The 1,136,865-nt window shown below is 40.5% G+C and overlaps 7 protein-coding genes, 1 long non-coding RNA gene and 1 pseudogene across 18 annotated transcripts; 2 read left to right on the top strand and 7 right to left on the bottom strand.

Annotated features, from left to right (window-relative positions):
- Positions 1-90,034: 90,034 nt before the first annotated feature.
- PTN (pleiotrophin) lies at positions 90,035-177,490 on the bottom strand. 3 transcript variants are annotated; one of them, XM_084896795.1, is made up of 5 exons: positions 177,290-177,490; positions 110,230-110,345; positions 109,171-109,344; positions 107,920-108,081; positions 90,035-90,798 (listed from the first exon to the last, which is right to left on the bottom strand). In XM_084896795.1, exons 2-5 carry the CDS (start codon positions 110,342-110,344, stop codon positions 90,743-90,745), a joined length of 507 nt encoding a protein of 168 aa, XP_084752921.1. In that variant the 5' UTR covers position 110,345; positions 177,290-177,490; the 3' UTR covers positions 90,035-90,742. The 3 variants fall into 3 exon arrangements, with proteins under 3 accessions (XP_084752921.1, XP_084752919.1, XP_084752920.1); XM_084896793.1 differs by lacking the exon at positions 177,290-177,490 and adding an exon at positions 110,479-110,590 and having other exon boundaries at positions 90,128-90,798; XM_084896794.1 differs by lacking the exon at positions 177,290-177,490 and adding an exon at positions 110,479-110,590 and having other exon boundaries at positions 90,128-90,795.
- Positions 177,491-204,031: 26,541 nt separating this feature from the next.
- DGKI (diacylglycerol kinase iota) lies at positions 204,032-586,094 on the bottom strand (the record flags this gene model as incomplete). Of its 5 annotated transcripts, none has more annotated exons than XM_084896735.1 (35): positions 204,032-208,360; positions 210,990-211,089; positions 212,763-212,799; positions 218,597-218,717; positions 222,372-222,409; positions 244,749-244,774; positions 263,009-263,131; positions 266,745-266,872; positions 267,732-267,772; positions 270,059-270,128; positions 281,339-281,383; positions 283,598-283,677; positions 310,547-310,647; positions 328,567-328,629; positions 334,561-334,760; positions 348,197-348,308; positions 349,832-349,905; positions 352,673-352,735; positions 353,626-353,681; positions 363,163-363,241; positions 366,385-366,522; positions 367,971-368,084; positions 376,832-376,892; positions 378,666-378,748; positions 388,015-388,113; positions 388,642-388,716; positions 388,985-389,107; positions 397,136-397,252; positions 401,922-401,993; positions 413,711-413,776; positions 421,024-421,080; positions 422,378-422,452; positions 439,565-439,660; positions 452,382-452,490; positions 585,706-586,094. In XM_084896735.1, 35 exons carry the CDS (start codon positions 586,092-586,094, stop codon positions 208,244-208,246), a joined length of 3,348 nt encoding a protein of 1,115 aa, XP_084752861.1. In that variant the 3' UTR covers positions 204,032-208,243. The 5 variants fall into 5 exon arrangements, with proteins under 5 accessions (XP_084752861.1, XP_084752863.1, XP_084752862.1 ...); XM_084896737.1 differs by having other exon boundaries at positions 366,394-366,522; positions 585,706-585,964; XM_084896736.1 differs by lacking the exon at positions 388,985-389,107.
- Positions 586,095-606,299: 20,205 nt separating this feature from the next.
- Positions 606,300-717,875, bottom strand: CREB3L2 (cAMP responsive element binding protein 3 like 2). Its single transcript, XM_084896997.1, has 12 exons — positions 717,714-717,875; positions 653,738-653,954; positions 637,130-637,305; positions 635,367-635,454; positions 631,044-631,228; positions 628,322-628,468; positions 627,361-627,419; positions 625,498-625,566; positions 614,563-614,662; positions 614,206-614,332; positions 613,650-613,866; positions 606,300-611,932 (listed from the first exon to the last, which is right to left on the bottom strand). The coding sequence occupies exons 1-12, from the start codon at positions 717,813-717,815 to the stop codon at positions 611,857-611,859; spliced, it is 1,563 nt and encodes a 520-aa protein (XP_084753123.1). The 5' UTR covers positions 717,816-717,875; the 3' UTR covers positions 606,300-611,856.
- A 16,173-nt stretch (positions 717,876-734,048) lies between these two features.
- On the top strand, positions 734,049-810,076 carry AKR1D1 (aldo-keto reductase family 1 member D1). 2 transcript variants are annotated; one of them, XM_084896788.1, is made up of 9 exons: positions 734,049-734,208; positions 745,743-745,910; positions 748,969-749,085; positions 753,483-753,560; positions 757,779-757,901; positions 760,025-760,134; positions 761,302-761,467; positions 764,125-764,207; positions 766,459-766,761. In XM_084896788.1, the coding sequence occupies exons 1-9, from the start codon at positions 734,116-734,118 to the stop codon at positions 766,499-766,501; spliced, it is 981 nt and encodes a 326-aa protein (XP_084752914.1). In that variant the 5' UTR covers positions 734,049-734,115; the 3' UTR covers positions 766,502-766,761. The 2 variants fall into 2 exon arrangements, with proteins under 2 accessions (XP_084752914.1, XP_084752915.1); XM_084896789.1 differs by lacking the exon at positions 766,459-766,761 and adding an exon at positions 809,804-810,076 and having other exon boundaries at positions 734,058-734,208.
- Positions 810,077-904,150: 94,074 nt separating this feature from the next.
- Positions 904,151-904,391, bottom strand: LOC311629365 (dolichyl-diphosphooligosaccharide--protein glycosyltransferase subunit TMEM258-like; annotated as a pseudogene). Its single transcript has one exon. The product of its transcript is annotated as a dolichyl-diphosphooligosaccharide--protein glycosyltransferase subunit TMEM258-like (transcript).
- Positions 904,392-985,860: 81,469 nt separating this feature from the next.
- Positions 985,861-986,130, bottom strand: LOC311629612 (large ribosomal subunit protein eL39-like). Its single transcript, XM_084897887.1, has one exon. The coding sequence runs from the start codon at positions 986,094-986,096 to the stop codon at positions 985,941-985,943; it is 156 nt and encodes a 51-aa protein (XP_084754013.1). The 5' UTR covers positions 986,097-986,130; the 3' UTR covers positions 985,861-985,940.
- A 4,588-nt stretch (positions 986,131-990,718) lies between these two features.
- Positions 990,719-1,083,037, top strand: TRIM24 (tripartite motif containing 24). 3 transcript variants are annotated; one of them, XM_084896741.1, is made up of 19 exons: positions 990,719-991,317; positions 1,026,618-1,026,736; positions 1,033,489-1,033,636; positions 1,035,715-1,035,847; positions 1,037,109-1,037,225; positions 1,040,204-1,040,318; positions 1,045,967-1,046,113; positions 1,053,279-1,053,396; positions 1,059,010-1,059,278; positions 1,064,846-1,065,022; positions 1,068,861-1,069,034; positions 1,071,916-1,072,051; positions 1,072,375-1,072,447; positions 1,073,500-1,073,653; positions 1,075,384-1,075,703; positions 1,077,481-1,077,613; positions 1,079,060-1,079,134; positions 1,080,827-1,080,976; positions 1,081,973-1,083,037. In XM_084896741.1, exons 1-19 carry the CDS (start codon positions 990,945-990,947, stop codon positions 1,082,180-1,082,182), a joined length of 3,141 nt encoding a protein of 1,046 aa, XP_084752867.1. In that variant the 5' UTR covers positions 990,719-990,944; the 3' UTR covers positions 1,082,183-1,083,037. The 3 variants fall into 3 exon arrangements, with proteins under 3 accessions (XP_084752867.1, XP_084752868.1, XP_084752866.1); XM_084896742.1 differs by having other exon boundaries at positions 990,720-991,317; positions 1,059,010-1,059,176; positions 1,073,485-1,073,653; XM_084896740.1 differs by having other exon boundaries at positions 990,720-991,317; positions 1,073,485-1,073,653.
- On the bottom strand, positions 1,082,895-1,092,348 carry LOC311629036. The gene is made up of 2 exons (XR_014796126.1): positions 1,089,865-1,092,348; positions 1,082,895-1,089,620 (listed from the first exon to the last, which is right to left on the bottom strand). It is a non-coding gene; the product is annotated as an uncharacterized lncRNA (long non-coding RNA).
- Positions 1,092,349-1,096,761: 4,413 nt separating this feature from the next.
- SVOPL (SVOP like) lies at positions 1,096,762-1,135,103 on the bottom strand. Its single transcript, XM_084896801.1, has 11 exons — positions 1,134,616-1,135,103; positions 1,130,623-1,130,747; positions 1,126,434-1,126,497; positions 1,123,916-1,124,041; positions 1,122,593-1,122,721; positions 1,120,696-1,120,769; positions 1,117,562-1,117,767; positions 1,116,370-1,116,481; positions 1,115,611-1,115,692; positions 1,112,878-1,112,967; positions 1,096,762-1,097,354 (listed from the first exon to the last, which is right to left on the bottom strand). Exons 1-11 carry the CDS (start codon positions 1,134,685-1,134,687, stop codon positions 1,097,220-1,097,222), a joined length of 1,215 nt encoding a protein of 404 aa, XP_084752927.1. The 5' UTR covers positions 1,134,688-1,135,103; the 3' UTR covers positions 1,096,762-1,097,219.
- Between the last annotated feature and the right edge of the window lie 1,762 nt (positions 1,135,104-1,136,865).

Here is a 1,136,865-nt window from a genome sequence, read left to right as displayed (position 1 = left end):
ATCACTCAATATAATACATCATATTAACAAGCTGAAGAAGTAGAAAAATTACATGACTATGTGATGCAGGGGAAAAAAGCATTTGATAAAATTTAACACCGTATAACTTGAGGTCTGGATATTTTTAGTCTCTGAGGATTCACCTAGGCTTCTGTGTGCTCAAATCATTCATTCATTTATTGCTGAGTAATATCCCATAATATGCATATACTACAGTTTAACCATTCACCTCTTAAAGAACATCTGGGTGTTTCCATCATGTAGTACAGGGTTTTGTGTGAACTTAAGTCTTTATTTTTTCTGGGGATAAATGCTCAGGAATACATTTGCTGGGTTGAATGGTAAATAAATGTTTGTGGTTTTGTTGTTGTTGTTTTATTTCCAATCATTTTTCTAGCATGGCTGTATCATTTTTCTATTTCCATCAGTAATGAATAATCCAATTTTTTCCACCTCCTGACCAGCATTTAATGTTTTCAACATATTTATTTTTCCTGTGATTTAGTTTCCCTCTAAATTATTAACTATAGGAACTAATTCACAGACATGACAACTTAGTATTTAAGTTCTGAATCAAGGTGTAATAGATAGTTAGATAGGCATGAGCTGAGTAGGAATGATGGGCTCGGTACAGAGAATCATCAGGGCAGATAGCCTTGGGTGTGTAGCAACATGTAAAGCTACAAGCCCTTGCAGGACCATTCTCTTAAGCATTAATCCCTAGAGGTGACATCTAGGCCTCAGCTAAGTTTTACCTCTAGACCCAGAGAAGCAGTAAAATCAATAGGCCAATGCCATGGCAGATATAAGTACCAGCTGCATTGAAGAATGATCCCCTGCCCTAGCACCTAGCAATCAGTGTAGACCACAACCTCAGATGGCACACCTGCAAAGTTGATGAACAATCTATTGAGACCCTCCTCTGAGACCCCCAAACAAAAACCTTTAAGACAAGGATCTCAAGAACCCCACATGTCCTCTCCCTCTCTCTTATTTCTGGAGCATACCTGTGCCTTTTCTCCCTCTTTCATTTCTCAGGGCTTCTCTCTCTCTCTCTCTCTCTCTCTCTCTCTCTCTCTCTCTCTCTCTCTCTCTCTCTCTCCTCTCTCTCTCTCTCCCCCCCCCAACCCCTAAGTTCCAAGGGCCCTATTTTCCTATTTTTCCTTCTATAACTTGTTTTCTTTTTTGAGCCCATTTCTTCCACAGCTCATCTCTTCTACCTCTGTGACTTTCTAAATAAACTTTCTCTTACAGTTTGAGTCTTGCCTCTGAATTCTTTCTTAGCCAGAATTCAAATACCCAGGTTGCTGAACTGAGATGCCATTTCACAGCTAACAAAAGGACTTTACCTACTTGCTTTCTTGGAGTTCTGTCTTTTCTTGCTAAAACTGAGGGTGGTCAAGTGTACCAGACCAAGGACATTTATGAGACACCATCTGCATATGATGGCCCACTGACCATAGCAACTCAACTGCATTTTCAGATGTTATCATGTATTTCACTGCTTCATGACAAAGTTTTGTTTCATGAGTTAATTTTATTACTTCTGCTAATCAGTTAGTTAGTTCACCATTTTTCAGTCATGTTGCAGAATTTGGGACACCATTCATGTCAGAATATTCTCTACAAGTTTTGTAAGGAATCCTATCTAATAAAAGAGTAATATGCAAGTTGACCATCACTCCAACACACAAGATGGCTGCCCCATGTGCTCAAAGATGGTAGCCCCCATGTGGTCACAAGATGGCTGCCACAAGATGGCCTGCAGAAGAGGGAAATTGGGAGGGACTAGGCCTGCAAGGGAGGGCAGTTGGGGGCGATCAGGCCTGAAGAGGAGGACAGTTGGGGGGGTGCCAGGCCTGGAGGGGAGGGCAGTTGGGGGAACCAGATCTGCAGGGGAGGACAGTTGCGGGGCACCAGGCTGGCAAGAGAGGGCAGTTAGGGGTGATCGGGCCAGCAGGGGAGGGTAGTTGGGAGAGACAAGGTCTACAGGGGAAGGAAGTTAGTGGCAACCAGGCTGGCAAGGGAAGGCATTAGGGGTGACCAGTCTGGCAGGCAAAAGTTGTTAGGGGCGTTCAGGCAGGCAGGCAGGAGAGCAGTTGGGAGCCAGCAATCCTAGATTGTGAGAGGGATGTCTGACTGCCTGTTTAGGCCCACTGGAATTGGGCCTAACGGGCCGACGGACAGCCCTCAAGGGGTCCCAGATTGGAGAGGGTGCATGATGGGCTGAGGACCACCCCTCCCCCCTCCTGCAGCACCACCTCCCCCCCATGCACCAGGCCTCTAGTATGGCATAGAATTTCATGCAAAAAACCTCAAACAACCAGTCTTCGCCAATAGTTCAGAAGCATAATCCCCTAGGAAAAAAATTATATAATTAAACATAAAAAATAAGTTTGGATTTAATGACAAACAAACTTCAACATCTTTTTGAGTAGATTTGTTTTTCAAAGGCACTACAATGTCAACCTGAGAAAATCTACTTCAAACAGAAAAATAGCAGATATTGTTTAATGCCTCTCTCAAAATTTTCCTGTAAATATGGAAATAAGAAATATCTACTTCCCCTTTTCCTCCACACTCTAAAAATGGATCTGAGTCTGTAAAATCCTTTTCCTACAAATCTGTGTTCTGTGGAGGAGAAATCTGCTCAGGTTCTTCAAATAAACACCATCAGCTATAATGGGATAGCCTTTCATTTTAAGCATTTTATTTAGTCTGATAGTAAACTCTTTAGCTATAATTAAAAATGAATTATAAACAGCTGTACAGTTTAAGGAACAAAACCAGAGCAATGATACTGTAATTTAAAATTATGTAAATGCCTGGTTTCCTTTACTCTCCATCAAAGGCCAAAGACATTATTCCTCATCTTTAAATTCTAAAACAAAACAAAACAAAACAAAAACAAAAACAAAAACAAAAAACCACAACAAAAAAACAAAACAAAATGGTAATCTTTTATAGTGCAGGGTATTTCATATTTTATTTCTGGACATACATGTAAAAAATTAATTTCAACCCAGATGAAAGATAATTTTTAAATTAAATTTCATAGTAGTAATAATAATAGCAATAGGCAAATCACAACAGACCAGAATATATTATTAGACTCATAATATAAAATGTAAATAGTTTATTTATTAAATTTCCAGTAAAATAATTTTAATGCTTTTTATCATTCACAGGATTGGAGCAATTCCTTGGAAGGGTTGTTTGGAGATACTACTGCAGGAAAAAAAAAAAAAAGAAAAAAAAAATATATATATTGTATATATATATATATATATATATATATATATATGGGAAATATAATTACCCATAGGGGAGATGAGACAAAAAAAAACCACACACATAAAAAAAATAATTAGCTAAGACAGGAAACCCAAACACCAGAGACCTGGGTCTGCCTTCAAATGTGTCAACCCAGCATTCTCAAATATTCAATCTGTTCTTGAAAGAACTTCCAAACCAATGGAAAAGTTTATTTGAGCCAAAATTTTGAGGACATGCCCAAAAGCAAGATCTCAATGATTGAGAAAAGGCTGCAGAGAATGGCAATTTTGTCATTTCTTTAATGCATTGTGTCATATAGACACAGACAACAATGTGGTAATAGCCAGAGGGACAGAGGGGTGGGAAAGTAGGTGGAAGTGGACAATGGTGGGGAAAATGGGGATGAAAAGAGACTTTGCTTGGGTTGATGGCTAGCTATACCACACAGTGTGCAGATGATGTTTTATTAAGTTATACACTTGAAACCTCTATAGTTTTATAAATTCATGTCATCCCAATAAATTCAATAAAAGAAACCGAAAGATTGGCCTTTGCTAAGGAAACCAGAGGCCTGGGATGTGACTACCAGCCATAACCTGCTCAGTCAGGAATTTGTGACAAGACCACCCTGTGTGGCTACTTTGGGTCCCTGTCATGTGGTCCCCCTGACCTTGTCAGGTTTATTGCATAGCCCCCTGTTTTGTTCACAGGTCTCTTCACATTTACTCAGCATCTTGAAATATTAATATATAGGGCACTGTGACATGCACTTGGATAGAAGGATAAATATAGCATACTCCAGGCTCTCACAAAGCTTTCATTCATCTGGTAGAAGCTCCATAAAAAATTGATGAAAGCAAGTTATCCACGAAGGAATGAATGAATTAATAAATGAGTAAATTAATCAACATTCTATAAAAAATCCTTTATACAAAAAAAGATCATGGAAACAGTCATCCTACTGTTATTGGTGGAAGTGAGGTGTCCTCTTCCCCACTGGGTGTTGGGGGGGTGGGTCCTTATGATATCTAGAGAAAGATAATTTTATGAGACTCACACTGGAGGATAAGTGATTTCATTTGCATAGAATTACACCCCTAGGTTTCCAAAATCCCATTTCCCGTCATCCAGTCCTGGAAGAAGTGCTGTTGAGGATTCATTAGTTAGAAGCAAAGCCAGAGTCCAGAGTTTCTGTTCCCCGTTGTAACTGGATCTGGTGCAGCATCAGGCCAGTTGCAGTCCATTGTGTGGGGTCCACATGATGGTGAACCATGTGGATGAATGCAGGAACGTGAGAGCATGCCCCCTACAATAAGAGTCCTAAGAGCCAGGAATCGAGAGTGAGCTTCTTTGTTTAGGGGATTAAATATTCCAAAGTGTCCCATGCTTGCAGTGGCCCTGCCTATTCTGGCCAATGCCTGTTCTGAGGTATGACTGTCAGGTAAGTACCTTCCCTATTTCTCCCAGACTTTACTGGGCATGCGCCTATCCTGCCCCTGCTCAGCTCTTCCCTCAACACCCTGAGGGGGATAGACTGGTGGCTTCCTGGGGAGTGTTAAACTGCAGCTCCCTGGCAAAGCTGCATTAATGACCTGCCTATTATATTTGGCCTCTCTTTTGCTCCTTTCCTGTTACTAACAACTAGGTTAATTATAATGGTATCATTATAGCAAAAACTTTCGGCAGTATATCTGAACTTATTGATAATCATTTTGTGAATTGAATATTCTCATTTTATTGTATTTGGTTTACAAATGTAAATAACTACTGTTTACCAGAACCCATGATAGCAAACTATTTGTCTATTTGGTGAACTCCATTGCTGAACCCCACAAACTTAGAGGCCTAGCACAGAGCAAGTGCTCAAAAAATATTGGGAAGCTATCAAATGTATGCTGTACAGTAAATCAAAATACATTTTTTTAAAAAAATACTCTTATCAAAAAGCTCGAAGATCAAGTCATCAACTCAGTGGTAGAAATCAAAGTCCTTTATGAGCTGGATGGATTTCCAGTCCCTATTAATCAGTGAATAAATTCTGAATCGTAAAATGCAGGGAAAACAAAGTTGTCTTTCCCGTCTTTTGTATTCAGGATTGCCCTAATGTCAGCTGGAAATAGCAGGAACTCAAGTGCAAATTCTTTTTGACATTACTACTTTTCCATCACACTGAATTAGTATGCGTAGCAGCTAATATGCTATGAAAGTCACTTACCAATAACAATGCAATCTTTGAATACTAATTGAAAGGACACAAGCCATAAGGAAAGACTGCTGCTTTGATTGGATGAGGTTAATGAGGGAGCCTTAGGCAAAGTAAATGACAGATTCTTGTTTTCCTGTATCTCCTCCACTTTGACGCACCTCTCCTGCTTTCTTTATAGTCAAATTAGAACATAGAACATCCATTTATGAAGACAATTGTATATTCAATACTGATATTCCTGTTACTTCCCATACCTATCCTGCAATTGTGATATGTGAATAATGAGTCTATTAGTAGGACAATCATATGGGCTTTTCCTTTTTTCCTCCTGGAAATTAACCAATGGCTTTTTAGGGAATAAGGTATCATTTATCCTTCTTATTTATTCACTAGAGGTCCAATGCATGAAAATTAATGCACTGGAGAGAGGGGTCCCTCAGCCTGGCCTGCCCCCTTTCACAGTCTGGGAGCCCTCAGGGGCAGGAAGCAACCCGGTGATCAACCTCTGCTGCTGCCACTGCCTGCAGCACAAGCCTCAGCCACCCTGGTACCTGAGCCTTGGGCAGCCTTGGGTGGCTGGGAATTTGAAATCCAAGGCTTGCCTGCACCTTAGGCCAGCCCTGGGCAGCAGGGGGGCTGAGGGAACTGGGAGACTCTGGAGGCAGAAGCGTGGAGCAGTTGGTCCCACCTAGGGGCAGGCCCAGTCATGCCACATACCTGCTGCCCCAGTGGGCATGAGAGGACTGGGCACCACAATCTTGGGCTGTGGGTGCTGCCATCTTTGAGAGCATGGCAGTTAATTAGCATATTCCCACCTTATTGGCTGTGGCTGCCACCATCTTTGTGAGGGCATGATAGTCAATTAGCATATTCCCTCTTTAATAGATAGGATCTTTTAGAGAACCCAGTTCCTACATACCTCAATAAATTAGATACATTGGGTCTCAAGTTTGACTACATAATAAAGTCTCCTATGAAGATCTTAAAATAATATTTATGATTTGATTTCACCTCAGAACAATGGAATCTGAACCTATAGATGTGGCCCCAGTCTTTGTATATTTTTAATCATCCTGAATGCTTCATGAACAGCAAAAACTGAGAAGCATTGGCTGTGGTTATTGGTTCATTTAGCCCTTGTAAACCTGATTATATTTGTGAACTTTTTAAGACCATAAACATCAGTCTTGTCCTTGAAATACATGCCTTTCAGCACATGGGGAAAATAGGAATAAAAATAACAGTATGGAGCAAATACTTTCCTATTTAACAGGAAAAGCATTAAATAAAAGGCTAATGTAAAAATTGTCCCCTCAATCAGGAGTTTGACCAGGGAGCAGGGCCAGCCAGCCAACCCCCCACAGCTCCTCCTCTTAGATGGCCAGGCCCAATAGGCCCTGATTGGGGCGGGCTGGCTGGACCCCACCCGTACACAAATTCATGCACCTGGCCTCTAATTCCAATATAAAAAAAATATAGCCAGTATAATAATACTATCTTAAACTTTTTTGGAATAATATTAGACTAACAAAGTTACAAAGATAATGCAAAGAATTCTGGTATAGCTTTCACCCAGCTTATCTTATTGTTAACATCTGTCTAAACCAAAATCTTAACGTTTTTCTAATACTATTAAACCACATGATTAATTGGGGTTTCTCTAACTTTTCCACTAGTGTCCTCTTAATATTCCAGTTTGGAATCTGGAAAACCAACATGTCTCTTCAGTCTCTGTGCAAATTTATCTTCTCTTATTTTATATAACTATGATACTTTTGAAGAGTTCTCATAGCATTTGGTAGAATATTCTCAATTTTTACTTGCTTCATGCACTCTCATAAGTAGAGTAGGGTGATAGATTTGAAGGAAGAAAACTACAAGTTTTCCTCTTACTGCCTAAAATCAGAGGGTGTGAGATATCAACATGATTAATCACTGGTTCTTTTAACTTGATTGCTTGGTGAAGGTGGTATCTGCCAGGTTTCTCTACTATATTATAAAATTACCATTTTATTTCCTTTCATACTCTATTCTTTGTGAGTCACTAAGTCCAATCTATACTCAAGAGAAGATAAATAAACTATTATTTAGAATTCTTCTGTAAGGATAATTGGCTCTTTCTTCACTATTTATTTAGTTATTCAACTGTCTATTTGTATCAGAATAGACCCGTGAATATTTATTTTATTCTTTGAGACAAAATACAGTGCTCATTAATTATTTTATTACATTGTTTTAGCAGGGGCCATTGGAAATACTTTGAAGCTAGCACTTGTGCCAATTTGAGATGCCCCATTCCTGTTTGTTCATTTTGTTCAAAAATTTTCATACTTTCTGGTGTTATAAGAAGTTCATCTTCTATTTTCCATGCCCCACTCCTAGAATCATCCACTTCTCTAAGGAACTCTGGTATCTTTTATTGGAATATGTTCTTTAGAAGCCAAAATCTGAGCACAAGGGGTGTTCATAATTACTGGAGTGTCAACATGGTGAGTGTTTCTTTTTTGAATTGTTTTCTTTTTTATTCAGCATTCTTATCTAATTCCTGCCTTTTGAGGGACTCTGAAAATCCTCAGGCTCTACATATTAAGGTAAAAATAAGATCCACTGTAATTGTGAGACATAAATTCTGTTTCTTAAACTGATGCTAGGTGCCTGGACATTTTTATAATCTTGGCTTTCTTTTCCTAGATATTTTCATTATTGGTTTACTAAAGATATTATGACCTCTGTGGGTTTTGCCAAACACATAATGATTGCTGCCTAATATCTTTGCTTGAAAGTGACACTCAATCATATAGCCCAAGAAAAGTATTGTATATGTGAATAATCTTCTTTGGCTCTTTTAATGGTTCTCAAAATTGAGCAACATCAAATTTCTGAAGCACCAACAGCTGACAGCTGAGTTACCCCTCTTGCATCAACTCTTAAGAGCACCACATTTTAGAGATTAGGTTTTGTTTTGTTTTTTAAATCATTTATTCCTTTTTTGTTTGTTTCCAAAGTCTGAAGTGTTCAGCAAACAGCAGCTGTTTCTAGAAAAGACTTTCATAGGCGAATTGGCAGGTTTGGATATGGATTACTTTTAGTCACAGCTTAGACTCCAACAGTGAGTAGGACTCAATAGCAGAAATTGGTATTAAATCCTGATCATGAAATCCCACCACAGTAATAATAATAGAAGTACTTCAGAGAAAAAGGAAAGAAAATAAGGGAGAAGCATTCAGGTCCAATGCAACTGTGCTGTCAGGGAAGCTCATGAAGTTGTCATAGCAACACAAAGGTAAAAATTACACAAACAAGGAGTGATTACAATAGATCTTGCTCTGGAGCCACCTTGCCCACTTCCCATCTTCCAATGACACCATGTGGAAAATTGATTGGGTAGGAATATGATGCACAGACTTCTAGGAAGACAAGATGTCTAAAGATAAATGCCCCTTTTCTTGGTGTGTGACATGTAGCAACTGTGATGAACAGCTTAGGAGTTATTCAGTGATCTTAGTTTTAACTGTTCGGAGAACGCCCGATCACTACAATATGATGTGAAACGCTCCATTGAGAGCATTTATAGATCTGTGTACCTGGGAGATGGAGGTGCAGATGTCTGCCTAGAAGATTCAAACAAGACAGCAAGTAACACAACTGAGTCTTCAAGAGTGAATAGACTTGTAGGAAGGATAAAGGAGGGGAATGGAATAGAACTTCAATGTTCAATCATTTCCAAAAGGAGGAGAACTTCGATCTTGGGAATCTAAAACTCTGAAAACAAGGAATAATTTTTTTTAATGTCAGATTTTTTTAAAATTTAAGTTTATTGGAGTAACATTGGTTAGTAATATAAGCTTTAGATTTTTAGTTCCATTTGATCTACAGTCTCTAGGTGCTCTGGAAATACTTGTTCCTTAAAGGGCAAACTGGGCCACTTTCTAATTATTTACTGGAATTGCTTTCAGGACTTTATTTTTTTGTTTTAAAGTCTCTACTGTGGATTGACATCAGGAATAATCTATTCACACTCACACACACACACACACACACACACACACATATACACTTATAAAAGTAATTCATCTTCTCATGCTGAGAAGACAATTAGTGTCATGAATAATCTTTTAGTCCAGAATCAAACTGCCCTCATTTAAAACAAAACAAGAAAATCACTAATCTCATTACGCTATTACCAGAAAGAACAATACATTTCTAGTCCTTGTGTTTTCCTTCCTGTTGCTGTGAAAAGATGGGTTTTGCTTTAACAAACTCCTAAGAAACAAAAAGACAAAAAAATAAAACAGAAGGGCTTAGCTACTTTTCACAAGGGTTTTCTACTGAGTTGAATTCCTTAGTGCTCTTAGGATAGAATTTGATGTTAATTGACAGGAACTTTTTCAGGAACATTCCATTTAAAAACTATTTCCTTGGCCCGGCCAGCATGACTCACTGATTGAACATGTACCGATGAATCAAGAGGTCAAGGTTCAATTTCTGGTCAGGGCACATGCCAGTGGTTGCAGACTTCATCCTCAGTAGGAGGGTATGCAGGAGGCAGACAGTCAATGATTCTTTCTCATCATTGATGTTTCTAACCTTCCCTTTCCTCTATGAAATCAATAAAAACATTTTTTAAAAACCAATTTCCTTGGATCTTAAACCTTCCCAGTCCTGTGGTTCCCACTATGTGATCTCCTTTCTTAGAATGATACTGGGTTCATTGCAATGTGAGGTCAGTTAATCAGTATGGCTATTTTTTTTTTTTTTTTTGGTTGTTTGTTTTTTGTTTTTTCAATCTGTGCTCTGAAAGACATAAAAGAAACAGAAAATCTGTTTCCATATTCAAGAATGCCCCAGATCTAATAATAATATCAAGCACTTGAGATCTAATAGCCTGAAAAAAATGGAGCTCATAAGTTAAAAAAGGACAAAACACAAAATGAGGAGTGACTGAACTTTGCTCTGGCAGACAAACTAGCAAAAGATGTTTTGCAAGTGAGATTAGAATCCAGTAATCCTCAGCCTAGGTATTTATTACCTTATTTTTTCTCTCAGTGAATCACAGGAGTAAGTCATAATGATGTCATAAAGGCACAGAGCAACCCACCTTGGAAATCTAGAAATCTGTTATTTACAAGTATGCCTCCCACTGTTAGGAGAACGGCAGGGGAACACACAACTATACACGTCAGGAGAAGCACTAAAGACAAATTGTATTATTTAAGAAGGTGGGTTTCCAAATACTGGAGATGTTTGAATCAAAGGGAACTTCTGAAATGTAAGTTACAATAATACCATCGGTGTTTTCCTTCAGACTTCTAAAGCCATTTCCCAAGGGTTATAGAATCCTACATTTTTAATAATTTTCTCTGTTGAATCACTACCTAGGAGAAGCTGGAGCTGCTAGGGGCCATGGGAGCCTGGAGGGTACTTGACTCCAACTAGTCTAGCTCAACTCTGGTCAGTTTTAAGTATTAGAATACTGGGCAATATTTCTCTGAAAATAATAGTGTTGTTGCTTAAAAATAAGTGCAGATATGAATGGACATTTTGATGTTAATTTCAATTCCAACACTAAAGACTATCTTCTTATATTCACACTAGAATTGCCAGGATCTACACAAGCAAGAATTTTTTCCAACTGTCCTGTTTGATGCCCCATATCTCACTAGAGCACTTAGCAGGTGTTTTTTTTTTTTTTTAATTCAGAAATGTTCTTCTTGTTGTTGTTGATATTTCTTCCATTGAGTTTTAGAGAGAGTAGGGAGGGAGGGTAGGAGTGAGAAAGAGAAACATTGATGTGAGAGAGACACATCACTTGGTTGCCTCCCAGATGTGCCCTACTGGGGCCAGAATTGAGCCTACAACCCAGGTACATGCTCTTGACTGGGAATGGAATCCTTGACCCTTCAGTGCAGACTGTCCCTGCCAGGGCTATCCAGACACATTTTAGTGAAAGATGTCTATGGTTCACAAAGTGGAAAAGTTTTTGACAGTTATTTGACAGTGAAATGTTTATCTCCTAAATAAATTGCTTATGTATTTTGGCAAGTAATTGTTTTCTTTTGAGAACTTTCAAATATTACTTAGCTACTACACAGTTTTTTGAATGATGAGAGTAAGGGCCTGAGTCACTAAGGGTCTGAGTACTAAAAGTTTTGGCTCAAGGCTTTGATCATCTTTCTCAGAGAATTTGACTAGAACAGCATACATTTTGAACATTTCTTCTTGGGGAAAAAAAGTGCTAAAATTAATAACTGTTCTCTCTTTTACAGTTACATAGATTTCTAGGATAGAGTATGAATTTAGATCTGTTTTTCCTAAAATATGTTCTATTTAATATTAGGGTCTTAAAATATTTTCATGGGTTTTAATGTGAAATGATGATAAGGCAAACTATTTGGGAAAGAGTTTAAAAGTGAGGCAATTCTGTTTACTGACAACTTCTTGGAGTGTGTTGGTATGCACTGTGAGTCTCCAGTAAATTGCTTAAGAAACTCTTTCTTTCAAGGATTATCTCTTAGGATTACTATTCTGCAAAATACTTTTAGAGAATTACTTACCTAGATATTTCCTCCATTTAAAAAAATTTAACTGTATTAAACACATATATATTGCAGAAAGTGTTGATGGGATAAAGACAGATAAATTCATTGGCTGGAAAATTAATTTCTTTTTCAAAATTGATAAATTACCAATTGGTTAACTACCTGATAGTTGGCAACTTAAAAATAACTTATTTTGCAGGAAAAAACAAACATCCATTTCCACTAAAACTCAAATATCTTTCAAAAGAGAACAAATGTTTATCTTCTTAAAATGATGTAAGTATGGCATGGTGTGGCTCAGTGGTTGTTCGTCGACCTATGAACCAGGAGGTCATGGTTTATTCCTGGTCAGGGTACATGCCCAGGTTGAGGAATCAATCCTATGGATTGTGCAGGGGGCAGCCAATCAATGATTCTCTCTCATCATTGATGTTTCTATTTCTATCTCTATCTCCCTTCCTCTCTGAAATCAATATATATATTGAAATTAATATATATATTGAAATCAATATATATTGAAATCAATATATATTGAAATCAATATATATATATTTTTAATGGTAAAAGTATGAATCTACTGGTAAGTTAGAGGGTAAAAAACATTAATTCTGATAATCCATTCTAGTTTTGAGAGTCCCTGATCTTTAACACTTCCATTCATCTGTTATCGGAGAGTCTAGCAAAAAGAATTTCCAGCTCTGCTAATCATTTAACTGTTGCATGACTGTCTTAGTCCAGACAGGCAACTATAACAAAAGACCACAGAAGCTTGCCTTATAAACAACAGAAATCATTTCTTGCAGTTCTGGAGGCTGAAATTACAAGATCAGGATGCAGCCTGGACCTGTTCTGGTGAAGGCCTTTTTCTGGGTTGCAGACGGCAGACTTTCCACTGTGCCCACATGACAGAAGAGGCAAGGGAACTTCCTGGGACCTCTTCTATTAATCTCACTTATGAGGGCTATGTCCTCATGATGTAATCACCACTCAGAGGCTCCATTTTCTAACACCATCACACTGGGCATTAGGATTCCAATATATGAATTTTGAGGGCTCACAGACATTCAGACCACAGCACTGAATATTATCATCATGAGTCTGAAGTGCAGAAAGACTTATGGACTTCTGCACCAATGAATGCAGATTGGAGGATGGGGTGGAGTGCAAAGAGCAGTATCTCTGTTGGGAAGCCCATAGTCAGTGTTGCATTGCCTCATACTTGAACATGATTGGATGAACAAGAAATGTGAAATGTTGTACTAAAGCCAGTAACATGGAATAAAAAGACTAAGCTAACAAACAAGAAAACTAAATATCTGAAGGAATCAGAAATAATTTAGGGAACAAAGAGAACAAAAAAAACACACACACATATTTAATTACTTTCTTCCAAGTAATTCAAGCAGATATTACTTACCTTAGCTCTGAGGAATGTTGTGCTTCCAAATTTGATGTACAGCTCACAAATCTTTATTTCTTTGCATGCCTAGCAATTTTTGGTTGAAAGTGTGTTGATGTATATAATGCATTGCATTGACTTCTAAGTACTGTTTTGTTTTTCTGGGAGTTATTTTTTTTTGTCATTGTGATAACAGGCCATTAACTTGACTTAATTCAATCTGTGAAATTTATCTCATGTGCAACTATTTATAGCTTGTTTTTCCCTCTCTAGAAGCCTGAAGCTATTTACAGAACCTATCTCTGTTGCCTGAATAAGGAATAGGTTCAAATACATAGAAAGTTTGTAAGATTTATTAGATTTTCAGGGATTTGGGGAGCTTTATGAGATTTCCTACATAAGTATATAATTTATAAGCTAGCCAGAAATGTGGCATACACTTATGTGTTATCTCAGCTTCCAAAATCTACCTACCCCCTTACATTAGCAGCTCCACTGCCACGTGTCATCATAAACTGAGTCTGCCACCCCCAGCTCCAGCTGCGAGTGAAGAGAACACCCCAAGGCAAGGGGATCACAAATTACATTTTACCTAATACACAGTATTTTAAGAAAAATTTTTAAATATATTCTTATTGATTTCAGAGAGGAAGGAGAGATAGAAACATAAATGATAAGAAAGAATTATTGATTGGCTACAGCTACTTGGGTGTGTGCCTTGACCTGAATCCAACCCGGAACCCTTCAGTCTGCAGTCCGATGCTCTATCCACTGAGCAAAACCATCTAAGGCTAGTTTTCTAATTTTTAAAATGAGTGAATACTTTTCATACTGTTGCCAATCTTGAACCAGTTTCCAGTGTTCTTCAATGGTTGTTTTAAATAATCGTTTTTGGGTGTTTGCTTTTTCTCCGCACAATTTTATCAAACTGCTAGAAGTAAGGTCACCTATATTTTAATTTTCCTGACTAATATAGATTTAAATGTCTCTTTTTATATTGACCTTGTATCTGGTGACCTTTCTAAATACTAGTACATTTGTCCTTAACTGGTTTGGCTCAGTGGATAGACTGTTGGCCTGTGGGTTGAAGGGGCATGTACCTTGGTTGTGGGCACATCCCCAGTGGAGGGTGTACAGAAGGCAGCTGATCAATGTTTCTCTCTTATTGATGTTTCTAACTATCCCTCTTCTTCCTCTCTGTAAAAAAAAAAAAATCAATAAAATAGATATAAAAAATACATTTGAGGTTTTTTAAATAGGCAAATCTAACAAATAGTCAAGTGGCAGAAATAAATAAAAATGTAATTAGATTAATATTATGAATAATATTAAATGTGAAAGACCTGAAGGTTCTAATAAAAAAAAAAAAAAAAAAAAAAAGCAAGAACCTTGCCCGGCTGGCATGGCTCAATGTTTGAGCTTTGACCCAGGAACCAAGAGATCGCTGATTTGATTCTTGGTCAGGGCACATGCCCAGGTTGCAGGTTCTATCCCAAGTAGAGGGTATGCAGGAGGCAGCTGGTTGATGATGTTTCTCTATCATTGATGTTTCTATCTCTCCCTCTCCCTTCCTCCCTCTCTCTAAAAATCAATAAAAAAAAACATTTCTTAAAAGCAAGAACCAACTATAAGACAATATAGGTTGAAAGCACAAGAACGAAAAAAAAAAATACTTTGAGAATAAGCCATTGAAATAACTCATCTGGAAACTTAATTGGGTTGAAGTCTCAAGGCTCTGCCTGGAGTACTTCTTCAATAGGTTCAGCTTGTTGCCTATATCCTACTCCAAACTGAAGAGAGATTAAATAGAAATATCACTCTCTAAGATCTGAGTTATTCAGAAAGCTATGATAAGGAAAAAAATCCCAGTTCAATAGCAATTGTTCCAGATTATTTGCATTAAGGAAAAAGATGCTTGCTTGCTTTCTTCTGAGATTATATATGAGGATTTACATGGAAAGTAGAAATAGTAACTAGGACTCTGGACTGGATCAGAAAATCACTTTTATCAGCAAATCAGTTCTAGGTCTATGTTCAGAGCAGGAATCTAAGAGAGGGTAACAAATGGATAGAGTGGATTTAAATTTTCAAGACTTGCAGAGTCTGAGAAAATATTAGTATGGATTGGGAACTACAATAAGATAATGGCAACTAAAAGATTAGCAATCTTCTTTGGGGCAAGGAGCAGGCAGGAGCTTGCTAAGATGCTTCAGCAAGAAACTCAAGGCATCCATAGGAAAAATGGAAATCAATGTTAAGTTGAACAGTCTATGAGTCAGTTTTCCTTCCTCATTCAAGGTCAGATTTCCTGAAAGTAGAGATTCAGAGGTACATTTGACCTTAAGCTTGAAGGGCAATGGGGTTATGAGCAAGGTAGTTCTTGTCACAGGTCTATATAATCGATGTTCCCAGCAACATCACATTTCAATTTTCTGGCACCCTTTCCTCTTGGAAACTTGCATTTCACCAAGTGTCATATCATTATCAGATTCTGATGTAGATTTTAAATGATGAAATATAGTAGCCAGTTCTTGAAACTGCTTGTCCTGGCTGCCTGTCTGTATTTGAGAGAGAGGGCACATAAACATGACTTTCACAGCTCTCTGGGACTGGCCTCTTGTTGTCAAATGGTCAGAGAGCAGAACTGGGTGTCATTGAGCCCTCTGACAGCTTTTAAATAAAAGTATTATGATCTCCTGCCTCCTTCCAAGTGTGTTGCTGAATTTGTTATGGATGGAGATATATTCAAAATCAGACTTTTCTATGCCTGATGGACTTGAACTGACATTGCTCTCATCTCATCTACTACCTGGCAGTGATAGCTAGGAAGCTCTCCTTTGCATAAGACAAAAAGCTCATGGCCCAGGAACGAACAGACAGCACTTTGCTTTCCTGGAGAGACTAGACCTTTGAAATATTGTCAGAATTCTTTCTCAGGATGAAGTGATGGAGGTTCTCTACTGCAGTCATAGCATGTATCCCCTAGCAAGGAAGGACTGGATAGTAAAGTTTCCCCTTTAAAGTCATATATTTTATTACATGCCATCAAGTCATATCCCCTCTGCTCTTTTTGATTGACCGCTTTGTCCATAGATCCTATAGTTTATTGTTAAATAAACTTGTAGGTACTTCGTAATTTTTTTTTTTTTTTACTATTATAAATCGTTTCATGTTTTGTCTTGATACCGTACCTTGGATCTAGATTTATGAGAAAAACAAGGGTTTAGCTTGGGAAAAGCTAATACCATTGTAATAACCTGGTTATTAATTAATAGGAAAGGAGCAAAAGAAAGGCCAAATGATATGGGCATGCTATTGGCCAGAAAGCTTTAGTTTAACACTCTCCATGTCTGCTCCCTGCAGATCCTGGAGGAAGGGACTGGACAAAGAAAGAATAGTCACCTACCCAGTAAGGTCTGAATGATGTAGGAAAGGTGATTATCTGTCAATCACACGTAGGAGCAAGCAGGTCATTGGCCAGAATAGGCTTGACCCCTGTAAGGGTGCAAAACTGAGGTACATAAGCTCTTGAATAGAAGACCCTTCTCCCTTCTCTCTTGCTGCTCAAGTCTGACTCCTGGCTTGTGGTGCTCTCATGTCCTGAATTCCATCTGATGCTATGCCAAACTCAACTCCACCATGGAACAGAAACTTTGGACACTGGCTTTGCTTAACGTCCTTCTGAAACCCCAGCTGTACCCTTTCCAGAACTACATATAACTCCACCCAAATAAAGCTTTCTACCACATCTCATCATCCTGTTGGGGTCTTCAGAAATCATCATTCCAGGAGTGCCCCGAGTATCCCACTTCCTCTAGCAATGGAGAAATTCTACCCAAGCAATTTTCCAGTAACAAAGCTACAAACAGCTCTGCTGGATGGGTACTCCCTGAGTAAATTAGCATTAAATTCTCACTGCCCAAACCAGAAGGCACATCTGTTCTAGACTGCTATTGAGATCCCAAATGGCTCAGTACCAGGGTGCTTCTGCAGGGGTACACAGGCAAAGAGGATTTAGTAGCCTGATTGGGATCCTGTCAAGCACTTCATGATTGGCTTAAAGCTTGAACCACAAACGCAGCAGCTGAGATCAGATTATTTCCCCATTAAAGGAGAATTAAAGGATGTCCTGGTCTTCTCTACCATATACCTTCACTGAGCATAGCTTGGAAAATCATAGCTCTATTAATCCACATTCTCTATTTTGATAATCTTCTATGCAACTTCGTTGATTTCAGAAAGGAAGCTAGAGATAGAAACATTAATGATGAGAGAGAAATATTGATAGGCTGTCTTCTGCATGCACCCTACTGGGGATGGAGCCTGAAACCTGGGCATATGCCCTTAACCAGAATTGAACCCAGAACCCTTCAGTTCACAGGCCAAACCAGCTAGGGCTTCTATGCAACTCTTTAAAACAAAATGACATCGCTATGTCTTAAAGAAATGACTACTTTGGGGAGTGTGCAAAATCCTCTTAAAATTTGTTCTTTAATATTTATTAAAACAATTAAAATTAATATAATTTAGTTTAAAATATCTAGAGAAAGCTCTTAAGTAACAATTTCTCACTAATTTCAAATTGTAAAAGCTCCTGGTTTGGTTTGTTTTTTTTTCTTTAAAAGTTTCAGAAAAGGAAAGACTTCGTTTATTTTCTTACCTTTTTACTTAAATTGGGAGATTAAAAAACTTTGAACTTTAGCTATCACAATTGATCTCTCTGCAATCAAATATTTTTGTGACTAATGCCCACAAATGAATATCAGGTTTCTGAAGTCCTGCGTGGGGTCCATTTCAAAGAGCCTTTCTGTACACAAGCTCTGGGCTTCACTGGCGCAAGCTTCTGTGTCAGAACTTTCACATTGCATAAGGGATACATGGTCCTGGCAGGAGGTCTCTCTGGGCATGATTTCCTAACTGTAATCTCTTTCCCAGTCTTTTGTATGAAATTGATTTATTTAAGCCTCCTATTTGTACCTGGGTCAATGTTGCTAAGTGATCATTTCCTAGGAGAGTATTTTCTTTAGATTTTTCTTATGTGTTGTAGTAGAGGTGCATATTATATTATTATTGAAGGCCTGGTGCACAGATTCATGCACCAATGGTATCCTTTGGCATGGCCTGTGTGGATCAGCCAAGACCAGCAGTCCAACATCCCCTGAGAAATGCAGTAGTGCACGAATCGGCAGGCAGCTGGGGAGGAGCCCGAGCCCAAGACAGATGCTACACTGCTCCCACTCATCCTGGCCCCGCTGTGCCAGTAGCTACTGCTGCTCAGTAGGCTCACTGCCATTCCACTGGGGGTGGAGGAGGACAGCCACAGCTGCCCTTGCCAGTCATGAGCCCAGCATCTGGCACCTGTTGGTCAGCTGAGCAACACTCCCACTGTGGGAGCGTACTGACCACCAGGGAGCAGCTCCTGCATTGAGCGTCTGCCCCCTAGTGGTCAATGAGCATCATAGTGACAGGTCAATCTGTCAACTGGCCAAACAGTTGACCTGAAGCTTAAGCTTTTATATATATAGGTGTACAACCAAACCAACATTTTCCTTTGAAGTGTGGCTGTCTTCTTTCTTATTCCTAATATTTTTGTGTCTTCTCTCTTTATTGTTCAACAAAGGCTACACAGAGAAGGACTCTCTCACCAGAGGAGCAATATCAGAGAGCTCTGAGTCGAGATCAGACCTTTCCTCCAGAGCACAAGGTGGCAGAGGAAAATGAGCTGGAGTCTGCAGACTTGTCAGGGTGAACAAGAATACCCTACACTGCCAGGTTGTTATTCATATGGCACAGCCCAGCAAATGTTCACACATATCCCTACCTCCCATATTGCTGTTTGTGGAAAATGTGGCCGTGAGAAGGAGAGATGCAACCTATCAAATATTGAATGAAAATAAATAATAATGGAATGAGGAATTTGCTGTTGGGTATTACTATTCAAACATATAAACGTATAATTGAATCTTAACTTTTTAAAAAGTATATTTTATTGATTTTAGACAGGAAGGGAGAGGGAGAGATAGAAACATCAATGATGAGAGAGAATCATTGATTGGCTTCTTCCTACAACACTCCCTACTGGGAATTGAGCCTGCAACCTGGGCATGTGCCCTGACCGGGAACTGATCCATGACCTCCTGGTTCATAGGTCGATGCTCAACCACTGAGCCAAACCAGCCAGGTGAATTTTAACATTTATTATTAAATAAATACTTTATGCTCATATATAGTCTTTAAAGTTAAGTGACGTAAAATCAATATGAATAATGTTGGGCTAGACAGATGAAATATGTTTGTAATTTTGAGCATGTGCCGTTAGTGTAAAATGATATGCTCAACCACACACAGTCCTAGATGTTTCTGAACTTAAAAGCTAGGGGAAGGAACAATTAATCTCTAGCCTCCTTTGAACTCAGACAGGTTTCTTTCTAAATCACTATCACTATCCAGATCCAGAATATCTTAAGTAAGGAGGAGAGAGAAGGAGAAGAAGAGGGAGAAAGAGAGGGAAAAGAGCAAGAAAGAGATAGACAACAAAAATATTAAAGATTTAATATGAGAATGGAGACCTACATGAAATACAGAAGAAATAAAAAATTATTTTAAAAAAATATATATTTTATTGATTTTTTTACAGAGAGGAAGGGAGAGATATAGAGAGCTAGAAACGTCGATGAGAGAGAAACATCGACCAGCTGCCTCCTGCACACCCCCTACTGGGGATGTGCTGGCAACCCAGGTACATTCCCCTGACCAGAATCGAACCCGGGACCCTTCAGTCTGCAGACCGATGCTCTACCACTGAGCCAAACCGGTTTCGGCTAAAGAACTATTAAAACAAAACAAAACAAAACAAAACAAAACAAAACAAAACAAAAAAACATGGTGTACAACTTGTTGGAACACCAATAGTATTCTCTGAAATAGAAAATTTTAGCACAAAAATAGTTTTTGCCTGGATTCTCTGGATACAGCAAAGGAGACTGAAGGGACTAGAGCCGCCCCATATTTACCAAGAAGCATGAGATATATCCTGTAAATGGCTTAACTTAGTCATTCTTAGATTTCCTCACAACAAGTATGATGTTGAGAGTGCAAATAAGAATACTTATATATTCCTGTGACCTACTGAAAACTATAGAATCCGAATCATTGTAAATTTATATTTCTTTAAGAAATATAATGAGCAATTGCTTTTAGGAGCAAATTGATTTAAAACAGAGAACCAGGCAGATTTGGTTAATTTTTATTTTCCTGTTTCTGTATACCTGGGATTAATGAGAATTAACAGATGATGATTAAAGATATGTACCTTACAACTCTTAGAGAAACTCCCATGCTTAAGGGAGACACAACCTAAACATACACACACACACACACACACACACACACACACACACACACACACACACACACAATGACCTCTATTGCTTCAATCAACTTCCTTCATTCTACATATGGACTATAGGCAAGAAGCAAAGGAGAGAGCCTGAGTTCATGGTCCTCATGCACATTTTATAATTAGGGATGACTATTGCTACCAGGTCTGAATAAGAAACCAGTTCCAGATTCCCCAGTTACACAGAATTATTTGGAACACACAAAGATGATTCAAAATAAGGTTTCTATAAGCTTGGATACTTTATCTGTAGCTCAAAATTAAGCATTTTGGGGGGTAGGTTTACAAACATTGCTGAGAAATCTTATTAGATTTAGGATGCAATCTTTTCATGGGGATTTGGTAAAAAGAAACATACAGAACTAAAATGGGCTAAAACACATTTATATGGAAAGGTCTAGATGTTTTAGAGAGTTTTTGCAGTTCTAATTCTCACAAAAGCAAATAATGTTGATGAAGCTATTAAAAAGCAATGCAGTCTTAGGCCAAGTGAATAGAAATATTGTGTAACATAATCACAGGATTTTGTGGTCCCACTGATGCTGAATAGACCCATCCACACTGGAAAATTATATTTTATGGAAAATATGCACAGGTTGGTTCTCTTCAGAGTGGAGGAGCCAGACTGATGAAAGTTCTGGAAACCATAGCACATGTGGAACATGAGGAAAGACTCATGGGTTTATCCTAGGATCACAGTAGCACAGTTGTTAAAGCTCTTTCATTTATTGGAAGGATTGTCATATAACAGAAAGGATATGCCCGTCTTTTGATGCTACAGAAAGCAAAAACATGTGGAAGTAAAGGAATAAAAACTTTTATACATGTCAAAAAGAGGTTGTTGATGATAGTGTCAGACAGAACAAGCCTCTATTTGCAAGGAGGTGGGGTTTTCCAGCAAAGACTCAATGGCCACATGTGTCAGCGGCTGTGGCTCAGTGGTTGAGTGTTGACCCAGGAACCACAAGGTCACAGTTTGATTCCAGGTCAGAGCACATGCCTGGGTTTCAGGCTTTATCCCCAGTAGGTTTGTGCAGGAAGCAGACAGAAGCCAATCGACAAAGTTCCTCTCTCATGGATGTTTCTATCTCTCTACCTCTCTCCCTGCCCCTCTCTCTAAAAATCAATAAAAAAAAAACATATTTTTAAAAATAAAAGAAATTATAGTTGATCAAAAGGAAAGAAAAAGAGATACAGCCTTGGGACTTTGTGGGGGTGCAAAAAAATAATTTCCCCTCCCACCTTTGAGTGCTTCTGACTAGGTTAAATAATTACATTAGCATCGTAAAGATTAATAGAAGAAAATGTTCAGAATTTATTGCACATGTATTTTCAGGAATCCCATAAAAGTGAGGCCTGTAGAGGTATAGGGCCATCTGGAACTAAGGAGAAAGGGGGGTTATGATTTGGGACTTCAAAGAACAGGAAGGCAATTCAGATGGAGATGGAAAAGCAAATGTTTGAGAAATGTTTGCTGGGCCAACTTCAACTAGGGGACACAGAGGACTTCCAACAAATGGGCCTATGTGTCTCCTAGTTGCTAGATTTCTGTGGGTCTGTCCCACAACAGTTTGCATTAACTATCTGTGATGGTATCTCCCTTCCTAGAGTAGGTCCTCTAGTCTATACAGACTCCTCTGAGTCACTTATGGGGAAGGTCAAAGGCTTTTCCTTAGTCTTCTGTTCCTTAATAACCAGCTTAGAAACGGCATCCCAAAATATTTTGAAACTGCAAACTCTGCTTCTCTTTGATTCTCCGCATCAGGTGTGATGGTCCAGTAAATAATGCCCAGGTATCCTTCCAACTCTAAACTCTATGCCTCTAATTGGGTCATAAACTCGTGGACTCCATCTTTCTCTTTCAGTGATATGAAAATAAGCCTTTATGAAAAAAGCTGAAACCGATTTGGCTCAGTGGATAGAGCATCAGCCTGCGGACTGAAAGGTCCCAGGTTTGATTCCAGTCAAGGGCATGTACATTTGTTGCAGGCACATCCCCAGTAGACAGCTGATCAATGATTCTCTCTCATCGATGTTTCTAACTCTCTATCCCTCTCTTCCTCTCTGTAAAAAAATCAATAAAATATATTTTTAAAAAACTTTATAAAACAAAAGAAATATATTTTTTCCAAAGTTAAAACAAAAAGTGAAAATAGAATAGAGTGATTATAATGACATCTTTCACTTGGTGGTCTGGGCTCTTCTAGATTTTTCTCCTTCTTTCCCATACTTCCCTCCCTCCCTCCCTCCCTCCCTCCCTCCCTCCCTCCCTTCCTCCCTTCCTCCCTTCCTTCCTTCCTTTCTTCCTTTCTTCCATCCTTCCTTCCTTCTTTCCTTCCTTCCTTCTTCCCTTCTTTTCTTCCTTTCTTATGAAAGAGGAGAAAATTGATCATGAAATTTTCAGGCTTCTGTAATAAATCACATTTTTAGTGCACTGCAACATCGTGTCATTATTTCTCTTTGTATATTTAAAATATTTGGAGCAGAATTAGTTCAATAGAATGCTCTGACTTTTTAATGATTTTATATTTTCTTGTACTTAGATGAATCTGCCTCTAACGACAGGTCTAGACTCCATTCCCAAGCCTGGAATCTAGGATTCCTCTGTGCAACAAGTTTGATGGGATACGTTTCAGATCAGCTTTATTGATGCATGTTTTCTCTATTTAGTATGTAAAAGTTTACAGATGCCTCAAAACATTTCATTCATGTCTAAATTGGCAGGAATTTTTCTCCTTCCTTTTGGCAAATATCCTTCTCATTGGGTTTTGTGCAGAACGAATGCCAAACTTATTCAGTGTGGTTAGCTTGTGTTTGTGCAACAAGCTTATCATCTGCAATGAACACATGGCCTTTTAGATGCAGGAATTAATCAGCGCTGGAGAGACATGCTCCTGGCATAGATTGTGAGCTGCCTGCTTGCATAAGCCCACATTTGGTATCTATTACACAAAGCAGGATCCAGGGCTGCAGACTGTTCCCAAACTTTGCAGAAAATGTCTGTTTGGGGGTGCAATATGGATGGATAGTTATAATTGGGTTACTAAAATGCCTATTTTGCAGGGCTGATGTGAGAATCAAATAGAATATTATATGCAAAAACACTTTAATAATGTATGCCCTGCCATTTCAAAATAGGATGCAAAGTAGTTTATAGTGCCACCTAAAATATGGCCAGATAACATAAATATGAAAAAAAAAGATGAGAAAGAAAAAAGCACAGAGAAACATAAGGTAGCTGAGAATGAGGCCAATATAAGCCCTACGTCCTTGCTACTGGTTTTCAACAACATCCAATTTAATAAGTTTGTCAGTTAGCATATCTGATCAGTGCCATAGCACACAAAGACCATATGATTAAACTGCTCAAGAGAAGCACAGTCATTCCCTTGGTTATGGTAGTAAGAAGTCTCTTCTGTGCATTTTCCAAAATAGATCACCCTTGGTTATATCAATCAGCATACCTTCCTCAACATTTTCATAGCATGACTGTGCCACACGGCGCTTCATCCAAAGCAGTGTTGGCCGGGCCAATGACACATACCAGGCCTGCAGGTCTCTGTGGGTTTGTCCCCATAAAGACTAGAAATGCCAGGAGAAAATGAGCTGCATGCTGCGAGAACACTTTGTAAAATTACAAACTGATATTTAAATGTAAGGTATAGAGACTCTCATGATCATTCTGGCTTTGAATCTTAGGTGGTGAACTTGAGACTTAATGCAGTGAGAAATAGGAAATTGAAAATCCTTACAACAAAGAAAGCCATAGGAAATCTTATTTTCCTTTTGTTTGACCTGGAAACAATTTTCCTCCCAAATAAGTATAACCCTTTTACAGTCATCTGAACTGGGAGAGCAATCACTGCTTTACAAACAACCTTGAAGGTAATGACTCGGAACTTCTGGACTGTCGCTTATGATGGACAGGCGGATTCTCAGCAAAAGCACAAATTCAAAATCTAAAATACTGAACACATCATGATGCTAGTTGTACATTTGAATGTGGGTATGCATGATATTTTAGAAATCAAGCCAAATACAGATATCACCCTTTAACAACCTAAAAACTGACCTCTGCCACCAGGGATCCTTATAAATTTTTATGATAATGGCCTGTATTGCAATTACATAAATGCAGGTACATCTATTTCATTGAGTGTCTTCTCTCCGTAAAGATATTACCCATTTTACTCGCATGGGTACTAGGGTCAGAGGAAAGGGTGTTTGTTTTTCTGTCATTAGTTTCCTTTTTGTAATTTAAAATTATTTTTCTCTTGGTTAATGAACAGGAGGATAAAAAAAGAAAGCCTTCTTATTCATCTACTACATTTTTTTTCTGGCCTTTACTTAACTAGGCCCTAAATATAAAACACAATTTTCTGTCATCATGGAAAATAATGATGATAACAATAAAAATAATAAAAATGTTTTAGAACTATTTGTTCAGCCAAACACTGAACCAAGTTTTTTTTTTTTTTCTTCTTTTCTTTTTTTTTTTAAATATTTTATTGATTTTTTACAGAGAGGAAGGGAGAGAGATAGAGAGCTAGAAATGTCGATGAGAGAGAAACATCGACCAGCTGCCTCCTGTACACCCCCTACGGGGGATGTGCCTGCAACCAAGGTACATGCCCTTGACCAGAATCGAACCCGGGACCTTTCAGTCTGCAGACCGATGCTCTACCATTGAGCCAAACCGGTTTCAGCTGAACCAAGTTTTTTATATGCATTGTTCCTGGACAGGGACTGGCCCGGAAGGGATCTGCCTCAGGCCGGCCTGCAATGTGTGGGTCCTTGACTTCCTGGAGGAAAGATTTCACAATGGAAGTCCAGATGGGTTTGAGAGTGTGTTTACTAAAGCTGGGGCCAGTGAAACAAAGGGGGAATTAGGGTAGAAGAAGCACAGGGGAGATCCAGCCAAAGTGAGGCTCTGTTTTAGCTCTTCAGAAATGTTATAGGGAAGAAGGGAGCAAGGCAGGACTGCTTTAGCTCCCTGGGAAGTGAGAGAAAAAAGGGCATTTGGGGACAGAATCAAGGGGTGAGCCCTGGTCAAGCTGCTGCTGCCCACTGCTCCACTGGTTGCAAGTCTAGTGGGGTCCTCTGGGGTTTAGGATGAAGTAAACAGTGCATACCAGGGAAGAGTCATAGGCAAGCTCTCATGAGGGAGCTGCTTTGAGTCAGCCTTGTATCCTTTTATTTATTTATTTATTTATTTTCCTGCAGGCCAGAACCTTAGGGGGAGGGTTTCAGTTATTCATCAGCTCCCAGGTGCGTTTTTAATATGCGGATGCATTAAAATGAGTGTATAGGGGAGTTTGGGATTATTCTTTGTTTCCTTTCACTGTTTTATTTGATCTTAGGTCTGTCTGGCTTTAATAGGGTTTTTTGAACAGCTTCATCTGTTCTTGAGTCTAACTGGCCCAAATGGCATTAATTGGGTCTTTGTCCTCTATCTGCCCGACCGGGGGGATTTAAGCTATGTGTTCTCTGGTTAGGAAGGAGAGATATAAACCATTTGCTCTCAAGTGTCCTTGGTTAGAAAAGGGAAGGTCTTGCAATTCACAAGCTGCTGCAAGCTGCCCAAACTGCTTAAGTGTGTTCATTTTCCTGCCTCACTTTCCCCATTCCTCTTGCCCAAGGATTTTCCTAGCTTCTTGCTATCCCACCACAGCACTGCCTCATTTTACCATCATGGTAGGCTTGTGAAACAGCCACCATAATAATTTCCGTTTAACAGATGAAAACTTAATGCACAGAGAAGTTAACTGACTTTTCCAAAGTCTCAGAGCTTGATATTTGCAAAGATGACAACCATGCAGGAATATTTTGACCCTGGAGTCCGGGCTTTTACCTGTAACAATACAATGACATAGCTTCCTGTAGAAGCACAGAAATAAACAGAGCTACAGTTCATCGAGTGGTTAAAAAGAAACTTGGGCGCCATGGCCTTGTGAAGGAGGACAATTGGAGAATCACGAAAAGACTCTGGGGGGGAGGTTTAAAAGGAGTCCAAAGAACAAGCAAGGAAGTCTGGTAGAGGAGCATTGCGGGGGGAGGATAGGGCATTCCAGGTAGAGAAAACGGCATCATATCTCTGCCATGTCTGCGATCTAGATCTGCATTCAGTTCACAAGACACAGTGGAGAACATGGTGATGCAAATAAGGAATAAGCTAAACAATTCACTCCCTGTAATGAAAAGTAATGTATTGTCAACACAGTCATTGAAAACAAAACAGAATTCCATTAGTGAGAAAAACAAGATGACATTTGATTATATTGAGATCTGGGGATATATATTTAATTACTCCCTTCTAGATGTATATTATACATTTCTTTATTCTGCATGGAGCTTAAAGTGCCTTCAAGGACTTTCTCACCTCCAACAGCTTATCCTTCAGCTTTATTTAGTAGTCTTATCCACTGACACTTGAAATATTGTTCTAATTAAAGAGTTGGCACTTAGTGGTGCTGTGAAATTTCTCCTAGAAAAGTGCCCTCTTGTCTTTCTTATCATGAAACCAGGGGAAAATATTAGGGCCTCGTCAAATTTCAAATCTTTTAAAAGCCTCTAGCAATTCGCACCGTAATCTTTGCCATGAATGATTGTCAGATCTGGGGTTAGAAATCGCCGTGTTCGACCTAAAGGTCAGCTTTCTCAGCATTTGTATGCTTTTCAAAATTTCCATAAGAAAATGAATGCTGAGGGATCAGTAAGCTCAACAGCTTGGACACCCACTGCTGCCACACAGGCGTGTGAAATGGCTGCATGTGACTCAGAATCAGAGATGTAAAATTGTCATCTAGCTCAGGATTCGCGCTTGCCATTCAAAGTATTTATAATGTGTGTTCGCAGAAACTGTGGGCTTGGAAAATCATTGCTCAAAAACTGGAAATCTTAAAAGAAATTCCAACGAGCTAAAAGGGTTCAGGGCAAAACATGTAAATATGGGAGAAACAGTTCATCTGCTGGATATCTTCAAATGATCTATGTACAGCAATAGCTAGTTTAGTCAAGTAAATCAGGCCCTGTGTCTTTATTTACAGAGGGAAATAGTCCTATCATTTATCTCTTCTTTTTTAATATATATTGTATTGATTTTTTTACAGAGAGGAATGGAGAGAGATAGAAAGTTAGAAACATCGGTGAGAGAGAAACATTGATCAGCTGCCTCCTGCACACCCCCTACTGGGGATGTGCCCTCAGCCAAGGTACATGCCCTTGACTGGAATTGAACCTGGGACCTTTCAGGCCTCAGGCCCACGCTCTGTCCACTGAGCCAAACTGGTTAGGGCATCTCTTCCTTTTTCACACTGTTGAAAATACAACCTTCCTTCCCCTCTAATCAGTTGTCTAGCCTGTACATTGATGCATACGACAAATCCATTTATTCATTTAAGAAACACATGCCTATTTATGAAAATTGAGGAAACCGTTTTAAAAACAAATGCTGCAAGCAAACTGAATGCACTATGCAGGCCCTAAAGTGGGGCAGATCTTGGTATATTCAAGAACACGAAAGGAGTCCTAGACTGTTGCTGTTTAATGAAGATGGTAAAGATTGTCACTAAAGCCTGGACCGTGTGGCTAAGTGGTTGAATGTCAACCTATGAATTCAATATTTGAAAAATGATATATTGTGGTTAATTTATTTTTCTCTTTTGCCAGTTGAGTTGTTTTTATTGGACCAAACCACATAATCTCAAATAAAACAACTAACTACTAAATTTGTCACTTCATAAAACGAAAATTTTACCAAAAACATTTGGAAAGATATTATTTTAAAATCTTTACATTGGATAAATTTAATTTGTTGTCAAATTAATTAAATGTCCTCATATGTCTCATTTCCCTTCAAACTCAGATATACTTCCTATTGATCAAGAAGCCTGGATTTATTAGTCATCAACACAAAAGGCATTCCATAAGAATTCAGATGAAGAACTTGAGGTTTATATTCTAAATTCTGCCATAGAACTCACAATATGAAGAGTTCACATAAAATTCTAGTAATGAGTCAAGGGGTCCGTTTCTGAAGATTTATTATCGCATTCTCTGAGAATTGGGAGACTGAAGGTTGGTGATGGAAATCCAAATAGCCTTCAGGAAGAGACAAATTGGGGAATCAACCTGAAAAATACCACCTACCGTGAATATACTGCAAGGACACCAGAATAAAATACACGGAGTTCAGCAGGTGCCAGGAATCCCAGACATGCTGAGGCTATTAGAGAGCAGTTGGTTCATAAGAATACAACACTAAAATCAAAAGCAAGGGCTGATCAGAGAGGGTCCTAATTGGCTCACACAGGGACCCTGCATAGCTCTCAGCTGGAGACTGTCCATGTTTTCCCTCTTTCAGTGGCTTACTTAATATTATGTCCCTGGAACCACTCCTATTGTGACTCTGACATTTAAACTGGTTTGTTATCATGGTGTCTGTCTTCTGAAGGGGAATTCCGCTGACAGTGACATACCTGCCGACCTAAGTGAGAAACTGGCAAACGGTGTGACTGGCTTTGCATGAGGTTAGATTAATTGGGAATATATTTGTTGTGTTACTATGCTTTTAGTTTCAGATTTCTTATTCTCAAAGTGCCCCCTCTCTGCAGAGGAATTCAGGGTTTGACCATCAGTGCAGTCAATGCCTCCTCCTTGTCTGTCCATCGAAGGATTTCCTCCTCCAGTTTCCTCTGTTCTATCAGAATCCAATTGTTTGGATATCTTAGTTTGATCCTATAAGTATCTTTTTTTTTCTATCCCATTTTCTTCTCTCTGTCCTATTGTTCCCTACTATTGGAACAGTATTTATAGATATTTATAAATATTCTATTGAATTATAAAAACCTGTCATAGTAGTTTTATTTTTCTAAAGTTTTTAAAAATTAAATTCTTAAATTTTTTTACAACATTGTGTTCTATTTCATGGATCCAATGTCTGTCTGAATGTATGTATGTATGTTTCTATCTTTCTGAGTGTCTGTGGTGGCTTCCTATTGGCAGTTAATCTAAGTTGAAACTGTTTCCCAGAATTCCCTTTCCTCTGTTGTCCCAGCTTAGAACTGATCAGTGAAGAGCCCTAGTGCAGCTCACAGTATTGTCACTGATATACTAGCTACTTTTGGTAGCTAGGCAGAACTTCTAGTTTCTGCCAGACCCTTTTATTAAACTAAGTCCTGGGCCAGTGACAACTTCGTTGCATGGCAAAAAGTCCCAGCTTTTCTGCGGAGGGTGGATCACTGAGGCCGGAGGTACTTAGAGTCAAGGTTAAACATCTTGCTCATGGATTCTAATTTGTCCTTGCTGCCTTCTGCTTCTCACTCAGCTTTTCTTCCCGTCTGCAGCTCTGTGACCTACAGCAGTACAGCACTTCCATCAGATGCGGAGGCAGCAGCCTTCCACAGACCCCTCCCCAGTGCCTGTAACCGTTTCAGACACACCTCCACCTCCATAATAAAGGCCCAGTGCCTGTCACTGGTGTGACTCTGCTGCCTTCCATAAACTCCGTGTCCTTTGGGAAGGTAAAAATTAATATTAAAAAAAAAGAAAAAAATCTAAGACTGGCAACTGACATAGTTGACCAGAGAAAGCTGAAAGCTATGTAACATTCAAATATAAAGAGCAGCCGAAACCGGTTTGGCTCAGTGGTAGAGCGTCGGTCTGAGGACTAAAAAGTCCTGGGTTCGATTCTGGTCAAGGGCATGTACATTGGTTGCAGGCACATCCCCAGTGGGGGGTGTGCAAGAGGCAGCTGGTCGATGTTTCTCTCTCATCGACGTTTCTAGCTCTCTATATCTCTCCCTTCCTCTCTGTAAAAAATCAATAAAATATATATATTTTTAAAAATTATATATATAATTTATATATATAATTTATATATATAATTTATATATATAATTTATATATATAATTTGGTTGAGTCAATATAGTAAATATTGACTCAACCAAATGGTCTGTTAAGTGTATTCTGAAGACAGGAAGCAGGAGTTTAAATTCTTATTTTTTCTTCTTTTTTTTAATATGTTTTATTGATTTTGTACAGAGAGGAAGGGAGAGAGACAGAGAGTTAGAAACATCGATGAGAGAGAGTCATCGATCAGCTGCCTCTTGCACACCCCCTACTGGGGATATGCCCGCAACCAAAGTACATGCCCTTGACCGGAATCGAACCTGGGACCTTTCAGTCCCCAAGCCGACACTCTATTCATTGAGCCAAACCAGTTTCAGCTAAATTCTTATTTTTTCATATGAAGATATTAAGGGATAAAGTTAAACATGAAAAATAGGAAATTTTAGGTTCAGTGTTGGACAATTAAATGGTAAATTGATAAAATTGGCCATAAAACAAATGAGGAGGGAAAGAGTTGTACACACAAACACACAAGAAGCAACAAATATATGTATATAAGGTCATTTAAAACCAACTGGTGTCTATAGGACATCACCAATGATACACAATTGGTTCCTTGAATAGCTTGGATTATAGAAGCATATTTTGGCTGTGCAGCCTTGGAAGAAAGACAACACAAAACAAAACAAAAATCCCAATGAAATAATAATACAAGAAAGGGCATTAAGAGCCTAATCTAGTCATGAAAGTGAACAAGATCATGAGACCATTCAGATCGTAGTGAAATTAAAGAGGAATAGATGCAAGAAGAGAAAGGAATAAAGGGAAGCTTTTGTTATTGCTGCTGTTGCTGATAATAAAGATGAGGCTAAGTGTAGAAATTTTATTATTTCTACCATGCTCCAGTCTACTGCTTCTCTTGCTCTGTTCCTTCGGTGTTTAAATAAATGAGTATAGGCCTATTCTGTTACTTTGCCTCTTCTATTTTTTTAAAAAAAATATTTTTTTATTGATTTCAGAGAGGAAGGGAAAGGGAAAGAGAGAGAGAAGATCAATGATGAGAGAGAATCATTGATTGGCTGCCTCCTGCCCACCCCCTACTGGGGATCCAGCCCACAACCCCAGGCATATGCCATTGACTGGAATCAAACCTGGGACCCTTCAGTTCTCAGGCCAATGCTCTATCCACTAAGCCAAACCAGTTAGGGCATCTCTTCTAGTTCTTTACCAGCTAATATCCATGTAGAAACTCGTCCTTTAATTATGAGTTATTGAAGTCCACTCCCTTGGCCAGGGATGGCAGGGTTCTAGTGACTGTAGGGGTCCTAACTGACTGCTTTTCATGGTCCCTAAGAGCACAAATTAGCCTGAGATCATCCAGTGCAGGGAATGTGTCTACAGATACCACAAGGAACAACTAACAGACTTGAAAGTAGATGCCTATGGAGAATAGGGGTTGGGTGGGTAGAGGATGAATAGAGTAGGGAAATACACTTTTTGTTATGAGACTTATTAAATTATATATTTTAAGTTATTATGCACAGATAGTGCTTTGGTAAAAATAAAAATGGAATAAGAAACAAAAATAAACATGCCAATTGACTATACTTGACAACAAATGTTAGGCCCATTTTTAAAATAGTTTTAAAACAACTTTCAATCTAGATTCCTATACCTAATCAAACTATTAATCAAGTGTAAGGATAAAATAAAGATATTTTTAAGTATTTAGTGATTCATAAAACTATCTTCCCATAAATCTTTCATAGAAGACACTGGAGGGTGCATGTACAAAACCAGAAGAGGCAGAAAAAAATGGATGCAGAAAAGAATAAATCCAATTGAAGAGGGTGGTGGAGAGATGACTGAAGATGTCAGCTATATGACAAGCCTAGAGAAAAGCCAGTCTCCATCGGACTTGGAAGATAGAGGAAAATAATTGTGACTATTGACAAAATGCAGACTGTAGATGTTCTAAATGAAACACTAGAGAAGCCTTTCCATAAATTTCCAGCCACAATACACATGGCATATTAAAAGCCAGACATACCCTGGAGAAGTTGGCACCATTAAAAAGCATATACATTATTGATCAGCCTCAGAAATCTTGTCTGGAGAGTAGAATAAATTTATCTGGCTCACTGCCCAGGCTGCATCTATACCATGGAGAACTATGTGGCCATTTTTTTAAAATGAGGTATATTTATATTTATTGATAAGAAATAATAACCTTGATAAACTAGGAATAATAGCAGCAATAATAAGCAGACGTGGGAAAACATATTTTGGATGTAACTTCATTAGTTATTGGCTTGCAGCCAGCCCAAATGTGGGTGGACCAGAGTCCTTATATTAGGAAGATTTGAGAAGAGAGTGTAGGCACAGAAGTGGCAGGCAATTCCAATTTGGGAAGCTGAGGGTCAGTACCTACGGCTCTTAGGTTTGCTTGGCCAAACCCCTCTGGACCAGTTTGACCAAGTAAGAGACAAATAGATTACTGAAATCTGTGCCATTTTACTGAATAATTTAACCAGCAGCAGGGGCAAGAATTTTCCCTTAGAGATTTAAGTAGAAACAGAACTACCAGCAGAGCAGGGGCAAAACTTAACTGAGATAAGGAAAGATGAGGTCCTTGTTTCCTGAAGGCTAATCTGTATAATCTCACCCCAGTCATTTTGTCTGATTGAATTTTGCTATCTCCTCATTATGCTACAATGAGGGCTTACACATTTTTTAATGAAAAATGCAAGATACCAAATATTACATATAGTATGCAATAATGTGTTTTATAAAGAGGACTATTTGTATTCATACACACAGTCCTGGTACATGTTCCCAGCTTATTTGGGGGAAGATAGTTAGAAACTATTAACAGCAGATAGAACTGAAGACAAGGCGGGAAGGACTTGCATTTGTTGCGCACATTTTAGTCTTGTTTGAATTTTAATTGTTTATGAATTATCCATAACACTTATTAAATATAATGTTCCTTTAACAAGAAAAGGAAAAAACAAAAGAATAGGTCATGATTATACATCTTTTTCTTTTTTAATCCTCACCCGATGATATTTTTCCACTGATTTTTGGAGAGAGTGGAAGAGAGAGAGAAAGACAGAGAGAAATATTCATGGAAGAGAAACACCGGTCTGTTGCCTCCTGCATAAGCCCAGACCAAGAGCCAGGGCCAGAGAGGAGCCTGCAACCTAGGTACGTGCCCTTGACCGGAATCAAACCCAGGACCCTTTGGTCCACAGTCTGGAGCTCTCTCCACTGCGTAGGGCTACAGCATCTATTTAAAAGACTCAATATGGAGGATAATGGGGAAGGTTGATTCGGAACCACCACAGATTGCTCCAAAGAAGTTTACAGTAAAAGGGGAGGAAGCAAAGAGGAAGTTCCCACCACAGTAATGAAAGCGTTGTGAATACTAAAAGCAGAAATGAACCTACCTGGAAATAATACAGATTTCACAGTAAAATTAAAGATACTTTTTTTTTAACCTGGATTAAAAAATACTGCTCTTTATTTGTAAATGTTCTCCAATCCTACTTCTAATCCTATTTCTGTAGTGAGCTTGTTTTTTAACTTTGCAAGATTATTTTATGCCTTCCTTTTTGAACTTTTCATTTTGTTGAAGTGTTACACTTAAGTAGAGCCTTAGAAAAGAAATGAAAGATAATCTTTAGAATGAACAACAACAACAAATGGGCTTTCTTCAGCTAGAGGTATTCAAACAATAGAATCATTCCAAATTAAGGTCCCTTCAGGCATTTTAATAAGGCTACATGAAGGAGAAACTGGAAATTGATGTAATTGAAAATTAGTCAATCAAGTCGAAAAATTGGGGCTTTTAATAGGCATATAAATAAACTTTAACAGCTTTATTAAGTAATAATTGACTTCTAATAAACTGCACATATTTAAAGCTTGCAATTAATGTTTTGAAATATATACCCATGAAAGCGTCACCACAATCAAGACAGTGAATATATTCACTATGCCTCAAAGTTTCCTTTATACCACTTTTAAATATATATATATATATATATATATATATATATATATATATATATATATTTTTTTTTTTTTTTTTTTTTTTACAGAGAGGAAGAGAGAGGGATAGAGAGCTAGAAACATCAATGAGAGAGAAACATCTATCAGCTGCCTTCTGCACAACCCCTACTGGGGATGTGCCAACAGCCAAGGTACATCTCTTGACCAGAATCAAACCTGGGACCCTTCAGTGCGCAGGCCGACGCTCTATCCACTGAGCCAAACTGGTTAGGGCCTTTATATCACTTTTTAAAAACTTATTTTTAAAGCTTTACTCGGGTTGGAGTAAAGGGGCTATTTATCCATAGGTGCACTCCCACTACTAATCAGCAGGGAAGTTTAGACCTCAGTGTATTGAATTGCTTTTTCACCTGGTGAAATGAGAACAGCCCAGTCAGTGTGGCTCAGTGGTGGTGCATCAACCTTCTGGTTCCTGGATTGATGCTCAACCAACACTGGCTGTGCTGTTCTCGTTTTCTAACCATCCCCAGATATTCTGGTACTTTAACTGGGGAGGCAGTTCTTTTTTATTTTTTTTAAAATATATTTTATTCATTTTTATTTTATTTTTTTTACAGAGAGGAAGGGAGATGGATAGAAATTTAGAAACATCGATGAGAGAGAAACATCAATCAGCTGCCTCCTGCACACCTCACACTGGGGATGTGCCCGCAACCGAGGAACATGCCCTTGACCAGAATCGAACCTGAGACCCTTCAGTGCACAGGCCGACGATCTATCCACTAAGCCAAATCGGTTTTGACTGGGTAGGCAGTTCTTGAAGCTGGCCAGTTTTCTTTGTCTGACACCTGGTGCTGCTGTTGAGCATAGCTCATGCTTTATTGGCCAGTTGCTCTGCAAGTTTCTAGAATTTGTGTTGTAAGACAATGAGCTCACCGAGCAGACCCTTTCTATAATTTTGTCACTTTCAGACCCATGATCTGTTTGCTTTAAATGCCATTTTATCAGGTGGCGGGGGGGGGGGGGGGATAAATTCTGCAATAAGCTGAGGCTTTCAACAATCTTGGCAAGGTCGAGTGCCAACTTTTCAAGGTCCTCTGATTTAGGAAGGGCTTCCTGATTTTCTCTAAATCGATATACTCATCCATCTCCCACACGTCAAGCACAATCCAACTTTAGTCACTAAGGCCAGGTATCATATATTTCCACCGATCAAGTTTTTGGACTCTCAGCTATTTTAAGTCTTGCAGCAGATCTTTCTGGCCCCAAAATTCTTGTGGGGCTGGAAGCTATACTCAATGTCGGTGGAAGAAGGTTAGCTGCAGGGAAGATCTGCTGAAGAACTACCTTTTCCTGGGATCTGAGAAGCAGTATAATACAACAATGTGAATGATATAAAGACTTCGTGAAGCCAGATGCGGTTTTTGCAGTGGTCATTTCCTTTTACACCAGAGCTTTGTTTCACGAAGGACTGGCAGATCTCAGAGGCCATGGCAGGCTAGGGTCGTCGCCACATCCCTCCCGCGAGGAGGTCTCACAGGTGTGGAGACAGCCAGCTGGGAGCCCAGGTGTCAGCCCGACTCGCCCCCATTCCAGCAACGACCCAAGAAGTGGCCCTTGGCAACCAGGATGCAGAGCAGCAGCCAAGGCCCTCCCAGGGGACTCCGGCAGGAACAGCCACCAGCACGCACACTCGGGAAACAGCCTCCTCCTCCTCCCCAGGCAGGGAGCACCAACATTCTGCGGATCACGCCCACCCGGGGCCTCTCCTCTGGCCACTTTTTAATCCTTCCTCCCACACCTTCCCATCCTCCACGCCAGGCAGCCATTGGTCTGTTTTCTGTCATTGTAGAGTAAGTCGTATTTTCTAGATTTCATAGAAATGGAAACTGTAGGGTATCTATTTCTTTCAAGCTTTTATAACTCCATAAAATTGTCTTAACACTCGTCGGTGTTGTAGAGTATATCAACAGCTTTTTTTTTTTTTTACTGTTGACAGTACTACAGATGTCTCCCATTTTCTTCCTTTGTGCCCCCTCCATCCAATCCCTGTCCTACCCCATATAGGTCTATGGGGTTTGCATATTGCTCAGTGTATTCCACTGTGTGGACATAATGCCATTTGTTCAGACTCTCATGTGTTGAGAAACACTTGTAATGTTTTCATTATTAGCTTCTGCAAATAAAGCTGCTTGGGATATTTGTATTCAAACCTTTGAAAGCATATGTGTTGTTTTTATCTTATTTGTCTAAAGTGTGCCATTTCATATTCCCATAGGCAGTGTGTGACCCAGACTCCCAGGTTCTCAACATTTGGTATGGTCAGTTTTTCATTTTAGACGTTTTTATGTGTATAAAATCTCCACTTAGTTTTCCTTTATAGCTTGCATTTTGTTGCTGAGACTTCCTTTTTAAACATTTGCTTCAAACATGTTTATAATGGCTTGTTGAAACATTTTTTTATGATGGCTGCTATAAAACCCTTATTGTAAATCTTAACATCTGCGTCATCTCAGTGTTTTGTTTTTTTTTTCCACATTCAGTTTGAGATGGTCCTGGTTCTTGGTGTAGCAAATGATTTTCCATTGATGCCCGGATATGTGGGATTCCATGTTATAAGACTCTGGATTGCACTGAAATCTTCTGTGTTCGGCATGCTCCCTCTAACAGTGCTCCTGTGGTGGAGGGAGGCACACCTCATGGCTGCTGGTGAGGATGGAAACTTGGTCCCCCCACTCCTGCAGCCTTTATTGGCACCTGAGGTAGAGGGTCTTCCTTGTTATTTCTGGGAGGGGGTAAAAGTTTAGACTCCACCCTAGTTTCCATGGATATCAAGCTGCCTAGGAGGGGATGCCTCATTCTCTTCTCCACCTGACCTCGGCTAACACCATGGGGGTGGCCTTGTTACTGCAGAGCAATGACGGAAGTCCTTACACTCCTCTCAGTCTCATTGGATACCCCTCCTGGAGAGGAGGACACCGCATTACCAGGGATGGAATGAAAGTACAGTCTCTCCACGTGGTCTCTGCTGACACTTCCTAGGGGATGTGACCTTGTTACCTCTGAACAGATGTACTTACCCTCTGCTAGGTGTCGGACACCACACTGTCAAGGAAAGGGAGGAGGTGCCTTGTTATGACATGGTAAGTGAAACTCCCACCATAGTCTCCACTGACAGTGGGGTGGCAGCCTCTCAATTACATTCACTTTTCATTATCAATATAGTGGTTTTGTGTCTTCTGTCACACAAAAAAACAGTGGTTTAGAATGCTTTGACCCTGATCACTCTCTGCTAATATTATGTGTATTCTTGTGTGTTATTGTTTAACACTTCAGGTTAGTAATTATTATTTTTATATGTTGGTATACCTCCAACTTAAGGTACTCTCTCCCAAATGTTCCAGTTTTCACTGTATAGTCTGCTATCAATAATTAAAAAAAAAAAAAGTTGAAGAATATCTTCTCAGCCTATTCATCTTTTTTTTACAATAAGGCCCTAAGTTTTATAGTCACTAGTTTTTTAAGATTTTTAACCCCAATCATTTACCAATGCATGATTACAAATACTGTGCTTGCATGGATTGTAAAGTTAAGTAAATAATTACAAACCAGACAACATGTGCTGTACCTCCTAAGGTTTTAACACTTGGATCCTATGGATAATAATACTGAATTTGCAGGAAATTGATAGGCACACTTTTTGATAGTTAGTAGTTGCTCAACAAGTATTAATTCACTTTCCTTCATTTCTAAATTGTATAGATTTTACATTTTTCAAGATAAGAGAGAAGGCTGAAAATTCATGTTTGATTTGGAAATACCAGTATATACAATAAATTGGTGATTTAAAGCCTATGTTCAGTTAACAGGCTCTTTTTATCTTCTCAATTATTCTGCTGAGGGAGCTCTTAATAAGCATGCTTGTGATATCACAAAAGTAAAACTGATGAAGGCAATATGCCCTCAATCCAATGCAATTCAACAAACATGCATTGAGTGCCCATTAAGTCGAAGGCACTCTTCTGAACTAAGTTCTGACCCTTTTGAATAAGACCAGCCTCTGCCCTCGAACAGCGAGAATGGAAAAGAAGTCTATTGCAGAGTTGTTGCAAAGCACAGTGCTCTCACACGAGAGCACTAAAGGGATGTAGAGATGGAGCAGCATCCTAGGTTTCCATGGAAACAGTGAGACTTGCATGCATGGGTGCACATGGCAGTCTCACCAGGTGCCTGTTATTGGTTTGGAAGAGGGAAAAATTACATTTTCACGACAGTTACAGATTAGCTGAGCAAGTAGCTTTTCAAAGTGATGTAGTTGCAAGAAACAGATAAACGCTGTCCAGAGTGAAAATGTTTGTATTCTTCAGTGCCAGCTGGGTAATTAGATCTCCCCTTAGAAAGGACCAGATTGCAGTTTGTACTTTCTGACCATTTTACCCAAAATAGCAAGATCATCTACACAGAAGCAATTTTCTCTGGGAAAAAAATTCTCATAATATGTAGGTAGACAGTAGGAAAGAAAATTGAAAATTGGAGAAAAATTGCCCCAAAGAGAACCATGTAGACATTTTGGAGGTTACTAAAATAAGACAAGGAGTAGGTGTATGTGTACACTGAGGAAGTTATGAAATATTTATAATGGCATGAAGATATTGAGGTATTTGGTGGTGCAGTGAAACAATACTTTCTGTTTTGAACTGGGATTTAAGAAAGCAACAAGCAACCATCCATCACAGATCAAGTGGTAACAAAGAGAAGCAAGAAAATTAGACAATGTGGCAAGAAGGAATCACACTATCTGGGTATAGTCTGAGTTTAACAAAACATACAGTTTAATTTTAGACATTTCAGGGAAACAAAATACAAAATGTTCTACTTAATCTTCCAAACAAGGTAGATAGATTAGGTAAACTGACAGATACATAGATAGATGATAGATAGATACATAGATAGATACATAGATAGATACATAGATAGATACCTAGATACCTAGATACATAGATAGATGCTATATCTCAATAATGACTTAATTGCCTATTGAATTCTAACACAATAGATAATAGAGACAGAAGTCAATTGAACTTTCACAGAAATATAAAACATTGATATCGGTAGGCAAATGCCTGTCAGAAAGTTACCACATAAATTAAGAATTATTTCTTAAATCCTAAGTATTCAGAAGGGAGGTTAGTTGAAACTATTTTTTGGAAGGGGTGAGTTTGGAGTCAGATTTAAAGATATAGTTGACAGTGGAGTGATCCTGTGAAGACAAGTCAGCACAGGAAGCCCTTGGTACTGGATTGTCCCCATTCTCAGACACATTGTGACCGCTAAGCTACCTTTAAGTGGTGTTACTTCTCCTGGCTGGTATTGGTAGCAAATTCTCCTGGCTTGGGTTTTCCAACTCAAACTTCTATTATAGAACAGAGAAGTGTAGGTCCTGGAATAGATACATGAAGAATGATGCTGAGATCAATGTTCCAGTCCTCAACCTTATGTTGCGGTGAAAACAAATTATAGAAGTAATGTAGCAATATTGTTCTAAGGGTAATAAATATAAATATAAAAACATATAAAATAACATATGAATCAGCATCCTTGTATAGTTACTTTTTTTGTATATTCTCCTTTCCTTTCTGATATTTCTTAAGATACTCAACAGTTTATTTTATTGAATAGTTGTGTAGAAAAAAAAAATAAGAGTGTGTTTCTTTAAGGCATATGCAAGAAAATTAGATGTAGATGCTTAATGTTAAGATTCAGAAGGCCAAGAAGATAGCAATTAACTAAAATTAGGCTCTCTGCAACCATACAGATATAGAACTGACTACTGCTCTTATGATTGCTAAGGGAACTTGGCCAAACTATTTAATACTGATGAGCCACAATTTCCTTAAGTATAAATTGAGAATAATGGTACCAAATCCAAAATGTTATTATGAGGACAAAATAAACATAGACAAGTCATTCAGCTCAGTATCTGATGAATATTAAACAATCAAAAATTGTTAGTTATTATTTTTTAAAGTAGGTCTATAGTTACAAGTTATTTGTGATAGCCAGATAGAAAGTGCTGAATATTTTCTGCCTTAATAGTATTACACTTCAACTAGAGGCTGGTGCACAAAATTTATGCACAAGGGTGGGTGTCCCTTAGCCCAGTCTTCACCCTCTCACAAACCAGCACCCCTTGGGGGATGGGCCTAAACCGGCAGTTGGACAGCCCTCTCACAATCCAGGACCATTTGCCTAATCCTAAGCATTTGCCTGCCTGATTGCCTGCTTGCCTGATCGCCCTAACCACTTGCCTGCCTTCCTGATCACCCCTAACTGCCTCTGCCTCAGCCCCTGCCAGTGCAGCTTCATTAGGAAGGATGTCTGGAATTACATTTGGAAGGTTGTTTGGCTGTCCTGTCTAATTAGCATATTGCACTTTTATTATTATTGATTATTTTAAAATCAAATGTACTGAGGTTCCAAAACATCTTGCTCTCTGTCCTCAACAACAGCCCAAGAAAACCACTAACCAGTTTCCTACCAATGTAAATAAGTTTTGTCTTTTCAATTATCTCATATAAATGGGAACAATTTGAACTTTTTGTGTCTACCTTCTTCAATTGATTATAATGTTTGAGACTCACCCAAATAATTTGTGTACTGATAAATTGTTATGCTTTTTGTTTCAATATTATCCATGAATGAATAATATTAGATTATATGGATGCGCTAACGTTTATTTATTGTTTACCTGTTCACAGAATGTAGGTTTGCTTTTAGTGTGGGTTGATTCACATTTAAGGTGCTATGAATATCTGTGTACAAGTCTTTGTTTGGTTATATGCTTTTATTTCAGTTGGACAAATATCTAGACGTATGATTCCTGGATTGTATGGCAAGTCTACGCTTTACTTTATGAGAAACTGTCAAACTGCTTTCTATTGAGTGTGTAATCATATTTTGTTTTGGTTGTAATTTATATTTATCTCATTTTAAAGGTCTTAAGTATATTTTGTGAGTTAGCTATTTATATCTTCTTTATTAAAGCATTTGAGAAAATCTTTGTCCAGATTTTTGTCATTGTGGTTAACTGAATTCTCATTATTGAATTGTAAAAGTTCTTTACATATTCTGGATACAAGTCAGATATAACTATTATGAATATTTTCTCACAGTCTGTTAAATTTAATTTCTTAACAATTATTTTAAAAATTTAGGGCTTTTAATTTTGTTGAAGTCAAACTTTTAATGATTTCTGCTTTTGGATTCAAGATAGCAAAGATTGCCTATGTTTACTTCTAGAAATGTGACAGTTTTAGATTTTACATTTACGTTCATGATCTGTTTGAGTACCTGTTCTATAAGCTGTATATCTACATATATGTAAAAGCCTAAGTGACCAAACGACCAGTCAACCAGTCAACCAATCACTATGATGCACACTGACCACCAGGGGTCAGTCGCTCATCACAGGAGCTGCTCCCTGGTGATCAGTTTGCTCCCGCAGAAGGAGTGCCACTCAGCTGATAGACCTGTCTCAGTGGCCCACCAGCCTGGTGGCAGCAACTCACTCCCTCAGTAGTCCTGCAGGTCCAATCTCCAGAGAACAGGCCAGGCACCCATGGACTGGTGCCACCAGCATGATCCTGACAGCGCCGCTGGCCTCCTGGAAGTCATCCTACACACCAACACCACTTCCCCTTCCTAGACACTCCTCAAGGAAGAAAAAATATAAAAGGAGCTGCCAGGTGGCTCCCAACAACCAGTGTGCACATCAGCAGGAGGACCGGATCCTAGGCCAGCAAGGGCATCTCACCACCCACCCAGAGGGACAATCATGTCCTGCGCCCTGATCCCCCTCAGGATGGGTGTCAGAAGCAGGGATCATGCCAGATGCAGGGCTCATGGCTAGCAAGCACTACTGCAGCAGCACAAGCCTCTCTCAATCAGGAATGACTGGGTGTGAGCCCATAGAAAGCACAACGGGCCGGGATGAGCGGGAGTGGCAGGCAGGAGTGGCAGGCGAAGTTGGACTGCCTGTTTCAGCTGGATCCCCACAGGTCACACTGAGGGATCCTACCTGTGCATGAATTCATGCACTGGGCCACTAATTTTATATAATGTTCTTATTACATTTTTTCTTTATGGGCATCCAGTTGAAAAGGCCATTTTTCCCCATTGCAAACTTTGTGCAAAATCAACTGAAAATATATGAGAGAATTTACTCTTTAGATAGCAATTCTATTTTGTTAATGTGTATGCCTGTGTGTGTGTGTGTCGTGTGTGTGTGTGTGTGTGTGTGTGTATTGAATACTCTAATTTTATTGTAAATCTTGTATAAATTCTCCAACTTTGTCCTTTTTAAGAATTATATTTTTTTATCCTTTGAATTTACACAAAAATATTGGAAAAATCATGTTGTTTCCTTAAAAAAAATTTCTATTGGGTTTTTATTTTTTTTAAATAAATCTTTATTGTTCATATTAGATTGTGTTAATTTATGGTGCATTTCCACATTTTCTCAGTCCGTGAAATTCCTGGGGGGAAAAATGGCAATAGATGCAGAGGTTTTCTCATTCTCATATTCAATCTCTTTGGTAAGATTTGCATTGCATGCTTTTGGGTTTTTGTTTTTGTTTTTCGTTAGGAAACACATAATGTCTAATTATTCTGTTTTTATGATATTAGCAACTATTGAGTTTCAATGAATTTCAATAATTCATTGAAGTTGTAAAATAATGACACTATAATTTAAGAATTGATTTTATTTACTAATTGAAATACTTTTATAAAAAGATATTTGCCCAAGTCTACTATTTGATTGCAAAATGAAGCAGTAATACAGAGAAAGCAAGAAAATTATTATTTTTGCTTCATCTATAGTTTTTAAGATAATTAATTGGTTCCCTAGTATCTTCCAAATGTAATCAATTATATTTTTAAGAACTGTGTTATTAATTCAGGTATTTGAATATACTTTATGGGTTTTAATAAATCAATTTTTAAAATCCTTTTTGAAAAGTTAATTTACTTGGGTAATAGAAACTTCTCCAAAGGAAAGTCATTTGGTATAATATAATTTGTCTTTCACAATATAAATAGTTAAAGTGAACTTCCCTGAAACACATAGTGAAATCATCAGAGATGTCTGGTTATAGATTCACTAGTTTAAAATGTGATACATGGGGTAGGAGTTAGTGAACCAAACGCCATAAATTAAATTTCTGTCAATGATGATGTTTTTCTAAATAAGAAACAAACTAAAGTCCTCCTATTTACAACAGTTTCTGTTGGCTAAGAGCAGATTTTAAAAATTATATGAGTATTTACCTAGCCGCCTAATATTCTTGGCTCTCTTAAATGCCAATAACACCTAAATATTGTGACAACCAAAATAACTCCCACAACCAAAATATCCTCTAGACATTGACATTTTCCCCACCAAACCTGATATTTTATCCAAAGTGCACATATTAGTTTAATTTAAACAACTTCTAACTACGGTTATAAAATTGTTCTTGGTGAGAAGGTGTTATGACTCATAACATGGTGCAAGGTTCATCTCTGTTTCTCTGTCTCTTCCTAAAAGTATTTCAGAAAGAGAGTGGTCTAGAGGGCACCGATACTTTCTGAAAATTCTAATGCTGAATGAAGATGTCACATATTGAAGTCAATTTTTCCTCAAATATTATGAATGAATAGACAAAGAAATACTTGTTACTGTGGAACTATGGGACAGTACTGTGGACATAAGACTTACTCATTAGCGTGTATGTGTTTGTGAGCCAAATCATGCATGCTGGGAAAAATACCCAGATTTCAAATAATTACAGATATTTTCTCTCAAGAGAGCATAAGAAGAGAGGAACAATATGCTGACACAAGTCAGTGAATATTCACTGTAAGTAGCAACAATGAAACATGCTCTCTGGAGATTTCTGATTATTTCTACTTCAGATGAACCTCTGATACTGAAAATTCACACTTCAGTTTTTCTAAGTTGTACACTGTTAAGCTAATTCTTTTGAAGAAAATCCCAGTGCTGGGAAACACTATTCTGATATCAAATGTCATCCTCAAAGTGATGATTGTTATTTCACAACTACCCAGGTTGAGGGCAAGATGGGGGTGAGGGATAGAGAAGAGTCACACATTTTTACAAGCTGCACAGAAGTAGAGAAAATGCAACACATTAATATCTAGAGATGATGATTATTTTGTACACAGAACTCTTCTAATTTCTTATGTTAATATCCTATCTAATAAAAGAGTAATATGCAAATTGACCATCACTCCAAGATACAAAATGGCCACCATATTAGAAACCCAAGACTGAAATAAGATAAGTAAAAATAAATAAACGGTTAAAGATTAGAAAAGAAGAAATATAAATGTTATCATTCCATATACTACTGTCTGCATAGGAAATGCAAAGGTACCTAAAGATAATCAATATAATTAAATCAAGATTGCTAAAAGTGAAATAAACACACAAACATTCAACTCATATCTAGTCACCAGCCACAAGCAATAATAAAGCATAACTTAAATAAAAAATATGCCATAATTTATAATAGCAATAAAATGTTTAAATTATCTAGGAATAAATCCAACAAATGGTATTTAGAATGTGCATATTAAAATTTCAAAACTTTACTGAAGAGTATTAAAAATACTTGGATATTAGGAGAGACAGCATATATTAATGCCTAAGAAAATTTGGTATTGTAATGATGGTAATTCCTCCTAAATCTATAAAAGAGCAGAAATTACCTTCTTTACAAAAATAGATAGGTAGATAGAGACAAATATAGTTATACTTATGGAGAATATAGCAACAAGTGTATGCTCTAGGGTTAACATGCATGTGAGAAGGGATAAAATGTTTATGTATGAAACTATCTGGAGATAGAGAGTCAGAGTCAGGATAAGCTTTTATTTAAAAGCTTTTGTTTCATCCTCATCCATGAAGTGAGCACATACGTACATGACAGAACGACTGGTTCTCAGGGAAATCATCAATACCACCATGTGCTGTATTAAATACAACTCCAATTAAAATCTTAAGACGTTCCTCATTGGTTATTAAATATTTAGGGGTGCACAAAGGACTTCCAACAGCCAAAAGAGTAAAGAGAGAATTACATATGATGTAATAACACAATAGGAAGGAAAAGATTGTGAAATGGATAGGAAAATTGACTTATGTAAGAGTAAATGCAATTTTCATCTAATTAGTTTCCTCCAAATTAACATGTGACTTTAAAGAACTGTAAAATGTCTGCTGCTAATGAATGGTAAATCAAACACAGGCAGATGTCTCTAGAGCCAGTGCATTCTTAGGCAGGTCTATTAGCAATAAAGGTCATGCTGTCATCCTTTTGCCTTCTTTCTGTTTAGGAAAAGCTTTCTTAATCTTCCCTTGTGTTAAAAAATAATCTCCAAATAGTATTTATTTTACATAAATAGTATTAGATTATGAATCTGTGAATTCATTTATCTTAGTCTTTCAACACTATCTCTTTTTGCATTAGAGACTTTGTTGTTTTTCATTAAAGCATTGCATTTCATTGCATGCTTTCACAAGGTGCAGAGCTATAGTCAGGGGACAGTGAAGAGTTTGTTATACGTGGAGCATAAGGTCAAGGGAGATGAGTCTAGAAGATAAGGCTCTAATGTAAACTAAGAACAATTTATGACAGTCAAATATTTTATAAAATGGCTCTTCGTTGTTATATGACAATGATGTCATACTAAGTTACCATCCGTAGAAATCCATCTATTTACTCATTGATTATTCCAATCGCCAAATATTTATAAAGGAAGATATATGAAAAAAATACACAATGTAATGGGTGTGAGACAAAAACGTGTCATGTCAGGAGATAGATTTTATTTTCCATCCATCAGAATGAAAACCATTGCAAAGGTGATTCATTCCTCAGATATATACGTTCTTCAACTCGTTACCCATAAATGCCCCTTCTCATCCTGAGGAGCTACTACAGATGCTGCAATCTTGGAAAAGATCACTCTGATTATCCCAAGTAGAGTTAGTCATACAATTACAGTCCTTGGTAGATACTTCTGTTATTGTACTATTGGATTATCAGAGTGTGTTGTTATTATTTTGCCTTATTTATCTCCCCATTAAATTTTGTCTTGCACCCACTATACTGACTTTTTTGTGGTAGACACATTGCCCTTTATAAATGTTGGGTGAAATGAAAAGTCAATGACTAAATGAATGAATTTTTTAGGACAGTAACTAGCCTAACAACAATTACAAAAATCATTATAATTTTTGTATACAAATTGCAGGGAATCCTAAAAGCTAATCTGAAGGAAATATTTAATTGATATGAAGGTATTCATTGTAATGTTATGTGTAACAGTAAAAATTTGTAAAAACAAGCCAATAACAAATATTGGAATATTTCTATGAATATAATGTATATCAACCAGTTGACACTATTCATTAAAAAGTACATTGCAATGACTTATAACAGTATATAATAGTATGGGGAATATTTAAAATGTAACCATAAATGTTAAAAGCCTAAAATGTTTATATTCTCAAGAATTTTAATTACATAAAGATGTACTAATGGGGTTCACAATAATCAGATCAGGTGCTGAAAGATCAAAGATATTTAATTTTGTTTTTCCCTTTATATTATACTATAAATACATGTTTAAGGATTTAACCAAATAACCCACAAGTACCTGAGGAATAGAATATGCTAAAGGAAATTTTAAAGGGCAAATTATTGGAAATACATTATGTTTTCACTGGATATTTAAGTACAAGTGATTGTTTTTACAAACATTGGAGTTGGACATACTATTTTTTCCTATCATTTTTGATCCAGGATCTTTGAAGATGAGTCATTAACAAATGTTAATGATTGAAGAATGAGAATGATTCATTTGGACTCTCGGAAATGCAGCAGGAGCTGATTGCTACAGTCTCAGGGCTTTCTGAGGATCTGGAGAACTCTCCCATTTGGCTCCCCTTCATTAGATTTACGCAGACTCAAGACTAAAGCACAAAGAGAAGAAAGTCTATCACACTCTTTACACAGGCTCATGTGAGGTTCAGCTCCAATTCTTCTGCCTTTTCAACAACTCATTATGTTGTTATTTTAAGACCTTTTACAGTGTTTTAAATCTGTTTGCATCAAAGGTAACATAATAACCCATTTCTAGACATAATCCAAACATTTACTTCCTAACTACTTTATTTTTTTCACTCAATAAATAAATGCCTCAGTTACTTTAACTGCTTTCTTCCTCAAGCTTCCTATACACTTTATTTACACTGTTCCAACCAATTGATTAGCAAGAATGTCTTATCACTATGACAGGAGAGTGTCCCCAGGCAGAAGCTGACATCTTGCTGGCACTACAACTGTCAGAAGCTATTGATATTTTTATCCAGTCGCAGGTGAGACAACAGAGAGATGTCAACATACAACACTAACAGAAGGACCAGCTGGACTTGTTCATGCAACACAAATGGAAAGAGTCAGGAGTGTAGTCACAGGGTACAAAAACAAAACAAAAATAAAACAAGAAAACTAGAGCAAGAGGCATGAAAGCCAGGGAGAGAACTAATCTGACAACAGAGGAATGCAGGTAAAACCAAACTATCAATAAGAATCAGAGAGCAGTGTCTACAAAAGTAGAGGAATTTGGGACTAAGAAATCAATGAATCATTGTAATCTTCCAAATCCTAAAAACATGGAAAGGTTGTATTCATGGGGATTGAACTTGAGAAAGTAGGCCTGCATAGAGATGTTATTTGCAGCTACTGTAATTCCAATGTTCTGTGTACCATCACTGGCTCTTGGCTCTTACCGAATGTTCCTCCAATATGCTTGAACTCACTTGGGTCCTGCTGACCCAGGAAGCCTTTGGACCAGAAAGCAGGAGACAGGTTTATGGAATGAGAGATGGAGAGCCAGGAAGAATAGTGTAATTTAAATAATCCTTCCAACTGAATTCTCAGGCCACCCCTGTCCAGAACCAGCCATCTCTCTTACTTTCACATTTTGAGTCTATTTTATGTTGTTATTTTTCTTACCCACTTGATGTGTTCCTGGTACCATGTTGCAAAGCCCTGCTATTGGTTCTCACCTGCTCATCCCTGACTTGCTTCCATGGAGGACAGACCGAAATCACAGCTCACTTAAGGAAGAGACTAGACTTTTGCATATCTTTGGCTTCTTATTCAGCCCAGTCCCATCCTTCCAGTGGTAGCGGACATCACTTATTGGCAAGATGTATTGTTTGGGAGCCCTTTCTAAGAACTAGAGAAAGTTCTTGGTTAAAGGTATGTCCTAGTTGTTCATATTATTATAAAGACAGGAACATAGTTCTAATAGTGTTCCAAGATCCACATGAACACATTCCAGGAACAGGGCAAAGAGCCCTTGTTGAACTGGGCTTAGAAGGCCAGAGCTAAAATTATAACTCTAATTGTGGTTGCCCCTTATTTAACTTGAGTAAGTGGAAACCCTGAGTAAAAAAAAGAAAAATATGAATTAGGGTAGGAAGTGAAACTCTGATTTAAGTTCAATAGAGTTTAGAAAAGCTGAGAAAACCCAGGGAATCTGAGTTCCTTCTTTCCCCACTCCATGATGAACATCAAAATTTACCTTAAAATGCCATTGCTCTTATCTATATTAGGGGCCCAATGCACAAATTCATGCACCTTGAAAGGAACGGTGGGCCGCAAAGCTGTGGTAGGTACAGGATTGGGTCTAGGCCCATCCTCCATTGCCCCTATCTGGCCCCTCCTACTGTGGGCCTTCCTCTCCCCCACCGCTACCCCCTCCATTTGTTGGTAGTCCTGCTCCCACCTCTGCCACTGCCACTGCCACTCCCATGCGCTCACAGCACTGGCCCCAATTGCACCCACTGATGGTATACAACGATTGGGGCCAGTGCCAGTAGCAGGTGCAAGCTGGGCCAGCACCATCAGTAGGTGCAAGCAGCAACTGCTGCCCTGATGTCCCTCAGGAGCATGGGAGGTAGAGGAGCCCTCAGGGGCAATTGGGGCCGGCAGTTACAGCTCGCACTTGCTGATGGCATGGAGCAACTGGGACCAATTCTGGGCACTGGCAGTGGGTGCGAGAAGCAGCTATAGCACTGGCAGTGGGTGCAAGTGCCCTGCAGTACCATGGCATGTGGAAGCAAAGAATTTTCTGTACCCACCAGAGGCTTGCCCAATGATAGTGACTGGTGCTCTGCCTTGGACTGACTCCCCCACTCACCTGCTCCAACAGCAGCCAAAGACCACCATGCTCCATACTCTGCTGCCTACTACTGATGCCCGCCATGTTCTGTGCGTGCCCCCTGGTGGTCAGTGCATATCATAGCAACTGGTTGTTCAGTTATTCCACCATTTGGTCTATTTGCTTATTAGGGTTTTATAGAGAGAGATTTTTACTATTTTGCCAGTTTTATGAGTTCTGTTCACACTTAATGCTATTACAGAATCCATTGGCTATTAGGTTGTAATTTAGAGGGATATTTCCTTGCAGGTATGCTCTCAGTTGAGGTCACTGTCAGCCTCTAGCTGAACTTCAGCAGACTGACCAATAGGTAACACTCTATTGCTCCTTGCACAGGAATGTGCTCATTAGCTATTATAGTTTGTGGAATTGTAGATCACCCACAGATTGCGGCTGCTGTGTCTAAGGAGTATGCTATCTCATTCAATAAAAGATATTATTTCTTGGTCTCCCCAACATCCAAAACATACTCAATTTTCATAATGATTCCTTAAGACAATGTTTGGATAATACAGAAGGCATGAATGTTGCACAATACTGCAGCCATAATGAATATACCAAGTGATTCATGGTGTGTTAGTCACAAGAGGCTCTGCGCCCTCTCTCTAAAAGATTTTTTTTTATATAGTTTTACTATAAAAATGAAAAATATATGCAGTGGAATAGTGAACTGGAAATTGTATTTAAAGGAATAACTTGTTTTCTATCATGGATCCAAGAAAGCCCAGAGGCTGCAATATCGTTCCAGCCTCTTAATTCCAAAATGAAATGAGACCATCAGAATATAAGTCTATTCTATAATAAATCTATTTTAAAGTGATTCTTCTAAATGAGAAGGCAGGAGAGAACCATAGACAGGAATGTTTTAACCTCATGAGAGCAAAAGAAAACACTTGCAGCATTCTAATAGTTATTCTTTATATGTCTTTAAAAAAAAATAATAAAGCATTGCTGGGCAGTTTCACCGAGCATGCTCTGTTATGGAGCCGAGGTTCCTGCTGTAGGCCCAGATGCTGCTGTCTCCCTTCCTGATCCCATTTCTGGAGGTTGTGTGGTTGTGATGCCACAATGCTCACGGATGCTACTAGAGAGTACGGTGGGAGTTATTTGAGGATCAGTCCTGCCTCACATACCCCTGAGAATAATGACAGAATAAAGGGCATGCGTAGAGGGTGGAAATCCATGACCAGGAGTCCTGCTTATGTTGTTAAGTAGGACCACTCTCTACATAAACAAGATGTGCAGAGGAGCCCTTTATGAATGTGACAAAGCAATCTTTTTTTAAATATCTGCAATTTACACGCATCAGTTCCCAGCCATCCCCAGAAATGGCCAGTAACAGTAAAATCGATGTGTTTGGAACACACGACCAGATTTTCCTCATTTCCCGTCCTCTGTGCAGCACGTGCTGACATAAGTGATGGAGGGATAATGTCATAGTAGTACTATTAATTCATACATGTGTAGAGTGCTTCACAGCTTGCAAAACACATCCACACACATTCCCTCATTCATCTTCACAACCGTACAAGACAGATGATTAATGGTATTGCCATTTTTACACATAAGAGAGATGAGGTCTAGCACACGCACAAGTAACTGGCCAGGATCCCACGCTGTTCGATAGTGGAGCAGGAGCTGCAGTGTGTGTTTTTGTGGCACGTTCAGGGGACTTTCTGTACCACACTACGAAAGGACCAGCTAGCTGCAAAGCTGGAAAACGCCCCTTCTATAATTAGGCACAGTCCCCTCTGAACGTGTCCCGTTATCTCTACTGACACCAGACGTCTGTTTCAGGCATGGGAGCGGAGGGCATGGGGGCACACCACGTCTCTCCCATGCTGCTGCTGGCCTGCTGTTTGTAACCAGTCAGCAGTGTGACAGGGACCAAAACCGAGATGAAGCATTCGGAAAATGTCATGGCAACTTGACAGTATTGTTATGTCTGTTGAATAAGGAAAAATGGAGACTTCTGTCCTGGACGGCCTTTTAAAAAAAATTTATTTTTCTACTCATTTATGTTTATCGTGTTTTGCAAAAGGACCGGGCCACTATGGATGGGGGGAAAGGCGGGCCCTCTGCAAATGGTGCAGGAGAAGCACTGCTTAGGCAGCGCGCCCTTGGCCCTGCCAGACAGCAGGTCTGTGTTCAAGTTCACTCAGCTGGCTCTGCTCCACCCTCTAAGTTGACCTACCGTGGGTGCTTTCAAAGGGCCCCATTTTCATTGTTTTCTGAAGAACTGTGTTTCTGTAAGCATGTCCTTCAGGGTCTGGAATGCCCACTTTTGAAGATAAGTTGTCGTTTTCTGCTGCTGAGTAACCAATCACCAAGAACGTGGTGGCTCCAAACAACACCCACTCATTGGGCCGGGAGGCTGAGTGTGGCATGGAGGTTCTCTGCCCAGGGTCTCAGGAGGCTGGTGAAGGTGTTGGCGGGAAGGCTGGAGTGAGTGGGAGGGGCTCTGCGGAACTCACTCAGCTTGTTGGCAGATCCGTTTCCTGGCAGGTTTAACCACGGGGACCTCCTCCACAGGCCATTCACAATGTCTGCTTGCTTTCTTCCAAAGCAGAAGTACAAGGGTTCCAGCCTTCTTTTAAAGAGGTCACCTGATCCCTCCAAGACAATCTCCCTTTGGATTAATTCAGAGTCACCTATTAATGACCTGACCACTGGATTGATATCCAGTCATGGTTACTGATACCAACCGCATTAAAGAGGAGGGAGCTATGCAGCGCATGTACACTAGGGGGTGAGAATTGGGGATGGGGAGTGGGGGTGGTCTTAGAATTCTAACAATCACAATGGTGAACGTGTGATAAATATGACACTAGCAACATGCACTGTTATGTGTCTTATTCCTCTTGTTAAATAATTTGCCTGAAAAGTCCATGGATCAGCATGGCATAAGGCCCCATTTATGTAGAGTTGCACAGATTCCATGCCTGCCTGAGCCCTCAGCTTTACAGCAGGAGGACTCGTCTGTCCTAAGAGATAGTCTGATCTTCAAACACCACCGTACAGAGGTCTATGATGCCTTCATGCAGCAAATCCAGACTCCTCAAGATCTCTTAGTGCGGCTTCGCCAGATGCTGGAATTATACTCATTACAGCCAGTAGTTAGGAGACTTTGGGACTGAGGATGCAACAGAGCACTCATCTTAGGATGGGGTCAAGAGAAGTCAGGCTGTGAAATTAATGAAATCAACACAAAACCACCATGCATGACAGCATCTGTCTGTAACTCAGCCCAGACAGGTTTGGGGGAGAGTTGACTTCTGAAGCAAAGGCACTGAAAACCTACAAAAAAAAATTTTAAAAAAAATGAACATAACATAAAATAAGCTGCAATCATGGACTTCGGGGTAGTTCTGCCATGAGGTGATGTTATGATGATGGACAGTGTGGACACTGGTGAGAAATTCCGAAGAAGTGATCGAGAATGGGATGTTTTATTCTGCCTGCAGTACTGCCTAAAGCTGATGAAGCTCTAAATCATTGCCTTAAGAAAGTCTATACCTTTGGTGGCTGTATCCACAATTTAAGGGAGTATCAGTTTTATTCATTAACAGTAAACACTCACATTGATATGGTACTTTTAAAAAGAGTCTTTCATTATTTCATAGAAATACTTTTTATTTATTCTACCCTTGAAGTCTTGAGTAATCTTCTCACTATAGTTTGTTTTGCCAAGTGGATTATCCTCACTGGAAAGAAAAAAAAAAGATACTCTGCACTAGATCTCTGGTGTAAAGGAGAAAAATTATTACGAAAATAAGCAAAAAAAGGGCGGGGCATTTTTAAATTTATTTTTAAAATATATTTTTATTGATTTCAGAGAGGAAGAAAGAGAGAGAGAGAGAGAGAGAGAGAGAGAGAGAGAGAGAGAGAGAGAGAGAGAAAGAGAGAGAGAGAGAGAAAGAGAAAGAGAGAGAGAGAGAGAAACATCAATGAGAATCATTGATCAGCTGCCTCCTGCACACCCCACACTGGGGATAGAGCCTACAACCCAGGCATTTGCCCTGACCAGGGGATTGAACCATGACCTCCTGGATCATAGGTCGACCCTCAACCACTGAGCCACACTGGCTAGGCTGGGCTTGTGGGGTCGGAGGGTGGGTGATGAAAGGGGAGGGCATTTTTTAAAAAGTGATACACAAAAGTAAACTCAAAATTTATACAGGACTTAAACATAAGATGGGAAACCATAAAAATACTAGAAGCATCCACAGGCAGCAAAATCTCAGACATATGCCAAAAGAACTTCTTTACTGATACTGCCCCTAGGGCAATGGAAGCTAAAGAGAAAATAAACAAATGGAACTACATCAAAATAAAAAGCTTTTTTATAGCAAAAGAAACCATCAACAAAACAACAAGAAAGCCCACTGTATGGGAGAACATATTTGCAAATGTTATCACTGACAGAGGTTTAATCTCCAACATCTATAGACAGCTTATACAACTAAATAAAAGAAAAATGAATGATCCAATTAAAAAATGGGCAATGGACCTAAATAGAATATTTTCAAAAGAAGACAGAGGAAGGCCAAGAGGCACATGAAAACATGCTCAAAGTCACTAATTATCCGAGAGATGCAAATCAAAACAACAATGCGGTACCATCTCACACCTGTCAGAATAGCCAACATCAACAAATCAACAAATGACAAGTGTTGGTGAGGTTGCGGAGAAAAGGAACCCTCGTGCACTGCTGGTGGGAATGCAGACTGGTGCAACCACTGTGGAGAACAATATGGAGTTTCCTCAAAAGACTGAAAATGGAATTCCCATTTGACCCAGTAATCCCAGTCCTAGGAATATATCCCAAGAAACTAGAAACCAATCAGAAAGGATATATGCACCCCTATGTTCATAGCCGCACAATCTACAATAGCTAGAATCTGGAAACAGCCTAGGTGCCCGTCAGTAGATGATTGGATCAAAAAACTATGGTACATCTACACAGTGGAATATTATGCTGCCATAAAAAAGAAGGAATTCTCATCATTTGCAGCAACCTGGATAGAAATGGAGAACATCATGCTGAGTGAAATAAGACAGTCAATGAAAGAGAAATACCACATAACCTCACTCATTTATGGATAATAAAGAACATTATAAACTGATGGACCAAAAGATAGATATAGAGACAGTAAAGCAACAAGCAGACTGTCAAATTACAGCGGGGAGGGGAGGGAGATATTGGGGAGATAAGAGATCAACTGAAGGACTTGTATACATGCATATAAGTACAACCAATGGACACAAAACTCTGGGGAGGGAGGGTATGTATGGGGGGAGCAATGTTAAAATATGTACACAGATAATAATATAATAAAAAGAAAGAAAAAAAGTGATACAAACATGGCTCTTATATAGATGCAGAATAAACACATAAAGATTTTATTTAGCTCACGAATTAACGAAGGTAACAGTAAATATTATGACTTCTCCAAAAAAGAGCTCAAGATACCAAACATTTATAGTCATATATCAAATGCAGACACAAATTTACAAACATTTGCACTTACTCTTAGGTAAACTGCAAATCTAATTTTTGAGCTGAGCAACAAAACCTAGACCTCTTTGTCCTCTACCAAAGAATACCAACTTGTGAGACTCATAGAAGAAGAAGGTGAATTATTTAAGAGTAAAATGAATGGGGACCAAATCAGTGGTGGCAATGGGCTAGAAGTGAGGAGGGAATTTCAAATCGAAACTGTCTCTATCAGTCTAGTTTTGCCGGTTCAGTGATCTCATATAGATCAAGGCTTGGATTTATCTGCTTATTATTTGGTATGAAAACTAGACATAAATTAAAAAAATTTTTTTTTTCTTACTTCATCCTAATGTAGATCAAACCACTGTATCTTTTTACTCCACCTGGCCCTCCCTGAGGACAACCTTCCTGTTCCAGATTTGCTGGCAGAAGGGGACACTGTGGGAACATCTTGATAATTGAGACATCGTTAATCTAATTACTTACATCACACCCTGCTTCGCCTTCGCCCCCCCTCCCACCCCTTTTCTTGGAGAAGCATCTGCTAAATGTCAGGAGTTAAGATGTGTCAGACAGAATCCAGAGCTGCATAGCTTAGTTCCTTGGGAGGCAGCCAGAGAGGAGAAGAGGAAGAAAAATATTTTTTTCCAATTCTCTTTTCAGTTGACATCCTGATTATTTTATGAAGAGAGAGAAGAGTCCAACAAAAATCTAAAGAGAGGATATGTGTGTGCCTGTGTACTGCATGTGCACACATTGTGTGTGTGTGTATGTGTGTGTGGGTCTGTGTGTGTGTGTGTGTGTGTGTGTGTGTGTGTGAGAGAGAGAGAGAGAGAGAGAGAGAGAGAGAGAGAGAGAGAGAGAGAGAGATTGCCAGTCAGCCCAGGGTAAGGGCATACACATATGCGGGAAAAAGCATGACATCATTGACATGAATTATATGCCCCTTAATGAGTTAATGATTTAATGGCTCTTTAAATAGGGCAGAGAGTGAAACATAAAACTCGGCATACCACTGATGCCCGGATGGGTCAGATGTTAACATTTAGCTACTGAAGTAGATGCCAGTCATACATTCTGTAGGTCTGACAATTTGAGTAAGATGAGTGATTATCAAAATTATGTGTGCTATCTATTAAATGCAAAGGTGAGAGAAATGTAAAAGCAACAGCTTCTCTCATCCCCAACAAGCGTTTCACCCAGGCTATTTATTTGTAGGATAGGACTGCTACCAACAGTAAATTCCAATAAACAGGAATTCTTTCCTTAGCCCCTCATGCAAATGGCTACATCACTGAAGCCATCAGTGTCTGCAGAGGTTGAAATAATTTGAGGAAGAACAAACTGTTTGTTCAAATATCAGAACTTTATTTTTTACATAATGATGCCATCTACAGTTGCTAATACTAGTATGCATGTTCAGTCCCACAGAATTAGTGGTTCTCAAGTTGGGGTGCCCCTAGAACCACAAAATTCCATTTCAGACCTATTATGTCACTTTCCAGAGGAGTCAGAGCACATAGCACTCTATAATTTTAACAAAAAGTCACTCGACTTTACTTGTTGCTATATCTTCTTCGTTTAAAACTATCTCAAGAATAGAATAGGCACTTAAATATTGGTTAGCTGAAAGAATTGTGTTCCCAGAGTCAGAAATCATTTGGGGATGTAACTGCTCTGACATAGACGCAACACTATCATTTTTATGTCTTGGGGATTTTATATAAAACTTCATTATTCTAACAAATGATTACAACACAAGTACCTTTCAAGTCTCACCTGTGGCCAGGGCCATATATGAGCTAGTCCATAAGGCCCATTCCTCTGCTTCTCAAGTTCAACTGAGGTTCTCTGCTCCAAGATCTAAATTGTGTTTTCAGATGCCAATAACACAAAGGAAAAAAAAAAATTAAACTACAATTCTTTTTTTTAAATTGATTTTTTTTTTTTTTACGTAGAGGAAGGGAGAGGGATAGAGAGTCAGAAACATCGATGAGAGAGAAACATCGACCAGCTGCCTCATGCACACTCCCCACTAGGGATGTGCTCGCAACCAAGGTACATGCCCTTAGACCAGAATCGAACCCGGGACCCTTCAGTCCGCAGGCCGACGCTCTATCCACTGAGCCAAATCGGTTTGGCTAAACTACAATTCTTAAATGCTAATTCTTCCTACTACCCTCCTTCAGGCATACATCTTTAAAATAATTTTCCTTTTAGAAAGAGGTTGCTTTTGGCCAGGAATTCACCCTCCCTTCATCCACACTGTAGCAGACATTAACAAAAGCAGAGCCTTTTGCTTGCTTCTCTGGTTTCCATAATTTACCATTTGGCTCAGGCCTTTGGTTGAAACGGCTCTGAATTATTAAAGGGAACAATGTGTTTTCATTTTTTGGACACATTACAACATTTAATAAAACAAACTGACTCATTCATTTAAAGATATTTATTGGACACCTGCTAGGCTCCAAGGGCTGGGGATATAACTTGAATAAAACACAGATAATCTCGGCAAGCTTCCTAGAGGAAAAGACAGAGAAGGGACTCAATGGTCACCCTGGGAAAACTACCCTGGGGGGAATACTTCTTTAGAAGGGGGGCCTCAAAAAGCAGCCAGATGCTAAAGAAAGACCATGTAGTGGAAGCAACACTTGAAGGTTTGAAGACATAAAAAGCTACAAGATAAGTACGTGTGTGTTGGAGGGAAGTAAGATGCTCTTAAGGCAAATGGAATGACAGTGTTCAGTATGAAAGTGTGAAACACAGGGAGACTTATTTGGGAAACTGGCATGTGGTAGAGCTAGAAAGTACATGAAGGTGTGAAGGGAGATGGGATGGACGGGAGCAGTTGAGTGAGATAGAGAATGTATGGCAGGTAAACAGAAATATACTGATTAGTGAACACAATAAACTGACTGACTCAATAGATCCAGAGGCAGGGATGCAAGGAACAAATGGACAGGTCTCAGAGGAGATGGCGGGGTGGGTGGGGGGGATGGGAAGGGATTCACCAAAGAACTTATTTGCATATATGCATAGCCCATGGGCACAGACAATAAATAGTGTGGTGAAGGCCCCGGGTGGGACTGTGTCTAGGTGTGTGTGTGGGGGGGGGGGGGGGGAGGAAGAGATGGGGGACATCTATAATACTGTCAACAATAAAAAATAAATAAAATGAAAGGAAAATGAATCCCATAGGCTCCAGGTCAGGTTACCTGGATTCAAATCTTCACTTTCCCATGTGCTAGCTATGTAATTTTAGACATGTTTCAGAGAGTGTTTTCTCATCTGTAAAGTAGTCACATCAATAGCATCTATTTCATGGGGTTATTATGACATCTAAATGGAACACTGTATATATAAAAGACCAGGCATAGACCGTGGCCAATAGTAAGTGACCAATAAAGGTTCATCATTATTATCATTAAGAAATAAATAAATGAATAAATTCACTGATTAGCAGAGTATCCAAAAGTAGGCTTAAATGTAATTTAATATATGACAAAAGTGTTATTTCAAATATTTAAAAAGTGCTTAATTATTTCATAGAAGCTTGGGCAATTATTCATTAGGGTCAGAAAAATAAAACAAAACAAAACGCTAGCTCTATCTCCTTTCTAATATCACATTAAATTCTAGGTGACTCAAAATGCAAAAGTTAAACCATGAAGACTTAGGTAATGATTTTCTTATCAGAGATTGAGAATAATCCTTTCTAGGACATGACATCAAAGTAAGAAAATGGTTAACATTCTGCTGACTTTTAAAAGAGTTAGAAATTCTGCATGTCATAAAAACAGTTTAAGAAGTTTTTTTAAGATCCAACTGATAAAATGGAAATATTTATCTGCAAAATATTTTAATAGTCATAATATTGGTAAGCTACTATGACTTATTAATTGCCAAGTGATCTTTTAGCGTTTATATGTGCCATTTAAGCTTATCTTCCCAACTACTCTGTGCGCCTACTTTTCAAAAAAGGCACCATAAAGCTCAATGATATTGCTCCAAGTCCCAGAGCTAGTAATTCTAGGAGCTGGAGTTGGCACTAAGCTTGGATTAATTTAAGTTTTTATGCTTAGCAATTATAATACTGGCTCATAAAAGAATCTCTATTTATGCAAGAAACCATACAATGAGAACAGGAAAAAAAAGGATACACCCCCAAAATGTGTGAATATAAGAACATATGATAACTTCTCTCTGCCTCTCTTCCCCCACCACCTGTATCACTCATGTGTTGCTGTATACATACAAATGGGCACTAAATAGTAAAAAAATAAAAATAAAATATTCACTAGTAACATAAAAGCCAAGTTTTTAAAAATTGAAAAATAAGATATTTCTTTTTAACTGTTTTTTAAATTTTTTATTGAATTTATTGGGGCCACATTTATTAATACAGTGGTCAGCAAACCTCAGCTCGCGAGCCACATGCCTCAATCAGATTAAGGACATTTTTAGCAAAGGACAGCTTAGGAGTACCCTAATTAAGTTAATAACAATGAACCTAGCTATATAGTTTAAGTTTAAAACATTTGGCTCTCAAAAGAAATTTCAATCGTTGTACTGTTGATATTTGGCTCTGTTGACTAATGAGTTTGCCGACCACTGGGTTAATAAGATAATATAGGTTTCAGATGAATCACAATTCTATATATATCAACTGTAAATTGTATTTTGTGTTCACCACCCCATGTCAAGTCTACATCCACATTATTTATACCCCTTTATCCTCTTCTTTTTCCCACTACCTCCTTTCCTTCTGGTAATTATCATATTGTTGACTGTGTCTGAGGTTGTTGGTTTTTTTTCCTTTGCTTAGTTCATTCACCTCATCTTTTGCACCCAGCCCTCCAACCCCTTTCCCCTCTGACAGCTGTCAGCCTGTTCTCTGTATCTATGGATCTGTTTCTACTTTGCTTGTTAGTTTATTTTGTTCATTAGATTCCACATATAAGTGAAATCATATGGTACTTGTCTTCCTCTGACTGGCTTATTTCACTTAACGTACTAATCTCTAGTTCCATCCAGAGATGGTACAAAAGGTAGGATGTCCTTCTATTTTACTGCAAGTACTATTCCATTGTGTAAATGTATCACAGCTTTTTTACCCACTCATCTACTGATGGGCAATTGGGTTGCTTCCATAGCTTGTTAATAACGCTGCAGTTAACAAAGGGGGGGTTCATGTATTCTTTCAAATTCTTGTTTTGGGTTTCTTCAGATGTATTCCTAGATGTGAAACTGCTGGTCATAAAGCAGTTTTGTTTTTCATTTTCTGAAGTTGCTCCATACTGTTTTCCACAGTGGCTGCACCAAAATGCATTCCCACCAGCAGTGCAAGAGGGTTCTCTTTTCTCCACATCCTCACCAGCACTAGTTGTTACTTGATTCATTAATGGTTGCCTCTCTGACAGTTATGAGGTGATATCATTGTAGTTTTAATTTGCATATCTTTGATGATTAGTGATGCTGAGCATTTTTTTCATACATATACTAGCCATTTGTATGTCCTCTTTTGGATAAGTGTCTATTCAGGTCCTTTGCCCATTTTTAAAATAGGATTGTTTGTGTTTTTTTTAGAATTGAGTTTTATATATTCTTCATAAATTTTGGATATTAACCCCTTATCAGATGTATAATTGGTGAATTGTTCTTCCATTCGGTGGGTTGTCTTTTCATCTGAAAAGCTTTTCAAATTAAAACTGTTTTAATTTGATGTAGTCCTATTATTTTTTTAAGATACTCCTTTTACCCATCAGACTAAGATTAAAGAAGACTCTATAATATGTGTTTGAAGACAATGTAAAGGAAACATGCTTGCTGTCTTTTTAGTGGGAGTATAAATATGTGTAAGCTTTTTGCATAGTATCTTGGAGAGATTTATTAAAATTTTAGTTGTGCATTGCCAGTCACATTCAGGAACATTTCCTAAATTGATCAGATAAGCACCCAAATATCCAAGGTAAAATACAGATAATGCACCAGTGTTAATTACTAAATTACAAAGATTGGAAACAATTGAACATCTACTAATGGGAGTGGTTCAATGTAGTGCAACCATAGACTCCAGTTTCCCAGACAGTTCTAGTTCATGGCCATTGTCCTGTCAAGAAGAGAAATAGTGCCCTCTTCCATCCTCACATTGTCTCATTCTGTAAGTTCAATTATGAGGTCAATCTAGTTAAGTACTTTTTTAACTAATACATTTCTCTATAGTCATTGAAAATTATATTAATTTATATCATCAGATATTAAGTGTTTGTAATAGAATATCAGATTTTAAAAAGACAGTGCATAAAATAGGTTATGAGCCCTGGCCGGGTGGCTCAATTGATTGAAGCGTCATCCTGTATACCAAAAAGGTTGCAGGATTGATTCCTGGTCAGGGCACATACCTAGGTTGGGGTTTGAGTCCTAGTCAGGGTGCTTGTAGGAAGTAACCAATTAATGTTTCTATCTCACATTGATGTTTCGCTCTTTCTCTCCCCCACCCCTAAAAATCAATTAAAAAAAACCCACAAAACAATATCCTTGGGTGAGGATTAAAAAAAAAATAGGTTATGAAATTTAAATACTATGATTATTTAATTCTAGATATTTAAAAGCTCACTCATCTGTCTATACCTCTGTATATATTTACTAATGCAATAAATTAAATCTGTTGACTTTAGGCATATTTTATCTTATCATTTATATTTCTATAGTTTAAACTTTTACAACAACATGCATTCTAATTTAATAAATGAAGCAATTTTCTTTTGGGAAGTAAAACAGGTCATAAACATATAGATAACTGGTAAATAATGCAATATAGAAGGATATAACAAGTTAAACAAGTTGCTTTGTGCCCATTAGGAATCAAAATGAGCTCTGCAAGTTAAAATATACTTAGTATTAATCTCAAAGTTCTATATCCTGTGAAACAATACAAAGACTTATGAACTCAATCAATGCTAGTCTTATTACTAGTAAAGATATAGATAATAGATAAATGACAGAAAGATAATAGATTAGATAGATAGATAGATAGATAGATAGATAGATAGATAGATAGATAGATAGAAGATAAAATGGTTCAGGAACTAAAGTTACCAAGAATTTCATCAAGGAACAATTTGTCATTTTCTTGGGACCTTTATCTTTGACATTTCATTGGCTAGTCTTAGGCCAATTACTAAGTACCAACTGCTGCTATATCAACTAACGCTGCTTTAGACTGTCTGTCCTGTGGCTCAGTTGGCAGATATCATCCCACACACGGAAAGGTTGCCTGTTGATTCCTGGTCAGGGCACATGCCTGGGTTGCAGGTTCAATCCCCAGTAGGGAGCATACCAGAGGCAGCAGTAGATGTTTCTCTCTCTCTCCCTTCCTCCTTCACTAAAAATCAATTTTAAAAATTCTTCAAACTGTCACCGGATTCTGCCAGTTAGCTACAAACAGCTGAGAATGGCAGGATCCTTAGTGAAAAGCCATAGTGGAGTAGGAATTGCAGGTCTGTCTGAACTGCCATATCCCTTTTTCCTGCACCTACCCTTGATGCTTTGAAAATGGTAACAAGAAGCAAACTTTTAATGGATCAAAAGAAAGATGAGGCTGAATTTTCTTTTATTGTGTGGTGCTTAATTTGCTACTTTTCCTCTATTACATATATATTTTTTTCATTTATTTTATGGAAAATAGATGAAAACAAGTATAAATATGGAATTATATGCAGAAACAAAAAACAAAATCAGGGCTCTGACTTTGCCTGCCTTTTAATACTATTGTTTTTATTTTAATCTGTTTGCCTGCCACGTTTTCCTTGGAAAAGTCATCATTTCTCAAGATTGGCTGTGAAAGTCACCAGTTCTGTGGAATCAGAAACATTTTGGTGTTCTGTAAAACAATTGCCTTTAGTTGATAAGATTCAGTTTAAAATTTGATACTCAATTATATTAGTTATAATTAAAAGCAACAGCATCCTTAGGTACTTTGATGGCAAAAAGAATGTACTATTTCTGTAAGGTCTGTATTTATTTTTAAAGTTTATCTATCTATCTATCTATCTATCTATCTATCTATCTACTTACCTATCCATCAATGTATCTATCTATAAAAGGAGAAAAACAAATTAAAATTTAATAACATATAGACCTCCTGTATACATGGGAAAGACCGTGGAGCACTGAATAATTCCTATTTTAAAATTTAAATCAAGAAATTTTATAGTTTGAAATAATCTAAAATTCTCACATTCATTCATAAGTATATATCAAAATTACTCTCAAAATTAAATGTAAACAATAAAATTGAAATATTCATTTTATAGTAAGAAATGTATATTTAGATTATTTGATATATTTCTAACAGCATAGTCATCCTGAAGGGTATTTTGCAATCTATTTCCCCTTTCAATGCCAGTATTTAATATTCTGGTCTTTCTTTTATACTGAAATAAGAAACTTCAGTGAGACAGTTGTATACCACCTTTTATAGTCAGCCGAGCTCTAAAATTTGATGATTCTGTGGTTCCACTGCAAAATGGTTCTATTGGTGCATATGGAACTTAGCTCAGTACAAAGGGGAAGAAAGCTTGCACTGTGATTTCCATCCTCTGAGTGCCTGACTGGCACACGGGATACATGCAAATGCTTGCCTACGATGTTTCCAGTTGCAAGATAAATGAGCAGCTGTCATGGGTGTTGCACGACTTAGCCAGAAACATCAAAAACTGACGAGTAGAAGGCTGACATCAGCTTCCACAATGAAAAAGCGTAATCATTTAATCAATATTTGTCAGCTTTTTAATATATTGCAGTCTCCTTCCCTGTCCTAAAAAATAGTTGTTTTTCTGCCTAATTGCTAGTTGTCTTTATTTGGGCTATTACAGTAAAGATACCATACCCTGGGTGGCTGAAGCAACATTTATTTCTCTATTTTGGAGGTGAGAAGCCCAAGATCAAGGCACCAGCAGCCTCTGTGTTTGGTAAGGGCCTATGTGCTCATGTGGTGGAACGCACAAGAGTACCTGGGGTCTCTGTTGTAAGGCCAAGAGTCCTATTCATGAGGGTTCCACCCTCCTGACCTAATTTCTTCCCCAAACCCCACCTCCAAACACTATCACTCTGGGAGTTAGGATAGCAACATGTGAACCTCAGGGAACACAAACATTCACTCCATAACTGTATCCATAACTTACTAGTTGTATTAAAAAAGAGACCTGGCTGGTTTGGCTCAGTGGATGGAGTGTTGGACCTCAGACTGAAGGGTCCAGCTTCAGTTCCAATCAAGGCATATACTTTGGTTGCAGGCTCCATCCCTACAGGGCCTGTGTGGGAGGCAACCCAATATCTCTTTTTCACATTGATGTTTTTCTTTCTGTGTCTCCCCCTCTCCTTTCCATTCTCTTAAAAAATAATAATAAAAAGAATGGAAAAAAATATTCTCAGGTTCTCAGGTAAGGATTAACAAGAAAGAAAGAAAGAAAAAGAGAGAGAGAGAGAGAGAGAGAGAGAGAGAGAGAGAGAGAGGAGGGAGGGAGGGGGGAGGGAGGAGGGAGGGAGGGAGGGAGGGAGGGAGGGAGGGAGGGAGGGAGGGAGGGAGGGAGGGAGAAACACAATTATCTTTAAGAATGCAAAAATTCTAGGCACCATCAAACCTGGTGCCTTCCCTGTGAGCAGTGATCACCTTCATTTCTATTAATATGTTTGAGATCACAAGACACAGTATACAAGTTTACAGGGCAGTAAAACTGAAATCACAAATTACCCCACTATTCTGGTAGTTAATGAAAAATACAATTTGTGACAAACCACCACTAAACTGTTACAAAGAATATAAGACTTACTGACCAAACATGGCCACCTTACTTATCTCCAGAAAGTTAATAAGAACTTTTTATTATGTGAAGGCTTGGTTTCTATGCTATCAGAATTCTGTCCCCCACCTTATCCCACCAAGATCAGATAGGGGGGCACACTTTCTAGGAGACAGTTAAGCAGGAGAAGGTGGAAGATGTATTTTGGGAGACCAGCAGGAGGGTCAGGATCAGCCTTGGCACCGGAATGCTCCAGATATAATGCACTTTGTACTTAGTCGGTTTAGAACATGGAATCTAAACCCAGAGGGTCCAGAAATCCACTGTATACAAGACGGAATGACATTGCACACACATTGTTGGCTACATAGTAATAAGTGTTATTGGTTTTTTTCCTCGTTGAAATGACCCAACTCCAAAAAGTTTATCAACTTCTGATGTGGTGAGAAAACCACCAAGAGAGAGTGAGGCAATAGTGTAGCTCAGGTCGGAATAGGAAGTTGTCTAAGCTCACACGCTGAGCTAGGGTCCTTGCTCTCCCACTTACCAACTGAGTGATCTCAGAAAGTTACTTACCCTCCTGTCCCTCACTTTTCTCATCTGTAAAGTAGGATTACCAATGGAATCTACCTGAGTAGGCTTTGGGGAGCAGCTAGTGATTTACATCACTAGCTTTTGGAACAGCACCTGGTATATGGTAAATGCTAAGTACATGTTAGTTGTTATTATCATGATAAAATTTTGTATGGCACTTGGAACAGAGTTTAACATTTCTTGTTCCCAACTATAAGCAGAAATAATGATTTGACCTTTGGAGGTAAGGTAGAAATGAGGCATTTTGCTCCTGAAAAAAAAATTTTTTTGTCTGGAAAATAATTCATTATTCGATAAGAAGTTGGAAAAATTAAAAAAAAAAAACCCTCACATATAGATTCTATAAAGATACAAAGGTTAAAAATAGAGATAAATTTAACTTAAAGAAATTTATTAAAAGACTATCCTCTAAAAAATATATGTATGGACAAAAAAAAGTTATAAAATATTTTTCAATTCTCTGAAATATAAAATATTTCTAAGAAAAAAAAAACAGAAAAAGAGCATAGGCTATTTAAAGACAAAATAAGGTAGAATGTGTTAGAGCTCAGTAGGATAAGAAATAATTTCATGGAAACAAAAACAGCTAAAAAGAATATTAATCTTCTTTGGCAACAGTAAGAAGTTGAATTGGCATTGCAGAAAATTGAATCAATGACATATCAGACAAACTTGAGAACTTTCCCATGAGGCATGAGGCAGAAGGAAACAAAAAGATAAGAAAACAAGGGGATGCAATAGGTAATGAGAAGGAATAATGCAGGTGTGAACTACAAATAACATTGCTCCTGACTGAGCATCAAAATAATTGGACTCAAAATGGATAGTAATAAAGGACTTACTTAACATTTCCTTAGCTAAAAATCAGACAAACGATTAGAAAAACATGAGCATGAGGATAGAATCGGATGGTCATATACAAAAGAATTCAGTGAAAATAAATCCACACAATCTATTTTGTTGTCATTACAAGAGCAAAAAAGAAATTTCTGAAGGTACTGTAAATTTTAAAATGTTAAAAATAGAAAAGCCGGTTATGTCCAAAAAAATAAAACCTGCCTGTACTTAGACTACCTTCTGCAATAGAACAACAAAGTAAATTCATTAGCTATTTGAAGATGGTAAAATGGCATATCTAGAAAACCCAGGTGAATTAAAAGAAATTTTATGAGAAAAACATTCAGGAAATAACAGGGCTATAACAAAGCCATGTCAGGTTTATGCGGGGGTTTTTAAAATAATGGTTTGTCTGTATATTGGTTAATGTGCCCACAGAATCATTGAACATGATGAGAGAGTATCATTGATTGGCTGCTTCCTGCACACCCCACACTGGGGATTGAGCCCACAACTGGGACATATGCCCTGACCAGGAATCGAACTGTGACCTCCTGGTTCCTAGGTCAATGCTCAAACACTGAGCCACCCAGCCAGGTTGTAGTTCTTGTTTTAGCCATGATTTGGAATTATCCAATATGCCTCTCAACACCCAAACCTGTTAGTCATATTATATACTGACAATCAAAGTACACCCTCACTTAAGAGTTGTTGGTATGTTGGCAAAACTGATTATACACTTTTCTTTTAATTTTTTTTCTCAATAAATTTCAAAATTAGAACTTATCATATCTTAAGTTTTGATAACTAGGTGATAAAATAAGAAGTCAAACCAAGATTTGAACAAAAATAACAAAAGCATCTAGAAATTAAATTGCTCCTAAGTAAATCCTGCAAATATTCCAAGAATTCAAATGTAAACTAAGGGGGTGGTCTAGAGAGAAAAATATCCCAAAGTGTTTCGATATCTCTCTGATCAGCCAATTATAGCCTTATTATAGCCTCACTCCTCCGGATCAGACGACTCTGGCGGGGGTACCTTTCCTCTCTTTCTGCCAGGGTACTGATTGATTATATGTTTCACACCTAATCAGTTTGTGCACTGAATGTGGAATGGATTCAGCAGCAGAAAAACAAGGCTGTAATTATTTGCAATGGGAGACGACTTAGGCAAAAGCTCTGTTTTAACAGCATCATTCTAAATCCATCACCATCCTGTTGGGCTCTCCAAAGAGATTTGGTGTATAGGTGAGAGCACTGAATCTGAACCACTAGACCCTTGGTGAGACACACTACAAAGCACCATTAAAAGAGACAAAAACAACAACAACAACAACAAAAACAACCATTGCCCTAGCTGGTTTGGCTCAGAGGATAGAGCATTGACCTGCAGACTGAAGGTTTCAGGTTTGATTTTGGTCGAGGGCATATGTATGGGTTACTGGCTCAATCCCCAGTACGAGGTGTGTGGGAGGCAGCTGATCAATGATTCTCTCTCATCATTGATGTTTCTATCTCTCCCTCTCTCTCCCTTCCTCTCTGAAATTACTAAAAATATATATTTTTAAAAAACCAACAACAATGAAATGAAAAGATATTTTGTACTTATAGATTGGAAGAATAAATATAGTTACAGTGTCTAGATTACCCAAAGCTATATACATGTTTAATTTAATCCTCATCAAAATTCTAATGACATTTTTTAAAGAAATAGAACAAAAAATTCATCAGATTTGTATGAAATCGCAAAAGACCCCAAATATCCAAAGCAATCCTGAGAAAAAAGAATGAAGCTGGAGGTACTACTGTAACTGACTTCAAATTATACTACAAATCATTGATAACCTAAACAGCATGTGATTGGCACAAAACAAAAAAAAAAAAAAAACCCAAAAAACAGACACACAGACCAATGAGACATAATTGAGAGTCCAGAAATAAAACCACATGCACATGGGCAAATAATTTTTGACAAAGAAGCAAAAAACATACCATGGAGAAAAGAAAGCCTCTTCAATAAATGGTGCTGGGAAAATTGGAAAGGACATGCAAAAAAATAAAACCACACTACTGATTGTCCCCATGTAATTAACTAATTAATTCAAAATAGATAAGAGACCTAAATATAAGATCTGAAACAATAAATTACATAGAAGGAAACAAACATAGATACTAAATTTATGGACCTTAGTCTTAAATGAAATTTTATAAATCTGACCCCAAAGGCAAGGGAAGTAAAGGAAAAATAAGTAAATGAATGGGAACATATCAAATAAAAACCTTCTGCACAGCAAAAAAACAAACAAACAAAAAAAAAAACTGTCAATGGAACAAAATGGCAACCAACTGAATGGGAGAAGATATTTGCAAACAACTGATTTGACAAGTGGTTAATATCCAAAATATACAACTCAACACCAAATAATTAAATTTAAAAAGTGGGCAGAGCCTACACCGGTTTGGCTCAGTGGTAGAGCGTCAGTCTGCGGAGTGAAAGGTCCCAGGTTCGATTCCGGTCAAGGGCATGTACATTGGTTGCGGGGCACATCCCCGGTAGGGGGTGTGCAAGAGGCAGCTGGTCGATGTTTCTCTCTCATCGACATTTCTAGCTCTCTCTCTCTCTCCCTTCCTCTCTGTAAAATATCAATAAAATGTATTAAAAAAAAAAAAAAGTGGGCAGAGAGTCTGAATAGATATTTCTCCCAAGAAGACAAAAGAATGGGCAATAGATATATGAAAAGATGCTCAATTTCACTGCTCATTAGGGAAGTGCAAATCAAAATCACATTCAAATGCCACTTCACACGTGTCAGAATGGCTATTATCAGCAAGACAAGTAATAAGAAGTGTTGGAGAGGTTGAGGAAAAAAAGGAGCCTTCATTCACTGCTGGTAGGAATGTAAACTGGTGCAGCCACAATGGAAAAGAGTATGGTGGTTCCTCAAAAAATTAAGAATAAGTTTCCATATGAGCCAGCAATCCATCTTCTGAGTAACTACCCCAAAACTTGGAAAATGTTTGTTCGAAAAGATATATGGCCCTCTATGTTCAGTGTAGCATTATTTATCTTGGCCAAGACATAGAAACAACTGAAGTGTCCTTCAATAAATGATTGGACAAAAAAATCTGTGGTACATATATACAATGGGCTATTACTCAGCCATAGGAAAGGAAGAAATACTGCCATTGGCGACAACATGGATGGACCTTGAAAATATTATGTTAAGAGAAATAAGTCAGTCATAAAAAGCTAAGAACCATATGGTTTTCATTCATATGTGGGATATGAAACTGAAACTAATAAACACAGACAACAGAAGGGTGGTTACCAGAGGGAAGGGGGGCCAAATATATGGTGACAGAAGAAGATTTGACTTTGGGTAGTGTGCACACAGTGCAATATGCAGATCATGAATCACAGAACTGTACTATGTAATCCTATTAACAATGTCATCCCAATATATTTCCCTTAAAAGAAAATATATTTGGTGCAAAATGCTCAAACCCTAGAAACATTCTTTGCAGAGAGAATTCGGGAGCCACATCAACCCCTCTTTTCAGATATCCCCAAATAAACCAAATAAAAATGGTTTCACTCACAAGAACAGATATGTTCCTTCTATCCCCATCAAATGGGGAGAGTTTGTGCTGACCACATTACTAAAAGCCAAAGTAGGCAGCCGTCTGAGAGAAAGAATGTGGCTGTATGTCCACACAGCTGGTGGGGGAGAGGGGGGCGGTATTAGAGAGAATTATGTTTGTGTTTTTCCGAAGAACCAAAGCAACTGTAGAACACCAGTTCTTTCAAACCAGAAGCTCAGCCCTCTGCCCTGGAATGGAGGTCGTTTGAATAATTGGAAGAGATGGGTGTCAACAGGCAGAACCTGGGGCCTCAGTCATAGGTCCATAATGACTACTCCTCACTCCTCAGCAAGCAATGAGGCTTGGTCTATGAAAAATAACAATAAATACCCTGAAAGGAGGAAACACAGGAAGCTTTTCCATGTCCTTAGAAAGATGAGATGAGCGAGCTTAAGGAAGTGTCCAGGAAGGATTTGGGGGAAAAGGACATATACAGAAAGCTGGAACTGGATTTTGGAGCAGAGAATTTATCGAAAACCAATAAAAATATAAATTATTATAGTGTCTTAATTTTAAAGCTTCAAAAAAGAACAAAGATGAGCAATACAGCTAAAAAAAAATCTTACTATACAGGTGAATGAACTGAGGGGCTATCTTAGGCCCCTTCCTATGTTATATGGTGATGCTCCATGCTTGTTCCTTGAGCCATTGGGCTATTCCTTGAGCCACTGAGCTATTTCCATTAGACTCAGAGACTTAGAGGTAGGCCGCCTGCCTGGTAATAATCACTACTTGTTTGAAGAATAAATAACATGGTTGTATAGATGAGAACCAGTGATCATACATGTAGTCCAACTTCAACTGAGAGCAGGCTTTCTTGAGAGCTGGTAATTCATACTGCCTTGAATAGGTCATTACTTATCAAGGCAATTGGGGTAATTTCTATTATTTGGGGAATTTAATTGGCTCATTTATTATTTAAGTTGTCATTGGGTAATTTTGATTGTTAAATTAAAAGTCCTTTCTTCTATGGATTTTTTACCTAAAGGAAATACGTTGACTTCTCTGAATTCCTTCCTTAAAAATCTAACTTTTACCAGCATCTGTCTTTGTCATTATTTTCATAAGCAATTTGCAGATGCAGAAACTGAGGCTCAAATAAACAAACTAACTTGCCCAAAGTCAGAATGCCAAAGTTATTGGCTGTTCTGAGACTTGGAGTTCTTTCTGATTCCATGATATACGAGTTTACCCACACTATTGTCCTGAAAATAACTGTAATTTCTTAAAATGGATCTTTTTAAAATGGCTTACTATCTCAAGATCCTGTCTTCATATACCCTTTGTCAGAATCTCTCTCAAAATACAACAGAAAAATAAACACAACGTCTGGGGTGTTGTCTGGCTAGCACGAAATGCAGTGGGACTAATACCAAATTTGATTTGGACCCAGCAGTTCCATTTCAGTAAAATAAATTGTGTAGGAGTTACAAAACTTGTATTTATTCTGTGGTAAAGAAAAATTCAAAATTATTTTTACATAAGTTCTTGCAAAGAAAGGCCTTCCCAATTTATTTCTAAATTTTACTATTTTAACCAAAACACAAGCTCATTTATCTTTGTTACCCATTATCATTTTGGAATAGGCCTGTCACAGTCATTTTAAAACTTGATTCTGACATCTATCCTATTAGTTAGCCTCCAAACTCTGTCATCTCCACATCTTGTCTAAGAGCCATATTTTCTAAGCATTCAGTCATGTCATTGCTAAAATATTTTTTAAAAGATAATATAAAACACAGAGTTTTAGCAATATTCTATTAGAAATCTCCCTGAAAATATTGTAGAAAGAACTAAACATTCCTGGAGAAATTGTTCAATAGTTGGTTGGACAATAACCAGACCGTATTTCACCACATTATCAACCAGGTGGTAAGAGTAACTTTTGTTTCAATGCTGTGTAGAAAACATTATGCCTTACATGTCATTCCTATCAGAACAGACTCATTTATTCTGACATATTGGCTCCTGGTAGTCACATAGTATTTCCTACAGGCCCAGAAAGCATATGGTTAATAATATGTCCTGGAATTTTCCAAGGAGCAAATATCTGTGAGCATGAGGGCCTTTCTTTCTTTCTCTCACTTTTTAAATAATGCATGAAAATTTGTTTGATAAAAATTTAATAACATGAAACAAACTACCTGAGTTTTTATTTTTAAACGTATGCTTGTTTAAAAATATCTGAGAAGGTACATGCTAATGGGTTGGCAGTATGACTCTGAAGAATGGAAGGATGGTTGACTTTTATTCTCTTCTTCTTGTTTATATCATCTAACTTTCTTTTTTATTAGGATCTTATGTCTGGAAAAGGAAAACATGGATCTTTTTAATGGATGATATGGTGCAACACACTATGATATTTGCAGTGTTTTGGGATATTACATGATTTTTCACCTCGTTTTTCCAACTCGCACACATCCTGATCCTTTTGTTAACGTCACAATGACATGAGTTCACATTTTGTGTGTTGGGATATTTTGAGACTCCCCCCACATCATACACAACATTACAGATTTTTCAAACAGGAAGATGAAATATGTTTAAAATTTTCTTACTGTTAGGCTAAGTTCCTTAAAATTCCCAACGATTTGACATTTGGAAGACACCTTGTCATTTCAGATCTCCCTGACGGATGACATATATACTGTCTTGAATATTCTTCTAAATTAATAACTCATCACCCCATTGCAATTTATTAAAAACCTCTATCTCCTTTGACAATGAAGATTTCCTAAAAGCTCCCTGTAGAGAAGCGTGAATCTTAACGATATTATACTTTTAGCTTTCCCAGCTGAACCATGGTTTCGGCTCTTAGACATTTTTTTGTCTAAGGCCCCAGATAACATTTTATGATTTCATTGATTTTGATCACATATTATCTCGTCATTTCAGTCTTTCATTCCTTTCTTTTGAAATAGTAATTGGTCTTCTCTGGGCCTTCTCTGGATCTTCCCCGATTTAGTTCACAGTGCAGGCAGCATCCCCCACGTTTTCTTCCAGGAGACCCTCTGGTAACTTGGGCCTTGGAGTCTCTGCCCACCAATGGGAAGGTGAATCTTACTGCAGTACCGTCAGCTTCCACATGATGGCGGTCTTGTCTCCACAAACCGGACTTCAGGCCCCTCTCAGTCCTCGAAGTGTATTGGCTTTGCTTTCCAGCTACTGTGATAAAGCAGCTAACAAGTTGCCCGGGTTGTCAAATAGCTGAGGTTGTGGGCTTGATCTACACAATCTGGGGCTGAGACACAGGGACTACGGTGAGCGGTGGGAGCACCAAATAGTTTCAAATGCTTCTCTCATTTGCACAACCGTATTCGGGCTTTGATTTTGATTTTCCTGTTAAACATTTCCCCAGCATATTTCCCATTTTGAAGATGGAAGAGGAAGATGCATAATGAAAGCTTAAATCACGCTACAGTTTGAATTGAGGTTTTCAGTAAGTGTAAAGCACACACAATATTTCAAAGTCTTAATATAAAGAAACAAAACAAAATGGTCATATAAAATTGTTTCTTTAGCATGAAAGTGATCATAATTTGGAATTAGATTAAATTAATTTTACTTACTTAATACTTTTTAAAATATTGCTGCTTAAACACAATAAGAAAAAGCTAATGGTAATAACTAGACTAATATAATTTTGAGCATCTGCTAGATGCCAGGAATAGTGCTACTTTTCATATATTATTTCACAACTCTTTGAAAGAGATAATATCTCTATTGTCACTATTTTGCTTATAGGGAAATCAAGGTTCCTTGAGTTTAAGTCCAAAGTCACAAAAGAACTGAAGAAGCTGGCATATTCATCTTAGCTGTCTAGTGGCACTATTCCCAAACCATTGAAGAGAGTACAAAGAACATACTTGAACTTTTTACAAAAAAGAGGGATGTCTTAATTATCTATGATGAAGCCTCTCACCAAAGCTCAGAACAAATGCTTTATTCATTACCTTGTGAAATAATTGAATTGGCTTCACACAAAAATGAAAACCAGAGTTCATTGTTTGCATATATTTTAGTTTGAACATTTTTTCAGAAACAAGTTTCTTCCAAATTATATGAGTCATGGGAGCAAAAACATCTTCACAACAAATAGGTATTCCACAACTTCAATCTAAAGATGAAGGTGCTGCTGAAACCGGTTTGGCTCAGTGGATAGAGGCCTGCGGACTGGGGGGAGGGGGGAGGGGTGTCCCAGGTTCGATTCCGGTCAGGGGCATGTAACTTGGTTGCAGGCACATCCCCAGTAGGGGATGTGCAGGAGGCAGCTGATCAATGTTTCTCTCTCATCGATATTTCTAATTCTCTCTCTCTTTCCCTTCTCTCTGTAAAAAATCAATTTTAAAAATATGTTAAAAAATTTTATAAGTTCAGGGAACCACTAGTTCTCCTTAGGAACTGCCTCCAATTCTTCTCATTGTTTCTAGTCCTGTAAACAGACTCAAGCATTAGCAGTTCTCAGAGTGTAAAGTACAAAGTATAACAATTGGAGAAGTATAACACACACAAAAATAACTGCAAAAACCTGCCAATTTATATCAACAGAAAGCTTGGAAAGTTATTTTGTGGATTCTAATGAGTTTGATAAGGGAAGAAGGGATATACACTTGGATTGGATTTATCATATTGCTCTTGGTGAATTAAGACACAATTCTGCACTCAAAGCAGTGGCATAGGAAGCTGAAATATGCCCTAATAGTTTGCTTGATTGATTAAAAGCCTAGACTTGAAAGTGATCTACACTGAATGAAGATAAAATGCTTGCTAGACCTTCCTTTTTATGCTGTAAAGAAAAGGTCTCCAAAAGTTTAGACAGATTGAAATGCAAGAGGAGAGTTAAGACTTGCTCGTCCACTCCCTAAATATAATACGACCCCCAGACGGTCCAGAGGACACTCCCTTCGCTAGGGGTGTGCCAAGTACATCAGAGAGAGGAGCCCTGGCATCGTATGGTGGCTTCCCTAGGCCCGGTTGCTTGGTGAGAATTATTGCTATCACACTGGCCTGCCTGATTTTAATGATGAGAAGGGGATTCCTAGGTGTCATGGGCCACGTGGTGGCACTTAAATCACCAGAGACAAAATAAATAAATAAATAAATAAATAAATAAATAAATAAATAAATAAATAAATAAATAAAAATGTATGACTACTAGAATGAGAAGCTGGGCCAAAATCAGTAATAGACACCGTCTCACTGCAGAAATCTTTGCTATTAGCTAAATGGATCCTGGTATTTCTAGAATGGATATAAATGGACAACCTACTAAAGTTTTACATAATTTGTGTAAATATAAAGCTCTGAGTTTGGTAACAGAAGGCTAACTGAATTCACTACCATTACCAAATGAAAAAGAGAGTTTAATTGAACCTGGGCCATGTAGGCAACATTCCCAGCTACCGTAGGCTAGGGAGTATCTCTCAGAGAAATGGTTTCCATGGAGTTCAAAACAACCTGTAATTGAAATTAACAAGCAATTGCAGAAGAGAGATATTAATGATATAGCAGAACCCCACCCTGGCGGAAAAGATGCGTAACTAATGAATAAATCATGTTTCAATGTTATAATTTGAGGTTGCAAATATTACCTGTCACGTTGAGCCTGTGAACTCAGGAATTTATTGGGTACTGCAGACCTGCTGATGTGAGGTGGTCAACATAAAGAGAATACTGAGCAAACTGGAAGAAATTAGGATACGTAGACAGAGTAAGCCTGACTTCATGGTCATTGTGGAGCACTGAGGTTCCATGACCTGTTGCTTTTCCGGTTTTCAAAACTGCCAATAATTGAATATTTTTTAATTCTGATCTTGGTGAGTTCCAACTCTACTGAGGTTTCCCTCTAACCTGATAAATCTTTTTGTGTTTTTTATGTCTAATAAAAGCTGTCACTAGAATAATTCCAAACTCCTATATTTATTTTTAAATAACTCAATGACCATTGATTTAAAAATTCATCAGAGAGGTTGTTAGGACTTTTCTCAGTACTGGGTATGTATAAGGATTGGATTTCTGTTCAGCACTGCCATGTGATGCTTTAAGGTGATATAAAAGGTTTCAAATATGTACTTATCCTTAGGCAGGAATGCATCTATAGCAGGTGTTATAGATGGTATGTACCAAATACCACAAATGAACATATTTTTAAACCCTTAACCCCAATGGAATGGTAATAGGAAGTAGGACATTTGGCAGGTAATCTTGTTCAGATGAAGTCATGAGGGTGGAGCATCCATGATGAGATTAGTGTCCTCTTGAGAAGAGAAAGAGACTAGAGTCTGAACTCTCTGCCTTCCTCCTTCCTTTTCTCTCTCTTTCCCTCCCTCCGTCTCTGGTACTTGAGGATATAGCAAGAAAATGGCTCTCTGCAAACCAGAAAGAGTGCCCTCACCAGACACCACATTCACAGTCACCTTGATCTTCCTAGCTTCCAGAACTATAAGCAATAAATGCATGATGTCCAAGCCACTTAGTTTATCAAATATGTCCAAGTTGACAATTACAAAAGCATAGGTCATACTTTGCTCTTGGGGGGCATGCGTACACTTACACTCCTTTGACAACATGTTGCAACATTTATTTAAATAAATAAGTTTAGGATAGCACTGTTAAATTTAAAATTCCTAGATTAAAAAAATATATGTGAGACATTTTTCTGGAAAACACAAAAAGGCAAATTTACTTTGTTATATATTCTATTTAATTAATCAAAATGTTACTAGAAAGACTACTATACCTTTTCTATATTTTTCACATGGCTGAGATACTTTATTTCTTAATAGTACTTAGTGTGCTTAGTATATGTTGAAGTATCACTAAAAATGAGCCCATAATACAACAGGATGAGAGAAAGAAATTTCCCTTTCTACATACTGCCCATCTCTCCCCTATGAAATTTTCCTCTTTGAATTGACCTTTTAGGTAGTCAGGACATGGTCAGACACTCTGATCATGACATAATCTATACACACATTTTAATGAGCCTTAGTGCAGCTCATATAAATACTACGAATGTCACTGCAGTCTTTAAGATTTTTCTTGATACATAAGAATTCTGCGCCGAGACCGGTTTGGCTCAGTGGATAGAGCGTCGACCTGCGGACTGAGGGGTCCCAGGTTCGATTCCGGTCAAGGGCATGTGCCTTGGTTGCAGGCACATCCCCAGTGGGGGTGATGCAAGAGGCAGCTGATCGATGATTCTCTCTCATCGATGTTTCTAACTCTCTATCCCTCTCTCTTCCTCTCTGTAAAAAATCAATAAAATATATTTTTTTAAATTAAAAAAAAAAAAGAATTCTGCTCTCCCTACTTGTTATCTTGACATCTCTCTTTTCTCTACTCCCATAAAATATGAGAAGAGGCTTTTTTCAGAAGGTTATTAAAGTGTGTTTTTCAGTCCACTGATTAAGAATGAGATTTCCTGGTCATTTAAGTTTAATGTGTTTCCTAATGGTTTTAATTCTATCCATCCCAATAGATATCTGAGTAAAGAAGTACATGTCAATGTGACTATATACAGTATGACTCTGAAGTTGATATTTTAGATAATTTAATACAGAGCACTTTCTATCCTGGTAGTTTTAATGACCCATGACAACCATAGAAATTCCAACAACAGTTACATGAGACAGAATTATCACTTGGAAAGGGGAGCTGCACACTGGACATTATCCCGTGGGACAGCATTACATTGACTAGTATTTCATGGTTCAAGGGCTGACCCTGACTGACTCGAAGATCGAATCATCTAATATTAGACACATTCCTGATCTCCATGTATTAATTTATAGTGATGAAAATGACTATATTTCAGGCTACACTACTCACTTTGACATGGCATTGATTTGCTTTCTATCTGTAGGCCTAAGTGGGGTACAGTGAGAACAGTACTATCAAATCAGTAGGTGTGGATGTGGTAGGGTTTTTGCTTAAGTTTCTCCCTCCCCTGAGACGTCCGTAATGGCACTGCAATATGGGTTACTGCAGCTCCCCTTCTCTATGCCAACCACCCCTTACCACCTCCAACGCCTCCTGTCTCCTTACTCAGATCCACACACCTGTGTTTGATAATTCTGTCTGAGACATTAATCTTACACCACTCAATTCCTGGCTCTAATAGGCATTCTTTTAGATTGCCTTTGCATGTGAACTGTTAAATGTTGATTTCTTATTTCACTTTCAGATGGTAATTCATTTCTTTTTTTTATACTTACCCAAGGATATATTTTATTGATTTTAGAGAGAAGGAGAAAGAGAGAGAGAGAGAGAGAGAGAGAGAGAGAGAGAGAGAGAGAGAGAGAAAGAGAGAGAAGAGAGATAGATTGGAGATGGTTCAGTTTCCTGTGCCCTGGCTGGTAATTAAACTGGAACTTTTCTGTGTGTGGGAGATGCTTCAATCAACTGAGCTACCTAGCATCTCAGGCCAGGGTAGTAATTAATTTCTTTTTAAAATATATTTTTAAATTGTGAGAGTCTGACTCTTTGTAGACTGAAAAGAGATAAAAATATTTCACATAATTGATTAAAAATTAAAATGTGGTAACAAGTCTAAAAATGGAAGCATAATTAGAAATTATGAAGCAAAATTCATGACATATAGTCATTAAAGAAGGCAAGTTCAAGATAGATGCCAGAAAAAAGACGAAAACATTTTAATGACCATTAGTAGATGAGTATTACACAATGGAATATTATGCAGATGTAAAAACTAAGCAAAATAAGCCAGTCAGAAAAAGACAATATCACATTATATGTTGAATCTAGTGAACAAAATAAACTGATGAACAAAATAGGTCCAGAAACATGGGAGCATAGAATAGATAGAACTTGGAGGGGGCGGGGAATGAGGAAGCAGGAAGAGATTAACCAAACATCTTATATACATAGCCCAGGACACAGACAATAGTGTGGTGAAGGCCTGGGGTGGGTGGAGCTGTGTTGAGGGGGGCAAATGAGCAGTATCTGCAATATTCTCAACAGTGAAAAAAATACAACAACAACAACAACAACAACAACAAAAACATCTTTATGGTTTGGGGGAACAATGTGATTCCTTTTGAGCACCACACATTCATTATCAACACTAAACACATTATATTATAAGAAGTGAAAACCCATATTATAACCATTTTCCAATGGTATTAATTTATAATAAGAATAATAATGACATCTTAGGCAGGAGTAATCATGTGTTGAGAGTTCTGTGTGGTAGTTGCAAGGTGTGAAATGTATTGACTCTATAACCAGAAGCCCACCGGGCCCTGTGCTTCCTTGTGTGCAGATGTAAGCTGTAGCCATTTGTCTTTTCCTTTCGAGTGGCAGAAGTCCTGGAAATGTAGATGTCCCCTTGCCATTGGACCCCAAAAACTCACTGATGTGTCAGCCCCTGAATTTTCACAGGGCTTGCCTTCCACTCTCTGTAGCCTAAGAGTCTTACCAAGGTCTTCCACATGTGGCTCATCTTTTGTTCATCCTCTCTAATTTTCATGACATTATGGACGTAATGGATTTGTCTGCTGTTCTGTAGGATGTCCAGGTGGCTCAGATCTCTTCAGATTAGATGATGACAGAGAATGGAAGCATTAATACAGACCCAAGGCAAAACAATAATGTATAGTCTATTCCACAGCATGAAACTGTGTCTGGAACTTTTTTCTCATTGGAGTCAAAACAAACACATTTGCCATATCAATGGCTGCCTATAGTGTACCTGAAGCATCATCCAGCAACGATACCAGGTCTGGCACAGCAGCTTCTACTTGGTTAGCTTACAGTGAGTAGTTTACAGTAGTTCTTGTTAAATTTAAGAGAGATAGGTTCAGGAGCTATAAACCTTGTATCCTTCAGGTTTATAATAGTGGCACTAATGTCTACTATCCACCCGAGAATGTGTTACTGTTATTGGATATCTATATTGGCTGCAGTAGGAGGGATGTTTCAGAGGTTTTCTACGATATTATTACTTGAAGCCAAGGATCCAATGTGAGGGATATTCTTGATAGTGTATTGCTAAGATATAATGTATTGATAATGATCTATTCTGGGACTGGAAAAATTACCCCAGGTGAGTCTTTCGATGGAGCAGCCCCACTATGCACCATTTTGAATTATTTCCTTAAGCCCCCACTTGAGCCAATGGTGCGGAATGGGGAATAATGATGATCCACATCAAGTTACTAGCAGACACTTTGTCAATGTTTCTTGGGTTATGTAGGTATCCCCTTTTCTCCAGTGTAGTCACCCTTTTAAGTGTCTCTATGTTCATTTGGGGAAGGACCAAAGGAATCATATTATCTTCTTGCTACAGTATTGCAGTCTTCCCTTCTTGAGACCTGAACATCCTTTCAGTCATTGGGAAAATTGGCTCAGATTTAGTAACTTAACAAGGAATCATAACTACTCTGGGGGCAAACACCCTCAGCCTCCAGCTCTTTGTTCATACCTTTCCCTGGTTGTAGATGCCCATCACCACCCCTGTGGACTGCCTTGCCTTACCATTTAGTCTCTAGAAACACGGGACTCCATTCATCATCTCCCAAACCCCTTGAAGGTAAAGTCAAATTGGCTTAACCACAGGCCTGGCTGGTTATTAAGATAATTACAGCCTCCTGGCCACTGGCCTTGATGCACTCACGGGGTGGTTATACAAATGCAAAGAGACTAGCACTCCAAACAAAAGAAAGAGCAGAAGCAAGGGCCCTGGGAGAAAAAGAAAGCCTGTGTTTGCAGCTTGGAGTCCACTAAGGAGTGCGACTGACATAGATCTGTCACAACCTTCTAGTCTTGCCTATGATTGTAACTGCCATGGGCTTAGGGTTCTTAGCTAATGAGTAAGTAAAGTGAATTTGGGGGTCCATGATTTAAGTAGGCAAAAAAAAAAAAGTTTGTTTTCACTCATCTCTAACTGCACCAAAATGTTTTTCCATTGCAAATATGGGCAACAAACCACAACAGTATTAGCAGTATTTGTGGCTTGATCATGAAATGAAATCACAGAGAGTCTTATCCTATGACAGTTGTTGCCAATATGTACAAGTATCATTTATATGTAACACTACTTACACTAGTTATTAAACTTCACTCCAGATCATGTTTTTTAATGTATAAATAGAAAAGCAAAATATTTCCATATCAAACATTTGTTTTCTTAGTATGACAATTATATTTCAATGCAATTGGGATAATTTATAATTCAATACAATTTATTTTAAGCATTTAAAAATAATATTTTGGATCCATAGACCTCTCTGGACTACCAAAGGAATTTTTGGAACAAACAATCTTAAGAACCCCTACATTTTGAATTCACACTTGGTTTTAGCTTTCCTCACTCTTTTCTCTATCAGATTAGTTCTTCAATAGTCTCCAGCTCCATCTATTAACTCTCTGTAGGGTTTTTTACATAATGGGAACTAGGACAGTTCCTATCCTCCTTTGGAGGATAAGCTGAAGAATTTTCACATCCCCTTTCCTTATTGTTTTCTTTACTCTCCCTTTCCCTCCATTTCCATTACATTTCAATGAACTCAGCACAAACCTGGATATAAAGGGGATAACTTCAAGCAGGTAGGAAGGTTCAGAAGGGCTTAAATCTGGAAGCAATAATCTCCACACATGGAGGGGAATTGCCGAAAGCAAGGAAAGGAAAGGGAGGTAATGGGAAAGAGACAAAATTGCAGGGGGTAGGAGGAAAGGCCAATCCATCAGACAGAATCCTGTGCTCAACATCTAGAAGATGTAGGCTATCGATGCTCCAGAGCCTAGTATTAAGGAAGTTCAGATAAAGGTGAAAATATTTGCTGAAATATAGCCCTGGAAACATGGCAGCAAGTAATCTAAGAGGAGGCAAAATACGGATATACACTCTGAGCTGGAGATTTGATTTACATCAGGCAGTTCTATTCTGATGTGGTAAGAGTTTCAGAGCACAACTACACCTGAATGGTGATGGTGTGATAGAAGAGTAATTGAAAAAGAATAACAGAGCCCAGTCTTATGAGGGCTAGAATACTGGGATAACTACAGGAAGTTAATTAAAAACAGGGTCCAAAAGGGTAGTAAGTTGGAGGCTTTATCTCAGGTGTAAGGAATAACCCTTACTCTTACTCTTACACATTGGGACACAATGTGAGCCTGAGAGAAGATTGGCGTAATGCCAAATTTCTTATTATTGAATCAGATGATCTTAAATAATTAGGAGAGGATGGTTTACAAAGCTAATGGTCAGAGTGACCTTATTTATGCTAATGACAATGGAGGGCTATGTGGGTGGAGAACCAGAAAGTTTCTGACAAATGGTCATCTCCAGATCTGCTTCACCCTTTGAGCAACACCTACTCTATATGACATTAGGCTCCCAGAGAGTGAAGCAAAATGTGTCATTAAGTCAGCTCTCCTGGGATCACAAAAAAAATAATAAGGCAACCGTGATAGAAGAGTAAGAAAAATAATCAAGAGAGAAAATGACTGAGTGGCCAGAGGCAAAAATGTATGACAGATTCAAATGGCCTTCATTATTTCTCAGTTGGAAAATTCTAGTTAACTTCCTAAATTGTCTCCCCATCTTAATTGCTTCATTATTTGAATATATTTTATAAACCACTTCCAAGTGACAGATTAGTGTTCTTCAAGTGTATACACTGTTACATCAGTCTTCTATTAAATAATACCAACAACTCTTTGTTGCCTAACAAGTGATTGCCCTTTCTTTGCATTCAGATTTTTATATGATATGGTCCCAACCCATGTCAATGCTTATTCCCTAGTGTTCCTTATTTATGATAGCTTAATATTAAAGGAATAACCCTTAAGTAATTAAAATAATTACTTCAAATATTTATTGCTCTATTACTTCATTTTTCATATTTCCTTTGTATTTCTGACAAGTATGTTCTTCCTTGATGACCTGAGCTACTTCATTTATGCGCCATTCTGGTCGGCTGCCAATTTGAAACCATGGACTCTTTACAATAGGAATGCCAGGTGGCCCAAGTTAGGCTAATTGGAGTCCCTTTCCTGTAAAGATGTCCCAGGAATGCAAGACCACAGAGAGACCAAATGTGATCAGAACTGAGTCAAGTGAAGGAACTCTTGCAATGCTCAACATTCAGAGTTTTGGTCTGATATCTTTCTTTTTAAAAAAATATATGTTTTTATTGTTCAGAAAGGAAGAGAGAGAGAGAGAGAGAGAGAGAGAGAGAGAGAGAGAGAGATCGATGAGGAGAGATTCATGATTCATTGATTGGCTGCTTCCTGCATGCTCCCTACTGGGAATTGAGCCAGCAACCCTGGACATGTGCCCTGACCAGGAATCAAACCATGACCTACTGGTACATAGGTTGATGGTCAACAGCTGGGCCTGATAACTTTCATGTTCCTCTGAGCCTCTATCCTTCCCTAGGCTCTTCTACTCAATTATTTGAACTATTGATTATCTTTTCAAGACATTATTTTGCACATGGCCAATTGCAGTTCGATTTAAGAATATACTTTTTATTGCTTGCAACCAAAGAACACTAAGTGGTGCAGAAGGGAGGGCTGTTGGAGGAGAGTAGGCCATAGATCCCCAAAGTTTATAAAGTAAATGGATTATATAGCTAAAATGGCATAATAATCAATGAGACTGGCATAAATATTTAAGATAGAAAATTAAACATTTAGGATATACAGTGGAGAGTTGGTAAAAAGATCATTGACTGGGGTCCCTGGGACACCGAGGGTGAAACTTTTAGAAATGGATGGTTTGGCAATTGACTTGGCTAAATTAATCTGAGGTTGTTATGAGGTCAGATTTTTAAATTTTCATTTTGAGGCATGGACTAAATTCCAGAGTCTTCTTGTCACCATGCCCCAAACATCTCTTTTTACTAGTTGTCATAGTAAAGGACCAAGAGTGGTCAAATTCAAGGATAGATAATTCAGGTTGTTGAATTAAATCAGGTCCATTGAGAACTTTGCCACATGTATTACATAAAACTCAGAGAGAGAGAGAGAGAGAGAGAGAGAGAGAGAGAGAGAGAGAGAGAGAGAGAACCTGAAGGAATGTGAAATCACCAAAACTCTTGCCAACTTTTCTACTTTGCCTCTCTTGATGAAGGAAGCAGTGTCTCACAGAAGAAATAAAATGATTCTTCCAGCACCCAAACTTCAATGGTGCTGACCTCATTTCCCATTACTCTGATGATCTTTATTCCTTTTCCCTTTGATTACTTCATCCCTAGGCTCCCTACTATTCTTGGAATTTTCTAGAAACCCCCATCTCAGAGTTTTCGCACTCACTGCCCTTACTGCTCTCTCTGCCTGTAATAATCTCTACCTAATAACTTATGACTTGCTCCCTCAGCTTCAGGCTTTTGCTAACTTTATGTCAACTACACCAGGCGGCCTTTCCAGGCATTATATTTAAAATGGCAACATTTGCCCAACATTATTCCTTGCCCTTCACTGCTTTATTTTTCTCTATTGCACTTACCACCATCTAATATATATTTTACTTTTTTTGTGTACTTTGTCCCTAAATATGGCCCCCAATGAACTGTACCTCCTAAGATTTACTCCCTACTATAGTGCCCTCCTCTGGAATCTGGGCAGGGCCCATGACTAATTTTAACCCCTAGGATGTGGCAGAAAACATGCTGGACCAGTTCCTGCCCTAAGCTTTCAGAAGGCTTGGCAGCTTCCAGCTTTGTACTTTGGAGAGTTCTGTGTTGCCCTATGAAAGGTGGGTTACTTTGTTGGGATATACTTGTGGAGAGAGACAGTGCCACATAGAAAGAGTGAGGCCTTGAGATTACATGAAGAAATTGAGTCCAGTTTTTCAGATATCCACTACAAAGTCAGACATGTGAGTGAGCCGTGTTGGACATCTTAGACCACATGTGTCAAACACAAGGCCCGCGGGCCAAATCCGGCCGGCCAGGCCTTGCAATGTGGCCCGCACCGCGCTGTCATCACTGCACTCCGCTGTCAGTTTATGACATTGTCAGTTTATGACTGTTCAGTAAACCATTCGGCCCGCGATTTAGGCTGGATTTTAGATTTTGGCCCCTTCTCTGATTGAGTTCGACACCCCTATCTTAGACCATCAAGCTAACACCACATGGAGCAAAAGAACCACCCAGATGAGTCCAGTCAACCCACCATGGGAGTCATGAAATAACAAAAAACAAAAAAAAATTGTTTTAGGTCAGTAGGTGGTTTGTTATGCAGCGATATTTAGTCAAAACATCATCCATTGTGTTCATTATCTGTGTCCCCAGGAGGTGTTAAAATTCCATGAAAACTGGGTTGTTCTATGTGTTTGTTTTTGTCCATTTTGTTCTTTGCTGCATCCCTAGCACCCAACTGTTTTGAGCACTTGATAAACATGTTGAATGAAGTGCATAAATCAGTTAATGAATTTAAACTAGTCATGGCCTCTGGGGCGAAATGTATAATCAGGATTTGGAACAGGAAATATGCCCAAAGGGATTTTCAGGAATTAATTAATCTACATAATTAACACAGAATCATATTTGTTCAAACAGATTTTAGACTTCCTGGGAGAATGGAATCTTACTTAGATATAGTTAGATTTCTTGATAAGTATGCATTCACCTGAAAGTCAGAATTCAATTTTCCAGCACAAGTTAAGTTTCCTAGTTTAATTAATATAAACCTAACCCAAATGCTGCCCAAAGAAAATTACCTTAGATGGCCATATATATTTTAGCTTTATATAGAGGAAAGGAATTAGGAGATTTCAAAAATGCTTAATTAGAGCAATTATCCACATCCTGCTTACTATTCTCCTCAACAGATCCCAGAATAGATCTCTGATATCTCTCCTTTTATCCTGACTACAAGACAGTGGATTGGTGAATCTCTAAATAAAGTAGTAAGGATTTAAATTATTAATTACAACTACCTTAAAAGCATACAACTATTGGACTTCTCTTTGAGACCTGAGATATTAATGCACTTCTCTAAGAAACTCATCAAGAATGATACTTGAAGACTTGTTTTGTCCCGTGTTTGATGAATCTGATCGTCAAAGATGGAGGGGGGAAAATCACCCTCTGATTACTTTATTTCATGTAACATTTGTATCTCTACTAAGAACAAGTTGAGTATATGGATACAATCACTCTATCTGTGTAGTCTAGAAGGCATGCCTCCCTTGCCAGAGTTTATGTATATGATGTCAGGATTTTCCATGCTTTCATTCTTGAATGTAGAGTCTGTGGCTTCCATGCACAGAAGAAAATATGTGGCAATAATCTAGATATATAACCTCCTTAGCTAAACCCCAGGAGCAACTTAATATAGTCACTGTAATGTATATTTACATAAGAAATACATCAAACGATGTTCTGCCTATTAAGACTTTGTCCTTTTTTTAAAACAAAAACACCACTTTACAAAAATTAGATATTGAGAGCTAATTGTTCTTTATTTTTCTTTTAAAATTACACACACACACACAAACACCTGTAAGTCTGCATTCCTTGGTGTTGAGAAACTTTTGAATATTATTTTACATAAGACACAAACAGGATTGAGCATTTTTCTCTACTTTTAGTGCCTTGCTTGAAAAAGTGAGATTGGGAAAAACAGAAAAAGCAGAGGAAGGGCAAATTTCTAAGACTGATATGATTTTCTCTGATTAAAATGGTCCACATCATTTACTTCTAGGAAATTAGAGTCCACCTAGGTTTGAGGTAGGCAGTACTTGCAGGATGCCCAGCATAACAGTATGCCCTTTTCTCCATATGTTTTAAGACTCTGCATCTTTGAAAAGTAGATTGAAAATGAATTTATTGGACAGAGTGGGAGCAGTTACTGTCTGCTGCTAAGGTTTCCAGATGCAAGAATAAAGTGTCCCCTCACTTTCTGATTGTGGCAAATGGGAGAATGGGAGAACTTGGGAGAAAAACATGGCAATACAGGGAAAGCTGGGAAGAGAATTTTTGCAACTTAGAAATAACCTTGTAGACAGTGAAGAGTCTGTTTTACCCAAAAAGAAGAATCTAAAATTCAAGTTTATATGAGAAGGTTGGAAAATTATTTCCCTACACCCTTGCCTTCTGCTTGACTCTACTGTTGAAAGCTTAAGGATTAAAACTAATGAAATTAAAAGCAAGCCCGGAAAGATGAAAGGAGATTGAACCTTTGATATCCCACTTCCAAGGATGTCTACCTTATTATTTTGGGAGAAGATTAATGAGAAGAAAGACCTTTGCTTAACTCCATTAGGAAATCCCATAACTAAAGGCTGATAAAGTTCTGATTTTAATGTTCAGGAAGTACTTCAAAATAATACAATTTGTGAAAGTGGTATTTTATACTGCTTCAATCAATCCCTTTTAAAGCATATTTACCTCTGTTTTTCATTTAAACAAGTTTTAAAACAAAGACTTTCAGAATTATGAAACCAAGAGTTACATATTATGGGGAGAAATGTGAATATCTTACTCCTAAATAAATGATCTATCTTTTCAATGGGAAAAGAACTGTAGCCTTTCTTTCCTTAAATAAGACTCCTTATGGTCAAGAACAAACAACTAAAATTATTTAATTTCTTAATTTAATTAAATTCTCACCCTTACAATTTATAATAATAGATATTCAGAGTACTAAGTTCTGTTTAGAGTTCCTCTCTCACAGAGTTATAAGATGTCAACCAGGAATATCTGAAGTCCAAAATGTCCTTCCCCCTAGATCCTCCTCTTGATAACATCTGTATATAATGAGTGTGGCAGCATCCACGTACTCAGGCTAACTCAGAAAGTCTCCCCAGAGTACAATAGCTCTCAGACACTGAGCTAAACAAGAGCACCTTCTGGTCACTGAAGGGTTGTTTTGCTAGGGTTTGGCCAGGCTGCTTTATGCCCTCCTAATTATTGGAAGGAAAGCTGCTCTCACTTTAAGGCCTTTGAAGAAAACAAGCTATTTTACATTTCCCTTTTCTTCCTCCAGGCTTAATGAACTTTAAGGTAAAGTTCATAAAACTCAGAACGTTTGGAGAGAGAGTGTTTGCTGGGGAACACTAGGAAGTGCTCCAATAATGGTCTTTTCTTTTCCCATTGTGGGAATCAATGATTTTTGAAGCCTGTCCCTTTGAATTTGTGTTTCAATACATTTGGGTGATTTAGCAAGAAGTTTAAAGCTGGAGTAGAATAATTCTCCAGACTTAGAGGAAGTCTAATTTCATTCCCTCTGTGTTGGAGATTAGCACTCCAACCCTCCCTTTAATAGAGAATGATTTGTTAGGATTCATGGTCGACACAGCAAAGAACCCCTGGCTTCCCGCCATGCCCCCTGAATGAGGAGGGACGCCTGGATTATTTATAGGACTGTGTTTCCTTTGGGAGGTTTTGTTCCAGTTCACCTTAGCTCATTCCTGATTCATGGGCTGCTATTTTAGCTAAATGCTGATGGAGAAGCAGCATTAGGTGAGAGGCTAAGGAAATTTGCTGCAGACTCTTCCATCATCCCTATCCTGTGGGACAGAGCTGTCAAAAATGCCACTGCAGACAATGCCTTTCTTTCACCTCCTCCATCCATCCTCCTGAGTGCTTTTATCCTATTAAAAGTCTGCTTGTGAAAGGACTGCATTCACTATTCATGCTGCCATTTGCACTTTACAAGGCACTCTGCTTTTATTAAGCACCAGTCCATAAAGTGGCCAGTGTATGTAGCTGGAAGCCCACCCCATTTTCCACTCATGACAGCTGGCTTGGACTTAGTTGGGTGACATGGACCTCCTCAATATTCTTCCTCAAGTGGAGTCTTTGACTAGATGGCAAAAATAATTTAGATATGAAAACACCTTGGCTGCGTCCTCAGACCCATTTGTAATTATTTCATGGCTAGCCCAAGGAGAGTTGAAACCATTAAGTTTGAAATGGACTTAGTTATCTGAGTAGATAGGTGTTGTTTGTTTAGTACATCTTGTCACTTTAGAATTAGAGGTGGTTCTTTCAGGAAAAATGCTTTGAGGCTAATCCTAGCTGATTTCTGAGACTATTTCTCTGAATAATAGACTTGTTTACTTAAAGATTGGTGCCTAAAGCCTGGCTGGAGTGGCTCAATTGGTTGGGCATCATCCTATGCACCAAAAGTTGCCGATCTGATTTCCAGTCAGGGTATATGCCTGGGTTGTGGGTTCGGTCCCAGTTGGGGTGCATTCAAAAGGCAACTGATTGGTATTTCCTCTCCCTTTCTCTCTCTAAGCATGTCCTCCCATAAAAATAACAAACAAACCTGTTGCTTAGAGCCCAACAGATAAGGCAAGTCATGTAGAGAATGTTTGACGCTTATATGGTAGATACTACAGTAGGAATTCTGCATTTCTAGAAAGCAAGTTCGAAGTACCATTTTGCATTGTGTTACTCCGATCCTGATTTGGACTGTGCAAGCCCAGATTTGTTCAATAGAAGAAGCATTTTTCTAACTAATGAACTACTAGACTACTTTGGGACTTTTGAACCACCAATCTAACCCACTAAATACTGATAGAAAGTAAAAATATAGACATGTAGACATATATGTATGCCTACCCACTATAACATTTGTATCCAAGAGTGATTTAATTAGTTTGTATGATAAACTCTCACCACTAACAGGTTGACTGGGGGAGTGTAGATGACAAATGTAGGAGGGTTACAATATCAAATTATTGCACACAAAAGCACCCTTTTTTTTTTTAAGCATCACCTTGATTTATTTTCCTAGTCTTTTATTTTCCTCAGATGGAAAAATAGTTTCATCAAGAAAACAAACGCTTCCGCCCAAGAGAAAGAATTTCATGTTTTAATGCTTTTCTTAAAAAAAACTTCAACATTGAACTAGTGCATGCTCTGACCCCTAACCCTAGTTTACTGACTAAAATTTTTTTTAAATCACTTCGCAGAAAACAAGGTCTTTTCTTCAAATAGAATGATTGTATTTTATTGCTGCCTTGTTTAGTATATATTTTTCTCATTTGGGAAAAAAAAGCCTAGGTGAAAAAATTACCTAACAAGAGAAGTAGTTTACATGGTGATAACACTTAAATTGCTGCCAAAAGGGAAAAAAAAAGTAAAAAATAAACAAATGAAAATTTAAATGGAAAATATCACATAACTTCAAAAAAAAACTTACCTCAATTTTCTATCATTTACCATGTACTATAAGTAAACTTTCTAAATAGGATTACAGTCCTTTATTATAAGCCCCTAGTGGTACTATGGTATACATTTTAAAAAATGCTACTACAAAAATGTTTGTTTCTTTTTGTTTCTGCCTATTGTGTACTTAAGCTATAGATAATTTTTGAATAAAAAGCCTACGGTAGGTATAAAGGCAATAGTTAACTGATTCTGTTTGCTGATGTCCTGTTCATGTTCCAGCAAGGTGGCCTCTCTTAGTCCAGCATCTTCTCCTGTTTCTTGCCTTCCTTTTTCTTCTTCTTAGATTCTGCTGCAATTAAAAGAGAAAGAGGTATCACATTAATAAGCTAGGGGGAAAGGCCACTTTTCTGATAACTGGCAAAGAATGAAATGATTAAATGGATAGACAAGGCATAAGTGTGTGTGTTTGTATGTGCATTTGCCAGAAGATTGTCTCCGAGAATAGGCAGGAGTAATACAGTCCAGTTCCATGTGAACACCTATAAATGCCTAAGATCTTATTGGTTGCCTCCGTTTAATATACATAATACTGTCTGGGGTCCTAATTAAAAAAATAGAAACACATTAGTCATCTCTGAAAGGAGCCCGGTGCTCAGGGGAGCACTATCAAGAGCTTTGCTTAGCCCCCCACTTCCACATTCCCTTCCCATGAGACTGCTGATGAGCACATTTTCTGATGAGCAATTTGAAAGTTCTGATTTGCCCTCTGCTTATATATTTAGCCAGTTATTCATATACAAAGGACAAGCTTTGAACCACACGGAGTTTTGACCCTGTAAGGACTCCTACTCTTGAGTGAAGCAAATGGAATGTTCCAACCTGAGCCAAACCAGGTAAATAAAATTATGAGGATTTAAATCAAAAGACTCTATTCCTTTTCATTCATTCATCCGGTCATCTCCTTTTTCATAAGCATAGGAGACTGCAATACAGAAGAGGACATGTCAACTTTGGCTCCAAAGATGAGAATGGTCAGAATCACTGGGCTGGCCAGTGAAAAGACATTAGTAAGTGCCTCTAAGGGCCTTCCCCGATTTGGTCCACAGTAGTGGCAGAAACATATGGGTTAGGTACAGGCTCTGGAGCCTGATGGCTGGAATTTAAATCCTGGCCCATCCCTAAGTTATAAGACCCTGGGAAATGAACTCAAGTATTTGTGTCTCAGATTCCTCACTTGTGAATTGGCATATGTACAGTACCACTTCATAGGGTTAATACCCAAATGAAATGAGTTGTATAAAATCCATTGAAAACAAAACATAGCACAATAGCATGTACTCAGTAAAGGGTAGCAGTTTACCATTAATGTAATAATAGACTGAGAATAAGAGGTCATTTCTCTGTATAATTAATATTCTTTATCATCACCAGGATATATTGGCAGAGCAGGTCATTGAAGGTGCTAAGCCACAAAGGAACACTGGGACAAAGGCAATGGCCAGCAGGGATCAGGGCACTGTTCATTGGATTAGAGGGCCTATATCCAGGAGGGCCCTAAGGCTTTTGATGACAGGGGACATGATGCCAATCACAGATATACAAATCCCAGTTTATACTTAAACAGAGCTGAAACCTTTTTCACTCATTCATACCCTCACCACCTCTTTAGATTAGTTCTAAATTAATCATAAACTAGGCTAAGTAGTGTTTCTGCACAAAGTACTGTCCTAAGATTCCTTCCCTCGAGTTTTAGGGGGCACCATATACAATTAAGTCAAGGGTTGCACAAATCCTGCTAAATTGCTGCTCATGAGTATTCATTTTGTTCATGCCTATCCTCAGCTTTCCCCTTTCTATGCCCCAGAGACTTATTTTTCACTCAGTCATTGTTTGTCATTTTAATATCTCTTGATCCATGAAAGGTGAGAGGATGAGAACTTCCTAGTTCAAAGATACCAGAAGGTCAAAGGTTTTCTGTTTAATGTCTGCACAATTAATAATTCCCAGTCTCCGAATAATCTTTTAAGCAAGAGTTTGCAATGGAATCCTCAGGAAAGAATCTAGAATGCTCACCAGGGTATAACTCTGGTTTCCCTGGTCTCAATTTCTCCAGATTCCTCCCTGGGCAAGAGTGAATGTTTGTAGCAATGGTTTGCATATTTGGTTAGCATATCCCTATTTCATACACAAATTTGAATAAATGCCATGCTGATGAGATTTTGAATACATTCATTTAATAAGATTTGAAATTACTCTGAATATGGACACTATTGTTTTGTTTTGTTAATCCTCACCTAAGGATATTTTTCCATTGATTTTTAGGAGGAGTAGAAGGGAGGGAGAGGGAGAGAGAAAGAAACATTGATATTAGAGAGACACATCAATCTGTTGCCTCCCACCATTGACTGGGAATTGAATCAGAGACCCTTCAGTATGTGGGCTGACACTCCACCACGGAGCCACACAGGCCAAGGCTGGACACTATTTGATAGCTAATGTAGGTTGTTCATTTCAGGGAACACTTTGGGAATGGGACTCTTTCCCCAGTTCTCCTTGGTAAAGGCAAGGGCAATTAGATAAGTGTCTTGACTGGAAATCAAACCTGCAACCTTTTGGTGTATGGGATGATGCTCAAACTAACTGAGCCACCCAGCCAGGGCTAGAAACAGGTTGTTTTAAGATATGTTTAAAAGTGTTCAGAAAGTCCTAAGACTTTTCTAAAAAGAAACTTCTAGAATGGATTCTTGCTTCTTGTATTGCTATAAATCCTAGTGTCCTTGGAATGCCATCCTTATCATATCCTGTGTTGAAAACTCAAAATTTAGCCCAGACAATTATCTCAATACATAGTAACGATAGTAAAGAAAAGAGGTAGTGAGAAGAAGGCACAGGGCCCATGCTACAGAAATTATTTTTGCTCTGAATACAAAATAAAATCCTGACGGACACTGAAGCAGCATGTGGCTCCATGGCCCTTTGTTCAGTTAGGCAATGAGGAAACAATTCCATTAGGATCGTACTGAGAGCCAAACCTTCACCTGGGGAATTGCTTTTAATCGATGTCTGCCATTTACCAGCTCTGGGATGTTGGCAGGTCAATTATTCTGCATCTGTTTCTGAAAACCTGGGATAATAAAACCTAGTATGGCATCCTCAGAGGGCCATCAGGAGCATCATGTGAGATTATGACCTATAAGATCCAAGCTTACTACTGCTAGGAAACCATTGATTTAGCAAACACACACTTTAAATCCACTATCTATCCTGTGCTACACTAGATGCTGGGATATAATGGCAAACAAGGCTAAATTCTGCTCATTCAGAGCTTTCATGACAAGTAATGTTTTCGGGATTGCTCTGTGTGAACGTCTTTTAACACTGTAAAGTGCTCTCTGAGTACATAGTTATATTAAAGATCACAGGTATGTGGCAGCTATTTGAATGGCTACAATCTTCTGCTAGTTTACTCTGAACTAAAAATACAGGTGATGTAAAGGAATAACCACAGGTAGCATGAATTACTATAGAGAAAAACTATGTCTATAATAGAATTAGCCTGAAAGAAAGAGTTATATAGGACATATTACCAATTTTCCAGTTTTAAAAGTACTATAGACTTGTTTAGAAAAACTTAAAAACATACATGTCCACAAATTACTGAGTTTCATAACATAGAGAATAACAGCAGGTTCTATTTATTTTTTTTCTACTTTAACTAGGAACAGAGTGACAGATTGATAAAGAATATTATACCTAAAATTCTATCATATTATTTTCCACACCATTATATATAGTTTGAAACATGACAGAGAAGTATTTCTTTATGATATTCCAGTCTATAGCTTTTATAATCTTTCTCGTTTTGTTGGACACTTGGCACGTTCTCACTTTCTGTTATTATGACTAATGTTGAGTGTTTTTGCAGACAATCTTTGCATGTTTCAGTTTTGCCTTAGTATATTATTAGAAGAGGATCTCCTCGATCAAAGATCAGGATATTTTTAAAGCTTTTGAAATGTATTAGCAAATTTCTTTCTGGAAAGGAAGTATTGATTTAAATTTTTTATCAAAAACTTATATAAGAGCTGATCACAGTACACTTGTTCTCAAAGGACAGATAAATAATCAAACCGTGTGCACCATTTCTTTTTCCATGGATTTACAGGCCTTTTTAAGGAATGCCTTGTAGTTGGTACAAGGAAACCCCAAATCCTATTTTCAATACAGTATCAGGGAAATCTAGGAGAAACAGGGTTGTGAGTAAATGTTGAAAGAAAGATGGCAATTTAAAGGATTTTCAAAGATCTTGAGGGGGAATATTTTTCGAAGAAGTAGAAGATTTGAGAATATTGGAATAAGATGATCTCATTTCCTTTTTCAGATGGCCTGCTCTGTATATGGAAAACTTTTTTTTTTAATTAATAGATTAAGTGATTGAGAGAAACATCGATATGAGAGATTAATATCGATCAGTTGCCTACCATACATGCCTGATTTACATAAAGTGGCTTTGGGCTATTAAACCAATGGGGATAATAATTCACAAGAATAGGAAGGCAAGATGTGCACCTTCTAAGAGGTAAAACTCATATGTGAGGAAGCTATGAACACTCAAAAATGGATACTGCAATTCAGAGGTCAAGAGTGTGAGCAAAGGGAAAGCTAGAGGAGTGCCACAGAGACCACCAAAGCTTACCTGTGGGGACTCATTTAATAAATCCTGAGAATTGTGTAAGGCAGGGGATCATGTCACTGTCAAACAATACTATCACCATGTAAACATGCCCCAAACCCTAGGTATCATCAAGATCCCTTTAAAGCTTCATGAATTTATTTAAAAGTACTTGTCTGGGCTTACGAACATTCTGCCCAGTCACCTAATCCCTTGCACCAGAACCGCTGAGCCTCAAAACTGATAACAAAGCTTTTGAACTGTGAATGGACAACTCAGAGATCCACCTCGAATTCAGGCTAGCTTCCTGACATGGCACCATCATTACATTCCCCAGTCTTTCCATTTCAATTGGTAGTATATATTAAATGCCACAATCCAGAAGGAAATTTTTATTTAAAAGTTAAAATGATAATCTTTGAAAAGTTTTCTTAATATAGCATTCTCAGATGTGTTTCTGTCTAATGTCTCTGTTGCTGCTATTTTGTTGTTTCTTCTTTGATTTCTTATTTTGTAATACTGCTACCTCATTTCTTGTTCTATGGATTCAGTGCATTTACCTCTAGACTTATGTATGGAGCATGTACATACATTTGATTAGAATTATGAATACATACATACATACATACATACATACATACATATGACTGCTCCTCAGCACTGCCCACAAGCGGATGCCTGTTTTTTATTTTACTGCCCACCTTTCCTTTTGCTCATCAACACTCTATTTCATAAAAATACCTACCACTCCCTCTCAACTACCTGCCTTTCTACATGTTTGCTTTCTGATATCAAGTAGATGTGAATAAAATATATTATGCATCTGCGTCTAGACACAAACTGAACATGTCCAGACTCTTTAAGGAACTGCTGTTTTGCCCCCATTGCCTTTTGAGGTGACTCAGCACCTACTGCAACTCCTCCAAAGAGAAATTTCAGCTAAGAAAGCACAGGTGAGTACTGAAGGTTTAGTGAAAGAGAGGAGGAAATTATTTCATCAACTGCATAAAACAAGCTTAGTAAAAGTCCTTAACCATGTCTGCTACTTTCCAAAGCAACTCACCAGTCTCAGTAGACTAAGCCCTTCTCTCTTCACCCAAAGATGCCTCTCCACAGCTTTTGAGCCTCTTTTCCCTCCTGCCCCTCCATTTCCCTGTCTTTAGGGGAAGCAAGTCAGATATCTATTCTATTCGCTTCTCCAGCCCCAGAAAGGGACCATCTTTAGGATGCACTTCTTTGTACAGTAGAGTCAGGAACTTGTTGGAGTCACTCCCAGATCTGACCTATATGCATGTGTGTACCAGGTAAAAATCACCAAGCTTAACCCCTATTTTTAGCTCAACGCATCCACATCACCATTATGCATTAGCTAAACCTAGTCATTCATTTGGGAATGTCCAAACATTAAGCATAAAAGAAAAAGCTGAAAGTTTTGGTGGATTTTTCCTTTAAGAGTCAGAGAGAAGAGCAGTGAATATGAGAATCAGGGGTGCTTCATCTGTAAGTCTTTCAATCCAAGGCTCTCTCACTTGTATGTAGTTACAGAAGAAAGACCAAAGCTTGTGTGTGTGTGTGTGTGTGTGTGTGTGTGTGCGTGTGTGTGTGTATTTTCAATATTCAGCAGCTACATTTTGTCTTTTCCACTTTTGGCAAAAAAATAAATAAATAAAAATGTTTTTAAGTACTAAATGAAATAGAAGAGAAGCAAAGATAGTTAAAACAAGGGAAATTCTGCAAAGAATGTATACATTTATATAGGTAGCTTTGAGAATGTGAGGATAATTATGCCTGTGAATGTACAGGTGCAGTAGCATGCATTTCTGATTGCTGCATTAGACATTCAGAATGCATGTGTGTGGTGTTTTTATGTGCATGGGGTTGGTTTCACAGTTGCTATATGCTGTCACACCTGTTAGTACTGGTGGCCCTACATTCCCATGTCTTCCAAAGTTAATTTTAAGAACTCTATGGACTTAGGTAGAAGAGAGAAAGAGAGAGAGAGACTAATGTTTGGGTTTTCTCTGTTCAGCAGAAGTGCCTGCCACTCCCTCAATGTGTAGACCACTCTCAAGACCTTACATTCTCGACAGGGTGAACCTCCCTGCACACAAATTCATGACTTCTTCCACCCCAAAACAGGAAGGAAGCACATTTACTTCTGATATGAGATTCAATGTTTAGAAACTTTGTTTCTGCAATAATGACACAGAAATCTTACAGAATTTCATAAATTATTTTGGTAGCCTAAGTCAGAAGTGGGAATGCATTATTATACATAATAACTAGCTCCCACCTGGCACGTCATTATTTTCTATTAACATCTGATATTTAATTGTACACACTGGTGCTACTGGCAAATTAAATGATTATTTATGAAAAAGGGGGAAAATGTGAACACAGACACCTACAGAGGGAAGATGAAGTGAAAACGCATGGAGAAGGCTGACAGACATCTATGAACCAAGGAAAGAGGCCTGGGACAGATCCTTCCCTCAGGGACTTCAGAAGGAATCAGCCCTGCAGATATCTTGATCTCAGCCTTCTAGCTGCCAGAAATGTGAGAAAATAAGTGTTTTTAACTATATTCTCAAAAAATTTAAATATGCATCGTTTAAATACATGACTTTGGCACTACAGAACATGGCATTTGAGCTCTCCTTAAAGGTCTCACAAATGCTCAGGGCACTAATCCTTTCACTCATCTCCACACTTGTCCTCCATATTTCAAGCAGGTGAGCTATGCTCCCCTCCCCCACACACGTGATTCCTCGGACCCCCAGCCACCCAATGTGCTATCTATAGCAGCTGCAAAGGTGAGAACCAAAGAAACTCCCCTGATTCTCTGCATTTTTTAGATAGCAGCCTTCCTAGCAGCTGAAGTGATTAGTCTTGTGCACTCAAGTGAAGAGCTGAAAGATCATGCTTTCCTATTTTCTGTAGAATAAAAGTGATTTCTGTAAGCCTTGCCAGAGCGAGTGCTGTTAATGTGTGAATCTCTGGCAAGCAGCGCTGGGCCTTGCCCGCTGTGTGGAGGAGGACACCAGGCACATCGGTCACCTGCCTCCAGCTCTTTGGATTTCTAATGAGCTCTTCTAAAAATAGCATACACTTCTCAAGAAAGACTCTTCAGTTTTTTCCTTGTCCCTGCCTCTGTGTGCTGAGCACGAGCCAGCTTGCTCTGATTTCCCTGCAGGTTCCCAGAGCTTTTGCATCAGTGCAGTGCTGGCTGGAGTCACTGCGAGTGTCAAGTGTTCCCATTGGCAGTGCTTGTTACCAGGACAGCGGTGCCTGGGACCCTGAGAAGCACCAGAGCGGCTCTGAGTCTTACAGTGGAGTGGAGGCAGGCCTGGATCCAGCCCAGGGGCTTGCCTGGGGGGCTGCTGGGTATAACAGGTGCAATGCATTGCTTTGTCTTCCTCTCAAGAAATGTAGCTCCTTTAAAGGACCCCAGCTTGCAACACATAGCACCAACAGTTATTATTTGTTTCAATGCAAATACTACACAAAGACAAGCTTGATTCAGAGTTATCTGACATGACTTCATTACAAATGACCTCATGTGTGCTCATCCCAATGTTTCAGGATTATCAGTGTGCTCATCCTAATGTTTCAGGAAAACCAAAATTATTATTTTTTTTTAGAATACCCAAAGAGTAGGAAGCACTCAGTTTGGGAAGCACTGGTATGATAGACAAGAACTCTGGACGTAGACTTTCCTGACTTCAAGTTCAAGTCTGATTCCTCACTGGCTGGCTGATCTTCTGCAAATTGCCACTTTAGAGTCCTCATTTGTAAAATGTGAGCAAAACTCCTTGAGGCTGCTTTGGGGATTAAGCAAGACCATGCATCCTAAGAGTTTAGGATAATGCCTGTCACATCATAAATAATAAATGGGGACGATTTTCACTGTGCTCAAGAAATGCTAATAACAATAGCTACCACTTACAACATGGAACAAAAATTCTCAATCTGGTAGAAGTTTGAGGAAGATACACAAAATCTTCAGAGGTCAAAAAACAAAAAAGGTCCCTCAATCCAGTAACTAATTAGTGTGAACATTGTTCTATTATGCAGCCTTCCTCAATACTAATTATTATTTAGCTGGTTTGTGTGTGCTCAGCTAATGAGCCTCTGAGCATGGAATTTACCAAGGGACATGAAAGCAGACCCCAGTGTGAAGTAAACCCTACAAATGTTTACAGTTCCTAGTCCTCACACCTGTCCTGGCAATTAGAACGAAAGGTTCTTTAATAAGGATGGAGTAAAACACCCAGGTGAGCCTTCTTCCAGGTGAGGTGAGCGTGTTCTGCTTTAACATTGATTTCTCTGTACATTTGTGCAGCCAATGAATGAATGATGTGCCTAGTGAGCCAGCCCAGGACAATTTAGTTGGAAACATCGTTCATCTATTCAAATAAATACTATTCACTGAGTTCCTCTCATGGACCAGAAACCATGACATGTAGTAGCTTTCAAAGGGGAGTGAGATGTGGCTCCTGCCCTCAAGATGAGCATTGGTGTGAAAGGCAAATCCACAGAAGGCTACAGAGGAGTAAATGAATGTCTTATCAGAGGAGTGATTCCCCACAGCAACTTAATGCCTGGGAAGGGAAGTCTGGTAAATCTGAACACTGTCTCTTTCCTAGTCTTTGAACAAAACAAGCTCGTTGTAGCCTCCGGGACTTTGAACTTCTTGTTTCACTTAGAATGCCTGCATGGCTAGCTCCTCCTCCAAATCCAAAAGTTAACTCTCATAGAAGCTTTCCCTGGTTACTCTAACTTGGCTCCCTCCCCCACTCCAGTTACTCTAGCACTTGACTCTTCAGTGTCCAAGACCATTTACTCCAGTATTGCAGTTGTCATTTTAATTGTTAATTCACATTTGTCATTATTTTCTATGCATCTCCATCACTAAAACGAGAGCAGTGAGAGCAAAGGAATATCACTAGCTCCTAGTGTAATCCCTGCTCCATCCAAGGTTCTTAACAGATTTTATAAATAAATGAATACATTGGAAGCAATGCCAAAGGACTTCCATAGCATTTGTCCTTCTGTGCAGGACTTCAGGATTTGTCCTGCTGCTCACCCTACTCCACTACAGGTCCAGATGGGGCATTAATTTGTCCATGGTGCTAACTCTAGCAGATAGTACTCTTCAATAAATATTTATGAGGGTAGGTTTTACATAATGAAATATATTAACTATGGAAGAACAGGGTCTAGGTCACTAGAAGCACTGGTATAGAGAAATAGATGTATAAGAAATCATGGCTCATTCAGCCATCCCCAGGAGTTCAGTGTGGCTTGGGCACAGCACGTGGGCATAGCACTGGAGCAAGGATCAGACATGAGCCAAATTGGAGGATGTCTGAGCAGCATGTCCAGCTGAGGAGCCAGAGTCGAATTCTGGGAAATCATGATCAAAGAGGGAGTTCAGGAAAGAAGTGGGTCTGACATTCATTACTCTTCTTAGGTTAGAAACTGAGATCACTGTGTTGAATAGATTCAGGGGAAGGGGCCGTGCATAAAGCCAGAGATCTAGAATCAGGCAGCTTGTAATTCAGTCCTGGCCCCTCTGCTTAGTAGCTGTATAACAGTGTGCTCAGCATCTACTTTCCTTAATCCTCATTTTCCTCATGCAAAATTGGGAGTCATAATAATAACTATTTTACGGAGCTTTGTGCATTTTCAATGACACAATGTATGAGTAATGTTCTAAGCAATAATCAAAACATATTATGCGTTCAATAAATATTAACTGTATTTGCTATTATCGTAAATACTACAAACTTTTGGCCTGAAAAGGTGCTGAGGAAACACCCACGTCAAGAGGATCATTCGGAAGGAAGGAAAAAGTCTTAAAAGCACTGCACATTTATCAAGCATTTTTACATATATGACTTCATTTCATCTTTAAAACAGTGCCAGGAGGTATTCATTGTAGATTTTAGTTTACAGAAGACAAAACAGATATAATTCTAATAAGAAAAGAGCATAATTATTATACCTACTCACTTGACATACAGTAGCATGGATAGGAAATAAAATACAGATGTTCAGACAGAGCAAGGAAACAGAACAGAGACTAGACATAAACCCACACTTATATGATCAATGAATCTATGACAAAGAAGGCAAGAATACACAATGGAGTAAAGAGAGTCTCTTCAATAAATGGTGTTGGCAAACTGTGGAAAATAATGAAACTGGATCATGTCCTTACACCATATACAAGAATTAACTCCACATGGATTAAGTACTTAAAATAAAATGCAGATGTTCAAAGATTTTCACAAAGCGGAATAAAAAAAGAAATCAAAACCCTGAGACCAAACTAAGTAAGAGTGTTTTCCTCTAATCAAGAACAAAATTCCCACACGGCACGCCAGGCTGACTCTTTCTGCTCAAATGCAAGGGCAGCAGCCATCCAAACCCCCTTACTTCCTGTTTCAGGGTGCCTGGGTGGCGAGGGGGAGCCCAGCCCAGGCTGGCCTGTGCTGGGATTCTGCCCCTTCACCTCTCCCAGCACAGAAGTCACCAGCCTAGCAGAGCTCACCCACGGGGTGTTGCCATGCTCATTCCTACGGGGTGTCAGAGCCCAGAAAATAGAACAAAAATGTTGGGGAAGTTCTTTTATCTTTAAAAGAATGAACAAAAGAATCTTTTTAGAGGGTTGAGAATTGAGAATGCTGGGAATATCACTTCCCTGACCCTTTTTCCATTTAATAATCAGCTGCCAAGCTCTGTGCCTCGCACGCAGCTGAGCCTTGCACTCAAACAGTTGCTGTTCTTTGATCTTCAAAGTTGAATTGTCAAACCCAAGAGAGGGCTAGGCAACTGTCCAAAAAAAGAGCAGCAAGATGGCAATGCTTTTAGAAAGGGCTGGGAAGACATAAAAGGAATTGGGGTGACCGTGAGCAGGGGGAATGACCAAGTGTCCGGTAACAGTGGAGCGTGATTTGGTGGACAGGTCAGCAGGAGGGACTGACACCTGTAACACAGACATCCATCCACCTGCTCCTCTTCTGACTGTACCGGGAACATCTGAAATTACCCTTCCTCCAGACAAACTTGGAGGCTGACATTATCCCACGCGGCCCTGTTGGCATCACAAGGAGCTTCACCATACCCCTTGTTGATGTATCTCATTTAAGCCGGTGAGAGAAAGACAGATGTCACATGACTTTACTTATATGTGGAATCTAATAATCACAACAAACTGATGGATAAAATAGAATCAGAGTCATGGAAACATGGAACAAACTGACAAATCTCAGAGGGGAGTAAATGGGGGCGGGGGAGGGGGAGAGATTAACCAAAGAACTTGTATGCATATATGCTTTGTCCATGAACACAAATAATAGGATGCTGAAGGCCTGGGCAGAGCAGAAATAGGGAGTGGGGGAGGGGGGGCGCGAAGGGGAGAAAGAAGGAACATCTGTAATACTCTCAACAATAAAGATTTTAAAAATAAAAATAACTAATAATTTCCATGTCAACAATAACTCCAGATTCTAGAATGTTCCAAGATGATCATCAGTCCAAGTCACCTATGGCACCTGGGAAAATCTCAGTTCATCTGGGAGCCTTCCGCACCAGCCCTGACTCAGCTTGTGCACTCCAGTAGGATCAGCCAGAAGCCTGATCCACTGGTCAGCTCTGCTCCCACAGACAGGGCTGCCTAGGCGAGGACCATGGATCCCCACCCTGGCAACCCCGCCTGGCTTGGCCAAATTCTAATTCCTCAGTGAGCTCGTCCTCCAGGCAGACCGCTGAGAAACATCTGTGGCTTGAAGAGTTATTTGCCTTCCGAAGGGTTCTCTGCTCTGACATTCTATACAGACTGACTCACGTTTCCAGCTTCTCTACTTGATATACTTGATGCCCAAGTATCTGAAACTGGAACAGAACATTACCGATGGCTCCAAAGAGGAGAGACTTAACTCTCCTCTCCACAGTAGAGTGCTCAACTGTCCCCAATATAAGATGACGCTCAGTAACTCTTCATCTGTAATGGCATCAATGCCCATCTATCCCAATAGGAGAGAGGGTGAGGTCTAATACTATACTCAGCACAAGCCAACATCCCTACATAGGCCCTGGCAGACTGCTCACTAAATACCAGCTCAAGACCTTTTCAGCTTCTCCTCTCATATGTACAGGTAGAGTTCAGAAGCTGAAGACACATTTCCCTGACCCCCTTGAAGTAGCATTTTATATGTGATCAGGTTTCCATCAATCAGGCACACTTAGTGAGTATTATTGGTAGAAAAAAGGGCCAAACATGGCCTGGCTGGAGTAACTCAGTTGGCTGAATCTTGTCCCATGCACTGAAAGGTTGCTGGTTCAATTCCTGGTCAGGACACATACCTGGATTACAGGTTTGATTCCCAACTAGGGATCTCTCTCTCTCTCCCTCTACCCCCACCCCCAACCCCACCCCTTTCCTCTCTCTAAGCAAGGATTGTTTTTTAAAGAGCCGAATTTGGAGAAATTGGAAATTACTGCAAGAAAGGTGATAGTAATATCTGGTTTTACGGGTGATGACAGCGTTGAAGTTTCCAGCGTGTGATTCTTAGCGTTATGTGTGCAGAGCAGTGGGTGATTCTATTACATCAGCCATGTGTTCTGTGATTAGACATTTCTCTTTGACCTGCTGCCTTTTGCTGCATTACTCCTGGAAATGCAGTATTTGAGGAGATCCTCTGGACCATTTGGAGGTTCTGTGAGCTATGTAACACTTTTGAATAAACCTTTCTACTTAAACTAGCTGGAGTAGATCTTTTGAAAGAAAGAAAAAGAAAAAAACATCCTGGTTTTCTCAATTAACAATCTTAATACTCTCAATCTCATTTCTTAAGAAATGAAGATCTCAAGTGTCCAACACAATCAATCATTTCACTAATGTATCCTGGTTAGATCTTGGCAGTGATTAATCAAGCTCTGGTTATAACCTTTAAGTCAATCCATGACCTTCCCCAGAGTAATCCTGTCCTGTTGCCAGGAAAGCTGTATTCCAATTCTGCATCTCTGAGTTCTCTTGTCTACATAAGAATATCAAGACTCTCTTCTGAATATAGAATGCAAATGTGGAGGACTGAAAGCTTCTTCAAATTAAGTGATTCCAACACAGGGGGATCTTTAGTAAGGGTTTCCAACTTGATATCTAGCAACACTGAAATTGTGGACTAAAGCTAGAGTTAGTGTTTGTACAATATTATCAGCAACAGGAAAGGACAATTCTATTCCTCAAGAGGCAATGCTGTTAGACAGGGTGTGATGAAATTTAAGGCAATTTTTAATCAAGGCACGTGGGATATGTAGTAATGTCTCAGTTCAGATGACCATTAAGCACCTCTCTCCCCAAGCACATCTTTTAATCTTTTAATCAAATCACAATGGAATTATTATTAGCAATCAAATCACAACAGTCTTCCCTCAATTTAATGCTGGATAGTTACAGCCTTACTAATGTCTGTATAATCCATTCTAAAAATTTAAAGCATATGTTTTCACACTGAGAATCGTGTAGTTTGCATATTAATCCACTACCATTTCCCCAAACAATAGAGGCCAACCAAAAACTTCTCTCAAACAAACAACAACAATAACAAAACCCAGGCAAATTAAACAGAACCTGATCATGTGTTTATCAAAGTGTTTAACAATGAGACGGATAATGATGGGGGGAAAAGATAATTTCCTGTTACAAGCTGAGTGATATGAAATCATTACTTACCAATGTCCTGAGTTTCTGCAAGCATATACCCTATGCTGTTTATTTTGGAAAATCTGACACCTAGGAAAGGTCCCTTTCCTATGATTTCCAGGTTTGAAAAAGGCAGAGGATGATATCAAAGGAGAATAAAAACCTGAACTGATTCTGCTGCTAACCTAGAGGATACACCTGGATGAATCACTGATTTTCTCTGTCTCCATCTGTTATATGAAAGTAACATCAGATGATAGGCAAGGTCCCCAGATGCTCTGCTATTTAATGATTCTAGACATAGAAAATTAACTAATACGGGCACAGTTCCGTGATTTATATTACTCAGAGAGACAGCACATTGATTTAAGAAGAAAAAAAAAAGGGGGGGGGGTGAGCAACAGGTCTTTGATGTCAGTCTGACTTTGATTTTGAATCCTGGTTCCACCACTTACAAGCTGTGGCACCTCAGGGAAGTTGCCCGTGCTTTTCTCGTACATACAATAGGATGAACAAAACATATGGCAAAGAGTTGCTTCAAAGCTCAAATGAAATGATGAGGCGTGCCTATCATAGTGCCCCATTCAAAATTAGTGGGGTCCCTACATCCCTCTATTCTTTCTGGGTACTGAGTTAAAATAGAAAAGAGCATTGGTGACATTCTTTTCTGAATAAAGGAAGAAATAATTATAACTGTATAACTTTGAGAAAAGTTTAGTTACATGAACTCTTCTATCAGTATGCTGGATTTATTGTGTGAAACTTTTTGCCCTTTAGCATTTATTTATTTTACAAATACTAGAGGCCTACACTGGTTGGGTCCAGCTGGCCCACCTAGTGGAGACCATCGGGAAAGGGCCAGCTAGGTAGAGGGGCCAGGGATGGTGTGCAGGCCAGCCCCGCCCCGATTGGGGTGGGGTGCCCGCTTGGGGGTGGGGCTGGCTGGGGCGAGGGGCCACAGGCATTCTGGTCATTCTGCCACTTGGTCGATTTGAATAGTACCCTTTTATTATATAGGATTATTATATAGGATTTATTCAGCCCTATGTGGTACTCCTTGTTCTAGTCAAAAAGGGATACAGTAAAAAGCAAAATAGAGCAGGTCTTCCTGAGAGATTTATTCTGAGGAATGTCTTCCAGAAATAATGTTGTAGAAAATGTCACCTTCGCCAAGACCGGTTTGGCTCAATGGATAGAGCGTCGGCTTGGGGACTGAAGGGTCCCGGGTTCGATTCCGGTTAAGGGCATGTACCTTGGTTGCAGGCATATCCCCAGTAGGGGGTGTGCAAGAGGCAGCTGATCGATGACTCTCTCTCATCGATGTTTCTAACTCTCTATCTCTCTCCCTTCCTCTCTGTACAAAATCAATAAAAAAAAATATTTAAAAAAAAGAAAAAAAAGAAAATGTCACCTTCTGTTTGGGAGGTCATATCATTTATCAGGATTAAGTGTTACAAAGCTTACCTTCTCCTTTTTCAAAAGAAAATGAACCCCCTGGAAGTTAGCTTACACCCATACCTGATTTAAGGAAGAAATCAGCAGCAAATAAAATGAGTTTAGATTCAGCCAAATCTTGGCTCTGTCATTTACTAAGGATCTATCCCTGGGCAAACAAATTAACCAGTGTGCCTCATTTTCCTTCAAAAGTACATCTACTTGCAGAGAAATGTATGAGATTTTAAGAAACAACATATGTCAAACACACAGGTCAAGACATGCCAGTGGAACAAAACAATACAAATGATAATGTCGATGTCATTTTGTTATTATTTGATTTTCCATTGATAGGAAAAAATGAGCTATCTTAAGGTTAGAGACTCACAAAGAGAAAGCTGTAATATCCATTCATAGTTATTTCAGAAAAATGGTACAGAAATATACACAGCCCACACATATCTCTAATTCCATTTTACTTAAACTAGGGAACATATGTCATAGAAAGTGGGTATGAGTCTCTCTCGTTAAGAAAATCTATCTGACACATCTCTTTAGCTCAGCTCCTATAAGATTTTTCTTTGTGCATATTGCCTGGTGCCAAAACAACATTCACAAAACCCTCCGAGTTGAGAAAGGACTAATTGGTTTTAACAAAGATATGTTATGCACAAAGTGAAGGCTGCATTTTAATGACCAACAAAATGCATAACTGGCTGTGAAATTTATAATTCACTCAGGATAATACCTTGACCTTGATTTTTGATATATGAAAAATTACAGCATGTCTACCCACTTGAAATATTTTACCACCATTTTTCAGGCTGAGAGCCTGAACCAAATGGTTAACCTTCATTGCATGTGGGAGAATGTAAAAAAGTGAATTATCCACTAGTACAATTAAGAGAGGAAAGGAGGAGAGAGAGAAAAACATCCATTGGCTCCACATCCCCCATGGGGATGGAACCTACAACCCAGGCTTGTGACCTGACTAGGAATTGAACCAGTAACTGTAAGGTGCACCTGACAATGCCCAGCCAACAGCGCTACACCTGCCAGGGTCTGAGGGCTTTTCTTAATCATATGCCAGTTTGATATTTACTGTATCCAGAGTGAAAGCAGGGTCTGACTTTCTGGGAATGAATAGGAAGATAGCTCTAAATGATTTAAAAATTCCATGATAAAAGTAGTGAGCTAATCAAACCAAAAAAGAAAATAAAGGCTCTGCAGAAGTGTAAGAAATACAGAACTTATCAAAGTACTCGGTGAAAAAGGAAAATATAAAATAATTTAGCTAACGACAACTGTGTATGTTACATAATCTAGGAAAGACTTGATTTTAAATATTCTGCCTCAGGACCTTTATGAGCTTGTTCCTACTTGTCAGAATGCAGTCCCAATTTAGGGTTTGGATTATACAGTCACCATACAGCAACTGTCTTAATTGGCCCGTTTTGTCAGACTATTTATTTCTGCTAGGAGGCTATTCCAATTCCCTCATCTGTTCAGAGGATCTCAATTGCCTGCTGATAAGTACTTGTATGAAACTTAATACACGGGGCTTGGTCAATTCCTTTAAGATAGTTCACCTGAAGATCCTGCCTGAGTCCATGGATCCATTCGCATTAAAACTGTGGTCCAAGAGAAGGGCCTACCTTGAGGCTTGGGCTTAGTGAGTTTGCCACAGGGCTTGGAGATGGTGACTGTCTTCTGGCAGTCAGCATTGTGGAGGGCTCGCTTCAGGCTTCCAGTTCTGGTCTTCAAGGCGGTATTCAGATCACATTCTCCCCAGGCCTGGAATTGGTATTTGCACTCCGCTAAAGGTAAGGTGGGACAGAGCAGAAACCTTTGAAAGATCCTATTATAGTGCCATGAAAATAAACACACTTTTTTTTTTTTAACTCTTTGTAGCAAGGTAATTATAATTGTAAAAAATAAGAGAGAACCCATATACCCTCAATTGTAATGTCTTCTATAGCTATAGTCCAATGGCACAACCAGGAAACTGATACATTCCACAGAACTTACTCAGCTTTTGCCAGTTTGACATGCATTCATTTGGGTACCAGTGTGGGGGATGGAGATTTAGTTCTGTGCAACTCTATCCATGCATAGATACAAGTGATCACCACCGACACTTATACACAGAACAGTTCCAAGGCCAGGATCCCTTGGGCTGTCCTTCTATAGTCAGAGGCCACCCAACTTCTTCCCCTCCCATCTCTCTAGTCTCTGGTTAAATGTGTTGAAAGATTCCTTCTCAAATAGGTAGTTAAGGCCAGTTAGACTGGCAACAGTCAGTGGGGAAAAAATCCATGAGTAATGGCTAAAATCAGCCCTGCTGGATTCTGTAAGTCTATGAACCAGTGTGGAGCGTGGGGAAAGATCAAAAGAGAGAGAGGGCCTGAAAGTAACAGAAAGAGATCAGGAGGAAGAAGAGAATAAATAAGAAAAGAGGAAATAAAGACACAAGGAACTTAAAAAAAGAACAGAAAGGAAAGAGAAGAAGATCAACAAACACTATTAGGAGGAATCAAGAGTATATTTTTGTCCCTATGGGTAAGGCAGCAGTACTTAATAAGGACTATTTAACACTAGGCAATACCTGGAGATATTTCAGTTGTCATAGTTTGTGGAGGTGGGCAGTGCAACAGAAACTAGTGGGTAGAAGCCAAAGATGGTGCTAAATATCTTACAATGTACAGAACAGACCCCCACAACAAAAACTATCTTGTCCAAAATGCTAGTTCATAGTGCTGAGGTTGAGAAACTCCAGGGTTAGGCAAAATGTCTTGTTATTTTGTATCTGATAAAATAAATTCATTTAAAATAAATTTGGTGGAAGAATGCAAGAATTATGTCAGACTGAAAGATACAACCAGTAGGACCACAGGGATGGGACTCACCTCCAAACTGCTTCTTCCAGTTGCAGGGGATCTTACATCTCTGGGTCTTCATGGTTTGTTTGCACTCAGCTCCACTCCGGGTGCCCTCCCGGGTGCCCAGCCCACAATCTCCGCTGGTGGGCACACACACACTCCACTGCCACTCTCCACAGTCAGACTTCTTCACTTTCTTTTCTGGAAGAAAGGAGACATGATCAACACCAGAAGGCTCTTTAACTCCTATGTAAAACTAAGTTCATTCCTGAGCGCCTTAATTACAGGGTCTGTGCTTTTTACCTCTATCTTTAGTGTCCAATAAATAGTGGGAACCTGATAGGGGTTAGCGGAATGAATGACCAAGACCAGGGAGAAAGGAAACTGAGGAAGGAGCTAGAGCTAATATTAATGTAACTCTTACTATATGCCAGGAGCTGTGCTAAGTGATTTCCTGACGCCTCTTAGAAGCAGACATTTCTATGAAAGAGAAGATGGTCAAAAACAGTTAATCCTAAAAGGTGAGAAAGCATTCTATTAGAAACAACAGTTGTCAGATTAGCTTTTTCAATGCAAGTCTTTGTTCATTTCTCTGTTTTATAGACGGAATAGCATAATGTAAATGTGGTGGAAACTGACTCCCCAGCTCCACAGACTACTCATTGAGAGTGATATGGAAAGGGTGTGTCAACTTCTCTGAGCCTCAGTTTCCTTCTTTAGACATAAAACAAAAATTCCTTGAAGGACTCTTTTTGAAGAAAGAGGCAACATAAGTAAAACACCCGATTCCTGGTCAATGGTCTGTACCATAATAGCTGCTAATATGATAATTATGGTAATGATCATCATCTATATTTCAGGACTTTACAGTAGTGGGGGGATTTGAAGGGATGTCGCTTAGGTTCCTAGAAATATTAGGGAGGAAAGAAGGGAAAAGGAGGAAGTAGGAAGGAAGAAAGGAAGGAAAGGAAGCATGAGAGGAGAGATGCGGGAGTGAGGAAGGAAGAGAAAGGACAAAATTCAGGTAGTGGGATTAGAAGGACATTAATCAGTGAAGAGCCTTGCCTTCATAACCCTACTGCTTACCTGGTTTCTCTTTCTTTCCTGCTTCAGCAGTGTCCACAGCTGCCAAAATGAAAATGAATGCCAAGAAGGCAGCTGCAAATTTTCGACGCTGCTGCAGGTACTGTTGGGACTGCATTCTGGGAATAAACAGAGAAACAGAAGAAGGTGGTATCAGCCAAAGTTAGAGAGGAAGGCTCCTGGAACTCCTTGATAGAAGTCTCACTTTCCATTTCTGGAATATTCAGTTTTAGAAAGATCTGTATCAATTACCTTATGTACATTCTGTCTTGTTTCTCCACTGAAATAAGTTCTCTTTTGCAATCAGTCATGACAAAATCCAACAGTTTGTGTAAGACTTCACCCACACCCATTTGCTATGTATGACTCAAGAAAGACAGAGCAAAGGAATTTGATGGCATGTGTCTGAGCAGACTCCTACAGTAAGTTTTGCTGACAGTGAGTGATGCTTGGTAATGTCAATAGCTATAACTCTTGAGAATTCTTAGGAACTACCGTGATGTTGAACTCCCCATGGATAATTTGAATGGACACAATGAGTGGATTATCTGTGCAAAATTATGTTTGCTAGTATCCTCTATCAGTATTGACTAGTATCACTGAGGTTTTTACCATGTTCCATGATTATGATTACCTTATTATCATCACTGTTCCATTATTCACTGAACTACCAAAAATGGAAACACAAAACAGAAGTAGGGATAGCACACCTTTATATATATCTAGCAAACACACAAAACACACGTGCTAAAATAACTCTAAACTATAGGATAATGAAGAGTTCACACTCACTCAATTTGAAATTCTCTACATTTGATATGAATAAAAAATCCCAGAATAACATTAGAAAATGTCCTTAAAATTTGAAGTCACTTGTGACAGCTGAGTGTCAAAGTGTCATTATGGTCACCTGGCCAAAACAAACTTGAGAAATCTCTGTCCAAGCCCCAGGACAACCCACTTCCCAGTGGCTACACTGAGGCATCGATTGCAGCAACTCACCTATTTCTAGTTTTACATTGCTAAACTTCTATTTTATAATTACTTTCAAAAAGCTTTCTTGTAGTAAGTTCAATTCACTTAATTTCTGGGAGAAAAATCCCACGTGAAATTATGCTTGAGTAACAGAATGGTCGATTAAAAAGTTATAACTGTAGCGTGAGGAAGGAGGAGAGATACACATTGGGATGAGGGTTGGAGAGTTAGTAGAAGGGAAATGCACTCTACCTGGTTTTGATACTAATTTATAACAATCCAGAGATTAAGGAGTGGGTAAATGGTGCATTTCAGCTTGAGAAGTTCTAAGGAGAAATACACACAAGTCTATGTGTACAGGAAGTCACCTATGTAAATATGTGATCAGAAACAGGTTTGAGTTGGAGAATATCTTTCTTCTTCTCAACCTCTTCTCCCTTCCTTATGTTTTGTCAACATTTGGCTTAAGACTATATTTTGAGAGCTTAGATTTTTCTGGGTAGATAAAATGAATAAATATTATTTGAAAGAAGAAAGTAAGAGGGTTTAGAAAAGAGATGATTAAAATTATCCAAAAAATCCCAGTATGCCCAAACAATACCCAATTAACATGCTGCTACCTTGCTGTTGTAGTAAATTCTTGAGTAATTAGTACATGTGTGGATAATGGGTCTCCTCTTGTAGGTGATATTTGCATAGTTGATTATTTGTCCTTAGCATCAAGTAAAGGTGAAATCTCTCCCTGCTTATAGCCTCTATATACCTAATTTTATATTTGTAACCCTGCTTGCTCTCCAATAGAGAAGAGACAAGAGACATGATGTTAAGAAAGTGGTCAGGATCATGACTTACTTTTCAAACTGAGAGGCATAAAACAGTAGAAGAGGCATGCTTGCTAAGTGGGCTCAGTCCTTTTGAATAATTTACTTATTTTTCACCTTCTCCTACTGCCAGCTTCGTTGAATTTACCTGGCAGATTTATGTCATAGGGTTTAATGGTTAAGTAGAAGATTATCAATGATGGGAGCTAGTGTTTGGAAATTATTATTAAGAAATCTCTGTCACTAATAAGTCTGAAGCTCAACAATGAAAGGAACATAAAGAAAGTGCTAGTTTATTGTCTCTTCTCTGGAAAAATTAGCCGATTAGAAAGAAAAGAGAGCTCCCCTTTTCTTTAACATGTTAATAGGATCTGGGAGTTTTAAAGATGACTAACATCTGGTGTAAACAGAAGACAAAGAGGCTAGAATCTGTCCCATCCTGATCTCTGTGGAAAGACTAACGTGGGATTTGGAAGCAGAAGCTTTGGCTCAAATTTTAGCTCCCCCATCTAATTTTTAGAATGTCCATGGGCAAATCACCACCACTGTTTTGACTTCTGCAAAGTGGGAGTGATCATAGCAACTACTTGACAAGCCTGTCATGTAAAAGCAAGATATGGACATAGAGCTAACCAGAAACTAAGAAATATAGCACTACTTGATGAATAGAGTTAATTTATCCTCACTCTTATTACTTACTATAATGAAGTGCTTTTAAAGTAAAAAATAACAAGCATTATCCTTTGAGCTTCCTAATATAATCAATCTAAAAGCAAAAGACAAAAATACCTTAAGATAATTAGAAGATAATAGCAAGCAATATTTAACTTTAATATTTAATCTTGTGTTCCTTCAAACTAGAAGGAACTAAATCTTCATTTATAAAATATTTTTCTTTCTATTTATAATTGTCACATGAGTTCTGTCACCTCATTCCTGCACTTTTCTAATTATGATTCACGAGGCTCTTTTACATCTTGTATCATGTCTTTGTTTTCTAAATAATTTGAAGTAGTATATTACAGGCTTTTGTTTTTGTTTCTTTCACTGCTTTTATGTTTATTATTTTATTTTTTATTTTTCCTTTTAAATACTTTACAAGATATTTGACCTCAATACATTTCTCTATATCATATTTACAGCTGTTCCAGCTTCACAAAATTCCTTTTCCTGTTCTTTCCATATCATGGTAAAATGGGACACTATGTTTCTGAGATTCCCTGGTTTTATTTTCCTGTCCCTACTTTAGCTGGACCTTCTCTCTCTTTTGTTTCTATTGTTGTTCTCCTAATCAATTTTGATTTTATTACTAGCCATTTATCCTCACTATGGGTTCCTGTTCTGAATGAGTCATGATGGAGTCAGCTTCTATTCTCAGGTTGCCTCACCATGATTTACAGTGACGTGTATGGGCTGTTTCAGGGTTTCCCACTGTCGGACCGGTCAGATGCTCTGCTGCTTCCCTCTGCCTTCTTTTGTTCAGACACTAATAGCACCATAGCACCGGGGTCTGGTTGTGGTGGTTTGCTCCCACTCTCTTTTATTCTGAGGTTTGTAGGAAAGAATCTGTCTTGAGTTTTGCTTTTAAACCTGTCCTTCGGTTTTAGTTTTGCTATCTTTTGGTAGCTGCCCCATCTGTTTCTGTTTGTTTTTTGTTTGTTTTTTTGTTAATGATTAACCATCTTTTAAAATTTTTTCAACTAGAGTTTACATTCAATATTATTTTGGATTAGTTTCAGGTGGATAGCATAGTGGTTAGACAATCATGTACTTTACAAACAAAGGAAACAGAAACAAACTCACAGATACAGAGAACAGACTGAAGGTTGCCGGAGGGTAGGGAGCTGGGCTGGGTGATAAAGGTGAAGAGACTGAGAAGTGCGGATGGGTAGTTACCACACAGCCATGGGAATGTAAAGTACAGCACAGGGAATACAGTTCATAATGTTGTGGTGGTGGTTGTGTGTGGTGCCAGGTGGGTACAAAAAATATCAGGGGAAACACTTTGTAAAGTATATGATTGTCTAATCCACCTGTTTCTATGTGAGGAAGATTCCAAAGGTATCCTGACACTTTCTTCCTCCCCAAATTGCATTAAACATTTTGGAAGCACCTACCTCATGCCAGCCATCGAGCTGTATTCTCAGGATACAACAGTTACAAGTGCTAAGGCAGACGTTTTTGCTTCTCATGAAGCTTGCACTTCAATAAAGTTGGCACTGACACATAAATAGCCAATCACAATTCACCACGCTCTCATACAAACTATAGATTGTCATGAAGTATAAAGAATGGGCAACTATTTTGCATTTCCCTTTAACTGTAAACTAACTGAAGACAGGGATTAAACGAAGGCCAAAGATTCAATTTCCCTGAAGTTCTCTATGAAGCGAACAAAACCACTATTGCTAGAAATTCTGTTACAGAGCATTTACTATGAATGTTGTTCCTATCATTTTGGTCATAGAATGAAATGTCTATTTTCTCTTACTATCATAAATTATTTTAATTTAGTTTAAGGAAAGGTTTCAGCTTTTATCAGTCTGGAAGGTATTAATTTAGTTAACTATACTTATAGTATTTACTTAAAATGGGTCTTTACCTATAGCACTTCATAAATATTGGTTTATATTAATGTTAATTGATACTTGAATTATTACACATAATGTATCCATTTACTCAATTATTCACAAACAATGTAGTATGTGTAAGAGTGGTATCCTTTTAGCAAAAATTGTTCTAGGCAGTGGAGACAAGGAGCTGAACAAGGTGGACAGCATTACTGACTCCACAATGCTTACATTTAATTAGAAAATTACATGTGAACAGATGAACAAGTAAATATATGCATAAATAATTTCTGACTTTGGTTTATCTTGTGAAAGAAATAAAAAAGATAATGTCATGAAGAATAACTAGGAGAGAAACCCTGGCCGGGTAGCTCAGTTAGTTGGCGCATCCTCCCATACTCCAAAAGGTTGCCGGTTCGATTCCCAGCCAGGCCACATACTTAAGTTGCGAGTTTGATCCCTGATTAGGGTGCTGATCAACCTTTCTCACATCAGTGTTTCTATCTATCTCCCCTTTTCTACTTCTAAAACAGAAAGTAAATTAACAAAATATATATCCTTGGGTGAGGATTTTTTTTTTATAAGAGTGACTAGAAGTGGACTATTATTTGGGTAGCATGGTTATGGATGGCTTCTTCCATATGACTGAGAGCTAGTGAAGTATGATATCTCTTACATCAGAGGCCCCCAATTATCACTTGCCATTCCTCATCATTCTCTTCTGAGCTGAGATGGTCTTCCTTGTGCCTCTGAGCTTTTACAATTTGTTAGGAATTCAATAAGTAGCCACCACCTTCTCCTGATGGACCCGTTCTCTTCTGGATCCACCAAGCTTTGATTAAAAATCAGCAACCAACAAGTTCTCACTCCTATTGGTTAACTGATAAACAGCCCACTCAAACCTGAAACCTTACCAGCTTAACCATCTGTGTTAGTATATAAGGTCATATTAAAAAAATAAACAACCAAATTATCATTTTAAGAAATGTTCACCTTTACCAAGAATAATATTAATAATCATTTATTTCACTTAAACACAAATATCCCAGAGTGCTCTTCTATTCATGTTTTCTGACTTGGTAATATATTAGAAAATCCTTTTTGACTAAAAGCATTTTAGCCTTTCCCCCTATGCCTCCTTTTAATATTTACAAGGTTGTGTAGGTTGCTTGAAAATTGGTTTCTACTTCAAATTCAACTCCAAATACACAAAGGCATTCAGGAATGAGAAATGAAAAAATAAATCAACTGAAACAAGTATTCAATGGAAATGTATTTGATTTTCCTTTATAACATGACTGTGATGTGAAGGTCTGTTTATTCAATTATTTTTTGGAGCCAAACGAGTTCAAAGGGACTTGAGTTGGTTGTATTATTTCTTTACTGCTTTCATTAGTTATAATCGAAAGTAACTGGAGAAGAACTTTAAGAATTTTCTAGTTTCCTTTAACCCTTTTTACACCTATCTGTTGCAACTTGATATAGAGAGGAACAAGCAAATGTTTTAGAATAAATCAGAACAAAGAGAGAATCCCATCTCTGGCAAATAATGAAGCAATACCTTTCATGTCTCTGGAACTTCCTTTCCTTGGCTGTAGACATAAATATTAAGTTTGTCCCACAAAGGTTTGAGATTAGAGATTGTAAAAAGTGAGCTTCATATATATATATATATATATATATATATATATATATATATATATATATATATATAATATGCAGTGTCCCCTTGGAAGTTCAACCAGGAGAATGGGAGTTTAACCGCTTGCTATGAAGTGTGCTGATCACCAGGGGGTGGCACAGAACATGGTGAGCAACCAGCAGCAATGGCAGGGTGCAGAGGGGCAAGGGAAGGAGGAGGCAGGGAGGTGGGGAACCTGATCGGCCCTGATCCCTGGCCAGGCCTAGGGACCCTACGCATCCATGAATTTCGTGCACAGGGCCTCTAGTTTTCCTATAATAAAATAAAAAATACTGAATTTTCACTGAGCAAAACCAGCAATCTAGTTCCCCCTTTTACAGATGCTAGTGCTGTCTCTAATTCAGCTTCCCACTGTCTTGTTTCCTTCTTTCTGTTCTCTGAAGCTACGGTGTCTATAATATCTCAAAGTTTCTTTCCTCCCAGAAATCCATTCCATTTTCTCTCTCTCAGTGCTTATAATGTGCTAAACCCAAGCACATGGTTTCAATCAATTAATCCCATGTGATGGAAAGTCCTTTCCCAAACCCCTCTACCTGGCAAACCCTCATCACCTTCCAAGGTCTAGTGTAAGGATTTCACCTTCAATAACGCCTTTGCAGATGCAATACTGTCTGTCCTCTTTATCTTGGGATCTCACTGTACCATGCCCATTCCACATCCCCTGAATGTACAAGAGGCACATTATTAACGCATGCACCATAGCATATACAACTGGAAAAAATAGCCAAAACCGGTTTGGCTCAGTGGATAGAGCGTCCGTCTGCGGACTGAAAGGTCCCAGGTTCGATTCCAGTCAAAGGCATGTACATTGGTTGTGGGCACATCCCCAGTAGGGGGTGTGCAAGAGGCAACTGGTTGATGTTTCTCTCTCACTGATGTTTCTATTTCTTTATTCCTCTCTCTTCCTCTGTAAAAAAAATCAATAAAATATATATTTTTTTAAACTGGAAAAAATAACATGAGCCTTCTAGAACATTATATGTATTAGCCAAACCTTTTCAAGGCTCCTTCACTTTCTTGTCTTCCATTACCACTCCTAGCAGTTACTTTAACAGAGTTAGACAGTGTTGTGATGGCCAGAGGGAAGGGGGTGGGAGCCAGGTGTACATGGGCAAAGGGGGCAACATAGGGACATCTGTAATAGTGTCAACAATGAAAATAAAATAAAATAAAAACATACACTGTCAGACACAAAGCAAGCAAAGACTAACAACGCTGTCCTGCAAGGCAGACACTGAAAAATCAAGGAAGGTTCTTAAGATTCCTCACAGCTATTCGACTGGTTCCCATACACCAGCCATAAGGAAAATTCTCCTCTAAGGAAGAACTATGAGCAATACAAGCCATGCACCTTTGGGTATCCTTTTAGAAAGGCAGACATTTAGGACATTCTCTAGTGCTGCAGTTCTATCCAAAGTTTCTGAAATAATAGTATAATTTTCAGTATGCGCATGTGTGATTGTGTATGTGTGAATATAATAGTGCATATAACACTTCTATGCTTCTTCCTTCAGTAATAAGTCCTTTAAGGGAAAGAAGACTATCTTTTTGTTGTTTTGTTCACCTAAAAGATTTAAAACAGTGTTTGACACATAGATATCAATATATATTTGTTTTAAAAAATGAATAAAATAGCACAATAATAAATAGCCTCGTATCCAATATAAAGGACCACAATGTCTAAAATAGCACCAACTTCACACATCTTTGTGGCCCTACTTGGCTTTAATTTTTTCCTTAGCACAAATTAATGCTGGATGAATTATATCTTTATCTTTATGTCCTATCTTCTCTTCGAAAAGGCAGGACTCTGAAGAACAGTAGCAAGTTCTGGTTATAGAAATCATACTGCAGACCGAGGGTGGGAAAGCACGCAGAAAATATAAAAAGTCATCCCAGGGGATGTACTGAGCACTGGGCATTCTCGGGGAGAGTAACTAAAATACATTTTATTTATTTTTTGAACAGCTAAAGAGCCTTGGTTTGGAGGTAGTTTTTTTTTTTTAATTTTTATTTTTAACTTGAGTCAATCTTCTCCATAAAGAGGCTGGCACAACAACCTATTGTGGTGGTTTGAATTTTGATGACTAAATTTGGAATGGAAAGCATTTCTAATGCAAGAAGTTGAATACGCCAAACTTTTAGGTGAGGAATCATGAAACCAATTTGCAGTAAACAGTTCTATGTTTTCTCTTTTTCTTTTAGTAAAAGAAGAAAATGTGGTATAAACTGACACCATCGCAGGCAAGCCTTTGAAATCATAATTATTATCAGTGAATATTTAGTGACCACCTACTATATGCAACATAACAGGATAGTCATAAGGAAGATACAGGTGTGAATTATATCCTCCTGAAGGAGAACAAGACAATGAGAGCATAAGCCATATTTTTTGTGTAACCAAAAGCAACACTTTCTATAATAAAAGAGGAGTGTCTGATATTCTTGCCAAAATATCTTCTGCAAAATTAAGGGGACACGTCTCAATTTTTTAGCAGTAAAAGTCAAAAGAAAGGCACCTGCATTGGCAAATTAAATTAATTTCTCAAAGCAAGAGTCAATAGTACTAATAAGTTAGGGATAAATGCTCCATGTTGACTGAAAACACAAATCCATACTCATTCACCCTAGCTCAGTGAGAAACCACATTAAAAAATATGCAGCTCTCACCTTCCAATAAAGGTACTTCTGTCAAGATTGCTAACACATTTTCCTACTCTTCTAAACACCTCAGGATGGCTTTGTTCACTACTGAGTTCAAACAGCAGCTTTGATAACTGATGGCTATATTTGTGCAGATACAGTGACTCAATTAAAAACATAATTAACAAAGCAGCATGCATGCATATTTTCATGCTCACTCCTGTACAGCTAAGCAATGAGCATTGTCCCACATTAACCTGTATTTGGGGGGAGGCAGAGAGAGAATAAGTGTCAGATGGCGTTGTAAGGCAGAGGCTTGAGGCAGCACCAAACAGCCACGGGGAGCAGCTCTTCTACCTTTGCCACCAGGTCCAGCCCCCGGGAAGTGAGAATTGTGAAGTGGACCTAAGTCTCTGTATTGGTCTACTGCAGACTTTTACATTTGGACTTGAGAAGGAACTGGTTATTACTTTCTATGAAGCAAGACGTAATAAAGAGGAACTGCAGTCAATAGAAATACATTCCAAGATGGCATAAAGGCTGGAATTAGCTGACAAGAGCATGACGGATTTGACACATATTATCAACAATCCCTAAGAGAAAATGGAAGCACCACGATAATAAATGGGGAATCACAGCAGAAAATTAGAAATTGTAAAAAGGTTCAAATAGACATTCTAGAACTGAAAAATACATACGAAATGTTTGCTGGGTGGATTAACAACAAATTAAATGCAGCAGAAGAGTCCCTGAATTTCAAAAGAAATCAAAATAAATTATCTAAGCTTTAAAATGGAGCAATAAATTATTATTTTTTTTAATGAATAGTGCCTAAGTGTCCCGTGGGATAGTGTTAAAGAATTTCTCATACTCCAGTGAAAGAATTCCAGAAGTAGAGAGGGGAGGGATGTAGCACCAGAGTATCTAAAGCAACAGTCACTGAAAACTTCTAAAACTGTATGAAAACTCCACCCACAGAATCAGGAAGCTCAACAACCCCCAAGCACGACAAATATGAAGAGAGCCTCTCACAGGTACTCACATCCAAACTGCTGAGCACCGAACATAAAGAAACAAACAAAACCGAAAATCCTAAAAAAGCAACTGGGAGAGAAGCACATCACATAGAGTGGAACCACAATAAAAATGACACATTATTTCCAAACATCAATGGAACAACATTTGCTAGCAGAAAAACATCACAAACCATACTCATATATCTCAAAACTGAGAGCAAGTAAATACAGTATCAGGGGGAAAGGCTGAAAAGATTTGATGCCAGCATATTTTCTCTGCAATAAATTCTAAAGACAGTTGTAAGACTAAAGGGAAATATTATAAGGCTGTAATATACTGAACATTTCTTTATCTATACTAATAAAATGCTAATATGCTAATTAGGTCGGATAGACCGGACGCCTTCCGGACAAAGCCCCAGCTGCCAGGGCCGAGGCAAGCCGCCGAGGCAAGCCACCGTGGCTGGGAAGGCCCATCGCAGAGCCGGCCAGGTGGGCAGGGCCTCCCTCTGCACAGCATTGATCACAAGGCCCTGGCACGGTGGGCAGGGCCTCCCTGTGGGTGGCGATCAATGGCTGAGCCCAGGCTGGGTGGGAGGAGCCTCCCTCTGCTCTGTGATTGACCCCAGAGCCCCAGCCCTGAGGGCGGGAATGAATGGCAGAGTCCAGGTCGGGTGGGCAGGGCCGCCCTCTACACAGCATGGATCACAGAGCCTGGGCAGGGTGAGGATTAGCCTCCCTCTGTGCTGACTGCCATCAGTCACAGAGCCCCAGCTTGGTGGGCAGAGCTTCCCTCTGTGGGGCATCGATCTGGGGGCTCCCAGGCTGCCAGCGGGCACAGGCCAGGCTGAGGGACTCCCCTGAGTGCACAAGTTTCGTGCACCAGGCCTCTAGCATATTATAAATGTTAAAATATATATAATTAAATATATCTCTATATATTTTATACAGGTATGTAAATCTGTATACATAATTCAGAACTATAAGATGGATTGAAAGGCCTGTATATGTATAATTATAAAAAGCTAGCTTTTGCTGACACAAGTTTGGTTCAGTGGATAGAGCATCGGCCTGAGAGCTGAAAGATCCCAGGTTCGAGTCCTGTCAAGGGCATGTGCTTTGGTTGCGGGCACATCCCCAGTAGGGGGTGTGCAAGAGGCAGCTGATTGATGATGTTTCTAACTCTCTATCCCTCTCCCTTCCTCTCTGTAAAAAAATCAATAAAATATATTTTTTAAAAAGCTAGCTTTTTGTTATTTTTTAAATCGATAACTTATTTAAAGTAAAAGTAATAAATTGTTATGGGGTTTACAGCATATGTAGAAGTAAATTATATGACAACAATGAAATGAAAATGGAGGGAAGCGGAATTCTATTGTTTTGTGGAAATTTTTGGCATTTTACATAATGTAGTATAATGTTCATTTGAAATAGAAACTTATGTGTCAAGAATACATAGGGCAAATCCTAGAGAAACTTCTAAAAGAACTAATTCAAAGAGTTATAGTTAAAAAGAATGTAAAAATTAAAGTTGAAAACTTAAAATAAGGTTTGATTAGCCCAAAATAATCAGGAAAGGAGGAACAAAGGAATAAAGCACAGATGGGATAAAAAGAAAGTATATAGAGCCATAACCGGTTTGGCTCAGTGGATAGAGTGTTGGCCTGCAGACTGAAAGGTCCCCGGTTCAATTCTGGTCAAGAGCATGTACCTTGGTTGCAGGCACATCCCCAGTAGGGGGTGTGCAGGAGGCAGCTGATCAATGTTTCTCTCTCATCGATGTTTCTAACTCTCTATCCCTCTCTCTTCCTCTCTGCAAAAAATCAATAAAATATATTTTAAAAAAAGAAAGTATATTGAAACCTAAACAGATGAATAATTGCATTTTATGCAAATAGACTAAACACAATAATTAAAAAAACACAGGCTGTCAAGCAAGCAATATGGAACCATTGCTTGGGACCCATTTTAAATATGTATTGATTATTATTTATTTATTTATTTCCATGCACAATGCCTTTATTTAACATTATGGACAATCACATTAATAAAATGGTTACAAAAATAAATAATATGAGTAAAATAAAGGAAGGAAGGAAATTATTTTTAAAGGATGAAAGTGAAAGAATGGGAAAAGTTATTCCACAAAATCAGTAAACTATGTATACATCAAGACAGGGAGTTTTAACAAAATAAAGAGTGATGTTTCGTCATTGGAAAAGCATCTATTAATCTATGGGACAGTAATACCAAATTGGTTTGTCCATGAAATTTCAAAAGACATGAATTAACCTCTGATACAACCAAAGAAATAATAAGTTCCAGAATCATAACCCGGGGTTTTAAAAAGCTCTCCAATAAATTGATATCAATAGGGAGGGAAATCAGTATGAATGAACTTGACGATACCAAAGCCTTATAAGAGCATTTCAAGAAAGTAGAAATTAAAGCAGTCAGCAGATGCTCTCTCAATAAGTAGGAAGACTTAGGATTGCCCAGGACATAGAGTAAAAAAAAAAAAAGAGATAGCAAGAGGTGAGGATATTAGTTCTTACATGAATATATTATGGGTACTAGCAGAATTAAGAAGAAAGCAAATATTTGAACCATGGAAACCAAACAACCAATAAGTAAAAATTGATGAACAAGGTCAAATTCTAGATAGGTGCCCACAGGAATTAGCAAAAAGAAGTTAACAGTAACCTTAAGGAGGTTCACTTTAGCAAAGTTGTAAAATTTGAAAAGCAAATAGCTATTTCCGAAGCAATCATGCTAAGATAACAGAAGTAGAGACTGTTTCTTGGCCAGTGACTACCCTGTGTGCCTCGGCCAAGTTATTATGTTAGAAGCGCCTAATAAATATGCAATGTGAGCTGATGAAAGGCTTTGGGAACTGATAGTGTTCTAACAAAAACTCTGTGCAAGAGTCTAGGGACCAAATGTCTGCTGAGGGAGCTGGTCTGACTCAGAGTTCAACAACCAGGATTCTCTTCAGAAACAGACTCCCCCGGGATGCTTTCAGCTAATTGCTGTTAGAGAGAGGAAACTTTTACTCATAAAAGGATAAGAGAAATTAGAGGCCATCTCATTGCTCTTGGCTGTAGTACAAAGAGTTCAAGGCACTGGATTGTTTGTGTTTTTATAAAGCTCTAGAGATGGCATCCACGTCTCTTTCGAATCCCTTGCTACACTAAGTGTTACTGTAAGGACCAGTCACATCAGCACCAACTGGGAGTTTGTTAGAAATACAGATTCTGAAGCCTTCACCCCAGACCTTCTGAACCGGAATTTACACTAGGACAAGGGTGAGATGCCCCCAGGTGAACATCTATGCACAAGAAAGCTTAAAAAAACCCTTCTTCTAAACCACATTGTTAAGAAATTAAAAAAATTAAATGTATGTTAATTCTTTGATTACTTACTTAATTTCTTTATAGTCCAACTTCTTCCCATTGGTTAAAGGTAGCTTTTGCAAGTATATACATTCTAGATATATAAACAGTATATCCAAAGAATTTTGAATATTGTAGAAAAATCTTGAATAAATTTTAAATGGATGAGTGATCATTTGTTATCTAACTGGGCAGGTGGGTGAGGAGAAGCTCAAGTGGTAGGATAGAAATAATCCCTCTCGGTCATGGCCATTTTACCCAACGACCACTGGATTCAGAGTGTCTAACATGATAGGCTTTAGGAAGCCTTCAGACATATTTGACATGTGAAAAAAAAGATGTCTCTAAACTAAGAAAATAGAAAAAAATTAAAATTAAAATTAACATTTAATAATGATTACAAAACAAAGTATCATTTCAACTTCATAAAGTACATTATTTAGAAATTCAAACATTACATTTGAAAACCATCTTTAGATTAGATTTTCTCATATTGCAGGAACTCTTATTCATTTATTTTTTATTTAAAATTTTTAATTGAATTTTTTGGGGTGACATTGGTTAATAAATTAAATAGGTTTCAGGTATACAATTCTATAATACATCATCTGTATTGTGTATTCACCACCACAAGTCAAGTCTCCTTATGTCACTATTTATCTCCCCTTTACTATCTTCTACCTCCCCCATCCCCTTTTCCCACTAATAATCACCACACTGTTATCTGTATTTATGAGTTTGTTTTTTCTTTGCTTAATCCCTCACCTTTTTCGCCAACTAGCCCTCCAAAGCCCTCCCCTCTGACAGCTGTCAGTCTGTTCTCTGTACGGTATCTATGAGTCTGTTTCTACTTTCTTCAGTAGATTCCACATATAACTGAAATCATAGGGTACTCATATTTCTCTTACTGGCTTATTTCACTTAGCATAATGCTCTCCAGATCCATCCATGCTGTGGCAAAAGATAAAATTTCCTTCTTCTTCTTCTTTCTTCTCTTTCTTCTTCTCCTTCTCCTTCTCCTTCTCCTTCTCCTTCTCCTTCTCCTTCTCCTTCTCCTTCTTCTTCTTCTTCATTTAATTTAATTTAATTTTATTTTATTTAATTTTATTTTATTTTTTACCTCAGAGTAATATTCCATTGTGTAAACATAACAGTGCTTTTACATCCACTCATCTACTTTTTTAAATTTTTTATCTTTAATATAATAGAATCAGGGGCATAGAACCTTTGTTCTGTACTGGGTTAGGGTGGAACAGGAAATATCACAGAGCCTGAAGGCTGCCGCCTCCTCTAACCACCCGCATCCCACCAGTGATGTAAGATCCCTTCCTACCCAGTTCCCACACTCCTGGGAAGTGACCAAATGGGTACTAAGCCACCGCAAGGTAAAGATGAAGTGTGTATTTTCTTGGTTTAGCTTGCAAAGGCTGGGTTATTAATGCCTGGTTCTATACCAAGAACAAAACCCTAGAACAATCGCACAATTGCCCAGGAAGCCATTTGGATTGAAGTGAGTCTCTCCTTCAAGAACGGAAGAGCTGAAACTTGCCAGCTTTGATTTGCACGCCTTTCAGCAACGATTTCCAGCCAGTTCAGTTCATACAACTCCAGCTTTCATTTAGGGCTGAGCTCATTGACAAAAAAAAAAAGAAGAAGAAGAAGAACGGGGGGAGGGTGAAGACAAGAAAAGAAATCAAGGAAAGGCTTAGTTGGTTATGCAGAGTGTTGCTTTGGGAAAGAGGAAAATCTTGTTAGAAGCTTGGCAAACCCACTTCATTAGGGACCTAGTGACATCTAAAATCAGAACATTCCATCAGGTTTGCTTAAAACATCAAGGGGCCTTCTAGTTTGGTAGGGACACCCCATTCCTATCCATTCTGTCTACCTCATTCTTGGCATTCCTTATCATACTTTTAGCAATGGTGAAAAGTTTGCTAGTAAAAAAATATTCTGAAAGAAATGACTTTTTGGAAATTAGCAACATTAAAACCAGGGATTGTAATTCTGCTCACTCACCTTGTCCTCTAAAAGCTCACTTACTTTCTTTTTCTGCTTGCATGGTTATTTTTACCCCATTTCCTCCATCCTCCTCTCTCATACTCATGGTTCTATTCATTCTCCTTTCACAGGACTCATTGTCCACAATCTTGGTAAGTGAATGTAGACGTGAGTGTCAGGTCTCATAATGGAGCATGAGAAATAATTGCTTCTTGTTCCTTCCAAGATCCTCTGACGTTCTCCTGCGTGGTTTCCATGTCAGAGAATGAGGTTGCATAATTTCTTTTCTTTCTTTCTTTGAGAACATCAAATGGCCCACTCACTGAACTACCTCCTTTCTAAAATCATTAGCCTAAGGACTAAACCAAATACTGAAATTTATAAAAGTAACTAAGAAATCAAAATGGTTCAGTCATGCCAAGTAAGTCTTATTGAGTCGTGTAAGAAAGTGGCTAATGACCGTGATTTTATGGCCACAGAGTATCTTGGTTTCAAGACATTCTTACACCTTCTAAAACATACCTCTGATACGATAGTAAAGTTCAAGTTAGACGACAACATTATAAGGTGGATATACTGTGAGTTAATTACCAATCGGAGAGGTCAACTAGAAATATGCTTAGGAGAAATTCACAGAAGGTTCTCTTTAACTCTGTTCAGTAAAAGATTATATTAATACTTAATATAATAAATAATATAATAAATAAAAGCATCAAAAGGATTCCATTTAAATGTGCAGGTTACTTAAAATTAGGCAACTATAAAACTATGTTGATGATAAAATCAGGATTAATTATATTCTCAGTGGTACAATATTGACTTGAAATAAATTAATTTAAATGTAATAATATCTGCAAAATCCTGCATTTGAATATATTTAAATCAATAGCTTAAGAAATAAAAGATAATTTGCTTCACAATAATTCACAGGATACAGTGAAGGTTTTACTGGACCATAGTATGTATATGTATATATATATATATATACATATATATATATATGTATATATAAAATGGTAAAAATGGGTGAAGAAACAAAGCAAATAAGAAAGTCAGTACATTCTATTTCCAAGAAGCTCAAATTGTTAGAAAAGTCTTCCTTAAGCTAGGATCTACTCACTATAAATTTCATTTAATGTTTCTCAGAGAGGAATGAAGTTAAATTCCTGGCAACCTGTACAGAGATAATAGGATGCAAAATTAACTTTGATTATAATATAGCTAATGTGACTCTGACAGCTGGAAACAATACTCAAATAGATGAGAGATGATTGCCTTGCAGTTACAAATTTTAACAGATTTAAAGTAGTTGCCCATCTTGATCATGTTATTTCTTCAAACTATACAATAACACCTTGTTTTACTGGCATATAAATCCAGCAACTTTATATAATTCCCCAAATTGTGAGATCTTTCTACCTCCATGCTTAGCAGAGTATCTAGGCACTTGGACAATGCTTACTAGATGAATGAATGAAATTCAGAAGAATGACGAGCCAACACCAATGAAACAATACCATGTGGTAGATACCCTTAGGATATTAATATTTATCATTTGATTTTTACATATAATTCTACAGGTTTGGCTATTTGGTTTTCAGGTATATAGTAAATTAAAAGGAAGAACAATAAATGCTACTGCCAAATATATAGGTACCAGCATTAAAATGAAGGAAAATATGGGGAAATTATTTTTAAAAACACAAATTCACACATAAATTATTTAGGGTAGAGTCAAATAACTCCTAATAACTCCTAATAACTCAAATAACTGAGTTTTCCCTGATTAGAACACTCCTCGAGCTCACAGTATTGATATCTTTAAGATAGCTAAAATAAGTGTACACTATTATTGATAAGGCATTGTGCAATCAGCAATATAGGAAAAGTGTGCATAATAGCTTCATAAGGCTACACCTACAATGTTAATTAGTTGAAACACTTAGTATGTAAAAACATACATCCTCAGCTCTCTAAAAGCCTCCAACTCCAAACTGCACTATTCATGGTGGCTTTCTCTGGGATCTTGAAAAACTCAATTCCATCACACTTCTAGAAAATCTCCATAAAAATTCATGTTGCTAGCCCTGGCCAGTGTTTTCTGGTCCATGCACCAAATGGTTGAGGGTTCAATTCCCGCTCAAAGGCATGTACCTAGATTGCAGGTTTGCTCCCAACCCCAATTGGAGAGAGTTTGGGAAGCAGCCAGTTGAAGTGTCTCACATCGATATTTCTCTCTTTGTCCATCACTCCCTTCCTCCACATCTTCCACTCTCTCTGAAAAAACAATGAAAAAAATATCCTCAGGTGAGGATTAACAAAACAGAAAAAAAAATTCATGTTGCTAGCTTCTAGCAATTCTTTTCATCTCAATTATGATAACACCTCTGAGAGGCAGTTTATGAATATGTAAACCAAATGAACACAAAAGAAAGTAAATCAGAACATGAGGCTAGTCTACTCCTCAAAGGTAAAAATTTTGTTTTTCACTTAACCATTAATTTGGACTGCATCAATTTTGATGTGGCTTTGTGCCAAAAAACAGGCATCAAGCTGGGTGATGCAAGCTACTTTTTTAAGAAAACATACACATAAACAATTGTTTGGAGGAACAGTTTTAGAATGAGTTAAAAAATAAGCTCTGTCTGGTATGCTTACAACGCATAATAATCTGGCCACTCAGTATATATATATATATATATATATATATATATATATATATATATATATATATATATTAGAGGTCTGGTGCATGAATTCATGCATGGGTGAGGTCTAGCCAGCCTGGCCCGGGGGAAGGAACATGGGGGATTGGCCTGCCTGCCTGCCAGCCGAACTCCTGGTTGAAGGGACAATTTGCATATTAGTCTTTTATTATATAGGATATATACTGAGTGGCCAGATAATTATGCGTTCAGAGATCATAATAATCTGGCCATTCAGTGTATGATACTGATTTTTTTTTTTCTTTAAAGCACTTTTCATTTTAAAGCACCAATTAGACAAAATAACTATTAGCTACTTTTCAACCCCAAAATGGTATGATTCTATCTTGTTCAATTACACAAAATCACTGTGAGATAAACAATAGCAGGCATTGTTCATCTGCAGTTAATAGGCTATGAAATTGAAGACCTAATAGATTGTATCATGTGCCCCCAAAAAACGCATCTAGTTAATTGTGAAGCAGATAGAAGTTAACTTGATTTGAATCCTAATCAATTGTTCTAGTAAATATTACACACACACACACACACACACACACACACACACATAGTTTTATAATAGGAAGTGACCACCTGTCCCATTTCATAGATTGAAATCTCATTCAGGTGCTATGTTTACAAAATAGCAGATTGAATAAATGAGGCTTGTTCCCCAAATGGTGTAATCTTTGCTATTTTGCTAATAAAGTTTTTCTGTCCCCTCTCTTAACATTCCACTCGCACAATTTGTGAACGAATTCACTGTTAGCCTCTACATATAGTGCTTCTTTTTTTTTTTTAATCACTGCTGTTTCCAGAAGACTTATAAAAAGTAATTTATGAGTTACCAAATCTTGTTACTCTGTATATTTAAGGCTTGTCAGCTATTTGGAGGATGACGTAGAGCTCCTTTATGCTTAGGGTCATTTTGAGATGTGATCTAAGTATAAACAAAGTGTACATTTTCCAGAGAATTTTAGAAAGGGAACCTTAAACTGATCCTTCACCTCCTAATCCATCAACAAGAATTTATTGAGTGCTGTTGTGTACAAAACTCTGTGGATACCAGAAATGAATACAATATGTGACCCTTATCCATAAAGAACCTAAACTAAAACTTAAAGGTTTCCAAGAAAATGGAAATGTAGCTTCTTTGCTCAATATGACAAATGTCCCATAGAATTAAACGCCTTGTGTTGCAATGCACTTCTCAGAAGCCAGAGAGAACTATTAGATGCCTTCTTTACTTTAATAATGCTTTCCCCCCCCCCCCCCCCCAGATCATAAAAGGTTATATGGTAATATCAACTGTTGACTCCCCTACAGAAGGCCAACCAGAAAAATGTATTGACTAACCAAAGCCAGTTTACTAAACTTATTCTAGTCAGGAAGAATAGAAAAAACACTCTATCTTATGATCTCAGAAGGAGCAGGTCCAGGGGGATATTTGTAAGGCTTTGAGGTTTGATCTTAGTGGCTGAAAGTAAGTCTTTCAAGACGGGGACTTGACTAAGATTGAGTAAAATTCTCAATTTAACAGTGGAGTGAGATAAAAGTCTTAGGTGAGTGACCTACTGTTTTATAACCAAACTGTTTACCCAATCAATTGTTCTGAGAGGAGCTAAATTTGCTCTGATGAGTAAACTATGTGTTTGGATACACTGGCTTTCAGGAATTTATGAAGTAAAGGAGTCATGAATTGGTTTTACAGCCCAATCTTCCTGGCCAAATATTTCCTAGAATAATGGGAGTAACTCAGGCACCCTGCCTGGCTGCCTTCTATTTGGTTCTTCACTTTCTAGTTCATTTATATGTTAAATATGATTGTGGTCATTATTTATACTTTAAAAGATATTTGACCACATTCTAGAGGCCTCCAATGAAAATAGCATGCACATTTATTATCAAATATATTTGTTTAATGTTATTGAAAGCAAATGTATTTTTCAGTATTTTTATATATATATATATATATATATATATATATATATATATATATATATTTCAAATTGTGACCCAGAAATTGAGAATATGTATTTGCACATAGAGATGAAACCATTTATTTGGGGAAACAACATTTTCATTTACAGTTTGGAAAGGTTAGAGCTATCATTCCTCAATAAAATAAAATAAATATATAATATATTCATTAATGATGATATTAGTATGAGATATAACTTTCCGTTGTAAAAGCATTAAAAATGCAGAATTAGCTCTTCACTGGTTGTGGATTTAATTTTTAAAAAGTTCAAGAGTCATGGCCAGTTTGGCTCAGTGGATAGAGCATCAGCTTGCGGACCAAAGGGTCCTGAGTTCAATTCTGGTCAAGGCTACGTACCTTAGTTGCTGGCTCCTCTTTGGTCTGGGCCCTGGCAATGCCTTGTGCAGGAGGCAACCAATCAATGTGCTTTTGTCATGTCAATGTTTCTCTGTCTTTCCCTCTCTCTCCGACTCTCCCTAAAAATCAATGGAAAAATATCCTCAGGTGAGGATTAACAACAACAACAACAACAAAAAGAGAGGAAGAAAATACAAAGTCCAAGAGAAGAAAAATAATATAAATCTGCATTTTCTTTTTCTCCTCCACTGAAATAACATTAAAATTACTATTTATTTTAACTTCAGTGAAAGAGCTGTACCAAAGCGTTGTACACACACATTTGTACTCAATAGGCACAATGTCCTTACAAAACAGGTCACCTTATTACCATTTTACAGGTAGAAAAACAGAAACAGTTGAAGCATGTTGCCCAATTCATTTAGGTTTTGGTAGAAACAAGATTTGAACTTTGTATATCTCATTTCTAAGTCTGCTCTCTTTGGACTAGTAAAAGTATAACCAGCATGACTGTTACAGTGAAATCAGAACCTTAGTAATGAAATGTGATCACCTATCTCACTAGAATGCAAACCTACTAATGACTTCTGTACTGGAAGGTGCCAATGAACGTTCTGGACAGAATCCTAGACCTGGCCAGATACACTGAACAAACAAGCTGGGGAACTCTTGTGTCCCCTGACTCCATTTCTCCAACACTCCAAGTGAAGTAAATTGAAAGGAATGTTCTTCCTTCATTTTCTCCTTCATAGGCTATGAAAATGGCAAATTCTTTTAAAATTGAGTTTCCAATCAGAGTTGCTGAAACCTATACATTTCTAGCCAAAGGCAGTAAAATAAAAATGACTGAGAGTTCTTTAAAAATACTTCAAAAGTAGACGAAGCCCAACTGGTATGGCTCAGTGGTTGAGCATTGACCCATGAAACAAGAGGTCACCTGTTTGATTCCTCCTCAAGGCACATGCCCTGTTTGCTGGATCCTCAGTAAGGAGTGTGCAGGAGGAGGCAGTGAACAATGTTTCACTCTCATCAAAGTTTCTATCTCTCTCTCCTCCCCCCCCCCTTTCTAAAATCAATAAAAAGATAATTTTTTAAAATAAGTGAAAGTTGCTGAAACAAGTTTGGCTCAATGGATAGAGCGTACGCCTGTGGACTGAAGGGTCCCAGGTTCGATTCCTGTCAAGGGCATGTACCTTGGTTGTGGGCACATCCTCAGAGAGGGTGTGCAGGAGCCAGCTGGTCGATGTTTCCCTCTCATCGATGTTTCTAGCTCTCTATCCCTCTCCCTTCTTCTCTGTGAAAAATCAATAAAACATTTTTGTTTTTTAAATGGAAGTTGGCCAGGGCCATGGTCTCAATCACCTACTTTTATTGAGAGTTTGTCTTTGACGTTCTTCTTTAATAACCTCATGTCATTCACTCCCGGTGTTCCTTTGTTTCTGAGGAATAAAACTAGGATTCTAACAAACACGAGGACCCTTGGGGGTTTGGCCAGCTCCGAGAAAATGCACATGAAGTGAGTAGGTGCATGTTCACTGCCACCACTGAAAAAAAATTCCATTTAGGGTTAAGTCAGTGAGTTCTGGGGCTTTGGCGAGGTCATCTTAGAAAAGGAAAAAAGAAGTAATCAAACTGTGGACTAAAACAATATTTTTTAAATGTGTAAAAGAAAAAAAAAATCCTAAGTCCTAACCCCTAGCCAAATTATTTTAATTTTTAATTACCTTCAATACTTTCCCAACTTTTATGCTTACCATCTTGTAATGCTTACAATTTTGGTTGTTTTTCTCAGAATTGAACAAGCCATAAGATTTTTTAATGCTTCTTTGTTATGTCTTCCCTTCTATTTTTTAAAATCTTTATTGTGGAAAGTTTTACATATGTCCCCTTTTTTTCTCCCATTGACTCCTTATAGCCCACTCCTCACCCCAGGCCTCCACCACCCTATTGTCTGTGTCCATGGGTTATGCATATATGCATACAAGTTCTGACTTCTATTTTTAATGGTGGTATAATTACTACCACGTAGATGTACTGCTGTTTGTTATGTCGATTGTTTTTTCCCTTTTCATGAATTTTAACAAGGAAGATTCTTGCCTACACATTAGGCAAAGACATGCAGGTAGCTTAGCCATGTCATTGCAGCCCGCTTGCTTCAAACTACCTCTTCCACAGGTCACCCCATGGCTGCTTTCCTATCCTCAAGCTATTCCTGGTTCTATAAACGGGTTAACATAAACTGGGTCCTTTGAGTTGTGTAGGCCTAAACCACTTGACCGCAAAGCCAAAAGATAAGAGAGAAAAAGAAGGATCCATAAATAGATGGCATAGAACCAGCCCCTACTTTCTGACTCATGTAACTACAAATAAGGCATTGAAACTGGTTTGTGCTGATATGGGGCAGACATTCTTCCACCTCCCAAGAGGGAGCAGTTCAGCTATTTACTGGGGAAAAAGCAGAACCTAACCACCTCTAAATACCTTCACAAACCATTTGTCACACAATTGGTAAAGTTCCTAAGCTAGCATACTTTGAAATGCTAGAAATTAAGGATCATCTAGTTGTGCAGGGTGCCGAAGGCTGATAAAAATAGTTTATCTAGAGAAGTGAAGCTTTCGATGATTCTGCCCTGCACAGCATCCTGAAGATGACTGTCTGGTGTCCTGACTTTATTTTTTATTTTTAATATATTTTATTGATTTTTTTACACAGCGGCCTGACTTTACTTTTTAAACTGAACAATTTATGAGGGAAATAATGATGCTGTTAAGAAAGGAAAGAACAATGAAACTTCTTTAAATTTTTGTTTCTTTTCAATTACAGTTTAATTTCACTATTCTCTTATATTAGTTTCAGGTGTATAGCATAGTGGTTAGATAAGCGTTTACTTTATGGAAATCCCTCCGATATTTCCAGTACCTATCTGACACCATGCACAGTTATTACAATATTATTGACTATATTTCCTATGCTGTACTTTACATCCCCATGACTGTTTTATAACTACCAATCTGTGCTTCTTAATCCCCTTCACCTTTTCACCCAGTCCACCAACCTCCCTTCCATCTGGCAACTATCAGTCTGTTCTGTATATCTTGAATCTAAAACAATGAATCACAGTTTTTATTTTTATTAGGTATGATAATAATATTATAGTTATCTTGGCATTTTCAGCTGAAATAATCGAATGTCTATTTGCTTCAAAATACTTAAGGAAAAGAAATTTTGGGATACCACACACACAAAAAAAATGTTGACAAAACATTCTATCTTGAGTCTGTTCTTTATATATGTACTTACAGCGTTCCTTTTTGTTTCCTTTTATTTTATTTCCTGAAAAGAAACCATTCCCAGTCACATATAGACCAATTTCAGGTATATATGGGCTTCCATATCTTAGGCTTTGGCTACAAACTTATTTTCTATTGGTATTTTTTTACAGCTTAGCGGGAGTTCTTCCTTTTAACCGTAGCTTGAGTGTTGAACACGGCTGTTCAGATTCCAAAGTGGGTTGCCTATGGCCCATAACATATCCTTGTACAAGGTTTAACCATGTTCTTCTTCCAGGTGGACGCAAGCCCCAGCAGGGTCCACAGGGAGTGCATTTTACTACCCCCTTTCCCCTGAGTGGGGCGCCCTTGTGCAGGGAACAGTTTTACATCACTTTGCAAGATGTGCAACAGTCTTAGTTCTGAACACTGACGTCCCATTTTACTTTTATTTAGTGTCTGGCTGCTTTGCTTGGCAGTCAAACGTCTACTCAGATGCCAAATTAGGATCACTTGCTCCCCACCGGGAATCTCATGCCCCACCAAGAAGAGTTTGGCCTGTGAGCAAGTTTCTCTGCCATGCACCCAGCCACGGGCGAACAGGCCAAGCTGCAGTTACTGAAAAGCCCGTTATCTATTGTCTTCAATGTCCGCTCTCAGTGCTTCTAGTTAAGTGCCCTTCTATCTCACATTTGTCCATTTGGGGCAAGGTGAGGAGGCAAATAAAGATGTATGCCACGTCCATTAGCTAAACGATTTAGATTGATAGGGGTTGCTTCAGCCACTTAAGTGTGGGATTAGGTGTGGATGTCAGATGTATCCTGCTATCTGGTTCCTCTTTTATGAGGTGACTCAGAATTTTACATTGGAACTCATCTTCCAGAGAGATGGCAAACAAACAAAACAAAAAAGAAATGCTATAACTGGCCCTTGGTCATACAACTGGTGATTTATGCTGGTGATAGAGCAAACTTATATCCAATCTATATCTATCCTGTCTAATACTCTAGCCACTGGCCACATGTGGCTGTTGAGCACATGATATGAGGGTAGTCTGAACAGGGATGTGCTGTAAATGTGAAATGCACACCAGATTTTAAAGACTTAGTCTGAACAAAAAAAGTTGTAAAAATAGATCAAATATATTAATAGTTACCTCATCCATTCAATCAACCATTCATTCACTTATTCAAGAGTTAGGTACTGTGCTAATTAAAAATAGAGCAAAGAATAAGGCATGCTCAGTTCTGGCCCTCATGGAGCTAGAAGTAGGTGCATGTTAAACATTTTCTTCTCTTATTGGTTGGTCTTTCAAAGGAATACTCTGACTATACTTGTGATATTCTCAAAGCAGACACTACTCTAGCCCTGGTGCCATGTCAAGTACAGGGATGTGCATTAAGAGTACATTATCAACTGCCACCTGGCCAAAGTACCACTTCCTACTGTCCATTGAAACAGCTACTCGACCCAGATGAACACTTGAAATGTGATGAGTATGAATCACAACATGCCGTAAATGTAAAATACACACTGCATTTCAAAGACAGTACGAAAAATGAATATACGTATCTCATTTATGTGTCATATTGATTACATGGTGAAGTAATATTTGTATATATTGGATTAAATGAAATGTATTACTAAAATGAGTTTTACCTGTTTCTTTTACTTTTTAAAATGTGAACACAAGAAAAATTAAGTTTACATATGTGGCCCACATATTTGCATTGGCCAGCACGTCTCCATGGTGACTTTTTCCACTCTGCCAGTGCAAATAATCACACCAGATGGAGCGAGGCCCTCCAGGAAGCCATGCAACACTGATGGGGAGCTTGAACATCATGGGGAACTATAAGCTGCTTCAGTTTCTCCCTCTTCTGCTGGTGGATCACTTGCACCTTGAGTGACGAGTGAGCATGATTCAAAAGTCTAGGAAGCATGATGCAATGGAGAGGCAGAAAGCTATTAATCAGAAACCCTTGGTTCCTTTGATCTCAGAGTTCTCACTGACCAGTGATGAGCATGTCTAGAATCTCCCTCACTGTAGGTATAAACATGAAAATAATTCATTCTTTCCATTTCAGATAGAATTGTGAGTGAGATAAGCATATGTGAAACCATCTGATAAACTATAAACTATATTGCCTTCATCATTTATAATAATAATCATAACAAATACTTCTATAAGCCATCGGGAAAACTTCTGGGATGTAAAAGATGGAAACATCTTAATTCATGGGAAATTCCACAAATAACAAACATTTAAGTAGAAATGTTAAAACACTAATCTTTAATAGTAAAGCTGACAAAGAAAGAGATGAAAGAGAGGACGGGGGACTTAGAATGAAAGCATGTAACAGAGTAGGGACCACTTGGCTTTGGAACTCATATCTATATCAATTGATGCCAAGAAATCACTTTGATATTCCTTGCCTTTCCAATGAATATTATCTTATATGTGCTACTAATATTTTTTAAATAATAAAAAAAAATATCACCCTACCTATACTGTGGTCAATTGTTTGAGTATTTCTGCTTAGCAAAAGGTGGGTGGCAGGCCTCTGATTTCACACGCCTAAGATGAAACTTGTTGAAACAGAGAACACTTTGTACAATTTTTGGCTTAGCAACGCTAGGCAACACTTAGCCCATTAATTGCACATTAGTGAAACACAGAGATGTAGTTATTTTTCTGGGTATCTGAGCAGGTCCCCACATTCCTGGTCTCCATCAAACCCTGAAAATCAAGGCCAATTCGATGACCAGAGAAGTCCTAATTTGGCTATGATTGTTAGTCTGAGAAGCTTGCTGTACTGTGGAAAATCGAGTCATTTTTTTGTTTTTTTGTTTTTTTGTTTACTTAACTACACAAAAGATTTTAAAAAGTGTCCCCAACCAGAGCTAATTTAAATCAGCAAAGACATTTTCTAGGGTGTGTGACAAAGAGGTTGACATCATGGGACAATGTATAGACTTGAAATTGACTTTGCCCAAAGAAGATTCCCTATGATGCAAACAGATAAATAATATTGAATAGTATGTTTTTATATAAAGCATGTTATCAAATAGCACATGGTTCTTTTTACCAAAGAATCTTGCCATGACTTTCCTCTGGAATGGCCTGCCAAGAGGGCATAATGAAATGTGGTGTAAGTGTGTCTTTTGGTGTGAGAGGGAGTGGGACATACATGTGTGGAGGTAGAAAAGCCACAGAGGATACTTCAGACACCGTGAGGAAACCCGTGATGGAATGGTTACTCACGGTGTCCGGTAGCAACATAGAGAGGGGAGTCTTAGCAAGAAGCAGGTGGCATATTCCAGTGGATTCACTGAAAAGAGTTAATGAATGCATTATTTAAAATGAGGTGAGAAGAGTTAACCAAAACCAAGGGAAGCCGAGACCGGTTTGGCTCAATGGATAGAACGTTGGCCTGCGGACTGAAAGGTCCCAGGTTCGATTCCGGTCAAGGGCATGTACCTTGGTTGCGGGCACGTCCCCAGTGGGGGGTGTGCAGGAGGCAGCTGGTTGATGTTTCTCTCTCATCAACGTTTCTAACTCTCTATCCCTCTCAATTCCTCTCTGTAAAATCAATAAAATATATTTAAAAAAAAAAAACCAAGGGGAGATTTTGGAACACACCACACCGAGGTGAGCAACCACAAGAAGGTTTTAGCACTTTCAGGTGTGAAGTGGAAAGTGGAGAGATAATCTTGAGGATCTGCAGAGCTAGGACTGGAGGACAGACAGCCTGGAGACCACCAGCCTCTGGTAAGTGATGACAGCAGGGAGCGGCGGAGAGAAATAAAGAGCCTGGGCTGATTGTTTTCCCATTCTTCGATCTCTTGGCAGTGCCTCCAGTGGCCAAAGCCAACCAAGCTAGATGGCAAAGGAATCTATTGGTGTTTTCCATAAAGGCCAGCCTCCTGGTACTCAGAGTGGAATAGAGAAGATTGGGAAAGGGAGTTGGTGGGGGCAAATAAAACATATCCCAAAGAGCCAAAACCGGTTTGGCCTGAAAGGTCCCGGGTTCGATTCCCGTCAAGGGCATGTACCTTGGTTGCGGGCACATCCCCGGTGGGGGGTGTGCAGGAGGCAGCTGGTCGATGTTTCTCTCTCATCGACGTTTCTAGCTCTCTATCTCTCTCCCTTCCTCTCTGTAAAAATCAATAAAATATATATTGAAAAAAAAAAAACATATCCCAAAGAGCTGGTAAGTTGGGTAAAAAGGGTACCATTGGCTAAAGCTGTCCTTCAGTAGATAGAGATGGGTAATGTTTGTTTCCTGTCTATGTTCACTTATCGTGACACAAGCTTGCTCGGAACCAATTTTCTGTTATATGATAGAGGCAGCTCATGCTACAGGCAGCAAAGAACTGTAACAAGCAGCTATTCTATAGACTTTCAACATTAAACACAAATGGATTAAGGAGCAAGAATAAACAAGAGGTAGGTCCACGTACAACTTTAAGCCTACAATAGGAATGCTTAGATACAAAAACATTATTGTTTTTAATCTTTAGCTTCGCACAATCCTGAGATTTGTGCTAATCCAAATTTTGGTTACACTAATCTCAAACTCTATATTCATTAGCTGAGTAAACATGCTTTAGATTTTCTTTTTTCCTGACTTAGCCAGATATTGATCTGAACTGTCGAAAAGCTTACTGAGTCTCTGAGTAGACATTAAACAGAAAAAAAAAAATTTTTCCAATCATTTAATACAGTAGGATTCCTTATTATGAATTTCTTTTCAAATTTTCTGATCCTTACATAGGTTTTAACATAAAAATGTTAGTAATTAAAGAGTTATAAACCTCTTATTATAATTCATGTTAACAAATACATGGCCTCTGGGTGGCTGGCCACTGGGGCACAGTGAGACCCAGTCAAAATCCTATGCACACTCTGGGTGGCTCAGCACACTGTATTGGGAACAGATTGTTTTCATAGAAGCTCTGCTTTATTCCTGGCCCTGTTGCCCATAATTATTGCAGAGCAGGACTATTTCCTGCCTTCCTGCCCCAAATAGCAGGAAGCAGCCAACTCTTTCAACCTGCTTTGCTCATGGCACCACCTCTCTGCAGGGGTGAGGGTTCACTGCCAGGAATTTCAAAAAAAAAAAAAAAAAAAAAGCGAACTCTGGGTTTCTTATCCAGAACTTGAGCTTGTGAACAAAGAATTGAAGCCAGGTCTGTAATCTATCCAGGAAATTGAGAAATGAGATGGCTTCAGGCCTGATTAATAGCAGCCAGCCAGGGGCAAGACCACAGCCCTTGCTCTTTCCCAGGTCCATCTTGGAAATCAGTTCCAGGTGAGACTTGGGGAGCCTCTGAGTCATCAGAAACAACTGGGGACATCCAGAGAATGTCTGCAGCGCTAAGAGAAAAGAGAATGTTCATTGCCCCTTGCGATGCATGTACACTGGCACTTCCTACATGCTGCCTCTGTGGGCCCATGCTACTTACCAGTGGGCTTTCCCAGCCAGAATACCATTGGTCAGCCTTCCATCCAGCCTTCGGCAGCCCCTGAGGGCACATTACTCAGGTATCCTAGTGCCCAACATAGATTACTTCTAATTATAACTGTTAACATGAATTCTTATTCATCGCTAGTGTTGCTGATGTTTTTCTTTTTGTTTCTCAGCACAATACCAAATGTTTTATATGTTCTTATCCCATTTACTCCTTACCCTCACCCCACTGGTTATCACCGTTAACCCCATTTTATAAATGGGAAAGCTGAGTTTTAAAAAGATCAAGTCATTTAGCAAGGTTCCCCAGGAACAGAGCTAGGGCCCAAACTAGCCAGTACTGTGCCATCCAGTGCAAAGCACACCATGGCACACACCTAGGAGAAGCCTCCGCGGGACTCATAACAGCACCATGCAAGACAAAAAAGAATCATTCTGGATGAGACCACCAAATGTGGTGGGCAGTTTTCCCAAAGAGGAAGCAGAAATTGTTAATATTACTGGAAATCCCACTCTGGTACGAAAAACACAGTCATCAAATGTATATAATCTTCACCTTAGACAGTGAATCTGCCCTGGCTTCTCATCCCTCTTCTACCTTGGGAAAAGGACAAATGAGGAGAAACGGTACCCTCCGATATTTAACTCCTCTGCCTGAGAATCAGCCCTGAAGAGCGAATTTGCTCATTCTTTGGCCAGAAACTCTGTCCTGGCCCTGGAATCACAATGGCAAAGTCCCAGTCATTGAATGCAGTAGGATTCCTTCTTAGGAGCTGAATCCTCTGAGTCCCCTTCACCGGACCTAAGCTTAAAATCTTTTTATGGAAAGCCCATGCCCCTCCACCCTAAGTCTTACTGTCTAGGCAGCCTGCAACCAAAGGCCTCAAGTGAAGTGACTGCACCCCCCTACCCCCAAAGTTGGCAATCTTACTTATCCTGTCTTTAAAAATTTGAATCCGATTTCTAGACGGATGGGTGGAAGGTGAGTGGGCAGAAAGACAGAAAGGCAGATAAAATAAACATTGGTATTGCATTAAAATTCATTATTTAAACACTTTCCTAACTTTTATCCCATTTGACTCAGAATTTTGTGATCATCAGAGTGGCGTTTGGGCTTAAATCGCAGGTGATTGAGAAGCAAAAAGGATGCATCAGCTACTTCAAAGGAACCAACCATTTTCCCCTTATTTCTTCATGCATCCATTCTCATCAATATACATCAAGGCAAAGAATGGTGCCCGAACTGTATCATGCTATTTAAGTACTAGCATAAGGAATAACGTGGTTGCCTTTAAAATGAAAATAACCGGTTCTATCAATAAAGTGAAATCCAGTAAAATAAAGTGCAGAAGCATACACTTGATAAAGCAAAGAAGAATAGAAATAAAAAAATAGATGCAAAAGAGCTGAATTTACTACCAACCAATGCCAACTATCATGAGGAGTTTTACTGGACCATCAGCACCCTCTCCCTTAAATCACTCTGGTGTGTCCCCTCAAATTAACACTTTTAATAAGGAATTTCAAGAGGTGCCCAATATTGTTGTTGCTTTTAGTGAATTGAAATGAAATTTTGTTAAGAAGAATGTAATAGTGGACTCTAGCTTGCACTTATTTGGTACTTTTTATAATCTTAAGGCATTTCCATTTGAATTATATCATTTTATTGTCTTGAAAGGCAATTGGACTACACAGCAAATGCCATTTAATGGTGGGAAAGTGTTGCATAAATATCTCAAATACTACAAAAAAATTATCAGTTGAGCTCTGCTCTTTCTACTCCCGATGTAAACTATGCAATTTAGTCTCTTCATGAAACAATAGCTCTTACTTATAGGACCTCAGAGCGAAAGCACTGGATGTCCATGTTTATTCATTGTATGGCATTTATTGTAATCATATCAATAAGACACTGTTTCTATGGGCCAGCTGCATGCGACATGGAAATAGCTTTGTTTTAGAACACTCTCTTTGTATTTTCTGTTTTAATAGAATTTTGTCACATATGGCTGTGGATTCTACTAAGCGTATCAGCCTTGGAGAGTTTATTTACAAGACGTATTCCCTTTGCTTGCCCTGTGCTATGGCTTACTGAACAAGTTGAACATCAGGCTCCCTAGTTAGTGGAGTCCAGGGAGGAGAATTTTTAACTTTCCCAAGTGAAACTGGTGATTTGCCAGATTTAGAAATAACTGTCATATGGAGCATCCTTTTTAAATTTCATTCTAGATATAGACTGAATCATATTCTCAGGATTCCCTCTGACTATTATTACATTATTATAATATAATCTTTTCTCAAGACAAAAACTAAACTTTAATCTCATAAAAACTTCTCTTAGTATATGACTCTCTATTTGTATTATGATCATTTGATAGAGACCAAGTAATATCCTAGCATATAAAAAGTGCCAAAGATGTCTGAAAAATTCTTAAATCCCTTTTGTGTATCTTTCATTCTTTCCACACACAATTATTGAACACAGCCGAGGTTTGTGTTATGAGTATAAAGAGAATAGAGACCTAGCCCTTAAAAATCCAGTGGGAAAATTAATTTGATTTTTATGTTAATCCGTTCCTTGTCAAAATTATATTTGAAGTATTAAATCAGCACATATAAGTGAAAAACCAAGCATATCTCATTCACTGCACTACTATAGAATTCCTGGCAGTTTAATCATGAGAAAATTACTAAGACACTAAAACAGATCAACATAAGTGCATAAATAATGCTCAATGGGATACAAATAGCCTCTTCACTGCTAGTCTTGCAAAGTCCCCAAGAAGAAACGGTAAATTAACATGTAGCATAACTCTCCCCAACCCCAAAAATCTTTGATTTTATACAATGATTTGCCACTGCTTCAAAATCGTCTATAATGTTGGAAGGCTGTACTCTTCTCCATATAGACTGCATAATATACTCCAACCCATGAGAAGAAATGCAGAGTGGTACAAAGCGTAATGATGTGCATCTGGAGTCAACAAAACACTATCCTAAAAACACTGCGAATAATGTGAACTGACCCCAGGGTTTGCATCCCTCCCTTTCTCTGTGATCTTTCTCTCTTTTTGTGCCCCCTCCCTCCCTTTGCTTTGAGCCTCCTGACAGCAAGTACTTGCACAGTTACTTTGAGTTACAATATGTTATCCCCAGTGGAAATCAGAAGCTTTCATTCCAAAGGTGGCCACTCTTGACCTCTGACCCTGGCGCCTCCCACCCTGCTGCTCCACTCCATTTTCTGTCTCCATGGAACTGAATAGCCAAGTGGAAAAATGGGAACAGGCAGAGTCTATAGCTATTCACAGACCATCCTGCTGCCCCCTTCCTCTCCCATCCCCCCCCCCCCAAAAAAAAAGAGAGAGGGAAAGATGAATGAAACTCATTCATCAATAAGCAGGAGATGAAAAAGAAAGCACTACTGGCTGAAAAGTAAGCTAAGAAACAAAGAGGGGAAAAGAGGGAGAGTGCCAGAAAAGAAACCGAGAGGAGTAAGGGAACATGTGTGGATGCAAATGGTGAGTTCTCAAACAAAACAACAAAACAAACAAACAGAAGATGAAAAGCAGTGTTGAACACATACCCAAACTGAGTTACCTATAAGGGGTCAACTGTTTCTAAATGAATGCCTGCTGCCTCAGACACCGTCTTAAAACAGAAGAGTGCACCCATAGGGGAGTCAGCCAAGAGGTCCCAGAGCCTCTGGGATCTGAGATTGTCCCTTTTTTTTTTTTTTTTAAGCATCCTGGCAGCACTGTTTTTGGAGCTGGGAGGAATGAAAATAGGACCCCTGCTCAGAGAGCTGGGTACTGGGCACTTCCAGAAGGTCCCACACTCATCCAGAGGAAAAGTTTTAACATATCAAAAAGCACGTCATAGCACATACACTACACCTAGAGTCAATCTGTATCTCCACAATCATGGCTCAACAACTTGATGTGTCCAAGTCGAACTGAAATATAAGATAATGACTCAAATCAGACTGGCCAACAGCCTTACAGCTGACTGATGTGGTCACAGCACAGAGGCCGGCAAACAAAGAATAGTTCCTCTCAATCTAAGTGAAAAAAAATCGGCATTTAACTCAGATCAGTCTCAAAACCTGCAAGATTTCAATGTTTCTGTATTTTCTTCTTCCCCCACAAGATGCACTAGTGGACATTTCCTAAGTCATTAATCATTTATCTGAAAACCTGTGTTGTGTTTTTCCTCAGATGAGTGCTCCAATATTGAAGTTTTCATTTTATGTGAATCAAAGTAAGAGCCTCATGCATTCAAAGAAAAATGCTTGGGCAAGAAGATGTTTCTATCACCTTCTAGCCCATTCCTCTTCCACCAACAGGACATCCCCGGCACCAGCAGAGCTCCATGGGAGCTGTGTTTGCAGGAAACCATCTCCCTTCTCCCTCCCTGACATCTTCTAGCCACTTCCAAATAGAATTCTAAAACCACTGTGCCAGCAAATTTGGCATTAGTCCTGCCTACTTGCACTTTTCCTTTTATGTTTCTTCACCTCTAATGACACTTTGCCAACTATGTTCTCTTGACTGTGAGATCTTAAGCATAAGCATTCACACAAAGGAGGTGATGTGATTGGAGAGACAAATAAGGATGATGCTGATAGTAAGACTGGCAAATTCTCATGGGCGTGAATCACTGAATGGAAACCTCATGGACTTCAAGTACACCTACTTATCATTGCTTGAGGGTCACCAAAAGTCACAAATGGGAGGTAGAGATGAGCATGGAAGAATTTCTCTTCAAAGAAACAATCGGAAGTTCTAGCTATTGTCACTACTAAGGATAGAGATTAACCTGTAGCCAATACTCCTGTAATTACTCCCTCCCTACACGTTCCCTTACCTCCTCCCCTTACAATTCTACAAATTCTCATGAAAAGCACTGAAGTAGGGACTAGAATGCAGAAGCAGGGTGGATTCAATTCCGTTTGGGCCTCTGCCAGATTCTCATTAGGTCCTGCACATGTGAGCCAACGCTGATTGCCATGGCTGATCTCCCCGAAATCTGCCCTTCCTGAAACACTAGCCTCTGTTCTTCTGGTCGCCGCCTTTAAATGGGGATTTGGGTGAGAGCAATACCAAAGGGACCGTCATTATACACCCATTATTATGAAACTGATGGGCTCTAAGTCTTTCTGGCTAAAAGCTCTGACAGGGTGAGATCACACTGGATTGCAGAATCATTGCTTTCCCGGTAAGTCAGGTTACAAAGGAGAACTAGAATTGGGAGGGAGGGTAAGGAGGAGGATAAAGGAAGAGTGTTTTTCCTCAAATTCACTTTACTTCATGCTGGAGTGAGAGGCCTGCCATACTCACGAAAGGCTAATTATATAAATCAGATGCCCTGGCTGAGTTTCCAACCCCCTGGGAGCAGGGAGAGCTAGGAATAAATGAGGTCTTCTGCAAAATGAAAGAAGCCCTTTGAAAAAATGCCAAAACCAATGGTTGTACAGCTTAACTCGCCATTTATTTTATAGAAACAGAAAAATCTGGACCAAGGATAACAAAAATAGCCGAGTTTTCGTCTTCCAGCGGATTTGGAAATGTGTTCTGAATTTAGTTGCCTCCTTGATAGTATCTACTTGTCTTTACTTTGCATCATCAAATATGACAGCTCCTGAGATGTTCAGATATCTGAATTCCTCCTCAGAATGAAATCTGACTAGTGTTTTAGGAAGATAGTATTTGTGTTAGGACCTCGTGGGAATAGCCATTGCTCTGGTTGCCAGGGCTAAATATGGCAGGAAAAATAACAGCAATAAGGAACAAGGTTAGTTACAGACCTTTAGTTCTGGCTAGCACTCATGAGCATGTAATTTTGAGCAGTCACTTCACTTTCCAAGACCTCAGTTCCTCATATGAAAATAATGGGTTTGTTGGACACTAGCAACTAGGGATCTGTGATACTAATCCCCCATCCACGCCACAAGTAGTCAGTCTCAGGTAAACAACTGCAGTCCCAACCAGATATCAATGGTGTACATGACAGTTACTTTGATTATTTGATTATCAGATTTAAAGTTTGGACTTTGTGGATGTTGACACCTTCTTTTCCCTATGGGTCATCTCAGCCTCCATGAAAGTTCATCCTTATTCCTGTCCCAACTCATTGATACTGCCTCCTGCTGGATCTGCTGAGATATAGCACCTGAGAGCTATTTAATTTCTGACAATATTCATTCCTTTTTTTAGAGCAAGACATGAAAGATGCCTGGATTCCCAAACTGGGTACTTGGCATCATTCAACACACGTTTGCTAGAATAAATCATTAAATAAATTTTCAAATGAAAAGGCCATTTATTTATTAAGAATGCCTTCAACTAGATGGAGGGCTGATTTATTCATCCTGATTTTTCTTTCCGACAATCCATTTTTATTTGTATTTCTGATCAGACCAACTAATTAAAATTTATTTTCGCCTGATTAAGAACTCAGACTGAACATATAGGCATAAATCAAAATCATAGCGATATAGAAGAGATGAAACATGAAACAGATGACTAAGACCATCTGGTCTAGTCCATTTTTCAGAGGTAAGAGGCTCAGAGAGATGAGATGTCTTGCTCAAAATCATAAACTCATGCATATGGCTTGTGGTGGGATGAAATCAAAAGCCATATTTCAGTATATCCAAGCCAATGGTCTTTTTATCATTCCACATTCTGATTCTGTTAAAAGTTTTTACTTAAATATATATATATGTTTATTTGGGTCATCCGATTTGGTGTTTTGTATGCATAATATGGCTAATAATTCTGAGATGAGAGTTCACAGTGAGCTTTAACCTACACCATCCCATCTGATAACACCAATAACACTGCCTAGTAGAAAAGGATGCTGGGTAATTTTCCCAGTCATTGAAGAGCTCCCCATAACACCCCTGCATAGTCACATCTATCCCTGCCCTTGTTCATGCAAAGTGCCAGGGGCTAGAATGAAAGTACATTCCAAGCTTGGCTGTGTTATTTGGAAGCAAGAAACTGCTTCATCTATTCATGGAATCTCAAAACCATCTAGGATTATATTTCCTGTCCTCTTTCTCTCAGGGGAGCAGTTACAAGATTCCTACTGAGGGACACACCTATGTCTTAGCAGTCCTGCTCCCTTTGGCTTGCTTTTCTTCCAGCCTCTAAAACCTCTGTCTAGTCCAGGGAGAGAAATAGCTATCTCTTATAGAATCAATTCCCTGTTTATTGTTATAACATTTTTATTGAATTTTTTGAGATGGAATTAGTTAATAAAACCATATAGGTTTCAAGTGTACAATTATATAACATGTCAATTGCATACTGCATTGTGCGCTCAGCACTAAAGTCACATCTCTTTGTGCCACCATTTATACCCCCTTTGCCCTCTTCTACTTTCCCCCAGTCCCCTTTCCCTCTGGCAATCACCATACTGTTTGTCCGTGACTGTTGATTTTGTTGTTGTTTGTTTGCTTGCTTGTTGTTTAATCCCTTCACCTTTTATATCCAACCCCTTATTGTTATAACTTTTGCAGGTTGTTGTTATTTTTTTTTCCCCAAAGGAACAGGCATTGAATCTGTCATCTCTATTACAAACCCCTGCTTTATTGTTATAGCTTTTATTCCCAGAGTCCCCATGGCTTTGGAAACTCCAAATTTGACTGCTACTCAAAAGTCACAAATTTTTCTTTCTTTTCCTTTGATCTGCTATAACTACGTTCTCATTAGGATTGCACTATGGATCCATTGTCTATCTGTTCCAAAGAAGAAGAAATGCATACATACTATGTACATTGCTACATCCTACCAATGGTGATTAGATTCCCAAATCAGCTGACCCAAACCTATTGGAACCACTAGGGAGATAAGACAGCAGCCTTATTTCCTTCTCATTGTAGGTTATATCAAGTTGCTGGTGATTTCTGGGGTTCAGAGTGTGGGAAGGCAAATTTTTGTTAATATCACAATAGGGGCTCCATTAGGGTGATCTGGCCATAATCAGTCTATTTATATCCTAAGAAAGGTGAAGATTAAAATCTCTGCAGTGAGCAGAATGACCAAGGATAAGATGCTCCTGACTCCATCTTTCCATCTCTCTCCAACACATTGGCTTTGAGGAAATTCCTGGAATTTAGACACTGTTCTAGAGATTATAAAGATTAGGAAAGAGTAAGAAGGTCTGAATAATCCCTACATTTATTGGATTACCCTGATATTTTGACACTTAAAAGGCTCAAATGCAAATTAAGTTACCTCCAGACCTGAGAGGCTGACTTAGTCTATCAATTCAAATGACCATAGGAAGCAGAGACAAAAAGAGGAAGTATCCAAAACAGACACTGAGATAGATCCTCAAGCAGAGTAAAGAGTGAGAGTTGGAGATGATTTCTCTGTGAACTGGTTGGTTGGAATGACCGAGGAAATTGGTTTCTATTGTCAAATGACCTCATTATACAAAGGTAGAGGGCCTGGTGTTAAGACACAGGTGGCAATTTTGAAGCTCTAACAAAACCCATAAAACCTACCAGGCATCATCAACATGGGAGAAGTGCCAAAACCAGTTTAGCTCAGTGGATAGAGCGTCGGCCTGCGGACTGAATGGTCCCAGGTTCGATTCCGGTCAGAGGCATGTACATTGGTTGCGGGCACATCCCCTGTGGGTGGTGTGCAAGAGGCAGCTGGACCATGTTTCTCTCTCATTGATGTTTCTAACTCTGTATCCCTCTCCCTTCCTCTCTGTAAAAAATCAATAAAATAGCCGAAAACGGTTTGGCTCAATGGATAGAGTGTTGGCTTGGGAACTGAAAGGTCCTGGGTTCGATTCCGGTCAAGGGCATGTACCTTGTTTGCGGGCATATCCCCAATAGGGGGTGTGCAAGAGGCAGCTGATCGATGACTCTCTCTCATCGATGTTTCTAACGCTCTATCTCTCTCCCTTCCTCTCTGTACAAAATCAATAAAATATATTTTAAAAAATCAATAAAAAAAAATATATATATATATATATTTAAAAAAAAAAACATGGAAGAAGTGTTCAGATTGGAATGATAGCATATTATTGTCTCTTTTGGGGCTGATCACTTTCAAAGCTGATTTTTAAATGATTATAGTTGTAATCATTCTTCAGTGGAAATGAATATAAACTAGGGTATGCAATGAGGCAGCCAAATGAACCCATCCATTTCTCTTTGGGGAGTCTCTGCAGCGTACATTTCTCTGCAGTGGGCAGTTTTATTGGAAGGTACTTTACTTGCTGAGCTTCTATGTCAGAGATCAGGGTCAATGAAGTGGGAGCCACCTACAGTGAGAAATGGAAGATAAAACTTTGCCTGGGTTGACATTTTTCGGGTGGTTTGTTCTGTCCATTTGCTTCCTTGACCTGCTGGTTAGCTGCAGTCGCCAGTTTCTGAGCTATATTCTTTCTCAGCTTTCAATTCAGTTTAGACAACTACCTTTTGGAAAGTTGCTGCTATTTAATTTGTTTTTTTAACTACTCCCCACCTCTCCCCTCTATTTAATGAAAAATAGAACTTATTAACACTGAAGAGATTTTTTAACATCTGGTCTAAGGGAAGAAAAAAAGTAAAGTGAAGCAAAGGTCCAGAAAATTCTATATATTTTAATAAAAATTTCAAAGTATTGAAATAAAGTCGTACTCTAACTTAATTTGTCACGAAGCCAATGTATAAAACAGATAAATTTTGGAGTGAAGAAATTGGTTGATATTAACACAAATTCAACTATTCTTTACTGACTCCACAAGATTGTAACAAGAGATCGAACATAAAAACTATAAAATAATTTTATACTGTGATATATTATTTGTACTATGATATTATTACAAAACTCTTCTAGGTGATTGAATTTTAGTAAATGTCTCTTTTTCTCCCCTTTGGTTTCCCATTCCTCACCCATCTTGCTGAAGCTCAGAGCCCCCCTGCCTGACCTCACTCCCTACTTATGTCTCCAAAGGAACACTTCTTTGAGAATCTTCTGACTTCTCTGTTTCCAAATCTATATCATGGACTGGCTCACTCAACACCCACTCCAGCCCTCTTCCAGGAAGTAGGAAATGAAAAGCAAAGCATAGAAAGAGTAACAAAACAAATCAAATTTAAAAACAAAAATAATCCCACCAAAACTATATTTCCCAGCCTATCTTAGCACTGTTTTGCAAGTAATGTAAGGAATTTTCCCTCATAAGAAACCTTGGGAAATAATTCTCCAGGAGATAAAGATAAGGTGTGTGGGTGAGGAGGGTGGCAGGAGGGCTTGGTTCTGGAGGGAGCAGCTCTGTTAGCTGCCTTGTGAGTCAGCCAGGGATCCCGGTTCCCTTCCTTCCTGTTAAAGACAGAAATGGTGTCACAGCTGTTTTCTGATTGTGGCGAAGGCAGCACCTCCCACAGTGACCCAGCTCTACAGTGTGTTTTTAAGAGTAGATCCCAGCCGAAACCGGTTTGGCTCAGTGGTAGAGTGTCGGTCTGCGGACTGAAAGGTCCCAGGTTCGATTCCGGTCAAGGGCATGTACATTGGTTGCAGGCATATCCCTGGTAGGGGGTGTGCAAGAGGCAGCTGGTCGATGTTTCTCTCTCATCAACATTTCTAGCTCTCTATCTCTCTCCCTTCTTCCTCTCTGTAAAATATCAATAATATATATATATTTTTAAAAAAGAGTCGATCCCAGAAGCTCAACCAAGAATCCATTTCTTTAGCTCTTCCAATAATTGTGGGAGCCATCTCTGTCCCTGGATCAATGTTTCACTGCTTAAACTAAGCAGGGGGATTTTGTTGTATGAAACTATAAGAAAAACACAAAACAACAGCAACAAAACAGAAAGACCGAAACTAACTCTTTCCCAACCAATGCTTCCATAACTGTCAAAGGGTGAAATAAATTCTCACTATGAGTTTCATTTCACACATGAGTAAGTTCTGAAAATTTATGAGGCAAGTTCCTCTCTATTTCTCATAAAGTTTAAAATCTAGTACAGTACGTATATCCTACCTGTGGATTAAAAAGCTCCTATTCATCTACTTAGGAACCCACCAAGCCATTCAGAACATAACCTCTTCTCAGCATTGAATGTTCACCATATACAATCTCACAGGACTGGGGCTAGTCATAGATTTATTATCCAGCCTCTTGATCAGCTGGGAAATCACATTAGGCAAAAAGAAGAAGGTATCTATTTTGGAGTCATTGAAAGGTAGCTTTAAGCTATGCAAGACAGCCAACATTTTCAAAAGGTTGTATATTACCCCAAAATTTAGAATCTTAAGACAGGCTCTTTAGAAGAGGGTCTTTATTGAGTACCCTATGGACAAAAACAGATTCAATGATATCAGGACTCATTATTATTTTTTCTGTTTATTGGCCTACTTTGTTCCAACCAGCAAGGCATATGGCAGAGATAAGACTCACCAGTGAAGCAGCCACTGTTAACAGAAGACAGGTATGTATAAGACACTTAGAGCACAATGCAAGGTTGGCATTATTGAAGTGAGTGAAAAGTGATGTAAGAATGCAGAGTCTGTCTCAGGAGATTAGATAGGCTTCCAAATCAAGGGAAAATATATATATACAAGTGTACAGAATACATTATGCCTATGTTAAGTTCTTTGGGGTCCAAACCCATCCTTCTATATGCTAGTTTATAATGCGCCATGATTTGTTAGTATTTTATTTTCACTTACCTAGTTCACAACTTTATACATAGTTAACTAGTATTAATATTCATTCACTCGGTGAAAATAATTGGTGTGGTTTATCTCTTGGCTGGTCCTGATTGATACAGAAAATGACCGCAGACGTGAGATCAGGAATCAGACCCTCACAGAATGGCATTTAGGGATGGGTTTTGTTGTGTCCTTGAGTCTGAACCCAGCAATGGGCTCCATGCCAATGGAAAAGAGGATGCTAATAATTATGCCATGCAATGGCATCACAGTTCATCAAATGAACACCCGTGATTGATTGTGATTGATTGTGAAGAGAGGGCCTTGAGAGCCTAGATGGTTGCTGTCCTTGACCATTACGACATTGATGACGGCTATAAGGACTGTGGAGTGAGCTGGATTCTTCCGAATACTCCACTGTGATTATAGAAATAAGTGAAAATTTCAGGTCCAATTTCTTATCACAACTCACAGAGGAGAAGTAGTGTGGCAGCCTAAAAGAATTGCATCTCTCATAACCTCTGGACTGAAGTCTCTGAAAATCAAGCATGGTGTTTAATTGTGCATGATCCAGAATTACGAATGATGTTGAAGTCACCAATTCACCAGCTCTCTCATGAGTAAGTGAGGCCAATGTTTGGAAAGTGGAGTTCTAGACATTTGAAAAAGAGAAAACTGGTTGGACTCACACAAGACCCAGGCTCTAACATCTCTGAGTTAATCTGAGTTTTCCTCTAGTAACTACTATGGACAGCCTAACCTGGAGCTAACTGGAGAAACGGAACTGTGGTCTGCAGTGTTCCAGGCCCAGCATCACAGGGTAGACTGTATAGGGAGGGTTGGAGCTGAAAGACAAGAGCACGGCACCTGTGTGCAGCTAATTGTAGAGTGTGAGAGGTCACGCTAAGTACCTAGTTATGCAGATCCATGATCTGAGGTATCTGCCTCTGTTTCTACATTTGTATATTGAAAAGAAGATACTGGACTAGATTGGCAGTTTCACTTTTAAGTAGCAAAACCTCATCAAATTAAACCGTGTATAAAACTCCAGGATATAAAACAGATTAAAAAAATAATTTGTTCTGATTATATCTTGAACCGAAATGGGGGACCCCCACTTGCTACATCTACCCGCAGGCACCTCTTTAGAGTTGAATGGCTCTGCTGAATATAGTCGGTAAACTTTTCAATAGAATAATCTCTTACAATCCTTCTTAACTCAAAAAGATTCTGAGTACCGGTTCTTAAAGTGTGGTACTCAGACCAGAGGTCAGAAAAGAACATTCTCCAGGCTGTGAACTCAGTCTAGCTCAGCTCAACTCTACCTCCTCCCTCACCTGGAACAAGGTGCTTACCCTCTGCTCTCATTTCTACCCCTGGAATTTCCATCTTGAGGGCCCCCCTCCACAGTAAGGGAACACAAATCACACAGGAAAATCCCCTGGGAGGACAAGCAAGCAGTGTTCCTGAGAAATTCAGAGTGAGGCATTTTCCAGGACTTCATATAACCGAGTCATGCAATGGAAAAGATCTTTATAAAGAGAGGTCAAGGTCACCTCACATTAAAAGGGTGTGTAGGGGTGGGGGGTGCTCATATCTTTTAAACAAGATGGGGGCTGGTTTCAAAAATGACCAATGGTAGGTACCAAAAGGGCCCCAAGGAGGGTGGAAAGCATTTTCTTTGCTCCAGAAACCGGCCAGCAATTCAGCAAGAACAATCAGCGGGGGCACTAAAGCCCTCCTGGGGAGCATTGGGTTACAGAGTGGGTTCCCAAAGCATCACCTTTCCTACAAATTAGCCAGCTGCCAGACTCGGTAAACATCATAAATCTCCAAGAACAGGGCTGCACTCAGGAGGTGACCCAGGTGTTTGACCACGGAGCATGTTGAAATATGCAAGGCCAGCACTGCCTGTGCCAAATGGGTCACAGCCACCCCTCTGTGCTCCAGTTTCCCAGGCCCCTGGGTGGAACTGCTCACAATTAACAGTTTTGTCTGTCACCAGGCCTGCCTCGCTGTCAGACACGGGGTTCCTCTCGGGTTGGTGGTCTCTCTCTCTCTCTCCCCTTCTCCCTCTTTCTTATTTCTACACATGCATAGCAACCTCAATCAGAAATCACATCAGCCACCTAGAGCTTTTTTGAGATTGCTAGCGAATCCATCATTTAGGATGCCGGGCTTGATGAAGAGAGAGAGCTGGGAAGTGATTCAGGCTCCAGTCCTCTCCTTGCCCTGGACTCTGCATGTGAAGTGCTTTTGTCATTCTGTCCTCTGGTGTCCTGAGGAGCAGGAGCAGAATGTGATTTTTAAGTTTCTTCCTACATGGTCAATGCGAATTAAATTTGAATATCAAGAATTTCATAAATGTCCAAGCACATGAATTTTTCCTTATGCTTTCTAACAGAGCAGTGGGTGTGAGAATATGGATAAAGAGGATGAGAAGAATCCAGAGGCCCTCGGTGTGTCAATCTGTACACCCCGGCACTCCTGACCGGGTTCACGGAAGTCCCAGCTTTGGGGAATCTTACTGGCTTTGGAACTTTACTGACTTCCTTTTCCTCTAGCCCAGCAACTTCAGAATATTCCAGTCCCATGTCATCACATGCAGTGATGGGTAACCATGAGATTCTTCTCTGCTTACCTCTGTATTTTATAGGACCTTCTTAAATTAATGCCTTAATTAAATACAGGGAAATAATTATATGTAGGGCAGTCAATATGTAAATAGTGCTGCCTTGCAGGGTATTGCTATATTTTATTTTTAAATATTTTTATTGGTTTTTAGAGAGAGGAGGGAGAGGAAGAGAAAAAGACACTTCGATGAGAGAGAAACATCAATTGGCTGACTCCTGCACACCCCCTCTAGGGGACCAAGCCCACAACCCATGTGCCCTGACCAGGAATTGAACCAGCAAACTTTTGGTGCAAGGGATGATGCCCAACCGAGTCAGACTGGCCAGGGCTTTTGTGATTTTATATATATATTTAGAGAGAGAGAGAGAGAGAGAGAGAGAGAGAGAGAGAGAGAGAGAGACATAGTTCCTTCCTGAAATAGTTTACAGTCTTTGTAGGAAGAAGACACATCAGTGAGAGGCTGAGTGACTCGGGACATGTGAGTATGTACCCTGGGAGCTCAAGGAGTGCATGGTCAGGTCCCAGATAAGATGGACTTGAACCTTTCTTCACAAGAAGCAATCTAATGGCAGAGAGCCCACTGGAGATAGAGCAAAATGGATGAAGAATTTCAGTACCTTGTCACTCCCATGCTGGCCCAGGGAAGAATTCCAGCAATTCCAGAGATTTCAAAGACTAGGAAAGGCAGGTAGAATTCCACAGATGCCTTTATGTAGCATTTTATCATATGTGGCTCCTCATGGAATACTTGTATATCCTTCAGCTCATTATGTAGGATTTAAAAAAACACATGGCAGACTCTAAGTTTAATTGTGTCCCCAGCTTTCTCAAAGACCTGACACATATGAATGAACAAATGGCCACGGGCTTTTTCTGAATCGTGTGCTACCCCTCCTCCATCATTCAGAGTGTTTGCTGTCATTCACCGTGAGGTCACCGTGAGGTTATAGACCGTGTAGAGTTCGGAGTCAAACAAAGGAGTTCATATCTAGCTTTTGCTAGTTACTATTTGATGACTCGTGAAATCTATGTAACCTTTCTGAGACCTGTCTCCTTAGTTTTGAAAAGGAACAATAATATTTCACATGAAATAAGATATACGAAAGCAATAAGCATAGAACTTAGCACAGAATTAACTTCTTTCCCACCAGCACCAAAGCTTCCTTGTTTGTTCTGTTTTTGTCTTAATTTTTATAACCAGTGTCATTTGTCTCTCCCTTTTTACATTCCTAAAGGGAGAATCTTTCTGATCCAGCCCCCTACCTATCTACAGATGTCCCCAAAACGTGTACACACTTTATCAGCTGATAGCTTAATTGATGTTTCTTTCTTTTCAGACAGACTAAACTTTGAACAAAGGAAGGTCATCCTAAAATGCTACTGGAAGTTTGAAAACACAGTTGAAATACAAACACAGCCTTTATAATTATTCAAAGTGTGTAAACCTTTGAAAAACACCCTATATTTTCATCAGTCTACCCCACTAATACCCATGCAATGTATGCCTACTGATTTGCATAACAGCTCATGACTTGACTTCTCTAGTGTTACACACACTTGCCTTCAAGTCTCACCTACTAACCCAAAGACTTGTGCAGTTTGTTTAACAATTCTTAACCTCTGATTTTTCATCGGTAAAATGGAATTAATTAGCTTCCATGCCTTGTAGAATTGTTGTGAGGATTAACTAAAGTCATATACACAAAGAATTTACCAGAGTTTCTGGCTGGAAAATAAAAACACTAGAAGTTACAAACCTTGTTCCTCTCCCGCTTCAGTCTCCAGGGAGGCCATACTTTAATAACTCTAACCTGAGGGGGTTTTTTCTGAGTATTCCCTTAAAATTTTGAATCAGGACACTGCAAGGGGCTGAGAGCAAACATCCCCCACGTTTCAGTGAGACAGCAGTGTTCCTCCCACAGCTCGGGGTTCTTTTTTTGGCTGCTCAACTTCCTCTGTAGTCATTGAAATGGAAACTCAGAATCTCTCCCCTGGAGGGTTTTGTTTTCCATTTCATCAGAATCTGACTGAGATCTCAGCCTGTCTCTGGGTATCCACAAAGGGTATTCAAACCTGCACAGATGAGGACAAACTGCCAAGACTTCAGGCCCTGTCCCCGTCCACCCCCTCCGTTCCCCCCCCCTCCCCCGTCCCCCCAGGCTGGGCAGTCAGTCAGCCTGCCCCACTTCACCACCCGCCCCCAGCCTCTCACAGCTTTGCTAAAGAATCCATTGACATTACATTTTTCTACATTTAAGCTAGTTCAAAGAGTCAAAGGAAAAGGTGAGACAGCCTAGGTCATTTTTTCAGCCCACGCTCAATACCACTGCCCTCCATGATATGTCCTCTGCATACATATTTATGAATCCACATGTCTATGTTCCCAGGACATTGTAAAAGGTGGAAAACAAATCCCTCCCTCTTCCTAGCTCTGAAATCTCCTTGCACTCTGCATGTGTGCTCAGTATATGCTTGTTGGCTTAGGATACAAATATATGCATTTATATTTAAATGACATCCATTGAGCATTCTCCATTTTTATACTATTGTTATTACTGTTATTGTAATTACTGTTATTATTTCAAGCCATGGGGGAATAAAATAGTCTACTTTTTTTCTTTTCCTACTCATCTGTCAATTCACATACATACTCTCAAATGAACCCTTTTCCAAGCTCACACTCACTCCTCACTTCACCTGATAAAAAGAGTAAGAGCCACACGTGGCATATAAAATCTTCCTTTAAAGCAGAACATTTTAGTGTTGAACTTAAAATGCAGACTATATATTCTAACTAGCCTATTCATGGTATTTAATTATAAATGGATCATTTCACACTTCTGGGAAATTTGGCAGTGCTGTTTTTCTGTTAGACTTCACTACCCACCTGTCCTCATATTCATAAATATTATTTATGATCAAGATTAGAACATGTCTGCTCTATCTAAAATGTGAAGCTATCATTGGGAGAAATAAAGAAAATATATCTGGAAGATAGGATTTAAAAAGCTAACATGCTAATGTGAGGAATATTATAGAAAAAATATAAGCTGGGCACTGAATAGAGAAAAATAAGTAAATTTTTATGACATTGTGGGGATTTTTTCAAGTTGGCATTGCTTTCTCTTGATTTTCTGACATTAGCTTGCCAATTGGATTTCCTTCCTAATAGCAGTAGCTTTCCACAGACCAGCACTCTGGCCTCTCTGGTCCTGAAGTTCCTTGTCAACCTGCCCACAGGAGACCACTTACTCCTCCTCTTCAGGTATCTTGCAGCTTACTCGTCTTGCAGAGCAAGCTGGGGCCCTCTGTGTTATAACTCCTGGCTTTCCTTTTCCCAGACTCAAAGTGAGTTCTGAGGTGAGCTGTTGTGGCTTGATAATGAGTATTCATCGATGCACTTTGTGTCCACAAGTGTCCCATTCAGAGCATCCAAGCTAATGTAAGCTAAGGAAATAACCAGACAGCTGGTAAACCTCCTTTGCTCTGGCCAATCTTGTTCTGATGCTCCAGGTGGTGTAAATTATATAACCCATGCACAGCTAAACAAGCAAAGCTCCAAGTTCTTCACTCTCTCCTCCAAACTCTGAGATTAATACCACTTATCAAACTGGCGGCAAGGCAGACTTTCTACTGGCTCAGGGTTTGGCTAAGAACAAAGAGATGTTTGTTTTGTGAGAAGACAATCCTTTATACCAAATATGGCTTGGATTTCTGTTTGGCTTTAAAATAGTTTTTAACCAAATACTTTTATACAGACTTTTCTCTCTCTCTCTCTCCATATACAATTGATTTTAATACCTATAACCTGAGAGAGATATTATATATATAAATATATGTGTGTGTGTGTGATCTATATCTTTATATGTAGAAAAATACCTTATATACAAGAAATATATTTATATAGCATATCACTTCCTTTCCATATTTTTACATTTCATATTTCACTATCTTTGTTCATGCCCACATGCTAACTATAAAATTTACATGGCTATAGTGGCAATATTTATCTTGTTATTACGGTAGTAGTGTTCAATATTTATGTCAAGTTCTTAGATGATAGGTAATAAAAGATATTTTATATGTGGATTTTTAATTTATCTATAAGTATTATTTTTGCTAGATATTAACTAAAGCTTGTGGATCTTTTCAAGGTTTCCTCTTCTTGTCCAAACACAGTTTAATATTCATTTCTCAGTGGCCCTATGACAATAACAGGCTTTGGAATTCAAACATATGAGCCCAGTTAAATATATGTAATCAGTAGAAATAAATATTGTTTAATGCTTAAGTTATTGAAAAAGAGTTATTATAGTCTTGAGTTCTGATTCTATTTATAAATGTATTAAATTTTTTATTTGTTTTATTTAAAATAGGCCATTTTTTAACTAGGGTAAGTAAAATGCTATGGTTAATGTTAATAACTTTAATTGTCATAAGTATATTACGCTACACAATAAGGAGATTAAATTTAACTATTGAAATTCTTTAATCCCTTTCAGGGGCCAGAACCTGTTCGGCAGGAGCTCCATAGGCCTTTCCTAGCGTCCTCCTTCCTGAGCCATCTCTCCTTCCCTGGCACATTCTCCATCTAATAGTCCTGCTTTAGATCCTTATAACTCTTGTTTTTTCACTTACAGAGAATGAAAACTCAATAAAAGTAAGTGCCTTTTATGCATCCACCCCTGTGATGTGGGGCTTAGCAGAATAGTATGTGGGCATGCTATAAATATTTGATGAGTGAGAAAATGGATGGTGACCCACCTATTAGAATGCCCCAAATCCAGAAAAGTGACACCACGAAATGCTGACAAGGATGTGGAGCAATAGGAACTCTCACTGATTATAGTCAAGGCCTATGTAGGGGAATATAGGACATCTCTTAGTTTTGCTATGAACCTAAAACTGTTCTTTAAAAAAATAGAAAAAAAAAGACTTTTAAATTCATCATCTGATTTTAGTACCAGTGAGGAAAAAGTACATTGAGTGGAACTATTTTATCATAGGAATTAAAACTTGCTTATTTTCAGTATTGTTCATGTGCTGGAAAAATAAAAATAAAACAGACGTACACACACACACACGAAAAGGAGTTCTCAAACATTATTGCATATAAAAACAGGCCTGTTTTAAAATGAACATCCCTAAACCCTCACCTAAAGGCTCTGATTTCATAGGTGGACCGGGAACTTTAACAGCCCCATGAGATTCAAACACAGGTGGACTGTTCTTGAAGAATCAGTACTCAAGAACTGAACAAGCCAAAGTTTGAAGCCACAGAATCCATACATAGGAAGACATAATACCAACTTTTCTTTGATTTTTTTAAATGAAATTCTTCCACAGACTATGAAAATCCCCAGAAATATGCTATGAGGTAGATAAGGCAATCATCATTCTTTCTTCTTGGAATGAAATCTCCATTCTCAGAGTCTTCTTATTCACATATGTATAAAGGTCAATAATATTCAACAGAGCTCATACAATTGTTCTGAGAATAAACTAAGACATTCTAAAGCAATGTGTAAATAAAATTAATACATGGTTGTTCGCTGTTAGTTTAGTATAGAAAAACCTAAACAGAGTATGATTTTTTTTTTTTCATATCAACTAGATCACCTGTAGATAAAGAGTCTTACTTATATTATCACAAGCTTATCTTAGTAGAAGCTTACTCATTGGTCAAAAGAACAAAAATCAGCAAACCCTCCATAAATCATAAAATTTCACCCTCCGGGCCACAAATTCCCTGTACCAGAACTTGTAGACTGAACTGTAATCTGGAACAAGATTAAATACAATATATTTTGGGCTTAAAAGGCTTTCTTAGAAATCCTCTTGTCCCCAGGACTTATCTGATTCATGATTGAATTGGAGATTGGAAACTAAATAATTTTGACTTCCTGAGCTTTCTTTTCTCTTAGCAAAGCTGCAAAAACAATTTTTACAGAAGGAAAATAAAAATGAGCCCTTTACCTCTGCCAAAAGGGAAAAAAGAGTTTCTGTGTCCCATCAAGGCATGAGAAGGAGGTGCCTACTGGGGACAACATAGAAGGAAGCCAACCACCTAATAAAATACCCTCCCAGGACCAGAACCCTTTCAGCAAAAGAAACACACTCCCCAGCACCTGATTTTTTTCTCCACATATTTTAATCCATATTTGGTGAGTCCTCGCAATCACTCTAGTACTGAGTTTCATGAGGAGCTACTTTTTCCACTGGCTGCAGAAGGAAGGACTCTCATTGGAGCAAAGAAAACTGAGCTGTTTCGAGGAAAGAGCGGGCATCTCAGTGTGGGACATCAATGTTCATCCAAAACGCAGCTACTCAAGTTACAGAAGGTTCTCAAAGGCCCACTGAACTCTTTTGGAAAATGTGGCTTCAGCCATTCCATTCGCATGTGCAATGCCAGGACCTGAAGCCTCCAAGGAATTATTAAAGTAAGAAGCAGAGTAATAAAAATTATTCCCAGAAAATAAATCTGTTAACAGCTTCTTACCTCATTCTAGCCAAAGTATGTTGCAAGAGCTCCTGGGGAGGAAAGTATAGTAATGAGCAGGGAATTTGAGTTTTCAAGGAAGCCTGGTCACCCCTGACCAAATGCTGCATGTCTGAGGCTCCTTCTTATCAAAGGGCGCCCCAGACATTGAGCTTGCCCACAAAGTCAGAGATACCTGAGAAGCCTGGGTCCAGCCAAGGCTCAGTTCTGAAGATAATCCTCTCTCTCCACAATTCTTTAGGCTCAGAACACTCACCTCTTCCCCAATCAGCTTTCTCTAAGCTTCTTCTATCAGTGGCACTAGTATGCCTCCAAACTCCGCTTCAACCTCTCATTTTTCACTCACTCTTCATGGACCCAGCTTCCACTCTAATGTACAGACTTCAGATAGCTTTAATTTTCCTTGACAGCATTTCCAGAAAGAATTCCTTCTAAGTATCTACTTTTACTGAGGCATTTGAATTTTTTCTTTCTTCCTTCCCTTCCTCTTTCCTCCTTCCTTCCTTTCTTTCTTTCTTTCTTTCTTTCTTTCTTTCTTTCTTTCTTTCTTTCTTTCTTTCTTTCTTTCTTTCTTTCTTTCTCTCTTTCTCTTTCTTTCTCTCTCTCTCTCTCTCTCTCTCTCTCCCTCTCTCTCTCTCTCTCTCTCTCTCTCCCTCCCTCCCTCCCTCCCTCCCTCCCTCCCTCCCTCTCTCTCTCTCTCTCTCTCTCTCTCTCTCTCTCTCTCTCTCTCTCTCTTCACTAAAGCATTTGAAATTTATGCCCTTCCTTTCTTCCTTCCTTCCTTCCTTCCTTCCTTCCTTCCTTCCTTCCTTCCTTCCTTCCTTCCTTCCTCCTTTGTTCTTATACAAAATATTAGGTTAAGAACTCCATAGTTAAGTAGGGAAGATAAAGTCATTTAAAAAAACCATTTTATGACAAGAATAAAATCAGGATTCACAGCATTGACTCTACACAGAATTCCTCCCTTCTCCCCTATATTCTTCAATCTTTAAACACAAGTCAGGAGACATTTCCTCCTGGAAGTCTTCCCTGAATCCACCCCCAGCTGAATTGGGTGTCTCCCCGAGGGGCTTTCAAAACTACAAATCTAGATTATTGCCTGGACACTGTACTGATTCGCTTTGTATGTGCCTTTTCCCCAACTAGACTGTAAGAGTTGTAGACAATGTCTTCATTTCTATATCCCTAATACTTAACATAGAGCCCAGCATATTGTGTTCATTGTATATTTTGAATGAATAAAAAATTTATCAAAGAAAAAATCATAGAGAGCTGTGGAACAGAAAAAGGAATGAGTACTCAATTTAACTACGAGAATAAAGACAATTTTTATGGAGGATTTTGTATTTAAGCAAAGCACTGAAGCAGGAATAGGAATTCTAGAATTTGAAAAGATCAAGGGCTTGGGAAAGAGGGGTGGTACTCAGAGAGCTTACCTAACTGATTCTCCCCCATCCTGTTACTTTTCTAAAAATAGTCTTTCTCATAATCTACCAAGTTTTTCCTTTCCTTCCTTGCTTCTGGAGAACCTTCAATGACTTAAAATGATGCAATTCAAGCAGAGTAGTTTACACTTCAAAGGACTGTATTATTTCCCAACACTTTTTCTAGTCCTTACTTTTTTTCTAATGATAACTTTCATTCTCTGACTACCCACGCTCTGCACAAATCTGGCCCATCTGCTCTCTGACAGGCACCCCACACCCCATATCTTGATTTTTATCATCTCCTTGGGGTTCTCCTCTCTCCATCCCTCCCCTGGGGTGCTTTCCCTGCCTTCCTGCCATGTATAAAACAACTCTGTCTTTGAAAATCCTACCCCTCAATAGAGTGTCCCTTTTCACTCAGACCAGAATGCCTTCTTCTCTAGAACTTGATGGGACCATTCATTTACCAATTAATCATATGCTATGTTGTATGGTTTTCCAACTACAAGTCCACTTTGTCCCTCTAGTGAGGATCCACATCAGGTACCCATTGGCTAAGACAATGGTGGGGTCTTTTGTCTCAGACAAGTATTCTAGAGAATAAGAACTCTCAATAAATGAAGCATTCCTCTGAGGATGTCTGAGGTGTCTAGATATCTGAGGTGTCCTGCCTACACTCCCCCAGCTCCCTTTTCAGACATTTTATTATTCAGCTACCAGTTGATGAATATTCACAATAGATAGAAGATTTCATTTAATAATAAAAAACAAAATTCTATTATCAGTTTGTCTGTTAGAAATCACTAACTTTGCCTATGTTATAAAAAATTCCAACTTCCATATTTTTCATAATTGATAGAATTATTGTCATAGTTATTTTTACTTCTTCCATGCAGACGAAGTAATGATGTTTATTCATTGTGTGACTAGCCTTTTAAGATGCATCCCTTTCATTGTGTTTACCCTAGATCTTATAATCACCGTGCTCCTTCATGCTTTCCAGCCTCCCAGTCTTTGCCCCTTATCAAACCACATCAATATCAGTCCTAAGCCTTAATTATAAAAGACATCTAGAGGAATGGAAGTTCAACACTTCAGAAAAGGAGTGAAGTCGTCATGCACAACAGGTTGTGGATATGAAGAATCCATTACCTACTCTTCCCCAGCCTCTTCCATCCGTGCCCCACGACTGGATGTCCAACCTTGGCAGTGAATGCTTTCCAATGGGAAACTGTAGCAAGATTTCCCCCCCATTCTTTTGTCCTTAGTGTGTGTTCAGTTGCACTGGAGCTCGTTGCTAATCAAAGCCAGAGACTCTCATACACAAACAAACAGGGTTTGCATTGCAGCCTTCCCAGAGTTAGAGCACAGCAGCCCAACAAAAAATTTAGTCAGGTGATAGCAGGCTGGACAAACAGACAGGACATCTCCAAGACACTCTCCTGCCTATACCCCCCCAGCTCCCTTTTAAGCACAGGCTGATTGAAGGACCAGGCCAGGCAAACCAATATTTGAGATAACAATGGAGAATGAAACAACATACAATAGTATGCAATCAAAGAGTCTAACAATAGGATTCTGTGTGCAAGAGAGGGTATACTGCTGGGCAGTGGCTAGGAAGAAGAAGAGAACACTGAACCAAAATATCTTCAAATTCTCATGGGGCCCTTCTCTTGGAATAAGGGGGTGGAGGCAGAAGAGCATCATGCCTAAGAGATTGGTGGTTAGAAATATTAAGACTACAATACCTGTTCTCTCTCACACCAGTCTGTGATTCTGGACAAGTTACTTAACCACTCAGAGACCAAATTTCCTCATTTTTAAACTAAGAATAAAAATTATCTTTACCCTATGGGGTTGTTGGGGAGCATTAATAAATATTAGGTATTATTATTAAAGTTCATGAATGACGCTCATAAAAGAAAAAAGAGGAAATAATTAAAAAAAAAAAAAAGAAAGCAAAGTCCTCAGCTTCTAGAAGTAGCAATGTAGAGAGCTGGAGGCTCCTCCCTGATCCTAAGAACTTCATCAGAGATGCTGGCAGGTTCTGAGCTCTGACTTATCACCATGTGTCCCAGGGCACATCAAGGGAAGCTAGGAATGCCAATGTCCAACATGAAGCATGTCTACATACAATAAATAGCAGAAGGCAGGACTCTGGGTGTCTGAACATTGATAACAGAAATATCTCTGAGTATAAAGGAGAAAGCAGAAAAGCCGAAGATGCAAAAACAAACAAACAAACACACAAATACACACCAAAAACTTGTTCATGTCACAACATTTGGCTTGGGCAGCCAGTTAATATTAAATCTTTCCAGGAATGGCGGCAAGGAGGCTGGGTAGATGAGGGAAAGAGTAGAAACTAGGTAAAAGTTATCCTAATTCTATGCAACAACAAACATGAATTGAGCACCTCCTGTGTGCCAGGTACTATTTGGGTAGTGGTAAAGTGAAAGAACTGGAAACAATTAACTAGCAGCAGAGTAGAGACAATGAGGTCTGTAGCAAGATACATGCTAGTGAAACTCAGAATTACAATAGCGACTCCCTTTATGTAGAAAGGACCCATGATCCAAGATGATTTAGCAATTGAGTTATCTTCATTTGGAGACCTCCAAATGGAAATTATATCTGTCAGATGCTATCTGGAGGAATTTATTATAATATCTGCAAATTTGCTTCAGAAAACACCAGTCAATATTTCCATACTTTATCCTTTTTTTAAATATATTTTACTGATTTTTTACAGAGAGGAAGGGAGAGAGAGTTAGAAACATCGATGAGAAACATCAATCAGCTGCCTCCTGCACACCCCCTACTGGGGATCTGCCCACAACCAAAGTACATGCCCTTGACCAAAATCGAACCTTGAGTCTGGAGGCAGACGCTCTATCCCCTGAGCCAAACTGGTTAGGGCCATACTTTTTAGATGTACCATAATGTCCCTCAGTTGCACATGGTGCTCCACACTGGGTATTTCCTCATCCTCATTTTAGTAAAAGTCAAATTTATCTGTTGGGCCACTGTCCCATAGTTTCTCTATTTCCATCCTCTAGGAGAATTTTGTTACTTGCTCCTCAAAACCTTACTAAATAGTCTACACTCCATTGCCACATTTCTCACCCTCTCAGTTCAGATGTCCTTTCTGAAGGTCTAAAGGACATTCAGTCTCATTATAACATTGTAAGTCATAATAAGTAGAAATATATGCACATTCTCCAGCAACAAAGTGTGATTTTGCCTAAATTTCACCAAGAACAGAGACAAGATAATCCCATGTCATGTCAGATGAGACTGAAATCCATTCCCTTTGGAGGAAAATAATCTCTGACACGTAGGCTACTCTTCCTCACCAAAGAAACATTAAATCGCCTTATGAAGAGTAGTGACAACACCATGCCCTGTTCTGTTCCTATTGATGGATTTGGACTTCAGACAAGGAAAAGGTCAATTTGAGATAGGAGGAAGACAGAGGATAATATTAGTTCTTCAAAATAAAGTAGAACTTGTTATTAGAAATGTCCAAACCTAACGTTTTTCTGATTTAAACAAGATACTTGATGTGATACTTGGCAGCTTGTAAATGGATGTCACGGTAGAAAACTAACCCAGGAAGCTCACTGGCATTTCATGCATCAAAACCTTAAACCCAGAGAGATGCTGTTGTGCTCCAGCTCTTGAAAAGGAACTTCTCAGTCTCCTTGATCCCATTTGCTCACCTTCTTCCCCTGTCAAGAGTGGGGAAGACATGGATGGAAACAATGAGTTACAGGGAGTTCCTATTCTGTCCAGGAACTTTTCCCTGGACAACTGATACTGTTTTGTCTTCAAAGGCTTCCCCTGAGAAGGACAAGAAGGAGCCAGGGTTGCTTCACACAGCTGACTGACCTCATGTCATTATTATTCCAAGAGGCCTCTAGAGCCCAGGAGATCTGGAAAGCAAACAAGACAAATCCACCCCAGAGAAATCTCCTAACAAACCCCATCAGAGCCATCTGGGCCCAAAGGACTCAAAGTTCATTCACAGTGAAGGAAACTGCCATGCTACCTAAGACAATTTACTGTGAGGTCCGAGTTCCTCTCCTTAAGCATAGGGGTTCTTTCTAGCAGATTGTTGGATGTTTTCCCTAAGGTTCAAGTGTTCTACTCTTCCTTTTGTCTTCTTGGTTCTGCTGCCTTTGAAGCTGACCACCCTCATTGGAACTTCTTGCAAGAGAAGACCATCGCTGGATGAGACGTTTGAAACCAACAGTTAGCTTGCTTTGAGAAAATGTGGATCTCGTTAGAGAGAAATTGGTAGAAATTCACCTCTCTCTACCCACGTATTGCTGCTGGACTTTTGATCTATTTCTCCAAACCACAGTTCTTTATGACAGCCTTGAAGCACAGTTCAAATCCCCATATATCACACAGCAGAGGGCAAGCTCTGTGACCCCTAACCACCAGACTGAATCAACTATTTAAAAAGGCTCAAAACCAGTTAGGCTCATGTTAGTGGGAATCCCAATACTGGCCTAGATGATAACAGCATTTAACTTGCTTCATGCCTCCTCTACGAATAGGAATGCAGTTGTCAGACCCAGATTTGATCTCACTTTAAACTAGAGCCAATTTGTACACTAGTCATTCCAGATAAAAACAGAGCAAATAAATAACTCCCCAAAGGGTTCCAAGCCCTGGAGGGACATGAATCAAAGGGGTCTGCTGCTCCCATAGTTTGCCCACCTGTAGTGTATTGGGGCCAGTCTTCTTAGCTCAGAGCAGCTCAGAGGGTCCCCCGGCTCCTGGGACCTGCTAATGGGGTTAGCTTGGGCCCGGGTGGGTTCTGACAGCTGGGGCTTCCCTGGGGAGACTTTTACCCCCTGATATGCATCTGGAAGGGTCCTCAAGGCTAGGATGGAGGATGTTTACTCAGCTTGATTTTCAGTTGGCATAAGCAAAGTTCCCCAGGATTATCTGTTCCCATCTAAACACCACAGCCTTTGCTGGGACAAAGATCTTTTTTGTTTGCTTCATGGGATTATGTTTGCTTTCACTTTTCTCTTTCCAACTTTTTTATGAATCCACAATATTAATTTGCTAAACTTTTATTTCAATGATTTAAATGTACCCCTGTCAAGCAAAATAAATGGACTTCCCTTCTTTAGTGGCCACTTTAATAGAAAAAAAAAATGGCATACTTTAACATGTGTACAGCTATAAAAATATAGCATGCATCAATTATCATGTTGACTTGAAAAGTATTCAAACAACTAATTTTTAAAGTTACATCAGAAGAACTGTATATCAGAATGTGAATAGTGGTGCCTATTTTGAGAAGGATTATAAGTGAGTTTTTCCTACTTCATAATTTTTTAAATATACGAATATCTTGTGCCATGAACACACATTTTTTTTAGAATGAGATAAAATAATGTTTATATTTGTGTTTTCTAATAACAAACATAATCATGAGGAAAGCCTTTTCATTATTATTTACATGACTAAAATTATCTTTCACAAGTCTGACAGGTAATGATCTATTATAGAAGATTTCTGCATATTGCCAGAGACACTGAATTTAATAGTTAAATGTATATCATAACCAAGGACAGAAGATGGGCGGAGGCATCATTTTATTGTTTCAAAATTTAAATACCTACATCTGTTAGAATAATTTAATAAACTAACTGCTTTCTTTCCTATAGCAGCTTCAAGCTTCCTCATCTGAACCAGTGGGGCTATATCGAAAAAATATGGTTCACACAGAAGCAACATTTTTTGTGGAAAATATCTTTTAGAGAACTAAATGGATTCTGGCATGAGTCTCCAAGGCTGCAGTGCGTTTTTTAATTTTAATTTAAGATTCAACTTCTAGTTTACCAGGGTCACCCCATCTGGCCAGCTGGCACATGCCCAGTGGAACCTCTTTCATACTCTGCTCAGAAATGAAGACCAGAGTATGTTAAAGACAGACTCTGCATGTTAAAACCTCAAAGATAATTCTCCGCATTAGGAGCAATAGTCCCATAGCTAGGTTTAGAAAAGGCCCTATTTGGAAGGCCATTATGAAAATAGGGTTTTAAAGTTTTGTATGGTCTCCAGTTATTTAGCTTGAGTCAAGATTTTCCATTACCTAAGTTGGCTACTAAGATAAGCTCTTACTGATTAAATATGAACTCTGAGACAAAAAGCTCTGGCTCCTTTTCTGCTGCCCATGTCCCCCAGGAAGTCACATAGAAAGATGACAGCTGCTCCACTTCCATTAGAGTTTGAAGAGGACAAACAAAGGGAGTAAGATGTTTATACCCTAAATAAGAGGACACTCTAGCACAGAAAAAAACATTGCATTACATCTATTTAATATTATGAAGGAAATTTCCTAAACACTTCTCACTTTGTTTTAAGGCAAATTAAGAAGGCAGCATTTAGATCACTTGCACACTCTCCAGCAAAAGGCTCTAGCGGAAGCACTGATAAAGAACCTGTGTCCGCACCTTGCAAGGGGCTAATTAGAGGACATATGGTTCTGTCCAAAACATCCATGGAGACATCTGGCCCACGCCAACAGGTCCTCGGCATTTGGTCCTTGACCTGTGCCATTGCCATAGACTACCAAGGCAAAAAGGATTGTTACTGGCAATACACCCGCTACACAAGTTTTTATTGGACCACTAAAACATGATAGTATTTATTAAGTATTAATCCTGTAAACCAAAAGTATCGGTAAATATTATGAGCTATTTAAGCTGAGGGGTGTTTTCTAAGAGTGTACATTCTGGACAAGACCAAATATCAAGAAGCATTTGGAGTGGACCAAAGTCCTACAAGGAAGGCGACGCTTACTCTTAAGGCACTTCAGTTGAGTCAACAACAATTCAGATGGTGACTGCAAATTTATTTTACAAAATAATCAAACGTTGTAAATATTGTCAGACATGAAGATATAGGTGTGAGAATCTTTTGCATATAACAAGACGTGTCACTGTCCATAACCCTCGTTGTTTTTATTAAGCTATTGGATTTTGTGATTGGAGAGTTCTGATCTCTCTTTCATTCTCTCAAGTTTGTTGGACCAAATACCAGTAGCTGGTTACTCAAAGTTAGGTCCCCAGGCCAGCAGCATTGTCATCAGGAACTTGTTAGAAATTCAGACTCTTGCCCTGGCCAGTGTGGCTCAATTGGCTGGGCATCATCTTGTGCACTAAATGGTTGCTGGTTCCATTCCTGGTCAGGGCACATGCCCAAGTTTCAGGCTCAATCCCCAGTAGGGGGCAGTGCAGGAGGCAGCTAATCGATGTTTCACTCTCACATCAATGTTTTTCTCTCTCCCCCTTTCCCTTCCTCTTTCTTTTCAATTATTTGTAATTAATTAATTAATTTATTGATTGATTAAGGCATTACATGTGTCCTTATTCCCACATTACCCCCTTATCCCCCCCGCCCCAATCATGCCCTCATCCCCCCTGTTGTCTGTGTCCATTGTTTAGGCTTATATGCATGCATACAAGTCCCTTGGTTGATCTAAAAATCAATTAAATGTTTTTTAAAGAAAAGAAATTCAGACTCTTAAAAGTCTACAGGAGACATAATGAATCAGAAACTGCATGTTAGCAAGATCTCCAGGTGACTGATAGGCACATCAAGGTGTGAGAATCACAAATATAGTATAAACAAGGTGCTGCTAAATCCCCCGTAAAGACCTAAATTTAGTGAAAACACCAACTGAAAATACCAACTCTCAGGAAGAACTATAATATATTATTTTGTGAAAGGTCCTTTTTAGGATTGTGGAGTTACTTCTTTTTTCATTATGATTCAGATTTCCTTTTCTTCACACCTGTCACACATCTTTCCTCCTACTCAAACTTACCTTCCAGCACCTCAGGCAATCTCTGGTGTCCTGAGAAAATGACAATGACAAGCAGCAGAATTGGGGAAAGAAAAAGATATAACTGGCCCCACTGACTTTATTAACAATAACCACATTTACTATAACAGGTTATGGTTTACAATCACAGCGTTGTCACCGTTTACCTTTAACATCAACCTGTGAGGTAGGCAACGCAGGTGATATCATCAGCATCATCGCCATCTTACAGCTGACAATCCTGAGGTTCTAGAAGATTCAGTGACATACTCTGCATCCCACACCAAACAACAGGAATAAATGCTTGTTCCTGCATCCAAACTTGACCCTTAGTTACTTAGAGAACCAGCTGGGCACAAGAAACAAAAGGCAGTGAAGGAGGGAGAGTGAGGTGGACTGTCATCAGGTGCTTTGTCACCATAATCATCCTCAACAAACACTCTTTAGCAATCAGACTCTGGGATCACTATTTCACATTCATTTCTAAATTAATCTTCAGATCAATCCCGGAAGGATAGTACCAATGACCTCATTTGAGAGTTAAGAAACTTAAAGAAGCCTACACTATTTGCTGATGGTCACACAGCTAGTAAGAAGTGCAGCTGTAGCTTATACCTTGATTTCTTTGACCTGGAAATTCAAATATTTGCTTGTTAGGGCTAAAGTTTCAAATGCATCACCTGTGTCCTGATGTCGCATGTCCCGATTCTTGATTCCACCTCTCAACTCAGAACCTCTGGGGATGGGCCCTAGGCATCTGGATGCTAAGACATGATGCTGGTTATTCTGATCAACACTGAAGATAGGAAGCACTAGGTTATTTGGGCTCTTACTTTACAAACATAAGAATTTAGTTTTGATGTGAGAGGCAACTGGAACATAAAATTAATTAGCCAAAGAAAGAGATGGCAGTATATCATAGAGGAGAAGAAAATACCCAATCTAATAATTTTAAGACCTTCGTTTTAATGGCATTTAATGGGCTCATCTTAACCTTTTTAAGGTTATGTGTCCTTATCGATTTTTTAAAAATCTTGCTCAGCCTACCTAAGTAGATTGTTGCAAAAATATGAGAAAATAAATGTGAAACGTACTGAAAAGCAAATGTGTCTTTTTAAAATATGTTTTTATTGATTTCAGGGAGAGGAGGGGAGGAGAGAAAAACATCAATGATTAGAGAGAATCATTAATTGACTGCTTCTTGCATTCCCCTTAATGGGGATTGAGCCCTGACTGAGTGTCTAACCATGATCTCCTGGTTCATGGATCGATGCTCAACCACTGCACAACACCAGTCAGGCTAAAAAGCAAATGTTTTATAGTCATATGGGAGCTATGATGAAAATGCACCAGGTGATCAGTCTAGCAAGCTTTGAATTATATGGTTTGCTAAAGAGGTAGATTTCTCTTTCCAAACTGGAGATAGCATGAGTCAGAGACCACACAAGGTTTGGAGCCTTTAAGGTAAAGGAGATGGAGTATGATTAGGAAGACACTCCAGAGAACCGGCAGGTATGTACTCGTATGGTCTTTGGAATGAAGGAGACAAAGAAAAGAGAGCTGGACAGGTTTCTTCTAGATGTGTGAGACTGCAAATGGGGGTGCTCGTGTTCAAACAGGAAATTGGCACCAGGTGATATTTAGGAAGATTAGGTATGAAGACAGAGAGTCAAAGGGGGCAAAAAAAAGTCAGGGGAAGAGGGGCAAAAACACAATGGTCTTCAGAGTCATTTATTTATTTTTTCACTCAAATGTCAGGCATTTGGGGGGTATTTCAAGGGTCCTTTTCTAGATATTCTAGGGTTCTTGAGATGAACCTGCCTTCAAGAGGTGCATAGTGTGGGTGGGGCAGAGCCAGTGGTAAGGGTGAGTAAAAGGTGTGTTGTTCCAATGTCAACATGCTGGGAAAGCAGGAGCTGAAGTTACTGGAAGGGGTGAGTAGAAGCTGGTAACAGAAGGGGAGAATTAGAGCGCCACCTAGAGGGAGAATTTGTTGGGAAAACCTTCCCTGGGAGTCTTCCACCTCCAGCTCCTTTATAGTTTCATCCAAATCCCACAGCTCAAGCTGGAGGACTTGTGTTCTTTTCCTCTGTGTCTATATTTTCACTGAAGAACAGTCATCTCATGTCGGGTACAATTTTCCTGAAAAGGATATCTAAGAGCCAAGTGTCATGCCTTTAAAATTATGTTTATTCTAAATAACTCAGACTGAATTCTTAAGATGTCACTTTCAATCATTTATTTTTCTGTTCTCTTATGCGGCAACTGTGAAATGAAAACATGAAGGAATGAAGAATTCAACTGCTCACCCAGAATAAATCACATGAAAGCAGCAAAAAGACAGTGATGCTTTTGGAAATAGATATTATCACCATTTCCATTTAGCCATGTGAGAGTTACTTCCCCTTTTCTCATAAAAATGTTTCTTTGTAATCTTTTTGTCACTAGAACTGCTTAGGATAAAAATCTTGTGGGCACATACTTTGCCATAGCTTTTCTTCATTTGTGTTTTAATTTTATTATTCACATGTATACTAAGAGACAGCCAAGTTGCTTAAAGGCATATTGATTTATCTTCCTATACCCTGCCACACAACCTGACATATAATCGGGCAGTCAATACCTGTAGGTGTTGTTAGGGATAAGAATAAAATAACAAGAGATCTTTTATTGCAATCTCCTTCCCCAAATAGGCCATTGCTCAAAGCATTGCCTTCAGTATTTATTTAAAAAATAATGAAAAATGTGAGACCCAAAACAAATAGAGAATGGCAAGATCTGGAAAGTCAAAGAGAGTCCTGATCAACAATGAAGCATGGGGGTAGGGGGTGGACAGGGGAGGAGGAAGTGAAGGGAGGGGAGAGGAAGGGGTAGAGAGAGGGAGAAAACAAAAATATTTGGAAATAAATGTCCATATTTGGAAGTTGAAGTGGTGGGAAAGGAAAAAATAAAGATGAGAGGAATGGCCAATGGAGTTGGAAAGAAAAATAAGATAAAAATAATATGCCAAGGAGGTTAAGAAGGCACGTGAGCAGCCAATAGGCTATATGACAAGGGAAAGAAAGAAATGCAAAAAGCCATTGGTTTGATAAAATGTATGTAACTTTTAAAGTGCTTCTTTCAGAGATGGATTTTCTTTGTTTGAGATATTTTTTAAATAAATTTCCAATAAAGGATTTCACAAGTTAGCACCATTTACCAAACACCAAGTGTTTAGAATTGTAAAACTGTGAGCCTTAGGGAAAAGAAACTGGGACTTACTGGTAAGTATTTCCTAAATATACCACATGCCCAGCACAATATAAGACATCCTGCACCTACATAATAAATATTGTTTATTATTAAACTGACCTGCCATTGTAGCAAGAAACATTGTGTGGTTGAGGTGGGGCCTGGGGGAATGTGATGGGGGTGAGCAATTCTGGTTCCACCCCTTCGCTGCCGTTGAGAAGCAGAGAAGAGAATACAGTCAATATTTATTATAGTGTTGAAAGTATAAGCTGATCTTAGCCAGGGTCTGCGTCAATACGGACAAAAATCTATGGAGTCAAGATTCAACCTTGATGTCAATCTAGCGAGCAAATTTCAACCTTCCATGCATTCTAAGATATGGGCAACCACCCCTGATATGTGTGTACATAAATGGAGAGATGCCATCATGGGAAAGGAATTAGGCAAATCATTGTGGGGCTTGTTGGATGGGAAAATAATGGCAACTGGCTCAGAAAAAGGAGAAATGAGGGAGGGGCGGTAACAGGTAAGCATAAGAGTTGGAAGAAGTGGGAACATGTTGAGATACACACAGCATGCTATTTATGTTTTAAAATGATGTTTTGGGTTTCACTAAGTGCAAGTCTGAGAATTAAGAGCTCAAGTGTCAGTTGCTATGGCTCACTTCTTAAAGACCAAAATACAGGGGGGGGATTTTTTTTACTAAGTATAAAATTTAAGAATCTAAGGATTCTGCTTTTAATAAACTCATTATGATGATCTTTTTCTATGTGAAATGTTACTAAACCTACTGTGAAGAAATGGCTCCAAAACAAAGCCCAGTAGAATAAATTAAGTAAGTCCTTACAATTCAAGCAAATCCTTGCCTACCCTTAAGAATTAGGGATTTGTGATGGATGGGATCTCCATAATAAGTCCATAATATTCTCACAATTACGGTGTCCTCTGATAATGTTACAGTATAGCTGCCCTTTGAAACCACAGAAACGTTAACTTCTCATTTGCCAAATACTAAAATAGGGAGGGACAAAAGGCTTGTTATATTTGACAATTCAGAAAGATTGTATGACACCTGGAAAACTATGCCACGTACAAGCCTAGCATGAAATGTGTGGAAAAACGACCTCATGGATGGAAACTAGCATTGGCCAGAGACATCAAAAATGGAGAACATGGCCCAAATTCTACTGCAGCCAGTCGACTCTGGATGGAAAAAATGTAGGCCCAGCTCAGATAGAGAGGCTTCATAGCTGAATATTACGTTCCCCCAAGGCAATGGCAATGGCCTTGTGCCAAGAGCGGGCAGAATTCTTCTGACTGTTCATTAGAACAGCAGCCAAGGGAGACTCTGCATCCCAGCAATGAAGTGCAGGCGCTCAGAGAGCCCTGACTTGGCTGATGCTCCAGAGAGGACGGAGGTGCACGCAGGTGTTGAACCATGTTTGTTCACTGGGTGGTCTCAGTTTGGACAGTACCTTCAGGAGAGAATCAAGAACAACTCTCTTCATCATGATGTTATATAAAAAAGCTTAAGTGTTGGGAGAACTGGAATTTATATTCTGAATTCTGAATTCTGACTTCTGACCCTCAAGCTACAGTTGCCTTACTACAGACACCATTTTGAATAAGCCAAGGAAATTCAGTCTCCAGAAACAATTTTGAAGAGTAGCAAAATACCACATGGCTAATAGGACTATGTTCTGAATGCATATGAGAGTCATTTAAATGAGAAAGCAAGATTGAGTTAAATGAGATTCCTTCAAAGAGAAAAAAAAACACACATTGAAAATATTTAATTTCTAAAATTGATTTTATTAATAAGAGCAATTGAACTATTTGGGGACCTTATTTCTCTCCGGTTATTGCCAACAATCAGGTTTTGTGAAGATGCAAACCAGGCCATTGACTTTACTAGAGTTTTTTTGTTTTTGTGTGGTTTTTTAAGATCCATTATGCTAAGCAAAATAAGCCAGTCAGAGAAAAACAAGTATCACATGATCTCCCTCATATGTGGAATCTAATGAACAAAATAAACTGATGAACAAAATACATCCAGAGACATAGATGTATGGAACAGACTGTTGAATCTCAGGGGGTAGAGATCAACCAAAGAACTTGTACGCATATGTGCATAACCCATGGATACAGACAATAGGTGGGTGATGGCCTGAGATGATAGGGAGACTAGAAGAGGTCAATGGGGGAAGATGAGGGTCATATGTAATACCTTTAACAAAAAAAGATTTTTTTTAAAGCCCATTACATAAAAATGTGAAGATGGCAACATAGTACTCTTTATAAAGACCAAATAAGGTACATGGAAAATTTCAATAAATGAGTAAATGTATGACTCCAAATAGCATGGAAAGAAGTCTGGGAAATTATAGAGTTATGCATTATTATATTATACATGTTATACTATATATACTATGAAATACGTGTTATTTTTATTCTGTATAATACCTCATTTAAAAGGTAGGTAATAAAAAGTTACATATTAACAGCAGTTTCATTTCTCTCACAGCTGTAGCTTTGAAAATATAATGTGTCTGTGTCCACAAGTGAACGGCTGGAGTACAACACCTAGTGAGATGTACATGACTTCCGGTTGGCGGTCCTACGGAGGAGTCGCACTAAGTGAGGAGAAAAATGTTCTAAAGGGGAACTGGAAACAGCCGGCGAGCAAAGATCACTTTCTAAAGTTTTAAAATACAATTAGAGAACTCAAAGCACCCGCTTTCTTAAAGCATGGGATAAAGACATTTATTTATTTTTAAATAAAACAATTTTAAAAATCTCATCCCCTACTTTAAATGAAAAAGGACAAATATCACCACTCTGAAATGACTCATTTCCAAAAAAGGGGGAAAGAGAGAACATCCACTCTACTTCTCTTTGAATGTAACTGGATTAAAAAAGTTTTTTTTTTTCTTAAATGACTTGGTCTTTAAAATGCATAATTTACTGAAACAGAAGCATAATGGAGAAGGAAAGTGCAAGCTTGATTTATTTTCTGTGCTGGGAGACACTCCCATTACCTTGTGTATTTCCACACATCAATTCCCCCCAGATGGTCAAGGAGCTCAAAGGGGCTCCACTCTTCCTCAATCCCACCTTTGCCTGGGGTCATGGAGTTGCTTCAGGATGTTACTAGTTCAAAAGCTCTTCTTGGTAGTCCCTGAATCTCCTCCCAGGCCCTTCCCTCCAACACACACACACACAGAAGTTAAGAGGCCCATTAGCAGCCAATGGGCTATTTCTGTGCACACACAACGGTGCACACAAAATGCCTACTAAGATAAAAGATTCTCAAAGACCAGGACTTGGCTGTCCCTCACATTAGTCATTCTCCCCTCTCACCATCATTCCTCACCTCACAGGCCACTCCTTTTTACCCTAAAAATATTCCCAAATTTGCAAAGCTGTGTTAACAGAGATGTGTGTAAGTTAACAACAGAGTGTAGATAAACTCAGTGTGTGTTCTTGAGTTTATATGTCTGTGTGTGTTAAGGACAAAGGGGTGTGTGTGTATGAAGTGTTTTGTTTGGGGTGTGTGTGTGTGTGTGTGTGTGTGTGTGTGGAGTGTTTTGTTTGGGGTGTGTGTGTGTGTGTGTGTGTGAAGTGTTTTGTTTGGTGTGTGTGTGTGTGTGTGTGTGTGTTTTGTTTGGTGTGTGTGTGTGTGTGTGTGTGTGTGTGTGGAGTGTTTTGTTTGGGGGTGTGTGTGTGGAGTGTTTTGTTTGGGGTGTGTGTGTGTGTGTGTGTGAAGTGTTTTGTTTGGTGTGTGTGTGTGTGTGTGTGTGTGTGTGGAGTGTTTTGTTTGGGGTGTGTGTGTGTGTGTGTGTGTGTGTGTGGAGTGTTTTGTTTGGGGTGTGTGTGTGTGTGTGTGTGTGAAGTGTTTTGTTTGGTGTGTGTGTGTGTGTGTGTGTGTGTGTGTGGAGTGTTTTGTTTGGGGGTGTGTGTGTGGAGTGTTTTGTTTGGTGTGTGTGTGTGTGTGTGTGTGTGTGTGTGGAGTGTTTTGTTTGGGGGTGTGTGTGTGGAGTGTTTTGTTTGGGGTGTGTGTGTGTGTGTGTGTGTGAAGTGTTTTGTTTGGTGTGTGTGTGTGTGTGTGTGTGTGTGTGTATGTGAAGTGTTTTGTTTGGTGTGTGAAGTAGGGAAGGAGATACATTCGTCCATCGCTTTAAATTACTTTGTTAACTTATTAGAGACATCAACTCTGAAACTGAGAATCTGACAAATGGGTAATAAATAAATCCTAGCATTCCAATGAGAAATGGGGTGGAAGGTGTGTCTTTTAAACTTTGCCCTCAGCCTTTTCGAGGACCATGCCCTGCGTGGCGGGCAGGAGGGGGGTGCTGGATGCCGTGAGAGATGCTGGGTGCAGCGGGCACGAGGGACCTGGCACTGCGGGCCGAGAGTCCTCAGCAGCGGGCGATCGGGGACCAGCAGGACCGGCAGGAGGCCTGCGCCCCAGGTGCCTCGCGCTCTCAGCCTCTGCAGCCACAGACACACCTCCCGGGCAGGTTCACAAAGAGCAGAGCCCAGCGCTGTCCTCCCTCTGGGGGCAGGCGCGGTCCAGAGGCAGCGTGACATCACGGAGCCGCTCGCCCTCTGCTCATCTCGGGGGGGACCCCCTGACTCTTCTGACCCGACGCCCCCCCCCCAAAAAAAACACCCCTCAATCTGCCTCCGGAGCAAATCAATTTCAAAGCGCCCCCTGCCCTCCCCCGAAAGCCACTGAGGCAGCCTCTCTCCCCGTCTCCCCTCCATCCGCTGCGGGCGCCCCGGAAAGTGGCCGAAGGCGCAGGAGCCCCATCGGAGACCCCCAGGGGCATGGCGCGCCCTCTCCCACTTACTTTGAGTTGCAAACGTGCCGCCTGCGCGCGGGCTGCTTTGTTGCCAGGGGCGAGGTCCGGGCTCGAGATGCAGGTGCCGGCGGCTGCGGCGCGGGCTGCTCCCTCCAGGCTCTTCCTCCGCTGCTGCGCTCGGGCTGCCTCTGCTCCGCGCTGCCTTGGCGGGATTTTCGGACTGGAAGGCGGGGAACCTGATCCTGCTTTGGACTGGATTCCGCCCCGACAGGGAGGGAACGGAAGGGGGGCGGAGAGTGGGGGAGCGGCGCGGGCGGGGAGGGCGCCGGCCAGCTCCTCCCCCGGCGAGCTGATGGGGAAGCTTGTGAAGAGCGGGATTCTCCGGGGGCAGGCCCTCCCCGCGGGAGCACGCACCCCGGTTTGAACCCAGAGGCCAGAGGTGGAACCTGGCTTTGTGTGAACAGAGAGAGGCCCACACAGCATTTCTTTTCCCCAACTTTACCCACGACCTATTCGATCCTCAAGTAGGACATCTCAAATGCAGCACGGATGGCAATTTAGGTTCCAGTTTTGGTCCCAGTTTTGTTTTGTTTTTTGTTTTTGTTTTGTTTTGTTTTGTTTTTTAGAAAGAAAAAGCACAGTCTTCAAAATCAATCTCTTCATCCATTCCCTTCCCCCTCCCTCCTTTCCCCCCAGGCGCTGCCTACACACAGCGCTGGTTAACTTCACTGTCAGTCATGCCACCTGTGCTTCTTCAAATGTGCGAGTGCTTTTTTGCGCTTGTCACCAGGAGTGACAGATGTCTGAGAGTCCCCAATTAAATGCCATTTTTCCTTTAGGGGCTCTTTCCTTTTGGGGGGCTTCCTTGGCGCCTTCAGTGACCTGTTCAGCGACATGTCTTTGATACCCAGGAATTTAGGGGATGAATCCGTGTAGGTAAAACTCAGAGGCCGGGCTTCATGGCTTCCTGGGATTTCCATTGTGTTCAAATGAAAGAAGCTAAGGTAACAGCTGTAAGACTGTTTGAATAACATGACTATTGATGCTTTAGATGAGACCAAAGTGTTGTGTGAAACGGTCAAATATAAAAACAAGTTTACCCCCAGATATTCTAAAAAACTAATGTTGAGTTGCTCCTCCGCTTATCAGCTCTTGTTCATGGTCTTGCTCCATTTACTCCCTTTCAGCTGATCACTGGATGGTGTCCACCCCAAAGTGACTGAGGAATACACTTTCCAGCTCCCAAAGATCTGAGGTTACATCCTCCATGCAACTTGAAAAATATCTATTGTATTAAGTGGCTTCTATGATTCTTAAAATTTACAGAAACACAGATTTTAGTTAGGAGGCTGCAATAATCCACTGTACTTAGAACTATACTATACCTAAATCCAAAAAAAATAGAAATTGATTTGTAGCAAGTACTTGGTAGGGACTCTGGATTCTTATATTGACTGCAGTGGTAGACAAATGGCTCTGAGGAGGTGCCAGGTGCGGACAAAGACCTGTCTCTACAAGTAGGGCTTTAAGTCAATCAATCCTTTTTGTTTTGTTTTACATTTCAAAGAAATTTACTTACACATCTCCAGTCTACCCCATAACTACACTCTCCATACTCATGCCGCATACCACCCTCCAATGAAATAAATGAATAAAAAACTACTACCCTCCAATGAAATAAATGAATAAGGAACTCAGCTCTACAATTAGACTTCAGGCTGCCTGTTTCTCTTTTGTAGTTTTATTTATTCAATGAAGCAAAGTAATGTGTGTTTTCATCTAATCGTATTTGTATAAATTGTGGAGGAATGCACATTATCATTTTTTAAAATTATTTTTCCCAGGCCCTTTAACTGAGACTTCCCAATATTCACCATCAGTCCATAGAGATAAAGGTTAAAGGACATTAAACAGGTTAGTTATCCATTCTCTATTTCTTCCTAAACTTAAAATGTCTACAAATGTGACATGTTGCTACTAGTTATTATAGTGTGTATCTATCAGGGTGATAAAGTAAGCATGAGATGCCCATGATTTCCACTCCATTGCATGTGCTATCAAAAATAGGATCTTGCCCAGCTGGGCTCAGCGATTGAACATCGACCCAGGAACCAAGAGGTTACAAGTTCCATCCTCCATCAGGGTATATGCCCTGGTTGCAGACTCTGTCCCCAGACTCTGTCCCCAGTGGGGGGGAGGGGGAGGGTTTGCTGGAAACAGCTAATCAATGATTCTCTCCTCTCTCTCCCTCTCCCCCTACTGGTATCTAGTGGAGAGAGGCCAGGGATGCCACTAAACATCCTAAATGTAAAGGACAGGTCCTCTCCCCCAACAGCAACAAATAAAACACACAAATAATTATTTGGCCTGAAATGTTAATAGAGTTGAGATTTGTAAAGCCCTGACTAGCATTATTAACCACTGCATTTAAAAATATATATAAAGGAAGGTTAAAGAGAGATTTGTTTGTTTTTAAAGAAATCAAAATCTATGACATTGAAATTAGTCATAATGTAACTCAACCCAGCATGTACACCAAAGTTTAAGTAGAAGATGTTTTTTAACGCACTCATAATAAAAGTTCAACTTCAAATCCAAACTTCATCCTAAAGCATAGTCATGGGTCTGGTGCTTTAGGATTCCAAGTAATTTCATTCATTCAGCCAACATTTGCTAAGCACTTTACGTTTTTGAGTGACTAGATTTAGATGAGATAAAAGCTTATGTAGCCAGATCCTGCAGGAAGGAATTCCACTTTTATTCTGAGGTGGGAAGCCATTGAGAGTGTCAGAGCCTGACTCAACAGGATCGGTCTGCTGTGTTGACTAAAACACAGGTGGACAAAAGTAGAAACAGAGATTTTAATTAGGAGGCTGCAATAATCCACTGTCCAAACTTCTTCCCCTTGTCCCTGTTTCTTACGAAGAGTAATTAATCCCCAACTTCCCTTTCTCACTTGCTCTGCCCCCAAAAGCTCTTCTCTGTGGTTTCTTGGCTGAGGCTCAGCTCGCCTTCTCTGCCAGTTCCCGGCTTCTCCAAGTGTAATTAATAAGCCCCCTGAATGGGTGCCACCAGGCTGAAATATATCTAATGTTAGATAATTTGATATCGTCGAAATTATAGCATGTCCTGAAGGTGTTTTGGAAATGAAGTCGCTGATTTTTGCAGTGACAAATATAAGGAGACATGTGATCAGCATGAAATTTTAAAATGTGATGGAAAATATGTCTGCATGTCTCTTGGATTGTCTGTCCACTTGGCAGGATGTTTAGATTCTTGAGGATCATTTTGACTTCCTCACTACCCCTGGGATACAAAAGGACAATTTATCCAGCTCGCACAGTTGGATGGAAGTCCCATGAATACATTTCTCTTAAATAGTTCAAAGGTAATTTTTTTTAAATCATATATAAGTCTTTATTCCAATACAGCAGGCAGTATGGGAGAGCAGCAGGTCATCCACAAAAATCTGCTCTGCAGTTCCCCTTAAGCCTGCTGCTTATATAGGGCGGGACAAGGACTACATGGGAAGTGGGGATCACAGGCACAGGGAAGTGGCTCTGCAGGCTGAGGTGGGACTCCACTGTTTGGGCAACAAGGTTGTTAATCTTTCCCTGATAATAGGCAGGTCTTGAAAGAGAAAAACTTCATTGTTTTGATATCTGTAACTAGATTACAGAATTCAAGTCTATCTTTGTAATACTTTGTAATGATTATGCTATTTTTTAATTTAAAAAAAAAAAACAGAAAGTGCAACTAAGAACAGCTTAAATAATTAAGGAATTATCTCCCAAGCAACACAGGTTGGTAAAGTGTTTCCGAGAATTGGAGAACTTAGGACTTTCCGTCTTTTGACTCTGCTTCTTCAGTTTGTGAATCAAGGCTCTTCAATATGGTTTCAAGGAGCTTCTGCCATATTTGGCTTGGAGAAGACAGGCCCAATGCCAGTGGAGAGCAGATGAGCTCCCCATGTCACAAAGCCACACCATCTATGAGAGCAGAGGAAAGAGGTGGAAAGATTTGGGAAGCAATCAATAATGCCTGCTACAATTTCTCCCTGCATTTCATAAATTTGCACTTTATCAGTCACCCTCACGAATTGCAATAGCTTGACTTCAGGCCCTCAACCTTGTCTTTCTTGTCCAGAACTGCTAAAATTGAGGTTCTAAACTGGCAAAGCTGAGGAGCAGGCCTTACACAATGGCTTCATCCAGACTCATAAGGAAATCAGGCATAACATGCCCAAAGGAGTGTGATCACACATTATAAGAAAATAAAATCTACAAATGCAATATCCCTTGTGAACATGAATGCAGAAGACCTTAACAAATGTTATAAAATCAATGCCAGCAATATATAAAAAATATGATACTGTAGAGCATTTGGTTGTTTATTCATGGAACACAAGTTTGGCTTTGCATGTAAAAATGAAACTATAATTCACCATATTAAGAGATTAAGTAGAAGAACAAAAAGAATACATTAAGTATATAGAAAAAGCATTTGAAAAGATTCAACACCCATTTAGCATAATTTTTAAGCAATTTAAGAATATAAATGAATATCCTTGTTCTGATAAGACATATCTGCAGAAAGCTCCAGCTAAAGTGATACTTAATAGTAAAGTGAATGCTTTCCATCTAAAATTAGAAACAGGGCAAAAATGACACTCTTACTGCTTTTATTCAATATTGTACTGGTGATGTCAGCCAGTAAAAATAAGGTCAGAAAAAGAAATGAAGATAATAGAAAAAAAGATGTACAATTGTCTTTATTCTCATATGAATTAGTAAGTACATAGAAAAATTGGCAGGAATGCACAGAAGCTTCTAGATCACAAAGAAGTGTCTTCAGCTGGATACAATCTCAAATGATAAAAAACAATTTATGTTTATTTCTACAATAAACAAATGGAAATAAATTATTTAAAATGTATATAATGCATTAATTACGTGTGAGATAAATTTAACAAAATACACAGAAAATAGCAGACATTTCTGATTGAAATTATAGAATACTGAAAGAAATGGGAGAGATTCATTGTATTCATCAATTGGAAAATTAAAAATTGTTAAGATATAAATTCTGCTCATATTTATAGATTCAATGCAATTCAAACCAAATACCAATAGGTTTTTTTATTATAGAAATTAAAAAGCTGATACAAAAATTTCTATGACACTGCTTAGTTTTTCAAATTGGAAAACAGTTTTGAAACAAAGAACACTATTTGCTTGTATTAGGTCCACTGAAAAAGCAATATTGGCATAAAGATAAACTTATGGGTCAATGGAAAACAAACTATTAATTCACCAATAGACTCAAAGATATTTCAGTTGGAAAAATATAGTCTTTCCAACAAATGGTCCTGATCGAACTAAATGGTGACACAGTAGAAAAAAATTAATTCAAAATGAATCATATACCCAAAGATAAAAAGCAAATGCTATAAAACTTCTAGATAAAAGTAGGACAAAATCTTTGTTACCATGGAGTAGGCAAAGATTTTTTAAATAGAACATAAAGGGCACCAACTTATTGAAATATTGATAAATTGGACATCATTGAAATGAAAATGTTTGCTCTTTGAAAACCATCAATAAAAATAATAAGAAGACAATCCTGAGAATGCAAATAAATATTCTCAAAATATACTTCTGACAAAAATTGTGATCCAAGATATTAAAGATTCCATAATAACCAGAAGTCAACCAACCAAATAAATAATTGCTGAAGGATCTCAACAGTCACTTCACAAAAGAAAATACGTAAATAGCAAGAAACATATGAAAAGTGCTTAACATTATTTTTCCGTCAAGGAAATGCCAACTGACACCCCTAATGAGATACCACTACATACCTACTCAAAGAGCTAAAATTACAAAGACTGACAATCCCAGATGCTGGTAGAAATATAAAATGGTACAACCATTTTGGAAAACAGTTTGGCAGCTACTCATGAATTAAACATCACCTACCACATGATCTTGACTTTTCATTCTTAGGTACTACCTCAAGTTAAATAAAAATAAGTATCCCATACAGAAGTTTGTACATAAATGACTATGACATCTTTATTCATAATAGCCCTAAATTGGAAATCCATTATTTGATGAATGTGTTGATAAAATTTAGTAGATCTATTCAATGAGAAACTATTCAGCAATAAAAGAATAAACTATTGATACATACAATCTCATGGATTAAATTCAAAAACACTATGTGGAGCAAAACAAGCCAGACACCATGTGCACATACTGTGAGATTCCACTAGATAAAATTCTAGAAAAAGCAAACTTGATCTACATTGACAAAAAACAGATCAGTGGTTATCTATAACTGCAAGTTGATTTGGGGAGAAGTAGATAGAACCACTAAATATTCAATTGATGTGACTGTTCCATGGAAGTAGACATTTGTCAAAAATTTTCTGAACTGTACACTTAAAATGGGTGCATTTTATTATATAGAACCAAAATTCTTAGATGAACCTAAATAAAAGTCTATTTACAAAATAAAGAGATAGCATGGTGTAGTGGGTAATATAGCATTGACTCTACTCAAACTGCCTGGTTTCAAAGCCCAAGCCTTTCACTTACTGACTGTGTGACCTTTGGTAAATTACTTAATCCCTCTGTGCCTTGGTTTGCCATTTGAAAAGTAAGGATAATAACAGTGCTTGTCTCACAGAACACTGTTTAGAACAACTGCTTGGTAATTAATAAACATTATATTATCTTAAATAATAAAGAGGTAATATGCAAATCAACCCTCTCCACTTCACAAGATGACTGCCTACAATCAGGCCGGCAGGGGGGTTAGTGAGGGACAACCAAACAACTGAACAACCAGGCTGCATGGGGTGACCAGGCCTGCAGGGGGGGACAGATGGGGGCAATTAGGCCAGTAGGAGGGGGGCAGTTAGGCTGGCAGGCAGTTGAGCAATTAGGAGCCAGCAGTCCAGGTCTGTGAGAGGGATGTCTGAGTGCCCATTTAGGCCCGATACCCGACCTAAACCAGCAGTTGGACATCCCCCAAAGGGTCCCGGATTGGAGAGGGTGCAGACTAGGCTGAGGGGAACCCCCCTCGTGCACGAATTTTGTGCACTGGGCCTCTAGTCTATATATATAAAAGCCTAAGTGACTGTTACCACTGACTGATGGAAACAACCTGGACAACCAACCAGTCGCTATGATGCATACTGACCACCAGGGGGCAGATGCTCAACACAGGAGCTGGTGGTCAGTGTGCTCCCACAGCCAGACAACTGCCCATGGTCCCTCCCCACCTGGCTGATCAACCTCCCTTGGTTCCTATCCTCTTCCCTTCCTCCTTCCCCGCTGGTAGGCTCTGATTGGCCCCAACCCCATTCATCTGGCCCTGATCAACCTAGCCCTAATGGGCCCTGATCGCTGGCCAGGCCTAGGAATCCCACCCATGCACTAATTTGTGCACTGGGCCTCTAGTCATTCAATAAATTGACAAAGTGCCTTTAAAATAACTATATTAAATTCTGAGCCAGATTCTACCATCAATTGGGTCTAGGCCCATGTGAAAAGGGATGTTGTGAAGTAACCCATTTTTACACATGGACATTTCCTTAAAGCAAAATTGTATCCTAAGGCTTTTTCAAAAGTAAACTCTTTTTTTAAAAAAATATATTTTATTGATTTTTACAGAGAGGAAAGGAGAGAGATAGAGAGCTAGAAACGTCACGTCAATGAGAGAGAAACATCGACCAGCTGCCTCTTGCACACCCCCTATCGGGGATGTGCCCACAACCAACGTATATGCCCCTGACCAGAATCGAACCCGGGACCTTTCAGTCTGCAGACCGACGCTCTACCACTGAGCCAAATCGGTTTTGGCTCAAAAGTAAACTCTTATAAGAAACTGATTTTTCTTTTCTCATTTACTAAAAATAAATTTCTATGATTAACAGATATTCTGTTGATAGTCAACCAAGAAGACTGTCTGCAGAGTGTAGGTATCTGACTAGTCAACCTTCAGATTCTGCTTCAGGACCATCTCATGTAGGGCAGCACTGATGGCTGGGAATACACCAAGTCAAAGTGACATATAAAGACATGTGCACTATCCTCAATAGATTGTCCACATGGTATTACCCTACTCACATATGCATATTCATTTATAACAAAGGGTTATTTCCTCAGTTCAGAGGAAAAAAGTACCCACATCAAAGGTTAGGAAAAATTAAAAACGCAATCCTACTTAATAAAGAGGTAATATGCAATGGTCATTACGCCTTGACGTGTAACCACTGATCACCAGGAGGGTGGGACAGTGAGGCCAGCTGAGGCAAGTGGCAGTGAACTACTAGCTCACGGATTCATGTGCAGATCCACTAGTGTTTTTAATAAGAAAAAAAATGGAAGGTCTTAGACTGGATTTTGAAGAATGGATTTTTTAAAATGTGGTGAGTGGAGTCAGACATGGCAACTTTCCCAACCAAGGAAGCTCAGAGTCCAGAAGGAATTCTGGATTTGGTTCAAAGACAATTTGGCTAAAGCAGAGGGGCCAGATCTGGGTACAAACCTGAGTTGGTGTAAGGTTCATATGGTGGCAGATCTTGAATTTGCTTTTATTGTGGACACCTCAGAGGAAAGGGGGCTTCAGAAAGAGACTGAGACTGTGCAAGTAGTGTTTAGGAAGATGAATTTGGCAGGTGTATAAAGCATGGAGACAACCTAAAGAAAAAAATGTTAAGAACTGCCACCTCATCAGTCTTTCATGCAAGAATCTCAACTTTTTAAAAAAATATATTTTATTGATTTTTTTACAGAGAGGAAGAGAGAGGGATAGAGAGTTAGAAAGATCGATGAGAGAGAAACATCGATCAGCTGCCTCCTGCACACCCCCTACTGGGAATGTGCCCACAAACAAGGTACATGCCCTTGACCAGAATCGAACCTGGGACCTTTCAGTCTGCAGACTGACGCTCTATCCACTGAGCCAAACCAGTTTTGGCGAGAAGAATCTCAACTTTTATAGCATCAGGTAAAATTTATTTGAAAGGCATCAGCTAAAATTTGACTTTTCATAATTCTTAATTTCTTACAGTCTCTAAGGAATTATTTCTGTGGTATCCAGGTAGCTGTCCTCAATGACCTTTACACTTCTTTATGCCTCATAGATTCCTGATATTTTCTGTACCGATGAGGGCTCTGCTGCTTTACTGCTCTACCTGAACCCTATCCTTCCTTAAAGTTCCTCCTGTTCCCTGATGCCTTTCCAAGAGTACACAGCCATGCTGGGCTGCAAGTCACCACCACCACTTCCCTGAGCTCATCATTTGTTCATGAAAAACCCCAGCAAGCTGTCATTTAGAAAGGACACAGATACAAGGAAAAGAGAGTAAAATGAGCAGAGTTGATTCCTCCAATCTGCTGCTGGCTGGATTTCTGATTTTGGGTAATTCATTGATGGCTCTTGACCCTGATCCTCAATCTCTAAAATCTAGCACTACTAACAATCTTTAAGAATCCTGCTATTGTGAGTATGGGGATATAATATAATATATAAAAATGCTGAAATTATAATAAAATAGTAATACTTTATTACAATAAGTGTTATTGTTATTTTAGCAAGTTAGAAGTGCTTAACTAACATATATTCTCAAGAACAAAAATCCATCTTCCCTTTATATATTATCTTCAAGCGCTTATAGGTGCACTACTTCCTTTGAATAATGTAAGTTTTATAAAGTCTTTCACATATACTTTCTCATTTGATACATATCAGGAACCCTATAATATTAGATATTGTTATTAGCTGAGGAAGCAGAAGTTTAAATTGCTAGTGAGGAGGGTGATATGTTTTCACAGAGGCACTTATGGGTTACCAAAGAATTTCTCTCTCTCTCTCTCTCTCTCTCTCTCTCTCTCTCTCTCTCTCTCTCTCTCTCTCTCTCTCTCTCCTCTCTCTCTCCCACATAGCTAGTCCAGAAAATTTACATATTTTATACCTGAGACTCACTAACTTCTCACTAATGCCAATTCTATAATAAAATGAAAAGAAACTATGTGATGAATATGTAATCAATTTTGCCTTCCTTAAGACTTCTTATTTTCTTTCTTCTATCAGATAATTTTTTAGGGGAATTAGGCAAAGAGATGTGAGCCTGAGGACTGAGTCATTTTGTTATAACATGTTGAGGCTCTGTGGTTTATTTTAAGATCAGTTGCTATTTAGTAATTCATAGTCCTGGTTTTATTTTGGAAACGACTTTCAGTTTCCACTGGGCATGAATATTTAAGACAAGATTATCATTATTTGAGACCAAAATTTATCCTATGGAACTCAGCAGAACATTTTCTAAGACTCGAGTAGAATATGGCTATAGGACATGTTATTACTGAGGGATTCTGCAAAGTATACACCACAAACCTGCACACAGATACACAATTATGCACATACATGCAAAATAAGGAGTCAAAGGAAATCTGTCAACAAAATGATATATCACAAACTACCTTTTGACAAAGAGCACACATGAGCATGCACATCTAGAAATTGAAGGAAATGTGTCCACAAATTTTTGTTTACCAAAATTGCTCCTTGAAATGAAATTTCAGGTTAGCATTTATCTCATTAGAGAGAGAGAGAGAGAGAGAGAGAGAGAGAGAGAGAGAGAGAGAGAGAGGGAGAGAGAGAGAAGGGAGAAGGGGAAAGCAGAAGAAGCCTTAAGACACTGAACACCTTGTTTGTTCAAGGTTAACTTTAGTATCTTACTATATCTATAAAGCATTTTCCTTTCAGGGACATACCAGACTACCCATTTCCTGTTCAATATGCATAACCACACAGATACAGACGTTGGATAACTGAGTTGTAAATGGAAATTTTCTTCTTCCTCTTGTGGTCCAAAAGCTCAGAGGTTGTAGTAATTACTGCTGCTTCTTCGCGCCCCCCCGCCCCCCCCCCCCCCCCCCCGGGCTTCTATCCCCCACCTTCTACACGGGTTTGGGTTGTGCATGAAAAGAGAGATTCTGTGACTAATATCAATGAGACAAAGAAATAAAAGCTCTCTAATCCTTGGGCCAGGCGCCAGCCATCCCACTGTACGGGGCCATGGGCCAGAAATCCCACTGTATGCCGGGCCCAGCGCCAGCCAGGACTGGATACAAAGAGTTTCACAGCCACCTTTTCAGAGCTGGCAGCAAATGTTGGGGCACCAACAGCCTTTGATAGAAGCTTCAACTTTCCCTCTAACATTTCTACCCAATAACGATAAAGCTTTTTAAAATTTATAACGCAGTACTATCTTGAAGAATGCTTAGTGCTTTTATTTTATTAATTTTTATTGCATGTATTGGGGTACCATTAGTTAATAAAATTATATAGGTTTCAAGATACAATTCTATAATAAATCATCTATATATTGTATTGTATTCACCCCCTCAAGTCAAGTCTCCTTCCAACACCATTTATCCTCCCCTCTTCTACCTCCCCCAGCCCCTTTTCTCATAGACAGTGGTATGGTGATTACCAGTATGGTGTTTAGTGCTTTAAAGACATAAACTCATTCATCTCAACGTTTATAGTGAAAAGGGGTGGGGCTGATGGCCAAAAAAACGGGAAATCAATATTATTTTCCTGTTGAGAAAGAGAAAGAGCGAGCAGATTACTTTATGCAACAGTTCGTTCCATTATTGAAATTTCTAGACAAGTCTATAGGAATATCCTTCCTTAAATTAAATGTGTTTGTCAGGAGCTAACTAAACCTTGCTGTGTGATTCCTAATGAGTTGTTAACTTAGAATGTCTTCTCTTAAGACCAAAGTCCTTTGAAAGGCCAAACACATCCACAAACCAGTTAATACTGGCACCCCTCAACTGAAGTTTCTGGCTGTCTCAGATTTAAATATTGATTTTTCTTTTTTTTCTCTCACTCTCCCTTGTCTCTTCACAATGGCAGCAGCTGTCAGGAAGTTGGAAACTTCATGCCAAGAAAAGCACCCAAGAGAATATGAATGCCATTAAAATATATTTTACCTTTTACTTCATTATTGTTCTTTAAAACTCTTGAGTAGCTGGCTGAATATTGGGTAACCCAGAAGAGCTGCCCCTCCACTGGGGAACACTGGATCTGATTTCCATTAGAGATTCTGAATTATTTAGTGGAATGAGTGCCCCAATCAGCTTACTTTCTGAGTGGTTGCCTCTGGGCGTCCATTCACATTCAGGGTGTACTAAAGCCTCATTCTCTTGAAACCAGAGCATTCGCAATTTGCAACTCATTCATTTTCATTTGGAACGGTTTGGGAAAAGAAAACTTAGTTTCCAAGAATTTGGCTGAATATAATATATATCTAGTATGCAAAGTGAAGCCTAGTATATTGAAAACCAAAGGAAATGTGAATGCCTTATTTAATCACAACCTGTTCTCATTTCCAAATTTTGTCATAATATATTCCAGCATATAATTTTCAGGTTTTGCATCCTTTCAAAGTTTAAATGAATAGTAATTGCTGAAAGAAATTAAATTCTTAGTATTCTTGTTGCCTTGCTGACTAATGGGTTTATATTTAATGGAGTGACAAGATAGGATTCACACTTGCAGAGATTCCAGTGGTAATCTAGACACGTGGTCGGCAAACTGCGGCTCTCGAGCCACATGCGGTTCTTTGGCCCTTTGAGTGTGGCTCTTCCACAAAATACCATGGCCTGGCAGAGTCTATTTTGAAGAAGTTTAAGTTTAAAAATTTTGGCTCTCAAAAGAAACTTCAATTGTTGTACTGTTGATATTTGGCTCTGTTGACACATGAGTTTGCCGACCATTGATCTAGACCACATGTGTCAAACACAAGGCCCGCGGGCCAAATCCAGCCGGCCAGGCCTTGCAATGTGGCCCGCACCGCGCTGTCATCACTGCACTCCGCTGTCAGTTTATGACATTGTCAGTTTATGACTGTTCAGTAAACCATTCGGCCCGTGATTTAGGCTGGATTTTAGATTTTGGCCCCTTCTCTAATTGAGTTCGACACCCCTAATCTAGACAATAAAATCAAAAGGTTAAGTTAAAGAAAAAAGCCAATATATAGATACATGAGATATATTCCTTTCTATCTCTGTATATGTGTGAAAGAGTAACCAAAACCAAAACAATACAACTGACCACTTATTATCCATTTGCATTTTTCCATGACATAGGATATTTAGAAAGAGATTGAAGGGGATGAATCAGGAGAGATGAACATTGGTGAGATCTATGCATCTCTTGGAATATTCTTAAGGAAGTTACATTTTACTTTATTGCTATCGGTATTCCTGGATATGTTTTTAAAAAATATATATTTTATTGATTTTTTTACAGAGAGGAAGGAAGAGGGATAGAGAGTTAGAAACATCAATGAGAGAGAGACATCAATCAGCTGCCTCTTGCACACCCCCTACTGGGGATGTGCCCGCAACCAAGGTACATACCCTTGACCGGAATCGAACCTGGGACCTTTCAGTCCACAGGCTGACGCTCTATCCACTGAGCCACACTGGTCTTGGCTATTCTTGGGTATGTTTTAAGCCATAGAATCCAGAAGAGTTAAGCTAGAGCAGCGTTTTTCAACCGCTGTTCCGCGGCACACTAGTGTGCCGCGAGATGTTGCCTGGTGTGCCGTAGATGCAGACAAGACAAGAATTTTATAATTTTTCACTATTTTGTTTACTTAATATTTCATAATAAAGTAATTATAAAATACTTTCTTTGTGTTTATTTGATTCCTATTCAAGAGAATTACTTTATATATAGTCAATATAGGCACAGAGTTAAATTTTTTAACATTTTCTAATGGTGGTGTGCCTCGTGATTTTTTTCATGAAACAAGTGTGCCTTTGTCCAAAAAAGGTTGAAAAACACTGAGCTAGAGTATCAGATTTCCATTTTAAAGGTCTCACTCTGGCTGCATTGAGAAGGTAGAGTAGAAAGAGTGAATGTGAAATGGAATACTAGTTGAGATAATCCAGGTGGAAAACATGGTGCTTGAATAAGTAAACAAGGGCAATGGAAGGACCAATGAGAGAGGAGAATTGAAAAGAAGCAATGATGATGGGTATGACTGGTGAGAGATGGTCAGAAAGAACCCTTAAAGGAAAAGGAGACATATGTAATACTTTCAATAAAAAATTTAAATAAAAATAATAGTAATAACTCCTAGAATTCTAGCTTTGTGGATGATGGTGCCAACCTGTGAGACCAGGAAAAGAATTGAACAACTAGAAATTAGTCCACATTTGGAAATGTTGAGTGTGGATGTTTATGTGCAATTCAAGTGGAGAACAAATTATTTAGAAGAAATCATGGCACAAATTGACAATTTTAAATTCACCTTTTATGTATTTTCACTTGCTTTAATTAGTCCATGTATAATGCTTCCCTGAATCAATTTGTACAAGATGCTCTCAACCCTATAAAAAATCTTTCCAAACGAGAGATTGCCCTTTTAAAGGGAGTGTTTAATTTATCTTTTTGATGTTCCTATGTCTAAAGAGAAAAGGAGAAATTTTGCTAATGACTAGTCCTTTCATTTGTCTTCCACTTGGAGGTAAATATATTTTGGTGGTTCCTCATATCAAAGGCACTGGAAAAAATAGAAGTCATGTCTTTGTTTAAATAAAAATCTGGTTGTTACTTAAATGACAAAGTTGGTAGCTTAACTAAGCCTTTTTCCCAACCTAACCTCTCACCCCTCTCCTCCAGGCCAGTGGCTTTCTCTTGCTCACTTAGACAATTATTCTTTATTTCCTTTTTATTGAATTTATTGGGATGACACTAGTTAACAAAAATTATACAGTTGTCAGGTGCACAATTCTGCCATACATCACCTGTATAATTATTCTAATAAATATTTAGTAAACTAAACTAGAAAGCAGATTTCCATTGTTGTTCAAAGCCTGCAATTTGAGGGTCTTAAATTCCTCTAGCTTTTTGTTTTTTATTATGTATATGTTTGTGAGACTTCTTTCTTGTTTTGTTATCTTTTCGTGTGTTAGTTTTGGTTCTCTATATATATTTGCTACCTTAGCTTCTGCTCTATCCCTCATCTTATTTACATGATTGAGGATGAGTTTGGTTAAAAGAAAGCAGTAATTGGTTTGTACAGAATATCTGAAGGATTGGAATAACTACTGAGAGAAAAGTTTGCCACCAATAGAAATTTGGTAAAAAAAAAAAAAAAAAAAAAAAAAAAAGAAAGAAAAGAAAAGAAGTATATTTTAGCAGTAAATTCAGAATAAAGGTTTCCCGAAAAACTGGAAAAGTGACTATTATGAAGATGACTATAAAAGTGGATATTTATTTTGCAAATGAATTAAGGAGTATAATTCAGACTGCAATTATCTTCATCTTGCAGGCACTGGGGTAAGCAATTTACAAATATCACATGTAATTCTCACAACCCTATAAGGTTATGCCACATTATCCTAGTTTTCTGATGAGATCACGAGCTAAAGGTGGTCAAATTGTGGTTTGAGCCCAGCCTGACCCAGACAGAATTAGTCTGGTCTTTTTCAGTCATCATCTGCCCCAATTTTTTATTTTGACAAAATATTGCATTTTGACCTATTGGAAATGAATCATTATGACTGCTTACCTTTTGAAACTGTAAATTGTTACAGAAAAATCATAATGGAATTCAGACAAGGGCGTAGATTTCTATCCTAGTATGGCCTCCATTTTTAAGAGCAGTTAGAAATGCTTTCGGCTTCAAAGAACGTAACAGAAAGCCAGATTATCAATGTCTCATATACCAAGGCCCTGGAAATAAGTGGTTGCTGATATTGATTGCGTCTCAGAATTTCCAGCCTTTTTCACATCTCTGCCCTCCTGAAGTCCCGTAGCGTATGTCTATATGATGGCTAATGTCTCAGGGGATGGTGCTGAGCAGAGGGTTTCTCCATGAGCATATCTGTCTCCCAGAGAGAGAATAAATCTTTTCAAAGGCTATCAGAAGACACCACACCACACCCCTTATATGTTATTAGCCATGACAGGGTCACATCTGACCTTATCTGGAATAACAGGTGAATACATTGAAAATAGGATTTTTTGAACCTTCATAATGGGAGGCAGACAAAGGAGATGGAGGTTGCAGAAAGTTATGGGTAATTAACAAACACATCTGCTACAACCATTACATGGCACAGGCAGATGGATTTCCCTTCAGTATCAGGAACAACTTGTAAAGATCTCTTCCCAAAACATCAAACTTAGTTACTTGCATCTCCCTGTCTTTCTGTTGTTGCTTTCCTAATGCTGACTTTCAGGTCCTGAATTTTAGCAACATTTTAAATTTCCTATTTTAACTACCATAGACTTAATAAAAAGCTCTTTCAACGAAAAAGTTATTTTATCTTCATTTTCATCAGATCATCTACTTCTGCACATGTCAATAGTTTTTAAGTCTTCCCCACCCATTATACCTATCATTTTCTATTTTTTTTAGAGTTTTTGAGTGATCTCACCTTATAAACTCTATAGATTACTGATTTGTGTACACTGCAGATGACTATATATTTTAGATATTAACATGATTGTTTCTCTGGCTCAAGAAGAAGGTAAATTTAGCAGCACTTTTTTTCTATTGTAATGTTTAGAAAACAGGGGTCTGCTCCCATGACTGTGCTGGAGACCACTGGAGTCAGATAGCACAAGGATGATCAGATTTGAATCTAGTCCTAGCTTAACTCTTTTGGATTCCAAGTTTATTTCAAAATGGAGAGTTTAAAAATACAAATCAATGCTTTCTGAGGACTCTCCAACTTTATAATTCCATGTCTCTCTAGTGTACTCCAGGTCACTTCAATATTACAGATTTAATTATTGATTGGGCGGAAAAAGAGTTATCTAGCATTTCCTCCTCCTGCTCCCAATAACAGAATGGAATGGGTCACAAGAGGCCAAGCCCATTAGCCTGTATTTTTTCCCAAATACTGAAATGCTAATTCACTGCTATGCTGCGAATACTCAGCACCTAGTGGTGCTGACTGCTCCTAATTCTATGGCTTGGTTAGGGCTTGTAAAGCATGTTCTACCCTGCCTCATCCTGTGACTAGAACTGCCAAGGTGTCCTTCAGATGGCTGCCTCAGCCGAGGTGGCTGAAACAGTTGGGGGCTGGCTAGTCATCTGTCTTAAGTGCCTCTCCATGTGGACTAACTTTTGACTTGTCATATGATGCTGGGTTTCAGGAAGAAGCCTACCGAAGGGACAAGCCCCAATGTGCAAGGGTCTATTAAACCACCACTTGGTTCACACTAGCTAATGTCCTGTTAGCAAAAGAACAGACCCCAAAGTCATGGAGGAGGGGACTCTGTGTAGGACATTAAGGTCAGAAAGTGGGGGTTCATTGGGCCAAAAATAACAGTCAACCAGACACACCACTATGGGATTTCTGGTTGAATAAATGTATACCAGTGAGTATACTGGCACTGCTTCTGCAAGGTTCTTATGGTTGATGTTTTGTTCTTTGAAAATAAAATTACAACAGAACTAATAAATCTCTGGAGTATTCATTTTTCTTCAATAGACCTATTAAATTAAACATCTAGCTTGTTATTCTACTATAAACCACATGCATGATATTTAGTATCTGTTGCTCCTCCAACCTTTACTCCCTACTTCTTTTTCAGACAAGATAAATGGAATGGAAAATATGACCTGGATTTGGGTTAGAGCTAGAAAATTCCATTCCCTCAGCAGCATCATCCTCTTGACAACCTAAAAGGCCTTTTCGAATTTGGTGAATAAGTATGTACTTTTCACCAGAGGTTATGCTAACAGAGTTGAGAATCCTGCTCCTGATTGCCCCTGTCAGAGGAAGGAGTGTCGTTGCAAGACAGAGCAGCTGTAACCTCTTCCTGAAAAGCTCACTGAGCCAGCACAAGCTGCCACCATTGATTTTTCTACACAGATAATTGAAAACAGCTCATATGCAATATTTCATACCCATCACCAGTGACAGTGAAAAGGCCTTAATTCATGTGAGTATATTATGGTCCCCGGTGCAAACCTTAAGTTTGGGCTGAAGAAGCATTTTCCTTTCTGTGGAAGTATATATACTAAATTCAGAGGAATCAGGCCAAACAATTTCAGAGCTGAGATGAAAAGTTATGAGTAGAAAACTTATGGGATTTAAAGAGAGACTTCAAGCAATGGCACTAGCCATTGAAATGGACTCTTATGGGATATCAGAGTACTATGGAATATCACTAAAACTTACATATTGTCAGAGGTGTTAATGCTATGAATCTTCAAAAGCTTGGTTCTATGCCATCTAAGTTGGGAAATGTGGTGATTCCCAGAAGAATGAAATAGTTTTAAAGCAGGCACGTTTAGAATGAGAAAACTATCCAAAGACTATTTTTTTATATTTATATTTTATTTTTTTCATCACCTTTTATCCCCTCTATGCCCTCTTCCCTCTCCTCCAATCCCCCTCTACCCCCACAATCAACACACATGCCCATTGTTCTCTCTCTTTCTTTTCATTTTTTGCTCTACACCTCTCCCCCGCACCCCTCCCAAGTTGTCTGTCTGCTTTCTATAGAGTATGAGTCTGCCTGGTATTTTGCTTGGTAGTCCAGTTTGTTCATTAAATTCCACATGTGAGTGAAATCATGTGGTACTTATCTTTTTCTGACTGGCTTATTTTATTTCGCATAATATTCTCCAGGTTCATCCATGCCGTCCCAAAGGGTAAAATTTTTTTTTTTTTTACAGCACAGTAGTACTCTCTTAAAGGCACAGTTTGCATGTCTCCAAAAAAAAATTGTTTGACATGATTTCTAGAGTCTTTTTTTGCTACCATAACATTTGACTCTGTGATTTTAATCTATCTGTGAATGGACTTCTAATTTTCACAAAACACCCCAGCCTTGTTTTTTCCACATTATGATTCTCCGGAATTCTAATGAAAAATAATGTTGGGACCAGAATTTCATAGACAGACAAACTCTAAATAAAGGATAAAATAGACATTTTCAGACATGCAAGAACTCAGAATTTTTTTTTCCAAGTGCTGAGTTTTAATCAGCAATTTGTGACTATCCTCCAGCAAATCAAGAAACTAAGAAATGTGTGAGTCAAGAAGTGATAAGACAAATGCAGAAGTCCAAAAAAGAAGTAGAAAAATAAAATAAACAGATGTACATAATTAAAGAATTTATCTAAAATGAAAAAATAAAAATAAAGAAATCCAAAGAAGAAAGTCATGATAACTGTATCGCATGCCTAGGGAACAATTCATCAGAATTAGAACCAGAAGCCAGTGGACACTAAGAAAAATCCTTTGGGGAGAAAGACTAGAATGGATTACAAAACTGATGAGGGAGCTAAATGATGCTAGTAACATATTGAAAAAATCATATCAGTATGTTTTATCTTTCAACAAGAACAAAGAAAAATAACCAACACCAAGAGAAAGAAATTCATAAAAACTATCAGAGTCAATCATGAAGCAGAGAAATGCAAAAAAAAAAAAAGATAATAATAAAAGGGAAATTATTTTATTCAGATGACAGCAATACTGTTTCATTGGCATTGGGGCCATGGACGATGAAAAAATGCAATTGTCACACACTGTTTGTGTCTGTGTACATATTAACGTGCCATGCCAATGAAACTCCATGTTCTTGACTTTCAACCATTAGAATAAAAAACTTGGCAACACAAAGAGCTTGGTACAAGATAAAATGTGAAGATTTGCAGCGGTGACAGGGAATATAGTTAACAGAAGTTGAGAAGTGGAACAAAGGAACAAAGGTGGGGATGTGCCGAGGTTCACAGCAAAACCATCACAGGGATTAGCTCTGTGGCCGGAGATGGGGAGGAAATGGGGCTGGAGGGACAACAGGGATTGTCATGCCTTATTAATAAATCTAAGCTGTGGGTAGAGTCAAAGGTGAAGGTGCAGTGTGGCTAGTGGCAACAGGCATTATTCCCAGGCTTCTGTGAGCTGCTCATGGTTCCTTCCAAGTATTTTGCATGGTACTTTCTCCAGACTCCGAGTAGTGTCCTCACATTGGTATTTTACTTAATACTTAAGGGGGTCTGTGCAGATCTGTAGGGTTATTTCTCTGTGCAATCCTCTCTGACACTCTTCTCTATGGCCTCTAGCTGCCTTGGTCTCCCTAACTCTCAGTTCTATCTCCCCACCTCAGGAAATCTGCCAGACTCTGCTGCACTTCCCCTCCACCCATCCACCGGACTCCCGTGCCACCACCTGGAAACTCTGAGGTCTGTAAAATGGAGTGCTCACAGAGCTTATCTTATTTGATTTTTTTTTTGTCTTTTGTTTTTATTATCTGAGGTCTTAACAATTATTTTATTACATGTAAATGTTTTTGTTTAGATGGGAGGTTAAATCTAGACTCTGTTAGTCCATCTTGACAGGAGAAGTGTTTTTTAAAAAATTCTGAGGAGCCCAAACCAGTTTGGCTCAATGGATAGAGCGTCAGCCTGCAGAATGAAAGGTCTCGGGTTCGATTCTGGTCAAGGGCATGTACCTTGGTTGTGGGCACATTCCCAGTAGGGAGTGTGCATGAGGCAGCTGATCGGTGTTTCTCTCTCATCGATATTTCTGACTATCTCTCTCCCTTCCTTTCTATAAAGAAATCAATAAAATATATATTTAAAAATTCTGAGGATCAGTGGGGGGAAAGGGGCAACATCTATACTTTCAACAATAAAGTTTAAAGTAAAAAATCTGCTTTGTCAGTGATCCCTTTTCGTTTCAGACTTCCCTAACTGCCAATTCTTTGCTTACCTTACCTCCTGGTTTTAAAAAAATCTAATTTAACCACCATTAGGCATGGTATTCACACCAACAATATCTAGCAGCCAGTAAACAGAGGAATATAAACTAATTATATTTCTTAATTTTTATTCTGTACATGTCCACACAATTCACAATACAGAAAAAGTATTCAAAAAAGTAGCTAGTCAAAGTCTTTTTTCAGAGATTAGTGCAGTCTCTCAAATTAATTCCATTGAAAATCTCTGTAGAGCAACACAGTGATCAAGATACTTTATATAAATAGGAAATGCAAGAAAATTAGGGAAAAATACTTTATGACTTTGTTACAAAAAAATCTCCATTCTCCCCTTCCCCACCCCACCCTTCCCACCCACCCTCTCTCAGTTTCATATTTTCTGGATCTCACTTTATCTGGAAATAAAACTTCATCCTATTGCCACAGCTACTACATTTTTTTTGGATTACACCTGCCAGCTGGCAGCTTTGCAAAATCATGGCTCCAGGATGTGAAAGGGCAGAATCAGAAACTATGAAAGAGCCCTTTATATCGTGTCTGAAACTCTTTGTACAGATGTTGCCTTTGAAAATGGACTACCCACCTCCATAGGAACTCTGGATGGCTGGACCCTTTTCCCAGTCAGAAATCAAAATGAAATACAGTCATTCTTATAGAACTGAGGTTGTCCTTTTTATGCCTTAATGACTGACAGGCATGGATTTCCTCACTTTCAATCAGCAATGGTCCATATAATATCCAAATGCATGGTTTCCCAGTTAACCTTTCATAATTTAAATAGAAAACAGCCTTGCTACCTTTATGAAGACTAATTCAGAGCCTAGCTTTTCAAAGATGTGTTTTTGCAAGATTCTAATATTACTAGGTTATTTTATCTATTAAAGTTTCAATTCTTATTTCCCCAGGTGGCAAGAACCCCACACTTCCCAGCCCACAATCAGGATGTAAATAAGCTTCCATTTAGGTTCTAGTTACATTGGAAATTGCTCATGTGATCAGAGCATCAGTCCAACAAATTGGGGAGGGAATAAATATTTTTATTGTTAATAAAACCCAAAAATTCAGGAACCATTTGCATTCATCATACAAGGTAGAGTAAATACCAAAGCTAGAAGATATCTTAAAAGTGATAAATCTCACCAGCATTTTTGAAAGGATTACCCATACATTTAAAACAAAAAAAAATAAGATAAACAATTTTAGGGCTATCATCTGTTCATTTTTCTAAGTAAAGACAATTTTTAAACATTTCCTCTCTTTCTAATTTTAAAGAAGAAATGTTATATGTAAACCCCCCAAATAAGAAAGCCATACGTAGTCTTTGAAATTGTTAGGGTTGAACATATTTAGATTTGTGAAGAACTCATTAAACTGTCTATATGTATATATATATATATATATATATATATATATATATATATATATATATATATTTTTTTTTTAAATTTAAATACTAGTCTGTGGACAGGTATAACTTTTTATGAGGACTTGGAAAAACTTCTTCAAAAAAGAAAGAACAACAACTCAGTACTTTAGAAATTTCTATTAGAAAGTTCTTCAATTAACGGAGCCCTATTTTCCCCTAAATTCCATACATAATCTAATTCTTCTAAGGTGCATATTTGAAAAATTCATAATTATACCCCTTGAAGCCACTCTGAACAAGTTCAGTCTTTTCTTAGTATCTTCTGGATTTGCTTTTCATGAGGATCAAAGTTGGCTGAGAGCATATATTATTTATTTATGGGTTGCCATGGCAATTTGTGTTAAGACTAGAGCCTTATTCTTGTACTGCTCTTGAGAATCTTTTTTTCATTTCCCCATCACTCTGCTCTTCCTTTATCTTCCCAAGCCAGGGGCAAGGAATGGGGTGAGGGAGCAGGGCTGGAAGCAACTCCCTGAGCTAGACTCTAGGGATAAGCCCACTTCTTCAGACTGCCTCAAGAGTGACTCCCTCTCCCATTTAGCCAACTTGAAATGCAAGACTCAGGCCCAATCATTGTGGAAGGAAAGACGGGCAATTAACACTGTAACCTAGCTTGGCTGTCGTGGCTCAGTGGTTGAGCATCAACTGATGAGCCAGGAGGTCACAGTTTGATTCTGATCAGAGCATGTGTCTGGGTTGCGGGCTCAGTTCCCAGTGTGGGGTGTGCAAGAGGCAGCTGATCAATGATTCTCTCTCATCATTGATGTTTCTGTCTCTCTGTCTCTCCCTTTTTTTCTGAAATCAATAAGTCTATATTAAAAAAAAAAACCCAAAAACAATTATAGCCCAATTTAACAAAAACACTTTCATTGCCATCTAGATGGCAGGAAACTAGGGGAGGGGTGTGGGTGAGAGAGGAAGGGGAGGAGGTACTAATTGAGTTGTGTCCCAGTCTAAAGTCATAGAAATCTAAATCTGGAAAATATCACAGAAGTCTTTTAGTCCAAGCTACCTTCTAATTAAGAAACTTCTTTTACACAATCCCTGATTCAGCTGTTCAATTTTCACTTAAATACTAGAAGAAATACTAGCTGCTATAAGCCCCCTTTATTTTTTAGAAAGCCCACTCCATTTTTCCTGGGTGTATTATTTAGGAAAAAAATAAATCTTTCTGTAAGTGTTAAAGCTACCTCTTTTCATCCTGTGCCTGGTCTTTCTGTCCTTGTTTTAGTCTGCAAATCAGCTGCCATACTGAACTTGAATCTTACAAGTTCTACTTGTCTCCTCCGAACATTTCTATTCTAATCTAACAGTAGCTTCTTTCCAGATCAAACATCACTCCCTTACATGTTCACCTCTCTGCCCAGAGACATGCCTGGTAGAGTGTGAGATTCAAAATGGAAGAATATCTCAGGCCTGTTTGTTTTTTCCACTTCAGGTACAACACAACTCCACCAGGCATATTAGGCCTCCTTGTATGTGACTGTGGACAACACACTTAGGTTTGCAAACCCAGTCAGACTTAGAGCTACAGAGCTTTGAGTGAAAAGACCATTTCAAGGCTCTTTGGTGCACCATTATGAAATAGCATCATTCCAATAGTGACTGCCAGGGAGAGAAAACAATGCAGTAAGTCCTCACTTAACATCAATGATAGGTTCAACGACTTTACGTGAAACCATGTATAATGAAACCAATTTTACCACAGACTATGGCATCTCATCAATGTTATAACAAAACAACATTGAAATAAACATTATTCAAGGACCTGCAGTACTAACTTTTTTAAATGCTGAGATTCACAGATGTAGAAAGGCCAGTAAGTAATTTTCAATGTTAATTTCTTCTTGTGAAATCCACCCTGGTACCAAAACATTTAACCTTTTTTGACCTTGAATATATCCAAGACGATAAGTCTCTGATAGCAAACATCTGAGTTTGTAACTTCACATTCCCTTTCAGTTTAAACCAACTCTTACTGTAGAGTCATAGGTAAATATTCTTCTAATTTATGGAAATCAGAATGATTGATATAATACAATATAGAAGGCAATGGTGATAAATTATTTACTTAAAAAACACCTATTGCATGCATGTGAGTCTGTAGTTTCTAATGATCATAGTTCGGGCTGCAATTCTACCAATTATGATACAAAGCTGTGAATCCACTGTTCTGATGTTCCATTTATTCATCCAAAATGTATTATCAGTATCATCCACCTTATGGGTTGGCAATGAAGCCCAAAAGTATCAACAAACAAACATCAAAATGCTAAAGGGTAAACATTTTAAAAATACTAAAATTGTTATAATAAACAGTATAGATTTAAGCTACTTTATATTGAAAATTACATGTGTTTTACTTAAAGATTGGAAGTGAGTTGTTCCCACCGCCAAAAGCTCCAATTTCAGATGCGATTTGGCTCAAAACATTGAGACTTTGGAAACTGGGGAATACCTAGAATCATCACTTTTTTATTTCTATGGCTAAGCTACCCCTCTTGATTAGCACGACAGTAATAGGAGCCAAGGCATTTTCCATGATTGCTTTTCAAGTACACAGAGTTGGCTTCCAAATATCTTTTGGGCATAGTTTTCTTCTGTGGTTCTATTAAGTTACATTTAATTCTAAGAATATCAAATCACAGCACTTATCTTTTTATTAGATGGACAGACAGTGAAATAGATTTCTGATAGGACTTAAAGATGCCTAGGAATACTCATCAAAGTCCACAAAACTCCACCGTACTTTGGAGTAAGTTTTCTTTTCAATAGCTCACATAGTTATGCTTAGTTGGTTTAAACATGTTTTAAATTATAACTAAAGGTCATTCTCCCCCAAACTTTAAATCTTCTCACAAAGTGATGTTCCAAAGATTAGAAGTCAAGATGTTCATAAATTTTTCAAATGAAATCCTGCCGTTTTACAAAGTCCTTTTGAAAGAAAAACTTAAAAACTCACAGAATTTAATTCCAGCTTTCTCAGATCACAGGTCCCTAGTCCCAACATCCCTCAAGGTGATCATATGTCCAGTTTAAATATCCCCACTGGCCGCAAATCTATAACTCTGTAACGAAGCCCACTCTACCATTTGACAGTATTTATACTTCATCTTCTTTATATTTAATCCAAACCTACTGCAAATTTTGCCTATTGTTTCTAATGATGTTCTTGCTATATAAGATAAATGAGTTTTAGCTCTCATTTTAGTAGTGTTTCTAAGTTTCATTCTAAAGTCTTGGTTTCAAATACAATTTTAAGAACAGTACCAAGACTCCAAGGGAAAAAATGCAAAATATAATCCTCTTGCATATTATTATTCTCATTTTCTATTTCATAGGAGTAAAAATTGCTGGCTAAAGAGTGACCAGCACAATAAAGCCTTGATTCAGTCCCCAGAGCATGCTCCCCAAGGACCCTGGGGTTTTCTGCCAGTGGAATTCGTCTCTCAAATTCATTCTTAGATCCATAGTATGGAGTTTTGTCTCTCGTATTCATTCTTAGGTCCTTAGTATGGTGCCTGCATCAGAGTATGTGATAAATACATATTTAAAATGAATGATTAAATGCACAAAGGTACGATTGGTTCACAAACATGATTAAACTAGCAAAAGAGAGACAGACTCATAGACAGAGAGCAGGTGGACAGCCCTGGTGGGGGGAAGTCAGTGAAGGGATTGACAAAAAAGAAAAGAGAAAGAACTCATGGATACGAGCAACAGTGTGATATTTGCAGGAAGAGTTGGAGGTGGAAGATGGGGTGGGGATAACTAGTGCTGGGGGGAAAAGAGGAAAAATAAGTAATGCTTCAACAGCCTTAAATTCTTTTTTTCTGCTTCTTTTTGGGACCAATTCAGTGACTCCTAGTCTCTTTGGAGAGCAGGTGGTCCTAGGGTACAACTCCTTGCTTAGAATCCTATTTTCAGGATTTTCATTCCACTATGGGGAGATAGCCTAGAATCCACAGATGGTCACAGGGGCATAACCCATGTGTAATACAGTTATTCAGGTGACCTCAAAGGAGCACATTATTTACATCATTCTATGTGGAAGAAGTTGCCATAATTGTGGACTCCCCTGGTGTAACTAAAACTAAAATTTGCTAATCCTCTCTGGCAGATTACTTCTCAGAATAAGGCTGGCTGGAATTCTGTAAGATCACTAGGTCAGTGGATATTTATTTGTCCTTCAGGCAAAATGGATATTTGTCCCAGAGCATGATTTCATTTTGATCCACTTTAAGCATAATAGCTGAGGAGGATTTGGGTATGTACATGGAAAAAATCATTGAAGGTAGAGGCAGAAAGTCTGGGAGCATGGTCAGACAATTGGAAGGACTAGCGATGAGTGATGACTAGGACCCAGAAAAGGGATGATGGCGTCAAAGCTAATAAGAGGATTGGCAGAGAAAGAAACTCTAGGACTTCCAGTCAGCTGAATATGGAATTCAGAGAATGAGAAAGCTGATTCAGAGATGGTCCTATAAAACATGTGCAGAAACTATTTTAGAGCAAATAAATGTTTAAGCTCAGTTAGAAAACTCTCTAGTTTAATGGATGTCCTACTTATTTTTTTCCCCCCAAAATGAAAATAATCCATTTAAGGAGAGCAATTGGTAGTTTTACTTGATGGTTATGATGAGTCATTTTCACAATGATCAATTTTACCTTGAAATAGTGCAATTACATAAAATATCATGCTATTTCAGTAATTTCATTAGCTATGACCACTGAAAGGAAGCCAAGCTACTCCAGCCCACATCCAAGTTACTACACCTTCCTGGCAATAGCCTGTCCTAATCAGTGTCAGTAGGCAACCTACTATCAGTCCTGAAACTCAGCTTGGAAAGTGTGCAGGCATCACCTCGAAAGAAACTCTCCACTCGAGCCCCACAATAGCCTGGACAAGTTTCTGAGCTCGGGTAGGTTTCATGCTTCATGGAAGGCAGCATAAATAATGACAAGACCTCTTGGTCATGGGCTTTATGGCACAGGCACCAGCAAATACCATGTGCAACTGAAGTTCCATACAGTAATAAAACTAAGCTTAGTCACAGTAGAAACAAGGAGTACATGGAAGTTCCCTGGTACCTTATCTCTGTCTGTTGGTGATAACTATACATATACAGATGATTAGGATGCTTCTAAATGTTTCCCCTTTTTTAAACCTATGCAATATGTGTGTATAGTATGCATACTACACATATGTGTACAAATATATTTCTATGTGTTTGGGGTGGGCTAGCTTATGCACAAGGTAGTACTGATATGACATAGAAGTGGCAATGCCTATATGTTTATCAGGTAAATACTAATGATCTCAAGAAAGTGGGGCAGAAGTCACTATACCCGTGGCTCTGCCTGTAATACTCATCCATGGTCTTCGAACCTTTTATAAAAAGCAGGTTCTACTTTCACAACTTAAAAAATATATATTTTAAATAAAGTTGGCATGTGAAAAAATAAAATTGCTGCCCCACATTTTCCATGACCTGGATATTTTGAGAATCTAGCAAATAAATTCAGAAATCCTTTAAGCAAAGAAACTGTCACTTGGTCCAAATGAAAATTAACTACCTGTTGAGTATCTTTCAAGGCAAACAGATCTGCCTAAGCACCCAAGCCAGCGATTATGAAAAGACGGGGAGCTGTGGGGGTCCTGAGGATTCCCATCAGTCATCACTCATTTCACGACTGTGCTTGCCAGCTCCATTCGGTTTCGGGAATTGCATGGGGTTTAGGGTGTGACCTCTGTAGAGGTAACTGGAGCGCTCACAGAGAAATCCCCAGCCATGGTGCTTATTTCCTTCTTGGCTTCTGTGCTTTATCACGCCCTTGACTGGGACAAAGCAATGCTTAACTGGGTTCCATTTTATTGTGTAAAACTGGAACATAAGGCTGCAGAAATGATTATCATGTTGCCTTTTAATAATGCTCCATTTTTCATCCCTCTATCAGGTAATCTAAACATGGAATCCAAAGGCAGGCAGGGCCCAACTCATGTCAACTCAATGTTGGCTGTTCTTAGCAGTAGTCTCAGTAGGTTTTGCAGAAAATGATATTTCTACAAGCATATAGTTTTATGTCTTGTAAATGTGGCTTTTCAGACCAGGGCCAGCCTCTTTGCCTCTATTCTTCCTGAGGGCCATTAAAAGGGGGACACCATATACCTAAGTTGAGTTGAAAATTCCTGGAGCATGGGCCCTCCACTCTTTTTAAGCCCAGGACTGTGCCATGCAATGCTCAATTAAAAAATAAAATGCTACAGGAAGCAGATGCAATATTGAAGCCATTAAATATGTAACTGTTTTGCTCATTTTTAATGTTTCTTTTTTAAGTCCAAGTCCTAGAGGTGTTTGCTTTTCTTAAAGAGATATTTGCCTTGGTCATATTTCATTCTCCACCAATAATGTAGGACTCTAAGACTTTTTTTTAATTTTGAACAATTTCCAAATGTTCCAAGACTCCTACAGCAGTCAGTACATCATCAATTTTCATTCCAGGGGTTGACTTGTTACTTCAGTTGGAGCTATTTGAATTGGCCCCTAGCCACCTGTACCCTAAATTTTCTCTGGGCTGCTTTGAAGCATTACAGAGAAATATGAGATGGTAGTTGGTGGAAATAGTCCTTCATCCCAGCAATGGCAGCTGGGTAACTGACTGCGCGGCCAAGTGTTTGGCCCAGTCTAAGGAATGGAAGGCACCATCCAAAGCCAGATTTCAGTCTGTCTGAAGGATTATATTTCTGTCATCACAACATCTCCTTGACAGTCCCACCAATTGAAAAACTCCTAGCAGAAGCCCAGTGATTAAATTCTCCCTGAGCATAATTTTTTCCAGCTTCTGGAAACAATCTACTGCAGTGCCTCCTCCCCTCACCATAAAACCCAAAATATATTTCCATTTCTAAGACTGATCTATGGGAATAGATTGCTCGCAACCAACCCTTCCTCCCACAGCTGAAAATAATGCCAGCCGTTTGGTTTCAAAACGACGAAGGAGAGATGTAAGCCCCATCCACTGAGAGGTTATTCCTACTTAATAGTATATCATCTTTGTACTTTCAAAATGATAGGCGACCAAGATGCGATTCAGATCAGCAGCACGTCGCTGCTGGACCTTTAAATTAAGCACAGAGAAACGATCATGAGTGCTCACATGCAGAAATAGTAAGAAAGCATGATGCTTATGTATAAGAGTGAAGCGAAACCCTGATCACCCACTGCCATTTCTGACTTACACCCACGCCATGTAGACATTTTCCCCAGAAGCTAGAAGGCTTCGTCTCCTACTATTGTAATTGGCACAATGTCCCTGATAGAAGTACCTGTAAGTTTCAACCGATCTGTGGCAGGATGAGAAGCTACAATCCCACTGCCAGAGAAACATTCCTGGCTGCCCTCCCACAGAGGTTTGTACTAAGAACTTTCTGGTAGAAGAAGTCAGAGAAAGCAATAGATTACCCCGTACACGTAAAATGGGGCTACAGTGCTACCAGGTATGATCTTGGGAGCTGACCAGGAGGAGGTGGAGGCATCCATCAGAAAGGCCACGCATCCTGGAAGTCTGGCAGGGGAACTCACACTGCAAGGCTTTGTCCTTGGCGTAGGGCGAACTTGGGGTAATGAAAACCAGAAACTTAGAAGGAAAACCTAAACGGGCCCCTCTCGCCACTGTACCCAAGCGTCTGTACTCATTAGCCTCTGTGCAAAGTTCCAGCGACTGTTTTCTTACTTAAGTGAGTTATTTTGACATGTGTTGCTACTTTCGCTTCTGCTGTTTTATTTCAAGTCCATTAGCCTGCTTTCCATTATCACTCACAAAAGCCTAGAAGTGAACGCTGGCACCGAGCTCCATTTCCTGTAGCCACAGTTCCCACACGCGGTTTTCTGCTCAGCAGTTGAAACAGCACTTAAAGTTAAGTGCTTCTGCAGACTAGCTACGGGGCCGTGGCTCAGTCCATGGCTCACCTCTATTGCAGCAAAAGGCAAAGATGGCTACCCCTGGGCAGTACGGAGCTGAGCAAACAGCCCAAGCTGAACCTGACCTTTGAGGCCATCAGTAACAGGCCCGCAAATGGGGCCAACCCTGGGTTATGTCTCTGAGATCCCCCCGAGAACAGGAGACTCCCATGCCACCACACCATACCTCAGAGATACAATGCACACGTTGACATTATCCATGTGGCAACTCCCAGCTCCCAGATGATGAAAAAGGAATGGGCAGGGAGGGGTGACATGCAAAAAACTAAGTCATCCTGGTCTATTTAGTCTTGGAAATGGAAGCAGTTTTACAGTTACACTTCTGCAGGACAACCAGAGGGTTTCAAAGACCTTCAGACAGTCTTGTGGTCTTCAAAGACTGAATGTAGAGAGAACAGATTGTAACCAATTTTTTTTCTGGGTAGTTACAGGCAAAGTGGTGCGGTACAGGGGAAGGTGAATGCAGAGGGGAGAAGGGAGCAGTGCCATTTATAGGAACATCCTTTGAATCTTTAAAATAAATGATACAGGTGAACACAGAAGTTCATGCTACTGGCTGGAAGCAATAAAGATCAAATTTTGTGGAACTCATTTTCCACCCATCTCCAGGTATCCTGCCTCGTCCTCTGTGGGCTATTCCATTCTGTTGTACATCTCGGTAGCCCTTAAAAACCGGTGGCATGGCCTCAGATGCTTGCAGGAGAGAGACAGATTTATGGATTCCATCAGCTTCTTCCAGGGGAGCTGCCCGATCGCCGCGAGGGCCCAGGTGGTATGCTCGTTCAGGTTCTCTTTGCCCGTCTACCAGGGTCAAACAGTGGTTTCCAGGTCCTCATGGCCAATGACCTTATAGTTCTGACGGCTTTCTAGGTAAGCAGCCAAATCAGGGTCCCCCGCCTGCTGAGCTCTGTCTTGAGGTGTCTTACCCTGCAGGTAAAAAGGAAAGAAACACACACACCTGGGGTGAGATTTTTTTAAAGATCCACAGAAACAGAGACACTCAAAGATTACTCACTTGTAAGGCTCTTTTTTTAGAGTTCACAAGACACTTTTCAATCTATTACCCGATGGAAGCGAGATACATAAGCTCAAGAGAAAGAGTCCAACACTGTGGACACGTGGGGTTTCCCTCTAAGAAAGCAGAGGACCAGAGTCTAACTGTGCAGCGGGAAACGGCAGCACAGTGAGTTCTGGAGCCCGGCTCCTTTCTGGAAGCCGGTGTACAGAAAGTACTAACTAGACAAACAGGGAAGCAGGCATTTGACTTCTAGTTTAGGACTCTCTCTGTTATACTAACTCTGGGGAGCAACCAGTGGAATCTGAGCGGAAGGGACGGTCAGAACAATCTAAAAAGGTTTCTTTGCTGCTTTTAAAGATTCTCTCCCCTATTAGGATGTTCTCACTCTCCAAAGAGTGAGTTAATTTCTGACTATAAAATTAATGGGTGTTGATTAAAGAAATCTTTGAAAAGTAGAAAAGCATAAAAAAGAAATAAAAATATATTCCAGAACACTAACATATCCATTGTTAACCTTCTGTGGAATAACTATTTTTCTTTTTCTATAGCTCTATACATAATTATTTTTTATCAAAATTAAACCATACTTATTTATGTACTGTGATTTAACATGCTTTTCACTTAATAATATATCGAACATTTTTATGTAATTCTTCTGCATCATGTTGAATGATTATATAATGTCTTGCAGCCTATTTTAATGCTATATGCTTATTTGTAAGTACACACATACACATGATATTTTTGAATGAGGTCAATGAATGGAAATCAGTAGTACATAGAGGGGAGGTCTCATTCTTTTGAATACTTCTGGATATTACTTGAAACTTCTAATTTTTGTTTAATAATATAGTCTTATCTATTTAAATAAGTGATATTAAGTTCTAAGGAAAAGGTAGAGGCATGATCATTGTACTAAGGAAATAGCTCTATGCACACATGCACACAAGTATAACAAAAATTATCAAAAACTTCAGCCCCCAGATCAGTTAACACGATGGATAGTGTCAACCTCCATTAAGTCTGTTCCTAGCAGCTTCTAGGGGTATGCAGGGCAGAGGATAAAAAGGAAATAACTGGCTCTGGGCTCTTTCTAAAATTTTACTTTTTTTGGGATTTAATATTTATCCACTAGCTTAACATTACTATCATAATTTCATCCCACTTGTTTATGATATTAATAGACTATCTTATCCTTACTTTAATGTTAATGAGGTTTAAATTTCTATAGCTTCTAAATATTCAGGGAGATGGACAAGGGTGGGCCTTTGATATTTTTTTAAAGGAATTGTTCTCTATTAAAAGATATTGCTTCTCTCCAAAAAATCCCAGTAGATTCAGTCATGATGATTATATGTGATTCTCTTACCTAGCATCAAGTTACAAAAATGTAAAAACAGAGGATCCCTGAAAGGGATGAAGCATAGGGATAGTGCTTTGTATGGTAAGATCTCTAGAACATAATGTTGGGTGAAAACTTAAGTCATACACTAGCATGTACAGTCTGACTTTAACAACTTAAAATAATGAGAAAGAAAAATAGACTTATTTACATGTGAAGTGAGATCATTAAAAATTTAATAACATATTGGTCGAGAGTGTAGAATTTTCTAGCTATTTCTACTTTCCTGTATTGTTTGCAAGGCTCAAGTTTTCTATGTGAGAATAAATTCTATTTATAATCATAAAAATAACACAGCTGTTTGTGATTTGGAAAAATGCACACACATACATGGAAACTTAGAAAGAAGACACAGAGCAATCTGCTCAGGGGCCAGGTCTCCAGCCATCTTTTGTTTGTCCTCATCTACATATATTCAAATTCTTCTCTGCCACCCTCTGTGTTAAGTGGCTTGTCTTTCCTTGGAGTCTCCCCAGGCTACTTGAAAATTCTCAGAGCTGATCAGTCTCCTCTAGGGGGTTGATTGGTATTAACTCTGCTCTCTCTCACGGGCTACTTTCTCTCAAGGTCAGTGCTACTCAGCTATCCCTCCTCCTTAATGCCAGCTCCCAGCTCTTTCCTTGGCTGCTCTCTGTAAACTGAAATAACTCCTGGTGCAGCCTGACCTCCCATCTTGGAAGTGATTGGAAATCACTTTGGCACCCCAAAATGGTGCCACATAAACCACAGATGTAAAGCTACCCTGGGCTAAGCAGATGAAGGAGAAATCCCACAGGGTCTTCTCAAAGGCCAGGTCAAAGTCTGTGAACATGAGCCTGACCCCTCTCCCAGGGCTTCGGATCTCCCCTCCCTGCAGCAAAGCTGCTGGTTTTCGGCAGGAGAACCCCAAGTCCCAAGGCCAGCGCGTCCTTCAGAGGTTTCTAAAGCCCCATAGGCGAGCACACACCCTCCCTTTGTGCTTATACATTTAAACTGCAGTTTCTCTAAATGAAGCACTTTATTTTTTCCTCCTTTTTCCAAAGCCCCCCGCACTTCCATAGGCACAGAAAGGACGCCTCTGCCGTGGGCACAAGGGAAGGCAAAGCGCCTGCGATTCTGCCCAGTGGGTGGATGTTTGCACTCACTCATCACGTTACCTTGGAGTCCGTCTTTCTCAGAGATGCTCCAGCGTCCACCAGAAGCTGGCACACGGCCCGGTTCCGCTGGCAGGCAGCCTTGTGCAGGGCAGTCTCACCCCTAAATCAAAGATGAAATGGAAACCACCCATAAAGGGGCTGGGGGCCGGGGTAGGGGTGGAGGCTGCTGGGAGGGGGTGGTTTCCTCCTGCTGCTGATGCCTGGTGCTCCAAGGACTCTTTTCTCTGCCTGTGGCTGAGACCTGGCTGCAGGCAGGGCCCTTTGGGGGAGGTAGGGGAGGGGAGCCTAAAGTGCCTTAAGTCAGTCATCAGGTAACCCTGATGAAAAAACCCTGATGAAACCCTTATATTATGTGTGAAGGCTGACTCCAGCCTTTCTTTGTAAAAAATGTTGCTTAATTCGGCTGGACGATTTTGTTGTCACCTACTAATGTTTGATCTAGGCAGGACTCCATGGCACTATTAAACTGTGTGTGTGGATGTATCTAAACATTGGGAACAGCACTCTGTATGATACACTGAGTGTGAGGGATGCTAGATGAAGCTCAGAGGGAACAGCGATGGGGAACCAGGGCCCCTCAGACCCATCCCAGGAATAACTCCTGGGAACTCAACTGCAAGGAACCAGGGTAACACTCACTCTGACCTACCTACTGGCTTCAACCCCAGGGGCAGGTGGAAGGAGAGGGGCAGCCACAGGGGGTCTGGGAGGCACAGAGAGCCTTGGGGAAAGAGCTCAGAACTAGAGCCATCCCCAGTGGGCAGCAGGCCCGAGACCAGGCAGTCATGTGAGAAGTGGGCATGAGAAAGTGGTTATTTCTGCTCCTTTAATAGGCAGAAAGGAGGAGGATTTTCCCAAGACTGAAAAGATACTTACTGCTAAAGTGTTTCATGGAAAATCAAATGCAGATCTTAGAGCAGGCAACTGGGGTCAGTGGCAGCCTGTCCTATGGGATGTCCTATGTGGACAAGCTCCGCATAGCAATGGGCAGTTTCTGTGGTGGCTGGTAACTAGCCCATGGTTACTCCCCTCCATCCCTGTCCTTCATTCTATTTATGTCTGCTTTTCCTCCACCACCCCCACTTTCACTCCCTTCCCCATCCCACTCTAGCCCTGCCCATTCTTATCTCTTTTTTAATTTCTTTGGAGTTCTCTAGTGGTTCTATATGGCTTTCAGGGTTAGATGGTTAGTCTTTCTTTGTTCCTGTTCGGAGAACAGTAGCTATTTTGCTACCCCAGGGATGGGGGAAGCTGAAAAAAACACACACATCAGTTTGGGGATCATCGCAGATCCTCAGCTGAACTTCAGATCATGAAAATGATTGGAGTTATCATATTCTCAGTTCTCCAGTGGCTGTATTATAGGCACTGTTCCATTCTGGACTTGGCAAAGAAGTTTCATTACATGCAAGAGAGCATTAGGCCTTAATTTTCTCACAAACCCCAGTTAATAAAAAGTCTAAAAAAAAGGTAAATGTGGTTTTTTTTAGACTTCTCAGCCTTCTCAGTGTAGAAGTATATTGCTTGTAGAAACCTCTAAATGATGAATATCAATGACAGTAGGTGCAACCATTATGATACTTGCCATCAACTTTTATTGTGACTTTTATTTTTGATTTAGAAGATCAGCCCCACACAGTTATAAATGCAATAGAAAGAGGATGTTTTATCACTGTCATGAAAATTATCTACTGTATGTCCTAGACATGGCATTTTTCTCCTAGCTACGTCCTGAAGTATAATCTGGACTATGTAATAAAAAGCAACACTCACGTTTCGCTGTCTGCCATATCCAATAACTCAGAAGGTCCTAAACAAGAGGAAAGCAAGATATGCCCATCAAAAATAAGTTTAGAAAAACTATTAATAAAAAAAAAACACCTAGAGTTACAATTAAAATGCCTTGGAAAGCTGCATAAGAAAGAGCACTTGTGAGAGGGATAATGGGACTGCCTCCTCCCCACCAATCTCCCAATCACCACCAGCTGAGATGTGCAGAAAGGGAGCTACAAAAGAGTGGCATGGTCTCCGCCTTCCTTCCAGAAGCTTTCAAGTAAGTCGAAGAAATAAAATCAACTGGAATAGACTAAGTGAGAAATAATTAAGTGGCTCCCTTGGGAGGAAGGGGACAATTGGCTGAGCTGCACCAGAAACAACTCTTCACCCTACTAAAGGGATATGGGTACAAATTTCTCCATGAAGTTTTCAGAGCCAGGCAATCACTGTCCTTCCACAGCCCTGCACCAGTTGTCACTGGAACCCTGAATAGGACACTCATGTCAAACAATTCGGCATTGTGGTTGTCCATGTTTCACTGCAGAGACCACATCTTATATTATGTGTGAGTCTTGACAACTAACCAAATTTCACTATGCTTCAGTTTTTACAACCTGTCAAATAGAGATAAGAGAGCTAACTGTGTAGGGCTATTGTAAGAAGAATGCAATGTGTTCATACATATAAAACATCCTATATAATAAAAGCCTAATATGCAAATCAACCAAACAGCAGAACGATTGGTTGGCGGAGGGAGGGGGGGGTGAGGCTGGTGAGTGGGCAGTGACATGCCAGCCAAGGCGGGTGCCAGTGGGCAGATGGAAGAGATGGTTATATGTGTGTGGGGGTGAGGGGTGTCAGGCTGAGGGAACCTCTGAGTGCACGAATTTTCATGCACTGGGCCTCTAGTTTAGAATAACAAAGATTAACAGTGTTTGTTATTATAGTATTTTTTCCTCAAGAGTGGGGGGGGAGTAAATTAATTTTTCATGCGAATGAGTGGATAAATGATATTTTAAAATTAATGTGGATCCCAACCAAATTCCTATTTCTTCCCAGAGAAAGATCCGTAAATGGAACATGGATTCAAGAGACTGTGCTTTATGGGAAATGGTCTGAAAAATAAGAGAGAGAAAAATATGGGCGTAGCCATGTCAGTGTTTTTGGGAGTAGGAAAGGAAGTAAAACTTGCAGATCTCCCAACACAAGACTGTAAACTGCAGGGTGAGTAGCCAAGCCTTCCAAAATGCAGGCCTGCTGCCCAGTGTCCACTCCATAGGCTCTTCCATTGCATACCCTGGTTCTTAAAGATGCAACTTTATCCACATTGCACTTTATTATATACGATGTGTCTTTCGTCACGTGCATCTTTTAATTTGCTTCCCACACCAAGGCATCCAAATCCCTTTTGCTATTCCTTCCACCTCCCCACGGCCTCTCTCTTTTCGGACCTCATTTCCCATTAGTCTCCCTGACGCTGCCAGCAGACCATTCCAAATCCTCCAGCGGCCCAGGACAAAGGCTGTGCAGATTTGGGGAGAGCTGGCACTGGGAACTCTAACAGCACCGTCATCCTGTCCCAGCGGGATGGTGGTCGTTTCTCTTGGGGAACCAGAGGCAGAAAAAGGGGGGTAAAGAAGGAAAAGAAAGACTGAAGGCAGAAACAGGGAAGACAAAATAAGCCATTGAAATAAAAAAAGAAATGCATGAGTGAGATTTCTATCAGGAAACACGGTAGGGGGCAACAGGGTGGGAGTGGGGAGAGAAAAAAAACAACAAAAGAGCAAACATGTGCAGGGTGGTAAAAGACAAACCACACAAAAGTCCTTTCCAGGGTAAAACCAGGGAGGAGGGGGTGGGTTAAAAAGATGGTTGAAAGGAGCTGAAAAGCAGGAACCGCTGGGGGAATCTCAGCTGGATTCCCTCTGCATCCTCCTCTCCCCACCCTGTCCCTACGGAATTGTTAGCTCTCTTCCTCCTCCTCATCTTTTCAAGGCTCCAAATGCCCACATTGCAGTTTTTCATAAAGGAAAGCAGCATGTTGTGAATGTGAGACAAGAAGTCCCAAAGAAGGATGCAGGAGGAAAAAATTCAAGCCTCCTGTGGCTTTTCAGAACACAGCATACATCACATGCCCCCTGGCCTTAGCCCCTTTTAAAGAGTCCTTAGAAGAGGAATACATTGCTGAATGTGGTGGCTGGGAGCATAATCTCCCAGGATTCCTATTCAGGGGGTGTCTTCCTGATGGGGGACCCCACGGCTCACCATAAATATCCATTGAAGAAGACACAGCAGAGGGGAGAGAAAGGACAAGTAAGCAAACAGGCCACATACAATTTCTATCATGTGCCTTGACAAGCAAGGGTCGCGCTGATTTCTCAGAAGCCTTTTCATTCGAGGCATCTTTATGGTCAGTTGTTTAACAGTTTTTAAAATTTAAAACTCATATGAAGCCATGGGAAAGACTTGACCCAAATTAAAAGCAAAAAACCTAAAACTTTAAGAGATTCAGGCTTCAAGGCTAGGAGTGTTTCTCTTGATCTTTAGATTTTTCTTTGCTTTTAAAAGAAGTTTATGTGAATCCAAACTGCTCAGACCTATCTATAGAGCACACAAAGGGCCAGGCTTCCCATGTACTTATCTCTGACTTCAAGAGCAGAGATAATTTAAAGGGGTTTCTATCATTTATCATGGATGAGTCATTCTGCGAAGATGATTTCCCCCATATACAGGTTAATATAGATTGCATCAGTAACTAAAAATATTAAAGCCAACAACAATAAAAATAGATGAGCTAAAGTGCATAGCTATTAAGGAGCCCGGTAAATTAGACTGATTATGTCCAAAGATTTTTATATCTGGATTCCGAAATAAACAGATTGAAGTTAAGCACGAAGTTGGCAATGCCTAAATCAATTCCAATACAGTTTCCACTATTTGACTATAGTGCTAAAAGTTGAAAAATTGCCATTCATCAAAAAGGCAGTGGTTCCTGGACTATAAAGCATAATAACGTTTTATTTTCAAACAGAAGGAATGGATTTGCTTCACTATCTCCACTGTCTTCCTCTCAGGTCAATCAGAGATCATGGTGAAGCAGGGAGAGTATAAGTTGCCTACTATGACCATGGGAACTATTTGCCCGTGAGTGAACTTGGGGTGATTACAGGATTCTGAAGTTTTTTCTCATGAGCATAACTATTCAAACAACTTGTTTACAAGATCTAACCAAGAGAACTGGAAAAATAAGCACTCTCCCTGAAGGAATTAACAAATTCCTTGGTGTCCTTCAGTTTTGATAGAGAACTGTATCCTGTGATACAATCTTTGCAGCAGATACCGGAGGTGGAAGAGAAACTCACTTATTATCTAATGTCAGGTTTTGGTCAAAGCACTGAGACTGACATGCTAGCTGGATTTCATGCCAGGCAAAGCATGTGTGTACCCATTTCTCATTGGGCTCAGGAACTCCACCCCTATGAGTGTGGGCAACAGTGGGGAAAGTATTAGAGAAATACCATCTCAAGCCTCATCACTCATGCCCCTGGGAAGACTCAACTGAGGAGAGGGTTTTCCTTTGTTTTTAGTATATGTATCAAATATTGCATGGGACATACTTATACTAAAAAGGGGAGAAATTTGTTTAAGAACTTGCGATGTTAAAGAACTATCATTGCTAAGCAACCTTAGGACCCAGAACCAAGGGAGATATAAAAGCTGAACTCCAGGGGATTCAGGTAGATCAGTAAGTAGTTCAGGACATAGAGAAGGCAGGGTCATCATTTACAGGTGAAGAAGATGGAGAGTAGGGGAGGGTGGTAGACACAATTGATTTGTAACCCCCCTCCCTTCAGTCGGGACAGCTCTGTGACTTGTTTTGACGAACAGAATGCTGTGGAGAGGATACAGAACTTTCCAGTCCAGCCTCAGGGTGTCCGGAAGTTTTCATTCACCCCTCCTGAAACCCTAGCACCGTCATGCTGTGAAGAAGCCTGAGATGAAAAACCAGGTACAGAGAAAGACTCAAGTGTCCTGGCCACCCCAGCCACCCCAACTGAGAGCACCAAATATGTGACAGGGCATCTCTCTTCTATACAGATTCAGTCAAAATGGTAGCTGGCTACAGCCTCCTGAGTGAGACCCAGGGAGACGCCCACAGGTTTAACAGATATGGAGAAAAACCTGGAAGTAGGGGAAGTGCTGGTACCTAGTTCTTCAGGAAACACAGCAACCAGAGAGAGGGAGAGAAGGTTCCGAACCTGTGTTATCACTCAGCTAGGTATCAGTGGCTCACCTAACTCCAAGAGGGCACGTGGGTATTAAATTGCCTAAGGATGCAAACAAGCACTCAATCTCATTGGGCAAAGGGCAAACTAGGAAGAAAAGATTGAGAATGATGAAAAAGACAACAACTAGAGTCAAGCCTGCATGGGTCAGTGGTTGAGTGGATCTATGAACCAGGAGGTCACAGTTTGATTCCTGGTCTGGCCCTGGTGGTCTATTGATGATTTTCTCTCATCAAAGATGTTTCTATCTCTGTCTCCTCCCTTTCTGTCTGAAATTTATATATATGAAAGAAAATGAAAAAACAAACAAAAAAAACAACAACAACAAGATGGCAACCTTACAATCCCTTTGTAAAGATTCGGTGATATATTTCGTATAAGCATTTGGCATAGAAGTGTGCTTGCTAATGGTAACTGTGTTTTCTGTTTGTAGCTTTGCAATATGACTTAAACATCCATGCAACTGTTTTAAATGTAATTATGCCTACGATGATATTTTTTTTCTTTAGCCTGCAATTGCTTGAAAACAGTGACTGTATTTTATTTGTATGTGTGTACTGGCCTACAACATGTAGTTATTATTAGGCACTCCACAAATATTTGTTGAATGATTGAATGAATGAAATAAGATGTTTGCTAAATTGAATTAAAAGAAGAGCGGGAACGCGTCTGAATGTCTACTATGCTTTCTATTTACAGCCCGAATTTGGATGCAAAGTGGGCTGGCCACAGGCTCACTGCTAGGGCTCACAGCAAAGCTTCCAGGATCTCTCAGAGCTAGAGACTATTCCACTCTCTCCTATGAAACAGCCAAGCCAGGCAGACCCCTCCACCCCACCCCTGGATTCCTGTTCTTTGTCCTAGAAACACTATAAAGAAGGAAAGCTGTTACGAATGGTCAAGACGTGGTATTCAACACGTGTTTATGCCTCTGAAGGGCTTTTAGAGGAAGATGCTAAAAACTGCAAGCTGCTTCCAGCAAATAATATAACATCAAATTAGAGATGCAGTAAGCTGCCTGGGAGGTGAGCGTGTCCTGCCGCAGAGGACGTGAGGCTACCAGACGTTTCCGAGAGAATCAAGTGTGACTTGAGTTGAAAAGATGAATGAGACTTAGAGAAAAAATAAATAAAAGACTTAAAAGGCAGGATAAGTACTCTCATTAAGCCTCAGAAAGAATAGCTACAAATACTAGTATAGATTAGCTACTTGCCCCAACCAGTTAACTTCTCAAAACATAAAAGATCTTCCCCAAACAATAAAGCATATTATCCAGTTGCATTGTTGTTGTTTTTTTACATTATTTTTTAATTAATACACCCCCCAAATACCCTGTAATGATCTTGATATGAAAATTATTTCTATTCATTTCTGGTTAAGGGTACCCCATGGGTGAATGGCCTACTACAATCCCGCTGTCTCCAGTAATCAGAGAGAGTCAGCTAGAAGTTGGAGAGCATTTCCACCATTCTGAAGACGGCCTGGGTGAAAGGCAACTTCCTAATTCAATCTGTTCCATGGGTAAATGATCTTGCGCCTACTCACCATGATCAAGGATATATTTCACAATCTCCCCGTTGCCGGTTTTAGCTGCGTGGTGAAGGAGTGAACAGTGGTCTGGTCCCTGAATTAGCAGACTGCCTCCATTTTTATAGCTTTCTATTAGCTGAAAAAGAGACAGATAAAAAAAGAAGCTCAAACCGAGGCCGGAACAAGGAAAACAGCTCACTGGTGATAAAATAAGAACAATGCCGCAAACCACAAATGTGTCTAGCCTCAGAGGACACAGAAATGGCAGAGAGATGAAGTAAGCTTCCTCCATTGTGTGATAACTCAAATAGATGGCCAGTGTCTCACTGACTCCCAAGAGGGCATACGAGTGTTGAACATCTTAAGAAAATGGAAATATACTGAATCACTTATTTATTTTTCTGTGTTTCTTTTTCTTTTTCTTGTCTGGGCAGTGGTCCCTGTTCCAAGGGAGTGGAGAGGGGAGGAGAGAATAAGTTTTCCTACTTTGGCTCAGCTTTTCCTTGAGTGAAAGAATAATTAAATCTATAGGTAGGATTAGTGTGGTGTCTGGTAGGAAACTCCTTTCCTGTTCCTTAGTTTTTCTTTAATCTCTAATGAACCTAGCTCCATAGAAGCTCCTTCCCATTTCTCTGTGTGAGATCACTGCACGCAAGCACACAGCATACACACACACACACACACACACACACGCACGCGCGTGTGCACACACACAAGTATGGCTCCTTTCTTCATCCAGGTCTGCAGCGCAGCCTGCATGCATTCTGTTAATCACCCAACACCTACTTGACAAGGCTAGAGGTGATTTGCAGGATGAGAAACAGATTCAGAGAACATAGCAGTAGAAACTCAACAGATTTTGCAGCCTTAGAATAAGTTAGCCAATGAGGACACAGTCTATGTTCATGAAATATTAAACATTATAGAAAGTGTAAATGAGTTCCTATTCTCTAAACTATGATATATCAGGATAAGAAGAGCCTTTTGGAGCTTCTAAAGTGTAGTTTTAGGATAAATGCCAATCACGTAGCCCAGCTGGCAATAAGCAAAAGGAACGTGTCTACCACTAAGAAGTTAGAGGTACATTATAAAAAAAATCAACATCTCCTAAGGTTCAAAGTTCAAGCTTCTACTCAAATCAGCCATAGCACTGCCATGTGTCAGATGCCAGGGAAGCAGATAAAGACAACACAGCCACTGGCCTCAAAGACCTCACAGTCCATGGGAGAGACAGATACGGAAAGAATTATACCCGGATGGGGAGGACCATGATGGGCTACCATGGGGCACCAGGGAAGCATGATGTGGGGGATGGAAGACTTCCTAGGAAATAGATTCAAAAAAGAGTGGTTGAATGGAAATCAGGCACTTTCACCCTACACGGGGGCAGTAGGAAGAAGTAGCTAGTAGTTTTCCTGTTAAGAGAAAACTAAGAGAATCCTATTCTGTTTCACTGCATTGTCTCACAGTGACAGTCCTTTCCCTGGAACAGGTCCACAAGAAATTCAGCTCAAGGGAGTAGCACAGACCCAATCCGTCAGCTGCCTTGATTCTGCCTTTCTGTGGCATTTTAGACACTGAGCATTCAGTCAGGCTGTAGCATCTCATCAGCCCAGCTGCTCAAGACAGCTTTCCCACTGGGATGGCTCCTGGGGTCTTTTGTTTTCTGCTGATTTGTGCATGCTCCCTCTCTCATACACACACACACACACACACACACACACACACACACACAGCTGGTTTAATATTTAATACTGAATTTGCTTTCTACATGGAATAGAAAAATGAAAGAATATGGAGAAGAAGAAAAAAGGAGAAGAAAAATATTTAAAAAAAAATAAGAAAAAGAGTTAAAAAAAACAAACCACCAAACTTAACTCCCCTGTATTTCATCTCTCAGTAAATAAGGTATTCTTGCATTCTTTCTTAGCCATTTTGGAAATAATTGCAATAGAGAATGTAAAAGACAACTGACTGAATATAGTTATTTCCTATATCTCAAACAATTATCCATTAACTACAAAATATTGTGGTGATATACCCACAGACCTGGAAAATTCATTACCTAGACTAAAATCATGTACAAAATAAAGTGAAAAAGGCTTCAAAAGCACAGTTTGCAGAATGTTCTGGCTTAGAAGCTCTGCAAGAGCAGAGATCAAATTGTACTCATGTCTTTATCTCCCAGAATCTAACAGAAGGCTATGCACAGAGGATAGGATGGCATTGGTTTAATCTCTTGCTGGGAAATGGCACTGAACTCACAGGGGCAGTGCTTAGAGAGCATCTTTCTCTTGTGGATAACAATTCCTAGTAACACTATAATCCAGTGCACTGAACAGGCACCATTTCCAGGATTATATGTTGAAAGACGACCATTTATCCAGATGCTCACAACTGTCTCACCAATTGTTTTCTGCTAGTGACCTGTTAAAAATGGACCAGGGGGCCTGGCTGATATAGCTCAGTGGTTGAAGTATCGCCCTATGAACCAGGAGGTCAAGGCTTGATTTCCCATCAGGACACATGCTCAGGGTGCAGGCTTGATCCCCAGTAGGGGGCACACAGGAGGCAGCCGATGGATCTTTCTCATTGATATTTCTATGTACTTCTCGATCCTTCTCCCTTCCTTTCTCTCTAAAATCAATAAAAACATATTTTTAAAAATAAATGGAGCACAGAGTGTCTCAGTTTAGTCGACAGTTGTGCCTCAGAAGAAACTATATTCAAGGACAGTGCTTCTCAGCTTTCATTTAAGGGTTTTGGTTTCTGGATCTACAATAGCACCATCCCCCACAGGCTGGTGAGGAAGGCACACCCTGGGCCCTAGGGAGCTGCCCATATTACAGAGCTGATCAATGCCAGTGTGAGCTTTATGTCTGAAAAGGATATGGGACCAACTATAGCTTTTAGAATTTTTATAAACTGTATTATACTTTATAACAAATATTTGCATTTCCACTGTGTCTAGCTCTTAAAAATACACAGACGAAGACTATGCTAATAACATAGCCAACATTTTAGAGTCCCTTCCATGTAATAGGAATAGTCAAGAGCTTTGCTTGTTTTATTACATTTGATCCTCACAAAGTGAAAAGAGAGGTAATACTATTATTCTATTTCATAGATGAAGAAGTGGAGGCACAAAGATAAATAGTTGCTCAAAGCCATGCATATAGGGAATGGCAGGGCCGAGATCTGAATTCTGGCAATCTAACTTCAGAATTGGCATTCATTCCAATTCCCTCTGAACTAAAATCCACCAGAAAACATAAGAACAAATTAAACTGTTTTGGTTTACCATGATTCCCAAAATACAAAACTGTAATAATGTTGGAAGACACAGGCTCTGGCCTGAAGAATGTATTTCTGGATGTTGACCAGGTAATTTTTACACATGCATTTATTTCAAGACATGTCTAAAAAGAAATCTAAACTTCCAGTATCAGCTTTCATAGAACAGGAATTCTGGGCTGAGCACTGTATCCTGCGGACATGCAGTGATTTTTACTAGTGAAGGCAAATTGCATGGTTATCTTACAGAAACCTTTTGCTGTTAGGAAGCATGGAGATGCAGGAAGGACTCCCCTAATCCTCTCTGTTCAATTCTAAAAAAAAAAAAAAAAAAAAAAAAAAAAAAAAAAAAAAAGCATCCTTCCTCTTCCTACTTAGCCAGCACAGGCAGGGGGTCTGATAAATGACATATGGGCTCATGAAAGTTTGGTGTGAAATGATGTTGGCTTAAAGTTCTTAAAAAATCAGCAAAAAACTTGGTAGGAAGATGTCTTACCTTCATAAGATCACCAGCTATTACTGCCTGCAAAATTGCTGTGAAAGACAAAAGAGAGATGGCTCATTAATAGAAGACCTTCTCCTTAAAATACTAAAAAGGGCTGGATCCATATTTTGCATAAAGAGTATACATTTGAGGCAGGGACCAGGGAAGGAGAAGCATGCCAAAGATTGAATCTTGGAAAAGACTAAGATCTTTTTTGTAGCCCTTCCCTACCTGGGCCCCACCCCTGGTATAATTCTAGAGCCTACCAGAGTCCCCTCTGACCCTGGTACAACAAAGAGAGCAGGAAATTTGGTCACACAGATTGGGCTCAGATCTTAACTCTGACACAAGCTGTGGAACACTGAGTGAACCATTTAACCCATCTGAACCTCAGTTGTGAAACAGCAAGTCTAAATCTTTTAGGACTCTTGAAAGGATCAATTAAATCATATAAACATTTCTAACTCAGCCACTGATGCAGAGCAGGTGCCTAATCATCACTGGTTTTTGTTCCCCTCTTTCATTTCCTTCCTTTCTGTCCTCTTGGGGTTCAAAAATTCAGCAGTAATTTTATTGGTGTGTTTTGTAATGATAAATAAAATATCTACTGCTATGGAAATAAAGGGGACTAGAAAGACTGAAGAGGAATCACGTATATTTTAATTATGTTTTGAAGAAAATAATCATGTGTTAAGCATCTAATTCAATGATGACTCTTACAGAAAGGATTCTAAAAGTCTTGGTTGACCTAAACTAATTGTCATTGGGCAGGGGTGGGTGGGGGAGGGAATAGAAATGCATGTGCATGCCATGTGGGGTATAGAAGAGGAAAGAGAAAATACGACTGATAAAAGAGGACAAAATATACCTGTGTCTAATGGCAATTATGGTTTCTAAAGGAATTATATGCAATAGATTGGAAATGGTGGCTTTTGAAAAATAAATACCTAAAACTACACCAAAGATAGATTATTCCAGGCTTTAATGTCACAAAAATTTAGAAGAAAATAATGTATTTTTTCCAAGTGTCAACTTACTGTTCTTATTTGAGTAGTCTCTCATATATCGTTAGCCAAAATTCAGTATCATGCATCAAAGTATATGGAGCCTTTGACAGTCCTCGAGCAAAGCCCTCCAAACTTTCATATGGAGCATTTACAAGCCCAGAGGGACCAGAGGCAAAGGACCAGAGGCATGTTAAATTCATTCACTGGCCCAAGACCCTTTGCCTCCCCTCTGATCAAAGCAGAAGCCTGGAAAACCAATGGAAATGATGAGGGCTGCTTGAACACCGAGGCAGAACAAAGAAGGAAGAATAGAGGAAAAGATGGAACAGGAAAGAGGGAAGAATGTTTCCTAAACAAGCTGTAACCGACATACTCTTTCCATCTCCCTAAGGCTGTGTACATCTCAATGCACAACAGCTAGTTGTTGGACAGGCTGAAAAGATCGCAAAGAGGAAGGAGAAAAGGAGACAGATAAAAATAAGACAAAGGGAGTTAATAAAATATATCAAAAGAACCTAAGATAATGGGTTTCATTTTTGATATTATGGATGGGACACTGGAGTTCAGAGTAAAGTGACTCTCTTGGGGCACAGAGCTAGTGGTGGTCCAGTCATCACCATCATGCAGATCCTGTGTCCAGTCCAGGTCTCTATCTAGTGCCCTCTGTGAGCTCACAATGCAGAGGTCTATAGAGGCATATAGAAAATGAAAGAAAATAGTCTTTATAAGTTATAAAGTTTATAGAGTTGTGGAAAAGGCACTAGATTGGAGTCTTAATTCTAATCTCTGTAATTTACTCGATAAGATTAATAGCTGTCCTACTCATCTCTCTGTAGTAAGGATAAAACAAACAAAAAAGCTTTATAAATTGATATGTAATATTAACAGAGGGGTAGCTTTCAGGACTTTTGAGATTATACCTGACAATGGCAGGCATGCAGACATTTTAGAAGGAGCCTAGCAACAGGGTAAAATTGATGTGTGGAGTCAAGCAGACATAGCTCTGTTAATACAGTGCCCATCAGGTGGAGGCACAGCTGTAGGAGCTAAAGAGACGCTGTGTAACTCCAAGAGGTAAAGCCTACCTCAGAGGCAGGGAAGGAGAGGCCGAAGAAAATATCAGTGATTCCAAGTATGAGAAAACAAATCAGCTTGGACTTTTATGCTATAGGATGTTCTCTTCACTGAAGTAGAATACCCATATCAGGAAAGAATTAAGGTAAGGGAAATTGCCGGAGGGGGCAATTAATGCAGAGCTGAAAGTCACACAACTTTTTCAAAATAGCATACAGCCTATGATTTTCAAGATCATATTAAAACCTTTTCCAGAAATTAAAAGAAAAAAAAAGAGAGAGAAATAGAGAAAAAAGGAATAAAGGAGAGAGAAAAGAAAAATGGATTCATTAACTTAAAGCACCTGTGTAATACAATTTGGTGTAAATAATAAATCAAAACAATGAAGGAATTCCCCAGGACCAAGTTTATTCAAGTAGCACTAAAGTGAATGGAAGGAAGGAAGAAAGGATGGAAAGGAGGGAGGGGAAAAAAAGGAGAGAAAGGGAAGAAGGCAGGAAGGAAGGAAGGAAGGAAAGAAGGAAGGAAGGAAGGAAGGAAGGAAGGAAGGAAGGAAGGAAGGAAGGAAGGAAAGAAAGAAAAAAGGAAGGGAGGGAGGGAGGGAGGGAGAGAGGGAGAAAAGGGAAGCCAGAGGGGGGGGGGGCGGGGAGCAGGGGGGAATGGGGGGAAGAAGAGGGAGGAGGGATTTATTTGCTAAGTTTGGAGTTCAAAAAGAGTTTCTTAGATGAAATACAGCTTAAGCCAACTCTTCCCTGGTAAGTAGAAGTAATTAGCAAAGGAGGTTTGGAAAATCCTTGCAAGATAAAGGTAGAATATGAACAAAGACCTGGAAGTTAGAAGTCGTGGTGTCTGAGCGAACCTGCAAAGAGCTTCGTGTGAGCACATCTAAGGTGGAGAGTGGTCTCGGCCACAGGGCCCACTCAGGTGAGCACCGTTTATGTCAGGAGAAGGCACTTGGACTTATCCTGCAGGGGATCAGACGCTATCGAAGAGTTAAAAGTATGTGAATGTTCTTAAGCATGCCAGTATGGCTCTGCTCCTTCCCTCCTAGAAACAGCGAGGACCTGCTCCCAGCTCATGTTCTCCAGATTGCCCACATGACAGCCCCTAGATTCTGACCCCAGACTCATTCACAAGCATTGTGATTTATGTCTATTCATTTCCAATGACCTCCCAGCTTAAAGTCCACATGAGCAGGTAGAAGATCATATAACAGAATCATAACCACGAATAATTTCCAATTGCACTGGAGACTGAAAGCATGAATATTTATTTTAAATCAAGCAATACACCCAAGGGTAGCTATTATGCAAACATTTTTAAGCACAAGGTCCACTTCTGTCTCCTGATTAATGTCCTTCCTCGTGAACACTGTTGTTTAAAATTCCCTCTGCCTAAAGAAAGCTTGTATCCATTAGTCTCAATTCCAGATGATAACCTTGTGAAACATCGAGCTCAAAAACAAATAATTGAGTTGTTCTGATTATAGTATTATCCTTTATTATTTCTTGAGCTCTGAGCTTGCCTTCTTGCCTTTTTCAAAACTCCTTTACACTGAAGAAACAATGCCTCAAATGCAAAGAAACAAAAAAAGTTAAAATGTTAACAGAACAAAAGTTTGATAAATCAACGAATAAGTTCCTGGACAATTACATCACATAAACTTATGTAGTTAGACAGAAATGTAAGGGGGTAGAAACCTGAGAACTGTGTCATTTTTAGAGGTTAGACGTTAAATCACTAGTTCACATGAAATGATTTCTTTTTCCTTCAGTGCTATGCCTTCCAATAAGTTGCTATCCAGTAAACATCCCACGGCAGAATACTGGAACAGAGAAGTCAAGATGGCCAGGAAGGAATCACTGTCTTTCTTCTCAGTCTCTGTTCCTGAGACCTGGGTTCCCTAGAGTCAAGACATCCTCAGACATCCATGCATGGAAGAAAAAAATGGCCTCTCCCCTGGGATTAGTGTAGAGACAAACCAGTCCACGGGCCCACTGACTGGCTTGCCTGCTCTGGGCATGCCAAACCCTGTCAAGGTTGTGGAAATATAACTACAAAATAAATGCCATCCTCTCAGGGAACTGGCATTTTGGCAAGAAGTCCAATTAGGAAGGGACATATTGTAATTGAATCTAGACTTAGACGGGCTGAGTTTAAGCCATTAACTAGACATAACCTTGGGTTAGTTACCAAGCTCCAATTCTCTCTTTTTAAAAAAAATATATTTTATTGATTTTTCACAGAGAGGAAGAGAGAGGGATAGAGAGTTAGAAACATCAACGAGAGAGAATCATCAATCAGCTGCCTCCTGCACACCCCCCACTGGAGATGTGCCCACAACCAAGGTACATGCCCTTAACCAGAATCGAACCTGGGACCTTTCAGTCCGCAAGTCGACACTATCTGCTGAGCCAAACTGGTTTCGACTGCAGTTCTCTTATTAGGAAAATGAAGATCAAGTGGGTTCTTTGGAGCCTCTGCCTTGCAAATAAGCTCAAGGAACAGAGAATCTGACCATTACAGTCCTCTGTGGAGAACACCATGGAATGCTGATTTTTTAACCCATCACACTGAGAAATCACCCTTTTGCATCTGTGAGATGAGGTTAGACGAAGGCCAATTACAACTCTAAAATTTGGCATATGACTACTTCCAGAGGGATAGCTTACAGCTGTGATTCTTGCTTTGCAGATGAAAATATTTAAGAACAAAACATACACACAACTTGGCAAAGCCGAATATATGTTTGTAATTCTCAATAAATCATCAGAAATAGCTACATTATTACATATCAAATAGAGTTTCAATAAAATAGTTTATTGAAAATTTTTAATCTTTCAGGTTCAGTTACTTTCAAATTTTTAAATAATTTTATTGCCAAATTGTGTTCTCCTAATGACAGAAATCACCTAAATCTTCTATTTTTTCTTTTTTCTTTTTTAATTCTGGAAAAAAGTTAAAAGTACAAACAAAAACCATTGAACAAAGAGAGGCTTGTGGAGAGTCAGGGGGCAAAATCAGTTGACTCACTGGGAATCATAAATATCGTATATATCTAACTTTTCCAAGTTCTGCATACCTTTTACTCCTAAATATTTTATCTGCAAAGCAAGAATGACAGTCTAAAACGACCCTTTCAGAAGTCATCATATTCCACATTCTGGAGCTGTATTTAGCCTTAGTCTAACCCTCTCCATTCATAAATGAAGAAACTGGGCCTTGAGAAATAACTTGACCTTTCCAGGGTCACACAGTTAGAATCCAGCTGAGGAAAGAGGGATTTGGGTTGTTTTATTTGTTTGTTTGTTTGTTTCTATTATATTTTCTTGTCCTTTATTGTTTCTAATCTTTGGCTCATAGCTCTTTCCATCATGCAATTTCTCCTTGATTTAACTTGGAGCAGGATGGACAAAAGGGAAAATAAATGGTCCTCAAAAAAAGTTTCATGAATTCGTCACATACAAAATGAAGTCAATTTGTGGCTTTAAGTGGCAATTCTATTATGCCAAAGGAGACACTGAAGAGAGAGCACACCAGGGCAAATGTTATGTTTACATTTCCCTCGAGCTCAACCTCACTGGAGTCTTCATACTTTTCCTTTATTTAGAGTTACTTACTGCTTAGCCACCAGAAACCTGGCACTGTCAGCTGCCCAAGCACCCACTTCTGTGACACACATATTCTGCATAGATTTTCCATAGCAGATTTATTTTTCTACTTTATGAGCAGCCGACACCCACAGTACATGAGCAACAAACTGTGAAGGCTTAGCTCCCCAAAATGAAATTTAAGATAATCATCAAACACGGCAAAGGTAATCTAACACACATTCTGTGATTATGCTAATTAGGCATAAATGAGAAACAGTTTGTGAAAATGACTGTAATTAATATTATTTTACATAGTCATATCAAACAAGTCTAAGAGGAGGTGAGAGAAAGGAGGATTTAATATTTCTAAAGACCTCTGAATTTTAATCGAGGCCTAGGGGAGGTTTTGAAAGTTGATAATAAGATATATGTCAAGTTATTTGTTAATAATAATAGGTTAAAATTCTGAGAGGTTTTTAGAATATAGAAAAGTTCCAAGATTATTCTTATAATAACAGACATATTTGTATCAGTTCTCATTAGCAAACCATCCCAAAACATAGAGGTTTAAAACAACAATAATTTATTTTAATAAAAAAATCTGCAATCTGGGTTGGATTCAGCAGAAACATTTTGTCTCTGTTCCACCTGGGGCAACTCCACTGAAAGCTGAGAGATCCACTTTCAAAATGGTAGCTTAGTGCTGGCTTCCGCTGGGAGCTTTGGTTCCTCTTGCATGGGTTTCCTCGGGTTGATTGGGCTTCCTCCTGAAATGGTGGCTGCGTTTCAAAAGCAGCCTTTATAAAGGAGAGCCTAAGGAAGTCATATTGCCTTGGAAACCGCATGGTATCACTTCTGCTGTCATCTCAACTTTGCCCACATTCAGGACCCCCTAATGTGGAAAGAGTGCCAAAGTCATATTGAAGAAGACTGTGGAATGGCTGATAAGGCCATGGCTGTTTGTGGAAAATACAATCTGTCTCATCACACCTGTGCATTGTGTGATGTCCGAGTCCGAGGATTTGCTGACTTCCAGTGAGCGTTGGGAAAAGGCACGAACAGGAACAGGCCTTTGGTACCTGTGCCACTATTGGAGTATATTTTATGTCCTGAGTATCTCAGCAGAAAAATACAAGAGGCTGAGAACTGCTCATCAAAAGGACCAGCTTTTTACAGCAGGAAGAAGAAAAGTAAGGAAAAGACCAGGCAGATGGACAATTGTTTGTAGAACTGAATTAGGGATTCTATCTAAGGGAACTCAATCCAGGATCTCCATTTAATAATCAGATGTGAGAGAAGAGACTGCTTGGCTGGAGGAGAAAGGAGAGGAGGGAAGAATCACTCACTGAACTCTAGTCCTTTATCCATTACACTCTGCCTACTAGCTTCATCTTCATCGCTGAAATATGGAGGATACAGATCACACAACTGACATATCTTCTTATCATCATTGAGATTAATCTATCAGTGGCATCTAAAGGCCATTCAATGCTGCATGGTCAAACACCACCTGTGCCAAATCTCTCTTAAAACATAACCATAGATGGGAGACAAGACATAACTAGGTTCTGCTTCTCTCTAATGACAGAGTTAATCCTCCAATTCAATTAGTCCCTGCTAAGTGAATGCCTGAATGTAGTCTATGGGTCTTCCCATCTGCCACAGCAATCCTTTTGAAGCTACTATTGGCATGGAAGAGGTTTCCTGTTCGGAGGAAAAACAAACAGCTGCCATCCAGTGTTCCCTCCTGGCAGGAAAACTCCACCTTGCTGCCAGAGGCCTAGGACAGTTCCCTTCCGAAACAGTCCGTCCCACTTCCCTTATTCACCCCTGGAATTGGCTGGAAACAGTGCAGGGACCAGATGTCTCTCCCAAACTCCCATTTGTTTATGTGTTGTTGTGAAATTATTCTTTAGTTGTTTCACATACCCAAGTCCCATCACTGCAAATAAGCCACAAGCACGAGAACCAGAATTTGATTTGATTTTTTCCCTCTTTGTTTTATCCAGACTTCACCCTTCACTGAAAACGTCTTAGTACAGGAAGTATGTGAAGTGCTTAATACGTAAATACTTGGTGAATAGTGATGGCCTGGTGTTTCAACTGGCTGTCATTTCAATGTTCTCTGAACCCTGGATCAAGGAAGATGTCTCAGGAGGTGAAACAGATCCACTTGACAGGCCTCCTGCTGAACCTAGTCATCAATTTGGGGGTTGGAAATGTTTTAAAATCTTTTTGGTATCTAATGGTGCTTATTAGATGCACTGAAATACAAATATCTCAACAGACCAGAACTTCTTATATTATGCATCAAACCAGAGTCCTATACTAAGCAATAATGTGTCACTTCCTAGAACATCAGTAGCAAGCTCAGATCAGTGTTGCAACAAATTTTATGGGTTAATTAATTTTTTTGAGCATTAGGTGAGTGAAGACAGGCTACAGGTTAAGGGGCCAATTGGATTCACACTCTTCCACTGTCAGTCACAGTATGTCACTTGCATCCAGTTGTGTAAAATTGGTGCCAACAGTCAGAAGGGGGACCAGAAAGGTTGGGAAATATATCTTCTTAAGAATCTATACAACTGCCCTGGCCAGGGTAGCTCAGTTGGTTAGAGCATCATCTTGATACACCCCAGTTTCGAGTTCGATCCCCAGGCAGGCACATAAAAGAATCAACCAATTCTCTTTGTCCTTCTTAACCTTTGAATCAAGGAATACCTATTAAAATGCTTAGTACATTGCAAACTACTTCAGCAATGAAAGAGATTTAAAAACAAAATTCAAGAATTCTCTCAAGGTTCTTTGTCTCCAGATTGTTGAGAAAATGTCCTTGAGATCAACCGACTTTGTTTATTTCTGTCTTCCCGGCCTTTGGGTGACAAAGCTCTAATCCTGAGAGGGTCAGAGGAGTAGAAGAACCAATAAATAAAATGAGCGGAAGGTACCAAAGTCAGGGCCTTAGCACTCATGGCTTTCCCGGTGGATCTTAGAGATAGCATCTGGGCATCTGGCTGCATCCCTTCCCTCAAGGTCAGGCCGCATCCCTCCTGTGAAAGGTCCCTTGCCCTCATTTGATGTATTTAGCAGTGTCCTTCAGGACCTCTAAAAGGAACTTGGGCTGAAAAATTGTGCTCATGCGTTCCTCAGTGATAGCTGTGCACAGAACTGATATGGACTGAAAGCGATGGATGGTGATTGGTTTTAACCAAACATCAAGACTGCATGGGAAATGGTGTTTAAGGTGGGGATTCAAGTACAAGTAAATGTGTTCTGGAGCTTACGAGGTGATGGCTGTATGGGTCATCCTGTCTTCAGGGTGCACACGAAGCACCTTATCATCACCCAGCAGCACCCTGACCACTCAGTAACCTGAATAACCTGAAGGCCTTTTTCACTGAGAGAGCAGATTTAGCCAAACACTACATTGGGACAAAAGTAAAGCAAAGGACGAGTTAATAGAGCAAAGGTCACTTTCAGAGACATACACCAGCAAAGTGCACATGTAGGAAAAGTATACAATTTAAAATAAAGATAAAACTGTAGAGCCTGCTCTCATAAGTGTAAATATAGATGGGATATTTTGTATTTGCAATTTAGTTATAATAAAACACTAACTTTGAATCTTCCCTATAATATCAGCATATGACAGATATTAATTAAAATGTAGAAAAAGTAAGCATTTTATTTCAGTGACTTGAAAAGTCTTTCACTTCAATGCTATGCTAAAGTGACTAAGCAATAACACCTTAGAAGCAAGAATCATGAAGTAAATGGTTAGTTAAGAAGCTTGCTCAAAAGATCCAAAATAGAATAGGCTCCAGTATATGAATAAAACCTTAATGATATTTATTACAGAGCAGATTTTACTGTCAGGTTGCTGTGAAGAGAAATAAAATGAAGATAAAAATCTTCATTCTCTGTAGTAATGCACATACTATTTTTATTGATTGACTTTAGAGAAAGAGGGAGAGAGGCATTGATTTGCTGTTCCACTTACTTATGCATTCATTGGTTGATTCTTTTATGTGGATCAAACGCACATCTTTAGCGTATCAGGGGATCAAACGCACATCTTTAGCGTATCAGGATGATACCAACTGAGCTACCCGGCCAGGGGGTGATGCATATACTCTTACGCAAGAAAAGTAGGTGTCTCTATAAAGTCAGACATGTGTATTTACACATCCAAATGTAGCCCCTGATTGCCTAAGAAATAGGGAAATGTATTGAGAGATTCCCTAGGAAAGTTGCAAGGTATTTTTTCATAAGGGGAAGGTGAGCAACAGAAAAGATGGGACCAGCCAGTGGAGAGGCCTGGAGAAAGAAGTGATGGGCAGTTTCACTTGATATGGAGGGATGTCTGAAATGGGGTAAGATAAATGAGTCAGAAAATAGGGGGTGCTGGTAGACCACCTTCCAAGACTCAAGAGAGAGATGTGAAGCCAAATACACTTTTTGTTTTTTATCCTCATCCAAGGATATGTTTATTAATTTTAGAGAGAGGAAGGGAGAGGGAGAAAGAAACATTGATTTGAGAGAGAAATAGTGATCAGTTACCTCCAGTACCGCCCTGACTGGGGGTGCGGGGGTCAAACCCACAACCTACATATGTTCCTTGACTGGGAATCAAACCAGCAACCTTTTGGTGTATAGGATGACGCATCAATTAACTGAGCCACCCATCCAGGGCGACTTTCTCTTTTTAATGTCAGTGAAAATCTCACTCAGCTGCCAGCAACTCCATTTTCAGAATATTACCTCAGCCAAGACTATCACCTTCTTCTTCAAAGATAAAAGGAGCTTAAAGAGAAGAAAGATCCCTGGGAAATCAGATGCTCAGAGATGAATGACTTTTGTGGGGGAGGGGGGAGCACACATTCTGAGAATGGGAAGAAGCCCATAGGGTTCATCAGGGTAGATCTGAGGAGCAGACAGGGGCATGGTCAGAGAAACAGCTGCTGAAACAGTGTAGCTCCCATGACCTTTTGGCTTGCTTGTACACCACCACTCCAAGTTGTTTTTGCAGTGGCTGAAATAATTGCTTTCACTTACTAGGGTGAAAGGGAGTATGGACATGTCACCAGACTAAGCAAAATTGATTGGATTCTGGCTGATTACAAATCCCTTTTTCAAGAAGCCACGGGGCTTTGCTTTGTCAGGAGAAAAGGTGGACGCTGCATAATGAAACAGTTCCGTGCTTGTCGCTTGCTAAAGAAATCCCCGGTGTGACAGTGGCCTGCAGCATCTATGCACCTGCCAAGCTGATCTCCTTTCTTTTCGGAGAGTGGGCCCGCGGTGAGGTGTGGACCAGCAGAAAAACACACGGACACTCGTCTGCAGGAACCCATGCACTAGCCCTAGGCAGAGCATGGCGTAATTGCCTCCAAAATACCTCTCCAAAACTGAAGATGGCCTTTTTGGGTTCTAGCATGTGTCATTGCCCCGTCTTCTTTCCTGACTCAGAGGCCTTAGAAGGCAGCCAGCCCAGCCTGCAAGAAGTGGCCTGCCCAGATGACCCAGCCTGCGAAGGATGGAACTGGGCCAGCGACTGGTTCATCTCATGCCAAGACCAAGGCTCTCATCTCTGCCTGACCCCACCATCCAGGCTCAGGCAACCATTTGCCCAGAATGACACAAGTCACTCCCGGCCCATTTGGGTTGTAACCTGAAGGGATTATTTCATTCCAGAAAATAACAGATTTGAATAGTTTCCTAAATTAGGATACATTAGGTCGATTTATAGAAAACTACATCCCCGTTTTGGGTATTTGGCATTGAGGGATTTTCTTGCGCTCTCTTGCACTTTCACTGTTCTGCTCTGACCCTTCCTTTTGTTCATATTTGCAAGCAAAGGAAGTGCCAGCATAGTTTTTTTCTGTGTGATCTAATTTAATCCTCATAGGAAATCTACTAGATATGTACTGTTATTGGCATCATCCCCATTTTAAGGATGGAAAAACTGAGGCCCAGTTGAGGTTAAGTCATTTCCTCAAGGCCACATAGCCAGCCCAGGTCAGCCCAGAAGGAGGCCGTTCTATGGTTCTCTCCATGCTCCATCCTCTTCTGGCCCTGAGGAGGGGAGGCGCAGTCCACCAAGGTGCAGTCTGGGGAAGAGAAGTGCTGGAGTAGTAACTGCTTCCAAGGGTTATGTGGGGTCATGTTGATGGGAGAACAAATGTCTGAAGCTAAGTAAGTCACATCCTAAAGTTCTGCACAAGCAAAATGGACCCAGAAAATGAGGACTGACATAGAAGGCTGGCAAAAAAAGGGAAGCATTTGTTTGACTTGCAAATTCGGCAAGAGCTGGCCCGCTGAATATTTTCACAGCTCCATCCAGGACAGCACAGGCTTCGGGAGACATGGCACCCAGCCTGGGCAAATGGGAACACACCGAAACACGCTTCCAGGAGACTAATACAGGTTGAAGTGGCATGTCCAGGACTAACCTTCCAGGAACTAACTGAACAAGTAACAACACAGTTTCATATTCTGCAACTATTATAGATAATCACGATAAGAGATGCTTAGGCTCCTATCATGATTCAGGGCAGCCAGTCATCAGTGTTACCCAGTTCTTACCTTAAAATAAGCCTTTCCTGGGAGTGGAGCACAGCAGGGAAATGTTTTCATTGGATATTAGGGGTTCAAGTTCAATAGAAAATAGACAAATGGAGCCCTGGCCCGTGTGGCTCAGTTGCATGGAGCTTTGTCCCATGTACTGAAGGTCAAGGGTTCGATCCCTGGAGGCAATCAATCAATGTTTCACTCTCACATTGATGTTTCTCACTTTCTCTCTCTCTTCCTCACCTTCTCTCTCTCTCTCTCTCTCTCTCTCTCTCTCTCTCTCTCTCTCTCTCTCTCTCTCATCAATTTAAAAATAAATAAAATTACATGAAAACAAAATAGACAAATGGAGTTACAATTATCCTCACATAAGACTTCTATGGCAATAACTTCAGGGTACCTGCCTAGTGCTTTGATTACACAGGCACTAATGTAACATGTATAGTATCCTTTCATGTAGTAACAATCTTAAATGAACACAAGTAAATTTTAAAAAAGCAAGCACAATGGGATTCTTCACTTTTGCTATCAGAGATGACTACTTAGGGACCAAGTCAGGCCTTTTCCATTCCCTTCTCAACACTTACATATAGCATAAGTGGCTTATCTGTGGGAATGAAATCTGCAATAAACAGCCCCCCTGACAGAGGCTCCATGACTTCCGCTCTTAATCGATGACCCTTTCTTTCTACCCATCCACATAAAAGCAAACCAGGAGGTCAGCCTTCCTCCTCCTTCCCTCACTCTTTTCTGTTGCCTTCTTATTTTGCAATGTTTTAAACACTTTTACTTAACCATTCTCTGAGGCCAAAAGGCAATCAAAAGCAAAATTGTAAGTAAATCTTAGTAAATAGCACCCCCTCCACACACACACACACACACACATACACCTATAATAAGGCTTCAAAAGATAATGAGATAATTATCACCAACAAAGCTTTCCCCAGCAGCCAAACGGATCAAAGGATTATATAGTTACAATCCACGGTGAGAGTTAATAAAGGGGATGAGAGAGAGTGGTAGGGTCAGGACTCCAGAAAGAAATATAAGCTGATGTTGGAGAGCTTAGGGACTTTTGTTTTGTTTGCTTGGCTTGTTCTGTTTTCTTTTGTTTTTCTAATCAGCAGTGATGGTCTGTTTTCCTAGGATTTGTGAAAGAAGGCCAGCCAAGAAAAAGAATGCTGTCATTGATTCCTTTCCTCTCACAGAATCCTTGGGGGCACCCCGGGAGACCACCATAAAAGGCCAGCTCTTCAGCACATGAGTGCCTGGATTTCCCTGGAAAGGGACCAGGACTAACCTATCTTCGAGAACAGGGGACAATATCAATGCATTGAACGTTTCTGTTTGCCAACCACATACCGTAGCAAATGTGACAGTGAGACTTGCGCACAGGGAATCGATTCGGTGCCAGGGCCCAGCATAGAGTGGGGCAACATCTCTATTCATGGGGTTTATAGTTAAATAAGAGTGGCAACACCACCCAAGGGGGTGGGGGAGAGTTTGGATTACACCCAAGAAACTGGTAAGTGAATAGGGAAGGAGAAATCATGGGCATTTGAGTTGTCAGGAAAATTCATCACTGTGTGTCCTTAAGGTATCTATGGAGGTGGTTCCAAGACACGGGAATTAATGAGCACCGGGGAAGGGCTTGAGTGAACGACAATGAAGGTGGGCTGCCAGAGAGATGGTAGGAGTTGATATGAACCATATGGCCCAGTGAATGCAAGGGAGATGGGATTTGGAGAGAAGCCCACGAGCAGGGAGTAGAAATAATTCACTGACGCAACATGAGCTAAACCAGGGCAAGGAGAGCCTCAAAAATGAGCACTAAATGTTTGATCCAAATTAAAAAGCCATTGTGGGATTTCCTACTCAGAAACTGAATATGGGCAGAAAAGAACACTAGCAACTTCGCATTCGCCAGCCCAAAGTCAGGCAAAGTGGCATACCGAGATGGCCAATATGAAAAGCAGTTCCTAGCAAGGCCCAAGATCTGCTGATGTTTTCAACTGTATCACCAGCCAAGTTTATTCATCACATTTTACTAATTAATATCTTATAGAAAATAAAAAAAATATTTAATTTTCCTAATCAACTCTATTATTCTGATCGTAATTGTTTTTCTACTGTGATTTTTTTCTTAAGGAACTAGCTAAACTTCAAGAATTGTACCTTTTTAAAAATAAATGCTGTTGAAAAGACACTAGGTCCCTGTTTTATAGAATAATAAAGTATGGGGTAAGAGAAGTGGATCAAAAATATACCTTTGAATCTTCTGTGTGAAGGGTACTGATCACTGATATGGAAAAATAAAACCCAAACCACCTTATAATTCCCACCCAATAATTATGAAGTCTCCATTTAACAAAAATAATTTCCTATTACATGAGCCCAAATCTCAGCAATGCTATTGAGAGACAGTACAGAGGAGTGGCAAAGAATAGAAACTGGGTCCAGGATTATCTGAGTCCTTACTAGCTATTCATGTGACCTTGGACTTGTTATATAATAGGTCCATGCCTTAGTGTCCCCATCTGCAAAATCACAGGAGATACCATTTGACGCTCTAACTAGTTTGGCTAATATCAAGTGCTGTCTAGGATGTGGATTAATGGGAATTCTTATTGTCTGCAGTTGGGAGTGTAAATTAGGATGGGAATAAGAGGTCATTATGTGATCAGTGAAATGTGTATAAAACTGCCCGGCTGGTGTGGATCAGTAGTTGAACATGGACCCATGAACCCAGAGGTCACCAGTTCAATTTCCCATCATGGCACATGCCCAGGTTGTGGTCTTGATCCTCACTAGGGGAGCAAGAGGCAGCCTAAAGATGTTCCTTTCCCATTGAGGTTTCTATCTCTCTGTCCTTCTCCCTTTTTCTCTCTCTAAAATCAATAAAAAGATATTTTAAATTAAATAAATAAATAAAGTGTGCAAAATCTACCACCCAACTATGCCATCCCAGGTTTAAACCCTAGAGAAATTCTTGTAAATGGACACTAGGAAGAGTTACAAAAGCCAAAACCTGGAATCTCCATAAATATTCACCAGCAGAATTTGAATATATAAATTTTAACATATTTGTACAATAACATACTACTATAGAACATGAAAAATTTAATATAATATATGTGGTATTTATCAAGTAGGTTGAATAACAAAACATGAACAAAAGAAGAAAATCAGAAGATTTACAATAGAATTCAATTTATAAAAGTTCAAAATAAGCAAAACTATAAACACACATGTGAAATATGTATACATATGTATACATATGCATTCATGCCTGGAATATGCATATTTGTAGGAAGGCTATAAACATAAAAGCACAGTAGTAGTTATCTCTGAAGGGGAAGGAAGAGAACGTAGTGAGAAAGGCAGACGTGAAGGGTCCAGGTTACTACAAATGCTTCAGTTCTTGGTCTGTGTACATAGTGGTTCCTTTGGGTTATTTAAACCGAGTCGATACATTTTTACACATCTTTATGAATATTTTCTCTTATAATAAAGTTATATATTACATATATTTATATTGAAGGGGAAAATGAATCTACGGTGTTTGAGCCACGGGGCAGCTACTGATGCTTTAAAGAGCTTTGGGCCTCACCATAATGAGTTTCCTTGCATGACCTACTTCCAAGGAAAACTGGCTCAGCCCGGCCGTGGACTCATCCTTGGGCACCTACACTAATGACTGTGGTTGTTACAATTTTATTTCCATTCATCCCTTATTCCCATCCTCATCCACGGTGCTACCACAGCAATAAAAAAGCTGCCATATCATGTGAGGGCCATTACGCCATCAGGGCTAGGAGATAATTCTGGAGAGGGAAGCCTGAATTGAAGACAGTCATTCCAGAAGGAATCAGATTATTGGCACCTCCTTTCAAGAGAGTTGCCAATGCCTTGGATTTTGTGAGTGAACAGTCACGAATGAGGATGACCCTCTGTTAGCGCAGGGCACAGGTAGAAGCAGCCCAGGGGCATTCTGGGAGGCCCCTAGAATAAGCAGGCTCTGAGGACGGAACAGGACCTGGGAGCTGGGGAGCAGCCTGGGCACAGGAGGTGGCTCCAGGAGCAATTTAAACAATGCTGAGGTGGGCACAAAATGCAGAGGAACCTCATAGGACAGGACGATCGATCACTGCCAAGTGTACCTTCTGACAAGGAGGGGGACTCCAGCTTCCAGATGTAACATTAAAATGTAATGTGGCCCCTGGGACTGAGCATGGCAGGCTTCCCTGAAGCTTCAGTTTCACTCAGTTAACTAATTAGGAGAGAATGTGACACTGGTGTTTATTATTTCTACCGGGACAAATCCTTCCCAGCAGGAGGGAAGGGTTGTTGTGTTTGTTCTGTTTTGTTTTCTCATTAAAAAAGAAATGACTGACACTGTAGTAAATAAACTCTTGTTAGAGAGAAGATTTTTTTCCCCTCTCTATAAAATCCTCTCAGCTCACTTTCCTGTTGATCATCATTTCTTGTTTTCTGAGGATATGGTGGATAAATGAGGCGGTGTTAGACTGGGTTTGAAAATTAATTCTACCACCGACTAGCTGTGTGATCCTCAGCAAGTTTTTTGAGGACTCTGAGCTTGCTTCCCCAACTGGAGAACTGGGGATAGAACCTGCTCTTGAGTGCTATTTGAGGAAGATGAAATGACAAATAACATAGTGGAAACACTTCAGCACAGTGTCTGCACATAATAAGTACTCGATAAAATTTAGCCTTTACTTTTAATGACTATGATACTCTAGTATATGAATAGAAACATTTTACATTTCATTTATGCTTGTGTCATCAACTCCACATGACAAGTCATCTAATCATAAAAGGAACCTTTATTCTAGTTTATTTAATTAATTAATTTATTTTTATTTATTTTTTTCAACTTAAATGTTTTTATTGAATTCAGAGGAAGGGAGAGGGAGAAACATCCATGATGAGAGAGAATCCCTGATGGGCTGCCCCCTGCACGCCCCCCACTGGGGCTCGAGCCTGAAACCCCAGGCCTGTGCCCTGACTGGGAATCAAACCCTGACCTTCCGGTTCATTGGTCAGTGCTCAACCCCTGAGCACACAAGCTGGGCAGTTTTCAACTTTTTATTTTTATTTATTTATTTTTATTTATTTATTTATTTATTTATTTATTTAATAAATTTTTATTGTTCATATTATTAAAATGTTCCTTTCCCCACCACCACCTCCCCATTGCTCTCCTCCACCAAGTTCCCACCCCACCCTCTGCCCTTTCCCCACCCCCCATTGTCCTCATCCATAGGTGCACAGTTTATGTTCAGTCTCTTCCCACATCCCCCTCTCTCCTTTTCCCCAAGAATCGTCAGTTCACTCCCCTTCCATACCTCTGATTCTATTATATTCAACAGTTAATATTGTTCATCAGATTTTTTTAAAAATTTCCTTGGTTTTTAGATTCACTTGTTGATAGTTACGTATTTGTTGTTCATAATTTTTATCTTTATTTTCTTTTTCAAAAAAACCCCCTTCAGCAATTCATATAATTCTGGTTTGGTGGTGATGAACTCCTTTAGCTTTTTTTATTAGTGAATCTCTTTATCTGGCCTTCGATTCTGAGTGATAGCTTTGCCGAGTAGATTATCTTTGGCTGTAAGTGCTTACTATTCATCACCTTGAATATTTCTTGCCATTCCCGTCTGGCCTGCATGGTTTCTGTTGAGAAATCAGCTGACAATCGTATAGGTGCTCCTTTATAGGTAACTACCTGCTTTGCTCTTGCTGCTTTTAATATTCTCTCTTTGTCTTTTGCTCTTGGAATTTTAATTATGATTTGTCTTGGTGTGATCCTCTTTGTATTCCTTTTGTTTGGAGTTCTGTATGCTTCCTGGACTTGTAAGTCTAATTCTTTCACCAGGTGGGGGAAGTTTTCTGTCACTATTTCTTTCAGTATGTTTTCGATATCTTGCTCTCTCTCGTCTTCTGGGACCCCCATAATTCTGATGTTGGCTCGCTTGAAGTTGTCCCAGAGATTTCTTACATTATCTTCAATTTTCTGGATTCTCTTGCCTTCTTGCTTCTGCAGAGTGTCTTCTGGCTCTTTATGTTCCAAATCTTTGACTTGATTCTTGCGATCTTCCATTCTGTTTTTAGGACTCTGTATAATATTTTTTATTTCAGACAATGTATTCTTTATTTCTTGTTGATCCCTTATCATTTCTTGTTGATTCCTTATTAATTCTAGTTGATCCCTTTTCATATCCTCATAGGTCTTATCGACCTTTTCTAGAAAATTCTTGAAAAGCCTTATAAGCGTAGATTTGAACTCTATATCCAGTCACTTTTTGTCCTCCATTTCTTTCGTTTGTGATCTATTTCATTGTCTCGGCATTTTCGCAGCTTCCCTGATGGGGCGGAGTTTCAGGGTGGAGCCTATAGCCTTGACTTCCGTCAGCCCCGCCCTATGCAGTTCCTGAGTCTCAGTAATCCCCAGGGTCCTTCAGTGCTCATTGCAAGCACCTCTGAGAGCAAGGTGCCCTCGATTTTCGCCTGCTACCAAACAGTCTAGGCTCTCCCCCAATGAGCCCAGCACTGGGGTTCAGTTCAGTTGGAAATGGAGTTGGAGGTGGTGTTCAGAGCAATCCGGAGCTTTTGTCTTCTTCCCGCCAGGGCAATCCTGCGGCACAGCCAACCGTCCCTTCTCTGCAGCAATGTGTGTGCCTTGGGGACCTCCTTTCATTGCTCCCCCGGGGTTCCGCCTTACAGCCCAGCTCCCTATGGATGAGCCTGGGTCCCCGGGGTCTGGCCTAGAACTGGGGATCAGAGCAGTCAGAACTGGGGCCCAGCACGGTCGGAGCTTTTATCTCCTTCCCGCTAGGGAACGCCAGCCAGGCACTCAGCCGCCCCCTCTCTGGCTCTGTCCTCTTTGCACGCCGTGTGTCTCCATACCTTAGGCTTTTCCAGCTCCTCCGTGCTTCCTTCTGGTTTTCTCCTTGCTTCTCATTGTAGAATTTCCAGTCAGTCGACTTTCCTGTAGTTCTGGGTAATGTTCATTTTATATTTTAGTTGTATTTTATTGAAATTGTTGTGTGTGGCTGCGGCTAGGTGTTTACCTGTGCAGCCATCTTGGATTCTCCACCCTTTATTCTAGTTTATGCAAGCTCCATTAACCATGCTACTCCTCCTCACCCAGATGTAAAAAGTCTTCCTATGAAAATTTAATATTTAATAATAATGTCAAGGGAAACAGTTTTTCTCCACTTCCACCCCTCCCCCTCCCCAACCAGCATATCTTTTAAGTTTTCCTAGGCAGTGCCAGTGCCAAGCAAACATTGCTAGTAAACACACTTCCTTGTGCACTGCTGGGCCAGCAGTAGCATTATGTCTGAGGTGCTTTTTAGCAAATTGGAAAGTGATTTCACAGGTGATTTCCCATTTGAACTCACAGCAATACCATGATGTGGGCAGGGTAGATGCGAATAGCCCTGTTTTTCAAACAAGGAAGTAAACTCAGAGGATAAATGCCAAAGCCACAATATTCAATTTCCTATGAAAAGGTAATATGTGTGAGTTCAGATGTCAGGATTTTTGAACTTTAGAAAATTATATTTTCTCAGAAATGAAGCCTGTTTTGAAGATAGCTGAAGTGACCAGTGCTTAGAGAGAGAATTGTGATCATTGGTGAAAAGCAAATAAAATAGTCAAGAAGTATATAAGACTTTATCTTCTAATTTCATAATCATTTGCCCAGTGTCCCCCAATTTTTCCACCCATAAGTTTGAAAAGCAAAAGTACCATTTCTTATGTCTCTCTCCTGCATTATTCTGGGAAAATATAAACTTGGTGAAATGGTATTTTATGCTAATCACAGAATATATAAACATAAAAATAAATGAAAAGAAGACAACACATCTTAAGTGCTAATAAAGAATCTTGGTGACAAAGAAAGAAATAAGAATATTTTCTAAGAATACATGGGCTAAAGATGATGAAAATTAAATAAAAGTAGATACACCAGCATTATAATTTTGCATTACATATTTGAGTGATTTTGGAAAGTTGCAAAATCAAACTAAGAGACATGAACATGTAATAACATTTTTAAAGCCAGGAAAATATAAATGTCCTCTAATTTGGATAATGTTTCTTTAACTCATCATCTATACCAGTTCTTAAAATAATCAATTCTGAAGTAGTGCTATTAGTACTGGACTTCCAAGGACACCAACATATGCTCACTGACAGCTCATAACCTTAACAATCCCTAGCAGACTATAGAATTGTAATTCAGAAGCCCCTCCACCCCCTTTCTCTGGAATGGGGGATAAGTTCTTATTGATTGGAAGACAAAAGCAAATAAAGGTCAATAGGTGAAATCTTAATTGAAAATACAAACCAAACACAAACTTCTAGTTTATCATTTGAACCTGAAGTTCAAGGATCTCTAACTTTGCTATAAAAAATCTATTCACGCCAACATCAATAAGCAAAATAGCAGACAATAAGAGGTCATCAGTAAGTGGTCGACCACCTGGTTCTGGCTTAATGGGCCTAAATGTAATTTGCCCCCTGATTCTTCATAGGATATGAAAGGACTCCATTACAATATTGGGAGAGATTTTATATGAGAACAGAAGAGGACTCATTCTTCCTCGTTCTCTTCCTAACACATTCATTTAATAAACAAGTTTTTAATGTTTTCTACATATTGGGGTTGATATCAATCTCACAGGGGAGATAGGCAAATCAAGGATCACATTTATGTGTTAAATTCTAGACTGAAGGAAAATATTTGATGCAATGAGAAGTGGGTCAGGAAGCTTTCAGAGAAGAGATGTTCTAACAAAGTCTCAAATGGTAAGTGTACTGTGTATGTGGAAAAAGGAGAAGCAGTTTCCTGTCAGAAAGAGCAACGTGGGTAAAAGCAGGGAGACTCCAAAAACCAGACGTGGTTCTGCATGGACAGAAGGGGAAAGACGCCAATAGAAGCAATAAGCAGTAGAGGAAGACAAAGGTTCCATCGTTTAGAACTTCCTAGTCTGTGTTAAAATGCAACATTGGAAATCTGAATACAATTATTGGTCTACTGAAAATATTTCATCCTACAGGGAATGGGAATTGATTTTTACTATAGAACACCCCGTTTGATGCTATCTAAACATGCAGTAAACTAGAAGTAGAAATTTGGAGGTAGAAAGACCAGGTAAGAAATCCAAGTAAGACATGGAGAGGCTCTAAACTAAAGCAATGAGGATGGAAAAGAGAATAGAGAAAAGAGAAATACAAAAAGCAAGAGTGACCAGGTGGAAACAGGGGAAGAGGGAAGCTGAGAGCAGCTCCCGTGGCATTTACTTGGCTGGCTCAATGGAGAATGGTGCCTTAGCAGGGATTGCATGAGGAGAAAGCCAATAGTATTTCTAGAGTCATGTCTACCCCTCTTGTATAAGATTAATCACATTTCACTTTGTAATGCAGTAGCTAAGTGTCATTCCACTACCCTCTTTCTCACTAGACCCATAAAGTTCCTTAGAGGAAAAGTTCTGTGCCACACACCACAATAGCATATTTGTATAACTTGATTATTTGGCATAGCTGACTCACTGTAGACACTTAATATTTTTGAATGTTTGAATGAAAAAGTGAACAACTTCAAAAGTTAGATATGACAAAACCATACGTTTTATTCTTTCGATTACATAGACTTTCCTAAAATGCCAATAACTCACCTCAGCTGGATAACAACTCATACCACTTACAAATTAGGTTCATTTCAGACTTATAATACCCTATGCAAACCCCAATGTCTGAACTGGAAGAGACTTTTAGGAATATCTACTACTAACTCCCATTTTTAAAACATTTGTAATTCAAAGAGGTTACATGGCTAGGCCAAAGTCACAAAAGGTTTCTGGCAATGGGACAGAAACCAGGCAGAATACATCAAGCTTTAATATTTGTCAACCAAAATGGTTGTGATATATTCAAAGATATTAAATTTGGCTAGGATGAATTAAGTTTTTAAAAGTATCTGACATTTCACAATTAAAAAAAATACAAGGTAAACATCTTAGAGACATTTTTCTTAAATAATTCTTCCCTCTTACAATGAAATGTAAGGAGCAGAGCTCAACTTTTAAACCTGAATTAGTACAAGTAAGACAGATGCTTACCGTGATCTTCTGAAGAGACTGGTGACCTAAAATGAGATAATAAGCATGATAAATCTTTTGTAAATGATACTGATAATATAAGTACAACAATGATCAAGAAATTTTAGAAATTATACCCTCAAAATTCATTTAAATAGAAATTCAATAGAGTAGATGGTATAATTAATGTGTTGGTTGTATAGTGTATATATATATTCATTCCAATCAATACCTTCCATTAAATTACTCCAACCAATACAATAACTCCCAAAGATTACCTGGATTGGTGGAGGGGTAGTGGTACTAGAATGACTACTGTATAGTGTCACAGGACTGTACATATTTAGTTAAGTCTGGATTTATCATACACACAAAAGGAGCTCATATAAAATGTGATAATAGATGAAATCCTGTGATGGCTAAACACCCAAGCCCAAGCCTCCAGAAAAAATGCCAGAGATGTAAATACGCCCTAGGTTGAGTATCTTGTGGACAAAAATTAATCTCTTTGGACAGCAAAGATAACAGGAATAAAAGAAATGGCAAATATACTTATTATTGGATTTTGTTTCCACTCTTTGTGGAATTTAATGTTTGAATGAGAATTACATCGACCTTCTATTTCTGGCTGTATGTCTCTAAACCTGTGAGAATCAGGATGAGGAAAGAAGGCAACCTTTGGAGTCCCACAAAACTTTTATTAATTGAAGACTTTGCATGTTATTTGGGTTCAGTTCTAATCATAACTAATACCAATGAAGCATTATATCAACCTCTTTCACAGTAAACTCCTTTTTCCTTCCACAGCTGATTACTAATTGAATTACTTTGAGCAATACAGACACAACCTTGTATATGAACTCCTCTCAACCTTGAAAAGTACAATCTTAATGACTAACTCATTCTTTTCTGGGGAGAAAGAGAAACACATAATACAGAATTCAGGGATGTTTGAATTGTGAAGGGAAAAACTAGAAATTAGTTGGGAGAAGTCTTCTCCTTTAAACAATTAACATTGTAGAGCCCATAGCAGGAAGATGACCAAAGGCCAATGCAAGAGTTTGGTAATAAAGCTAACTATTAATATAACTAATAATGAGAGGTGATCACAAGGTTGGGAAAAGAATGATTTAGTGGATGCATACTGGTTGAAGGAAAATTTTAGCTACTTTGGGATGCTTGATACTGCTTTATCTACAGAGCAGTATTATTTTTGTCCATTTTGTGAGTGAACTGTATGGTATAAAGACACATTTTCCACTGATGACACTAATGTGTCATCAGTGGAAAAGTGTGTAATCATTTTGACCTACGGGTCTCTTCAAGTAAACTTTTCCATGTGAAAACAACAGAAGGTCCCAAGATTTTGTAGGGAGAAAAATCAGTATCTATTGTAGAACAAGAGGGAACCTACTGTCAACCTAAGCCATCACTGCCTCTCTCACCCTCCTCTTTCTCCCCCCACGAACCCTGCCAGAGATGTAAATACGCCCTAGGTTGAGTATCTTGTGGACAAAAATTAATCTCTTTGGACAGCAAAGATAACAGGAATAAAAGAAATGGCAAATATACTTATTATTGGATTAGAGCTATTCTCTCCTTGGAAAGCTCCCCTGTTTGTTACTGTCCACATACTGGTCTTCCCCACAAGGTTGTGAGCTCCTTAAAAACTAGAACCATATCTTATTTTAAAGATTAAAATCTGTTGAATTAATTTTAGCAACACTACACTGGTGCTCAGACTCAGACACACTCTGGGGCTCCACAAAAAGTCATCATGTCACCTTCAAATGCCCTTCAAGACAAGTTTGTCAGCTCCTATATCAGCTGTGAGGGAAGAGCCTGGGGAATGAGCCTGAAGCTCCAGACTGGAGACAATGTGGTCACCCTCAAAGCCCAATGCCACCCAATGCACCTGGCAATGGAGATGCCCACAGTCTGCTTAAGGATTAGGAAAAAGCAAAGACAGAAAGCATGCTGAATCAAGGAGAAATTGGACTGGAAGGTGAGTCTAAAAGAAACAAAACATATATTGAAATAAGATGAGCTAATTTCTTAACATGTGCAGGACATAAAAAAGAGTCAGCCACAAGGAAACCTTTTCACTCCTGGTGTTTTCTCTTGGGAATTAAGCAAAAATGTACCTCTGGTTGTTTGAAATTCATTTCCAGAGAACTATAGGGACGAAGAAAAACTCACGAAAATGAACGACGCCATGTCTCAGATGGAGGAGTTGGGCAGCAGGTTTTTGCTGCCTTTCTGCCAAAGCAAAGACCTAATATTAAACCTGAAAAATTCCAGATGGCTGCTGAAGTCCCATGGGGATACGCTCTGCAGTCCGTCCAGGCAGCAGGGAAGAGCTATCGATTTCAGTGTTTTCTAAGGATTAGTCATGTTGAGTTTCTATGCTCAATGTCTCCCACATGCCTGGATTTGTGGAATTTCAAGACATATGGAGTATTTCAATCCTCACTCAATATTTCACCTTGCACTGTAACAAGTCACTAAGTTATACATCTGAGACATATACATCATACATTATGCCTGGAAATGGGCATACAGTGTTTTACAGAATTTAGCTCAGGAGAAGAGAAATATTGTGAAATCAGCAATATAAATAGTTATTTTGTTTTAAACACAGGGTTGAATCTCAGGAATAGATAATCTTCCTCCACCTGACAACTAAGGAATGCATAAAAGCTCACGACTTCTTCTTCCCACGGAACCTGGAAGATTTGTGGTTTTGTCCCAGGCTTTTGATTTCTCCTCCATATTCACTTTATCTTGGAGATAGCATCAGCTAAACTATGATGAGCATTCAAATAACTCCAGAATTTAAAGTTCTCTTCCCCACACCTTTCTTGATCATCAGTCTTTTATTACAGTCTATGGAATATTTATATTTTATTTTGCATTTTTTGGTATGCCTTACACTTTTATTTACATTTTATATAAATTCAGCAAAGCAACACCACAAAAACAAAAACTCAAGCCCTGCATTTAAAATTGTTTCTTCTATTTTATTAAACCTGAATAATTACTATTCAGGTTTAAATATTTCAATTTGTGTTGATTTAAACCTGAATAATAATTATTACTTGAGACCATACTAAGTTCCAGGCCCTGTGTCAAGTGATGGAGATATAAAAGGGAACAAGATATCAATTTTATGGAACTGATAATCTAGTGAAAAAGAAAAAAAATATGTGAACAAATGATTACAATTAAGTGAAGAAATATAATGATCAAGACACAAATATATAAAGAGGTTTTATAGAGGAGTGGTAGATCAATTTTGTCTCTAAAGAGGGAAAGGGGGCTTCAGAAAGCAAGAACCATCTGTGCTGGGCTTTGCAAGGTAAGAGGAAGCTTAGCAGGTAAGTAAGAAAGGAGAAGAATGCCAGGTAGAAGCAACAGACATCTGAAAAGGAGTGCAGATGTGAAATTTCATAATATGGTATCAGATATACAAGTAATCCGGTGTTGCTAGAATGGAAAGAAGTAATTAAAGACAGGACCAGAGACATGAGAGTCAGGGCCATGCCATTCCAAACTAGTGGTTCCAAGCATGCAAATATGAATAATACACAAAAAGTAACCAGCATTTCTACACGAAAAAAGCAAGACAGGGATGAGCCAACAAACATAGGCTGTGCACATAGGAAAGAGATGTGGAATCAGCAGGTAAGAACCATTAACAGATTTCCATGAAACTTAGAACTGGAGAAAGAGAAAGAAGGGAGGGAGGAAGATATTAATGGAGGAAGGAATAAAGGGTGGAAATGGATCTTTTCAGGAACAGAAACCTAAAGAAATTACATAAGAGGGAATGAACTAAGATGCATCCAGAGTCTTTTTAGTAATTTATAGAGAAAGCTTGAGGGCTTTTTCCTCTGTGTTACCACTGCACTGGGAAAAGGTGACGAGGAGATGAATGATAATTAAAAATACATTAAGAAATGATCCATTCATCCATTCCAGCTCTATAAAAATGTTTTTGCTTTTGTTCACTTTACTTTTCTATTACATTTTCACTTGAAGATTTGCTGGTAAAAGTCGGCTTTGGAATGTAGTCCTGCTTGCTAGATCATTCATGCTTTTCTCTCCTTTTAAGTGAAAGCAACACTTTTCAAACTAGGGTCCGTGTGGGAACTTGAGAAGCTCCAGGAAGGCGACACTATTTTTGGATGGTGAATTATATAATTTAGCTGGTAAAATTATAGTATTATTTTTATATTGAAACTGGCACAGCCATGCTATGGATTCAAAAGCAAAAGTCATTTGAATTCTTAAAATAAAGCAATAAACTTCAAAAATATCTGTGTTTAAAGTAGACAGCTTCAGGCAATGTCTCCATGGTCCCAGGGGGGTGTTTGTTCTCTTCTGGAATAGGGATGTTTCCAAGGAAGTCTGAAAACATGAAAGGATCCACCTAAATATATTAATAACATGTTGGAATGAATCATGTTTTGGGCTTAATGTATGCAGATATCAAGAAATTGAAGGAATGAGACATAAAGCATACATTGGCTAGTGGCCACTCTATTGGACAGAACTTGTTATCACTTAAGACACAAGGAATCTCTAAGAAACTCAAAGGTAGGTATTTATATTGCCTTCCATCAGCACGTTTCCCTTCAAACCTTCCAATCTGCCTAGTAGATCAATTACAAGGCTTAAGGACATTGACAAATGTGCCCAGTTTTTACCAGCAATGTAGTAATACAGAAGAGCAAAAGAGTATGATATTTATGAAGGCAAAAGAGTCTTTAAGAAGTATTGCACTTCTTGTAATGTTTTATTGTTTTTAATCAACAAGCCTGGAACTGAGATGATGGCCTTTGTGACTATTTCAGCCTTTACGACGGGCTATAATGCTTTGCAATACGTTGCAGGTGCATGCATTTATTGGCAAGCTGAATGGAATTCTCTAAACCTGCAAGCTCATTCTAACACAATAGCCTAACACAATGTGTCTACTTCATATATATATATATATATATATATATATATATATATATATATATATATATATATGTGTGTGTGTGTGTGTGTGTGTGTGTGTGTGTGTGTGTGTGTGTGTGTATTATTATTGATTTTTTACAGAGAGGAAGGGAGAGGGATAGAGAGTCAAAAACATCGACCAGCTGCCTCTTGCACACCCCCTATTGGGGATGTACCCGCAACCAATGTACATGCCCTTGATTGGAATCAAACCTGGGACCCTTCAGTCCGCAGACCAACGCTCTATCCACTGAGCCAAACTGTGTGACTACTTCTTTTCTTTTTGCCTCTATAGTTTCTTCTGTTTTTATCTCTTATCTTCAATAGCATCCATGTCTTTTTTACTTGGCCCTCCTTGGAATGTCTATATCATTTCTTTCTTTGGGGAGAGATAGAAAGTCAATAGACCATCTATTTTAGATAACCTTTCCTAAAGACAAGGGATAAATTAGATGACTATTGGGGACCCATCTACATGGGTCTATTACTTTCTGGAAAGAACCACTCCACAAGTGAATGTCTACCTTCATCCCCAGTGTCCCCAACACACATACTGACTTAGCATTTATAAACCATCACCTGGTGGGGAGTTGGCCAGGGGATGGAGTCACATGGAAGTGAGCTGAGAACAAGCGCAAAAGACAGGTTACGCTCTGAGTCTGAATTGGCACGAGAACAGAGACCCATAGTCTGGAAAATATTCAGCGATGGAATACTTCCCTGAGACTGGACGGGAAGGGGAGCTCTGATATATATTCATACCAACTCGCAGGCCTGGCTGGAGGAGCCAGGGCCCCTTCATTTCCTGGTTCCCAACATGGGATGATAGAGAAAACAAAGGAGGCAAGTGAGGGTGAGCTAGCAGCTGTGCTCTCTGTCCACTCGCTTGGCCCACCACAAATACATTGTTCCTTGGCTGTGAGGTCCTCCCTGGGGAACAAAGAAGCACGCACACTGAGAGCAACTGTTTCTCTTACGGATTTTCCTTCTCACGCCCGTCTTTCCTCTTTGTCCTCCACCTCTTTGTCACCTTGGGGTGAGGACTACAGCAAAAAAAAACACTGTTTCCTCCAAGCACGGTGATTATGACCTCAGCCCTGAGAGTCCCCGAGGCTTATCTCATCCACCTTTCCCACACTTCGGTGGGATCCAATCTCTGTAACACAGCCTTTCGCCAGGAGCATTCAGGCCTGGGCAGAATCACATCAGTAGGATTCTGTTCTCTGCGTGAACCATTCTAGCTGGTTGTCTGGTAACAAACTCCCGAGAAATGGCCCAAATGGAAACAGATTGCCCAGCTGAGCACCCCTTCCAGGCACATTTCAAGAGCTCCCACCACTGCTGTGGAATCACCTTCCCTACTGTTGTTCTGTTTCACCTGGAAGTGATGCTAAGCACACATTCAATTTATTCCCTGTTGATGGACAAAGAATGTCCATGGAAATCCAGTGAGCTCAAGACTTAATGTGGCTTGAAAGCCTGGCTGAAGGCTACCATCTTTGGGGAACAGCTTTTCTCCCAGAGTAACTCTCAAGGATGTGCACTGCCCCGAGGACTTCTCTGTCTGGCCGATGACGTCACTTCCAGGGTCTGAGTGAGAAATAGTGAGATCACAGATCCAAGTGGCATCTTTACTACCATCATTCCGGCACCAAAGCATCTCTAACTAGGGAAAAGAGAACCCCAAATCCCTTAGCAGTGAGCATCCCTATCAATGATACAATCCTCTCTTTCTTTGCTTCTCCTCCCTCTAATGATGAGTATTGGTGTTAAGACAATGCACAAAGCACATACAGTGAGAGAGGGCAAGGCGAGAATGAGAGCAAGAGAGATGAAAGTGACAGAAGCCACACAGAGTGGCATAGAAATGAGAGAAAGACAAACACATTCTCTATTCAAGTGATCACAAACCCATTCAGGGGGTGCCAAACAGCCTCAAAGGTAACATTCACCACCACGAGGGGAGGTGCAAAAAGAGCAAAATCCGAGGAAGGAGAGAGAGAGAGAGAGAGAGAGAGAGAGAGAGAGAGAGAGAGAGAGAGACCAGCATTTGTGTGGAGGTAGAAGTATAAGTCCCAGAACTCAAATAATAAGGTTTGGCTGTGAGTCCTTCATTTGATATAAATACTACTAATTCCCTTCTTTCTCACAATTTCCTGTTCTTTAAGACTCTCCCTCCCAAACATATACTCTGATAATCACCACATGAGCTATACTTGAAATATACTTATGTGTTTTTTTAAATAAGCCTCTGTGTTATGTTATATTTGGCATTTTGAAAATACCTCGGTTTTAGCCCTATTTTGTACAATTCAAGTTTTCCAACGCAAGCTCCTTAATCAGTTTGCTGAGAAAGCCCCGAAATGCCCTTTGAGCTTGAAATTTTACTGCCACCTGCAGTTCATTCCTGAGAACTGCAACAAAATGAAGGGAAAATGGTTTCTTTGAATTCTGTGGATAAAGAGTGAGCAGAATTGGGCAAAAGTGGGCTGTGGACATTGGGGGGAAAAAAAGATAAAAGAAAGAGATGGGTTTGAAGAAACAAGTTCATTCAACATGAAAACTTGACCATCACACTCTTTGTTACCTAAAATATGAACACTGCTGGAATACATTTTAACATGTTGAAAGAAAACATGAAAACAATTGCATGCTAAACGCAGTGCCATCATGCAGATACAAAGGATGTGATCCTGCCTGCCTAATTTCTAAAGTGGGAGGGAAGGAATGGAAAAGGCATGCTATTCTAACGTCCGCTGAGCCAGCAGGGAGCACCCTGGGAGCTCTGGCCCACAGCCCCTGTTGGGAACAATCCCGCTGCAGTTTTGTGACTGTGGACTTTTTTTTTTTCTCCCTTAAATTATAGATTGAAACACTAAGCTCTGAACTGGAAAGGCAAATCATGTGAATGCCATGTTTAGGGTTAACACAAGGAATGTTTACAAAAGGCCATCTCACAGAATAAATACAGGATATGCGATATCTACCCTGAGAGGCCACGATAACTGAACAAGGACTTACCCACAGCTCATTACTTTTAGGAAATCAAGCCAGGGCTCCCGAATCCAGCTTCAGAATATGGAAGGAAAACAAATGGCTGGAGTAACCTCATGAAGATAACTGCAATATATTCCAGAAGTTTTCCTATCAACGTCTCCCACCTCACCTATTGTACTTCTTGGAAGAGGGGATTTATGGGCAAGACACTGGCGTGGGAAACAGAAGATAAAATGCCTGTCTCCTCCTGATTCAGCATCTAAAGGCTGGACAGCTTCTGAGTCCTATATGGTAAACAATCAAAAACAGCAAAGGAGTACATCGAAAAACAATAAGCCTCATCATATTATTAAAAATGCTAAATTAACACACACAGATCACAGTCATATTGAGAACAAGAAGTGACCGTGAGCTCCACAGACTCTATCTTGGAGAATAATGCAATTAATTCAATGCTTAAAGGTTAAGCACTGAATTGTCCCAGCGGTTGTGAGAGATCCTGCGTTTATACCGTTTCATCCCACATTCAAGGAGAACCTAGGGGGGCTGTGGAGTGAGACCTAGGGGGGCTGTGGAGCATCGCACAGAGCGTGGGAGGAAACGGGGAAGCAGTGCTGGAGGTGGCGGTTGCTCCTAAGCTTGGGAATGAGCGCATGAGCCAGAAAAGTTAGGGAAAGAGACAATGTGGTTCTGTCTTTCCGGATTCCAAATAAGCAGTCTCTTCATTTCACATCCCAATCTCTCTCCTCAGGGCTCCCCAGAGGTTCCTGAGAGAAGTTCCACAGGCTATACACCCCTGCCCCATTTCTAATGGCGCCAAAAGCATCTCCTTCACTCCCGACCCCCTGCCTGAGCACAGCCAGGAATCACTGGGCCCTCCAACCTGAGATCACTGACACATATTTTGGGAAGGATTTTTAAATTATCATTCCTACTTTCAATCCATGTAATCAAATTACTCATCTAAGGCAGGTCCCCTGGAAAAACACAGGTTCTGTTGGGAGTTTAGGAAAGAAGCAGCAGGGCCGACAGGTAACTCTGGAGACGAGTGGTCAGACCTTTGCACATGGGAAGCACTGGGCTCTGAAGAAGGAGGGGCACAGAGGTCCGCTATGACCGCCTTGCTCCGCCCAGCACTTCCTCAGCCGTATTCCCTGGCGCCTCTGCCCCTCTCTGTGGAGGTGGGGCGGGGGGGGGGGGGGGGGGGAGGGGGAAGAGGGGAGGCGTAGGGAGCTGATTCCTCAGAAACCCTAGGAGGAATGTGCAGGGCTGAGGGTGACCTCAGAAAGGGGAGTCCCAGCATCAGTTGTCAGGAGAGAGGACTTACTGCAGAAATACTTCATGGCACCGGGAGATGTACCAAAGGCATATTCAGCACAAACTATACCGCTTCTGCCTTCTCTGACTGATAACATTAAAAACAAGCATTTAGCGCAGATCCTGAGAGGCAGCCTTACTTATAGACACAATGTGCGGGAAGACGCTGCCTCCCGTTTCCTTCCCGTTGCTGACCCTGCTACGGAAGTCCTGGGGCGTGTCCAGCGCCTGAGTCCCAAGTGACGTGGCCTCCACTGGGTGGGATCCTCTCAGAGGGACCCAGCAGTGGACTCAGCTTGGAATATGGGTCCTCTTTCAGAAAGGAAGCAAAATTGGTCGAGTCTTGGGACACTGTGTCCCTTTCCTGGTATCCTGGGCATTTTCCCAGCAGGCCTTGGGAAATGATTCTTACCATTCTCAACTTAATTTAACCCTGATACTTAGAAACACTGGGCCCTCAAGGAAAGACATGCCATCATTTTGTAGGGCTAACATCTACATCAACACCAACTGCTTTCCCTTGGATTCCATCCAACGTACCGAACTAGATCCCTACTCCAATTACCAAACTAATGAGGTTTTACTATTTAGCTGTCACCACTAGGCCCTTGAGGAAGATCCAGTGATTGTTTAGGGACTAGAGGACCCACTGCACAAAAATGAATGCAGAGTGATCCCGCCCCTAGGGCAGCTCCCATGAGACATGAGACAGGCCAAGCATGCAGGTCCCCTCCTCTAGCACAGCCACAGACCAGAGAAATCCCATTCCTTTGTGCCTTAACACACCCTCCCTAAGTTCTGATCACACAGGCAGACGAAGTCCTCATGTTCCCACGTTTAAATGGTTTTTGCTTGATGCTCTAAGCAAAGGATGTTGTTGGAAGGAACGAGATACCACCTCTGATTTTTGTGTGTGTGTGTGTGTGTTTTTAAATATGTAGTTCACTGAATAGCCACTATGTACACCCAACAAAAGAGGGGCCTTGTGCATTAGGATTTGGCTAGTAGCATTAGCCAGCAGCAAATCTATATTTTTAAATTAGACTCCAACGAGTCCTGGAGAGGTCTTTTTTTTTTTTTTTTTTTTAAATACATTTTATTGATTTTCCACAGAGAGGAAGGGAGAGGGATAGAGAGCTAGAAATGTCAATGAGAGAGAAACATCAACCAGCTGCCTCCTGCACACCCCCTACAGAGGATGTGCCTGCAACCAAGGTACATGCCCTTGACCGGAATAAAACCTGAGACCTTTCAGTCCGCAGACCGAAGCTCTATCCACTGAGCCAAACCGGTTTTGGCAAGAGAGGCCCTTTTTAAGGCCCCTGCCTGGCAGGTGACTCGGGAAAATCGCTTTTCTGACATATGGTCCCCATGCTTCCTAATGCGCTGGCTTTGCCTTTTCCCCTTTGATTGGGAATCCCTAGGAAGGCCCAGGGTTCTAGTCCATCTACAACATTTTGACAGTTTATGGCCCCCACATGCCAAGGGTCTTCTCCTCCATCCAGAGAACCTTTAAAACCTCTGCAAAGACTAAACGTCTCTGACATAAAGAATAACCCAGAGCCGTGACATGGGAGATACACAGAGGCACGTAGACACCTTCCTCCCCCTCCGTCTGCCCCACCATCAACAGTGCCCACTGCTTCCTAGACCCACCAGGCAGCTCTGTCATCCTCATACAACAGACATCTCTGAATCAGGGATCTGGTGCATCTTCATGTTTTTAATATGCAAATTCCTGGATCAAATAGACCCTTATCATGATTTGAAATATGTAAATGGATTCCACAGCCTAACAAAAATGTGCAGCCCTTTGTGTATCTTTTTGTGACAACTGCTGAGGGGTTAGCACTGGGTTTACTAAAAGCACCACAAATAAACATTCCATTTTGGTTTTATGAAGCCCCTTTTCTCTAACATCCAATATTCACCTGTTCACCCACACCTGCCCTGGTGAATGCCTGCACACAGGGTGTGGTGTAAAAGTGCTGTGGGTGCAGAAGGAGCAGTCCACAGTTTGTGCACCCAAGGAACTCACACGCGTTAAAGGATCCAGCCAGCTTCCCTCACGCTCACACTATTCCTCAAGTGTGCATAGGTAAGACCGCCTGGTTTTACAAATGAGAAGAGAGACACTTAAGGGCAATCATATTTCCTCACGTCGTAATCATTGGCAAAACGTGGAACTCATAGAAATGGAAAGGCAGAATTCCTTGATGTCATTTTAAATGCAATTAATGTTTACTGTTAGAGTCTACCTTATTATTAGTCTACCTTAACAAGTTTCTTTTTCCCCTAATGTGGGTTAATATAAGAGCTGGTGCATAGAGAATTCTTTCCTGGCTCTGCCACTAACTTACCTTGAAATGCAAAGGGAACTCCATATTAAAAAAAAAAAAAAAAAAAAAAAAAAGGTTTAGATCCCCAATATCCATAACTGTTTGAGGAGCAATTTTAAAAAGAACAGAAAAAAACACCTATTAAATATTTTGCACATATAAAGGGACAGAGCATTATTAAGTGCTTGGCTAAATGGAAAGGATAACACCTTGAGGAAAGGCAGGGAGAAAAAGAAGGAGAAAGAAAGATACACATCAGCTAAAATGTGACTTTCTCGGCCTGAGCGATTAGCCAGGGAGGGCAGGATTTATAGCAGTCAAAGGAAGGAGAGATGAGACCCAACTATCTTAGTGAAACAGATGCAAGGGTCCGTCTCTATCCTGACAGCACTGATTTCATCTCCTAGACACAGCCCAGCAAAACCTGCACCCCACTAAGAAGATTAATTTCCTCCCGCTTATCTGATTGTGATGTTTGGAGGGTATTTCCACAACCCAAATCAGTGCTGGATGGTCTGTCTTCCTGTTGAGACCCTGGAGCTCTGACAATATGAGCATTTATCTTTTTGCATTACAGTCAGGCCACCACCTACTGTCCCAGGAAGAAACTGGGGAAAGGAAATAGCAGAAGACAGGAGGGGAAGGAAGCTATTGCTCTTATACTCAGGCCAGAACTTCCGGGGTTTGGAAGGGGAGAGATTTCACAACCATCTTCTTGATAGAGTGGTTCAGAATTGTAGACTACTCTAAAAAGGATAACTTTTCAGTTGAAAGCATTATGAGGTGTTTTGGATGTCTCTATATGTGTTGTATATTCTTCATTGGAATTGCAGTCTCTCTTCAAGGATATATGTATAAGTGGTCTCTCTCTATTATAGAGACATAGATGCTTTTTTCTAAAACATGATGTTTCTATAGGAAATCATAATACATATGCAACCAGTCCCAATAATAGTCGAGATCTAATTCATTCAGTTTGTTCTGTTTTATTATCCCTGAAGCAGAAGGAAAGTTGATGAACCTAAAAAACTAGAGTTTAAAACTACGAGAAAACCCCAAGGGGGAGGGTTCATTTGAGTTTGGAGGGGAAAAGGTTTCCCCACGCAGATGCAGACTGGCTGCCATGGAAGAAGAATGGAATCGGGAAAGCACGGCCATTACAATTCTTTCTGATTCCCATAGTTTATTTTTCTAATGAGTTTTCCCATAATGTTGTCTCTCTTATTTATCTTTTTAATGAATCGTTTTTAAAATTTTATTCTTGATTAATCCCTGTTTTGTTTGTTTTATTCTCCTTGTCACTGGTTTCTGTCTTTATTTTTACTATTTTTCTCTTGTTTCTTTGTTCTCTACTCTGGGATTCCTTTTCTTGGTTAATCTAATTGAATGCTTTCTTTGTATGCAATCATTTTTCTCTTGATAAATTAATTTAGAGCCACAAATCATTCTGTGACTTCCACCTTAGTGGTTTCCTGCTAATTCTGATAAATAGTATTTTTGGTTCCAAGAATTAAAAATTTCCCTTCTGATTTGTTTATACAGGGCATTATTTAACATTGTGAGTAGGATGTTAAAATTCAGCTTTTCTTATCTCCATATTATCTGGGGCTCTAAGGCTGAAAGCTACAGATGCCTGCTGAACCTAGAATATTGTACTGATTCTTCCAGCCCTTTTCACATATCGATTCTTAAATATTCCAAATCTTACATTAGGAATATTTAATAATTACATCTTGTAAAATACAAATTTTACAAGATCGAGTAAAATTGAAATTTCACATATACCTTGCAACACAAAAGGATGCAAGTAGCAGGGTGTTTACTGCATTACTTAAACACAAAGTTATTAGAAATCAATATCAAAATGGAGAAAAAAACTATGGCATATTTATAATAAAATATTCTATACCAAATAAATGGATCTAAAATTTACATATCAATATGAATATATTTAAAAAAATATGATGCCAGATGAAAAGGCAACTTCCAAAAGTGTATGCATTGTATGATACAGGTGATGGAAACAGATAAAACAATGCAAAACCTCAAAAAACCATAAAACAATATACATTTTTATGCCACCCTATGTTGTTTATGAATTGAAAGAAGACCTCATGTAAGTAACATCAAACAATAACACAATAATCAGGATGGCTGGCACATGAAGACCTTGCATATAATTTTTGTATTTATTTAGGTTGAAGGATAATTAATATATATTTAATAATCTACACTAATAAAAGAGAAAGATGCAAATTGACCATATCTTCATGATGCCCACCAGCCAATCAGGAGTGAGTATGCAAATTAACCCAACAAAGATGATAGATTAATTTGCATACACAGGCACCAGTGCTGAGCAGCAGGACGCTTGTGTCATCATCAAGGTGACAACACAGGTGTTCCTGGCCTCTGGGCAGCGTGGGAAGGCAGAAAGGCAGCTCCAGGCAGGAGTGAAGGCCAAAAGGCAGCTTCAGGCCAGAGCAAAGGCTGTGCCAGCAGTCAGGGGAATAAGACCCATTCTTGCATGAATTCTCACGCATCGGGCATCTAGTCTTTAAATAAAAGTGTATCGTTCGTTTTGCTTCAATCTCTTTTTAAAGCAAAACAAATATTTATTTTTTACTTTTGGTTTAATCTGTAGTCATCCTAATATATAAAAAGCCAGGGGCTGTCACGACTAAAATAACTGGATGGATGACTGAACTGGATGAATGGCTGCATGGGGCTACCAGGCCAGCAGGGGGATTAGTGAGGGACAACCAAACGACTGAACAGCAGGCTGCATGGGACGACCAAGCCAGCAGGTGGGCAGTAAGGGGCAACCAGGCCAGCAAGGGGGCAGTTAGGGGTGACCAGACTGGTAGAGGGGGGTAGTTGAGGGTAACCAGGCCAGAAGGGAACTAAGTTGGGGCAGACCAGGCCAGTAGGCAGGTGATCAGTTAGGAGCCAGCGGTCAGATTGTGATTGTGAGAGGATCCCAGGGATCGGGCCTAAACTGGCAGTCATACATCCCCCGGAGGGTTCCAGATTGGAGAGGGTGCAGGCTGAGGGGATTATCCCATGCACGAATTTCATTCACCAGGCCTCTAGTATATAGATATTGCACTTATGTAGTTTCCCTATATTATAAAAATTTTCACTTTGCAAATGCTAAAAAAAGAAAAGAAAAGAAAAGAAAAGAAAAGAAAAGAAAAGAAAAGAAAAAAAACCAAAGTAGGTCTTTCTTGGGCCATGGGGCTCTGGGCATTGAGTCTTTGGGAAGACAGCATAGTGCAGTGGAAAAAGCATGGAATTAGAAGTCAAGCTGACCTCATTCAAGCCACAGTTCTCACACCTGTTATCTTGGGTGACCAAAGATCAATATTTTAATCATGTGAGCCTCATGATTAAAGTTTATTCAGCTGCTAAGCAATAGCAAAATATAAAACCTTTGAAAGAATCAAAGAATATTTAATTATGTACAAAGCAAGTATCAATACTCATTATTGACATTATATATTATATATTTATATGTAATTGCATTATTCCATAACTGCAATTACACTTATTTATCTCAGAAATGATCTCTAATGGAAATAAAGAGATGTTCTTCCTAAGAAATTATTGAATGAAATAAATGCTTTTAAAGAAAAATTAATAAAACAAATCAGGGTAAGGTATATATAGTATTTATTTATTTTTAAAGTGATTTTAAAGTCCCATTTTATCATGCTCACATATTCTATGAGTCAGAGAATCACACAGACTGGTGGGGATCACTTGTCTCTGTTCCACAATGCCTGAAGTTTCAGCTGGACAGACTCAAAGGCTATGGGTGAAGGTTTAAAAGTTACTTTTTTTCCAAGTGATTTGACAGAAAATGTCTTTAAACAGAGTCAGCTGCTCTAGTGTATTTAAGAGGTCAGGTAGTATAAATAGCTAGGAAAACTGATAGCTGCCTATTAAGAGAAATCCCTGAAAAAATAATATAACCCAAATTAAAAAATGAGTTGATTTTGATATAGAGTTTTAAGAACTTGGATGTTATATAAAGTGGTACATTTATTTGTGATTCATGGGAATAATATGAGTTATCTTAGAAACAACCACTTCACATAGCATGATATATACATTAATATATTACATTCAGAAAAAATAGGGTATAGGAAATACTTAGGATATATTCCTAGAAATGGAATCACTGGATCAAATGGCAGTTCCATGTTTAATTTTTTATCCCCAAGGTACCCATGGAGTTTCACTTTTTATTCCTCTTGTTTATGAGTCACACTGAGACTTTCATGTGGATCTATAAATATTTTCAACCCCAACAGAGATCATATTTAACTTCTTTTGAAATAGCCTGTGTGTAAGAACAACTAAAATGCTCATCTGGTATGTCTATACTTAATTTCTACTTCTGCAGCTAACTAAAACTCTAATTTCCAAACAAATCTGCTCACAGCTAGATGACCACTATGTTAAACCATCAATAAATGGCGAATCATCCAGGTTCATAAGCCTCAATTCTGTATAAAAAATAAATGGAAAAATACCTTGAATTGTAAGCAATCAATATGCCATCAGAAACCAACAATGTGCTTTAATTAAAAAGGAAAATCCATAGTAATTCACTTTTTTCCTTTCCACTTTCCACACAACAAAACAAGAAACAGTATAGAAAAGCAACTAAAATAAAGTTACCTTTTGCCCTTACTGTGTCTAAGTACAGCCTTTACCAATGGAATAATTAGCTTCAGATTTCTCATTTTCCTTCCCTTTGTCATACAGAAATTATTTCCTCTCTTCCTATGGAAATAATGCCTTGAATTGCCTCTTCAGTTAACCCTAGGTTTCTAAGGATCTCAGTAATCTTGTTATTTCATGAAAATAGTAAGACTGCATGGTTACAGGGCCATTGTCCCTACTGGATTAGGACCTTGGGTTGGTCTAGAAAACAGCCTAATTTCATTAATTGCAGTGAACTTGCATAACCTCTAAAACTGAAGTCAAACACTGGGTGTAACTGAGTGTATCATGACCGCATACTGTACCCAGCACCTGCTCTTGCAAGAAGGAATAACAGGAGGAAGGATTCACTGGACACGAATGTACCAATACCATTGCAAACTCCAACATTCACGCTACTTCTGACCATGATCAGACTTCAAAAGAAAGCACACCCACTACTTTGATCTATGAACCAATGCTGAAGCTACAACACGAGCAGTACTCCACTTTGGCCAACAAAAATCCTATGGTGGCATTACTCAAAGTGCACACACAGGCTCAGGACTGAACATAAATGAAACAGAGTAACAACACATCAAAATGTTCAGACAAAGGAAAACTACATGTCCCTTCCAAACATGTGTTCATGATGTGGCCAACACAGAAAGGTCTAGGCAAACACTGTTGGGGTTGAAAATATTTATAGATCCACATGAAAGTCTCAGTGTGGCTCATAAGCAAGAGGAATGAAAAATGAAGCTTCATGGGTAGCTTGGGGATAAAAAATTAAACATGGAACTGCCATTTGACCCAGTGATTCCACTTCTAGGAATACATCCTAGGAAGCCTGAAACACCAATCAGAAAGGAAATATGCACCCTTATGTTCATAGCAGTGTGGTTTACAATAGCTAAGATATGGAAACAGCCCAAGTACTCATCAGTAGATGAGTGGATAAAAAAGCTATGGGACATTTACACCATGGAATACAATGCAGCTATAAAAAAGAAGGATCTCTTACCCTTTGGGATAACATGGAGGGATCTGGAGAGTATTATGATAAGTGAAATAAGCCAGTCAGAGAAAGACAAATATCACATGATCTCATTTACATGTGGAATCTAATGAACAAAATAAACTGATGAACAAAACAGATCCAGAGACATGGAAACATGAAATAGATCGAAGGTTCTTGAAAGAGTGGGGGGCTTGGTGGAACAGGAAGACATTAATCAAAGAACTTACATGCATATATGCATAACCCATGGACACAGACAATAGTTTGGTAAAGGCCCGGGAGGGGGTGGGAGTGGGGAAGAGAGGTCCAATGTGGGGAAAAGAGGACATCTGCAATACTTTCAATAATATAGATAAACTAATAAATAATCTCCTCTGGCATTAGGAGCTAGAAGCTAGACAAGCTCTCAACGTACAAAACTGAATGCAGGATCCCAGATAAAGGGCAGTCAGATTTGTTGCATATCTACCATGTTTTAGGCACAATGTTGTTGTTGTTGTTGTTGTTATTAGTGAATAAAATGCCAAATCACAGGGTGACAAGTTGTGAGACAGCATGAATACCATTGACAAGAGAAGATTTGCCATTGGTGAAGATCCCACCCAATCCTCTGCCAGGAACCACAGTGGCACACTAGTAAAGAACAGAATCACTACGAGGAAGTCTCCCTGTGGGGAGGGCTCCAAGACCTGGTATCACTTTCAGATGAGGATCCACAAGCAGCTCATCGACTTGCACAACCCTTCGGAGATTGTCAAGCAGATCACTTCCATCAGCATTGAGCCGGGAGTGGAGGTTGAAGTCACCATTGCAGATGCTTAAATCAGGCTTTTTTAATAAATTGGCTATCTGTTGTTAAAAAAAAAAAAAAAGAACAGGGAGAGAACTCTTACTGTAGTGCATGGGAGTGGCTGAGATCTTTCATATCGGAGTCCTCGAAACGTGGAGTTATCATTCCCAAACCACTGTCACTCAGCATGCGTCTCCGTAGTGAAGGATTCCACCAGTCTGACATCCTGGGAGGGAGAAGGGCACCATACAGGTAAGCAAAGTCAGCCACAGGACTTACCTACACCTTCTCAAGATGATTCTTGTCTCTAAATGTGAAAAGGGGAATCGACCTGTATTGGGCATTTACTAATCACTTCATGTCTACTGTTTCATTTAATTTTCTCAACCATTTGTATGATTCTGACCTCCTTATAGATGAGAAAACTGAATCTCAAGGTAAGTCATTTAAAATCCTACCTAATAAAAGATAATATGCAAATTAACCATCACTCTGTCACACCCACCAGCCAATTAGAGCAAGTATGCAAATAAACCCAACCAAGATGGCTATGGCCACAGAGAGCAGGAGGGAGGCTTGGATTTCCCAGGCAACAGAAGAAGCCAAGCTTTCCACCTGCCCTAGCCAGCCTAAGCCTCCACTCAAGGCTACAAAGTTATAGAAGGTAAACAAATCCAAATAGAAATGGCGTCAGCCAGGAAGCGAGCAGGAGGCTTGGCTCTGCTCCAGGCTATAAAGTTTCAATTGTAGAGGGTAAATAAATTCCAGATACCAGAGCCTCTGCTTGGGTCACCAGGGGGCATGGCTGGCTTGCAAACCACCACAGGCCTCTCGCTCAGGCCACCCCACGCTCCAAGGGAACCCTCACCCTGATTCGGGACACCCTTCAGGGCAAACCAGCTGGCCCCCACCCATGCACCAGGCCTCTATCCTATCTAATAAAAGAGTAATATGCAGATTGGCCATCATTCCAACACATAATAGCTGCCCCCATGTGGTCAAAGATCCTGCCCCCATGTGGACACAAGATGGCCAACAAAGGATGGCCAGCAGGGGAGGGCAGTTGGGAGGCACCAGGACTGCAAGGAAGGGCAGTTGGAGGTGATCAACCTTGCAGGGGAGGGCAGTTAGGGGTGACCAGGCCAGCAGAGGATGGAAGTTGGGGGCAAACAGGCTGGCAGAAAGTAGTTAGACATCAATCAGGCTGGCATGGGAGTGGTTAGGGGGTGATCAGGCTGGCAGGCAGAAGCAGTTAGGGGCAATCAGGAAGGCAGGCAGGCGAGCAGTTGGGAGCCAGGAGTCCTGGGTTATGAGAGGGATGTCTGACTGCCGGTTTAAGCCCAATCCCACTAAACAGGCAGTCGGACATCCCTCAAGGGGTCCCAGATTGGATAGGGTGCAGGCTGGGCTGAGGGACCCCTCCCCTCCCCGCGCATGAATTTCGTGCACCGGGCCTCTAGTATAACATAAAAGAAGAAGCCTGATACTGAAATACAGTTAAGAAAATAAAGCCCATCCTCTTCCCCTGCTCCACTGTTCCTGGTTTATGTCCAGTGGGAGCCCCTGATGAGAAAAATAAGGGGACTGATTCAAGTATTTGTGGATGTTCAGGCTGTGTTATTCACGGAGCTAGAGTTAATAGAATTCTAAAGAAGACAAGCCATTTCTTTTGGCCGTGATTTGACATGGAGAGAATGACCAACAGGTCACAGACTAGATTGAGCTTGGCAGAATGGTTTACTCTTATGAGATCAAGGATAGATTAGATCAAAGGGATGTGAGTCATCTGTAACACCAGTTCAGGTAGGGTGGGAGGACAGCTAGATTCTAGAACCTACTGCATCTGGGGTAGGACTCACCATTCACTTGTTTTCTCCATAACTAACAGGCTTGATTTATAGTCCCACAAAGAGGGCCCTCTCCATCACCCTGTGGAACTCCCAGGGTTACCATCATTGTGCCTATCAGCTTTACCTTCACACCAGGATAGCTTTGGTATCACTAACTCTGGCTTCCTAGGCACAGCTATATATCTGTTCCATCCTACAACGTCTGTCTTCTCTTGATGCTCAGAGACTCAGTCCACATCACAGACATGAGCTGGCCCTGGCAGAGTTAGAGATATTTAGAAATAGCAGCAAGTGAAGAAGGGTAAGCAGGCATAAGAGTAACTCAAACGAGTATCTCTGTTTGTACTATATAGGTATGTGTGTATACTTTGTTATCTGAGTGCATGTGTGTGTGTGTGTGTGTGTGTGTGTGTGTGTATGTCTGCGCACATGCACGCTTTCCAAGGAAATCCTTATTTTAACCAGTAAACCACTTAAGTTCACTAGACTTCACAAAGGGCAAAGATTTTTGTCTGTTTAAATTTTGGCATCCTTGTTCCTAAGTGCTTACACTAGTATATGGCACATAAAATAGCTCTAAATAAATATTTTCGAATTGTTGAAATAATAATTCAGTATATATCAGTATATATCAGTATCATTTTGGTGGTTCAATGTCGTGGTTAAATTTATGGGTTCTGACATCAGAAAACCTGTGACTACTTCTCAATTTTTCCACTTATTTTCTGTGCAATACTTGGAAAGTTTCAAAACCCTCTAGGCATCAATTTTCTTACTATGGACTTAGGACAATAATAGTAGCAAATTACAGGGTCATTGTGAAATGATGATAATGATTTGAATAAAATAATGTTGATTAAGTATCTATCAAGTGCAGGAACTATTGTAAATGTTTCACATGTATCAATTACTTTAATCTTCAAACAATTCTATGAGTAGGTGTTATTATTTTCATTTTACAGATGAGGAAACAAGTACAGATGACTTAGGATAATTAAGTCACTATGAAGTAGTGACAGGAATATGAGAAACACATTTAGCACAGTACGTGGCTCATAATAAGTGCTTGGCAAGTGGCAGTTATTGTTATACAATCTCAATGCCTCAGGATGCTTGGATATAGCAAAGAAGAGGGAGAATGTGAAAGAGGAGAAAAATAATTGTCAAATCACCTGTTTCAATTTTTATTTGGCTAATACAGGCCTTATAGATATAGATGCATAAATGCAAATGCTAGTTTGGTAGGAAGTGTGGATGTGGTGTGTAAAGAAGGCTCAGAAAAACCTGGGTGGGAGAGTGTCCTTCTACACAACCATTCATAAGTCACACTTATAGTGAATCCAGCTATACAACACTCAGATGAAATATAACAAGAAAACTGGTAGAGGAGCCCCAACTTATCTGTGGTCTCACTTTCTGTGGTTTTAGTTACCAGAGATAAATAATTCTTAGGTTTTAAATGTCATGCCATTCTGAGTAGTCTGATGAAATCTCATGCCATCCCACTCTGTCCCACCTGGGATGGAAACCACCCCTCTGTCCAGGATCTCCACACTGCACACTACCTGCCCATTAGTCACTTAGTGGCTGTCCATCTAAGTTATAAGATCGTGGGGGAAGGGGATGGAAGGAGGAGGGAGGAATTGGAGACTATTCATATAACGTTTATCATAGTATATTATTATAATTGTTCTATTTTATTACTAGGCATTATTGCTAATCTCTTATTGTGCCTAATTTATAAATCAAACTTTATCATAGGTATGTATAGAAAAAATCTAGCATATAGGGTTTGATACTACCCACAGTTTCAGGCACCCATTGGAGGAGTGAGATTCTTGAATCATATTCCCATGGATAAGAAGGGAATTATTGTATTTTAAAATAGTTTGACATCATTAGAAATGTCAATTCCAAAGCCAAACAAGACACCATTGGCACCCTGTGGCCAGTCTCGCCATCACAATGTCAACGGAGCCGCCTACTCACCCTGAAGCTTGCTCCACCACCAGGTCAGGCATTCCTGGCGGTGTCCCTGCCTGCTGTGACAATGCCATGTCTGGGTCCAGAATAAAAACCTCATCTTGAGAAATCTCCATCACAAAGTGCAAATGTTCCTAAGGAAGAAAAAGAAGTCTGTCAGCTGACTAACAGGATGCTTGAATCCATCATCTGAAGGGTAACCAAAAGAAAGCTTCTTGGACTTGAGGAATAATGAAGTTCTGTGACTAATCAAATGACCACAGTCAATGTTCAGAGGCCTGACCCATGGACATCCCTCCCTAAAGCAACATCCTAACAAGAGGCTGGGGAGGGAGAGAGGTGAATCCCTCTTGGTTTGGGTTCCTAGTTGACCAGGATCTTGTTAGGTATAACCAGAGATGCCCAAATACTACCAAAGAAGTGAAGCCTATGTTGAACTTGGTCCAGCAGGAGTGGATTTCCTCCCTCCAGGATCTGGTCAAGGCTAAATGGCATTGCTGACTAGTTGCTATCACAGGATTCCACATGGTCCTTTCTTTTTGCAGGAGAATTTGGACAGTGGGAACATGGCATCATTAGGCATAAACATTTTATTTTCTTATTATGGAACTCTGAGAGGTGTGGGGTTGAAACTAAGTAGCCTAGATATATACGTGAGGTCTTAAATTTGAGGTCTCAAATTTTCAAAGGCATCTATTTTGACTAGGAAGCAGTATTCATAAGAAGCAATATAAGTAATGACCTGAAGAAGTGCAGGCTGGGGATGATACTTACAAGTCTAGCTATTTTCTGTACTCATTTAAAAGGTCAAGCCATATCATCTTCAGTCCACAGATCACAAAACGCAAGACAAATAAGCAGCTTAGGTGAAGAGTGTAATTCCAAAATGTGTGTTTCCGTGTTTTTGTTAGAGGAATTTATCAGATTGGATACCAATAAAGCATATTTACTAGGGACTTTTTCACTTTCACAAGCAGGCTCAAGAAAACGTACCTGAGATCTGTCTATTCGATAAAAGCGATCAGCAGAAGTTGCTAGAAAAAAAAAGAAAAGAAAAGAAAAAAGGATATGGCATTCTGAGTGTCCTGTGATCTGGCACTAGATTTCTAACCTTCTGTTCTACCACATCAATCAGAAACATTCCAGTTTAGGGACTACTGACTGGTCCCTAAGGATATTAAAAAAAAACGCAGGACTTCCTCGCCTCTGCTGTTAGAAGGCCCTGCCTTCCCCATTACACCTGCCTGTCTAAATCTTATTGCCTTTTAAGGAGCAAGTGAGATGGTGCCTCTTTTGTGAGCCCTTCCTCAGTCCCCTTGTCCCTACCACAGACAGAATTCATTGCTTCCACTTCTATGCACACTAACATTTGTTTACACTTTTTATAGGAACTACCTTCAGATAATGATGAGACTAAGCGTATCTGCCTCTTTAAAGGTCTGTGTTTCATTTATTTATTTTATGTCTCTAGATGTTAGGGCCTGAAACAGAGCTGGGACTCCATGTGTGTTTATTAAGTAAATAAAGCTAGAAAAAACACAAACAAACAAACAAAAAAAAAAACTGGGTAGCCAGACCTCCCAAGAAAGTGGTTCTCATTCTGAAAAAGATCTTGAAGAAGCAGAGCCAGAGACCACATCTAGTATTAAAGGTATCATTTCACCTTAAAACTGAGTCCCTAAGCTATGTCTGAAGAAAGTCAAAACAGCAATAACAATAATACTAATATTAATACTAATACATATATATATATATAAATTATTGCATACATAAATTAAATTATAGATATAATTTAAGCATTTCTAAAAGGGACTGGCTTCAGCTGTGGCTTGAGGAAAAAAGTATTACAAACTTGGGTTTTCAGAAATTATTCTGATTATTCTGTTTTTTGTTTGTTGGTTTGTTTGTTTTTTCCACATTTGTTTTATTTTTTTAATCTCTTTATTGATTAAGGTGTTACATATGTGTCCTTATCCCTCCATTATTCTTAACCTTTAAGAATTATGTTTCTCCTTCCTTAAATCTATCAGAGTCCAAATATTAAGATTTTCTCCATATAGTACTAGAGGGGAAAACTCAAAATGCAAACAATCATTTAAAAACCATAAATATTTAAGGAGAAGCTTTCCTCCAAAGGAAGTGATCTAAGAAACAAAACTGCCCCTGCCCCTGCCCTCTAAAAGCAACAGGAGAGGAGAATCCGCTGAGAAGGACTTATTCTACTCTGTTCTGTTTAACCAATTGTGGATAATGCTCTTAATCCCCATATTAGTTTCACTCTATAAATAGTTTTATTAGAAACAATGTTATTTAAATATTGATTGTAATTTAAAGACTACATATAGAACAGACTATATGTAGAAAAATTCACATACATTTCCATAATTTTATCAAATATAAGCCGTTTTTCAGGGGAAAAATGATTTCTTCTCATCACCAGGAATAAAGAGCTGGATGAAGAGCAGCGTGATTTACCTTCAGAGACAGTTGACAAGCCATCAATGGGAAGCTATGTCATGATTTATGTGGCTTAGGTTTCAGATAGACACAAGTGCTTGTCTTCATGATACTGATCAGACATCACACATCCTGTCATACTCTTATCCACAGTTATATCCTCTCGGATGCATTCACAGATAAACAAAGAGGGATCTTCGATGTAAACTAGAGAGACACTGGGTGGTAGATACACTGGGAAGCATATAAGCAGGAATGGACTTCAATATAGGTAATTGAATAGGAAAATAGAATTCAGAAGCATCGAGGGATCGAGAGATGCTTGCAATGGAAAATGGACTCATTGACCAATCAGAAATAACTGACCTATTATGCATTCAATGTCATGCTCAGCAGGGCAGATATGAACACAACTGAAATTTTTTATGCTTTGATAAAATCTTATGCATCACACTGAAGTGATGACTTAGTGAAAATGATATGAAAGCTGCAAAATAGGCAAGACACATACATGCTGGCACCTATCCCATGGTTGTTACTGAACCTATCTACTGGCCTCAATGTAAGAGAGGCATTCAACACTTTTCAGGAAGCAGGGGTGAGGTAGGGGAGGGGTGAGAGGAATGAAGGAAAATGCTAGCTTGAGCAATCTGACACTGTGAAGTTCAGCCAGAGTTAATCAACTTGCTTTGAGGAAAATGACTTCAGAAAGGTGTTATGACATCAGTAAGTCCACATCCTTGAGGAACCACATGAAGGGTTTCTGAGTAATCTTTTGGAAAACTGGAGTCCAATTGATCAATGGATGCCTTGCCCTGCAGCTTCCCAGACCCCACCCCTCCGTGAAAGACAGGAACACTCACCATCTAGAAAGCACCACCGTGGGGAGAGTCTCTGAGCTGAGAGTGCCCTGGGGAAGGAGGTTTCTTGGTCCTGGAAAGAGACACACACATCCTATGGCTCCATTTGAACGACCTGAGGGCTTCCCTCACTCTGTAACCTGCCACATCACCTTTGTCTAAGAGCAGAGCGAGCATCCTTTCCTACACAAAGTGCTACTGTGAGACCAAATCATTCATATAGATAGATTTAGATAGATATAGATAGATAGATATAGATATAGATATATGAACATATATATATATTAGAAACAAGAGCTCTGCTTTGAAATAAATCATTTTACATAGAACTTTTAAAAAAAATTCCCACATAAAATTTCTAAGAGGTTTTCAATTATTCCATTCAGCATTCACAAATGATAGAACGTGGGGCATTTACTTCCTTTAAGGAATTTCTTTCCTTCTGTGATGCTGAGAAACTGGCTGTCATTTATATCTGTGTTCTCTACATAGGTATAAAATTTCCCCTACAAAGAAAATCTCTGGAGGTAGAACTCATCATTCGGTCTTTTACAAGGTGAGTCTGTATGCTAAAGGCGTAGAACAAGGCGTAAATTACCAGAACAAAAGGGATACATTTTATTATTAAAAAGCTGGAGTTATTAATATGAATGGATTCTGTAAATTGAATAATTGACAGAAGAAATTTGGTCTCACTGAGGACTGGAACCAAAATTTATATGTATATGAGTAGAATTGATATGGCTGTGGATACAGAATTACATACATATTCTTCTTTTTTGGACTGGCTTTGTCACCTTGCTGATTAAGCTAAATAAAATCTTGACATGTGCTCAATAACTGCTTATATGAGAATTATGCTCACTATTTTGAGAATTATATTTTGACAAATATAAAATATAAGCTATTTTCTTTTTCAGAAATATTAAGGTTCCCAATGTTACCAACATGTCTCTGTTTGGTGAGAAATATAATCATAAATCAAGAAATTTGTAAGGTATTTGAAATATATAGAGGAAACTAAGAAAGTGAATAAATAAACATCTTAAACAAATATGGCTATCTTCTATAGGAATAAAATAACTTGAACACCAAGGGTAATGTCTGAATTTTAATGTGGAATGTGCTACAAAGACTACTATGAAAAAAGTATCCTAACCCCTGAGGTTAAAATCCACTCTAAAAGAATACATAAATACTTGACTTATCATTTTAAAAACCTAAAGATTAATAATGGTACTGCTAGAATATTCAAATTAGAAAAAGTTGGATATTATTTAGTCTAATGTAATAAAATGGAGATCAATATATTGCCTCAGCCACATAACTTGCTTCCCCACAGGTGGATAAAGTAATACTGATATCATTATATACCTCTTTAGGTGAGAGCATCCGTGTCTGGAGAATTTCTTTGTTTATTTTGCTTATTTTCTGGTCATTTAGTCTGACCTTAATTCATGAAGCCTTTGAAATCAGTCAACTTCCTTAAAGGAATTTGGTTTAAAGAGAATTTCATACATTTGCTCTATGAAAACACACTGGTTGCCACAGAGCTCTTCAAATAGGTTCCAATAGACCCTTAAATAGGTCCAACAATCCTTGAACTCCCTCATTTTTAGGGTAGAATTCATTTTTATGCTAAATTTGGGGTGTCTACATCAAGTATATGCATTTTCCTGAATAGAGGAACCACTGTTTTCTACAGATTACCAAACCCTCCAAAGGTTAAAAAGCTATTAATTTAAATGATTAAATATTTAGGTCAGAGACAATTTGATAAAATAAGAAGATTTTAATCAGTAAAAAGCCTTAATATCCAGACACACAAGAATAGGAATTATTACAAAGTTACTGGTGATTATAGCATCAAATAATGGAGGTCCTCTGAGCTTTGCAGCTATTCTCTTGGAAGTGTGTTAAGTTCAGTCTAATTCATAAACAGAAGAGTGCAATGAACTTATCGCTTATTCCTATCCATGGTCCTTCCCAAGCATTTTTCAGCCCTTCAAGTAAGGCACTGTAAGTTCTTCTGATGTTTATTTTTTTAAAGAAAATAGACAAGAGGAAGACCTTTTTACATGGAAATTGGATTACCTTAATAATTGAAGTTAAAAAATACTTCACTAATTTAAGGCACAGGAATTTCATGGAAAAAAGTATTGAAAAATATTGGACACTTTCCCCATCACCTGAAGATTAAATTGCAATCTTAGAAAATGGCTACAGAAGCACAAGTACAGCCTTAACTTATCTGGAACGAATTCCCTAAACTAGGTTTGCATCCTCTCCTGCCTTTTTCAACCTTGTTAAAAACAAACAAAAAACTCTTAATGGGATAATGAGATCCTATGTTGAAAGTCATTTGAATTCCAAAGGAAAAATGTATTATCCACCCAAAATAGGGATTATTCATAATGCAGTGCAATCAAATTAGTTATTTTAAAAACTTAAGTGTTATAAAAAGATACGGAAATACAGTGAAACTTCAACAAAATTTTCTTTTTTTTCCCTCAACAAAAACTTCCATTAGAACTAGTGTAGCCACACAAATATATGCAGATGGAAGGATCTCACCTGCATTAGAACCCTAAAGTTGAAGAATTTCCTGAAATTGGTGTTAAAATGATGTTTTGATGTAGCAGGTTGACAAAATAGAAAACATACTCACTCAAGATACCAACACACTCTAAGACACAAAAAAAGTCTGGCTACTGAGCACACCCAGATGCTCTTTGTCTAAGATATCTGAGGGAGAAGAGAAGGAAAATCTGATGGGTTCTGAGATTGTATTTCATCTGAATTGAAAAACTGAGTAAAAAGTTACTTTTAGTAAGAAAATTCTACTTTGGGAAACTTAAAATTTTGTAGGATGAAATCAGAAGACTAAGAATTGAAATGACAAAAATGTTCTTGTTTTTGAAGTAGTATTTAAGTATCTTAGGAAAGACGGATGGATAAGTGGGAAGAAAAAACAAACAAACATGTAACAAACTGTAGATGATCTAACCTCAGTTAAGTAGCAAACCCAGAGGCATGAAACTCTGATGGTCAAGAGCACTAACTGTGAGCATATGGCATACCTGGCTCTATCACCTACTAACTAAGATTTTAGGCAAGTTTCTTTCCTATTCTGTGCCTTGGATGCTTCATTTGTGAAATGGCTACCATAGTATCTACTGTAAAGAGTTCTTTTGAGGCGTATATGAAATGGCATGCGAAATGCTTAACTCATTACCTGGAGACTATTATGCTAAGTGAATAAGCCAGTCAAAGAAGGACAAACACCATATAATTTTACTTATATGTGGAATCTAATAAACAAAATAACAAACAAAATAGAAACAGACTCATAGATACAAAGAATAGACTGGCAGCTGTCAGAGGGGAGGGAAGCTGTGTGAAATAAGTAAAGCAACTAAGCAAAGAAGAAAAAAAATCATAGACACAACAGTATGGTGATCACCAGATAGAAAGGGAGTGGGAGGAGGTAGAGGATGGTAAAAGGGGGAATAAATGGTAATGGAAAGGGACTTGACCTGGGATGGTGAACACACAATGCCATATACAGATGATGTATTGTAGAATTGAACACCTGAAACCTATATCATTTTATTAACCAATACCACCCCAATAAATTCAATTAAAAATAAATTCTTAAATACCACCCCAATAAATTCAATTAAAAAATAAATGTCAACATGCAGATACTGGGGCAGCTGGGATGACATTATTTTACCTAAAACAATATTGACCTTTAAACACAAGAGGAGTTCATCAGTCACATTTCAGACCAGATCTTTCAGATGGTGCTATATCAACACTACACTACTTTATCCATAAATGCATTTGTTATCAGTTTTTGGTTTCAAAGAAAAGAAACAGGACAGATTCATGTAAATGGGCACAGAAAAGAGTGACATCAAATAAAGGCTGAAATCATGCCACTATTGATTTGGTGTTTGTAGGAATTGTCTTAATCGGAAATTCAATGCCTCTTTTCACAGTATTAACAACCACACAATTGTCTTAAATACAGGGTATTGTCTTCAAGGTTGAATATCTTGCATCACCAGCAGCAATAATTTTCAGAACAGTTTATTTTACTGGCCTTGTCTCATTCAATAGTATTCCCCATTTTTCATTTGCTGATTTGGGTTGTCAGTTGTCACACAACTATCCATTATTTTACTCCTATGACATGACTATGACCAATCTCTTCAATGTGTAGTTATTAAAGCTAATATAGTGCAAGGCACATGATTCGTAAGGTCATAAAGAAGAACAAAGCATTGGCCAACTCTTCAGAGGGTGTCCAATGCACTGTGGGCCACCTGGGTCCTCCCAAGTTCGTTTCTTGCTCCAATTTTTGGAGTTGCTGTATGTCTAATTTATCAGATTGCAACTTCTTTTCCAAAGGGATGGCCATTGTGATTTTAATTTATTTCCTAAACTATTGTCAGAAGTCACCGATTTTGAGGAAAGGGTTTTTGAGTCAGCTGCCCAAAGAACTGGAGTCTGGCAATGGAAATAGCAGAAGACTTCATTGGGAAGCTCATGGAAGGCTCAACTCACATTTAAGAAAATCCATTCCTTTCAAGTCTGAAGTTTGGGGCTCACAACCTATGGTAGGGATAGAATTTTCCAAATAGCCCTCACACTGATGTATAGCTAAGATGTGCCCAGTGGTACAATCCTAAATCATGCACTCCACTTATACAGAAGCCAGCTGTACACTCCACTCATACAGAGGCCAGCAGTCATGATGTCAAGTAGAGCAGAAGTCTGCTGATTCTTGCTTTTCCTTTATTGCTCCTTCTACTTTAAGACCTCCATCTACAGCTTTTGCCCTGACTCATTCTCATTGTCTGGCATTAAAAGATAATTTCAACAAGCTGTCAATTACTCAGTGAATAACATTTTAGGGACTGGTACTCATTCTTTCCTCCCCCCCCCCCCAAATCTGCAGTATACTGACAGTATACTCCTTTTTTTTATTCAGAGAATTTTTCCATAAACATTTTTCTCTGTATTCCTTGATGGTTGTATATTAAATAAAAGTTAGACTTACCAGTCCTTTTCTGTTATTTGATCTACTGAATACTCTCATATTTGGGGAATGTCCCCCAGCAGAATATGTATAAGAAAAATTACTAGAATTACAAAATCATCTCACTTGGTTGTAGGGTTAGTTGGCCAATGCTAGAGTTAATTTAGAAATATTAGGCTACAGACTAATTTAGTGAGTTGATTTTAATTCATATTCTTATGCTTATTCTAACTAAACAGTGGTATAATGTGTACAGCTAGTGCACAAACAATATAAGTACATTTTTATTTTGAAAAAAATAAAAAAACATCACATATGTCTATGTGTGTAGCTTTGCATACATATGGAAAAAGATACAGAAGGATGCATAGCAGAAATGTATACTTTAGGTGGGGAGTTGAAAATCAAGCAGAAATATAGAATTGTATACAATCAGAAAACTAAGATAATCCAAGATTATAAAGCCTGGAAAATTTCATGACATAAGTAGTTAATGAAAGTCAAGAAAAATGCCTTAAGGATCTTCATATTAAAGACAAATGCATATTTGAATGGATTAAAATGGAGCAGTAATTAAGAGAAGCTGATTGTCAAAAGAAATCACATTCCCTAGCTGGTGTGGCTCGGTGAATAGAGCATCAGACTGTGGACTGAAGGGTCCCAGGTTCGATTTCAGTCAAGGGCACATGCCTGGGTTGTGGGCTTGATCCCCAGTTGGGGAGGTGCAGGAGGCAGCCGATCAATGATTCTCTCTCATCATTAATATTTCTATCTCTCTTCCTCTCCCTTCCTTTCTGAAATCAAGGAATCACAGTAACTTAAAGGCAGTCCATGAACTTCTTTCTGATGTTCTTCGTTAATGATGGCCATACAGGTTCTTATAGACTCAGGATTCACATGATTCCTACATCTTATCTATCTACACACCTTCTTTTCTCAAAAAGGAGAATCAGAACACAGGTGAGTGGGCGATGGTAGAAAAGAGGTAATCCTGAATTTGCAACAACTTTGTTTTAAATAACTCTAATTGCTAACACATTGTGGGTGATACACCTCCATCACTGTGTCCTCACAGAGGGCCACACAGTCATAGAATGTGTGGCCCTTGTAATATTATGTCCTGATTCACAGGGGCCATAGAAGAGTAGCCAGCAGTGTAGTAGGAACCACGAATCAGCCTTGAACAGGAAAGGGGAGTGGTGAGAAGAAACAAAACAGCCCCTTACAAGAGGTCAAATTTTGTTCCCAGGGCACACCTTGGCTTCATTGACCAGCTTGAGTGAACATGGCAAAGGCTATGTCACTAAACAAGAATGGTTGGAAGTATGTTTGCTTTGTGAATATACAGACTTAATTTCTGATAGAACCATAAAAAATAAGCAAGCTTAAAAGTATGCACCTGTCTGCAGACACTTAGGAAGTGTGATTGTGTATTTACATCATTACCTGGGCTGTGCTCCTATCACCTCAATAGCTTCTGGTGCTAATTTAGGGCTTCCAGCTACTTCAGTCCTCTCACACTGCATAATCAAATCAATGATTCATCAAAGAGATGAAGTACTTGACTTGCTCATTTTTTGGGTTGTTATTTTTTTTCACATAAATGGTGTGATTTAGATGGATGTAACTGCCATTGCCTTATAATATAGGTAGAATGAGGTAACCTTGGACATAGCATGCTACTTTCTACTTTAAATGTATTAATCCTCTAAAACTTCATGCTCTATAGACAAATAATATTAAGAAATTCTGCCGATTTCAAAAATCCTGATAGGTGAAGTTTTCTCTTTTGAAAATGCTAATAGAGCTGAAACCGGTTTGGCTCAGTGGTAGAGCGTTGGTCTGGGGATTGAAAGGTCCTGGGTTCGATTCTGGTCAAGGGCATGTACCTTGGTTGCGGGCACATCCCCGGTAGGGGGTGTGCAAGAAGCACCTAGTTGATGTTTCTCTCTCATCGACATTTCTAGCTCTCTATCTCTCTCCTTTCCTCTCTGTAAAATATCAATAAAATATATTTAAAAAATTATTTAAAAAAAAAGAAACTGCTAATAGGAAATACATTTCCCATGTTAAAAATAGAGTCATATGCACAAAGCAAACCTATTTCTTTCACATATATATTTAACTCAACTGGCATGAATTATATGTAATTGGTAAGGAAATTATCTAAACCACTATTTGGCATGCATATGTCAAACTTGCCCTTAATTTAGATTTAATTACTCATAGCTGATGCACATATAATTTAATGAAGGCACATCAGTCCCATTACATGCTCTAGTAGATTATCCAATTAAGCAATATTCACCCAGCATTTAACTATACCTTCACTATGAATGAAATTCATTTTCTTTCATAAAATGCAGGGAAGACATAAGCAGAAGCAAATCAGCAGTCCCTTTGCACTGGGAATTTCTGTTTCATTTAATAATGTCCAGTTAATAATTACTTTACTTCCAAATTTCTTTCCTGTTTGCCTATCCAAATTTTCCTTCTGCCTGCCTTGACATCTCCTCTGCTCAAAACATCTAGTTAGTTATTGTCCCTTCTAGTTTCATCACCAAGTTATATAGCAATGTCTCCTTATCCTTGGTGAATGGATCCATCAGGAATGGTTAAAAATACGTGTTTATGTAATTGAAATGAATATTAATATAGTTAAAATTATTATGGTCTTTCAAAACTCTTTACCACCCACAACTCTTACAGCAGAATACGGGATGCCCATTTCCAAAACCAGTGTTGAAAGAGGAATAAATAATTATGGAGATGGGAATGAGAGCTATTCTAACATTTTCAAGAGCCCATTTTGTGAGAAAGTCCCCCATTAACAACTGTGTGTGTGTATGTGTGTGTGTGTGTGTGTGTGTGTGTGTGTGTGTTAGTAGCAGCATTGCCTTCACTTGTACCAGCAAAAGCAAACAGAACTGGCCTCAGGCAAGTCTTATTTTAATTCCTTCTAAAATCCATTTCTGATAGCTTTGATCTAGCCCAAAGGAACATCCTACAAAATCCCTACCTCCTGTCCTTCTTTAAGATAAACTAATTCCCAGAATGACTCCCTTAAACTTGTTTCAACCTATCCATTGAAAGACTCTTCTAAAATCCAGAAAACAAATTAAAGAGCTAGAGATTTCAAAGAACAAAAAGAGATGAATAAGGACAAGATAAACAAATGAAATATTTGTGGCCAATACTGTTTGCCTAGGACTAGACAGAGTTCTGCTGAAATACAACACAAATCTATCCCATAGACGAGGATCAGGTAGGTGTGCAAGAAAAAATAAAGAGGAGGCAAGTGGATGTGAACACAGATCTGACCAACTGACCAAGAGTTTTTCCTTATGGAAATAAAAGGCACCTCCAAAGGATACAAATTCTTTTCAAAATGTTATATCTACTTCTAAATATTCCAACCATTCTAGTGTTAATTGTAAGTAAATTCATTCTTAAAGAAAAAACAAACAAACAACTAGATAGATCCCTTTTTGAAACTAGTACAAAATCCTATTATATTCATTAAAATATCAAATTATTAGCTCATAACATTCTGGAAAGCACACTTGTGTGTGCCAACTACATAAGTATTTCATGAGTCTTCTCCTGGGGAAATGGAGAAACTAAGTGTCTACAAAAACCCAAATTGTGGCTGGTTCCATGGCTCCTGGTTCTCTGCTTATTCTGCCTTCCCATATCCAGATGCCTCTATTTCCTTCATTATTTTCTCTTCCTGCTCCTCTTTCTCTTTCCCTGCCTTTCCTCAACTAGGACCTACATCTGCCTGTGGAACCTAGTCATGTCCTGAGGCTCATCAGAATGACTCCAGATTTTTTATGTTCCTCACTATTGACATTTAGGGCTGGATACTTCTTTTTGTAGGGCACTGTCCCATGCATTGTAAGGTGTTGAGCAGCACCTCTGGCCTCTACTCAACAGAATTCAGCAGCACCTCCTCCCCTAACAGTGACACACAAAAATGTGAAAATTGCCAAATTTCCTGTCTGAGGGGAAAAAAATCTCCCCTAGCTGAGAATCACTGCAACGGTTGAATTTGCTTCACTTCTTAACCCTTAGGACTTAGGGTTAACAAGGGATAGAATGAAGACCAAGAGGGAGCAGAAAAAAATAAGCTCAAAAAGCATCTAATATCAAACAGGGAGGCAGAGTCCAATTTCTCTATGAATTCTAGATGATCTGCCAAGCTCAGGAACATCTGTGAACACAATGCATTGTGCTTGTCTAAGTTATCGCTTAACAGGTTACATGAGATGCCATTCGGATGGAGGGGCCTTTGTGTTTTGACCTGAGCGACGGTGTCAGCTGGAATTTTGAGCAGGCTATAAATATCCAACACACTCTTGTATAACCCATTACGCTTCGTCAGGTGAATACAAGGTGTCACTTCTGAGCCGTGGTGCTTTGTTGGCAATTCACTATGAACTTGGGAAAGGAAGAAACCACGATGCTCAAATGACTAGAAACAGCCACTAACAAGGTGCCGTGGGCGCTTGTATTACTTTCTGAATGCTGGTTCTTTCTAGAGTTCTCTCTAGCCTTAGAAAATAGCCAGCTAAAATCCCACCTGCAAATTAGTGAGCTGAGAGGAGTTTCTCAAGACGTAGACTTGCTGGCATTTACTCGTTCTATCACAGTGAGTTAGTTCTCCAAGCACATTTAGTACCACCTCATACAAGAAATTTGTTAAAAAGCACGTAAGGCTTTCTGTGGTTCATGTTTCCTATAGGTTTCTCCTACATCACCCTCTGGACAGAGATTTTATTACGATGGGCTTCTGCATTAGGAAAGAAAAGATTTAGTATTACATTGCCTGCCAGTGGGTTTTGCCACTTTCTACATAAAACTAACAGCATCTCTTTTGCATGTATTGTCTGTGCATCCTCAGAAAAATAGACAAACCAGTTTGCATCTTTCAGCTTCTCCACAGCATTTGACATATTTCATTACTTCCTTCTTCTTTGAAATACATTTCACTCTTTCCTATCACAATTCCACCTTCTTCTTAATTCCAGCTTTCCTGCTGCTCATCAGTTTCCGTGACTCTTCTTTTTTAACTGTCTTTTGAATGTATTTATCTTTATCATGGAAAGTACTACATATCTCTCCCTTTCCCTTCATTGACCCTTTCTAGCCTGTGCCCCACCCCCCAGGCCTTCACCACACTACTGTCTGTGTCAGCCAGCCTCTGGGTTAATCAGGCTGCCTTGCTGAGGGCTCAGAGTGTCCAAGGAAAGAAAGCTTCCTAGAGGCTACAGGTATAGAGTTGTAGAAAATGTTGCTTTTATTGTTTATGCAAAAGGATGCTAAACTGAAAGTTTTAAGTATAGCAAAATACTTAAATCCTACAGGGAGGCGCTACTCCCAGATTTACAAGTTTAGACATATTTAAACCCCTCCTCCACGTGGATGTAGAAGAGCCTAGGAGAGGAGTTATCTAGAGGGAGGCACTGGCATGCTGACTCCCACACCCGCTTCCCAGCACCAAGTTCATGGGCCCTCGCAGTTCAGGGGGACACTGAACACTGAGATCTGAGTCCTGCCTGAGAAATCTAATGGGAAGAGGGTGTAGCACAGGAGAGATGGGAAGGGGCTGGAGAAACTGAGCACACAGAGACTGTTTAGGCAAAGAAATCTGGACACAGGTCATTAGAAAGAAGCTGGGTTTGCTGGATCCTGTTTGAGAGGCCAGAATGGGCTGATCAGATTGCATTTTAGAACGTTTGCGTGATGGTTGTGGGAGGCAGAGAATTCACTTGCCTGGGGGGAAAGGAGAATATTACAGCCCTGGCTTGTAACGCCTGTTATCTGGGACCAGGGAAACATCTAGTCCAGAGCTGAAGTCGACAGAAAAGAACAGAGGCAAAAAGACCAGCAGAAAAAGGACACAACCAGCATGGCCAAAAGGCATGTGAAATCCAACCTTGAACTGAACTCTTTGCTGATGCGAATCAATAGACGCTTGCCCTGCCAAGTTAGAGTTCAGTTTTCTAGCATTCGGCACCGAGAAATCGCTTCATTATGTAGTCTTTTCTAAATGACCTGGGAGGAAAACCACAGCCCAAATTTGAGCTAGACTAAGAATGTCCAAAACCAAAAAATTGCAAACGAATCACAATGCTATAACTTCACTAGGTTCTCAGCTTAAACCCTCTCTCTGGGGAAGATGTGGACTCTAATCCAAATGAGACGTTCAACTTGGAGAGTCAAGTATGTGTTACCTGGTAATGAACTCTGTGGGAGCCAGAAGAAACTGATTGCAGGTCCTGGTGAGAAAATGGAAAAAATATATATATTCAGGCCTTAAGATTAGTTTGAACAAGCTGCTGCCACAACTCTATCCCCTGAACTCCCAATTTAATATTATTAAAGTCATCTGGAAAGTATCTAGCTCGCCCAAACTCCTCAAGGTTAAACAAAGAAGACAATGCCAACAATAATAAAAGCACACCAAGTTGGACTGAGAGAAGAAAGGCCGTTCAGCTATAGAAACTTGTAAATTTTAAATAGTGTTTACAGGTGACTGATAGATTACAATTCCAAGGAGAAAAGAAGGCCAAAAGTAAAAGACAGCAACTTTGTTCTAATAAATGGGGGTCATGTTTCATTTGCACCTGATCTTTTGGCGTGGGAAGAAAGCTTCTAAAAGTCTCCCTTGAAGCACTCAGAAAGAATGTATTTATCTTAGACCAAATACATACTGTCCCAGTAATTGTGTTTATACTGATCAGTTGCTTGGCAAACACGGGTTTTCACGGAACCCAAAGAGAAAATCACTGGGCTCCTCCACATTATCGTGGAGAGCAAATCAACAGGTTTGAATGAACGAGGTTTTCCTGGCAGATTCAGAGAGCCTGGCTCCCTTGATAAAGTTTTATAACTAAGTGGTCGCCATGGTCAAGTCCCACAGGCTTCTTTGTTAATGCGTGTATTGCTTCTATTCGCAGTCAGCAATCCTGGGTAACTTTGTTCTCATACCTGCTTCCCACTAGGATCCATCAACTTTCTCTCTGTGCCCAAGTTAGTTTTAAAATGTTGCCTCTATGTGTTCACTCGTTCCCCGTGTCTCCCCTTCTCCCCCTTTTTTGAACCCCACTTCTTGTGGAATATTGGTGTGATGTGCATGGCAAGAAGTTGATTTTCAACAGTTACGTATTTTAGCTACTGTGAAATCTTGTTCCTGTTCCTTGAGCATTAAAGGGAGTGGGGGGGAAACATTTGGTAACCATTATGATTAGCTTTCGATTGCAGATTTATTGGGTATGGTTCAATAAAATACAAGCACGATTTTGAAAACTGAGATACTGTGTCCCTGAAATATTGATTTGGACCTGAGTCACATGCTAAAAAGGTCACAAATTTTAACATGTTAGAATTATCCTTGGTGAAAAATAACCAAGGAAGGCACACAGTATAAGATTTGTTGACTATTCTTCTCTCACCGGTATCAGTATTCAAAATTTAGCATTTAATCCAAAATGTTTTTGCATTCACAATTTCTCTAACAATGCTGAAGAGAAAAATTAGTAATTTTTCACATTACTTTATGCCTCCTACCTGAATTTATTTCAAGAGAAATAAAATCTAATGTTTAAAGCTAAGTGGCTACAACTTGATAGGATTTTAAACCCTATATAACTTCTTTATTTGTGCCATTTATGGATGCATAGTTTGTTGTCTGAAAGAGAGCTGCTAATTTGGGAATACCCATTATCATCACCCAATAGCTTTAAAAATACACATGTCTAGGCCGCATCCAAAACAAGTGATTCTAATGTGCATCTTTAATAAAGAAACAATGCTAAATAGTGGCTATTTATGCTCTTTGCCATTTGCAAAATAAAGGAAGTGACTACCTCCCCTCAGAGTTTTATACAAGTAACCACTGACCACTGCAGGGAGGGGGCTGGGTCTCCTGGCTTTGCTGGTGCAGTTTAAGTTCTTGGGAAGGTCGTATATGAGATCTCTTCTTCTCTCTTTCTCTATGGTAAGTTCAGATTGAGAGGAAAAAAAATAGACTATTTCTTTGTGTTCTGACACAAATGTCTATGAAATATGGAAAGTTTTCATTTCCTGTTTAATTTACCTTTTTTTTTTTTTTTTAATCTAGCTGTCTTGGACAAAAGACTGTGCTAGATACAAAATTTTAAATAAATAAGCCCAAACCTCTGTTTCCTTTCATCATTTATTAGTGCCCTTTGACATTCTGTAGACCTCAAATTACAGGGATGTAGTCTGGCTACAGTTCCAAGCTGCGGTATGGATCACAGGAGAACAACCCCACACTATAGTTAACCCAATTGATCCTTTCCCATTTTACCACCTGAGCAGGAAAATGTATGGTGTGTGATTAAAAGACAAGGCCACCACATTTCCATTTCCTCCCCAAATGCATCATTTCGGAAACAAATAAAGATGGCTGGGAATTGTTTTAAAAGATGGAAAACTGAGCAAATGTATACGTGGCTCTAGAAACTCACCTCCTGTAGGCGATCTATGTACATACGGCAAGTCTCCAAGTCACAGTCTCCATGCACAACTAGAATACCCAGAGGAATAGCTAAGGGGGAAGAAAAGAGAAAAGTCTAGAATAAAATATTTGATTTTTCTAGATGGGCATACATGTGTTTCTGAGGGTTTTAAAAAAAATCTCTGAAATATAATTTTTCTTTTGGATAGTTCAATGCAAACTTCTCCCTATATCTCCTTTCTGATCTCAATCTCTCCATTTCTCCATAAGAAAATCTCAAAGTCTTGAATTAACCACATTAATCTCATCACACTCTTTTCTTGAATACCATGTTGTCCCCTGGCCAGCCTTCATTTCACTTCTTCTCATTGGTTCTGATATGAAGTGCAATGTCATAGAAATGGTGGATTGGCAGCATGGCCAGCTGATAACATATGCCTCCATTTACAATAGTCAAAGTATCAGAGAGAAATTAAAAAAAAAAATCATTATCCTGGACACTTACTTCTTTGTGTCTAGTATGGGGTTTAATATTTCTGTCTGTTTGTAATAGTTCCCAGTCTGAGAGACTCACCTACTCAAGGCGCCATTACTAACTGCTGGCCAAAAGCAGAACTAAATAGGCATAATGTTAAAGAAAAAAAGAAAAAGCTTCCAGAAGGTTAACAGCTTAAAAATCCAACTGATCTTGCCCTGGCCAATGGTGTCCAGGGGTTAGAGTGTCAGCATGCACACCAGAGGTTCTCAGGTTTGATTCTGATCAAGGGCACATATCTGGGTTGCAGGTTCAATCCCCACCCCTAGGCAGTGTATGTGTAGGAGGCAATAATCAATGTGTTTCTCTCACATCTCTCTCTCTCTCTCTCTCTCTCTCTCTCTCTCTCTCTCTCTCTCTCTCTCTCCCCCTCCCTCCCTCCCTCCCTCCAACTTTCCCTCCCTCCCTCTCTCTCTTTCACTCTCTCTAAAAATCAATAGAAAAATATCCTCACGCCGAAACCGGTTTGGCTCAGTGGTAGACTGTCGGTCTGCGGACTGAAAGGTCCCAGGTTCGATTCCAGTCAAGGGCATGTACATTGGTTGCGGGCACATCCCCGGTGGGGGGTGTGCAGGAGGCAACTGGTCGATGTTTCTCTCTCATCGACGTTTCTAGCTCTCTATCTCTCTCCCTTCCTCTCTGTAAAAAATCAATAAAATATATTTTAAAAAAACAATATCCTCACTCCTCAGGTGCGGGTTACAAAAAATCCAACTGATCTTAAAGATGGTCAGTGTAAATGTGGTAGCGGCAAGTCTGCAGAAACAATAAGTGAAGCTACTAAGTGCCTTAAACACCCTATTTAGGTTGAGACAAATGTCATACCATGGCTCTATTGGACAGAACGTCCTACTTCAGAAATAACCATAAGACTCCTGAAATACTGAAAAAATTATCTCCTTCCCAAAACTTCAAAAAATGCATGTGCTTATTTCTGCAAAATCTTGAATTAACCAGCTAAAAACCAGCAAGCAGATGATATGACAGTAGTACTCACTAAAGGTTTTTTAAAACCTTTTACTCATTGAATTTATTTTTAAAGCCTAATCATCAATAAATGGATTTGAAAATGCTTCACAATTTAAAAATACAGATAATAAAATTCATTTAAAGTGCATGGAAAAATCTTGAACCCACAGAGTAGTAGAGAAGACATACATATAAATAAAAAAATAACATTAATCTAACATAAGCTAAAGTAAATATGTGAGCTTAGTCTTTTGAAAACTGTAGGAGAGAGGGACTAATTCTTGCCTAAAACTCAGATTTTAGGCTTTCTGAAGATATGAAGCCACATTAGATCTTTCAGTTAGAGAAGCAAGGGTGATCGAGGGAAAAAGAAAAGAGTTTATTTCTCAATATCACCTCCCAGATTGGTTTCCTCTAGAGAGATCCATACCTCTACCCCAATCCTGTAGCTTCCCAAAGTCTTGCACACATACAGCTTGGAAGCAGCCATCATCTTTACAACGATGGGTAAGCCTGTGAGTGAGTATGGGCTCTCCCATCAGATATAAGACTTGTTTACCTTTACCGCTCCAATGTCTGGTAGAGAAACGGTAGATGTTCAATAAAAGCTTGTAAAATGTGGGAGGAAGACAGGCTTAGGACCTGTTCAAGTGTGAAAGGGAAGTGTATCTTTAAGGGCTGAGAAAACGTTCCAGGGTAGGCAAAGAAGCAAGGGTTTGGAGCAAGAGGAGAGAGCATGCATTGGGTTGGAGCTTGCCTTTGTCCATTCTTCTCAATACTAAGCAGGAGAGGCAGTAAGCAGAGGGAGAAACCCTGCAACTGTCCCATGTTTCCTTCTTTTTAAATATAAACAGAAACATTGAAAAAGTCTTCAGCCGGATAATCATGCATCTTCGACAGAAATGGAAGGGAATCCATAAGGAGATACTTGAAGGAATTGATTAAAGTATGCATCTTCAGCTAGACTACTAAATAGATCCAAATAAGGCGATCCACTAAGGTAAGAGGAGAATAAGAATTTATAATAACTATTACATAAGGAATGATGAGGAAAGCTATAATTTTGGCCTAAAATATAAGTCAAAGTTTGTGGCAGCAGAACATAGTAAAAATTAACATGAGAGCCTATGTTAAAATCTTGCTTAAGGATATCTTCTTTTAATTTCAAATGCATAAATGTAAAGGAATAAAATTTAATCAATATTTAACTATTTGCTTAAATTAGGAGACATTCTATAGGAACACCGGAATCCTGTCAACACCCCTGATTTTCATCTATTATCAACCCTTGGGTTCGTCTGCTCATCCATTCAATGTACTTGGTAGCAGATATTTAAACTGAAATTAAACAATGGATATTTCAGATGTGGAATCAACAAGGAATAGCCAGGGGAAGTTTTCAAAGATGTGTCATTCACTTCTACTATGAGTTTAAAATCAGCAGCTTTGCCTGTCCTCAAGAAGCTTATTAAGAGAAGCCATGCTTTTTATTATTAGCTATTTATTGGCATTTTTTTAAAAAGAGAAAGGCCTCCTCTACCACAAGGTCATTGCATGATTACTGACAATTGTTCAATTTATCCAGGGTGTGGTAGAAAGGATTTACAGCCATTCTTTCTGGGGTTCACTCCCAGCCCTGATTTGGTTTTATGAATTACCACTAAAGCTATTTGGTCATGCAAGTTACTCAATTCCTCTGATTCTCGGATTGAAGTCTATAGTCAGTAGGTATCTCCTAGGACTTTGTGACTGGTAAATGGAGCACTATATCTAACGATGGATAACCAAAACTTGGATTACTTCTCCTTCACTACCTTGACTCTCTTTCAAGCATCTTTAGCTAGAAAGTGGATTCATCCAATTATCTATCTTTTCATTTGTCATAATACTATAAAGATTAGCTGGTAATAGTTCTATAAGTTATATTCCTATTTACTTAAAACTAACTTCTACTTTTCTGCAATGGGAAAAATATTGTAATGTGAAGATACTATAATCTGACATTTCCATTGGGGGCTTACATGGTTAAGAGAAAACTAAAGTTGTAGGAAATAACCAACTTTCTTTTCTCTTTGTCCCTACCTAGTTGAATCAAATCTGTTTCTTAATTTCTAGTAACTGTATTCTTTGGCTGGTTGAGGACAAATTTCTTTCCTTTACTCTATCCTACCTTTCTTATCCTCACTTTCTTATTCACTTCTCTGTCCCTCCTATCAAGACATGCTCTCTGATGATTCTTAATTCTTTAGTATATAAATGACTAATAATTGATTAAAGTGTTAATCCTCTAAGGAGCACTTGAGTTTTAGCATGCCTGACATTTGGGTTAACATAAATTGTCATAGGCGGAATTTTGTGTGCCCCCAAAATTGATATGTTGAAGCCTTAAAACTCAAAGTGATGGCATTTGCAGATGCAGCCTTAGGGAGATAATTGGGTTTAGAGGAAGTCATGAGGGATGGAACTTACTGATAAGGTTAGTAGTCTGATCAGAAGAGATATCATAGAGTTTTCGCTTGTGGGCACTCTCTCTTTCTCTCTCCTCCCTCTATCTGAGGACACAGCATGAAGGTTGCCATTTATAGCCAGGGAGAGAGCAATCACCAGAAACTAAGTCAGCCAGCATCTTGTCATGGACAGTCCAGCCTCCAGGACTGTGAGAAAATAAATGGTTTAAACCATGCAGGGTATGATATTTTGTTATGGTAGTAACCCTAGCCAACTAAGACAATAATAAAACTTTGATAAATTTACACAGAAATATGAAAGACATTGTGGAATTAACTGGCAATCATCAGCACTAAGAAAATTATCCTACCAATTACATCTTCCCAGCCAAAACATGAGCCTTGATCTAGCTCCCCCCTCAGGCTTGATCTGACCTCAATTAACCCCCTTTCCCTATTTCAGTTTATATAAATGCTGCATAATTTAGACTATGATTAGGTTAATTGGCTAAAAAATCCATTATATATTTTATATGTGGATGCTCTGGGTTTTATGTGTGAAATAAAATGCCAACAAGTCATACAAATTAATTTTGCCTTTTATACTTGAAGTTAGGACTACTTGGATTCATTATGCAAATTTATGCCAAACAGTGCTTAAATTAAGATCATTCATCTTCAACAAATCCAAAATCTTCTAGCAACCACTCCACAAGTATACTCTTTTATCTGTAAAAAACTTCCAAAGTAGATGCACTGAAATAAAGTATGGTCTCTAAACTATAGATTTCTTCACAAATGATAAGCAGAGTCAGAGAAGAGACCAAGCTCAAGTACTCTATGAATGGGTTTGAATTGCCCAAAATTTTAAAAACCAAAGTTTTAAAAATCTATTAAATTGAAATTTCTTAGAGTTTTTTTTTTAAACATGATTTTATTCATTTTTAGAGAGAGAGGAAATGAGAGGGATAGAAACATCGATGAGAATCATCAATGGGCTGTCTTCTGCATGCCCCCTACTGAGGATCGAACCTGCAACCAAGGCATGTGCCCCGACTAGGAATCCAACCAGCTACCTCTTTGTCCATGGGTCAACAATCAACCACTGAGCCACACGGATCAGGCTAGAGTTTTTTAAGAAAACCTGAACAATGTTTTACAAAGAGTTGGCGGTATGATGCAAAAGACAATCAAACAATTTCCTCAAGTAAATTAGTTATTTGACTGAGGGAAAACAAAAGACCCTCATGGACCAACTAAGAGATGAAAGCCCTTCCCAGAGATCTCTGGAGAAGATTCTACTCTGGGACAACCATAAGGAGGTGCCTGAATTACGTTGAGGCCAATGAGTTCACAATATAAGGGACTCTGAAGTAACTAAAAACACAATTTTGTGACTCCCTAGGTGCAGAACTATTTCCCGTGGCCTGAGCAAGGAGCTGGCCTCGGCACAGGGGCTCTGAGGCCAAGCCTGCTGACTCAAATTGGCAGTGAGAGAAGAACAGGGCGTGGCCTTCTACTAGTGAAGAGCCCTGCCCCTCTAGGAAAACCAGCGATGGCAGAACAGACCTTTACTGCACATCCACTTAGGGGCTGTGATCTAATCCATTTTACAGTGAAAGATACACAAACTTCAGTCTTGTAACAAGGGTTATACTGTATACACATGAAGCAATATGATACATTTAGGCCTGGGTGCAATAAATCTGGTTGAACAGGAAAATGATAATAATAATTATCTAATCTAAAGAAGGAAAAAAAGAAAAAGGAAGAGGAAAAACAAGAAGATGAGGGGAATGAAGGGAAAAGGAGGAGGGAGAGACCAAGGAAGAGAGGAAAGAGGAGGAAAAAAGTAACTTATATAATGATGTAAACAGCTCATCATTTTATTGCACCTTTGTCCCAATCCTAAGAGGTGAACATCAATACTCCAATTTTTAAAACGAGGAAACTGAGTCTCAGAAAGATTAGGTAACATGCTCTGAATGTAATCATCTACAACTACTAAATGGAGCAAAGATTTCATCCCAAATTCCTTTCACTCAAGAGCCCGTATTCTAAACCATTCCTACTTCCCATCAAACATGGGCCACGTAAAGAATGGAGTCTCTCTGAGCCTTCAACCCCGAGCTCAGGGAAGTGAAACCAGAAACCCGTGACATGCTGACCAAGGAGTGAGGATGCATTTAAAGTTATACAAGAACTGGGGGGGAAATGTGATCAGCAGGCCGCAGAAGATACGGTGAACAATTCCAGGCAAAGAAGCAAAACCGTGGGATTCAGACACTATGAGTAAAGTCAAATATATTTTCATGACCACACTTGGCAGTAGCGGAGACACATTTAAAGACTTTGCACTTCTCTCCCTTTCCAACAGGCAACTGCAGGGGTCTGATAGTCTGTGAATCAAGGTCATCAAAACTATTGATAGGCTTGAGATAACCTTGTACTTAATTTAGGGGTCATAGAATTAAGCTGACTGTTGCTTAGTTTATAAAGAAATGCAACTATAAAACTGTGAGCAGGATGTTAATCATTATGAGGACAGCAGAGATAACACGAGTACATCAGACTTTAATCAGAATTGTTTTTGGAAAATCTCATAACTTGTTTTGTTATTAAAATCTCTGCATTAGAATTTCCAGTATTGAACTGGAGAGCTGATTGACTATTAACATAAACCAAACATAAGACTCGGGTTCTCATATCAGGTGGGAAAAGTTCATTCCTACAGATGTACAAGCTATTCAAAAGTGTTTCCCATGGATTTTTTGATAGAGTGTTTACTTCACATTAATTCCAAATATGGTTAACATTTGACTTTATTAACTGAGTAGTTTTTGCTATAATAGGTATTCTCATTGCATTCATTTTAATGTTTAATTATCCTTGGTAAACATCTACATTAAGGAAAATTATAATTACAGACACTTTTGATTATTCAATTAGATTACCTTGCTCTTGATTCTTATGTGAAGACTATATAAAGTAAATAATCATAGTACTAGTAAAAAAAAAAAAAAAAAAAAGGAGGGGGAAGGGACAATAGGCCCAAAATGGAGTCACTTGTGGTAGGCCCCATGTCAACAACCACGACATAATACCTAAGCTCATTTCAGTTTTAACCTCTCCCAGAAATGTGACCTTTAACCCATCAATCAGAAATTATCAGATCAACAATAGTGAGATAATCTTTGGGAGAGATCCCTGCTTTTCCCTAAAAGAAGGTGACCTTGCCTGAAACAATGTGCAGAACTTTCTTTCTGATTATAAAAGCCTTCCATTCTGTTTGCTATATAGGATGCAGTTTAATTCATAAATTTTTAAATTAAGCCATTTAGATCTTCAAATTTATCAAATGAATTTTGTTTAACAGTATCTACCTGTCTGGGTTATAGTAAAGATTAAGTCAGTGCCAGTAGAGCACGTAATATCAGAAAATCCATCCTAAATTCACCCCCTCTAAGCCTTATTAAATTAATCACTTCCCTAATTCTATTATCAGCATGTACTGGTCATTCATAAAGCCTCAAAGCAATTTCAGCAGACCAAATGTGGAGACTGGAACTAAACCGCAGCATGTAAATAAAAGAACAAAACCTACAAGGAGATGAGAGGAATCACAGGTGGGTGCTTTATGACACAAGCAAAGACTCAGAACCAAAGCAAGAGAAAGCCACCTTTGCCACCAAATCCACATGAAACTCTCAATAGGATTTTTTAAAAGGGAGAAAATGCAGAGCAGCTAATTCATTCCCTGCAAGATACCGTGATGTGTTCCGCAAGGTGTTGCTATGAAAAGAAAGGGCTGAAAGCTCAGCATTTAAAAATAAAAAGAAAGGATTTAATTTTGTGACACATGAGCAATTACACTGCAATTCCTGTTAAAACAGAATTGCAGCTAAATGGGGCTATTTACCTGTTCAAATTACAAACAAAACTGTCTTCAGTGGGATCATTAAAAGATGGTACAAGACCTTCTTTTTTAGAAAAAGCGTCTCAGGCCTGCAGGTGTTTGCAAAGATTGGGTTTTAAGCTCTAGTGTATATGTAAACACATTACAATTGCAGAGGCTAAATAAAAAAGCTGTCACTTTCTGAAAAGAACAATAAATAAATCACAGAGATAAAACAGGAAAGTATTTGGAACAGTATGGCAAACCATCAAAAATATAGATCGTTTTAGAATGATGTATTTTATGTTAATATTCAGAGATATATTTTTTAAAACGACTTTTCCTTAGGCATCAATTTTAAGATTTATTGACATAATCAATTCAGTTTATGTCAAGTTCTCATTTTCTTTCCATCAATCTATATGCAGACTTAGGAAACTAAGTCTGAAAAAGAAACTGTTGTCTAGAAAATATCATAAGAGAAAAGCTAGGTAAGCTTTGTTTTAATGATGACATTTTAGATACAACACCGAAAGCAAGATTCATGAAAGAAAAAAAAACACTGAGAGGTTAGAGTGCATTAAATGAAAACTTCTGCTCTGTGAAAGACACTGCTAAGAAAATGAAAAAAACAAGGCAGACTGGGGAAAAAACATCTTGTAAAACACATATGTGACAAAAGACTGGTATTCAAAATACACAAAGAACTCTTAAAACTCACAAATAAGAGAGTCAATTAAAAAGTGGGCAAAAGATCTGGACATTGCCTCAAAGATGTATAGATGGCAGAAAACCATATGAAAAAGCTGCTCAACATGGTATGCCATTAGGGAATTGCAAATTAAAACAACATACCTATGAGAGCAGCTAAAATTGAAAAAACTGACAACATCAACCGCTGGTGAGAATGTGGAGCAGCAGGAACAGTCACTCATTGCTGGTGGAAATGCAAAAGGGTACCGCCACTTTGGAAAATAGCTTGTCAGTTTCTTTCCACCAAAGTAAAAGACCTCAAAAAATCTCTTACCACAACATTCAGCAATTGCACTCCTTGGTTTCTACCCAAATTAGTTGAAACCTATGTGCCCACCAAAATTTGAACATGAATGTTTATAGCATAATTGCCAAAACTTAAAAGCAATCAAGATGTCCTTCAGCACTAGCTTATTGGAGCATCGGCTCACAGACTGAAGGGTCCCAGGTTCAATTCTGATAAAGGGCGGGTACTTCCATTGCAGGCTCCATCCCCAGGCCCCCAGTTAGGGCACATGCAGGAGGCAACCAATGGATATGACTCTTTCACATTGATATTTATCTCTGTCTCTTTCCCTCCCTTCCACTCTCTCTAAAATATCAATGGAAAAAAAAATATCCTCAGGTGAGAAGAGAGAGAGAGAGAGAGAGAGAGAGAGAGAGAGAGAGAGAGAGAGAAAGAGAGAGAGAGATTAAGAGAGAGAGCCTTCAATAAGTGTGTGGATGAATAAACCAGCAGTCAGCATACACTGAAATATTAGTCAGCAACAAAGAGAGATGAGTTCTCAAGCCATGAAAGACAATGGAGGAACCTTAAGTGCTTATTGCTAAGTGAAAGGAGCTAGTCTGATGTGGCCGCATACTGCTTGATTCCAACTACATGGCATTCTGGAAAAGGCAAAATTATGGAGAAGATGGTTGCCAGAGGTTACAAAAGAGGAATGAGTGAATAGGTGGAGCCCAAGGGGTATTTAAGGCAGTAAAACTATTCTATACTAAAGGCCCAGTGCATGAAATTTGTGCAGGGGGTGGAGAGGAGGACCTTCAGCCAGACCTGCACCCTCTCCAATCTGGGACCGCTCAGGGGATGCCCGACTGCCAGTGTAGGCCCAATTCCCCAGTCGGACATCGGTCTTGCAATCCAAGACTGCTGGCTCCTAACTGCTCGTATGCCTGCCTGCCTGATTGCCCCTAACCCCTCTGCCTGCCTGCCTGATTACCCCTAACTGCCTCTGCTTGCTGGCCTGATTGCCTCCTAACTGTTCCCCTGCTGCCTGATCACCCCTAACTGCTCCACTGCTTATCTGATGGCCCCTAACCACCTCTGCCTCAGTCTCTGCCACCAAAGCTTTGTCTGGAAGGACATCTGGAATGATGTCCAGAAGGTCGTTTGGCTGTCTAGTCTAATTAGCATATTATGCTTTTATTAGTATAGATGACACTATCATAGTGGATACATATCACATATATGTGAAAACCCCTAACGTTGTAGAATACAACTGTAAACCCAAATGTAAACTATGGCTTTAGTAAATAATGTATTATATTGGCTCATTGATTGTAACAAATGTACAACACTAATACAAAATGTTAGTAAAAAGGGAAATGTGTGCTCAAGGTGTTGGGGTGATTTGACTATATCAAACTCTGTACTTTCCATTTCATTTTTCTGTATACCTCACACTGCTCCAAAAATAAAGTTTACTGATTAAAAAATAAAAAAGCAAGAGAAAGTAAATTGTTCTGAATTTCCTAAAGACAGATGCTTTGCTGATATCAGCGAACACTGACATACAGAAAAACAAATGTTATCAACTTTCTTACCCATAGTGTTAACACCCTTCAGGAAGTCAACAGGCTAATGGGAATAGAGACTAGATGTTAAGCCAAGAAGAGAAAGAAGGAAGGAAGACCCTAAAGGAAAATGGTAAGGGACAAGTGGAATTTTTTCATTTTATCTCATTAGTTCCAGTATGTCAAGGTCTCAAGGAACTAAAATCCCAACTTGATAGTTGAAAACAATTAAACAGAATGAGGAGACAATATTTCAATCCAATGCTTTCCCCCCGGTGTGCTACAGTCCATTTTATAGCAACCTGTCATCATTAACTCACTTTCCCCCACCTGGAGCCAACAGGGGAAAGTGACAGGCATACTGGCATTCAAGAAAAAACACAACACCTGGGAACTGTATACCTCACCATGCCATGTCTAGGTCTGCCATGGGCTTTATTTTATTTTATTTTATTTTTAAAAATTTTTTTTGCCATGGGCTTTAAAACCCCTTGTTCTTGTCATTAAAAATTATCCTACAGTTTTAATTCCAGAGCTTGAACTAAACAGAATCCTTTCCAAAGTTAATTCAAAATGTCACCCATCAGATAAAAGTACCTGTGTAGTGCTCATTGCATTGTATGTGAAGATAATACTTTGAAGATAGCTCTTCAAAAACTAGTAGGTTCTTTACAAATCTGGGTTTCAGACCCCACATGAAATTCTTCTTTTTATCCTGATAACATACTTCCTGAGATGGCGACTCAAGGGACATGCAACTCACTTTTTAAAAAAAATCCTCTTAAGTGTTTTGGCACTTACAGTCTTAAATAATAACCCCTGTGTTCATTTTCACATAATTTTGCAAATCTGTATCATATAAAGAAAGAATTGTGCCAAAATGTTTTCCAGGTCTACAAGTCACTCAATCATTCAGCACAAAGTTTAGAGGATTTTCTTGTCAGGAACAATTATCATGCTAGGAGTTTGGCATACGACACTGTACTTGCCTTCAAAGTGTCTCAGACTTGGAAGAGGGAAGAGACATAAAATCATCCTACTAATTATGTACCTTGTGATTGGGAATTCTGACAGATAAGAACCAGTATGTCCAGAACCCAGAGGACTGTACACTTCCCAAGACAGGACATACTTCCACAAGGAGTTATTTCCCAGCTGAAGAAAATAAGGTCGTTCGACAAGAGTTTTTCAGACAAAGGGAGTTGTCTAAGTCGTAGACCATCCTTAGATGCTAAGATATCGAGGCATAAAAAGAAGCAAAGATTGAAGACTTAGGAAGATTGGTAGTGGCAGAGTAAAGGGGGATGACCCAAAGCCAGAGGCTTGGTTTTTTAATCTAAGTAGCTGAGATGTGCCCTGGCAGCCCTGACTAGGAGGCAACCAATTGATGTGTCTCTCTCACATAGATGGTTCTCTCTTCCTCGTTTCCACTCTCTCTAAAAACAAATGGGGAAAATACCCACAAGTGAGGATTAACAAAAACAAACAAACAACAAACAACAAACAGGAAGCGGAGATGCTAAAGGGTTCTCAACAGAAGATTTACATTTCAGATTTACATTGACTCAGGAGACCTTAAAGTCTTAGCTTCACTAAACTTTAGATTTCTTTTCCCCCTTGACTATAGGCCCCTTCTTTACAAAGATGACTTTCAATTGCAATTTTTTTCTCTGTCCCTTGGAGATGAAAATCTTCTCTTGCCAGTTTTACCACCCTGGAAAAGCTTTCTCAAATACCTGGGACTGGGAGCCATCCCTTTGAAATGTAATCATTCTAGGAAGATAGTACCTCTATATTATAGTCTGAATGGATGGATAGGAACCTAATTGTTGCTGATAGGTGACAATTAGCAAACACAGATAGCTTAATTGCATTGACTAACCTCCCCCACTAAAGTCCTGTACTACTTTTCTACTAGTTCATCCCAGTGCTTATAGAATCTCCCACCTGTTTTATAGCAGAGTTGAGTCCACTCTCCTTCCTATTCATATGTCTTGAAAATATCTAGTGCAATTTTTCTATGACAACATTTTAGGCAAACTATTGGCAGAGGTATGAATGACAAAGTAATGGAAGACAAAGTGGTAAGAAGATTAGTAAATGACATAAGTAATGGTGAAGTCTAGAATAAAGAAGTGGCAGTAAAGATAAGAAAGGAGAGGTATATCACAGAGATATGAAGTCAAAGAATCAGCTCTTTAAAATGTGAGAAGGAAAAGGAACAAGGGTGACTCAAAGTTGTTTAGAGTGAATGTGGCAGTTACAATTTTTTTCTAACTTACTTAAACTGAGCCAGAGAGAGTACAGAAAAACAAACAAGGGGGAGCAAGTAGGGAGGGGGAGATGAATTGTAAAAATAATATAAATGTGGCTCTTGTAATGATGGAAGGCAAAGACCACTTATAAATGCTTCATGCACAGTTGATAACACCTAAAAATCTAAGAAGGGTTTCTGCATTAGAATCTATACTAATAAAAGAGAAACATGCAAATTGGCCATACCTCCACGACACTCACCAGCCAATCAGGAGTGGATATGCAAATCAACCCAACAAATATGGAGGATTAATTTGCATACACAGGCATGGAGAGAAGACTGAAGGCTCTGTCCAAGTAAAGACTGAAGACTGAAGACTCTGCTGCAGCTGGAGCCAAGCCTGAAGGCTGAAGGGTTGGCTCCACTGAAGGGGGAAGGCTGAAGGCTTGGCTTTACTGCAGCCAGAGCCCAGACTAAAGGCTAAAGGCTTGACTTGGCTGCAGGCTTGGCTCTATTGTGGCCAGAGTCAAGCCTGAAGGCTGAAGGCTTGACTTCGCTGGAGACTGAAGGCTTGGCTCCACTGAGGTCAGAGTCAAGCCTGAAGGCTGAAGGCTTGGCTCCGCTGCAGCCCAAGTTCTGAGTGCCAGAGGAAAACCAGTTCCGGGGGGAAGGAAGCCTATTGCACAAATCTTCGTGCAACGGGCCTCTAGTGTTAGAATAATGATACAGGCAGAATTAGGAAAGACTATATTCAAGTCTGGAGAACAGAGAGAGGAAGGAGGAGGAGAGCGAATGCCCAGAGACATCCACCAAAGCTTAGACTATAACACCACAGGAACTAAGAATCAGTTATAGATCCTTTTCTTTTCCGTTTTCCACTCATCGGCATAAAGAACATGATAAATAGAAAAGCAGAGGTGAGAAGAAAAAATAAAAATAAAAAAAGATGTTAAAGCAGTCTTCTGAACAAAGATAAAAGGAGTCAGATGGAGAATGCCACCCAATCATGGTTAACATCTTTAAAACTGCCTTTGTTCCTACTTCTAATGAATTCATGTATTACCAGTGACAAATCAGGGGAAAGTATGGGCAAAGGCCCAATACTCTTTTCTAATAAATAATAGAAACCAAAGGTCCAGATCAAATAGTTCTATGAAATGTCAACATCTTCCAACTTAATGTGAAAGTTTACTGACGATGATGCAAATTTCTATTTTCGATGGGCAGTTTCCATTTCAATGCAGATTCCTCATGTCACAAGCAATGAAATTCTAAGCACAACTAAATGACTTGGAAAATTCCTTGGAGTTCATTGCCAGTGTTAAATGTGACAGAAGCTTTTTACTGTGAGGTTCTAGAATGTACTTGATGACAGGCATTGGAAAACACTATAAATTTTCCAGGTACATTTATCAGAAATGTGGTATTTGCAAAATCCTAGATCCAGGGCAGAGCCACCACTGATAATATCTTGCAATTGCTCTGGTATTGGGAGATAATAAATTTCTATGACATTGGAATCTTGACTATGCGGCCTGGCCAGCCAAATAAATGTGAAAGGCAAATGAAACATTATGTGTCCAAAAGTGAAGATTTGTAACTGTCCCCAAAGCTTAGGTAATGCTCAGAAGGATGGTTAGAGGCACTGGTTCAAATCTCTCAAACAATTTCAAAACCGTACTGTCCATTACACTGTGTTATGACAGGCAAGGTCACCAACAGCGAGATGCTGGGGATGCATTAGTCACACAGCTCCGAATTTCTGAGTTGATTGGATACATGTTGAACATTAATGACAGAAATATTTCCTAAAATCTGCTGAAGGAGCCTAAGTCTCTTTCTGGAAGCAAGAAAGATAAACAAATTATGCTCTGACAGCTGCAATATAGAGATGTGAAATCAGGCAGTTTTAAGTAAGCACATCCCTAGCATCTGACAACCTAGGGAACGCTCTGATTCTGCTTATCAGTGACTCCAGGAGCGTGGTAGTGCATCGGTGACTCAGGAAATGCACTAAGTATTAAGATAGAGAGCTTTCCACCATCTGAACGACGGAAGGCCTGTAGCTTTTACCCATGTAACTAGCAAATAAAATTGTGCTTCTGAGTCAATCTGCAAAGAAGTTATTTTTGGACCAGCCCATATTTTTGTCCTTGGGACTATTCAGATAATCTTTACCAATAGATTGAAAGAATGTGTAGAGATGCCCATCTTATTGAAGATCTGGAGTTATTTTTGACTATAGCGTTAAATTAGAAATATCCTGAAATTTAGAGCTTTGCATTTATTTATTTATTTGATTTGAGAAAGAGGGGAGAGATGAGGAAAGGAAGTAGAAAGAGAGAGGAAAAAAACATTGATGTGTTGTTTCACTACTTATTTATGCATTCATTGGTTGATTCTTGTATGTGCCCTGCCTGGGGATCGAACCCACAACCTTGGCATCTCAGGATGATGCTCTAACCAACTGAGCTACCCTGCCAGACCTAGATTGCCTTGCATTTTGGTTTCTAATTTGAGTTACTTAAATTTCAAATGGAGAATATTTGGCTTGACAATAGTCCCCGCCAAAAAGAACTTTTAAGAAATGGTCAGTGTTCTCATGCCCTAGCCCGTTTGGCTCAGTGGATAGATAAAGCATTGGCCTGCGGACTAAAGGGTCCTAGATTTGATTCTGACCAAGGGCACATGCCTGGGTTGTGGACTCAATCTGCCTCAGTAGGGGGTCAGAAGGCAGCTAATTAATAATTCTCATCATTGATGTTTCTCTCTATCCCTCTCCCCTCCTCTCTGAAATCAATAAAAATATATTTTAAAAAAAGAAAAGGTCAGTGTTCGCATTTTAGGTTTACCTTTCTTAGCTAATTCTGACACATCTAAAAAAAACAATTAACCTATATTCAAACTTTCTGAATTTGGAATAGTAGGGAGATCAGGTCAAAAGATACAGAGAAGAACTTGGAGACCAGTGATCACTGGAGTCTAATCCCCAGCACTTAAAACAGTGCTGGGTACATAGTGGGTCCTTAATAAATAGTTAGTGAAGAAGTGGATGGATGGTCTCAAGGATTGTGGTGTGAGGGTGGTTCCTTCCTGGCCTTAGTTAAAATATCCATAAACAAGATGGTGCTTTTGAAACTGAAGTGCCCCACCCACATCCACGATGGCACTGAGACACCCATCCCTTCAGCTGCTGGCAGTGCTGGCTCTGTCGATAGCTCACGGCTCTCCTCTCCAGAAACAAGGCTTCCTCACTCAAGGTATGCTCCCTCCCAGGGACAACCTGGCCTGCATCTGATACTCCTTGACTCAACTGAGACAACTCTAAATGGCCATCCCAGACCCAAAGGTCCCTATAGGAGTCCTCTATTGCAACCACATCACAGCTCAGCTTCTTCCTCTACCCAGTCCTACTTTCCTCCTCTTCATGGCTGCTGTCTCCCCTTGGAGATTCTCCAATAAATCTGCTACATGTAATACTCAAAAGTGTCTGAGGAAACCCAACCAATAATAAGAACTATAATCCCAAATTCTTTTTTTTTTAATTAGTGGATGATTTTTTTTATTTTTTAAAATATATTTTTATTGATTTTTTTATAGAGAGGAAGGAAGAGAGATAGACAGCTAGAAACATCGATGTGAGAGGAACATCAATCAGCCTGCATACCCCCTACCAGGGATGTGCCAGGAACCATGCCCTTGACTGGAATCAAACCTGGGACCTTTCAGTCTGCAGGCCGACGCTCTATCCACTGAGCCAAACTGGTTTTGGCCCAAATTCTTTTTAAGAACAAATTTTCATAAATGCAGAGCTATGTCTTTATAAGAACAAGGGGGAGTGCTAAAAAGCATATGGATGAGGAGAAAATGTAAATTGTTATTAACATCCCATCATAGCTGTATGACCCCATGTGAGGACATCTAAGCATGGATAGTGTACATGAAAGTCTTCTGTGAACCCTGAAGCATAATGCAAATGCCAGGTGTTATTATTTATTAACTATGAAGCCATGACTGCAGTGGCTGACCTCACTCACTCATTAACACAATGCATAAAAATGTAGCACTTTTATATAAGACTCTCAGAACAAAGACTTTAAAGAGAACGCTGGCTACTATTTGAGTGGACATCCCCAAGCTGTCCACCTTGGAAGGTAACAAGATGGAATAGGTTGGTTATATCATCAGGGAGAATTGGTCATCACTGTGTATGTGTGTGCGCATGGAATAAACCAATGAAAAACAATCCTTCAGGAAGAGACTTAAGAATATACCTATAGCTGAAACTGGTTTGGCTCAGTGGTAGAGCGTCGATCTGCGGACTGAAAGGTCCCGGGTTCGATTCTGGTCAAGGGCATGTACATTGGTTGCGGGCACATCCCCGGTGGGGGTGTGCAAGAGGCGGCCGGTCGATGTTTCTCTCTCATCGACGTTTCTAGCTCTCTATCTCTCTCCCTTCCTCTCTGTAAAAAATCAATAAAATATATATTTTTTTAAAAAAAGAATATACCTATAATTGATTGTTCTCATTACCAAGGACTAACTTTGAACAATAAAATGATTGAACATCATTATCCACACTTTAAGTTCATTTCCTTGTCTGAGACCTGACATCAGCATCTCACACAGCACAGTGCTGAAAGTACTTCTTATCTTCTTATAAACGAAGCATGACTTTGGATCATAAACAGAATTAGACAACAAAGAAATTTATATTAAAAACAAGATCATCTTTCAGCCTACTATTCCCCCTGGCATCTGAATCTTTGAAGTTAGAACACAGAGAGTGCACTCATTTATAAGTCAAGACCCCCCAAAGACCTGAGGCGTCGGTCTATGTGCTGATGAAAGCTAATGAATTCGGTGATTCATATCTAAAGTGCTGCTCAGCAATTCTTTAGATATGGCCACTCATTGTCTTGCTCTTTAAATTGACTTTCAAACTTTCTGCCTCTTTCTGAACTCAGATACGCGCCCCCTTCCTACTGTTAGCTAGTAGGCTTCCTTCTTATTTCACTGAGTGAAGTAATCAGAATAGAACTTCTGCTTCTCCCTAATCCCATCTATTGCCTCTGTGCCCGTCCTCTGCCTTCCTTCCCTGTACTCTGGAAACCACTGTGCACAACCCCATCTCACGTTCTCAGGGGCAATGTTCCTGCAGTTGGCCCTCCGTCTTTTGAATCATCAGCCCTCCCAGTGGATTGGTCCCATCAGCATACATAGCTACATCTTACCAATTAGAAACAAACTCCTCCCTCAATTGCACATCCCTTTCCAGGCACCAGCCCACTCCTTTCTCCCCCTTTACAGATGAAACCTTAAAGCAGCAAGCAGCCATCGGAGACGCCTGAGGGGAGGGATTTCTTCCTCTGCTTCCATCTGCATATGAACCCATTCTATTCACTTGCACCTTTTTCACAGTACAACCTTTTGTGAGATTACGGATAACCATTCTCTAGCCAAATCCAAGGATGCATTTTTACCATTACCACACCTCTCTGGAGCATCTGACATTTGTCACCCCTTTTGTAAAACATTTTTATTCTCTTGGCTTTCAACCAAGCTCTCCTGTGGGTTTTTTTTTTTTTTTCTTATCTCACTGTATGGAGGGTCTTCCATATCTCCCTTACCTCTGTTTACCATGTTTTTGAGGCCAAAACCTCAGAGGGAGGCATCCTCGGATCACCTTTTCTCACACAGAGTACAGCTAATCCACCATCTCATCCTACCGGCATTATCTCCAAAACAGATCCAGAATCCATCTGCCAACTCCTTCAACTTCTTTCCCTTAGAATGTCATATTAGCCTTGTATCTGGTTCCAGAACTATGGCCAGTGGTCAGTGAATATCAGTTGAATTTATGAATTTATTATTTATTTCGGGGTACAGAGAGAGATCCAAAACCAGAAACCTGTTCAACAAACCAGAGTAAATTAAGACAAAGTCAGTTTAAATACAAAAAGGCATTTTAAATGAGATTGTGAAAGATTTAAAACCAAAATTGCTATTAAAGGTATTTCATTAAAAAAAAAAAAAAAAAAAAAGAACTACTGCCCCGAGAAAATAGAAAACATAGTGATTAAATAAATGTTCAGAATGCCAGGCCCTTGGCAGGTTTCTTTAAGTTTTCTGTGCCTTAGTTGCTCAATATGTAAAGTAATACCTAGAGAGGTTTGGAGAATTAAATTACATGACATGTGTAGAAAAGTTAAGAATTTCCTAGGTCACAGTGATAGTACAATAGGTGTTAACTATTATTATTATTATATTTTTAATAAAAATAAATGTAAGAGAAGAACAGTAAAAGAAACTAATCATAAAACTCTGGGTAAATGTTGTCTCTTGAACATAGGAATAAACATAAACACACCAGCAAAAGGATGGACAGTGCCTTCTGAGGACAGATTGATATCTCTTAACTCAGATTTCAAAATAGAACACTGACCTCTACCAAACAGAGGCCTAATCTCTCCTGCACAGCATGGTTGTCAACTTGTTAAATGAGGGGGAAAGATTCAACTGCAGATGAAGCCATTGATAGAAAGAAAAAAAAAATCAATGTTTCTAGCAAAATCAGTGTGCTACAAATACTTCCACTCATCATAATGAGTGATGCTCGAGTTTTAAAAACTTTCCTAAGGAAACATGTCAGGAACAAAGTTTTAAATCCGATGTAATTCCTATAGGCCTAAGGATTTATTATAATGTAGTGTGTCCTCAGGAAAGACCTAACTTAACCACTGCATTAAGCAGATAAGGCAACTGAAGGCTGAAGAGGATAAATGCATTACCAAGGCTATATAATTAATGAGAGGTTAGATTAGCTCTTCTCATTCTTGCATATATATTCCATCCCTTCCTCTAGCTATTTAAATGATACAATATATATGCTAGGAAAGCAGGTACTAAGGGTTTCTATAGCTCTATTATAATCCATGTCACATGATACAAATGCTCTCGCAAATCAGGTACTATTTCTGTTTGGGGGTTTTTGGTTTTTGTTCACCACTGTTTGCTCAAAGTACTCAATAAATATGTATTGATTAAATAATATCTATGTCATCATTCCATGCCTAGCATCTGGTGTGGTACCTAGCATAGAACTGATGTAAATACATAGTCTTCGAAAGCATGGATGCATCCACGAGTGGATGACTCCACCATTTTGGTATATTTATGGAATTCAATTGAGTTCAAATATGGAAACTGAAAACAATGGAAAATCCAGTGATCCACCTCCCCCAGTGTGAAGACGGGTTTGACTTAGTGACTCACTCACAAAGAATAGCATAGGGAAAAGGAAAAATTGTACTGATATAGTGGAGAAACTTAGCAAATACAACCATAACCAAGTGATCTGGCTGTCATCACCAGGGATGTCATGTGAATATCAGGTAACCCCTGATAAGATGGGACAAGAAGGGAACTTCACCTCTGCAGTATCTTAGCAGGAACCCTTAGCTCCAGTCTAATGAAGAGTAAAACAACAGAGAAAGCCAGATTAGGGGGTATTCTACAGGATACCTAGCCAGTATCCCTCAAGACCATCAAGGACATGAGAAAGAAAAAAGAAAAAGAAAAAACTGAACAAGTGTCCCAGACCAGAGAACACTAGGAAACATGCCAGCCCAATGAAGTGTGATGTCCTGGACTGGGTCCTGGAATACCATGGCCAGAGTTTAGTTAATTGGAATAAAGAAACATCACTTTCATTGGCAAAGGTACCTTTGTAATATAAAATGCTGAACAATGGGGAAACTGGGTGAGGAATATAGGATAATCCCAGTAGTACCTTCGCAACTCTTTTGTAAAGCTGTAAAAATTCAAAACAAAAAGGTTTTATTTTATAAAATTGGATGATGCATACCAGATAATGCAATTATAAGACTGTATTAAAACTTAAGAAAAGGAATTTGCAGATATCTGGCCAAATCACCAGATATGAGCTTTATGTGTTTATATGTTTCGTAGGTTTAAACATGTTGCCATCATGGCAGCCTTTTGTACTAGTCAACACAGTAAAAGAGAGGGTTGGACCTGCATTACCACCATTTGTCCACCATCCAGGACTGAAACATCATTGCTGACATGTACACATAAGGAACTGTTTGACATTGAAATTGGGTCTCAAAAGAACTGTTGGCCCAGAAAGAAGCTCACTACAAACTGATTCATATGCCTTTCAGCATAATGATTATTGCTTGTCTCATTTTTGATTCTTATAAGTATATTTCCAGTAGGACATGATCTCACTCATCTAGGGGAAATGGTGAACAACATAGACTGATGAACAAGAACAGACCCAGAGATAAGGAGCCATGGGTCAGACTGTTGGTCCTCAAAGGGAGGGTGGGGATAAAAAGGAGAGATCAACCAAAGGACTTATGTGCACATATATGAGCCTAACCAGTGGTCAAGGACAATAGGTGGTGGGGGCATCAGTGGAGTGGGGGTGGGGGATTGGAATGGGGGGCTGAGGACAAGTATGTGATACCTGAATCAATAAAGAAATTTTAAAAAAGTAAATTGAATGATTAATTGTGTTTTGCTCCCACAATCTTTCTGTGATATTTTTCAGAGTTTTACATTCTATTTTGGAATGTGAGAAAGTGACTCAGTGGGTGGTGATGGGTGCCCTTTGAGGTGTAGAAGAGGTCCGCTGCTCTAAGCCTGGGTTTTTGGACCTGAGATTAAGGAACAGTGTGACAGTAGCAACAGCAGCCACAACAGTCCTAGCACCAATTTTGGAGAGCATGCCAACGTGCCAGATGTTGCACCAGGGGTTTCATATACAAGATTGCATTTAACTTTCAGCACTCTATGAGGTTGCAATTTTATTCTCATTTTAGAGATGAGATATTTGGTGATCAGAGAAATTACTTGGTCAAGGTCATAAGATTCAAACACACATTTCTGGCTCTTTTGCTAAATCAGTAAACAAAAGACAAGAAAACTTCATTACCATATCATTAGCCTTTACCACAGAATCATATACTAAGATTATATATTATCTATTATACATTATATATTACCTATAATAATAAAAGTGTAATATGCTAATTAGACCAGACAGCTGAACGACCTTCCAGATGTCCTTCCAGGTGTCCTTCCGGAAGACCTTCCAGACAAAACTGTGGAAGCAAGCAGCCATAGCTGTGAGGGCTGAGTCCCTTGCACAAATTTTGTGCATCAGGCCTCTAGTACATTATAAATATCCAGATAATATCCAATATACTGAGATATGTATATAAAAGGGTTGTTGCATGTAATATCTGCTATAAAACAAATGTTAGTCCCCTCCTGCTTTTATAGTCTACATCTGCTTTCAATTAGTTCTAAACTGGTTTTTGCTTTTGTGTTTTAAGCCCTAGATTTGTATGAATTATCATAGCAGCTCAAAAGTGCAGAGTAAGCTAATGTCAGGAGTAGTTTAGTTTATGTGGAATAGAGTTAAATCTTGGCCAGTATCAAGTTTTTCGAGACATAAAAAATAGATCATATATCAATGAAACTCTTTTCAAGTTAGAAATATAACAAATTTCCTTTAATTTTTTAAAAAAATAAAATGTATTGGGGTGACATTAATAGGCTTCAAATGTACACTTCTATGATACATAATCTATATATAATTATTACATCCCACCCAAAGTCAAAAGATGTTGGGAGTTGTAAAGAATAAAGGGGGCCAAATAGATGATGATGGAAGATAACAGATTTTCAAAACTGATTATTCTTTGTCTAGACTACGTTGGGGAAAGGAAAGAATCTCAATACACCCCCTAAACTTTTTAACTTCTTACAACTAGTCTAATAATAAAATAATAAAATCGACACAGAGCTAAATTAACAGGACAAAAACAATTTAATATGTATGCATGAGCAGTTATAAAAAATGATTTTTCTGGTCATAAAATGAAGCTCAAAGAAATCATTGACTCAGAAGCCTTTTAATGATTTTTAGATAAACAATACATTTGTGAAGAATTGACAGGACAAAAAAGTTAGTATCTGTCAGAAAGTTATCTAAGCAAGGTTTGGGTATCGATTAGTGAGGAACCTAAACACTTTGGGCTTGGGTAGTAAATTAACAAAGAAGAAACCAGGTTTGTTTATACAGACTCTTTGGCGCTGGGTTCTTTAAATTTAGTGACAAGAGAAATCTCTGCCTCCAGGTCCAAAGAGAGGGCCTTTAACACTGGAGATTTATGTCCTACTTTTAGGGGCACAGAGAGGTCAGTGTTTTTCTTACACTGGCTGTTTCTTAAGTAACATTAATTCAAAGTAATCAATATGCTATTGTGGGATATTTTAAGGCCTGCTTGCACTCCAACAATTACATAATGATGTGCTTTATATGCACTTCTTTATATACTTTATTTGTATTATAAGAGTGAGTCTCTGCTGTCATTATATTATAAATTTACTTTATGAATTTTTTTTAATATGGCCACTTTCTCTTTATGTTCTAACTTTTAAGTTGAATAAAATTTGCCAACCTTGGACAGTCTAACCATTATCTCAGGGTTAATAATTCATAAACCCTGTGAATAAGGCTCAAATTGCTTTACATAAGTCTAAAATTTACCAGCAAGAGCTGAGAAAGGGGCTAACCTTTCCGTGCTATTCTATTAGGGTGAATGCCCCCAGGTAAGTTGGAGCCAAAGGAAAAGAGAATGAAATGTATCTGAAATAGCTCAGTCATCTTTTTATATGCTGAAACAAGCCAGGCATTTAAAAGGGCTGCCATCCTGTAAATCACCAAGGAGTCCCGCCTTACAGAGGAAAGCAGGGCTTTGTTAGACAACAAACATTCGATTTGTAATGTAATATAAATAATGATGCAGGCACATGAGCAAGATTCTATTAAACGGTGATGGCAAACAGCCTGTGATGCCTGGATCAATGGCTTGCTGTATCATCAAGAAAGGGAACTACTTTTTAAGCCACCTAATGCAGGACTGCTCTAGTTTAGACTGTGAATGTGGACAATAAATAAATGACCTAAGAGGATTCATTCTCTTTTATCTTCTGGGATGCAGATCAGTGGATTCCTAGACTCCTTTTATCTATGTGTGTTCTACAAATTTCATTTAACTAATGCTTGTAAAATAAGATATCTATTTTGGCATGCATGTCACCCATGGACTTGAACTGGTGTTTTCCTTTATACTCAACTTGACCTCTGCCAGCCTTCCCATGAACCTGTGGTTAGTTTCAAGTTGAAGCCAAGCAAAGCAGGGTTAGAAACAAGTAAAAACCCCCAAGGACAAAGCTTCCTGTACAACCACAGGTTAGAAGCGCCATCACCATATATTAAAAGCAGGATGCCTGAGTTGGCCATCTTTACTTCTAATTAATATATTATAATCTTTAAACACAAATTTTTAAAATGAGATAAATCCTGGATTCCCTGTTTGAGTGTTTCTTTGTTCTTTGGGTCTCAAAGACACTGCTGAATTTGTTGGATGTATATGTGTACCAAGTCACCTCCTACAATTTGATATAGAAAGTTTCCTCACACAGAGATTTTATCACATTAAGATGTGATGAGTAAAGCACCTGCCAAGAAGTATCATCTTCCTGTGAAACTCAGATCACAACTATCTTTGGCCATGATGGACAGATAATGGATAGAATAGATGGAACAGGTTATTGAAATGCACAGAGAAGCCAAAAGTCCCAAATGCCTCCCCACTCCCAACAGACTTGCTTCAGAGTTGATGGTAAGCTGCAAAATAGTACAAAGTTGAGATCCCTTCTCTATTTTTATTTTTCAAAAAATTGTAATTTATTTGTTTGACTTAAGAATAAAATCACTATTCTTTATAGTTAGTGTTCTCTGAAAGTCAGTTTCATTTACATTGTAACTAAATCTTACATTTCGAATATATATATATATGATGGGTTAAATTAGATTTTGTACTAATCTGTCACTTATAATCTCATTTACATTAGAAAGTGTAATCTATGCTGTTAGAAAGGAGTAATTTGGGGAATTACCCCTCCTCCACTTCCAACTTTCTTACCAAAGGAAATTAGGGTAAATGACAGAGTGGGAGAGACTAGCTGGTATTGACATAGAAAAGAGCTGAGAGGACTGAGGAAACTGAAGCAGCAGAGAGAACTGAGAAGGCAGTAATTTCACACAGAATTCCCTAGTAGGTGACTGGAGTGCCATGGAAATGGGTCCTTACTCATCGCCACCTCCAGATGCAAAATTCCCTGCATGCACTCTTGAGAGGGTCCCTGAATTCCAGAATTCCCATCCACCAATCCCACTCCAATTCACGGTGCAGGAACAAGCACTTGGAAGGAATTCTCTCAGGATGCATCCCTACGCCACCCCTGCCAATTTTAACTAGTTGCGTCTTCTACAATCTCAGGCAGGTTCACGCTAGGAGCCAGTTTGGAGTTTTAATTCATAAACCTTTGGTTTTGTACAAAAAGCCTTTTCCTCTATTAGCATCCCTGCTGTATCCTTGGACATTGGACCTGATCTTCTCTGACTTTAATTGCAAGTGACTGCTGACCCCCATAATTATGGGGGGCCCTGGGCCCCCATATCTAACACAGCTGTGATCTTATCTTTGAAATTTTACCCAATTTTCTCATATATCATGCCACAGAGAATTCAAATAGTGACTAGAATGTAAAAAGAAAGGGTGCCCAATAACTACTGAAGGACAGATGTAGTGAATAAAAATTAGGTCTCTATTTAAAGAAATATTTAGAAAATGTGAACATAGAGAAATAATTCATATATTGACTTAATTTAAGATTTTGGAAACAGTGACACGTCCTCAAGGAATCACTTTATCATGACATTGAATGTGACTTGGGCCATTTTTGGACATCATATAATTACATAACAGCTAGAAGCATCCTCACTGGTAACTGTCATGAAGAATGAAGACAGTCCTTCCAGCTTCCAGGAAGACACCTATTCTACATGCTACTCTACCATGTGGTGTCACCACCTTTCTGCTTCTCATCCTACCTAATAAAAGAGTAATATGCAAATTAATCATCACTCTGCTCTAGCCACGCTCACCAGCCATATCCACCAGCCAATCAGAGCAAGTATGCAAATAAACCCAACCAAGATAGCTATGGCCACAGAGAACAAAAAGAAGATTTGGGTTTCTCTAGCAACGGAAGAAGCCAAGTTTTCCGCCTGCCCTTGCTGGCCTAAGCCTCCACTCAAGGCTACAAAGTTTCAATTATAGAAGATAAACAAATCCAAACAGAAATGGCAGCAGCCATGAAGGGAGCAGGAGACTTGGCTCCGCTCCAGGCTACAAAGTTTCAATTGTAGAAGGTAAATAAATTTCAGATACTAGGGCCTCCACTTGGGTCGCCAGAGGTCATGGCTGGCCTGCAAACCACCACAGGCCCTTGGACCAGGCTACCCCATGCCTCAAGGGAACCCCTATCCTGATCCTGGACACTCTTCAGAGCAAACCAGCCGGCCCCTACCCATGCACCAGGCCTCTATCCTATCTAATAAAAGAGTAATATGCAGATTGACCATCATTCCAACACATAATAGCTGCCCCCATGTGGTCAAAGATCCTGCCCCCATGTGGACACAAGATGGCCACCACAGGATGGCCTGCAAAGGAGAGCAGTTGAGAGGGACCAGGCCTGCAAGAAAGGGCAGTTGGAGGCTATCAACCATGCAGGGGAGGACAGTTGGGGTGACCAGGCCAGCAAAGGAGAGAAGTTGGGGGCAAACAGGCTGGCAGGGGAGCAGTTAGAATCAATCAGGCTGGCATGGGAGTGGTTAGGAGGTGCTCAGGCTGGCAGGCAGAAGTGGTTAGGGGCAATCAGGAAGGCAGGCAGGCGAGCAATTGAGAGCCAGCAGTCCCAGATTGTGAGAGGGATGTCCGACTGCCTGTTTAGGCCCGATGCTGGTAGGATCGGGCCTAAACGGACAGTTGGACATTCCTCAAGGGGTCCCAGATTGGAGAGGGTACAGGCTAAGCTGAGGGACACCCCCACTACCCACCACCCTGCAGTGCACAAATTTTATGCACCAGGTCTCTAGTTTTAGATAAAACCAAGACCAAAGTGGTTAATAAACCAAGTGGTCCTAACTTGGCATCTTGAGCAGGATAATTTTATTCCATTTCCCAATTCCATTTTCCAGCCCACTTATCATCATTTGGAGTTCCTGTGTTACTTCCTTTCCCTTCATTTCTCTAACCATGGTTTTCAAAAAAGAGGTGAATCTATCCAGCAAACCAAGGAAGATCAAGAAGATGAAGATAGGCAGGCCATAGGAAATCAACAAGGAACTTCCAACTTACAAGCTTCTCGGAGCTTCTCTTTGTCATAGTGGAACCCTTCATAGTCTTGCAAACTGACTTTGTTCACGCGGATCCTCAGGCGGTCTGGGATAGACTGGGGACTGCAAAACAAGAACCGTATAGTCAGACTAAAATGAGAGAGTGGAACTGGGAGGCGTATGCACCCAGGGGGCCTAAGTGCCATATCCTGTCCTCGTGCTTAGAAAAGAAAGTTCACAGTCAAACAGAACAGTGGGTTCTTTACAGACTATAGCAATGACCTGGAGAACTCTTCCCCAGAACCTCAAGTTTCTAAAATTTGGGTTAAAAACATAGAAATAAGCCGGAAAAGCTTCTGGAGACCACTCATATCATATTTGCTATTAACTTGGTAGAAGTTCTAAGATCATGTATTTAGTTTCACAATAAATTACATGCAGTGAATCTGAAACAGTGAACAGTGGATAGAGTGATAAAGAAATGTTCTAGGCAAATATGCCGTAACAGCCAAATGTGCAGCTTGACCCTCATGAGAGACAGGAAAACTATAAAAAGCAAACTAATGACCCCAAAAGCACAGAAGTGAGATTGAAATAGCGCTAGACACCTCAATAGTCTCTGAGAGCAACTCTTGGTCAAAACATATCACAGTGAACACTGTCTGTGAGGGAGACTCTGAGCACCACAAAATAAAGCCCAGAATTAAAAATGTGCACCATGTACCTTCCTTAGGAAGGGAATGAAGTATGTATTTTGTTTTAAAAGAATGCAGTCCATTCTAGTTCAGAATATTAAACAATAAAGGGGGTAGTGACGAACTTTCCGAAGCAGCCTGTTCATCTTCACAGACTTTACCTGGATTTCTTGAATGCTCTTAAGTAATATTTTCAAACGAGTTTAATTATGGTATCAGTTGAGTGAATCAATTTAATTTTCATCATCACCATTATGAATCGATATATTTATTTAATATATCAATGCAACACAATCCCCACTTGTCCCTAGATATTATATTTAAATTTCATTGGTTCAGAAAATTTCTCAAATAAAGGATTACTTCTTTTATCTTATATGATGGGATAAAAGTCACCATTTACTAAAGTAAAAAGAATAGTGTTACTTCATTTATTTCGACAAAGGAAGTAAGGGAGGGAGGGAGGGAAGAAAAGGGAAGGGAGAGAAAGGGAAGGGAAGGGAAGGGAAGGGAAAGGAGGGGAGGGGAGGGGAGGTAGGAGAGGAGAGGAAAGAAAGAAAAAAGGAAAGGATGGATGGAAGGAAGAAATGACACTTAAAATATTGTCAGAATACTGCTACTCCCATCTCAAACACACACACACACACACATTTAATTTCATTACAACTCTGTTAGGGGTAGAGAAAACAATTTGTTCTAATTCTCTTGTCTAAAACCACATTTTAGAGCAAAGTATAGTTAACTCCCTCCATACAGACTCCGACTCTACTCATCTCCAAAGTAAAACACATACTCCCATGCATAGATATATGTGTATATCCATACATAGTTCTCTCCCCCCAAACACCACACACACACACACACACACACACACACACACACAACACACACACATGCACGTGTGTATAGATATATGTGTACATCCATACATAATTCTCTCCACACACACACACACATTTAGATATAAGTGTATGAATTCTAAAGAGAGATGGTGGACAGATAAAAATGTCTATAATTTAATGAATTAAAAATTAAGCCTATACTAAACCATGAGATGGATGTTTCTAAGGAGAAGTTGAGAAGCCAGATTTAACAGTTGCATTGGTCATTCAGCCAAAGCATGTTTGCTGGGTTTTTACTTCGTATTAGATGTTGTGCTGGACATTACAGACAATGGACATAAATACGTAAGTATTTAAGGAGGTATGGTTTGACAGCAGCTTTACAAATTAGTGGAATATACTTCAAACATCATGCATACCCACTCCATCATTTACAGATAGGAAAACTGAGGTTCAGAAAGATAAAAGTGAATTCATGGTCACATAGCTACTAAGTGGCAGAGCTGGGAGCATAGCCTTGGACTTTTCACTCAATGGTTTCATGTTCCTTATACTACATGATGCTGAGAATCATATAATTTGACAGCAAAGCCTAGAGCCTGGATTCACAGAATCAGATGAGCTCAGTGTTGTGCTCAGAGTTTTTTATCAACCAACTATCAGTGGGGGTGGTTTAGTAAACTGGTACATTCAAACAAGAGAATGCTGGGCAAATATTACATTACTGTGTAGATCTTAGGGAAATGTCTGACAACAGCATGCTGGTAAGTAAAAAAAAAGTCATGGGAAGTTATACATAGTGGAATCTCCTTCATATACACTGTGGAGCCTTAGAGTGTGTATATGTAGAGAAATGTCTGGAGAAAATGTTCAATGAGCTGGTCCCAAGTGGTCATCTCCACGTGATGGGATTTGGCAATTATTTTACATTAAGTGTCATCATTTTTAGAAAAATAATATAATTATTTTTCAAGTATGTCAATATATAAATGAATGATGATAACTCAGGACAAGAGTAAAAATAGGAATTACAGCAGAGTGCTAGGCATTAGATGGGAGTAGATAGGAAAGATTTTCAGAGATTAACAGAATGACCACACAATGTTCATACAAAATGCTTATCCCGAAATAAACAGGAGTCTAATCCTCTTATTTCCAAGTTCACCCCAGTGACCTTCATGGACTGTAATTAGTATATATTTTCCTGTAAGCGTGGCAGATAAGAGGGAAGCTGGACCCATAGAATGTGGTGGCCCATCATACTCTGTAATGGAGATAGGAGAGGATAGAGGTAGAAAGATCTCTCCCTATACAATATTTGAGATAATAGCAGATCACAGACAGTGACCTCTCATCTTCTCCTGTGGGTTGGAGCTTCCAAGACTAAGACCTGGCTACAGCAGTAGCAACAGAGTGGGAAACAGGATCCAGGGAATGGATCCAGTCACTATACCCCTCCTCCAGGGCGCTCCCCAGGGTTAACAAGTGCGTGTCACCTTCATCAAATTCCCTGTCAGTCCTGTCCCTCTACCTCCCAGTCTGTCATCTATGCCCACAACCACACACAGTTGCCACAACTATGCCCACCAACCACAGCATTCAGTCCTGTCCCTCTACCTCCCAGTCTGTCATCTATGCCCACAACCACACACAGTTGCCACAACTATGCCCACCAACCACAGCATCCCACCAATCTTCCTGACTTAAGTGTGGACACACTGTGGATGAACAAGAGAAACTTTCATTTGAACAGAGCTTTCATATCCCACAAGAATTCACCTATTATCTCATTTCATCTCTGGAATGGTCAGCTAAGCAAGAGGGAAGGAAACAGAGACTCTCTCTAACCACTTATCCTGCTTCTTTATCCACCTTCCTACACAGTCACTGTCTTGTTCTCAGCTCCCGTCTTCTGCCAACAACACATCCCCTTTTCCTGGCAGCAGCAGGTTACTTAAACCCAGTTTTCCGGTCAGGGTACCCTGTGTTTGGCCAGCCATCAAATGTTGCCACTGATGAGGCCCATCAGCAAATTTCAGAGCACTCAGTTATAGAGACCACGGTGGAAAACCTCTTTGGATTATTCTGTGCCTCCTTGTAAACGGTAGCTAAGGAAAACAGCTCAACAAAGTGGCAGCTTAGATTCCAAGTCAGATTGCCTGGATTTGAAGGAAAGGTCTTCCAATTATTTGGTTAATCAGGAAACCCCGTGTTTCAGTTTCCTCGTGGGTGAAGAGATGATAATGGTATTAACCTCACAGGGATATTATAAGAATTGAATGAGTCAATGCAGAGGATGTGCTTAGAAAACTGGCTGGCACTTTGTAAGTGCTCAATAGATGTTAGCTATTATCAAGATAATTATTATTCTGAAGATTCTGCTCTTAGATAAGGTTCTGCCTACTAAGCCACAGCATCTGCTAATACCAGGTATTGGAAAATGTTTAAGGCATATACAAGAACCTCCTAGACTCTTGTGACAAGCTGTTGGGCTTCCTCTGGGTGAATACTGTCTAGTCTGGCTGGTGTCATTGTTCTTCTGGGTTTCCTCCTACCTAGTATTTTACAAGGAAACTGATAACATGAAAACAGACTAGAAAATGGGGGAGAAAAAGCACACAGAGACTAAATGAGAGCCAAGTAATTCAGTCCTGTCCCTTTATGTCAAAATAGATTAGTGTCCCATTCCCATTAGTGGCGACTGGAGTGGAAGACGACAAAGGTGTTCCTTGGAGTCTGGGGAATAGCACTGCCATTAGCTTCCTAAATTTAAATTTGCCAAGAAAGTTATAGAGCTTAGAAGAGACTAATAACCTGGTTAAAAATACACTGGCCTCCCTGTCAACACCTACCCAAGCTACTCCTATCCTGACTTAAGTAAGCTCTACATTAGGGGTTCCAATGGAACCTCTCAAGAGTCTCAAAGGGACTCAGCAATCTGTGAACTACCTTTAAAATTGGGCAGTGACCTTAACCTGTCACCATCTCACTCATTTTCTCTGAAGCATCGAGTTTGAACTTGGGCAGAGTGCTAGTTCATGGCACTGAACTTAACTCCCAGCAGTCCCCCAGAGGACTTTCTCAAGAACCATAAGAATACCTCTCATTAAAGTCACACATATCTCCAGGCCATAACCTCCCTATCCACACTATGAGCATCTCTTCCCCTGAGATGTTGGGGGCAGAGGAGTGGAGTGCCATCAAGACAATCACCTGAACACTCACTGCTAATCAACTTACACCTAGCTCTCATCATGCTCTCCTCCTTTGTAGGTCTTGTCAATAGCTTTTTTTTTTTCAATTGGCTCTTTATCGACTTTCAATCCATTAAAGTCAATTCTTCCCTCTGCCTTTAAATTTCTTCATTCTTTCAATTTTCTTTACTGCACACTTTTTCTCTCAGACTGATAACAGACACCTTCATTCCCATCTCTTCCACACGGATACCCTCAATGGATGAAGGGGTGAGCTGGCCATGCTTTTGTTTCCCAGAGTCACTTCTAGACTACTGGTGAACTCTATTCTTTCCCTCTTCTCACTGGAAACAAAATCAACTTGGAGTAATACCTCTAGTGCTAAGACGGTACTACAGGACATAAAGCAGGATGTCGAATCAGAAAAAACTTAGTTCCAATTTGAACTCTGACAACGCTTAACATTATGAATGCTGGTGTTACCTTCCCTAAACCATTTTCTGATCTAAAAATTAAATTAATAATAATGTAGTGATAGTTCTATTTTTAAAATTTTTAAGAAATACAAATTGCCAGTCATAAAAGCAAGCATGGGGATGTAAAGTTCAACATAGGAAATACAGCCAATAATATTGTAATAACTAAACATAGTGTCAGGTAGGTACTGGAAATAACAGGTTGATCACTTCACTAATATAATATTGAATCTCAATGGTAAAATTTAAAAAAGAATTTTTAAAGCACTTAGAGTTGCAAAGAAGGTGGAAAAAAATAATGCATTGATCACTTAATGAGCAGATACATGTAAGCAGTGAACCCATTCCTGGTGAGTAGCAAGTGCTCAAAAGTTATATATATATATATATATATATATATACACACACAAACATATATATACACACACACACACATATATCTATATATTTACTTTTTATTGAATTTATTGGAGAGACATTAGTTAATAAAATTATGTAGGTTTCAGGTGTACACATCACCTGTATATTGTATTGTGTGTTCACCACCCAAGTCAAGTCTCCTTCCATCACCATTTATTCCTCCATACCTAAAAAAATGTATTATTGTTGTGTTAACTATTATTAGCCTTGTACTACTAAGGCTTTTTCAATTTTCACAAACTCCACTTTTTTTGATTGAGTTGTGGAAAATCACATCATAGCAGAAATAGAGTCTCCCCTCTAAACAGTAGTTAGATCTCAAAACTTAGAAGGAGAGCATGTTGACCTGGTTGTGGAGACGAGATTCAAAGCTATGAGGCATCTATGGTCTGTTAGATAAGAATGGAAATGGGAACTGTGAATGTTAGTAAGATATTCTACTGAAAGATATTAAGAATATAAATCCTAATTCATGGTACAGAAGAGACCGTTAAAGTCACATAATTACTCTACATTTGTATCTTGTAAATATCCTATTTTTATTAACATTTCTTTTTTAAATATAATTTTATTGATTTTGGAGAGAAAGGAAGAGGGAGAGAATCATCAATGACAGGAGAGAATCACTGATGGGCTGCCTCCTGCACACCCTACACTGGGGATGGAGCCTGCAACCTTGGCATGTGCCCTGACCAGGAATTGAACCATGACCTCCTGATTCATAGGTCTATGCTCACTCACTGAGCCACCTACTCTGGGCTTCATTAATATTTCTTAAATGATACAGACCTGCCACTTAAAATACTCACTGTGTAGACTCATTGATTTTTATGATGAGCTATAATTTAGCCAGGCATTTGTTACTCATATACAAAGGATTTTCCTTTGCAAGGCAGGAAAGCAGCACAACTCTGTCCGCCTTTCTCCCTTGAGGCCTGGTTTAATAATAATATAGTAAGTTGCTTTTCAGCAATATAAATGTGTGATCCTACCTGATCATCACCTAGAAAAAATAAAGTATGTTTCTACAAATGTTTAACAGAATTCATTTAAACAGACTCTTGTTTTATCAATGGATTTTGATTAAAATATTAATTGCTAGTGTGAATTCATGGCAGGAAAGACCTAAAATAGAAGCTGTGATGTTCTGTTCACAACAACCTCTTTGCAAAAGTTAAATGAATGGAACGCAAGAGTCATGGCCTGAAGGCTTTAGCACAGTTTGCCTTCCAAGTGTCCCTTTCCTGCTCTCGAGAGGCTTTCTCTTCCTGAGCCCCTGGAAAGCCCTGCTTTGCCTGCTCATTTCTCTCCTTTGCCCACTGAGATCCAAAGGTATACCCATGTTGGATTGTTGTCTCTCATCCCTTTGCATCTTATCTAGTGGGATCTACGCAAATAAAAAGAAAGAGAAAGAACATCCAAAGAGCAGATGTACCTTCCAGAATGATATGCAAACCTTTCTTCATCAAATAACAATGAAGCAGAAACATCTACCAAGGCATCCTTTCATCAGCTATCAAGCTGGGCCTTATTTAGAAATAATTATAACCAACTTTAGCAACTTCCCAGAAATTGCTACCATCTACCCTGGAATGTTTTCAAACTGCTACTGAGAATACATATCCAAAATACACCCTCAAGTGAGCCTCTTTACATTGAACAATAAAACCAAATTAGATAGAAACTTCTGAACAGAGATTTAAAATGGATTTTAGATATCTGCTGAGATCAGATAAAACTAATAATTCCATTGCTTTCTGCCTGGAGTAGAGAATCATATCTCAGGAATATGAAATAGGTTGTAAGATTTCTTGAATTTGGAACCAATGATAGAAACCACATGAGGAATGGTCAGTCATGAGTTCCCATTGCACATGTTATTCTAGAGAAAGTACCTTTAAAGGTTAATTCATTTTTGATAGAAGTTGAATCAGTTCTCAGCCTCTTCAGAATCCATTTATGAGATAGCTGATATGCCATAGCTTACAAATTATCTGAGACAGCTATCCCTTCCAGATCTCCATGATAATGGAGTTAAAGCATTTAGAGGATTGGGAGAGATTTTAAATGTTATTTACTTCAATGTTTGCCATTCCATCTGATTCTATATTCCCATATGATTGCATCTTCCAACAGCTGTTCAGTCTCTGCTTAATCCTCATCTGGGATTGAGGTACAGGATGGAAGTACCCTATACTTTGTTTAACTTGCTCCAAGCTTTTTCGAATTCTTCCTAAAGAATTTCAGAACCTCTCTCTCTCTCTCTCTCTCTCTCTCTCTCTCTCTCTCTCTCTCTCTCTCTCTCCATAGCTTCTGTTTATTTGTCTTTCTTCTATTATTTGGGACAAAATTGGGTTTAAATAATCGAGACAATCATCCACAGGCACTAATGGCAGAAGAATGTAAACTTTAAGCACCAGAACTATCTCTGGTCAAAGAAATGTTTGCAGACTTAATGGCTAATAGGTTTAAAATAGGTAATAAGTACCAAATAGCAAAAAACGTGTATATCATTGGTAGAAACAAAACATAATTGTAAAATTTTTGAAGAATTTCAAATACACATGGAAATGTACACTTTCATGCTTCCATCAAAATCTGTAATAAATATTTATTCTTCTGAAATTGAAATAAGTGAAATGTAGTAGAGTGAAAGTAGTATGTGGCTGTTAGACACTATCTCTTATGCTGGATATCATGGTCCCAGCATTTAAAGAAGCAGCAAAGTTGAAGAACCAGTAGTGAGTTCACTTAGAAACATTGCAAAGCAACTAAACAGGCAGAGTAGTTTCAGGACAATAGCCTTTATCAAGATTTCAAATTTTCTTTTAATTTTTAAAAAATATATTTTTATTGACTTCAGAGAGGAAGGGAGAGGGAGACAGAAACATCAATTATGAGAGAGACTCATTGATTGGCTGCCTTCTGCACTCCCCACACTGGGGATCGAGCCTGCAACCTGGGCATATGCCCTGACTGGGAATTGAACTGTGACTTCCTGGTTCTTAGGTTGACGCTCAACCACTGAGCCATGCTGGCCGAGCAATATTTCAAATTCTCTTGATCATCCCTTTTGGGAGGCAATGACTTTCAAAGCACTAATTGATGCCATCATCCAATTCTGAGATTTTTTTTAATATAGAATCACCCCACATATACTTAATGTTAGAAGTTCTGAATACCAGAATCTCAGATTTGTTTTTGTTAAGCCACTCTTGGACTTCCAAAGTGTCCTCTTCATAAGACCATGCAGTATATTCACTTTGTCCTTTCCTTTTGTTTGTGCATATTAAATCTGCTTCTCAGTTCTCCTCTCATTCCTCCTTCACAGCAGCATTGTGGGTAACTCCCTGCTTCTGGAAACCCTTTTTTCCTGGACTTCAGTTCAAAACACTCTCCTGGTTTCTCAACTAAATTTCCCTCTGCTTCATCTTTTTCTCCCCTGCAGTTCATCCTCCTCTAAGGATGAACATCTTTTAACAGAAAAAGTCTATTAGGATAGGAGCTTTGGACTTTAAGTTCCCACTTAACTCTTTCTTTATGCTCTTTTATACTTAAAAAGTATTAAAATTGGGCAAATATGATGAAAGGCAAAGAAAGTAAATACCCACAGGAAATAAAGAAGGATGGAAATGAGAGGCAGAGGGAATATGCATTTTTGCAGAATTCTGCAAATTCAAAATGCTGAGATGAAAAGCAGTTAGTAACAGTTGGAATGGGGACAAACAGAGTTCAAGCCCTGTCTCTCATCACACCAGGCCCAAATCATTGAACTGAGGCCATGTAATGGAGGGCTCCTGATTATTAAAAATGACTAAAGATGCCATCAGAGAACACTAACATGAGCTACTTTTAGTACCATACGCTGCAAAGGCATGGAGAGTTCTTTTGCTGTTGATTGTGGAGGGGACCATTAGTCACTACCTCCAATGCGTAGGAACCACTGGGCTTGAACCAATGAGACACAATAGAATAATGTCACTCCCAATCCATATGAATGGCTTCAGATTTTACGTGCTCACAAAGAATGACTTTCTTTTCATTTCAGGTTTCAATTTCCATGTATCAAAGAGAAAACCTTCCATCTATTTGCTATTTACAATGCTAAAAGTCTTCACTAGGGTTTGCAATCAAAAGCTATTGTCGTTGTCTGTTCTTGTTTGCAACTGATAAGGAAATATGTGTTGGGGTGCGCACAGTGTAAAAAGTGTCGTTTCACAGAAGGAAAAACTGTGTGGCCATTCACATATATCAATAAAGATACTAAAATTAGGCTAAAACCTACTGGTATATTTGTTCATATAGTAACTCCAAACACTTTGATGAATCAAATGTAATTTTAAAATATTTAAAATATTTCACCAATAAACCTTCAGAAAAATCAGGAATTTAGAATTTTTATAAGTAAAAACAAACAAAGCAGTAGCCCACATGCATGAAGTAATAATGGAGTGAAAATAAATATGGCCATCTCTTAAGTTTGAGAAATGTTATAACTCCAGTTAGTGTGAGAAAGGATTGATGTGTAAATAGCAAGATGTGTTTCTATTGAAAAGCTACAGTGAGAATTGTATGAAAGTAGCTATGAATTTCTAGGAAATAGGCTCAGTAAGGAGATAATTCCAGCGTTTTGTCTTTGCCTAGAAAATACAAAGTAAGGATTGGCCTGGCAATAAATGGCATTATATAAGAAACATTTCCTCAAGTGGCTTTAGCTTTCTATACAAAACATCTTGTAAAAGGACACTATACTTCCCTAAAATCTTGGTATTAGAGAAATCATACTTGCAAAGTCATTTCTTCTTAGCAGGTAATGAGCATTTTACCATTATGTTTTAGTGCATATTTTCCCATCCAGGTGGACAATGGCTTGCCAAGGTCTGGAATAGTCAGTGGTGTTACATTTGGCTCTGGAGAGAGACATGGCATCACACCTCCCCTACAACTCTGTTAGTCCTCAGCCTACAGCTGGTGGGAAGCCAAGTCCCTCACTTGTAGCACAGATGTGCTCCCAATAACCCGTTTCCTTGTCCGCAATCCAAAGAATGAATCAGAAAGTCCTCTAAACCCAATTCTTCTAAACCTAAATTCCAAGTCAGCAATTTAGCCGGTTAGGTGGAAACTTTTCATCACCTTTCTCTGATTCCTGACCCAATGGCAAAAGGATTTTTTATGAAGCATTCTTCTAGTTGATGTAAGAACAGACAATAAAGACACATTGCTAGAACAGAACTTGTAAAAATCGTATGACAATTCTACCACTATACCAATTACTAACCAACAAAAATAATCTTGTAAAATTTGATAGTAAACTTAAGGAATATGTTCCTTAAGATATGCTGTTAGTGTTAGACTAATAAATTATTCAGATGATTAAGAATAAACAAACATGACATAATAAACAAAAATATCAAATAAAAGTAAAACAATGAAAGAGATAAAAAATGGTTTGTGTTGAGAATGTCATAAAAGAATGTGAAATTTGGGGTACTTTTGCTTTTCGCATTTCTTCCTCTCATTTCACTCACCATGTTAAAGTAGCTCACGTCTCTATCAAAGGCAATATCCTAATATATTCATAAGCCAAAGACCTATCTTCAAGGAAAAATGCAATTATTTTACTTTGCCTAGGCAATAAAAAATCATCAGAGCAAAAAAGTTATGTCTCAATTAAAGGACAAAAATAACTTCTCTTGAGAGCAGCAGAGTCTAAATGATTAAGAAAAGAAAATAGTTATCCATAATATAGAGGTAAAAAGCTTTGGCATCTTTGTTACATTTGTAATTCTTCCAATTCCACTTTTATTTTAATCAAATATTTTAGCTACAACTTTGGAACTTGCTGAATTCATTTTTAGTATTTCATTTTTTGACACAAAATGTGACAATTAGTTCTGGGGATAAATTAACTCCAGCATCAACAAGTTGTTTTTTTCATGCCTTTAAAAATGTACCCACTTTTCATTTCATAAAAGTGTTTCAGGGTACTATGAAAGACCAAGAAAACTAAACTGTATTGCTATGATTAAATTGAAGTTCTCCTACAAATGAAATGCACACTGCAATTTATGACCATGCCAGCAAAGCAATCCAAATTAAACACCCTCTTGGAACACTGGAAACAAATGTCTAGATTTGTTTGTTATTGATATATTTTTAAAATATTTGAAAAACTGCCAAACCGGTTTGGCTCAGTGGATAGAGCGTCAGCCTGCGGACTGAAAGGTCCCGGGTTTGATTCCGGTCAAGGGCATGTACCTTGGTTGCGGGCACATCCCCAGTAGGGGGTGTGCGAGAGGCAGCTGATCGATGATTCTCTCTCATCAATGTTTCTAACTCTCTGTCCCTCTCTCTTCCTTTCTGTAAAAATTCAATAAAATATATATTTTTAAAAATATCTGAAAAACTGAAATGCAAAAAGGTTAATACATGATCAATATTCCACAGACAAACACATGGCTCCCCCTAGATACACAAAACTAAGGATGTGACCACAGAGATTGGGAGTGGGACTACGGAATAAGGAGGAAGACACTCCAGTCAGAGACTTGGTCCACTCCTGCTTCGTCTTTTGTCATAAGACAGACCCCTGTGGTGAGCTGAGTGGAGCACAGGCAGAGTAAGAAAGCTCTTGGGGAAACTCCCAGAGCCCATGGAGGAAAACAACCACTGTCCATGTTGCAGCCTGGGCTCAAATTTGGAAAATGGTACGAGATAAAGCCCAAGTAGCTCCTACTTCCTTTTCTTTGGAATTTTCAATTTGGTTTATCTGATTTATGGAACTAGCAAAGAGAAGTTGGCATGAAGAGAAAGGAAAGCATGACATTTTGGCCCAATTAAAGGTCAATTGAAATCACTAGAAGATAACCCAGGAAAGGTGACAGTGGGAGGAGAGAGAAAGAGAAGGTAGGTGAAGCTTAGCACTTATCTCTGCTCAGAGGCTCAGAGAGCAAATAGCTCAGTTTTTCAGAAATCCTGAAGCTAACTCTAAGCTTCATAATCTGACTCTGAGATTGAACAAGTAACTTTTTCCGCCCCCAGTTTCCTGAATTTAGCAACTCTCTCCTGTTCTTTTAAAAGTATCAAATTCACTATCTGCTTTCTTTCTCTTTATAGAAATAATGCATGTTCATTGAAAGCTATCAGAAAATATAGAAAGCCAATTAGAAATTATCTACAATCCTACCACTCAGAGATAACACCGAGGGATATAGTAAGAATAACAAAAGCATTAGCCACAAATATACTCTCAACTTTTGAATGCTTAGGCCCTGTTGGTACCCTCACAACTGATCTTTAGGTCCAGAAGCCATGACCCAAAACTTATAATCAATGAATCAGAATTTGGACAGATTTCTGCCCCAGATAACAAGCTCTTCTTGAAGCTCAGCTGGCCCAGAAGGGCTCTTCATTCTGAGGTTCTTGTGAAGGCTGGTGTGTTAGCCACCAACAGCTTAATTCATTCTGAGGCAAATTATGTCTCATGGATCCTCTTGGCTACTTTAGAGGTCAACGTCATAGTTTACAAAGGCCTACGTGTAAATTTCCGCTTTGGCAATGTGGTGGCTACTCCCTGAGAGAGTGCAGGGTGCGGAAGAGTTTCCTGGGGCTCCCTTTTCTGGTCTGTAAGCCAGAAAACTAAGGATTTAGTTACCTCACTCTGCTGCATACTTCCTGCAACTTGTTCATGCCAGGACCAGGCAGTACAGAGAGAAAGAAGCGGTGTTGGTTTATCCCTCTCTCTTAGGGTCACAGCTGCTCTTATTTAGAAGAAAGTCTTTCTTCACTTACAATTTTAGACGCCTCAAGCTTTTGTCATTGCTGCTACCAGTATAGGTCAATAGGATAGAATAGAGTCCCCAGAGTAACATCTATTTAAATATATTCATATTCATATATATATATACACAGTGGTGCCTCACACAACGAACTTAATTCGTTCCAGGAGCAAGTTTGTTATGCGAAAAGTTCGTTATGTGAAACGCGTTTTCCCATAACAATACATGTTAAAAAAAAATAATTCGTTCTGTAGCATACAATATGCTAAGATGACTTTTTAAACCTCAATCTATTAAGTCCTGCTTTTTTTAGAAGCCATGATATAAAAAAAATATTGAGTTTAACTTAAAAGGACGACTGCCGTGATACGTGCATGATTTAATTCGTAATGAAGAACGATTGCCGTGATACGTGCTTAAGTTAAGTGCAGTGACTAACGACTGCCTGCAGTGCCTGCGCGGAAGGATGCAATACATCGGCAGCGATCGTGGAAGCTCGGGCGAAGCAGTCGTGGAAGCTCGGGCAAAGCGGTCCTGGAAGCTCGGGCGACTTCGTTGTGTGAAACGAAGTTCGTTGTATGAATCATGAGATGAAGTTCGTTGTGTGCAGCGTTCGCTGTGCGAGGCGTTCTTTATGCGAGGCACCACTGTATGTGTATGTATATATATATATATATATATATATATATATATATATATATATATATATATATATTACCAATTACATTTTGATAAAAATGTAAAGGCAACCTAATAGAAAAAGTTGGACTTTTCAACAAATGGTACTGGAACCACTAAACAAATTTAAATGCAAAAATAATAATAACAAAAACCCCACAAGTAACCTAAAACTCATATTTGATTTATTTATTTTTAAATATATTTTTATTGGTTACAGAGGGAGAGGAAGAGATAGATAGATAGATAGATAGATAGATAGATAGATAGATAGATGATAGATAGATAGATAGATACATCAATGACAGAAAATAATTGATAGGTAGCCTCCTGCATACCCCCTACTGGGGATAGAACCTGCAACCTGGGCATGTGCCTTGATTGGGAATCAAACCCGGACCTCTTGGTTAATAGGTCAACACTCAACTACTGAGTGGACCTCTGGGTTCACAGGTCAACACTCAACTACTGAGCGATGCTGGCTGGGCTAAACCTCACATTTTATACAAAAATTAACTCAAAACAAGTCATAAACTTAAATGTAAAATGTAAAACCTTCGTTTCCAGAAGAAAACAAAGGAGGAAATATTCATGACCTGGGATTAAACAAAGAGTTCTTGAATGTAACACCAAACATTCCAGTGTGGCAAAATTGCCTGAGTGCTGGGGTATAAGAAAATGGTGGAGGGGGGCAATTTAAAAAAGGGAGAAGAATTTCCTGAATTTCTCTGAGCATTCAGAGTCCCTCTCCTTTCCTTAAGTAGGAGCCCAAGGGCTCTCCTAGGGCCTCCGCTGCCTGCACGGAGCCCACACCAGGGTTTTTGGAGGAGAAACAAGAGCAAAGCTCACCTCCAGTTTGATGGTATTTTAAATTCTTCTGTCCAATCTGCTGCTATCACTTACTTTTCAGAGTTCTCAAATAGCTACTTTACGAGTTCTCTACAGGTGATTCTTCTCATTCAACAGATGTTTATTGATTGGCTACTATGTGTCAAGCACTCATGGAATACAAAAACATACCCCCTTAAAGAAAAAATTAATAATTTTAACTTTGTCAAAAGTTCAAAGTTCTGCTCTATGTAAGATATTGTTAAGAGAATGAAAAGACAGCAGATATGCTGCAATAAAGATATTCATGTTCACAAAGCAGATACTTAACAAATGACTCCAGAATACAGGGTGGGCCAAAAGTAGTTGTACAGTATGGTAAATAATAATACAAAAAAAAACCCCTGTATTTTGTGTACTCACAACTGTATACCTACTTTTGCCCACCTTTGTATATGATAAATTTTTAAAATTCAACAGGAGGAAAAATAAACAGCTCCCCAATTGGTGAGATTTGAACAGATACTTCATCAAAGAGTACAAAATAGAACACAAATAATCATATGTAAAGTCACTCATTTTAGAATGATCAAATGATAAAACATTTTCAAATGCTGTTATCAGGGATGTGGAAAAACTGGAATTTGCATACATTTGTTGGTGGAAATGCAGAAATTGGACAATCACTCTGGAAAATAGTTGGTTTCTTATGAAGTTAAGCACACACTTACCATATGATCCAGGAATCCCATTTCTAGGTGTTTAACCTAGGAAAATGAAAACTAATGTTTACACAAAACCCTTTCATCAATGTTTATGGAATGTCTATCATAATTTCCCAGCACAGGAAATAACCCAGATCGAGATGTCCTTTAATGAGTAAATGGGTAAATAAATGGAAACATTCATACAATGAAATGCTACTTGGCACCAAGTGGGGGGAAAATGATTGATGTATGCAATAATTTTGATAAGTACCAAATATGCTGTGGTCAGTTAAAGAAGCCAGTTGTAAAGGGTTATGTATTAGACACATACTGGAGTCCTGACTTCCATGAGGACCAAAGAACATTAATGTGGATTGCTAAACGTAGCTGAAAACAGCAAATAGCAGGGTGAAAGTGGGTCAAAGCTAAGTTACTATTGCTGTAATATATAAAGACAGTACTCACTATGTTCCTCATTCTATTTAATAGTGTTTTGCTATCTAATTTTAAAAGTTATACTCAAATTTAATAAAATTTTATTATATTAATATTTCATCAGTTACATATAATATGTACTATTTAATATATCCTATATAAATATAAAACATTTTGGATTTAAAGTGGCCATACCTTGGTGTCTTGCCTGTTATACCCTTTCAGAACAAACAAATTTACCTCACTATAGCATACATACCTGAAATAAGAAAAAAAAAAGTGCCTCATTTAATTTACATGCTACTAAGACTTAAACACAATACAAACTTAAAGAGTGATAGAAATATGGCACATATCACATGCACTCCGGTTGTTGATACTCTCAGTACTCTGAACTCCATAAGTAGTGCCACTGAAAGTAATGATCCCTGGGAGCCATTGCTTGAATTCAAGTTTTCTGAAGAGGCCTTCTATAGTACAGAGAATATATCCCAGCAATAACCTGCATTAAGCTGGAAATTAAATGTTACTTCCTCATTGATTCTTTGATTACTCAATTTTAATGTCCATAAAGGTAGTGCTTTATTGTGCTGATGCAGAGAAAGTACAAAATAAATATTTTGGGAAAAAATATTTAATAAGTAAGTGGATATCTATAGGATTAGGGTTGAAAATGAGATTATATCAATTTGGCATATACCTAGCTGTCAGACATTGAACAGGTCAATTTAGAGCTGTATTCTTTTATTCATTTATTCTACTAACCAAACATTATGTTTGGTTTCAGAATACTTCGCGCTGAGATCTGTGATCAGAGCAGGGAACACAAAGATTCATAAGAATATATGGTCAATGATCTCAAAGTCTAGTGTGGAATACAAATGATATAGAGCTTGTGTAATTGATACCAATTTACTAAACCTTTGAGAACTATGAAAACATCAATAGTGAACTCCTGTGAGGATGTAGCTAACTCTGACAGTAAGAATCAAGGGCCAATTTTTTGAGAAGGCAATCATTCCACAGGCCCTGAGGAATAGAAAGGATCATGATGGATGAAAGGCGGCAAATTATAAATTGTTGAGTATGAACTCTGAAGTAAGATGGCCTGAGTTTGCATCCCAGTCTGCCATTCATTAGCTGTGTGACCCTAGGCAAGTTACTTAAGCTCCCTATGCACCAGGCTTCTCATGTATCACATAAATATAATAATACCACATAGGATACATGGTTGTTGGGGGAGTACATTAGCATAATGTATGTAAAGCACCTGTACCAGGACCCGAAACATAACAAAAGCTAGCTTAGTATATGGGAGATGGAGGCAAGAGAGAAGAGCAAGAGAGAGGCAACAACATAAAGTCCCGAAGTGGAGTGCTAAAAAAAACAAACATATTTTCTTCTTGTCTGTTTTTACCAGGAAAAAAAAATGAAAGCATTAAGTATGTTAAGTTCAAATTATTGTGTATAAACTGGGTTTTGCTAACTCAATGAAAGTTTTAGGGCATTGCTCCTTTATTACAACCAGGGATCCTTATCCCAGAAAAATGCACAGATGCAGATGACCATCCCCAGAACCTCATACATAATTTTAGGGGTCTGTCCACAAATCAAGGTCAGCAGGCACTTCTTCAACATCCTCCCTGAGCCTTAGATAATTAGATCAGAGTGATGGTCTAATGGTATGACCAGCTTTCCATAAAAAAACCAATGCTTAGTATGGAATTATATATAGCCCTATGCAATGAGGGGCCCTAAAGTATCTAATAAAAAATTAAACTGTGAACTTATAGAGGAATGAGACGAGTAGAACACAACGAACTTCGCAGCTCCATCTCAAAGCAGAGAGGGGTAAAGAAGGCAATTGTGGTTAGGCGTTTCTTTGTCTGAGAAGCAGACCTGTGAAGGAAGAGGGTGCAGGTCATCTAACCCTGAAGAGGAGAAGAGGGTGAGAGACAAAATGTAAAAACTGACTGGCTTTGTACTCACATGGTGAAGGAGCCAGGGGGGGCAGACACTCTCCGCAGGTCCGCAGCTTGCACCTGATGGAGACTAGAGGCAGCAGGGAATGAGCAGCGAGGACAGTCAGCACAACAGCGTGGACAGACAGGGAACAAGCCAAGAGAGAGAAAGAGAGACACACAAAATTTAAACAGAAATTAAACAAGCGCGTCACCAAACAGTGAATGCAAAGGAAAAGTCAAGCCAGCCACGGAAATAATCCAAAAAGCCGGTGACAGCAACGAAGCCAACAGGACACATGGCAGAGGCTGCACTAGGCAAACCACAGACTGGAGCGCAGGGCAGAGTGCAGGGCAGATGTGGAGAGAGCACTGACATTGGGCAGAGATGCGGGGCAGGAGGGATTATCATGTTCCTCTCTTTCTCTAGGTCATTCAAGACATCCAAGGAGAGGAAGCAACACACACACACACACACACACACACACACACACACACACACACACGGGCAGGCTGGCATCGTCAGCTTATCTCTGAGGAGAGTGAAGGTATATTTCACCCCTTAGCACAGTCCTTACAATTCCAGTTTCCAGGGCTTTGTAGGAATATTCATTGTCAAAAGACCACCATGTTGAAAAGACTGACTCAGCTTTAACTTGTTTCACTTAAACACCAAAGGCTTTTTAAGAACTCCATAAGTGATACCCAAAAAGCCTAAATTTACCACAGCAAAGCTGTAATTCCACTCATATTCTTGGTAGAAGATTGAAACCATAGACAACATTTCTTTTGTCCCTTCTTAGATTAAGGAGAGGGCCTTGAGTGGTTATTAGGAAAGACAAATGTAGAATAAAAAAAAAACAACTAAACCCCAAATTACCTGTCACTTTAACCTACTTACACTCTCAGTCGATTTAAATAGTTTCACTATAGTTGCAATTAGACATAGCTTCCCAGATCCATCTTTTCTGCTGGGTATGTAAAGTCTTGTGTAAACTCACCCATGAAGTAACTCCCTGTTCTTCCCTAGGGACTATCAGTTATAACCAATAATATTTCTCAGCAGAAGGCTGATGAATTCTAGTTGCCCAGTTCAAAACTGCCAACTAGAAATTGTGTCCTTAGACAATGCAATCACCCTTAACAATGTATTTTTAATAAATACCGAACTCCTGGTAATAGCTAGCTTAAGACCTCCCTAAACACTGAGCAATGTTAAATTTCTGATCTTTTTCTTTAAAAAAAGTTTTTCTTGACTTTCTTTCTTAGAGAGAGAGGAAGGGAGAGGAGAGAGAAACATGGATGTGAGAGCAAAACATTGATCTGCTGCCTCCTATATGTGCCCTGACCAGGAATCGAACCAGCAACCTTTCAGCATGGGACAATGGCCAAGCAACAGAGCTATACCAGCCTGAGCAAGTTTCTGATCTTTTTCTAAAATGCTTTTCAAGCAGGGAACATAATGTGGCTACTGCATTACTAGTACATGAATATGAACCTACATAAATCTCCTCTATTACTTTTTTGTGGGAAGCTATTCACTAGAGTTCATATTTCGAATAGATTCATAGCCACAATAAAATAAGATATATTCCTGTACCAATGGAGGGAGGATTATTGAACACAAATGGGGACTAGCCTTTTAGTTTGTGTATAGTAATAACAAATATGAATTATAAGCCAAGACATTTCTAAAAATTATTTTTCCCGTTTTGCATATGTGAAGCTATAGTGGCATTATGAAGGACTACTATTTAACTGTTTCTCATGGGACTTCCTCCAGCTATGCATGTGAATCAGATCTAAAAATTCTTCCAGTTATTATCATAAAATTTGATCAAGACATTTTCTATATGATTTTTATATTCATGAGATCTTAGATTTGTTATTTTAGAAATAATTTTGAAGAAACATATCAGACCTGAACCATGTGTGAGCCACTTATTCACCATGTAACCACGAGTCTCGGGCACACTGACAGGTATCAGTGACCCAAAGGGGAAAACCCCAGCATTTCCCCACAGAACAGGGAAGAAAGACAAGTAAACCAATGGTTACACTATTTTTCATAAATGGTACAAGCAAGAGCACTATAGGAGCACTGAGTGGTATATTTAATGTCTAGAAGTAGATAGAAAAGAGTTCTTAGGGAAAGTGATATTATCAATGCAGTCTTGAACTTGAGTGAGAGTCAGCAGATGAAAGGAAGTGAGGACAACAGAAGTGCAAAAGTTAGGATGATTCACAAGATAGGTTGCTGCTCTAGGATCAGCAATTATCTCTGAAGCATAGGACTATGGTGATGAAGAAGGCAATGATCATAAAGACTGTAAAACAACGCATATGGGATTTACATTTTTAGAAAGTTCATTCTAAGTAGTCTCTTGGAAAAGGCATTATGGGAAGGGCAGCCACACTGGAAATAAGGAGATGAATTATGAAGCATGTTTTAGGAGTGCCACTGAGAGGTAACTAGCAGAGAAGATGGATAGATGGTGTGAGAGTTAAAGATGTGGGAATTAGATAGAAGGTAGATTTCGAAGAAGGCACTGGGCATGTAAAAGTGGATGGGACTGAGAGGACTCTAGGGTCCAGGGTCGTGGTGAATAAGTGGACATGTGAATGAAAAAGGCTCACTGGGTGATGAGGAGAACAGACTTAATGAACCTATTAATAGTAGTCCATGTATGAGATATCCAAGTAAAAATGTCAACTAAAACATTTAGTGATGAGCCTTCAGTTTTTAGAAGAAACCCTGTTAAAGATGCAGACCTGAGACTCACTAGCTCATCAGTCACAGATGAAACGTGGGGTGTGGTGGGCTCTCCCAGAGAAAGGCCAAATCCCTGTGGAGCAACAGCATTCAAGCCAAAGAGGGAGCCAGTTGTTTAGGGGAACCACAACACTTAAAACTCAGATACTCACAGTTCGTATGCTATGTGAATGAAGGATACTTTCTTAAGATAAAGAATACCCTCTTCTGGCTGAGAACTCCCATCTCCGCAACACACAGAGGTTTTTCTAACTAAAATCCCTAAGGCAGTTTAAACCAGTTTTCTTTCATCCAAAGAAGACAGGCAAATGAAACAGAAGAAACATAGTTTTAGGGGTTTTCCCTAAAGAAAGAAAGAAAGAAAAGGAGAAGGACAGAAAGAAAGAAACTAAAAAAAATGAAGGAATGAAATAAAGATATATCTTTCCATGATCTCTCTCTGACTTGGCTGCAATAGTAAGCTTTATACAACCATGGCTGAAAGAGAGGAAACATTTCAAAAGTCTTAACAGTCAGGCTGCCCTTAAACTGAAAACTCCTCTTACAAATCCAGTAGAAGAAGTTAGATTTCAAAACAACGATTTCTAAAGAAATAGAAAAAAAGCAATCTAATCTCAGAGGGTGAATAAGACCAGTGGGTAAGAGAAATTGAGGTCTAGTGAAAAGGTATTATATGGTAACTGAGTGGTTTGTTTTCCTTTGAAACATGCTGCCTATATTGATTTTCTAAAAATATAGTGTTGAATGATTTTCATCATAAGTAGTAATAAAGAGCTTTCTTATTTTTGAACTAGAGGTCCAGTGCACTAATTCTTGCACGGGTGGGATCCCCAGGGGGTGGGGAAGGCTGGGATGTGACTGGCCTTACGGTAGGGATGCCCTTGCCAGCCTGGGATCTGGATTCATCCTACTGACATTCACTCCAGTTGTCAAGAGCCACCTGGCGGCTGCTCTTATATCCTTTCTTCCTTGCAGAGGTTCTAGGGAGGGGAAGTGGTCGCAGTGCCCAAGGCTGACTTCCAGAAGGCCAGTGGTGCTGTTGGGATTGTGCCAGCAGCACTGGTTCATCAGTGCCTGGCCCTTTCTCTGGAGATAGGACCTGCAGAACTACTGAGGGAGGGATTGACTGCCACCCAAGCTGGTGGGTCACTGGGAAGAGTAGGTCAACTGAGCGGCACTCCCACTGTGGGAGCGCACTGACCATCAGGGGCAGCTCCTGTGTTGAGCATCTGCCCCCTGGTGGTCAGTGCATGTCATAGCGATCGGAAGGTCCAGTCATTCTGGTTATTCTGGTGATTCTCGTCATTTGGTTGTAATCGTCGCTTAGGCTTTTATTTATATAGATATTTATTTGTGTTCTCTTCAAAAATCAAAAGCATACTATTCTTGCCATTTTGCATGGGTCTTTCATATGACCCAAGGCTGCCTTAATGGAGCCACCACTGCCCCCTGGTGGAAAGTAACTATTTTTGAGTTGAGATGGCTTATTGAACACATACCTACTTGTGCAGCTAAATCTATGAAGTCACAGAATCTGTCATGTGTCATGAGTAAAAAAAAACACACCCCCAAAAAACTATTTATATTTGTTTTTATATGTGAAGAAAGCCTAAGTGGATTCTTAACAATACAATTACTAAATAAATACAAATTCTTTCTCAAAGGCAAGAGGTGTTTAAAACTAAATACCTGAAAACAATTTATGTCTGATAAGATTATTAAATAGAAAAGACCCAGACATGAGAATTGGAGTTCCTTGCCCAATACTGAGAACATTTAGCTTTTTTATGGGTTCTTCACAAGCTATTTACAAGTGACCCCAAAAAGCCTGAGCTACTCACCGAGATAGCTTTTTATTACCAGTTCAGAGAACTCAACCAAACCAGTGGTTCTCTAAGGTTTCTAGAGAGAATGTGGCCAGCCATATATTGTTGCTGAGATCTTACTTTTTAATATATAAACTCAGCAATTGTATAGCCAACCTACTAGAAGGTAAAGATATCAGGAATAAGCTAGGAGCTTCACTGGTTACAAAATGTAAATGAAACAAGATATATGGCTAACTGAGCACCCTAGATAATGATCTAAGAAAAGTTCTGAGGAATTCCAGAGTGATTTGGGGAAGGAGGAAGCAGAGCAGAGAGAGGCTATCTCACCCCAAGTTCAGACTTCGAAGCAGACACCCAAAAAGAAAACACTTAAAGAGCCCTGCCTAATGCTGCTCCTCAATATACACTGTCCCAGAGAGGTGGTCAAGTTTCAGCAGTGATCTACGGCACCCATGTCACTGGCTTATTTTAGGCACTTCTGCAGATTGTCATATGGACTCAATAAATACATGGCAAAGCATGTGCTTGCTTCACAGGCACTGGAGGCAGCCAGCCATTCAGTACAAATAGTTAACCATGCATCACAGGCCACAAATAGGAAGAGCACCTTGGAGGGTCCCTCACTGTGACAGAAGAATGATCCAGAAGTGAGCCCTGAAATGGCCTTACCTTGAGTCAGATTGGTCATAATATATAGAAGATACTCAAAATATGCTTCAAATCCCCATCTTTTTCTATCTCCTTCACCAATCCCAGATACACATTTCAATAAAAATTAGATTAAGGGATGCTAAAAAAAAAAAAATGAATATCTAGTCATTATCACCTTATCTAAAATCAGTTTATCCAAACACCAAGGAAAGGATCAAGGACAGGATACACTTTTGTTTAAGCAATGCATCCTGGGTTAAATCTATACAATAGGATGCCACCCAGAATGGCAAACCGAGCTGAAGCAACAGAGTACACAGGACCCCAAAAAGGCAGGAGACAGGTGAGCCAAAATCCAGCTCTGCCACCCTCCTGTTGTTGGCAAAACCAACACTTTCCAAGTGACCTGGGTAAAGAGGAGGCAGACAGCCTGACTTCCTAAAATGAAATACAAAAGAACGCATTTATTTGGATGCATTTTATGGCCCCTGATTCTTAATGAGTTTCTGATGGTCCCAGGAAATGTGTACTCAGGCGGTCAGTGAAGAAGCATCGTCAATCTAGCATGTAATACTGTAATGAATTCTAAAAGAAGAAAGTGGTCGCAGTGTAATAAACCCGAAGGAAAAATGTGAGAGAGACTAAGGAACTGCTGAGTTTCCTGGACTTTTGCTCCTTTCTCAACACAGTGAGGCCCCAACCATGCACATGCTCTGCATCCTCCTCTCCACGCTCTGTGTTCACGAAGGTAGGCAAGGGGCGGACTCACTCATTGAGCAAAGGCATGGACGTTCTCCTCTTGCTCTTCTGCACCATGTTGGCCTGATTCCTCAAGGAGATCCGGATCATCGCGGGGGCCAGCCTGCAGGGCTCCCCATCCACTTGCATGGGGATGGATTTGTAAGTCAGCAGCATGACCTCCCGGCACTGGTGCAGCCTTTCCCCGTGGCCCCCGACTTGCAGGGCAGCCTGTAAAAACAAGAGTCAAAAGGAAGCTAGGAGTTCGTTCTTAAAGTTACTCAGCAAAGCTAGGAACCCCACGTCCACTAAACAGAAGCAAAAGACCTTTGATAAGCATATGGAAAGTTTTAGCCAGCAGTAAAACAGGAAGCCCTGGATAAATCATCAATACAAGTAAACTAAAATTTCTAAACTTTTAATGAGCTTCACCATAAATTCTCATGAATAGCCACTTTTCACTTTTATGTATTTTTCAGCCTTAATGTAATCATGATAGTTTAATACAAAAGTTGGCCTTTTCATTATCTATGTGTATTAAGTAAGCAATGTAAGTAGAACAGAAAGAACATAAAAGAGATTTAAGCAGATAATTTAAGAGAGCTTCTAATCTACAGTTGACCCTTGAGCAGAATGGATTTGAACTGTGTGAGTCCACTTAGATGCACATTTTAAAATAAATATATTGAAATTATGCCAGGCTACCATAAAACAATGAAATTGCTGTTTTTCTTTGTTATCAATGCATGAATCATTATACGAATTTATTTTTTCAATTATCTTTCCATTTCTGATGCCTAGTGTTAGTAATGCATATAACATTCACAGTGTTTTGTATCATATCAGACAATATTGATGTAGGTAATGACAGATGAGTCATCTTGTAAACAGAAGATGTACACTTAAGAGTATTGATAAATAATACAGTACTGTAAATGTACTTTCTCTCCCTTATGATTTTAATAACATTTTCTTTTCTAGAGCTTACTTTAAGAATACATTATATAACACATATAAAATACAAAATACATGTGCTAATTGACTGTTAATGTTATCAGTAAGGCTTCCAGTCAACAATAGGCAATTAATAATTAAGTTTTGGGGGAGCCAAAAGCTCTACATGGATATTTGACCACGTGGGGATTAACACCCTTAACCCTTGTGTTCTTAAAAAGTCCAAGTGTATATTTAAATGTAAATATATATTATAGTAAATATGTACTATAGATTAAATATACTCATATTTAAATAGACCATTCTTGGTTAATTTTCTTCTTTTTTAGAAAAAGTATATTTTTATTTATTTCACAGAGAAAGGAATATATAAAAACATCACTGATGAGAGAGAATCATTGATCAGCTGCCTCTTACACACCCCCTACTGTAGATCGAGCTTGCAACCCATACATGTGTCCTTGACCGGAATCAAATCTAGGACACTTCAGTCCGCAGGCTGATGCTCTATACACTGAGCCAAACCAGCTAGGGCCTTTGGTTAATTTTCAAACTTAGGCATGCTTTTCCTTTTTATCTAAAACTGCCTCACAAGCTTTTAATCTGTGTCTAATATGAAATGCAAAATAATATTAATTCAAAAACATCCTGAAAATAAAGCAGTTTTGAAGATCAAAATCAGACACAGTAAGAGCTCAGTTCACAATGGTGGCAAAAGAATGGAAAACTAATCCATATTAAAAGTCTATTGTTAAGAGCAATAAATTAACATAACTACCTTGTCTCAGTAAATTATATATATACAGGTGCCGCCCCAAACGTAAACATACTTTGAATAATTATTCATTCCAATGGGTCAAATGTGAAAAAAATGAGAAACATCAATTGAGCTATTAGCTGTTTAGTGGGTATACATTTTGGGGGGGCTCCTTGAATGTATAGAGCACCATTTACCTTTTACAGATAAATAAAACTCATGCAATGTACATTTGGTTTTAACTGATATCAAGTACCCAAATAATATTATACAGCTTGATGAATATGTTTTTATACATATGGGGATCTCCATCCAGATCAAGCTGTGGACAATTCACAGCAACTAAGAGGTTTTTATGTGCCCCTTTCAATCTACTTACACTCCTCTCACCAACCAGTCGGTAACCACTATTCTGACTTCTATCACCATAGATTCAATTTACTTGAATTTGAACTTCATATAAAATAAATCATACAATATATACTCTTATGGCATCATTTGCTCATCATTATTTTTTTTAATAATTTTTGAATAATATATGGATTTATCTCATCTGCTGGTAAACATCTGTTTACTGATTTAAACTTGATGGTATGTATCTCTTGGTGGACACATATTCTTTTGAGTACATACAATGAGTAGACCTGCTATGCCATGAGTTTAGATATACACTTGACTTTAGTAGATACTGCTAAATAGTTTTCCAATAAGGTTATATTACAATGCATTTCGAGTATCAATTTACAATTAAGAAAACTTTTATTTATTTTTTATTTTTAAAAATATATTTTATTGATTTTTTTACAGAGAGGAAGAGAGAGGGATAGTTAGAAACATCAATGAGAGAGAATCATTGATCAGCTGCCTCTTGCACACCCCCTACTGGGGATGTGCCAGCAACCAAGGTACATGCCCTTGACTAGAATAGAAGAATCTGGGACCTTTCAGTCCGCAGGCCAACACTATCCACTGAGCCAAACCGGTTTCGGCAAGAAAACTTTTAAAAGGAGTCAGATACTAACTCTAACCCCAAATCTAAAAGATTTACTTAAAAACAAAAAATAAAAACATACATACTGTCCCTTGTTTCCATATGTCTCATCTCTATGAATGGGGAAGAAATCTTGTTAATTGATTTGTGAAGTCAACTTCCACTTGCTTGCCAGATATTTGTATTTATCTGATATTTTGAATTATTTTTGCACTTGCATTAATTTTAACAGTAGAAGCCTGCTTATCTATTAATACAAAGAGAAATGGAACACAAGGGAACAAATGGGGGAAAGAAAATAGAATAATAATGGAAAAGTAAAGAACTAACTGAACACTTTTGATGTTAAAGCACTCAATTGTGTCCTTTACATACAATTTTATTCAATTAGTGAGAGAATGAGAAGGGAGAGGAGAATACAGTGAGAATTTAGGCACTAAAATTCCTTTTGGCCTATTTCCAGACCCTCTGTTATTCAGCTGAAAGTCCTTTCTGGCTGTACTTAAACGACCCATTTAAGTTAATCTGTGAATCTGAGCCACTATCTCATCTCCAGAACTTTTCCAATGTATTTCCCTTGCCTTCTATATTTCAGCCCAATATTTATCTGACAAAATGTATATTTTTATCCACTAAAGAAAATCCTATTTACTTCTCCCCTCCTCCCCCGCCCCCCAACCCTTAATCTTGACTAGGCCTGATGACAAATAAAAAGGCAGAGCCTACTAGGTAAGAACTTACTCCTCTGAGTTTAACAGGGCTGAAAATTGCTCAACTCATTTCCAATCTCTTTTTAAATATATATATATATATATATATATATATATATATATATATAAAATTTATTTTTATAGAGAAGAAGGGAGATGTATAGAGAAATAGAAACATTAATGAGAGAGAAACATGGGCAGTTTCCAACCTCTTGGTATCAGTAGGTATACACAGTACTGCAGAGCATGTTGAAGCCATATTCTCAGCCTCACAACAGAACAACAGCAAACATCACAAACAACAGAGGTAAATAGCTGTCAAGGGCAGTCCCACTGGCATTTCAGAATCAACCCCAGATCACTGTACAGGCGCAAAAGGAATGACCAGAATTAGCTTTTTAGCATAGACAGGTCTATTACCAAGTGTACTGGTTAATAATGCGGATTTTGTAATCAAAGAAAACAAAGATAATTCCAAGAGAAACATCAAAAGTGTTTTATTCAAAGTACTGTCCATCACTAGCTACACATTTCCCCCATCTTTCAGGTAATTTGTGGATACCGTCCCAATAGAACTTTTCTTGTTTTGATGCAAACCATTCAGAGACCCAATTTTCCACTTCTTCGTATGTTTTGAAATGCTGCTCAGAAAGTGTGCGTGCCATTGATCGGAACAAGTGGTAATCTGAAGGAGCAAGGTCTGGTGAATACAGCGGGTGGGTTAATACTTCCCAGGCAAGATCTTTTAACGCGTCTTTAACTGGTTTTGAAGTCTGTGATGGTGCGTTATCATGAAATAAAATTACTTTACCATGTCTTCAGGCCCATTCCAGTCATTTTACGATCAAAGCGTGGTTCAAATTGATTATTTGTTATTGGTAGCAATCAACATTAATGGTTTCACCTGGTTTTAGAAGCTCATAATACACCACACCTTGCTGATTCTACCAAACACAGAGCATTGTCTTCTTTTCAAAGCAATTTGGCCTTGCAGTCAATGTTGATGGATGACCTGGATCAACCCATGATTTTGTGCATTTGGGAATTCTCAAAACAAATCCCCTTTTCATCGCCAGTCATAATTCGATGCACAGAAGACTTTCTTTCATGCCACTGAAGCAACATTTTACTGATGAATTTTCAGTTTTCCATTTGTCTTTCGTTCAGTTGATGTGGCACCCATTCTCCTCCCTTTAAAAACGTTCCCATTGCTTGTAAACAATAGAAAATTGTTTGCTAAGCAACATTTAATCTTTCTGCAAGTTGTTTTGAGTTTGACATGCATCTTCATCCAATAATGCTTATAATTGTTGGTCTTCAAACTTTTTCGGTTGACCTGGACGTTCTTTGTCTTCCGGAAATCATCACCTTTAAAGCATTTAAACCAGCGTTCACAAGTATCTTGAGATGGAGCATGTTCACCATAAGCCTCCTAGAGTATATGATAACTTTCAACAGCACTTTTCTTCAAAATAATGAATTAAAACTTCCCGCAAATGCTTTTTTGGCACAAAATTCGCCATTTTTAAGCATTAAAATATCTATGATGTTAACACCTTCAGAAAATTTGACATATGAAGTTTTGAAGCTTGCTGTCAATACAACAAAATAGCATACATATCAAATTGCATATAGATCAACATATGAGTAACTATCTATTGAAAAAAAATCTGCATTATTAGCTGGTATACCTGGTATTGTTAGAACAGCCACATTAAATTACTTCTGGAACAAGTTAAAGGTAAATTTTTAAATACTTGTAAGAAATAGTTTTCATCACTCAGATTTGTCTAGGCTTAACATCCTTTTAAGGCATAGGCCCTAACAGCCAGAAACATTCCCATGATTTGCTAAATGAATCATTTACTGATAATAGTACATTGGTTTATAAATGACAGACACTTGATTATCTGTTCAACTGCAGGTGTTCCTCTGGTGAAACCTTCCAATACTGCCTTTCTGGTAGCATATGACTAAAGAGGAAAACAAAGACAGCCCCTGAGCTCACTGCATCCTATTGGTGTCAGATAAAGAATGGCTTGGGATTTCCTATCTTTCCGCATTATATATACATCCCCCTGGCATGCCTTTCTCCATCTCCCTTCAAGCTGTGTCCTCCTTCCTACTCAAGTCCTCATTCTACTTGCTGTCAGATAAAAAGGATGGACAGTCCTGGTTTGTGGAAGACAAGAAGCAGGGGCAAGTCCTCTCCTTCCTTTCTCACCACTGCTGCCAGCCCTGCCTCCCAGCCTCATTCCTATAACAAAATGCCCAAGACAAAAATTAGTGGCCCTGGGAATGAGCAATGGAGATAGTCAACAATACTATAATCTTGGTTGGTTTTGTTTTTTTATGTCTAACACGGTAGTCTTATAAGACTAAGCAACCAAAATTAGAAAACAAAACCATTTTTTATTTAAAGATAAAATTAAAAAGAGGATAGCTAAAGATATAATAAAGTTTAGCAGGGCTGAAAATAAGTCATTGTGATTTCACCACATTGTGGCTTAAATAGAAAAACCATATTATGATCTCAAAATATGCAGAATAAATAATACTTTAGTGCCTTTCAGCATAGAAAGTTGTTAAAAAACTAGAAATACAAAGTGACTTTTTAAAATGATAAACACAATGTTGGTACAAACACACAGAAAAATATTATTTAAAGAAAATTTAGAAATATTCCTTTCAAGGGACAATGTTATTCACTAGTAACAGAAGTTTTCAACATAATATTGGAGGTCTTGAACAACATAAGAAGTAAAGGAAATATAATCATAGTATGAGTTTTACTTAAAATAGTTTCCTGTATGTTTAAAAAACATATAAATTTATCAATTGTAAGGAAACACATCAAAAGCTTAATAGTTATAAATCATGTGATTATGACTATATTTTTACTTTTAGTTCTTCTACATCTGTTTATATTATCAAACTAAGCAAACATTTAACTTTTTTTTTCTTCTTAAAAAAACACATCAAAAGATTGTATTATCTGGCATGTGTACAACTTCAACCCTGGAAGTTCTCCATGCAATTTTTCTTCCTGAATAATAGCCTTTTGCTTTTTTAATTCATAAATATAAAAGAACCAACATATTTTAATTTCAATTAACCAAAAGAAAGCTGTCTATGCTTTCTTCAAAGTTTAGAAGACAGAAATCTTTGGATTTCAACCACATAGTAAATTAGGCTCTCCCAATTTCCCAATCTGATTAAGGCTTTGAACTGTCTTGCAAAGTTTTAAATTAGTTTGAAACAGACTCAACATGAAAGGACCTACATAACTATAATGGCAGAAAATTGTGGCAGAAAAAAATAAAAATTACAATGTCTGATTGTGGTCTGTGTCAAATCTTAAAAGGTAATCACATTATCAAGCAGCCAATGAAGAATCATCTTAATTAGTAAGAATGCATATCAACCAGTAAAATGAACTGAAGACTTGTGCTTTGAATTTTGCAATTACAAGATAAAGAGTCTAAAAGAAATATTTTTTTGCCATTCCAGTAATTCTATTTCAAGTCTTTCTTAAAGTACCACTCTGAATATTTTGAATACACAAAAATACACACGTATGCCCAAATAAGTACATTTTTCTGTTTATATAACCATCTTACACAGATGTATGAGTTTTCAAATGATTTACTTTCTCAGAAACATAATTAATATAATGGTTTCATGAAATTGAAAGACTAAAAACAAAATTATTTCATCTTGCATAAAACAAGTATAGTGTATTACAGTAGGAGTCATAAGGTAACACTTGTATAAAAACATGAAAATATATGCCAATATTATTTAAAGAGCATAGGATCTTCAAATTGTACCATATAAACCATGTTTAACTCAGTTTTTCCTAGGGAAAAAAATGTAACTTGATAGCAACCTATAGTCACTAGAATCTAAGATTCAATCACACATACTAGCTAGTATATGTAATATATATATATATATATTAGTAAATCATAAAGAAAAAAATAACTAACATAATTTTAAGATTCTGTTTTCTCTTCCCCAACTCCCATATACTATTATTTTTTCCCCTTGCTTACTAAGAATAGGATGGGATAGAGGGATTTTGATAAATCCCCTAAAAACAGTGGCCCCCAACCAGGAAGGATCTCCTGAGCTCCACACACATATTTCAAATTGTCCCTTTTTCTAACTCCTTAGATGTCTCACAGGGCTTTAAGTTTAACTTACATAAAACAGAGTTCATCTTTTGACAATAATATTTTTCATATTTTCTACCTATTTAATATATTCACCCTTTACCTAATGGCTTATGCTAGGCATCCAGATTTATTTATATCCCATTTTCATGCTTCACAATAAGTCATTATAAATAACTATTGAATGTATCAATACCTTCCATCTGCATGACTAGCTTTTTACTTCAAGCTTTTCCCTCTCCTCCTTTCTTTACCTGGACTTTGGTGCCAATGTTCTGATTTATCTACCTATCTCCTGCTGTAGAAATCCTGGTCACATTTCACACTGACCTTCTAGACCACAAGCCTGATCCTATCTTATACCATCTCCCTCAGCCTACCCATTAACAGTTTTGTTTTGTTTTTAAATGGGCAGAAGACCTGAACAGATACCCCTCTCAAGAAGACATACAAATGATCAACAAACATATGGAAAGACGCTCAACTTCCCTAGCTATTAGAGAAATGCAAATCAAAATTACAATGAAATGCCATGTCACACCTGTCAGAATGGCAATTATCAAGACAAGTAATAAGTGTTGGAGAGGTTGTGGAGAAAAAGGATCCCTCATTCACTGCTGGTGGGAAGGTAAACTGGTACAGCCACTATGGGAAATAGTATGGAGGTTCCTCAAAAAATTAAGAATGGAGTTTACATATGACCCAGCAACCCCTTTTCTGGGCATCCCCCCCCTCCCCCCAAATTGAAAACATTTGTTGACAAAGACATATGCACCTCTATGTTCATTGCAGTATTATTCAAGGTGGCCAAGACATGGAAACAACAAAAGTGTCTTTCAATAGATAACAGGATAAAGAAGACACAATGGAATACTACTCAGCCATAAGAAAAGAAAATATACTGTTATTTGTGACAACATGATGGATCTTGAAAATATCATGCTAAGATTGAAAAAGTCAAGAACCATATGATTTCACTCACTTGTGGGATATAAAACTGAAAGCAACAAATGAACAAACAAACAAAAACTCATAGACACACACAGCAGTATGGTGGTCACCAGACACAAAGTGGGTAGCTGTACTGAAGGGTAGAGGGGGTCAAGTGTATAGTGATGGAAGAAGGCTTAAGTTTGGGTGGTGAGCACACACAATTCCAAGTATGGATGATGTATCATATAAAATTTTATTAACCACTGTCACCCCAATAAATTTAATTAAAAACTACTATTTCTACCTTGTCTCTATATCTATATCTTAATTCATCATGTATACTGTCACGCTGGACACCATTAGCAGTTCTAGCACACATATATCCCAGGCTAGCCCCTCCACGAAATGGCCATTGGACTCTCACTCAGAGACAGCTGCCTCCTCTGGAAAATCTTTGCTGACGTCCCATTTTATAAACACTGTTCTGCTCTCAGTCCTTCTTTCCCTCCTCACTCATGCCTTTCTCCTAGAATTTATCAAATCAGACTGTGGTTGCTTGTTTACTCCTTCACCCACCCCCACAGCACAGAACTGTAGGCACCCTGAGTACTGTGGGCATTTTGTTTTGGTTCATTTCAAAACAGTTTTACCTAGAAGAGTGTCATTTATGGATTCAATAAAATATTTGTGGATTCAACAAATTTTCAATAAACATCCATGACTGATATTAAATGAATGAAGCAGTAAGACATTTTAAGTAACAATTACCCTGAATTTCTAAAGTTCCTATTAATTAGAGACCATTAATATTGCCCATATTTTACATACGCTGCATTAATTTTTAATGATCCAGCCTCAAAAATTATACACAAGCACTTTCACTGTATCCAATTTTTCAAGTATTCACAAGTCCACCCAGATTCAAGAGGAGGGTACAGAGACCCAGACTCTTAATAGAAGAAGTGCCCAAAATCTGAGGTCATTCTATAACCACAGTTACTATCAGAGGATGCTAGTGATCTAACTTACTATTTTAAAATGCACAAATAAAGAAAAAGATCACTTAGTCTGCTTTTCTATCATAAACTATATATAGAAGTAACAAAATGGTAGGTGAAGAGAAATTTCCCTTTATAAAAATACTAGAAGCCCAGTGCATGAATTCGAGCACCAGTAGGGTCCCTCAGCCAGGCCAGTGATCAGGGCTGATTGGGGCCATCTCACCCAGTCCTGATTGGGGCCCATTGGAGCTGGTCAGGGGGAGGGACTTTGGGAGATTGGCTGGTCACAGTAGGTTGGCTGGGGGAGTGCACTGACCACCCTGAGGGCAGCTCCTGTGTTAAGTGTCTTCCCCCTGCTGGTCAGTGCACATCATAGCAACCCGTTGACCAGTGCACATCATAGCAACCCGTTGATTGTTACCAGTTGATCGGTGATAACAGTCGCTTAGGCTTTTATATATGTAGATTCCAACCAATAAATAAGGAAGAATAAAATTAGAATATTAACTTTTTAACTCCCAGTGAAATGTGGATCCAGACATTGATCATCAAAGACTATTTTAAAAAGAGAATAACCAGACATTACCAATGCTATTTTGGAAAAAGAAAATACCACCTACAAAATAGATTTATGGGGGGCTGAGGAGGATGTCTGCTTTATCTAGATCCAACTATCAACATAGAGGAAACAAGGACGAAAGAACATGTTAATTGATACCTCATGGTTATCAGCACAATTCTGACTCCAGGAAACTTTACAGGATAGTGTGGTTTCTTCAATAAGTCAATGGGGGGAAGAAGAGATGGGTAGGGACTTACAGAGAATTAAGAGTCATATCAACCAATCACAATGAATGAATTTTATCTGGATTCTGATTCAAACAAATAGAGTATAAGAAAACCAAAAGCAAATGTGAGACAACTGAAAATTTGAGCAGTGAGTAGCTATTTAGTGATAGATGCTGCTATTTTAATGTCTTTTAGAGAAGATTATGTGATTGCATTCATAAAGGAAAGTCTTATGTTTTTAAAACACATTAAAAAAACACACACCAAAGTGTCCTTCAATAGATAACAGGATAAAATTACATAATTCCTGAGATTTTCTTCAAAATAATATAAGGAAGGAGGTCATGGTGGGGACAGGAATAAGACTGTCCATGAATTGATAATAATAGAAGCTAAGTGATGGTACCTGAGGGTTCAACATATTATTTTATCTTTGTTTATTTTGAACTTTCCCCCACAACAAATATTTTTAAAGCACACTTAATAATTCTCCCACGCACCTTGAAATAAAGTCAAAACTCCTACATAAACTCTACAATGCACCTTGAAATAAAGTCAAAACTCTTACATAAACTCTACAATGCACTCCATGATCTGGCCGGGCCTGCTTCTTCAGCATCATCTATCACTCTCACTTTTCACCTACATTTACACTATATGAAGCTAATTATCATTCCCACAGAGGACCATGATATCTCATATTTCCAAATGTATATAAATTTCCCTTTCTTCCAGAATGTCAAGTTCCATGCTGCTTCTCCTGGCAAAATTCATTCATTCTGTCACATTTACTCATTGTCAACTATGGGTAGCAGGCTCTCTGCTGTGTGTCAGGGAAGGATACACTGGAGTGATGGATAGATAGCATTTGCCACTCCCAGCTGGCACTCTACCCTTCTCGGCCCTCTTTTGGCCCTGTGAGATTAACCCATTTATATTGTTATCAGTGGTTCCTCTGTCCTCTAGCTTCTGATTAAACTTCCCCATGGGGAAGCACCAGCAGGAGGCCCGGAGGATAAGAAGAGTGAGATCACTGTATTTTCTCTCCCAGCTCCCTCCCTGCCACGTTGGCACAGGCTGGTTGCTTCCACTTAGCAAATATGACTCTCAGGTGATGCTTGCCAAACAGCTCTCTTTCTGGTACAGGAGAGTGTTTATTTGCTTTTGCACCTTTAGCTCAGGGATACAGCGCCATCCACTGTTGCTTCTCATAAACCTAGTGCACAATGTGTAGTCCTTCCATTACACTCTCCTCTAATTACCCAATTTTAGTCTGACTTTTCTTCCCTGTTCATATGCTAATTAAACAACTAAAAGCAAAAACAACCCAAACCCCAAAAGACTAGTTAAAAAACAGACACAGATATGGACTGAAAAGTTATAGAAGATGACGAGTGAGGAATGTTTCAGAGAGTGATAGCATGTACAATGGCCTCGTGGTGCAAAAGCAGCAAGGAAGGTCCAAAGCTACAGAGGCTACTTAGGAAGAAAACAAAGAGGGCAGTGGGGAAGGCAGGGGAATCAAAGAAGCACAATCTTGCAGGACCAAGTCAAGATTTAGATTTTGATCCTGAGAGCAATGGTGACATGTCTAATATTCTCCCTGCCCTCCCAAGCCTCCGTAAGCAATCACCTTCTCTTAGATAATTATTCCCTGACAGCTTTCCACCACACAGTTGGGACTAGAAAGCTCGGGCACATGGCACACATTCAATAAATGTTCACTAAACCAGTGAATAAATGAATGAGTAAAACACACACGGCCAGGTTTGGGGCATTTTTGGTCAACTCCAAGAATCTGTTCTTGCACACGTCCATCTTGAACTTTATTCCTATTTGCTCCTGGTTGACTGAGCCTTTTCCTATAATTAACATAAAAATCCTTTGAGAGAAAGAGCTGTGCATGAGCTGCAGTCCTGAACATTAGACCAATCCCAGACCAATCCTTTAACAACTATCTCACTCTAAATGTGGCAGATTGAACCAGCAAAATCACTATCTCAGGTAATGGGTATTGTTGCCAAAGTCACAATAAGTTATTCTGTTAAGTCTCAGTATTTTGAAGTGATTGAAGTCCATGAGATGAGTAAAAAAGAGGGCTATTCTAGTTTGTTTAGGACAGGAAATACAAGCTGTTTGCTTTCAAGCATAAGGTATGGCACAAACCAAGTACTAACCAAGGGTTGCAAGTAGAAGCTTTGTTTTAATTTGTTTTGTAAACTAACGGTGTGGTCTGATTTACACCAGATATAATGATAAGAATAATTTTAATTGATTTCCTCATCATTAAATAAGTTGAATACATGCTAAAATCTGCTTGAAATTACACTTACTTGATATAAACATATTTTTTACTCAAGCAAACAAAATGAAAATACAAGGTGATCTCAATACTGTGGAAATTGAATATTAATTAATGTTACAAAAGTGATGCCATTCTATATTCAAGAATTTTGTGATAAAGGAGATACCCATCTTATACTTAAAAAGTTGAAAATATATGCAAATGATGTCAAAACCTGTTTGGCTCAGTGGATAGAGCGTCAGCCTGCAGACTAAAAGGTCCCAGGTTTGATTCTGATCAAGGGCATGTACCTTGATTGTGGGCACATCCACAGTAGGGGGTGTGTAGGAGGCAGCTGGTTAATGTTTCTCTTTCATTGATGTTTCTAGCTCTCTATCCTTCTCCCTTCCTCTCTGTAAAAAATCAATATATATATATATATATATATATATATATATATATATGCAAATGATCACTTTCCTTTACACCTAAAAATATCAAATAGCACTGTTTCTGTATCATGCTGAGATATGTCTGTGGCAAAATGCTTTTTAATTAACATGAACACTTTGCATTCCTTTCTGGTAGAATTAATTAGGAAAATTAACAAATAATATTTATTTTTGAAGCTCAAACAAATGTGCATCAATTTTCTTAGTGACATAAAGAATTAATTTTTGTTCTGGTTTTCTGCAAGCAACTTGATGTTGCATAAAGTTTATAAATTGATAAAGAAAAAATTATACCAAAATTCCATGAAATGGAAAAACTCTAACTGTAGCTAAAATATATTGTATTTATTTAATTTATTTTATTTTATTTCCCTGCCTTTGCCCACCTCTACCCAGTCCGGCCCCCCTTCCCTCTGGCCCTCACCACACTGTTCTCTGTCTATAGGTTATGCCTATATGTCATTTGGCTAATCCCTTCACCTTCTTTCATCCAGTCCTCTCTACCAACAGCTGTCAGTCTGTTCTATGTATCCATGCCTTTGTTTCTATTTTGTTCATCGGATTCCACATATAAGTGAAATCATATGGTATTTATCTTTCTCTAATGGTTGTATTGCTCACCAAAGAGGCCATGGTGAATCCAATCACTTCAATGTAGCCATCATCATGACGCTGAGGTTCAAAATCATGGTGATCCCCTGGGTTCCCCCAGGGCATTGTGCCAGCACAATATCTGAAAAGGTAAGATTAAGAGCAGAATTAAATTTATTCCATTCCTCTCATGACCATCATTAGGGATGCACTTATAGTTAGATCCAATGTTTATTTCATGTAAGAACACTTTTCTGTTCTTGGTGCACACCTTCCAAAGGAAAACAAAATGGACTCAACCATTATCTTTAAAATACCAGTCTGAAAATGAGCATGATCTTACAACAAAAGCATTTCACGATGCCCAATGTTCTCCTAATTCATTATTTATCAATACTATCACTCTATGATACATATATGTCTGCATTTTATGATATGCCATGAATTATCAATGGTTGGTTTCAGAATTTGGTCTTGGAGGAAGACAGATGCATGCCAGCCAGTAGAAAAAGATAAGGGAACTGAAGTGAGTAAGCAATCAATATTATATGCATAACTAAGAGAATAGGTGCCTACAGAGCAATATTGTATACATAATGAAGAGAATAAGCACTCACAACACAAGGGAAAGGTCATCTAAGAAGAAAGAAAGGGTGAAGAAGGGATGAAAAATATATTAGAAAGGGAAAGGGAAATAAAAATGAAAAAGGAGAGGACTAGGAATCCAGAAGAGAGAAGGAAGAGAAGCAAAATGAAAGAGAGAATGTACAAAAAACAGAAAGAAAAAGAAAGAAAGCTAATGTTTCCTGAGATTCTAGGTCTTCTGTTTAAACAACTAAGATGAAAATACTTCTGGAATAGAATTGTAAGTAACTCTACCAAGCACTGCCAAAACAATCAAGGGACTATAATATCGTTTTCTAACCACAGATTTATATACAATTCTTGGTTTAATTAAATCCAGTCAAAACAGCATTTATTTGCAGAGATTCTGTCTGAGTTGTCTGGATGCAAATAACAAAGGGTCACAGATCCATCCCTTCCAACATCTTGGCTTGGGAGCCCAGAATCTAATGTTATGCCACTGAGCTATGTGCTTATTTTGAGAGTAGTTAATTTCAAATATCCCTTTCTCCTGAGGTATATAATAACACCAAAGTAAGTTGACATCCTGGCTAGAAAATCCTACTCCAATTGATCCTATTTTTTTCAAAACAATCATCTGGCAATGATTTTGAATGAATTCCATCCTGAAATCAGGCTGGATGGTACCTAACAGCTTTCAGAAAACTGAGGACAGGAATGTATTCAAGTCTATCATTCCTGGGGGGTGAGGGATCAGTAAATTGACAATTAAATTAAATTGAAAGTTCCAATCCAGAGGGATGTCTGGGGTTCTCAAGAATGGATAAGTATAGACCACAAATGCCATATCATGCACAAAAAAAATTTTTTTCCCCCTGAAGAAACAAAAAACACTTACCACAGAGAATACTAAACAAACCAAGTAGGAGAACAGAATAATCAGACCTAGAAAATTTTAGTAAGCCACTGAGAAAACTGATTTTCATTGTTTGTACCTGGAAATATTCTATAATGAAAACAGATAACCTCAAGTCAAATAGAGTTCACATCAAACCAAGGAAACGTATGAACAGAGCTTACCTGGGTATATTTAAAAATACTATACACTGGAACTTCAGTTCCTGAATCTTTGGGGTGAGATCTGTTCCATCACACTGAAACAATCAAAGCAGAAAAAGCAAGGGTTTTGAAATAGTCATAAGTCTAAAAAAAATGACCAGAGATACTGTGTTGACAACAGTACGTATCATGATCTTCCCATTGACCAATCTCTGCTTAAGTCAATGCCCATTACTTATGACTGAAAATATATTCTGCTCATAGCTTTACTAGATACAGGAACTACCATCATTCTTAACCTTAGATTATTATTAGATATTCAGTCTTATAGTATTAGCATTAAAAGATCTAGAAATGTTTAAAAGACTAAAGAAAAAGATGCTCAAGTTGAGGCAGTAGGAACCTTCCCCACAGTCTTCCGACTCAAACACTAGTCATGAATGGGATTTCTTTGGATTGGTTTTTGTGATTAAATTTTATTTTGAAAATGTTAAACACAATACTTTGAAAACTGTTTGGAAGACAAGCTTTTCACAATGTATCTATTATAAATTAGCATTATCTCCACTCATGATTAGCTCTTATAAAATTAATCTCTTATGGCTTTGTTCTTCTGAGATCACCTGCTTTACTGGAGTTTGGACTTGACTCTGGGTCTCAAGGGCCTCAGGCCGGCATGACCTCAAACCTTTTGGTGTGGCTTCCCTCATCTTTAGGGCCTTCCTCAAGAGTATCCTCTGACTTTCAAAGAAAAAGCTTTATTCCCTTTTCTCATTTACCCCGGTGACAAAAGTCAAAAGAGGAAAACTAGTCACGGCTATAGACTTCCCAATGTCAAAGGTATGAAGCCTGCTTTTATATTAGTTCTCTTTACACCCTCATCACAAAATTCCCCCAACATCTTTTCCAGAGGAAAGCAGTAAAACATGACAAGCTGTGGGCAAACTTTTAAAGATTTCTTAAGGAGGAGTTGCTAGCGGTCAAGGGGGTGTCTCTCTCTTTCCCAACTGATCTTAATATAGCTTAATTTTCCTGAGCATTCACAAAAGTTGTTTCCAGCAAATCTCACAGTCCTAAATAAAGTATTTAAAATGCTATTTAGATAGGAATCATATTCTAGACATTGATTGAAGGTGTTTTTGCAATATTCTCAGATACGAAACAAACACGAAGTCTCCCAATTTATTTAAGGGTTTGAAATGAGTTGATAGATGACTACACTGATGAAAAAAAAATGTAGGCATCTTAAACTATCAACATTGAGTTTTGTAAGCAGCTAAAATTAAAAAAATAGAATGTGATACATTAATAGCATGCAAAGTAGTATTGTTGCATTCAGAAAAAAACACTAATACTTACTGCTATTATTTTTTAAAGAAATATTTTTTCATTTTCAACTTATTTTTCTTCTGGGAAGCATGTCACTGATTCTGGGCAATCATCAAATTATATGACGATTGGGCATCTTATGATGTATCATGCTTTACACAGCTTCCTTACATTTTATTGCATTTAAATTTATGACTCCTTAGAATAGCAGTTTTCAACTTTTTCCTTACTTCATATACAAAGGAAAATATCTACCTGTAAAATATGTCCTGTGGACAAGCTGACATATTGATGTCAACACAATAAGAAGAAAACAGAAGTAGGGCCTTATGCAGGTTTGTGTTACTGTCCTCTGTTTTTCTGGTATAGTATTTATATACACATTTTACATTTATGTAAGAGATCATTATCTACTGCCTCAGAAACATTGACTTTACCCTTGGCATAGACAAGATGTTCTGTTGTGATATGTACATCTAATTGTGCTAGCTAACTTTCCATCCTTCCTATCTCACACTCAAGAGAGCATACAGTGACCTCATTGGAGAAATACCCTCTGCGTCACAGCACAGTGATCAATAATTGTCACTTTAAAGACATGTGTTGCTATGCCTGTTTTAAATGAAGAAAGTAAACTCTTCTGGAAGGTTCGATGATTCCCCCACAGTCATATACCTCACACAAAGAGAGACCTAAGATTGAATCCCAAATGTCCAGACTTGGTTTCAGTATTTTTCTCCTCATAACAAAGGATATGATCACCCTGGCAGGTATGCAAGGGGTTAGAGCGTTGGCCCATGCACCAAAGGGTTGCAAGTTTGATTCCCCTTCATGGGCATGTACTTGGGTTGCGGGTTCACTCCTCTCTCTGGGTCGGGGAGCATGCAGGAGGCAACCAATCAATTTGTCTCTCTTAGATGTTTCTCTCTCTGTGTGTCTCTCCCCTTCCCAGCCTTCCATACTCCCTGTAAAACAAGCATGTAAAACTTTATCAAAACAATAAAACCATGTGACGATTTAAAAAAAAAAAAAAAAAAAAGAGAGAACGGGTTAGAGAGAGAGCAAAGCACTTTTCTAAATGCTAAAATGCAAACTTCTCGGGCAATCCTGGAATAAAGATGTTTGTTTGTTGGGCATCCCTTACTACCTCGAGACCCAGATCAGCATCATTTCTTTATTGAAGATTTCTCTTGACCCCACCATGGTTAGCCTTCATGTCTCCCTGTGGGCCACCACCCCATCACATACACGGTTGAATGACAACACTTATTATATTGTTCTCCATGACTGAACTGTGTGTTTATTTAGGAGTGAAACCAGTCATCTTACTTATTTTCATCCCCAGCAATAAAGACAGTGCCTGGCACATAGTTAAATGCTCATAAACACTGGCTGAATGAATGACACTAAATGATCTCTGTGGTTCTGTGCAGAGCCTTGATTAAGCTAAGTATAAGCTGGTGTTTGGGCTTCATTTTTTGTGGCATCCATATTCATATTCAAATGAGACGAGTCAACACATTCAGTACTTACAACAACTTTAACGTGTTTGGATAGATCTCTAGAGCTTCTCTGTAGGAAATCAGAAAACGCTGCCTATACCACAAGGAAATAAAGAAGAAGAAAAAACTTAATTACACTATTATGCCAAATCCCTGCTTCTGTATTATATAGTTTCTAATGATGCTAAATAAGCAAAAAATATAATTTGCTGAATCCAAAATACAGCAGTGTAGTGGCTGTCAAGTTGAAATTTTTTTGTTTTCAAATGTTAACCTATAAGAAAATGTAATATCACAGTAGGAGAGTAAAAAATTAGATAATTCTGAGAGTCAGTTTAAAAACCTATTTTGAACCCGGACTGACTTCTCCATTGACATCCTGAGAATGTCTTGCTTCCTCACGCTGATATTTCCATTCCCTCTACCCAGTGGTATAAATTTAAACCACACTTATTTTTAATATCAATATTTTGGAGGTATTTTTTTTTCTTTCCAGCCATTTACCTCAAGGGATGTCCTTCAGCAGGATGAGAAAGAAAAAGATGCTGCCCCTTTAATCTATGCTTCCATAAAATACTTCCGTGCTCTGCCAATTTCTCATCCAGACACTGATGCACACAGACTCCTGTGAAAACTGCATTCTTACCCAAGACTCCCCATACACTTTTCCCATTCTCTAGGTTGCCTCTGAGGTTTGTTTTTCACATTATTCATTAGATATCATCCCCTCAGGACAACATGGAGTCTCAGAGCTCTTCAGTTCAAAGATGATGGCACCAGCTCTCTTTTTGCCAACTAACTTAAGACAGACATCCTCACTTTTCTTCTTAAACCAACATATTAAACATGAACCATACATAGACCTACATGAAAACATCTGAAAGGTATTTGCCATTAGTTTTAGTACAGTTGGCATCTACATGACCAACACTGAATTAGCATTAAATAATATGTAATAATTTATAAAATAAAATATATACTTACCCCTGCATAGAACATTTTATTTCGAAAACGACTGTTGAATTTCTCTGGATTTGCTTCTGTGAAAGGAAAGGGGTGGTTTTGTTCTGGAGACCTTACTGAAGGTAGTGACTTAGACTAGCATCCATACTTCCTCCCCTCACAGATCCAATAGACCCACCGGCTTCAGTATCATCTTCCCCTTAGTTACAGACAGAGGTCATTGTTGTCCAGTGCTACAAAATGTAACCACTAACTGGCAGCATCAGCATCAATTGGGAGATTGTTTAAAATGCAAATTATTAGATATCTACCCCATATCTTCGGAATTAGAATGTCTGGGGTGTGCGGTTTAGGACTCTGGTTCAGCAAGCTCTCCAGGTGATTCCCATGCACAGTAAAGGCTGAAACACTCTGGGCTCTATTCAGGATAGAGCATTGGCAGGGATACAGGGCAGGGGTGTTAGGGGGAGAGAGCAGGAGAGGGAGGGAGGATTATTTGCTTTTACCTCCATAGGTCATGGCTTCCATAAACTATGTATTCTGCTTCCAAATGTAATTAAATATGGGGAATTCAGATAAAAATTAATGGAAGAATTTGCTTTCAGATTTTGCAAAAACTCCTAACTACCATCTGCATTCTTATTTGTGACAGGCCTTGAAAAATAACTTGATTTAGTGAAAAGAAAAAAAAGAAAAAAAAATATATACACACACACACACACACACACACACACACACATACATACAGATCACTGACTAAATGGACACAGACCATATTTCAGCATAGGATTTGGCTGAAAAAATTTGTTTAATTTTGAGTGCTGCTATATGTTATATATGTTGAGGGGAGAAAAAAAGATTAAATAAGAACCTGTGTCAGAAGATTTTTATTATATGAATTCAAGGAATTTATAAAATATCTAAATGGAGTATTATTTTCTTACATTCCTCACTGCCGATTTTTTGCCGTCTGTTATTTTATTCAGCATGCTCATTAATTCCTTCTCAGAGTTAAGTCTCCTCCAAGTCATTTCTCATTAGACTGGCTGACTAGCTGAAACTCCAAGTCCTAACCCTATTTTTGAATGGCAAATCCCAAAAGATGTTGTCTAGATGAAGAAAAGTAGCAGAGTTCACTCACTAAGACTGGGTTGAATAAAAGATACAAAATCCCAGGAAATAATCCCGGACAATTAATTGTTAGATTATTTTCATGATTGTGACAAATATTAAATAAGACATAGAAACTGGGTTGAGGTTTGCAAACATCAAAAAATGTGGTATTTTTATAGATTGTTTTTTGATAGTTATATTCATCTATTTACAGTTCCTGTATTTAAACCTCTCCTTAACCATTCACTCTCTTCTACCAAATTAAGTACTATAACCCTAGAAACAAAACAATACAAAAGGTAAAAGGTTAACTTATAGGATACAGTAAACAAAACGAGGTAAACATGATGCTAAGTGCTCTACCTCCTTGATCCCCATTGCTGGCCCCAGAGTTGACCCTTTCTATGGTCTGGACCTTCTTCAGGATAAATCTGGCTGCTGAATTGCATGTTGTTTTTAACCTTCATGATCCAGATTTGGCTGGGTAGCATTTTCAACTGCATTAACTCAGAGGCAAAATGAGAATTTTCATTGCCATGCAATTTATTGTAGGTACATAGGCCCTCATTTTAAACAAAATGAGATCCAGCTATTGAGCAAGTTATAATGAGAAATGGAAAATGACACCCAAAGTCCTGCCAATGAAGTTTTTAGGGAACCTGTGTCCAAAGCTATTAAATGAATCATATACCAACTATTAACCTTTACTTTTTTAATAATGTATGGTTTGGAAAATACCCACATCTTCATGAGGTTTTCCTGAGTCTTGAAGAACTGAAAATGCTGCTCTTTCCTTTAAAAAAAAGTGTGTTTTTTCTCTCAAGAGATTAAAAATGTTCTATAACAGCAGTCGCCAACCTTTCAGACCTCATGGACCACCAGTTGGCGACCGCTGTTCTATAAGATGCAAAAAGACTAGAATTAAGAAGTAAACCAGGTTTTTGGTGATTTTACTCACACAGTTGATTAAAACAGTCACCTCAGATCTAATTTAACTTAATAAAAGTTTATTTTTTTATATATAAGTAATTCTAGAAACTAGATAACTATCAAGACACAGCATTTAGAGAGGTGTCAGCATGACACATAAAAGGACACATACAGAATGATTCCATTGATATGAAATGTCCAGAAGAGGCAAATTTATAGCCACAAAATGCAGATTAATGATTGCCAGCAGGTAGAGAAAGGGAGAAATGGAGAGGTACTGCTCAGTGGAGACAGGGTTTCTTTTGGGGGTGAGGAAAATATTCTGGAATTATATAATAGTGATGGTTGCACAATACTGTGACTATACTAAAAGCCCTGAATTACTAGTATATACTATAAATTGGTTATCATGGTGGATTTTATGTTCTGTGAATGTTTACCTCAATAAAAACTATTAATCTGAATAAAAGAAATAAAGATATAAAATAAAGAGGTAGGGGAGTTGGCCTTGGGGGAAGGAAAGGTGTGAGGTATATTCTATTATTCTCTCTGCTCCATCCCATACATTATATTGACTCCCAAACTGAGCCTGCCTGGACAATTGGACTCTCTTCCATTTTTACATCTACCCTATTCCAAGCACAAGTCATACTGAAAAGCAAGGTTGGCTGCAGCTCAGGGAAATGTTTGCTAGTGTAAGAGCTGTGCCGCTCCCTACAGAAGCCAGGCCAGACAAGAGCCTGCAAACAACAGTCCCCCACCATTCTGGCTATTAAAGGGAAGGGGTGGAGGGGCTGAACATGTCTCTGTGTACATATAAGAACTGATATGACTTTGAAGAGGACCAAGAATGTGGACTCCACTATAGCAAGGAAAGGAGGCATTCAGAATTGGCAAAGAGCCACCAAGAAAGCTTAAGATCTCTTGCTCCTTAAGGAAGTTGTGTCTGTGAATTGGCATGAAGTCAACCATGAACGGCCACTCTCAAGAAAGGCAATGATCCTCCAACTACCCGAAGACCCCAATAGTGGAAGAACCCATGTTTTATGGCTGCAGTTCTTAGATTCCGTCCTCCTCTTCCACAAGAGGGTGTGAGATAGGGGGTTCCAAGCACACTGTGTTTTTCTATGCCATTGACCTATTCGATTGGATACCAATATTAATTGTATTCATTTTCTGCACATTTGATAGCTTAAAATGTTCATTGATTTTCTTATAACTCTCTAGGTTCTCTCCTGAGTCCTCTGCTTAGGCTCTTACCAAGCCAAAATCAAGGTGTCAGCCTACAAAATCAAGGTGAGCGGCTCTGGGAAGGATTCACTTCCAAGCTCATTCAGGTTATGGACACCATATATTTCCTTGCAGCTGCAGTAACAAAATTCTTTTTCCTTACTGGCTGTTGGCTAGGGTGTATCCTCAACCTCCAGAGGCCTCTTGCATTCCTCGGCTTGTGATAACCCTTGCATTGTCAAAGCCAGTAAGGACACATCAAGTCCCCTTCACACTTTGAATCTATCTGACTTCTCCTTTTGCCACATCACTCTGACTTCCCATTCCACCTTCCACCTTTGCATTTAAAGGCTCATGCTATTGCATTGGTCCCACTAAAATAATCCAGAACTATCTTTCTATCTTAAGATTGGCTGATTATTAATCTTCATCACATCTACAAAGTCTTTTAGTCAAATAAAATAAAACCACCAACAAGCAGGACCCAAATGACAAAAGTCATGGGGGTCAAAATACTTATCATCATGCACCCTATGGCTCCCTTGATCCACTCCTTCATGTATAAAAATTACATTCACTCCCTTCAAGGTCTCCAAAGGTTTCGTTCCATTATATTATCAACTCAAAATCCAAAAATCTCATTTAAGTCTCATTAGCTCCAACTTCACAAATTCCATCATCTAAATCATCAAGATGATTTGGCTCTGGATGTAATTCATTTATAATGATGATGAGGCTCTGGGTACACTCCATTCCATTGATTTAACACATTAATTTCATCCTTATGCACAACACAATTAAATGTGTGCCATCAGAATGGGATCCTAAACTTTATTTTGCCTGTAATTGGTCCTGCATATTAGGGAAATTTTCATAAACATAATTTCAACACTATATTTATGAAAATCAATAAGCATTTTGAACCCTATATAACTCACACATATTTTATATTCTCTTCATCGAATACTTATCCAATCTTAAGACTTTAGCTAGAGATACATAAATGACTCCAAAATTTATGCCTACAATTACATTGGCATCTTCAATTTAAATTGTGTATTTTTAAAAAAATCTTTTGCTTTTTTTCAGCACTATTTCCCATTCAGGGCATATATTTTCTTAACAACATTATCTTCATTTTCTAACACCATCACAAAAATCTTTCATTATGTAATAACTGGCCATCTAACCCCTCTGTACTTTTTCTTTCCTGTCTGAAATGCCCTCACCTATTTATTTCTTGTCAAAATTACACTCCTCCTTTCTCTTCCTTTATCTGGAAATTTTCCTCAGGCACCTTTCCCCTGACAACAATCCCACTGAACTCCGATGTTATTTACTGCCCGTACAACTAAACTGTGCCCTTACTACACTATTATATGTCTTTCCGATGTTACCTTTTGTATGCGGACCTCTCTCTCCAATTAAAATTCCATTCCTGTAGCAAACACTTATTGAGACAGTCACTGCACTAGGCACTGGGACCACTATGCTATACACCTGAAACTAATAAAAAATACTATTGAGTGTAAACTGTAATTGAAAAAAGAGAAGAAAATGGGTTAAATTATTTTGCTAGAATATGTAATACTGATTTATTTGTTATAGGGACTACATGCATACATGTAATCAATTCATAACTATGTGTTCTGATGGAAACATACTGTAATTCAAATAAATTAAGCAAAAGATGATTTAAGAGTTTATTATATTTAAAAGTAAACTATAATCTTTCATAAAGGAAGGAAGGAAGGAAGGAAGGAAGGAAGGAAGGAAGGAAGGAAGGAAGGAAGGAAGGAAGGAGGGAAGGAGGGAGGGAGGGAGGGAGGGAGGGAGGGAGGGAGGGAGGGAGGGAGGGAGGGAGGGGACATTGTCTTATGCCCTCGTGGAGTTTGGAGTGGAGGAGACCCTGAAAATGAAAACTAAAATGTCACTTTGTATATGCTATAAAAATATGTCTGTATGAGATGAAGTGGTGGTTACACATAAAGGAAATGATCAGACATTGTTCCAGAAGCAGGTAAATTTGAATCTTGAATGATGAGTAGGTATCACGCAGAGATTCAGGATGGAAAAGAAGGTTGAGTACAGAGAATCTCGCACAATGAGAGTTCCTCAAGGGCAAACTATACTTGAGCCTTCAAGTCTAGACAAAAGCCAGAAAGTGAGTCCTTTGCAGTGATGGTAACAATGAAATTTAGCAAGCCATTGCAAACAAGACATTTTAAAAAGAAATCTGTCAATTTTCTCCATGAATCATGAAACATTCAAAATCCTTTGAAATATGCAGATCTGCATGTCTCTATATATTCAGTGGAAATAGTAACTCTTAAATTAAATTTAAATACTGCCTGTTCTAGAGTCATAATTGTATGTCCTTGACCTTGTAGCATAAGGCTTGACTCCTCTGAATAATAATTTCAATGAAGCAGAAAAATTTAAGCATCCAATCTCAGACTGAAAGTTTGATGTGTTTAATATCTTTCACATCCAAAGCAAATGACAATCTAGCTCATACAGCTGGCAGGGTGAGACCTGACTTTGCCACCTGATACCCATAATCATTGTTAACATCACTATACATTATATATCAAAATATTTCAAAGTATGTCCTCAAGCACTGTCATAATGCAATAATCATAGAAGTACTGAATAAGACTCCCACTGAAAATTTAATGACCAATTCTACTATATCTCCAAATTCTGTTCAAATGAATAAACTTTCTGATACCCAAGCAGCAATAATTCAACCATGAACAGTGGTTGAGAAGAATAAGAAAGCATCTGTTTTCTAATCAAATGAAGCATACCATCTTCCTGATCAAATATTATATATAACCCCAAATTACTCAAATGTTCCACTCTTTCTGTAAAGTAAATCAAAGTGTTAAAACTATATTAATTCCTTGTTTGATTTTCTACTGATAATTCTAAATGCATTTATTTCTACAATAATTCCACTAATAAACTTTCTCAAATGTCACTTTATTTATCCCTTCTAAAACAAATATAATATGGGTAGCAATGCTATAATCTGCATTTGTCCCATATTGATTTGAAGGACTATTTAACAACTATTCCACAAAATTGTCTGTCTTTACATTTTTTTAAACTTTTACCTTAGTGAGATTTGTATCTATTTCCTATTTCATGTAGGCTGGTTGGCATGACTCCCAACTTAAAGTACTATATTATTTTTTACTGATACCTAATAGGTAATTCTATCCAAGCTCGTTTTTACAATGGTTCTCATGAGGTTTTCAGTCACATTCCAAGTATTTTATACAAACAACTTTTATCATGAAGTCTCAAACTATGAGTGGTTGTGTTTGAGAACAGTTTGAAGTCTTAACTAGGAGGGGGGTTTTTTGGCTTGAGAAAAGCCACTCATTACCAAGAAAAATAAGTGAATTCACCCTTACTGAAAATGTGGCCTCAAAATCCTTTTCCTGGCAGCCAAGTTTGAGATGTCTGAACTATCCCGGAAATTACATGGGAAAATCCATACCAACAAAAAACAGTTTCAAAAGGAGAATATGAATGTGACCAATTATACTGTTTATAGTAAATGATTTCATTTAATGCAAAAAAAAAATGAATAGATTAACAGATACTAAGAAGCTCACATCCCTGGTCTGAGCATATCAACCAAATTTGGTTGCAATATTTTGTAGACATTTAATTTGTACCAGTTGTGTATCATCTTCATAAATATTGTTGCTATTACTCTTAGGTGACATTAATTCTCCCTTATCAGCTTGCAGAGGCTGGTTTTCCTCCAGGGCTCTGGCTTACCTGCAGGGCAAATGTTTCATATCGCATGAAAGCACTTAAACTAAGCCTTAGAAATAAACTACTCAAAAATTTATGCTTGATATCTTTTAACCAATACTCACATTTAAAACTATGTATCTGTATATATACACCACCATTTGCATATTCTTCTCTAAAATGAAATAGTCCCATAGCTCAAAATAAAATTAAAAGTCATGCTGAAACCGGTTTGGCTCAATGGATAGAGCATTGGCTTGGGGACTGAAAGGTCCTGGGGTTCGATTCGGGTCAAGGGCATGTACCTTGGTTGCGGGCATAACCCGAGTAGGGGGTGTGCAAGAGGCAGCTGATCTATGACTCTCATCGATGTTTCTAACTCTCTATCTCTCTCCCTTCCTCTCTGTATAAAATCAATAAAATATATTTAAAAAAATAAAAATTAAAAAAAAATAATAAAAAAATAAAATTAAAAGTCACTTTCCTGCAAGAATTCTCTTCTGCCGAAACCGGTTTGGCTCAATGGATAGAGTGTAGGCTTGGGGACTGAAGGGACCTGGGTTCGATTCCGGTCAAGGGCATGTACCTTGGTTGCGGGCATATCCCCAGTGGGGGGTGTGCAAGAGGCAGCTGATCGATGACTCTCTCTCATCGATGTTTCTAGCTCTCTATCTCTCTCCCTTCCTCTCTGTACAAAAACAATAAAATATATTGAAAAAAAAAAAAAGAACTCTCTTCTAAGCTTGGTCCTTCTACCTTGATGCCTCCTCTCACTCTGAAGCCCAGAAGTATCATCAAGAGAACTTCCAGATTAATTAGACCAAATACTAGGTTCCCTTGAATGAGCTCATTGTCGGGCACTTACTCACTTAGGCCTTGTTTCATTCCAGAATGTCTATTTTGGAAGATTCATGCAATAATGAATTGTATTACTTTATAAGTATTGCTAAGAAATTAAGAATTTTATTAGAAAGCCCAGATTCAGGGTCTCCTAAAGAATATGAGGAGGAAAATATGGGGTAAGAAATGATTAAAAGGGATCTCCCTTTAGTTCCCCAAATTAACTCTCCTCAAATTTAGAAAGGGCAACCAGTTATAAATGTTGGCCCCAATGTAGGACCCTCTCACTATCTCATGTCTAAGAACTGTCTATTGTAAGGAGATGGGATGGTTGTGATGTTTCTGATTTGGGTATTTGCTATCTGTGGTTCTGTCATCAACCAACCTTTCTAGCTGTGATTTTCTGGCTAATCAGAGAGAATGACCAAATTACTGCCCCTCTTTAATCAGTATTGCTTTTATTTGGCAAAGCATTTGATCCCTGAAGTCTCATGAATCCAGGAAGAAAAAGTTTACCATAGTCGCTGAATTCATGAAGAAAATTAGATTTTCTAACAGCCTTCATCCTATTGTGCACTATTGACCTTTTGTGCATAAGATTGTGATCAGAAATTTCCCTACATTATTACTGGAACAGGAACATTTAAATTCTAGCTTTTGGTTCCCTGTTTTTCAAATTCTGTGAGTTAAAACCCATGTATGCTCTTGCAGAATCTGGATGGAGGAAAAAAGGTAAAAAATAATCCCTTATTTGTGACTTTTATCTTACATACTACTTATTACCTTACAGCTTAGCAGTATTCTGGTTATATATTAACATATTGGCAATGGACTAGATAAAGTTATAGTTATGGACACAGGCATAGACAGAGATGGGTACTATAGTTATGTTAATAAGAAGAGAGCTTAATAGAAAGTGAGAGAGAGATTAAAGCTTCAAAGCATAAGCAAAACTCCTCCACTTTCTCAGTTCTGAAGACATAAGGAAGTTATGATGAAATGTTTAACCACATCATTATTTCATCTTATTTCTCTTTCAAAAATTATTTTTCTCCCCCAACCCTTGACTCTATCTCTACTCAGATGACCGCTCTGCCTTATTCACTCCTCTCCCTCATCCAGTGAGGACTTGTAGCACCTTCTAAACCCAATCCAATCATCATCATACCCACATCCTTTCCTTTCAACCCAAACCATCTATAGGCCCCATTGTCCTAAGACACCTGATGTGTCCTTTGCACCCATAGGCAGGACTTCTTTGTTTTGCTACCAGGTTTCAAAGGCTCTGGGTTATTAAATGTTGCACTATAACAACTGGTGGCTTGAGAAGCTGTGAATATCCCAATGACTTTAGTGAAAGAAACTGTATTATTTCTCAGTAGTTCACTAACATCAACGTTTCTAGTCAAATTTAGAGTGGCAGTCCCAAGCATACCTCTGGTCTCATCTCTGACCATCTTTGAAACACCAACCAACATGTCTCCGGGTCCTACTTGTATTAAGTTCCTATCTTGTCTAGCTCCCAGATTCATCAGGGAGGTCACAATAACAACAAAAAGAAAAAACATGGAAGCACACTGTCAACACATATGTGATATGCAAACAAAAGGGAACATGCAAAACACCTGCTAGAAACTTCCTCCCAGGGAGATGGAAATGGAATGCTGTCCTCACCTCGGGATTCATGGAACTCCAATGTGACGTGGGCATCAAATCCAAGGCTGAAGTAATTATTGAAAACATTCAGAGGAAGCTGCAATGATGAACAAGGTAGAGGTGAAGTCGTGTGCAATCAAGCAGAAAGAAAAATAAAGTTCAAGCTGGACACCAGTCTCTGGGGCTATCTCTGGACTAGAGATCAGTCACAACTCCAGGTCGATGTGTTTACATGGAAAGAACGGGGATGTTTAAATTAATTCATTAGTCAAAGCTCAAGTCAGATAATACTCACAATTACTTTAAATAGTATAGGAAACAAGGGATACAAATACAAATTAATAAATGAGAACCATTCCTGGGGATGTTGTAATAAGAGACTCTTATCATGTGGAAGGGTGCATATTTGTAATAGTTATGAACAATGATTCACTGTTCAAACTTAGAAAGTAAATTGTAAAGATCATGTCTAAACCTACTTAACCTGTGGCTACACCTTTTTCAAGAATTATGTTCAGTATGTTAATATTGCATCTTAAAATGAATAATGTTTAATTTGTTTGCCTTTCGCCTATTTAAAAAAATATATTTTTGACAAGAGTCCTATAAGCAGTAAAGCAATTGGAGACATTCTTCTATTCTCAATCTAGAGGGGGGAAAAGAAAAACAGATATGTACATATACATTATTGATCAGTATTCTTCAGAATCCTAGTTAGTCTACCAAATCTTGTATGTTTTATATTAAATATATTGGGATAACATTGGTTAATAACATTAGGTAAATTTCAGATTACACTCGATTGTATGCTCATCACCCAAAGTCCAGTCTTTTTCCATCAACATATATTTGACCCCTTGCCCGTCTTCAAACATTGTATCTTTAATAGGACAGTGAAATATGTGAGCAAAGACATATAGATGCACACCCAACCTTAGCTTTCCTTCCCAGAATCCTCTGGGTCACTGGCTGTTACTGCTGCAAGCTGAGTAAAACCCGGAACACACAAACTAAAATCATGAATTAAATCTGCAAAATTTATGTGGTTTTTAGGCTGCAGTTAATATTATAACAATTAGGAAAACATTGGAAAACGTTAGAAAGGAAATAGTGGTTCTTTCACTTTACCTTCTATAGCTCAGAGTGGAAGATAAACATTAAAGTAAAGAGATAGGTAATTTTACCTCAGTTTAGATAATGTTTCCAGATAATAATCAGGTTTATCCTCCAGAGAGAAATGCACTAGAAATACATGATTAACCCTCAAAATTCCAAAAGTAAGTTTATTACAGTGTTTCATATGCCCCTTGATTTTTCTATTTGATGAGAGTGAGAACTTTGTCCCAATAAGAGAAAAATGAAATGAACTTCGTGCCAAGAATAGAAAATGAAATGAGAACAAGAGTGATATATTACTACAGAGAGAAAGAAAATGGGTTGCCTGGGTCTCTAATGTAAATAAAAAATGAACCCCTCATAGAAGACCCTGAGCCAGTCTTTATAATGATTCAGAGATCAAGTCAACCCTTAGAAATGGTTATAACTAACTGGAGAACAGGGAGAGAAACTAAACACACAGAGCAATGCCAAAATCATGTCTCATTTTCCTGGCTTCATATTTGAGAATGTCCAGTTCCTGTACTTAAACAAAATACCATCCTTATAATGACAGCAAGGGTTGGTGATCCTGCCAAGAACACAGATATGTTCGTCTCTACCATTTATGTTTTCTTGGCTACAAGTCTAACCCATGTCTTAACATTCACTGATAACTCAGGGGAACATCTGGCCACCATCCGATAAATAATATCCCAATTTAGTCTGTTATTAAATTCTTATTCGTATTTTCCAGGAAAAAATTACCCCAATTTCCTACATGTCTTTTCAAAAATCAATTTTCATAGGCTTTTAATTATCTGGATTAATGTTTTCTGGCTGCACCAAGAAGTCTTTCCATTACTTGAGCTGTAGGGAAGAGATTTAAATACAGACTTCTATTGAGGGCCTAACCATTCCAATTTTAGTGGGGAGAGGACCTTAACATTTCCATATGGTACATTTCCATATGGTACATTTCTTTTACTTTGGCTCTTTTCTACCCAATTTCTGTATTCTAATACTATAGAAAGACATATCATATTCCAAGACAATAAATGCTATTTAAAGAACATTGTGACATGATGAACTCAATATCAACTGAGCAATAGTAATATCTACCAAAAACCTTATGATTTTTAAATCATGGTTTAGGTGAATGGAAAAAAAAAAATGAAGACCAAGGCAAAACATGTATCAATGAATAAGTGGATGTTGGTTTGGTCTAAAATGCTATCTGGTTCAACCTATTTTTAGGCTGAAACTTCCATGAAATCTTGGTCTCAATCAATGGCATAATCCAATATAGCAGTAATGCTGGTTAAAGTACAGATATCTTGGCCTTAACCCTGCATTTAGATAATGAAATTCTCTGGGATTGGACTATCCTGGAAAGTGTATCTGTATTTTAATCTGTATTTCTAACAAGCACACCTGGAGAATCTATGCATATAAAAGTTTGAAAACACTATCATAAAAAAGAAGTAGGAGTAATAAGGAGAAAGGGGCTACTTGGCGACCTACCAAATTTATCTGAAATTGAGGCCAGAATTTAGAACCAAATCTTCTACTGAAGCTCCACACTAGGGTATTTACAACTGTGCCCCTTGGTTTGTCTTGGAGTGAAATAAAAAGCTCAATCACTGGAGGAAAAGCACTAAATCAAAACATTTGTATAGGCATCTTCAATCTTAAGTAGTGAAATTGGCTTAGTTAATACTTCCTAAACATTAGGAACGTTTGATATCAAGCCAGAAATCTCAGAAGACTACCTTTGTTTTGAAAGATCATATTCCTAATGCTTCAGAACATATATTTCATCTTCTCTTAGGTTAAGAGTTTGCAATGAACTTGAGAGATTAGAACATGGATACATGTCTTCCTGGTGTGGAAGACGAGGACAGAGAACAGCTCCCTGAACCCTGAGAGCGGGTAGAAACCTAGGTCTTTAGAATCCCATGGGGTAGAATCACTGGGTGATGTTGGATGCACAGCCCTGTAGCCATAAACTCTTAACACTATCCTTTTATCTCATAGGAAGAAATCAGCACATGAATCTCCAGCCACAAATGTATTTCCCATGACAGATGCTCAGGGCTTCTTTCTGCTGAAGCTAAAAAACAAACAAACACAAAACTCTCTAACCTTACACACGCCATCTTCAAGCTCTTCTGGAGGCAAGTCTGGGTTTCTTTCCACATGGAGGTTCCAGCGATCTAGCTGTACAATTGTCCCATCTTCTACTTGACAGAGGATTTTGGAAACAGGTTCATCAGTGTAGCCCTGAGGAACCAACGAACATATCCATTGGAGTAATGAACGGTATAGCCAAAGGTATTTTATGCATGAAAGAGCCCTCTGCTACAGTGCTCTGTTTGTTTTGCAATTAGCAAGGCTGGGAGAGTAAACTCTTTTTTCCAGGTACTTAGAACTTAATACAATAGTCACAGGTAAAGTGCACAGAAATGGTAATTCTAGCTGGTTTGAGCTAAGGAATAATTTTTGCTTACACTGAGAACCAATAGTCGCTGGTAGGGGGCTCTGCTGGATGGCTGCTTTCATCAGAGTAAAGTAGGAACCCCTCCACCCCCGCCCCCAGCCAAGGCCTCGTACTAAAGGGATTTGTGAAATGCACAGAAGAGTGTGTTTGGGGGTGGGCGGAGAGGGGAAAAAAAACAAAGCAGCCTCTGATAGACAATTTCTTCTATTAACATCCCATTTTACTCACCTCTCCCTAACCCTGTAGGAGGACACCATCCCTCCCATGACCTCAGGCAAGTCTGACAGAGGAATAGCCCTGTTTGGGAACTCTCCCTCCTCGAGCATACATTACTGACAGGATGATCGTTAAGGACTGCCAAGTCACTGATTGGATGAGAGGAGTTAACATTGATAATATACTAGTTGCTTCATGTAAATACAGGGCAGGGCAAAAGTAGGTTTACGGTTACTCATATAACAAAGAATAATATAAGAATAAACTCTGTTTTGAGTACTTGTAACTATAATCTTATTTTTGCCCTTTCCTGTAGGGAATAAAAAAAAGACCTATGGGACGTTAATTCATTCACCCAAAGTCAAATTAGTATCTGAAGGTAATTATCTCCTACATGAGGTTAATTCACCCAAAAGCCAGATCCTTATCTTCTAGTATCTGAAGATGATTTTCATGGAACCCAGCCTGGCAACAGTCTCTATGAGCAGATAAAAAGCTGGTAGGCTGCATATGTTAGCATATTGTGCCTTCTTACTTAGTACTATGTAAAAAACAACAACACAGTAATGAAATGGCTGGTTGGTGACCGGGAAACTGCCCCCACTGAGCTTGTCTGAAATTGGTTCCAAGGGGCAAAAGACAGTCTGTTACCTGTAGAGCCAAACCCATGATGACACTGACCAGAGAAAACAAATGTTAAAAAAAAAAAAAAAAGCCGTAACTTTCCCAAAGTAAGTATTATAAATTTGAGTCAGAGCTGTTATCCTGGCCAAGGCTGAGGGTCAGGATCAATTCAAGTCTGTGGTTGTTTTACATGAAAACTTGAGGATAACCCACCCACTGTCTTAATCCTAAATGTTCCCTTCTTCTCTAGCTGCTTATACATGACTGGATAAAATCATGGCTCATGGGCGCTTTGGTTCTCAACCCTAACTTATTCCCCTTCCATTAGAACACCTGTGGGTTGGGAAAGCCTGTGCTGGATGCCATGGGCAGCCCCTGAGAGAGTTCTTACCCCTCCCCAGTTGAGAGTCCGAGCCAGGTCGTTCCCAGTCCCCAGAGGAAGGACTCCAACCGGAGGCTGAGGGCTCAGCTGCAGTTCATCCAGAATAGAAAGGATCCAGCCCACCTACAGACACATTGGGGGCCAGAAGAGGGATAAGAAAGACAGGTAAGTTACAAGGAAGACCACCTGAGGGGAGGCAGCTTTAAAGAGCAAAATCAAATGGTTTTATTTTTCTTTAAAACATATTTTTGTGTGTGTTTTTTTAAAATATATTTTTTGTTGATTTCAGAGAGGAAGGGAGAGGGAGAAAGATGGAAACATCAACCATGAGAGAGAATCATTGATTGGCTGCCTCCTGCACGCCCTCTACTGGGGATGGAGCCTGAAACCCAGCATTTGCCCTTGCTGCAATCAAACCTGGGTCCCTTCAGTTCTCAGGCCGATGCTCTAGTCACTGAGCCAAACCAGCTAGGGCTAAAACATATGTTTTAATCCAGCAGCCAGGGAACAGAAAGACCACTTTTATCTCAGGCAGATTCAAAGTGGCAAGTATCTTATAAAGAAAAGGACCATTTTGTACATGCTCTGTCATAGAAGCAAAACTACACCCATTTGTCTGTATGTTTAACTAGAGGTCTACTTTAAAATTTAGAAGAGTTTAAAATTTAGGGAGGTATATAGCACATGCCACTGGAGGGAATACAGGACTTAGAGCCAGATTGAATTTCAATTCTGGCTCATATCCGCCCTGTCATCTTTATTAAATTATCTGACATCACTGAGACACATTTACCAGATTTTCAAGATGGAGTTAATAATACCTACTTCACAAGATTGTTTACAAAGAGAAATATATATAAAGCCCTTAACATGGTGCAGGGCCCATGTAAGCACCAATTAAATGGTTAATCTCCATAGTACCATCTTAGAAATTATTGTTTTTCTAAATATCCTTGTATGCCCCTAAATGAAACACTATGGAAACATAATTAGGGCTGGACCTAGTATTTATTATAAGTTTAGGCAGAAAATAGATACTTATGTACAAGAATTATATTCCTGTTTAATCTTTTTCTCAGATTTAGTCTTATTATAACTATTTAGGAAAATTACCCTAAACTTGAAAAGAGCAAAAGCAAAATTGAATGTCCTCAAATGTCATACTACAGTAGTATTTAACAGGCCTGTCTAAGAACTATGTAAGTACAGGTTAACTTGAAGATTTCTGTCCTACAGAGATACAAATGTTGAAAAGATTTCATAAATCAACTTTGACTCAAATTTAGAAAATTATTTTGGTATAAGCCACATAATTCGTTTCTTCTGTTTCTCAAAAACAAAAAACAAAACAGCTTTATCATTTTGTTGGTGCCATCGCCATCGTTAAAGCACTAAATACCTTCTTAAGTTAAATTTATTTGGGTGTCCTACAAAATATGTAGGTTTCAAGTGAACAATTCTATAATACATAATCTGTCTATTGCATTATAAATACATTTTTGACATGTGTTCATTCTATATTTGTATGGGTCATGTTTTTTTAATATTTTTTGAAAATTGTACTTTAACAGTACATTTGTTGCACACTGCTACAGATAAAATGCAGAACTAAGCAACTGAAATGAAAAGATAAATGAGCTGGGCTAAGATAGATTAGGTAGCAGGCCTGCTCTCAAAGAGCTCATGATGAACAAAAACAGTGAGCTTTCCAGGAGCCAGTCCCTGAGCAAAGTTTTCCAATGACCTGTCTCATTAAACTACCAAAGGAGTCTATGAAATAGATGTCATTTTCATCTCCACTTTGTAGATAAGGAAACTGAGACTTGGAAAGTCCAAGTCCTTCTTCATACCACATCATTTACGTGGTAGCTGGCATCCAAACTTAGGCCTGCCAAATGCCAAAGACCAACCGCTTAGCCCTTCTGGTTCAGGGAATCTTGAAATAAAGAACTAAACCTGGTTCTGGATATGGCCTGACTGTCCTGTAGAAACTCAGAAGTTGCTTATTCAAATTCAGTTAATTTGCAGATTTATTAAGGTGCCGAAAGGTCATATAATTGGCTTGAGAGTAAATAATGAGAAGTGGCAGTTGGAGTCATATCAGGTCTCCTGACTTCCATCAAAACCCCTTCTCCTCTGCAATTATTACTTCCCAGGATGTAAAACATGCCTGTCCATCAGAAAGTCTAAAGTTGTGTTAACCTTTCAGAAAGGCATACCCAGTTTGGGGAACTAGAAATTCAGATCCACACAAGTGTACAAAGTCCCTCCATTCCCTTAAGAGAGGCAATTTGCTCCTAGACAACTCCTTAGATCCTCACCCAGCCTTCTATATTCCACAGGCAATACAGACAAAGCTTGCTATTTAATATTGAAGTAAAAGGGGAGGAAAATGCCAGGTGCTAAAATATGACTGGTGACTGCTACATATTGTTCCTGTGCAGCTAAAAGCACAAACAAAACCCAGTAAAAGGAGGAATCTTCAATTAACTACAGCAAGGGGGTTTAAAGGGCATTTAAAGGGATGTGAAACTCAGAAATCCCAATAATCAGGGATCACTGTGAATGCAGACCCAACAGTCCTAGGTAGAACCAGACTTTCAGAAGAAATACAAGGGAATTTAGTGGGAATCTAATCCAGCATCCCTTTCAGAGAAGGGGGGAAAACTTGAAACTTCTCTGAGAGGTGATCACTTGATCCCCACCCCTGTCTATGCTTTATACTCACAAGTTAGTCAGTGTCTTTGGGGTAGATTTAAATTAAAACTTTTTTCTTACATTTAGTTGAAATCTGTCTCTCCTTTCTCAGTCAAGAGCATGCTATGACTTCACACTTTCAATATCCCATTTCACTCTAGACACTACAATGAAAAAACAAAACAAACAAACAAACAAAAAACTCTTCCTAGTCCAGAAACAAAGAAAATGCAAAGGTGCAAGCAGAGGAAGCCAGGAGTTTGGCTTCTGTCTGTCGATGAGGAATAGAGGTGCGCCCCCTGCTGGCGGAGCCCGTGTAGAAACCAGGCTCCCTCTTGGAAATAAGACATTGAGATAAGAATGTGAAGAACCAAGACCTGAGGTCATTGCCCATAGAAAGCTGGGGCTGGAGGGATAAAGTCTCTGTGTAATAGTGAGCCCAACTTCCCACCAGCTCACTGACACCCAAAACACCCTGACATGTCCTCAGGATGGGAGCCTTGGGCACCTACAGAAAAGTAGTCCCAGAGTCCTGACACCATTCACACTCCTAGGTAGAGATAGGAAGTGATGCAGAGAACGGGAAGAATCTGCAAATGAGCCTGCAAAGAAAAATCCCAAATGACGGGAAGAATACTAATACTTCGATGAGAAAATTAGGGGATGCATTCACAGGGCATTAAATACAAATAATTTTCAAATGACTTTGGAATATGTGTCCAGTAACTTCCATGCAACAGAAAGGTGCTAAGAGATCTCAGGGCTCAGAGATGTCTATTGGAGGCTCTCCCCAGTAACCAGAAACCTGCTCACGAGAGGTCCAGACCGAAGGTTTGTGGGCAGGGGCTGTGTTTGCTGGGCCTTCATATGTCCCCAAGTCATCTCCACCAGCGTTTCTAGCACCCCTTCAATTCAACAATTTAGTTCATTGCAATACAAAGCACTTGGCATGTTTTCCACCACAACTGATGGAAGTTATCCAGACTGAGTGAAATCATGTTCCAGTTTGCAGAGTTTTTTCCTTCCTTTGTGTCAGAAAAAGTGAGACTGAAGGATCTAGAATAGCAGCTACGCCTAAGGGCTTTGTCCCTGAGCAGCCCCAAGGGCCACCGCAGCAGCAGCTGGCCTGTGCTGCCACCTGCTGCCCATGCTCAGAGTTAGCTGTCACTGGATGCTCCCCAACTGCACTTGGAGCAGTTTTCATTCTGCAACATGCTGGCACCAGAAGTGGCTCAAGGGTGGAGAGGACAGTGAATTAAAGTCTTTGCATGTGACACACAGCGCATTTTCTTATATCACAGGCAGGCCAAAAAATCAACATTTCTCAATGCATACTGAGAAATCAGAGAAGACAGCCAACATTTCCGAACTCTGAAAGATCATCGAAACAGTATTTAACAACTGGATGTCCCTTACTAAGGTGTACACTATGATTCTTCCCTTTGATGTATAAATTTATATTTGCACTGAAGGGTTTAAAAAGTCACTATGTGTTAAAGGAAATGGTTAAAATCAGCCCTGAAGAAATCAAGATCAGGGTTGAGGTATGAGCTCTTTGAAACAGAAAACTCACTTGTTTACAATGACTACTACTGAGGTTACCATGTGCTTCCTCTTGAGAGAGGATGGTAATACATGTAATACATCCATTACATATGCATGAGGCTGAGGCTAGGGGAGCAGAGGGGCTTGGCATGATCTGCTAGCCTCTGTCCATTAAAGGAAAATGCTATACTTTCTTCCCTGCTGGGGATGTAAGTCGGGGCATGGGGATGCCTGCTGTTTACGATGTATCCTTATATTTAGAGAAACCAACTGAACAAGAAATTAGCATGAAATGGGTGGCTAAAGTCAATTTAATTCCAGGCTTTGGAAAGACAGGAACATAGCTACAGATGGACCTGCTGACCCGGCTCAGCTCACCAAGGTCAGAGCCAGGACCATGTCTCACTAAGGAGCCAGCAGAAGAGGGTGCATGCGCCTCAGCGTCTAGGTTCAATATTTAAGCCGGTGACAGCCAAGGAGAGCTGGATGGGTGGCAATGGCCCACGAGGGGAGAGAACACAAATTTACCACATGGCCACAGAAATAATACTATTTCTAGTTTATAAACATGAAGGCTGGAGGTCATTCTTAAGTTAGCTGAGTTTTTGCTCAGTTTAGAGATAGAAGATGGGACCAGCGCTCTTGCTAATCTCAGCTATATGACAACGTCAGGTACAAAGAGGCAAAACAGCAGCCTCTAATTGAGCTCTAGAATGCAGCTAATCCAAACTGGAGGCATTGTAATTACAAAATACATGCCAGATTCCAAAGACAGTGCAAACTGAACATAAAGGAGCTCATCAATGACTTTCATATTGATTACGTTCTGAGATGATAATATGTTGGATATGTTAGGTTAAACAAACTGTATTATAAAGTTAATTTCACCTGCTTCTTGTTTACCCTTTTTTAAGTGCTTTCTAGAAAACTTAATATTTAAAATGTGGCTTACATTATAGTTCTCTTAATCAGCAACGATCCCTGCTATTATAATGCTATGGCTGTAAAGAACCTTGGAGATCCAAATGTATCCTTTTGGAGATTTAGAATATCTCAAAAGAAGTCAGGAAACCTGCTCAAGGTCACAGAAATAGTCGCAGAACCTCCTCTTCCACCTCCAAGTGCAACAATGTGAGACACGTCACTCCCGCCTCCTTGCATTTGTTAATAACATTAAACTAAATTAACATTGGAGCTTAAGAACTTTTTTCCAAATTCATGCAAGATGTCTAATGTTAAGTAATACTTTTTACACTTAAACTAATATGGTTAGTGGTTAATATACCTCATTCTAATCAGTCAAAAATATTCCATTTCTGACCCCTCCTTGAACTTTGTCACTATACTAACAGAATTCTGACAGCCTCGGTAATGATAGGTATGTTAACTCAAGGTTAAATACCTCATGGCAAATATAAAAACGATGCTTTCAAGAATTATACTTCACTTGTCTAAAGCCAAGAATTATTTTTTTCACACACCAACCAGTTTTTTATATAAACTCTGCCCCCAGTAAAAATTTTAAGTTTCATGTTCTAAACTGATAAAAATTAAAAATACCAATCACATACACTGATAAATATTTCATGAACCCATACCTCATTCAGCAAAAACCTTACTTTAACAAGGTAAAATAAAAGGAATCCTACCAGTTTTTATATGTTACCCAAAAAAGCAAAATTTTGATTTCGAGACTGGACTACATGGGTCATTATTGACAAAAATACTGAGTTCAAAAGTATGCATCAATTCTAGAGTAGATATACTATTTTTATTTCAGGAATGCCTGTTGCAAGGGACCCAAGTGTAAACGTCCAATGCATTTGTGAGTTACGTGGAAGGATGTGAACCCTGAAGTTAGGGACATAAATAAGGTCCCTAACATAAAAGAAAAGTTATATTTAAGCCTTGCGAAATACATGTTAATTATGGTACATGTATTAATTAAAGAAGAAATGCTAAAAAGGTAAGATAAGAAAAGTAGGAGAACGAACAGTCTACAAGTCAAGAAAGATATTAATGACACCATAGTGAATTCATAGACATTCAATCCTGTAATTGGATCTGGTTGCTAGGATTCATTACTAATATTCCAAGTCCTACTTATTCACCATTCTGGGTTTTGTCCCAGACACTCTATTGAAACTCTTTTCTTGAAAACCACCAAATTATTTCCTAGTCTCTAAATTCAATTATCATTCTCTGGTCTCTCCTTAAAGATATAGCCATGCTCTCTTTCTTGAAACTCTTGTTTTGGCTTGTTTTCTTGACAGAAAAGACTACCTTCTACTTCTATCTTCTCATTTTCCTTTCAAATTTTGGCTGTGACTCCATAATTATAGGTATTTCACAAGTGTCTGAACTTGGCTGTCTTCTCTCTTTGTCCTTTATACTTTAAAATACTTATCTAATTACAGAGAATACCTCAATATCATATAACCTAGGGCACTGCCTCCTATGTATGCCTGCTGAGTAGAGGAAAGGAAGAGGAAAGTAGCATGGGGTGGCGGAAGGGGAGTCAGGTGGTAAGAGCTTTAGGAGGTGATGGAAAAGTTTAAGAAGTGGAGAATCCAGTCAATGAGGAAGCCCAAATATGAAGATGGAATAGGTAGCTGAAATGGACTTGAGGTCAGGGCCATTTAAGAAAGAGGAAGAACTATAAATTCCGAACACCAGGCATATCCTCAGCTTGTACACACACTGCTGTCACTGAGATTCAGAGGAGAAAAGATGTGAGGGGGTGCTTCATATAGGAAGGCAAGTAGGTGCTAAAATAAGGAAGAAAAGGTTCACACCTGAGTTTATTCTTAAGACTAGAGGCCCAGTGCATGAAATTCGTGCGGGGTGGGGGTGAATGGGGTGGCGATCCTCAGCCTGGCCTGCACCCTCTCACAATCTGGGACCACTCAGGGGATGTCTGACTGCCTGTTTAGACCAGGATGGGGTCGGGCCTAAACCAACAGTTGGACATCCATCTTACAAACTGGGACCTCTGGCTCCTAACCACTCACCTGCCTGCCTGCCTCATTGACCCTAAACACTTGCCTGCCTTTCTAATCACCCCTAACTACTCTGCCTGCCTGCTTGATTGCCCCTAACCACTCTGCCTGCCTGATGCCCCCAACTGCTCACCTGCCTGGCTGATCACCCCTAGCCACTTTGCTTACCTTCCTGATTGCCCCTAACCACTTACCTGCCAGCCTGATCGCCCCTAATCACCTCTGCCTCAGCCCCCACTGCCTTGCCTTCATCTGGAAGGTCGCTCAGCTGTTCAGTCTAATTAGCATATTATGCTTTTATTATTATAGATAACTAAATGGGAAATAGTTGTGCTAGAAGACTCTATGTGTATTAATTAAATTAATATATAACTTATTTATTATATATTAATTTAATTAATAATACCTTTTTCTCCACAGATTTGTTTGGATAAAATTCTTACTAAAGATAGTTGGAAAAATTCCACACTATCATATTTCTAAATATATCTCCCTAAAACACTACAATTGACTGAAATTTAATTGGTATTGTGGGAGAAAAAAATTCTATGGTCAAATAATTTTGGAAAACACTGGGTTAAACAAAGTGAAATAGGTTTGAAATTTTTTGCTGTAAGACTTAATCAAAAATTTTGTAAGCTAACAATATGTATTTCAAATCTTCAAAAATTGTAAGCACTATTTTCACATCACACACACACACACACACACACACACACACACACACACATTTTCCTCTCACAAAGTATCTTAAGGGACCAGTGGAAACACTTATTTTCCCCCCAATTTCATTTATTAGTATTTAATGCAAATGCAATGTTGCATTAAGTGCTCATGTGCTGTGAGAGATAAAATTAGAAGATTTCATCACTACTTTTGGAATAAAATAAAATATTGTAATTAGAGAAATTAGAGAATAGCCATACATAGTGCATTATAAAATCCTGGGTTCTATGAGAACAGACCCCAAATAAAAAGAAAAGACACTGGGCAGCAGAACCTACATGTCATGACTCTCCATTTCTAGCTTTTGCTAAATATGTCAGCAGAAGTAGAGGGCAAATGGAGAAATAGATGAGACACAAAAACAAAGGGCAATATAACCACCACATTAAACTTCAGCCCAATTCCACATTTCCTTTAAAAATGACTACGAATGAAACAAACAGATAATCTTTAGGACAAACCAATGTTAGTCAATATTCTAAGTTTCATTTCCACTGGGGGAAAAAAATCACAATAATTCAATCGTGTACACCTCGTTCTCCTCAACCATTGTGACCAAATATTAAGAACAGATTGAAATAGATCAGTTTGTATTTTTAAAAGAATTTCATCATCTATACTCTTCATTCTGATGATCTGACCACCTCCTTACCTTGTCGAACAGGGAAGGATATAGTAGAGTTGAGGAAGTGAAACAATAAGAAAGATCCCGTTTGAATCCATGAGGATAATAACAGAGTCCCTTCTAACCTCGAGGGGCCACGATTCACAAGAGGGAGACACATGTTTCAGGGGGTTGGGAAGACTGTGAGGTGGGAATGAATTAAGAGAGCTGTCATAAAGAAAACAAAAGAAAGATGAAAGCAATAAGGGCGAGAACTGGATTCTATTTCAAGGACCTACCGTTCCATCCCCACCACAGGCCAGAATTCGCAGATTTGGTACTTTTCTATACAACTCAAGCCTGTGGAGGAAATAGAAGGAAAAGTTAACAGCAGAGCACATCACTTGCCATAGCAGAGAGAAAACACATGGCAAAAATGAGGGTATACCTTGTAGAAAATGCATTATCATGAAGATAAAAAGATCATCAAAACTCATTACCAGGTAATCACAAGAGGACTGACTCTCAACAATTGGATCAGATGTTGGCAGCAGACATCGTTTTTAAATAGCCAGCACTGGAAGGGGATTTTAGGATGTCCTAGAGTTTTATATCCCATAATTCCTATTACTGTCAGCTCTTTATTTTCCTCAGTGGTTTGACTTCCTTTCTGTTTATTCTTTTCCCATCATTCTCCCCTCTCCTTTCTCAAAGAAAGCCATCATTAATTGAGAATCAAAAGGCCTTATATATATCCTACTTATATTTTATTAGCTTTTCGTGGATCTATTTATTTTTCAAACCTAACCTTCCCATTCTTATTCCTAGGAAAACTTCTTCAGAGAGGCAGGGGGAAGGTACTCCACCAGCATTGCTATTGCACCCACAGTTCCATCTACCTCTCACCTCACTCACAGTCAGATCCCATTTATACATCTCAGTCTAAAGAGGGGAGATTTACTGATTTTTCTTTATTTTAAATTGGCCTGCTTAAAATTAGATCATTTTGTTTTTCATGTTGGCTCTTAAGAAAATGCAGTGTTACTACCTTGCCTGCTAAAATGTTTGCCTAAGTGAAACTGTTAATGGCTCTGTTCCAGAAAGTATCAGCTATTTAAATCAAATACTATTTGTTCCTGAAACTATTTCCTGTCTTTCCACATTCTTTGAGTTTATCTATGAAGTGTCTACCTAAAGTCTAAAGTGATAAAATCTTAAGTAAGCATCTAAAAGGGCAAAAGCCAGGGTACCAGATTTGCACATCCAAATACAAAAAAACATAGAGAAGTCTCATAGCACCCTCTAGTGGCAAAAATGTTCATAGATTAAGAGAGTGTAAGCAGAAATTTTCATATTTAACATTCTTCTGCATGCTTAAATATATATAATTTACCCATTTCCTATAGAAATATTATTTCTCTAGAAATTGTCAGATGAAACCCATTCTATCTTAATAGATGGATTTAAAAAGAGAATCAGGAAGCAGCACAATGTCTCCACTCTTGCCCTCCTCCAACGGGAAGAAATAAGATATACTTCACCTACATCTAGACTTGATTTTCAACACTTCTAATAAAAATAGTGCATAAAATTTGAGAAGCTCATAGAAGGAATTGAGAAGAAATTAAAACGTCTCCCCCACTCTGGTGTAGAATCCACAGATATAATCAATTAATCAATCTCTCCAAGATGGGCATACACAACATTTAACTCAAATATATATATAAGTATATTCATAAACAAATATGGCCCCTGCCCACAAAGACACACTTACATTCCCATTAATGTACACATCCAAAGTTGTTCATGCATAAATAGAAAAGTGATGGATCCTCTCCATTCCCAGACTTGCTCATAATCTACAGTTGCACATACACACGCAGCAACCACATAAAAAAATACTCACTGAGATGACTGTGAAATGTGCTTTGAAGGGAATTAACCCAATGAAGAGTGCCAGGGGAAACATGAGATATAGTTTTGAAGGGAGGACAGTACAGACAAGAAAGTAGATGAGAGACAGTTAGAAAATGTTTCACAAGGCAACCGAATAGTGAAGCTTGATGCCAAAGCAGGAAGTCCTTCTCACTTGCCTAAAATAGTATGGACCATGGAGGGTATTTCCAGACTTACGCATCTTTCGGCCCTTCCTGAGAAAGATCAAAGACTTGCCGTGGATTCAGGTACCACATGAACATCTGCAGGACTTTGGTTCCCTATAAGGAAAAAAAAAATGGCTATAATGGGAAGAAATTTCCAAATATTAGCTGCTTATTTAAAAATAAAACCCATTATTTAAAATAATACCTAATTATATACAAATCATGGTCTTTGGCCAATGCCCAGATTAGACATCAGCCTACCCGATGTAACTCGGCAAGTTTCTACATTTCATTAAGCTCAGCTCCCTCCTCTTTAATGTGGAGACAAGCATGCCTAGTTCACAGACTTGTTTCAGGGATTAAATGCAATACTGTTTGAGGAGCACATTAGAGTGCTCCTCATGCAATAAGTGCTCCATAAATATTATCTATTAGTTTTAGCATCATTACTAAATGTATAAAAATCCACGCAGGGAAGTTATTAGTCAGCTATGTAATTTAACATTAACTTTTACCTTAACGCACAGATTGCTATTGTCTTTGCATAATACGAAATATGGGCAGTATAAGCTAAGTATGACTTTATTGAAAAAAAAATTTAACTGAAGCAAAATTATCACAGGCTTCCCATTACTTATACTACGCATATATACTTTCTCCAGCTAGTGGTATCAAATCTCACTTTGACAATTTTTTATTTCCATGTCGCTAACTCTTTGTTCAAACCAAACATTTCTGTCACACATGAACATTCTGGGAAAGTTTGAAGTGTAAATGTGACATTTATAGAAATGATCATCATGAACAATACAAATTTCCAAAGATAATTTCTTGAAGTAAATTGAGCAAAGAATTGAGGAAGAAGCTTTTTAAGCAGCATCCAAAGAGCTTGCAAATGGGTAAGGTGCCTTACTTAGAACATTATCAACCACAGCAAATAATATTAGATCAGTAGGCAGAACTTGTTGCTTATAATTATAGTCCCTTTATTAAATTCTAAAGGCCCATTACACAAAATTTGTGCCCGGGGGGCGGGGGTCCCTCAGCCCAACCTGCACCCTCTCCAATCTGGACCTCTTGGGGGATGTCCGACTGCCAGCAGTCAAACATCCCTCTCACAGTCTGGGACTGCTGGCTCCCAACTGCTCGCCTGCCTGATTACCCCTACCTGCTTCTGCCTGTCAGCCTGATCATCCCCTAAACAGTCCCCTGCCAGCCTGATCGACGCCTAACTGCTACTCTGATGACCAGATTGCCCCCAACTGCCCTCCCCTGCTGGCCTGGTCACCCCTAATTGCCCTCCCCTACCGCTATCTTGTGACCACATGTGGGCGGCCATCTTGTGCAAGGGTGTGATGGTCAATTTGCAAATCACCTCTTTATTATATAGGATCATGATTGCTCTTTCTCAAAATAACCCAAAGTTTTATACCTACTATGCAGTATTTGAGAGTTATCCTTGTATGGTATAAATAGCACAACATTTAGTTAAAAATAACTTGGTATTCCAAGTGGGCGAGCATGAGCCTTTATAACCCTATAGAAATTCAGCATATAAAGTAGAAGAACAACGTGTACTTTTTAGGGTGATTATGAGAATTACATGAATCAGTAATGGTTATGTAACTTGCACAGTAGGTGGCACAAAATAGGCCTGTTGTAAATGTTAGTCCCTTTCTTTTTTGCTCCCTGTTAACCTATTCATTAAAATACACTTGAGGGTATGAGGGCTAAAGTGTAGTTGATAATTATCACATTGTTACACCAGTTGTTACAGAGGCCAACGCAGGTTTTTTGTCCCAATTCCATCCAAACCTATAATTTAAAAGTTCTGCTTCATCATGTGGTTGCTATAAATTTAGTAATACTGTAACATTTCCTCCTTGATTATTACAACTAACCCTGCAGTTTCACCAAAGGACATAGTTTGCTTCGTATAAAATTCAGACATAGTTTTAGATACAAAATGCCAACTAAATACTGGAGCATTTTCTTTCTTCCCACAACGGGCCTTGGTATTAAGTCCATTGAGGATTATCCCAAGTAATATTTTATGTTTAAGAGTCATTTTAGTGACAAACCAATTCACAAACAATTTCCCAATGACTTGCTAGAAAATTAATTTTTCAGCTTTAGATTCCTAGAGCAATATGAGTTATAGATGTTAATTACTCTTTTCCACCTTTGGCTATGGTCGAGAGCATGTCTCAATTTCAGCTTCTTCTGCTATGCATACCACACTAGGTAATTAATATCTTCCAAGAAATAAAATTAGAAAGCAGTTAGAGGTTATTTTCTTCATCTAAAATTTCTCTAGAAAGTTTGAGTGACACCATTTCGCTTTTGCTCACTTTCAATTTGTGTTAGTTGGAACACCTAAGAGTCTCTATTTATCCTTTTGAGGAAGGGATATTAAGGCTGACAAATTTTGCACTGCACACTTCTAGGAGGCGCCATTGACATCAGAGCCTATTAGAATAATGCAGTTGTGCAGGGATAACTCGCATAGCCTTCTTACATCACGTTCAGTCATTATGTAATTTCTTCTTTCAAAAAGCAATCTTTCTACAATATAATCAGCAAAAAAAAAAAAAAAATGATGTGTCTGAATGAAAGCATTGCACTGTTTTAAATCAGTCCTGGTGGGTGTAGTAAAAAGGTCTAACAGACATTAAGTCAGTTCTATTATCTCTGCTGTTTAACTCTAGGATAACCTACTAGTACTTTAGGGCTTTAATAGAGGCAATTTATTCAGTAGAACAGACTGGTTTGACAAATACTAATTCACCGGGAAAAGATCAATTTCTTTCTTTCTCACTGGCAGTATTAAATATACTAAGTTATTCACACAACTGCCATTCACTAACAAGTCTCAATGTGCCAAATGCAAAACATGTGCAACTTTTGTGAGAGTCTGGTTTTCTCTAAAATGAAAAAATCGCTTACAAGTTTATTCCAGTACACTCTGGAGAGAGTCCTCATACACACGGTTGTAGATGTAACACCTCATTGACCATAGAACTTTTTTAAGATATTGTGATTTTGGGTATTTCCCTGGAGTGATAAAAAAAAAATGTCCTTCCCAGAGCCTGGTGTCGGGGAACAGGGTGGGAGAAGAGAAAACGACTTTCCAGAATATAGGTAGATTGTTTCTTGAGGGAAATGAACAGGCTTCAGCCATTCACCCACTATGTGCGGGGCTCAGTTTTACGTGAGGAAACAGAAAGCTGGACTAGACAAACAAGATCTTTCCCTCAAGAGGAAGTGTTACACATTATTCATAAATTAAAATACAATGACTTGGGAGTATGGAGAAGCGTCGTACTCCCAAGTCATTAAGGATGGATCAGCTCAAACAGCATGTCAATCTTCATCAAAACACTGTAATTCTCATGCACGCTGAAACATTGGATATGTTACTCAGGGAGCCTTGTCACGGAGCTATTATCACAGGTGTAATTTAGAGTTATTATCATGATCGAGGAAAACACTGTTCCCATAATAAGAAAGGCCCAAGGAAAACAAAAGGGAGTGGGAGAAAAATATTTATTTGAAACTGGCTTCTAACCACCCCAAAGAAATACCTATTTACTTCATAAACATATATTTGGCTCTTGCTCTGTGCCCACGTGGACACCCAAGATCTCAGGAGGAGATCAATACAGTATACTAGTTCATTAAAGATGGTAAATGTATCTGGCCAGTGTAGCTCATCGGTTGAGTATTGACCCAGGGACCAAGAGGTCATGGTTCGATAGCTTAATCCCTTGTGGGGAGCATGCAAAAGGCAACTAATGGATACTATTTCTCTCCTCTCTCTAAAAATTAATAAAAACATATATTTTTTAAAATATGGTCAATGTGATGGTAGAGGTACCTATTCAGAGGTCAGAGATACTCTAAGCCTCAATTCTGGGATTAGACGAAGGCTATATACATATGATACTCAGGCTTTGTCTGAAACATTAGTAGAGAAAGAAGTTTTAGGATAAAGACACACCATAGAAAAACCATTGTTCCATTCAGTAACTGAGTCATGAGGCAGGGGTCTCGGGAAACAAACAGCCTGAGTTGTACACTAGGTCATGTATGCTGAGGAGCTTGGGCTTTTTTTAAATTTATTTATTTTATTTTTTTTACAAAAGATAAGAGTCGCTGAAATGTTTTAATTAGGGGGGCTGGACTTACATTTTGATACATTTGTCTGGCTACAGACTAAGGAGGCAGACATCCAGGCTCTAGATCTATCAAAGGGGCTAGATGACTTGGTTTGAGTCTTCTTAGCCACTGCTATGGACTAAGGCGTTCCTCCTCAATCTGATGTATGAGGAGGAGTGGCCTTTGGGAGGTGCTTTTAGGTCACTTTAAGGGTTTAGTGTCCTTATAGGAGAGACCCCAGAGAGCTTCTTCCTCCCAAATGCCACAGGAGGACACAGTAGGAAGACGATGTCTGTGAACCAAGAAGTGAGTTCTCACCAGACACCAAACTGGCTGATGCTTTTGATCTTGGCCTTCCCAGCCTCCAAAACTGAGAAATAAATGTCTGTTGTTTATCAGCCACCCAGTCTGTGGTCTTCTGCTTGAGCAGCCTGAACAGACTAAGACAGCTGCCCTCACATTCCCACCAGTACTGTGACTTGGAAAAAGGAGCTTTCCACAGATTCATTGTTTGGTTGTTAAAATTCCATCTGTTTAGCTGGCTTGACAAGAATATCCGAGACTGAATTCTGACGTGTGCCATCATGGACTAATTGCCCTTCTGCCCTCTTCCCAGCCTATTCTAAGCTTTAGGAGACTCTAATTCTATCTAAGCATAATGATTCTTGATTTATCCCCAGCTTGAGCATTGCAGAATGCAACATTTTCATTGAGGTTGTGTGAGCATTTAAAAACAGTTTGGGCTCCAATATTTGAAGTCATTGATATTTTTTGTCTCCTCATTCTCCCCACACTGGTTGACTTAGAAGGGGCAGCCCTGGTCTGGGGGTGGCTTGGTCTCCACAGTTGGTGGTGAGAACTTGTTCAGGAATAGCCTGTCCTCAGAATGAACACTCCTTCCTCCTGTCACTTAGCTCCCTGGGGAACTCCAATCCAGAGGGCCAACTCATGCCACACCCCAACCCAGGGATTTCACATGGAACCGTTTGGAAACCAGAGTCTGGACCCCTTACCTCTCAGAACTGACTAGCTATAATCACTCTACTGGTCAGAGCACCTGCTTAACCCTGAACTTACCACCTGCATCACTGGAAGATGAGAGTGTGAGGGAGAGATGGTGCAAAAGCAGGAAACATAGGAGGTATCAGAAGGGTCCATACAACCCAGGTAGAAAGATGTTAATGACTCAGAGACACCCAAAAAAAGAATCTGTTTTGAAGTTAGAGCAGAGATGAGTGTAAGAGAGAGTGTTCATTTCTGGAGCCTTTGGGTTTCCATGGAGGGGGGACTGTGCGGGAGTAAACTTTATCTTCCCTCTGCCACTTCTTCTGCACAGGACATGCTCAGGGTGGATCCTGTGGCCCTGATTCCACTGCCTGTCCCCTCCGATAATGCAGATCCCAACAGTGACTACAGTGCTGACAACCTCTAAATCTTTGCAGAAATGCAGCATTTTCTCCACCTTAAGTGTTAGAAACACAGATAAAATTAGGGAGCATTTTCTCAGTCTGTAAGGATTTTGTGTCTTGGCAATTATCATCAGTTTGGCTCAAATAAATTCACAAATATTTTCTTTAAAAAAAGAAAAGAAAGCTGAAACCGGTTTAGCTCAGTGGATAGAGCCGACCAGCCTGCGGACTGAAGGGTCCCGGGTTCGATTCCGGTCAGGAGCCTGTACCTTGGTTGCGGGCACATCCCCGGTAGGGGGTGTGCAAGAGGCAGCTGGTCAATGTTTCTCTCTTATCGACGTTTCTAGCTCTCTATCCCTCTTCCTTCCTCTCTGTAAAAAATCAATAAAATATATCAAAAAAAGAAAAGAAAAAGAAAAACTGACAATTATTGTGAAGCATCTGTTTAAAAGACGGGATTGTTTAAAAGAAGTAGAAGTGCTTAATCCCTATATGTGTCATCTAACTATGTTCCATCAAAGTGTTAGAAATTTTCTGTCCACACAATTTACTACAGGAAAAAAAGAAAGCTGTAGGTATTTTACTTGCCAGAAGATGGCGATATAGTCTAGTAATATAAAGAACAGAACCCTAAGCAAGTTTTTGGTTTGTCTTCGTAAATTCGAAGCCTAATCCTCAAGAACAGAAGAGCAAGAGGGGGGAGTGCTTTATACACGAGGCAGATGAGTAGAGTAAGTCATGGCTAAAAGGCAGGAGTCAGGATTTAACAACAGCAACCAAGTATTTCTGCATTGACTGCGGTGAGCCCTCGCTGGTCAGTGTGATCTCAGCAGCAGCAGCAGCAGCACCTGGGAGCTGGTTTGAAAAGCATAATTTCAGGGCCACCGGCTGACTCGGAGTCAGAATCTGCATTTTAACCTGATCCCCAAGCGATTCGTAGGTACATCAAGCTTGAGAAGAGGGTCCGTGGCTCTCAACTTGGTTCCACAAGAAAATACACAGGAGAGCTTATCCCAGTCAAGGAGGCCTACTCTCACAGCTTATTTATTTTTTTAAATATATTTTTTATTGATTTTTTACAGAGAGGAAGGGAGAGAGATAGAGAGTTAGAAACATCGATGAGAGAGTCATCGATCAGCTGCCTCTTGCACACCCCCTACTGGGGATATGCCCTCAACCAAGGTACATGCCCTTGACCGGAATCGAACCCGGGACCCTTCAGTCCCCAAGCCGACACTCTATCCATTGAGCCAAACCGGTCTTGACTCTCACAGCTTCTAATCTAATTAGTATGGGGTAGGTAAGACATCACTAGTTGTTTTTAAAGCTACGTAGGGTATGGTGTAGGGTGGAACACCTAACCCTCTGATTCCCAGTTTATGGCTGAATCTACCCTCCTCAGCAAAGTGAAGGGTGTGTTACAGCCACAGCTCAGGGAAAGACTAGCCCCAACAGAGGAGTTAGTTCATCTCCAGCCAGGACTCCTACCCACTCACTGCAGCCAGGGGATCAGGCTGCGGCTTCCTCACTGGAGATGAACTCACAGATATGTTGTGCTGGAGGTCAGTGTGAAGGATTCCAACTGTACATAAGTGAGTGGATTTCTTCCTAGTTTTATCAACACATTTCACATTGTGCTTAGAAACAAGGTTCTTTGTATTTTTTAGGCTTAATAAAGAATTCTATTAAAGAGGAAGAATATAGATATTTAGATTTATGTAATATTCACTTTTACTTGGTTAGCCATACTTCTGAGAATCCCAGCCATTCTAGAAGTAACATCCTTAGGAGCATACATTTACAAGCCAAAATGTGTTAGATGACGTCAAAGTTATTAAGTCTTTTGTCTCAATAGCTGGGTACTTTAAAAAAAAATTTTTTTTAACATCTCCCTGTGACCTCAAGTTCCTCAAACACATCTCTACCTCTTTCCCAATAATTCTTTCTTTTCCTGAATACTCATCAATAACAAAGCCACTGTTAGATAATCTGCTGTACAATCTCTATGCTTTACTTCCCTTTATGTATTCCATTCATTCATCTGTCCTTCCACATGTCATCCACTAGTCCATCCGTCCACCCAGCCACTCACCAACCAGCCATGGATATCCACTAACCATCCATCCACCCATCCACTCACCAATCCATCTTTCCAGGTTATGCTTACATTTATGTGACTAGCTTCCTGACTTACACATATTCTCAATGTGTCAAATTAATCTTCCTTAAAGATGCTTTAATCATATTATTCTTTTGTTCAAATTTTTAAAATATTTTTAAATAAAATAAAAAAAATCTTTAAGCAGTAAAAAACTATTCCCTGGTACACATCCAAAATCCTCAGCCAAGTTTTAAGACACTGGTCTCGACTCATTCTAATCTCTAACACATTTCTAATAATATGCATGCTCCACTCACTATTCTGTCTTCAAAACAAATTATTTTACCATGAGATTCACTAGAGGCCCGGTGCATGAAAATTCATGCACTGTAGTGGGGGTCCCCAGCCCAGCCTTCGCCCTCTCATAGTCTGGGAGCCCTCAGGGGTGGGAGGCAACCTGGTGATCAGGGATAGGTGACGCCCCATCACACTTCTGCTGCTGCCACTACCAGCAGCACAAGCATCAGCTGGCCCTGGTTACCTGAGCCTCAGGTGGCCCTGGGGGGTTGGGCAGCCAACATCCAAGACTTTCCTGTGCCTTGGGCCAGCCCTGGGTGGATGGGGAGCAGAGGAGACTGGGGGACTCCAGAGCCAGGTACGTGGAGCTGCTGCCACCCTGGTGTGGCTGAGGAGTCTGGGTACCACCATCTTTGAGGGTGGGACAGTCAATTAGCATATTCCCTCTTTATGGCTATGGGTGCCGCCATCTTTGTGATGGCACAAGGGTCAGTTAGCATATCCCCTCTTTGTTAGATAGGATTATTGTTCACTAGTATATGCCATATACTAGAAATCATAGATTTAAAGGTACAGCCCTGGTATTTATTATTAAGCCTGTAGTTTTGAAGCATAGACCTACAGAGAGCACTTGCGTTGCAATTCACAGAGTGCCCAAGGCTACAGGGGCATAATGCACAGCACAGTCAAGTCTGAGGGATGGATCAGAAAGGTGCTCTTGAGCCTTAGAGGACAAACAGGGATTGACCACAGTAAAGAGAAGGAGCAGGGCATTGTTCCAGCTCTATCCCCTCTGCCTAAGAATGTCCATTTTCTATTTCAGCTACTTCCATGACACCATTTCCTTATCACTCCCAAGTCACCGCTTGCCTCTAAAGTCCATAGCACTTGTAGTCTGATCCACTCAATTTAGAACTCACATGTAATTAATGTTGTCGGAATTATTCTTCCCACTGCCCCTTTTATGTCATTAACAGACAAGATGTCCTTAGGAAATTCACTTAAGCTTTCCTTGAGCTCTTTTGTAATTAGCGAAATAGGAAGCAACATTAGATCATCTCTGTAGTCCCTGCCATTAATTATTTATACAGAGCAGGCTCCATCTTTACTGGAATCAAAGGCAGGCATCACCTGTGAGCGTCCGCACACCCTAGAAGAAAAGCTGATCATGATTTCATGAGTGTATTTTACACAACGACTGCCATCATGAAGTACAGTGGGCATGTGGCGCTCCGGTGGCCACAATCATGGAGTCAATGACATTAGCTTTGTTTTGTGCCCCAACCTTGTCCCTGAGAAAGTGGTTGTCTTCTAATGTTTGGGGCCTTACGTGGTGCTCTTTTAACTGGTGTTGGGAATTGTGTTTTCAAGAAAGCATTGCAGCTTCCAAGTAAAACTCATCAAGAATGACTCACCTGGTTGCCTCCACTCTTGGGGTTCACAAACACGAGCAATGGTTTCATGAGAGGAGAAGAGATAGGTTTTATCACAAAAGGACGACCTTTGTTTTCCTGCTGAAGGAAGAAAGCAGCACAGCTAAGGTGTATATCCATGACTTGACAGGCAGCCCCAAAGGACTTGCAGTGAGAAACCACCAGCACTACCCAAGCCTTGCAAAACACACACACACACACACACACACACACACACACAAGGTACAACTTGTTTTATAGGGTTTACTTAATAGGGCACTCTGTGTAAAACTTTCTTGAAGCATCATATTTCTTAGAAGAAAACATCTCAAGCTATAATTGCTGAGAATTGAGCCATGCTTTTGGTTTTATTCTGTATACCCTAAGCATTCTAGAAGTGCTCTCCCTTGTCTTCATCTTTATCATCTTTGGGTTAATACTTGCATGGACAAGGGCAGACGCTCTGTGAAGTGGCAGACGCTATATATTTTTTTAAAATACTAGGAATGCCAGCATGGTTAGAGTCCAGTGAAGGAGAAAAGAGTGGTGGGAGATATGACAAAACAACAAGCGTGGGCAGGCTATGGAAAGGAGGATGTATTTCACCGGACCATGTCCTGAAACACTTACTTCAGTCCCTCTTTTACTGGCTTTTCTTTTAAAGCTTGTTCTCTTCTTCTTACGATTGGAAGCCTTCAGCGAGTTCTGTGAGGAGAGAAGGGAAGACCTGAGCCTGGGGCAGACAGGCCCTGAGCTTTCCCATGCAGAACCATGTAGGAGGTGACGGCAGCACATGCTGTTGGATTGCATGCTTCTCATGCTTTGACACTTCCAAGCCACTGTGCATGGGTAAGCCACAGACAGAAATCAGTTGAGTGCTTCAGAGTGAGCAACTGACTCCCCACCACATGGAGAGGCAGGGAGTTAGAACCCTGGAGGCTCTCATGGACTCACATAACAACACATGTTATACCTGCCAACCCTCCCAGTAAAAATGGAAGAATCCCAATTTCTCTGAGGGGCTCCAGTCTCCCGCCCAACCAGGTCCGTCTCCCGCCCAACCAAGTTCAAGTTCAACTCCTGGTATGGAGAACACCTATGTGGAAATGTAAAAAAGGAGGCCATTTTTCATATTTTTCTTTTTTCTTTTTCTTTTTCCTCTGTTTACTTTTTTTTCTGGACAATGACTATTTTAAGTAGTAGTCATAACTTACTCATCTGTAATGGAACTATGATCCAACTATCCCATGAGCATTGATGGCTGGGTTTTAAAATGCAGAGATAAGACTCACCCTTAAGTTAGTTATAATAGTAGCATAGCAGTCATTATTCTTTCTTCCTTCCTTTCTTTCTTTCTTTCTTTCTTTCTTTCTTTCTTTCTTTCTTTCTTTCTTTCTTTCAAAACCCATTAGTTTAAAAAGTATTCCCTCTCCTGGTAGCCTTGATTTTTTTTTTTCTCACAAAAGTGCCTCCAACTTGTGAAATACAGTGACCCCAAATTCACTTTCCCTGTCTTTCCCATTCTAGGGGTTTTACGGACCACAACTTTATATTACTTTATGATTACTCTTAATATTTGACACATATGCTCTGAAAAGGACTTCTCTTTGGAGACCAGTCACAGTTCATTGGTTGAAGACGAGCAAAACGAGATTTAATTAGTGGAGTCAATTAATTAGACTGCCATCTTCACAAGGCAGGCATTACTATCACACTGCAGATGTTTAACAGAATGCTGAAAGCCTGAAATACAGAATTCTTAACTTAAAATTTTCTATAGTATAGACACATGCACTGCTTGAACAATTAAAAGTTTTCAAAGAGCTTGAAGAAACTTAGATATCTATTCTATCATTTAGGGTATTTTTTTCCTTAAACATTCAAAATAAAATTCGTCTAGAGAACATATATTAACACATCCAAGTCAGCAAAATTGAAACTATTTAGGTTTTATTTTTCTTTCACTTGGACCTCAGGAAAAATAAGTTGATTAATGGCCTTTCTCAGCAAGGGTGAAGGAAGCTTTCTTAAAGCACCATTGTCTCAAAGTTTGTTCCCCCATCAGAAGAAGAGTTTTCAGGTTCTCTGGTTCTCAGCAGAAAAAGAGAAATCCAGAGCCCAGGTTACTTCTCATCACTCACTCTAGATTAGCTACCCCCGCAAAGAGATCTCCAAGTTTCTGAATTCCTCTTTCAATGGGTCTATTACCATGTGACTCTTTGGGGGTCTTATTAAAATATTTGCTACATTTTTTACTACTTTCAGTTCAATTAAAATGAAAGAAAAATAACTTGCAGCCTTTAAACATTTAGTCAATCAAATGACCCACGATAGATGGTGGAAACTATAGGTCTGGCCATGTCTGTGTCTATTTGATGTCAATTAGTGATGCTGAGTGGTTCTCCACCATCACTGCACAATGGCCTCAGCAAGAGAGCTTTTACCAAATGGCCCCATCAAATATTCTCATTTAATTTATTTGGGGTGAATCTCGGGTAAAGGTACTTTCTAAAAGCTCTCCAGGCAATTCTAACAGGTAGCCAGATTTGAAGTAGAAAGAGCAGAAGATCTGTGGGATAAGGACCGACCGTGAGCTGTGCAATCTGAGACTGTGTGTTAATTCTAGATGTCATGAGATCAGTGCTACTAGATCTGAGACTTTGGCCAAGTCGTTCAAAGTTTCAAAGTAACAGTTTCTTAATTTCAAAATGAAGGTGATAATACCTACCTCAAGCAGAGTTGTGAAGTTTAAATCAGAAAAAGTATGTGAAGCAGTAAGCCTGGTATCCATCTCATGATAAGGCCTTCCAAAAATGTTAGTTGCCTCGTTCACAGCTGAATATCCCAGCACCTAGCACAAACGCTTGGCACATAGTTCGCACTCAAATAATTGTTGAAAGAATGAGTCAGTATTATTCAAATCCACAACACTTGCTGAGTCTTTCCTGATTTTAGAAAGGATCCTTAGGAAGTGAATGCCTGTCTACTAACTTCTTTGTTGTTTTATTTCCTTTATTGCCAAGAGCAATGTAGGACTCACACCAAGTGCTTAGAGGAACACACTATGGGTTCTTGGTTCTTAACAGGATTCAATAATTAAACTCTGAGAGAAAGGTCTAATGGATCAGGCTAAAGTTGTTTCCTAAACTTGCCTGATCATAGAAATCAGAGCTCTTCAGGTGATTCTGACAATCAAACACGTTTGGGAAACAGAGTTAGAAAAACACATCAAAATAAGGCTTGATGTCTGAAAACAGAGCAGGCAAGGAACTCCATTCTAACAGGGAACACACACACAAAACAGCCTTTTTTAGCACACGTGGCAAATACAAGTGCTTCTGAGCCTCACCGAGCCAAATGCACCTTCGTCTCACAGAACAAAGGGCAAAGGCCAAGCAGTGGTTGACTTACAGTAGCGGGACGCCTCTATGAGAGCTCTGTGTAAGCTTACAGCCCTACGGATAGTCAAATAGCAAAAGATAAGCAGTATGGAATTTCACAGCACACCTCAAGATTCCCCGGCTTCCTTTGGCGCCTGTGTAAATATGTGCCTCTGTCTCAAGGTAGGACTTCTTTTAGAAGGCAGCGTAAAGGGAACTGATGGATATGAAGACAGATTTGGGTTGTGGGTTGGCCATGACAAATCATCTAATCTGGCTAATCCATAACATCACTTATCCTGCTGGGTCAGCATCGTTCTGAGAGTTAAGTAAGAATGTTTTTGAAGAATGTAAAAGTTATACCAAAAAGTTATTGGGTAGAATTGTTCGTGATATATCCAAGAAACCTTTAAATATGTGTCCTGTGTTTTAAAACAAAGCACCCCTGTCACTGAAGGCAGCTAACTCTGTGATACAAAGATGAACTTGGCAAGTTCAATGCTATCAAAACAAAGAAACGTTGTGCTCTCACTTGGACATTTGCATTCTCCTGATTCCAACATATCCATCCCACTACATTCGGTGCCCACTCTTTTGTTAAAGTCCTACTAAAAGATAAAGGCTTTTTGTTTTTATACCAGGTTTTAGGAAGTCTTACCTTGCTGCAGTAATAATCGTATCAACAAAATCTTTATCGTAGTATGACTCCTTCCTGGACTGTTAAGAAATGCCTGTGGGTAAATCACTCAACTGTGAATGAAACTTGACTACCTTTTGCTATCCTTCAGGGGTTTGTCCAGGTTATGGGATCTTAAAGAATCAATTATAATAACAATCTAAAGAGAAGATATCCCACTTCTTCATCCCAAATAAAGTCTTTCCCCATGACATACTAGACAAAACTCTGATGGATAATTGGAGGGGGAGTCATGGACTTGGTCTCTTAAAGAGCGTTCTCACTCTGCCCTGCTCTTGCTATACCCCTGAGACAGAAGCAGAAGGACAGGCTGGCAGAAGAACAAAGAAAACACATTCCAAAGTTAAGGATAGTGTCTCAGCAGCTTCTCAGGTGTGTATTTGACTAAATCACAGCAAGTATTACCTAACCTTTAGAATTGACCCAAGGAAATGGCTTGAGAAATTTTGATGGATATGGTTGATCATTGCTATCACATGTGGTGAGTCTACAGCATTTTACGGTTACCCAATTATATGGAATAAGAAAGGATTCACATGAAGAAGGCCCATAGTAGGATAGAAAAGAAGTTGATTGTGGTATTTTTATAAGTAGACCATTGGAAACAATATAAATATTGATCAGTAGGGAGCTGGCTAAGTAAACTAATATATCAAATATGCATTAAATCTATATATACTAACATGGGCTTTTCCCAAAAATTTGGTTGTGTTTTTTTGTTTTCCCCATTGGGAAGGGCAAGTTTTAAAGCATTATGTGTAAAATGGTGTCATTTATTAAAAGCACACACCTCTGGTCTTCCACAAAAAATTCATTTAACACAGGTCTTTCCTTCAGCTCCAAGCACTTTTACTAGGATTTGAACACCTTTAACTTGTTTATCCAGTCAAAATATTATCCTCTACCATTTTTAGTACAGAGAAGAAACACCGACATTAAATATAACTTTGACTGTAAATACACCAACAGATTCAAGCTTGATTCTCAAAATCTGATTTTCTTTTAATTCCTTAGAGTCATCTACCTCCTATCATATTTTAACTCCTAGGTCTCTCCAAATAATTTATAATGAAACTCAGCACATCATCCAGGCAGCACTCATTCCCCTTACCATCAAGGTTCCACACAACTCCCAACCACACAGCTGGTTGTGGAATAACTATCCACTTGGAGCCAGGGATCTCTCAACAGAGAAGGATACAGAGTCCATGGTTTAATCCCACCTCTTTACAACCTACTTTCCCTGACCAGTATACACTTAAGTAGATTTTCTTGACTCCTCCTCTCTGGAGTTACTTGTTTAGATACAATTGTCACAAATAAAACTAACTTTATATGATGATCCATCTTACTGCTGTGTATCAATATATTCTATCAACTTGAATATATTCAATAGCATACCCTGCATCCCAATAACATACCCTGCATCCTTCCCAATAACATACCCTGCATCCTTCAAGACCAAGCACAATGACTTTTTTATTTGTTATGTAACCTACGCTGATCTCCACAACTGGAATTTCTTAACCCTGCTTCATGTTTCCACTTTGATTCTACATCTTCAGAAGCAATTAGCATTCTCTGCCTTAGATGTACAGGCCTCTCACTGCCAGGCTACCGATTTAGACAACCTGTCTGGTCCCTTCCTCTACCATCTTATGAGTGTCTCTCGTAAAAGATGCACACTGATCAAGAAGGCAAACATTCACAGATATCAGAAGGCCACATTTTTATTTAAAATTTACATGTGGCAAAACTCCTCTTCCAAAACCTACATTCTGCCCAACGATTTAGATTTTCAGATTAATATCTGATTCATCTTTGGACCTATATTCATTATTGAATGTGGTTAATGAAGTAAATGTTTCTTTAACCCAATTAAGACTATCTTCTCCTTTATCATATTTTTAAGCAGTATCATAGAATGTAGACATATATAGATGTATACAATACATAAATATTAAAAAAAACAAAAACAAGTTGCTGTCAGAGGGGAGGGGAAAAAGGGGGGGACTGGATTAAAGAAGGTGAAGGGATTAACCAAAAACATAAAGGCATAACCCATGAACAAAGACAGCAGTGTGGTGATGGCCAGAGGGAAGAGAGAGACAAGGACTGGGTGGAGGAGGACAAAAGCAGGGTGGGAGGGTTGGAGGGGAGGGGAGGTAGACATCTGAAATAGTGTCAACAACAAAATAAAGTTAAAAAATAAATTCTGAAAATTGGAAAAAATATTTGATCTATTGTTCCCCATCTACCTTCCAAATTCTCTCCCATCATTTCCAATATCTCCAATAAATGTTCTAATCTTACTATTTCCATACCATTGTTAACAGGTTGCAACCAATGCCCCACACTCTACAATCTATGGTTTTGATGGCATCCATGATCTGGTCCCAAACACAAGGACTTTTCTCAGTCCTTATTATTGTTGTTTTTTAACATCAGTGACTACTCTGTATTTCTTCCCATTTCAAATAATGAAATTCTATGATATCATAGTTCTCTCCTTATTTTGTAGGACTTTCTGTCTCCTTCCACTATCTATTTTTTTTTTTTTTAGATACATTTTATTGATTTTGTACAGAGAGGAAGTGAGAGAGATAGAGAGTTAGAAACATCGATGAGAGAGTCATCGATCAGCTGCCTCTTGCACACCCCCTACTGGGGATATGCCCGCAACCAAGGTACATGCCCTTGACCGGAATGGAACCTGGGACCCTTCAGTCCCCAAGCCGACGCTCTATCCATTGAGCCAAACCGGTTTCGGCTCCTTCCACTATCTAGATATAGTTGCTCACTCAGTCTTCCTGGGTCCTTGTATTCAGTAAGTGACTAGAACTTGATTGTCTCCCCTGGGGCAGGCATCGTGCTAATGAACATGCAATCCCACTGCAGTGGGAAATACACCAGCTTCAATAGAAGTTTAATGTGCACTTGGGAGCACAGTAGACTGCAGACTGTGGCGCCTGTTCTGTCTCTTTCTGCCCTCTCCATTAGATATCTCATGTTCTTTCCATCCCCTTTCATTGCAATACATGGCTCAGGGGTCAATAACTTCTGTTCTGATCCCTGTGTGACTGTCCAAAGTTTTCATCTGTTGATGCACAGCTTTGCTGTACTCCTACAACTCAACAAGAAGGAAAACAATAGCTAACATTTATTATTGAGTAGTTACAATGAACTAGGTTCTATTCTATGCACTTTATCTTTGTTTGTTTGTTTGTTTGTTTGTTTTTGGCTCATTAGTCCTCCTGAAAACCCTATGCATTAGGTATTAGTATTAGTAACATTTTGCAGATGAGAAGTTTACACAGAAGGGTTTAAATTGTCTGTGATTACACAGGTTATTAGGTGGCAGGGCAAAGTTATGAATCTAGGCAATCTGATTCATATACTAGGTTATCATTACTGCCCAAGCTCATCATCCATTAGCTTTTACATAGAACTTAGTTAATTGGTTAAAGTACTAAACTTAATCAATTAACTGAAGAGGAGGAACTACCCTATCCTACATACACCCTGCATAAATTTTCCACTGAAGTCAAGCTAGTCTTATAATCCCATGAATATAATTTTGGGCCCAATACCCTTGCTCATGCCTATCTCCTGCCTGTTATGTCCTCTCTGTTTCACTGACCTAGACTCCACCTATCTTTAAAAGGCAGAATAAAAGCCGCCTCCTCTATGAAGTTCTCCGTGATCTTTTCTTAAAATAACTACATGGGTTATTCAGAGCAAAGATCATGTATTGCATCACCATGCCCAGTGGCCTTCCTGATACCAATGAGGTTTTTGATGTTGATTTAACTGAATATTTAATATAAAGCTCTTGGAGAAATTTATTAACTATTAGGGGAAAAAACAAAAGTAAAAATATTAAAGAGATCTTAAAATAACACTAAGTTAGAAATCAGTACACTTGAATTTCAGACAGTACAAAGTTGTATATATCACCTTGGGCAACTCATTTAATGTCTCTTGGCCTTTGTATCTAAAATGTAAAATGAAAGGACTAGAGGCCCCATATTTCAATGTGTAGATACCCTACTTGCCCCTGGAAAAGATTTCCCAAGGGCTTCCATCATGGATTATGACTTGAAAAAGATTATTCCCAAATGTCACTCATCAGCAGAGACTAAACTTCATGTAAAACACACAAAGCAAAACAGTGTCCCTGATCCAATAGATTTTAAATTTAAAAAAAAATTGAGCCAATGAGAATAAATTACATGCTAAGTTTGGAGCCCACACGAAAAGGGATTGCCACATCATTTAAAGATATTATATTCAGCAAGACTTCCTAAGGTTCCTGCACCCTAGGGAGGTATAACCTTCTCCCTGTAGCATTGAAAGTCACCCCAGAACTTGGAGCTACTATCTAAGATGTAGAGTACAAAGGTACAAAATTTTCTATCAAAGGTTATGATCTTAGGAAAACCACCAACGTTTCTCAGAATTGAAGCAGAGACCCTCTTGGGACACAGTACAATGAGGACTGAATGCAATGTGAGATTATGTGTTAAGAGGCTAGGTTCTACTTTGCCTTAAGAGAGGGGTGCTGCTCTCTAAGCAGACCCTGTGCATTTAGGAAGGTCATGCCCCACCGTCTGCTGTTCAGGTGGGAAGTGGTGATCTCAATCAAACAAGGAGGCCTGCACAGTTTGCCCTCCCATTCACTCCCCAGGGGTGCCCAGGCTGGGAGAGAAGAGAGGTGCACAAGATTCAGCTCTATCCACCACTAGTCCTTAAGCAACTCAGGAGCGCGCCCAAAGAGAATATCATCTCATGGTATTACACGGACAGGAAGGAAACACTCCTGCAGGGGAGTCTGATTTCTTTAGAAGAGGAGGCTGGATCCATGAGAGAGCCCAACGCAGTAAGGGGATGGGCTAATGAGATGAACTGGGGAAGCTGAGCATGGGACCAAGGGGATGAATGAGCAGAGATCGTAGAAATCCAAAGACTGGTCAGAGGGAGAAAAGCAAGAAGCAGCGGTTACTGTTTCTCTGCGCTGGCCCAGCAGCACCAGGGTCCCTGCAGTTACCTGCGGTTTCTTCACCTTAATGATCCAGGTGGGCGGGACAATAACGGCAGCATGAGCCCCCAGGGAGCAGGGTTCCTCAATCTGATGCAGCATAAAGCAGGTCACCTTATTGTGAAACTGAAGAGAAAACAGGCCGATAAATAATTCTGTGCAAGAGGCAAGGCTGCAATGAGAAGAAGTAAGTACATGTATATATACTCATGCATGCACATGCAAACACACACTTAGACACACACACACACACACACACACACACACATTACATGCTTCTCATCAACCAGCCCCAGGCACTCAGAGACCATATTTAGAATTCATTTCCTTTTATAAAATCCATCTTATAGGGCAGGTCAGCTAAAACTTCATAACCTTGTTTTAGTTTTTTAGTACCTCGCTTTTATTTTATTTTCTAAATTTTTATTGAATTCATTGGAGTGACACTGATTAGCAAAATAATGTAAGTTTCAGGTGCACAATACTGTAATATATCCTCTGTATACTGTATAATGTGTTCACCACCCAAAGTCAAGTCTCCTCCCATCACCATTTATCTCCCCTTGTCCTCTCTTACCTCCTCCACTCCCCTTTCCTCTGGTCATCACCATACTATTGTCTATGTCTATGAGTTTTGTTTAATAGGATATTTACCTAAAGATGTTAGTCTTGGAGGTGTGGATGAAAAAATGGCCACATACCAAACCTGAAAAGCTCAGGGGAAGCCCTCTCTACAGAATCAGAGACTGAAGGTAACCACACAGAAAGGTCTGAACATAAAAATTCCTAACTAAAAGCAAGTCATGGTGAGTAGTCACGTCCTAGGCCTCAGCTTCCTCAACAAAGGTCGGTTTTTACTTAACTGAGCCTGTCCATTGTCCTTTCACATCTAAGATAGCATACCTTTGAAATGTCAGAGTAATCTCTTTTCCAGATCCCTCAGGGCACACCCACCACAACAGAGGCCACAGAAACCCTCACTGTATCTTGTTTCCCACATACCATCTCTATGTGCAATAAATGTTCATTATTAACTGTCCTGTACCCACCAATATAAAAGAGGTGTGTGTTTCTCTACTTTGCGTTTTTATACAATCTCAGAGATTTCTCAGCTTTGCTTTCCCCTGCCCCCTTAATCCTACCACCCATTTCATATACCCCTCCTGTCTCCTCCTTTGATTCTAATGTATAAAATAAGCTGTAAAACTGCTATTCTCTGGAGAATTTTCTCTGTTGAGATTTTCTCAGCAACTGTCATCAGTTTGTCTCAAAGAAAACTCATATAAAAGTTCTCTAAAGGTTCGAATGTTTCTTATATCGACAGAGGGTTCTATTAATCCTAAATTGGCTGTAACTTTGTTTCATTGGACTTGGGTGGTCAGAACCTTGAATTTGGAATAAAGCTGAAAAGGAAATGAAGACGAGCAGAAAGGCAGCGCCTAACATGTCTCTCTTCTCTATACCAGAGGGTGTAAATCCTTCTCAGGTGGTCTTCCACTATAAGGGAAGGCCAGGAAAGAAGCAAGATGTCTGTCTCTTCTAGAGAGCTGTTAGCCCAAGAGGCAACAACGAAAAAAGAGATTTCTTCTGCTGGGTTTGTGAGGGCTGCTAAAAAACATAATGGTCCCATTACACTTGGCAAGTCTAGAGTGCTTTTTGTTTCTGAAAGGAAAGAAATAAATGTAGACTAATGATCATAGCAATGCTTTAGAGGCTTGAATCTATCCCCAAATAGATTGAGTGACCTTGGGCCAATTACATTTTCAATCATCTTTTGTGTGGCTGTAAAGGGATAATGATGTGTGGTGACATCTGGTTTCTAATAAACATAAATCACATTATAAGCCTTAAAGTTTTAATCATAGTGATTTTAAAAAAAATTGACATGCTTTCTACTTGGATTCTATTTAATGTGACCACATAATTTATCATCTTCGCTGGAACAATTTTAAGAGTGAAAGGGAGTACTGTTGATAATTACATTGGAACAAAAGATGTACATTAGGACTGTCTCAAGAAAGTGGAAAACATGGCCAACCCCAATTATACCTCATCAGGCAGGTTTTGTCCTCATTTCTTCGTATCTTCACGATCTGACGTGATCCAAAGACTAACTACTAAATCAGTTAATTAAGTATGGAATACAGCTTCATAATTCCCCAACCACCAGTTATTTGTGATCCACAAACAATTTGATATGCCAGAGAAATATTATCTGAATATCTTTTTAAAAAGGAGATTTTTCTCATCGGAGGTTGACAGTGGGGAATGTGTGACAGTGTCAGGAGAGGAAATGTATGGAAAAATCTCCCTACTTTCACCTCAGTTTTGCTGTGAACCTAAAACCATTCTGAATAATAAAGTTTATTTGTTTAGAAAAAATTTTTTTTAGATACTTAAATAATTTTGTTAAAAGGTTTACTAGTGAATGCTAAAATCGGTAGGCAAAAGTTTGAGGAGAAAAATGTCAGCATAATCTCAAAATATCTCCCCCAAATATTTATCAATCGGACAGGGATATAGCAAATGCCACCTTAATCAAGTGATCAAGGTTAATATCATCGGTAACAAAGCATTGACATTATGCCCTCTGTATAAGAAGCAGTGAGAACATCACATCCCTTCTCTCGTATCTTGCCTAAAATGAATAATTTCAATCTAATCATGCGAAAACATAAGGCAAACTCAGTTTGGGAGACAGTCTACATAATGACCAGTCAGTGCTCATTAAATGTGCCAAAGTCATTAAAGACAGAAAGAATGAGGAAATATCAAGAATCCCACAGCTAAATGAACTGTGGGATCCTTAATTAGATCCTGGGACATTAAGAAAACAACGGGTGAACGTTTTAAAAATTTGTAGCTTAGTTATTAGTAATGTATCAATATTAATTTCCTGATTTTATTCATTAAACTATGTTTATGTAAGTTGTCAAAATTAGAGGGAGTTAGAGGAACTGGGTGAAAGTGTATATATTCATGTTATGTACTATTTTTGCAACTTTTTTATAAATTTAAAATTCTCTCAAATTAAGAAAAAAATTTAAGTGATTCTCTTTTAGAAATTCAAATAAACCCCCAAATGAATGGCCACTGCATTTCTAAAATAGAAGGGATCTCAGAACCTGCCTATTTCAACTCTCTGACTCTACACCTGAGTAACTGCCAATCTAGAGAGAATAAGAAGAGTCCAAAAGTGGTAATGTGAGGACCTGAATCCAGGAAATCCAGCTTCCAAGGCCAGTTTTGTTTTGTTTTTCCCCCTCTGATGTAGTAAGTGCCCATAGAGGACACTTACTTGTTTGACATCAGATATTCTAGAAGGGATTACCTATAGTACTAAAATATATCCCCACCAATTGGTCTTAAAAATGCGTTGTATTTTTAAACATTGCAGAATCACCCTGGGAAACTCAAAAGTATGTGGAATTGAGCACAGCTCTGTCAAAGAGTCAAATGAAAGTCATCTTTGTAATGATTCAGTTGGACTATAGATCAATGAAGAGAGAGCACATGTGTCCACTAGAAAGTGGGACCAAGATCCCAATTCATTGAATGTGTACAGAACATCTAACCATAGCCTGAGACCTCTGGGGGCAAGAACAGATACTGCCTATCTGAGCCTGTCCCACAATGGGGTCTTGCCAGATCAGGGAAACCAGCAACACAAGTATTTTTGGGACACCTGGGCCCTGAATCTGCTTCTTCCACTCCAGATGCAGATATTGGCTTGATGGAACAGGTTCAATCAAGAACTAGGATGGCCTTGTATTTGTAAATGTGTTCTTGACTAGAAGCACGAGGACTATTTCTGTGACAATTAACTGGAAGGAGATGGAAACGCCAAGCACTGAGCTGTTCAGACCAATGCATCTCTACGTAACAGCAGTAGGCTCTCCTGACAAGTGGGGGCCTAGGGAAATGCAATATATAGAGATGAATGAGCATGGCTGTGTCTCAATCAAACTTATTTACAAAAGCAGGCAGCAGGCAGAGTTGACCTATGGGCCATAGATTGCCAACCCATGAATTAGAGTGTATATACATTGTCCGCTTAAAGAAAGAACAGGTACACAGGCAAACAAAAAAAAAATGAACCATCTGGTTGAGATAGAGGGGTTTAAAAAAAAAGGATAGATTAAAAAAGAAGAAAAGTAAATAAAAATTTACTATTGGATTCCAATGAATATATATGTTCAAGTGTAAAGAAGAGTTACATTTCAATGAACTTACAGACAACTGTAACATTAAAATTTAAAGGATACAAAACCACTCTTATTCTAACATAGCACCTCTTGCTCCCCACAGAAAGGTGCCTACATTAAAAAAAAAAACAAACAAACAAAACACACAGAAGAACCAAAATGCTGGGGACTGCCATGTTAGAAGGATTACCTAATGTTACAAGTTGCTTTCTTCCTAATGTAGCAACTTCCTACATAGGAAGAGTTGTCAATAACCTAGTGTAATTGAAATATATATATATATATATGGTCTAGAAGGGAGAAGTCCTTGATTCTAGACCTAGCGTTAGAACCAGGGAAGAATTCTCCAGTCTCTGATCCCAGAATTCAATGTGTATAAATGAAGAGTTAATTCATCTCCAGTTTCTTCCAGCTCATATGTGCTATAATTCTATAGTTTTAAATGTTTTTCTTCCTCCAACAACTCTATGTAAAGAAAACAATACATACATTGGGTTACCTTCCACTTACAGACAGGAATTCAAGCAATGACCTAAGTCTATTTTTACAGAACATGAGCCCACTTTGTTTTATTCCATCTCCCAACTTACCGCCTGCTTGCACCAGGAACAGCTGATAGCCACAATCTCTTTACTGTGGAAGGAGAATTTCTGCTGAAAGCCCTGGGGTGTTAGGACAAGAGATAGAAAATTTAAAACCACTTCAATCACAGTATGCATCTGCCCTCCTGAAGTCCAAGGACATGAATAGAGACAGAACTGACCTCACCACTCAAGGTAACTGGGCCACGTTCAGCACTTACATTCTCCACCTCTGCCATGCAAAAGTTTCCTATTCCCAAGTCATCTGACTGTTACAAAGGAGGTACCAGTATCTGCTGTACCACTAAGTACTCAAAATTATCAAAGTCTCTCCCTCTCTCTCTCTCTCTCTCTCTCTCTCTCTCTCTCTCTCTCTCTCTCTCTCTCTCTCTCTCTCTCTCTCTCTCTTACACACACACACACACACACACACACACACACAGAGAGAGAGAGAGAGAGAGAGAGAGAGAGAGAGAGAGAGAGAGAGACAGAAAATTGCATTTTTCCCCAAATAGAATGTGGTTCTGACATGTTTTTACTAAAAACAAAAGTCACAATTGGTTCCCATGGTTCTCTATAACAACAGTCATCCATCTAAGAAGTTCGAACAAAGGTAACATCTGAGAACCCACATGGAGAGAAATAAAGAATCAGAGAGTGAGTGCCCGGAAGTGAGGATGTGGAAGAAGTCCCAGGGTGCAGAAAGAAACTCAAAGACTTTCATCATCCCTTTGGGAGGCTGGGACTCAAAACAAGCAGCTTTCGATGTTATTCTTCGCCAGCAATCAGCAATGAGATTAATGGAATGGCAAACTCAGTCCCCTTAAATGAACCAACGGAAGAACAGAAGAGGTGCTTTTGGCAGCTCTCCCTACATAATGACTAGAGAGAAGCATGCAGTAATGATCATAGGGTGATTTTAGCCTTCCCCAGGCTCATCTACTCCGTCCGCCTGTGAAATCTAAAACACACCCCCCCAAAAAAAATGAATTCAGAGCAACAACAAAACATTTTTCAAAGAGAGCTTTTGTCAAGTGATCAAAAGAAAATATGACAGGCAGGAAAGCTACCAAAGCACTGGCTGAAGAAGTCTTGCTCAATGTCTACAGATAATTTTAACTTAAAGAATTAATTCACATTAAAGAACTCCCATTCTAAACCACAGGCCTAACCACTTGTACCTACCCATGGTATTTGTGAATGGTTCCTTAAGTTGTTATTTTATGTGCACATGTGTTATCTGTCCAGTGGAATTACTGCTTTTTTCAGAGAAGCCCCTGTAATGGTTCTTAAACAGGTCTCCACAACTTAGCTTAACTCTGTGAATGTCATACACATGGTATGCATGTCTTCAGATGAACAAAGTCATTGCTAGCACACCGTGATGCAATTACCAACTTCATGCTCTCTAGACCTTAAACACCTAACCCAAACTGCATAGAAATATTTAAAGCATATTTCTATGCGGTTTGTGTTAGATGTTTAAGGTCTAGAGAGCATCACTCTCCTCCAACCCCTAAGACAATGCAAATATGGTAGCGTTTTAATTTCATTCAGTCTGCAATACAGACATGTCACGTGGTTGGAAATCAATAGGTTGGACTGTTGGCACGATAGCAGCCGAAGCCACAACTAGAGGTCTATTGAATGTAGCTGTATAAAATGTATTGTTAAGCAACATCTCAAATGCTATTACCCAGCCACCACTTCATCAATTCATACATCAGATGATTGTACATCAAATTGATGCTGATAGAGAGATGGCACTGGATCTTGTTATTGACTGAGGGAATCTTAAACCTTCTAATTTTTCCCTTCACCTGAAAATAGTAATTATACTACAAATCTCTCCCATACCACTAAGTAGTTATGAGATTATTCAAATGGGGTAATGTACTTGCAAAGTTCTTTATAATGCAGTATATAAATGAAGGAGTCCTTTGATTGCTAAGACCAATCAACAGGAATGTTTTCCACCACCTGGCTGACAAAGTCCTCCAGGGTCTCATATGTGACTAGCCATGCTCTATTTGACAGTACAGAGGGAGAGTATTAGCCTACTCTTCTACTGGCCTCTGGTTTCAGGGAGACACAGATACAGTCCTGACAGCCAGGCGGCTACCAGAAACAAACAAGGCCAGCCAGAGCTGGGGCGAGGGACTCTGTTGCAGAATTGTGGTGGGTCCCTTGCAGACGAACATGGTGGTAATCAGCTCTGTGCTTTGTTTTGGATTCTAATCTGGCTGAGTCACAGAGGCCCTAGCTTCAGGATTATTGTCCAACATGGAGACATAAATAGAACCCTATTGGGGCCTTCATGGACCAAGTTCCCACAGGCCATCTGCAATGCAGAGATTTTGGCAAGGATTTCAATACAGCAAAAAGAGCAGATTCCTAATTACCCATATTTAAAAGCTGGCCCACACTTGATATTATGGTACTGACAGATGCCCTAATCAAATTCCAACTAACTAATTTTTAAGGGCTATTTTGTTCATCACTATCAGAGAAGAAAATAGGGACGCGAAGTCCGATCTAACTGACTTTAGAATTATAAATACTAAGAACCTAGAGAGATATTGGGGGGGGGGGGGGAGGTGTGAGTTTTTTTAGTCCAAAAGAGCTCTGAAATGAAGTTTAAACAACATTTATTCTTAGCAGCTAAAGCTTTGTTGCCTCTTTTCCTTCTGTAATCTAGGACATGTACCAAATGACACTCAGTTTACAGCCTTGGCTGGAACTAGGGGAAAAAGGGCTTCATTTAAAATAAACCAAAATTATTTTACTGCCCATGGATGGAACTGAGGTTTGGGCAAGGGTATCTCTTGATGATAGCCTGACTCCCTGTTTGATTTAATGTTGTTTAAAACAAGAGTTGATGATGCTCTTGACTCCAAAACTTTAAACAACACATAATTAAACCTCTCCATTTTTATTCACATGTTCAAAGAGTTACATTTGAACTCTTGAATGTAATTGCTACTAACTACTCATTCTGTAATAGTAGCTCAAAAAGTATTGCAAAGAAAAACCCAAGGGTATCAACATTTATCTTAAAACAGAGAACGTCAGACATTTTTGCTCAAATATTCTATAATTTTCAATATAAATATATATATTTACTTTCACACGCTTTATATTTTAATATCTAATTTATTCATCATAAGTTTAAATTAGATGCTAAGTTCATTATGTCTGGCAAAATAAAATTGAAGTTTAAAATAAAACTGTTACACCTCTCTCTCTTTCTCTCTCTCTCTCTCTCTACATATATATATATTTTTTTTCTTTTTTAATATATATATTTTATTGATTTTTTTTTTTACAGAGAGGAAGAGAGATGTATAGAGTTAGAAACATCGATGAGAGAGAAACATCAATAAGCTGCCTCTTGCACACTCCCTATTGGGGATGTGCCCCCAACCAAGGTACATGCCCTTGACCAGAATCGAACCTGGGACCCTTTAGTCCACACGCCGACACTCTATCCTCTCAGCCAAACCACTGTTACACCATTCTTGTAAACTTATCCAATGGGATATAACATGATAGCAACTGGATACTCACTGAAGTAAAAGGAAATTTTTCTGTTCAGATGAAACCTTTGCTAGAAGAGCTCAAACCGTTCGAACTATTTCAGTGAATGGGCTCTAACCAACCGAAGCTGACAAACCATGACGTTTGAGCATCCCACAGCTGAAGCACAGATTCATACCAACCCAAATGAAAACTTTTCCTGACTAATCAAAAATGGCACCCATTTTACCAACTACCTACAGGCTTATGGACTCATCCTGACCTATCCAGAATTAGTTAAGGGTTCAAACTTCAGTCTCTAGTGAGCAAGTCACCATGAACCAATATCTTTCCCAGTCCAGACAAATGATTGACTTTTTTCACTTGACAGACTCCTCAGTCCAGTTTCGCACTGACAGGTGTGCTCTTACATGGAATTGTGAATCTCTGTATATTAGGCTAGTTTGACAATATGTCTAGTCCTTGGTTTTATTGCAGTGTCAAATTGGTAGCATTAATATTTTAATTTATACAAGATTAGGGTTTATTTACATTCATAAAAATCTAATTTACCTGTTATTTCTAAGTTTCCTATACAGAGTTTACTGGTCTTAAGCTAAAACTTTCCTAAACATTCAATATTTTCAAACTGTAAATATGTGTGGCCATCTAAATTGAATTATAATAAAGAATGTATTCATGAATGAAATCTATTTAATTTTTAGAATATATTTATTTTTTATTTTTATTGATATCAGAGAGAGAAAGGGAGGGAAGAGAGAAATATCAGTGATGAGAGAGAATCATTGATCCACTGTTTCCTGCACACTCTTTACTGGGGATTGAACCTGCAACCTTGGCATGTGCCCCTGACCAGAATCGGACCCAGGACCCTTCAGTCCATAGGCTGACACCTTATCCATTGAGCCAAAATGGCTAGGGTCATGAATGAAATTAAATAAGCAATGTCTTTGTAACTTATGACAAATCCACAGATGCAACAATCAAAATTATGTGATTCTACAGTTACGTTATGAGAATTGTCTTTGAAAAATCTAAATTATCTATTGGGTTTAATTGTAATATATTTTATAGTATTAATTAAAGGCTCTGAAAATTTATCAATGCCCTTCTTGTTCTTAATATTCTCTCACTCCAGGGTAATCACTGACATTTATTATTCTTCATTACAGCATTCTGTGTTCTTCCATTCTAATATTGTTGGTAATTACAATACACTCTTTAGAGCCAGACAGTCTTACTAGCCTCTGATAGTTTCAGCTTTTTTCATTAATTTATCTGAAGACCCCTGTTATAAGTAGAGTCTCCAGGGAGAAGGCGCAAGCTTCTCCGTGTAAATTCACACCGTTACACAAACTTGTCAGGCTGTATGAAGAGCCTCAGATGTGATTTCCAGTCCTTTGTTCGTTTTGAGGCAGATGACTTCAAGAAAGTACTTAGCTTAACCCAGGGTCTTGGAATTAAGGTATAATTGAAACGAAGCTTATAAACAATGGCTTCAAATTTACATTTTGTTTTACATATTCACCATTTGTAACTGTGATGCTTATATTTCTTATTTTTATGACTGTCATGATTCTAGGGCAAAAATACTTTATATGAATATTTAGTGTCATATTTAACATGGCCAGAAATGCATATAAAACTTTAACTGTTGGGTTTTTATCTTTGTCCTAAAATACCATTCATGGCACAATGGGCTTGTAAGTGTAGTAGCCATGATAGCAGTGACGACGAATGCTATGTTTGGGTCCAAAAGCATGGGCTACTGCTCACCAAAACTGAGTAGCCACTACCACTGCTGACTGTCTAACCTTGCAGCAAAAGACACCGAAGCTGAGCGCCCAACATGGCAACATCCCTCAAATACACCATCAGCTACTTGATGGCAAACTGGTTACATTGACCCCCTGTACTATGGAAGGGGCAACAACTCATCCTGACTGGAATCCACACATATTCCCTTTTGCAGGGTCTCGGTCAGCACTGCTATTCAAGGGTTTATAGGTGTTTGAACCACCAACACAGGATCCTGCACAACACTGTGTCAGACCAAAGAAACCATTTTACAACCATGGAGGTGCGGGGGGTGAGCACATGGCCACGCGATGCACTGGTCCCATCACAGCCCACACCATCCAAAAGCTGCAGGATGACAGATGGGACAGTCTTTTGAAGATGTAACAGAGGTTGCAGCTTTTAGAGGAAACCCTATGATCACCGTCCTCCGTGACCACAGTAAAATCCACAGATGGAACAACCAAAGAGTGGGAATAGGAGTGGCCTTGTCTACTATCACCTCCATTGGCCCATGTGGAGAGAATTTGTGCTTCCTGTCCTTACAACTCTGGGCTCCAAGGATCTGAATCCCAGATAGGGAACACCTCCACCATGGGACATAACGAAAGGCCCTTAAAACTTGAACTACCGCTCCACTCAGTTACTTTGGGGTCTTTGTGTCAAGAGATTAGCAAACACAGTAAAGAGTCACCACGTGGCAAGTCACCATCTTAGTCCCAATCATTAAGTGGAGGTAAAGTTGTTATTTGAGAGTGGAGGCAGGAAGAATATATCTGGCACCAATTATCAAATGAGGCTCCTTTCTAATTCTCTGAAAAATGGACAATTGCAGCAGCCAAAATCTGAAGATCAGACTGCTCAAAGGTAAGGGTCTTTGTCACCCCACTAGGTAGGTCACTGCTTGAGACTGAATTTTTGTGTCCCTTTATCATTCATTTGTTGAAACCTAATCCCCAATTTGGAAGGTTATAAGGTCATTAGGGTGGAGCCCTCATGAATGGGATTAGTGCCCTTATACTAGTAAAGGATATTCGGAACTCCTTCCCCTTCCTCCAGGTGAGGACACAGAGAGAAGATCACTGTGAGAAGCAAGTTGTGCAGGCATCTTGATTTGGATTTCCAGCCTCCAGACTGTGAGGAATAAATTTCTGTGTGTGTGTGTGTGTGTGTGTGTGTGTGTGTGTTTTCCCAGCTACCCTGTCTATGGAATTCTGTAATAGTAGCCCAAACAGATTAAGACAGTCACCTAGACCAGAAGTGTTAGTTGAGATGAATACAGAATGGGTGAATGAGCAAGAAAATGATAATTAGTTGCAGATTTAAGACCAGCTGCCAGAGAGAGAGAGCTGTAGTTTATTCCACTAACCTTCCTCTTATATGTTTCTCTAGGAAATAAGACGAACCAGAATTCTGAAGGAGCTCTACTAAAAATGTATTGTGTGAAAAAAGGAGTGGAGCTGAGAATCACCACGTGACAGGAATGAACTGTATTGGATGCTGTGGTGTTCCACCCAGGTGACCCTGCTTCATGCCCGAGGCATTCATCCCATCCCCCAGTTAAAGGAGATAGCCTTCCACCTTTAGGACTTGCCCTAAGTCTAAAAGAGTCACCTCAGCCAAGACATTCCACATTTAGTGATTGGTCAAGGCCAAGCAACTATGAGTTCAACTCCTCCCTCTGTGCCATCCCAGAGCCTTGGCACTTCCAAAGAAAGAGCAAAGGGGACCAAAGTGACCAAAGTATCACAGTATCACATTACTGCCCCTACTGGGGCTCTGGCCAGGCCCAAGGTCAGGGGAGCAGGGGCAGTAGTAAAACTACTCTAAAGGTGAGTGCTGAGTGATTTAACCACACGGGGTCTGTAGCTAGGAGCACTGGTTCTGAGCCCCAGCCCCTTGTTCCCTTTTTAAATGTTTATTTAATTAAGGTTATTGGGATAGCACTGGTTAATAACATTGTATGTTTCAGGTGTACAATTCTATAATACAATGCCAGTATTATAGAATATCTGCTCACCATGCAGCATCTAGTCTCTTTCCATTACCCTCTTCATCCTCCCCCATCCCCTTTTCCCTCCAATAACCATTATACTGCATAATTGACATGCAAAAGGCTGTAAATGTTTAATATGTACAACTGGATGAGTTTGAAGATAAGTATATACCTGTGAAACCATCAGCACAATCTTATCATCTTCCACTTTCTTTTTTGTGATAAGAACACAACATACTATCTACCCTCTTTGCAAAATATTAGATATACAATATAGTATCGTTAACTATAGGCACTATGTTGTACAGTACATCTCTGGGATTCATTCATCTCACATTGCTGAAACCTCACACCCTTTGACTGACATCACTCCATTTCCCTCCTCGGATGTATCTGAAGGACCTTATGCTAAGGGAAATAAACCAGGCACAGAAGGGCCAATATTACATGATGCCACCCATATGAGGAACCTAAAATAGTCAAACTCATAGAAGCAGAGAGTAGAATGGCAGTTGCCCTTGTCCCCTGTCTTGATACTCAGCCGAGGCCAGGAAAGAAAGCCAGGCTTCCAGCAGCTGTGTTGGGAGGGACTCCATGGGAATGCTTAATTTCCTTGTCCTTGTTATATTCCCTCTCCACACCTCCCGGGCCCTCCTGGGGCTAATGGCAAAAGGTTCCACTGTTTTATATGGACAAACACTCAGAGGCAAACAACCAAACCTGCCTGTCCAGTGCTTAGATCCTCACCCCCAAACTTCCCTTCCTTGTCCCTAACAGTGCAGGGTCTCCTCAAAGTTCATCTTTGGATGCACACATTTTCAGATCAGTAGATCTTTAAATGGATAACAAAGCCCCAGGTCAGTATTCTTCATCATTTTTAGATTCTGTAATCCCTTTCACTGTTTGTATCCTAACTGCACCCCCATGGAGTGTTTTTAATCTATTTTGTCATCTTTGCATTACAAAAATGCTATTAAGTATACCTCTTTGAGATAGTGCATATTTTGAATACTGCTCTATAAGTTCATTTTAATTAATTTTCAACAATATTCATTACAAGAAAGAGTGGTTTTGACATTTTCCCATTTAATTAATGCTACCTGCTGTTTAATTTATTTAATTACATCTGAAAGTACGTATGATTTATGGACAAGTAATTTATAATGATGCCACATGTCTGGTTTCCTAACAAGGTAAGGAGGGCATCAAACATGTAGACCAAAGTTTAATTTTCATGTTGTTGCATTAAAAAACGCTTTCAAGATCTACTGTTGCACTTTCAAAAAGTTAGTGCATTTATTGGTGTGACTTTTATATATGTTTCCAAATAAAAGATAAGGCTTCAGATAATAGCTTACAAGCATATTGCTACAGTTACCATGGTGCTGGGTTTAGATCCTTGGTTCCTTCAAAGATAAAAAGGCAAATTAGCCCTAATCACGACAGCATTTTTTCCTTTGCCTATTGATTTGTAAATGACTAAGAACAACTCAGTGTAGGGGAGGGGAAATGGGATTGGATAAATGTAAGATCTGGGGAAGATTCCTAGAGATACATTTACAGAATAAGCAAGCAGCCTGCCTCTCCCCATTCACTGAGTGCAGCTTGGCATTAAGCAAGACCTGCTAGATCAGTCCACTGGCCCTCCGGATCCACTTCCCATCTTTCTCCACCCCGTGTCCTATCGTAAAAGTGACTGTTATGGGTTGCCTCGACAGTGTTCCTTGTGATCTTGTTTCTACTGGGTTTGGCCACTAGAGAGTGGAGGTAACTGAAGCTGGAATGTTTATTCCCCAGCTGGTGGGTCACCTCGCTGGTTAAGTTACCCTGGTGAATGATTTCCTCTGTCTCCTGGCTTCAGATTATACATGCCCATAACCCCCTGCTGTTACTAGCCTCAGAGCTCTTTGCTATGCCTGGGGGTGTCTCTACACTCTGCTCACACATTTTAAATGTTCTCTTTATTAAACACACATCTAACTACACAATTGAGTGTAACTATGCCTCCTCTTTTCTGCCTGAACCCTGTCTCTTACATAATGTAGGGCTATACATGAAAATAATGTAATACTACAGAATGGTCATAAACATGGCAGCCTGTGATATTCAGCAAATATTAAAGCAACTGAGCAATGGGATCACGAGCTCTCTCATTGGATATCCACTAAATGCCACCCACAGGCAGCCAAACACATATTCAGGGCTCAAGAGAAAATCAGTCCAAATATTTACTGATGATTTTAAAAGTAAGACATTGAAACCCCAGATATTCTTTAACCATAAACACTCCCAAGTTTTGCTAAGTAAAATGATTATTTTTCACCCCATCCCAATGGGTAAATTATAGGACAATATGTATAGTTATGTGTATTGTGTGTATGGGAAATTGTTTAAAAATCTCTGGCTATGTAAGAAGGTACAACTCTACCAATGAAAATTATGCATGGCACGAAAGTTTGAAATGAATTTTCAATCACTCCATCTGCAAAGGGAAGTAGTTACTAACTCTCCTCTAATCCAGGGTTCAAGCTGGGATCCAGAGAAGGTGTTATCCACCAAGGAGATACAGACAAGCCCATGCCACAATTGCTTAAGTCTCTGGGAACTCAAGAGCAGCTGGGTCATACACATAGGAGGTGAATAGCACAGTGCTAAGTTAGGGGAACACACTGAGGAGCTGGGGTGGCTGACTTCCCCAGAGAGCTGGGAGCGCTCAGGTGGTAGCCTGAGAACACGGGGCAGCAATTCAGAGCTCAGGGAGCCCAGCTCCTCCCGCCCAGTGGACCATGCCAGCGGAAAACGAAGCCAGAGAAGGGTGTAACATGACACCAGAGAATACTCACCACAAAATATATAACGTTCATTGATTTTCTTTTGATAAAACCCCTACACCTCTATTACAGTTTATCATTTGTTGAGGTGGAGGCAGTCACTAGGCTGTCAAGAGAAGTTATTTTTCCAAAGTTAAGGACCTGTCCATCCAGATCCTTCCTACTCTTCGCATCTCCCATCTCAAAAGTGGCTGTGTACCTGTTTCTTCTCTCTTTCATACACCACATCCCCCTGTCTCACACACACACACACACACACACACACTCACACACTTTTGTGGAGAAGTTGTAGAAAGTCTGCAATGCCCTAAGTAAGAGTGAACCTTCAAGCCCAATGCCACACCAGAAAAGAAAGGGGTAGGTGGACCCAAGGACGGAAGGTCACAGAAGAGCGGAGGGCTGAGCAACTTGTCTACTGCCATGTAAATGGCCGGTAAGACTCAGTCCACTCCCCCTTCCTCCTCATCTTCTGTTCACCTGCTCCACCTTTCAATCTATTTCATCTCTCCTCCTTACAGGCTAGAAAGGAAGCAACTGAGAATCACTGGGTTAAACTGGAGAAGATAATACTAGTTAGAATGGAGGGCCATAGCCTTGAGGGTAAGGTGTGTAGCCTTCTTCCAAAGCACAAGGGGGTAACCAATGGCAACAAAATAATGTTTTCTTCCAAGCACTGTACAAACAGCAAAAGCAATAAAACCTTTTCCAAGTCTCATTCACTCTCAAATCCCCTACCTCAGGCAGCCAGTAGTTCCTTGCATCCCTCTATTGTCAAAATGCCATACTGGTCAGCTCACCACAGAGCCTGACCCGAAGGTGTCACGTGGATAAATAAACAAACTGGGGATCGTTAATTGATGAGGAGTATGTTCTCCCAAATCATATTGCACTTTACCAAATCAAAACATCCCTTTACTGAGTCCAGTTTACCACTGATGTAAGCTGGGCCCACTAAAAATAAAATAATCTTTGTAGCATGATTCACCACAAGTGTAACCTTCCCAGACAGGCCTTTCATTCCTAAAATGAATCTTTGTACCTTGCAAAAAAAAAAAAAAAAATTCCATAACCCAAATCTGTTGCATTCAATAACAGGTAGAATTCATGGAGTTTCATAGCATGACAGTCATACTAAGTAAGAGAGACAGTAGACATAAATAATACATATGAGAAGGGCATCCAGTAACTGGATAATATCCTAAGGTAGCAACACATTTCTTGCTTTGTGCTTTGTTTCTGCTCAGCTGCAGTACTATATCAACAAAAGTAGTGTTATTTAACACACCATTCACTTCCTGTTGCTGATCAAAGAAGTGTGGTAGGTCAGAGGTCTTCAGAAGGGGATTTTTAACAAAATAAGAAGTGTTTTTGAAACTATTAACAAAGAAATTCACCACAAAAGTATATCCATCTCTCTTAAAATTTGCTAATTCCTTGTGTTAAGACCTCTGACGCTTGCAGTGAGTTCTAGAACCACTAAGATACCTCTTTAAGGAAAGGGGACTTGGAGAAATACGGCCTTGTGGAAGGAGGTGGCAAACTGAGCACTGGATTCGGGTGAGGGGACTCATCTACCTCGGGTGCTTGCAAAGTCCTAGGGAGCCTCCTGCTCCGGCCATGGGTGCCCGGCCCCTTACCTTACCGCACTGCTTACACTTTCCCTCCTGCCGACGCCTGTGCACCCAGTGATGACGCACAAAATTCTGTGGAAAAAACAAATAAAATGAGTCAATTTAAATCTGCAAAACCAATATTAGGGTTTTTGTTGTAAGGATATAGATTTCTGTAAACCATGATCTCAGGCCACATTAACACAAAAACAAGTAGTAGGTGTATGTGTGATTTGTGTAACAATAATTACGAATCCATTCAGAAAATTAAGCAAACTCCCTCCCCAGCCATGCATCCTGCCCCTCCTCCACATCATGCTAGTGACAAAAGGCCACACCAGGCAGCTATTACTCTCCTCTCCTCCTAGTAGAACCCTGTGCAGTCACAAGCAAGCCACACAGGGACCCTGGGCTAGGGAGTAACAGGCAGGTCGAAGAAATACCCTGTGAGAAGCGGTAACAACGATGTCCAATATTTTTTAACAAATGTGTATTTAATGCTTCTATAGATGCCAAACAGACACCATACTACACATTTGAGCCAGAAAGCACTTCAGAAAATTAAGTTCCCAGACAGAAATAGGTCTCTTGACTCAGGACACAAACGGTGGGAGTCTGTTACTAGTGAAAGTGAAGGAAGAGAAAAACTGAAGGACAAGAGACAGTTGTGAGTTTCTGCAATGACCTCGAGTTTAAACTGTCCTTGGAAACTCTGAACTAATCAGCTTTCAAGCTCTATTCTTGTCTTGGAAAGTCCCTTCCCTCCCAAACAGATAAGTGCTCATGGGGCACGGGGTCAAGGAGGGCCATCAGCACTGCTCTTAGGAAACATCGTAACAAAGTTGTCTTCAGGTCTAATCCATGGTGCAGGTGAACCCTAAAAACTTATATAATTGACTCTCCTTGGGCCATTACACCTAATATGCTTGCGAATGTCTTTTCTCCTGCCTTTTTCTGAAAAAAAAAAATGTACTCTCTCTGAGATGAACATGTCTGTTGATTATCACCAGAGTCCATGCTTTTCCTTTAAAAGGCCTTTTACTATAGACTCAGTCATTCAGCAAACACTAAGTACCTGCTGTCTGCCAAGCACAGTTCTAAGTACAGAGGAACACAGAAAATAGGTCAGTGTTGAGGAAAAACGAGTTGTATTAAGGCACAAAATCCAGAGTGACAAAAATTCCCTTAAAGAACATTGACATTATCAATTCCAAAATGCCACTTCTATTTCGCTGTATAATGCCAAATCAATTTAAATTAAAACTCAACAAAGATCCTGGGGGAGTAATGGTCTTTTAACTATAATAAGAAACAATGAAACATAATGGTCCCACTAATTAGTCTAATTTTGTCTTGCTTTCCCCACAGCAGCAGTTTAATAAAACACAAACATAATTCATATATATATATATATATATATATATATATATATACTCAGAAAGAAGCTAATAATAATAGCTAACATTTGTTGAGAACTGTGTGCCAAGTACTTTTTAACATATTTCACATGTGATCATTCTTTTCCTTTCCATGAAGACAGCAGAGGTGTTGCTGAGTGGGTATGTGCCAGTAAAATCCTATGAGCTGTTGAAATACTGAAATATGTCTGTGTTGGTGGGTAGGCTGTAACCTAGTGCCCCTCGAGTCCCCCAGCACCTCCTCGGCTGCCATAGCACCCCACCACCCCATCCTCTCAACTGTGCAGGCCACTTCTACTTCCTCCCTATGAAGCAACTAAAATGTCAATATTTTGCGCAGCAGGTCTCCAGGATGCAATCCCAATGGGCTCTCTTTCAAAAACAAATCATGTTGCCTAGGCCATGCCCTCCGATTCCCCCAGGAAACTAAGAAGTCTGGGCTGCGCCCAATGTGGCTGTCTGTGCAGGCTTAAAAATCAATACAGGCAATTCTGGGTCCCATGGCCTTCAGGACAATGGCAGCAAGCCCAGGAACCTGTCCACTTATCAGTGTCCACAGCATAAGTTCCGTGCAAACACTACCAGGGACAAAAGTACTGAACTCGCCACCTCTGCGCCCCAGGTAAGGCAGACCTCCCTCAGCCTTCCACCTGCTTAAGGGAGAAGAACGTTAGCCTGCTGCCTGTGGAGGGTAAAGGCCTGGGGAGACAAGGGCCAGCTGCCAATGGTGCTACATCCTTGTTCACATTATTGCAGGGCACATTATCAGAGGGTTTCACCTGAATTATCATTATGATCCTCCCCTGCCAGGTAAGGAAACGAGAGCACAGAGTGGTTACTCAAGATGTAAGGGCCAGAGCAAGGATGCAATCCCAGGTAGGCTGGCCCAGAGTCTCTGCTCAGAAACATACTGTCAGGGTGCCTCTCCTATGCTCTAGAAGATCAGGTTCAAGCTCCAGAAAATGACGTCAGTGATATTTGGAAATACTGGAAATACTGAATATGTTAAACAGTGGAAATACTGAATATATTAAAATGTCAGACAGAATTATAAGAGATATAGAAATTTATTATAACTGCTGTTAGTTTAGCTGTTAGTTTAGTTCATTCATAGGGAGAATGAACAATATCATTGATGGTAAGAGAAATTCTCTACTTGTTAAGATTATAAATCACCTACTGACTATCCATTGAAGAGGAAAACGCTGGAAGAATCTGACAATTACCCATGTGAAATCATGGCTAACTCTTGGGGATATTTAGCTGCTGGCAGCTCTAATCAAAAGATTAAACCAGCAATTTCCACAAATCAATAACTATTTGCAAATTATATGACTGATTTATCTGTGTGACAATGTATATTGTTTGGTAAGCAGATATAAATAAAATATCATGTAGTTTAGTATATTTAGGGAATAAATGAGGACATTTTAAAATCATTTAAATATTAACATATATAACTGCATGTTGTTAAATATTTTTAATATCATCCTTCCTAAGAAATAGGTAGACAACTAAAAATAAAGACATAGTAAAAAAAAAAAAAAGTAATTTAAGCAAAAGCACTAAAGAGGATAATACCAGTTATTATACTAAATATGTAATATAACATACTATGTATACTAAGAAGAAACTGAGTAACTTCCCCCTATCTCGAGATGTCAACATCCTTCTATTCAAAGGTCTCCTTGGGCCTAATATAAATTTCTTCTACCACCAATTAAACATAGTTTGAACAAAGTAAACATCCAATAAATATGTTTTGATTTGAATAAAATTCTCAACCTCATTTCTTTGGCAATTCAATTACGTAATTACCATTTTGAAGAATCACCAATCGCCTTTATCAATTAGAAAAAGAATTCTACAGAATCACTGCTGTTTTCTAATACTTATTTTCCAAAAACTTTAATTTTTGACACTACTCCCTTTTGATAGCTATATCTCCTAAATTAATAAACTGAAATTAGACTCAGGATCCTTCCACTGCAAATATGAGTATTGATACACTTTTCTGAAGATAGCAAAAAAAAAGGCTTCTGATACCATAACCTCTTTTTATAGTTCATCAATAAACTCTGAATTATTCATGTACTGTCTTTAAATACTGGGTAAAGAAAGGGCTATTACTTATGGGTGTTAAAATCTCAGTGACACAATATTTCAGGATTTATATTAAGTATTGTAAGCAGAAATGCTTAACACAACTGCTCAGTTATTTTCACACAGCCAGTTCCATTCATAATATTATTCATAGAGCACTTTGAAGGATCTTAAAATTATAAGCCAATACATATAGCTTATGACTAAGAAAACTGAGGTCCACAAAAATTAAACTTAGAGCTGTCCAACCAAAAATCATGAAAAAAAACTTCCATGTCACATACTCTGCAAGCAAAGGGCACAGTGACTATCAATCCCTGCCCTGGATCCCTGCTCTGGAGACACCACAGAGTACAAAAGAGGCAGAGGTGTCATTCAAATTCTAAAGTGACTGTTCTTTTATTTACATTAAGTAAACTACCTAATGTCTCTTAATTAAGAATCTCAAATGGGCCATAGTCCCTCATAAGTTTCATCTTCACATTGTCCTCTTAGACCAAGAGTTGGTGAACATTTTTTTTGAGAAATGGTCACCTTTATGAAAGCATTCCATCAACAGATATTGGTTGATCACATCCTCCATGTCCTGGCATGATGAGTTTGGGACACAGTCCATGAGCAACCTTCCAAAGCTTATACAACAGAAAGACGACAGCAGACAAGCAAATGAGTAATACATATAAGTATTTGTGACACATAAAGTGCTCTGAATGGGACAGAACAAGGTGCTCTGATAAAGAACAGAGTGGGACCTGTGCTGAGGTGGTCATTAAGGAAGACTTTGAGATGATATTTGAGCTGAGGCCTAACTATAAGAAACAGCTGGCCATGCAAAGAGATTTCCAGTACAGCAATGACATGTACACACATCTGAAGATGGAGACTGGCTGGATGTGCACCTCAAGAACTGAAAGAAAGTCCTTGTGGGAGATGGGTGGGTGCCAGAAACCAATGGAGAATTTTAGGCTGGAAAATGACATAATCCAATTTTCATTTTAAATAATCACTCTCTTAAATCAGATTGAAGAAGAAAATGAAAGAATTATGGAGAAACAACTGCAGGGGTAAAAAGTGATATCTCATGGTGATATCTCATGGCAACAGAAATGGTGGTAAAGAGATGGTTTGTAATATATTTTATAAATAAAATTGATAGAGCCGGCAAGTGAAATAGATGTGGTGAGTCCATAAGAGAAGAAATCAATATGACCAGTCTTCTCGATTGAACAGCGAGATCAATAGCCATCTCATTTTCTGAGGCATAAAAGAATGTTTTTAATCATTTTTTAAGATAATGGAAATAAGCTTAGTTTTTCATGCATTATATCAGATATGATTGTGATGAATTCAATGGGCATGCCAAATGGAACATGTAGTGTAGAGTAGACATGCAAAGCCAGGAATTGTCAGCCCAGACGTGATATTTAAAGCCATGAGATTGGATGAGCTCTTCCAACAAGAGTGGGCAGAGAGAAAACATGGCCACGTACCAGCCCTGGAGGAAAAGGCAGACATCAGGGGGAATGAGCAGCAAAAGGGAATGGGAAGGACAACCCAGTGAACTAGAGGACAGTTAGGAAAGATGTCAACACAGGAGAGCATTTCAAAACTAATGGAACATTGAACATTCTGAATACATTCGAAAGATTGAATAACAAAAGAACAGAAAGATATCTAATTGGTTTGGCATCTGTGAGATGTTGGCAACATTCAAAGAGCAATTTCTGCGAATGCATAGAGTGAAAACCAAATCAGAAGAGGTTAAAACGAGTAGGAGGGGACATAGTGTTTATATATAACACACTTTCTGGAAGTTATCCGTGAACACAAAACTGAGAATCAAAGTCATGGATACAATTGGTGGATATTTTCTTTGGTTTTAATGAAATGAAACCAAAGAAAATATTTAAAGAGCATGTTTATGCTGATAAAAATAATCTAGAAGAAGGGGTGGAAATGTAGGAAAGGAATAAACATCAAGTCCTTGCTAAGAAGATGAGAGAAGGTTTCCAAAACACTCATGGACGTAATTATCAACAAGTGAATCTAAAAACCAAGGAAATTAAAAAAATCTGATGAACAATATTAACTGTTGAATATAATAGAATCAGAGGTATGGAAGGGGAGTGAACTGACGATTCTTGGGGAAAAGGGGAGAGGGGGATGTGGGAAGAGACTGAACATAAACTGTGCACCTATGGATGAGGACAGTGGGGGGTGGGCAGGGGGCAGGTGGTGGGGTGGGAACCTGGTGGAGGAGAGCAATGGTGGGGGGGGGGAAAAAGGAACATTTATAATAATATGAACAATAAAAACTTATTTAAAAAAATAATTACAAAACAAACAAACAAACAAAAAACACTCATGGAGATCTGACTTCACAGAAGAGAAGTGACACAGTTAGTGAAAACTAAAAACAAACAAACAAAAAATACTTGCATTAGAAAACTGCATCTATAATAATAATTATCTATACAGGAAAAAAAAAAGAGAGAGATTAAAGAACAGAGAGCTAAATCCCTGGTTTTTAAGGTAGAGTTTATGGATTCTGGACATAAAGACAGAATAAACCAGTTAATTCATAAACTCTACCTTAAAAACACACAACTATGCCTTCTACTATCCTTTCATTCTAAGAAATTTCTCCTTCATTTGAGCTATCATCAAGTTACCTCCTGGCCAATGCTACAGTGCATGTGGGTGGCACAATCCATCATTTTCCTTAGGCTTTCCTCACCCTATGTATGACCCGGAGCCTGGAGCTACACTATCCCGGATAACACTGGAAGGCTGACTGCCTCCTCCAATATTTTTGTCTTCTCTAACTACATACACTGCTCCATCGCCTCTAAATAAAAGCAGAACAAATACATCTGAGTGCAGCTCTCATCCTGTTCTCACTTCTGCTTACTGCTAACACACAGTACTGTTTGTCTCTACAATTTCCTATTCACCTGTTTGCTTCCACTACCAGACGGAAAGGTCAGGGATTGAGATGCAGTCCCTTCCTCCCTCCTTCCCTCCCTCCCTTCTTCTTTCTTCCCTTCCTATCTATCTATCTATCTATCTATCTATCTATCTATCTATCTATCTATCTCTGTATCTTCCTATTTATCTACTCACTTAACAGAAGAAAACATTGAGATTTTGAAAGATTAAATGAGACATCCAAATCACACAGCATCAAGGCTGATTCTGAATCTAAACAGTCTGATTCCATTGTTTATAGGAATTATCAGTAACTATACTTCCCCCAAGGAGCTTCTACCCATTCAAAATTGAAAAATCAAATTAAAATGGACCTAAAGGCAATAAAATGCCTTGCTTTCTTACCTTTTCAATCCTATCACTGTGCCCTCCCCTACTCTCAGGTGCATTCAGTAAGACTTTAGATCTCTGCACATTCTGTGAGACAAAACCTGGGGATTTTTATTCACTGTATTTGTTGATGTATCAATAAAAAGCTGATATAAAATGAAGGGAGATACAATTTTTATTTTATTTCTTTTAAGTTTTTTTTATTGATTTTTAGAGAGAGAAGAAGGGAGAGGGAAAAAGAAATAGAAATATTGATAAAAGAGAAACATCATTGATCAACTGCCTCCTGCATGACCCTTACTAGGGATCGATCCCACAATCTTGGCATGTACCCTGACAGAATCAAACCATGATCTCTTGGTCCCTGTGTCAAGCCCAACCACTGAACAACACCAGCCTGGCAATACACTTTATTTTTTAATCCCTGGTGAATATCTATAAATCCAGTTAATCAATGGGGAATTAAAGCTGGTATTTGAAATCGAGCTCTGAAATACTCACTTCTCTTGGTGATCTGGAGCCCCCTTCTCGAAATGTTGGTTTACATCTGAAATTAATCTGTCATGTAAGAAAGAGAAGTGTATTATATTAGGGATAGGCATCATATTGGAATGAATTACCTCAATAAACCAGCATGTGACAGATACTGAGACTACAAAACAAGGCCCCCAAAGAATGAAGAACAAAGTTTAACACTATTCTTAGTCTTTTGAGATAATCACCTTAAATAATCTACAGAAACCCCAAGTGATTCTATACCTCCAATCCATGCCTCTTCATTCTCACTGATGAAATCAACATATCTTTAAACAATAAAGATAATAAAGAAACTGAGATAATATAGACTCAGGAGGAAAATATAAGGCAGCTGAAATCATCCATCTGCGTTTCAGATTTTAAAAGTAGAAAAATATAAACTTGGTAAATTTTTAATACGATAATGATGATTCACACAAACCCAAAAAAATAGTATTTATTAAAGTATTCAGTATTAGATGGGGAGGTCTCCTGGTCATTTACACCTTCTTTAGCTATAAGGTAAGGTGAAAGCATAGAAATGAAAGAGGAGAAGAGCTGGGACATGAGATAAGATATTTAGTAGTCATTCCCACAAAATATCAGTTGGCAACAATTGGCAATGTATCTTTAAAGCTCAATGAATGTTACAGCAGACTAAAATAATTCAACACATTTACCCATGGCAGCTCAAGAACATAGATAATGCAGAGACTCATACGCGGAAATGGAGAAGGAGGGACGAGAGGGGAGAGGACAGCAGACAGCTCCCTATTGGAGCCTCTCCTTTCCCTCAGATGACAGATAAATGGACTACGCAGATCCCAGTGACTCAGGATGCCACATCCAGCCCTACCCACATATGAACCTGTGAGCAGGAACACCGCTCACTTGAAGCAAGGAACTCAGAATTGCCTTCTGACTTGGCATTTTTTAGGAAGACATAAACTCACAGAGGTCAGACATATCTAAACCACATTGTTAAAGAGCTTATGGAATTTTTTTTTTCTTTACGAGAAGATATCTTGTGGGAAATTTTATCGGTAAATAACAATGCTTGATGTTGTAGAGAAAATCAGTGCCTACCAAGCTTTTCTCTCACCTATCATTTCTTCTCCCAAGAGTCAACACAAAATGATGTCAAATTAGCACTTATAATACAACAGAGAGAAAGAACCTTAAGCACTATCTTTCCATTTTTAATCTAGTAAAAATGTTGGACTTCCAGTTTCCTAAAAGGGCGTTGTTTTCAAGAAGCTGGAAAAAGAAATGGACACCTGGTCTCCAAGTCCCAACACTTGCAAGATATCAGAATTTGCAGCAGGTGGCGCTGTCTCACCTTTTCTAGCTGTTCAATGCAGGCGGTGTGGACCACGATTTTACAGACTGCACACTTCCTCCTGAGGGCAGATTTCTACAACATTCAATTCAAAATACAAAAAGAAATGTTAGCATTCTGTTCTAAAGAAATTATATGCAAATAAAGAAAACACTGCAATTGTTTATATTACTAAGCAATATAAAGTGAAATTTAAATTTTCACCTTAACCATTCAATAATATGGCAAATTTTATCAACAATGCTTTGACCCACCAAGTAGCTCCATATCCCCATGACTTAAGGTGGCCTAGATTTTCCCTTCAAAACATATTATACTAGCTACTAGATTGAGTATATAATATGAACCAAGCTCTTTATTCTAAATTCCATAACCTCAAAATGCAGATATTATCATCTTTCTTTTATTTCCTTATGTTTTTACTCCAGTATGTAAGGGGTAAGGCCAACCAACATTTAAAGTTAGGTGTAATTTCAAGCCAAGCATTCTTTCCCTGCTGCTAAAGAGTCTGCATTTCAAGAGGTCAATCAATTTAGGCTTCTATCCCAGGAACAAATTTATACTAAGCTACTTGGGTCTCTGCCCAAATCTTCAGGAAAGCAAGGAGATAAGTCTAACTTTTACACCCAGTAATAATATCAATAATAGTTATAATAACAGCACCAACAGCTTACATGGATTTAATACTTACTATCTGCCATGGGCTCTCATAAGCACTTCACAAATAGTAACTCATTTAATCCTCACAAGCCTAAGGAATAGGTACTGTTCTTGCTCCCATTTTACAGATGAGAAAACTAAGGCACCATAAGTGATACGCCCAGGGTCGCATAGTGAGGGTCCACAGAGCCAGTTAGTCTGACTCCAGAGCTCCTGCTTAGAAGCATTACACAATTTGACCTGGCAGTCAATACCAGTTTAAATTCACAATAAAAATACTTGCTGAGGTGTAACTTTTCTCAACAATAATATTTTTTTAAAAAATCAGCAGCAGAGAGAGAGAAATGGGTGGAATCTGGATTCACACCTGCAGTGCCATGTAAAGTCTAAGCTAGGAATACTCAGGCCTCTTTGCAGAGCACAGGTGAGAAGGCAGCTCTGCATAAATGATTCTAGGGTTTGGGGACCGAGAGGAACTTATTATTACAAAGCCCGTCTGTGGAATAGTCTATCAGTGCTTCCTGGGGAGAAAGGCCCTGATCCCCAACCTTAAGGACGGTGCCAGTATAGGTTGCCACCACCTCCCCACTTCTGATGCGTGGCTTCCCTGGTTGAGGTATTGTTTTGGCGCCACCTATGATGGCAGGACGAGAGAAGGAACTAAGAGAGATATTCAATAGTTCCGGCAGAGGAGAGGACGAAACAACCACCTTGGAAGGGGCAGTCTCCGAAAAGAAACTGTAGCCTCCTGCCTCCCTGGTGGCACTACTCCTCATCAAACACAGGCTATGCACAGTGTCACCAGCCACCAGCCAAGGACACGGAGCAGCCACACTGCAGCAAGGAAACTCCCAGGCTCCAGTCCACACCCCCGCTGACCGAGGTTTGGTTTAGTTAACCTGCTTGTGGCGCTGTAGTGTCTCCTGGCCTTCTTCTCCCCGAGAAAAGAAGGTAGGTAGTCTTCAATGTTTGACCATCAATTGATTTTGCAAAAAAACAGAAGACAAGAAACACTCAAGCATCTAGCTACACTACAGAAAGGTGTCTCGGCTCTACTACTAAAAAGAAAGGGGGGTGGGGGGAAGAAGAACAAGAATAAGTAGCAGTAATAGTAATAGTAGCAGTAATAGCAGTAGTAGTAGTAGTAGTAGTAGTAGTAGTAGCAATAGTAGTAGTACTAGAAGCAACAGCAGTTGTAACAGCAGTAGCAGCAGCATTCGTGGCAACAATAATAAAATTCTAGCGTGCTAATTTTCATGAGTGGAGTGCCCAGAAGGAAATGATTGCTGTTCTCCTGTTTCCTCTGGCTGTCCTGGTGCGGACTGCTGCCGCAGCAGCACCACCAGCAGCAAATGCATGGGTTACTGGAGTCACGTTGCTAATCAGAGTGGCAGTGATGCTAAGCAAACTAGAATTGCCTCCATTAGCCACAAAGCCCCTGGTAGATTGCACTGCAGACAGCACAGTAGGCCACCACTGATGGGCTGTGATTGGAGGAGGCCTGAGAAGCCTCCTTCCTTACCAATCACTCCTGCCCTGCCTGACATAGTGCCTGGCATTACGTTCTCTGGAGCTCCAGGGACCTGGTGAGGCCTCTACGAAGTCACTGAGGTCAGTAGGAAGGGCACTGGGCAGGCTCAGGGACCCACCGACACACAAACATCTCCTCCTTGCCTGGGTAATATCGGGCTTCCGAGTCAGGAATTTGAATAAGGGACCTGGGCTGGAAGAGTTTGAAAAGGGCTGTGTTAACTATTATCTCTCCACTTATTAGTGTACTAGAGGGGTCCCACGGCCTGGCCTGCAGGGATCAGTGGACCTCCCCACTGCTGCAGCCCGGCCTTACCCACCAGCTCATCGGGCTCCAGCCCGCTGCCTGCTTTGATCCTGCGCAGCATGAACTAGTGTGCAAGCGGCAGGAGGCTGGGGAGGAGCCCGAGCCCGAGCCAGGCTTGGCCCTGCACCTCCAGGCACTTAGGGGGAGTATCTGGGGGAGAGGCTTGCCCAGTTGCACCTGCACTTGCCAGCTGTCAGCCCAGTGTCTGGCACCTGTCTGGCAGCTGAGCGGCCCTCCCACTGTGGTAGCACACTGACCACCAGGGGGCAGCTCCTGTGTTGAGCATCAGCCCCCTGGTGGTCAGTGCAATCATAGCTAACAGCCGGTCATCTGGTCACTTAGGCTTTTATGTATATAGATTAGTAAATACACCAATATCATTCATATGGAATAACTCAAGTGCAATGTTCTGCAGATGACAATATACGAAGTAAAGTGCCTTAAGTTGTAAAATTAATTTTATTTAAATAATATTTTTTTAAAAAAACCTCACAAAATTTATTATGTACTTCTCTGACCTTTAAGGCAGAATAAATAGTCCATCATCTGAATTTTTCTCCATAAACACTAATACAGCATGCATTTTACCTCAACAGTCATTTTTCTCTTTCCTGTCCTTCTATCAGACTAGATATTCTTTTAACGCTGCTGTGACTGCCTTTGGCTGCCCTCACATTACTAAATGGCACTTTGTAAACAGTTTATAACCTGAGAAACAGATAATTAAGGTTGATAATCATATGTAAAATCAAGTAAATACATTCTGAGTTAAGATATTAGGTTTTTCTCCCACTTAGTAAAATGCATGCATTTTAGTGCCTCAATTAGTAAATTTAATTTCTCTGGTGAATCAGAAGTCTTAACTGTTGACTTACTGGATTATGACTGTATTTCAGCTGATCAAAGTCATTCAAAATCGCTATATAATAAGCTTCTAGGCAGAAATTGTTCAAAATATAGAATTTTTGTGCTTAGTTATGTTATAATTTTTAGTTGCAAGATTAAAAGTAAATAAAAAGATAAAATGCAGGAATCAAGACATTCTAAATACTACAAGCACTCACTTTTTCTTAGAAATCTCTCATTTAAGCCAACCCTACCTTCACTATGAAAAGAGATATATCAAGAAAGTCTTTAAAATTAATTCAGCAGGTTGGTTGTTATCCTTCATATCAGGGCCTAGTTGTTATACAACCTAGCACAAAAACATAATTTAAACAAAAAATATGGCCTGGGACCCCAAAATGCTTAAAAATTAAAATTATAAAAATTTAATAATTCACTCTCGCCGATGAATTTAAAGGCCAATTAGGCTTAGTGTTTTAAATATCAAGTAAAGTAACCTGAGTGCCCTTACTAATGGTTTCCTGATTTTGTCAAAGGAAATCCATTAGTTTGAAATCATGGGGAAGGGCACTTCTGTGACAACTACCAATATAGGATGTAATATAGATCATATCCCATCACATTATGACCAATCCTTACCTAAATAATAATAATGGAGTGATATGCCATGCTTTAGGATGGTGGGCAAACTAACTAGTAGGCCTTACAGTGATTGTAAGAGAGAACATTCGAGTTCTGATTTGGCCCTACTCGTTACCCATGCTGTGGTCATCGCTGGTTTCAAAGCAGTGACAGCTCCTCGCCAACCTTCAGCTCATTTCTAGCACATGAGTAGGACTGTCACAGCCTTAACTGGCTGGGGCTGGGGCTGAGGCCAAAAGGATCAGAGGCAAGCAGGAGTAGAAAGTAGGTAACTGTCCCTAATAGAGTTTACTGTCTAATCCTGTCTCACCCACCCACTTCCTCTGGTCACAAGTCACTGATCCATATGTATCACCAAAAACGCTGTATTTTCTTTGTATGAACAAGAGATGTGATTTTTGCTAAACAGTAATGAGTATCTGATGGCAGCCAATGTGGTTTGTTAAAGAGAAAGAGAAAGAGAAAGAGAAAGAGAAAGAGAAAGAGAAAGAGAAAGAGAAAGAGAAAGAGAAAGAGAAAGAGAAAGAGAAAGAGAAAGAGAAAGAGAAAGAGAAAGAGAAAGAGAAAGAGAAAGAGAAAGGAGGGAGAAGAGGAGAGGAAGGGAAGTCTAGATTCATAAATTTATGATTTGTGAAAGTATTTGGGCCTAAGGTAACTGATGTTGATTGTCATCCCTAATAGTCTGAAGTTTGACCCCAAAAAGCATGTACAGGGCAGGCACACCTCCACACCTCCACACCTCCACGGAGTTCATTGCCAGAGATCAAAAGTGGAGAAATAGGAGGAAATACTTAGCTCCCTGAGCCAGCATGGCAACCCTTTCTTAGTTTGCCAGTCTCAGGAGAGCTCAGAAGCCAGAGCTTGCTGCTGGCAGAGGCAAGTTTGGGGCTTGCAGCATCTCACTCCAGACAGAATTTCCAAACTTTGATCTCCTAGAACTAACGCAAGGAGTGACTCTTCCATTAGTCCCACCCATATAATGAGACCACAGTGATGGAAAATGCATGACCAGAGGCTTCAGGCAGAAACTCAACCAAACTGGAATTGAGGAAGGATGTGGAGAAGGCACTCTGGGGAAAGGATCAGAAGGACTATTGGGTGGTGAAAGCAGGGGAACAGAAAGGTGGATGCGGCTGGTGGAATAGATTTACTAACTCAAGCTTCTACCAAGCTGTCTGCTCTTGAGTGATTTCTCGGCCCCTAACCTTTCCCAGATCAGAAGATTCCATATTCAGGAATAAAATATGAAGGGAGGGTTGGAGATCAGGCAAAAGGGAAATAGAAAGTGAGGTGACAAGAATGTTATTCTCTCTCCTTACTCCCTTAGGGACACAAAGCTCAGTCTGCAGGGCCACTTTGGTGGGAGGAGTAAAGATGATGAACAGCAGGGCACAGACAAAGGTACCTTTTTCCCCTCCAAGGGTGCAGCAAATGAAATGCTCAGGACAGTAGAAGACAGGAAGCTTCCTGAGCCTTCAGAGCAGGGTGAGGAATGTCTAGCCCGGTGCCAGGGAAGAGCTAATTAAATGTCTGACCAAATATAGAGGGCTAATTTTTAAGTTAGGTTAAAAATTAGAGGCTCCCCACTCCGGCTTTATAGTGTCAGAAATTCATTGCCCTTTCAATGGAATTGCCTCTATGAGCAACATGAACCAGAATGTTGCTGCTGTATAATCCAAGGTAAATGAAAACAAGAGTCCTCTGATTAATTTAAACACCCAATTAGGAGAAATGACAAGCATACTTGGCAAGTTCTGCTTCTCTGGGGAGCCTGGGATACAATCTGTAAATCGGTATTCGGAAAAATAAAGAATGACATTATCTGGAAGTCCAATTAATGCGATTTCAGGGCTGGAGAATAGTCTCCATTCTCCCTCATGCTGCCTCTTCTTTTCCCCAAGCGGAATACAGGACATTTCGGACAAACTAGGAGGGTGGCTAGTTGAAGTTCCAGCACACCCCTATTATACCTCCTCTTTACATCAGTAAGTCTCTCTGTGACAAGGGGATTTCATGATCCCAGACAAGGAGCAGAAGTACCTTATGTCTAGGAGTCTGTGGTCATAGGTACTGTCAGAGATCTTTGCAGAGGGTATACCACAGGGAGACCTTGCTCTGTGTTACCATAAAAGGGCCCAACCCTCAGCCTGACTACTGATGGCCCATGGAGAATAGTTCTTCCTTTGTCAAGGTGCCATGTGTCCTCTGGACAGACAAGAGCTGGGTGAGGGTTGAAACCCTTTGACATGGCCCCTCACCATTGGCACAACACATACTAAATGATGCCCAAAGAACCTCAGAATATTTGAAAGAACAAGGAGCAGGAACAAAAGAAGGCTGGGCTCTGGCTGATTTGGCTCAGTGGACAGAGAATGGACTAAAGGGTCCCAGGTTCAATTCCAGTCAAGAGCACATGCCCAGGTTGCAGGCTTGATCCCCAGTGGGGAGCATGCAGGAGGCAGCAGATCAATATTCTCTCTCATCGTTGATGTTTCCCTCTCTCTCTCTCTCTCTCTCTCTCTCTCTCTCTCTCTCTCTCTCTCTCTCTCTCTCTCCCCTGTCCTCTCTGAAATTAATAAAAATATATGTTAGAAAAAGAAGAAGGCTGGAAGGGGGACTCATGTAAACTGGTGAATGAAAACACTCATGCAATAGTACAATATGCCTCAGTCTTCATGTGCCATAACCCGGAAAGATGATCATCTGAGGTCTCCTAATCAAGGGACTTTTTCATGTTGCTGCAACAGCTTGTTAACCACTGACCTTTCCAAAGCATTTTCTGAATATTTATTCAATAAATAATGTTAAACATTGCTACGTGTATAAAGCAATGCTAAGTGCTGTACAGGAAATAAGAAAGAAGATGCTTCTGTCCGTTCTAGTAAGCCACGTGAGAAGACAAGAAGAACTCGAAAAATGTCATTAACAGAAGAGGGCCACACATGGCTACATGCTAAATGAACAGCTCAGAGAGCAGGTGCTATAATTTAGAGGGTAAAACCTCAGAGGCTGAATCAGTAAAAGTACCCAGCACAGAAAGCAAATTTTTGAATTGGACCTTAAGCTTTATATACATTTGAAAATTTGAGGATCCCTCCAGCAGGAAGATGATCCAAAGCCTCATTACATAGTAGGCAGTGATGTTTCCTAATAGGCACTGAGACTTGGTTGGCGTGTCCAACGGGATACAGTCACCAGACTCATAGATGTCCATTCGCATGAGTTGCTGGGCACCAGGTGTGATGGATGAGTGTGGAAGCTTCTATGTGTGTGTCGGTTGGGGGATCAGGTAGAGTAGGGTGTCCACAGGGGTGAAGAGTGGGAACACTGGCTTTAAGAAGCTAGAGGAGCTGTGTCATAAATGTCTGTAAGAGAAATAGCACAACAGACTCTACCTGGGAGACTCTCAGTAGACTTCTAAGAAAATGGAGATTCCCCTGCATGTTTCCATATGGCTATAATCCAACACCAAGGACATGCTTGACCATTACAGAAGCTCAACAGATGTTGTGGAAGGGAGGAGGATCAAGATAATGGAGAAGGGGCACCGAGTCCAGGAGAGCCTGGCAGCTGGGCTAGTTGTTACACTCCCATGAGATCCAGCCCCTCTTCTGTCCAGTGAAGAGAGGTGATGATTAAGGGCCTCCAAAGTTAATAGTCTGGCATTGCCTTTTGGGTTTCAGTTTCTGACAATCCATTAGGACCCCTTTCACTGAAGGAAGAAATGACTACAGTTAATTACTTTTTGTTGAGAGTCTGTGACTTGCCACACTGTTCATTGCTACATATGCATTATCTCATCCAAGTTTCACAACATCCATAAGAAGCAGGTATTACCCACATTTTATAGACGTGAAACTGAGGCTGAAAGAGGTTTAAACTGTGTATAGTCAACTAGTAAAATCTCAGAACCTAGATTCAAAGCCAGGTCATTTGATTCCAAAGCCCACACACCTGCTGTAATGAAGACATCAAAGCAGGCTTCTCCATTTCCTTCTATCTGCCTGGTACATGAGGTAGGCAACAATAAAAAGCTCCTAAAAACAGTGTCAACTTGGAGGCCAGTGGGGGTTCTGGGAAACAGCTAACGCAAATAATGCTTCAGCCAAAACTGGAGCCTTTGAGCAGCAAGAAAATGGGTTTGACTCTGTGGCTCTGAGTCCCTGTCGCTGAGGGGGAACTGAGCACTAGAAGGGAAAGCGTTTCTGCACACCTGGGCACCGCCTAGGTGATATGCAAACTCTACACTGAATCAGGTGCAAATGATTTTTATTAAATAACAGGATTGTTCCGCACAAACATAGACCCAACCCATGTACAAACAATAAGCACAACCTCGATGTAAAATTCTTCTCTAAGAATAAAGTATCTCTCTCTCTCTCTCTCTCTCTCTCTCTCTCTCTCTCTCTCTCTCTCTCTCTCTCTCTCTCTAATGAAAGTGTAGAATAAAGGCAAAATAATTGCACAAAGACACAGAAAAACTAGCATCTCTGACTTTTCATTCCTTTACCGTTAAGAAAATAGCCTCCAGTGACCACCTAAAGGGTTGTTGTTGGTTAACATGGGAAAGTCTTGGGGGAACTGCACTGCATGAGCATTTCAGTTTTCCACTGAATACTGACATCCCACAAGATGCTGACAGACATTCTGAGGGGAAAATAATGGATTCAGTGATCCTTATCTCCCCCCAGAAAAAAAGCAGGAAATCCTGCATACCTTACACCCGTGGTCGGCAAACTGCGGCTCGCGAGCCACATGTGGCTCTTTGGCCCCTTGAGTGTGACTTCCACAAAATAACACGGCCTGGGTGAGTCTATTTTGAAGAAGTGGCATTAGAAGACATTTAAATTTTAAAAATTTGGCTCTCAAAAGAAATTTCAATCGTTGTACTGTTGATATTTGGCTCTGTTGACTAATGAGTTTGCCAACCACTGCCTTTCACCCTTCAAAGAGCTTCATCATAATGCATATTTGCTTATTAAAGGTGTTCAGTGTTTTCCAAACTTATTTGATCCCAAGCCCCTTTTAGTGAACAATATCCCATATTGTTTTTATGTGACTTTAATGCTCTCCATAACATGATTGCTTTTTTAAAAAGTGGTCTGTGCAAACAGACAATGGTGCCATTGATCCAATGGCATCTCTAGAAAGGAGTGACAAAACCCTAAAACTCTCTACACTCCATGTCCCATCACTATCTCTATTGCATAAAGCAGATACAACTGGCATATTCTCCTCAAATCCATGGCCAGCATGCTATGCCCAGTAATTAGAGTTATGACAATGACAATAGTTGTAACAGTGCCTAGCACTTACCGAGGACCTGCCACATGAGAGTCGCAGTTCTAAGTGTGCACTTGAATGACTGCATGCAAATGCTGACCACCTGGCCACACCCACCCACAGGAACACCCCACTCCCTCCACTCACATCCCATGACTAGAGGTCAGGAGCAGAATCTGGCTGTGTAAATGCATTTTCAAAACCATGTTGATGGTTGTGCTCTTGCTGAGTCATCTTAGCTCATCAGCTCCTCTCTATCCTCGTGGTGGGCGAGGCCTCTGGCAGAGCTCCGCCTTGGCAGCTCCTGGAGATGGCATCTTCAAGGCTGGCACCCAAACAACTCAGAAAGCTGGCTAAGCTGCCTGGCTTTACTGCCACACTCATGATTCCCTCTGGTTACCTGCATCCAACCCAGCCACGCCACCATCCGGGCTTGCAGAATCTTCAATCTGCTGGGCTGAGCAACAGAGGGGCAGCCAGTGGTCCCAGTGCATTCTGAAGTGAGAGCCAGTGTCATGCTCTGCGGTGTACACCTGTCAGCCCCAAAGCTGAAGCAGTGTGTGCTGGGCACTGGTCCTGCCACCTGTGTGCCCTCAGCACACAGATGCCCACCAGACAGCATGAGCACAGGATACTGTCTGGTGTGCCCATCTTCCAGAGGTGAAATAGAGTGTGACCAGGTTCAGGATTTTGGTTTTTTAAAACAAGGGAAAGCTTCAGTTACAGCAGGGACCTAGTGCCTTTGTACGTTTTCTTTTTTCTCTTTTGATTGATTGATTTTAGAGAGAGAGAGTGGGGCTGAGGGGATCAATTTGTTGTTCCACTTACTTGTTTTCATTGGTTGATTCTTGTATGTGCTCTGACCAGAGATTGAACCTGCAGGCTTGGTGTGTCAGGACAATGCTTTAACCAAGCTGCCCAACCAGGGTTGCCCTGTACTCTTCTTACAAGATCATTCCAAGGACCCAGGGACATGGCCAGCATCCTGTGAGCAGATGCTGTGATGCCAATTACCATGATAAGGCTTCTGATCCACCAGTAAGTAGTCAAGGCCAGTGAGCTCCTTTCTAGAATGGGTCACTTATATTTGTCACATTCATCTGGTCCCACCCATGACCTAGTGAGACTACAGATATTACACTCAGCAGCAAAATGATAGGTGAATCTCTACGAGTCTCAGCTTTGGGATTAGGACAATCCCAAGCAAAAGGCATTGTTAAAAGAAAGTCCAACCAAACCACTAATAAGCTCATTCAACTTAATGCATTGAAAGAAGGAGGACATTAACATTTGTGAACTAGATTAATTCTTATAGCAATTCTGAGAAGCATATATAATCTTCATCATTTTATAGAAGAACTTGAGCTTCAGAGAAGCAGGGCAGAGCTAGGGTTTTATCCAGATCAATTTGTCTCCAGATTTGCATGGTTCCTCACTCTCCACTCCTCCTCACACCTGTGACATGGTCTCCCTAATGCCATTCATTCATTTATGCAACAAAACTAGAGTTGTTACATTGAAAGCAATATTCCTTATAATTAAGGTCAGGCAGTACAGGTGAGGTTGGCCATTTTTGCCAAACATTACCCACACCAGGAAAAGAGGAAAGCAAAACACAAGAACAAAACAATAAGGAAATAAAAGCAACCCTGGCCAGTGTGACTCAGTTGATGGAGCATCTACCCATGCAGCGAGAGATCGCTGGATTGATTCCTGGTCAGGGCACATGCCCAGGTTGTGGGCTCAATCCCCCATGAGGGGCTTGCAGGAGGCAGTCAATCAATGTTTCTCTCTCTCATCGATACTTCTTTCTCTCTCCCTTCTTCTCTTTCTAAAATCAATAAAAACATATTAAAAAGAAAAAAAAGAAAAGCAGTACCCATTAGCCCACCCACACACACAAAAAGGTGGCATAAGCACATTTAAAAATAGAGATTTCTGGTAAGAGCATTCTGGAATCTGACAGTTCCCTTTGTCTCTTACCCAACCTATGTACTCTCACTCACCTGTCTACCCACTCTCTTCCCCGCAGCTCTCAGCTCCTGGCACCTTCCTGCCTGTCTGCTCCCTTATCCAGAAAGCCACATACCTCTCAGCCAAAATCCTCAGTCAAGCCAATTGAAACGTACCCCTGTGCATGCATCTGTGAGCCTTGTGTAGGTATCTGTTCAGCCAGGCAAGGTAACTCACCCCCTTATAGAAGGTGCTTCCGAATCTGCCCTCACAAAGTACCACATACTAGGTGGCTTAAAATAGCAGAAATGTAACCTCTCACAGTCTGGAAGCTCAGTCTGAAATCAAAGAGTCAACAGGGTTGGCCCTCTTCTGAGGGCTCTGAGGGCATCTGCCCGGGCCTCCCTCCTGGCCTCTGATAAGGGCCTGCAATCCTTGGGGTGCCCTGGCTGCCAGCGGCATCACTCCAATCTCTGCCCGTCCTCACATGGCCCTCCTCCCTGCATGTGTATCTGCATGTCCTCTCCTCTCCTTATAAGGACACCTGTCATTCTGGATCAAGGGCCCACCCTATGCCAGTATGACCTCATCTTAACTAACTATATTTGCAGCAACCCTTTCTCTAAATGGGGTCACATTCTGAGGTACCCAGGTTTAGTACTGCAGCATGTCTTGAGGTTATACAAGGCAACCTATAACAGTTACTATATGGCAGGTGCGAGGACCAGGCCATCCTCTTTGGTCCTGACAATCTCTTTATGAAGGCCAGGGGCTCTCCACCCACCTGTGTGAAAGCACACAGAATCATCTGTACAGTTTGTTTCTTTCAACACACTCATGCCCAGTGCCACTCACTGGACAGTCTGATGTGGTAGCTCTAGGCTGGGAACCAACTATTTAAAAAATCAAGTTTCTCAAGTGACTGCAATGCTCATCCAGAAATTAGAACCACCGAGGTTGACCTTAAACAATACTTTAAATTAGGAAAGGAGGCAAAAGAGGTGAAACAATGTGTCCCAAGTTCGCTCAGTATAGAGCTGGAACAGCAGGATTCAAACCCAGGTCAGTCCCACACGAAGTCCACTTTCTTGCTACTACAGGTTGCCTGTCTGTGTCTACATGCATTTAGGCAGGTCTGACTAAGGTAGTGTATATCCTCATATGGTGTAAGCAACTATCTTAAGTGTGAAAACAGGTATGTGCTCTGGGTATTATTCGTAGAGGCGTGAGTTTCTTTGGGAATATGGGATGAACATCTTTGTATATCTTGTCAACAAACATGAGAATGATTTCTACCCACGAAACTGTGAGGATGTCACTTAAATTCACTGTCACACTCAACACTGAAGTTTCTGATAATGGGCACTCAGCCTATACCACTTCAATAGAACAAATGAATGAGCAAATGCCCATCCAATGAGCAAAAATCACCAAACAGGAGTTGCCCCGGTTGGAATTTTATTTAAATTTCCCTCCATAGTCATGTTGGGAAACAGCAATCCTTCTGCTCCAATTTCATTATTTTTGCATCCCTTTCTCCTTTTTAGACCAGAAAAAATAAACAGTTACTAATTTGGGTACTGTCACTGATCTGAAAATAACTTTAATCCCATTAAATAACTGCTCACTGACATTCTACCGGATTGAATCGTATTGAAGGTTGCCTCTAGAGTAGGGGTGTCGAACTCAATCAGAGAAGGGGCCAAAATCTAAAATCCAGCCTAAATCGCGGGCCGAATGGTTTACTGAACAGTCATAAACTGACAATGTCATAAACTGACAGCGGAGTGCAGTGATGACAGCGCGGTGCGGGCCACATTGCAAGGCCTGGCGGGCTGGATTTGGCCCGCGGGCCTTGTGTTTGACACATGTGCTCTAGAGAAACACAAAAGAGGAAGGATGTTAAAGGTCATCCGGGTCAGCCCCGAGGCTTTGGGGCAAACTCTGCTTCAACCGTCTTCCTGAGCCTGTCATGTCGCTGCTTTGCCTTCAAGGCCTTCCACTCTCAGCCCCCAAATATCAACCAGGCAGCAGGAGGTCATGGATTTGCAGGACAGCTTTGGTTTGAAATAGACTATGGCAATGTCCTCATAAGTTAGGGTGACAGTGTCCCCAATGCAGGTCACCCCTGATGTTACAGCAGCAGTAACTTTCACCTGCAAGTAGTCTTGATTTAGACAATATAATATAGGCCATGCTTCGTAAGCACAGGCATTTATAACATGCACTCCAAGTTATGGTTCTGAAAACCAAACACACACACACACACACACACACACACACAGATCCTCTTACCTAACACACGCCCTGTGGGTGCTCATGCATGTCTCATGGTGGTCTCCTACCTCTGAGCTCTCTCATGTTCCTCTCCCTGATTGAAATGTTCTCCCTCCTCAACTCCACTTATGTAAATCTTGTCCATTTTTCAAAACTGTATTCAATCCCTATTTCCAAGAAGCCGCCTCTGTCTACTCAACCCACACTGACTCCTCCCTCCTCTGAACTTCTGCTGTGACATTTGCTTTGCTAAAATAGGGAAAGGAGAGGGAGCACTCTTCAGTGGTGGATTCATTCCACCTCTGAGCACTCTGCCTGCTCTTCGCTCAGAAGATTGCAGGTAGCATTTGGTTATGGTCATTTGGTCCCTATCTCACAGGTCAGCTTTCTTCAAAGGTGGCTCGTTAAAAGAAATGAGAATATAATACTCTCATTTTTCTTACAAAAAAAATGTTGTTCAAGACTAAGAAAATTGCAAATAAAACACTCAAACTGGAGGCTCTCTTTGAGATCTTCTTGTCTAACCTCTTACCCAAAGCAGATGTGTAACCCCACCACCACATACACACACACACACACACACACATACACACACACGGTATCAAGATGCCCCTCCACCCACTTTGAGCCCATCTCTTCAGGCACCTTGTTCCCTTACTGGGCAGCTCTCATTGAAGTTCTTATAATACACTATTTTTCAAAGTTAACTCTGTGGACCATCTGCTCTGTAATTAATTGAGGTGTGTGCTGAAATCACAGATTTTCAAGTTCGGCTCCAGGCCTAGTGAATCAGCATTTGGAGCAGAGAGAGAAATAATAACCTGCACTGCTAACAGGTTTCCCAGATGACGTTTATTTTACCAGAGTGTGAGGTCCACTGTTAGAGTCAGTACGACCTTTCTGACAACAAAGAGCAAGACACCCACTTCTCTTTTCTTCCTGGCAGTTCTTCAAACACCAGAAAAGGTCCAGGCTCTCTTCCTTCCCTCTTTAATACTCTTCTTCAATCCAGATTATTTAACTCTTCCTTCTACAAAGCTCCCTACTGCAAACCCACGTAAGCACACTCCTCTGCGTCTTCTCATGCTTGTCAATGTCCCTCTAAAAATGTGATGCCACAAATGGGCTGAGAGCTAGATTTTCAATGCTTTGCCATACTTCCATACTGGGAAGTATATCAGTTCATGCCCCTGCCAGCTAACAATGAGAGTACCCATTTGGGCCTTAAACTAACCAGCAGTATGTATTATTATTTCGCAAATCCTTACTAATTTAAGGCACATGATGTTGACTCTTCATAGTTGTTGTTGTTGTTTTTTTAATTTGGGTGCCTTTGTTTATATTTTCATATATATATTCTTTTGTGGATTGTCTGCTTCTGTCCTTTTTTCCCCTTGTAATTCATTATGTCAGTCACTATGGCAAAGAAGTGCTTTTAATGCATTATGTCAACTAATTCTCCAAACAACATTTTCCTCACTTTATAGATGAAGAAACTGAGCCTTTTGAAACTTCTAGTGAGGAAACACAGTTAGGTCTTCAGCTTCTTCACTGATTTATGCCTTCATTTTACCAACATTTTTTAGACAAGAGCTCTTCATTGTCAAGACACTTTGTAAAGTGAGTTAATAGAGGCAATATTTGGGGAAAAAATTGAGATTCAATAGAACATTAGGAATTTTCACAATTCTATCAACTCCTTACCTCTACCTAAAATTTCCCTTATTTTTCTTGTTGTTTTCCCTGGTCTAGAGGGAACAGTGATCAAGTTTTAATCAGTAGATAGCAATGCCAGCTACCGATACAAGATTTACCAAGAGAGGTAAATATGTGGCTGACCCTAAAAGAGCACAAGAAAGAATTAAAGGCAGTAATTTGAAAATCAGACAGAACTCCATAACAGTCTAACAGTTGGCAGCAATAGCAGTAGATAATATTTTAGAAGTATATAAACAAGTAAGATTAGCTTTCATTTTTTCCATTTGATATTATCAAGACCAGTATTTATGCAATTATCTAAGATAATTATGTTAATTCATTATTTATAGGATTTGAGCTTCTCTTGGTTTTGGTTAATTTAATCAAACTCCATGTAATTATACTTTCATTAAAAATACATATGCACCCTAACCAGCTTGGCTCAGTGGATAGACTCAAGGGTCCCAGGTTCGATTCCGGTCAAGGGCATGTACCTTGGTTGTGGGCACATCCCCAGTGGAGGGTGTGCAGGAGGCAGCTGATTGATGTTTCTCTCTCATTGATGTTTCTAATTCTCTCTCCCTCTCCCTTCCTCTTTGTAAAAAATCAATAAAATATATATATTTTAAAAATACATATGCGTAAAGTTGAAATGATATTTAAATGTACAATCAGATTAAAAGAAATATAAACAATTAAGTTTATATATGAACTGGAAGCAAAATTAAAAATAACTTAATCTTACTCCATTTTTCTACTGAGAAGGTACAGAATGCCTAAAGATATAAAGTTTTCAATGTCACACAATGAATGGTTAACATTGAGATCCAAACCCATATTTCCTGATTTTAAATTGAGAGGCTGTACTGCTGAGCCTTCTTAGACATTTAACTATTCCCAACTTCACTCAACAAACCTTGGCCCTCCAAAACTTGCATGAAGTTTTCCTAGGAAAACCTATAAACTAGGAATTGAAACAGTTAATGCGAATTTAAAGGTCTTGGTCCCCAGCTTTGTGATCCCAGGCAGCCTGATAGAAGTCCTTGGGGGCTATGGTTTTCTATAAGCTCTATAAGCTCTGACAGAAACTCAGCTCCTTCCTCATTAGTTATTAACAGAAACGCTCACTTGTAATTCCAAGGTCCACTTTGCCCCAAATCTTTCTTTCACATGATAAACATAACGAGAGAAAAAATATTATTTCAATTACAATGTCCATTTCCCAAGATGGAACATTTCTTTCTTCTTTACTGTTCCAATTTCTGGAGACTCTGTTTTCAGACTCACAATTCTAAGCTACACAAAAATGTTAAGTTTACTCTCTCAAACACTAGAATTTTAGTCCTCACAATTTACTGCCTGGCAACCATGTTCTCTTCACAGAGCATAAAAAGAATTTAACATTTAAACAGATTGTTCTAAACAAGGACACAAAGTAAATTTTAAAAAGCAAAGGATATGCCAATGTAGTTGACTGTTGATCCTTTATATGGTTTCTAGAATTTTACCCTCCAGAAGTTATTTGCTAATCTATACCTACACCAGACAGTTGTTTCTGCCCATCCCCACTTCCACCCACCAGTCATGCCCACTGGCAAACACACTCCCCTGCAAAAGAGTGAGTCACCCCTCCCACAGAGACCCCTCCTCCACACATACACCTGTCACCCACACAGACACCTACCTAAGCACACAATCCCTCATGCACATTCTCCCTCCTTCTCACCCAACACACAAACCAAAACCAACCCTGGGTGTCACCAAAGGTTCCACATTAAAAACAAGGTGTGGCATGCAGGGTCAAGCCCTAGCACCATTCAAGCTGACTCTTTGGAAGCCCATTTAACTTGATACACTCTCTCTGTCAACATGGGACAAGCTCTTTCAAACTTCTTGGAAATTCAAGCACCGGGACCCCACTGTCTTCAGACTCCATTCGGCAGCCGCCCCCCAGCGAGGGCAGAGCCCGGAGGCCTGAGGAGCACACTCACTGCAAATCGGACTTGGCAGTTCTCCTCGCCCAGGTAGCACAGGTCTCCCGAGACATTGGTCTCCAGCCACAGGTGCTCTCCGTTCACAGCATTCTCCTGGAAGGAAGGGACCCACAGCATTTCAGTTTTCTTTCAGACTTAAAGGGGAAGCTCTCAAATTTTGATTTTGGATGCAAGAAAATTGGTGAACCCAAGGAGTTTAAACACTTTTCATTTTCCCCTGAAAATACTGCAAGTATAAATCTTAAAAATAAATAAATAAATAAATAAAAATAAAAATAAAAAATCTGGAAATGGAAAAAGGAGTTTGGGGAAAGTTTGAGCCAGTAACTAAAGCAGACATTAGGTTTATAGAAACTTTACACATGGATGTGGTAATCTTTGAAATATATATTGAATAAATGAGGAAAAACCCTCAAATTGTTCAATGTAAGACCCAGCACTGCACAAATTCCATGACAATTAAATAAAATAAATTCTATTCAAAATTGCCTTTGCTGAGCAAATTAGCTACGAAGGAGGATAGCAGTAGTAAAGCACTTTAAGTTAAGACTATTTGAAAATACATCTATGCCAGTAATGGGTAAACTCTATTTCTAAGCCAGATTTTCCGAAACTCAGTTTGAAGTTGAAAGTCACTGTGTACTCAAATGCCTAATAAATTTCTACTAATTCAAACATTGTGCCAGTTCAGTAGTGTCAGCACCCAATTAATTCTAAATTTTTCAAATTAAACGGTTTCTCTGCTTCTGAAACTTCTCAAATACTTCCAGTGGCAAACAGAAAACAGCAATAGGTTTGGACTCTAAAAGTTTTCACATAGTGGTGGATGGGAAGAATATTTGTAAAAATAAGCAAATAAATAAAAAGGCATTTCTTTGCTAGCTTTCCTAAAGAAACAGATCTCCACAAGCTAAAATATTCTAACCAATGGGAATTTATTATCCAGCTTGAAAGACTAACCATTTTTAGAATAAAATCCATTTTTCATCCTTTGATTCTTTACTCAGTCAATAAACTTTTATTCCACATCACTGGTGCCAGGCACTGCGTTAGTGGACTAATCAACAGAGTAAACTACCAGAGAACGTAGGGGGAAAAACCACATAATTATAGCAGCAAATACTAGGGAATCCTTAACACAGCAAAAATCCTGCCAACTCTTTTTAAAAAAAGGAAATACAAATCACAGTGGGGAAATGGTGAAAAAAACCACTGGAAGTACCAACCCAGGTGCACTGCATCCCATCCTGCTGATAAGCCTGACCAGATTCAGACACTGCAGGACTGCTTAGCTGACCTCATTCTTGGGGCGGTGGGGGAGTCTCATTAGAAATATCAATCTTTGCCGAAACTGGTTTGGCTCAATTGATAGAGTGTTGGCCTGCAGACTGAAAGGTCCCGGGTTCAATTCCAGTCAAGGGCATGTGCCTTGGTTGCGGGCACATCCCCAATGGGGGGTGTGCGGGAGGCAGCTGATCGATGATTCTCTCTCATCAATGTTTCTAACTCTCTATCCCTCTCTCTTCCTCTCTATAAAAAAATCAATAAAATATGTTAAATGAAAGAAAGAAAGAAAGAAAGAAAGAAAGAAAGAAAGAAAGAAAGAAAGAAAGAAAGAAAGAAAGGAAGGAAGGAAGAAAGAAAGGAAGAAAGAAAGAAATACTAATCTTTGAAAGGGAAAATGGAAAGAAAAAGATGGAGGCTTCCTGCCACAGTGGTTCTAACGCACTGGTCCTCAAATGTGACTGCTCGTTAAATGACCTGGGGAGTTTTTAAGAATACCCAGGCACCGTTCCCAAAGAGTTTATTTTTAACTGCTCTGAGGTGAAACCTGGGCACCAGAAGTTTTCAAAGTTCTGGAGGTGACTCTGTACAGTAGAGTCTGAAATCCAATAATCCAGTAAACCCTACCCCACCTCTTCAAGCCTGAGACAACAGATTGTAGAACATGTTTATGACTGATCTATTAGACTTGGTACTTCTCTTCCCTTGCACAGTCACCAGAGAAGAAGGTGAGAGAGGAGGAGAGATGTGCCAAGGTAGCCACATCTAAGGAGAGAAAGAGGGATTATAAGGAAAGAGACATGAAAACACAGATACGCAGTATTAAGCTCAAAGTTAACAAGGTAGATCCTGGGTACAGGGAAAAGGAAACAACCACACACAGGCATTTAAAGAAGCAACATAATAAATTAAGACGTTCACAAATGTACCTAGTAATCTCACTTTTGTAAATGTACCCTATGAAAATAATCCTAATGGACGGAAAATCTATATACATTTAGAAGTTTAGCTTCTCCTAGGTCTTTATAGCCGAGACTGCTAACCATTCACCAAAGTGTTTAAAACAATCATTTATTTTTTCTTTCCTTTTCTTCCTGAACACACAAGTAGACCTTATTACCCAATGTCTTTGCAATGTGACCAAGTTCTAATGAATGGAACATGAGCAGGAGTGGTGAGGACTGTTTTCAGAGTTGGTCCATTAAAACCTCCCACATGCTCTTCTTTCAAACTGGATACCTGCAAAGTCAACTCTGGGGTGACTTTAGAAGCCTTCTGAGGAAGATGTCAGAGCAACAGTCTGTCTGGGTCATTGAATAACTATGGAACAGAGCCAACCCCCTGCCCAACCTACCCAGCATAGTGCAGTCTGCTACCCTTCTGTATTTACCCATTACATGTGAGTATTTCATTTATTCCACTCAGTCTACCCAACTACTACAGCCCTCTTCTCTTTGCTCATATTTTGATCTGTATTTCCTTTTATTATCTACATCTACCCCTAAGTTATTTACCATTCACCAAGCAGTACCATCCTCTGAGTCCTAATTCCTTCTGCTCTGAACTCTAATTCTGACATTCCCTCTGATATTTTCCACTGCTGTAGAATTAATCCCCTTGAAAACATAGCTCAGAATGCTTAAATGATTTCCTATTATTTACAAGACGAACCCTAAATTTAAGTGCACATACTAGACCTTCCATTAATGGCATTGATCTGTCTATCCTTAACCTTCTTTATTCACCTTTATACATTTAACACTCTTGTTGCCCTTGTCTAAATAGAGCCATTCTTGCCCTTTTGCGTACCATGTTTTTGCGCATTCAGTTCTCCCTAACCAGGAACCCCTTTTTCTCTTCTCTACACATTCATCCAATATACAATCTTAAATAGTGTAAAACTCAGAATACCCATCTGTGGCAGACAAAAAATATAGCTCACCCATTTCTAGATGAAGATAACATTCTGTATTTGTGAGTGCTGAGACAGCTGTCTATAGATGTACCTAGGAATATCTCTCTTATTTTTAGTCTATTCCTCAAAGTCCAAAAACTTATCTCCTGCTCTGATTTACTCAAATGATTTACTCTGATTTACTGTATCCTTTGCCTCATACAATCTATCCAAGAATAGAGATCCACCTATATATCCGGATAGATAGATAGATAGATAGATAGATAGATAGATAGATAGTTAAGCAGACAGACAGACAGACATAGAGATATGATTGTTTGCCTTCAAGTTCTACTGAAGTCTTAGTAACAGTTAACATAAAGAAGAGAAATAGAAAAGTTGGGAGTGGGGGAGAGTTATAGGCTGAATAAGACAGAGAGAGTGCACTGACACCAGCAGCCAATAATGTACAAAAAATGAAGATATTTACTCGTAAATAGTGTTTAAAATAATGAGAAGATTATAAATAAAAAACCTATGTAAATGTCCTTACAGGTTCAGAAAGGAAAGAAATCTTCACAATAACAATAGATGAAACCTGTCTCGGATGGTTTGGATGCATACTGCCCAGTAAGCAGATGGCTGTAGTGCACTGGAAATGTGGTCAGCACTGACTGAGATGCGCTGTCTGTGTAAAATTCACAGCAAATTCTGAAGACTTTGTGTGAACAAGGAATGTGAACTGTCTCACTGATCATTTTTATATTGATTGCATGCTGAATTTGTAATATTATTGACATATTTGGTAAAACAAAACATGGTGCCAAAATTCACTTTAGCAATTTATTTTCACTTTTTTCAATGTGGCTACTAGAAAATTTAGAATTACTCTACACCTGATATATATGTTTACTGGACAGTGTCAGGTTAGCTAATAACTTGTCAAAGATCAGGCCTGGATACTCTTAGTGACCTATGAAGTTGTAGGATTCTATGATTTCCCCCAACAACCAGTGTAAGTTAGCTTATAATTTTCACAATTTGGGTTAAGAAAAAGACTGGTGAGAGTGCATGAAAGCACTCTTTTCCCACTATTAACAGGGCTGGCCAGGTCCAGAACCTTCTGAAGTGTATATCTAATTCATTCCCCACACTCTCAGCAATCTGATCTCTTGATTAACCTGAGATTTTTTGAAATGGGAATGTGAGTGGGGAAAACCACTGAGTGGGAGTCACTATTGGGAATGACACCCAAACCCGGAAGAGGTAAAGATGCTGAGACTTGAAGCTTGTAAAGAAGGTGCAGGTCTGCTAGGACTTGTCATTTGAAACAAGACAAAAATGAGAACGCACGTACATGCACAGGAGCACACACACCTGCCTCCCCTGGCCTTTCATTCAAAGTTTCTAAAGATAAGATGACCTAGTTTCATAACCCAGTTTATAGCAATCCCACGTGAAGATTCTGTTTCCCTAATCTTGTCTCTGAACCAAAGAGTGAGGCAGTGCCCTGACGATATTACGTTTCTACTTCCTGGGAGAAAGCACGTCATTTCTTAGCATCATCAACTACATGAAAGGAAAAGTGGTCTGGATTTAGAGTCTGGCTTTGTTTGTGCGGAGGCTCTGTTTTCCTTAGCCCTCAGGAGTGGAGGGAATTTTCCAGTGAGGGAAGAATAAAATGAATTGAGATCAAGGATGCTAGGTTTACAACTAACGTGTCCTTTAAGAAAGATCTTGGTGGCTTTTCCACCATTGTTTTGAGAGTTGTTTTAGGCTGCATAATGAGCAAGAACAAATTATGAGACATTGGAGACTGTACAGGGGTCTTCAAACTTTTTAAAGTGGGGGCCAGATCACGGTCCCTCAGAGAGCTGGAGGGCCGGACTATATGAACTACTAATTCCTACTGTAACACCTCGGCTGCGCTCACTGCCCAAAAAACCTGGCGGGCCGGATCAGACTCCTCTGCGGGCCGCATGTGGCCCGCGGGCCGTAGTTTGAAGACCCCTGGATAAGACCTACTTCCCATGCTCTCTGCTATAATATTCAAAACAGGGAAGAAATCTCTATGTCTAGATGAAGTCTCCATCACCAGAGAGGCATGTGACATTTCAGAGAAGCCATTCATTATCTATGCATTAAACACACTTTTAAATAGGCTAAGTCTCTCTAAAGAGGAAGCTTGGATTCCGGCCCAGGAGATGAGGATATTTCTTTTTCCTTTTGAGCATTACTCCCTTTCCAGCAATTTAGCTTGTTTCCCCCCAAACTGGCTTGGCTTGGCACGGTGTCAGTGGGAGCAGAGCCTGTAGGTTGCCACCGTGAAGGTGAAGAAGGGATGCCATTGGAAGAAATAAAAAAGATCAAACAACTCTGTGTGTTTTAAGACTTAACACGATGCATTATGTTAGAAAGATAAGTTAAAAATAGTTACTTGGAATTAAAATAGAGTAAATCCATTTATTTTTTAAATCAGGCTTTGGACTCATGTCTACCATACTTTTCAGGAACTGTAGATTTACCACACACCCATGGACCCCCAGTGAAATGTCCCCTTCTCACTGATTGAAATGTCCTCTTCTATTGAGAAGCTGTAATCACTCAGTCCCCTGACATCAGTAACCAGACAGCAAGGCCCATGGTGCTGTGCTTTTCACCATGAAGAAGAAAGAACAAGCAGAAACCACTATCCCTCTCTTCAAGAAGCCTGAAATCTGACTAAGGACCCGAAAATCAATTCAACAACACTAATTTGGTTCTAAGATTTGTAAGACAATGCATGACGGTGAGAGCAATTGTGAGGGATCAAAGCAAAAAGTGAATATAATAAAGAGAACTGGTTCAATTGAAAAGCTGAACATGCCCTGGCAGAGAGCAAACGAGGGCATTTCTTGAAGAAATAATTTCCACAGTGGGCGGGGCTGACTGTCTGTTGTTGTCAATGGCAGATTCAGGCACCAGCCTGAAGACCCATCTGGCTACTTTCCACATGTTGACACAAAGGGTTCTAACCCTGACATGCATGAACGGAAAGGCCTGTGCATAGGCAGTGAGAGTGAATGCTGGCAAAGAGTCATTGAGCAAATGCAACTATGTCTTTCCTGCCACCATGATAACTCCACAGGCCAACATGACAGGGTGCCCACAATAAACCACAGGAGCAAATCAGAGCAGGACAGAAGCTTTGGGCTTTGAGGAACAAACTAAAAATAAGATAGAGTATAGATCATCAAGTAGGAAAAAGAAAAATGGAGTACTTGAAGAAAACTATTATGTTCATGTACTCAAAGCATAAAACTAACTCCTCTCCAAAACACACAGGTGCCTAACCGTCTGGGCTCCCTGAATCAGGGCACCTCTGTGTCTCAGGCACCTCACCAGCAGGCTACTCCTCAAAGCCCTATGCAAAAGGATATTTAGGAAATAATTGTGCCCCACCTGAAGACTTTAGCACATGTCCTGGAGTCTGAACATGACCCTTTTAGGATTCTATTGTACAATAAGTAGAAACTTGCACATAAGATCCTAAATCCAGGTTCACCCTGATTTGTCTTGCAACTTCTGGGGCCCCATGAACAGCTTTTCAGTTTTCTCGCTGGTGAAATGGGGAGAGGAGAGGTGACATAATACTATAGGCCTTTGAGGTGACTCAGAACCCAAACCAAATGGTATTTTGCAAAGAATTTCAACCTGAGAGTCAAAGGAGGTGGGTGGGGAACAAGAGGACTCTTGCCAGCCCTGATCCACCCCTGTTCTGCCAAAAGCATAACTTAGCACTATCCAGGACCTTCATCTTCACCAATAGCAAAAAATTGGAGATCCTCTTTATTTTATTTTTTATTTTACTTTTTAAACTCTTGCCATCTTCCTCTGCATTTTTGAGACTCTTCAGGCACTCCAATTCAAATTAATGTTAAATAAACAGCAGTGGTAAGTAAAGCTTGATCACTTGAACACATTTAGTCCAGAAAGTTGCCTGAAAGAGGGAGATAAATAGGAGAGTAGACAAGTGGCTAGGATAGGTCACACAGAGGACTAGTCTTACACTTTACATAGAACGAAGAAAATCCTGGTTTAGCTCTTTGAATAGACATGTAAACTAAAATGACATAATGAAATGGGTGAAAAGCACACTCACTAGGAAAAGCCAAAACTTCTTAAGTGAGGGCAAGTGCTAGGTAAAGTCTTAGCAAAAGAATAGACAATGGGGTAAAGAAGGTCTCTTCAATAAATGGTGCTGGGAAAACTGGTCAGAGATATGCGAGAAAGTGAAACTGGACCACTCTCTTATCATATACAAAAATAAACTCTAACTGAACTAAAGATTTAAATGTCAGACGTTGAAATATGGTAGCAATCATACTTGGGTAAAAACTACTGTTTGAATTGTAACCCTACTATTCTGACTTCGACCTTCACTTACTTGCTTTGTTCATCGAGCAATAGGCTTAGGGAGGATGAGTTCAAGTTCTGGGCAAGGTTACAGGCAGGACTTTCTTTTTCATTAAAGAGCCAGCCCTATGTACACTTAGTGGTTATCTCGATTCTGGCCTCGAAAACAATGCTGTTCTATCCAATTAAAAAAAAATGCACCTGGCATGGTATTGAGACTGTGGGTATATCTGGTCTCTGGCCTGCAAGATCAGACAGCTAAGTTTATCTTCATCATTCTTCAAATGGGCTAAAGCAAACTAGAAAGCAACATTTTATCTAGGAAGAACAGCAGAAAATTCCAAACAACAGTTTGTTGCAGAATGGGGGTTTTCCTTCTAAATAAACCACCAGCTGAAGTGTCTTGAAACAAGGCTTTTCGATTACCCTCAGAACCTTTAAAAATAACTACCTGCCCCTAAAGTGGCACAGTTGTTTGGAGTCCGCCTGCGTGTGGTACTCTTGCGGCTGCCCTGGCCAGTTCAATAAATTCTTGTTTGCTTTTTTAATAAATTAACAGCCTCCAGTGGTCTTATTTTGAACCCAGGGTTCGACCCCACAACAACCTGAAACCATAAAACTAGAAGAAAACATAGGCACTACACTCTTTGACACTGTTCTTTGTAATATATTTTTGGCTATGCCTTCCTGGGCAAGGGCAACAAAAGCAAAGATAAACAAATGGGATTACATCAAATTAGAAAGCTTTTGCACAGTGAAGGAAACCACCAACAAGGTGAAATACAGCCTACTGAATTGGAGAAGACATTTACCAATGATATATCCAATAACCAAAACATATAAGAAACTCAAGCAACTCAACATCAGAAAGTCACTAAAATGTTTTCAACAATCTGTTTCTTCCTCTCCTCTGAGAAAAATATTTCACATGATTGTAGTAAGAAATGATAGGGTTGGTCACTGCTTGGCTTCTGTTTGCTAACAGCAATATTAGTCCACAATTATGTGTTTTTCAGAGTCACATCTTAAAACTCCTTACACAGCATCTCTCTAAATAAACCTCCAGCTGAAGTGTCTTGAAACAAGGCTTTTCGATTACCCTCAGTTCTTAAAATTCCCAAAGTGTTTCCTACCAACACGATAACACCACAGGCCACCACGACAGGGTGCCTACAAAGGAGAGCGGGAATAAAGAATCAACACACATGAACCCAGCCTTCGTTCCTATTAGTGCTTCTCCTATGGTGTACTGCAGTGTTTCCCAACCTTCTCTCATGATGAGAATCACCTGGTGGAGTTGTTAAACCACAGATTCCTGAATCCTACCTAAGAAGTGCTAAACTAGAATTTTGGGGAACTTATAGATAAAATTGTCTTAGAGCACTAGTTAAGTATACAGTTTTACCTGTATGTTCCCAAAAATTCTAGTTTAGCACTTCTTAGTTGGGATTCAGGAATCTGTGGTTTAACAACTCCACCAGGTGATTCTCATCATGAGAGAAGGTTGGGAAACACTGGTGTACTGTACCTTTCACCACCAGCCTAAAATACCATTCCAATGAAATATTAGGAATCAGAAATCTTTATGTACAAATCAAGCTTTACCTCAAGTAGGATACTTCTTTTTTAATTCTGTGTGTGTTTGTGTAATTAAAGCACTTTAATAAGGTTACTCCCTCAGTAGAGTGAGCTTCTCAAATACCCATTTCTTTTTCTTTTCTTTAAAATGTATCCTTGTTGTTGAAAGTATTACAGGTACTTTCATTTGACCCCCTCCACCACCCTGCCCTGTGGCTCATTGCTGTATTGTCTATGTTCATGGGTTATGCATATATGCACATAAGTTATTTGGTTAATCTCTTTCCATCCCCCCCCTCCCCTCTTCCCTCTGATATTCATCAGCCTGTTCCATGCTTCCATGTCTCTGGATTTCTTTTGAATCGGTTTATTTTGCTCATTATATCCTACATATAAGTGAGATCATGTGATACATACCTTTCAAAAGCATTTCTAATAACTATTTCCAACATCAAACAGGAATGAAGTGTCCTCCCTCACACTCCAGTGATGATCTCTGTACTCTTCTATTCTAGGTGTCACCACTGATATTTTACCTGTTGATTTCTTCTCTCCACTCTGCATTTTAAGCTTCTTAGAGAAAAAACATATTCCTCACCTCAGAATTCCAAGGAACTAACACAGTTCCAGGACAAAACAAGTACTCAAATGTGAGATGAATTAATAAATTCATCAATTACTTTATTTCTGAATAAATAATTCTGCAGGCTATAGAGTTTATGACAAATTTTCACATTTACTGCCACATTTGATCCTAACAACATCCATGAAGTTCCCCTTAGGAGGGGCCAAAATTGTCCCCATCTACAGATAAGAACACTGAGGCTAAAAGAGTTCAAGTGTCTTGACTAATGTCCCATAAGGAGCAGAAAAAAGATTTCATGAAGGTTTCTATCTAAATGATTTAAACTCTCTCATTAGAGTCTTGCCTCTCAAATAGAGGATTGTTTGGGACATCATGAATATTAAACTACTTTTTTGGGGTCCCTGATTTATAACACATGCTCACTCTAATCATGGGTCCATGCATGCCATTTTTGGATTTTATTTATCTGTTTGTTTATACATTTAAATCTTTTTAATTATGTAATCACTGGTGTATTTATACCCTAATCTCTACTATGATTTAACAGTTTATTACATGACTGTCCTGGAATAAAGGGAAACTCCAGGAGAGAAACATTCCTCCTGAGCACTGCAACATACTTGGATAGTATCAAACTCTCAGCACTGATGTAAAACAATAAGGTTGGTGTGTGCTTGAGCAAGAGAAATATTGTACTATCAATATTGTACTATCAAAAGACATTAAATCATGGCATCCTGTATAATATAAGCCTAATATGCTAAGTATCCGGTTATCCGGTCAGCCATTCAACCAATCAAAGCGTAATATGCTAATGATATATTAAGGCCGTTCAATCGCTCACTATGATGTGCACTGACCACCAGGGGGCAGACAGTTGACGGGTTGATCAGTCGCTATGATGTGCAATGACCACCAGGGGGCAGACACTCCAACTACCCTGTTTCCCCAAAAATAAGACAGTGTCTTATATTAATTTTTTCTCCCAAAGTTGCACTAGGTCTTATTTTCAGGGGATGTCTTATCTTCCCATGCGCTAGGTCTTATTTTCGGAGGATGTCTTATTTTCGGGGAAACACGGGTAGTAGGTTAGCTTGCTGCTGGAATCCAGCCGATCAGGATTGCGTGAGACGAGCTGGACACACCCTGGGGCCCTCCCATAATCCCTCCCTGGCTGGCCAACCTCCGAAGTCCCTCCCCAGCCTTGATCGTGCACCAGTGGAGTCCCTCAGCCTGGTCTGCACCCTCTCACAATCTGGGACACTTCAGGGGATGTCAGAGAGCTGGTTTTGGCCCAAAGATGGAATGACTGGTTGCTCTGACATGCATTGACCACCAGGGGGCAGATGCTCGACATAGGAGCTGCCCCCTGATGGTCAGTGTGTTCCCACAGGGGGAGCACTGCTCAGCCAGAAGCTGGGCTCATGGCTGGCGAGTACAGTGGCAGTGGCAGGAGCCTCTCCCACCTCCATGGTAGCACTAAGGACGTCTTAGGCCCACTACCCCTAAGCCATCAGTTGGACATCTCCCAAGGGCCCCCACACTGCAAGAGGGTGCAGGCCGGGCTGAAGGACCCCTGAGTGTACTAATTCCATGCACCAGGCCTTTATTATGTACTAAAAAAATAATTTATTTTAATTTTTAAACTCCTCTCTTTTCTCCTACCCTGCCATGTTTTTCTTATGAGAAGAAAACACATGAATTTCCCCTCTGTCAACTCAACTACAAATTCTACACAAGATTTACCATCAAGACCAAAAAGGCAGAATTTCAGAGCAGCCCTCCTCTCCTTCCATGTCATCCCTCACAGGAAGGAAAAAAGCCTTTCAATCCAGTTAGAGATGTCTTCCACCAAGAACTTGACTCACTGATGACTCTCAATAAATGTTCTATTTGACTTAAGAATTTCAGGCTGCAATCTTCAACTCCAGTTAACAGTTTTTTATGGAGGTATTTTGGTTAAAATGTTAACATCAGTAAATATTCCCACTCCCACTAATACAAAATCTATCCATCTTTGGGTTAGGGGAGGAAGTATAACAGACTGGAGACATGAAGTGTCTAGAATTTAAAGTGAGGTCATCCACCTTAAAAAATAAATAAATTTTTAAAAAGGGGGGGAAAAAGTACCAAAAAGACAAAGCTTGAGTCGAGGAAATCAAACTTAGATTCCATGATGTTGCTAAAAGTTTAATTCCTCATTAGCTTAGAGGAGCCAATGAAGCATGTGCACAGAGGTACTTTTTATCTCACAGCTGCACACCCAGGCAATAGTGCTTCAAATGATTCATAAGGATTTTATTTTAGTCTTCAACACATCTAACTTCATATAAAGAAGCTATGTTCCTAGGATTCTGAAAATGGCTTAGATATGTGAAGATTGGTCGGTGAGCCACATTCAAAATTATTAAGACCTTACAACCAAAATTACCCTACCCAGCAAGGCTATCATTTAAAAATTTAAGGAGAAATAAAGAGCTCCTCAGACAAGAAAAAGCTAAAGGAGTTCACCACCACCAAACCATATTACAAGAAATGTTAAAAGGTTTTCTTTAAGAAGAAGAAAGAAAAGATTAAAAACAAGAACAATAAAAAGGCAATAAGTACATGTCTATCAACAACTGAGTCTAAATAACAAAATAAATGAACAAGTAGAAAAACAAAAACAAAAACAAAAAACAGACACATAGATACAAAGAACATTTTGCCAGATGGGAGGTGGTGGTAGGGTAGATTAAAAAGGTGAATAAATTAAGAAGTATAAATTGGTTGTTACAAAATAGTCTTGGGGATGTAAAGTATATCGTAAGGAATTAGTTACTAATGTTCTAATAACTATGTATGGTGTCAGATGGGTATGATATTTATGAAGATGATCACTTAGCAAGTTATATAATGTCTACACTGAGTTTTATACCTGAAACTAATATAATATTGTATGTCAACTGTAATTGAAAAATAAGAATTAATATAAAAAAAGAAAATTATTAAGTCTTGCTTGTAGTTGTAGGAATCCTGAGAAAGAGACAGACACACACACAATCAAATTATGTTTAAGTAAAAAAGCCAACACCTACACTCCAGTCCAGAGTTGCTCTGGGCTCCTTCGCTGGACCATTTGCCACAGGAAGACCGAGGGGATGAGCAGGAGTCAGGTGCTGCAGGCCTGTCCGAGAGATTGCTTTCCTGCAGCAAGGAAGACAAACACACAAAGAAAAAGCACATCAGAAGGTAATACGGAGCAAAAATTTCCCATGGGGTAGAAATGATGCATGGGCTAGTCTTCTACATGTGCAAACTGTATTGGAATATATCTCTTTAAAGTTCATGGTGAAGGCAGAAGGTTAGCAGGTCTCGAAGACAGAAAGGTTGAGTGGGAACACTTTGGGACAATATTACTTCCGGACCACACATTAAAATGTAAGTCCCAGTTAAAAGTCAAGGGTAGGATGGGCTAGGGTGGACACAATACTTGGACAAGTTTAAAACTGCCAGACAGTAAAAGTGCAAGAAAAGCAGGCTCATGAGGTCTTATACTGAAATCCTTCCACTTTCCAGACAAAGTGCTCCTCAAGCTGGCCACATCACCAAGTCTACTCTGACTCCTCTTAGGAACACACACACACACACACACACACACACACACACACACACACACACTTTTCTCTTGAAGAAGATTTGTACCAGGAGCTCGAGGTTCTAAGTGGGAGAAGCTGAGTTGTATATCTGCCAAGAAATCTCAAACACAGAAAGACCAATATCTTACCAAGGTCCCTGCAAGAAAAATCTAGGACATGTTGTTTGGACTCTAGGTTTGTTGAGTGGAACATAACAGGATTCAGGTGAGAAAGGTGGGAAAAGTTAAGAAAGTTAGCCCTGACCTTGGTCTGCAAAGATAAGAAATAAGAGGAGCCCCTTTAGCAAGCAAATGTGATTATTGCTGAGAAAAGGAAAGGGAGGCAAGATAACAAAGTGGGGAGAATGAGAACAGCAAGACAGGAGGAGAAAGCAGGGTTCACTCAGGGAGATCCTGTGATATCATCTTGAATAACAGGAATCAGTTTCTGGAGCTTAAATATGAGTGCCCACGTGTGAATTAACTACTAGCAAGAGGCTCCTAGAAGGGCCAGGAGCTTTCCCCCTGCAGAAGTGCCCAGATGTGCTCTGAGAAGTAAGTACCTGAGCTAGAATCGGGTGGGTCTTGTGATGCTGCAGCTTTGAGTTCTAGATTAGTCTGAGGGCGAGGCCCGGGAATTTGCATTTACACATGAAGATTCCTTCTACAAGCTAATCTTTACAACATCTCTATGGGAGTCTGAAAAGACTTTAATCTAAAATGGAACTGGAGAACATGAAATGGAGAATCTCAAACGTGAGCCCTCAGGAAAAATGAAGCTTAAGAATTGAGAGACTGATTTCCCATAAATGCCTGATGTATAGGAGTCCGAAACTTACCCCTGGGCTAATGAACATCTGCCAAGAATCTCTCCTCACCCTCCAGCCAATGAACTTGCTTTTTGGACTCTGGCTAGACTCCCGTTTCCTTGCACGATTAACCCATAAAAACAGCTCACCCCAAACCATTAACAGACTCACCAGGAGCTTGCTACAAGTCTGTGTGTCCTGAATTGCAATTCTCCGGCTATTCCCAAATAATCTCAATTTCTGATAATTTGATCTTGGGTTAGTTTACCTCTTAATTTAGGTTGATAGGGCAGGAGGAAGAGCACTAGTTTACCCAGGCCCATCGAGGGGAGCCCTGAAGGAAACTGTCAGCAAGTTCATTGTGCACTTCACCCCGATTAGCTCTCTGCAGCCTGTTTCATAGGATATGAAATCTGCCATCTATCTGTTCCTGGGTCCACAGCACACCAGGTCCCCTGAGAGGCCCAGACCCTCAGACTCCTTCACCCATCTCACTCCACAGAATCGAGGTTCCAGACAGTGAGATGGGGGAAAGACAGGCAGTGAGGCCCAGACCCTCAGACTCCTTCACCCATCTCACTCCACAGAATCGAGGTTCCAGACAGTGAGATGGGGGAAAGACAGGCAGTGAGATGGGGGAAAGATATGTGGTGAACCCCTCAGCTGAGCCACTGAAGGAAAAGGAACTTGCTGGGGTAAAGGGAAGAAGTGAGAGCAGAATCTAAAGGCTTCCTTGGGCCCTAGAAGAGAGATGATCTCCCTGCACTGGTCACAGAGCCCTGCAGACCCCACCCAGAAGTAGAATTTATAAAGTTGAGGAAAGCTGGGTAAGAATCCAGAAGTGAACCCAGGACTGTGCAACCACTAGTCAATGACCCACACATTGCCCTGAGCAAGCGTCCAGTCCTTAATATACGCTGATATTCCTGCACAGGAAGTCCCAGAAATAGCGTCTGGGTCTTCGGTAGTCAGAAGTGATCACATCAAGCTTGCCCGTAGCTGACTTCCGGAAGCTCCCACCAGGCAGCAGGCAATGTGCTTGCTTTATATAAGCCCCTGAAGAGCCATTACAAGTATGTGGGCCTTTAATGAAGACGGTCTGAGGCCATGATATTCTCTCTCCTAGCTTTCACCAAAGCAAATAATTAACAATATCAATTTAGCCCCTCACCCCAAGAATATATTTTTTTTTATTGAGCAATAAGAAAAGAATGCTGGCCTCCACAATAAAGATAATTTTTTAAGTCAGAAAGCAAAACAAAACAAAAGAATACTGGAGGATTCTTAGATGGTGATCCTTTATCTCCCAAGTGTTTTTCCTACACCTGAGTTCCAGGAGCTTCTTTGGCATTTTTCATGAGGACTTTTCATGAGGGCTTTGAAGGACTTCGTATAGTGATTCTGTGTCACAGTTTTCATCACAGAAAAGTCAGATCTCTGTAGAGTCAGAAACTACAGGTTTCACCACAACCTACTGCCACAGTAAAAAAAAAAAAAAAAAAACAGGACAAATGAGTTTAACTCATAAGACATCATAGACTCCAATCACCAAAACCTGACTACTCTTCCTAATTAGGACCGTCGGGAGGGGCATATTGTTCAAATAATCAAGTTAGGATGCAAGGAATGTATGAGTCCATAGAAGAGCAATGGGGCTGTACAAAGAGAGACAGACAGATAGACATTCAACCATGGCTAAGCCCTGCAATGAAAGTGCAGTCAAATCCTTCCAAGCCTGTGAATAGAAAGGATTAAGTAGTGGATTATTTATTCCTCATGGTGGAAGCAAATTTAAGGGTGGTTTTTTGCGACATTAATAGAAGAAAACTGTGTTATCTACTACACATATAAACAGCAATTAGGGGGAATATAAGTAAGAAACATCAAAGTGGCTGCCAGTTGGTGACTGTAAATGGGCCTCACAAAGGATCATTACATAAGAAAGCAAAGAAGAGAAATATATATATATATATATATATATATATATATATATATATGATATAACTTCTGATTATAGCTTTCCATTCTTCTAAATCAGCATGGGAAAAAATGTTTTTCCAATAGTTCACATATGTATACACATTTTCTTTCAAAATAAGAAAGCAACTTCATCATTTCTCAGACCTTAAATAAAATTAATGTAAGTTGTTTTTCTATTTGGATTCATCTCGTTTGACAAGATGACATTTTAGAGTCTGGCAGAATTTGGTGTGTTTTTGGGTTGGTGTATGTATGTGGGGGTTGGGGGGAGATGGTGGGGAGAGATAGGGATTTTATGTTTCAATTTGCTCCAATACAAAAATCCATAGAGTTTCAATTTCTCATTCTTTTTCTCCTGCTCAGAATCCACTCAAAACCACAGTCAGTAAAACCGTGAAATACCAATGACTCTATTATATTAATTTTACAACACTTTGTTGGGGATGACTAAAATGGCCAAAAAATATCTTTGAAATGGAGAAAGTGCCAGGAAAGAACTTTAACATATTTCAAGTGTAAAGCCATCATACATTTTAAATAGCATTCTATTATTTCCTTCACTTCATTCAGTAAGACTATAAACTCCTAAAGGACAGGGCTCAATTCATCTACTAATCTTATTACATTCTAGCCCAGGGGTAGACACAGCATAAATTCAGTAAATGCTTTCCGAGTTCATAAATGAACTCGACCAAGAAGCTAAGCAAAACAGCTAGCTTGATTAGATCAGTGGTTGAAAAATCTGATTAGGATGATCTGAATTATATTCTAGGCTTTGCATTTCAATGATATTCTTTCTTGAGAGAGCCAGAAATCCATCAATGCAGCTTTTTAAAGATAAAGACAAATAGGGATAGAATTTAGTGTTTAGAGGCCTAAGACATCAAAATGGCTTGGTAGTCAACATTAAAATGGAATCCTACTGCTACAACATTAGTACAGGGCATGTGACAGTGTTAATACCTTTATAATGTCTTGAATGAAAGAAATATGTAGCACAGACTCTTCATAAGAGAAATACTTAAAATTGTTTGGGAAAGCATGTAAATAAGTGATTATTTCACAAAGATCCCCTCTAATTATCCATTTTGGTTCTTCTTGTCTTCTAGGTTTATATGGCTCCCACATTCAATCCATCCCCATCTTGCCAACTCTGCTGCCCTGTAACCACCTGTAGCAGAGAATGAGGAGCTCACGTGCTAAGAGGAGAAGCACCAGAGAATCAGGAGGTCCCTTAGCCAGGAAGTTTCCTAAGACAAGCGACTGACACATTAGAGATGGCAAACTCATCTTCTAGTCCTAGAGAAGGAACGACCAGCCGAAAAGTTGCTCTGTGTCTTGGTTTAATTTCCCAAGTGTCTCAATGGAGATATTAATCACTGTGTGTGTGGGTGTGTTCAACACCCCACCCCTCCCATCCAATATTGGCCTTAACTTTGCTTATATTCAAAGCCATCTGCAAGGTTAAGGACAGTTTCCACAATAAAAAAAAAATTTAAAAAAACAAAAAACAAAGCAAACAACAACAAAAAACACAAATTCCAAATACCCCACCAGTGATTCATGTGGGATCAAAACAAATGCAATTATCTGAAACCAAATCCTAACCCATATCCTATATGAATTCAAAACATTTATTGGTGAAAAGATTTTAAATCATTCAGAAGATAGCTTTTGCTATTGAATCTTCGACACAATCAATATGCCTGTATGATTCTACTCTTAATCAGGAGGTCCTCTTAGCCGGGAAATTTCCTAAGACAAGCGACTGGCACATTAGAGATGGGCAAACTCAGAGGCTACTTTCACACGACTCTCCAGCAGTGGTGCGCATCCTCTGTCTGTGGCGGGGATTGAGAGCCAGTCTATTTAAAGCATTCCAGTCTCTCCCTCCAGGGAGCAAGCTCTAGCCTGGCCTTTCCCTTCCCCCTCCCCAAACCCGCCCCCCCCCCCCACACACACACACTCTACTCCTACTCCCACCCCTGTCCCTGGCACTCTGGCACCTTACCATTAGCTTCCCCACTCCCAAGTTCCAAGGGCCCTTCCCTTACCTTCATATTGTAACTTGTTTCCCAAGATCATTTCTTCTAAGAATTACTTCTCCTACTTCTTTGATTTACCCAATAAATATTCTCAAATAAGTAAATAAGTAAATAAATAAATAAATAAATAAATAAATAAAGCAAGCCTTCTAGATATTTCTAATGTGTATCCTGGGATGAGAACCCTGTTGAGCCTTCTTCATATACACTGCTAATGTAACTAAATCCTGGCACTTACAAATTAAAATATATTCATTCATTGAACAATGTATTTACTGCATGTCTCTTTTATTCCAAGCACTGTCCTAGACATGTAAGATACACGCATGAATAAAACAAACATAAATCACTGTTTCTGTGAAGCTAACATTCCAGCGAAAAATACCTTCTGCCAGTGTTGAATCATTTTACATAACTTATATACTGTATTCTTTACAACAATGAGATTGGTATTTTTATTATCCCTTATTTTATATTTTTTTAAATGGCAGCAAAGCGTGGTTAAGCTACATGTCCAAGATCACATGGCTAGGAAGCGATCCAAGTGAGATTTGAATCCAAGCTTCTAACTTCTACATACTTAACCATTACACAAATGAAATGCTATCTGCACACACATACATAGCAAAAGAGACACACAATGCAATCAGCCTCTTACTGTACTAATTTTCTAATTACCCCAATGATAAATGTCCTGTATCTACAACAAGAATATAAGTTTCACCTAGAGAGAGAGAGGACAGTGTTAAGGTAACCCATCACCTTATCTTAACAACCAATCACCATCTATGTAGTCAAGGTGTTTAATCTCTCTTAGCCTCAGTTTCCTTCTTTATAAAATAAGAACACTATTATCCGATTCAGAGAGTAGCTGAGATCATTGTTGTTTAATGTGTGCAGGGTGCTTGACATGGTAAGCCCTGTGAATAGCCACTGCTATCATTATTCTCTTTCCCAAACTGGCAGCCCCCAGAGCACTGAGGCAAAGCTGGGTGTAAGGTAGATATCTGAAAAATTTGTGCTTGTGTGATTGCTCTCAAATAGTCCAAGTTCTGGACACTTCTTCTCCCTCAAACATTTCACAAGCTCCCGTAACGTGTCAGGCAGTTCAGAGGGGTTATTCAAACAGAAGATTCTTCTCCAGCCATGGTAAATAATTCCAGGGTTGCCAAAGGAGTCGTTCTTTTCCCCTGGCTTGCCTGCCTGCCTAATGCAAAATTAAAAAGCACCACATTCTCCCCTCAGACAAACTTACCAACATATTTTAAAAATGCAATCCATTGCAAATGGAATTATTATTTGATTATATACATGTAAATAAATGCAACACCAAAAAAAGCATTTTGGTGTTTGTTGGTTTAATCTGTAAAGCAGACTGGCTGGTAAATGCCCCTGAGGACTCGTAACCTCATCTATTAGACAGGATTTACTTCCCAAACCTAATCCTTCATAACCACATTATTAAAGCGTGGCTCAGTGCCCAGCAGGTGTGGCTCAGTGGCTGAGTGCTGACCTATGAACCAGAGGTCACAGTTCGATTCGCCTTCAGGGCACATACCCAGTAGTGAGCTTGATCCCCAGTAGAGAGCATGCAGGAAGCAGCTGATCAATGATTCCGATCATTGATGTTTCTATCTCTCCCTCTCCCTTCCTCTCTGAAATTATATATATTTTAATATAAGACAAAATATATTTTTAAAAAACTCAGTGTGAGATTTCTTCATTGGGATTCTCTCAGAAGCTAATAGTATTCTCCTCCTTAAAATATCCATTGATATCCTGGGGAGTGAAGAACAAATAATACTGTTATGGGGTGAATTGTGTGCCCCAACACCACCACCAAAATTCATATGTAAAAGCCTAAAACCCACATGGGGTCTTTACAGAGAAAGTCAAGTTAAAATGAGGTCATTAGGGTGAGGCTCCTAATCCCATATGACCGATGTCCTTATAAAAAGGGGAGATTTGAACACACACACACACACACACACACACATACAGAACATGGTATGAACATGGAGGCGGAGATGCAGTGATGCACCTACAAGCCAAGGAACAGCGGAGACGGCCCCAGAACCACCAGCAGCTCAGCTAGGGGAGAAGCACGGAGCAGGTTCTCCCTCACAGCCCTAGGAAGAAACCCATCTGCAAGCACCTGCTCTCCACTCCCAGGCTCCAGAACGGTGAGACAACACATTTCTGTTGTGTGAGCCACCCAGTGCGTGGCACTTGGTAACAGAAGCTCTAGGAAATGCACACACTTCAACAGTAGACCCAAACTCTGGGTCCAGTGTAATAGGGTTTGGCTAACTTCAAAATGCTGACTTCTCTTTCCCAGGTGTTCCAGTGAACTTTGGGTACCTTACAATCATATTGCCCCCCTCCAGAAACTAATAATACTAAGACAGAAACATATTCCTATGGGAATCCACTGTTTAAAAACAACATTCTCATACAAACAGATAATAAGCACCTGACAAGGTTTTATTTCACTCATTAATGAGGTAACTGGCATAGAAGTCGAATACAAAATCAAAATGTGTGTAAGACATTAAGAGTTAGCCTGGCCAGTGTGGCTCTGTGGTTGAGTGTCGAACTATGAACCTGATCAGGTCACATGCCCAGGTAGTGGGCTCAATCCCCAGCAGGGGACTTGCAGGAGGCAGCCGATCAATGATTCTCTCATCACTGATGTTCCTATCTCCTTCTCCTTCTCCCTTCCTCTCTGAAATCAATAAAAATACATTTAAAAAATAGAAAGAAATTGATATTTAAAATAGCCAGTCAGGAAAGAAATGCCCCAAAGCCTGCTAAATAAGATGTAAGACCTTAATCTGGCACGGGCTGTTCTTTTTGCCCACAAAATCATAACACATTAGCTTTTCACCGGTTAGCCTCTACCCTGATGGGACATAAACTGTCAGCACCTCTATCAGTGTTGGGTTATTAACCAAATATACAGAGACAACTAAATTACAGTGCTCATGAGCATCAGGTAAAATCCATTACTAGATAGCAAGATTCTCTTTCCATTGGAGCAGGCTCATTAGAACATGCTCTAATAAAATACTTTTTTAAAAAGAAAAATCAAACAACAACCAATTTTCTATTGTCAAAATTTGAGATAATTTTATTCTCAATATTCGTAGTTCCAAATTAAGACTCCTTGTGTAGTTTTATATATGTCTGAAATATTCTGGAAAAATACCATAAAATTCTCTCAGTTACTCTCTAAACAATAATGATTTCCTGGGCATCTAGCATGCCCTGAATAGTCTTTTAGCCATTTTCTTTTTGGAAACAAGCTCAGAGAAAGAAATGTTCATGTTTACTAGAGAGTCTGTAGGGAGTGAGGGGAGCAGGGTTGGCAAAGCCAGGCGCTGAACCGTGAAGCAGTTGCAACAGAAGCCTCAGTTGGTCTCACATGAAGCTCTGGAATGGGAATGTCCCATGAGACTTGTCCCATTTTCAAGCAGAGACGAGATCTTGAATCTCCACATCAACCAGTCTTTGGATATGGGCAGCCCCATGGCAGAATATAACCCCAGACAAGAGATTCTCCTGTGTTAGGGATTGGGCTCAGCTGCAGACCGTGAGCAGATAACACTCTTGGAAGCTGGAAAGATGAGCAGCATGGTCCTGAGAAGGCCACAAATGCCAGCATCTAGACCGCTACACAGGACACACTTGCGAAATGGATCATTTTATTATTACCATTTTACTTATAGAACAACTGACATTGGAAAGTTTAAAGAAGATGGGAGCCTAAATCTCTGGCTCCAAATGCTCCATCACTTTATATTCCCGAGGGGTGGGGAGGAAGGAAGAGAAAGAGAGGAGGGCAGGGAGAGAGGGAGAGAGAAGATGGGAGGGAAGAGGAAATGAGAGGGAAAAGAGAGGAGAGGAGGCAAGACATAGAAGGGAGGGGGGTAGAAGGATGCAAAGATGACACACGGTGTGGGCAAGCAATGCTCAGAAGTGGCATGAACCGTCCCGGTGAAGGGGTGGCTGAGGACATTGTAAGAAAAGTCTAACACTCCACTGGCAGTTGGATACTGCTGCTAAGGAAATGCCTCCTCTGTCTCCTCCTCAGCATTTGCCCCCTGCACTTAAATCTGCAGGGAAGCCTAGTCCTTGCCTTAAAGGCAGGGGGTTTATGAACGTGGAAATTGAAAAAGGGGCTAAATTTTACAATTAGGTCAATGAACAAAGAATAGACTTTGCCTACTGGGATAGAGAGATAATCCGAAATTGAACAAATTTAGAAAAAGCATGAGCCAGGGAACAGAAATAACCTTAAGAACATAAGCCCTCTGGAAATTCACAGAACTTTTAGGGGAAGGGATTTAGATTTCCATATGGGTTTTCCCAGTAAAATTATGAACAACAAGAGTTAATCTTTCCATGCTAAAACATTATTCCTAATCCCCTTTAAATTTTCCATCACCCTGGAACCCATGCTGTCTCAACTACAATCCTGCTCAACTAATGGTGTCGCTAAACAGATAACCTGACACAAGTTTGTCCACTCAAAACAATGTATGATATGACCCTCATATGAGTATTTTCAAAAGATACTCAAAATGCAAAAACATTTATGACCCAAAGGAATGGAGTCAAACTACTATATTCATAGTAGTTAAAATAATTTTCCTACATTAAAACCCAGAGTATTGTAAATATAGATGGGTGTTGGGAGGTTGGGGTCAGAGCCAGAGGCCTACCTACTTGGAGGTCAGCCCTAGACATAGTGACCCAAGAACATGCCTATATGGTGAGAAGACACTGCCAACATGTATTAATGAGGGAACGGTCCCGGCAAAAAATGAAATAAATAAAAGAATTCACCCCCAAAAAGTTCAGATGAGGAGACTTTAGTAAAGGAACTATTTAGAAGTGGGGTTAAGGAACAAAGCACTCTTCATGCTCAAGACTTGGAATAAAGCTAAGGAAACCAAGAGCATGTGGTGTTGAAGAAATGAGATATCCAGGTTTTCAGCTGGATCTCTTGAGTGCTAAGTAGAAAGCAAAGCATCTTATTTAAGTGGCTAGTTGGTGGCAGAGCCAGGATTGGAAATCAGGTCTCTTCCCTCAGCCCAGTCTGTCTACATTACCACTGTCTGGCCTTTGTCCATCCCATGTGGTTTGGCCTGTACATATGCATGTTCTTTTTATACTCCTTGCCTCCCTAGCAACTAATTCATCACTATATACATCCTCACACTTCATGTGTGTCCTGCAGGACTACTTGCAAAAACAGAAACAATGATAAAACTTTCAGTAAGCCAAGAAGAGAAAAAACATGCTCCATCTGATAAGGGGTATGTATGAAAAGTCTACAAGTAACATCATAAATGATGGCGAAAGACTGAACACCTTCTCCCTATGACTGAAACAAAGTTAAGTGTCTGCTCTCACCACTTCTATTCGACATTGTTCTGGAAGTCCTAACCTGTGAGTATGAGGTGAGTGGGGGGAAGCAAAGCAAAGGAAAAGGCATACAGATTAGAAAGGAAAAAGTAAAAGTTTTTATTTGAAGATGGCATGATTGTGTAAAATGCCAAGTAATCCTGCAAAAAAATCCATCAGAATTGACATATGAGTTGCAGTCATAGTGAACAGAGCCATATATAAAAGTCAGCTGTATTTCTATATGTAAACAACTGCAAAATGAAAAATAAAAATTAAATACTAACACCGGCATTCAAAACATAAACTATTAAATGATAAATCTACTAAAATATTAATAAGGCCTTACCCTAAAATGTACAAAACATCACTGAAATTAAAGAGTTTGTAAATAAATCAAGATATCATATTTGTGTACTGAAAGACAAAATACTGTTAAGATGTCAAATCTTCCCAACATAATACATAGATTCAACACAATTCCTATCAAAACCCACTTGATTTTAAAGTGTATATAGAAAAAAAGACATAAAATAGTCAAGTAATCTTAATAGATTTGTAGAACTTTCACTACCCAATTTCAAGACTTACTAAAAAGATAAATAAATCAAGAGATTGTAGTACCAAAGAACTGATAATTAGACCAATGAAAAAGAATAGAGTCCAGAAATAAACCAACACATGTATGGCTTCAAAATAGGCATGCAAACAAATAGATAGAGAAAAGAATATTCTTTTAATAAATGATGCTAGAAAAACTGATTGACCCATATCACACACTGTATATAAGTAACTAGAGGCCCGATGCACGAAATTCATGCAAGAGTAGGTCTTCCTTCCCCCTGCTGCCAGCACTGGCTTCCCTCTGGCACCCAGGAACCAGACTTCCCTCATAGCCCCTGCTTTGTCCAGAAGGTCGTTCAGAAGGACATCTGGTCTAATTAACATATTATGCTTTTATTATTATAGATGCTTCAAGAGGAATCACAGATAAAAAGCTAAAACTATAAAACTTCTAGAACATTAAAAAAAACCTTCATGCCCAGCCAGCATGGCTCAGGAGTTGAGTGTCAACCTATGAACTGGAAGATCATGGTTCAATTCCTGATCAGAGCACATGCCCGGAATGTGGGTTCCATCCCCAGTGTGGAGCCTGCAGTAGGCAGCCAGTCAATGATTCCCTCTCATCATTGCTGTTTTTATCTCTCTCTCTCTCTCCCTCTCCCTTCCTCTCTGAAATCAACAAAAATATGTTTTTAAAAAGAATTGGCATTAGAAATAAATAAATAAATATAAATAAATAAATAAATACATACATACATACATACATACATACATACATAAGTAAATAAATAAATAAATAAATACCTTCATGACCTTAGAGCAGGCAATGATTTTTTTCCCTCAGATAAAATTCAGGAGCTTCTAACCATAAAATAAAAAATTAAGAAACTTGACTTCATCAAAATAAAAACTTCTTTGTATCAAAATAAATATCAAAACACTTCTACTCACTCTGCCATTTCCATTACTATTGCCAGCATTGGAAACAGCAGAGTCAGAACCTCTAAAAGGCTGCTTCTTCATAAAAGCAATGAGAATTCTGGCAAAAAAAATAATCAAAGTCATATATTTCAGAACTCTGGAAATTACCAATTGATTGGATGAGGTTGGCAGCAGCTCTGGCCTTGGCTAGTCACAGGGCAGGCTGAGCTCATTGTCTTGGAATGGTGGTAGCTTTGACACACTCCACTGACCGGGAGCCTATCCCACAAAGCTCCCTCAGCATTGGCTGAGCAGACCAAGACTTTGTCTTATCTTCCTGTTGGTAACAGATGGGAGTAGCGTCATGCTGCAGTGTTCTACACAGAGTATATTTTAAGGATTTTATTTATTTGCCTCACTCAAATGGTGATGATACTAACAAGACTGGACTTCTCCCACCAAAACCATAAAAACAAAATAAAAATTCAACTATCTGGGCCTGTGAGCCTGGCTGGGATCAATCTTCTAAAATTTTAGGGAACCAAGAACTTGAGGGAACCCCAACTTCTGCCGCTTTTCTGCCTGGCAGTCCCCCACCAACACATCTAGTCACAATTCTGTTTCTTCTACTGGATGGCCAGGTGGCCAAGCCCACTAGCTAAGCATGTGCTCTGCTGGGGGGTTGATATGTCTAATGCCTTCTTGCAGACAACCATAACTTGTGTGACTGTTTTCTTTCAGCCCTCTTGCTTTACTGCTAGTGGCAGCTACAGAGAGAGGGAGGCAACTAGACTTCCTTTACCAACATCCTAGTCCACATAGAGCATCATCTTCTCTTCCATCCTCTCTTACATCGATTTACAAGAGAGAAGGTAAAGGCTTTGGTGAAATAATTGTCTGGGCTCAGCCCTCCCATTTGGGTGCCTGGCCTTCATCACTGGCAGCTCTCTACACTTAGAATACTTAAGTGTGTGTATGGTCTTCAGCTTTGGGCTTGGCTATGATTCCAAGATAACAGGAACTTTGTTCATTAATGGTTTTTAAGAAATAAGCCAGTCAAAGAAAGACAAGTACCATATGATTTCACTTATGTGTGGAATCTAATAAAGGAAACAAATGAACAAAAAGGAAACAGACTCACAGATACAGAGAACAGACTGACAGCTGTCACAAGGGAAGGGGCTGGGGGCTGGGTGAGAAGGTGAAAGGATTAAGGCAAAGAAAAAAAGGAAAGACTCAAGGACATAGACAAGAGTATGGTGACTGCCAGAGGGAAGGGGGGATGGAGAAGATAGAAGAAGGCAGTGATGGACCAAGGCTTGACTTGAAGTGGTAAACACACAATACAATATACAGATGATGTATTGTAGAATTTATACCTGTATAATTGTATTAATCAATGTCACCCCAATAAATTCAATTAAAAAGGAAGAAAGGAGGCAGAATAATATATTTAGCAAAAATAAAATGAGTTTCAGATTCAGACTATTAGACATTCAATATCTTTATGTGGTGCCAGCTATGTACCACATAGAAGTAGCAGGAATTGCTTGGTGTACAGAGTAAACAGAACACTCATGGCCCCTATTCTTGTTGAGTTTATGATGCTAGTAAAGAAAGAAAGACAGAAATACATGAATATTGATAAATGGGTGTAACTGCTATGAAGGAAACAACAGGAAAAAGTGGTATAGGATGTGAGTTAACAATTATTAGGGAAGGCTACTATAAGGAGATGACAAAAATCAAATTTAAAGTAACCTGGACTAGAAGCCTAACTCTCTCACTTGGTAAGTATATGATCTACCTATTACTTAATGTCTCTAGGATTTATCTCTTCATCTGTTAACAAGAAGAAAAATGTATGCCACATGGGGTTGTTATAAAGATTCAATTAGGCAAGAATAATAAAGGTGCCTGCTTCCTATTGCTTTCCTAGAACACAATAAAGGTTTTTTAAAGGGCATTATTATCATTAAGGAGAAGATTGGCATTGTAAAGTGGAAAGTGAACAGGATAATAAAAATAAACAGATTCAATACTTAATATCTTTATAACTCTGGGCAAGGAACATAACCACTCTCAGTTCTCTCTCCCTCAGCTATAAAAGAGAGAAGACATTATCTTACAGAAAATGAGACTATAAACTACCTTACAAACTATTAAAGTATTTATTTATAAAGGTCTAATGTACTTGATGTGGTAAAATAATGAAACATAAACTGGTCCTGACTTTTATGGGCCACTGTGAGTACTGGAAGTCACTGGATTTGCATAATAGAGGGGAAGAGAGGATGCGAGTGTTTATGTAAACATTTCAGACTTATTGTCTAAGGAGATCTCAGAAAAACATGGGGTTCCAAGTCTTAAAAACTCCATCATGGGTCTATAAGAAAAATGTCGGTCTTGAATATTGACAAGTGATAGAAGGGAAAAAAAGCTTCCCTGGACATTTGACTACAGATGGCTTTCAAATGGGTGCGTTCCCTGAATTCTCCTAAAGATGCCCATCCAAATGTTTAACATAAAGTCGTTATGGGTTAATAAATTTCTTTGAGTATCTTAAAAGCCAATACAGATTCGTCCTAGAAAAACCAATTTTCAAACCAGGTCTCAAAGAATGCTTTTTGAAAAAAAGTACCATGACACATGAAATCTCTATCAGAAAAATCACAAACACAGGAAAATAAAAGGGATTCAATGATTATAAATCAACAAAAAACAACAGACTCTTGAATACTCAAATTATGTTTAAAAAATATAAAATAATTGTGTGTAGTGTTATTAAAGAAATAAAAGATGGGGTTAGGTTATATTAAAAAACAAGAGACTAAATAAATAACTATAGTTTTAAAAGAATAAAAATAACTTCTGAATAAGAAAAACTAGAATTAAAAGTAAATAATATACGTGTACATAGTAAATAAAAGCAACAGAAAATATATCATTAAAGTACAATGCATATCTAAAGAAATTATACAGAATGCAAAAAAGAGAGAGAAATATGAAAGGAAATGAAAGTTTAAGAATCACAAGAGCAGTAAGAAAGTAAGTTGAACATGTGTCTGTTAGAGTCTCGAAAGAGAATCGGGAAGAGACAATATTTGAAGGCATATTAGAAAACTACTAAAATCACCCAAATAAAAGGAAACTTGTGTCTGTGTGATGGAAAATTCAATATTTTAAAGATGTCAGTTCTACCTGAATGATCTATGGATTTATAAAATTCCAATCAAAATTCCTGTTGGCTTTTAAGTGAACCTGCTGGGCTAATTCTGAAATGTGTGTAGAAAAGCAAAGAACAAGAGTAACCAGGACTCCCTGAAGATAACAAGTTGGAAGCAGGGCGAGCATGAACAGATATCACGACTTGTTATAAAGCACTAGCAACGAGACAGGAGCAGGCACATTTACTAATGAAACAAACAGAAAAAGAGCCTCATAACAGACCAAAAAACATGAAAACATCATTGATCACAGAACTGGCATTGTAGAATAGTGAGGAATGACACACATTTTTTCATTAAACAGACCCAGAAAAATAGATTATCCTTACAGAAAAAAAGTGACATTGAATATTATCTCAAAAAATACTTAAATATTGATCCTGGCTAAATTAAAGATGGAAATGTGAAATACAAAAGTATTTAACATTTAAAAGACATATAGAAAAAAAAATTTTTATAAAGTTTTAATAAACACTAAAAAAATGCAAATATCCTAATAGAATTTATGAAGTCAATTAAATTAAGTAATTCTGTTTATCAGAAATACTGTGAAAAGGTAAGCTAAAAAATAAAAAATATTTTCCTCAAATATTAATATAATATAATTAATATATATAACTAGTAGAAATCAATAACAAAAGGAAAAACAATACCGTTCAAAAAAACAAAAAAATGAACAAAAATTTGAACATGTACTTTACAGAAGGGAAAACCTAAATAGAAAACAGGGGGGGGGGGAGGAATGAAAAGATCAAATTCAATGTAATCAGATTGGCAAAAAAAAAAAAAAAAAAAAAAAAGAATTTTAATTTTTAATATTAATCCTTAAAAACACAAACCCTTGGAAAGATGTAGAACTTATATACTATTAGAAGGCATTATTACTGGGGAAACTGGTATTATACAGGAATGGTGGGCATAGCACAAGAATTATCAATTGCACTACAAAATATAGACCCTAGATGATCTCTCTGTATTGCCTTTTATTTCAGTTTACCCTGTCATTTAAATACGAAAGAATCCAAGATTGGAAAGAATATATTTTAAAATAATCTACTTTCTTTGAAAAAGGATTGTTTCCACATTTAATACATTATGTCACAGATAGTGAGAAATCTTACAAATTTGATCACAGGACCATGGACCAATAATATCCGAGAAATAATGAAAACGGTAGTGTTCCTGGTAAAGGGAAAACATTCCCATTGTCTAAAATTGGACAGGTGAATGTATAGGTAGTAAGTTTAATGGTAACCTCAACAAAATTCTCCTGAGTCCTTAGACAGATGTTTTATGTAGACTTAGAAAGAGAAGTTACAATGAGCTAGCATGAGCTTCCTAAAAGAAATGTATTGCAGCCAGCCAGTGTGGCTAAGCAGTTGAGCGTCAACCTGTAAACCAGGAGGTCACGGTCCTATTCCTGATCAGGGCACATGCCTGTCAAATGTTATGTCCCCCATCAAATTCATATGTTGTAGTTCTAATTCCCCAGGTGATAGTATTTGAAACTGAGACTTGAGAGAAATCAGATTTAGATGAGGTCATGAGGGTGGGCTCCCAGGATGGTATTACAAAAAGTGCCCTTACAAAAAGAGGAGACAAGAACTGCATTGCTCCCCTCTCCCTCTTCCTCCCTGCTCCATGTGAGGGCTCAATGACATGGTGAGAAGGCCATCTGCAAGCGAAGAAGAGAACCAAATCAATGAGCACCTTGATCTTAGATTTCTCAACCTCCAGAACTATGAGAAATACATTCCTGTTGTTTAACATCCAACCTATGTTACCTTATTTTCAATGCAATGCTAGCTAATACACACCCTAACCAAAGCAATAAAACACTTTTTTAAAATTAAATGCTATCTATTAAGTGACTCCCCTGCTTAGAAACAAAGTAACCCCTTATTCTTTCCAACCAAGACTTGTCACACCCACCCCATCCCTGCATCCATTCGCGCAAGGATCTATCTATTTCATTAATCCACATATGCAGTCTTCCTATCAGCTTAAGTAAAATGCTCATTTCTCTGCCTTCCCAAATACGAATTCTTCCACCTGGCAGAATTACCTTCTAGCTATTCCTATTGTTAACCTCCATTTCTCCTTCTTTATCAGAAAGCAAAAATTAAAATAACCACCACAAAAACTACTACACATGAACCTTCTCTGCAATATCCCATCCTAGAGTCACCCCTCTCCACGTACTGCTCTGCTCCCCTCCATGTCTTGTTTATTGGTTAGAAAGCAGGAAGAGGAAAGCTTAGGTCAGTGGTTTGATTTTTAAAAATTCTGAGCTAAATCGTGTGGGCAGGACTCAGGCCTTGATATTTGGAAAACCTCCTTGGGGAAATGAGATGTGCAGCCAGAGATGGAACCCACTGTGAGTTCAATGCCTCTCCGTCCAGCTGCGCACAGTCATGGGCTGAGCTTGGATACATTCTCTTAATGAGGACTCATCCACACGCCAGCCAAATCAGAAGCTCTGAGACTGAGGCATCAAACAGTTCCCCACGATCTTAGATGGAGAAACTCAGGACAAAAAAAAATGGCTGAGAAGGGATAAGATTATGGGGCCCACGACCCTCTTCCTCTCCCATTTTGCAAGTTCCTTAAAGTCCAGGAGCACCAACCCTTTCAACATCATCTAAAACAACATTTGCATATTCGATGGGGTCATTATTAAAGCCCCAGTCAGACGCACTGAGGGTGTTACTGTGCTGTGTGTTATATGCCCAACAGAATAAGCAAGGGTGGGCATTTGCAACAGTCTTGTGCAAAAGAACAAGAGTATGCAAAGCAATAAGAGAAAACGTGTTACTCAGCAATGTTTTGTGCTCCCTGAAGATTAAAGTTACCCAGAATTAGGTGTTATAATTAAACACTTATAAACAAAGTAATTCCTTGTTCTTTCCAACACTAAATCTATATTCTCAACCTAGACTTGAAGTTGCCACACCCTCCACCTCCCTGCATTAATGCAAGAGCCTGTCTACCTCATCAATCCACATATGCAGTTTTTCTGTCTGGCAAAGTAAACTGCTCATTTCCGTGCCTCCACAAATACTAACTCTTCCATCTGACATGGCCTTGCCCTTACCTTCAAGTTCATACTGTTTTCCTCTATCCCGCCTTCCTTATCAGAAACAAAATTAAAATAACCATCATAAAAATGGCTTAGCATAAGCTATGATAAAACCCCCAATGGCTAGTCTCCAGGAGCACAGAAAATGGAGTGATTTCTGCCCATAAGAGAGGAGTAGGGAAGGCTTCACCAAGGAGGTGGCATTTGAGCTCAGTCTAAGAGAAAATTCACCAAATAATGAATTTGATTCAAAGCTTGCTAGAAGAGGGGGAATGGTAGCTGAGGCCCTGAGCTGACTGTGAATGCCTTGTCCTGGTACGAAGTCACCACGATGGCTCACCTGTGGGGAGTATGAAGGCAACAGCGTGAAGCTGGGTACCTGAGGGCAGGAGGATGAAGCTTTGAACGGTCTGCTGAGAGGATTGTGGACAAGAGGAATTACCAGAACTTTTATGTAAGCGAGCCCATTACCGCCTTGGCTGTGCCAAAGCTCACTTACTCACCACATTCATAGAACCACAATAGGACAATGTTCCACTTTTCTGGGAAATCATGATACATCCTTAAAACTGTCTTATAATTCTGTAGCACCGTCAGACAATCTGAACATCCATGAAAAGATTCATTGTCAGAATAAAAGCTGTGAGCAAGGCCTTTAATTGACTGCAAAATTTCCTAAAGAAAAGTGTGCAGACTACTCAAGCTCATGATCAATCCCCACAGGTATCCCCAGCTGCTATCACATGCAGTTGCTATAACAACCCGCCACTCACGTCTACTTTACACCAGGCACCCAAAGACAGACGGATCCAGAATAGGTTAACTCAAAACACAAAGCCAAAGATGCCGGTGGAGGGAAACTCAGCAGGCGGGTAATTAAAAACGGAACCGCTATTCCCTTAATGATCTTTAAAAGTAAATGATAATGTGGACTCCTGAACACATGCATGTCAACTGGAAGGCTGAAGCTACACGAGGAGTGAACATTTTACCAGTGACCCAGGACGGTGCTCTCCTCCAGTCCCCAACACCATCTCCGCCTCTTGCATCTCTGCGAAGGCTCTCTGTGCAAATTCACCCTCTAGCCTTTCTCTCGTCGATTTTAAATATTTCTCAGCAGCGTGACTATTTCTTTGCCTCCCCTTCTGGGGATAGAAACAATAAAAGAAAGCTCTATCTCCTGGCTTAGGCAAATTTTCCACCAGTGTTGATGTCAGTCCACTTCTGCCTGTCTCTGGCAGAATGCTATATGAAAACATCCTCTGGCTCACACCGCTCACTTCACTCTCTCCTTCCAGACTAGACCGGCTCTTACTGTCTTTTCTAATGGAACTTGTATTATACTACCCAGTCAGATCACCTTCCTGGTCCTTCTTATTCGATCACAGACTCATTAGGACAGGGACGGTGTCCTATTGGGGGCCATAAAGTGACCGGCAAATAGTAGGTGGCCGATATTTGTTCCGGTGATTGGAACCAGATGAAGTAATTCTCTGCCCTGCACACAGAAAAAGTCTGAAAGTGTTGCTTTCCTCAATTTGGTGGCTGAGAGCCTGTGGGATGTGGGAGGCCCTATTACCTAATCGTGGGCAGAGATGGCTAGGATGTATTTTTCTTGGCTCTTAAGAAGGTAAAGGAAAAGAAAAAGACTTTTTTTTTTCTTTTCCTTCTGATTTAGAAGAAGCCAGAACTCTATTTAAAATGAGTCGCTGGCATTTGGCTGCGGGGAACAGTTCTGGGGAAATGAAAAAATGAAATAAGATCAAAGAGTGGAAAAGCACATTTTAGGTGACATCAGCACTTTATAAGATGCGAGGGAAACTCTGCAAGGCTTGAAGATATGTCTTTTTGTTCATTTACTCTCGAGTGTGGCTATCACTCAGTAACAGCTTCACTTTGTGTGTGTGTGTGTGTGTGTGTGTGTGTGTGTGTGTGAGAGAGAGAGAGAGAGAGAGAGAGAGAGAGAGAGAGAGAGAGAGAGAGAGAGGGTGCGCGCGCATGCACTCATAAAATATTTTTACTATGTTATAGAGCTATTTGGATGTGTTAAGTTAAATTCCCATGAAAATTAATGAGAAGAGGAATATCATGTGGGGTGGAAATGAGGCGTGAAGAAGGAAAAGATGGACTTCTAACAAGAGAATATGATGAACAAGGGCTTCATCCTTCACCTTCTCATGCAGACTGCTCACAGACGGTGCTGCCCCGTGGCTGCTCCTGGCTGAAACATCTCAGCACAAGGACTATCACACTGTCTCCATACACACACCCCTGATCGCTTTAAACTCCCCTTAGCATCCTTGTGGCAAAGTGTACAGTCTGGCAGGTGGAAGGAGAAAGCGTAGGCCCCGTCCCTTCCATCAGAGAGCGCTCCCCAGAGGAGGCTGCCTTCTCCCAATGTGCTCGGAGCACAGACCCGCTGGGAATGAGGAGCCGTGACTCAGCCAAATGGTCCTGCCCACTCACAGCATCTCCAGGGAATTAACACAGAGCCAGCGGGCCAGCTGGGTGGCTGCTGGTCTGGGAGGATAACGGCGGTGAGCAACTGAACATTTACTTTCTGTCCAACAACATGTGAGTTGTTGCTTTTTTAAAGCAGACATTTGATTGATGTTCCTCTCTCTCATCAATGTGTTTCTCTCCCTTCTCCTCTCTCTAAAATCAATAACGAAGTATTTTTTAAATAAATTTTAAAAATATTTTAGCCCTGACCAGTGTTACTCAGTGGTTCGAGTGTCGGTCCAAGCACCGTAGGGTCTCAGGTTTGATTCCTGGTCAAGGGCACATACCTCGGCTGCAGGTTGGATCCCTGGCCCAGTGGGGACAAGTGGGGAGGTAACCAGTCAATATTTCTCTCTCATGTCATTTTTTTTCTCTCTTCCCGCTCTCTCTTCATCCTTCTTTCCCACCTCCTCTCCCACTCTCTCTCTAAAAATCAATGGAAACAATATCCATAGGTGAGAATTAACTAAAAATAAATAAAGCCAACACCAAGCAATATTATTAAAAGTCTCCTCAGATGAGGATTAACAACAAAAATGCAAACACCAAGCCATTATTATTATTAGAGAAGCTTTACGGATGAGTGTGATGAGGCCCAGGGAGGTTATGTAATTTGCCCAAAATCACAAGTTAATAAAGAATGAAGATGAGATTTGAACCAAAGCGTGACCCCTGGGGGAAGAGATGCCGGCCCCGCCAGGAGGCTCTAGGCGTGCATTGGCAGGCGAGGCTGAGGAAGGAGCCGCGGTCAGCCACAGAGAGGAGGTATAGCTAACAACGGAAGGTTCTCCCTCACTCAGGACCAGAACCCGGGACTCAGGAGCTCTCTGTGTGAGACAGGCCAGGCCCCCAGTTCAGTCACAGTGTCTGAGGGCGGCAGCTGCCTGGCAGAAGTGGAGGGGGTGCCCACTGAAAACCCAGAAGTGCAGGGAAGACTGTGGCAACCTGGGGAAAACCACAGTTCTGGGAGGACAAGGGCTCTTAGAACCCAATGACAGTCCTCCAGGCCCTGAGCAATGCAGAAGAGAATCACCTACAAGGGCATAAGCAAAGAGGAGCACGGATCTGCCTATGTGGTGCCGTCTGACAATAGCACCAATCTTCCCCTCGGAGGGGCTTGTGGCAAACTGATCACAATGAAAACGGAACGGATTTTTCAGTGGGATGGGTTTCTGTATAAAGCACACACTCTCAGTATTTCGGGCAGCGGAAGCTTCCTGGTCGTGCGTGGCTTGGACACCTAGATTTTATAGATGTCACTGAAATTTAAACAGTGCATAAAACCCGAATCCACGCGAAATGTGTCCTGAAAGGTACCTAACTGTTGTCTGCAGCCCACGTAGGATTCTCGACAGTCAAACCTGGAAAGGTGTAGTCAGGGATCCCTGACCGACCCACAGCCGCTCTGGGCGACCTGGGGACCAGGATCCTCCCATCAGGAACCTTCTCTACAGCAGCCTCCCTGGCCCAGAATTAGCAACACCTGTCTCAACTTTTTCAGAAATATCTCTTAAGAGCAGATGATTTTCTTGGTGAGCCCTGCTGCCTTTGATCAACAGATCACAGTTTAAGAGTAAGAGGTCGTCATTTTTGGCGTGAACACGAAGCTATCACTTTCTAAGCCAAATTCAACACGGTTTTCCAGGGGAGCACACTCACCCTGAGGCCCCAAGAGGAACGAGTCTGTGGAGAGGGGGCGGATATGAGACACTGGACTGGACTCGTTTGAGTCTGGTTGGGAAGGCTTACCCCTCAGCACCAAGGCCCCCAGTCATCTGACAGTGCAATATACTTATCTTTATTTCATCCTTATAGATGTATTATACTTTTGATTGTTTGAGTTACTGGTTTCCTACAGGTAGGAAAAAAAATGAAGAGAAAGTGTCCTCTCACTGGAATTTGCCCTTAATTTGAATTTACTCAAGACTTATTCTTAAGGTTGCCTGACATCCATAGCATGCCGATAGGGAATTTTATTATTGCAGCCATACAAGCTGTCAAGGTCAAGCTCACCTAGAACCCAGGCAAGTTCTGAAAAACAGCCACCGCCTGGTCCTGAAGGGCACACGGCAGTGAGAGATGCTGAGGCCCGCCCCTCCTCCACAGACCGTGATCACCTGCAGAATAAGAATACAGTACCAAGCACTCCGGAATGGCTAAGGTGGTCTTCTATTCTGGTCCTGACTCACCTTACTCCTTATTCTTCTAGCTTAGACTGTGCATTTTGCAGAAGGTTCTCACCTGCCCGGGGAACAGAGCAAACCCTCAGAGCTGCACCGGCTGCTGCAACAGCCCTTGAGGACACTGAGCTCTCCTGCTTTTAAGGAACTAATATTATCTTAGAGCTGAAAGAGCAATCTAAAATCCATCCATCTTGAGGCTTTTCTCACGGAAAAGAACCTCGAGTCCTCAGAATAATTTGCAAAGTGAAATTTTTTTTATAAAACTGTTAGATATTTAATGTTTATGTGATAGTATTTCTAAATCCAGATCTTTTCTATGTACTCCTCTATGTATACATTAATCTTTAAGGTGACTTAATTACACTCGCATGTTATTACCAGCTTTTATATGTAAATTTTCTATACCTGCCTCCTCCTCACCCCCCAAATCACCACGTCCTCTTGATTCTACCTCAAATCTATACTACCTCTCTGTCACCGCCACCATCCCCCTATACCAGGTCACTGTGGACTCATGCAAGGCCTTCGTGACTGGCCTCCCTGCTTTCCACCTGCCTGACTTCCAGCCCATCCTCTACGGGGCTACCAAAGGGACCACTGAAAAAGCAACCCTGTGCACCTAACATTCCTGCCTAAAAGCACTTAATGTTTCCCATTGGCTAAAGGAAGGCCAAACTCATTAGCACAGCCTAGCAGGCCTCCACAGTCTGGCCCTTGCTTAATGCCTCTGCCATTGAATAGCTGTATATCCTGAGATAAATTTATCTGCTTTTCCACACCTTCTTTTCCCCATCTGTAAAACGGGACGGATGATACTAGTTGTGAGGAATAAATCCGTTAGTCCACATAAGGCACTAAGTCCAGTGGTTGACTGGCAATATGTTCAGTACTTGTTAGATATGTGCTCCTCCTTAAAGAGGTCTTCATGGATACCGTAGTTATGGTTAGGCCCCTTTGCCAGTGTCACGCTGCCATAATGAACGGGTCTAAAAAGCAAGTTACTAACGTGATTGCATCTATTCATTCACTTACTTGCCACATATATTTATGTGGGAAAGCTTTGCTCCAGGCACCACGCTAGACACCTGTGAGCAGACTCACTGCCTTTCCCAGAGCTGCCAAAATAAAGAGTCACACGAATCAAAAATCGATCTCCCTGGTTATTGATTTTGCTCTTCAGTTGGCTAATATTTATGGAGCTAATAGTTATGCCTCATGGTCAGGCAGTCTTCTGGGTGCAAAAAAGAAACAGAAAAGCCCAACCAAGCTGCTGGCTGAGAGGCAGAGAGTCAGACAGCAAGCACACTTGTAATGCAGAGTTAAACCACGATGGCAGCGGTGGCTAGGGGAGCGGCATAAGGGATGAGCTTCTGGATGAGGTATCAGCAAAGTCCTCTCAGAGGAAGACGTTTGAACAGATCCTTAAAGCAGCGTTTTTCAACCGCTGTTCCGCGGCACACTAGTGTGCCGCGAGATGTTGCCTGGTGTGCCGTAGGTGCAGACAAGACAAGAATTTGATAATTTTTCACTATTTTGTTTACTTAATATTTCATAATAAAGTAATTATAAAATACTTTCTTTGTGTTTATTTGATTCCTATTCAAGAGAATTACTTTATATATAGTCAATATAGGCACAGAGTTAAATTTTTTAACATTTTCTAATGGTGTTGTGCCTCGTGATTTTTTTTCATGAAACAAGTGTGCCTTTGCCCAAAAAAGGTTGAAAAACACTGCCTTAAAGGAAGTAAGAAAGAACCAACCGAAACCCGAAACCGGTTTGGTTCAGTGGGTGGAGTGTCGGCTTGTAGACTGAAGGGTCCCAGGTTCGATTCCAGTCAAGGGCATGTACGTTGGTTGTGGGCACATCCCCAGTGGGGGGGGGGGGGGGGGTGCAGGAGGCAGCCGATTGATGTTTCTCTCTCACTGATGTTTCTGACTCTCTGTCCCTCTCTCTTTCACTCTGTAAAAAATCAATAAAATATATTTTTTTTTAAAGAAAGAAAGAAAGAACCAAGTTCTGTTTGGTGGAAGAGAGTACCAAACTGAGGTAACTCCAAGTGCAAAGCCTGTCAAAGTTTTGTCTTATTGGGGAAGAGCAGGGAAGTGTGTGAGGCTGGACCTCAGGGAGTAAGGAGTAAGACTGGACTGGCGTCGGGGGCCGTAACATGCAGGGCTTTCTAAGCCATCATGAGCACTTGGATTTTCTAGAGGTTTCTGAGCCAGGAAGCAATAGGAAGAGAATTGTTTTCACAGCTCTCAGAAGATGTTATGTGGAAAGTAGATCTGAATGTCTGTGGAAGGGGACAGGTGCAACCAGAGAAACCATTTAGGAGGCAACTGCAACAATCCAGAAAATGGTGGCTTGGATTAGAATGGTAGCAGTGCTGGTGGTAAAAAGTGGTGAGACTCCAGTCATTACATCTTGAAAAGAGATCTGTCTGTTAATGGACAGAAGGTGAGCTATGAGTCAAAAAGGGAAGCCAAGGATGACTCAAGATTTCAGCACAAAGAGAGGTACCGTTACTGAAAGGAGGACACTGAGGGAGGACCAAATGTTGGAGATGTGGAAATCAAGCTTTTGTTTTTGGACAAATTAAGTCTGAGACGCCCAGAAGACATTTAAACAAAGGTGCCAACTAGGTTGTGTGGAATTCAGGAGAGAGGTAAGGACTAGAGATAGACATTTGGGAGTCTCAAGTCCCTTCAACTTGAAAAAGAGAATCTAACCAATATATCTCTATTTCAAATAACTTAAAAACTGTCATATCATTTTTAAAAAAATGTTGTGCCATCTTTCTCATTATAAAAGATGAGTAGATTTAATTAACCCTAGAAAACTAAAATTAGTGATAACTAATTTATTTTCTCTTCCTATGCTTTTGTTTCCTGACTTCTGATAACAGCCTCCGTTTCCCTTTCAAGTATAAATTTCCATGTAAATCAAACCAAAAGATAACAAAGTGGAAAGATTTAAATTTCTCTTTGAGCCTAATTCTCTTATTCTCTTTAATTCTACTGACAGATTTCTATTGGACCTGATATCTTTCCTGTATTTGGAGGGTATATTGAGTATATCATCTCTTATTTTTATAGCTGTCATACTGTACCTAAAATTAGTTATGAAACAGGACACTCAAATCCTCACCAATATCAGCTATTTTAACATGCCATATCTGTGGTCCAAAGGGATTCTTTCAAGTCCCAATTCATATTTCTCACAGCCGGCTTTATATTTCACCCCTCACATCTCTCATGCCCCAAGCTGAACTTTTGGTCTTTCCCCATCTTGGTTAATGGTTCTTTCACCCCCTCCTTGAAGATTCCATCACCTTCAATCTTCAAAATGAATTATCACTAAATCTAGTCAATTCCACCTCTACAAAATGTCTTGATCTTGAAGCTCTTCATTCACTGCATCTTCTCTCCCCCCACACCTCTCCAAGCCACCCTCACCTAGACTACTGCCAAAGCCTTCTAATTGCTCTCTCCTCTTCTGCACTTGCTCTCCCAATCCAAGTCCAGTCTCAAAACATTTGTCTCATAGACCCCATTCTGAGAAAATGACCCCCTGATTACAACAACATAAACCATTCTATCAAATGAAATTATGAATCAAAACATAATGATATTGAATTATGGTGTTAGTTGCTAAAAATATCTCAGAGTTCCAAACATCCAAGAAAAAAGTGGATTCTAATTTTAAAATTTCACTTAGAAAGTCATGAACTTTCTCTTTCTATGAATTCTTCCAGGGAGCATTCACATATGAGGCAAAATCATCAACAACCCATACTTCATGAAGTTAGCTAAGAACCAGGTAAGGATTTCCAAAACTTTGTCTCTTTAGAAAATACCTCTTAGGGGTCAAGAATTCTTGCTATATTACTATTGATCTCTGCTACTGACCATAAACATTTATGAACAATATTGATGGTATATCACTGCCTCTCTTTTGATTTCTTCAAGAAACAAAACAAAACAAAACAAAAAGTCTTAGCTTGCATACACTGGTAAAGCTTTTATGGCTTCCCCTGGTGATCTAGTCCTCATTTCTAAATGACCTTGCTACTTCGTTATTACACATCTGAAATAAACTCTGATGAAATCGTTTTTTATATATTGCCACTTTATCCTAGCATCTATTTATGCATGTTGTTAGTTAAGAATGCTGTTGTTTTCAAGATGTGCAAAGGAAAACAAAATGTTTTCTGGTGAAGAACTGTTTAGTTCCCACAGCTACTTCCTAATGCCATTTCCATGGAAACAAGACCCTTTCTCCTTAACTGAGATGGCATTAATAATCAGGTCTCTAAAGCAATACAAAAGGAGGGGAAAAAGACAAAAAAATACCAGCCAGTCTTTCTTATGTCAATAGTGAACATGAGGATCGTATTTAAGAGTGGTGTTCAACAAGTTAATATGTCATCTTATTTTCATTTCTGAAAACATCATATGACAAAAATGTTGTCATCAAAAAGAAAAGATTTTGAGCCAAGTCACTCATACAACAAATAGGGCTCAGCTTAATCCTACTGTCCATACCCATCCTGCACCACCCAAAGGCAAGCCCAGAGGCAAGCCCAGAGGGCATTCAGATCAAATGCAGAAGAAAGGAATATTTGGGCAAAGAAGCACCTCTCTCTCCCCTCCAAATGGCTCTATGTACATATGACAAAGGAGCAGATAAAGGAATTAGGAAAAGAGCTCAAAGGACTGAATAGAATGTTTACAAATTTGTGAATTTTGCAAACTGCACATCAAACATTCAAATAACAAAATTTTTTTTAAATTATTTTTTTCTCCAGATGCTCACTGATATGTCAACAGCCTTGAGCCTGAGAAGTGAAATAACTTGCAAACCATGAGGAAAACTACATATACTTTTTCATAGCAAAAGCTTAAACCAGAACATTGTGGTCAGAAATGGAAGATCTAAGAAACAATCTTACTATGATTAAACCCTTCTCTGCCCATCTCTTTTAAGATCTGCTAGACAAATAATCCATCCTAGCAGAAACCAGGACAAAACAAAGGAACTGGCTTGAAGTCTATCATTACAAAACAATCCAAGTCATGTAAATAAAATTATGTGAATGAAAAATTTATAATAGTTTGGAGCTACTCCCTATAAGAAACGAAGGGAAAAACTGTCAAACTTACTGAACATTGCCTGATGAAAAATGGCAAATGTTATTCTTTAACACAATTTTCTACAAAATGACTGTATATAAATTCTTATTGGATTAAGATCTATGATAGCTACTTCCTTTTTCTTGACATTTTCTCCCCCTCCCTTTCCTCCTCCCCCCCCCCCCCCCCCCCCCGCAACTCCCTTGGCTTCTAAGACCACTCCTTCATCTCCTTAATGATTTCAAGTTTACTGCTTAAATCAGGAAGGAAAAAAAAAAAAAAAAAAAAAAGAATCCATCTTTCATAGTGACACTGATCAAAGAAAGGCACTGGGTTCTAGGAACTTTGCTAAGCAATTTTTAAAGGAGAGAGTGTTATAGTCAATGAACAGTGGTTACCATGAATATGAACGGAGATACAGAGCAGAATGCATGTGAAATATTTTTAAATCTCATTTTAAGTATCATTATCCTCCAGAGTTTTACCCTCCACTCCCTTCTCATGTCTGGATTATGTCTTTTGAGCCTCTGGCTTCCACATCCTCTCACACACCAACTCTCATGTCTCTACTTCAAACCAAAACCCTCCCTGCTACTCTACCTGTGGCCTGGATGTCCCAGAGGCGCCCCAACCTCAGCATGTTGACAACAGCCATCATCCTTCTCCAGAACCAGCTGCTCCAGAATTTTTCACTCAGAGGCACCACAGTTCACCTCTGACCAAACCCCCTGATTGGCAGTCATTCCAGAATCCTTTCTCTTACCCCTCATTCAAATTAGCCTCTAGGTCCTGTCGGTTTTACCCTCGAACTCCTCTCCGCCTTCCACCCTACAACACCTTAGTTCATCCAATTCCTTACCAGCATTGTCCTGGATTTTATGCTGACTCCCTTTTTTAAATATATTTTTTATTTATTTCAGATAGGAAGGGAGAGAGAGAGAAACATTAGTGATGAGACAGAATCATTGATCGGCTCCCTCCTGCATACCTCCTTCTGGGGTTGGAGCCCACAATCCAGGCATGTGCCATTGACTGGAATCAAACCAGGGACTCTTCAGTCCACAGGCCAACATTCTATCAACTGAGTGAAACCAACAAGAGCTGTGCTGGCTCTTTAACTGGTCTCCTACCCATCCCTCCCAAAATATAAATGCCACTTTCTTGCTTTCAAATCCTTCAAGGCCCCCCACATTTTTGTAACAAGTCTCTTTACAACTTTACTGAGGTATAAATGGGCACCCAAGAAACTGCACATATTGAAAGTGCACAATTGGGTGAGTTTTAATATATGTATACATGCGTGACACCATCACCACAATTAAGAGAATGCACACATTCATCACTCCCCCCACCCAAACTTCTTTTTGCCTCTGTAATCCCTAAGCAATCTGTGTGTGCTTTAAAGTCAGACTGCCTGGGTTCAAATCCTCATTCTCAAACTTCCAAGGTTATTTTTGGGCAAATCACTTTGCACTCTTTCTGTTTCTGCTTCTTCATTAAAGTAAAAGGGCAGTGAACATTTCCTGTCTCATACAAGTGCGGTGAGGATACTACAGCTAAAGTTTCAGAATGCTTAGAGCAGCCTCCATTGGCTTTCCACTTCACCTGATTAAAAGAAAACCCTTACAATGGCCACAGCAAGGCTCTGCACGATCTAGCCTGTTCCTTGTATTGACAAGCCATTTCTTGTGGAGATACCACAGCCTTCATGCCCACTCTCCACTCTGTTCAAAGCATTTGTCCCAAACATGCCAGCTTGTTCCCATGCTGATACGGTAGCTCTGCTCAACCTGTCAGGCCTCTCCTGACCATCCAACATGTAATTGTTACCCCTTTCCCAGCTCTGGTCAGTTCACTCTGCTTCTTCCATTTTCCAAAGTTCTTACCACCCTCCAACTGCCTATGTAGTTGCCTATGTGTTTATTATTTCTCCACGTAAGCATAAACTTCAGGGCTTTGACTATTTTGTTTACCTTTTCTCTAGCATTTGGCACATAAGGGGAACTAAAAATATTTGTTGAATTAACAGTTCCTGGCACATAGTACAGACCCAATAAATGGTAGCTATTATCAGCAGTGTGACTGTCATCTTTGTCATTGTCATATCTGCCCCAGCACCACCGTACCCAGTAAACATTCAGCTCTAAAACAAACGGAAGACTGAGCTCTTTCCTCCACAAATCAGGCCAAGGTCTGCATTCCGATGGCAATGTCATTTTCTCAAGTCCTTGACCCTGTTTAACCTTGATGTCTCGAATTATTTGCTCTCCTTGATGATTATTTTCTTGGCTTCCTAAATCTGGCCTCACCACTGAATAACCCACAGACACTCTGTTTGGAGGTTGGCCCATACGACCCTCAAGCATCGGCTGAAGTTTACCCAGATTGCTGGTCCCAAAATAAAAACTCACACCAGCCGAAACCGGCTTGGCTCATGGATAGAGCGTCGGTCTGCAGACTGAAAGGTCCCAAGTTTGATTCCGGTCAAGGGCATGTACATTGGTTGCGGACACATCCGTGGTGTGGGGTGTGCAGGAGGCAGCTGGTCGATGACTCTCTCTCATTGATGTTTCTAGCTCTCTAGCTCTCTCCTCTCCCTTCATCTCTGTAAAAAATCAATAAAATATATTAAATAAAAAAATTTAAAAAAAACTCACACCATATCTCTGTGTTAAAATCTGCCTGATTAGGTCTTCCACAATTCACTGTTCATGCTCTAGTTGGACCATGCAACTTTAAAGGAATCACATGTGTTTGTGAATCAATCTTTAATTCATATAAATACCATTGTGTCTCAGTAAAAGTCTCTATCTTCCAGCACTACTCTAAAACTCATTCACAGTTCTTGAGAGCACCTGCAATTCTGTCATTTGTAATGTGAATTTATTTGCCTACGTGGCAATTGCTATGCTAATCCGAGTTATGCAAATCCACAAAGTGATCTAGTCTCACAATAGTATATGTATAATCACTTCTCAACAGATATCTGTGAATAACCATTTGCATGCCTTTCATACCCTCCATAGGTATTCAGTGAAGGTGCATTCAGTTGCTCATGTTGCAGATTCTGTGTGACGAAGCTCTAATCCTTAATCCTGGGTTGTTTTAAATATTGCTTGATTTGCAATGCCTCAGTGCTTTGCATACAGCATATTTGTTGTAGGCAAATAGTGTAATTCGCAGGCTCTCACAAATATGATATGCTAAAAGAACGTTCAACAGGTCACTTCCTTCTATCAATGCCTTTTACCATAACTGCCCCAGAACCTGTGCTCGTAAGTGCCCTAAACCATGAACCTCTTCCCACAGTACAGCAGAGCTTAGTCTCAGAAGCATGTCCTGAGATTGGAGAGGCACCAGAACTATCTGAAGCCACTATGATATTTGTCCCAAACCTCCCCATGTAACACATATTCCGCCATTTGGAAAGTTTCAGACATTGTTCCTACGTAAGGGTGGACATGATGGGTTGCTTCCTCTTTCCTTCCTCACTTCCCCCAACACACCTTTTGTATTATTGTTCATTTATCATTAAATAGTTACATCTCCAAATAGCCTCCCTACCTCTTCATTGATCCCTCCATCTCTCTCTCTCTTTCTCACACACACGTGTTCTCTTGCGCTCTCTCTCGCTCTCTCTCTCTCTCTCTCTCTCTCTCTCTCTCTCTCTCTCTCTCCTTACCTCCCTCCTCCTCCCTGCCTGAAAACATTCTCAAATCTCATTTTTCCATCATTAAAGAAGGTTCATGTAACCTGCATCCCCCAGCTTCTTAATCATCGCTCAGCCCACAACAATCTAGCCTCCACTCCCCGCCTCCCAGTGAACCTGCTCTCACCGAGTTCACCCATGTTCTGTGTGTTGAAGGAACATGACAAAAGCCCAAGTCTTGGTCCTGCAAATTTAAAGTTAAGGAGCCAATTGGAACAGACCAAGTGGGCCCTTCCATGGTCCAAGCCCAGCAGCAGGGAAGGACAACACTTGCTGAGCAGTGACTGAGAGGGGGAGTTGAGGCCGGTGGCCCACAGTGAACACCCGTGCCAGCGGCAGTACACCCTGCCGGTAGCATGCAGTATGTTCCCTGACCCTGACGCCCTGGCCACGGAACAACTGAACATGGGAGCATGACAGGGCCGTTCAACACATGGCTCCACACAACTCACCCAACCCTGATGAGCACGGTGTTTCTTTTTCCCACACAGCTCTCTTCTCTCCTCAGCTCATTTTAACTTCTCCCAAGATAAACCAAAGGAATATTCAAAAAAGAATGATAATCTGGCCTCATTCTCTTAAATAAATGTCAAAACAGATTTTGCATCCCGACCAATGTGAATGCTGGGAACATCAGTAAATCATTTCCAACATTGAAAGAGGATATACTTAGCATGCAATCTCTATCAAGCTTGGTTTCTGAAAGAGACAGACCACCTTGAGGCTTAGGGCAAGGAAGATTCTGGAGAAAAACAAACCTGAATGTCAGGCCATAGCTGTGTAACAGTGGGAACCTCATTTTGTTCCTCTGCAGCTTATGTTTGAAAAAACACAACGGATGAATAGCAGTCCTTCCCTCATCAGGGTGCCGTGAAGAATAAATGAGAGAATGAATGTGGTAAAATGCTTAGCAATCAATAAATCTAAGTTTTAAAATGGTCAGCTGAAGGAGAAGACACTTGAGACCTTGTTATCAGTGAAGGTCAAACAACAAACCTACAAATAGCATCCTGTTTGTCCTCAGCAAAACCCACATCCAGGAAAAACACTGGAAGCAAAAGGAACATGAGATTGACCATATGGGATCTTCTGCATGTTATAAAAATAGATTAATTTAATCAGAAGCTCTTCGCTTCCAAGAGGCCTGAATGAATATGAGGAGGAAACAGATTTTGTCCATCAAGATCTTGTCAGGCCCTCAACATTAGATACAGAACTACGATTAAATTAATCAGAGGACATGAACTCAAGAAGAGATAAGCACCCCACCCACTTTTCCCCCCTAGTATCTGCCCTCAGAGCAGGAACAAAAATGGCTTTCAACGATGATCTTTGATTGTTATCTCTTATAAATCAGGGTGAATCAGAAGTTTGAGCAATCTGTGAACCAACTCCTAAAAATTATAGCGAATCAATTTTTAAAAGTTGGACTGAAAACTACTGAGCTAAACACGACGAGATGGCTGAAAACATGATGGTGTTTTTAAAAATAGGCCCCCAAGTACTCAGCTTCCTACATGGGGCCTGTGTGTACTCACCAAATGGTGCTAGCTTTCCTTGAAAATATTTAGATGTGCCTTATTTAAAACAATGCATGCAAATTTTCAAAGCAGAGATGCGGGAAGACAACTATTTGCATTCGAAAAGATTCTTGATTTACAGGAAATATCCACCAAAGGGTTCCTGTGAACAGCAAGGTTCCTTGGAATATAAAGAAACCGTCTGCAGACGAAGCTGCATTCTATTATCTAAAGTTCTAACTGCATCCGTGCATTTAAGGAATGAACAAAAACAACTAAGATCTTCGTATAGGAAAATAGGAAAGCTTGAGAAGAGATTAAAGGTCACAGAGGCTAATCAGTACACTTTATAAAAAGAGGCCAGTTTAAGCCAGTGAAGTGACATCTCACTTCTCATCATCTTGGGACTGGGACCCAGAACCCGTGACTTGGTCCTGCAGACACTTCTCATCTCCTGTTTCTCTATGTATAGATTTTGATACAATAGCTTGAAATGCCTCTAAACCTTAGCTGCCGGTTTTTAAGCTAAGAACGGGACCTCAAGCCTCTTATGGATGACTGGCTCTATGGAGGGGCAGATCCATCTGGAGTTAAACGAAGTGTGGCGATAGATACGCCACACAAAGACAAGGCCCCGCCTCGTGGGAGCTAATTTCACACCTAAGGTCTTTGGCAATCTACGGCTTCACTGCACTGGTGCTATGAAGAAATGGGGCCGTTAATTTATTCAATCAATATTGGTTGTTTTTTATGTGCCCACGATCTGGGAATAACACATGAAATCAGACAACGTAAGTAGTCCCTCAGAGTCCATCAACGGTAGCAGCCAATGCTTTTCTAGATTTACCATGTTCTGGGCACAATACTAAGAAATCACATGGATTGATCATTTAATACACCCAATATACAGCCCTAGGAGATCTGTCCTATGGAGATTTTCATTTTATAGAAGCAGAACGAAGCACAGAGAGATTAAGTAACTTCACAGGTGTCACCCAGCTACTGACAAAAATATCTGAGGCCAACCTCAAGGCCTCCCCCCTTAGCCAGTGTGCTATATTATCTCCACATGAGAGGGAGAAATACACAGTAAACACAAACCTACAAATAATCATTTACGTGATCACTGTGAATTGTACAAAGGAGAGCTTTAAGCTACTCTGAAATTATTTGCAAAAAAGATCTCATCGCTGTTAACACTGGGCTATTTTCACCACCAAAGAATTAGTCATGATTTGTCAATGTTATGGCAACATTTACCTTCCAATATGAAATGCCATATAAACCAAGTGCACTCGCAGCAACGTGGGGAGTGAGGTGTTTATAAGCTTTCAGCAGTAACCAGTGACACCAACCTGACTTTGTACACTCAAGTTCTGGCCCCAGGTGAAGGCCCTCTTGGAAAATGGCTCTTCAAACTAGCAGCCCTTGCATAAACACTTTAAAAAAAAAAAAAAAAAAAAAAAAAAAAAAAAAAAAAAACACTCAGAGCAGGTGGGGTTTTCTCCCTTTCCTTTTCACATCCAATTCACTAGATGCTCATTGTGAAGTTTGCCAGACTTCCATTAAGTCCCTTTCCTTGGTCACAATTGTGAAATCCCCATCATCAGTCACACCAGCACGTGCAGGTCTGGTTTCATCTTAATTATTCATGCCCTTAACTACAAAAACAAAAAGACAGATCCACCTCTTATCCCCCAGGTTTGATTGATGTATGCCAGATATAGGCAATTAGCAGCCATATGGACACCCTCACCTACCTGATGGAGATACTCCCTCACTGGGTAATGTTTCCCACCCCCAATCTGTATTAAGTGAACTGGAGAGCCACGCAGAGACCCTTTGAATAGAGCGAGGTTAGTGCACTTCAAATCGGGGACCAGAGCTGACATCCACCGAGCTCAGCTCGGTAAGCCACATGCTGGCCTGGCTCCGTGTCCACCTGAAAGGAGGCATCTTCTCTTTTGCACAAAACCACCTCAGCCTGCCGAGTCATGTGCCCAGAGGGCTGGACTATCCCATGGTGCATTTTCCTAAATCCCCACCAGATACCTTTGTGAATGTCACATCTTCTCTCTGGTTCTTGTTTTCCTCTAAAATGAAGGGGGAAAAAAAATGGACAAAATACATTCTAAGCCTCCTCCCAGGTTTAAAACTCTAAATGAGGAAAGCTTAGGCTTGATGCTGCAAGCCTGTAAACATAACTCTCTCCCCACCTTACAAGCGCACTTGATTTATATGACATTTTATATTGGAAAGTAAATGTCAGTGTAACATCGACACGTCGTGACTAATTCTTTAGATTTTTCGGAGATGCCGTGTGATCTGCCTCAGAGGAAGAAACGGCTGGAAATAGACATGGTACAGGCTTCCCTCCCGTGGGACCTCGGGCAGGGTTTCTCTGTGGACGCCAGTTCTGGTTCTCCTGCTCATCCCCCGGGGGCTGCCTCAGACACCTCACCGCTCTCTCCACCGGGAAGGACAGAACCATTGGCCTAACAACCTAGCATGGCCAATGGCCAATGAGAGGGCCTCTAGGAAAAGGTTTGGCTCCACAAATGTGTCTGCTACATCCTCCCAGAGGCTTTTATCCTCCAGACCAGCGGCGGTCTCCAACTGGTGGTCCACAGACCACTGGTGGTTCGTGAGGTCCAAAAGGTTGGCGACCGCTGCTGCAGACCGTCCCAAGGAAGTTCTTTTTGATCATGTCCCTCCCGATTTCTTTCTTCCCCATTTTTCCTATTTGTCAATCGAGCACATGAGAGTGAGCATCTGATTTCCAGTCTATTTTTGTCACTTGCAGAATGGATCTGCTGTCCAGAGAAGGCTGGCACTGAGGTCTTAATGATTCCTCCTGGTGCTGCCCAGTGAATCTGCTCCAGCATGACGTTCAATATTGGAGAAGTAAAGAAGCATTTCATTGAAACAGAGAACATCAACCAATCAGTTGCCTGGGAATACAATGAAAGAGTAAGCCCTCCACAGCATGACACAGCAACTTACACCTGAGCGTCGCCTCTACTTGAAGTCCTACAACAGGAATGGAAAGCAGGAAGGGACTCAAAGAAAATGAAGCCCAGATTCTGCTTATGCAGCCGGAGAGACACGCTGCAGAAATCAGCATTCTAAAATAAATGCAAAATCTCTTGGTTCATTAATCCTGGAGGGGACACGGGTTTCCTCTAGCTCCGTCTTCAGATTGGATTCACACCATTCCGGAGGAAAGTGAGGCTGAATCAGTCCTGGCTGGCATGAATGCTGGCCGTGTGATGTGCGGAGTTCCCACAGGGAGGATGCTGAGGGGGGGCTGCATAGGAAATTCCCCTGGGGCATCAGCCCGGCTGCCCTGTCTCCACTCCAGCCCCCACCAAGCATGTCAGCGGTAGCAGGTGGACTGGAAACCTCCATCAAGCTGCCTCCAGGGATTCACTACCGTCAGTCCTCCAGTCTCAGAACCGGAAAATCAGAGAATGTCTTCCTAAGAAATGGAAACTAGAAATCACCCAGACAGCCAGATCCTTTTCTCCCTCCACAACCACCAGCCCCAGGCTTGGCTGCTTGCTGTGTTCCGAAGCAAACATTCAACCGAGGAAACATCTCTGGAAAGCTTTATGACTTGCTAGTGCCGGAATGCCCAGCCTATGACTGTCATGTTAAATATCCATCACCAAAACCCCAATCCACCTGGAGTGTGGCTGCGTCAGCCAGGAGCTGGCTGTCCTCTACGGCCACGCCCTGTGTGCCAGGCAGCTGTAACACAGGAAGTGGAGTGAGCTTTGGAGATGACCCTGGGTCCAAATTCCAATCTGTCACATGCTGACTAGTTGGGCAAATTATTTAACCTCTCTGAGCCTCAATTTCCTCAGCTTTAAAAAGAGCTAATAGATCTCCACTTGAAGGATTATTTTAAATATATATTTTATTGATTTTTTACAGAGAGGAGAGAGGGACAGAGAGTTAGAAACATAGATGAGAGAGAATCATCGATCAACTGCCTCTTGCACACCCTCTACTGGGGATGTGCCCACAACCAAGGCACATGCCCTTGACCAGAATCGAACCTGGGACCTTTCAGTCCGCAGGCTGATGCTCTATCCACTGAGCCAAACCAGTTTCTGCTGAAGGATTATTTTGTGAACTAGAAAACTATATTTAAAAGGGCCAATTAAATACCTGCCCCAGAGTGGTTGGACATCAGCATTTTAGCCCTCGCAAGTCATTCTGTGTTCCTTTCTTGCCTCCCACCCGATCGGCAACACCAGAAAGGAGAAAACTAACCCAGCAGGTGCTGTACCAGGGAAGGTCTCACTATGCAACCTCCTTCATTCTGACTAGTAACAGTCAGTGTGCAAAGTCAGCCTGCCACAGGCACAGCCTGGAGGTATTACTCATCCCATTGCAACTTGCAGATGCCTCTTCACCCGAACCTGACCTCCGCAACACTTAGTGAACACGCAGGTGGACAGTGAGAGGAGGAGGTTTGAGAAGAGGGTATGGCAAAACCAGGGCCCAACTTAAAGAGTTAATCCCACCAGGTTCCTCCTGGCTTATCCCAGCTGCTGATTCTAAATATGGCAGGCCCCCCTGTCCATGGACTCCTTGTTAGGATCCCAGAGAGGTCGTGGGTGACACGGAGAGATTTCCGGAAAGCACGGGGCTCCGAGAGGCCTCTGTGCCTGAGTGACAGACTAAGCCAAGCCAGGTGCCAGGTGCGCATGGAAGCCGCTGGCCATCAGGACCACCTGTGCCCAAATACCTACCTGAGTCACTGAGAGTGACAGTCCGCCGGGGTTGACTGAAGCTGGAGTGATCGCTACCGTGACAAATTTGGATGCTCGCTCCTATTTTATGAATTTGCATCGTTGGGTGACTTTAAAAAGTGCATCAATACTTAAAACTAAAACCTCTTCGTTCTCGTCATGCTGAAAACGAAAGGGGCTGCTATCTAATCACAAAGCTCTATGTTAGTGCTTCTACATCCACAAATACCACGCAGAAGCACAATTTTGATCCTTAAAAAAAGTTCTTGTCAGGAATTTACATTGGCCTTATGGTTATGGGTAGCTGGAGAAAAGTTACCAGAAGCGTCCAACAAGTTCTAGTGACCAAACTCCCAATCTCTGCATGCCCGTACTAATTGAAAAATCAGATATCTGTTTTTAATAATGATCTCCCATAAATAGTTCCTGGCTTGAGTCAGATTTACATGTGCCTTCTCCCAAGGGGGGAGAAGAGGCAAAAAAACTCTCTCACATTGTTTTCAAATGCCAAAGGCAGTTCTTTGGCTCAGAGACTGTTCCCAAATTGATGACTGCCATTCCTCTTGCCACCTCCACCCCCCTCGCCCACCTGCTGCCATCCAATGCTGTCAGCTCAGGCAGCAGGGGGGTGAGCTTTAATCCTCCAAAAACGGAGAGAAAAAGGAAGAAATAGAAGTTTAAGATCCTTCCTAGTCAGGGTCCCCTCCCTAGAGGAGGAGCCGTAGAGAACCTGGGGTTGTTCTGGGCAGAAACACGGCTTCCACTGAGGAAGTGCCCAAGAGCCAGCCGAGGGCCCTCCCACTGCCAAGAGCTCTGCGTCAGCTCTCCCCGCCCCAGACTCACAGGACCTGAACACGCAGGCCCCTGCGCACGCAGGAGTTATTTCCGAGGCACAAACAGGCTCAGACCCACATGTGGAGATCCATACGCAAACCACAGAGGAAATGCTCGCAGAATGAAAGCCACGCTGTATAAATAGCCTCTGTTTCATTCAATGTTACTGCAAGCAAGAGAATAAATTATCGAGAGAAAAACTGACGTTGGGAAGGAAAAATTAAGGGTCTGAGTCAGGAAAAAGGGCTTGACCCCAGAAGTAACCCGGGCAGAACTAAAATGTTGTATAAAATGGAGTTTGTTGTGTGAAGGGATGCAAAGCAAGCTAAAGAATGGAAATGTGAGGCTGTTTCATTATAGTCCTAATACTGAACGGAAGCAGGCTCCAGTGGGAACCAGACTGGAATTGTTGTGAATCTGTGAAAACATCCTTTTAGAAAGTGGAGGCTCTGTGCTTTTCCATCCGGGCAGCTTTAGTCTCTGTCCTGGGGAGGATTGCTTTAGCGGGCCTTTGACTCGTGCGGACAGAGGACAAGTTCCTTCTGATTCTTTTGGGAAAGCCTGAATCCCCAAAAGAAAAGCAGTGTAAAAACTTCAGGCTTGACATGTTGAGTGTCTCTTTAACAGTGGAAATTGGCTGCATGAACAGAACTATCTGTGCAGAGGTAAAACTGTGGCTTTGTTTTGCTTTCTTCTCCCCACACTGATCAGTCTTTGAGATTCTGGTTTGTTCTTGAGACATCGCACTTGCATTGCCCAGACTTCTGCTCTCAGGAGACAGAAGCTGGACTATTAGGAGGGCAGGAAGTCCTATTCACACACACCCCCCTCTGCCCTCTGCCCTTCTTTCCCCTCATGTCCCTGGCCCTCCACTCCCCCCCACCAACCCCCACCAACCCCCACCTCCCCCCTCCCCCCCAACTGTCGGACCCCACAGAGGCCTGACTTGAGCCTGAAGAATCCAGATTTGGAGCAACGCACTATCAGTTACTGTATTATATTGCCAGGGACACGGTGGAGAAGCACATTGTGAAATCTCCGTAGGAGGAAAATGGATTCTCAAGGCTGTCATCCTGGGAGAAGTAATCCAGGGGCTTTTAAAAATGCCTTGCCATCGGGCGGGGAACTTGGGTCTGGACTCTCAAGCATGGAGAAGCTTGAGGCAGTCCCTACGGTGAGGGCGAGCTAGAGGTGAGTCCAAAATCAGCAGAAGAGACTCCGAAGCCCGGTTTAGGATTGAGGCTCCATGAGACCATCCACGTCTGGCAACAGCTATAAGCTATTGTCTGGGGGTTGTTTATCCTCAGGGCTTCAGCATGTCCCTCTGAACGGAGCCTTGTGGTGGCTGTCCTAAAAGGAGCGAGGGAGACACAGGATGAGGACAGAGTGGTGGCCACCCACCGAGGACGGGGCAGGCACGGCGGTGCAAGTCCTCTCCATGGGGCCAGAGTTTGCAAAGGGACAGGATGAGGGCACCAGAAAGAGAAAACTAAGAGTCCTCTTGGAGAATACCCAGAAGGCAGGACCCTGCAAGTTCCTCAGAATCAATGAAATGTGTTTGGAAGGGGAATTCTTTCTAGCAATTTGCCTACTGAGGTTCCTTGCCATAAAAATTTAAGATGAAAAAAGAAAATGTAATCTAATTTTTTTTATCATAGGCTGGTGGAGGTTTGGATTATTCCAACATAATGCTCACAGAATGAAAGCCCCGGGACTTAAATAGCCTATTTATTGGAGTTAGTAGTACTTGACTCTTGTAAAAACCACTAGTTCTCAGCACTCCTGGCCCTCCTTTCCTTTTAGGGATCCAAACACTTTACTTCCAGCCCCGTACGTGAGTGCCCATGAGCAGAAGTGATACCTGAGGTGCCATTTTTTATGTCTAACAGTTAAGGGCTGGGTGCCATCACCAGCTTTCTTCTCCTTTGCTGCTGAAGATCACACCTTGAGATGAAATGGCAGAATCAAAAGAAGAAGGCGACCCGGGTCCTGAGTCAACAGAGAGAGGAGAGCATTCCACACGCCCTCACCCCCACTCACCCATCCAGACTTTAGTCAGACTTTGTGTGAGCAAAAAACATTCTTTTGTTGTATTAAACCAATTAGATTCCAGGGTCTGTTATGGCAACATGCTCTGGCTAGCCTATCCTCACAAATGCCGACCCATTTTACAGATGGAGAAGTAATGTTTATAAAGTAAGGTTAGAAAGTGTAAGATACTTGTCCAAAGTCACATAATCTATAACTATGGGAGAGAAAAGATTCAAAGTCAGGCTTTCTAACTTCAGAATCTGAGCATCTGAGGTCTTTTTTTTTTTTTTTTTAATCCTCACCAGATGATGGATGGATTTTTTTTTTTAAAACTTTTTTTAGAGAAAGAAGAAGGAAGAGAGAGAAACATCAATGTGAAATGGAAACATTGATTGATTGCCTCCTGTACACACCCCAATCAGTGATGGAAACGACAACCTTTTGGTGTGCAGGACAATGTTCCAAACATCTGAGCCAGGGCCAGAATCTGAGCTCTTAATTTTGTCTATTACTATCATCATCATCATCATCATCATCATCATCATCACAGTCATCATCTATCATCACCAAACACTGACTATCTGCACGTAAATGCTGATTCTACAAACACAGTTCTGGAAATTATGGACTAAGGCACACACAAAAAAAAGGATGAACTCTAAATTTCTTAATCACTAAGAGTTGAAATATAAACAAAATATTCTTAAATATATAATGCTATTTTCATATTATATTTTTTTCCTGGTCCTCTAAGAACTTCCGAGTATAATCTATAGTTGGAATGGACAAGTTAGGCATGAAATTGAAACATAGAATATGATTCAAAGATGTAAATGTAATCATTAATATGTAATCTTTTTACATATGTATGTAGAAAAAAAAAAGATTTGAAAGAAATACATAAAATAGTAATTTATTCATCCTACAAATACTGAGTTTGTGCCAAGTACTTTGTGGTGCAGAAACAGAGCCTACAACAGACAGACAATATCTCTGCCTCTTGACAGCTTACTTCCTAGTATTATTTCTTGCGGGGGAGAAGGGGGAAGGAAGCCATGGGGAATGGCTTTATTTTTTCTCCATATTTTCCAATTTTTCAATTTTTAAAGACCTTACTTCCATGTCTGTAAATGGGTTTGCATTTATTAGAATACACTAGCTAGAGTATGTTGTTGCAACAAATAAACCCTGGAATCTAACTAGTTTAGCAATATGAAAGAGCATTTTTGCTCACTTGAAGTCTCATAGTATACTGTTTATACACCATCAGAAATTTGTTTTACTCTACCATTCCCAACTGAATCCCGCCATATAAACATGATCCAGTTCTTTCAAAATCTTTAGAAGAATATTAGTAAGAATTGAGAGAGTGCCTCTTAAACACACCTAGTAAGGGGGCGGGGGGGGTTATGACTGGAATTATTACATTTTATAATTTTTAAGTAACTGGTTTCTTCCAAGAAAATTGGCAAAGAGATGACAACAAAAATTGAGTTGAATGACAACGTAATTTAATATCATGCCTCACAGAGAGTAACAGCAACCAGTAATTATATTTTCTGAACCAAAATATGAACGTGTAAGTTATGACTGTAGGATTATCTATGGAGACAACAGAACCTAGCATTTGAAATTGAAATGTATGGCTGCCATATCCAAATGATCATCGAATATTTATGAATCCAGCTCTAGCCATTCTGTTATCAATAAACTAATAAAACAAGATTCTTAGCTTCACTTAAGATAAACAGCCCCTCTTTCTCTTCTTGCCGTGTGCAAGTCACAACATAGCAGCTGTTGGAGTTTCCTCAATTTGCAAACGCAAGAGCAGACACTAAGACTAGGTGAGAACTATGGAGCTCTCTGCCTGCCTCCCCTCTCTCCTAGCTGTTATATGCTCTATCATTTCTACAGACACGTAATTTTCCCCAACAAAGTCTCCCCTCAAACCACAGGCATCAAAGGCTGTCACTTCTCACTTCAGTACCTAACTGACCCATCTTATCCAAGATCTAAAGAATTCTTCTTGTTTTTTCACTTTTTTTTTGGGGGGGGGGGAAGAAGGATAGGAGGGGGTTGTGTAAAAATTCCTCGTTATTTTTATAACTTTAGCTGAATACTAATCAATCAGTTGCAGGCAGAAGAAGTGAAGGTGCGAGGGGGGGGAGGGAGAGAGGGAGGGAAGATAGGAAATTTTATAGGCTGGATGTTTGAACTAAAAGGGAATTATCGATTCCAAAGTCATCATTTTACACAAGAGAAGCCAGGGTCCCTGAAGTTATCCAAAATCCAGCCCTGATTCATCATCAGCAAGTGACCGAGCTATGAGAATAGAGACTTTATCTTCTGTACCAGGTGTGCCTGCCTGGAACACCGGGAAGGGAGTGGGTTGGTGTGCTGTGAGTAAATGCCATCCCAGAAGGGGAAACGATGTGTGATGTGCCAAAGGTTCTGACTGCGGGCACAGGCTGGGGGGAGCTGATCCCTGCAGGGAGTGGGCCTTCCGTGGGACCCAGGATCCGGAGGGTGACATACATACTCAGTGGGGTTGAGCCGGAGCTGGGAAACAGGAGCAGAGCTGGCTCCTGGGAAGATGCAGACAGAGCAGAGGACAGTGTCATGAGAGACAGTGGCCAGCCTAAGGACACACCACTGGCGTCAGGGTGTCCTTCCCAGAGGCAACAGGACAGGACACTTAACAGAAAGACCTCAGGTCAAGCAGAATCGGGAGAATCGGGAAAGAAGGCACACCTCAGTCAGGGCAAGGGAGGAGGCCACCGTCCCAGAGAAACCAGGGTGGAAGCATTAACAAGACATAGTAGGTGCTCAATAAATAACTGTCTCATGCATGAATAAATGACTACCAATTGACAGTTAAATGGAAGTTCAAGGTTCCCCTCATTACCTGTGGGCCATTTTCCCACCTACCCATCCCTACCACCCCCAAATAAAGCCCTATAGCAGCAGTCAAAATCAGGGACTCTCTAGCAGAGCAGCGTAGCCCACCCAGCCTGAGAAGGTCCAGCCCCATAAGCAGTCCCACAGGGCAGCTGGGAGAAGAGAGAGTCCTAGGTGCTTTGTCAATCCCCTTTTCCCCATTTGCAACACGTGGGCTCCTGGAGGACCAGAGAAAGGACCGGCGTGCTAAGAAACACCTTTAGGGCCATGAAACACTCTATGCTGATAACACTGAGTTGTTCTGCACACCACAGCGACTCTGTCTTAGAAACCGAAGTTGGGGGGAGGGATGAGGGAGGAGGGAAGAGAGACAGACTGTAGTAAAATTTAAAGACAGGGCAGACAGAAGTCCCAAGTTCCCGAGACAATTTTATACAGCTAACTGGATCTCCTGGCCCCAGTTTCTTCAGCTGTAAAATGAGCAAGATAATAGTAGAAGAACCCTAATCTACTTTGGTTATAATCATATTTTTGTTCCTATCTAAGGCCCAAAATGAGGCATCTCTGAGTCTGTAATAACTGAATCTCATGCCAAATAACTGGCTAATGTTCCTCCTACTCTTTCTTTGGAAAAATAACCCTCCTCTACACAGAAGCCAAAGTCTACTTCTGTGAAAGCTGGGAGCTACATAGACAAAAGATGTTCTTTACTGTTACAGGAAGCAATCATTCCCTATCCACTACCCGTTCCTTCATTTCCAGCCCGAAGTCTCCAGCTACAACCCTGGGCGACAGAGTCGTTTTATGTCCTTGAGTGTCAGAACAATGACATTTTCTGCAGACACGATGAGAGCCTGTCAGACATCCTGGTTTTTGCAGCGGATTTCTCCTACCGGAAGGTTAACTCTCTCAGAACAGGACCCGGTCCATTCACTGGAGCACCTCTCAGAGCACCTGGCAGGCTACCTTGCCCTCGGTGGGGCATGCAAACATGTGTTGGGTATTTTTTCATACATTTTTATCACATGTATTCCTACACATGGTTCAGTGTCTCTTGCTTTAATAATTGGCTTTGATAATGACTCATTCTTCCATTAAAGACCCCCTTACATGCACCCAATCATTATAAAGTTGTATGTCAATTATATTTCAATAAAAAAGACCCTCTAGCTATTTTGTATCACTGTGCACTTTTTGAAAGTACATACAGGAAAAGGGTAAGTAAAGACAGAATGTAGCAACTTGTGCCTATTTAAGGTAAAAATACTAAATATTTTAGGCTTTGTGGGCCATGGAGTCTCTGTTGCAACTACTTAACTCTGCAGTGTACTCGTGTTTCAATAAAACTTTATTTACAAAAACAGCCAGTGGCCATATTGACCTATGGATTGTAGTTTTCCAATCCCTGAATTAAATCGCAGAACATAAAAAAAAAAAAATTTTTCCAGTCTCAATGAGAAACATTTGATTCTATACAGACTCTAAAGGAACAAATTAAGAAAACAGACAATAATAACATGATAATAACAATTAAAAAAAAACTAAAGCAATAACTCCACTTATTGATTGTGTCTAGACACTAGCCAATCATTTAACTATATTAAATACTATATACATTTGACTGACTATGGATTTAAATACATAACCACAAACAATCTATCAATATGTTTCAAAACCATAAATCCTGTCGCAATAACATTCAGACTGTAACTCTGGCTATTTCTGAAACCTATCCCTAGAACAAACCTCCCCTCGCCTGTTCCAGAAAGGTTTCTCCCTGGGCAATAAACTCTGGGTAAAAACCATGGGAAGAAGTGGACAAATAATTATGAAAAATTGTGGGTGGTGACCGCCCCTCCCTCCCATAACACAGTCAGTACAGAAATAAGAGAGAAATCAGTTTTCACGTTCTCCACAAAGGCATAGAGAGGGGTCTTGGTTCGCACACCTTGCTCCATGAAGAGGGGGTATAAAAAGGCCTAATACTTATCAACTACCTTTTTTGTCTATCACTGAGAACAAAGAGTCGGAAATTCCTCTTCACTCACCAGCCATCCGGGGACTCTGACGCTGGCACTGGGCACCTGTCCTGGTTCCTGCAGCCTCGGCAAAAGAGATCCCGCCAGCCCAGACTCATCCCTCCGGGACAGCTGGTGCCTCTCGGCTCCTGTGCACACACACCCGACACAAACTACACGGCCTCCGCCTGGAAGCTGGGTGCTGTGCTCAGCGTAACCGCCGCATCCCCTCCCCAGGAGGTCCCTAAATAATAAACCAGGTTACACGCGAGTGGTCTGACTCCCGAGAAAAAGAGAGAGAAAGAGATAGGGAGCCTCTGCCAACACATAACAAAGGCTGCAAGCTGATCCCCAGGAACTTGGAGTCAGTTTAAATGGCACCAGGATACTCACAGATCCAGACACACTCTGGCGCTAGACACTGGCCCGGAAAGTGGATTAGCTGGGCAGATGGCATTAGACTTGGAGCCGGGATCCCTGGGAGAGTCTGCCAGCTACTGTCGGAGGGCCCACCGCATGTATTTAAGAGCCGTGCAGAGACCCCATGGCCTCTCAGGCCCCAGCTGCCCTGCCCCCAAGGAGTTCATGGGGGAGGACACCCCTCTCACCCCCACCGCCTCAGACACACACATCAAGGGGGTGGTTGAGTCCCTCACTGGCAAAAGAAAGAGGGGAAGTGGGAGGAGGGGAGTCAAGAAAACCTAGAGAGAAACAGGGTGTAAGGTCTGAGCCAGTGTATACCCCAAGGCAAGGCTGAGAGAGTGTTTCCCAGATTCCCTTTCCATCCTCTTCAACTAGAATGTGGTCTTTCCCTCTTTCAGGTTCACGGTCCTCGGTGAACAGAGGACCTGGGCTGGCAGGGTGAGACTAAGAGGCCACAGATAAGGCAGAGGTCGCTGTCCCACCACCTTCACGAGCAACTCAACTCCTGAGCGGAAGCAATGACCTCAGCATCGTACAACAGCAGCTCAGGTAGCAAACCCCACCAGCTCTACAGAGCAGCCCCAAAAGAACGGCAGATAAATGAGAAAAGGACATCCGGGCAGCCAGTCCCACTGAAATGGGGCAATCAGTGATTCTGTTACAATATTTTTTAAAAGAAAAGGAAAAGAAGATGTTTCCAAAAAGGAAATCTAAATTGTAAATTGTCAGTGAGAAGCAACAAAACAACAGCAGCAAAACAACAACAAAGCCTCGTCCAGAATCCAAGAAGACAAGAAGATAGAGTATGTGAGGGAGGTGGGGAGACACCGTTGGCCAGGGACGGAGAGAGCAGGGGCCACCTCAGGGCACTCCTGGGTCTGTCCTCCCGCCAGAAACACTCCCACCAGGTGAGGATGCGGGTCCAGCCCCTACCCCCTCTGCTCCCCCAGGAGTTCCCTGGGCAGGCCCGTACCTCCCCACTCTCTCCTATGACTTGAGAATATAACCAAAAGGACCCCAATCTCTGGGTCCTGCACTGTGTCTTTTCAAACATAAGCAGACACAGGTAAGAAGGGCAGAGTCAGAGTCTGCTGGGCAACCAGCCCGGGATTTCCCCCCCTGAGCTGCCTGGACTCATTCAGTGGACGAAAGGCAGCACAGAATACCTGCTTTACCCTTTTCATCCGGACCTGTCCCCATGTGACCTCCACCCCCCCGCCCCCCTCACCTCAGGGCACCTGCCTCAAACAACGTCCCTAGTGTTGTCATTCACCTCATGGATAATTGATAGCATGTCAAGCTGATGCTAAGAAAAGAACAAGGTGGTGAGGTGTGTGCCTGCTATAAATAGACCCACGACATGACCAGCATTTGCCAACTTTCAAGCGGAGAAAGGCAGAGGCAGACACAGCCGCTTCCCCCTGGGTTCTGGGGGAGCTGGCTGTACCCCACCCCGGCAGCCAGGGCCTGTGGAGGGGCTGCGATCGCCAGCAGAGGGCTGGGGAGGTCAGGCTGCTCCCCGCTGCAGCCAAACGAAACCCATCGCAGGTGCAGGAACTCCAGGCTTCTCTGACAGAGGCAGCAGAGAATCTCAGCAACACATGCTTTGAAACATGTGCCTCCTTCCTCCCCTGTTGTCTTTCTCTTTTTTTAAACGTTAGGCAATTCATTTCTGTAGTTTGCTCTTGTGGGCAGTTCTGGTTCCGAGCTTGTGTTTACATGCACTCACCCTGGTAAACAAATACGCAGTAGGCACCTAGGCTGATTTGTAAATGAGGCGCATGTTAGATGCTGCAGATACAAAGAGGAAGAATTTTGAAAGGGGGGGCCTCTAGCCTCATGAGGCATTAATCAAAAAGCCTTTAGCTACAAGTAGCAAAAACCAAAATAGAAAGAAACGTAAATGGAAAAATTACTCGGATGCGAGGCCTTTCTCAAACCTGCCACCACACAAGGGAGCCGGCCCGGGGCAGAGATTCGACTCAGGCTGCTGCCTTCCCGCCCAGATGGCTTCAAGATGGTCGCCTTTAATGTGAGTGGGGAGAGAGGGTCAGAGAACAGAGGCAAGTGAGCAGGACTTTTCAGGCTTAAAATTACTTCTGTGTCTAAATTGAGATCGTTGGCTCGGTTGCTCACAGATGGAACAAACTGGAAACAAATTAAAATGAACGCTCTTAATTCTCTGAGGGTATTGAATGGCCAGATAAATAAGTCCAGTCTAGAAGCTGCGGTCATTGCCCCTTCCCCAAAGGAACCTGCTTGGCCGACCCTCCACCAGCAAGGAGGCTGTGACAGCTGGGCAGGCCTTGGGAAGGTCACCCTCACTTGCGCCCACAGCAGATGTGACCCAGAGAACAGCTGGAAAGGAGAGAGGGGAACAGAAGCTGCAGGTGAACAGGGCCCACTGCTATCTTTGTAAGGGGTCATCACATTTCAGGGTCACAGAAATGGACTGTAGACACTCTACACATTGGTGTCTACAAGCAAAGCAGCCAACTAGAAAACACTGGGAATGTGAAGGAAGAAGTTTGGGTCTGTGGTCCAGTTCTTAAAAGGGTGACTGAGAAAGCCCCTCAACCTTGCAAAAGGAGGTCAATCATGGGAGGTCCTTAGGACAGATGTATTTGGAGCCAGACATTCGCCAAGCACATCAGTTAAACCAGTGGTCGGCAAACCCATTAGTCAACAGAGCCAAATATCAACAGCACAACAATTGAAATTTCTTTTGAGAGCCAAATTTTTTAAAGTTAACTTCTTCTAATGCCGCTTCTTGAAAATAGACTCGCCCAGGGCCGTGGCATTTTGTGGAAGAGCCACACTCAATGGGACAAAGAGCCACATGTGGCTCGTGAGCCACAGTTTGCGGACCATGGAGTTAAACGAATTAAGTTCTTCTTCAACAATAACAGACCGAAGAATCGGAGCTTTGAATGCAATAGATCCACCGGGAAACACGCATCACCCACACACCTGTTTCCTGCAGACGCCTTACTGACCAAGCAGAGAGGAGAGCTCTCCCCTGCTCCCAAGCAGAGCATCTAATCAATAATCCAGACAGGAGATAATATGCCAGGACCCGCTGAGCCCTCCCGGCCAAGCATGACCTCAAGGGTGCCTGGCTATCAGGCTCTAAGTCCACGCCTAGGAAATGAGGGAAATAGACCCTCGGCCGCAGAGTCCTTTGCTAATTCATTTGTAATCTACACTAATAATCCCATGATGCAAACACGGGGGGGGGGGGGGGGGGGGGGGGGGGGGGGGACACGGGACATTCAGGAACCACCAGAAAGGTTCTCTCTGAAAGACATAAGGGAATGATTATAATGATTTATTAAAATCTCACAATGTGAGAAAGTAAGATTGGCAAACAAAATCCAATTAAGGAATTCACCAAATAAAAAGGCATCGCACTCCTTCAGCCTGAGGTTGACAAAGAAGCCATTCAGTAAAGAGCTTTATATGCTAAACGGGACCGTGTGAACCTAGTGATTTTCCATGCAGTGCTGTTCTTAAAAGAGCTATTTAGCTTCAATCATCTCTGAAATCTAAGAGACTGAGTATTTACACTTGTGCAGTTTTTTTTTTTTATTTAAATTCCTATTTTAAAATGAACTTGAATGGCTTTAAAAGTTGCTTTAATATACTGTTTGTTCATAGGGCTCTCTCCTCGACATCTTTTCCTTCCCTTCTCTTAATTTCTCCTCCCCTCTGCCCACCTCCTCTTATCCCCCTTTATTGTCCCCTTCCTCACACCTAACCCCCTTAAGTTTCTCCCCCTCTCATCCAGTTATATCTACCTACCTTCTTTGTCTCTCAGCCATATGGGCTCCATATATTTTGGATGCATAACCTGTTCGTTTATTTGTTCTTTAAATATTTCCCTTTTATTTTTGGTTCTTCTCTGGAGTTTATCAATAAACATTCTCCAAGATCTCAAAAACAAAGAAAGGAAAGTTGTTCTCTGACTCTTCACACCTCTTTCCCGGGTGCCCACGCTCCCCTGCGCTCTACTGAACGGTGCCTTCACTTCACACGCCATCCTCAGTTCCCCCTCCCTTTCCAGGGGAAACTCTCACCAAGCCCACCAGTTCTGACCCCAGGCCAAGGTTCTAGTGACATTCCCCAGTCCCTTCCACAGCTACCTAGGCTGGTCGCCATGTCCTCTCCATTGCCACAATGTCTTCCTTTGGTTGCCTGAGTTACTCCTTCCTGGTTTTTCTGTCCCTCTTCCTCTCAGACCCCCCTTTTTCCTTCAGTAACTGCTGGTGTCCCATCTTCTCCACTTGATTTCCCCAGAAGTCACCCAGTTTCACGCTCTCTCTACTTCCCATTGAGGAGGAGGCCCAACATTTCATCTCTGCCTGAGACCTCTCTCTCTCCTGATGAGCCAGAAGTGAACAGCTCACGTTCAAAATGTCCAAAGCTGTACCCATGCCCCTCCACACCCTTCCCCCAACCTGTACTTCCTACAAGAACAGAACATTCAAGTCAGGCCCTGGAAATCAGCTTAATACACGACTCCTCATTCCTCTCACAGCCAGTCACTACAGCCACCTGTCCTTCCCCATCCTCCACTGCTACCAGGCCAGTTCAGGACCTGGATCTTCCTGCTTCCAGTGAGGTGAGACAGTTGCTACCACCTTACCATGTATTCATGGTTCCATGTCAACGACAAAGTAAATCTAAGCCCTTGGATATGTGCCTATCCCACATTTCCCTTCTACCTTCTAGCTATCCCAAACTATTTGTAGTCTTCCAAATGCATAAAGCCATTCCAAACCTTCCTGTCTATTCTCTTTTGTAGGGGTGTGTGTGTGTAGGGGGGTGTGCATACTGTCTTGACTGGGTAACTCTTAAAGATATATTTCACTTGCCATCTGTTCCATGAAGCCTTTGTTATGAACTGAATGTTTGTGCCCCCCTCAAAATTCCTAGGTTGAAGCCCTAGCCCCCAGTGTGACTGTATTTGGAGAAAGGACCCTTAAGGAAGTAATTAAGATTAAATGAGGTCATAAGGATGGGGCCTTGATCCCATAGGATTAGTGTCCTTATAAGAAGAGATTCTCTCTCTCTCTCTCTCTCTCTCTCTCTCTCTCTCTCTCTCTCTCTCTCTCTCTCTCTCCCCTCTCCTCTCCTCTCCTCTCCTCTCCTCTCCTCTTCTCTCCTTCCATCCCTTTCTCTTTCTCTGACCCTCCTTCTCTTCTTCCCTCCCTCCTACATGCATGCATATACTGGGAAAAGGCCATGTGAGGACATAGCAGAAAGGTGACAGTCTGCAAGGCAGTCAGAAATCAAAACCTACCGAAACTTTCTTCTTAGATGTTCAACCTGTATAACTGTGAGCAAATAAATATCTGTTGTTTAAGCCACCCAGCCTGTGGTATTTAGTTATGGCTGCCCTAGAAGACTCAGGTACCTTCCTTAATTTCTCTCCTCTCACCCTAGAGTAGGGGTGTTGAACTCAATCAGAGAAGGGGCCAAAATCTAAAATCCAGCCTAAATCGCAGGCCGAACGGTTTACTGAACAGTCATAAACTGACAATGTCATAAACTGACAGCGGAGTGCAGTGATGACAGCGCGGTGCGGGCCACATTGCAAGGCCTGGCGGGCTGGATTTGGCCCGCGGGCCTTGTGTTTGACACATGTGGCCTAGAGAGACCCGGTCATTCTTTCCTATAGCTTGTACAACCAACCATTCATTACAGCATCCACCATCCTGTAATACTTCATGTTTTCATGTCTTTCTCACCTTCAAACTCTAAACTCCTAAAAGAAACAGGTCTTCCCATTTTTTGTGCTCTTTTCCTTGGTTTAGCACAGTATCCACCCAGAATAAGTGTGCAATAAATCCTTGTGATGTAAATTAATAAACTAGTAAATGAAATGAGTGGAACTGAACTCCTTGTTTCATCTGAGTTTACACGTGATTGTTCAGGGTAAAGGTGTGTTGGGGAGGGGATTATCAGTGCATGTATGTCTATACAATGGCATAGTTTATTTGCAAGGGGTGATAGTGTGCAAGTACATCAATGTGTTCACACACTGTTGTAGAACCATTTCTCCACTCTCTCCCCAAACCCTTCTGCATCTCCTAATGCAGCTCTCATACAAAAGGGGATCACCTTATGCTATTTTATACCCATGTTTCATCTTCCTTTGTTTTCCCTCCACTTGAGGCAGTTAGCCAGTCACCTCCCACAGCACACCGTTCTATTTCCCTTGGCTGGAACTGACAGCATGAAGCCAGACTGAAGTCACTGGCTCAGGACATCTCACTAAACCAATGAAATCTCAATGTAGAGCCTGTTCCCCAGGCGCCAGGAATTCTCTTCAACACTGCGGGACGGATCTCTGTGTTTATGAACTATCACATAGCTGAGAAGAACAAGATGACTACATCCACCTGGCAGAAGTTTTGGTGGTGTTGTTTTGTTTTGTTTTTTTAAATTTAAAAAAGGAGTTTTAAGCTTATAGTGAACTGGAAAATCATGCTTACTTTTTCCAGCTTGGAAACAGATCTTCCCTGCACCCTGGGGAAATCAGTCCTCTGTATGCTTTCTCTTTTTTCCCGGCGATTTATGACAGCTTGGAACAAAGGGCTCTAGTCCTGTAAGTTTTGTTTTAACTTTCCTTTGTGCAAATGAACCTTCATTTTCCAACAGCTTAGGTCTTACATGCTAATTTGGAGGGAAAGAGATGTGGAAATGGATGTGAATCCACTTCACCATCTCCTCACCAATCAAACCTGCAAAAAATCTCAGAAATGACACCCGTGCCCCTTACACTTATAGTGCCAACATAGTGCTAAGAGCCCGTGGGAGAGCACGGGGCTCAGATCTCCCTGCGGTTCACTGCACCTCAGGCTGTGGCTCAAGTAAATGTGGCTCCAAGATGTATTTCTGCAGGGAGAAGCTTGAAGAGGACAGTCTGGTTAGAAAACGAGAAGAGAGTGGGCTCTCAAAGCCATGTTCGCAAAGCACCTGATATTAGACTGAGAGAAAGTCTTCTATTTCCCTCCCCAACAGTGCTGCCGACACCATTGTGGGTGAGATCACACGGAGAGTGATGAGAAGATACTTAAGGCAAAAGCATCGTTTGTTTGTAATCATGGCAATTTCTTACACTTCCCATTCAGGTGTTTTGAGTTTACTCAGCAAGGAACAACTAAATTCACATATTTTTTTTATAGTATCTACATTCTCAATTGATAGTGATTCTCAAGCAGCTATAGAAGTGGTTCACAATATAATATAGCCAGGGCAAAAGACTTCCAAGAAATGCTTAATCACAGGCCTGAGGTGGGTGAAGAGGCTGCAGGCCGCATGCGCGCGCGCACACAACACACACACACACACACACACACACACACACACACACACTGAGCATCTTCAGAAAATTGTTTTGACAGGCTCATGTCTCATTGTTCAGATGTAAAAATGTGATACCTTGAAGAACAAAAAGCCAAGGCAGTTGTGCTGTCTTTGCTACCCCAGTGGAAGTCAGAAAAACTGAGCAGAACATGTGAGCCTGGTCCCGGCCAGGTGGCTCAGTTGCTGGAGCATGATCCCTTACACCAAAAGGTTGTGGGTTCAGTCCCCAGTTGGGGCTCATATAAGAGGCAACCAATCAAAGTTTCTCTCATCTCTCTCTCATCTCTCTCTCATATATCTCTCTCCCTTCCTCCCTCTCTCCCTCCCTCCCTCCCTCCCTCTCTCCCTCCCCGATCTACACCTCTCTTTCCCTGAAAATCAATTAAAACATCATCTCGGGTGAGGATCCTAAAAAGAAGAGCCTGTGTGCCTGGAAAACACAGGGGTAGACTGACTCCCCACTCCTCTTCTCTGCCTCCCATCAGGAACCTGCTCAGTCCTCAGGGGTTACTCCCTTTCTTTGAATCAGCTGGACCCACTGCACCTGCTCTCCCTGTGGCCTCTTTTCCTTCTGGTCCCTGTAGGTGACTATGGTGATTTCTAAACAGCCTAGAGCTCCGAGGGAAGAAGTGGCATTTTTCAAAACTCTGGGCTTACACCCAGCCAACTCCTTCCACCTCCCTCCTCCCCAAATCCTGAGTGCCTCTGCCAGTAGCCCGTCGTTGTCATGGTTACTCTAATCTTTATCTGCTCGGCTTGTTAAACAAGCTGACTTCTTCCAACCTACCTCCCGGTTGCCCCCACCTCCATGTCCTTCATTGCCTCCCCTCCCCATCCTCATGCCTGTCCTTTCCTGGTGATGAACGGACTGCAGTATCACTTCCCAAGCCACCTTCCAGTCTAGCAGATCCTCTCCGGAGGATTTTCTTTTATGGTCCTCAATGGAAAAGTACCACTCATGACAGAAACAACCAGTGGTTAGGAATGAAGCTTCTACACAAGAAGAGGGGGAAAAGAGGCAGTAGGGGTAAGTGCCATGAGAACTGTTTCTGGCAAAAAGAAACCAATGTCCAGAAAAGTTATGGGACAGGCCTACTGAGGTCGGCTAATGCCACTCCACCCAGTGAGCTACTCTCAGAATAAGACCTTGTGTCCTAGCTATCGCGACCAGCCCTTTTCTCCTGTTAACATGCTCACACTACAGTCCTTATTCCTCGAGGTTAGAAGGTGACATTCTCTCCTCTGGTCCTGGCAATGCCCTTCAGGCTGCTTTGTATTCTATAACCTCTGCCTCATTAGGGATCTTTTATACAGCTTTATTGAGGTATAATTGACAAACAAGAACTGCATATATTTAAAGTACAACTCAATGTATTGATATACAAATACACTGAGTGGCCAGATTACTATGATCTCTGAATGCATAATAATCTCGCCACTCGTGTGTGTGTGTGTGTGTGTGTGTGTGTGTGTGTGTGTGTGTATTAGAGGCCCGGTGCATGAATTTGTGCATGGGTGGTGTCCGGCCAAACCTGGCCAGAGGGAAGGGATATGGACAGTTGAATGGGCTGCCTGCTGGTCGAACTCCTGGTCGAGGGGACAATTTGCATATTAGCCTTTTCTTATATAGGATATACACTGAGTGGTGAGATTATTATGCATTCAGAGATCATAATGATCTGGCCACTCAGTGTATATTGTGAAATAATCACCAAATTAGGCTAATTAACATACCCATATGCTCAAATAGTTACTGTTTGTTTTTTTCCTTCCTCCCTCCCTTCCTTACTTTTTTGTAGTAAGAACACTAATTCAATCAAAATTCCCTCAGTCTCCTGAATCATAAACCAATTTCTTTCTGCTTACTCTTTCCCATCAAGCATGTAAATGCAATTTCCCATCTTAAAACAAGATCCACTTTTAACCCCACATTATCCTCTAAGTTCTGGGTGTCGAACTCAATCAGAGAAGGGGCCAAAATCTAAAATCCAGCCTAAATCGCAGGCCGAATGGTTTACTGAACAGTCATAAACTGACAATGTCATAAACTGACAGCGGAGTGCAGTGATGACAGCGCAGTTGGGCCACATTGCAAGGCCTGGCGGGCTGGATTTGGCCCGCGGGCCTTGTGTTTGACACATGTGCTAATGCCCACTCATCTTCCTCTTTGGGAAGTCACCTCTCCCCCTTATGGCTATTACCTGGTTGCATTCAATCTTCAGCTGTAGATGCCCTCCACTACCAGGTTACTCATAACCTCCCTATTATTCAATTCTGTGCACATCTTTTTCCCTTTTAGCTATCGTACTCCCTAACAATTGGTGATTAACAGACAGGAATCTGATATTCTTTCACTTATGCTCAATTCTTGGCCCTGACATTTAACAGCTGAGGGATTTTGGCCATGTTATTAAAGCTCTCTATTGCCTCAGGTTCCTCCTGTTTCATCGAGGTCATAATAGTACCTACCTCATCGGGTTATTGTGGTGGTTAAATGAGGCAACACGTGTAAAACAACCAGAGCAGTGCCTCCTCATCGGAAGTCACATAAAAATCACTAGTGACATTCTATCATCCAGCACCAGGGAACAGACAAGAGAGCAAGGCATGTAACATTTCTGCTCCATTTCCCAGGCATTGATGGCCCTTGTAAACTGGCTTGTCTCACAAGTCATCGCTGCTCCTGCTCACGAGACCATTATAAATAGTGCTCCCTGTATGTGAAATACCCTCACCCCAACATTGATCACATAGACAATTCCTCCTCACTCTTCAAAACTATTCAAATATCACCTTCTCCAGGAGGTCTTGCTTGGCTCATTGGTTGCCCCCAAACCCTACCCAGTCCAAACCTTCATGAGGTCATTTTCTCTGTGCTCCTCCAGGGTCCTGGGCTCACCTCCATCAGAGCACTGCTACAGAATACCATCTGCTCCCTATTTCCCTCCTATAGCTTGTGCACTTCCTAATCCTAGTACCTAGTCCAGTTCCTGGCAACCAGAGAACTTCCCATTATTGGGTGAGTAACCAAGAACGTTCTCAGTAGGATTTAGCCCCATTGTCCCAACCATCCAGAGCTGTTTGAAACATCCTCTCATCCAAAGGAGTCATCACCTAACTTCAGATCCCCTAACAGTTTTGGTTTCCATGTTCTGTTTATCCTCATCTAAGTTATGATAAGTCATAACTAGGGGGCCAATGACAGAGTCCACATGAGAAATCTGTAGCACACCTGTGAAATACTAACTGTAAGGACCCTGGAGAAGTCATCCAAATGGGGATGATGCTATCTGACTGTTCTTTTGTTCATATTTATCAATCTTGTCCAGGAAGCTTAGGATATGAAGTATGATCTGACACAGATACTGTCAAATGTCTTCCTAAAACCCAGATATACCATGTCTGCTGTATTTACTCTCCTTGGGCTTTGCAACTTTCAATTTTCTGAAAACAATGCATGCTACTTGGACAAGGCATTCTCAGTGAGCAGAGTTTGCATTTAGGGGTCACCTCTTTCCTATCCAAGTACTTACAAATTGATTGTTTCATGCATGACCCGCTCAAGAACAGTTTGTGGAAATGATGTCAAACTCTCTCATCTATAGTCCTCTTATTTTTAAAAAATATTTTAAATAGAAAGTTGGCCTATCTCAGTTTTCCAGTTTCTGTCCCATTTATTATCCATGAGTCTCCAAAGATTCCAAATAGTAATTCAATAGCTTCTCTCTGTTACCCAGAATGTAATTCATCCAGGACAAAAGGCTTGAATCATGTAGCTCAAGCTGGTGTTTGCTTACATCTCTCTCATCAGGAGAGAATCTAAGAAAAAGGACTAGGATTAGTTTTTTTCTATGGTTATTGGAAGTTGGGATATAAAGTTTTCTTTAAAGACATAGGTTAATCAATTATCCATTGATATTTTTTTTCCAAGCAGAGTGGTATTGTATATCCATGTGTGAGTACTATGCACAGGCACCCACGCATAAACACACACACACACACACACACACACACACACACACTCAGAAAGACCAAGCTTCCTCACACGAGTGGTGTCTCACCCTTAGGCAAGACTATTACCCTCTCTAGGCCTCAATTTCTTCATTTTCAAAGTAAGGAGAACAGGAATGCTATCCTTCAGGAAAGATTTAAGACGAGTTCATACAAAGGCACCTAACAATGGTGCCTGCTACTGCCGCTATCACTAGGCTTTCTGTCAAGGCATATGAATATTATTTAGCATGTCATTCCTGATAAGAAATGCTCCAGAATAATGTCAGGGGTCAAATGGCAGAAAGAATGAAACCAATCAAGCACCACAATGCAGAACTTCCCCACAAGAACTGCTGGAAACTACTGATCCACAGATCTTCCTGTCTTTACACATTTGAAGTGAGCTTCGGCTGGATGACTGAAAGAGCAAAGAAAGCCCCCGAGGACAGCAATGATGTTCTATAGAAAACGAAGCAAAGAGAGACCAACAAGACAACCTAGAAGAGACTTCAACATTGGCAGTAGACCTGCTAGAATCAGACATTGCTAAGAACCCTCAGATACAGCCTAGAAGCCAGGAGTTTAGAGGGCAGTGAACTGAGCACAGGGCCCAGGTGAGCAGGTGAATCCTGCTGCACTCTGGTCTTATTTCATCACCTACCATCACCTCCACTCTGCACTCCCCAAAACACTGTCCACCCATACCTGAAGACATTCTAAGCAACATCACATTCTATGGAATATCTATGAGGGAAATGCTCAAACCTTCCTTCGCTTTCAATCCCTTTTATGAGTTTTACTTCCGGTTTCAGTTTTCAGAGGCTGAAATGTAGATGAGCTCTCATTCAGATGCCCAGGGCTTCTATGACCCCAGTTCTTCAGGAGCCAGAGTCAGGCTGGGTCAGTTAAATAGGAAGGGAATCAGCCCTCACAGGAGCCAACTTGTCAGCCAGTAAGTACCCGGATGACCCTTGGTTCTTAAGTCTTTCTACATGTCTGTGGCTGTGGAGGCACATTCAGGCTCCAACAAAATGCCACTTTCTCTCGGCCTTCTAAAAATAGAAGCTATATTATGATTAGCCTGGGGATTTTGATTTGCCTTTCGTGGAGAATTGGTTTTTCTTCTGCAAATTTAACCTTTTCCTCTGATTTCCTTTCACACTCCTTTCTTAACATAAAACCTTCTGTCTGAAAAACTAGAAAGTATAGGTTCTTAGGTCCAGTGTCTCCCATTCTCGTAGTGCTGCCTCTTCTTTCCTCAGAGGAGTCACTTCCACACAATGAAAAGCAAGAGAGGACCACTGAGGATCTCCTTACTGTGAGTCCTGGATGTGGGAAAGCCCACCTCCACGGTCTGGTTCCTGAGTGCAGCAGTGACTTCAGGGGCACTAGGAAAGCAGCTGGAAGGGAGAGAAGTGGTCCTCATGGGCCTGCTTGGATGTTTACTTTCCTCTCAGGCCAAAACAAGGTGCCTACCCATCAAAGAGGGACTGCTCTTCCAATTGTGAACTGCTAGCACAACAGGCCACGCCTGTCTGCTCCCAGTCCCCCAAAAGGCCTCCCACCATCCTGGAGTAATTTTAGGTCTCTTGTAGTGATGATAAAAGCATGCTGCAACATCTCTCGGGAGAGTAGTCTGGGCCTGAGAACCTGAGCTCTAAGTAAGTGACAGGCTGTCTGACTGCTTTGGCATTTGGTGTTTGCAAATCATCGTAACCTTTATTTTAAGCCTCTAAAGGTGCCAGGCAATGGCTCCTGGGTTGACTTTGATAAGATCTTATCACTGATTCGGCAAATATTTAATGAAAGTAGTGTTTTGCTGCTCATCCCACACGGGCATGGGGTCCCTCTAGAACAGATCATGCTTCTAACATGCCCCTCCCCTACTCTGACTCCGTAAGTGCAGAGCGGCACCCTGGGTGTCCGTGTTTTTAAGACGCTCCCCTGAAGCACATGGAGTTATTATCCAGGTGAACAGGCTCAGACACTTTAACTTCACCTCATCATCCAGAAGGAACATTCTGCCCTCTTTTTGCTAGATATACACACCGGAAAGAATCTGGGGAGGCTTTCTGCTTAACTGGTTTCATGTCCCTCAACAGACATCACCTGTAGCATTGATTAATAATGATCTTAAAGTCCATCTATATCATTTCCACCCAAAACAGAAATGCACTCCCTGATAGATATTCATCTGAGCGCTGCTTACATCCCTCCCAAGGCAGGTCGTGTACCACCCAGGGGGCAGTTTCCTCCACCAGTCCTGCCCACTGCCAGGATGGTCTGCCTTTCATCCTGGTCTGCCTAGGGTGCCCGCAACAGTCCCTTTTCACGCCTGTTGTCCTGGTGTATTTAATGAGCCTCCCCTTCACTCTGATATCCTGGTTTGGAAGATGACAGACAGGGTCACCATATAATTTCTCTCCAGCACGGGATAAACTTTAAGTTCCTGTCTTGTGATGAAGCGATGCTCACACTCTCATCCCCACCCCCCACCTCTCCAGTCTCAGCATCCAGTGCTTCCTACCAGGGACCCCCTATTCCCACCCCCACAGGACCCTCTCCCTGCCCCATCTCACACATGTGGCAACTGAGGCACAGATAGGAACTTGCCTGGAGCTTTGCTGCTACTAAGCAGTAAACAGTTTTCCACTGAAATGCACCCTGTTCCAGTAATGGTTTCTCCTGAGATGCTGCTTCCAGACCCTCGGGCTCTTTACTAACAGCTTTTCGCTGGCAAACTCTTATTTGTTCTATCGAAGGAAAGGTACACCAGCAAGCACAGGCTCTAGGTGTGTCTGACCACGGAGGAGGTGCAACTTCCTGGGATCAATACATTACAGTTCCATTAAAGCAGTTTTTGTTGTCTCATCAGGTTTAGCAGCTTATATTGAGCTTTTAGTCAAATGAAACCTAAATGTCTTTTCTCTACCAGATCTACTGACAGTAGATTTTTTTCTCCCATCATCACCATTGATTTTTTTTTTTAACTCCCAAATCAGATTTTACATTTATCTCTTTGAAATGTCACCTTGTTATTTTTAACCCAGCCTTCCAGCACACCGCCATCATTTTGAGACATATTTTTTCATCGATTAGATTGGCCATTCTTTCCAGCCTTGTGTCCGTTACAAATTTGATGAGCACACCTCTTGTGTCTTCTTCCAACCTGCTGGCAAAGCCACTGCCCAGGGCAAGTCCAGCATGGAGGGACCTGGAGAGTATTAGGCTAAGCGAAATAAGCCAGTCAGAGAAAGACAAATATCACATGACCTCACTTGTATGTGGACTATAATGAATAAAGTAGATCCAGAGACATAGAAGCATGCAACAGGGAAGGCCTGGGGAGGGGACAGGAGCAGGGGGGATCAAGGGGAGGTGGGGAATAGAAGGGGACATCTGTAATACTTCCAACAATAAAGATAAATTTTTTAAAAACTCAAACCAATTTCACTGGTGACATTCCTCGTCTCACCTGTCCATCATTGTCTTCCAATGAGCATTCCTACAGGAAGCACTCCGGGTCAGAGTTCAGAGCCACCCCATGTCCACCCTCCCCAGTGAGATGCCAACACAGGAATCTTCCTAGAAATAATGAAGCAGATCACACCACTGACTAAACAATCGAGCCAAGTGGCCCTCAGGCCTGGTCTGCCTGAGAGGACAGGCAGAGCGGGATACTGAGGTTTCTAGGAAGGCCCTGAGGCCCCAAAGCAGCCCAGGCTTCCTCTGGCTAAGGAGAGAGGATTCACTGCTGAAGTTTCACCCCCAAAGCCTTACCCGTGTTCCCAGGAGACGTTCCACTTACACCTCAAGCTGATATCAGACCATGGTGCCTGAGTGAGATCCAGAAGGGTTTTCAGAGAACACTGCTGAAAGGAAAAGGCCAATAGGAGCCTGGATAAAAGATCTTCCTGAAGGTCAGATCTAGTTTCTGAAACCTGAATCTGTTTCTTTCATTTCGAGATGAAGGGGGGAAGAGGAAAGAGCTAAGAGATCATTCAAGACTGAGACTCCCAAGAGAATAGGAAGAAAGGTATATCTCAGAAATGCTCAAGGAAGAAGAAAAGCAAACCAGCCTGTTGTTCTGAATCAATTCCTGTGGGTTTCTCCAGCCTAATGGGAAAAAGGAGCAAATGCCAGGAAACGAACTTTTCTAACAGTGATGTAATCAGGCTTCCATTAAATATGGCATATCCTTCCTACACTGCAGTGTAAGGAGAGTGGTTAGATTTAAAAAGTAAAATTTCACAAGGACAGAGTGAAAAGGAGAGGTGAGGATGGTAAGAAAGAAACGTCAACAGTCTTCTAGAAGATGGGGATTTTGTTGAAGATGCAAGTCATTACTGACCTATTAGAACAAAGGAAACAAAAACCCTCAAATAACAAAGCCAAGAAAAGGCAAGCCGTAGTGTAGGCCCTTGTACTACAGGCCCTTCTACTGTAAGCCTTTGTACTGTTGTCTCTTGTACTGTAGGCCCTTGTACGGTAGGCCCTTCGAAAGGCCAGCATTGCAAGCAGTGGCATGGACTTCCTACAAGGCAAAGTCCTCCTGATCCCATTCCTCTCTCCTCTTTGCATGTAGCCATGCTTCCCCCATCAGGGCAGGAGAGGAGAGATTTTTATTTCTAAAGAAATTGAAAAAGAGGTTTTCAGGAACTAAGGATATAGTGGGGAGGACATGCATGGTGGTACAATGGTGAATGTGAGCCTGAAAAGGGAGAACTGAGTGCAAGTCCACACCAGTATGAGATCTGTCTGTCCCCTGCCTCAAACATGGCTCTCACAATACCTGCAGAAGCACACATTCCCAGGAATGAATCTGGAAGGTTCTGTTCTAGATCATCTGACCTACCCAGCGGAAAAGCTTCCAAATGATGACAAGCAGGGAGCCCCCAGCTGAACAGATTGCACATGTTAACTCACTGGGCAGTGCGGCCCCTAACTGACCAGCCTGGCCACCTGCAGTCTGCGCCCATCAGCAATTCAGAGCCTCACTCGTACTTGTGAACTGACAGCCACAGATTCCCTGACAGTGGAAGAAAGCCACTGATGTGGAAGACACCAAAGTACACAATCAGGAAGGAGGAACTGAAACATAAACAAAAGAACATGCCTAAAATAAGACATAGCTCTTGAGATTTAAAAATGTCACAGAATAAAAAATCAACCTGGGTTCAATCCTTGGTTGGGGTGCATACAAAAGGCAACCAATCAATGTTTCTCTCTTTCTCTGTCTTCCTCTCCCTCTCCCTCTCTCCTCCCTCCATTCATCCTTCCCTCAGTTCCTCTCTTTCTAAAAAGTTTAGGCCATCTCCCAGAATGTAGGCCAAAAGAGAGCAAAGATATATAGGTAAGAAAGTCAGGGCATCAATTCAGGACATAGCAACTTTCAGCTAATAGAAATCCCAAAAGATAATAATAATAATAATAATAATAATAATAATAATAAATATATATATATATAATAGCAAGAAAAATGAAATAATAGTAAATAAAAGAAAAAAGAAGCAGTAATAGTATATATGTGGCTCCTCTATGAAGAATATTTACAAAATCATAGTACAAGGGCCTACAGTACAAGGGCCTACACTACGGCTTGCCTTTTACTTAAATAGTGGAATAGTGAAAAGTAGACTCTGGAGCCAGATTTACTTTGATTTGAAGTCTGGCTCCACCAATGACTATCTAGATGACTTCATGAAAGTTATTTAATCTTTGTCTCAATGTCCCCATCTGCAAAATGGAAAAAAGAATCATACCTACTTGATAAGGTTGTCATGAAGATACGTTAATACCTGTCTAACGCTCTTAAACAGTGTCTTGCACCTAAAAAGTACCCACGAAATGTTAGCTGTGCTTTAAAATGTTACATATTACGGTCCAAATAGTACAATCACTAATTTAACCCAAAACTTTGATGTAAGTATATGAGGAAGAAAAAAGTACGTAAAGATGGGGCACACTGTTGTTAGTCTAAAACCTTATCATTCATGGAAAGCAGACAGTACATAATGCCCACAACTGGCAAATCCAGTAACAGTAGCAAATGCTGTCATTTAGGCATGTAGAGGTCATTAAACGCCAGAAGGAACAGCTAGGAGAATTGAGCATTGCTTCCAGGGGCAGTGGACTCACCAGTAGGAGGGTTGAGGCACATTCACGTGAGCGGTTTATTTTCATAGCCATTTAAAAACACACACACACATTTAAGTAACCTTATCACACTGAGCTGAAACCCAGAGGGATGACAACAGCTGGCTCTCACGAAGCATCCTCTTCAAAAGCTAAGACTGACTCAGAGCAAAATCTATCCTTCCCAGCTGCTTCTAACAAAAAGTAAGCAAAGGGCACGTTTCCAGGGGAAGGGAGGGGGCCAGCCTTGGCGCACAGGCCCCAGGCAGGAGTGCAGTGTCTAACTGCAGCGAGGTGCCCTGGATTCTCCCCTCCCTCCTCCCTCCTCCTTCCTCCCTTCTGCCTCCTCCCTCCTCCCTCCCCCCTCCTCCCACCTCCAGAGGACCCTCCCCACCATGCCCTGTGTTCTTGCCTGCACCTCCCAAGCCAGGCCTTCTCACTACAGGACAAAATAAAGTGCTGCAGCTTGATTGAAGGGCTGGTAAATTGTGCTCCCAAGTCTTTTGAGTTTTCTATTAAATGGTCCATGGGTGGTTTCACCAGAGAAACTGACTCTTGCAGAAAAAAAAAAATAAATTTCTTTCCTAAGGTGAAACGTGGGCATTCTGTATTCTGAAAGGCACGATGCAATCATAGTTAGAGGTGTCGGCAGATGAAAATACCAGTTAATATAAGAGATTTCTGAAAAAGTCAGGAGGGAAAGAAATATAACGTTGTCGTTTTCTCCACAAAATGGAAAATGGATCAGGAAGTTCCGAGGACAGACAGCATGTATCAGAGGGGCTGGTCATTGTGATTACGGAACGCTGCTACAGGGGAATCCAGAGTAATCATCGCCCTTTCTGCTTTTCCCACTTTCAAGGGAGACAGGAAGAGCAAATATGTCAGAACGCATTAAACACAGCAGATAGACTCTGGCTGAGGTAGAGTCCAGTTCTGACCTTTGTGAGAAAATTCTGTGAAAAGATTTTGATCCCAAATGTGCCCAAAATTTTGGAACTAAAGTGGAAGTTATCTCAACCAAAGAAATGGGTTTAAAGTGTGCTGTTAAGAATTGTTCTCATCTGTCTGGGAAGATAAGGTTCATACCATTTCCTGGTTGGTAACAAGTAAATATTAGTTGTAAAATGCAATGAATTATGTTCAGGTGTGTTTTAACAAAGTATTTTAGGAGTTTTTAAAGTGTTTACTTAAAAATTTAACATCGTCACATAGTCTAGGACTGAACTGATGATAAACTATTTCACTAATGAGGTTAAGGCAGTCCTTCTACGAGATAAGTAAATGTTTCATCTATACCAGTGTTTTTCAACCTTTTTTGGGCAAAGGCACACTTGTTTCATGAAAAAAATCACGAGGCACAACACCATTAGAAAATGTTAAAAAATTTAACTCTGTGCCTATATTGACTATATATAAAGTAATTCTCTTGAATAGGAATCAAATAAACACAAAGAAAGTATTTTATAATTACTTTATTATGAAATATTAAGTAAACAAAATAGTGAAAAATTATAAAATTCTTGTCTTGTCTGCACCTACGGCACACCAGGCAACATCAACTAGTGTGCCGCGGAACAGCGGTTGAAAAACGCTGATCTATACCACTGTCAACTTTCAATTTAGTATAATTCTGCTTTTGGTTCTCAATCTGACTTTCTCTTTTATGTCTGAAATCACATTCATTCATTTTTACACACAGCAAACACTTTCTTAAACGCTAACAAAGCATTTACCTACTAGTGAGTGGAAACAAGATTCACATCGCTTCATACATACATAGGTCCAGTATGTGGCAACCACTCAAAACCGTAAAATTAAATAAGTCAAAAAGCATTTTTTTTTACAAATTCAAGCAAATTTTCTCTTGACTAAGACAGAGGAATAGATACTACAAAAAATAAATATTCATTTCCATGATATTTTAATGGCATAGGTCAGTGGTCGGCAAACTGCGGCTCGCAAGCCACATGCAGCTCTTTGGCCCCTTGAGTGTGGCTCTTCCACAAAATACCACGGCCTAGGCAAGTCTATTTTGAAGAAGTGGTGTTAGAAGAAGTTTAAGTTTAAAAATGTGGCTCTCAAAAGAAATTTCAATCGTTGTACTGTTGATATTTGGCTCTGTTGACTAATGAGTTTGCCGACCACTGGCATAGGTCAATGCTATTTTAAAAGTCCAGTGACCTGATACACTCAGGATATGCAGTGATGCTGCTTTCCTCTCTGAGGAAAGAGCCTCATTCACTGCTGACCACTCTGACGGACTTACCCAAATATGTGAACACACTCTGGGCGAGTCTGGAAGCTTTCTTAGTAAAACTCAGATCCAACGCCTAAGACAGATGCTCGGCTTGTCTCCAACTCAAGCTGGGGAACACCTTCAATAATAAGATGCATTGTTCTTGGGTGCTCCAGAGTCACCAAAAGGCAGTGGAGACCTCTGGGTGTGGACACAGGAATTAGTAGCTGTGGGTTTCAGGGAAGAAAGAATGACCTGGCACTTACACTGCCTTATTCTGATGTGTGATTCTGGACTGGGCTGCACTGTTGTGCCCTCATGCCCAGGGAGAAAGCAGCAAAATAAAACCTGTACCTGGTTTTATGCCTCTTGCTTTGCAGTCTACCGCCTCATTCCAGAACCTCCTGTTAGCCCTGGGGTAACCTCTGTGTCCCCACCTGTTGCTGATGGAAGTGGAGCTCTTAGGATGCCACGGGAATAAGAATTTCCTGAGGCCCCCATGGGAGGAGGCAGTATTGTGGAACTCTTTGTTGATGAAGTAACAGTAATGGAGTTCCCTCACAAGGTCCTATCTCCCCTCGTCCCGCCATGGAGAAAGCCTGGTTTTGTCTTTAGCAGAGCTAAGCTCAAAGCCACTGCCCAGTTTTCCCTCCACATTCAAGTCCATTCCAGTCCAGCATTTGGCTAGCTTAGCTTGTGCTCCTAGATGCAGACCATTGTGTGCAGGGTCTGCATGGCCGTGAGTCATGTGACAGCTTCAGATCCTCATGGCAGGCTAGTGTGGGTCACGGAACAAGCGAGTGCAAAGCAGCAGGAGCCAAACCAGAGGAACAAGAGAGTGAGAATTGGTTTGTCTGGGGATTGTGTATTCCCAAATGTTCACAGGCTTGCTTTGGGGTCCGCCCTCCTAGCCAATGATCTTTGTTCCCGGGTTAGCCTGATGGCAAGCACCTTCCCTGGGTCATCCCAACGTCACTGCCCATGGACCCACCTCCCCTTTGCATGACCCCTTTCCTTAGAGATCTGCAGGGACGGACCCGTGGTTCCCAGGAGAGTGTAGAGTTGCAGCTTCCTAGTAAAGTTGCCCAGATGACCATGCTTACAATGCCTGGCCTCCCCTTTGCTTTCTTCCTATTAATAATATTGATAGTCAAAACCGGTTTGGCTCAATGGACAGAGCGTCAGCCTGCAGACTGAAAGGTCCCAGGTTGGATTCGGGTCAAGGGCATGCACCGTGGTTGCGGGCACATCCCCAGTAAGGGGTGTGCAGGAGGCAGCTGATCAATGTTTCTAACTCTGTATCCCTCTCCCTTCCTCTCTGTAAAAAATCAATAAAATATATTTTTAAAAATATTGATAACTAGCTAATTATAGCTGTAATACTTCCACATTGAGGAAATTAAGATAAAATATCATCTATTCTTTTTCTATTAAAACCAAAATTGTGGTCATTAGAGTGCTGTTGAGATACACCCATCATAAAGATAGATATTTAAACTAAAAGAGAAATAAAACATCTAAGGAGGAAGGTAATGCCATGACTACCTCTCTCTAAACGAGCACCATATTATTTAAATATGCCTTTGGTCTGTTCTGTCCCTCCAAGTAGACTGGAAACTCACAAGCAAGAGCGATTCTTTATTCATCCTTGAGCTCAGATGAGCAACACAATGTCTGGCACAAAATAGACTGTACTCAAACTGACCTGCATCTACCTAAGAGAGGTATCCCCCAAAAAATCCAAGGAATACATATTATACATCAGATAAAAATTAAAAAAAGAAAGCATGCAGAATACTTTATAATGCCCAAGTCCCTACACCTGCTCCTGGTCTTATTTCCCAGAGGCAACCACTCTTGACCATGAGAATTTGTGTTTAAGGTCTCACCTTGTTTATTGCTAACGCAGAAACAGAAGAGGAAAAAAGGGATGCCAGGTTTGAATTATTCATGTCTCCTTACAGCGGTGTGGTGGTTGCCAGAGAGAAGGGGGTGAGGAGTGAAGAGGGTCCTAATATATGACGGGATACTTGACTTTGGGTGGTGGGTATACTGTGCAATATACAGATCTTGCAACATGGAAACCCACACCTGAAACCTGTCTAATCATATTAACCAATGTCACCCAATAAATTTAATTATTTAAAAAAAATAGGCCCCAAATATTTGGGAACACTGCCACCAGTTATTCCAAGTTGGGTGTTTTTTTTTTTTGTGTTTTTTTTTTTTTTTCAAAGAGTCAACAAACATATATTGTTTGCAATGAAGTGGTGGCATTCTGTGTTTATACTTTTATTAGTCAAGACCAGTTTTCTCCCTCCCCCTTACAATGAAGAAGGCACAAGTCAGTGCAACCCTAGAATCAGTGGGGACAGAGTATATCAAAATGAGACACAGGGGTGGAGAGAAGAAGGCTGAGTCAGTGTCACGATGGGATAAAGTGCTCTGAGTTAGTGTTGCAGGAGGGGGGGCGGGGAGCCACCAGATGCAGAGTCCCCTCCCCTTTCTGCTTTCTCCCAGCAGGTGCCATTCTGCACAAGATGGGGCCAGAAGGGCAGTCGCTTCATACCGCACTTCACATCTATAAACTGTTCACCCCGGCAGCTCCGAGTTCCAGAGACCAGCCCTCTGATTTTGAACCAGTAACAATCTGCAGAATCCCTAGGAGTTATTTATAATGGGATTTCTTTTGTATTAGCAAAAGCCAGTAGAAGCACAAAATGATGATGCACTTATAGAACATAATGGCAGGAATAACTCGGCAAAGACATGACAATTTGGGGAAATCCTCACCACGGTCAGAAAGAATAAATATGATTAACTTGCAGAGAAGACGTTATCAGGCTCTTTGCCAGAGAAACAGATTACTGCCTTAAAGTCATCCTGGAAAGGTGTCCTGACCCCCAGGAAATAATGGAAGCCTGAGATGGTGACCCCGAAGGACACCCCTGTGAGTCCAACGGAGCTGGGCTGAATGGGCAGCTGTTAGTTAAGAGAAGACAAGAAACTGACCATTTCAGAAAAATCCTGTTGGCCGAGTCCAATACTTAGGGAATGCAAAAGGATCACTTTCTACTTAAATGAAGAACCCCATGGCTCAGAACGAAAAACAAGCAAACAATGGCAATGAAAGAACAAAGAAAATGGAGAAACTAATGTTTTCCAAATGCTTAATCTGAGTTTACAAAGGTAATCTGAGTTCACGGTCACTACACTAACCTACAGGCATCACTTTCATTTGATAGATGGAGAGACTGGGCCTTACGGAGGCTGTGTGACCTGTGAAGGCCACAGCAGAAACTCAAGTCCAAGACTGGCTCAAAAGCAATGTTCTTTCTATCACGACAAGGTAGATATTTGGAAGGCGAGAAAAACAAAATAAGTTATCTAAATACATGGACATTATATATGGTAATAACACCTCTGAGGTTTATAGATAAGCAGGTAAGTCTGCTTCCATGATACTCCACCAAACTTTTCTTGGTCACTTAAAGTTACTTTCTTAACTGGGTCCCATATACTATTTCCTTGGGTGTCTAATTTAGGCCAATGTTTTCAAATACTGGTAGGTTCTCCTTAGAGCAGTGTTTCCCAACCTTCTCTCATGATGAGAATCACCTGGTGGAGTTGTTAAAACACAGATTCCTGAATCCCAACTAAGAAGTGCTAAACTAGAATTTTGGGGAACATATAGGTAAAATTGTATACTTAACTAGTGCTCTAAGACAGATTTTATATACAGAGCACTAAGTTAGGTATGCAATTTTACCTATATGTTCTCAAAAATTCTAGTTTAGCACTTCTTAGTTGGGATTCAGGAATCTGTGTTTTAACAACTCCACCAGGTGATTCTCATCATGAGAGAAGGTTGGGAAACACTGCCTTAGAGGATGCTTGATATTCACCTACAGTTTTAGTTCTAAAAAATGAATCCCACCCTGCAGTGAGAGTCAGTAATAAGACTGTGTGAGAAAGCTGCCTGATGGGTCCGTGCCCTGGACTGGTGTCCCCAGCTGCCATTAATCAGGGTCGTCATAACACAAGCTCACCTAGTCCTTCGGGACACGCTGAAGAGCAGGGACACAGAGCCTGACAGCACCCTGAGCAGATGCATTTCCCAACATCCAAGGGAAAAGAAATCACTATTTTAAAAAAGAGCAATCACCCGTTTTTACAAAAACAAAACAGCATTTGATAGAAACCTATACATAGGCTGTCTTTAAACTCTTCAACAGATTCAATATTAAGCCAAAAAGAAATTACAGTCATGATTTGAGCAACATGGAAAGCACTTTAAAAACATTGTCACTGTTTAAAAAGAGGGAATTAATCTGGGCTCCAATTTTTAAGAAATTGGAGCTTTAAAAAACTGACTTTTTTGCAATCTTTAATGCTCTGAAAAAAATTGGTCAGTTAAATGGAGATTTTTTTTTTTCCCTCGGAAAGTTACATGTTTGTGAAAACAGAATGAAAGTGGAAGCTTCAGGCAGTTTCCACTACAGCAAATCACCTCTGGAGGGTTCCCCCACCGCCCACCACTGTAAATAAAATGAAAATGTCCACCTTTATGTGCATGTATTGTACATAATAAAATGCAGCCCTATTCTTCTGTGTTTGTATATCTGCAGGCACACAAGTTTACCACTGCACTCCCCCCTCACCCATGTACAATCAGAGTCCAGAGTGCTAACCATTACACCATGGAACCCCCTCACCCATGTACAATCAAAAAACAAAGTGGAACTCAACCTTCCCCCTGTCCAGCGGTGTTTTTGTTTCCAGCGGTCCCACATGTCTGAGTTGCTGGTAGTAGCCGAGGTCTCACAGGCCACCGTTCCCAAATGGCATCTCCTCCAGAAAGGCCACCTGATGGGGGAGGGCCTGCCAGGCAGACCCGCAGCTCCACCTGGCCCTGCTCCCTCCTCTTCTCTAACTAACCTCCTTTGCGAAGGCCCTGTGTGAAGGGGAGGTGGGATGGGCTAAGGCATGAGAAGGCCAAGCAAGAGTCAACATTTCTGTGATGTGAGAGGAGCGTTATTCATGGCTACTAGCCGTTTCTAAGAAAAAGAAAAGAAAATTCTTCATCTGCCATCAGGTCTACAGGCTATTATCAAGTCTTTCCATTCAGCAGTTTTTCCAGGCAGGTCTCCACACACCGCTTCTTTTTAAACACTAAGCTGACTCAGTCGCATAGGCAGAAGTTCTCTGACTCACTTCTCTCCTCCTTCCTTTTTTTTTTTTTTTTTTTTAACTCCTTGACTCCTGAAAATGTGTGCTCCACTGAGGATCAGCTCTTCTCACATTAGGAAGGAAACCAGTGCCAAGCATCCTTGAGAGGACACTGAGGAAACAGCAACAATGATGCTAAAGAAATTTTCTCCGAATTTGACTGACAGACTCTCAGTTACAGGCATGTAAATACTGACACGTCTCTAGACCTGTAGTCTTTTCTCCTCTCTCTCACATTCCACCTAAGTACTTCTGCTTTTGCTCTTTCTTGCCTTCCTACCTGTGTCTTTGACTTGGGAGTCTGTGGATGCATAAGTGCCCGTGTATATACAAACAAGTAAATATATACACACATAATGAATTGAATGTGTGTGGGATATACTATATACAAGGTTGATATGCAGATTTTATACACTGGCAGAGCCACATCAAATATTAACCAATTTAAAGTCTTTGTATCAGTTGGAATTACTGAATCTACAAATCACTCAATGTCACCGTGGCCACAGGGGCAGACGACTGGGCCAGAGAGCGAGAGAGCACACAGACACCCACGCCCAGCCGTGGTGCAGCTGCCCGCAGTGTTCCCTGTCATTGCTGGCCATGGACATTTAAGCTTCACAAGCTGCTTACGTTTTGAAATCATAGCCAGCCTTTCCCTTTGTGTCCATAAAGTTGTAAATCACATCCCAAAAGTTTAAATATTTGTATCATTGACTATTTTATTTCTCCACGGCTTTCTATCCATAGTTATCTTTTGTCCTCTCTAAAGGATTTTTTAAGATCCTGACTTAGTGCATTTTCTGAGGCTCCTGGAAGGCTTTCCTCTGGATAACTGAGGAATTTCTGTAGCTCCAACTTTATTTATTTATTTTTATTTATATTGGTATTTACAAATCTAGTGTCATAAGCAAGAGAACTGAGAGGAAATATTTTAGGATGGTCAGATACCCACAATTTACAAAACAACCACAAATTCACTATAAATTCTACCCATCCTCCTTTTTACCTTAGACAGGAATACTAGGTGGTAGGCATTCAAAGGTAAGAAAGATATATATTCTACTCTCAAGGGGCCTATATCCCATTCATGCATGAAAATTAATTCAAGATAGATTATAGATCTAACTGTGAAAGCTAAGATTAAAAAACTGTCAGAAGAAAATAGAGGAAAATATCTTCATGACCTGGGAATTGATAAACACTTATCAGATAGGTTATAGAAAGTGATGCAATAAAAATACTTTTTTAATTTCTGCTAGTTAAAAATAACATGAGAAAAATTAAAAGGTATGTATCAGATTAGGAGAGAATATCCACCAAGTATATATCTGATAGATTTCTATCCAGAATTGTTTTATATGCTATAATTCACTACTAAACAGATTTAAAAACAGTTATACATAGTTCTAACAATAGGTCCATTAGCTCCACTCTCAGGGCTCCCAAATTGTTCATCTAAGATTTATGCTTTTCAATGTTTATCAACTTAAAAAACACACCTATGAAATCATCATCATTATCTAGGGAGTGGAACGTGAGTTGAGGTATTATGTTGTCAAAACTAAGTAATGACAGTTCATTTTACTATTTTTTTTTTTTTTTACTTTTCAGTATAATTTTTTATTTACCAATAGTAATTCAACTGAGAGATGACTAAGGACTGAACTTTAAAAACAACAGTGAATTTAGACAAGATGAAATGAGTCTGACTACTGTGCAGGAGGTGACTGGTGACTGATACTGAACCAATGTGAGAGATGAGAGAGAAAAGAGACAACTCAGACTCCAAACTGTCCAAACAGAGCTCTAGTTCCACACTGTTGGTTTCCATAATAATTTTCTATACCTAAAATACTGTTTTGGAAGGTATCATTGAGATCCCGAGCTTGCTAAAGGGACACATAAGACCTTAAGAATCCATAGGTGTGATTCCCAGATTTCTGAGTGGAGGTAAATTTTTCTAAGCACCATTTATTAAAATTAAAGAGAAATTACATGCAGGTGAAGTTCAGAGTAAAGATGTGAGTTAAATTTGTAAGCTACATGTGGATCTGCATCTCAGAAAGAGATCTGGGCTACAAAGACAGCTCCGGGAGTCATTAGCATAGAGGAGGTCAAGCATTGCAAACTGAGTTCCTGTTAGATGTGCACAGCTTCTCATCCCTGGCTGCTCTGTCCACATCCCCACAAAAAATGCCTGCTTCTACCCTGTCATCCACTAAATCCACCCTGAAAATACCCAACCTTGCCTCCGTGTAACACAATTCCTTCCCCAATGAGATGGGAAAGTTTAAAAGAAATTAATGGCGATAAATTATACACTTGTAACAAGATATTTCAATAAGTATTATCCCTAAAGCATTATAAATGAAACATTTTGAAAGAAGAGTTAGACCACTTGCAAAATTTACCAAAGAAGGTGGCTTTAAACCTGAACCACATCAAGGGTATAAAAGGATCAAGTATTGGACATTTGGGAGGGATTTTTCAGGGGGGGAGGGGGGTTGATGTGTTGAGTTTATATCCCTACAATTAAGAAGTGCTTGGTTATAGGTTCTTGCCCCTTCACCTCAAGTCAAGAGGGAGGGCTTTAAAAGGTAGACAGAGGGTTTAACATCTGTCCTCAACAGTTCATGCAGTTTGGGAGATGAGTAGATTTCTGTCTAATTCACACCTGAAATGTGGATATAGAGATGTGATTGCTGACTTTGATGATGGATCCATGAGAGGTGGCTACACGCCCAGAGTTTGCAGAAGCAAAGGATGCTGCTGAGTGTCCCCCATGGAACAAGGTGTGAGCTACATGCTAGAGAAACCAATCTGAGGATTAGCTTAGATACTCTCTCCGAAAGACCGCAGTAGAGGTTGGCTGGAGGTGTTACCAGGAGGCTCAGGTTGAGAAAACTATAGCCAGGACAGCAACACACCACCCTCGTCTTAGAAACTGCAAACATGAGATCCTCAGCAATGAGGGAGGGGACTCTGCAAAGAATCAACAAAGAAGCCCCAAAGAGACATCAACTTAGACACTGGCTAAATTTAGAAAGCACACAAACCCTAGGCAAACAATTCATTGCCACTCAAGTAAGAGTTCAGCTGTTTCCTGTCTCCTGCTCTCTCCCAGTCCAACTTCAACTTTAGAGGGGTCTGCAACAGAGCCCAAAGGTGAAAGAGCACCACAGAGAGAGAGAAGATGAGCAATCTCCTCTTCCCTGACTGCAGGCCAGGGGCAGGCCCAAGTCCAGAACGGAGGAACCCTCAATTTTAGATCAAGTCTTGAGTTGTTATCATTACCTAGCTTTGGAAGTGTTAGTTACTGAATCAGCATGGTGTTTTGAAATTAAAGTTCTTGTACTACCTACGAGTGACCAGCAGAGCCCGGGCAGGACATGGCCCACCATGCAGGTTTGAAGAATGAATGGAGAGAGAAGGCAAGGCTGTTTTATAACATCCCCCCCATGAGTGGAGGTTAGTAATCCCAAGTGTTACATTTTAATCATACCAATGGATCTTGAATCTATGTCATGACTCTAGTTTGTTTGATCACATCAGTACTTCCAAATCTATTTTTTTAAACTATTAATATTTTACTAAAAGTGAGACATCAAGCTAGGCATTGTGGGGATGCGATGGGGAGCAGCTCCTCTTCTGGCTGCCTCCCTGCCCATAAGCCAGCTGTGATGATGCTCAGAGCCCTGGCTCCCTCCACCTTTCCATATGCCTACTAGACAGTCCAACTTGGTGGGGCTTACCTCAAACTATGAACCTTGTCATCGTTACAAATCCCCATGTCCTTTCCAATCCAACTGGCTCCTTTCCTTTCAGTATCTACCACCCCACCACAGCCAACAGAATGATCTTTCGAAACCAGGCCACTTGAGTCGCTCTCCTGCCTAAACTTTTCAATGGCTCCAAAATCCATTATATGAATTTCAACCACCCAAACTTAACTTCTTTTGATCTGGCCTGCTCCAGCACCACTCATCCACATGACTTTAAGATCTCCTGAGCAATGTAAAGGGCTCCCTCACCACCATACCTTATGCTTGCTGGTCCAGAGTTGCTTGTCCAGATCTACCCCCACCCCCACCCCACCCCCCATTCCCTAACTGAAAAATGCCGACTTGTCTTCAAATCAGCACAAATATCTCCCCTACAAAATCTTTCCTGTGTTTTCTAGACTGAAGAGTTAAGTGGGTTACATGCCTCTGTGTTACCATTTATCAAGTTTTAATCATCTCTCTGCCTAACTACATGCCCTCCCCTGTGCCACCCAACAAACCATGTTCTTTGGCAAAGGCCCTTTGTTTTGCTGTATTCCAGCATAATGCATTCATAGTCTAGGACAAGTACTCATAAATGTTGATTTAACTGAGTTAAGTGTAGAGAACTAACGACTTCAAGGAATTTGTAGTTTAAAAGAAGAAATGAGAAGTAGGATTTTATCTTATCCATCTCTAAGCCTCAATGTACAATAAGTTTGGTGAATAAATGAATACAGACATGAATAAAAGATCAGAGAGAAAACAGGGTATCTCTGCCAATGGAGCAGATAAAGACCACAGAAATTTAATGGACAGAGAAACAGAGCACCTTTTTTTTTTTTCCTTTTCATTTCTCATTCCAGCACCCTACGCTGTGAAACTTAAAATAAATGAATGCAAAGGGGTTGGAAGTGGGCGAGGTTCTCTTTAAGAAAATAAAGTTAAAATAAAAAGTCTACCGCCCACTAACCCTGCTACCCTCCCACCAGAATGACTATAGTTTCTGCAGCCCAAATAAGATTGTTGCAGTTTTGAGAATGTTGCCATAGTAACCAACTCCAGCCCTTCCCCTCCTATAAGATAAAATTTAGCAAAAGACATAAATAACAGCCTCCCATAGAAACATTATCAGATCTTCCCATATAAATAACCTGGTAATGAAATGTTTCAAAACAGAATATTTAGAGAGTCATATTTAAAAAAAAAAAAAAAAAAAAGATTCTACAAAGTTTATTTTTAAATGATGGAAAAAATTATCACAAAACATCAGCTGGAATACTTGGCTGCCTGCATGGTGCAAGGAGTCACAGTTTCCAAACCGCCTGGACGGGAACCGCAGCCAGAAGAGAGGGGCACGGATGCGTATTCCGATGCTCCAGCAACATTCCTCCCAAGAACTCTCCGTCTCCAATCTGAAGAGTTCTTTCAACATAGTGCCCAGAGAGAATCCTTTTTTGGATTCCCCCAAACACAACGAGGAACACTTGAAAAATATTCTCTCTAACAGACCCTCACAGTGCTATTGCCTAGCCTGCTGCATCCAAGCTCCCTGTCCCTTCAAGAATTCTCCAGGTGGTTGAAGCATCGTTGGTTGAAGCATCGTCCAGGTACGCCAAGGTCACGTGATCAATCTCCAATCAGAGTCAATCAATGAATGCATAAACAGATGGAACAACAAATCAATCTCCCTTTCTCTTCCTCTCTCTAAAATCAATAAATAAAAGTTATTTAAAAAAAAAAAAAAAGAATTCTCTAGGTGGCTTGTTCATCCATAGTAGGGGCCACACATTTGTTTTGTAAAGGGCCAGTAATAAGTATTTTTTCATCTATATATTTTATTGATTTTTTACAGAGAGGAAGGGAGAGGGATAGAATTAGAAACATCGATGAAAGAGAAACATCGACCAGCTGCCTTCTGCACGCCCCCCACCAGGGATGTGCCAGCAACCAAGATGCATGCCCTTGACCGGAATCGAACCTGGGACCCTTCAGCCCACAGGCTGACACTCTATCCACTGAGCCAAACCGGTTTCGGCAATAAGTACTTTTTGTCTTTGCAGGTCACACAGTCTGTCGCAACTTCTAGACTGATACTGAAGTACAAAAGCGGCCTCAGACAATACATAAATGAATGAGCACGGCTGTGTTCCAATGAAACTTTATTTACAAAAACACCCTGCCAGATCTGACGCACAGGCCGTGGTTTGCTGGCTCCTTATTCATTAGTGCTTCTTGTACACTCAGATTGTGGGTTTCACCGGCAACACTGCATCACCATCTTTAGCCCAGCAGAAAAGCTAGGCCCGCAACACCATACAGAACTCCAAAGGGGAGGAAAGGGATAACGGTATTGATGATCTTAAGATTGTCTACGGGGACGACTGCAAGGAGCTTCTCTGAGAAACTGTGAACTTTTCTCCTGTAAGAATTTCAAACGCCAAATAGAAAACCATCTGTGAGAGAAGGGTAGGTACAATGCTCCCTGCAACCTACTGAATCCTGCTCTACTTTAAATGGATAAAAAGCCCGGCTGGCTGGCATGGGGCCCAGTGACGCATCTCTATTCAATAAAGCAAATTATTATCGGCCTGAAGCCTGGAGCAATTTCAACCAATTTGCAAAGTTGGAAGATTTTCTTCAGTTCATTTAAGTTCTAGAAAAAGACTTGGATGCAGCTGGTGAAACAGAAAGAGCAGGACTCAGGATTGCTGGTGCATGAATCTCAGCTTCGCCACGGACAGGTTGTGTTACCTGGCGAATCACTCTATGGCTATCTTATCATCTGTTAACAGTCATACCAGTGCCTGTTGCTGGATTTGTTGAGGATTAAATCCGATAACCTCTGGAGAACACGCACTACCGAATACAAATTTAATTAATGTCAGTTGCGTTCCCTTCTTGGAGGCAGGCAAACCTCCAGCTCTGGACTGAATTTCAACTGTTGTCTCAGGGAGATAGCGCTTGGGTCAGTGTTGCTCCAGTCCAAGGAATGATTTTATTCTCCTGGCAAACCAGTGCCGAAGGAGCTATGAGCAATGCTTAAACAACTCATTAGCACAGAAACGGTCTAAGAGAGCAACGGCATGAGACAAGCACCTCACCTCAGTAAGTCGTCTCAGAACTCACAATCCTCCTCCTCTCTCTCTGATTCCATGTGCGCCTGGCCACCTCTGAGTGCCTGTTTTTCTCTCCTTCTTTCCTAACCCATTCTATTTTGATCCCCTATGTCTCCTCCCTCATCTTCTTCTTCAAGTGGCCATGACATGAGCCAGAAATATATTTTATTTCCTGGTTTCGCATTCCCTCTCAAATGACCTAAATTAGGTTGCTCTTTCTTAATTGTACCTGATTAATCCTTTTGATGAATCACTGGCCCTGATATCAAAAGGTTACCCACCTCATTCAAAAAATCTCTTCCCCAAAAAACTCTCATTATTATTATTATTAAGCACTAAATAAAGAAAAGGCTTGTTTAATGGCAAAGATTAACCAACTGCAATTAGAAGGACCCAAAGACATCAGAAGAGCTGGACTTCAGGTTTCTACAGACGTTTCCAAGTGAAACAGTCCCTGAAAAGTTATAAGACGCTACAAAATTCCTTACGTGTGCAAATTAGCTGCCACCCTATGCGCAAACCTGTCTTTTCTATCACAAGATGCCCTGGTGAAGAATGTAAAGAACCCAAAGTTTCTTGGAAAGAGATGCTAGATAACTCTCTATTTTACTAGTAATTCCACTCTGCAACCTGCTGTCACATAGTGACAGGGGTGGGGAATGTTTCTGACTTTTGCTCAGGAGAATGTTTCGTTTTAGTGGTGGGTGAAGAACTATAAGTGAAACATGAACCACTCAATCCCTTTCCCCTTGCTTCATTTATTCTGACAAATATCCGTGAGACTTCTAGAGATGACACTCATGCACAAGAATGCAGTTGCATATATTTCAACCACACAAAATAAAGAAGTTTAGCCACCATCAAGAAGTTTAAAATGGTTGTACCAAACATTTTAGGGACCATTCAGAGGATGGACAGGGGAAAGAGGGATTTTAATGCTTTGAGGTGTGAGCCATATGTTTAGACACATTCATTTACCAGTTGTTATAAATATTTACTGAGCATCTGCTGTATAAAACACAGACAAGAAGACCTGGCTTCCAGAAATCATGAGTACACAGAGAGCTAGGAATCCATTGGATGGAGGTCAAAGAGGGAGCGAAAGAGAGATAAAGTTGATTTGGAGAGTAGAAAATGAAAGATAACCACGTTCCCTCAATCTTCCATCAGGGCAATATATTTATAAAGAAATCAACAGTGGGGGTGAGGGGGCTCATTTGGGGAAAAAGGAGACATATGTAAAACTTTAGACAATACATTTTTTTTAAAAGTAGTAAACAATAAAATTCAATTCTATTTAGAATCTATTCATGCAGAGCCTAGATTGAGAGATATTTTACTTCTCACTCATCCTTTCATTAAACATTTTTAAGCATCTATTATAAATCGGCACTGAGTTGGGTACTGATTTTGAGAAGCAGAAGTGCTACTTCACAGCATCAGGAGGTCCTTCCTTCCAGGAAACAATAGCTAATAGCTGACATTTATTAAGTGCTTACCATGTACCAGGAATTTATCTACGCAACTTGTAAGAATTAGCTAATTTTGCTCCTCACCATTGCTTTATGAGAATGGCAGAAAAATAGCAATTACTACCAGGTATTATATCAAACTAGTGACCTGTTGCAGGAATATTCCTGCAAGATTTCTGGCGAGCTTCCTTCCAGCCAACACCACCTCTCCCGCCCCCCCCCCCCAACCTCTCCCACTGCGGTGGGCAGGACGGATGGGGCACGCTGCTGCTGCTGCTGCTGCTGCTGCTGCCACCGCCACCACCACTGCATGCCTCGCCCCGCATGCCCAACCCGCCCCGCCTGCCGTCCCTGCTGCCTCCCGCAGCCTCCAGGGTCACAAGCTACCACTATGCACCTTGCCCCGCCTCATTACCCCTCCCCACCACACACACATACACATGCGCTGCCAGTACTTTCCCTCCAGCAGCCACAGCCACCTTGCTTTCCACCTTTCCTCCCTCTTCCTCCTATGCTGTCTTCAGTCTTCACTCCTCCCTCCCTCTATGTATGCAAATTAACTGCCATCTTTGTTGGGTTAATTTGTATACTCGCTCTGATTGGCTAGTGGGCATGGCTGTGGGTATAGGGGAGTGATGGTTAATTTGCATATCACTCTATTATTAGGTAGGATGGTTTCTCCTTTCTTCTTTACTTTAATTCTCTGTTTTGTCATTACCTTGGTCTATGACCATCTGCCTTCATCCCTAAATTATGAAAACTACCCTCTAGTTGGACTACCTGACTCCATTCTCTTCTCCAATCCACCCACCCAGCATTATGCTGCACTTAGTCACTTTCAAATACCATTTTTCCACATGTCAGTCCCCTGTTTAAGATGCCACAACACAATAAATAATTTGAAAAGTACTACAGCTATCATTTTTCTCTCCAACTGTCTCCATAAAGTGTGAGTCCTACAATACATTTTCACTCAAACATCTGCACATCTGGAAGAGCCAAGAAGATTTTGGAGAGCTTTATTTTCTGGAGTTTGAACATGGTTACTTAATTTGTTAAGCATTTTTCTAATAACACCCCAAGTAAGCCTCCTCCCTTCCCCTAATGCCTTATTGATGGTTATGCAACACATTTAAATAAAACTCTTAGCAAGTATATAAGGTCTCCATCATCTAAACATATCCTAAGGAATCTACATCAATTCCCGTAATTATTATCTAAACCATCACCTCCAGTTAAACTAATCTTCCCTCTTTTCAGTTTGCAAATAATTTATAGAGCATCTACTCTATGCCAGTCACTAAGAAAAAAAAAAAGAAAGAAAGAAAGAAAAAAATATATATATGACATAATCTATGCCCTCCAAAATTTTCAGTTTGAAGATCTAGCACATATGATAAATAACCCCACCTCTGTAGGTTGACCCATATTCTTTCAATTTACCTGATATGCACTCACCTCTCCTCCACTTTTCTCAAAATAATGCCTTTTGGGGCCACTCCAGCTCACCCAAACATTCTCTCCCTCTTTGATGTTCTTTATCTCTTTATCTCTTTATCTCTTTAGCTCTTTAGCTCTTTAACTCTTTATCTTCACTATAAAGAACTACATAATACGGTAGTAGTTCAACCTAATATATTGTAGATGAGATGAGCCTATCTCAGAAATCTTCCCAGGACAACCACACAAACATGTAAATATACTATAGGCATGTACTTCTCAAACTTCCATGTATGCATACATCACTGTGTTAAAATGCAGATTCTGACTCAGTAGGTCTGGAGTGGGGTCTGAGAGTCTACATTTCTAACAAGCTCTCAGGCGCTGAGGCAGAGGTTCCTGAGCCACACTTCAAGTAGTAACTCCACAGCAAACATATCTCAAGAGTCCCCAGGCAACAGCTCACTACCTACCAATCCATCCCAAAGCCCCACTGCCACAGTTCTCTTCTGCTGCCCTTACCAGGGTTCTACACTGAGACTTCCACCCAGACGTTATCAGCAGCAACAAATGCACCTCCTCCTCCTTCATGATCTCCAGGCTTAAGGAAAATATCTCATGTTGGCTCTTGTGCATAAAAATATGAGGTTCAACATTTTCCTGCTGACATAAAAATCAATATCCCCAGAGTGGAAACAAGCGCCAGACTTAATCACCCAGCTGAATCCTTTTAGCACACCCATTTCCATTTTTTCTGATTCTGTACTCACCAACAGCTTTTTGGTCTGAAATGTGTGTCTCAAAAGCAGTCCTGCTATTAAAATCATCCAGGAAGAAGAAACACTTCCAGAATAGTACTCCATGAAAGCAATAAGAGCTATGACAAAATAAAAAAAGAAGAGAAGGAAGAGGAGGAAGAGGAGAAGGAGGAGGACGAGGAGGAGGAGGAGGAAAGAGAGTAGGAGACAACCAACATTTCCAGAACTCTGAAAGCTAACCAGAGTTGCAAAAAAAAAATTGCTTATTTTCTAGAAGAACAGTGAGCTTTGTGGCATTTAAACTTGACTTATTTCCATCTCCCTTTCCCTACCTTTTGCAGTCTCTGTGAAAACCAGCATCTGTGAAAACCAGTGCCCACTAGCTAACAGAGAGAGCAGTATGGGCCTGGAGCTCCCCACAAAGCCCCCTCTTCACAGAATTGTCACTTTTGTCTGGGAGCTCCATGGGAAAGTCCCATTTATAGGACTAATCTTTATTTGACCTATTTCTCTACTCAGATATTAAGTGGAGAAATCCCTTATCCCCAGGTTTTCCCAAAAGAAACAGAAATTATGTAGCATCACAACCTCTGGGGATTGTGATGCCAATTGGGACAAATAAAAAAAAAAAAATGACCCGGGGGCGGGGGGGGGAGGACTTCTAATAAAAATCTGGGTAATAATGGGTCCGTAGTGGGGTTTGAAAAGCTGTGACATATTCCTGGGGATTCAGAAAGCCATGCATATGTGCAGGGCTATGCATATTCTCAGAAAAGACATAAGAAGGCCCTATTCTCTCACCTATGTTTCTCCAACAGGGGGTGAAGGCTGAGGCAGAGTTGTAAACTGCTAGAGCATTGAAGGCATACCCCAATTCATGCATATATACCTGCAGCTAAAGGGCAGGAGACTTATTGGTTAAAGAAATTTAAGGAAATAGCTGTCCAATCATTAGCTGACTACTAAGTTAAACAAGCAGAGACTTCAGTACTGCATACAATAGACAATATAGACATTACAAAATTAATAAAGTCATTAAACCAACACCATTGATGACAATAATTACTATGACAAGTAGTTACGTGCAAATTGGGGTGGGACAGATAAGATTTCCAGAGATGCCACTTTATATATTATTTTTAAAGTTCCACCAATGATACATCTGATAAGGGGTTAATATACAAAATTTATAATGAACTTAGAAAACTCAACACCCAAAGGTCAGCACAGTCTAATTAAAAAGTCGACAGCAGACATAAATACACACCACTCCAAAGAGAACATGCAGATGGCCAATAGACGTACAAAAGGATGCTCTTCTTCACTAATCATTAGAGAAATGCAAATTTAAATACAAGTGCTGATGAGAATGTGAGAAAAGGGAATCCTCATGCACTGTTGGTGGGAATGCAGACTGGTGCAGCCACTGTGGAGAACAGTAAGGAGTTGCCTCAAAAATTAAAAATTGAACAGCCTAGTGATTCCTCCCCCTGAGAATATATTTGAAGAAATCCAAAACACTTATCAGAAAGAATAATTGTTATTAACCTAAAATGGTACACTAATAAATATTCACAGCAGCATTACTTACAATAGCCAAGATTTGGAAGCAGCTCAAGTGCTCTTCAGTAGATGAGTAGATTAAAAAGCTACGGTGTATATACATACACACTGGGATACTATTAGACTGTAAAAGAAAAGGAAATCTTACCTTTTGTGGTAGAATGGATGGACCTGGAGAGCATTATGCTAAGTAAAATAAGCTATTCTGATTAAAACTAATACTATATGATTTTTCTTATATGTGGAATCTATAAAATAAACGAACAAACAATATAGAGAAAGATTCATAGAGAAGAGAATGACAGCTATTAGTGGGGAGGGGCATAGGGGAGCTGGGTGAAAGAGGTGAAAGGATTAGACAAAAAGAAAAAACATCATAGATCCAAACAACAGTATGATGATTACTAGAGGGGAAAGGTAGTGGGTGGTAGTAGAAGAGGGTAAAGGGAAATAAATGGTTATTGAAAGAGACAGTAGTGAAGGAATAGAGAAACAAACAAAATATATATAAAGATTTCAAATCAACCTATTCTCCTCCCACCTTAAGAAACTAGAGAAGAAGAATAAAAGCTTAAAACAAACAGAAGGAAGGAAATAATAAAGCTTAGAGCAGAAATTAATGAAATAGAGACTAGCCAAACAATAAAAACCTGCAAAATCAAAAGTTAGTTCTTTTAAAGATTAATAAAATTGAAAATCCTTCTGCTAAGTTGACAAAGAAAAAAAGAAATTGCTAAAAGCAGGAATAAAAGCAAGACACTGCTACTAACATTACAGAAATATAAGGACTACTATAAACTTTATACCAACTAATTAGGTAACCTAGATAAATTTTTAAAAATTCCTAGAAACAAAACCCCAAACTATTGAAACTGACTCAAGAAAAATAGAAAATCTAAATAGACCTATAGTAAGACAAGAAATTAAATGAGTAATTTTAAACTTCTCACAAAGAAAACCTCAGGCCCAAGAGCCTTCATTGGTGAAATCTACCAAACATTTAAAGAAGAATTAATACCAATCTTTCAAAATGTTTTGCAAAAAAGTTGGAAAAAGGAGAGGGTGAGGGAAGGAAAGCAGTTGTGAAGGAAGAAAGAGTTGTAAAGGAATTTGACCGCTCATTCATTGGTTGTGGGATTATAAAATGGTGCTACACTAGAAAATAGTTCAGCAGTTCTTCAAAATGTTAAACAGAGATACAGCTATGTCACTCTTAAGTTTAAACTCAAGAGAAATGAAAACATATGTCCACACAAACACTTTTATACAAATGTTCACAGCAGCATTTTTCATTATAGCCAAACAAAATGTTATATATCCATTCAGTGGGATATTATCTGACAATTAAAAGGATAATCAATAGGAGATAGATGCAAATAGGAAGGTCTGAATCATGCTACAGCACAGAATAGTACGTGGTAAGAGGAAGGAAGGAAGGAAGGAAGGAAGGAAGGAAGGAAGGAAGGAAGGAAGGAAGGAACCACAAAAGATCACATATTGTATGAATCCATTTATTTGAAATTTCCAGAATAGGCAAACACATAGACAGAAACAGATTAATGGTAACCAAGGGCTGTGGGGAACAGGAAAATAGACAGTCACTACTCATAAGTACATGGTTTCTTTGGAGGAGGATTAAAACATTCTAAAAATAGTATGGATGATTGCCCAACTCTGTGAATATACTAAAATCTAATGGCATGTAGACTTTAAAAGGGTGACTTTTATGGTATGTAAATTATATTTCAATAAAGCTGGGTTTGTGGGGTTTTTTTAAAGATAGTCCAACTCCTCATTAAGAACATATTGAGTTCAGTCATTCTGTCTAAAACGTATTCCTTTAAAAGTAATCAATTTGACATTATGATTCATCAGTTTTTGGCTAGACTGGTTAAGAAGGCAATTGCTTTCTTCCTTAAAGAAAAACTGTTTTAAAAAATATATATTTCTGAACCTCTAAGAATTAAAACCAGAGCATACAAAAGCCTAACCTGAAATAGTAAGGCAATCAGCCTCATTCACTTCAATCAATGAAATCCTATATAATAAAACCCTAACATGCAAATCGACTGAATGGCTGAACAACCAGCAGAACAACCGGTCGATATGACGTGCATTGACCACCAGCGGGCAGACACTGAAAACAGGAGCTGTCCCCTGGTGGTCAGTGCGCTTCCACAGGGAGAGCACTGCTCAGCCAGAATCTGGGCTCATGGCTGGTGAGCACAGGGGTGGTGGCGGGAGCCTCTCCCACCTCCACTACAGGCGGATGGTAAAGAACAAGGGGTCCCGGACTGCAAGAGCCCTGGACTGCAAGAGTGATGTCTGACTGCCAGGGGGATCAGGCCTAAGCCGGCAGGTGAACATCACCTGAGGGATCCCGGACTGTGAGAGAGCACACACCGGGCTGAGGGACTCCCTCCACCCCTAGTGCACGAATTTTGTACATCAGGCCTCTAGTCCCAAAATAAAAGAATGACTAAAGGAGATTAATTACAATACCTCTCAACAACACAGGTATTAACTGCTATTCCACCAGATGAATCCATTTTGAATCTTCAACCAACTTTTAAACTCACTATGATTGTGAACTAGGTATTTTCATTTTTTTGAAATTTCCCTCTGTAATGGTAATTCTTACTCATTTTAAGTATTCAACAACATATGAAATCCCTTGGGTAAATTTTCAGTATGCTTATCTCTGGGTGATTATTAGAAATAAAGCAGGAAGGAAATACCAGAGATAGCAGGGATACAGAACATGGTTGTTTTGGGTAAATAGTTTCAGGGTCTTTATAGGGATGATCAGAAATCTAGGTACCCAAGAGATTTGAGGATCCCAGTTTCTCCATTGAAGAATGATGTTGCGAGTGACTTTACTGCTCAACAGAACCAACAAATATCTACTACCTGCTAACAAGTTGGAGTGAGACATTGTCCATGCAGCTCCTCACTGGTTCCAGGAAAGGAGTAAAACAGTGTGATGTTCATTTTTAACAAGTATAAAACTAGGCTCGGGCAAGACTGGCAGAGCAGAGATGCAGCTCAGGCACTCTGGCTTCAAAGCTTATTGATATTCAAGTCTTATTTCTGGATTGTACACTCGTTGAAACATCTCCTATTATTTATGAAATGTCTTCCCCCATATTGTGCTCATGATGACTAATCAAGTACCTGCTCGTTGATCCTCCATAGCTGTTTTCTCAGTGAATTTGGTAGTTAACCACTCTATGAGACTCTAAAGCAAGACTTTTGTATAACCTGGAGCAAAGAATTACTACCTCACCTTAGACAATCAAGGGTTTCATCCTAAAACGCGTGCTGTTCAGCAGCCAGCTAGGTGTCCATACCCTCTCTGTGGTACAAGTGCTGGCACTCTGCAATTTCTCACTTCGTGGAGTGTTTCATTCTACACTGTCTAATAAAACCGTGAACTTCTCCTACCACTTTTATCCACTGGTTTGACTTTTTCGATTCAGGGGCCTGGGAACCTTTTGACGAGGCATGACTCATAGATCAGGATGAGAAGTACTTGCTGGTAGGTCAAATGTCCCCCTAACTTCTGAGTCATCATCCAACTTCCTTCTCTGTACACTCACACATTTATACTCTCCCACTCACATGGAGATGTCTTTGAATTTCCTTAATCTTCAAAGGCATTCTTGAAGATGTTTTAAACATACAAAAAAGAAGGCAAAATAAATGGAGGGGAGGAGAGAGAAAGGGAGGGGAGGGAAGGGAAAGGAAGGGGAGGGGAGAGGAGGGGAGGGGAGGAGATAAAATGAAAGATGGTAGATGGATGGGTGAAATAACAAGAAAATGAAGGAAACCCCCACCTCTCCCCAAGCCCACCTGAACTTGCCTATGTTCCTGCTCACTGGAACTGGAAATGAATCAGCTTTTCTGAATCTCATGAACTGTTAGAGAAAAATAAAAACCAAGACTGGAAGAAGTGAGGGGGAATGAACACAGAAAAGCAAATAGCACTATCTGTACATCACTGCAGCTATCAGTATACAGCAAAAATAAATAGCAAAAGCATTATTCCATTAGATCAGAAAGCGTGGGTCCCTCCAGTTCCCAATCATCTGATTTTGAAAGTCACCCTAAAGGCTTCAGCTCTCAGCTTCACCGACCACAAAATGGATAACAACTCTGAGCAGCACCATCAACCTCTCTGCCACCAATTGCATGCTGGGATTTGGGTCCTCATAGTCTCCTCTGAATCAGGACAGAGACAGTTCTCTCTGATGATCTATCTTATTCCCACACCTGAAAGGGAAAGAAAGGAGTGTGTTTACATGTTCAGGCATGCATGCCTGTGGAGAGGGCAGGAGGAAGAGGACTAGCGAATGTCCGAGAAGAAATATATACAGGTGTGTGGCTGGAAAAATGCTAGCCGGAGGAACTGAAGCTTAGGTCTCTCTCCATGGGATGAGCATTAAAATTAGGAAGTGCTCCTGTCACTTCATGGGAAACTTTATGCATGGAAAGAACTCTGTTCCAGCTCTAAATTTACTGTCTCTACAATTGTTTGCTGACTTGAATTCTTTGTTCCACTTGCTTTCACACCTAAAATCATAATAATCCTCTATCTGTGATATTGTATTGTTGCTAAGTAACCACATGTGCTGTCATAAATAAGGTTATGGATTTTGGGGGAGGGGGTGAGATTTGCCTATTGGTTTCTATGAGTTCCTACCTGATGAGGAGATATTCTCTCTCATGAGAAGGGTGAAGGAGGCCTGTGGAGACATGTCAGTTTCCAGAGTAAATTTCATGTCAGTGACAAATTACAGAGGCGCTTTCCTCTCCCACCTGCCTCTCCCTCCCCTCCTTCCCTTGGGAGCAGTTTATCCACGAGTCAGAGAACGTCCAATGCCTGGCTGTTCTGACTGCACTTTCTATTCTGGCGTTTGATTAATGTCACTTAACAAATACCTGATGACATTCATTAAGATAATGAGTGGAGCCCTGTGCCAAACGTTACAAAGACTAAAAAGATGAGAAAAGCCCTCAAGAAACGTATAGGTTAGGAGGCAAAACAAGACAAGTATTAAAAGTAGGAAGAACAGTGCCAAACAAAACTAAAGATCACTGGTAAAAATCAACACTAGGAACAGAAGTCAAAAGGAAAGTGCGGTCAGGTCACGTGCGGTAAGGAAAGATTAGCCAAGACATCCTGAAGATGTTCATGGACACTGAAAACATTTCCACATTTGGAGAGAAAGCATGAAGGGGTGCTCATAGAGAGAGGATCACAGGTGAGACAAAACGAAATTCAGGACATAGTGAGGAGCCCAGATTTTGTGAGAGAGAGCCAAGAAGATTTCACACAAAGAAGGAACAAGAACAGAGCTCTATTGTATGGCTGTGGCATCAGCGCGAGTATCACACAGATCCTCAGAGGAATCTGCCTCACTTGAGTTTGATGTTTGTTTTTTTCAAGAGTTACGTATCCTATTTTTGGTCAACAGAAGTTTATTTTTACAGTATTTTACTTCTTTTTATTTTCTCTATGTGGTCTACCAACTAAGCCAACCCACTTGTCACATTTATGAGTCTACACCTAATAGATTTAACATTAGGGAGTGCGGCTTTAAAGACTGGAAATCTTTTTCTGAGCAAATTTATTTCCTCTATTTACCGATGAGTTCCATCGCAAATGCAGTTTCACCTGCAGGGTCTTCTGTTAAAATACAAATACTTTTGCAGATGTAACCTCTGAAGTCCATTATCAAATGTCTTGGAGAACTTAATAAGCATTAAATCTGTGTTGAACAGAGCAAGGGTTTAGGACTAGACATACCTGGGTCCAGGTCCCAGTCCTAACCCTCCCTCCCTGTATGACCTTAGCTGTGGGAGGAAAACAGTCTGAGCATGTGCTTTTCATTATTTGAAAAATAAGGCAATAAGCATGTCCACTCTGATTGATTCTCTACCCCAAGGCTCAAATGGGATAGCTCCTTGGTGAAATGCCTGACAAGCAGTGAGCATTCAATAAATTCTGGGAAGCACTCAACAGAAAGCACTTGGTTCCTTTTCTCTTCACTTCTCCAGTTCCCAGCAAAATGTCTGGCATATAGTAGGTGCTCAGGGCCTGATGATGCTATTGTTGTCAAAAAAGGAAGCAGTTAGACACCGACTTTGAATTTCCTCCTCTACCCCCCTCCCTATTGGATATGTGAGCTTGAGTGGTGACTTAGCCTCTCTGAGCAGCAGGAAAATGAAGAAAATTACCACTTCATGGTTATTATAAAGAGAAACAAGAAATGTATCTGGAATGTGGTAGGCATATAAATAAAGGCCAGTTTTCTCTGCTTTACCAGCATGAAATCACTGGCTCTCTAGCCTGTTTCCTCCCTGGACGGGAGGGCCTTCACTCACTCTGTCCTTTTAACAAATCTATCTGGCCCCCTGTACACCCAGGTGACAAAAATAAACCCTATCTGCTATTATAAATTATTCATAAAAACAAAGACTGCAGTTTTGAATAAAAAAATTAAAAGACTTAAACATTTTGGTGTTTGTGTACAGGCCCTTGAACATGGACCCTGGCTGGGAGAGACCAGGGAGGAACTCGTCCTGGGCTAAAAGCTTAGATGGACACGGAAGAAGAAGAAATGGGATATATTTTTCTTTTTGTAAAGAAGCCTGCATAAAAAAAATTAAAAAAAATTATTCGCAGCAGTGCTTCGCCTATCCACCAGATGAAATGGAAAATGATGTTTATCCTTGAGAGGAGAGTAAAATTTCCGATTGGTTTAATCTTACTTTGTCAGCTTATGGGACTGAATGGGTATTCTTCCCAAACCCGCACCCATGTCTCCTTCTCTATGTCCAATTTCAATTACTTGTTCTGTAAGTCTGTGTTTTCAGCTGTGTTTCCACCAACTCCTTCTCAAAGAGAATAAGTGAAGAAAAAACCTCAGAGCAGCTGGGCTGTGTATCACCTGCTTGTTTATCCATCGCTGTCATTGAAAACTACAGGTTGACACACACGGATGACTGTACTATTGTACCAAGTGCGTATTGAGTGCTATTTTGCCAGGATGCTTTAAAAAGATAATTTCACTCTGTATGCCTTTTCCCTCATTTTATTTATGTTTTTAACATAATAGGTTCTGGTCTGTGTACATCTCCGGCAAATCCGTCTCTTTGTTTTCCAGCTGTGCTTGGGGGAAGCTAACGCTGACTCACGTAGGGTCTGACACCTCCATTGAGCCTGACAGCATTCTCCTTACCTGCCTGACAATCGTCAGTGCGGCTGCTGGTGGGGGAGTGAGGACAGAGAAAACACTGGGTGGGGAGAGCAGGTTCCTGGCCAGCGAGGAGCCACCTGGAGTCGGGAATTGTTGAGGCAACCTGCCGGCTTGCCAGCTTCCTGGACAAGGATCCAAAGAGAAACAGCCGTGACACCATGATTTGTAGCAATCCGGTACTGTCCCCATTAGAAACAATGGGGAAAATGCCACATCCTTCAAGGCCAAACAAGGGCAGCCCATTAGCACGCGGCCAGGCAGATGAATAGGAAAACCTGCTGTCAGCTTTTCTGTGAGCAAAAACCGAGATGACTCACAGTCCCACTTGCTGTCAGGTGGGCACAATCTCTAGAATGTGATAACTGAAAATACCTCCAAGGTGCTCGTTTTCAAGGTGAGAAAACTGAGACTAAGACAGGTGAAGGAACTCTCTTCAGTTCACACAGGTCAGCCAAGGCTGAGCCAACGTCAGGACTTAGTCCCAAGTTGGAGTGAGCTGGACAGAGCATGAGAGGACCGTTTCTGCGATGCTCAGTGATCACACAGGCGGGACCTGAGTCACAGTGAGGGGACAGGGCGTTTCATTCCTCTTCTCGACTTCACCTGGGATGGGTCACAGTGAGCAAGCACTGTGCAGCCTCCCTCTCCTACCTACACCTACCATCCTTCCTTTGCTTTCTGACTTACCAGGTGAAGGTCCCCACCTGAAGGACAGGTGAAGGGCTGCCTAGAGGAGACTGGGGAATGAAAACAATGGGAGAGCACCTGGGAAAGCGCCCTGGCCAGGTGGCTTGGCTGGTTGGAGCATCGTCCCAGACACCAAAAGGTTGCGGGTTCAGTTTCTAGTCAGGGCACATACCTAGGTTCTGGGTTCAATTCCCAGTAGGGGCACATATAGGAGACATCCAGTTGGTATTTCTCGCTCACATTGATGTTTCTCTCTCTCTCTCTCTCTCTCTCTCTCTCTCTCTCTCTCTCTCTCTCTCTCACACACACACACACACACACACACACACACACACACACTTCCCCTCTCTCTATAAAAGCATATTCATGAGTAAGGATTAAAAAAAAAAACATGGAAGGAGCAGTACTAGGGGCGCTCACTGATTGTGAGCACATGCCAAATGACTTACAACTTGCATTTCGTTCTCACAAGAGCTCTCTGAGCCAAGTATTGTTTTCCATCATTTTGCAAATGAAGAAATTGAGTGCAGCCCAAAGTGACGGTGTCAGGATTTGAATCAGGCATAGCTGATTCCAAAGTCAGTAACACATGAGACTGGGAAGAACCAGGCACTGCGCCTTTGCACCTGTGCTCAGGATGGAGTTTAGGACAGACGCTCTCCCAACATAGGAGGTGGTTATGGCCAGATAAACCACTGCAAGTTGAAAATATTTTTATTGATTTCCTAGAGGAAGGAGAAGGAGAGATAGAAACATCCACGATGAGAGAGAATCATGGACTGGCTGCCTCCTGCACGCCCCACACTGGGGATGGAGCCCACAATCCGGGCATGTGCCCTGACCAGGAATCGAACCCTGACCTCCTGGCTCATAGGCTGATGCTCAACCACTGAGCCACACCAGCCAGGCCTCATGCAATTTATTGACTACTGTACTGGAAGTGAGAAACAGAATGGTTATATGGGTACTCACTAACACACAACCAGCACACTGTCATTTTGTGGGCAGGGTGGGATACAAAACACAATATCCAAAAATTGCTGGCAACACAGGACACTGGAGAATACAAGCTGTGTTTCCTTGTGATTGCATCCCTGCCATTGCTCAACATCACGACTGGGTATTGTACTGCATATCACTAGCTCAGGTAAAAGATCAAAATTCAAAATTCAAAGCACAATTTCTTCTGAAAATGTATTGCTTTCATACCATCGTAAAGTCAAATAATCATAAATCAAACCATCATGATTTGAAGACCATCTGAAATAGGTTTGCCCTTCTCCTCACCAAGCATGACACTGTCCAAGCCAGTTGCCCAGCTGGGGCCAAGAAGTGGGCTAAAAACTGTATTAAATCCCAAAGAGTTCTCTTTCCACCACACTCACCCACCGTCACCAGCAGCCTATTTGGCAGAAGGCACAGGAGCAGGAGGCACCTGCTTCTCTACCCTGAGCCCCAGGAAGAAGCAGCGTATCCAGGATGAGCAAAAATGCAGGAACTATGCCAACTCCATCCGAGGTCACTGGAACAGCCTGCTGGGCGCTAGGGATTTGTTCTGTTTCATGAAGAGATGCCTTTTGCTTCTGAGTCCTAGGTCTCTCTGTACGGACCTGAACCACTGTGTATCGTGCAGGACTGAAAGAAAGCATATTGGTTTCCAACTACTGGTTTTCAAATGCTAGGAAGTCTTTTTAATAGAAAATGTTTCAAAAACCTTCACCCAAGAACTGCTTTCTTGTAGGTTTGGATGCCTGGAAAAAAAATACATAATCAAGAGCTACTAGGAATCAGAAACCTCCAAATGAATTATGTGTTTTGTCATAATAGTAGCATCGAGGTTCATGTGGAACAAAGAAATATTACACGTATGCATGAGCTACATAACTTAAGCAGTTTTCAGAATACACTGGAAGTACAGATGGGTGTATGGGCCCCTGGAATGAGCCAGCAGCTCACAGGACAGCTGCCCTCCAGGAGCTGCCCCTGGGCTTCAGTCCCTCAGCATCCTCTAGGCCAGCACTTCTCCAGCTTTCCTGTGCTCATCCATCATCTGAGGACTCTTAAAATGCAGATCCTAACTAAGTAGGCTGAGGCCAGACCTAAGCGTCTGCATTCCTTGCAGGCTCCTGCTGGGTTGGACACACTATGAATGGCACAGCCCTGGCACTCATACTAGCCCACCTCAGCCCGGACTCTCACCCACTTACCTGTCAACTCATCTGCTCTTCTCCCACGCATTACGTCATACAACCTCTTGCAACCATGTTTCCTGAGGAGTGCATATGGGTAAGTGTGTGTGAATGTAAAGATAAATCTTGTCTCTTGGTCTCACTGGGTCTGCTTTTGCTCCCACTGCACTTACAGCCAAGAATGTGTTCTACAGCCGGTTAAGCTCTCTGCCTGTGGTGGCTTTAGTGCTGTTTTACACACATTTACGTTCATATTGTTGGTTGGTCATAATCTCCTTGAAAGTAAGAATGATATAGTGCATATTCTCCACAGCAACTAGTATTTGTTCAATAGATACTTACTGGTTGATAAATTATACATCCTGACATGGATATTTATGTGTAAGCCATTCAGCATTTCATTAAGAAAAGCATATATAATGATTCATTGCTAAATATTTAGTTCAGAAAAATGGCAGGTGTCATTCAGTGAGCACTTGTTAAGAGTCAGGCACTGGGCTAAGTGCTCTGTACATTATCTCATTTAATAGTCACAGAGGCCCTTAGGAGGGAGAGTTCCAAAGCCCATCCTTCACAGACTGCTGCCTCTCATTATGGGCTGTGTACCAAAACTCAGTTAAAATCTGGTAGAAGATCATAGAACTTTCCAGGCAGTGCAAGCACAAATGATGAGGCTGAACCACAAGTTCAACAATGAAGGTCAATGCAAAGTGCTGTGGGAGGAGAGAGACAATGACCTGGGAATGTTGAGAAAAGCCTAAAAACTGATATTTTGTTTAAAAGACCCAAGCAGAGAAAGAGAGAAGGGTGTAGAAGGGCACTAGAATGCATGTGCAAAGCACAGGAGTGTGAAAGAGCCTGGTAATTCTGAGGAGCCCCAGAAGCTTGGCGTAGATGGAACTCACATTGCACATGGCACGTTGCGGGAGAGCAGAGCATGGGGCGGTGGTTCTCTCAGGGGAGGGCAGGTGGCTAGATAAGAAAGAAGTGCACCCCTATGATCACTGCAGCATTATTCACGGTGGGCAGGTCATGGAAACAACCTAAGTGTCCTTCGATGGATGATTGGATAAAGATGTAGTGCATGTATACAATAGACTACTACTCAGCCATGAGGAAAGATGAAATGCTGCCATTTGTGACAACACGATGCAGCTTGAGAATATCACGCTAAGTGAAATAAGGCAGAGAGAAAAAGTCAAGAGCCATATGATTTCACTCATACATAGAATATAAAACTGAAAGCAAGAAATGAACAAACAAGAAAAACAAACAAAAACTCATAGACACAGACAATAGTATGTTGATTAGCAGAGGGAAAGGGGTGTGGGGGTGGTAAAAGGTAAAGGAAGCTCAATATAAGGTGATGGGAGAAATCTGACTTTGGGGAGTGGGGACCCAATGCAAGCTATACCATAGATGATGTACCATAGAATTGTACACTTGAAACTTATATCGTTTTATTAGCCAATATCTCCCCAATCAATTTAATTTTAAAAAGAAGTGGTCCCAGAACACCCAGGGAGCTTTCTCAAACTGCACATCCCCATTCCAAGAATGTGTTATGTGTCCCTTCCCCATCACCACAAGCTTATCAGAATCTCTCCACTTGCCGGGGAGTGGAGAGTGTGAGGAGCTCCCTTGGTGATTCCGAGAGGACTCAGTGGGTAAGACCCGCTGCTGAAGAGGTCAATGAGCTCAGGATCTGGGGCTTCTCCCCTAGGCAGCGGAGGCAAGAAAACCTTAAAACCAGACAGAATGGGATCTATTTTTAAAAGATATACATTGAAGAGAAGAAAATATGGAGACAAGGAGAACATAAGCCTGCCAAAATAGCAGTAATGGAGATAATAATAGCTTGTGCTTATCGATGTCCCAGGCACTGTTCTAATTTAATAGTGTAACCGACAGATGTGAAAGCTCGATTTGGAGTAATGTCAGGAGGAACAGAGAGAAGGAATGGCTTTAAGGGAAATCTCTAATTGGGTAGGATGTGTGCTCAGTGTTATACAGACTGATATTTTATCCCCAGGTATCAGACTCGGGCTGCCGTAACCCCTGCCCCATCCCTCTCAGCACTTAATAATGATAGGATAGACTCTAAGGTGTATCCTGATGGGAAGAAGTTGGGAGATTGGGAAGTGTCCAGGGTCAGGGAAGTTTTGGTTTACTTGAAACCATGTCGTAAGTTTAAAAATAAAAAAGAGGAAAATGTTTCCAGAGCCAGCAGCTGTGTGGATACTAAAGTCATGGCCAAAAATGAAGCAAGGGGTTCTCTTGCTTTCATGAGCAAGAGTCCCAGACATTTCCCAGGTTTGTTGAGTTCAGTAGATAGAGACCGGGGTCGGGGGAGGGAAGAATTGGAGGGAGAAGGCGGGGTTGTTGCTCCGAGGCTGCTGTAGCTTCTGAAAAGCCAGACCAGCGACTGTCCCTCATCAGGGCAGCCCTGACAATGGTATAGTATGACTTAGAGTTGAATTAATAAAAGAATAATTGACAACAGTAAGTTCAGAGAGAGTCAAAATACTTCCATGATGCGAATGGCAAGTTCTCTTCAAACGGATGGACTGATGTACCAATGCATTCATCCCTCATTCATTGAGTGGATGCTATGTGCCAGACAAAACAGTAAGGGCTGAGGCAAGGAGATACAGGAAACACTTTTTTAAAGGGAAAAAAATTAGACTTTAAATCTACCAAGCAAGTTTGCCCCTGAGACATTTATTATTAAGGTCTTACATTTTCTCAGACAGCTAGGCAGACTTCCTGGGAAAGGCAAAGCAGAAAACAAGTGCCCTCAAGGTTACCTCTTGACCTCTCATTGAGTGCGAGCCCCAGACTACGGATCACTGCTTTAGTACGCATGGAGCGAATATACTGCAGGCACTTAAGAAATGTCTCATTTGTTGAAAAATAACAGTTTCTCTCCCCCATGCTGCCAGTCTGGGGTTTGGCTGGGACTCTCTGGGACCCAGGCTGGCAATGGAGAATGTGGTAGAAAGAAAAAAAAGATCCCCAAAAGGGTTTGCTTTGGCAAATAAGCATTCTCGTCCAGAAGCAGCATATATCACTTCCAATCACAACATATTGTCCAGAACTAATGAGTGGCCCCACCCAGACATAAGGAAGCCAGGAAAAACAACCACCACACTCCCAGGATGTAGAGAGCCAGATTATCTGGTTAACAGCACCGATGACTACTGCAGACACATGGCAGAGTTGGCCCTGTTTTAATTGACCATAATCCTGAAGATTGAGCTCATGAATCAGCCTTCATCAGACAATCTAACCTGCTTATTGTCAATACATAGACTGAAATTGTTGCTGAATTGTGCTCCTGAAGCAATGGTGTGCTATCCAAAGATGAAGTGATAAAGCAGGGGGATGGATCTAATAACACATGAAATTGAGCTTAAAGGGATTAAACAGTAACACCCCTGAGCTACTCCTTACTTACTGCTGTCTGGAGGCCCTTTAATGGGATTACATGGAAGAGTTATAGGGTTTCACAAATAGTGAGATCCATTCTGAGCCCCATCATGACCAAGAATTGACAAAAGGGGTTGAATACACCACCCCTATCCCTCCCACCCAAACACACAGCCTGCAAAAGCCAGCTTCTCCCCAAAATAATTTCCTGACCAACCTCAGAAGAACATGAACACAAAATACTCTAACAAAGAGCAAGAAAAATCAAAGAACATTGGGCAGGTTTTTTAGTGCTGAAGATGGACACATGAGAAGGAAAATGGTATAAGATTTGGTTAAAGGTAGCCAGTGCATGATAAATATTTTATATTAATAAATATTTCCTCCTAACATCTTATCTCAATTTAAGTTAAAAGCACCCAACATTGAACATCTAATGAATGTCAGGCTGTTTCTTTATATAAATTGCACTTGTATCTCCTGAATTCAATGTACAAAACTGAAAAATATTTAGGTTGGGTAAGATTTTCCATCTCTGTTTCCATGTTAAAAAAAAAAAAAAAAAAAGAAAGTAGTATGCATCCCACAATACCCTTTTATTCTTGTAACCCTTTCTTATTTGTGACATAACTGACTTAGCTCAAGTTCATTGGGTCATTCTTTAACAAATTATTGTTCATGTGATTTATAGCACATTGTGCATTCCTATAACTTCTTTTGACCACACACATATTTGTGCCACACACATATTTGTAAGATTTTATGCTGTAATGGCAAAATTTGTTTTAGTGATAGCATTATTAAAGGAAAGAAATGGTTGGAAACTTGAAAAAGAGAAACTAAGAAGGGCAATGAAAAAGAGAGACTAAGAATTTCGCAAAGAGAGACTAAGAATTTTGCAAAGCCTGTCAGGGGGAACTGAAGTCTGTCATATGAATCCCTTTGACATTGAGAAAGATGGAGACTGCGTCTAAGGACTGTGACTCACCTTCCAGATCCATACGACTGTGCAGGACCAGAGCAGCACATACAGGAGTTGGGACCAAGTCACCCTGATGATTGAGCTCGGGTTCCATAGAGAAGAGAACTGCAGACTGATCTCAGAATGAACTGTCCCTCCTTCACCATCTGGGTTAAAGATCTCTATAAAATAATTCATAATTTCTGACGAGACTGGTTTGGCTCAATGGATAGAGCGTCGGCTTGGGGACTGAAGGGTCCCGGGTTCGATTCCGGTCAAGGGCATGTACCTTGGTTGCGGGCATATCCCCAGTAGGGGGTGTGCAAGAGGCAGCTGATCGATGACTCTCTCTCATCGATGTTTCTAACTCTATCTCTCTCCCTTCCTCTCTGTACAAAATCAATAAAATATATTTTAAAAAAATAATAATAATTCATAATTTCTGGATGCCCTGGCAAAGCCAGGTAGGGAACAATCCTTGAAGTACCTGTTTGTTCTTGCTTTATTATAGATTTTGATTTGTTCTGTACCTCCCACAATAGTAACAGTGTATAGATGAAAATTCTGAATATTAGGGCTGAATTCAAGATCCCACATCTCATGAGGGGTGAATCCCAGGAAGACCCCCTCACTTCCCATGCCCTTAGGTCTCCACAAGGAGAACCAGTCTATTGCGTAAAAGAGGCAATCCTCTCTAATAAAGAGGGAATATGCTAATTGACCCTCAAGCTGTCGCAAAGATGGTGGTGCCCACAGCCAATAAGAAGGGGATATACTAATTGATTGCTCCGCCCTCAAAGATGGTGGTGCCCACACCCACAAGATGATAGTGCCCAGTCCCATCAGCCCTGCTGGGGCAGCAGACACACAGCAAGGCTGGGCCCGCCCCCAGGGGGGCACAGCTGCTCCACACGCCTGCCTCTGAGGTCCCCCAGTTCCCTCAGCTCCCCAACCACCCAGGACTGGCCCAATGTGCAGGCAAGCCTCAGATGGTGGCTGTCCAGCCACTGAGAGCTGGTCCAAGGTGCAAGCAAGCCTCGGATGGCAGTTGCCCAGCCACCCAGGGCTGCCCAAGATTCAGATAACCAGGCTTGGGTTGGCCAAGGCTTGGATTGCCTACAGTGGCAGCAGCAGAGGTGTGATGAGAGAGTCGCCTTCCCCTGATCACCAGGTCGCCTCTTGCCCCTGAGGGCTCCTGGACTGTGAGAGGGGGCAGGCTGGGCTAATTCCTGCACTGGGCCCCTAGTTCATAATAATGGTTAATAGTGTAAGCTGTAGGCAGGTAGACCTGGATATAAACCCAGTTCCAAGTTTTGAGTTGCAATTTGAGTTACAGCTTCAACCTACTATAAAATGGAGATAACTCTCCTATCAGATAGTTTTTATGAAGAATAAATAAGATGATAATGTTTAGGACAGACCTGGTATATCATAAGCATTCAATTAATGTTGGCTATCTTCATCATCATCTTGGTTCTATATCCCATGAAGGTGAGCAGTATTCAACTATAATAAAGGTTATACACAACCTCTTAAGCAGTTTCACATATATTTCTCTGGAGTCTTACTGGATAGTAAAGTACAAAGGCAAAATGACCTTTGAAGAAGTCCTGCTCTTTCAATTTTGAGGTGAAGATACTGAGCCTATAGCATAATCACTGTAAAATCTGATACCTTAATACATGAAAGACACCTATAAAGCCCTTTTCATGTGTTAATTCATTTAATCCTCACTCACAATAACCCTATGCGGCAGATGTTATTACAATAGTATCTCTATTTTACAAATAAGGACATAGAGTCCAAGAGAGCTTAAATAACTTGCTGAAGTCCATACACCTAGGAAGTGGTAGAGTCAAGATTTAAATACAGGAAATCACCAAAACCGGTTTGGCTTAGTGGTAGAGCATCGGTCTGCAGACTGAAAGGTCCCGGGTTCGATTCTGGTCAAGGGCATGTGCGTTGGTTGCGGGCACATCCCCGGTGGGGGGTGTGCAGGAGGCACCTGCTTGATGTTTCTCACTCATTGACGTTTCTGGCTCTTTATATATCCCTTCCTCTCTGTAAAAAAATCAATAAAATATATTTTTGCAAAAAAATATCTAACTTTAAAGTCTGTGCTGTGCCCATTAAGCTACACTGCCTTTGTGCAGTATTAATTAGGTGTACAGTTATATTTTTTGAAATAACAACGTTGGATTTCACACCTACATACCATGAAAGACTGCTGGCTCACAAGTCATTAATACAGGATGAATGGAAGCATGGTAAGTATAAGTTGTGAGAATAGTCAAGAATGTGAGGTGTGAAAAATGGTCAAGAATTCAACATAGCAGCCATACCCGGTTTGGGTTAGTGAATAGAGCGTCAGCCTGTGGACTGAAGGTTCCCAGGTTTGATTCTGGTCAAGGGCACATGCCCAAGTTGCGAGCTCAATCCCCGGTGGCGGGTATGCAGGAAGCAGCTGATCAATGATTGTCTCTCATCATTAATGTTTCTATCTCTTCCTCTCTCTCCCTTACTCTCTGAAATTAATTAATTAACTAATTAAAGTTTTAAAAATTCAACGTAACAGAGGCTCAAATAATGACACTGTGAAAGAAGCCAGGGACACAATTTGACAGGCAACCAGAAGGAAAGGAGCGACTCCTTTGAAGCAAAGTAAATAGACGAATAATGAAACTAATAGGCTGAGCCCACCCACATAAAAATAGACTTAGGCCCAGCTGGCATGGCTCAGTGGTTGATCACCAACCTATGAACTAAGAGGTCACGGCTTGATTCCCAGGCGGGGCACATGCCGGGTTGCAGGCTGGATTCCCAGTGTGGGGTGTGCAGGGGGCGGCCAAACAATGATTCTCTCTCATCATTGATGTTTGTCTCTCTCCCTCTCTCTCTCCCTATCTCTCTTCCACTCCTTCTCCCTCACCCTCTCCCTCTCCCTTCCTCTCTGAAATCAATAAAAATATATTGGGGGAGGGGGGGAAAAACAGGCTTAAGGGGAACCAGCTACAGTGCTCATGAGTGACTCTGCTGGTGGACAGGTCTCATCAGCATTCTCTTTCAAGATCACCTGGAACAATAAAGGACAATTGTGTATGGGCCCACATAAGTGAAGAGGCTGAAAGCCAATGCCTGACTTGGCCTTTGTTCATTACTTGTCTTTGACAAACTTGGTCTTCTTTGTATGTGTTGCAGTGGATCAGTAAGGATGAACACAATGCCCATATTCCCAGGGCAGATTCAGGTCAAGAGGAAAGGATAAGAAATGACCTTTGTCATGCCTTTGGGTCATGGCAGGTTGGAATTTGCAGGGCTATGGATGAGAACACTTTGGAACTACCTCCTTGGGTGTTGAGTGTGCTGGTGCTGACTTTGTAGTATTAGACATGAAGGATGTTTACCATTCAAGGAACCAAAACAGAAAGAAACTGATCTCACTCAAGTTTAAACTCCACAGCCAGGACTGCTTCCAAGAGCCCACAACCTCTATCACACGCTCCAGCCCACTTTGCAAAGATGGTGGAAAGTCCTTAGCTATAAATTCCAAATCCAAAAACAGCTCTTACCATGAAACAGATGGAAAAATGCATTTTTTGGCAAGATTCTAACCCACTCAAATGTAATGCTCTCTCTCCAAATATTAGAATTTCGAGCTGTGCATTTAATGCTGAAAATTATGCAACTTCCTGATTCAAGATATTTAATAACTCTAATGGTTACTGAGTGGCATAGGGGCGAATGAGACTAATATCTGAATAAAAATTCCCCTGAAATAATCTTGGAAGTGAAAACCCAAGGGATGACACATTTATAATGAGGCAAAATGGATTTTTGCTGAACATAAAAATAGTGCAGGGCGCATTATTAAACCCCAAAGAACAGCCACACTGCCTCTACCGATCAGTGATTTGTCCTTTCAATTCTACTTTTTCAACAGGTCTTCGAAGTGGGATGAAGAGGTGCATGTGGATGGAGGGGAGGAATGAGTTGAAGTCACCAGTGGAGCATGGAACCCCCACTCACAAAAGCCTTCATGAGGCCCATTCTAATAGCAGGCTCTTAGATCTAGAGCTGAAAAAAAAAATTCTCATTGCTGCAATGGAACATTGTCAAGTGTTCATACAAAGTGGTAAAATGCCAAAAGGGGTTCAAATTCCATCATCAACTTCATCCCTCTTAGAAGGGGTGAGTCTCTTGCACTCTAGAGCATTTGACAGCTTGTAGCTTCTCTGACCACATGCATTTGAGCTGCTCTAAGCAACCTGGCACACAAATTGAGGCTTGAAATCAGATAAGAAATGCCTCAGACTCTCTAAGTATTATTAAATCGCATAAACCTCCCTAGAGAACAAGTGCAGAGAAGAAGCCAAGCCTGCAAACATTCCAGAAGCAAAACGAACTACATGGGCGTATCATTTATATTTAAAATCAAATGGCACACTGGTTTGGGGTCAAATAAGTATATAAACTAAAAGAAAATACACTCCATGAGTGGCAATTTCTTATCCCTGATTACTCAAGACATCTCCAAGTTTGGAAAACAGATTAAGCTTCTCCTTAGCTATCTTGAATCCTACTTTAAACATGGAAATATCAATATGCTCTCTTTTTTGCCTCCCAGCAAAAATAGTACTAAATAACCTTGGCTTTCAGTTCATGAAAGTGGAATTATTTGTTTTATTATTAATTTTCTTAGGTATTTATAGAGTCTGCATGTCTTCTGCTGGGTCTTTCAAGAAGTCACCTCCCTCCTCCTTCCTAGAGCAGCACAGAAAAGAACACACTGTGTGTGCACCTGAGAGCAAGGAGAATGCAAGAGCCTTTCTCCCCGTTTGTGAAGCCAGTACATCTGGTCCCTTGTAAGAAATCATATTATTTGAGATACTGGTCCAGCTTCTGCAGGTGGGTAGGGGACTGCTCTAACTGTTCCCTTTTCAGACATTAGCTAACTGGTTTGTTTAAGAAGTTTGGAGGTGTGAGTAGCGGGGGGGGGGAGGGGGGGGAACTAATTAGTCTACAGATTTCTTCTTCCTCTGAGGTGGTTCAAAACAAATTCTCTAATGAAATGGTACATTTATCCTTTATGTATTTATTTACTTGTAAACACCTTCTAATTCAGGTATTCCACATCAACTATTTATTGAAATCCTACATGTCAGCCGCTGAAGTTCATACCAGAGACATGGATATGAGAAAAAGATGAGGATCTAGGTCTAAAGAAGCTTATAGGCTTGCATGCTATTAGTAACACTAGCTATTGTCTAATGCCTCTATAATGTCACTTACGATATTGAAAATAAAAAATACTGTGGTAGAAGAGAGCGAGAAAGAATGAATGCTACAAGAGAGAGGAGAAACTTCGAACAGAAGCTTGACTCACACAGACCTCGAAATGGGACTCTACTGCTCTTCCTGTTTCTTTTGTGAGTTCCTTATGGGCCCACATATGCTAATATGATTTCCCAGTGTCCCCTAAATCCTCTTTTCTTCTCACCCTACAGACTACCCCTAGGTAATCAAACTCACTCTCATGATTTCAGTTCCCATTGCAAAAACTACACATCCATAGTAGACCATTGTCTTGAACATCAGATTTCTTTCGCATTGGCCTTTTCATGCTGCTAGCTCACAGGTAGGTTGGGGTGCAATCTGACTGACATTTAGCTCATTATTTCCTCCATTCAGTGTAGCTCCTCATCCTCAAACTCCTTATCTGAGGTGACAGCTCCACTAGTCAACCTAATTTGAAACACAGAAGACAACCTTGATTCTTCCTTTTCTCCCAATAAACCACATCCATATCATCAGTAAGTTCTTTTAGTTTTAAATTCTAAAGATTTCCTCCATCCCTTGCATCTCTTAGCTCTGCCATCGACCATTTTTTTTCACCTACACTGGCACAAGAGTCTAAATACCCATCCTCTGTGCAGTAATTTGAATAATCTAATTGAAAGACAAATATGAAAAATTCACTTCCTTATCTAAAACCTTTCAGTGCCTACCCATAAAATGGCAATAAGTCCTCCATTTTCAATACTAGCTCATAGTATTAGCTACCTTGAATCCTACTGCTAACATGGCAATATCAATAATTACTGAAAAAATTTGCTCTCATATTGCATACCAATAAAAAATGTACTAAATAATATTTACTTTCAGTTCATAAGAGTAAAATTATTTGTTTTATTATTACTTTTCCTGGATATATATAGAATCTGCATTTCTTCCCCTGAATCTTTCAAAAAGTCATCCCCCTCTTTCTTAGATTCAGCCTTCAGGTTCCAGTGCTTCCTCATGAAGGTCCCTCTCTTATTGCATAATTTTCTCAAAGGAAGTTTCCAAGATTTACCTCCCAATTCTAGTCTTCCAACCTATCTATTGGACTCAAGTCCTTGCTTCCACACTTAGCTGCATCTGTAACTCACACTCCAAGTCTCCCTTGCTGTATCCTCCACTGCTAGACAGTTCCAAACAATCGATGGCAGCTCCAGCTCTGGAAACCCAACTTAGATAGACAAGATATACAGAGAAAAACATCAAGACCTTCTCTTCCTGGGTCAGGCCTAACAACAATAGCCCTGCTATCACCTATATCTACATCTACATCTACATCTACATCTACATCTACATCTACATCTACATCTACCTGTTGTCCCAGTTGGCTGTAGAGAAGACTGAAACTTTCAATAACAGGCCCCGAAGCTCTCTATATTCCAATTCCACAAGACCCTAAAATGGAGCAATCTCCCTCTCTACACAACTACTCATAACTTAAGAGTCCCGTCCCAGTGTCAGGCAATTTAACTGCTCCTGAAGACGTTATAAATTCTGAATCCATAAGCTCTGCCCATTTAACTCTAATGGCCCTTTCCAAAAGGGGTGAAGTGTACTAAGACCCAGGCATCCTCCCCAATTTTTCCATAAGGTGTGTTTATATCAGAATTCACTGAGCTCCAACCTGTGATTCCACCATTGGAAAAAGGAAGAGAGGGAGAGACGGAAACACAACAGTCACCTTCCTTCTCGGGCTCCAGGTAGTTGACAGCAGAAACCACCTCGGCCAGCAATGTCATCTGTGAAAGTCAGATCCACGGCCTCCCACAAAGCTTAGTTGAGCTGGTTAGACAGGAAGTAGATGAAGTGGCCCAGCTGTGTAGTCTTAGGACAGGAGCCTGGAAGGAGTTAGTGGTGAGGAGTCCTACAGTAATAAGAAGGAATTCGGCCACCCATGCACAGAGCCTCTGCCCAGAGGTTGCCTCTGAGCCAACATGTCATCCTCATTATATCTGTGGCTCACTTCTGACATTGAAAATGGCCTGCAGAAACATCTGATGGGACTATGTCAGAAATATTGACCAGCATTATGCCACCACTCAAGACACAATTTCCCAAGCCCAGGTCTGACATGGAGGCCAGGGTTTCTGTGTCTCCCTTCCTAACTGAAGTACTCCCTTAAACGAAAGCACCCTGCTCATCAGCTTTGACCTCTCTGGGCCATTAGACACCCTTACTAGGGGAGCATACTCCATGTCCTGCAATGCACCAATCTTCATTATTCAACCCTTTAGATCTGCCAACTACCCTCTCCATGATTTCTGTCTAACCTGGCATTTCCATCTTAGGACACATTTTTAAAAACTCTTCAAATCCAACTCATGAGTCTCCTATCCACCCCTTACAATTAACTCAGACTAATCTCCATAAAGAGCATGTGTGAATACACATGGATCACCTGAGGTCTTATACCTCCCTAGCACTGCTGCTTGCTAGATGTATAATCTTGGAAAAATACCTAATCTCTCTTTCTCAGTTTCTTTGTATGGGAATAATCATAATGTGTAGCCCCTGGTGTTGTTTTCGAGATTAAATGAGTTATTACATGTAAAATGCTTAGAACTAAGCCTAGTATATACATAATAAAGATAAATGTTAACTACTATTATTCTTTCAGCACCACAAAATCTGTGTCCAATTTGCTGTGTTTCTCCTCCCTGAACACCCAGATATCAGGTTTTTCCATCCATTTGCTAATGTCCCCCACACTATCCTAAATTTTTGAGATATAGCAGCAAACAAACCAAAGACCTCACAATGGTCATATTTTGAGGGAAACAGACATATAATGAAAATAAATACATAATATAATAGCATGCAGTATCAAAAGACACAAAGAAAATAAATAGGGTTACATAATAGAGAATGATGGAGATGATGATGCAGATTCTTTTGACACATGAGCTGGGCAAGACAGCCACTGAGAAAGTGACTTTTGAGCTAAGACTTGAATATTAAAAGCAAGACATGATAAAAAAGAGTGAAAACAAGGTTTCTCAACCTTGGTACTGCTGACATTTTGGACCAGGTAATTCTTTGTTGGGAGGAGCTGTCCTATACACACTAAAATATTATCAGTGACCCTGACCTCTATCCTCCAGATGTCATTATCATCCCCGAAATTGTGACAAACTCACCCTCACTGAATAATACTGAAAAGACAACTTTGTTAGCATTATAGTATCATTTGTTGGCCCAACCTATCACTGATATTCCTTATCACTCACTTTCAATTTTCTATACAATCAAGTCATTTCCTACAGCTATCTCTTTGCTTATGTTGACATCTTGACATTAGTGGAAAACCTTTCCCATCCTCTTCAAATGAATAAAATCCCTCCTCATTCTTTAACACTCAAATCAAAGTATCTCATTTCCTAATTTCATGTGCATATCTCTATCATTATACTAATGTACTATATATTATCTATATACTATATATAATACATGTATTTTAATTAAATGTCTAGTTTTCTATCTGTCTGCCCCTACTAATCTCTGAGATTCTTGTGGTCAGGAAATGGATTTTATTTGTTTCTTTTTAGTGCCTAAAATACACATTGGGTGCTTGATACCAAGTGTTAATAAATATATTTTAAATAAATTAACTGCTGTGCCTTGAAGAATATTACAATCACTTACAGGTTAATCAGATATATACAGACATAACTCTCAAATAATATTAAAAATGTAATGTGACATAAGAGAAATAATAGTGTGATTAGAGTTCAGACTCAAGAAAAATTACTTTCCACTGAGTACTTTACTCATTGTCATAGAACCAAGTCAATACTCTATATTGTTAAATTGTGACTCCTCCACCCCAATACAGTTCCATAGTCACAGACCATGGTCACAATTTCACTAGTGATCAACCAATAAGGGCCTCAAAAACCAGATGTGAGCAAGTCTGTGATTCATAGGGACCATCCCTCCTATAGGAAAACCAAACTGCAGATATCAAGCAAGCTGTGTGTCTGAGTGAGGCGGTGCTCAAAGGTACCTTCTGGCCAAGCCAGTATTCCTCAGTGGTTGAGCGTTGAACTGTGAACCAGGAGATCCTGGTTCAATTCCCAGTCAGGGCACACACCCAGTTGCAGGCTTGATCCCCAATGTGGATGTGCAGGAGGTAGCCGATCAATGGATTCTCTCTCATCAGTGATGTGATATGTTTCTCTCTCTATCTCTCCCTCTCCTTTCCTCTCTGAAATAAATAAAAATGTATATATATATTTTTAAAAGTACCTTCTGATGCCTTCCATGCCCAGTCTCTAAGATATCACAGCTACTAAGCTCTATTCTTGTATGTGTGTATACCCAGCCTCTCTCACCACAGCAGGGCCGCTATCAGAGAGTGTACACAGCACTGAAGTTATTAGTGATCCACAACCAGTGTCCACACCACACCTTAGCAGCTGGTCCATATTTCAACTATTTTTCTTGGCTTCACCCATAGTTGCCTGTCAGATCATCAGTGACATTGTCTCAAAGCATGAGTACCAAACCACAGATAAATCATTTATCCCTTTGGTTACAAAAATGAGCTAACTGGAGAGTATTCTGAGAAGATGGGCAGTGAGGTAAAGATTCTCAAGACAAACGTTTAAAAAAAATACACTCAAATCAAAAGCAAACAAGGCAACCTGAACATTGGGAACTGCTCTGGAGTAGGGCCATTGTACTCAACATGTGGTTCTAGAAAAATACTAATCCCCAGAGGGGTTAAAGTTCAACAAGCATAAACTAACACTTAAGAGTCCAGGAATGTGTCATCAGCCACATAAGAGCATTCCTAAAACAACCCAGCTGGAACTTGCAGCTCAAGTGTTATGGGCCTAAATTTGTGTGTTCACTAAATTAGTTCTTGCAACACTGTTTTTGTACATATTCCCATCTCCCTATGTCTACTCCCATAAGATTCCTATTCCAAATAGGAATCAAAACTCAGGAAAAACTCAGCACAAAATTCATACACAGATAACTTTGATTTCCATGTCTGTCGATAGCTAATAATACAATCAGAAGTAACTTTGTTCTCCTCAAATGTTTCAAACCATAGCAAAATCATTATCAAATAAAATTTCTCAAAAAAGTAAAATGAAATAAAACACCACCTTGCAACTGCAGAGAAGTGACATTTTCCACGTGACCGGTGGCAGTCCTGAAGCACAGACAGGTCAATTGCTTTAAGCCAGGATCAGCATCGTGATCAAAGACTGAAACTAGACTTGGATATTTAAACTCCAGCTTAACTTAGAACCCGGTGCCCCACGCCCTGCTTGATGTTACTTCTTAATATAGCTACCGAGTCCAGCCCACATTAAACACCTACTCACAGACGTTATACCAGATAGCACTCCTCAACGAAGCTGTGTTCCCGACCCACATCTTCGTACCCACACAGAGAATTCAAAAAGTTCAGACTCCAAGGGATCTTAAAGGTCATCGAGCCCAGCCTCCTCGTTTAGCAAAGCATCATAATTCTCTATGATGGATTTGTAGAAAATTCATCTATAAATGAATTTTTTTAATAAAAATTCCCATCACCAAGGGTGAAGTCCAACTCATTGTTTGGAAAAATGCACCCTCCATCCTCTATTTTTAGACCCACAGCCTCTCAAGTCCACTTTAAACCTGCACCCTAGGCTTTAACAAATAACTTTCTTATCTATAATACACCAAGCTTCTTCAAACCTCCATGACTCTGCCGTGACCTCTCTAAGGCACACTTCCATCCTTGAACAATGACTTGTTTGAAAGTCATCACCACGCAGTAAGGCATCCTTTGAGCCTTTCAGAGAGCAAGACTGCCCCTTCCTCCATCATCCCATGACATTTTTTACATGCCTCTGGCATAATGCATTTCTCATCACATGTGAATCTATGTTGTTTGTATGTTTGCCTCCTTCCATTGGAAGACGTGTTTCATGAAGAGGGACTAAATTTCATTCCTTTCTGTCATCTAGCTGGCACCCAGTGAGTTCTTTATAAAGTCAGAGGAAATGAGACAAAGAAATAGAAGAAGCCGGGACCGGTTTGGCTCAATGGATAGAGGGTCGGCTTGGGGACTGAAGGGTCCCGGGTTCGATTCCGGTCAAGGGCATGTACCTTGGTTGCGGGCATATCCCCAGTAGGGGGTGTGCAAGAGGCAGCTGATCGATGACTCTCTCTCATCGATGTTTCTAACTCTCTATCTCTCTCTCTTCCTCTCTGTATAAAAATCAATAAAATATATATATTTTTTAAAAAAATAGAAGAAAATGTGGAGAGTGATCAAGTCAGAGCATAGGAGATTTGCTCAAGGTCACCCCAATAGACACACAGATTACACCCCAGAGGCCCAATGTGCATTCTGTCATACAGACCAGTTGATATAAACTCACTTCACTACCTATACAACATCCCACATCCACTGACATCCCTCCATTTTCTCTCCAGAGTCTCTGATTCTAAAAGCAGTCCCCCACCCACAGCTCTGCCACAGCTCTGAAGGGGACACTTGCAAGTGAAGATGGCTGAGAGAAGGTTGAACGTTCCAGGAACACAGAAGTGAGCTGATGAGGGCACTGGGGTGAACAGTTTAGTGAATGAGGGTCTTCCATGCAAGACTGGTGAGCAAGTACTCAGGAGAAATGTGTTCCCTTCTCCCAGCAGTTGTTCTGGAACTACTATTCCACCAGCAAAACCCCAACTGCTTAACCTTCTAGCACTCCAACCCCAAAAACAGTGTTCTTGGGGGTCGTGGGTCTTCCTGGCTATCTCCTCCAATGTTTGGGAAAGCCCCATGACTGAGCTCAGCCTCTCCTACTTACAGGGAAAGCCAGCCAGGAAAACTAGCCAAGAGATTAGCCAGCTGGCAGCAGGTCTAGGGATCAGGCTGCAAGAGCCCAGACAGACCTCCAGGCACTGTGCAAGGGCCGCCCCTGGCCTGGAATCAGGCTTCCCAGCCCACAGCCAGCCTCCTGTGAAAGTGTCATAGCAATTCACCCTCCCCTGGGGCCCAGCCCAGAGAGAGCAGCCCCTCCCCAGCTGTGCTTATTTGCACCTCATTAGCAACAGCCTCCCCCCAGTGACAGTCCCTCAGAAATCCCAGGTTGAGCACCTCATTGGTGCTAAATGAACTCTGGGTGTTTGGGGATGCTGGCATCTGAGCTGCTAGGAGAATGACAAGTCTCCGGGCTTCCAGAAAACCTGAAGAGCACAGGCTACGGACAGAAGACAGAGAAGAAGAACATTGTGTCTGGCAGAAACCGGTGGTTCAACATTAGGAGGTGCTGAAAAATCAAAGGGAGAGTTTGAAACTTTAGCCAATGGCCGCAAGGCAAATGGTGAGCCGAATGAAGGCAACTGGATTGTAGCAGAATACCAGGGGAAGTCACAACAGGTATCTCCTCTACTTGGATGCTTGGAAAACTACCCATCCAGTCCCTTGTCACAGAGAAAGAGTTGGGACAGAGGAAATGTACCTGAAACTCTTAAAAGTCCTTTGAGAAGGTAAGATGAATGAAAAACATGAATGTCTGTTCAAAAATTCTAAAGAAATACTCTGATTGTCAAATGTCCTATTGTTCGTACCAAGGAAGAACAGAGTAAGCAACTTCTATTCACTACAGTTGAATTGGACACATGCCTTTATCCCAACTCCCTCCAGAAACTCCCACTAAAGTGAAAGAAAAGGAAATAAAAGAGATCATTTCACAAGAACAAAAAGGAACAGGTGAGATGACAGCAAAGGGAATGACATGACTTTTAGAGGCTGGAGAGTGAATTGAATAGAGTTAAGTGAACGTAGGCAGGGCAGAGGAAGCTGGAAATTAAGTGTATTTGGAAAGGGGAAAGTAATCACCATAGAACTCCAGAAAAGCTTGAGAGTTGAAGGCACCAGGAAACATTGAAGGTGAGGGTGGGAGAAGGGGCGGAAAAGAGTTGAAGGGGCCTTTACAGAGACTATTTGGATCTCCATCTTGAGGAGCCTGATGGTTACTCTCGACACACTGGAAATTTAGTTTCTAAAGATGCTAAACCAGAGAGGAACCAGAAAACACCAACCACAAATGGGCTTGAGTGTGAGATCTTCTACTGAAAGCAGAGATCTACTGAAAATCTATACACTGAGTAATAAAAAAATCCAGCCCCAGAGAAATAAGTTAGGTGTAAACCTCTTCAGAGGAAAGCAAAGCATTCTCCTCGGAGAACTGAAAAGAAAGCATTAACATTTAGGGGTTTCCCCATAAATATTGTGAAGCTTAATGTTCTAACAAATCATAAACATGTACACATAAGGAGCTTCCATTCAGCCTCTCTCTTTTTTAAAAAAAATATATTTTATTGATTTTTTCACAGAGAGGAAGAGAGAGGGACAGAGAGCCAGAAACACCGATGAGAGAGAATCATCGATCAGCTGCCTCTTGCACACCCCCCACTGGGGACATGCCCGCAACCAAAGTACATGCCCTTGCCCAGAATCGAACCCAGGACCTTTCAGTCCGCAGGCCGATGCTCTATCCACTGAGCCAAACGGGTCCCAGCAGACTCTCTCTTAAATATGACTAGATCACCAGAGTTTCCAACATGAAGAGAAGATACTAACTACAGAGGGAAAAATATTTTGAAGAGAGTTAATATAGGGTGAATAAAATGTTCAAACATTATCATTAATATCCTCAGAGAAATAAAAGATATTAAAGCTATGAAACAAGAGTTGAGCGCTATAAAAATGAGCACTAGAAAATAAGAAAGAGCTCTTAGATATTAAGTCAGATTATAGAAGTTCCAATAAAAGGATGAAAAATAAATTAGGAAATTCTCCCCCACAGGAAAAAGATAAAAGGAAAGTATTGATAGAAAATATAATTAGAGAAATTCTTCAGTCAATTCAATAGCTACACAATATTAAAAATGTTTTAAAGCAACAGGTAAAATGGATGGGAAGAAGGTATTCTTCCCTTATCCCCAAATTATAATATCAGAAAGTTCCTTAGAACTAAACATTTTCAGATTGAAGATATCTAAAAAGTTTCCAACACCATGAATATATATACCATACTAAGGCACATCCATTTTGAAATTTCTAAACAGTACATATATAGAGAAAAAAATTTTAAACCAGAAAGAAAGAAAAAAGCATAAAGTTATTAAGAATCAGAATGGAGTTGGTCTTGTCAACTACAACTTTGGAAGCAGAGAAGCAACAGGGAAATTTATTCACCATTCTGAGACAAAATCATTTCCAATCTACTAGTAGAACTCCATACCCTGAAAAACTCTCAATGTGAAAATAGATAAAAAGATATTCTCAGACATGAAAAGACTCAAAATATCTACCTCTTATGCACCTTTTCTGAGAAAGCTATTGCAGGATGTATCCCACATCCTAGAAAACTTTTTCAACTCAATCATCTAAAAATATGATGAAAGTTCCTGAGGGGGGGGGGGGGGGAATTCAAGAATATGGTATTGTTAGTATTGAAATGATTGTGTATTCCACAAAACTATACATAAACCAAAAAAGCATAGGAAATCTAAAAGATAGGAGATTCAACTGTGGGAAATAGCAACGAGAAATTTAAAAAATCGGGAGAAATGAGAGCTGTGCTACAAACCAGTCCAGAAGAGGCAAGGTGATGGAGGGATAAATGGTGATAGAAAGAGAGTGACTTGGGCTGGTGAACATACAACACAATATACAGCTGATGTATTATAGAATTGTACACCTGAAACCTATAGTTGTATTAACCAATGTCACTCCAATAAATTCAATTAAAAAAAAAAAGAAGGGACAAGATGATTGAGGGAACCAAAAGGACTGTCCACACAAAAAAAACAACAAAACTGACACATTGTTTGATATGTTTAATGTACTAGAAGATTTATGGTTCTGTTAAGAAGTTTGTGGAAGAGTTAGAAATAAACATATAGCCGAAACCGGTTTGGCTCAGTGGTAGAGTGTTGGTCTGCGGATTGAAGGGTCCCAGGTTTGATTCCGGTCAAGAGCATGTACATTTGTTGCGGGCACATCCCCAGTGGGGGGTGTGCAAGAGGCAGCTGGTCGATGTTTCTCTCTCATCAACATTTCTAGCTGTCTATCTCTCTCCCTTCCTCTCTGTAAAAAATCAATAAAATATATTTTTTTTAAAAAGAAATAAACATATAAAAATAACTTTTTTAATGATACCAATATTTATGAAATATTGGAGGGATCACTTTGTAAAGTATATGATTGTTGAATTACTATGCTGTACACCTGAAAGTGATATAAAATAATATTGAATGTAAACTATAATTGAAAATTAAAATTTTTTAAATTATAATTTAAAAAATGAGATCAAGAATACAAAAAAAAGGAAATGTATCCAATGGTGCACTGGGTGGCTCAGCTATACATAATATCTAAAACTTTAACACTGTAAACATTTATGAATGATTTAAATAAAATTATGAAATAAATGTACTGGAAAGATGAAAAAAGGGACACGTGCAGGTAGGATAAAAGAGAACTAAACCATCTTCTTCTCATAGAAAACAGTTGAAAAAAATTGTAAAGCAGAACATAGTGCCATATTATCTATAGATACAAATATGGAATCCTGAGTAAGAACTAACATATCACAGTAGCTTTGGGGGAAAAGGACTATGGGAGAGAAATAGAGAAGGGAACTTCGGGGTTTTTTATAAGTCTGTGGTTCTATTATAGTTAACAATGAACTATGCATTAAGCTACACTTATATTACTTTGATTAAACAAGCATTGTATTTAAAAACAAAAACAAAAAAATGGTTAATTCTCACATACCTGCATTTGCACATCTCCAAAATGATGCTGATCATTAGCAAACATACGCTTCAGAGATTCTATGAAGAAATGTAATTACTCTGAAAAGTTCACAAGGTCTTCACATTATTCCATGGCAGGCAGCATCCATATGATCCAGCATGGTGGTGGTGTTAGCAATATTTTGCCGTTATATATGGCTTCGCAATTTACAAAGTGCATGCCTCATTCCATTCAACTCAACAACCATGTGTGCAGTAGGTATCAGCAACCTCATTTTTCAGGAGAGAACATGGAGATCAGAGAGAATGAGACCTATCTAAGGGTTAGCAGGTGACACACGAATGAGCGAACTCCACTCACACACACACACACACACACACACACACACACACCTCCCACTCTGGAGTAGGCAATACTATTTCTAGCATGGATGGACAGTGACTCATTAATAGACCTGCTTTCTGATTTTATTTATGCCCTTGTCAATCTAAGGCAGTTAGGAGTAAACATTTTTTTAAATACATTTTATTGACTTTTTACAGAGAGGAAGGGAGAAGGAGAGTTAGAAACATCGATGAGAGAGAAACATTGATCACCTGCCTCCTGCACCATCACACCCCCCCACCCCCCCCACTGAGGATGTGCCCGCAACCAAGGTACATGCCCTTGACCAGAATCGAACCCAGGACCTTTCATTCTGCAGACTGACGTTCTATCCACTGAGCCAAACCAGTTTTGGCAGGAATAAACATTTTTGAATGAAGGCTATTAGGGAAAAAATTGCATGTTTTGAAAACTGGCTTCATTGAGTGACATGGAAAGAAATATGACGTTTTTTTATTTCTTTATTGATTAAGGTATCACATATTTGTCCTCAACCCCCCATTCAATCCCCCACCCCTACCCACTCATGTTCTCACCCCCTTATTGTCCTTGACCACTGGTTAGGCTCATATGTATGCACATAAGTCCTTTGGTTTGCATATTAGAGTTTAGTATATGGAATAGAGTTATGAACTTGCTCAGTAGTTTCTACATTTGAATAACTGGATTTGGTTAAAAAGGGGATAAAGATTCGTTTGCCGGCTGTGTCCCCACATCAGATGGGGCCTGTGGGTGGCCTTGAACCAAGATCCTCTTCCTGCATGTATGTTAATTCTTCTTTGATCTCAATGTTGCTCTCTCTATTGTACCCTATTTTTCTCTATTTTCCATTTATATGAGAAAAATGATGATGAGCCAGCTCTCAGGCACTGCAATGCAATGGGCATAATGCAGGAAGTAAGCTAGACATCATCCTAATTCTTCAGGAACCAGCTTGAACACCAGGAGACAGAACCGGTCATACTGACTTTCCAACACAATGCTGCACTCCATTTACTGAAGATTAGGTCTGAAAAGAGTATGCCGTTTTCAGCTGAAAGCAAACCTTTCCTAACTGCAAAATTATCTGTATTTCTATTAACCGGCCCAGCCACTGTCTGTTCTTGTAATTGTGTCAGACGGTAACAAGGCCTCTGACAGGGAACAACATCTAAGCCACTCAACTACCATTTTCTAACACATTCAGAGCACATATTTCTTTCATTAATTTGTTCAGTGATTTCTAGGTATTGGAATCTGGGGGGGGAGGGGGACACTTTCCACTTCATTAAAAACATTCCAATGGTGTGATATGTTGGGAGTTTCTCCAAACAGATTAGAGAGAGAAAGCCTCCAGCTCAGAGGCAAGCCATGTTCCCAAATTTCCTATAGAGTTGCCTGCTTAGAACTTCAGACAATGTTGTTTGGCTCAAGTATTCACTAATGACATCAGATTTAACCACTCATTTCATGCCTTTATGTAAAAATAAGTTGCAGATTCAGACTCTGAAGCTATCTCACATTCTCCTTACTCCATCTCTCCCAAACCCTCAGGAATTTGTCCTGGAGGCCTGAGAGGAGCGAGGCTGTAGGCCACCAGGGCCACATTACGCCCCAGGCAGGAGGAGAGTGCTTGTCCCCACTGGATGGTGTAGTGGCAGGGCAGAGGGGAGGTGTCACTTCTGCTGTAATAACAGAGGCTCTGGAAGGGGAAGTGACTATGGATGCGGAGGGAACAAGGTCTCCCTGACACTGGATACAGAGCATCGCCTCTCTGCCCCCAAACCTCCAATGGCTCTCTGCTAACTACAAAACCCAAATTCTGATAGCATTCAAAGCCGTCGGTAATGAGTACTTAACCTTCCCTGGCCTGATCTTCCACGGTGTTTCTCGGGGATCAAAGCAAAATTATTCCACAATTCGCATGCTGCCTTAACACGCCACACAGTCCGCCCACCGTGCCCCCTACTGCCTACATGGTGCTCCATCCTCGCTCTCCCTATGCCCCCATCACCTCCTGTAGAAATCCTACCAGTCCTTCAAAATCCAAGGAAACTTCTCCCAAAAAAGAACTAACCTCTCTGCCCTTCGTTTGTATTGAAACAGCCCAGATATGATCATGTGCATCGCTCTGTGCCTGCTGTTTACTTTTGTTAAAGCCTCTGATGTCTTTCAAGTACAGAGTAGACGGGACTCCTAGGAAAGGTCCTTTATGCGTGGCTTTCTAGGGAGTAGACCCCATTTAAAGCCCTCCACTCCCTCAAAATATTCAAATGATGGATTTCGGGGCTGTCCAAAAGAGATTGGAAATGAATACACTGTATGCGGAAATTCTGTTTCTGGTTTGCCACTTAAAACTTGGGGCACGTTTTCTTCAGTGAATCAATGACATGAGCTAATCCACCTATCTGCCTCTATCTACCTACCTCCCCTTCCTCCTTCCAGGCACATTCAACCATCGCCTGCTCCCAAAGATCGTCCACTCTTTGGTCTGTCGTGGGAGCCCTTCTTCTGGGCTGCCCAGCCTGCAGCCGGAACATCCCTCTGTCTTTGCATTTATCCCTCTGATTGTTACAGGTCGATTCTCTGCCTCTCTCCCTCACTAGATCATAAATCCTTGATAACAGGTATTCTTCTCTTTTATCTCTAGCACTTAGCATGGCATTGGCAGGTAGTAGGCACTCAATATGTTTTCTTATTCATTTCCTCAATAAGTTATAAGCAATGGAAGCAATTTTAAGGTAGAAATCATCCATTATGCAACTTTGGATTCCTCACCAAGGGCTTGCAAGAATGCTTTGCACGTATAACTAGTGCCCCATAACCGTTCTTACAGAATAGGGAAGTTTTTATCCAGGGGACTGCTCATGCTATAAAACACAGGTGGGGGGGGGAGGGGAACAATGGTTCTCCCAGCAATGCTTTTTTTTCCCAAGTACTTTTTCCAATTTTCAATATCAAGACTTCAAAGAGAGCACTCAGTGCATGGGAGAGCCTCAGAGACCATCGAGATTCATGTATTTCATTTCACATCTTCTAAAGCTTCTCTGTTCTTCTATATCTCATCTCCTCACAAATTATCTCACTCCCTTCAGCGGAGGATGCACATTACTTGGGTTATTTTTAGAACACCCTTGTGTGCAATATTGGCAATTCAAAGCACCAGAGAGAAGCCACACAAACATACAAGGAGTCTCCTGAGGCCGTGGCTTTGTCCTTCAAGTTTTTTGTGTTTGTTTGTTTTTTTCCTAACTTCCTATGGTCTTTCCTTTAGGAACCAGGTGAGCCACATTAAAGGTTACAGTCCAAGCATTTCCTTCCGCGCCTCCTCGGTGAACCTACAATAAGCATTTATTGAACATGATGGGAATTCCTGTTGAGAATAAAACAGGGAGTATAAAAAGCAATTTCTGTTACACAGACACAACCCGAAGCTACACATCCCTACCCCACGTTTATACCCTGAATCTTGCACCATGCCACTAACCACATTTCTGCTGGAGAAGCAGTCATGTTCTTTCCCCACCCTTCACTCTATCCCAAAAGGCAACTATTACCATGTGAGCTTAGATGGTAAAATACCCAGTCTACCAAAAGCTTAGAACATGTTCCCTCCTGCACAGAGCTCTGTGCATTCGGCCGTGTAGGGGGAAATGTACTTTACAAAAAGGAAGGACAGACTCCTGTCCTTGTCCTTATGGAAACCAGTCTCCACTGTAGTGAGGAGGGGAGGAACCCATGGTAAGCAGGATGACAGAGAACACCAAGAGTGACTCTGCCCTTTTCCCATCTACAATGCTTCCTCATTCCTAGTTGTACCTTTAAAGTATAACTTCTTTTTTAAAATGTTTTTAAATTGATTTTCAGACAGAGAGGAAGGGAGAAGAGTAGAGAGATAGAAACATCAATGAGAGAGAAGCATCATTCACTAGTTGCCTTCTGCATTGCCCCCTACTGGGGATGGAACCCACAAGCAGAGCATGTGCCCTGAAGAGGAATGGAATCAGTGTTTTCTTGAGTGGTTGATGCTCAACCACTGAGCCACACCAGCAGGGTTAAAGTAACTTATTAATTATGGAAGCAGATTCAAGAACTGCATCATCCAAGGTTGTCATTTTAGGATGAAAAGCTAGAAGTTTCTATGGGTTTGATAAATTAGTATTATGACATTAACCTTTCAAAGCAAACTTTTTCAATAATAGGACTTTCTGCAGTAATGAAAATGTTCTATATCTGTGTTGTCCAATATGATGGCTACTAACCACATATAGTGTTAACTACTTATTGTGTAGCTAGTGGATCTGAGGAAATGGATTTCAAATTTATTTCATTAGCTTTGATAGGCACATATGGCTGGGACCTACTGTACTGGAAAGCACAGACCTACTACCTGAAACAGTAAAATGCTGTTCTCTGGACAAAATAAGTAATCTTCTTGGCCACCAAATATAGGTTTAGCAAAAGTACAGATGCATTTCTTTACCAGCTCTGTGTCAACTCGTTAAAGAAAGGTCACCTCTCAGACAAATAGGTTCAGCTAGTTTTAAAGAGCTGCCCACAGGCATTTCTCAACCAGCAGTAGGGTCAAGGGGAGGGTGTTATAAGCATAAGTCTGAAAAATAGAGGTAATAATAAACTACAATTTAGAGAGAGTGTGCCTTTTCTTATTTAGGAAAATAGAGAGAAAAGGAGGGAGGAAGGGTTAAAGGAAAAGAAGGAGGAAGGGAGGGGGAAGAAATCTTGAACATTCTAGAAAGTTTGGTATCTAAAATAAATATAAAACATGCCAAATAAACATTTCGCCAACCTAAACTGACAAATCTTGAGTGAAATGGCTACAACCTAAGCAAAAATTTTAGAAATGTCATCAGTGATTTGTTGAATTGATAGTCTGGAAATTTGGCTTTGGGAAGAGTTTTACAGCAATTGGCCTGCACCCATGCTAGTCCATATACTCATAACAACCAGTGGCCTCAGCAAGGGAACTAAGTCCCACAGAGCCATACCTACACATGTGCCCTGCACCAGAGCACCCAGAAGAGGGGCAGGCAGATTGAACTCCGGCCAATGTGCCTTCCACCATATGATAGATTCTGGCTCTGGAACTGACAGAACTCAGAGGAAAGGGGGGAATTTTGTTAATTTGTCCACCCAGACTTAGGACTGGTTTCTAATATGTGCTAATAGTTAGAAAACATTTTTAGTTTAATGCTCAATTTTTGTGAAGAAGGCCATGGGTAAACCAGTATGCTGTCAAATTAGGGACAATCAGAAAGATGAAGGTGACTAAATGTCACCTTCAGATAAGGGTTACTAAGTGAAAAATGAAAAAAGAGAGAGTTTGGTCTAAATACCTAACTTCAAAAATCTGAAAACCTATCATATAGAAAAAGGAGGGTTATCTTGAATATTACTCAGAAGTAAAAAGGTAATACCAGTAAGTAAAAATAAATAAATAAATAAATAAATAAATAAATAAATAAATAAATAAAGGAGTCAGTTCTGGATTGAACATTAGGCAGCATGGTATAATGAGGGAGGTGGGGGAGAGATAGATATGCAGACTTTTGGTTACTTGAGACTACACCTGAACCCTGACTCCATCAATTAATAGCTCTCTGACTTGAAGCAAATTATAACACCTCTGTGAGATTCAGTTCCCTCACCTGTAACAGGTGAGGGAACTGAATAACGAACTCAGAGAGCTGTGATAAGTAAATAAGAGAACAACAAACAAGAAGGCACAAAGTACCTAATTGATGCCAAATATTAAGTACCACTTTCATCTTCCTATAACAATTGGACCCGACCGATCAGGCCTCTTCCCCTAAGATAACCAAGAGCTCCTGGCATTGAAGACATTCACCAATAGAGGCTGGTGGACCATTGGCCAAATAAAGGTGAACCACCTTTATTTTATCAATTAAATCTTATTGTTGTTGTTCCAAGCAAGAGAAACCAACCCTGGTTAACTTAAACAAAAAGGAAATTTATTGGTAAGATATTGGATGGCTAGTGACCCAGGCTTGGCAAAGACAGGAACCAGGACAGCAGGAACGGTCCTACCAGGGCACTGCCAATGAGTATGAACAAGCTGGCACTCCCTTTGACAGTCCTTTAAGAGGCCAAGTCCAAAAGAGTCTGGGTGTCCAAGCTCAGGCCACACGCTCCTCTGTAGTTTCATGCCAGGCCAGGAAGCCAGTGTTTTCAGTCCTCCCCTTCTCAGCCCTCTTGACTTGATTTCCTCATGTAGATAATGGGTTCCTAGAACACCAGGACTCCTTCGCCAGGACCATTTTGAGTAACTGTAAAACGTGCACAGTGAAATCTGTGAGAAGCACTAATTGCTGGAGAGATGCTAAAAACAACTATACTAATGAGCCCAACTCCACAGTAGGAAAACCGTGCACCATTTGTGGATTCATCCATGTATTACTTCTTCCCAACATTACTGTTAGTTCCTGGAAGAGGTACTTTGCCATCAATGGGAGGGCAATTTACTGGAAGTTAAAGACCGGCTTCCAAGCTTCCCATCTGCTCCCAAAAAGAAGTACTTTCTCTCAAATGGCTGGGGGAGGAGGACTTGGGGAGATGGGTTGCACAATGCGCTCTTCGAAAACAACGGAGTGGGCTCCCTTAACAACTCAACACCCCTGCAGCAGTGCTCTGAAGCAGAGATGTTTGTGTAGGTGCACTGAGCTTTGCAGCAGCTGGTGGAAGCTGGGGCAGAGATGGCAGAAACGCCTGGAAACACAGGGCCACGGGCTGCCCCACACAGATCATGCAGCCTTCAAAGTTAATGACAGTGCAGTCAGAAAGACAGATCTCCTGACAGCTTCGTAACTCAACAGCTCTCCTTCAAAACCCATACTTACAGGGACATCGCATATGTCTTCCTTCCTCTACCTCATACCTATTTTCATGATAAAACTGAACTCCATGACTTACTCTAGCCTTGTACAATGTTTTCTTTTATCTTCTTTGTTTTTTCCAAAGCTTACCCGAGGACATGCTTATAGAGAAAGAAAGAAAGAAAGAAACATCAAAGTGAGAGAGAAATAGCAATCGGTTGCCTCCCATACGTGGCCTGACCGAGGATCGAACCCGAAACCCAGGTTAAAGTGCCCTGAATGAGAATCGAACCGGCAAACTTTCCGTATACGGGATGATGCTCAACCAACTGAGCCACATCAGCCAGGATATCTTCATTTTCAAGACCCTTTTGTCACCAGCAAAATCTCCATGCAATGAAATCTTGGCCACGATCCAAGTCCTTGGCTGCAAGCAGATTTTGCTCTATAACCACATTACTTCAAACCCTTGGGATTCTAAATTACCCAGGGTATTCCACTGAGACATTATCAGTGCATGTCAAATATGGCCTCAAAAACATACCTATTCATATTTTCTGAAGATATTCCCAAGTGCTTAAAACAGAGTGGCCTGGCCTTGCTGCTCACACTTAGTTGCCGAACGTGAGAGCTGGTTATGAGGTGATCAGTTATATTGAAATCTCTCCATATAGTCAACCAATGTGCTGAGGCGCTGACTTCTTCCCCTAGAATCACTGAGCCATGTTAGCATATGCTGCACGGAGACGGGAAATGCAGTTGCTGTAAAAATGAAACGCTCTTCTTGGAATACCTATGTCATTATTTGAACTGCATCTTCTTTACAATGAAATGGTTGCTGCTTAGCAACTAATGCAAAATAAGAGCCTGCATATCGCTCTCTTCCTTTTTTCCTCGCCTCGTAGAAGGAGCCTTCAACACGCACCAGCACACTGGTGGCTTCGCGTTTTCACCTGGAGGTGGGAAGGGTAACAAAGGTGGCCACACGGGCATCCTCCTTGCCAATGCAACATGGGTTCGGTAGGCCGGCCAGTGACTGAGTCCAACTGAGATAAATGTAAGTAAATAAAACTAAAGAAAAGCAAATGTTGCTAATTGTCTTTCCGCAGAGCCGAATGTGGAAGCGGTGTCACAGAGTAAGAAGAACAGGGCACGTGGCTTCGGGAAGTCACTTGGTGGTCACCCCCATTCCCAGAAGCCTACAATGACTAGGAGAACAGCACCTGCTCTACCTGATGCCTAAGATTGTTCTGACGGTAAAAGTAGAGCAATTATGTAAAGCAGTTTATAAATGGTAAAGTCCTAAAAGCACCACACACATTTTTATTACAAGTGTCTAAATTTAGTCAGTAATAACAGTTGAAAAAAATCTCCATAAATTTGTCCTTTAAAAAAAAAAATCACTTCGATTTTGTTATAATTTCACACTGGCTCATGGAAAGAGTCTGTTTTCATCTTTAAATAGCTTCCACATTTATTTTTGAACTAGGAATGTATTTTGCTACAAAAATTCTGAAGGATTTCTTCAAATGTGAGAGTGGCTCGGGTTTTTTAAACATGATCCTTGGAACTTTCTAGGTGTCTATAGCGGCAGACAGGAGTATTATGAATTCTGAAGGATGTTCTTATGGAAACGATTCTATTGCAAGTACCTGCAGCCTGAACAAGCCCTCCAGTTGAAGGTGAATGGCTCAATTCTTCTAAAAAAAAAAAAAAAACAATTTTTTAAGCAAGTGGTATTTATTTTGCCTTTTCAACCACACAGAGTACGCATGAATTGGTCCTAACTTCTTCACTGGACCCAAATCATTGTACCAAAACCCGCCTCTCTTCAGGTTCCACTCTGATTATAACAAATCTTGTACTGGAGGTAGGATTTGAAGGGGGCAGCACCAGGCCAGAATCCCTGAAAACCATGCCCTGGCCCCAGGAACCTGGGTTTATCCCACCACCTCATGCAACAGAAAATCCACTCCATTTCACCAAGGAAAGCTCCCATCTTGGCCTCCCTCCCATCACAGGTAACCCCTGCCATTCGCAGAACTAAGTCTGTACGTGGACAGGAAAAGGATTCTTGTTCTCTAAGCCACTAAACCTTTGTGAAGCCTTTCTCTAAGTCCTGTGTGAGGAATGGCTGAGCCCACCAAGATGAAAAACAAGGGTGTCTCTAAAGGGATTTTGGTTTCAAAACCACTAGATGGTGAAATTATCGCCATGAAATTCGGGAAAATCGAAAGCTGCATTAGGAACGCAATGGGTAACCATGGACACAGATCTTAACTCGGACATTTAATAATTCTACGGCCTCAGGCAAACCATTGAATAAGAGTCTCTTCTTAACAGAGGGGTAGGTTAGCAGCTTTGGGCACAGAGTACATATTTAATAAAACCGTTACCTTATCATGACTATATTAACAAGTAGGTAGTTAACACATGCAGGCTGAATTTGAACCCAGTTAAAGTTTGTTCCTTCTCTTAGCTACACTTTATAAAAACTTTGAAAGGACACAGGTCCCCTTTGCTGCCTCGGGAAATGGTTTATCAGAGGCCACTGAGAAGGAGGACAGTGACACCTGTCCCTTCTTGGGGAGAAGGTGAGGCGGGGCCGGAAGGTAGGGAAGATCATATTCTGCAGCTTCTGGGGTTCAATGACTTTCTACTTCCTGTCTCAGTTTGGATGCTGAGGACAGGGCTTCCAATGGGGAGCAACAAAACGATGCTACGGTTTAGCCTTTGCCCTTTGAGGGGGGCAATTTAAAAGGAAGAGGCTTTTTAAGTCAGGCTCCTTTCTCCAAAACCTCTACAGGGAACGCTCCCTGAGTGAGCGAGGGTGCCTCAACCCCTGTCACATACACCAGGACCACAATGAGAACACAGTCCTTTCAGTTTGAAGAATGCTGGTCTCAAAGAAGTTGGTCTCAAAGCGATACACCAAACCCTTTCCAACTGTTTCCACATAAGCTTATGTAAAGCTTTCTTTTTTTCATCTTTAAACAAACCGCTTTCAAGTTATTTTGAACAAAATTTTACTTTTCCATAGAATTTTGTCATCTTTCTCATAGACAAAGTAATGACAGATTTTAAAAGTGTACTTTCTGGACCTTTCAAAGGAGACTATTTTCTGGTTGCGTCCTAAAAATCTACATGACACATGAAAGCAACCAACCTGATTTTTCTTTGCCTTTTGAAGAAGAAAAACAGACTTTCTTCCTCAATACTTCATAGCCCTGAACCAGTTTTATTTGCTCAACAAATATTTAATAATCACCTAAAATCTAAAAAAATAAAAATAAAAATCTGTTGTTTGGCCTCGTTGAGGTAACTGATGGAACACCCAGAAGGTTGAGCCTTCTATTTCTGAAATGAGCCAGGGCAGGTAGCATCTGGGAAGCGTGTTCCTGATTGCCAGGACACAGTGGCCAGCCACTGTCTGCTTGTACAAAGCAAACAGCAGCAGCCAGGCCAGAAGAGAAATAACCTCTGTCCTGCAGTCCCCGGTGACAACTCTATTTCTAGGGCCTCTGTCTTTATTTATCCACTCCTGACACTGTGAAGCCCTGAGACCCCTTAACACTAACCCTCCAAGTCTGACTCCCTGCTCCCAGACGACCAGCTGGGGGGAGGGGTGTCCCTGATTCCCCCCATACTGACCAGGCCTGTCTCCTGTCTTCACCAACCTTGCCCTTCTGCCTGCTCCAATTTCCAGAGCACTCAAAGCATCTTTCTCCTCTTCACCTCTTCACATCCTCTAGTAATAGAGTGACTATTTTTTAATTAGTTGTGAAAAGAAAGGTACACATTCTGTACCTAAATGAATGCCAAAACCTACAAACTAAATTTCCTAAGGGTATATCTTATTTTTATACTATCTGAATAATTATATTACTAGCTATTGACATTTGACCAGTGCTCAGTATGTTGAAGAATAAACAAATCTACTCCTTAATTGGACCTAATTGTAGATGACATCACTCTAACAAACAGACTCATGGCCCTAACCGGTTTGGCTCAGTGGATAGAGCGTCGGCCTGTGGACTGAAGGGTCCCGGATTCAATTCCGGTCAAGGGCATGTACCTTGGCTGTGGGCACATCTCCAATGGGAGGTGTGCAGGAGGCAGCTGATCGATGTTTCTGACTCTCTATCCCTCTCCTTTCCTCCATGTAAAATATCAATAAAGTATATTTTTTAAAAACACACACTCATGGCACTTACTTTGTGACAGGGAGCATAAAAAGTATCAGCCTTCGAACAATTCTATAAGATAAGTAGTAGTACCATTACCATTTTATAGATGGGGAAATTAAGGCACAGAGAGGTTAAGTAGCTCGCCCAAGGTCACACAACAGACAGAAGTGGTAAATTAAACCCAGGCAGGTGGATTCCAGAGTCATGGCTCTTAACCACTCTGTCTCTCATGTGACTGAAAAGTAGTAAGAATATTTTATTGCAATTGAATTATCACTATTTTAAGTTTTGAATGTTTGCCTTCTCTTCCAACAAAAGCCAGACCATTCATAATATAGTTTAACTCAAAGTGGGTTAGTTATCATAGCATTATTTATGAATCTGAAAATCTTCAGGTAATTCCACTTAAGCAAAATACATGAAAGTTAGGCAAAGGAACTATTGATAGGTAAATCCATGACAAAGAACTATTGCCTTCAAAAAAACAGTATCTGCTCCATTTCAAAGGCTCACAGAACCTGAGGGCTGGAAGGAAAGAACATTAAAATCACCCGCAAAGCCCTTCTTCCCACCTCTATCCAACCACAGCCCTTCCTTCAGCCAATACACATACCCCTAATGGTTTCACTTCCTCTCAAGTCACCAAGCAGCACCCATGCCCCCTCTCTTTGAACACTGTGTATGTCAGGAACTCATCAGCCACTTGTTTTCTTTTAACATATTTTTATTGATTTCAGAGAGGCAGGTAAAGGGAGAAAGAGATAGAAACATCAATGATGAGAGAGAATCATTGATTGGCTGCCTCCTGCATGCCCAACACAGGGGATAGAGCCCGCAATCACAGCATGTGCCCCCACCAGGAATCGAACCGTGACCTCCTGGTTCATAGGTAGACACTCAACCACTGAGCCACACCGACCGGGCTCATTAGCCATTCTTCAAGTGCTTTATAAGTTAGGTGAATAAAAAGTAGCTGGCACTTTTTCCAAGACTTCCTTATTAAGTTAAAAACAAAACAAAGGCTTAGCATCACGCAGTCAACCAAGGAATTCTTCCTAAAGTAACTTTTCCACAGCAGTCAATCAGGTGAGTTGGAAGGAGTATGAGTAAAGTAACACAGAACAGAGGCTGCTGGAGTCACCCCAAGCCGGCTGGACAACGGTCAGGCCAGACTCCAGGAATGCAGGGCAGCCATCTTTCTGCATCTCTTAAGTTCTACCACATGTGTCAAACACAAGGACCGCGGGCCAAATCCAGCCCGCCAGGCCTTGCAATGTGGCCCGCACCGCGCTGTCATCACTGCACTCCACTGTCAGTTTATGACATTGTCAGTTTATGACTGTTCAGTAAACCATTCGGCCCGCGATTTAGGCTGGATTTTAGATTTTGGCCCCTTCTCTGATTGAGTTCGACACCCCTATAAGTCAACAGAAAATTCCCTGAGGAGAAAATCAATGATGCCCCTTGGAAAGGGATGAGACAGACAGAAAGAGAGCCAGAGAGCTAATTAGTGCTACTCAGAAGGCAAATTAAGGCCTTTTCTTTGACAAGCTGGAAATAGCTGGGTAAGGAAGAGCTTCTGCCACCCCTCTCTGGCCTCCAACAGATGGCCAGCGGGCTGGTGCAGGTACTCACACAGGAATCTGTAGTCAGACACACACAGTCCTGGGCTGTTGGACAAAGTGTAAATGACAAAGAGGCAGAAAAAGGGAAAATCACAATGGAGATGGACAAGAAATGGATCACCGTAGTAGTTTATTTAAAGGAAGCAATTAAACTCGTTCATTCCATAAATATTTATCCAGCACCTGCTGAGCAATAAGAACCGGATTCAGTGATTCAAAGATAAGGTACAATTTCTGTCTTCAAAGGAGCTACCAAATGAGCAGGGAATAATGATACTTACAAAAGTTCACGCTACACAAGGCACTGCACCGAGTCCTTCGCTTGGTGTAACTCATTCAATTCTCCTAACAAACCTCTCTGAGGGAAGTATGACCATTCCCCCACTTTAGAGATGAATATGCTGAGCTCCAAAGGTTTACACAGCATGCCCAAGATCAACTACAGGATGCCAGGTTGAAGCTCTACCTTAATTCCCAGATCAGGAAATCCCAGGTCAGTCTTAACAGTGCTGTTGAAAGCACCATCTGAGGTCAGGGTAGGATCGACCACCTGTCACAGAAAGTGGACACTTCTGAGCTCAGTCCTAAAGAGGAGCTTGCCTGGAGAACAAGCCAGAGATGAATTATGAGCGTACTATGTGCAAACATAATCCGGTGTTTTTATTTCTTTAATCTTTTTCATTGCATTGGTTTGCTATGCCTTGTGAGAGGCATAACATTCCAAGCAGTTCAAACAATGCCAAGAGTTCAAACAGCTCCAATCCGTCCAAGCAATTTGAAATCAGTCCATTATTGCAGTTACTTCAAGCAAATTAAATTTCAAAGAGGGAAAAAAAAGAAAGCCTAGTAGCTTAGATTCTGTTTTCCTCCTTACCTTCCTTTTCCAGTTATCCACTGTAAGGAAAGCCCAAACACTGTCTTTGAATTGTGGTTAACTGTTATCGTGAAACTGCAATTACTGGATCACAGAAAAAAAAAAAATAATTAGGATCAGTATTACCAATACAAACCCACATAGGAAAGCAAATGTCATAGCCAGCATGTAGGCAATGGTCCTTCCAGATGCTCCTTGTCTCACAGAGAGTGACTGAGCCCACTCCAAGGATACTTTGGGGCTGAACAGGGAATGTGTATCCAGATGCCAGCCCAGAAGGCCATGGATGTGTCACCGGCCTGGGCCCTCACTGGGAGTCCCCATTTTCTCAGATTAGAAAGGGAAGTGATCCAAAAAGCCAGCTCTAGTCTGAATTACTTTGGCCCGATGTTATGTGGCCACAGAAAAAAACCTGAACACCAGCAAAGCTCCCTTCAACTTCTCCATCCCCTAATTCCACGGGACCCAAGGCTGCCAAGCTTCCATACAAAAACCAAGCCTCTAAAAGATCAATTAGAGCAGATTAAGTACTCTGGACGGTGGTTCGAGTGCAATTGTGCCTGGTGTGTATCCTGATTAAGGAAGTCTATGCTTAGCCAAGCCCTAAGTGATTATGGAGGATGGAAACATTAAGTTAGAACCACGGTTTTCCTCTGACCCTAACGTCTAAATGTCAGAGGAAAACATAAAATAAATAACATGGGTTTACATAGAAGGAGGATGCATACTCATATTCCGAAGAAAATTTCCCCTATGCATTAGCGATTTCCATGCAAGGAAAAACAATATCTGTGATAGCCTACTTGGCTCCCCCCATCCCAACTGTCTTTCTGATGATCGGTAAACTTGCTTTGAAGAACAAAATGCCAAAAAGGAAACACTAGGTTCTCATCATGACCCTATAAAAAAAAATAGATCTTTTTTATACCTAGCTGACAAACCTAAGAAGTCAAAACTCTCCTTAAAGGGGGTGTCTAGTCTCACCGCCCCTGGTTTCTAAGTAGAGACAGTGACACCCAGGCATCTACATCTCATAAGTCATGGTGACTGCCTGAGCCTCCTTCAAACAAGATCCCGCTTTCTCATTTCTTCTGTGCTGCTCCAGGAGCCCACAGGCCAGCTCTTCCCTGGATCTGGGTTCACCTACACCACACCTGTGTAATTTTTATTAAAAGGCGTATAAAACTCCAAGATTGGCATCTTCACAGAGATGGCAGGTGTCATGTAGGTGGTTTTGTTCTCAGAAGCAAAACCAACCTATTTTTGACGATCATGAATGTATAATCATTTTTATTTCTGAAATAGCAGAGGAGTTCCTTCATATTATATAGCCAAAGCAGCACAGACGAAAGAATAAAGTATACAAAATAGCATATATAATGATCCATGGTATATTACAGAAGAGCATGTAGATTATAACGCATGCGCACGCAAACGCACACATGGAGAGAGTTCAAACCAGAAATGAATGTTGAGGGAAGCATGATGTGGTTTTAAAACAAAGTCATTTAGCATTAAATCTGGGTTTGAACTCTTCCTCCTACCCAGGCTCTAAGCCCCAGGCTCATTTTTTATAAAATAGAAACAACCATAAGCATAGCATAGGACTGTCATAAAGAGTAAATAAGATAGAATATACAATAACACTGAACACAGTGCCTGGTACACAGAGGATGATAAGCATCAGTTACCTCTCCTTCCTCTCCCCTGTGTGCCTCTAAAAGATTTTTAAAATATATTTTTATTGATTTCAGAGAAGAAGGAAGAAGGAGAGAGAGAGAGAAAAGCATCAATGATGAGAGAGAATCGTAGATTGGCTGCCTCCTGCATACCCCCTCCTGAGGATCAAGCCCACAACGCCCAGCATGTGCCCTGACCAGGAATCCATCCATGACCTCCTGGTTCATAGGTCGACACTCAACCACTGAGCCACACTGGCTAAGGCTAAAAGATTATTTTTAATATTACTGACAGAAAATGGGAATGCTTAGAGTGGTTTTTTAAAAAATCCTACACATATGTATCTGTTGCAGCACCATAATTTGCAAAGAAAAAAGAAGTAGTAATTTAAGAAGAAAAAAAGCACAAGCTCACTTGCACTGCCTTCTAAACCTTCAGCTTTACAGTCTACAGAGACTATTTGCTCCAGGGGAGCAGAATCTGAAATAAAGGAAAAATTCTCATGGGAAAAATGGTTCCTAAAAAAGAAAAAAGCCAAGAAAGAAAAGATAATGAGGGAAAATCGAGGGGTGTGTGTAAAGGGGTTTATTTTACTTAACAAAGTAAAAGTCAAGCAAAATGAATAATCTGCCTCCAGAAACGTTTATTTAAAGGCTCTTTGTAAAGGGCTCCGGTTCCTAAAAAGACAGGAGTCACTGCATATGCCCACCCACTCCTCATTTATTTTTAAACCCCAGATTATATGTTTCTTAGCAACAGAAGGAGCAGACGAGACCCCCCCTACCCACATGCACATGCACACCCTCTCCCAAAGCCCCCTTCTTTCCTGTCAGTGCCATTCCACAAACACCCATGTTCTCCAGAAAATAGGTTTGAGCTACCTGCACGGCTCCTCTTCCCCACCTTAAATGATCCCCCTTATACAAGCAGCCATACTTCGCACTCTCACTGAACCCTTTGGCTCCAACTCCCTTCTGTGAGGCCCTGCTAACCCCCTCCATTCTCTCCCACCAGGCGCTGTCCTCAGGTGCCCCAGAAGAGAGGTGGCAGTCCTCCCTGAGGAGCCAAAGCCCAACTCCAGCCGGAGCTGTTCTTCCCTTACAGACCAGTCACTAACCAACGGCGAAACAGTCCCCACGGCCACCTCTGACGCCTGCACAGTGGCTGCCGTGGTAAGTGGGCAGGCCACGGACTCTGACTCTAAAAATAGTAACAATCATGGAAATGGGACATGTTCCAGGTTACAAGCATGTGCCAGATGAAATCACCTACCTTTTCTGCAGTCTTTCCCCTGACTCGGGGACTGCCTGGCCTTGTCTGACTGGGCACGGTTTGTGAGTTCAAAGATCAATTGCTTAGCCTCTTTTTTATTTTTATTTTATTTTTATTTTTTTTTTTTTGGGGGGGGGGGGGATTAGGGCAGCAATACTCAGATATTAGTGTGCTGACACATTGCCAGAGGAGCTGGGTAAAAATTCCCACCCATCGCTCCAAAACCCACGGAGAGGTGGGATTTGGAAGCCTTGGGTGGTGGGGATTGTTCACCAGCCACCCGAGGTGACACCGCTGCCAGGGGGAGTGCTGAATAGGAAACCTGACAGCCCTGTTGAAAAGGAAATTGTGCTCACAAAGTAGGACCCGTTTTCTATAGAGGATTCAAGCCCTCCGCAAGAGTAAGCCGCGTCTGGGGTTCCACGACCGTGTCTGTGTGCGCGCCCACTCACACATGCACCTGTGACCATGTGACCCAGCAAGGGGTGGCCCTGCACAGTACCGGTTCCCAGGAGAGAATGACCCCTGCCAAGAGGCAAGCCGAAATGATTTCCCTTGCAAACTCTGGCTTGGTAGCCCTACCCAGTGAGGAGTCCGATGGAAGCCAATATCCCAGGAGCCGGAGCCCAGACCCAGGATGTGCTTCCCGTCACCGCCCACCACACAATCCCGATTCCTAAATAGGCTGAATGTGGCCCCTGCTCCCCTCAGGGCCAGTCAGGCCACCAGAACCAGGAAGGAGAACTGCCTGTGCCCCAGCACATCTCCAGAGAGCTACTCCACTCTCCACAAGCCCCTCTAAATTTAGAAAGAGAACGATCATTGGGTCCCGATCTATGTGAGTAACTAAGAGAGCAAGTCAGGTGGGAACCACCTCAACGCACAGCGGACGGGATGCACCCAAGGGACATGGGAGCAGCCACCTCCCCGGGAAGATGGTCTCAGGGTCGTCAGAAGCCACCGCTTGGACACAGAGCACATGCCCCGGTGACCGGGGCCTCCAGCCCAGGCCCTGCCAGCGGGGATCCCGGTGATTCACACCCGTAGCCCGTCCATACCACACACACCCGCACAAACCCACGCCCTCCATCCTCTGCTTCTGCTTACATAACAGCACGTGGTGTGCCGGGCTGAACACTTTCTACGGGCTTCTGGAAAGGGACTGCTGCCTCCGAAGGAGTAAGGTCCGGAGAATGCTTTTCCTGGCTCCTTTTCAAGACAGCCCCTGAGCCCTAGCAAGTACCCATCTGTGAAATCCCGTGCTTATCATCTTGACTTTGAAAAAGGAATAAGCAGTAAGCGCGGCCTCTGACACCCTCCAAACCTCTCACATCTTTATTCCTGCCTGGTGCCCAGGGGCTGGAGGAGGTGAGGGGGAGCAGAGAACCTACTGAATCCTCCTGCTCATTTCTGGATCCGACACAATGTGGGGCACTCCTTTATCCTAACGTGGTGGCCACGTATCCCACAATGTCCTTGTCTCACAAGCACATCCCATCCTCCGGGCTCCCCTACGGAGCTGGCAAGCACTGTCCCATTTTCCGCCTCCCCCCTCGCTTGCCCACAGGCTCCCCAAGTCGTCCTTCCGGGCACACCTAGTCGAGAGGGAGAGAGAGCACGTGTGCGTGTAACCCCGTAACCAGGTGCGTGTCTGCAGACACAGTTCCCCATGGACTCCCTTCCTTCCTTCCCGGGCATGTCCCTGCAGGTCCGACCTCCTCCGTGCAGACACGGGCCCCTCCGGGCCCCGCCGGCGGGCTCCCCTACGGAGCTGGTGCCCAGGGCTCCCCGGGCGAACTGCGGGAGGCAGGGGGAGTGGCTGCAGAGGACGCCGCCGGTTTAGGGACAACTTTGAGGGTTTCTCCCAAGAAAACCAGGCGGCTCTGGGCGTGCACAACCTCCGCTCCCCTCCCGCACACGCGCGCGCCGTTTTGTTGTTGTGCTGACCTCGGGGACCCCGCCTTCCCTCCTGTCCTCCCGGCACAGGGGAACGGGCAGCAGCTTCTCTCCAGCCCCAAAGGATGGGGTGACAGGAGAACACACCTCCAGGGGGAAGGGGGTACGGGGAGCGCACAGGTGACCCACTCGGCGGCGGCGCCCCTCGGAGGGGAGGAGCGGGTGGCGCCCGCGCGGCTCCGGTCCCCGCGCCCCGGCCCCCGCCGCCTACCTGTAAGAGACCTGCTTCCGGAAAGTTAAGTTCCGCAGCTTCTCCTCCAGCGCCTCGTCCTTGTCCCTCGCGCCGGCGGCCGCGGGCTCCTCCGGGGCAGCGGCCCCCGCCGCGCCCGCCGCCGCGCCCCGCGGGTCCGCGCCGCCCTCGGCGCCCAGGCAGCCGCTCCCGGCGCCGCTTCCGCCGCCGCCCGGCGCCCCCTGCTCCTCGCCCGCCGCGGGGCTGGGGTTCATGGCGCCGCTCCGGCCGCCGCCGCGCAGGGAGGCAGGCGAGGCGGCCCCGCTGCCGCGGAGGCCGGGCCGGCGGGCGGCGCTGGCTGCGAGGGAGCGGGCAGGTCCGCGCGCCGCTGGCAGGGGCGGCAAATGGCAGCCCCTTCCCGCAGCATCCATCCGCCGCGGCCCCGCACCGGGGCATTGTGGGAAACTCCGTGCCTCCACTCCCCCGGCCTGGCCAATCAGAGGGCGCCTCCCTCCGCCGCCCTCCACCGCCCCGCGCCCTCCCGGGTGCGCCCGAGCCCGCCAGCCCCCCCCCCCGGACCTTCCCGAAACCGGGAGCGCCCGCGGGAGATGCACTTGAATTCCGCCCTGAGGCTGCAGGAGAGGGGATGGGGGGAGGGGGAGGAGGGGCTGCGGGGCGTTGGGCGCGAACACGCGCGGCGGAGCGGGGAGCGCCGGAGGGAAACTCCTCGGACCGCGTGCCGCGCCCCGGTGCCTGCGCCCGGGGGCTGGGACCGGACCGGAGCGCTGCCCGCCCAGCTCTCCTCCCGGCCGGTGACCCCTGGCCCAGGCCCCGGGCAGCATTCTCTCCGCCACCGTTCTCCGGGGCCCGCAGAGGCTACCGTAGGCGGGACAGGGACACCCTTGGGGCTCAGAGAAAGCGCGGCCGGTGGGAACCTGGGAGGAAATTCGTGCGCCCTGTAAAGTAAGAAGTGCGGGGAGGTCAAGTTCATGATCCTGGCGCCTCTCTCAGGGTGAGGGCTGGGACCCTGTATGCCTGAACTCTCCAGCCCAGGGTCTTCCTTACACAGAGCCCGCTCTCCCTCAACAGAGGTTAATTTGATGGAGTGGGAGCACAGGTCCCTCTGTGAAGTAGAAGGAGAATCCGGGGGGCAGAAGCGAGGGAGGGCGCCGGCGCCGGGTGCTGGTGCCTCGGGAGGGGCTCCCCCAAGGAGGGGCTTCCAACCACTTGGGACCCCTCTTCGGAAACATCCCAAACTTTGCAGGATCTGCCCATTTCACGGCTCACCTCACCATGACCCTTTGTTTCTGACACGTTGGAAAACTCCATGGGGTTTGAATATGTGCTCCAAAGTGTGTGAGACAGAGACTTTTCCACATTAGAAGTTTCCACCCAAGAAATCTCAGCTGTCAACAAACACAAGAAAGTTCCATACTGAAGGCTGAGTGGAGTAACCAAAAGATATAGGTACATGGAGGCGTGGTAAGAGGACCAGGCCAGTGAAGAATCTCAGATCAGCGTTGTACAACCCCAGACAAGTTGCTGGATTTTTTTTCCCCTTTGTTTTCTTACGTCTAGAATTAGGGGATTGAACAAAATACCTCAAAACCCTCCCAATTCCCCACATTCTGTAATTATCCTCCGTATGGACATGATAAGCCAGAGGTGCCCTGGGCTACATCTTCAGAGGGGACTGGGAGTACCAGGTGCTTCAGCAGTGATGTTAACTAAGACCCACACATATCCTGTGTTTCCCTGAGACCACAGAAACCTCATCTTACGGGGATTACCTGACAGCTTCCCCGCTGCTCTCCATGCATTCTGTAGTCTGTTCTCTAGCACAACCCCCAAGATACTGCTGATGCCTTATCCTCTTCCAATGACGAGCTATTGTCGCTAGAACAAAGTTCAAACAACTCCTTAACTGATCTCCGAGGTCACAGGAATAGACGATGTGCCAGCCCCCTGTCCACGTCCCCCCTTCCTACAGTCTTGATGGTGCCACTCTGGACTGGACTCCTTACAAGCTTCAGAGAGTCCCTGCTCTCTCTGCTCTCATCTCTCATGCCTAGGTCTGCTGTGTCCTCTTCCACCCTCCTCTCACTCCTGATATCACCTCGCTAACTAGTGCACCTCCATCAGATCAGATGTTAGTGTACATGTTTCCCCACCCCCATTAGAAACCTCCATTGATCTCCTTCGGGTCAGTGATGGGTGAGCTGAGAACAGGCCGCCCTTGCACTATGACACTAAACTTTAGCCACTGCAACTGCGGGTCACTGGTCTGTCTCTCCCTCATGTGCATGGAGGCTACGTGTTGTTTATCACAATGTCCCCCGGGAATTAGCATCATAATTGTGCACATTATAGGCCATTATAAAGGGTTTATTGACTTAGGAAAGAAATATAAATGGCTTTGAGTATATAAACATATACACTCAAATTCACTTATTTCAAAAGAAATTTAATTTTAAACTAGAATAAGATGTCATTTTTAAAAAAATAAGTTTGATAATAGATGCTCACGGTGATGGGGTAGGAAAACCAACAGGGGCTCAAATGGTTGCCATTGTTTGGCACAGTCTCTCTGCTGTGAAGTTTGGCGATATATATCAATATTTGAAATTTGCAACCGAATGAACCTAGCCATTCTGCTTCCAGGAATTTGTCCTCTGATATCCTTGTAGATGTACACAAAATACTGAAGACTGAAAACAACCTAAATGTTTGTCCGTATAGAATCAATTAGCTAAATTATTATTAGTCCAAACAAAGGAATTCTCTGCAGCCTTTAAGAGAATAAGGTAGATTGATACGTGTTAATATAAAACAATTTCAGAAATGTTAACTGGAAGAGAAAAACTGGATTCAGCATATTTAGTATGCTACCATTTATAGAAAAAAAGGAGGGTGGCTGTAAATATAGTATTTCAAAAAAAAAAAATACTTAAGAAAACAGTGATTCTCGGACAGAGTTAAGTGGCCAGAACTAGAATCTTGAGTTTTTGCCTGATTAAATCAATACATACCAACAGGAGACAGAATGTCTCGCAGCCTCATAGGAAAGCCAGTTGGACCAATCAGGTGTGTGTTTGCATATTTAGAGTGCACCAACAAAAAAAATCAACTAAACAAAAGAAAACTGGGTAAAAAAGAAATGACCATTTTGAAGATACACCTGAATTTAAAACAGATAGGAGACCCTACAACTGAGAATCACAATTCCAGCCTTAGTCAAATAAACTTTTGCATTGAGTGGCCTTCTGAAAAGTTACTTAAAATATCATTTGTCCTTTTAGACATTTTTTTGTTTTTGTTTTTCAATGGTCACTAAGCAACCTTGTAATTATTTATTCAACTTCTTAGTTACCTTGACTCTAAAAAGTGGACTCCTTTTTAAATGGGTCAGAAGAAGCATTCCAATTATAGGAAAAGAAATTGACAGTCAGGTTTAAAATGCAACTCAGCCCTAGCCGGTTTGGCTCAGTGGATAGAGCGTGGTCCTGCAGACTGGAAGGTCCTGGGTTTGATTCAGTTCCAGGGCACGTACCTTGGTTGCAGGCTCAGTCCCCCATAGGGGCCGTGCAGGAAGCAGCAGATTGATGATGCTCCTCTCTCATGGATGCTTCTATTTCTCTATCCCTCTCCCTTCCTTTCTCTCTAAAAATCAATAAAAACATAATATTTTTTTTAAATGTATCTCAAATGATTTTCAGTAACCTAAACAAGGAAATGAGCTTCCCTGGGTATCTTGAAACATCCCACCTCTAATCCCAGACCTCACCTTCATCACTGGACCCAAAGGCATGCCCAATTAGTTGGGCTTCTTATCTCATCTTTCTATTATCAATTACTGTTCATTCTAAAATAGGTATTATCCCAGTCTTAAACACCAAATGTGAGTGTCCTAAATTCTAAGTCTAATCAAAAAATATTTCAAGCATGAAATTTTAAAGAAATCAGACATTTTTTAGATTTAGATAAGACTGCAAAATCATTAATAAAGAGAACATTGTGTCTAACATTTTTTTAAATGTACATAGCTATCAGGAATTTTTAGGGAATAACACAGAATCATGTTTTTGTTATTTTAAAACAAATAACATAAACCAAACACACACTTTTAAGGTGTCAGCTATTTATAGACCAACTTAAGGGTAATAGAGCTTATGGAAATATTGTCACTGAAGGAAAATTTTCAGATTGAGCTTAATCCTGCCTCCCAACCTTTCTACTTGCTACTTTTGCCACCTGGAACACTCTACCTCAGAGGTTCCCAAATTTTTTCACTTCATAGAACCCTTAGTAATTATTTTTCCTGTAACCTGTAGGCCAAAAGAAGAACCTAATATTTATGTTTACTAGGTAGTTCAGTGCTAACAGTTTAATAACTATTTATGTTTCAACAACTTTAGTATCTGTTCTAAAAATCATAAAATACATAAATTGACAGAAAAAAAACAATGTTTGTATTTCATTCTTAAATAGCCACAATTTCTTAATAACAAGATAGCAATGGGCATGGCATAACTTCTCCAACCTTGGGATCGTGTTAGACCCTGCCACCCTCTTTTCCTGTTCCACACTGAATTTCACATGGTATGGCTTTTTATAAGAGCAACCACTGAAAACCCAGCTTTGCCAAAGTGATGATGTCACGAAAGAATGTGGAGTGATCCAATGTTGGAACTGTCAACATTCAACTAATAGTTTGCATGGTGTTTAACAGATGTGGCATGTCCCTGCATTTCCCTCAAATTTTTCAAATATCCTGCAGTGCCCCTTGAATTCATTGCAGAGACGGAACACCCCCCCACACACACACAGTTCAGGAACAGTGATTCAAACCCCCAAAACATTTAATGGTGTTTGTTTTTGCGTGATTCCTTAGAAAACAGATCCTGAGGCACAGTTTATAAGCCAAGACTTCACGGGAAATTGAAATCCCCGAACTTTTTAAAGGGAAAAGAGAAGACCAAAAAAAAGGAAAAATAAGTTCAAGGTTGTGAGTTATGAGATGGCTGCACCCCAACAAATAAACATACCTGGTGGCTTGGGCACCAGAACTTCCTCCAAACAGAACTGACATCATCATCTCCTCTATGGTGTCCCATTTCATCTACGATGCATTCTGTGTGCAAGAGAAAGAGGAATTTCTCTGCCACTTTCTTCCTGTGTCTGTCTCTCACTGGTTGAAGTTTGTCCCTTAAGGAATTAACTCACCCTGACTTCTAGGTTGTATTACCGGCTTTGAGGCAGCCTCTGGGGAACCCAGATCTCTGCCCCACCGCAGGCCTCCTTGTCCCTTTCTAGAAGTGATGGGAGGAACCTCTAAAGATGGATGCTGCTTGGACCTGCTCACTAAGGCTCCTGACAATGAAGTCTCCTTGAAGGCTGTGCAGGAGGAGTCCAGCCCTCCTTTTCAGAGGCTGAGAGAACTGTCTAAACTGTGCTACTTACTTTGTCTTTCCTCTCTTGTTAGGATAGGAGGTCTATATTAGCTGTGTTCAACAAAACTGTAGTAGGCACACAACACATGTTTACTGAGAGAATGAACGCCTGTTATCCAACACTCATTTGCCTATGAGGAGCATCAGTGGGCCAATAGGAAAGGTGCTGGGATTGTAAGTTTGCCAGTTAATAAGGGAAGAAGGGATCCCCTTGAGGAATGCGTGATGAGCCTGAGACCCTCAGGCTTGCGTCACTGCCATTACAAAATATGAAGCTACATTGAGAGCCTGAAATTAAAATGAAGAAAAATATTTTAGGTTCTACTGATAGAGATTGATAGGAATTCTTTAGCATAGGCAGTTCCCATGAAAGAGTTAAGGAAAAATTGATCTATTCTAGCTCCAGGATGGAAGGGGTCTGTAGATCATCCAACCCAATCTTCCATCCATGTACAGTGCTCCCATAACCTCACTCCTAGTGGTCCCTTTTAGCCTGGAAACACTGAAGTTACAGGGAGTCACTACTTTTTGAGATAATCCAGTCATTTTCAACAGGCTCTCTTATAAACTCTTCCCATTTTTCATTACTATTCCTTATTCTAACTGTTGGTGTGCCAAAGAAAGTAATGTGGTTTGCAATGTTCCTACACTTGAGCAGCTGGTGTATGGACCAAAATGAGGGAGTTAACATTTATTTAAGTTCTTTCTGTGTGCTGCCCATCGAAGTCTTTGACCCACCCAGAGTCTTTGAGAGCTGAAGTTTGTCATTCATTGCATTCACATTCCCTTTTGGTTCCTTATCAATGCAGATCTGATCTGCAATGTACTCAGCAAGTCACCAATAAATTTCCTGAAAAGGATAAGGTCAGGATAAGAATGTATAGCATGCCCCATAAACCTCAATCCAAGCTGGCAATCATTTGTTTTACAGGCAGTTACCAAATGTCTATATGGAATATGCACTGTTCTATATATCAATATTAGAGATTCATCAGGGGACAATCAACGACCCTGCTTACTTGGTGGTAAATATTCTAGTGCTCCATTTTAGTTGGCGTAAGTAAATTCAGAAAATATTTAATATATTGGTGGAAATAGTCATAATGACCTAAGTCAAATCGGTATTCAGGCTATATCCCTCCAAATTATAATTTTGTAAAGAATTCCCAACGTTAACTATGAATTAACGATATTACTCTTTAACCAAATCCTCCCACTTCTGAAAATGTATCTTAAGGAAAAATTGCAAGAAAGAGTATTCTAAGTATAGAAAAACATTTGCCATAGAATTGTTTATAATGGTGAGGTTGTGAGCTAACACAACAAAAATAGGAAAATAAATAAATTTTTCAAAGTCCATTGAAGGAATATTATGCAGATGCCCAAAATAATAGTTATGGATCCATGTAAATTTGTTACACAAATTGCCAATGATATGCCAAATGGAAACAATAGGATATGAAGTTGAGTGACATCATCATTGCAACTATATAACATATGGGTATATAAGACAGAGAAGGGAGCACAGTCAACCTTCTCCTCACTGACACCTCCTCAGTTCAATTTCTTTAGAAGCCAAGCATTCCATCTCTATCACTTAACTTATACCAAAAACAAAAAATTAATTCAACAGGGATCAAAGATCAAAATGTAAGAAGGGGGGACAACTCATGACATTGGATTTGGCAAGTATTTTCTAGATATATACAGGCAACAACAGTAAAAATAGATAAATTGGACTACATTAAAATGTAAAACTTTTGTGTATCAAAGGACATAATCAACACAGTGAAAAGGCAGCCTACAGAATAAGAAAAAATACTTGCAAGTCATATCTGATAAGGAGCTAATATATAGAATATATAAAGAACCTCTACAACCCAACAACAAACCCACAAATAACTTCATTAAAAATGGGCAAAGGACCTAAACAGGCATTTCTCCTAAGATGACATACATATAGCCAACAAGCATATAAAATGATGCTCAGCTTCAGTAATCATTAGGGAAATGCAAATCAAAACCACAATGATATCATCTCACACCCATTAGAATGGCTGCTATAAAAAAAAAATAGAAAATAAAAGAAACTGGAAATAACAAGTGTTAGTGGGAATGTAGAGAAATTGGACCTTGTTCACTGTTGGTGGGGAAGTGAAATGGTGTAGCCACTCTGGAAAATAGTGTGGCAATCCCTCAAAAAATAAAATTACTATATGATCCAGCAATTCCATTCTTTCATACAAAAGAATTAAAAGCAGGCTCTCGAAGAGATACTCCCACACTCATATTCACAGCAGCATTATTTACAAGAGCCAAGAAGTGAAACCAACCCAAGTGTCCATCAATGTCTGAATGGATACACAAAATATTATATGCTTATTTTATATGCTTATTGGCTATATGTATATCATCTTTGGAGAAATGCCCATTGGATTATTATTCAGCCTTAAAAAGAGAGGAAGTTCTGACTTATTACACACATTACAACATGGAAAATACTTAACAACATTATGCTAAGTGAAATAAGCCAGTCTCAAAAAAACAAATACCATCTGACTCTACTTGCATGAGGTATTTAGAGCAGTCAACTTCATAGGAAAAGAAAATAGAATGGTGGTTGCAAGGGGATGGGAGAGGAGAAATGAAGAGTTGTATAATTTTTAGTTTTGCAAGATGTGAAAACCTTCTGGAGATTGCTTGCACAACAATGTGAATATACTTAACATTATTGAATAGGATAGTTAGAAATGGTGAAGATGGTAAATTTTTTTTTAATATATTTTATTGATTTTGTACAGAGAGGAAGGGAGAGAGATAGAGAGCCAGAAACATCGATGAGAGAGAATCATCGATCAGCCGCCTCTTGCACACCCCCCACCGGGGATATGCCCGCAACCAAGGTACATGCCCTTGACCGGAATCAAACCCAGGACCCTTCAGTCCCCAAGCTGACGCTCTATCCATTGAGCCAAACCGGTCTCGGCTGAAGATGGTAAATTTTGTTGTGCCTTTTTTACCACAATAAATTGAAAAATAAACTACTTGTGGAACAAGAGGTAAACTCTGAGGAAAACATGGAAGTGAATTTGTGCTGAGACCACCAATTATTGACTGTGTCTCTGACTTTGTCTCAGACCATGAGCAAGGAAAATAAGTTCTCCAAAGAAGATGAGTCCAAATGAATAGAAGCCACATAGGGGCAATTGCAAGGCAAGGGAAGAAATAATTTCTTGATGGAGCCATCAACGCTAAGTTGCCAATCCCTGCACCAGATTTCAGGACGTTGGAGCTTTCTCTTTCCTCTTCATTAATCAAAGATAATGCAGAATTACAGGGTGAAATGACTTGCCAAAGAGTTTTCCATTTTCTGCCTCTCTGAAATGATGCTGATTGGAGTGAGAAAAGCTCCCTGAGGACAAATGCTCATATGCTCAGGACCAGAGTTTGCCTGCAGCAAAAACAGAGTGCCCAGAGGTCTACTTTGTTGTTCCTGTTGACAGTCCCTGCGGTGAGCCCAGTGCCATCAGCAGCACTCATTCAGGCCAACCCGCCATTAGGAGCTGCCCTGGAGAACTTCAGCATTTCCCTGTTTTTCTCAAGTGCGTCTGGTCTTTAATTGGATTGCTGTAATTTAACCTTCCTAGGCCAACATTGCTTTGCTCTCCACAGGCTTAAAAGCCGCTCCTTTTACATTTACTCGCACTTCAGTTGATAGTTGATACTATTGTCTCTCAGTCTTCACTGATATATTGAACTCTCTTAAAGGAAGAAAAAAAAGGACTCTTACAAGCTCCCATAGGTTCATTTAAATTCTTTCACTTGTAATTTTCATTATTTCACAAAACAAGGCATAACGTTGTTACACTTGCCACATGATAATAAACCCAAATAATTTTCAAATACTATAGAAAAAGTACACAAGAAAAATATTCAAAATCATAATAGGAATGTGTGATGGATGACATTTTTCTCAAATTGAATCGCCTTCAGCATGAATGTGGTGCTGTTTGCTCCAGATTGGGTTCTTTTGAGATGAGGGTTTTGATAATACTCAGCTGTCTGGTCATATTTCTCTACGCCAGCGTTTTTCAACCGCTGTTCCGCGGCACACTAGTGTGCCGCGAGATGTTGCCTGGTGTGCCCTAGGTGCAGACAAGACAAGAATTTTATAATTTTTCACTATTTTGTTTACTTAATATTTCATAATAAAGTAATTATAAAATACTTTCTTTGTGTTTATTTGATTCCTATTCAAGAGAATTACTTTATATATAGTCAATATAGGCACAGAGTTAAATTTTTTAACATTTTCTAATGGTGGTGTGCCTCGTGATTTTTTTCATGAAACAAGTGTGCCTTTGCCCAAAAAAAGGTTGAAAAACACTGCTCTACGCAATTACTGGGAAGACTTTGCTCACACAGGCCATCCTGATGCCACCTGGACTTACTTAACACAAAGGTGTCATATACATAATAATTCCATTTTTAGTCTCTACTCATTAGCCCAGTCACCTCACCAAGGAGTGCTACTTGGTGTTCAGTATAATGGAGCCCCAGAATTCACAGGTCATTAGCATTGAGAGGATAATCTGAGTTAAGTAGAATTGACAAGTACTCATTTTTGTTTTTTTAGACTACCATAAAAACAAACATTTGTAACTTTGAAGAAAAATAACAGAGGTTATTGGGATGACCTTCTCTACAACATATTTGCCTTCTCTACCATTCTACAATTATCCATTAGCTTCGATTCTTGGAATGACCTTTAATCTAGGTTCTCGGGATGGCCTTCTCTTCAACATATCTTCTTTGGTGTCCAATCAATCAATCATTTGCTTGATTCAGAGGTTCTGAAGTGATTAAGATTTCCTGAGTGATTACTGCTTTGAAGTCTGCACCAATAAATTTATTTCTTCCAGTTATAATTGAGACATAATATTGCAAAAGTTTAAGGTTTACCACATGTATCAATTTATTGAATTAAAGAAGACATAATTGGGTTCAGTAAGTGGGTACAGTCCTTGTAAGACATGAGTTCTGTCGGCTCCTCATCACAGTGGTGTTCCCTTACCACCTGCATTCAAACCATAACTCCTGAGCACTCACACTCCTGACTTTCATTCAACTGGAACCCTGAGCTTGGAAATAGGAACTGGATTTTTAAAGAGCAAATATGGAAAATCCTAACCAAAGCTTTCACAGTCAAAGCCCAGTCTCAGAAGGACTCTGTAGTGAAAAGGATGTTGGAGAAGAAACTAGATCCATGTTTGCCGTCTTTATCACCAAGCAGTTGTGTGGCTTCAGGCAAGTGACTTAACTTCACTAATATGTAGTTATCTTATTTATAATATGACAGAGTGGAAATAGAGATTCTTTCCCACTCCAGAATCTAACAAACATAAATAAGGTGGAAACAGAGTTGAGGTAGACAACTACCTTCTCATAGATATTGTTGTCCTAAAGCAGCCTGAATGATGTCCTCACTGCTCAATTGTTTCATTTTTCTCTTCTCTCTCTCTCTCTCTCTCTCTCTCTCTCTCTCTCTCTCTCTCTCTCTCTTTTTTTTCTTTCTACTTCTCAATCCTTCCTCCCCACACTCCCCCAACCCTACCCCCTGCTTCAGATGGTGCTCATCATCAGGGAAGAAAGGAATGGCATCAAAAACTCTTTCAAAGGGTGTGACTACAGAACTTCTTAAAGATATCGACATGTTCCCTTTCTCTTGGGAATAAATATGAATCCTTTTGATGTTTTTCTGTCTCAGAAAGTAATTCCATAAACACGTTTGCCACTCTGAACATTGAACTATTTCCAAAAGATCACTTCATCAAAGCTAATGGATAATTGTAGTCTGGTAGACAAGAGTTCATAGAAGTGTTTCCTGCTCCATTACTCAATAAACATTAAATAACAATAACAGAAAGGATACTATTAAACCACTCTGGATGAATTCTTTGAAATGGAAGGAAGTAGGAAGGAACAAGAGAGAACATATTATACAGAAAGATGTAATCCATATAAAAAGAGATGTGTTTGTTCCCCATGTGTTTAAAATTTGTTCTTTAAGCAAATATCCTTATGAGTTCTTGTTACATTTTTATTGACATTATCTTCAGTTCTTTCACAGAAAGCATCCAATCTGATTATTCACCCTGAACTCCCCTTTCAAACATCTCTGTCTCCTTAAATGATGAGGATGGTTTTTTGTCTCCTGGTGCCAGCCAGCCTGTGGTGTTCCTCAAAAGTATGAGCAGGCTATTGGGCCTCTCAGATAGAAGTGGATAGTCAATAAGTGAAAGGTAAGGGGGTGGGGGAGTATCATTTATCCATCCAGAGGCCTGCAGCAAAAAGGCTGGTGGTCAAGAGGGAGAACTCTAAGTGCCATTTAGATGCTGAAAGTTCTTGCCAGAATAAGGAGGAACAGGCAACTGCCCTCCCAGGCAGCAAATTTCTTCAGCCTCTGCTCCAAAAAGGTCCATTAGCTTAGTCCATTGGTTGCCCAAGTCATTTGAGCAGATGGCGGCCTCCTTTGCAGCTCTCTGGTTTGGGGATCATCCTATCTGGTATAGTTATCTGGGTTGTCCATCAGATTCCTGATTTGGGGGATTGTCCTATATGAACTGTCCACCAAGTTCCAATATTTGGCCATAGGTACTTTAATTATTGAGTAATTGGGGGGGTGGAAGGAACAAAAATAGGGAGTCAGAAATCTACACTCAACTCATCATATCCCCCAAATCTCCCAGGGAATTAAGTTAACCTAAGGCTTGAGAAAATGCTGGGAATATGTTATATTGGTTTTGATGAACTCTTAGAAAGTCTAATCAATTTACCATTCCCTCTAATTCTCTTTTCCACACAGTTTCACACACCTATTTTCATTTCCTGATGCTTGTCTTGTGCCACTTACCTACCTATTCAAGTAATCATTTTTTCCTTGCCAAAAAAAAAAAAAAAAAATTATTTCCCCCTCTCTACCTGTCCATTATTTTGCAAATTTGCAGTCATTAAGCTGGACAAGAATGTTTACATGTATCAAAATGTGAGTCAGTGGAAGTGCATAATAACTGATGGCTGAACTTTACCCTAAACCAAATTATTGGAAAGGAGCCCAGGCATTTTGAGAAAAACTTCCCAGGTAATTCTAATGTTTAACCATCAGTTTTGAGAACCACTGATCTGGATGCTTGTTGGCTTCTCCTGGGCACTTGCCAGCGAATGTTGGTCCCTGATAAAGTACAAGGCCCCCTAAAGCCTCTGAAGCATAAACAATGGATGTAATAGTTTTCAGAAGGGTGAGTGGGATCATTAAGGAAAGTGGCACCAATGGGAATTCATAGGAAGTTTTAAATTACAGGTATTGTTTCCTTCTACTCTGTGATAAATCTCTAGGTGAAATAAAAGCAGATTTTCTTTGAAGAAAGACAATTTAAATTTAGGCCTCGAAGAATTTCTGCAGATAAAGTTTCAATGAAGATAAATTCAAATATCACAAAACCCATAAAGAAGCAAAGCTCTATGAGAAAGAATCCACACAAAAAGCTAATGGCAGAATCATCTTGCAAAAAAAATAAATAAATCAGATCTGAGAAATATGAATATGGAATATAAAATAATTATGTTTAATATATTTAAAAATAAAAATATTGAAAGTTTTATATAAGAGCAAGTAATGATCCAAGCAAGTAGACATTTTGCAAACAAACAAATAAATAGACAAATGCAATGATAATAATTATTATAAAAAGTAATAATAAAATTAGTCATGCAATGGACAGATGAAGTCACATGTGGTTAGACTCAAAGATGTGCCTTCAAGATTCCCCTCAAGGAAGGACTTTTCCAACTGCAAACAGTGTGGTCTTCAGACAGCCTCCAGCAGTCAGCTCCTCAGATCCCAAAAGCTGCCTCTCTGAAGGCCACTGTATCCAATGATGGAGCAATGAGGGGATATAAAGACCCTGTTTCATCCGGATGCTAACCACTCTGAAGCAACATTTCACTGCAGAGCTCTCTACTGGATTAGCCATCATTTTGTTAGGCTAGTTGCGGTTCGCCTCTGTCCAGCCCTGCTTATTTCTCTTTCTTTTCATAGGTGTTTGAGCCCTAATAAATAGTATGTGTCCCAAATTCAATTCCAGCATTTGCTTCCAGAGAAGCAGATGACAGAGCACATTGTAAGGAGACCTATGAACTTGGAAAATAGACCCGAAGGGTTAGCCCACAGAGAGGCAAATATGAGAGTTAAGAAATGTTGCAGATAGAATAAGGTCTGAAATAAGTGTAGTCAGAGTGCCATAAGGAATTAATAGGAAAGGAGAAGAGACAATATTGGAAAAGATAATGTCATAGAATTTTCAAAATTAACAAAATACTCCAGTCCTCAGATTAAGAAAATAACAAATCTTAAATATTAATGCATCATTGAGTTAATTAGTACACAAAGAAAAGATCATGAATTAGCCAGAAAAAAATGGCAGATTACCTTTAGATAACCAAGAACTAGAAAAACAGATTTTCTTAACAGTAAAATTAGAACCCTAAAAATAGTACAATAAAAAAATGGATCAAAAATAATTGTCAATCTAAAATTGTCCAAAAAAGAATGGCAATTATGTGAGTTGACAAAGGTATTAGCTAATATGGTTATCATATTGCAATATATAAATTTATCAAATCAACATTTGTACACCTGAAACTTATAGGGTTATATGTCAATTATACCTCAGAAAAAAATAAAATAAAATGGCATGCCCAGCAAAACTATCTTTTAAGAATTAGGAAGAACAAGAGAACTATAGACAAATTAAAGCTTAGAACAAGACTAAGACTCTCACATAACCCTTTTCCTATATAACACTTAGTAGGTATTTTAAAAATTCTTCTGTGGCCTCCTGATCTGCAATACCCGCCTCCCTTGAGGATTTAATATTTTTCTGATCTTGAATGAGGTGACCACAAATTTTTTTGGTTTTCAGCTTTATAACAATGCTGCCCACAATGCTTTTTTTTTTTTCTTTTTTAAATCTATCCTCACCTCATGAGTCCAGAAATTTAACTGCTTTTCCATCTTTTCCATACTTTCATCACACATTATACATGTTATTTTATCACGTTCCAGAATAGCCTGACATGCAGATTGGGGTTTCCTTTCCTTTTTTCTGGGATGTATTACACTGTTGATTTATTAGCATTGAATTTATGACCAACAGCACTATAACTCATGCCTGAATGAAACTTATCTAACACATATTTTCTCCAAATGGCACATCACAGCTTTTCACACTTAGAAACACTAGACAGAACTTCAGCACTATGTTTGGGGGCCATTTTATTTTATTTTATTTTTATTTATTTATTTTTAAATATATTTTATTGATTTTTTTTTTTTTTTACAGAGAGGAAGAGATAAGGATAGAGGGTTAGAAACATCGATCAGCTGCCTCCTGCACATTCCCCACTGGGGATGTGCCCGCAACCAAGGTACATGCCCTTGACTGGAATCGAACCTGGGACCTTTCAGTCCTTAGGCCGACGCTCTATCCACTGAGCCAAACCAGTTTCGGCTGTATGGGGGCCATTTTAAATAGAAGATCACCAACAAAAGGCACAAAAATGGAGAAAGCATAGCACTAAGTACATTAGTTGTTTGCAGTAGAAGAACTGAAACAAAAAGATGATGTCCCTTTGTTCAATCTTAGCTAGAAACATACTCATCAGGCAACTTGTTTTTGCTGGTCTGCAAGTCCATGAATTATCATGAGAGTGCTGTGAGTTTGATTTTGAGGTTACAAATAAATTTTAATAGGTAGGAAAATTCACATATAAAAATTCACATATTCTCCCCCTTTTAACCCAAGACATGTTCAGCTTTTACTATATATATCTTATTGTTATCTGCAAAGAGCAAGGATTGACTGTACAACTACAATATTGTATAATATTGTACAGATATTGCATGAAAAACAAGAGCTGTTTAGAATTTAGGCATTCTAATGTCCTTAAGTTATTCAGAAAGAGAGTAAATATACTGACTAAATTCAAATGTTTGTCAAATATGCATGAAAAGAACAAAAATAACGTTTCCAATAAATAAAAATAATATGTTTACCTCAAACAATAACAATCCCAAGATGTCATTTTTATACCCATCAGGCTGGCAAAAAATTAAACTCAGATAACATCAAGCATAGATCTGAGTACTGGGAAACAGGAACACACATATTTTTAGTAGAGGTGTAAATTGATACCACCATTTTAAAAAATTTTTTTTTACTGATTTTAGAGAAAGGAAGGGAGAGGGAGAGAGAAACATCAATGAGAGAGATGCATCAATTGGCTGCCTCCTGCACGCCCTCTCCTGGGGATCAAACCTGGAACCCGGGCATATGACTTGACCTGGAATTGAACCAGCCACCTCTTGGTGCATGGGATAACACTCAACCCACTGAGCCACACTGGCCAGGGCCAAACCACATTTTGATAAAGGTTTGCCAATCCCTAAGGAGGTTTATAATAATATGTATTTGAATCTGCACCCAGAGCTGAAGGGAGTAATTCATATGTGAAGCAGTTAACTCCGAGGAGAATGCACTCTTGCTTTCTGTGACTTCAGGCAGGTCTGACTTGGCAGTCACTCCACAACCATCACATCACAGTGTGTCAACGGAAACCTGTAGACTTATCTGCCAAACCACAGCTTCCTCCATCTATTATTGGAAAGGTAAGGTTTTGGACCTTCTGTTTGCATAGCTGCCACAATCAGGTGGTATCCAGGGAAGGCAGAGGGAGTGAGGCTGCAATGGACAGGTCACGTGCCATGCAGTTCTGACAGGAGATCACCTCTTTGCCACATGACCTTCTCCCCATTTTAACCCAGGACATGTTCTGCTTCTAATATATGTTTAATCCCAACTTGAAAATTGGTTTTAAATTTAGGTCCAAAGTTCCAGCTCTTACTTATTAATAACGTCTCCTCTTCTAGATACGCAGAACTAACTATACTTCTGTTTGTGTAAAACCTCGGCCACCTCCAGAGCAGTGAAAACAGCATCAGAGGTCACTGCAGGCTGAGCAAAGGCAAGGGTGGTGAAGTTTGGGCAGGGAGAGAGATTCACCCACTGCTAGCCCCAGGTCCACAGTGAGGTGAGAAGTGCTGAATCGTCTAGGGAATTCTCAGAGGTTCTCGGATTGAGATAATATGAATAGCACACAGCTAAGCCACCAGAGAAGGAAGAAAGCAGAGGTGTGGCAGGGGGTGGGTACTGGAAGGTTAAGTAAACTACACACTGGGTGACTAGACTCTCCCTGGCGCCCATCCCTACCCTGATTCCCAAACACCTGCCCACATTGACATTCCCCCTTCGGGACACTGAAATATCCTCCTCACGAGACACAGAATGGTCCAGACACTCATATATTACCCTTTGGGAGCCCTAACACAATCCCTAATCTGTCATTCTATCTAACCCTAGGCAGAGAGCTATCCCTCTAGCATCCCTCCTAGTTCAACTCATATCCCCTGCCAAGTACTAGCCCTGGGGGGAGGATTGCATAGAATGATGTGTGTAGTATTGCAAATAGTACTTCAACTGTATTTTCTTTCCTGCATTCATTTACCTCAAACCATGATAATGAACTGAAAGCACTGAAATGATAACTAAGCCAAGAAAGAAAACATGTGGGGATTGAGGGCACCCTTTCCGTCTGGTGGTGTCTACATATGTAGATGGTTTTATGTTTACATTTTTTCTATTGGGGGATATTTTTCTTTGAACCAGCCCAGGCACATGGACCCTGTCAGGCACCCATCAGCAGGCTGAGCTGGCCATCTGTTTTGCGGTAACACTAGGGAGGACATTAGTGATGAGCACCCTGGCAGCCCCGACTCCCAAATACCCTTCCTTTAAGAAACATTACACATTTGGAAACAGACTTCCTGGAGCACAGCACAGCAGCCTCTCTGGCAGCTTCTGCGGTATTCCTCAATGGTTATTTTTGCTCCTCCGTCTAAAAACAGCAGCAGAGAGGGAAGAAGAGACACATGGGCTCCTCCTGGGGCCAGAACTCGTCTTTGAAATTGCCAAAAGATCTAGCAACAGCTGTGCCCATTGGAAGTCAATATCGACCTGTGCAACCTGCCCCGGCTCATCACATCATAAGGGATCGAGTGTAATTAGCCTCTTGGGTGGCGCCTTGGGTTATTTTTCAGGAAATGATGGAGATGAGCCATCCTCCTCCTTTTTCCCCTCTCGGAATAGAGAGGAGCCTTTCGGAGTGTCCCAAATTCTGGGTAAAACTCAAGCCCGATCATCCGAGGAGGAGGAGGATGGCAGTGGCATCTTGCAAAGCAATCCCATTGGAGGGACCATGGCTGTCACCTACCCAGATGAGGCACAGCTCATGGCAACGGTACTAGGAAGGAAATCCGGTCAGCTGGTTCGCGTTTCTACTCTGCACTCACTCACCGTGTAACTAGTGTGGAGCTGCTCAAGCCTCTACTGCCCCCGTTTCCTCAGCAGGGCAACAGGGACAGTAACGGTTGCCACACCTTCCTCATGAATAATCAACAAGTATGTTATGTGTTATGTGAAAGAACTTTATGTAAAGTACAAGGTCTTATACAAATGGGATCATTAAGAAGATTTTTAAACATAATTTTTGAGATTACTGAAGGTTTATCTCTGGAACTAAGAACAGAACCGAGATTGCAGTGTGTGTGTGTGTGTGTGTGTGTGTGTGTGTGTGTGTGTTGCAAAGAAGGGCATGTGCAGACTCTTCCACTGATCACAGCCCAGACCTCCCTACTCAGGCCTCTCATTTCTTGTCCTGGGGGTGAGGGGGAGACTAACCACCCTCCCCACGTCCTAGTCCCATAACTAATACACTTATTCCATTTCTTGTGAATCTCAGAAAGTCAGCCACCATCTAACCTAGAAGCCATCAATTCATTCAACAGAAGGACCAGGTAAGTGACATAAATGGGAATATATGGCCACCCAAAGATGACCTACACCATCTAAGGGGCTACCATTACTCAGCTCCTGAACTTGCTGGGTCTTCCAGTGTCTCAAGAGGAGATGGAAAGCTGGAGTTTTCTGAGAAATCTTTGAAATGTTGGAAGGTTATCCAATTATTTTTAACTGTTTGAGATGCCTTGGGACCAAATCAGAAACCTTGTGCCTGAGCTCAGGGTTTGGAAACTGATCTGGACTAACCCTGTATTTTTACAAATAAAGATGCTCACTCCGTAAAAAACAGCATAGTGTACATAGACCTAGAGTGAGGTCCAGGGTCCAACTCTCTCATCTGTAATTTGCTGTGTGTGTGTGTGTGACCATAGTAAGTTTCTTGCTCTGTCTGAACTCCAGTTTCCTCAACTGTGAAAGGGGTAATTATATACTCTCCATAAAGATCATGGAGGAAATAAACAAGATCATACGTAGAGATCACATGTTATGTAATAGGCAATAAGTGTCTCCTTTCCCTGAAAGCTAGCAAGTTCATGGTATAACTCAAGAACCCATAACCCTGACTCTGGCTGGGTTCTCGTCCTCACTGTATCCCAGTGTTTCCTTGCTATCGCTCTTATTTTCAGAGGCACAAGGTCTGATTTACCCTGGAACCTGAGCACAGGACAAGGACCTTAGAAACCTCCCTTGAGATTTACCTTTTTCCCCATGAACAAGCCCCCTCACCCTCTATAGTTCTCAGTTTCTTCTCCGAAACAAAAGTGGCAGCCAGTGTGTTCCCCTAAATCCTAGTGGGCCCATCCACGAAACCCCAAATACCCAGGAGTCTGGGATCAGCCTCTGATTTGGCATTCAATGCCTAAGGAATGTGTTCTAAAACATATGTTTTATTATTATTCAGATATGGTGAGGCCAACAAAACAGTGTGTTCCTCATAGTTTGTAAGAGGAAGGAGCAGGCTACACCACATAGGGCCACCCAGGAAAGCACCAGAATCTGTCAGGAAGCAGAGCAAGGGGAGGAAAAAGTAGGCAAGAGTCTTTATTGTGGTTTCCAGAGGTATTATAGCAACGAGAGGTGAGGTAAGCAGGTTTAGGATTGGCCGCTTGGGATAACTGCAGTGGGTTCTGGTTGTTGGTATCTGACCCTGGTGATTAGGACAGAGTGGTCGTGGCCCTTGTAAGAGCTTAGAGGAGAGGGCTGGAGAGGGGCCCTGGACTGGTTGGTTTGCAGATGAAAGGTGTGCTTCTAGGCAAGTCCTTTGCTCTTTCTAGGAGCTGGCTAGAGGGACAGTCCTTCCTGGATCATCAAGGCCCCAGATGCCAAAGCAGCAGAAATACAGGAAATAGAAAGGCATGACTCATACAGAGTGAGTATTTGGCAGTATTTGCCCCCTCCACACATCACTGGATAGATATCAGTGCGGCAGGGGGGAGACTTCCATAATGGGCTCCCTGGAAGGGGCCCCTGAGTAGGAACAGAAGAAGAGAAGTCAAGGTGCTCAGAGGGGAAAGGCTGCGGGGAAACCAATGCACCGGGAGCCCAGAGCAGGGTGAGGCATGCTGCTCAGAAACAAAAACATGTTGTTGGTTTTCCCATTGTTTCCAGGTAAACACGGTTTACGGCTTTGGTCTCTGACATCCTGGGTACTCTTCCTGAGGCTCGCGGAAGCCCCACTGCCTCTGAGTGGAGAAGATTAAACCCACTAGTGAACGCACAGACTGCAGGGGGATAAGATGATTTTGCTTGAGTACTCTGACCGTTACCCACCATTTCATCGGAATTTCTGGAGCATGAATCTGTGGCAGGCATCCTCTTCAAGTTCGAATGACGAAGTTGCCATTCTCTTCGGCTCAAGCCCACGCCCCTGTTCTCAAAACCGGGAAAGCATATTCCGACGCACAGACTTCTGAAACCTGGTTCGGGAATAGCTAAGAGGAGACAATGGAAATAGCACTCAGGCTAGACATCTCTAGAGAATCCTGTTTTCCTTCCTGGGACTGGCTGAGAAAACAATTGCGTTTCTCCATATGCCTCCAACCGAGCCAGCCTTGGATTCAGCGCTAGACCCCATTCAGAACGCTGTTCGAGGCTTCTTTCGGCTCAGCTAGAACAGGGTAGAAGAATGGGTAAGACACATACATGCAAATCCACGCTCACCCAAACAACTGCTCTTAAAACCAGATCACCAGGGTTTTAGACTGGACAACAATTTACTACGTAAGAAAAAAAATATTTTTATTTGCAAGAAATGGAAATACAAAAAGCATAACAATTCCAATTCGTTTTTGTTTTTTTTTGTCCCCCCAAACTAAGTACAAGTTACAAAGCATTTATATTTTTGGTATTGACTTAGCTATGATAAAGAATACAAAGTCATTGAAAAGAACAGCACGATACAACCGACGACAGACTTGCAGTGTCTTTCGACTTAAACACCGCTGGTCTACATAACCTGTTACAAACGAGAGGCAAGCCCAGCTGTCAGCACAGACGTTAAAGCTGTACCGTTCAGGGTCACTCACAACGTGTCAGAGGGCTGGTGTTTTCCACAGACTCACAAAGCGTTTTATCCGAAAGGGGTATTTTCTAAGCAGTGTTAGGCTGAAGGTCCACGATGCCCCAAGTTCATGTTCTCGCCCCGCTGGTGAACAAAGGACAGGAGCGGAGAACCCCCTGTCTCATTTGCGTTTAGGATGCCGAGCTTGTGCACCAGAACTCACAGAAGATGGGATGAAAAAGACAGGAGAGGCTCCCCTGGGGGACATACCCTCTGGACTGGCTCAGCGGGGCCAGTGCAGCGAGCAGCACGGTGTGTCCTGCCTGGAGAACTTAGACGTTGACCGTGGTCACACCCCGGAATCTGCTCCAACTGCTGCACTTCCAATGCCCTTTAGCTGTTTGTATATCCAGCTCAGAGCAACCAGTGGCCCTTGTTTACTCCGTCTATAAAATGAAAAGACTTAAAGCTTATTTAGCACAGCACCCAGCACTTGTTAAGTGCTCAAAAATATATATATATATTTTCCCTTCTTTCTCGAATCCAGGAGAAAAGAAAGCATTCCTGAAGTGTAGGCCTCCCAAAAAGACCAAAGGAAACAACACGTGGATTTTGCCTGCGGTAAGTGCTGACCCTCTGGCCCTGGAGGCATCGCACATTAATCCCCAAATGGGCCAGGTTCCTTCGCATCAAGAAAATGTTCTGCTCTGTGGATTTATACCTTTAATACAGGCAGGCCATTTTTGGATATAATTGCACCTCTACAAAATGGGATTTTTCTAGTGGACATAACTCTGCTTCTTTTCTGCTGATGTACACATCTGGTTATTGCTCACTTTTAGGAAACCATTTTTGAGCCTTCAGAAAAAGTTATTTCTCCCACCCACACTTCAATAAAATATTACAAGGCTATATATAACATCTCCCAAGAAGGAGAGTCCTCAGTAATCCTGGGCTCCTCTATAAGGCACGTGTAAGGCACAATCGAGTGTCTTAAGACAAGGAAGAAATATGAGAGAGACAGACAGACAGATAGAGAATAAGAATCCTAGCCCTTGTGTGTTTGAAAAGCTACTGATTAATGATCTTTCCTAGCCTCCCTCACTCCCCAGGGCCTCATGCAGCTCTGTTCCTCAGGAGGGAAGGAATGATGAATGAATGAATGGGTGGATGAATGAATGAATGAATGAATGAAAAATCTAAAATCTGTCTGTTGCTCCTTCACTGCCCCCATTTCACAGCCCCCTGCTCTCTCCTAGGGCGGGGGGGGGGTATCCTTTCATATTTTTCCTAATTATCTCCACTAAGAAGCATTCAAATAAAATGACTGTCACTGGGGCGCCACCTGCTACCAGTCACACCGTCTGCAGGCACTGCACGCAGACATGCTGGTGTCTAACAGAGGTTCTCAAAGACGGGGCTCAACAGAACCAGGTGAGTGCCTTCTGGCCCACAGGGGAGGCTGTAAGCCTCCTCCCCATCTCCAGCCTCCCCATGTCGGCAAGCCCAGCGTGAATGGCCCACTTCCTCTCAGGATGTCTCTGCGCAGCGTGCTCAAATGCACACTCACAGGACAGGTGAGCGGGCTCTGATAGGAGAGACAGAGAGGTCCAGTCTTTGTGCTTTTGCTCGATCAGAGGACATAAGAGGAAGGAGCCATGAAGTACTGCCAGTTCTTCATAAAACACTTGGGACAAAAATTCTGGATTCCGACCTGAATAGAGATGAAGCAATCGATACTCCTATTCCATGGGCACGTGAGATTCACAGCCCTCTTTTGGCATCCAGGCTACACTGAGAGATTTAGGAATTAAAAAACATGGTAGTTATATAATTGGCTGGTAAGTAACTTGAGCTAAAAGTTGCTTTGACGATCCACAAATCGGGTCTCCACATCAAAGCCACTGGTATAAACCAACAGGTCATCTCATTGCGCCTGCACTGGGGTCGAACCTCACCCTGTCTGCTGCCCTGAAGGAGCAACGCAGTCCAGCTGTGAGATGTTCCTAGAACACATCATGTGCAGGAGGCCCAGGTCTCCACACCTTACAGGGATTCCTCCCAAAACCCACACCCAGGCCTCTCATTTCCGGTATCCGTTTCTGAGTGCAAAGTCGAGAACCACCCTGGGGAGTGTGGGTCTCTGGGGTCTCACCCAGGAACAGGTAACTTGTTCTCTGATTGTTTGTAACAATCTCCTTCATTGGTGGTAATCAAAGAAAGGAAAGAGGAAAAGCTGCTTGCATGATGAGAAATAGAATTAACATCTATACAAGTGAGGTATGTGTTCTCTGTGGATTATGGTTGCACTGAGATTTGAAACTGAAATTTGGAAGCCAACGCTCGCCACTATGTGAAATCGCCAGGGCTCACCAGGGGCTGACCAGTCTGCAGACCAGGCTGTGGGGGAAACAACTGGCCTTCACAGAAACGTGCCCACAGCCATCAATCATTTGGGACCCACCCACTATTGTCAACGCCTCCTGTTTCCTGACCTCATTACATCCTCCTAAAAGCATGTTTCATTTCCTTCACTCCCCAAAGCAGAGGTTTTCCCCAACACAACAGCAATATTAGTTCTAGGAGCCCCTTAAAACAGCCATTTGTCCCGCCCAGCTGATGTCCCCGTCTCTAGGTACAGATTCTCATCAGAAGAACGGTTTCTCGCTGAAACCGATTTGGCTCAGTGGATAGAGCGTCGGCCTGTGGACTGAAAGGTCCCAGGTTCGATTCTGATCAAGGGCATGTACCTTGGTTGCGGACACATCCCAGTAGGAGGTGTGCAGGAGGCAGCTGATCGATGTTTCTCTCTCATTGATATTCTAATTCTCTATCACTCTCCCTTCCTCTCTATAAAAAATCAATAAATATATATTAAAAAGAAGAAGAAGAAAGGTTTCTCAGAGAAAATGCCCTGCTGGACAGAGGTGTGGGGAGAGTGTGTAGCCATTTGTTTTCATCTATTTTTATTAAATTTATTGGGGCGACATTGGTTAATCAGATTGCATAGGTTTCAAGTTACATCTCTCTGACACATGACCTCTGCACTGGAGAGAGTGATGTCAAGCAGGGGTGGGCAAGAGAGAGAATGAAATCCTCGAGGCTCTGAGGGCAGGCTCCCAGTGTGCTGCCCTGCCCCTCGCCCTCCTCTCTCACACAAGCAGGTCCCCCACACTGGCTATTTAGGAACCTTAAAGCCCCATCTGGTGCTGGTGCAACAGGTGGGTGGGCTGAGCCATTCTCTCACTTCTGCCCTCAACTATGAACCTTTCCTTTCACATCATCCAAATACTGTTTGCGTTCATCCTTTTCCCTCCCCCTCCCCAGGCTGCCTCTGCCTGAGCATTACATGCCATTTTACAGAGGGGGATGAGTAGGTGTTGGGCCACAGTTACCAGACACCAGCCAGGCCCGGAGGATCCAGACAGAAGAAAGGGAGAGGAGGGAGTAGAGAGAAGCTGGAGCCGGAGGCACAGCCCAGCAGGTGTAAGAGGCAGCGAGGACGGTGCTGAGGGCCGGCAGGGCCACCAGGACCACTGCAGTGGTGACCCCGCATTCACACACTGCGGAGGAGAACCTGGCCATCCCCCGGTCAGGAACACTCTCCATTACAGCAGGGACACACAGGCGACCCTGACACTGAGCCCCAGATGTACCCGGACAAACAGATCTGCTTACCAGATATGACGGCCAATGCTAATGACACCAAATCCTGTACGGATGGGGAAAAGGCCCAGCTGTGGGCTTGATCCCTCTTAAGTACAGGTTCCAATGACAACGTGGGGGAGAGAGAGAGAGAGAGAGAGCGAGCGAGAGAGAAAGCTAAAGGCCCTTCAGCTTCTACTAAAAACAAAATACAAAATGTAAGCTAATTCCTTTACAAGTATGGAAAAACACTTAAGGCAAACTTTCTACATTATACAATAAAAAGGCAACTTCGTGTCTTATCTGTATGAAAGAGGAGAGATTTTTTTAAAAACTACAAAAGTGTCTTTAATCATTAAAAAATAAAAGTAGGTTGTGGGGTTACGTTTCTTTGGGTGAGCTGCGAAGTAGCCAAACCTGGCTATACAAGGTCAGACTGTAGATAACAATGTCACCTGCTCCGACCCCAGGAGCAGGCCTCAGGCCCAACCCCTGTGTGGAGGCAGAAGAGGGGGTAAAAGTGGGGGTAGGGGAGGTAGGGAGGAGGGACCAGGAGCAGGTGTGGTGAGACATGCTAGCAAGGCTGTCCGACACGCCTGGTGTCCGGCAGGCCCTCCCCGCTCTGCTCTGGGCACCGGACAATAGGCGTCTGGCCACAGATCACACGCTGGAGCCATCTTTCCTCGGAATCCATTCTTAGGGAGAACACGCTTCTGGGGATTTCCCACCCACAGGGACAGGCCTCCAGGAACGAAGAGAAGGAAAGGAAGTGAAACGGGGCCTGGAGGACTGGGAATCCCAGAGCCTCGGCTGCCCTCCTAGCGCCCAAGACTCTGCAGGCTCGGCGGGAGGATCTCTTCAGCGGTTGCTAGCGGGAAGCCTCGTGAGCTAATAAATACTATTTACAAACGGGGAGGAGAAGCCAGGAGGCGGATCTATGGGTGAGGGAACACGGGTTCTGGAGAAGTCCTACAAGCAACAAGACGGGCAGGTTCGCCTGGAGTAGAGAAGCCTGATTCCTTCAGGCATTGCACTTGCGGCCTGAGAATGTGAGGGGCCGCGGCCCAGAGCGAGGACCGCGGGCACTGGCTGGAGGGCTGGGACCGAGCAGGGTGGCGCGGCGCTCACTGGACACACTGGCACTTCCAGGGCTGACGGGCGGACACACGGGAGACCAGGCTGAGGGAGGCGGGACATCAGTCACTGCTTCCCCAGATCCCAACAAGCATCCTGAGCTCTCTGCGGCCAGAGTGCGGGGTCTCCAATGAAGAGCCATCTTCTTCAAAGAGGGGGTCACACCCCAGGCGAGAAGCAGGCTGTCCATTCTCAGCACTCTCGGCAGAAACAAGCCCACCTTCCCACGCCTGACCCCAGCGTGATCTCCTAAGGCAGGGGGCTGCAGGGGGGGAGAGATGCCGGCTCCCCCTGCAGGGAGGGCCTGGGGGCTGCAGGGGGACGGCTCTCACCGCAGGTGGAAATCGCAGGCTGTCCTCCTGGCCAAAGCCACGACTGCTCGTCCTTGTCTTCATCCGTGTTGAGTGGGAATAAGGAAAAGCTCAAAACAAAAGCGGTTTGGGAAGTAAAAGCAGAGCCGAGAGAGGGAGGAGGGTGGCAGAGACGCCGCTCAGAAGGTGGCGTTCACTCTCCTGTCGAGTTCGACAACTTTTAGTGTTTCGTTCCCCTCCAGCTGGGCGCCGACCCTGTGAAGGCATCGAGAGGAAGAGCGGTCTCAGCCGCGCTGGCTGGAGGCAGGGTCAGGCCTTGACTACAGCTTTGCAGGCTGGCCCAAGCGTGCCCCTGCTCCTTCCCGCCCAGCGGCAACTCTCCGTTCCCAAAGTCTCCCACCGCCAGCCTGGCCATTGTCCTCGTCACCACCATCACCCCTCCACCCCAAGGGGAGACACCCCCACCCAGAGACTAAAGGTGGCAGTTTCAGACTGATCTGTTGCACACTGCTTTAAAGTGCTGCATCTATTGAGGGCCCTTTAAAGTCCTGTATTGGCTGAGGATGACTAGACCCTGGGAAGGACAAAACAGAAGGATAAAGCTGATCCCTGTTCTAGCATAGCAACTAATCCCAATAAAGACCCCCTAATGCCCCAAATAAGTAACTGGAAATAATAAATACACAACAGAAAATAACTACATTATGTTAAACTAGAGGCACGATGCACAAATTCGTGCAAGGTGCTCGGCCCTCACAGCCCAGGCTGCCTCGCTGCCCCACGGCCCCGCCCCCTACCCACCGGTCGTTCTGGAAGCTGGTTCTGCCACCCAGTCTAATTAGCATATTAGCCCTTTATTAGACAGGATTGTGTACCAGCCCAGAGTCCTAGGCATGCGGAGGAGGAACAGGCAGGCCCATGCCCAGGAGACATCCCAAACAAGCATTTTTCCATCGGCCTGGAGAGCTGGACTAGGAGGGGAGGCGACTTGTGTCAGGAACCAAATACTCAAGCAGTTGAGTCTCCACAGCCCTACAATTTCTCTGTAATTAATAATAATAACCTCTTAAAGTAATTAACGAGGTTCATGTATCTCATTTGCTTAGTGCTTAAATGGTTAGGTGCCAGGACACGTTACATAGGCAGGTGTGACATAAATCTGTAAAGGTATATGTCACCAGGAGCCTTCCCGCAGCGTTATAGGGAGAAAGCTGAAGAGTTAAAAGTGGAATCTCTCTGCATCTGTTGGAATAGCGTCATTCCTGGGAGGCCCGGGGCAGAGGCCGTTCAGCTCCTCCCCAACCACACCACGCAACCTGGAGTGAGCATGCAGACCCCTCCCATGCCGTCTGCCTCCCAGGCACCGCCCCTCACTCAGCAACACCGGCACCCCTGTTAGCCTTTACGTTTACAAAGGGATGTTTCTCCGTGACTAAGGGCAACAACTCATGGAGAACTGGAGCCAAATGTGCTACTTTCAATATGGAAGCACGAACATGCACGTGTCTTTTCAATGATGCCCTCAACAGAAATATGTAATTACAACTCATGCATGTTTACTTACATAATGACATATAGCATCACATATATGTTTGCTGGAAGGAAGCTAGAGAAGGTATCTTGGGCTGCATTTGCATGGCAAGCATCCTTCTGAGCTGACTGTGTGTTTACTCATGTGGCTTTGAGGGGACGAGGAGAGAGTGAGGAAGGGGCAAGCCCTTTCCCCACATCATGGAGCCGGCGCTGCCAGCTCCCCAAAGACATGGCAGATGGGGGGGTGGGGGGGCTTTTCCCATCTCTTCCCAGGCAGATAGTACACCCTTCAGAGTCTCCGGACCTGGAAATTGGTCCCGAAAGACCAGAAGGACTGACTAGGCCTGTGAGAGAGTCCCCGCTCGCAGGCAAGGCTGCTGACCTGACCCTGACCCTGACCAGCGCAGCGGAGGATGGGGGTCTGTGGCCGTGGACTCACAGGTGCTGCTGGAGCTCCCACAGCACGGACTTCTCCAGGCTGCTCTCGTTGGAGATGATGAAATGGGGAAGATCCACATCCGGCCTGGGCTCCAGCCCCGACGCCCGGAGCAGGGAGGAGCCTCTGTCCCAGCGGCCGAGCTCCCCGGCCGAGGCGGGGCTGGACGGCTCCTCCAGGGGAGAGTGCTCCTCGTAGATGAGCAGGTTCCTGGACCTCACTGGGGGCAAAGCAGAGGACCGGGCGTTAGGGAGACACCAGAGGGCACGGCGACAGTGTGCCAGGGAACACGGTCGTGAGCCGTGTTTGCAAAGTGTGCTCCGCTGAGATCTACAGGATTCCCAGCGGTGCCCAGCCCAATGGGGGAGGGGCACAGGGGAAACCGGGCAAGGGGGCATGACCCTCCTCCGCCCCTTCCCGCCCTTCAGGGGAGAAGCTACACTTTCATCACGTTTCTAAAATCAGACATTCAGATAAGACCCTCTTCAGGAAGGTGAGCTTCCAGAAAGCTCCAGAGGAATGAACGGAGACCCTCCCCGGATGCCGAGTGCAGCCTTACCCACGGAGGCGGTGTACGGCTCCTGCACGGAATGCTGGCTGGGCAGGGCCATCTTGGTGGCAGAAGGGTAGGGCCCGTAGCCCTGAAAGAAGCTGCCGAACGCCACGGCAAAGCACAGCACAACCACCTGCAGGCGAGGGAGAACACGGGGGTGTCAGCCCCAAGGTCCACGGAGCACGCCTCTCCGCCCGCAGCCCCGGGAGGCCGGGGAGAGAGCCTCTCTCTGCCGGCCAGCAGACGGCCAGGCCCGAGCTGCGAGGTTCGTCCAGCCCCACGGCCCCCGGACGAGGCAGGCTGGGGGAGATGGAGACTGGGGAGTGGGCGGATGGTCACGGCATGTCCCTTTGGGAAACTCACCATGAGGCAGGTGCCAGTCTGCGTGCCGGCCAGCTTGCAAGTGCGAGAAACCTTGCCCATCACCAGAGTCTGCAGCTTCTGCAGTTGCTGGAGGAGGGCCCTGCGGGTAAAGGAACAGAACCATGAGGCGTCTCAGAGGGGACACAGGCCATGGGGGTCTGCCCCCAGCTCTGGGGCAGGTGCCGTGACTTTGTATCTGAATTGGAAGGAAGAGCGCAGGGACAGTCCCCCATGGAAGGACAGGGGACACCAGTGCCTTCCAGCGTCGGTGCTTCAGAGCTTCCTGGGGCTCAAATTAGTCGCTTCCACAGCTACCCAGTTCTGGTGTTGTTTTAAGAGGTGAACGCCCACTGTCCCCCCAACTCCCGCCTTCCCCAATCACCCCTGATGCCTCAGGACTTGTGGGTCAGCCACTGGGGGGAAAGCAGAAAGGCCATTCTGACCAGCTGGTGATGGTGACACAGGGAATTCATTTGCCCAAAGGAGAGAAACACTGAAGAGATGTGAGAAAGAAGAAACGCAAGGAGAGGAGGGAAATGCCGAGCAGAGAACATGAGAGGATGAGCAGAGGCGGCGGCCCTGACTGGAAAGGACACGGCTCTCACAGAGCCGCACTCCGTGGAGACTTGAAGAAAGAGAGAAGGAGGGCAAACCAGCGTGGCCCAGGAGGCACACAGCCGCGCACCTGCAGCCCGAGGCCTCTGGGGGCTCAGGGCACCGCCACAGCCAAAACATGAGAGTCAAGAACATGAGAGTGAAGCCAGAACATGAGAGTCAAGCAGCCTGCTCCCCCGCACACGGTCAGAGCCAGGCTCTCGGAACCAGCCTCCGACACGGCTCTGTTCGTTCAAAAAGGAGGGTCCTACCCCTAACACTGGACCGGGCATAATCTTACTCAAGGGGAGGGCTTGGGATGGGAATTGTCTGTTCTGCTCTGAGTACCTTCGGATCACAGAGAGAGCAGGTGGCGAAATTCCTGGCAAACCCTGAATACGGCACGCCGCAGGCAAGGAGTTTACAACACACCCTCCTGAATCAGAGTGTCAGAGATGAATTTTACACGAGCTCTTCCCCTCCTCCCCAAGCCCAAGGCGCAAGGCAGAGTGGAAAGATTTTACAAGCAGATGCTTTTCCTTGAGTCTCAAAGAGTTTCACGCTATGATGCGACTTGAGAAAGGCAGACGAGTTCACTGGGAAACACTAACCTTCGCAGGTAAGTTGCTCCTGAGTGCCATTTATCTCCTGAATAACTTTCAGGGCCTGAAGGGCAGGCAGGGCGGGGGGCCTAGGGGTTGCAGCTTCTCCCTGCAAGTGCCACTGGAAGGTGTCTCCTGGGTGTAAACCAGCTAAGGATGAGCTGGGTAGAGGGCGACACTGCTTTCCGCAGTTAAATGGCTAAGAGTGGGGACAGATGGGCGCCACCCTGAGCACATGCAGGGGACGCTTGCTGAACCCATATATCTGTGTGTGGTCCCAACCACAGTATTTTCGCCCTGTGCCATGATTTTGACTCAAGCAAAACAAAGTCATTCATCCCATTAATATCATTCATTGAAGTTCTTTTATGTGGAAATTTTTAAGGACTTGGCTGTAAATTTGTTGCTTTGTGGTTTTCTAGAAACATAATCACATGTCGTAGAGACCCGATTAAGTCTTTGAAAGTGTTCTGTGCATTACTTACAGCTGAGAAATAATGATAGCATGATTGCCTTAAATTCTACTTAAAGATATCCTGTCGTTTGTGACAACATAAGTGACCTTGGAGGGCACTGTGCTAAGTGAAATAAGCCAGGTGGAGAAAGACAAATACCAGGATTATGTAAAATAAAATTTTAAAAAAAAGTCAAACTCAGAAAAAAACAGTAGAAAAGTGAGAAGTAGTTGTCTGGGGCTAGGAGGTGGAGAGAACAGGGAGAGGTTGGTAAAAGGGTACAAACTACCAGCTGTAAGATTAATAAGATCTAAGGATCTAATGTCCAGCATGGTGGCCATAGTGATAACACTGTTTTGTGTAATTGAAATTTGCTACAAGAGTAAAACTTTAATGTTCTGACAAAAAAAAAAAATTAAAAATAAAAAGGTAAATATGTGAGGTATTAGATGTATTAACTCAGTGTGAGAATTCCTTTCACAGTGTTTATGTATATCAAATCATCATCACGCTGTGCTCTTTAAATATGTTACAATTTTATGTGTTAGCTATACCTCCATAAGGCTGGAAGACAGAAAACATTTGCAATAAGTGATCACAGGACGCAGCAAGTATTTCTCCTCATCGCCCTCTTTCTCTCTCCTCCCAGCATCTCCCAAGAGCACCCACTCTCTCCCCTGCGCAGCTGCCTTTTCTAAGCTGAGAGCTGAGTGACCCACGGCACACCCACTTCCTGGCAGCTCTGGTTTGCAGAGCTGAGCTGGGGCCGGAAGGAGCACGCATGTTAGTAACCATTATCTGTGCCAGCCCCAAAGCCCCGCTGGGTTCTCTTTGACGTTTTCTGGAAGTCCTGGGGCAGACAGACAGGTGAGCACACAGAAAAGACCCGGACGGACCACGTGCACAACCATCCCCCCCCTTTTTTTTTTGTATTCCAGCACTTCCCGTGGCACCAGGTAATAAGGTGGTTGATGCCAGCTAAACTATGGCAAGGGGCCTCCCTGTTTCCTGGGCTGCCTGCTAAAGAGCCACATCTGTGAGTGACGGCCGCCGCCATTGCTGGGCACCTGCTGGCAGCGAGGCACCCAAATTCAGCTGTGCTCTGCGCACAGTGGGGGACCTTTCTCCATCCAGGTTTCTGTAAGACAGCAGCTTTCCCGGTGGTGCCAAAGCCATTTACTTTACTCTAAAGTCTTAAGGTGTTTTTAAAGTGAGACCACCTGCCAAAACCGGTTTGGCTCAGTGGTAAAGCGTCGGTCTGCGGACTGAAAGGTCCCGGGTTCGATTCCGGCCAAGGGCATGTACATTGGTTGCGGGCACATCCCCGGTAGGGGGTGTGCAAGAGGCAGCTGGTTGATGTTTCTCTCTCATTAACGTTTTCTAGCTCTTTATTTCTCTCCCTTCCTCTCTGTAAAATATTAATAAAATATATTTTTTTTAAAATAAAGTGAGACCACCATTTCCGTTTTTACCAATTGTCCCTATTCACCCGCAACCTTCCCACACCTCCTTCCCTGCCCATCCCCTGCTCCTGCCCAAACTTCAGAATGTGAACCACCGAGAAAATCAAGTCTATCCAATCCTCGAAATCACGCTTCCCTTTCCATTCCTGGCTGAGATCGTGAGGCCTAGAAGAAGTCTCCCAGGAGGCTCTGTAGTCCCCCCTACAAACAGACGGCTCGCAGGCCAGACACGCCTGAACCCCAGCGGCACAACGCCTGGGCACGTGCTGCAGGTTGGGGAGAAGGGGCGCCTCAGGCCGGCTGGGCAAGCAGAGAAGGCGCCTGCCCACGGTGTGGGTTGTCCCTTCTTGGCATCTGTCAGCCCGTCCTCTCCAGACTCAATTACACTCTGAATCCACTGCCAGTGAGACAGGGTGGATAGTGGTCCCTGGCTTCCAGCAGTTTATAACCAACTCTCTAAAATGAGCAAACACGTGGTTTAAAAGATATTTTAGTTTGAAACTTTGGTGGAGAGCAACAGTGACTTATAACGAACGGCTGTTTGCTGCTGCTCCTCACTGCGACTGGCAAGGGTGACCCGGACGGATGGTGGCACACCCATCAGCAGTAGGGAGTGGTCCCCCCTGAGGAAAGGGGGTTAGCTCACCCACCCCGAAAATCTAGGTAGACTTCTGTGGTCTGATAAAGTCAAGGAAATCCATATCCATTCATACAACACTCATTTTTGTCATAAGGAGAGAAAACCAACAGTGATGGAGTTCTGGAAACTTCACAGGCTGAGATACCAAACAACTGTCTCAAAGACACACAACTAGTAAATGGAACCCAAAGCCTCACTCCACACCCCGTGTGCTTCCAACAACTTGGCACCCCAATCTAGAACCTCATAAAAGCAGCCTCCGAAATACTTATTAGCTAAGTAATAGATTTCCTTAAATCTGTTGATATTAATATCATATCGACAAGAGCCCAACCAAGAGATGAGTCCACCGATAGATAACGGGAGGTTACCATCCACAGGGACCAGGGCGCACTCAGAAGAGCCACATTAAAGCTCAGCTCGCGGCAATGATTCATGTACTAACCAAGTTCCAGTGACCATGACAAATATAAACAACAAGGGCCCACGACGCACTTCGAGGCACTTATCTGGAGAGACTAAGATAAGATGCAAGAGACAGGTAAGTCTCCCGGGTGCTGCACGCCCTGCCTCCGGCGTCTGGAACTCAAACCTGGGCTTCCTTTACGGAAACGGAAACTAGACGACCATCTCTCTGTGGCCCCCGGAAGAGCTGATGTGATGGCTTCAGGATGGCTAAGCTGGTACAGTCACACAGTCACTGTGGGGGGGATGGGCCAGGGGGATAGGTTCCCACAGCAAAGGAACCTGAGCTTAGATCTCAGTGCCACTGCTCAGTGCCATTCACCTGGTAACTACGTAAGTCCCCAGTTTAGGCCGCTGGTCGAAGTTAATTCCCTGACTTCATCAGCTGACAGAGTGGTGAGAGAAGCCCTTCTGGGGGACCCTGGGTGTGCTGCAGCAGCACCCCTTTGAAGAGTGCTTGCAGTGTCTCTCCATGGACTTCTGGGAGAGTACCACCCATCCTAGAGCAGGCCAGTTAGGAGGGCCCAGGCATTCCCATAAAGAGTCCGGCTTCATAATGTACAATAACGTTATGACTATTCTCTCTATGTGTAAGTTAAGGAAGCAGAAAAAAACAAAAACAAAATTAAACCAAATACAAAGAAAACTCATGAGTCTGCTGATACATTTCCCAGTTATTATAAGATTGTGTCTCACACTGTCGCTACTTTTGAATGTTTTGCCCGGTTTCCTTTGATACGCCCCCAAGATACAGGGTGATGCTTTGTTTTGGGCGATCTTGAAGACAGACGAAGCTGAACCTCTTTACAGGAACGCCTGGGCCCCCCTAACTGGCGTGCTCTGGGGTGGGTGGTTCTCTCCCAGAAGTCCCCGGGACAGGGCCACAACCAGCACCGGGACAGCTGGGACCCTGCTTGCTGGAAGGGTTAGGTAGAGAAACGGCAGCCACCAGATGAATGAAAGATCTATTTTAAAACAAAAATCTATAAAACAAACCAGAGGGCAGACCCAAAAGTGCGTCCCAAAGCTCAATATAACTTCTCCTGAATCGCTATATTCTGTCTCACCGATGATCATGGCTAATTATGGCTTAATGAATTCGTGGGCTTCTGGGAGTAAGGTCTTAATTTAGAGAAAGGAGTACTCTTAGCAAACGTTTATCTGGGCCAAGAGATTTCACACGACTTGTTAAATCGGAGTGTCCAGCATGCAAACCGAAAATGTGGATTTTTGTCTTGTGGTGAAGCGTAAAAATAAGCCTAGAAGCTGTCCTCGTACAGTTCCTTGCAAAAGAGCAGTTGAAAGAAGATGACAGTCTTGCCCAAAACAAAGCATCACCCTGTATCTTGGGGGGCATATCAAAGGAAACCGGGCAAAACATTCTAAAGTAGCAACAGTGTGAGACACAATCTTACAATAACTGGGAAATGTATCAACAGACTCATGTGTTTTCTTCGTATTTGGTTTAATTTTGTTTTTTTTCTGCTTCCTTAACTTACAGAGAGAGAGAATAGTCATAACCTTATTGTACATTATACTTTGAACGTTCAAGTACCTAATTTCCCACTGGAGTCAGAAACCGAGACAGGGGAAGAAGAATGAGCTGGTGGTTCCCAATTACTTGCTGTGCTGGGAGCTTCAGACTAGGCCCTCTTCGTAGACATACTTTTAAAGAACAAGGAAAGTAGCATTGGACAGAAAGGACTATACCTAGTATGAAGGTCACAGAGAAAAATGGAGGAATTCTTATTTCTGATAACAACAGAGATATATGTCAGGACGAGCAGGGTTCCCAGGAGGTCTGGGGAAAGGGTAGAAATGAGACCCACACACCACCCATCTTCTCATCCAACCTACCCCAAGCCAGGCAAACTCTGCCTTCAGGTGCCCCCAACATCAGCTTCTCCCACCTCCCTCCAAGGCCAGGTTCAGAATTCTTGGGCTCCCAGGGTTCCTTGCCAGAAAGCAGTGGTAAGGGCAGAACACTCCTGGCTACAGTCTACTGCCCTCCACTTCTCATCTCTGGTTGTGCCCCACAGCAGCCAGGAGACATAAGTCTTCCTTGGGTCTCTCATGCTCCTGCATGCTGTGCTGACTATGCCATGACTGTAAGGCCCTGACTGCTCCTTTCCATGGGACACAACATGGGTTATTTATGAAGCTGGTAACCTTGAGAGATGAGGTAATGCCTCCCGTTGAGCGGAAAAGCAGGCTTCTTTACTGCCTGCTATAAAAGCAGTGGCTTCCCCAAGCTCAGGGTTTCTTAGCTGTGCACAGAAACCCACTGAGAACACCGCATCTACCCAGATCCATCATGGAACCTGGGGGCAAGGAGAATTGATGCTCATGCTGCTGCTGTGCTGGGAGTAAGGAAGTCCTTTGTCTCTGACCCAGGAGTCTCATGACTTCTGTAAATCAGATCAAATGCAACCCCAGATCTGACACACACAGTGCAGGATTCCAGGCACACACTGCCAAGGTTCAAACTCCATACTCAGTGATCACAAAAAGCGGCATTTTGTCACCCATTGGCTTAACGGACATCACCCTCTGATGTCCTAGTCAACCCTTCATAGAACAGATTTTGTTTGAGTAGAGATCCACACAGGCCCTGGAAACGGACTAAGACCCTTGGAGCAGGGAATTCCAGAATCCTAGATACCAGGGTATGGTTTGAAGGGGTACAGCAAGAGCTCTGGATAGACACATCCCCTTGGCCCTGCTGACCACTCATCCCGTCCAGAAGGGTGTGGCTAGAGGAGAGCCAGGGCCCTCAAAGGCAAGGCCCTCTTGTTCAGGTCTAAACTTGGCTCTGAGCTTCGGAAGGGCAGTGTCCTCAAAGGAGAAAGGGGCACAGCAGACCAGAAACCAAGGTAAGTAGCCGAGTGAGCCCCATTCTACCTCTAAATGTCTGGATGGCCTTAACCTCACTGGGCCTCAGTTTCCCCTTCTGAGAAATGAAGTAAATTGAAGTTAAATAAGATGATTTCTAAAATACAACTAAAATCTAAGCTCCTATGATTCTACAAATCACAAAAAGGGGGACTCCTAGCAAAATAAAAGAAGAATAGAACGAACTGAGTCACAAATCCCCGAAAACTGCAAAGCTGGGCAGTGTGTGTATCACTTGTGCAGAAGATTATAAAGGGGAAATACAGGGTTTCTCGGGAATGAGACCAGGGCAGGGCCAGAGAGCCTGCACCTTGGGAGCTGGGGAGTGATATGCCCAGGCCTCACCTACACTTCATAAGTGAAAATGCATTTCCTGATTGAGCGTAGGAGGGAGGCCCCCGGGAAGCTCGCTCTCATCTCACACATTTCCTGAGGACAGAAATTAGTGGATCGCCTCAGCAGAAGTGCGAAGGTGCTTTCACACTGTCTCAGCTCGGCGCCAGAGGCCCCAGAGGAAGGCTGCAGGAGGGTTTAGAGGACCTCAGCTCCTCTCTGTCCCCGTCCTCTTCCAGTTCTGAGCTCAGCTAATAGGGCCTTTCCACCTAGAAACCTACACTATGCTAGGTGGCTGCTGCCGAGGATGGTAGAAACCAAAAGATTCAGAGCTGACTCTCATCTGAGCACTCGTTTTCATCTGTATAGAAAAGTCCCTGTGGCGTGCAGCACAGAAATAGTAATGTTAGAGGCAGAAATAGAATATTGGGGACTAGCTGTCAGTTATAAGAAGTAAAATAAGAAATGTTAATCATGCCGTTAAGCCTGATTTGAGAAAGCACGGAGTAACCTGGCTGGGAGTGGTACGCGGGACCTGGGAGCTCACTTGGAAATGTAGCCCCTCCTCCCCATCAGGGAGCTGCCTGTAATCATGGGAAGATTAACAGCCTGGCTGCAGAATCCAGAGGTGCCAGCCCTTTGCAAACTCCGAGCCCTTTGCAAAACCCCAGCCCACACTGCCTGTAAACTGTAACCATCACACCCACTGTGCATGCCCATTCCTATTCCTTTTGCCCACTTCCCCGTGTAATCTTTGTCCTTCTACCCAGTATAAGCAGCTGCTTTGGGGTGGGAGGGGGGGAGAGCGCAGATTTTTGTGGATGACCTGCTGCTCTGAGAAATGAAGTGATTAGAAGTTAAGTAAGATGATCTCTAAAATACCACTGAAATACTTCTTTCCCATCCTGCCGGCATTATTGGAATAAATGCTCATATATGATTCAACCCTGTCTCTGCTGAATTGGCTCAAATAGTGCCAGGAAGCCCAGACCTGGTTGTCTGGTTTCAATATCACGAAAGAGGTATCGTTTTTTCTTTAATTTGGTCAATGATGAAATTCTCATTCACCTTTCCCACCACGTCCTGTCAGGAAGCGATGGCACCCAAGGTGCCCCCTCCCGCTTCTGGTGACCCAGGTTCCCAGTCCCTCCGCAGTCACCTCTACTTCTGTCCGGCTACCTCCAAAGGACACCGCCACACGAAGCGTAAACAGAACGCTCACACAGGTGTGTGTGCATGAGGCCCAGCCCTGTACTTATTCCAAACACGGGGCCACCTACACGATGTGACGTGAGGAAAGGGTCCAAAAGTCTCCCCTTACCACACCCAAAACACCAACTCCTCAGACCTGGTGGAGGGCAGGAGACCGTCACGGTTCACTTCATAGTCACATTGGCTAGTGCAGTGCCCTTGGAGCAAGGCAAGGCCTTGGCAGGGAGCGGGGAAATGGGAGAGAAGTCAGAGGGAACGCAGGCCCGCATCCCTGTGGCATCAAGAGCAACTCTGCTTTCATTTCCTGAGCTTTTGAGTCAAAACACACTGAAAGCTGCTGGGCTCAGTAACGACAACCCTAGGAGCTCCGTGGCAAGAGTATCTGTGGGAAGATGGCAGATCCATCAGCTGTCAGCCGTTATCACCATAAAAGGTTCGTCTACCAGGAAAGGTAAGTCTTGGGGGAGAAGACATGCATGGAGAGCACAGGTGGGGGAAGTCCCTAAGAGTGAAGGATCCTGCGAGTCAGAGCAGGGACCATGGACGGAGGTGGTTTTCCCAGGGGAGGGCCCAGCAGGCTGAATGGCTCAGAAAGGCTCCGCCAGGAAAGAAGCCAGAAGGAAACCCATCGCTGACTCTCAGAGAATAACATGAGATATGCAGACCCCATGCTCAAATATGCCATACGTTCCTGTACCTCGTGTTATGTAATCTTTAATACCATATAAACATAGCTACGGCCACTATTTAAAAATAATTGGCAAAACGCAGGTTGCTGTTCCATGGAATCAGATGTGCCAACGTTCCTCAGATGGTGGCTCTTTACCAAATCTGATAGGAATAAGGATTCTGTAGTGATTTAAAAATATGGCCATCATATTTTGTTAAATGGAAATTATTCTTAAAAAAAAAAGAGTATGTACAATAGAAATGTATCCAAGTATACAATATTCAAAATTTATAAAATATTCCAAAATGTAAATATTTGTTTGGTTAAAAAGACTGCAATAAAACAATTGACTACATTTTCTTGTGTGTGTGTGTGTGTGTGTGTGTGTGTGTGTTTTACAATTGCCACGTGTGGTTTTGTTGTTTTACGGTCAGCCTGGAGAGGAAAAGAGAGATGACCCTTTATCACAAAAACCCACTGCTCTGATCGCAGCACAGCTTGTGCCATGCCTCTGCTGCCCCCATGTGGCTTTTAGAAGATATAACATGCGAAGCCCCCAGACAAACGCCAAGGTTATCTTATATAGATTCCTTGTCTTCTTTCACAAGTGCATGGCCTGGACTTGTCCCACTCAGAAATACCAGCCTTCCAAAGCAGGAAGTGCTAGGACAGGGCGGGTGTGTGAATTCCTACCTGCTCCTGATGCTAAAGAGTTGGATACTGACCCTGTTAGGGAGGTCAGGATCCAGAGAACCACTCCAGCAGGAGTGAGGGTGGAGAAAAGAAAGGATGAAGCCTCAGGAACTAATGGCCAACGGTGGTCATGAAAGTACAGTGGTTTTGGAGCATCTCTTTTGCCTCCGGGGGTCAAGGTGAGCCACCGGAGCCAGTGATGGTTAGCTACTTCTGCTGTCTGTCTCAGAGCACTTGAGGCCACTGCCCTGCTCTGCCATATGAGGGTGCGTTCCCAGAAATACAGAGGGAAGTTCAGGGGGTTCACAGTGTCCATTATTTCCCTTCCTGATAGTTTTAACTTACGATTAATCAGTCTGCTATTTGAGCAACAAACCATGACTTGATGTTATTATCAAATGACAGGCACATAGATTTAACCTGGTCCTTTAGCATTTGCAAAATTGTTAGAAGGCATTAATGCTAAGCCTTAAAATAATGACCATGTTGCTTACCTAAAAGTCAATTTTCCTCTGCTTGAATTGTCAGAATTAGCGTCTTCATCAGTCCCACGTGTTTTAGAAAAGACAAAGAACATGTAGGTGCATGGGTGTGTGCAAATGTGTGTATGTGTATTTACATATGATCACATGTATGTGTGCGCATGTGTGTATTAATGTATGTGGTCCGTGTTACTTGTGCACGCACGTGTGTCTCTCTGTGTATGACTGCACGTATGTGTGCGCATGTGTGCATTTCCTGTATATATCTGATTCTATGTGTAGTAGGGTACAGCTGTGCTGAGCATCCTGATACAACTATACTTTCAATGTGATCTTCTCCACTTTCCTTCTAGCCCTGGTCCTGGATCTCTCTGCTCCCTTCTACCCACTTCCCATCAGGCAGCTCAACCAGCTCTCACTCCAGCAACACTTACCTGTTGGTGTTCTCCAGAACCTCAACCTTCTTCCGAAGCTCCAAATTCTCCGTTGAACAAGACTCCACCCTGAACAGGGAACAGAAAGAAGCAAATGCGTTTGCTCAGTAGAGCCATGCTGAGCCAGGAGCTCAGGTGGAGGTAACTGGGGAGCAGAGAAAGAAGACCAAGTACCAACTACCCCAGAAAGGTGAGGGGAAGAGCATGGACAACCTGAACTGGGAAGAAGGGTGAGAAGACAGAAGAAAAAAAAAATAGTTTAGTAATAAGTGCCTCAAGGATAAAAAATGAACAGGATGGTACAAAATGTGAACTTCTCCTGGGTATTGCAACCTTGTTTTCTCTCACCTCTTCCCTACCGCTCTCAACACCCATCACACTTCTCTCTCTGGACTATGGGGTCTGGGTGCTGTCAGCGGTACTCCTGGCCAGAAGGACTCATCGGAAGCCAACGGGCTTAGGGCAGGGCAAAAGGGGAGGAGAGGAACCCAGGACATCAGAGAAGGAATCCGGGCACTGGAGCATGCGTGCCCCAAAGAGACAAAAAAGAGGTTTCCATAGAAACTTCTTATCCCTGGATAATTACAGAATTGATGGGACAGAATGGGACTACTTAAGGGAAACTAACTTTCAGTAGAAACTTCAAGAACCAGCCAGGATTCACTGGCCACTCCTCCCCCAGGTATACATGAAGCTTTGTTTCTGGGTCTGGGGCCTCATTCCCATCTAAAAGCGAAGTTATCTTGTCTTGTGTGCTAGAGCACTGTTTTCTAGGGCCAGTACCTAATTGTATTTAATCACACTTTCTAACAGCCCTTCTGAAATTCCAGGCTTTTCAAAGAGCAAAGGCTGCCTTCAAGTGTGAGAATCCTCTTGCCTGTCGCCTGCCTCACAGTGGGCAGGAAATAACAAGGCCAATCAGACCTTCCATCTCCTGCTTTCCCTTAGGCATGGCTCTGATTAATCAGCTGTGCTCCCTCTGGCTGTTCCAGGGGGCGTGACTGTGAATATTTGAACTTATTTAAAAGGAAGCCTTCAGAGATGGGACGATCTTTGGTTGGAAACGGACATGGTTCAAATCCTATCATACTAAGATCATGTGCCTGGACGAACCTTGAGAATATCATGCTAAGTGAAGTAAGTCCGGCAGGGAAGGTTAAGAACTATGTGACTTCACTTCTCTGTGGGATATAAAACTGAAAGCAACAAATGAGCACAAGAAAAACAAACAAAAACCCACAGACACAGCCCACAGTATAGTGGTTCCCAAAGGAAAGGGGGTGGGGTAAGTGAAGGGGAGGTGCTTTAAACAAATAGTGATGGAAGAAGATCGGACTTTGGGTGGTGGGCACACAATGCAATGTACAGATATGTATTGTTGAACTGTATATTGGAGACATAATCTTATTAGCCAATGTCACCCCAATAAATTTAATTTAAATAAAAGGTTGAGCCAAAACCGGTCTTGCTCAGTGGATAGAGCATCGGCCTGTGGACTGAAAGGTCCCGGTTCGGTTCCAGTCAAAGGCATGTACCTTGACTGCAGGCACATCCCCAATAGGAGGTGTGCAAGAGGCAGCTGATTGATGACTCTCTCTCATCGATGTTTCTAACTCTCTATCCCTCTCTCTTCCTCTCTGTAAAAAATCAATAAAATATATTAAAAAAAAAGAAAAAAAAGATTGAGTGTACTTTTGCTTCTTGCCATTCTATAAGCTTTGCCTTTGCAAACCACTAGGTGTCAGGCGAAACCCAGCTGATGAAGCCAGGAGTTCCCGCTGGCCGCAGGCAGGACTCAGCTCTGCACGCCCCACTCCTCTGCGCACACTGCCCAATAGACGCACCGGCCCGGCAGGGACCTACTTCTTCTCCAGGCTGTCCATGTACTCCTTCTTCTTTCTCCTGCTCTCCTGCGCAGAAATCTGGGATATAAAGGGGGGAGGGGGGGAAGGATTAAACTCCAGTTATATCAGAAAGCCAGTCATGTCAAAGGAAGAGAGGAGACTGCTAGCGCAGAAATCACGAGAGCCCTGCTCACTTTTGTGGCTACTCCTCACTTTTTTAACACAGAACAATGGTCTGCAGAATTTTTTTAATTAAACAAAAACACCCACAATATTTTAAAAAAAGATTAAGTAAGTACCCATGAGTATTTATATTTATTTATAAATGACAGGCAGACTGGGGGAAATAGGTGAAGTAATTGACGAGTACAGACTGGTAGTTATAAACAGCCATGGGGATATACTGGTAAAGTACAGCCCAGGAGATACAATCAGTAACAGGGTAACAACTATGCAGGGTGCCAGGTGGGTACTGGAAATACTGGAGGAAACGCTTTGTAAAGTGTCGGATTGTCTAACCACTATGCTATCCACCTGAAAAAAAATATTATGGAATATAAACTGTAACTGAAAAATAAAATGTTATTGTAAATAAATAAATTACAGACAGGCCTACTAGCGGGAAATATTGTGTACATCATAAAACAGGCATTTCAAAGGCTGATTTTTTAAAATGATTTACATTAATGCTCTAACAATTTCCTCCCACCCCTGAATGAATCATCTTGGGCACCAAGCATGTGCATGCCCAATGGGGAGTCCACTGACCCAGAGGATGGAGGATGGGGCTGGGGGAAGACAGGGACAGCAGGGGACCACCCTCCCACTGCTCCTGGCCCAGGGAAGGGAAGGCTGAGCCTCGGCCCCACAATGGGACGGGCCAGGGCTGGCGATGGGAGGGTGGGAGGGCAGGAGGGCTAGTGGGCTCAATTCTGCTTCTGGTCTTCGCTCACTGAAGCACCCAGACCTGAAGGGCTCACCTTGTTCTTGATCTTCCTCCGGATTTTCTTCAGCGCCTTCTCCTCTGATTTTGTCAGGGGCAGCTTGGTGGGGATGGGATAGCCCTCGGCAACCAGTGTCCTCTTCTCCTCCTCTGTCAGGACCAACGGGCCTGAGCCCTGCAGCTTCTGTGCAAACCCAGGAGCAGAAGGAGGTCAGAGAGGCAGCTGGGCACGCTGAGGCCAGCCCTCCAGAGGGGTGAGAAGGCTGTTATAAGATCCTCTCAAACAGCCAAGGAAAAGGCTGCCCAGCTGCTCTTGCTGAGGAACGGGTACTTTGAAGTTGTAGCAGAAATGAAGAAGAGCCAGGCTGGCGTGGCTCAGTGGTTGAGCATCAACCTATGAACCAGGAGGTCACAGCTCAATTCCTGGTCAGGGTACATGCCCAGCTTGTAGGCTCAATCCCAGTGCAGGGTGTGCAGGAGGGAGCCGATTCATCATTCTCTCTCATCATTGATTTCTGTCTCTCTCTCCTTCTCCCTTCCTCTCTAAAATCATTTTTAAAAAATAATAATAATAATAATAATAATAAGAAGAAGAAGAAGAAGAAGAAGAAGAAGAAGATGACATCGCCCCTTTCCTTCAGGAGGCCCAGTTCAAGTCTTCCCTCCCACCCTAATGCCTCCCCTTCTCATGCAAACTCACATAAGTTCTATTTCTCCAACATTTTAAATTTTTCTTGAGTTAGTTTTACCATTCAGCATTGAACCACTCTCATCCGAAGAAGAGGAGGAGGAGGAGGAGGAGGAGGAGGAGGAGGAAGAAGAAGAAGAAGAAGAAGAACAAGAAGAAGAAGAAGAAGAAGAAGAAGAAGAAGAAGAAGAAGAAGAAGAAGAAAGGAAGGAAGGAAGGAAGGAAGGAAGGAAGGAAGGAAGGAAGGAAGGAAGGAAGGAAGGGAGGGAGAAGACTCTCTCACTGAGTATTATAACTCAAAGATTATAATTCAAGGGAAAGGTCAGGAGACTTCCCCCACTATTTCCCAGAAAGCACCCCACCAGCCACAATGTCCAAAGTAAAGGACAGGATTCATTTCACACATCCCTGGAGATTGCTCGGCCTTGAGGTGATGAGGATGCACTTGGGGGAGAGTTTTGCTGTTGCTCCTGAAGACGCAGTTCTGTGGGAGGCTCTCTACACCCCAGGTGCTGCTTCCAGTTCTCCGCTCACTGCTAAGCAGCCAGGACTACACCCATGGGCCCGTTCCATGAAGTTTCTAACTTTAGTTACAGTCCCAGATGGTCCGTCAATTGAGGATGAGAATTGTCGCTCATCTCATTTAACCCATAATAGAACAATGTGTTTATAATTAGTCAAAATGTGTGTTTATGTGCTTGCTCTGTGTTAAATGCCACTGAGGACTCAACACAACTCCATCTTTCCAGGAGATTCTGATCAAGACTGAGACTGCACTGATACACAGGAAAGGATGAGAGCGGTTCAATGCTGAAGGGTAAAACTAACTCAAGAAAAATTTAAAATGTTGGAGAAATAGAACTTAAGTGAGTTTGCATGAGAAGGGGAGGCATTAGGGTGGGAGGGGAGACTTGAACTGGGCCTCCTGGAGGGAAGGGGCGATGTCTCCAGAGAGGGGGCCAGTCCAAGCAGAAGGCAGTATTTTGAAAAGTAAGGATGCTCCTCTGCCCAGAGCAGGGAAAGGAGTTCTTGCAGCTGAAGAGGGTGGAGCTAATGCAGGGGGGGGGGAGCTAATGCAGAGGCGGGGCTAATGCAGGGGGCGGGGCTAATGCAGAGGGTGGAGCTAATGCAGAGGGCTTGGCAGCAGCAGGGGAACACACCTGGTGTGGAGAAGGGCTTTGGAGGACGCCCCCCCGGAGTGTGAAGAAGGGACAGGCTGTGGGGGGACACAGTGCAGAGGATGAAGGCTGTGCTTGTAACCATATGGGTCAGCTTAGAGTTGAGACAGAGAGGAAAGAGTTCATGCCCTTGTCCTTAGTGGTGGTGATATAAGAGGCTGTGGCTGGCCAGAGAACTTACTGGGACTAAATGCAAATTTTCAAAATAATGCTGATAGGCAATTTTTACAGAATTTTTAATTATCCGATTTCATTCAAATTTCTTTATTTGATATTATAAATTCAATAAATTGATGATGGTGTTCAAGAATTAATGGAAACCAATTAATTCCTCAGTACAATAAGAAGTTAATGATCTACCTCTTTTTTTTTATTTGGAAAATGGTACCCTTATGTATACTAAGGATGAACGGTGCCATGACATCTAACTTGTCTCTGGGTTAAAAGGAGTACCAGGCGGGGGGAAAAAGGGTTAAACTACCTTTTTAAGCTTTAGACACCAAAGCATTTAATCCCTGAGAGATTTTTAAGTTCACCAAAGATTGTTTATTTAAAAACAAGGGCATTTCCTACTGCAGGTCATCATAAGGATCACCTACATGGATGTAAACACGTGTAAGATGATTCAGAGGAGAAAAACAACGCACTTGTATTCCTCATGCCACAGCCATGTAAAATAAACATAGGAACAAAATGGGAGGCGTGCACAGGAAGAGTACCAGGTAAGATGACGAGCCATTCCTTAAAACGTTCTGTAAGATTATCACCCTGCTTTAGACCTGGAACTTTCTCACCAGAATACTAATCACGTGACCTCGAATGGCAGCCACTCAGGGTGAAGGGCCAGATGACAGAACGCAAAGAACTCCTGTCCCAAGACGGCGAAGACTTACATGAGGCGCCGTGAGGAGCGGGGAGCTGGAGAGGGCCGAGGTGGCCCGCGGCACCACCCGGGCTGGGCTGTGGGTCTGCGGCAGGCCGAAGGGGTGCAGGCGCGGGTTGGGGCTCAGGCTGCCCTCGGAGTCACTGCTGTGGCTGCTGGGAGGGGTGGGCGGCAGGTGCAGGTGGTCCACGGAGGCTGAGGGACAGAAAGCAGGTTCCACACATCAGACAGCAGGCAGCCGGGCAGGATTCTCGGCAGCTAAACAACCTACACATCCACCCAGCGGGACGTGGGGCGACTGAACAAAGCAACGAGGATCCGCACGGGTTGATACAGAAAGATCTCCACGACGTATTGTTAAAGGGGAGTGGGGGGAAACCAAGGTGCAAAGAGTATATAAAGTAGTCCTCCTTTCATATGAGAAAGGAGAAAAGAGAATACAGAGTTATATTTGCTGCATCTGCATAAAGGAACGCTGGAAAATAAAGAAGAAACTAAACGAATGATGATCTCATGGCAAGGGTGATAGGGAAAGTGCTGGCATAATTTTTCGCTGTATTCATTTTGTATCATTTTTATAGTTGGATTTGTAAACCTTGTAAATGTATTATAATCTTTTTTTTTTTTTTTTTTTTTTTTTTTTTTTTTTTTTTAAAGAGCAAACCCTAAGAGCCCATGAGGGTTTGAGGAAAGCTCATTTGTCTCTGGAGGAAGGTGCACAGTAGGCCTGCAGATGAAATGCTGGGCACTCTTCATTCAAAAGTACTAAATCCACCTGTAGACAGGTAGGCACTGGAAAATAAATAGGAGCAGAGGGGCTTTCTCCTGCATAGTCCCCCATCTTTGAGTCCATCCTTTGCCCATCTTCAAGGAGGCACACGCACCCTCCTGGAGCCTGGGAGCCTGGGTCAGTATTAGATGGATGGGTTCCAGAAGAGAGAATCCACTCTCAGCTCAACCTGACAGGCAAGCTTTGTCTGAATGGCGGACCTTCCCGCTGTACCAGCCACAATTTTTGAGCCAAGGGACACAACTTTGGTCAGCCTGTCACCTCACACCTCTCCTGGAGCCACCACAATCCCTAGCACAGGGGCTCTGAACCCCGCACGATGCTGGGTGCCTCACACACACTGAGGCTGGCTTGGCCAGAGGACTGCCAGGGGTTGTAAACAAAAAGGGGACATGCAATAAACCTGGCAAGCTCGGGGCCACATGGCAGGATGGTCTGACCGTAAATCCCTCACTGGGCGGGCCTGGTACGCCTTCACCTCCCAGGCCTACAGCTTCCTTAGCAAAGGTCAATCTTTATCTTAAGGGAGCTCGGCCCACTGTTCTTATGCAGCTCGGATAACATATCTTTGAAATGTCAGTGTAATCTCCTTTGCTTACGCCTTGAGGGCACAACCACCCACATCAGAGCCAAGACCACAGAACCCTCAGTGCTATCTTGTTCCCCCCATGCGTTAATGATTAACCATCCTGCACCCACCAATGGAAAAGAAGTGAGTTTCTCCACTCTGCCTTTGATCAAATCCCAGAGATTTCCCGCTTCACTTTTCCCCACTGCCTCATTCTACCAGCAATGGGTTTCATGTAACCCTCCTTCCGTCTCCTCTTCGATTCTAATGTATAAAACGAGGTGCAATTCTCTGGAGCGTTTTCTCAATCTGTTGAGATTTCTTTCCTGGCAATTGTCGTCAGTTTGGCTCAAAAAAAAAAAAAAAAAATTCTTCACAGTTTGGACATTTCTTACATCAACAGGGCCATGGGAAGGCCTCAGCCTTCTCCTCCTCTTCAAATAAAGGTCTGATGCCCAGTCTGTGAAAAGGGCCTATGATAAACGGCCCCACCCAGAGCTGCCTCTGGGACGGCTCACCCTCCCACTGAGACACCCGAGTGTCTGAGGGAGAGGCGGTAAGTCAGGGCCCACTCAGCCACTCCTTTTGGCCACGGGGTCCCATCTCCATTCACAGCCCACATTCGTTTTTCTCTCTCTCTTATTCTCTCTCTCATCCTAACCCTTCTTTTCTCTTTTTCTAACACACTACTTTTTGCTAGATGCTTCCCCTTTCCTCTGCCAAAAAGCTCCCTGGGCTTTTTAGTGTCTATAGGTAGTCTTAGGGCTGAAGAATATTCTAAGAACAAGCCTATATACTGCTATTGCCAACTCCCCTGCCAACAGTTCCAGGCAGCTAAGGAGGGTAGGTATGCACCTTAACTATGTGCTCACCCAGAAAGGAGTCCTGAGTGTGTTAGCCATGGTTTCCCCAACCCGTGAATACCGATGGCACTTGATGGTGTTAAATGAACTCAACAAGGAGGCCATTGTGCCGAGGCGCCTCCAGCGCTGTGGCGGCCTGCGGCCTACGTAAGCAGCCCAGAGCCAAGCCCGCACAGGCTTCAAGGTTACCGAACCGAAACCTGAGGACACCCACCACAAACAGCCAACGAGGCCGCACACTACAGCCAGCAAGAACCTGCTCAGCCCTTTGCTCTGCCCGTTCTCTGGGATCTCTCCCCAGCTCGCTGGTGGAGCACTTCTAACCGCTTCCGGCTTGGTGCTGCCCAGTCCGATCAACTTTACTCAAAATAAACTCAAAATGCATAATATGCCTCAGTTTACCTTTCAATAATGCTTCTAAAAAAGCACTGTAAAGTGCCTGTAAACAAACTAACAACAACAAAAACCAGAGCAGACGTGGGGCTGTGTGTGACATTCTGGAGGACCAGCCAGGAGTTCCTCCATGCTAACTGTCCCTTTTAAAGTTGGCACAGATCAAATTATTCTAATACTTTTCTCCTTTCTAAACAGAGGGTGACCCACAAACAAACAAACAAAACAAGACAGGAAAAAATGAATTTCCTCTTTCCTACCCGTGAAGAGTTACTGACTTGGCCACAGGTGCCTTAGTATCAGATGTCTAAATACCATTTGAAATGCAGCTCTCAGGTTACGAAAAGGGCTGGGGCATCATCAGCTCTGCCTAGAAGCTGGAAGGCCTTCAAGAATATTTGATTTCCTGATCTGTTTGTCAGGCTATCAAGGAAGGGCTGCTGTTTACTCTCCAGACACCTCTCCTCCAGTGACCCGGATTCCGAGGCCACCCTGGGACACACTCGTAGTTACCAAGCTTTCTGAAGCAGACTGCAACAGAAACGAAAACAGCAACATGTATTTGATAATAATACTGGAGTCATAAAAATGAAGAAAACAGCCGTATCTAAAGCTGAAAGGCACAAATGTACTAGTGTATCACCCGGTGCAAAGAAATACTGTCTCAATATGGACTCTGGTCAACATTATCAAGCTTTTACATTTAATCTTTTTTTAAATTGATAATGAAGGCAAACGCATTATTACCCTGATTAAATGGTCGCAATCAAATCCTAACTTAGTTTCTAGAGGAATGAGGGAGGACTGTGTGTCCATGAGAACTGCTCATATACACATTACGTGTGTACCACAGCACACATACCTCTATGGCAAGCACATATACGAATTGCTTATCTGCTGACCACACTGATGCACTAGCCTTGAATAAATAAAAAGGAGGTCACCGCATGGCTGCAGACCCAGAATTAAGAAGAGCAGGATCTACAGGAGGGTCTGAGTAAACAAGTCAGAGAGACCTTTACTAATCTCGATGCGACTCAGGGCCTGTGGTCAGGATTCCTAACTATGGGCTTGCTGTGAGAACAACAGGGAGACCTCAGAAAGAAACTGACATAGGGGCAGAAAAACGGGAAACTATGCCAATGTCAAGTGTGATGCTAAGTTCTGAATGGGTGACAAGAAGCCCATGAGGTGCAAGACCACTACAGACAGTGAGCAGGCTCCGTGCAACTGCTGCCATCCCAAAGCCACCTCGAAGACAGGGATTGATCTGACAGATAGACTGTGAATTCACTCCACGAAGCGTTTTGGCCAGGGCTGTGTCGGTGGGTGACTGGGGGAGGTCTGCCTCTCTGTCTCTAGGGGTCACCACGCCCCACGGGAGCTGGCTGTGTGCAGAGGTTCCCACCAGGACGGCAGGAGGCCCCCGTGCTCTTGTTTCTCTCCATCTAGGTCACAGCCGGCTAGAGAGGTTCTGAACAGTCACCCTGGCGAGAAGTCCAAGTACCGTAAAGGGTTTAGGGGGAAGTGAAGCCTGTACATATATGAAAAAAATAAAATGCAGCTTTCAAAGTTTGTATGTAGAATCAAGGTTTTTAAGAACAAAGCTAGTTCACGAAGCAACCTGTGGCTTTGGGACCGACTGGGCCCAGCACTTGCTGCCATTGCCTTTCTCTTCCGACCTGCACCAACCCGAAGGGGCCCGGGAGAGAGACAAACCTTCTTTGGGAGAGAAGTTTAGGAACTGATCCACTTCGTGAGGCTCCAGCTTAATCTTAGGGATGACTGTCTGGCACGAGGAATCAACCTAGAGGAAGAATTTCAAACACAGTTTTTTTTTAAAAACCAGTAACAACCTCGATGAAACACACAAGGGAGCCGTTTGTCATCTGCGTCGAGAGGCAACCCCGTGTCTCTGGAGCCAGTTTACACAGGTGACTTTGCCAGGGAGCTGGTTTAGCCTTACACCCCCCTCTCACTGCCAAGCCTGGCATTCCAGCGGATGGAACCCTCAGAATCCTCAAATTAAAAGCCCAGGGCTCACTTACTAGTCCTTTTTCTACTGTTTTTACAGGAATAGAAATGCATCTTATCACAAAGTAGTCTGAGAAATTTTTAACGAGCCACAGGCCTGCACCAGTTCACGCAGAGTAAGCGCTGGGCGAACCACCCTCATGCTCTCCAAGCTGCCTGACGACTGGCGACACGTACCCATGAACAGTTCGGTAGGAAAAAGAGAAAAGGTATCTGGTCGATGCACAGGGAGCAAGGCCATGACCCGGACCTTTCTAGCTACTTGAAACCATCTGAACTAAAGTCTACAGCCAGGAGCCCCATCCAGTGAGGAGACTCAGGTGGCTACTGAGCAAGGAGCTCTCGAGGGCAGCTGCAGATACTCTGCATACTCCCTGTCTTCTCATTAATGGAATGTAAAGCACAATGAGAATGAGCGGGCAGCCAAGTGGGGGTGGTGCTACTGCTCTGTGCCACCTTGTCCTGAACAGGTAAATGACTACATCTTGCTCAGAGGAGATCTAACTTAAAGAATGTCAGTGGAGCTGAAACCGGTTTGGCTCAGTGGATAGAGCGTCGGCCTGCGGACTGAAAAGACCCGGGTTTGATTCCGGTCAAAGGCATGTACCTTGGTTGCCGGCACATCCCCAGTAGGGGATGTGCAAGAGACAGCCGATCGATGATTCTCTCTCATCGATGTTTCTAACTCTCTATCCCTCTCTCTTCCTCTCTGTAAAAAATCAATAAAATATATATATATTTTTAAAAAGAACTGCAAAAGAATGTCAGTGGAGTCACTGTTTTTCACCTGAGACTTTAAATGAAGGGAAGTGAGGACTTGCTCTAACATCTGTAAGGAGATGCACAAGTTATGATTCTGGTCTATTGGCAGACACTGGAAATACCCAGAGAGAAGGTAAGCTCTACCTGCTGTCAGCATGGAATGGAGCAGGGAAGAAATTCCCAATTTCTTATGCTTTCCATGGGCAACACTATAAGAATTGGTAGATGTGTGACCCACGAATTGAGCCATTGCAACTCAGCATTGCAATAGGAGAGTAAAATATTGCACAGGCACTAGCATTCCCAATCGCTGTGGCTCTGTAAGCCATGAATTGCCCCATCATCTTAACCAGGACCTTTCCACTGCCTTAAAAATCAATACATGGAGAATTTCCTTTATTTACCATGGATATCCACCTGTGGGTTTATTTTGTAATAGCAATCATATAAAAAAAAAAATCATACTTGCTACCAATTTTTCTGGACAATGCCTTTAAAGGAAATTATATAGTCAATGCTGACACTAAATCAACATATCCTTGATAGATATATATAGACAGACAGGCATAGTTAGCTATCCTCAGATATATACAGCCACTAGCTCCAAACAGATTAAATGCTTATTAGAGAATGAGAAGCTAAGTCTTTTGATCTCATTTGTTTACATGGAAGACAATTGAGTGTACCCCAGTATTCATTTCCAGAGGAGGTTCCTCCTTTTCGAACGGGGTGGAGATGGCTGTGATGGTCAGAGTGACAGAGGGAACAAGTCCTGGGGGTGACTCCTCCGTAATCGGCTCCGTCTTGATGGTGGCTGAAGGAAATTCGGCAGACAGGTACCATTTCTCACTCTCCACTTCATCTGTGGGGAAAAGACAAGCACACCTGTGAAGTGGCTCAGGGCATCAGGCATAAGTAAAACAAAGGACCACTCATTTTTCTCCTAAAAAAAAAAAAAAAAAAAAAAAAAGACTCCAACAAAGAATGATTGAGAGTAGAATAAAAGGAAATACAATAAGAGCGTGAGAGAAAAGATACACAGATAGAGGAACCAATGGCAAAGCAAGAATCTATACTTGCATTCATGTGAGTGTCATACACTTAAGAAAGAACCTTGGCTTCCTGTACAGGCAGGAAGGAAGCTGGGAGGATGGGAAAGAGAATAAGAGGGAGAATTTCAATGTGTTTTATGTTTTATACTTTTTGGTTTCCAAACCAAGTTAATGTGTTATCTATTTAAAAAATAAATAAATAAGCACATTTAAAAATAATAAGAAGAAGAGGCCAAATGGTTGGCCACCAGGGTCTCAGGAGAGAGGACAGCAGACAATGGTCAGTATCTCTAGCCTTCCCCCAACGACAGTTTTTTTTTTTTCCTTTTTCTCTCTTTTTTTTTTTTTTTTTCCTTCTCAGTCTCTGTCTTTTGTCTTCTTTTGTTTTCCCACAATCCCTGCTTTAAACCAGACTTAGATGCCCAGAACTTTACTAGCCCTCTGGGAAACCAGAGTTAGTCACAAATGCCTGCCCTTGCCAAAACGGACTACATACGCATCCAGACAAAAGGGTTGGGTCTTGGCGAGTCTTGAGTCTTGGTTTGCTACTGGCTTTCATGATCATAACAAGGCCTGGGGGTAGCAAGAAAGCAACACGACAGAGCAGACAGACGCTCCTCTACCACTTAGCCCACACGTTCCGAGGACCCCGCACAGCACCGTGTTTCAGACCTACCGCCTCAGCCCAGCTCGGGGAGAGCAGAAAAGGAAAGACAAGGAGATTGCCAACAGGCGCAGATCAAGAAAAAAACAAGTGAGGGATTCTCCAGAATCAGCATTCCTTACCTAATCCCAGCTTTACTAAAATGAGGAGAAAACAAAGCAGAGATAGGCTCCCTGGCTTCATGAAGTATTTAAACACTCACACAACACGCCTGGTGAGCCATGGCTGTTCAGGGCTCACATTATGAAATGATTTTACACTCAAGAACTGGGCTCAAGTTTTCTCATGAAAAAGCACAAGGAAATCACCCACTACTGCCAGGGCTGGGAAGAGCAGGCACCGAAGTTAAAAACTAAAGTTTACAATTATGAAATGGTATTTCATAAGCAACTTCCTTCCAACACAGGGAAAGAGTGAGATTCCCATTCACAAAGGGAAATGATCTGAACCCTAAAACCAAATTATAATTGACTTAATTATCCCAGCCCCAATTTAGTTCCTAAAGTAAAATGAAGAGGGCAAGAAGATGTTTTGCGTTCAGGGCTAGCTCTAGAATGTTGCTGAGTGTGGTGGAGTGATGGGGAGTTTCCATCTTTCTGGGGTGAGTGCCACATCCTGGCAGAGGGGGAGGGGAGGGAACAAAGAGCCTTTGATGGCAGCCCGAGGAGGGAGACCACACTGTACTTGACACAGATTTCTGCTGGCCAGATGGGCGCCCAGCTCAGCTCGGAGAAGCAGCTGCATGAGGAGCCAAGAGCAGACTCCAAGGCCTCTCCCAAAAGGAGCTTTGGAGGGAGACTGTCACCTGCAGGAAAGAAACAGTGAAGACAGATGTGGGGAAGGGTGGGAGAGATGGAGAGAGAGCAGAGATCACACTTTCTCCATTCAGCATGTGGATGTCTCCTCTGTCCACATTGGGCAATGTTTAGCTGAAAGAGACAGTATAATGAAATATACAGCCTCAGCTGATACTGGTTTGGCTCAGTGGTAGAGCATCCGTCTGAGGACTGAAAGTCCCAGGTTCAATTCCGGTCAAGGGCATGTATGTATGTTGGTTGCGGGCACATCCCCGATGGGGGGTGTACAGAAGGCAGCTGGTTGATGTTTCTCTCTCATCAATGTTTCTAGCTCTCTATCTCTCTCCCTTCCTCTCTGTAAAAAATCAATAAAATATATTTAAAATATATATATACAGCCTCAGTGTATATTAAAATTAACGGTCAGGTGACATCCCTGAGAAAAAGACCCATGCAATTACCAAGAACTTGTAGGGCAAGGCCTGATCCCCTGGTCATGAAGTTAGGATAACTGTGATGAAACTTAAGTCACAAGGCAAACATGAGAAAAGGCAAAAATAAACACAAAAAGCAAATACCAAGTTATGACAAAATGAAGACAGGTAAGGAAACTGGTTCCTCCAATCGCACGAAGCCATTCTCAAAGTGCACACTTCATAAAATCGGTCCAGATGGTTTACATTCTCAATGTTCAGTGTCTTGTACCCCTGTTTTAAAAGAAACTTATCTATATAAAGTCGTTGCTCTCAGAGACGGAAACTGAAGGACAAATCATGATACTTGAACTAAAAAACAAAACTTCCTCAAACACAACTGAACTCTCTCCAGGGAGAAGCAGAGGAAGCTGCCTCTCCTCCCCTGAGCTTTTCTGAGGACAAACAACTGGCGCTGCCTTCATGCCTCCACTCCGCTAGAGTAATTTAGGCCTCTACTTGAAAGATACTGTTTGAGTTAGAAGTTTATGACCATCAAGTGCAAATATATCATTTTATAGATGAGGAAACTGACATGCAAACACAGTGCAAATTATGGGAGACCCAGATGTCTGCACACCCAACCAGTATTCTTGCCATTTAGGAAATAGCTAAACATGAAGACAAATATTTGTGCACAAGTAGGTTCATGACAGCATTATTTTTAATCACAAAACACTGAAAATGACCAAAACACTAAAGAGAAAGGGCAAGGTTAAAGAATTATGGCACACCCATACAATGGAATATTTATATATCCAATAATATTACATACATCAAACCTCTTTAATAACATGGCAAATACTTATGATAGAATATTAAGAAACAAAACTGGATATTAATTTGTATACTATTCATGAAAAAAGTAATAGAAAAAAAGACTAAAGGAAATATGCTGAAAGCATATCTCTGGAGAATAATTCAGAACACATGTGACATTTTTGTCTTTAAATTTTATGCTATTTCTAAATTGCCTATACTGAGAATACACTGTATGTGGATGTTCACACATGGGGATGGCCTGCTTCTTCCTGGACTACTTTACGCCTTAGAATGGTAATTATTAGATAGAAGCCCTAGTGGCTCAAGGTTCATTCAGCATCTTTTGAATTAACAAAAGTCAATGAGTACCTTAATATATTTGTAATAAATTGCAATATTTTTATTACTTTTTATTAAAAAGGCTCCAGCTATCCATGTCCTTTGCCATGTATCTTGTAGTACCCTCCTACTGTGGACTAATACCCATCTTAAGACTGGCCATGCAATTTGATTTGTCCAATGAGATATTAGCTTCCCAACACAAGTGGAGCCTTACAATGTACTTACAGCCCTGGCCAGTGTGTCTCAGTGAATAGAGTATCAGCCCATGCACAAAAGTCATTCCTGGTCAACAGCCTATACCTGGGTTGCAAGTTTGATCCCCAGCCCCAGTAGGAGCATGTGCAGAAGGCAATCAATCGATGTGTCTCTCTCACATTGATGGTCCGTCTCCCCCCCCCCGCCCTCTAAGTCGCTCTCCTTCCCTCCCTTTATCCCACTCCAAAAATCAATGGAAAAAAATATCCTCAGATAAGGATTAACAAAATAATAATAACAACAACAACAACAAATGCATTTGCACAGCTGGAGTTACACTCTTGTACTTTTGCCATCATGGAAAAGGATGTGTCAGAACAATCTATTGATCCCGGGGAATGACAGACACACAAAAGAGAGTTACCCCCAAATAAGCCTGGCTAAAATCAGCCAACTCTCAGCTGGCATTAGACATGTGAATAGACAGCAAAACCACTCAGCTGCCCCTCACCACCACCAAATCAGCCAGCCTCCAGCCAAGGCTCAGACATGTGAGCCATAATAATAAATGATTGTTGTTAAAGCTTGTACATTTTGCATTTTTTATTATGAAGTAACATAGCTAGCTGATACAATATAATTGAATATATATACAGGAAATTAAGTCATTACATCAGAACCTATTGCAACCAAATAGTTATACCTCATTTCCATAATAATTCCTCTAAACTATCAATTGTGGACCATATTAATTCATATTTTTCGACTGACTCATTCAGCCTACCCGTTATGTCACAGAACAAATGAGAAGAAAATCAGCCAGTAAGAAACCTGGTGAGAACAAACTTTTTGTAAATTAAATAAGTATGCCTCATCTAAATCCCTCAGCACTCCAGTGGCAGTTGGACTTGGAGAAAAGGGCTTTCATTCTGAACTACTGGGTGTTGGCTTGTACTCTGTCCCTCAGTGGAAATAAATACCAAAGCAGAGAAAACAACATGACAAATGTAACCTATGAGGTATGAGGTTAACAAAGGATAGAGTAAAAGCGAATGAGTAGGACATGTATTATACTATTCCACCCGACCTTATTTTCATATTTTAATTTTTTGGCAAAAAAGATCAGCAAGACCACCATGGCTTAGAACTGGACTTATCCTTAGATGTTTGGGTTATTGGCTAAACTACAAAACAAGTGTCAACACATATGCTACACCCTCTAATTTCTAAAGCTTGAAGCTCAGATACTGAGTTTAAAATTTTTCTTCTAAATTGTGTTCACACGCCTTTTAAGTTTCATTGCAGAAGGAGAGTATCACCCAATAAGGTCAGTAGTGCACACAGTGGGGAGTGAAGAACCCCTGCCTGTCATCTGATTTCATTTAGACAGCTTCCTGTCAGAGGTCACACTCAGCCGGCACATTGCCTCAGCATCACCACTCAGCTATCAGCAAGAAAATAAAAACAAGCCACTGTCACATGATGATGAGCAAGTCCTCCACAACCAAGGACAAAATGGAGCAGCGTGAGCCATGGGGCTGGACGCCAGGGGCATTCACACAGCCGGGTAGTAGAGGAGCTGACGAAGACGTGTGAAATCTAAGCCAGTGTGGAGGCAACAACAAAATGTAAGTCCTCAATCATTTCCATTTGTTCTGCATAAATAAGAAGCGGGGGGGGGGGGGGGGGGAGAAGATGCAACTCTAAATTAGGAGCACATGGTATATGTATAAATGTTATGCTCTATATGTATGTTATTATGTGTATACTAGTGGCCCAGTGCACAAAATTCATGCACAGGTGGGGGGGGGGGGGTCCATCAGCCCAGCCTGCACCCTCTCCAATCGGGGACCCCTTGGGGGGCAGTTGGACATCCCTCTCGCAATCTGGGACCACTGGCTCCTAACTGCTCACCTGCCTGCCTGATCGCACCTAATCCCTCTGCCTGCCTGCCTGCCTGGTTGCCCCTAACTACCCTCCCCTGCCGGCCTGATCTCACCCCCAAAGGCCCTCTCCTGCCAGCCTGGTTGCCCCCAACTGCCCTCCCCTGCCAGCCTGACCTCGCCCCCAACTGCCCTCTCTGCCTTGGTCCCCACCACCATGACTTTGTCTGGAAGGAAATCAGACGGGTCCAGAAGATGGCAGGTCGACCCGGTCTAATTAGCATATTACCCTTTTACTAGTATAGATGTATGATATAGAATGGGATTGCTTAAGTGTGGCGGGGGGGGGGGAGCTTTTTCAGCAGGAGGATGGGTTCTTGGCAGACAAAAATACATAATCCCTATATCTGGACTAATAACCCCATGCACTATACTGTCAAACTGGTCATTAAAAAATGGAACTACTTTCTTACACCTTACACCAAACAGCTGTTGCCCTTAAAACCCCTCCTCACTCCTCACCTTAGTTAGGCTCTGCCTAGATCAGGTTCTGATTGATTGGTTTCTATGGCAGTCAGTGTCAAAAGCTCCAACTCTTAGGCAGCCATTGGCTCCTTGCACTTTACCCAGATTTGGTTCTGATTGGTTGGTTTCCATGCCAGTCAGCATCCTGTCTGCCTATCTCTGGGCCTCATCAGAGAGGCAGGGCTGATCAGCAGCCCCAGCAGAGGCCGGAGAGAAACAGAGACAGGGATGCTGGTGAAGTCCAGAGAGAAAGATCAACAGTTGCCACGGAGGCTGCAAATCAGACCCTGACTCTCTCTCCCCAGGCCTCTCTCTGGGCCTGATCCACAGCCCCCTTGGTAGTCAGTGCTGGGTCTCTGCGCCCACAGCATCTGTAGTCAGTGCTAGGTTGCCACAGCAACTCAGCACTGACTGTAGGACTGATTTCCGGTTGGTCGAGCCTTCAATCATTGTTACAGACTCTGGATTTTATATATTAGGATACATGTACATACATGTGCTCACATATACACATGTGGATACGTATAGTGAATGTGCATTCTAAAAAAGAAAAATCACGTGATAAATACTACTTATATACACACATATATATCCATTTGCTATTTACATAACATGTCTAAAGTGAAAAGAAACTTTTTATAAATTAAACAAATATGTCTCATCTAAGTCTCTCAGCATTTGATAACTGTTTGCTCTTTGAAATTTTTCAAAGGAGTTAGCAAATCTTGATCAGTTCTTGATGTAAAAAGCTCTTCACGGAAAAATGGTAAGGCTGGGTTCTAGAGGCTGGAAGAGGGCAAGAATTCAGTGGAATGTGTCGGAATCATATGAAGCTACAGCCCACTACACATTCAAATGGAAGTTAGAGGCCCATCTGCCCGTAGTCCCCTCCTTGGGTGACTTAACACTGAAATAACCTTCAGCCGTGAGTGGCAGGACAGGGTAAAAATAGTAAACACTTAACTGTGAGTATTTACTAGGTGCTAAATATTGTCCTAAGTGCTTTACATATTTCAGTTCATTTGATCCTAAGAGTAACAGTGTAAAGCAGGTGCTACTATCACTCCCACTTTACAGACAAAGAAGAGATTAAACAACTCACCCAAAGTTATGCAGCTGCTCCATGGCAGCCCTGGATTCACACTAAGGCAAACCACATGAACAGCCTGTGCTCGTGGCCACTCTAGTATATTGCTTTTCAGGAAGATGTCAATGGTTAAAGACAGAGTGATTATTCTTCCACTAATGTTATCTTGAGCCCATAATTAGCCACTATAAAAGGTGAAATATTGGTTCTTTCAATGCTGCTTACCTTATTTTATACAGATTTCTAATCTAATCTCCACAAGGTGAAAAACTCCAGGTTAAGATAAACCAATAATAGCTAAAACATTCTGAGTGCTCACTATGCCCAGCCCATTTTAAATGTTTCCATGTATTAGACCAGCGATTGTGAACCTTTTTCCTCTCATGGCACAGTAAACAAATTACTAATATTCTGCAGCATAACAAAATACATCTAATATTTATTTAGTGCTTACTAATTGCCAATCATTCTTCTAAATGCTTACTTAATACACGTTATTAACTATTAATCTCTACAACAGTATGAGGTAAGTATTATTATTCCCATTTTAAAGATTAGAAAAGTGAGGCACAAGAGTTAAGCAACTTGCCCAAGATCCCACCATTCGTAAGAGGCAGAACCCGGATTCAAATCCAGGCAATTTAACTCTAGAGATGAATGATTATATTCTGACCATGCTCTGCTTGTAGCACCTCAGGTCTCCTGCAGGATACAGTGGTTAGCGTATGAATTAAATATCTGTGGGTCAGAGGATCGACTTCAAAAGATTTATTTAGCAATAAACATTTTTTTCTGAAGTTATGATTCTCACTCATGAATTTCCAAAGTAATTGCTAGATAGATGAATTCCAAAGTAATTGCTAGATAGATGAAAACATTGCTTTCTTATACTAGTCCAGCATTGCAATGGCTAGGCAGACAAAGAAGTCATTTAAATTTTTTTTTTTAAAGGAAAAGCATTATTATCCTTTTAACCTGTTGGAAAAAGAAAATAAAAGGCAACAACAAAATGGTGATGGATAATCAAAAAGCATATATCACAAGCTTGGGCTGTTTAACCCAACAAGTTCTCAAGTTCTTTCTTCAGCCATCCGTGTTAGAGGACCCAGTACTCTCTGTAAGCAAAGGACTTGCCCATCTTTCTCCCCGCCCCCTCCGACAGCTTCTCTTCCCCCCTCGCCCCCCCCCCCCCCCCCCCGTGCCGAATCTACCCCCTCTAACTAAGATGGCTCAGACCAATGCTCTTCTCAGTGACTCAAACTAAGCACGATGAAGATACAGCTCTTCATCACTCCTCTGTGACTGTCCCTCGGGTCCCACTTCCTTGGCACATTTCAACATCAAGCATCTCCAACCCTGCAGACTGGAAACCTACGTCATTATGACTCACCTCTACTCCGTCCTCACCATACTCTATCGTGTGCAAATTCTGCCCTGGGTTTCATTGAAACATTTCAAAACCCACCATTTTCTTTGTCACTCATGCTATACACTTTCCCATTTTCCCTGGCATTACTACTGCCATGTACACTTCCCCTGCTCTGCCATCATCAGCCAGGTTACACTGTTTTCTAGTCTCCCAAAACCTCCATCCCCCTTTCCTAAGGCCTTGTTGCCCAACCAGCGGTGAGTCACACTCACTGCCTCCAGCAGGCCGTCCCATTTCCCCCAGGCTACCTCATACCAGCAGCATTGCTCATCTGTAGCGCACAGTAGTCTGTTTTCATTCTCACATGTGAAAATAGCTCCATAAATTTAGTTTATCTATACTAAGCCAGCCTACCCCGCCACCCATAGCCCCTGCTAGAAACCTGACTAGTTTAATCAGAAAAAAGATGGTTACTTATGTCCCTAATCCCACCTCTCTAGATCTGAAACAGTTACAAATAAAGTTACCTTGGCTTGTGCATGGTACAAATACTGTACTAGACCACTTCTGTATTAGTATAGGTTATATTTTATGTTGATATTTTATATATTTTCTAACTTTGTTCTTGTATCATCTGGGAGGATAGGGACCATGTCTTGTTCTCTCCAAACAGCCTTAGCCCAGCACTACTATGTTTTCTCCTTAGAAAGAAGACTGCAATTAAGGAGCAAAGCAAATGAATACCTAGCCTCCCTATTTAACTACAAAGAAACATGAGTAAGATAGAGTAACTCGTGGTGAGACACAAGACTTGGTCATTCAAATATAAGCTTGTATTCCTCAACCAAAGTATAGAAATAGCCACAGACATTTTATATTTTACTTGGATGTTTCTGCTTATCTCTTTATAACATCCTTTTTTTCCTCCAAACAGAAAACCCTGCCTAGCATCTGGTTAACAGCCATAATCATGAGGAGAAAGGACTGGGCTGGATGTAGGGTGTCTTTCTGGTACTTTTGAAGGCCCAGCCCACATTCCTAGGACTGGCTCCTGTGGTTGCTGAACCACATGAAGTTCTTTAGCTTGAGTGTTTCAGAAAAGTCTACAAATTTAGCTCTGAAGACAGATGACTCCTATGTAATTTTAGACCAGTGTTTCCCAGCTTTTTTTGTTCACAGATTTATTTGAGATCTTAAACAAACAAACAAACAAACAAAAAAGTTATATGTTCTTAACAGAAAAACTGACACATGCTGATTGCCCAAAATTTGTATACTATTTTAGGGATCTAAAATCCATCTGGTGTCCATGATGAGATAGTAGGGTATGAACATCTCATATATATAATGCCCTGTATAATTAATTGGCTTAGGGTTCAAGGAGGGAGGAAGAGGAAGATGGGAGAATTAGCAGAGAAAGAACAATGAAGGAAGAAAGGAAAGAAAGAATGGTTAGAGTGGGAGAAAGAAAGACAGAGGGGAAAGGAGAGGAAGAAGGAGAAAAAGAAAGAAAAATCCTAATCAACTTGGAGAGAGTCACTACTCAAAACTTTATCTTATCACTTTGCTTCAGGCTTAGAAGCAATTATAAAAGTAGAGGCCCAATACATGAAATTTGTGCACAGGTAGGATCCTAGCTGCTGCTGGCTGCCAGCCTGGGCCTTCCTTCATTCCGCACCACCCCCTGTTGGTCAGTACACATCATAGCGAGCACTCAAACTCCTGATTGGTGGAACTCCTGAGGGGACACTTTGCATATTAGGCTTAGATAGATAGATAGATTGCCTTTAATCTAAGTAAAATTGGACAAGATGATCTGACTCACAGGCTTTCCTAGTTGTGATGAAATATGCACTATCATCACTAGAAACAAGAACTCCTACCCTGTTTCCCCGAAAATAAGACAGTGTCTTATATTAATTTTTGCTCCCAAAGATGCGCTAGGTCTTATTTTCAGGGGATGTTTTATTTTTCCATGAAGAAGAATACGGTACACATTTATTGTTAAATGAAAATAATGGAAATTTATTACCTGTATACGGTACAGTAGTATGGTAGTTGTAAACACAAACCAAACTGTGAATCCTACAGTATCAAGAATGTACTCATTTATTCAATGACAATTATGTCATCATCTTCTGGAACATCATCATAACAATCCAATTCCTAAATTTCCTGGTGAATTTCTTGTGACTCCATTTCTTTCAGAATCAGTGGACCAAATCTCTCATCTTTAGCCTAGGGGGGGAGGCTTATTTTCAGGGGGATGCCTTATATTTCACTCAGAAGGAAACCTGTAAGTAGGTCTCATTTTCGGAGGATGTCTTATTTTTGGGGAAACACGGTAGTTTTGCTTAAGTTGTTTTCCCAATGCAAGAGGTGAATAATGTTAACTTCAGTGGGAAAAGAAGTTTTTAAATGTTGCCTAAGGAACCATCCTCCTCCTCCGACAGAGTACTTGGATCAAGAGGGATCCTTGAGGACTGGTCCTCCCTTAAGGGGGATGTAGAATGGGGTTCAAATGAATAAAATAATTCAGTTCCCAAAAATGTGGCCATCCACAAAACGCAGAAAAACAACTGAAGCTAAGACCTAGACCAAACTATCCTGAGCAAGTTCCTCATCAATTCATGCCCACTGCCTGACTCACACACCCAAATGTTTCTTCCATGGCCGTTATCCCTACCAATAAAAGTGTTTTTGCTGGCATACGAAGGTAGGTTTTACTCAGAGGGAAACTGGCAAATAATGAAGATGAACTGGGGGTCAGAAACTGAACAAAATATATCCAACATGCTGTACCTGTTCTCAGCAAAGTACTAGCACAACCTATTGCAACACTGGATCTATAAATAGAGCAAGGAGCCTATTGGTGGAACTGAAGGATATGAGCTTTGGCCTAATGATTAGACAGGCTTCCTGGAAAAGATGGACTGATTATTTCTCCTCACACTGAGCTGTTCACAAAAGTGGCACCCAGAGTTCCATTACCTTGCATTTATATTGATTAGAATTTAAAAACAAAGAGATAGTCCACCTGAAACCCATATAATATTGTATATCAACTGCAACTGAAAAACAAAAAAATTTCTAAATTATATTCTCCAAACCCTTCACTGCATTAAAGCTTGTGATATAATCACAGAACAATAATAATAATAACAACAACAATAACAATAGTGTTATCACGGAAGAGAAAGGGACCCTGAACTTTTGGAAATCTGCTTATTTTCATTCATTTTACCAGGGATCTTTTACCATCGCCAGGGTTTTAACTCTACTCAATACTTCAAGGCTCAGATAAATTCTGCCTCATTTAGGCAACTTCAATGTGCTCTCTCCTCGCAATTTTCAAAGCTTCATTTCCTCCTGGAACATTATTCACATCTGCCTGGTTCAGTATGTGGGTACCTGGCATTTATTTCCATGAGGCTCTGAGCTACACACAGGGAAGATCTAAATCAGTGATTCCCAAAGTGGTCTATATTGACCCCCAGGGGTCTATGACAACCTGCAAGGGGTCTACGTCAGCGAAAAAAAAATTGGGGGTCCATGAAATGAAAATGGGGGTCCACGATAGTGGATCTCAACATACACTGATAGTACCTATTTACTTACATCATATTATCTTATAATATAAAAACATATAAATTATTTATAAAAGTACCTATGAAGTAAAAAAATTATTATATATGTTTATAAAATTGTGTAAGTTGTAGGATAAAAACCTGCACATAATGATATACCAGTATCATCTTGTTACAAGCATATGCGCAGTAAACTTTCTTGCCAATTTTTGTCTCAAAGCTTCGCGAACTTGCACCGACTTGTTCAATTCGTCACTCTATAAATATGAATGTGAGAAAAATACGTTCATTCGTTTCCTGAATCTTGAATAGGAAAGTGCTGAGAAAATATTTAAAAAAATATAAACTGGTAGTTTATCATACAAATTATAGTAAATCAGTGTTATTTTGTTTGAGAATGCCGGAGAAAAGTAGGTACATTATTTTTTATTAAATTTTAACACTAAACTTCACTACAGTTAGAAATTTACAAAAAAATCAATATCAGGTAAGTAGGGGGTCTACCCAAAACCGAAAAACATGGCAAGGGGTCTATGGCACAAACAAGTTTGGGAACCTCTGATTTAAATGGTACTGTTGCATCCCATAAGAATCTAGGTTGGCACCTGACACACAGTAGGTGTTCAACAACCATGTAGACTTGAAGGGAACAGTTAGTTTGCTGGGTCATCTCTAATCTGCATATTCCAGAATTTAGCTCTGAAGACAGATGAATCCTATGTAATCTTAGAAGGGCTGCAGATGGCTAATTACACCAATGTGAATTATCTGAATACAATATAAGTATTGTACTTGCTATTTCCTCTGCCTTGAGGCCTTTTCTTAAGCTTCACAGTTCTTTCCTGCATCTCCTGCTGATCCTTGCTCAAATGTTACCTTCAAAGAAAGACTTTCCCCAATTATCCTATTTAAAATTTCAACACACCCCTGCTTTCATTTGAATGTTTGTGTCCCTCAAAATTAGTATATTTAGATCATAACCACCAAGGTGATGGTAGCAGGAAGTGGGGCCTTTGGGATCTGCTTAGGTCTTGAGGGTCTTAATGAGATTCATGCCTTAAGAAAGAGACCCACAGTGCTCCGTAGCTCCTTCTGCCAAGTGAGAATAGAATTTGAAGTCTGCAACCAGAAGAGGGCCCTCACCCGACCCTCCTGAAACCTCCAGCATCCAGAACAGTGAGAAACAAATGTCGATTATTTATAGGCATCCATGCTGTGGTATTTTGTTATAGCAGCTTGAATGGACTAAGACATATACACCCCCAACACAGGAACTACATGTCCCCTTTTCCAAGTTTTTTTCTGTATATCACTGATTATCATGTATTATACTATATGTCTTACTTTTCATTTTTCTTATTCTCTATTCCTCACCTCACATCATAGAATGTAAATTCTATGGAGCAGAGATCTTTATACTAGTAAATTATATTTACTCCTTTACTCACTAATGCTTAGAAAAGTCCCTGGCAGGTTAAGCACGAGATAGATACTCAATAAATAGCTTTGGAATGAAATTTAAAAATGAATCATAAAACACCCACCTCTACCTGGCACTGATTCTATTGAAGACACTGCACCTAATCAAATACATGTCTGCACAGTCAGGTGGCAAGCAGTGCATGATAGAGCAGAGTAGGTATCTCCTCTGAGGCCATCACCAAAGGTTAGGGCCCTGCTTCCAGTCTTGCATACCTTTGCCCTTAACAAGTCCAGAACCACTAGATGGATGAGCTACACTGTAAGGCACAGATAATATGTGCTAAAGGGGTTCAGACCCAGAAGAAGCCACTTTACACTCATCACTGCGTGAAGTGTGGTAGTCAGCTTCTGAGATATCCCCAAGATTTCCTACACTTCTGGCATTTACATCCTGTGTGACCTCCTGCCACAATGAATCAGGACGGCCCTATGGAGCCGACAGAAAATTTCCAGGGCTAGGTCAGAAAAGGTATCTCAGCTCCAGCCTTGGTCTCTCAGATTCCTCACTCTTGGGAAGGTGGCTATGTTCCCCCACTAGATTACCAGTGCATCCCTCGTTCTTTGGGAAGCCAGCTGTCATGCTGTGATGACTCTCACGAAGCCCAGGGAGAGGAACCAATTTGCCAGCATCAAACTGCCAGCTATGTGAGTGAGCCTCCTTGGAAGTAGTCCTTCTAAACCTGGAGAACTCTTCAGATGGCTGTAGCCTTGGCCAACATCTAGTTTCAAACTCATGGGTGATCCTGAATGAGAACCACCTAAGTGAGTCACTCCTGAATTCTAAAATCCACAGAAACCATGAGAGGCAATAAATGATAATTATTGTTTTCAGTCATTAATTTTGGGAGGTTTATTACACAGCATTAAATAACTAATACAAGAGATCATGGAAATGACTTCTACAAAGGAAGTAGGGCTTGAAACAGAGGCATCAAAAAAATTGTAGAAATACAAGGCAAAGCAGAAAAGCAAGTATGGGGAGAAACCATGAGCAAAGGCAGGTACAAATGTTACACAGAAACCACACCCACAGAGAACCTCAGGATGGGAACAAATCTAAAGGACACTCGTACCTTTCATCTAATGTTAAAGTTCATTCTTAAAATAGTAAAACGAAGGTAAGCATTGCATGAATTTATCTAAACTGAAACTCAAGAGAAGGTTGACTCCCTATAATTCTCCTCCATGTAGTGATACAAATGAGGAGTATTCAATCACAACAGAGACCAACCACATTCCTGAGTCTGAATTCAGGTCACTCCTTAAAGTGGTTTAATAAGAATTGAGGGAGGAGGAAGAGAGAGAGCAGGAGAAAGGGAGGGAAAAGAGGAGAAGCAAAAGAAGCAGAAGCAGGAGGAAAAGAAGGAAAAAGAAGTAAGAACAATTATAGCAACTCTACAACAGAAGAAAGAGAAGGAAGGAAAATATTGATTAACTGAAATGCTATGCAATGGGGATTGTCCTAAGTTCTTTAAATACATCAGCTCATTTTACCTTCACCACAACTCTACATCTCAAATTATTTTAGTTCTATTTCTTCCTCCCCCACCTCACAAGAGACTTCCCTTCATCCCATTCTCCTGAAAGTACACAACTACAGAGAAGGATTAAGTCATCATGCACCTAGCCTCTTTCCAGGAAAAATCTGAGCACACAGTCAAGGTTCCAGCAGGTTCCAGTCAAGAAAGAATCCACTCACAGATTTGGGGCATTCCCTTCCCCGAGGATATAAAGTAAGATTTTCTAGACTGCTGATCAGAACACCTCTAATCAAAGGAAGAAGGTATCTGAGGTGAAAAAGAAAAAAACCTACAGCATTCTCTATCCCAAGAAATCATGTTTTACTGCCCCAGAGTCGGTTCTTCCAGAGGCCAGTGGTAGATCTTGGAACCCCTCCTGGAGGAAGGATTTCGCCACAAAGGTAACCCCCTATTTGAAGAAGTAGATTCAGGTATTTGCCTTTAACCAAAGGGGAGCATGAGGGAACTTGTTCTGTAGGGAGTCACTTTCCAAAGATTCTGCCATATGTTCAGTGGTATAAGGAGGGGAGGAATCCCAGGTCAAGGTCAAGCCAGAGGTGGTGGACTTGGTAAACATTCCCCTCCATACCATCCTCCCGTGAAAAGAAGGTACATGCTGACCTAGGATTAGAGAATAGTTTTTAAAACTTACTCAAGGTATTGAAATAGCTGGTTATACGTCTGAGTAAACAAAACATAGAAAATTAATTACAAAAGGTATATATACCTTAGAGAGGCTGGAAGATAAGACATGTACCAATGAGTAATGGTCTTCCTACTATCTATGAGACCAGAAAAATAAGGCCTTCAACTAATACCATCCCAATGGAAAAGTCTAGGAATGATCACCAAGATCTCATATACATGGGGCTCAACAGAACATGCTGGAAGTGGACAAAGAGGATGTCCAAGAAACTTCTATGGAGAAAAGTAGTCATAAACTCTCATTTAAAAATGACATGGAGCATTATGTTAATCGAAATAAGCTAGTTGGAGAAAGATAAATATCACATTATCTCACTCATAATTTGATGAACAAGAATAGATCCAGAGACAAATGGCAAGGGAGCGGGAGTTAGAGAGCAACCAAAGGACTTGTATACATGCATATTAGCCTAACCAATGGACACAGACACTGTGGCAATGGGGGCTTGCCCGGAGTGAGAATGGCTGGGGAGGAGGGAGGTAGGGGGACTGTCAAGAAGGGAAAAAGGAGACATATGTAAAACTTCAGACAAAAACAACAACAACAAAAAGGCTTTGGGCTCTTGAAACAATGGAATTATCAACCAGATAGGCCATCCTGGTTTGCAAAAGGATGCTTTGCTGCCCAATCTACAGGGTCACAGAAAGCAATTACTATCATTCAGATACAGCACGTTCCCAGAGAACACAGGCAGGGGTAGAGAAATGTGCCCTGTATCTCTCTGCATTTCCCCATAGCCCAGGCACAAAGCTGCACACAGAGTAAGATGTGCTGACAGTACTATAACCCACACTCCACACCCTCAAGTTGCTCTGATTCAAAGGTGCCAAGGCCCCTGCTCTGAGTTTACCATCATTGAAGCTGTCGCTGTTGGTAACGTGGGTGAACGGTGACTGGGCCCGCGGCTCCTCGCTCAGAGAATAGCTGTGCTCGGCCTGGATGAGAGGGGCTGGAGATGTTGGGGATGGCTCCACCTCCATCGACACACTCTTCTCCGAGAGGAAAGGGTCGTTCAGCAGCTGACCCAGGACGTTCTGGGAAAACTCATCCAGAAGTTCTGTGAAGTGCTGCAGGAAACACAGGAGGAAGAACTCAGTTTCTCTATACCATGAGCTGATATTTGCAAACGAAATTCGAAAGCAAATACATCATCCAGAGCTTTAATCGAAGTCATTGAGATACTATGTCCAGTTATCTGTCACTGCACAGCATAGTATCCCAAAGTTCAGTGGCTTAAAATGCCACAGTTTATTATTTCTCACCACGTGGTGGTGAGCTGATTTTCTTCTAGGTTCCGTGATAGAACCATAGTGAGCTAGAAGGTTGGCTAGGGGCTGGGCTGGGCCAGGACCGTGGACACCTGGGCTTTTTGCTCAAAGAGGCTTTCTCAGGCTGGAATTGCTCACATGGTGGTAGAAATGTTCCAGGAGGCAGCAAAACAAAGCTGAATGACCTCAGAAGTCTCACATCATCCCTCCCTCCACATTCTTTGGTAAAGGCAAATGACACGGCCAGCCCGGATTCAGGGGGTAGGAAAATAGATTCCACCTCTCAGTGAAGGAATGGCAAAGTCACACTGCAGGAGAGTGTCAGCATGACTCACAGGGGCCATCACGGTAACTCCCTACCATGACCTGCATTGGGAAGATTTTAAAATAGCTATCCTGTTAGTATTGCAAAGTGCAAGTTCAAAGGCGTCAAAGGCAGCTCCCCTCTATTCTCCCCACCACCTGGGCTTTGTTCCTCTGCTGTTTTTCCTTAATTTATTTTTATCCCCCATTTCCAACACCACCACTCCCTAGCCCGCACCATACCATGAAGATGATGCAGGAATAATCTATAATAATAAAAGTGTAATATGCTAATGAGACCAGATGTCCTTCTAGATGAAGCTGGGCTGTGAGGAAATCCCCGGTCCCTGGGTGCCGGCTGGAGGAAGCCCAAGTGCTGGGTGCCAGAGAGAAGCTGTGCAGGCAGCCGGGGGAAGAAAGGCCTACTCTTGCATGAATTTTGTGCACCGGGCCTCTAATCCATACATATATTCACAGAGATCTCTACATCCCTTGTTCCATTGTCTCACTCTGAAGAAGCTGCCAACATTATGTGCTATGAATCGCCCAGGAATCTTAAGACATAGATGCAGACTCCCAAATCTAGTGGGCCTGAGGTTCTGCACTTCTAAGAAGTTCCCGGGATGCTGAGGGGCAGAATAGCTTCAGGCTAAGATCAGAACCCAGGTTTCCTTGACTCCAGTATAACCTCTTCTGATTCTCTAAATAGCTCCCCAAAGACAAATTTACTGGTGGCCTGATGGTAAATATTCTGCAAGTGCCTGACGGAGTTCCTTTCAAGACCAAAGTTAAGGTAATGGAAGAGAAATAAATTGTAGCATGTTAAATGCAAAAGCAAGAGTTGAACTCACAGTCCCTGCATTTCCAAACCACAGTTCTGTCCCCGGAGCTGCAATGTGGACTCTGGCCAGCTGTGTTGGCCCTGCTACACCCCTGGAATCCACTCTGCCCTGAGGCAAGGCTCCCTTTGATGGCCGCGCTTTCCCATGGAAGTTGCCAGGTTGGGCTACTCTGCTGACACTGTTTTCTTTCCCGGGTGCAGCACTAATGAATGTTTCCATGAACATCCCTGGATAACCAATAATAAACCTTCTCAAACTCTGCCAACCATTCCTGAATCCCCTACTTTGGGTTTTGTAGTAATTATCATCTTGTCAAACCATTTAGCCCTAAACGATGATCAATCCTGAAGAACTCAGAGTTGTTGTCAAATGCATTCTGATAAACTCTCCTGTTAAAGAACCTCCTCAGAAGAAGGGACCAGCCAGCTGTGCCTAACCACCCTTCACACCTGGGAACTTGGTAAAATGAGCACGGAGTAGTTCCCAGGGAGAGACAGTGGTGATGGGAAAGATATGCCAAACTTGTCCCAACCATGCGGTGACTGGGCCCAGCAACTAGCCTCAGCTGGGTCTCCTTGACAGCTGCGGGCTCCAGGGCTCAGCAGATAGGTCAACATCCCACTGCTGATGCAGGGCAAGCCAGAGCTGGCCCATCCTTAATGCCAGCCAGAGAGAGAGGGGCATATGGTCTTGGAGCCCAAACACCAGAGAAAGGAGCCAAGTGAACACATGATAGCAAAGGATTACTCATGTGAAACCAAGGGCTCAGCAATTTTAGTTGCTCTTTCAAGAACGTGGCCACAATAGCATTTCACCATTCCGCCTAATAGTCAAGTTTTATGGTTTTACATGTTTGAAAGGTTGACTTAGTTGGCCAAAGGCGTCTAGTATATTAAGGCACCACCACCAGTGAATCTAATGTTCACTTTAATTTCTTAGCTTTCCTACCCATTAATGCTCACAGCAATCCCACTGTCCAAGATCTCAGTCACCTACTATTAAGAGATAGACCTTGGTCCCTAGCTGGTTTGGCTCCGTGGATAGAACATCGGCCTGCGGACTGAAGGGTCACTGGTTTGATTCTGGTCAAGGGATCATGTCTAGGTTGTGGGCTTGATCCCAGTGGGGGGGGGGGGGGTGCAGGAGGCGGCTGATCGATGATTCTCTCTCATCATTGACGTTTCTATCGCTCTCTCTCTCTCCCTTCCTTTCTGAAATCAATAAAATATATATATATTTTTAAAAGAGACCGATCTTGAACAACGGTCCACTTATTTCAGATTGACTGAACTTTTTCACATTGTTTCTCTAAGAAAGAAGTATTTGAGCTTCACAATCCAAATGCATGGAGATGTTCTAACAAGTATAAACCATGATGCTAGTCTTTGATGATCTTGATAAGAATCAGGTGCTGGATTCAACTGATGAACTAAGTGTTTAAACATGTTAAACTTTCAGAAAATGAGCTAGGTGCTTTCCTATAAGGTATACATGTCCTATTTATATATGGGGACACTGTGGCTCAGAGTAGATAGGTTCATTGCCCAGGGTTGGGGTTGCACAACTGTTGAGATTCCACCCCAAGTCTAGCCGATTCCAAAGCCCATGCACAGTGTACCACAGAATGCTGCTTCATTTAAGTCAAGTTCTAAAGTTGATGCACAGGAGGAGAATCCAAGATGGCTGCTCGGGTAGACACCTAACCGCAGCAGCACACAGCAATTTCAATGGAATACAACTAAAATGTAGAGTGGACATCGCCCAGAGCTACAGGTAGTCGACTGACTGAAAATTCTACAACAAGAAGGAAAGAGAAAACCAGAAGGAAAATCAGAGGAGCTGAAAAAAAGCCTAAGGTACGGAGACATGCTGCGCACTTGCACGCACGCGCGCGGAGAGGTCGCAGCCGGAGAGGAGAAGAGGGTTGGGTGTTGCCCGGCATTCCCTAGCAGGAAGGAAATAAAACCCCCAGCCTGGGCTGAACCCCCGAACCGGCAGTGCTGAGCCCCAAGTTATGGGCCAGACCCTGGGGACCCAAGCTCCGGCAGGGGGAGACAGGGCTGTGAGGCGGAATCCCAGGCGAGCAGCGAAAAGCAGGGCGCGCACGCACATTGCGCGCAGAGGACTGAATATTGACTCTGATGCTGGATTACCCTAGCCCAGGGGTCCTCAAACTTTTTAAAGTGGGGGCCAGATCACGGTCCCTCAGAGAGCTGGAGGGCCGGACTATATGAACTACTAATTCCTACTGTAACACCTCGGCTGCGCTCACTGCCCAAAAAACCTGGCGGGCTGGATCAGACTCCTCTGCGGGCCGCATGTGGCCCGCGGGCCATAGTTTGAAGACCCCTGCCCTAGCCGGAAGGAACAGGGCCTCCGGCAGCGCTGAGCCTCAGTCCAGACTGCTCTGAACCCCAGTTCTGAGCCAATCCCTGGGGACCCAGGCTCAAGTAGAGGGAGACGGGGCTGTGAGGTGGAGTCCTGGGAGAGCGGTGAAAGGCTGAGCCCCCGGAGTCGCGCATTGCTTGCAAGGGAAGGAATGTTGACTCTGATGCGGGATTGCCCTGGAGGGAAGGAAACGGGAGACCCGGCTGTGTTGGGCCCCAGTTTCGACTGCTCTGAACCCCAGTCCTGGACCAGACCCTGGGGACCCAGGCTCGAGCAGGGGGAGATGGGGCTGTGAGGCGGAATCCCAGGGGAGTGGCGAAAAGGGGAGCCCCCAGAGTTGCGCGCACTGCGCGCAGAGGACAGTCTGTTGACTTTGATCCTAGACTCCCCTAGCGGGAAAGAGAAAAAAAAGCTCCAGACTGGAGGAATGTGACAGGGAGCAGGAGCCCCTGCCGAACACCGGCCGGGCGCCTGCAGGGAGCCGGGCGACGGGGCCCCCAGGGGGGCGGGGTGCCCCTGAGCCCTCGACCTCTGAGCGCGGGCAACGGAGCCAAGGCCTTGGGCTGCTTCCTGGGCGGCGCAGACCCCCGGCAACAGGCTGGAGCAGCGCGGGAGCCCCCGGAGAACAAAGGGGTGCCACAGGCCAACCTGCTGAGCTCCCATGACAAGGAGGAAGAAACCAAAGAAGTTCTCAATGTGAAGAAATCAAGTGAGAGCAAAAGATAGTAAAATTACTTAAGAAAGAATACAAAGAAGATCTTGAAAAATCAAAGACTAAGTCAGAACTCAACTCACCAGCCAACATTGCAACATATATGCGTTTAAAAAAAAAAAAAAAAAAAAAAAAGACAGGATGTTGGAACAGCGGTGGCCAGGCCTAGAGTGCCCAGGCACAAGGCAGTGGCAACCGGGCCCGGAGCAGCAACGGCCAGGCCCCAGAGCAGCAGCAGCCAGAACCAGGGCAACAACGGCCAGCACTGGAGCGGCCAGACCTGGGGCAGTGGCAGCCAGGCCTGAGGCGGAGGCGGCCAGGCCCAGGGTGGCCAGTCCAGGAACACCCAGACCTGGAGTGGCCAGGCCCGGAGAAGCCGGGCCCAGAGCAGCCAGGTTGGGAGCAGCCAGGCCCAGAACAGGAGTGGCCAAGCCTGGAGCATCCAGGCTGGGAGCGGCCAGACTCGGAGCGGCTGGGCCTGGGGCAGCCGGGCCCAGAGCAGCTGGGTCGGGTGCGGCCAGGCCCAGAGCAGCGGCTGCCAGGCTGGGAATGGCCAGGCCCGGAGCAGCAGCTGCCAGGCTGGGAGCGGCCAGGCCTGGAGCAGCCGGGTCTTGTGCGGCCAGGCCCGGAGCAGCAGCTGCCAGGCTGGGAGCGGCCAGGCCCAGAGCAGCCGGGTCTGGTGTGGCCAGGCCCAAAGCAGCAGTTGCCAGGCTGGGAGCGGCCAGGCCCGGAGCAGCAGGGCCCAGAGTAGCCGGGCCCAGAGAAGCTAGGTCGGGTGCGGCCGGGCCCGGAGCAGCAGCAGCCAAGTCCAGAGCAACTAGGTCAGGAGCAGCAGTGACCAGACCTGGAGCAGCTGGTTGTGGAACGAACCAGAGCAACAGAGGCCAGGCCCGGAGCAGACAGGCCCGGAACAGCTCGCTCTTCGCCTGCCCCTGCCCCACAGCTGCCTCTCAGACATGGCTGGAAACTTTTGTGGGAACTTGAGGGTCTGCTGAATCAAGTGATGAAGGCTTAGATCTGGATGTGTTGAGTTAGTATAGGGTTGGGGTGTTGATCTGTGAGTGCCTTGGGTGGGGCCTGGATGAGGCTGGTTGACCTATTTGGAAATGTTTTTTGTGTGAAATGTATCATTGGGCATGTGGAGGTATTATTGATATGAGAAAATGCTAAGTAACTGATTTACTATCTGAAAAGGGATTTACTATCGGAGAAAGGGAAGGAGGAAGAGACTGAACATAAACTGCACCTATGGATGAGGACAATGGGGGATGGGGAGGGGGTGGAGGATGGGGTGGGAACCTGGTGGAGGGGGGAAGAAATGAGGAACCTTTGTAATCATATGAACAATAAAGATTGATTTAAAAATAAATAAATAAATAAATAAATAAATAAATAAATAAATAAAGTTGATGCACAGTGGACAATAGAGTTAAAAACAGAAAAACAAGAGCCATATACGGTTAGAACATCTGCCCATGCATTGAAGGGTCACAAGTTCAATTCTGGTCAAGGGCACGTACCTGAGTTGCAGGTTTGAGCCCCAGCCCCAGTTGGGGCACATGCAGGAGGCAACCAATTGATGTGTCTCTCTCACTTTGATCTCTCTCTGTGTTTGTCTCTCTCTCTAACTCTTTCCCTCCCTTCCTCTCTCTTTCTCCCTCTTTTTCTCCCTCTCTCTCCTCCCTTCCACTCTCTCTAAAAATTAATGGAAAAAACATCTTCAGGTGAGGATTAACAAAAAAGAAAAAGAAAAAAAAGTAGACGGACTTATTGACAGCCCATCCATTCACTCATCCATACACAGTCTTTCACATTCAAAGTGCAGAAACACGCCTGAGGGGTGTTAGATGGAGAGGCTCCTGGTACCACTTCCATGGAACACCGGCAACAGGATGAAAATCTTTACCTGCCCCTAGTGCACGCATGGCTCTGTCAAAGGTTCAAAGTAGCGGTACAGAACCTCCAGGTCGAAACCTCCTGACAGGGTTAAACCCTTGCCTTGTGACATGAACGTTCCTCCCCTACCACAGGGAAGATGTGTGGCAACTTCCTTTAAGACTTTGTGTTGAGCCCTAGCCAGTTTGGTTCAGTGGATAGAACATTGGCCTGGGACCAAAGGTTCCCAGGTTCGTTTCCGGTCAAGGGCACATGCCTTGGTTGCAGGCTCCTCCCTGGCCCGGACCCTGGCTGGGGTGCACTAAGGAGGCAACAAATTGATGAGTTTCTTTAACATCAATGTTTCTCTGTCTCTTTCCCTCTCTCTTCCAGTCTTTCAATGGGGAAATATCCGTGTGTGAAGGTTAACAAAAAAGGAAAAGAAAAAAAAGGATCTGTGTCGAGGTCTTGCCTCCCAATTACAAAATACCCAACATATAACACCCTCCAACCTGGTTTCAAATGTCCTGCGAAGTCTTGTCTCCCTTTACTGTATTCGCATACATGATACTTTCATTCCACCTCTAATGGAGCTCCGCATGTCAGTGTGACAATGTCGTTGTGGAACCGGAGAGCCCTGTGCAGACCTGCAGAAACACCTTCAGTTCTCAAAACCTCAGATAATCCCCCCCTGAACAGTGAGGATAACAACAGCACCAGCTTCCTGCTTCGAGGATTAAATTAAATAACATGTAATGCACTTAACACTTCACTGACACAGCAATCATTTTTAAAAGCTCTTTAAAAACGCAAAACCCGGTCACAATTAAAGCAATGAAATGTTGGCATTTTCTACCCGCACACTGTTCTTCCTAGAACATCCTTTCATTTTCCTTTCTCCCCATCAGGAAACCAAGACAAAACAAATCTATTTTTTTAAATTTATTTATTGATTAAGGTGTTACATATGTGTCCTTATTCCCCCATTACCCTCTCATCCCTCCCCGACTCATGCCCTCGCACCCCCTCCCCCCATTGTCTGTGTCCATTGGTTAAGCTTATATGCATGCATACAAGTCGATCTCTCTCCCTTACCCCTCCCCTCCCCTATCTTTCCTCTGAGGTTTGATTTAAGCCTGTCAGAGAAAGATAAATATCACATGATCTCACTCATTTGTGGAATAGAATGAACAACATAAACTGATGAACAAAAATAGATCCAGAGACCGAGAAACATCGATCAGACCAACAAATCTATTTCTTTTCAGTCATCCTAGACAGACACATTTAATTGATCTTTTACTTCCCTGACCAACTCCAGCCCTTCAAAGAAGAGTTAGTTAATCTGATGTTTTTACTTTTCCTTGATGTTCTATAACCCAGATGTCAACCTTTTCCCCACCCCTCTGAGCCTGGCACAGATCATAGGTGATGTGTGCTCATCTCTCGTTTCCATTATCACTCTACAGCATCCCAGCCAAACAGAAAACAAATCGGAGTTAAAGCCTGGGCCCCCCAACAATGATAAGTACGGTAAGTGCTCTCAGTTGTCTGCAGTGTACATCCAAATCTACAAATCAGGGAGATGAGTAGGACACATTGCTAACCTCACATACGTTCCTTCATAACACACCGCCATGGCTCCGAAGCATTTACACTTGTGCTTGAAGCTCATGCACTAGCTGTCGGAGGAGCTTGCAAGGAAAGAGTGCTTTGTGTTCTGGGCCGCTGCCTGCTGCTAACAGCTGGCCCAAGAACACAGGCCATGGGGGTAAGGCAGGGGAAATAAAGTAGGAGGAAAATGAAGGATTCGTAATTCCTGAGCTCGAACAACTGGCTGCATGAAGTTACTAAGCCCTTTTCCTTGTTCTGCTCCTGAGGTCCGCTCACTCAACACCTGGAGTGAGCAGCTACTCTGAGCAAGTCACCGTGCTCTATGAGTTACCTGAAAGGGATGTCCTATTCCCCTATGGACCAACATAGAGCATGTTCAAAGCCACTTTGCCCTCCCAGGGTGGGCCCACAGGCATCTTTTGTGCTGGAACTAACTGAAGAGTGCTGGACCAGAGCAAGGACGGGAGAGGAAATCCCTTCGCGGGCTGTCACACCACCTCCTCTGGACCGTTTCCTTGTCTATAAAACTCTCTCTCTCTCTCTCTCTCTCTCTCTCTCTCTCTCTCTCAGTGATAGTGTATACTTTAGACTTGATCAGTAGTCCATAGTTTCTCGCTTTTTTTTTTTTTTTTAATGTGTGGACCCTTTGTAGAATCTAAAAAAAGTTTCCCCGCCCAAAACATGCCCACAGGCACTACACACAGACACGGGCTGACTTCCAGGCGGTTCACCTACTCCCTGAAGCCCGCCCGTGGTGGGCAGAGGAGGATCCCATGGACCCCCAGTTAAATACTCCCCCAGAGGGAACAGTAATAGCACACACACAGTGATAGGTCACCGCTAACAACCCATTCAGCTCTCACACCCTATAATTTTCTGAAATGTTGCAAGCAATGTAACACGGAAAAGCTTTCCAACTTTGGAAAAGCAGGGGAGACGCCCTCTTGCTGCTTCTTGGGGTTTTTAGTTTTGTCCCCTGCTACTCTGCTCAGCAGTGAAGCAGGCTGAGGGCAGGAGATGAAGGGTTCAGAAAGCAGAGCCAGGGGACCCCCTGCAAGAGTGGGGGACCCAAGGCCTGCCAGGCTCCTCCGCGGTCTGTGCCCCACAAAGACTCCGTTCTCTAGGCCCGCCGCCTGCAAACGGCTGCCTTGGCTGCTGGCCTCTGGCTGATCTTCGCTCTGAGGCAGAAGGGAAGGAGGGTTTTATGAGAAATCGCAGCTAGGAGCCTTGCCCAGAGCACAGAACACTCCAGGGACTGGAGTCATGGAGGGAGGGGATGTGGTGGGGACAAGCTGACCACCCCCAAAGCCGCAAAGAAATGCAGAGAAATAATTGAGATGGCGGGCCTCAAATTCACTTTAGAAACCAAGGTTTCCTTCCAGCAAAAAACAGCTTGTCTGTATTAGGCAGGAGGGAGGAAGAAAGAGGAAGGAGCAAGAAGGAAGGAGGAAGGAGGGAGGAGGGAAGGAGAAGGAAGAAGAGGAGAGAGGGAGGAGAAAGGAATGAGGTCTCCATTCAAGGAGTGGGCAGCTTAGACTGGAGGGTTTCTTCCACCTTCTATGTGCCCCACATACACACAGAAAATGGCGAGGTGCCCACTAGGAGGGAAATGGTGGCTTTGTCAAACCACAAAAAAAAAAAAAAAAAAGGCTTGAAGTCAAACCCAATTACAGTAAAATTTCAAGGAGACCTACTTTGTTTCTAGTACCAAACTATAGGTGCATTACATATTTCTCTAAAAATAAAGAAATTTGGGGCAGAAGCTGAGAACTCTATTGCACAAGAGGTTTGGGTTTGGGTTTTTGTTTTTTGAGTGATACTTGCTTTACTGAAATTTCACAAGCAGTAGAAGAAATTGTTTTTTAAAGAGCCCTATTTCAAAGCAGACATGCTTTGTGGTATCTAGATGCACCTTTCTTTGTAAAAGAAGTATGTGAAATAGGCTGATCAAATTATAATGGCATTGGGGGATGCTTATTTAAAGGAACTCCTATTATAAATCCACTGGTAGGGCATATTTATTGTAAAAAGTATCACCCCTGATTTATTTATATAAATAGGAATTTTTACATATGACATTTTGTTCACAGGTAATGAACCAATACCAATTCCCTTTAAACGACATACTTTTTCATCATTGAAACAGGTAACAATACACTTTCTCCAAATGCAATCTAATCCTGATTGGTCTATAGCCGTTCTTAGCCTAACATTTGATATTTTAAAAAATTCCTTGTTTTGTGTCAGGCAAACCAATCAGTCATGAGATTAAGGAAGAAGCGCCCAGGAGACAATCAGGGTATTCCCGCATATCCTTCAAGGAAGGCATGAGCTAAGGTCGTCTTTGTTTGTCCCCTAAAATAACTGAAACGGGGTATTTTGCCATTCTGAGAAAACTTCTGATTATACTTCTGATTACAATAACAGGCTCCCAACCAGAGACTGGTGAAACTTGAAGAAACGTTAGACATCATGTGGGCCTACCCGGACATTCTACTTTGAGGAAACCAAGGTCCAGGACAGTCCATGAGATCAAAGATGGTTAACCTCTTTCCACTGTAGATTCTGTAACAAGAAAGACGGTGACAAGAAAGATCACCACACGGAGGATTTCCTCCACAGAACTCTCTGACTAGGACTTACGTTCTGCTACGTACAACAATCCTATCTCTGAGTCAAGTCCCGATGTGCAAGATGTCAGGTATTTAAAAAGAAATTATAGGAGCCATAAAAAAAATGGCATACTCCCTCAAAACCCTTCCTTTATTTATGAGCCAGCTCTGTCATCATGATTACTGAGATAACCTCATCTTCCAGGGAAAAGAGAGAGTGCTTTGCACGGGCCAGGCTCTGTGCGCCTTGTTGTTTAAATTAACAGGGAGTGACTCACTGCCAGGAGGCACCCTTTCACCCCTAGATAAGAGCAACAGGGATCCCACAGATTGCAAAACCCTATGCCATCCGCCCTGTCAGGTTCTGGCTTACAGCCACCTAGACTTTTGCTCTGTGAAATCTCACATGCATGCCCCGCCCCTCTGGAACACTGGCCTGCTCAAACACACCAGAGGATCTGAACAACCCGAAGGCGTGTTTTATGCACTGGATTCATGAGTCAGAAGAAGTATGTTCTGGATCAGCTCTGTAACGATTAGCAGTCACCTTGGGCAAATCACTCACACTCTTTACTCCATCCAAAATTAAGAAAAATACAATCTGCCTTCAAAACTGTTGTGAAGATAAAATGAATACATAGTCTGATCTCTAGTCACTTAAAACAATTCCTTTCACTAAGAGAGGAATAAATGTTAGCTGTTTTACTGTTGTTATTACTACATGCCTAGCTGAAACTGGGGCAAATTACTAAGAATTTCTCTGATCTTTCAGCCTGGTAACACTAGGCAGGAAAATGAGGCTCATTAAATGCCTTTTATTCTTAGTGATCTCTTGTTAGATTCTAGTTTGCTCATTTGCTTACCAAAGGGCTCAATGTTCAGCTCATCAATTCATAATTGATAAATCTCCCCTCCCCCCTTTTGAAAACCAGGCCCATAGCACCAGTCTCCAGACACCTCTCCTATTCCCTGCAAGTCCTCCACAGACCATCAACACTGCTACCATACCCATATGTTCCTCAATGCCCTTTCGGTTTGACCAGCAATAATAATTTTTATGAAAACCTGTCACTCAAACTTTATAAGATAACTGGTCCCAGCCAAACTGGATTACAAATTTTCCACTTTGGTGGTACCCTTGACAAAACAAAACAAACAAAAAAACAGAAAACCAAGGTAAGAAGAATGAGATCATCACCAGTAGCAGCTGAGAGTTCATGACAGAGCACCAACAGAAAGGAAGAAAAATTGAGCCGTGTGGTTGTGAGAGAATGTCCTGGACATGCTCACGGATTCCTGACCCTAACTAAGCAGCAGCCAGGCAAATTTTCCTCAAATGATGAACATTTTCAGGTTCTCAAGTCTTGCTCTGAAAGTGGAGCCCAGGTGCTCCAAGAGGTATATCTCTCGGTGTTTTTGCCACCAGATAGTCCCTGTCATCTAGCTACATCCCTGCCCCTTCTCTTCATTTGAACTTGGAAGAGTTGGAGAATGTCTAAGAAAGGTGGGGGAAAAAAAAAAAAAAAAAAAAAAAAAGAGGCCATAATCTTCTCTTTCTGCAAAAGACCATAAATAGAACCCAGTGATCTCAGAGCTATTAGGAGAATAAGCAAACTTGAAACTATTCTTCAGTCCCTCCGAGAAACAGGTGCAAACACCACCTGTTACAACTTGTTACCAAACAGCTTAATTGGGCATCTTTTTCTCCCCCCAAAAAACAAACAACTTAGAACAATGCTTCTGCTTTTTTTTTTTTCATGATTAGACAGTGTGGATAACTGCTTATTGCATCATAAATAGGGAGCAGTTGCCTTCTGGTCATAAAAGATTCTTTTCAGCTACCCATGAAGCCAATAGTCTCAGAAATTACATACGGTTTGAATATAATAATGATGCAATGCCTTGGTGGGGGTGGGGAATATTTTGGAAAGAAAGTCAGCAAAACTTCATTAATAAATAAGAAGTCAATAGCAGCTGCTATTGTAGTAGAAAGAATGCTCTATTTGGAATGAAAAATGTTTGGATTAGGACCTACCTCTTTCACACTTGGCTCCATAACCTTGGGCAAGTCATGGAACCCAAGTCCCTCTCCTTAGAACATAAAGTAGAAGAGTAGAACCAGTTGGTCTCCCAAGACCACTACAGCTCTGACATTCCGAGACCAGTTATCATGTAGGAAGCCTAAGGGAATAAAATAGCCTGAAAACAAATCTTAAGCCTGAGTCAACGTTCCCTGAAACTCCCTCTCTCGCCTTTTCTGAGGCTCTTTTGGCAAAGAAATAATTCCCCTAAGGGTGGCTGAGCTAACAGCTGGATAGGACTGGCTGGTTTCTGCCTTTGAACAGCTGGTCTATAAGACAAACAACCTGACAGGGTTTTATGGGAAGAGAGGGAGAAGACTCAATTTTGCAGGCCAAGTATAGATGGAGAGAAAGATCAGACTTTAAAAGTGTTATGTGTTTCCCCCTGATCTGTACCCCTTACATGGACCCAAGTCCTTCTAGCCTTCGCTGTGCAAAATCTCCAAGAGGAATGAAGGGGAGAGAGGCGACTACTAGTAGACAATTCTATGAAGGCCCAGAAGAATTCCTGGCCATAATTTCATGTTTTCTGCTTCATTCCTTAGAAGAAACCAACAACTCTGAAGTGGTTAAAAAGTCTCAACCAGTCCATGTTCGTTGAGATAAAAAGATCATCATTGTAGGTAAAAAGCTTCTTCATTGATTGGGATTATCCTGCCCACTACAGGGTCCTATGCCCTAAATGCTTGTAGTTTCCCCTCCCTATCATGCTGACAAACAAAAATGCTACCATATGTTTCTAAAAGCAAAAGAAGCTAACTTTCAATACGCAGACCAGGCTGGATTGTGAGGAATCTCCATGTTAACTCAGGTTCTTTCCATGGGTCTATTTTCATTATTCATGAGAAACACGGCACTGTCAAAAAATTCTGTTGGTGACCACCTGAGTCACTGAGTTATATCCCCTCCACTACCTAAGATCCACCAATATCTGAGTGCCCCTTTTCCCCATTAATCCTAATACTTTCAACATTTGCAAAGCTTGGGTTTCTAATAGGTTAAACCTCTAGCCAACTTTTTTAAAGTTCTGGGCTTGTAATAAAGTGATCCTGTCCTCACCTTTGTTTAAACAGATTTTTGCCACCAGCAGCCCATTTAGAAGGGAAAGGGAAAGAAAAACAGCAACTCACAAAGCCGTACACAGAGTCTGTGTGCAAAACGAAGGGGCAGCTGGACCACCTCGCGGGGCTGACTCGTGATGTCTGTAACGCGCAGTAAAATTAGTAAATTGTGCCAGTGCTAATGCTCCAGTCTCAACCAACTGGTTTGTTTGTTAGGGCTTCTAGCTCACAAAAGAGGTATTTAAAAACTCTACACGTAGCCTTGGAAACAGACCAGGGGAAAAGTAAACAGAAAGCACAAGTTTTGCCTGTGCAGGCAGCAAACACTGCACCGATGACAGTACAGCAGCAGACAGATGGAGACAAATGAAGTGAGCAGTGCGTGAAAACAACAAAATCATGGCCCCTACCCAGAAAAGTTTACTGATGGAAGGTGGATCACCCTGACTTGATAGCTGTCGTTTATCTATCTGAAACTTAAAATAGCCCATATAACCTACGGTAATCTCCATAAATGACAGTATACCTAAGCAAGTAGCTATTTAAAATGTTATGGTAGAAATTTTTTGTTAATCAATGTTCACAATAGACATCACAATAAAATTTTGACATTCTATATCAAAGTAGAAATATATTACAAAAACTGAATTCCCCTATATTTTCAATTATCAAGTAAAGAACTGTCTACAAATACTATTATGTAGAAATTTATAGAAGGATATCTGGCAAAAAAAAAAAAAAAAAGTTTATAGTACTTCTGCATAGTGTAACAAATGTGTTTTTTTATTCTTCTTATCAATATTTTCTACAATAAAAACCTAGAGGTTTATAATGTAGGGGGAGGGAGGGGAAGAGAAGCACTTGTTGTTTAAAAAAAAACAAAAAAAAACAAAAAAAAACCAGACTCCATTTAATCAAATTAAGAAAGATCTGGCTTACATAGTCCCCAGGGAACAAAGAACAGTGAGGATTGCTGAATAGACATTTTCTGCCCAGAAGATGGATATTCTATTTTTCACTCATGATAATTAAAAAAAAAAAAAAAAAAAAAGACCACAAATGCATAATAATAATCTATGGGCGGTGCAGGCTTAAAGACAGGTTTCGCAGAACAATCATACCCCATTTTCCCCTGAAACTTTAAATGTTAAATGGACAGAAATCACCTCTCTCATTTTGTCCTCCACGTTGACAGCAATTAGGACCCACGTCATCGGGCCTTTCTCCAGCAAGCCAGGTAGCTGCCGGTGGCCGTGCAGGGTCTGTCTTCACCAACAGTTCCAGTCAGGAACTCTGGACACAATAGAATTGAAAATGCTAGGAACAATCTCCCCTTTCTTCACCTTCTCCCCACAAGGGTGGGCCCTGACTGGTCTCCCAACAACTGCACCATCAATACCGCTTCTTCTTTATAAATCAGAATTTCCGTCCTTGGCCACTACAATTATGCTTTTATCCTTAGATTGTATTCAGGAGTGGTTGCTGGTCTCTCATGACTTGGGGCCACCAGCCACAAATACGTAAAATAATACCTTTGATCCTGCACTCCAACTCCCCTGCTCCCTTGCCAAATTACAGTCTGTTAAACGGCGGAGAACAGACTAGCACCAGCCACTTGCGTTCTCTCACCCACTGTAGTAAGCTGAATTCTAAGATGACCCCAAGATTCTAGGTGGTCATCAAGATTTCTCATGATCCAGCTGAGTCTGCGTATTGAAAGTTAGCTTCTTTTGCTTTTAGAAGCATATGGTAGCAATGTTGGTTGTTGCCATGGTGGGGACATACCCTAAGATCCCCTTGAGTGTGACCTGTAGGATGTAGGACCATGGCTGCATTCCAATGAGTGCCAGATTATGTTATGATGAAGAGAATCTTATAGAAATAATTAAGATCCCAATTCCATTGACTTTGAGTTCATCGAAAGGGAGATTTATCCTGAGTGGGTCTGATCTTTCACAGAAGATCTAGATGTCAGAGAGATTCTCCTCCCGCCTGGAAGAAGCAGTCCTCCAAGCATTCTACAGAAACTGAATTCTGGCAACTCTGTGAGCCTGAGAGAGGACCTCCAGCTCAGGGGAGGAGCTCACGTCTGACTGCAAGGTGGTGACGGAGACCCTGAGCAGAGGAGCCAGGTAAGCTGGGGCCAGATTCCTAACCCAGGGACACTGTGAGATAATGCATTGAGGTCCCACGTGCATTCACTTTGAATTAACCAAAAGGGAGATTATCCTGAGTGGGTCTGACGCCACTGGATGCCAGAGAGGTCCTTGTTTGACGCCACTCCGTGGTGGTAATTTATGCAACAGGAAACTGATATACCCACAAACTGCCCATGCAGCTGCCCATTCTCTTGCCCACACTCTCCTTGTCCACACTGAGGATGCTAATGTGGAGGAAAAATTAATCCCGAGGATAGATGTAGGTGTGGAGACTCTGTGAGTCTTGTAATCAGTCTCAAACATGGGAGTGTGGTCCTGACCACCCACCCCTCCTACCCCCACCCCCGATGCACCTGAGGCATTCCACCTATTTCTTAAACCAGATGCTTGGCCTCACCTTCCTCTATTCACTCCTGGGAAGTGGAGTTAAGATGGCAGCTGTGACTTCCTACCTGGCCTCCCAGAGCACAGATCTGTGTTTGCATAAATCTTTTTCCTGATAGTTTGGCCAAGACCAAGTTGTTTTGTTGTTGTTGTTTTTTTAAGAAACATTTACAAGAAAACTAAGGGGAAGAAGGAGGAGCACTATTTGGAATGAAGGCCAAAGCATTTACATAGGACACATTTCTGACTTAGCTAAAGGCCAGTCACAGCCTGGCTTGGCTGGTGCCGCTCCTGGAGCACGGCTCTCCACATCCGCTTCCTTCCCGGCCCTGTCTCTGCAGGAGGGTCACCCTGTGCCAGGCTCCCTCTGGCACGACTTGCATTTGAGTTGGCACCTTTCTGGCCCTGGAGCCTCCCTGCAGGTCCTCCTGCTCTGGTCTCTAGCTCAGTGGATGAACAAGGTACTCCCCTAATCAACCTCAGACATTCCTCTCCCAGGCCTCATAGAGGGGGCCGTACAAGACAGCACTTTTTGCCTCGTTCACTGTCTCTAGGCCTCTGTGCTCCCGTGTCTTACTCATGTTCTCTGACCTCCTGGGCTTTGACTCACGTAAGATATTAAGAATTCACTATGTGTCAGAAAACTATGCTGAATTCCAGAGACACAGAGAGGCTGTAAGAAGCTCCAGGCCTCCTGGGACTGCCTAAAACATGCTTACTAGTCCATTACTGAGGCGGTACTAAGTTATTTTACTAATATTGGTAGTATACTATATAAATATAATGTTTGTTATGATATATTATATAATATTAATGGTATATGTTATTGACATATTATTCCAAAACTCAATTCATGGTCAACCTACTTTTCTCAGCTAGTGTCTAAGTTTCATCTAGTTAATAGCCAAAGTAGCACCATGGTGGGATCCAAACTGATTTGCACCTTTACTATTTCCTGTAAGTATACTCTATAAAGTTGGGGAAAAACAAATATCATAGAATTTAGTGTCTAAGTGCCATCTCCCTATTGACTTCTCACTATCAGATACCCATGGCAAGTGAGAGGAGGAAATCAAATATTGACTTGCCTTGGCCAACATGAATCAGTAGAGGTAAATATTAACCTCTCAAGGGGGTCCCCTGGCTATTCAAATGTGTGCTGGGCTCAATACAAGAATTCTCCAGTTTGAACTTTCCTATTAAATCCACAGGCACAAGTATTAGTGTTTTATTGAAAAGTAGCCTCGTGAAAATAAGTTGACCATCCCCATCCATCATCTATCTTAACCCACGAGCTCCTAGGAGATATTCTAGATGCATGTTGGCACCTTTGTTCTGTGATCTGCACAACATGATGGGCGAGTGGCCACGCAAATGAGTTCTGGTGATGACAATGAAAGCCATGGACGATCCCTGGGATTTGCCCATGTCAGTTTTGTTCAGGATGGCGGTGTATGAGTCATTAGAAAAGTAATGGAACATTCACACAGGAATGGGAAAAGTCCCAAGTAAGTTATACATAAAGGCATCCCTTTTTCTAGTTGAGAACTGAACCTCTCGCTCACATCAGGGTCCAGAGGTCACGAGTCTCAGGGTAATCTCAAAGGCCAACCCAACAGAAACAGATGTTGTTTTCCTTCAAGCAGATACCAGCTATCAAAGTTCAGAAGGAAATAGTCAGAAAGAAAGTTCAGAAAGCAACAGTTGGACCTGAAGTTGAACATTCAGATTACTGACCCCATCACCCTGCCACTGTGAGGTTTACAGTGACCCTCTAAGAGCACTCTAGCAGTTGGGTTTCATCTGCTAATGTCATCTGTTAAAAAAAAAAAAAAAAATACTGGAAACTTTATTGGGTAGGTGTAAATTGAACCTCAAATCATTTGATAAGGGACCACATATTCTATTTAATGCAAAATTATCAGGAGAAAAGAACCTTTATATAATTCCTCCAGCCCTAATTATTTAAAGTTAGCTGCTTAGGAAAGTGATATGTAGTTTGGGAATCTTATTGTACAAGACATTTCCTTATATTTCACTTTTCCCATCAGTAAAATGGGTACCAATGTCATACTGGTCTCTTCCACACCCCTTATTTGCTCTGGGTCTGTATAGCAAGTCTCTTCCATCACTTTATTCAACAGCTAATATGTACATAAAGTTTTTCAACATTCCAGCCAAGATTAGGAGAGGGGGGGATATCTAAAGGAGATGTCATTAATGTTTATTTTGGAAGATTTGTGTTTTTTTCCACTAGGGGAAAATAATGTGCTAATGGAAAACTGAAATAAAACAGTAACATTCGCTTAGACACTCGCTGAGGCAGAAGCCAATGCATGCCATTTGTTCGATAATGGTGGTACTGGGGCAGAGGGGGTCATCTTTAGGAAGAGTTGCTAGGAAACAAAGGTCACTAACAAGATTACTTATTGATTTTTCTGTAAGAATCTATTGATAAGCTCCTTATCAACATAGTTCTTAATCATCAGAGGTAGGATGAGGGAAGTGGCTAAGGATATTGTTTCACAAAATCTTCACAACAAATATATGTATTAAGTCATATTATTATCCCCATTATAGCAATGAGAAATTCCAGGCTCAGAGAAGTTCTATAACTTGGCCGAAGTTGCACAGCTGAGGGAGAGACAGAGCCACGAAATCAAAATGAGTTTCTCTGACTGGGAAACCCATAGGCCTCTTGAACCTTCATGGTTAAAATGTGCGTGACTGTTGTCATGTATGTGGGCATATGAGAGGCTCTGTGGTTTCCAATGAACGTCTGTTCTCATTCATCAAAGAGAAAACCAAGACTCACTCTCTGGGCCTCTGCTGGGGACAAAATACCTGAATAGTCATTTCAGAAAGATAGGTAAGGTCAGATAAGCTTACCCTCAATTCCTATTTGTGTCTTTTTCTGGTAAAATGAAGGTAACAAGTCCATCTCCTTCACTGGGTCGTTATAAAGATCAGATGACAGACAACATATCAAAGAACTTTGCAAATGCTAAAGCCCTCATAAACGTAAGGTGGGATCATTACCCTTATCCCCAATGAGATGACTGAGACCCACAGGGTTGGTTCTCACCTCGCTGGCTTCTGAGGTATTTCCTCACCTCAAATGTCACCACAAAAAAAGAGTGCTTTTTTCAGGACTGTTTGTTTGGGGAGGGGAGTGAAGATGAGCTGTGGAGGTTCCAAAGACACCAGAGTAGAAATGTGTCTGTGTGCCCTTCCAAAGTGAGCCACTCACTTCATCATGGCACAGCCGGCCAGTAGAAGAGCACTAGAATAGCCAAGTCTCATTGTATGTGGATTCCCGATGTGCAAATTTACCTACTTGTTATGTTTGTAACCTCGATATTGATACTTTCTCAGTCACTGGCAAATTCGCAGAGCAGCAAAACTCTGAGTTTCCTGAAGCTCTCAGCTGAGCTTGAACGAGGCGACCCTCTGCCTTCTTGTTCCAGCCCTCCTATTGCAAACAAGTGTCCTTTTCATGGTCCATTTACTGCCACATTTTTCACATTTTTGCACTTCGTGTTGGTGATTTTGCTGTTTAAAATGACCCCCAAGCATTGTGCTGAAGGGCTGGCTAGCGCTCTTAAGCACAAGAAAGCTGTGTGCTTTGAGAGAAAATCTGTTAGGTAAGTTTGGTTCAGGCATGAGCTATAGGGATCTTGGCATGAGTTCAATGTCAATAAATCAACAAAATATGTTACATAAGGTGTCTTTAAGCAGAAACATACAGAAAACAAGGTTGTGTATTGACTGGTTGATGCAAATGTTGTGACCAGAGGCCCAAAGGAAGCTATTTCCTCTATGGGCAATGACTCAGTATTCACTAACTCAGTGTTCACGGAACTTTATAGGACATAGCTGTCTCCAAACAGAGAAGTGATTATGTTTAGTCATTAAAATTTGTAAGTACAAAATATAAATTCCAGGAAGTGTGGGAAAATACCTGTGATGCATTTAAAAAACTACCTGTTAACTGTCTAAAACCATATACATGAAAGAGGATTGGAAAGAATATACGAAATAAATAATAGTGTCTCTCGGTTAGTGAAAATATAGAAGTATTTGTATTTCTCCAACATAGCTAATGTATTTTCATGGTTTAAAAAGACAACTTTACATGGAAAATAACTGCTATATTTCATTAATATCTGTGAGAAGAAAAAAACACACATGTAAGTCCTTATTGTCAACTTTACGACTAAAGCTATGTTGGCAACTAGCCCAAAGGTAATTAGAACTATTAGGAGGACTAATGAGGTTTGATTCACTTTACTGAGAAACTTGAAGGTGAACTTCCTAATATGGACCTGATGTACCATCCAATACTGAAGGTCCTTTCCTGTTTTGATTCCCACTATCATGTACTCAGCCTCCTTCCCCTACTTCCCCACACTGGGATGACGTCACTCCCAGGCCCTCCGATTTTCAGCCCCTCACCTCGGAAAGGCAGTGCCTATCTTTCCAACTCTAGTCATGGATCCTGTTTTATAACCTTCATGGCATTTACTATTATCTGAAATTATTTATCTGTTCCACCTTTAACTGCCTGACCTCTGGCCCCCTCACTGGACTATACCGGAATTGTCATCTGGCTCATTGTTCCACAGCCACCTCACCCCACCCCACCCACCACCACACCTAGAAGGCTGAAATAGTTAATAAGTATTTGCTGACTTACTGACTCTTAGGTTTTCCTGATTCCTTTTTCGCCTTTAGCCCCAAAGCAGCCATAATTATTCATTCATCTATCTGTCTTATTCTAGGAGGAGTTTAGGAATATGTCAATCATGGGATATGTCCTCTCAATTTGTGTTTTTTAAAAAATATATTTTTATTGATTTCAGAGAGGAAGGGAGAGGGAGAGAGAGGTATAAACATCAATGATGAGAGAGAATCATTCATCGGCTGCCTCCTGCACACCCCCTACTAGGGATCGAGCTGGCAACCCGGGCATATGCCCTTGACCAGCATTAAACCGGGGGCCCTTCAGTCCACAGGCTGACACGCTACCCACTGAGCCAAATTGACTAGGGCTCAGTTTATACTTCTTGATGACTCCATCCTGATATATTTCTGGGAGACAACAAAGTTCAGAATTAGAGATTTAGTTTTCTGGAACTCACTGCAGTTGATTTACAGTGAGTGTTTTGTTAGAAACCTGGCTTATCTCTTAGCTAAATGCAACTCCACATTCCTTCTTTATGACCAAATTACTGTGACAGCCTTCTAACTTCTCTAAACACACTTCAGTCTGGCTGAAGTCCTCCTGGATTGATGGATGAATAATAATGTCTGAGATTTGCTGTTGGTTTAAGTTAATGTTCTTAAAAAGGGCCAGCAATCCCCAACACACGACCCTCCTGAAAGGGAGGTGTGAGCAGCTGTGGAGGAGGAGACATTTGGGTTGGTGATGACCATCTGGAAAAGTGACTATGGAAAAATCATTTTCTCTCTGTTGTAAAATGCTTTCTTCACCTGTGTTTTAAGCCATGGAGGACACTGAGCTATATCTAACGCCACCCTTCATCAGAAAGCAGCTGTAATAGAGAAAAACATGCTTTACTAATCCTGTTTTCATGATGGTTTCCAGGCAACCCCTTGATGCTGATATGATCGTGGGTTTTCACACAGCCCAGCAATATCACACAGTCTTATCATTTTGCCTGGAGGAAAAAGGAGCAGGGGCTTGTGAGCAGCAAAGAGGGAAGAATAATGCAACTTTTTATGATGAATCATAAGGAGAAAAAAATCCAGTCACTCTTAATAGAGAGAAAATCAAAACCTTGAGTGGCCCTGGCACAGGGTTCTGCTGGGAGTCTGAAGTTCCACGGGCATACCTGGAATTCTGCCCTTTGATCTTGAGATACAAGTTGGTTTTGTTCTCACTGTGCAGGAGGGATAACTAAGCCACTGTGGACAAAAAGGAGTTCTAGGGAAAGTAACTTCACAGCATGATCTGATCATAAATTCCTCCCTGGTCAGATCATGGTGGGTGGTCAAGCCCCAGACCTACAACTTCACTAGTGAAAGGTTTTTAAGCCAGTCCTGTCTTTTGCTCTTGTGCATCTAGGTTAGACATGCCTTTAAAATGCCAGAAGTAATACCCCTCAAAGGTGTAACCACCCTCAAAAAAGCACATGAAAGAATAAAGATAATTTAAAACAAAGTAAACAAAATCTTGTTAACTTTCGTGCACTTCAATCCCTGTCTTGTTTTCTCCCACCTTCATGTAATCTTCCATAATTCCATCTTTAATTCCAAATGCTTAACAGAAACTGCAAAACTGTTATTACGGCAATCTCACCAGTTTGGCTCAAATAAACTCTTATGACCTTATGAGAGCCCTGGCGCATGAATTCATGCACACTGAAAGGAAGTTAATTAAAAGAAATATTTTAATATCACTATTCACCCTTTCTCCATAATAGAAGTGTCAACCAAATTCACAATCAACAATGACAGATGGAAACACATGCATGCAATTGGCACCAGCAAGAGCTTTATATAGATAAACTTGCTTAAGTAGACCTGATTTCTGATGTAGCTAAACTTTTTCCAATGAAGCACCCCAACTTCTCTTTCAGGTAATTGTCAGCAATACAGCAGTAAATATAAACATAAAGCACATTTTATTGTAGCTCACACAGGGAGAACAAAGTGTAAAATATTTAATTGCAGCAGTGTTTGACTACATTCTGTGCAGTGAGAAAACCTGAAGTCATTTTCAAGGTCCACCATTTTTTAGTTCTTTTCAGTCGGGTCAAGTTTCTAAGCTTTCTAAATCTGCATTTTCTGGCTAATGGAAAGAAAATAGGATTCCACCGAGTCTCCTATCTACCTGCTCCAGGACTTCTGTAAGGATCAAATGAGGCACGGGAAAACACTTCACAGACATTTGGTTCAAGTGTGAACTGTTTGCACCTGGATATAAAGCAAGTCGTGTTCCTGGGCTGAAGAAACTGCAAGGAGGCTAGTCACTAGGCATCATTACCAGCACCACAGTGACCGTTTCCAGGCTGGGCTGGGCTGTGGGCCACATTTTGTGCAATGGGGTCTCAGCAACATCAGCATCAGCATCAGCTGCAATTTGGTGGGTGTCGCTCCAGGGTGGTGGCGGGGCCTGTGTTCCACTTGGGGGAAGCCAGATGTTGCTTTGTGGGTACCAGGTCTATGGTGCCGTTTCTCTGTAAATGGCCAGTATACTTCACGGCAGTTCCTGTGTTGAGCATCTGCCCCCAGTGGTCAGTGAGCATCATGGCGGCCGGTTGGACACTTAGCATATTAGCTATATATGTATATATATGTGTGTGTGTGTGTATGTATATATATATGTGTATATGTATATGTATATGCATAACAATTCTCTACAGATTTTGGATGTTTCTTATTGTGAAATGACCCATAGCATTTAAGGATCACTGGGGATGAAAGTGTAAGCTCTCCATGTTTATTTCATTTTACTACAATCGTATGTCATTTTTCCTGAAAAGACCAGTAATCAATCAAGGAGCATAACCCACAGTTCACAAGATGCCTGCTCCTCCGGGTAGAACAGCCCAGCTACCCAGGGGAAGTGGGAGTGGAACCAGGAGGGGCTGTGGCTCCCTCATCTCAGAGGCGCCTCTTCACTCCCTGTTCTAACTGCAATGCCCCCGCTTCCTAGTCCCACAAACGTTCAGAAAAGGAATACTCAGGGGCCTTGCAGGGTGGCGTCACCCTCTACAAGGACAGTTATACCTCAGGTCTGAGCTACCTAAGGAGCACCCCTATCTTTAGAACCCATCATTTTGTTTTGCCAAGCTCCCAGACCCACCCAGTAGGGTTCATCTGGAACCGTGCATACAGGAGTTTGGGATGCGCACCGCGCTGCGGGGCAGAGGGAGGAGGCAAGAGAGAGAAGAGACAGGCAGTGGGGCTGGAAGGCGGGGGGGGGGGGGGGGGGGGGGGGTAGGAGATACCAGCTGCCCCAGTTTGCCTCGGATGTCTCAACACTGAAAGTCCTGCATTTAGAAAAACACCTCAGTCTTAAGCAGCCAGGACTATTGCTCAACCTACTAAAGAGGAGAAGAAAACTGCAGACATTGCCTAAGCACAGGCGTTCTTAGTCAGTCAACACTTAGTCACGGAGAGCCCAGACTTGGCAGCCCGGCTCCAGGCGTCCCGCTCTAAAGCTGCTGTGAGCCAGCAGCCGTGATCGGCAGCCTCCCGCCCTCTCTCTCCGCTGGGACCTGGGCGCTTGTTTCACATAAAAAGGACTCAAAACGCCGCCTTCCCCTGACACGGCCACGGCAGAGACGCCATTCCTCCAGAGTTCTCACCTACACTGAGAGCAGTGGTTCTCAACCTTCCCAATGCCACGGCCCCTAAATACAGTTCCTCATGTTGTGGTGACCCCCAGCCATACAATTATTTTCGTCGCCACATCATAACTGTAATGTTGCTACTGTGAATGAATCGTAACGTTAATATCTGTGTTTTCTGATGGTCTTAGGCGACCCACAGGTTGAGAGCTACTAGCAGGGTTGCCTAAGACCATCAGAAAACACAGGTATTTACATTACGATTCATTCACAGTAGCAACATTACAGTTATGAAGTAGCGACGAAAATAATTTTATGGTTGGGGGTCACCACAACATGAGGAACTGTATTAAAGGGTGGCGGCATTAGGAAGGTTGAGAACTACTGATTGAAAGGAACGTAAGCAATGTGGCCATAATAAATCACCTTCCTACCTCTACTGTCCCAGGAGAGCCTTCTGTAAGAGGCTGGCACTCACACTACCCCTCCATCATTTGAAATCCTCTAGAAGTCCCTACCCATTTTCCACCTTCACAGAGCGGGAAGCCACCAGACAGCCATGGAAAAGGTGTGCTTTCACAGACATTTCCTTTCAGAAGCAAGCAGCAGAGGTCTGGTGGAGAGAAACAGGCTGAAGCCTCGTTTGCTAAGAACCCCAGGATCAGTGTGACAATGGTGAGTCTATGACTGGGCCTTAGGACTGCCTTCTCACTCATTTCCCATTTAGGCCCTCAAACCAACACAAACATCAGGTTCAAAAATACTCACCGAGCCCAGAGATCTGTGTAAGGGCAGCTGGCCCTTTGTTATAAGTTGTGATTAAAATGTTGTTCCAGCCCTGGCTGGTCTTGTTCAGTGGTTACAGCATGGGCCCACCCACCGAGGAGTCAAAACTTCAATTCCTGGTCAAGGGCATGTACCTGGGTTGCAGGTTCGATCCCTGGCCCAGGTTGGGGTACAAGCAGAAAGCAACCAATCCATGTGTCTCTCACATTTCTCCCCCCCTCTTCCTCCCTTCCACCCTCTCTAAGTATCAATGGAAAAAATATCCTTAGGTAAGAATTAACAAAAGAAAAAGAAAAAGTTGTTCTAATTGGAAAAAATCTGAACTAAAGATTAATTCAGAAAATAATTTAACAGATAGCCCTGAGCCCACCACCCAGACTCTAACAATGTAAACCTGCTATGTTGGCCTCAGATTTTCAAAACAAGAACTGAAATGTGACAGATAAAACTGAAACCCCACTCAAAGCGGCAGGGACCAGAGGAAGGTAGAAACTAAAATCTTAGAAACATTCAATAACATCCCCAAGGCCACACAGGGAGTTTCTAGGAATTCAAATCTTAGTTATTCTTGTTGCGAGTAAAATTTATCTTCTTTCTCTGGGCTCCTTAGAGTCCACGTGAAACCATTCCTCATTTGACACTTAAAACACTAACCAAACACGTGATTCCAGGACTCGGATTCTGCTGCCACCAAATGCTAACAGATGTCATATATTTGGTCGCAAGACTGAATAGTCAATTCCCCTTGGGAATGTAAAACTTCAAATCAGAAAAGACCCAAAAGGTCTTATAATTATTTTATAAGCAGTTGTTTCCTGCTTGGAAGTAAGTGGAAATGAAATTAAAAGGCAGTGATTGTGTCAAATGTGTATGTGTAATGTATAACTAGTAGAGTACAATTTCTATATAACTGACGTCTATAATAATCTATAATAATAAAAGCATAATATGCTAATTAGACTGGACATCCTTCTGGATGACCTTCTGGACGAAGCCGGGGCTCTGAGGGAAGCGGGTGTCGGCAAATAGGAGAAGGAAGGGCTACTCTGGCACAAATTTCATGCATCGGGCCTCTAGTTTTTCATATAAAACGTCTTTCAAATTCCCTCCAAATCAAAACTGAGCTCTCTCAAGCCCACCTGGCCCCTTTCCGACTGTCATTTCACTCTACATTTTCCATCTCTGGGGTCCTGAGAATCCATCAGAGTGTCGGGCTGAATATTTTTTTGAGAAGCCAAAGCCCAGAAATGCCATATTGAAACAGCCCCCAAATAACCATGCTAGTTATTTTATTTTAACCAGCTTCTCACAATCCAGATCCTGGATGTTATGATCCGTACACACAGCAGTGTTTCACCTGAAAAGCCAGACCATTCAAACAGGTGGAACAATGTTCCCCGGGGCTCAGTGAATCTGTCCACCTTTTTCTAGGAAAAGGAATCTGTGTTTGCAGGAAAATGGCAAATTTCAATGAACCCAGTTGTGAAAAGCTGTTTTATGAACAACGCTTCGTTTGTAAAACAGAGGCCGTTCTCAAAACACAGTGTGTGAATTTAACCCAGTGCCCCCTGATGTACATTAACATTCTCAAAGTGTCCTGTCTTCCTTCCTCCCTCTGCACTCACACAGCTCCGACTGTTGTCTAGCCAGACATAGCCACGTGGACTTCCCCAAGCAGACAGTGCTCATCACACCTCCCTCTCTTTCTTTATTTTTTAAATATATTTTATTGATTTTTTACAGAGAGGAAGAGAGAGGGATAGAGAGTTAGAAACATCGATGAGAGAGAATCATCGATCAGCTGCCTCTTGCACACCCCCCACTGGGGATGTGCCCGCAACCAAGGTACATACCCTTGACCGGAACCAAACCTGGGACCTTTCAGTCCACAGGCCGACACTCTATCCACTGAGCCAAACCGGTTTTGGCCACACCTCCCTCTCTTTAGACACAAAAGGCTTGCAGCCTAGAATTCCATTTTTCTGCCTTCTCCACCTAGAAAACTTCATCCCGGGCCTTTTCCCACTCACCTAGTAAGTCATCTCGCTCGCTATAAACCCAAAATGCACTCGGAGCCCCTGATTATTACTCCAATGACTGCCTTTCTCACTTACTTGGTGCATTTTTATCTATTTCCTGCTCTTCAGGGTTGTGACGCAGGATGTAACACAGAACCTAGACACTGCAGAAGGCGAATATATGCTGTATACATAGGTGAAAGGCACACACTGTCGCTTTCTCTGCCCTCTGCCCAGTATCCTGTCCATCCACAGGGCTGCCTAGTTACAGGACTGCAGGTCACGCTTTCCCCTGAAATCTCCATTCAGCGCTGACTACCTCCCACCAGAAAAAAATACAGCACCTGCAACCGAAACAGCCAAGCCATCCCCTCAACTAATAAAGAATGCTTAATTTTTATAAAGTGAAGAATATTTTGCTAATCCAAATAATTCCTCCATTTAATTTACCTGTTCCTCATGTTTTCTCTAAGAATGCACCTGCAGAAAGACGACCAGGTGTAAAAGAAGAGTGGGAAATGCAGGAGCCTACATCTCTTCACTCTGCCAAGGTATTGATTTGTCAATAAGCAAAAACACTTCCGATAAGCCCTTCCTGATTTCTGCTGTCACCTGGGGTAAAATAATCATCCTAGTACAGCTTCTCCTCCTGAAGGTGCAGGCATCATGTCTAGCATCTTGCATACTAGCCCGGACTCACTGAAGCTTTGAGGTCTGTTAAGTTGAACAATCACTTTCTAGATTTTTCCTAAACCCAGGCCATCACTGTACCTACCCTCCATGGTCACTAAGGGAAGTAGGCAGCTCCCTGGCCCCTCCTCTTCCTTCCTTGCTCATGCAGTTCCCTGGGGTCAGTGGGAATATAGTTGAGTTTAGAATTTATAGGCCAAAAGACACCTCAGAGAGTTCCTGTTACCCCAGGCATGCAAGGCCTAGGGTATGGCTACCAGACTAACAGCTAGAAGAACATGCATGTTTTTGTTTTGTTTTTTTTAAAAGAATCCCATTGCGTTTGGGACTTAGAGACAAACCGCTGAGATCTGAAATCTGGTATCTGGGGGAAATGATTGGAATTTCCACTCCCTCAAAATGATCAGGAAAAAAAAAATCCTTAGCTACTAAACAAACCCAGCAGCTTGAGAAAATCTGATGGACTAAAAAGAGTCCAAAATAATTGTATTTAAGGAATCAGCTCTTCTGCTTAGCATGTGCTACAATGCAATGTTCCAAGTGATCCAGTTATTTACGGGGAAGGGGGGGTGGCTATTTTTCCCACATACCTGGGTCAGACGACAGTAAAAGAGCTGCTCTGAGCTGCTCTTGAGCCGAGGCCACCTGAGCAGCCTCCAGCAAGGCCATCCAGTTGACACTTCCCCACTCTGCCTGGCCACTGCTTATTTATGGTGAGTGGATCTGGTCAGGGGTGAAATCCAAGAAAGGTCCAGCAGGTCAGAGTTAACTTTTAGTACCTGCACTTTACATTAACTCCCTTCTCTTTCTTTCTCTTCCATGCTTCCCTTCATTGGTTTTAAAATTCCCATTATTTCATATCCTCATTGTAGTTCTCTAACAAAAACAACAGGAAGATGAACCTCCACTTGTAAAGGCACTTTACCAGGTTCTTTATACACATTATATTGTGAATTCTCCAACCACATTAGTATGATTAGACCCATTTTATACAGCAGTAAACTGAGGCTCAGAGAGGTTAAGTAACTTGCTAAGGTCACATGGTTTGAAGGTGCTGGAGCTAGAATTTAAACCACCATCGGTGTGATCACATAAGTTTATGAATTTCCCATTACATAACACTGTCTCTATGAAATAGAATAATAAGTGATGAGCTCATAACATAGACTTCTCATGAGAATGCAAGCTTAAAATACAGTGGCTATAAATAAATATACGTATGTTTGGGGGGCAGTGTGTGAAAAACAATAAAAGAGAGCTGTGCAAACTTGCAATTCTACCCAAAAAAACTAGAATGTTATTGATTTTGGCCAAAGCTTTTCCATGACGTAAAGGAAGGAGAAGCAGGAATATAAAATGCTTAGGATTAGTGGTATATTAGCCTGGAATTATCCAATAAAAGTCATAATTGGACCAATTATCTCTTAACTCGGAAGCACACCTGAAGACATTAGGAGAACCATCGGAAATTCACAAAAGATCCACGGGCTAATTGTGTAGACTTGCAAAGAGTTTTACCACAACACAGCCTCTACTAAAGCCAGATGTGTGCTATTCAAATTAACAAATAAATATAATCTTATTCATTATTTTAAACCTAAGCTTGATTTTTTTTTTCCTTTTACTAAAAAAAAAAAAAAAAAAAAAAAAAAAAAAAAAAAAAAAAATTGTGGCCTTAAAATCTGTTTTAGTAAGAAACTTCAATGTTTAGCCGAAACCGGTTTGGCTCAGTAGATGGAGCGTTGGCCTGGGGACTGAAAGGTCCCAGGTTCAATTCCGGTCAAGGGCATGTACCTTGGTTGCAGGCATACCCCCAGTAAGGGGTGTGCAAGAGGCAACTGATCAATGATTCTCTCTCATCAATGTTTCTATTGGGTCGGCAGCTAAGTAATTGCGGATTTTTTAAAGAAAATCAAAGACAATTTTTTCATGGAACTAAATAACTTTATTCTTTAATGTATTGCCCATTTTGATCAATGACCTTTTGCCATCTTTCAGGCAGCATCATAATCCCATGTTCAAAAAACTTCTGTTTTTTATTAGCAAAAAACTGAATCAGGTACGATTTGACATCATCATCATTATTGAAATTTTTACCATTCAAGGAGTTTTGTAAAGATCGAAACAAAAAGTAATCAGATGGTGCAAGGTCAGGACTATATGGTGGATGTGGCAAAATATCCCAACCAAGCTCCATTAATTTTTGCCGAGTGACCAAAGATGTGTGTGGCCTTGCATTGTCATGATGGAATACAACACCTTTTCGATTTGTCAATTCGGGCCACTTTTCTTCAACTGCATTGTTTAATTTCATTAGTTGTTCAATGTAGACATCAGAATTGATCGTTCGGTTGGGTGGTAAGAGTTCAAAGTAGACAATTCCTTTGTAATCCCACCAAACTGATAACAAAACCTTCTTTTGATGAATATCAGCTTTTGATGTTGTTTGAGTTGGTTCACCTGGCCTGCTCCACGATCTTTTCCACTTGATATTGTTGTAAACAACCCATTTTTCATCGCCAGTTATCAGTCGTTTTAAAAATGGATCATTTTCATTACGTTTCTTTAGCAAATCGCAGCTGCTAATGCGTTGCGTTAACTGTGATTCTTTCAGTTCGTGAGGAACCCATGTATCGAGTTTTTGAACATAGCCAAGTTGTTTTAAGTGATTTTCAATGCATGTATGTGATACATGAAGCTTCTCTGCAATCTCACGTGTTGTACTGTGACAGTCCGAATTGATTATTGCTTTGATTAGGGCGTCATCAACTTCAACTGGACGACCAGAGCGTCTTTCATCTTTGAGTGAAAAATCACCAGAACGAAATTTGGCAAACCAATTTTGACACTGCCGTTCTTTTAAGGCTTCGTCACCATAAACAGCACATAACTTTTTATGAGCTTGTGATGCGTTTTTCCCTTGCAGAAATAAAAAAGCAAAATATGACGAAAATGTTCCTTTTGATTTTCCATTTTTCAACGAACGCCAAACAAAAACTACAAAACTGATCAAAAAACTTTTTTTACTGATTAACAGCTGAATAGCCAACTATCAAATACAAAATGTGTTTTACATTTGTACTACGTCTGCAAACCTAAAAATTCAACTGAAGCCATATATGTGTGAAACCCGCAATTACTTAGTTGCCGACCCAATAACTCTCTATCCCTCTGTCTTCCTCTCTATAAAAAAATCAATAAAAATATATTTTTTTTAAAAAGAAAGAAACTTCAATGTTTGTTTACATTAAATCTTTATGTTCTATATTAAATTCACTTCCTTCTTCCAAATTATTTACAAACTGGAGAGGAGAGATAAGACATTTTTTAAATTCTGGACTCCAGTGTTCACAGTTGAAATGAATGAGTGCAGGGTCCCTGAGATCAGGCCCGGGTATCAGGAAGCAGCAATCGGGGGAAAGTGTGTGTTCTGTGAATTACAACCGGGGGAAACACCCCGTGGGACCCTCCCTTACGGCCAGAGCAAAGCTGAGTCTGGTTCTCTCTGGTTGAGTCAACTGTCATCCCTCACCCATGGGCCCCAAAGCCGGAGGAATCTCAGCCTTTGCCCTCTTTGCCTGCTCTGGGGGAGGTCCTTTCTTCCCCCCTCCACACTAACAGGACACTCAGGGCACCCCCTTCAGGGGAGCAGGCCCCCACTCTTGCTATGGTGTTCCTAAGTCACTCCCCAGTCCCATCACCACATCTCCCCCGCGCTGCGCAGACCCCTGGGTCTCCGGTCCCCGGAGAAATGAAGCTCTCTCTTATCTTGCCCAGAGCCTGTCAATGATCACCTTGACTACTGTCTCTACTCAGTCCCTGGAAATTCTCAGGCTCAGCCTTTGCCAAAGGACCCCCTTCCAGCTCCCACTTCCCCAGTACACTGTCCAAGACTCCGTCACCTGACCTTAGGATGCTACCCTCCTCCTGCCTCCCTGCTCAGCGGGCCCTCCCCTCAGTGCCTGACTTCCTAACTTCTGAACCACAGAATCCCTTTCCTGGGAATTCAAACTGTGAACCTGCCTCCAGCCCTCCATTTGTCCTCCCCCACTCACACCCACTCACATCCACACCCTGCTCTATTTCCCCATCTGCTATTCCACCGAAAGTCAGGGCCCAAATCCAGAAACTCTTGTCCTCCCAGAGGGAAGAATCAGAGAATGCCCACATTGAAAGAGAACTTGAAGGTTTTAAAATTCAAAACCAGGCTCAACATAGGGACACTACAAGCTGTCCCCTTATCACTTTGGTGGATGACTGCGGTACTGACTCTGGAACGTCTCTGAAGATTGCCATAAAGAAGGACACTGAGTATTCTCAGATCATGTTGCTCCTCTACTTAAAATCCTGAATCTCATCCATTGAGCAGCTGGCTCCCAGGCCCTCCTTGCTCTGCCCTCTGCCTTCTACCTTCTTCCAGCTTCATGAGTCCCTTCTTCCCCTCGCTCACTCTGCTCCAGGCATGAGGCACTCCTGGTCTCCCACTGCTCCCCATGCACCAGCACACACCTTCCGGAGCCACTTACCCCTCCTCGTTGCCCTCCTCCCTCCTCCCTCCCCCCGCCCCCCATCCCACACACACCTGGATGAGTGCTCCTTCACCTACACTGCCTTCAGGCATAAATGCCACAACAGCAGAGGACTTCCCTAACCATCCTAAGTCCTTGAGCCATCCACCAGTTTTACTGCTCTCTATAACACTGTCATCTCCTAGGCCAAAGCCGGTTTGGCTCAGTGGTAGAGCGTTGGTCTGCGGACTGAAAGGTCCCAGGTTCGATTCCGGTCAAGGGCATGTACATTGGTTGCGGGCACATCCCCAGTAGGGGGTGTGCAAGAGGCAGCTGATCGATGACTCTCTCTCATCGATGTTTCTAACTCTCTATCTCTCTCCCTTCCTCTCTGTTAAAAAAATCAATAAAATATATATTTTTTTAAAAAACAAACCAAAAAAAACACTGTCATCTCCTGAGAAATCTCATCCATATGTGTTTGTTTTCCAGCTCCCTCACCAGCATATCAGCTCCAGCACCCAGAATGTAGTACCTGGCACAAAGCAGGTATTCCATAAATACCTATTCAATAAGTGAATTCTCACCCCCTTCCACCCTCAACATCCACCAGCACTTACATACATTACATATATGCTCTCACCTAGCATTCCTAGCTAGCAAGGGGATTTGAAGACTAATTCTGACATATGAATGCCCCCCCCCCAGACTTGAATCTTCAATTCCTTCATTTCTCTTTCCTTCCTGCCCCTTTCACACCACCACCTCCTTTACTCTCCTTCTTAATCCAGAACTTTCCACCCCAAGAAAACCTTGGTGAGTACACGGTCCACGTCACCTTCCCATGTGCTGATAAGAAAGATGACAGATACAGCCCTCCTAAAGCCTGCCCTCTCCTTTGGCTCTACGCCAGACTCACATTGTCTTGTCTACGTCTTGGCAAACCCATGCTACCACTTAGCCAGCACTGCTTGCTTCCTCCCCACAAAGAACGTGTTCAATAATCACCTCTAGACATTTACCAGGTATTCGTGTGAAATTCTTCTCTTTTCAAATATCTATACTGTACCCACCTCACTCTACTTCTCTAGTAACCCATACTTTACTTCGATATTCCTTATACTTTAATAACTCATGAGACTTTTTGTACTTATCTTACAATAAGTATCAATCCTTCTATCATCAGATACATTCTTTTGAAATCTGAGCATACCAGAGAATTTTCCTCTGGTGTCGCTTTCCCTATCTTTGTGTTATTTTTCCTGTTCTTTATAGACTGAATTTATTTTTTTTCCCTAACTTCCTGCTTCATGAACTACACAGGGGTGGGCGAAAGTAGGTTTATAATTTTTCATATGGAAAATAACATAATACTTAATAAATAATAATACAAGGATAAATTCAATGTTTCATATACTTACAACTGGAAACCTACTTTTTACCACCCCTGTATTTATACTAGAGTCTTTGGCCGTGGAGCTTACCTAGATCATTCCCTGGATCATTTAAAATCCTCCCACCTAAATTTCTGATACAGGAATAATTATGCTTAGGTATTACTTGATTTGTTTTATAACCCTCATTTGATGTTTTGGGGTTATTTCGTTTGGTTCGTTTTTTTTCAGCCTATTTAATTCAGTGTTTGGCATATCTGTTGAAGAAATAAAAGGAAAGAAAAATGATGACAACACCAAAAGAAGAACTAATCACAATCTATTTTCAGCAGAAACATAGTCCCCCTTATCCCCTTTAAAATTACAATATCCTATATAATAAAGAGATAATTTGCAAATTGACCATCACTCCAACAAAAATGATGGCCGCCCCCATGTAGACACAAGATGGTCACCACAAAATGGCCAGCATGGAAGGGCAGTTGGGGGTGGCCAGGCCAACAGGGGAGGCGTTGGGGAGGATCAGGCCTGCAAGGAAGTGCAGTTGGGGATGACCAGGGCAGGAAGGGAGGGCAGTTAGGGGCAATCAGGCTGGCAGGGGAGCAGTTAGGCATTGATCAGGCTGGGAGGGGAGTGGTTAGGGGATGATCAGGCTGGCAGGCAGAAACGGTTAGGGGCAATGAGGCAGGCAGGCAGGTGAGTGGTTATGAGCCAGCAGTCCCGGATTGGAGACTAAACCAGCAGTCGGACATCCCCCAAGGGGTTCTACACTGTAGAGGGTGCAGGCTGGGCTGAGGGACACACCTGTCCCCCCACCACCACCCCGTGCACAAATTTCATGCACCGGGCCTCTAGTTAAAAAAAAAAAAAAACATCACACAACCTTCACTTAATCTACCAACAAATCTATACCTTGGCTTCCCAAACACTTGTCACAACAAATCAATCCTGCATTTTGAAAGGGGGAATGTTTTTCTCAGATGTTTATTTTCCCACACTCAGCACAGGTCTGAAGCACCTGAGGCTATGGATCCATCAAATACAAGAATTTTAAGCCATCAAGAAAAACCAGATCACTTGGGTAAAGGTTTTCTCTGAGCTTCCTGCCTGCAGGGAGGGAAGGAGGTTGCACAGCTGTGATGTGCAAAGTAGGCAGACTGAATTCTCTGGACAAACTGCTTCCAAATTCTTCAAATCCTACCCTTTTCTTCAGATCATAGAAAATCACAAACCACTAGTGATTTTAGTTCCACTACTGGTCTATTCTACTACAGAGACTGTCCAATGGGGGAAACGAGATATTGTAGATGAGGAAACGCCCATGTAAAGACACTCGAAATCCAGAGATCTCCAAAACCAGTTAGGTCAAGGGGCACAGTAGTGGGCAGTACCCACAACTATTCAAACAGCTGCCAACTGCTGTAATCACCCCTCCGTCAAGTAACAGTTTTCCTGTAAGTAGAAATTCCATTCTCCTCCCTCTCTCTCTCAAACACACATTATACACACACAACTACACAAACCTACTTACACTCATTACAAGAGACAAAAGCTAAAAAGGAGAAAAAATGTGGAATTCTGCCATTCTAAGTATTTGATTTACCCCTCTCTAGAAAAATTAAATGAAATCAATTATCGAAGCCACCTAACTTCGAGCTGTTGGGATCTACTTCTGAACTATTACAATATTACTATTAAAATATTAAGAGAACCCTATAATAGAAATGCTTTTTTCTGATACCCAGCAACGGATAACTCCTGCTATAGATATGCTAATTAACTACAGAAATTTTGCTTGAGCTTGAACAGCCCTTGTCAACAGAGATGGGGAAACATACACAAAGTAATGACTGTTTTCAAAGATTTACAGGAGTCTCCAGAACTGAGCTCAGATCATCAGCGGTCAAGGACCAACCAAGAACAAAGGGATTTAGAAATTCCAGCTTGAAGCTCCTTCTGACACCTACCTATCTTAGGCTCACACCCATCCCTTGCCTTGTCCCTTCTCCCTTCCCTTGACAATAAAAGACACCTGAATTCCAGACTCTCTTAAGGTACAATGGAGGATTATGTCTCCTGTCTTCTCAAGCTGGGCCTTCTTGATCAATAAACCTTTCCTGGGGCCAAACTCTGACGTGCTGAATACTGAAGCATCAGGCACAAGAACATTGTACCTGTAACAAACCCACAGGTGGACTGAGACTAAACAAACATCCATGAGGCCAAGGTTAGTGGTTCTTCTGGAATATTTCCTTGGGCCCCTTACAAAGAACCCTGGCCCCAGAAGGCATAGATTATACAGCCTTAGAGATGGAGCATGGCCCATACCAGGAGCAGAGAGCAGAATAGGAAGCCGGGGGTTCCTATCTGAAAGATGCGAAGCCTGGGCACAAGTCTGCTCTCTTCTAAGGTCAAGTGAACTGACCATAAGTCTCCCTCCACTTAACATGGTCTGATCTGAAGAAGAGCGAAATAAGAATTTATCACAATCTATTTTCAGCTGAAACATATTCCTGGAAAGTGCTGATATTTATGCCAAAATTGACAATTGGGAGATCAAGCCACTGAATCTAGCCTCCTAGCCTAGAGCAGGAAGTCTTACCTTTTAGCATGGTCTCAGTCCACTTGGGCAGCTATAAAAAAAATAACATGTAGTAGCTTATAAACAACAGAAATGTATTGGTTTCTCTGAGCCTCCTCCAACAGGGTTTACGTTAGGTCAGTCCCCATATATCCCCCTCAACCCCATCACATGGTCTCTGTCCCAACCCATAAATGAATCCAACCTGGCAGCTGCCACCTGCCACACCATTGGTTTCCAAGTTAAATCATAAAATAATTACAGTGTATGAGAACATGCTTGTGTATATTATAGGGAGATGGTTGGGGGAGGAGGGGAGTAGGAAGAAAGGAGAAGGGAAAAAAGGGAATGAGGAAAGAAAAAAAGTAGAGTGGAAGAGTGCGAAGGAAGAAAGAATATAAGGTGCCTGGTAAAGCAATGTGTCAAATAAGGACATTGATGGGGCTGCTTAGTGAGGAGGGAAAGGAAAATCTGGAACCACAGCAAGATGCCTGCTCTTCCTTGTTAAGCCAAAGCAAACTGTTCTTAGTCTGAGAGAGAATGTGCGTGCTATCATGATCCCAAATCATAAAAACAATGTTTGCTCTTTCACCGGATATTGGATTTTTTAAAAATACGGCTACAAAGGACATTTTAGGGACAACTGGGGCAACTTGAACAGAGACATATTCGAAAATAGCAGTGCGTCAATGTTAAATATTTTTGAGCAATATGACTTTTATTGAGGTCATTCAGGATTATGTATTTATTCTTCAAGGATACTAGCTAACATGTTTAGAGATTAACCCTTTGCACTCCGCTGTACCCTCTCAGGGGACATCGGAATTCTAGCATATCACTCGGATGTCCCCTCTCAGGGGACATTGCAGTTTATTAGTGATTACGGGGAATTGAGTTTCCGCCGCAAAGTAGCGTCGAGTAGCTGGTAGCCAATGTCCAGAATGGTTCGGAGTGCAAAGGGTTAAATGTCATGTCTGGACTAACTTTTAAAGGGTTAGCAAAACAAAACACACACAGAAAGAGAGAAATAAGCTAATATGGTAAAATATTAACAACTGGTAAATTTCCATGAAGGATATGTCTTCATTATACTACTTTTACAACTTCTTTCAGGTCTGAAATTTTTCAAAAGAAAAAGGTCGGGGGAAAATTACAAACTAGCCACAACCTAAGAAGTAAAATGCCCATAAACCTTTGGACATCCCCATTTCCTCAAAAAGTTCCTCCAACTGCCCCTGAAGGCACCTCTGGATTCAGGCTGCCTACGCTGGGACATCTATCACTAATGAACAGAACAAGCTACTTAACACCTTCAAGTTCAGTTTCCTTACCTGCAAAATGGGACCAAAGACAGTACAGTACCTAACTCAGAAAGTTAAAGGGAACAATTCACGGAAGTTATTATTATTGATATGATAGAGGACAGAATAACACATTCCCACTTAAATTGCCCAAATAGAATCTCAAAATGTAAGATATTTTGTTCTAAATTTTTTCTCTCTCTCTCTTCTTATGTAAAACACAGAGAAGCAACCTCGGCTTGCCTGTGCCAGAAACCACAGAAGCTGAAACTAACCCATACACATCTCATCTGTAACAGGAGAACAGGGTGATGTCTCTCCATCAAACAAAGTTTCTTATAAACTGTTTTCTTAACTTCACACTCAGGCTGAAGCACTTTCAAAGAAGAGACAGCAACTGTAAGAAAGAAAAATGAGCCTCCTTCTGTAAGCAGGACAGTCATGGAGCTGGGTAGGGCTCGGTGAGAAGTCCAAAGTCAAAACAGACTCCTTCTTCTGGCAGGAAAAGCTCCGGCCAAGGACCTGGAGGGCTGGCTTCTCCCCTCCCCACAGTAAGCGCCTTGATGCCTGGGAGTGTGGCCCAGACAGAGCACATTCCACAGGCTGGAGAGCAGGCGTGGGGCCAGCGGCCGTTAAACACCACTTTTGTATCCTCCAGCAAGAAAGAATGTCTGGAAGCAGCAGCACGTGCCTTGTTCTAAGAACAGATTCCTCCTCTGGCTATTTCTCCAGCTTATAGGAGACCTGTTATGCACCTACCTACACTGCCCTTACTTTATACTCTTTCAAAAGTCTCATGGTTGGCACGCTTCTAATATCAGTATGATCGCGGCTCCTGAGTTACATTAACAGGAACACTGTGACGCACACAAATTTAAAGGAAAATAATCAAGTCTACACGGCCTAAAGTTGCCCACTTATTCCCAGAATTTGATTTGCAGATAAAAAAAATTAAAGGAAGACACAGAAGTTGTTACAGGGAACATAAGGGACTGTGGACCCGTGGAGCTCGCTCTCTGTGGCAATGCTGTCACCAGTGGATGCTCACAGAACTCAAGGCCTGTCTCTCTGATGAGGATGCCTTGCTTCAGGTCTCCTCCCGTCCCACTGCAGACCAGCTTATCGTATGTTCCTCTGCTCTTCATCTGGACTGCTCTGGATAGTCACCAAGAGCCGCAGACTGCTTATTATGCATATTCTGGCTCTTTTTACCTTTCTAAAATTATTAATTAAGCCGAAACCGGTTTAGCTCAATGGATAGAGCGTCGGCTTGGGGACTGAAAGGTCCCGGGTTCGATTCCGGTGAAGGGCATGTACCTTGGTTGAGGGCACATTCCCAGTAGGGGGTGTGCAAGAGGCAGCTAATCGATGACACTCTCTCATCGATGTTTCTAACTCTCTATCTCTCTCCCTTCCTCTCTGTACAAAATCAATAAAATATATTTTAAAAAAATAAATAAATAAAATAAAATAAAATTATTAATTAAAACTTAAGCCAACCAATTTAAAAGAGAAAATGAATATAACCTAAAATTCTAGGTTATATAAAACATACGCAAAATGAATAATAAATAGGCATTAAAAAGTAATAGATAAATATTAAAATAAGAAAAATCTCTATCATAAAAGTTATATAAAAACTATGAATTATAGCTAAAAAATAGCCCATAATGAGTTTTTCAGTTTCTGTAATAGAGTAATATTCTTCTTGTAATGAACAATACTGTAATAATAATTTTTTTCTTAATAAGAAAACAAACAATGAATCTGGCATAAGAGCAGATTTCTTGTTTTGAATTCCATAGAAGGGAACTAAAAACCAGGTATCGTAACATTCATCAATAAATACATTGTGGCTCAGCCAGCACAGGGAGTGTTTTTATATCACCTCGTTCCCATATGGATATTCCGGCAACAGAGTCCTCCTGTTTGATTTGGGGAATGACCCCAAATACCAACAAAGGACAGAGGCCGGCTTCAGGACCTCTGGCTGCTTACTTGCTCTGGGGAATGCAGTCAACTAACTTAGTCTAGCTGTGCTTCCTTCTGGCTCCCAAGGGACATGTGGATATCCATTGTAAAGAGAATAGGCACCTGTGGGTCACTGTCTAGGAAACTGTTGTCTGTCCTTTGCAGTAGTACTAATTGATTAGTCAACGCTTATCAACTTTGAGCACACACCCACTGGGAGTTTGTGGATTCAATAGCCAGGATCTCCACCCCTTAGAATCCAAGTCTTCTACTCACAAATGAATGAGAATAGGGATCTCTATGACTAAGTCCCTCATTAGTTGAGGGATTTCAAACCATCTTAGTCTTTCATACTAGCCTATTTCTTCAGTTTTCTGTTGGTGTGTGTGTGTGTGTGTGTGTGTGTGTGTGTGTGTGTACCTCTTGTATAAATAGTTTTAGACAGCACAGACAATGGTTTGGATGTGCTTCTTCAAACATATAATACCAACTCATCAAATGTTTTTATATTACTAGAAATCTTGTGAAAACTTGCATAGTTAACAGCTGGAGAGTTTAACTATGTATATGGATAGAAGAGTCATTAATTAGAAGCTCTGTATGAATAATGATTAACAATGAATGTGGGTCTTGCCATTCTCACTTTTTTGTCTGCACAGCAAAAATAACTTGTCCATTCTGGTGTCTCAGGTATATCATATTGAGCCTCTGGACACAGTAATATATCTGATGCTAAATGGGCCTGTGCTGCTACTTTCTTGACTATAGAACATCTGCTATTAAGAACATCTGGCTGCAAAGTTGGAATCAACTGGAAATGAGAAATGGTGGAAGAAGGAACTAATTAGAGGGAGAAATATCTGCAGTACAAAATTTTGAATAAATCATGCCAAGTATTTGCCTTTCTAAAATAAAATTATCCTTGTGTAAAAAAAAAAAGGGGGGGTGGGGGGATAAAAAGACTAGTCCTGCCAACCCCCATTGGGTTAATTTATGGAACAAATTTTTCAGAGTGCTGGGTACTGGGGTACAACTGGTAGTGAAAAGCAGATCCTTGGAACTTTCACTAACAGGGAAAGAAAATGTCCATCAAACAAAATAATAAACAAAGTATAAAATGTTATAACCCCTCTGAAATAAAGGTACCCAGATTTCTAAGAGCAAGAAGAGTTTCCTTAAGGCTTGACTCAATCTAAAGGGTAAGCAAGACAGGAGAGAGGGGAGGAAATGAGTTCAACAGAGGAAATAGCATATGCAAAGGCCCTGTGGCAGGAAGGAATATATTTAAAGACCTTATAAAAGGGAAAAGGAGTTCTTATGGATGAAGCAGATACAGAGACCAAACCAGAGGGGAAGCTGTAGGTTTTGTCAAGACCGTTTTTCTCGTAACAACAATATAAAGCCATTGAGATATTTAAAGAAGGACAGTAACCTAATCAGATATGTACTCTGAAAAGATTTCTCCCAAATTTGAGAATGATGGTAAGGAGAAAGAGGACAAAAGAGATGGAGGTTACTGCAGTAGTCCTGGCAAAAGATGGGGGAAGTTTTGTCCTAATGAGGCAGCCAAGAAGATGGAAAGAAGTAGGTAGAATCAAGATATTTAGGCAGAAAGGTCCATAAGACTGAGTGACTTATTAGACATGAGAGTTTAAGGAGAAGACGATGTCAGGGATGGCTCCTAGGTGCCTGACCTGCCCGGATAGGTGGATGACTGCACCATTCGCTGAGAGAGGGAACCGGTTTGGGGTGGATCCTGGGAGAGAGAAACATCACAAGCTCAGTCATTGATATATTTCATTGAGATAGCAAGATGGCAACTGGATAATCAGGTTTTTGAGAGGGATGCAGGCTAAAGATGTAAATTATAGGCCTATCTTAATACAGATGGTAATTGAAGTTATAGGAAGTTGCCCAAGGAAAAGTTACAGAATGAGAAGAGATGACATTTCAGCATCCAGCCCTGAGATACTCAAACCCTTTCAGATTGTATAACTCAAAGGAGATAATGAAGGTGAGTAGAATTTGTTAACTGCAAATATAAATCAGTTATTATAAGAGCTGAAATGGCTTAAAGACAGTTCTCCACATTTTATAAATGTAGAAACTGAAAGAAAAGTTGCAGATCAAAGTCAACAAGGGTATTAGTTTTAAGAGAAAAGAACAGGCAGAAGTTTAATCTATATCAAAGCTCCACAAACTCAGAACAGACTGTGTAAGTTCTCTGGGAGCCCAAGAGGCTCCGGGAAGTGGGCTCAGAGTTACTCATAATCGGGGTATTTCCTTTTGAGAAGCCACAAATGAGTCCGGTGCCGAGGCCTCTGCAACAAGCCGGCTGCAGCTCCCAGGGGCCCGGCTGACACACTGGAACCTCACATCTGCAGGACTCTTGACCCTTCTTCCTCCCTTAAAGGGCCTTTGTCGTTTGTTCCCCGGAGCTGCAAGCAGGACAGAAGGCTCTTTGCTTCTGTACTCCTTAAAAGCAAGACAGACTTTGGGTAGCAGGGAAGTTAAAAAGAGACTTCATTCTGCACATTTTGGGCAGGACCAACCCCCATGGCTCAGTGAGAAGTAAAAGCATCAGGACTACACAGCACACTTCTTGAGGCACTCACTCCTCATCTCCCATTGCCTCAACTCCCAGTTCTAAAATTGCAGGAAAAAGAAAGGCAATCAAGCCTTGCACAAACAAGCTTTTTTTTTTTTTTTCCTTAGGAAACCCCTTCATGAGCTGGAATGAAAAGTGATGTCACCCTCAAAATAGTGACCTTAGACTCATGCCGCCCAGCTGCACAAATCAAACACAGCTTAGTGCAGGCCACTGGGAAAGACAGTGAGTGGGAGGCTGCACTAGATGACCCTCGGTGGTTTCTCCAGCCCCAAGATTCCGCTCCCATGTGTCATAACCAGATGCTTCTCCAAAAGAATCAGTCTTTCAAAAACATCTATTTTTTTTCATGCTAATATGTACAGCAATTCTAATATGTTCAGAATTCCAGTTAATCATGTTTTGGGTTCAACATGGATATTTCATCAGCCAGGAGTTTGCTCTCACCCACATTCTCTCTGGGGCCTTCTTGGGGCCCCTTTTCCTACATATACAATGGCCACCCAGCCACCGGGCATGTGCTAAAACCTGCTGACCTGATACTCCTTTCCCGTACAGATGCCATCTCTCTCCATTCATCTCTACCATCAAGCCTTAGATGGCATCAGCCCCAAATTAATCATCTGGAGAAGTGTGGGTGGGTTTTTTGGCCAACATTTTAATTTGAAAAACGTAAATCAAAGCAAAGATAAACAGTATAATGAATACTATATGCCAACCACCTCGATTCTACGATTAGCATTCTACTGTTCTTGCCTTGTCACAAAGCCATCCATCTGTCGAACCATCCATTACTCGAGTTATTTTTTTAGGTGTTGCATAGTACATTCCAGACCTAGTCTATAAGTACAAATCTGATCTGGTGACTATTTTTAAAATTCTTCTGCCCCACCTCCAGAAATCTTGATTTAATCAGTCTTGACTGGGACTCAAGCATCAGTACTTTTAAAAAGCCTCTGCAGGTTATTCAAATGGGTAGGCAAAGGGATAGGTGAGAATACACCTCCTTCCCAGAGCTCTGACCAATGGGAGTGGGAAAGGTCAGAAGGTGGAGACGCAAGAATGCCACAGCTATGCAGCAGGCTTACCAACACACAACCAACCACCCACAAGCACAAAGGGCAAAGGATGCGGGGCGGGTCCTGGAAAGATTTGCCTTCATTCCTTCAGAACCAAAGCTGCATCAGGGGAGATTCAGATCTAGACACTCCCTGAGCTTACACACTGGTCCATGGCCCTGCCCAGCTGCCTTCCTCCATCCCCGTCAGTCTCCTTCTCCCCATGACACTGCTTCCAATCTCCTGTGGAACTCTGCACAGAAATGGCCATCTTCTCAAACCTAGCCAGAGGAGGATTAGCAATAAAGCTGGCCTAGGTTTTTCAATGCAGAAGATCCAGAAGCAGAATGTGTCAGTGGCAGCAGCATGTCCATTTCTGTCCCCACAGAGACCCAGAGCACACACATGACATGGTTATGCAACAACACAATTTCAAAATAAAGTTGTGGGGACAGATAAAACCTACAGTTCAGAAAAAGAATGGCAAATAGTGTCTATGGGAAGAATCTTGGAATGACTCACTGGGCATCTAATCAAATAATTCGGAGCAGTATTAGAAAAGCCTGTGTATTAATTTCTTGCTTAAGATGATAGATAATAGATAATAGAAGATATATAGATGATAGATAGATATATAGATGCATAGATAGATACAGAGAGAGAGAGATGATAGATAACATGAAACAACACTAATAAACCTTGTTTTGTTTTCTTTAAGAAATGTAGAAGAAGTGGCCAGCAGAGTCTTTTAATTTGAACTTAACACTTTACAAATAGGGAGGACCCTTGACTTTCTCTAAAGTGATTCCACATAAACAACCTCATTTAACCCTCATGCTAACTCCTTGAAATCAACGAGTATTATCATTCCACTTTACAAATGAAGCAAATGAGGCCCAGGTACATAAAATTAAATCAGAGACCATTGTGCTCAAGGAACCCCAAGAATGTAAATGACCTATGTTCTGGCCACATTTTTATAATCAGGCAGCACTTCACAGCTGGCATCAAAGCCGGAGAGAAGAATCTCTCTTCACACTGACTAAACAATGGAAAAGATGAGCTTGTAAAGCAGTCAGGACAAAGAAAAAAAAATGTCCTGGTGCCATTTCTGGTTCTAATTCCAGAAGCATTTCAGACGGGTGGAGAAGCAGCACTGTGTTTATGAAACAGAGATAAACTACAACCCGGAAAAGCCAGGCCTCAGTCTGGACAATCTCAGCACAGCTTATGTGGGTTGGAGCATTTATTGGATTTCTGTGAATTTGGGGACAGCGCGGTTTATCTATAAATAAAGATACCTAACTTTATGATTTAATTCTTTAATTTATTGGTGGAGCATTAGGAGGCAACTTTTAAAAGCAAGAGATCTACACGAAAATCTGTATTTCTTGCTTCTTTCAAAGCCAGATCATCTGCCATCACTGGGTGAGATCCCAGTCTGGTGAGTCTTTGTAGCTGAGCAAGTGGCTGCTGCTTTCTCTAATCAGGCCCTGACCTCTCCCAGTCTCTCCATCCCTCCTCCTCCCTACGGTTTACCTGCCTGACTCCTGAGCTCAAGTCACCATGAAGGCAGGTGGTCTAGGAAGATGGTAGTGGTCAGCCATGATGCTACATTAAGATAGTAACTCAGGCCACATTGTTTTCAAATAAGGAAGAGTGGGAAAGAGTGTAGGACACTGGTCAGGCAATGACACTGGGGAAAAGGAAGCTGAATTATTCCAGTATCATTGCCATTGGGTGATGGGCAGTGGGGGTGAGGTAGGGGGCTGGGTCCCCACTCAGTCTGTGACTCCTAAAGTTGCTTGAGAACTCCCTGTGGAATGGAGAATGCATAACAATCTCAGCGACATGTGTGCTCATTTCACCAGTTGCCTGTGAGGGCCTAAAGGTACAAGAGTGGGAAATGAGGTCAATGTCTCCGATGGCATCTCAGAGGTTATTTGGTAACTTGAAAATTCTGCGACAAAACTCTAGAATCACACTATGAGTAGTAACTGATGCTACTCTGGAAAAAAAGAAGATTCAAAAAAGTTGTACTTCAAGCACAAAGGCTGAGCAAGTTGGCAATGTCTGCGGGGAGGGCCATATTGGGAGAGGAAGTAGGGTCCAGTGAGAGCTCAGAAGGTGAGAGAGCTGGGTTCAAAGTGAGGTGTCTGCTACAGATGAGGGCAGGGAGGAACACTCTGCACCTATCATCTCTGGCCCAGGCGTTCCAGCTCTAGCATGTCTTATTAACTATCTTTCATGGCAATTTGTTTTTTAAGCTGATTTTCCTACTTCCACACTGCAGGGTCAAGATGAAGGCAAAGCACTATGAGGTCAGGTCAACAGGCCAAGATAGCCCAAAGCACAGGCTGTAGCCAGTGCCACTGCTTACAGATTAGGATGGTTGCCCAGATCCTTGCATCCATGGCATCGAAACATGCTGGGACTTCCGAGTAGACGGGTATTAGAGGGATTAGTCCAAAATGGAAGGGAGTAGGGAGCCTAACCAGATGTAGAGCTGGCCTCCAAGAAGGATTCATGGGCTAAGTCAGATTCTTGGGCTCCCTCTAGTTTGACCTGGCATCAGTGCTTGGTGAGGTGTGACAGGATTGGGTCCTATCAGCCTCATGGGATGGGCACTTGGACACCCAACCAATGCTTCTCAAACTTTAATGTGCCTGGGGATCAGCAGGGGAGCTATTAATCTTGAGATTGTTATTCAATAGTCTGGGGAGAGTAGGGCCTGAGATTCTGCACTGGTGACCAATTCCCAGGCATACTGATGTTGCCAGTCTGTGGATCACACTCTGAGTAGCAAAGCTCCAAGCCAGTAGTTTTCAATTGATTGATTGATTGATTGATTGATTGATTAAGGTATTTTATCTCCTGATTGCCCCCCCACCCACTGCTTGTTTTCATTTTAGAGTTACTAGGGGAGCTTTTAAAAATTCCTGCTGCCCAGCCCTCACCCCAGAACCAATTAGATCAGAACCTCTTGGGCTGGGACCCAGGCAACAATACTTCTTATACTCCCAGGTAATTATAATGTGCAGCCAAGATTAAGAACCATTGCTCTTGGCATTGGGGATGGTCATAGCAGGTGCCTTCAGAGTACCAGGGGGTTCATCTGGCCCAAAGCAACTTGAAGGTGGGGTCTGCCAAGAACGTGACCAGTTACTAGGTCACACCCCTAGTTCTGGAGAAACATGACTGCAGAAAGGGGACGGGAAGGGTTGTTGGTGCCCAGGGCTTACCCCAAGCATCACAGGCACCTGTACATACAAACCGAGATCCAGATTTCCCCAACCAGTGGACCAGGCTCACGTAGATTCCAAAACTGGTAAGACAAGAAGCTGGAAGTTCTCAGTGTGTCATGCTGGTCTGATGTGAATGTTCCTCAGTCCCCAGCTACTCCCTACATTTGGAAAGTAAATTCTGCAGCTTCCAATCCCACTACCCCCAAGACCCTTAGCAACACACACTACTAATATGACATCTCCAAGACGCCATCATTGGCTGGGGACCTCAAGCCCTTGCAAAGAGGCAGGAGAATCTAAGAACAGATTCCAAACACTGAGGGCTGAGCACAGCTCTAGAAAGAGTGGCAGAGTTAGAGCACAGCCAGAGAGGAAGGGAAAGGCCCAGGCGAGAAGAAGGATGAAGGAGAGTGAAAAGACAGAACAGAAAAGGAGGGAAAGGAAAAAGACCAGAAGGAAGGCCCGGTAGGAAAGTGTAACGGAACCCTGGCAAATGGCCCTGGGTCCTTTAGGGACTGGGCCTGGGTCAGCTCTGGGCTAAGCCCAGATTCTAGGAGGGTCAATGTTTTCAAATTTTATAATTTCTATGTTTCAAATATGATTTAAAGGTCAAAAAAAATTCAAAATGGATGGAGAGCAACATGCTTGGCGTGGAAGGGCCAGGTGGTAGAAAAATCAGGGTGAGAGCTTCCCTTTAGCCCTGGCTGTTATTGTGAATGAACACGAGGACCCTCCATTAACGATAAGAGAAGACAGCTTCAACTTTTTCCTACTTTGAATAAGAATCTTGAGAATACTGTGAAATGTCTTTAATAAGCAAGATGGTTTCTTGACTTATAATGTAAGCCACTCATTTTTTTATGCATTCTCCAAAATAGGGGTTTCAAAACAAAAATGAAAACCAAAGACAAAGGTTAGTTTTCTGAGACACATGGGGCAGCATCCCAGTGAAGCCCTCCCTTCAGTTTGGCGATGTAAGCTCACCTGTCAGTGGTCAGGGTGTAGTTAGTGCCCAGTGGCAGGAGGGAGCAGGCCTTCTGTGGAATGCTCTGGGGGTTGGACAGCTGCCCGGTGGGGGTTCTTGTTCATGCCACAGTAGACACCTATGTGCACAGACCTGATCCCTCTCAGCCTAGAACTGATCCCTCTCAGCCTCCACGTTACAAGTTCACTCTCCAGGACATTACCTCTTAACACTTCGGGGCCATGAATACCTTTTGAAAATGTGATACTGCATGTCAGTATCCTGGAGAGCATTTCAGGAGGTTCCCAGACCCCCGTGAATCCATAGACACAGCTTAAGAACTACCACTCTACAGGGTTTCAAGTCTCACAGTTTCTTCCAGCGCAAAGCACACTGCCCTGGCCACCACCCCTTGTCCCTTGAAAGCCTCATGAAACCAGTGATCACCCAGTGATATGAACGGAATTGTGTCACCCCAAAATTCATGTTAATACCCTAATCCCCAATGGGATGGTATTTAAAGATGGGACCTTTGGGAGGTCATTAGGATTAGATGAGGTCACAAGGGTGGGACCCTCATGATAGGATTCGTGCCCTTAATGGAAGAGGAAGAGAGACCAGAGCTTGCTTGTCCTCTCTTGCTCTCACTCTCGCTCTCGCTCTCATTCCCTTTCTTCCCACAATGTGAGGACACAGCAAGAAGCCTGGAAGAGCTCTCTCACAGGGAACAGAATTTGCCACACTTTGTTCTTGGACTTCCCAGTCTCCAGACTCTGAGGAATAGACGTCGTGGTTAGGTAACCCAATTTATAATATTTTGTGAAAGCAGCCCAAGCCAACTAAGACACCTAGATACTGCCACCATCAAACACCTCCACCTGGTCCACTGGGAGGTATAAGAGCCTCTGATACAAGGGTCCCCTCAATTTTGCCTCTTCTACCACATGGCCCGGAGGCAAGGATGGAGAATGCCCTCCAGAGTGCTATCGGGCACACAGGGCCAGCACTGAGGAGACCGCTGGACCCCCAACAAAGGATGGAGAAGCAAGGACAGAAGCAAAATGCCGGGGCTCCAGGCAGCCCTAGAACATGTGGGGAGGGGATAAGAGGATTGAAATCAAAAGGTCAAAGGGAAAGCTGGTGCAGAGTGGGTGATCGTCCAGCCACGTTCCAGTAACGCCAGCTCACGTAATACCTCCACTGTACACAGCAAGGAGCCCATACACACGGTCGGCTCTAGGCTGCCCTCCTACAGAAAACACGCCAGGTCTCAGGGCAGTATCATTAAATGGCTCCAATCAGACAAAGCTGCTTACTCCCAGACTTTTAAACACCAACGCTCTCCACCAAATAACAGACCTTCACAAATCCCTGCTCAAAGCCAGTTCCCCCAAGCCTGGCCTCTGGGCCTGCCCTGGACGCTCTTCACCGTGTGCGTGCGGCTCGGCTTTGTCTCGAGCATGCGACTGTCCTGGCAGCCCCGCCAGGCTTGGCTCCTCGAGGGCAGGGCTGTTTTCCTTCTGCAGCCTTTGTGATCATTCCAGGAGGCCGGATTCCAGGTTCTGAACTCAGAGGCGGCCCAGGAATTATTGTTGGCCAGCTGCTTTTCCTGAGAAAGCATAATCAGACCTTTTGATTCCCACAGACACAGCACCTGTGTCCCTGCCGCTCTCCCCTCCAAGGAAAGGGACTCACTTCCTCATAACCCACTCACATCCCAGGCACGGGGGATGAGCAGCCCAGCCCCGGAGTGCTGGAAAGTACACCTGGGGTGTCTGCACACTGCGCAGAAGTAAAAAGAAATAAATAGTTCCCTTATCTGTGATATGAATGGGTTGGTTGTGTTTGGCCATCTCTGAGGTCCTTACCTGACCTCTGACTCTCAGATTGGGAAAATGGTATTCTGTAATGTGGCACACACTGCTGCTTGACCACTCCATAGTCATCTTGCCCTCCCGCCTCACTCTCAGTATGCCAATCTTGTTCAGGGTAGCAAAGAATCCAGCTAAAACACCTGCCATCTTGGTGTCTCTTGGGTAAGGTGACCAGACGTCCCACTTTTGGCGGGACAGTCCCGATTTTTAACAATTTGTTCCGCGTCCCGCGGTGTTTTTAAAAAGTCCTGATTTTAATGCTCTGGTTTCTCTTCAGATCGCATAAATCTTTCGCCTTTTACTAAAAAAGTCCTGATTTTTTTACTCTTGGGGCAAGGGGTGAGCAGTGAAACCTACGGGGAATTCTGCTGGGGACCTCAGAGCAGGCCTTGGCTTTTCTAATATAGACACCACCCCCCTCTGCTTGGCCCTCCCACTTTCTTGGTCCCGGGGAGTCTGATGTGATGCTGGAGGTGAAGCAGTCATGAAGCGATGCCCATGAGGACAAGGGTCTACCTGCTGAAGATGGCAGAATGAAAAGGCGGGGCAATCCTGGGCCCCACTGGCACTGTTCAACCACTACCCAAGTCTAGGGAGGCCCTGCTCAGGACTTCTTGGTTCAGAAGATAAGGAGGTCCTTAAATGCTTCCATTACAGTACTTCAAGTTAAGTGACATATACACTTGCAACCTTGAAACTCTTGTTCTTGGTTTTGTTTTGATTTTTTTTTTTTTAATCTAATAGCATATTTGGTTCAGGGAACAGTTTCTCAAAAGGGCAATGAGGTGGGGGGGGGGGGGTGGTGGAATCCTACGCACCAGGATACTTTGTTTTGGTTGGCAAATATCATAGAACAAACTTCATAGGGAGACGTCTACATTTCATTAAAAACCAGTGAAGGGCTAACCAGTCCCCCGAGCTGCCAGCTGTTTTGCAGTAATGTAGCTAATAGAGAAGGACCAGGTACTACATTCAAATTTGTTAGCTTCTATCACTAAGGAGGTCTCTTTCGCAATCAACCCGACTATCAGCAATGATTTTTTTATTGTTGTTGTTTGAAATAAAATGCACAACTTCCAAAGAAGATGGAGATTTGGGCACAGGTTTCTAAGAGTGCCCTCCCAAAGCCCAACTGAAATTTCCAAAATAATCAGAAGGCATTATGAGAGGGGGTCCATTCCCATGCCAGAACTCCTGGAATTTCTGCAGATAGAATGCTGGTTGGTCCAGATAAAAGAAGGTAGAGAAGACCAACTTAGAACCCTGCTTCCCAAGAAAGGTAGTTGTTTCACTAAACTCTACTTACATCGACTACTTTGGAAAGTCAAAAGCTGAATGTAGTTCAGGGAATGGGTTAGAAGGAGAGGGTGTTGTGGGTTAAGTGCCTTTTGCTTCAGCCTCTGAATAGCACTCAACGCTACTCTGCTGGGAAGGCCCAGGGGATGGGAGTGTCACAGCCGACGATAGTGAGCCCTCCACGCTTCTCCCAGATGCTGTGGGCGGTCCTGGCCTCACTTACAGTTCTTCCCCACTCCCCTGTGTTAATGGAGTCCTATCATTCACCCCCAGAAACGCTATGTATATTAGAACAACACTTAAATGATCTCGGTGTCCAGCCATACGTGGTTATTTCGGGGAATGACAGGGTCAGGGAAAGGGCTGCCTCTTTTTGCCTTCCCTTTTGTGACCTGGTGACACCCCGTCAAAACCTACAAAGAATGTCAATTCTGCAGAAGCAGGTGCCTGAAACATGGAAGTGCGAATCAGATCATGCAAATCAATACCGGGCCTTAAACCTAAAAAGATTCAGGGAGGAAGTAAGGGAACTTTTGGGGTATTTTCCCTCCTAAATGTCTGGTCACAATCAGGGTGGTCAAAAGGTACAAACATATAACATGATGACTATGGTTAACAACATTGAGTTGCATATTTAGAAGCCTCTAAGACAATAGATCTTAGAAATTCTCATCATAAGTAAAAAATTATAACCATGTGAGGTGATGGATATTAACTAAACTTATTCTGGCGATCATTTTATGCACAATATACACAAATATTGAATCATTATGTTGTCCATTTGTGTTATATGTCAATTATATCTCAATAAAACAGGAAAAAATAAATCAATAATAAATACAATTAGGTCACATTGAAGAGGCTTTATTCTAACACTAATTTTTTTCTTGAAATTTAAAATCCAGCAAGGATTTTCTTCATATGCTTCCCTGAAATTACTGATGTAGAAAAAGAGGGCAGTGACCTAATATCTCCTAGGTAGCAACCATAGACAAGGCATGGAGACAGACACTCTATTTATATCATGTCACTGGTCCTCTATCACAGCCTTGTGAAATTGTCTCAGAAAGATACCCAGAGTAGGGAGTGTCAGCAGAGAACCATATTGTAAACCCAGAGTCCATTCATCTATTCATTCATCAAATTTTAAATATATATATAATTTATTTCAGAGAAGTAAGGAGAGGGAGAGAAAGGTAGAAATATCAACAATGAGAGAAAAATCACTGATCAGCTGCCTCCTGCAGGTCCCACATTGGAGATCGAGCCTGCAACCACCGAGCCACGCAGGCTGGGCCATACATCAAATATTTTATTGGATACTTATGATGTGTGTGGCACTTTTCTGGTAGCTTTCCGAGTGTGCCTATGGGGTGCTCCCAGTGGAGGCTGGAGCCGACGGGGCCCCTGAGCTGTGATCGGCCTCATCTGTTACTTCAATGCACCAGGCAGACATCATTATTTGCTAAGAGTGCCATGCTGACGGAGTTAGGAAAGCACTGAACAAACCATGTGCCAGTAGTAACAGGCCTATGATGTTTGTGCTGACTCCAAAATGCCTGCCTTTCCTACTGAAACACAGGGTTTGGGGGTGCAGACTTCTTCTCGTGGGTCCTTGTCCAATGAAGATGAAGAATAAATCCGTGGACTAACAGATTTCTTTCATAAAAATGTAGATGTTTATTGGAAGCATATACAAACTCCATCTGGGCAGGGTGTCCCCAAATAGGAAAAACCTGTTCTTTCCCATGGACCCTCGTTATTTCTAAGACTCCCTAAAGCTGCCTCCTTTGTCTCTAAAATTCCTTTCCCTACTAGCCCTCTCCCCCAGTGAGTGAGCCATCAGCAGACCACAGGACATTCAGATTCCCACACCAGAAATAGGAAGGGTCGAAATAAGAAAGCTAAACACTCATCATGCTCAATCCACTCAACCAACCCAACTCTCAGCTGGGCCTGGCTTAATTTCAGTTTCCTCCTAGAAGTCTGTATTTAAATCAAAAGCAAACACTGGTCTCAACCCACCTCAAGTTTCTATTGTATAAACACAGCTGAAAGGCCAAAAGGTTTACTTGCTGCTTTTTTTCTGCCTCTCTTACCCATCACACATGAAAATCCTCTGATTCTCGGGGTCGCTGAGTACCTCAGGTTAGGACACAAAGTCCTGGAGCCCAAGCCCTGGGGGTTTGGCCCCCTCTGAGTATGGCTGTGGTTTCCTCAGGGGGGCCCCCACAGCCCCGCAGCAGCTCCTGGCTTTCCAGCTGCTCCCAAATGTAGGTCAGGGCCTAGGAGAGCCCTGGAAAGAAAACTTGCAAATCCAGAGCAGAACCAGAAAAACAACTCCTGGCAGTGCCTCAGAAATGAATACCATCTCAGGCTGGGGAGTTAAAAGTCCTAGCTACAGAGATGGGCTTCGGTTCTTTGGTTACAAAAAACATAGCATTTCCCTCACTTGATCCATTCCTTTCCAAGGACAGTGCCCAGTGCCTAAGCCATTTGCAAATGGAAAGTAAGGGGGAGAGGGAGTTACACCAAAGTCAACATTTTAATGGTATCCTACTGAAATCTATAGGAATGCTCTTAAATTGTTTTAAATAAGTTTTTATTAAAACAAGACTAAAAAAAAATCCTATACACACAAACATATGTTTAAGACTGTGGGCCAATTTGTCTTCTTGGACTACAAAAGGAAGCTTGTCTGTGACTAATTTTTAAAAGCAAAGCTAAAACCAAAAGCTGCCACAGGTGACTCCAGTTGGTGAATCCACAACTCAAAAGTTTATAACAGTGGCATGTTGCCGGTGGAGGAGGTTGTGCATGGCAAGAAGAGAACAAGGAGTGCATGGGAACACTTTCTGTCCATTCTGCTCTAACCTAACGCTGTGAACCTAACACTGTTCTAAAAAATTAAGTCTATCCTATATAATAAGAGCCTAATATGCTAAGTGTCCAGTCAACCTGTCGGCCGTTCAACCAATCAAAGTGTAATATGCTAATGATATGCTAAGGCGGCATATCATTAGTTGCCCAAGGAAATAGGCAATCAACAGAATCCTGTTCTTTTAAATCACCACCCCCACCCTTTTTTTTTTTTTAAGATGAGAGACTTTCCAGGAGAGGAAACTCAACCAGGACCTGGGAACAGACAGTCCACCCGTCCACTAGTCGCTATGATGTGCACTGACCACAAGGGTGCAGACGCTCCAACTGGTCAGTTAGCTTGCTGCCTCAATCGGGACTGATTGAGGCAGCCGGACACGCCCTGGAGCCCTACCACAGTCCCTCCCCGGCTGGCCAACCTCCTGTCACTCCTCGGCTCCAATCATGCACTGGTGGAGTCCCTCGGCCTGGCCTGCACCCTCTTGAAACCCAGGACCCCTCGAGGGTGTCAGAGAGCCGGTTTCTGCCCAATCCCACAGGGGGAGTGCCGCTCAGTCAGAAGCCTGGCTCAGGGCTATTTTCTCTCCGCAATAGCGCTAAGGATGTCTGACTGACTAAGCCATCAGTAGGACATCCCCCGAGGGCTCCCGGACTGCGAGAAGGTGCAGGCCAGGCTGAGGAATCTCCCAAGTGCACGAATTTCATGCATGGGGCCTCTAGTTTATTTATAAGCTTGTAACATAGGTGCTTCAACCTTCCTATTTAAGCTTCAGGACCCACTGCAAATATCACCTCCTTTGCGAAGTATTCCCCAATTCTCTCTCTCCTTCAGAATTTTTATTCCATTCTCTGTGCTCCAGAAATACTCTGAATACCGCTCTAATGCGAAATGTATACCAGGTATTTAATGATTATAATTGAATGGCTTGTTTACATATCTTCCTTCCCACTCCACTGGAAGAGCCACAAGGTTAAGAATGTATACTTGCCTGCCTTGACCATGTATAGGCTTGAAAAAGCAGTTCGTTACGTTTCTCAAACTGGAGGAAAGGCCAGCAACGGGAGATGCTTCCCCAGGATGCACAGGCAGGAAGCGAGAACGACGGAGGTAAAGGCTGAACCATTAAAACACCATGATTGGTAAACATGGGTTTAAATTTCTGTTTAATACAATTGGCCAGTGAGAAGCCTTTTCCACAAAGCCTGATTTCCTCCACGCTTTCTACAAACATCGCCCTATCAGTTTGAATCCTGCAGGCTCTTTCTCAGCCAAAAGGAATTTCCCTTTAAACAAAAACTATTCAGACATTTCCAAGATATGAAATATTCAAAACCAGGATTTTCCACTCAGACAACTAGGAAACTGTTTGTAGACTTCCCTCCCCTTTCCCCCCTCCCCTCAGACTCCTCGTATTTGCCAAGAAGTCTGAAAAGGGATTTTTTTTTTTTTCCCCCTGATGTTAAAAATATGTTTCCTACCTCTGTAACTCTCTGTTTTTCCATTCTTTATTTTGTCTGGGTTTTACTGAGGCAAGGTTTTAAGTCAGAAAACAGAAGCTGCAAAATGCAAAACTACAGCTGCCAATTAGTTGCCCAAGGAAATAGGCAATCAACAGAATCCTGTTCTTTTAAATCGCCACCCCCCTCCCTTTTTTTTTTTTTTTTAAGATGAGAGACTTTCCAGGAGAGGAAACTCAACCAGGACCTGGGAGTGAGTGGAGCCTTTGGGACTGTGTAATATAAATGCTGCATTTTACAGATGGAGACACTGAGGCCAGGGACATGAAGTAGCGTGTACTCTAATGAGCTCACACACCAAAATGCTTTATTCTCCAAAGAAAAACTCTCTTCCAAGAGCCACTAACAAGAAGCAGACATAGAAACTTGGGTAGCTTAGAGTAACCCACCTCAATTCTTAAAAAAAAAAAAATTGAAAGTAATGTCAGTAAAGTAATACATTACTCCAGAATAGAGCAATTCAAATGCCTGCAATTCAGAGTGAGGCGACTGTAACTGAGCTCACCAGCAGTTAACGCGCCAAGAGGAATATATGGCGCATGATCTAAGAAGTTATGTCTGGCTTTTGCATTGCCCTTCATAGTCCTGGGAAAAAATGAGACGTACCTTTGGGGAACAGCACAATGGGTTTCCCCAGCCGAAGAATAAGCACAGGGCCAGACAAAACACAGTCTGCATCTGATGGGTGACACTGACTCTGGAAACAGCTGTGTCCCAGGAATGACCCGTGAGCTCCTCACAGGTTTACACTGCAGGGAAGCTGAGTCATGTAACATTCCCTGAGATAGATGGGGTGCAGTGATAAGGAGGATCAAAGGGTACTACAGTTCTTCTTAGTCTGAGTAACGCATCATGAAGTTTCAAGGGTTACCCAACCAGAGCTGTTCTGCAGCTGATGAGGGCCCAGAAGAATCTTGGGTCATATAATCTTGGATCCAAAAATCTCCCACTGTCCATCAACTGAAAATAATAAAGATCAGAGAACCATTGTACTAAAGTTAATAGAGGGGCCCAAAGGAGCGTTAGAGAGATTACAGAAGACTGACTACCAAGTGCTTACATTTGAACAGGTGGCCAGGAAGCCAGTGAAGGAGGAAAATTTAAACCTATTAGACTGTCACGGAAGCCAAAGAATGTTACAAGGTGACCTGGTGGTCAACATCACCAAATATTTCCATGAGGCCTCACAGGCAAAGGCAGAGAATAGACTGGACTGAGCAGTGAGAGAGAAGTTGGAGCACCTCTAGCAGCAGTAGAAGCCAGAAAACAGGATGCAGGAGTAAGTAGAAAGTGAGGAAATGAAGGCTGTAGCTATTGACCACTTGTTTGAGGAAAGCTAGCAGTAAACAAGAGAGAGAAAAATGAGCAAGAAAGAGTAATGGCATCTGGAAAACATGTGTTCAAGGCAGACACCTGTGTCTATAGCAGAAGGTAGAAGTTGGGGCAGAGAGGAAATGAAGATAAATGAGAGAGAATAATTATAGGTCCCAGTGCTTTCTGAATGATGTCAGACTCCTGAGGTCCCAGGAAAAAGACACCTGACTTGGGGGAGAGGGTAGAAAAGTGTGTCTACTCTGGGCCGGAGAGTGACATGTGAAGAAACTGAGATGCAAAGTGGAGAGGGAATATGCTCAAGATCATCAGAGAACTTGTTCTCTCAACTAAACAAGGAAAGATTCTGACATGAAATTACCCAAGTCACTAAAATTTTAGATTTGCAGAAACAGTTACAAGAATGCAGTTTAAAAACTATATTAATAAAAATGGCCATCGAGCTTATCCATTTTCCAAGACTGTCTCACTCAACTTAACGTGCATCGAGCAGTTGTATCTCTGAGCATCCTGTGCTTGGTTAAGTATTGTGGGAATATAGAAAAGACAAAGTCATGTCTCCTGTCCTAAAAGAGCTTGTGTTCCAGCTGAGCAAACCTCTTTATTGCTCTGGGCTTCAGGTTTTCCATAGATAAAATGGTCCATCACCTCCTATGTACCTCAAGGATAAACTAGACAATTCCATTCAGGGAAAACTTGAGGTCACCTAGGATTTACTTGAAAGAGTCTGTGAGCATGTGGTGAGCAGGGAGATGGAGCAACAGGCTCAAGAAGAGGGCCCAGAAGAATCTTGGGTCATATAATCTTGGATCCATCAACTGAAAATAATAAGGATCTGAGAACCACCTGTGCTAAAGTTGATAGAGGGGTACGGGGGAGCGTACATGGATTACAGAAGACCAGCTACCAAGTGCTCACATTTGAACAGGTGATCAGGAAGCCAGTGAAGGAGGAAAAATTAAACACACCAGACTGTCACAGAAGCCCAAGAATGAGTTACAAGGTGACCTGGTGGCCAAAGAATGAGTAACAAGGTGACCATGTTGACACAAACATGGCGGGTCTAATCATTTCTTTTCAATTGTAACTCTACGGAGGCAGGGACTGTGGACACTACTCCATCATTCACAAAATCATTCACACATACCCTTCGCCTACAAACTGCCCAGGAAGGGCTAGGGCCATCTTCCCAAGGCAACCAGCAGACAGCTCAGAGCCATCCTGCAAAGAGGCACACCTTTCTCAATATCTGAATAGCCATAAGCAACTGGAAAAACAGCTTCTTTGAAAAATGACATTCAGCTTTCCACCTGCTGATGTGAGCTTGTGCAAACCTGGAACAGTACAAGTCACTCTTGTCTTGCATGATGAGCACAATGACAGGCTCAGTTAGCTACCTCCAGCCCTGATATCTAACTCTGATGCAGAGAGTTCAGATAATGTTCATTCTAGATTTCCTAGTGAGTGAATTGGGACACAGCAGTATTCCCTTCATGATAACCTTTGCATGCATTTCAGAGATTATTGCCATATCTATAGTCTTCTTTCAGTGGATACTATTAGCACAGCTAGTTAATGTTCTTAAAGTTTTGCAAGTGGCACAGTATTTGCTCCTAAGGCTAATTGTGGATTTTTAAATATTTTCTATTTGCTATCCATCTTTATGATTAAAAAAAAAAAGGAGTCATTGGTTAAACAAACACTATCTTTTAGTTTAATAAATAATTAAAAAACCTGCCAACTCAGACTATTTTACTAACAGTCATCATAAATGATCATGGTGATTGAGCCTCCAATATCTCTTCCATCCCCATGTGACTAAGCCAATCATGTAAATCCCTTCCCAGTCATTGATTAATGAATGGTCATGTGATCCAATCCTTGACAATAAAGCTCAAAGAGAAATCAGCTGGTGGATTTCAAAAAAAAATTTTCTTCCATCATAAGAAGGAACAAAAGGAAGATAAAACCTCTTTTCCTCTGGATATTGCCATTTTGAGCTGAACACCTGTAACTTACACGGATATGAGGGTTGCCTTCAACATGCCTTCAGGTTGCCCCCAAAATGGCATTTGCATATAGATGGATGGAATGTGGGTCCATGATGATACTAAGGAGTTGTTGAATCGGTCAAACGAGTAGATATACTTCTAGGCCTCTTGCAATATGACATAATAACTTACTTATTATATAAGCAATCTCAATCAGTTTTCAGTTACAAGCATTGTAATTCAATTATTAATCAACATGCAATGTCTTCTTTCTCTTGCAAGAACAACTTCACATCAAAGCTGCATAGAATATTATCACTCAGGATCTTTCAAAAAGAAGGCAAGTACCATACTCCCATCTTTCAGGACTGTGCCCAAGTCCACCTTTCCCCAACTTGTGTTAATAGCATAAGAACAATTTCAGAGACAATAATATAATAGGTCAAAGGTTTCTCACCAAGCCAATAAAAATCCTTTATAACATAGATAAATAAGCAACACATGTGCAAGGTTACTTTATGGATAACAGCCACAAGTATGGAATAGAAGAGGGGTCGTGAGGGGTCGTCAACAACTCCCCAAATATTTCTCCCCTGTTACCAGACTAGTGCCTTAAATTCTCCATTTAGAGATTCAGCCCTTTGATTTGAAGTAATTATTGTTAAATAGTGTAAGCTTATCAAATCTTTCCTGGGAGCAAAATGAAGAGGAAATGTTGGAAAGAGAACATTATTACAGTGAGCCCTTGGGGTCCAAGAAACAAAGGAAACACAGAAGAGATAAAGATGGAAAAAAGGTAAAAGGAGGGCCTTGAAGACAAATTACATTTCAGAGTTTTGTCTCCTACTGGAGATCGTTACCTCTATCCAGTTTGTGGAGGTCAGGTGACCAGAAGTGAGGATATTCTCAAGGCTCAAGGACTCAGGTTTCCCCCAGAACCTAGCCAGGGGCCAACAACAGGAGACTAACAACAAATGACAAGCTTCAGGGTTCCACTGGAGCCCTATCTGTCTCGGACCGGCGGAGAGGAAGGGGAAACCATCAGCCTGTGAGGTGAGCCACCTCCATCCTGGCAATCAGTGCAGATGTGGAAACCAGATGACCTTCACATCCGGACACCAGGGAGGCTGACCATCGCCTTAACCCCCCACCTAGCACTGTCTGGGATCAGTCATTTCCCTTTAAGATCCAATTGGATGCAACATTTAAGCAGTATAACAACTAAACCATTTTACAAAGAACTGGATTTATAGGAATTTTGCACTTAAAACAAGCAGAACGTGTCATTATCTTTACAAAGACTTGGTAGTTCCTGTTGCATACTTTAAAAAAATAAAATAAAATAATTGCCAAAATTCCTGTTTCCAGATCATTAAATTTAGATATAAGAAAGTTATCAAGATCAGGAAGTTGATCATACGAGCCCACTGTTAACTCTCCACCTTGAGGGTTCCTGCCCACCAAGCACTCCTGCTTCTCTATTCTTCACCCACGGCCTCCCTCAAAGGGAGTGGTATGGAGTGTAAATACCACACCAGATCTCCCTCTGCCCTCAGGAAATTCAGGCTAAAATTGCCTCTCAGTCCAGTTTTATGTAGTGCCTTTAAATTGCCATCTGTCCTTTTCTAAATCCATTCAGGGATTAAAAATCTGAACAGTACAAAGGGGTAGAGTGTACATAACTCCTTCTCCCTCCCGCCCTCTCTTGACCTCTGGTCCCCCAAGGCACGTTCATAAAAGTACTATATTTCATCATCTGTATAGGTAACTATTTTTTAAGCTTTAAGAGGAAGGCCAAATCCCTGATAATTCAGGATCCAACAAGCAAGTCCATTTGCACTCTGTTTGTGCTTCATTGTTTTGTAGGCTTTGGGCCTTTGTCCTTCCTGGACCAAGAAGTCTTCTCCATGAAGAAATGCATTGTTTCTGATGGCTCACAGAAGGCCTGAGAGACCTTAATCTCCCAGCCTCAGGCAACTTAAACCTTCTATGTTTTTAAAATCAGATTGGTCACGGGTTTGCTAAAACAGGCCATTAGCAATCATGCGTGTGGTAAGTAAATCCCCATTTAGAGCAAATGGAGTAATCACGCTAGGAAGGCTTGGTGACTGGCACCACCACCTCAGTTAAACATTAGCAGCGTTTGGGCTCAGCATCTTCTCCTGCCTCTCTGACTCTGTTCTTCCTGTTTAACTCTGGACCCTTCCTTCCTATGCAATGGGAAGTAAGAACCTGGGCTTTGAAGGCAGGCAGACTTGAAGTGAAATTCTGGTCTGTCAATAATTAGCTGTAGGACCTTTCACCAAGTCGATTAAGCTCACTAAGCCTCTGTTTTCTTTATTGTAAAATGAAAATAACAAAAATGACTCTTTCGCTGGGTCATTTAAGAGGGTTCAATGGTATCATGTTTGAAAAGCATTGTATACAATGCCTTTCAGTCGAACCAGCTTCATGATCTGTGGGACCCAGTGCAAAATGAAAAGTTATTCAGAAACTATTAAGGATTGCAAGATAGTGACGGCGGAGTGTAAACCCAGTGCAGGGGCCTGTGGGTCTATACAGGCGGCAGGCTCAGGAAGCCAGCCCTCCCTTTCAGGTAATAAATACTCACTAGATAATAATCATTATCATAATTTGCCACTTTCCTAATTTATATCTGTGTCTTACCCTCCCTGCAGGCTCTCCTATCCCTATACGTATAATGCCCAAACCCCTCAACTTGAAGAGTTTTACTGGGTCATTCCAAACACAGGCACTGTGTCTCAGAAGTTACCTGTATGTAACAGGGAAAATAATTGACCAAAATGGAGGAGGGGGGAGATCTAAAATAAGCTTTTTCCATAGCACATATATTGCCTAACATGCTATTTCACTTACTTATTATGTCTGTCACTTGTTTATCTTCCCTTACACACACACACACACACACACACACACACACACACACACACACTGGAATGTAAGCTTCTCAAGATGAGTAATTTTTTGCCTCCTTTTATTCACTGATGTATCAAACCTGTTTAGAACAGTGTTGGCATGCAGAAGACATTCAGTAACTGTTAATTAAAAAAAAACAAGTAAACCTTTGAATGAATGCATAACCAGGCCATCCTTTTTCTACCCGGAGGTGAGTCCATTCCACGTCATAGTCAAATGGCCGTAATAACCAGCTCTGCAATTGGATACCCAACGGAGTTCAAGAAACAGATGCGGAGTTATCTCTTTTCAAATCTCTGCCCAAGTCCCCTTAGGTTAGAAGGAATATAATCCAGTCCTCTGTGCTAGAAAATCCAACACCTCTTTCAACACTAATTCATATACATGGTATGTTGCCAAAGACTTGAAGTCTGCCTGCCTTCAAATTTTATGTGAGTAAGCTCCCCAGAGGAGAGATGTGTCCTTAAGTGGTGGACATCCAGTCATTTAAAAAAATGAAATCAGAAGAAAAATAATCACACATCACTGCTTCATAACAATGAATAGGAAAACGGAGCCCTTAACACCAAAAGGAAGGTAAGGGCCTCTGTCCCCGAAACGGTGCATGAAGATGCTAGAGCCAGTGCAAGCTGCGCTGCCCCCACCAGGAATGAATGCTACAGCCACGGAGAGCATCTCAAAACCTGGCCTGTGATCTCACAATTGCATGCCACGGGGCCCAAGAAAGGAAATATGGAGGCCTGTGCAGAACTCATCCCACCAGCTCAAGGCAACCTCGACGCTGTGGCAGTATAGCCGCTGGATGAGGTTTAAGAGCAAAAGAGAAGAGCAGCCATCTACAAACGGTTAAAATGCAGCCCGTGTCAGGATAGCATCTGGAACATCCAATTATCAGGAGATTTTGGAGGGCTAATGTGCTCCAAGTTCTGTACTGATAACAGGAAGCACATCTGGACCCCCAATCCAAATGCCGCCCACGCCGTCTCCTAGGGACAGGCTGGGGGAGCAGTCTGGCAGGCCACGCTGCACATCTGGCCTGTGAGCTACCATTCCTTCCCAGCCCTGCACTCTGCATTTTTTAAACAAGTCGTTCTCAGCCACCACTAAGGTTTTGGTGGGAATCATAGGGAGTCCTCATCCCTTTTCCCAAGATAATGTCAGGCAGAGGCAAAGGCCAAAGAGGTGGAGCCTACAGGCCATTTTGCAAAAGTTTCAAATATCCTGGCACTGACCCCAATAAAAGAATCATGAAGGGGAAATAACCAAGCCTCTCATTTTCTGTGTTGTTTTTTCTCCCTTTATCTCTCTCTCTCCCTCCCTTCCTTTCCCTCTCCCTTACCCTCTCCCTCTCCCTCTTCTTCTCCCTCTTCCCATCTTCCCCTCTCTATTACAACCTTCCGTGTTTATAAAAAACAAAGATCTCACAAAAAGTCCCAGTGTTGGCTGCTAAAAACAAAATTTCATTTTTCAAATTTAATACCAAAAACTTGAAAACTTCCAAAGAATGTCTTTGTTCTGTGACAGCTTAACCCCCAGAGGGGTCTCTGAGGCAGGAACTGGTGTGTTGTCCCACCTTTTCTCCAAAGACTTTCTGAAATATGCCACTGCCTCAGACTTTCCACACTCCTGATCTTCCCTCTGAAGAGGGAGGAAGCAGAGTTCTTAGCTGTCCAGCTACAGGAGCCAAATAAAGCAATCTTCCTCCTAATGCCAAGGGCCTTTCCAACACACACACACACACACACACACACACACACACACGTGTACTTTTCGAAATATTAATAAGTAAAGGAAAAGAGAGAATATGACACTGAAGGGAAGAAAACACTACTTTATTTTGTCTAGATTTTAAAAAACCTTCCCACAAAAATCTAACTGGTACAGAGGTGCATTATCCTCAAAACGCCTTACCCTTCTCCCGCTTTCCAATACCGATGGCAATAGGAAATGATAGGACAGATGTGAAAAGGCCTGGGGGAGTGGTACAAATTGCTAAAGCAACAGTGTCATCACTACTATGGAAAGTTTAAAAGGGCCAGCTGCCCACCACCTTTATCTGTTCAGATAAAAAAAAATTTAAAAAGTAATAATAATAAAAAAATAAATAAATAAAACCACGCCTCTCCCCAGATCTCTTCATTCTGGGCAAGCCTCTTCCCAAATCTGTTCCTCCCAGGGCCCTGTCCCCAGCTGTTGCTCCGATGACAGCACTCCCCCTCCGCGGCCGCCCTCCCCGCCCCGCCGGCCGCGTCCTCACCGTGGGGTACGTGAGAGCCTCGGGGTCCCCCGGCTCTGACAGCTCGCTCAGCTTGCGGTCCCACTGCAGGGCGCTCTGTTCCCCGCTCTCCAGCACCTCCATGGCGGTCCGCGCCGGGCGGGGATGCTGAGCGCAGGGGGGAGCTGGCTGGGGCGCCGCGGAAGGCGGTCCGGCTCCGCGCGCGGGCGCGGGTGGCGTGTGTGCGTGTGTGGCTTGTGCACTGAGGAAGGGGACGTCCGCTCCCCGGCCCGAGAGGACCGCCTGGGGCTCCCGTCCCCGTCCCGTGCGCCCGGAGATCTGCACACCCCGGGGGGGACAGGCGATCGAGGGATCAGGCCGGAGGCTGCAGGGGTGGAAGCTGGGAGTACATCCAAAGAGAAGGGCGGAGAACGGCTCTCCGCGCGAGAAAAGCCCCTCCTGAACAAGCCCACGTCCCACCGCTGCCCCAGACACAAACTTTCAGCGTCCCCACAGCTCCCCAGCTCCAGTCCGGGACCCGCCTACGACCCCACCTCCCTCCGGGGCAGTGACCAATAGGATACGCTTCTCGCCTTATCTACCCAATCAGAAGTCTTTCTCTCCGCCCGTCCCGCCTCCAAAGGCTGGGGCCGCGGACAGCCAGGCCCAGGCTGTGGAATGTGGGCGGGGCGGGGCCATTGACGTCATCGGGGAACCTCCTCCAGCCGGAAGGCAGGCCGCAGCAGCTGTCAGCGGAGCGAGCCAATGGAGGGGGTGCTTGCGTCGGTGATGGCCCGTGTCAGGGCCAATGAAAATAGGGTTTCTCGGAGGGACAGCCAATCGAATAGCGACAAGAATACCTTTTTATAAAAGGAGGAGGATGAGCTCAGGCTCCCGGGGAATACTCCACAAAAAGTTAGCACGGCGCACCTAGAGCAAAAGGGAGTTGCTCTGCCGGAAGATTTGTGTATTGTCCTATTTTCAAGTAGATTCGCTCATTTAGTCTTTCAGGATTTTTTTTTAAATGAATCATGTATTATACATAAGTATAAATATTCTCCATTTACACATGAGTTCGTATTAGTACAGTTCTACCAAATTGCCACTGCTTATTCTTCACATTTTCGCCCTACCCTGGTCCTGCCTTTGTGGGAGGCAACCAATCAATGGATCTATCTCACCTCGATGTTTCTGTTTCTCTCTCTCTCTCTCTCTCTCTCTCTCTCTCCCTCTCTCTCTCTCTCTCTCTCTCTCTCCCTCCCTCCCTCCCTCCCTCCCTCCCCCCCTCCCCCCTTTCCTATTCCAGCCCTTACACTCTGATGGTTGAGCATCTACCTGTGAACCAGGATGTCACAGTTTGATTCCTATCCGGTCAGGATACATGCCTGGGTAGGAGGTATACAGGAGGGAGCCAACTCAATGATTCTCTCTTATCAGTAAAAAAAAAAAAACAAACAAACAAACAAAAAAGAAAATAATTATTAGTGTGAAAAAAATATCCTCGGGTGATGATTTAAAAACAAAAACAAAAAGAAAAGGCATAATTTCTGAAAGTGGTAACTACCATGAAGAAAAATAAAAGCAAGGTAAGAGGAAGGGGCAGGTCTCTGCTATTATGGATAGCGGTCAAGGAAGTCCATTTGAACCGGGAACTGATGAAATGAGGTTTGGGGAGGAGCTGGTGTTCTGCTGACCTGGAGGCCAGTGTGGCTGAAGTGGTGTGTGCCCAGCAGTGAGTGACGAGAGAAGAGACCTGAGAGACAGGCTGAAGCCAGACCACAGGTCCTACCTAGATTGGAAAAAAAAAAACCTTTTCTAAAGTATTTACCCTAAGGCTGTGATTTTTCTTCCCCCACTTAGACTCCTCCTTTTAAGAAAATAACGTCCTTGAATATACAGTTTGCTCATTTGAAATATAAAGGAGCTTTGGTCAATTGTCTCTAGAAGTTCCTTAAATGGCACAGTCAGGTATTAGGTACTACTTTGTCCCCTTAGCAAGTATTGTTTGGTAGATGGGTCAGTCAAATATATTAGAACTGTTGTGTTTAAGAAGCCATTTATCATGGCAACTATTTCATTTGTCTCCTCCTACCTCCTGGGTCTTTTGAGAACATTTTAATGCTTAAGTGGAAATTCTACTCTATGGTCATGCATCTTCCTTGTTCATTCTTTTCTTTGTCCTGGGTTTTTATTTTACAATATTTTCCCTCCATCATATCCTTTTCATAGATTATCTTTTCAATTTTTAAAGACCTTTTCCATTTTTTTGTAGCATAGCACAATACAAATGTTGGGTGGTGGGCACACAGTGCAATATACAGATCTTATAACAAGGAAACCCACACCTGAAACTATATGTTCATGTTGACCATGTCACCCCAATAAATTTAATTTTAAAAAACACCAAATACGTGCTGGTGAGGTAAGAAAATGTACACCCTCCTTAAGATTGGATATTAACATTTATCTGCCAAACATTTCTGATTTTACAAGTTGGTCCCTGGTTAGGCTCTACATGGAAGGCAGCTTCTAAGACAGCACCTGCCCCCTGGTGTGTGTGCCCTGTAAATACTCACCTTAAGTGTGGGCTGAACCTGGGGTTCTTCCTTCTACCAGACAGAACATGGTAGAAATGATGGGTTGTCAAAAAGAATTCTGGCTCCTGTTACTAGAATAAAGGGAACTGTTTGCCTGGGTGCATCAAAGCCCAATAAGACACAAACAGGGTTTGTAATCAAAAAAGTAAGGGTTTATTAAAAGATGGCAGCGTGCCGGAGTCACAGGTAGCTCATGCCCAAAGACCTGGCTCTGGAATGGCCTTGAGAAGATGGGTTACATAGGGGAAAAATAATTAATCCCAGTGACTAAGGGAGTTAGGGGTCATGGTCAGGGTTGTGGTCTTCACTGATTGGTCAGTACTAGAGTAGGGAGTAGCTGATCACTGCATCTGGTCTTGATATCAGGTTGCTTCGTCTGGTTTCATAAGGATGTGGTCGGACTGGGGCGGTGGGGGCTTGCCTGGGGTGGGAATGGTTGGGGTTTGGGGGTCAATTGGGAGAGAAAGGAGACATACGTAAAACTTTAGACAATAAGTTAAAAAAAAAAAAAAAAAAAAAAAAAGGATGCGGTCAGTGGGGTCAATCTGGAGCTGAAACACAACTGGGGCTTAGGTGTTACCTCTGATATGACTGGATCTCTTTCTCTGTGGTCAACTACTGGATGCTGACCAGAACCTCATTGTCCTGAGGGCTTAATGACTCAGCAAGGGAGAGGGAGTTGATGAGTCAGGGAACTAGATGAAGCCAGTGTGAGTCAAGGGGAAAAAAATTCAAAATAAAAGGTCACATTAAAGAAAATAAGGTTTCTGAGCAGTTACACTGCTGACTTGCTTGTTGTCTTCCTCTCTTCCTTGCTTGCTCAGAGGGAAGCAAGCTGCCTGCTGTGAGTGGCCCATGGAGAGGCCTACACAGCACGGAACTAAGGAAAGTGTCCAGCCAATAGCCAGCAAGGAACTGAGGCCCTCAGCCCAACAACCCAGGAGCACCTGATTCCTACTAATAACCACACGAGGGAATATGGGAGCAGATCCTCCCCAGATCACTGCAACCTTCCAAGTGAAACTGAACCAGAGGACTCCGCTAAGTCTCACCCAGATTTCTGACCTACAAAAACTAAAGATAATAAATGTATGTTGATTTAAGCCACTGTCTTTCCTTCAGAAAATAAATACTGTAATAATTGGTATCCTAAATGCTTAATTAAATTTATCTGTACTCTAATAATAATGTCACATACCCTAACGGTGAGTTTTTTCAACCTTCTTTGTTTTATATATCCTTCTCCCATTCACTGTGTACAAGACTTATCTCACTAGCTCATGTCCTATTTTACATATTGAGTTAAGAGTTTACTCCTTTCCCTCCAATTTTTGGGACTTAGCAAAAGGATGTTAGAAAGCTGGAAAGAGAGTTTTTTAGAGAGAAGAAGGGAGAGGGAGAAAGAAAGAGAAACATCAGTGTGAGAGCACAACATGGATTGGCTGCCTCCTGCATGCCCCCTACCAGGATGGAGCCTGCAACCCAGGCACATGCCTGGCAATCTTTCAGTGCACCAGAAGATGTCCAACCAACTGAGCCATACCTGCCAGGACCTTAATTTCTCTATTTGAAAATACTTTATTAGTGTATAGAAAAGCAACAGATTTTTGTATATTGATTTTGAATTCTGCAACTCTACTGAGTTCATTACAATTTCTAACAATCTTTTGTGGAATTTTTAGGGTTTTCTATATATATGATCATCTCATCTGAAAATAGCAAATGTTTTATTTCTTCCTTGCTTATCCGGATGTCTTTTATTTCTTTTCCATGTACCTTTTGCTCTGGCTAGGACTTTCAAGACTGTTGAATAGCAGTGGTGAGAATGGGCATCCTTGGGCATTCTTGTCTTATTCCTGATCTTAGAGGAAAAGCTTTCAACATTTCACTGAGTATAATGTTAGCCATGGGCTTGTCATATACCAGGTATGGCCGTTATTATACTGAGGTATGTTTCCTCTGTGCTCACTTTGCTGACAGTTTTTATTATAAATGTATAGTATGTTTAATTTTGTCAAATGAATTTTGTTCATCAAATCATCTATGGTGAACATATCATTGCTATGCTTCATTTTAATGTAATGCATCACACTGATTGATTTGTGGATGTGGAACCAATGTTGCATCCCTGGAATAAATCCCATTTGATCGTGGTGTATGAGCCTTTTAATATATTGATGAATTTAATTTGTTATTGTTTTTCCTCTCCCTTAAAGTGCAAAGTTAGATTGCTAAAATTTTGTTGAGGATTTTTGCATCTATACTAGTACATAAGGTATATTGGCCTGTCCTTTTCTTTTTACTTTATTCTCTCTCTCTCTCTTTTTTTTTTTTTTTTTTTTTTTTTTGAGGGGGGGAAGGGAAGGAGGGAGAGAGAGAGAGAGAGAGAGAGAGAGAGATATCAATTTGTTGTTCCACTTATATAATCATGCATTCATTGGTTGATTCTCCTGAGTGCCCTGACGGGGGATCAAAACCCACCTGGTGTGTGTATCAGGATGATGCGCTAACCAACTGAGCTACCTGGCCAGGGCTTATTTTCTTTTCTTGTGGTTTCCTTGTTTGGTTTTAGTATCAGGTAATGCTGGCCTGATAAAATGATTTTGAAAGAGTTCCCTCCTTCTCTAAAGTTTGGGAGAGTTTGAGAAGAATTTGTACTAATTCTTATTTAAATGTTTGGTAGAATTCACCTGTGAAGTCATCTAGTCCTTGACTTTTATCAGAAGGTTTTTGATTACTAATTCAATCTCCTCATTAGTGATCAGTCCTTTCAGATTTTCTTTTTCATGATTCAATCTTGGTAGATTGTGTGTTTCTAGATATTTATTTCTTCTAGGTTGTCTAGTTCATTGGCGAATAATTATTCATAGTAGTCTCATGATCTTTTGCATTTCTCTGGTATCAGCTGTAACATCTCTGCTTTCATTTCTGATTCTATTTAGTTAGACTTCACTTTCATGGTGAGTCTAGATAAAGGCCTATCAATTTTGCTTATCTTTAAAAAAAAACACCAGCTCTTAGTTTTTTTCTATTGTGTTTTAATCTCTATCTTATTTATTTCTGTTCTGATCTTTGTTATTTGCTTCCTCCTACTAACTTTGGGTTTTGTTTGTTATTGTTTTTCCTCTCCCTTAAGGTGCAAAGTTAGATTACTTAGTAGAAATCTTTTTTTTGTTGGTTGAGGTAGCATTTCTCACTATGAAGTTCCCTTTTATAACTGCTTTTGCTGCTATAAATTTTGGTATGATTTAGTTCCATTTTCATTTGATTTCAATGTATTTTTATTTCTCTCTTGATTTATTCTTTGACTGTTAATCGTTCAGTAGCATGTTGTTTAGTCTCCGCATATATCTGAATTTTCCATTTTTTCATTTATAATGTCTAGTTTCCCATAACATTGTGGTCATAAAAAATGCTTGATAATTTCAATCTTCTTAAGTTTATTAACACTGTGTGGCCTAAGATATGGTCTATCCTGGAGAATGTTTCATGTGTGCTTGAGAAGCATATGCATTCTGTTGCTTTTGGGTGGAATGTTTTGTATGTCTGTTAAGTCTATCTCAGTGGTTCTCAACCTTTCTAATGCTGCAACCTTTTAAGACAGTTCTGTGTTTTCCAATTGTCTTAGGCTTTACAGTAGCGGTTCTCAACTTGCTGGTCAGGACAGATATTTACATTATGATTCATAACAGTAGCAAAATTACAGTTATGAAGTAGCAACAAAAATAATTTTATGGTTGGGGATCACCACAACATGAGGAGCTGTATTAAAGGGTCGCAGCATTAGAAAGGTTGAGAACCACTGGTCTATCTGCAGTCATTTCCATATTGGTTTTCTATCCTGATGGTCTATCCATTGATAGAAGTAGGGTATTAAAGCCATGGGGTATCCACTAACAAACTATTTTAGTGATAGTTTGTCTTACTACTTTTACTTTTACACTTCATACTATGTTTATAAAATAACAGGTTACTCTGACTTTTACTATATATTTACCTTTACCAGTGAGGTTTATACTTTCAGATTTTTCCTGTTACTAATTTTTACTTCAGCTTAAAGAAGTCCCTTTAATATTTCTTGTAAGCCTGATCGGTGATTGGCGTCCATAAAAAGAGGGGAATGCCATATGAAGACATAAGTCCCTGAGAGGAGGAAGCCGTGTGTTGATGGAGGCAGAGATAAGACAGATGTAGCTATAATCCAAGGAAACTCAGTGTGGACAGTCACTACCGGGAGCTAAGAACAGACAAGGAAGGAGGCTACCTGTAGCCTCAGGGAAATTATGGCCTTGCTGACACCTTGATTTCAGGCCTCTGGCCACCAGAACTGTGAGACGATTTCTGTTTGAAGCCACCCAGTTTGCGGCACTCTGTTACGGCAGCCCTGGAAACTTAAGAGTTAGGCATCTGTTGGGTGACAGCGTCCTCTCTTGCCTGCCCCACCTCTTCACATAATTCTCACCGTTCAGTAAACTGTCTGCTGTCCAGTGTCACACATATTCTCTTACCCACAATTTCACTTGGGAAGACCAAGTCTTTGAAGTTTGTGTCAGATATTGGTGTCAGGATACTTCTCTAAGCATGCTGTTGCTTACTGTTTTGCACAGCTTTTTCACAGGGGCGTAGGCAGATTTTTCCTTTCACCAACAAAGGCGATAAGCTTGCTACAGAGCACTTTCTTCAATTCATAGGTTATCTGGACTGACTCCCCAAGAAAGATTCCAGTTGAGGGAGGAGAACCAGATAGGAGATCATATCTTTCTACTACCAACTTCAATTGCCTTGGCTGCGGTGATATTTACTGACTAAGCTTAGGTTAGCTTGAGGTTATCGTTAATCTCCAACTCCAGGAAAGCCTGACAAAGACCCTGATTGGAATGCATATGACTTTCCGCCATTGGGTTTCACATCTTCATCCTTGAACTGAAGGTGACCTTTCCCTTCTAAGAAAAAGGTGAGTGGCAAGACTACTTCTTTCTTTAAGAGAGTTTCAGACCTGAAAAATATGGATACAGTATGTCTGGAATTCACCAGGTACTTAACAAATCCTTACAGATAAATTATAGGACACAAAAAAGGGAAAATTCAATAGGTTAATATTTATTGAATATTTAAAGTCAAATTGAAAGGATGCAGACACAAGGGTCATGCCATTTTTGAAAGGTGGATTATGTTTTTATGCTGTGGGAATCTATCAATTATATCTAAATTCTGGATATAATTTGTCTCAATCATTATGACAAAGGTTTAGAAAACATTAGAGCAGATTTGTAAATAGATTGGCACATGGAAAATAGAAAATAATTTTACAAAAAAATCTGAAAAATATATTTTTTAATATTTTTTAAATGTTTCTATTGATTTTTTTTAGAGAGAGAGAGGAAGGGAGAAGAATAGAGAGAACATCAATCAGCTGCCTCCTACTGGGGATCCAGCATACAACCAGGGCATGTGCCTTGACCAGAAATGGAACTGTTGACCTCTTGGTTCATGGGTCAACCTTCAACCACTGAGCTATACAGAGGCCAGGCGAATATCTTGTTGTTTCATGAGAAAATATGACTTGCAATCATGCATATGCCTTTTTTTTTTTTTTTTTTTTAAATGAAAAGCAGGCAGGGGAGGTTCTGGCTTAAGATGACAACATAGGAGAATCCTGAACCGGCCTCCTTCTATCAACAGACCAAATCTACAGCTACATACGGAACAACCTCCTTTGAAAGAACAAACTGAGTGACTCTGTGCATTGGGTGAACGATAAAAAATCCATATCAAAACGGGTAGGAGAAGCTGACACACAATCTCACCACACCTGGCACAGTGACCCACATTCAGGAGGGAACTCACAATACTATGCTTCTCCCTGAGGAACAAAGGGATTGAATCCCATATCTGAGCCCCAGTTCTTAGGAGCTGAACCTGCGAAATGAAATCCCAAAGCATCTATTGTAGCTTTGAAAGCCAATGGGGCTTGTGTTCACAACACTCACAAGCCTATATTCAACTAAAAAACAGTTCTTAAAGGACTCATATGGGCTCATTTGGCTATTCCCCACCCAGACCCCACCCAGTGAAGAGGCAGGCCATGAAAAGAATTCAGTCATTCTGTGAAATAGATCTGTTTGCTTCTCTTAAAGCTTTGAAGTGAGAGGCAAGCAACTAATTTAACACTCATCTAGGATTCTGCTGAAATTCACTCCCAAGACAGATTCCAGCAGGTGCTATCTTCACACTCTCCCTCCGCCTCACTCCAGTATCTTCTGGAAAGGGGGTTGGGAACTTAACTCGATTTTTGTGGCTGACACCCGAAGATACCTCGTGATCACCTGGCTCTGGTGGCCCATGGGACTTACGTTTGTGGGTACCACAGGATGGTAATAGATGGAGAAAGAGTCTTTAACCAGCCACACTCTCCTCTCCTCCTCCAGCACAGTGTAGACAACAGACTATGCGTACCCCACCTTTCTGTGAAAGAGGTTTATAACTCACCTTCATAACTGTGTCCTGAGTTGCAGGCTTCTAATAAATCATATATCTAGGATCTGACTACAATCCTCTCCAGAGGCTGAGGAGGCCAGAGGGTATCATCTTCGTGCTTTTCCTCTGCTGCATCACAGGTCACGGGTGCCTCTGTGTAAGGAGCTTATGTAATGGCTGGCTCACTGGCTTCCATGCTGCCATCTAGAGGACACGTCCCATGATGACATCCTTACTTTAATAGTCACTGGGCCTTTTGGTCACACCTTCAACGGGACAGTAGCAAACAAAGCAACAGTTCTTAACTGGTCTTCACACCAGTGCTTAGTGCAGAGGAAGTATGCAGAAATGCCCATTTGCTAGTCTTCACTCAAGTACTGGGGTTTAGGACCTCAATGTATCTTTTAGTGGGACATAACTCAAGCCATAACCCCATGAATTCCTAGTGTAAGCACATCCTTTTCTTGATCATTTTACTGCCCCTCAACAGACCTTTGATTCTTTGATAAAACCACCATACTCCTTTTTTTTTTTTTAAGCATCTTTACACTTTTATTTTATACACTTGTCTGCAAAACAGATCCCTCATAGGAAACTGCTGGTCAAAAGCTATGCCCATTTTACATCCTGGTAGCTACTAATAAATGTGCATCTGTGTGCAAAGTATGTTGTGCTGCAATGCCACAGATTTATGCAAAAGTCCGTTCATGGCACAAATAAAAGGCTTTCTCATTATGAAAAGTGTCCCATGGCAGACCAGACTGCCTGAGTCCTCAGCAGTACCTGCGTGTTCCAGAACCGACAGGACAGTCAGGATGCTGCTGACAGCATTACAACATGAGTTGTGGGGTCAGGGACCTGGCATATTCAGACACAATCAGAGCCTCCACAGGGTGGCTCATCTGGCCTGAGCCCTTCCACAGGCAGCGTTTCCCAGGCAGCCTAGGAGAACACCCGAGAGCCTTCCTTGTTCTCCTGAAGCACTTGGTCTCCCCGTTGAGAGTCTCTGCCAAAGCTCACTGCTGGGCTCTTCATGCCTCTGCCGCCAACACTGGCATGTCCATCATGTCCCAAGCTGTCACCGCTCTAAGCCTCCACTGGCAGTCTCCGGTCTTCCCAGTGTGCAAACAGAGCTTCCTTTGCATCTGAAGGGGGCATAATTGTAGGTAAAGAGAGCAGCCAGTGGCGAGCTTCAAGAGAGCTGTTATTTCTCATGATTGCAGACAGAGCTTTACAAACTTCCAAGGAAGCAGCCTGGTCAGCTCCAAGCTCTTCTCTGACTGGAGTCCCCTTGCCTGGGTGTGTCAGTCATGCGTGGCACAGACAGCACCGCCGACAGCTGGTCTTGCCAGCAGCATAACAACAGGTATCGTGAGGTCGGGGCTGGTGTGTGGGATGCCCATAGTGACCATTTGCACACTGTTGTGCACATCGCTCACTTCTCCTCTTGTGCTGACCTGGAGGAAGTTGCTCTCAGATATGGGAATGCACTTGAACATGACAAAGTTGCCCTTGGCACAGCCGCTGCAGGAGCTTCCCTGGGGAGCTGTCGAAAATGTAGCACACGGCTGCCCTGGGCACCGCCCTGCCATAGCGTCACGTTGCTGCCCATTTCTGTCTTATATTAAGACCTGCACATTCTCAAGCAAGTCATGCACACTCCCCTCCCACTCCTGCCACAGGCCGCCTTTAAGCTTTTGCTGTCCAGTGTGACCTGTAGCTGTCACCTGTGCCACCATGTCTTCATCCCCACAGCTACTCCCTCAACCTTCCAGGAAGGGACATCCTCCTGCACACAGCCACCCCATCAGGCAGCCACCATAGGCTTAAAGAAACAAGAATGGCAGGCCTCGTTACATTTTGGGTTTAGCATCCCTGCCATTACTTCTCAAGGTGTATTCCATGCCTTATGCGCTTCTGTCTTCCCTTTGTACATGTCCATTCAGGACCTCAATCTAGTGCTTTCCAACAAACACTGAGTTCTCCAAATAGAGCCACCTTACCTTCTGTGTGGAAGCCATTTGTGATGAGGTAATCAGGTTTATATTTTTGAGAACTTCTGGTTCCTTTTCAGAAACTTTGCCTTTTATTATATCAAACCATGCAATCTCACCCATCTCATCTCTGAACATTATTGTACTGGATTCTGAAGACATGAGTATCTATTTTGTTCTATAACATGTGGCTCTCTACCAGCCTTTGAGAGGTTTTTGTTTTGTTTTGTTTTGTTTTGTTTTGTTTTGTTTGTTTTCTTTCTCTATTTTAACATGTTCTACACCCTAATTCTAGTTTGGAATGGCAGCAAACTTGTACTACCTTTAATGTTCTTTCTTCAGCCATTCTGCTCTGACTGACTTCAATATAACAAATAAATTTTCTAACTTTGAGGAATTCCTTTCAATTACCATTGCTTAACCAGAAATAGTGTCTCTATATTTCACAGTCATTATTCTTTCATGAGTGTAGAAGAGAGAAGTGAGATGTCTGGGACTCTACAGCTCTTTATGGTAAAAACAAACAAACAAACAAACAAACAAAAAACTACCAGCAATCTAGAAATAGAGGAAATTTCTAACATAATAATGAACTTCTACAAAAACCTACAGCTAACAAAGATTTAATAGTGAGAATCTAGATACTTTCCAATTTAGACAGTGAGAACAAGCAAAGCAGTTCCATTGCATAACTCTGATCCAACATTTTACTGAAAGCCCTAGATAAAGCAATAACACAAGAAGAGAAAAGATAAGATACAGACTGTGAGGGAAGAAATAAAACTTACTTTGTTTGTAAATTCCATTACTCACTGTGTAGAAATTCCACCCAAATTGAAGAGTAAAAAAAGTCTGAAATTAACAAGTAATTATGGCAATTAAGGCTATAGGATAGGTTATGAATATACAAATAGGATAAGTTATGAATATACAATAGTCAACTGCTTTTCTAATGCACCAACGAAGAACAATCGAAATTTTAAAATTGATTTTTGGAAAAATACAACCTTCCAAAACTCAATCAGAAAAAAATAAAAAAACAAAACAAAAAACCTGACTAGGTTGATAACTATGGAGGAAATTGAAGCAGTAATCAAAAGACTTCCAGCAAATAAAAACCCTGGGCCAGAAAGCTTCATAAGGGAGTTTTACCAAACATTCAGTAAAGATATGAAACCTATCCTCCTCAGACTATACCAAAAAATTCAAGAGGAAGGAACATTTCCAAGCTCTTTCTATGAAGCCAGCATTACCCTAATCCCAAAACCAGATAAAGACACTACAAAAAAGAGAACTATAGGCCAATGTCCCTGATGAACATAGATGATTAAAAACCTCAACTAAAGTCTAGCAAATCGGATTCAGCAATACATTAGAAAGATCATACACCATGAGCAAGTAGGATTTATTCTGGGAATGTGAGGATGACACAATATCCACAAATCAATAAACATGATACATAAACAAATTGAGATAAAAAAATCACATAGTCAGCCGGGACCGGTTTAGCTCAATGGATAGAGCGTCGGCTTGGGGACTGAAGGGACCCGGGTTCGATTCCGGTCAAGGGCATGTACCTTGGTTGCGGGCATATCCCCATAGGGGCAACTGATCTGATCGACGACTCTCTCTCATCGATGTTTCTAACTCTCTATCTCTCTTCCTTCCTCTCTGTACAAAATCAATAAAATATATTTTTTTAAAAATCACATAGTCATATCAATTGATGCAGAAAAAGCATTTGACAAAATCAACACCTTTCCTTGATAAAAACTCTCAGCAAAGTGGGAATAGAGGGATAATAATAAAAGCCTTATATGATAAACCCACAGACAACATCATACTCAATGGGCAAAAACTAAAACCATTTCCCCTAAGAACAGGAACAAGACAGGGATGCCCACATTCACCACTCCTGTTCAAGATAGTACTAGAAGTGCTAGCCATAGCATTTAGACAAGAAGAAGAAATAAATGGCATCCAAATTGGAAAAGAAGAAGTAAAACTGTTATTATTCACGGATGACATGATATTGTACATAGAAAAACCCTAAAGATTCCATCAAAAAACTACTAGAACTAATAAATAAATGCAGCAATGTAGCAGGATACAAAATTAACACCCAGAAATCTATGGCTTTTTATACAACAATAATGAATTCATAGAAAGAGAAACTAAAAAAACAATTCCATTTACCATTGCATGCATATAAGCATAACCAATGGACTCAGACAATAGGAGGTGAGGTCATATGCTGTGGGAAGTTGGTGGAGGTGGCTGGGAAGAGAAAAAGACATATGTAATACTTTAAACTTCAATCAGGGGGAAGAAGACATATGTAATATCTTAAACAAGAATTTTTTAAAAAATGACTTTCCTAATGCATTTGCAAGAGACTCCAAAGTTCTAAGATACAATAATTTGGAGTTTTATTTCACACAACAATCGATATAAAGTGGTTATTAAAACTTTGTTTGTTTGTGAAGAATTGCCTTGTGGAAGACATGATCATGAAAAGCCACATAATAGCTTTACAAATTACTTTAGTATTAAATGACAGAATCATCATAGAAAGAACTTAAATTTTCTCAGTGTAAATTAATTGCATTTTATGGACAAAAGTATACATCATCTTGATATTTGCCAATCTAGCCATATGGGGAAAAAACAAACCAAAAAACAAAAACAGTACCAAAGTTTTAATTGGTGCCTTAAATCTACAGTCACACTTTCACCTATCTAAACAATACTCAATAGCCAAAAAGCAAAAGAAAGACTCCAAAAAAAAAATAATAATAATTAAATTCATATGTCTATTCTCAACTGATTTTTAATAAGGGTGCCAAACCACTAAACAAATAGTGCAGTTAGGACATTAATACTGTGTTACTCTGTTCATACTGCACTATATTTACAAAGTTTATTCCAACTCTGAAGTTCTTGGCTTCATTATCTGGAGGCTACACCATCCATACAAACTAAATTTCAACAACATTTTTTCAGCCTCTATTACATAATGATAGGCTAGTACCTCACCTCCAAGAGCTCATTGTCTAGGACAGTGGTCGGAAACTCATTAGTCAACAGAGACAATTATCAACAGTACAACGATTGAAATTTCTTTTGAGAGTCAAATTTTTTTAAACTTAATCTAATGCCACTTCTTCAATATAGACTTGCCCAGGCCGTAGTATTTTGTGGAAGAGCCACACTCAAGAGGCCAAAGAGCCGCATGTGGCTCGCGAGCCACAGTTTGCCGACCACGAGTTTAGGAGACAGATTCATCAGTGAATAATCATATTGCCCTGGATCTTATGCAATAATGCATTTTCTCCTTCTACAATATTGCAATTTTTAGCAGGTTTTATGGGAAAAGCCTTCAAAAGTACATTGATTCACCTTGGCCCCAGAGTTTTGGAATTGGTTTAGATTCATCCCAGATAAATCTCATGTTTACTTGCTAAATGTAATATAAAGCCAAGACAAAGCCAGCCTTCCACGAGGTTGTACCTAAAAGTCAGCAACCACTGCAAGGAAAAGAAATAAACTGAAATAACTCAATCAATGCTGTTAAAGTCGGGGAAGGGAAAGAAGGATAGAAGGGTGGAAAGAAGGAAGGGAGGGAGGGCAGAAATGAGCTTCCCAAAATTAACCATTTGGGTAAATCTAAATAATCTCTGACTGAAAATAAAAAGAACAAAAAACATGGGAGCTATTAAAATATGTATAAAATACATGATAGCAATAATATAAAACTCAGGAGAGTGATAAATGGAGTTCAAGTTAAACCTCTGAGAAGTTAAAAGTACAAATAATACATTTTACATAAACTCTATAGGGGTATAATTTACATACAATAAAATGTACACATATAAGAATACAGTTAGATAATATTTGGCAAAATATATCCCACCACAATTAGATACAGAAGACATTTCCATCACCTCAGAAGATTCCTTGTCCTTCCCAGTGAATTCCAACCTTCCACCCCAGATCCAGACAATCACTGACCAGTGTCCTATCACTGTAAATGAGATGTGTCTTTTCTAGAGTTTCATGTAAATTTAATTATAATCTGTGTGCTCTTTTGTGTCTTTCTTTTTCTTAAGCATGATGATTTTGATATATATTGATGCTGTTGCATAAGGAATTGGTTCCTTTGTGTTGCTGAGGAGTAATAAAACATATTCCTTTGTATGAATATGCCAGTTTATCGACCCACCCATTGATGGACTTTCGTGCTGTTTCCAGTTTGTATTCTTTTTTTTTTTCTTTCCCCACCCCCGATACCCTCTTCCACTCCCTCCCCTGCAATCACCACACTGTTGTCTGTGTCCGTGAGTTCTTTCTCTCTCTTTTTCCTTTTTGCTCAGTCCCTCCATGGTTAGAAGACAGGTTGTATTAATTGCAGTGTCATTTACAATAGCCAAGATTTGAGAACAGTCCAAATGTTCATCAGTAGATAAGCTATGGAAGAAGTAAGCTCTCTGTTTTATTGGGCTTTAAACTAGAACTGAGTCACTTCAAGGATGATTACTGTCTTTCAATGATGAGGGGAGAGTCTGCTGTCTTTCAATGATGAGGGGAGAGTCAGCTGAGAACGCCAGGAGGCAGAGGGTGTGAAACTGTTTCCTGGCTTTTCCTTTGTTCCTCTGGCCCAATGTTTCCAAGTTCACCTAGGTGGTAGCAATCCGGACCCCTGCCCAGTCCTGCTGCATCAGAATCTCCAGGGGAAGTTCTGGGAAAGGAACTATTCTAGTCTCACCTTAAGCTAGTCCTAATGTTGACCTTTTCAGGAATATGAACCAATAAATTTCCTTTATATTCTAAGAGAATTTGAGATAGACCTGTTAGTTGGTAACAAAAGCATCCTAACTGATAGAACCCCCGCTCTTTTTGTTGTTGTTGTTCAATCTTTTCTTTGCAGTGGAGTAAACATAAACTCTCAATGAGTTACACTGCAGGGGTCTTCAAACTACGGCCCGCGGGCCACATGCGGCCCGCAGAGGAGTCTGATCCGGCCTGCCAGGTTTTTTGGGCAGTGAGCGCAGCCGAGGTGTTACAGTAGGAATTAGAAGTTCATATAGTCCGGCCCTCCAGCTCTCTGAGGGACCATGATCTGGCCCCCACTTTAAAAAGTTTGAGGACCCCTGAGTTACAGTATTCTTAGGTCTCCAGTTAAGTTCAAAGGTATTTCAGTATTTCCATAGCAACCTGGAAAAAAACAGGTTGAGAAATAGATCTGTCAATCTCTTTTCCCTCCCACTGCTCCTCCCCCTGGCCCTCCTTTCTTTGGTTAAATAGGCCCTAGGACACCTGTTAAAAAGTGTTGTGAACCACTCACTCCGAGAAATCTGAAGTCCTTGGCTCTTCAAGATGGACCTCACAGCAGCAAATCACCGAATACCTCTAAGTGATGGAAACAGTATCCCTATCATTGGGCTTGGTACTTACTCAGAGCCTAAATCGGTAAGTTTATCTCTCTTTCTGTGTTTTGTTTTTTTAATAAGAAACTTTTCTAAAGTATAACCTGCAATTCATTTTGAATAGATCTCATCGATTCACTTTTTGTAATAATGAAAGCAACCTCCAAGGGCTATTGTTTGGCTGAATAAGTATTGAGCCAAATGTTAAATTAAATCAATTTGTGATTTAAAATGATCTTGGATCAGAGAATGGGACCTTTCTGCTTTCTTTACTAAAATTCAGCTGGGTGCTTATTATTTTATTAACCCCAGGCACGTGAAATTACTGAGTTTATGGCCTGTGATTTTTTTAAGTTCATATTTGAGCACATTTGATTCAGTCTAAAATACATCCAGTGAAAACCTACCATGTATGATGCACTAAGCTTCAGAAACTTCAAATATGAAGAAAATAGTCTTGCTGCCTGGGAATTAAAAATCTAACAGGATAGACACACTTTTTGTTTTTATTTTTTAAATATGTTTTTATTGATTTTAGAGAGAGAAGAAGGGAGAAGGAGAGATAGAAACATCAATGATGAGAGAGAAACATCAATCAGTTGTCTCTTGTATGTCCCCTACTGTGGGTCAAGCCAGCAACCCATCAACCCTGATTGTTAATTGAACCTGTGACCTCTGGCGCATGGGACAACACCCAACCACAAGGACCAGGGAGAAAAGTACACTTTTTAATAATTAATTATTGGACAATGACGATGAGAGTAAATGGTACCCTAAAAATACAAAAAGGATCGCTCTAAAAACACAAGAAAGGGAATGGTTAAATATTTTTGTTGGTTTTAATTTTCTTTTTCAATTATAGTTTACATCCAATATTATTTTGTATTACTTTCAGGTATATATAGCATAGTGGTTCGATAATCATACACTTTACAGTGATTCCCTGATATTTCAAGTGCCTATCTGGCACATACATAATTATTACAATATTATTGACTTGGTACTTACTCAGAGCCTAAATCAGTAAGGCTGTACTCTATTACCCAGTGACTATTTTATAACTACTGATTAATACTTCTTAATCCCTTCACTTTTCTCACCCAGCAGCCCCACCCCCAATCTGTATCTGTGAGTCTGTTTTGTCTGTTTATTTATTTTATGATTTACATTCCACAGATAAGTGAAATTACATGGTATGTCTTTCTCTGCTGACCTATTTAGTTATAATATCCCCTAGGCCTATGGGTGATATCATTCTTTCTTATGGCCAAGTAATTTTCCATTGTGTAAATGTAACACAGGTTAGAACCCCATGTTCCAGCCACCACAGCTTGCCCCTCCTGCGTGTTCGCATAGCACTTTACGCTCAACTCCATTGTAGCACTAATCATACTGTATTGTAATCATTGTTTCTCTGTGATCTTCCCCACAAGACTGAAATTCATTAGGAAAGAGACTGTCTTGTTTAGGTCTGTATTCCCAGCAAAGTATCTAGTAGGTAATAGGTGTTCAACTAATGCTTGTCAAATTAGAGAATGAGTTTGTGAAAGGGGATGCATATGTATGTGAGCATCAGAGAACATGAAGATGCAAATGGATGCAATAATAATAGCTAAAACGCTTTGAACACTTAAGCATGTGCCAGGAAGTGCTTCACATTAGATGCATTTTCTAATTTAATTCTCACAACATTATGAATGAGATACCAGTTTACCCAATTTTATAGATGAGAAAACTGAGAGATTAAGTAAATTGCCCCAAATTTATAATGCAAAGGAACAGAATATGGATTTGAACCAATGAAGTTTGGGGTCAGATTGTATGCTCTGTCTAATCCCTGTACAATATTGCCTGTTGTGAATATATCTAATATCAATGAAGCTGCATATTTCTAACTATGACTTTCTGTGTATCTTTCTTTTTTTAATTATATTTTTAAAAATATATTTTATTGATTTTTTTTTTATATATAGAGAGGAAGGGAGAGGGATAGAGAGTTAGAAAAATCGATGAGAGAGAAACATCGATCATCTGCCTCCTCCACACCCCCACCGGGGATGTGCCTGCAACCAAGGTACATGCCCTTGACCGGAATCGAACCTGGGACCCTTCAGTCCGCAGGCCGACGCTCTATCCACTGGGCCAAACCCATCAGGGCTATGTATATTTCTATATATAAGAGTACCTAGGAATATATGCCCTGAAATATATATCCTAGGATATATAAATGTTATGAGTTAGAGACATTCAAAAGCAGTCACGTGCCATTTTCCAAAAAGAGTTGGAAGTTACTTCACAAAGTATGACATATACCAATTAAAGAATATGACATAAGAGGGATAGTACTAGAAATGAAAATCATTAGTGCACAAACCACATTTGTGATCAGAAATATTACCAGTTTTAAAATAATATAGAGTTAATGGTATATGTCCCCAAAACTCTCATATGAAGAAAAATACACAAGATGTATCCAAAAGATTTAGGGAAGAGGAAAAGGGTGGAGCTGGGATTAATGTGCAAGATGGGAGTGTGGAGAACGGAGTGTCTCAGATAGAGCAGGCTCATGGCTTCCAAGCCAAACAAATGAAAATTATTTTACCATCTACCCAGGGCTGATGAGGTAGAGCTTACAACCATTTGTCCCCAAGCCAGTCACCCTGACATGAAAGAACTAAGTTAGATTTAACTTCAAAATCAGTCTTATACCTAGAAGTGATGACAAAATTTAGTCTTTCTCCATTAAACATGCCAGAGAGCCTTTTCTAAACCTTTCATTCCACAAGTGATACAAAATGAACACTGGGTTGAGGTAACTCTTTAACTGGAACTCATTCATGTTAATATTTGTCCAGTCAATATTTGTCCTGGGATCCTGTTCAGTGGTGATACAGAAGTTAGAGGGCAGCAGGGAACCCAGCAAAGATTTGGGTTTGTCTTCAGGGGTAGATGGGGTCGGAGCAGAGGTGGGAGGCTAAAATAAGGAGGAAGACCTACACTGTCTCCTCCAGCTTCTGCCTGGTTCAGATTTCACTATAACTATGGGAAGACAGTTTTATGGGTCTGTGTGAGGCTTACCAGCCCAGCTTCTCCTGACTTACAAATATTTTTTTCTCTCACCAACTTTCTTTTAAGGATGTTTGTTTCATGCCTGTGGATTAGGGAATTTGAGATGAACCAACATTTAGTGGCACTAGGCACTCTGTGCATTACCTCATCTGATGATCACTAATGAAAAAAAAAAAACTAAAGTGTACAAATTATCTATGTGTCTTTTCTCTGTGAAAGCTTCCCAAAATGCTTTCATGCATGGATGAATGCTTTTATGCAGGAGTAAAATAATCCATAACAGCCTCCAACAAATCTCCCTTATATCTGTCTCTCTCCCCATAGCTCCATCTGGGTAAGTAGGATAGGCAAGAGTCTTGAGTCTTATTTCTTTTTATTTTTTATTTTTTTTTCTTTGATAGAGATTAATTCACTTTTATTTATTTATTTTTTAAAAATATATTTTATTGATTTTGTACAGAGAGGAAGGGAGAGAGATAGAGAGTTAGAAACATCGATGAGAGTCATCAATCAGCTGCCTCTTGCACACCCCCTACTGGGGATATGCCCGCAACCAAGGTACATGCCCTTGACCGGAATCGAACCCAGGACCTTTCAGTCCCCAGGCCGACGCTCTATCCATTGAGCCAAACCGGTTTCGGCGATTAATTCACTTTTAAATATATATATATATATATATATATATATATATATATATATATATATATGTTGATTTCAGAGAGGAACAGAGGGTAAAAGAGAGATAAAAATATCAATGATGAGAGAATCATCAATTAGCTGTCTCCGGCATGCCCTGCGCTGGGGATTAAGCCTTCAACCCATGCATATGCCCTGCCTGTAAGTAGGTCTTATTTTCAGAGGATGTCTTATTTTCGGGAAAACACGGTAGCACCTTTTCTTTAACATTTAAATTTTTGAATTATATATGCACTTAGAGAGGGACAAATACTTTTAAAACTAACATCTGTGTAATCGCCATCCAGATTCAAAATCAGAATTTCCCAAACCCTGGAAGCTCTCTTGTGCCCTTCCTAATCCAAAACACTCTCTTTTTCAAGAGGTAATTGCTCTTATGACTTTTATGGCAATCATTCTCTTACTCTTTTCTAAGGGTGGCACGATTTTAATATGCATTTCTAACAATGCATTTTAATTTAGATAATTTGGGGTCTTTCTATGAATGGAAGCATACTGAATGCATTATTGCTTGTCTTGCCTCTTTTTCTAAATATGCTATAAGATTCACCCATGTTATTAATCATGTCTGTGACCATATTTATTGCTGTATAATATTTAATTATAACTTACCAGAATCAATTTTACTGTTTGTGAGCATTTGTATTGCTTCCAATCTGGGACTTTACAGGCAGTATCACTGCAAAGGATCTCACACAGATCTTACTGGACCTGAGTGCGAGTTCTTCTAAGGTATATTGTTAGGAGTGGAAATGTTATGCCAATGAGTATCAGTATCTACATTCCTAGTAGATAATGTCAATAGAGATAATTTCCAAAGCAGTCATATAATTTCCATTCCCAATTTTAATGTGCTCACATTTAGCACTCTTTAATTTACCATTAGTACTTTCTGTGGCTTAAGAGATCCTTCTCTACCCAAGTGTTAAATTGGGAAATCCGGGAACAGCCTCTGAGAAGGAGATTCGCCCTCAGAGACCAGACCTGTGAGGGTGTGTGCAGTGGGGACAGTTGCTCAGCAATGCCACAGGGAGTTCGGGAATGGGAATGGTGCCATAGAGTTGTGCTGAGTTCAGGTAAGGGCATCAGACCTTTATACCCTGTGTCATCCACAGTGGGAACCAGATGTGAGTAATGAGCAGTGAACACTTCTGAGGACTGAGGACATGCGGTTCATTATGGCATGTTCTGTGTTCTATCCCTGCTGTCAATTGCACCTATTGCTTTTTTATGCTAAATTCATCCCTGGAAGCAGCTTTTCCAGAATTCTGTTTGGTCTGTTTCCTGGGGAAATTTAAAAGAGGTAGATTAGAAGGCTGAATACAGTCCTTGCCACTAAAGCTGTCTTCAATTGTAACTTCTACTTATTGTCTTCCTCCCAGATTACGCATTCTAAGTTCCCAATATCTCTGATAGTCTGGGTGATTTACCTAGTATTATGTCCCAAATCCTCATCCCTGAGTTGTCTGAATCCCTAGTCAACTACCCTCTCAAGTCATGGCTGCTGCCTTGTCCATTAACAATCACAATTGGTAATAAGTATATCATTGGTTCACCTATCCCCTTCTGATGATAAGGTATCTTACCCCTCCCATATGGCAATTCTTTCCTTTACAATAAAGTGGCTGGTGTCACCTGGGAATTAGGACCTTTAGATCCTCAGAGCCTAAAATTTAGGGATGGGAAGCACACATTTTCCAACTGGGTAGAAAAAGGGAGATGAATCACCCCTACAGGGTTTTCAGACTCACATATTGTACTTATTGGGGGCCCAACACCTTACAAAAGATATTGCCCTAGAATATATGTTATGTCCTGGAGGACGAAATTTGATCCTATTGAGAATAGCCATTCTGTCAGGTGTGAGGTGATATCTCATTGTGGTTTTAATTTGCATTTCTTTGTTGGTCAGTGGTGTTAAGCATCTATCTTTTCATATAGCTCTTGGCTATCTGTACATCCTCTTTGGAGAAGTGTCTATTCAGGTCCTCTGCCAATTTTTTAATTGGATTGCTTTTTGGTGTTGAGTTTTGCTTGTTTTGTTTATTAAATTTTAGACATAACCCCTTATCAGATGTATCAGATGTATCACTGGTGAATATGTTCTCCCAGGCAGAGTGTTATCTTTTCATTCTGTTGATGGTTTCCTTTGCTGTGCAAAAACTTTGTAGTTTGATGTAGTCCCATATGTTTATTTTCCTTTTGTTTCCTTTGCCCAAGGAGATATATCAGAAAAAAATATTACCATGAGAAATGTCTTAGATTTTCCTCCTTACGTTTTCTTCTAGGATTTTTATGGTTTCAAGTATAACATTTAAGTCTTTAATCTATTTGGAGTTTATTCTTGTGTTTAGTGTAAGTTAGTGGTCTAGCTTCATTTTTTTTTTTTTTTGCACGTATCTGTCCAGTTTCCCCAACACCATTTATTGTATAGACTATTTTTTTTATTAACTCTTTTTTAAAAAAATATATTTTATTGATTTTGTACAGAGAGGAAGGGAGAGAGATAGAGAGCTAGAAACATCGATGAGAGAGAGTCATCGATCAGCTGCCTCTTGCACACCCTCTACTGGGATATGCCTGCAACCAAGGTACATGCCCTTGACCGGAAACAAACCCGGGTCCCTTCAGTCCCCAAGACGACGCTCTATCCATTGAGCCAAACTGGTCTCAGCTATTGTATAGACTATTGTATGTTCTTATCTCCTTTGTGAAATATCAATACTAATTGACTCATAAAGGCATGAGTTTATTTCTGAACTGTCTTTTATAATATCTCATTTTAAAGTTTGGGGTTTTTTTGGCTTCAATTTCTGTTCAAGCCCTATTAATTATATAGTCAATCAAAGAGGTTCTAGGTGTGTTTCTTCCCCAACTACTTGATATTTGTTACTATGAATCCTTTGTCTAACACCGTCTGTGCAGCCACTCTGTTCATTTTTCATATCACTTATTTTCGCAATACTAACTTTCTGTTAAAATAAGGAAGAAAATAAAATTAATGCTTCTAAGACCTTGTATGTCATCCCCGTACTAAAAAGCCATTAGAAATACAAGAGATGTTTTACCTCACTCATTTTACAACAAATCAATAGCTGCGAGTCAGATTTCACAGGTGTAATGATTTGTCGAGCATTTGGTGAGAACACTGAAATTCTAGAAACAAGCACAAGTACTTTTCAACATTTGTGAAAGATTTCAGAATGATCATCTTAATTTGAGATCAATAAAAATCAACAAGTAGGATTAAACGTCTCCCATACACAAAACCTAAAATATGATTTGAAAAATTCATTTGATGAGGATATGTGTTTATCTTCAAAGAACTCTCCATCAAAGATTATGTTCCTCATTAAGAAAGAATGGAACGAAATATAGAGAGACTTTTTTTTTTCAATAACAGTTGGCATTAAATATTATATTAGTTTCAAGAGTAAAGCATAGTACCCTAGCTGGTTTGACTCAGCAGAGAGAGCAATGGCCTGCAGACTGAAGGGTCCCAGGTTCGATTGCAGCCAGGGGCACACGCCTGGGTTGTGGGCTTGATCCCCAGTGGGGGGTGTGCAGGAAGCAGCTGATCAACGATTCTCTCTCATCATTGATGTTTCTATCTCTCCCTCTCCCTTCCTCTCTGGAATCAATAATATATATATATATATATATATATATATATATATATATATATATATATATATATATATATTTTTTTTAAAGAGTATAATATAGTAATTAGACATCTACAATATATAATTTTTGAAGTGATGATCCCAATAATACCCACCTGGGTACCCATCTGGCACCCTATATAGTTAGTACAATATTATTGACTATAGTCCCTCTGTTGTATTTTAGATTCCTGTGACTATTTTGTAACTGCCTATTTGTACTTAATTCCTTCAATTTTTTCACCCAGTCCCCACAACAACCCCTCCCATCTGGCAACCATCAATTTGTTCTCTATATCTCTAAGTCTATTTCCATTTTATTTGCTCATTTATTTTGTTCTTTAGATTCCACATATAAATGAAATCATATGGTATTTGGCTTTGTCTGCTGACTTATTTCACTTAGGATAATACCCTTTGGATCCATTCATGCTGTCACAGATGGTATACTTTAATTCTTTTTTATGGCTTTCATTTAATTATTTTTTATTGGCTTTTTAAAAATTTTTTTCACTATATATATGTACCTCATCTTCCTTATCCAGTCATCTACTGATGGACACTTAGCTTGATCCTATATCTTGGCTATGGAATCATAGTAATGAACATAGGAATATATTTATCTTTTTGAATTAATATTTTGGGTTTCATCAGACACATACCCAGAAATGGAATTACTGGCTCATAAGGTAGTTCTATTCTATTATCTTGAGGAACTTCCACACTGTTTTCCATAGAGGCTGCACCAATTTGCAATCCCACCAACAATGCATGAGGGTTCCCTTTATTCCACATCTTTGCCAACACTTGCTGTTTGTTGATTTCTTAATGATAGCAAATCTGACTGGTGCAAGGTGATATCAAATTGTGACTTAATTAGCAGTTCCCAAATGATTAGTAACACTGAGCATCCTTCCATATATCTATTGGCCATCTGTTTATTGAGACATCACAGAGCATCATGGCGGAATATATAGACCCATGTATGTCTTTCCTTAAATCTACAACTAATTAGACATCTTTAATGCAACAAAAGTTACTTTGTTCAACAAACTAGCAAGCTTGAGAGATACACACATTGGTACATCTGAAGGAGGGTGTACTGGAACACTTAAAGAGGCAAGATGAGGGAGAAAGCAGGGATGTGTCTGAATACGTGGTTCCACAGCCACCATGGCTAGCCTGTGGCCCCAGCTAATGGGGTAGTGGTGGAGGGGTCCGGGTGGAGCATCACACTATGGCCCAGTGGAGAGTAAGAGGGACAGAAACAGCATTGGCACCTGAGAACCTGCCTCCTCCCCGCTTACTGCAGTGGAGCTGGTAGCAAAAGCAAAGACATGTCTCTGGTCTCCCAGCAATATATAGCGCAGTGACTACAGCCAGGGAGGGAACCAGGTAACCAAGCACTGGGTTCACAAAGCAAACTCTCCATCTCCCACCACATCCTCACACCACAGTAGTGGGGCCCCCAGACCCAGAGGAACAAAGCACAGTGGAACAATCACCAGAGGTGGCAACTCCCTTGACCATAGTGATGACCCCCCACCCCAGGGGCAAGTAGAATTGGTAAGTGAAAACAGAAGCTTGTACTAGAGCACAATCGGTAGACAAAACAAGGACCTCTAATTATCAACCTGCTGAATTGTTAAAATCAAAACATTACCTAAATAAGAAAGATATTCACTACTTTAAATGTCCCAGCAGAGGAACAACCCATCGAGTACCATGAACAATTAAGGTAACATGGTAACACAGAAAGAAAATCACAATTCTCCAGAAACCAAACTCAGTCATGAAAGATAGAGTTATCTAAATAATACAGAATTCAAAATAGCAGTCATGAAGAAACTCAATGATATACAAGAAAACTCAGAAAGGCAGATCTTTAAAATTAAATAAAATTAAACCAAAGGAGTAATTTACCAAAGAAATTTAAACAAAAACAAACAAAAACAAACAAACAAACAACAACAACAACAAAAACCACAGAAAGCCTGGAGCCCAAGAACTCAGTAAATGAAGTGAAGAATGCATTAGGAAAAGGACAAACCACATGGAAGAGAGGATTAGTGAGGCTGAAGATAGAAATCTAGAAATGATTCATGTGAAAGAGGAGAGAAAATTCAGATTTTTTTTAAAATGAAAAAACTGACCAAGGGATCAGAACTGAGGTCTGAGAAATAAATCCACCTATGTATGGATGTATGGGCAGCTAATTTATGAAAAAGGAGCCAATAACAAAAATGTTCAACACAATAATTAGAGAAATGCACATCAAAACCACAATGAGATATCATCTCACACCTATTCAATGGCTGTTTTCAAAAAGACAAGAAATAACAAGTGTTGAGGAGGATGTGAAGAAAACCCTTCACATGTAACCCTGTACAATGTTGGAGGAATTATAAATTGGTGCAGCCATTATGATGCACTACGGAGTTTCCTCAAAAAATTAAGAATAGAAATACCATATGACTCAGCAATTCCTATTTTTGGTACTCATCTAAAGAATATAAGAATATATATATATATATATATATATATATATATATATATATATAGAGAGAGAGAGAGAGAGAGAGAGAGAGAGAGAGAGAGAGACTTGAGTTAAAAGTGTTTATATCTGTGTGTGTGTGTGTATATATATATATATATATATATATATATATATATATATATTAACTGCATCATTATTTACAATAGCCAAGGCTGGAAACAACCTGTCTATTAGTGAAGAAATAGCTAAAGAAGACATAGTAGATAAACATGAAGGGATATTGCTCAGCCATAAAAACAATGAAATATTGCCATTTGTCACAATATGATTGAATCATAAGGGTAGTCTGCTAAGTGAAATAAGTCAGACAGAAGAGGCCCCAAATCACTTATCTGTAGAATATAAAACCAAAAAAAAAGTAATGAACTAACAAAACAAAAACAAACTCATACATACAGACAATAAAATGGTTGATTACCAGAAGGGAAGGTGGTTGGGGAAGAGGAAGATGGAGAAAGGGGGTCAAATATATCATAACAAAAGGAAACTAGACTTTTGGTGGTGAACACACAATAGAGTATACAGGTACCAAATTATAAGGTTATTCACTTGAAATTTATATAATGTTATTAACCAATGTTACTTCAATAAAAATAAATAAAATATCTTCATAACTAAAGAACAGTAATTTATATGTAATCTGAAAAACAGATAACTTATAACTCAAGTGTCAAGAATTTTTTAGGTGTTTTTTGTTTGTTTTGTTTCTATTCCTGTCAATGTACAGGGGGAGAGTATATTCTCACTCTTTGCTTCATGCAGATTTAAAAAATGAACAAAGTTTTGGCTACCAAATTTAGTAAGTATATATACTGAAAAATCTAGGATGCTGCTCAACAACTTTTCTCCCCCACCTTTATAGAAGCATAATTGACATACAAAAAGCTGCACATATTTAAAGTATATAATCAGATGCATCTGGCACATGTATACACCCATGAAGCCATCATCACAATCAAGAGAGTGAATGTATTCTTCACTGCCAAGTTTCCTTGTGTTTCTTTGTGATCCCATGTCCACAACCTCCACCCCAGGCAATCACTGATCTGCATCTCACTATAGATTAGTTTTCATTTTCTAGCATTTTAGATGAATGAAATCATAAAGTATTCTTTTTTGTCTTGCTTCTTTTCTTCAGTATACTTATTTGATATTCATCCAAGTTGCTGTGTGTATCAATAGTACATTCCTTTTTACTACCTAGTAGTATCCTATTCTGTGGCTGTATCTCAGGTTATTCACCCAAACCTTTGATTTATAACTGAGCCTACTATGTCAATGAACTGCGCCATCCTATAGCATGGATCCCATGAAAACTCTTGTTACTGGTAACATTGATCAAGTCACATTTCTGAAACCACAAAGCTAAGGGAAGACCTGGGATGGATGGAGTCTCACACTGAGGATGGGACACTCCCTAGAAGGTCAGTTTCTCCAGCCTCTAGATACCATCTTCCAATCACAACAGCATAGAACTGGGAATTTGTCATTTTCACTCTAAAACAGTGTACAGCAAAGTGTCTTGATTAATAATGATTGGACTAAAGACTAATTCCTTTTCTTCCAAACCTCAACCCTTTGTTATTTCAGACCTCTAAGGGGAGCTGTAAGACATCAGTTAAGGCGGCCATTGATGTTGGGTACCGGCACATTGATGGGGCCTACGTCTACCGGAATGAGGACGAAGTGGGGGAGGCCATCAGAGAGAAGATAGCAGAAGGAAGGGTGAAGAGAGAGGATATTTTCTACTGCGGAAAGGTGAGAGCTTCCCTTTACCCTCCATCCCCTCATATTAATGATGGACCAGATGTCACTTTTCTCTGCCCAAGAATGTTGGACTCATGAAGAGGAGTGAATTTTCAACCACCAAATTCCTTACTCTTGCCAAGATGTTAAGGACTAATAAGCCCCTTGAAGTGGGCTTTGGGCAAAGCTCTTTCTTCATAGTTGGGCACGGATTTAAAACAATTTGCAAAGAACCAAGTCTATGGAGCAAAAATTAGGGAAGTGGAAGGAAAGGAGGAGATGGTTCATATCACAGAAGCATTTGCTGAAGTTTTCTTTAAAAGAGCCGCCTTCTTTTTCTTTTGTGCCTATTTGTTCATAGATCACCAATTCTTTATTGATCTATAATTCATGTACCACAATGTTCACCATTTTGAATCAGTAATTATCAACATATTCACAAAAGTTGCATGACCATAACCACTACCTAATTTCAGAATATTTTCATCAATCTAAAAATAATCCCATGCCCACGAGCAATCACTTCCCATTTTTCCCACTCCTCAGACACTAGCAACCATTATCTACTTTCTGTCTCTATAGTTTTCCTATTTTGGCTATTTCATACAAATGGAATCGTACAATATGGCCTTTTGTGTCTAGCTTCTTTCATTTAATTACAACAAGGTCCATCCAAGTTGTAACATGTATCTTTTCATGGCCAAATAGTATCCCGTTGTATGAATATACCACCTTTTGTTTAGATCACTACCTTGTGAGCAATTTAAACTTCCAGTGTTATATACCACTATCCATTGAATGAAGAGCATTCGGAGAGATAAAGCATCATGATTAAAATGAAAGCCAATGGGAATAAAGAATGTATATTTACAGGCAAGCTTTGCAAGAATAAAGCTGTAGAACTTTAGAGAACTTATAATACAATTCTCATGAGGAACCTAAAGAAAAAAGACACTGCTTCTGATTTCACCCTCTCCCCAGACCTCCCCACCATCCAGCTCCCACTCAGTCTCCTTCCATGTTCTCCATTGGTTTGCAACTCTTCAAATCACCAGCCACTTATGGGTTATGATTCCAAGGGGCCACATGGAGCCACTGTCCCAAAATATCAATTTGAAGCTTTCATTTTATTATAGCTTTACAGTTCTGATGCCTAAAGATTTTATTATTAAACACCCTCTCAGTAGAGTAAAACTTTAAACCCTTAAGGGGGTGCTCTCCAAATGTTTCCATATTTACTATATTCCCTTTGATATTATTTACACCCCCATGACTATTCTGTAACTACCATTCTAATTTGTACTTCTTAATCCCTTCATGTTTTTCACGCATCCCCCCAACTCTCCTCCCATCTGACAATCATCCAAATGGTCTCTGCATCTGAGTCTATTTCTATTTCTGCTTGTTCATTTATTTTGTTTTCTAGATTACACATATAAGTGAAATCATATAACATTTGCCTTTCTCTTTCTGTCTTATGTCACTCAGCACAGTATCCTGTAGGTCCACCCATGCGGTTGCAGACAGCAAGATTTCATTCTTTTTAATGGCTGAGTCATATTCCATTGCATATATGCATCACTTCTTTATTCACTTACCTACTGATGAGCACTTGGATTGCTTCCATACGTTGGCTATCTATACTAATTAAAAGGTGATATGCTAATTAGACTAAGAGACCTTCCAGGAGACCTTCTGGACATCCTTCTGGGCAAAGTAAAGTCATGATGGCAGGGCCAAGGTAGAGGTGGTTAGGGGCGAAAAGGCTAGGAGGGGAGGGTAGTTGGGGATAATCAGGCTGTTGGGAGGTAGCAGATGGGAGCAAGGCTGGCAGGGGGGCCAGTTGGGGGTGATCAGGCTGGTAGGCAGAGTGGTTAGGGGTAATCAGGCAGGCAGGCAGGTGAGTGGTTAGGAGCCAGCAGTCCCAGATTGCAAGAGGGATGTCCAACTGCTAGTTTAAGCCCAATCCCACAGGAATCCCAGATTGGAGAGGGTACAGGCTGGACTGAGGAATACCCTCCCCTTTCCCTCCTCCCCCCGTTCACGAATTTCATGCACTGGGCCACTAATATTAGTATATGTCTATACTAATAGCAGAGTAATATGCTAATTAGACTGGGAGACCTTGTGGACAAAGCCATGGTGGTGTGCAGAGGCAGAAGCAGTTAGGGGCAATCAGGCTGGCAAGGGGGGACAGTTGTGGACGAGCAGGCTGGCAGAGGGGAGCAGTTGTGAATGAGAGGCTGGCAGAGGGGAGCAGTTGGGGGAGAGCTGGCCAGGTGGGGGGGGAAGTTGGGGGCAAGTAGGCTGGCGGGGGGGGGGGGGGGCGGGGAACGACAGTTGTGGGTGAACAGGCCTGAAGGGTGGGCAGTTGTGGGTGATCATGCCAGCATGCAGAGTGGTTAGGGGTGATCAGGCAGGCAGGCAGGTGAGCAGTTAGGAGCCAGTGGTCCTAGATTATGAGAGAGATGTCTGGCTGCAGGTTTAGGCCCGATCCTACAGGGCCTAAACCGGCACTCGGACATCCACTGAGAGGTCCCAGATTGGAGAGGGTGCAGGCCGGGCTGAAGGACACCCTCTCTCCCATGTACGAATTTTGTGCACCAGGCCTCTAGTTATAAATAAAGCTGCAATGAACATATGAATACATATTATGGTACTATTATATATTCTGATAAAGTAATACTCTAAAGTGCCAAGTGTTATGTCAGCTTATCCTATACTACATAATAATTCAGCATACATATTTTTATGCAATAATATAAATGAATACAATGCATATGAAGGCCTTGTAAAGAATAGAGCTATACCCTAGCTGGTTTGGCTCAGTGGATAGAGCCTGCAGACTGAAGTGTCCTGGGTTTGATTCGGTCAAGGGCACATGGCCAGATTACAAGCTCAATCATCAGAAGGGGCGTGCAGGAGGTAGCCAAATAATGATGTTCTCTCTCCCTCTCACTTCCTCTCTGAAATCAATAAAAAATATATGAGAAAAAGAATAAAGAGCTACATTATTATTATTTTTAAATAGTGTGAATGTTAGTTCACCATATCCTTTTTATTCTTTCAGCTGTGGCCTACGCATTTTGAACCAGAGAGGGTCCGCCCATACCTGGAGAAGACACTCAAGACCCTCCAGCTGGATTATGTTGATCTTTACATCATTGAAATGCCCATGGCTTTTAAGGTGAGTTCAGACACCTAAAAGTTTGGCCTCCACTCTATGGCAGACACGAGCCAGCAGCCATGTGCACGAAGCTAGTTCATTACTTAGCACCACAGAATGTTATCGTTTTGTTACTGTGGGTCAGGCAGCACTGACCTAACCTAACAAATGTCCAGAAAGACTATGTGTAGGAGACTCGGGCTTGGATCCCATGTTTCTTGATTCCTAATCCAATGCACTTTTTATAATAGAACATCTTTACAATTGTAGTTTAAGCTGTCCATCAAACCATCAAGTAGTCCCCAAATAGTAGTCCATATTGTAACTGTCCAGCATCCAGACACACCCCTCTTCCCACTCACATAGTCATGACAATGTTCCTGCATGAAGAAATGCAAAATAATGTAGACAACTGAAAACTTACTCACCTTCCACTGCTCCAAGGGACATAACCGAAAGAATGGTCAGGTTTTTTTGGGATCAGCAACAAGATCATGGTGATAGCTCTTCCTCTAGCTCAAAAGCACTTCTTCCTTAAACTTTCTCAATCTATAGACTCTGTGTTAATTTAACCACCAACAACACATCCCATATACACTGCTGAAGAGAAGTTACTGCTTTAAAATGTCTCTGAGGAAAGGAGAGACTGGAAATGAAACTGGTCACTTGTGTGTGAGGCACACCAGAGCTTGCTGCTCAGAAGAACAAGGACTCTCTGCCATTGGGGTGGCCAAATTTCCTTTACACAAGCAGCCTGCTGCCCCTGTTCTGTTCTCTGGGAGCTGTTTCCGTGATGACTCTTCTCTGTGGTCACATCCAAGAGGGACTTGGGGAAAGACTCCCCTTTTGCATCCTACTTCATGTAGATAGGAGTTTGCAGGCTTCACAATGGCCTTGGTGAATCAAACCTTTTAATGGTCAGTTTGGGGTTTCACAGACATAACAATATCCCTTAACATTTTCCTAGGCTACAGAACCAAGGTGCCTAGTTTGAATCCCAGCTCTGTCACATGTGAGCCAGATGACTTGGTCAAGTTTTTACATATCACCTAAACATGGCCCAGTGGAAAGAGTATCGACTTCAGAATCACGCGGAAGAGGGACTGACTTTCATCTTTATTACTTTCTAGCGGCCCATTGCATGAAATTTGTGCATGGAGGGTGGTTCTCTCAGCCCAGCCTGCACCCTCTCCAATTGGGGACTCCTTGGGGAATGTCCAACTGCCAGTGTAGGCCTGATCGGCAGTCAGACATCCCTCTCACAATCCTGGACCACTGGCTCCTAATTGCTCACCTGATTGCCCCTAACTGCCCCCCCTGCTGGCCTGGTCACCCCCAACTGCCCCCCCTCCCCTGCCAGCCTGATTGCCCCACACAGCCTACTGTTCAGTTGTTTAGTCATCCCTCAATAACCCCCCTGCCAGCCTGGTTGCCCCAAACTTTCCCTACCCCCACTGGCCTTGTTGCCTCTCACTGCCCCCCTCCACCCACTGGCCTGGTCACCCAACATAGCCTGCTGTTCAGTCGTCTGGTCATCCCTCACTAACCCCCGCTGCCGGCCTGGTTTTAGGCAGCCATTTTGTGAGAGCATGAGGGTTAATTTGCATATCACCTTTTTATTATATAAGATTAGCATAGAGTCTTTGATATTCCTGAACTTCCCTTCAATTTCATTATTGGTAAATCAGACAATAATAATTCACTTGCTTAGTGTTGTGAGGAATCATTAAAATTATAATGTGAAATTACTGACACAATGCCAGACATTTCATAGATAATATAAAAATAATATTATGAAATGATCCGGTGGAAATATATATTCCAATATATAGAATATTTTCAATTAACAAAAGAGGAAGTTGAGGCCCGAAACAATGAAATAGCCTACTCAGGTTTAAAATCCATCAGAACTGGGGTCAGATCCTAAATACCCTGTTGCCATTCCCATATTTGTTCTCCAACAATAGAGAGTCCCTTCTGCCTTATTTTTTTAAATGATGAATGGCATTTTAAAAAAATAAATGAAGTTACTGATGAACAGGAATGAGAATCAACAGCATAGATTTTTAGAGGGTTGAATTATTCTTCTAATAATGTCTTCAGTAGGAGCAGGAGTGGAGGGAGAAAGACCATCGAATGATTCAGAGCAGGGGTCCTCAAACTTTTTAAAGTGGGGGCCAGATCACGGTCCCTCAGAGAGCTGGAGGGCCGGACTATATGAACTACTAATCCCTACTGTAACACCTTGGCTGCGCTCACTGCCCAAAAAACCTGGCGGGCAGGATCAGACTCCCCTGGGGGCTGCATGTGGCCCGCTGGCCGTAGTTTGAAGACCCCTGAGATAAGGGGTGAGTAAAGTAGACACAATGGAAGCTTAAGAGGAACTTGCCTAAGAGAAATGGCTAACATGGGCTCAGGGGTGATAAGGACTTAATTAAAGTCTTGGAAAGTAAAAAGTATTTAACATGGTATATGACAAAAAGCATAAAACCATTCCAAACAGAAGTAAAATTGAAGGGAGACTGGAGTGGAAATGTGGGCCATAGTGTCAAGAAGTTTAAAGAGCTTGGGAAGCAGAGACAGAAAGGGTTATTAACATGAATGATGATGTGGCATTGAGGACTAAGGAGCCTTTTTCCTGCTGTAAATGAAACAGGAGGAAACTGAGTCAAAATTGTGTTGGCTAAAGAAAATGTTATCACCAGGGGAAAGTTTTGTTCAGGTGAGATAGTGGATGGAAAAAAAAAAAAAAGGTTTTCTAAATATAATGAATTTTGCCTTAGCTGGTTTGGCTCAATGGATAGAGCATCAGTTTGCAGACTGAATATACGATTCCAGACAAGGGCACGTGCCTGGTTGCGGGATCGATGCCTAGGTAAAGCATGCAGGGGCAGCCAATCAATCATTCTCTCTCATTAATGTTTCTATTTCTCTTTCTCTCTCCCTTCACCTCTGAAATCAATAATATATGATAATAATAATAATAAATTTTGTCCAAATGCTTGATTTTCAATAATAATTCCTACTATCAAGGTCTACAAAGACTTGTATGCTGACAACCATACCCAATAGACACTATATCCTCATTTTATTGATAACTTTCAACACAGTTGACCACTATCTCCTGCACACATTTTCTTCTTGTGACTTCTATAATACCACCAATTCCTTGATTCTTTGGCAGCTTCTCTGCCAACCTCCAAATGTTATGCCAGAATAGTATCTCTGTTTTCAATATTCTTGTCTTACTGAGCCACAGTGTCTATAAGTGACCTCGTATAGTTGCAAGGATTGAATACTATTTTATATGTAAGGGCTACCAAATTTTGTCTACAGCCATGACCGCTTTCTGAGCCTCTTTCTGAGACTTCTCTATTCAACAGCTTCCTTTAATAACCACTTGAACATTTGGTCACTTCAAACTCAAAATATTCATTAAAAAAAACTCTTGATTGCTAACCCAAACTCAGGAAATGATTACCACCATCGATCCCAGGAGCATATGAATCATCTTTCATTTCTCTCTATTTCATTTTCAAGCCCATAAAAAATGAGTCCTTTATTCAGATACAACCAGAAAAGAGAAATCTGAAAGACAATGTTCCACACCAGTTAGCCTTAGTTGGGAAAGGATCATCCAAAAACCAGGGGAGGAAAGTTGACACTAACTAATGTGTGAAGTAGGGGGGGGAAAATTGCTGAACTCCTGGAGGGCCCCAAAATAAAAATTAAAAAATAAAAATAAAAACAGTGAGCAAGTCCAAAAGAACTGAGAGCACACTGTGCTCTCCTCAACTGTCAAAACACTGAATCTAAGAGTCCTAATTCTCAACCTCTACTCTTCTTTGATGAGTAAATCTGTCATTAAAAGAAAAGTTTAGCCGAAACCGGTTTGGCTCAGTGGTAGAGCGTCGGTCTTCGGACTGAAAGGTCCCAGCTTCGATTCTGGTCAGGGGCATGTACGTTGGTTGCGGGCACATCCCTGGTAGGGGGTGTGCAAGAGGCAGCTGGTCAATGTTTCTCTCTCATTGACGTTTCTAACTTTCTATCTCTCTCCCTTCCTCTCTGCAAAAAATCAATAAAATATATTTTTTTTTTTAAAAGAAAAGTTTATGGATTAAGAATAAGGATAATCTGTTGATAAATAAATGAAAAATGAATGCCAGTATAGAATAATGGGATTACTGTGTCACATGTTTTGGAAAAATGAAAGAATTTCTGACAGTCCTTCCAAGGTGAGAAATATATAAAAATATAACGTATTACATAATTATATAAACATACTAACAAATAATTAAACTTTTATTGCTTTCCCAAGGCTAGAGTATATTGGCATAAAGACAATTCAAATTCCATCATTTCAATTCTCAGATATAAACAACAGAATTATCCTTTTTTGTTTGTTTTTTCTTTTTTAGCCTGGAGATGAATTCTATCCTAGAGATAAGTATGGCAATTGGTTATATCACGACACAAATTTGTGTGCCACTTGGGAGGTAAGTTCAAATGGGCCTTTTATTCTTCTATTCTTTTATTTTAAAAGGCTATGTTTTTTAATTGTGACCTCATTACTCCTGTTTGATTTAGTAGGAAGAGATGCAGCCTTTACTCTCCCAGGGAATATACTCTAAAAAGTACACTATCTCTTTCTAATGGGTGTCCCCCTCTAGGTAACAGTTGAAGACCTGAAGGGTGGTGTTGTTTTGAGGGGTGAGGAGGCAGCTACTAGTTTCCTGGTCCCTGGGGCTCTTTACCCGAGAGAACATATACTCACTCCTGTTGTCATCGGAGTTGAGTAGATTTGGTATTTCCCTCTAAGGGTCTGCCTGACAGGGTAGCCAGTATCCCCAGGAGAAAATAGCTCATAGCTCAAAATAACAAGGTATTTATTTCATAAGGAAACAACATATCTCAATTACAGATCCCAACATAAACAGAAGACCAAGAACTTTTAAATTAGCCAAATAATATATTAAAAGAGATAAGAAAAGATACTAGCAATGTGAAACAAGAACAAGAAAACAATCATTAAGTAAGTAATAATTAGGAAAAATAACACACAATGCAATAGATGGCATAAAAGTGAAATGGATATAAATAAGGAAAAAATGGAATCAAATTGAAAGATCAGAATAAGGAAATCTACCAATATGAAGTAGGAAAAGACAAGAAAAAAATAAATATGAAAGAAAAACTAAGAGATATACAGGATACAATTAGAATTTTCAGAACTCACAGAATAGAAAAATAAGAAAGGAAATATTTGAAGGAGAAGAAAACCAAGATATTGAAAAGGCATAAAGTACCAAAGAGGGAAGATAAGGAAACCCTAACCTAGACACACTATGGAGAAATTTAAGAATATCAAATATAAAGAAAAAATATTAATGCTTTCAGAGCATAGCAAGTAAACCAATAAATGAGATAAAATGGGGGTAATAAAAGATAATCCAAGAGAAGGCAGGAAAAGAAAAACAGAAGGAAAATTAATAGGTAGGGAAATCAAAAACAAATGGGAAATTTAAACTCAGTGGTATCAATAGTCACAGTATATATGCATAGTTGAAACAATACAGTTTAAAGGCAAAGGTTGTCAGAATGGACAAAAAGCAAAACCCCATTATATATTATATACAAGAAACCCACTTTAAATAAAAACATATAAATATGTTTAAAGTCAGAGGTTAAAAAAGGAGAAAAAAACAGGAAAAAATATACTAGGCCAACAGAAAGAAAGCAGGAGTAGTTATTTTAATATCAACAAAGATTTTGGTGCAGAATATTACCAGGAATAAAGAAGTTTGTTTTATAATAAAAAAAGTAATAAAATCCTAAACATCTACTCACCTTATAACAGAACTCCAAAAATACATAAAGCATAAACTAAGAAATCTGAAAAGGAAAAGACAGTAAAAGAATCAATCATATATAATGAGATTGGTATCAATTTTGTTTTGATTGGTTCTGTTTTATTAGCAGCAGCACAGGGTGTAAAAGAGATAAAGAACAGTATTTTCAAAATATTGAAGAATAAAGAACATTGAACTTTATATCCAGTCAAACTGTAAGACAAAAATGACGTATGATAAAAATATTGTGTAATCCATACATTGCTCAGAAGTTTTGCCCCATAAAGACCAACATTGAAAACTATCCTATATAATAAAAGTCCAGCAACTGAAACAGAGGAATGATCAGAATGACCAGAGACCAGAACAACCATGGCCCTTCACCATGGCCGGCCCACCACCCAGCTGGGACCCCCATCCTGATCCAGGGCTCCTGTCAGAGCAATCTGGCCAGCCCCACCCATGCACCAGGCCTCTATACTACATAATAAAATATGCAAATTGACCCTAATGGCAGAATGACGAGAACTTACCGCTCAATCAGTCATTATGAGACACATTGGCCACCTTTTGGTCCGTTTCCCTGGCTGGCAGGCTCTGATTCCCTGATGGTAATGGAGAACCGGGGGTGGGTGGCAGGGGATGCAGGTGGCACCAGGCCAAGGACCCCGCCCCATTAGTCACCCTACACACAGAGGGCAACCCGTGGCAGGGGCAGGGCCAGTGAGCAGGCGGAATGGCCACATCTCAATTCTACCAATAGGCTCCAATCACCCGATGGTGAACAGAGACCTGGGGGTGAGGGGACGAGCCTGGCTGTAGGCAGCCTGGGAAGATGGCTCTGATCATAGGACAGGCCTAGGGACTGTACCCACACATGAATTTCATGCATTGGCCCTCTTGTTACTAAATAAGAGAAGCAAAACTTTAAAAGATGCTCCAAGAAGTGTACAAAGTGAAAGTGATCAAATCAAACTTGATATAGTTTTTATTACCTATAAAACGATCCAATATTAAATAAGAAGAGAAAAATATACCTATAATAATAGGAAGTTAAATTTTATATAGACTATTAACATCATAGATGTTAGGGGCGGGGTAAATCAAGAAATATGGGAGCATGTAAGTTCTTGTCTTTATTAAAGGAAAGATAGAGACACAAACTTTTAAAAGTAAGAGAGGATTAAAAAGAAACAAAAGTGGGAAAACTGAAATAGGAAATTAAGATGGTAGAAACAGTACAAATATATTTATAGTTGCAATAAATATGGACTAAATTCACTACTAAATACAAAGATTTACAGATTAAAATTAGACATATCTAAGCATAAAGACATGTGAAAGTTAAAATTTAAAGGATGGGGGAAATCTTATCAGTCTGATACTTACCAGAAAAAGTTATGTAATTATATTAATATCTGACAACATAGTCTTTTTGTGTGTGTGTTTTTTAATCTTTACCTGAGAGCACATTTATTTTTATTTATTTTTTAAATTGATTTCAGAGAGTAGGGAGAGGGAGAGGGAGAGAGGGAGAGAGAAATCAATAATGAGAGATAATCATTGATTGACTGCCTCCTGCATGTCCTCTATGTGGGACTGAGTCCACAGTCTGGGCTGTGGCCTGACTGGGAATCAAACCATGGTTCATGGATCAGTGCTCAACCACTGAGCAACACAGGCTAGGCAGACAACATAGTCTTAAAAACCAAAAGCATTATTAGGGATGGAAAAATTCCACATCATGATAAAAGATTAAATTTACCAAGAAAATATACCAATTTACTATTTTTTAAGAATGTTACTTTTTAATATATTTTTATTGATTTCAGAAAAGAAAGGAGAGGGAGAGGGAAAGAGAGAGAAAAGCATTAGTGATAAGAATCATTGATCAGCTGCCTCCTGCAGCCCCCTAGTGGGGATCAAGTCCACAACCCTGGCATATGCCCTGATCAGGAATCAAACTGTGATCTCCTGGTTTATAGGTCCAGGCTCAACCACTGAGCCATGTCAGCTGGGCAAGATATATCAATTTTAAACAAATATGTGTCCAATAAAATATCTGCAAAATATATAAAGCAAAAATTTGGAAAACATTTAAAAAGGAATACATGAGCCAAGACCGGTTTGGCTCAATGGATAGAGTGTTGGCTTGGGGACTGAAGGGTCCTAGGTTCGATTCCGGTCAAGGGCATGTACCTGAGTTGCGGGCATATCCCCAGTGGGGGGTGTGCAAGAGGCAGCTGATTGATGACTCTCTCTCATCGATGTTTCTAACTCTCTATCTCTCTCCCTTTCTCTCTGTACAAAATCAATAAAATATATATTTTTTAAAAAATTAAAAAAAATAAAAAGGAATACATGAAAACATTATAAATCCACTATCATAGTGGAAGATTTCTGATGTATTCCAAGTTTAAATTATTGAGAAGCCAGGAAAAGCTAAACCTAAAATTATATATAATGTGTGTGTATATGTGTGTATATACATCCATATATGTATGAGAGAGAGTGAGAGAGAGAGACAGAGAAAGAGATTTGCATCCCAAAATAGGAGAATATACATTTTTACACTTATCAGACACCTAACGAAACTTGATTAGGTACCATAACATAAAGAAAGTCTCAACAAATTTCAAGAAATAAGATTGTTATATACATTACAGGGGGGGAGGGGGGAAGCTATGTTATACAATGCTCCTCAAACTCAATCACATGATTCCTGTTGTCGTTCCCCCCCCCCCCAGAATGACTATTGACATACCTATGGACTTTCCTTTTTTAATAATTTATACTAACCCTATAAATAATCATTCTTACTTATTTTGAGGCTTCCATCTTGATTCTTTGGCATTTACTCTACAGGCTTTGGAAGCTTGCAAAGATGCTGGCTTGGTGAAATCTCTTGGCGTATCCAATTTTAACCGCAGACAGCTGGAGCTAATACTGAACAAACCAGGACTCAAATATAAGCCAGTCTCCAACCAGGTACAGTCTGACAAGAGGGTGGGATGTGGCAAGGAATTACAATGGTTACTTGACATGAAGATTCAGAAAGTTTTGTGGTCACTCTATATAAGACCCTGGGCAAGTCTTTTAACTTCTCTCAACTTATGTCTCTATCAAATATATTTTTATTGATCCTAGAGAGGCAGAGAGGAGGGAAGGGGGATGGATGGAGAGAGGAAGGGAGGCAGAGAGGGAGGAAAGAATGGAAAAAGGGAGGGAGGGAGGGAGGGAGGGAGGGAGGGAAGGAGGGCGGGCGGGCCAACACACAAAATTTCTTGTGCAGCCATTTACCTTGGGCTATGACAGAGGGAGGGCAGAGTGGACTGGAGCTATGTAAGGAGAGTCTATGGTTGGCAGCTCTGGGTTGGAGCTCAGAGGTCAGCCACCCCGGTTTCCTGTGCTGAGTCATTCCCTCACACTGCAGAGGACATATTTCTTCTATATACCTTCGCTATACAGGCAGTTTTTGCTTAGAGGGAAGGCAGTTACCCAATCCTTTTGAAAGATCTCTCACCCTACCTTGTGGTCTATAGCCTGAGGCAAATTAAGACTGAGAATAACGATCAGACTGCAGGCAGAGGTGGATCTCTAGAGGCTTTAAGTGATATATTTCTAGGCCCAACACTAGGAAAATCAGAACCTGGCTCACAACTTGGTCCTTTTCAAAGGCACCAAGCCCCAGCAGAGGGAGCCACCAGCTATGGATTGCTGATAGCTTCAAACAGGGAAATCGGGGCCAGTAAGAAACAGTATCTGACAATGTCCTGCACTAGAGATCGGGAGTCATAGCAGATATACCTAATACATAGACACAAACTCAAATAGGCAGCCCAAATGGTGATAGACAAAAATACTACCCGAAAATGAAAGGACAAGAGAATACTCCAAGAAGAAGAGCTAAATGAAATGGAGATGATAAATTTATCAGATATAGAATTTAGAATAATGATGGCAAGAATGCTTAACAGCATGAGAAAAGATATAGCAACTATGAAAAAAGACCCAATAGCAAATAAAGAATGGCATAGCACAAATAAAGAACACACTGGAAGGAATACACAGCAGATTAGGGAAAGCTGAGGATCAAGATCATTGAATTAGAAGATGGGGTAGAAAAAAAATCACTCAATCAGAGAACCAAAAAGAAAAAATATTTCAAAAACAAAATCCAACACCCATTTTTGAAAAACACTCTCAGCAAAGTGGGAATAGAGGGAGTATATCTCAACATGATTAAGGCCATATATGACAAACCTACAGCAAACATCATACTCAATGGGCATAAATGAAAACCAATTCCCCCTAAGAATAGGAATAATGTACACTTTTTACTCTTATTCAACATAGTACCAGAAGTCCTAACCACAGCAATAAGATAAGAAAAAGAAATAAAAGGCATCCAAACCAGTCTCTCATTATTTGCAGGTGACATGCTATTGTACATAGAAAACCCTAAAGACTCCACTGAAAACTACTAACTATAAGATTTAATATATGAATTTGGCAATGTAGTTGGGTATAAAAATAACACCCAGAAATCGATGGCATTTTTATACACCAATAATGAATTCTCCAAAAGAAAACTAAACAAATAATTTCATTTATTTTGCAACAAAAAAATTAAGGTACTTCAGAATAAACTTAACCAAGGAGGTAAAAGACCTGTACTCAGAAAACTAAAGGACATTGAAAAAAGAGATAAAAGAAATATAAACAAGTGTCTTCCCCCTGGTGGTCAGTGCACATCATAGTGACCGATCATTCTGCCATTCAGTCATTTGCATATTAGCCTTTTATTATATAGGATAACTGAGTCTGTTCACTTCAAGTTTGAAACTATGATAGGGACACAAAATTGAAATTGTTTCTCAATTATTTTAGAATTACCCACAGATGGTCCCCTCACTAACTTTCTTTTAATTAACCTCACTAGTATTTAAACAGTGTTAAGTTTCTTTGTTAGTAAAAATATTTAGAATTCATCTCATTATCCATAATACTTTTAAATGAATTTCATTTCAGGATTTTTTTAAAACTACATAAAATTGCATTCATCTACAAGGCCTTAATTTTGTGCTCTGCTCTCCAATGCAACCACATAGGTAGAGTGCCATCCATATTTCACCCAGAGGAAACTCCTAGAATTTTGCCAAAAACATGACATTGTCATTGTTGCATATAGCCCTTTGGGGACCTCTAGGAACCCATTGTGGTAAGTATGCTGTACATCTCTACAGGAAATGTTTTCTTTGATGTAGAGTATAAAGCTAATGTGAATTATTTGATTGAAATGACTCTATTGTGCTGTGTAATCTTTTAAAAAGTTACTTAAACTCTCAGGTCATTCTCCATATATCCAAGTTGAACTAACAAAATTTTCCTCACTTAGATGTTATAAGAATTGATTATACTATACTAGAGGTCCAGTGCATGAAAATTCATACACTGGAGGTGGGTGGAGGGGTCCCCTCAGCCCATCCTGCCTCCTCTCACAGTCCACAAGCCCTCAGGAGCCAAGGCTCAAGTAACCAGGGCCAGCCAAGGCTTGCACTGCTGGTAATGACAGCAGCAGAGGTGTGATGGGGGCGTTGCCTTCTCCTGATCACTGGCGGGAGATGGTTCCCCTCAGCCTGGCCTGCACCCTTGGGGGATGTCAAACTGACAGCTTAGCACTGCCACATAAGCAGGAGAGGCTCCTGCCACCGCCACTGCACTAGCCAGCCATGAGCCCAGCTTTTGGATAAGCAGTACTCCCCCAGTGAGAGCTCATTGACCATCAGGAGGCAGCTCCTGCTCTGAGCAGCTGCCCCCTGATGGTCAATGCATGTCATACAGACTAGTCATTCTTCCATTTGGTTGATTTACATATTAGCCTTTTATTATATAGGATGTATGAAATTACCTAACAGTGCTCTACAAATGTTAGTTTAGGTATTATTTGATAGAGTCTCTATGGCCTATCTTCTGAAATTTTAGAATTTTTTTTAATCTCTGTATTCAATGGCAACACTTCTACTGTGATGTGTTCCACAGACCAAAGTGGAAATTTTTCTACTCTAATATTTGTACCTCTTACTTTTTCCACTTGGGGCTTCCTGCCTTCTCACATATGCCTTCTTTCAGCCCAGCCCTCTCTATGAGACACATCAAAACGTATTAACTGTCTCAAAAAGGCATCAATATAAATTTTCCTCTCTTGATCTTCCCATACTAAGAATAACTCTTCATTGAGGACTCTGCAATCACAGAAATTGCTTACAGATTACCTGAAATGTCCTGGTAGGTTACCAGGTGAATGGGAAGACAGAGGAGGAGGAGTGATTAACCACTGCTTCTCGTTGATCTAGCTAAATATCATGCATGTTTTTATTTTTTTAAGGGTGAATGTATCTTTGCCACCTTTGTTAAATGATGAACTTCTAACCTCATTGGGGAAAAAGTATAATAAGACTGCAGCTCAGGTTGCTTTACGTTTCAACATCCAGCGAGGGATAGTTGTTATTCCTAAAAGCTTTAACCCTGAAAGGATCAAAGAAAACTTTCAGGTAAGAGAACTGCTTCTGAAAATGTAAAAAAGTAGGGTATTTTTTATTTAAAGAATTTTCTGTTTAGATTAGTAAGAAACTTATAATACCTTCACATTTTATTTTATACCAGCTCTCTGACCCACTTTGCCCATATCTGCATTTAATTTTAGCTGAATTTGAGACAATTGCTAGCACTTTGGGAACTGCTTTGCTGATTTTATTATACACGTACTTCAGAGATACAGTATTGTGGGTACTATTCCAGACCACCACAGTAAAGCGTGAATTGCAATAAAGTCACACAAATCTTTTGCTTTCCCAGTACATATAAAAGTTTTGCTTACACTATAGTGTAGTCTATTAAGTGTGCAGTAGCATTATGTCTAAAAAAGTGTACATTCTTTAATTTAGAAATACTTTATTGCTAAAAAATGTTAACTATCATTGGTGCTTTCAGCGAGTCACCATCTCTCTGCTGGTGGAGGATCTTGCCTCAATGTTGATGGGCTGCTGGTGGTTGCTGAAGGTTGGGGTGGCTGTGGCAATTCCTTAAAATAAGAAGATAATGATATTTGCCATATTGATGAACTCTTCCTTTCATAAACAATTTCTCTGTCATAGGTGGTGCTATTTGATAATTTTTTACCATAGACCTTCTTTCAAATTGGAGTTAATCCTTTCAGGCCCTGCTTTATCAACTAACTTTATGTAATAGTCTAAATCCTCTGTTGTCATTTCAACAATATTGACAGCATATTCGCCAGGAGTAGGTTTCATCTCAAGAAACCACTTTCTTTGCTCATCCATAAAAAGCAACTCCTCATTCATTCAATTTTTTCATAAGCAATTCAGTCAGATCTTCAGGCTCCACTGCTGATTTCTAGTTCTCTTGCTATTTCCGCAGCATTTGTGATTACTTCCTCCACTGAAGTCTCGAACCCCTCAAAGTTATCAATGAGGGTTGGAATCAACTTCTTCCAAACTCCTGTAATGTTGATATTTCAATCTTTTCTCATGAATCAGGAATGTTCTTAATGGCATCTAGAATGGTGAATTCTTTCCAGAAGGTTTTCAATTACATTGCCCAGGTCCACCAGAAGAATCCCTACTGATGGCAGCTATTGCCTTATAAGATATACATATCTTTTTAATATATTTGTATTGGTTTCAGAGAAGAAAGGAGAGTGAGAGAGATAGAAGCATCCACGATGAGAGGGAATAATTGATAGGCCGTCTCCTGTATGCCCCACATTGGGGATCAAGCCAGCAATTTTGGCATGTGCCCTGACCAAAATCGAACCTGGGGCCCTTTAGTCTGCAAGCCAACACTCTATCTACTGAGCCAAACCAGCTAGGGCTGAAATATATTTCTTAAATAATAAGATTTGAAAGTCAAAATTACTCCTGGACCCATAAGCTGCAGAATGGATGTTATGTTAGCAGGCCTGAAAAAATTAATATCACTGTACATCTCCATCAGAGTTCTTGAGTGACTTGGTACACTGTCATATTTTGAAGTAAATTTATTGTTTTTCTGAACATATGTCAATAGTGAGCTCAAAACATTTATCAAATCATGTTGTAAACAAATGTGCTGTCATCTCAGCTTTGTTTATTTAGCATAAATCTTAAAATTCTAAATTTTCAGAATGGCAAATTGAGGATTTGCTTCAATTTAAAGTCACCAACTGCATTAATCCTTAAGAGAGTCATCCCTTTTCTCGTGCTGGAGTTGAGGTCATGTGACAAACAGCCTTACTAGGTGGTAGAAGGGAAGTTCATAAAAGGAAAAAAGGTGATTCTGTTATTAGCAAAGAGAGGAAAGAATGCTAGACAGTTATATCAACTACTGACAGTATTTTAACACTTACCAAAAATACCTCATAGTAAAAAAAATCTAATGAGAAAAAGGGAGTCACTGAGTGACTAATGTGTAGACTCATCAAAAATTTAAAAAATTAAAATAAAAAAAAATTTTGAAGTACCTAAAACAAATGTGGGCATGTATTCAAAATTCTACTGTTCAGGCCGGCCAGTATGACTCAGTGATTGAGCATTTGATCTATGAACCAGGAGGTCATGGCTCAATTCCTGGTCTGGGTCCATGCCTGGGGTTTTGGGCATGATCCCCAGTAGAGGGCATGCAGGAGACAGCCAATCAATGATTCTCTCTCATTATTGATGTTTCTATCTCTGTCACCATTCCTCTCTGAAATTAATTTAAAAAAATATACTTTTTAATGATGAGAGAAATGTTTGAGAGGACAAAACAAAGCAAATTAAAAGGTTTTTAAAAGTACAAAAGCAAATTTAGAGACAAGGGATTATTTTTTAAGTGTAAACAGGCTCCAGTCCAGAATCAAAAGTTCAGCATCTCATGCAGAAATAATAAGAATTCTTCAATCTTGGGATTTTAGATGTCCTGAATATACGTTTTCACAGCATTTGGAATTTCTTACAGGATGCCCCCAGCAGAATTGTTTTAAGACAAAGCGCAGAAAAGAATTCCTGCTCCACATCCATTAGGTCCCAGAGCTAATGCAACTCCTCTTAGACATTTGCAGAGATGTTCATAAATCTTTGAAGGATTCCAACTGCTGTCCCCACTCTCTGATCCCAGGCTTGACCCATTTTCTATCATTATAAATGTCAATCTTTTATTTCTGTTATTTCAGGTCTTTGACTTTTCTCTTACTGAAGAAGAAATGAAGAGCATCGAAGCCTTGAATAAAAATGTCCGCTTAGTGGATCTGCTCTTGTGAGTTCTGGGGATCCTTAATCGGGTACCACCCAGTGTGGTATTAGATTGTCAAGTGTCATCAAGAGGGCTCTATATTCCCAGAAAGCACAAGGCTAAAGGCCACTGGGCAGCATATTCTGAATATTAAATTGGTCTGGGTAAATTACTAGTACATTCATTCTAGGAACTCCCTGCAAATCTACAAGTTTATTTAAAAGACGATTTCTGGCATTTACATCCCATCCCATGATAAGTTAAGGCATGGCAGGCTAAAGACCTTAAGAAGAATTTAGTCACAAATAATAAGATTCAAATTAATCCAATTGCATCACAATTATTCAGATACCAGTTGTATTTTTTTACAAAAATCAAAGTAATGCAGGAATTGGAGCAAAGTTATCAACAAAAGACAATTCCTGGGTCAAAGACATGAGAATGTAGTAGAAAGAGCATCAAGTTGAAAGCCAAGAAACTAGTTTTATTCATGTTATTGACACTATTAGAGATACACTACCCCACTTTACCCACCCAGTCCCAGACCGCCCCCGCCCTCTCTCTGGCCATCACCACACTGTTGTCTATATCCATGGGCTATGTATATATGTTCTTTGACTAAACCCTTTACCTGAAGAAATTAGTTTTAGATGAATGCTCACCTATAAGATTTGAAGCTTCTAGCTCCACCATCTAGCTCCATCCATTCACAAATAAAATTCCTTCACTCCTTCAAATGTTGCCAAATTCAGCTAATTCATGAGGTAGCTCTTTATTCTCCAGATATTACGGGTCCTTGAAAATAAAAAGAGAATATACACACATGTTGTATCATTCTTTATTAGTATTTCCAGTTCTTCAGATTACCTGGATAGTTATCTTTTTTTTCAATCCTCTCTTTAAGTGAGCATTGATAAATTAAAATAGTTCCAATATTTTGGACACTTTGGGCCCCACTTTATTTCAAGAGTCAGAAACTGTTGTGACTGTGTTAATGCCAAATTTCTGAATCTATTTCTGAATAAATTAAACAGCTTGCTAATGTGAAGTTTCCAGGGGGAAAATTATTGACATCAAAAAGTACCACCTAATCTCAAGAATGAAAGAGTAAACAAAAACTTGGAAATAAAAAACATACAAATATGAAGATAAACTATTTCTATTGAATAAATATCATTCAATTAAGAGATAGTAGGATGTAGTCAGTCCACCAATGTACTGATTTTTTTTTTCAGAGTTAGTTGGTGATATTTTGTTTGACATTTGACATACTTAATATAGAGTTCTAGATACACTGAAAAAGTAACTCATCATATCAGGAATAGAAAAATTATCAAGAAACAAAAATTAGGCCTCATGAGTTAAAAAAAAAAAAAAAAAGTATTATTTAAGCACTTTGGGCCATGATTTCTTTTTGTTTTTTATCCAGTTAATCCTTGACTAGATTTCACAGCCTTTTTCTCTTTTAATTTATGTTTTATTTTAATTTTTAATTAAATCTTTATTGTTAAAAATATTATATATGTCCCCTATCTTCCCCATTAACTCCTTCCAGCCTGCCCTCAGGCCCCATCCCGAGCCATCACTATTCTATTGTCTGTGTCCATGTACTAGTATATTTTAATTGAAAGCTCATAGTACTTGTAGAGAACTGAGTCTTAGATGTGCTCTAGCACAGGCAACACACACACACACACACACACACACACACACACACACGTGCTCACTCATACTCCAATCCTTTTACACCATTGCTATTTAAGAGGTAGGTTCATCATCCTCACTGTCATCATAATAGCAGAAACTTCCTTTGCTGGTCATCACCTTCTAGATCTCAAACTATCAACTCTCAGGAGGCCTAACTGGAAGGGCGAGGAAGCACTGTTCAGAGAAGAGGGTGACCTTGACTGGTGACACAGCTGGGGAAAGAAGTCCCATGTCGCTCACTGACACAGGAGAAGCCTCTATCAGGACAGCAGGAGGGAGGCAGGAGTTGGAAAGAGGCAGGCTTCCCTCACCTCCTGTGTTTTTGTTCTGAGCAAAATGTTGGTGTAGAGGCAGCCAGCCCCCTCCATGCCCAAACACACACTGAAACCCAGGTGCTCTCCAGGGCTCCAGTAAAAGTGCTGGCTTAATGGAAAGTGGGAGGAGGCGGGTAAGAAACCTAAGGAATGATTCAGAGAGAGAGGGAGTGGTCGGTGAAATTGTCAGAAGATGCTAGTAACACATACAGCTGTGTGACTTTGGAATGAAAGGTTTTCCCTTGTTTTGGCAGGTGGTCTGATCATCCCGAATACCCATTCCATGAAGAATACTGACTTCAGAGAGCTCTGCACTTATTTTTCCCTGTGTGTGTGTACCACGGCCTTTGGCTGGTTGCTTCCTCCACATGAGGAAGTGAAAAGGGTTTTACAATCCTCAGATGAAGTGGTGATGGGCTTAACTTCTGTATAAGAGAAGTGACTTTGACTTAGCTATGTTGAAGGGGGGAAAAAGTTTACATCTATTGAAATAATAGTTTGGAATTAAATAATTAAATTGTCAGCAAAACCATAATGATTTGGTGATTGTGTGTCTCCATCATTTTTTATTCATTTTACCTAGCTTTAGGGATGGATAACTGCTAGTTTTCTCTTGCACACTTTAAAGGGCCTGTTGATCCACTCTTACTGCCTATCACTCCTGCTCCCATGTATCATATAACCAGCATTATGCAAAATGGCTTGAGACTATCAACATACACAAATAAAACCCTGTATTGTAAGACAGTCCAAAGATAACTATTTTAAAAGAAGACTTTCAAAAATGTACTGAAAAAAGCTTTATAAAATTTTTAAAGTGTTACTGGGATAATTGTGTCAATTTCAATGGAGCAAGTTTCAAAGATTACTGGTAATTTTACTCTAAGTCTTAGCTCTCAGCACCTCACAATGTGACCTTATTTCAAATTAAGGTCACTGCAGATGATGAGGTTATTAGGGTAGACCCTAATCCAATATGACTGGTATCCTTATTAAAAGGGGAGATTTGGGCACAGATGCTCAAACAGGAAGAATTTGCAGATAAAGGTAGAGATCTGGATGATGATTTTACAATAAAGGAACCCCAGAAATTTATAGCAACCTACCAGAAACTCAGTAAAAGGCATGGACCAGATTCTCCCTCAGAGCCCTTAGAAAGAATCAACTCTGACAAACATCTGCCCTCCAGAACTGTGAGATAATAATTTTTATTATGTATGGTTCAGTTGACCATCATCCTGTGCACCAAAAGATTGCCAGTTTGATTCCTGGTCAGGACACATGGTCAGGTTGTGGGCTCAATCCCCAGTCGGGGTGAGTGCAAGAGGCAACCAATCAATGCTCTCTTTCACTTTTATGTAACTCTCTCGCTCCCCATTTCTCTCTAAAAAATCAATAAAACATATTTTAAATAAATAAATTTCTGTTGTGTATGCCTCCAAATCTGTGGCACTTTATTACAGCAGCCCTAGCAAACTAACACCATTCCTCTGTCAAGATTTCCAGCCTCTCCAACTGAAGTCAGTGATAAAAATCACCTGACTTACTCAAAGCACTGCTGACCAATACTTTTGACCCTCCTGGGGACTTTTGTAATCCCAGAGATGTTTATTAACCCAAAGCAAATTCCAGTCTAATCAGAGGCCTCTGATGTGCAGTGGAGTAAGGTATGTCAATAGTGACATTAGCTGCCTGGAAAAGAAGAGGCCAAAAGCATATGGTGCTCATTGATCCACAAGAACACAAGGACATGAGCAGCAAGGCCTTCCAGCTGCAGTCCACAGAATGTTTCTTGATTTGCCTACTCCTGGCTATTCTCCTAGGGGACCTCTTGGGCACTATCTTCCATAGGCAATGACACTGAGGACAGTGGAAGAGGCCATGAGAGGGACACAAACAATGATCCCATGCCTGCAGCCTTCAACACTTTGAGATGTGCACACTTTATGACCACAGTGCTGGGAATTAATAAAGGGTGAGCAAAGTCACTTCTCAGGCTCGGTATTTCTCTGGAACTCCCTAGCAATTTCAGGCTTCTGCTGGTGCTTCCACTTCTGATAGTTGTAGGTTAGTAACTACATCTGGGTGCCTTGTGGAGCTCTGGTCCTTGAACTCTCCCTGGATCTGAACTGTAGACTTCACATTTCTACCTCCATGTAGAAATCCCCAAATTCTCACTTCTCTTGATTGAGGCATTGGGTTGGGAGGAATAGATAATCACTTTTATTATAATCTCCTCATGGGCCCTTGGGTTTTAATCAGTTTGAGAGCTGAGACGCAGAGTATGGTGGCAGGGAATAGCAAATACATGAACCTATGTAGGCAAATCTTCATTCAAGGCTATGTGGGATTGTTAGGAGCATGTGTGCATGGTCAGGAAGAAATAAAGTTGCCAGAAGACTGGGGGCTGGGTGGACCTCCCTTTAAGACTCGCTGGGCCACACAGAGGTCAGGGAGGAACAGCCTTTCCAGGAACACACAGAAATAATTGCACATATTTTTTTTTTAACTGTGTTGCTAATTAATAATGCTCTGCAGAGCATTTTTTTTGTATTAATATTTATATATAAGACTATTCTGTAGTTTTCTTCATTATCAAATTGTGCTCATTCCATTATTAAAATGAGAGAGTAAGATTCTCTTTCACTCTCTCCACTCTAGAACAGCTCCTTTTTAAAAGACTTAAAGTGCCCAGCCAAAACCGGTTTGGCTCAGTGGATAGAGCGTCGGCTTGGGGACTGAAGGGTTCCGGGTTCGATTCCGGTCAAGGGCATGTACCTTGGTTGCAGGCATATCCCCAGTAGGGGGTGTGCAAGAGGCAGCTGATCGATGACTCTCTCTCATCGATGTTTCTAACTCTGTATCTCTCTCCCTTTCTCTCTGTACAAAATCAATAAAATATATTTAAAAACAAAAACCAAAAAAACAAAAGCTAAAAGACTTAAAGCGCCCAGCTGGAGTAGCTCAGTGCTGGAGCATCAACCTACGAATCAGGAGGTGAGGTTTCCATTCCTACTCAGGGCACATGCCTGGGTTGTGGGCTTGAGGAGGCCGTCAATCAATGATTCTCTCTCATCATTGATGTGTCTATCTCGTTTTCCCTCTCCCTTCCTCTCTGCAATCAATAAAAATATATTTAAAAACAAAAACATTGTGCTTTGGAGCTACTCCCAAAAAACCATATATTGTGTAATCCCATTTATAGAAAATATCCAGAATTGGCAAATTCACAAAGACAGAAAGCACATTGGTGGTTGGGAGATTGGGGAAAATGGGGAGTGAATCCGAATGGATTTTCTTTTGGGGTGATTAAAATTATTGGTACTTCTACCTGGATCTGAAGGGAGGCTAAATTTCCTGAAATTCCTTCAATTGATTTGTCTACAGACACTATGTCAATTCTTTTCATAAAGGTATTTGACTAAGGGCCTGATGTTATCAAGTCTGGTGATTCTCAGATTTGTTTTTAGCACCAGAACTCACTTGGCAAAAAAATTGCATTTGGGACCCCAATATATAAGATAAATATCAATTGACATAATGCAGTTTACAGATTCAAATTTATAACATTTACTTATTACAAAGTCAATTATTAGGACAATGAAGCTGTCTTGATGAACACCAAAATTAAAAATACTCAATACAGTGTGGGCTAAAAGTAGGTTTACAGTTATTTGTATGAAAAATAATGAAACAATTATTAAATAACTAGAGGCCCAGTGCACAAAATTCATGCATGGGGGGGGGGGGTTGGGAGGGTTGAGGGTTGTCCCTCAGCCCAGCCTGCACCCTCTCCAATCTGGGATCCCTCTCACAATCCAGGATTGCTGGCTCCCAAACCGCTTCTGCCTGCCAGCCTTATAACCTCCTAACCACTCCCATGCCAGCCTGATTGATGTCTAACTGCTTCCCTGCCAGCCTGTTTGTCCCCAACTTCCCTCCTCTGCAGGCCTAGTCACCCCTAATTGCCCTCCCCCGCAGACTTGATCGCCCCCAACTGCCCTCCCCTGCTGGCCATCTTGTGGTGGCCATCTTGTGTCCACATGGGGACAGCCATCTTGTGTGTTGGATTGATGGTCAATCTGCATATTACTATTTTTATTAGATAGGATAGAGGCCTGGTGAATGGGCGGGGGCTGGCTGGTTTGCCCTAAAGGGTGTCTCGATCAGGGTGGGGGTTTTCTTGGGGCATGGAGTGGCCTGGGTGAGGGGCCTGTGGTGGTTTGCAGGCCAGCCACACACCCCAGCAACCCAAGCAGAAGCCCTGGTATCTGGAATTGATTTACCTTCTACAATTGAAGCTTTGTAGCCTGGAGCAGAGCCAAGATTTCTGCTTCTTCCCTGGTGGCAGGGGATTTATTTACCTTCTATAGTTGAAATTTTATAGCCTTAAGAGGAGGCCTGGGCTGGCCAGGGTGTGCGGAAAGCTTTGTTTCCTCCATTGCCAGGTAAACCTAAGCTTCCCTCCTGCTTTCTCTGTGGCCATAGCCATCTTGGTTGGGCTAATTTGCATACTCACTCTGATTGGCTGGTGGGTGTGGCTTGTGGGTACGGCTTGTGGGTGTAGCAGAGTGATAGTTAATTTGAATATTACTCTTTTATTAGATAGGATAATGCAAGAATAAACTGTTTTGTGTACTCACAACTATAAACCTATTTTGCCCCATCCTGTATTATAGAAATCTCTAGATCAGATTTATTTTTAATTGTACAATATTAAAAATTCTGACACAATACTGGAATAGTTGTCAAGAGTAACAATTACTTTCATATAATTTAACAAGCTTATCTATTTAATGTGGATAATTATTTTCTCAGCACTGTGAAAAATGACAGCAAAATAACATATACCACAATTTTGAATGCCAAAATCATTAGTATAAAATCAGTCATCACTTTTTTAATATCTCAAAACTGGAGAAAATGATAACATGAAGTGTTTATTTCAAAGTTGAATTATTAGCAATATCTAAACTTCATTGGTATCTTCACCATAAATATAAAAATCAAATATGGAGTCCCCAAAAATACAGTAAGGGCTAAAATTTTTATGATATCAAATATTATATGCTGAATATTTACTTACTTCTGCATAATGACAACAACCAAATGACTATGAACATCCTCAAGGATCCTAAGGCAAGGATCCCAGAACCTGTAACTTCCATTGTGGAACAATATAAAAATATTATAGATTTGTAATACATATTTAAATGTGGACACAATTCAATATTAAAATAAAGTCATACTGCTGTTACTTGTCATATAGTACTTTTAGAGGGAGATAAAAAGTACTAAAGATTCTGGATACCTGAGCATTGGTATAAGATTCTGAATCACTGTACCCAACATTTTGAGTTTATTGCTATTGTAATATTGCATAACCTAACATATTTGGGTAGCAAATTTGACCTGAAAACAGGATAAAGAATGACATTTGAGAATGAATGCTCATATGGCAGTATTTCTAAGGAGAAAAATAATAATTTTTTAAAGGGGAGAAGAGTGTCTGTTTCCTTTCCTTTCCCCAGTGAATAAGGCTTATTTCTATCATAATCTTTCTGTCACCAGATAAAATATCGGGTCTAGTAATAATTAATGTCGTTTTTAAACATTCGTTTAAAATCTTGCTTGGCATTGACTTGTATTGGCATAACCTTCAAACACGTGGTATCTACAGAACGTGTGAAGTGCAATTAACAAGTTTTGCTTGAAAAAGTTTGTGTTTGGTTTGGTTTTTGTTGCAAAACTAGGGCTAAGAAGATGGCGGATGAAGAGCATATTCGGCACTGCATGCTTTACGAGTTCCAATTAGGAAGAAAAGCAAGTGAGGCTGCAAAAAACATCTGTAGTGCTCTTGGTCAAGATGCAGTTAGCGCCAGAAAATGCCAGCGTTGGTTTGAGAAATTTCGCGAGGGAAATTTTTCGTCAGATGACAAGAGTGGTCGAGGCCGTGTGTCCAATTTTGATCAAGAAGCTCTTCAAGCTCTTTTGGTACAAAATCCTCAAATTACCCAACAAGAGCTTGCGACAACTTTAAATTGTTCACAAAAAACAATTTCCAATCAATTGCGTGCACTTGGCAAAGTCCAAAAGTTTGGAAAATGGGTTCCTTATGAGTTGACCGACAACAACCGTAATCAAAAAGTCACAATTTGCAGTTCGCTCCTCTCTCGTCAAAACCGTTAGCCGTTTTTAGAGCAAATTGTTACCGGAGATGAAAAATGGGTGCTGTATGTTAATTTGAAAAGGCGGCCTCAATGGTTGGACAAAAATGAGGCTCCGCAGCCCACGCCAAAACCTGACTTGCATGCGAAAAAAGTGATGTTGTGTGTTTGGTGGAATTTTAAAGGAATTCTTCATTATGAACTTTTACCATCTAACCAAACCATTACAAGTGCAGTGTATAGTGCCCAATTGGAAAGGTTAGCCCAAGCTTTAAGAGAAAAAGAACCCGTGCTGATTAATCGGAAGGGCGTAATTCTTCACCATGATAACGCACGACCGCATACTGCAAGAATCACTGCTGAAAAACTGCCCCAGTTGGAATGGGAAGTTCTCCCTCAACCTGCATATTCTCCTGATATTGCCCCTTCCGATTACCATTTGTTTTGTTCTTTGCAAAACTTTCTTCTTGGAAAAAAATTTAATAATGAAGAATGCCTCAAAAATGCATTGATCGAATTTTTTGCATCAAAATCACAAGAATTTTACAACAGAGGGATTAAAATGCTTCCTGAGCGTTGGGCACAAGTAGTAGAAAACAACGGCAACTATATTGTTGATTAAATTTTGTTGTATTGTTTAAATAAATTCGATTTAAAAAAGTATTAGAAAACGACATTAAGTATTACTAGACCTAATAGTACAAATACTGCCTCACACCTAAGGCCAGTACTGTTCCCCTGAGGAACTATGAAGCATCAATCAGACCTTCAAACCTCAGAGGGAAGGTGTGTGTATGGGGGGTATGGTGGTAAAAGGGAGTAAGAGGACTTGCATGCATGCATATAAGCCTAATCAATGGACAGAGAGGAGTGAGGGCATGAGTGGGGGGTGGGGAGGCAATGGGTTGATAAGGACACATATGAAATACCTTAATCAATAAAGAAAAAAAATGCCAAAAACAAACAACAACAAAAACTCCATCTCCAAACTAGGACACCACAGACCTGCTTTTTCAGGCTGAGAACACCAGGTCGCATATGGGAGTTGAATCAGAGCCTTGGTAACCATGGCAACCAGCCACCATTCCCTTCAGCAGCTGCCATCTTTTATCTAAAGCAGTGCTCTGTGTACAGTGTGAGTTTTCCTTTGAAATGGTGTACTTGTCATTCTTCACAGAGTCAGGGGCTCTACTTCTGGGGAGGGAATTCCAGTGCCAGAAATAAGTAATAATTTGGGTTAGTTGCATTAATTTTGTTGTCCATCAATGACCATGGCTGCACAAAGCAGTCTCTTTGCCCTGATGTTTGAGAAGGCCACACCTTCCACAGCAGGCTTTCTCCAGGGAGGCTAGACTGCTTTGAAGGGAAATGCATGATGGAGTGAGGGACTGCTCTCTGGATAAAGGTTCAGAACAAATGTAAATGCCCAAGTCAATGCTTGAATTACTTGTATTGTAGATACAATGATCTTAACAGCTGCCTGGACCTGAGAGATGTCTGCTGTAACTGTCACTGATCTATGGACAGAAGATGTCTGTTCACCAACCTAAGAATGTATTTGACATAAATAATATCTCCTCACAAAATCTGTTTTCTGTTTCCCATGCAATAATAAGCCAAATATTTATAAACTGGGAAGTATCCCTTTCCTTTTCTGAGTCAAAAGCAATGAGATTTCTAATTGTCAGGCACTGCCTCTTGTTATTGGCAGTACATTACAAACTGAGCTGCCAAAAGCCATTCTCTTTGCCATTGGGAAGAGAGCTGAAATGAGTAGTGATATCCAAATGTCTTCCTAAATTCAAAAAAGGTTCTGTTCTGAACAAGGACTCATTTATAAACACATCTATTTTAGTACATGTTATTTATGACTATTTGTAAGAGGGGCCACATCTTAAATATGCATTCTTTAGATGAACTATCCTTTTCACAAAATAAAACTCTGTTAAAATGCATTATTTTATTTCACATGAAAAGTAAAGAATTCACATTGTATATGCAATGTAAAAGTCATGAAGGATGGACAAGAAAAACCTCTACAGAGAAAATGAGTAAAAAGAAATATAAGAAATATTATCAGTTGTGAGACTTTAATCATTTTTTCTTCTTTCCACAATGTGTTTTCTACTTTTTAATCACAAGAATTTATTACTATATCATAAACTTAAGAAAATGTTAAAATACTATGTTTTATAATGCATTTTAATTTCATTAAATCAACCTCATTGTTGTTTTTTAAATATATTTTATTGATTTTTTACAGAAAGGAAGGGAGAGGGATAGAGAGTTAGAAACATTGATGGGAGAGAAACATCAATCAGCTGCCTCTTGCACACCCCCTACTGGGGATGTGCCCGCAACCAAGATACATGCCCTTGACCAGAACTGAACCTGGGACCTTTCAGTCCACAGGCTGATGCTTTATCCACTGAGCCAAACCACTTAGGGCAACCTCATTGTTTTTCAATTAGCATGTTACAAATGTAAAAATTTTTAACATTTTATTTTAAAAAATTATTTGAAATAAACTCAAATAAAATTATTTTAATTCATTTTATTTGTTTAAGAAATTTTAATGTTTGCTATAATAAAAAAGACTTACAAAATCTAAAAATAAGAAACTATGCTTAAAATTATTCTTATCTAGTAATCTCTGCAAATTAAAGTATTATGTAAGGTATCAGAAGAGGGGAGTTAGTACATTTGATTACAGGTCAAACTCAGTTTACTATTCTTTTATGAAAATATCTACTGACAAGAGAGATGACATATATATGTATTTTGAAAGCTGCTTATTTGAGAAAATTAGTCGTGGAGTTTTCGCACATTTACTGGTTTCATATTATGGCATGTTTTTCCATCTGCTTTAAAAAGAAAAAGAAGAAGAAAGGTTTTGATAAAACTGAACTAAGAGAGGTAAGCAGTACTAGATCAAGAGACACCACTATACGATGTAGACTAATAATTTGGCTCCACTTCATAAATATTTGTCCAATGTTTATTTAAAGGAGCCAGTGTCACAGAGTGGAGGAAGTATGGAGGAGGGTCACTGAGAAAATGCTCAGCTTAAGCAATGCCATTGCAGCAACTGCAACTTGCATGCCCCATTCAACACAGGGGAACTCTGTGGGGTGCTAACAATTACAATCTAGAAACAAACTTAAGAATATGGAAATGGATACAAATCATGTCACTAAATGAGGGGAAATGAAGATATTGAGATAAATGACAAATAGATATACCCTCTAAGTAAAAATTAAGAAGCATTGTCTCTGTTATAATTTAATTAGTGCAAAGAAGCAATTATTTTCTGATTTTTTTAGATGTTGCCAATATTTTCTCCTTGATTGTTGTTTTTTAATAACGTTTTTCTGATATCTTTTCTCACACTGCAGTGTTTATGAAAGCCTAGGGAGAGGGCTATTCTTTGAAAACCTAATAAAAATCTGTAAACTTCTTCCCATCTTGGCAAATTGAGAGATGGCAGAGCCACTGTGAACAGCAGGAATTGCCACGGGTCGGCACAGCTGCAGGCACAGACAGGCCACTGGCCCTGCTCCACACTGCTGTTTGCAGAAGAGCCTGAACTACCCACTTTGGGTGCCATGGTCACATTCTAAGTCCATGGTCGCACTGATGTGCCACTAACCAAGCCTGCTGACACACTGCCGCTTCTTTTAAAACATTAGAGGACATTTCATTTTCTCAGTCTACTGGCTGACTAGTTGTTCAAAAATAATATTTTATTACCCTCCCATCCCACCTTACAACTTATATGGAAATAAACTCCAGATGGACTAAAAATATAAGTATAAAATGAAATAAAGCCCCCTCCCCACACTAGAAAATAAGGATAATGTAATTTTATCATTTTACTGTGAGCGAGGTCTACTCATAATATAAAAGGCAGAAAACATATGGGAAAACCTAGATTTATATATAGATAGATATTCTAGATGTGTATGTATGTGTTGCTGTAAGAAATGTCCAAACCTGAAGAACACATATATGAGTTTATGTGATCCCAACTGACAATTGCCAGGAAGCAAAATCTCAACAGATTGAGAAAACGTTTTGGAGGACGGCAGTCTTACATGTTATTTTACACATTAGAATCAAAGGAGGAGATGTAAAGAGGGTTACATGAAATCCATTAGTGGTAGATTAAGGAGGAGGGAGAAAGCAAAGCTGGGAAGTCTGTAGGTTTGAATAAGGAGTGAAACGGAGAGACACAACTTCTTTTACATTGGTGGATACTGGGTAGCTAATAATTAACATTTACAACACATAGGGATGGTATGTAGGAAACAAGATAACAATGAGAGTTTCTGTAGTCTCATAAGATTGGTTTTTGTCAAGGAAGTTACAGACCTAGGTTGTGATTATCCACCAAAATATGCTTAGTTAGGAATTTCTATGTTCACAGCGTCCTGTATGGTTTTGGTCTCTGAATTAGTAGGACCATCATGCTGCGCTTCCCTGAACTTCTCAGGTTGAGTGTGGCCCCTTTTTATCCACTATGTACATATATATACACATGTAGCCACACAGAATATATAATTTATATAAATGGGACAGAAGGGAACCAAGATTTTCTATTGTACTTTAAAGCTGCTGTTTTGGGACATTGATTTCAACTGCTTATTAAGAAAGAAGAGCCGAAACCGGTTTGGCTCAGTGGTAGAGCGTCGGTCTGTGGACTGAAAGGTCCCGGGTTCGATTCCGGTCAAGGGCATGTACCTTGGTTGCGGGCACATCCCCGGGGGGGGGGGGGGGAGGGATTGTGCCCGCAACCAAGAGGCAGCTGATCGATGTTTCTAGCTCTCTATTCCTCTCTCTCTCTTCCTCTCTGTAAAAAATCAATAAAATATATATATTTTTAAAAAGAATATTAAGAAAGAAGAGACTCGGGAAGAACCTTTAACCCTCCCTGCTTATTCTGGAAGATTCTTGAATTAGGAATCTTCACCCAGTATTACGCAGCCCCCGCCCCCCGCCCCCCCCACCGCCCCATCCTCCTCCCTCAGGATAATCCCTATGTCCCTTGTTTCTCGGTTGCCTAGAAAGAACTTTGCTGCTTAATTTATTCTGCTCTTCCTCAACTTCTGCAAATTGCCCATCCTCACTTACAGCCTCTCCACACTCTCTCCCTCATCCCCTGCTTTCTCTCCATTGCCCATAATGTCTTACATACCCAATGTTGCTTCACTGTCTTTGGAATATTCATGTTGATGACAATTCCCTATGCACATGTATTACAATTTTTATTTTCTCCTGTTAATCTGTCTCTGAATTTTGATTATTAGCCCAGTTAAAGGAACTTAAAAGGTCTGAGGAAAACTATTGATATTAGTTTTTCTTAGCCGCCCTCCCCCCAACCCCCCACCAACAAAATTAAAATATTACACATGCTATGGCTAACCTGAATCATTTTTTGTGAAGTTTCTTTTCATTGCTTTCCCCCCGTGCTCTCATTTCATACAAAGTACAGTGGGCAGTTAGACAAACATGAGCAGAGCAAGGACAACAGGCCAGGTACAGAAGGTCACCAGGGTGGAAAGCCTTGGGCCCCAGGGTGACCTCTCCTCCCCTAGCATATCCCTCCCTGGTCATGTAGTTTAGAACCCTGACCTTTCTTTTCTCTGCTTATGTGGTTCAGACCTTTCCCAAGCCTTGTTTTCCTTTGGCATTTTGCTAGTTATGTGAGTTAGACCCTCCTGGCCTTTAGAGGAAAGACCAAAACAAGGAAGTCAGAGATTAGCCTTTAGGCGTTAAACTCCCAGTACAATTAAGTTCATCAAGTACCGTGTTTCCCTGAAAATAAGACCTACTTACAGGTTTCCTTCTGAGTGAAATATAAGGCATCCCCCTGAAAATAAGGCCCCCCCCTTAGGCTAAACATGAGAGATTTGATCCACTGATTCTGAAAGAAATGGAGTCACAAGAAATTCACCAGGAAATTCAGGAATTGGATTGTTATGATGATGTTCCAGAAGATGATGACATGATTGTCATTGAATAAATGAGTAAATTCTTGATACTGTAGGATTCACAGTTTGTCTGGTTTGTGTTGACAACTACTGTACTACCGTACCGTATACAGGTAATAAATTTCCTTTGTTTTCATTTAACAATAAATGTGTACCGTATTCTTCTTCATGGAAAAATAAGACATCCCCTGAAAATAAGACCTAGCGCATCTTTGGGAGCAAAAATTAATATAAGACACTGTCTTTTTTTTTTTAAATATATTTTATTGACTTTTTACAGAGAGGAAGGGAGAGAGATAGAGAGCTAGAAACGTCGGTGAGAGAGAAACACCGACCAGCTGCCTCTTGCACACCTCCTACCGGGGATGTGCCCTCAACCAGTGCACATGCCCCTGACCGGAATCGAACCTGGGACCTTTCAGTCCGCAGACCGACGCTCTACCAATGAGCCAGACTGGCTTTGGCAACACTGTCTTATTTTCAGGGAAACAGGATACATCTAGATCTCAGTTGTGTTTCAAAGCTGCAGGCTACTAAAAGCTACAAAACTGGACAAGTCATGGCTGACATCAGGACCAGCTGCATTGACGAATGACCCCCTGACCTGGCACTGACCAATCAATGGATACCACAAGGACACACCCGAAAGCTGATGAATATTCTACACACAGAGAATCCTTCCCTGAGGCCTCCAGATGAAACACCTCCAGACCCAGCACCCAGTGCATTCTTCCTCTCTAGAGTACTCCTGCTCGAATCTTAAAGTGTACTTTGCTTTCTTTCTCTTAAGCTTCAAGGACCCATCTTTTGCCTTTGTAACTTGTTTCCTAAGCCCACTCCTAGCTGTCTCATTTTTCCTACCTCTGTGACTTTCTAAATAAACCCTCTCTATAATTTGAGTCTTGTCTCTGAATCCTTCCCTTAGCCAGAACTCAAGATCTGAGATTGCTGAACCGAGGTCCAATCACAGGTAACAACTGGTACCGATTTTACCACCAACACAAGTTAAGTGTATTAATTAATAGCTTGGGATGTATCTTCCCACATTTTTCTTTATCATCATTTAACTCTATACAGACACGCATGCATCTAGGAAAAACTAGTCACTCTGTGTGTGTGTGTGTGTGTGTGTGTGTGTGTGTGTGTGCATGCACACACTTATTTTACTAAATTTTGCTATTTTCACTTAATAATTACTTTTTTTAATATATTTTCTTGATTTTTTTTTTTTTTTTTTTTTTTTTTTTACAGAGAGGAAGGGAGAGGGATAGAGAGTTAAAAACCTCGATAAGCTGCCTCCTGCACACTCCCTGATGGAGATGTGCCCGAAACCAAGGTACATGCCCTTGACTGGAATCGAAACTGGGACCCTTCAGTCCACAGGCTGACGCTCTATTCACTGAGCCAAACCAGTTAGGGCTTAATAATAACTTTTGAAAATCCCTCAAGACTTCCAATTGTGCAGCCTAAAAAAATATTAATAGTTTTCTCCCACTTTCTACATTCTTCTAGCTGGGCTAATAATCAAAGTAACAGAAGAAAATCAAAGTTTAATATATGTGCATGGGGAAATCACATAGACATGATATGCCCACGAATATCCCCAAGACAGTGAGGCTCCACTGGGTATGACATTTTGACAAAGGAGGAAAAGGAGGAAATGAAGTACAGGATTTCACAAGAGAGAATGGGTAATTTATAGGCAGCTGAAGAAGAGCGGGACACAGCTGGCAGGAGAATCCTCCTGAGTGACTCTGAAACAATGGGGTCCTTAGCCAGCAGGTACCACCTTGAAGCCCTCTAGTTTACATACTTAATTAAAGCTATGAGGTAGGTTTCTCTGAATCTCTTGAACAAGAAAGAAGGAAGGGTCCAAGGTTCTTTCTGAGTCTTGTTTCCTAATAAACAGCCCAAAATCAATATCCTAAAAAAGCAGTTTTAAGGTGGTAAAATTATGGTCCCTTTATTACTTTGTAATTAGTTAGTTATTAATAATAGGAAAGGGGCAAAAGGGATATCAGACATTATAGGCATGTCATTTGGGCAGTTTCACCTGGAAGCTGCAATTTATACTTCCCACGGAACCACTGGCCCATTCCGCACACAGCACTGGGGGAAGGAGTCCAACAAAGGGAAGATGGGTGCATGTGCAATAAAGTTGGGGTGACACAGGGAGGGTGCCTGTCAGTCAAATCTGGGAGCAGAGATAGTTGGCTGGAGGGGGGCAGGGCCATTGCAAACCTGTGAAAACTTGGGGGTACATAATCTCCCGAACAAAGAGGTTCTCTCACTCTTGGCTCACTCTTGGGTCTCTGGTTCCTTTGGGGTTGCTCCAGCCCACGTTCCCTCCATTGCTGCATGGCCCATGGCCATGAGAACTCCACATGGACTATGGACTGCAGCGGGGAACACAAGCTAAGCCAGCCTGATGCTGTAATAGAGGGTACAGACATGGGAAGGAAACTCTGGACACTGGCTCTTATTCTAGCTCTGCTTGAAGCTGACGCTACACTTCTTTGTGGGACAAGGGGGATTTGGGACCTTGGAAATTCAGGGATGTAAATCCGCAGAAATATAGCTTCCTACAATATCTCATCCTCCCATGAGACCCCAGAAATTCTTATTCCAGCCACACCCAGAATCCCACTTCCACTGATAACACCTTCACAAGAAAGCCAATGCATTCTTGTTAATGACTGACTGAAGAAGTATTGTTAAAAAAATAAACTGAGGCATACTAAAAATGTTAACAGTTTATCTGAACAAAAGTCAATTAACATCTGACAGCATCCAATCTGGCAGATAGAAAAGAGTTCTGAGGAGCTGTAGAATATGAAAGATTTTCCCAAGGCAGAAGGGAGCAGGAACATAGTTTTATTACACACACACACACACAAAGGGGGGACTGGATATGCAAGATTACTTTCTTTGGAGGGATGGCAGATGTCTAGTAGCCAGGTTACCTAAGTAGTGCTGATTCGAAATTCCTGGTTAACTGTTTTAAGGTTCTGTTTCTGGGAGAGCAGAAACTGTCATTATGTCTCAGCTTGGTGATATGGGACTGAGTATTGTAACTGAGCCAGTTTAGCAGAGACAGGGTTGAATCATATATGAGCCTTTATTCCAGTACTGCCGGCAACAAGGAGAGCAGCAGGTCATCCACAAACATTGCTCTGCCCCCCACCATAAGTCAGCTGCTTATATTTGGTAGAAGAACGAAGATTACAGTAAGAGGAAGTAGGCAAAAGGGATAAGAATGGGATGTGAAATGGACAGTTTATAGGTAATGCAGGCTGGGGATTTACAAAGGCCTGCAGGTATGCAAAGGGCTGGGGGATTTGAAAGCGCTGCGCCTATGGTTTCTGCAAGGAGGTTGTTAATTTCTCCATGATAATAGGCAGCTCCTGGATGTAGAAGATGGGCTGCATTTCATGGTGAGCTCCCAGGTCCCAATGCGACTCCCAGCCAGGTTAGAATGTGCAAAACAATCACAGTTAACAGCATGATTATTTCTTATAATAGCTGGTCCCCAATATTCTGTTTCTGCCCCTGACAGTATCAGTGGCTCCACTTAGGACCTGTTGTCTCGCATTTAACAGGATGAAGCACTTTTTATTACCCAAGTGATAAATATTTACTGTTTCCAGGATTTATTTCTAAAATTATCAATTATATGACATGGGATAATGTACTTTTCTTTTTGAAACTTTCCTGCAGGTGACCTCTCCCAAAAATGGAAGATTAGGCTCAGGTTGTTTAAAAGAAGTAGGGAAGGGGTGGGGCAGGAGTGGGACACAGAAAGGAGTAAGGAGCGGAAATGACAGGAAGGGCTGGAGAAGGACTAAAAGCTTTAAGGACATATGAGCCAAGCCACCATTTGCCTCAGACCAGTGTAGGGCCCTCACGTTAAGATGTAGTTAGCACTGCATCACAGAGAGGGTGGTGGAGGCCAGAGGAGGATGGAAAATACAATTTAAACTATTACTGAACCCAGGTTTGGCTGCCTGCCTCTTGAAAGCTAACACTCAAGAAATAGGGTCTACTGGAAGGAAACCAGCTTACTTCAGGAGCTGGAAGCTTGAGAAGATAGTGGACTCTCACCACAAAGACCATCTTAACATCTCAGTACAGGCAGGGGTTTTAGGATAGGGGAAGGGGAAGGCAGAAGGAGGGAAACCAGAAGGGCTTATGGGCTCTCATTAAAGGTACTATGTTGGAGTCTGCACAGTCTGCTCCGATAACCATCTCAAAGCTGGTCAAGTGATGAATCTATTTTTTCCTGGAAGGTGAGCAAATCTCCTAGAACGAAAATGCCTGCAGGCTGGAACCCGCATCCTTTGATATTAACTCCTAGAATCCTTTAAGCATACAGGCTATTCATCAGTAACTACATGAGAATTTACAAGTCATCATTTACAGAAACAATATTAAAAGAATGATTGCGTGGGTTACAAAACAAAATATCTTAACTACAAAGAACAGAAACTTAAGTGGCCTGCAAAATCTTGTTCATCTCTACAACATTGCCACCATGTGGCTGTAGAAGAACACTGTAGCTTGGACATCCAAAATGATAGGTTGATGATTTGAGAGAGGACGGAGAGAGAGAAACATCAATGATGAGAGAGAATCATTGATTGGCTACCTCCTGCATGCCCCCCACTGGGGATTGAGCCCAACTCTGGTATGTGCCCTGACTGGGAATCAAACTCTGATAACCTGGTTCATAGATCTAAGCTCAACCACTGACCCACACCAGCCTGACAATAGAGACTTTAACTTCCTTCCTGAATCAATCTGACAAACCAGACAAAATATATAAAAACAGTTTTTAAGGGACTAGATATTAGATAAGGGAAGTCAAAGATTCTTTTTTTTAAAAAATAGTATAAAATGCTAAGCCTCAGCCAGGTAACTCAGTTGCTTATAGCAACATCCCAATACATCAATACTGTGAGTTCAATCCCTGATCAGGGCACATACAAGAAGCAACCAATGAAAGCATAAGTAAATGGAACAACAAATTGATGTTTCTTTCTCCTCTTTCTCTCTTTCTCTTTCCCCCTTCTCTCTCTTTCTAAAATAATTAATAAATAAATAAATAAATAAATAAATAAATGAAAAATAGTATGAAATGCTATATTTCTCTTTTGAATAAAAAATAATTTCTTTATACATTAGAATGATATAAATTTTGTTACTTGCTAACCTGAATTTAAAAGTTATTTTTTACAAAAAAGTTATTTTTTTTCACTGCCACAAACCAGTGGAACTACAATGCCATCTACAAAATTAGCAATAATTTCCAAATATCTAATTAATATTCAAATGTTTGCAGTTTTTCAAACTACCTTTCATAGTTTCTTTTTTAAGTCAGGACCTAATCAACATTCATGTGTTCTATTTATTAGTCATGTGTTTTTAGTCTCATTTCTACTATCTTTCCCCCCCCCCCCCCCCCCATAGCATTGACTTTATGAAAAAACCAAGCCAGCCTACAGAATTGTTATCCAATGAAGTGGAGGGCCTTTTCCCCCACTGGGTGCTGGGGGTAGAGTCCTTACAATATCTTAAGAAAAAGAATTTTCTGAGACTCACATGACAGAATGAGTGATTTTTATTTGCGTGGAGCTGGGTTTCCAAAGTCCCATCTCTTAGTCTAGTCATAGAATAAGTGTAGCTGGGGTTTCAGTAGAGCCAGAAGCAAAAACCAGTGTTCAGTGTTTCTTTTCCATATTAGAGCCTGGTCCAGTTCAGTATCAGGCTAGTTGCAGTCCATTAGTCCACTGTGTGTGGGGTCCACATGGCCATCTGCCATGTGGGCAAACACAAGGGAAGCTCCACAAACCCGGAGTCACACAAGTTCCAAGAGCAGTAAGAGCACAAGAGAGTGAACTCCTTTGTTCAGGAGATTAAATATCCCAAATTTCATACCCTTGTAGTAGCCAAGCCCATTCTGGACAATGACCTTTGTTCTCAAGTGTGCCTAACAGTAAGCACCTTCCCTATATCACCCCAACTTACTGGGCATGTATCTATCTCCCTTTTATTGGACCCCTAGGGAGTATAAAGTTGTAGCTTCCTGGTGAAGTTGCCCAAATGACATACCTATAATATCTGACCTTGCCTTAGTTCCTTTTTTGTTATTTTGTTATTGTTGTTGTTAATTTTCACTGGAGGATATTTTTTCCATTGACTTTAGAGAGAGTGGAAGGGAAAAGGGAGAGAGGAAAGAGAAACACCGATGTGAAAAAGCCACATTAATTGGCTGCCCCCTGCATGTGCCTCAACCAGGGCAGAGAACCTGCAACTCAAGTATGTGCCCTTGATCAAAATCAAAACACAGCCCTTTAGGTTCACAGGCTGACACTCTAACCACTAACCAGGGTCCTTTTCTGTTATTAATAACTAGTTCATTACAACAGTATCAGAATCACCCATTATATTAATATATATATATATATATATATATATATATATATATATATATATATCCATCCATCCATCCCCCATGGTACTTTAACAACCTGTAAACTGGAAGGTGGGTCAAAAGATTTGGTTAGATTCAAGTTAAACATATTGGACCAGAGAGCCCAAAAAAAGTGATCACTGCCCGACTAGTATGGCTCAATGGTCGAACATCATCCCATGAACTAAGAGGTCATGATTCTATTCCTGATCAGTGTACATACCTTGGTTGCAGGCTTGATCCCCAGCAAGAGGCAGCCAAATAATGGAGGTATAGAATAAGTGGGAGGTCCCTGGTGCCCCTTCCCTGAGGCAGTTGGTCAATGACTATCTCTCACCATTGATATTTCTATCTCCCCCTCTCTCTTCCTCTCTAGGAAATAAGTAAAAACATTAAAAAAAAAAAAAAAAGAAAAGAAAAAGAAAGGATACACTAGACAGAATTGAAAGTAGACTGGATAAAGTCCATGATCAAATCAGTGATTTGAAAGACAAGGTAGAAATAAATGCACAATTAGAGCAACAAATAGAAAAAAAGAATTAAAAAACAGATCAGTTTATGAGAACTTTGGAACAACAGAAAATGTAATAAGTTTCATTTTATAGGGATACCAGAAGGAGAATAATGTGAAAAAGTAACAGAGAACCTGTTTGAAGAAATAATGACAGAAAACTTCCCCAAGCTGGTGAAGGAAAAAGTCACACAAGTTTAGGAAGTACAGATAGTCACAATCAAGATGAACCCAAAGAAGCCCACACCTAGACACATCATAATTAAAATGGCAAACATTAAAGACAAAGAAAGAATCTTAAAGACTGCAAGAGAGAGACAGAAAGTTACCTACAAGGGAGTTCCCATCAGATTGTCAGATGATTTCTCAATAGAAATAATTCAGGCCAGAAGGAAGTAGTATGAAGTATTCAAAGTAATGAAAAGCAAGAGCCTGAATCCAAGATTACTCTACCCAGCAAGGCTATCATTTAAAATTGAAGGTGAAATAAAGAGCTTCCCAAACCCCCTGCCTCACCCACAAAAGGCTAAAGGAGTACATTATTACCACTACCCAACATTGCAAGAAATGTTAAAGGGACTACTTTAAAAAGAAGAAAACAAGAGTGAGAGGAACATAGGCAAAGGAAAATTAAAATGGCAACAAATAAGTATCTATCAATAACAACCTTAAATGTAAATGGTCTAAATGCTCCAATCAGAAGACAGAGGATAGCTGAATGGATAAAAAAGAAAATGACCCATTTTACAAGAGACACACTTCAAACAAAAGATTCATAAGATTGAAAGTGAAGGATAGAAAAAAATATTCCATCCAAATGGAAGTGAAGAAAAAAAGCGATGGTAGCAAGCCATATCTGACAAAATAGATTTCAAAACATAGGCCATAAAAGAGACAAAGAAAGTCACTACATAACACTAAAGGGATAAATCAAACAAGAAAATATAACCCTTGTAAACATGTACACACCCAATACAGGAGCACCCAGATACAAGATGTCCCCCCAAAAAATATATACACATTTTAACAGCTGATAGCTCAATTTGAAAATGAAATGAAATTTATTTGAATAAACACTGCCTTTATAATTATTCAAAATGTGTATATACATTTTTGAGGGAACAGCCTATATATAAAAAGAACTATTGATGGATTTTAAGGGAGAGATTGACAGGAATGTAGTCATAGTAAGGGACTTCAACACACAACTGAAATCACTGGATAGATCGTCCAAAGAAATCAACCATGAAATAGCGACCTTAAATGACACACTAGTTAGGATAATATTATAGAACATTTCATCCCAAAGCAGCAAAATATACATTCTTCTCAAGTGCACATGGTTCATTTTCAAAGACAGATCACATGTTAGTACACAAAACAAGTCTATACCAGTTCAAAAAGACTGATATCATACCAAGCACTTCTCAGATCACAATGGCATGAAACTAGCTATCAACTACAATTTAACAAACATTCAAATGCATGGAGGCTAAATAGCATGTTATTAAAGAATGAATGGGTTACCAATGAGATCAGAAAGAAATTTTTAAAAAATTTCTGAAAACAAACAAAAATGAACACACAACAATCCAAAATCTACAGGACACAGTGAAGGCTTGAGAGGGAAGTTAATAGCATTACAAGCCTAGTTCAAGAAACAAGAAAAAGCTCAAATACATAATCTAACACTACAACTAAAAGATTTAGAAAGAGCCTAGCCAGTGAGGCTCAGTTATTGAGTGTCAACCCATGAACCAAGAGGTCACCAGTTCAACTCCTAATCAGGGCACATGCCTCGGTTCTGGGGTCAAACAACAGTAGGGGTCATGCAGGAGACAGAAAATCGATGATGTTTCTTTCTTATTGATGTTTTTATCTCTCTATCCCTCTCCTTATCTCTCTAAAAATAAAAAATAAAAACATATTAAAATTAAAAAAGAAAGAGCACAGTAAGAAAAGCCTTGAGGAAGGAAGGAAGGAAGGAAGGAAGGAAGGAAGGAAGGAAGGAAGGAAGGAAGGAAGGAAGGAAGGAAGGGAGAGAGGGAAGGAGGGAGGGAAGTGCAAACATAAATGACATGGAGACTAAAAAAAAAATGCAAAAGACCACTCCGAAATGGGTTTGGCTCAGTGGATAGAGCATCAGCCTGCAGACTGAAAGGTCCCATGTTTGATTCCGGTCAAGGACACATACATTGGTTGCAGGCACATTCTCAGTGGGAGGTGTGCAGGAGGCAGCTGATCGATGTTTCTAGCTCTCTATCCCTCTCACTTCCTCTCTATAAAAATGAAAATAAAAACAACCAGGGGATACCATGACAAACCTCTCGAATGACTAGAGTAAAAAAATAGAAAAAACGGCAAGTTGTGTCAAGGATGGGGAACAACTGTAACTCATTTGCATTGTTAGTGGGGATGCAAAATGTTACAACCATTGAGAAAAGCAGTTTGACGGCTTCCTACATAGTCAAACACACATAATTCAACCATATCACTGCTGGAGAAATAAAAACTAATGTTCATACAAACACCTGTATGCAAATGTTTGCAGCAGTTCTATTCACAATCACCAAAAATTGAAAACAAACTAAATGTCCTTCAAATAGACAAACTGTGGCCGAAACCGGTTTGGCTCAGTGAATAGAGCATCAATCTGTGGACTGAAGGGTCCCAGGTTCGATTCCGGTTAAGGGCATGTACATTGGTTGTGGGCATATCCCCAGTGGGGGTTGAGCAGGGGGCAGCTGGTCGATGTTTCTCTCTCATCGATGTTTCTAGCTCTCTGTCCCTCTCCCTCTCTGTGGAAAATCAATAAAATATATATATATATATATATTAAAAAAAAAATAAACACAGATAGACAAACTGTGGTACAAATATATAATGGAACTAGAGACCCAGTGCAGGAAATTCATGCACTGGTAGGGTCCCTAGCAGCTGCCAGCTGGGTACTTCCTCTCTTTCCCCAGCCACCTATAGTACTGCCACTGCTGCCAGCCAGAGCCTCCTCCCTTCCTCCAGTCACCTGTTGCTGCCACTGCTACCAGCTGGGACCTCCCTCCCTTCCCCTGGCTGGCCCAGCCCCCTGGTTGAACTCCCAGATAAACTCCCAGTTGAGGGGACAATTTTCACATTACGTTTTTGTTATACAGGACACTATGCAGCAATAAAAACTAAATAAGCTATTGATACAAGCCACAACCTGATTGGATCTCAAACAGATTATGCTAACTGAAAGAAGGCAATTTCAAAAGACTATATATATTCTATGATTCCACTCATATGATATTCTCAAAAGATAAAACATTAGGAATGGCCAAAACCGGTTTGGCTCAGTGGTAGAGTGTCGGTCTTTGGGACTGAAAGGTCCCGGGTTCGATTCCGGTCAAGGGCATGTACCTTGGTTGCGGGCACATCCCAAGTAGGGGGTGTGCAAGAGGCAGCTGGTCGATGTTTCTCTCTCATCGACGTTTCTAGCTCTCTATCTCTCTCCCTTCCTCTCTGTAAAAATCAATAAAATATATATTTTTTTTAAAAAAGAAAGAAAAGTAAAAAAGCACATATGAAGACAGCTGTCTTTAAAAAACAAACAAACAACAACAACAAAAAACATTAGGAATGAACAAAAGGTAGTGACTTCCAGGGGGTGCAGGTGGTGGAGGAGGTGATTATAAAGAAATAACATAAAGGCATTCTCTGGGTTATAGAATATTTCGGTATCCTACATGTGATGGTTAGTTTTATAAATCTGTACATGCACTAAAATTCATAGAACTAGACAGTCAATAATAAAGAGATATGCTAGCCAAAATCTTAGCATACAAAGGTGGCAATGAGTGATGGACTGATTGACAACTGATGTTGTGGACCATTACTGTCCATATTTGACATTAGCAAGAATGTGATTTGGAGTATTTTTTGCCTCAATAGTCTTTTTTGAAATTACTGAGTTTATGGCCTGTGATTTTTTTAAGTTCATATTTAAATCAATTTGTGTTTTAAAATGATCTTGGATCAGAGAATGGGACCTTTCTGCTTTACTAAAATTCAGCTGGGTACTTCTTATTTTATTGATCTCAAGCACATGAAATTACTGAGTTTATGGCCTGTGATTTTTTAGGTTCATATTTGAGCACTTTTAGTTCAGTCAGTGGGCACAATAATTTCCACTTGGGGCAATGTCGAATATGACAGTAATGGTGTGATATTAGCAAGAATGAATTTCCTAGAGATAGAGCAAGTCAATTTTAGACAAACTTCAGGACACTTTCATCACCATGGACTGTGGACAGTCCTTTAAAGGAAGATTAAAATAAATAACCATTGTTTCCCTAATTACTACTTCTTTCCTTTTCATTAACAACATCCAGAATCTTCCCAGGAGGGATTAACCCCAATTCCACATGTAGAAATGGCTTCCACTAGTATTCTCTTAAAACAATCAAATCAGTCTTTTATTTCCTTTGACCACTATGATTGATTTAGCAATGGATGGTTCAACCAAAAAAGACTATTGAGGCAAAAATACTCCATTCCTGGGTTATGGTTGAGCTATGGAGGAAGTAAGCTCTCTGTTTTAGTGGGCTTAAAGCTGGAGCTGATCACTTCAAGGATGATTACTGTCTTTCAATGATGAGAGGAGAGTCAGCTGAGAAAGCCAGGAGGCAGATGGTGTGAAACTGTTTCCTGGCTTTTCCTTTGTTCCTCTGGCCCAATGTTTCCAAGTTCACCTAGGTGGTAGCAATCCCGACCCCTGCCCAGTCCTGCTGCATCAGAATCTCCAGGGAAGTTCTGGGAAAGGAACTACTCTAGTCTCACATTAAGCTAGTCCAGTGGTTGGCAAACCGCGGCTCGTGAGCCACATGCAGCTCTTTAGCCCCTTGAGTGTGGCTCTTCCACAAAATACCACATGTGGGCACCCACGTACAGTGCGATTGAAGGAGTACCCTAATTAAGTTAATAACAATGTACTTATCTATATAGTTTAAGTTTGAAAAATTTGGCTCTCAAAAGAAATTTCAATCATTGTACTGTTGATATTTGGCTCTGTTGACTAATGAGTTTGCCAACCATTGAGCTAAGTCCTAATGGAGATGTTTTCAGGAATATGAACCAATAAATTTCCTTCATATTCTAAGAGAATTTGAGATAGACCTCAAATTCAAAAGCATCCTAACTGATAGAACCCCGCTCAATTCCTTTCCTTTTTTTTATTTTTTTTATTTTTGTTGTTCAATCTTTTTCTTTGCAGTGGAGTAAGCATGGACTCTCAATTAAGTCATTCTTATGTCTCTATTAAAGTTCAAAGAACAATTTCAATATTTCCATAACAACCTAGAAGAAAACAGGTTGAGAAATAGATCTGTCAATCTCTCTTCCCTCCCACTGCTCCTCCCCCTGGCCCTCCTTTCTTTGATTAAACAGGCCCTAGGACACCTGTTCAAAAGTGTTGTGAACCACTCACTCCTAGAAATCTGAAGTCCTTGGCTCTCCAAGATGGACGACCTCTCTGTAGTAGATCACCGGATACCTCTAAGTGATGGAGACAGCATTCCTATCATTGGACTTGGTACCTACCCAAACCCTAAATTGGTAAATTTATCTCTCTTTCTGTATTGTTGTGTTGTTGTTTTTTTAATAAGAAACTTCTCTAAAGTATAACCTGCAATTCATTTTTAATAGATCTCATTGATTCACTTTTTGTAATAATGAAAGCAACCTCGAAGGGCTATTGTTTGGCTGAATGAGTATTGAGCCAAACATTAAACTAAATCAATTTGTGTTTTAAAATGATCTTGGATCAGAGAATGGGACCTTTCTGCTTTCTTTACTAAAATTCAGCTGAGTACGTCTTATTTTATTGATCTCAAGCACATGAAATTACTGAGTTTATGGCCTGTGATTTTTTAAGTTCATATTTGAGCACTTTTAGTTCAGTCTAAAATGCATCTCTGTAGCAATATGTTTACAAATACATCTCCTAGGGCAAAGAAAACTATGGAGGAAATAAACAAATAAGACTATATCAAAATAAGCTTCTGCACAACAAAAGTAACCATTAACAAAATGAAAAGGGAGCCCACAGTATGAGAGAACATTCTCACAACACTTGCTGATTTTTTAAATTTATTCTACTCTGGTTTTAATTTGCACTTCCTTTAAATTCTACATCAGATTAATTTTTCATTATTTTTATTAGACATTTGGAGATCTTTTGCAAAGTGGCTATGTCTTCCATGCATGTTTCTTTATTGGATTTCTCTTCTCTTATTGCTATAGCAGATTTTTTTAATATCTGCTTATGAGTTCTTTGTCAGTTATATGTAGGTGAAAATATCTCTTCCACTTACCTTTTCACTCTTTTAATTGTATCTTCTGATGAACAGAGATTCCCAATTTTAATGTGCTCACATTTAGTGCCCTTTAATTTACCATTAGTACTTTCTGTGGCTTGTTTAAGTGATCCTTCTCTACCCAAGTGTTAAATTGGGAAATCTGGGAACAGCCTCTGAGAAGGAGATTCGCCCTCAGAGACCAGACCTGTGAGGGTGTGTGCAGTGGGGACAGTTGCTCAGCAATGCCACAGGGAGTTCGGGAATGGGAATGGTGCCACAGAGTTGTGCTGAGTTCAGGTAAGAGCATCAGGCCTTTATACTCTGTGTCGTCCACAGAGAGAACCAGATGTGAGTAATGAGCAGCCAACACTTCTGACGACTGAGGACATGCGGTTCATTATGATATGTTCTATGTTCTATCCCTGCTATCAACTGCACCTACTGTTTTTATATGCTAAGTTCACCTCTGGGAATAGCTCTTCCAGAATTCTGTTTGGTCTGTTTCCTGGGAAAATTTTAAGAGGTAGGTTAGTAGGATGAATACAGCCCTTGCCACTAAAGCTGTCTTCAATTGTAACTTCTACTTATTGTCTTCCTCCCAGAATACCCATTCTAAGTTCCCTGTACCCTTAGCCAATATCTTTGCTAGTCTGGGTGACTTATCTGGTATTATAATCCTCATCCCTGAGTTGTCTGAATCCCTAGTCAACTACCTTCTCAAGTCAGGGAAGGTAGGGGAGGGTGAGGGTAAGGGGGAGAAATCAACCAAAGGACTTATATGCATGAATATAAGCCTAACCAATGGACACAGACAACGGGGGAGGGGGAAGTGAGGACATGAGCGGGGGAATGGGGAGGGGGTGATGGGGGAATAAGGACACATATGTAATGCCTTAATCAATAAAGAAAAAAAAGAAAGTTCATCCTTAAGGACTTGCTCATTTCTCAAGTGGAGGAAGGGTGCTATTGGCCATTTTAGGAAACAGAACTCTATATTTTATTGAGATTGTTCTTAATTGTGAAATAAAATCTTTGCACTTTAAATTCTCCTATCATATCACTTATTTCAGTCTCCATAATAGTATTCTATTTTATCTTTCTGATTTTATTTTCTAAAATTTATTTTCCTAACAAAGCTGTTAGAATTTATATAGAATTCTCTAATGCTACATTTTAAAATTATAATTTGTTGATTATGTGCACATATCCAATTGGTTTATCCAGATTGGTTAGAATTAATTAGTAATTAATTACTCATTTAGTAATTATAGCTTACCCCATTGCTGCTTCTGCCATGTAAGGGTGAATATTGTTTTAAATATGTTTTTATTGAGTTTAGAGAGAGAGGAAGAGAGAGGGAGAGAGGAACATGGATCAGTTGCCTCCAGGATGCATCCATGTCTTGGGTATGTGCCCTGACTGGGAATTGAACCAGTTCCTTTTGGTGCATGGGATGATACTCAAGCAACAGAGCCACTACAACCAGTGCAGGGAGAATATTTAATTTTAATTTTTATTGTCTAAAGTTTTATATATGTCTCCTTTTTCCCCAATTGAACATGGGCAGTGAAAGTGGTCATCCCTGTCTTGTTCCTGTTCTAAGGGAAAATGATTTTAGTTCTTTGTTATAAGGTTTTTATTATCTTGAGGTATGATCCTTCTATTCCCACTTTACTGAGAGTTTTTATCAGAAAAGGATATACGATTTTGTCAAATGCCTTTTCTGCATCAATTGTTATGATTATGTGATTTTTATCTTTTAATTTGTTTATGTGACATGTTTATTGATTTGTGGATATTGTACCAGCTTTGCATCCCTGGCATAAATCTCAATTGGTCATGGTGTGTGATCTTTCTAATGTAATGCTGGATCCAGTTTGTTAAAATTTTGTTGAGGATTTTAGCATCTATGTTCATCAGGGACATTGGCCTATAATTCTCTTTCTTTGTAGTGTCTTTATATGGTTTTGGGATTAGGGTAATGCTGGCTTCATAGAAAGAGCTTGGAATTCTGCCTTCCTCTTGAAATTTTTGGAATAGTCTGGGAGGGATAGGTTTTAATTCTACTTTGAATATATGGTAAAACTCCCCCTGTGAAGCCATCCAGTTCAGAGCTTTCGTTTGCTGGAAGTATTTTTTATTACTGTTTCAATTTCATCAGTAGTTATCAGCCTATTCAGGTTTTTTTATTCTTCCTGATTGAGTTTTGGAAGCTTGCATTTTTCTAGGAATATATCCTTTTCGTCAAAGTTGTCCAGTTTGTTGGAGTAGAGTTGTTTCTAGTTCTTTACAAATCTTTTGTATGTCTGTAGAGTCGGTTATTACTTCTCCTCTTTTATTTCTGATTTTGTTTATCTGTCCTCTCTGTTTCTTGGTGAGCCTGGCTAGAGGTGCATCAATCTTGTTTGTCCTTTCAAAGAACGAGCTCTTGGTTTCATTGATATTTGGTCTCTATGTTGTTTATTTCTGCTCTGAATTTCATTATTTCCTTTCTCTAGTTATTCTAGGATTTTCTTGTTGCTCTCTTTAAGTTGCAAGGTTAGATAATGTGTTACCTTATCTATCTATCTATCTATCTATCTATCTATCTATCTATCTATCTATCTATTAAGTAGGCCTGTAGAGTTATGAACTTCCCTGTCAGGACTGCTTTCACTGTGTCCCATTGATTTTGGATTGTTGTGTTTTCATTGTAATTTGTTTCCAAGATGCTTATTTCTTCTTTGATTTCTTTGGTAATCCAATCACTGTTTGAAAGCATGCTATTTAGCCTCTAAGTGTTTGATTTTTTTCCCCATTGTTTTTATTGTAGTTGATGTCTAATTGTATGCCATTGTGATATGAGATGATGCTTGGTATGATTTCTATCATCTTGAATTTGGAAAGACCTTTCCTGTGTCCTAATATGTGGTCTATCTTTGAAAATGTCTCATGTTCACTGGAGAAGAATGTATATTCTAGCTCTGGGGTGAAATGTTCTGAAAGATATCAATTAAGTCCATCTGATCTAGTGAATCATTTAGGATTACTGTTTCTTTGCGCCCTTGGTTGATATGAGCACACTCAGTGGCAGCTTTCGAGGCAACTTAGAGCCGCCCCCTCAGAGGGGCCCACTTGCTGAAACCACGAGACTGGTGTCTGTGGGCAGGCAGGAAGGGAGGGGAAGTCCCAGTTTCTATTGTCAGGGCTGTGTTCCCTTGTTTCAATATGAGCGCACCCATAGGGGGCTCACAGAGGTACCCGGGAGCCAGGTGGCGGGCTTAGGAGGCCTGCAAGCTGGAAACGTGCAACTTTGGTGTCGGAGGTCAGCAGCCAGGGAAGGAGAATTTCCACTTACTGCTGCAGGATCCATGAACCCTTGGAGATGGACATCCTAGGGTCTGCAGGTCTGCAGGTCTGCAGGTCTGCAGGTTTGCAGGCAGGGCAGCAGGACTTTGGCTGGTGTGGCTGCAGGGTAACTTTATTTTTTCCCCCCAGCCTTATCTATATATATAAAAGCCTAATAAGAAAATTGTCCCCTCGGAAGTTCAATCAGGAGACTGGGAGTTCGATTGCTCACTATGATGTACACAGACCACCAGGGGGCAGTGCAGAATTAAGGGAGGCACCAGCCAGCAGCCAGCAGCAAGGGGAAGGAAGGCCCTGGCTAGCAACCAGAAGGCCCTGATCGCCGGCCAGGCCTAGGGACCCTACCCATACACGAATTTCATACACCAGGCCTCTACTTAAGATATAATTGACATATAACATTATGTGAATTTGTGTACAACATGTTCATTTGAAACACTTATAGAATTCAAAATGATTATCAACATAATGTTAGCTAACACCTCCATCTCTTCACATCATTATCATTCCTTTTTTTGTGGTGAGAAAAGACTTAAGACCTACTCTCTTAGCAACTTTAAAATATACAATGCAGTATTATTAACCTCAAATACCATGTTGTACATTAGCTCCCCAGAACTTACTCATCTCATAAATAGAAGTTTATACCCTTTGACCAACATCACCCCATTTTCATTCATGGTTAGCTTTCTAATTGTTGGCCTTGTTGTGGGATAAGGCTGAGGTCTCATACCCTGCCATTTTGGTGACATTATCATTTCAAACAGACATCTAGTAACTTCTTAGTAAGAATTGACAAAATTTCCCCAGGGTCTGAGTACAACCAAATGAGAACAAAAGAGCAGTAAGATGAAATCTAAATCTTTGCAATAATTTAAAACTTCGTTTATTAGTGTACATTATCGACTATACTAGAGGCCCGGTGCACAAAGTTTGTGTACTCAGGAGGAGGGGTTTGCCAGCCTGGCTTGTACCCTCTCACAGTGTGGTAGACCCCTGATCTATCTCCCCAAAAAGGTAGGCCCTGCCCATCCATCCAGTGTTCCTCGATGCAATGCCCCAAAGAGATAGGTCAGAGCCAGAGGTCCCACCCTTGGCATCACCACATGGAGCCATGGGACCCACCTCTACATCATGCACACAGTGTCACATCCCTGCCCACCCATGTGCACCCGCTGTGCACACAGCCTGCTGATGATGGATTGTTATAGTGTGATGGCATGAGGGCATGACAACCACATGCTTTTATTAGTATAGATTCCCTATGCTATGCTTTACTTCCCCATTACTATTCTGTAACTACAAATCCAATTTGTATTTCTTAATCCCTTAATGTTTTTCACACACACCCCCAACTCTTCTCCCATTTGGCAACCATCCAAATGGTCTCTGCATCTGTGAGTCTATTTCTATTGCTGCTTGTTCATTTATTTTGTTTTCTAGATTACACATATAAGTGAAACCACATGACATTTGCCTTTTTCTTTTTGTTTTATGTCACTCAGCACAGTATCCTGTAGATCCACCCAGGCTGTTGCTAATGACAAGATTTCATTTCATATATATATATATATATATATATATATATATATATATATATATATATATATATATTTTTTTTTTTTTTTTTTTTTTTTAACAGAAAGGGAGAAGGATAGTTAGATACATTGTTGAGAGAGAGACATCTACACACATCTTACTGGGGATGTGCATGCAACCAAGGTACATGCCCTTGACTGGAATCAAACCTGGGACCCCTCAGTCCGCAGGCCAATGCCCTATCCACTGAGCCAAACCGGTTTGGGCTAGATATCATTCTTTTTAATGACTCAGTCATATTCCATTGCATATATGCACTACTTCCTTATCCACTCACCTACTGATGGGCACTTGGGTTACTTCCATATCTTTGCTATTGTAAATAATTCTGCAATGAACATATGGATACGTATTCTGGTATTATATTCATTTATAAAATATATTTTTTATTGATTTCAGAGAGGACAGAAGAGGGAGAGATAAAACATCAATGATAATAGAGAATCACTGATCAGCTGCCTCCTGAACAACCCTCATTGGAGATTGAGCCTGCAACCCGAATATGTGCCCTTGAGTGGAATCATGACCTTTCAGTCCTCAGGCTAACACTCTATCCACTAAGCCAAACCAGCTAAGGCAATTCTGGTATTATAGTCTGATAAAGTTATACTATGGGTGTCAAGAGTTATATCAGCCCTGGCCAGTTTGGCTCAGTGGATAGGGCGTTGGCCTGCGGAATGAAAAGTCCCAGGTTTGATTCTGGTCAACAGCATGTACCTTGGTTGCGGGCACATCCACACTGGGAGGTGTGCAGGAGGCAGCTGATTGATGTTTCTAACTCTCCATCCCTCTCTTTTCCTCTCTGTAAAAAATCAATTAAATATATTCTTAAAAAGCGTTATATCAGCTTATCCTATACTCAGATGAAACTTCAGCATAAACATTATTATGCAATAAAATGAATGAAGGCCTTATAAAGAATAAAGAGCTGCACTCTTTTATTTTAAAGGGAATGGATGTCATTAATTAACCCCTTTTTATTCTTTCAGCTGTGGGCTACGCATTTTGACCCAGAGAGAGTCCTCACATGCCTGCAGAAGACACTCCAGCTCCTCCACCTAGATTATGTTGATCTTTACATCATTGAAATTCCCATGGCTCTTAAGGTGAGTTCAGACACCTAAAGGTCTGGTTGGCCTCCGCTCTTTGGCAGCCACGAGCCAGCAGCCATGTGCACGGAGCTAGTTCATTACTTAGCACCACAGAATGTTATCGTTTTGTTACTATGGGTCAGGCAGCACTGACCTTGCCTAACAAATGCCCAGAAAGACTATGTATAGCAGACTCGGGCTTGGATCCCATGTTTCTTGATTCCTAATCCAATGCACTTTTTATTATAGCACATCTTTACAATTGTAGTTTAAATTCTCTCCATCAAACCATCAAGTAGTCCCCAAACAGCAGTCCATATTGTACCTGTCCAGCATCCGGACACACCTCTCTTCCCACTCACATAGTCATTAAAATGTTCTGCATGAAGTAATGCAAAATAATGTAGACAACTGAAAACTTACTCACCTTCCACCCCGCAAAGGGGTTAAATAACCCCAAGAATGGTCAGGTGTTTGGGGGATCAGCAACAAAATCATGGTGATAGCTCCTCCTCTAGCTCAAAAGCACTTCTTCCTTAAACTTTCTCAATCTATAGACTCTGTGTTAATTTAACCACCAACAACACATCCCATATACACTGCTGAAGAGAAGTAACTGCTTTAAAATGTCTCTGAGGAAAGGAGAGACTGGAAATGAAACTGGTCACTGGTGTGTGAGGCAAACCAGAGCTTGCTGCTCAGAAGAACAAGGACTCTCTGCCATTGGGGTGGCCAGATTTCCTTTACACAAGCAGCCTGCTGCCCCTGTTCTGTTCTCTGGGAGCTGTTTCCGTGATGACTCTTCTCTGTGGTCACATCCAAGAGGGACTTGGGGAAAGACTCCCCTTTTGCATCCTTGATAGGAGTTTGCAGGCTTCACAATGGCCTTGGTTAATCAAAGGCTTTCAATGGCCAGTTTGGGATTTCGTGGACAGACAATATCCCTTAAAATTTTGCTTGGCTTTCAGTAAATTCACATTCAGTCAGCTCCATTAAAGAATAATTAATATCCCTCTCCCTTCCTCTCTGCAAAAAATTAATAAAATACATTTTTAAAAAATTGATGTTAGAATTCCAAGGGATATCTGATTCTACAATGACTGGATGCAGAAGTTCAAACTATGTGTCTACACACTGGCCCTTTCTCAAATTTGGGCACCGCTGCCTGGCTCCCAGGCACTGAGGGAGCAGGGTGGGGTGCCCAGCCACTGTTTCTGGCACCACCCACTCACCTACTCCACATCCCGCTGTGGTCCCATTCTCATTGGGTCTCAGCAGGGCCAGCAGCGCCTCCACTGCTGCCAGCTGCTAGCGACACACCACCAACACCCACCATGTACTGCACCGCCCCCTAATTGTCAGCGCACATCATAAAAAGTGGTCGAATTCCCAGTCAAGGGGACAATTTACACATTAGGCTTTTATTATATAGGATATAAATAATTAAACTTGAATTGCTTTTCCAGAGCTAGAGTATAATGGCATAAAGACAATTCAAATTCCATCATTTCAATCCCCAGATATAAATAAAATTAATTACACTTGTTTTTGTTTTACTTTTCAGCCTGGAGATGAAATTTTTCCTAGAGATAAGAAAGGCAACTGGTTATATAATATAACAATTCAAATCTGTGTGCTACTTGGGAGGTAAGTTCAAGTGGGTCTTATTCTTTTCTTTTAAAAGACTACATTTTTGAATTGTGACCTGATTACTCCTGTTTGATTTAGGAAGAGATGCAGCCTTTACTCTCCCATTCCAAACTATGAGGTCTGGGAATACACTCTAATGAGTACAGCGGTTGCTTTCTAATGGGTATCCCCCTCTAGGTAACAGTTGAAGACCTGAAGGGTAGAGTTGTTTTGAGGGGTGAGGAGGCAGTACTAGCTTTCTGATCCCTGGGGCTCTCTACCCAAGAGACAATATACTCACTCCTGATGTCATCGACCTGAGTAGATTTGGTGTCTAGTGTTTCCCTCTAAGGGTCTGCCTGACAGGTTAGCCAGTATCCTCAGGAGAAAATAAGCTCATTGCTCAAAATAACAAGGTATTTATTTCACAAGGAAACAACATATATCAATTACAGATCCCAATATACACAGAACAGAGAACCAAGAACTTTTAAATTAGCCAATTAATATATTAAAGAAGATAAGAAAAGATATTAGCAATGTGAAGTAAGAAAACATTTTTAAAAAGCAAGCATTAATAATTAGGAAAAATGAAACACAATGCAATAGATGGGAGAAATGTGAAATGGTTATAAAGAAAAAGGGATAAAATTGAAAGATCAGCCGAAACCAGTTTGGATAGAGCGTCGGTCTGTGGACTGAAAGGTCCCAGGTTTGACTCTGGTCAAGGGCATGTACCTTGGTTGCAGGCACATTCCGGTAGGGGGTATGCAGGAGGCAGCTGGTTGATGTTTCTCTCTCATCAATGTTTCTAGCTCTCTGTCCCTCTCCTTTCCTCTCTGTAAAAAATCAATAAACAAATATTTTTTTTAAAAAAAAATTGAAAGATCAGAATGAGGAAATCTCCCAATATGAAGTAGGAAAAGACAAGAAAAAAATTGAATTAAATATGAAAGAAAAGCTAGGAGATGTACAGTACTTAGAATTTTCAGTACTCACATAATAGAAAAAACAAGAAAAAAGGAAAAGAAATAATATTTAAAGGGGGCAAAAACAAAACAGAGATATTGAATGAGTATAGATTACCAAAGATGAAAGAGAAGGAAACCCACACCTAGACACAATATAGAGAAACTGAAGAAAATGAAAATGTTAATGCTTCCAGAATATAGCAAACAAGTCAATAAAGGGGACAAACTGGAATAATAAAAGATAACCCAAGAGAAGGCAGGAAAAGAAAAATAGGAGGTAAATGAATAGATGAGGAAACAAAAAAAAAAACCAAATACCAACATGAAAGATTTAAATTCAGTGTATCTATAATCATAGTATAGATATATATTTGAAACAATGCAGTTAAAAGGCAGAGGTCAGAATGGGCAAAAAGCAAAACCCCACTATATGTTATATATAAGAAACCCATTTTAAATAAAAATGTTTATACAAACATGTTTAAAGTCAAAAGTCTAAAAAAATTATACGACAAGGAAAAATGTACTATGCTAACAGTAATAAAAAGAAAGCTGGAGTAGCTATTTTAATATCAACAAACATTCCAGAGGTTCTTTATTCCCTCTCTCTTCCTCTCTGTAAAAAATTAATAGTGTATATATATATATATATATATATATATATATGAAGAATTAAGCACATCTAAACATAAAGACATGTGAAAAATTAGGCTAAGCCTAATTTCACATTAAAATTTAAAAGGGGGGGGGGGAAGGAATCTTATCAGTCTAATACTTAGAAAAAGTTATTTAATACTAGAGGTCCAGTGTACAAAATTTATGCACAGGAAGGATCCCTATGCCTGGCCAGAGATCATGGCCAATCAGGGGCTTCGGCTGCCAGACAGGGCCTTCCTTCATTCCATGCCGCCCTCTGGTGGTCAGCATACATATCGAGTGGTCCAACTCCAGGTCAGCCGAACTCCCAAGGGGACAATTTGCATATTAGCCTTTTATTATATAAGATCAGACAACATAGTTTTTTATTTTATTCTTTAATCCTCATGTTTATTTTTATTTATTGATTTATTGATTTCAGAGAGAGGAAGGGAGAAAGAAAAATAGAAACATCAATGAGGAGACAGAATCATCCATCAGCTCCTCTTGTATGCCCTAAGGGGACCAGGCTACAACCTGGGAATGTGCACTGACTGGGAATAGAACTGCAATCTCCTGGTTCATAGATCAATACTCAACCACTGAGCCACACAGGCTCAAATATGTACCCAATAAAATATCTACAAATATATGAAACAAAAATTATATGAAAACATTTTAAAGTAGAGCCTGACAGACAAAGCTCAGTGGTTGAGTATGAACCAAGAGGTCAAGGTTTGTCTCACTATCCATAATACTTTAAAATGAAGTTTATTTCAGTATTTTTTTAAAAACTACATAAAATTGCATTCATCTACAAGGACTTAATTTTGTGCTTTGCTCTCCAATGCAACCACATAGGTGGAGTGCCATCCATATTTCACCCAGAGGAAACTCCTAGAATTTTGCCAAAAACATGACATTGTCATTGTTGCATATACCCCTCTGGGGATCTCTAAGCATCCAGGCTGGTAAGTAATACTCTATGTCTCTGTAGAGTATGAGGCTAATGTGAATTATTTTACTGAAATGATTCTATTGGGCTGTGTAATCTTAAGAAACTTACCTAACCTCTTCAGGTCATTCTCCATATATCCAAACTGAGTTAATAAAACCTTCCTCACTTAGATGTTATAAGAATTGATTATACTATATATATAAAATTATTTAACAGTGCCTAAAACACAGAGACGCTCCATAAATGTTAGGTTAGGTATTATTTGATAGAGTATGGCCTATCTTCTGAAATTTTAGAACTTTTTTTATCTCTGTATTCAATGGTAACACTTCTACTGTGATGTGTACCACAGACCAAAGTGGAAATTTTTCTACTCTAATATTTGTACCTCTACTTCTTCCACTTGGGGCTTCCTCCCTTCTCACATATGCCTTTTTTCTGCCCAGCCCTCTCTATAAGACACATCAAAACATATTTACTTTCTCAAAAAGGCATCAATATAAATTTTCCTCTCTTGATCTTCTCACACTAAGAACAACTCTTCATTGAGGACTCTGCAATCACAGAAATTGCTTACAAATTACCTGAAATGTCCTGGTAGGTTACCAGGTGAATGGGAAGACAGAGGAGGAGGAGTGATTAACCACTGCTTCTCATTGACCTATTATAGCTAAATATCATGCATGTTTTTATTTTTTTAAGGGTGACTACATATTCCGAACTTTTGTTAAATGATGAACTTTTAAACTCATTGGGGGAAAAATACAACAAGACTGCAGCTCAGGTTGCTTTACGTCTCAACATCCAGCGAGGGATAGTTGTCATTCTTAAAAGCTTTAACCCTAAAAGGATCAAAGAAAACTTTCAGGTAAGAGAACTGCTTCTGAAAATGTAAAAAGTAGGGTATTTTTTATTTAAAGAATTTTCTGTTTAGACTAGTAAGAAACTTATAATACCTTCATATTTTATTTTATACCAGCTCTCTGACCCACTCTGCCCATATCTGCATTTAATTTTAGCCAAACTTGAGACAAACGCTAGCACTTCAGGAATTGCTTTGCTGATTGTACATTACAGGAATACTTCAGAAATATTACAGGTACACCATTCTAGACCACCATAATAAAGTGTGAATTGCAATAAATTAACACAATATTTTGCTTTCCCAATATAAATAAAAGTTTTGTTTACCCTATACTGCAGTCTATTAAGTAGCATTATGTCTAAAAAATGTACACAGTTTAATTTAAAAATACTTTATTGCTAAAAAATGTTAACCAGCATTCAAGACTCAGTAAGATGCAATCTTTTTGCTGGTGAAGGTCTTGACTCAAGGCTGATGGGTTGCTGGTGGTTGCTGAAGGTGGGGGTGGCTATGGCAATATCCCATATTGGTTAACTCTTCCTTTTATAAACAATTTCTCTGTCACATGTGATACTGTTTGATAGCATTTTTACCCACAGACCTTCTTTCAAAATTGGAGTTAATCCTCTCAGGCCCTCCTGTACCAAGTAACTTTATGTAATAGTCTAAATCCTTTGTTGTCATTCCAACAATATTGATAGCATATTCGCCAGGAGTAGGTTTCATCACAAGAAACTACTTTCTTTGCTCATCCATAAAAAGCAACTCCTCATTCATTCAAGTTTTATCATAAGATTGCAGCAATTCAGTCACATCTGGGGACTTCTGATTCTATTTCTCTTGCTATTTCCACCACATTTGTGATAACTTCCTCCAGTGAAGTCTTAAACTCCTCAAAGTTATCAATGAGGGTTGGAATCAATTTCTTCCAAACTCATGTTAATGTTGATATTCCAACCTCTTCTCATGAATCAGGAATATTCTTAATGTCATCTAGAATGTGAATCCTTTCCAGGTTTTCGGTTTACTTTGCCCAGATCCATCAAAAGAATCCCTACCTATGGCATCTATAGCCTTATGAAACTTATTTCTTAAATAATAAGATTTGAAAGCCAAAATTACCCATGGACCCATAAGCTGCAGAATGGATGTTGTGTTAGCAGACCTGAAAACATTAATCTCATTGTACATCTCCATCAGAGTTCTTGAATGCCTGGGTACATTGTCATATTTTGAAATAAATTATTGTTTTTCTGAACAGTAGATGTCAACAGTGGGCTCAAAACATTCAGCAAATCATGTTGTCATCCCAGATTTGTTTTTGCATTGTAGATTTAGCATAATTCTTAAAATTCTAGTTTTTCAGAATGATAAATGACCATTTGCTTCAACTTAAGGTCACCAGCTGCATTAATCCTTAAGTAGAGAATCATCCCTAGTCTAATGCTTGAGTTAGGTCATGTGGTAAACAGCCCTACTAGATGGTGGAAGGGAAGTTCGTAAAAGGAAGAAAAAAAAAAGAGAGAGAGAGATTCTGTTATTAGCCAAGAGAAGAAAGGATGCTAGGCAGTAATATCAACTACTGATAGTATTTTAACACTTACCCAAATACCTCACAGTAAAAAGTCATTGACACTCTTTTCAGCTATCTTAAAAGAGAGAGCCACTGCAAGACTAATGTGTAGGCTCATCAAAAAAATTTTTTAAATAACAACTACAAGTTTCTCCCTGGCTGGTTTGGCTCAATGGATAGAGTGTCAGCCTGGGAACTGAAGGGTCCCAGGTTCAATTCTGGTCAAGAGCTTGATTCACGGCTCTGGTCAGGGGCACATGCGGGAGGCAACCAATTGATGTGTCTCTCTCACATCAATTATTTTCTCTCTCTCCCCCAATCCTTTCCACTCTCTCTAAAATTCAATGGAACAATATCCTCGGATGAGGATTAATAAAAACCAAAAAACTACAAATGTTGAGGTATCTGAAACAAAAATGTTCATGGATTCAAATTTTACTGTTCAGCCCCACCAGTGTGACTCATTGATTAAGCATCAACCTATGAATCAGAAGGTCACAATTTGATTCTGGTCAGGGCACATGCCTGGGTTGCGGGCTCAATCACCACTATACAGCATGCAGGAGGCAGCCAGTCAAGAAGTCTCTTTCATCATTGAATTTCTCTACTTCCCCCTTCCTTTCTCTTTGAAATCAATAAAAATATTTTTTAAATATATTTATTGATTTTTTTTATTTATTTTTTTTTTTTACAGAGAGGAAGGGAGAGGGATTGGGAGCTAGAAACATCGATGAGAGAGAAATATCAACTAGCTGCCTCCTGCAAATCCCCTAGTGGGGATGTGCCCACAATCAATACATGCCCTTGACCAGAATTGAACCTGGGACCCTTAAGTCCACAGACCAATGCTCTATCCACTGAGCCAAACCAGTTTCAGCAATAAAAATATTTTTAAATGATGAGAGAAGTGATTAAAAGGACAAAACAAACCAAAAAAAAAAAAAAAGTTTTTTGAAAGTACAAAAGCAAATTTAGAAATAATGGAATATTTTTAAGTGCACACAGGCTCTAGTCTAAAATCAAAAGTTCAGCATCTTGCCCTAACCAGTTTGGCTCAGTGGATTCAAGGGTCCCAGGTTTTATTCCAGTCAAGGGCATGTACCTTGGTTGCAGGCACATCCCCAGTGGGGGGTGGACAGTAGGCAATTGATTGATGTTTCTCTCTCATCAATGTTTCTAACTCTCTCTCCTTCTCCCTTCCTCTCTGTAAAAAAATAAAATATATATATTTTTAAAAGTTCAGCATCTTATCTAGAAAAAATAAGAAGTCTTCAGATGTCCTGAACATACATTATTTCACAGCATTTGGAATTTCTTATAAGATGTCTCCAGCAGAATTATCTTAAGACAAAGTGCAGAAGAGAATTCCTGTTCCAGTTCCATTAGGTGGATCCCCAATGCTAGTCCAACTCCTCTTAGACATTTTCAGAGATGTTTGTAAATCTTAGAACGTTTCCAATTGCTGGTCCCACTCTGTGATCCCAGGCTTGACACATTTTCTGTCATTTTAAATATCTGTCTTTCATTTTTGTTATTTCAGATCTTTAACTTTTCTCTCACTAAAGAAGAAATGAAGAGCATCAAAACCTTGAATAAAAATCTCCGCTTAGTGGATCTCCACATGTGAGTTCTGGGGGATCCTTAATCAGGTAGCACCCAGTGGTATTGGATTGAAAAGCATCACCAATGGGGCTCTTATGAACCTGGACCTCTGTCCACAGAAAGCTTAAGACTAAAGGCCACTGGGCAGCATATTCTGAATATTAAATCGATCTGGGTAAATTACATTCATTCTAGAAGTCCCTGCAAATCTACATTTTTATTTAGAAGAAGATTTCTGGCATTTATATTACATCCCATGACAGGTTAAGGCATGGCAGGCTAAAGACCTTAAGAAGAACTTAGTCAAAGTATACAAATAATACAATTCAAATTATTCCAATTGCACCACAATTATTCAAACACCATATGTATTTCTTCCTAAAAATCAAAGTGATGTATGAATCATCAACAAAAAAATACTTCCTGGGACAGAGACATGGGAGTTTAGTAGAAAGAGCATCAAGTTTTATTTTATTTTGTTTTATTTTTTTATTATTTTATTTATTTTATTTTATTATTTATTTTATTTATTTATTTATTTAATTATTTCTTTTATTTTATTTACTTTATTTTATTTTATTTTACTTTATTTTATTTTATTTTACTTTACTTTACTTTATTTTATTTTACTTACTAGAGGCCCAGTGCATGAAATTCATGCACAGGTGGGGAGAGGGAATCTCCTCAACCCAGCCTGCACCCTCTTCAATTCAGGACCCTTCGTGGGATGTCTGACTGCCTCTCGCAATCCAGGACCACTGGCTCCTAACCACTTGCCTGCCTGCCTGCCTGCCTGCCTGCCTCCCTGCCTGATCACCCCTAACCACCTCTGCCTGCCTGCCTGATTGCTCCTAACTGCTCCCCTATGGGTCTGATTACCCCTAACTGCTCCCCTATTGGTCTGATCACCCCTAACCGCCTCTGCCTTGGCCTGCACCCAGGACCAATATAAGGCCCTGACCCAGCTTCTGCTCCATCTTTCTTCTAATTTACTGCTGATGTCCCACTCCCTGTCTGCTCTCACTCACTGGACTCCTCACACCCTTGGAGGCCACATACTGCTCTGAACCCAGGCAGTTTCACGCTCTGTTATATCTCCATCACCTTCACCATCACTGAGAAGGTGTACCTGATTACTTTAATCTAAATAGGTCACACCTGTTTCTTTTCTATGATCTTTTTTTTTTCTTCTGTTAATTAATTCCAAGCTCTCTTGCTCTACTCTCCTTCTGGCAGCCTCCTATTCTGCAAAGTTCTCCAAGCTGTCCACCCTGCTCTCGCTCTGCAGCAATGGACCTGGGACCCCAAGGCAGTGCCTGGCACCCATCTGGAATCCACACTGCTTGGCACCACTCCACCTCCACCTGCTTGGTGCTTGTATATGCAAATTAACACACCATATTTTGGAGTTAATTTGCATACTCACTCCTGATTGGCTTGTGGGTGTCACAGAGATATGGTCAGTTTGCATCTTTCTCTTTTTTAGTGTAGATTGTTGACACTATTAGCCAAGAATCTAGTTTTATTTTATTTTATTTATTGTTGACACTATTACAAATGTACCCATTCCCCCCTTTACCCACTTCCACCCAACCCCAGACGGCCTCCCACACCCCCAGCTCTGACCATCACCACACTGTTGTCTATATCCATGGGCTATGTATATATGTTCTTTGACTAATCCCTTCACCTCAAGAAATTAGTTTTAGATGAATGCTCAACTATAAGATTTGAAGCTTCTAGCTCCATCCATCGACAAGTAAAATTCCTAACACTCTTTCAAAGTGTTGCCAGATTCTGTTATTTAATGAGGTAGCCCTTTATTCTCTAAATATTATAGGTCCTTTAAAATAGTTAATACACACACATGTAATGTATATACATACAGACAATTTTTCCTCTTAATCATTCTTTATTAATATTTCCAGTTCTTCAGATCACCTGAATAGTCATCTTTTTACAATCTTCTCTTTAGGTGAGCAATATAAATGCTCATAAAAATAATTCATATAATTTGGATACTTTAGACCAGTGTTTCCCAAACTTCTCTCATGATGAGAATCACCTGGTGGAGTTGTTAAACCACAGATTCCTGAATCCCAACTAAGAAGTGCTAAACTAGAATTTTTGGGAACATATAGGTAAAATTGTATACTTAACTAGTGCTCTAAGACAGATTTTATATACAGAGCACTAAGTTAGGTATGCAATTTTACCTATATGTTCTCAAAAATTCTAGTTTAGCACTTCTTAGTTGGGATTCAGGAATCTGTGGTTTAACAACTCCACCAGGTGATTCTCATCATGAGAGAAGTTTGGGAAACACTGCTTTAGACCCAAAATTTTCAAGAATCCAAAACTACTGTGACTACATTAATACCATATTTCTGAATCCATTTCTGAATAAAATAGCTTCCTAATGTGAATTTTCTAGGGAAAATATTTTTGACATCTAACCACATGAATGAAAGAATAGCGAAACCAGTTTGGCTTAGTGGATAGAGCATTGCCCTGTGGACTGAAGAGTCCCAGGTTCCATTCCAGTCAGGGGCATGTGCCCAGGGGGCGTGTGCAGGAGGCAGCTAATTGATGTTTCTCTCTCATCCAAGTTTCTAACTCTCTATCCCTCTCTCTTCCTCTCTGTAAAAAATCAATGAAATATATTTTTTAAAAATAAAAGAACTTGGAAATAAAAAACATATAGGTTAATTAATAGCTCTAGAAGATAAATGGTTTTTATTAAATGAATATCATTAAATTAGGAAGAGATAGTAGGATGTAGTCAGTCCACCAACGTACTGGTTATTTTTATAGTTAGTTGGTAACATTATTTGACATTTCACATGTTTAATACCTAATACTAGAAACAATGAAAAAAATAACTCATCATACCACAAATAGAAAAATCATCAAGAGAAACAAATATTAGGCCCCATGGGTCAAAAAAAAAATGTATTATTTAGGCCTTTGGACCATGATTCTTTTTTTATTTTCATCCAATTTATTATTAACTGGATTTCACAGGCTTTTCCTGTTTTAATTTAATTTGTATTTTATTTTAATTTATATTTTAATTTTTTTAATTAAATCTTTATTGTTGAAAGTATTACATATATCCCTTTTATCCCCCAATAATTCCTTCCAGCCTGCCCTGACTCCTGCCCCAGGCCTTCGCCACCCTATTGTCTGTGTCCATGTATATTTTAAGTGAAAGCTCATAGCACTTGTAGAGAACTGAGTCTTAAATGTGCACCACACACACAGGCACGCGCGCGCACGCACGCCCACCCGCACGCCCACCCGCACACTCCTACTCAAATCCTTTTACACCATTGCTATTTAAGAGGTAGGTTCATCATCCTCACTGTCATCATAATAGCAGAAACTTCCTTTGCTGGTCATCACCTTCTAGATCTCAAACTATCAACTCTCAGGAGGCCTAACTGGAAGGGCGAGGAAGCACTGTTCAGAGAAGGGGGTGACCTTGACTGGTGACACAGCTGGGAAGAGAAGTCCCATGTCGCTCACTGACACAGGAGGCAGCCTCCATCAGGACAGCAGGAGGGAGGCAGGAGTTGGAAAGAGGCAGGCTTCCCTCACCTCCTGTGTTTTTGTTCTGAGCAAAATGTTGGTGTAGAAGCAGCCAGCCCCCTCCATGCCCAAACACACACTGAAACCCAGGTGCTCTCCAGGGCTCCAGTAAAAGTGCTGGCTTAATGGAAAGTGGGAGGAGGCGGGTAAGAAACCTAAGGAAGGATTCAGAGAGAGGGAGTGGTCGGTGAAATTGTCAGAAGATGCTAGTAACACATACAGCTGTGCGACTTTGGAATGAAAGGTTTTCCCTTGTTTTGGCAGGTGGTCTGATCATCCCGAATACCCATTCCATGAAGAATACTGACTTCAGAGAGCTCTGCACTTATTTTTCCCTGTGTGTGTACCACGGCCTTTGGCTGGTTGCTTCCCCCACATGAGGAAGTGAAAAGGGTTTTACAATCCTCAGATGAAGTGGTGATGGGCTTAACTTCTGTATAAGAGAAGTGACTTTGACTTAGCTATGTTGAAGGGGGAAAAAAGTTTACATCTATTGAAATAATAGTTTGGAATTAAATAATTAAATTGTCAGCAAAGCCATAATGATTTGGTGATTGTGTGTCTCCATCATTTTTTATTCATTTTACCCAATTTCCTTCTCTTATGGAAATGTATCCTTTTGCAATTCTGTAGCCCTGTGTTTTTTCATAGACCCCTTAATTTTAAAAATTCCCTCAACCTGCCTATTTCACCCCTAACTGCTGAAAACACAATAGCAACTTTAGACATGCTACAAATTTGTTCAAAAAATTGAAGAGAAACAAATAGACATTTTAATGACCTCACATTTCACCAGGGCTGTTCCCTCCTACACACACACACACAGTCCTCTGAGGCTGCCAAGAGCCATGTTTGTTCTTCTGGCTGAAACGACTTCTTTCTTTTTCTAATTTCTTTTTGAAATTTTTCAATTACAGCTGACATTCAATATTATTTTGTATTGGTTTCAGGTGTATAGACATAGTGGTTAGACACATTTAATTTACGAAGTAATGTCTCCAGTAAGTCTAGTACCCACCTGGCACCATATATAGTTATTGCAATATTGTGGTCTATGGTCCCTGTGCTATACTTTACATCCCTGTGACTATTTTGTACGACCAATTCAAGAAACCACTTCTTTCTAATCAAAGTGAATTATTATTATTCTGGAAGGGGGTAGGTAACACAAACTGAAATTGGATTGAGAAACAGATCACAGCCTCGAGTAACTTAAGAACCACACAAAAGACAAGATTAAAAAAAGAAAAGGGCTACGTGTAGATGATTAAGAAGGAGTCCAAAGATGAAAGATAACTTTGAAATGCATTGGAGGTCAGAGGATCTTCAGCAAAAGAAGCTAAAAGACTTCTTCCTTGTCTCAGGACCCTGCTTGTATTAATAAGTTCTAAGGCAAGGTAGAGATATACACTTAAAAGGGTAAGGTTTCAAAGGGTACAGAAGCATTGTCAGTTTGGGGAATAGCCTACGATGTTCAGGTATTTGGCTAACAGGAGGCAATAAAATGCCCTGAGCTGCCGAAACCAGTTTGGCTCAGTGGATAGAGCGTCGGCCTGCGGGCTAAAGGGTCCCGGGTTCAATTCCGGTCAAGGGCATGTACCTTGGTTGCGGGGACATCCCCAGTAGGGAGTGTGCAAGAGGCAGCTGATTTATGATTCTCTCTCATTGATGTTTCTAACTCTATCCCTCTCTCTTCCTCTCTGTAAAAAATCAATTATTTATATATATATATATATATATATATATATATATATATATATATATATATATTTTTTTTTTTTTTTTTTTTAAATCCCCTTAGCTGTCTGGCAACAGAAAATCCCATTCAGGTCTTAGGGAAGTGCCATTTAGCCATTTCCAACAGGTAAACTACATATGTAGCTCACCCTTGTTGAGCCACCCAAGTCCCAACAACCTTTTGATGGAACTCTTGTAATTATTACATGCTGGAATTGGTTTTAGGCATGTCAGACTAGATACAAATAAAGAACCCTACTATATGCAATCTATAAGAAAGTCACTTTAAATATAAATTAAAAAACAAAAAAATGACATACCTTTACACCTGTCAAATTAGAAAATTTAGGGGGTATTAGCCTAATGAACTGCTGATGGAAGTGCATTCTCCCAGTATTGTCATTCTGGAGAGCAATCTGGTTCTTGTCCAAATGTGTAGCCCTCTGGTCCAGATAGTTTATATCTGAGGTCCAGATAGTTTATATAGTTTATATTTATATACCAAATAAATACCCCTCTATTCTATATCCATAAGATTGCAATCATTAGGCTAATCACAGAAGCACTGAGTGTTAGAAGCAATCTGGGTACCCATGGCAGAGGAGAGGATGAGTAATTATTGTAAATACACACCATGGAGTATTATGAAGCCAGGAGAAGCAATAGGCTAACTGTAAACATAGCAATATGGATCCTTTTAAATCATGGTGATGAAAAAAAAAAAAAAAAAAGAAATGGAATAAAACCAATATACTGTATGTCAACTATAATTTAAAGTTTTATGTCATAAAAATATATAGAAACTCTAAAATTAAAAAAAAGGAATAAGATCTATAATATAATTTATATTATCAGCGACATGCTTTCTGAACCACATAACCCATTTTAGAGCAACATCAACAAAAGAATATGCATTTTAAAGTATTAGAATGGTTAGTTACATATGTAGGAAAGTGAAGAAAAAAAAAAGATAAGTGACAATACATAATTACATATGTACATATAAAAAAAACAAGAAAAGCCTCACATAGCTATTAATATCAGTACCTAAACTGAGGCGTATGATTAACACACATGAAGTCCAGCTAATAAAAACATATAAAATAAAATACCATATAGTTCAATATGTCAGTATTTTCCTTTAGACATTCTGACTTCTTTTATCCTATCCTAAAATTATATAAATTACCTTTATTTATTTTTCTAATCAGTTCTAGTTGTTTTGTTTTCACATTTAAATTTTTAATTCATCTGAAAACACTTTTTCATTTGCTATGCAGTATGATCATAATTTTGTATTTTTAGTGGAAATCAGGTTGTCCCTGTGAAGTTTATTCAAGGAGCCATCCTTTCCTCCCTGATTTTAAATGCCCATTTGTCTTACACCTAACTCTCATGTGTACATGAATGTATTTCTGGGTTCTGTTTTATTCCTCTGATCTTTTTTGTTTATTCCTCTACTAAAACTATTAATTAGTGTTGCTTTATTGAGAGGGCTAAAAGGACTAATTCCAATGTAACCCTGATATTTGGGGGAATACCAGCAAACCCAGTGTACATTCTTAATAACCTATAATTAAGTCACTGCCTCTTTCCCATAAACTGTTATCTAAATATAGAGGCCATAAAACTGTAAACAGTGCACTGCCCCGGCTCCAGGCCAGACAATCAGATATGGCCTAGAGATCCCCAACACCTGAGGGCCTGCAAAAAGGACAGGAACCATAATCCGTATTTTCAGGACAAAGACCCCAGGAAGATGTAAAAGAGAAGTCCCCTGCATGTACTTTACTCAAATTTTGGAAGTTATTCCTCTGAGTCGCTGGTGAAAATAAAGTGTAACTCTCTTTTCTCTAAAAGCTTTGCTTGGTTTTTCTTTGGTCTTCTGCAACATTATAACATATTTTGGTATCTGTGAGGTCCACCCTCACTATTATTCTTTTTCAGCAATTTCTTGGTAATTATAACATATTTTTCCCTTCAGATAAAAATAGAAACTTTTCAAGATCACCAATGAATGCTTCATTGGGATTTTGTTTGAAATTGCATAAGACTTATATATTATTTTGGGAAACACTGACAGCTTTATTACATTAAATCATCCTACCCAGAAATATCTATGTCTCTGTGTTCTGATTTTTTTATATATCTACCAGTAAAATTATATAGTTTTCCTCAGATAAGTGTCCCACCTTTCTTGTTTAATTAATTCTTGGGTAATTTATAATTTTTTGTACTATAAATTTTATTTTAATTTCCATTTCTAATTGAGATGCTATTATTAAAAGGCTATTTTTTATATTCGTATTTTTTTAATTTGAATATCTTGAGTTTTCCATTTTCAAAAGGTGATAGATGATTAATAATTGCTTTTCTTTTAGAGTAAGCAAGAGAAAAAGGATATTTACATTCAAGCTATTTCTATTTTATAGACACACATGGAAATGTTTCTAATACTGTTCAAAAATTGAAAATTTTTGAAGCATTTAGCTCACCAATATATAAAGTAAAGGTTGTATTCTGAAGTGAATGTAAGGGGCAGAAATAGAATGTTGGGAGCCAGCTAACTTGGCTGGCAGTTGCATTCAGGCACCTGGAAATGCAGGTCACTCTCCCTATTTGGAGCTGCCTATTATCATGCAAAGATTAAGTTTGCTGCAGAAACCAGAATTGCCAGCCCTTTATGCTTACCTGCAGGCCTTTGCAAATCTCCAGCCTGCTTACCTGTTAACTGCCCACTTGGCCCACCCTTTGGCTATTTCCCATGTAACAAAATTATTAAATTCTATAAAATGTTGTTGTGGGTTTATCACTGGATAAATTGCTTTTGAATTTTGCAAGTCTTGTCTCATAAGAGTGTCTAGACTCTAGAGCACAGAAGTTCTCCCAGCATAGACACAGCTGATTCTCACAGCCAATTGGCCTGGAGGCCAATTACTTCCAGTGACACCAACAACAATCAAGGCTTAACTACAACAAAGCTAAGCACACAGTCCACAAAGGGGTGCACCAAGAGTGTCCACCTCAGGTAACTGGGGAGGCTAAGCCACTGTATCCAATAGGACACCTACCACACAAAACTACTCTACCAACTCAGGGAAGCTGTGAAAATGCAGAGACAAAGAAACAGATCACAAATAAAAGAAATGGAGGAAAGCAAAAGACTGGATATAGAATTCAAAACCACGGTTTTAAGGTTTTTCAAGAATTTCCTAGAAAAGGCCAATAAATTTAACAAGACCCTCAAGGATATGAAAAAGGACCAACTAGAAATTAAACATGCACTGACTGAAATAAAAAATATTATACAGAAACCTAACAGCAGACTAGAGGACCACAAGAATCAAGTCAAAGATTTAAAATACAAAGAAGCAAATAAATAAATAAATAAATAAATAAATAAATAAATACCACCAAACCAGCAAAGCAAAAAGAAAAGAAGAATCCAAAAAACTAAAGATAGTGTAAGGAGCCTCTGGGACAACTCAAGCATACCAACATAAGAATTGTGGGGGTCCCAGAAAAAGAGAGCGAGATACTAAAAACTTATTTGAAAAAACAATGACAGAAAACTTCCCCACCTGGTGAAAGAAATAGACTTACAAGTCCAGGAAGCATACAGAACCCCAAACAAAAGGAATCCAAAGAAGACCACACCAAGACACATCATAATTAAATGCCAAGAGCAAAAGACAAAGAGAGAATATTAAAAGCAGCAAGAGAAAAGCAGTTAAGATTTATTAAATTAAAATAAAAAACTTACTACAAAGCTACAATAATCAAAAACAGTTAAGTACCTACAAGGGAGCACCCAAACGATTGTCAGATGATTTCTCAAACAGAAACTAGGTCGGACGGGAGTGGCAATAAATATTTTAAGTGATGAATAGCAAGAACCTACAACCAAGATTATTCTATCCAGCAATAACATTCAGAATTGGAGGTCAGATAAAGAGCTTCACAGATAAGAAAAAGCTAAAGGAGTTCACCACTACAAAACCAGAATTATATGAAATGCTTAAGGGTATTTTTTAAGAAGAGGAAGAATAAGAAAAAAATAAAGATAAAAAATGATGAATAACAAATACATATCTATCAACAAGTGAATCTAAAAATCAAGTGAATAAAAATCTGATGAACAGAATAAACTGGTGAATATAATAGAATCAGAGGCATAGAAAGGGAGTGGACTGACAATTCTTGGGGGGAAAGGAGTGTGGAGGGTGCAGGAAGAAACTGGAAAAAAATCATACACCTATGGATGAGGACAGTGTGGGGGAGGTAAGGGCAGAGGGTGTGGTGGGAACTAGGTGGAGGGGAGCTATGGGAGGGGGGGAGGGGAACAATTGTAATAATCTGAACAATAAAGATTTATTAAATTAAAAAAAACTTACTACAAAGCTACAATAATCAAGATAATGTGTTCAAAAATAGATACATACACAGATCAATGGGATAGAATTGACAGTGCAGGAAAAATTTCATACATCTATGGCCCATTGATTTTCTACACAATATCAATTTAATGGTCAAAAAACTTTGTTCAACAAATAGTGCTGAGACAACTGAATATCCACATGCAAAAGAATGAAGCTGGACCTCTACTTCATGTCATTGTATAAAAATTAAATAAATGCATGTCAAACACCTAAATGTAAGAGCCAAAACTATTAAACACACAGAAGAAAACACAGGTATAAATCTTGTATTACCTTGTATCAGGGAGCTGGCTTGTGGAGGCTGGCTAGGTAAATCCAAAATCCATCAGGTAGGCCAATTGGGAAAGGCAATGATTTCTTAGATATGAAGCCTACAGCACAAGCAATGAAAGGAAATATTAATAAGTTAAACATCATCAAAATAATGAATTTTGTGCTTTATATGATATCATCAAGAAAGTGAAAAGCAACCTGAAGAATGGAAGAACAATTTTACAAACTATATATCTGAAAAGAGACTCATATCTAGAACATATAAAGAACCATTAGTAGTCAATAAAAAGACAAAAAGTAAAAAAGTCAGAGGAGAGGCCATAGGAGGAAAAGCTGGAGCTCCCTGGCGGGAACCAATGCTGCAGCTCCAGGCTCACACAACTGACCATCACACATCCTGAGTATCCATCAACAAAGAATGGCACATCACTGAGATAGCCAAACAAGGGAATATTAATCAGCCATAAAAAAGAAGTAAAGTACTGATTCATGCTACGACATGGACCAAACTTAAAAGCATTATGCTTAGCCAAGCCGGCATGGCTCAGGGGTTGTGCATCAACCTATGAATCAGGAGGTCAGATTCCATTCTTGGTCAGAGCAGATGCTTGGGATGCCTACTCCATCTCCAGTGGGAGTCATGCAGGAGGCAGCCAATCAATAATTCTCTCTCATCATTAATGTTTTTATCTCTTTCCCTATCCTCTTCTCTCTGGAATCAATAAAAAAATATTTTAAAAAAAAAACATTATTCTTGGAGCTACCCCAGAAGACCATATATTATCTGATTCCATTTACTTAACATGTCCAGAATAGCAAATACCCAGACAGAAAGTACATTGGTGGTTGCCTAGGGTTGGGAGATCCAGAAATGGGAAGTGACTGTTAATGGAGTTTCTTTTGGGGTGATTAAAACTATTGAAACTTCTACCTGGATCAGAAGGGAGGCTAAATTACTTAAAACTCCCTCAAATTATTTGTCTGCTAACACTGTGTCAATTCTTTACAAAAAGGTATTTGACTAGGGCCCCAACTTATATCTAGTGATTTTAGACTTATTTTAAGCAACAGAACTCAATTGGCAAAAAAAAAAAATTGCATTTGGGACCCCAATCTATAAGAGAAATACCAATTGACATAATTTAATTTACAAATTCAAATTTTTAACATTTACTTACTACAAAATCAATTATTTGGACAATGAAGCTATTTTAATGAACTCCAAGATTTAAAATACTAAATACAGTGAGACAAAAGTACATTTACCGTGGTCTGTATGAAAAATAATACAATGATTAATAAATAAGAATACAATAATAAACTCTATTCTGTGTACTTAAAACTATAAACCTATTTTGCACAATCCTGTTATAGAAATCAGATTTATATAGATCAGTTTTTTTGTTTGTTTGTTTGTTTTACAGAGAGGAAGGGAGAGGGATAGAGAGCTAGAAACATCGACCAGCTGCCTCCTGTACACGCACCACCGGAGATGTGCCTGCAACCAAGGTACATGCCCTTGACCGGAATTGAATGTAGGACCTTTCAGTCCGCAGACCTATGCTCTGTCCACTGAGCCAAACTGGTCTCGGCCAGATTTATTTTTAATTGCACAAAATTAAAACTCCTGACACAATACAGGAATGGTTGTAAAGAATGACAATTATTTTTCTTATATTTCTAACAGCTTATTTATTTTTTGTGGATGTTTTCTAAGCACTGTTAAAAATGGCAGCAAAGTAACATATACCATAATTTTGAATGCTGAAATCATTCATATGAAATTAGTCATCATGTTAATATCTCTCAAAAATGAAGAGAATGTAACATGAAGTGTTTCTTTCAAAGTTGAATCACTAACAATATCTAAACCTTATTGGTATCTTTACCATACATATAAAAACCAAACATGAAGTTCCTAAAAGTATATTAAGGGTTAAAATTTTTATATGACATCACATATAGAATAGTGTATATATATTAACTTTTGCATAATGACAACAACCAAATGATTATGAACATGCTCAAGGGATCCCAAAGCAAGTACACAGAATCTCTATCTTCAATTGTGGAACAGAACAAAAATTATTATAGATTTGTAATACATATTTAAATCTGGACATAATTCAACATTAAAATAAAGTCATACCGCTGTTACTTGCAATATAGCACTTTTACTTTTTTCAAATATATTTTACTGATTTCAAGGAAAGGAAGGGAGGGAGAGAGACATCAAGATGAAAGAGAACCATTGATTGTCTCCTGCACGCCCCACACTGGGGATCAAATTCACAAATGGGGCATGTACCCTGACTGGAAATTGAACCATGACCTCTCAGTTCACAGGTCAATGCTCAAACACTGAGCCATGCCAACTGGGTCCATATAGCTTTTAGAAGGAGATAAGGAAACTGAAGATACTGGATGCCTAAGAATTGGTATAATATAATACTCTGAATCACTGTACCCAACCTTTTGAGTTTGTTGCTATTATAATATTGCATGACTTGACATATTTTGGTAGCAAATTTTACCTGAAAACAAGATAAAGAATGGCCGTTGAGAATGAACGCTCATATAGCAGTGTTTTTATGGGGAAAAATAAATTTTAAAAGGGGAGAGGGTTATCTGTTTCCTTTCCCTAACTGATAAGACTGTAGCTCCATAATCTTCTTTCTGTCACCAGGTAAAATAGCAGAAATATTGCCTCACACCTAAGATCAGTACTGTTCCCCTGGGGAACTATGGTCAAAACTCCATCTCCAAACTAGGACACCACAGACCTTTTCAGGCTGAGAACACCAGGTGGCATATGGGAGCTGAATCAGAGCCTTGGTAACCATGGCAACTAGCTACCATTCCCTTCAGCAGCTGCCATCTTTTATCTAAAGCAGTGCTTTGTGTACATTGTGAGTTTTCCTTTGAAATGGTGTACTTGTCATTCTTCACAGAGTCAGGGGCTCTACTTCTGGGGAGGGAATTCCAGGGCCAGAAATAAGTAATAATTTGGGTTAGTTGCATTAATTTTATTTGTTGTGCATCAATGACCATGGCTGCACAAAGCAGTCTCCTTGCCCTGATGTTTGAGAAGGCCACACCTTCCACAGCAGGCTTTCTCCAGGGAGGCTAGACTGCTTTGAAGGGAAATGCATGATGGAGTGAGGGACTTCTCTCTGGACGAAGGTTCAGAACAAATGTAAATGCCCAAGTCAATGCTTGAATTACTTGTAGATACAATGATCTTAACAGCCGCCTGGACCTGAGAGATGTCTGCTGTAACTGTCACTGATCTATGGACAGAAGATGTCTGTTCACCAACCTAAGAATGTATTTGACATAAATAATATCTCCTCACAAAATCTGTTTTCTGTTTCCCATGAAATAATAAGCCAAATGTTTATAAACTGGAAAATATCCCTTTCCTTTTCTGAGTCAAAAGCAATGAGATTTTCTAATTGTCAGGCACTGCCTCTGGTGATTGGCAGTATATCACAAACTGAGCTGCCAAAAGCCATTCTCTTTGCCATTGGGAAGAGAGCTGAAATGAGTAGTGATATCCAAATGTCTTCCCTAAATTTGAAAAAGGTTCTGTTCTGAACAAGGACTCATTTATAAACACATCTATTTTAGCACATGTTATTTCTGACTATTAGAGGGGCCACATCTGAAATGTGCATTCTTTAGATGAATCATCCTTTTCATGGAATTAAAATTCTGTTAAAATGCATTATTTTACATCATACTAGTGTCCCGGTACACAAGTTTGTGCACATTGAAAGGAAATTAATTAGAAAAGATATTTCAATATCGCTATTTGCCCTTTCTCTATAATAGAAGTGTCCATCAAATTCATGATCAACAATGACAGATCAAAACACACACGTGCGCCGAAACCGGTTTGGCTCAGTGGATAGAGCGTCAGCCTGCGGACTGAAGGGTCCCGGGTTGGATTCTGGTCAAGGGCATGTACCTTGGTTGCGGGCACATCCCCAGTAGGGGGTGTGCAAGAGGCAGCTGATCGATGATTCTCTCTCATCGATGTTTCTATCTCTCTCTCGTCCTCTCTGTAAAAAATCAATAAAGTATATTTAAAAAAAAAACACACGTGCACTTTGTGCCAGCAAGAACTTTATATGTATCATGTGAGTCAACTTAGCCTTTTATATGTGTAGAATAAAATTTCTTAATTATACCTACTTTCTGATTTAGCTAAACTTTTTCCAGCCCACTGAAATACCACAATTTCTCTTTCAGGTAATTGTCAGGAAAATAGCAGTAAATACCAACACATAGCAGATTATCATTGTAGATCACACAAGGAAAACAAAGGGTAAAATATTTAACTGTAGCACTGTTTGACTATATGCTGCACAGTGAGAAAACCTGAAGTCATTTTCAAGTTTCCAACCATTTCTTACTTCTCTACAGTTGGTTCAAGTTTCTAAACTTTCCAAATCTCCATTTTCTGACTAATGAAAAGAAAATAGGATTCTACAGAGTCTCCTACCCTGATTCCCCGAAAATAAGACAGTGTCTTATATTAATTTTTGCTCCCAAAGATGCGCTAGGTCTTATTTTCAGGGGATGTCTTATTTTTCCATGAAGAAGAATATGGTACACATTTATTGTTAAATGAAAATAAAGGAAATTTATTACCTGTATACGGTATGGTAGTACAGTAGTTGTCAACACAAACCAGACCAACTGTGAATCCTACAGTATCAAGAATTTACTCATTTATTCAATGACAATCATGTCATCTTCTGGAACATCATCATAACAATCCAATTCCTGAATTTCCTGGTGAATTTCTTGTGATTCCATTTCTTTCAGAATCAGTGGACTAAATCTTTCATGTTTAGCAATAGCATTCTGAGACAGAGCCTGGGGGGGGGGGGGGGGCCTTCTTTTCGGAGGGATGCCTTATATTTCACTCAGAAAGAAACCTTTAAGTAGGTCTTATTTTCGGAGGATGTCTTATTTTCGGGGAAACATGGTATCTACCTGTTCCAAGACTTCTGTGAGGATCAAATGAGATAAAGCATTTAAAAACACTTCACAAACATTTTGTTGACCTGAAAAAGTTTGCACCTGGCTATAAAGCAAATCATGTTCCTGGGCTGAAGAAACACCAAGAAGGCTGGTTGCTAGGGAGAGGAAGCCAGGAGTTGCTACATGACATTATTACCTTGTGCCCACAGCCACTGTTTCTGGGCTGGGCTGTGAGCCGAATTTTGCTCCATGGGGTCTTTGCAGCATTGGCTGTGACTTTGTGGAGTGTCTCCTCAGGGTGGTGGCAGGGCCTGTGTCCCACTTGGAGGAAGCCAAGTGTTGGTTTATCAGCACCAGGTCCGTGGTATCGTTTATTTTTAAATGGCCAGTGCGCATCATGGCAGCTCCTGCATTGAGCATCTGTCCCCTGGTGGTCAGTGCACATCATAGCTACTGGTCAGATGGGCAGACACTTAGCCTTTTATATATAAATAGATGAAAAGTAAAGAGTTCACATGTATATGCAATGTAAAAATCATGAAGGATAAATAAGAGGACCCTCTGCAGAGAAAATGAGTGAGAGAAAATATAATATTAACAGTTGTGAGCTTTTATTTTTTTTTATATTTTATTTATTTTTTATTTATTTATTTTTACTGAGAGGAAGGAAGAGGGAGAGAGAGTTAGAAACATCCATGAGAGAGAAACATCAATCAGCTGCCTCCTGAACACCCATTACTGGGGATTTGCCCACAACCAAGGTACATGCCCTTGACTGGAATCGAACCCAGGACCCTTCAGTTCACAAGCCAACACTCTATCCACTGAGTCACACCTGTGAGGGTAACAGTTGTGAGACTTTAAATAAAGTTTTTCTTCTTTCTACATTGTGTTTTCCACTTTTTAATCATAAGAATTTAATACTATGCCATAAACTTAAGAAAATGTTAAAATGCTGTTTTATAATGCATTTTAATTTCATTAAATCAACTCATTGTTTTTTAATTAACGTTACAAATTAAAAATTTTAACATTTTATTTGAAAAAATTATTTCAAATAAGCTCAAAATAATTTTGTTTAATAAACTGTAATGTTTGCTATAATAAAAAAAAAGACTTTTACAAAAATCTATAAATAAGAAACTACTCTTAAATTATTTTTATCTGAAAAAAAATTTATTTTTATCTGGTAACCTCTGTAAATTAAAGTATTATTTAAAGGTATCAGAGAGAGGAGTTAATACATTTGATTACAGGTCAAACTCAGTTTCCTGTTCTTTTATGAAAATGTCTATTGACAAGAGGGATAACATATATATTTGATGTGAAAGCTTCTTTTTTGACAAAATGAGTCGTGGAATTTTCACACATTTACTGGTTTCATATTATGATATGTTTTTCCATCTGCTTTAAAAAAAAAGAAGAAGAAGAAAGGTTTTGATAAAACTGAACCTAAGAGAAGTAAGCAGTACTAGATCAAGAGACACCACTATACCCTGTAGGCTAATAGTGGTGTAGGCTCCCAAATTTGGAATGAGACTTCCAGGCTTTCTGGGAAAGTAGGCCTACGTGCTGGGAAGGGGCCATAAGACCATATCTCAAGGCCTGGCATCTGGAGCATAGTCCACAGCCTTTCTGGAATGGGGGTAGTCTTATTTTCCTTATTATTTATGCAAGCAAGTGTTTACAAAAGCCATCTTTTTATATAAGATGGATGCTTAAATGCCACATGCAATGGACTTCAGCTGGGAACAATATTTGGCTTCACTTCATAAATATTTGTCTAATGTTTATTTAAAGTGTCACAGAGTGGAGGAAGTATGGAGGAGGGTCACTGAGAAAATGTTCAACTTACTGTCTCCAAAGCAATGCCATTGCAGCAACTGCAACTTGCATGCCCCATTCAACACAGTGGAACTCTATGGGAGTACCCCTAAAATATTTTCCGCCAATCGACAAAAATTGGAACTCATTTCACCTGTGGATGAAAAACGGGGCCAAATACTAAATCTGACTAGCTCAGGGCAGGCCTGAATGGTGGCCTTATAAACTCAGAGGCCTGGAATAACCACATAGGGTGCTCTAAAATTAAAACTTCCTCACTAAAAACGAGGTATGCCCATCTGGAATGGCTTAGATGGCTGAGTGTTGTTCTGTGCACTGAAAGGTCGCTGGGTTGCTTCATGGTCAGGGCACATACCTGGGTTGCAGGTTTGGTCCCCAGTTGGGGAGCATATAGAAGGCAACTGACCAATGTTTCTCTCACATCAATGTTTCTCTTTCCCTCTTCCTCTCTCTTGTGTGAGGATTTAAATAAATAAATAAATAAATAAATAAATAAATAAATAAATAGGTTTCTTTTCTAAATAAATAAAAGCAAGTCATGATGGGTAGTCATGTCCTAAGTCTGTATCTTTCCTGACAAAAGTCAATCTTTACCTTAACAGAGCCTGTTTATTGTCTTTTTGCATCTGTGAGAACATCCGTTTTCCTTTTTTCCAGACCTCTCAGAGCACAACCATTACACCAGAGCAGAGACCCCAAACTCCCTCATTGTTATTGTTATGGTGTTAATTGTTAACTGTTAACTATCCTATACCCAGCAATGTAAGAGGTATGTGTTTATTTACTTTTTATCCAATATCAGACTGTGCCCAGTTTGCTTTTCCCCCGTCTTCCTAAGCTATGACCAATGAATTCCATGTAACCCCCTTACACTTCCTCCTTTGATTGCAATGTATAAAATAAGGTACAAAACTGACATTCTCTGGAGCATTTTCTCCATCCTTTGAGATTTTGATTCCAGTAATGGTCATCAGTTTGGCTTAAATAAACTGATAAAAATTCTTACAGTTTTGTATGTTCTTGGTTTTTTTCAATTTTTGTTGTTTGTTTTAAGAAAAGGAAAGGAGACACATCAATGTGGGAGAGAAACATCAATCAGCTGCCTCTTGCTCGCCCTCTATTGGAGACCTATCCAGCAACCTAGGCATGTGCCCTGATAGCAACCTTCGGTGCCCAATCAACTGAGCCACACACGTCAGGGCTGGATGTTTCTATGATGACACATCAATGAGAAGTTATTTCTAATCTCATTATGCTAATTAAATAACAAAGCCCGTAAGGTAGATAGAAGATAAAGTTAGTTGGAGCCATAACCTAACTCCTCTGGAATGTAACTTCTGAATTGAGAATTTCAAAAAATATTTTCCAATTAGTGTTCTTCAAATATCAAATATCTATTTCTAAAAGGGTAAAACTAACTCAGGTACATCATACCACATAAATTCTGAAACATTTTAAAGTAAAATAATCTAATCACAGACTTCCATTGTTTAAGTGATTGTTATCATCATAATTAGCTAGCTAATACTAATAATAGGAAGAGAGCAAAGGGGAGGCCAGACTTTATAAGCAAGGTCACCTGGCCAGCTTCAACAGGAAGCTAGAGCTTCAAGTGCCCAAGGAACCACCAGTCTATTGCCTGCAGGTCACTGGAGGGTACTATTGAACAAAGGTGGAGGGAGATGGCAAATGCTCTGTGAAGTCAGGGTGACAAAGGAAAGGTGGTTGCCTGTCAGTCTGACCTAGGAAACAATTGACTGGCTGAGAGTGGACCTCTGGAGCATTTTCTCAATCTGTTGAGATTTTGATTCCAGCAATGGTAGTCAGTTTGGCTCAAATAAACTCATAAAAATGTAGAAGGTTAAAAATCACTTAAGAGTTAGCTTACTCCTGTTCCAACTTGTTCACTCTTGCTCCATGACCCACACTCAGCCTTACCTTCGCATGTTCTCTCTCCATAGCCTTATGTAGCCAGGTGGCCCATTCCTGCGGGGGGGAAAAAAAAACCCAAGCCATGCTTAGAGAAAGGGAGTTACATTTTACTAAGGGCAGGGCCAGAGAAAATGTGCCTTTCAAATTCAATGGAGGAAACCTCTTCTATTTATACTTTTCCTAACTCTTTTGTCTCCCAAATTTGGAATGAGACTTCCAGGCCTTCTGGGAAAGTAGGCCTACGTGCTGGGAAGGGGCCATAAGACCATATCTCAAGGCCTGGCATAGTCTGGAGCATAGTCCACAGCCTTTCTGGAATGGGGGTAGTCTTATTTTCCTTATTATTTATGCAAGCAAGTGTTTACAAAAGCCAAAATAGCAGGGTTAAAATTTCAAATGGTAGTTTTTATATAAGATGGATGCTTAAATGCCACATGCAATGGATTTCAGCTGGGAACAAAAGTTAAGCCAGCTAGTGGCTGGACTGACCTGGACTTTAGTATGGAACAGAAATTTTGGGTAGTGGCCTTAATTCTGGCCCTGCTAAAGATAAGACTGGACTTCATCTATGGCAAAACAGACAGAGATGGGACCTTGGAGGGAACCCCCTTCATTTTACATCATCAATAAAGCTTTCCACAAAACCCCACTCCCCTATGGGGATATCAGGAAAGTCTTCTATTCATGACATCCCAAAAACTCCATTTCTATTGATAACAATTTCTTGGGGATATTCTGATTTATATGTTCCAATCTGACTTAAGGAAAAGTGACTATTTCTGTCATTACATAAGATGAAACTATCACCTGCCTTTTTAAAATATGTTAAGTATTACAGGTGTCTCCCATTTCCCCCCTTTTGCCCCCTCCACTCATCTCCCAACCCATAACAGTCCTTCACCTGTCTATTGTCTGTGTCCATGGGTTGTAACTAATTTGTGACTAATTTGTACTTCTAAATCCTTTCTTCATTTTCACCCATCCTTCAACCCCCATCCCATCTGGCATCCGCCAAAATGTTCTCTGTATTTATGAGTGTGTTTCTGCCCTGCTTGTTCACTTGTTGATGGATATGTATTTATTGCAATTTTATTGTTGATTTTTTCTTTTTTTTATTCTTTTTTTATCTTTTTAAAATTCTTCTTAAAGAAGACCCTTTAACATTTCATGTATTGAGATACCATCTCACACCTTTCAGAATGGCTATCATCAACAAATCAACAAATGACAAGTGCTGGGGAGAATGTAGAGAAAAAAGAACCCTCTTGCACTGCTGGTGGGAATGCAGCCACTGTGGAAGACAGTATGGAGTTTCCTCAAAAAATTAAAAATGGAACTCCCATTTGACCACACTTCTAGGACTATATCCCAAGAAACCAGAAACATCAATCAGAAAGAATATATGTACCCCTATGTTCATAGTAGCACCATTTACAATAGTTAAGATTTGGAAACAGCCTAATGCCCATCAGCAGATGAGTGGGTTAAAACACTGTGGTACATCTATACAATGGAATACTATACCACTATAAAAAAAGAAGGAACTTTTACCATTTGCAACAGCATGTATGGAACTGGAAAGCATTATGCTAAGCAAAATAAGCCAGTTGGAGAAAGATAAATATGACATGAACTCACTCATATGTGGGATATGATGAACAAAATTAGGTCCAGAGACAAAAGGCAGAGGAGCAGGTAGGTGGGGGGGGGGGGGGGGGGGGCGGGGGGGGGGGTGTTTAGAGATCAACCAAAGGACTTGTATGCATGCATATTAGCATAACCAATGGACACAGACACTGGGGTTGTGGGGGCTTGCCCTTAGGGGTGGGAGTGGCCAGGGGAAGGGAGTCAATGGGGTAGGGGGGAGAAGAAGACATATGTAAAACTTTTAACAATAAAAAAAAATTCATGTATTACTGGTTTGGTGGAGATGAACTCCTTTAGCTTTTCCTTATCTGGGAATCTCTTCATATGTCCTTCAATTCTAAATGAGAGCTTTGTTGTATAATCTTGGTTATAGGTCCTTGATTTCATCATTTTGAATATTTCTTACCACTCCCTTCTGGCCTGCAAAGTTTCTGTTGAGAAATCAGCTGACAGTCATATGGGCACTCCCTTTTAGGTAACTAACTGCTATTAACTTGCTGCTTTTAAGATTCTGTCTTTGTCTTTAACTTTTGGCATTTTAATTGCATTTTAATGATGTGTCTTGGTGTGGTCCTCTTTGGATTCTTCTTGTTTAAAATTCTCTGTGTTTCCTGGACTTGTATGTCAAATTCTTTCACCAAGTAAGTGAAGTTTCCTGACATTTTTTCAAATAGGTTTTTAATGTCTAGATCTCTTTCTTCTTCCGGCACTCCCATGATGGGAATGTTGGTACACCTAAAGTTGTCCAGAGGCTCCTTACACTATCTTCCTATTTTTGGATTATTTTTTTCTTTTTGTTGTTCTGTTTGGATGTGTGGTGTGTTTTTGTTGTTGTTTGTTTTTTTGGGTTTTCTGGTTTTGGGTTGTTTTTTTTCTACCTCATATTCCAAATTCCTTAATTTTATTTTTTTTAAATATACAGTGGTGCCTCACACAACGAACTTAATTCGTTCCAGGAGCAAGTTTGTTATGTGAAAAGTTCGTTATGTGAAACGCGTTTCCCATAACAATACATGTTAAAAAAAATAATTCGTTCTGTAGCATAAAATATGCTAAAATGACATAAAAAAATATGCTAAGATGACATATTTTTATTTAGATACATCTAAAAACATAATTTTTTTTAAAAAAAAAACACACATTTTTTTAATTTTAAGACAGACTAAGTAGAGTCTACCGAATCTTGCACATCTTCATCCATTTTCTGTTTTTTGGCCGATGGTTTCATGAAAAACCTGTCCAAAGTTCGCTGTGCGAGGCGTTCGTTATGCGAGGCACCACTGTATTTAATTTCAGGGAAGAAGGAAGAGGAAGAAATAGAAACATCAATGATGAGAGTCATTGATTGACTATCTCTTGCTCACCCGCCACTGGGGATCAAGCCCACAACCCAGGCATGTGTCCTTGAGTGGAATCGAACCTGAGACCTGTTAGTCCACAGGTTGATGCTTTATCCATTGAGCCAAACTGGCTAGGACCCAAATTCCTTTTTTTTATTTTCAGCATCCTCTACTTAACTGTAGATTCCCTGTAATTTGTTCTTTTTTTCAGTTAGTGTATCCTTCATTTCTGACTGATCCTTTTTTATGTTGTTGATGTTCTAAGTTCCTTGAATTTCTCAGTAAATTTCTTGGGCATCTTTATAACCATTGTTTTTTAGTTTTTGTTGTTGTTTTAAATATATTTTACTGATTTTTTTTTTTTACAGAGAGGAAGGGAAAAGGATAGAGAGTTAGAAACATCAATCAGCTGCCTCCTGCGCACCTCCTACTGTGCCAACAACCAATGTTCATTCCCTTGACCAGAAGCAAACCCATGACCTTTCAGTCCACAGGCTGACAGTCTATCCACTGTGGTTAGGGCAACCATTGTTTTAAACTCTGTATCTAGTAGTTTTCTTGCTTTCATTTCTTTTCTTTTTTTCTTTTTCTTTTTCTTTTTTTTAAAGAGATTTCTCCTGTTCTTTCATTTGTAACATGTTTCTTTGTCTCCACAGTTTGGCTACTTCCCTATGTTTGTTACTATGTATTAGGTAGAGCTTCAGTGTCTCTCAGACTTGGTAGAGTGGCCTTGTATAGTAGGTGTGCTATAGGGCCCAATGGCCCAGCCTCCCCAGTCACTGAGCTGGGCACTCTAAGTACACTTCTGTGTGAGCTGGGTGCACTGTCCTATTGTAGTTGAGCCTTAACTGGTGTTGGCATCACTGGGAGGGATTTACCCCCAGGGCAATCGATTGTGAGGATCAGCTGTGACTACAGCAGAAGAGCTACTGTGCAGGAGCTGATCCTATGGAGCAGAGTGGGGTTTTGGTGCTCACCAAGTCTGCCCCTGGAGTGTGTTACTTGTGGAGGTGATAAGGTTGTAATTTTGCATGATTGAAACTGATCACCAGATGCACTGGTTCTGGGTACCTCCTAAGAGGTACAAAATTAGCCACTCCTGTACCCTGGCTGGTGCCACCCAGCATGAGCATCAAAGCAATCTGCAGATGGCTGCTACTTGTGTTGAGCTTAGAGGTTCCCAGGAGAGGCCACGCTGTGAATCAAAGCAGGCTGCCACTAGTGCTGAGCCTAGGGCTATTTATTAAGAGGTACAGGACACAGTGAGGCCAGCTGCTGCTTGTTCGAGAGATTTTTGTAAGTCCAAAGCATGAGGCAGAAAGAACAGTTGTATGGAAAAGCCACTGGAAATGGCTTGGTTGAGAATGCAAGTAGGGAGGGGTAGTGTCTCAGGGCACCAGGGCAAGGCAAACAGTGTGAGCCTGGTCGATGAAGACTGAGATGTGGCAACGACCTGTTGGCTTTGTGGCGGGGAGGGCCCATCAAAGTAAAAATGGCCTCTGTGAGCATTTCTGTCTGGGAGAAAGCTGCCCTTCCAGTTCTTGTTCTCATTCCAGATAAGTTAGTTCCTCCCAAAATGTGCCAGGTTCTGTTCAAGCTGCTGCCCCAGCTCTGGAATTCAGTGAGACTGAATCCATGTGGAGGCCCTTAAGAGCAGCTGCCTGGGGCTCCAACAGCATCCATGTCACTCAGCAACCATCCCCACTGTTTTTTATAGCCAGAAGTTGTGAGGACTTCTCTTCCCAGCTCTGGAACCCTGGGCTGGGGGGCCTGGTGTGGGACTAGGACACCTCTCTCCTCAGGGAAACCTCCATAGCTAAGATTTCCCTCCTGATTTTAAACCAACACACAGTGCATAATCAGCAGGTTCCACTATTACACCCTGAGTCACTGTCTCTCCTACCAGTCTCTAAGATTTTCTTCTTTAATTCTCTAGCTGTAGGACTTCCTTTAGGCTCGATTTCAGGTGGTTTTTCTGTATTTTAGAATGGCGGTTGTTCTGTATTTTAGCTGTAATTTTGATGTGATTGTGGGAGGCATCAACTCCCGCATTTACCTACACCCCCATCTTGACTAGAACTCCTAACACCTGCCTTTAAGAAGGACATCTGATTAAAGCTTGGATACCACTGGGGAAAGTCATGTCTTCTTTTGCCTTATAAATAACACCTTCCTTATGTATAGTATAGGATACTCAACAGGAAGTGGGTATTGAGGATGAATCCTGTTCCAAGATCAGTTTATCAAATTCTCTTAAGAAAAGACCTCTCTGTTAATACTACCAAGAAGGAGACTACCATTCATCATCCCAAACCCAGCACTCTTAAGTCACATTCGCATAGGGCTCCTCACCAGAGTCTATATTTTACCATCCCCTTGATCTTCATCAATAAAAAATGCCTTAATTCCATCATCACATTTTCTCTAGCCCAGATTTAGAAACTCTTAACACCCTTGACTCTGGACAAGTCTATCACATTTCGCAAAAAGAAGAAGAAAAACAGAGTAGAATAAAAAAATGTATAGCCCTTAAGCTTGCTTCCCCTCTTTCTCCTCCCCCCTCCCCCACTCATCAGTGTGCTTGCTGGCTTCCACAACCCTGAAGCTGTGAAAGGTAAATAAGCATCTGGTCTATTCTCCCTTTGTTCTCTGAACTGAGAATTCAGCCTCCAGGAGATTTTCTTCTCAGATTAGATTTGGAGAGGTCTTTTTTTTTTCTTCTTTGCCTAGCTGATTTGAACTGACAACTTGCATCTACAAAGGGAATTAAGAAATATTGAATGGCTACTGCTCCCACAGAAGACAGTGTGGATGCCCTCATGTGAGAGAAAAATCTCCAAAGTGAATAAAGACCCAAAAGCAGATTTTCACTGCCAAGTTTATTCTAATATTGTCTCTATCTCTGGGTAACTCTTTCCATAGTCAAATAGATTTTAAGTCAGCAATCTTAAAAACAGAAAAAAACTATTCCAATAATTTCAACAAAATAAAAACATAAAATAAAAAATAAATTAGCCTGGTATTGCAACCAAAAATAACCCAGCATTACAAACAATAGGAGAGCAAGACAGCAAAGGCTCCAGAGAAAAACTTATGCCATGTCACTTGTAATCAAGTTCCTTCATAAAGCATAAGATTTTTAAAATGAAATATATGTTTATTCTTAGTGAGGTAAAGAATTGCTTTCCTTTATTAAATCAGAATAGACTTTCATAAAAGAAATAATATGATAAGCCACACAGCAGTTTAAATAAAATAGATGAAAGGAGATGATAAAGATGAATGGAAAGCAGGCATTACCAAAGAAATCAGAACAAATGGAACAGAAACAAAATCAAAAAGTTATAACAATCAAAAAAATTTTCTATCAAACAAAAACAGATAATGGATTGTGAAGGAAGAAGATATGAACAGAGAGCAAGGTTCATATATACCTTGGGAATAGTTTTAAATTACAAAGGCAAAGGCAGCAGGGACTCAGCCCGCAGCTCTCAGTGAAGAATTAATGAGATTTCTTAGCCCTTCATCTAGCACCTAAAACCAGAGCCACCTTTACCTGAAAATTCTCCTGCTTTCCTCATACACCACCATCAAACACATTATAAAAGGACAGCTTTAACCTTCAGGAAACACCAGATAATAACATAGTTCTGTGGAAATCAGAAAGTGTTATCTTTGATTTCATCAGACTGGCAATAATAGAAATGTAAGTTATAGTAACATTTAATAGAAAGTCTTACAAAATCCAAAATGCTGAGCTGGCCATTATCTTTCTCAGTACAAATGAGAAGGTGTTGGCTAAATATTGTTTACCTTCTGGTGATAACCATTTAAAAAAAAAAAAAAAAAAAAAAGGAAGGAAGGAAGGAAAGAAGTAGTGATAAAGATTCTCTCCTTGACTAAACTTAGTAAGGTTTTTCTAAGCCTTCTACTCAACTACATCAAAACTACATCTGCTAATATTGGACTTTTATGCCCATCTATATATACATTGCTCAATATTAGCAAGAATCCTAGTAGGTCAGTTTAGTAAAGAATTACCCTGCTGCCTCTTAAAAATTTTCCATCCATGGGGACCTTTTCCCCCTCCCCATGTGGGAGTCTGTACTTGTTCTTCAATAAATTGCCACCTTTGCAGAAACCAGTTTGGCTCAATGGATAGAGCGTCGGCTTGAGGACTGAAAGGTCCCGGATTCGGTTCCGGTCAAGGGCATGTAACTTGGTTGCAGGCATATCCCCAATAGGGGGTGTGCAAGAGGCAGCTGATCGATGACTCTCATCGATGTTTCTAGCTCTCTATCTCTCTCCCTTCCTCTCTGTACAAAATCAATAAAATATATTTTTTAAAAATAAAAAATATAAAAAAATAAATTGCCACCTTAACTATAAAAAATAAATAAATAAAAATAAAAAAAAATAAATACCACCCACTAACCCCTTAACCCCATTCATCCTGCTTCTCTTCTATAAATGCCATTTTTTTTCTGGATGTATTTAGAGCTGAGCCCAACCTGTCTCCTTACACCAAAATCCCATTACCATAATCCTTATACTGATTGGGATAGTCCTGAATAAGATCTTAGTGTCTTTACCAGAAGTTAAATTAATTAAATGAGGAAGCTGTTAGACTGAAGTGGCTTTAATTCCTTAATAGCGTATGTAAGCAAACTAAAACCTAAATCTAAAATGCCTCAAGATTAAGAAATAAAAACCCACTGTGGAGAACAGTATGGAGTTTCCTCAAAAAAATAAGAATGGAAGAAAAATCAAGATGGTGGCATAAGTCAACACCTATACTGCTGCCTCGCACAATTTCAAAACTGCAACTGGAAGACAGAGTGAACATTGTCCAGAACCACCAGAAAGCTGGCGCAGTGACCTGCGTGCTGAGGAGGTTCCTGGGGCCCAGGCATGTATACAAATTAACCATCATCTTTGAGTTAATTTGCATACTCACTCTGATTGGCTGTGGGCATAGCAGAGGTACGTCAATTTACATGTTTCTGTATTATTAGTAATATGAACAAAGGATAGATACAGCCGAAACCGGTTTGGCTCAGTGGATAGAGCATGGGTCTGCGGACCCAAGGGTTCCAGGTTCGATTCCGGTCAAGGGCATGTACATTGGTTGTGGGCACATCCCCAGTGGGGGGTGTGCAGGAGGCAGCTGGTCGATGTATCTTTCGCATTATTGTTTCTAGCTCTCTATCCTTTTCCCTTCCTCTCTGTGAAAAATGAATAAAATATATTAATAAAAAAAAAAAGATAGATACAGAGGCAGAAAAGGATTGAACAGGCTGTCAAATTACAGTAGAAAGGCTGGGGAGTGTTGGGGAGAGGAGGAAAGAGATCAACCGAAGGACTTGTATGTATGCATATAACACAACCAATGGACACATGACAGTGGGGGGTGGGATGAGGGCATGCGTCAGGGGTTAGGGGAGACTAGGGGAAAGTCAATGAGGGGAAAAAGGAGATATATGTACTACTATGTATAATACTTTAAACAATAAAATAAACTTTAAAAAAAATCAAAATTTAAGGACAAATAACCACAACCAAGCTTTTCCTAATAGGCAAAAGCTTAAGCTACAGCCAATCAGATAATTTATTTTCCATGCTTCCACATCTTTCGGTAATCTTTCCACTAGGTTTTGTCAGGGGAAATCCCAACCACTTTGGTTCTGTCTGATTCTAATTTTGCTCAAATTAACTATTAAAAATTTAATTAGCCTTAGTTTATCTTTTAACACAAGTATCACGGATAATTTTTTTTAAAATATATTTTATTGATTTTTTTTTTTTTACAGAGAGGAAGAGAGAGGGATAGAGAGTTAGAAACATCGATGAGAGAGAATCATCGATCAGCTGCCTCTTGCACACCCCCTACTGGGGATGTGCCCACAACCAAGGTACATGCCCTTGACTGGAATCGAACCTGGGACATTTCAGTCCACAGGCCGACGCTCTATCCACTGAGCCAAACCGGTTTTGGCTCACGGATAGCTTTTTAACACTAGGTAAGGCAAAATTGTTTCCAATTAAATATGTTAAGGAGAAAGAATTTCCTTTCTACCCTGCAAAGTTTCTTTTGACTCATCTAATATATCAACATGAGACAGATTAACAGCAGAAAAATTAACTTAATTTCATATGTATGGGAAATTGAGGTAAAATAAATACCAGTTAATAATTCGGATTTTATAATCAAAGAAAACACAATAATTTAAAAAGAAACATCAAAAGTGCTTTATTCAAAACAATGTGCATTGCTAACTACACATCTTCCTTATCTTCAGGTAATTTGTGGATACCGCCCCAATAGAATTTTTCTTGTTTTGAGGTAAACCATTCAGAGACCAAATTTTCCACTTCTTCATATATTTTGAAGTGCTGCTCAGACAGTGCCATCAATCGGAACAAGTGGCAATCTGAAGGAGTAAGGTCTGGTGAATACAGCGGGTGGGTTAACACTTCCCAGGCAAGATCTTTTAACTCGTCTTTAACTGGTTTTGAAGTGTGTAGTGGTGTGTTATCATGAGCAAAATTACTTTGCCGTGTCTTCTGGCCATTCTGGTCGTTTTATGATCAGAGCGTGGTTCACATTAAGTTGGACGTTCTTTGTCTTTCACATCGAAATCATCACTTTTAAAGCATTTAAACCAGTGTTCACAAGTATCTTGAGATAGAACATGTTCACCATAAGCTTCCCAAAGTATACGATAACTTTCAGCAGCACTTTTCTTCAAAATACAGTAATGAATTAAAACTTTCCGCAAATGCTTCTTTTTAGCACAAAATTTGGCATTTCTAAGCATAATAGTACTTATGATGTTAACAACTTCAGAAAATTTGACATATGAAGTTTGGAAGCTTGTTGTCAATATAACAAAACAGCACACATATCAAATCACATATACCAGTATGTTAACATATGTGTAACTTCATCTATTGAAAAAAATTCGCATTATTAACCAGCATACCTGGTATGCCATCTTTAGTCAAGGAATGAGATAGGGACTTGGGGCTTCAGAGGGGAGGAGGGTAATTCAGAGGATGACAGGATGATAAGAAGAGCAGATGCTCAGTAATTAGATGTTTGCCCTGCCATATAGATAGGTCATAAATGTTCATTTCTGGTCATAACACTTATTATGGACAAGGCCTTTAATTTAAATTCTTTTTCGGAAGAGGTAAAAGTTTATCCTGATCCCATAGGCTCTTGGTTGCCTTTAGTTCAAAATAATCTTCATGGCAAAGTGTCATGTGCTGGAGAGGCCAGTTCTGAACCTCAAACTACATGTTTGCCTCTGCTCATGCAGAAGCTGTACTAAAGATAATACAGTTGTGCTGCATAATGACAGGAGTACTCTCTGAGAAATGCATCATTAGGTGATTTCATCATGTGTGAACATGACAAAGTGTACTTACACAAACCTTGATGGTATAGCCACTACATACCTAGGTTATATAGTATACCACCATTATAAATATGTGGTCTGTCACTGACCAAAACATCGCTATGCAGCCTATGATTATAGTAAAGTAGCATGACTCATAAACCTGAAAAGACAAAGAATAAAAGAGTGCCTCATTCTCCCAGGTCTCCATCCACCCCTATCTGGAACCCCACTTCCATATACATAACTATTTTTATTAGTTTATTTACATGTCCTTTTAAGGTTCCTTAATGCGATACATAATTTTTTATATTCCTTATTTTATATATGTATACCTGTAGGATAAATTCTTCTAAGGAGTTTCAGGTGAGGGAATGAATACATTTGTACTTTTGATAGGTATTACTAAATTGTCCAATTAGGAATTCTAACATTTTGCAATCACAACTACCATTTATGAAAGTTCTGCCAACAGAATGCATTGTAAAGTTTTACATTTTTTGCTTATCTGAGAAATAAAAATGGCATATTCAGTTTTAATTTGCATTTATCTAACTATAAATAAAATGTAATATATTTTGATATTTTTACATTTATGTTTCTTTTCTATGAAATGATTTTTTATGTCCTTTGTCCTTATTTCTACTGAGTCATTTTGTTCTTACTTATTTGTATGTGTATGAATGTATTGAGAGATCTATTCTTCTGACAAGGATTTTGGAAACTAAGTAGTATTATTAGGGATGGAGAAAAAAGTCATGTGGGGTCAAAAGGCAGAAGGTTCCAAGAACCAACACCTGCATTCCACAATAGGAGGTCAATCAAGGATTCCTGAAACTCCTAACTCAAGAAATAGCATTATTATAATGCATGTTCTTTTACAGTGTGGAGATACCATTAAACAACAGAAGAATTAATTAAAAAGGCAGAAGATGACTATTATTTTATTAAAATATTTTAAATTTATTTGAGTGATAAAAATTAATGTTTTCAAATTGTTTTTTAGGTATAAAATCCTCTTTCTAAGTTTACTGATAGTTATTGAAAAGGAAGATTTCATACTATCAGAAAATCTCAGATCCCTGATCTAAGTGTTCTCTTCCTGTATTGTTGCAAAATGCTACTTAATAAAGAAATCTCTTGTGGTAGCGGAGAGAAGACTGGGGAAATGGGTAAAGGTGGCCAAAGGATACAAAATTCCAATTATAAGTTAACAAAGTATAGGAATCTACAGCATTGGTGGTTGTAGTTAATAAAGTTGCTAAGAGAGTAAATTTTAAAAGTTTTCACTACATACACACAAAATGGTAACTATGTGAGGTGATGGATGTTTACTAATCTTATTGGAGTAATCATTTTGCAATATATTCATGTATCAAATCATCACATCGTACACTTTAAACTTACAATGCCATATATCAATTATATCTCAATAAAACTAGAGCAAAAAAAAGGAAAGGTATCTGAGAAATACAGATATAAATACAGCCCAAAGCCTCATTGTTCCACAGTCTGAACCACTTCATTCAACCCTTCCATGGACTTTTTCATCCTACTTAAAACTCTGTATTACTTCCCAGCTGTAACAAGTTCTACAAACTGGATGGTTTAGCATAATAGCAATTTATTTTTTCACAGACAACAAGGAGTCTAGATGGCCTAAATCAAGGTGCCAGCAAGGCTCTAGAGGACAATCTTTTCTCCATCTTCCCGGTTTCTGATAGCTGCAGGAAACTCTTGGCCTCCTTGGCTGTAAATGCATCTGCTTTCATCATCATCACATGACATTCTCTCTGTGTGTTTCTCTTTGTCTAAGTTTCCTTCTCTTTATATGAACACTACTCATTAGACTGAGCACACTCTAATCCAATAGGACCTCATTTTATCTTGATTACATCGGCAAAAACACTTATTTTCACATAAGCATAAGATCACATTTACATGTACTAAGATTTGGACTTGAATATATCTTTTTTTAAATCTATCTTTATTTTTTATTTTTATTTTTATATTTTATTGATTTTTTACAAAGATGAAGGGAGAGGGATAGAAAGAAAGAAGCTTCAATGTGCTCGCAACCAATGTACATGGGGATGTGCCCACAACCAATGTACATGCCCTTGACCGGAATTGAACCTGGGACCCTTCAGTCCGTAGACTGATGCTCTACCCACTAAGCCAAACAGGTTTTGGCTGAATATATTTTTTAAGGGTATGCAATTCAAGCCACAACACCTTCCCAGCTAATCATGCTGTTTATTCTAGTGTGTTTTTTTTTTTCTCTTTCCCTCTAGACCAGGGGTGGAGAATCTTTTCTCTGCCAAGGGCCATTTGGATATTTATAGCATCATTCTTGGGCCATACAAAATTACCTACCTAAAAATTAGCCTTCTATATTGGTCCAACATTTAATTAACTCACCCTGCTGCCTTGGCAGGGCTGGACCAAATGATTTTGAGGGCCTTGTATGGCCCATAGGCTGGTGTTGGGAGCCAGCAGAGTTGAGGCAAGCAACTCAGTCTTAAGAAAATAGAATTAAGTTCCTTCTATAATAGCAGAAGTTATGCGGTGGCCTGAGGGCTTGGCCAGAAGATAAGATTAACCTGCAGCTTAGCATCTTCCTGCCACTGCCCCTTCCCGATCCTCCCCCCTAGATAGCCCAGCCTTGGAATGTTACACCTTGGAATGTTAACATCTTTGCAACTTCCCCTTCCTGATCCTCCCCCATAGACACTGCCAAAGACCCCTCTGCATAGGCAACCCTGCCCCCCTTTGTTTCTGCTGTATAAATACAGCCATTTCAGAGAATAAAATTGAGGCTTGATCAGAACCTTGTCTTGCCTTCATTCTTCCACGTTCCTTGTTTGTTTCATTCTCTTAGGTGGTTCCTGCGTGCCCCCGTTGTTGCCCCGCGGGTCGGGACAGGCTGGACATTCCCCAGCCCTGCTCTAGACTATGAGGCAGGATAGTAAGAAACTAGGAAAATTCCCTGGGAAGTGGGATGAGGAAACTGAGAACATCCAGCCAGAACATCTGAACAATTGACAGCCAGCTAAGAAATCATGAGACCCTGGTCTCTCTAACTGCCGATGCGTTAGAGCCATCTTAAATCACCATAGTCAGGGAGGTAGATAACAAAAACCAATTAAATCCAAACTAATCCAAGATGGAGGGAAAACTGAACAGAAAATGACTCCAAAGGTCATTATACCATCACTAGAGGCCCAGTGCATGAATTCACGCACCAGTGGGGTCCCTCAGCCTGGCCTGCAGGATTGGGCCAAAACCAGTTCTCTGACATCCCCCAAGGGGTCCTGGATTGTGAGAGGGCACAAGCAAGGCCAAGAGACCCCACTGGTGCATGATCGGGGCTGGGGAGGGATGTGGGAGGTTGGCCAGACAGGGAGGGGCTGCAGGGGGGCTCCAGGGTGTGTCTGGCCCATCTTGCTCAGTCAAATCAGCCAGACCCCAGCAGCAAGCTCACCTATCAATTGGAGCGTCTTTCCCCTGCTGGTCAGCAACTGATTGACTAGTTTACTGTCTGCCCCCTGCTGGTCAGTGCACGTTATAGTGAGCGGTTGAGAGGCCTTAGCATATCATTAGCATATTATGCTTTAATTGGTTGAATGGCCAATCAGATGACTGAACACTTAGCATATTAGGCTTTTATTATACTAGGAGCCTAGCAGCCAATTCAAAATAATGTAGTGCCACCCACCTTTGAGTCGCCAGTCCGGCCCTGCCTCCCTCTCCAGCCCTTGAAGCAGCCAAGGCCACTGCTGATCAGGCCCTCCCCTGGCACAGGCACACAAAGGCCCCCGCTACCCCACTCCTGATGCTGCACATGCAACCTCTTCCTGTCTAGTCAACCTGTTATGGCGTCGTGGTTAATTAGCAATTTCTCTATTATATATATGATTATAATGAAAACTGACACAAGTAGAAGTGGAGGGCCAAGGGAGACAGATGCCATGACATTTCCAGAATGGACCACACTATGAAATCACAAAGCTTGCAGACAATTCTTCCTTGTAACACATAAAATCCCAAGAACTAACTGACCGCATGTTACAACTCATTCATGAGTTGTCCCAACTCCACTTGGATCTGTACTTTTCACTTCTTTCACAGTGGCCTGAACCCTGCTCTCTTTCTTTTTCTCTACCTGAATAAGACTTGCTTTGTTCTCATTCCAACCCTTCTTTGAAAATTTTCCTGAGTGAATTAAGAACGTGGAGGTCACCTGACATGCAAAAGGTCCTGGATCATACCGGGGAGGGCCAGCCCAGGACACGGAAGTGGTTTGGTAATAATTTCACCTTAGCCCTGCTTCTCTGAATTCAAATGAAGCTTCTCCCAGTAACTAACCTGCTTCAGGAAACACCTCTTCTGAATATGCCCTGACACAAACCCATCTGTCCCAGAAAAATTGTGTACACCATTGGACTACCCTAGTTCCTCCAAGTGGAATCCTCATAATGCTTGGTACTAATTGTCTGTTGGAATTAATATGCAAATAAAAGAAAGATCCCAGCATAAAAACAGAAGAAATAAAGGTATGACTTAAGAGAGCTTAGGGAAAATCTGAGTTCCACTTCCAATACACATATTTCAAAAACCAGGACCAACCCAAGTCTTCTAAATTCCAGTGCAATGTTCTAACATTTTTCATGCCTAGAAGGCTGTACTTGTGACCCAAATCCAATTCCCACACCAAGGACAATAGATCCAACTGAATGCAGCAATATCATTGAAATGGAAACTCCTGAGAGAAAGAGGAGGAGGAGGAAGACGGTAATAAGACAGAAAGAAAAAAAAAAGAGGAGGAAATGGTAAAATACAATGTCCACAAAATCCATCTTACTGATTGATTGTTTAACAAATACACAGAAAATAATCCCAAAGGCAAACTGTCTCTTGGCGCTTCCCTAAAGATGAATGGAAAGAAGACCTTGGCGGTTAACAGCATGTGCTTCATGCTATTTTGGTTAACCGGGTGAGTCATACATGCTGGGTAGTGCATTTCTCAGGCTTTCAAATTTAAATGGCAGCACATAGAGCAAGGCATTCATTTGAGCATGGATGTTTTCTCCTGATGTTCATAAAAAGAATCCATTGTGTTATGATTCGGTCATGCTTGACCCACCTCAAGAATGTTTTCAGAGTGACAGATCATTTATTTCTCGGAGACATCACAAGGTTCAAGAAGTTCTGATCAGCATACTTACAAAAGCTCTCGTGAACCTAAAAGAGCTAAGACAAATCCTTCCCCTCCAGCCCCCTACCCCCTCACACCTACCCTCCCCCCCACCCTTATCCCCCCCACCCCACCCCCGCCTTTGTAGGCCAGGCCATTGTTACTCCATCTGCGCTTGGATAATGATCCCACCTTCCTATTCTAAACATAGAATGAGAGAATAATTAACAGAGCCTAATCGCACCAAAAGAAAATCCTGCTTTGTTGTTATCTTGCTTTAGAATAATTTGTGTTTCATATATGTTTTGGATAAAAATTTTACACTAGAATTTAAGCTGAATACTAATGATAAAATGCCATTTTTTCTCAACCTATCATAATGACTTCATAAACTCATAAATTATAACCTCAAAACGTACACGTAAAACTACTCATGCAAATGGACTTACTTTTGGACAGAACCATTGTGTGTGTGGTGATACCAGAACTCTTTGATGCCAAAATTTTTCGTAGCAAATCCAGGCCAAAATCTGCAAATCAGTAAATCACCGATCTTGACCCAGTGCTCATGCAGTCACAGTTTGGATTTGTAATTAACATTTGAAAATTAATTATTTCTCCAACTTGTTACTTTGAAGGGACCTTAGGAAAAAAGACTTTGGGTGTGTCTTCCAGATAGTCAGGTATCTCTTAGGGATTGTTAACTAAATAAGACCAACTGAGTGTTCTTCCATGCAAATATCAAATAATACAAAAACTGAGATCTTTCTTGAAATATCTAACAAAAATTAACATTAAGGAAAATTTAAGTTCAACACCATCAATTCACATTTTAATGTTTCTTTACTGAATTTTTTAGACAAAAAAAAAAGTGTAATTAACACAACTGACCTAAACAAAAACCTATATAGTAAGGTCCCTTTCTTTTAAAAATAATTTTTCCCCCTTCAAACAACAGATTGCTCTACCAACAGCTATATACCAAAAGAAGTAATAACACTGTTCTTGATTTTATAGTAACCAATAAAAATATGTAAATTCTCCAATCAAACAAGCTTTCCAAATTTTGCTGCTGACACTGTTTAGTTACACAGTAATTACAAAATAACTGCTAAAAATAAAGGAAACTTCATTCAAATTTCAGTTGGGAAGCCCTGAAAGGGATATTCTCACACACTGCCACCCAAAAAACAAACAAAGGCACACCACAATAGAAGGAAGAAAAATTTTCTCCTTGCCCAGCAAGACACCTCAATCATCACCTGAATCCCATTAGTTGTTGCCTTCAGGTTTGAGTTCCTGACTATAGGTTGAGCCATTGAGAAACTGCCACATCCAGCCAAAGACAAGCTGTTACTACCCCATCTCTTCAAAATAGCCTCTCCCAGCCTCCCCCTGCTCCCCCTCTCCTCTGATCTTCCAGCTTGCCTATTGTTCGCCATAGTTTGTTTGTCCTGAATTTCATTTCCTCTACTATTTCTGAATAAATCTATTTGCTGATAAAATAACTGGCTTTTTTGTTTGTTGGTTGCGTTTGTTTGTTTGTTTGTTTTGGGAAGGTGGTGTGTGTGTGTGTGTGTGTGTGTGTGTGTGTGTGTTTGAGTTCAATATAATTCATTGAAATACAAAGTAAAAAGCTAAGTGAGGTACCACTAGTGGAAAAAGTGCGGTATGGGGCTTTTATTTTTTCTTTTCAGTATCAGGCCCCCCCGCCCCCCAATACACATCTCCATTTGATCAAAGCATTCCATTGGGTATTTAGTTAAAAAGAAAAGGGGAATGGGTGAGGAGGCACCACGCCTGATTACAGACACTAGTTTCTCTGTATACAATAAAGGATTTTAGTGTAAAAATAAAAATAAAATAAAAATTAGTCTGGAGTAATCAGAAAGGGTGGGGGCAAACTTTCTAATTAAGCAAGTGTCACCTGAGGGAGCACAGTTCTGGAGCAGAGTAAGACTCCTGTTGTAGTAGACACCTCCCACCTGCTGCCGGGACACAGCCCCTCTCTGTCCAGCCAACGGAACCACTGGGCCAGTGTGTCCCTTATGTTGATTGCTCCCATCAAACTGCCTCATTGTCAATCTGTGTCATTCATTCCCAGTACTTGTTAACTAGTCAATGATAATGCACCCAATTCCTGTGTGTGTGTGTGTGTGTGTGTGTGTGTGTGTGAATGTGAGTGTGTGTGTGTGGTAGGGGCATGGTAAGGGCATGAGGGTGTTTGGGTTTCCCATACCACTAAGCAGTTGACACCAGCTGGGTGTCCTACAATTCAGCTCAATTCTGACACTACCTACCCAGAGGTAACATCAGACTCTGCAGGTGAAGGACTGAGTCCGTAACTGGACTTGTGGGAACTTGTGATCTATAGAGAGGTCGTCAGAAGCACAAGTGATAAGTCTCCCAGCACTGCTCCATGTTCACCAGTGCAGAAGCTCTCAGAACTCTCCCATTCACTCTGCCTTTTTCTTTTTGTTGTTATTTTTGTTATAATAATGTTATGGTTATAAGGCAATAATTACTTCATTACATTAGAGGGGTTCCCTTATGACCATAACATTATTATAACAATCCTCACCTGAGGATATTTTTTCAGTGATTTTTAGAAAGCGTGCAACGGAGGGGGAGAGTCAGCGAGAGAGAAACATGGATGTGAGATAGACGCATCAATTGGTTGCCTCCTGCACCGGGATGGAGCCTGCAACCAAGGTATGGGACTCTTCAGTCCGCAGGCCTATGCTCTATCCACTGAGCAAAACCAGCGAGGGCCATCCACTCTGTCTTTTCAGGTTTTTATGGGAGTCTCACCACCCAGGCATGGTTGATTAATCCCTGGCCACTAACAAACTCCATCTCCAGCCCCTCTCCTCGCCCTGAGGTCAGGGGTCAGGGGCTGAAAGTACCACCCTCCAGTCGCATAGGTGGTTTCCCTGGCAACCCCATTCTTAGGTGACCTAGGGACTTTTTTCTAAAGTCGCCTTATTGGGGGAGAATCCAAGATGGCTGCTCGGGTAGACACCTAGCCGCAGCCGCACGCAACAATTTCAATAAAATACAACTAAAATATAAAATGGACATTACCCAGAACTACAGGAAAGTCAACTGACTGGAAATTCTACAACGAGAAGCAAGGAGAAAACCAGAAGGAAGCGCGGAGGAGCTGTAAAAGCCCAAGGTACGGAGACACGCGGCGCGTGCGGAGAGGACGGAGCCGGAGAGGAGGGAGGCCGAGTGCCTGGCTGGCGTTCCCTAGCGGGAAGGAGATAAACACTCGGACTGTGCTGGGCCCCCAACTGCTCTGAACCCCCGTTCTAGGCCAGACCCTGGGGACCCAGGCTCATCCAGAGGGAGCTGGGCTGTAAGGCGGTACTCGGGGAAGCAGCGAAAGGAGGTCCCAGAGGCGCGCACACAGCGCGCAGAGAAGGGCCGGCCGGCTGTGCCGTAGGACTGCCCTGGCGGGAAGGAGACAGGCTCCAGACTGCTCTGAACGCCACCTCCAACTCCACTTCCAACTGAACTGAACCCCAGTTTCGGGCCCATTGCGGGAGAGCCTACACTGTTTGGTAGCAGGCGAAAATCGAGGGCACCTTTCTCTCAGAGGCGCTTGCAACAAGTACTGAAGGACCCTGAGTCTCAGGAGTCGCATAGGGCGGGGCTGACGGAAGCCAAGGCTGTAGGCTCCACCCTGAAACCCCGCCCCATCAGAAAAGCTGCCTGCGAAAATGCCTAAACCAAATAGATCACAAACGAAAGAAATGGAGGACAATAAGCGACTGGATATAGAGTTCAAAACCACACTTATAGGGTTTTTCAAGAGACTCCTAGAAAAGGCCAATAAAATAAATGAGACCTATGAGGATATGAAAAGGGATCAACAAGAAATGCTAAGGGATCAACAAGAAATAAAGAATACATTGTCTGAAATAAAAAATATTCTACAGAGTCCTAAAAACAGAATAGAAGATCGCAAGAATCAAGTCAAAGATTTGGAACATAAAGAGCCAGAAGACACTCCTCTGCAGAAGCTAGAAGGCAAGAGAATCCAGAAAATTGAAGATAATGTAAGAAAAGAGCTACAGGTAGTCGACTGACTGAAAACTCTACAATAGGAAGGAGGGAGAAAACCAGAAGGAAAATCAGAGGAGCTGAAAAAAAGCCTAAGGTACGGAGACATGCTGCGCGCTCGCACGCACGCGCGCGCGGAGAGGTCGCAGCCGGAGAGGAGGAGAGGGCTGGGTGCTGCCTGGCGTTCCCTAGCAGGAAGGAAATAGAACCCCCAGCCTGGGCTAAACCCCCGAACCGGCAGCGCTGAGCCCCAAGTTATGTGCCAGACCCTGGGGACCCAGGCTCCGGCAGGGGGAGACAATCCTGGGGGACGGCGAAATGCGGGGCCCCCAGAGTCGCGCGCACATGGCGCGCAGAGGACTGAATGTTGACTCTGATGCTGGATTACCCTAGCCGGAAGAAACAAAGCCTCCGGCGGCAGCTCTGAGCCTCAGTCCAGACCGCCCCGAACTCCAGGTCTGGGCCAGTCCCTGGGGACCCAGGCTCGGGCAGGGGGAGACGGAGCTGTGAGGTGGAGTCCTGGGAGCGCGGCGAAAGGCCGAGCCCCCGGAGTCGCGCACACTGTGCGCAGAGGACAGTCTGTTGACTCTGATCCTGGACTCCCCTAGTGGGAGGGAGAAAGAAAGCTCCAGACTGGAGGAACGCCACGAGGAGCAGGAGCCCCTGCCGGACACCGGCCAGCCGGGCGCCAGCAAGGAGCCGGGCGACGGGGCCCCCAGTGGGGGGGGGTGCCCCTGAGCCTTCGACTGCTGAGCGCTGGCAACGGAGCCAAGGACGGGGGCTGCTTCCTGGGCGGCGCCGACCCCGGCAACAGGCTGGAGCAGCGCGGGAGCCCACGGAGAACAAAGGGGTGCCACAGGCCAACCTGCTGAGCTCCCAGGACAAGGAGGAAGAAACCAAAGAAGTTCTCAATGTGAAGAAATCAAGTGAGAGCAAATGATAGTAAAATTACTTAAGAATACAAAGAAGATCTTGAAAAATCAAAGACTAAGTCAGAACTCAACGCACCAGCCAACATTGCAACATAAATGCGTTTTTTTTTGTTTGTTTTTTTTTAAAAAGAAAAAAAAAGGAGAAAAAAGGGACAGAATGTTGGAACAGCGGCGACCAGGCCTAGAGTGGCCAGGCACAAGGCAGTGGCAGCTGGGCCCGGAGCAGCAGTGGCCAGGCCCCAGAGCAGCAGCAGCCAGAACAAGAGCATCAACGGCCAGCACTGGAGCAGCCAGACCTGGGGCAGTGGCAGCCAGGCCTGAGGCAGAGGCGGCCAAGCCCAGGGAAGCCAGTCCAGGAACACCCAGACACGGAGTGGCTGGGCCCGGAGAAGCCCGGTCCAGAGCAGCCGGGTTGGGAGCAGCCAGGCCCAGAACAGCAGTAGCCAAGCACGGAGCATCCAGGCTGGGAGCGGCCAGGCTCGGAGCAGCCGGGTCGGGTGCGGCCAGGCCCGGAGCAGCGGCGGCCAGGCTGGGAGCGGCCAGGCCCGGAGCAGCTGGGTCTGGTGTGGCCAGGCCTGGAGCAGCGGCTGCCAGGCTAGGAGCAGCCAGGCCCGGAGCAGCCGGGTCTGGTGTGGCCAGGCCCGGAGCAGCGGCTGCCAGGCTGGGAGCGGCCAGGCCCAGAGCAACAGCTGCCAGGCTGGGAGCGGCCAGGCCCGAAGCAGCTGGGTCTGGTGTGGCCAGGCCCGGAGCAGCGGCTGCCAGGCTGGGAGCGGCCAGGCCCGGAGCAGCCAGGTCTGGTGCGGCCAGGCCCGGAGCAGCAGCTGCCAGGCTGGGAGCGGCCAGGCCCGGAGCAGCGGCTGCCAGGCTGGGAGCGGCCAGGCCCGGAGCAGCTGGGTCTGGTGTGGCCAGGCCTGGAGCAGCGGCTGCCAGGCTGGGAGCGGCCAGGCCCGAAGCAGCCAGGTCTGGTGCGGCCAGGCCCGGAGCAGCAGCTGCCAGGCTGGGAGCGGCCAGGCCCGGAGCAGCGGCTGCCAGGCTGGGAGCGGTCAGGCCAGGAGCAGCGGCTGCCAGGCTGGGAGCGGCCAGGCCCGGAGCAGCGGCTGCCAGGCTGGGAGCGGCCAGGCCCGGAGCAGCCAGGTCTGGTGCGGCCAGGCCCGGAGCAGCGACTGCCAGGCTGGGAGCGGCCAGGCCCGGAGCAGCTGGGTCTGGTGTGGCCAGGCCTGGACCAGCGGCTGCCAGGCTGGGAGCGGCCAGGCCCGGAGCAGCCGGGTCTTGTGCGGCCAGGCCCGGAGCAGCAGCTGCCAGGCTGGGAGCGGCCAGGCCCGGAGCAGCCGGGTCTGGTGCGGCCAGGCCAGGAGCAGCGGCTGCCAGGCTGGGAGCGGCCAGGCCCGGAGCAGCAGCTGCCAGGCTGGGAGTGGCCAGGCCCGGAGCAGCCGGGTCTGGTGCGGCCAGGCCAGGAGCAGTGGCTGCCAGGCTGGGAGCGGCCAGGCCCGGAGCAGCGGCTGCCAGGCTGGGAGCGGCCAGGCCCGGAGCAGCCGGGTCTTGTGCGGCCAGGCCCGGAGCAGTGGCTGCCAGGCTGGGAGTGGCCAGGCCCGGAGAAGCGGCTGCCAGGCTGGGAGCGGCCAGGCCCGGAGCAGCGGCTGCCAGGCTGGGAGCGGCCAGGCCCGGAGCAGCCGGGTCTGGTGCGGCCAGGCCAGGAGCAGTGGCTGCCAGGCTGGGAGTGGCCAGGCCCGGAGAAGCGGCTGCCAGGCTGGGAGCGGCCAGGCCCGGAGCAGCGGCTGCCAGGCTGGGAGCGGCCAGGCCCGGAGCAGCCGGGTCTGGTGCGGCCAGGCCAGGAGCAGCGGCTGCCAGGCTGGGAGCGGCCAGACCCGGAGCAGCAGCTGCCAGGCTGGGAGTGGCCAGGCCCGGAGCAGCCGGGTCTGGTGCGGCCAGGCCAGGAGCAGTGGCTGCCAGGCTGGGAGCGGCCAGGCCCGGAGCAGCGGCTGCCAGGCTGGGAGCGGCCAGGCCCGGAGCAGCCGGGTCTTGTGCGGCCAGGCCCGGAGCAGTGGCTGCCAGGCTGGGAGTGGCCAGGCCCGGAGAAGCGGCTGCCAGGCTGGGAGCGGCCAGGCCCGGAGCAGCGGCTGCCAGGCTGGGAGCGGCCAGGCCCGGAGCAGCGGCTGACAGTCTGGGAGTGGCCAGGCCCGGAGCGGCCGGGACCAGAGCAACCGGTCCCAGAGCAGCCGGGTCGGGTGCGGCCAGGCCTGTAGCAGCAACAGCCAAGTCCAGAGCAACTAGGTCGGGAGCGGCAGTGACCAGACCCGGAGCAGCTGGTTGTGGAACGAACCAGAGCAACAGAGGCCAGGCCCGGAGCAGCCAGGCCCGAAACAGCTTGCTCCTCGCCTGTACCTGCCCACGGTTGCCTCTCAGACATGGCTGGAAACTTTTGCGGGAACTTGAGGGTCTGCTGAATCAAGTGATGAAGGCTTAGATCTGGATGTGTTGAGTTAGTATAGCGCTGGGGTGTTGATCTGTGAGTGCCTTGGGTGGGGCCTGGATGAGGCTGGTTGACCTATTTGAAAATGTCTTCTGTGTGAAGTGTATCATTGGGCATGTGGAGGTATTATTGATATGAGAAAATGCTAAGTAACAGATTTACTATCTGAAAAGGGATTTACTATCGGGGAAAGGGAGGGAGGAAGAGACTGAACATAAACTGTGCACCTATGGATGAGGACAATGGGGGATGGGGAGGGGGCAGAGGGTGGGGTGGGAACCTGGTGGAGGGAGGAAGAAATGAGGAACCTTTGTAATAATATGAACAATAAAGATTGATTTAAAAAAAAAAAAAATAAATAAAAAAATAAAAAATAAAGTCGCCTTATTAACATAACCACCGCCAAAACAACCTTTATGGAGCTGATCCCTGGGGAAATTCTAGGGTTTTAGGCGCTGTGTGGCAGACACAGGACAAAGACCAAATATATCTATTTCTTATTATACATCACAATGTCACACTCGTTTACTTCCTGGTTTTCCTCTGAATTTTCGATGTCCCGTGGTGGCCCCCGGCCTGGCCCCACCACGGAGGCAGACTGGCAGGCGGAGGAACTTACTTCCGAGGCTTCTCCTGGGTGGCAGGCCAGACGAACCCATGTCCGACCGCGTTAAAAATCCCAAAGTTAATATAGAAGCTGTCAAGGCACCGTCACTACCGGCCCAGGGTCTCCCCGCTCCTCCCTCCAGGCTGCGAGGTGGCGCCCCGCTGCCGACGGTGCGCGAGAAGGCACATCCCGCGGGAGGGGCGGGGCTCCCACTCTGGATGCGGCTCTCTGGTGGACCGGCTGTCATGGCCTCCGGACCACATTCTCCATCTTCCCACCGCCTTCCCCCGCCTGCTTCCAGCCGCAGAGGAACCAGGACCACGCGGAGCTCACGCTGCACCGCCGTAAGCATTTAAAAATAATACCGAGAAAAATAAATTGTTAAAATACGTTTAGAATAGGTTTTAAAATTGCCATTAGTCCCAGCTGGTTTGGCTCAGTGGATATAGCGTCGGCCTGCCGACTGAGTCCCGGGTTCGATTCTGGTCAGGGGCACATGCCCAGGTTGCGGACTTGGTCCCTACTGTGGGACATGCAGGAGGCAGCCGATGGATGATTCTCTCTCACCATTGACCTCTCCCTCTTCCTCTCCCCCCTCCCCCTCCCCCCTCTCCTCCCTCTCCATCAATAAATATACATATATATATTTTTAATTGCCATTAGTTACCTTACTCTCAAGTCTAGGGTGTTTACTCTGGAAGGGAAATTGAGGAATCAAAGGTTCAGGGAAATGAGGTACCATGTTCGATGTCACCCTGTGTGTGTGTGTGTGTGTGGGGGGGGGGGGGGGGGGGCTTCAGAATCTGGCTGAGTACCCAGGTCTGCAGCCTACGTGTGCACTGCTCTCCATCACTCCTCCCTCTCTTCCATCAACCATCCTGAGTCTCAATCCTTCTCTTGCCTCTTCGTGGTTTTAAAGGAAGAAATTTCAACTTTTCTTCTACTTATTTAATTCATTGTTAAAAGCCCACCAAAATGATAGCCAGCTTTTCACATTTGACTATTAGTGGGGAAAAGAAATAGTTGAGACGTATGCAGTGACCCAAGTCCATGCCTGGACACATATTTCCTAATTCACCTACCTGGGAACCAGGCCACACTGGTTGTAGGAACCTCCTCTAAACATGGGGTACCAGACGTTTCATAGCACCTAGAAGTGGACCTTTCAGAATATGGGCTCCCGGCTTATGCAGGTGTATGATACCTTGGGTCCCCAGTTGGCCTTGGTATATACTTTTCCATTTCACAATAGAACTTCATTGTTACAGTGTTATTTTATTTATTTATTTATTTATTGGCTGTTGTTTTTTCTTCTTCTTTTTTTAAATCTTCGCCCGAAGATATTTTTTTCATTTATTACTATTATTTTTTTTAATTTATTTATTTTTTAGAGAGAGAGAGAGAGAGAGAGAGAGAAGAGAAGAGAAGAGAAGAGAAGAGAAGAGAAGAGAAGAGAAGAGAAGAGAGGAATGGGGGAGAAAGAGAGAGAAATGTTGATATCAATTAGTTGCAGGACCTGCCAAAGGTGGAGCCTGCAACCAAGGCAGTGCCTCAGACTGGAATCCAACTGGAAACCCTTAAGTCCACGGGCTGACACTCTAACCATTTAGCGAAACTGGCTAGGGCTGTTATGGTGTTACTGACCATATGTGACAGATGAAGAAATAAAGCTTCAGGGAGATGAAGTCATCTTCCTGCTGTCACCTAAGTGGGACATCCAGAAATACATCCATAAATCTTTGACTTGACAGTCTTTAGTGACTTTGCTCTCTCCCTTTGTTAGTCACTTAATTTAGGTTTCAACACCATTATGTTTACATTTTAACACTGCATATTTAGTACAACTTCCCAGGAGCCCTAGTCCCTCTCTGGATTTTAGCCAACAGCTCAACTTTAGACAGTTGGATCTCATCTTAGTTTGGCTGCTGGTATACCTACAAGTTGTTGTCCAAAGTAAAAAGACCCCAACTAGACCAGGACAATAAAAACAACCATGATGAGGAGGAAACAGAGATCCTACCCCCACTCCCACCCACCCTCTTTTTTTTTTTTTTTTTTTTACATTATTCATTCTTGTTTGTTCATTCCTATTCATTTATTCATTTGCCCAAATATTTTGAGGTGGAGGAGGAAATCATATAAGTAAAATATTCATTGCCTGACCCCACAGAGTTTGCAATCTAGCCAGATTACAAAATTTATTATCAGTATTTTATTCTTTTAAAGTATATAACATGGAATTTTATTAGATATATAGGTTATAATTTATTTGCAGTATCTTATTCTTTTAAAGTGTATCACATGGAATTTTATTAGACATATGGGTTATAATTTTTTAAAAATCATTTTCTCAGTGCTAATTGTCAAATAAACCTGTGATGCTAGCTTAAACTAAATTTGCCTCTATCTGAACTTTATTCATTTTCATTAATTTATATGTAAATACACCTCAATTTCTATATCTTTTCTATTTAGGATCGATATTTGGGTTGTTCAAAGTTTAGGGCTCTTAGACTCTAACCCAGCCCTTCCCCTTCTGTTGCAATGTGATGTTAGGTTATGCTCTCTTTATGGCTCCCTCTTGGCCATTGAGAAACATCTGAGTGTGGGTATCTCACACTATTTTGCGAGTAATAGTGTAGCCTCTTGAGTGACTTGGTTCCCCAGTCCAGGCTCCCCCATCTACCCGGGTGCCCAAGAACACTGGCCAAAATGGAAGTTTGTCACCGGTAAAAGACTGTACCCACAAGGGACCTTGAATGTAGAGTATGTCTTGGGTGTATAAGGAAGAGCAAACACATGTGAGAGAGAGAGGAGACAGAAGGCTTCTGGCAGTTGACAGAAAAATCTGTGCCATAAATCTCTTCTAGCTGCTCTGAAGACAGGTTCCAGAATTCCCCGTAGTGTTAACCCTTAACCTCAATCCCCAATGCTTTCCAGTCACTTTTATGTATAACTCTGCATCCTCAACTGACTACACCTCAATGTCCCAGCTTAGTTTCTCAGAAAATTTACTTTGCTTCACAAAGAGCTCTCCTCTAGATAATCTAGTGTCTCAGAGCCACAGGAAAATTCATTGAAAGAGCCGGTTTCACCTTGGGAGAATTACATAGAGCTGATGATTAAAAAATTTTACTAGACCGGAGAAACAAAGATGGTGGCATACGTAAACAACTGAACTTGCTGCCTAGCACTATCATTTCAAAACTACAACTAAAACACAAAACAGACATCATCCACAACCACAGGAAGGCTGGCTAAATGGAAATTCTACAACTAGAAGGGAAGAGAAAAGGATACTGAGACTCAAAGGAGCTGCGAAAGTAAAGTGCAGAGGTACGAAGGCATGCGGGCACAGAGAGGGCTGCCAACTAAGTATGAGTCTGTCTTTTTCAATCCACAGGGAGAAACAAGTTCCAGACTGCTCTGAATCCCAGTTCCGGGCAAGACTCTCAGGATGCAGACTCATATGGGGAGAAACTGGACTGTCTGGCAGTGGGTGGAACTCGAGGTTGGCTTTCTCTCAAAGATGTTTGCAGCAATTACCAAGGGACACAGAGACCTGGGGGTCTCTTAGAGCAGGGCTAACCGGAAGCCATTGCTGTTTGCTCTACCTTGAGACTCTGCCCCATCCAAGCTGTGCACAGAGGCTTTTGCATATGAATGGCCTGGCCCCTTGAAATCTAAATTTATAAAACTGTAGCTGAGTCAGAGAGACCCAGAACATCCAAAAGAAGGCCCAAGACCCCACAGCAGCTTGCATTGCTTTATAGCTAGGCCTCATCTGGGCACCTCCAAAACCCAAACAAAGAAGAGGAATCTGCAGATCTCTCTGTAGTTCTTGCTGGGTGGCCTCAGGCAAAGGCTAAATTAGCACTTCCTTGGAAATCCAAGAGCCAGTGTACCCAGGGGTCAGAGTAGGACCATCCAGATTAAAACTTCTCAGATCCACAAGGGATACATTCAAGGGGAAGACTGAGTGAGCACCAAAGCCCCACTGAAGTAAGTCTTGCCTCATAAGGGTGTCTCAAGCACAGAAGTTCTCCCATCATAGACACAGCTGATCCTCATAGCCAGTTGGCATGGAGGTTAATTCCTCCCAGTGACACCAATAACAATCAAAACTTAACTACAAGGCTGTATACACAGTCTACAAAGGTGTGCACCAGGAGTGTTCACCTCAGGTAACTGGGAGGCCAACTCACTGGGCCATAGAGGACACCTAGCACACAAAGCCACCCTACCAACTCAGGGAAGGAGTGAAAATGCAGAGATAAAGAAATAGATTACAAACGAAAGAAATGGAGGGAAACAAATGACTGGATATATGGTTATAAGGTTTTTTAGAATTTTCTAGAAAAGGCCGATAAATTTAGTGAGACCTTTGAGGATATGAAAAAGGACCAATTAGAAATTAAGCACACACCGACTGAAATAAAAAATAATATACAAAGATCCAACAGCAGACTAGAGGATCCCAAGAATCAAGTCAAAGATTTGAAATACAAAGCAAAAAGAAAAAAGAATCCAAAAAGTTGAAGATAGTGTAAGGAGCCTCTGGGACAACTTCAAGCGTACCAACATCCAAATTATGGGGGTGCCAGAGAGAGAGAGGAAGATACTGAAGAAATAATGACAGAAAACTTCCCCTGCCTGATGAAAGAAATACACTTAAAGTCCAAGAAGTGCAGAAAACCCCAAACAAAAGTAATCCAAAGAGGATCACACCAAGACACATCATAATTAAAATGCCAAGAGCAAAAGACAAAGAATATTAAAAGCAGCAAGAGAAAAACAGTTACCTACAAGGGAGTACCCATAGGACTGTCAGCTGATTTCTCAACAGAAACTATGGGAACAGAAATTATGGGAACACAGAAACTAGGCCAGATGGGAGTGGCAAGAAATGTTCCAAGTGATGAATAGCAAGAACCTACAACCAAGATCACTCTACCCAGCAAAGGTAACATTTAGAATTGAAGGGCAAATAAAGAGCTTCACAGATAAGAAAAAACTAAAGGAGTTCATCACCATCAAACCAGGATTATATGAAATGCTGAAAGGTATTCTTTAAGAAGAGGAAGAAGAAGAAAAAGGTAAAGATAAATATTATGAACAACAAATACATATCTATCAACAAGTGAATCTAAAAATCAAATGAATAAAAAAACTGATTAACAGAATAATCTGGTGAATATAATAGAATCAAGGGCATAGAAAGGGAAGTGGACTGACAATCTTTGGGGAGAATAGGGTGTGGGGGGGTGTGGGAAAAGACTGGACAAAAGTCATACACCTATGGATGGGGACAGTGGGGGGGGGGGTTAAGGGCATGGGGTGGGGTGGGAACCAGGTGGAGGGGAGCTATAGGGGGGGAATGAGGAACAAATGTAATAATGTGAACAATAAAGAAAAAAATTTCACTAGACTTAAGAGCTGGAAAACATAACGGCTTGGAAGCAGTGATTTAAATTTGCCATGGCAAAAATATAACATTCAGGTATAATAAGTATAATTGACTGTAAAGGAATATTTCTTTGGCCTATGACCAATTGCTATTCATAATGCAAAAAAATTTTAAAGCTAAAAAATTTTAATTTTACAGAGTACATTTTTAATATACTTTGCCAACTAATATATCAATTAGGGAGTATCATAAAATATAAAACAAAAAATTTATTAGTAATAGCAGACTGGCTAAAGTTGTTATTTTATATTGCAGTTCACATCATCAGTTATTTATTTATTATACTAGAAAAGTATAAATTTTCTAGTTTAGATATCTAAGTTCTTTCATTATGGCATGAATCACTACGTAATAACTACTGCCCATTTACCACTAAAAATTCAAATGCAGGATTTTATAGACATAAGGAGATCACTAAATGATTATTCACAATGTATTAAAAATTTTTCTTTATTATGAATTTTTTATCAGTATAAAAATAACTGATTAAGATTTAATGTACAAACATGAATACTATTTTTAATTTATTTGTATTTTTAAATAATATTGAGAAAGGCTAGTAACCCAGGTCAAGAGCAGTAGGGAAACTGAGATAGATCACTAAAGACCAAACAGTTTACTTGGTTAGTAAATCCCTAACCAAGGACACTTAAAAGTAAATAGCTTATACTTCTCTTCCCCAACCAGAGGGCAAATAGTTTAAATTGCTGTGGAATTGGTGTGGAAGAAGGAACAGCTGAACACTTAGAGGTATCAAGAAAGAGAACCTTTATTCAAAGCAGCGCTGCTGGCTCAGGGGATTCAAATATCCAAGGCCTGAACAATGTACACAATGAGGTTTCTCCTTATATATATTCTTGAGTTTCTTTGTTTCCTAACTACCGGGCTTCTGTGGTGGACTTTCAGAGCCCCACCTGAGTCAGAATGGGGAATTTAGATTGTATCTAAATGCCTAGCCTGGATGGCACCAGTGACCTCCCTCTAACTAAGCTGTTACATCCTTGGTTTATGGCCCTTGTAAATTGGGAGCATTTAGGTAAATAGATCTTGCAAGACCAGATAAGTAAGGAAGGGGCAGTGACTTGATTATAGACTAATAAGAATGTACATTAGGATACTGAATTAACTAGGTACAGAGTCAGGCTGCTAGCACCTCCTACATTCTTTCACAAAATCACCCTACTCAGGAAGACAATAGAAATCCAATTAGTGCCATCTGTGCCAACCATTCCCAAGGATAGACAAAGTTAAGGGAATAAATCCCACTTTTCATCAGCATAAAGCTTATGAATATTCTATTGATTTCCTCCCTTGAAACCTCCCTAAACTCCCAGCCTTTAAAACCCTCAAATAAAGAACCCAGGGCATGGTCTCCCTTCCAGGAGCATGCCTATGCTTTTCCCTTCCCCCTCGTCTTCCCTCTCAAGTGTGCATCTCCTAAAATCTAAAGGGATGAGATTTGCCACCAGATGAGCAATGGGCAGTAGCAGTTCATCCCAGGTTAACACTCTGAACCTATCTCCAAGGCTCCCTTTTCTATGACTTCCCAGTGAGTGAAGGCAGCCCCACCTAGGTTCATTTCTTTCCTATAACATGTCTGGAGAGCCAAAGCAGCCCTGCCTGGGCTCTCTCCTGTTACTTATTCTATTGTATCTTAAGCCCTTCCTTGTTTCACTATGTCCAGCTTTAATAAACACAATCTCAAAATGACCTGACCAAAATCTTTCCTGGAGGAAGTCAGGAACCCAAAGACAACAGGCCATCTCAAAGCAGATGGGGAATAGGGAAATTGAGGCCCAGTGCCTATACAGTAACAATATCAGACTTGGAAAGAAGTTGCAAAAATACTATAAAAAATTCCTGTATACACTTTACCCACCTTCTCCTAATGTTAACACCTTACATAACCAGCACACAGTTATCAAAAACAGAAAACTAACATTGATACAATACCATTAACTAATCTTAAAAAATACTCAAGTATTACCAGTCATCACACTAATAACTTTTTCGGATAAAAAAAAAAAAAATCCACTCCAGGATCCTACCTTGAATTAGTTATCATGCCCTTTTAGTCTCTTCCAATCTGGGACAGTATTGTCTGTTTTTTGCGTTGTTGTTTTTTTTCTTTTTCATGACTGACTATCTTGAAGAGCACTTGTCAGTAGAATGTCCCACAATTGAGGGTTGTGATATGATAATATGTTTGGTCTTTGTTCCCAATTCCCATTACTGAGTTGCTAAAACCCTTAGGATTTCTTGAGTGATAAAAGTGTCTTTGTTAGTCTAATGAGATTGCTCCTGACCCCAGATAGCTTCAGAATGGGAGTTGGTTGCCAAAAAAAAAAAAAAAAAAAAAAAAAACACGCAAAAAACAGGCAAGTGATTAAAAGGTTTGAACTTTCAGCCACTGTGGGTGGGAGAGTAGCTGGAGATTGAGTTCAAGCAATGGTTAATGATTTAATCAACCTTTCCTACATAATGAAACCTTGATAAAAACTTTTTTTTTTTCAAATTATAAGATTAAGTTTATTTAGAAAGTTACAGAGGTAGTAATGATGAGCCAGCTGGGCTGTGCAAGCTCTGGAAATAAGTTACAGAAGCGAAAGAAAGGCTCTTGGAGCTTAGGAGAGAAAGGCAAAGGCAACATATGTCAGGGGAAGGGAAAGGTGTGGGCATTCTCCTGAGAGAGAGAGCACACAATAAAAACTCTTGAATGACAAGGCTTTGGGAGTTTCTGGGTTGGTGAATGCATCAGTGTGCTCGGAGTGTAACTGTAACCAAGGTCGAGCTGCCTGCCTCCAGGAAAGCCAAACTTATAAAACAGGTGCTAGTGAAAAAGGAAAGAGGTTTATTCAAGTGCCAGTTACCTGAGAGGATGGTAGATTCTTGTCTCCAAGCACATCTCCACATCTCAGTGCAGGCAGATGTTTTTATAAGGAGCATGAGGAAAAGCAGAATAGATCAAGGGGAAGAGATTGAAAAGTTCTCCATGTGCAGACCAGCATAGTCCAATCTGATGAGGATCTCCAAACTGGTCAAGTGATGTTTTGGTATGCATCATGCTGGTTCTACATCATCCTTGTTCTATGATTGAAGGTCAGCAAATCCCGGAACTGGGATGACTAAAGGTCAGTGTCTTTATCTTCTGAAGTTAGTTCCTAGGATTGTTATACAAATAGGCTGTTTGTCTACAAGCTACATATTAATCCAAGTCATAATTTTTAGAAACAGTGTCAAAAGAATGGTGGGCCGAAACTGATTTGGCTCAGTGGTAGAGCATCAGTCTGCTGACTGAAAGGTCCCGGGTTCGATTCCGGTCAAGGGCATGTACCTTGGTTGTGGGCACATTCCCGGTAGGGGGTGTGCAAGAGGCAGCTGGTCGATGTTTCTCTCTCGTCGACGTTTCTAGCTCTCTATCTCTCTCTCTTCATTTCTGTAAAATATCAATAAAATATATTATAAAAAAGAATGGTGGGGTGGTTGAAATTGCTCGCTGTTAGTGGAGGGAGTTCTTAATACCCCCAAACTCCCTCCACCAAATACTTGACCTATACATCTCTTTCTTTTGTTTCTTCATAAGTTCTGTCCTTTATAAATAAAACTGTAACTATAAATATAGAACTTTCCTGAGTTCTGTGAGACATTCTAGAGAATTATCAAACCTGAGGAGGAAAGCGTGATTTGGGGAACCCCCAAATTGGTGATTGGCTAGGCAGAATTGTGATGCCTTGGGAACACCCAAGAATTGCAGCTATTGTCCAAAAGGGGCACAGTCTTATATAGGATGCTTCAAATTCTAAGATAAAATGTTAAGCTATTTATAACTTCTTCCCAGGTATCAAAAATAATTTTTTTTTAGTCTTACCCAGTTTGGCTTAGTGGCTAGAGAGTCAGCCTGCAGACTGCAGGGTTCCAAGGTCAATTTCAGTCAAGGCCATATGACCTGAAAGGGAATCAAACTGTAACCTTCTGATTTAGAGGTCAACGCTCAACCATTGAGCTACACCATTCAGGCTGAAATGTGATTTTATGTTATTATTATTTTTTAAACCTTCTCTGAGGATATATTTTCTATTTTTTTCTTTTTTCTTTTTTTTTTTCTTTTTTTTTAGAGAGAGAGAGTAGAAGGGAGGGAGAGGGAGAAGAAGAAGGAGAGAGGGAGAGGGAGAGGGAGAGGGAGAGGGAGAGGGAGAGGGAGAGGGAGAGGGGAGGGAGGGAGAGAGAGAGAGAGAGAGAGAGAGAGAGAGAGAGAGAGAGAGATTGATGTGAGGGATACACATCGGTCAGTTGCCTCCTGTATGAGCCCCAACCCAGGACAAGGATTGAACCTGCAACTCATGTACTTACCCTAAACTAGGAATCAAACCCACAATCTTTCAACCACTGAGAACACTACCCAGGGCTGGACTCAGGTAAATTAAGGTAAGTCCTTCAAGACAAGAAACTGCGTGAAATTGAGCAAAGTTTGGTTACATAATAGTTTAGGATTGTGGACACAGCAAATCTTGAAACAAGTATGGATAAACAAACTCTTGGCCTGATAAGCAAGATTTTCCTCCAGATAAGCACACAATTTTCTTGATAAAACTAGCTGTTTACCACAATGAGGTACCTGTTTGCCTTGATAGACTGGTTTACAGGAATTTCCTGAAGCAAATGCTAGTTATTAGTTGGTTTGGAATCTTATCTTCTGAGCTAGAATTTTCTGAGGAAAAACATTTAAGCTATGTTGACACAGATAATATCAATTCTTAGTAGAATGCCCATGAAAATTGAATCCAGACAAAATAATCAGAATGAATTGGGATATCACGATGCCACAAATACACATGGAAAACATAAAGCATCACAGCAGAAAATTCCTAAAGATAATTATAAAAAAGCTATATTTCTTATTTGTTTGTTTTTTAAATATATTTTATTGATTTTTAACAGAGAGGAAGAGAGAGACATAGAGAGCTAGAAACATTGATGAGAGAGAATCATCGATCAGCTGCCCCTTGCACTCCCCCTACTGGGGATGTGCCCACAACCAAGGTACATGCCCTTGACCGGAATCGAACCCGGGATCCTTCAGTCCACAGGCTGGCGCTCTATCCACTGAGCCAAACCGGTTTCGGCTATTTCTTGTTTTTTTTTTTTTAAATTCATAGAAAACATGTAACAACCTTTTTTGGCATCAGTGATATAATTTATTGAAAACAATTTGAGAAATTTAAAGCCATTTTTTAAAAAATGATGAGAAAGACCATTTGGAGCTATCATGACAGGAGTGACTCATTCTCAGGAAGACTGAAATGTTTTTAGAAATTATTGTATTTTTGCCCTGGCTGGTGTAGCTCAGTTGGTTGGACATCATCCCACGCATCAGAAAGTTGCTGGTCAGGGCATGTGTGGGAGGCAACCAATTGATATGTCTCTCACATCCATGTTTCTCTAAGTCTCCCTCCCTCCTTTCCACTCAACAACAACAAAATACACGAACGAATCAAAAACATTTCAAACAAATAAATAAAAATCAATTTAATTTTTGTTTTCTTAATCATCACCTGAGGATATTTTCCCATTGATTTTTTTTTTTTAATATACCTTACTGGTTTTTTTACAGAGAGGAGGAGAGAGGGATAGAGTTAGAAACATCGATGAGAGAGAATCATTGATCAGCCACCTCCTGCACACCCTCCACTAGGGACGTGCCCGCAACCAAGGTACATGCCCTTGTCCGGAATCGAACCTGGGACTTTTCAGTCCGCAGACCAATGCTCTATCCACTAAGCCAAACGGTTTTGGCTCCCATTGATTTTTGGAAGGGATGGGGAGTGGGGAGAGACAGTGAGAGAGATACATCAATTGGTTGCCTCCTGCACATACCCTGACCTGGCCGAGGGATTGAGCCTGCAACGGAGGTATATGCCCTTGACTGGAATGAAACCCAGTCCTCGGGCTGATGCTCTATTCATTGAGCCAAACTGGGAAGGACAATAAAAAAATACATTTTTCAAAAGAGAAATTATTGTGATCTTAATGTTATATTTGCAGTACAAACAAAAGTATGGTTTTGGAAATCATTATTTTACATTTTTACATTTGCTCAGTACCAATTTAGCATAATACCTTCAGTACAATTGATGTTAAATGAAAAATGATGCAAGAACTTAAAAATTCAATGTACATGATGCATTTAAAAACATCAAAGAGGGTGGGGATTGGAATGGGGGTTGAGGACAAATATGTGATACCTTAATCAATAAAGAAATTAAAAAAAAAAAAGGCAACCTGATTGGCACTGAAATATATATGTAATCAGTGTCCAACTTGCCTCTCTGATCTTTGAACTTGATTTCCCTGTCATTAAACAATGTGTTACTGATATTAATGCTCTTTATTGATGTATTCCTCGTGTTTCAAGCACGGTCTTAGACATTACCCTAGGTTATCATTATTATTTTCCAGAGTTTGATTCATCTTTTAGAGTGGTTCAAGCTCATTCATTGTAAATTCCAAGTGTTTATTCATTCTGACTGGAATAATAAATGGAAACCTTATCACAAAAAAAATCAAATAAATTAATATTCTTCTTGAAGACAAAGAAATAATGTTTATGAAAAATATATTGATACTAAACAAATCACAGGATCTCTTGACATTGACAACTTACCCAATATCGGTACTGGCAAAAAAGGAGTAAGAAGTTTCAATTAAACTGAGAATCTTATCTATGATCCAAAACTAAATTTCAAATTCAATTTTCTTTTTCCTATACTAAGATATAATAATATCATCTTTAAAGGAAAGCTTTAAAATACAGAAAGAATATAATGGTCTTTCAGTGTTATAAATGGCAAATATAATTTAAAGAATTCCAATGAACATAAACTACTGCAACTATGGAAACACTAATAGTTGAAATTGCCTGGTGAACAAAGTAAGAACAATGATCCTAATGGGAATTTAATGTAGAAGGAACTAAAATCCTAAGTTTGTTTCTTAAATAGACATTCACAATAGTCCAGTTGAAGTATTCTGATATGCTTGCAACAATAATTTACAGGACACATTTCCAATAACATTTTGAATAAATTTAACTAGATGAATTTAATTTTGCAGTAGCAATTGCCAATGGAGAATTTTATAGCTTCAGGAAAATAAATTTTATTAAAGATATACAATGACATAAGAAAAACTGCATGTCTTTAAAATAGGACACTGAAGCAAGCAGGCATTGGAACTGTCATAAAGAATTTTGTCTCTATGAAAACAAGACATAACTATTTTATAATAAATTATTCCTACTGATTTTTAAGTATTTGAGAGAAGTATTATTATGACTTAAATTTTTTACTTCTTTTGTTATGTGTTCAACAATTTAATTTGTAGAATTTATATAGAATGACTTCAGGCTTGCTGTAATTTTTATTATTAAGAAATAAATAATATACTATAGCCTAAAATTATACTTGAGAAAAAGAAAACGAATTTTGAAGAAGGGACACTTTTTTCCTAATTCACACAGAGGCTGCATATAGGTGTCAAAACATAGTCTCAAATATTAAAAACATAATTTTCATACAAATAGATATTAAGCATATGTCAGAGATTTGTAAAAACCTATTAATAAGCCAACCAGCAGGATAATACAACCACTTCAAAGGAGAATATAAGAGACTGAAATTTTTACAGTAAATGAAAGAAAAAAGTCATGCTGAAATAAAATTGCTATGTTCGATAAAGTGGCTAAAATCCTACAAGTTAATAAAACCATAACCTTCAGGTTTATCTTTCCTACCAAATAAAAAGAAAATTATTGCACCAGATCAGCCTTCAGTGTTATAAAATCTCTTCAGAATTATAAAATTCTAGGGTCAGGTGATCCTTAAGTGGGCATATTAGAAAGAATTATTAACATGACATTAATCACCTTTGTGTGTATATATATGTGTGTGTGTGTGTGTGTGTGTGCGTGTGTGTATATACACACATGTAAAATTATATATATAATTATTTTTATATATAAAGAGAGGAAGGGAAAAAATAGATAGAAACATCAATCAGCTGCCTTCTGCATGCCCCACACATAGCTCCAGGCCTGTGCACTGACCAAGGATCGAACCATGACCTCCTGGTTCATGGGTTCAACCACTGAGCAACAGCAGCTGGGCAATCACCTTTTGACTTTTATCCAAGTTGGGGATAAGTTTCTTTACTTGGGCTAGTGGTAGCCTTGCATATTCACATTGACATAGGATTCACACTTGGTTGTATCAAAAACAAAATGAAACAAATCCAAATGCATAAATTATAGAGGAATAAAGAAGACTTTAATAAAGATTTTGCAGAGAGAAGGTGTTCTTCTGTTGGTCTAATCAAATTGACATGACACTGAAACCGGTTTGGTTCAGTGGATAGAGCGTTGGCTTGTGGACGGAAAGGTCCGAGGTTCGATTCCAGTCAAGGGCATATACCTTGGTTGTGGGTACATCCCCAGTAAGGGGAGTGCAAGAGGCAGCTGATCGATGATTCTCATTGATGTTTCTAACTCTCTATCCCTCTCTCTTCTGCTCTGTAAAAAATCAATAAAATTTATTTTTTTAATTAACAAGAGACATTAATAGAAGAAAATAATCAAGTTTATTGCATATGTACATACAGGGATTTCATAAGAATAAGGAACCTTAGGGACAAATCAGGCAGTTAAGGCTTATAGGCCATCTTGAGCTAAGGAGAAAGATAAGGTTGTAGTTTAGGGACATCAAAGGGAAAGTGGGAGCAATTCACATGGAGATCAAAAACCAAGTGTTTGGTAAAGAAATGTTTGCTGGGCCATCTTTAAAGATGAGACACAGAGGACTTTATCTAGGGGACTTGCTAGGTTCCTCCCTGTCTATCACACCTAGTTCATGCTAAACTCTAGTTATTTATTATGATAGCTCCCCTCCTGGAGCAGATCCTCTATCTCAATTCCTTTAGGCAGGTCGGGAAAGGTCACAGGTTCTTCCTGAATCTTTTTCTTTCTTAAAAATAACCAGCTTAAAAGAATCAATATCCTGCCCTAACCAGTTTGGCTCAGTGGATAGGGCATCAGCCTGCAGATTCAAAGGTCCCAGGTTCGATTCCAGTCAAGGCATGTACCTTGGTTATGGGCACATCCCCATTAGAGATGTGCAGGAGGCAGCTGATTGATTTTTTTCTCTCATCAATGTTTCTAACTCTCCCTCTCCCTTCCTCTCTGTAAAAAATCAGTAAAATATATACCGGTATATGGTGTTTTTTTTTTTTAAATCAATATCCAAAAGACAAATGTGGGGGTTGATAATCTCTGCTTCACTTCAGTGGAGGAGAGGGTCACACTGTATAGCACACAGCAAAGCTTCATTTTTGACTTCCCATTAGATACCTGCTTCACACACTTGCTATCCAGTGTCCCCGCCATGGTCCTCCCCATTGGCTCTCCTAACATTTCCCTAGTTTTTGTTTTTCTGGTGCAAAGAAATAGAGCCTAATGCAATGCTGCAGCCTCACACCTAGCAGCCTCTATGCCAAGAAAGGACATTTTATACAGATGGAGTTCAAGATATGATACCCCAAAATATGGCACTTTGTCATACCAGTGTCTTAAAATGAAGAAGTCTGAGAAAAGAGCAGAAGTTAGTAGGTTATTCTGAACTTCTCTACCCTTCCTTCTGGAAATAGGTCATAAATCTCCCACTTGGAAAGTTACCCTCTTTGTACCAAGAGGGAAGAAAACAGTCTTATCATCAGAGACTAGGGATTTTAGGTTGAGAGATGGATTTACATAAATAAACTTTGGTAGCCCTAGTCAGTGTGGTTTAGTTGGTTGAGCCTCGTCCTGTGTACCGAAAGGTTCCGAGTTTGATTCCTAGTCAGGGCACATATCCAGATTCTCTCTCTCTTCCCCTCTTACTTCCTCTGTATTTTAACCTTATAATCTTGGTTTTGAATTCTATATCCAGTCATTTTTTTCCCTCCATTTCTGTCATTTGTGACCTGTTTCTTTATCTCTGCACTTTGGCTGCTTCCCTGAGTTGATAGAGTGGGTTTGTGTGCTACCATGTTTCCCAGAAAATAAAACATCCTCCGAAAATAAGGCCCCCCCAGGCTCTGTCTCAGAATGCTATTGCTAAACATGAGAGATTTGGTCCACTGATTCTGAAAGAAATGGAGTCACAAGAAATTCACCAGGAAATTCAGGAATTGGATTGTTATGATGATGTTCCAGAAGATGATGACATGATGGTCATTGAATAAATGAGTAAATTCTTGATACTGTAGGATTCACAGTTTGTCTGGTTTGTGTTGACAACTACCGTACTACCGTACCGTATACAGGTAATAAATTTCCTTTATTTTCATTTAACAATAAATGTGTACCGTATCTTCTTCATGGAAAAATAAGACATCCCCTGAAAATAAGACCTAGCGCATCTTTGGGAGCAAAAATCAATATAAGACACTGTCTTATTTTCGGGGAAACAGAGTAGGTGTCCTATAGGGCCAGTGGCTCAGCCTCCCCAGTTACCTAAGATGAACACTCTTGATGCACCCCTTTGTGGGCTGTGTGCACTGTCTTTTGTTGTAGTTAAACCTGGATTGTTGTTGGTTTCACTGGAAGGAATTGGCCTTCGGGTCTCAGTGTCCCACAGTAATCACTGCAAGCACCTCTCATAGAAAGCCGCCCTCGAATTCTGCTCAATGCCAGACAGTCCAGTTTCTCCCCATATGAGTCTGGGTTCCCAGAGTCTTGCCCGGAACTGGAGTTCAGAGCACTCGGGATCTTGTGTCTTCTTCCTGATTGAAAAAGATAACTGCATCCTCAGTTGCCAGCCCTTTCTGCTCTCGCACCTCAGTACCTCTGCACTTTATTTCTGCAGCTCCTCTGAGTCTCAGTGTGCTTTTCTATTTCCTTCTAGTTGTAGAATTTCCACTCAGCCAGCCTTTCTGTGGTTCTGGATGATGTCCATTTTGTGTTTTAGTTGTAGTTTTGAAATGGGTGTGCAAGGCAGCAATTTTAGGTGTTTACCTATGCTGCCATCCTGGTTTCTCCAAGCGGACTCCCTATTGCTTAGCTCTGGAGTTATAGGCCTTTTCTCTCCTCATTAAGCCCATGAATCTGTGCTCAATACAAGGTGCTGCTTAGAATCTATTAACTATTTCTCCTACACCAATATTTCTCAACCTCAGCACTACTGAAACTTCTCCTTTTTGTAGGAGGCTATCCTATGCATGTATGATGTTTAGCAATATTCTTGGCTTCTACCCACTACATGCCAGCAGCATCCCCAGACATAACGAAATCGGTGTCAGTTGAGAACCACTGTTTCACCCTTTGCTGAATTCCTTTGGAATTTGCACCCTCTGTCTTTCCTTCAATCTGTAATATCACGTGGAACCTCAGAACTGGCAGGCCAGTGTAGAACATCTCCCTGCCTGAACCCTCTGGGTCCCTCTAGTCTCCTGTAAGCCCCTCACCTGTAGTAACTGACATCCTCACTTTAAAACTTATTCTGTTCTTGGAGGTTATCCCAACACTGACTTACGTCGACTTGATTCTGCATGCTATCTCATCCAATCTACTTGATGCAGTGGCTATTCAAGACCAGGGGTTAAAATTGAATTGGCTGCCCCAGAATGATTTACTGGAGGCTTCTGGAAATGTCTCCCACAATTGGATTAACTGTTTTGATTAATTTGACCCATCAGTTTGTTGGGAAGGAAGGGAATATCCATTTAATTTATTTATTCACTTAATTTATTCAACTTAATAATTTATTTAGATTTATTCATTTATTTATTCAACTGACACTGGGACTGAGATGACTTGGTTTGAAACTAAACTGAATAATTAAAATGATCAGAATATTTGTGCATTTAGACTCAAACAGAATGCAGCTTCCATCTTAGCACAAATTATTTTATATTCTTTATTCTCCAGAAACTGTAACTCAGTTAATAATCACAATTTTCAGAGGCCATATCTAACCATCCTCTTTCCTTTTTGTTGCAGAGAGACTTGGATAAAAAATTTCCCCTTGAATGTTAATGTTATACACAATTTTTAAAAATAAATGTTTGAGGAGACTTTCTGCTTGTATGACAATGCCTTTCAGTCAAGAGAGGGTGTCATTCAGGGATGTATGTGTAGAACTCAGTACAATAAATGTGTGTCATTGCACATCCATGGTGGATTTCCTGTGTGATGGAGGAAAGAATAAGAGGAGACAGACCAGAGGGTTCATGTCACACTAGATTTCGTAGGAAGCTCGTAAAAAAGATTTACTGTATTTTGATTAATCCATCCTTCAACCACCTTGAGTATCACCATGGCAACCAGATATTTGTTTCCCAAAGAGGGATTTCAGACTGTGGAAGGTTCATTTAGCTCCATACAAAACCCCCTGTATTCCTGAGAACCACATGCTTGAAATTCAGCATGCATAGACAACCACTCCCAAACCCTTGTCTGTGTAACTGATCTCAATGCTAGAATCATTTTATCAACTACAGGACATGACCATTTTTTAAAGTTTCTTCTCAGAACAACAAAGACATCTGTTTTGTTTCTATTCCTCAAAAACATCAGCATTTTAAACTCAGCCTGTAGGAGGCTAGCTCAATAGTCATTATACTAATTTTTAAATATGTTTTATCACGTTAGTTGTAGTACTTCTGAGCATCCACCAGTTGGATGGGCCTGTAAAAAGAAATTGCTTTCCATAAAAAATTAATGATCCCTTTCTCAAAACACTATAAAGCAAAATCTAATTCAGGGTGTACTAACATGCAGAGAATATACATTTTACAAATGAGGTCATATGAAAAATCTCATACTAGTCAGAAACCAAGCTGAAATGAGGACAGGAGGGCCCGACTGCCCAGTGCATACCTCTGCCTACCCCATAGCAAAGCTGCCTTCCTTTGCTCACAGGGGAGCCTGAGCAAGGCCCTGAATGTGCTATGTATGAGTCTTCCCCTCCACATGAACAGGAACTGAGGAGGAAGCTGGTCTTACAGAACTTATTATCTAAAATGCAGAGGCCATGGAACTATGAACAATGCACTGCCCTGGCGAGAGGGAGGGTTGTTATGCTGGTGCCAGGACCGACCATCAGATGTGGCCTGACACCTGGGAGCCTTCCTACAGGGCCACGAAGGGGGCAGTGGGCATATATGCAAGACAAAGATCCCAGCGGGAGAGAGAGAGAGGCTCTCTGCATATTTCTTCACTTTGATTTGGAAATTATTCCCGGAGTCCCTTTAGCATTTCTTATAGCGCTGTCTTGGTGGTGATATACTGCTTTAGCCTTTTTTTTTTTTTTTTTTTTTTTTTTTTTGTCTGTCTGGGAAGCTCTTTATTTCACCATCTATTTTGAATTATAGCCTTGCTGGATATAGTCATCTTGATTTCAGATCTTTGCTTTTCATTACCTCAAGTACTTCATGACATTCCCTTCTTGCCTGAGAGTTTCTGATGAGAAATCACATAACAACCTTATGGGAGTTCCTTTGTAGGTAATAATTTTTTTTTTTCTCTTATTGCTTTTAAGATCTCTTTGTCTTCAATTTTTGGCATTTTAATTATGATGTGTCTGGGCATTTGCCTATTTGGGTTATACTTGCTTGGGACTCTCTGTGCCTCCTGAATTGTGTGACTTTTTCCTTCACCAGGTTAGGGAAGTTTTCTGCCATTATTTCTTCAAATACATTCTCTATCCCTTGCTCACTTTTTTCTCCTTCTAGCACACATATTATACAAAAATTGTTCCATTTCATGTTGTCTCACAGCTCCCTTGAGCTGTTCTCCGGTTTTTTAATTTTTTTTTCTTTTCAGTTCTCTGATTGAGTGTTGTTGTTTTTTTCCTATCGCATCTTCTAATTCACTGATTTGACCCTCAGCTTCTCCTAATCTTCTGTATTTTCCTTCCAATGTGTTCTTTATTAGTGCTATGTCATTCTTTATTTCTGACTGGTCTTTTTTCAGTTACTATATCTTTTCTCATGGGTTGAACATCTTTGCCATCATTATACTGAACTCTATATCAGATAAATTTCTTCTCACTTCCCTTTAGTTCTTTCTCTGGAGAATTCTCTTTCATTTGGGTGTTGTTGTTTTTTGTCTCCCCATTTTGGCTGTGTGGTTAGGTTTGTGTCTATATATTAGGTAGATCTGTATGATTCCAAATTTCTTAGTGCTGGACAATGTCCCACAATGTTTCTAACTGGCCCTAGTACTCTGTTTGGAGCCATCATTAATCCACCACTTGTGGCTCCCTCTGCTGCGGCTGGGTACCTTTGGAAAAGACCAAGATATTCAGCAAGGTCTGCTTTTCCTAGTCTCAGAAGGAGATCACACAAAGACTCAAAGCCTCCAGAGATCTGCCTCTGCCTGTAGTCTAATTGACATTCAAACTTGATTGGCCTCAGACTATCGACCACAGGATGGGTTGAGATGTCTTCCAACAAGCTGGGGCAACTGCCTTTCCCCCAGGCCAAAGCCACCTGTATAACAAAAGTCTTCTGGCAAAAGATGTCCTGTAAAGCATGAGGGAATGGCTCAACACAAACAACCAAGATAGCTGCCCTCTGAGCTCCAACCATAGAGCCCCCAAATCTGGACTCTCCTCACACAGCTCCAGTCCTCTCTGCTCTCCCTCTGCCACAGCTCAAGGTGAGTGGCTTCACATGAAATTTTGTGCATTATCCCTTTAAGAGGTTGCCTGCATTTCCAGTCATCTCTGATTGGCACAGACAACAACCCTGCTGCTTTTCACAGCCAGATGTTCTGTGGGCACCTTTCTCAGTTCTAGTGTTCTAAACTGAGTGTCCCAGCGTGGGGTTTAGATCCCAGAGTTCTCAATAGGGATCTTCCACAGCTGAGATATCTCTCTGGACCTTCAGCTACTATCTTTAGGAACCCAGCCTGCTCTTTCCCTTCTCCATACTTCCTACCAGTCTCTACTTTCCATCCTTGATTATCAGGGATCTCTCCAGCTAGTCTTCAGTTGATTTTTCTTAGTATTTTTTTTTATATATATTTTATTTGTATTTCAAGTTTGGTCCTAGGAGAATGTCAGTGTAGCTTCCACTTATACTGCTGCCTCTCTCTCTCTTTTTTTAATCACTTAGTTGTTTATAATTACTTTATTAATGATTAAAGTAATAAAATTAGGTTATTTATCTATATTATGGGACTAATAAAGTCAACTTTTTTCTTTTTCTTTTTTTGCCTAAAAGTAATATCGAATTAGTCTGACACAGAGTTTAAGAATCATAACTTGAATTATTGGAATTCATCCGGGAAACCCAGCCTCACTTGAAATTGCTGCTGTCTGCACTATAATAAACATGATCAATGGCCTTCTGCAGCAATGCAGTTTAGCTGCTCTTCCATGGCTGAGAGGGGCCTCTTTGTGTGTGTTCATGTGCTCCTTTCTTGGACATTCTGCAACTGTTTCTAATAGGAGCCAGCTTTAATCTTCCTGTTCATAGTTTTAAAGAATCGTATGTTATTTTCCAATCACCATGTATTAATTTAGATTGTCTGTAAGAAAAAGAATTTCATTGAACATTGATAAATTATAAAAGAGTAAAAAATCATCCAGAGAGATTCCTTATCCATTCACTCACTCTGTTATTTTGAGCCAGAAGGGGAAAAAATGGTTTCTACTGGTAACTAGAATTTTCACACAATCATCAAGTTAGTCAAATTAATACCAGGAGACTCAAATTAGTCTCAATGTTGGTTTTTAAGGACTAAATGTTTAAATAAACTTTAAAACAAATTAAAAGCAGCTTTTTCAGTCTTTGCCCTTCCCCCTCTCCCTAATCTCTCCAGCATTTCTTTTTTTTTTTTCTTTTTCCTCCATCCAGCATATCTAATTCCCCTCTCCTGCCTCTCCTTTTTCTTTTTATTGTACTTACCACTAAATTAATAATTTAAAAAACAAATTACTGTCACACCTCTCACATATGCCTGTATATAAGGATAAAGCAGAGAATTTAAGAAATATTCTGTGCTACCTTGTGATATATTTAACTCATAAATCACTTCTCTCATTTAGTAAATTTACAAATGTAAATAAATATTTGCCAAGAAAAACTGAACGACACAGGAGGTTTGTCATGCTTTTATTTTAAATTCAATCGGAAAACCTAAATTAGAAACTTTCTGACTTGGAATAAATTTTAGAGATTGTTTCATGGATGGTGAAGCTAAAGTAGGTTAAGGCCAAGTAACCTACCCAAAATTGCAGAGTTAAAACAGATCCATATCCTCACTGAAATCTTTTCATCTACTCTTCTGTTTCTCCAAAGGGGGAGGAGAAAAGAAAGGCACATACATGACCTTCCTCATTTACACAATAATCTCATGAGGAGCATATTATTTTCCTAATTGAAGAGATAAGGAAACGGAGACTCTGAGAAATTATATAATTTGTCAAAGTCACACAGCTACTAAGAGAAGTGGAATTCAAACTGTAACCTGAGTAGAGTCTATGAGCAGTCTCTGTCCTTACCCACATCCAAGTTCAGGCTATTGATAAAGGAGGGTATTTTATTGAGGATTATGGTGGGAGAATTAATTGAGGAAAATTTGTATCACATACCACTTTAGACAAAAATTTAATAAAATTTTTCTTTAGATATTTCTGTTATTTTCCACCAAAGGTTCTCACAGTTTTCTTTTCTATGATGTTACAGGGGAAGGGATTATAACTGCTTAACCAACATAAAAAGCAAGTTTTATGTGAAAAGGTTGTTTATCATCAAGGCTGCATATATAGAATTGCTGCAAAATGTTTACTTTAAACCCAAAATAAGGGGTTGGGGGAAGGGAGGACATAGCCAAGCTAAAATCCAAAACCCAAGATGTCAAAAAGAGTGAACTTAAAGTCTGATCATCATGAGAAGGCTAAAGCCAAAATGGTTCCCAGTGTTCTTGGAGCTGGATGGGCCTAAGTGCTCAGGGCTAGAGTGATGCCAACCACTCAGGAAAGAGTGCAGCTCATGCCCTATGGACAGACAGCTGGACCAGGGATATGGGCTTAAAGCAGGCCTTGGAGGGATGCTCCAACCCTGAAATGAAGATTTAGAAAACATTATCCAATAAAAATAGAAGAATATAAAGGAGAATATCTTTGTGACCTGAGGTAAGGAGGGGTTTATAAACATAATTCAAAGGTACAAGCCTTAAAACAAATGATGTACAGAATTATATCAAGAGTGGAGACCCGATGCATGAAATTCATGCACTCGGGTGGAGTAGAAGGGGTCCCTCAGCCATCCTGCACCCTCTTGCAGTCTAGGAGCCCTTGGGGGATGTCCAACTGATGGCTTAGGCCTGCTGCTCGTGGGGAGCAGGCATAAGCCTGCAGTCGGACATCCTTAGTGTTGCCGTGGAGGTGGGAGAGGCTCCCGCCACTGCTACTGCGCTCGCCAACCATGAGCCTGCTTCTCATGGAGATATTGACCTGTGAGAGCGCACTAACCACCAGGAGACCGCTCCTGCATTGAGCAGGATCAGACCGAAACTGGCTCTCCAACATCTCCAGAGAGATCCCGATTGCAAGAGGGCACAGGCTAGGCCGAGGGACCCCACCGATGCATAATTGGGAGAGACGTGGGAGGTTGGCCGGCCAGCAAGGGATCACAGGAGGGCTCCAAGGCATGTCTGGCCCATCTCACTCAGTCCTGATCAACTGGACCCCAGCAGCAAGCTAACCTACCAATCAGAGCATCTGCCCCCTGGTGATCAGTGCATGTCATAGTGACCAATCAACTGGTCTACTGTCTGCCCCTTGGTGGTCAGTGCACATCACAGCAAGCGGTTGAATGGCTTTAGCATATCATTAGCATATTATGCTTTGATTGGTTGAGTGTATGACCAGGCACTTAGCATATTTGGCTTTTATTATACAGGATGGAGGGTTTCTATTCAACTTCCTCTATACACAAAGGGGAAAAATAAGAGACAGGAGAATATGTGAATATATTTGAGATGTCTAAGGAAAGGGGAGAGTTAAGCAGTAAGTCTGCAGTCTCTTCTCTCCTCTGATTGAGGAAAAGAGAGTAGGGCAGAAGTAAGGCAGATGACGAGGCCTCATCTCCTAGTTACAATGTTAACGAATACCTCCTAGGTCACTGGAAAGGGACTGGAACCAAGGTGGGTCTGCCCTAGCACACTCAGACATGTGTCGGTTCTTGAATTCATACAGGAAAGATTTCAAGACACAGTCCAGGTGTTTTTGAGAATATGTTTATTCAAGCTGAGGAAGTGAAACAAAGGAAGGACTTAGGCTAGAAGAGACAAGATCATAGCAGCAAGTATGAGCCTGGGCTGAGCTGCTTTGACCCTTTGGAAACATGAGGAAGGATCGAGCCAAGGTAAGGCTGCCTTGGCCCTCTAGAAACAAAATCACAGAGGCAGAAGAAGTATGCCAGCTGGGCTATGAGGGCTCAGAAAACAACTTACAGAGATAAAAGGAGACAGGTTGAGAGCGTTAGCCTGGGCTGAGCTGCCTCTCCCCACTTCTCCCTGGTTGCATATCATATCATGTTAGAACCCTTAGAGCTAAAGAGAAAGAAATAAAAATACATGCCTGAGGAAAGAAGGGTGGAAGTGCTCTCCCTTGAGAGAGAGCACTTTCTTTGTCTTAAAGGTTTTTATCTGTTTTCTGAAGGTAGTAATATTAGGGGAGGTCTCTATCAGAATATTCATCAGCTTTCCAGGTGTGTCCTTTGATATGCTAATGTTTCAAGAAGAGCAATGAAAGAGATCAGAGTTATTCTCCATCAAATTCACCTTCAAAGAATGTCACTGGGCAGGGACCAGATGGAGGATGATCTGCCCCCTGGCTCGGTCTGGAATGTGTAAACTATTTGCTCCTAAATGTACTTCTTTGGGAAAGATAAGATCTTGAGATTTATTAGCTTTTTATAAATTGCTTGTGCTCTTGCCTAGTTATCCTTTTCCCCATTCCACTTGCCAAGGAATTCTCTTATTTTCTTACTAACCTGCCCTCATTAGCAAAGAGCTAAAGCTATTTACTGCTCCAGGGAGTTCTTATCTATGGAATGCTTTTATCAGAATGAACCTGGTTGGTTAGGATTGCTTACAGTAAGCAAAGCAGGACTCTAAGAGTTTATGGGAATGGCACAAAGAATATATTATGTAATATAAGCATGTCAAACTCAAAGGCTAACATGGGCTAAATAAATAGGTTTAAGTTTATGTGGGCTGCTCAAAAAACAAAAGCTTCAATTTTTCATAGAAATGTACGTTTATTTCTATAGAGACATACTGAATACAAAGGGCTGAAATAAATGAGCAATCATTAACATAAAATAATAGAACATTTTAATAAAAATTAATATTTTTTTACGCCAAAACCGGTTTGGCTCAGTGGATAGAGCGACGGCCTGTCGACTGAAAGGTCCCAGGTTTGATTCCAGTCAAGGGCATGTACATTGGTTGCGGGCACATCTCCAGTAGAGGGTGTGCAAGAGGCAACTGATCGATGATTCTCTCTCATCGATGTTTCTAACTCTCTATCCCTCTCTCTTCCTCTCTGTAAAAAATCAATCAAATATTTATTTAAAAAATAAAAATATAAAAATTAATATTTTTTCTTGAGCATGAACCTACCAGACACTGAATAACTGCACAAATTAATAAGCATAATGCAAAAAAACCTATTTTTCTTGTTCTCTGAAAGCAAAATATTTCCTGTTGCACACACCAAACAAATCAGACCAAGAATAATGACGTGGCAATGGGCTACAAAAGTATTCGCTGCTAGTATTAGTGGAGAGAAATGGTGTACTTTTCATTAGTGAACATTGTAGTCATTAATAATTATGTATAACAGGATATTGTAAAAATTAAGTTATGACATTTTTATTAAAATGTTACTTACATACCGTTATCTTGCTGGCCCACAAAAATATTTATTGTGGGCCGCATGCAGCCTGCAGGCAGCGAGTTTGACATGTTTGATGTAATGCATACAACCATGGAGATGTTTCGTGAAAAAGCTTTCAAGAAAAATATCTTTATTAATAAATTTGTTTTCATCATACTCAATGGGCAAAAATTAAAACCATTCGATTCTTCTAAGAACAGGAACAAGACAGGGATGCCCACTCTCACCACTCCTATTTGACATAGTACTGGAAGTACTAGCCATTGCATTTAGACAAGAAGAGGAAATAAAAGGCATCCAAATTGGAAAAGAAGTAAAGTTATCCTTATTTGCAGATGACATGATATTGTACATAAAAAACCCAAAAGACTCCATCAAAAACTAATAGACTTTATAAATGAATTTGGCAATGTAGCAGGATAAAAAATTAATGCCAAGAAATCTATGGCATTTCTATACACCAATAGTGAACTTGCAGAATCAGAGACTAAAAAGGCAATCCCATTTACCATCGCACCAAAAAAATTAAGATACATAGGAATAAACTTAACTAAGGAGGTAAAAGACCTATACACGGAAAACTACACGACACTGAAATAAGAGATAGAGGAAGATGTAAACAGATGGAAGAACATACCATGTTCATGGATTGGTAGAATCAACATCATTAAAATGTCCATACTTCCCAAAGCAATTTATAGGTTCAATGCACTCCCCATTAAAATACCAACGGCATATTTCACTGACCTAGAAAGAACTCTCCAAAAGTTCATTTGGAACAATAAAAGATGCCGAATAGCCACAGCAATCCTGAGAAAGAAGAGTAAAGTAGGAGGGATCTCAATACCAGATTTCAAGCTGTATTACAAAGCCACTGTTCTCAAAACAGCCTGGTACTGGGACAAGAACAGACATATAGATCAACGGAATAGAATAGAGGATCCAGATATCAACCCAAATCACTATGCTCAATTAATATTTGACAAAGGAGGCATGAACATACAATGGAGTCAAGACAGTCTCTTCAATAAATGGTGTTGGGAAAATTGGACAGATACATGCAAAAGAATGAAACTAGATCACCAACTTACACCATACACAAAAATAAACTAAATATGGATACAGGACTTAAACATAAGACGGGAAACCATAAAAATACTAGAGGAATCCACAGGCAGCAAAATCTCGGACATATGCCAAAAGAACTTCTTCACTGATACTGCCCCTAGGGCAGGGGTCTTCAAACTACGGCCCTCGGGCCACATGCGGCCCGCAGAGGAGTCTGATCCGGCCCGCCAGGTTTTTTGGGCAGTGAGCGCAGCCGAGGTGTTACAGTAGGAATTAGTAGTTCATATAGTCCTGCCCTCTAGCTCTCTGAGGGACCGTGATCTGGCCCCCACTTTAAAAAGTTTGAGGACCCCTGCCCTAGGGCAATGGAAGCTAAAGAGAAAATAAACAAATGGGACTACATCAAAATAAAAAGCTCTTTTACAGCAAAAGAAACCATCAACAAAACAACAAGAAACCCCACTGTATGGGAGAACATATTTGCAAATGTTATCACTGATAAAGGTTTAATCTGCAATATCTACAGACAGCTTATACAACTTAATAAAAGGAAGATAAATGACCCAATTAAAAAATGGGCAATGGATCTAAATAGAATATTTTCAAAAGAAGACAGAAGGAAGGCCAAGAGGCACATGAAAACATACTCAGTCACTAATTATCCGAGAGATGCAAATCAAAACAACAATGCGGTACCATCTCACACGCGTCAGAATGGCCAACATCAACAAATCAACAAACAACAAATGTTGGTGAGGTTGCGGAGAAAAAGGAACCCTCATGCACTGCTGGTGGGAATGTAGACTGGTGCAACCACTGTAGAGAACAGTATGGAGCTTCTCAAAAAACTGAAAATGGAACTCCCATTTGACCCAGTAATCCCATTCCTAGGAATATATCCCAAGAAACTAGAAACACCAATCAGAAAGGATATATGCACCCCTATGTTCATAGCAGCACAATTTACAATATCTAGGATTTGGAAACAGCCTAGGTGCCCATCAGCAGATGATTGGATCCAAAAACTATGGTACATCTACACAATGGAATATTATGCTGCCATAAAGAAGAAAAAAATTCTCATCATTTGCAGCAACCTGGATGGAATTGGAGAACATCATGCTGAGTGAAATAAGCTAGTCAATGAAAGAGAAACACCACATCACCTCACTCATTCATGGATAATAAAGAACATTATAAACTGAAGAACCAAAAGATAGATATAGAGACAGTAAAGCAACAAGCAGACTGTCAAATTACAGCAGGGAGGGTAGGGAGATCTGGGGTAGATAATAGATCAACCGAAGGACTTGTATACATGCATATAAATACAACCAATGGACACAAAACTCTGGGGAGGGAGGGCATGAATGGAAGGGGGGGCAATGGTATATGTACACAGATAATAATTTAATTTGAGAAAAAAATAGGAGAAAAACTAAAAAAAAGTTTGTTTTCTATTTTATTTCATGACTAGTGAGAAAAAGATTTTTTTTTTTAAGTGATTTTATGTGAACCCCAAAAAGGAATTTACCTTTTGAGAAGGACTCCCCTTGGTCAACAAAGTGCCCATATTTTATAAATATTAAGTGTAAGGTTCGAGGGGCAGGAAATAGGAGTTGGAGACCAAGACATGTTAAAGGAGGAAGTTTATTCTGCACTAATGAGTGAGATTCATTATGGCGGAGGTAGAGAAACTAGGATTAGAGGAGGGGAGAAGAAAAAGGAGGGACCCAACTAGAATGCCTCTGAAGACTGGAAGAGACAGCAACACATGGAGAGGTGAAGAGCCTTTTGAGTGGAGGAACAGGAAGGGGTGGGCCCAGGACAGAACTGAGCTGATTGGTGGTTCAATGTCTCCAGGATGTCCCAGCAGCAGACACAAGCTACATCATATTCCGCCCACCAGTTGGGAGGAAGGGAGGATCTATCATTAAGAGTCTAGCAGTCATTTGCTGGTAGGGGTTCTTCATGTACTCTGTTTACCAGAAGAACTTCAGACTGAACTCTTGACATTGCATGCTATGCTATACTTGTTTAATATGTCAGTCAACTGTTAAAGATTGGGGTTACTGGCTGGGACCTCCATTCTTTTGATCAACGCAAAAAAAAATTTAAGGTCAACGAAAATAAAAGTAAAGCAAAATATATGAAGATCTATTTCAAACAAGGAGTGGGCCAGTTAAGAGAGAGAGAGAGTGTGTGAATGGCCTGCTGCTTTAGCTCACTGGTAAGTCAGAGAAAAGGGGGCCTTGGAGACAGGTTCAGTGGCTTAGCCTGGGATGAGCTGCAGCTTCGAATTTCTCCCCAGGTTGCAAGTCTCATGGGATCCATTAGAGGTTGAGGGAGACATGCCTGTGGGAGAAGGGAAGGGCAAAGGGAATGGCATGGGTGTGTTCTTTAGAGAGAGGGGGGAGAAGTGGGGGCGGAGGAGAGGAGAGGGAGAATGGTCCCATACTTTTAGGTTTGAAAGAAGGATTTTTATGGGTGGAGTCTTTCATTTGCATTCAAGGATAATTGATGGAAACTATCTTTTTCTGGGCATACCTTTATCCATAATGTATACAGAAAAACCCACAGAAGGTGGGGTCAAAATCAACATGCAAATTTTATTATAATTTAGGACCCTGGTAAGGTAGCATTGAGATCATGTTTTTCTCTGAGCTGGTGCCAAGAGCCAGCTGACTCTGAACCTTCCTGCTGATGGCCTGTTGGTGGTCTTCTGTGCTAACCACAGAGAGGTAGTCTGAAGGCAGTTTGGTCCAATCCCTGTTCAGGACCCCAGGGCAGGCTCCATCCCAGCTACTCATGTCTAACTTCCTATATAACACCACCACTGATTTCGTCTTGTGATCAAAGGACAGAGACCTGCCTGGTCCAATCAGAACTGCTCCATAACAACCAACCAGAATGGGTAATACTGACTAACCAGAAATGTGCAATTTGGACTAATCAGAACCATACAAATTTGGATACCTCATTTACATAAAATGAACTTACCTGGGAACCTGGGTGAGAATTTTCTGCTTGCAAGGGGGCCTCTCCTTGGTCTCTGGGTAATGTACAATAGTTTCCACTGAAGGTTGTATTTCCCTGCTTTCCAAACTATTTCACCTGAATAAAGTCTCTCATTTTTTGTACCACTTTGGGAATTTTTATTTATACTAATGTTGAAATAGCATTTTGTTTTGATTATTACATGTTGATGATTTAAAAATCTAAACCAATTCTGCCAAAACCAGTTTGGCTCAATGGATAGAGTGTCGACTTGGGGACTGAAGAGTCCCGGGTTCGATTCTGGTCAAGGGCATATACCTTGGTTGCGGGCACATCCCCAGTAAGGGGTGTGCTAGAGGCAGCTGATCGATGACTCTTTCTCATCAATGTTTCTAACTCTCTATCTCTCTCCTTTCCACTCTGTACAAAATCAATAAAATATATTTAATAAATAAATAAATAAATAAATAAATAAATAAATAAATAAATAAAAATAAAAATCTAAACCAATTCTTACATAATATTTTGGATCAGTCCTCACCTATGGATTTGGAAACATTTAAAAGTTCTAAAGTAGGAATCCATTACAAAAAGAATGACAAAACATCAGCCTTTGCAAATGTTAGTCTAATCTTGGAACCTTGAACCTGTTCACTGGTTTACAGAGTGGGAGAGAGAGAGAGAGAGAGCCCAAAATAATCCTAACATTCATTTGCTATGAGTAATGACCATCTGCAAGGGTCTGGGGAGGTCCCAGCTCAGTGAGTTTGACTGCCTTTATTTGCATGATAAAGGAAGGCCGCACAGAGTCAATACAATTCAGAGCAACTCCCCATATGGAAAAAAAAGATTTGCAAGCAACTGCCACAATGGCTTGTTTTATGAGTTTTAGGACTGCAACTCTTATAAAGAACTAGAAGGGAATATCTAGATCTATAATGTATCACACCCATGCCATTCCCTTTTCCCTTCCTTTCCCTTAGGATTGCAACTCTTATAAAGAACTAGAGGCCACATACATGAATTTGTACACAAGTGGGGTCCCTTGGGGTGGCCTGTGGAGATCGGGCCCCAGCTCATACCTCCAGCCTCGCAGCCCCGCAGCCCCACCTGGTACCCTGCTTTGGCCTGGTGCTGACGCCTCACCTGCTCCACCATCCAGCCATGATCCTGCTCTTATCGGGGGCAGATTGGGACCAGCAGCACCTCCACTGCCGCCCACTGCCAGTGCTACATCACAGACGCCCACCATGTTCCATGCTGCCCCTGGTGATCAGCACACATCATAGCAAGCGGTCGAACTCTCAGTCCAATGACCACCCAAGGAAACAATTTGCATATTAGGCTTTTATTATATAGGATTATCTCTCTTTGGAGATTGCACCAAAAGGATACTACTTACAAAATAAAAGTAAACTTCAAAAACTACATCTTTTGAGGTGGGGTTAGAGGGCTTTTTTGTTTGTTTTTATTTCATTTGTGTGTGTGTTTTAAGGTTTTTTGGTTTTTTCCCCCCTCCATTATTGCATGGAGGAGAGGAGGGGAAAATATATAGAATGTTTTTTTCTTGTTTGGTTCTCATGTGCCAAAAGTTTATCATATTCTTCAGTTCATAGTTCATTATCACCATAGATCTATGAATGACTTTCTTCTATTTAATTATAAAATTATTCTCTCCTTTAAGCTCAAATTCAACTCCCATATTCCTCCTCTTTTCCATTCTAATGTGTTGAATGAATATTCTAATTTTGTAAATGAATAATGATCAAAGCTCTCCACTTTCTGTGAATTACTAATGATCAAAACTCTCCATTTTTTACATGTTATTTTCCTCTAACAAATTTCTGAGAATTTTAATAAATTAAGGATCTTATGCTATTTGGATAAGATAAACTATCCATATAAAATTTGGTCTAAATAACAATAAGCATTTCTGAGACACCTGCAAGTAAGTAGGGGTCAGAAAGTTCTACTTATGCTAAGAAAAAGCTGGCTTTTTGTTGAGCCTGCCAACAGAATGGCCAATCAGACAAGAGCAAACACAAGCATATTATTCATTCATTCAACAACTATTTATTGAGTGTTTCTTTTGTCTAAATGAGATAAGAACCAAGGGCCTAGAGACCTGGCAATCAATCGTAAATCATGGTTGCAGTTTATGCTCTGCCACTTATTAGCCTGATGAATTTGTACAGATGACTTGAATTCTGTGTTTCTTAAGTCTCTTAATTTGTAAAGGTAGAAATAGATTGCATCCTGTAACCTTTTGTTGTAAAAGACCGAAGAAACCCAAGTGACACTTAGAGAAATGGGGTTATACAGCTTTATTACACCAGTGGTCTCAGAGAAGTTGCCTCCAGAGTCTGAGCAAACCAATATGGGAGAATCCTTTTTTTTTTTTTTAAATCCCCTTTTGATTTGTTTGTCCCCCAAATATAGATGGGGACTTCCTTACTTTTAGTAGGCTTTGCAAAAAGCCCTGTGGGTTGGGATATGGATCTTGAGATCATATCTAAGGGCCTGGCCTGGCGCCAGCACTGATAACCCCCTCCAGGGGTTATGTATTGTTCAGGTTTATGGCCTCTGTAAAATGTAAGCATTTAGGTAACAGGTCTTGCAAGACCCGATTGTGGAGAAAGGGGCAGTGACTTAGTTATAGGTTATAAAGAATGTATATTAGGTTACTGGCACAGATTCAGATTGCTAGCTCCCCCAAACATAGGTTTACATTGGAATTAGCCTTTTAGCCTTCTCAATTTGAAAGATTGTTTAAGGATCAAGATAATGGGCATTGAAGGATATGCTAAAGAAAAACCACAGTCTTATTGTTACCATCGTAATTGATACCATTGTAATTAACCTAGTCCTATATAATAAAAGACTAATATGCAAATCGACTGAACAGCTGACCGAATGGTTGCTATGATGCACACTGACCACCAGGAGGTAGATGCTCAATGCAGGAGCTGCCCCCTGGTGGTCAGTGCGCTCCTGCAGGGGGAGCACCGCTAAACAAGAAGCTCAAGGCTGGCAAGTGCAGCAGTGATGGCGGGACCCTCTCCCGCCTCCAAGGCAGTCAGACATCCCCAGAGGGTTCCTGGACTTCAAGAAGGCACAGGTCAGGCTGAGGGACCCGAGTGCATAGATTTCATGCACCGGGCCTCTAGTTATTAATAATAGGAAAAGGCCTGACTAGTGTTGCTTAGTGGTTGAACATTGAACCATGAACCAAGCAAGAGGTCATGGTTTGATTCCCATTCAGGGCACATACCCGATTGCAGGCTTGATCCCTAATACCAAGGAGACTGAAGGAGGCAGCTGATCAATGATTCTCTCTATCATCAATGTTTCTATCCTTCTTTCCCTTTCCCTACATAGATAGATAGATAGGTAGGTAGATAGATAAATGATAGATAGATAGATAGATAGATAGATAGATAGATAGATAGATAAATGATAGATAGATAGATAGAAAGAAAGAAAGAAAGAAAGAAAGAAAGAAAGAAAGAAAACGAAGAAAAGAAAAAAAAGGAAGGCCAAATATTAAAGGCATGTCATTTGGGCATCTTTGCCACAAAGCTACAGCTTTACACACCCCAGGGAGCCACTGATCCATTCCCCCAAATCACTGGGACAAGGGACTGGACAAGAGAGAGAGATGTGGGTCCAATAAAGTTGTGGGGACAAGTAAAGTTGCTTTCTGTCAGTTACACCTGAGAACAGAAGTCATTGGGAAGAGTGGGTGTGGCCACTTTAAGCGTGGGAAGATTTTGGTTACTTAATTTCCTGAACAAAAAAGAATTTTCTCTCTTGGTCTCTCTTAGTTGTCTTGGGAGTCTTGTTATAGGGGGCACACTCTCTTGGTCCCCTGCATTCACCTGCATAGCCATGTGGACCCACACACGGTGGACTCATAGACTGCCACTGGACTGATGTTGAACTGTACCCCACTGCAACATGGAACAGGAATTCTGGACACTGGCTTTGATTTTAGCTCTACTGAAACTCTAATTACACTTCTTTCAGGACTGGATTAAGGGAAATGGGACTTTTGGAAACCCAGAGATGTAATTCTACACAAATAAAAATCACTCATCTTCCCATGAGAGTCTCAGGAAATTCTTTTTCTCAAGATATCATAAGGACTCCACCCCAAGCATCCAGAGAGGAAGATGATATCCCAAAGTCCCACATTATAGTAACCAGCTAGTTAATTATAAATATTAATAATAGAAATAAAGTGAAGGGGAGGCCTGACATTATAAGTATGGCCATCTGATCAGCTTCCTTAGGAAGCTGCAACTTTATACTCCCCACAGAGCCACAGGTCCATTCCCTACAGATCACTGGAGGAAGGGGTCCAGCAAAGGGAAGATAGGCACATTTGTAGTGAAGTCAGGGTGATGTAGGGAAGGTGCTTGGCTGTCAGTCTAGCCTGGGGAACAAGGATCATTGGCTAAGAGGGTAGAGCCACTATAAACTCCTAAAATCCAGAAGGATTCATTGGTTAAGCTCCCACTTATAATCCCTAAGATGAAGAATTTTCTTTCTTATCCTCTTGGGCTCCTGTTTCTTGATTGCTCCAAGACCAACACTAGCTCATCATGTGGCCCTAGAAGCCAGTTGGCACACCACAAGTAATTGATACAGGATTTTTGGACTGGAACATGCGGTGTTCCCCTGGGCAGGATGGCTCCTGGATTCTTTTTCTGTTGGAGTCCAAGAATGAATCCATTGCAGAAGACCAGAGAAAAACCAAGCAACACTTTAAAGAGGAGTTACAGTTATTATGCAGGCGGACTAAGTGGGATAACTTCCCAAGTCTGAGCAAAGTAACATGCAGGGAGCTTCTCTTTTATATATTTCCGGTGTCTTTGTCCCTCAATATGGATTATGCTTCTGGTCCTTTTCGCAGGCTTTGCAAAAAGGCCTCAGGTGTTGGGAGTCTCCAGGCCATATCTAATGGTCGGGCCTGGTGCCAGCACTAACACCCATGCTGGGGCTGTGCAATGTTTAGTTTATGGCCTCTGTGAAATGTGAGCAGTTAGTAACAGGTTCTGCAAGATCAGTTTCTGGGAAAGAGGCGGTAACAATTATTGTTTATCAAGAATGTACACTGGGCTTGCTGGCACAGATTCAGATTTCTAGCCCCCCAAATATCAGGGTTTCATTGGAATTACCCTTTTTAGCCTTCTCAAATCCACACATGGAAGATGGTATAGTAAAGGTGGAAATTTATTGAAGAACAAGTACAGGCTCCCTCATATGAGAGGAAAGAATCTCAGAGCACAGGCTCCCACATAGGGAGGGGAAAGAGTACCTCTGAGTTCCTATTTCGACAGTTTATAAAAGCTGCATTTCTTGGTGCCTTGATATCCCCTCTGACTGGCCACTATCCCCCTTTTGATTTGGTCACTTTAGCAACTCCTGAGCTCCAAGGTCAAACCTCACTTGGGACATGTGATGCCCTTGTCCCTCATTGTTTCCCAATTAGTCTGGGCTTTCTTCCTCCTCCTCCTCCTCTATTTTGTAAATATTTTACCACTCCCAGTTCCCTTATCTTGCGGAAATGTAACTTTCTGCCTCCCCCAACTTTCTTGTTTTATGGAAATATAACTTCTCTCATCTCTGTAGCCCTATGAGCTTTGCATGGGGTCCCTTCATTTCTAAATATGCCTATTTCCCCTTAAAAATTCCTATTTCACAATGGACTGGAGCTGGGAGCACAAATAAGCTAGCCAGATGCTGGACTGGACTGTGTTTCAACATGGAGCAGAAACTCTGGGCAGTAGCTTTCATTCTGACTCCGCTGAAGACAAAATGGGCCTTTTCCCATGGCAAGCGTAGGAAGATGAGACCTTAAAAACGGACTCCCTTAATGTTACATCACCGATAAAGCTTTCCATAATACTTCGTCCTTCTGTGAGGGCCTCAGAAAATCCTTATTCCTGTGGCACCTCTCAAGAGTACCACTTCCACCAGTATCAGGTGGGGTACTAAAGGGACCCCACCAATAAGACCAAGATTGTGTCTAAAAGGCCATCTTAACAAACCAAAAGGCCGTGATAACAAACCTTGATTTACTACCTGAGCTACCTGATCAGATTGCAGTTTCAACCTCTCCCAAAAACATCTTAAACAACCTGTCTGGAATTTTCTGGTCACTCACCAATAAGGCGATCTGTCGCATGGGCCCTCTCCCATAGAATGAAGAGGCAATGTGCATAAAAAACCCTTTTCCTCCAGAAAAGTAGGTCCCAGCCCAAAAATATTCCTCTTTTTCATGTGCTAATAGCTCCTTTCCCCACACCCTTCTTTTTTATCAAAACCTCTCATTTTGCATAACCCCTCAGAGAACACTTGAAGTTGCTGAAGAGGGTGCGGCCAAATTCATGAATGACTTACTAAAGCCAATTAGACACTCAACTATACTTAGTTGAATTTTGTTTTTTAACTGGTAGCTGAGTGTGCCACCCCAGCATACTTTGAGCTGATTATTTTTAAAAGAAGCTGACTCCAGAGTCATTCTAAAATTAAGAGTAGAAGTTACCCTTTGGAAGGCAAATTTATGTTTATGAAGGAAATCTTCATTTGTAAGTGCCTCCTCTCAGTGCAAGGAAGAGAGGTTGACTCAAAATTACTGGAAACTCTTGTCAACAGAAAAAGAAATCTGCATAACAAACTTGATCCTTCCTCACTGTGCTTTTTCTCCTAACCCCCCATCACTGTCCTCTTTGCCCCTGCCCCAACACCTTTCTTTCGGTTTAGCTGAATATATTTAAGGTGATGAGTTGGGGCCATCTTGGACAACTCAACCTGGATATCAAGCATGTATACCTTAGGTTACATGATAATAAACTTTTCCCCCTCTCTTTTAATCTTTCTTTTATTATGGAGGGGGGAGAGTCTCAAACAAGAACAATGAATGGTAGAGAGGAAATTATTATTATCTACACAAGTATCACTACTATTGTTTCATTGATGTTGCCAAAAGACATAAAGAGTTAGAGCAGGAGTCAGGTAAGCCAACTGAGAAAGAGAAAGAGCCGGGAACAACTTTAGACATTGCTAGCTAGCCAGCTGTGGCCATGCTTATGAAAACTGCTAATAAAACACTTATAAAGAAATAAACCTGAAAGATGCTCACAATGTTGGCCTTGACCATTGAAGGAAAAATTATGATTGAACGAGAGGGCAATGAATCACAGACAATCCAAATTCATCTCTCAGCCCCAACTTCAAGATATTCCTTTCCCAAATTTGGGGAAAAGAAACAGAATACCTGATAAGCAATATCATCTGTTCCCCCAGATCCAGGATCATGAAGTCTTGTTACTCTGGTTAGTGTAAACAAGCATCCACAGGAGCAGGAGGAATTTGTGGAGTGGGGATGGGATATAGACCAAGACCCTTGTAGAAAAAAAAAAAAAAATTAAAATTTCTCTTGTTAACAAAAAAAAAACCTTCGAAACCTGTAAAGAATTTTTTTGTGAGTTTATTTGAGCCTTACTGTTGACATATTCCGGGAAGCAGAACCTCAACGGATTGAGATAATGCTCAGAAGAATGGCAGGTTACATTTCTCTATTTATACACTGAAATGAAAAGAAGGGACATAGGTGGATTACATGAAATTCATTGGTGATGGACTAAGGAGGTGGGAGAAAGCAAAGTGGTGGGAAACTCCTAGGATTGGATAAAAAGTAAAATGATGGACGTGTACTCAGGTGAGTGCAGGAACAATTAACATGATAACGAAGGAATTTGAGGCATCTGTCCTGACACTCACCACATTTGGTTGTGCCCCAGGGGCTCCTGAAAAAGGGAAGTTACAAGTTACCCAGACATCTCATAGATATGTTATCTTAGAGGCAAAAAAGGTAAATGGGCTCAGTAAAAAGATCAAAGTTGATCTTTGGGAAAATATCTGGGACATGACTACCTACTATAACCTGTTAGATATTTAATTTTCAAACCATCTTTTGTGGTTATCTTAGGTCTCTGAGTTTGCAAGACTGCCACGCAGGCCTTCCCTGAGCTTGTCAGGTTAGCATGTGGCTCTTTTCTTTCACACTCTAAAGTAAGGAGAAAAAGCTAATTAGGTTCTTAAGCATTTGCTCCCTGTTAGAAAAGACATTCCAAACAAAAATGAAAATAGAAAACATTATTGCACTGATTTATTTCCAAATGGTCAGTGAAATATGGTAGCAACCACCCTTGGTTAAAATTCACTACTGTCTGAATTTAACCCTGCACTTGCTTAAACATAGGGTAGTTGCCTCAGCTTCCAAATTGAGACCTGGAGGCTAAGGCAATTTTACCAGAAATACAGGAAATTGATTCCCACTGACTCAGTAGCTTCAGGGGTAGAAACTGTAGATAACCTTTAGAGATAACCTTTAGAGATTAACCATTGAGTTCTGCTTCTGTATTATTGGCTATCGCAAGATAGGGGCCACATTCCTAAGTTCCCAGCCTTTAGAATTTAGAATAAAGGAAAATTCCTGTGGTTTGAACCTTTAAAAGGACTGCCTACACCTGGAACAGTGCTGTCATGTGGACTCCACCTGCATAAATCTTTGCCTGCTTTTTTTAATCAATCGTCAGCCTCTGGTGGTCTTATTTTGAACCCAGGGTTCGACCCCACAACATTCAGCAGACCAAACATTTCCCCCCACATTTTAAAAAAAAGTAAAAATGTAAAAGAAAAAGGCTTATTGCAACTTTGAAAACATTAAGCTGACTGAAATAAGCCAGACAGCAAAGGGAACATATATGACTAGAGGCCCGTTGCATGATATTCGTGCAAGAATAGGTCCCTGGCTTCACTCCCAGCCACCCGGAAGCCAGCAAGTTCCCGTTCCCCAGTAGCCAGCATGTCTCCACTCCCAAGCTGCCTGGATCTGGCACATCCTCACTTCTGTCTGGAGCACCACTCCAGTAGCTCCCTCCCCTGCCCCTTCCCCTCATAGCAGGCTTCACTCAGCTCTGTGCCTGCATATGCAAATTAACCTCCATCTTTGTTGTGTTGATTTGCATACTCACTCTGATTGGCTGTGGGCATAATGGAGTAATGGTTAATTTGCATGTTTCTCTTTTTATTAGGTAAGATTATACTTACGTGAAATATATCTAGAATAGTCAAATTTATAGAAATAGAAAGTAGGTTAGAGGTTATTCAGGGCTGGGGAAATAGGGAATAAGGAGTTATTGGTTAATGGGTACAGAGTTCCTATTTGGGGTGTTGTAAAAGTTTTAGAAATAGGGAGTGGTGATTGTTGGACAACAGAGTTTATTTGAGCCAAACTGTTGACAAATGCCTGGAAGTAGAACCTCAAGGGATTGAGATAATGAGAATGTCAGGCTTTCATCTACTTTTATACATTGCAGTCAAAGGAATGGACATAGGAGGATTACATGAAATCCAGAGAGGTGGGACATATACTTAGGTGGGTACAAGATAGTCAACAGTCAACAATTAACATGATAATAGCAATGAAGAACCCCCAGGGATCCAGAAAAAGGGAAGTTACAAGTTACCCAGACATTTCAAGTATATGCTATCATAGATGCAAAAAGACAGATAGGTTCAGTTAAGGTAAAGGTTGACCTTGTCAGTAAAGATACTGGCCTAGGACATAACTGTTAACCATAACTGCACCCTCTCCAATCTGGGACCCCTTGGGGGACATCCCTCTCATAATCTGTGACTGTTGGCTCACAACTGCTTTCTGCCTGATTGCCCCTAACCACTTCTGCCTATCAGCCTGATCACCCCCTAACTACTCCCCTGCCAAACTGATCAATACCTAACTGCTCCCCTGCCAGCCTAATTGTCCCCAACTGCCTTTCCCTGCCAGCCTGGTCGCCCCCAAATGCTCTCCCCTGCATATTCCCTCTTTATTATATAGGGTTTTTTCTTTAACATATTGGACAACCCTGACTTGTTAGGATCAGTGGACAGAGCGTCAGCCTGTGGACTTAAGGGTCCCAGGTTTGATTCCGGTCAAGGGCATGTACCTTGGTTGTGGGTACATACCCAATGGGGAGTGTGCAGGAATTAGCTGATCAATGTTTCTTTCTCTTTAATGTTTCTAGCTCTCTATCCCTCTCCCTTCCTCTCTGTAATAAATAAATAAATAAATAAATAAATAAATAAATAAATTATAATATATTTTTTAAAAACATATTGGACAGTGTACCTGCTGTGGTCTTGACAAACCAGTAAAAATGTAAGCCCAAACTAAAAGTGTCATAAAATAAACTTAAACAGGAATTTTATGAGACCTTGGAAATGTGATACCATGTGGTTGTTTCTTCAATTTTTCCTTCTCTTTCTTTTTCTTGATGTTTCATCTTTTGTCCTTTCTTTTTTCCTTTTATTCCTTTTCTGTCCTCTCTTTCTCTTAACTTTTCTATTGTAGAATCATTAGTACTTGAATCTGTTTTCACTTCCAGAAGATGAAGAAGAGGGAAACACACCGTCATCTGAAGAAAAAGATGACTTACGTTGGGATTGGTGGTGTTTCTGGTTTTGCTCTTTTCCTGGTTTGTTTGTCATTTCTGCCGGCCAGGCATCTTCAGGACTTGCGCATGGGCACTTCTTATTCATGTCTACAAAACCTCCCTGCCTGGGTGAAAACTGTAGGGGAAAAGGCCTTCCTGGGTGGAGTCAGGTCCTGCCTGAGGTGCTGAGTAACCAGGGCAGGGAGCACCCGCCACTGCTGCTGCCGCTGCAGAGCCCGACCTTTGGATCATGGGTTACTTTCCAGTAATGTAACTGCAATGTCGCCATTTGCCTTCAGAAATAAGCTGTAAGTTACTTCCGATGTGAAACCCTACCTCAGACATTTCCTTTTTGGTTTATAAAGATTTTAAACAAAACCCAGTCAGAAGTTTCTACCAAATGGGAGAGGTTTTCTGGGCAGCATCGCCCAGATACACCCCCCACACACACCCTCCTCTCCTATCACTCAGCTGGGGGCCAGGGAAGTTCCAAGGTGGACTCCCCTAGGCTGCCAGTGGGGCAGGATCACTCACCCAGGTCGCAGGCACTTCTGAGGCTGAGACCCCAAGGCTATAGGTGGGTGTGTGTGTGTGTGTGTGTGTGTGTGTCTGTGTGTGTGTGATCACTCTGGGGGGAGGGGGGCATAGGCACTTCTGAGGCTGAGACCCTGAGGCTGCAGGTGTGTGTGTGTGTATGTGTGTGTGTGTGTGTGTGTGTGATCACTCTGGGGGGGGGGGCATAGGCACTTCTGAGGCTGAGACCCTGAGGCTGCAGGTGTGTGTGTGTGTGTGTGTGTGTGTGTGTGTGTGATCACTCTGGGGGGGCATAGGCACTTCTGAGGCTGAGACCCTGAGGCTGCAGGTGTGTGTGGGGGTTAGCACTCTATGGGGAGTGAATTTGGTTTTGTTTTGTTTGTTTGTTTTTTTAATATATTTTATTGATTTTTAATAGAGAGGAAGGAAGAGAGATAGAGAGTTAGAAACATTGATGAGAGAGAAACATCAATCAGCTGCCTCTTGCACACTCCCTACTGGGGATGTGCCCGCAACCAAGACATGCCCTTAACTGGAATCAAGCCTGGGACCCTTGAGTCCACAGGCTGACGCTCTATCCACTGAGCCAAACCTGCCAGGGCTGGTTTTGTTTTTTATAAAGGGTCAGGCTGCTCATGCTGCTCAGGACTGGGGAACTCCAGCGGGGCAGAGGACTGGGTGCCATCATCTGTGGCTATGGGTGCTGCCATTGTGTCATGGAGTGACAGTTAATTTGCATATCACTCTTTTATTATATAAGATATCCTATATAATTGCAAATTGGCCATCACTCTTTTATTAGACAGGATATCTTATCTAATAAAAAGTAATATGCAAATTGACTACACCTCTGCCATGCCCACCAGCCACACCCACCAGCAAATCAGAGCGAGTATGCAAATTAACCCCAAACAAGATGGCTGCAGTCACAGAGAGCAGGAGGGATTCATGAATTGGGCAGACCCAATATAGTAGTAGCAGATAGAAGTTGGGAAGAATTGTACCAAGTGAGGTATTTTTTTTATAGACCAAGGTGAACAGGAACAAGGAAGTTATATTGGGTATTGCTGATTGGGTAAGCCAGCTTCTTTCCCTTATATAGAGCAAAGGGAAGGCTAAAAGCTGGGTCAGGTAGCTTGTGTTGAGCAGTAATAGTGCTACTGGTGATTTGGGTTGATTTATTGAGTAGGGTGATCTGTTTCCCCAGGTTCTTGTCTCGATGGATTCAAAGAATGAGGCCATGGCCAAAAGGTGATAGGTGAAAAGTACAGAAACTTTATTAGAAGCAGACATTACCTCTAAAACCTAATTCTAAACGCTAAGCCTAAGACTCTGTCCTTCCTGGATGGACAGAGGGCCCCTTGAGAAGGGTGACCACTGCTTTCTTTGTTTTGAGGCAGACAATAGGCTGCAGTTCTTTCTCTAAACCCAACCCTGTCTTATTGGTCATTTTGCTACATAGAGTTAGTTTTCAAAGCTCAAAGCTTACATGGTGTCCCCCATTTTTTCTTCCCCTTATCTTGTCGGTTGGGTAACTTTATTTATTTATTTGTTTGTTTGTTTGTTTATTGGAGTCACTTTTGATTTATCTTATACCTCTCTCCCAGTTGTGCTGGCAGAGAAAGCCTTATCTTATGGCTCCCCCAGCAAGTCAGGTCAGGAGTTCTTTTGGCCTAATTTATGGTCACTTTAATTGCCCAGGCCAGAGATACCCCTGTTCTGTCGTCGGTTTATGGCTGTCTTAATTGAACAGGCCAGATATATATCCATTTGCTTGTGGCATTTCTTTATGCTCTGTACAAGTAAGATAAACACCCTGGTGCCTTCAGGTCTCCATTATGTATTTTTTCCCACGGGCCATTTTCATTCCTAAAACTTCCTAAGCCTGCCTAATTAAGCTAGCTAGCTAACCCTTTCACTGGCATTGGGGATCTTGAGTTTCCCAACAAAGAAATCAAGAGGAAACCACAGAGAAATCTCCAGACAGATTTTATTAAGTTTATGCTTGAGCACAAAGGAGACAGCACTGAGGAAAGGAAGGTCCTCTAAACTGGATTGGAGGCTGCCTCTGCTTGGCTAGTTTTATAAACTGGGGGCAAAGTGGGTGGGATTTTTGAAAAAGGCGAGCTTTTCTATTTCAGGGTTGGCTGACTTCCTTTCCCAGCTACATTCACACCTGGACTGTGGGGACAAGATGGTGGACTGATTGTTACTGCCACTCTAAGAAAGTTGTATAATGATCAAACCTTGATCAATTGCACTTGCATTGTTGGTGGTTTCAATATTGGCAATTAAGAGGGAGATAAAAACAGCTACCTCTGCATTTTGAGGAAGGAGTGGAAGAGTGGTGACATTTTTTGCCCACTTCCTTCTGAATGCCTGGTCTTAACTTGGCTTCCTGGCTCAGGCAGATTAGCAGAAAGCTAAGAAAATTCATTGGCAAGTATAATAGGGAAACAGGCAGTTTGCAGACTCTAGTAAGCCTATATGCCAAGCAATTTGCAACAACTAGTAAATCCTATCTTCCTAAACTTAGGACACTTAAGAGTAAATGGTTTTCATTTCTCTTCCCGAACCAGGGGGTAAATACCTTAAATCACCCTACTTGGGAGAGAGAGAGAGAGAGATAACAGAAATCCAATTAGAGCCTTTTGTCAACCACACCTCCAAAATTAATTCAGAAATCTCTCAGGTGGTATAGAGGAGACAATCACCAGCATATCCATTTATCTTCTAAGGAGATAAAAGACATTTTCATTGTGGGTTTTTTTTTTTCTACTTAACTGTACAAGATTGTGTGAATTTTATAGTCTTTGTAGTCACTTTCATGTTAGCTTACATGTGTGCAAATCAGATCGGGCTTACTCAGTTATTAATTGTTTTCCTTTCTTCTATATTAGTACTGTTAGTAATCAGATTGGGCCCAAGAAGCAGTCCCATATCTGTGAAGCAAAACTTAATTACCAGATGTATCGGTTAATTGTTGCAGAAGACCAAAGAAAACCAAGGGCGCTTCTGAGGGGAAAAAAGGAGGGACACTATTTAATGCGCCAGCGGACTCAGGGGACAACCTTCCAAATCTGAGTGAAGGAACGTGCCTGGAGCCCTCCCTTATATCTCCCTGTGGGCCTTGTCCCCCCGCAAACATGGTTTATGCTTCCAGTCCTTTTCTTGGGTCTTGCAAGAAGTCCCCAGGTGTTCGGGGTCTTCAGGCCATATCTGATGGTCTGGCCTGGCGTCAGCGTTAATAACCCTCCTTCTGGGCAGTGCACTGTCCACAGCCAAATAGTCTCTGTAACTGGATCTGCAAGACCAATATCTGGGAAAGAGGTAGTGACTTAATTATAGGTTATCAAGAATGTACACTGAGATTGCTGACATGGATACAGATCACTATCCCCCAAATATCAGGGTTACATTGGAATTAGCCCTGCCTTCTCAAATAATGCAGATTTTTTTCAATAGATGGAGTTACACATGTTGACATATATGAGATTTGTTATTGTTGTATTGACAACGAGCTTCAGAACTTCATATGTCAAATTTGCTGAAGGTGTTAACAGCATAGATATTTTTACACTTAAAAGTGTCAAATTTTGTGCAAAAAAAAAAAAGTACATTTGTGTGAAGTTTTAATTCATTACTTTTTGAAGAAAAGTGCTACTGAATACTTTGGTTAACATGCTCCATCTCAAGATACTTGTGAAGGTTGGTTTAAATGCTTTAAAGTGATGATTTCGATGTAAAAGACAAAAAAGTTTGAAGACCAACCCTAGCCTGTTTGGCTCAGTGGATAGAGTGTCAGCCTGCAGACTAAAGGGTCCTGGGTTCAGTTCCCATCAGGGGCATGTGCCTTGGGTGCAGGCGCATCCCCGGTGGGGGTGTGCAGGAGGCAGCTGATAGATGTTTCTCTCATTCCCAGTTGGGGTGGGTGCAGGAGGCAGCTGATCAATGTTTCTGGCTCTCTGTCCCTCTTCCTTCCTCTCTGTGAGAAATCAATAAAATATATTTTTTAAAAACTTCCAGAAAGATTAAGTGTTGCTCAGTAAACAATTTCCAACCGTTTACAAGCAATGGAAAAGATTTTAAAGGAAAGAAAATGGGTACATCATCAACTGAACAAAAGACAAATGGAAAACTGAAAAGTCATCAGTAAAATGTTCCTGCAGCAGCATGAAAGAAAGTCTTTTTTGTATTGAATTGTGACTGATGATGAAAGTAGATTTATTTTGAGAATCCCAAATGCACAAAATCATGGGTTGATCCAGATCAGCTATCAACATCATCGACTGCAAGGCCAAATCGCTTCAAAAAGAAGAAATGCTCTGCATTTGATGGGATCAGCAAGGTGTGGTATAGTATGAGTTTCCAAAACCAGGTGAAACAGTTAATACTGATTGCTACAGACAACAAATAATCAATTTGAACCACGTTTTGATCATGAAACCACCAGAATATTCCAGAAGACACAATAAAGTAATTTTGCTTCATGATTATGCATCATCACACACTTCAAAACGAGTAAAAAGAGATGTTAAAAGATCTTACCTGCGAAGCATTAACCCATCCGCTGTATTCACCAGACCTTGCTTCTTCAGATTACCACTTGTTCCAATCGATGGCACATATACTTTCTGAGCAGCATTTCAAAACGTATGAAGAAGTGGAAAATTGGGTCTCTGAATGCTTTGCCTCAAAACAAGAAAAGTTCTATTGAGACATAATCCACAGATTACCTGAAAGATGTGGGAAATGTGTAGCTGGCGATGGACATTATTTTGAATAAAGCACTTTTGATGTTTCTCTTGAAATTATTATGTTTTCTTTGATTACAAAATCTGCATTATTAACCTATACACCTGGTAAATTTCTTTAAAAAAAAAATCTTTATTGTTCATATTATTACAAATGTTCCTCATTTCTCCCCCCCCTCCACCATTGCTCCCCTCCACCAGGTTCCCACCCCACCCTCTGCCCTTTCCCCACCCCGATCATTGTCCTCATCCATAGGTGCACAGTTTATGTTCAGTCTCTTCCCACACCCCCTTCTCCCCTTTTCCCCGAGAATCATCAGTTCACTCCCCTTCCATACCTCTGATTCTATTATATTCACCAGTTAATATTGTTCATCAGATTTTTTTTAATTCCCTTGGTTTTTAGATTCACTTGTTGATAGTTACATATTTGTTGATCATAATTTTTATCTATATCTTCTTCCTCTTCCTAAAGAACCCCTTTCAGCAATTCATATAATTCTGGTTTGGTGGTGATGAACTCCTTTAGCTTTTTTTTATTGGTGAAGCTCTTTATCTGGCCTTCGATTCTGAGTGATAGCTTTGCTGGGTAGAGTATTTTTGGCTGTAGGTTCTTGCTATTCATCACCTTGAATATTTCTTGCCATTCCCGTCTGGCCTGCATGGATTCTGTTGAGAAATCAGCTGACAATCGTATGGGTGCTCCTTTATAGGTAACTACCTGCTTTGCTCTTGCTGCTTTTAATATTCTCTCTTTGTCTTTTGCTCTTGGAATTTTAATTACGATTTGTCTTGGTGTGGTCTTCTTTGGATTCCTTTGGTTTGGAGTTTTGTGTGCTTCCTGGACTTGTAAGTCTAATTCTTTCACCAGGTGGGGGAAGTTTTCTGTCACTATTTCTTTCAGTATGTTTTCGATATCTTGCTCTCTCTCATCTTCTGGGACCCCCATAATTCTGATGTTGGTTCTCTTGAAGTTGTCCCAGAGGTTTCTTACAATTGTCTGAAATAAAAAATATTATACAGAGTCCTAAAAACAGAATGGAAGATTGCAAGATTCAAGTCAAAGATTTGGAACATAAAGAGCCAGAAGACACTCCTCCGCAGAAGCAAGAAGGCAAGAGAATCCAGAAAGTTGAAGATAATGCAGGCCAGACAGGAACGACAAGAAATATTCAAGGTGATGAATAGCAAGAACCTACAGCCAAAAATAATCTACCCAGCAAAGCTATCACTCAGAATCGAAGGCCAGATAAAGAGCTTCACCAATAAAAAAAAGCTAAAGGAGTTCATCACCACCAAACCAGAATTATATGAATTGCTGAAAGGGGTTCTTTAGGAAGAGGAAGAAGATATAGATAAAAATTATGATCAACAAATATATAACTATCAACAAGTGAATCTAAAAACCAAGGGAATTAAAAAAAATCTGATGAACAATGTTAACTGTTGAATAAATAGAATCAGAGGTATGGAAGGGGAGTGAACTGATGATTCTCAGGGAAAAGGGGAGATGGGGATGTGTTAAGAGACTAAACATAAACTGTGCACCTATGGATGAGGACAATGATGGGGGTGGGAAAGGGCAGAGGGTGAGGTGGGAACCTGGTGGAGGGGAGCAACGGAGGGGGGGCGGGGAAGAAGAACATCTGTAATAATATGAACAATAAAGATTAAAATAATAATAATAATAATAATAATAATAATAATAATAAATAAATCAATAAAATTTACATCATCAGTGCCTGGCATGCATCCAATAAATATGGTTTGAAACTATATAAAAAAAAATAGGGGTTATTATGCTTTAGGTCAGTGGTCAGCAAACTCATTAGTCAACAGAGCCAAATATCAACAGTACAATTGAAATTTCTTTTGAGAGTCAAATTTTTTAAAACTTAAACTATATAGGTAGATTCATTGTTTTTAACTTAGAGTACTCCTAAGCTGCCTTTGCTAAAAACTCAAGGGGCCAAAGAACTGCATGTGGCTCACAAGCCACAGTTTGCCGACCCCTGCTTTAGGTTAACAACACAGTTATACAGTTTGGTTCTGCTTCTCTGGGAAGGCTCTAAATGTTGGGAAAATTCAACTTAAAGTGTTATAGGAAGGATTAGCCTTTAGCCTTCTCAACAGCACTTGGACCCAGAAATAGAAAATACCAGGTAGCCAAGTTACCAGAAAGGGGGCCTGGCCCTTAGCGGATCTGCCTAGGCTGGCTGGTGGTGTATGGGTTGACTTTGTGTGGGAAAATTTTCCAAATAATCTGTTGAAGATGTTTGCTGGCCTGAAGTGGGGTGAGTAATCCTCCCACCCTTGACTTGACGTGGAAAAAGCGATCCCGAAAGGCTTTCTATGTTGGAAGTTTGCATGACAGAACTTAGAGCTGTAGTCTGGTTTGTCTCCAGAAGAGGATCTGTGCTTCGACAATAATGCTCCTAACTTGTTGCTCTTGGTCACTGATTGGTATGTGAATTCAAATACAAATGCAGTGGAGGAAAGTACACATTGAACTTGGCATGTTTCCAGCAGTGAATGGACATCATTGTTAGTGTTATGTGTGAGCATCCAGATTGTTAGGCATTTTTAAGAAAAAGTATTGAATAAATTAGAAATAAAAATATAAAATTTAAATTTCTCTTATAATCATGCTACCTTATATGATTAGATTATTTCTGTTTTAGTTTTTGCTTTTTATTTGTTTTTTTATATTCATTTATAAGTTTGAAAAGGTAGCTTTTGAAAGGGGAAAGTGCATAAGATTTTAATTCAGACAAATCTGGATTTAAATTCTGTTCTCCTACTCGCTTATTAAATTAACCCTAGTTCTTTGAATCTCTCATCTGTTGTTTTGAGACCATAATGTTTTTGTTTGTTTGTTATTTTATTTTTATTTTATGAAACTATTGTAATCATAATTCCAAAATAGTAAGGACAAAGCAATAAATGAAAGGAATAGGCTCATTTTACCTAAGATGTAGATACAAAAGTTCTAAATAAAATATGATGTTTAAAAATTTTTAAGTATTTCACTATTCCCTAAAACTTATGGTATTTATAGTTTAATACTTTTTCATATATTTGCAATTTCAAATTATGTGCTGTATACATATAGTTCTTTCTTCTTATTTCTTTTAAATTATTTTTTCTGAGACAAAATTCCAGTTATGGAATTACCCAAGTAGGTCAGAGTACACAGATATATTAATGGCTCTTGATTTGTAATCCCTACTGGGATACAGGGCACTGTCAAAATTATTTGTTATTCCCAGGAGACACTTCTGTTGGCCAGGCATGGCCTGGCTCAGTTGTTCTTTAGCAGGAATAGCTGCCAAGGACAGAAAGTACCACATGGTTTCAGTCTGTGTTTGAGGACAGGTTGGCCTTCAAGTGTTGACCTTCAAGGTATCAGAATCTACCACTGGGTTGGAACATGAATTGAATAGATTCAAATACATCTTTGTGGTGAGGGCTTTTGAGAATGCCTTAAATGTCCCTGTGAAGCTATATTGTGGTGACAGAGAAGGGGAGATAAGATATAGGATTGGAGATGCAAGCAGGAACCAGATCATGGTTATTCAGTATGCACTATTAGTCAAACTGTGTCCCCCTGCCACACCCAAACTAATTCATATGTTGAAGCCTTAACCCTCAGTGTGACTGTATTTGGAGATAGGGTCACAAGAAGAAAAATGATGTTTAATGAAGTCATAAGAGTGAAGCCCTAAGTCAATAGGACTGGTGATCTTACATCTTTCCTGTTGTCTTTAGATTTGTGTAACTGGCTTCTAGCTTCTCCTTCTAACCAGTATTCCCTGGTGTCTAGTGCCTTGGCACTGACACCTAGATTTCTAACTTGTTGCCTGTACTTTGTGTCTGCCTTCTGCAGCCTCCTCTAGGCCGCTCAATGGTATCTAGCTAACAGAGTTAAAGCAGACCCCGAATAGACCATGCTCTTTCGTACCCCACTCACCACAAGCTCTCCTTTTGCCTGAAATACCTTCTTCCTTAGTATAAGTCAAGCCACGCTGACTGTTTAATTCCATTTATCTTCTACAGGAAGTCTTTTCTTCTTTTTTTTTTTTTTTTTAGACTTCCTGGTAACATTTGGCACTTCTTCCTCTGTGTTCCTATAAGCATAAGGTATTGCTTATGTGGATATTTCCACGTGATCATTTTTCTACTCATAACACATCCCCCTATGACTTACGAGTTCCCGTGAGAAAAGGACTACTTGTCTCTCAATCCCAGAGCCTAGTGGGTACCTTGAACAGAGAGGTTACTAAAGGAGAGATTATTGAAATGAATGAATGAATGAATGAATCTTAACTACTGATGCAGACCATTATGTAATCTAAGCAATTAGCAAAGTGGAGTTTATTGAAACAGAAAATGGGTAGCAATCCCAAGGACCAGCCAAAACAACTGTTCAAAAAATTGTGAGTAGGGCCATCTGAGCTATGTTCAGCCAGGTGGTAGCATCAACCAATTTCTGCTGAAATGTTGGCCAGAGGGTTTACAGAATAAGAAGCAATGAGCAGTCATTAGATAACTGAGAAACCCATTTGGATAAATTATCATCCTCCATTGTTCCTTTCATCTAGGACCGTGGTTGGCAAACTGTGGCTCGCAAGCCACATGTGGCTCTTTGGCCCCTTGAGTGTGGCTCTTCCACAAAATACCATGGCCTGGGCAAGTCTATTTTGAAGAAGTGGCATTATAAGAAATTTAAATTTAAAAACTTTGGCTCTCCAAAGAAATTTCAATCGTTGTACTGTTGATACTTGGCTCTGTTGACTAATGAGTTTCCCGACCATTGACCTAGGAGTGGAATGATAATGCCTGTCTTCCCAGCAGTCCCATGGGAAGCATCCTCAAAATTTTCAGAAGTCATCTTTTTTCTCCCTGTTAAAGATAGAGAAAACGTTTTTCCCTTTGGGAAAAAAATTGTGGCGTAAATGGACACAAAATATAAATGTATAAATTATCAACAATAGTTAGAAAGCAAAGCCCCATGTAACTACACCTCAAGTCAAGAAAGACAACATTGCCAGCGTACCCCCAACCTTCCAAGGGACCTTTCCTGTTCACATCACCCTCTCAACCCCTCCTCAGAGGTGACCCTGATCATGACTTATGGCAATCATGTCCTTACTTTATTTATCATTTACCACCTATGCACCTGCATTAGTATCCTATGGCTGCTGGAACAAATTGGCACAACCTTGGGGGTCTGGAACAATACATAGGTATTATCTTAGGGAAGTAATTTATAAGCTAAAGACAAATCTTCCTGGGCTAAAATCTAGGTGTCCATAAGGTTATGTTTATTTCTGGAGGCCAATCCATTTCCTGGCTTTGTTTTTCCAGCTTCTAGACTCTGGAGGCTCCCAAATTCCTTGGCTATGGCTACTTTCCTCTGTCTTCAAAAAGAGCAATGTAGCATCTCTCTGTTCCTCCTTCCATTGTCACATATCTTTATGTGACTCTTAATGCTTGCTTCAGAGAACCCTGGTGTTACTTTGAGTCCACTTGGATAATCCAGGATAAGCTCCCCCACCTCAAGATCTTTAACCTCAATAACATCTTCGAAATTTTTTTTGCCATATAAAGTAACATATTCACAAATACTGGGATTAGAGTAAGGATGTCTTCAGGGGCCATTATTGTGCCTACCACAGTAGCCATACCAAAAATCCATGGCTTATTGTTAACTGTTTTTTGTAAGTTCTTTATAATCCTCTGTATTGCGCTTTTTTTTGGTTCAGCATTATGTATATAAGATTCACCCACATTCCCTGTAGCTATCATTTATTTTCATTGTGTGAATACTCCATTGACAGACTTTTGGGCTGTTTCCAGTTTGGGACTATTATGAATTATACAATTATGTACTTTGTCATCCATGAATACTCATACACATGTGCACATACTTCTCTAGGGTATATATGCAAGAGTAAAATTGCTGGGTCAAAAGTTATATACATCTTCAACTTGACTAGGTAGTGCAAAATTGTTTTCCAAAGTGCTTATTCCAAATTTACATTCCCATCAATAATGTATGAAAGTTCCCATCATTCTACAATCTCATCCAACATGTTATTGAAAGATTTTCAATTTTTATCAATCTAGTGGGTCACCTTGTAGTTTTAATTTTTATTTTTCTGATTAATAATGAGATAGCATATTTTCATATGTTCACCGGTCCTTTATATTTCTTCTTCATAAAGAAACTGTCCAAATATTTAATCCTTTTTTTTTTTTTACTGGATTGTTTTTTGCCTTAATAATTTGCAGAAGGCCATTATATCTTCTACATATAATTTCTTTGTTAATTATATTTTCAAATATTTTATCTAATTCTATGTCTATTTTTTATTATTTTATAGTGTTTTTATGAACAGATGCCTTCATTTTAATGTAGCTTAATTTATCAATTTTAACATTTATGGTTAGTGTTTCCTGTTTAAAAAAAAAGCTTTCCAAATGCTGAGCTCATAAAATTTTACTTTTATATTACCTTCTAAAAGCTTTCCATTTTGCTTGTCATATTTTGGTCGATAATTCATCTACAATTAAATTTTGGTATGGTGCCATGTATGAGTTCAATTTTATTTTATTTCTTATGGATATTCAATTGATTCAGTACTATTTATTAAATGGAACAGTTGCAATGCGAACTTTCTCATAAATCAAGTGTTGATATATGCAGGAATCTGCTTATGGGCTTTCTAGTCTATTGTTACCAAACTAGGGTTCATTTGCCTGCAGCACCAAAACCCAATATGAAGTGAACAGAAGTTTACATAAAAAAAAGGAAGGGTTTATTTAGGGAATTTTCCCCAAGCCCAAAGACCCTGGTTTCCAGCAGATAGATTATATAAAGAGAAAATCATTAATCATGGTTGCTACGGGAGATGGGATTGTGGGCTCTGCTGATTAGTCCAGGCTAAGGCAGGGAGTAGTTGATCATTGCATTGAGTCCTGATGTCAGACAAGGCATTGTGCTGTCTAGTTTTTGTAAGGATATGGCTGGTAAGGTTGTTCCACCTTCATAGGTCTAGGGCTGAAACATAACTGAGGTCGAGATGTTATCTGCCATTTGGACAAAATTATGTTTTCATGGTCAATAGACCTGAGGCTTTATTTTTAAGACAGTTTTGGGCTGACCAGACCTGGTGCCTAAGGCCTTAATGATAAAGGAGTGAACATGAAATATATACAGGTTGAAAATAGATAAGTGTGTCACAGTAGTAGTAGACTAGACAAGGCTAGTGTGAATTAAGGAGAAAATTATATGAAAGAAATAAAATTCCTGTGTGCTGACATTATGTCATTAAGTTCTCTAACTATTCAATAGTACCACTATCATAATGAATATAGTTTTATAGTAAGTAATGATATCTAGTGATAGAATAAGACTTTCCATTTTTTTTCTTCTTTCAAATAGATTTAACTATTCTTAGCCTTTCCATGTTTAGATAAAACTTAGAATCAAATTGTCAATATATACACACATTGTATTAAATCTATAGATCAATTGGGGAAAAAATAGATGTTTTTACAATATTAAGTATTTTAAGTCATAAACATGACACATCTCATCATTCAAATAGGTTTTTAATGCCCCTCAATAAAGTTTTTTAAAAAATATATATTTTATTGATTTTTTACAGAGAGGAAGAGAGAGGGATAGAGAGTTAGAAACATCGATGAGAGAGAAACATTGATCAGCTGCCTCCTGCACACCCTTTACTGGGGATGTGCCCCATACCCAGGTACACCAAGGTACATGCCCTTGACCAGAATCGAACCTAGGACCTTTTAGTCTGCAGGCTGATGCTCTATCCACTGAGCCAAACCAGTTTCGGCTCAATAAAGTTTTACAACTGCTCCAATGGAATTTTTTTGCACATCTTTTGTTAGATTTACTAGTATTCCTAGGCTCAGCATGTCTTTTTTTTTTTTTTTTAATTGATTTTTTACAGAAAGGAAGGGAGATAGAGTTAGAAACATCGATGAGAAACATTGATCACCTGCCTCCTGCACCCCCCCCCACCCCACCCCCGGGGATGTTCCTGAAACCAAGGTACATGCCCTTGATGGGAATAGAACCTGGGACTCTTCAGTCCACAGGTTGACGCTCTGTCCACTGAGCCAAACCGGTTTTGGCTTAATGTATTTTTATTGATTTCAAAAAGGAAGGAAGAAGGAGAGATAGAAACATCAATGCTGAGAGGGAATCATTGATCATCTTCCTGCACGCCCCCTACTGGGGATCAATCAAGCCTGCTACCTAGGCATGTGCCCAAACCAGGAATTGAATGGTGACCTCTCAATTCATAGGTCAGCACCCAACCACTGAACCACACCAACCAGGCTCACAATATCTTTTGATACTTTTATATTAATAGCATCTTTTTTTTCAAATTTTGTTTTCTGATTTTTGTTATTATGTAGAAATACAACTAATTTTGGTTATTGATTTTGTATTTACCAATATTGATAAGCCTTGTTATTCATCCTCGTATTTTTTCTGTAAATTTTAAAATTTTCATACACACAAGTAGATTATCTTCAAATAGCAATAATACTCTACCTTCTCCTATCCTTATGCCTTTGACTTCTTTTCATTGCCCATTGCACTGGCTAGAATGGCTATTATTTAATAAAAGAACTAATAGTATGTTTTTTGGTTTTGTCTTGATTTCAAATGGAAAACAATTTTTTTTTTTTTGGCAACTTTATTTATTTATTTATTTATTTTTTATTGATATTTTACAGAGAGGAGGAAGGGAGAGAGATAGAGAGTTAGAAACATTGATGAGAGAGAAACATCGACCAGCTGCCTCTTGCACACCCCCTACCGGGGATGTGCCCGCAACCAAGGTACATGCCCTTGACCAGAATCGAACCTGGGACCTTTCAGTCCGCAGACCTACGCTCTACCACTGAGCCAAACTGGTTTCGGTTCAAATGGAAAACTTTTAATATTTAATTATTAAACATGATTTTTGTATATCTATATGTATATCAATATAGATATACACTGAGTGGCTAGATTATTATAATCTCTGAATGCATAATAATCTGGCCACTCAGTGTATATCCTATATAATAAAAGGCTAATATGCAAACTGTCCCCTCGACCAGGAGTTCGACCAGCAGGCAAGCTGTCCCATGTCCCCTCCCCCTGGCCAGACTGGCCGGACCCCACCCATCATGAATTTATGCACCAGGCCTCTAATATAGATGCATATACACTGAGAGGCCAGATTATTATGTGTTCTGAGATCATAATAATCTGGCACTCAGTGTAGATGCAGATTTAGATATATAGATATAGACATAGATATAAATGTAGATATATACTTCTTTTTTTTTTTTCCCCAGAATACAGTAGTTCTAGCTTAGTAAAAGCAGTAGCATGAAGCAACCACAATTTTTCCCTTTACTACTACAATAACTTCAATAGTGACTTCCCTTTCTCTGGGTCTCCAAGCAACTGCCATGGTTTCAACTACTGGAGGATGACCCCAGTCCATATGTAACCAAGTGAAAGTTCATACTGCTCAACAGCCAATGAGTTGAGTGACAAGTGAAGATGGTGGACTAGCATTCTAAAATATATATATATATATATATATATATATATATATATATATATATATATATATATTATTGATTTTTAACAGAGAGAAAGGGAGAGAGATAGAGAGCTAGAAACGTCGATGAGAGAGAAACATGGACCAGCTGCCTCTTGCACACCCCCTACTGGGGATGTGCTCGCAGCCAAGGTACATGCCCTTGACCGGAATCGAACCTGGGACCTTTCAGTCCGCAGACCGACGCTCTACCACTGAGCCAAACCGGCTTTGGCATGGACTAGCATTCTAAAGAACCATCTTGAAAAAGTACAGAATTTAGGCTTCTTTTATGTCAGGGAAACGAGAGTTTGAAGGTCAAGAGGAAATTGATGGCTGCAGACATCTGAATGCCAGCAAAGGTCTGAGGAGGAGGTTGGAACATTTTTGGTTTTGGTCAATAAATTTTAATTGCCATGATCCCAGTCACAATGTTCCTATAAATCTTTTGATAAGCAGCCATTATTTTTGTACATTCTTTCCTTTGGGGAGGTAGCTGTGAGTAGAGGGGTTGTTTCAGAATTCCTGGGCTATAGGTTAGGCTCCTTTAATAATGAACATATCTATATAGGACTAAGCAGAAATTGCTAACTGACATATATAGAAACTTGACAGGCTTGAACAAGATGGAGCCAGAAAGACTGATGACTTTATCCTATTACACATAGAATAAAAGGAAAGTTATACACCAGGTAGCAAGACAGATTCCCCCACACACACACATCTGCCTTTATTGTGAGCAGTAGATGGGATACTTGCAGAAATAGTAAAACAAATGACAAAGACAGAGTTTTGGTGAAGCTGTCTGGTTGGAACCCTTGGGAGCTCATAGGTAGATGCTGATCCAGAGCAGCAGGAAGGTGGACCCCAAAGCCTGTGAAGAGTGAGGCCCCCCAAAGGATGAGGAGCTCTTTGTAGATGTCCTGAGTGTACTTAGTGGATGTGACCTCATAAACAAAGAACCAGCTAGTAAAGAACATGCCCATGGCAAACAGTACCAGGTTCAGATGGGGGAAGACAGACAGGTTCACTGGGTTGGTATATCTGCTCATAACCTTTAGCATCATTTTGTTGGGCACAGGGTAATCCCTCACTTTGCCACCCAGCAAGACAGATTTTATTCAAACTACTTCAGTAGGGAAAGGAGACCTTGGTATAGAGCTGAGCTCAACTCACAATACGGCAAAGACAGCTGGGGATTTATAGCCAATAAGCAGAATGAAGGGGTCAGTGAATGGAAAAATACTAAGAGGAACTTGATTAGGTATCAAGGATAGGGGGAATTCTTGCTAAACTGGCCTAACAAGATTTTTACTAAAGGCAGGCCCATGAATTAGATATCAAGGGTGAGGAAGGAGGAACTTGATCAGATATCCAGGGCACAAAATTTTCACTGAACTGACTAAGCAGGATTCTTGTTAAAAGGGGGCTCAGCCAGCCAGACATGAGAGGACAAGGTCTAGCCCTTGTTGAGTAGAGGGCTCAGAGCCTGACTGAAGTTCTTAACTGGGCTCAAATACTGTCACCTTTGTTCCTTCAGCCTTGGAAGCATGTTTGCTTCATGCTGTTGCTAATCTCTGAGTTGCCTCACCAACCTTTGGTTTCTCAACATCACTTATGTAATCAATTTCCTTCTTTGTTGTTGTTGTTATACTTTAATAAAGTATAACATAGATATAGAAAAGTATAAAACCCTAAGTGATGAATCCTAAGCTTGATGAATTTTCACACAGTGAAAACACACCCATGAAATCATCATCTAGATCAAGAATGACAAACTGAGCAACATCCCAGAAACCACTCGCTTGTCCTCTTGCAGTCAAAACTACCAAGATTATCCTTCTGAGGTCATAAATTAGCTTTGCATATTTTGTATTTTTATGTACTTTTTTATGACTTTCTTCTTGGCCCAACATTATACATTTAAGAGATTTATTATCATTGTCATGTCTTTTTGTAGTTTATTCATTCTAATTGCTGTACAGTGTAGCATTGTGTGGATATACTATTTATCCATTCGGTGGGTCATGAATATTTGAGCAGTTTTCAGATTTGGGCTTAAAGAGGGCTGCTATGAACATTCTTTTTTCTTTTTTTTTAATATATGTTTTATTGATTTTTGTACAGAGAGGAAGGGAGAGAGATAGAGAGCTAGAAACATCGATAAGAGTCATCGATCAGCTGCCTCTTGCACACTCCCTTCTGGGGATATGCCCACAACCAAGGTACATGCCCTTGACCGGAATCAAACCCGGTATCCTTCAGTCCCCAAGCCGAAGCTTAATCCATTGAGCCAAACCGGTTTCGGCAGCATTCTTGTATTTTGCATTTGGTGAACACATATGCATTTCTCTTGTATATAGACAAGAGACAGAGACAGAGACAGAGACAGAGATAGAGATAGAGATAGAGATGTAGAGCTGGATGATAGATAGATAGATAGATAGATAGATAGATAGATAGATAGATAGATAGATAGATAGATAGATAGACAGGCGTGTAAATGTTGAATCACACATATGGTTATGTACAGTTTAGTATACCAAAGTGGTTGTAGCAATTTACAACCCCATCAAAAGTAATGAGCGTTCCAATTGCTTCCCATCCTCACCAATAATTTTTCATTCTACATATTCTTGTGGGTATTAGTACCATTGCATTATGATTTAAATTTGCATTTCTCTCATAAATAATGAATTGACCACCTATTTATATTACATGATTTCAAATGCTTATTTCATTTCAGTTTTAACATATATTTTTTCTGGTTTGATTGCTATACCTAAAATGAGGAATAATAAATGTAATGTTTTTTCTCATTTTCTTCTCCCATCCATTCTCTACTTTCTTAGTATAATTTTATAATTTTAGTATAATTTATAAATTTAGTATAATTTTATAATTTTACTCTGGCCAGTGTGGCTCATACTCCAAAGGGTCACATGTTTAATTCCCTGTCAGGGCACATACCTAGGTTGTGGATTCGACCCAATTCCCTGTGAGGGTGCATATGGGAGGCATTCCACCACTGAGCCACACCAGCTGGGGAACATGATTGCATTTAAAATCTTTGTTTTACATGCATTCTTTCTATGTTATCTTGAAAATGCCACTCAAGCCCAGTCATAATGGCTCAGTGGTTGAGCATCAACCTATGAACCAGGAGGTCACGGTTCAATTCCTGGTTAGAGCACTTGCCCCAGTTGTGGGCTCAATCCCCGGTGTGGGGCATGGAGGCGACAACTGATCAATGATTCCTTCTGATCATTGATGTTTCTATCTCTCTCTCCCTCTCTCTTCTTTGAAATCAATAAAAATATTTTTTTAAAGGAAATTTAACCTAATAATTTTTTGTGTTGAATACCAACAACCACAAATCACTTTCCCCTGGGCCCTCAGTTCCCTAAAAATATAGTGCTATGTGAATGGTGCTCTCTAATCAACCTGCTTTCAAGAAGGCTTCTACCACAAGCCCAATTCATTCCAATTTCTTCACTCTAGGCTGAGAATGAAGGACACAGTTATTTGTAGTTCAGATTGAGTCTCCCACCATTAGGATAATATTGTTGCTGGAACATTCTGAGATCTACCACTACTGGGATCTTTTGAAATTCATTCTGCTTCTCCTCTTGACTATCTTGCCCCAGGCTTCTGCCAAAATCAGTTGATTTGGAAAATTTTACATGTATTTTGGAGTATGCAGATTAAATATGTCTTATAATTTCACTGAAAATGGAATACTCAGAGTTTCTTTTGTTCTCCTATTGCTTTTGTATTATATTCAGGTGTAAAAGAGCAAGTCATGAGTTTTCATGTTCACACCAAAAAAAAAAAAAAACAGAATTAGATTTTGAAGAAAACTGAAGGTAAAGTTCCAAAATCAAAGCAAGAGAAAAAGAGTATATATATTTACTGATTTTAGAGACAGTATATATATTTACTGATTTTAGAGACAGATGAAGGAAAATGAGAGGAACATTGATTGGTTGCCTTCTGTACATGGCCCAACCGGGGACTTGCAACCCAGGTATGTACCCTGACTAGGAATCAAACTGGCCACCTTATGGTGCATGGGACAATGCTCAACCAACTGAGCCATTCCAGCAGGGCAAAAAAGAGAATCTTAAGCTCCATCTTTCTGACAACATATTGGGAAACCTAGCAATGTGTTCTATGGAAAGATGAGATTAATATTTCTAATAAAAAGTTGATAAGTTTTTGGTGTCCTTCAAGGTAACTTTTTGTAAAAAGATTATTACAGGGATCACCTTTGCTTTCAAATCCAGTACTTACTTTATTAAAGTTATAAATTCAAAAGTCAGTTTTTTCTTAGACAAATTAAATTTATAAATTTTATTAGGCTAATTTTAAATGTATAAATTTCAATAATTACTTTTTGATTCTTCAAACACTTAATATTGTAATCATTTTAACTGTCTTTGTGCATTCAAAATATTCCATTTTATTATTTTATTTATTTATTTATTTATTAAATATATTTTATTGATTTTTTACAGAGAGGAAGGGAGAGAGATAGAGAGCTAGAAACGTCCATGAGAGAAACATCGACCAGCTGCCTCTTGCACACCCCCCACCGGGGATGTGCCCACAACCAATGTACATGCCCTTGACCGGAATCGAACCTGGGACCTTTCAGTCCGCAGACCGACGCTCTACTGCCGAGCCAAACCGGTTTCGGCAAAATATTCCATTTTAAAGCATTTAAATTGTCTACTGAAAACAAGCTCTCCAATTCACTTCTATAACTTATAAACCCAATATTATAAATTGTTACATATTTGGAATGTGAATCCTAATTACATTAAATATACTAAGGAATTGCTCAGTTATACAATTCAAATTGTAATCTCAAGGCTGCTATGCCAAATCGCTCTCTAAAACACCAAGTAAGTTATTAAAGCACTGTGTATGTTACCCACTAAAGTGTTTTTGTAACAGAGAAGAATATATAATCTTTTACTAACCAAAATAAATGTACTAACAAGCATGTTAAAATATAAACAGAAAAAAAGAAATTGTTGCTAATAACTTCTACTTTAGACTCTATTTTAGTATGTTACAGGAACCAGCAGTTCTGGTTTCTGATTAGGTGCTGATAGATCACAATAATTCAGCTGTCGCAGATAAATTTAATACAATGATACCAAGATCTCTATTGAAACCAGCTATTGTAGAACACTGCCTGCACACCTCTAGGTCCCCTCTTTTTCTTTATAAAAGTCACTGGCTTGACAAAAGATGTTAAGATCATTTTTGGACATGAGTCTGCCATCTTCTCAACTTGCCAGCATCTGAATAAACCTCTTTCCTTTTAACCAGCACCTCACTCATTAGTACTGGCTTTCATCATGGTAGGCAGCCCAACCTGTGTTTGTAACAGTTTGTTTGCCTGTGTGAATAAAAGCCCAATAAAACATAAACAGGATTGTGCAGCTAAGAAAATAGAGGTTTATTTAAATAATTGGCACTAAGCCTGGAGATACAGGTGAGTTTGTGGTCTAAGACCTGGCTCCCCAATGACCTGTAGGAGATAGATTGTATAGGGAGAAAATCATTAGTCATGGTGACTAAGGGAGTGGAGATCACATGCTCTACTAATTGTTTGGGACTAGGGTAGATAGTAGTTGATCATTGGATCAGGTCCTGTTGTCAGCCTTGCATCATTTTGTCTGATTTCATGAGGGTGTGATCAGTAGGGTAAGTCTGCTTTCATGGGGCCTAGGGCTGAATCATAAGTGAGGTTAAAATGTCATCTTTAGTTTGATGAAATCTCTGTTCCCTTAATCAACAGATCTAAAGCCTTTTCTTAAGACAGTTTGATGCTGACCAGAACCTGATGGCCTACAGCAGTGGTCGGCAAACTCATTAGTCTACAGAGCCAAATATCAACAGTACAAATTTCTTTTGAGAGACAAATTTTTTAAACTTCTTCTAACGCCACTTCTTCAAAATAGACTTGCCCAGGCTGTGGTATTTTGTGGAAGGGTCACCCTGAAGGGGCCAAAGAGCTGCATGCAGCTCCTGAGCCACGGTTTGCGACCACTAGCCTACGGGCTTAATGATTAAGGGAGTGGATATTCAGTTAGTGCAAAGGTGGAGAGATCTGGTTAAAAGAAGGCAAGTGAGTCATGGTACTGTTAAACTGGACAAAGCTAGGCTGAATTAAGGAGAAAATTTTGTTAAACAAATAAAGTTCCTGTGTAATTATACATATTTATAATAATATAAGCATAATATGATAATTAGACCAGACAGCCTAACGACCTTCCAGATATCCTTCTGGATGAAGTTGTGGCAGCAGGGCCAAAGCAGAGGCAGTTAAGGGTGATCAGGCAAGCAGGGGAGCAGTTAGGGGAGACCAGGCAGGTAGGTGAGTGATTAGGGTTGATGAGGCAGGCAGGCAAAGTGGTTAGGGGTGATCAGGCAGGCAGGTAGGGTTGGAGCCACCAGTCCCATATTGCGAAAGGGGTGTCCAACTGCCAGTCGGACATCCCCCAAGGGGTCCCAGATTGTGAGAGGTTGCAGGCTGGGCTGAGGGACCCTCTGTGCACAAATTTTGTGCACTGGGGCTCTAGAGTGTGTGTGTGTGTGTGTGTGTGTGTGTGTGTGTGTGTATAATTTTCAAACTTAAAATGATCAATTGTATTAGTTCAATTTAATTCATCCTCACATAGATAGATTTATTTAATTCTAAATCTTTTTAAGAAAAATAGGAACAAACTATTTAAAAAAAAATTTTTTTTTTAATCCTCATACGAGGATATTTTTCCATTGGTTTTCAGAGTGGAAGAGTAGGAAGATGGGGGGGGGGGGGGGGGGAGGAGATAGAGAAGAACACATGCCCTGGGGATCCAGTCTGCAACCGAGATACTTATCCATGACTGGAAATTGAACCTATGACCCTTTGGAATGCAAGCCAAGTGAACCCAGCCAGGGATAATTCTAAATCTTCATTGGTTATGCACTAAGGAGATACACTTGGTGTTATGTTGTAGCTGGCTGAGACTGATGTTTAATAGAAACATGAGATGACACAATTAGGGAAATTTAGCTATGGGACCAGATTTTAAGTTACATTAAGAATTTATCAATTTTTAGGTGAGTTTTTCTGGTTAAGCAGCAAATGTCCTCTTTTTGAGATACCTAATGAAATACTTAGGGGGTGAGTAAGTATTATGCCTCTTACTATAAAATACTTTTTTAAATTAAGAAAATATGGCAAGAAATGAACAATTATTAAATCTGTAATGAACATATGAATGTTTATTATAGATGATAATATGTTTTTCAAGTGTCTATCACTCATATATTTTGCAGAACTAAACCACTTTAGAAAACCAAAATATTCTTTAATTTGGCCTAAATTTACTAACAACATAGGTGGGGGGAAAAAAATCCTAAAATGCACATTTTAAGATATTATAGACATTTTACTCCTACTTTCTTTTCCTTTTAACTCACCAAAGCAAGGAATTTGTAAGTTAGTAACATATGTGTAAGTTACTAGTCACTGATAGCGCTCTCTCTCTCTCTCTCTTTCTTTTTTTTAATATATTTTATTGATTTTTTACAGAGAGGAAGGGAGAGGGATAGAAAGTTAGAAACATCGACGAGAGAGAAAAACACCGACCAGCTGCTTCTTGCAACCAATGTACATGCCCTTGACTGGAATCGAACCTGGGACCTTTCAGTCCACAGACAGACGCTCTATCCACTGAGCCAAACCGGTTTTGGCTCTCTCTCTCTTTTTTAAAAAAATATGTCTTTATTGATTTTTCAGCGAGGAGAAGGGACAGAAACATTTATAATGAAGAGATAGAACCATTTATAATGATAGAGAATTATGGATTGGCTGCCTCCTGAAAGTCCCCTACTAGGGATTGAGCCACAACCCGGGCATATTCCCTTCATTGGGAATCGAACCCAAGACCCTTCAGTCCACAGGCCAATGCTCTATCCACTGAGCCAAACCAGCCAGGTCACTGATAACTCTTAAAAAGGTTATATATATATATATGTGTGTGTGTATGTGTGTATATATATATATATTTACTAATAACTGAGTAAAATAATGCCTTTATGAGTAGATAACAAATCTTTTTGCTAATCAAGTGATTTACAATTATTTGCTTAATAAAATTGTGGGATTTAATTGAGTTGCCAGCTGGTAATTCATCAAAAACAATTTTTTTAGGGGAGATAAGAGATCAACCGAAGGACTTGTATACACACATATAAGTACAACCAATGGACACAAAATTCTGGGGAAGGAGGTTATGTATGGGAGGGGGGGAGGCAATGTTAAAATATGTACACAGATAATAATTTAATAAAAAATTAAAAAATTAAAAAATAACAATTTTTAAAAAAGATAACTATCAAAAGTAACTCATGCTGAAACTGGTTTGGCTCAATGGATAGAGTGTCGGTCTGTGGACTAAAAGGTCTAGTCAAGGGCATGTACATTGGTTGCAGGCACATCCCTGGTAAGGGGTGTTCAGGAGGCTGCTGGTCGATGCTTCTCTCTCATCTACATTTCTAGCTTTCTATCCCTCTCTTTCTCTCTGTGGAAAATCAATTAAAAAAAAAAAAAAAGATGTGCTTTGCAGGTTCACTTTAAAAATAAATAAATAAATAACTCATAAAGCATCCAAAAAATTGATTGGCATTGCTATAACAAAACTCCTTCCATTTTCATTTACATACTTATGTAGTTACATTTTTTTAAATGCCTATTTTTTATAAAGATGAAAAATAGGACTAGGATTGATGTTGGAATCCTCACTCATTGTAGCAATAAGTAGAAGTTTAGACACAGATAAATGAAGTAATTGGGGAAGGAGCATCATTCATCTTATTAAGAGATGCTTTCCCAACTTTTTATATTTGATAATTATTCATCAAAATTTAAAATATTTATGTTGCTTTGATTAATTGTGAATTTATAGTTGCTATACTGATAACCCAATAAGAGATTTTAAAATATATATATATTTTATTGATTTTTTACAGAGAGTAGGAGAGAGGGATAGAGAGCTAGAAACGTCAATGAGAGAGAAACATCGACCAGCTGCCTCTTGCACACCCCCTACCGGGGATGTGCCCGCAACCAATGCACATGCCCTTGACCGGAATCGAACCTGGGACCTTTCAGTCCACAGACCGATGCTCTACCACTGAGCTAAACGGGTTTCGGTCCAGTAAGAGAATTTTTAATAGTAAGAACCAAACTCAGAAAATTTTGAAAATAACATTTATACACACACACACACACACACACACACACACACACAAACACACAAATGTTCCTCAACTTATACTGGTGCTATATCTGATAAACTCGTAAGTTGAAATATCATAAGTCAAAGAGGCACCTTACATTTTTTGAATATCAATTCACTCATTTCTAAGTCTTTACTCCTTTTATTTTTCAACTGCCTGGAGAGAAAAAAAATATTGTTAGAAGAAAGCAAGAGCTAGAAATGCTTTTCTTAATTCAGGGGAAGTGTTTTATTTTTCCATGTTAATCAGTAAGGCCTGGTTTCTGATGCTTTGTTTCAAGTAGCTTCAGAGAGACGTTTTCTCAATAACTCCTACTAGTAAAATATTGACAGGCCACTCCTAACTATTTCCTATTAGGACGAATATGATGTCAGCATATATATATATATATATATATATATATATATATATATATATATATATATATTAAAAGGGTAATATGCTAATTAGACCAGACATCTTCTGGATGTCCTTCCTGATGAAGCCAGGGCCAGAGGGAAGCCAGCCCAGGTCCTGGGTGCCTGTGGGTGTCCAGAGGAGGGAAGCCCGGGTCCTTGGTGCTAGAGGGAGGCCATTGTGGGCAGCCCAGGTCCTGGGTGCGGGGGGGGGGGGCGGGGGGGGGAATTGGTGCTGGCAGCTGGGGCAAGGAAGGCCTACTCTTGCATAAATTTTTGTGCATCAGGCCTGTGTGTGGTGTGTGTGTGTGTGTGTGTGTGTGTGTGTGTGTGTGTGTGTGTGTGTATTTATATATATGGAAAAGGACAGGTTACAAAAATAGTATATGCAATATAAATCCAATTATATAAACAGAAAATTGCAGAGAAATAAATGACTGAAAAATATATAGAGCCAAATGTTACCATTCATATTTGTAGATGGAGTAAAGAATATTATAGTAGAAAATTGTCGGGACCGGTTTGGCTCAATGGATAGAGCGTCGGCTTGGGGACTGAAGGGTCCCGGGTTCGATTCCGGTCAAGGACATGTACCTTGGTTGCGGGCATATCCCCAGTGGGGGGTGTGCAAGAGGCAGCTGATCGATGACTCTCTCTCATTGATGTTTCTAACTCTCTATCTCTCTCCCATCCTCTCTGTACAAAATCAATAAAAATATTAAAAAAAAAAAAAAAAGAAAAAAGAATATTATAGTAGAAAATTATTTGAAGAAAAAGACCACAAATTTCTTACCCTCAATATTTCATAGTGACTGCCTCTCTTGGTCAGAATATTGCACAGAAACTATAAATTAGGTCTGTTGTGTGTAAAAATCAGAGTAGAAAACTGTGTCAGACAAAACATAGAGATTACAGACAGTGGAAATTTAGCTCTTCACTGCTGCATTAAAATCATCAGAGAAAAATGTGCTTGCCAAAAGAATTTAAGCCTGAGTCTAGAAAGTGAGGAAAGAGAAAACTCACTGTAGTGCCAAGTTAAAACTGACGGATACTGGAGCAGCACAACAACCAGTCACTATGATGCGCACTGACCACTGGGTGACAGACGTGCAATGCAGGTTGGGGCAGCTCCTGCGTTGAGTATCTGCTCCCTGAGAGGAGGTGATCAGCAGTTGCGATGGGAGGAGAGGGGGGAGGGTGCGGGGCTGGCCAGTGGGTGGTGCCAGGCCCCCAGCCAAAGCAGGTGCCAGTGGGGACCCCCCCAATCGCCCCACCCACCCAATGCCACACAGATGGCCCTGATTGTCAGCCAGGCCTAGGGACCCTACTCTATATATTGGGAACAATCTCTTAGAGTAGCCTTGCCAGGTTTTAATTTTTATTTTTTTATTTTTTATTTATATATTTTTTAAATATATTTTATTGATTTTTTACAGAGAGGAAGGGAGAGAGATAGAGAGCCAGAAACGTCGATGAGAGAGAAACATCGGCCAGCTGCCTCTTGCACATCCCCTACCAGGGATGTGCCCGCAGCCAATGTACATGCCCTTGACCGGAATCAAACCCGGGACCTTTCAGTCTGCAGACCGACGCTCTACCACTGAGCCAAACCGGTTTCGGCCAGGTTTTAATTTTTAAATCTAACACTGAAAAAAACAGGATGATGCAGCGATGACATGCATGGACTCTGGTTTGCCCATTATGTGGTCATTACTGTTTCTGACACAGCTGTGTGAAAAAGCCAATTACTTAACTTCTCTCTACTTCAGTTTTTCTACCCATAAGATGATACTACCACCTCAGAAAGATCATGTTATATACTACTTTTTATAATCAGGGCAAAAAAATGTAGCTGCCCATACAACAGCAAGATGCCTTTCACCTGCATGAAAAGTATCATCACTAGTTCATGCAGTGTCCTGATTGCAAGAGGGATGTTTGACTGCCGGTTTAGGCCCAACATCCCCCAAAGGGTCCAGGATTGCAAAAGGACCAGGCCAGGCTGAGGGACCTGCCCTTCCCTCTTCTCCGGCCCCTCCCCCCCATCCCTGTGCACAAATTTCATGCACCGGGCCTCTAGTATACATATAACCCATGGACATGGACAATTAGGTGGTGAAAGCCTGAGGTGGGAGACAGGCTCAGGCTGGAGGGAGTTAATGGGGGAAAATGAGACATATAATAGTTTCAACAATAAAGATAAAAAAAATAATCCTATATCATAAAAGGGTATTATGCAAATTGTCCCCTAAACCCAAAGTTCAACCAGGGGGTGGGGCCAGCCTGCCAACTGCCCAGGGCCCCACCACCCAGCTGGGAAAAAAGAAAAGTCAGATACTGGGAGTCTAGGGTATGGCACAGACAGATGGAGATGGGGAAAGATAGGACCTCCATCCTATATGAGGATCGTACAGCTGCACCTGATCCTCTAGGCTAGGGGTGTCGAACTCAATCAGAGAAGGGGCCAAAATCTAAAATCCAGCCTAAATCGCGGGCCGAATGGTTTACTGAACAGTCATAAACTGACAATGTCATAAACTGACAGCGGAGTGCAGTGATGACAGCGAGGTGCGGGCCACATTGCAAGGCCTGGCGGGCTGGATTTGGCCCGCGGGCCTTGTATTTGACACATGTGCTCTAGGCTTTTGTCCATCACATCATACATAAATTAGATCCAATTAAGGATATTTTAAAAAGCACAAGCCTGCAACTGGCTATGTGTCCTAATGGGGAACTGAACTGGCAATTTTTTGGAGAATGGAAAGATGCCCAACCAACTGAGTCATACAGGGCAGGGCTAATGTTATTAATTTTTATCACTACCAATTTTTATTACTTAATTTTTTTAAATGTGAAAAACAATAAAATCTCAGAAGACTGGAGTCCTTGGGTTTGAGTGTAGAACTAACAATGAAGGTGGTTTTGGCAATCCTGGTTGCACAGAGCATGAATTGGGTAAGAAAGGATGCAAAAGCACAGATTTCTGTTTATAAAGACTATATAATAAAACCTATTTCTCCCAGCTTTATAGACTTGGACAAATGACTACAATTTTGTAAGCTCCCACAAAAATAAGGGAGATAATCTAAAGTTCCAATAGAAAATAAAATATTTCTATTTATGGATATAAAAGACTATAGCATATTAAGTCTGAATGCTTAAGAGTACCTAGATAATTGTGGCAAATTGTATTTCTCCAAAATGGTCACAACATTGCCTCCCTTTCCAGGGGCTCATCTACAATGTGACTTTGACACTTTTCCCATCATGAGCTAGCATTTGCTTTTCTGCTTTTTCTTCCCCTTACTCCGGACTGATTTACTCTACATATAATAACTCAGTGGAAGGGATGCCGCCTGACTTTCAAGGCTAGATTATAAAGATGTTGTGGCTTTTGCTCTGCTCATTGGAATACTTGACCTTGAAGTCTGCAGCTGCCCTGATAGCAATCCAAATGCATTAAGGACCAGCCAGGTCCATGCAGAGAGATGGCACAGTGAGACTCTGAGACAGCAGGAATTAGGAGATTCGCTGGGCTAGCTCCCGCCTGCTCCAGGCCCTGCTGTTCCAGCTCCAGTCTCTGACTGAGGGCAGCCTATGAGGGACCCCAAGCCAGATTCACCCAGCTGAGCCCTCCTGTCTTCTCACTGGCCCTATCCTTATTGATGATTGCATTTCAAAGGAATGTCTCCCAAGTCCTTGGGAAAGACATTCTTGGGTTGCAGAGGAACAAGTGCAATTCTAAGGGACAGAGAAAGGATTTACAATTGCAACTTTTCTAAAGCAAATGTGCAAAGCAGAGGAAGGACAGGTGCCAATCATCAGGTTTTAGCTGGAAGAAACAGTCAATTCTTTTGGCAGCCCTGCGTTTTTCCGGACTGAAATTTAAAGAGTTATCCCAAGGACAGGAGGAGGCCTTAGGCTGCTGGAAGCCTTGCAGAGCTGGGTCAAGACTCTTAGTTGGAGTGTGGGAGGGTCCCAGAGTTATTTGTGCCTTGAGTTTTGCAGTTCTTACTTGTTACACAGCAATGGATCACCAGAACGAATTTTCTTATTCAATCATGCAGTGCAGCCATAATAAATTTTTAAAAAACAAACTAAAATACGCAACATTTGGCTTTAAGACTGGGCAGCAGGAGGAGGCTGGGAGATCCCTCAGGAGATGGCTGGTGAATGATGCAAGCGCCTGGAGGAAGCCGTCAGTGAGGGCTTATTACCCATGAAGTGAGGAAATGCTATTGAAAGCTGGAGGAGGAGCAGAAAATTGAGCGCACTCTTGCCTGCAACAATGTGGAAAATAGAAAATGTATCTAATATGCTTTATGATCTAGCTAAGGAGATGCCCAGGCAGAATATTGAAAATGCCATTTACCTTCTATTGGCTTCCTATAAGATACAGCTAGAAAGAGGTCAGCTTAAAAGGGAACTGTTCAGTTTTTAAGGACACTGAGAAGAAATATAAAGGATCCAAGTGAGGGGGAAAAAGGATCCAGGACTTACTACATTCAAAAATAAAATTATTTTTTATTTCCAGATTTTCCAGCCAGCAAAAGATCCTCAATATATATGGCTGCATGTGCTTCATTTTGCTTCTTTCTATAATAATATCTTGGTGATGCAACTTTTATCAACAGAAAAAGAAAATTTGATCTCTCTCCAACAGAATTAATAAAAATTATTTAAATATTCATGGTTTTGACTAACGTTAATGAGAATTAAATTATCCACCCATCACTTTATACATTGAATATTTGGAATAATTTCCAGATTAGCTTCTGGCTCCATGCACGTCAAACCTTGCTTGTCCTCAACTATCCCTGTGCTTCCAGTGCTGTTCCCCATTGTGCACATTCATACTGGGATACAAGCTCTGCTCCTGCACCTGAGGAAGAAAGGAGACCAGGTGAGGTGCACAGTGGGCAGAATTCCTGAAATTCATTTCTACATCAGAGAATTGATTAATAACCATGGAATAGATTACAAAACATGTAAATATATCCCATTAAATGCAACATAAATGTAGTCCCAGCTCATTTTCCTTTGGCTAGATTCCCAAAATGCCCACAGCCACTCCAGTGCTACTACTGTGAAAACAAGTGTGAAAGAATGTAGGGGGCTAGCAGCCCGACTCTGTACCTAGTTAATCAGTGTCCTGGTGCACATTCTTGTTAGCCTATAATCAAGTCACTGCCCCTTCCTTACTTACCTGGTCTTGCAAGACCTATTTACCTAAATGCACCCAATTTACAAGGGCCATAAACCAAGGATGTAACAGCTTAGCTAGAGGGAGGTCACTGGCACCATCCAGGTTAGGCATTTAGATACAATCTAAATTCCCTTCCTCTCTGAAATCAATAAAAATAATCAATAAATAACTTTTAAAAATAAAAATAAATTCCCCATTCTGACTGACTCAGGTGGGGCTGTGATCGTCCACCACAGAAGCCCGGTAGTTAGGAAACAAAGAAAATCAGGAATACATATAAGGAGAAATCTCATTGTGTAAGTTGTTCAGGCCTTGGATATTTGAATCCCCTGAGCCAGCAGCACTGCTTTGAATAAAGGTTCTCTTTCCTGATATCTCTGAGTGTTCAGCTGTTCCTTCTTTCATGCCAATTCCACAACAGAAGTTGGAATAGGAAGGAACAGTGCACTTAACATATCGCTTAACATGTGTTTTTTACAAAAACATATGATCTTCCTAGTACTCTTCACAGGAATACAACACATGACAATATAAAATGAAGTTAATGCCGAAACCGGTTTGGCTCAATGGATAGAGCGTCGGCTTGGGGACTGAAAGGTCCCAGGTTCGATTCCGGTCAAGGGCATGTACCTTGGTTGCGGGCATATCCCCAGTAGGGGGTGTGCAAGAGGTAGCTGATCAATGACTCTCTCTCATCTATGTTTCTAACTCTGTATCTCTCTCCCTTCCTCTCTGTACAAAATCAATAAAATCTATTAAAAATAAATAAATAAAATAAAATAAAATAAAATAAAATAAAATAAAATGAAGTTAAACTTTCAAAACTTCCACAAATGAAAGTAGAGTTCAATTGACACCTATATACCCTCCACATAGCTTGAAAGTGAGATGCAGACATGATGGCAGGTCACACCTTAAATATGAGCCCTCCAAACAAAACAGTATCCAAGGCAAGAATTAGAGGGCTGGTAACATTTTGGTAGATGCTAAATGCAGATGAAGGAAAGGAAGCTAGTCACTAGTGCAATGCTGCCCATTGCCTCAAAACAAGCCACAAAAAGACAGAAGAATGCCTGGCAGCCCTTGTTCACAGATCATGGAAGACCAAAAAGGTTTGCAGGGAGAAACTGCACATCAGAGTTGTCCACCGTGGTCAACAGAAGGAGGATGTATCTGCTTCCCTTCCTCCCTCTCCTTGTTACCCACTGGTTAGTGTTTATACCCAACAGGTTGATAATATTGGTGAGAAGGAGCTGGAAGAAATCAAAGCTGACTTTAAAAGGAGTGGTAAGAACAGGAAAAAAAAAAAAGACCTTGTTTTTTTCTTTTCTTTACTCTGGCCTTCCACCATTTATGAGAAGCGCCAGGTAATTAACCCCAAGATTGTTAGCTCCTATGTTCAAACTGCAAGACAAGATAAGCTACTCTCAAGGCCACATTCCGCCTCCTCCTTGCTGTTTTCAGAACTCAGGGATAATTCACACCAAGGTGTCTCTAGTTAGTACAAAGTTCCCTTGCCTCCTCCCCTTCAAACAAGCAAGCCTCTTTTGAATTCTTCACAATTTTTTAAAAATATATATTTTATTGATTTTTTACAGAGAGGGAGAGGGATAGAGAGTTAGAAACATCAATCAGCTGCCTCCTGCACACCCCCCACTTGGGATGTGCCCACAACCAAGGTACGTGCCCTTGACCAGAATCGAACCCAAAACCTTTCAGTCCACAGGCCAATACTCTATCCACTGAGCCAAACCGGTTTCGGCTGAATTCTTCACAATTTTTGCTTGAAGCATGTTTTATAGGCTTGGGGAAAATGCTGTTAAAACACCTCCCTAAGACATCTGCTGGAAAGCAAACAAACTGTAACTTTTCAAGACAAATCCCCTGATGTCTGCTAACTTCAGCCCCAAATCCTCCTCTCTTCCTTGTCACATAGCAGCCATTACTCTTTAAATGCCGCTTTTTTGTTTGTTTGTTTGTTTGTTTGTTTGTTTCTTACCCTGTATCGGTTAGCAATATATTGGCCCTTTCCTCTTTTGAAAAGTAAAATAAACTTTCTTTCTGCATCTCTTCTGTCAGTGGTGAATTCTTTCACAGCCACATCACCAGCCAAACCCTAACAAGGTGCAACTTCAAGAAGATATGACCTAGATGCACCTCTTCCTCCCCTCTATACAAAAACCATACAAATAGACATGCCTAAAAGGACTCTGAAAGATGGGGAAAAGAAGACACATTGGCTAGGGACTTGAGGACTAAGGAACAATAAAGCAGTGAGTTCCCTGGTTTTGGGGGGTTTTCTTGGTCTTCCATGTATCTCAAACTAAAGTGCTGGAGAGACTGTGACCACCAGCAGGCATAGAGCAAAAAGAAGCCCCAAGCCAAAACTGGTTTGGCTCAGTGGATAGAGCGTCGGCCTACAGACTGAAAGGTCCCAGGTTCAATTCCCGTCAAGGGCATGTACCTTGGTTGCGGGCACATCCCCGGTAGGGGTGGTGCAAGAGGCAGCTGATCGATGATTCTCTCTGATCGATGTTTCTAACTCTCTATCCCTCTCTCTTCCTCTCTGTAAAAAAATCAATGAAATATATTTAAAAAGAAGCCCCAAGAAAACATGCTCTCTCTGGCCCGAGGACCAGGAATGGGCAGCTCAGCAGAGACCCAGCCGGGAGGACCGCCCATCACCTAATCCAGCTGGCACCTTGACAGCTGTCAGGGGGCACTGAAGGGCAATGCTGGTGGTATCTCCCTTTCTTCCTTTTCCAATAGCAGGTAACTCGGCCTGGCATTTCCCGGCCTCTTTTCTCCTGAAGGAAACCAAAATATGCCTCATTGGCATAAAAATTATTTTGAGCCGAAGGCAATTATGAAACAGCAAAGGCAGAAAAACCTCCCTCTTATCTGCGGGAAGGCAAGATTTAAATTCTCCTGTTACTGAAGACAGACTCTTATCAGCCTGGAGATGGCACCAAGGGAATCCCCAACATACCTCACCCTAGGAGGTCCCTCCCATCTATTTATCTTCCCAGCTATGGCCCTTGGAAGCCTGGAACGGCTTTCCAGTCTCCAGTCATTTCTCTACAACTTCCTTGTTTTTGTTGCAAATGATGCCTACGCTGGAATTCTAAGCTGCCATTTTGAGTCAGTTTTGGCTGAGGTTTCTCATGTGATGTGGGCTGCATGAGTTCAAAAACCCGTTTTTCTTTTGTTGTTCTGCTTTTTTGTTAGAGTCTCAGCTAAAATCCGACGATGAACAGGCAAAGCATTGCCTCCTCTACACCCCTGGCTCATGGTGGCTCTCCTCTGCCCTGAAGCAACAGTGGAGATCAGGTGGGAACACCACCAACGCCTGGAAGTGCAGAGCATGGCAGTAGGTCCTGCCATCCATCGCCTCTCGTCAGAAGGAAGGTAGGCCCAGAGAAGTGTCTTTCACCTGTGCGTGGGAGCAGCAGGGACTGAGCAGAATCCCACCAGCAACAGGCAACCCAGAGACTGCTCTCCCCATTAGGGGCCTGCTGTGTCTCCGCCTAGCAACACGGGACCAGAGAAGGGTATTTGGTCCCAGCAGGAGGCAGCAGTGAGAACTGCAGGAGTCCCAGCAGCCCCAGGTTCACTAAGGAGATGAGAATAGCGCAGCAAGAGTTCTGAAAACCAAATTGTTATTTCTTGGAAGTTGCCCATTGTCCTCATTAGCAGAGAGGTGTTGACAAGGAACCCAGAAGGCGGGAGACTGTTAATGAAAAAAAAAAACCACATTGAAACCTGTAAAGAATTTTTGAGCCAAATTCTTTTGAGTTTGGCCCAAAGTTTATTTGAGCCAAACTGTCGACAGAAGCAAAACCTCAATAAATTGAGATGATGCTCCGAAGAATGGCAGGTTACATTTGTATTTATACATTGCCATCAAAGGAGGGATGTAGGTGGGTTACACGAAATTCATTGATGATAGATTAAGGAAGTGGGATAAAGCAAAGGAGTTGGGGGACAAGAACTCCTGGGATTGGATAAAAAGTAAAATGATGGATACATATTTAGGAACAATTAACTTGATAATGAAGGAATTTATAGTATCTGTCCTGGCGCCTACCACATTTGCCACAGGGGCTCCAGAAAAAGGGAAGTTACAAGTTACCCATATATCTCACAGATATGTTATTTTAGAGGCGAAAAGGCCTAAGGGCTCAGTAAAGATCTAAGTTGATCTTTGTCAGGGAAAATATCAGCCTAGCACGTGACTACCGTGACTACCGCTATAACCTGTTTGTAGTTAAATATTTAATTTTCAGACCATCTTTTGTGGTCTCTTAGGTCTCTGAGTTTGCAAGACTGCTATGCAGGCCTCCCCTGAGCTTGTTAGCATGTGGCTCCTTTCATCCACAAGACCTTGAGCTCTGAAAGGTCAGAGCTCTGCGCTTAATGTTGAGACAATGGTAGCTGAAGCAACTTCCTACTTTTAGTTTTATGTAAACCTTTGATGATTGGCTATTATTGGAATTGCCTGCCTACAGGATATGGGTGTATCCCAAAACCTGAATAAAAAAGATAGCAAGATCAGACCAAAGCGGAGTCGTTCCTCTTGAGCTGGGTTCCCACCTGGCCCCCAATTCCCAAATTTGTATTTTTTTTTCTTTAGTCTCTTTCATTTGTGTGCGGCCTCCTCCAGAACCTGAACCCTGAACCTGAACCCTGAACCACACGGGATGTGTGTGTGTGTGTGGGGGGGGGGGGGGGGGGGGGAGGGGGGGGCACTCAGACATTGGAACCATTAAAATAAGCCAAAAGCCCAGCCAGTGTTATTCAGTGTTTGAGTGTCAACCCATGAACCAATAGGCATGGTTCAATTCCCAGTCAGGGCACATGCCTAGGTTTTGAGTTTAATCCCCGGCAAGGATTGTGCAGTAGGCAGCCAATCAATGATTCACTCTTGTTATTGATGTTTCTATCTCTCGCCTATCCCTTCCTCAATTAAAAAATACATTAAATGAGACCAATTTCTTTTTTAAAAATGAAAACTATAAATCTGAAAAATATAATAACTGAAATAAAAACTTACTGGATGAGCTCAGTAGCAGAGTAGAAGTGACAAGATAGAATCAGAAAGATGAATTCTGACCTATAGATTTTTTTTTAATCTGAACAGCAAAGAAAAAAAAGACTGAGGGAGGAAAAAAAAAGAAAGAAAAAAACAGAGCCTTTTAGACTTGTGAGACAAATACTACTGTATCCTCAGTAGAAGAGAAAGAATGAGGAACTGAAAAAAAATATTCAAAGAAATAATGACTGAAAACTTTCCAAATTTAGCAGAAAACATACAAGGTGGGGCAAAGGTAGAGTTACAGTTATTCTTATGGAAAATAATACAATTAATAAATAATAATAACACAAGATAAACTGTGTTTTCCATACTCACAACTGTAAACCTATTTTTGCCCAATCCTGTATACAAATACACATGTACATGCCCATTGAGTGATGAAGGCTGGCAGCTCAAGCCAATGAAGAGAGGATAAATAACCCAATGTGCAGTTGGGAACACCGTCTGTGTTGGAATAACAAAGTAGTTTAATATCTCTCTCTCACACCATCACACTACAATTAAAAATTTATTCTGGCCAGATTAAAATGATAAACAAAAAAACACACAATAAAACTATAAAAATGAAAAATCCGAGCCCTAGCTGGTTTGGCTCAGCAAATAGAGCATCGACCTGCAGTCTGAAGGGTTCTGGGTTCGATTCCTGCCAAGGATACTACAATAAAATAGGGTAGCAATCATACTTGGGTAAAAACTGCTGTTTGGCCAAAACCGGTTTGGCTCAGTGGTAGAGCATCGGTCTGCAGACTGAGAGGTCCCAGGTTCAATTCCGGTCAAGGGCATGTACCTTGGTTGCGGGCACATCTCCAGTAGGCAGCTGATCGATGACTCTCTCTCATCGATGTTTCTAGCTCTCTATCCCTCTTCCTTCCTCTCTGTAAAAATCAATAAAATATATTTAAAAAAAGAAAAAGAAAAGTCAGATACTGGGAGACTAGGGTATGGCACAGAGAGCCCACTTCCTGGTTCATAGATTTTTTTGCCTTCTTACTGTGTCCTCACATGACAGAAGGGACAAGAAGCTCTCTGGGGCCTCTTTTATAAGGGCATTAATCCCATTCATGAGGGCTCCATCCTTATGACTTAATCATTTCATTAAAAGCCCTATCTTTTAATATCATCACATTGGGGATTAGGTTTCACCAGATGAATTTTGATGAGACACAAACATTCAATCTATAGCAGTCTCTTTAATCAGAAAACAAAACACTTTCCCCCTATTTACCAACAGTCTTCTGTTTGTTTCAAAATGAGCACAATTGGCTACAAGTAAGATTAAGAAAGTTAAGCATTTGGCTTTCCTAGTCTCTGAGGTAAAGACTGCATGAACTGTGTGAACCACAAAATTGCAGCTGAAGTGAACCCTAAACTGTTGTGTTCCTTGGGAAATTAACTATTTGTGGAACACACATACAGGAAGATGAATCCTAGTGTCTTTTTTTTTTTTTTTTTTAATCTTACTTTTAAACTCTACCAGGGTTTAAAGCTTGTTCTCTTTGGAGATCTAGTTCATTTTGTATTTCACAAAAAGAAAGCTAATATTGCCGAAACCGGTTTGGCTCAGTGGATAGAGCGTCGGCCTGCGGACTGAAAGGTCCTGGATTTGATTCCAGTCAAGGGCATGTACATTGGTTGCGGGCACATCCCCAGTAGGGGGTGTGCAGGAGGCAGCTGGTCGATGGTTCTCTCTCATCGATGTTTCTAACTATCCCTCTCACTTCCTCTCTGTAAAAAATCAATAAAATATATTTTTAAAAAAGAGAAAGCTAATATTTATAATTATAGGAAAGTTAAATCCATTGGACACAGATTCTGGCTCAGTTCTTCATGGTAGTAGTTTTTTGGAGGCCTGTGTCAAAATTCAAGCATATTGTTTTGTACTTAAACCTTCTTGTATAAAAAATCATAAAAATAGGGTAATAAAGTATAAAGGGATAAGGGTAGAGAAATGCCGGGACTGATCAGCAACCCTTGAATGACAGATGAACAGATTACTTCGACACAGTTTCACTGTTTGGAAGAGGAGTAATGGGCTTGCCCAGTTGAAGAAGCCAGACTACCTCCATTGCCTGCCTTTATTGGAATTTTTATCTTTAGATACAATCAGTAGGGTGAGTAATCTTGGGAAGTTTACATCGTCCTCTAGGCAAGGGCATCCAGGGATTAAGCATAAGGATTCCAGTAAACACCCGGGGGTCTGGCATAAGCACAGACTTGTTTGGAAAGGTCAAGGAATAATTAGGGTCACGGCCTTCAACACTCCCCTAAGTCAGAATTCCCATAAACAGGGCAGGCAGCCTTTCACACACTTCCCTTTTATCAGAATGTTCTCCTTACAAACCTGCCAACCAAGTCTGATGCTTCCAAACAGGGAAGTGTATAAAACAGAATAGAATCTCCTATAATTTATTCAGATAGCAAAATTTAGCGTTAATAATTTCAAAGATTTGTAGGACAGAAAAATAATCAAAATGGTCCTATATTAACAACAGTACTTATTTATTCTATTGTTAATAAATACCACAGTATATTTTTAGTAGTAAAATAAAAATACCATGGTTGTAAGTTGTCCTTCCTCTTTTCAAACCTTTCATCAACTGATCATACAAACAAGCCATTAGATATTGATACCTATGTAGAGAAGGAAATTTTTTTCCTACCCTTTTAAGTTCTTTGGCATATCTAATAATCAAATTGACATTAGACTGATTAAAAGGAGAAAAATTAGTTTGACTACGTGCATAGGAGGACCCCACAAAGATAGTGAGACACAAGAAAGAGAATTAAGGCCAGTATCTCTGATGAACATAGATGCTAAAACATTACAAGTTGGATCCAGCAATATATTAAAAAGATAATAACAGCCGAAACTGGTTTGGCTCAGTGGATAGAGCGTCGGCCTGCAGACTGAAAGGTCCCAGGTTCAATTCTGGTCAAGGGCATGTACCTTGGTTGCAGGCACATCCCCAGAAGGGGGTGTGCAAGAGGCAGCTGATCAATGATTCTCTCTCATCGATGTTTCTAACTCTCTATCCTTCTCTCTTCCTCTCTGTAAAAAATCAATAAAATATATTAAAAAAAAATAAAATAAGTAATGCACCATGACCGAGTGGGATTTATTCTAGGGATACAAGGCTGGTACAATATTTTCAAATCAATAAAAAAAAAAAAGGACAAAAATCACATGATCATATCAATAGACAGAAAAAAATATCTGACAAAACTTAATATCCATTTTTTGACTAAAAATTCTTAGCAAAGTCAGCATAGAGGGATCATATCCTACCTAATAAAAGAGTAATATGCAAATTAACCATCACTCCCCTACCATGCCCACCAGCCAATCAGAGCAAGTATGCAAATAAACCCAACCAAGATGGCTATAGCTACAGAGATCAGGAGGGAGGCTTGGGTTTCCCAGGCAACGGGAACATGCTCCATACCCAGGCTGCTCATAGCCTGTAGACCTGTAGGCCCTGAGTGGCAGGGGTCCCAGAACGTCCTCTGGCCACTCAGAGCCTATGAGTGCAGGCGCCAAGTGGCTGGGAGTGGGGCTGGAACATCCCTGTGTCACCATAGTGACGCTGGGATGGTCCACACCACCTGCAGCCACTTGGGAATGCTCCAGCACCAAGCGGCAGTTTGGATCCAAGGCCCCAGCCTGGAGTCTCAGGCCAGCAGCGGCACACAGATCCACGCAGTGATCCCCTCCCAGCCTGGCCTGGTTCTCAGCCACTGAGTCACACCAGCCAGGCAGATACGGAGGAATCTTAAATGTTTCTTTTTTTATATATATTTTATTGATGTTTTACAAAGGGGAAGGGAAAGGGATAGAGAGCTAGAAACATCTATGAGAGAGAAACATTGATCAGCTGCCTTCTGCACAGTCCCCACTGGGTATGTGCCCCCAACCAAGGTACATGGCCTTGGCTAGAATCAAACCTGAGACCCTTGAGTCTGCAGGCCATTGTTCCATCCACTGATCCAAACCAGTTCGGGCTGTCCAATATTTTAAAGAAAAAACCCTATCTAATAAAAAGGGAATATGCGGGGGAGGGCATTGGGGGGTGATTGGGCTGTCAGGGGAGGGCAGCTGGGGATGATCAGGCCAGCAGGAGAGCAATTAGGTGTTGATAAGGCTGGCATGGGAGTGGTTACGGGGTGATCATGCTGGCAGGCAGAAGCAGTTAGAAGCAATCAGGCAGGCAGGCAAGCAGTTGGGAGCCAGCAGTCCAGGATTATGAGAGGGATGTCCAACTGCCTGTTTAGGCCCGGCAAGTCAAACATCCCCCTAGGAGTCCCAGATTGGAGAGGTGCAGGTTGGGCTGAGGGACACACACCCCCCTGCACCAATTTCGTGCACCAGGCCTCTAGTCTTAACATAATAAAGGCCATATATGACAAACCTACAGTCATTATCATATTCAATGGGCAAAAATGAAAACATTTCCCCTGAGAACAAGAACAGGGATGTCCACTTTCACAACTCTAACTCGACAAAGTACTGGAAGTCGTAGCCACAGCAATCAGACAAAAAGAAGAAGTAAAAGGCATCCAAATTGGAAAGGAGGAAGTAAAACTGCCATTATTCCCAAGTGACATGGTATTGTACTTAGAAAACCCTAAAGATTCTACCAAAAAACTACTAGATTTAATCAATGAATTTGGCAATGTAGCAGGATGTAAAATTAACATCCCGAAATAAATGGCATTTTTATACACTAATAATGAATTCTTAGAAAGAGAAACTAAACAAACAATCCCATTTACCATTAAAACAACAGGAAATTAGGGTTCTTAGGAATTACTTCAACCAAGGAGGTAAATGGTTTTTACTCTGAAAATTACAGGATGTTGACAAAAGGGATAGAAAAAGACATAAACAAGTGCTAGAATATGTCATGTTCATGGATTGGTAGAATTAACATTATTAAAATGCCCATACTAGCCCTGACTGGTTTGGCTCAGTGGATAGAGCGGGTCTTAGGTTCAATTCCAGACAAGGGCATGTACCTTGGTTGTGGGCACATCTCCAGTGGGGGGTGTGCAAGAGGCAGCTGATCAATGTATTTCTCCCATCAATGTTTCTTACTCTCTATTTCTCTTCCTTCCTTTCTATAAAAAAATAAATAAAATATATATTTTTTAAATGTCCATATTACCCAAAGCAATCTATACATTCAATGCAATCCCTGTTTGAAATACTAATGCATATTTCACAGATATAGAACAATCTAAAAATTTATATGGAACCAAAAATAACCTTGAATACCCACAGCAATCTTGAGAAAAAAGAACAAAGTTGGAGGGATCACAATTCTAGATAGGAAGTTATACTACAAAGCCCCTGTAATCAAAACAGCTGGTACAGGCATAAGAGCAGGCATATAGATCAATGTAACAAAACAGAGACCCCATAAATCAACCCAAGCCAATATGCTCTATTAGTATTTGGCAAAGGAGGTAAGAACATACAATGGAGTCAAGATAATCTCTTCAATACTTGGTGTTGGGAAAATTATACAGGTACATGCAAAAAAATGAAATTAGACCACCAAATTACACCATACACAAGAATAAACTCAAAATAGATAAAAGACTTAAATGTAAGTCATGAAACCATAAAAATCCTACAGGAAACTAGGCAGCAAAATCTCAAGACATCTCTCATAGCATATGTTTACAGATACATCTTTTAGGGCAAAGTAAACTAAGGAGAAAATAAGCAAATGGGACCACATCAAAAAGCTTCTGAACAGCAAAAGAAACCATCAACAAAGTGAAAAGGGAGCTCACTGTATGGGAGAACATATTTGGCAATGATACGTCTTATAAAGGATTAATATCCAAAATATATAAGGAACTCATACAACTTAACAAAAGGAAGACAAATAGATATTTATTCAAAGTGGACCTACAGATGGCCAAGAGACATGAAAAAATGCTCAAAGTCACTGATCATCACAGAGATGTAAATTAAAATGACAGAGGTATCACCTCACAGCTGTCCAAATGGCTACCATCACCAGATCAACAAATGACAAGTGCTGGTGAAGATGTGGAGAAAAGGAAACCCGAGTTCTCTGCTGGTGGGAATGCAGACTGCTGCAGCCACTGTGGAGAACAGTATAGAGTTTCCTCAAAAAATTAAATATGGAACTGCCATTTGACCCAGTCATACCACTTCTAGGAATATATTCTAAGAACCCCAGAACACCAATCGGAAAGAATGTATGCACCCCTATGTACATACCGTAGCAGCATAAAATTTACAATAGCTAAGATCTAGAAACAGACCAAGTATCCATCTGTAGATGAATGGATAAAAAAGCAGTGGTATCCCTGGCCGGTTTGGCTTGATGTATAGAGCCTCAGCCCATGGACTCAAGGGTCCCAGATTCAGTTTTGGTCAAGGGCACGTACCCAGGTTGTATGTTCGGTCCCCAGTGGAGAGCAGGGGTGGGGTGCCAAAGGCAGCCAATTAATGATTCCCTTTCATCATTGATGTTTCCCTCTTCCTCTCCCTTCCGCTCTTAAACCTATAAAAATATATATTTTTAAAAAGAAGTGATACATTTACCCCATGGAATACTATGCACCAGTAAAAAGAAAGGATCTCTTACCCTTGGAGACAGCATGGAGGGACCTGGAAATTATTATGCTAAGCAAAATAAGCCAGTCAGAGAAATACAAGTATCACATGATCTCACTCATAGGTGGAATCTAATGAACAAAATAAACTTATGAAGAATATAGATCCAAAATATTAAGTCTAGTAATAATTAATGTCGTTTTCTAATACTTTTTTTTAAAATAGAATTTATTTAAACAATACAACAAAATTTAATCAACAATATAGTTGCCGTTGTTTTCTAATACTTGTGCCCAACGCTCAGGAAGCATTTTAATCCCTCTGTTGTAAAATTCTTGTGATTTTGTTGCAAAAAATTCGGTCAATGCATTTTTGAGGCATTCTTCATTATTAAATTTTTTTCCAAGAAGAAAGTTTTGCAAAGAACGAAACAAATGGTAATCGGAAGGGGCAATATCAGGAGAATATGCAGGTTGAGGGAGAACTTCCCATTCCAACTGGCGCAGTTTTTCAGCAGTGATTCTTGCAGTATGCAGTCGTGCGTTACCGTGGTGAAGAATTACGCCCTTCCGATTAATCAGCGCGGGTTCTTTTTCTCTTAAAGCTTGGGCTAACCTTTCCAATTGGGCACTATACACTGCACTTGTAATGGTTTGGTTAGATGGTAAAAGTTCATAATGAAGAATTCCTTTAAAATTCCACCAAACACACAACATCACTTTTTTCGCATGCAAGTCAGGTTTTGGCATGGGCTGCAGAGCCTCATTTTTGTCCAACCATTGAGGTCGCCTTTTCAAATTAACATACAGCACCCATTTTTCATCTCCGGTAACAATTTGCTCTAAAAACGGCAAACGGTTTTGACGAGAGAGGAGCGAACTGCAAATTGTGACTCTTTTTTTTTTTTTTTTTTAAATATATTTTATTGATTTTATACAGAGAGGAAGGGAGAGAGAGATAGAGAGTTAGAAACATCGATGAGAGAGTGTCATCGATCAGCTACCTCTTGCACACCCCCTACTGGGGATATGCCCGCAACCAAGGTACATGCCCTTGACTGGAATCAAACCCGGGACCCTTCAGTCCCCAAGCCGACGCTCTATCCATTGAGCCAAACCGGTCCCGGCAATTGTGACTCTTTGATTACGGTTGTTGTCGGTCAACTCATGAGGAACCCATTTTCCAAACTTTTGGACTTTGCCAAGTGCACGCAATTGATTGGAAATTGTTTTTTGTGAACAATTTAAAGTTGTCGCAAGCTCTTGTTGGGTAATTTGAGGATTTTGCACCAAAAGAGCTTGAAGAGCTTCTTGATCAAAATTGGACACATGGCCTCGACCACTCTTGTCATCTAACGAAAAATTTCCCTCGCGAAATTTCTCAAACCAACGCTGGCATTTTCTGGCACTAACTGCATTTGACCAAGAGCACTACAGATGTTTTTTGCAGCCTCACTTGCTTTTCTTCCTAATTGGAACTCGTAAAGCATGCAGTGCCGAATATGCTCTTCATCCGCCTCTTCTTAGCCCTAGTTTTGCAACAAAAACCAAACCAAACACAAACTTTTTCAAGCAAAACTTGTTAATTGCACTTCACACGTTCTGTAGATACCACGTGTTTGAAGGTTATGTCAATACAAGTCAACGCCAAGCAAGATTTTAAACGAATGTTTAAAAACGACATTAATTATTACTAGACCCAATAGAAGCATAAGCCCTAACCAGTTTACCTCAGTGGGTAGAATGTCAGCCTGCAGACTAAAGGTCCCAGGTTCAATTCCAGTCAAGGGCACATACCTTGGTTTCAGGGTTGGTCCCTGGCCCTTGTCAGGGTCTTTGCAGGAGGCAACCAATTGATGTCTCTCTCACATCAATGTTTCTCTGTGTGTGTTTCCTCCTCTTTCTACTTTCTTTAAAAATCAATGGAGCCGCCTGTTTGGATCAGTGGAAAGAGCATTGGCCTGTGGACTGAGTGGTCCCAGGTTCAATTCCGGTCAAGGGCATGTACCTTGGTTGTGGGCACATCCCCAGTAGGGGGTGTGTAGGAGGCGACTGATCAATGTTACTCTCTCATCATTGATGTTTCTAACTCTCTATCCTTCTCCCTTCCTCTCTCTAAAAAGTCAATAAAATATATATTTTTTTAAAATCAATGGAAAATATCCTCGGGTGAGGATTAACGACAAAAACAAACAAAATAGAAGCATAAAACAGACTGTGGCATTTCAGAGGGAAGACAGGGGAGGGTGGGTGGATGGGTAGAGATCAACCAAAGAACTTGTATGCATATATGCAAAACCCATAGACACAGACAATAGGGTGGTGAAATAGATTTAAATGTACATATGAATTTAGTATAGGATAAAATCAAAATATCAAAATAGTAGGAAACAGTTGCCCTGGCCACTGTGCCTCAAATGGATGGGCATCATCCTGTGCACCAAAAGGTTTCCAATTTGATTCCTGATCAGGGCACAAGTTCAGGTTGCCAATTTTCGTGTGTGTGTGTGTGTGTGTGTGTGTGTGTGTGTGTGTGAGTGTGCACACTCTCCTGAAAGTACTGCAATGTTGAGTCAATAGTGGAATGGACTGAGCAAGAGCTTATTCTACCTCCCTGCTCCAAAAATCCATATAAATGGTTGTCCTCAGGTGGAGGACCTATCAGATATTACACTGATAAGAACAAATACTTCATTTGATCTGAGCCAAAATGGAGAAGCAATCCACTTTCCTTCTTTTTGCACTTCAAACACTTTTAATGCCACATGACCCTCTGGCTCCAAATCACATTCTTAAATAGCCATTTCAAAACTATTCTTTCTTATAGCCTAGCACAATGAGAGTGTGTAACAAAAGGAGAGATAGCAGGCATACCAAGCTTGGGTCTACAATGTTTGATTGTCCTCTTTCAATCCTGAGAAGGTTGTCTTGGCAACCAACTTTCCTAACTTGCTCTATTTCTCCCTCTTAAAGCCTGTGAAGTGAGTCCCTCCTCCATCGGAGCCTTTGAAGTGATTCTCAATAGAATACTAAAGATTATTAAGAGCCCTAGGAGATTTCTGAATACCTCAGAAAAACCTAGGGCTTTTTCTCAAGCCACAGTCACAACCATAGGAACATGGCTTTGTATAATTATAGCCCAACCTGCTACAGTGACTAACTGACCAACCAACAAATATTTCTTGAACATTGTTTATATTCAAGGCACTTTTCTAGACTTTGCAAATATATGAATGGAAATGCAGTCTCTGTCCTCCATAGTTATAATCTAGTGTTGTCTAATTCTTTATACATGCCCTATCCTATATAATAAAGAGGTAATATGTAATATGCAAATTAACTCTCACACCCTCATAAGATGGCTGCCTATGACCAGGCTGGCAGGGGGTTAGTGAGGGACAACCAAACGACTTAACAGCAGGCCATGAGGGGTGACCAGAACAGCAGGGGGGTGGAGGGTGCGCACGCGCATGCACACACATGTTGGGGGTGACCAGGTCAATATGGAGGGGGCAGTTGGGAGAGACCTGGCCGGCAGTGGGGGACAGTTAGGGGCAACCAGGTCAGCAGGGGGTGCTGTTAGGGGCGATCAGGCCAGCACACAGAGGCAGTGAGGGGTGATCAGGCCAGCAGGTGTGTGTGTGGGGGGGGGGGGGAGTGCGGGGTGATTTAGGGGTGACCAGGCAAGCAGGCAGGTGAGCGATTAGGAGTCAGTGGTCCAGGATTGTGAGAGGGATGTCTGACTGCCAATTTAGGCCTGATCTGGGAACACACCTACACCAGCAGTTGGACATCCCTCAAGGGGTCCCAGATTGGAGAGGATGCAGGCTGGGTTGAGTCCCCCCCCCCCCAAACCATTTATGAATTTCATGCACTGGGCCTCTAGACCAATATAAAACCTGTAGCCACACATGGCAATTGAGCATTTGATATGTGGCTGGTCCAAATTGAAAAGTAACATAAGTGTTACACATCAAATTTTGATACCAAAAAAAAAAAAAAAAAAGTGAAATATCTCATTAACAAATTTTTATGTTGATTATGGCAGGCAGACATGAGCAGAGAAGGTCAACAGGGAAGAAACTCCTTGATGCCTAGCAAAGGACAATTGTAGGTTGGGACCCCACCTCCCAGAGTGACGTTTCCTCTCCTAGCATATCACTGGTCATGTGGTTTGGACCCCCTGACCTTTCTCCCTAGAGATAACATCTAGGCTTCAGTTGTAGTTCAGCTAAAGGCTCAGAAAAGCAGCAAAAACAGACAAGCGACCCCATGGCTAATGATCCCCTACCCTGGCCCCAACAAATCAGTGGAGACCTAAACCCTGAAAGGACACACCTGGAAATCTATTAATAAGATCTAATAAGATCTTCCCCTGGGACCTCCCTAAAATCTCCACTCTTAAAACCCTTAGAATGAAGGTCAAGTGTACTCTTCCTCCTGGGAACAGTTCCATTTCCCTTTCCTTTTCCTATTCTTTTCCACTTTCCCTTCCCCTTTCTCTCCCTTCACCCCCTCCCAGGCACATTACCATTAGCTCCCTCTCTTACAAGCTCCAAGAGCCCCTTCCTTTGCTCTATAACTTGTTTCCTCAACCCATTTCTTTTACCTCTGTGATTTTATAAATAAACTAGTGGCCTAGTGCACAGATTCATGCACATTGAGTAGAAATTAATTAGAAGAAAGATTTGTGTAGTAATTACATTACTGCAAAAAATTACTTGCCAAAATAGTATATGTAATATAGTATTATAAAATTAAAACATGCATGCAATTGGCACCATCAAGTCATCGTTTATTTTTAAATTGCCAGTGTGCATCGTATGTATCAGCTAGTCGGTTGATCGGATGATCGATGAATAAATCATAATGTGGTTCACATTGAATGTCAACACAACAAAATTCATGATTGACAATGACAGATCGAAACACATGCCTGCAATTGGTGCCAGTGAGAACTTTCTATGTATCACACATGCATGAGTCAACATTCATTTTTAAACTGATGACCTGGTGCATGGATTTCTGCACATTGAAAAGAAATTGATTAGAAGGTGGCCAGTGGGGTGGGACTGGGCCAGATGGGCCAGACATGCCCTGGAGCCAACCTCCCTCAGTCCTTCCCCAGTGGGTCACACCTGAGGTGGCACCATGGCTCAAAGGGCACTGCTTAGCAGATGGGATCCCTCGGCTTGGCCTCAGGGATCAGGCTGAAACCAGCTTTCCCACATCCCCAGAGGGGTCCCAGAGTGCAAGAAGGCACTCTGCAAAGTTGCTGTCGTACAGGGTGTGGAACACAAACACAAGTGTGCAACAAACCACATTCAGGGCCCACAGTACCTCAGCAACAAAATAACCCACTACTGAAGGTGGAATCACATGGTCCCATGAGGAATCAGGCTCCCTCCTCTCTGGTTTTGGGTGTGTCACCTGAGAACCGCAACTGCCATGTCATTACAGCTTGGCAGCTCCTGTGTTGAGCATCTGCCCCCTGGTGGTCAGTGAATGTCATAGCAAATAGCGACCAGTCTGATGGACAGAGGGACACTTAGCATATTAGCCTTTTATATATATAAATTGTCAGTGTGCATCTTATGTATTGGCTGGTGAGTTAATCAGATGGTCAGTCACTTAGCCTTTTATATACATAGATGTCTCCTTATAGTTTGAGTCTTGGATCTGAATTCTTTCCTACCCATAACTCAAGTATCAAAGTTGCTGAACCCAGGTACAGTTTGACCCCATCAGTCTAAAACATGGTTCCATTCTGGCCACCTACAACAATTACATTACATTTTGAAATCATAATACTTTGGATATATTGAATTAAGTAAAATAAATTATTAAAGTTAATTTCTTTTCATTTTTTAAAATGACTACTAGAAAATTTAAAATTACCTATGGCTCACAATAGTTTTTTGTTGGATAGTGCAACGCTAAACATATGCATCAAAATTATCTAAAAAACTTGTTTAAATATAGATTCTAGGTCCCACCCCATATCTATTGAATCAGCTGGTCTGGGTAGTGAGGTTGTGAGCAATAAATAAATAAATAAATAAATAAATAAATAAATAAATAAAAATTGGGGGGGGGTGGCACCTATAGTCCCACTGGTATGGCTCAGTGGTTGACAATGGAACTATGAACCATAAAGTCACAGTTCAATTCCTGGTGAGAGCACATGCCCAGGTTTGGGCTCAATCCCCACCCAGTAGGGGGCATGCAGGAGGCAGGCAATTAATGATTCTCTCTCATTGTTGATGTTTCTCTTTTCCTCTCCCTTTCTCTCTGAAATCAATAAAAAAGCATATTTTTTAAATGGAGGGGCTCTCTCTATAACCAATCTGACAAGTCCAGTGACCAAGAGTAACCTCACAGGATGATGTAATCATAAATTCTTAACTAGGCAAGTCATGGTGAGTAGTCATGCCCCAGGCATATAATTTTTTAGTAAAAGGTTTATCTTTGCCTTAAGCAAGCCCTGTCCATTGTTCTTGTCCATCTAGGTTAACACACCCTTGAAATGCTCTATTCAGACCCTCAGAAGACTAAACATCCTCAAGAAAGCACATAATCTTATTAACTATCCTGTAATCCAATCCCTGATTTGTTTTCTCCCAACCTCAAGTATTCTTTCTTAGTTCTATCCTTAATTTCAAATGCATAAACAAAATTGCAAAACTATCATTCTCAGCAACAGTTGAGATCTCGATTCTGGCATCATTGTTATTAGGGTCACCAAAGGAGGAAGGCACAAGTCCAAAAGTGGTAAAGAATTATCAATTTGTCCTGGCCAGTTTGACTCAATGGATAGAGCGTCAGCCTGTGGATTGAAGGGTCCCAGATTCAATTCTGGTCAAGGACATGTACCTTGGTTGTGTGCAGTAGGGGGTGTGCCAGGAGACAGCTGATCAATGTTTCTCTCTCATCGATGTTTCTAACTCTCTACCCCTCTCCTTCTTTGTAAAAAAGTCAATAAAATATATTAAAAAAAAAAAAAAAAAAAAAAAAGAATTATCAGCCGAAGCCGGTTTGGCTCAGTGGTAGAGCGTTGGTCTGCCGACTGAAAGGTCCCGGGTTCGATTCTGGTCAAGGGCATGTACTTTGGTTGCGGGCACGTCCCCAGTAGGGGGTGTGCAAGAGGCAGCTGGTTGATGTTTCTCTCTCATCGACGTTTCTAGCTCTCTATCTCTCTCCCTTCCTCTCTGTAAAAAATCAATAAAAAATATTTTTAAAAAAATGTTTTCAAGGAATAAAAAGAAACAATGCATAGGTTTATATAAAATGCTGGAAACTGATCATTATCTCACTAATAGATGTGGACAAGGAACCTGGAAAGCTGGTCAAGTAATAGATGTGGACAATGAACCTGGAAAGCTGGTCAACCTTGAAGCTCTGAAAGGTCATAGCCAACCATTCCCTATCTAATTAAGACAATGGTAACTGAGGCAACTTCCCCACCAAATAATCATGTAAATACTTATTGATAAGATAATCTGCCTGTTACTAGAATTACTTTCCTAAGGACAATGGATGTATCCCAAACCTGAATAAAAGGGATGGCAAGGCCAAGCAAAGCATAGTCCTCCCACTAGAGGTGGGCTCCCACCTGGCCCCCAATATTCCCAAATTAATATTTTTCTAGGTTCTTTCATTTGTGTGGGTCTTCTCCAGACCCAAACCTTGAACTGGAACCCTGAACCACAGGGGCCTTGAAAGAGGTTCCCACAATAAAAGATCTTTACTTGTAATAGTAAAAACTTATACTTTTATTTATTGTAGTAAAAATGTGACACATCCGTATAACAAAATAGACTATTATTTAAAGATTTATATTTCATTTTGCATTAATTAATTTTATTGTATATGGTATCAGAAAGAAGCTTAATGTATTCAATTGTATATGAATGTCCAATTGTCCCAAGCACAATTTGTTAAAAAAATCTTCTCAATTGGATTATTTTGGAACCCTTGTCAAAAATTATCTGTCAATGTAAGAGTTTATTTCCAGACTCTCAGTACTATTCCAATGATCTAGAAGTCTATCTCCATGTCAGTGCCACACTGTTTTGGTTGCAGGCCTAAATATAAGGCCTAAAAGTATAAAACACTTAGAAGAAAATATAAGGATACATTTTTTTACCTTGGATTAGACAATGTCTTTTAAATATTGAGAGGAGCTAGAGATAAATTAGGCAGACAGGATAAGGGGTCAGAGAAGAAGGAAATGTGGATGTGACAGCTGGAGCTAGCTAAAACTACAAAATGTTTGTCTTGCAGAAAAACAGGATGTCACGAGACAAGGATGTTTATCTTGCAAGTGCAGAATGTTGCAAAAGAAGGAGAGGAAGAGGAAAAAAAGGGGGAACACTGGTGGATTTTGAAATTGTTTCTAGGCAAAGAACCAATCAGAGAGTGACACAGATAAAGAGTGGGCTCAGGATGGATAAAAATCTTTAGACAAGTGAGCTTTGGTGCAAACCCCTCTCTTGTGCCCCCTTTCCCATGTGAGAGGTCTGCATATGCTTGAATAAATCCTACACCTTTTCCTTAATTCTTCTGGTTCGAAATTTCATTCTTTGAATTCATGAGACACAATCCCGAGATGAACCTTCGTTTGCTGTTCAGGTGTTAGTATGACATCAAAATTACCAGCAACAAGAACAAAAACTAGGTATTCTCATCAAAACTAAAAACATTTGTGCTATAATGGACACATCAAGAAAGACAAAAGATAACTCATAGAATGGGAGAAAATATTTGTAAGTCATAAATCAGAGAAAGGCCTTGTATTCAGAATATACAAGTGTATCATTACATACACCAAAATGTTGTGGGTTCAATTTTTGATCAGGGCACATACCAAGGTTGCAGTTTTAATACCCAGTTGGGACACATATGAAGGCAACCAAATGATATTTCTCTCATATCCATGTTTCTCTCTCTCTCTCTCTCTCTCTCTCTCTCTCTCTCTCTCTCTCTCTCTCTCTCTCTCTCCTTTCCCCTCTCTCTCTATATCAATAAAAATATATCCTCAAGTGAGGAATTAAAAAAAAAAGATAATTCAATTTAAAACATAAGTAAAAGACCTGAAAGATATATTTCCAAAGAATATGTACCGATGGCTGATATATATATATGAAAAGATGCTTAATATTATCTACGAGGGAAGTACAAATCCAAGACACACAAAACCCCTAGAATGGCTATAACAAAAAAGACAGATAATAACAAGTTTTGGCAAGGGTGTGGAGGAATTGGATCCCTCACACATTGTTGATAAGACTGTAAAATGGCCAAATTCCTTTGGAAACGGTCTTGGCAGTAGTTCCTCAAATTGTTAAACATAGAGTTGCTACATGACCCGGCCATTTTATTGGTATCTATCAAGATAAATGAAAATATATGTCAACACAAAAACTTACGTATAACTATTTATAGCAGCATTATTTATAATAGCCAAAATGGAAAACATTCAAACATATATCAATTGGTTAACAGATAAATTAAATATAGTATATCCATTTAATGGAATATTATTTGTCAACAAGAAGAAATAAAGTACGGATATATGCTTCAGTGTACATGAACTTTGAAAACATCATGCCAAAAGTGAAGCATAGTAATCCCTTCTTTGGAAAACTGCTGTTTGAAACTGCTGTTTGAACTACTCTGTTATTCTTAGTCTCTTATTCTGTACATCAACTCTGTTATTTTTAGACTGTAAAATAACTTTGTCTTTTTGTTTTAATAGAAAAAATAAACTTAACTGTCTGATCTTGCAAACTAGCCATCTAAAGGGGCTGATACCCTGATACTGATATTAATTCACATATTCTGCCAAGTGTTTTTTCATCCAAGGTTACAGGTGTCTATATAGATATGATATGTACTCAAGGTTACAAGTTGTCTATATAGACATGACAGGTGTTTGTTAGATATGATATATAGTCAAGATTACAAGCTGTCTTAAACAAAGAACTAGAAGGATATAAGAAGGAAATACTCCTACTAGTCTTTGTTCAGAATTTGACAGAGGTAATCTGCTCTGAACCTGCTCACAATAAAGAGGACTCCCAACTAATTGGCTCATTAGGCATTTATCCAGCTTGTGAATTTGCGATTCAACAAAAGAAGCCAGTCACAAGAGACCATGACACATAATTCCATTTTTATAAAATGTCCAGAATAGGCAAAACTATAAACATACCCGGTTTCCCCCAAAATAAGACAGTGTCTTATATTAATTTTTGCTCCCAAAGATGCGCTAGGTCTTATTTTCAGGGGATGTCTTATTTTTCCATGAAGAATACGGTACACATTTATTGTTAAATGAAAATAAAGGAAATTTATTACCTGTATATGGTACGGTAGTACGGTAGTTGTCAACACAAACCAGACAAACTGTGAATCCTACAGTATCAAGAATTTACTCATTTATTCAATGACAATCATGTCATCATCTTCTGGAACATCATCATAACAATCCAATTCCTGAATTTCCTGGTGAATTTCTTGTGACTCCATTTCTTTCAGAATCAGTGGACCAAATCTCTCATGTTTAGCAATAGCACTGTCTTTAAATGAGTACTTCTTGTCAAGGTAGCCTGCTCGCAGTGCATTTGCAATGCAACTGTCAGTGATTTTCTCCCATGAATTCTTCACCCAAGTCACAACTTCTTGCAGTTTAGGTTCCACAAAGTTTCCACGCTGATTTCTCTCCATTCTATTTTCAATGTAGTCATTAATTTCCAAGTGCAAATTGTCTTTGAATGGCTTGCTTATTGCAATATCAAGAGTCTGGAGATAGGCCGTCGTTCCTGCGGGAATCATTATCTGATCTATTTTTCTTTCGTGAAGAAATGTCTTCATGTCTTTAGCACGGTGAGACAGAGCCTAGGAGGAGGGGCTTATTTTTGGGGGCCTTATATTTCACTCAGAAAGAAACCTGTAAGTAGGTCTTATTTTCGGAGAATGTTTTATTTTCGGGGAAACATGGTAGAAAATATATTAGTAATTGCCTAGGTCTTTTGGGATTGAGGACAAATGAAGAGTGATTGCTAAAAGTAAAACTCAGGGTCCCTATGCCTTTGATTAAATTTAGTTTTAACTTCTAGCTACAGAAATCATCTTCTTCCCTCTCTATATATAATCCTCAGAGACCTAGTCTTTCTGCAAGATTATCAGCAACCACCATGGTAGCAGAAGACAGTAGCAGGAATCTGGCTAATGGTGACAATGTCTGGACCTCTAGAAAAAATATATATATTTAAAAATATATATATATTTTATTGAATTTTTTTACCGAGAGGAAGAGAGAGGGATAGAGAGTTAGAAACATCGATGAGAGAGAATCATCAAACAGCTGCCTCTTGCACTACCCCTACTAGGGATGTGCCCACAACCAAGGTACATGCCCTTGACCGGAATTAAACTTGGGACCTTTCAGTCTGTAGGCCGACACTCTATCCACTGAGGCAAACTGGTCTCGGCAAAAGACAACGTTTTAATGTTAGTTATGTTTTAGCTCCTGAGTCCTAAATTGACAAATAAACAAACAAACAAATAAAAAAACCCTGGCTACTTTCTCATGAAATCAGACAGAGGTGAGTGGGAACAGACGTTAGAGCTGTCACAAGACCTGATGAAATGATTTACTGCCCTTTCCTTATCTATAGCCAGTCAGTTCCCAGCATAACTCATAACTCATGGTGTCTTGTGATTTTCCCCTATATAATCTGTAACTTACTTGTCATCGGGGAGCGGAACTTTAGAGCATAATCTCCCCACCTCCATATAGGTCAATTCAATATTAAACTATTTTTCCTTCTATACTGAAAACACCTCTTTGTATGTTTCTTGGGCCAGTGTACACAGGCAGATGGACTAAAAAACAAAACCACACACACACACACACACACACACACACACACACACACAAAACAAAATAAAAATACCATTGGGGTCCCAGTAATAAAAGGCACTGGGTTTCTTTTGGGTTTGATAAAAATGTTCTATGCTTAGATTGTGGTGATGGTTGCACAACTCTGTAAATAGACTAAAAACTAGTTAACTGTAATTTTAAGTGGGTCAACTGCACAGTATGTCGATTATATTTGAATGAAGCTGCTTTAAAATGTAATCAAGAACTTTCTAAAAAGGAGTGAATGAGTCAATTTTTACTCTCCTTACAGGAATCATCCAAAACAGGATGTTGACAAATTAACAAATTTTATAATTTTTTTAACATGAAAAAGCACAGACTGGACTGAGCTTTGGTAGCATTCTCCATCCCATGCAACCTACTAATTAGGCTTGCCATTCAAGAATTTTTTTGCCAGCCCAGTTACATGCTTTTTTTTTTTTTTTTTTAAATATATTTTATTGATTTCTTACAGAGAGGAAGGGAGAGAGATAGAGAGCTAGAAAGGTCGATGAGAGAGAAACATTGACCAGCTGCCTCCTGCACATCCCCTACCAGGGATGTGCCCGCAACCCATGTACATGCCCTTGACCGGAATCGAACCCGGGACCCCTCAGTCCTCCGACCGATGCTCTACCACTGAGCCAAACCGGTTTCAGCAAGTTACATGCTCTTAAATATACAACTAAAGAAAAGTTTTCTGTATCTGTGAAGCCTACAGAACAATCTTTCTTCTGAATATTCCTATCATGAATATTAAACATAGTTATCAGGGTAGGATGCATTGACCTGAGGAGTCTCCTCAAAATAAGCCTCTTTGGCGTGAGGATTCTTTTGAGCTGAAGGCAATAGAGAATCAACAGAAGCAGGAGAGTTCTCTGCCCTCCCCTCGTCTGTCTAAAAGGAGGGCATAAATTTCCCTTTGAGAAAGCCCCACCCCCAACCTTTACCAGGGAGGCAAGTACAACGTTTATCTAAGACAGAGGCCTACAACCCAAGATGAGTTTGTATAAACAGACCTTACTAAAATAACCGTTATCTCCTATTAGTTCCTGTGTATATTTCCTCATCATTTCCCCACAATTTATCATCCCTTGAAACCCAACCCCCTTTCTTTTATTAAAAGGGTATATAAGCCCCTGAGTTTAACCACTTTTTTGAGTTTTACTTCTTTCCTGCAAACTCCATACATATAAATATTAATAAAAATTCTTGCTTTTCCCCCCTCATTAATCTGTGCTTTGTTAGTTTAATTTGCATTGTCCTAGTGATGAACATAGGAAGTAGAAGAAAAAGTGTTTTCAATTTTTAAATATTTAGTTGTATTTTTATAAAAATGTTTAAGAACTAAAATTTCAGCAATATTGTTTTTTATAACTTGTATTTGTCCAGCATTATGTAAAATTCATTTGGTTTAGTTTTTTGTGTGTGTGTTTTTTTTAAATTATGTTTTTACTAGAGGCCCAGTGCACAAATTTGTGCACCTTAAAAGGAACTGTGGGCCACGAGGCTGCAGTGGGCACAGGGGCAGGTCTCAGCCCCTCCTCAGTGCCTACGATGGCCCCTCCTGCTGCAGCCCCCAATCCTCTCTCTGCTGGCAGTCCTGCTCCCGCTGCTCCCATGCACTGACGGTGCAGAGCGATTGGGCCAGCACCAGCAGCGGATGCAAACTGGGCTGGCGCCACCAGTGGGTGCGAGTGGCAGCTGCCAGCCTCAATCACCCCTCAGGAAAAGGGAGAAGTGGAGGAGCCATGAGGAAAGATTGGGCTGGCAGCCGCCACTCACACCCTCTGATAGCACCACTCACACCCTCTGATAGCGCTGAGTGGTCAGGCCCATCGCTGAGCACCAGTATCAGGTGTGAGTGGGGCCAAGGCTGGCAACAGGTGTGAGTGCTGGGCAGCACTGCGGTGTAGGGGAGCAAAGATTTTTCAGTAACAGTACCCACCAGAGACTCACCCTAATGACAGTTACTGGCACCCCACCTTGATCTGGTGCCCCCCCTCACCTGCTCCACCATCCTGCGGTTCTCAAAGCCCACCATGTTCCACGCTCTGCTGCTTGCTGCATACGCCTGCCATGTTCTGCATACGGCCCCTGGTGGTCAGCCCTCATCATAGCGACTGGTTGTTCGGTTGTTCAGTTGTTTCCCCTGTTCAGTCTATTTGCATATTAGGGTTTTATATATATAGATTGATTTCAGAGAGAGGAAGGGAGATGAATAGAAACATCAATGATGAGAGAAATCATTGACTGGCTGTCTTCTGCACGTCCCACACTGGGATGGAGCCAGCAACCCGGGTATGTGTCCTGACCAGTAATCAAAGTGTGACTTCCTACCTCATAGGTTGGTGCTCAACCACTGAGCCACACCAGCCAGACTATAAGCTATTTTAAATTGCCTTTAAATTTTGATCTTTTATAAAATTCATCCTTTATTCTTTAAAAAAAAATGAGAAACTTAAATTGCAAATGTGTTTTCATGCATGATAAGTCTGTCTTTATCTTCTTTTTAAGAAATTCTTTATTGTTTAAAGTATTACATGAGTCTCCCCCCCCCCCCCGCCCCCATTGACTTCTCTCCCGCCACTCCCTCCCCCAAGCACAAGCCCTCACCCCCCTTACTGTCTATGTTCTTTGGTTTTGCTCATATGCATGCATACAAGTCCTATGGTTGATCTCTTACCCCCTCACCACCCACCTTCCCTCATAGGTTGTATAGTCTGTATCTTATCTTTCCATATCTTATTTACCCAAGTTTTGATTTTAGTAGATTCTTCTTATTTCTTTCATTAGCAGGAATTTGCAGCTATTAAAGTCAAAAGCACACTTTTTAAAAATATATGTTTTATTGATTTTTTACAGAGAGGAAGGGAGAGGGATAGAAAGCTAGAAACATCGATGAGAGCGAAACATCGACCAGCTGCCTCCTGCACACCCACCACTGGGGATGTGCCCGCAACCAATGTACATGCCCATGACCAGAATCGAACCCGGAACCCCTCAGTCCGCAGGCTGACGCTCTCTCCACTGAGCCAAACCGGTTTCGGCAAAAGCATACTTTCTTTTTTAAATTATACATTGATCTTATGGAATGTATTTAATAGTAACCAAATGTCTTTAAGTAATCATTCCCTGTAATTAAAGTATGCTGTTCTAAATCTTAACTGTCCTTGGTAAAACCCACCATATGTGAAAAAAATTAACTGTCAGCCTGTCTTCACACTCTGATGATTTGGGGAGATGAAGGGTACATGTGTGATAATCCTACACCCTCTACCACTAGGTTGAATAGAAAGACTAACTTACAGGTTTCCTATGAACCATAATATCCAGATATGATGGGATGTTTTTGATCATCCCTTTTCTCAGTTTCCTCCTTACTTTCCTTTTAGTCCCCTTTCCCCCAACCCATTTGTCTGTCTACATCTATTCCTTCTTCCAAACTATTAGGAGATCAAGAGTTTACCATACAACTTCCCTGTATAAAGTTTTTAAGGGATTATTAATGCTGTTGTAATAACCTGGTGTGGGAACCATACCGGAGTTGCCAGACAGCCAAGGCCACTTAGAGTGTGAAGGCCTTGTTGTTAGTATGTCGGAATGGCCAAGGCCATTCTGAACATGGGAATCATAATCAGAATGTCTGAGAACTACACAGCTGCAAGGCCACAGCAAACTCACGGTACGCTGCGCCCTTCTTTTTTTTCTTTTCAAAAAATATATTTTATTGAGTTTTTACAGAGAGGAAGAGAGGGGGATAGAGAGTTAGAAACATCGATCAGCTGCCTCTTGCACACCCCCTACTGGGGATGTGCCCACAACCAAAGTACATGCCCTTGACCAGAATCGAACCTGGGACCTTCCAGTCCGCAGGCCCACGCTCTATCCACTGAGCCAAACCGGTTTCAGCCACTGTGCCCTTCTATAGACAAATAACTGATCTCATTGTTGCCAACTAGCCTTCTTTGTCTAATGAGTGTAATACATGGTGCTGACCAGCTAGAATGTGCTGGAGAAGCGAGAGACAGAAGAAACGGAGCTGAGAGCTGGTACTGCTATGATGTAAGGCTAAGCGCTCACATATAGCTACCATGTTAACCATCCAGCGTGCTGAGAGAGAAGCTCAGAAATAGTTACTATGTGAGGTTACAGAGCCCTGGCAGTGTGCTGGGCGGGGGAGACAGGAGAAGCTACTGAGGCTGTAGCTCTAAGAGAGATCTTGTTCTGTTGCTATGTAAAGCTATAGTCTAGGGACAGTGTGCGGCTGCCCCGAGAATAACTGTGGGCACAGAGACTGCTACTACTGTGTGGGAAAGATATATATTTACCAGCCAGTGTGTGGCTGCCTATATGGGATTGCTGTGAAGGACTGTTTTGTTTGATGGCTAGATGGCCTCTGGCTTCTGCAGTACTCATTCTTTTTTCTTTTTTTTTTTTTAATATATTTTATTGATTTTTTAGAAAGAGGAAGGGAGAGGGACAGAGAGCCAGAAACATCGATGAGAGAGTCATTGGTCAGCCGCCTCCTGCACACCTCCCACTGAGAATGTGCCTGCAACCAATGTACATGCCCCTGACCGGAATCGAACCTGGGACCCCTCAGTCCACAGACCAACACTCTATCCACTGAGCCAAACTGGTTTCGGCTACAGTACTCATTCTTATATACTCACAACTTCTCATGGCTTCTCTGTCTAAGATCTGGATCCAAGAAAGTCCAATTTCTAGGTAGAAGGACTCAGACCCAGCAGTTAGTGCAATGAATAGGGTTTGAGAAGGAACCTACTCTGGCGTAGTCAAGAAGAATTTAGAGCCCTAAACGGCTTGGCTCAGTGGATAAAGCATTAGCCTACGGACTCAAGAGTCCTAGGTTCGATTCCGGTTAAGGGCATGTACCTTGCTTGGTTTCCGGAACATCCCCAATAGGCAGCTGATTGATGTTTCTCTCTCATCGATGTTTCTGACTCTCTCTCCCTCTCCCTTCCTCTCTGTGGAAAACCAATAAAATATACTTAAAAAGAGAGAGAGAGAGAGAGAGAGAGAAGAATTTAGAAGAATATATGGATTCAGAGCAACACAGAGCAGCAGTGCTGAGCAGTGCTCTTGCTGTCTCTGACACCTGATTATTATTGAACAGAAAAAGAGGAAAGGAAAAACAAGACAGATGCATGCCCAGGAAGATCTGAGTGGTGTGGGAAAATGCTTTCCCATCAATCACAACTGGAAACAAGTAATTGGCCACGATGGCCACTGTAAGCTTGCAAAATTGAAATATATAAACTTCTAGACAAAGGAGCCATTCTTTCTTGACTCCAAGGGTGCCTAGCTCCTGTGACTCCAGTTGCAGGGGCACGCTCTCCTGGGCCCACATGGCACACTGCTTTAGACTAATAAACTTTAATCTGGTCTTCATGCTGAACTACACCCAGCTATGACATGGGACAGAAACTCTGGACACTGGCCTTGTTTCTGGCTTTGCTATACTCCCAGCAGCAACTTTTCCAGGACTGGCTTAAGGGGCAGGGTACTTTGCAACCCAAGAAATGTAACGCCATGCCAATAAAACATTCCACGCCCAATCCTCTAATGCGAATCTTGGAAAATTCATTTTCTGAAGCTATCACAAGAACCTCTTTCCCACTTGTATCTAGGAAGTCTGGCTCATTAATTCCTCTGACATCATTATCACTGCCTAGATAAAGCCTAATGTGAAAACTAAACAAAGCCATGTAATAAAGAAGAGGATATTGATTAATGGCTGATTTGTGACATTGTCTATTTTATTTTTTTAAATATATTTTATTGATTTTTTACAGAGAGGGAGAGAGATAGAGAGTTAGAAACAACGATGAGAGAGAGTCATCGATCAGCCGCCTCCTGCACACCCCCCCCCCCCACCAACTGGGGATGTGCCCACAACCAAGGTACATGCCCCTGACCAGAATCAAACCCAGGACCTCTCAGTCTGCATGCTGACACTCTATCCACTGAGCCAAACCGGTTTCAGCAAGACATCATATTTTAAATATATTTTTATTAATATTAGAGAGGAAGGAAGAGGGAGAGATAGAAACATTCATGATGAGAGAGAATCATTAATTGGCTGCCTCCTGCATGCTCCCCACTGGGGATCGAGCCCGCACCCCGGGTATGTGTCCTTGATGGGAATTGAACCTGGGACCCTTTAGTCCACAGGTCGATGCTCTATCCACTGAGCCAAACCGGCTTGGGTGAAGACATCATTTTTTAAATTTTATTTTTATGGTTGACTCTATTACAGATGTCTCCATTTACCCCTGTAATGTAAGAAGAGGATATTGACTAATGGTTGATTTGTGATATTGCCTTGTTGAAGACATCATATTTTAAATATATTTTTATTAATTTCAGAGAGGAAGGAAGAGGGAGAGATAGAAACATTCATGATAAGAGAGAGAATCATTAATTGGCTGCCTCCTGCACACTCTTTGTCCACCTTCACCTAGCCCTCACCCCTGAAGTCATCATTTTTGTGGTGGGTCTTTATTTGAATTTTATCCATTTGCCCAGAACGTGGGGTCACTGAAGTAACAAAAGAGTAATATGTAAACAACCATGCTGTTGGAATTAACGGCAATGAAAAATTTAACTGGCCAGAGGACTGGCTATTCTGACCAGCTCATTGTTGAATTCTTAGAGAGAAATGTGTAAGAAACTATAAGTAAAATTATGGTACTTAGACTCGGGGCCAGATGTGATGCATTTTAGATACCTGCTGGTATTGGGTTTGATATTTCAGCAACAGATTCTTACTGCCCATTAAGTCCTTAACCACAGTTCTTAACTGTAGTCCATAATACTGTTAATGGGTCATTAAGTAGCCATTCCTCAGACAGACCCATCCTTTCTTTATATATGCCATTATTGTTGATAAGATAAAAGCCAGGTTCTTCTTTTTTTACTTCTAGATCAAAAAACATTTTATCTCTATGGTGCTTCTGTCTCTTATCTGATCTCATACATCTTATTTCATAATTTTATCCTCTGAATCTCAGATTGATTTGGTTTGTTCACACCTACCACAATATAATAGTAAAAAGATTACACATAACCTGGACTGGCTACCTAGTAATGTGGGCCCCAGGGCAAAAGGAAAATGTGGAGACTCTTATTTAAAATTAAGAATTTGAAGACCTTGACAGTAGAGCATCAAACCAAGTACAGGGCTCGTCTGAGTTCATTGTCCTGAGTGATTGCTCAGGTCACACACTAATGAAGTCACCCTACCTATAGCAATATTTTAGTGCAAGTTTCAGCAAACTACCACCCATCGTTCCAATCTAGCTGCTCTGTATTTCTGTAAATAAAGTATGGGAATGTAGCCTTGCCCATTGATATTGTCAGTGCCTCCTTTGCTCCACAATAGCAGAGTTTTATACATACCACAGAGATCATATGGCCCACAAGCCTGAAATATTTAACATCTGATCCTTTCAGAAGAAGTTTTCATTCTGCTCTATTATCTGATCTGTGTGGCTGCTTGCCTCAACCTTGCTATTCAAAAAGGGACCCAGCAAATCTACAGATTAATGCACTCACTACACAAGAAACCAAGGAGGGCTCAGAGCAGGCAGCTATAAATAGAAGAATCTGGAGATTATTGACCCACTCCGAGGCCACAAACTGAAGTGCCAAGAATTTCTATGACACTATAGGACATATGAATTCTCCATGCAGAAGCCTACAAAGCTATCTGATCTACATGCATTTATTGGGTACCTGGGATTTCTAACTAAAATATGGTAGCAATCATACTTGGGTAAAAACTGCTGTTTGAATTTTAACCCTACTTGCTTTGTTCATCGCACGATGGGCTTAGGGAGGAAGAATTCAAATTCTAAGCAAGGTTACAGGCAGAACTTCTTTTTTATTTTTTATTTTATTTTTTATTAAAGAGCCAGCCCTATGTACACTTAGTGGTTATCTTGATGCTGGCCTTGAAAACAATACAGTTCTATCCAATTAAAAAAAAAAAAAAAAAAAAAGAGTGCACCTGGCATGGTATTGAGATTGTGGGCATATCTGGTCTCTGGCTTACAAGGTCAGACAGCTAAGTTTATCTTCATCATTCTTCAAACAGACTAAAGCAAACTAGAAAGCAACATTTTATCTAAGAAGAACAGAAGAAAATTCCAAACAACAGTTTGTTGCAAAAATAGGGGTTTTCCTTCTCAGAACCTTTAAAAAGAACTACCTGCCCCTGAAGTGGCACAGTCGTGTAGGGTCTGCCTGCATGTGGTACTCTTGCAGCTGTCCTGGCCAGATATTTCAATAAATCTTTGCCTGCTTTTTTTAAATAAAGCATCAGCCTCCGGTGGTCTTATTTTGAACCCAGGGTTCGACCCCACAACACTAACCACCACGACCACAGGACCATGTATCGTATTAACTCCAGTCGGAGGACTGGCATTGCCTGGAGTCTTGTGTGTCCATTTCATGAGAGATTGAGCTCAAGAGCAGTTCTTCTTAGACTGCCTTGAAATAAGAACTTTGAAATCCTTTAGCTCTGCATTTGGCAGTTCCACACACAACCACAATTCTCCTGAATCAGGGGCCCACATAATTTTAATATCTGGGCTTGAGCCCCTATCAAGAACTTTAAAGGATTCTGAGATTTTCTTCTACATGTTGTAACCATAATTTAATATCTCAATTATTCTACACTAGGGGCCTGGTGCACAAAGATTCATGCATGAGGAAGAGGGGGTGGGTCCCTCAGCCCGACTTGCACCCTCTCCAATCTGGGAGCCCTCTCCAATCCAGGCGTTTCTGTCTGTCTTTGCAATCATATGAGCAAATTGTCTGAGACCCCAACCTGGTTTGGTTTATTGCTCACATTATAATAGAGGCTTTTTTTTTTTTTTTTTTTTTCCTTTGCTTCATTGGTGGAGACTTCCTGGAAGTTTTAGGATATCTTCCTTTTTAATTTTTCCTAGACACTCTGATTTTACTATGTCTCTCACCTTTGCTTTCCTTCCATCTCCCCACACAACAACTTGCTCCAGGCTCACTTTGCTCTAGTGTCTAGATCTGTCTGCCACCAGAACTACAATTACCAGCATTCCTGGTGCTTCCCATGCTCTGGGCTTCCAATTCTGGTCCTGGGGCTGCCACCAGAACTACTATAATACTTCCAGAATTCCCAGTGCTCCCCAAGCTCTCAGTTTTCCTTTGCTGCTCTGTGTCCATCCCACAGCCTTCAGCTGTGCCAAATTCTCCAAGCCACCAGCTCTCCCTCTTTGCTCTCCATCTGGCAGCGTGGGGAGCTAAGTTCCCCATGCCGCTCCACTCTCCACTGGCTCTCCCACTCTGTTCTCTGCCCGGTGCCTGTGTATGCAAATTATCCCACCATCTTTGTTGTGTTAATTTGCATACATACTCCTGATTGGCATAGTGGAGTATGTATGCAATTGGCATAGTGGAGCATAGTGGAGGTATGATCAATTTACATGTTTCTCTTTTATTAAATAGGACTCTCTCAAGGCTACAGCCAACTCTCTTTTCTTGGAGTGTGTAAATAAAAATTCTGTTTTTACTTCTAATCTAGCTTTTTTTTTTTTAATAGATTAGAACAACCTGTTCTTGGAGAGGAGGGCTACTTGGCATTATCCATGAAGACCCTCAACTATCAGCCATAAATTTACAAATTTCTGTTTGAAGAGACATAGCACCAGTCCCTTTCCTTTCATATACTCCCCCTTCTCTTTCTTGGGAGAAGCAGCATATTCAAATTCCCCTTCATTTCTGCCTCCCTTTATCTCTGGGACAGACAATTCATCAACAGCCCTCTCCTTGATCCCTTTGTTCTGCTTTCCCTCTCCATCCTTATAAAAGTATTTGCCTGCACTGAGATATTAAAATGAGTTTTTGAGGACAAGAGTTCCCCCATCTTTCTGAGATGCCAGCACACAAATAAACCTCTTTCCTTCCCACCAGCACTCGTCTCACAAGTATGGCTTTTGTTGCAGCATGCAGCTGAAGCTGAGTTTGGTTACAACGCTAGTTTCATGGATTCTATAGAAGACATGACACTGGTAAAAAAAAAATAGTGAATGGTATGTAAGAAATGAAGGATAATTTATTACTGACAGCAAGAGCAGTAGCTAGAGTAATGGCATTTTTGCACCATTTTCTCAAAAGTGATACAAGGGCCAATTTACATCTGTACTTGTAGTAGGTTACTATATAAGAAAGGCATTTTTAGCTTAGGGGACGGACAAGGATTTTTAAATTAATGCATGACAATACTATGTATTCCCTCCTTATTCATTGGGAATACATTCCAAGACCCCTAGTGGAGGCCTGAAACCATAGATCATTCCAAAACCTATATGTACTATGTATTTCCTTATATATAACTACCTATGATAAAGATTAATGCCTTTACCAGCTTAATACATACTTATCACACACTGTAACCTTAACTTTTGCAGTTTGAGATGTGACAACAAAACTAGCATGAATTCCTTTTTCCTTCACAATTTCATGGACAGATTTTTTTATTTATTTATTTTTTAACCATATACCTTAGCAACCTCAGCATATGAATTTTCTCTCTCTCCTTTTTAAATCAAGAACTTTCATCTTTTTACTTAGAGGAAGCATTTTTTGGGCTTCTCTTTGGCATATCTGAATTGCCAGTATCACCAGGACTTGTGTTCAGTCTATGTGATAACCAGGATGGCTGCTAAGTGACTAATGGGTGGGGAGCACATACAGCATGACTGTGCTGGGCAAAGGGATGATTCATGTCCCAAGTGAGACGAAGCAGAAAGGCATGAGATTTCATCAGGCTATTCAGAACGTTGTGCAACTTAAAACTTACAAATGGGGCCTAGCTGGTTTTGCTCAGTGGTTAAAGCATTGGCCTGCAGACTGAAGGGTCACAGGTTCAATTATGGGTCAAGGGCACTTATCTCAGTTGCAGGATCATTCCCCAATTGGGGTGTGTGCCAAAGGCAACCAGTCAATGTGTCTCTCTCACATTAATGTTTCTCTCTGACTCATCTCCTCCCTTCCATTCTCTCTCTCTCTCAAAAAAAAGGAAAAAGTATTGTTATGTGAGAATTAACAGATTTATGAATTATAAATTTGGCTAATTTTCCATTTAATATTTTCAGACCAACACAGACTGCAGGTAGTTGAAATCATGATAAATGAAAATGGATAAGGGGGGGACAACTGCATAAGCACACGTGGCCTGTGCTCTAGAAGGAAACAAATACCCAACAGTAAGCAGATTTGTCCTTTGCGCTGAAGGAAGACACTATCTCTTTCTTCCAAGGCAGATTGCTACACAAAGATTCTTGAAAGCACAGTTTAAAACAGAAGACAATCCATGCCTTGGCCGCAATTTGTTTGAAAGCACTTGACATCCTAAATCCTCATTGAAACACTTAATTTTTAAACTTTAAACTCCTTGATATATGCTAAGTAAGATTTCCCAAACTAGCTGACTGATTTAGTACCAAAGTAGTTTATTTTTTTTTTAAGTATATTTTTATTGATTTCCAAGAGGAAGGAAGAGGGAGTGAAAGATGGAAACATCTATGATGAGAGAGAATCATTGATCAGCTGCCTCCTGTATGCCCCCTACCAGGGACTGAGCTGCAACCCAGGGATGGATCCTGACCCAAAACTGAACCGGCAACCTTTCGGCGCACAGATTATGCTCAGCCAACTGAGCCACACCAGCTAGGGCAGGCAACTTGTCTTTCAATGGCCCCTATATGGACTTGGTCTTTTACCGTAACTCCTCCCTCCCATCCCCAGAGCTATAGATGAGTTGCTTTTTTCCTGAGAGTGAGTTGAAATTTTGCTAATTTCTTTCCTGTTTTGTGACTTTTTAGGTAAAATTGTATCAATTGTTATTGCTGTAGATAGGTAAACATCTTGGGTCCCATGACATATTTAAAGCACTTAGTCACTCCCATATCCAGAGTTCTCAATTTCCTGAAATTGTGTGTGTGTGTGTGTGTGTGTGTGATAATACAAAAATTATGTAGTGCAAATGAGAAGCCAAATAAAAGTAAATGAAAGGGAACAGGAAAAGGAATCAGGAACTGACCCCAAACAAAACACCATCCGGAGGAAACAGGATAAGCCTGTCCAGATACTGGCAATTATGAGGAAGGAAAAGCAATTACCAGAACAGATGGACGGAAACAGAGTAACTAACAGAGGTAGGACCATGCTTATTTGAGAAAGGGTGTCCGGATATTTGGGGAGGCTGAATAAAATTTGTGCTCACTTTCTGTAGTCCTAGATCTGTAACAATATTATATATGGGCACTTAATAGGCAGGCTTGAGTTCCTGTAAACTATCAAGTTGTTTCCTAAACCTGTAACTGTCACTTCTGACTTCTTGTCTTTTTTTTTTTTTTTTTTTAATATATTTTATTGATTTTTTACAGAGAGGAAGGGAGAGAGATAGAGAGCTAGAAATGTCGATGACAGAGAAACATAGACCAGCTGCCTCCTGCACACCCCTCACCGGGCATATGCACGCAACCAATGTACATGCCCTTGACCGGAATCGAACCCAGGACCTTTCAGTCCGCAGACCAACACTCTACCACTGAGCCAAATCGGTTTCGGCTGACTTCTTGTCTTTTTATGTGTATGTATGCTTTTATTTTAATAGATACTAACTTGGTTTGTTCATTTCCCACTTGTCAGGATATTTTAATTCCTAAAGAATTATACAAGTTTATGGAGATGAGTGGTAAGTATATTAAAACCAGGTCTGTCCTAGAAAATATGAGACAGATGGTTGTGGGCATTAAAAAAGAGAACTGTTAATCCTGCAATAAAGTGTCTTATTGTCTGCTGTATTTTTCAAAAGCTTGCAGAGCGAGGCATATGTTATTGTTTCATCTCCTATGATATAACTAAATTCCTTCAAACACATACAATTTAAAAATAATCCACTCTTGAGTAAATTATATGTACAAGAATAAAATGCAATCTCTTTTAGATTTCCATGCTGTCCAAAAGATTATTATGTATATTAAATTATATACTCTGTATTCTGCATTCCATTAGAGCTACAAAGGAAGAGATTTAATAATCTTTGGATTTCTTATTGAAGTAAAGATTGAAGTAAAGCCCTCACTAATTATTCATCAGCAATAAAAACTTTATAATTGTTCAATGTTTGGAGGCATTTGGATGCATGAACAAATTCCAATTTTAGTAGCTTATCTATCTGCTTTGATAAAGATAGAGCATCTCTTTCTTGCATACTCTAAAGTAAGCATCAAATGAATATTTTAAAAATGACTAGAATCACTGACATTTAGAGTTAGAAAAAATTTTGGTTTCTCAAGGTAAATAAGAAAATGGAAATTCAGTGATTCTCCAGGAATCATATTCCCAAAAGATATTGATAGCAAATTTTTGGACTGGAACCCGGATTCTTTGTCTGCTGGAATCAAAGAATGAATCCACAGACAGAAAGTGGTATAGCAAAGGTGGAGATTTATTGAAGAACAAGTACAGACTCCCACGTGGTGAGAGGGAAGAGTCCTACAGAATGGACTCCCACGTAGGGAGGTGGGGGGAGGGAATGTTCCATTGAGTTCCTTTGCCCTATGGCTTATAAAGGCTGCAGATCCTGGTGTCTTGATATCCCCTCTGATTGGTCACTATTCCCTTAGTCTGGTTACTATAGTAACTCCTGGGCTCAAAGGTGGAACTTCTCAAGGGATGTGTGAGTTTCTCCCACCTCCTTCTTCATTGTTTTCCTATTCCCTTTGAACTTCCTTCTTCTCCTTCTGGAAGAAGGGCTTCCTTCTCTTTATTTTGTAAATATGACCTTTCTTGGCTACTTCCAGTTCCCTTGTCCTATGGAAATACACCTGTTGTCGCCTCCCTGTCTTATGGAAATGTCACTGCACCTGGCTTCCTTGTGTTATGGAAATGTACCTTCTCCCAGTCTGTGGCCCTGTGTTTTTTTTCATGTACCCCAATTCTAAAAATCCCTAAGCCTGCCTATATTACCCTAAAATTCCTGCTTCAATATGCCCAACTAGAAATGCATTAAAACCATTTTTTCAGACTCTTATTAAAGTCCATACTCTTTCTATAACATGAAAACATTTCTATTTGTGATTCTCATAGAGAGTTGATTCTAAATTTATTGAATTAAGTAGTACCTGGACAGATTTATATATATCCCTTGTCACCAGACCAATGGACATTTCTTTTTAATCCATTTTTATTTGATATTTGTATATATTTAAAAATTAAAACAATAAGTCTAGTTAACATCACCACCATAGACAGTTACACATTTTTTTCTTGTAATGAGAACTTTTAAGATCTCTCTCTTAGCATTTTTCAAATATGCAATGCAATATTAACTATAGTCCCATGATGTACATTACATGCCCATGACTTATTTATTTTATAACTGGAAATTCATACCTTTTGCCCATTTTGCCCACCCTGCAATTCCCCCATCAGATCTCTGGCAACCTCCATCCAATCTGTTCTCTGAATCTATTGTCTTGGTTTCCATTGTTTTGTTTTGTTTTTTTCCATGGTCGGTGACTAGATCCCACATAAAAGTGAGATTATATGGTTGAGAAGACTAAAAGGGGCTAATTCCAATGTAACCCTGATATCTGAAGCTAGTGATCTGAACCCATGCCAGATAACCTATAATTAAGTCACTGCCTTCTCCCCAGATACTGGTTTTGTAGAACTGGTTACAGAGGCCATCGGCTGTGGATCATGCACTGCCCAAAGGGAGGGTTATTAACACTGGCGATCAGATATGGCCTGGCGACCCCCAACACCTTGGGGCTTTCTTGCAAGGCAAGAGAAAAGGACTGCAAGCATAATCCTTACTTGCAGGACAAAGACCACAGGAGGGAGATATAAAGGAAAGCCCCATGCATATTCCTTTGAAATATAGTGGCAAACATACTTTGGTAAAAACTGCTGTTTGAATTTTAACCCTGCTAAGTCTGGCTCCTGCCTGATTAAACACGAAATATTTACCTCAGCTTCCAGGTGGAGACCTGGAGGCTAAGGCAATTTTCCCTTGCCTGGGACCAGGACCACTGGAGATTAATTCCCACTGACTCAGTAGCTTCAGGGATAGAAACTGTAGATAACCTTTAGAGACTAACCGCTGAGCTCTGCTCTGCTATCGCAAGATAGAGCCACATTCCAATGTCCAGCAGGATGAGACTGGGAACCAACCCTGCAGGCTGTCCCCAGTCTTTAGAATTTAGTCTTTAGGATTTAGAATTTAGAACAAATGAAAATTCCTGAGGTTTGAACCTTTAAAAGGGACTGCCTACCCCTGAAACAGTGCAGTCGTGTGGAGACCACCTGCGTGTGGTGCTCTGGCGGCTGTCCTGGCCAGATATTTCAATAAATCCTTGCCTGCTTTTTTTAATTAATCATCAGCCTCCGGTGGTCTTATTTTGAACCCAGGTTTCGACCCCACAACACCTTCACTCTGACTTGGATGGCTGTTCGTTCCCTGGGTCCGCCAGTGTATTAAACAGTGTCCCTCCTCTTCTTTGAAGCGTCCTTGGTTTTCTCTGGTCTTCTGCAACATGGTATGTGGACCGAAAGGACTACATGCTAACCTGACAAGATCAGGAAGGCCTGCGTAGCAGTTTTGCAGATTCAGAGACCTAAAGTAACCACAAACGATGGTCTGAAATTAAACTTTAACTAAAAGTAGTTATGGTGAGAAATTATGTCCTAGGCCTGTATCTTCACTGACAAGGCCAACCTTTATCTAAACTGAACCTATCTGTTTTTTTTACATCTATGATAACATACCCTTGAAATGTCTGGGTAACTTGTAACTTCTCTTTTTCTGGACCCCCTGAGGTACAACCAAAAGTGCTGCGCTCCAGGACAGATAGCACAAATTCCTTCGTTATCATGTTAATTGTTCCTGCACCCACCTACTTATGTGTCCATCATTTTACTTTTTATCCAATCCCAGGAGTTCTCTCCCCACCCCTACCCCCCAACTATGCTTCACCCCACCTCTCTAGTCTGTCACCAATGGATTTCATGTAACCCACCCTCGTTCCTTTCCTTTGATTGCAATATATAAATACAGATGTAACCCGCCATTCTCCAGAGCATTATCTCAATTTGTTGAAGTTCTGCTTCCCAGTATATGTTGACAGTTTGGCTCAAAAAAAAATTCTTTACAGGTTTCAGTGGTTTTTACCTTAACAGGTATTTGTCTTTCTCTGCCTTACTTATTTTAGTTAGGAGAATGCCCTCAAGGTCCACCCATGGTTTCACAAATAGCAAGATTTTTTTTTTTTATATGGTTGTTGTATGTTTTGTTTTTTTGTTTTTTTTAATATATTTTATTGGTTTTTTACAGAGAGGAAGGGAGAGAGATAGAGTGTTAGAAACGTTGATGAGAGAAAAACATCAACCAGCTGCCTCTTGCACACCTCTTGTTATATGGTTGTTATTGTAGGCTTTTCTGTTGTATTAATATTTCAGGTAAATATTTCAATTCCTTCAATCTTTCTTATAATAAAATATAGGCTTTTTCTTTGGGGGGAAATATATATTAATGCTCACTGAAGGATATGTTTCTATTTTTATTGTGTTTTTTTAAAAATATATATGTTTTATTGATTTTTTTTTACAGAGAGGAAGGGAGAGGGATAGAGAGTTAGAAACATTGATGAGAGAGAAACATCGATCAGCTGCCTCTTGCACACTTCCTAGTAAGGATGTGCCCACAACCAAGGTACATGCCCTTGACAGGAATTGAACCCGGGACATTTCAGTCCGCAGGCCGACTCTCTATCCACTGAGCCACACTGGTTAGGCTATTTTTATTGATTTTTAGAGAGACGAGGAAGGAAGAGAAAGAAAAACATTGATGTGAAAGAGAAACATTGGTTGGTTACCTTCCATAGGTGCCAGACAAGAGATCGAAACTGCAACCTAGGTATATGCCCTGACCGGGAATTGAACCTGCAACTTTTTTTGGTGTGTGGGATGATGCTCCAACAACTGAGCCACCTATCCAGGGCAAGTTTATATATATATATATATTTTATTGATTTTTTTAGAGAGGAAGAGAGAGGAATAGAGAGAATCTTGATCAGCTGCCTCTTGCACACCCCCTACCGGGGATGTGCCCACAACCAAGGTACATGCCCTTGCCTGGAATCTAACCTGGGACCCTTCAGTCCACAGGCCGACGCTCAATTCACTGAGCCAAACCAATTTCAGCCAAGTTTATATATTTAAGTAAAAATATAGGAAACTGAACTCCAAACAGAACATAAGTTAAAACAAATTTTACTAGGGCCAATGAATCCCTGATGGCTTTTCAAAGTCTTCATAGAGTTTGGTGAGAAAAACAAAAACAAAAAAACACATCACAGTGAATATATTTCATTATTTATAATTATACTTTCTTTACTTAGGGTTTTTCCTGGAAAGTGCATGAGCCTGGAATACTTAGAAAAATGTCCGTTTAGATACCTATGATCACATTTTCCTTTTTTCATTATTCTTATTAAAGCAAATGCCCTGGATACTTTAATCTTTTTTGTGATCACAAATCCTTTGTGAAATCTTTTGCAAATAAAACTTTTCCTTAAGTAGAACGAACTCTTATGGTGGAAAGTCTCTGCTCCTCAGTGTTGGTGGCTCCCAGGCTATACTGCCACTTTCAATGTGCAGGCTAAACCTACAGATTCTGCTATATGTGCCTGCAAATGCTACCATGTGCTCTTATTGCCATTACAAGGTGCAGCGGTGTGTCTGTCTTCCATTAGCACTTTTTTTTTTTCTTCAGGAATCACTGTACTTTTCCACAGTGGCTACACCAAGTCCTACCAATAGTTTTCAAGGGTTCCCTGTTCACCACATCCTCCACAATATTTTTATTGATTTCAGAGAGAAGAGAGAGGGGAGGGAGAGAGAGAGAAACATCAATGATGAGAGAAAATCATTGTTTGGCTGCTTCCTGCATGCCCCACCCTGAGGATCGAGCCCACAACCTGGGTATGTGCCCTGACCGGGAATTGAACCGCAACCTCCTGATTCATAGGTAAATGATCAACCACTGAGCTATGCTACCTGGGCAGTTTTCTTTTGTTTTTGATAACAGCTGTTCCATTATGCGTGAGGTGATATCTCACTGTGGTTTTGATTTGCATTTCCCTGACGTTTAGTAAAGTTGAGCACCTTTTCATATTTGTATGTTGGACATTTGTATGTCTCCTTTGGAAAAATGTCTGTGCCCTGGATACTTTTTACTCAAGTAATTTGTTTGGGGGTTTTTTCTATACAATTGTAGGGATCCCTTATAAATTTTGGATGTTAATACTTTATCAGATATATGGTTTGCAAATATTTCTCTCCCCATCTATAGGTTACTTTATCCTTGCGTCTATTTGTTTTCTTGGGCCGCAGAATCTGTCTAGTTTGGTGCAAGCCCACTTTCCTATTTTCACTTTTGTTACCTGTGCTTTTTCTGTCACATACAGAAATTATTGCAAAAGCCAATGTCAAAGAGTTTTCCCCTATGTTTTCTTTGTTTTTACTATTATTGCTATTATTTTTCATCTTTATTGTTGAGAGTATGATGTCCTCTCCTTTTTCCCCTCCATTGCCCTCATCCACTCAGATCCCACCCACCCAAGGCCTTCACCATCCTATCATTGGTGCCCGTGCATATAAGTTCTTAGGTTAATCTATACCTATAAATTCTTTGGTTAATCTCTTCCCATCCTTCTCCCGCTTCCCTTTGACATTTGTCAGTCTGTTCCACGTCCCAATGCCTTTGGTTCTATTTTATTCATCAGTTTATTTTAAAAATATATTCTTACTAATTTCAATCCCTGGGCCATGATAGCTGGGCTCATCAGTTTATTTTGTTCATTAGATTTCTTATTTATTTATTTTGATTTTTAGATGCTATTATTGATATATATGCATTTGTTACCAATTTATTATTCATATTTTTATCAGTTTTTTTCCTTTCCTCTTCTTAAAGAAGATCCTTCAACATTTCATATGATACTGGCTTGGTGGTGATGAACTCTTTTAGCTTTTTCTTTTCTGACCTTCAATTCTATTTTTTTTTTCTTTTTTTAAAAAAATATATTTTATTGATTTTTTTACAGAGAGGAAGGGAGAGAGATAGAGAGGTAGAAATGTCAATGAGAGAGAAACATCGACCAACTGCCCCACACACACCCCTTACCAGGTACATGCCCGCAACCAACGCACATGCCCCCGACCGGAATCGAACCTGGGACCTTTCAGTCCTCAGACCGAGGCTCTACCACTGAGCCAAACCGGTTTCGGCTGACCTTCAATTCTAAATGATAGCTTTGCTGGCTAGACTAATCTTGGTTGTAGGTCTTTGTTTTTCATCACTTTGAATATTTCTTGCCATTCCCTTCTTATCTGCAAACTTTCTGTTGAGAAATCAGCTGACAGTCATATAGGTACTCCCTTGTAGGTGTTTTCTCTGGCTGCTTTTAAGATTCTTTGTCTTTTTTTTTTTTTTTTTTTTTTTTTTTTTTTTTTTTTTTTTTTTTTTTACAGAGAGGAAGAGAGAGGGATAGAGAGCTAGAAACATCGATGAGAGAGAATCATCGATCAGCTGCCTCTTGCACACCCCCTACTGGGGATGTGCCCGCAACCATGGTACATACCCTTGACCGGAATCGAACCCAGGACCTTTCAGTCCGCAGGCCGACGCTCTATCCACTGAGCCAAACCGGTTTCGGCAAGATTCTTTGTCTTTAACCTTTGGCATTTTAAGTATAATGTGTCTTGGAATCAAACTGTGACCTCCTTGTTCATAGGTCAACGCTCAACCACTGAACCACGACAGCCAGGCTATCCTTCATTTCCGCCTTGCCCTTTTTCATGTCTTTGAAGGTCTAAATTCCCTGAAATTCTTAGTAAGATCCTTGATATTCTCTTTAAGTTCCTTGAAGCTCACATTAAGTTCCTTGAGTGTGACTGGTGAGGTTCCGCACTTGAGCACAGATCTATGAACCAGGAGGTCAGGAGGTTGATTTCCAGGTGGGGCACATTCCTGGGTTGAGGGCTCTATCCCCAGTGTGGGCATACAGGAGGTAGCCTATCAATGGTTCTCTCCCATATTTGATGTTTTTTATCTCTCCCTCTCCCTTCCTCTCTAAGATCAATAAAAAAAATATATATTTTTTGAAAGTTCCTTGACAGTCCTTATAATTATTATTTTGAACTCTGTATCTATTAGTTTGCTTGCTTCCATTTCATTTAGTTTATTTTTTTATTTTTATTATTTAAATATATTTTATTGATTTTGTACAGAGAGGAAGGGAGAGAGATAGAGAGTTAGAAACATCAACGAGAGAGTCATCGATCAGCTGCCTCTTGCACACCCCTACTGGGGACATGCCCGCAACCAAGGTACATGCCCTTGACCGGAATCGAACCCGGGACCTTTCAGTCCCTAAGCCGACGCTCTATCCATTGAGCCAAACTGGTTTCGGCTCATTTAGTTTATTTTTATCGAGATTTGTTCTGTTCTTTCATTTGTGAAATGTTTCTTTGTCTTTACATTTGGGCTGCTTCCCTGAGTTTGTTTATATGTATGATAGTGTTCTCTGTGTGTTTCCACATATGACATACTAATTTTTTATGGGTTTAATTACATCCCCCTCTTAAAATGTGTTGAAGCCATAGTCCCTAGTATATCAAATGTGACCTTATTTAGAAATGGGGTGCAACTTAATCTAATATGACTGGTGTCCTTATAAAGAGGGAAATTTAAATCTCTGAAATCAATTTAAAAAATATTTTTTTAAATCAAATGCTACAGAAAAGTTTTAATGAGAAACAATGGAATCCTTCCTCATTCTTCTCTACCTTTTAGTCCCATTTCCAGAGGATATGACTTTTCAACAGTCTTTGTATTAGTAGTTACCTTTATTGATTTAAATAGTATGCTTAAAGACATATAATAATATCTACCTCATAGAATAATTGACAATAATAAATGAATTTAGAACTATACTTGGCACATTAATACTAAAAATAGATTGGCTATTTTCATAATACCATGTTTTGATCATTTATTCATTTTTTTTTTCATTTATCCATTTTAGATGTTACTTAGTGACTTCAGTCATGATAAATGAGGATTTAGAGCTATTAACTTACTCTTCTCCCTCTCTCATCTTTTCCACTGCTTAATCTTTTCAATCACTGATTAACTCAGTTTGAAGTTCTTCCAAGTACTAATTCTCCACTTGCTTCAGCTTCAAACTCAATAGTTGCTTGTCAGAATTATTGTACTGAAATTTGGAGGATAATTTGTTTGCCTTGATTGTGGAGAAGTGGCTTTTACCTTTTTGCTGAAGCTCTCCCTTTCTTGGCCTCATCTTTTGTAAACTAAACAAAGTTTTTACTGTACTTTTATTCTAATATGTTTCCTTCCAGATTCTAGAGATCTAATTTGAGAATATTGACCTGATACTGTCAACAAAAAATATTTGTTGATGGATTGAAAGTCCCATTATTGTTCTTTCTATAGAAATGGCATATTTTAGTCTTCTTAAGTTAAAAAGAGCTTACTAAGAAAACCTTTTAACAATTCAGGTTATCTCATTCTCTTATATCCTACGTAATGAATTTGGTGTTGACTAAGTAGTGTGTTAGTTTCCCTTTGGGTTATGACTTTCCTTATGGTTCCAGTTATAGTTACCATCATCCTGACCCACAGGGTTACACTGTTTCCACATTAACTCTCTGTGGGGTCACAGGTTCTTCTCTGCTAGGGGCTATACCCCCATGGACTCTGAAGAAGAAGACGTGAGAAGTCATACTGGTAGGAGAAACTTTATCACTGACCAAGTAGCCATTGCTAATAAGGAGCCATCAGACAAAGCAATTCCTCAAAGAGCTATAAAGACAGCTGTACAAAGTAGCCTCACAAAGTATCTGCAGCAAATATAGGAACCATTATACACACAGCAGCCCTCTACCAGCTGGTTAGTAACACTTGTTTACACCAACTTAGACAAAAGAGGCTTCTTGCCAAATAATGACATAAATATTTGGGTTATAGAAATGTACACCTGAACAGTAAGATTACTATGTCTGTTACACTTGCATATGAAAACTTGGCCTGACCAACGGGAGTATTCTGATTAGGGTTCCCACACTCTCTGTAGCAAAAATGGACAAAAACCTTTTCTGATATTCCCGAGATAGAGTTAAAAAAGACTAAATAAAATGACTTACAGGATGGAAACAAACAGAGTTCATGGAATATCAGTGATCTGGCTGACAAAAAAGAGATATCATATTTTACCAGCCAGAACTTCATATTCCTTTTACATCCATTCTGAAAGATTTATTTTCACCTAAATGAATAGCATTAAGTGGACTTAAAATAAATACTAGTAGTCTCTCATACATGAAGTGATCTTCCCTATATAAAGCTCTAGCAATGTGATATTATAATACAATAATTATATATCAGAATTATCTACAAAGAGTAGGCGGAAGATTGTTCTTTCACTGTGTACACCTCAAGTCAAATGAACAGAATCAAGGTAAGAAAGAAAATGCCTAATACACACAACATACAGACCTTGTTATCCATGGGCTTGAAATCATGGACATCTCCATCCACCTTTCAAAGAAGTGGGGGTAATAGAAAAGCAATTGATGCAAAAGAACTAGCACTCAACTACAATTACATTACCTGGATTCTGTTACTCATTCTTCTAATTATTCAGGTAGAGTTCTCTGTCCTGGGAAAGTCAACTTTTCTGAATCTCTGTTTCCTCATCTAACAAATACTAATACTTATACTACTGACCTCTCAGGGTTATTCAAATAATTGTCAAGGCAACAATTTATTGTTAGCATTGTCAATGTTTCCTTATATCTTGCTCAAAGGAATCTAAAGCAAGTGAGTTCATAGATTTCTTTCACAGGCATGTTTTTTTTTTAAAAACAAGACTAGGTAGCTAGATAACATTTGTAGATTAAGTATAAGGAAAAATGTCTGAATACAGGTTATCAGGCCCCTAATGTACAAGTTATTCTTCACAAAAGTATGTGGAGAATTTTTTTAAATTATTATTATTTTTTATTAATGAGAGAGAATGAGAGAAAATATTTGTTGCTTCACTTATTTATGAATCATTGATAAGTGCCCTGACTGGGGATTGAACCCACAACCTGTGGCTATAGAGACAGTGCTCTAACCAACTCAGCCACCAGGCAGGACTATGTGGAGAAATCTAATACCTATAAAGGCTCTTTATTTTAAAACATTAATATATATATATATATATATATATATATATATATATATATATATATATATATAATTGATTTTTTTTTTTTTTTTTACAGAGATGAAGGGGGAGGGAAAGAGAGTTAGAAACTTCAATCAGCTACCTCCTGCACACACCTCACTGGGGATTTGCCCGCAACCAAGGCACATGCCCTTGACAGGAATCAAACCTGGGATCCTTCAGTCCAAAGGCCGACGCTCTATCCACTGAGCCAGATGGGTTTTGGCTAAAAAATAATATACAATATATATATTTTTTTTTTATTGATTTCAGAGAGAGAGAAACATCAATGATGGCTGCCTCCTGCACGCCCCCTACTGGTGATCAAGCCCACAACGCAGACATGTGCCCTTGACCAGAATCGAACCCAAATCCCTTCAGTCTGCAGGCCGATACTCTATGCACTGAGCCAAACTAGCGAGGGCTTAAACATTTTTTAATTTATAAAAAATAGAAAAGTATTTCTCACGGTCTGAAGGGTGTAAATCCTAAATCATTACTATGGCATGGTTTAGAAAAGGCTCTCTTCCAAATTGCAAACTTTTATTTATACCTTCACATGGCAGAAAAGCTAAAAGATTTTTATTGTGGTTCAAATATATACAATTTAAAGAGAATAGTATAATGGCCCAGTACCTTGCTTCAACACAAAATCACTCTTACTTGTGTGTACTTCTATCTACTCCCCCTACAAAACTGGATTATTTTAAAGTGAATTCCAGATTTTACCTATAGATATGTAGATCAGACTATGCCACTGGGTCATAAAGATTATTTTGAACTGAAGGCAATTGAGAAAAAGCAGAGACAGGATGAGCTGCCATCCCTCTATCTTCCAGAAAATACCATAAATTCCCCCTTTGAAGGTGTACCCCACATCCCATATAGGCAAGAGAATAACAACCTTATCACCCCAAACAAGATGCCACTGCAAAAGAGTCTGTACAAACCTTACTAACTAGCTCTAATCTACCACTAGTTTCCCATATATTTGCCTTCCCTTAATAGGCCACCTCTCGAAGCTCAAAGTCCCTTTTCTTTGTCTTGTTGCTTCTCTTTAAACGTATCCATTTTGGACAGAATGGTATAAATGCCTCCAAGTCTTGCCATTTTAGGGGGGTGGGGAGTGACTGGGGGGGCAGGAGGGAGGGGAGGTTCCTTCTCTCTATGAAGTCTCCTCATGCTACTAAAAATTTTAAACATCAGCCAAAACCGGTTTGGCTCAATGAATAGAGCATCGGCCTGCGGACTGAAAGGTCCCGGGTTCGATTCAGGTCAAGGGCATGTACTTTGGTTGCAGGCACATCCCCAGTAGGGGGTGTGCAAGAGGCAGCTGATCGATGATTCTCTCTCATCGATGTGTCTAGCTCTCTATCCCTCTACCTTCCTCTCTGTGAAAAATCAATAAAAATATTTTTTTAAAAAATTTTTAAACATCAAATGAATTTATATGTCTTTTCTCCTTCTAATCTGTCAGTTTATTTTGCAAACCAGATAGAGAACTTATGAGAAATGTCATCTCTTATAGAAACTTTATATCCCTTCTAAGATATCCCTTAAGATGAACTTCTAACACATCTTCTCTCTCAAAGTATTCTTCTAGAATATTATTAACTCATATAATATCTAGTCAATGAACTTCCTCAATGAACTCATAAATTTTGGTTTTTACAATTTTTTGGTTCTTTAGGATACAAACAAGGTCTTCCCATTATATTTGTTTGACATATTTCTTAAGTCTGCTTTAACTTATAGGTTCTCTCTCGCTCGCTCCTTTTCTCTCCCTCTCTCTTTCCCTCATTTTGCTATTGTTGGAACACCCAGTTTATTTGTATTTGTATAGAATTTCCCATTTTTTGGATTTTGCCAATTGCATTTCCATGTTCTCTCCCTGCCTCCACATTCTTCACATTTCTGAATTTCCAATAAACTAGTAGTGATACCTAGGGGCTTAATCAGATTCAAATCTGATCTCCCCACCCAAAATACTTTATTGGTGATATTGTATTTATCTCTAAGCAATAAGACAAAGGAAAGGGACTTAGAGCATCAAGAGACTTATATTAAAAAATGCTCTTTTTTTATGGTAAGTTTGATCTTTGGTTTCTGTGACATTGGCCTCATCCATTCATTATAAAGTTTCCTGCCAACTTTTCACCTAATGGCTTTAGCAGCCATTGCTGATCATTTTTCTTCTTTCCTTTTTTAAAAATATTTTTTTACTTATTTTAGAGAGGAAGGGAGAGGCAGTAAGAGATAGAAACATCAAAGATGAGAGAGAATCATTTATCGGCTGCCTCCTGCGTGCCCCACACTGGGGATTGAGCACAAAACCCAGGGATGTGCCTTGACCAGGAATTGAACCATGACCTCCTGGTTCATAGGTTGGTGCTCAACCACTGAGCCATGCCAAACAGACATTTCTTAAATTTTATTATTTCACTAAGGGATGTGTGGTGATGTTGCAATTTTATAAATTCTTTTATATTTATAACCTAGAATTATTTATATTTATTTTTTTATTGTTTGAAGCATTATAAAGAAGAATTTTCCCACATGATTTCCCCAAGGTTCAGTTCTTATGTAAGAGGCAGAATAACTTTTTGTTAGTGGGCAAATAAGTTGGTTCTCTGGCATCCTTCAGTGACAATAAATATAGTTTTGTGTTGACTATATAATGGACACTTGAATTTTCACAGATGTGATATGTTTAATTCATTATGGTTTTCATTCTTCTTCTTGATGTCCAAATTACCACTTTGGTCAATGAAAGCCCCTCCATAGAGTCAGCTTCTGCAGAGAAGCTCTTCCACTGCAGTCACAGCTGGTCCTCACAGCTAACTGGCCTGGAAGTCAATTCCTCCTAGTGAGGCTCCACTACAACAGGACAATGCACACAGCCCACACAGGGATGCACCTAGAGGGTCCAGTTTTAGTGAATAGGAATGCTGAGCCATTAGCCCTACAGGACACCTACTACACAAGGCCACTCTACCAATTCTGGGAGACTTAGCAGCTCTACCTATTAAATAGAAACAGACATATGGAAGCAGCCCTAATGCAGATACAAAGAAACGTCACAAATTAAAAAACAGAAGAAATTTCCAGAAAAAGAACTAAATTAAATGCAAGTAAGCAAACTAATAAATGCAGAGTTCAAAACAATGATTATAAGGATGCTCAAATAACTTAATGAAAGCTTCAAGAAACTTAGTGAGAATGTCAAGAAAGTTAGTGAGAATTTCATGGAACTTAGTAAGACCATTAAAGACATTAAAAAGGACCAGTTAGAAATGAAGGATACACTAATTGCAACGAAGAATAATTTACAGGGAATCAACAGTAGAGTAGAGGACACTGAGAATCAAATCAGCGATTTGGAATATGAGGAAGCAAAATACTCCCAATCAGAAGATCAAAAAGAAAAAAAATCCAAAATTATGAAAATAGTTTAAGGGGCCTTTGGAACAACTTCAAATGTACAAACATTCACATCATGGGAGTGCCAGAAGGAGACGAGAAGGAGCAAGAAATTGAAAACTTATTTGAAGAAATAATGACAAAAAAACTTCCTCTACTTGATGATAGAAATAGGCATGCAAGTCCAGGAAGCACAGTGGGTCCCAAACATTTTACTATTTAAGAGAAATATAGGGGAAGAGATCAAGCAAAGGACTTGTGTGCATACATATATGGGCCTAGCCAGTGGCCATGGACAATGGGGGTTGGGGAGGGGCATATCTAGGGAGAGGTTTGGGATGGGAATGGGGGAATAAGGACAATTATGTGAGACCATAATCAATAAAAAAAAATAAATAAATAAAATAAAATAAATTTAAAAAAAAAGAGAAATATAATTGTCTCAAATTTGAGAAAGAACCCAAAGAAGTCCACACCAAGACACATTGTACTAAAATGACAAAGATTAAAGACAAAGAAAGAATCTTTTTTTTTTTAAATATGTATTTTATTGATTTTTTACAGAGAGGAAGAAAGAGGGATAGAGAGTCAGAAACATCGATGAGAGAGAGACATCGACCAGCTGCCTCCTGCACACCCCCCATTGGGGATGTGCCCACAACCAAGGTACATGCCCTTGACCGGAATTGAACCCGGGACCTTTCAGTCCGCAGGCCGACACTCTATCCACTGAACCAAACCGGTTTCGGCCAAAGAAAGAATCTTAAAAGCAGTTAGTTACCTACAAGGGAATGTCCATACAACTGTCAGCTGATTCCTGGAGAGCAACTTTGCAGGCCAGAAGGGAGTGACCAGAAATATTCAAAGTGATGAAAAGCAAGGACCTACAGTGAAGACTACTATACCCAGTAAAGCTATCGTTTAGAAATAAAGATCAGATAAAGAGCCTCCCAGAAAAAGCTAAAGGAATTCATCACCACCACACCAGTATTATATGAAATGAAGGGGAAGAAGGAGGAGAAGGAGGAGAAGAAGGAGAAGGAGGAGAAGGAGGAGAAGAAGGAGAAGGAGGAGGAGGAGGAGGAGGAGGAGGAGGAGGAGGAGGAGGAGGAGGAGGAGAAGGAGAAGGAGAAGGAGAAGGAGAAGGAGAAGAAGAAGAAGAAGAAGAAGAAGAAGAAGAAGAAGAAGAAGAAGAAGAAGAAGCAGAAGCAGCAGCCCTGTTTAAAAATATGAATAAGGCATGTGCATAAGGCAAACAAGTGATGCATTTCTCTCACATCGATGTTTCTCTCTCTCTGTCTCTTCTCCTCCATTTACTCTCTAAAAAATAGTGGGGGGAAAATACCTTCAGATGAGGACTAACAAAAATAAAAAAATATGAACAACAAAAGCATATATCAACAAATGAGTATAAAAGTCAAAATAAAGAAACCAGGAATCTAATGCACAAAATAAACTGATGAATAAAATGGAACTTGAGGCATGAAAACATGGAACAGGCTGATCAATCTCAGAGGAAAGGGGGAAGGTGGGTCAGGAAGAAATTAACCAAAGAACTTGTAACCTATATGTATTATCCATGGACACAGACAATAGGGTGGTGAAAGCCTGGAGGTGGGGTGGGATCCAGGAGGATGAGGGTAATGGGGAGCGGAAGGAAAGAGAGAGGATAGTTTCTGTAATACTCTCAACAACAAAAAAAGATTTTAAAAATTTCTACTCTAAACCACTTTTTCCTTCTAAAATTTGAGACAATTGTATTGCTCTTAAATAGTAAACTGTTTTAAAAATTAATGAGTTATATAAATGTGAACTACTTATAATTAGGCATAGTTCTAATATTATAATGAAGATTTAGAGAGTGGAAGAGTAAGAAGAAAGAAGCAGGATAAAGTTGATTAACAAAATCTGGAGATTAGTTACTGAACCTATTACTTTGCCCAATACCAGTACCAATGCTTTGAATTCCATTTCCCTCCTTTCTTTCTTATCTATCTGTCTATGTTTTATTTAACAGAGTTTTGTTTTTTGGTGTGGTTTTTTTTTTTTGAGCAGTTTTAGGTTCATGGCAAAATTGAACAGAAAGAACAGAGATTTCCTTTACACCCCCTATTCCACACACATAGCTTTCCTTATTATCAACATCCTCACCAGAGGGATGCATTCGTTACAAATGATGAACCTACATTGACACATCGTTATCACCTAAAGTCCATAGTTTATATTAGGATTGACTCTGGGTTGCTGTGACTTTTTATTAAAATCTGTTGCCTGATTTAATAAAACAAAAACTTGTTATTGTCTCCAATCCTGGGAAAGCAGAAAAACACACACAAAAAAAAATTAAAAAATCACTTGCACTATCACTCAGAAAAGGACCACTGAAACCTTTCGGTATATAGACTTCCAGGTCCTTCCTCTTTTAGAGTAGATAGCTAGACAGACATGGGTCCGATTGATGTCTAAGTGCAAGGGGGAAGATGCGGGAGACATGACAAATAAGAGTTAACCAAAAGTTAGCAGACCCGAGTGAAAACAGGGGAGACTTGAAACCTCCTCCAGGATGTGGTCTAACACAGTGTTTCCCAACCTTCTCTCATGATGAGAATCACCTGGTGGAGTTGTTAAAACACAGATTCCTGAATCCCAACTAAGAAGTGCTAAACTAGAATTTTTGGGAACATATAGGTAAAATTGCATACCTAACTTAGTGCTCTGTATATAAAATCTGTCTTAGAGCACTAGTTAAGTATACAATTTTACCTATATGTTCCCAAAAATTCTAGTTTAGCACTTCTTAGTTGGGATTCAGGAATCTGTGTTTTAACAACTCCACCAGGTGATTCTCATCATGAGAGAAGGTTGGGAAACACTGGTCTAACATAGCTTAACATCCGGGCGGGGCAGCTTTGAAACCTGAGAAGGTATTTTTGCACCAGCCAACTCCAGGGAATTTCAAATGCCAAAACAAGCAGGGCACTTGGTTCACCTTCGGCCAGTTAGGCTACTTACTCACTCGAACTATATCTGAGTGTATTTCCTTTCTTGCAACTAAACTCTTTTTTTTTTTTTTTTTTAAATATATTTTATTGATTTTTTACAGAGAGGAAGGGAGAGAGAGAGCTAGAAACGTCGATGAGAGAGAAACATCCACCAGCTGCCTCTTGCACACCCCCTACCGGGGATGTGCCCGCAACCAAGTACATGCCCTTGACCGGAATCGAACCTGGGACCTTTCAGTCCGCAGACCGACGCTCTACCACTGAGCCAAACCTGCTTCGGTCTATAACAGCTTTAAACTTTAAAAAAAAATTTCAATTAGTTTACACTCAATATTATTTTGTACTAGAGGCCCAGAAATTCATGCATGGGGGGGAGGGGTGCAGGGTGTCCCTCAGCCCAGCCTGCACTCTCTACAATCTGGGACCTCTCGAGGGATGTCCAACTGCCTGTTTAGGCCCAATCCTACTGGGCAGTCGGACATTCCTCTCACAGTTCAGGACTGCTGGCTCTCAACTGCTCTCCTGCCTGCCTTCCTGATTGCCCCTAACTACTTGTGCTTGTCAGCCTGGTCACCCCCTAACCACTCTCCTGACAGTCTGATTGATGTCTAACTGCTCCCGTGCCAGCCTGTTTGCCCCTAACTGCCCTCCCCTGCTGGCCTAATCGCCCACTACTGCCCTCCCTTGCAAGCCTGGTACCTCCCAACTGCCAGCCCCTGCTGGCAGCCATCTTGTGTCCACATGGGGGCAGCCATCTTGTGTGTTGGAGTCATGGTCAATTTGCATATTACTCTTTTATTATATAGGATTAGTATCAGGTGTGCAGCATAATGGGAATGTCATCTTTTAAAAATTCAAATGAATTATAAAGAAACATTTTGACGATTGGTAATAATTTTTCCTTGTAATTCTGAAGGCTTTTCCCCATCGTAGCTTTGGAGAAATTTGATTCTGTTCTGACACTTAGTCCATTATATATGACTGTTCATTGGTTTTCTCTTTAGAAGCTTTTAGAATGTCTCATTACCTTCTAATCTAAGAGGTAATAAGTAATCTCCCCTTCTGTCCTGTTGGTTGATTCCCAAGCATGGACATGTACACTTCATTCCATTCCCAATGGTGCTAGCTAAGACTTGGCTGGAACATTTAACAGATTGTATTACTAGTAAATTGTTGGAGATTTTATAATGAACTTTCAACACATCAGGCTAAATCTTTTTGTATTTATCATTCTTAACTTATATATAGTTAAAATTTACAACTTTTTACCACAATGCCACTTTTCTGACAACTCAAATCAATATGATTTTATTGATTTCAGAGAAAAAGGGAGAGAAAGAGAGAGAAAGAAACATCAAAGATTAAACAGAATCATTGATTGGCTGCCTCCTGCACGCCTCACAGTGGGGATCCAGCAGCAACCTGGGCAGATGCCCTGACCAGGAATCAAAACCTCACTTCTTGGTTTATAGGTCAATGCTCAACCACTGAGCCACACTGGCCAAGCCTGAAACTTATTTTTTAGTATAATGTTGGTGTTTTTTCAGTTAAAAGCATACTTAAATAAATATTCTATAAGTGGCAATATTTTGACATGATAGTTTTAGAATTCTCTTTTAGTAAAGAAATCATGCAGATTAAATCTGAATTGTGTGCTATGTTTGATATTGTATTGTGTGTGTTTTCATGTGCTTCGAGAGAGGGAGTCCTCTATCTGTTTTGAAGTACTTTTATGCTTAGCGTTCATTTAGTGATAAAGGTTGAGTGTGTGTGTGTGTGTGTGTGTGTGTAACTTTATTTTTAAGAGGATATTGAGTACAAAGTAATACTGTATGAGCATACACAATCTATGAAACAAACATTTCTCTCAGTGAGAGTATTAAGGGAACACAAAATTCAGATACACAGTACTGCTCAGCATCAAGACAAATGTTGTAGAATTAATTACAAAGAGCACTTTAGCTTGTGGACCTCAACTCCATTCTAAAAATTCTTTCCTTTGCATTTGCATGACTAAAGCAAAATTGCATTAGGTTTCCTGGAATGCAGGGATGACTGGCCTCAGTATAAATTAAGTCTCTCTTAGGAGGCTGATGATTGTTTATACAATTTAAGTGACAAAAATATACAAAATAAATGCTTCTTCTGGCATCCAGTCATTTACTATTATTTTTTTTAATAGTATGGAGATTTTTGAATTAAATTCCTAGAATTGGACTTCTAAGAGCAAGGATTGCACAATTAATATCTTCATATTTATTTGCTACACTTCCCTTTAGAAATAAATTATATTACACTCCCACCAATGTTGTATGTGAATGGCAATTTCCCTAATTTTAAAAAATATATATTTTATTGATTTTTTACAGAGAGGAAGAGAGAGGCATAGAGACTTAGATAAGAGAGAAGCATCAATCAGCTGCCTCTTGCACACCCTCTACTGGGGATGTGCCCACAACCAAGGTACATGCCTTTGACTGGAACGAACCAGGGACCTTTCAGTCCGCAGGCCGACGCTCTATCCACTGAGCCAAACCGGTTTCGGCTTCCCTAAAATTTTGTCAAATTTTATTTATTGATTTGAGAGAGAGAGAGGCAGGGAGAGAGTGAGAAAAACATCTTTTTTTTTTTTTTTTTTGACAAAAACATCAATTTTTGCTCCACTTATTTATGCATTCATTGGTTGATTTAAAAAATATATATATATTTTATTGATTTTTTACAGAGAGGAAGGGAGAGAGATAGAGAGCTAGAAATGTTGATGATTGAGAGAGAAACATCAACCAGCTGCCTCTTGCACACCCCCTACGGGGGATGTGCCCCCAATCAACGTACATGCCCCTGACCAGAATTTAACCTGGGACCCTTCAGTCCGCAGACCGATGCTCTACCACTGAGCCAAACTGGTTTCCACTCATTGGTTGATTTTTATGTGTGTCCGGACTATCGAACTCACAACCTTGGTGTATCAGGACAATCAAACTGGGCTACCCCCGCCAGGACTATAGGTCTTTTGTGGTTTTGTATTGTGTGTGTGTGTGTGTGTGTGTGTGTGTGTGTGTGTTTGCACTTACCATGCCATGAATTCTAGGGAATTGGTTCCAGCAGCTCAGGCTCCTCTCCATCGGTTCTCACACAGTGCACTTCTCTGGGTAGAGGAGGCAGATGCTTCAGTTGAAACCAGGTAATTTCTCTTTGGCTTCCTTCTTTTTGTGATCATTTTCCTTCACAGGTTTCAGGAAGCTATCTGGGCTCTTATTGTGCTTAATATACTCAGTCAGTACATTCATTCTCTTGGGAAGAAGCTTGCCTGTAACTTGTTTGTTTACCACAATGCCTACCCCATGCTGGGTTACACTGTAGACTCCTCCAGTTTTGCCGTGGTAACATTGTGGGGCATTCCTTTTTGAACAGGGCCCATTCCCTTGATGCTCACAATATCGCCTTTCTTGTAGACTCACATGTATGTGGCCAAAGGAACAACTCCATGTTTTCTAAAAGCCCTAGAGAACATATAGTGGGTGCCTCTCCTCTTTCCCTTTTGTTAGTCATTTTGATGAATTATTGGAAGATAGTGATTCCAGCTAAAAAAGTGGAGCGCTGTCTTAATATAGCTCACCTTCTGTCTCATCAAAATCAACGTTTTCTCTCCCCTTTATTCATCCCAAGGCTCTGGGCTGTGTTCTTGGCACCAGATGACAAAGAGAAGTGAATACAAACACTGTCCCTGGCAAACACACACTTCACTGGGGAAAGAAATACAATTATTATATAATTAACTATGTTAAGAATAAGACAGAAAAATAGAGTATAAAAAAATAAAATTAATGGCCATGACACAGACTAAGGACATAAGGGTCATAAATTAATTTTCTGCTAGTGATTGGCATCTACATGCCATCTGCCAGTACTGCTTTCTAGAATGCACATATACCATTTTAAAACTATTTTTTATATTGATGTTAGAGAGGAAGGAAGAGGAAAAGAAAGATGGAAATGTCAGTGATGAGAGAATCATTGATTGGTTTTTTAACTCTATATCCAGTCGCTTGTTGTCCTCCATTTCTTTCATTTGTGATCTGTTTCCTTGTCTCGGCATTTTCACAGCTTCCCTGAGTTGGTAGGGTGGCTTTGTGTGCTAAGGTGTCCTATATGGTTCAGTGGGTCAGCCTCCCAGTTACCTGAGGTAGACACTCTTGGTGCACCCCTTTGTGGACTGTGTGAATGGCCTTATTGTAGTTAAGTCTTGATTGTTGTTGGTATCACTGGGAGGAAATGACCTCCAGGCCAATTGGCTGTAAGGATCAGCTGTGTCTATGCCGGGAGACAGCCTTTTTCGACTCAACTTTTGCATTACTTGATGAAAATTTCCAGTTTCTTTTTTTCCTGAGTGAAAACATGGTGTTTGTGGGCCAGATCTGGCCATGTAGAAAAAAACCAACATTAAAAAATTATAATTTTAAATCCTTACTGGAGGAGTTGAGTCTATTTTTTCCATGTGGAAGGGGGTAGATGGGAGGAACGAAGGAAGAGAGGGAAGAGAGAGAAAGAGAGAGAAACATTGATGTCCCAAGTAGGTCCCAGGAAAGGATCTGGGGTGCTTATCTAAGGCAGTGGTTCTCAACGTTTCTAATGCCGCGACCCTTTAAAACAGTTCCTCATGTTGTGGTGACCCCCAACCATAAAATTATTTTTGTTGCTACTTCATAACTGTAATTTTGCTACTGTTATGAATCATAATATAAATATCTGTGTTTTCCGACGGTCTTAGGCAACCCTGCTAGCGGTTCTGAACCTGTGCGACCCACAGGTTAAGAACTGCTGCTATAGAGACTAAGACCATTGGAAAGCACAGATATTGACATATTCCTGAGCTGTGGGTAGGAGCTCAGTTAGGGATCCCTCTGGTGCTGTCCTCTGGGATCCCATAGCTGGGCTGGGCTGGTCCGGGTGCAGGGGGCTGGTGTTCCTCTCCCGAGAGCTTAGTCTCCTCTCAATCGGGGATTACTGGCCATTCTTCTATCATTTGGCAGGACGAGGATCGAGGAGCCACATCTCTTGTCAGACTGACAGAAGGATGGACCTTTATGATGTCTCCACAAGACGAGCATCGTTGGCTCACAGGGGTCCATATTTAAGGCTGGTTCACACCCGCAGCAGCTCAGGTGGCTATCAATGACTTACGTCAATGCACGTATGTTAATCTCAAACAAGGGGAGGGAGCCAGGGAGAGTACACACTCACACAAGTGTTTATCTTGACAAGCTTCCCTGCGTCAGTTCAAATCCTTATCTCTGGGGTGCACACACTTCAAGGCAGTGGAGCATGTGTCTTTAATATTACACTTTAAGTTTTAAGGAAAGTTAACGCAAACATTTTAAAACTTCTCTAACATTCTTTAAGCATTTTAAAACATTTCTATATTTTACTACAACAATTTACTTGGGGCTGGGGATGGAACCTGCAACCCAAGTATGTGCCCTTGACCAGGAATGGATTCCGAGACCCTCTGGTGCTCAGGCCAATGCTGTAACTGCTGAGTCACAGTAGCCAATGTGAAAGAAAACCAACATTTCTAAGGTATGGCAGAGTAATATGTTAGAAGGAGCCTGTTACCTTGAATGACTGAGAAACAGAGCTATAGACCACACTCATTTCTAGAAAAGATAAATAAATTTGATCTTGTTTGAGTCATGGGAATTGTCATAGCAGGTTAGCTCATAGCTTGACTAATATAAATTTAAATGTCTGTCAATATACTCCCCCCCCCATAAATTTTGTTATAATGGAATCATAGGCAATCATTAAAAGTGATTTTATAAATCTATAAATGTCTACATACATTGTTGGGTTTCATAGTGTGCCTGGGTTGCTATAATGAAATTATACAGTATGGCTTAACAGAAATTTATTTCTCACAGTTCAAAAAGAGGCTGGGAAGTCCAAGGCCAAGATTCCAGCCAATTCAGTTTCTGGTGAGAGCTCTCTATTCCTGGCTTGCAGATGGCCACTTTGGTAGCTGTTCACATGGCCTTTCCTTGATGCATAAATTTGGGGAGGTGGAGCGGTGAGGTGGTGGAGAGAAAGGGGTTGAGAATGTTCTCAGATCTCTCTTCCTATTTTTATAAGGTCACCAATCCTGTCCAACTAGGGCTCCATCCTTATGACCTTATTTAAACTTAATTAACTCCTAAAGACCCTATCTCCAAATAAAGTCGCATGTTCATTTGAAGGGGAACACAATTCAGTCCATAGCATTGTTAAAAGAATTACTAAAATCATGTATGTGATTCCAATTATTTGAAATGTGATGTGTGTGTGTGTGTGTGTGTGTATAGAGTGTGTTTACACAGCTAGAATCTGAAGAGATGCTCTCTGCAGCAATGAACTCTGTGTAGGTGGGACTTAAGCAGGCAATGACACACATCTGGGGCTACATTCAGAACAAAATATAGCACAGAAAAGCAGGTATCACTAAAAATAGTGGTTGACCTAAGAGCAGCCTAAAGCTATATAACAAATTAATATGTTTCATATAAATCAAATTAAGTGTAAAAAAATGATAATAACCCCAAAGAATGACACTTTTCAAAAGCACAAATGTATACGATGAATTCTGCCATAAAGTGAAATATTTTCTTGAAAAGTACAAATTTCTTCTTGCTGTTTCTGTGCTTTATGTTGGGTTGGGTTAGCATACATCTTTTAGAGACTATTTCTCAGGTATAAATAATGCCTTCATTTTCTGAGTCCCTTCAAATTTATACTTTGGTTTTCTTGTTCATATCTCACTTATTTGCCCCTTTCTCAGAGTGTAACGTCTGGATCTACTCATTCTCTTTCTAGCTCTCTGTTACTACACTTTTCTTCTTCTCTTGTTAGTTACATGTTACATATCTGTGTAAGTGACGGTAGCTTTTTTCCTTTTATTCTGTTTTCCTTCCTTTGTTCCCTCACTATCTTCCTTGTTCTCACCCTTTTACTTTTTCTCAGTCCTCTTATTGACTCATTCTTGATTTATTGAGTTTTTCACTGCTTTTTCCCCCCTTAATCTGAAATCCTTAATCTCATAAAATGAAACAGAAGTGCCTCCACAGAACAAGCAGAATATCAAAGTGTGGGGCTTTCCTCTGCCCCTAGCTATTCCTAGAACAGTCTGCAAAGGTATTACAGTCCTTAAATTGATTCTGTCCATAAATGTGGTAGGTTGAACTGAGCCTCATGGTCAATATTTAGTTTACAGCCCACTTCATCATTCCTGTTTTTTAGACAGGAAAAAAAAAGTGTCTTTTCTCTTGTCACTCCCCAGCCCTTATTTGACTTATTTGCCTCTGCATGTATTGTTCAAAAAACATTATTTACCTAAAGAAAAAAAAAAGTGATTGGGGAGGAGAGGTGGTGAGGGAAAAGAAAAGTCACCTGCAAATATCTGTCCTGGACCTTCCTCTTTTGAAGATGGCACAAAAGAACCAAATAGTTGAGGGAGAATAAAACCATAATTGAGGCAAATACTTGGAATGGAGCAGAGGATCAGAAGACTAAAGCATCAGGAAATAAGCTCTACATTTATGGCTTCCATAAAATTTGGGAGATATTAAGGTAATACAGAATAGAAGAGTCCATTATTCCCCTAAGCAGTGTTTCCCAAAGTGTGGTGCACGTACCCCCAAGGGTACGGGAAGAGTTTGGTGGGGGTACGCGTTGCACCGGAGTTTGGTGGGGATATGCACTGCACCGTGCTTAGCTGCGCCTAATTCTATGCTCTCATGAGTACAAGGGGTACTCAGCGTTAGGAAAATTATAGAAGGGGTCCACATATGTCAAAAGTTTGGGAAACACTGCAAGGAATTACAACCTAGTGGGAGAAATGATATGCCCTGTGCTGGGTGTCCCCAAGACCACTCTGAGTTTCAATGATTTGCTAGAAGGACTCACAAGATTCAGAAATTTTCACCACGCCCAGTTACCATTTATTAAAGCAGAAGGATCAGCAGTGGGGAAAGGTGCACAGGGAAACCAGGAGCAAAGCTCCTCTCCCAGTGGAGTCCCACAAAGAACACTTAATTCTCCAGCCACAGTGTGTAACAACAGTGCAAAGTGCTCCTCCCAACGAAGGAAATTCACCTAAGCCTTAGTATCCAGCATTTTAAAGGATGGCCAGATACACAGGCATGCAGCACCCACGTGACCGACCTTAGCTAATCAGTCCCCAGCCCCCGAAAGGTAAAGCTGACACAGCACGGCCCAGGGCCTCCAGTACACAAAAACTCATGTTGGTTCTAAGTCATGCTGTTGTTAACATAAACTATCTGGTCAAACTGACGGAATGTGGCCCAGAGCCCCAAGCATACAAAAACATACTTGTCAGGTAGGTTATTTCTCAGGAATAAATCATAAATAGATAAAGGTTCAGAGGTCATCTCCCATGAGTTAGTCAAGAGCCAGTTCTTTCTTTGGAATGTGCAGGGTTTGAGTATTCTAAGCTCACTAAGTTAACCCTTTCATGACCCCCAAGAAGTATGTACAGTAGACTATAAACATTTGTTGTTGTTAATAAGTATTTCTCTCTCTCTCTCTCTCTCTCTCTCTCTCTCTCTCTCTCTCTCTCTCTCTCTCTGTGTGTGTGTGTGTGTATGTATATTTTAGAGAGTGGAAGGGAGAATGGAGGGAAAAAGGGAGGGGAAAATAGAAAGAAACATCAATTGGTTGCCCCTTACACTCATCTGAATGGGGCCAGATATCTAACCCAAAACCCAGTTATATGTCTTGACTAGGAATCAAACCCATGACCCTTTGGTGCTTCCCTGGCCAGAGCTAGGCTATAAACATTTTTTTATAATAACTGTGTATGGTGCCAGTTGAGAACTGGATATATCAGGGGAATACTCAGTAAAGTATATGATTGTCTAACCACTATGCTGTACACCTAAAACTAATACTAAATAATATTAAATGTAAATTGTAATTGAAAAAAAAATTAATGTAAAAATTGTAAATAAAAAGTATCATAAAGTAAAAAAAAAAAATTGAATATTATAAAAAAAACAAAAAACTAGAGGCCTGGTGCATGAAATTCATGCTTTGGAGTGGGGGTTCCTCAGCCCAGCCGTCCCCCTCTCACAATCTGGGAGCCCTTAGGGGCAGGAGGCGATTCAGCGATCAGGGGAAGGCGATGCCCCATCACACCTCTGCTGCTGCCACTGCCTGCAGCCCCTGCCTTGGCCAGCCCAGGTTACCTGAGCCTTGGATGGCTCTTGTTGGCCCTGGGTGGCTTGCTTGCACCTTGGGCCAGCCCTGGGCGGCTGGGAGGCAGAGGGAACTGGGGGACTCCGGAGGCAGGTGCGTGGAGCGGCTGGGCCCACCCCAAGGCCTTGCCACGTGCCTGCCACCCCAGCAGTGCTGAGGGAACTGGGCGCTGTCATCTTGTGGCTGTGGGTGTTGCCATCTTTGAGGGCATATTACCTCCTTGTTGGCAATGGGCAATTAGTATATTCCCTCTTTATTAGATAGGATAAAAGAAAAATAATTGAACTTTTTATCTTCCTGACGTAATCTAGTCATTTTCTTCATTATTTTAGGTTTTCTTTCCATTTTGGTTTTGATCATCATTCCAAGTTTTAAATCAGTCAATTCAATATTCATTCTCCCTTCTATTTAGGGCCAATTTGCAGATCCAAAGGTTTAATAATGCCATGGCATACGGGGGAGCCTTGGGCATCCTTGGTCATGGCAGCATACACAGATGTGCCTTGCTTTCATTGGTTCTTGACTCCTGGCATCTCTGTGGAAAACCCTGAGATAATGTAAGACAAACATGCAAGAAGGATGCATGTTCCTGATGCATTGTCCTAACAATGAGGACTCAAGTCATCTAGGCCTCTCAGCTACTAGTGAAGGTACAGGGGACTTTTCCTTATTCCTCTCTAAAACTATAGGAGATTGGGTTGTTACCTGACCATTTCTGTGGCAGAGACTGGCCCTGCCCTTGCACATGCGGGAACCTTTCTTGTGTCAGGTGACCTCCGCATTCTTGACTCACCCAAGGAAAATTTCAAGAGTGGGTATGTAGGAGCGAGAACAAAGCAAGTTTTACTCAGAGAAAAAGAGAGTCCAGGGTGCAGGCACCGCTGTGAAAGAACCAAAAAATATGCACATGAGTGAACTCAGGGCAACTCCCAAGTGAATTTGGCACCTGGTTAGTTAGTTCTTGGGATTTTATATGTTTCCAAGGCGGGGTTGTCTCCAAGTTTTGTGGTGCCCAATTCTGACTCCGCCTTCTGGTTGGGAGGGGCAGGGTCTTGTTCCTAATATGGTCAGCTGCCTAAGTGTCACCACATTAGTCCCTCATGGGTTCCCTACCTTTTTCTTGTGTAATCAATTTTCATTATAATGATGGTTTAATGAGCTTTGGGGTTATTTTCTGGTCAGTTTTCCCTCCACCTTGGATTAGTCTGGATCTAACTTTCTTTGTTATCTACCTCCCTTACTACGGTCATCTAAACCACTTGCTCTTAGACATCTTCAGTTAGGGAGCACAGGATCTCTTGCTCAGCTGTTCTGGCTGTTTGTTCAACCATTTGTCGAAGTTTCCTCATTCCACTTGCCAGAGAATTTTCCTAGTTTTGTACTCTCCTGTGTCAGGGTAAAGGGGTTATCTCAAACACTCCTTACCTAGTCATGTATCATAATGTCTGAGAGATCTGCTCAAAGACGATTTTGTGCTAGAATTTCTACATTACTACTTCTTAAGGGGTGGGCATGAGAAATTCTCAGTAGCATCTAATGCTCTTGCTATGATTGTAGACTCTCTTCTCTTCCAGCACAAGCAACTTTTGTTTAATGGTTAACAGTATTCCAGATTTTGCCCGTTTTCCCTCTTCTGTCTTCCTCTTTCCCACACCATCCAGCCTCCACCCAGCCCAGGCCTTCACCACACTATTGTCTGTCTCCATGAGCTATGCATATATGCATATATGTTCTTTGGTTAATCTCTTCCCAGCACAGACAACTCTTATCTCCACTCTCAGAGGTGATGGTAGATGTGATGGTGGTACAGTTTAGACAAAGGCAAGCCATACAATTAGGCTGAAACCTAAAATGGGTATGGAAAAGCAGTAATATTCAGGCAGGAAGATCAGATAGGAATGAAATTATAGAAAGCCTTGGATGCAATAGGGAGCCATAGAAATTAACAGAACAAGAGAGGGGGATAGAATGAGAGCTATAATTAAGGAAAAATACTCTATTAGTAGTGTGGATCTCTGAAATATTTTGGGGAGGAAAAGAATATCTGGATTTTTAAAAATTACACAAGTAAAAGACCTATAATAATTAATTTTTTATTAAAAAAAGATTTTAAGTATAAAATGTTATATGCAATACACATTAAGAAAAACTATTTTAGCCCTAGCCGGTTTGGCTCAGTGGATAGAGCATCAGCCTGTGGACTGAAGGGTCTCAGGTTCGATTCCAGTCAAGGACACATGCCTGGGTTGCAGGCATGATTCCCAGTGGGAGCATGCAAGAGGCAGCTGATCAATGATTCTCTCTCATCATTGATGTTTCTATCTCTCTCTCCCTCTTCCTTCCTCTCTGAAATCAATAAAAAAAAAAAAACTATTTTAAATATAATAATGTTACATGCAATAAACATTAATATCTCAAGAAAACTATTTTAAAAATATTACATGCTATAAAATTAATATTTCAAGAAAAAGACTTAAAATATAATAATATTACCAAAGCTGTACTAATATAGTATAATATCAAAAAAGTTGTAGGAAATATTAAAAATCTGCAAATAGCAGGATTACTTCTATTACATTCTAATTTTCCCCCTCTGGCTCTATTTTGGCTCATTAGTTTGTTATTTATTATATTGCACAAATGAGTGAGATCATGTGACTTATTTTGCTTAGCATAATGCTCTCCAGGTCCATCCATGCTGTTGCAAATGGTTCCTTCCTTTTTATAGCAGCATAGTATTCCATTGTGTAGATGTATCACCGTTTTTTAATCCACTCATCTGCTGATGGGCACTTAGGCTATTCCCAAATTTTAGTTATTGTAAATTGTGCTGCTATAAACATAGGGGTGCATATATCCTTTCTGATTGGTGTTTCTGATTTCTTGGGATATATAGTTCTAGAAGTGGGATTACTGGATCAAATGGGAGTTCCATTTTTAATTTTTTGAGGAAACTCCATACTCTTTTCCACAGCGGCTGCACCAGTCTGCATTCCCACCAGCAGTGCAAGAGGGTTCCTTTTTCTCCACATCCTCGACAGCTCTTGTCATTTGTTGATTTGTTGATGATACCTATTCTGACATGTGTGAGATGATACCTCCTTGTTTTGATTTGCATTTACATGATACATGTAGCTGTATCATGGATTAACCCATGATTTTGTGCATTTGAGATTCTCAGAATAAATCCACTTTTTATTACCAGTCACAATTTGATGCTAAAAAGCATTTCTTTCATATTATTGAAGCAACATTTTACTGATGACTTTTCGGTTTTCCATTTGTCTTTCGTTCAATTGATGTGGCACCCATTTTCCTTCCTTTAAAATCTTTCTGATTGCTTGTAAACAATATGAAATTGTTAGCTGAGCAATGTTTAATCTTTCTGCAAGTTGTTTTTGAGTTTGAGATGCATCTTCATCCAATAATGTTTGTAATTGTTGGTCTTCAAACTTTTTTCGTTGATCTGGACATTCTTTGTCTTTCACATTGAAATCATCATTTTAAAGTGTTTAAACAAACAGTCACAAGTATCTTGAGATGGAGCATGTCCACCATAAGCTTCTAGAAGTATAAGGTAACTTTTTCTTCAAAATAAAGTAATGAAATAAAATTTCCCACAAATACTCTTTTTTTTTTGCATAAAATTCGACGTTTTTAAGCATAAAAATATCTATGAAGTTAACACCTTCAGCAAATTTGACATATGAAGTTTTGAAGCCTGTTCTAAATACAGCAAAATAGCATATATACCAAATCGCATATATATCAACATATGTGTAACTCCATCTATTGAAAAAAAACTCCACATTGATTGGTGCATTTAATCAATTTACATTTAGGGTTACTATTGACTGGGGCCTGATGCATGAAATTTGTGCAAGAGAGCTGTGGTGGCAGCCCTGGCCCTCACAACCGCAGTCTCGGCTGCCACCTTAGCCTGGCAGCAGCAGCATCCCAGTCTGCCACCTGAGTCCTCATAGCCCCAGTTCATCAGGAGTTTGTCCGGAATGTCATCCAGAAGTTCGTTCGACTATCCAATCTAATTAGCATATTACCCTTTTATTATTATAGATCGGTACTTATTTATTGCTATTATATTTCTGTATGGTTGGGTTTCTCTTTCTGTTTCTTCTCATTACAACAATCCCTTTAGCATTTCTTTTAAAAAAAACTATTTTTATTGATTTCAGAGAGGAAGGGAGAGGGAGAGATAGATGGATAGAAACATCAAGAGAATCATTGATTGGCTGTCTCTTGTATGCCCCACACTGAGGATTGAGCCAGCAACATGGGCTTGTAACCTCTTGGTTCCTGGGTCGACACTCAACTGCTGAGCCACACCCGTCTGGACCCTTTAGCATTTCTTTTTTTTTCTTTTCTTTTTTGTTTTAAAGATCTCACACATTTATTACTGAACCATTCTACTATTGCAGGAGGGGAAAAAATCAACAGAGCAAAGTAGAGAGCTGCCTGAGAAGGCACTGGATGTTCTTTAATTCTTATCAGCTGAGCCCGAGGGCACTGGCAGAGTCTAGTTATCAATACTGATTTCTTATCTTTATCCAAGTGCTTGGAATGAGGAACAAATAAGACCTTGACTTACCCAGATCGTGATATGCTAAATCTTGTACCAAAAAATGAGGAACTTACCCAGATCTTGATGAATAGGATCTGGGCACACTCGAAACTCCTTTTGACCTTAAACTCCCCTTTGGAAACCAATAAATGTGCTATGTTGTCTGTGGTGAGTATGACTGCCTCTCCATCAGAGAGGTGGCACCCACCTAGCACCCAACTTGAATCTATTTCTGCCTCCATGTCTCTTCTTTCTTTCTCTAATTTCTTAATCCCCAGCTCCTCCACTCAGGAACCTGTCGTTTTCCGTGCAGGACATGGAAAACAGAGAAAATGCCAACCACAGAGCAAAATCACAAGTCCATTAATTCTCCAATTAAAATGCTCCAACTGTCCAGACAGTAGCATCTTTTCAATCATTTAACGGTGTAGGCAACCTGAAAACAGCATAAATATGTGAGTCATCTCTCATGAGTGAGTTCTCATAGGCCCAGTTTGGTTCTTCTCCAATGTCTCCTCTTCGAGTTGTACCTGATTTTATTACCAGTTTTCATCCGAATCCATTGGGGAACGGGCTGATTCTGTTTTTGTTTTTTAGCCAGGAACCTCTTGATCCTGAAAGTCTTGTGGGAAGACATGGTGAAAGAGAGGCGAACTCACGCACCTCGATGGCGGAGAAAGAGCCCTTTAGCATTTCTTGTAATGCAGGTTTGTTGGTGATGTACTCCTTTAGCCTTTTTTTTTTTTTGTCTGGGACGCTTTTTATTTGATCATCTGTTTTGAATGATAGCCTTCCTTGCTGAATATAGTAATTTTGGTCTCAATTCCTTGCTTTTCATTACCTTGAGTACTTCATGCCATCCCCTTGTGGCCTGTAGGGTCTCTGATAAGAAATCAGGTGTCAGCCTTATGGGAACTCCTTTGTAAGTAACTGGTGGAAACCGAACATTGTCACTAATAGAGAAATGTGAAAAAGGAATCTGGAAGGCTGGTCAACCTTAATTGCTCTGAATGGTCAGAGCTAATCACTCATTGTTTAGTTGAGACATTGGTAGTTAAAGCAACCTCCACCTGTTAATCATATGTAAATTCTTGCTGATTGTCTATTATTGGATTTCCTGCCTAAAGGGTATGGATGTTTCCCATAGCCTCAATAAAAGCCAGAGCAGTGGTAGTCCTCCCCCTAGAGGTACACTCCCGCCTGGCCCTCCATTTCCCAAATTAACTCTTTTCTATTAAAATATATTTTATTGATTTTTTTACAGAGAGGAAGAGAGAGAAATGAGAGTCAGAAACATTGATGAGAGAGAAACATCGATCAGCTGCCTCCTGCACACCTCCCACTGGGGATGTGCCTGCAACCAGGGTACACGCTATTGACTGGAATCAAACCCGGGACCTTTCAGTCCGCAGACTGACGCTCTATCCACTGAGACAAACGGGTTTCAGCTTAACTCTTTTCTAGCCTCTCTTCATTTTGCATGCGGCCTTCTCCAGAACCCGGAACCCTGAACAGGAACCCTGAACCATGGGATACATGAAAGGGGCTCCCACAGGTAACACTTTTTTTTTTTTCTTTCTCTTGCTGCCTTTAAGATTCTCTTTTTAATTTTTGTCATTTTAATTATGATGTGTCTGGGTGTGGGCCTCTTTGGGTTCTCCTTGCTTGGGGTTCTCTGTGTGCCTGAACTTGTGTGACTTTTTCCTTTACCAGGTTAGGGAAGTTTTCTGCCATTATTTCTTCAAACAGATTCTCTATTCCTCTCTCCCTTTCTACCTCTTCTGGAACACCTGCTATTCTAATACTGTTACATTTCAACTTGTCTCACAGTTCCATTATACAAAGAGGAAGGGAGAGAGATAGAGAGTTAGAAATATCGACGAGAGAGAGTCATCGATCAGCTGCCTCTTGCACACCCCCTACTGGGGATATGCCCGCAACCAAGGTACGTGCCCTTGACCAGAATCGAACCCGGGACCATTCAGTCCCCAAGCCGAAGCTCTATCCATTGAGCCAAACCGGTCCCGGCTGATTGAGTGATATTTTCAACTCTGTCTTTTAATTGACTGATTGTATCCTCAGCTTCCCCTAATCTGGTGTGTATTCCTTCCAATGTGTTCTTTATTTTTGTTATGTCATTCTTTATCTCACTCTGTTCTTTTTTTCATAGTTACTATATTTTTTTCATGCTGTTTAGATGTTTACCATCATTACTCTGAACTCTGTTTCAGATAAATTTCTTATCTCTGCCTCATTTATATCTTCTTCTGGAGAATTCTCTAGTTCTTTCATTTGGTGGTTGTTTCCTTATCTCCTCATTTTGGCACTCTGTTTGGGTTTGTGAGTATGTATTAGTAGATCCTCTTCACCAAGCTGTCAAACTCTTAGCTCACAGCTGCATGCATCCCCCAATGAATATATTTTTTAAAATTTTCTTTACTGATTAAGATATTACCTATGTGTCCTTATACCTTCACTTTGCGAGTTTTCTGTTGATTATTCAAGAAGTTTTTCTGTATTTTAGTTGTAATACCAGTTTGTTCTGGGGAGCATCCACTTACTCTGCCCAGGATCTAGGATTTGAATAAACTCACTTTTTGAATTTTAAAAAACTCAGAGCCATCTCCATTTGAATTAAGTAAAACATATGATTGTTTTATTACAGGAGACTACAAAGTTTAGGAATACAGAAGATAATTTACACTGATAATCCATTATAATTGAGAAACTAAACTAGTGGGTTATAACAAATTTTATGGAATTCTTTCAAAACAAGCCTCCCCAATTCATCTCTCATTCTTTCTCATGTGCTCTGACCAGGAGAAATTGGACCTGCAACCAATTGGTGGAATAAGAAGGACTTGTCTTTAAGAATGATCATATTAAAATCATTAACTTGTAACAGATTTTTTTTCCCCTAGTATATAAAATTTTCCAGGTGCAGCTAAAAAAAAAAATAAAAAAATAGGGTACAGAATAAGTACTGGGGAAGAAGTGATGAATTTTGAGTTATTTTAGGAGGACAACAGGTAAGTATGAATTTTGAAGTAAGGGCATTCCAAAACAAAGGGAAATGTACTAGTATGTGCTCAGCAGGAGGCATTAAAATTAAAGCATGGGAATAGTGGGACCTCCACCTTGAGAGATGAATGGGAATGAAATCATGGGCAGGACAGTAAAAAAGTTCAGACTGTTTCTCCATAGAGCACCCAGATAAAATCATGAAATGCTGCTTGCTGCTATAAGTAAATATGGGGATGGGCCCAAAGAACCAGATTTATTTTATTTGCTGTTTATGTATTATTTTAATGCTTACCCTAGGGTATGTTCTTAGTGATTTTTAGAGGGAGAGGAAGAGAAATAGGGAGAGAAACATTGATGTGAGAGAAACATCTATTGGAGCCCTGACTTGTAATGGAACCGGAAACCATTATGTGTCCTGACCAGGAGGATCAGACCTGCAACCATTTGGTGGGTGGGAAGATGCTCTAACAATTGTCCCACCTGGCCCGGGCAAAGACCCAGCTTTTAAACTAACTGCCAGTGATTCTTCTGTAAGCTAAGATTTAACAAACTACTAGAGTTCAAAATAAATAGCACTTGAGTTCATTAAAGAACTTTTCCTTCCCCACATGCCCATCAACTGTGGGCATGTGGGGAGGGAAAAGGGGGGAAAAGGAAGACATATGTAATATTTTCAACAATGAAGATTCATAAAGAAAAGAAAAAAGAAAAAAGAAAAGAGGAAAAAAAAGAAAAAAGTAAAGCCTTCACTCAAGAGAATTATGGAAATTGGATTTAATGACCTGTTTGGAAAAGAGGCTGGTAGGAGAGGGATCTTTTCTGAAAGTAAGATCTTGAGGGTATGCTAGGATGCCTAGAGTTTATCTGCCATTCCTTCTTCCAAAATCATTACAATTTTAACAAAATCTTTTCCGACCCCACCCCACTCACCTCAAAGTTCCAGCACTACTTTATTTGTACTTAAACATGGCACCGCCATACAAACTTTTAAAGTCTAGTGTACTAGTATATATAAGAAAACTTTGTTTTCCCCACCTCGATTCTTCAAATTCCTTAAAAGTTTGTCTTTCTCTTGAGTGAAAATGTGTAAAAGGAGGGGGAAGGAATGAAAAAGAATATTGAATGATTGGGATATCTCTATTAATATTTACTTTTATTTCTTGTAATAATGCATATATGCAATAACAACATTTGCATACTATCTTTATATTTTAATTCCTTGGAACATGATCCACTTTTACTCATTTAAAAAGCAAATCATTGATTTGAAAAAAATTAATTTTTCAGTTGCGAAATTCTTCAAAAATGCCTTACTTATAAGAGAAGCTTCCCATTAATTCATGTTCCATCACTCATCATATAGATGAGTGCATTCAGGTGGCAAGATCCATGCTGCCTCCACATCTTTTCCCCACTTTTTAAAAAAATTATTTTATTATTTTTTTAATTGATACAGTATTTTACAGAGAGGAAGGGAGAGAGCTAGAGAGCTAGAAACGTCGATGAGAGAGAAACATCGACCAGCTACCTCTTGCACACCCCCTTCCGGGGATGTGCCCGCAACCAAGGTACAAGCCCTTGACCGGAATTGAACCCGGGACATTTCAGTCCGCAGACCGAAGCTCTACCACTGAGCCAAACCGGTTTCGGCTTCCCCACGTTTTTAATTTTTAAAATTCCTTCCTTATTCGCTATCTCCACTTCGTCATCCTTGGACCTGACCCTCTCACCATCCTCACTCTTCCTACAGGACCCCGACTGCAGCAATAAAACCAGTTTTGAAAGCAGTCAATTAACTCAAGGACGGAGTTGGAGCTCCACCCTGTAGGAGGAACTAACACAGGCGGGTTGGCTTAGGCGGCGGCGGCGAACATATAAACCCTTAATCCTTTCAGGGGGGAGCTGCGCGCGTACAAAGGTCCAATCAGAGGCCGCGGTTCCCGAGCCCTGAGGGGCGGGACTGGGCGAGCGCCCGCCCACCTCCCAGACTCTCCCGGTGCGCCGCCGGAGCCTCGCGGACGGAGGGAGGCCCCGCCCCCTACCCAGACGCGGCGGCTATTGGACGAGGCGCCGCCAGCCGTTGTTTCAGTTGGTGGGAGAGAGGGCGGGGGCGGGGCTTGAGGCGGGCTCGGGCCCCGGAGAAAAGCGGGGCGGCTCGGCCGGGCGGGGCTGGGCGGGTCCGCGGAGCTCCCCGGCCATTGGCGAAGCGGGTGGAGCGCAGGCTCCCTGGTGCGAGGGACCGTCCCCGCTGACAGAACCCCCTTTTCAGGCCGCGCTCCCCGGGGAGGCGGATCCCCGGTTCCGGAGAAGGCTTCCTCCGCCCTCCGTCCCTCCCTCCTTCTCCCGCGGGCGACCCGAGCGGCCTGTGAGGAGGAGGAGGAGAAGGTGGTCGGGAGCCGCGGCGGCGGCCGGCGGACACCGCGCTCCCCCTTCCCCGGCGGCGGCGTTGGGGGGCAGGACAATGGAGGTGGCTGTGGAGAAGGCGGCGACGGCGGCCGCGGCGGTTTCGGCGGCCGCCGCCGCCGGGGGACCGTCGGCGGCCGCAGCTCCGAGCGGAGAGAACGAGGCCGAGAGCCGGCAGGGCCCGGACTCGGAGCGCGGAGGCGAGGCGGCGCGGCTCAACCTGTTGGACACTTGCGCCGTGTGCCGCCTGAACATCCAGAGCCGCGCGCCCAAGCTGCTGCCCTGCCTGCACTCCTTCTGCCAGCGCTGCCTGCCCGCGCCGCAGCGCTACCTCATGCTGCCGGCGCCCATGCTGGGCTCGGCCGACACCCCGCCGCTGCTGCCCGGGCCCGGCTCGCCGGGCGGCGGCTCCTCGCCGTTCGCCACCCAAGGTGAGAGAGGCGGCCGCGGCGGGGGAGGGCGATGGTGGTGGTGGGGGGGAGGCGGGCGCCCCTGCGCGGCGGGACCCACTGTCATGTCGCCGCCCGGGGTGCGCGGCGGCGGCGGGGGAAGGGCGAGGGAGCGGGTCTGTGTCGGCGGCGGCGACGCGAACGGGCCCCGCACGCCCCCGCGAGCAACTTGCACGGGCGACCCGCCACCCGCACTTTTTGGAAAATCTCCGTCGGAGCCGGCTGTTGTCTGCTGCTCGGGTTCTTTGCCAACTGCATCTAGTTAACGTCGGCGACCCTCTGCCTCCCCAAAGCTTTGTCCAGGTGCATCTGATCCCAATCATCTCTCATCTTGCCTTTACCCACGTTTTGTGTGGTGTGTCTGTGTGTGTGTGTGTGTGTGTGTGTGTGTGTGTGTGTCGGAGGAGGGAAGGAGGATGCGGATGAAGTGATAGTGACTTTCTTTGATGGTTGATCACAGATCAGATGTTGTCCATTTCTCGGTCTTGCATGTTTCGAGTTCTTTACCGAGAACCCAGCTCTCTCTCTCCGCTGTGGACAAAGGAGAGCTATGAGACGGTGGTTTTCTCGTCTTTTATCTTTCCAAGGTTTTATTTTGGGTCGGCAAAAGGGTAAAGAGGAAGAGAACAAAGCGATTCGGGGGGTGCAGAGTTTTCTTGTGCTTTTGTAGACAACAGCTGGAAACGTTGGAGCTTCTGTTTCTCTTTGTGGTGGTTGTTACTGTGCAGTTGGGAGTTTTTGACAGGTGGCTCCCATTGCTAGCTTTTAAAAGGCTTGAAACGTTTAAAGTTAAAGTACAGTAATTATCTGTTTCTAGTAGGATGCTTGAGATTTTTTCCCCTCAATTTTAGTATTGCAAATACTTGAGCACCTTATTTAAAAAAATACAAAGTAACTGAAAAGGGGGAATTCGTTTTTAATTTGAGGTGAAATGCTAATTAAATAATTGAGCTAGGTCAAGGAATATGTGAAATTAATGCTTTAAATAGATTATAGTGTTAGACCCCTCATTTATTTACATGTTAGGAACGGTATTTGGTCGAGGGAGACAATTTTCTGTTCCTGCAGGTCCTGCCCGCAGAGTGACTGCCCTTTGTTTCTATTTTAAAAGGGTGTTTGTATAAGCCTTATACTATAAGGAACAGCCTTAGAAGATGGTGTCTTCCATCAGAGCAAAGCGCAGGCATGCATACCGTCCAGTATAATAAAGACAAATGTCTCCCTTTGGAGTAAAAGGCATGCTTACTGCTCCTCAAAGATTAGGGTTCCCAGAGAGAGAAAAAGAAGAGAGGGGGGAAAAAAAATTGGGGTTCCCACAGCATAGATTTTTCTCATGTAACACAACCCATTGTGTTACATGAGAAAGTTCCCTGTGTCTACTGGTCCTCTTCATTTTGCTTGGTGGGAACTGGGACTCAGAACCAGTGCAACATGTTGGTGTTTTGTCTTATATAATTATTGTAAGTAAAAAAACTGCCCTTTGCCTGAATCTCATGTCTTCTACCAGCATCCACGGCAAGCTACTTTGTTAGCGTATAAGTAAAGTATCAGTCTTCACACTAGTTTGCTCAGAGGTGGCCCACCTGTTGGAAAGTTAGTACAGGTGAAACTGAGAAATCTTAGTTCTTAAATTTTTTAAGACACATTTTGGGTTTCTTTCAGACGAGTAGTCAATTAAGACCTGAATTTTGCATAATTCTAGGATTAAGATGAATTGTGTGCGTGGCCATGACATTCCGACCTGAATGAATGAGAACATGGGTAATAAAAGAACGGATTCTCAATTCTGACACAAATTTGAATTTCATTTCTCAGAATTCTCTATGTAATTCCAGTCTCCAAGTATTTTTTACCTTTGTGCTTGCATTATATGCAAATGTTCAAGGGAGGCATTTAAATTTAAAGATAAATGTTTTTGGCTTTATACTAAGCAAAGGCTTTAACAAATGATACTTTTGAGGTTGTGTGCCTCAAAAAAAAGTTAGGATTATCTTCAATAAATTAAAAATATCCTGAATTTTATTGACTTGAATGCTTTCCTTTTTACTTTCTTGAAAACTTATTTTAATATGAACTGAAGTAAAAATTTAGGCAATACATTTTAGAACTAAATGAATAAGAGTTTATTTGATGAACTTAAAAAAAAAATTTTTTTTCTTGATTTCAGAGAGGGAGAAACATCAATGATGGGCTGCCTCCTGCACATCCCCTCCTGGGGATTGAGCCTGCAACCCAGACATGTGCTCCCACCTGGAATCAAACTATGACCTCTTGGTTTATGGTTTGACACTCAACCGTCTAGTTCATTTGATGAACTCTTAATGAATCTTCTTTTTTATATCTATACCAGAGGCCAGTGCACAAAATTTGTGCAGGCCCCTCCCCTCCATCCCCCCAACCCAGCCTGCACCTTCTCCAATCTGGAACCCTTCAAGGGATGTTTGACTGCATTGCCCCTACTGCTTCTGCCTGCCAGCCTAATCACCTCTTAACCACTCCCTTGCCAGCCTGATCAACGTCTAACTGCTCCTCTGCCGGCCCAATTCCCCCTAACTACCCTCCCCTGCCGACCTGGGTCCCCCTCAACTGCTCTCCTCTGAAGGCCTGGTCCCCCCTAACTGTCCTCTCCTGCAGGCCTGGTCCCCCCCATCTTCCCTCCCCTGCAGACCTGGTCCCCCTCAACTGCCCTACCCTGAAGGCCTGGTCCCCCCCAACTGCCCTGCCAGCCCAGTCACCCCCAACTGCCCTCACTTGCAGTCCTGATCGCCCCCCAATTGCCCTCCCTTGCAGGCCTGTTCCCTCCCAACTGGCCTCCCCTGCTGGTCTGATTGCCCACAACTGCCTTCCCCTGATGGCCATCTTGTGGTCATCTGTGTCCACATGGGAGCAGCCTTCTGTGTGTGTTGGAGTGATGGTCAATTTGCATATTACTCTTTTATTAGATAGGATTATTAGGTAGGAAAAATATATATATATCAAAGAGGAAGGGAGAGGGAGAGAAATATCAATGATGAGAATCACTGACAGGCTGCCTCCTGCAACCCCCCCCCCACACACACACACACACACACACACACACACACACACACTCGCGCTCTCCTCCTCGCGCTCTCCTCCTCGCGCTCTCCTCCTCGCGCTCTCCTCCTCGCGCTCTCCTCCTCGCGCTCTCCTCCTCGCGCTCTCCTCCTCGCGCTCTCCTCCTCGCGCTCTCCTCCTCGCGCTCTCCTCCTCGCGCTCTCCTCCTCGCGCTCTCCTCCTCGCGCTCTCGATCAAGCCTGCTACCTGGGCATATGCCCTGAACAGCAATCAAACCAGTGACTTCCTGGATCCTGGGTCACCTCTCAACTGCTGAGCCACACTCAGCTGGGCTTAATGAACCTTAATGAAGATTCTTTTAATTAACTTGTGAGTGCAGGCACCATTGATCAAACTACAATACATGCAGGAGCTAATTGAGATGGAGAATTGTGAGCCTGCAAATAGGGAATGGTGGGGGAGTGGGAGGTGGCAAATTCTACTTAGCTCCAGCAGATTCATGTGAGAATGAAGAGCCAGTGTTGAAGGATCTTTTTTTTTTTACAAGAAGTCTGAAGTCTGAATTTTGTGTCAAATTTCTCTAGTATTATATATTGGCAGGTAATTATGAAAAAAAATGACATACCCACACAGGTCCTTTCTGTAGGCCACATAACCACACAAGCCCTTTCTGTATGCCACATAACATGCTCCAGTTACACTCTTAGTTTTTAGATTTAGATAGGGGTTTTCAAATATTAGCTATTAGAATCATCTGGTACACTTATTAAAATTTGGATTTCAAGGTCCCTCTCCCAAGGTAGTCCAATTTGGCATAGTTTTAGAATTCCAAAGTATAATATAAAACCCTAGTGTTTCCTTAGATCAAAATATAGTTGATCATAAGGATTCTATAGGAAATTATGACTAAAATTCAGGTGTAGAGTAGTAATTCTCAATACTATCAGGCTTCCTTTCCTTTTCTTTTTTAAAGTTCTTTTTTTCCTCACCTGAGGATATTTTTCCATTGATTATTTATTTACCGTATTTTCCGGACCATAAGACGCACCAGTTTTTAGAGAAGGGAAATGAAGAAAAAAAGATTCTGAAACAAATAGTGTCCTAAAATATTTTATGTGCATTAAAACCCAACATCACAGTCATAAACACATGTAATCAACCCTGTAAAGTAAACAGCAGCATTTAGAACCATTTTAGAGCCGGGCAAGCACACAGAGACCACACAGAGCCGGGCAAGTAAAAAAACTTTTTTTTTTACAGTATATGTGTAGGCTATATTTGGACCATAAGATGCAGGGACTTTCCCCCCCCACTTCTGGGGGAAAAAAAGTGTGTCTTATGGTCCGAAAAATACGGTATTTATTTATTTATTAATAAATCTTTATTGTTCATATTATTACAAATGTTCTTCATTTCCCAACCCCTTCCATTGCTCCCCTCCACCAGGTTCCCACTCCACCCTCTGCCCTTTCCCCACCCCCCATTGTCCTCATCCATAGGTGCACAGTTTATGTTCAGTCTCTTCCCACACCCTCCTCTCCCCTTTTCCCTGAGAATCGTCAGTTCACTCCCCTTCCATACCTCCGATTCTATTATATTCAACAGTTAATATTGTTCATCAGATTTTTTTTTTAATTCCCTTGATTTTTAGATTCACTTGTTGATAGTTACGTATTTGTTTTTCATAGTTTTTATCTTTATTTACTTTCTTTTCCGAAAGAACCCCCTTCAGCAATTCATATAATTCTGGTTTGGTGGTGATGAACTCCTTTAGCTTTTTTTAAAATTATTATTATTAGTGAAGCTCTTTATCTGGCCTTGGATTCTGAGTGATAGCTTTGCTGGGTAGATTATTTTTGGCTGTAGGTTCTTGCTATTCATCACCTTGAATATTTCTTGCCATTGGCCTGCATGGTTTCTGTTGAGAAATCAGCTGACAATCGTATGGGTGCTCCTTTATAGGTAACTACCTGCTTTGCTTTGCTCTTGCTGCTTTTAATATTCTCTCTTTGTTTTTTGCTCTTGGAATTTTAATTATGATTTGTCTTGGTATGGTCTTCTTTGGGTTCCTTTTGTTTGGAGTTCTGTGCGCTTCCTGGACTTGTAAGTCCAATTCTTTCACCAGGTGGGGGAAGTTTTCTGTCACTATTTCTTTCAGTATGTTTTTGATATCTTGCTCTCTCTCATCTTCTGGACCCCCATAATTCTGATGTTGGTTCGCTTGAAGTTGTCCCAGATGTTTCTTACATTATCTTCAACTTTCTGGATTCTCTTGCCGCCTTGCTTTTGCGGAGGAGTGTCTTCTGGCTCTTTATGTTCTAAATCTTTGACTTGATTCTTGCTATCTTCCGTTCTGTTTTTAGGACTATGTATAATATTTTTTATTTCAGACAATGTATTCTTTATTTCTTGTTGATCCCTTATTATTTCTTATTGATCCCTTATTAGTTCTTGTTGATCCCTTTTCATATTCTCATTTATTTTATCAGTCTTTTCTAGGAAATTCTTGAAAAACCTTCTAAGCGTGGTTTTGAACTCTATATCCAGTCGCTTCTTGTTCTCCATTTCTTTTGTTTGTGATCTGTTTCCTTGTCTCGGCATTTTCACAGCTTCCCTGAGTTGGTAGGGTGGCTTTGTGTGCTAAGGTGTCCTATATGGTTCAGTGGGTCAACCTCCCAGTTACCTGAGGTGGAGAGTCTTGGTGTAGCCCTTTGTGGGTTGTATGTGCAGTCTTGTTGTTAAGCCTTGCTTGTTATTGGTATCACTGGGAAGCGTTGATCTCCAAGCCAATTGGCTATAAAGATCAGAAGTGTCTCAGCTAGGAGGGTTGCTGTATTCCGCTGGAATGGGGCGGAGTCTTGGGGTGGCACAGACAAGCTTTGTTGAATCCCGCACAATTGGTTGCAGGCACGTGCACCTCTTTGGTATAGGCGCAGACAAGCTTTAGATTCCTGTCTGTCAGGACTCTCCCTAGGAGAGTCCCATTGGCTACGAATGAGAAAGCTGGCCACTGGAAGGGCTTCTGTGCTCCGCTTGGATGGGACGGAGTCTCGAGTGGTGCAGACAAACTTTATTCAGCCCCTCCCTATGAGGGTCTGGTTTCTGAGTCCGGCAGTAATGGCTGCTGGCTTCACACACCTCCGAGAGATCTCTGCCCACTGCCTGACAGTCTGGCCTCTCCCTGTCTCGGGCTGTCTATCAGCGCAATAGGGTGGTTCTGTTTTCCTCCCAGACAAGAAAGCCAGCCAAGCGTTAGCTGTCCGCCCTCTCCGTGCTCCACAAGCAAGCCGGCAACGAACTCGGGCAGCCATCTTTTCAGGCGCACAGTTCTCTTCACCTTCACAGTTCCTGAGGTGCAGTGCGCCTTCTTTCTCCTTTCCAGATGGTAGAGCCTCCTCTCAGTCAGCCATCTGGTGCTTTAAGGTGATGTTTCCCCTGTTTTTCAGTTCTAAATTCAAATTTGTTGTGATAGGCAGCATTCAGGTGTCTACCCTATGCCGCCATCTTGGTTTCCTATTCTCCATTGATTTTTAGAGAGAGTGGAAGAGAGAGGGAAAGACAGAAACATCTATGTACTAGTAAGTGAAACACATTGATTGGTTGTCTCCTGCAAGCACTTTGACCAGAGAAGGGACCAGGGAGGAATCTGCAATTGACTGGAATCGAACCTGGGATGCCTTGGTCCACAGGCCAATGCTCTATCCATTCAGCCAAACTGGCTAGGGCTACTTTCCTTTTCTGTTAACTTTTTGGTGCTCCCTATGTTATCCTAAATGAAATTTATAGAAAATAAGTTCTTCCTAACACATTTTTCATAATCAAACATAATACTTTATCTTTTAAAAAAGGAATGTTATAATTTAAAAAGTATTGCAGCCCGGCCTGTGTTGCTCACTGGTTGAGCATTGATCTATGAACCTGGATATCACCATCAGATTCCCTTCAGTTAAGGTACATGCTGGTGCTAGATCCCCAGTAGGGTCCATGCAAGAGGCAGCCAATCAGTGATTCTCATTGCTGTTTCTATCTCTCTCTCTCCCTCTTTGAAATCAATAAAAACACTTTTTAATTATAATTTACAAGTGCTCAGTGTTTGATAGGGGTCACATTATTTGTCCAGGGAGTGTGAAATATAAGAATCTATCAGTTTCCTTAGACTATTAATTGGCTGTAAGATATATAACTCAATTCTGGGAGCTGATTTTTTTTGGTTCTTGGCAAAAAGTATAAATCATTTTTGAGAACAAAATATGAGGAAGGATTAAATAGTATTTAAGGTCAATTCATATTGTATCAGTTTTATACACAACAGTTCTATATACAGTATATTCAGTATTCACCTGTTGATGGAAATTACTATTTTTCAGTGTGAGGCTTTGTGAATACAATTTTTGTAAGTATTTGTAGACAGTTCTTTATGTGAAATGTTTTGTTTCCTTGGGCAAATACTTAGAGTTGAAATCTACCCTGGTTGTACCATTTTGCATTCCATCCATCAATGTATGAGAATTCCAGTTGGTTCACATCCTTGCCAATTTGGATATTATTCTTTAATTTTCGCCCTCTAGTTTGTGTGATGGAATATATCATGGTTTTAATTTTTATTTCCTTGACAAATTATGATGAGCATCTTTTCTGTGCTCGTTGGCCATTCATATATCTCTTTTGGTAAAATTTAAGTATTTTGCAGATTTAAAAAATTAGGTGGTTTGTCTTACTGAAAAGTAATACTTCTTTACACTGCACTTGGTCCTGTTAGGTATATTTATTGCAAGTATAATATTTTTTCTCCCACTCTTTTTTACTTTTGAAATGGTATCTTTTGAGGAGCTGAAGTTAAATTTTGACTGGTTTATCAGGGTTTTTTTTTTTTTTATGTTTAGTGGTTTTCTAAAAATTCTGTGCCTACTCCAAGCTTACTAAGATTTTCTCCCATTTTTTATTTTTATTATTATTTTTAAATATATTTTTATTAATTTCAGAAAGGAAGGGAGAGAGAAATAGAAACATCAATGATGAGAATCACTGATCTGCCTCCTTCACACCGCCTACTGGGGATGGAGCCTGCAACTCAGGCATGCGCCCTTGGCCAGAATCAAACCCTGGCTCTTTAAGTCTATAGGCTGATGCTTTACCCATTGAGCCATACTACCTAGGGCTCTTTCATTATTTTTATTACTAAGCTTTTATAACTATAATCCACTTTGAGTAACTTTTTTGTGAGGTTGTGTTAAGGTTCCTGTTTTTAACCGTATGTTAAAGCACCATTTACTGAAGAGTTTTTTCCCATTATATTACTTTGGCATTCCTTATGAAAAGTTATTTGAACAAATATGTATAGTTCTATTTCTGTACTTGATTCTTTTCTATTGATCTGTCCTTTTAGAACTATCTGTACATTAAAATTTTTTTAAAAAATCTTTATTGTTCATATTATTACAAAAGTTCCTCATTTTTTTTCTCCTCCACTTGGTTCCTACCCTACCCTCTGCCCTTTCCCCACCCCCCATTGTCCTCATCCATAGGTGCACAGTTTATGATCAGTCTCTTCCCTCATCCCCCATTCCTCTTTTTCCCTGAGAATCATCAGTCCATACTTCTGATTCTATTATATTTAACAGTTAATATTGTTCATCAGGTTTTTTAATTCTCTTGGTGCTTTTTTTGTTGTACAATAGTTGTTTTTGTCTTTTGTTTTTTAATTGGCTTCCAAAGGAGAGTTTAAGGTCAAAAGGAGTTTCGGGTGTGCCCAGATCCTATTCATCAAAATCTGGGTAAGCTCCTTATTTTTTGGTACAAGATTTTGCATATTGAGACCTGGGTGAGTCAAGGTCCTATTTGTTCCTTATTCCCAGCACATGGATTAAGAAATCAGTACTGATAAGAGGATTCTGCCAGTGCCCTTGGTCTCAGCTGATAAGAATTAAAAGAATGTCCATGTGCCTTCTCAGGTGGCTCTCTACATCTCACCCTTTTTTACTAATTAAAATAAAATTTAAACATCAATAATAGGGCTCTAAAATTAGAGACAATTGCAAACAATGCCAATGCAAAAACTAAACCACATACATGTTATTTTCAAAACTTGAATGTCAAGAGCAAAACTCTGGCTATTAAGTAATAACAACAATGCCAATGCAAAACAACAAAATGTGAAATCAGAATTATGGACATACTAATATTTTTAGCTACTAAATGAGTCTCTTTTGTTGCTGGTGTAGATTTACTCAAAGTCCTTGGATTTGCTGCACAAGACTTTGCGGAAGACTGGAAGCTAACAGATGCTAGCATGAGCAGGAACATGATTAAAGAAGTAGCTTCCATTTCAGTCTTTAATTTCTTCAGCTGACTCCATGTTGGCACCTCAATCCCTTGCGTAGCCTTCAGTTTTCTACTCCCACTTTGCTGTCGTCTGGGCAACTCAGTCCTTTTGGGTGAAGGGACACAGAGCTTCTCTGAGTCCATTGTGATGACGGACATAACACTCTGGTGCCCAAATTGGCTGCATTGCTCCTTTCCTTTCATTTTGAACCCAGGGTTCGACCCCACAACACTCCAGGCCTGGCTGTTCTGGGCCTGGCTGTTCTGGGCCCGGATGCTGCTGCTCCGGGCCTGGGCCTGGCTGCTGCTGATCCAGGCCTGGCAGCTCCGGGCCCGCCATTCTTCCATTTCTCCAGCTGGTCACATTCCAAGAGCCCCATCGGTCCCTCACTGCTCCCACCATCATGTTAATTGCTGACTATTAACCACCCAGTACCTTCCTCCGTGGTCCTGGATGATAGATGTCCCTCATACTAGTTTCAATCTTCAAATTATTGTGGGAGCGGCACACCGGCTGCTCACTCACGCCGCCATCTTGGTTTCTCCTCCAATAGGTACTCTCGTTTGTGATCTATTTCCTTGTCTCTGCATTTTCGCAGCTTCCCTGAGTTGGTAGCCTTAAAAGTCTCAGTGTTCTGCTTGGATGAAGCGGAGTTTCAGGGTGGAGCTACAGCCTTGGTTTCCGTCAACCACGCCCTATGCGGCTCCTGAGTCTCAGTATTCCTCAGGGTCCTTTGGTACTTGCTGCAAGCACCTCTGAGAGAAAGGTGCCCTTGAGTTTTGCCTGCTACCAAACAGTCTAGTCTCTCCCCCAATGAGCCAGGAACTGGTGCAGTTCAGTTGGAAGTGGGGTTCAGAGCAGTCTGGAGCTTTTGTCTCCTTCCCGCCAGGGCAATCCTGCGGCACCGCCAACCGTCCATTCTCTGCGCGCAATGTGTGCTCCTCCAGGACCTCCTTTCGCCACTCCCCCGGGGTTCTGCCTTACAGCCCAAGCTCCCTCTGTATGAGCCTGGGTCCCCCGGGTCTGGCCTAGAACTGGGGTTCAGAGCAGTCGGAACTGGGGCTCAGCATAGTCTGGAGCTTTTGTCTCCTTCCCGCTAGGGCAATCAAGCAGCAGAGTCAACAGTGCTCGCCTCCGGGGGCTCTGCCTTTCGCCACTCCCCTGGGATTCCGCCTCACAGCCCATGCTCCCTCTGTATGAGCCTGGGTCCCCAGGGTCTGGCCTAGAAGTGGGGTTCAGCACTGTCGGATCTGGGGTTCGGCATAGTCCGGAGCTTTTATCTCCTTCCCACTAGGGAACGCCAGCCAAGCACTCAGCCTCCCCCTCCTCTCCAGCTCCGTCCTCTCCGCGCGCGCGCCGCGTGGCTTCGTACCTTAGGCTTTTGCAGCTCCTCTGATTTTCCTTCTGGTTTTCTCTTTCCTTCTTGTAGAATTTCCAGTCATTCGACTTTCCCGTAGTTCTAGGTAATGTCCATTTTATATTTTAGTTGTATTTTATTGAAATTGTTGTGTGCGGCTGCAGTTAGGTGTTTACTTGTGCAGCCCTCTTGGATCCTGAGCCTCACTCGGCAGTTCACCTTTGACTTTCCAATTATATAAGTAAACATCTTCTGTTTGTTCTGTTTGGCTCTGCCAATGGTTTGAGTGTCTTCATTTCAGAGGCACGTGTGACAATCTGCAGTTCCTGGAATTCTCCCTCCAGCTCGTGCCACTCGCGCTCGCAGCGCTCCATCTGGCTGGACATGGTGCAGCGGCGCGGGGGGGCGGCGGAGTGGCGCGGAGGGCCCCAGCACCCCACGGCCGCGCTTGCCGGCTGCCTTCAGAGGCACCAGCTGTTCCTTGTACATTAAAATTTTAAGTAAAATTTGAAACTGGACAGTTTTGTTCTTCAAAATTGCTTTGGCTCTTCAACGTCATTTGCATTTCTTTGTAAGTTTTAGAATCAGCTTGTCAGTTTCTACACAAAAGACTGTTTTGGCTTGGAATTGTATTGAATTCGGGATAACAATTTGGGGAGGATGATCTTAGTTGACTATTCTTATCCATGAACATGTTTCATCTCCCATTTATTTAGATCACTAATTTTTCTCAGCATGCTTTAGTTGTAGTATACAACTTTTCAGAAGTTTATTCTAAGGCATTTTATGATAATGTTTAATGTTGTAAATGGTGTTTTTAAATTTTCATTTCTAATTGTTGCTAGTGTATTGAAATAAAATTAATTTTTGTATGTTGCTTGTATCCTTTATATTGCTGAATTTAATGATTAACTCTAGTAGTTTTTTGTGGATTATTTTCATATAGTTATACCACTTTCTGGCCCTTTATAAATTTTATTCCATTATTGCACTAGCTAGAACCTCCTGTACAATATTGAATAGAAGTTTAGTTTTAGTATTAAATGATGATGTTTTTGTCTTATTCCTGATTTTAAGAGAATATTCAGGTTGTTCACTATTAATATGTTAGCTCTGTTAGTTTTTTAATAGATGCCAAATAACAGAATTAAGAAGTTTCCTTCTGTTCCCTTCTGTTTCCTTCTGTGCTAATGGTTTTTGTCATGAATGGATAATGAATTTGGTTAAATGCATTTTTCTATACACTATCTGTTAAAATGATTGATTTATTTTTCTTTTTCCCCCTGTTAATGTGGAGAATTACATAGATTTCCTGATTGATATCTAACTCATCCCCTGCCAGCCTGTTTTCCCCCAACTTCCCTCTTCTGCCGGTCTGGTCACCCCTCACTTCCCTCCTCTACAGGCTTGCTTGCCCCCAACTGCCCTCCCTTGTAGGCCTGGTCCCTCCCAACTGCCCTCCCCTGCTGGCCAACTTGTGGTGGCCAACTTATGTCCACATGGGGGAAAGATCTTTGACCACATGGGGGCAGCTACCTTGATCTTGTGTGTTGGAGTGATGGTCAACCTGCATATTACTCTTTTATTAGATAGGATAGAGGCCTGGTGCATGGGTGGGGGACACCTGGTTTGCCCTGAAGGGTGTCCCGGATCAGGGTGGGGGTTTTCTTGGGGCATGGGGCAGCCCTGGGCAAGGGGCCTATGGTGGTTTGGGCCTATGGCGACCCAAGCAGAGGTCCTGGTATCTGGGGTTTATTTATCTAATACAATTGAAATTTTGTAGCCTGGAGTGAAGCGAAGCCTCCTGCTTGCTCTGTGGTGGAAGCCATTTCTGTTGGGGTTTATTCACCTTCTATAATTGAAACTTTGTAGCTTGGAGTGGAGGCCTTTGCCGGCCAGGGTGTTGTGTGGAAAGCTTGGCTTCCTCCATTGCGGGAGAAACCCTAGCCTCCCTCCTACTCTCTGTGGCAGCAGCCATCTTGGTTGGGGTTAATTTGCATACTCATTCTGATTGACTGATGGGTGTGGCTTGTGGATGTAGCGGAGTGATGGTTAATTTGCACATTACTCTTTTATTAGGTAGGATGGTTTGTGTACAAGATACACTAGTATTGTAGTATATATAACATATATAAGTATGTATGGTATATGTTCAAATATTTGTGTTTAAAATAACACGCTAACATGTAACTATCAGCTGAGTTGCCTTGGTGTTTTGCACGTTCATCTAGTTTTTCAAATCTTCTTTCAGTATGGTTGGGAATCCGTTGATGCAAAGGGTGAACTGTATACTTTGTTTTGTGCCATTTTATATAGATAACTTTAGCACCTGCAGATTTTGGTATCTGCAGGGATCCTGGAATCAATTTTCCACAGACATGTAGGGACAACTTAAGTTTTTTGTGTGTCAAGTTATATGAGGATTTTCAACTGTGCCAGGGGCAGGTGTTAGTGTTGTTGTTCCAAACCTCCATACTGTTCAGAGGTCAACTGTATAAATAGTCCAAAGGTCCTCATCTCATTGCATATACAATATATTTAAAAGAAACATGTCTTAAATAGTTATTAGGAGTCATAATTACCAGAAGAATTTTATTTTACTTTGCTGATGAAGGAAGAGTCTCCCTGGGATCACTTGATTGTCTATATTCAACAGTAAGCATAATCAGGAAGGGAGCCTAAAGCACATGAGACTCCTAGTGTTTGTCTCTCTAAATACTGCTACACGTTGATTTATGTTTCTTCCTGTCCTTATCAGTATTCTAGACTTGGCTTGTTTGTCACGTGCCATGCTTTCACTAATCTTAGCTCAGCTTTACCACCCATCTTTTGGTATAAAGTTCTCTTCCCACTTCTGTGACCTTTCTTTTTTGATCATCTTTTTGTCTTTTCCTTCTTTTATTCTGAAGAGTAAAGTGAGATCACATAGGACAGACCTTTAGGAATTCTGATATGTAATGATCTACACTAATAAAAGAGAAACATGCAAATTAACCATCGCTCTGCTACACCAACAAAGCCACATCCACCAGCCAATCAGGAGTATGCAAATTAACCCAACCAAGATGGCGGCTGGCTATGGAACTGGAGCAAGCAGGAGGCTTGGGTTACCCCTGGCGATGGAGGAAGCCAAGCTTCCCCCTGCCCTGGCCTCTGCTCAAGGCTACAAAATTTCAATTATAGAAGATAAATCCTAGATTCTTGCTTCCCGTTGGTCCTAGCCTCTGCTCAAGCAGGTGCTGAAAAAAAGAAAAATGAAAAGAAGGAAGGGTGGGATCTTGGGTTGCCAGGGGGTGATCAGGCCAGGATGGGACAGCAGGGGTCTTTGGGGGTAAGCAGACCAGCAGGGAGACCAGTTCGGGGTGAGCAGGCCATCAGTGGGGGTCAGTTGGAGGTGATCAAGACAGTGTGTGTGTGTGTGGGGGGGGCAGTTTGGAGTGACCAGGCCAGCAGGGGGGGACAATTGGGGGTAAGCAGGCTGGCAGGCAGAGTAGTTAGGGACAGTCACGCAGGCAGGCAGGTGAGTGGCTGGAGCCAGCAATCCCGGATTGTGAGAGGGATGTCTGACTGCCGGCTTAGGCCCGATTCCTCTAAACAGGCAGTAGTACATCCTTCGAGGGGTCCCAGATTGCAGAAGGTGCAGGTTGGGCACCGGACCACTAGTTACTAGATAAGGATGAACCTTCAAAGGAGACTGAGAAAAGAGGTAGGAGAAAATCAGGGAAAAAAAAAGGCAAGTATTAACAAAGGCAGCTGTGTTGTTAAAACATTGAAGTGAGCTATGGCTATGCCTTCTCCAACATGGACTGATAACAGACCTCGAAGGAAAATTCTTCCTTGTGCATTCTATCTCAGCCTTAGTGGTATTATAATCCATACATTTTATCATGTCGCTGTTCTTTAGAATTCTCTCTATTAACTAGCCAGTCCTTGTTAACCCAATTGCTTGATGTAGTTAATATTACTTGTGTTAGCCCTAACCAGTTTGACTCAGTGGATAGAGCATCGGCCTGCAGACTCAAGGGTCCCAGGTTTGATTCCTGTCAAGGGCATATATCTTGGTTGTGGGCACATACCCAGTAGAGAGTGTGCTGGAGGTAACTGATGGATATAGATGTTTCTCTTATCATCAATGTTTCTAACTCTATTCCTTTCCCTGCCTCTCTGTAAAAAATCATTAAAAAATATTTTTTAAAAATATTACTTGTGCTAAACTTTCTTTTTTCAAACTTAATGTGTGATTTCTTTCTCCTTATTGTATTCTGCTATGCATTATTTTTTGGCAAAAGTGATGTCCTTTTTAGTGCTTTACATTAAGAAACATGATCTCATTCTGCCCATTATTGTTAGTTTTGGTTTAAATCACTTGTTTAAGGTGGTAAACTGTTAGGCTTCTCCATTTAAAGATATTTTTTTCCTCTTTGTAATTATTAGGTAACCTTCTGGGAGATTCTTTGGGGTCTGTATGAATATTCTTTCCCAAAAACCTTAGATTGGTATCCACTGATTATTCTTGCCTTCATCAGTTATTATTGTAATGTTGCAAAATGGTGACTTTTTAAAAATTCAAATTTATTATTCAAGAGAGCACACTACAAAATGGTGACTTTTCTATGCTAATTATTAGTTGTTAGTCTACTGTATGGGTGACATTTTTCTTTTCCATTTGTCCATTACAGATTCATTACATTTTTAAATTTAATGTTATAATACATTCCTTGTATTGTTTTGTTAATCAAATTCTTTCCAGTTAGGTAGTATAAACCCTTTCAAGTTATCTTGTTTGTTGACACTCCCTACTGTTTTTTTTTTTTTTTTTTTTTTTTTAAATCAATCTTTATTACCCTACTGTTTTTGAGCACTTCTTATTTTTTGGAAAAAATGGAGTTTCTAGTTTCATCTTGTATTTGTTCTGCACCAGCCGGATCATTTCTTCAAGGAACCCAAATCCTTATTTTAATGAAGTCCAGTTTAAGAAATTTTCTTTTGCCAAAGCCGGTTTGGCTCAGTGGTAGAGCGTCGGTCTGCAGACTGAAAGGTCCCGGGTTCGATTCTGGTCAAGGGCATGTACTTTGGTTGCGGGCACATCCCCGGTAGGGGGTGTGCAGGAGGCAGCTGGTCAATGTTTCTCTCTCTTCGACGTTTCTAGCTCTCTATCTCTCTCCCTTCCTCTCTGTAAAAAATCAATAAAATATATTTTAAAAAAAAATAAGAAGAAAAAAAAAAGAAATTTTATTTTGTGCTGTGTCTGCGAAATCTTTACCCAATACAGGTATTTTTCCCCTTACAGTTTCACAGTTTTAATTTTTATTTTTAGGTCTATGGCCCATTTTGAGTTAATATTTTTATGTGGTATGAAGTATGGATTCAAGTTTATTTTACATACAGATATTTAATTTTCCCATTCTATTGCTAGAAAGCCTGATGCATTGCCTTTTTGAAATGATCAGTTATCCATGTCCATTGGAAGGTTTTTTCTGGGCGCTCTCTTTCTCTTTTTAATTTTTTTTTTATTTTTTATTGATCTATTTGTCTTTATGCTGATACCACTCTGAGTCTGTATATCAATGTCAAAAGGTCTTATGCTAGGGAAAAAAACAGAAAAGATGTTCTGCAGGAAATTATGTTTAACTGTAGAACTGAATTTAATGGTGGGGATAAGGGGTAACAGAGTAGTATGTACTTGTTATATGCTCTGACAATGTAGGTATAATACAATTATTCAGGAACTTAAGAAATATAGTTCAAATGAATCTTTCCTGAGGAAGCTATGAGAGAATAGATTTCAGACAATCAAGAAGAAATGGTTTAATAGAATTGATTGGCCTTGCCGGGACCGGTTTGGCTCAATGGATAGAGCGTCGGCTTGGGGACTGAAGGGCCCCGGGTTTGATTCCGGTCAAGGGCATGTACCTTGTTGCAGGCATATCCCCAGTAGGGGGTGTGCAAGAGGCAGCTGATCGACGACTCTCTCTCATCGATGTTTCTAACTCTATCTCTCTCCCTTCCTTTCTGTACAAAAATCAATAAAATATATTAAAAAAAAAAAAGAATTGATTGACCTTATAGAAATTTATCTGGGAATCAAAGGATATTATACTTTATAAACAGATGCTGTGGGATGCAGTACAGTGATTGTATGAGGAGGAAAAAGCTAATTTCTATATTGCTCATACTAGGAAATTAAAGATAGTATCTAATAAAGAGAGGACTAAGGTTATATAAAGATATTACTATAAAGATAACCATTAAGACAAGAAACAGCCTTTCTAGATTTCAAAAGATTATGGAAGGGGGGAAAAGGGAACAAAGAAAACATGGTTAAATAATTTATATATTTTCTTTATAACAGAATTGAAATCATATCAATAAATGGACTTTGGCCTATAAGAGAGGAAAAAATATTTTTGGGTGGGAGCAAAATCCAAATTTGTACTCTATGCAGAAGATATCAGTACAAAATTGAAAGACTCAGAAAGGTGAAGAATTAAGAGGTTATGCAAAGATAATTCCAGAAAAATCAAATATAAAGAAAATAGGTATTCCTTTGATGTTGCGTAAAATAGAACTCAAGCCAGAAATGATTAAAGGAGGAGACACAAATAAGGCTACAAGCTGCAGTCGCAATGAAGATGTATGAATAGTATGATCTCTTTGATTTTTAAAAGCCATTTTAGGAGAGTTAATAAGACTTGGAAACATTAATAATATAAGACTTAAAATCTCTCTTAGTTGAAGATAGATCAAGTGGACAAAATTTTTATAAGGCTGTTGAAGACCTAAATAATACAGTCAAAAGGTGGATCTCACAGTTGTGCATTACATATGAAAGAATACACCTTCTTTGCAAGTGCATATGTAGCATTGAAGAAAAATGGTCATTTGTGGAAATATAAAGAAAATTCCCTGAAATTTATCTCCAAAATAGATACAATGTATTTGTTTTTACTAAATTTAGTTTATAAAGTTCATAGCCCTGGCTGGTATGGCTGAGTTGGTTGAGCATCGTCCCATGCACTGGAAGGTCACTGGTTTAATAATTCCCTGCCAGGTGACATACCAGGTTGTGGGTTTGTTCCCCAGTTGAGATGTATGCTGGAGGCAGCTGATCATATATCTTTCTCTGTCTCTCTCTCTCTAGTCAATTAAACATTTTTTTTGTTTAAAGGCCCTTTCATCTGGAAACTAACAAGCACATTGCCAAAGAACTCTTGACTTGTGAAAATACAAACAAAATTGCTAGTTCCTTGACATGAAACATCAGAATCAATAGGTTTTATCCGTGGTCAGAAAACTTTTTGAAGAAAAGGACAGATAGTAAATATTTCATTTAAAGTCAGAAACATTGATGAGAGAGTCCTATCGTCTACCTCCTGCACACTTCCTACTGGGGGGATCGAGGAGCCCGCCACCCCGAAATATGCCCTGACCAGGAATCAAACCAGAGACTCTCAGTGCAAGAGCTGATTGATGCTCAACCACTGAGCTGCACTGGGCAGGCAATAGTAAATGTTTTTACAGTTTGTGGACGCTAAGGCCACTGTTGGAACTTTTGAACTCTTTCCCTGTAGATTGAAAGCAGTTGTAGACAATCTTATCTATATCCTAAATTTCTAAAAGAATAAGCGACCGATACAACTGAAAGACCCGAACTGGCCTTTTGTCCTGAATGGCGGAGACGACCTCATGAACCACACAAACACTTGTCTCGATGCAACACGCAAAAGGTTTATTGACCGGCGCCGGGACCCAACCTCCAGCCCAGAGGCTGATGGAAGGGCCCCGTTGGGGGTTTACAGCGGGCTTATAAAGGCAAAAACCACAAGCAGCTTGTCAAGGTCAGTTGTTTTGGAGGGAAACATGTTTTTCTCTGATTAGGACCGCTGGGCTTGGGACAGTAGTGGCCCTCAGGGTCAAGCCCAGGGCGGGGGTGGCTCTATCAACAGTACTCAGTTGAGCGGGAAGGTCAGCTGAGCGGGAAACTCAAACCTAGCTGCGGCGGGAAACTCAAACTCAGCTGCGGCGGGAAGCAAATAACAATGCAGGCAGTAGCAAACAACAAGGCAGCCAGTATTTTCTTAAGTCTTACACAACTATAACAACCAGTTGCTATGATGTGCACTGATGGCCAGGGGGCAGATGCTCAACGCAGGAGCTTTCTCCTGGTGGTCATTGTGCTCCAAGAGCCAACCTCTGTGGCTGGCCAACACCCTCCTCTTCCCACTCGTCCCTCCCCATGGCCAGCCAACCTCCCAGGGTCTCTACCCTTCTAGTCTCTCCGCCTGGCCTGCAGGCCCTGATTGGCCCTGATCACTGGCCAAGCCTAGTGACCCCACCCATGTACAAATTAGTGCATCAGGCCTCTAGTATATAAGTGGGTATGGCTGTGTTTCAAAAAAACTTGATTTACAAAAACAGGTGGCGTGTTGGATATGGTTCATGGACTATATATAGTTTGTTAACCTCTGTGTTACAGCGAAAGCAATCATCATAAGATAATCTGAACATCAAATGCTTATCAGTGAAAATGAATATTAATGAGTACTCAAAAAAAAAAAAAAAGTAGAAAAACGACAAAGTAAACCAAAGAATGAAGAAGGAAAGATAATGAATTTTGGATAACAGAAAAATAGTAAAATAAATACATCAAAATTTCGGTCCTTGGAAGTTTTTGTTTATCTCTCTTTTTGTTGTTCTACTTATTCATTTATTGGTTGGTTCCTGTATGTGCCCTGACTGGGGGTCAAACCTGAAATCTTTACAAAACCAGTTTGGCTCAGTGGATAGTGTCTACCTGTGAACTGAAGGGGTCCCAGGTTCAATTCTGGTCAAGGGCATGTACTTTGGTTGTGGGCACATCTCCAGTGGGGGGTGTGCGGGAGGTAGCTGATTGATGTTTCTCTCTCATCGATGTTTCTGTCTATCCCTCTCCCTTCCTGACTGTGAAAAAATCAATAAAATATATTTTAAAAAAAACAAAAACAAATCAACCCGAAATCTTGGCATATTGGGAGGATGCTCTAACCACTTGGGCTATCCAGCCAGGAGCCCTTTAAAGTAGTTTTTTTTTTTGTTTGTTTGTTTTAAATAAAACAGTCAAACTATTAATTACCCTTTAAAAAGGAGAAGAACCTTTAAATAGAGTGGGGAAAAAACCACCAAAACAGAAAATTAAAACATTCACAAAGATAACTTTATGAAAAGGTATGCAAATGAGTTTGAAAATTGATGGCAAAAATGATATTTTATAGGAAATCAGTTTGTCACAATTGACCCAAGTAAGATACTCAGCCATATTGCCAGTGGGATGCAGAGTGATAGGTCTCCGATGGAACAAAATTTGGCAACATCTGGCAAAATTGCAATTGCATTTTCTCATTGATCCAGCAATCTTCACTTTATTCCTAAAGATAGATTTGCAACAGTATAAAATTAGGTATGTGCAAAGTTGGTTCAGCATTGTTTGCAATAATGAAAAACTAGAGTGAAGAGCAATAGACAGCTAGTGGGATAAATCATAATATAACACTGGGTAGATGTAAAAAAGAAATGAGGAAGATCTCTGTAGAATGCTCTAGACTAGAGAGCAATCCAAGATTTATTGTTGAGTAAAAAAAAAATGGCAAGGTACAGAAGAATATTTATTACATGGCAACTTTTGTGGAAAATGGAGTGAAATTGTGCGTCTGTGTTTCTTAGATCTGTCCACTAAAAGGGCCTAAAAGCAAAAGCAACAATATGTCAGTAACAATAAATAAGTAGGAAAGAAAAAAATTTATATTTTAAAAAAGAAACAAAAAAAAAAAACACCCCAAAAATGGCTACCAATGGAGGTAAAAGGAATTAGGACTGTAAAATACACTTGGATAATGTAACTTGTGTATTATGGTATTGATTTTAGAACAATATAGATATGCTATATAATAAACAAAAAAATAAAAGCTCCTACCCTCCTCCACTTCCCAAGAAAAGAACAACCCTGAAATGAACATTATATATAGACAACTGGGTGGTTTTCAGCTGATTTTAAGTTACAATATTATTGTAATTGTGAATCTCTAGTATGATATATCTTAATCACAAAAAGAAATTTTATATTTCGTTCAGTGGCCTATTTTTAGTGGTAATATTGATATGGTTATTTTGAAATTAGATTTCATATGGCATAAATGTGAAATGGAATGACAGTTTGCTGGCAGGCTTATTAATGATTGGAGCTGAAGGAAAGATAACAGATTTCAGAGTATACATGTGAGGAAACAAGTAAAATTCATAGATTACTTGATGGTTTTGAACATATTAAAAGCTACTTTTGGGAAAGTTTGGTGTTGACAGTGCTGAATATCTAAAAACAAAGCAAATAAGTAACTTAATTACAGAGAATAAGATCATTTGAGAAAGGAAATATAATGTGGCTCAGTTGTGAATATCATTAAATGTAATATTTGACTTAAATGTAAGGTTTGATTTCATGGAAAACGAATAGAAATAAATGTTAGGATGAAGAGGGACTTTATCCACCACCTTCTATTGTATGGTTGGATAGTGGACTCTCTTAAAAATAATGTATTAGTAAAGTTAAAAAAGAACTGTTAGAGCCCTAGTGTTGCTAAAGGGTTAGAGCGGTGGCCCCAAGCACTGAAGGGTCGTGGGTTAGTCAAGGGCATGTACCTAAGTTGCAGGTTCAATCCCCAGCCCTAGCTGGGGTGGGTGTGGGAGGCAACTCACATCAGTGTCTGTCTGTCTCTGTATCTCTCTCCCTTCCCCTCTCTCTTTCCACCTTCTCTCCTCCCTTCCTATCTATCAATGGAAAAAATATCCACAGGGTAAGGATTAACAACAATAACAAAAACTGTTAGAAGTATGTTTAGTAATAGGTCAGGGAAAATTATTTTGAGAGTAGAAAAAGTCTTTAAAATAATACCTATGGCAGTATTCTGTTAATAAAGCTCAGCTTACTATCACAAAATGATATTTGAACCCTGGGTTTTTTGTGTGTTTTTTTTTGTGTGTGTGTTTTTTTTAAATATATTTTATTGATTTTTGTACAGAGAGGAAGGGAGAGAGATAGTTAGAAACATCGATGAGAGAGAGAGTTATCGACCAGCTGCCTCTTGCACACCCCCTACTGGGGATGTGCTCGCAACCAAGGTACATGCCCTTGACCGGAATCGAACCCGGGACCTTTCAGTCCCCAAGCCGACGCTCTATCCATTGAGCCAAACCGGTTTTGGCTTTTTTGTGTGTTTTTTAACTGAAAGTAGAATTCTTGGTCAATAGGGTATGTGAATCTTTAACTTACTTTTGCCAATCCTCATATAACCACCAGTAGGTAATGTGCATTCATATTGTTTAAGATGAGGACACTCACTAACATGTGGTGTTATCAAATCTCTAGTTTTTGGTAATCTGGTAGATGTTTCTAGTTATCTTCTTTGGATCTGATATGCTTTTCCCCCAAGTATCAGTTAGGTTGAGCAATTTTCATATGCATATTGGCCACTTGGATTTCAGCTGTAAGTACTTATTCAAATCTCTTTTCCATTTTTCTGTTAGGTTATTAATTTTAATGTGAGTTCTTTAATATTCTAGTTATCCTCTCCCATTCTGTTTGTCTTAACTTTTTAAAATACTCTTTTATATATATATATATATATATATATATATATATATATATATATATATATATATATATATATAAAATTGATTTTTTTACAGAGAGGAAGGGAGAGAGAGAGCTAGAAATGTTGATGAGAGAGAAACGTTGACCAGCTGCCTCCTGCACACCCCCCACCAGGGATGTGCCCGCAACAAATGTACCTGCCCTTGACCGGAATCAAACCTGGGACCTTTCAGTCTGCAGACCGACGCTTTACCACTGAGCCAAACCGGTTTCGGCTAAAATAGTCTTTGAACTAAACTTAGTTTTATGAATCTTCCACTTGTGGTTAGTGTTTTAGCTTAAGAGTTTTTCTATTCCTCAAAGTAATAAAATTATTTTCTTCTATTTTCTTTTAAAAGCTCTAAGCACATTTAGGTTTTGCTTTCAATTGCAATTGATTTATTTATGTGGCAATAGGTGGGAGTCTTGTTTCATTTTTTTTGTTATATTTTTGTTAATTCTCACCCCAGGACATTTACCATTGATTTTTCAGAGAGTGTAAGAGTGGAAGAAACAAAGAAACACTAATGTGAGAAAGATTCATTGATTATCTTCTGCATGTGCCTCAATGGAACCTGCAACCTATGTACATACCCTTGACCAGAATTGGGACTCTTTAGTCTGCAGGCCCATACTTTATGCACTGAGCTAAACTGGTTAGGAAAGTTTCATTTTTTTATCAGCTGTCCCAGCAGCATTACTGAAAATGGCGATTCTTTTTTCAATGCACTGCCATCCCTATCTGTGATTAGTTATTTATATATGCAGGAGTCTATTTCTCAGCACTTACACTCTGTTTCTCAGCCAATGTTGATCTATTTGTCACTCCTAGAATCTGTGCCACCCTCTCTCAATCATTACATCTTTACATTTTTTTTTAATCCTCACCTGAGAATATGTTTTTATTGATTTTTAAAGAGAGGAAGGGTATGTGGGGGAGAGAGAAACATTGATTGGTTGTCATGCCCCAACTATGGATCAAACAGGCAACCTAGGTATGTGCCTTGACAGGGAATTGAATCAGCAAACTTTTGGTGTATGGAGCAACACCCAACCAACACATTGATTGGCCAGTCAAATGTGTTGAGCCACACTGGCCAACACAGGTTTTATTTATGTGCTTATTAAATTTTAAAATATATAGTTTTATTGATTTCAGAGAAGGGAGAGGAAGAGAGAGTTAGAAACATCAATGATTAGAGAGAATAATTAATTAGCTGCCTCCTGCACACACCTCATTGGGGATTGAGCCCACAACCCAGGCATGTGCCCTGACCAGGAATCAAACAAACTGTGACCTCCTGGATCATAGGTTAACTCTCAACTGCTGAGCCACACCAGCTGGGTAACTTATTTATTTTTTTAATATTAAACATCCTATATAATAAAAGCCTAATATGCTAAGTGACCAGTCAGCCCTTCAATCAATCTAAATGTAATATGCTAAAGCCACTCAACTGCTCGCTATGACGTGCACTGACTACCAGGGGGCAGATGCTCCAACCAGTAGGTTTGCTTGCTGCTGGGATCCTGCTGATTGGGACTGAGCAAGATGGGCCCCACAGGCTTTGGAGCCCTCCCACAGCTCCTCCCCAGCTGGCCAACCTCCCATGTCCCTACATGACCCCAGTTGTGCAACAGTGGTGTCCCTCAGCCTGGCCTGAGTCCTCTTGCCATCTGGGTCCCCTCGGGGGATGTTGGAGAGCCAGTTTTGGCCCGATCCCGCAGGCCAGGATCCCACTTGTGAATGAATTCCTGCACCGGGCCTCTAGTATACTGTATTGTTTTGATAGCTTTTGTTAAAATACGTACACAGATAATAATTTAATAAAAAAATTTTTTTAAAAAGGGATTTCTTTGTTGAGTTATAGTTGGTTAGCTTGTTGGAATTTCAAGGGGAGAAGACATGATGCACCCTCATGCAGCATTCCTCTGACATCACTTGGTATATCTTTTTAATATAGTTTTTTTTTTTAAACCATGTAAATGTTTCACATATTCAAAAATAAGTTTATGCCAAAATTAAAACAAAAACTCTAAAACTACATGAACTAGTGAACCTGAAAAATATCAAATGGTAACATAACAGCATGTTGCAGAATTTTATTATCCATTGTGACAGTTTATCTTTCAAGGAATGCATCTTATTTGATTTTTCTGCTGGATTTAGAGTTTGGCCATATCAAGTATTTTTTTATTTAATTTTAATTTTATTTTATTTTTTGCCTGTGCCTAAAATTTATTTTTTGAAATTTCTTTATTGATTAAGGTATCACATATTTGTCCTCAACCCCCCATTCCAATCCCCCATCCCTCCCCACTCATGCCCCTACCCCCCTATTGTCCTTGACCACTGGTTAGGTTCATATGTATGCACACAAGTCCTTTGGTTGATCTCTCCCTTTTATCCCCACCCTCCCTTTGAGGTCCATATATCAAGTATTGTGTTTTATCACTTGGAAGATGTCTTTCCATTGTCTTCTCATTCCCGTTATTGCTGATTATCGATAGAAGTAGGCTATCAGTCTTACTTTTATCTTTTTTTATGAGAACCCACCTTTTTTTTTTTTTCTGTAAGATTTTTCTTTTTATCCTCTCCCCCCCTCCCCCCTTTGGTTTTTGCAATTTTAGTGTACTATATCTAGAAGTAGTTTCTTTTTATATGACTTGGGATTCATTCATTCTGGCAAATTTGTAGGATTTCTCATTTCACTTCTACAAATTTGCACCCATTTTGTTTTATCTCAATTTATCCTTTTGAGACAATGATTAAATACTTTAGACATTTTCTATATGTACTAGTATATGTCTATTTCTGGACTCTATTCTGTTCCATTGTTGTATTTCTTTACTAATTTTTACCTGCCCACTGTCTTATAGAACTGGTTTTGTCCCCTCTGGCCCACCCCACCACTGGCTCCAGGCCTTCACCACCCTATTGTCTCCCTATTGTCTATGTCTGTGGGTTATGCATATATGCATACAAGTTCTTTGATCTCTAACCAACCACCCACCTTCCCCCAACTTTCCTCTGAGGTTCTGCAGTCTGTTCCGTGCTTTTATGTCTCTGAATCTATTCATCAGTTTATTTTGTTCATTAGATTCCACTTATGATTGAGGTAATGTGATATTAGTCTTTCTCTGAATAACTTATTTTGCTTAGCATAGTACTCTCTAGGTCCCTCCAGGCTTTTTCAAAGAGTAAAAAGATCCTTCCTTTTAATATTGTATAATATTCTATGGTATAAAAGTAACACAGCTTTTTTATCCACTCATCTACTGATGGGCACTTGGGCTATTTCCATATCTTAGCTATTGTAAATTGTATTGCTGTGAACATAGAGGTACACACATTCTTTCCGATTGGTGTTTCGGTTTCTTCGGCTATATTCTAGAAGTGAGATCACTGGGTCAAATGGAAGTTCTTTATTTAATTTTTTTAGGAAACTACATACTGTTCTCCACAGTGGCTATACCAGTCTGCATTCCCACCAGCAGTTCATGAGGGTTCCCGGTTCCCCTTTCTCTATATCTTGTCATTTGTTGATTTCTTGATAGCCATTATGACAGGTATAAGTGTTACAGAATACCAGAGAATACCAAGCAACGCTTAGAGAGATTGGAGTTCCATTTTACCATTACGTTAGGTCTCAAAGAAAAGTGTCTTTTAAATTCTGGGCAATGCAACAAGCAGAAGTTTACTTTTTATTAAAGAGCCAGCCCTATGTTTGCTTAGTAGTTATCTCGTGGGAAGCTTGTGGCCTTGAAAACAACACTGTTCTATTCAATTAGATAAATACATCTGGCATGAGGGCACGGGAGTATCTAGTTGCCTACAAGGTCAGACAACAGTTTATTTTCCTTATTATTCAAGCAGGCTAGAAAGCAAAGTTATTTTTGCAGAATAATGGGCTGTCTAAAAATTGCAGAGTTGACTTTGTAGAATAAGGGTCTATCTAAATAGAGAATTTCAAACAGTTTTCAAAATAGGGTTTAGTCTCATAAGGTGATACCTCATTGTCATTTTAATTTGCATTTCTCTGATGATCAGTGACTTTGAGCATTTAAAAATGTCTATATATTGTTGATTTTAGAGAAGAAGGGAGAGGGAGAGATTAAAAACATCAATGATAAGCATCAATTGGCTGCCTCCTGCAAAGCACCAGTGGGGATGGAGACCGCAGTTTATGCATGTGTCCTGACTGGGAATCGAACCGTGGCTCATAGGTCGACATTCAACCACTGAGCCATGCCAGCTGTGGGCTCTTTTAGGATTTTTTCATATGTCTCTTGGCCATCTGTATGTCTGCTCTGGAGAAGTGTCTATTTAGGTCATTTGCCCATTTTCTAATTTGATTATTTGTCTTTTGTTAAGTTGTATGAGTTCCTTTATTTTTTATTTATTATTTTTATTTTTTTAAATATTGATTTTTTTTTACAGAGAAGAAGAGAGAGGGGTAGAGAGTTAGAAACATCGATGAGAGAGAATCATCGATCAGCTGCCTCTTGCACACCCTCTACTGGGGACGTGCCCGCAACCAAGGTACATGCCCTTGACCGGAATTGAACCCAGGACCTTTCAGTCTGCAGGCCGATGCTCTATCCACTGAGCCAAACCGGTCCTGGCTATTTTTTATTTTTATTTGGGTCCTTCAACTTTCTTGTAAGTTCCCTTGTCTTGACTCTGAACATTTTATATGCCACTTTGTAATCTTCAGTTTTTCTTTTAGGAGAAATGTTAGAAACAATGGAGATTGAAAATCTTTTACCAGTACATTGAGTTCCTTATATATTTTTATATTAACCCTTTATCAGATCTATCATTGCCAAATCTCCCATACAGTGCACTCCCTTTGTTTTATTGATGGTTTCTTTTGCTGTGAAGAAGCTTTTAATTTTGATGTCCCATTTATTTATTTTCCCCTTAGTTTCCCTTGCCCTAGGAGACGTATCTGTAATATTGCTATAGAAATGTCTGAGATTTTGCTGCCTATGGTTTTTTCTAAGAGTTTTATGGTTTCACAACTTACATTTAAGTCTTGCCCATTTTGAGTTTATTCTTGTGTATGGTGTAAGTTGGTGGTATAGTTTCATTTTTTTGCATGTATCTATCCAATTTTCCCATCACCATTTATTGAAGAGATTTTTGACTCCATTGTATGTTCTTACCTTCTTTGTCAAATATTTGAGTGTAATGGCTTGGGAAAATAGCTGAGGTCTCTGTTCTGTTCCATTGATCTATATGCCTGTTCTTGTGCCATAATCAGACTGTTTTGATTACGGTGACATTTTAGTATAACTTGATACCTGGTATTGTGATCCTTTCAATTTAGTTCTTTCTCAAGATTGCTGATGTATTCAGGGTCTTTTTTAGTGTCATATATATTTTTTCATTTGTTTCCAGAAAGTTTTTTTTTGTTTGTTTCTCGATCTTGTTGGTAACCCATTCATTGTTTAATAATATACTATTTAGCCTCCATGTGTTTGAATGTTTTTGGGTGTTTTTATTGTAGTTGATTGCTAATTTCATTCCACTGTGATATGAGAAGATGCTTGATATGATTTTAATATTCTTGAACTTTAGAGACTTGTTTTGTGTCCTAACAAGTGGTCTATCTTTGTGAATGATCCATGTGATGGCCTTCATTTTAAAGACTGTTTTGTCAGATATGAGTATTGCTACTCCAGCATTTTTTTCTTTTCCATTTGCATGGAAATTTTTCCCCCTCCCTTTACGCTCATCTTGTATGTGTCTTTTTGTTTTGAGATCATCTCTTGTAGACATATAGTTGGGTCATGTTTCTGTATTCATTTAGCTACCCTATACCTTTTGATTAGAACATTTTATTTAACTGTCTATTTCAAATGATAGCCTTGCCAGATATAGTAATCTTGATCTCAGATCCTTCTTTCCATTACCTTGAGTACTTCATGCCATTCCATTCTAACCTGTAAAGTTTCTGATGAGAAATCAGGTGTCAGCCTTATGGGAACTCCTTTATAGGTAACAGTTATCTTTTTGCTGCCTTTAACCAGTTAACTACTGCGTGTCCAAAACGGAAACCATCCTGTCCATGCCACGATATTTTGAATTTAAAAAAAAAAGAAATCAATTTGCAATGAATATAAAAATAAACATATTACTCATAATTTGGGTGTTTAATATTTTTCATTAAATTCTCACAGAAAATGATTTTTAAAGTGCCATTAGACACTTATGACATACAAATGATTAAGATTCTCTCTTTGTCTTTAATTTTTGGCATTTTAATTATGATGTGTCTGGGTGTGGGCTTGTTCAGGTTCTTCTTGATTGGGATTCTCTGTGCCTCCTGAATTTGTGTAACTTTTTCCTTTATCAGGTTAGGGAAGTTTTTTGACTAATCAGATTAGGCAGAGACTCAAAGCCTCTGGAGACTGCCTCTGCTTACAGACTGATAGGTTCTAACTTTAATTGCCCCTTAGGTGTGGGGAGAGATTTTTTTCCTTTCTTTTTAAAAATATATTTTATTGATTTTTTTACAGAGAGGAAGGGATAAGGATAGAGATCTAGAAACATCGATGAGAGAGAAACATCGATCAGCCGCCTGCTGCACACCCTCCCTTCCCCCCTGGGGATGTGCCCACAACCAAGGCACATGTCCTTGACCGGAATCGAACTTGGGACCCCTCAGTTCGCAGGCTGATGTTCTATCCACTGAACCACACAAGTTTCAGCGGGAGAGGTTTTTTCCCAACTGAGTAGGACAGTTGCTACTATCTGGTGGCTAATAGTTATTTTTAATCTCCTAAGTGGCCTTAGGGCAATGTGTTTCCAATAGGGTGTGCCGGTTGTTTTCCCCCCAGGCAAGGCAAATGTCTGTGGGAAAGATGTCCTTTGTTGTGTGAGGGAATGACTTAGCCCAGGGGACTTAGGGTGTCTGCGTTCTAAGCTCTATCCCTGCAGCCAGGCTGAGGGACCCCCACCTGCCGGAGGGACCTCACTCACTCTGCAGACACCCTTTGAGCCGTGGTGCCACCCCAGGTGTGGTTGGCTGGAGAGGGACCATGGGAGGTTGGCTCCAGGGTGTATCTGGTTCATCTTGCCCAGTCCCACCCCACAGGCCACCTTCTAATTAATTTTCTTTCAATGTGCACAAATCCATGCACTGCATCACTAGTATCTATATAAGTCTTAAAATTGATAGTGATTCTTCTCACCTTTTCTTTTTCAAGATTGCTTTAGTTATTCCAGTTCCTTTTCTTTTTCCCTACATCTTGAAATAATCTTATCTACCCTGTTTCCCCGAAAAGAAGACAGTGTCTTATATTAATTTTTTCTCCCAAAGTTGCGCTAGGTCTTATTTTCAGGGGATGTCTTATCTTTCTTTCGGAGGATGTCTTATTTTCGGGGAAACACGGTATACCTACAATGAAATCTTGTTTAAGCTATAGATCAATTTGGGGAGACTTAACATCTTTACTGCACTGAATCTAACAACCCATGAGCACAGTATATTATCAGAACTTTTTTTGTTGTTGTTAATACTTACCTGAGGATATTTTTCCATTGATTTTTAGAGTGGAAGGGATGGATAAGAGACAGAGAGAAACTTCAATGTGAGAGAGACATATTAATTGGTTGCCCCTGCATGCATGCCGACCAGGGCTGGGGATTGAACCTGCAATCCAGGTACATTGTCTTGACTGGAATTGAATGATTGAAATGTTGACCTTCAGTCTTCGGGTCAACACTCTATCCACTGATATAAACTGGCTAGGGCAAGTATATTATCAGCATTTTATACTTGTCAACATAAAAATACTTTTACATCTCCATCAAAAATTAGGTGGCCCTGCTTGTGTGTGTGTCTTTAGTTCAGGTCTGTTTTCTTTCATTCATCTATGTGTCTATCCTTCCCTTTCCCTTGGTCAATATCAGACATTCTTGATTATCATAGCTATTCGTAGCTATATAAGTTTTGAAATTGGATAGAGTAATTTCTCTATTTTTCTTTTCAATATTGACTTAGTTAAGCATTTGTCTTTCTATGTAAGTCTTAAGGTAATGTCTAAATTTACAAAAAAAAAATGTTGCTGGGATTATATTGGGAATTGTGTTAAACTTGTTGATCATATTAAGGAGAATTGACATTTTTGCTATATTTACTACCCCTATTCATGAATACTGTGTGTCTCCATTTATTTGGATCTTCTTTGATTTCTTTTATCAGTATTTTGTAGTTTTCAGCATATAAATCATATACATGTTTGTTTTGCACTTAAGTTGTTTAGAACCAACTGCCATATACTTATAGGGGTATTCAAGTTAATTTCATATTGGGTAAGTTGTGGTAGTTTGTGCTTTCTGAGGAATTGGTTCATTACATTGTTACATTTGTATGAGTCATGTTCTTAGTATTCCCCTATTTTTTTTATGTCCCTTGGTCTGTAGTGATATTCTGTCTTTCATTCCTTCTTGGTCATTTATATCTTCTTTATCTTGTTAGTCTTGCTGGAAGCTTATTAAGTTTATTGACTTATTCAAATAACCATTTTTTTGTTTCATTGACTTTTCAGTTTTCAGTTCCATTGATTTCTGCTCTTATATTTATTATTTTCTGACATTGGAACAGCAGGACAGTCTTGTCCATACTGAGGACGGCTACCCCTGGGTGTCTGTTACTACATCCCTGGCTGGTAGGGGTGTGGGTGCCTATTGACTGCTTCCGTGTGTCTTTTTTTCATTGTCACCTTTAAGGAGGGGGCACGTGGGCAGGGAAAGGAGGTGACTGGTAGACGGTAATAAAGGTCCTGACTATGCGCCTCCTCTGATGCCAGCACAGCATAGAAGTGGAGGAGTATCTCATTACCATGATGGAGGTGCAAGTCCAGGCTCCTATAACGAAACTGAATGAAGGTGTGTGCCTGCCCATTGTGCAGCAGAGCCAAACACTGAATATTGATGTGGTGTTTCTCCTTTTTCCGAGTCCCGCACGGAAAAAAACAGGTTCTTGAGGGGAGGAGCTGGGGATTAAGAAATTAAAGAAAGAATGGGGGGAGGGGGCAATGTTAAAATATGTACACAGATAATAATCTAATAAAAGATGTAAAAAAATAAATTAAATTAAAAAAAAAGAAATTAGAGAAAGTAAGAGACAAGAGGCAGAAATAGATTCATAAAGCTGGGCGCTAGGTGGGTGCCATCTCTCTGATGGAGAGACAGTCACACTCACCACAGACAACACAGCATATTTATTGGCTTCCAAAGGGGAGTTTAAGGTCAAAAGGAGTTTCGGGTGTGCCCAGATCCTATTCATCAAAATCTGGGTAAGCTCCTTATTTTTTGGTACAAGATTTAGCATATCAAGACCGGGGTGAGTCAAAGTCCTATTTGTTCCTCATTCCAAGCACATGGATTAATAAATCAGTACTGGTAACAGGATTCTGCCAGTGCCCTATGGCTCAGCTGCTAAGAATTAAAAGAATTTCCACGTGCTTTCTCAGGCGGCCCTCTACATATTGAGGTTTCCAGTGGAGAAGTTAGAGCTGTTTATTTGCAGGGTGCCAAGCAAAAGAAAAAGCTATCACTTCTTTCAGTCAAGGGTTTTTATTTTATTTATTTATTTGTTTGTTTGTTTGTTTGTTTTATTTTTAAATTTTTATTTATTTATTTATTTAATTATTATCTGTGTGCATATTTTAACATTGCCCCCCCCCCCCCTCCCATCCATACCCTCCCTCCCCAGAGTTTTTCAATCAAGGGTTTTTAAAGACAAAGATTGAGGGTCAGGGAATCACAGGTGAAGCTGATTGGTTAACTCTTGTGCATACTTCAGTGGTTTTCCCTAGTCTGATTAATTTAGTTTTCGTTTTTAAAAATATATATATTTTATTGATTCTTTTTTTAAAGAGAAGGAAGAGGGATAGAGAACTAGAAATGTCGATGAGAGAGAAACATCAACGAGCTGCCTCCTGCACACCCCCTACTGGGGATGGGCCCAAAACCAAGGTGCATGCCCTGGACTGGAATCGAACCCGGGACCCTTCAGTCCGCAGGCTGACGCTCTCCACTGAGCCAAACTAGTTTCAGCTGATTAATTTAGCTTCTGGTGTCATCTTGTATGGAGCCTTAGAACTGTGTGCAGGTAATCTAAACAGGTTGAGGAACCAAGATTCTGCAAAATATCTCATAATTGTGCATCAGCAATGTAATCTTCAAAGCAAAGGACAGAAACTGAACATTTTGTGAACTTTGTTATTGTTTAAACTGTCAATTGCTTTATACTTAACTAACTATATTTATATTATCTCAAACAAAGTATACTTTTAAACATTTTTTTTTCTTAGAACTTGCTTTACAGCAGGTCTCTAGGACCGACTAACATACTTTTTAGATCTTTGACTATAAACTATGTGACAACCAAAGCAATTGAAACATTTAAATAAAGACTATCTATACCTACAACTCTAGATTCTATATAGTACCTAAATATATTTACTATTAACTGTCAGATTCATTTATATGGTCTCCAATGAGACTGCAAGGGGCCTCATTACAACCTAATGGGGATCAAAGCTTCAGCTCTCACCAGAGCTCTCTGATAATGCCTTCCAGGGAATAGTTAGGGGCACCTTGTTTTTGTTTGGCCAAGGTGGAAGTCTATTTTTAAAAAATATATATTTTATTGATTTTTTTACAGAGAAGAAGAAACAGAGAGTTAGAAACATCGATGAGAGAGAATCATCGATCAGCTGCCTCTTGCACACCCCCAGTGGGGATGTGCCTGCAACCAAGGTACATGGCAGGAATCGAAACCAGGGCCTTTTCAGTCCACAGGCCGACGCTCTATCCACTGAGCCAAACCGGTCTCGGCAAGGTGGAAGTCTAGATATCCCATCAGTCTCTGAGAGTGGGGAAGGGGAGTGCATCTCTTCCCCCCCACCACTACCCTTCCCCCCAATTCAGCTGGAGTAGAGCAGTTACTGTCTAAACCTTTTCTGTTTTGTTAGGCTGCGCTTTTCCTGGTCCTTTGGATAGAGGAAGCATGCTTCTGTGAGCATTTTTGTTGTTGTTTTACACCTGTTAGTGTTTTGGGTATAGTGGCTTTAGCAACACTCACTTTATTATATAAGGCTAAAAGAAAACCTAGATTCCTTTTTAGCCATATTTATCTGGAGGAATAGTGCAGAATGCATTGTCACATATTTATAGACTTTAATTATATGTTTTAGGTAGATCTCAATTTGGAGCCTGTTTTTCTTTAATTTTCTTCATAGCAATCTTTTAACTAGTTGTAGTTCTTAATTAATTTCAATGAAAAATTATATTGAAAATCCTGTTTGGATTGTTATTAAAACTGAATTGAATCTGTAGACATGTTTGGGAAGATTTGCCATCTTTAACATCATGGACTTTTTAAAATTTCTTAGATATATTTTAAGGTTTTAAAATATAGCTTGACATTTTCTCTGCAATGGCCTTATACATTTTTAAAATTTATTTCTAAGGTACTTAACATACTTTTGTTGTTATTGTAAAATGGATTTTAAATTTTAGAAAATGTGTTTATTGCTTGTATATTCAAATAAAATTATTGACCTTTGGTTTGTTTTATGCTCATTCTTACACATTTTATTTTGCAAAAACTATCTGAGAATCTTATTGCAGTCTCCTTGGTACAAATTACAGCATCAAGTTTATATTAGATATATAAAAATTTAACTACAAATTTAGATTTTAACTCATTCATAATTATGTATTGTCTTATCAAGCACTATAAGAAACTAGAGGCCTGATGCACAAAGATTCATGCAAGAATGGGCCTTCCTTCCCCTGGCTACCAGCACCACCTTCAATCCGGACTGGAACTGCCTTTTCGCCTTCCCATGCTGCCCAGAGGCTCACAGCTGCTGGGGCTGTGTGGAAAGCTTGTGTCACCCTGCCCCAATTGGTCAGCGACTGTGCATACAAATTAACCCACCATCTTTGTTGGGTTAATTTGCATACACATTCCTGATTGGCTGGTGGACATTGTGAAGCTATGGTCAATTTGCATCTTTCTCTTTTATTAGTGTAGATGATTCCTTTTCTCCCCTAAAGGAACATTATTTGCACTTATTAAAGGGAAATAGAATAATGTCTCCTAATCTCCCAAGGAGGTTTTAAACAAAACAAATATGTCTGTGCTCCACTTTCACAAATCCTGATGCTATAGGTCCAAAGCAAACCAAAGCTCTCTGTTCTTTTAGTAATCTCCCACATGCTTCTGCTTATTCCTATTGAAAACCACCATTAGAGAAGTTGCTAAACAAACAAACAAACAAAAAGAGTAGTCCATAGGGATGTTTATTTGGAGGAGTAACTCATTTAAAATTACGGGGTCTAGATGTGTGATATGTATAGACACACACATATAAAATCCTTATGTGTACATAAACTGAATTACTTTGTGTTAAGTAGCAGCAAGTATGAATTTGAAGAGCATGAACATTATAAAAGAACCTATTCCCAGTTTGGATGAGATTGGTTGGTTTTAGTGCTTAGTAGATTTGTAGTAAAACTTAAAAATGTGAGCTCATGGATGTAGAGAACAAATTGGTGTTTGCCCGAGGAAGGGTTGGGGGTGAATGAAATGGTGAAAAGTCATACAGTACAGATTTCTGCTTATAAAGTGAATGGCATGGGAACATAATGTACAGTATGGTGACTGTAGTTAATCATATAATGTATTGCATATTTGAAAGTTAGCAGGGTGGTTCTTAAAAGTTCTTACCACAAGGAAACAATTTTGTCACTGCATGGTGATGGATGTTAACTTATTTTGGTGATTTATTTTACAGTACATACATATATCAAGTCATTATGTTACACACCTGAAAATAATAATATTATGTCAGTTATACCTCAATTTTTTCTGTTTCAGTGGGAGTCATTCGATGTCCAGTTTGCAGCCAAGAATGTGCAGAGCGACACATCATAGATAACTTTTTTGTGAAGGATACTACTGAGGTTCCCAGTAGTACAGTAGAAAAATCTAATCAGGTGAGTGTATTAAGTCTTGAATCTTGTGCCTCCTCTTTTTTTATTTTTAAATATATTTTTATTGATTCAGAGAAGGAGAGGGAGAGAGAGAAACATCAGTGATGAAAGAGAATCATTCATTGGCTGCCTCCTGCATGCCCTCTACTGGGATCGTTCCCACAACTTGGGCATGTGCTCTGATGGGGAATTGAGCCATGACCTCCTGGTTCATAGATTGACACTCAACCACTAAGCTACACCAGCCGGGACCTTTTGCCTCCTCTTAATGAGGCAGCCAGAAATGTTGGAGGACTTGAAAATAAAAGGTGTCAAACATTAGAGCATTATATCTATGAAATGATAAACTATTTTTAAAAAATATATTTTATTGATTTTTACAGAGAGGAAGGGAGGGAGAGAGAGAGTTAGAAACATCGGATGAGAGAGAAACGCTGATCAGCTGCCTCCTGCACACCCCCCATTGGGATTGTGCCCGCAACCAAGGTACATGCCCTTGACCAGAATCGAACCTGGGACCTTTCAGTCCACAGGCTGACACTCTATCCACTGAGCCAAACTGGTTTTGGTGATAAACTATTTTAAAGGTATATATGTATATGAAGAATAATGACTAATTCATCTGAAGGAATAAAATAGTGCCAACTAGAAGCTCTCATGACACTTCTATCTTACCTATCCTGGCAGAGAAAACCTTTATTCTATACTTGACATTATTTAATTTCATTTTTTTTGTAATTTTACTCTGTATTTACAATTATGTAGTTTTTCTATTTTAAGCCCTCCCTTTTAAAAATGGTTTTTAATTATAAGCTCTTAAATGATATATATGAAATTTCATGTCTTTGATCAAATACAGTTTCTACATTTTAAGAAAGTCTTCTTTCCTACATGGTATTTCTTTGAAAGCCTCATTATTGGCATTGTCCAAGGTATTACATTTAGAGGTCCAATGGTGTTTTTCATTTTTCCTTATTTCCATAAACCCACATGTAGAACATTTCTGTTGGCCTCTTATATCTAAATGTCAGGTTCCTAGTGGATGTACTGTAGCAGAGGTGAACTATAATTCTGCAATATGTGCTAAATTTAAGTGTAGAGTATTAGTCTTATTTTTGGATCATGAATCATTGATAGTTTCTTTAGGCAGTTTCTTCAATTGGAACAGAATATCTCTGAAGGAACTGAATCTGAGTATAAAAAAATGATTGTTAATCTAAAATGTAAAAATCTAAAAAGTAATATTTACGACTTCAATAATCACACAGCTAAGTTTCTATGCTTTCATTTTCAGTGTTTTGTTTTTTGTTTTGTTTTTCTCCCCCATTGGGAACTATAGGAACTTAGGGTCACTTTAAATGAATATGACCACTGCTAACTAAAATAACTTTTTGTTTAAAAAATATCTGTAACTCTTCCTAATGTGAACTTTCATCAAGGTCAAAACAGGGTTTGATGCAGAGGATAAACTTTTCTAATTGTTGTGAAATCTGCTCTAAGGAACGGAATAATAATTATGTGAGCTACAGTGTCAAATGGCCCCACTGGAAGTTCCCTTCTGAATACTACTGATTTTGTTTCTGTTGTCTAGAGTGCCCTATCACTTTGCTTTATATATGATAATATTTTCAGATGTATTTTGTTAGTCATATCACACATCAATTACAGTTTAGGTGAACTTTAGTAATACATGTGAATGATCAACCCAGAAAATTAAAAAACAAAGCAGTATTAATAATCATCAGGGTGGAGAAATGATAAGACATGAAATTATGATAAGAGGTGAGAATTGAAGGAATTCACATCTAAAGGACAATTTTAAGAGGCTGTTTTAGGTCTCTTTATAATCAGTTTTCAGTGTTTGTTTATTCTGCTTTTATTACAGAAACATATAAGTTATAATAGCCGAAACTGGTTTGGCTCAGTGGATAGAGCTTCGGTCTGCGGACTGAAAGGTCCCAGGTTCGATTCCGGTCAAGGGCATGTACATTGGTTGCAGGCTCATCCCCGTTAGGGGGTGTGCAGGAGGCAGCTGATCGATGTTTCTCTCTCATCGATGTTTCTAGCTTTCTATCCCTCTCCCTTTCTCTCTGTAAAAAATCAATAAAATATATTTAAAAAAAAGTTATAATAAATTAAACTAGAGATAGAGTCCAATAGACATCTTCAGTGTTAAGTAAGTGGAGGTGGGAAGAGTATTAAGTTTGATTCAAAGAATAAGATGCTTGTAAGGATATTTTGGGAATAAAGACTTAGGTGATACTGTAGGATGAGTTGGGGTTAGGAAGCAGTAGGTGAGGGGTAGAGCTGAACTGGCATGGTGGTGATAAGGAAAGGAAGAGATAAGTTATAGTCCACTCAGGACTTGGTAATACCTGATTGCATGTGGAAGATCAGAGAGGCCCACTGCCAAGATGGTGGTTCCTTTCAACAAATAAAGAGGGCGGGGAAGTAGACAGAGGTGTATAGAACTGGTTTTGAATGTGATATATTTATAAGATAGAAATGTCTTCTGTGGTCATAATGGAGCTCTGAAGAGTTTATAGCTAGACATAAAGTTTGAAAAACTTTTGTGATGGATAATTTCAAGCATTCCCCAAAATTGACAGTTTAGCATAACAGACTCCCATGAACCCATTAGCTCAATTGTCCATAACTCTTGTTTTATGTAAAATAACCCTGCACACCCCCCCACGCACACACACACACATTCATTCTAGATTATGTTGAAGTTAATCCCAGGTTTTATATAATGTAATCCATAAATATTTTAGTATTTATTACTATGGAAAAATAAATTTTTAAAAAACATAATCACCATATTAATTTATATGTAAAATTTATAGTAATTCCTTATTACTATCAAACATTCAGATACTGATCAAATATTTCTGTTTGTTGCAGTTTCTTTTTTTAAACAGTAGCTTGTTTATATAAAGATCCAATAAGGCTTACACAATGCATTTGGTTGATTTATTTAAAAAATATCTTTAATGTAATCTCAAATTACCCCTTTGCCTCACTGGTTTTCTTTTTTCTCTCTTCTAACATATTTGTTGGATAAACTGGATTGTTAGTTCAGTAGAGTTAGCCCTATTCTGAATTTTGCTGACCATTTCCATAAAGTCATTTAATGTGCTTTTCTCTCTTTTGTATTTTGTATAAACTGGAAATAAAAATGTAGAGGCTAGACTAGATTCTGGTCCCGTTGGGTGCAGGGGTGGAGGGGTGAGGGGGCGTGTAAAATACTTCCTCTCATATGTCCATTTGTATTTCAGTTGGCAAGCATATGATGTTTGGTTGTCTTTCTCTTTTCTGATGTTTATGTCCATTAATGATCACTGCCAAATCTATATTTCATTAGGGCTTTGTGAAATGATTACATTGCCATTCTATCATTCCCCTTCACCTAACACGGAAAGTTTTCTTCCTCTATTCTTTGGTTAAGCTGGGAAGGTAATTTAAACATTGATTCTTTCCCTTCAGTTGCTAACTTAAAAAAAATTTATTTTTATTGATTTTTTATTTTTATTTTTTTTACAGAGAGGAAGGGAAAGGGATAGAGAGTTAGAAACATCGATGAGAGAGAAACATGGATCAGCTGCCTCCTGCCCACCCCCTAATGGGGACATGCCTGCAACCAAGGTCCATGTCCTTGACCGGAATCGAACCTGGGACCCTTCAGTCCTTAGGTAGATGTTCTATCCACTGAGCCAAACCAGTTAGAGCTAGTTGCTAATTAAAAACAAAAAAAAGTATTTTTATTTTTATTGATTTCACGAAGGAAGGGAGAGAAGAGAGAAACATCAATGATGAGAGAGAATCATTGACCAGCTGCCTCCTGCATACCCACTACTGGGGATCCAGCCCACAATCCAGGCATGTGCCCTAACCTGAAATAGAACCCTGACCTCTCCCAGCTCATAGGTTAACACTGAACCGCTAAGCCACACTGGCTGGGCTCATTGCTAATTTTTAGAGTAGTAACTTATTTTCTATTATGGTGATTCATGAGTGGTAGGTAGGTGTTTATCATTATAAAACATAAAATGTGTTGTGGTTATTTTTATTGGTGCTCAAATTGTGCCATTTGACAATAGGAGTTTCACTTTGATTCCCTAGTCCTCTTGACACAATCACCATAGTCATTGCATTTTCTCTTGCTTTCTCTTTTGACGAGATATTGGTCATTTTCTGTTCTAGACCTGGAACCAGCCATTTCTTCTAGGATCCTTGGTTTCTTTTAATCTGGAAAGGTATTTGGAGACCACAAGATAGGTACTAGGATGCTTAAAACCATTGGGTTATTTTACTATGTCTTTCAGGAGAATGATTTAATATACTTTTTACTTAAAAAAAAAAGAGAGAGAGAGAGAGAAAGAAAAAAATACCTCAGAAGGGTGTGTATATATAAGTCTAATTTATAATTATAGTGTTTTTCTTTTTTTTCTTTTTTAAATCCTCACCCGAGGATATGTTCTTATTGATCTTTATGAAGAGAAGAAGGGAGAGTGGGAGACATCAATTAGTTGATTCCCATATGCACCCCAGCCTTGGATCAAACCCACAACTTAGATATATGCCCTGACCAGGAATTGAACCTGAAACTTTACCAACAGAAAACTGTACCAACCAACTCAGCCATCTAACCAGGCTTTTACTTTTTTAATTTTATACTAAAGGCCCAGTGTATAAATTTCATGTATGGGATCCCTAAGCCTGGCCACAATCAGGGCCCCTTGGGGCCCGAAGGCCCCAGCAGGGTCAGGAGAGGAGGCGATGGTCACTGGCCACAGAAGGAAGGGGTGCAGGAGACTGATGCCGCTATCGTCGGTGCCCTGCCACCACACAGTTCCTGTCTCCCCCTCTCCTCCTCCCCTTGGTGCCGCACTGCCACTGCAGTGGGCAGGCAGTAGGCTGATCAGGGATGCTGACGCTGCCATGAATGGCACCCAACCACCATGCAGTTCCCCACCTCTCTTCCTCCTCCTTCCCCTGCTGCCACACCACCACCGTGGCAGGCGGGCGGGGGGGGGGGGCGGGGGGGGGGCGTGGGGATGATCAGGGGCTGCTGTCTGGGGGAGGGACGGAGTATGGGAAGTTGGCTGCCGGCCCCAAGGAGGGAGTCGGCCCTTGGCTCCCCTGGGAAAAGGGCCACGGCTGCTGTCACCCACCCCAGATTCCTTGTCCCAGTCTGGGGCCCAGCCCCGATCAGGGGATTGGGGCCTGCTGGCGCTGGGGTGGGGAGGAAGAGAGGGACAAGAGGGACCTGCAGGAGGCTGGTTGGCTGTGGGAGCGCACTGACCACCAGGGGGCAGTTCCTGCTTTGAGTATCAATGCCTGTCATTCTGGTTGTTTGGTCATATAGGTCACTTAGGCTTTTATGTATATATAGTTTGATCTCACTTCTGTAGTACCAGAAGTATTGATTCTTAACTACATTGGCATAATTATTTTCTCCAAATATATAAAAATATTAATATATTTAGTAATGCATTCATATTTATTAAAATAAATATCAATGTAATAAAATACCTGTATAAATATATATTTACATTATGTATTATAGGTTATATATATATGACAGTTTTGGTATACTCAGAAATTATTTTAATTCATTTTGTAACGTTAACTAATTTATTTTTAATTCTTTTTAAATTAAAAAGTTTTAAAATTATTGTTGACATATTAGTTTCACCGTAGTGATTAGACATTTATGTAACTTACAAAATGGTTACCTTATTAAGTCTGTTACCCATCTGACACATACATAGTTATTAAAATATTATTGACTATAGTCTCTATGTAGTACTTTACATCCTGGTGCCTACTTTTATAAATGGCAATTTGTAATTCTTAATCCTTTAATCTTTTTCACCCAGTTGGCAACCATAACTTTGTTTTCTCTATCTGTGGGTTTGTTCTGTCTTATTTGTTGGTTTATTTTGTTTTTGGATATCGCACATAAGTGATATCATATGGTATTTGTCTTTCTCTGACTTATTTCACTTAGCTTAGTACCCTTTAAGTTCATCATGTTGTGACAATCGATGTTTCTCTCACATCAATGTTTCTTCTCCTCTCCTCTTTTTCCTTCCTCTCTCCCTCAAAATCAATTTAAGAATCTTAAATAAATAAACATAAGCATTCTAAATAACCTGCCCAAGAGTACTCAGCTGGTAAGTGGGGGAACTGGGATTTGAACCCATATTTCATCTATGAGCCTTGGTGTCATAAGGGCAGGTACTGTGCTTGCTTTTCCTAATTGTTGTAACCTCAACACTTGCATAGTGCCTGCAATATTTGCTGTATGGTACTAAGGACATTGTCCTTATATTTTCATTTCATATGTTTATAGTTTAAAACATAATGTCAGGCCCTAGCCAGTTTTCTTAGTGGTTAGAGTGTCTGCCCTCAAACTAAAGGGTGCTGGGTTTGATTCTGATCAAGGGCATGTATCTTGGTTGCAGGATCAATCCTGACCCTAGGTCATGGCGTGTATGGGAGGCAACCAATTGATATTTTTCTCTCTCTCTCTCTCTCACCCTCTTCTTTCCACTCTAAAATTCAGTGGAAAAATATCTGCTGGTAAGGATTAACAAAACAAAATAAATAAGCATAATGTCAGTTTAAATTTACAAACCCTGTTACTAACATAACTGATAGTCAAGTATGGCTGTATCATTTATATATGATTAGTGTTGTGACCACCTTTTCATTTTTCTCAAATTGATGTGACATGTTTCTTTTATTAGGTGTGTACAAGCTGTGAGGACAATGCAGAAGCAAATGGGTTTTGTGTAGAGTGTGTTGAATGGCTCTGTAAGACATGCATCAGAGCTCATCAAAGGGTGAAGTTCACAAAAGACCATACTGTGAGACAGAAAGAGGAAGTATCTCCAGGTAATGAATTAGTTCTTTTAATCTCTTTTTCTCTATTCCTCCCACCATTTCCCCCCCTTTTATGCTGACATGTTTTGATACATTTATAAGAACTATCATGTGCAGGCAAAAAATATTAAATGTGTTTACAAGTTGTGAAGAGAATTGGACAGAAAAGTAAGAGGTTATAAATAGATTCTTAAAAGAAATGCAAATGGTTAATGAATGTGTCAGGTTTTCATCTTCATTATTAAAGAAATACACCTACCCCTAACCAGTTTGGCTCAGTGGATAGAACATTGGCCTGCGGACTGAAGGGTCCCAGGTTTGATTCCGGACAAGGGCATGTACCTTGGTTGTAGGCACATCCCCAATGGGGGGTGTGCAGGAGGCAGCTGATCAATGTTTCTCTCTTATTGATGTTTCTAACTCTCCATCCCTCTCCCTTCCTCTCTATAAAAAAAATCAATAAAATATGTATTTTTTTAAAAAGAAATGTACCTAAAGGTTGTGAAATATTTTTTTTTTTTTAGTAAAATTGGTAAAGATTAAAAATACTGAGAAAACCTTAATAGTTATCTTATTAGTAAGCTAATAGTCAGTCTACCCGAGTAGGAGTACAAATTGGTATAGTTTTTCTGAGTACCATTTAGTTATGTATATATAAATTATCATTTGGCCCAACAATTCTGTTATTAGGAATTTGTCTTATGGAAACATAAAATGACTTATATATTGCATTTGTTTGTTTCAACACTAACACACAATATTGAAAAATGAGAAACATTTAAATGCCCACTACCAGGTAGTATATCCTTTTGATCGAATACTGTCTATATATACAAAAGCCTCAGCCACTGTCCAACCATTAGCTATGATGTGCACTGACCACCAGGGGGCAGATGCTCAATGCAGGTGTTGCCGAGCAACAGCAACTTTGCAGAGTGCCCTCTTGCACTGCGGGACCCCTCAGGGGATGTCAGACTGCAGGTTTCGGCCCAATCCCTGCAGGCCAGGCTGAAGGAACCCACCTGCTGGAGGGACCCTGCTCACTCCACAGATACCCTTTGAGCCCTCGCACTGCCCTAGGTGCAGCCAGCCGGGGAAGGATGGCGGGAGGTTGGCTCCAGGGTGTGTCCAGCCCATCTCACCCAGTCCTTCCAGCCACCTTCTAATTAATTTCCTTTCAGTGTGCACAAATCCATGCACCAGACCTCTAGTACATAGGTGTATTTACTAACACAGAAAGATAGCTAACATAGAGGTAAGGGAGGGGAAAAACATTTCCAAGACACTATTGTATTTTTAAAATTTTATAAAACAAAATACCGACTAATATATATAGTCATATATAGAAAAACATCCAAAGGAACACATACCAGGTTATTAATATTGATTATCTCTGGAGGTGAGATTCTTTCTACAGTGTTTCAATTTTACTTTTAATTATTAGATAACTGGTGGTGTTTACTATTTAATTAATCATATTTGTATTCTGAATTTTCCCATTTAACATTATAGTAAGTATTGCCCAATTTTATTCCTAGTCTGGTTAACTATTGTAAAGTTAAATGGATGACTTACTGTATAATAGTAAAAACTTTATATTTACTTGTGTTGATGGGTATCCTTCCTTTGTTAGTATTTTTACAAAAGTGAGTTTTCTTGTTTTCTTTCTTGCTTTTTTTTAAATTTTTTTTTTTTTTTTTTTTTTTTTTTTATCACATCTTCATTATATTTTCTGAATTGCATTTTTAAAAATGTCCCCCCATCATACTTGGAATAGAAAACATCAAATTGGTTGACACTTACTTAACCTGGGCCATTAAGACTTTTTAATTTTATAAAGCATATTTTTAACCACATTTTTTCCTGAATTAATTGAAATTTACACATTGGAAAGTGAAGAGCTCATTTATATTTCCCTTCTGAAATGCTGAGAATACTTAACATTTTAACATATATAAAACCTAGAAGTAGTGATGTTGTTGATGAAATTGTAGTTTTTTTATATATCAGTAGATTTAGATTTAAATAATCTAATTATTTACTATTCGGTTATGTTAATTTTCTTGTTTTGCCTCTCATTGTTTCTCCAGAAGCAGTTGGTGTAACCAGTCAGCGACCAGTATTTTGTCCTTTTCATAAGAAGGAGCAGCTAAAGCTTTACTGTGAAACATGTGACAAACTGACATGTCGGGATTGCCAGTTATTAGAACATAAAGAGCATAGGTACCAACATCTTTCAATCTATACATAGATTTGTAATACAGCTTTATGAAAGTAGAGGCTGCTGGCACCCAGCCAAATGGCAGTCTGCAGATAATGTTTTGTTTGGCCTATTTTGGAGGCCTGGTGCACAAAATTTGTGCACTAGGAGGGGTTGGGTGGGTGTGGGGGACCCCAGCAGGGAGCTGTCTGACTGCTGCAGAGGCAGGAGAGGCTACTGCCACTGAATTCACCAGCTGTGAGCCTGGCTTCTGGCTGAGTGGCACTCCCCTTGTGGGAGTGCACTGATGACCGGGGGCAGCTCCTGCATTGAGCGTCTGCCCCCTGGTGGTCAATGCACATCATAGTGACTGGCCAACTGGTTGACTGTCTTCCCCCCGGTGGTCAGTATACATCAGTGCACAACATAGTGAGCTGTTGAGCAGCCTTAGCATATCATTAGCATATTACGCTTTGATTGGTTAAATAGACACTTGGCACATGAGGCTTTTATTATATAGGATATTTCAACTTTGGCACTATTGACATTTTGGGCCATAGGTAATTCTTTGTTGTGGGGCCGTCTGATGCTTTATGCGGTATTTGGCTGCATCTTTGACCTCTAATCACTAGATTCCAGCAGCGTCCTCCCAGTTGTCACAACTAAAAATGCATGATCCTGGGAGCAAAATCACCCTGAGCTAGGAATCACCAGCCCCACATATTGTTCTGCTTATTTTATTTTTTAAATTTGTATTGATTTCAGAGAGGAAGGGAAAGGGAGTGAGAGATAGAAACATCAGTGATGAGAGGGAATCATTGATTGGCTGCCTCCAGCACGCTCCCTACTGGGAATTGAGCCCAAAACCCCAGGTATGTGCCCTGACAGGAATTGAACCGTGACCTGTTAGTTCCTAGGTCGATACTGAACCACTGAACCAGTGCTAGACTCCCTCTTTCTAGCGGATAATTTCCACAGGAGAGGAAAACCTTCCTTACAGAGATATACAGGGTGTGTGACCCCTCCCCCCACCCATGTATACACCCTTTTACAGCTGATAGCTCAATTTTGAAAATGAAATGTATTTTAATTAACACTGCCTTTGTAATTATTCAAAGTGTGTGTATACAATTTTTTTGGGCCACCAATATTTTGTATTTTAACTGATGGTTTATATCCTTTATATTCTTATAATCTTAAATAATTTTCTGTTATTTCTTTGCTTTTGGGCTTTTCCTCATTTTATACAGATTAATTCATATAATAATTTACTTATTTCTTCAGATACCAATTTATAGAAGAAGCTTTTCAGAATCAGAAAGTGATCATAGATACACTGATCACCAAATTGATGGAAAAAACAAAGTACATCAAATTCACAGGGAATCAGATCCAGAACAGGTAAATTTACATTTATGGTATAATAAGTAATGTTTATATAATGTGTTAAATATGCTCACTTTAAGAATACACATTTTAACTCGTGAAATAGATTAAGCTGTTACTCAAATAATTCAGAGTTGATAAGACTTCCACAAAATTTAGGGTTTCTGAAAAGTTTGGGTTTGAAAGCATCTTTTCAGCCAGCCATGAAATTTAAAACTATTTTGATGATACACTGCATTTATAGCAGCTCACTTAAGTTATCAATAATTCATCATTATCAGTATTTTTCAATTTTAAAGAAATACCATGATTTTGAAGATAAAATCAACTGTTTTTGCTAGTGTAAAATATTTTAACACTTGATTATATGCATCAGTGTTTCCCAAACTTTTGACATATGTGTACCCCTTGTATAATTTTCGTAACGCTGAGTACCCCTCGTGCTCATGAGAACATAGAATTATGCGCAGCTAAGCATGGTGCAGTGCATATCCCCACCAAACTCCGGTGCAACACATACCGCCCCCCAAACTCTTCCCGTACCCCTGAGGGTACGCGTACCACACTTTGGGAAACACTGAATTATATATAAATGCTATTTTAAGTATTGCTAAATTTTGAGATGTCGTCTCTGGGCTGTCATCTTAACTGCAATGAATTGGAGACATTAGGACCAGGAGACAGGGATTGTTACACTGTTTCACACACCTTTTATTCCTTGTCAGGTATAATACTTACACAGTTTCTGCATATTATCTATTATGTTTTTGTCTTCCAACTGTCCAAGGCTCCTATCTCACAATTCAGTGATTAGTGAAGGAAACCACTGGCCTCTGTGGAGAAGAGGGAGTTTGTCTAGCTCCCTTTCTTTTTATCCCATTTGGGGCACACACTGACATTTTGCAATCTTTACAACACCTATGAAATTCTTTTTTCTTTCATTTTTTTTTATTAAGGTATTATATGTGTACAGATCTTACCATTGCCCCTCCCCACATACACACTCCCATACATGTCCTTACCCCCCCCAGAGTTTTGTGTCCAAAACTTATATGCATGCATATAAGTCTTATCTCCCCCATATCTCCCTACCCTCCTTGCTGTAATTTGACAGTCTGTGTGTTGCTTTACTGTCTTTGTATCTATCTTTTTGTTCATCAGTTTATAATGTTCTTTATTATCCATAAATGAGTGAGGTCATGTGGAGTTTTTCTTTTATTGACTGGCTTATTTCACTCAGCATAATGTTCTCCAGTTCCATCCAGGTTGCTGCAAATGATAAGAATTCCTTCTTTTTTATGGCAGCATAGTATTCCATTGTGTAGATAGATGTACTATAGTTTCCTGATCCAATCACCTGCTGACGGGCACCTAGGCAGTTTCCAAAACTTAACTATTGTAAATTGTGCTGCTATGAACATAGGGGTGCATATTTCCTTTTGATTATTGTTTGGTTTATAGTTTCTTAGGATATATTCCTAGGAGTGGGATTACTGGGTCAAATAGAAGTTCCACTTTCAGTTTTTTGAGGAAACTCCATACTGTTATCCACAGTGGTTGCACCAGTCTGCATTCCCACCAGCAGTGCACGAGGGTTCCTTTTTCTCCACAACTGCCAATACTTGTCGTTTTTTGATTTGTTGATGATAGCCATTCTGACAGGTGTGAGATGGTACCGCATTGTTGTTTCAATTTGCATCTCTCTGAAATTCTGTATTCCCTTTCTTTTAACATGTCTGCCTAAATAAATCAAGAAATGCTTATTAGAAAGAGCCTAGATAAGAGAGGCCTCATAGGGGATTTGAGTGCTGTTCTCAGAGACAATTTTTTAAGGCTTTTGTGGTTCATCTTCCATAAGAGCAATCAAAAACTGTTATAATTTTGGAACATGACTAGGATTGGGCATTTTGGAAATTTTTTCAAGGAATCCCTTGGTTTACTTGATTTAAAAAAAATATCGCCGAGACCGGTTCGGCTCAATGGATAGAGCCAATATTGATATGAAATAATTATCTTAAAATTTTTCCATCAGAGAATGAAATCTGTCTGTTTAGTCTTAAGAGATTTGGAGGGTAATTATGGGAGAAACCGAAGAAAAGAAGCTTTATTTCTCTTATAATTTCAGTGGGTGTCTCATTATCCTCTTCTGCTTTTTAAAAATAAAGATATTCTGGTGTATTGCTATGTCCTCTATCTCTATGAAACAGCATTTCCATTTTTTCTAATCAAATGAAAAATCTTATTTGGTGGTTGATTAAACAAAGTAGTTATTTTGCTGCTTATTTCAAGACAAACGTGTTATTAAAAGTAACAAACTTGTTGTATTTTTGCTTCTTGTTTTCAGGTATAATGAGTACTGTAGTAGTTCACATGACTAAATAAAAGTGACACATTTACCCTTTCCTACTTCTTAATTGCAGTGAATAAAATAGAACTCTTCCAGATTCATGGTTTTCTTTATCATCCTTTTAGGCTGAGTATTGATTTTCCTGGGTATTATCATAATCTTCCCAGAACATATTTTCTTAAAATGTTTTTTATGCATTTTGATTTTAAGGTTGGATTAAATGACTATGTCTTTCAGAAAAATAGTATTTCTGCTGTATTATTTTTAAGAAAGTCGATTTAAACTGAAGCATCCTAGAAATAGCTGAGTTTTTAAGTGCTGAAAACATTTTGGTCTAATTTAGACCTTAAAAAATCCAATTTTTTTAAAATATTGATTTTTATACAGAGAGAAAGGGAGAGAGATAGAGAGTTAAAAACATCGATGAGAGAGAGTCATTGATCAGCTGCCTCTTGCACACCCCCTACTGGGGATATGCCCGCAACCAAGGTACATGCCCTTGACCGGAATCGAACCCGGGACCCTTCAGTCCCCAAGCCGACGCTCTATCCATTGAGCCAAACCTGTCCCGGCTAAAAAATTCAATTTTAAATGTTGTAAAACAATTTTCCTACCTTATATTCCCCCCTTTTCGTTTAATTTTCAGGATAATTGAAGTAAATCAAAATCAAAAGCAAGTGGAACAAGATATTAAAGTTGCTATATTTACATTAATGGTAGAAATAAATAAAAAAGGAAAAGCTCTACTGCATCAGCTTGAGGTAAGTTACTGTTAATGCAGCATACTAGTATGTTGTAGTGATTTAATAGAATTTCATATGTATTTGCGAATTTGAAATGATAGCCTTTTTTATATAATTATTTTTCTGATTCAGTAGTATTTCTTCTCTATTCCCATGTTTTCCTTTGTCAGGCTTTGCATTGTTAAGCTGATGATTTATGGCTTTTTATATAACAGTAGGAATGTCTTTTTTTTTTTTTTTTAATGTCAATCTTTATAGTACTGTAGCCTGAAAAATTTAGAGTGAATCTACATTAATAAAGTTCAACTGAGGGAAAATATGAATGGGTGCTGTTATTTAATAGCATAAATGCAGTTGATGCCCATATATGCTATATGGGATTTCCAGAACTTGGACTATTTGTGGAAATGATAGAAAATACATTTATTTTGGTATATCCAGTAATAACTTTTTTTAAACCAAATTATATCATGATGTTAGTTTTGTTTGCTTTTTGTTAATCCTCACCTGAAGATATTTTTTCCATTGATTTTTAGAGAGAGTAGAGGGAAGGGAAAGAAGGAGAGAAACATCCATGTGAGAGACAGACATCAATTGGTTGCTTCCTGCACAAGGCCCAACCTGGGCAGAAATCGAACCTGCAACCCAGGTACATGCCCTTGACTAGGACCCTTCAGTGTGTGGGCCAGTGCTCTAACCACTGCACATAAAGGCCAGAGTTATCATGGTTTTTTAATAGATTATAATTATTTATTCCAGTTGATTTCCAAATAAAATAATTCTGAACAAAAGAATTTAAGCATTTTTGAACTTTTAACATGCCTTATAAGGCAAATGTAGATAATTATTAGAAATTATTAGAAACTTGTGTATGAAGTATGAAAGAAAAAAACAAGGGAGGAAATTTGAAGATCTAATTGGCTATATTAAACAATTCATGAATCCGGCAGCGTCCCATCTAGCAAGTAGGTTGACACACCCACTAGGAATGTCTTAATTCTTATTATTTACTTAACAGTGTCAAACATAATGCCTTGCTTACAGGAGAAACTCTGTAAATGTTGAAGAGATGAATCATTTTAGAGATTCATTGAAGTGACAATTTTGCATCACCAAAGGGGTGGAGTGCAATTGAACAAAAATTTTGGAAAAATACATTAAGTTAACTATGTTTAGTTCTCAACAATATAAATTTAACCTTATGAGATATTAGGTAAAAGGAGGTGCCTCCTGCCATTAACATTTTATAGTGTTAATTGCTAAAGTCATTACTTCAAGAGAAATGCCCAGGGCTTTTTGGATAGTAGTTTGCCACTGCAGATAAAAAAAAATATTATTGTCTTCATCAGCTGTTTTATGTTCCTGAAGGTCAAGATCCAAATTCACCGCTTGACTTCAAATAATATGGAGGTTACAACTTCTATATGGTATATTAACGTATTAATTGCATGATATTTTAGAATTCTTTTAGTATATTGATGCAATAGGAATTCACAGTAAAGAAGCAATTTAGAATGAAAAAAGAGTAAAAAAAATTGTCATGTTTGAAGTTTAGAAAAAACCTCTAGAAATAATTTAGTTCAACATCTTGTTGTTGTTGTTTATCCTCACCCGATTAATACTTACCGGACCAAGCCTGCAACTGAGGTACATGCCCTTGACCCTTCAATCCTCAGGCCAATGGCCAAGGCCAACATCTTTATTTTATAGTTGACAAAATTATATGGTCATTGTTAGAAAGTTTTGTCCCCTGCAAAGCAGGCCACTACCATGGTTTAGCATCCATACTGGAAACAAAGACTAAAATAATTCTTTGTTCTTTTCTTTTATAATCAGATTCTTATTTAGTGAAGAAGAATTCTGTCCAGGAAAACTCAGACCGTATTTACAGTAACTTTTTTCAAGGTTCTTTGTTTCTATAGCTGCATTTAAACAATTTAAAATGTTTTCAAAGTTCTACTTAAAATAAAAAGTGACTTCAAATTGCTTTCTCAGAGATCAGTAGTGGCTGTGGTTATTTCCAAACTTCACTGTAAATCAAAGTTATTATACTTGCAAATTAAAAGAAGAAAAATGTAGGAACAAAATATGACAAATTCCCAATCTCTAGGAATGAACTTAGTCATCAGTATTATTATTTTTTTTAATTAAATTATTATCTGTGTACATATTTTAACATAGCCCCCCCATCCCGTACATACCCTCCCTCCCCAGAGTTTTGTGTCCATTGGTTGTACTTATATGCATGTATACAAGTCCTTCAGTTGATCTATTATCTCCCCCAGATCTCCCTACCCTACCTACTGTAATTTGACAGTCTGCTTGTTGCTTTACTGTCTCTATATCTATCTTTTGGTTCATCAGTTTATAATGTTCTTTATTATCCATAAATGAGTGAGGTCATGTGGTGTTTCTCTTTCATTGACTGGCTTATTTCACTCAGCATGATGTTCTCCAATTCCATCCAGGTTGCTGCAAATGATGAGAATTCCTTCTTTTTAATGGCAGCATAGTATTCCATTGTGTAGATGTACCATAGTTTTTTATCTAATCATCTGCTGACAGGCACCTAGGCTGTTTCCAAATTCTGGCCATTGTAGATTGTGCTGCTATGAACATAGGGGTGCATATATCCTTTCTGATTGGTATGTCTAGTTTCTTGGGATATATTCCTAGGAGTGGGATTACTGGGTCAAATGGGAGTTCCATTTTCAGTTTTTTGAGGAAATTCCACACTGTTCTCCACAGTGGTTGCACCAGTCTGCATTCCCACCAGCAGTGCACGAGGGTTCCTTTTTCTCCGCAACCTCACCAACATTTGTTGTTTGTTGATTTGTTGATGTTGGCCTTTCTGACAGGTGTGGGAAGGTACCTCATTGTTGTTTTGATTTGCATCTCTCAGATAATTAGTGACTTAGAGCATGTTTTCATGTGCCTTTTGGCCTTCCTTTTGTCTTCTTTTGAAAATATTCTATTTAAGTCCATTGCCCATTTTTTAATTGGATCATTCATTTTCCTTTTATTTAGTTGTATAAGCTGTCTGTAGATGTTGGAGATTAAACCTTTATCAGTGGTGTTATTTGCAAATATGTTCTCCTACACAGTGGGCTTTCTTGTTGTTTTGTTGATGGTTTCTTTTGCTGTAAAAAAGCTTTTTATTTTGTTGTAGTCCCATTTGTTTATTTTCTCTTTAGCTTCCATTGCCCCAGGGGCAGTATCAGTGAAGAAATTCTTTTGGCATATGTCTGAGATTTTGCTGCCTGTGGATGCTTCTAGTATTTTTATGGTTTCCCGTCTGATGTTTAAGTCCTGTATCCATTTTGAGTTTATTTTTGTGAATGGTGTAAGTTGGTGATCTAGTTTCATTCTTTTGCATGTATCTGTCCAATTTTCCCAACACCATTTATTGAAGAGACTATCTTGACTCCATTGTATATTCGTGCCTCCTTTGTCAAATATTAATTGAGCATAGTGATTTGGGTTGATAAGTGGGTTCTCGATTCGATTCCATTGATCTGTATGTCTGTTCTTATGCCAGTATCAGGCTGTTTTGAGAACAGTGGCTTTGTAATACAGCTTGAAGTCTGGTATTGAGATCGCTCCTACTTTACTTTTCTTTCTCAGGATTGCTGTGGCTATTCGGGGTCTTTTATTGTTCCAAATGAACTTTTGGAGAGTTCTTTCTAGGTCAGTGAAATATGCCATTGGTATTTTAATGGGGAGTGCATTGAACCTATAAATTACTTTGGGAAGTATGGACATTTTAATGATGTTGATTCTACCAATCCATGAACATGGTATGCTTTTCCATCTGTTTACATCTTCCTCTCTCTTTTTTCAGTGTCATGTAGTTTTCTACATATAGGTCCTTTACTTTCTTAGTTAAATTTATTCCTAGATATCTTAATTTTTTTGGTGCGATGGTAAATAGAATTGCTTTTTTAGTCTCTGTTTCTGTAATTTCACTGTTGGTGTATAGAAATGCCATGGATTTCTTGGCGTTAATTTTGTATCCTGCTAGATTGCCGAATTCATTTATTAAGTCAATTAGTTTTTTAATGGAGTCTTTCGGGTTTTTTATGTACAATATCATGTCATCTGCAAATAAGGATAACTTTACTTCTTCTTTTCCAATTTGGATGCCTTTTATTTCCTCTTATCTAATTGCAATGGCTAGTACTTCCAGTACTATGTCAAACAGGAGTGGCGAGAGTGGGCATTCCTGTCTTGTTCCTGTTCTTAGAGGGAATGGTTTTAGTTTTTGCCCATTGAGTATGATGTTGGCTGTGGGTTTATCATATATAGCTTTTATTATGTTGAGGTATGATCCTTGTACTCCCACCTTCTTGAGAGTTTTTATCAGGAAAGAGTGTTGGATTTTATCAAATGAGTCATCAGTATTATTTTTAATCAACATTACCTTACAGTTTTTATAGAACTTTTTAAAAATATTTTTATTGATTTTAGAATGAGGAAAAGAAAGAGAGAGAGAGAGAGAGAGAGAGAGATACTGACCCATTCTTCTGGCCTGTTTTTATCTAAGAATCAAGAGAAATCAGCCCAAATAGTTACTATGGAATACCAAGAAACTAGATCTTCGATTCTCAATTTGCAACCTAATTAACAATAAACAGAATTTCTATTCTTTCTAAAATATCTCTAAAGAAACAGTTTTCACAGAGGTCATAAATAATGTAATAAGTAAGTTATCTCTGAACTTTAGATATGACAAAGCCATTAACAGTCACTATAGTTTTTTTCTTAATTCAACTTAGCACATGTGTATTTTCAACATTTGAAACTGACTATGGCTGTGATCTAGGTTCTTTTTTTTATTGAGACTGTAAGTCCATATTGGAGCATAGCAGTTTTGCTTTGAACTTTTTTTTTTTTAAGCCAGTAGAAAGCCCTATTTTCTTTTTCTTTCCTTGCCAGGTAAAGGAGATTTTTGGATAGATACCTTTAAAATAACCCAAGTTCAGTGTTCTTCACTTTTTATTAACCTGTGTTCTTCCTTATGTACTTCCCTTGAGAAAGGTAAATCCTCAGAGAAATTCTATGTACTGCTTTTCTGTAGCTTTTCTGAGAGTGCATTGGCGCATTAGTCACTATATCAGTGGGTTCCCATGTAACTCTCACTAGACAAAAATAATTTTATAGCTTTTTTACCACATGCAAAGCATACATATTGTCTGCCATATGGTTGCAATGAGGACTAGAATGCCTAAAAGGTGAAATCTGTGATTAAATAAATAATGTAATCTGGTAACTTGACTAGATTGCTGGAAAGGTTACATTTATTTTATTTGTGGGTATTGAATTTAACAAGCATTTACTGTATTATAACTAATCTACAGCTTTTTTTTCCTATTGGATATTGGAAGATAACATGAACAAAAACCTAAGTACCAGAATATATAAAACCAGACTGAGGTTGGAGGTTAGGGGCTGTGGAGGCCGTGGTGGTGGTGGTAGCAGTGCCTATACAGAGCATTTGGAGCACAGTGTTTTGCTACATTAAGACTGACCCTTAGTACTAAGTGGGGAAAAGCAACACTAGGATTTTCAGTTTCTTAAAGGTAATGGTTATTCTAATATGTTAATCTGAAAATGACCATTAAAATATGTTACAGATAGAACTAATTTTGAAATTATTTTCTTTTTAGAGCCTGGCAAAGGACCATCGCATAAAACTTATGCAACAACAACAGGAAGTGGCTGGACTCTCTAAACAGTTGGAACATGTCATGCATTTTTCTAAATGGGCAGTTTCCAGTGGCAGCAGTACAGCACTACTTTATAGCAAGCGACTGGTAAGATAGACCAAGCGTGGCATCTAATATTCCATCAGAGTATAAAGAGAGCCCTGGCTGGTGTGTCTCGGTTGGTTGGGCATTGTCCTTTGCATCAAAAGGTTGCAGGGTTGATTCCCAGTTAGGGCACATGCCTGGGTTGCGGGCTTGTATTAATCTACTTTTGCCCCCACCCTTGTATACAGTAAACCTTCAATTTAACTGACTTCGGATTTAACGGACAAAACTTTTAGTTCATATGTCATATGTGAAAATTAAGACCCTGTTAATTTTAAAATGCTTTTTAACCAAGACTTGCTTATAATTAAATTAACAGGGTTTTTTGTTTGTTTGTTTGTTTTTTTAATCTGCTGTTGTTTTTTATTATTTTTAAATATATATATATTTTATTTTATTTTTATTATTATTATTATTTTTTAATAGAGAAGAAGGGAGAGGGATAGAGAGTTAGAAACATTGATGAGAGAGAAACATCGATCAGCTGCCTCCTGCACACTCCCTCCTGGGACCCAAGGTACATGCCCTTGACCGGAATCAAATCTGGGACCCTTTAGTCTGCAGGCCGACACTCTATCCACTGAGCCAAACCGGTACTGGCAATCCACTGTTATTTTTAACAAATTCTATGGATCAGGCCATATGTTGGGGGAAAAACAGTGTAGTAATTTTGCCGACATAAATATTACATAAAATATCTACAACTGGCCTACATATTTAAATCCAGAAGTCACCGCTTGTAAACAGTGTTTGGCGAATGATTAGCGTATGATCACACCACATCTCATGTGCGTGGTAATTGGTTCTGTGTTAACGTGACATGACTTTCTGCAGCAGTTTTAACGTGTTCCGATGTGTGGTAAGCCATACCCTAGTCCTATGCATTTGTTTACTCTTGGTGACTGTTGAATGTGTGCATTTACTAGACCTATTTAGTATAAATTTAAAATTACAGTAATACTATGTAGAAAACTTTTCTGTGAAATTAAACTTTTCATACATGCTTAATTTTAATTACACAGAAGTGTCTACATAAGTAGAAACAGGTAAACTAATTTGTCACTTTTAATACATGCATTCAGAAAACCTACTTTATTCTATAATGGAGTTTCAGCTTTAATACTAGTAGATACCCCCTTGCCTGAATTCGTCCGTTACAGCAAGGTGTTACTGTATTGGATTTTTTAAAATACTATTTTAGCTGATAGAGAGCACAAGTCCTTCATGCATTTCCTGATGGGCGTGTGCACTGTCATCGTGCTCATGTTCACAGATTGGAAGCTTCTGGCCATCTATTTGGGGTTGGAGTGTGGGTAATGGATGTAAAGCCTTTTCTCCACCAAAGGTTTTGGTTGGTGGGAGAGGGGCACTTCAAGGGCCCCACTGGGGACAGTGCCAGCTATTGTCTCTCTCCCAAGTGGCTGGACTCATAAATTCATCTACCACTAGGATCAGACTATCCAGAAGAAAATCAATCTAGGGAAGATAACATAATTGTCACCTTTCTCCTTGTTGTTCTCTCTTTCTCCTGTTTCTCTTTGGCATTGTGGTAATTTTTCCAGCCTTTCCTCCCAGTCTCCATCTCCTATTTAGAGTTATTTGTAATCCCAAATTGATAAATCTATTGATTGCAAGAGTAGATAGGTAGATAGGTAGATAGATGGATTTGTAAAACTACCATGTCACTCCTATATTCTTCTTTTCTAAGTTTTCTCTGTCTTAGTAGCAGATGAACTTAATACTAATAGTAAATTTTTCCTGATTACCTATCGTGTGCCAGGGACTAATTTTAATATTAGTGTAAATATCCATGTAATATTTCCTTAAACTTTTATGAAATAGGTATATCTTTCCATCCTCATTGTGTGGGTGATGAAATTTAGTTACAGAGCTAAGTTTAACCTGCCTATGGTCACACACCTGAGCCTTGTATTAACCTACTTTGCCCCCAACCCTGTATGCAGTAAACTTCCAATTGCCTGTAATGCATGCAGAGTTAAAGCTTATTATTTTTAAACATTTGAAGGATTTTCAGTCTCAGAAAATTAGAAAATCACTATTATGCCATCTGTATTCTTTAGAGCTCTTATACTTTGTAAATATGATGTTCACCCATGTTATTCTTTAAATGTATTTTTACACACTTAAAATGATTTCCAGTCTCAAAAATTTGAAAATTTGCTATCTCTTATGCTTTATAAATATAGCCATGTTTACTCATGTTATCCTTTTTAAATGATTGCTTTCACATACATAAAAATATAAAAAAAAAGTCTTGTTGGTGTGAAATTTCAGTCTTGGATTGCAATTCTTAGTTCATCTTTTTGCTATAGGAATTGTAGTCAGTAAAAGACCAGACCCATTGGAATAGCAGAATCCTTTCAGAAGTCCAGTTTTAAATATATTTTAAAACATTTTCATAGTATTTCCTTAGGATTCTTATGTTAACCCTTACATTTATTTAGGAGGAAGGTAAGAAATATTGACAGAAAGGAGATCAGAAGAATGAAACACAGGCTTTCTTTCTTTTTTTCTTTTTTTTAAAATATGCTTTATTGATTTTCTTTTTTTACAGAGAAGAATTGAGAGGGATAGAGAATTGAGTTAGAAACATCAATGAGAGAGAAACATGATCAGCTGCCTCTTGCACAGCTACTGGGGATGTGCCCACAACCAATGTACATGCCCTTGACCAGAATCGAACCTGGGACCTTTCAGTCTGCAAGCCTATGCTCTAGCCACTTAGCCAAACCCGTTAGGGACACAGGCATTCTTTTTACTAATAGTATATATTTCTATAATACTATAGATAGATTAGGAAACTGTTAAGGGTATAATTAGTAAAAAGGAATTCTATAATCCATCTATTTCCTTTCCCCCATTTCTCTCTCCCCCCCCCCCCCAAACTAATTGATCTTCAAAGACCTTTTTTATGTTTCCTGAATGTCTCTTTTCCTCAATTCCTTATTTCTGATCCTCAGAACATACCACGCTCTCTTACCTAGGTTCTGGTACCCTTTCTGAAAATATCTATTCTTTATCCTTTGTAATGTTCCATCTTTTTAGAGACTGCCAGGTTCATTTTAGGTTCATTGTCCTTACCTCTTCACAGCCTCCGGTGACCAAAACTGGGTTAGAATCCCCTTCTGTTTGCAAAGCTCTTATGATATGTCCATCATCCTATTATTACTTTCATCTACTATTATTACAGTTGTATATTTTTCTATAGATCATACTTCTAAAAGTAGGAATTTAAGGAACTCAATGAAAAATTGATAGTGAAAAATAATAAATAAGGTACCAGATAACATCTCCTATCAGAAGCTGTAAAAGTATAGATGAAACTTTGTTAATGTATAGTGTTGGGAACTTAGAAACATGGCATTTTTTTATGAAAAAATTTTTAAGTTTATGTAGTTTTAATAGAAGACAGTTACAGTACTGCCATCTCAAAAGCTGTTAGGACATCCTTCATATTTTTTAAAAAAAAAATTTGCATTTTGAACAACAGGTTCCACACTCAAAACTGCTCATTTAAGTGTAGATACACCTGAAGAGATGAATAAGTATATTTAATGACCATTGTTTATCGTCTACACTACTTAGGCTTTATGATTTCTCAGCATTATTTAAAATCTGCATCTGATGGAAGGAGACTTGATTGGGGTGGTGAGCACATAATACAGTATACAGAATGTGTTGTGGAATTGTGTAGCTGAAACCTATATAATATAAAAATATATATTATTGATTTCAGAGAGGAAGGGAGAGGGAGAGAGAACTAGAATCATTCATCTGCTTCCTCCTGCACAATCCCTGCTGGGAAACGAGCCTGTAATCCAGGCATGTGCCCTGACCGGAAATCAAACCTTGACCTGCTGGTTCATAAGTCAGTGCTCAACCACCGAGCCACTCCAGCAGAGCCTATATAATTTTGTTAATGTCAGCCCAACACATTCAACAAAAGTAATTTGACAACAAGACAGTTCTCAGTTTTACATTGAATGGCAGTTAAATATAACAAACAAAAAAAATGTTGCTTAAGGTAAGGAGCAGAGTTTGGCCAACTTTGACATTACTTTTAGACTTTGCCACACTAAATTGGCAAATAGATACTAGCTGTCTGAATTGTAAGTAAATTCTGTGTCTTGTAGATTTTCATCAGCAAAATAAGTTTATAGTTTAGTACCTCAAGGGGAAAAAAAAGTACCGATGTCCTAACAGGAGTCCTCAAACTTTTTAAAGTCTGGGCCAGATCACGGTCCCTCAGAGAGCTGGAGGGCCGGACTATATGAACTACTAATTCCTACTGTAACACCTTGGCTGCGCTCACTGCCCAAAAAACCTGGCGGGCAGGATCAGACTCCCCTGGGGGCTGCATGTGGCCCGCGGGCCGTAGTTTGAAGACCCCTGTACCTAGTAGTTTATCTCAAAGTTCCCTTTAATTAAAGCTGATTTTCTTTTAAGGAAGTACTCACATTTCTGATTTTTGTTTGGGCAGGGGCGGCGTAGGCAGCGGGAGGAGGGAGCCAGGTAAAAGAGCTTTTACTGCTCAATTTCCATACTAAAAATTATAACATACTCAAAATGCTAAGTCAGTATATTTACCGAAAGACAGGAAAAAAAATGTTTTTAAAGAGAAATGATGATCTTTCCTTTCTGTCATGGACTCATCAGTATGGTGATGAGGATTCAGGGTAGTGAAGATGGTTGGGGGATTACACTGCATGAGGCTAGCAGCCAGAGATATGATGTGGTGAGTGGGGAACAGAAAGAGTGAGCAGAAGTATTTCAGATTTTGGTTACATTAAGCAAATAAGTGAGTGAATTTGAGGAAATAAGTAAATATGTTGAGGGTAATGGCAGCTAATATTTTGCTAAAGATAGAAAGATTCCTAAGGTGCAATAGATTGGAATTAAAAATATAAATATGAACTCAAGACTTACACACATATACACAGAGATCGGGAAATAGTTTTAGATGTTTATACACATATGCACACACACATAATATGTAAATGAGTGTGTGCGTGTGCGTTTGAGTGTTACACCACAGAAGCAGTGAGCCCAATGTTATTTCAGATCTTTGTTTCTAAATTCCAAGCAAAGTGAAGAAAAGTACAAATTGTATTCAGAATATCTTTACCATAGATATGTTGGGGACATGTCAAAAGAACCAGGATCCAGCTTAAAAGGGCTTTCTCTGGTCAAATCAACCAATTTGAATCTCAAACTAAATAACTATAGTAATGAATCAGAACACATTGAATTAAATCCAGTATGATATAAACAAGTAAATAATAAAGAAAAATTTGTCAGAACATAAATTAATAAATAGTCATATATGATAGCCAGTGAACCTTAGCAAGTGATCTAAAGTAAGTTTTGTTTTATCTGTGGAAAACATTGAGGAGAGGAAAGGGATTTTGTGTAATTGGGGATGAGAGAGAAAGAGGTGTTGAGGGTATATGCAAGGAAATGATTATGATGATTAACCCTGGGATTTAAGCTGGATAAGAAGGAATTGAGGGCTAAGAGAGTAGGGATAATGTAAGGTAAGATTGATAGGACAGAGGAGAATTGTAAGAGCAAATGCTTATAGGACCTTTAGGGTTTGTGAGAGTATTTGTATTATGCAAGAAAAAGCAAGCCATAAGGAAGAGCACTTAGGTGGATCACCTAATAATATAGGAGTAATGGTGACGATGGTTATAGTGAACCAGGAGCTAAACTCTTCAAAGGCCGAGGGAGAATTACTCAAGTACTCACTGCAGACTGCACGTGAGTGTGGGGTAATGATGACAAGGAACTCAAAGCAAAGGAATGAGGAAAACCATTCCACTAACTAGCAGGCCTAGTTATCGGCTCTACTTATACTTCCTTAGCAGAGGTTAGTTTGTCTTTTTTGTAACTCAGTAGCCATCTCATCTTAAGTTCTGAATCCTTCGATAAAAGAAGTAGTAAAATAAAAGAGCAAAATGTGTTAAAATTTTTTATTTTACAAATACTTAGTTGGTGCTTCTGTGATGTTTTGTTAATTAAAAAACTGACCCTTAACCTATCACTTTAAGATACTCTTTAATTTTGTATTCAACATCATACCCAACTAAACTATACCTCAAAAAATTTAATGCCTCAAAATTTTTGATGTTTTGAAAAGAAAGCTGTTGTAGGTCTACTTTTTAAAAAATTTTTAAAAATATATCTATTGATTTCAGAGAGGAAGGAAGAGGCTCTGAAAGGGAGATAGAAACATCAGTGATGAGAGGGAATCGTTGATTGACTGTCTCCTGAATGCCCCCTATTGGGGATGAAGCCTGCAACATGGGCATGTGGCCTTGACTGGAATTGAACCTGGGGCTCCTCAGGCTGCAGGCCAAGGCTCTATCCACTGAGCCGAACCAGCTAGGGCAGGTCTACTTTAAAAATAAAATGTTTTGCCCTGGCCAGTTTCGCTCAGAGGGTAGAACGTCGGCCTGAAAGACTGAAGGGTCCCAGGTTCAATTCCAGTCAAGGGCACATGCCTGGGTTGCAGGCTTCATCCCCAATTAAGGGGGCATGCAGGAAGGAGACAGTCAAATCAATGATTCTCTCTCATCATTGATGTTTCTCTTTTTCTCCTTTCCTCTCTGAAATCAATAAAAATATATGTTTAAAAATGTCTTCATTAATTTTTAGAGAGAGGAAGGAAAAGGGAGAGAGAGAAACATTGATGAGAGAGAAATGTCCATCAGCTGTATTCTGACATCCCCTACTGGGAATCAAGTCCACAATCTGGGCATGTACCCTGATCTCTTGATTGGTGCATTGGTTCAGTGCTCAACCACTGGCCTGGGCTGTCCGCCTTTTTTTTTTTTTTTTATTTCAGAGAGGAAGGGAGGGGGAGAGGGGGAAACATCAATGATGACAGAGAGAATCATTGATCAGCTGCCTTCTGCACTGGAAATCAATCTGGCAACTCAGGCATGTGCCCTGATCAGGAATTGAACTGTGACCTCCTGGTTTAAAGGTCAACAATCAACCACTGAGCCACACCAGCCAGGTTGGGCTGCCTATAGTTTCCATTTTATTGTTTTTTATGTTGGTATACATACAAGAGACTTATTTTTTGTATATTTACTGGGAGTGTAATAAATTATTGGCCTGATGTTTGTCTCCTTTCTTCTAGATTACATACCGGTTACGGCATCTCCTTCGAGCAAGGTGTGATGCTTCCCCAGTGACCAACAATACCATCCAATTTCACTGTGATCCTGGTTTCTGGGCTCAAAATATCCTCAATTTAGGTAGGTCATTGTGTATATTTTCTCAAGTGCCATTTGTTTCTGGAACTCTTACTGATTATTATGTTATTGAAAATGTATTCCTTACACCCTCAAAATGTTTTTGTTACCTAAGTTTAAAAACATGGAATTTTTTAGTATTTTATTAATCTGTGTATATATGTCACACATGCATGAATGTTAACATACATGTAAGCATATGGATGTTATGAAACATCCTCTGTTAACATCCTCGGGATTAAGGAATTCTATTTTTCATAGATTCTTGCTTGAACTTTTTAATCAGAATGGGTTGATAAAACTTTTGACTTGTGACTGGCATTGTTATAGAATTTTTTTTATATTTAGAATGTTTTCTGATAAAATAGTATTTCCAATACTATTATTGGCTTTCTCTTCAATCAAATGCCTCATGTCACTCATTTGCTTTATCTTGCTAGGAAAATTTACTGCTTTTTCTTTTGCCTTTTTGTAGTAATTGTACATATAATTTTATGTAATAAGTTTAATTACATATATTTAATTTTCTAATTGAAGTGTTATGTGCATACAGAAAAGTGCCCACATTTTATTTATTTAAAAAATTTTTAATATACTTTATTGATTTTTTACAGAGAGGAAGAGAGAGGGATAGAGTTAGAAACATAATTGAGAGAGAATCATTGATCAGCTGCCTCTTGCACACCCCCTACGGGGAAGATGCCTGCAACCTAGGTACAGGCCCTTGACGAACCAAACCTGGGACCTTTCAGTCTGCAGGCTGACACTCTATCCACTGAGCCAAACCGGTTTCGGCAGTGCCCACATTTTAAATAGTGGTTTCCACTGAATTATCACAAAGGAAGACTATCATATTGGTAACATGAAGAGCTTAAACATCCTTGCAGGCAGTTCAGTAGGAAGTTATTTTAATTTTCTTGTTATATTATTACGAGAGGTCTGGTGCATGAAATTCGTGCATGGGGCGGTGAGGTGGTGTCCTTCAGCCCAGCCTGCACCCTCTCCATTCTGGGATCCCTCTCACAATCCAGGACTGCTGGCTCCCAACTGCTCTGCCTGCCAGCCTGATCACTTGCTAACCACTCCCATGCCATCCTGATTGATGTCTAACTGCTCCCTTGCCAGCTTGTCACCCCCAACTTCCCTCCTCTTGCCGGCCTGGTCACCCCTAACTGCTCTCCCCTGCAGGGTTGGTCGCCTCCAACTGCCCTTCCTTTCAGTCCTGATCCCTCTCAACTGCCCTCCCTTGCAGGCCTGGTGCCTCCCAATTGCCCTCCCTTGCTGGCCATCCTATGTCTACATGGGGGCAGCCATCTTTGACCACATGGGGCAGCTATTGTGTGTTGGAGTGATGGTCAATCTGCATATTACCCTTTTATTAGTTAAGCCTGGTGCACGGGTGGAAGCCAGCTGGTTTGCCCTGAAGGGTGTCCCAGATTAGGGTGGAGATTCCCTTGGGACATGGGGCAGCCTGAGTGAGGGGCCTGTAGTTGTTAGCAGGCCAGCCGCTCCCCCTGGCAACCCAAGTGGAGGCCCTGGTATCTGGAATTTAGTTACCTTCTACAATTGAAAATTGTAGCCTGGAATGGAGCCAAGCTCCAGCTCGCTTTGTGGCTGCTGCCATTTCTGTATAGATTTGTTTACCTTTTATCATTGAAACTTTGTAGCCTGGAGTGGAGGCTTAGGCCTGCTAGGGCAGGGGCAGAAAGCTTGGCTTCTTCGTTGCCTGAGAAACCCAAGCCTCCCTCCTGCTCTCTGTGGCTGTAGCCATCTTGGTTGGGTTTATATGCATACTTACTCTGATTGGCTAGTGCGTATGGCTAGTGGATATAGCAGAGTGGTGGTTAATTTGCATATTACTCTTTTATTAGGTAGGATTTGCTAGGAGAAAAAGTCCTCACATTTTGCCTCCTCTCAATTTCTCACAGGGAAATTATAGAAACAGAACTTTAAGAATTCCCTATGCATTCTTCATCAACTACTAATATTCCCTTTGATGACAGCATTGGGCTCATTAACTTTGTTTCAAAATCATCAAAAGTGATTGTACTCTCATTCTGTAGGCTAGATTCTGAGTAAAGAAAGTAAAAAGTAAAAAATGGCAGGATAGAGAGCCAATACTCTCAGAATACACCAGGAAAGGAAGAAATTGGCTTACACAAAGCTCATCCATAAAAGGGAAGAACAAAAAGAATAATGATATGGTGTCCCCTTAAGGAAAAAATATGATGACCCCTGCAGTTCAATTTACTTTTATTTATTTATTTTTAAATATATTTTTATTGATTTTTTACAGAGAGGAAGGGAGAGAGATAGAGAGCTAGAAACATCGATGAGAGAGAAACATCGACCAGCTGCCTCTTGCACACTCCCTACTGGGGATGTTCCCGCAACCAATGTACATGCCCCTGACCGGAATCGAACCTGGGACCTTTCAGTCCGCAGACCGATGCTCTACCACTGAGCCAAACCGGTTTCGGCCCTGTAGTTCAATTTAGAAGAACATAAAGCTATATGTTTATTGATATATAGCAAGCAACTGGAACCACACACAAACACACAACTGTATGTGTTATTCTATGTATTCTATATAACAAAAGCCTAATATGTTAAGTGTCCGGTTGGCTGTTCAACCAATCAAATCGTAATATGCTAATGATATGCTTAGGTCGCTCAACCACTCACTATGACGTGCACTGACACCAGTGGGCATAGTCGACCAGTCGACCATCCACTCTGACGGTCACTGACCACTGGAGAGCAGACACTCCAACTGGTAGATGAGCTTGCTGCTGTGATCCAGCCAATTGGAACTGAGCAAGATAGGCTGGACACACCCAGGAGCCCTCCCAAGGTCCCTCCCTGGCTGGCGTGTCCTTCCTGGCTGCAATTGTGCACCGGTGGGTTCCCTTGGCCTGGCCTATGCCCTCTTGCAATGCAGGACCCCTTGGTGGATGTTAGAGAGCCTGGTTCAGCTTGATCCTGCCCGACGCAGGAGATGCCCCTTGGTGGTCAGTGTGCTCCCACAGGGGGAGTGTCGCTCAGCCAGAAACTGGGTCACAGCTGACAAGAACAGTGGCAGTGGCGGTAGCCTCTCCCGCCTCCCGGCAGTGCTAAAGATGTTCGACTGACTTAGGGAGCAGGCCTAAGCCATCAGTCAGACATCCCCCAAGGACTCCCAGACTGCAGGAGGGCGTAGGCCGGGCTGAGGGACCCCTCCCATCTCCCTTACTCCTCAGTGCATGAATTTCATGCACTTGGCCTCTAGCTAATTAATACAAAGCATGTGTCTAAGTAACTATCTCAACCCTATCCCTCTCTACCAACCCACATTCAACTGTATAGAGAACCTATCACAGTTATACATCCACACAAGTAGTCATATCTATAGAGATGTATGTACTTATGTATATCAGTTACAGTACAGATCTATACTAATAAAAGGGTAATATGCTAATTAGACTGGGTCGATTGGACATCTTCTGGATGTCCGACTTCTTTCTGGACAGTAATGGGGCAACCAGGCTGGCAGGGGGGCAGTTAGGGGGGCAAGCCGAGGCAGTTAGAAACAATCAGGTAGGCAGGCAAGTGGTTAGGGGTGATCAGGCAGGCAGGCAAGTGATTAGGAGCCAGCAGTCCTGGATTGCAAGAGGGATGTCCCAGTGCCGTGTAGGCCCCATCACCGCAAAGATGGGGCCTAAACTGCAGTTGGAACATCCCCTGAGGGGTCCTGGGTTGGAGAGGGTGAAGACTAGGTTGAGGGACCCCTCTCCCTGCATGAATTTCATGCACCAGGTCTCTAGTACAGGCATAGGTAAAGTAAGAATAGATGTATAATTACACACACAAAAGTGGATATATTGTAGTTTAGGTAAGTCTGCTTCAGCAAAAATCAAATAAAGATAGCATCTCCTGCTTGTGAAACTCTGATATAATAAAGTTAAATAATATTCTTGGGGGTGTGGGGCGCAATAGTAAGATATGTACACATATAATACCTTAATTAAAAAAAATGAAAAAAATAAAATAAAATTATTTTCCATAACTGAAAAAAAATATTCTTGACTATAGAACTTCTAAGAGCTATATCATTTATAGCTCTGTAAATTGTCATACAATGAAATTTACATTTTAATTCTTCCAAAGAGAAATTTTCCCAACTTGTTTTCTATGGATTCTGAGAAATATCTTTCATAGGGCAAGGGGAAAATACGGATCTAGATAAATAGTTAATGTTTTTGGGGATTTGGGTAAGTTCTTCATTATCTTTGAACCGTAGATCCCTTATCTGTGAAAAGGAATTTAACAGTATACATAAACCTACTGTCACAGTGCCCAATACCCAGTAAGTAATGAATTATAGCCGTATTTTTTTTAGGATGCATAGACTTTGAAATCTAAAACATTTAATTAAATTTCTACTGTTGAAAAAATTAATCTTTGCCTTGTGCTTGGATCAGACCTATTAGATGCAGCCTTAAACTCTCTTAAGGGTAATTGTAAGCCACTCAAAATATCCTCTATCAGAAAACTGACACAGTATGCTCTGTGAAAGAATAAGGAACTTGAGAGATTACAGATTATTAATATTAAAGAATCCAAAATACTTTGTGGGAATATTTTTGGAACCAATTTCAGATTTGCTTGTTTTGTCTTAATATACCATAGCAGTTTTCAAAATGTACAGTTTGAGGCTCGGCTCCTTCAGGGAACCTCAGAGGCCTCCTCTTTCCAACTTCATATCCGTGTCACTGGATTTTCTTCCTATATTTCAACCTAAACAATATATTATGACAGATACTGCAGAAACAGATATGGGAGTTCAGCTATCAAGCCACACATATAAAAATATTTTTAAAAATAGCCCTGACCAGTTTGGCTCAGTGGATAGAGCATCGGACTGCAGACTGAAGGGTCCCAGGTTCGATTCTGGTCAAGGGCATGTACCTTGGTTGCGGGCACATTCCCAGTAAGGGGTGTGCAGGAGGCAGCTGGTCGATGTTTCTCTCTCATCGATGTTTCTCTCTATCCTTCTCCCTTCCTGCCCCCTTCCTCTCTGTTAAAAAAGTAAATAAATAAATAAAATAAATAAATATATAAAACAGTGCACTCTTCACTAAGATTTTAAAAAATAAAAATATTTTTCATAAAGATATGCTATTATGGGTTTATTATTTTGAAATGAATTAGTAAATTTTAAAAAATATATATTTTATTGATTTTCCACAGAGAGAAAGGGAGAAGGATAGAGAGCTAGAAACGTCAATGAGAGAGAAACATCGACCAGCTGCCTCCTGTGCACCCCCTACCGGGGATGTGCCCGCAACCAATGTACATGCCCTTGACCGGAATCGAACCTGGGACCTTTTAGTCCGCAGACCGGCTAAGTAAATTTTTTTAATTCTTATTTTTAGTGTCAAAGATAGTAAATTTTGATAGATAGAAGCTCCATTAATAAAAGCTTTTTGGGGCAATCTATTTTTAAGAGTGTAAAGGTTTCCTGAGATTGAAAAGTTCCTTGACAGTTTGGAAGTTCAGCAACAATAAATAGCCTTACAAAATGTGGTATATCACTATCAGAAAAACTTTAGAACTTAACCTTTTCTCTTTAATTAGGTTCTTTAGTAATTGAAGATAAAGAGAGTCAACCACAAATGCCTAAGCAGAATCCTGTCATGGAACAGAATTCACAGCCACAAGGTGGTTTATCTTCAAACCAGTTATCCAAGTTTCCAACACAGATCAGCCTAGCTCAGTTACGACTCCAGCATATGCAGCAACAGGTAATGGCTCAGAGGCAACAGGTGCAACGGAGGCCAGCACCTGTGGGTTTACCAAACCCTAGAATGCAGGGGCCCATCCAGCAACCTTCCATCTCTCATCAGGTAAATTTGGAAGCAGGCCTGTCCTAAATTAGATAATTATAGTACTATTGTTTTTAGTAGCTCTGAAAATAACCGAGCCATCAATCATCCATGATTTAAATATATTAATTTATAAAATGTTTTGAGGATTCCTGATTTAGCTCGTAGATTTTAGCCCTCTCAAAAAAAAAAGTAAAGAATTAATGGTTTATTTAACTTGTACATCTATTTTTATTACATTTTAATATTTTAGAGAATGTGTGATGCAAGTGTTCAGAAAACCACACTGCATCTTAGAAACTAGGCCAGAATGAAATAGAAAGGGACAGGGATATGGTTCATTAGAAATATACTTTTTTCAAAATTTATTTTTGAGCAAGTAGTCCATGAACCATTGTTATTTTCACTAATTGTGAAATATTGTTTACTTTTAATCTAATTTTTAAATATAAAATATTCATATACTTTGTTAAATGTTTTAATTGTCCTGCCCAGCTTAAATGTGGGCATACCGTACTTTGTTTTAATAAAGGTTTAGTAAGGAGTATAAGGTCAAATTCATACAAATTGTCTATTTTCAGTTACATATATTTATGAATTTACATTCTTTCTATTTCTGAGAAGGATTTGAAGGACAGTAAATGACATGAATGGAATGAGGTTTGATAAGAGTCAAAGTGTGTAGAACTAGGCTAAGAATTCTTATACTTGAGAGCAAGCCTTATCTCAAAACTTATTGTCAACCTAAGAAAAATAAATAGAAATATCTATATTGTGTGATAAAAAGGAAACATTTTATTTATAGGAGAAACATTTTTTTTTATTTTATATTTTATTGATTTTGTACAGAGAGGAAGGGAGAGAGATAGAGAGTTAGAAACATCGATGAGAGAGAGTCATCGATCAGCTGCCTCTTGCACACCCCCTACTGGGCATATGCCCGCAACCAAGGTACATGCCCTTGACCGGAATCGAACCTGGGACCTTTCCGTCCCCAAGCCGACGCTATAGGAGAAACATTTTATTAGCACGAAGAGGACAATATTATGTGAGCCTTTATAAACAGCAATTAAATGGCATAATTGTATTTTTGTGGTAATTTTACTAGTACAGAACATAAAAATGATCTTCATATGACTCATTTTAATTATGAATAAAAGTGTGGGCATATGTAGATCTTGATTTTGTCAAATTACTTCTTTGAAGGCCTGAGGTCATGTATTTGAGGTTTATGGCTTTCTAGTGATTTGATTAGGAAGGCAAATCAAATCCAAGGGAATATTAGTATACCCAATTGATTATTCCTTTTAAACTTTGTTTTAACTCAGGTTTTTACAGGAAGTAAATAAGAAGCAATTTAAGGTTTTATGGTGAGTGTTCTATGAGGAAAGAATTGTACACTTGAGATACCAGAAGTGAAACTGGCAAAGTTTAAATTTTGTTAAGAAAATTGAGGAGTAATTTTGTTACTACTCTGTAGAGTCCAGTGATGTATTGCAGCTAGATTGCAAAGAATGCCAAAACTTTTTCTGAAGATAAATGTGAGAAGAGAGAAAATGATAATTTGTTGAGTGCCTAGTGCTAAGCTTTTGCATAATTAATGTTTATCTTAAGTGTCTGGGATATAGTAAAGTGATTTTTATTAAGTATCAATAGTATATTAACCTGAAGAGGAGTAAATTGGCTTTTCAGTAGAAGTGAGGAACTGAGGAAGTTAATAGATATTATTCAACTTAGTGGCATTCCCTTATATAGTTATTTATATAAGCAATGACAAACAGAAGTGAACACTGAACTTTTAGCTTGTATATCTCTCAGAAATTTGCTTTTGATCTTATTTTTCTTCTCTAGGACTTACTGCTACATAATCTATATAATGCACAATCTCTATTATACAACCCAGTTTTCTCACTTAGAAATAAAGTAATTTTTGCATCCTTTGGTCATTACCTCATACACTGTTCTTTTCTCTCTTGATCTTCAATGACTCCTGAACCTTCTTTCACACTCTCATGTTTCATTTTTAGCTGCTCTTTGCCAAACATTCACTCATACATTTTCCATTTACCAATTTGCACTCTCTACAGATTTTTACATTGTTCTGCTTACCAACATTCTTCATTTTCTACAAGTTTATATGTGTGGGAAAAATGACTGTCAATAAATAGGTGTGTATATGTGTTCCTGGCTTTGTGGATATGTTCAGATTGTACCGTACATCTGTCCATAGGGTTCAGGCAAATTTAAAAGAATGCTTCTAAAAACATGATTGCTCTCTATTCTTCTTCCTCTGAAGATGTACTCTGCATACAACATACTCTATTACACTCCAATGTTCAGATCTAAGTTTGTTAGCGCTGTCGCATGTGTTATTTTTTTAACATATATACTAGAAGCCCGTATTTGCACAGATTTTGTTCAGTGGTGTGTGTCATGGCCTGTGGAGATTGCCTGCTGTGGGAGTGCCACTCGTCCCGGTCAGCCAAGTTACTGTGGACCTACCCTCTGAGCAGCTGCTCCTGCTGCGGAAGCACCATTCATCCTGGTCAGCCGAGTGGCACTTCCACTGTGAGCAAATTAACCACCAGGGGGCAGCTCCTGCTTTGAGAGTTTGCCCCCTGATGGTCAGTGCACTTCATAGCTACTGATTGACCCATCCGTTCAGTGGGTGGGCTTTTATTGTATAGGATTTTTATTGATTTCTGAGAGGAAGGAAGAGGAGGAGAGAGATAAAAACATCAATGATGAGAGAGAATCATTGATTGGCTGCCTTCTGCATGCTCCCCACCAGGGACCAAGCTCATAACCTGCACATGTGACCTGACCAGGAATCTTACTGTGACCTCCTTGTTCATAGATAGATAGGTACTGAACTATTGAGCTACTCCGCTGGGCACATGTGTTATTTTATACATAATTCACAACAGTGTTTCTCGAACCTGAGCCAGATTACTGTTGTGGGAATATTTTCATTTTATATGTACATGTTAATTTCCCTACACAGTGATGGATGTTAGAAGGACATATGCTATCCTTCACTTTATACACAGTTGGGAACTACTGACCTAGAACAAAATAAAAACCCTGCCCTAGTCAGTTTGGCTCAGTGGTTGGAGTGTCAGCCCGCGGAATGAAGGGTTCTGGATATGACTATAGTCAAAGTCATGTACCTCAGTTGCAGTCTCTATCCCAACCGGTGCGAGGCATGAGCAGAAGGCAACCAATCAATGTGTCTCTCTTACAGTGATGTTTCTTTCTCTCTGTCTCTCCCAAATATCCTCAGGTAAGGATTAATGAAACAAAACAACAAAAAAACCTGTAATACTGAAGTTACTTAAAATGAAGATGAGATTAATGATGTCCGTTTCCTTAAGATCCCTGTTCTTCGATTTCCCCCTCCCCTCCCTGATATCTTGCAAATTAATTGACTCCATACAATTAAAATCAGTTATTTTGCCCTGCCAGTATGGCTGAGTGTTGACTCATGAACCAGTTCGATTTCAGGTCAGGGCATATGCCTGGGTTGAGGACTCAACCCCCCTCTGGGAGGAGGGGGGAGAAGGGGTGCAAGAGGCAGCTAATAGATGTTTTCACTCTCTCAAAAAATTACAAAATACTTATTTAAAAAGAAAAAAATATTTATTTTAAAATAACAGTGATTTTGCTATTTTTTTAATGCTCATAACTAGTTCCTAATGTTGTTATTCTTTCAAGTTGCTTCCTCTGTCACAAGGTTTTTAAAAATTCAGTCAAATGTAACAGTTTAGGAGAGGCAAGAAAATTACCTCACATCTTACCAAACTTCAGGGTCAGTTTTCATTCCAACAAAATACATTGCTGTGGTACCAAGTATCTCTTCTTGACTGAATCCTGGTGAGGAAGTGATAGCAGGTGGTAGGAGCTTCTACAACTACCTTTATTCTTCCTCTTTAGGATTATTTTGGGTGCTTTTTCACTTTAAAAAAAAAACTAAAAAAAAAACTAAAGATAAATGTAGGAGTTTTTCACTATGATTCTCAAACTATTTTCTCTTTGTGTTTCTATGATATAAAACCCTTCAAATCACAAAACTTCAGTAAAAGAATAAAAATTAATTGTTATTGTTTCAGCCTTTTTGACTTCTGTAAAATTTTGACACTTTATTTTTCACACACAAAATTTTCCTTGGTCTTGAGACAATATTTAAATCTATTTTTCATTGGTTTTATAATTACTCTTGAAAGTTACTGAGGGTGAACCCAGTGCTAATTAATTTGTAAGAGAGGGGAGAGATAAGCAATGTTATCCAGGAAAGGAAAGGAAATTCCAAAAATGGGAGGAAAAAAGAAGACAGGGCTGTCCTCTTTATAGCTATCTACCTTCGCAGAGTCAAAGTTTCAGGTGTTGCTAATTCAACTTTATAAATTCCACATTCATTGTCCCCTGTGAATTTGAGAGTTAATAGTTCCCTCTCTGAGAAGTGCTAGTTGTAAAAATAAACTGGTAAGATAGCCTGCAAGTACTAAGTATTTGCAATAGTTGCCGACCATAAAGAGAACTGGATAGGCAAGAGAGACTGGTATATAAGGTTACCTTTTTCTAGAACACTGATCTCAGTTTCTGGGGCTAGCATTTATGAGCAAAGTAAGCTTGCCTTCCCAGCCCTTGCCCTATCCTGTAATCAACCAATTTTGTCCTTAAAAGGTTTCCTTTCAAATCTATTTTCTTTTAAAGAAACACATCCTCTAAGCTGTAATTAGTATATTAACTCCTAGCTAAATAATAGAACATGATTTGGTAATAAAATGGCAGACTGGATTTGGAGAAAAGCCTTAGTGTTGCCTTTTTGCTAGCTGTGTGGGTCTCCCCCCCGCCCCCCCTCCCCAAGTTATTTAAGCTTTCTGATGTTTAGTGTCCTAATTTGTAAAATGAGGGGAGGGAAAATGCTGATCACAATGTCTGACATATAGTTTTATTCCAATAAAATCTAAAATTCATTTACTTCAAAATGTTGTTTAATGCCAGCTGTTTTCATTATTAATGATTTATTGGTTGAAAGTGCAGACCTTAGAGCCAGAGTACTTGAATTCAAATCCCAGCTCTGTCCCTTACTACCTTTGTTAATTTTTGATAAGATACTTGTCTTTACCTCACAGGATTGTTGTGAAGATTAAATGAGTTAACACATGTAAAGAACTAAAGCAGTATCTGGCTTGCAATAACTGATAAATGTTAGCAATTATTATTTTACCACCACCTTATTTAGGAGGTGTGAAGAGGGCAATTCTTTGCAAAAGTTAATCATAAACAAGGACTGAGAACCAAAGATAAATTTTCCCTACTTTCCCACATGGTATAGGCCCAATTCTGGTATCACCTACTTACAATCAGAAACCTCCACCAACGCTTTTAATAAAACTCCTTTTCTTTAAATTGCTTTTATACATTCGGGAAGGCTTCCTTTTCCCCCTATTCCCTTGTTGTAGTGTTAATTGTTGATTCATATTTGGTAAAGTTGCTGTTTTTCTATAAAAACAATAAAATAAAGTGCTTTATAATTTTATCTTTCAGATTATTGTCACTGAATTGGTTTTATTTCCTTTTTTCAGCAACCCCCTCCACGTTTGATAAATTTTCAGAATCACAGCCCTAAACCCAGTGGACCAGTTCTCCCTCCTCATTCTCAACAGCTGAGATACCCACCAACTCAGACTATGCCACGACAACAAGCAATAAAGCCCAACCCCCTACAGATGGCCTTCTTGGCTCAACAAGCAATAAAACAGGTATTCACTTATTTTTCTTTTGCTACTTTGAAATTACATTGAATTTATGGATAAAGTAACAGTTATGAAAAGTAAGAGCAAGCTTTTTTTAAAAATGTGAATTACAAAATTTATTATAGACTGACTTATAGAGTTATAGAGACAAAGCTAAGAGAAAGTTCTTGATGCTTTGTAATTAACAAGAAAAATCAAGCCACTTTATATGAATGAAGGCCAGAATAATCGGTGTGTCATAGGTATTGATTTTTCTAATAGTGATGTATGTAGCTTTTAGGTGAATACAGGCAGAAGTATTAAGGTGCTAAGGCAGAAGTATTTTAATACAGGTTACATTCTGCATAGAGAATTATAAATCAATCTTAAAATGTTTCCAGGAAATTTTTTGAAACAAATTTAGTATGACAGTTTTAATATGGAGTGCAATTTTTATCAGATGTATAATCTGATAAAAATTAAGATTACATTTTAAATCTGAAGTTTAATATTTATATTCTTAATGTCTTCAGATAAAAATATATTCTAGGTATTACATTATTTTTTTAAAAGTAAATGTTCTCTCAATGCCTGTCTTCTCCACGCACTGTGTCAATAGTTCTTCCAGCTTAAGACTTGTAGATTGATTTCAGCTTAATTATTTTGCCAAGGCTAAAATCCATATGAAGCTATTTCCATAATTCTGTGGAATTCATTTCAATCAAATTATTTGAAAATTTTATTTTAAAAGTATACACACTTCATGTGTGTAAAATTGATTCCTGTTTTTATTTCATCATTAGAGTTGAAGAGCAAAGGGTCCAAACAATAGTTTGACCTTAGATTTTGGCCTTTGCAGGGTTATTATTTTAAATCTTATTCACCCTAAATATAAAATAATTGCTTTGTAGCAGTGTTTCCCAAAGTGTGGTACGCGTACCCCCAGGGGTACGGGAAGAGTTTGGGGGGGTGGGGAGGAGTACGCGTTGCACCGGAGTTCGGTGGGGATATGCACTGCACCGTGCTTAGCTGCGCCTAATTCTACATTCTCATGAGTACGAGGGGTACTCAGCGATATGAAAACTATAGAAGGGGTACACATATATCAAAAGTTTGGGAAACTCTGCTTTATAGAGTTGTGCTGAGACTTAATGCTAATGTGTATTAAAACACTTACCACATTCTCTGTACTCAAATTTTACTTTCCCTCTTCCCCATTTATTATTTGCAATGTGCAGACCTACACTCTTAAGAATGTTTCCTAATCAAAAATCTAAACATGAATAAATAAATGAATTAGTAGAAAATGTAGTGAAGAATTGGGTTTAATTGATAGATTTTTTAACAAATTATATTTGTACAACGGGAATACCATTTAGCTATTAAGAACATGCAATAATCTGTATATAATCTAAGTATATTATATAGAGGGAAAACATGCTACTTTCTTGTGAGGTATCTTATTTTTGTGTTTGTTTTAATATTGTATATATATATATATATATATATATATATATAGAGAGAGAGAGAGAGAGAGAGAGAGAGAGAGAGAAAACCTGGAGGATCATATATCAGCTATAGCTGATTATTCTAGGGAGCAAAGGAGGACATGAGTTTAAAGAAAGGAGGGTGGGCAGAGATAGGAGAGGTGGGTGGGTATGAGGTGAGAGGTGGGTAGGTAGTCAAGATAACTTTCATATTCACAGGTTTCCTTACATAGTTTTGTCAGTGGATCATATAAATTAGAATGTTTTAGACACTATCACTCCATATAATGTAGGCCATATGTTATTGGTATTGTATTTGGGAATGTTTTTCTCTGCATAGTCTTAAGATAGCTCTTAGTTGCTTTCCTTTTTATGAGTATTTTATTAAGAAACTAGAGGCCCAGTGCACAAAATTCATGCATGGGGGTCCCTCAGCCTGGCCTGCACCCTCTCACAACCCGGGACCCACTGGGGGATGTCCAACTGCCTGATCGTCCCTAACCACTCTGCATGCCTACCTGATCACCCCTAACTGCTTGCCTGCCTTCCTAATCACCCCTAACCACCTCTGCCTCAGCCCCTGCCGCCATGGCTTCAGGAAGTACGTCCGGAATAATATCTGGGAGGTCTTTCGGCTGTCTGGTCTAATTAGTATATTACGCTTTTATTATAGATGTTTCAAACATAACAATTTGGAAGAATGGTACAGAGGATAAATTGCTTTATATGCCTTCTCAGTTATTATGTATATACCCCTTGATCCAGTCAAATCAAGTCATTTTTTTAAATAGATTTCGATGTAGATTTAAGACAGCAATATTAGAACATCATGCTAAGTGAAATAAGCCAGTCAATGAAAGAGAAACACCACATGACCTCACTCATTTATGGATAATAAAGAACATTATAAACTGATGAACCAAAAGATAGATATAGAGACAGTAAAGCAACAAGCAGACTGTCAAATTATAGCAGGGAGGGGAGGGAGATCAGGGGGAGATAAGAGATTAACTAAAGGACTTGTATACATGCATATAAGTATAACGAATGGACACAAAACTCTGGGGAGGGTGGGTATATATGGGGGGGGGGGCGCCAATGATAAAATATGTACACAGATAATAATTTAATAAAAAAATAAATAAATAAAATACATATTCTTTAAAAGAGAGAGAGAGAGAGAGAGAGAGACAGCAATTTGGTTCATCTCTGTATCTTAAGCATTCCTAGTGCTGGCTTAGTTAATATGTTTGGCCTCAAACATAAATGATACTTGATTATCTGTTCAGATACAAGAAATGAGTAAAAAAAAAAATCTGAAATCTTGGGTCTGGGGCTAGTGTTTGATGATTGAGTTTTCACTCTAATATTAAGGCTACTAGCAATGTTTATTGGGAGAATTCCTATTGTCACCATCTTTAGGTTTTAACTCTTAGGCTGATCCATTCCCCAAAGGATCTTTCTGTCTTCTGCCTAAAATGCAGGGCCTGGCTTCTTGTTGAAGCCAGCTGAGAGAGGAAGATAGGGATTGAGCCATCAGCAGAGTGGGTGAGAAGCTCAGCATTCACTGTGTGTTTGGTTTCTGAATCTTCATTTTCCATGCAGTACTTCTGCCTGCACCTAAATATGGTGCTCTTCAATCAAAAGACACAATTTTGCCTGTTTTAGAGAATAAACTTCTAGCCCTTTTCAGTGTAGGTGGAGGAATCCTTATTACCTTAAGATCCCTATCTACAGGTAGAGTAGGAAAGAAACACGAGATTTAACACTGGTTAAACAGTCAGATTATTAGCCCCAGCTTCACCTCTCATGGTTCTTATTTCTAAGATTTTAGGGGTTCTGCAGCATAAGTTGATTTGCTTCTCTATTTTCCCCACTGCCACCTTAGATTTCAGCTTTATTAAATTAAGTAATTCTCTATTTGTCCATTTGCTTTCCGTTTCTGTCTTCTCCTGTTTTCTTTGTCTATATAACTCAGTGTTTTTTTAAAATTCCTTTTAACCATTCTAGTTTCATATATATCAGCTAGGGACAGAAGAAAATGTTTGTTTTTTGCCCTTCATCTTTACTTTGAGGTTGCTGCTTATGTGTTTATATTTCTTTTCCAGTACGTACAAGCTTTCCAAGATAGGTACTGTGGTTTTCTGGTATATACTAACTGCTGTCTTGGTAAAAATCAGCACTTTTATTTTTCAACAGGATTCATGAAAGTTATGTATTCTTGCGCACTCTCCCTCTTCCAATTACAATTGAATACAATGGAATTCAACTTGCAGAATGTGTGTTCCATTTTGTTTTGTGTCTGGAATAGAGATTAGGTGGACATTTATGTTATAGGCCTGCTGAAAGATAACTTTTCTTTTTTCTTTCTCCTGTAGTGGCAGATTAGCAGTGGGCAGGCCCCCCCATCAACTGCCAATAGCACATCCTCTACTCCTTCTAGTCCCACCATTACTAGTGCAGCAGGATATGATGGAAAGGCTTTTGGTTCACCCATGATTGATTTGAGCTCACCAGTGGGAGGTTCTTATAATCTTCCTTCTCTGCCAGATGTAAGTATACAGAGAATTTTTAAGAATCTATTTTGATTTACATGGACTTGGATTTGGTAAAAGACATGGATGCGTTTGTTGCATTATAGGTTGTGTGTGCTTGTTTTAGAAGTTATGTCCATCCTTTAAAATTATAACAGCCAGAAAAATAAAAAGTGTATAGACACTTGACCATACTACATAATATCTTTCAAGGTGCTGGAGCTTAAGGTGTTTGTAATGAATGATTTACAAAATGGTAATGGATTATGCAACTGAATGATTGTGGTGCTGGATATGGAATCTAAGCTGGGAATGCAGGGAAGTTAAGGACATGGGAAAGAGGTACTGGAGAGGTTAATTGCTGGAACGTGATATAAGAATTTAATCAAGCTATTGAATAGAAAGGGAGGCTAGAATTAAAGACATTAGCAGAGATGGAGGCAAGTTAGAAATGAAAACATTTTCTGTTACATCATACCAGTGCAAAACTACCTCTGATTTCTACTTAAGTGAAATATATTAACTCTCTCCCTGACTGATTTGGCTCAGTGGATAGAGCAGCAGCCTGTGGACTGAAGGGTCCTGGGTTCTATTCCAGATAAAGGCATATGCCCAGGTTGTAGGCTTGATTCCCATTGGGGGGCATGCAGGAGGCATCCAATGATTCTCTCTCATCATTGATGTTTCTATCTCTATCCCTCTCCCTTTCTCTCTGAAATCAATAAAAATCTATTAAATACACACACACACACACACACACACACACACTCTCTCTCTCTCTCTCTCTCTCTCTCTCTCTCTCTCTAACTTTTTTAGTATGACTTTTTTTAAAAAAATCTTTCAAAAGGCAGGAAAATTCTGTAAAAGATCTCCATATATAAGTTGATATTTGTTTTATATTTTGTTATCTTACAAGGTTAGGTAACCATGCATACAAATATTGAAAACTTTTAAAATGTAAGATTGTGAAAGACTTAAAAAAAATTTTTTTTAGTTTAAGTTACTGAGATCAACTAACGTTTCTCAATTGTGACATCATTAATCTTACCAAAGTTATTTCATTTTTTAAATATTTGTATATACTTTAATGGTAGAGTACATGTATTTTTCAAACATAGTTAATACATAGGACAACTTTTTGTCTCATTCTGATAATTTTATTTTAGCTTTTAGGATTACTCCACAGTTGTAAATAACTTTTCTTACATTAAGATCTTTCAAATACAATCATTTCAATACTCTACATTCTCTGAAAAGTACTGACCAAGGTATTGCCAAAAAAAAATATTGAACATAAATGACCCTGGAACTTCCCTGCTCCCCCAACTGAAAGATGACCCAGAAATATTAATATTATCCTTTTGCTCTTTTCTCTGCAGTCCTCAGATACAGGTGATTGTGTTCATCAGCCTTTCTCAACTGAGATTCCTCATCTAAACCACAGAACAAAAAACTGTTTTGAGAGTCTGTTTTCTCAGTCCTCCTAACGGATGGCTCATAACTAGCACCATTCTAGATGCAAGAAGTAAATTTGTTATATAGAGTCTGTGTCCTAGGACTACAGGACTTAATTCTTTTGTAGAATCCTGGTTGAGAAATGTTGCAACTGTATTAAAAAATTAAACTCGATTTTAATCACAAAGACATTCTTGGAAATAAATGGTATATACACGCATGAAAAATATTTGCATTTAAAGCATTAAAGTCTTATTTGATAGAAATTTATCACTATTTTAGCTTGGTAATCAATTATAAAACATGTGTTATTATAAACTTATTTTATTAAAGCAAGAATCCAGGAGGGATTATTTTTTTCCTACCAAACGGTAATAGTGTGCTTAGGTGAATAATATTATTGTTCTGGAAATGTTTCAGCTTTCTGGTGCATACCAAAGCCTCGGTTCCCAAAGTATGGGCCAGGGACACAGGGGTCTTTACAACCCTTTCAGAGGTTCCATAAGGTTTCCCTGTGTAAGGCCAGCTTTTTCTTCATATTCTTCAATCAAAAGAGACTTAGTACATAAGCAGATATAAGAATCCTGTTAATTGTTATTAAGCAAGATGCTAAAGAAATCTGCAACAATGTGAAATTTTGCTACTTTTCTCACCAAGCTTTTTTTTAATTGGCTACATTTTGTTATTGTTAAATTAAGTATTAAAAACTGTTTTTGCCTTAATTTTTAAGGGTGTGAATGGCATACAATACTTATTTCTCTTGGCTCATGATTTCTGAAATAGCATGTATTTTTTCCTACCAAACTGCAATACCGTGCCTCGCTGATGTTAGTGTTTTGGAAATGTTGCTCAGTGTATTTACTAACATGTAACATTTAAGAAGAGTGGACCAAAAGGTTGAAGGTTCAATTTCTGGTCAAAGGCACATACCTCAGCTGTAGGTTTCATCTCTGGCCCAGGTCCAGGTGAAAGCGGGAGGCATCCAATCAATGGGTTTCTCTCACATCGATGTTTCTCTCTGTCTCTCCCCCTCCCTTCCACTCTCTCTAAAAATCAATGGGAAAATATCCTCAGTGAGGATTAACAACAAAGAGTGCCAAGTTCTTGTTATTTTTTAAATGTTTTTTATTGTTTGTTTTTAGAGAGAGAAAGGGAGAAACCCCAGTGATGAGAGAATCATCGATCAGCTGCCTCTTGCATACCCTTACTGGGATTGAGCCCCCATCCTGGGCATGTGCCCTGACCAGGAATGGAACCAGCAATAAGAGTGCAAGGTTTTTTTTAAGATTGTTATGGGGGAAATATGCATCAGAACTTCTCAAATACAATTTTTCATGTTTTAGCATTTGGTAATAATTAAACTATTAAAGTTTTCTTATTCATTTAAAGTGGTTTTTAACTTGCAAACCATGGATACCACAAAATAATTTTCTTTTTTTATAAGATTGACTGTTCAAGTACTATTATGCTGGACAATATTGTGAGGAAGGATACTAGTGTAGATCATGGCCAGCCAAGACCACCCTCAAACAGAACTGTCCAGTCACCAAATTCATCAGTCCCATCTCCAGGTCTTGCAGGTAAAGTGGTTTTCTTTTTATTTTGTTTTTCCAGTTTTTTCTCAATTTGTAATTAAAAAAAAAATCCCCCTTTTTGTTGGATGATTTAAAAGTGTTTGGCACAATTTAAAATTAGTATAGTATACTGTACTTTCAAAGTAGAAATCAAAGGTTAAGCCTCTTTACCTTTTCAATTTCAACTCCTGTACAAGGCATTTAGCAACTACTTAACCATTTTATATACTCTGTGTTCTAGTTTCAGTGTAGTACTAAGTGAAAACACATTCAATTGGGATTAAATACATAATTATTCATTTTATGAATGTGTATGATTTCCTCTTCAGGACCTGTTACTATGACTAGTGTACATCCGCCAATACGCTCACCTAGTGCCTCGAGTGTTGGGAGTCGAGGAAGGTAAGCGGACTTAACCTTATTCTCCAAATAGAAAATCTCTAATTATATTTATTTTACCCCAGTGCTCAACATACTTTGGGTATTCAATACATTTTGAACAACATTTTTTATATTTTACTTTTAAATTAAAATAATTTAATAATTATATATTACATTAATTTAGTAAACTAATGGATTAAGTAAATTATAATTTTGGTAACTTTAAAGATATAAATATCTTTGTACATATGTTGAAAATAAAATGTTATGATTTTATCATAGCAAGGAAAAAAATAAAAACGTGGGCTATAACAAATACACTGTACTATATGAGAACACACACAAATATAAACTTAGAGAAAAGAAAAAATAATTTTATATTAACTTAAACATTTTCTGAATTTTCTAATGACCAAGTGTTGATTTTGCTTTAAAAATAAGTTCACATTTTTTGAAATTCTATTTTAACTTACTGCTTTGCTCATCACATGGAAAAAGCATTCTCTTAAGAGAGAAAGTTTGGGTTCAATTCCATGAAAATGTAGTGGCTATCTGTAAAAGGTTTTTTCTCCCCACTACATTTTTAAAATAGAAGAACATCAATAAATTATGTCCCTCATTGTCTTCACACTTCATAATAATAAATCATTAATATGAGCTTAGTGTTCTCTTTTTCACTGACTAGAATAAGAAATGGGAAAGCCTAAAAAAAGATGCTAGCTGTAAGAAGTAAATCTGGCTGCCCAATTTTAGAGCTTCAGAATATTTAAGGCAGTTTTCTTTTAATTGAGGTATTATTTAAATTTATTTACCTTTTCAGATGTAACATAACTATTTAGATAGGTTGGTAATGTAGAACATTTTTTATTCATCAGTGAAATTTTTGTACATAGCAGTTGCATATAAGTTCTGTGTCATTTTTCGCTGATATAATAGTTACCATTGCTCTGAAGATAGGGCATTATTCTCAAAGCGGTTATACTTTATTTGGAGATACTTAAGGTAGCATTCTTAGATGGTTTTTTCTTTCTTTTTTCCTTTCTTTCTTACATTTATAGCTCTGGCTCTTCTAGCAAACCAGCAGGAGCTGACTCGACACACAAAGTCCCAGTGGTGATGTTGGAGCCAATCCGAATAAAACAAGAAAATGGTGGACCACCTGAAAATTATGATTTCCCTGTTGTGATAGTGAAACAAGAATCAGATGAAGAATCTAGGCCTCAAAATGTAAATATATTTCCTGACAGGAAGTTGGCTCAGTGATTGAGTGTTGATCTGTGATCTGAGGTCACAGTTTTATTCCTGGTCAGAGCACATGCCCAATTTGCAGACTTAATCCTCAGTGTGGGGCATGCAGGAGGCAGCTGATGGATGATTGTTTCTCATAATGGATGTTTTTAACCCTCTCTTCCTATGTAAAGTCAATAAAATATATATTTATATATATTTCATCTTAACTGGTTTGGCTCAGTGGGTAGGGCGTTGGCCAACAAACTAAAGGGTCCCAGGTTCGATTCCAGTCAAGGGCATGTACCTTGATTTGCTGGCACATCCCCAGTAGGGGTTGTGCAGGAGGCAGCTGATCAATGTTTCTCTCTCATCAATGTTTCTAACTCTCCGTCTCCCTTCCTCTCTGTAAAATATCAATAAAATATATTTTAAAAATATATATACACATAATATATACATACATATATATATATAATATGTGTGTGTGTGTGTGTGTGTGTGTGTGTATATATATATATTTAATTATATCAATGACTTCAAATAATATAATGAAACTTCGAGTCACTGAAAGGCATGAACATCTGAACTGAAAATGCCTAATTAGTACAGAACATTAGTGAAGTAAAATGATCAATCATGGGTAAAAATTAAACTGTTTGTTTGTTTTTGTTAATCCTCACCTGAGGAATCCCCCCCCCCCCCCTTTTTTTTTTTAAGACAACTGCAAGGGAGGAGGAGAGACAGCAGGAAACATCGATGTGAGAGAGACACATTGATTGGTTGCCTCCCACACACAACTCGGCCAGGGCCAGGGGTCAAACCTGCAACCAAGGTACTATGTGCTCTTGACCTTAATCCAACATGGGACACTTGGCCAACACTCTGTCCACTGAGCCAAACCAGCTAGGGCTAAATAAACATTTTTAGACATGCATGCAAGATTGAATAAAATTTAATTTCCGTGTACTCATTCTCAGGAAGCTATTTTGCAGTATGATTCATCAAACTTGGAGTAGACCAAGAAAGAGGAAAACATAGTCCAGGAATGGGATATATTATAACACAAACCAGGGGCAAAGAAAATGGTAGTCCCCAGTATAGCAGCTCCTTTAGTATACTCTGTGGCAGGAGGACAGAGGGCTCCGTAGGAATGTGTGTAAGGGTAGGAAAGTGTTTTGACAGAATTGAGGAGCATTTTATAGCACTGTTGGAGATTGTGAGAATGACTTTGTGATTTGATATTTTCACCATCCTAGGCTCCAACATAAAATTTTGATTTATCTTAAAGTTATTAATAGCTCTATGAATGATTTTTAAAAATCTATACTAGGCATGTTTTATGTCTAGGTACAATTTAAATGAACAGCTCCAGTAAAATGTACTTACATTGCCTATGGTTAACTTCTGCACTACCCACCCATTCTCCCATTTCTGAAATCATCAGCTAATTCATATAATTTTCCTTTATTGTCCAAACTCTCTTACTACTGATACTTTATTTTGATGATGTTTTCCAGTACAGGTCCATGACTTCTTTACCATTAGAGATTCTAACGTATTTAGCAGTAAAGATATATATATATTTTTTTTTCCTCATGCAAGTTCATAGTCTCCTTTGAAGTTACCAGGTGCCCATGAGAGAGCAGTCTTTAGTCTAAAATTGCAGTAGTGCTAATTAAGAACGCCAGTTTTAAGAATACATATATTCTTACCTCCTTTCATTGCAGACCAACTATCCAAGAAGCATACTCACCTCCCTGCTCTTAAATAGTAGTCAGAACTCTGCTTCTGAGGAGTCTGTACTAAGGTCAGATGCCCCTGATAGTACAGGAGATCAGCCTGGACTTCAGGAAAATTCCTCAAATGGAAAGTGGCTGGATGCCTCCCAAAAGTCACCTCTACATGTTGGAGAGACAAGGAAAGAAGAAGACCCTAATGAGGACTGGTGTGCAGTTTGTCAGAATGGAGGGGAACTCCTGTGCTGTGAGAAGTGTCCCAAAGTATTTCATCTTTCTTGTCATGTGCCCACATTGGCAAATTTTCCAAGGTAAGAAGTACTTGCTTTTTCCAATTCTTTCACTATCCTATATAATAAAAGCCCAGTGACTGAAACAGTGGAATGACCAGAATGACCATAGCCCCTTGCCCTGGCTGGCCCTGCCCTCTAGCGGGAGCCCCCACCACGATCTGGGAGCCCCATCAGGGCAGGCCAGACAAAACGGGCTGCGAGGGAAACCCAGGTCCCAGGTGCCAGAGGGAGGCTGGTGTCAACAACCAGGGGAAGGAAGGCCCACTCTTGCACAAATTTCGTGCATCAGGCCTCTAGTATATATTATATATAAAAGTAATACGCAAATTGACCAAACTGTGGAACAACTGCTTGACCAGTCGCTGTGAGGTATACTGACCAACTCTTGGTCCCTCCCCCTGGCATGGGGCTGGGCCAGCTGCCTGCAGCCCAGAAGATGGTCCTGATCACAGATCAGGCCTAGGGACCATACCTGTGCAATAATTGCATGCGCCTGGCCTCTATTCAATAATAATGGGCCAGTACTCTATCCACTGAGCCAAACTGGCTAGGGCTAAAGAAACATTTTTAGACATGCATGCAAGCCTGAAAAAATTTAATTTCCATGTACTTATTCTCAGGAAACTATTTTACAATATCATTCATCAAGTATGGAGCAAACCAAGAAAGAGGAAAGCAGGAACCCAGAAATGGGATAGAACACAGAGTGGGGGCAAAGAAAAGGGTGACGGTTATTATAATCTAAAACCATTGTAAAACCTTAAAAATAAAAGTCCACTTGGCACAAATGCATACTTCATAACGCACAACATAGTGTTTCCTTCCCATCCCTGCCTCTTAATTCCCTATGCTTCTCTCAAAAACCTAGTGTTACAAAAGGAAAAAAACAACTTTAAATGATTACATGGGATTGCCCTAAAGAGCAATGGTCCTTATGCACAACTGCCACAATTGTTTGGCAGGCACTGACATTTATAAATATCACAAGTAAATTCTCACAGTCCCTTTGAGATGATGAAGAAGAGCATTGAGATAATATCTCAGTTCCTCAAAGGATATACTATTTAAAATATAATTTCAAACAAATTTACAAGAATAGTAACAAGATGAGTTAGTATAGGGCTGGGGTGTTGATCTATGAGTGCCTTGAGTGGGGCCTGGATGAGGCTGGTTGACCTATTTGGAAATGTCTTTTGTGTGAAATGTATCATTGGGCATGTGGTGGTATTATTGATATGAGAAAATGCTAAGTAACTGATTTACTATCTGAAAAGGGATTTACTATCGGGGAAAGGGAGGGAGGAAGAGACTGAACATAAACTGCACCTGTGGATGAGGACAATGGGGGATGGGGAGGGGGCGGAGGGTGGGGTGGGAACCTGGTGGAGGGGGGAAGAAATGAGGAACCTTTGTAACAATATGAACAATAAAGATTGATTAAAAAAAATAAAGAAGAATAGTAACAAGAATGTTTTTTGTCTTGAATTATTTGGGCTAAAAATATGAGTTACACATCACATCAGCCATAGACTAATGTGTCTGTTTATTTTGTATATGTATTTCTTATCTCCTTAACCAGACTTATATTTATACCACTTAGGCTCTTGCATTATGACAACTGTTTAGCTCTCTCAGGATGGAGCTGAGTGCATAGTAGATATATAGTAATTCTTCAGTGATTGAAATTCATGCAAATAAATAATTCTGTATCATAGATGGCATGGATGAGGTAGGAAAGAGATACGGTGAATAATGATAGAATGCATTATAATTCAAATACATTTTCCCCCAACAGTGGAGAGTGGATTTGCACTTTCTGCCGAGACTTATCCAAACCAGAAGTTGAATATGATTGTGATGCTCCCAGTCACAACTCAGAAAAAAAGAAAACAGAAAGCCTTGGTAAATTAACACCAATAGATAAAAGGGTAAGTTTTTGAGCACTTCCAACCTAGACTGTTTATACAGTTTTGTTTTGCTTTGGTTAGATGCATTATTGTAATGCAGGTGTGCTTTTCACATTAACTTTTTTTTATTTAATATATTTTATTGATTTTTTACAGAGAGGAAGGGAGAGGGATAGAGAGCTAGAAACATCGATGAGAGAGAATCATCGACCAGCTGCCTCTTGCACACCCCCTACTGGGGATGTGCCCGCAACCAAGGTACATGCCCTTGACCGGAATCGAACCCAGGACCCTTGAATCTGCAGGCCGATGCTCTATCCACTGAGCCAAACCAGTTTTGGCTCACATTAACTTCTTTTTTCTCTAATATTTATTTCCACAAAAGTATAGGGATTTTAAATAATATACTTAGAGGCAGACTAACTTTTTTTAGTTTAAAAAAATTATAGTACTACATATACATTTTCTACAAACTTAAAATATTGTACTTGAACAACGTAGAATGTGTGTCCTTTATGTGGCCGGCACTCTTAAATTTGGTGTACTTTAGTAAATTTGTTTTGTTTTATTTCTACTATAGATAGGTTTTCTTCCCCAGAATTTGTTGAGAGATGAGTTTTTCTATTTCCATTCTTTCATCCAGTGTTACTAGGTTTATACCTTAAAGCCAGATAAAATATTTAACTGTAACATTTAAACCTACTAAATCAACACTCTGTATTATTAAAGAAATTCCTTTGCTCAATTATTAGGTAGAACAAAGAGTATGAAAGTTGTCATGCAAGAGGGGGGCCAGACACGCATTACAGTGCTTCAGCATTTGTATTAGCCCCTAAGCAGAGAAGTAGCAGAGTGCATGATAGCACCATCTGCCTTAGGGCCTTAGGATTGTACACACCAGAAAAGGACTCCACCTTTAGATCTCTTCTTTTATTCTCTACTAATAATATAATACAAATTGGAAAAATAGCCGAAACCGGTTTGGCTCAGTGGATAGAGCATCGGCCTGCAGACTGAAAGGTCCCGGGTTCGATTCCGGTCAAGGGCATGTACTAGGTTGCGGGCACATCCCCAGTAGGGGGTGTGCAAGAGGCAGCTGATTGATGATTCTCTCTCATTGATGTTTCTAACTCTCTATCCCTCTCTCTTCCTCTCTGTAAAAAATCAATAAAATATATTTTAAAAAAATTTTTGAGAAATAAGTGGAAATTTATTCTTAAAAGCTTCAAATTGGTTTCTAGTTATAATGTGTTTATTTCTATAATTACAAAGGACTGCTCTCATATGTCACATAAACCCCAAGCTATCAAAAGTACAGTTCAATAAATGAGATAAAAACTCTTTTAAGTATCAATATACTTTTCTTGTATTCATCTGGTTTTAATTTTTATTCTGGTACTTTGATATATATGACATTGTTATAAAAAATAAGCTGTGACTTCATTTTATTTTTTATTTTTTGCTTAGAAGTGTGAACGCCTACTTTTATTTCTTTATTGCCATGAAATGAGCCTGGCTTTTCAAGACCCAGTTCCTCTAACTGTAAGTATTAATGTCATTTTGTCCATTTTTATACCATGGAATGATTTTTCTACAACTTTATTTATAATCATCTAGCTTCTGTACCATTTTTCAATAGTTAATTTCTTATGTCTAATCTTAAATCTTATTGATACATACTGAAAGCTTTGATCTTAAATGTTTTTTAATGTTAAATAATTGGCCCAAAACATCTATTAATTTCTCATACATTCTTTTTTTTTTAAAATATATTTTATTGACTTTTTACATAGAGGAAGGGAGAGAGATAGAGAGCTAGAAACGTCGGTGAGAGAGAAATATCAACCAGCTGCCTTTTGCAAACCCCCTACTGGAGATGTGCCCGCAACCAACGTACATGCCCCTGACCAGAATCGAACTTGGGACCTTTCAGTCCACAGACCGACGCTCTACCACTGAGCCAAACCGGTTTCGGCTCTCATACATTCTTACACCTCATGTATTTTACCTCCTTTTCTCTGTAATGATCTCCATTACTTGCCTCTTAGGATATTTAGGTATATATCTCCTTAACTGTTGAGGGGGAAATTTCCCATTTGAGATAAATCCCTTCCAAATTCTCTGTTCATATTTTAATGTATATGTCCATATTTCAGTCTGCAGGTCGACGCTCTATCCACTGAGCTAAACCGGTTTTGGCTATATGTCCATATTTCAAAGATTAAGTAGACTTTAACAATAGAAGATGTGCATGTGCATTGCATTTGTATTAACAAATTGACTTCAGAAAGGTTCATATTGAAAGTTTGATGAGACTTTAATGCACAATCTCCACTAATACTAGCAGCGTATATTTTAGCAGCCAATTGCCACATCATTAGTCTTGTACTGACTTGTTTGATGTGCGCAAAGGAAATATTTTGCTTTTGGAAAAACAAGAAAAATAGGTTTATTTTTGTTATACTTATTAATTTGTACAGTTATTAAGTGTCTGGTAAGTTAATATTCAAGAAAAGAATATTAATTTTTATTACAACGTTCTATTTTATGATAATGATCATTTATTTCAGCCCTTTGTATTAAGCATGTCTCTATCCAAATAACCCTACATTTCTATGAAAATTGAAGCTTTTGGGGTTTTTTTGTAGCTCACATAAACTTAAACCTTGTTTATTTGGCCCATGTTAGCCTTTGAGTTTGACATGCTTGCTCTAGGGCTAGTAATTGCTTTCTGTTTAATAATGAAGGAGATTAGAGAAGGAGGTCTATCAGGGAAAGGTGATTTTATAAAATTAAAAAATAATTGGTGAAGCTGTAGCTGGTTTGCTCAGTGATTAGAGCATTGGTCCATGGACCAACGGGTGCCAGATTCAATTCCAATCAAAGGCACGTACCTTGGCTACAGGCTCAATCCCTGGCCCTAGGTCAGGGCACGTGTGGGATGCGAACAATAGATGTGTCACTCTCACATAGGTGTTTCTCTGTCTCTCCCTCTCCCTTCTACACTCTTTCAGGGGGGGAAATTCCTTGGGGAGAGGATTAACAATAAACAAATGTTGCAATTTTTTGAAAAAAGTGATACAAAACATTTTCCACTGTGTGGAAGGCTGTAGACACATGCTGCACAGGTTTTCTTAGCAATGACAAAAGAGTACAATTTGAATTTTATGCTACTACTTGTAGAATTTATTTAGGACGAGGTAGAATTTACATGATGGTATCTTATTTCGAAAGGTGCCTGATTATTACAAAATAATTAAAAACCCAATGGACTTGTCAACTATCAAGAAAAGACTACAACAAGAGTATTACATGTATACAAAGCCTGAGGATTTTGTAGCTGACTTTAGATTAATCTTTCAGAACTGTGCTGAATTCAATGAGGTGAGGTGGAAGGGGGAGGGGAGACTAATAGTTATATTGAAAGCAAGGTTAAACCAAACATTTTAACAGCAAACAAGGACATTAAGATAATCTATTTATGTTATCATGAATTTTCAAATGTTTGAGTCTCTCAGAGAATGATTTTATCCATATTTATATTCCAATATTTATTATATGTTGAGTGGAAATGCATATTATAGCTGACAACTGAAAACACTTTAGAAAATACTTTTATCTAACCTAAAAGCATTCTTTGTCATTCTTACCTTTATTTCTTAGAATATAGCATTTCCATACTTAAGTGGGGTTTGTTTGTTTTTTTTATATTGATCTTGAAATATTAAAGATGTGGTCTAAATAGCTTTAATTTTAATATTTTCTCATTTGTCAATTTATCCAAATAGCTGTTAGACTTAGGCAGGGGTCCTCAAACTTTTTAAAGTGGGGGCCAGATCACGGTCCCTCAGAGAGCTGGAGGGCCGGACTATATGAACTACTAATTCCTACTGTAACACCTCGGTTGTGCTCACTGCCCAGAAAACCTGGCGGGCCGGATCAGACTCCTCTGCGGGCCGCATGTGGCCTGCGGGCCGTAGTTTGAAGACCCCTGACTTAGAGTCTTGTTCTATGTATTGGTTACTCATTCCAGAGTTCCACATTTTATATGTTCTGAAAATACCTATTATATAATACTATAATTATGACATCTTTTTATGTGTTTGGGAATCCAGTCCTGCAACCGCCATGCCCTTGTAGAATAAGCCAGATGAGTCAAAGTCTTTTGTTTACCTTTTGTGACCTTCTCTACACTTTGTTTAACCCCAGACCATTATTTACTTTATATCAATGACATTGTATAAATATTTTTCCAAATTAATCCACTGGTATTCCTAATTTCAAGTTAAAAGGGAACAAAAATGTGAGACATTTACTACTTTTGGCTGTCTAAATGTTGGTATCAGTATTTTAATTCATATTTTTATTTTTACCCAACAGCCTGATTCAGAAGTAGCCAGTGCTGGTTTAAAGCTTGAAAGCTATTTCGAAGAACTTCTAAAAAACCTTTATCCAGAAAAACGGTTTCCTAAACTTGAATTCAAGAATGAATCAGAAGATAATAAATTTAGTGATGACTCAGACGATGACTTTGTACAGCCTCGAAAGAAACGCCTCAAAAGCGTAGAGGATCGCCAGTTACTTAAATAAGTAGCACCATTGGCGCGTGCTGGTTTTTAGATTTTTTTTTCTCAAAAATTATTTTGTAAATAATTTAACATCATTACAAAGAAGAATTTGTGACAATGTTGATCTATAATTTTTTGATGTTTACTAGATTTTGTTTTTCTTAACCCATTTTTTTAAACTTCTGATTAATAAAAAAAAGGGAAGGAGAGAGAAAGAAGAAAGAAGCACCACCAACAAAATAAAGACATTGTTCCTACTTTCTGGATTTCAAAACTGTAATCTAGAATGATTACTATAGAAAGGAAATAGACTTCGTGTGAATTCTAAGTTGAAATTTTAATGTGGTTTGGATGTGTGCATTAATCCATTTTTAGAAAATACCACTACTAATTATGGCCCAACCATGAGTTAGGTGTACTGTACTTAAGAACAGCTGGGCCACAGTGAAGTAACATGGATGGTTATAAGAGTTCTATTGTAGAATGCCTACTGGTGCAACAAGAACTAGATTAGACACCATTAAGAAGGCACCTATAGTCATGTAAGATGGCAATTGTATTAAAGAAAAAATGGGAAAACAAGTGTTTTTTATTTATTTTTTCTTGTCTGTAGAGATGTTTGGTATAGCAGATTTTCAAGGCCATTTTCATACATTTCTTAATTGAACTTCTTCCACTGAGAAAGTAAGTGAACACATTTGGTTTTACTGTATGTCTATCTGTGGTTTTGTTGCTTGTTTTAATTGTGCAGATGATCTTTATATGAAGACATTGTTAGCAGTATGGTTTTTAGTGGAACACCTGAAATATGAAATACAGTTGTGTGCAGTATTTGATGTGAGGATTTAAAAAAAAAAAAAATACACTCTGAAAGGGACTAGTTTTTGTTGTTTTTATCTGTCTTTATAATTCGGAATGAAAATGTATTGTGGAATTTGGGAACAGGAAATTGGTGAGAATTATAGTGAAATTTTAATTTTTTCCCCTGAAGCATCCTTTTCCTATTTTTAAGAGTCAGACTTTCAAATTGATTTTTGGATCTCACTTAATTCTGAATTTCATTTATATCTTTCCAATAAGATACAAAAGATGTCTTCTGAGGGCAAGCATATTCATTAATGGGCCAGACCTAGCTAATTTAACTGACATTCATTAATTCTTTATTGGTCAGTGTCAAAGAAGGAAACTAGATTAAAAGAGTGCCCCTTGCTAATTTAACATTTGATAAAATATTTACATATGAATTATTTTTAGTTTGCCAAAGTAAACCTTTATTTATAAAATACTAATTGACTGAGAACATTTTTCTCTTTAGGCTGATGGAATGAAAATGTAACTGTCTTTTTATTTATTTATTTATTTATTTATTGAGTTTTTTACAGAGAGGAAGGGAGAGGGATAGAGAGCGAGAAATGTCGACGAGAGAGAAACATCGACCAGCTGCCTCTTGCACGACCCCCACCGGGGATGTGCCCGCAACCAAGGTACATGCCCTTGACCGGAACCGAACCCGGGATCCTTCAGTTCGCAGACTGACGCTCTACCACTGAGCCAAACCGGTTTCGGCGAAAATATGGCTGTCTTGAAAGAATGTTACTTTTTGTAAGGTATCATCTTCCATGAATTAAACCTAGAGTACGTGATTTTATCCATGTAGCATGGCTTCCTAAAATGACAATTTGAAAATATTCTGTGGCTAATTGACTGGGTTTTCAGACATTGATAAAGATAAAATATGAGAGAAGAACTTACTAGCAATAGTGTCTCACTTTCTATATAGATTTAATGCTTTTCTAGAGTGTAAATTATGAATTAATAGTTAAAAAGTCTTAAATCTTTTCAAATTTGTATTCAGGTTAATTATGGTGGTGGTGGTAATGTTGTTTTGAATATGCATTTGACATTCTCCACAGACTGAACAAATTTTCATAATTGCATATATACCATTTAATTGTTTTATTTTGTACCAGCATTTGTTGCACACCAGATGTTGAGCTTTTAGTAGTAAGTTTATTGTTGGTATCTTAAAATATTGTTTTTCTGACAGTTTGTTATTCCATATTTGTCTTCAGAGTTGAAACAGGACAATAAAGATAAATTTTGAGAAGGATCACAAAGGGAAGTAGCACTAAACAGGAAACATATAATATTTTCTAAAGGCATCCAAGCCAGAATTTCTAACATACTCAAAACTTTCACTGATATATTCAGTGCCATATTAATCTTTTAAAACAGTATTTAAAGTAAGTCTTATTCTTTCCAAATAACATTCCGTGACACTTTCTGATTAAAGTCCTGTGACCATATTAACAGGCATCTATGATATATACTCAGGTGAATCCCAGCTAAGTATCCCTTAAATTCTAATAGACAGCTGTAAGATATCCTAACCGTATACACCTACTGAGCATCCTCCCAAAAGTTTAGTGCAATTCGAACAATCTTGGCCTAATAGAAGAACACTGCAGTGTTTACCTCTGACTCAAAAACTCCAGGAGATATCCCTCTGGATTTGGAAACAAGAGCCCAGTATCACACCTTTAATGGGGGCTTATGAACAAAGAAAGCATATGGGAGGTAGGATTTACTCAATTCCAGCTCATTGAAAGCTTTCCCAGATGCCAATCATTTGATCTTTCCAGCAATAAGGAAACCCAAGTGTACAGTCAGTGACTTATATGACCTTGGCAAAATGTATAAATGGACTGAGATATACCTAGCATATTAAATTCAAAATGTATTTGTACATCAGCATCTGGCAATGCAATCATTTTGTCCTTTGAATTAACAGGTCCTACCCACCTTTCCTGAATGGAGGGGTAGGAAATTGGAAAAGGCTAAGAGGAAATGTCCTCTTGCCTGGGTAGTTTTAACTTTCTTTTCTAAACTAAAGAGGCTCCACGTTTTACTACAACATAATGGTGTAGTTGTGACGTAACTTAGGAATGCTTTCAGAAAGTTTCGCTCCAAAAGGTGAGTAGTGGACAGACCTTTACTCTTTATGAAATTGCATTTTAAAGTCTTATGATGATGCAGTGTTTAAACTTTTGAATTTGGGTTTCATGGAGAGACTAGACAGTGAAAGAAGGAACTCCTCCTTTTGCTGAGCCCTGATCTACAAATGCATTGTCAAATGCATATTCGAATGTGAATCCCAAAAATAAGTTGCTTCATGTGATGAACAGAACATTTTTAGGTTTAAACTGAAGATATACTCATTTTCTGTTTATCTGCACTTGTTATGAATGAGAGAAATCAAGTGATCTGATTAGCCATTAAAATTATGGACATGATCATGAGTTCAACTATCTAATTTCTTATTGAAATAGAGCACCTCCTTTTAAATAATCATGTACATATTTTTTAAGTCTTTTATAACCTCATGTAAATTTATAGTTGAAGTCTTTTTACAAACATATCGCCCTGTCATTTGGGTGTGAATTTACTAAGTCATAATTCACATGCTGGTGGCTCATGTTTTTGAGTGAGAATAATGCTAGCCAATCAGATCACAATTTCTATCTCCATGGAGATTTTGCTTATTGTGAAGGACATCTGAGATATAGTCCTTGTTTGTTTGCTTGTTTAATTTTAGAGAGCCAACTGGTGCTTTGTTTTAATAAAAATAAGCATCAATTGATTTTTACTATGAATATTTTACCACAACAAGGATTTTTTTAATGAAAAACTATGTTGTTCAGTAGAATTTAAACTAGTTTGAGTCTGCCTTCTGTACTTAATCTTTGTGTTTCTCTGTAAAATTGATACATAGGGACAAACTACTAATTCATAATAATAGGAAATTTTAAAATTCTAACACAGGTATTTCACCACTTGAAGGGAGTGAAAAATATCTTCAAATGCTGATTTCCACTTTTCTCCCCCCAAAGAGAAGCTATTGGCTCAGTGGTTGAGCATCAACCTATGAACTAGGAGGTTACGAGTTTGATTCCTGGTCAGGGCACATACCCAAGTTTGGGGCTCGATCCCCAGAGTGGGCGTACAGGAGGCAGCCAGTCAATCGATAATTCTTATTGTTTCTGCCTCTCCCTCTCCTTTCCTTTCTGCAATAAATAAAAAATATATTTTAAAAGGCGGGGATGGGGATATGAGGAACTGTTGGGGGAGGAGGATGTTATACAAAGTACGAGTGATGATTTTTACAAGTCACTTTGAAAATTTACCTATATTAATTTTACCTAAAACGTTAGAAAGTTTTGATTCACAGAAATAACTTCTTACAACTTACTATTGGATATTTAATAGATCTTATTTGATGGGGATGAGAACAGCCTTCTATTTGATTTGTAAATGAGTTTTTAAATAGAATAAGTAGGTCCTAATTTGAGTCCTAAAAATATCCTTTCTTAGAAGTTATGTTAAATATTGCAAAAATTTTTTCTGACACTTTAAAACAGCCTTTCTTCTCTAATACATTTAAAAGTTGTTGATAAAAGAATGTTCAAATCTGCAGAAAGCTCTATCAGAATTTGAGCCAAGATTTGAGGACATTCCCTAAAGCAAGATCTTCCCCCCTCCCCCCCCTTTTTTTTAAAATATATTTTATTGACTTCTTAAAGAAAGGAAAGGAGAGGGATAGAGAGTTAGAAATATCAATGAGAGAGAAACATCGATTCAGCTGCCTGCTGCACACTCCCCACTGGGGATGTGCCCTCAACCAAGGTTCATGCCCCTTGACCAGAATCGAACCTGAGATCCCCGAGTCCGCAGGCTGACGCTCTATCCACTGAGCCAAACCTGTCAGAGCTAAAGCAAGATCTTAACAGACAGAAAATGCTGTAGAGGATGGCAGTTTAGCAGCTTATTTTATACATTTAGAATTAGGAGAAAACGTAAGGGAGATTGATTGTATGGAATCTGTTGGTGGTACATTAAAAAGGAAAGAGAAAGCAACCCGTGGAAATGGAGAGAAACATGCTTCCTTTTACATTGGTGGGTACAGGAGAGTTAATTAACATTTACAGCACATAGAGATAGTATGCCGAAACAAGATAACAATGAAGTGTTACGTTGTCTCCAGAGTAGGTGGTTGTGCCTTAGAGGGGTCTGGAAAAGAAAATTACTTGACCATTTCAAAGGTATGTTATCCTAGATGCATAAGAACAATGAACAGGGCTCTCCTTAGGTAAGTGATTGACTTGCTAAGGAAGCTGTAGTCCTGGCTAAGCTCGTGGGGTCTACTGTGCAGTCCCTTTTTGTTCACAAAGTTGTCTGCCGTGTATCAGGAGACCTGTGAGTATGAATCCTTTGCCTATGTTCTGTAATGCCTTTAATCCCAGTGAGCCAGAAAATTGAGTCAGGAATCTTGCCATTGAAAATGACTGAATCCAGGTTTGATTGTTTTAGGGAGGGAATAAAATACATGGGTCAGCCAGGTTAAGGACTTTTCCCACTTGGAATAGCAATATACTGACCTGAGAAGTGGCACATCCCCAAAGAAGATAAGTGTCCTTAAAAGGAGAGGAGAAATGGCAAGACAGGAACAACATTCAGAGGGCCACCAGTTGCCACTTCGACAGTGATTCTGGTTCTCTAATCTGCTTGTATTAGGCATGTGTTAAAAAAGATCAACTACAAAAAGTCCAAAATAAAGGTTTTGGCATTTATATTACAGGAGTTTTTGCCAGTATAGACTATGCTTTTAAAGAGTTCCAGAAATTCCCCTCTATATGTCATTTGATTCAGACAAATTCAACCTCTATCATATTACATAAAATAAAATATGCTTGTACTGAGATTCCACTTATATTATTACTGTTTCCAGTACTTCAACGAGTATTGTCTTGTTTTTTTCCATAGGCTGTGAAAATCAACCCAAAAACATTGATAGGTGATAGGAAATTTATTGACTTTCATTTCTACTAATGACCAATAGTAGAAATGTAAACAAAACACATTTATCAAGGATTTCTCAAATTTAGTGTTCAATTAAATTTGTTGTTAGAGTTTTCTGGTCATTTAGTGTCTTCTAGGAATTCTGGTTGCTAGACAGTGCTGAACAACATCACAAAGTTCCTTAAGTCTGGACAACCCCACAACTATTGAAAGTTCCTGAATTTGGGAAGGTGCTTGAGCATCAGGTTTGTCATTGGTTGGCTCTGATTTTAATTATAAATGGCTGCTGTAAGCTTTGAAATAAAAAATTTAAAAAAATTTCAATTACCATTGACATACCAGAGAGGAAAGGAGAGGGAGAAAAAGATAGAAACATCAATGATGAGAGAGAATCATAAGGCGGTAATTTTTGTTTCTTAATCCCTTTACCTTTTTTTCACCAATTCCACCAACTCTTTCTGACACCCATCAATTTGTTCTCGGTATCTGAGAGTTTGTTTTGTTTGTTCACTTATTTTTTTTTTTTATTTTAGATTCTACATATAAGTGAAATCATATATTTGTCTTTTTTCTGTATGACTCATTTTACTTAGCATAATACCTCTAGGGCCATCCACGTAGTCATAATTGGTAAGATTATGACTGAGTGATGTTCAATTGTACATACGGACCACATCATCTTTATCCAATGGTCAATAGACACTTAAGTTGCTAACATATCTTGACTATTGTAATAATAATGCTGCAATGAACATACCTTATTTTTAGTAAAATCTTACTTTTTATTTATTGTTGCCAGTGTTACATATGTCTCCTCTTCCCCTCCCCACCATTGACCACCTCAAGCCCATCCCCCCCCCCCCCAGGCCTTCATCCCCCCACCATATATGCATGACCTCATCTATGTCCATGGGCATGCATATATGCATGGGTTAATTATCTCCCACTCACCCACCTTCCCCTGCCTTCCCTCCCAATATTTCTACACACTGTTCCATGTCTCTGGATCCATTCCGTTCATCAGTTTATTTTGTTTCTTAGATCCTATATCTGCCTTGAGATCATGTCTTTCTCTGACTTATTTCACTTAGCATGATACCCTCCAGGCTCTCCCCCCCCCCCCCCAAATGCTGTCTCAAATGGTGAGGGATCCTTTTTACACACACACACACACACACTTGCATAGTAATTCATGGGGTAAATGTACCACAGCTTTTTATCCACTCATCTACTGATGGGCACTTGGGCTGTTTCCAGATCTTAGCTATTATAAATAGGGCTGCTATGTACATAGGGTTACAGACTAGTCCATTCTTTCTGATTGGTATTTTGGATCTCTCATATGTTCCCAGAATGCATCACTGGGTCAAATGGCAGTTCTATATTTAATTTTGTGAGGAAACTCCATACTGTTTTCTATAATGGCTTCTTTATTGGTCTGAATCCCCACCAGCAGAGTATGTACTAGGGTTCCCTTTTCTTCACATCCTTGCCAGGAGTTAGTCGATGGCAACCAGTCTAACAGATGTGAGGTGATATCTCATTGTTGTTTTAATTTGCATCTCTTTGATGATCAGTGACTGTGAGCATTTTTTCATAGGTCTCTGGGCCATCTATATGTCCACTTTATTTTTTTTTTATATTTTAAAAAAATATATTTTATTGATTTTGTACAGAGAGGAAGGGAGAGGGAGTTAGAAACATCGATGAGAGAGAGAGTCATCGATCAGTTGCCTCTTGCACACCCCCTACTGGGGATATGCCCGCAACCAAGGTACATTCCCTTGACCAGAATCGAACCCGGGTCCCTTCAGTCCCCAAGCCAACGCTCTATCCATTGAGCTAAACCGGTTTCGGCTGTATGTCCACTTTAGAGAAGTGTCTATGTCCTTTGCCCATTTATATTATTTGCCTGCCTTTTGTTAAGTTGTATGAGTTCCTTATATAGTTTGGATATTAACCCTTTATCAGATGTATCATTGCCAAATATGTTCTCCCAAACTGGGCTCCCTTTTCATTTTGTTGATTTTTTTTGCTCTGCAGAAGCTTCTTATTTTTATGTAGTCCCATGTGTTTATTTTCTTAGTTTACTTTGCCCTAGGAAATGTATCTGTAAACATATTGTTACAAGAGATGTCTGAGAGCTTTTGCCTATGATTCTAGGATTTTTATTTCATAGCTTACATTGAAGTCTTTTATCCACTGTGAGTTTATTCTTATGTATAAGTTGGTGATCTAGTGTTTTTGTGTTTCGTTTTGTTTTTGTATGTATCTGTTCAAATTCTAACACCATTTATTGAAGGACTGTCTTGACTCCATTGTCTGTTCCTGCCTCCTTTGTCAAATATTGAGTGTAATGGCTTGGGTTAGTCTCTGTTCCGTTCCCTTGATCTATAAGTCTGTTCTTGTGCCAGTACCAGACTGTTTTGAAAACAGTGACTTTGTAGTAAACTTGGTATCCAGTATGATGATCCTGTCAACTTTGTTCTTTCTCAAGATTGTTGAGGCTCTATTTAACAAACTTTTAACAGTAAAGCAGGCAATCTACAGTCCTAAGGGTCCAGAAAACTGCAACATGGAGCAGAATGTAGGAAGCTTTTATAGAATGAAAAATAAACAACAAAGAAGAAACAAAGGCCTAGATTGGCTTGGCAATTTGGAACTGGCTTGCTGGTTCTAGTGGATTTCTGGTCAAGCGACGACTTTCCAGGGACCGCAACCTTGGGCCTAGAAATTTATTTCAACAGCCCCCACTCCCTTCGGCCATCCTCTCGACTATTCAAAAGGTTTGTGTTTATTTTTAATATACTAGTGTGTCTCAAACTTTTGAGAGAACACAGTAGCAACCATTATTAATACCCACAATTTGCAGTATGCTCCTGAGCCAAGGTTCCTAAACCAACTAGAACCAAGTCAAGAAATGATTCCAAAGAGGAGGATACATTTTTTAAGCCAGTTGTCTTGTTTGTGTATTTCGTGTAACTGTTTGCCAGAATTATTCTGCAAGCTTGTTTTAGAGAAACTGAGGCATTAGAAATCAGAGTAAGTGTGTGTTGAAGGTTGGATTACCCTCCTTTGTAATGGCCTGGCGTGAGTGAACAAAGGCATCTTCCTAGGTTAAAGAGAATAAAAAGTTGACAGAAGAGTTATACTTCTATGGTGTAAAAATTAGGGAATGGATGGTCAAAGAGGGAATGGAGAAACCGTTCTTGGTCCTCCTGGGAAGCAGTAGTTGACCTCGATGTTGGCTACGTCTCTTCCTAGTCAATTTGATTTTGAGGTCTATTGTTTACAAAGTACCAGAAGTCAGGTAGAGCATTCTTCAGTTATGAAATATACACCTCAGATTTTGACACCTTGAAATTTGGCAGTGATGTCAGTAAAGAGTATGTAGGATCTTTTCCATGAATTTTACTTTTGCAAAAGGACTGGAGTAAAAAAAAAACTGTAAATGACAGAAGGCTATATAATTGACTTGACAAGGAAATGGTTATTTCTGTGATGTAACGAAATACCAGGATATACCTGGTTTTTAGGAATTTTATACAGTTTCTAAAATCACTTAACTTATACCCATACAAATATAACTTAAGAAAGTTAAATAAACATTTAACATATCAAATAAGCTTAATTGGTTTAACATTTCTCTTTTACAGTTGACCTTTGAACATGGGTTTGAACTGTGTGAGTCCACTTATATAGATTTTTTTCAATACTGTAAATGTATTGTCCTTATGATTTTCTTAACATTTTCTTTTCTCTAGCTTACATTTTAAGAAAATACAGTATATAATTCATATACTTTTTATAACATACGAAATCTGTTAACTGTTATTGGTAAGGCTTCTGGTCAATAGTAGGCTACTAAATTTTGGGGGAGTCAAAAGTTATATATGGATCTTTAACTGCACCCCTAACCCTTCCTGGAACGTCTCCAGTTAATTCGAAGTAAACAAGTCTTTAGAATTTGATTTGGGGGAGTTTATTTTGATGAAAACCTTTGCTTTCCAGGCCGATTTCTTAAAAGCTAGGGAAAAAAACTTTATCTGCATTTTTCTTCTTCTTTAGGTATTATAGGTGTACATATCTTACCATTGCCTCCCCCCACCCCAGAGTTTTGCGTCCATTTGGTTATGTTTATATGCATGCACACAAGTCTTTCAGTTGATCTCTTATCTCCCCCACCTCTCTAACCTTCCCGCTGTAATTTAACATTCTGTTTGATGCTTTACTGTCTCTGTTTCTATCTTTTTGTTCAACAGTTTATAATTTTATTATCCATAAAAATTTTGTCCTTTTAACATAAATATTTTAGTTTTACACCATTGTGCTTTTTAATTTTTTTTTTTTTTTTTTTTTTTAATCCTTAGTGGAGATTTTTTTCATTGATTTTTTTTTTTTGGGGGGGGGGCGTGGAAAGGGGTGAAGGGGAGAGAGAAACATGTGAGAGAGACACATTGCTCGGTTGCCTCCTGGCCAGGGCCTGGGATCGAACAAGGTATGTGCCCTTGAAAGGGAATCAAACTCATGACCTTCTGGTGCTCTGGGCTGGCATATACTGGTCAGAGCTGTGTTTTGTTTTTTTGGGGTTTTGGGGGGTTTTTTTTGCACCATTGTACTTTTGATATTAAAACTAATTTTTTTTAAAGCTTGTATCCATTCTAGTCTTAGCCAACTTGGTCACACAGAAAAATTTCTTTTCCACATTCTACAACTTCTTTTTTATATCCATTTGGATTTTACTTAGGTTTCCTCTCTTGACCAAGAGAGCAGACTTTAGTAAGGATTCTCACTCTTCTCACTCTTCACCAGATTCTGCTAATTTTCCCAGCACCCCATTTTCAGGTTCCTTAATGAGTAGAGTTTAAAGTACAGGGATAGTTCTGATATCAACCAGAATTTGGCAAGGTTTTCCTTTTAGTTTTACCTGGCTGTTTAAGGGAGTCATCAGTTTAGGGGAGAGCCATATGGGGGTCTGCCTTTGAGTTGATATGAGTGTTGAAGCTACATGTGGCTCTTTGGCCCCTTGAGTGTGACTCTTCCACAAAATAGCATGGCCTGGGCAAGTCTCCTTTGAAGAAGTGACATTAGAAGAAGTGTAAAAAATCTGGCTCTCAAAAGAAATTTCAATCGTCGTACTGTTGATATTTGGCTCTGTTGACTAATGAATGAGTTTGCCGACCACTGTGTTAGAGTATTAGTGGAATGTAAGGATAGAGGGGAATAGGAGGACTCACATAAGTCTTGTGTGGTTTTTTTAAATTTTATTTTATTACTGGTTTCAGAGAGGGAGAAGGAACCACCGACCAACTGCCTCTGGTCCACTGGGGACCGAGCCTGCAACCCGGGCAAGATGCCCTTGACCAGAATCAAGCCCCGGACCTTTCAGTCCACAGGCTGACACTTCATCCACTGAGCCATACCAGCCAGGGCACATCTTGTGTCTTTTATTTAGCCTTTTGGAATTTTGAATCCTTTGTGGGGGAGGAGGGGTCATGTGCATACCAACTAAAATAGACATTCCATTCTGGTTGATCTGGAAACCCTTACTTTCATGTGCACTTCGTAAGGAAGTGATCTTACCTAACTAGAACATTTGCCATAATGGTCATTGTAATGTTAGGTTGTTGCAGTAAGAGTTTGCCATTTTTGTAGAAATCCACAGTTGATAATTTTGTATGGTCCTCAAATGATGTTATAAATATCCAGATGGCCCTTAGCAGAAAAAAATGGCTCCTCACCTCAAAGCCCAATGAATATCTAAGAGGGATGTGCCACGGGGCTGGGGATTGTGTGGTGTTTTGCAGTGTACCACATTGCATGGAATTTTTCTTGGAGGTTAGTAGGTGAACTATCAATAATTTCAATCTAATGTATTCCATTACCAACTTATCGTAGCAGAGAAGGCTTAGATTTTAGTGGCGAGTACTCTAATATCTCACAAGTGTTTGACCTGTACCCACCATTTTTCAGCTTTGGCCTCTGAGATTCCTATTAACAATAGATTTATTATTCCTTTCCTGAGAAGCTTTCTTTATAGTGTCAGACACCCTAATGGCTTTTAATTGTTTGGTGTATGCTTATATTTTGTTGTGCTATTGGTTAAAACAATCTTAATTTAGTTCCCCAAGTCTCGTAGTAGTTTAGTTTATGCTGTGGCTTGAGTTTCCTAACAGTCACCACCTACCGCAGATTCCCACTATAACTGTCCTGGAACCTTCCCGGAAACAGTAGTTTAAGATAAAGTGTTTAGATTGGAGACATATATACAAGGGAGTGGAGCTCAAATCCAAGAGTGACTTACCAACGGCCCTCAGCTTTGACGAGAGGAACAGTGAACTCAAAAGGTTCAGTGGGCTCCTAGTCTTGTTGTCCTACAGGCCGTTAGCAGTCAACTTCCATCCTTGTCACCAAAAACTGTTTAAAGAAGACAATTTAGGTGTTTCAAAAAAACTTTATTTTAAACACTTGCTGAAGCAGGTAGTCTACAGTTCTAGGGGGTCTAAGGACTGGGGCAGGAGTTTTTTAAAGGATAAAGAATAAGGAACAAAGTATGAAGCCCAGAGTTGGGTGGCTAATTACAGTATATTTCTGGTCAAGCAGAGCATTTATAGGGACACAAAATTTATTCAAGGTTTGGTTTGTTGATGTGGTACCCCAGGCAAGAGTAGTCTTCATTTGGGCCTAGAAATTTATTTCAACAAAATTCAGCGTATGGCCTACTTTTACACAGCCTCAGAGCAAACTGTTTTTCACAATTTTGAAGGCTTGTGGAGGAGAAAAAAGCAACAGATCATATGCAGTGCACCAAGCCTAAAATATTTACTGTCTGCCCCTTTACAGAAAATGCTTCCTTGCTTAACGCCGTCTGTGCCTGTGGTTAAATAGGAATGACTTGCACTCCTACTGAAGCAGGGGTATAAACCCTCTCCTATGCAGTTTGTTAGGGCAGGGACACCAGTGTGGCTGCAACAAGTGTTTCTAGTGCAGAATAGGGTGAGTAGGTGAGCCAGGCCTTGGGAGCCCAATTCCTGAGGACTTCACAATAAGTCTGAACAGTAACAAAAGACAAAATACAAATGTGAAAACCTTGGTGCTTCCTTTCTACGGCATATCTAACCTAGTAGAGTGGCATGTATGGGATCATGCAGCAACTAACTGTTCAACAAAGGGCAGGCAGTTGGATGGTGTGGGTAAGCTTGCTGCACTCTTCATTTATCACATGAGAATGAGATTCCACAATAAATTGAGAATAGGAAAAAAATGGGGAAAATTGTTTTTTCTCAGGTTCTTGATGATTATATACAAGGCTCATATTAACTTAAACATTATTTGAACATTATTTATGAATAAGCAATTTTCATTAATAAACGAGGTCACAATTTTAATAAATATGCTAATGAATAAATATGCTAATTTATATTGTAAGTTTGACTATTTTGAAAGTTTTAATGATACCATACCAAGTTCTTATCATAGTATATATGTTGTTTGTCTTAAGTGAATAATTCTCAAAGTTGGGACTTGATGTCAAGGAAGAAAAGCCACCTTCCCTCTCTCAGACATACCTTTTCAAGTATACTTCATACAAGTTCTAGGTGTTTTGGCTCTTTGGGAAGAGATCAATATGCAGTTAACCTACCTTATTCTTGTGTGCCTTATTTAAAAAAAATAGAATCAGTTTTTTAATTACCAAGTAGGTACAGAAATAAAACCAGGTTGTTTAAAATGTACCACAACTCTTTGGAAGATAAAATGCATTTTTCTTCTTTGGCAGACAGAGGTTTTCGGATCTTCATTTAATTTGCTAGAAAAATAATTTTATTTAATAGGTCAATACATTTAAAGTCTTCCATTCATACTCAGCTGTCTGGCACTAGAAACTAGTAATAGAAGCCTCTTATTAAAATTCAAAGGAATTTACCTTTGTGTACTTGGAAATGGAATGGTTGCTGTGCATTTTAGTCACCATTCAGAAAAGTCCGGTTATATAATACCCTCTTTCAAGAGTTTTTTTCCAAATTACCAGGCTCATCAAAATGAATAATTCTAAAGTAGTGTTACTACTATATATATAGGGGCATGTTCCTTTATATAAGTTACTCAACTTACCTTTGCTTTAGTTTCCTCTTTTGTGTGAGGATATGATAATCCTTCATGTAAGATTAAAAGGAATCAGGGATCATGGAATGGATTACCTTTCCTACTATGGAACCTAAACACCGCCCTAAACTCATAATTATATGACAGGTTATCTAATCTGTGATTAAAATGTATATATTATCTTACAGATAACCTAAGGTATTTAAAAATAGAGTTGATATTTTTCCCTAGGTCCAAAATATGCTAAAGTGGTGGTGGTGTTTGTTGTTTTTTTTTTTTTTTACTTAAAAGTGCCTTCCTTATATCTACTCACAGACAACAAAATGTATCAGTACTAATATTAACCTAGTGTACTATGAATAGAACACGGGAGAGAACAAGTCGCATTCAGCCCGAGAAGCAGCATGACTGAACAGCCTCATTTAGGGGCAGCAGTTCAAGATCAAACCCAACTGCCCCCCCCCCCCCATACATATATGCACACGCACACCCCTACATCCAGCAATAAGCTTCATGTTCACAGCAGGAGAACACCGGGGCCACCACCTGGACTTTGATAAGGTCACAGGGATAGGAGAGGCCCTGTCCTCTACAGCTTGGCCCATGGAGCATCCCTTATACTTTGGTGCATTGTGTTCTAGGTGCTTTGTGAAATGCAGTGAGCAGTCAGTGTCTACTGGCTGTTAAGTGCAACTGGCACACCTGAAGCTTTCGACTCACCACTGGGGAAAGGGAGCTGGACTAGTGTGTCAACACCATGGTTCTAAGGGCAACACAAACACCTATTTCTGCTCCTTGGGCCGCCCTTGGCTCTGCAGCAATGCTTACATCAAGGTGGAAACGTGGGAAGGGTAGAATGCTGAGGCCTCAACAACTATCATTCACCATGGTCCCTGGATCCAGCTATAACTTTCGCCGAAAGCAGGTTTGAGGTGGATAATCAGTTACTTTTGTGCTGCTCAAAGTTACATGTGGGGGAAATGGATACCCCCCCCCCTTTTTTTGACACACTAAATTATCGGTGTTAGCCCATGAATAATCATAAAGGATGTTATACTCCAAGTTCATTTCTTTGTTCTAAAAGTGGGGCTGGGGGGTTTTTAGATCCCTGCATCACTTACCTGTAGGGCCCGACCTTTGGTCTCAATGGGCAGGGTAAAGGCTGAAATGGCGCACACAACGCAGACGGATGAGAAAAGACACAGGGCCCCCAGCAACGATGCGCTCATCAGAACCTGCACATCACAAAGAATTAATTAATTGTGCCCCAGGCACTTCTATACTGATCCTTCAAAGGGGAAAGGACTCACCAAACATAAATGAAGATTCTTTATAGCTATTCTGTGTTGTGCTTTGTGGGATTCCTCCATGAACAGGAACTGGCAATATGCATTGGCCAGCTTACACTTAAGCTGTCAGACCTGAGTGACCACTTGTCCAAAGTCACATACAGACTCCTAACAGCTCAGTGCTCTTACCACCACTTAGGTCCTCTCGAGATACGCAGTTTGAGAACCTGCCCTTTGCGCTGGTCTGTGGCCTTCCAGAACGGTAAATAATCCCATTTGGCATGCAATAGAACCCATGATATTAGCCTCATTATTTTGTAGTTGGTCTATGTATTATTTCTGGTTTTATTTCCCAAAATAAAGTACATACACTTTTTCCTGAAACAGGTATTATATAAGTGTGTGTTTGTGTGTGTGTCCATCTAGATATAAGGGAGGGAAACCGGGCTCAGAAAAAGGAAAAGATGCAGGAACCAAGAGACTGCGCAGCCTGAATCATGACCAGATCACAAAATAGTTAGGGATGTGTCTAACTTCTGCCATTGCTGCCCCTTTTATTATTGGACATCAAAATTCTTACCACCCACAAAATGAACTTTAAACTCTCCCCACCTCATATCCTTTGCACCAGATTCGAAGTCCTAGGTGGTGTGGCACCCTGATGGGCCAGTCGAGTTTAGCTCACAAACTGCTCAACCAGCTGGGGTCAGGGAGAACAACTGCTTTGCTGTCTTGGTTTCCCTAGAACACAGGCTCTGCTTCCTGGCAGGACTTGAACAGTCCAGTGGATGCTACTGGATAGTCTCCCAGTGAATTCCTTTCTATGTTAACCAGAGTAATTTCTGTTACTTGCAAGTGAGAATTCTGAGTAATACTTGCTTTTAAAAAATCATCTGGGAAGTTTGTTAAAGTGCAGGTTTCAGGCCCTACTCCAAAATCACTATATCAAAAAGATCTGGTAAAAGCCCATACCAGGGACAAAGAGGGCATCCTATATAATAACAGGGTAATATGCAAATTGATGCTAACAGAGGAAAAACTGGTCACTATGACATGCACTGATCACCAGGGGGCAGACGCTCAATGCAAGAGCTGCCCCCTGGTGGTAGCTGGTGCCTCCCACGCCTCCACAGTGCTAAGGATGTCTTCAGCTTAGGCCTGCAGTCAGACATCCCCCGAGGGCTCCCGGGCTGCCAGAGGGATGTCTGTCTGCCAGTTTAGGCCGGGCTGAGGGACCACCCCCTGCTGAGAGCATGAATTTTTGTGCACCGGGCCTCTAGTTACCTAATAAAAATTTCAGTCCACCAAGACAACAATCCTAAAGATTTATACACCAAACAAGAGCCTCAAAATGCATCGAGTAGCCCTAGATGGTTTGGCTCAGTGGATAGAGCACTGGACTGCAGACTAAAAGGTCCTGGGTTTGATTCTTATCAAGGGCACATGCTTGGGTTGCGGGTTCAATCCCTAGTAGGGGGCATGCAGGAGGCAGCCGATCAATGATACTCTCATCAATGTTTCTATCTCTTCCTCTGAAATAAAAATATATTTTTTAAAAATGCATCCAGTAAAAACTGAAAGGAGAAATAGATAAATCCACATGCAGTTAAATCCACATGCAGTTAGAGATTTCAGTGCCTCTCTCTCAGCAATTGATAGAACTAGATATAAAATAAGCAGGGATATAAACAAAATAGCCTAAACCAGTTTGGCTCAGCGGTAGAGCCTCGGTCTGCGGACTGAAGGGTCCCGGGTTCGATTCCGGTCAAGGGCATGTACATTGGTTGCGGGCACATCCCCAGTAGGGGGTGTGCAAGAGGCAGCTGGTCGATGTTTCTCTCGACGTTTCTAGCTCTCTAGCTCTCTATCTCTCTCCCTTCCTCTCTGTAAAAAATCAATAAAATATATATTTAAAAAATAATAAAATAAAAAACAAAACAAACAAAAAACCCTAAGTAACGCTAATGGATTTTCAATCAAAATCTCACTAGGATTTTTAAAAATCAATTTTTGGGAAAAATTGTTTCTGTAATTAATTTGAAAGAAAAAAAAATCTGAAAACATGTCTGGGCGATAGGAAAGTCTGAGGGAGGTTTTTAGCCTAAAAGATATTAAAAGTTTCCGTCATTAGCAGTGTGGTTGGTGCCAGAATAGATGCAAGAATCTATGGAAATCTAACTTATAATAGGGGCGTAGTAAGTCAATTGCGATGAGCCAAAACACAAGGATGATTAATGGCCCGGCACAACCAGCCAGGCGTTTTGTTGCTTTTTAAAGCTGGATCCTTACTTCAGGCCTTAAGCATAAGTTGGCTTTCAGTGTTTCAGAAATATGGATAAACAAGTGATGAAGGCCATTAAGCATGACACAAACCATTAACACAAATGAAAATAGTTGGTAAAAAAATTTAAATTTTGCATGCTGAAAAAAAAAAAACAGTAAAAATAAAGTAAACCACAAACAATAAATATCTACATTATAGTAATAAATGGCTAATAGCCTGTGAGAAAATTGCAAATCACATTAAACAATTTACAAAAAAAAAAAATACAAATGGATAATAAAAGGTGCTCAGCCTTACTAAAAAAAGGAAAAAATTACAGATTAAGATGATATAATGTATTTTGTACCATATTTTTTAAAATATATATATATTTTATTGATTTTTTTACAGGGAGGAAGAGAGAGGGATAGAGAGTTAGAAACATCAATGAGAGAGAATCATCGATCAGCTGCCTCTTGCACACCCCCTACTGGGGATGTGCCCGCAACCACGTTACCAGAATTGAACCTGGGACCCTTCAGTCCTCAGGCTGACGCTCTATCCATTGAGCCAAACCGGTTTCAGCTATTTTGTACCATATTAATAAGGCTTAAAAGAAAAGGTTACTATCCCTTTTGGTGATGATGGAAACAGGGATGCTTAACAATGGTTAATACGTTATATCATGAAATGCATAAAATTTTTAAAAATGAAATTTGACAAGGTCATCACAATTTAAAATATGTACATCCTTTGACCTAAAAATGACCCAGTAGAGCTTTTCTAAAAATTCTGCTTTTCCCTCAGACATACTCCATTCATTCTCATGTCTGTGTCCTATTGTAGAGCCCTCCCACCACCTGTACTAGCATTAGCAGACCGCCCTCATCAGTCTCCTTTCCCTATTTTATGTTTGCATAGCACATAGCATTACTCATATCTGACATTAATTAGCTGTCCCATGTCCCTTCGCCACTACAGTGTAATTTTAAAGAATCGGGGACCTTCACTTGTCCAGTATCTGGAACATAAAGCTCATTGACTATGTGTTGAATAACACAGTTGCACATGCACAAACGTGCAGGGTGCATGACGCTCGTTGTCCCCTTGTAAAACCCTAGAGAAATAACACAGAAGCAACTTACTCATAAACAAGGTAATGACTGACTATGGCATATCCACATAGTGGAGATCTATGCACCACCTAGAACTTAAAAGAATGAGCATGTACTGACATGAAGCAATTGATGAGAAAACGCAGTTGCAATACATAGATATCATATATAATAAAGAGCTAATTTGCAAATGGTCACCGCGCCCTGGAGCCGGCTCCGGGATACCTGAGGCCAAGCCCTCTGCCCCAGTGCCAGGGCCAGGGGAACTGAAATTGTTCCCCCACCCCCACCCCAGTAGGGCTTGATGGGGGACCTGAGGCCATGTGTCCCCCCACCAACCCCAGCGCCAAGGGACCTGAGACTGCACCCCCGCCCTGTGGGGCTTGATGGGGATGGGGCCGACTGGGTCTGGGTCTCGTGTGATTTTGAAGTGCGTGAGGGTGGAAGGGACTTGACTCTGGCGCACTCCAGACTCTGACAGGAGGGAGATTTTCATATACATTTTACTAATTTTCTTTCATCTCTGACACTTCTATTATAGAGAAAGGGCAAATAGCAATATTAAAATATTTCCTCGAATTAATTTCCTTTTAATGTGCATGAATTTTGTGTACCAGGCCACTAGTATGTATATATAAATATGTAGATGTATGGGTAGGTGTTATACACGTGCCTGTCTACACACACACACACACACACACACACAAAGTAGAAACACACTAAATATGTAAACGCATCTATTTGATGGCTACTGACAGCCTTTAAGCCTCATCCTCTTCTCTTTCCCTTGTTCTCCAACTTGTGGATAAATTTATAAAAAAGCCTGAGTGCTCCTTCGTTTGGCGCTGGCAGGAGATTTGAATTACACAAGCCCCTGCCCTAGCATGGGAACGCTCCTTCTAACCAAAACAGAAACCCAGGCAATCTGCTTTCCTTGCCCTCAAGCCATTTCCTCCCTCAGAGTCCTGAAATATGTATGTAATTAAGAAGTATATCAACACTTTTACATACATCTCTGTGTATATAATACATACATTATAAATATAAAAAATACATATTCACATTTACATGTATACAAATACTACCACTGGTACACAGGCACACCAAGAGAGAGAGAAATCTATGCCTGGAAAAGCATCTGGAAGAACATATCCCAAACTATTAAGAGAGACAGTTGTTATCTCTGATGATCAAATTACAAGGAATTTTTCCTTTCTTGGTTCTACATTTCTGTATTTGGAGGTTCACAACAAACATTTTTATATTCAGAAAAAACATCCCAAATGATCACAAACCTTGTTAATATAAATAACCACTGAACTGTACTTCTGACTCAAGTAAAATAAAAAGCTAATAAATCTAAAAAATTAGTGTGAAAGAATTCATAAAAACAAAGCCTAAATGAATAAATTAAAAACAGAGATAGGCAGACTTGATAAACTGATCCAAGAGCTATTTTAGAAAAAATAAAATAAATAAAGCTAGCTATGTGAAAAAACATAGCTACTGGTGTGGCTCAGGAGTTGAGCATTGACCTGTAATTGAACCAGAAGGTCAACAGTTCAATTCCCAGTGAGGGCACATGCCTGGATTGTGGATTAGAGTCCCCAGTAGGCCGAAACCGGTTTGGCTCAATGGATAGAGCGGCGGCTTGGGGACTGAAAGGTCCTGGGTTCGATTCCGGTCAAGGGCATGTACCTTGGTTGCGGGCGTATCCCCAGTGGGGGGTGTGCAAGAGGCAACTGATCGATGTTTCTAACTCTGTATCTCTCTCCCTTCCTCTCTGAACAAAATCAATAAAATGTATATATTTTTTTAGAGTCCCCAGTAGGGGGTGTGCAGGAGGCAGCTGATCAATGATTCTTTCTTGTCATTGATATTTCCTATCTCCCTCTCCCTTCCACTTTGAAATAAAAACATTTATATTTTTCTAAGTGAAAAAATCCTAAAAACGTGGAATTAAGAATATGAAAGAAATAATCACTAATACAGAGGATGAAAAGAGCCATAAAAATGCTATCCCAAAATTTATATTTGCTTATAAATTTGAATAATTAGATATTCAATAAAAATGTTTCCTGACATTTACTCCCAGATATAAAACCAAAAGAAACAACCCCCAAAAAAGTGACTAACAAGTACAGCCTCACAAGTGCCGATTCTTTCAAATTTCTAAGGAACAGAGTCCAGGGAAAGAAGAAACATTTATTTCTTTTTAATGAAACCTGGATGACAATGAGAACCTAGGAAAGATAACACACACACAAACAAAATCCAGCCACCATGTCATCTCTGTGTATTGATTCGGCGTTTATAAATAAAATACAGGCACACAAAGCTCAGCGCTTCTCTGAAAGAGGAAAACACTGGCTGAATGAGGTCTTGCTGCTGTCACACCTGCAGCCTGACCTGAAGGCTCTCCTGCCACTCCTGCTCCTTCCCACCTCCCTTCCAGGTACTTCCCAGTAAATCTCTTGCCTATGCAATTCCACTGTGGCATCTGCTTTTCTGAGGGCCCAAACTGAACCCTGGTATTTCAATAAAACAGTTGGATACAAAATTAATAGGAAAAACAAATTCATTTTCTTTATTCAAAATAGCCAGTTAGAAACATCACTTTCAAAAAGTTCTGAGTACCCACTATACTATATCCCAGGTCCTGGAGCATGAACTAGGAGTAAGGAAATTAGCAAAATATGCACGTATCTGTCCTCATGGGGCCTAAAGTCTATTGAGAGAGAGAGAGATTTTAGTCTGACAAATAGGCAACTACAATCTGATAAGCAACATGAAGGAAAATCTCAAAGTGCTAAAAGGGCTCATAACGGGGAGACCAAACTTAGTTTAGGGCAAGAGGGAGGGCTTTCTAAGCAGGGAATGAATCATAGCTAACCGGGGTGGAGATGGAGTAAGAGAAAACCCCGGGTGGTGGGGGGGAGGGGAAGGTTGTGAAATCTGTGGTGGTTTTAATAAACTACAAGAACCAGATTGTTTATAGCTAAGTCAACAGCAGGGAAGAGTACCAGCTGGGGGCCTCAATGGTAGAGCCCTGTGAATCATGTTGAGAATTTTGGTCTTTATGTAGGAGAAAGGGAAGGAGCAATACAAGGGCTATAAGCATAAGAATAACATGAGATCTACATGGATACAATAAAGAAAGTGAGTTGAACGAGAAGAAGAGCACACAGAAGGAGACCATTCCGGACTCTATTTTAGCAGTCCAATGACAGGTGATGGTCGTTTCAACCAGAGTGGTGCTGGTGGTGGAAAAGCAGATAAGACGATGGTCCAGCATCTATTGCGATATTAAAGCCACACAGTTTGAGGACTGAATATGATGATAAAGGAGAAGGGAACGGAGGACAACTCCAGGTTGGAAACTGGAAGAAGAGTGTGTCTGGGGGAAAAAAGGGATGACTTGAATTTTGGATATGCTGAATTTAAGATGACATTGAGACATTAAAATGGAAATGCTGAAGAGATGATTGGATGTATGAGATTGCAGTTCAGAAGAAAGGCCTGGTCTGGAAAGATAAATTTGGGAGTCATGAGCTCATAGATGATAATTAAAACAAAAATAGGTGACATCATCTAAGTGGAGAGTAAAATATGAAAAGATGAAGGACTAATATTGAGCAATAAGAATCCTCAAAAATTAGAGTAGAGGACAATGTACTACAAAGAGAGAAAGGAGGAACAGCCGAAGCTATGGGAAAAAACCACAAGAGGGCAGTGTGACGGTTGGCATGGGAAGGGGATAGAGAACAAAGGCATGGCCATCAGTCCCTAAAGTGAGGAGAGGTCACAGGAGATGGGGGACTAAAACAACATTTGGATTTAGAGATGTGGAGGTCCCTCAGAGACCTTGCCAAGATTCACTGTGGTGGAGTAGGGAGGGCTGCAGCCAGGCAGGGGAGGGTGACAAGTGAGTGGGGAGAAGGAAATGAGAACAGTGAAGAGAAGGAACCCTCTTAAGCAATTTGGCTGGAAAGAGACAGTCAATAGGGTTGAGTTTACATTGTGTAAGCTGTGAAATCTTAAGCACGTTAAAATGCTAAATAGAAGGATTCGACATGGAGAAATAAAACCACAGGATTCAATTATAAACCTGAGAAACTCAACTCAAATGAAAAACCATCCAGAAGGAGCTGGCTTTTTAAAAATCAATAGACAAAAAGACTCAATAGCCTCTTTAAATACAAATTACTTGTTAGAATGTTAGACTAGAAATTATAATGGAAAAAAAATCTATTCACAATAACAATGAAAAGCCATAAAATGCCTAAGAATAAAACAAGTCATGCAGGATCTATTTTAAGAAAACAATAAAATCTCAGCAAGGGTTGTAGAAGGAACACCAAACAAATGGAAACACAAACCATAATCTTAGACAGCACCAGAAAGAAGACCATTTTTACTACATTAATTGATACATTTAACAAGTTACCAATTAAAATCTTAATAGGGCCTGGCTGGTATGGCTCAGCAGTTGAGCATCAACCTGTGAACCAGAAGGTTGCAATCCAATTCCCAGTCAGTGCAGATGCCCAGGTTGTGGGTTCAATCCCCAGAATGGGTCATGCAGGAGGCAGCTGGCCAATGATTCTCTTTCATCTGTTTCTGTCTCTGCTGTTTCTATCTCTCCCTCTCCCTTCCTCTTTGAAATCAATAAAAATATATTTTTAAAAATGTATACCTACATAAAATCTTAATAGGTTTTGGGCAGACAAGGGAGGCAGAATGTAACAATTATTCTAAAGTACATCTGAGAAGAGCAACAAGGTGGTGCTGTAGCAGCCAGTTTGTTATTGTACTATATATTTCATTCAACAATGTCATATGATGGTGACAATACCAGACAGATCAATGGACTAATATGGTGAGACTAAATATAGACCAAGGAATGTGAGCAAACAAACATTTCTATTAATGAGTAAAATCTAGGTTATTCAATAAATAGTGTAGGGACAACTGGACTGCCATTTGGGAAATCAGAAAGCTGTTTCCTGAATGAGACTTCACCCTTTGATGAATGAATAAATATTTCAGTGGCCTGGAAGAGGGCATGCCAAGGATTTCTGGGTCAGCGTCTGGGATTCATTGACTTTGTGAAAATTGATTAAGTTGTCCACTTACGATTTGGATACTTTTATATGGACGTTATGCTTCAATGCGTTTATACACCCTCTCCCCGCAAAAGATGGACTAGAAGAGACAAATGTGGATTTTCATAATCCTCATCATAGAAGCCAGAAACGGTGGAGAAAAATATTGATTGGTCTAAATGTATAAAAACCTAAAGTACAGAGAAAGGAGAACATAGACAGGAATGAAAGAAATTGGGAAGTTAGGAGGAGTTAAATAATTAAAATCCTTTATGTATATGAAGGACTCTTACAGGTTAGTATTTTAAAAACTGAACTGAAAAACAGGCAAGGACCTGAATGGGCAAGCTAAAAAACGTGTGACACCCAATTAAAATACAAAAAGAATGACTGAGGTCCATTCCTTATCAAAGAAATGCCAAGTATAATAACAAAGATACCATCTATGGACAGTGAGATTGGCAGAGATGAAAAGACTAACAAAACCAGTTGGCAAATATGTGAAATAGTGGGTTCTTAGGCATTGGTACAACCTTCCCAAAGGGAATTTTACCACAATATATCAAAATGGAAAATGAGTGGACTCTTGGAGCTACCAATCCAATTTCTAGGAATTTACCCAAAGGAGATAACTGCGTAGCTAGATAAAAATGTAAAGCCCAAGGCCAGCCAATGTAGCTCAGTGTTTGAGTGTTAACACATGAACCAGGAGGTCACCAGTTCAATTCCTGGTCAGGACACAGGCCCGGATTTTGGGCTTGATCTCCAGGAGAAGATGTTTCTATCTATCTTTCTCTTCTTCTCTGAAATCAATAAAAAATATATATCCATTGATCTGTCCATTGATCTGTCTATATTTAGTTTCACTATGTTAGTCCATTGATCTGTCTGGTATTGTCACTGTCATATGATATTGTTGAATGAAATTATATATATATATATATATATATATATATATATATATAGAGAGAGAGAGAGAGAGAGAGAGAGAGAGAGAGAGAGAGAGAGAGTAAGCACAAGGATGCTCAAACAACTACTGTTGTTTATAATAGAAAATTATATGAAATAGTCTAGATATTCAACAATATGGATAAAGGAATTGAAAAGTAACTTTTGAAAGGCATTTTTTAATATTTCTTGACATGAAAAGATGTCTACAATGTATTTTTCAGAGCAAAAAGCAAACTATAGAAAGTATATGAAGGTTCTGAATTGCCCTCCTCCCCTGACACACTGAATCTACAGCCACACATGCAGCAGTTTCCTCTGAAAGGAACCCCAAAGCGAGCTGAACACCTCCTATACATCAGGCACAAGAGAAATGCCCACATCAAATTGTAGAGGCGAGAAATAGGAACAGACTGAAATACAGAGAACAAACTGAGTGTTACAAGAGGCGTTGGAGGTGGGGAGTTTGGAGAAGGGGGCAAAGTGGGGGGTGAAAAGATACAAACTTCCAGTTATAAAATAAATAAGTCCTGGGGATATAACATACAGCATGATGAGTATAGTTAACAATATCATATTCTATATTTGAAAGTTTCTAAGCTTAAAATTCTCATCATAAGAAAAGAAAAATGAGTGGTGATGGATTTTAACTGGACTTACTGAGGTGATTATTCTGTAATACATACATATATCAAATCATTATGTTGTATACCTGAAACTAATATAATGTTATATAATGTCACTTATATCTCATTAAAAAAGTATATGTGCCAAAACCAGTTTGGCTCAGTGGATAGAGCCTCGGCCTGTGGACTGCAAGGTCCCAGGTTCGATTCCAGTCAAGGGCATGTACAGTTGTGGGCACATCCCCAGTAGGGGGTGTGCAAGAGGCAGCTGATAATTCTCTCTCATCAATGTTTCTAACTCTCTAATCCTCTCTCTTCCTCTCTGTAAAAAATATATATATATTTTTAAAAATATATGAACTAATGAGCTATGATCAAATTTGGGTAAATGAATATGCATATACATACATATCTATAGATATAAAAGGCTAAGTAACTGTCTGACCTTTTGACCAGTAGCTATGATGCGCACTGACCACCAGGGGGAGAATGCTCAATGCAGGAGCTGAGCTGCGGTGACTTGGCAGTGATGGTTCTCGGGTGACATACCCCGGAACCAGAGAGGAGGGAGCCTGATTCTGGGGTGCATCACCTGAGAACCACCCTCTCACAATCTAAGACCCCTAAGGGAATATTGGAGAACCAGTTTCAGCCCGATCCCTGCAGGCCAGGCCGAGGGACCCCACCTGCCAGAGAGACCCCGCTCACTCTGCAGATGCCCTTCGAGCCCCAGCACCACATTAGGTATGCCTGGCTGGGAAGGGACCATGGGAGGTTGGCTCCAGGGAGTGTCCAGCCTGTCTCACCCCATCCCGCCCGCCGGCCACCTTCTAATTAATTTCCTTTCAATGTGCATGAATCCGTGCACTGGGGCACTAGCACTTAAATATATTTAAAAAACTTCATTAAAATATTTGTATTGTTACCTCTAGTAAAATGTTAAGTAGTGAAAATTTCATTTTAGTTTTAATCATTTGTTTTCAGCATGGAAGAAAAAAATGCCTTTGGAAATCTTTTTTTTTCTCTTTTTTTATTGATTTTTTACAGAGAGGAAAGTAGAGGGATAGAGAGTTAAAAACATCGATGAGAGAGAGACATCGATCAGCTGCCCCCTACACACCCCCGTCTGGGGATGTGCCCACAACCAAGGTACATGCTCTTGACCGGAATCGAACCTGGGACCTTTCAGTCCGCAGGCTGACGCTCTATCCACTGAGCCAAACCAGTTTCGGCTGGAAATCTCTTAAGTCATGGAAAATACAATAAACGCAAACATATTTATGAACTATACCTGACATTGACAAAGACTCCTAGCTGTTAGGTTTGATTGAGCAATTGAATCGCTACCCCTCCCCCCAGGAAATGACTTTTCAAGCCTTTTCACCATGGACAGTCCCTTTTGCTGAGACCACACTTTACTTGCTGAGACCACGTTCCATTGTCTCTCCCCTCAAGACCTGCATAGAGAATTTCCCTGCCCAGAAATACCCTGCCAAAAGTCCTTTAAAAACCGCTGACCCCCGTCACTGGGTGCTGGAGCCATCCAGGCTCAGCCACCTGGTGTTCAGATGATGGAATAAATCCGTGATCCCTCACCATTCTGGCTCATGCGTTCCGTTCCTCCTTCGGAGACCTAACACTGGCCAGGCCTCTCCGCCTCTTCTCACCTAGGCCCCAACCTCGGTCTATAAAGACGTGAATAAAACACTAACATAGTTTCTAACAGTTCAGAGCTGCATCCCTAGGATAACTCTGGCCCCTGTAAAGTGTCTACTGGCGATGACTCGGGCTGCCCAAAGAATTTGCTGTCTGTTCCAGAGACACCTGGACATACGGCTCCTGTTTGGGTCTCGCATGGACCAAGCTCTCATCCTGCTTTCTGCCATTTTCCACCTCCCTGACTCTACAGATCCTGCCATCCTCCTTCCGCAGCCTCTCTTTCAAACACCAGTCACCTCTGTACACATTGGAGTTGAATTCAGTTCACACTAGTTTCTTTTCCCTATGACGGCACTTTCTACTGATCTAAAGTTGTCCAATCCACTTTAACTAGTTCCCGAGTTTATCACTGTACAGTCCCTCAGTAAGTTCATGTCTATTTATGGAAATAGAAACCGGATGTTATCTTTCCTTCCCGTTCGCTTGTGAAGCCCTGTGAACCATCTCCTGCATTGACTGACTGGGTTTCCATGCTTTCGGAGAAAAGGTATTTGATAAGAAAATCATAGTTCAGCTGTGACAATTAGAATTTTTATGAGACCCTTGAAAGATCAAGGTTTGTCTTTCATCCATTTTTTATGGTGCAGAAATTTAAAATGTTTACATAGGCTTTTCCTATCTTTACCCTATAAGAGAAAGGATTTTTCTAGAATTCTGAAATCTCCCTTTTTATGTGAATAGTACATGGCGATGTGAAATTGGTCTTATTATAAGCTAGTTCCACCCTTGTCTATTTGCTGACCATCCCTCAAATCACTAACTATATAAGCAACCAAAGCATGTCTACAATGCAAAACTGATTGTGTCCAACACCCGCTTAAAACCTTAAATTATTTCCCACTACTCCTGAGGGGGAAAAAAAAAATCCTAAGTCCTCAATACATCTGTAAGGAACATTCTCCCCTGCATGTCTCTCCACTTTGCTCACCAAAGCTAGTTCCTGTCCTGGGACAGCCAATATCTATCCCATCTCTGGGCCTGTGCATTCACCTGCCATCCTATTTGAAATGCTATTTTCCTTTTACAAGTTGCCAATTCTTCATACTTCGGTCTCAACTACCACCTAATTTCAAGCTACAATGTAACAGCAACCAGATTACCATGTGATATTAACAAATAAATAGAACTAGAATGATGCCAGGCAGAGAGTAAGCATGCAGTTAAGTGCTGATTGAATATGGAACTGAGATAAAAGAAATTCAGTTCTATATAGCAATCTCTTCCACTACCCGCATGGAAAGAGTTCCAATTCAGGGTTCGGGTTCTGGAGAAGGGCCACACACAAATAAAAAGACTTGAGACTTTAAGAAATTCAACTTGGCGATATGGGGGGCCAGGCGGTAGTCCAACTCTAGTGGGAGAACTACTCCTGCTCTGGCCCTGCCATCCCCTTTCATTGAGGCTCTGGGGAAAACATCTTAGGCAACATAGAAATTTACATGTAGCCCTTAGGCAGGAAATAACAGAAACTTACACGGGGCAAACAAGGTAGAGGCTGCTTCAGCTAACAATGTCTCAACTAAAGGGTGAGTGGTTAGAGCAATTAAGGTTGTTGACCAGCCTTCCTGGCTTCCTGTCAACATCTCTTTTTTAATGAAACGGATTTGTTTTCCAGCAGTTCTATCAACTATAGATTGTAGCTAGAGTTCTTTGTGGTGGTCTAAACTGTATGAGGGCATCTAGAATTTGTAGAAGATTCCTCCAAAAACAGCTTGTCGAACGAGTCACCACCATAGTTTCTCAGATGAAGAAACCCTGACACCTAAGAAAGAGGCTCTGTCTGTGTATCCAGTTTTCTTTGAATCCTGAGAGGCTGTCACCCAGGACATGGCTGAGGAGGTCAGGTGGAGTTTAACAAGTTAGTTACCCTGGCGGTCCTGACACACCGAAGCTGGAGGACCACGTCCAAGGGAAGGCTGCCCTGTTAGTTCGGGAGTGACACCACGCCCTGCTGTCTGAAGAGCTCACCCCAGCCCAAACCCAGACAACACCTTTTGTCTGAAAACTGCACCCGTTTTGGGTTCTGCATCCCATGACCATGGGCGGCGGGGAGGGGGAGACAGCGTGAGGGGGAAGGGGGGGAGTTCTTCCATACCACCAAGAAACTCAACTCTGACACTGTCTCCCTGGTGGTGGCCTCAGGTCCTACAGTGGAGGGCTCAGTCCCGCAAGGCTGCCCCCACAGGTGCCAGCCACAGTCCTGGTTCTTCCCTGCCCTTCTGGCCAACTGGCTGTGAGTCAGAGGTTCGATGAAATGTGCTAGAGCAAATCACATGACTCAGGAGACCTGCTCACTCACTAGACTGTCAGTTTCTAACAAAGGACATTAGAGATGAATCAAAACCCATATGGAGAGACACAGAGGCGGGGTCTCGAGCAAAGCACTCTGTCCTTGCGGGGATGTGGGCCCTGCCCAGGGGCACAGATGGCATTCTGGCTCCCCACCTGGAAGCTGCCCACACCCTCCCTTTGAGGGTCTTATGAAGCTTCAGCACGCAGGAATGACGGACTAAACCCCTGGCCACTGATGACAGAGTTACCCTCCAGCCCCTCTTCTCTCCCAGGAGGTCAGGATGATGGGACTAAAAATCCCAACCCCCTAATTATACGGCCGGTTCTCCTGACAACCAGTTCCCAAACCCAAGGTCCCGTCCGAAGGTCACCAGAGCAAGACGTCCGTGTGGCTCTCCTTGTTTAGGAAATTGCATGGGTCTTAGGAGCTCAGGACGAAGACCAAACACAGCTTTCTTGTTATAAAATCACGGTATCACAAACCGCCTTCAGTGGCATTGTACACAGCCCTGATTCTTGGCCATAACCGATTTAGCTTACACAGGAACAGTTAACCAGACCTGGCCAGTGAGAGGGCCTTTCTAGGGATGCAGAGAGGCACCAGGGTCTTCTGGGGGCTGGATGGAGGGACATGTGCTTTGGATGTGCGGGGCGGCCACACACACAGGCTAGTCCAGCGCCCTGGTCTTCAGGGAGACGGGTGTGAGGCCTGAGGAGGCAGGGCCCGGGTTCCGGTCAGCCCACTGCCTGGAACAGGCCCTCCAGGGCCCACCTCACTCCGGCTTTTTCTGTGGCAGCAGCTCAGGTGGATTCCCATTTCTTGTGGCCAAAAGAGAATGAGCAGAGGGGGACCAGCCATCGAGCCCTCTGAGGCACCAGGCCCACGCAGGTCACCAGATCTGCCTGTTTTCCTCCAGAAACAATGCTCCATCCACGGGTCCAAGTCAGACCTGATTCCCCCCATGCCTGAGTCTGATTTCCCCCTGGATCTCCCCCCAGCCTGTGTCTGATTTGCCTGAGCACTGGACTTCCTGTGTCCGTGCCCATGCCCGAGGCCACCTCCCAGCACCTGGGCTCTGTGGTGCAATTGCACCCCTGGTGGAGCCCGTTGTTATCCAACTGCACAGCCCCTACTGGCACCCATTTCTTCCCATCCTCCCCCACAGCACCAACAAAACCCAAACCCTGCTCGCCATGCAGCACCTGCTGGGGGCTGATGGGAGCGTGGGCAGTCATTGAGCTTCCTTCCCTGTCCAAATTCACCCCCCAGTGAACACCGGCACCTCAAGAGCACTCCCTGAGTAAGCAGAAATCCTGGTTACCCCTCACCCCGAAGGGACCCGGATCCCTCGTTACCCACCTCCCTTCGGCCCACCCTCCTGCAGAGACCCCTGGGCGTACCTGGGATATAAACGGTGCCACCATCGCTCCGATGCGACACAGCGAGCCGCTGGTGCCCATCCCCAAGGCGCGCATGGTGGTGGGGTACACCTGCAGGGAGGCACAGAGCACCGGTTAGTCCGGCCTCTTCCTTCTCGCCGCCCCTCCCTCCCCAGCTCAGGCTTTGGTGCATGTGGGGTGGGCAAGAGCAGGGAAATCACCAGCCCCCATTACCTAAAAGATAAATCATAAGGAAGCTACTACTAATACAATAATTAATAAGTCATAATACAAGAATAAACTGTGTTTAGCATACTCACAACTGAAAACCTACTTTTGTCTACTGCTGTACATTAAATACCAAATATTCTATTATATATAGGGTAAAGAAGATATTCATTTTCTCAGGTACATTACTTTGAATTTTTAAACTTTATAACTATCACAAAAAGAATAAGCACTTAGAAATTATCCTTTAAGTAAGCAAATTTCAAACTATGTATTTTTAATGTATTATTATCGATTTCAGAGAGGAAGGGAGAGGGAAAGAGAGGTAGAAACTCAATGATAAGAGAGAATCATTGATCAGCTGCCTCCTGCAGCCCCTATACTGGGATCAAGCACACAACCCAGGCATGTGCCCTTGACCAAAATCAAACCCAGAACCTTTCAGACTGCAGGCCAATGCTCTATCCACTGAGCCAAACCAGCTAGGGCCAAACTATGTATTTAATTGAATATTCAAAATATAATTTTAGAAAAGCAAGCTCTGGAATCAGGCAGATTCCCACTTTAGAGCTAAAAATGCATAAGGGCAGTTCTACTGAAGGAAAATATTTCCCAAGCAGTGATTCAATGAAACCTTAAAGAAGTGCCACCAGAAAGATCGCTGGTTCGATTCCCAGTCCGGGCACATGCCCAGGTTGTGGGTTTGATTCCTGGTTGGGTGCATGCAGGAGGAGATCTATCAATGTTTCTCTCTTATCATTTCTCTCTCTCAACCTTGTTTTTCTCTCTATCTCCCACTCCCTTCCTCTCTTTAAAATCAATAAAAACATATTTAAGAGACAGGGCTAGATACATGCTACACCCTCACCATGTTCTCACTGCAAAATCTTATGACATAATCTACTTTGTTTCTGCAACTTTCTTACATTTATAGTGAAACCTCATTAATCTGTACTTCATTAGTTCAGAATTCTTATAGGAACGGGCAAAAGTTGAATAAGAAAGCAAATGTTATGTAACAAATGAGATCATAGGGAGAATATATAAAAAGGTGATTTTTATTAAAAACTCTGGGGAATTTTCTCTCAATACTCAGAAAACAGTTTTTACCATTTCATTAAAACAAAGCACGAAGCCCTTTTTCTAGGCTGTGATCTGTTAGCTGCCATCTATCAAGTGCAAAAAGCGAAATGCATTCCTGCCTCAGCGGCCGCTGCTATGTTTATAGGAGGGGAGGGTTTGGGGGGGAGGGTGGTCTCAGGGGAGCTTGCTTGCTTTTTCTGGATATATGGTGATGGTTTTTTCCATATATAACATTAATAAAGTCTTTTGTTCAGATTTTGACAATTCTGGGAGATAGAACAACAAATGATTTTTAAAATAAGTATCAGGGGGGGAAAAACAACTTAGAAAGGACCTTTAAATGAAAACATTCCAAAATGGTAAGCTGAACATTGCAAATATAGCTTTAGAAGCAGAGCATATGGCACGCTGATTCTAAATGCACAAAATCATTTTAGAAGACGTGGTTAATGGAATTAAGTGACGTGTTCGGTATGTGCCGAACATCTCATCACTTCCTATCGCTATGGGGGCGGGGAGAACATTTCCCTGTGGCTTTCCTGTCTCTGGCACGTCACGTCTGCAACCTCAACAGCCTTCGTGTTTCCAGGAATGGCAACAGAGGCCGTTCATCAGTCCCACAGCACTTCGTGCCCAGCTCACCGAGGGACAAAACCAGTAAAAGACTAGGCTTCCTCCCCAGAAACTTCTCATTTCTAGGCATATCAGCTCTTTAAAGGGAGGGTTAGCCAAAACCGGTTTGACTCGGTGGTAGAGCGTCGGTCTGCGGACTGAAAGGTCCCAGGTTCAATTCCAGACAAGGGCATGTACCTTGGTTGCGGGCACATCCCCAGTAGGGGGTGTGCAAGAGGCAGCTGGTCGATGTTTCTAGCTCTCTATCTCCCTCCCTTCCTCTCTGTAAAAAATCAATAAAATATATTTTTTTAAAAATAAAGGGAGGGTTAATGAGAGGAGCCTCTAGCCTCCTCAGGCAGGAAGCTACATAGTAGATGTATCAGTTCAGTAAATTCAGAAAGACTATATTACTATTAAACTTCAATGTAAGCTACATGCAGCCAATAACCAACGAAGGGGGTGTGATCTTTCAAAGGAATAAAGGTGAAAAATACATCCCCAATTTCAAAAAGAGGGACATCGGGAGTTTTACATTTTAACGGCGACATGCAGCGTGGGCCTTTTCTCTGAAGCAGGCGCTGGGACAGGAGTTGCTCTATATGAATGCTGCCCAGGAGAAGGGAGGCGTCCTCAGTTTCTCCTCAGACACTGGCCGGCACTAGACCCAAGGGGGCAGGGGACACTCCCTGTCCAATCAACCTTCTGGCATCCTTTTAGCGGGGTGTTTTCAGAAAATCATCAAAAGCCACCACAAGCCAAGGATGCGTTACCTATGGGTGGACATCCTCTCTGCACCCCCTGAAGGAGCAGACCCTCCCCCACACTCACCTCAGCGGTGTAGATGTAGATGGTGGTGAAGTTGGCAGCCACCAACGCCCTCAGCATGAAGAGGAAGCCGATGAGGCCGGCGCTGGGGAACAGAGAGCCGGGGGAAAGTCACCCAAGGCAACGGGCAGGGTCTTCCCCGGCCCCACCGAGTGCATCACAGGTGCCATCGCCCACCCCCGGGTGACCAGCTGCTTCCCAGCTGGCCCGCTGAGCGGGTCCTAACGCAGATGCCTGCCTTGAACCTTCAGTCCTACTCCCGGACCTCTCCACTCCCCAAAGGGTGCCATTCTAGCCTGGCCCCCACTCCCCCAACATGGTTGGGATAGTTCGTAGAATAAGTGATTTATGTTGTAACGAAGGCCACTCCAGGGTGGCCGATTAAAAGTTAAATGAATTTTCACACTACAGGTATGTGTTGTGTTTTATGTTATGTTATATATCACTAGACTATCTTGGCTTATAGTCAGCGTAATTTGTTAACTAGGAGGGTCCCATTTCTCCAAGAAGCTTGGTCTAAAGATCCTAAATATGTGGGTGAGTGGAGTGAGCGGAGTGAGCAGTCCCATGGTGGTATCCATGTCCTGTGATAGCTGAAGAGGCAGGTACCAGTGTAGGTGCCAGGTAAGAGCATTCTAGGCAAACAAGCAGCCCATTCTCTCCTCTCCTGGTGAAAGAGACTTGACCCTGACCCCCAGTGAACACTTCGTTAGAAGACCCCATCAAAACTGGACTATTTTGAAGCAAGCAGAGAGAAAATACCTTGACGTGCAAATATTGAGGAGGAGGAAGAACAACGCTGTGCAGCCCATGGTGATGGACAGGCTCCGCCGTCTGCCCAGGAAGTTAATGCCCACGATATTCAGAGGGTTCACTAGAGAGCAAACGACAAAGACCATCTCTGGAACCTCGGGAGGGTGCACCGGTTCCTCCTCATTTCAGGAAGCAGCAGCTTCACAAATGGTGTGTGTATCCCAGCCGAGACCGTCACACTCATCAACCTTAGACATACTTTCCCCACGTGGGTCCAAGAATGACAAGCACCGGTGTGCATCAAGGACTTCTCAGGCCCGGGTGCTTACCATGCAGGTCTGTTGTAAATTGCCTACTTGCTAGGCCTATATTTTAGGCCAAAATGTTGTATATGGTTTTTCATCAAATTCAAGGTGTTATTGAAATTTAAGTACCATTGTTTTATGTCTACTAGGACAGAAACAGTGCTGCAAGTTAAAATCTAACATGCCATTGTAAGATGCATCCCAATTTCAGAAATGTTACAATGTGAAGAAAGCCTGGCCGGTGTGGCTCAGTGGTTGAGCACTGACCTATGAATCAGGAGGTCACATTCGATTCCAGTCAGGGCACAGGGCCAGGTTTGGGCTCATTCCCCCTTGTGTGGTGTGCAAGAGGCAGCCGATCAATGATTCTCTCTCATCATTGAGGTTTCTCTCTCTCCCTTCCTCTTTGAAATCAATAAAATAAAAAATAAAAACACATATTTTTTTAAAATGGGAAGAAAAAATACATCTTAAAATGGACAGGATTTTGTAATTCAAAGCTCTGCTCCTCCAGACTTCTCCCCACCCCGAACCACAGGGGCGGCTGTCAGCATTATCTGGGGCAGTGGTCGGCAAACTCATTAGTCAACAGAGCCAAATATCAACAGTACAGCGACTGAAATTTCTTTTGAGAGCCAAATTTTTTAAACTTAAACTTCTTCTAATGCCACTTCTTCAAAATAGTCTCGCCTAGGCCGTGGTATCTTGTGGAAGAGCCACAACTGGTTTGCCGACCACCGATCTGGGGAGTTGCTCAGTTCTGCCAGGTGGGAGCCAAGTCTACGGAGGGTCACACTTCTCCCCTCCAGGGCCGACTTGCCTGTTCCTCCCCCCCCCCTTCCTCCCCCTCTCCCCGACCCAAAACAGAGAGAGGCCCCACACGCAGAGACACTTACAGGCAATTTCACCGACGGTGCTGATGATCATGGTCCGGTAGTCAGAGGGGGCAAACATGTGGCAGTAACAGGGGCTCCGGCTCTCCTCTGAAACCCCCACGCTCACCACCGCCTCGGACTCGGACCTCGAACCACAGACCAGGTCCCGCTCCAGCAGCTCGGTGCTGGCCAGGATGACCCCGTAGTAGGCGAAAGAGATGCCCAGCCTGGGAGTGAGGAAAAATGGACATGAGAAAAGTGGGTGCCACAGAGAGCTGCAGGGAGATGTGAGAGGGCTGGGGGGGGGGGGGGGGGAGCAGGAGGAGAGGGCAGGGAAGCAACCCCAGCTCACATATCTGGGGGACTGGGGGACCGGAAGCCACACAATGGGAAACAGATTTGCAAGATCTGGATTAGGAGGACCCTACAGGCCCAGTGAAGGAGTTTAAAGTCTAGATTCATTTTCTGTCGCTGCTGCAATGAGTTCGCACAAACTTTGTGGCTTAAAACAACACACGGCCAGGATCTCACAGCTCTGGAGGTCAGAAGTGCTCTGGGTCTGGCTGACTCCTCTGCTCCAGGTCTCAGAGACAAACATGAGAGTGTAGGCAGGTCCGAGGCCTTTCTGGGGGGAGAATCCATTTCCCAAGCTCACCCGGCTGGTTGGCAGGATTCAGCCCCGTGGGGCCGGAGAACTCATAACGGTTTCCTCGCTGGCTGTTGACCAGTTGTTCTCCGCGTCTCCCTGCTCCCCTCACTCCCCGTCTTCAAAGCCAGCGGCACGGGGTCGAGGCCGTCTCATGCCCTGAATCTCTCTCTCCTCTCCTTCCGCCTCTTCCGTTTTCTCTCCTCCAGCTCTCTGCCCAGCTGGACACAGTTCTCTGCTCTTAAGGGCGCAAGTGATTCGATGGGGCCCACCTGCGGGGTCCGAATCCTCCCATTTTAAGGCCCTGATCTCAATTACATCCTCACATCAGCACCTGAACTAGTGTTTGATCGCATAGAAGGAGTGCGGGTCATCTTGGGGTCACTTTAGAATTCTGCCTAGCGCAAAGGGCCGTTCGCAGGCTGTGATGAGCCACGGACGGTTTTTGTGTTTGCTTTATATTTTCTCCCCACTCTTCGGTAGATTAACTTTTCTGTATGTTATTTTTATATCTCATTAAAGACATCTATTCAAGAAAAAAAAATATCAGCCTCCCGGTTTTTCAGAAATGGTTGCAAAAGCCAGCTGAAAAAGACACGTGGGGACAACCGGAGGAAATCATGTATGTCCTGGGTATTGACTGGGTGAGAGTAACCTGAAGATCACTACTCTTGTCAGTGTGATTACAGGATTGTAGTCATCTCAGACCGAGGTCGGCAAACTGCGGCTCCCAAGCCACATGCGGCTCTTTGGCCCCTTGAGTGTGGCTCTTCCATAAGATACCACGGCCTGGGTGAGTCTATTTTGAAGAAGTGGCATTAGAAGAAGTTTAAGTTTAAAAACTTTGGCTCTCAAAAGAAATTTCAGTCGTTGTACTGTTGATATTTGGCTCTGTTGACTAATGAGTTTGCCCACCACTGAAGGAAACGCCCTCAAGTAGTTGAGCCTTAGTGAGCTAACTGGGGATGAAATGTCAGAAGCCTGGGGCTTGAAAACACTTCAGCACAGGAAAATGTAGCTGCGGCTAAGGGTGAATTTCCATGACCATCAGATCTGGGTAATGAGCGAACCCAAGTTCATCCAGTATCCTCTCTACTTACACATCTGTTTGGAAATTTTCATAATTAAACATTTAAAAAGAAAACAATCAAAATGTCTCCCCTTGTTATTAAAGTCGCTTTAATTTGGCTGATCTCCAAATACTAACAGTATTTAAACATTTTTAAAGTGTCAAGGAGAGACATTATTAATAATGATTATAGCAGAAGGAGGCAGATAGACAACCACTGTCCTAAATATTCGTTTTGCCTATTTCCTATCTTTATATAAGTGGGATCACATCATATGCATTGCGTTTCTGGTTTCCTTTGCTTGTTATTACATATATATATATATATATATATATATATATATATATACATATATTATTGATTTTTTACAGAGAGGAAGGGAGAGAGATAGAGAGTTAGAAACATCGATGAGAGAGTCATCGATCAGCTGCCTCTTGCACATCCCCTACTGGGGATATGCCCTCAACCAAGGTACATGCCCTTGACCGGAATTGAACCCGGGACCCCTTCAGTCCTCAAGCCAATGCTCTATCCATTGAGCCAAACCGGTTTCGGCTGCTTGTTATTACCTTTATGAGATTCAGCTGTCGAGTGTTGACCCTAGTTTTCTCATCTTCATTATTGTATAGTATTCCAGTCTATGAACATAACACAATGTATCCATTATGTTGTTGAGGGACATGGGGTTATTTGTAGTATGGGTCTGTGACAAATAATGCGCTGGACATTCATGTAAATGTCTTTTGGTAAATGTATGTATGCATTTCTGTTGGGTATGAGCCCTTGAGGGGAATTGCTGAGCCAAAGGATATGTATATTTTCAATTACGATAGATTTTTCCAAACAGTTTTCCAACATGGTTGTATTAACTTGAACTATAATCAGCAGTGAATGCAACAGTCCCTGTGACCTTACATCCACCCGACACTTGGTCCAGTCCGTCTTTAATCTCGGCCGTGACGGTGGATTTGTAGTGGTGAACCACACTTCCAAGGGTTAGAAAGTGAGGTCCTATGTTGAGATGAAAAATAAAAACACTGTGGACAATTAGGATTCTTTTCTTTCTCTCCTTCTTTTAAATGGTTATTTTACTTATTTCTTTGGTTGGTGGTATTAGTAAAAAGATGAGATTGGTGGGGTCTTCCTGGTGTTTTTCTCTCCAGGAGCATTTTGAGTAGATTTACTTTGGTAGGCTTTCTATAAAACTCATTTTGATATAATTACATTTCAAAAATCCTTAATCTAGGATAGGCTTTTTAATTTAAAAAAATTTTTTGAGAGAGAGAGAGAGGAAGGGGAAAAGAGAAAAAGAGAAACATCAATTGGTTGTCTTCTATACGTGCCCTGACCAGGAATCGAAACCGCAACCTTTTGGTCGATACAAGAAGATACTCCAACCAATGAGCCACCAGCCAGGGCTGAAGTAACTCCATTCCTACCAGATGACCCAGATCTGTAACGTGGTCCGCAAATATTTAGCATCCAACAGGTCTGCAAACCTTCCTCTTTTAGCCTAGGGCAGTGAAAAGAGGGAAACAGAATAGATTTAGTGGGTTAAGGGCAAGCAAAGATATCTCTAATATTTTAGATATTAAATACAAGCAACATATTTTGAAACAAGGACAACATGGGATGTGGGGAGGTGAAATAACCACTGAAATCCTATGAGTACATCCCACCCAATCCCATAATCATTTTTAAAAATATATTTTTATTGATTTTTTTACAGAGAGGAAAAGAGAGAGTTAGAAACATCAATGAGAAAAACATCGATCAGATGCCTCTTGCACACCCACTACTGGGGATGTGCATACAACCAAGGTACATGCCCTTGACTGGAACCAAACCTGGGACCTTTCAGCCCACAGACCGACACTCTATCCATTCAGCCAAACCGGTTTCGGCCCCATAATCATTTTTAACACATGCATCCCAGCCAGTCTTTGCACACTTATTTTCATTGGCAGGTACCCTAACTTGTGGAATTTATGATTCTAACACTTTCATTCATCCTCTTCTCACGGGTGTAGAACATAGGAAGATACATAAAAAAACCATAAAATTGATGGGATATTCTTTATTATTAACATTAAAATGAAAAACCTAACCTTTACAAAGTGTGTGCGGCTTTTATAAGGAAAAAATGTCATAAATAGAATAGAAGATGGATTTCTTTTTGTTTCTTTAGGGAAATTAGCAAACGTTCTTATCCACAGTTAGTACCTATTAAGTACTTTTGCATAAAAATAAATGAGGATGAGTTCCATATTATTGACAGCAATGGGTTTTATGTAAAGTTAGGGAAACTTTGGGGGTTCTCAGCTGAAACCAATCACTCTTTTCTCACAAATAGACCTGGAATTAAAGGGCTTTTGAGAGAGACCAGGAGTGTGGTCTGGGAGTCCAGGATCTCTCTCTCTCTCTCTCTCTCTCTCTCTCTCTCTCTCTCTCTCTCTCTCTCTCTCTCTCTCTTGTTTTTGTAAATCCTCACCAGAGGATATTTTTCCATTGATTTTTAGAGAGAGTGGAAGGGAGAGAGAGACAGGGAGAAACATCGATGTGAGAGAGACACATCGATTGGTTGCCTCCTGCATGTACCCTGACCAGGGCCAGGGAACCTGAAACCAAGGCATATGCCCTTTACCGGATTCAAACCCAGGACCCTTCAGTCTGTGGGCCAACATTCTATCCACTGAGTCAAACTGGCTAGGGCCCTCTCTCTCTCTCTCTCTCTCTCTCTCTCTCTCTCTCTCTCTCTCTCTCTCTTGATCTCAGAGAGAAGAAGGGAGAGGGAAAGAGAGAAACTTCAACAATGAGGTGGTGGGAAGGTGAAGAAGGCGGAAAGGTGAGGGAGAGGTCGTGTGGACAGGAGCCTGGCAGAGCGCCTGCAGGTGGGTGAAGGGGTGTCTGGGCCCGTGTGCGGAAGGAACGCAGATTTCCCTGAGAGTCCTGAACCAGTAGAATTTTAAACGCCACATTTTGGTGTGTTTTTAAAAGCATTTGATGACGTTTGTAAACTGATATAAAAAAAAAAAAGATGAGGCCCGTACAAGAAAATTAAATGTTAAACCAATCTCTCACCTATAAACAACGATGCCAATCCTGTGACTGCCTCGGCAAGGCAGGTGTGATTGTGCCCACTGTATCGACGAGGAAAGCGGAGGGAGGTAACTGACCAGGGCTCCCTGCCGGATCCAGTCCCATCGCTCTGCTCTTGTCGCCATTCCCTCCAGGGGCAGGCCTGGAGCCCGATGGCCCCCTCCCCGCCAGCCTCCCATGACTAAGGGGGTTCCGGGTGGTCCCCGCGCGGGAGAAGACCGCCCTCCGGGCACTCACCAGGACGGGCTCCACCAGCTGCCCCTCGGGCATGGCCGAGCGGTTCACCCTGGCGATGTGCTGCAGCGTAGCCAGGGCGGCCTGCGTGTTCCCGGTGGAGACGTTGAACCGGGCAGATTCCGGGATAAACTGGGCACAGAGGACAAAGAACAGGAGAGCAGCGGCTGCTGGGAACCCAGGGGCACGACTGTTGTCTCCATGTGCAGACCACACCGTCCCCTTCCCAGCGACGGGAAAGGGCGTGGTGAGCGTAAGGGCACACAGCAGAGCGGGCATCCCCGGTGGGAGGTTGCATTCTCCTTCTCACAGACAGTGTCACCTTACACAACAGCAGGCTCCGTTCCAATGGGCTCGGCATACTTGTTACTGCGATGAAATCCTTGTCTCATTGGTAACTATCTCCCCCACGCCCCAGGCCCCCTGTGCCCCTTCCCTGCTCTGCCACGCCAGGCCTCTGCAGGAGCCCCAAGACCTCCCACAATGCAGCAGGCGCCTCCAGCACCCACAAGGGCCCCCTGAACGTCCAGGCCCTCACCCCACTGCGGGTTGAAAACTTTGACCACCACACTCAGCATCAGCACAGGCCTCCACGGAAGCCGGGACCTGGAGAGTCAACGTGGCCTGCTCCCGCCCCCTGTGCCTCACGCCCAGTCCAGGCTGGTGGGTGCTTCCTCAGGAGAACATCCCCGCAGGCCGCACCTCGCTCCCCGTTCCCACAGCCAATGGGCGGCTCGGACCCTCCTCCCCTCCCGCCAGGAGTGTCCAGACACTCTTTCTTTTTTTTTTTTTTTTAAATATAATTTATTGATTTTTCACAGAGAGGAATTGAGAGGGATAGAGAGTTAGAAACGTCGATGAGAGAGAAACATCGACCAGCTGTCTCTTGCACACCCCCTTGACCGGAATCGAACCCGGGACCCTTCAGTTCGCAGGCCGACGCTCTAGCCCCTGAGCCAAACCGGTTTTGGCTGTCCAGACATTTTCTAACTGCCTTCCTGCCCTCTGCTGCCCAGGCTCCACCCAGCCCTGAGCCAGCTGCCCAGCCCAGAACCCCTCTCCCACCCCCAGAGCCCCTGGCCTGTGAGGCTCTTCCTGATCTGAACACAGGCCTGTCTCCCCAGCACCCCTCTCCCCAGCCACCTGCCTCCCTGCTCTCCCCCAGACACATTCTGTGCATTCACACCCTCGGACAGGCCTTGCTCGTTAGCCCTGCCACCATGCTTACTGAGACGGATCCTTAAATAAAGGGAAGAGGGGGGTGAGGGACCCAAAGGCCACTGGACCACTGGAGGGAGGGATGGAGAGCCCAGGGAGCTTCCTCACCTTGAAGGCCAAGATGAGGATGATGCCGGGAATGGAGGCGATGCGGATGAGCCAGCGCCACCCGATGGTGGGGATGACCACAGAGGCCAGACCGATGATGAGCAGGGAGCCCGCAAGCCAGAACACCTGGGGCAAGAATGGAAGATGAAATCCCTCCTCGCAAACTGGCTTCAGACTTCCTCTCTCAGGAGCTGCCCCGCCCAGCATTTTACCGAAGGAAGAGGAAGAGAAGGAGAGAGGGTCTTTGACTGAGGAGCCCACGTTCTGGTTCCACTCAGGGCCTGGCTGCCTGGGGGCAGGGATTTCACTGCTCGTGGCTTTGTTTGCTAGCCTGAGTTGGGGACTCCTAGACGGAGGGTCAAAATGTCACCAAAGTTTTAAAGATCTGGCACCCCTGATTTTGGCTTTTATTTTCTCAAATAAGCAATTCACTGGTTCAGAATTCAAGGTACGAAGGAGAACACTATAAAAAGGGTCTCTTCTCTACCTCCCTGCCACCAATTTCTCTCCTTGGAAAGGACCTGTGTTCGGTTTGTCACATATTCCTAACGCTGTTCTAAATATATACAAGCTAATAGTGTAGTATTATGCTCTTCTCTTTTTTCACAAATGGTCACGTAGTATAACTAATGCTTACACTTTGCTTTCCACACTAAACATATAACTTGGAGATCATTTTATATCAGTGAATCACATGGCAGCCAATTACCAGCAGGCCTCCTTGGTTGGGAATTAGGACAGTTCTGAATGTTCAGCCTGAACATTATTTCCCCTTTGGAAAATGGAGAATAAATGATCATTCTATTCCACCTCACAGAGATGGAGAGAGGATAATATCCTAAAAGATTCCTTGGGGGACTACTTAGGGGTGACTATTTCATGAACAAGAGATTCTACTACAAAAATGCAAACAAGAGCTGAAACCGGTTTGGCTCAGTGGTAGAGCGTCGGTCTGCAGACTGAAAGGTCCCAGGTTCGATTCCGGTCAGGGGCATGTACATTGGCTGCGGGCACATCCCCGGTAGAGGGTGTGCAAGAGGCAACTGGTCGATGTTTCTCTCTCATCTGACATTCCTAGCTCTCTATCTCTCTCCCTTCCTCTCTGTAAAAAATCAATAAAATATATATTTTTTAAAAATGCAAACAAGATGATCTCAGGAAGTGATCAGGGACAACCTTTCTGAAGAGACAATGGATAGGAAGGGCGGTAACAAAGCATTGCATAGACCAGGGGGCAGGTGACATGGCATTGGAGAGGATTTTAATAATGAAATGGCAAAAAAAATTAAATGTTTAACTCATGGATATGACACACATTTTGGAGGCCAAGGGGACAGGACTGATGGACATTGTGGCTGAGGGCCCATTATAGGGGACAAATCAGTAGGGCTTGGCAATTCCTTAAATGGAAGTAAGGGAAAGAGAGGGGCCAGGGATGATTCTTGAGTTTGTGGCTCAGATGACTGAAGGGACAGGATTTGCTATTAACTGAAAGCAAGTGAGAGTCTTCAGAGGAAGAAGAAGAAGAGATTAGTTCTATGAATGTTGTATTTGAGGAACACGTAGGATATTCAAGTTGTTATCAGGTAACTGGTCATCTGGGTCAGAAATTCCAGGAGGTGCTCCTGGCGGTAGATGAGGCTTTGGGGGGTCATAAGCACATAGTTAGCTAACCACATCGGAGTGAATTAAATGACCCAAAGAGACCTGGAGAGTGCATAACCAGGAAGCCTGCTGAGGACTGAGTGGCGGGTGCAAGAAGCAACGCCCACAGAGCAGGACCATACCAAGGAAATCATGTTAAATGTAAAAAAAAAAAACAACCAACCCCTAAGTATTAAAAGTGTGTGTGTCCACCTCAACAGCGATCAGAGGAAGAAGTCTGGGGGGGGAATGTAAAGAGCTATTTACTGTTTGTTAGGTTTCTAATTTGTTGTTGTTGCCTAAATTTAGTATCAGAAACATTAAAAATAAATGTAAAAGCAGTGTCCTACTACTTTACTGTTGTCTTTCTCCTGGGACCTCTGAAGGGCCAGCGCTTTTGGACAAGGGCGGCATCGACAGCGAGGCCAGAGCACGTAGGGTGCCGTGGCCGCTCCTCAGGGGCCAGCAGGCGGGAGGGGCGGAGAGTACCCCATCCTCTCCGGGGACAAATGGCTCGGGGGGGCTGCAGCGTGGCATGGCCCCCAGGCGGGGTCGGTGACAGACACTAGTGTCCTGAGGAGGGAGGTGAGATGCCCTAAAGGGGGTGGTAGCTCTGTCCCTCCATAGAGCACGTGCATTGCAGATGTGTGCCTGGGCTCCTGGCATTCCGGTGAGGTCAGCTAAGCTGTGCTCTCAGCGCTGCTGCGGGGACAGAGTCCTGGCTCAGGGACCTCGGGACGGGGCCTCTGCTGCCCAGCATTCCAAGCCACAGACAGTGGACCCACCCTAAGAGCAGCCAAGCAGCCAGAAGGAAACCCCGGAACCCCGTATTCCCTCGGTGCAGAAGCCTGGGCAGAGGTCCTATTTACCTTACCTGGGACAAGGGAAGCATGTAGCCTCGGTATTTGGTGGGCAAAAATTCAGTCTTGATGATCAGCCTACACAGGAAGGGGAGAAAACATCATTTTGTTTTTATTTTTTAAACATATATTTTATTGATTTTTTACAGAGAGGAAGGAAGAGGGATAGAGAACTAGAAACATCGATGATCGATGAGAAACACTGACCAGTTGCCTCCTGCCCAGCCCCTACTGGGGATGTGCCCAAAACCAAGGTACATGCCCTTGATCGGAATTGAACCCAGGATGTTCCAGTGCGCAGGCCAACACTCTATCCACTGAGCCAAACCAGTTCCGGCAATAATTTTGTTTTTAGGAAACCAAATAACTCATTTGAACAGTTATCAATTTTCTTGCCACAGAGATAAAGACTGAGAAGACACGAACATTCATCCTTGTGAAGTGGTAAGACCGGTGTCTATGGTTCCCAAAGAGCGGGTCTTGGGTCTCCTGACACCAAGGGCGCTCCTGTGACCCTGGCACTGTCCTGGGTGACAGCAATGCCGGGCAGCACCGGGGAGGCCGAACGGAGGTCTCACCCGGATCCAGGTCCTTGTCACCGAACAAGAAGGAGGGCATGAGCGTGACAGGAGGACTTAAAAAAGCACAGGGCGTTTTTGTTTGTTTGTTTGTTTGTTTGTTTGTTTGTTTTAATATATTTTATTGATTTTGTACAGAGAGGAAGGGAGAGAGATAGAGAGTTAGAAACATTGCTGAGAGAGAGTCATCGATCAGCTGCCTCTTGCACACCCCCTACTGGGGATATGCCCACAACCAAGGTACATGCCCTTGACCGGAATTGAACCCGGGACCCTTCAGTCCCCAAGCAGACACTCTATCCATTGAGCCAAACCGGTCTCGGCAACACAGGGTGTTTATTACAGCAATAGGACTTGCCTGAGAAGTGAGAGTGGGGGACCTTGGAGAATGAGACCCCCTGGTGGTGTCTGGGAGGGAGGTTTTTGTGAAACATGGGCAAAGCAGGCATAGGGTGGCCCTCTGCCTCTGACGCTGGTGGGGTGACTGCCTGCCCAGCTCCTCCTTGTCTCTCCTCCCCGATACTGATTTCTTTTTGGTTCTTTCAACCAGGACGGAGGGCGGGTGGAGGGAGGAGACAGATGGTCAGTGAAGGTCATATCTGTGGTGTTCCAGACAAAACGGAGAGGAGGAGGGTAGAGCCTCAGGCCTTTGTTCCCTGCTCTACTTTCCTGCCTCAGTAGGACCATCCTCTGTTCTACTGAGGAGCTCTCAGGCTGTGCGGTGAGGGCTGGCCCCTGGGAAGACTGAGCCACTATTACCAAGTCAGAATGCTCCGTCCTGCCCCACCTTCCGGAGGGGAGAGGACGGGAAAGTGGGTTCCTCCTCAGTCAGGCCCACATAGTGACGCCTCCACAGAAGCCTCTGCAGGGTGACGTTCAAAGACCGGGAGGGAGGCGCACCCCAGCTCCACGGGGTGGAGGCTCCCGGACTCGGGGGCCCCCCAGGACCTTGTCCTGGGCATGTCTTCATCTGGCTGTTCATTTGCATCCTCTGAAATAGCCTTCGTCATACACAGTCCTCTCACAATAGTTAGTAAGCTGCTTTTCTGGGTTCTGCCAGCAAATTCTTAAACCTGGGAAGGGGTTTGCAGGGACTTTCGGTTCGTAGCCACGTCAGCCAGCAGCTGTGGCTAAGTGGTGTTCGCAGTGGGGCCGGCATCTGTGGGAACCGCACGAACTCTGCTGAGCGTTAGAATGAACTGTGGGGCATCCAGCTGGCGCCAGAGACTTGCTGGTGTGGGGAAAATCCACACAGCTGGTGTCAGAAGTGAAGTATTGTCAGAAATAGTGAGGACAAGCATTAAAGGAAAACAGAAGAGAGTTTCCTAGACAATCATACATCAAAATATAGCCGAAACCGGTTTGGCTCAGTGGATAGAGCGTCGGCCTGTGGACTGAAGGGTCCCGGGTTTGATTCCGGTCAAGGGCATGTACCTTGGTTGCGGGCATATCCCCAGTGGGGGGTGTGCAAGAGGCAGCTGATGGACGACTCTCTCTCATTGATGTTTCTGGCTCTCTATCTCTCTCCCTTCCTCTCTGTACAAAATCAATAAAATATATTTTAAAAATATATATATATAATTGTTACAGCTGTAAAAAATAATATAAACGAAGCCGCTTCCAAGTAGAGTTGGAATCCTGGCTTCTGTGGGTTCAGTGGTTAGAGCATTGGCCCATATACCCAAGGGCCGAGAGTTCAATTCCTGGTCAAGGGCACACACCTGATGGTTGGGGTGCGTGCAGGAGTCAACCAATCGATGTGTCTCTCTCACATTGATGTTTCTCTCTCTCTCTCTCTCTCTCTCTCTCTCTCTCTCTCTCTCTCTCCCTCTCACTGTCTCTCTCCCTCTCTCTCTCTCTCCCTTCTCCCCTCCCACTATCTCTAAAAATAAATGGAAAAGAACATCATCTCTGATAGCAAACAAACAAACAATCAAACAAAATGGAGTCCGAGCTGCCTACCCAGACAACTACCTTGAACGTCTTCTCAAACCTCTGGATTGTTAAAAATGGGCAAAATGACCTTTGGGCTGTGCTTGAAGCACTATTGTATTCCAAACAGCTGCTTGCAAAGATAACAGGAAAGCAGAAAATTCAAGTCATTCTTCAGAATTAGTCGCTCTATCAATGTATCTGCACCTGTAGAAATTCCTTCATTAGCTTATCTGCAGCCATAGAAATTCCTTCCTTCTAGTCACATAGTAATTCCCCTTCCCCTTCTCACAAATACGCCCTTGTCTTCAGCTCCCGATTGGAACCCTGGGTTTTTGCTGGGATTGGTGCTTCCTGAATACCTATTTTCTTGGCTCAAATGAGCATTTGTAGCCTGTCACTGTGGCCTTTTATCTTTAGAGTAATACAGCTAAGATCCACACAAGAAAACAAGAAGTAAACGTAAAAACTGTTCTTCTGTTTATATTTTTATTCCTGATGTTATATGAATACTTGTATGCCCAACATTATTAAAAGTCAAAGCTATTGAATTTTCAGTTATCTCTTACTATTTAAGAGGCATTAGCCTATCTCTTTTGCCAAGAGAAATGTTGGGAATACATTTTCCCAAGTCTGATTTGCTATTCTAAAAAACACTTTGGAAATGAAAATACCACCAAGAGCAGATAGTTCCCTCGACTAATAATGACACTCAAAGCACAGTTTCTAATTAAGTACATATTAATTCTGAGAATAGAAGAATACATGAACTCATATCCCATCATCTTTCTAGTTGTCCTTCTCTATTGCAGTTATTAGCAAGGGTTAGTTTTTAACGTGGGCATTCACTGGGTGTCCTCTGAGGGATGCTTTAACATTTTACTGACTTTACTCTTCCAGGACTCATGCCCAGGAAAGAACAATTTCTCCCCCACCACAGTAAGGTAGCGGCTAGGTGCTCTGAAGTCTCCTAATCTATCCTAAAGGCACTTGTTCCCAGGCACCAGGAGAGAATATCCTGAGAGACCTGTTAATGTAAGGGAGGCTCCCAAATTGCTGAAAATTTAGCATCACCCCTTTCACACGCACTCACGCACACACACACACACACACACACACACACACACACAAAAGCACGCACGCACGATACTGCACACTCATCCCAGGGTATCTTTCAGGGCCGCGCGCCCTGCTCTGCAAATTGGTTTGACAAAGTCTTAAATTACAGGGCACTGGCACTTTTAAACGGCCATTCCTAAATGTTCCAGGTGCTTATGGCCAAACTGAACTCTTCCAACAAATCCAAGAAAGGAATAGGTTGTGTTTGGGTGGACATTTTCGTTTCTGACGTCATATGCCACGCTTTGTTTAGCATTTAGTCTAACAAAATAGTGTGTATCTAAAAAAAAATGAGCAACCTCAGGAACAAAAAAGTTAACCCGCACTCAATCCAGCAGTCTGCTGGCCTGACCATCAAACACCGTTTGGACTGGCCAATAGCAACCAATAAGATAAGATGCCATCACTTAACAACAAAAAGCTCGAAAATAATTTGCACAAGTGAAGTTGATAAATTTGCAATTTATTGATGGTACTACCATCCCTCATGATCTAAAAGATAAGTCATAAGTAAGGATACTACTAATAATAATAATAATAATAATAACAATACAATAATAGGTGAAGTCTTTACCCTTGTGAATGGCCAGACACGCCGCAGCCCACCATCATCCGCAGGAAGACAAACCAGACGTACGAGGGAGAGAACGAGGTCAGCAAGGAGAAGTAGGCTCCCCACACGAATGAGAGGAGCAAAATCTGAAGCAACAAAAAGAAAGTTATTAATGGGACCTGGCTCCATTGAAGACAGGGGAAAAGGTAATTTTTTTATTTCCGTCCAGGTTTTTGCTCCCCTGAGGGGCTGGCCTAACAGCGAGCTCACTGATCTCCCCCAATCATCGAATACCAGCCGTGATGCTCTACATTGTCCGAAAGCCCAGACATTCCGTGGACGCAAGGACCTCCCACCCTGCAGAGAACTTTTTATGAGTTTATTTGAGGCAAACCAATGACATCTGCTGGGGAGCAAGATCGCAAACGTTCTGGGGAATGACAGCGGTGCGGTTCCTTTTGGAATTAAGGAGGGAACCTAAGGAAGATTCCACGGAGGTCGGGGAAAGCAAGGCGGGAAATCTCTAAGGATGGATTGCAGGATAGTTCTGTGCTCACTGAGAATGCCTGTGACTCGCCCCTGTCGCCAAGGATCAGATATTTCGGAGGGGTGTACCTAGGTGCCCAGGAACAGGGACAGGGCTGGATTAGGGGAGTGACAGGCTGAGAGCATGACTGCCCACCATGACCCACCCAGCTAAGAACTGATGATCACATCACCCTGTGAGGTGACTTTTGCTCATTGGACTTGTCACATTTATTAGAGCCCCTATTTCACTCACAATTCTTTGTTTGTTTGTTTTAATAATTATTTTCCAAATTTATTTATTGATTTTAGGGAGGAAGGAGAGAGAGAGAGAGAGTGAGAGAGAGAGAGAGAGAGAGAGAGAGAGAGAGAGAGAGAGAGATCTGTTGTTCCATTTATTGATGCATTTATTGGTTGACTCTTGTATGTGCCCTGACTGGAGATCAAACCCACAACCTTGGTATTTGGTATACAGGGACAATGCTCTAACCAACTGAGCTACCCACCCAGGGCCCATTCACAATTCTGAGTTTAGACCATTCTTTGAAATTCCCCAACTGCATTGAGAATGCAGAAGTGTGCCCTCCCTGCTCACAAGGATGTCAGGAGCACAGGAAACATTGTGTGGGAGTTGGGTATAAGGAGAAAACTTAAGGTATTTGTTTTTTCTCTAATTGTAAGAATAACCCAAGTTCATAGCACAAAATATGGAAGAAAAAGCCTCGCCAGCCTGGCTCAGTAGTTGAGCATTGACCTATGAACCAGTCGGTCATGGTTCGATTCCTGGTCAGGGCACATGCCCGGATTATGGGCTCAGACCCCAGTGCAGGGTATGCAGGTAGCAGCTTATCAGTGATTCTCTCTCATCACTGATGTTTCTATCTCTCACTCCCTTCCTCCCTGAAATCAATAAAAAATATATTTTAAAAAAACCTATTTGCTAGTAAAATAAATCACCCTTAATTCTCCAACCCAGAGAAAATACTTTTAACATGATTTTATCCAATTTCCCCTGTTTCTTAAAAAAATGTTTAATTGGTTTTGAGAGACAGAGAGAGAAGAACATTGACTTGTTGTTCCAGTTATTTATGTATTCCTTAGTTGATTCTTATATGTGACCTGACCAGAGATTGAACCCACAACCTTGGTTTCTTGAGATGACACTCTAACCAACTGAGCTGCCTGGCCAGAGCCAAAAAACCTATTTTTAATGACTGTAAAATAGTCCATTGGAAAGATGCACTGTAATGCATAAACCTTTCCCCGCCATTGAATATTGAAGTGATTTCACATTTTCTATAAAAATGAGCTGTGATGATGAATGCACATAAATCTTTGCAGTTCTCCAATGATCTAAACAGGCTAGATTTCTGGAATGACAAATGTCAGATGAGGAGGATGGATATTCTCAAGGCTCTTGATCTGCCAAACTAATGGTCAGAAAAACTATACCAATAGTATGTAAGGGCATCCATACACGTGTAGGTTTCTTAGAGAAAAATTCCTTTTAAATTTGATGTTTGAAATAGACTAGATAAGAAAAAAATTATAGCCCTAACCGGTTTGGCTCAGTGGATAAAGCATCGGCCTGCAGACTGAAAGGTCCCAGGTTCAATTCCGGTCAAGGGCATATACCTTGGTTGTGAGCACATCCCCAGTAGGGGGTGTGCAAGAGGCAGCTGATCGATGATTCTCTCTCATCAATGTTTCTAACTCTCTATCCTTCTCCCTTCCTCTCTGTAAAATATCAATAAAATATATTTTTTTTAAAAAAGAAAACTGTTATATCTAGCTTTTGAGGATATAGATGGTGCTTCAGGTGTACTGTCTAACTCAGTAACCAGGAGAGAACCAAGAGCCTCAAATTCCTCACGAAGGCACACACCATGGCGGCTAGCCTCCTCACCTTCTTCAGAATTTCTAAATTAAAGGTCAATGATTCCAGAACATTGTCTGTTCTCTCACTATCCACATAAATATGCATCGCAAACAGTTCCAAGGCAGTTTGGTTGTTTACAGACCCAACCTTATCCTTCCTATACATTCTTTCCGGGGCACCATGATGACCCAGCCTTTTCTTTCTGATGCATTCCTTCCATTTGATGTAAAACCCTCAAACACTGAAGTGTATGCACCCTGATTGGAACTCCTGAGGTGCCAAATGTGCTTTTGCCTACTTTTCTACCTCTACGAGCGCCACTCCCTTCTCCAAATTCAGAGCAGTGTCAGGTGTCTTGAAATTTTGCTCTTGGCTGTAGCCCTCAATGGGCTCCAATAATATTCTTTCTCAGATTTATAGAGATCCACGTCTCTTTTCATTGACACAACATAATTTTGCTTTTGATAACTCCTGAGACTGAATGCTTTCCAAGGTTTCTTAACCATTTGTACTTCTTTTGTAAATGCCTTCTGTGCTTTTTACACTTTTTTTGAGATACTGGTGGGGTGTTTTTTTTTTTGGGTGTTGTGTGTGTGTTTCAAGAACAAAGAAAAGTTTATTTAGAAAGTCACAGAGTAGAAGAAGTGAGCCAGCTGGGCGGCAAGGGCTCAGGGACGAGTTTCAGGGGCAAAAGAACAAGTTTTTGGGAAACAGAGGCAAGAAAAATGCGCCTGGGGCTGGGGGGGGGGGGGGTGCGGAGAGGCACGGGTGTGCTCCTTAGAGAGAACCCCAGACATCTGTGTTTTCCTGTGAATTATAAGGGCCTATGATATTTATTTGTAAACATCAAACATACAGCCAATTCTGTTAATGCTTCGCTTTGGGGCCTCTCCCTTTGAGTTTATGCTTTGAGAGGCATTCCCGTGAGAAAACCGACAAGAGAAGAGGAGAGACCTGGGTTTGGAATCAGAAGACACAGATTTGTCTTAATGTTTAATCTCAGTGTGTGTGTGACCATAAGCAAGTTGCTCGGTTTCAAAGTTAACTAACGTGAAGCAGCTGTGTTTCTCTGTGCAGATGCCACATTCTAACTATGCACGTCCACCAACGCCCTGCCTGGACCACAGGGGCCTCGGACAGGGCCAGATGCCTCAGGAAAGATGAGAAAGGGAGAAGACAGGCCTGGAATTCAGGCAAGTGATGTCAGTGGAGGGCATTTCTGCACTTTCTATCTTGGTATTGATAGAGAAATGTCTGCTAAAGAGAAGCAGTGGTGTCCTAACTGGTTTGGCTCAGTGGATAGAGTGTTGGCCTGTGGACTGAAAGGTCCCAGGTTCGATTCCGGTCAAGGGCATGTACCTAGGTTGTGGGCACATCCCCAGTAAGGAGTGTGCAGGAGGCAACTGATGGATGTTTCTAATTCTCTAACCCTCTCCCTTCCTCTCTGTAAAAAATCAATATATATATATATATATATATATATATATATATATAGAGAGAGAGAGAGAGAGAGAGAGAGAGAGAGAGAGAGAGAGAGAGAAGCAGTGGTGACATGGCCACAAAACAACACACAGAAGAAAATTACAAATCACCTTTCAAGGCCAACCTACCTTCCAGCGGCCATATCTGTCAGCCAGGAGGCCAAAGATGATGCTGAAGACCATGTAGCCAAAAAACACCATCTGGGAGAAGGAGGGAGAAAAAATTGTCCTCGAAGCAGAGTTGTGATGACCTGCTAATTCAATGCATTAAGCGTGCGTCCACCTCAGTCCCAGGTAGACCAGAACTATGCATGGGGAGGAGTGAAGAACGAAGATCCCCCTTGACTCCCATTAAACCTGTTCAGGGCTTCTGAGGCTTTTCCTTGGCAGACCTCGCACCTGGGAACACCGCCACCAGGTGGAAACGGGTGGGAAGAACAGGCAACTGCTCTCCCTCTGATCCAAGATGATGGCATTGGCCCTACTCAACTTAGATGGATAATTGTGAATTTCCATATTAATAACTTAAAAAAACAAAACACCTCCATTCATGCTTCAGTTCTACACACAGCCGAGACTTCTAGAAGCAGTCTCCTGTATGTATTATAGATACACATAAACTTTTAACAAACACCCAACCAACCATTCATGTAGAAACACCCTTCAAATCAAATACAAACCTACCCCTTTTCCTTACTTGTTCACACAATGTCTTTCCCTAAAGAAAACTCAAGAACCTGGATAGAATGCCAGCATGCTAACTCAGCCTGAGCTGTAACAAATGGGTGTGCCTTTGGCAGCCCCAAGCTTCACTGCTTTGCCTTCCAGTAAGATTGTCGGCTGGCTGAATCCAGGGTAATCAGAGGGGAGGTGGAAGCTTTAACACTTTTCCCATGAAGATCTCTTTCTCTCTGCTGCCTGCGTTGCATTCTCTTTACCTCTCTTCCTTACTCTCCCTAAGGAAGACCAGACGCTTTCCTTCCACAGGGAACTATGGAAAACAACAGCATCGTCTCTATTCTTGGATGACAAAAGCCCTGCGCTTCCTCTGTGCACTGTCCTTTCCAGGAAGAGATGGGAGCGGGGAGTCAGTGTTTTCTAAGTGCCAGGCCCAGGACACTGCTTCGCCACAGGGCAACCCAACCAGCCCCCTGCAACGTGGTAAAAACAAGACGCTGGGATACACTTTGCATGGATCTTAATTCACTCAATTAGAAAGGGCTCTTTTTACCCTGGAATCATTTTATTTCTGATGGTTGGCAACAAATAACGTGCCCTTCTGTTTTTGAAAGGTGGTGGTTGTCGATGGCAAGATTTTCTGCCTCTTCTTCTAACGACCTTACTTGCCAAATACATACATGTTCTAATGTCAGCCACTCCGTTTAAGAAATATATTCTATCAGCTGGTGAATCCCAAATTTTGGTTCCCCTGACATTAAGTTCCTCCAGCCATGCACCGCTTAGCGATGAGGATACCCCGAGAAATGCGTTGTCTGGTGATTTCGTCACCAAGCTAACATAGAGTGCACTCACAAAACCCAGGTGGCATGCCTACAGCACAGCCAAGCTCTGTGGAATAGCCCAGTGGTCGGCAAACTCATTCGTCAACAGAGCCAAATATCAACAGGACAACGATTGAAATTTCTTTTGAGAGCCAAATTTTTTACACTTAAACTTCTTAACGCCACTTCTTCAAAATAGGCTCACCCAGGCCGTGGGTATAGCCTATGGTTCCTAGGCTGCAAGCCTCCACACCCTGTTACTGTACAAACAACACAAGGTTAAGTTAAGCACATGGAAATGTGATGCGATCAAGAGACACGGTCAGCCGGGACCGGTTTGGCTCAGTGGATAGAGCGTCGGCTTGGGGACTAAAGGGTCCCGGGTTCGATTCCGGTCAAGGGCATGTACCTTGGTTGCGGGCATATCCCCAGTGGGGGGTGTGCAGGAGGCAGCTGATCGATGGCTCTCTCTCATCGATGTTTCTATCTCTCTATCTCTCTCCCTTCCTCTCTGTACAAAATCAGTAAAATATATTTTTTAAAAAAAAAAAAGAGAGACACGGTCAACATGTGATGGATGAGGCTGCTGTCGGCACAATACGTGTGCTGTTTTATAGCAAACTGAATGCCTCTTTGCAGCAGTATTTGGTGTGAAACTCATAAAGCTATTCACATGAGAAAGTTGAGTGTATAACACAAACAATTCAATTTGGTGATTGGTTAAGCCACGATGGCTACACTAAGTAACCTCCTAGTGTTCTGAACTAATGGTTAAAGCATATCTAACCCATGGCTTAAGGGTTACTTTCTCACCAAAACCGGTTTGGCTCAGTGAATAGAGCGTCAGCCTGCAGACTGAAGGGTCCCGGGTTCGATT

This window comes from Pipistrellus hanaki (assembly GCF_964339955.1).
Source record: "Pipistrellus hanaki genome assembly, chromosome: 10".
In the NCBI taxonomy this organism is placed as follows: Eukaryota; Metazoa; Chordata; class Mammalia; order Chiroptera; family Vespertilionidae; genus Pipistrellus; species Pipistrellus hanaki.
This window is presented reverse-complemented; position numbering and strand designations above follow the sequence as displayed.

What these genes read in the sequence shown, in the direction of transcription:
- TRIM24 (XM_084896740.1), top strand. Translation starts at nt 990,945, where the DNA reads ATGGAGGTGGCTGTGGAGAAGGCGGCGACGGCGGCCGCGGCGGTTTCG. An exon ending in ACATTGGCAAATTTTCCAAG is followed by an intron (nt 1,075,704 to 1,077,480) that starts GTAAGAAGTACT and finishes TTCCCCCAACAG; the next exon opens with TGGAGAGTGGATTTGCACTT. An exon ending in AAGACCCAGTTCCTCTAACT is followed by an intron (nt 1,079,135 to 1,080,826) that starts GTAAGTATTAAT and finishes TTATTTCGAAAG; the next exon opens with GTGCCTGATTATTACAAAAT.
- CREB3L2 (XM_084896997.1), bottom strand. Translation starts at nt 717,815, where the DNA reads ATGGAGGTGCTGGAGAGCGGGGAACAGAGCGCCCTGCAGTGGGACCGC. An exon ending in AGACTGGCACCTGCCTCATG is followed by an intron (nt 614,333 to 614,562) that starts GTGAGTTTCCCA and finishes CCTCGCCTGCAG; the next exon opens with GTGGTTGTGCTGTGCTTTGC. An exon ending in TGGGAGCTCCAGCAGCACCT is followed by an intron (nt 611,933 to 613,649) that starts GTGAGTCCACGG and finishes ATGCCTTCACAG; the next exon opens with GGTCGGCGCCCAGCTGGAGG.
- AKR1D1 (XM_084896789.1), top strand. Translation starts at nt 734,116, where the DNA reads ATGGACCTCACAGCAGCAAATCACCGAATACCTCTAAGTGATGGAAAC. An exon ending in ACCTCTAGGAACCCATTGTG is followed by an intron (nt 760,135 to 761,301) that starts GTAAGTATGCTG and finishes TATTTTTTTAAG; the next exon opens with GGTGAATGTATCTTTGCCAC. An exon ending in CGCTTAGTGGATCTGCTCTT is followed by an intron (nt 764,208 to 809,803) that starts GTGAGTTCTGGG and finishes TTGTTTTGGCAG; the next exon opens with GTGGTCTGATCATCCCGAAT.
- SVOPL (XM_084896801.1), bottom strand. Translation starts at nt 1,134,687, where the DNA reads ATGGTGTTTTTTGGCTACATGGTCTTCAGCATCATCTTTGGCCTCCTG. An exon ending in AGCTGGTGGAGCCCGTCCTG is followed by an intron (nt 1,120,770 to 1,122,592) that starts GTGAGTGCCCGG and finishes TCACTGCCCTAG; the next exon opens with GCTAAAAGAGGAAGGTTTGC. An exon ending in CACCGTCGGTGAAATTGCCT is followed by an intron (nt 1,116,482 to 1,117,561) that starts GTAAGTGTCTCT and finishes TTTGCTCTCTAG; the next exon opens with TGAACCCTCTGAATATCGTG.
- PTN (XM_084896793.1), bottom strand. Translation starts at nt 110,579, where the DNA reads ATGGGTGTGGGTGAAGTCTTACACAAACTGTTGGATTTTGTCATGACT. An exon ending in CAAGACAGAATGTACATAAG is followed by an intron (nt 110,346 to 110,478) that starts GTAATTGATACA and finishes GTTTATTCCCAG; the next exon opens with AATGCAGTCCCAACAGTACC. An exon ending in CACTAAGCCCAAGCCTCAAG is followed by an intron (nt 90,799 to 107,919) that starts GTAGGCCCTTCT and finishes TTTTAATTGCAG; the next exon opens with CAGAATCTAAGAAGAAGAAA.
- LOC311629612 (XM_084897887.1), bottom strand. Translation starts at nt 986,096, where the DNA reads ATGTCTTCCCACAAGACTTTCAGGATCAAGAGGTTCCTGGCTAAAAAA.